General features: G+C 42.9%; 2 protein-coding genes across 7 annotated transcripts; both read left to right on the top strand.

Moving 5' to 3' along the window:
* Positions 1-167187: 167187 nt before the first annotated feature.
* Positions 167188-261774, top strand: CWC22 (CWC22 spliceosome associated protein homolog). The gene is made up of 19 exons (XM_056535070.1): positions 167188-167426; positions 174758-174825; positions 178650-178784; positions 179068-179304; positions 184028-184156; positions 184502-184670; positions 186785-186838; positions 194034-194169; positions 195951-196157; positions 204859-204921; positions 206390-206497; positions 210323-210404; positions 215725-215785; positions 238780-238857; positions 240993-241145; positions 243770-243897; positions 245531-245632; positions 245721-245872; positions 261225-261774. Exons 1-19 carry the CDS (start codon positions 167400-167402, stop codon positions 261452-261454), a joined length of 2319 nt encoding a protein of 772 aa, XP_056391045.1. The 5' UTR covers positions 167188-167399; the 3' UTR covers positions 261455-261774.
* Positions 261775-460375: 198601 nt separating this feature from the next.
* ZNF385B (zinc finger protein 385B) lies at positions 460376-1089025 on the top strand. Of its 6 annotated transcripts, none has more exons than XM_056536591.1 (10): positions 460376-460508; positions 460710-460786; positions 617482-617784; positions 939585-939727; positions 973419-973529; positions 1030316-1030457; positions 1067630-1067872; positions 1070370-1070548; positions 1072091-1072192; positions 1088015-1089025. In XM_056536591.1, the coding sequence occupies exons 2-10, from the start codon at positions 460744-460746 to the stop codon at positions 1088225-1088227; spliced, it is 1479 nt and encodes a 492-aa protein (XP_056392566.1). In that variant the 5' UTR covers positions 460376-460508; positions 460710-460743; the 3' UTR covers positions 1088228-1089025. The 6 variants fall into 6 exon arrangements, with proteins under 6 accessions (XP_056392566.1, XP_056392567.1, XP_056392570.1 ...); XM_056536593.1 differs by having other exon boundaries at positions 460436-460508; positions 460710-461336; XM_056536592.1 differs by having other exon boundaries at positions 460414-461336.
* The last annotated feature ends 64408 nt before the right edge of the window (positions 1089026-1153433 follow it).

Below are 1153433 nucleotides of genomic sequence, written 5' to 3'. Positions count from 1 at the left end.
AAAATTCAAAAAAAAAAAAAGTACAAAAAGCGTATTTTTGGTCACTTTTTATACCATTAAAAAATTAATAAAAAGTGATCAAAAAGTCAGATCAAAACAAAAATGGTACCCATAAAAACTTTAGATCACGGCGCAAAAAATTAGCCCCCAGACCGTCCTGTACGTGGAAAAAAAAAAGTTATAGGGGTCAGAAGAGGACATTTTTAAACGTATACATTTTCCTGCATGTAGTTATGATTTTTCCAGAAGTACAACAAAATTAAACGTATATAAGTAGGGTACCATTTTTACCATATGGACCTACAGAATAATGATAAGGTGTCATTTTTACCGAAATATGCACTGCGTGGAAACGGAATCCCCCAAAATTTACAAAATGGTGTTTTTTCTTCGATTTTGTCGCACAATGAATTTTTTTCCATTTCGCTGTGAATTTTTGAGTAAAATGACTAATGTCACTGCAAAGTAGAATTGGTGACGCAAAAAATAAGCCATAATATGGATTTTTAGGTGGAAAATTGAAAGGGTTATGATTTTTAAAAGGTAAGGAGGAAAAAACGAAAATGCAAAAACTGAAAAACCCTGCATCCTTAAGTTCTCTGCCTGACATACTTAGTGTGTATATGAGGGGAGAACAATACACTCCACTATGCTTAAAAAGTATTTGTGTACAACACCAGCCAGTGAGTATTTTTTCCTGGCCTTTCACAGTATCTAAACCACTTAGATGTACGTATGTGGTATGCACTTATGAGGGGAGATAAATGTGCTACAGTATGCTTGAAAAAATATTTGTGCACAACACCAGCAGTACACACCAGTGCTGCAGCACACAGTTACTGTGTACTGCACCCAAAATTGCACTTTCTATGTCAGTCTCACTCCCTTCCCTATCAGTGCTTTTAGGCAGGACTAGTGCTTGAGCTGAATCGCTGCTGTTCTTTGCAACACACTGCTCTCTTTCCCTCTTTGTAATAGAACGCTGTAGACTGTGACTGGGAGGGGAATCGGTGCAGTTAGAATGCTTTTCTGTGAAACACACACTGCTCTCTGTCCCTCTCTCTGTGCAAAAGAACACTGACTTGACTAGGAGTTGAATCGCTGCTGGAAAAAAAGTTTTTCCGGCCAACACACAAGGCTGCTGTCAGAACCTATGGGGTTAAAAGGTTCTGACAGGTTCTTTGTTGTTTTTTGTAGATGAGTTACACCCGGTAGAGTTCAAATTCGTGATATTTCGCGAACATATGGCCGAATATTCGTCATATATTCGCTAAATTCGCATATTCGTAATATACGCATTTTATTTTCGCATATGCGAAAATTTGCGTATGCGAAAATTAGCATATGTGAAAATTTGCATATACAAAAATTAGCATATGCTGAAATTTTGCGCATGCGAAAATTTGCATATGCAAATTTTCGCATATGCGAAAATTTTGCGCACCAGTCTCACAAAGTAGTATTAGGGCCTTCTTTACACCACACAAGCTGGAAGCAGAGAGGGATGATCACTGTGATGTGCATTGTGAAATATTTTTTTTGTTTAAAAATGAATATTCGTAATTGCGAATATATAGTGCTATATTCGCGAATATTGCGAATATTCGCGAGCAACACTAACACTCGGTCCCCGGACCTAAGTCTGTGTCATTGTAGTTTATTATTTTTACAAATATGCCCCTCACGTATATAGGAAGGGACTGTCTTCATGGTTGTGGACCTGTTATTTAGGACAGGTACACAAGTAGGCAGGGACAGGGGGAGAGGGCGACAACAGTGTGCACTCCTTCCCTGTCCATTCCTGACAGCTGTCTGTCCCTAAGTGACTGGCCGCAATATGGCTGCCGATTATATAGGGCTGTGACATCAGAGAGGTGACTGGCTGCTGATAGGCTGCATGCTGCATGTGATTCAGGGTCATCCTGCCTACCTCCCTTCCCGCCTTGCCTTCCCACCTTCCCAGCATCCCCTGCCCCATGTACTGACATATGGATCCACCATTTTAGGTGTCCTGGAGCCTGGAATGCTGTTCCCGCCTTCCCGGGATTCCTTGCCCCATGTCCTCACATGTGGATATGCCATTTTAGATAGAATCGCGTGGATTCGCATTCTTTGCGAATGGAATTTTTCCTGGAATTCATAACAAATTCAGATTCGTCAGATTCGATTCGCTCATTTCTAGTGTACAGCTAATCCATATCCAGGGTTCCCAGCATGGTTAAAACATAAAAAAAATAACACATTTTCAACAAATCTGCATAGGAAAAATCTATATGATCAAAATGATTGGGTTTCAATGTAGAATCTTATTTTAGAATCTACTTTGAATATTTGAAATATTTCATAGTTTACAATCTAAAATAAACAGAGATTATCTGCACATAGGTCCTTATTGGGGACATGGGAACTTAAATGTGCAATGTATTTTTTTTTTCCATGGTTTTAAATATTGTATCTTGTATTTGGAGATATTTCCTTACGTTTTGCTCTTTTTACATCTGCTCTGGGCTGTCATGTTTTCCAGAGCTCAAATCCACCACATTTTAGGTGGAAACATTAGTAAATGTGTATGTTTCTTTCGAGAATGTATTTTTTTGGGGGGGAGACATGTCCTTTTCCCTGATGACTACACCACTTTGTAGAGTTTTCTAAATAAAGTGGACAGTTTTCGTTTTTTTTGTTGGAAATTCCGGCACACAACACATGTGACTGAAAAAAAAACATAAAATCTACTCGGAAAAGTTTTAGTAAATGAGGCTCATCATTTTACTTATCTTGTGCTGATTTTTAATCATATCATATTTTATTTTCTTGTTAGACAAAAGTGTTTTCATTAACTCCAAAATCTACCTTATGGGAGCAAAAGTGGCTTTTATCCAATGCAACCATATAAGGTTCTTTGATAATTTTGCAGACTTTTTTGGGTATAGCTAAATCTATATAGCCTAAAAGCAGCTTTTGCAAATAAGGCTTGTTTGCCAATGTTTACATGCAAAAACATATGTTGAAATGTGTGCCATAATATTGACTTATTTTGTCAAGAAAATGGCCCAAAAGAATTATTTTGCACATGTCCTTAAAGAGAATATGTCACCTGCTTTTCACATTCTAAACTGCATACATGGTTAGATAGCTGTCAGGCAAGAAGACACATGGTATATTTCATATATTTGTCCATAACTTTCATAACATAGGGAAATAATTTTATTATCTGGTGCCAAGTGTCAGACAGGCGTGGTGCCAGGTGTCAGACAGGCGTGGTGCCAGGTGTCAGACAGGTGGAACACCTCCTCGCTCCCCCTCCCATTCCTGTCCCTGCTTGGCTGACAGTCAGCTGGAAGCCAAGCTTTGTTTCCAAATATCCCACCTGCATCTTACAAATTGTACAATGCAGGAATGAGATTTGGAAACAGGGCTCCATTGTGAAAGCTGATCCCTGACTGTCAATCAAGCAGGGACAAAGATGGGAGGGGAGGAGGTGTTGCACTTTAGGGGTCTGGGAATGCCTGTCTGACACTTGGCACCAGAAAATAAAAGCAATTTTTTTACATTACGGAAGCACAGACAGATATATGAAAGGTACCATACATCTCCTTGTCCTAACAGCTATATTACAGTGTCAACAGTTTGGAACATGAATTGCAGCTTACAGATTTTCTTTAATCAGTTATGGACATAAAATTTAAGCCTAGTAATATGGATGTTATTGGGCCATTTTACATCTCAAACAATGGTCCAAAAACTGTTGGGGAGCATAGCCTTAGTCCATAAGTGCCAGACTTTTCTGCCGGTGGACATTAAAAGCTAATTTCTTCTACAAATTCATGACAACTATGTGGTAAACTCTCATGTGGATTTTGTTGTGGATTTCACCTCTGCTGCAATGAAAGGTGTAAAATCCGTAACAGAAATGTCCTTGCTGATGGTTTTAACACCTGCACTGCAGGTCAATTTTCAAGCAGAAAAGATGTGAAATTGTGTTGTTTTAGTTTCCCTGTTTGCTGGGCGAAGAAAAGGGATTTAAAATATGTTTGTCCAGTATGTTTATACTATTAAATATTTTAATTTATTGACATATAAGGAATTATGAGGAGGTGTTTTATTTATTTTTTTTTTTTTTGTATATTGTGTGAAAAAAAAAGCTTTTGATAAAAAATTATAGCAAGAAAACGTTAGCTTTGGGCTACATGGCAACTTACACTGCTAATGGTGCCCATGGTGAAATCAATGTGACAGTAATGTGAAAACTTTGAATTAGGGTAATGTGTACCATGAACACTCTTTTCATTACATGGTACCTTTATGTCCCTGTTGAATGTTTGCTAGAAGATGCAAGTTGGATTCTTCTATTATCTCATCAAGGTATCAGTCATACAAATGTAATAGACAGGTCTGTTCTCTTTACACAGTATACTACAACAATGAAATATTTATGTACTTCCTAATTATTGCAGTAAGATCAAGCAAACAATCCATTTAGTGGTTAAGGGATGTAGTACTATGCCGTCTCTGCAGAATGAAGCACTTATGAAATATTCATGTGCCCGCCAATGCCTTCTGCCTGCCAATCATTCCGGCCCTGCACTGTGTATTATTACATGTTCCCCTGACACCACAGCAATGCACATTGCAATTGGCAGGTGTCAAAGTTCAACAGAAAACAGGCAAATTCTTGCGGTAATTTTAGCAGCTATATTCAAACATAAACAAGAGTCTATTGAGAATCTTATGGCAAGTGCTGATAAATACTACATCTAATGTTATAATAAATATAATCCGAAATGGCTCATAAAAGAACCATGACAATACTGCTTAGTCCATCAACTGCATAGTAAATACTTAAAGAACAAAATAAAATACAAGGGGGGAGATGACTAAGACTGGCATCTTAATAAATCCTGCACAGACATCTCAGCTCAGAGCAGGTGTGGATTTCAGCTACAATTTATGGCATAAATTGTAGTAAATGTACCACCCTCTAAGGCCCTGTCCCCCTTGCCACTATGGCCACCCACTTGACACCAAGCCTCGCCCACTTCACATATACAGTGTAAAGTTGTAAAAAGTCATACATTTCAACTTAAATTAAACGCTGTATACTGATGTTGGAGAGGATGCTTACCATTTAAAAGGGTACTCCGCCCCTAGACATCTTATCCCCTATCCAAAGAATAGGGGATAAGATGTCTGATCGAGGAGGTCCCATTGCTGGGGACCCCCGTGATCTTTGCTGTGGCACCCCAGACATCTGGTGCACGGAGCGAATTTCGCTCTGTGCACCGGATGTCTAAGGTGCCACAGCCGAGATCGCGGGGGTCCCCAGCAACGGGACCTCTGCGATCAGACATCTTATCACCTATCCAAATGAGAGATGTCTAGGGGCGGAGTACCCCTTTAAGCTTCTCTATTCTAAAAACTAAGAAAATTAGGTTACATAGGCCGAAAACACTGCAATAAGTGTATTTCCTTTACAGAGATTTACAAACACTGTGATTGCTTGTGAGAAGTTTACTAAACAGTGGTATTGTTAGTGTAAATTGTGCCTCTTACAGGAATTACACTAATTGATGTTTTTTTCTTTTTTCTTTTACAGTAAAAATGAATTACAACTTTATAAAAGATATCTGGTTTGTGGGTCCAGATATCATCATGCAGAGGTAGCAATCCCACATGGGCCCAGGTGAAAGAGCATCAAAGAGCCCTCTGCCACACAAGAAGTAATCATTTTTATAACTAGTACATGGTAGATAGGGGGCTCTGTTACAGGTTTTGTACTGGGGCCCAAGATCTTTTATGTAACCCCTCTGGAGCTTTGACCAATATAACCTATTAAATAAAGTACAGCCAAAAATGTCTGACAACAGTGCTCTCTGATGATTTTAGGAACTGTCCAGAGTAGAAGCAAATCCCCATAGAAAACTTATCCTGCTCTGGACAGTTCTTAAAATGGACAAAGGCGTCAGCAGAGAGCACTGTGGTCAGACAGAAAGGAAATTCAAAAAGACAAGAACTTCCTGTGGATCATAACAGCAGCTGATAAGTACCGGAAGGATTAAGATTTTTTAATAGAAGTAATTTACAAATCTGTTTAACTTTCTGGTACCAGTTGATAAAAAAAAAAATTTAAAGTGGAGTACCCCTTTAACCCCTTAAGGACTGAGCCCTTTTTCACCTTAAGGACTCGGCCATTTTTTGCAAATCTGACCACTGTCATTTTAAACATTAATAACTCTGGAATGCTTTTAGTTATCATTCTGATTCCGAGATTGTTTTTTCGTGACATATTCTACTTTAACTTAGTGGTAAAAAATTTTTGGTAACTTGCATCCTTTCTTGGTGAAAAATCACAAAATTTGATGAAAAATTTGAAAATTTTGCATTTTTCTAACTTTGAAGCTCTCTGCTTGTAAGGAAAATGGATATTCCAAATAATTTTTTTTTGTTCACATATACAATATGTCTACTTTATGTTGGCATCATAAAATTGATGAGTTTTTACTTTTGGGAGACACCAGAGGGCTTCAAAGTTCCGCAGCAATTTTCCAATTTTTCAGGGACCAGTTCAGGTTTGAAGTGGATTTGAAGGGTTTTCATATTAGAAATACCCCATAAATGACCCCATTATAAAAACTGCACCCCCCAAAGTATTCAAAATGACATTCAGTAAGCGTTTTAACCCTTTAGGGGTTTCACAGGAATAGCAGCAAAGTGAAGGAGAAAATTCACAATCTTCATTTTTTACACTCGCATGTTCTTGTAGACCCAATTTTTGAATTTTTGCAAGGGGTAAAAAGGAGAAAATTTTTACTTGTATTTGAAACCCAATTTCTCTCGAGTAAGCACATACCTCATATGTCTATGTAAATTGTTCGGCGGGCACAATAGAGGGCTCAGAACGGAAGGAGCGTCAAATGGTTTTTGGGGGGCATGTCACCTTTAGGAAGCCCCTATGGTGCCAGAACAGCAAAAAAAAAACACATGGCATACCATTTTGGAAACTAGACCCCTCGGGGAACGTAACAAGGGGTAATGTGAACCTTAATACCCCCCAGGTGATTCACGACTTTTGCATATGTAAAAAAAAATTTTTTTTACCTAAAATGTTTGGTTTCCCTAAAGTTTTACATTTTTAAAAAGGGTAATAGCAGAAAATACCCCACAAAATTTGAAGCCCAATTTCTCCCGATTCAGAAAACACCCCATATGGGGGTGAAAAGTGCTCTGCTGGCGTACTACAGGTCTCAGAAGAGAAGGAGTCACATTTGGGTTTTTTGAAGGAAATTTTGCTCTGGGGGCATGCCGCATTTAGGAAGCCCCTATGGTGCCAGGACAGCAAAAAAAAAAAACACATGGCATACCATTTTGGAAACTAGAGCCCTCGGGGAATGTAACAAGGGGTTAAGTGAACTTTAATACCCCACAGGCGTTTCACGACTATTGCATATGTAAAAAAAAAAAAATGCTTCTTTTCCCAAAAATTTTAAATTTTTAAAAAGGGTAAAAGCAGAAAATACCCCCCAAAATTTGTAACACAATTTCTCCCGTGTACGGTGATACCCCATATGTGACCCTTAACTGTTGCCTTGAAATACGACAGGGCTCCAAAGTGAGAGCGCCATGCGCATTTGAGGCCTAAATTAGGGATTGCATAGGGGTGGACATAGGGGAATTCTACGCCAGTGATTCCCAAACAGGGTGCCTCCAGCTGTTGTAAAACTCCCAGCATGCCTGGACAGTCAACGGCTGTCCGACAATACTGGGAGTAGTTGTTTTGCAACAGCTGGAGGCTCCGTTTTGGAAACCGTGGCGTACCAGACGTTTTTCATTTTTATTGGTATGGGGAGGGGGGCTGTGTAGGGGTATGTGTATATGTAGTGTTTTTTACTTTTGATTTTATTTTGTGTTAGTGTAGTGTAGTGTTTTTAGGGTACAGTCGCACGGGCGGGGGTTCACAGTAGTTTCTCACTGGCAGTTTGAGCTGTTGCAGAAAATTTGCCGCAGCTCAAACTTGCAGCCGGATACTTACTGTAATCCTCCGCCCATGTGAGTGTACCCTGTACATTCACATTGGGGGGGGGGGGGGGGGGGGAACATCCAGCTGTTGCAAAACTACAACTCCCAGCATGCGCTGACAGACTGTACAAGCTGAGAGTTTTAGTTTTGCAACAGCTGTAGGCACACTGGTTATGTATCACTGAGTTTGTGACCTTACTCAGTGTTTCAAAACCAGTGTGCCTCCAGCTGTTGCAAAACTACAACTCCCAGCATGTACGGTGCATGGTGTAAGGTGACTGCTGGGAGTTGTAGTTTACAACAGCTGGAGGCACACCGGACGTGAAACACTGAGTTAGGGAAAAAAAATGGTTTTCACAACCAGTGTGCCTTCAGCTGTTGCAAAACTACAACTCTCAGCAGTCACCGACAGCCAACGGGCATGCTGGGAGTTGTAGTTATGCAACCAGCAGATGCACCACTACAACTCCCAGCATGCACTTTAGCTGTTTGTGCAAGCTGGGAGTTGTAGTTATACAACAGCTGAAGGTACACTTTTCCATAGAAAAAATGTGCCTCCAGCTGTTGCAAAACCATAAGTCCCAGCATGCCCATAAGGGAATGCTGGGAGTTGTGGTGGTCTGCCTCCTGCTGTTGCATAACTACAACTCCCAGCATGCCCTTTTTGAATGCTGGGAGCTGTTGCTAAGCAACAGCAGGAGGCTGTAACTCACCTCCTGCTGCTGCTCCATCACAGGACTGTCCCTCGCCGCCGCCGTCGCTCCTGGGGCCCTGATCCCAACATGGACGCCGGGGATCGGGGTCGTCTTCCCGCACCCGCTCACGTCCTCCGGAAGAGGGGCGGAGCGGGTGCGGGAGTGACACCCGCAGCAGGCTCCCTGATTGGTCGGCCGGTAATCCGGCCGACGAATCAGGGCGATCGTGAGGTGGCACCAGTGCCACCTCACCCCTGCAGGCCGTCAGAGACGGCCCCGAACAGCCAGTAATTCCGGGTCACCGGAGACCCGATTGACCCGGAATCGCCGCAGATCGCTGGACTGAATTGTTCAGCGATCTGCGGCGATCGCCGACATGGGGGGGCATAATGACCCCCCTGGGCGATATGCCGGGATGCCTGCTGAACGATTTCAGCAGGCATCTGGCTCCGGTCCACAACCGGCTAGCGGTGGGGACCAGAATTCCCACAGGCGTATGGATACGCCCTGCGTCCTTAAGGACTCGGAATGCAGGGCATATCCATGCGCCCTGCGTCCTTAAGAGGTTAAAAGCCCTTATTAGTTGACTCCTCAAAATCATTTGTGCTTAGATCTTACAAAGTTTGAGCGCTGAGACCCCCACCAATCTCTAAAATAAAAGGCAGCGGCTGTTTTTTAAACAGGTACTCTTTAAAGTTTCTGGTTTATCAAGACATGCATCAGTTTATTTAAAGGGGTTATTTATCCCTTAAGGACGCAGGGCATACCTGTATGTCCTGAGTCCGCTCCCTTTCTGCCCTGCATCATTGTGGGTCAGGCCTGGCCTCTAACAACGGCCGGGACCCGTGGCTAATAGCGTGCGGTACTAATTGCGGTGCTGCGCGCTATAAACCCTTTAGATGCGGCATTCAAAGTTGATCGCCGCGTCTAAAGTGAAAGTAAACTGCTCCTGGATAGCTCAGCGGACTTTTCGGGAACGCCGCAGCGAAATTGCGGCATCCCGAACAGATGGCAGACACAAGGGGGGTCCTTACCTTCCTCCTGCATCGCCCATCGCCGAATGACTGCTCAGTGCCTCAGATCCAGGCATGAGCAGTCAAGCGGCAGAATCATCGATCAATGTTATCCTATGAGATAACACAGATCGATGTAAAAGATCAGTTAGTGCAGTATTATAGCCACTAGAGGGGGCTTTAACACTGCAAAAAAAAGTGAAAATAAAAGTTAATCATTTAACCCCTTCCCTAATAAAAGTTTAAATCACCCCCCTTTTTCCATAAACAAAAAAAACTGTTTAAATGAAAATAAACATATGTGGTATGGCTGCATGCGGAAATGTCCATATTATTAAAAAAAATCATTAATTAAACCTCACAAGTCCAAAATAGCGAATTTTTGGTCACTTTTTATATCATGAAAAATGAATAAAAAGCGATAAAAAGTCCCATCAATACAAAAATGGTGCCACTGAAAACTTCAGATCACGACACAGAAAATGAGCCCTCATACCGCCCCATACCCGGAAAATAAAAAAAGTTATAGGGGTCAGAAGACGACAATTTTAAACGTATACATTTTTGTTTATGTAGATATGATTTTTTTCCAGACATTGTCTTGGACTCATATGATTTTAGACATCAGACAACACATAATTTGGGGTGTTGTAAGAAGGCTGGATAGAAAACAGAATAGATATTAGTCTTAGTTTTGCGAGTAATGCTAAAGTGAACCCCTTGAGGGGAAAAAGATCTATGAGAAATATCAAGAGCTCTGACATCTGATACTCTTTTAATGGATATCAAACACAAAAGAGTAGTAAATTTGTAAGATAAAAGTTTTAAAAGGAGAAAATCATTATCCTCTCAGGAGGAAAAAAGGTTGAGAAGAAGGGGGACATCCCAAGTAGAACAGTATCTTGGGAGAGGTGGTCTTTTTAGACAAATACCTCGAAGGAGTCTAAAAACTAGAGGATGTTTGCCAATAGCGATTGAATCTATCAAATCATGTTCAGATGATATAGCTGATCTGTATAGATTAATGGTCCTGTAAGCTTTACCGGAATTGAAAGCTTCAGATAGATAGTTTAAGATATGTGAGACAGAGGTATAACTGGGATCCAGATGTTTTTGAGAGCACCAATGAATCCAAAGTCGCCAGTCCGATCTGTAAGCTTTCTTGGTACCTGGGGCCTAGGCTTCTGAAAGGATGTCTCTAGTAGATTGAGAAACTTCGATGTCAAGTGATGAAGATCTGAAATAAGGCAAGCTACTAGGGGATGGCCCCCCCTAGAGAACAAGAGGGTGGGGGTTCCTGGATGGATCTTGAAGATAAGAGGAGATGTAGGGAGGAGGATTGGAAAATCTATTAATAGGTTCAGGATTTGAAGGAACCAGACTTGGGATGGCCACCAAGGGGTTATCAATATAAATGTCGCTCGTTGATGGATATTTTGAGAGAGGACTCTTTGAATCCTTGCGAAAGGAGGGAATGCATAAAGGATCTTCGATGGCCAGATTTTGAGAAATGCATCAACTCCCAGGGCTTCTGGATCTGGGCGCCAACTGAAGAAGAGTGGAAGCTGGCGGTTCAATCGAGACACAAAAAGGTCTATATATATTTTGGACCCCAATAGGAATTGATTGAAGAGAATATGGACGGATCTAGCATCCAATCGCTGTGGTCTGATAGGAAGCTGGAGTTCCAGTCTGCTACATCATTGGAGAGGCAAGGTAAGTACTCTGCTTTTAGGACAATATTTTTGTTGAAACAGAAATTCCAGATGTTGGAAGTATTGTCTGATAAAGTCTTTGAGTTTGTACCTCCCAATTTGTTGATGTACTGGACTGCAGAAATGTTGTCCATATGAAGCAAAATACAGCAGTGTGATCTGAATTTTGCAAAGCTCTTGATGGCGAAGAAACCTGCTAATAATTCCAGAGCATTGATATGAAGAGAATTCTCTTTGTCTGACCATTTTCCTCCTGTGGATAGGTGACCACATCGTGCACCCCAACCAAGAAGGCTTGCATTGGATTCTATAATCAGATCCGGATGGAATTCAAAATGGTCTTGCCATTCCAAAGTTGAACTTGATGAAGCTACCATAAAAGTTATTTTCTGGCTTCTGAAGAAAGGGGCACATTGTCTGATTATGAAAGACCCTCTCTGAGGTGTTTTATTTTGAGGCATTGTAAAGCCCTGTAATATATAGGGGCTTGGAAAATAGCCTGAATGGAGGCTGACAAGAGACCCACTATGCGTGCAATAGTCCTTAGAGATATAGTTTGTTTTTTCAGGATAATGCGGATTTCTTTCCGGATCAGATGTAATTTTTTGAGAGTAAAACAGAGTAGTTTGTCGTGTGTTTATTGAAAAAACCCAAAATTCTACTTCCCAGTATGGATTTCTTGAGGTTGATTGAAAAACCTAAGCTGGTAAGAAGGGACAATGTCCATTGGAGATGACAACCAATCAATGTTTCTGATTGAGCAATAATGAGAATGTTGTCCAAGTATATGATAAGACGGACACCTTGGCTTCTTAAAAGTGACACCACTGGTTTCAGCAGTTTGGTGAAACATCACGGGGCTGAGGAGAGACCGAAAGGGAGGCAAGTGAATTGCCATTTCTGGTTCTTCCCTAAGAACTGAAGATAAGGTTGATAGGTACGGTGAGATAGGAATCTTTTAAGCCTACTTTCACAAGCCAGTCATTTGGGAATAGAAGGTCCCTTAGGAGGTGAATACCTTCCATCTTGAAATGATGGTAGACTATGAAGTCGTTAAGATAACAGAGATTGATAACTGGTCTGTGTCCACCGTCTTTTTTCTTTACTAAGAAAATGTTGCTGAGAAAACCTGGACTGTTTAGAGGGACCTGAATAATGGCATGTTTCAAAGAAAGATCTGATATTTCCTGATCTATCAGACTCTCATCTAGAAAAGAAAAATGAATCGGAAGAGGGAAAGAAGTTTGTAGAGGCAGAGACATGAATTCTTTCATGTAACCGAGATGGTGTTGAGGACCCAAGAGTCTGAGGTTATGGAAGCCCAAGTTTGGGAAAAATGCTTGAGTCTTCCACCTAGAAGAACAAGGGAAGAAAATAGAGTAGAAGGACTTACCTGTAGAGGGTCTAGATCTCGGAAATCCTTGTGTTCCTCTAGACCTCCATGGCCTAGATCTGGTGGGAAAGAATGGTGCTGGTTGGTAAGAAGGGGCACCATATTGTGGTCTTTCTTGATTGAATGAGCCTTTGGAAAAACTTCTGGATGAGGTAGAGCGGCCTGGAAAATCATCTCCGTCCTTTTCCAGCCCTCCCAAAAACTCTCCCAGGAAAAACTTTCTTTAGAGAATTTTGAGCTTTGTCTAGGGATGTGAAGATTCCCACAAATTTCCCAATTTCCTTAAGGAAACTGTCACCAAATAACAGTCCCTCGGTAGAGGATTAAAATTCTGCAGTGGTGAGGTTGGCCAGTTGTTGGTCAAGCTTCATTAGAATAGTTATTCGCCTCTCGGCGGTCAAAGCAGCATTTGAAAAAGCAATATCCTTAGATGGAGTTGCCCATTCTTGGAGTCATGTGATATGTAGTTGGTTAGTAGGGGGCTGGGAGTGTATTCAGCATTCTATATTGTTGTCTATGATTAGATATGCCCATCTTGACATCATGAGGTTTCCTCTGGACAGAGTGATGTTTAACATTTTTCTTATATGATATCCTAACCTAGTAGCTCATGTTGTATTGCAACAAGTTACTCACTACTCATATGTACTGTTCTACTGTTATGTAGTCAATTAACAAGCTTGTAATGTTTACTAACATATGAAATTGACATATATTTGCGTATATCATTGTGTTTATTACTCATTTATGTTTATAACCTTATAACTAATAAATCTTCAACTTTTATAATACCTATGTATTATTGTAAAACTACATCCTTAAGCGTTAATGCCATCCCGCCAAAAATAGAACTTGTTGCTATCTGAGGAAATAGTCGGACTCAGATGTGAATTGTACTGATAGGCTTTGTCTACAATTCAACAGGTTATAATTTTTAAATTTTGATAATTTTTAGTGATGAGTGAATCAAATCTGACAAATCTGAATTAATTAAGAATTTCAGGAAAATTTAGCTTTGCAAAACCAAATATCACCGTGGTTCAATCGCACAAATCGCTTCATTAAACTCCATTTAATGCGGTCCAGGTTCCAAGGCATCTAAGATGGTGACTGCACATGTCATGCACATGGGACAAGGAACTCTGGGAAGGCGGGAAGACGGGTAGGAGGGATGACTCTTAATCATATTCCGCATGCAGCCTATCAGCAGTCAGCCACCCCTGTGATTTTACAGCACTATATAATCGGCAGCCATCTTGCGGCCAGTAACATCAGCGTTTTATTGCAGAGAGAGAAAGAGAGAGAGAGAGAGAGGGATAGAGAGCAGTGTGTGTTACACAGAAAAGCATTTTTACAGCAGCAATTCACCTGAAAGGCCAAAGCCAGCCTAGAAGCACTGATAGGGAAGGGATAGAGATTGAGAGAGAAAGTGCAATTTTGGGTTTACTACTAAGCGACTGTGTGCTGCAGCACTGGTGTGTACAACAACTGGAAAGCTAATAGTAGCCAGCCAGTTAGGGTGAGCAAAGCATTAAAAGCCATAATCACCTACTATTAGTGCCTAATACAGGTTGCGGGGCAGAGTGTATTGTTTTCAATTAAGTGTAACCTGTGCGTATATTGGTGTTGTACGATTTTGTTCCTGTTAAAGTCTTAAGGGCCTAGTTACTGTGAAAGGCCAGCCAAAAGTACACACCTGCTCCTGTTCTAGACAAATATTGTTTTAAGTATAGTGGAGCGTATGTTACTCCCCTCATGAGTGCATACCACATATGTACATCCTAGGTGGTGTACCATTCTGTTCCTGTTAAAGTCTTAAGGACCTAGATACTGTGAAAGGCCAGCGAAAAGTACACACCTGCTGCAGTTCTAGACAAATACTGTTTTAAGCATAGTGGAGCATATTGTCCTCCCCTCAAATACTCACTAAGTATGTCAGGTAGAGAAGTACCAGGACGTGCAAAGAGGAGTGGCAGAGGCCTAAATTCATCAGGCGCAGGCAGAGGTTGCAGCAGACTAGGGGTGAGTGGCAGCAGGAGTCGCAGCGAGAGGTCTGAGCTCCGGGTATCAGCTAGCAGTCATGTCTCGAGCAGCAACCCATCTGCCCTCATTGATTGGTTAACTCGGTCATCCACTTCATCACAAGTGACATCTGACACCCCCAGTCAACAGTCGGTGGATTCCTCAGACACAACCTTCAGTTGGCATGGCCCGGGAGCAGTCCCTGTCCTCCAATTGCCTCTGTTCTATGCTGTTCCCTCCCCCATAGAAGTATCGTATGCTGTGAGTTCAGCTCCAATATTTAGTGAGAACGATATACTAGAGGACAGTCAGCAGCTACTGACCATTCCAAAAAGTGGAGGAGACATCTCCCGCTTCCTTCGCTAGGCGGGCAGGTAGTGATGAGGAGAGTGGCGTGGGAGGTGGTGTTGGGAGCGTTTAGGCTCCTGAAGTACACACTGTTGAGGAACCTGAAGAGGACATCAGTGACATGCAGACATAACTCGTTATCCTTAGGCTAATTAAAATAAAATGAAACATTCAGGGTTCAGAATATAATGATGCAAAGCAATATTTAAACAGTGAAACATAACAAAAAGTCTACAAAGTTAGTATTGCTGTAATGTTAATAACGTTAACATATCATTTTACCAAAGAATAAATGCAGTCAAATGAAAAAGAAAAAAAAAAGATAAAATTGCACTTTGTTTCCATTTTATCCCACAAAATAATTTTTTATTGCTTCTCATTACAATATTAGGTAAAATAAAAGAGCTCATTAAAAAGTCCAACTTGCCCAGCAAAAAACAAGCCCTTATGTTTCTATACCAACAGAAAACTAGAAAAAGAAAGAAAAAGTGGTTTGTAGAAGGAAAAGATGAATATATGAGAAAAAGCTGTCATCAAAATCCCTGTGACTGGAAAGAGTTAAGAAATAGAAATAAACATAGTTTCTGCAAAGTTATGTAATACTAATCACACTCTGTGTATACAGTTAATGAAGTGGAACTGGGCTTTTATTTACTGACTGTAATGTTTTCTTATGAATTATATTTATAATACACTTCTAAAATAAATAGAGTTTGGCAGTTTTATTTGCCGCTCTAATCTAGAAGTAACTTATCCAGCCTGTCCATGTTGTACAGGGTATAATGAAATTCATTTCTGATCTCCTTAGAGAAGCCTGTGAATTGCATGACAAGTGCAAAATAGCTTAGTTTAGCTTGATGCATCTGGAAATGTAATCAGTATTCTGCTTGTCTGGTGACAATTACATAACTCCCCTTTGTTTAAATTATACAACATGAACTAGAGAGGATGAACACTGAATTTTATCTCCATATTTATTGTGTAGGAAATATGTAATTTATTGATAAAATTGGTCTTATGGGAAGCAGTTTGTGGTCTATACAAGTACTTAATAATGACATGACTAGCGTTCAGGTATCTTTTGAAAAGCATAATCTTGACATTTTAATGAAAGGAAAATCTCAACAAGACATAGTAGAATAGAACAAATACAAAATTTTCAATAAGTTTGTGTAGTTTTCATAATCTTGTGACTCCACAATATTTCTATTGTGACATTAAAGCCCCTAGACATCCTATCCACTATCAAAAGTATAGGAGATAAGATGTCTGATCGCAGGGGTCCCACCGCTGGGGACCCCCGCGATCTCGGCACCCCGCTGTCATCACTGCACAGAGCAAACTCGCTCTGTGTGTAATGATGGGCAATACAGGGGCCAGAGCATCTTGATGTCATGGCTCTGCACCCTTGTGATGTCACGGCCCGCCCCCTCAATACAAGTCTATGGGAGAAGAGGTGGCGACCATCACACCCCCTCCCATAAACTTGCATTAAGGGGGTGGGCAGTGACATCACGAGGGAGTGGACCTGTGACATCACAATGCTCCAGCGAGTTTGTTCTGTGCAGTGATGACAGCGGGGTGCCACAGCCGAGATTGCGGGGGTCCCCAGCACATCACATGACCTGTGAGATTACCTTATGGGCTAGGGCAGGGGTATTTAACAGGCGGACCGTGGTTCATATCCGGACCTGTCCTCCAGACCTCCGGCCGGATCTCCCCTTATTCATTTGTAATGGTGTCTTTAATAAGCCGATACAAATGATTACCTGCGGCCCGGAGCAAGGGAGCACTGTGCTACCTGCCCGTCTGCTAGGCGCTTCTCCTGTTATGCAGATGGCACGATTAGTGCTGCCTGCATCATCTGCTCTGGCCTCTTCTTGTCAGCAGAGCAGCACAGGACCAGTTCTGTGAGGAGACCAAGTTCTCAGGTACAAATTTGTGTTCCCCCTCCTGTGACTCTCCAGTCCTGTGACTCTCCGGCATCATTAATTCTGGGGGCACAGTGGCATCATTAATTTTGTGTGGCAAAGCAGCATCATTCATTCTGGGGGCACAGTGGCATCATTAATTCTGGGGGCTCAGTGGCATCCTTAACCCCTTAAGGACAATGGACGTACTCCTACGCCCCCGTTTCCGAGTCCTTAAGGATCGCAGACAGCTGGAGCGGAGCCGGTGCCCGATGTCTGCTGAAATCGATCAGCAGGCATCGCGGCATATCGCCCAGGGGGGCCATGATGACCCCCCATGTCGGCGATGGCCGCAGATCGCTGAACAATTCAGCCCAGCGATCTGTGGCGGATTCCGGGTCAATCGGGTCTCCAGTGACCCGGTGACCCGGAATTACTAGCTGATCGGGGCCATCTCTGAACAGCCATAGCCAGCAGGGGTGATGTGGCACTGGTGCCACCTCACGATCGCCCTGATACGTCGGCCGGTTTACCGGCCGACCAATCAGGGCACCTGCTGCGGGTGTCACTCCCGCAACCCGCTCCGCACCTCTTCTGGAGGACGTGATCGGGTGCGGGAAGAGCACCCCGGCAGCTGGGGACCCCGATCCCCGTCATCCCTGTTGGGATCGAGGCCCCAGGAGCGGCGGCAGTGGCGAGGGACTGACCTGCAGCGTGGATCAGCAGTTGGACGTGAGTAACAGCCTCCTGCTGTTGTTTAGCAACAGCTCCCAGCATGCAAAAAGGGCATGCTGGGAGCTGTAGTTATGCAACAGCAGGAGGCAGACCACCATAACTACCAGCATTCCCTTATGGGCATGCTGGGACTTATAGTTTTGCAACAGCTGGAGGCACATTTTTTCTATGGAAAAGTGTACCTTCAGCTGTTGTATAACTACAACTCCCAGCTTGCACAATCAGCTAAAGTGCATGCTGGGAGTTGTAGTGGTGCATCTGCTGGTTGCATAACTACAACTCCCAGCATGCCGGTTGGCTGTCGGTGACTGCTGAGAGTTGTAGTTTTGCAACAGCTGAAGGCACTCTGGTTGTGAAACACTGAGTTAAGTAGCAAACCAGTGTGTCTCCAGCTGTTGCATAACTACAATCCCCAGCCAAAGTAGTATGCCTCCAGCTGTTGCATAACTACAAGTCCCAGCATGCTTTTCCACTGTCCGTCCATGCTGGGGGTTGTAGCTTTTGCAACAGCTGAAGGCACACTGGTTGCAAAACACTGAGTTTGTTACCAAACTCGGTGTTTCACAACCAGTGTGCCTCCAGCTGTTGCAAAACTACAACTCCCAGCATGCACTGATATACCGTACATGCTGGGAGTTGTAGTTCTGCAACAGCTGGATGTTCCCCCCCCAATGTGAATGTACAGGGTACACTCACATGGGCGGAGGTTTACAGTAAGTATTCGGCTGCAAGTTTGAGCTGCGGCAAATTTTCTGCTGCAGCTCAAATTGCCAGCGAGAAACTACTGTGAACCCCTGCCCGTGCGACTGTACCCTAAAAACACTACACTACACTAACACAAAATAAAATAAAAAGTAAAAAACACTACATAAACACATACCCCCACACAGCCCCCTCCCCTCCCCAATAAAAATGAAAAAACGTCTGGTACGCCACTGTTTCCAAAACAGAGCCTCCAGCTGTTGCAAAACAACTACTCCCAGTATTGCCAGAGAGCCACTGACTGTCTAGGCATGCTGGGAGTTGTACAACAGTTGGAGGCACCCTGTTTGGGAATCACTGGCGTAGAATACCCCTATGTCCACCCCTATGCAAGTCCCTAATTTAGGCCTCAAAAGTGCATGGCGCTCTTTCACTATGGAGCCCTGTCGTATTTCAAGGCAACAGTTTAGGGTCACATATGGGGTATCGCCGTACTCGGGAGAAATTGTGTTACAAATTTTGGGGGATATTTTCTGCTATTACCCTTTTTAAAAATGTAAAATTTTTGGGAAGCCAAGCATTTTTTTTTTTACACATGCAAAAGTCGAGAAACACCTGTGGGGTATAAATGTTCACATTACCCCTTGTTAAGTTCCCCAAGGGGTCTAGTTTCCAAAATGGTATGCCATGTGTTTTTTTGCTGTTCTGGCACCATAGGGGCTTCCTAAATGCGGCATGCCCCCAGAGAAAAATTTGCTTTCAAAAAGCCAAATGTGACTCCTTCTCTTCTGAGACCTGTAGTGCGCCAGCAGAGCACTTTTCACCCCCATATGGGGTGTTTTCTGAATCGGGAGAAATTGGGCTTCAAATTTTTGAGGGTATTTTCTGCTATTACCCTTTTTAAAAATGTAAAATTTTTGGGAAACCAAGCATTTTAGGTAAAATTGTTTTTATTTTTTTTATATATGCAACAGTCGTGAAACACCTGTGGGGTATTAAGGTTCACATTACCCCTAGTTACGTTCCCCGAGGGCTCTAGTTTCCAAAATGGTATGCCATGTGTTTTTTTTTTGCTGTCCTGGCACCATAGGGGCTTCCTAAATGTGGCATGCCCCCAGAGCAAAATTTGCTTTCAAAAAGCCAAATGTGACTCCTTCTCTTCTGAGACCTGTAGTGCGCCAGCAGAGCACTTTTCACCCCAAATGGGATGTTTTCTGAATCAGGAGAAATTGGGCTTCAAATTTTGGGGGGGTATTTTCTGCTATTACCCTTTTTAAAAATGTAAAATTTTGGGGAAACCAAGCATTTTAGGTAAAAAAAATCTTATTTTTTTTACATATGCAAAAGTCGTGAATCACCTGTGGGGTATTAAGGTTCACTTTACCCCTTGTTATGTTCCCCGAGGGGTCTAGTTTCCAAAATGGTATGCCATGTGTTTTTTTTTGCTGTTCTGGCACCATAGGGGCTTCCTAAAGATGACATGCCCCCCAAAAACCATTTGTCGCTCCTTCCCTTCTGAGCCCTCTACTGACCCCCCCGAACAATTTACATAGACATATGAGGTATGTCCTTACTCAAAAGAAATTGGGTTTCAAATACAAGTAAACATTTTCTCCTTTTTACCCCTTGTAAAAATTAAAAAATTGGGTCTACAAGAACATGTGAGTGTAAAAAATGAAGATTTTGAATTTTCTCCTTCACTTTGCTGCTATTCCAGTGAAACACCTAAAGGGTGAAAACACTTACTGAATGTCATTTTGAATACTTTGGGGGTGCAGTTTTTATAATGGGGTCATTTGTAGGGTATTTCTAAGATGAAGACCCTTCAAATCCACTTCAAAACTGAATTGGTCACTGAAAAATAGTGAGTTTGAAAATTTTGTGAAAAATGTAAAAATTACTGCTGAACTTTGAAGCCCTCTGGTGTCTTCCAAAAGTAAAAACTCATAAATGTTATGATGCAAACATAAAGTAGACATACTGTATATGTGAACCAAAAAAAAATTATTTTGAATATCCATTTTCCTTACAAGCAGAGTGCTTCAAAGTTAGAAAAATGCAAAATTTTCATTTTTTTCATCAAATTTGGGGATTTTTCACCAAGAAAAGATGCAAGTTACCACAAAAATGTACCACTATGTTAAAGTAGAATATGTCACGAAAAAACTATCTGGGAATCAGAATGATAAGTGAAAGCATTCCAGAGTTATTAATGTTTAAAGTGACAGTGGTCAGAATTGCAAAAAATGCTCTGGTCCTTAAGGTGTAAAATGGCCTGGTCCTTAAGGGGTTAAAGATGCTCACTCTGAGGCAGGGGGAAAAATCCTTTTTTCCGAAATGTGTTATGGTTGTTTTTATTTTATTAACTTTTTTGTTATTGGTAGAAATCTTTTGGCACAACACCAGTACTGTGTCTCTCTTTGTCCTTTCTGTGCATTAATGTATTTCAGATCCGTTTCTTGAATCAAACAGCATACAGTCCATCTCTCCCAAAACTTCAATAATGAAATAAGAAAATACAGTTATTCCTTACAATTCCTTTATTGTAGGTCCTTTACAGGCTGTTACTTACAGTCCCTATTTATAGTCCCCACCTGCCTACACCAGTCATAGCCTTTGCCACAACTACATGTATAAAAATTTGAATGCACAATAAATTAATTATATTCAAAAATAAGTATTCAGTTCAAATGTTCACTACAAAAACTAACTCAAAACCTTAAATTTGCATAAAATGGCCTAGCATTTGCTATGTTCTAGGTCCCCATCGCCTCATTCCGCTAATGTTGTGATGTTGACTGAGAGACAGAATCCAGCGATTGAAAGTAGAACTTCACAGGATAACCCAGGGCCCTGTGTGTCAAGTGATGTAGCCGGAGAGAGAGTGACCCCGCAGCATACTAGCCCCACCTCTTCGACTGTTTGGCCATTTCATGGGGGATTATAAATGCTTTTTTATGAATATACAGGAACCTTCATTATAAATACAGGTATGGCTAGAATAAGCTTGTAAAGCCCTACTGCACTGTGTGTACAGCTTCACAAGCCCATTTTAGGTGCACTTCAAAAAGTAGCATGTCATATTTTAACATCCAGAAGGTTATTTATTTTAAATGCATTTCTTCCACTTACCACCCTCCTCAGTTTTACAACTCATTCAATTCTATAAAACTGTGATCCATCAAGATATCATGAATTTCATTGTACTGTTCTGCAACTCCTGAAAAATAGGAATATTTTGCAGTTATGGGTTTTGTTTTCTGCATGGTATAACCCAAATATTTTAACTTGCATGGTATGCATTCTATGAAATTACAGTAAATAAAACATCTAAATATCACAATTCAGTATGGGTTGGTATTTCAAGATGATGTTTTGCATTTTAAAAAGTTATTACGTAGGCAGGTAGAAAGAAAAACACAATTTTATGTCTTTCATTAAAAAGAAGAGATTCATTTGACTTATTATGTACATACTTAGATTCGCTCTCAAACATCCGTTGTCTGTAAACTCTTTGAAATGTAGACGTTTTCAGAAATAAGAGACAACAGATAAATCACTTTAAGAAGAATAGGATATGAAAAAAATGATAGTAAGCAGCCTTCAGATATAGAAAAATAGAAATATTCTAAAGAGCCTATTCAAGATTTTTCATTAGATCAACATAAGTAACCAAAAGCACAAGATTATAGATAAATAATCAGAACATAAGTTCAGACATGGTACATAAGTCCAGTAAACATGGTACATAGTTCTTTTATGTCCCTATTTCATAAAGCACACTGGAGAAACAATTATATCTCCAAGAATCTAGGACCAAACACTACTTCAATAAACTCTTCCAACCTGCTTCCACCTAAGACATATTAACCCACTACCCAACCGCACAAATTTCACAATTTAGATTTTTGACCTACATTTTCTTCATCCTTACCTTTTAACACTTAGAATTTTTTTTATTTTTCCATTGACAGAGTTGTATTAGGCCTAGGGATCGACCGATATCGTTTTTTTAGGGCCGATACCGATAATCAGTGCAGGTTAGGGCCGATAGCCGATAACGTATACCGATATTCCGGTATAAGTTATCGGCTATTTAACCCCCTGCGACACCGCTGCAGATCATTGATTTAAAGCGGGCGCTTTAAATCAATGATCTGCAGTGGCTTTTGTGAGGCCATAGGCCGCCGCCACCTGCTTCTCTCCCCCACCTGTCAGGGTGGTCCGGGCCATCCATCCTCCCTTCCAGTAGTGTCCGGGGGCGTTCCGGGTGAAGAGTGAACCGGTCCGGGCTGTCCTTCTTCTCCGGCGGTCATCTTCTCCACTCCGGGCAGGCTCCGGCCTAGTACGCTGCATAGATGCCGCTGCGCAGTGACGCCCGTGCGCAGTGACGCACCTGACGTCACGGCGTAGCGGCATCTATGCAGTGTACTAGGCCGGACCACCCCCATTACGGTTAAGTTTAATTTTTTTATTGACTCGGAGGGTGGGGTAGGGGCCCGACCGGTATAGCGGTATGGGCAAAATTCCATACCGATATACCGCCCAGCATCACGGTGGGGGGTGCGACGCGGTGCGGTGGGTCGGGGGTGCGGTGCGGCAGGTCGGGGGTGGCGGTCGCGGTGCGGTGGGGGCGGTGCGGGGGGCGTGGCATTATCGGTTTATCGGCAAGGTAATTGCCGACACCGATAATGCCCAAAATCGTGATTATCGGCCGATAATATCGGCCATACCGATAATCGGTCGATCCCTAATTATGCCTTTTTTCTTTTTTTACTGGCACCCTTTATTTTACTGTATAACGTATTACAAAGCCAAGACAAAAAGTTATGTGAGGTAATAATTTTTTTGTGCCAGACTGCAAAAGTGGCATGCTAAATTTATTATAGGGGTCAGTACAACCCCAATCATACCATATTTGGATAATTATTGTTTTACTATAACAAAAAATAAAAAACTTTCAAAAAATCTTAATCTGTAAATCACCATTACAGTTATCAACGACAGTAAACCATATTTTTATTTTCATACAAAGATTTATAAGTCCCCTACACACCTAACAGGATGTCCTATCATTTCCAATACTGATTCTACCCTTAGTAACCCAACACTGGATTTATATCTCCAACAATATGTGATTCAGCCCGACATATAGAACACCTCTTACCCATGACATAGGAAACTGGTTGGTCACTTGTCACATGCGATGTGACTTCACTTTCTACAAATGTCAGTCACCATTTGGGTCCATTGCGAGAAGGAGTGTTTAGACAAAGAACCTCTGATTGCAACAGCTCATAAGGAATTTCTTGTTAATGCCCTGTCATACATTCTGCATAACAGTTTCTTCATTTACAATGGCAATATAAAACACAAAAGCCTTGGCACTGCTATGGGTGCGAATGTGGTGCCTGCTTTTGCAAATAACTTTATGTGTGCTTTTGAAGCAGAACCCATTTGGGGAAATATCCTCCTTACCTCCCACAATGTGACCTACCACAGATACATTGATGACTTGTTCTTCGTGTGGAAGGGTACTCCGAACACCATTGCTTCTCTCCTTGAATGTTTAAACAACAACACTTGGGGTCTCACATTACAGTACAAAGAAAATAGGCTTTTTAGATCACTGCATCTCTCATGATATCACTTCCTTTACCACCTCAACTTATTTTATGATGGTGGACACAAACAGTTTTTTAGATTTCCTTAGTGACCTCTACTGGAAATAATTGGACAATATACCGCACAGCCAGTATAAGAGGATCAGAAGCAACTGTATGGACAACAACAGCTTCAAACAGCAATCTCAGATTCTCAGAGAATGGTTTCAGAAAAAGCATTACCCTAGAATTGAACAATGCATTGTAAGTGTACATTTTTAAAGAGTAATTCATTTACAAGAACAACCCGCTACCCCAGGAATCCTCTTCTCCTAACACCTTCTTCAAAAACTTTATTACTACTTTCAGCAATAAGGCACATCAAATGAAGAAAATTTTGCAAAAAAAATTGTAAGTACTGTAGCTGGATGCCGTCCCAAAAAAAAAAAAAGATCTATCAAGATATCCTAGGATTACGTATAGGAGAGTGCCCAGTCTTCTGGCCCCTAGCCAGATTAGACATCAAAAGAAAACCCTTCCAATCTGTTTGGTGTGTCCATGGAAAGAGGAAGCTTCAATTGTCAGCTCCACGTTTTCAGACATACGGGACTCCATTTGGCTGGGGGGAGCTAAAACCAGGTGCTCCTGTATCCCTGCTGTATGTCAACCATATGTAATCCATTTCAATGAGCCGACCGGAGTGAAACCACGGTTTTAGGTCCAGTGGGAAAACCGTATACAGCTGTGCCTCCTATTCCAGCTCAATCCAATTCACTTTGTTCTGATAATTTTTCTGGGATCCATGGAGATAGACCTCCAACAATCATATATTCATGAATTTATCCTAAGGCTAGGCCATTAATCTTTAAGTCCTGTAAAACCTGCTTGCAGAAAAACCTGCATTGGATTATGTATGTATGAAGTGAAAGTACCATTTCACCGAGATTAATCACCCTGTATAATAGTGACATTCTCTTTGTTATAAATAACCAGTCACAGCTCAGCTTTCATTTCTAATATTGCTCTAGTAAAATGAAAGCTGAGCTCTCATTGGTTGCTATTGGGAACAAAGAGAATCTTACCATAAGACACTATGATACATCTCCCATGTCTATGCAGAGATTTGGATTATATATAACATTAAAGAAGCTCTGATGGCTTTAAATATACAACATATTATGAAATGAATAATAATATTTGAATGTTGGATCTATTTAGATTAAGGGGTTATTCACCATAAGGTGATTTTAGTACTTACCTGTCAGACAGTAATGGACATGCTAAGGAAGGATTTGTGCTTGTCTTGGGCCTAAATGTCTATGTTATGAGATAACTATAACGCTGTGCTATCTTTTTGTGAACTGGGTATTTCCTGTTGGAGGTCGTTCTCTCAAACTACAAATCCCATAGTTCCTTGTCTGTAAGTGTGAGGTCACGTTCCTCCCTCCCACACATCAGCCACCCCACCCATTTGAAACGAAAAGACCAGTGTTTTCTAACAAGGGTGCCTCCAGCTGTTGAAAAAATACAGTTAGTTGCAGAATGATCTCCCTCCCACCCAGCGGTCGATCCACCCATTGAAGCAGGACAGGCTCCCTTTGCACACCCATGACTAATGATGTCATGCCTCGGCTGCACTGCATCCTAAGAAAACCTTTGACCTGAACTACATTAACTTTACAGCCCCTGTAGCATAATCAAAAAAATTACTGGAATATCTCTTTAAGGCTGATTTCACACACAGTACGGTGCCTTATTTAAGTATTCACCTGCTTGAACATTTTACATTTTTACATGGTATAACCACAGATTCAAATTCATTTCATAGCGATTTAATGTAATGGACCAACACAAAATAGTCAATTGTTTTAAAGTGTATTATATGAATTTCAAAATTGTTTACAAATAAAAATCTGAAAGTGTTGAGTGAATATGTATACATCCCCTTTAAGCAATGTTTCCACTTGTTCTTTTTTTTTCTGGCTGTTTTTGGAAAACTGCCACTGCAGTTTTTGAGCCAAAGCCAGAAGTGTATTCAAAAGCAATAGGACATATAAAGAAAGGACTTACACTTCTCCTCCCTTATGGATCCACTTCTGACTTTGGCACAAAAACTGGAATTTTAGTCTTACTGTATAATCCCTAACACTGTATAATCCCTAACAGAGATCTGGTGCAACCAAGGCCCAACTGTCTGCAATTGAATCTCAGTACAAAGGGGGAGATTTATCATAGTTGTCTATGTCCCACATCAATATAGACCATCCTACAGAGCGTTTTATCGATAAATACTGCACACAGACTTTGAGATCTATGGTTTAGACTGTATTTAAACCTGCTCGAGCATGGTCTGACATTTCAGCATACTTTCGGTCAATGCTACTTTTCGCCGAAAATTATTTATTTTATTTTTATATTTATTTTTCAGTCTAAAATACACTACAATGCATCGTGTTCTAAAAATCCTCTAAAGCAAAAGTCGCAAAAAAGTCGTACATATTTAGACTGCGACTTTCTGTGCGATAAATTTAGACGTGAAAAAACAGTCTAAATCCTTTGATAAATATCCCCCAAAGAGTTTGTTGTGTAAGATGAGTTCCAAAAATGTTACTTTTTGGCCTTAGTGCAAAATGCTGTGTGGCGAAAACTCAACACTGCCCATCATCTTGAGTACAACATGCCGTGTTGCTGCTTCTCTTTAGCAGGTGCAGGGAAACAGGTCAGAATTAAAGGGGTATTCCAGGATCTTTTTTAATTTGACTATGCTACAGGGGCTGTAAAGTTAGTGTAGTTCATAATATAGTGTCTGTACCTGTGTGTGACGGTTTTCTCACAATTCTTCTGTGATTTTCACCCCAATACTTATTTTTACCAGCATACAAAATGACTGTTGTCTCAGATTTTTGCCGGCTTGCAATGCGGCCGAGACCTGACTCACTAGTCAGCTGATGACAGGGAGCCTGTCTGCTTCAATGGGTGGAGTGATCGCCCGGTGGGAGAGGGATCAATCTGCAACAGCTGTAGGCACCCTGATTGAAAACCACACTGATTTGAATGGATGCAGCTCATTTATGTTTCAATGGGTGGGGTGGCTGATGTGTGGGAGGGAGGAAGATGAAATTGTGGGATTTGTAGTCAGAAACAGAAATGGGAATACCAGTTGACAAACAGCTAACCACAGTGTTATGGTAATCTCACAACATAGCCATTTAGCCCCAAGACAAGCACAGATCCTTCCTAAGCATGTCCATTACTGTCTGCCAGGTACGTACTAAAATCACCTAATGGTGGATAACCCCTTTAATGAAAAAATGGATGCAGCCAAAATACAAGGCAGTCTTTGAAGAAAATCTGATACAGGCTGCAAAAAACTTGAGACTGGGACAGAGGTTCATCTTTCAGCAGGACAATGGGGGAGTTGTATCAAAATCTGTGCAGAGAAGTGGGGAAGCAACCAATCAGATTACTTCTTTTATTTTTCAGAGACTTTTTTAAAGATAAAATAATCAATCTAAATGGTTGCTATGGGCAACTGTCCATTTCTTCCTCTGCACAGTTTTGATAAATCTCAAACATACAGCCAGAGTTACAATGGAATGGTTTAGATCAAAGCATCTTAATGTTTTAAAATGGTCTGACCATACCTGAATCCAACGGAGAATCTATGGCAAGACTTTAAAATTGTCTGACTTCTTTTTTTTTTTTGCCAAGAAGAATGGACAAACATTTTCAGCTCTAGATGTGTGAAGCTGGTAGAGACATCCCCCAAAAGACATGCAGCTGTAATTGCATATAAAAGTGGTTCTATTACGTATTGACTCGGGGTGAATACTTATGCATCCAACAGATGTTAACTTTTTTTGTTCTTCTTATTGTTTGTCACAATAAAAGGCATTTTGCACTTTCAAAGTACCATGCATTTTGTGTCGATCAAAAGTAAAAGTCGATTTAAGTCTTGAATCGAATATGAATTAAGGTTTGCAACAGGAGCAAAAAGTCCAAAGGGGTACTTATGCAATGCATTGTTTTTTGGTTAGTATTTTGATACCATGTGTGAACCCAACCTAAGGTTCACTTGGGCAGATCTTTTGTGAGTGCGTTTTAGCCGCAGCATGGTTTCAGTATCCTTAGAAGACCCCATTAAACTTTCTGCAGTGGAAATACTGCACTTGCAAAAGACTCAGCCTATGTACTTTTTTTAAGCTTTTAACCCCTTAAGGACGGCGGGCGTATCCATATGCCCCCCGTTTTAAAGTCCTTAAGGACTGAGGGCGTATGGATACGCCCGTGGAAATTCCGGTCCCCGCTGCTCGCCTGGCGGGGACTGGACCGGGGTGACTGCTGATATCTATCAGCAGGCACCCCGTGCAAACCTCTGGGGGGGGGGGGGTACCGAGACCCCACCATGTCAATTCAGACCAACGATTTGCGGCTTTTCCGGGTCAATCGGGTCTCTGGTGACCAGGTGACCCGGAAAAAGGGTGAATGGGGGTGTCCTGTTTACCTCCTGCTGTTGCTTAGCAACAACTCGTAGCATGCACAGCCAAAGGGCATGCTGGGAGTTGTAGCTTTGCAACAGCTGGAGGTCCAACTACAACTCCCAGCATGCCCTTTGGTAGTCTGTGCATGCTGGGAGTTGTAGTTATGTAACAGCTGGCTGCACATTTGTTCTATGAAAAAATGTGCAGCCAGCTGTTGCATAACTACAACTCCCAGCATGCACAGACTACCAATGGGCAAGCTGGGAGTTGTAGCAGTGTGCCTCCAGCTGTTGCAAAATTACAACTCCCAGCATGCCCTTCGACTGTCAATGCATGCTGATTTTTGCAGTTTTGCAACACATTGGTTGGGAAACTGAGTTTGTTACCTAACTCAGTGTTTTGCAACCAGTGTGCCTCCAGCTGTTGCAAAAATACAACTCCCAGCAAGTATGGTCTGTCAGTGCATGTGCTGGGAGTTCAAGTTTTGCAACAGCTGGAGGCACACTGGTTGCAAAACACTGAGTTAAGTAACAAACTCTGTGTTTCGCAACCAATGTGCCTCCAGCTATTGCATAACTACAACTCCCAGCAAGTATGGTCTGTCAGTGCATGCTGGGAGTTGTAGTTTTGCAACAGCTGGTGGTCCCCCCCCCCCCCATGTGAATGTATAGGGTACATTCACACGCGAGTTCTGCTGCAAGTTTGAGATGTGGCAAATTTTCCGCAGCAGCTCAAACTCCCAGTGAGAAACTCATTGTAAACCTCCGCCCGTGTGAATGTACCCTAAAAACACTACACTACACTAAACTAACACATAATTAAGGGTAAAACACTACATATACACTGCCCCCCCCCAAAAAAAAAAAAATACGGCAGTGTTTCCAAAACGGAGCCTCCAGCTGTTGAAAAACAACAATTCACAGTATTGTCGGACAGCCACTGACTGTCAGGGCATGCCAGGAGTTTTGCAACAGCTGGAGACACCCTGTTTGGGAAACACTGTATTTTTGTGGTGGATTCAAATCCCCAATTTAGTCCTCAAGTGCGCATGGTGCTCTCTCACTTCGGAGCCCTGTCGTATTTCAAGGAAACAGTTTAGGGCCACATATGGGGTATCTCCGTATTTGGTAGAAATTGAGTTACAAATTTTTGGGGGCTTTTTCTCCTTTTACCCCTTATGAAAAGGTAAAGTTGGGGTCTACACCAGCATGTTTGTGTAAAAAAAAATTATTTTAGCGGTAAAAGGAAAAAAAGACTCTCCAAATTTGTAACACAATTTCTCCTGAGTACAGAACTACCCCATATGTGGGCGTGAAAAGTTCTGGGGACGCACAACATGGCTCAGAATTGAGAGTGTGCCATGTACATTTGAGGTCTTAATTGGTGATTTGCACAGGGGTGGCTGATTTTACAGCGGTTCTGACATAAACGCAAAACAATACATACCCAGATGTGACCACATTTTGGAAACTACACCCCTCACCCAATGTAACAAGGGGTATAGTGAGCCTTAACACCCCACAGGTGTTTGACAAATTTCCGTTAAAGTTAGATGTGAAAAGGAAAAAAAACTTTTTTTTTAACTAAAATGCTGGTGTTACCCTACCTTTTTCATTTTCACAAGGGAGAATAGGAAAAAAGTCCCCCAAAATGTGTAGCCCCATTTCCTCTGAGTAAGAACATACCCCATATGTGGATGTAAAGTGCTCTGCGGGCGAACTACAATGCTCAGAAGAGAAGGAGCACCATTGGGCTTCTGGAGAGAGAATGTGTCCATAATTGAAGGCCATGTGTGCTTACAAAGCCCCCATAGTGCCAGAACAGTGGACCCCCCTCCCCACATGTGACCCTATTTTGGAAACTACACCCCTCACGGAATGTAATAAGGGATACAGTGAGCATTTAAACCCCACAGCAATCTGACAGATTTTTGGAACAGTGGTCCATGAAAATGAAAAATTACATTTTTCATTTGCGCATCCCACTGTTCCAAAGATCTGTCAAATGCCAGTGGGGTATAAATGTTCACTGCCCCCCTTATTAAATTCTGTGAGGGGTGTAGTTTCCAAAATAGGGTCACATGTGGGGATTCCACTGTTCTGGCACCACGGGGGGCTTTGTAAATGCACATGGCCTCCCACTTCTATTCCAACCAAATTCTCTCACCGAAAGCTCAATGGTGCTCCTTCTCTTCTGAGCATTGTAGTTTGCAGAACACTTTACATCCATATATGGGGTATTTCCATACTCAAAAGAAATGGGGTTATAAATTTTAGGAGGCTTTTTCTCCAATTACCCCTTGTGAAAATGAAAACTTTTGAGGTGAAAAATTACCCCTTGTGAAAATGAAAAATTTGGGGTCAAACCAGCATTTTAGTGAAAAAAAATCTAATTTTTCATTTTCACGTCCAACTTTAGCGAGCACCTGTGGGGTGTTAAGGCTCACTGTACCCCTTATTACGTTCCTTGAGGGGTGTAGTTTCCAAAATAGTATGCCATGTTTTTTTTTTTGCTGTTCCTGCACCATAGGGGCTTCCTAAATGCGACATGCCCCCCAAAAACCGTTTCAGCAAAATTTGCTTTCCAAAAGCCAAATGTGACTTCTTCTCTTCTGAGTATTGTAGTTCATCCGCAGTGCACTTGATGTCCACACATGGGGTATTTCCATACTCAGAAGAGATGGGGTTACAAATTTTGGGGGCATTTTCTCCTATAAACCCCTTGTAAAAATGTAAACGTTGGGGAAAAACCAGCATTTTAGTGGAAAAAAAAATTTCATTTACACATCCAACTTTAACGAAAAGTCGTCAAACACCTGTGGGGTGTTAAGGCTCAGCAGACCCCTTGTTACGTTCCTTGAGGGGTAAAGTTTACAAAATCGTATGCCATGTTGTTGTTTTTTTTTTTTTTTTTGCTGTTCTGGCACCATAGGGGCTTCTCAAATGGGACATGCCCTCAAAAAGCCATTTCAGAAAAACTCACTCTCCAAAATCCCATTATCGCCCCTTCCCTTCTGAGGCCTCTAGTGCACCGACAGAGCACTTGACATACACATATGAGGTATTTCCTTACTCGAGAGAAATTGGATTACCAATTTTGGGGGCTTTTTCTCCTTTTACCCCTTGTAAAATTAAAAAAACTGGGTCTACAAGAACATGCGAGTGTAAAAAATGAAGATTTTGAATTCTCTCCTTTACCTTGCTGCTATTCCTGTGAAACACCTAAAGGGTTAACACACTTTCTGAATGTCATTTTGAATACTTGGGGGGGGGGGGGGTGCAGTTTTTATAATGGGGTCATATACGGAGTATTTATAATATGAAGACCCCTCAAATCCACTTCAAAACTGAATTGGTCCCTGAAAAATTCAGATTTTGAAAGCTTTGTGAAAAATTGGAAAATTGCTGCTGAACTTTGAAGCCCTCTGATGTCTTCCAAAAGTTAAAACATGTCGACTTTATGATGCAAATATAAAGTAGACATATTGTATATGTGAATCAATATATAATTTATTTGGAATATCCATTTTCCTTACAAGCAGAGTTTCAAAGTTAAAAAAATGCTACATTTTCAAAATTTTCATGAAATTTGGGGATTTTTCACCAAGAAAAGATGCAAGTAACAACAAAAATTTACCACTGTGTTAAAGTAGAATATGTCACAAAAAACAATCTCGGAATCAGAATAATTGGTAAAAGCATCCCAGAATTATTAATGCATAAAGTGACAGTGGTCAGAATTGCAAAAAAGGGCTCAGTCCTTAAGTGAAAAAGGGCTCAGTCCTTAAGGGTTTAATAAAGCCTAAAATTTCAGTTCTTTTTTTTCTTGCTTTTGGAGCGTTTATTCAGCTGAACAATAAGGCTGCTTTTTGTGACATTTTTAGGATGCAGGAAAACTATAGCTCAGAAAGGTATTTTCTAATTTGGGTTGTATACGTAGCAAATTGAGTGCCAAACAGCCCTATTTTGGCACGTAATGGCCCTAAACTTTTTTATAATTGTGGGAACTAAAGGATAGTTTGCCACAGAGTTTAACAGACCTGTTAATGACTGTTTTGGAGTTAATGACTGTTTTCCCCCAAAATGGAACAAAGACCTGTGTGGATTACTATATAAACTGTACATTGTGATTACATCCCCTTTAAAGTGGTACTACACTGCCCCAGCGTTCAGAACATTTTGTTCTGAACGCTGCGTGTGGGCTGTAGGTATGGTGACATCATGGCCACACCCCTCGGGTGTGGCCGTTATATCACAACCCCCAGCAGCCCGCACCCTACGTTCGGAACAAAATGTTCTGAACGCTGGGGCAGTGGAGTACCACTTTGCTTTCATTGACAGAGACATGATATCAGCACACGCCTGCAGCAGTTCTATTCACAATAGGAAAGTTCAATGTTATTTTCTTTTGTTGTGTATCTGAAAGAAATAAATGTATTTCCCAATGTGAATCCTGAACTCTTCACGGTGAAGGACACTGTAATATGACACAATATGTGCCTCATTGCTTCAGTATACTAGAGATCCATTGCTTTTCTGACTCACTGAAGCTCCAATATGTCAAATCACAACACAAATTCAGACTAATAACTAAGAAGTCAAGCAAGGCCAGTAGTTACCCTGTCAAAACCAGATCTTTAAGTGAATAGACATTGTGCCAATTAAAGGCAAAATCCCTGTACCCTAGAATTAGACAAGCAATTGGATCTAGCAGCCTGACCTACTTTTCCTTCCTATCACCTGCTTTTATACTTGAGACTCTTTGTACAATGTATAGTCACTAGACGTATAATTAACACAAACATTTCTGGAGCACCTACTGTGCCGGAGTCTCGGTAAATGCAATGGAAATATCAAGACACCATAGTCAGTTTAAAGCAAATGTCTTGTTCTATCTGAATTTGTATACATGTTTAAATAAAATATGGGGTCATATTATATTATTACTGCCATTGTAAAGGTAGTGGTGTAGAAGTAACAGGTCCTCTCTCTTAAAGAGTACTTCACAGTCTTTTTTATTCAATTTTAGAAAGAATTTATAAGTAATAAAATGACCGGTGCACTTTAAACCATCTATCTTAAAGCATACCTGTCACTTCAAAAGATCATTAAAAACTTACCTGGCTTTGTTACATTAAGCCTGCCGAGTGGTGACAGTGATTTTACTGCTGTCCCCTCCTCCAGAATTCTCTGTACCCCCAGATCCCTTTGTCCCCCACCAGACCCCTCTGTCCTCCTCCAAAATTATTAGTACCCCCAGACCTCTATGTCCTCCTCCTCTTTGTAACCCCCAGAGCCTCTGTCCCCTTTCAGACCCCTCTGTATCCCCAGACCCCTCTGTCCTCCTCCAGTCCCATCTGTCCCCCTCCAGACCCCTCTGTTCCCCTCAGACCTCTTTAGTCCTCCTCCAGACTCCTCTGTACCCCCAGACACCTCTGTCCTTCTCCCCACCTCCAGCAGTAGAGGCATATTGGGTTAACCCAGCCCTGTTATTATTCTGCTGGAAGTAACAATAGAAGATGGGTCCAATGTGGTCATAAAAGGATATAGAAATACGCAAAAAAGCCAAAGGAGTCATTTATACAGATAAAATAGACAAATTGTATTGATATGCACTAAAATCAAGCACACACAAAGAGGAAGACAATGCATCAAGAAAAGCGGCAAAACTGGATACCCTGCAGACCAGATGGTAGTAGGGGGGTATTACATGTAAAACAACAATAGAGCAGCATGTATGAACAGACACCAGTCTACACAAATGCGGTATAATAGGTAACTATGAATAGTCATAAATATTGACCTCTGGGTCTTTTGTGGGTATCACATGTTATACTCTGGTATACTATGCACTTTATTTCTGACATATAAACGTATATATGCCAGTACACAGCACCTTATTTAGTCTGTACTCTGCACTTTACATATTTTATTTTTATGACTACATATTTTTATGACTATATATTTTATTTATAACTATTCATATTACTTATTATTCTGCATTTGTGTAGACTGGTGTCTGTGTTCATACATGCTGCTCTATTGTTGTTTTACATGTAATACCCCCCTACTACCATCTGGTCTGCAGGGTATCCGGTTTTGCCGTTTTTCTTGATGTCTTCCTCTTTGTGTGTGTGCTTGATTTTAGTGCATATCAATAACATTTGTCTATTTTATCTGTATAAATGACTCCTTTGGCTTTTTTGCTTATTTCTTTATGTATAGTTTTGGAGTCATACTAAGGGGTTAATTACTATTAGGGAGGGTGTTACAGTGGTTTTGCTTCTTATACCACACATCTACTTTCTCCCTCTTCTTTGGTCTGTCTCTCTATATGTTCATAAAAGGATAGACATGGTCATTAAAGGGATACTCCGGGGGGGGGGGGGACTAAACCAATGGCCCATCCTTTCCCTCTCATCAATCTATTTAATTGTCTAAATATCATTCTTTAGCTACATAGAGCAGTTTCCCCTCTTTGGCTGCCTCTTTCATATGCATGAAGTGAGGGGATTACATCATCCAGCTATCCACTGTCTCTGTCCAAATCCCTCTGAAACCAGCCTCACCCTTCTGACAGGTCACTGCCCTGCACTGATGGGTCATGCTCTCTTTGGTGCCGAGGTGTGTGTAGCCTTAGCCAATCAGACACTGAACCTCTTTCTGCTGCTCAAAGCAGGAGGGTGAGGGCTGCTCTCATAGAGTGAGCTGGCTGGCAGTACAGAGCTATGATGATTGCGGAGTTGTAGTCAAGGGGAGGAAAGGATGGCAAAGAAGCAGCCAGCCATCAAGCAGCCAGAGAAGATAACAGTGGCCAGAGGAACCATGCATATGAGACAGGATGGTTTACAGGGAACATATCCAGGTAGTGTGGTGGCTTTGGGGCTATATATATATATATATATATATATATATATATATATATATATGTGTATATATATATATACTTCCCTGGAGTACTCCTTTAACATACTCAAGTAGGCAGTTAAAATGATGCTCAGTTGGTACTAAGGGGCCCATGGTGTGCCAAGAAAATCTCCACCACCACCACCACCACCACACCATTACACCACCACCAGCCTGAGTTGCCGATACATGGAAGGATAGATCTATGCTTTCATGTTGTTTATGTTATATTCTGACCCTGTCGCAGTAAAAATGGAGACTTATCGGACCACACAACGTTCTTCCAGTCCTGCATTTACGCCTGCATCCTCTAATCTATAGAACAGTGGTCTCCAAACTCTGGACCTCCAGATGTTGCAAAACTACAACTCCCAGCATGCCCAGACAGACTTTGTCCATCTGGGCATGCTGGAAGTTGTAGTTTTGCAATATCTGGAGGTCCAGAGTTGGAGACTACTGCTATAGAACAATCTGGAGGGAGCCACAGCAATTACTAGTAGCAAAACTACTACACAGAATACTGCAGAATTGAGGTTTAGCACAGTTTTTTGTGGATATGACGGGTAGTTCAATTGGACCTGACCTTATGTTGTACAGGTACAGATTAATATTCCTAAAGAGAACATTTAATAGCAGTAAATCATTTCCACTTACCGCATCAACAGAACACAAGATTTCATTATTAGTAGTTAGAGCGCCATCTAGTGTGGACTGGCATATAAAGTACTGCCAGGGCTATAAAAATTCTGCAATGTATTTGGGAAGTGCTGATAAATGCTTTTCAGCATCCCGTGATGAAATTGGTTATAAAATACATGCAGAGGCTGCAGCGGATGAGTCTGTGTCACACCAGCAATTTACAGTACTCTGCATTATCCGGTTGGTTTCCCTAAATGTTTCTGCTGCAGTCCCCATTGATTTGAATAGGATTTTATCAGTAGGATTTCACCATCTAACTTATATAAACAAAATGTTGTCTTTAGATGCTGGTAAAGTGCTGTGATAGCTGTCATAGGGTATGCTCACTGGGGGGGGGGGGGGAATTTCCCCCCGAAAAATTTCCCGGGGGGGGGGGGGGGGGGGTAATTCCGCAGATAGTGTGCACCGACAGAACATGCCACCATGAGGACGATACATGCCTCCATAGATGGCAATGAATTTCTGAGCAGATTCCGCAGATTGACATGTCAGCAGCGGCTGAAATTGGAATTACCGCAGCAGATTCTGCAGTGTGCACAGTGGTGCAGAATCCCATTAAAAACAATTGGACTCTGCTGCAAAGGAATTTCTGAGCAAAAACATTTTTCACTGGATTGCGCTCGGAAATTCTGCTGTGTGGCCTTACACTCCTGTATCTACTGATACTCCTTAGAAATAGTCAATGGGGCAGATTTAATAATTCTGGAAATTAAAGCATAAACTTAAACTGGTCATACATATAGGATAGACATCACCCAAATGCTCATGCATTAAACAATAAATGTCTCTATTTTTATGTTACCTTGCTGGATACTTTCCGAGCAGACCTTGTATGTCAAATCAGTTACTTTTACTACCACCAAATCAAAAATATCCCGGAATGGTTCTCAGGGTCTGATAGTTATACACAAACCTGTCACACCTGATGTTTTGAAACCACAATATAAAGGAGATATAGCGCATTATCAGTGCTCTTAGGATATAGGGATATCTGGGGCAGTGGGGGAGATTTATCAAAACCTGTGCAGAGGAAGAGTGGTGCAGTTGCCCATAGCAACCAATCAGATTGCTTCTTTCATTTTCCACAGGCCTCTTTAGAGGCCTGTGGAAAATGAAAGAAGCAATCTGATTGGTTGCTATGGGCAACTGCACCACTCTTCCTCTGCACAGGTTTTGATAAATCTCCCCCAGTGTGTGTAAATTAGGATTCACTTTCTATTGCTTCAGCATTTAAAGGAGCATTCCAGGAAAAAAAATGTATATCAACTGGCTCCAGAATGTTACACAGATTTGTAAATTACTTCTATTAAAAAATCTTAATCCTTCCAATAATTATCAGCTGCTGAAGTTGAGTTGTTCTTTTCTTTCTGGCAGCAGTGCTCTCTGCTGACATCTCTGCTTGAATTTATATACCTTTTACCACAATGCCAAGCTCCAATCAAACTGCCTCATTTTCTTTTTTAATTTTACTGTCAAAAATTTTTCATATGTCTTTACCCTTTCTATTAAATTTAACCAATGCTGTAAACCAGGAGGTTTGGTGCAAACCAAAATTTTAAGATCAGATATTTTGCTAGCATAAAAATTCTTAATAATAAACCATTCAATGGGCTTTGCTCCATGAAATCCCCCAATACTAACATTCTCATGGATAGTTCCAACTTAATTTTAAATTTATTATTCAGGTAACTCTCTATCTGGGCCCAGAATCCTTCCACCTCCCTACATTTCCATATTAAATGAGAAAAATTTGCCTCGTACTCACCATCCATAAGAATACTGGAGAATAGTACAGGGTGGGCCATTTATATGGATACACCTTAATAAAATGGGAATGGTTGGTGATATTAACTTCCTGTTTGTAGCACATTAGTATATGCGAGGGGGGAAACTTTTCAAGATGGGTGGTGACCATGGTGGCCATTTTGAAGTCGGCCATTTTGAATCCAACTTTTGTTTTTTTCAATAGGAAGAGGGTCATGTGACACATCAAACTTATTGGGATTTTCACAAGACAAAAAATGATGTGCTTGGTTTTAACATAACTTTATTTTTTCATGAGTTATTTACAAGTTTCTGACCTCTTAGAAAATGTGTTCAATGTGCTGCCCATTGTGTTGGATTGTCAATGCAACCCTCTTCTCCCACTCTTCACACACTGATAGCAACACCGCAGGAGAAATGCTAGCACAGGCTTCCAGTATCCGTATACACTGCTATATACTACTATATACACCGCAGGAGAAATGCTAGCACAGGCTTCCAGTATCCGTAGTTTCAGGGGCTGCAGAATGGGCAAAACAAAAATTGGAACAGTACCCTCAGTTTACGCAGAAGATTTTGTTCAGTGAAGAGGCAAACTTTTATGTGAATGGTGAAGTTAAAGGGGTACTCCGGGGCTTACACATCTTATGCCCTATCCAAAGGATAGGGGATAAGATGCCTGATCGCGGGAGTCCCGCAGCTGGGGACGCCCACGATCATGCACGCGGCACCCCGTTTGTAATCAGTCCCTGGAGCATATTCACTCCGGGTCTGATTACGGTCGACCGCAGAGCCGGCGGCGTGTGACGTCCCGCTCCGCCCTTCAATGCAAGCCTACGGGAGGGGGTGTGATAGCTATCACGCCCCCTCCCGTAGGCTTGCATTAAGGGGCAGAGCATGACGTCACACGGGGGCGTGACGTCACACGCCGCCGGCCCTGCGTTCAACCTTAATCAGACCCAGAGCGAACACGCTCCGGGGACTGATTACAAACGGGGTGCCGCGTGCATGATCGCGAGCGTCCCCAGCTGCAGGACTCCTGCGATCAGGCATCTTATCCCCTATCCTTTGGATAGGGGATAAGATGTGTAAGCACCAGAGTACCCCTTTAACAAACAAAACCACCGCTATTGGTCTGACACTAACTCACATTGGGTAGATCCTCCAAGACTGTTGGAACACAAAAATTGATGGTATGGTGTGGTATATGGGGTACAATGATAGTGAGGCCATTCTTCATCAATGGAAACCTCAAGGCCACTGGATATGCTGATGGATATGGATATGGATATGATGATGATGTGTTTCCCTCTTTATGCACTGAAGCTGGCACGTTCCCTGAGTTTTTCCAGCAAGATGGTGCACCACCACATTATTGGTGTCAGGCCCGAGCATTCCTAGATGAACAGTTTCCTGGAAAGTGGATTGGTCGTTCCGGGCCAGTTGAATGGCCCCCAAGGTCTCTCAATCTGACCCCCTTAGACTTTTATCTTTGGGGTCATCTGAAGGCAATTGTCTATGCTGTGAAGATACGAGATGTGCAGCACCTGAAACTGCGAATACTGGAAGCCTGTGCTAGCATTTCTCCTGCGGTGTTACTATCAGTGTGTGAAGATTGGGAGAAGAGGGTTGCATTGACAATCCAACACAATGGGCAGCACATTGAACACATTTTATAAGTGGTCAGAAACTTGTAAATAACTCATGAAAGAATAAAGTTACGTTAAAACCAATCACATCATTGTTTTTCTTGTGAAATTCCTAATAAGTTTGATGTGTCACATGACCCTTTTCCTATTGAAAAAACAAAAGTTGGATTCAAAATGGCCGACTTCAAAATGGCCACCATGGTCACCACCCATCTTGAAAAGTTTCCCCCCTCACATATACTAATTTGCCACAAACAGGAAGTTAATATCACCAACCATTCCCATTTTATTAAGGTGTATCCATATAAATGGCCCACCCTGTATAATCGATACACCACTCTTAACTGTTGAAATTGAAGTCACTTATTACTTGAACAAATTGTGATGTTTTTTAATATTATATTCCATGTTACTTCAGCTACTTCTACCTCTTGTGCCCACTTATTATTTATTTTTTTTAAACTTTCTTTGAGTCTCCCCTATTACATTTCTATATATAAATCTCACCACTTTTGTGCCCTCTACACCCATACTTATTTCCGTGAATAGTGGATGTGATTCCACAATAAGATATTTTTTTTCCACAGTTAATCTCTCTGCTTCCTTTAATTGAAAAAAAAAATCATATTTTCATTCAACCCAAACACCTTTTTAATTTCTTCAAAGGGGATCAAAACCCCATGACTAAATAATTGATTTACAAATGTTACCCCTTTTCTTTCCCAAAACCTCTATCTAAACCTTTATCAAATTCAACAAGTCTGTTATTTTTCCATAATGGAGTGAATTCCAAACTATTATTAACACGACACACCTCCTTAAATCTACACCATATCGTATAGTAAACCATACCCAAACCTCCTCCTGTACCTTTCCTCCTTTTACTACCCGCTTGGGCTTCCAACAATTCCCAAATGTTTTCATAACAACCACCAAACTGTTCAAGCATCTTATATCCAATTCCATTTGTTTCACACTGAACCAAATCTTGAATTTTAGCTTTCAAAAAATAAAGACGGAAATTTGGGAGACCCCATCCACCTTCCCCTTCAGGAAGAGTCAAATTAATGTATTTCATTCTTACCCTACCTCTCCCCCAAATAAATCTATTCATCTCAGCCTCCAATCCAAAAAAACACTTTTCTGGTATCCACAACGGTGATGCTGTCAACATAAACATTGAGGAAGGATCACCATTTTTATTAAAGAGACCCTATCTGCCTGCATTAGTGGTAGTGTGCTCCATACCTTTACTTTCACCTTTTCTTTATTTATTAACGGTTTAAGATTTTTTTCCTCAAAAAAATTATTTGCATTACCCAATTCCATACCTAAATATCTCATGGATTCACCTTTTCCTACTATCTTTACACCTCCAACCCCTGGTGTTACTCCCTCTACCGCTGGTAACAGAAATGACTTTGCCCAATTTATCTTTGCTCTGGACAGGGACCCGAATTCCTTTACTATATCCAGTACTCTAGGCAACATTACAATTGGATCCTTTAAAAATAATAATAAGTCATCGGCATAAAGGGATACTCCAAAACCCACTATCCCTTCATTTTTTCGAATAGCCTCTGCCAATGGTCCTATATTCAGAACAAATTAAATCGGATTAAGGGGAAACACTTGTCAGGTGCCTGGAGTACAGGGCCGGTGCAAGGATTTCTGCCAACACAAGCGAAGCTCCATTTTGGTGCCCCCCCCCCCAAGTCGACCCCCAAACTCCACCACCACCCACCAGTACATATAATGTAGTAGATGTGACCTGCAGTCCTATGTAACACCACAGATAACAGTGATAACCCTCCGAGTATAGATAATGTAGTAGATGTGACCTGCAGTCCTATGTAACACCACCGATAGCACAGTGATAACTCTCTGAGTACAGATAATGTAGTAGATGCGCCCTGCAGTCCTATGTAACACCACAGATAACACAGTGATAACTTGGTAACAACTCCAGCGTCTCCCCCCCCCCCTTATCAATCATAAATATACGACCCCTCCCCCTCCTCAGACTCCTCACCCTCGGCTCCCGACCTTCCGATAGTTCCCCCCCCCTGCGCCCCATCTTTGTATTTATGTTCTCCCCAGCCTCCCCTCCGCACCTCATCCTTAGTCTTCTTGCAGCTCCGTTGCTCCTGAGGCCCGGCCGGCCCGTGCTCAGCAGCATTAGTAGGGACCCAGTTTCACCTTGTGGAGATGCAGGGGGAGTGACGCATTGTTCCCCCTTACCCCTAAAATAGGAATGTACTGACACCAAAGTGCAATGTTCTGCACCCATATATGCACGCTGCAGAGCATTGAACCGTAGTGTAAATACATTCCTATATTAGAGGTAGGGGGGTGCATTGCTCTACCCCCTACCCCTCACATAAAAATGTACAGACACTAGGGAGCAATGCTCTGCACCATTATATAAGGGTGCAGAGCAGTGCACCCTGGTCTCAGTACATTCCTATATTAGGGGTAAGGGGATGCAGAGCATTGCTCTCCCTTACCCTTAATGTATAGACACTAGGGTGCAATGCTCTGCAACCTCATAAAAAGGTGCAGAGCATTTACCCTAGTGTCTGTACATTCCTATATTTGGGGGTAAGGGAGTGCAATACCCCTCATATATGAATATTCAGACACTAGGGTGTAATGTAATACACCCCTTACCTCTAACATAAGAATGTACAGACAATAGGGTGCAATGCTCTGCACCCTTATAAATAAGGGTGCAGAGCATTGCACCCTGGTGTCGGTACATTTTTATATAAGGGGTAGGGGGTGCAGAGTAGGTGTTGCCAGCAGAGTAATGGAGGAGGCACAGGCAGCCAGGCACTGGGCCATATGGTGTGCTGAACATGGTCATGGACTGCATGACTGCATCTGACCTGAAGTAAGGGGCTTGAGCCACGGGGAACACGGACTCCAGCTGCTGAGGGTCACAAGAAGTAATGCTCTGAGGCGGCCCCGGCGAATCTCCTCTTCTTGCACTTGGAGGCCCCGAGCTCCTCTCTAGTGGTGGTGAGCAGCCAGGGGCGGGGCCGGGCAGGGACATTACAGCCCGAGCAGCAACTGAAAATGCTAAAGAGGCTGCAGGGGCTGGTCGCATACCGGGGCGGCGGTACAGGGAGGGCTCCCCCAGCTGCAGGTGCTCGCAGCTTAGCATGCACATGGCTCTCCCCATCACGGCCTCCTCCAATTAATTGGACCCCTCAAAGCCCGCACTGCTCCCTGCATTTCAGCCGGACCCCGCACCTCCTGCAGGACCAGCCACGGTGGCCATCTTTAAAGGGTACCTCTCATCAAAAAAACTTGTGATATATTATAGATTAATGTATGCAGAATAACTTTACAATTGCATGTTATTAAAAAAATATGCTTCTTTCTATTTAATTTTCCACTTTGAAGAAATGACCACTAGGGGTCTCCCTACCAGTCCTGGCAGCAAGCATTTCAGACTCATGCTGGAGTCCTAAACACTACGAGCTGCCAGTCTGCTTTGTTCACAAAGGAGAACACTCAGAGCTGCCAGCCTGCTTTGTTCACAGCCTGTTTAGGACTCCAGCATGAGTCAGAAATGCTTGCTGACAGGACTGATCGGGAAAAATACAATAGAAAGAAGCATATTTTTCATTAACATGCTATTGGAAAGTTATTCAACATTCATTAATCTAAAATATATCAAAAGTTTATTTGATGAGAGGTACCCTTTAACGCAATGCAAAAGGGGCAACTGATTTGGGCCCCCAGGAATGACAGGGCCCAGGGAAGCTGACCCTTTTGCCCCATGTTAAAGACGGCCCTGAGCTGTTCTGCTGCCGTGGGCGCCGCTATACGAGCGAGCGACACACACGGCACGAACAACACAGCCCAGCAGGCGGGGGGGCGCAACACAGCTTTCCTCGCGCCAACAACAGGGTGGAACTTAACGGGTTTCCCCCAATATTCAAATTTATCATGGCTCTATGTATTATTATCTTGAATGAGATGACATAACATAAACCCAGTCTGCTCTTTTTTAACCAAATCAGGGATAACTTTATTAATCCTACGTGCCACATACAGTGGTTTATCCTGGAACCAATTAATATTGTAACTTGAGGGACCACTGTATATCAATCAGCTGATAGCATGGGAGGTCTTTTACCTTCTGTTAGGATTCGGCAGGCTGGAGGTGGATCCTCTGTGTCAGCGAGGGATAGGCGTGGACCGTACCGGTGGACCGGTTCTAAGTTGCTACTGGTATTCACCAGAGCCCGCCGCAAAGCGGGATGGTCTTGCTGCGGCGGTAGCAACCAGGTCGTATCCACCGGTAACGGCTCAACCTCGCTGACTGCTGAGAGTGGCGTGGGAAGGAGGAGTAGACAGAGGCGAGGTCAGACATAGCAGAAGGTCAAGGCAGACGGCAAGGTTCGTAGTCAAGGGTAACGGCAGAAGGTCTGGTAACACTGGTAAGGCAATCACAGGAATGCTTTCACTAGGCACAAGGCAACAAGATCCGGCAATGCAGGGAAGGGGAAGTGATATAGGCCTGGAGCAGGTGAGCTAATTACACTGATTAGGCCAGGCACCAATTAGCGGTGCACTGGCCCTTTAAATCTTAGAGAGCTGGTGCGCGCGCGCCCTAGAGAGCGGAGCCGTGCGCGCCAGGACGTGACAGCCGGGGACCGAGACAGGTAAGTAGATTGGGATGCGATCCGCTATGCCGATCGCATCCCCGCCGGCAGGTCTGACCGGGGCGCTGCAGAGAGGAGAACGCCGCGAGCGCTCCGGGGAGGAGCAGGGACCCGGAGCGCTCAGCATAACAGTACACCCCTTAGGTCTCCCCCTCTTTTTGTCTGCTTGTCTCTTCATACGAGACGAGGCCATTGGGAGCGACTCTTGAGTTTCCTTCCAGATGATAGAGAAGTCCTGGGTAACTTCATCAACGGCAGGCAATCCAGAAGAAGTGGGAATGGGGAGGGGGGGCAGAGGGAGAAGCTTGCCACAGGGCAGAGTGTTACCAGGAAGGGGGCTATGAGGAGGCAAGATCTCAGCTTGCTTTTTGCCGAAAATATGAGAAAAATCCTGGTAAGCCTTGGGAGGGACCGGTATGGGTGGAACCTCATGAGTTAGACAAGTGGGAGCAGATGTGAGGCATCGTTTGTGACAAGAAGGACTCCAATTTTTGATCTCCCCGGTGGTCCAGTCAAGGGTAGGAGAATGACGTTGGAGCCATGGCAGACCGAGGAGGACTTCAGAGGTGCAGTTGGGCAGAACAAAAAATTCAATTTTTTCGTGATGCAGTCCAATGCTCATAAGCAGGGGTTCTGTGCGGTAACGCACAGTGCAGTCCAATTTTACTCCGTTGACAGAAGAAATGTAGAGCGGCTTGACGAGACGCGTTACTGGGATACTGAACCTATTAACGAAAGAGGCCAAAATAAAATTTACTGCAGAACCAGAGTCCAAGAAGGCCACAGCTGAGAAGGAGGAGTTGACAGAAGGAGAAATCCGCACGGGCACAGTGAGACATGGAGAAGCAGAATTCACACCAAGAGATGCCACTCCCACGTGAACTGGGTGCGTGCGTGCGTTTCTGTTACGCCGAGCGCTCCGGGTTCCCGCTCCTCCCCGGAGCGCTCGCTTCACCTCCTCCGCTGCAGCGCTCCGGTCACGTCCTCTGACCCGGGGCGCTGCGATCCTGCTGCTAGCCGGGATGCGATTCGCGATGCGGGTAGCGCCCGCTCGCGATGCGCACCCCGGCTCCCCTACCTGACTCGCTCCCCGTCTGTTCTGTCCCGGCGCGCGCGGCCCCGCTCCCTAGGGCGCGCGCGCGCCGGGTCTCTGCGATTTAAAGGGCCACTGCGCCGCTGATTGGCGCAGTGGTTCCAATTAGGGTTATCACCTGTGCACTCCCTATATTACCTCACTTCCCTTGCACTCCCTTGCCGGATCTTGTTGCCTTAGTGCCAGTGAAAGCGTTCCTTGTGTGTCCCTTGCCAGTGTTTCCAGACCTTCTGCCGTTGCCCCTGACTACGATCCTTGCTGCCTGCCCCGACCTTCTGCTACGTCCGACCTTGCTTCTGCCTACTCCCTTGTACCGCGCCTATCTTCAGCAGCCAGAGAGGTGAGCCGTTGCTAGTGGATACGACCTGGTCACTACCGCCGCAGCAAGACCATCCCGCTTTGCGGCGGGCTCTGGTGAAAACCAGTAGTGGCTTAGAACCGGTCCACTAGCACGGTCCACGCCAATCCCTCTCTGGCACAGAGGGTCCACTACCTGCCAGCCGGCATCGTGACAGTAGATCCGGCCATGGATCCCGCTGAAGTTCCTCTGCCAGTTGTCGCTGACCTCACCACGGTGGTCGCCCAGCAGTCACAACAGATTGCGCAACAAGGCCAACAGCTGTCTCAACTGACCGTTATGCTACAACAGTTGCTACCACAGCTTCAGCAGTCATCTCCTCCGCCAGCTCCTGCACCTCCTCCGCAGCGAGTGGCCGCTCCTGGGATACGCTTATCCTTGCCGGATAAATTTGATGGGGACTCTAAGTTTTGCCGTGGCTTCCTTTCCCAATGTTCCCTGCATCTGGAGATGATGTCGGACCTGTTTCCCACTGAAAGGTCTAAGGTGGCTTTCGTAGTCAGTCTTCTGTCCGGAAAAGCCCTGTCATGGGCCACACCGCTCTGGGACCGCAATGACCCCGTCACTGCCTCTGTACACTCCTTCTTCTTGGAAATCCGAAGTGTCTTTGAGGAACCTGCCCGAGCCTCTTCTGCTGAGACTGCCCTGTTGAACCTGGTCCAGGGTAATTCTTCCGTTGGCGAGTATGCCGTACAATTCCGTACACTTGCTTCAGAATTGTCCTGGAATAATGAGGCCCTCTGCGCGACCTTCAAAAAAGGCCTATCCAGCAACATTAAAGATGTTCTGGCCGCACGAGAAATTCCTGCTAATCTACATGAACTTATTCACCTAGCCACTCGCATTGACATGCGTTTTTCTGAAAGGCGTCAGGAACTCCGCCAAGATATGGACTCTGTTCGCACGAGGCGTTTCGTCTCCTCGGCTCCTCTCTCCTCTGGTCCCCTGCAATCTGTTCCTGTGCCTCCCGCCGTGGAGGCTATGCAGGTCGACCGGTCTCGCCTGACACCTCAAGAGAGGACACGACGCCGTATGGAGAACCTCTGCCTGTACTGTGCTAGTACCGAACACTTCCTGAGGGATTGTCCTATCCGTCCTCCTCGCCTGGAAAGACGTACGCTGACTCCGCACAAAGGTGACACAGTCCTTGATGTCTACTCTGCTTCTCCACGTCTTACTGTGCCTGTGCGGATGTCTGCCTCTGCCTTCTCCTTCTCTACAGTGGCCTTCTTGGACTCTGGTTCTGCAGGAAATTTTATTTTGGCCTCTCTCGTCAACAGGTTCAGCATCCCAGTGACCAGTCTCGCCAGACCCCTCTACATCAATTGTGTAAATAATGAAAGATTGGACTGTACCATACGTTTCCGCACGGAGCCCCTTCTTATGAGCATCGGATCTCATCATGAGAGGATTGAACTTTTGGTCCTCCCCAATTGCACCTCAGAAATTCTCCTTGGACTTCCCTGGCTTCAACTTCATTCCCCAACCCTGGATTGGTCCACTGGGGAGATCAAGAGTTGGGGGTCCTCTTGTTCCAAGAACTGTCTAAAACCGGTTCCCAGTAACCCTTGCCGTAACTCTGTGGTTCCTCCAGTAACCGGTCTCCCTAAGGCCTATATGGACTTCGCGGATGTTTTCTGCAAAAAACAAGCTGAGACTCTACCTCCTCACAGGCCTTATGATTGCCCTATCGACCTCCTCCCGGGTACTACTCCACCCCGGGGCAGAATTTATCCTCTCTCTGCCCCAGAGACTCTTGCCATGTCCGAATACGTCCAGGAGAATCTAAAAAAGGGCTTTATCCGTAAATCCTCCTCTCCTGCCGGAGCCGGATTTTTCTTTGTCTCCAAAAAAGATGGCTCCCTACGTCCTTGCATTGACTACCGCGGTCTTAATAAAATCACGGTTAAGAACCGCTACCCCTTACCCCTCATCTCTGAACTCTTTGATCGCCTCCAAGGTGCCCACATCTTCACTAAATTGGACTTAAGAGGCGCCTATAACCTCATCCGCATCAGAGAGGGGGACGAGTGGAAAACGGCATTTAACACCAGAGATGGACACTTTGAGTATCTGGTCATGCCCTTTGGACTGTGCAATGCCCCTGCCGTCTTCCAAGACTTTGTCAATGAAATTTTTCGTGATCTATTATACTCCTGTGTTGTGGTATATCTGGACGATATCCTAATTTTTTCTGCCAATCTAGAAGAACACCGCCAGCATGTCCGTATGGTTCTTCAGAGACTTCGTGACAACCAACTCTATGCCAAAATTGAGAAATGTCTGTTTGAATGCCAATCTCTTCCTTTTCTAGGATATTTGGTCTCTGGCCAGGGACTACAGATGGATCCAGACAAACTCTCTGCCGTCTTAAATTGGCCACGCCCCTCCGGACTCCGTGCTATCCAACGCTTTTTGGGATTCGCCAATTATTACAGGCAATTCATTCCACATTTTTCTACCATTGTGGCTCCTATCGTGGCCTTAACCAAAAAAAATGCTGATCCCAAGTCCTGGCCTCCTCAAGCAGAAGACTCCTTTAAACAACTCAAGTCTGCCTTTTCTTCGGCTCCCGTGCTCTCCAGACCTGACCCTTCCAAACCCTTCCTATTGGAGGTTGATGCCTCCTCAGTAGGAGCTGGAGCTGTTCTTCTACAAAAAAATCCTTCCGGGCATGCTGTCACTTGTGGTTTTTTCTCTAGGACCTTCTCTCCAGCGGAGAGGAACTACTCCATCGGGGATCGAGAGCTTCTAGCCATTAAATTAGCACTTGAGGAATGGAGGCATCTGCTGGAGGGATCAAGATTTCCTGTTATTATCTACACCGACCACAAGAACCTCTCCTACCTCCAGTCGGCCCAACGGCTGAATCCTCGCCAGGCCCGGTGGTCTCTGTTCTTTGCCCGATTTAATTTTGAGATTCACTTTCGTCCTGCCGATAAGAACATTAGAGCCGATGCTCTCTCTCGTTCCTCGGATGCCTCAGAAGTTGATCTCCCTCCGCAACACATCATTCCACCTGACTGCCTGATCTCCACTTCTCCTGCCTCCATCAGGCAGACTCCTCCAGGAAAGACCTTTGTTTCTCCACGCCAACGCCTCGGAATTCTCAAATGGGGTCACTCCTCCCATCTCGCAGGTCATGCGGGCATCAAGAAATCTGTGCAACTCATCTCCCGCTTCTATTGGTGGCCGACTCTGGAGACGGATGTTGGGGACTTTGTGCGAGCCTGCACTATCTGTGCCCGGGATAAGACTCCTCGCCAGAAGCCCGCTGGTTTTCTTCATCCTCTGCCTGTCCCCGAACAGCCTTGGTCACTGATTGGTATGGATTTTATTACTGATTTACCCCCTTCCCGTGGCAACACTGTTATTTGGGTGGTCGTTGATCGATTCTCCAAAATGGCACATTTCATTCCTCTTCCTGGTCTTCCTTCTGCGCCTCAGTTGGCTAAACAATTTTTTGTACACATTTTTCGTCTTCACGGGTTGCCTACGCAGATTGTCTCGGATAGAGGGGTCCAATTCGTGTCTAAATTCTGGAGAGCTCTCTGTAAACAACTCAAGATTAAATTAAATTTTTCCTCTGCATATCATCCCCAGTCCAATGGACAAGTAGAAAGAATTAACCAGATCCTGGGTGATTATTTGCGACATTTTGTTTCCTCCCGCCAGGATGACTGGGCAGATCTCCTTCCATGGGCCGAATTCTCGTATAACTTCAGGGTCTCTGAATCTTCCTCCAAATCCCCATTTTTCGTGGTGTACGGCCGTCACCCTCTTCCCCCCCTCCCTACCCCCTTGCCCTCTGGTCTGCCCGCTGTGGATGAAATTTCTCGTGACCTTTCCATTATATGGAGAGAGACCCAAAATTCTCTCTTACAGGCTTCTTCACGCATGAAGAGGTTCGCGGATAAGAAAAGAAGAGCTCCCCCCGTTTTTTCCCCTGGAGACAAGGTATGGCTCTCCGCTAAATATGTCCGCTTCCGTGTCCCTAGCTACAAGTTGGGACCACGCTATCTTGGTCCTTTCAAAATTTTGTGTCAAATTAATCCTGTCTCTTATAAACTTCTTCTTCCTCCTTCTCTTCGTATCCCTAATGCCTTTCACGTCTCTCTTCTCAAACCACTCATCCTCAACCGTTTTTCTCCCAAATCTGTTCCTCCCACTCCTGTTTCCGGCTCCTCGGACGTCTTCTCGGTCAAGGAGATTCTGGCTGCCAAAAAGGTCAGAGGGAAAAATTTTTTTTTAGTAGACTGGGAGGGTTGTGGTCCTGAAGAGAGATCCTGGGAACCTGAGGACAACATCCTTGACAAAAGTCTGCTCCTCAGGTTCTCAGGCTCCAAGAAGAGGGGGAGACCCAAGGGGGGGGGTACTGTTACGCCGAGCGCTCCGGGTTCCCGCTCCTCCCCGGAGCGCTCGCTTCACCTCCTCCGCTGCAGCGCTCCGGTCACGTCCTCTGACCCGGGGCGCTGCGATCCTGCTGCTAGCCGGGATGCGATTCGCGATGCGGGTAGCGCCCGCTCGCGATGCGCACCCCGGCTCCCCTACCTGACTCGCTCCCCGTCTGTTCTGTCCCGGCGCGCGCGGCCCCGCTCCCTAGGGCGCGCGCGCGCCGGGTCTCTGCGATTTAAAGGGCCACTGCGCCGCTGATTGGCGCAGTGGTTCCAATTAGGGTTATCACCTGTGCACTCCCTATATTACCTCACTTCCCTTGCACTCCCTTGCCGGATCTTGTTGCCTTAGTGCCAGTGAAAGCGTTCCTTGTGTGTCCCTTGCCAGTGTTTCCAGACCTTCTGCCGTTGCCCCTGACTACGATCCTTGCTGCCTGCCCCGACCTTCTGCTACGTCCGACCTTGCTTCTGCCTACTCCCTTGTACCGCGCCTATCTTCAGCAGCCAGAGAGGTGAGCCGTTGCTAGTGGATACGACCTGGTCACTACCGCCGCAGCAAGACCATCCCGCTTTGCGGCGGGCTCTGGTGAAAACCAGTAGTGGCTTAGAACCGGTCCACTAGCACGGTCCACGCCAATCCCTCTCTGGCACAGAGGGTCCACTACCTGCCAGCCGGCATCGTGACAGTTTCCCAGACGCGGAGGACGAATAGGGCAGTCCACTAGGAAATGTTCGGAACTAGCGCAGTACAGGCATAAATTTTTATCTCTGCGACTAGACCTCTCTTCATGGGTCAGGCAAGACCGATCCACTTGCATAGCCTCCTCTGCGGAAGGCATAGGGGTAGATTGCAAAGGATTCCGGGGGAGAGGTGCCCAGAGATCAAGGTCCTTTTCCTGACGGATCTCCTGGCGTCTTTCAGAAATACGCATGTCGAAGCGGGTGGCCAAATGGATACGTTCAGACAGGTTAGCAGGAATATCTCGTGCGGCAGGTACATCTTTGAAGTTGCTGGATAAACCTTTCTTGAAGGTCGCGCAGAGGGCCTCGTTGTTCCAGGCTAGCTCAGAGGCGAGGGTACGAAACTGGATGGCGTATTTGCCTACAGAAGAACTTCCTTGGACTAGGTTCAGCAAAGCAGATTCGGCAGAGGAGGCCCGGGCTGGCTCCTCGAAGACACTACGGACTTCAGCGAAGAAGGACTGGACAGTGGCTGTGGCAGGATCATTGCGTTCCTAGAGCGGTGTGGCCCATGACAAGGCCTTTCCAGACAGAAGACTAACTACGAAAGCTACCTTAGACCGTTCTGTGGGAAATTGGTCCGACAACATCTCCAAGTGTAGGGAACATTGAGACAGGAAACCACGGCAGAGTTTAGAGTCCCCATCAAATTTGTCCATCAGAGACAAGCGGAGGCTAGGAGCAGCCACTCACTGCGGAGGAGGTGCAGGAGCTGGCGGAGGAGATGGTTGCTGCTGTAGAGGCAGAAGCTGCTGTAGCATGGCGGACAACTGTGACAGCTGTTGTCCTTGTTGGGCGACCACGGTGGCGAGGTCAGCGAGACTTGGCAGTGGCACCTCAGTGGGATCCATGGGCGGATCTACTGTTAGGATTCGGCAGGCTGGAGGTGGATTCTCTGTGTCAACGAGGGATAGGCATGGACCGTACCGGTGGACCGGTTCTAAGTTGCTACTGGTATTCACCAGAGCCCGCCGCAATGCGGGATGGTCTTTCTGCGGCGGTAGCAACCAGGTCGTATCCACCGGTAACGGCTCAACCTCGCTGACTGCTGAGAGTGGCGTGGGACAGGAGGACTAGACAGAGGCGAGGTCAGACGTAGCAGAAGGTCAAGGCAGGCGGCAAGGTTCGTAGTCAAGGGTAACAGCAGAAGGTCTGGTAACACTGGTAAGGCAATCACAGGAACGCTTTCACTAGGCACAAGGCAACAAGATCCGGCAATGCAGGGAAGAAGAAGTGAGGTAATATAGGCCTGGAGCAGGTGAGCTAATTACACTGATTGGGCCAGGCACCAATTAGCGGTGCACTGGCCCTTCAAATCATAGAGAGCTGGTGCGCGCGCGCCCTAGAGAGCGGAGCCGCGCGCGCCAGGACGTGACAGCCGGGGACCGGGACAGGTAAGTAGATTGGGATGCGATCCGCGAGCGGGCGCGTCTCGCTATGTGGATCGCATCCCCGCCGGCAGTGTCAGTGCAGCGCTTCCGTTCAGCGGGTCTGACCGGGGCACTGCAGAGAGGAGAACGCCGTGAGCGCTCCGGTGAGGAGCAGGGACCCGGAGTGCTAGGCGTAACACCTTCCCTGTATGTCCATTCAGGTACTTTTACTAACCCAAATTTAAAATATCCCAGAATGGTTCCCAGGGTCTAATAGTTATACACAAACCCACTCAGAGCTGTCTCCCCTAAGGTACTAATTTCCTTCAAACTAGGGACCCCCCCTCCCCTTAAATGTATAATGTTTAATTCCATAACTTCAAATAAAAATTCCCAAGTGCTTAAATTAAAGTCGTGTTTTAAAGCCACAATATAAAGGAGATATAGCGTGTTACAAGACATTAAAGTGCTCTTATGATATAAGGGGAAATGGGGCAGTCGGTGTAAATTAGGATTCACTTTCTATAGATAGCTTCAGTATTTTCATCATTTAAGTGTTAGGCTATGTTCACACATGTTGCGGAATTGTGGAATTCAATGGGCAGTAAATTTTGGCCAAATTTCTGGTGGAATTCTACATGGAAATTCCGCGTTGTGAACATAGCCTATGTGTCACACCTCTCCTGCCCACAGACTTCCACTTCCACTATATCTTCACACATTGCACATTAAAACATATGCAGCTAGACTTGCCAGGTACTTTTGCCACTAAGCTAGCAAATGTTAAGGTGAGAAACTGAAACAGGCAGGGGTGGGATTTAACCAGTTCCTCTGGTGCACGGAAACCGGTTGTTAAAATAACTGATAATTTTGCGAACCAGGTAGAACAGGATGCCCAGATCGGGAATTGTGTCTCATCAGAGCTGAATACAATTCAATGTAGAAGAAAAAAACTGTAAAAATAGCGCACAAACATCTAGGAAGCTTTATTATAACCAAAAACACATTCATAGATTTTAAAACAGCTCCCTTAAAAAAAATCTATTAAAATGCTCAAACTCTAAGCTAACGCCATAACCAGAAGGGGCCATAAACTCCTCAAAGTGGCTCTAATCCTACAATAAATATAAAACAATTATCGCCGGCTCTAAAGATAGTGGCCCTCATTTACTTAGAAAATTGGATTGTAAGTCTATGTTGCTTTCTTACCCGACTGCTTTTTTTCCCTGGTATTTATTATTATGTCTCATCCTGTTTCTCGCACGTGGGTTTTGTTGGCTTTGGTTTCCAACTCCTCTGAGTTGTCGGGAAAAAATCCACAACAATTCAACAAATTCGGGTTGGAAACCTTTATAAATATGTGGGAAAGCTCAGAATTGTCGGGTTACACACCTTTTTCGGGTTTGGGAGAATCCACATCGGGTCCATCAGGAAAAAATGTTGCATCGTGTCGCAGACTGGCGCACGATGTCTGCGACATGTCGCAGACAAAGATGCACCAAAAAAAACCGACAAAACAAGTCGGGTTTAGAATAGTAAATGAGGGCCAGTATGTATTTACTATCGAAACAAGATAAATTTAGACCAGAATGACACAGTAATGCTCTCCCTAGCCTATATACTGTATGAATCAGATAGCCAAATACATTCAGGTAACCAAATGCATACGGTCACACAGAGTTATAAGCACTGGCAACATGAGGACAAGAGGACCCGGTGGAGGAATCAAGATGGTACAGGTGATATGGACAAGTGCCCCACTAGAAAACCCCTGCAGGCTACTTCCTCAGAGTTGTTATAGACCAAGAAGCACCTAAATGCATATAAATACATATATATCAATCAGCTAATAGGATGGGAGGTCTTTTACCTTCCTCCTCTCCATCCTATCAGCGCTCCAATGCTCCAATAAGGCCATGGCAGGCTGGAGCAATGGACGCTGATAACACTGATCAATGCTGTGCAATGGCAAAGCATTGAACAGTGTATGAAATCTGTAGAGAGGACAGTAGGATGGCACAGCAAACGTGGTAACTGGTAGCAACCGGGAGGATAGAGGATCATCTGTCACAGAGCAGCGAGGTAGTAACTATATGTAGCATGATCCGGCGGTGCTAGGAGGAAGTAAAGACCAAGTAGACAAATGAATAGAGGTACATACTATGCACTGTAAAGCCTCCTGCACTCACCGTTAGACCAACGACTTCAAATTCCAAACTCTGAACATTACAGACGCGGCTCCAGGAACAGCGTGGGGCGCTTAGAGGTGACTGCAGGCGGTTTCGCACAACTGCGCAGTTGCACGAAACTGCCAGCAGTCACCTATGAGCGCCCCATGCTGTCCCTGGAGCCGCATCTGTGATGTCTACATTTGGAGTTTGAAGTAATTGGTCTAATGGTGAGTGCAGGAGGCTTTGCAGTGCATATTAATTTGTGTATGCAATCTGAAGTTTGCATGAAATAGTCCCCTATGGGGACAAAAAAAAAAATATTTTTTTATATAAATGGTATAAAAGTCTGAATCAACCCCTTTTCTCATTTTTTTTAATAAAATATTGTAAACACAAATAACCATAAACATATGTGGTATCACCACGTGTGTAAATGTCCAAACTATTAAAATATGAAGTTAATTAATCCACACGGTCAATGGAGTACATGTAAAAAAAATACCAAAGTCCAGAATTGCATATTTTTGGTAATGAAAAATGAATAAAAAGCGATCAAAACGTCCAATCACAACAAAAATGGTACTGATAAAAACTAATGATCACGGTGTAAAAAAAAAGAACCCTCATAAATCCTGTATACTGAAAACTAAATATTAAATAATAGAAATAAATAATAAAATATTTTAAGAAGAGGACAATTGTAAGCATGCTCATTTTCATACAAAAAGTTATACCTTTTCAAAATTGCAAAACTACATTGAGTATTCTTCTATTGTGTGGACCTACAAATGTTTTAAATTTTTACTAAAAAATGCACTGCATAGAAACTGAAGCACCCAAATGTTGCAAAATGTTTTTTGTTTTTTTTCAATTTTCCCTACAAATATTTTATTTTATTTTACAGTAAATGTTGTGGTAAACTAAGTGTTGTTATTACAAATTTCAATTGGTGGCGCAAAAAAGAAGCCCTCATATTGGTCTATCAGTGGAAAAACTAAACATTGTCCTTAAAGGGGTACTCCCCTGGAAAACATATTTTTTTTTTTAAATCAACTGGTGCCAAAAAGTTAAAATTACTTCTATTAAAAAATCTTACCCCTTCCTGTACTTTTCAGCTGTTGTATGCTCCACAGGAAGTTCTTTTCTTTTTGAATTTCCTTTTTGCCTGACCACAGTGCTCTCTGCTGACACCTCTGTCCATTTAAGGAACTGTCCAGAGCAGGATAGGTTTGATATGGGGATTTGCTCCTAATCTGAACAGTTCCTAAAATGGACAGAGGTGTCAGCAGAGAGCACTGTGGTCAGACAGAAAGGAAATTCAAAAAGAAAATAACTTCCAGTGGAGCATACAACTGATAAGTACAGGAAGGATTAAGATTTTTAAGCAAGTCATTCACAAATCTGTTTAACTTTCTGGCCCCAGTTGATTTAAAAAATATGTTTTCCAGGGGAGTACCCCTTTAAGAGGTTAAGCCTTCCAATACTTATCTTCTGTTTGCTCCAAAAAGTTGTGTAGTTCTTTCCACTCTGATCAAAGTGCTCTTTACTGCCACCTTTGTCCATTTCAGGAACTGTCCAGAGAATAAGCAAAACCTCTCATGCTCTGGACAGTTCCTGACATGGACAGAGGTGTCAGCAGACAGCCCTGTGGTCAGAATGGAAAGAACTACACAACTTCCTCTGGAGCATACAGCAGTTGATAATTACTAGAAGGAGTAAGATTTTTATATAGGACTAATTTACAAATCTGTATAATTTTATGGCACCAGTTAATATGAAAGCATTTTTTCTCCGGAGCATCCCTTTAACTACAATGTGGCCATACTGTACATTTACGTCAGGTGTCGGGAAATAGCCACTGCCAGCAAGTAACCCTTTAGATTTGACCGAGGCGTCTAAATGGGGCTCAAATGGCTGTTGGTGGTGACGTTTAAATGGCTATTGGTGGTGCAGTGGCTTAAATCACACTCCACAGGGCAATCACAGCCATTATCACAGCAGCCACAGGCCTTACTTAGCCTTCTGTGGCTGCTCAGGATCTTCTATTAATTGAGCTTGCCTAGGGCAGGCTTTATCAAGAGAGCACAAATCTCATTGATCAATGAAGGACATATATCCTGCATTGATCAGTATGAGCCATCTTAACCAAGTTTAAATCACATGCCATTTCTCATTCTTAAAATAAATAAATACATTTAATCTATATAAAAATTAACATATTTGGTATTGCTACATGCTGAATTTTCATGCTATAAAAATATATTTTTACTGAAAGTGCATGGCTAATGGCGTAAACTAAAACAAATACCAAACATATTTTAAATGTAAAAATAAATAAATAACATAACCCATCAATCAAACACATCAAACATTCAAGCAGCATTCATTCTTCATTCATTCATTAATTCATGTTTAAATATATCACATAAAATTATGCATTATCTTACTTGTCTTACATTGCTACATCATCTGCAGCTCTCTCTTCATTTCCCTGCCCGCTCCTGAAAATGGTTCACTGCTTTAAAAAAAAATAATTTTATTGTTATAAATGAAATTAAATTCATGACCTACAATTTCCAGCAACCCTACAGTATCAATTTTGCATCTTAATATTTGTGGTACCCTACGAAATCTGCAAACTGTCTGCATGAATTCTGCACTTTTCCCACAAATTCAAGCCCCGTTGACTTCAATAGGAGTCTGCAGAAGAATTCTGCTAAAATATCTTGCAGAAGAATTCCACAAAAATATAAGACAAGCCTCATATTTTTGCGGAGTGTGCAATGTGGAATTTCCAGTGGAACATCTGTCGTGGAAATTCAGCAGTGTGAAGGCGACTGTGGAACCCCACTGGGGTATGTTCACACGGGAGCGCATCCGCAGCGTATTTGATGCCGTGGATGCACTGCCGAAACACACAGTTAAAGCAGAGTGAGCTCCCTGTGTCTGCTTCTATAGCTCTGTGTGTCCGCTCGTGAAAGTAGTTGGGGTTCCAATTGTATATGATAGAAACTGTTATTCTTAGAATTTGATGCTGGCCCATTTGGCTACCATGCACAATACTGCTATTCCATTGGGCTACTCAATATAAATAATAAGACAGTGACAACACTCTAAAATTGATAGGAAATCTGTTTTGTAAGCCTTGGTACCCTTTATAACCCCTTAAGGACCAGGGGTTTTTACATTTTTGCACTTTCATTTTTTCCTCCTTACCTTTAAAAAATCATAACTCTTTCAATTTTGCACCTTAAAATCCATATGAGGGCTTATTTTTTGCGCCACCAATTCTAATTTGTAATGACTTCAGCAATTGTACCAAAAAATCTACGACACAACGGAAAAAAAAATCATTGTGTGACAAAATTGAAGAAAAAACACCATTCTGTAACTTTTGGGGGCTTCCGTTTCTACCCTATTTATATAGATTTGATTTTGTCATACTTCTGAAAAAAATCATAACTACATGAAGGAAAATTTATGCGTTTAAAATTGTCATCTTCTGACCCCTATAACTTTTTTATTTTTCTGTGTACGGGCTGGTATGGGGCGATTTTTTTTTTATCGCTTTTTATTCATTTTTTTATTATTTAAAAAGTGACCAAAAATACGCTATTTGGACTTTGGAATTTTTTTGCACGTACGACATTGACCGATGTTTGTTTTTATTTTTATTTACACCGTTTCTTTTTTTATGGGAAAAGGGGGGTGATTTAAACTTTTATTAGGGAAGGGGTTAAATGACCTTTATTGACTTTTTCTTTTCACTTTTTTTTTGCAATGTTATAGCTCCCATAGGGGGCTATATCACTGCACACACTGATCTTTTACCCTGATCCCTGTAAAGCCTTAGCTTTGCATGGATCAGCGTAATAGGGGGTTGATTGCTCAAGCCTGTAGCTCAGGCTTGGAGCAATCAAACGCTGATCGTACACAATGGAGGAAGGTAAGGGGCCTCCGCTCACGTCCTACCTGATTGGGACATCGCGATTTTTTCAGGATAGTCCCGATCAGCCCGACTGAGCTGCCGAGAAGCTTTTACTTTGATTTTGGATGCAGCGATCAACTTTGATCGCCGCGTCTGAAGGGTTAATAGTGCGCGGTACAACGATCTGTGCTGCGCACTATTAGCTATGAATAGCAGCCAGGACTGACCAGGTGTGATGCGGGGTCACGGCACGACCTGTTTTAAACACCGGGACCGGGCGCAGGGCGTACAGGTACGCCCTGTGTCCTTAAGAGGTTGAAATAAGCTATAAAATTAATAGCAATTTTTAATTGAGAAATAAACATTTGATCCAGCAGATTTTTGGCTCTGAGCTGTCTTTTATGTAGGCAATGAGCTGAGATTAGGAGCACTCTCTAAAAGGGGTATTCTGGCCTTATACATCTTTTCCCCTATCCAAAGAATAGGGGATAAGATGTATGCTTGAAGGGGTCCCGCCTTTGGATAGGAGATAAGATGTATAAGGCCGGAATCCCTTTTTAAAGAGGCCGGATGAAGCGCTAAGTGCGCAAAATTACCGGTGATCGCCTTCTGAACGCTATGCAGCAGAGACCTCCCGGATTGAACGGCATCTCCATGTAGGAGCTCTTGGTGAGTGCGGATATTGTTTTTTCCTTGCTGATTACCCTTTATATTGATGCTATAATTTTTTGTTTATCCTAGCACCTCTGCTGCACCAGCTGAATTTATTGGTTTCCTGCTGAGCTACTCCATTAGCTAACAGTCCTCATAGAAGTGCACCAGTCTAATAGTAGCCACCTCTGTGCCTCTGTTCACACTCACTCCCTTTTTAAAGAGTACCTGACATCAAAGCATATTTTCTAAACTAACTCAGATTATATTCCCTTACTATTCCTAACACCACTCCCATCCTTAATTTTTTTTGCTGTGCTTTAAAAAGCTCTGTATCATTCTTTTCCCCTTGCTCACATTTTGTGAGCTCCCAGCAGGAGAAAGGGCGTTCCCCAGCAGATGCACGTACTTCCTGAGTTTGGTCTCCTGCCAGGCCGGGAGGAGACCAAAATTAACTGTATGACTTGCTGCAGGGAACAGAACAGAGCCACCTAGTGAATGTTTTTAACCTGTTCAGGACACAGGGCGTATGCATACGCCCTGCATCCCGAGTCCTTAAGGACTGAGGGCGTATGGATACGCCCGTGGGAATTCTTCACCCCGCCGCTAGCCGGTTGGGGACCGAATCGGGATGCCTGCTGAAATCATTCAGCAGGCATCCCGGCACATTGCCCAGGGGGGTCCTGAGACCCCCCCATGTCGGCGATCGGAGAAAATCGCATGTCAATTCAGACATGCGATTTTATCCAATTCCGGGCTGATCGGGTATCTGGTGATCCGATCACCCAGAAAATAGGGCTGATCGGAGCTGTCAGCAACAGCCCCAATCAGCCTAAGGGATGGGAGTGAGGTCGCAGAGCTGTGATCTTCTCCTATCCCCTGCCATTAGCAGAACGGAGTTCTGACCAATGGCAGCGCAGGACAAGGGGGTTGCCATGGCAACCCCTCATTCTGCCCGCCCCTGGATGTCGAGGGGATTGTGGGAAGAAGATGGAGGCCGTACCTGCAGCAAAAGATGCCTGGGGACCCGGGATCTTTGCTGGAGACTGCTGGATCCTGGCTCAGGTAGGGAATCGTCAGTGGGGGGGGGGGGGGTGGGGGGGGGAGAATTGAAAGCGAAAGTAAAACAATCTTTACTGTGGCAACCACTAGGAAGGCCAAACTGCAACTCCCAGCAGGCATGCTGGGAGTTGTAGTTTTGCAACATCTGGAGGGTCACAGTTTGGAGACCACTGTTACAGTAGCCCTCCAGATGTTGCCAAACTACAACTCTCAGCATGCCTGGACTGCCCAGGCATGCTGGGAGTTGTAGTTCTGTAACATCTGTCCCTTCAGATTTAGCAATTTTCATGAATTTTTTGAAAATTACTGCTCTACTTTGAAGCCCTCTAATTTTTTCAAAAAGCAAAAGTATGTCCATTTTATGATGCCAACATAAAGTGGACATATTGTATTTGTGAATAAAAATAAAATTTATTGTGAATATCCATTTTCCTTCCAAGTAGAGAGCTTGAAAGTTAGAAAAATGCAACATTTTCTAAATTTTCATGAAATTTGTGGATTTTTTCACCAAAAAAGGATGCAAGTAGCGCCGAAAATTTACCACCAAAATAAAGTAGAATATGTCACGAAAAAACAATCTCAGAATCAGAATATTTGGTAAAAGCGTTTTTGCGTTATTAATTCATAAAGCGACGGTGGTCAGAATTGCGAAAAAGGGCTCAGTCCTTAAGGTGAAAAAGGGCTGCGTCCTTAAGGGGTTAATCACATTAAAAACATATAAAGGTTGAGAATAGTGTTGCTCGCGAATATTCGCAATGCAAATTTTATTCGTGAATATAGCACTATATATTCGTTATTACGAATATTTTTATTTTTTTTCCACAGTACACATCACAGTGATCATCCCTCTCTGCTTCCAGCTTGTGTGGTATAAAGAAGGCTCTAATACTACTGTGTGAGACTGGCGCGCTTATGCTAATTTTTTATATGCTAATTTTCGCATATGCAAATTTTCACATACACTATTTTTCGCATATGCGAAAATAAAACGCGAATATTATGAATATGCGAATTTAGCGAATATATGACGAATATTCGTCCATATATTCGCGAATATTCGCGAATTCGAATATGGCCTTCGAATATGCCGCTCAACACTAGTTGAGAATTGTAGCAGCAAGTAAATTACAAAGTTCCTTATAATTACATAAGGAACAATATACTTACAGTTTAGTTTGGTGGCAGTGTTCACATCTTCAGGCTTTTACTGCAATATTATACTTGTAAGTTTTTCTTTCTTTGCCCAGTTACCCCCATATCTATTATCTCCTTTTTTACTTTATTTTCTTTTTCTTTTTAATATTTTATTTTGCTCTTATACTTTTGGGAGACCTGTTATATAGGTTACCCACTACTTCTATGTACATCTGGTCTGCTGCCAATTGACATTACAATTTCCGGCTAGATATGTTGTTATAATATATACTTTCTAATTTTACTCGAATCCTATTATTGTTTTGACAAATTGCCTTGAATGTAATTACTGTTACGAAATATTTAATTACTAAGGTGAAAAGATTTTACATCTTAATGTTATACAAATGTTCTTATTGGACTTTTCTCTCTATATCTGAACATTTCAAGGTACTGTTTGAACTACTATACATATGTTGCAGACCGAGACTGTTGAAAACTTTATTTTCTCAACTTTGTATATTTCACTTAATGTTGATATTATGTTTTCTTTTTGAAAATGAAAATAAACAGTTATATAAAAATAAAAAAACAAAGCCAGAAATGGATTTTAAAAAGGAGAAGCATCAGTCTTTTTTTCTACATATCCTTAAAGTATAATCTCTTCTTGGCTTTGTATTAAAGGGGTATCCCAGAATTTAAAAAAACAGGCCTTTTTTTTATTTCAAAGACAGCGCCCTTCTTGTCTCCAGTTTGGATGTGGTTCTGCAGCTCAGCGCCATTGAAGTGAATGGAGCCAAGTTGTAATACCGCACCCAAAGTGGAGACAAGGAAGGCGCTGTTTTGAAAGAAAAACGGCCTGTCTTTTGATTCCTGGAATACCCCTTTAACCCCTTAAGGACCGGAGGTTTTTCCATTTTTGCATTTTCGTTTTTTGCTCCTTGCCTTTAAAAAATCATAACTCTTTCAAATTTACACCTAAAAATCCATATGATGGCTTATTTTTTGCACCACCAATTCTACTTTGTAATGACATCAGTCATTTTGCCCAAAAATCTATGGTGAAGCGGGAAAAAAAATCATTGTGCGACAAAATTGAAAAAAAAAAACGCTGTTTTGTAATTTTTGGGGGCTTCCGTTTCTAGGTAGTACATTTTTCGGTAAAAATTACACCTGATATGTATTCTGTAGGTCCATACGATTAAAATGATACCCTACTTATATAGGTTTGATTTTGTCGGACTTCTGGAAAAAATCATAACTACATGCAGGAAAATTAATACGTTTAAAATTGTCATCTTCTGACCCCTATAACTTTTTTATTTTTCTGTGTATGGGGCGGTATGAGGGCTCATTTTTTGCGCCGTGATCTGAAGTTTTTAACTGTACCATTTTTGCATTGATAGGACTTATTGATCACTTTTTATTCATTTTTAAATGATATAAAAAGTGACCAAAAATGCACTATTTTGGACTTTGGAATTTTTTTGCGCGTACGCCATTGACCGAGCGGTTTAATTAATGATATATTTTTATAATTCGGACATTTCCGCACGCGGTGATACCACATATGTTTATTTTTATTTTTATTTACACTGTGTTTTTTTTTTTATTGGAAAAGGGGGGTGATTCAAACTTTTAATAGGGGAAGAGTTAAATGATATTTATTCACTTTTTTTTTGCAGTGTTATAGGTCCCATAGGGACCTATAACACTGCACACACTGATCTTCTATGTTGATCACTGGTTTCTCATAAGAAACCAGTGATCAACGATTCTGCCGCATGACTGCTCATGCCTGGATCTCAGGCACTGAGCAGTCATTCGGCGATCGGACAGCGAGGAGGCAGGAAGGGGCCCTCCCGCTGTCCTTTCAGCTGTTCGGGATGCCGCGATTAGCCGCGGCTATCCCGAACAGCCCGACTGAGCTAGCCGGGAACTTTCACTTTCACTTTTAGCCGCGCGGCTCAGCTCTGAGCGCGCGGCTAAAGGGTTAATAGCGCGCGGCGCCGCGATCGGTGCTGCGCGCTATTAGAGGCGGGTCCCGGCTTCACTATGACGCCGGGCCCGCCATGATATGACGCGGGGTTACTGTGTAACCCCGCGTTATATCAGAAGAGCAGGACCAAGGACGTACCGGTACGTCCTTGGTCCTTAAGGGGTTAAATAATTGCAATAAAATCCTGAACATGTGAACTCAATCTTAACCCCTTAAGGACCAAGCCAATTTCCACCTTAAGGACCAGAGAATTTTTTTGTACATCTGACCACTGTCAATTTAAGCATTAATAACTCTGGGATGCTTTTACTTATGAATTTGATTCCAAGATAGTTTTTTCATGACCTACTCTATTTTAACATAGTGGTAAATTTTCATCGATACTTGGATTATTTCTCAGTGAAAAAATTCCAAAATTTCAAGATAAAATTTAGCATTTTTCAAAATTTGAAGCTCTCTGCTTGTAAGAAAAATAGGCATACCAAATAAATTATATATTTATTCACATATATAATATGTCTACTTTATGTTTGCATCATAAAGTTGATATGTTTATACTTTTGGAAGACATCAGAGGGCTTCAAAGTTCAGCAGCAATTTTCCAATTTTTTACTAAATTTTCAAAATAGGAATTTTTGAAGTTTTACAGTGGATTTGAGGGGCCTTTATATTAGAAATACCCCATAAATGACCCCATTATAAAAACTGCACCCCTCAAAGTATACAAAATGACTAGAGATGAGCGAACTTACAGTAAATTCGATTCATCACAAACTTCTCGGCTCGGCAGTTGATGACTTTTCCTGCATAAATTAGTTCAGCTTTCAGGTGCTCCCGTGGGCTGGAAAAGGTGGATACAGTCCTAGGAGACTATTTCCCAGGACTGTATCCACCTTTTCCAGCCCACCGGAGCACCTGAAAGCTGAACTCATTTATGCAGGATAAGTCATCAACTGCCGAGCCGAGAAGTTTGTGACGAATCAAATTTACTGTAAGTTCGCTCATCTGTAAAAAATGACATTCAGAAAGTTTGTTAACCCTTTAGGTGTTTCACAGGAATAGCAACAAAGTGAAGGTGAAAATTCAAAATTTTCATTTTTTACACTAACATGTTCTTGTAGACCCAGTTTTTGAATTTTTACAAGGTGTAAAAGGAGAAAAAGCACCCCAAAATGTGTAACCAAATTCCTCTCAAGTAAGTAAATACCTCATATGTGAACGTAAAGTGCTCTGTGCGTGCACTAGAAGGCTCAGAAGCGGAGAAGCGACAATGGGATTTTGGAGAGTGAATTTTGATGAAATGGTTTTTAAGGGGCATGTCGCATTTAGGAAGCCCCTATGGTGCCATAATAGCAACAAAAAAAAACACATGGCATACTATTTTGGAAACTACACCCCTCATGGCTCGTAACAAGGGGTACAGTGAGCCTTAACACCCCACAGGTGTTTGACGACTTTTCGGTAAAGTCAGATGTGTAAATGAAATTAAATTTTTTCACTAAAATACAGTTTTTGTCCCCAAATTTTGCATTTTTACAAGAGATATTAGGAGAAAATTCCCACCAAAAGTTGTTACCCTATTTCTTCTACCCCATGGATGTAAAGTGCTCTGTGGAGGAGCCACATTTGGCTTTTTGAAAGCAAATTTTGCTGAAATTGTTTTTGGGAGGCATGTCACATTTAGGAAGCCCCTATGGTGCCAGAACAGCAAAAAAAATCCCCACATGACACACTAAATGGGAAACAACACCCCTAAAGGAATGAAACAAGTGGTACAGTGAGCCTCCACACCCCACAGGTCTTTGACAAATCTCCTCTAAAGTTGGACTTGAAAACGAAAAATTAGATTTTATTCACTAAAATGCTGTCGTTACCCCAAATTTTTCATTTTCACAAGGGGTAATAGGAGAAAAGCCTCCCCAAATTTGTAATACTATTTCTTCTGAGTATGGAGATACCCCATATGTGGATGTAAAGGGCTCTGCGGGAGCACTACAATGCCCAGAAGAGAAGGAGCGCCATTGAGCTTTTGGAGAGAAAATTTTTTGGATTGGAAGTTTACATGTGCGTTTACAAAGCCCCCATGGTGCCAGAACAGTGGACCTTACCCGTCCCCCCCCCCCCCCCCCCCTTACATGTGACCCTATTTCGGAAACTACACCCCTCACAAAATGTTATAAGGGTTGAAGTTAGCATTTACACCTCACTGGTGTTTGACAGATCTTTGGGTTTATGTCAGAACTGTAACAATCAGCCTTTGCAAATCACCTCAAATGTACATGCACTCTCACTCCTGAGCCTTGTTGTATACCCGCAGAGCATTTTACGTCCACATATGGGGTATTTCCATACTCAGGAGAAATTGGGTTACTTTTTTTCCTTTTACCTCTTGTGAAAATGAAAAGTATGGATGCCTCAGCCATCTATATGCCTTTTGTGTGACTGCTTATAGTTTGTGTATTTCAATATGTTACACTTATGGTAACTATCAGGGCCGGATTAAGAGCATCATGGGCCTGGTGCTGGAGATTGCGATGGGCCTTTTTTATTGAAGTATATAAAATGAAAACTAAACACAAAGTCAAATTTGGTCACATTTTTGCAGCCCTGAGTGCTGAGGGGGGGGGGGGGGTGTCCAACCAACAGCATTTGGCAGTTAAGTGTGAGAGGAGCTATGATTGGATGAGGCTGGACACCCCCCCCCCCCCCTCAGCACTCCAGGCTGCACTTCCTGTGTTTGGGCTTCAGTCCAAAGTCTGTGTATGAGATGGGGGGAAATGTGCTCTTGAGCTTTTTTAAGCACAAATAAAACATAGGCATTTTTTTTTTTAAACAAAGGAAATTTGAAAAAAAAATGTATTTACCATAAGGAGTGCAACTTGGTGGGCGCTGGCTGAATAGGGGGGGAGGAGTCTCCTATGCTACCCTGACGCCACGTGGGGCACGCAGGTCAGCAGGTTACGCAGCCACGTCACCACCAAGGCCGTAGGTAAGCCTGTGGGCTGGCCAGGGACATCGCAGGGCCGGCCCGCTTTTACTGTTAACATTCTTGTCGCGGGTGTCTGGGGGCCTGTGCGTGCTGCCGGGCCTATTTTAACGTAGGGGCCTGGAGCTGCCGCTCCATCCGCCCCTACATTAATCCGGCCCTGGTAACTATGATACAATGGTACATTGAGTTGTGCCAATGACAAACTCAGGGGCCTATACATGAGGCGATTATCCGCCGAGCAGGTCAATATCACCTTGTGTAATATTATCAGTGATTACCTATTGAGTTCACTACATTTTCCAAATAGGCATCTCTATTTACAGACTTCCCCCCCCCCCCCCCCCCCTCTTCTAGTTGTTAAAGAGACAATTTTTATCACATGACTATATATAACTAAATAGCTTTGGCTATATAATATCATAACTGGTTATGATATTTCTGGAAATCATAACTTTCTATATTTTTTAGCTCCTGAATTGTTTATGGGTAAAATACATAAAATGTTGTGAATTTTCCTAGTTGCCACCAGAGGGCACTCTCACACTGCTTTTTCTTTTAGATTGCTCCTTGTCAATATTTTTATTATTTAAACCAGGTGAAGTGAATAACATGGATTATCTTGTTACTGCAGCTCTTGTAAAGGGATGGGATACATTACACAGCAAGTGAACAGTCTGGGTGGAAAAAATGGACTAGCAAAAGTAGCGGAACGACTTTGAAAAGAGGCTAACTTTGATGGTTAGATAACTGGTCGGAGCATCTTGTGGGGCAGTGGTCTCCAAATTGTGGACTCCCAGCTGTTGCAAAACTACAATTCCCAGCATGCCCGGACAGCCGTTGGCTGTCCGGGCATGCTGGGAGTTGTAGTTTTTGCAAAAGCTGGAGGTCCACAGTTTGGAGACCTCTATTGTAGGGTGTTCCCAGTATGCAGTGGATAGCACCTACCAAAAGTGGCTCAATGAAAGGCAACCAATGAACCAGTGACTAGAGTCATGGGCATGCTGGGAGTTGTAGTTTTTGCAAAAGCTGGATGTCCACAGTTTGGAGACCTCTATTGTAGGGTGTTCCCAGTATGCAGTGGATAGCACCTACCAAAAGTGGCTCATTGAAAGGCAACCAATGAACCAGTGACTAGAGTCATGGGCATGCTGGGAGTTGTAGTTTTTGCAAAAGCTGGAGGTCCACAGTTTGGAGACCTCTATTGTAGGGTGTTCCCAGTATGCAGTGGATAGCACCTACCAAAAGTGGCTCAATGAAAGGCAACCAATAAACCAGTGACTAGAGTCGTAGGTCAAAGGTAATGTAGTGTTCTTTCTTTAGGAAGAAGTTCCTCAAAGTCACCTTGAAGTTCCATGATGTGTATAGTCTCAAGCTGTTATATACGCTCAAGATTCCTTGGTGACTGCTAAAAATTCTACATCCTAGATGTCCTATGTACAGTATATATTGTATACATTGTAACTATATAAAAGTAAACAAACAAACATAATGACATAGTGTTAACAACCTTTAGTGACAGATCTACGTTTACATTCGTCCTCCCAGCGTGTACCATATCATAGAAGACAAGAGATCACCTACTGGCACATCCCAGGGTGTTAAGTAACACAACTCCCCCTATATCTGAAAGACCTTGATGCATAATTAAAAGCAACGACGCTGACAGGAACCGAGAGAAATCCAGAGCAATATAAGAAGTGCCAGCAGGTGCAATAACCTCTGCTATTGTTTGTTAGATTGAGCGCTCAGGATTTTGACTATACTTGACTGATTTGAAATTGCCATATTCCATAGTATTTCAGGACCCTCCTTTCTAATTAGACCCTCAGAAGAAGACCAGCGATTTGAGGGTGAAACACGTAAGGATCCTTTTGCAATCATGGTGTTCTTAATAAACCTACAGCTCTATGGTTGGTTTGCTTAAAGGAGAACTGTAGTGAAAATGTTTTCATTACCTCTGTGCCCAGGATGCAAAAACTAAAAAAAAAAAAAAAAACTTTAAAGGGGAACTGGTACTAGAAAGTTAAACAGATTTGTAAATTACTTCAATTAAAAAATCTTCTTTCCTTCCAGTACTTATTAGCTGCTGAATACTACAGAGGAAATGGTTTTCATTTTGGACCACAGTGCTCTTTGCTGACATCTCCATTTTAAGAACTGTCCAGAGTAGGAGAAAATCCCCATAGCAAACATATGCTGCTCTAGACAGTTCCTAAAATGAACAGAGGTGTCAGCAGAGAGCACTGTGGTCATGATGTCAGCAGAGAGCTCTGTGTTCCAAAAAGAAAACCATTTCCTCTGTAGTATACAGAACCTAAAAAGTACTGGACTGATTAAGATTTTTTGTAGAAGTAATTTACAAATCTGTTTAACTTTCTGGCACCAGTTGATTTAAAAAAAAAAGTTTTCCACGGGAGTACCCCTTTAAGGGTACGTTCACACGAGCGGATCCCCAGCGTATTTTACACTACGGATCCACCGCTAAAGGACTGCTGTATGGTGCCTTTACATGTGCCTGCTCAGAGCTTCAATATGCCTCTACGAGTAGACACACTGCGATGTGCGAGTTGCCACGTGCATGAGCAGTATACTCACATCGCGGCAGCTCTCGGCCTAGCTCATAGAGCAGAGGGAGTGGCCGCGATGGTGTGCGAGTACATCGTGCATGCTCAGCGACTCACACATCGCTTCAGTGTGTCTGCTTGTAGTGGCGCATTGCTGCTTCGAGCAGGCACATGTAAAGGCACCATACAGCGGTCCTTCAGCGGCGGATCCGCAGCATAATATACGCTGGGGATCCGCTCATGTGAATGTACCCTAACTCACCTTCTGATGTTCTCCTGTTGCGCCGATATCTGTGTCCCAATTTACCTAAATTACTCTAGGGCAGTAAGGGGCCCTCAACTTCTAAATAACCAAACCCCAAGGCCGAAGCCCGGGGTAAAAAAAAACCCTATTTTTGCAACCCCTAAAAAATAACTTTTATTGTATATCATTAAAATATTAGTAATAATATAGTTGTCCCCTAATGGTGACTAAAATCATTCAGAGCTGACCTTGTAAGCTGTATCTGTATATAGAGTTGACACTCAGTTTAAACTGTATCATATGGCCCTGCAGTGCCAATAAGCTCAGGTCCGTTCTGGTGCATTTTTGAGTGTTTTTTAATGCACCAGAACGGACCTGAGCTTATTGGCACTGCAGGGCCATATGATACAGTTTAAATTGAGTGTCAACTCTATATACAGATACAGCTTACAAGGTCTGCTCTGAATTATTTTAGTCCCCATTAGGGGACAACTATATTATTACTAATATTTTAATGATATACAATAAAAGTTATTTTTTAGGGGTTGCAATAATAGGGTTTTTTTACCCCGGGCTTCAGCCTTGGGGTTTGGTTATTTAGATATCTGTGTCCTGGTCCTCCGGTGCTGGTCTTCTTCCTACTTCCTAGGGACAGTGAGTCTCACCTTGGTCAGTACGCTAAGCGCACTGTCATGTAAGGAGCCTGGGCCCCGCCTTCTCCCTGCTGCTCGAAGTCCTTACGTGACAGTGCGCTCAGCCTATTACTGGCCGAGGCGGGACATCGCAGCGGCCGGCGATAGGCTGAGCGCAGTATGACTCACCATCCCCAGGAAGCAGGAAGAAGACCAGCACACCGATATCGACACAACGGGGGGAACGTCGGAAGGGGAGTTTGTTTTTTTAGTTTTTGCAGCCCGGGCACAGAGGTAATGAAAAATTTTCACTACAGTTCTCCTCTAACATTTAGTACTGTCTTATTTTTAAACAAGCATTGTTAATAGGTTTATGGTGCCCAATCTGAGGGTCGGAAGACCCAACTCAAAGAAATGCTGTTCAGAACAATGTATTACTTACGTTATTCTGTGCAGCCAGTCTCTTGATAAATTATCTCACATAAGTGAGTCCAGGTTTAACAATTTTGTGAATATTTTATGATATATTTCCATGTGACATCACTGAAGATATGACACACTGCATCAATGTAAAGTAGTGAGTGCACAGCCTGTATAACAGTGTTTAATGTTATGCCCTCTCAAAATAACTCAACACATTAATGTCTAAACCTTGGAACCAAAAGTGAGTGCACCTCTAAATGGAATGTCCAGATTGGGCCCAAAGTATCAATATTTTGTGTGGCCACCATTATTTTCCAGCACCACCTTAATCCTCTTGAGTATGAAGTTCACCAGAGCTAAACAGGTTTCCCCTGGAGTCCTCATTCGCTCCTTCACTCCTCCATGACAACATCATTGAGCTGATGGATGTTATAGACCTTGTGCTCCCTCACCTTCCATTTGAGGTTGTCCCACTGATGCTTAATAGGGTTTAGGTCTGGAGACATGTTTGGCCAGTTCATCACCTTTACCCTCAGCTTCTTTGCCATGGCAGTGCTCATCTTGGAGGTGTGTTTGAGGTTGTTAGAATACTGCCCTGCGGCCCAATCTCTGAAGGGAGGGAATCATGCTCTGCCTCAGTATATCACAGTATATGTTGGCATTCATGGTGCCCACAATGAACTGTGGCTCCCCAGTGCCAGCAGGACTCATGTACTCACTTAAAGGGGTATTCCAGGATTTTTTTTTATTTGACTATGTTACAGGGGCTGTGAAGTTAGTGTAGTTCATAATACACCGGTAGTGTCTGTATCTGTGTGTGACGGTTTTCTCACAATTCTTCTTTAATTGTCACCCCAATATTTATTTTTAACAGCGTATAAACTGTTGTCTCAGATTTTTCCCAGGTTGCAATGCAGACGAGACCTGACTCACTAGTCACTGAATGATGACAGGGAGCCTGTCTGCTTCAATGGGTGGAGGGATCGCTTGGTGGAAGAGGGATCAATCTGCAACAGCTGTAGGCACCCTGATTGAAAACCACACTGATTTGAATGGATGCAGCTCATTTATGTTTCAATCGGTGGGGGCGCTGATGTGTGGGAGGGACGAAAATTTAATTGTGGGATTTGTAGGCAAAAAAGGAAAACTAAAACAGGAAATACCAGTTCACAAAAAGCTAGCCACAATGTTATGGTGGACTCACAACATAGCCATTTAGCCCCAAGACAAGCACAGATCCTTCCTAAGCATGTCCATTACTGTCTGCCAGGTACGTACTAAAATCCCCTTATGGTGGATAACCCCTTTAAATTAATGAAACATAAATAGGAGAAATGTTGCACTCACCGATGCTAAGAACTTCTTCTTTATTTAAACATACTTACACAGCGGTAACAGAGACATAGACAAACAGCGGGGGTGCACAAGACTGAGGCCTTTCTGTTACCGCTGTGCAAGTATGTTTAAATAAAGAAGAAGTTCCCCTACATCGGTGAGTACTACATTTCTTCTCTTTATATTTCATGCATATAAGACTTTTCTACATGTCTGCACCACAAATTGAACTCTTAGTTCAGATACCAGAGCAGCGGAGGCAAGTACTGGAAGCAGCTTACCTGGTTTGATCACTGCCAGAGTGCCCTACACCTGTGTTTCACTCAAAGAGTACCTGTCATCAAACCATATTTTCCAAACTCCGATTATATTCCCTAACTACTCCTAACACCAAAACACAATGTGGTCCAAATGAAATGCAGCGGTTTAACCCTTTTAAAAGAGTCTTTTACCTTTTAGATTTGGTGGTATAGCATGGGGGTTTGGGGTATTTTCACCAGGTGTATGCAATAGCAACCATCTATAAGGAGGGGGCCGGATTAGAAGACCTCGGCTGAACTTTGACCGTGAGTAAAAGTCCCAAGCAGCATTAAAGGGGTATTCCAGGAAAAAACTTTTTTATATATATCAACTGGATCCAGAAAGTTAAACAGATTTGTAAATTACTTCTATTAAAAAATATTAATACTTTCAGTACTTATGAGCTTCTGAAGTTAAGGTTGTTCTTTTCTGTCTAAGTGCTCTCTGATGACACCTGTCTCGGGAAACGCCCAGTTTAGAAGAGGTTTGCTATGGTGATTTGCTTCTTAACTTGGCAGTTCCCGAGACACGTGTCATCAGAAAGGACTTAGACAGAAAAGAACAACCTTAACTTCAGAAGCTCATAAGTACTGAATGGATTAAGATTTTTTAATAGAAGTAATTTACAAATCTGTTTCACTTTCTGGAGCCAGTTGATATTTAAAAAAAAAGTTTTTTTCCTGGATAACCCCTTTAATGCTACAGCCAATGTAGCAGCTGCAGAAGTGTAGTAGCCTGGCTGAAAAAAATCTACATGATAGGGATAGCTGGCAATGGCAAAGGTGCACAAGAGAAAGGGCAGAGAGAGAGGAAGCAAAGAGTGAGAGGAGTGAGAGTCACCACCTAAACATTTACGTAGTAAGCATTGGTTAAAGGGGTACTCCGGTGCTTAGACATCTTATCCCCTATCCAATGGATAGGGGATAAGATGCCTGATCTCGGGGGTCCCGCCGCTGGGGACCCCCATGATCTTGCACGCCGCACCCCATTGGAATCAGTCACGGAGCATGTTCGCTCTCTCCCATAGGCTTTCATTGAGGGGGCGGAGCGTGACATCACACGGGGGCAGAGCCGTGACGTCACAATGCTCCGTCCCCGTGATCGACAGTAATCAGACTGATTCTAACGGGGTGTGGCGTGCAAGATCACGGGGGTCCCCAGCGGCAGGAACCCCACGATCAGGCATCTTATCCCCTATCCTTTGGATAGGGGATAAGATGTCTAAGCGCCAGAGTACCCCTTTAATTGTTTGCTATATTTCTGTATACTGTATCTCTTTGGGCTCTTTGTTTACCAGGAATGATGTTATTCAAGGATAAAACATTGAAGGGATGCAGTGATAAAGTAGTCCTGTGGCTCCTTTATGCTTATGGTCAACAGGTTTCTCAGCAAATGGACTCCCACCTATCAGAAAGTGACAACATATCTTCATGATATACCATCACTTTATGTAATGGGAAACCCCCATTAATGTACCCTAAATGGAATCCTGGAGATACATTATGCTTAAAGTTGTTAGGTTTTGGTCTTATTCAGAGGCGCAACTTGTAGATTCTGGGCCCCGATGCCAAATCTGCAACAGGGCTGCATGTGCCAATTATAATACTGGTGTCTTACTGGGCAGATGTGCTTAGGGGCCCCCTTATGCACCAGGGCCCTGGTGCAACTGCTACCTCTGCACCCCCTATAGCTAAGCCCCTGGACTTATTTGCATTGGAGGATTCTCTGGTGCAAATTCAGTAACAATTGATAGGATAAATAGCAGCTCATCGCTTCTTCTCATCGGTAAACACCACATGACTGTACAATGAATCCATCACTACATTGTGGCTTCCGTTACAAACTGAATCTATAAAGTAGATGTGAACAGAGCTCTACTTTTAACTTTGCAAACATAAGGGTCTATTCACACGGCAGAATTTCCGTTCTGGAATTCCGCCTCAAATTAAAGCCCATAGACTTCTATTGGATTCTGCACTTCCATTCACACTTCTGAATTTCCGCTCACGGATTTAAAGCCCATAGACTTCTATGAGATTCCGCACTTCCATTCACACTTCTGAAATTCCACTTACGGAATTAAAGCCCACAGACTTCTATGGGATTCCGCACTTCCATTCACATTTCTGAATTTCCGCTTACAGAATTAAAGCCCATAGACTTCTATGGGATTCTGCACTTCCTTTCACACTTCTGAATTTCTGCTTGCGGAATACCGCAAGCAGAAATTCTGAAGTGTGAATGGGAGTGCATAATCCCGTGGAAGTCTATGGCCTTTAATTTGAGTCAGAATTCCACAAGTGGAATTCTGCAAGCCGAAATTCTGCCGTGTGAATAGACATACAGAATGTTACTGAAACAAATGTTTTAAATCCAAATATTTGTTTGGTGTGAAAAATACAAGGATATATCGTGCTTTGGCGATTGTCACCCGAATGTTTCTGATACAGGCTGAAAAATAAATTGATATCGAGGTGTGACTACAAGAGATATCACAAGCACCTAGTAAAAGATACAGCTTTTCTTATCCCTGTAATTCGAAACGTCCCTTTTATTTCTGAAGCTGTGGATTTGATTAGTGTTGTTGTCTGAAAAACAATACATGCAGATACTGTGTCATCCTCTCCATGCAAGACAAAGTTTAAGTTACTCGAAAGCAACATTTAATTGATGTGCTGTTGCAAAGGAATATACACGGAGATAGGAGAGCTGTAATGATAGGTCGGTCTGGCATCTACTTTTCTTTCTTAACATATAGTGTAACATACGTGGTAGCAGGTTACGGGCCTGGTGATCCTAATGAGAAGGGAACACAATCAAGAGCGGGAATGTTCCTTCAATGGACATGTTAAACAGTTTACTGTAATCAAGTGTCAAGAGGGTTCAGATAAAATATACATGGTGGTGCACGGCAGGGGTCTAGAGCACAATATTGAGAAAATTACCTCCATTATATTGAGGTGTACCTGTCATTGGCAAAAACTGTTTAGATAATGTAGATAATACCATAATGTAGATAATACCATATACCAAATATGTAATATACCTTGGTTGAAAATGTGTATATTTTTGGGTGAAAAAAATGCTGTCCCTGCAGCTACTGCATGTGTGATTCTGGGAGGAGTCCAAATACAGGAAGTGAGGGCAGGACAAGCAGGACTCCTGGCTTTTGAATCATCCTGCTGTGTTAGTGGGGCGTGTCCTAGGGCCTCAGTACACAGAGCCCTGCTTGTCCTCAGTACACAGAGCCCTGCTTGTCCTCAGGGTACAGAGCCCTGCTTGTCCTCAATGTACAGAGCCCTGCTTGTCCTCACTGTACAGATCCCTGCTTGTCCTCAGTGCACAGAGTCCTGCTTGTCCTCAGTGTACAGAGCCCTGCTTGTCCTCAGTGTACAGAGCCCTGCTTGTCCTCAGTGTACAGATCCCTACCTGTCCTCAGTGTACAGATCCCTGCCTGTACTCAGTGTACAGAGCCCTGCTTGTCCTCACTGCACAGATCCATGTTTGTCCTCAGTGTATAGAGCGCTGCTTAACCTCACTGCACAGATTCCTGCTTGTCCTCAGTGTATAGAGCCCTGCTTGTCCTCACTGTACAGTGCTCTGCTTGTCCTCAGTACACAGAGCCCTGCTTTGTCCTCAGTGTACAGAGCCCTGCTTGCCCTCAGTGCACAGAGTCCTGCTTGTCCTTGCTGCACAGAGCCCTGCTTGTCCTCACTGTACAGAGCCCTGCTTGTCCTCAGTGCACAGAGCCCTGCTTGTCCTCAGTGTACAGAGCCCTGCTTTTCCTCAGTGTACAGATCTCTGCCTGTCCTCAGTGTAAAGATCCCTGCTTGTCCTCAGTGTACAGAGCCCTGCTTGTCTTCAGTGTACAGAGCCCTACTTGTCCTCAGTGTACAGAGCCCTGCTTATCCTCAGTGTACAGAGCCCTGCTTGTCCTCAGTGTACAGAGCCCTGCTTGTCCTCAGTGTACAGATCCCTGCCTGTCCTCAGTGTACAGATCCCTGCTTGTCCTCAGTGTACAGAGTACTGCTTGTCTTCAGTGTACAGAGCCCTGCTTGTCCTCAGTGTACAGAGCCCTGCTTATCCTCAGTGCACAGAGCCCTGCTTGTCCTCAGTGTACAGATCTCTGCCTGTCCTCAGTGTAAAGATCTCTGCTTGTCCTCAGTGTACAGAGCCCTGCTTGTCTTCAGTGTACAGAGCCCTGCTTGTCCTCAGTGTAGAGAGCCCTGCTTATCCTCAGTGTACAGAGCCCTGCTTGTCCTCAGTGTACAGAGCCCTGCTTGTCCTCAGTGTACAGATCCCTGCCTGTCCTCAGTGTACAGATCCCTGCTTGTCCTCAGTGTACAGAGTACTGCTTGTCTTCAGTGTATAGAGCCCTGCTTGTCCTCAGTGTACAGAGCACTGCTTATCCTCTGGGCACAGAGCCCTGCTTGTCCTCAGTGTACAGAACCCTGCTTGTCCTGTGTATAGAGCCCTGCTTGTCCTCAGTGTACCGCAGAGCCCTGTTTGTCCTCAGTGCACAGAGCCCTGCTTATCCTCAGTGTACAGAGCCCTGATTGTCCTCAGTGTACAGAACCCTGCTTGTTCTCTGTACAGAGCCCTGCTTGTCCTCAGTGTACAGAGCCCTGCTTGTCCTCACTGCACAGATCCCTGCTTGTCCTCAGTGTATTGAGCCCTGCTTGTCCTCAGTGTACAGAGCCCTGCTTGTCCTCAGTGTACAGAGACCTGCTTGTCCTCAGTGTACAGAGCCCTGCTTGTCTTCAGTGTACAGAACCTTGCTTGTACTCAGTGTACAGAACCTTGCTTGTCCTCTGTACAGAGCCCTGCTTGTCCTCAGTGCACAGAGCCCTGCTATACCCCACTGATGTAGATGGCCTCTATCTGTGAAAGGGAACATGCATACATGGTCTTATCTGTGTGTGCATGTGCGTGTGTGTGTATAGTGTATAGCCTATTTTGAATGATCCAGTGGCCAGTGTGAAATTTATCAAAATTAGTATCATTTTCCTCTCTAATTTCTGCTGGTTTCATTCTAATGCTTACAGGCTCCATGTTGATCACAGGGAAATCACATTCTCTGTGCATTGTTTACAGTAGGGATACTCTTTCTGTGCAACGTACCAGTGTCTTACTGCGAGGCTTATACAACAATGTTTAGGTGTGCACGCACTGTGCAGAGAGATGCACGTTTTAAAAGCAAGTGGAAAGCCCTCGTAGTCTTCGCAAAAAAGAGTGCTAAATAAATAAAAATCATATTGCCTGCTTTAAAAACGTAGGGAAAGAGTTATCAAAACCTGTACAGAGAAAAAGTAGTGCAGTTGCCTCTAGCAACCAATCTGATTATTTTTTTATTTAAAGGCCTCTGAAAAAGGAAAGAAGCAATCTGATTGGTTGCTATGGGCAACTGCACCACATTTCCTCTGCACAGGTTTTGATGAATATCCGCCAGTCCATATTCAGAACAAAAATAAATACGTTAAACATTAAAATACGTAATTGCCCAAATTCAATGCTAATGTAAATAAAGTGAAAATTCTCAATGAACATTTCACATTAGTCAAATGCCTGATGTTAAAAGGTTTCACATACAAGATATTGATAACATTTGGAATTCTCTTTTACACAAAGAAATTGCCTATTTTGGCTTTTCCCCCTTCATTATAGTACAGTAGCTGTCGGGCGCACAGTTACAGCAGATACAATGCTATTATTAGTAGGATCACTGTATGATGGGTGATTTTATGGTCATTCAGTACATGCCATCAATCAACAGAGATACATACATCCAATTTTCATAGCCATCACTTCGCTGATATAACAATGCTTCCCTTGTTCTTTGTCTCTCTGTCAAGATAAATCAAACAATGATTGAACAAAGTTGTCAAGTTTTTTTTTACTTTACTGAATAAATCTTATAATACCTGAAAAATGATGTTATCAATGTAGAACAAGGATCCAAAGTAGTTCATTACCTTTTTTTCCAGTAGAATGTTTCCTTGGCTATTTGTACTGCTACTTAAAAAAAATCATGGCATATCCCATAAAAAATTTTTATATGTTACTCAGTACCTAATCCTGATAATACATATAATTTTTATGTGTTTAGTACCTATATTTCTGTCACAAATACCTTCTTTCTGTTGCTCACTTGGTTCTTCAGTCTGTGCTCTGGAGGGGCATGTCCTCACTCTGCATGACTCAGCTCCCTGAGACTGCTGTGTTGTATTCAGTCTCTTCATCCAATCATTGCAGGCTTTTCTGTAACCCCCTTCTCTCTGTTTTCATGCTGCGGTCTGATAGGACAGGAGTGAGCACAGAGGAGTGCTAGTCCCGCACTCACTTCCTGGACTTTGACCCTGCCTGTGCTTCAGCTAGGAAAAAGATAATGATTATGTTCTGGATGATTTGGGGACCCCTAGTGTTGATTTTTAAAAGCCATGATTTCTATTAAAATGAAATAACATTTTCTTAGAATGTATACTAGTAAGGTCTTGTCTTGTCAGATTTGTAAATTACTTTTATTGAAAAATCTTAAAGGAGTTCTGTAGTGAAATATAACTTATGGGACCTCCAGCGATCCCCTGAACTGTGCCCTAGCAGTCTGCTGAAAGGGGATGTGCCAACCCCCGCACAGAGTGGCAGCCGACACGTCCCCTTCATGTATCTCTTAGAGATACATGGAGGGTGTGTGTCGGCTGCCGCTCTGTGCAGGGGTCGGCACGTCCCCCTTCCAGCAGACTGCCGGGGCACAGTTCAGGAGATTGCAGAAGGTCCCAGCAGTCTGACCAAAGCAATCTATAACTTATCCCCTACTCCCCTCCATTAGTCCTTTAATCCCTCCAGAACTTATCAGCTTCTGTATGCTCCAAAGTAAGTTGTGTAGTTCTTTCCAGTCTGACCACAGGGCTCTCCGCTGAGACCTCTGTCTTGGCCTGGTGCATTGTGTCGTGACCTGGTGCATTTTACTGCTGACAGTCTCCTTCTGCTTTTAGTTTCCATTAGGTAGTAATGGCACTGTTACTAAGTATCTGCTCTTATAGCCCAGCTGTGTTAAAAGCAATGGACATCTTTGAAAAAGATACTTAGTATGGTGCAAATTTTTTTTCCATAGGTCTGTATCACAAAATGTGTTTGCCTGCATTTGCTTGTATAGCCTCTACAGTATGTTGCATGAGATCTAGAATCTCTCTACACTTGTATACAGTCTGTAGAAACTCTCTACACTTGTATACAGTCTGTAGAAACTCTCTACACTTGTATACAAGTCTGTATGATTCCCTCCAGCAAGCTACTTGACTTAGATGGGCATTTCCAATGTTTGTCTAAGTAGCATATCAATATTAGGACATTTCTAATAAAGAATATTTAGAATATTTTGTATTCAGGAAAAAAAATCAACGACAACAACGAAAAAAATCAGTGTAAGGCTAAGTTCACACAGCGGAATTCTGCTGGAATATTCCCCTAGAAAATTCTGCTGATTTCAATGGGATTCTGCTGTACTGTGCACATGGCAGAATTTCCGTGGCAGATGTTTCTGCCACAGAAATGTCGATTCTGGAGTTCGCAGAAACATTAAACTGGTTCAATGTTTCTCCAGATTCCACTCGGAAAATGCAATGCCATGTATGAAGACGGCGCATGTCAGGCCCAAGGCCTGATTATGGAAACATGCATGTGTTTTTATTGTATCTGTGTATAAACTAAGACCTGGGGGTGAGAGGTCATTCAGACTGTGGGTTTGTGTATTGCATTTTATTTGGGGTCTGGCTGTTTGGCATCTCCTTTGAAGTCATGCACCCTGGTCCCATCATATAATCAAACAGATAAGGGTTCAGGAAGAGAGATGCCCCACCTGGTGGGATCAGAGGGGAGGGGGGGAATGGAGTTTCCCTCCAAAGAAGCAGATAAGACTTAAAATGCTGGACTCAACGGTTGTTCAATGCTGTGCCACAAGCTGACAAGACCATCCTAAGAACCGCACTCACATGGACTGCTATATCATCATGCTGTAAGAACTTCATCTTTTGTTTTCTGAACTTGCCTTGAAAAACTCTTTTATATATTTTTGTACATGTATGTCATTTGTTCCTGTATTTATATATATATATATATATATATATATATATATATAGCACTGTTGTTACGCCGAGCGCTCCGGGTCCCTGCTCCTCCCCGGAGCGCTCGCAGCGTTTTCCTCTCTGCAGCGCCCCTGTCATACCCGCTGACTGGGAGAGCTGCACTGACACTGCCGACGGGGATGCGATTCGCATAGCCTATCCCGGTCCCCGGCTGTCACGTCCTGGCGCGCGCGGCTCCGCTCTCTAGGGCGCGCGCGCGCCAGCTCTCTAAGATTTAAAGGGCCAGTGCACCACTGATTGGTGCCTGGCCCAATCACTGTAATTAGCTTCCACCTGCTCCTTGCTCATATAACCTCACTTCCCCTTCCCAGCATTGCCGGATCTTGTTGCCCTTGTGCCAAGAGAAAGCGTTTCCTGTGTTTGCCATACCAGTGTTTCCAGACCTTCTGCTATTACCTTTGACTACGAACCTTGCCGCCTGCCCTGACCTTCTGCTACAAGTGACCTCGCCTCTGTCTAGTCCTTCTGTCCCACGCCTTCTCAGCAGTCAGCGAGGTTGAGCCGTTACCGGTGGATACGACCTGGTTGCTACCGCCGCAGCAAGACCATCCCGCTTTGCGGCAGGCTCTGGTGAATACCAGTAGCAGCTTAGACCCGGTCCACCGGTACGGTCCACGCCAATCCCTCGCTGACACAGAGGATCCACATCCAGCCTGCCGAATCCTAACAGTTGATCCAGCCATGGATCCCGCTGAGGTGCCGCTGCCAAGTCTCGCTTACCTATCCACGGTGGTCGCCCAGCAATCCCAACAGATCGCCCAACAAGGTCAGCAGCTGTCTCAGTTGACCGCCATGCTACAGCAACTTCTGCCACAGCTACAGCAGCAACCATCTCCTCCACCAGCTCCTGCACCTCCTCCGCAGCAAGTGGCTGCTCCTAACCTCCGCTTGTCCCTGCCGGACAAATATGATGGGGACTCTAAACTCTGCCGTGGTTTCCTGTCTCAATGTTCCCTACATTTGGAGATGTTGTCGGACCAATTTCCCACAGAACGGTCAAAGGTGGCTTTCGTGGTTAGTCTCCTGTCTGGGAAGGCCTTGTCATGGGCCACACCGCTCTGGGACCGCAACGATCCTGTCACTGCCACTGTTTAGACCTTCTTCGCTGAGGTTCGTAGTGTCTTCTGCCGAAACTGCCTTGTTGAACCTTGTCCAAGGAGATTCTTCTGTGGGCGAATATGCCATCCAATTTCGTACCCTTGCCTCTGAATTATCTTGGAACAATGAGGCCCTCTGCGCGACCTTCAAAAAAGGCCTATCCAGTAACATCAAGGATGTGCTGGCCGCACGAGAAATTCCTGCCAACCTGCATGAACTTATCCATTTGGCCACCCGCATTGACATGCGTTTTTCTGAAAGACACCAGGAGCTCCGCCAGGAAAAAGACCTTGATCTCTGGGCACCTCTCTCCCAGTATCCTTTGCAATCTACCCCTGTGCCTCCCGCCGAGGAGGCTATGCAAGTGGATCGGTCTCGCCTGACCCATGAAGAGAGGACTCGCCGCAGAGATAAAAATTTATGTCTGTACTGCGCTAGTACCAAACATTTCCTAGTGGATTGCCCTATTCGTCCTCCGCATCTGGGAAACGCACGCACCCAGCTCACGTGGGAGTGGCATCTCTTGGTGTGAAGTCTGCTTCTCCACGTCTCACTGTGCCCGTGCGGATTTCTCCTTCTGCCAACTCCTCCTTCTCAGCTGTGGCCTTCTTGGACTCTGGTTCTGCGGGAAATTTTATTCTGGCCTCTTTTGTTAATAGGTTCTGCATCCCAGTGACCCGTCTCGTCAAACCGCTCTACATTTCTTCGGCCAACGGAGTAAAATTGGACTGCACTGTGCATTACCGCACAGAACCCCTGCTTATGAGCATTGGACTGCATCACGAAAAAATTGAATTTTTTGTTCTGCCCAACTGCACCTCTGAAGTCCTCCTTGGTCTGCCAAGGCTCCAACGTCATTCTCCTACCCTTGACTGGACCACCGGGGTGATCAAGAATTGGGGTCCTACTTGTCACAAAAGATGCCTCACATCCGCTCCCACTTGTCCAACTCCTGAGGTCCCACCCATACCGGTCCCTCCCAAGGCTTACCAGGATATTTTCGGCAAAAAGCAAGCTGAGATTTTGCCTCCTCATAGCCCCCTTCCTGGTAACACTCTGCCCCGTGACAAGCTTCACCCTCTGCCCCCCCCTCCCCATTCCCACTTCTTCTGGATTGCCTGCCGCTGATGAAGCTACCAAGGACTTCTCTTTCTTCCGGAAGGAAACTCAAGAGTCGCTCCCAATGTTCTCGTCTCATTTGAAGGAACAAGCAGACAAAAAGAGGGGGAGACCTAAGGGGGGGGGGTACTGTTACGCCGAGCGCTCCGGGTTCCTGCTCCTCCCCGGAGCGCTCGTGGCGTTTTCCTCTCTGCAGCGCCCCGGTCAGACCCGCTGACCGGGAGCGCTGCAATGACACTGCCGGCAGGGATGCGATTCGCATAGCAGATCGCGCCCGCTCGCGAATCGCATCCCAAGCTACTCACCTATCCCGGTCCCCGGCTGTCACGTCCTGGCGCGCGCGGCTCCGCTCTCTAGGGTGCGCGCGCGCCAGCTCTCGAAGATTTAAAGGGCCAGTGCACCACTGATTGGTGCCTGGCCCAATCACTGTAATTAGCTTTTACCTGCTCCTTGCTCATATAACCTCGCTTCCTTTTCCCAGCATTGCCGGATCTTGTTGCCCTTGTGCCTAGAGAAAGCGTTTCCTGTGTTTGCCATACCAGTGTTTCCAGACCTTCTGCTATTACCTTTGACTACGAACCTTGCCGCCTGCTCTGACCTTCTGCTACGTCTGACCTCGCCTCTGTCTAGTCCTTCTTTCCTACGCCTTCTCAGCAGTCAGCGAGGTTGAGCCGTTACTGGATACGACCTGGTTGCTACCGCCGCAGCAAGACCAAAATCGCTTTGCGGCGGACTCTGGTGAATACCAGTAGCAGCTTACACCCGGTCCACCAGTACGGTCCACGCCAATCCCTCGCTGACACAGAGGATCCACATCCAGCCTGCCGAATCCTAACAGCTGTGATACTGTCACAATGCCGGCTGGCAGGTAGTGGATCCTCTGTGCCAGAGAGGGATTGGCGTGGACCGTGCTAGTGGATCGGTTCTAAGTCACTACTGGTTTTCACCAGAGCCCGCCGCAAAGCGGGATGGTCTTGCTGCGGCGGTAGTGACCAGGTCGTATCCACTAGCAACGGCTCAACCTCTCTGACTGCTGAAGATAGGCGCGGTACAAGGGAGTAGACAGAAGCAAGGTCGGACGTAGCAGAAGGTCGGGGCAGGCAGCAAGGATCGTAGTCGGGGCAACGGCAGGAGGTCTGGAACACAGGCTAGGAACACACAAGGAAACGCTTTCACTGGCACAATGGCAACAAGATCCGGCGAGGGAGTGAAGGGGAAGTGAGGTATAAATAGGGAGTGCACAGGTGAACACACTAATTGGAACCACTGCGCCAATCAGCGGCGCAGTGGCCCTTTAAATCGCAGAGACCCGGCGCGCGCGCGCCCTAGGGAGCGGGGCCGCGCGCGCCGGGACAGGACAGACGGAGAGCGAGTCAGGTACGGGAGCCGGGATGCGCATCGCGAGCGGGCGCCACCCGCATCGCGAATCGCATCCCGGCTGGAGACGGTATCGCAGCGCACCGGGTTAGTGGAGCTGCCCGGAGCGCTGCGGTAGTGAGAGTGAAGCGAGCGCTCCGGGGAGGAGCGGGGACCCGGAGCGCTCGGCGTAACAGATACCTTTTATCAGATTAAATGTTTAATTAATCAGCTCTGGTCTTTGATCTCTAAATATATGAGCTCACCTTTCTGAAGGCAGCTCTGGTGGAAGCACGTTTATCTAAGGGTTAATTTGGTGACTTTCTGGGACTAGTAGTGGATACCCAGAGGTCTGGTGGCCTTAACCCTTGCACCATCACACTCTTTCTAGCGTCTTAGCTGGACTGATAGGGTGTGATCGTGACAGCGCACTTCTGAGCAGGCCTAGTGCTGCCGAGGAAAGCACAGGTGCGGAATGTCAACTTGTGCTTTTTTGGGCAGGCATTCTGCGCATATTCTGACATGTGAACATAGCCTTAAAGGGGTACTCCGCCCCTAGACATCTTATCCCCTATCCAAGGATAGGGGATAAGATGTCTGATTGCAGTGGTCCTGCCGCTGGGAACCCCGTGATCTCCAGCACGCCACCCCGGCATTCTTTCCGAATGCCGGGTTTTCTTTCCGAATGCTGGGTTCATGGTTCATGGTCATCCCCTCGTGACGCTACGCTATGTCCCCTCCATTCATGTCTATGGGAGGGGGCTCATTTGATTTTATGTTGCTCTCTCATACCTTGGTGTCATCATGATTTCAGAGTCAATGAGGTCTTCCAATAATATATAATATATATTATATTCCCATTAAAACTCACCCTATTTATTCCATAATTATACACCACATATTCCTTATTTAAATTATTTTCTAATAAGTACTTTGTACAAACATCTATCACGGGAACAAACCTCCCCAGTGAACTGCCTAACCAAATGTTATCTTAATTATAAATATAATTGTGTCAGATATTTTATAAAAATATATTTCATAAAAAATTTCTTGCGGACTAATAGGACTTTATGAAAACAAATTGGCTGAATGTAATCTGTAGCATTTCAATTATGGAGCACCACCTATTTCTTTTTTGACATATGATCAATATTGCTTTAGTGAAAGCATTTGCATATATGTTTAAATTCTGAATTTGGAAAAAGAACATTAAATGAAGATTAGAAATGAGCGAGCCGAATCTGGTGAACCCGAACTTTAGAATTTTTCCAGGTCAGTGAACACTCGAGATCTTACCGGTTACACTCCGGCCGGTAAATAGTGCAAAAAAACTGAAAGCATGGTTCTTTGGCACACGGAGGAAGCAGGGCGGGCAGGGGGTGTTGAGATGATGTAGGAAAAGCAGCAGATCACATGATAACCCAGGTCACTGTGTGGATCGAGCACAAAGGCCAATAGGACACAGCCAGAGACACAGATAAAAGGGCACTGACGTCACATACAGCGTTCAGAGCACTGGGAACTTCTGCAGAGAGGAGACAGGGAGAGGGAGAGACAGACATAGGGACATTTAGTAGTTAGAACGATAGAGAGTGAGATACAAATTACAAAGAGAGGAGAAATAGTGACAGTTAGTGATTAGAAAGATAGAGATAAAGATTAGAAATAGAGACCTTGTGTGTGTGTGTGTGTGTGTGTGTGTGTGTGTGTGTGTAAACCGGATTCTATCCCCATACAAGAAGAATCCTAAAGGGGCTCCTATACACCAAAACAGCATATAAGGAGGGGACATCCTAATGACAGCCTCTGAAGGGCTCATCTTTTGCTACCACAACTCCACAACCTTTTTCAAGGCTCATACCTGCATATACCTGAATTGAATAGTGTTCCTGAACCAGCTCCAGTGAGGTGCATTGATCTGTGCCACCCACCCACAAAGCATATTCAAGTGGCACCTATAAATCTAGTAGCAGCATTTTGACGTTTGAGCACATGATGGTGAAGTTTCTGAATCCTATATACTCCCCTGACATGAGTCATGAAAGGGATGTAAACCCCCACCTTAACAACCAGGTTGAGGCCTACATTAGTAGTGCCCTATCTCTGACAGACATCAAGGGGGAGATTTATCAAAATCTGTGCAAAGGAAAAGTTTCCCAGTTGCCCATAGCAACCAATCAGATTGCTTCTGTAATTTTTCAGAGGCCTTGTTAAAAATGAAAGAAGCTATCTTATTGGTTGCTATGGGCAACTGGGCAACTTTTCCTCTGCACAGGTTTTGATAAATCTCCCCCCATAAGCTCAGACCCCATGTCCTCCTGGCTCACCAGATTAGATCATTGGCCAGAACTTGCCCAGTTTGCCATGAGTGTTCTGTCTTGTCCACCCTCTAGTGTAGCTTTGCAGAAAGTGTTCAGTGTAGCAGGCGGCATGGTCACCCAAAGCGAACAAGATTGTCAGCCAGCAGCGTGTAAAAACTGACTTTTACTAAAATTAATTAGGTATGGATCAGCGAGGAATTTAAACCTCCTTTGCCAGATGCCACTGATTAGTCAGTACTACCACCACCCCTGCTGGATGCTTGTGACATCTGTCCACCATCTAATGCTGTACGCTAGTTACATCTGTCCGCCATCTAATGCTGTACACTATGACATGTGGCCACCATCTTATGCTGTACGTTAGTGACATCAGTCCTCCATCTCATGCTGTACTCTAGTGACATCTGTTTGCCATCTCATGCATTACAATAGTAACATCAGTTAGCTACCAGCCCACCAGCTTCTTGCCACTACCAGTCCGCCATCTCATGCTGCACGTTAGTGACATCTCTTCGCCATCTCGTGCTGTATGCTAGTGACATCTCTTCGCCATCTCATGCGGTACGCTAGTAACATCTGTCCACCATCTCATGCTGTACGCTATTGACATCTGTCCGCCATCTCATGCTGTACGCTAGTGACATCTGTCTGCCATTTCATGCGGTATGCTAGTGACATCTGTCTGCCATTTCATGCGGTATGCTAGTGACATCTGTCCACCATCTCATGCTGTAGGCTAGTGACATCTGTCCACCATCTCATGCTGTACGCTAGTGACATCTGTTCACCATCTCATGCTGTACGCTAGTGACATCTGTCTGCCATCTCATGCTGTATGCTAGTGACATCTGTCCACCATGTCATGCTGTACACTAGTGACATCTGCCCGCCATCTCATGCTGTACGCTAGTGACATCTGCCCGCCATCTCATGCTCTACACTAGTGACATCAGTCCGCCATATCATGCTGTATGTTATAAACAACTGTCTTCCATCTCATGCTGTACGCTATTAACATCAGTCAGCCACCACCTACTGTACGCGGGGTACTACTAGTAACACTAATCCACCATCACCCTACTTCCAGACAGGCTTACACATACACAAACCATCATCCCCAGAAAAGGGATAATTTTTTCGGCTTTTCATACAAGAGCTATTTCTTCTTCTGTCTTCACTATTTTAGAACACCAATTCTGTTACTACTCCCAACAAAGGAATAATTTTTGGAATGTTTGGAAAAATCCAATGCATCTTCTCATGCCTCTGTTTGCATATTAACACTGGTAGGCATCTACCAACAATCCTGCTTTATCCTGCTTTATTTTGGTGTGAATAAGCATAACAAATGGGTGAGCTGTACTAGATACCATGGGTTCCTGCATAAAGAGGTACTCTGGTGGAAAACATTTTTTTTAATCAACTGGTGCCAGTTGAATTTCTTTTTTATCTTGTCTACAGTGCTCTCTGCTGACACATGATGCCCGTATCAGGAACTGTCCAGAGCAGGAGAAAATCCCCATATCAAAACTTTGCTGCTCTGGACAGTTCCTGACACGGACAGAGGTGTCAGTAGAGAGCACAGTGGACAAGACAAAAAAGAAATTAAAAAGAAAAGAATTTCCTTTGTAGCATAAAGCTGCTAATAAGTACTGAAAGGATTAAGATTTTTAAATAGAAGTAATTTACAAATCTGTTTAACCTCCTGGGACCAGTTCATTTAAAAAAAAATAATTCCACTGGAGTACCCCTTTAAACACACTTTAACACTACTTGGATATACTGCTAACGGTGTTAGACAGTGTTTTAAATGTGTTTAGGGTTTTTTTTCATTGCCGATTCGAGTCAAACCAAGCCGAACCAAAGTCGTGATTTCTGAAAAGTTCAGCGAGTCCGGCAAACCGAACTTTTCAAAAGTTCACTAATCTCTCATAAAGATGTATCCATCGATTTTACTGGGAAATTTGTAGAGATAATGAAAAACATACAGAAAACATAATGCATTCAACATTCTATATGTTTTTTCAAAACAGCGAACTTCGCTTTACTATGCTTCCACCTGGCCACAGTCAGGGAGGCAACTATTAGATTCTATGTCCCACAGAGTCTAGCAATCCGACATATCATTTCTTAAGGGAACACAAGAGGATTAGGATGACAGGAGAAAATTGAATGTGTGCTGGTTTGGGTACAAAATTATGGGAATAGCAAGGTTTTCTCATTCTTTCAAGCTTAGTTGTGATGACATGTCCACATACTTCCCCGATTGCCACTAGCACATAATGATAGCTCATGAGTTAACTCTTTGTAGGCTAAAGACTTTACTATGACACAGTATTTGATTTTCCATCATGGTTTGTGTTGACAATAAGTAACTAAAAAATAGGATTTTTTTTCACATATTTTATTTAATTATCACATACTACCAAATAAAATGAAAATAAATAATTAAAAATGTTAACAGACATAGGGGGAGATTTATCAAAATCTGTGCAGAGGAAGAATTGCCCGGTTGCCCATAGCAACCAATCAGATCGCTTCTTTCATTTTTCAGAGGTCTCTTTAAAAATGAAAGAAGCAATCTGATTGGTTGCTATGGGCAACTGGGCAACTTTTCCTCTACACAGGTTTTGATAAATCTCCCCCATTGACTTCAAATATAGCAGCAAAAATCAATTGTAGACATTCTTATTCTAGTCCGTTACCCGTCCACCTTCTTGTGGAATTTACTCCCTTCAGTATTCCAATTTGTCCCTAGACATATTTACTTTTTTAATTTTAAATGTCCTGACTTTTTCCATTTCTGAGAACTTGTAAAGCCCCAACATTTAAAAAGGAACCAGTCATCACTGTCGTGTTGCCTAAACCTCACAAGTCATTGGAGAGGTCCCTGATGGCTTCTGGCAGGTTCCACTACCAACCTACTTGCCATCCCATTAAAATTCATGCCCAATACTACTAAATAACAGCTCAGCAGAAAAGGTCTAAAGTTACAGTGATTTCCTCTGTCATCTCACCATCTGCTTTTTATAATGTTCTCAAAGCCTTGGTAGGTGATACTACAATGGCTCCTCTCACCAATTGTCTTACAAATCTGGAAAAGTTGTTGAGTTGCCCATAGCAACCAATCTTCTTCAATCTGCTTCATTTATGTTTTTAAAGGCCTCTGAAAATGAAAGAAGCAATCTGATTGGTTGCTATGGGCAACTCAGCAACTTTTCCGCTGGACTAGTTTTGATAAATCTCCCCCGTAGACTCTGACTGATAAAAAATATTTAAGAAGTCTTTTTACGACATGTCAAAAGTTTTTTCTTAAGCTACAAAGTACACTTTAACTGAGCAGCAGGCATACAGTGTATGTTTTGCCACTCAGTGTATGGGACCCCAACTGATCGCCACAACATGTCAAGAGATTTTTTTAGGTGACAGTGCTGGGTTCATTTAACTTTTGGTGGGTTGGGTGCAGTGCTGTATGCATCACAGCTGACTCATTACATTTACAGGGACAGATTTTTTGCTCCCAGCCCAGTAAATGGTAAAGAGATAAAACAGCATTTGGAAAAAAAAATCCCGGGGCCATGAAAATGAATAAAGCAATACTTACCTATCCCCAATTCCTTGCTGGATCCAGCACAGATCCTGCTTGGTTCCTTCTGGCCCCCTGATCTCCTGTCTTCTTCCGGTTTCCAAGAAGAGAGCTTAGTGCAGGACCTGCCTGCCACAAGGGACAGGAAGGAGTCAAACAGGAGCTTTGGGGGACTAGCAGGGGACCAGAGTAGTAAGTATAGCTTTTGTCTCTATTTTTCCCTGGCCCCAGAAACATATGATTTTTATTTCTCTGAATGCTGGAATACCCCTTTAACTGAAATAAAAGGTATACAGTATATGCTTCACCACTCAATTAGTGTACATAAGTAGGCAGTAATGTTGTATACACTAACTAAGGGCTGAGTGGGCAAGGCCAGGGGGAAAACAGGGATCACTCATGGATACAGGACATTTTCCCCTGCACCAGAGGGACTAATACTATATTGGGTCATAGATGTTGACCTTATGGTATAGGGGGGCACAGAAGGGCCTAACTACTATATTGGGGTGCATAGGGGGCTTATTATTATATGAGAGCACAGAGGGGGTATTCCTTTGTGTGGGAGCACAGAGGGACCTAACTACTATATGGGGACACAAGGTGGGTAGTGCTGTGTCCTTGCCCCCGGGCTAAAATGTGACCGTCCGATGGGCCTTTCAATTGATTCATCCCCAAATGAATTTTATGATTTTTGCTTATCTCATTTATCTATTTTCATTTTATTCTCAGTAAAGACATGACAAATCTCAGTAAGTGATCTAGCAGGATTAAAATTTGATCAAGGCTAACCATGAGGATCTGTTTCTTTTTTCTAGTACCGTGGTCTTCAACCAGTGGTTACCTAGTTGTATTTGTTCCAAAACAATAACTCACATACCTTGACAGTCCCAAGATGCCAGGGCATGCTGATAATTAAAGTTTTTCAACATTTGGAAAGCCACCAGTTGGAGACCATTGCCCTAGTTGTATGCAACAGCCAAATCCTAGGCATACAGTCACCCCACTCCTAGGATTTGTCCAGCTCTTAATTATACTGATAGCATAACAATAAATCTAATTGTACATATGATCTAAGCATATTTTATTCTCACAATTGTAAAATACAACATTTGATTGATACATTTATATACTAAATGCATTGCAGATATTTTGCCCATATACAACTGTTATGCTGGGTGTTGCAGTTTTCTGGATAAGCTGACTCCTTATATGTGAAACTGGATGTGTAACCTCAAATGGCAGATGAAAAATGAAGATATGGCTCGTGCTGACATTTCGCCATCATGCTGTCAATATCTAACATTTCTTTGTCATCTTTTTGACCAGAGAAATTGTCATATGAGTCCACAGAATGTCTTCCGAATTCCAAGTGCTGCGGAGGAATGTGTCAGCTCTGTCTTGTCTTCAGGTTTCATTTGTCAGTAGAGTAGAAGTCATGTTTCATGCAACAAAGTATTTCAAAGAAATTTAGATCATAATGTTAATAGGGTACAATATTTATTTAAGATAATCCCTAGTACCATCTACACTCTAGGGCATAACTAATAAGGTTTTAGGTTTTAATTTACAAAGGTAAGCTGGTTATTAGGCCTCGTTCACATTGCCTTTGGTCTCCACTTTTCAGAGTTCCGTCGGAAATTTGGTCAGAACAATGGGAGTTTAGTGGAGAAAAAATAGAGCATGCACTATTTTATTTCTCCACTAAACTACCAGATCCCCGACAGACCCTATTCAAGGGAAGGTGGTCCGGCAGTGTTTGTTGTGTTCTGACCCGTTTCAGGGTTTGTCCTGCTCAAGAACAAAAAAGAGTAAAAAGAACCGAACAGACCTTGAACTGGGTGGATGCAAATGACAATGTGAACTTTGCCTTACAAATTTAAAGGGGTATTCCAGGATTTTTTTCTATTTGACTATGCTACAGGGGCTGTAAAGTTAGTTTAGTTCTTAATATAGTGTCTGTACCTGTGTGTGACGGTGGTCTCGTAATTCTTATGTGATTTTCACCCCAATATTTATTTTTGCAGCATACAAAATGACTCAGGTCTCGGGATTTCCCAGATTGCAGTGTGTCGAGACCTGACCTGACATCACTAGCCAGTTGTGCAAAGGGGGCCTATCTGCTACAATCGGTGAAGTGACCGCTGGGTGGGAGTGAGATTATTTAGCAACAGCCTGTAGGCCTCCTGGTTTGAATGGATGCAGCTCATTTGTGCTGCAATGGGTGGGGTGGCTGATGTGTGGGAGTGAGGAACGTAACTTCACACTTACAAACATGGGATGAGTAGTTTAAGAGACCGAACTCCAACAGGAAATACCCAGTTCCCAAAAAGAAAGCCTGGCAGGTATGTACTAAAATCATTTTATGGTGGATAACCCCTTTAACAAAGAAAAATAACAGAAAAGTCCAGTAAAATGTAAACAAGTACAATTGGGTCTCTAAATAGTGTTATCTGACGGATTTGTGCCATAATTTTTATATACTTTATACACTTAGGTGGATAGGAAATAATGGCTCAGAAACATCTCAAAAGCAAAATCTGTCTAAAAAAAATTAAATTGTAGACATTTTTTTGCCTCAACCTCTTGGGGACGCAGGACGTCACACCGGGTCGGTCCCGGCTGCTAGTCATAGCCGGGACCCTGGGCTAACAGCGCGCGGCACCGGTCGTTGTGCCGCGCACTATTAACCCTTCAGATGTGGCGGTCAAAGTTGACCGCCGTGTCTGAAAGTGAAAGTAAACGCTTCCCGGCAGCTCAGTCGGGCTGATCGGGACATCGCGATAAAATCGAGATGTTCCGATCAGCTGGGACTCAGGCGGAGGTCTCCTTACCTGTCTCCGCGGCGTCCGATCAGGGTTTGATTGCTCCAAGCCTGAGCTACAGGCTTGAGCAATCGAGCCCCTATCTCACTGATCCGTGCAAAGCTATGGCTTTGCAGGGATCAGCATAAGAGATCAGTGTGTGCAGTGCTATAGGTCCCTATGGGAGATATATCACTGCAAAAAAAAAAAAGTGAAAAAAAAAGTTAACAACGGTCATTTAACCCCTTCCCTAATAAAAGTTTGAATCATCCCACTTTTCCCATAAAAAAAAATAAATAAATAAAAATAAACATATGTGGTATCGCCGCGAGCGGAAATGTCCGAACTATAAAAATATATAGATAATTAAATCACACGGTCAATGGCGTATGTGCAAAAAAATTCCAAAGTCGAAAATAGCGTATTTTTGGTCACTTTTTATATCATGAAAAAATGAATAAAAAGCGATCAAAAAGTCCGATCAATACAAAAATGGTACCAATAAGAACAGCTGTGGGACACGAGAAGGGTCTCCTTACCTCCCTCCTAGTGTCCGATCGCCGAATGACTGATCAGTGCCTGAGATCCAGGCATGAGCAGTCAAGAGGCAGAATCACCGATCAATGGTTTCCTATGAGAAACCAGTGATCAATGTAAAATATCAGTGTGTGCAGTGTTATAGCCCCCTATGGGAGCTATAACATTGCAAATAGAAAGTGGGGGAAAAAAAGTTAATAAAGATCATGTAACCCCTTCCCTAATAAAAGTTTCAATCACCCCCCTTTTACCATTTAGAAAAAAACTGTGTAAATAAAAATAAAAATATGTGGTATCGCTGTGTGCGAAAATGTCCGACTTATAAAAATATATCATTAACTAAACTGCAAGGTTAATGGAGTACGTGCAATTCCAAAGTCCAAAATAGCGTATTTTTGGTCACTTTTTACATCATGAAAAAATGAATAAAAAGCAATCAAAAAGTCCAATCAAAACAAAAATGGTACCACTCAAAACTTAAGATCACAGCGCAAAAAATTAGCCCTCATACTGCCCTGTATGCAGAAAAATAAAAAAGTTATAGGGGTTAGAAGATGAGAATTTTTAACATAGAAATTTTCCTGCATGTGATTTTTTTCCGAAGTACGACAATATCCAACCTATATAAGTAGGGTATCATTTTAACCGTATGGACTTACAGAATAAAGGTAAGGTGTTATTTTTACCAAAAAATGCACTGCGTAGAAACGGAAGCCCCCAAATTTTGTCGCACAATTAATTTTTTTTCTGTTTTGCCATGGACTTTTGGGTAAAATGACTAATGTCACTGCAAAGTAGAATTGGTGGCACAAAAAATAAGCCATCATATGGAATTTTATCTGCAAAATTGAAAGAGTCCTTAACCCCATTTTGGCCTTAAGGACTCAGACAATTTAATTTTTACGTTTTCATTTTTTCCTCCTCGCCTTCTAAAAATCATAACTCTTTTATATTTTCATCGACAGACTAGTATGAGGGCTTGTTTTTTGCGCGACCAGTTGTCCTTTGTAATGACATCACTCATTATATCATAAAATGTATGGCGCAACCAAAAAACACTATTTTTGTGGGGAAATTAAAACGAAAAACGCAATTTTGCTAATTTTGGAAGGTTTTCACGCCGTACAATTTATGGTAAAAATGATGTGTGTTCTTTATTCTGAGGGTCAATACGATTAAAATGATACCCATTATTACATACTTTTATATTATTGTTGCGCTTAAAAAAAATCACAAACTTTTTAACCAAATTAGTACGTTTATAATCCCTTTATTTTGATGACCTCTAACTTTTTTATTTTTCCGTATAAGCGGCGGTATGGGGGCTCATTTTTTGCGCCATGATCTGTACTTTTTTTTGATACCACATTTGCATATAAAAAACTTTTAATACATTTTTTATAATTTTTTTTTAATAAAATGTATAAAAAAAGTAGGAATTTTGGACTTTTTTTTTTTCCGTTCACGCCGTTCACCGTACGGGATCATTAACATTTTATTTTAATAGTTCGAACATTTACGCACACGGCGATACCAAATATGTCTATTAAAAAAAATGTTTACGCTTTTTGGGGGTAAAATAGGAAAAAAACGACGTTTTACTTTTTTATTGGGGGAGGGGATTTTTCACTTTTTTTTACTTTTACTTTTACATTTTTTTTTTTACACTTGAATAGTCCCCATAGGGGACTATTCATAGCAATACCATGATTGCTAATACTGATCTGTTCTATGTATAGGACATAGAACAGATCAGTGTTTTCGGTCATCTTCTGCTCTGGTCTGCTCGATCACAGACCAGAGCAGGAGACGCCGGGAGCCGGACGGAGGAAGGAGAGGGGACCTCCGTGCGGCATTATGAATAATCGGATCCCCGCAGCAGCGCTGCGGGCGATCCGATCGTTCATTCAAATCGCGCACTGCCGCAGATGCCGGGATCTGTATTGATCCCGGCACCTGAGGGGTTAATGGCGGACGCCCGCGAGATCGCGGGTGTCGGCAATTGCCAGCGGGTCCCTGGCTGCGATCAGCAGCCGGGATCAGCTGCGCATGACACGGGCATCGCTCCGTGCCCGCGGTTATGCAAAGGACGTAAATGTACGTCCTGGTGCGTTAAGTACCACCTCACCAGGACGTACATTTACGTCCTGCGTCCTTAAGGGGTTAACCCCTTAAGGACCAGGCCATTTTACACCTCAGGACCAGAGCGTTTTTTGCACATCTGACCACTGTCACTTTAAACATTAATAACTCTGGAATGCTTTTAGTTATCATTCTGATTCCGAGATTGTTTTTTCGTGACATATTCTACTTTAACATAGTGGTAAAATTTTATGGTAACTTGCATCCTTTCTTGGTGAAAAATCCCCAAATTTGATGAAAAATTTGAATAATTTGCATTTTTCTAACTTTGAAGCTCTCTGCTTGTAAGGAAAATGGATATTCCAAATAAAAAATAATTTTGATTCACATATACAATATGTCTACTTTATGTTTGCATCATAAAATTGACGTGTTTTTACTTTTGGAAGACACCAGAGGGCTTCAAAGTTCAGCAGCAATTTTCCAATTTTTCACAAAATTTGCAAACTCACTATTTTTCAGGGACCAGTTCAGGTTTGAAGTGGATTTGAAGGGTCTTCATATTAGAAATACCCCACAAATGACCCCATTATAAAAACTGCACCCCCAAAGTATTCAAAATGACATTCAGTCAGCGTTTTAACCCTTTAGGTGTTTCACAGGAATAGCAGCAAAGTGAAGGAGAAAATTCACAATCTTTATTTTTTACACTCGCATGTTCTTGTAGACCCAATTTTTTTATTTTTACAAGGGGTAAAGGGAGAAAATGTATACTTATGTTTGTAGCCCAATTTCTCTCAAGTAAACACATACCTCATATGTCTATGTAAAGTGTTCGGCGGGCGCAGTAGAGGGCTCAGAAGGGAAGGAGTGACAAGGGAATTTTGAAGAGTACGTTTTTCAGAAATGGTTTTTGGGGGGCATGTTGCATTTAGGAAGCCCCTATGGTGCCAGAACAGCAAAAAAAAACACATGGCATACCATTTTGGAAACTAGACCCCTTGAGGAACGTAACAAGGAATAAAGCAAGCCTTAATACCCCACAGGAGTTTCACGACTTTTGCATATGTAAAAAAAAATAAAAAAAATTCACTAAAATGTGTGTTTCTCCCCAAATTTCACATTTTTGCAAGGGTTAATAGCAGAAAAGACCCCCCAAAATTTGTAACCCCATCTCTTCTAAGTATGGAAATACCCCATGTGTTGACGTCAAGTGCTCTGCTGGCGCACTACAATGCTCAGAAGAGAAGGAGCGCCATTGAGCTTTTGGGAAAAAAATTGTTTGGAATTGAAGTCAGGGGCCATGTGCATTTACAAAGCCCCCCGTGGTGCCAGAACAGTGGAATCCCCCACATGTGACCCTATTTTGGAAACTACACCCCTCACAGAATTTAATAAGGGGTACAGTGAGTATTTACACCCCACTGGCGTTTGACAGATCTTTGGAACAGTGGGCTGTGCATATGAAAAATAAACTTTTTCATTTTCACGGACCACTGTTCCAAAAATCTGTCAGACACCTGTGGGGCGTAAATGCTCACTGCACCCCTTATTACATTCCGTGAGGGGTGTAGTTTCCAAAATGGGGTCACATTTGGGTATTTTTTTGGGGGGGGTTTATGTCAGAACCGCTGTAAAATCAGCCACCCCTGTGCAAATCACCAATTTAGGCATCAAATGTACATGGTGCGCTCTCACTCCTGAGCCTTGTTGTGCGCCCACAGAGCATTTTACGCCCACATATGGGGTATTTCTGTACTCAGGAGAAATTGCGTTACAAATTTTGGTGGTCTTTTTTTCCTTTTAACACTTGTGAAAATAAAAAGTAAAGGGCAACACCGGCATGTTAGTGTAATTTTTTTTATTTTTTTACACTAACAAGCTGGTGTAGCCCCAACTTTTCCTTTTCATAAGGGGTAAAAGGAGAAAAAGCCCCCCAAAATTTGTAGTGCAATTTCTCCCGAGTACGGCGATACCCCATATGTGTCCCTAAACTGTTTCCTTGAAATACGACAGGGCTCCGAAGTGAGAGAGCGCCATGCGCATTTGAGGACTGAATTAGGGATTGCATAGGGGTGGACATAGGGGTATTGTACGCCAGTAATTCCCAAACAGGGTGCCTCCAGCTGTTGCTAAATTCCCAGCATGCCTGGACAGTCAGTGGCTGTCCGGAAATGCTGGGAGTTGTTGTTTTGCAACAGCTGGAGGCTCCGTTTTGGAAACACTGCCATACAATACGTTTTTCATTTTTATTGGGGGGACAGTGTAAGGGGGTGTATATGTAGTGTTTTACTCTTTATTATGTGTAAGTGTAGTGTTTTTAGGGTACATTCACACTGGCGGGTTACGGTGAGTTTCTCGCTAGAAGTTTGAGCTGCGGCGAAAAATTTGCCGCAGCCCAAACTTGAAGCGGGAAACTTACTGTAAGCCTGCCCGTGTGAATGTACCCTGTACGTTCACATGGGGGGGCAAACCTCCAGCTATTTCAAAACTACAACTCCCAGCATGTACTGACAGACCGTGCATGCTGGGAGTTGTACTTTTGCAACAGCTGGAGGCACACTGGTTGGAAAACCTTCAGTTAGGTTCTGTTACCTAACTCAGTATTTTCTAACCAGTGTGCCTCCAGCTGTTGCAAAACTACAACTCCCAGCATGTACTGATCGCCGAAGGGCATGCTGGTAGATGTAGTTATGCAATAGCTGGAGGTACGCAACTACAACTCCCAGCATGCCGAGACAGCTGATTGCTGTTTGGACATGCTGGGATTTGCAGTTTTGCATCTGGAGGGCTACAGTTTTAGAGAACACTGCAAAGTGATCTCCAAACTGTGGTCCTCCAGCTGTTGCAAAACTACAATTCCCAGCATGCCCTGACAGCAAACAGTTATTTGAGCATGCTAGGAATTGTAATTTTGCAAGATCTGGAGGGCTACAGTTAATGGACCACTATATAGTGGTCTCAAACTGTAGCTCTCCAGCTGTTGCAAAACTACATATTCCAGCATGCCCAAACAGCTGTCTGGGCATGCTGGGAGTTGTAGTTTTGCAACATCTGGAGGGCTACAGTTAGAGACCACTGTATAATAGTCTCAAACTGTACCCTCCAGATGCTGCTAGGCAACTCACCGGCTTCCGTCGGATCCAGCCGCACATCATCGCCGCCCGCCGATCTCCGTCGCCCGCAGCCTCCGACGCCCGCCCGGATCGGTAAGTGGATCTTCGGCGCCGGTCCCCGTCGTTTCCCCGTCCTGCTCCGCCTATTGTGGGAGGGCAGGATGGGGAAAACGAAAGTACCCCCCCCCCGCCCCTGATCTGCTATTGGTGGTCGCGTCTAGACCACCAATAGCAGGCATAGGAGGGGTGGCAACCCTGCCACCTCACTCCTATCGCTTCAGGGGGATCGCGGGTGTCTTAGACACCCGCGATCCCCTTTACATTCCGGGTCACCGGGTCACTATAGACCCGTAATGACCCGGAATCGCGCAAATCGCAAGTGGGAATTCACTTGCGATTTGCCGCGATCGCCGACATGGGGGGGTCTGATGACCCCCCCTGGGCATTTGCACGGGATGCCTGCTGAATGATTTCAGCAGGCATCCCGCTCCGATCCCCGCCCGGCGCACGGCGGGGACTAAATTTGTCCATGACGTAAATGTACGTCCCTGGTCCTTAAGACCCAGGGTGTCGGGACGTACCGTTACGTAATGGGTCCTGTAAGGGTTAAAGGGGTACTCCCGTGGAAACCTTTTTTTTTTTTTTTTAAATCAACTGGTGCCAGAAAGTTAAACAGATTTGTAAATTACTTCTATTAAAAAATCTCAATCCTTCCAGTACTTTTTAGGGGCTGTATACTAAAGAGAAATCCAAAAAAGAAATGCATTTCCTCTGATGTCATGACCACAGTACTCTCTGCTGACCTCTGCTGTCCATTTTAGGAACTGTCCAGAGCAGGAGAAAATCCCCATAGCAAACATATGCTGCTCTGGACAGTTCCTAAAATGGACAGCAGAGGTCAGCAGAGAGCACTGTGGTCATGACATCAGAGGAAATGCATTTTTTTGGGATTTCTCTTTAGTATACAGCCCCTAAAAAGTACTGGAATGATTAAGTTTTTTTTAATAGAAGGGATTTAAAAATCTGTTTAACTTTCTGGCACCAGTTGATTTAAAAAAAATAAAAAAAATAAAAAGTTTTCCACGGTAGTACCCCTTTAAGGTGAAAATAGGCTCAGTCCCTAAGGGGTTAAATGCCTTTTTTGAACTGTAAAATATGGCCCAAGAAAAAGTGCACACAGCCTGTGAGTACAAAAAAATCTATTCCAACATTTGCTGCCAATTCCATAGTGCATCCATGGGAAATTTTCATGTGGTTTTATGCAGTACATAGGGTGAAATCTGCTGTAAAAATCTGCAGAAAGAATTAACTTGCTGAGAATTTAAAGTCATCCCTGAATGTCTATTTATGCGCAAATACTTTTTCACAGCATGTGGGGTACTCCTTTGGATAACAATGTTTTTCCTATCAACTGGCTCCAGAAAGTTGATTAGATTTGTAAATTACTTCTATTAAAAAATCTTAATCCTTCCAGTACTTACCAGCTGCTGTATACTACAGAGAAATATACATACATGAGAAAAGCTTTTTAGGAATCCAAAAAATACTTTATTGATACATTATAAAAACACATTAAAACATAATCAAGCATGCCCTGGAGATCAGGGGTACAAAGAGATAACCAGTATAACACTGGAATCATACTAATAGTAATGGCTAATACAGCTATGCAAATACACTCAAATACATCATATACAATATATTACATAAAATAAACAGCATGAATAGCTGAATAATTGCCAAGTGGTTAACAAAGTAGTGAGGCGTGGGCCCTTACCACCTGATGTTTTGCGTGGGATCTGTTACATATGAGGGGATTTGTGTTTATACTACAGAGAAAGCCGAGTTGTTCTTTTCTGTCTGACCACAGTGCTCTCTGCTGACACCTCTGTATGTGTCAGGAACTGTCCAGAGTAGGAACAAATTCCCATAGCAAACCTCTCCTGCTCTGGACATTTACTGACATGGAACTGGTGCATCTTTCTAGAATTTTGCATTGTGCATTCCTCTATTATTCTTCCTGTAAATGTATGAGTAAATTAACACCATGTGCGTTATATTCCTCTCGTTGATATAGTGTCTCCCTCTAAAGTCCCACTCTTTCATGGCTGGATATTGGACACGATCAGACTGTGAAGGGACACAACCCTTTGACAATTGAATCCAGTTGTCAATTTCTTCTTGCATTCCTGGGAGGAACAAGAGAGGAAATATTATTTAATAGGAACTGGAACCATTTACTCACAGACATGTTGTTACGCCTAGCGCTCCGGGCCCCCGCTCCTCCCCGGAGCGCTCACGGCGTCTTTCTCCCTGCAGCTCCCCGGTCAGTCCCGCTGACCGGGAGCGCTGCTCTGTCATGGCCGTTGGGGATGCGATTCGCACAGCGGGACGCGCCCGCTCGCGAATCGCATCCCAGGTCACTTACCCGTTCCCGTCCCCTGCTGTCATGTGCTGGCGCGCGCGGCTCCGCTCTCTAGGGCGCGCGCGCGCCAGCTCCCTGAGACTTAAAGGGCCAGTGCACCAATGATTGGTGCCTGGCCCAATTAGCTTAATTGGCTTCCACCTGGTCCCTGACTATATCTAACCTCCTCCCATGCACTTCCTTGCCGGATCTTGTTGCCCTTGTGCCTAGTGAAAGCGTTTTGTGTGTTTAAAGCCTGTGTACCAGAACTTCTGCTATCTCCCCTGACTACGAACCTTGCCGCCTGCCCCCGACCTTCTGCTACGTCCGACTTTGCTTCTGCCTACTCCCTTGTACCTCGCCTATCTTCAGCAGTCAGAGAGGTGAGCCGTTGCTAGTGGATACGACCTGGTCACTACCGCCGCAGCAAGACCATCCCGCTTTGCGGCGGGCTCTGGTGAAAACCTGTAGTGGCTTAGAACCGGTCCACTAGCGCGGTCCTCGCCATCCCTCTCTGGCACAGAGGATCCACTACCTGCCAGCCGGCATCGTGACAGTAGATCCGGCCATGGATCCCGCTGAAGTTCCTCTGCCAGTTGTCGCTGACCTCCCTACGCTGGTCGCCCAGCAAGCTCGTCAGATCGCCCAACAAGATCACCAGCTGTCGTACTTGACCACCATGACACAGCAACTCCAGTCACAACTACAGCAAGTACAGTCACAGCTACAGCAGCAACAACCATCTCCTCCGCCAGCTCCTGCACCCCTTCCGCAGCGAGTGGCCACTCCTAGCCTCCGCCTGTCCTTGCCGGACAAATTTAATGGGGACTCTAAGTTTTGCCGTGGCTTTCTTTCGCAATGTTCCCTGCACTTGGAGATGATGTCGGACCAGTTTCCTACTGAAAGGTCTAAGGTGGCTTTCGTAGTCAGCCTTCTGTCTGGAAAAGCCCTGTCATGGGCCACACCGCTCTGGGACCGCAATGACCCCGTCACTGCCTCTGTACACTCCTTCTTCTCGGAAATTCGAAGTGTCTTTGAGGAACCTGCCCGAGCCTCTTCTGCTGAGACTGCCCTGCTGAACCTGGTCCAGGGTAATTCCTCCGTTGGCGAGTACGCCATACAATTCCGTACTCTTGCTTCTGAACTATCCTGGAATAATGAGGCTCTCTGCGCGACCTTTAAAAAAGGCCTATCCAGCAACATTAAAGATGTTCTGGCCGCACGAGAGACTCCTGCTAACCTGCATGAACTCATTCATCTAGCCACTCGCATTGACATGCGTTTTTCTGAGAGGCATCAAGAGCTCCGCCAGGAAAAAGACTTAGATCTCTGGACACCTCTCCCACAGTCTCCACTGCAATCTGCGCCTAGGCCTCCCGCCGAGGAGGCCATGCAAGTGGATCGGTCTCGCCTGACCCTGGAAGAGAGGAATCGCCGTAAGGAAGAGAATCTTTGTCTGTACTGTGCCAGTACTGAACATTTTTTGGTGGATTGCCCAATCCGTCCTCCACGTCTGGGAAACGCACGCTCGCACCCAGCTCTCGTGGGTGTGGCGTCTCTTGATGCTAAGTCGGCTTCTCCACGTCTCACGGTGCCTGTTCGGATTTCTACTTCAGCCAGCTCTCCCCTCTCAGCCGTGGCCTGCCTGGACTCTGGAGCTTCTGGGAATTTTATTCGGGAGTCCTTAGTGAATAAATTCCGCATTCCGGTGACCCGTCTTGTCAAGCCACTCCACATTTCCGCGGTCAACGGAGCCAGGTTGGATTGCACCGTGCGTTACCGCACGGAGCCCCTCCTAATGTGCATCGGACCTCATCACGAGGAAATTGTATTTTTTGTCCTTCCTAATTGCACTTCTGAAGTTCTCCTTGGACTACCCTGGCTTCAACACCATTCCCCAACCCTGGATTGGTCCACTGGGGAGATCAAGAGTTGGGGTCCCTCTTGTTCCAAGGACTGCCTTCAACCGGTTCCCAGTACTCCCTGCCGTGACCCTGTGGTTCCTCCTGTATCCGGTCCCCCTAAGGTCATTAAGGACTCTGCCTGCCACAGGAAATGCCTCTCCCCCCCTCCCAGTCCCATCAGGCAAGCCTCTGTGTCCCCTCATGGCCCTCGTCCTGGTGTCACACTGCCCCGTGCCAGGTCTCGCCCTCTGCCCTCTCTCCCCATTCCTACTCCTGCTGTTCTGCCTGCCGTTGAGGAATCCCTCCATCCTTTCCCGGTGTCCTCATCCCAGGGGAGGCAGTTACCGGACAAAGAGAAGGGGAGACCTAAGGGGGGGGGTACTGTTACGCCTAGCGCTCCGGGCCCCCGCTCCTCCCCGGAGCGCTCACGGCGTCTTTCTCCCTGCAGCTCCCCGGTCAGTCCCGCTGACCGGGAGCGCTGCTCTGTCATGGCCGTTGGGGATGCGATTCGCACAGCGGGACGCGCCCGCTCGCGAATCGCATCCCAGGTCACTTACCCGTTCCCGTCCCCTGCTGTCATGTGCTGGCGCGCGCGACTCCGCTCTCTAGGGCGCGCGCGCGCCAGCTCCCTGAGACTTAAAGGGCCAGTGCACCAATGATTGGTGCCTGGCCCAATTAGCTTAATTGGCTTCCACCTGGTCCCTGACTATATCTAACCTCCTCCCATGCACTTCCTTGCCGGATCTTGTTGCCCTTGTGCCTAGTGAAAGCGTTTTGTGTGTTTAAAGCCTGTGTACCAGAACTTCTGCTATCTCCCCTGACTACGAACCTTGCCGCCTGCCCCCGACCTTCTGCTACGTCCGACTTTGCTTCTGCCTACTCCCTTGTACCTCGCCTATCTTCAGCAGTCAGAGAGGTGAGCCGTTGCTAGTGGATACGACCTGGTCACTACCGCCGCAGCAAGACCATCCCGCTTTGCGGCGGGCTCTGGTGAAAACCTGTAGTGGCTTAGAACCGGTCCACTAGCGCGGTCCTCGCCATCCCTCTCTGGCACAGAGGATCCACTACCTGCCAGCCGGCATCGTGACACATGTCAGGAGAGCTGTCCTTTAATGCTGAAAAGAATTTACTTTTAAAATAGAGGTATAGGCAGTCTCCTGTGCGGTATATCAATGAAGGGACTCACATATTAACATTATTATAATATTATTCTAGATATTTGACATCCTACATTTTTCTGTCCAGGGGATAGAGATTGAATGACAGGTCATTACAACACATCATCTCTGCCTACCTTCGCCCGTGTCAAATCTATTAATTGAGGCCCCATGCTGTCCTTCATATAACCTCCTTCTCTGCTGTATTCATCATTTCCTATATTCCACTGTGCTTTCAGACATGAAACCAATTTATTTATTTTTCCTTCTTTACCAAGCAGTTGCCATGGGCTCTCTTTTTAAATTAATGAACTGTCAATGTGTTTATAAATACATCATTTACACCACTGCTTTGTAGCAAACACAATTCTTATTTTTTCAAGAATTATTATACAAAAATGTCACAAAACAAGACTTATATAGTGATGTCTTATGAGTTTATAATGAACATTTACATTTTTTTCTAGCTTGCTGATTTACATAATCTGGAAGACGTTTTCCTAAAATATGGAATGTTGCACATGTAAAATACCAATACATTTGAAGGGGTACTACTCTGCAAGACATCTTATCCCCTATCCAATGGATAGGGGATAAGATGTCTGATTGCAGGGGTCCCGCTGCTTGCACCGTACCTGTACGCCCTGAGTCCGCTCCTTTTCTATAACGCGGGGCCGGGACCCATGGCTAATAGCGCACGGCACCACGATCAGTGGTGTAGTAGTAGTGATGTAGTGTAGTAGTAACCCTTTAGACTTGGCGTTCAAAGTTGATCACTGCGTCTAAAGTGAAACTAAACTACCCCCGGCTAGCTCAGTGGGCTGTTCGTGACCACGGCATCCCGAACCTCTGTAGGACACGAGAAGGGTCCCCTTACCTGCCTCCTAGTGTCCGATCGCCAAATGACTGATCAGTGCCTGAGATCCAGGCATGAGCAGTCAAGCGGCAGAATCACCGATCAATGGTTTCCTATGAGAAACCATTGATCAATGTAAAAGATCAGTGTGTACAGTGTTATAGCCCCCTATGGGAGCTATAACATTGCAAATAAAAAGTGGGGGAAAAAAGTTAATAAAGATCATTTAACCCCTTCCCTAATAAAATTACCTTTTACCATTTAGAAAAAAACTGTGTAAATAAAAATAAAAATATGTGGTATCACCGTGTGCGGAAATGTCCGACTTATAAAAATATATAATTAACTAAACTGCGAGGTTAATGGCGTACGTGCAAAAAAAATTCCAAAGTCCAAAATAGCATATTTTTGGTCCCTTTTTACATCATGAAAAAATGAATAAAAAGCAATCAAAAGTCCAATCAAAACAAAAATGGTACCACTAAAAACTTAAGATCACAGCGCAAAAAAATGAGCCCTCATACTGCCCTGTATGCAGAAAAATTAAAAAGTTATAGGGGTCAGAAAATTACAATTTTAAATGCATAAATTTTCCTGCATGTAGTTATGATTTTTTCCAGAAGTACGACAAAATCAAACCTATATGAATAGGGTATTATTTTAATTGTATGGACCTACAGAATAAAGATAAGGTGTCATTTTTACCGAAAAATTTACTGCGTAGAAACTGAAGCCCCCAAATTTACAAAATGGTGTTTTTTCTTCAATTTTGTCACACTATTTTTTTTCCAGTTTTGTCGTAGATTTTTTGGTACAATTACTGATGTCATTACAAAGCAGAATTGGAGGCACAAAAAATAAGCCATCATATGGATTTTAAGGTGCAAAATTGAAAGAGATATGATTTTTTTAAAGGTAAGGAGGAAAAAACGAAAATACAAAAACAGAAAAAACCCCGGGTCCTTAAGGGGTTAACAATAATTATGGCCCTAACTGTGCCCCCCGCTCACTAATAATGTACCCACTGTGCCCTCACTTATTAATAATGCGCCTACTGTGCCACTCACTCACTAATAATGTCTCCACCGGGATCTTATTCACAAATAATGCCCAAATAGTACATCCTTTCAATTATGCCCCCATACAGGAATAGTGCCCTGTGCCTCAGTGTAATAATGCCCCATACAGAAATATTGCCCCTTTTGGCCCTTATGCAGGAAAAAAAAAACTCTGCACCCCCTCATGCAGAAATGATGCCCCCCCCCCCCCTTACCCCCACACAGTAATAATGCCCCCACATACGGTAGTAGTAAGGTTCATTGTGGCATTCATGCAGTTAAAATGCTCCCTATGCCCCCATACAGTAGTAATGCTCCCCCTAAAGTTAAAATGCCCCCTTTGCCTCTATGCAGTAATAATGCCCCATGTACCCCATACCTTAATACAGTGTTCCAGTCTGGTATATTTTTTGCCGTTTGATGAAGGATCATCAAAGCATGTCGTACTGCATGTATAAAATGCTTTAAAGTTCGAGTCCTAGTGACTAGTAGCGTCCTAGTGCATGCAGCCTATGACTGGTGGAGCATGTGCTGACAGCTCCTGCTTCCCCTTTCTACTACACTGTATCTGGGTCTAGAAGACACAGATGCAGTTAAGGCATTCTCCAAGAGATTTGGTTACACCGGTGCTAACAATGTCCCTGTTTTATAGCAACAAAATTAGGGCACAGCACTTTACTATACAGAGGGTACATGTACAAACAAAATCGCATATTAAAGAGCAAGTTTTAAGTCCATATTTTGAGCCTCAAAAAATGTCCTTTTTATGCAAAAAAAAATTTTTTTTTTTTGGTTTTGTTTTTACTGTTTTGCTGTTATGCAGCATTTGTCATGCTGGGATCTACACAATGCCAGACTATAATTTTGCCTCTGATTCCTACAAACTTTCTACATTATTATGTGCATTTTTATTGCTAATTGTTATCACTGATCAGTCTTCTCAGTAAAACGGACTTTTAAAAAGATAATCATTTGTATTATATAAAATGATCTATTAACGATTACCAAATGCCTAAAAGAACAAAAAATGACAAAACAAAACAAAGACCATGCATCTGGTCACTCACTAGTTGGCAGTCTGCGGCATTATTGTGGCCAGCATCTAGAATATTGGCAGTAAAGTCATTTACATGCTCTCCCACTTCTGCGCCATCTGTGGTACATTCATTTCACTGAAGGTGCAGATTCCCATGAAGATTATACTGTTCTGATAAACATGAGTCATTGTAGGTTATGCCAGGCTGATGCATTAGACAAAGCCATACATAATGTGTCATAATAATGATATGTCTGCTGAAAAAATAACAAAACACTCTATGGGACTAATTGTCATTGCATAACAAGAACTGCGTGAAATATTGAGAAAGGTAAAAAAGTTCTAGGATGGATGTCGTTCTGTCTGTATTTTGATGCACTGAGATTCTCTTAATAAATGGGTGGCAGATTGGTTTGGAGCCTTGCAGCTCTGAATCTATGGAGAATCTGTTTGATCTTCCTCTGGGTACTCTGTTGTCCCTTAGAAATCACCAAAATATAAAAATACTGAAAAATATTTAAATATTGCAATTTTCACACTAGCCATAAGAGTAAGCACAATAGGCTGACCTGTTCTGTGTACCTCACTTTTCAGCTTTGCTGTGTACACTGAAACAAGACGAGCAGAGTTATGTCAATATCATTAGAGGATAAAGTCACTGATCAGACACTTATCACCTATCATGCGTATAGGTGGTACATTGTTTTCTTGGCAATACCCTTTTAAAGATATTTCTACAGAGGCAAAATAACCTTTTAGTCTCAGGATCAAAGGTCTCAGAATCATTACTTTCTGTGATGAGACTGTAATAGTCTATGACATTTTTCTGTCAATAGATCCCTATTAATTTAATTTGCCATAAAGCATACATCCTACCATACTACACTGTTCATACAGACGGTGAGTGCAAAATGGAAGCGATTGTCTATAATATGGCTGCCAATATAGAGGTTTTTAAAAATTTAAAATAAATAGCTACAACGCTTAACAGATTAAAAAGAGAACAAAAAACAACAAGTATAATACTTTTTTTGAATTTAAGTTCAACTCAATATTCATGAAGCTCCGGCCCCCCTGCTATTTCTGACACATTATTAAGTGTTGCATAAAGTGTTGGTTTTATAGTCGCACCAAGCTTTTTAAAGACATTTCTAATGAAGAGAACACAACCTGTACATTGTAAATCTCCGAACATGGAATCTGTGACATGCTGCTCTGATGGAGAGACCAGTGTACCATTTATATAGTGCTCAGTATTCATACGTCTACACCCATGCCATATGTTTTTTGGATGGCAGGTATTATATTTTTACTATTATTAATTATTATTCTTACAATTATTTATTTTTAAAGCACCCTTTTCTTCGAGAGTGTTGTATTTATGATGTGTTAAAATTCATAATACGGACGCAAGTAAAATGAACATGACCCAGAGTAAGTGACAAATACAGAGGGAGAGAGGGCCCAGCCCGCAAGGGCTTACAATCTACAGGGGGAGAGGAGTGAAACAGTAGGTGAGGGAGACAGCTGGTCTTCTATGAGAAGTTAGGAAAGCGCCATTCGCAATTCAGTGGCAGCAGGGTTATTGGGGATCGTAGACTTCCCTAAAGAGATAAGTCTTCAGGTTTCTTTTGAAGGTCTTGATGGTGGGTTAGAGCCAGATGTGTCAAGGTAGCAAGTTCTAGTGAATGGTGGAAGCAGAGTAGAAGTCTTGGAAATGTCATGTCAATTTACAGCTCCAAATAGGGATATAAACCATGGTATGTTACTTTCATTAACCCAAGCCACATATGCACGTTTATAAATGGCCATAATCGGCTCCTGAGGTATGACGCTCGCTCAGCAGGTGAGAGCACATGACACTCGGTGGGTCCCGGTTGCTATAAGCAACAAGGACCCACGGCAAATGCCGGACATTGCCGATCGGGCTGATATCCAGCATTAACTCTTTAGATGCGGCAATCCAAGTTGATCGCCACATCTAAAGTGAAAGTAAAAGCTTCCCAGCACCTCAGTCGAACTGATCAGGACCATCACGGTAAAATCACGATGTCTTGATCAGCTAGAACGCAACAGGAGGGTGCCTTACCTGCCTCCTTCATGTCCAATCGGCGATTGATTGTTCCAAGCCTGAAATCCAGGCTTGAGCAATCAACCACCGATAACACTGATCAATGCATTGCAATGCAATATCAGTGATTAGTGTATTGAATCAATGTACTGCATGTTATAGTCCCCTATGAGGTGTTACGCCGAGCGCTCCGGGTCCCCGCTCCTCCCCGGAGCGCTCGCAACATCCTCGCTACGGCAGCGCCCCGGTCAGATCCACTGACCGGGTGCGCTGCGATACCGCCTCCAGCCGGGATGCGATTCGCGATGCGGGTGGCGCCCGCTCGCGATGCGCACCCCGGCTTCCGTACCTGACTCGCTCTCCCTCGGTCCTGTCCCGGCGCGCGTGGCCCCGCTCCCTAGGGCGCGCGCGCGCCGGGTCTCTGCGATTTAAAGGGCCACTGCGCCACTGATTGGCGCAGTGGTTCCAATTAGTGTCTTCACCTGTGCACTCCCTATGTATACCTCACTTCCCCTGCACTCCCTCGCCGGATCTTGTTGCCCTTGTGCCTAGTGAAAGCGTTCCCTTGTGTGTTCCTAGCCTGTGTTCCAGACCTCCTGCCGTTGCCCCTGACTACGATCCTTGCTGCCTGCCCCGACCTTCTGCTACGTCCGACCTTGCTTTTGTCTACTCCCTTGTACCGCGCCTATCTTCAGCAGTCAGAGAGGTTGAGCCGTTGCTAGTGGATACGACCTGGTTACTACCGCCGCAGCAAGACCATCCCGCTTTGCGGCGGGCTCTGGTGAACACCAGTAGTAACTTAGAACCGGTCCACTAGCACGGTCCACGCCAATCCCTCTCTGGCACAGAGGATCCACCTCCTGCCAGCCGGCATCGTGACATGAGGGCTATACCACTGCAAAACAAAAGTGAAAAAAAAAGTTAATAAAGATGATTTAACCCCTTCACTAATAAAAGTTTGAATCACCCCCCTTTTCCCATAAAAAACAAAACTGTGTAAATAAAAATAAATATAAACATATGTGGTATTGCCAATATATCATTAATTAAACCGCACGGTCAATGGCGTACATGCAAAAATAGTGTATTTTTGGTCATTTATTTATAGCATAAAAAAATGAATAAAAAGGGATCAAAAAGTCAGATCAAAACAAAAATTGTACTGATAAAAACTTCAGATCACAGCGCCAAAAATGAGCCATCATACTACCCCGTACATGGAAAAATAAAAAAGTTATAGGGGTCAGATGAAGACAATGTTAACCCCTTAAGGACCTAGGGCGTATGGATACACCATGGCTTTCTGGTACTTAAGGTCCCAGGACGTATCCATACGCCCGTGGGAATTTCGGTCCCTGCAGCGTGCCGGGTGTTGACCGGACCGGGATGCCTGCTGATATCGTTCAGCAGGCATCCCAGCAAATGCCGAGGGGGGTCATCAGACCCCCCCCCCCCCCCCCCCGTGTCGACGATCGTGGCAGATCGTTAGTGAATTCACACTAACGATCTGCCGGGATTTGGGTCATACGGGTCACGTGTGACCCGATGACCCGGAGATACAAGGTGATCGGGGGTGTACAATACACCCCCTATCACCCACTGTATCTATGGGGAGGTGGCGATTTCGTCACCCCCCCAGGAGCGCTGCTATTGGCTGGTCCAGCCAATAGCAGCAGGCAGGGGAGGGGTTAACTGCAGCTCTGCCCGTTAACTGAGTTCAGTCAGCGGGCAAAGCTGCTCAAAGGTGCCAGGGACCCCCCCTCTGTGCGATCAGAGCCCCCTCAGGGAAGAAGATCTGCAGGGACAGAGCAGGGAAAGAATACACACCAGGGCAAGGTAGGAGTGAGTGTAAAAAAGTTTTTAAAAAGTTAAAAAATAAATAAAAATCCCCCCTGACCCCCTGCATTTGGCCCCCACCCCCAATTTTTTTTTGTACGCAATTATTTTTCCTCCCCTATATAATGGTAGTTACACCAAGCACTCACTACACACATCCCCACCCCCGCCCCCCACACACACACACCCTCCCCCCCACCGTAGAAAAAGGCGATGGCTCGCCAGGAATTTTTGGCAGCGGAGGCATACGCTTTTCTTGCCTCCGACTCCGAATCTGTCAGTGAGGACAATGAAGATCCAACATTCCTGTGTTCTTCATCGTCCTCCTCATCATCTAGCAGTGATGATGAGCCCCCTGCACGGCGGCGGAGACGCTGCCAGGCGAGGCCACGCACCCCCCATGAAAGTGGCCCAGTGGCTGGCACTAGTACGAGCGACAATGCCGCTCGTACTAGAAGTCTGACCCCCCAGGTGATTTTACCGGAGCCCCCTTCCGATGAACCTGTCTGGAGACCCCCAGAGGGTTATCAGCCACGGGTTCCGGAGTTTGTTGGCGACTCCGGAATCCGGATTGACATGGCTGGGTTCACTGAATTTGACATTTTCAGATATTTTTTCAGTGACAGCCTAATGGTGGAGCAGACGAATCTGTACGTCAGGCAGTTCATCGCCCACCACCCGGATTCTTTTTTGGCCAGGTCCAATGAATGGTACGCCGTCAGTGCAGCCGAAATGAGGACATTTTGGGGCCTCGTGCTGCACATGGGCTTGGTTAAAAAGTCAAGTGTCAGGCAGTACTGGAGCGGGGACGTCCTATGCCAGACCCGCTGTACAGTATGGCCATGGCACAGAAGCGGTTCGGGGCCATTCAGAAATGCCTTCATTATGCAGATAATGAGGCATGTCCACCCCGAGGTTATCCCGCCTATGACCGACTTTACAAAGTGAGGCCGGTCATCGATCACTTTGGGGACAAATTTTTGGAGGCCTACGTACCGCTTAGGGAGCTCTCTGTAGATGAGTCTCTCATCAGTTTTAAGGGGAGACTCATATTCCGCCAGTATATTCCCTCAAAGCGGGCGCGGTATGGCGTGAAGCTTTATAAACTTTGTGAGAGTACCTCCGGTACACTTACAAGTTTAGGGTGTGTGAGGGACGAGATTGCCGTATTGAACCCCCAGATTGTTCCCCCACTCTGGGTGTTAGCGGGAAAATCATTTGGGACCTTATGTACCCATTGCTGGATAAGGGTTACCACGTGTACGTGGACAACTTTTATACCAGCATCCCTCTCTTCACATCCCTTGCCGCCAGATTCACGTCCGCTTGTGGGACCGTGCAGAAGAATCAGAGAGGCCTCCCTCTAAATTTTCTGCAGACACCTATGCCCAAGGGTGAGTCCCGTGCCCTTGCCCATGAAAACCTGTTGCTGGTCAGGTATAAGGATAAGAGGGATGTCCTTATGATGACCACTATTCATGGCAACGGCAGCTCAACTGTCCCTGTGCGAGGTACCACAACAACGGTCCTCAAGCACGATTGTATTCTGGACTACAATTGGTATATGGGGGGAGTTGATCTTTCTGATCAAATCCTGAAGTCATATACCGCCATGCGGAAAACACGTGTATGGTACAAGAAAGTTGAGGTCTACTTGGTACAGGTTGCCATGTACAACTCTTTGGACTGTACCAGAACGCTGGCAACACAGGGACATTCCTCCAGTTCCAAGAAGAAGTCCTAAAGGCCCTGATCTTTTCTGACTGGGAAAGAGCAGGCCGGAGTTCAGAAGAAACTGAAGTAATAGGTGCCAGGATCGTGCCAGGCCAACACTTTCCAGGTGAGATCCCCCACACTGGAAAGAAGGGATGAACCCAGAAAAAATGCAGAGTGTGTCACAGGAGGGGGATATGGAAGGATACCACCTATCAATGTGACACTTGCCCCGATCATCCGGGCCTCTACATTAAAAACCGCTTCAGGGAGTATCACACTTCCATGCGGTACAAAATTTTCCCTTTTCATTTAAATTTTCCATAATTTGACCCCAATGTACGAAGTCCAGAGTAAATTCCAAATTTTAACCCCATAAAACCAATAAATTGCCCAAAAAAAAATGTCAGCAAAAAAAAAAAAATTGTATAGTGATAAGACCTCTGGGGGTAATTTTTCAAAAAAAAAAAACGGGTCATGGGTCACTGAGTCACTATCATCAGGGACTTTTTATGTTCCCTCAAATGTGCAGCGCTCTCTCTCCACCTGAGCGGGGTGCGCATTTGAGGCAACAGATTAGGGACGGCCACACACATCACATTCCCAGAATGATGATTCAGAGCATAGGGTTTGGGGTGGGCATATTCTTTAGTTTTGGCTATGCTCTGGGTCATCATTCTTGGAACATAACCTGTTTTATAATTTTATGTCCCACTGTACCCCATTTTAGTAACTTACCCCATGTAACGTTTATTAATTACCCCATGTAATGCCCCTTTAGGGGGGGTCCCACTACTCTGGCTCCACAGGCAGCGATTTCGAAGCTCAAGGCCCCTGTCTGCACTCCTGTTCTTCTGTGACCGGTCCAGATATGAAGTATGTACTTATTCCAAAGAAATGCATTTACAAATGTAATTTTTTTTTTTTGCTGTTCTGGCACTAAATGCAACATGCCCCCCCCCCCCCCCCCCCCCCCATTTCAGCAAAATTTGCAAATGTGACTCCTTCTCTTCTGAGCATTGTAGTGTGCCCACAGTGCACTTGACGTCCACACATGGGGTATTACCATACTCAGAAGAGATGGGGTTACAAATTTTGGGGGACATTTTCTCTTATTACCCCTTCGAAAATTTTAAAATTTGGGGGGGGGAAATGCATTTTAGTAAAAAAAAAAAAAACATTTACACATCCAAAGTAGTCAAACACCTGTGGGGTGGTAAGGCTCACTGGACCCCTTGTTACGTTCCTTGAGGGGTGTAGTTTCCAAAATAGTATGCTATGTGTTTTTTTTTTTTGCTGTTCCTGCGCCATAGGGGCTTCCTAAATTTGACATGCCCCCCAAAAACCATTTCAGCAAAATGTGCTTTCCAAAAGCCAAATGTGACTCCTTCTCTTCTGAGCATTGTAGTGCGCCCGCAGTGCACTTGACGTCCACACTTGGGTTATTTCCATACTCAGAAGAGATGGGGTTACAAATTTTGGGGGCATTTTCTCCTATTACCCCTTGTAAAAAATGTAAAATTTGGGGGGAAAACCAGCATTTTAGTGAAAACATTTTTTTTTTCATTTACACATCCAACTTTAACAAAAAGTCGTCAAACACCTGTGGGGTCATAAGGCTCACTGTACCCCTTGTTACGTTCCTTGAGGGGTGTAGTTTCCAAAATAGTATGCCATGTGTTTTTTTTTTCTTACTGTTCTGGCACCATAGGGGCTTCCTAAATGCAACATGCCCTAGAAAAACCATTTCAGCAAAATGTGCTTTCCAAAAGCCAAATGTGACTCCTTCTCTTCTGAGCATTGTAGTGCGCCCGCAGTGCACTTGACGTCCACACATGGGGTATCACCATACTCAGAAGAGATGGGGTTACAAATTTTGGGGGGCATTTTCTCCTAATACCCCTTTTAAAAATGTAAAATTTGGGGGAAAACTAGCATTTTAGTGGAAAAAAAAAAAACATTTACACATCCAAAGTAGTCAAACACCTGTGGGGTGGTAAGGCTCACTGGACCCCTTGTTACGTTCCTTGAGGGGTGTAGTTTCCAAAATAGTATGCTATGTGTTTTTTTTTTTTGCTGTTCCTGCGCCATAGGGGCTTCCTAAATTTGACATGCCCCCCAAAAACCATTTCAGCAAAATGTGCTTTCCAAAAGCCAAATGTGACTCCTTCTCTTCTGAGCATTGTAGTGCGCCCACAGTGCACTTGACGTCCACACTTGGGTTATTTCCATACTCAGAAGAGATGGGGTTACAAATTTTGGGGGCATTTTCTCCTATTACCCCTTGTAAAAAATGTAAAATTTGGGGGGAAAACCAGCATTTTAGTGAAAACATTTTTTTTTTCATTTACACATCCAACTTTAACAAAAAGTCGTCAAACACCTGTGGGGTCATAAGGCTCACTGTACCCCTTGTTACGTTTCTTGAGGGGTGTAGTTTCCAAAATAGTATGCCATGTGTTTTTTTTTTCTTACTGTTCTGGCACCATAGGGGCTTCCTAAATGCAACATGCCCTAGAAAAACCATTTCAGCAAAATGTGCTTTCCAAAAGCCAAATGTGACTCCTTCTCTTCTGAGCATTGTAGTGCGCCCGCAGTGCACTTGACGTCCACACATGGGGTATCACCATACTCAGAAGAGATGGGGTTACAAATTTTGGGGGGCATTTTCTCCTAATACCCCTTTTAAAAATGTAAAATTTGGGGGAAAACTAGCATTTTAGTGAAAAATATATTTTTTTTAATTTACACATCCAAATTTAATGAAAAGTCATCAAACACCTGTGGGGTGTTAAAGCTCACTGGACCCCTTGTTACGTTCCTTGAGGGGTGTAGTTTTCAAAATAGTATGCCATGTGGTTTCTTTTTTACTGTTCTGGCACCATAGGGGCTTCCTAAATGTGACATGCCCTAGAAAAACCATTTCAGCAAAATGTGCTTTCCAAAAGCCAAATGTGACTCAAATGTGAGCATTGTAGTGCGCCCGCAGTGCACTTGACGTCCACACATGGGGTAATACCATACTCAGAAGAGATGGGGTTACAAATTTTAGGGGGCATTTTCTCCTATTACTCCTTGTAAAAATTAAAAATTTGGGGGAAAACTATAATTTTAGTGAAAAAAAAAAAATGTATTAACACATCCAACTTTTACATAAAGTTGTGAAACACCTGTGGGGTGTGAAGGCTCACTGTACCCCTTGTTACGTTCCTTGAGGGGTGTAGCTTCCAAAATAGTATGCCATGTGTTTTTTTTCTGTTATGGTACCATAGGGGCTTCTTTAATGTGACATGCCCCCCAAAAACCATTTCAGAAAAACTCACTCTCCAAAATCCCATTGTTGCTCCTTCCCTTCTGTGCCCTCTACTGCGCCCGCCGAACACTTGACATACACATATGAGGTATTTCCTTACTCGAGAGAGATTGGGTTACACATTTTAGGAAGATTTCTCTCCTTTTACCCCTTGTAAAAATGCAAAAACTGGGTTTCCAAGAACATGCAAATGTAAAAAATGAAGATTTTGAATTTTCTCCTTCACTTTGCTGCTATTCCTGTGAAACACCAAAAGGGTTAACATACTTAATGAATGTCATTTTAGATAGTTTGAGGGGTGCTGTTTTTATAATTGGGTCATTTGTGGGGTATTTCTAATATGAAGGCCCTTCAAATCCACTTCAAAACTGAACTGGTCCCTGAAAAATTCCAATTTTGAAAATTTTCTGAAAAATTGGAAAATTGCTGCTGAACTTTGAAGCCCTCTGATGTCTTCCAAAAGTAAAAACATGTCAACATTATGATGCAAACATAAAGTAGACATATTGGGGGACATGTATCATTGCATTTAGACCATTTTTCATGTCTACAAATTTTGCGCAATTGCGCTTTTTTTGCATAGAGCTGCGTTTTTTTTGGTGGACAGTTTTCTAAAGTTGTCACCAGTTTGGTCTACTGTACACCAACTAATCCAGTGGACTGGTATTTATCAATTGCGCAAAAAAAAAGTAGATGTTTTTTTTTGCGCAATTGCGCTTTTTTGCAAGAAAAGTAGTCTAAACCTAAGAGTGCTAGCAAGGACTCGTAGAAAATGGCAGACGGTGGAAGATGCAGGTGGGGGATGCAGGAGCCGTCTCTCAGCACTGCAGTACTACAACTACTCCCATCATGGGACAGAATCTGTCCCATAATGGGAGTAGTTGTAGTACCGGAGCGCTGAGAGACGCACATCCCCTGTCTGCGGGACTCTATTGTGACTGTTAGGACTACTACTCCCATCATGGACAGACTCTGTCCATGATGGGAGTTGTAGTCCTGGGACTGAAGGACAGATCGCAGCAGGTCATTCTCCAGAGACCCGCTGCGATCTGCATTTATTAACTTAAAAAGCCGGCGGTATATGCGGCTCCACTGCGCTGCCGCCGGCTCCTGTATACAGATGTCACGATTCATAATCCCCGCCTCCGGGAGAGGGGAGCTCTGATTGGTGGAAAGCTATTCATCACTATTAGCCAATCAGAGCTCCTGTCTTCTGGCGGGGATTATGAATTGTGACAGGTCTATACAGGGGAGCGAGTGGAGCCGCTTCTACAGTACTGTATATAATTGTTATGTGTATTGTACCCCCCCCCCCCCAGACTAATACTGACCACTTCTATATTGAGCGCTGGGACCACTGTGTGATTGACAGGTCCCCAGCGCAAGTGTCCGGCCCCATTGACCTTTACATGTTATAAATGTTTATGATACACACTGCCCGTCCTCCTCTTCATTCTTCTGATACTGGAGACGAGCGGCTTCTGCTTTCACTATAGTCAGAGCGCCCCCTGCCGTTGTCTGGCCCCAGCCCTGTGCAGTGTGGAGGCCGGGAGGGGGCGCTCTGTCTATAGACTATGATACAGAAGCCGCGCGTCTCCGGTATGAGAAGAATGAAGAGGAGGACGGGCAGTGTGTATCATAAAGATTTATAACATATAAAGGTCAGTGGGGCCGGACACTTGCGCTGGGGACCTGTCAATCACACAGCGGTCCCAGCGCTCACTATAGAAGGGGTCAGTATTAGTCTGGGGGGGGGGGGGGTACAATACACATAACAATTATATACAGTACTGTAGAAGCGGCTCCACTCGCTCCCCTGTATAGACCTGTCACAATTCATAACCCCCACCAGAAGACAGGAGCTGTAATTGGTGTATAGTGGTGAATAGCTTTCCACCAATCAGAGCTCCCCTCTCCCGGTGGCGGGGATTATGAATCGTGACATCTGTATACAGGAGGAGGGGGGAGGGGAGTGCAGCATTGCCGCTGGCTTTTTAAGTTAATAAATGCAGATCGCAGCGGGTCTCTGGAGAATGACCTGCTGCGATCTGTCCTTCAGCCCGAGGACTACAACTCCCATCATGGACAGAGTCTGTCCATGATGGGAGTAGTAGTCCTAACAGTCGCAATACAGTTTCGCAGCTGGGGGATGTGTAAGAGCCATCCCTCAGCACTGCGGTACTACAACTACTCCCATCATGGGACACAAAATTTCCCATGATGGGAGTAGTAGTCCAAGGGCAGACTGACGGATCTCAGGGGTCTCGCTCTTGAGACCCCTTGCAACTTCTCCGCCCCTGCCCCCTAGTGATGACATCATTAGGGGGCGGAGCTTCACAGTCCAGGCCTGAAGCCAGGGTGGTAAGTATGGCTCTGTTCTCATTATGCGTTTTGCACAATGGGAACAGAGCCTTTTTGGCAGTGTGTTCCCAAACAGGGAGACTCCAGCTGTTGTTTACCTACAGCCCCCATGATGGGAGTTGTAGTTTAGCAACAGTTGGAGGCTCCCTCTTTAGGAACACACTGCATTATGTGCGCTCTACCCAGGGGAGAGCGCCAAAAATGTCATTTCAGATAAGTGAATGCAGAGGACTACCTGAGATTCGGTGGAGTGTGACGATGACTAGCATTTTTTTAATGTCAATAAAAGGGTTAACGAGGGCTGTGGGGGAGTGTTTTTTTAAATCCATTTTTTATTTCATGTGTTGTGTTTTTTATAATTGAAATTTCAGGCTTAGTAGTGGAAGCCGTCTTGTAGACGGAATCTATTACTAAGCTGGGCTTAGCGTTAGCCCCGAAAACAGTTAGCGCTAACCCCCAATTATTACCCCGGTACTAACCGCCACAGGGGTGCCGGGAAGAGCCGTTACCAACAGGCCCGGAGCATCAAAAATAGCGCTCCTTGGCCTAGGCGGTAACAGGCTGGGGTTATTTAGGCTGGGGAGGGCCAGTAACAATGGTCCTCGCCCATCCTGGTAATGTCAGGCTGTTGCTGATTGGTTGGTGTCTGATTGACACTGAAAATATGGGGAAGCCTATGTGTTGTTTTTTTTTGTAATAAAAAAAAGTGTGTGGTTCCCCATATTTTCAGTGTCAGTCAGATACCAACCAATCAGCAACAGCCTGACATTACCAGGGTGGGCGAGGACCATTGTTACTGGCTCTCCCCAACCTAAATAACCCCAGCCAGGAGCGCTATTTTTGACACTCCAGGCCTGTTGGTACTGGCTCTTTCCGGCAACCCTGTGGCGGTGGGTAACGGGGTAATAATTGGGGGTTAGCGCTAGCTGTTTTTGTGGCTAACGCTAAGCCCGGCATTGAAAAAAAAATGTATTTAAAAAAAAAAAAACACTCCCCACACAGCCCTCATTAAACCTTTTATTGACATTAAAAAAAAGCTGGTCATCATCGCAATACACTGAATCTGACGTTGTCCTCCCCATTCACGTATCTGAAATGAGAAAAAAAAGGTTAGGACATCATTTGCGATCTCACCTGGGGAGTGCGCCCATACTGCAGTGTGTAACAGGGAGCCTCCAATTGTTCTTGTCTGCCTACTGTATCCTGTATATACAGTCATCTATAGATGGCGGTATATACAGGAGAGCGCACAAAGATTTAACTCAGAACTGCAGTGTGGGTTAACTCTTTCCTTGCTGGGCTCCTGTATAGTATACATGGATACACTATGCCCCCTGTATACTATACAGTGGGCGGAGGTAAGTAGTGATGCTCTGCACCCTGTATATGTATATGCTATACATCACTCCTTACACTCCGTGGGGCGGGCGCTCTGCATCCGACCCATGGAGTAGTACCTGCAGTGAAAAAAATGCACACAGGGTACAAAAATGTTTGTTTCCGCACACCAGCAAAAATGCAAGAAAAAACACAAGGGGGGAGATTAATCAAAACCTATGTAGAGGAAGAGCGGTGCAGTTGCCCATAGCAACCTATCAGATTGCTCCTTTCATTTTTGTAAAGAAGCAATCTGATTGGTTGCCATGGGCAACTGCACTACTCTTCCTCTGTACAGTTTTTGATAAATCTCCCCCAAGAAAAATTACCAAAATGCAGGAAAAGCTGGGACCGTTTTTCAGGCGTTTTTGCTGGTGGACAAAAAAAAAACCTCAGTGGAATCCTGAAAAACAATAGAACAAAAGCCCAGCGTCCAGGATACACCACTATTCCTGTGAGGTGTAGAACAGGTCTACAAATAGAACTTTGTGGAGATTTAGACCATTGCACGAAATTTATCATGGGGCTTGCACAAGTTTGATAAATTTGGAGAAATTGCTCCAAATTTAGACCAAACAAAATGATCTACAAAAAACGTCTACCAACAACAACATTGATACATCTCCCCCATTGTGTATGTGGATCAATGTATAATTTATTTGGAATGTCTATTTTCCTTATAAGCAGAGAGCTTCAAAGTATAAAAAATGCTACATTTTAAATGTTTTCATCAAATTTTGGAATTTTTTACCAAGAAATGAAACAAGTATCGACAAAATTTTACCACTAACATAAAGTAGAATATGTCACGAAAAAAAAAATCTCGGAATCAGAATGAAAGGTAAAAGCATCCCAGAGTTATTAATGCTTGAAGTGACAATGGTCAGATGTTCAAAAAATGGCTGGGTCCTTAAGGTATATTTGGGCTGGGTCCTTAAGGGGTTAAACGTATAAATTTTTGACAAAATCAACCCTATATAAATAGGGTATCATTTTAATTTTATGGACCTACAGAATAAAGATAAGGTGTCATTTTTACCCAAAAATGTTCTGCGTAGAAATGAAATCCCCCAAAATTTTCAAAATTGGGTTTTTTCTTCCATTTTGTCACACGATGATTTTTTTTTTCCCGTTTCGCCGTACATTTTTGGGTAAAATGACTGATGTCATTACAAAGATGAATTGGTGCCACAAAAAATAAGCCATCATATGTATTTTTAGGTGTAAAATTTAAAGGGTTATGATTTTTAAAAGGTAGGGAGGAAAAAACAAGTGCAAAAATGAAAAATCGCCGAAGCGGGAAGGGGTTAAAGATCATATATAGCAGACACTAAACAGTTTATATTTTGACTAAATGATGCTCTAATGATATCTGCTCCATTAAAGGGGTTTTCCGTGACTTGGTGATTGATGGCCTATTTGCAGGATCGGATGGATGCCTACACTTGGCATCCCCACCAATGAGCTGTTCGGCAGACTCACTGTTCCCGGATGTACACAGAGCACTGTGTTCACTGTGTTGTACTGAGCTGGGTTACTGCAGCTCAGCTCCCATTTATTTCAGTGAATCTGATAAGAAATTGATGGCCTATCCTGTAATACCCCTTTTATTGTATGGCATACTCATGGCATACCTATATTGCATATAAAGTATGAATATTAATAAAGTAGGCAAAAAATTTGACCACGTGAAATATTTGACTTTATTCTTGTGTCCTGCTGATCGGTTTAATTATAGTTTCTCACAAAAAATACCGCACACACTTGACCTTTAAACATTACAAACATATTTACCCATTTGTTTGGATAAAAAGAACGCTCTAAAGGTTTTTCTTTCCTTGCCTCTGTTCTCTTTTCTTCTAGTTAAATGAATCTACAGGATTCGGGAACAGGAGTCATGTAGTCCTTTTGATTTGTGAAGTGAACTACAGGCTCGAAACATTTGATGCTAGTTAATCCTATTGTACGCCATCTGTTCAAGATAGAATAGTTTCAAAATTACAAGGCTCGCACTGAGCGTGCCAAAAACATGTTTATTGTAACTTTCTGAATGTATAGTTAAGGAGAATCTCACAACTATAAGAAATGGTATTATTTACATGAGATAGAAAATGCAACATGAAGATCAATAGATAAATGCAATAGTTACTTTATTGCTACATTTTTATGTATGCATAATAAATCATCAGAAAATCATGATGTTTCTGTTTACCTTTGCACAGAGATGGGTTGATCCCTTTCGTTTTCAAAAACAGTGCCAATATGGCCCATGGACTGTGCCTGGTATTGTAAATGAGCCCTATTCAAGTGAAAGTCATAGATCTATAATACCCTACATAACCTAATATATATGTTGTGCCTCTTCTAGGAAAAAAAGAGTACAGGTAAATAATTTTTTTTCTTATTTTTTAGAATCCCTTTAAAATAAATTTAACATTTACAGCAAATTTATACCATTAAATTCTATAAACCAGTACATTCTAAAGTGTATTGGAAAATATGTGCTTTTTTATTTATTTTCTCTTCTTTTATTTTTCTTGTGATTGTTTTTATTATAAATGTTATAGAGCATACTTATAATATAGTGTCCTCCTGGTATAAAACAAACAAACTAATAACATGCTAGCTGGTGTGATTCAAGAATGATGCAAAGTTATAGCCTTGGTATTCATTAGTGTGAGAACATAAACATGACACGCTAGCTATCCTTTTTTTTATGGAGGTTAGAGCAACATTGGTGGATGGCCAATACAACACTCCTGTAGAGTTTTTGTTGACATATCAGCAGACAGCCAAGTGATAGACTGTGGGGGATATTTATCAAAGCTGTCTATGTCCCGCATCAATATAGACCAAACTACAGAGTGTTAGGCCGGTCTATTGTGCGCCTCATTTATCAAAAGGCGCTTGGCTCTTGATAAATTCTGTGCACAGACTTCGTGATCTATGCTTTCGAGTATATTTAAACCTGCTCCAGCATGGTCTGACATTTCGGCGTACTTTCAGCCGATGCGACTTGTCGCTGAAAAGTCGCTTTTGATAAATTCAGCACCAATGCATTTTTCTGTCTAAGGGTGCGTTCACACGGAGTAAATCAAGAGCAATTCACACCAAAAAATTTACGGGCGGAAAAAAAGAATTTTATTTTCGCGCGAAATTGCGCGCAGAAATGGGGGAGAAAGAAGTGAAGGATTTTCAGCCATTTCCGAGTGCATTCTATGCGAATCCCACGCAAATTGCGCACAAATTCTGTGCGAAGACGATGTCGGGTGGATTTTTTTTTTTACCATTGACTTCTATTGATTTCTGCTATCGGATTCTGCTTGAAGAATGAACATGCTCATTCTTCAAGCGGAACGGAATTCAGCGTCGGAATTCCGCTAGCAGAATTTCCACAGTTTGAACAGGACCGCGAAAAAAACATTAAAGTCAATGGGCAGAGGAGATGTGAATTAATTTGGAGCGGAGAATTCAAGAGGAATTACTCGAGTAAATTCCTCTTGAATTACTCCGTGTGAACGCACCCTAAAATAGACTAGAATGCATCATGTTCTAAAAATCCTCTAAAGCAAAAGTCGCACATATTTAGACTGTGACTTTCTGTGCAACAATATTAGACAGGAAAAAACAGTCTAAATCCTTTGACAAATATCCCCCTAAGTTTGGCAGATTTTCCTCTATATGTGACATAAGCCATTTCTTTAACATATCCAGGTAGAAGTACCCAGTGACAGTATCATCACAAAAAAAAAAAAGGAACATAGACTTTGAAGAAGGTAATCTGTAGGGCTTACAATGCGACTTTTTTTTAATGATACGCCATACCGTGTCTTATGGCACCTGTAGTTTCATACCTGGCTCTGAACTTGTGTCTTCTGTATAGACTCCTTTGTTTGGACCTGTCTGTCTGCTACCTGTTTACCAACCTATTAACCACAGCAGCCCCAGCTCCACCTGTAAGGCTAGGTTCAGACTACGGAATCTCTGGGCAGAAAATTTCCGCCTGGAGATTCTGAGTTCCGCCTGCGCCGACTGAATCAGTCGGCGCTAGGACCACGCGGACACTGCAGTCTCCCATAGACTGCAATGTGTTCCGCGAGGAATTTCGCCTGAAGAAAGTGCACCGCCTTTCTTCAGGCGGAAATTTCTAAGCGGATTTTTCATCCAGATTTTCCGCTTCACAAATTCCGAAGTGTGAATTTGTTAACGGAAAACCATTCACTACACTATACATTATAGTAAGCCGAATTTCTGCTGGAAATTTGAATGCGAAATTTCCGGTGGAAATTCCGTAGTCTGAACCTAGCCTAACTCCCCACACCAGGATTATTTTTGTGAAGCAACTGGTACACTCTAACAGCAGCAGAGGTCCAGTTTTTACATCTACTAATATGATAATGCATTGATGTAAAAGTCTACCTATATAACAGTGCTACAGTATAGAGGTCCATTAATATAACAATGTTAACATATTAACATATCACTACAGTAGTATACAGTATACAACTAATTTTATATAGAGTATAGAGGGCCACTGATATAATGATATTCATTATTTAATGCCACTAATCTAGCAATAACTTTGTTTAAATGGAAACTTATAGTATATAACCATTTAATTGTATACCAAGTCAGCAATAAAAAAAATGCCTACCAATGGCATGGTGAATAATAACAATGCCGTTGTCTACAGGCTTGGTGGTATATTTTTGCCCTAGTCTAGAGTCTCACTAATCTCATAATATCCTAGGTTCATCTTTTGCTTCTTCCTTGGATAAGCTCTTAAAGGGGTACTCCGGTGGAAAACCTTTTTTTTTCCTTTTCTTTTTATCAACTTTGATGTCAGAAAGTTAAACAGATATGTAAATTACTTCTATCAAAAAATCGTAATCCATCCAGTACTTATTAGCGGCTGTATACTACAGAGGAAATTCTTTTCTTTTTGGACTTTTCTTTTCTGTCACAACCACAGTGCTCTCTGCTGACACCTCTGTTCATTTTAGGAACTGTCTAGAGCAGGAGAAAATCCCCAAAGCAAACATATGCTGCTCTGGACAGTTCCTAAAATGGACAGAGGTGTCAGCAGAGAGTACTGTGGTCGTGACAGAAAAGAAATCCAAAAAGAAAAGAATTTCCTCTGTAGTATATAACCGCTAGTAAGTACTGGAAGGATTATGAATTTTTAATATAAGTAATTTACAAATTTGTCTAACTTTCTGGCAACAGTTGATTTAATAAATAAATAAATAAATTAATAAAACACTTTTCAATCGGAGTACCCTTTTAAGATGTAAAACAGAATGCTTTGTAATTTTTCCACAAAGTTATGGATAAGTCGTATTTGTAGCTAAGGCTAAACATTTATAATAGACATCTCCGATGTAAAACATAACATTGGTACAGTAACTAAGTAGGACTAGGAGGGTGACTGCATTATTTGAACATTCTGTAACATCTTTTTGATGATTTATCTATTTTAATTGCAGCAGGTGGCATCAAAATGTCACATTTGGGAATTAGCCCTATAGTTAGTAGAAATCAGAAGCTACTTGCACATACAAAATGATCTATAGTGGCACTTATCACTTGCCAATAACAAGCAGAGTGCCATCAGCAGACATCTGAGAGGTGATAAAATCTGCACTGGAAATGAGGACAGTTTTTTCATTCATCACTTCTGTTATACAACTCTTCACTTGTCTAATTAAGAGCCCGATCTGAACAATGTGACATTGTACGTCTACAGAAGACAAGTTCAGGATCTGATGGCCGGCATATTTACATCAATTAAAATCACTGTCTAGCCATCAATAAAGTACACAATGATAGTATACAGAGGAACATGAGATATGCATTGTTCATACTATTATTTTTCTGTAAAATGGAATCTGTCAGCTCAGTATCAAGTATGAAGCTGCAGATCCCGGCAGAAGGGCTAATGGGATCAAATTAAAGGAGATGTCCGGTGCTCACTTTTCTTACTTTATCCGTTCCGGGCTGAAAAATAAAAGAAAACAAATTTTCTCTTACCTGCCTAGGCTCCCCCGGTGCTTCAGTACAGGTGTTTGGTCCCCGGGCTGTATTCTTCTTACTTCCTGTTAGCCCGGCACGTCACACGGAGCTTCAGCCAATCACTGGCTGCAGCGATGTCCCGCCTCGGCCAGTGATAGGCTGAAGCTCCGTGTGACGTGCCGGGCTAACAGGAAGTAAGAAGAATACAGCCCGGGGACCGAACACCTGTACTGAAGCACCGGGGGAGCGTAGGCAGGTAAGAGAAAGCTTATTTTCTTTTTTTTTGCAGCCCCGAACGGATACAATAAGAAAAGTGAGCACCGGACATGTCCTTTAACTACACCTTTATTTTTTTTTTGCTCTTTAATAAAGGGGTACTCCCGTGGAAAAAACATTTTTTTTAAATCAACTGGTTCCAGAAAGTTAAACAGATTTGTAAATTACTTCTATTTAAAAAAAAAATGTACCCTTCCAGTACTTTTTAGCAGCAGTATACTACAGAGAAAATTATTTTCTTTTTGAATTTCTTTTTTGTCTTGTCCACAGTGCTCTCTGCTGACACATGATGCCCGTATCAGGAACTGTCCAGAGCAGGAGAAAATCCCCATTGCAAACATATGCTGCTCTGGACAGTTCTTGACACGGACAGAGGTGTCAGCAGAGAGCACTATGGAGAAGACAAAATAAATTCAAAAAGAAAAGAATCTCATCTGTAGCATACAGCTGCTAAAAAGTACTGGAAGGGTAAAGTTTTTTTTATTAAATAGAAGTCATTTACAAATCTGTTTAACCTTCTGGCACCAGTTGATTTAAAATTTTTTTTTTTTTTTTAACCAGAGTACCCCTTTAAGTTCTAAATGTGTCTTTTTATTAGAGTCAGAAGAGTTAAACAGGTGGTACTGAGTTGTATTGCACACCTCCTCCCTCCACCACCCTTCCCTGCTTTAACTAATTGTTATACAAAGCCAGAAGCCAAGCCCTGCACATTAAGGGTGCGTTCCCACAGGGCGTATACCCAGCAAAATTTACGGCAGCAGCGGGAAATACGCTGCGTATTCCTTGCTCACTATACGCACAGGGCTTTCCGGTGGCAGCTCTATGTGTGTAGTGAGTTTTGGAGGCGGAACCGCGCATCACAGTCACGCCAGCACACAGCCCCGCCTCCAAAACTCACTACACACATAGGGCTGTCGCCGGAAAGCCCTGTGCGTATAGTGAGCAAGGAATACGCAGCGTATTTCCTGCTGCTGCCATAAATTTTGCCCAGCGTCAAATACCCTGCGTATACGCCCTGTGGGAACACACCCTCAAGTTGTTTCAGACTTACAGGATTCCTCTCTATTTACTATTGGGAAAAGTCGGGAACATTTTCTGACCAGCTTTTTCTAGGTCGACATTTCCAGCCATTTACCCACAGGATTTTCTGTGAATTCAATAGTAAATCGGTCGGGTTGTGAAACCACGCCCCCTTTGGACCGGCCACGCCCCCTTTGTGACAGGCCGTGCCCCCTTTTTGGCTTTTCACAGTGCAATGTAGGGTTTGTTGGATTTTCCAGGCGCACACTGTCGCAGACATGTCACAGACACTCTGCGCCAAAATAACCAGACAAAAACTGGTCGGTTTCAGCTTAGTAAATGAGGCCCATTATTTCAGGAGAAGGTATAAGTCATAGACTATGTTCATATGGTGTAAGGTCTTTAAGAATTCCATCAGAATATTCCACATAGACATTCCGCTGCAGCAGAGTCCCATGATTACAATGGGGTTCTGCTGCACTGTGCACACGGCAGAATTTTTTGCAGCAGATGTTTCTGCTGTGGAAATCCCGATTCCGGTGTCCGCAGGAAGAATATACATGTCTATTCTTTCTGTGGATTCCACTCAGAAATGCATTGCCATCTATGAGACGGCACATTTTCAAGCAGTACTAGAGCCTGCCGAATTATTGAAATGTGCGGAATGCAGCCATAGTCTCAATGGTTGTAAGTCTCACAAGTTTCACAACCCCGTCTAAGATTCATTCCCCAAAAAAGCTTTTGGGGGTTTCATTTTTATGCAGTGCACTTTATGGTAAAACTGACATATCCTCTTCATTCTGTGGGTCAATATAAATAAAGCAGCATCCATCTTTACGTGCTTGTCTGTTACTGGACTACTTTAAAAAAAAAGGAAAACTTTTTTTAAGAAACTAAGTATGCTTAGAATTTCCTCATTTTTCCCATATAGAGGGTTGTTTAAAGGGGTACATTTTTTGACATATGGCATCTTCTATGTAAGTTTTGGTTTTTTGCAATATACATGTGTTATATGTTTTGGCAGCATGTATGTGTTTTTCTTACCTGTTTGTTGGGCAGGAAGTTCTGTAGTTCAGAGGGTTTTCTTTTACTTTTGTCCACAGTTCTGAGTCTGTGGTGGACAAGATGTCACAGCTCTTTTTTTTTTCTGTCTGCATGAGAAATAAGCCACACCCCCTCATCTCATCCAGCTGAGTACACAGCTCCTGCCCTCCCCTCCCCCCTGCTCTGTATTCTAAGGACGCAGGTCTGCACAGGAGAAGGACCTCACAGAGAAGATAAGTGTTATCTGAAGGGGAGGATAAGAAGGTGCACGGGCTGGGGATGTATGGACTGCAGGGGAATAAATCTCATACTGGGGATGATCTCTATATGTGAAGGGGGAGGGGGGGGACTCCTGAATGACACATGCTGGGAGTTGTAGTCCCTGTTGTGTGTGTGTATGCTAGTGTTTACAAACCATTGTGCCTCCAGCTGTTGCAAAACTACAACTCCCAGCATGCCCTGACAGATTTCGATTGGTAGATTTGCAACAGCTGGAGGAACACTGGTTGGGAAACACTGTTCTAGCCTATTCAGTATACACATCATGTTACATCAGTGTTTCCCAACCAGTGTGCCTCCAGCTGTTGCAAAACTACAATTCCTAGCATGTCCAAAGGCTGTCAGGGCATGCTGCTGGTAGTAGTTTTGCAACACCTGGAGGCACCCTGGTTGAGAAACACTGATGTATGCCACAGAGGTGTGGTGAACTACAACCCCTAGGAGACTACAGAAGCTTGTGTGAGACCACAGACTGAAGACTCCTGAATGACACATGATGGGAGTTGTAGTCCCTTTTGTGCACAGCAAGAAAATAGAAGCAAAGATAGGAAAACAAAGTGGGGGATAAAAAGACAACAAAGAACGGAAATAGAGTCGCCTAAACAACAAGAATAGAAATGAAACAAAACAAATAGGGTAAGTCAAAAACGGAAAAACACGTTGACCCCCGGAATACCCCTTTAAGGGCTCATTTTGTGCACCACCATTATCTCTAGCTTTTATCTGTACCACTTTTTTTTTTAATATTTTTTAGGTCTATGCCATTCACTGTATGGGATCATTAACATTATATTTTCAAATGTCAGACATTTCCACTCATGGCAATACCAAATATATTTATTTATATATTACATTTTTTATTAGAAATATGGGAAAGGGGGTAATTTCATTTTAACTGGGGAGCTTATTTATATTTTTAAAAACTTTTTATGACTTTCATTTACATTTAAAATTTTTCCCACAGGGGAGTTTTTATAGCAATCTGTTGATTGCTAATACAGTGGCCCCTCAAGTTACAATGTGAATTTGTTCCAGGATGAATATTGTATGTTGAGACCATAACTCTATAGAAACCTGGTAATTGGTTCTAAAGCCAAAAAAATGCCATCCAGAAATAGGAAAAAAGTGAGGATTAAAGAAAAATAAGTAGATAACTAATAAAGATAAAGAAAGTCCTTACATATAAAAGTAAGAAAGATCTGCTGGGAGCTGTAAATCACTGTCTATGTAGAGGACAGGAGCTTCTTCAGGATCCTGTACAGTACATGCAATGTCCTAAAAAAGTAGTGTTGCTCGCGAATATTCGCAATGCAAATTTTATTTGCAAATTTGTGAATATTCTCAAATATAGCACTATATATTCGCAATTACGAATATTTGTTTTTTTTTCACAGTACACATCACAGTGATCACCCCTCTCTGCTTCCAGCTTGTGTGGTGTAAAGAAGGCTCTAATACTACTGTGTGAGACTGGCGTGCGAATTTTCGCATATGCAAATTTTCGTATATGCAAAGTTTTGTATATGCTAATTTCCGCATATGCAAATATTCGCAAATGCGAATTTTCGCATATGCAAAAATAAAACGTGAATATTACGAATATGCAAATTTAGCGAATATATGACGAATATTCGTCTATATATTCGCTAAATATCACAAATTCGAATATGGCCTATGCCGCTCAACACTATAAAAAAGTAACATGGAGCCCTGACCTGGTGTCCAGAGGAGAAGCAAACCCTGGCACAGGTAAAGAGTACAGAGCATGTAGTACCTCCCTGTACTGTAGGGGGCGCTACCAGACAGCCAGTCAGTAGTGATGTCGCGAACATAAAATTTTTGGCCAGAAAGTGCCCAGGCAGAAAGTGCCCTAAAACATTGCGGCTTGAACCCTAGTTGGTGGCGAAGAAGTAAAATACAGCAGCGTGTGGACCATTTTTAGCCCAAGGCAGCTCATCTCATCATCATGCTTTTTTTTGTCGAATGTATCGCCCACTACTACTTCAAATTTGGGGCACTGCGCGTGCAATTTAATGTGCCGCCAGATAGGAATAGTACTACTTAACACACCACTCCTATCAGTTTAAGCCCTGTTATGTGCCTTTTTTTTTGGTTGGTAGCGGATAAGTCACGCAAGTCATCCGGCATTCAGAGGTAAAATACAGCAGTGTGTGGACCATTTTTAGCCCAAGGCAGCTCATCTGATCAGGCCTTGTTTAGTCAAATGTATCGCCCAGGACTTAAAAAGCTCTGCATGTCCTCCATCAAGAACATGTCTGTAAAGCATCCTGTCCTTGCCGGCGTGTTCATGGGAGGAGGATCACTTTCACCTCTTCCCCTGTTAGATCCCTGTTGTGCTGTGACATGACCCTTATACGCTGTGTACAGCATACTTCTTAATTTATTATGGACCTGCTGAATCCTTTCCGCCTTGCTGTAATGCGGTAACCTGTCAGGCACTTTATGTTTATACCGTGGGTCTAGTAGCGTGGACACCCAGTACAGGTCGTTCTCCTTGAGCCTTTTTATACAGGTCCCTCAACAGGCACGACAGCATGAAAGACCCCATTTGCACAAGGTTGGATGCCGAGCTACTCATGTCCCGTTCCTCGTCCTCAGTGATGTCACGGAAGGTATAATCTTCTTCCCCCCAGCCACGTACAACATCACGGGAACCAGATAGGTGACAACAAGCACCCTGGGATGCCTGTTGTGGTTGGTCTTCCTCCTCCTCCTCAAAGCCACATTCCTCCTCTGACTCCTCTTCCTCACAATCCTCTTCCAGTGTTGCCACAGGTCCAGCAAGCGATGCTGATAAGGATGTTTCTGGTGGTGATGGTGACCACAACTCTTCCTCTTCCCGCTCATCTACTGCCTGATCCAGCACTCTTCGCAGGGCACGCTCTAGGAAGAAAACAAATGATATGATGTCGCTGATGGTGCCTTCGGTGCAACTGACTAGGTTTGTCACCTCTTAAAAAGGACGCATGAGCCCACAGGCATTGCACATGAGCGCCGGTAACGTGGCAAAAAAATTCCTAGCTCCACAGAGGATGTCCTAGCACCCCGGTCATACAAATATTTGTTAACGACTTTTTCTTGTTGGAGCAGGCGGTCGAATATTAGGAGTGTTGAATTCCAACGTGTCGGGCTGTCGCAAATCCAGCGCCTCAATGGCATGTTGTTTCGCTGCTGGATACCTGAAAAGTGCGCCATGGCCGTGTAGGAACGCCTGAAATGGCCACACACCATCCTGTTAGCCTGGGTACTTATGCACAAAGCGTTGTACGATCAGATTACACACATGTACGGCACATCTGTCAACTTGCCCAAATCCGTTGTCAGAAACCACTTTGCCGATCTCCATTTGGTGCGGAGTCAGCCACTGATCCATCTGTGCGTTTAGGGCGGACAGGAGTGCTGGTTTGGTGTGACTCTCTGCTTTCAGGCAAGTCAACCCCAAGATGGCGTGACACTGCCGTATCTGGGATGTAGAATAGCACCTGGGGAGCTGGGGGGGTGCCGGTGATGTGGAGCAAGATGCAGCAGTAGACGAGGACTCAGCCGAGGAGGTTATGGAAGAGGATGGAGTAGGAGGAGTAGAGGAGGTGGCAGCAGGCCTGCCTGCAAGTCGTGGCGGTGTCACCATCTCCTCTGCAGAGCCACGCATTCCATGCATGGCAGCCGTCACCAGGTTTACCCAATGCGCAGTGTAGGTGATATACCTGCCCTGACCCTGCTTTGTAGACCAGGTATCGGTGGTCAGATGGACCCTTGCCCCAACACTGTGTGCCAGACATGCCATTAATTCCTTTTGCACAATCGAGTACAGGTTGGGGATTGCCTTTTGTGCAAAGAAATTTCGGCCGGGTACCTTCCACTATGGTGTCCCAATAGCTTAAAATTTTGTGAACGCCTCAGACTCCACCAGCTTGTATGGTAAAAGCTGACGGACTAAGAGTTCAGACAAGCCAGCTGTCAGACGCCGGGCTAGGGGGTGACTTTGTGACATTGGCTTCTTACGCTCAAACATGTCCTTGACAGACACCTGACTGTGAGCAGATGAGCAGGAACTGCTCAAGGCGAGAGATGGAGAGGCGGATGGTTGAGAGGGGGCAAGGAGGACAGCAGTGGTTGACGTGGCTGAAGACGCTGGGCCAGGAGTAGGATGGCGGCTTTGAGTTTGTGTGCTGCTTTTACTCATGTGTTGATCCCATAGGCGTTTGTGATGTGAGATCGTGTGCCTTCGCAGTTGTACCTAGGTGGGTGTTGGACTTCCCACGACTCAGTTTCTTTTGGCACAGGTTGCAAATGGCATCGCTGTTGTCTGAGGCAGACACACAAAAAAAATGCCACACTGCTGAGCTCTGCAATGACGGCATTCTGGTGGTGGCAACAGCATGCGTTGATTGGCGTGCTGTCTGGCTGACCCCAGCTGCCGATGCATGCTGTTTGACTGTGCCACTAGCTCCTTGCGACGACCTCCCCCTGCTTCCAACTCGTCTCCTCCTCCTCTTTGTCTCCCCATCTGAATTTTCCCCCTGTTCTTCTTCTCTATTAGCGGGCACCCACGTGGCATCCACGGAAGCATTGTCATCAACAACTGCTTCACTTGTTTCTGACAACTCAAGAAAGGAAGCAGCATCGGGTACAACATCATCACACCGTATGTCCATGTGTGTAATGCTGCCTGACTGAGACATATCCCTGTTATCTACATCCTCTGGCAATAATGTTTGCGCATCCCTCATTTCTTCAAACTGATGTGTAAATAACTCCTCTGACGGATCAAGTAAAGCTGCTGTGGTGCTAGTGTTGGTGGTGGCGGCAGGCGGGTGAGTGGTAACTTGAGAGGTGCCCGAAGCTAAGCTAGAGGAGGAGGATGATGCGTCAAGGTTCCGAACGGAAGCTGTAGAGCTGGGTGTCCTGTGTTAGCCAGTCAACTATGTCCTCAGAACTTTGCGAGTTCAGGGTACGTGGCCTCTGATCACTGGCCATTATTCTAGGGCCAAAGGGAATCACAGCACCACGACGGCCCCTGCAGGGTGGCCTGCTTCTGCCTGTCATTTTTTTTTCAATTAGTGGTACTATGCGTGCAAGCTACTGTGACAACAGATATGAGTGGCACTGTGCACTGGCAGAAGTTGGCAGAGTAGACACTGTAGGCCTGACACACACGCTTGCAGACAACTACCTGCTATTCAATCTATTACAGTCAAAACATTTTTTTTTTGTTAAATTTACACTACTGTTACACTAAATATGATTTGCACTAGTGTGACACAGAGCCCTGCAGGCCCAAAAACTCCCAAGTGTGAAGTGAACTGACTGATTTTATTTCACAGCCAAAAAAGTTTTTTATTTAAAAATTTACACTACTGTTACACCAAATATGACTTGCACTAGTGACAATAAGCCCTGCAGGCCCCAAAACTCCCAAGTGTTTTGTAAACTGACTGATTTTATTTCACAGCCAGAATTTTTTTTTTTTTCAAATTTACACTACTGTTTCACCAAATATGACTTGCAATAGTGTGACACTGAGCCCTGCAGGCCCCAAAACTCCCAAGTGTTTTATAAACTGACTGATTTGATTTCACAGCCAAAAACTTTTTTTTTTTTTTTTTAATTTTCACTACTGTTACACCAAATATGAGTAGCACTGGTGTAACACTGTGCCCTTGCAGGCCCTGAAATGCACTTGTGTGATGGAAACTGTATGTTATTATTTCACAGTCAAAAAGTGTTTTTGGGGAAAAAAATGCAGACTGATGTTTGAGCCCTAAAAAGGGCTTTTTTGGGTGCTGTCCTTACAGTAGGGATCAGATGAGTCCTTCAGGACTTTTGTGAACACTGAATACTGTAGTTGCTTGAAAGAAAAAAGTTTTCTACCAGAGTACCTGTTAGGATTCGGCAGGCTGGATGTGGATCCTCTGTGTCAGCGAGGGATTGGCGTGGACCGTACCGGTGGACCGGTTCTAAGCTGCTACTGGTATTCACTAGTGTTGAGCGGCATAGGCCATATTCGAATTCGCGAATATTCGCGAATATATGGACGAATATTCGTCATATATTCGCGAATATTCGCATATTCTCGTTTTTATTTTCGCATATGCGTAAATTAACGTATGCGAAAATTAACATATGTGAATATTAGCATATACAAAATTAGCTTACGCGAAAATTCGCATATGCGAAAATTAGCATATGCTACTTTTCGCATATGCGAATTTTCGCACGCCAGTCTCACACAGTAGTATTACAGCCTTCTTTACACCACACAAGCTGGAAGCAGAGAGGGATGATCACTGTGATGTGTACTGTGAAAAAAAAACAAAAAAAAAACACGAATATTCGTAATTACGAATATATAGCGCTATATTCGCGAAATTCGCGAATTCGCGAATATGCGATATTCGCGAATAATATTCGAATTGCGAATATTCGTGAGCAACACTAGTATTCACCAGAGCCCGCCGCAAAGCGGGATGGTCTTGCTGCGGCGGTAGCAACCAGGTCGTATCCACCGGTAATGGCTCAACCTCGCTGACTGCTGAGAGGGCGTGGGACAGAAGGACTAGACAGCGGCGAGGTCAGACCTAGCAGAAGGTCAGGGCAGGCGGCAAGGTTCGTAGTCAATGGTAATAGCAGAAGGTCTGGAAACACTGGTATGGCAATCACAGGAAACGCTTTCTCAAGGCACAAGGGCAACAAGATCCGGCAATGCTGGGAAGGGGAAGTGAGGTTATAAAGGCGTGGAGCAGGTTTGAGCTAATTAGACTGATTGGGCCAGGCACCAATAGTGGTGCACTGGCCCTTTAAATCTTAGAGAGCTGGTGCGCGCGCGCCCTAGAGAGCGGAGCCGCGCGTGCCAGGACGTGACAGCCGAGGACCGGGACAGGTAAGTGGATTGGGATGCGATCCACGAGCGGGCGCGTCCCACTTTGCGAATCGCATCCCTGTCGGCAGTGTCAGTGCAGCACTCCCGGTCAGCGGGTCTGACCGGGGCGCTGCAGAGAGAGGAACGCCGCGAGCGCTCCGGGAAGGAGCAGGGACCCGGAGCGCTCGGCGTAACAGTACCCCTTTTAACCAGTGGTTCCCAACCAGGGTGCCTCCAGCTGTTGCAAAACACACGTGTGAAAGAAACTGACTGCTATATTACTGCTATATTGCTATACTGCTATTATGACAGCAGATATGAGTGGTGCCACTGGGCAAGTGGGCACAATATACTTTGTGAGCGAGCCTGCCACACACGCTGCAAGGCAGGCAAATGCTATTAGAGTACACAGGGGGGGGGAAATAAAAAAAGCAGACTGATGTTTGAGCCCTAAAAATGGCTTTTTTGGGTGCTGTCCTTAAAGCAGAGATCAGATGAGTCCTTCCGGATTTTTGTGGACACTGAATACTGTAGTTGCTTGAAAGAAAAAAAGTTTTCCACTGGAGTACCCCTTTTAACCAGTGGTTCCCAACCAGGGTGCCTCCAGCTGTTGCAAAACAAACGTGTGAAAGAAACTGACAGCTATACTACTGCTATATTGCAAGCTATTGTGACAGCAGATATGAGTGGTGCCACTGAGCAAGTGGGCACAATATACCCTGTGAGCCTGCCAATCATGCTGCCAGAAAGGCAAATGCTATTAGAGTACACAGGGGGAAAACAAAAAAATGCAGACTGATGTTTGAGCCCTAAAAAGAGCTTTTTTTGGGTGCTTTCCTTACAGCAGAGATTAGTTTAGTGCTTCAGGAGTGTAGTGGACCCTGAATAAACCACCTAGAAATCGCTTTCCCTATTAAATCCGGATCAGGTTCACTATCCCTCCTCTCTCTAACCATGCAGTTTCAGAATGAAGCTAAAATGGAGTCCGTGCAGGAGGTGGGAGGGTCTGTTGCTGGTTGGTTGTAATGTGTCTGCTGACTGTGACACAAAGGGTCAAAGTTTACTGCAATGATGACGAATAGTGGGCAGATCGAACATCGCATATGTTCGCAAGGCGCGGCGAACGCGAACAAGCTATGTTCGCAGGGAACCGTTCGCGACATCTCTACCAGTCAGTGCATGTACTTCAGTAATACAGGTGTTTCACCAGTGAAATGCCCATTCTGATTGGTCAGTTGGTCAGCCATTGACATGTTTTGCAGATCTGGACCGTCTGTAGCATTCTATGTTAAATACCACAGTTCTAGCTTATTGCAAAAGTATCTCCCTTGTGTCATATTGACACCCATAAGGGAGTGCAAAAAAATCCTGTCATCAACAGGGGAACTCAATAATATTATTAGTAACCATAGAAAAAAGAGTTCAAGCAGCACCTATGTAAAAAGTATATACTTCTTTATTAAACACATATTCAATTAATGCACTCTTGAGAAAGGGAAACCGAAACGATTGTAGGGGTCAGGGCGGTGGCTGCTCTCACACATGGGTAAGGATATACTAGTATGCTGATATGATCGCTCATTTTCTTTATAGTTGTATGGACTATGTCTGCATTTACCCAGTACTTATCTTACACTTGTGATGCATTTGCACTTTATAGTTAATATATTTTTAGTTCTGGGTGGGATTAACTAATGGTTATCCCCATAGATATACTATACTCACACAAGCCCATATCTAATGCATTAATAATACAAAGGAAATACTTTTGTTGTACTTGAGATTGTGCATGTGTACACACGTTATTAATTCTTTTGTAGTTGGATTATGAGCTGTTATATGAACATATTTTTCTGAGCAACCATTTTTTGCCCCTATTGTTGTATTGGATACCCATCCTTGTCACTTCTCCACTGCTGCATGATACATGTTTTTAATTGAATATGTGTTTAATAAAGAAGTATATACTTTTTACATAGGTGCTGCTTGAACTCTTTTTTTCTATGGTGTCTAATAGCATTCTATGTTGAGTCTGGTTTCAAGTTGTCATGTATCAAAAGAGGCATGGACTCAAGGGACAGGGACATAATACTCCCCCTTTATAAATCATTGGTACGGCCTTACCTGGAATATGCTGTTCAGTTTTGGTCGCCTGTTCATAAAAGGGACACTGCGGAGTTGGAAAGGGTGCAGAGACGCGCGACTAAACTAATATGGGGCATGGAACATCTTAGCTATGAGGAGCGATTAAAGGAGTTACAATTGTTTAGTCTTGAGAAGAGACGTTTAAGGGGGGATATGATAAACGTATATAAGTATATAAATGGCCCATACAAAAAATATGGAGAAAAACTGTTCCAGGTTAAACCCCCCCAAAGGACGAGGGGGCACTCCCTCCGTCTGGAGAAGAAAAGGTTTAGTCTAAAGGGGCGGCACGCCTTCTTTACCGTGAGGACTGTGAATTTATGGAACGGTCTACCTCAGGAACTGGTCACAGCAGGAACAATTAACAGCTTTAAAGCAGGGTTAGATACATTCCTGGAACAAAATAACATTAATGCTTATGCAGAATTATAAAACTACATCCCTTTCCCTTATCCCCTTACATCCTTCCCTTCAATCCCCTGGTTGGACTTGATGGACGTATGTCTTTTTTCAACCATACTAACTATGTAACTATGTAACTATGTAAGTTACACTGGTCCAGAAAAGACCATTTGTATGTTGAAACTAGTGTATGTTGAGGACATTGTAAGTTGAGCGATCACTGTACTTTTCAGCGCTCCAGTCCATGACGTAATTGTACGTCTTGGTGTGCTAATTAACAGGGCATCATTTATGTCATGGGTCCACTAAGGGTTAAATAAGGCTATCATCCCAAGATATGTACCTTATTAATTTAGTGTTATCACAGATTTGACAAGCTTTTGCATGCTTTTGCATAATTTACCCATAACAAGAAGTTGTGTAGTCCTGTCACTGTCAGGGTGGTGTTGTCTCTAGCTTCCCAGCACCTTCCTCATTCCCAAAACAATGCATAAACCTCTGCTGTCTCAGAAGGCTTGGCTGGATCTTGTTGCTGAACCCTAGCCCTGCCCCTAAGTGATGTCACCACCTTTGACCAGCCCCTTCAGCCTACATTCCTGTAATATACACACACACATATATATATATATATATATATATATATATATATATATATATACTGCTCAAAAAAAAAAAAAAAAAAAAAAGGGGGAACACTTAAACAACACAATGTAACTCCAAGTCAATGACACTTCTGTTAAATCCCACTGTCCACTCAGGAAGCAACACACTGATTGACAATCAATTTCACATGCTGTTGTGCAAATGGAACAGACAACAGGTGGAAATTATAGGCAATTAGCAAGACACCCCCCAATAAAGGAGGGGTTCTGCAGGTGGTGACCACAGACCCCATCTCAGTTCCTATTCTTCCTGACTGATGTTATGGTCACTTTTGAATGTTGGCGGTGCTTTCACTCTAGTGGTAGCATGAGATGAAGTCTACAACCCACACAAGTGGCCCAGGTAGTGCAGCTCATTCAGGATGGCACATCAATGTGAGCTGTGGCAAGAAGGTTTGCTGTGTCTGTCAGCGTAGTGTCCAAAATATGGAGGCACTACCTACCAGGAGACAGGCTAGTACATAAGGAGATGTGGAGGAGGCTGTAGGAGGGCAATAACCCAGCAGCAGGACCATTACCTCCGCCTTTGTGCAAGGAGGAGCACTGCCAGAACCCTGCAAAATGACCTCCAGCAGGCCACAAATGTTCATGCGTCAACTCAAATGGTCAGAAACAGACTCCATGAGGGTGGTACGAGGGCCCAACGTCCATAGGTGGGGGTTGTACTTACAGCCCAACACCATGCAGGACCATTGGCATTTGCCAGAGAACACCAAGATTGGCAAATTCGCCACTGGCACCCTGTGCTCTTCACAGATGAAAGAGGGTTCATGCTGAGCACGTGAAAGACGTGACAGAGTAAGGAGATGCCATGGAGAACGTTCTGCTTCTTGCAACATTCTCCAGCATGACCATTTGGCGGTGGGTCAGTAATGGTGTGGGGTGCCTTTTTTGGGGGGCTGCACAGACCTCCATGTGCATGCCAGAGGTAGCCTGACTGCCATTAGGTACCAATATGAGATCCTCAGACCTTTTGTGAGACCATATGCTGGTGCGGTTGGCCCTGGGTTCCTCCTAATGCAAGACAATGCTAGAATTCATGTGGCTGGAGTGTGTCAGCAGTTCCTGCAAGAGGAAGGCATTGATGCTATGGACTGGCCCACCCGTTCCCCAGACCTGAATCCAATTGAGCACATCTCGGTCATCATATCTCGTTCCATCCACCAACGCCACGTTGCACCACAGACTGTCCAGGAGTTGGCGGATGCTTTAGTCCAGGTCTGGGAGGACATCCCTCAGGAGACCATCCGCCACCTCATCAGGAGCATGCCCAGGCATTGTAGGGAGGTCATACGGACACGTGGAGGCCACACACACTACTGAGCCTCATTTTGACTTGTTTTAAGGACATTACATCAAAGTTGGATCAGCCTGTAGTGTGGTTTTCCACTTTGATTTTGAGTGTGACTCCATATCCAGACCTCCATGGGTTGATAGATTTGATTACCATTGATAATTTTTGTGTGATTTTGTTGTCAGCACATTCAATTATGTAAAGATGAAAGTACTTCATACGATTAGTTAATTCATTCAGATCTAGGATGTGTTATCTTAGTGTTCCCTTTTATTTTTTTTAATTTTTTTGAGCAGTGTATATATATCTATTGGGACATTTAGGGAGAATTAGGTGTGTTTAAAGAATGCTGTCTGATGCTGAACAATGCCACAGGCAGAGGAGCAGTAGCAAGAGCAGAAAAAAAGATGTGCGACAAATTGAGGGATTTGGGACAACTTGTGTGACAAATCGCACATGAGAAATTCATGACCACTGCAAAAACTTAACCAGACTATGGCATATCTATGCAACTTTAGAAAAAGATTCTAAAGCAAAAGTTGCAATGAAAAGTCCCTAAACAGCAACTGAGACAAATCGTGTGACAAATTAACACCACAAAACAGGGTAAAACCATTGATGAATTTCCCCTAATGTACCCCAATTTTGGGGTGATTTGTGCTGTACTTTTTCGCTCCAGGTGAGTGGCTAATTCACAGAGACACCATCAGACCCTTATTGGGGGATCAAAATTTTCTGTGGGTAATACACAAGGTGCCATCCTCTGGTCTTTAATTTTTGTTTCACTATACAGGCAGAGGAGCAGACAGGGAATTAACAGCAGGTGCTGAAACTTTCCTGATTGTGTGATAGTCTGCTGGGTGAGGAACTGGGAGGAGTGCTGTGGGAGGAGAGTAACAATGTGCATGGGATCCTCAGCTGGAGCAGTGGGCAAGAACAAATACTTTTCAGATGCCAGCAGGGGGTTGATCCAGTAGTAGGGACTGATCATAGAACAGTGTTAATAGACAGAAGTTCATTGTAGTGTAACAGGTAGCTTCTGACTATTTTCACTGTTCTGTGATTGGCTGAGGATGCCCTGAGCATCATTGCTCTTCTGTATCCTCTGTTGGATTATAGTTGAATACTGGCTGCCATGGGAATGATTTGATACAAGCTGTTTTCTGTGTTGCTTGTAAGGTTAAAAGATGAGTGCATATATTGTTATATACTGTGCACTAGACCTGTGCTCCAATAATGGCACACAGAGTGCCTTCTTGGGCTATAATGAAGAGCAAAGCATTCTGGAAATTGTAGTACTGAGAAGCTGCTCAACAAAGAAGTGCAACCAGGAAGCACAGAATGGAGAACCTAAATCAGATTTTTGGTGGTTTTAGAACTGGAACAGACAGAAGCAATGTGACATGCTTTTGCAGCATTTTTATGTTTTTTTTAAATCTGATGTTAGAATACCTCTTTAATATTGGCTCCAAACATTGAGCTTTCCTAATACAACATACGGTATTCTGTTAATACAAATATATACAATGTATTCTGTTATACAGATGCCCCGTTAATGCAAACTAATTAGTAAATGAGTACAGTAGTTTAGCAGATGTAAGCCTAGTAGTAGCTAGAGTAAATTGGTGACAATAGAACAGAAAAAAAAGCATATTTTTGGATCATCGCTTCACTCTTGTTGTTGGGGTCGGATAACAATAATAAGTTTCTGGTCAAAACAACAGATGGAATTTAATAATGAGATGTCAATTGTTACTTACACAGCATTTTTATTGCAGACCTCTATATTTGTATATGTTAATATATAATGTGCTTACGTTGTAAAATTCACATTGTTCAATGCAGGTGCTGGATTGAACATATGTGACAACATTCAGCTGCTATACATAATTTAGAGTGTATAATTCCATTGAGAACAGATGATTTATTTCATTCTGTCTTTTTATTTTTAGAACAAAATAATGTTAACATTTTCAGTACAAAAAATATGGAGAACAAAATGGAAAGGGCAGAGCTTACAAAGCATATATGTTTAATAAAAAAATATATAAAATTAAAAATATATCTTATTTAAAGTTGAAAAAAAGAAAACAGACATGTATCAATTCCAGGATTCCTTTTTACTGTGGTACATGTGATTTGCAAAAATGAAATAAGATAAAGAGACATAACTTTACAATTAAGGTTTAAAAAGTGTCTGGAAGGGTAAAAATCTGCCCGCGGGTCGCATCCCGTTCTGCTCACCTGCCCCGTCCTCCTTCCGTCCCGTCCCGGCGCACCCCCTAGAGAGCGGGGCCGCGCGCGCCGGGATGGCGGAAGGAGGACGTCTGAAATTTAAAGGGCCAGTGCACCACTAAGTGCAATCACCTCCATTTCCTATATAAATCCACTTCCCCTTCCTGTCCTCGCCGGATCTTGTTGCCTAGTGCCCTGAGAAAGCGTTTCTGTGTTCCCTTGCCTGTGTATCCAGATCTTCTGCCGTTGCCCCTGACTACGAACCTTGCCGCCTGCCCTGACCTTCTGCTACGTCTGACCTCGCCTCTGTCTAGTCCTTGTGTACCATGCCAGTCTCAGCTGCCAGAGAGGTCGAGTCGCTACTGAGGGACACGAGCCCACCGCAAAGTGGGATGGACTTGCTGCGGTGGGCTCTGGTGAACACCAGTAACTACTTAGAACCTATCCCCCAGTACGACCCGCGCCATCGCCTCCCTGTCCAGAGGATCCACCTCCAGTGTCCTCACCTGCCGCCAGTCCAGATCCTAACAAATGTTGTGTTGAGTTAAGCAGAAATAACTGGTAATAATAACAAAAAGTTGCCTTCTCGTTAGAGTAGATAGAATGTATAAAATAAGGGGCTATATATGAACCCTAATTAGATAATACCTCATGGCAAGAGAATAGAAAGTAGAAAAAAGTGGTCCCTATGTAGGATTGAGGTGCCTTATTAAAATGTAACTTTTAATAGTTAATCGCTTAAAAATATTATCTTTATCAAATAATAGTGCTCAAATAGTGCAACCAAACAAAAAAAGGAAAAAAGCGAATCAACGCTAGAGAGCTAGTTGGCTAGCGTATGGCGCTCATAAATCAGCCTCGTGTCACGATAAAGGCTGTAACAATTAGTACTTGTCAACATGCCACCATAACAAAACTGATACTAAAAGAACAGAATAACTGCATTTTAAATATACTGTTTTAGAGTCCCTTGTCCCAACGTGTTTCCAATTGTGGAACTGGAAAGTAACTTTGTTCCCACAACTTCATCAGGGGACTAGAAATCAACTTCATATATTATATGTATCCAAATAGTAATATGGAGAACAGATACATTGTACTCCAAATAGTATACAAGAATATGGTGTATCACTGCCTGTGTCTCTCTAATAGCTTAAAGCGATCAGTAATCCACCATTCGTTCCCCTCAGGGCGCAACCTAGAATAAACACAGAAATCTCCCTTAGCAACATGTTGTAACTCACCAGGAATCATGCCTGACAGGGATTTAGGGCTTGTACTCACGATTATGTGTGGATACTGGGCTAGCTTGAGAGACCACCGGGTGCTGTAAAGGCAATATGCCTACATTAGATATCTATAGAGACGCCATACAGACAAGTGTGTAGTGTGGAGACCATAGTATTGTTCCAGATGTACTTACAGTTTGTTGATAGAGATGCACGCAAGAAACGCTGCAATGGCAGCGAGTGCCGGAGCGGTGTCCGGAGCTGGTGCGTGTATGTTGAACACGCCGGCGTCTACCTGAAGCCCGCGCGCACCTTTTTTACGTCACCGGAGGGCGCTCCCTATGACGCCGGCAATAGGGGCGCTGCCTCCCTGTCAATCATTAGAACTCCGTTCCTAAGATTGGAACATGTTCAGACGTCGGGTGCGGTAGCTACCAGAGGTACATTCAATAGAATAAATTATTATATTAACGAAGATCCTGACTTAGGCTAATGATAGGACTAATATCCATGGGCAATCTAATCTCCGCAAAGGCATATGTCAGGTTAATAACACCTACATATGTAAACCATCTCCTTATCAAAAGGGATCAAAGTGCCAGCTTTTACATAGTATAACTGCCAATAATCCCTTTTGTAATTATTCATAGATTATTCGTTAGATTTTAGCCCTATGGAGAGGATAATTAAAGGGGTTATCCAGGAAAAAAAACCTTTCTTTGTATACCAACTGGCTCCAGAAAGTTAAACAGAACTGTAAATTACTTCTATTAAAAAATCTTAATCCTTTCAGTACCTTCTGAAGTTAAGGTGGTTCTTTTCTGTCTAAGTGCTCTCTGATGACACGTGTCACGGGAACCGCCCAGTTTATAAGCAAATCCCCATAGCAAACCTCTTCTAAACTGGGCGGTTCCCGAGACACGTGTCCTCAGAGAGCACTTAGACAGAAAAGAACAACCTTAACTTCAGAAGCTCATAAGTACTGAAAGGATTACGATTTTTTAATAGAAGTAATTTACAAATCTGTTTAACTTTCTGGAGCCAGTTGATATAAAAAGAATAATAATTTTTTTCCTGGAATACCCCTTTAACCCCTTAAGGACCCAGCCAAGTTTCACTGTAGGACCCGGACATTTTTTGCACATCTGACCACTGTCACTTTAATTTATTAAGGACCAGGGTGCAGGTGTAGACACTTGGCTAAATGAACACTGCCTCTTTAAGAGTGAGAGCTCCGGCGCAAGTGTGCCCTAGGAGGCGGGGGCACATGCACAGGAAGGTGAGTGACGGGCTGGGATGTGCAAGCGGGCATGTCCCGTGATGCGAATCCCAGCCTTGCTGGCAGCGGGGACATGACAGAGCTCTCACAGCCAGCATGTCTGGCCGGAGCGTAGATGTTACAATTAAAAGACAAATTTTGAAATGTAAATTGAAGATTAAGGGTAGCTAGCATCAGTAGCTAGCATCAGTAAACCACATATTGGCTGAATGACACAACCTGGAGTTGGCTGAAGCATGGGGAGACCATATAGTGTCTGAATGGCACAGCCTGGAGTTGGCAGAAGCATGAGGAGACCATTGAAATTTAAGATTTTTAAAAAGAAATTTAAGATTTTTTAATTAAAAATTAGGATTTTGAATTTGAAATTTTAACTCCCAAGTTTTAGTGTCCAAGGCCTCGGCGTGTGGGTACAAAGGACCTAATCTAACAAGGTGTCACATGTCACATGGCAGCACAATGTTAGAGCCTGGAGGTGGCATTAGTATGAGGAGACCATATAGTGGCTGAATGACTGCCTGGAGTTTGTGGTAGCATGGGGAGACCATATAGTGTCTGAATGGCACAGCCTGGAAGTGGCTGAAGCATGAGGAGACCATATAGTGTCTGAATGGCACAGCCTGGAGTTGGCAGCAGATGAAGAGACAATAGGGCCTCACAATCTCTAAGAATAAAAGATGAATTTTGACAATTCCATTGAAGATGTATGGTACCTAGTGCTACCATAAACATATATGTAAGACTCACCGCAGACGGCAGGTACCCAGGGAGTAGTAGATCCATAGTTCCACGGTAGTCTGGAGAGGGTGATGTAGTGGATCCGCTGGACCTGTGTGGCAGATGACGCGGGCCGTGCCAGGGAGCGGAGTCTAAGGTGCCGCTGGTTTTCACCAGAGCCTGCGGCAAAGCAGGTTGGACTTGCTGGGCAGGCAACACCCAGGTCGCTACTCCTGGCACGACTCTACCAGACAGGTGGCTGAGGTAATGCTTGGCACCAAAGGAATAGGCAGGACATAGTCAGGCTGGCTAGAGGTCAGGGCAGGCGGCACAGGAGCGTAGTCAGTAGGGTAGCAGAAGGTCAATAGGCTGGCGGCTAGAAACACGGTCTGGTACACGGCAAGGAAACACTAGGACTGCTTTCTCTAAGGCGCAAGGCAAACAAAGGTCCGGCAAGGGTACTAGGGAGGTGCTAAAACTAAATGGTGCAGGTGTTAATACTAATTACGGGCGCACTGGCCCTTTAAGTTTCAAAGCTCCGGCGCGCGTCGGAGCTGAGAGACAGAGGCCGGGGACGGAGGTGAGTGAAGGGCTGGGACTCGCATGTGAGCGCGTCCCGCAATGTGAATCCCAGCCCCGCCGGGAGCCGACATACAGGGAGAGATGCGTTCACGGCCGGTATTTCCGTTCGGAGCGCTGTTTATTACAGTACCCCCCCCCCCCTTTGGTCTCCCCCTCTTCTTGTGGGACAAAAAATTTTTGAGGAGATTACGGTCCAAGATGTTCTCCTTGGGCTCCCAGGACCTCTCCTCAGGACCAAAGCCCCTCCAATCGACCAAAAAAAAATTTCTGCCACGTACCATTTTAGAGGCCAGGATCTCTTCAACTTGAAAAATATCTGAGGAACCGGAGACAGGAGTTGGAGCAGAATTTTTTTTTGAGAATAATGGTTTATAACCAGAGGTTTGAGGAGAGAAACAGGAAAAGAGTTAGGAATACGTAAAGAAGGTGGCTAGCGGAGTTTGTATGAAACAGGATTGATCTTTTGTAAGACCTTGAACGGACCCAGGAAACAAGGACCAAGTTTGTTACTTGGGATTTTAAACTGAATGTAATTAGAAGATAACCAAACTTTATCACCATGAGAGATGGATAGAGGAGATCTTCTTTTTTTGTCTGCCTGAGTCCTCATTCGGGAGGATGCCAGAGATAAAGATTGCCAAGTCTGTCGACAAATGGAGGAGAAGTCTCTGACAAGTTCATCTACAGCAGGGAGACTGGAAGAGACTGGGACCAGAAGAGGAGACCTAGGATGATGACCAAAAACTATAAAAAAAACGGAGATGTCTTTGTGGACTCAGAGTCCTTCTGATTGTAGGAAAATTCGGCCCAGGGAAGAAGATCTACCCAGTCGTCCTGACGAGCAGACAAAAAATGGCGTTAATAGGTCTCTAAAATTTGATTTATCCTTTCCACCTTACCATTGGACTGGGGGTGGTAGGTAGAGGAGAAATCCAAACTGATGCCAAGACAGGAACAGAGGGCTCGCCAGAATTTGGACACAAACTGCACTCCGCGGTCCGAGACAATGTTTTCTGGAAGACCATGAAGACGGAAGATATGAAGTAAGAAGTGCTTGGCCAGTTATGGAGCAGATGGGAGTCCGGGAAGAGGAATGAAATGAGCCATTTTAGAAAACCGGTCTACCACAACCCAGATGGCTGTGTTATGGTGTGATGATGGAGCATATGGGTAGAAGGGAACAGAAAAAGAAAGGTGCTCTCTAAGTGCAATAGTTTTCCAGTTGATAAAGCGAAAGAGTGTATAGAAAACACGGGTGAGATTGCTCACTCACCTTTCTGTGTTGCGCAGCAGGCACAACACTGTGAAGCACATGTATGAGTATATATATACTAAAAAATGGTCCTTGTAGCAGCCTTGCGTCCTGGTCCCCAACATCAGTGATGGCGGTCGGCAGATTCAAGTAATGTAGAGGTAGTGTACCTTTCCCTGGTGAGGATCGCACAGCGGCGCTAGCAGGAGGCTGTCTGTCAATTATGCACAGGAGCAGCGGTAATAAAACCAAACAGGTTTATTGGTTTGTATAAAATAAAATAAAAAACAGGTACAGATGCAGAGGCAAAGCGTTTCGCAAGGTTCCCCTTGCTTTGTCAGGTCCTGACGAAGCAAGGGGATCCTTGCGAAATGCGTTGTCTCTGCATCTGTACCTGTTTTTTATTTTATACAAACCAATAAACCTGTTTGGTTTTATTACCGCTGCTCCTGTGCATAACTGACAGACAACCTCCTGCTAGCGCCACTGTGCGATCCTCACCAGGGAAAGGTACACTACCTCTCCATTACTTGAATGATGTGATGATGGAAGGTCTGTAATAAAATCTATAGCAATGTGAGTCCATGGAATCTCAGGGATGGGCAACGGCTGCAAAAGTCCCGCGGGTCTCTGTCGGGAGGTCTTGTCTTGAGCACAAGTGGTACAGGAATGCACAAATTCAGAGACCTCTTGTTTCAGATGTGGCCACCAGTAGTGTCGGGAGATAAGAAGAAGGGTCTTGCGTCTTCCAGGATGGTCAGCCAATAAGGAAGAATGACCCCAGTTTAGCACTTTGCGTCTCAATCTGACTGATACAGAAGTTTTACCAGGAGGTTGCTGTAGAAGATCGGCAGGGGCTGCAGAACGATCGGACGATCAGGAGGGATAATATGTCTTGGAGTAGGATCCAAACCCACCACATCAGAAGCCCCTCCCCCCCCCCCGATTCAGACCTGCGAGAGGACGGTGATGGTGCCGATAGGCATCAGCCAACTGACTACATAGGATGCCTCTGTAGTAGGTCACTTTGTCCTCCCTCTCAGTGGGTGTAAAAAAGACGGTAGCAAGGGTCCAATAACTTGGAGATCCAGAAGTCATCCCGCTCCGGACAATTCAGCTGGTGACAATTGAGCATGCATCGTGCCATTTGTGCAAGTGACTCAGAGGGACTCCCTGCCTCCATCTCCACTGCATACTGCCAAGGTGTGTCTGGGTTGTTACGCCGAGCGCTCCGGGTTCCCGCTCCTCCCCGGAGCGCTCGCTTCACCTCCTCCGCTGCAGCGCTCCGGTCACGTCCTCTGACCCGGGGCGCTGCGATCCTGCTGCTAGCCGGGATGCGATTCGCGATGCGGGTAGCGCCCGCTCGCGATGCGCACCCCGGCTCCCCTACCTGACTCGCTCCCCGTCTGTTCTGTCCCGGCGCGCGCGGCCCCGCTCCCTAGGGCGCGCGCGCGCCGGGTCTCTGCGATTTAAAGGGCCACTGCGCCGCTGATTGGCGCAGTGGTTCCAATTAGGGTTATCACCTGTGCACTCCCTATATTACCTCACTTCCCTTGCACTCCCTTGCCGGATCTTGTTGCCTTAGTGCCAGTGAAAGCGTTCCTTGTGTGTCCCTTGCCAGTGTTTCCAGACCTTCTGCCGTTGCCCCTGACTACGATCCTTGCTGCCTGCCCCGACCTTCTGCTACGTCCGACCTTGCTTCTGCCTACTCCCTTGTACCGCGCCTATCTTCAGCAGCCAGAGAGGTGAGCCGTTGCTAGTGGATACGACCTGGTCACTACCGCCGCAGCAAGACCATCCCGCTTTGCGGCGGGCTCTGGTGAAAACCAGTAGTGGCTTAGAACCGGTCCACTAGCACGGTCCACGCCAATCCCTCTCTGGCACAGAGGGTCCACTACCTGCCAGCCGGCATCGTGACAGTAGATCCGGCCATGGATCCCGCTGAAGTTCCTCTGCCAGTTGTCGCTGACCTCACCACGGTGGTCGCCCAGCAGTCACAACAGATTGCGCAACAAGGCCAACAGCTGTCTCAACTGACCGTTATGCTACAACAGTTGCTACCACAGCTTCAGCAGTCATCTCCTCCGCCAGCTCCTGCACCTCCTCCGCAGCGAGTGGCCGCTCCTGGGATACGCTTATCCTTGCCGGATAAATTTGATGGGGACTCTAAGTTTTGCCGTGGCTTCCTTTCCCAATGTTCCCTGCATCTGGAGATGATGTCGGACCTGTTTCCCACTGAAAGGTCTAAGGTGGCTTTCGTAGTCAGTCTTCTGTCCGGAAAAGCCCTGTCATGGGCCACACCGCTCTGGGACCGCAATGACCCCGTCACTGCCTCTGTACACTCCTTCTTCTCGGAAATCCGAAGTGTCTTTGAGGAACCTGCCCGAGCCTCTTCTGCTGAGACTGCCCTGTTGAACCTGGTCCAGGGTAATTCTTCCGTTGGCGAGTATGCCGTACAATTCCGTACACTTGCTTCAGAATTGTCCTGGAATAATGAGGCCCTCTGCGCGACCTTCAAAAAAGGCCTATCCAGCAACATTAAAGATGTTCTGGCCGCACGAGAAATTCCTGCTAATCTACATGAACTTATTCACCTAGCCACTCGCATTGACATGCGTTTTTCTGAAAGGCGTCAGGAACTCCGCCAAGATATGGACTCTGTTCGCACGAGGCGTTTCGTCTCCTCGGCTCCTCTCTCCTCTGGTCCCCTGCAATCTGTTCCTGTGCCTCCCGCCGTGGAGGCTATGCAGGTCGACCGGTCTCGCCTGACACCTCAAGAGAGGACACGACGCCGTATGGAGAACCTCTGCCTGTACTGTGCTAGTACCGAACACTTCCTGAGGGATTGTCCTATCCGTCCTCCCCGCCTGGAAAGACGTACGCTGACTCCGCACAAAGGTGAGACAGTCCTTGATGTCTACTCTGCTTCTCCACGTCTTACTGTGCCTGTGCGGATGTCTGCCTCTGCCTTCTCCTTCTCTACAGTGGCCTTCTTGGACTCTGGTTCTGCAGGAAATTTTATTTTGGCCTCTCTCGTCAACAGGTTCAGCATCCCAGTGACCAGTCTCGCCAGACCCCTCTACATCAATTGTGTAAATAATGAAAGATTGGACTGTACCATACGTTTCCGCACGGAGCCCCTTCTTATGAGCATCGGATCTCATCATGAGAGGATTGAACTTTTGGTCCTCCCCAATTGCACCTCGGAGATTCTCCTTGGACTTCCCTGGCTTCAACTTCATTCCCCAACCCTGGATTGGTCCACTGGGGAGATCAAGAGTTGGGGGTCCTCTTGTTCCAAGAACTGTCTAAAACCGGTTCCCAGTAACCCTTGCCGTAACTCTGTGGTTCCTCCAGTAACCGGTCTCCCTAAGGCCTATATGGACTTCGCGGATGTTTTCTGCAAAAAACAAGCTGAGACTCTACCTCCTCACAGGCCTTATGATTGCCCTATCGACCTCCTCCCGGGTACTACTCCACCCCGGGGCAGAATTTATCCTCTCTCTGTCCCAGAGACTCTTGCCATGTCCGAATACGTCCAGGAGAATCTAAAAAAGGGCTTTATCCGTAAATCCTCCTCTCCTGCCGGAGCCGGATTTTTCTTTGTCTCCAAAAAAGATGGCTCCCTACGTCCTTGCATTGACTACCGCGGTCTTAATAAAATCACGGTTAAGAACCGCTACCCCTTACCCCTCATCTCTGAACTCTTTGATCGCCTCCAAGGTGCCCACATCTTCACTAAATTGGACTTAAGAGGCGCCTATAACCTCATCCGCATCAGAGAGGGGGACGAGTGGAAAACGGCATTTAACACCAGAGATGGACACTTTGAGTATCTGGTCATGCCCTTTGGACTGTGCAATGCCCCTGCCGTCTTCCAAGACTTTGTCAATGAAATTTTTCGTGATCTATTATACTCCTGTGTTGTGGTATATCTGGACGATATCCTAATTTTTTCTGCCAATCTAGAAGAACACCGCCAGCATGTCCGTATGGTTCTTCAGAGACTTCGTGACAACCAACTCTATGCCAAAATTGAGAAATGTCTGTTTGAATGCCAATCTCTTCCTTTTCTAGGATATTTGGTCTCTGGCCAGGGACTACAGATGGATCCAGACAAACTCTCTGCCGTCTTAAATTGGCCACGCCCCTCCGGACTCCGTGCTATCCAACGCTTTTTGGGGTTCGCCAATTATTACAGGCAATTCATTCCACATTTTTCTACCATTGTGGCTCCTATCGTGGCCTTAACCAAAAAAAATGCTGATCCCAAGTCCTGGCCTCCTCAAGCAGAAGACTCCTTTAAACAACTCAAGTCTGCCTTTTCTTCGGCTCCCGTGCTCTCCAGACCTGACCCTTCCAAACCCTTCCTATTGGAGGTTGATGCCTCCTCAGTAGGAGCTGGAGCTGTTCTTCTACAAAAAAATCCTTCCGGGCATGCTGTCACTTGTGGTTTTTTCTCTAGGACCTTCTCTCCAGCGGAGAGGAACTACTCCATCGGGGATCGAGAGCTTCTAGCCATTAAATTAGCACTTGAGGAATGGAGGCATCTGCTGGAGGGATCAAGATTTCCTGTTATTATCTACACCGACCACAAGAACCTCTCCTACCTCCAGTCGGCCCAACGGCTGAATCCTCGCCAGGCCCGGTGGTCTCTGTTCTTTGCCCGATTTAATTTTGAGATTCACTTTCGTCCTGCCGATAAGAACATTAGAGCCGATGCTCTCTCTCGTTCCTCGGATGCCTCAGAAGTTGATCTCCCTCCGCAACACATCATTCCACCTGACTGCCTGATCTCCACTTCTCCTGCCTCCATCAGGCAGACTCCTCCAGGAAAGACCTTTGTTTCTCCACGCCAACGCCTCGGAATTCTCAAATGGGGTCACTCCTCCCATCTCGCAGGTCATGCGGGCATCAAGAAATCTGTGCAACTCATCTCCCGCTTCTATTGGTGGCCGACTCTGGAGACGGATGTTGGGGACTTTGTGCGAGCCTGCACTATCTGTGCCCGGGATAAGACTCCTCGCCAGAAGCCCGCTGGTTTTCTTCATCCTCTGCCTGTCCCCGAACAGCCTTGGTCACTGATTGGTATGGATTTTATTACTGATTTACCCCCTTCCCGTGGCAACACTGTTATTTGGGTGGTCGTTGATCGATTCTCCAAAATGGCACATTTCATTCCTCTTCCTGGTCTTCCTTCTGCGCCTCAGTTGGCTAAACAATTTTTTGTACACATTTTTCGTCTTCACGGGTTGCCTACGCAGATTGTCTCGGATAGAGGGGTCCAATTCGTGTCTAAATTCTGGAGAGCTCTCTGTAAACAACTCAAGATTAAATTAAATTTTTCCTCTGCATATCATCCCCAGTCCAATGGACAAGTAGAAAGAATTAACCAGATCTTGGGTGATTATTTGCGACATTTTGTTTCCTCCCGCCAGGATGACTGGGCAGATCTCCTTCCATGGGCCGAATTCTCGTATAACTTCAGGGTCTCTGAATCTTCCTCCAAATCCCCATTTTTCGTGGTGTACGGCCGTCACCCTCTTCCCCCCCTCCCTACCCCCTTGCCCTCTGGTCTGCCCGCTGTGGATGAAATTTCTCGTGACCTTTCCATTATATGGAGAGAGACCCAAAATTCTCTCTTACAGGCTTCTTCACGCATGAAGAGGTTCGCGGATAAGAAAAGAAGAGCTCCCCCCGTTTTTTCCCCTGGAGACAAGGTATGGCTCTCCGCTAAATATGTCCGCTTCCGTGTCCCTAGCTACAAGTTGGGACCACGCTATCTTGGTCCTTTCAAAATTTTGTGTCAAATTAATCCTGTCTCTTATAAACTTCTTCTTCCTCCTTCTCTTCGTATCCCTAATGCCTTTCACGTCTCTCTTCTCAAACCACTCATCCTCAACCGTTTTTCTCCCAAATCTGTTCCTCCCACTCCTGTTTCCGGCTCCTCGGACGTCTTCTCGGTCAAGGAGATTCTGGCTGCCAAAAAGGTCAGAGGGAAAAATTTTTTTTTAGTAGACTGGGAGGGTTGTGGTCCTGAAGAGAGATCCTGGGAACCTGAGGACAACATCCTTGACAAAAGTCTGCTCCTCAGGTTCTCAGGCTCCAAGAAGAGGGGGAGACCCAAGGGGGGGGGTACTGTTACGCCGAGCGCTCCGGGTTCCCGCTCCTCCCCGGAGCGCTCGCTTCACCTCCTCCGCTGCAGCGCTCCGGTCACGTCCTCTGACCCGGGGCGCTGCGATCCTGCTGCTAGCCGGGATGCGATTCGCGATGCGGGTAGCGCCCGCTCGCGATGCGCACCCCGGCTCCCCTACCTGACTCGCTCCCCGTCTGTTCTGTCCCGGCGCGCGCGGCCCCGCTCCCTAGGGCGCGCGCGCGCCGGGTCTCTGCGATTTAAAGGGCCACTGCGCCGCTGATTGGCGCAGTGGTTCCAATTAGGGTTATCACCTGTGCACTCCCTATATTACCTCACTTCCCTTGCACTCCCTTGCCGGATCTTGTTGCCTTAGTGCCAGTGAAAGCGTTCCTTGTGTGTCCCTTGCCAGTGTTTCCAGACCTTCTGCCGTTGCCCCTGACTACGATCCTTGCTGCCTGCCCCGACCTTCTGCTACGTCCGACCTTGCTTCTGCCTACTCCCTTGTACCGCGCCTATCTTCAGCAGCCAGAGAGGTGAGCCGTTGCTAGTGGATACGACCTGGTCACTACCGCCGCAGCAAGACCATCCCGCTTTGCGGCGGGCTCTGGTGAAAACCAGTAGTGGCTTAGAACCGGTCCACTAGCACGGTCCACGCCAATCCCTCTCTGGCACAGAGGGTCCACTACCTGCCAGCCGGCATCGTGACATGGGTCCTCTGTCTTGCCTTCCTCATAACCCTCTAGCTCCTCTGCCGGCTCCTCCTCTCCTGTCAGATTACTAGAAAAACCACCCATTTGGCGAAACCTAAACGGTGCTCCATTGTGCCCCTCCACCTCCTCCAGTTCAGCCCCCACAGGGCTCATGTGGCCGTGAGATGTAGGCACCACATCTCCAGTGCACTGACCAGCCATCGTTTCCAACACGTGTTGTAAGAAATGAAGCATTGGAATGACATCGTTCCTCCCATAATCTTGGGGATTTGCTAATATTGTTGCCTCCTCAAAGGGCCTGAGCAAACGGCAGGTGTCACGTATGAACTGCCACTCGTTCACATTGAAGTTACACAGGGGAGTACCCCTATCCACTTGGATCATCAAGAAATTGGTGATGGCTTTTCTCTGTTCGTATAGTCGGTCCAACATATGGAGGGTGGAATTCCAATGTGTGGCAACATCACAAATCAGACTATGTTGTTGGATATTGTTCTGACGCTCCAGCTCAAGGAGGGTGTGCTTTGTGGTGTACGAGTGGCTGAAGTGCATGCAAAGTTTCCTTCTCATTGTTAGGATGCCTTGCAAATGGGGGGGGAACACTTCAGGAACTGCTTCACAACCAGATTGAACACGTGTGCCATGCAGGGCGCATGGCTCAGCCTTCCCAGTCGCAGCACATGCAAGATGTTCTTTTCAATGTCAGTCACCATGGTTCCCATTTCCAGTTTTCGTGGAGTAAACCATGCTCCAATTTCTTTACGAATAACTTTTATCAGTTCCTCCCTTGTGTGACTCTTTTCACCAAGACAAACCATGTGAAGAACTGCGTGAAACCGCCGTGCCCTGCACACATGGTATGCTGAAGGGCCACTGAGACTTGTCTGGGCAGTGGAGGCTGAGGACACGGTGGATGATGAGGCAGAGTCGCACACTGTCACAGGACCAAAGGCCTGAGAGCGTGGAGGAGGAAGCAGCGTGACCTGTCCAAGTTGGTGTTGTGGCTGTGCAGGAACCACATTCACCCAGTGAGCCGTAAAGGACATGTATTTTCCCTGACCATAGTTACAGCTCCAAACGTCGGCGCTCCCGTGCACTTTGGTACACACCAACAGGCTCAAGGACTGGACTACCTTCTCTTCCACAAAATTGTGCAGGGCTGGTACTGCCTTCTTCGCAAAGAAATGACGGCTTGGCACTCTCCACTTCGGCTCGGCACAAGCCATCAGTTCTCTGAAAGATGCAGAGTCCACCACTTGAAAAGGGAGGGACTGCAGCACCAGCAACTTGGACAGGAGCACATTCAGCTTCTGCGCCATTGGATTAGTGGGCGCATACTGTTGTCTCTCTGACATGGCTTCGTCGATGGATTGTTGGCGGAATGGCTGACTAAAAGTAGGAGGAGCAGGATCGTCTGAAGCGACAGAAGGAGGGTATGACACACAGCTCCCTTCAGTAAGGTGGTGGAGCCTTGGCTGGCTGAAAGAGGGAGCGACGTGCCACTAGGTGATGCAGCAGGCTGGACCACTACATCGGAGCCACGGTTCTCCCAGGCCGCTTTAAGGTGGCGAAGCGTATGTTGATGCAGGGTCGTGGTGCCAACATTGGGACCCTGGCCACGCTTCACCTTCTGCCAACATATCTTGCATGTGACCAGGTTAACATCCTCCAGATGCATGATGAAAAACTGCCACACCACCGAGTAGCTGATTTTCCCACCAACAGTGTGCACTAATTGACTGCTACTGATGCCGTCTCCAGGAACCCCTGTTCCACTACCTCCTGGGAAGGTAGGCTGCCGCGAAGCAGGTGGTCTCCCCGGCCACGTTTGGCTCCAGAATTTCCACTTTTGCCACCATGCTGACTGCCAACCATGCTACCATGCCTCACAGGCAACCTGCAACTCTCTTCTCCTGATGATGATGAAACCCCTTCTGCACCCGGCTCCCAATTGCGATCGGCTTCATCATCATTAACAAGTGTTTGCATGTCACTGATGTCCTCCTCAGGTTCCTCAACAGTGTCTGCTTCAGGACCCTGAACCCTGGCAACACCACCTCCCACATCACTCTCCTCATCACTACTTGCCCGCCTAGGAAGTGGCAGATGTCTCCTCCACTTGTTGGCTGGGCAGTAGCTGCTGACTGTCCTCTATTAGATCGCCCTCAGTGAATAGTGGAGCTGAACCCACAGCATAAGTTACTTCTGTGGGGAGGGAACAGCATTGGACAGAGGCAATGGGAGGACAGGAACTGCTCCTGGGCCATGCCAACTGAGGGCTGTGTCTGAGGAAACCACTGACTGTTGACTGGGGGTGTCAGATGTCCCTTGTGATGAAGTAGGAACCATGTTAACCAATCGATGACAGCAGATAAGTTGCTGGTATTAACACGACCGCTAGCTGATACCGGGAGCTAAGGCCTCTCGCTGCGACTCCTGCTGCCACTCGCCCCCCAGTCTGCTGCGACCTCTGCCTGATAAATTCTGGCCTCTGCCACTCCTCTGTGCATGTCCTGGCACTTCTCTGCGTGACAAACATAGTGCATATATGAGGGGAGTACAATACGCTTCACTACGCTTAAAACAGTTTTTGTCTAGAACAGCAGCAGGTGTGTACTTTTGCCTGGACTTTCACTATTTCTAATCCCTTGTCAGATTAACAGGTTTAAAATAGTACACTACTTAGATGTAGGTATGTGATATGCACTTATGAGGGCAGAAAAATACGCTACAGTACGCTTAATAAACGTATTGGAGTAAAACACCAGCAGGTGATTACTTTTGGCTGTCCTTTCACAGTCTGTAGGCCCTTGACAGATTAACAGGCACAAAATAGTACACCACTTACATGTAGGTATGTGGTATGCTATTATGAGGGCAGAAAAAATGCGGTACAGTACGCTTAAAAAAAAAAAGGATTTTTGCACAACACCAGCAGAATACAACAGTGCTACAGCACAAAAAAGCTGTGTACTAAACTCAAAATTTCACTCTGTCTAAGACTATTAGTAATGGACTGCTGGGTATTATACCATCTACAGACTAGTATAACCAGCAGATGATTTGTTGTGTAAAAAAGGGTGGCGATAGGCCAAGCTATACAGTATTAACCCTCACCCTGGCGTCACAACTGACAAGAGTTAATTACACCCTTGATATACCGCATAGCAACACCCCAACTGCCATACACCCCCCCCAAGGCACCATATATATATATATATATATATAACTGGGTTAGACGCATTTTGGGGAGCCAGGTTCCCTTTTTCAATAGCTGATGGTGTTAGTGGTATAGATAGGATGCCTGGGAAAGTTGTGGCTTTTTATAGCACATGGAACAGTATGTCAGGTGTGTAACAGGTGAACTCTTGGCTGGATTGCCCAGGGATATGTTACACCTGGCTATATTATTCATACTGAGAATCAAAGTGGCTATTGGACAAGAAGAGAGAAGAAAAGAAAAAGGAAAACATGGAAAAATGAGAAAAACATAACGGAAGAACTTGATGCAAATAAATATACTTGAGGCAAAATAAGATTACAATACATCGTAATATTATTGTCACGATTCGGCTTACAGGTTGTGGATCCACTGTGTCAGCGAGGGATTGGCGTGGACCGTGCCGGTGGACCGGTTCTAAGATGCTACTGGTGTTCACCAGAGCCCGCCGCAAAGTGGGATGGTCTTGCTGCGGCGGTAGCAACCAGGTCGTATCCACTAGCAACGGCTCAACCTCGCTGACTGCTGAGAAGGCGTGGGACAGAGGGACTAGGCAGAGGCAAGGTCAGACGTAGCAGAAGGTCGGGGCAGGCGGCAAGGTTCGTAGTCAATATGGATAGCAGGAGATCAGGTAACACAGGCTTGGACAACACTAAGCGCTTTCACTGGCACAAGGCAACAAGATCCGGCAAGGGAGTGCAGGGGAAGTGATGTGATATAGCCAGGGAGCAGGTGGAAGCTAATCAGGCTAATTGGGCCAGGCACCAATCATTGGTGCACTGGCCCTTTAAGTCTCAGAGAGCTGCCGCGCGCGCGCCCTAGAGGGCGGAGCCGCGCGCGCCAGCACATGACAGCCGGGGACCGGGACGGGTAAGTGACTTGGGATGCGATTTGCGAGCGGGCGCGTCCCGCTATGCGAATCGCATCCCCGCCGGCAATGTCAGTGCAGCGCTCCCGGTCAGCGGGTCTGACCGGGGCGCTGCAGGGAGAGAGACGCCGTGAGCGCTCCGGGGAGGAGCAGGGACCCGGAGCGCTCGGCGTAACAGTACCCCCCCCTTAGGTCTCCCCCTTTTTTTGTCCGGCAACTGCTTTACCTGGGACGAGGACACCGGGAGTGAATGTAGGGTTTCCTCAAAGGCAGGCAGTACAGCAGGAGTGGGAATGGGGAGGGAGGGCAGAGAGTGAAGCTTGGCACGGGGCAGGGTGTCACCAGGACGGGGGCCATGAGGAGGCAAGGCTCAGTCCAGATAAGCCTTGGGGGGACCAGGTGTAGGAGGAGGCACTGAGGCTTGCCTGACGGGACTGGGAGGGGAGGAGAGGCATTTCTTGTGGCAAGCAGAGTCCCAGTTCTTGATCTCCCCGGTGGTCCAGTCAAGGGTGGGAGAATGAAGCTGGAGCCATGGCAGACCGAGGAGGACCTCAGAGGTGCAGTTGGTAAGGACGAAAAATTCAATCATTTCGTGATGGGGTCCAATGCACATTAAGAGGGGTTTTGTGCGGTAACGCACGGTGCAATCCAATCTAACTCCGTTGACCGCGGAAATGTAGAACGGCTTGACGAGACGGGTCACCGGGATGCAGAATTTATTCACCAAAGAATCCAGAATAAAATTCCCAGAGGCACCAGAGTCCAAGCAGGCCATGGCTGAGAGGGAGGAGTTGGCAGAAGGAGAAATGCGCACGGGCACCGTGAGACGTGGAGAAGCAGACTTAGAACCAAGAGACGCCACACCCACGTGAGCTGGGTGCGTGCGTGCGTTTCCTAGACGTGGAGGACGAATAGGGCAATCCACCAAGAAATGCTCGGTACTGGCACAGTACAGACAAAGATTTTCTTCCCTACGGCGATTCCTCTCTTCCTGGGTCAGGCGAGACCGATCCACTTGCATGGCCTCCTCGGCGGGAGGCCCAGGCGTAGATTGCAAAGGATACTGTGGGAGAGGTGCCCAGAGATCTAAGTCTTTTTCCTGGCGGAGCTCCTGATGTCTCTCAGAAAAACACATGTCAATGCGGGTGGCCAAATGGATAAGTTCTTGCAGGTTGGCAGGAATCTCTCGTGCGGCCAGCACATCCTTGATGTTACTGGATAGGCCTTTTTTAAAGGTCGCGCAGAGAGCCTCGTTATTCCAAGATAATTCGGAAGCGAGAGTACGAAATTGGATGGCGTACTCGCCTACTGAAGAATTACCCTGGACCAGGTTCAGCAGGGCAGTCTCGGCAGAAGAAGCTCGGGCTGGTTCCTCGAAGACGCTACGGACTTCAGCGAAGAAGGACTGGACTGTGGCTGTGGCAGGATCATTGCGGTCCCAGAGCGGTGTGGCCCAAGACAAGGCCTTTCCTGAAAGAAGGCTCACTACGAACGCCACCTTAGACCGTTCTGTAGGAAACAAGTCCGACAACATCTCCATATGCAGGGAACATTGAGACAAAAATCCACGGCAGAGTCTAGAGTCCCCATCAAATTTGTCCGGCAGGGACAAACGGAGGCTAGGAGCGGCCACTCGCTGCGGAGGAGGTGCAGGAGCTGGCGGAGGAGATGGTTGCTGCTGTAGCAGAGGCAGAAGTTGCTGTAACGTGGCGGTAAACTGCGACAGCTGCTGTCCTTGTTGGGCAATTTGCTGCGATTGCTGAGCGACCACCGTGGTAAGGTCAGCGAGACTTGGCAGCGGCACCTCAGCGGGATCCATGGCCGGATCTACTGTCACGATTCGGCTTACAGGTTGTGGATTCACTGTGTCAGCGAGGGATTGGCGTGGACCGTGCCGGTGGACCGGTTCTAAGATGCTACTGGTGTTCACCAGAGCCCGCCGCAAAGTGGGATGGTCTTGCTGCGGCGGTAGCAACCAGGTGGTATCCACTAGCAACGGCTCAACCTCGCTGACTGCTGAGAAGGCGTGGGACAGAGGGACTAGGCAGAGGCAAGGTCAGACGTAGCAGAAGGTCGGGGCAGGCGGCAAGGTTCGTAGTCAATATGGATAGCAGGAGATCAGGTAACACAGGCTTGGACAACACTAAACGCTTTCACTGGCACAAGGCAACAAGATCTGGCAAGGGAGTACAGGGGAAGTGATGTGATATAGCCAGGGAGCAGGTGGAAGCTAATCAGGCTAATTGGGCCAGGCACCAATCATTGGTGCACTGGCCCTTTAAGTCTCAGAGAGCTGGCGCGCGCGCGCCCTAGAGAGCGGAGCCGCGAGCGCCAGCACATGACAGCCGGGGACCGGGACGGGTAAGTGACTTGGGATGCGATTCGCGAGCGGGCACGTCCCGCTATGCGAATCGCAATCCCGCCGGCAATGTCAGTGCAGCGCTCCCGGTCAGGGGGTCTGACCGGGGCGCTGCAGGGAGAGAGACGCCGTGAGCGCTCCGGGGAGGAGCAGGGACCCGGAGCGCTCGGCGTAACAATTATCAATAGGTAAATGACTACTATAACAGTAAGTTACCGTATTTATCGGCGTATAACACGCACTTTTTAGGCTAAAATTTTTAGCCTAAAGTCTGTGTGCGTGTTATACGCCGATACACCCCCAGGAAAGGCAGGGGGAGAGAGGCCGTCACTGCCCACTTCTCTCCCCCTGCCTTTCCTGGGGTCTAGAGCGCTGCTGTCGGCCCTTCTCACCCCCTGGTTATCGGCGCCGCTGCCCGTTCTGTCCCCCTGACTATCCCCGGCGTCGTCCCCGGCGTCGTTGCTATGCGCTGAACGGCACGGCGCATGACGTCAGTGCGCCGCGCCGTGCATAGCAACGACGCTGGGGACGCACGACGGAGGCCTGCAGCAGCGCGGACCCGACTCAGGTAATTATGCCACCGGGGATGGGGGGAGGCAACGGGGCAGCGGCGCCGTCAATGGGTGCCGCTGCCCCTTCTCTCCCCCTGGCTGTCGGCGCCGCTTCTCTCCCCCTGGCTATCGGCGCCGGCACCGATAGTCAGGGGGACAGAACGGGCAGCGGCACCGATAACCAGGGGGTGAAAAGGGCCGACAGCAGCGCTCTAGACCCCAGGAAAGGCAGGGGGAGAGAAGCGGGCAGCGACGGCCTCTCTCCCCCTGCCTTTCCTGGGGGTATATCGGGGTATACACGCGCACACACGCACCCTCATTTTACCATGGATATTTGGGTAAAAAACTTTTTTTACCCAAATATCCTTGGTAAAATGAGGGTGCGTGTTATAGGCCGGTGCGTGGTATACCCCGATAAATACGGTATATCTATATATATTTCTGTGTTTGCGCTTTATTTATTTTTGTGATATACTCACCTCTGTTCTCCTGTATGTGTACCTAGATTTTACCTACATGTGTGTAGTGAGTTTTTGTATGCTTTTAAATGTATGTTTAATAAAGATCAGTATTATTGTCACCATATTTGGCCTCTTTGGTGAAAAAAATATGGTGGAAGGACTTTAAATTCACATCTCCAACCCTCCTAGTAAGACCTTATGCCAATGGGAAGCAATCCCATACAATTTTCAATTTACTTTTTAGTAATACTTTTTCATTTTCTATCCTGTCTGATGCAAGGGCCCTGGAGAAGACATTATATTGTATTTAAAGGGGTTCTCCGGTGCTTACACATCTTATCCCCTATCCAAAGGATAGGGGATAAGATGTCTGATCGTGGGACTCCCACCGCTGGGGACGCCCGTGATCATGCTCGCGGCACCCCATTTGTAATCAGTCCCCGGAGCGTGTTCGCTTCGGGTCTGATTACGGGCGACCACCGGACCGGCTGCGTGTGACGTCACACCTCTGCCCCTGTGTGACGTCACGCTCCGCCCTTCATTGCAAGCCTACGGGAGGGGGCGTGATAGCTATCAAGCCCCCTCCCGTAGGCTTGCATTGAGGGGCGGAGGCGTGACGTCACACGCCGCCGGCCTGGTGGTCGCCCGTAATCAGATCCGGAGCGAACACGCTCCGGGGACTGATAACAAACGGGGTGCCGCGAGCATGATCACGGACGTCCCCAGCGGCGGGACTCCCGCCATCAGGCATCTTATCCCCTCAACCTAGCATGACTCTTAACATTTTTTGATTTTTCTGGAAATATAAAAGAGTTATGACTTTTAGAAGGTGCAAAATGCAGAAATAAACATTTTCTGCATCCTCAAGGCCAAAATGGGCTATAAAAGGGTTATCCAGGAATAGAATAACAGAGCTAGAGCTCTCCGTCTGTCTCCAGGTTGGGTGTGGTTTTGTAGCTCAGTTCCATTGAAGTGAATGGAGCCAAGTTGTAATACCAATTCACCAAAAGATCACCGAAGTGATCCACTAATTCCCTATATTTCCCATATATTTGTTAAAAGGTATAATCTTTATTAATTTCAAAACACCAACAAAAAAGGAGTTAAAAATTGCAGTGTATCTCTCCTCCTGTATTATTAGTAATCTGTGCCAGCCAGGCATCACCTATTATCTACCTGTGTGTACCTGCAGTGTACACACGGTTGGTGGGGGAGTCCGCACTGTATATTAAAAAACCTATCCTATGCCCCCCTCGACATGTTTCGCCGCAGGACGCGGCTTTGTCAAGAGGTTTTAGGGCACTGAATGAAAAAGCGCCAAAACAGGGGTTAAATAACCTCCTATTGTGACATCATGGTGGGATGATATTCACTTCTGATTGGTGGGACGCCATCCCATCCAATCATCCTCTATTTAATTTGATGGACATTTCCATGCACCTATTGCTGCTCTCATAGTTCAACCAATCCGCATAGTTGTTTATTGGTTGCCTCGGTAATGCATCACATGATTACTGCGTCATGATCTCAGAGCCGATGTTCACATCCGCCTCCTGCGCTATGACCCCTGCGCGAGCTCTTATACCAGCGCCGATATTCACATCCGCTTCCTGCGCCGTAACCCCTGCGCGAGCTCTTACACCAGCAAGCGCACCTTGCTGTCGGAGCTGCGCAGTTCTATATGCGCGGGGACTTAGTCTCCACAGGCATTTCCAAATAGATATAATAGTCGGTCACTATGTAGTTTCATATGCGCCAGAATTTTTTCTATATAAGGGCTGCATGATGTAATCTGCGCAATTACTTGGTCTTCAGTAGTGCTCCATGTTAATAGGGATAAAATCCAATAAAATGCATTATTGCTCTATATGATATTCTATATTATTCTATGTTGTATATTATTATCATAGAAGTAGTTAATTATTTAGTGATAATTTAAAGGCAGCGTATTGGTCCATCATGGTTTGTCCATCTACAATTCCCTCCCTGATGTCACTTCGGCAGGGTGTTTTATAATTATGTTGATAATTGTACATGATGTTTATACATTATGGCAGCTATTCTAAATGAACGCTGAGAAGGTAAATCCCTCATTGAGTCCATTAGGGCTCAGGCTTTTGAGTCGCTGTATCCATCTTGCTTCTTCACGGAGTAATTTCTTATCTAAATTACCTCTTCTGGGGCCCAATGTCATCTTAATTAGTCCCCAAAATTTAAGGGTTTGTATATCACCTCTATGAAAATTTCTAACATGTCTCGCCAGTGGGGTATCAGTCCCAGTGCGGATAGTGCTGAGATGTTGAGATATCCGTCTTCTCAGTTGCTGTGTGGTTTTGCCCACATATAGCTTACCTGTTATATAAAGTCCTGCATTCCCGTAACAGATTTATCAGTAGGGGGTATCCTAAGAAGGTTCTTCATAGAGCCTTCGCTAGGGCTCGTGATACCCCAAGACAGGAGCTACTGAAAAGTAAACAGACAACGGGAACAATAACTAAGACGGTACGATGCATTGGCACTTTTGACGAAAATAATCATCAGGTAATGAATATTCTACGTCAATTTTGGCCTATTCTACAGGCAGACAATGATCTGAGAGATGTCATCCCCCCTTTTCCTTCGATCACATATAGGAGAGGGAAAAACATCAGAGAACATCTGGTTCATAGCCTCTATACTGAAAAAACAGAAAGAACATGGCTCAAGTCTACAATAAAAGGGTCTCATCCTTGCGGAAAGTGTACCTTTTGTGGATTCCTGCCTAGGATGAAAGAATTTGTTAACCCAATTGATAATAAGAAATATGTTATTAGGGATTTTATCAACTGCCAGACTTCTGGAGTAATATATATAGCCCAGTGCGGATGTGGTAAGCTATATATGGGCAAAACCACACAGCAACTGAGAAGACGGATATCTCAACATCTCAGCACTATCCGCACTGGGACTGATACCCCACTGGCGAGACATGTTAGAAATTTTCATAGAGGTGATATACAAACCCTTAAATTTTGGGGACTAATTAAGATGACATTGGGCCCCAGAAGAGGTAATTTAGATAAGAAATTACTCCGTGAAGAAGCAAGATGGATACAGCGACTCAAAAGCCTGAGCCCTAATGGACTCAATGAGGGATTTACCTTCTCAGCGTTCATTTAGAATAGCTGCCATAATGTATAAACATCATGTACAATTATCAACATAATTATTAAACACCCTGCCGAAGTGACATCAGGGAGGGAATTGTAGATGGACAAACCATGATGGACCAATACGCTGCCTTTAAATTATCACTAAATAATTAACTACTTCTATGATAATAATATACAACATAGAATAATATAGAATATCATATAGAGCAATAATGCATTTTATTGGATTTTATCCCTATTAACATGGAGCACTACGGAAGACCAAGTAATTGCGCAGATTACATCATGCAGCCCTTATATAGAAAAAATTCTGGCGCATATGAAACTACATAGTGACCGACTATTATATCTATTTGGAAATGCCTGTGGAGACTAAGTCCCCGCGCATATAGAACTGCGCAGCTCCGACAGCAAGGTGCGCTTGCTGGTGTAAGAGCTCGCGCAGGGGTTACGGCGCAGGAAGCGGATGTGAATATCGGCGCTGGTATAAGAGCTCGCGCAGGGGTCATAGCGCAGGAGGCGGATGTGAACATCGGCTCTGAGATCATGACGCAGTAATCATGTGATGCATTACCGAGGCAACCAATAAACAACTATGCGGATTGGTTGAACTATGAGAGCAGCAATAGGTGCATGGAAATGTCCATCAAATTAAATAGAGGATGATTGGATGGGATGGCGTCCCACCAATCAGAAGTGAATATCATCCCACCATGATGTCACAATAGGAGGTTATTTAACCCCTGTTTTGGCGCTTTTTCATTCAGTGCCCTAAAACCTCTTGACAAAGCCGCGTCCTGCGGCGAAACATGTCGAGGGGGGCATAGGATAGGTTTTTTAATATACAGTGCGGACTCCCCCACCAACCGTGTGTACACTGCAGGTACACACAGGTAGATAATAGGTGATGCCTGGCTGGCACAGATTACTAATAATACAGGAGGAGAGATACACTGCAATTTTTAACTCCTTTTTTGTTGGTGTTTTGAAATTAATAAAGATTATACCTTTTAACAAATATATGGGAAATATAGGGAATTAGTGGATCACTTCGGTGATCTTTTGGTGAATTGGTTTAAATAACCCTCCATATATTGGTCCGCAGTTGGATCATAAGTTGTAATACCACACCCAACCTGGAGACAGTCTCAAAAATTAAAAAAAATTAAATAAAAAAATGGGACATATGGTCAGCTTACACCTCTGGGACCTGCACCTATCTTCAGATTGAGGGCTTCTGCTTCTCTGTGGCCTGTTTGCAGCCCCAGAGGTGGCTAGAAAGCCAAAAGCAGGTAATTTATTCAATTTGCAGACTTCACCCCATATGTAGCTTACCAGGTTTTGACTTTCACCTGTGGGACTCTGGATTGGTAGAAGCGTGGCTGTGTGGTAGGCCTTGGGTCTCCTCAGGACACCAGACACTCTCAGGACTTGTCTTCACTGTAGTTCAGCTTAGACTGACTCTAGACTGACTAGCTAGCTCCTCCCAGGGTTTATATGGGGGAGACTCTGGAGGGGTCCTATAGGTCACCCTATAAGTCAGAGCAGGGCCCCCTCATTCGCATGTACATAATCTTGGTGCCTTATGAATTGTTATAAGGATGCTTTGTGGTTTACCGGTATTATAAACTTGGAGAGGATGTCAGTCCAGGACTGCCACAGGCTTGTCCACAGCCTGCTGAGGACGTATTCCATCAGGGACCGTCCGAATATTGAGGAGGAAGAGGATTAATACCCCTTTCCTTCCCCTCTCCCCTTGTGTGTCTTTTGTCTCTCAATAAAGCTTCAAGCCTGTGATCTCCCTTCCCTATCACCTGTTTTCCCAACCCCCTTCCCCTACCACGGTCCCCTATGCTTTGTTGCCTGGTACTGTATATACTGTTGCTTTTTGGAAACATTTCTAATGTATGCCGGAATGTTAGTGTAGCATGTAGTATGATGTATAGCGTTGGAAACCCCTGCTGTATATTGTGCTGTAATGCTACATATGGTGAATGAATTATTGATTGTATAAGTGATTGACAATTGATTAAAGTAATTTTCAATCAAAAAGTACGTAATCAATTATGTACTAAAACGGATACCAGGAAATAAACATATACCCTCAACTGCAAAAATAAAATAGGCTGCATCCTGAAAGCCAACATAAAAGATGTTTATAGGTGTTTAGAATAACTGGCTTACTAAAACAAAATATTAAATAAATAATTAACCCCGTAACGACAATGGACATCTATTTACGTACATGCCGGCGTCGGTTATGTGTAGCATGCTCAGTGGCTGAGCTCACTTTATACCAGGTGGGTCCCAGTTGCTATCAGCAACCAGGACCTGCGGCAAATACCAGACATGGCCGATCAGGCTGATGCCCGGTATTAACCCTTTAGAGTCTGCAATCAAAGTTGATCGTGGCATCTAAAACGGCAATCGAGCAAAGATAACACTGATCAATGCTATGCTATAGCATAGCATTGTTCAGTGTATGCAATCTAAGGATTGCATGTAATAGTCCCCTATGGGAACTAAAATAAAGTGTAAATAGAGTTTAAAAAAAAGTTAATATATGTGATTTAACCCTTTCTCTAATAAAAGTTTGGATCCCCCCTTTTCCCATTTAAAAAGAAAATATATGTAAACAAACATAACATATGTGGTACCGTCGCGTGTGGAAATGTCCGAACTATAAAAATATAATGTTAATGAAACTGCATGGTCAATGGGTACACATAAAAAAATTGGATATTTTTGGTCACTCTGTATACCCTAAAAAATGTTTTAAAAAAGCGATTAAAAAGTCCCATCAAAACAAAAATGATACCGATAAAAACTTCAGATCACAGCGTAGAAAATTAGCCCTGTACATCCCTGTATACGGAAAAATTAAAAAGTTATAGGGGTCAGAAGATGATGATTTTAAACACAAACATTTTGGTGCATGTAGTTAAAAAAAATGTAAGTAGAAAAATTAAATAAAACCTATATAAATTAGGTATCTTTGTAACCGTATGGACCTACAGAATAAAGATATGGTGTCATTTTTACCGAAAAGTGCATTGCGTAGTATCGGAAGCCCCAAAAATTTACAAAATGTTTTTGTTTTTTTCCAATTATGCCCCACAAATAATTTTTTTTTCTGCTTTCACTATAGATTTTGTGGTGAAATGATTGATGTCATCACAAAGTACAGTTGGTGGCGCAAAAAAACAAGCCCTCATATGGGTCTGTAGGTGGAAAATTGAAAGCGTGTTCTGATTTTTAGAAGGTGAGGTGCAAAATACGAAAGTACAAAAAGGAAAAAAAATAATTAATACATTAAACAAATAAATAAATAAATTAAATAAATAAAAACAACAACACTATTTTTTTCTGCAGCCAGTAAGCAACCCAAGGACACTATTAGAATATTGAAACGCCTTTTCGCGATGTTTGTCCTCTGCAGGCAGCCATCCATGCCGAGTGCGTCACGTGAGGTAATGATGGGAAACCGGAAGTGAGCGCTGGTGTCGTGTGTGAGTGTGGTAGGAGACGGTATTGGTTAGTTTGAAGATCGCGGATAGAGCGGTGGAGCTCACACCACGTTACCCCCCCCACAAGCCCCCCGTTATCGGGGGTAGATTACGGAGACGGAGCGGGCCCTGTGTTGTGTCCTGTAGTGAAGCGGCCATCACCCCGTCATGAAGAGCAGCGTGGCGCAAGTCAGAGTGAGTATTGCGTCCTATCACAGCCCACTTTAACCGCGCTATACTGTTTAGTATTCTTTATGGCAATGTTTTCCTATCACTGTGCCTCCACCTGTTGCAAAACTACAACTCCCAGCATGCCCGGACAGCCAAAGGCTGTCCGGGCATGCTGGGAGTTGTAGTTTTGCAACAGGTGGAGGCACAGTGTTTGGAAAATACTGGTTTATGGTCATATCACATAGTGATCTCTAGCGTTGGTGGAACTACATCTCCCAGCTTGGTCTGACAGCCAGCAGCTGCCTGGGCATTCTGGGAGTTGTAGTCTTATGACAGCTGCTGAGCCACAGCTGATAGACATGTTCCATCTGAGCTGGCCTGTAGCTGAGTTAAAGGGGTTTTCCCATGTTTAAAAGTTGCCTCTAGCTGAACTACAACTCCCAGCATGCCAAGGCAGCACAATATCAATGTGGGTTGGTATACAATACATATCATTTCAGATGCTTTTATCCTAATAGCTGTCTTATTGTTGTTCCTTTTGTACACAAGGGGGGAGATTTATCAAAACCTGTCCAGAGGAAAAGTTGCTGAGCAACCAATCTCCTAAATTGCCCATAGCAACCAATCAGATGGCTTCTTTCATTTTGCAGAGGCCTTGTTAAAAATGAAAGAAGCAATCTGGTTGCTATGGGCAACTTTTCCTCTGGGCAAGTTTTGATCTTTTAGCTGATAAATTATTTTTTAGCTGTATATCTTTTATTATAGAAAAGAGTGTGTGTATGTATATGTATATATATATATATCTCAATTGTTTCCATATAGCTAAAATGACTTAAAGTGCCAGTAGTTTTCTTTTGTCCTGGAGACATGTCATTACTTTTGGTTTGGGGTCTGAGCACTCAGACACCGACCAATCACTACAACATACACCAGTGTTTCCCAACCAGGGTGCCTCCAGTTGTTGGAAAACTACAACTCCCAATATGTTTTGCAATGGCTGTAGGCACCCTGACAAGAAAACATTGACATACAGGGAGAGAAGCGACAGAAACCGTCTTGGTCATATGTCACTTCTCCCGGCACGTTCTAGCAGTCGGTTGGCGTCTGAACTTTTGGCATGCCGACATGTCAAAAGTTTTTTTTTAAAGTGACCGGAAACCTGTCATCACTTTCATGCTGCCTGAAACATGCAACATAAGGATGGATCTGTAGCCTCAGCCTGCCCATTGACCTTAAAGGGGTACTTTGCCAAAAAACATCTTCCGTGTTCGTGATGTCACCCCTCACCCCCTCCATTCTGGAGGGGCATCCAGAACACGGAAGCTTTCCCATTCGTGACATCACGCCCCCTCCGTTCGTGTCTATGGGAGGGGATGTGGCGGTTACTACGTAGGAGTCACACCCCCTCCCATAGACATGAATGGAGGGGGCGTGATGTCGCAAAAGCTTCAGTGTTCCGGACGCCCCTCCCATAGACATGAATACAGGGGGCATGGCAGCTGTAGTCACTAGTCATCTGGCATGGAGCGGAGCTCACTGTGTTCTTGGATGACTGGGGTGCCACTCCGGCGATCGCGGGGGGCCCCTGCAATCAGATATCTTATCTGCTATCCTTTGGATAGGAGATGAGATGTTTTTCGGCGGAGTACCCCTTTAAAGGAAAACGATCAGCCTGTTTACCCACACTATACCCAATACACTGCGTTTTGGTGTGGTTACACAGGAGTCAGACGATAGGTCACTTACTAAAATCCGTCCTGTATGTCTGGAGATATGTCCCCTATAAGGTCTTCCTCTTTATTTCCTGAATTGCGCACAGGAGGCGGGGCTACGCTGGCTCAATTTACATATGTATGTTCTGTGTCTCCTCCTCCTATTGACTCATGTTGCTGGTCACGTTAGTGCTCAGTCGGTGCATGCTCGCTATACAAAAAGCAGAGCGCTCACGTGAACAATGACAGGCGTCCCTAGGACGTAGAGACACAGAACATGCATATGTAAATTGAGCCAACAGAGCCCCGCCTCCTGTGCGCAATTTAGGAGATAAAGGGGAGGATTATATAGGGGACGTATCTCCGGACCTACAGATATTAGTAAGTGACCCACCGTCTGACTCCTGTTCACAGACACTATAACCCAGTGTATTGGGTTGTGGGTGACTGACTGACTGTTTTCCTTTAATTGATAGATCTCTCTCTATATCCTAACAGGGGGAGATTAATCAATCAAAGCCAGTAGGGTGGGGAGAAGCTGCCAGGGACCACCCTGATGACTCTTAGGGGCAGATTTATCAAAACCTGTGCAGAGGAAAAGTTGTCCAGTTTCTCATAGCGACCAATCCGATCGCTTCTCTCATTTTAGAAAAGTGAAAGAAGTAATCTGGTTGCTATGGGCGACTGGTCAACGTTTCCTCGGCACAGGTTTTGATAAATCTCCCCCATAGTTCATGCAGCATAAAAGTGATGACCTTTTGAAAGTAAGTTCCCTTTTGGGAGGGTTTCCTATTATAGGCCCCTATTACCTGACAGCCCCATAAACAAATGCCGTTCTTGAAGTTCTGGGTTCTTTTACATGGCTTATGAAAAAAAAGTGAGGTGCCGTAAAGCTTAACCTTTAATAATACTTCCTAAAAAAAATCACCCAATGATAAAACAGGTGTCTGAAATCAAAATAAACTGTCACCAAACCATATATAATATTGATAAAACTATATGCATCCTGCCATCTTGAATTACGGTAAATCAAAGTGACAAATGATCAATACGCGTATAAGCATAGGGCATTAGATGAATCATAAACCAACGGTGTACATGAGGAAACCCTGAACAATGTCCTTGGCTGCCATCGGCCATACATCCCTATTACATGGCGAGATGAGTGGCCGAAGATTTTTTTAGATGGGTGGAAACAACCTAATCATCTGACAGACTTTTATAGATCACCCTCTGGGAAACCCCTATAGATATAAATAAAGAGAATATTAGGTGCTTCTACCATTCCATTGAAATTTGTTATGAATCTAAGAGATGGCAAAAAAGTTAAGCCATGATGCTGCCGGCCACGTAACATGAGGTCACACAACAGGACATTGTCATGTGATATAATCAGTCATTAGTGTCTCCTCCTTTCTTCACCCCAACCCCGTATGTCAGTTACTGTCCCCTCATCTCCCCACTGTGTCCTCTCTTTAAAAAAAAAACACAAATTGTTTTACTTACCTCCGCCACTGTTCCCATGCTGATCCCCCCCCCCCCCCCCCCCCCATTCTGCCTCCAGTGTTCAGCATAGGATGCCTTCGGTCAGCGCTCCATTGTTCAGTATCTGATGCCTTCGGTCAGCGCTCCATTGTTCAGTATCTGATGCCTTCGGTCAGCGCTCCATTGTTCAGTATCTGATGTCTTCAGTCGGTGCTTCAGTGTCATGTGATCAGCAACCTCAGTGGTGACTTCATGCTGCTCACTGCATCCGCTGCTCTTGTAACACCGGAGCGATAACTGCAGGAAAAATGGGAGATTAGTGTAGGAACAGAGGCGGAGGTAAAACTTATTTTTTATTTATTCTTTTTTTTATGTACAATCCTTATTGAAAGGGTCTGACAAAAAAGCCACCATATAATTTAGTCGCCATGGCGACCTGGCTGCCAGCATTTGTGAAGCCCTGCCTTAGATGAGGACATGGCCTATTTTAGGCCTTCAGGGAATTGCTGTTTCTGACGTTTTAATAATTCTGTTGACCTTCCTGTATGAGGGCTCATTATGAGTTGGCTGTTTCACTGATACCCTTTTGAGGTACATTGAACTTATTAACTTTCATTTATATTTTTGAGGAGGGTGTTTAAAATCTGCCTTTTTTTTTCCAATAGTAATTTTTAGTGATCTCGTGATACCGATATCAGTTCTGCTCCCCATTTCTGTCATCAACATAGAGACCTGTAGAGGAGCATGTGACGTCACTCTTTTTCCTCCATAGTGTTACACTGTGCTTGGAGGGGTGCAGGCGCAGTGGAAGAGGTAGATTGACAAGAATGACACATGCTCTTCCATAGGACTCCATGATGCTGACAGCAGAACGGGGGAGCTGAGCTGCAGCACTGTAAAGGCATTGTAAATTGTACATTAGGCTGCTAGTACTATGTAAGGGGCAGGGGGTGTTACTACCTACAGTGCTGGGCTACAACTACCTACAGGGGGCACTTGACATAGGTGGGATTTCAGAAGAAGAGTGGAAACTGGTGTTAAAGAATATTAGAAGAACAACGATCAATGCAAATAATAGGGTGTCTTTTTTATGTTAGTATATCGGGCACAGTACTCACCGCAATTTTTGTATAAAATTAATGTTAGGGAGAATGCACAATGCCCCAAGTGTGGGTTTGAGGGAAGTAATTGGTTACATATGATATGGAATTGTACAAAGTTGCTAAAATTTTGGAGTGTAGTGTTTGAAACTATTAAAGTTAGAATAGGCGTGGTATTGCTCTTTGAACCTAAGGTTGCAATTTATGGACTAGAAACAATGGGAACGAAGCATACTGATCTCATACTTGGAGTATTAGGAGTGGCAAATAATTTGATTCTTAGGAAATGGTTGGCCCCAGCGGTTCCATCAAGGGAAGAATGGTTAGGAGGTATAAATAAGGTTAGAATTTATGAGTTGTTGTGGTTCAAGGACAGTGAAAGAAATAAAAAAATCGAGAATAAATGGCTACCCTGGGAGAAAGGAGAGAGCAGATAGTGAAAAGGAGAAAAGTGCAAGAGAGGAGTAGGGAAAGGAAGTCAATGGATTTCGGGCAGGCTGTCTTAAGGGGAGGGGGGAAAAGGGAAAAAAAACAAAAAAACTTGCACCAGTTGATTTGAATTTTTTTTTTTTTTTATAAAAAAAAAATAAAAAATACAGGGGGTGACTGCTACTCTCTATGGGAGCTGTTATTACCTACAGGGGACTGCTATTATTAGCTGTGGGTGGGGCTATTACCAACAAGAGGGGTCTGCTACTACCAACAGCTGCCTGCTAAATGGCTAGGGCAGGGAGAAGACAGAAGACTCTTGGTGACAACTGGAGAAGGGACAAGTAGCCATTACTGCTTGGACTTCAGGAGACTTAGAAAGCTGGGTGACAGACATTACATAGTGCAGTGCTCACACTACTTCCCCAGCTTTATATGTTCTGTCACCTACCTTTCCCAGTCTCCTGAAGAGAACATGGCTGGTGTAGCAGCCATATTGGACAAGTAAAGTAACGGATGATCACCAGTGGATGAGTGATAGTGGTTATGCCAGAAATGTATAGGTAGATACAACTCCATTTATACACAGTTCATAAATCTAAAAACCCCTCTTCCTAATAAAAAATCACCCTTTTTTCCCATTCTTTTAAATGAAAATAATTAAACAAAATGCTTGAAAAACTGTCATATAACATTAAAGGTAATCTGACTGCACTAAACTGACAATACATGTGTGGGTGACCCTGTTTTCAATGCTGCTTACCGTGCAAAAATTTGTGCAGCCTTTCATTTTAGTGAAACCTGCTGGATCACAGACAGACCCTGGGTTGGACCTGAACCTTGTTTAGCATAAGTTTCTACTTGGTTTTTTGTCCTGCGTTTTTTGGATTGAAAAAAACTCCAGTGCAATTTCCTTCATCTGGCGTCTTTCTAGCATGTTTTCTGGCGTTTTTTCATTTGTGTGGAAATTGCATTTTTGGCTCCTTAGGCGTTTTTTTTTATTTTTTTTTCTGTTACCCAAAATTTGTTGGGTACAAAAAAAAATTTAGGAAAAAAAAAGGGTGCAGTAGTGATGGAAAAAAATGTATTTAATGAAATTTATATTTTTTATAACAACATTTTAATTAATTTTTAATAAAGTGTGTGTTTTTTTTTAAATCTTTTTTTGAATTTTTTTGGGTAGTACTACTACTCCCAGTATGGAACACACTGTTCCATCATGGGAGTAGTAGTACCTGTACTAATAGACATATCGCCCTATGCGATCGTCCATAATATAGCAGAGATGCGGAGCAACTCTATACAGCGCTCACATCTCTGCACTATACTCTGGCCATTGATGTGAATAGAACATCACTCATTCATATTTTGCGCCCAGGGTGGGGATTGGCCGGATGATTGCAGCCAATCACAGCTCTCAGAGGGAAATATGAATGAGTGATGTTCTATTCGTATCACTGGCCGGAGTATAGTGCAGAGATGTGAGTGCTGTATAGAGCCGCTCCACATCTCTGCAATAGACAGGAGGAACAACGGATGTCAGTAGTGATACCCGCTGTGATCTTTCTTTAACTGCAGGTACTACTACTTCCATCATGGCGCACGCTCTGTTCCATGTTGGGAGCTGTAGTACCTGCAGTTAAGGAACGATCACAGCGGATGTCACTCCTGACACCACATATGATCCTCCTGTATAATGTATAGATGCGGCCGCTCTTCTATGGTCCCCTGCACTGACTTATAAATACACCTATTCATATTTCCCACAGAGTTGTGATTGGCTGGAACGATCTGGCCAATCACAGCTCACTGCGGGAAATATGAATAGGTGTATTTATAAGTCAGTGCAGGGGACCATAGAAGAGCAGCCGGCCGCATCTATACATTATACAGAAGGATCGCAACGGACCCGGGGCAATCTGTGAATTAGTACAGGTACTTCTACTCCCATCATGGAACAGTGTATCACCTAAAAAGTGAAAAACACACACACACTACATTTTTATTATTGTCGGCAATATTTTCGTGCCCTGCCGACCCACAGAAATTGATCCCTGTTTAAAAATGTTGTTATAAAAAAGAGATCATTTTTGTTAAATACAATTTAACAAATGCCAAACTGAAAAATGCCAAGTGGAAAAAGAATTTTGTGATTTCTCATTGATTTACAGCTAACATCTGGCCGCAGCATGTTTTGGCTGAAAAAACGCCATGTGGCAGAATTGGCGTTTTATTGGCGTTTTCCCCTCCAAAAAATCAGTAGAAACTTAGCTTAATGATCTCTTATGACCCTTGTTACTTTGCCATATATACATTCGATTAATTTCCGCTATCTTTGGCAGCATCAGATGACGATCTAATGAGTATATTAGTTGTTCCACCAACATGCTGGTGAAATATGTACCTGATCCTTTTATCTCTGCTGTGATAGGCTGCCAGTAGAGATGTCTGGGAGAAGCTTATTTCTATCTCCCTATTGAGCACATGAAGGTTTATGGCCTTCTAGTCTCTTCTATGGTGGATGTAACAATATGTAAACAGAAAATAAGAATTACTAAAATAAAATGAATTTGATAAAACATTCTTTCAAATGCTTCCACCAATTTCTAAGTTTTATTCTTGTTTTCAGAATTCTTCCAGTTATGACAGAAGAGACACTTACAGTTCTCGACATGGAAGTTCTTCACCAGAGGACAGGTATGCAGCGTTATTCATCTTGTGTTATCCTATTGTTCCTTTTATATTTAATGCTATCATCCAAGTGCAACAACAAACTTTGCATTTGTTCCTGGACATATGAAGCTTATGTTGTCCTCTCAGTCTAATAGCAGCTGAATTTGAACTTTGTGCCTTATGTTTATCACACTAGGGATGTGGGAATCCTATCGCCCGACACCCGGGACAAGTAGTTTTGGGCGCTGGGCAGGTAAATTTTTCATAGATTTAGCCCTGTATTGGGCTAGCAGGGCCGGACCGACTTCGGAAATCTCACCTCACACCGGCGCTCAGAGTGTATAGAGGGGGCGGCGGCCTCCAGCTGATTTCAGTAGCCGGGGGCCGCTGCTCAGAGGACCCACCCCGTGCCCCAGTCTGTCCTCCTTCACACAGAAATCCTCCCCGTGCAGTGCAGTCTGTCCTCCTCACACACAGCAGTCATTATGGAGGTCAGGAGCTGTGCACAGACGTCCTCTCCTCTCTCCCCCCTGCTCTGTGTTTTCCCCATGCAAACTTGCAGCCTCCCCGTGGTAGACGAGGTCCTGTGGAGACAGATCAGGGGGAGGGGGATGGAGCTGTGTGCGGGAGAGGGGAGGAGCTGTGTACGGAGCTGTGTTCGTCCTCGCTCTCCCCCTGCTTCTTGTGTAATGTAGAAGCAAGTGAGTGTGAAGCAGTGTGAAGCTCAGGTGAGGAGGCCGAGCATGCAGGCGGCGGGAAGGGTGGTTGTATATGTATGTAATGTATAATTTGGGGGGGGGGTGTATTAGCGGCGGGTGTATGTATGATGTGTGCATGTGTATGGTGTATAGGTATGGTTTGAGTGTGTGTATGATGTCTGTGTATGTAATGTATGATGGGGAAGCAGCGGCGGGTGTATGTATGATGTGTCTGTATGTATGTAATGTATAATATAGGGTTCAGTGGCCGGTGTTTGTATATGTATGATGTGTCTATGTATGAGGTGTGTGTGTGTGTTATGTATAATATAGGGGCAGTGGCCGGTGTATGTATGATGTCTATGTATGTATATACTGTATAATATAGGGGGCAGTGGCCAGTGTATCTATGATGTGTCTATGTATGATGTATGTATATACTGTATAATATAGGGGGCAGTGGACGGTGTTTGTATATGTATGATGTGTCTATGTATGTATATACTGTATAATATAGGGGGCAGTGGCCAGTGTATGTATGTATGTATGATGTGTCTATGTATGATGTATGTATATACTGTATAATATAGGGGGCAGTGGCCCGGTGTATGTATGATGTGTCTATGTATGATGTATGTATATACTGTATAATATAGGGGGCAGTGGCCCGGTGTATGTATGATGTGTCTATGTATGATGTATGTATATACTGTATAATATAGGGGGCAGTGGCCCGGTGTATGTATGATGTGTCTATGTATGATGTATGTATATACTGTATAATATAGGGGGCAGTGGCCCGGTGTATGTATGATGTGTCTATGTATGATGTATGTATATACTGTATAATATAGGGGGCAGTGGCCGGTGTATGTATGATATGTGCATGTATGTTAGGGATGTAAGAAAAAATCGATTCTCGCGATAATCGCGATTTTTCATTTGCCGATACAGAATCGATTCAAAATATTTTTGAATCGATTCTTTTAGGGATGTGGAATTTTTAATAAAACGCACTTTATCTTACCTGCCAACGAGCCCCCGGAGCTCCGGTACAGGTGTTCGGTCCCCGGGCTGTATTCTTCTTACTTCCTGTTAGTCCGGCACGTCACATGGAGCTTCAGCTTATCACTGGCCGCAGCGATGTCCCGCATCCGCTGGTGATAGGCTGAAGCTCCATGTGACGTGCCGGACTAACAGGAAGTAAGAAGAATACAGCCCGGGGACCGAACACCTGTACCGGAGTGTACCGGAGCTCCGCGGGCTCGTTGGCAGGTAAGATAAAGTGCGTTTTATTTTATTTTGCAGCCCGGACGGGATAACATGAGAAAAGTGAGCACCGGAGTACTAGATCGCCGCTGTCAAAGCTGACAGCGGCGTCTATTGGGATCTATGAATGCTCCCAGGTGGGCGATATATCGCGATGTATTGTCACCTAGACGGTATCGCGATATATCGCGATATATCGAATCGCCACACTGGTATCGCGATTCGAATCGAATCGCCAAATTCTTGGCGATTCACACCCCTAATGTATGTATGTATGTTTTGTACAGGGGCGGATTGACAAGTGCTGCTGCCAGTTGTGCTATCTAATTTTTTATTTTTAGTGGCTTCTGGTCACCCGCACTAAACTGCACCCCCAGAATCCCCCCCCCCCCCTTCATACTCACCCGCCAACCAAGAGCCCCACGGATGCACGCAAACACGCCCGAACCAAAACTACAACTTCCAGCATGTTGTACCATAACCTAAATTGTAGAACTATAAAGTGTAACATGCTGGGAGTTGTAGTTTTGGTTTGTGTCAGCTGTAGAGCCATAGTCTGTGTCAAAGAATACTGGGAATTACAGTTAGTAACTACAACACCCAGCATGCCCTGATGCAGCCTATGGCTCTGCAGCTGACATGAACCAAAACTACAACTCCCTGCATGTTACACTTTATAGTTCTACAGTTTAGGTTAACATGCTGGGAGTTGTAGTTTTGGTTCGTGTCAGCTGCAGAGCCATAGGCTGCATCAGGGCATGCTGGGTGTTGTAGTTACTAACTGTAATTCCCAGTATTCCTTGACACAGACTATGGCTCTACAGCTGACACAAACCAAAACTACAACTCCCAGCATGTCCTACAATAACCTTAACTGTACTACTATACAGTGCAACATGCTGCAACACCCACAGAACCATAGGCTGCATCAGGGCATGCTGGGTGTTGTAGTTATCTAGTAACTAAATGCAGCTTCCAGCATTTTCTGACACATAAATTAGAGTAAATAAAATTCACCACACAAACTGGAGAAGCAGAACACCCCGCCCCCACTCCCCCTTCCCCTCCAGTAACTCAGTGTTGTTCACTGTTATCCAATCAAAAGACTCCGTGTATAAGTCCCTATGAAGACTGAAAAATTGTGATTAAAATATTTTAAAAAGTGCGTATATATGTGAATAAGCCCCTTTCCTAATAAAACTTCTGATAATAAATGGTTCCGATAAAAACTACAGATCACGACACATAAGATTACCCTCATACATCCCTGTATATGGAAAAATTGGAGTTATAGGGGTCAGATGGGGGGGGGGGGGGCTTGCCTCGGGTGTAAAAGGAGCTACAGCTCTCCCGCCGTTAATAGCCTGGCATGCTGCGATCGCCAAGGCCGCCTATTAAACCATTAGATCACCGCTGTCTAAGTTGACAGCAGTGTCTAAAGGGATCTTATATCCATCCCTGGTGGTCTAGTGGGAGGGATCAGACTATTTTGGTTGAAAATATTTTATCTACCAGGACAAGTGGATTTTCTTGAGGGACAAGTAGATTGTGTTCCGCTTTAGTCCCTTGGACAAGTAGTTTTTTTTTTTTTTCAAATTTCCGCACCCCTGCACACACAATTTTACGTTATACACAGATGCTTAGTAAAGTCTGCTACAGCTGTGAAAAGTAAGCTATTAGATAGATGTAACAGAACTTGACCTGTAAGTCTGGCTTTGGAGTTCTGAACCAGTTTCTGGATGAATAGAGCAGAATAGCATAGTGCATGCTTAGTAACTTTTTTAGAGAACAATTTCAGGAAGTTGTTTAAGCAGTTGTAGTACTACAGTCAGTGTAATGAATGTTGTCATTTGTATTTATAAATAAATATGGTTTTTGTAGGTCTAGAGAAAGAGACAGGTCACTTTCTCCATGTGATAGAGGCTACTCTGATCGCACTAGAGGCTACAGAGACCGTGACCGATATGATGATGAGAGGCCAAGAAATGGAAGATATGAGAGATCAGAATACAAAAGGTATGTTTTTGATGTAGTATCTGGGAAGTACTACTTCCCATGTACACACAACAGCTTATTCTGACAAGCTAATTGTGTAAATAAATATCATGACCTGCTTTGCAAAGGATCCAGACAAATCTTATTGCGTTGTTCTTTTTCTGGGCATAACTCAGTAAAAGAAAACATAAACCATATGAAGCCTGATGACATGTGATCTGCTCCAGTAAATGGGATATCTTTCATTTTTATGTTATTAGTAAGAAATGTGATATTTACAGATTTTTCTTTAATCCTGTGCTAGGGATCGGGATCGAGATAGATCAAGACAAGATCCAGACAGAGATTCAGATAGAAATCAAGATAGAAGATCACCACCTCCATCTAGGAATGAAGAGAGATCAGAAGCACAAGAGTCCACTGAGCCTCCAGTGAAGAAAAAGAAAGCTGAAATAGATCCCATTCTTACTCGTACGGGTGGAGCTTATATCCCACCTGCTAAGCTGCGTATGATGCAAGAACAAATAACTGACAAGAGCAGGTAAGTGGCCTTACAATGCTCAGACTGGGGTCTTGAGTGGTTTTGCTACTTTAAAGGAGTACTCCGGGATAAGAAAACTTATCCCCTATCCTAAGGATAGGGGATAAGTTTCAGATTGCAGGGGGTCCGACCGCTGGGGCCCCCCGCGATCTCCCGTAGGGGGCCACAACAGGCAGCGGCCAGGGGCTGTGTCCGACCACCGCATGACGCGGCAGCCGACACGCCCCCTCAATACATCTCTATGGGAGAGCCGTAGCGCTGCAATAAGCACGGCATCATGTGGTGGTCAAAATGAGCTATTTCGGCAAAGAGCCGAGAGCCCGTACAGGAGATCATGGGGGGGGGCCCAGCGGTCGGACACCACCGCGATCTGAAAGTCATCCCCTATCCTTAAGATAGGGGATACGTTTTCTTATCCTGGAGTACTCCTTTAAGATAGTCTGTCATCGGAAAGTGACTTGTTTTACTTTTTTTTTTACTAGTGTGGTTTCTCAATGTTTCCTGGTACATATTGTGTAGAGAAAAGTGTGTGTGTGTGTGTGTGGGGGGGGGTGTCTTCTCATCACAAAAGACAGGATTGCAGTGAAATGTAACATCTATGTATAGAAAACTATTTTCCCACTATTAACTATAGTTGCGGTTGACAGCTCCATGCTCCCCCCTCCCTGTCCACTGACCACTACACAGGTCACATAGCATGTCTAGAACACTTTACCATAGTTGGTCTTTATTGTGTTATATTTACTGTACACTTTAGAACAATTTTTGCTGAAGATGCTGACCATCTAATGTTTATAAGGGATGTCCTAATTTCCTCAGATGTTTGGTGGATGGCTGACTGTTGTATTTCGACCTATCTAGTCTTTTTGTGTTTGGAGACGAGCTGCTGCCAACAGAAACCTCTGCACTGGCCCACTTTCCCTCTCCATTCAGAACACACACTCGTTTTAGCCTACCACAGGCGTATGGGGAAGGTCCTCAGGAAGAATAGTGGTTGGATGAATGAGCATTTGGGTCACAACTGTCTAATTTAAAGGGTTATTCTCATGGTTTTTAAAGAACATGCCTTCCAAGGAACCTCTATCCTGTCTGTGGCTGGGAAGCCAACAACAGCCAAGCCAGCTGTCTTATGCCATGTTTGTAACTATCTGTAACTTTAATGGGAGCTTTGCTGATTTCTCCCATAACTCCCATTAATGCCTAAAGGGGCTCTGTCATTTTAACAAACATTACGTACATCACTAGTACACACTAGTATATCTTCTTAGACAAAAACGCCTTTCTTCAACCCAATCAGAATACCTCTCTTACTTGAGCTGATGTTGTGGTGAAATGAGTACTCCCAATCAACAGCAAAATCAGTTTTTTGTTTTGTACGCTCCCCCCCCCCCCCCCCCCCCCAGATGTGGTAGGTAAGCAAGTGCATTATAGTTATAAAACTGCAAATGAGTGTGCAGCTCACAAACCAAAAATCCGAGGATATAACTGGTTATATGCCGAAACCCAACTGCCAGAGGTAAAATATGTAAGAAAAAATTGTATAACCAATCCTTGAAGGTTTTTACCCCAAAATAGGTACACAATGATATTCAATTTAGTAATACTTCAATTATGGTTAATTATTTTTATTATTAAAAATGAGTAAAACAATATAATAACAGTACTAATATTATCCTGGCACAGGTATATAAAAACAGGTGAGAAACCACTGGGCCCTAGTGGTATTAATCACCAAAAACTTTGTATTCAGGCAACCATATAATATATCATAGATATTGCTGGATATCCCAGTCTGGAAAAAGATATTTAAAGTCCTCTTCAATGTAGCTGATAAAAAAGGGCTTTTGCAATAGATGTTGTGGCAAATAAAGTCTTTGTAGTAGATGTTATAATAAATAATGTAACATATGTGTTGTTACTTGTTGCAGTCTTTTGACTGTTATAGTCTTTTATCTGAGCCGTATAGAACACTGCTGGTACAAAAATATCTCACCCGCTTCTGACACATGTTGTCCTCTCCGCTCACCACACGCCGACAGCATTGGCACAGGGCGGCACTGATGTAAGGATGAACCTGTGCAGGGGTACGTTTGGCACAACGTCCCCAGTAGCCTCCGTACTGCTCCTGTGTTGTGGCTTACAGGGCGGGCACAGCGTTGGCGTTCCTCGTGGTGGATGTAATGGAGTCTCAGGGCGGATGGATAGATGGATCTCTCCCGGCAGGTTCTGGCTGAGGCAAAACACAATGAAGATCCGGACCAGACCGTGGCTGCAGTGGTTGCAGATTTTAATGGATAAGTGTCGGTGCCAGGTTCACACCATAAGCATATTGCAAGGTGCGATAGTGGATATAACTCTTCCTAGACGCGTTTCAGGGTTCTTCTGCTATATATAAATGTAGTTACATTTGCCTGAATTCCTACTGAAGAAAGGGTCGTGCGATACATAGCCGAAGAACCCTGAAACGCGTCTAGGAAGAGTTATATCCACTATCGCACCTTGCAATATGCTTATGGTGTGAACCTGGCACCGACACTTATCCATTAAAATCTGCAACCACTGCAGCCACGGTCTGGTCCGGATCTTCATTGTGTTTTGCCTCAGCCAGAACCTGCCGGGAGAGATCCATCTATCCATCCGCCCTGAGACTCCATTACATCCACCACGAGGAACGCAAAAGCTGTGCCCGCCCTGTAAGCCACAACACAGGAGCAGTACGGAGGCTACTGGGGACGTTGTGCCAAACGTACCCCTGCACAGGTTCATCCTTACATCAGTGCCAGCCCTGTGCCAATGCTGTCGGCGTGTGGTGAGCGGAGAGGACAACATGTGTCAGGAGCGGGTGAGATATTTTTGTACCAGCAGTGTTCTATACGGCTCAGATAAAAGACTATAACAGTCAAAAGACTGCAACAAGTAACAACACATATGTTACATTATTTATTATAACATCTACTACAAAGACTTTATTTGCCACAACATCTATTGCAAAAGCCCTTTTTTATCAGCTACATTGAAGAGGACTTTAAATATCTTTTTCCAGACTGGGATATCTGGCAATATCTATGATATATTATATGGTTGCCTGAATACAAAGTTTTTGGTGATTAATACCACTAGGGCCCAGTGGTTTCTCACCTTTTTTTTTATAAACCTGTGCCAGGATAATATAAGTACTGTTATTATATTGTTTTACTCATTTTTAATAATAATAAAAATAATTAACCATAATTGAAGTATTCCTAAATTGAATATCATTGTGTACCTATTTTGGGGTAAAATCCTTGAAGAATTGGTTATACAATTTTTTCTTACATTATAGTTATACTTTTATCCTGAGCTGCAAAGATCTTTAGGGAAAGAATTTAATAGAGAAGAATTAATGGGCAGGAAGAAGGAACTGTGAGGAGATTAAAATGGAATGTGTCTATTATAGAATAGTCTAATGTATACAGAAGGATCTGCCTCCGTATGAGTTGCACATATCTTAATTGTAGGCTTCGCGGTTTTCACATGAACATAGAATGAGTGATACAAATATTTCACACAAATCAGACTGCAGGAACCACACAATATAAAGGAAAATGACTGAGGCTTAAGTTCCTTACTAAAGCTTTAATTGTATGAGAGGTGGGTGGAAAGGGAGCGTGAACAGGAGTCGTATGAAAGGGGACCAGCTGGCGGGGTTTCTAGGAATCAAGTGGGAGTCATTATTAAATGTACAGATTAGCAAGAGGCTGGAGAACAAGATGTGACAGAACCACATTCTAAGGTGTCTTATGGGGAAAACAACCATTGCTTTTAAATGCTCAGTAAGCCTAAGTGTAGTTGTCTTATTGTGTCGATAAAATGGAATTGTATGTCTATATACACACTTTATTATTTTCTATTAAAGTTCTCAAATACCAACCTGTCTGTGCAACGTGTCAATAGTTTATCTGAATCAAAGTAACTCCTGAAAGGGGTTATCCAGTTAATAAAAAATGTATTTAAACCAGTTGTGGCCGGTGATAGGCTGGGTGGGCTATCAATGCCAAGACTAATTGTTTCAGAAGATGGGGGACTGCCGGGGCACTGTGCAGGAGATCGCAGGGGGTCCCAGTAGTCAGACCCATCACCTCCATGCACATTTTTTCTTTTCAGATCATCTGGTGCCAGAAAGTTAAACAGATTTATAAATTACTTATTTTAAATATCTTAATCCTCTCAGTACTTATCAGCTGCTGACACCTCTGTTCATGTGCCATAGGTTTTTAAGACTGGACAACCATAATAGTCAATGGGTAGCAAAATCAGCTGCAAAAAATCTGTTGAAAAATACACAAGTGTGAGCATACCCTTATCACGGAATAAAAATAGAGCTTGCCTTCCCCCCCCCCCCAAAAAAAAAAAAAAACAGTACCACACCTGTCCTCGGGTTGTGTGTCATATTACTACTTGGCTCCATTTACTTTAATGAAACTGAGCTGCAATACCACACATAACCTGAGGACGTGGGTGGTGCTGTTTTGGAAGATATCATCTTAGTTTTTTAAAAATCCTGGATAACCCCTTTCATGTCCTTAAACAAATACTACCAAAATATAAGCCCGGGGTCTGACTGTTGAAACTGATGTTGCAGTCAGGACAATACAATGGAGTTTATTGCTTTTTCCCAAGTGTATCATGGATCTTGATTTTCTTCTTTCGGCACTGAGGTGTTTCTTCTTTTTTTCCTAAACAGTTTAGCTTACCAGAGAATGAGCTGGGAGGCATTGAAGAAGTCAATCAATGGTCTCATCAACAAAGTGAACGTATCTAACATTGGGAATATTATCCAGGAACTCCTGCAGGAAAACATTATTCGGGGCAGGTAAGTGTTCTTTCTTTATTCTTATGTAAATTCTTGTGCTTTTGAAAAAAACAAAATAAAATCTTTTACATTTATTAACACATATCTTGTGCGGTGTATCTGGCCCTCTGTCACATTAGGCCTCACTTACATGTATTGTGATGCTCTATGGTCTTCAGGCATCAAACTTCTGCAGTTTCTTCTGAAGTACTTACTATAGTTTGTAATATTGCTTTCTAGGATAAAGTAGAGCTGCATTGAGTCATTTGAGCATTTGTAAGTTTAGATTGTATTCTGATTATGGAAAACTGTGTGCGCTCGTATAGGTTTTGTATGGTAAACATTGTCTTTTATCATCTTTTGTAGAGGTCAGCTGTCTAGATCTATTCTCCTTGCTCAGAGCGCTTCTCCCATTTTTACACATGTCTATGCTGCTGTGGTGTCCATTATCAACTCCAAGTTCCCTCAGATTGGAGAACTCATTCTAAAGAGGCTCATCCTAAATTTCCGTAAGGGATACAGAAGAAATGATAAGGTATGTTATAACCTGCATGCCCCTGCTTAATTTTTAAGCAGTATTTCCTTGGTATATTCTGAAAGTTATGCTATAAATGGTTCATTTTACTTATTTACAACATAACTGCTACATAAAGGGATTATGGGGCTACTTGATGAAATTCATATCCTGCTAGGGGTGGGAATTTTTTTTTATACGTACCTAGCCCTGGTTCCCTGTAGCTCCCATCTGCCTCCATCCTGTCCCCCGTTCTTCTGTCTTCTTAATTTTTTTGAGACAAGTGCTTTATGCAGGACTGGGCCTCAGCAGTGTCCTGTATTGGCCACTGATTAGCTGAACTGCAGCCTGGGAGGATTTCTGGCAATTTTGGGTTAAGGCCATGGTAACCTATAGGTTGCAATATAACCACATTCACTGTTGCTGAGATGTAGCACAATGCAGCAGTTTAACACAGCAATCTTTGCCTAAGCTTAATTTAGAATTCCTTCAATAGAATACATGAAAGTTGGCTTTACTAATCCAGACAACCTCTTTAACCCCTTAAGGACTCAACCCATTTGGACCTTAAGGACTCAGACAATTTTATTTTTATGCTTTTGTTTTTTCCTCCTCCCCTTCAAAAAATCATAACTTTTATATTTTCATCCACAGACTAGTATGAGGGCTTGTTTTTTGCGCGACCAGTTGTCCGTTGTAATGCCATCACTCACTTTACCATAAAATGTATGGCGCAACCAAAAAAATACTATTTGTGTGGGGAAAGTAAAAAGAAAACCGCAATTTTGCCACTTTTGGAAGGTTTTGTTTTCACACCGTACAATTTATGGTAAAAATGACATGTGTTTTTTATTCTCTGGGTCAATACGATTAAAATTATACCAATGATTATACGCTTTTCTATTACTGTTGCGCTTAAAAAAAATCGCAAACTTTTAAACCAAATTAGTACGTTTAAAGTCCCCCTATTTTGAAGACCTATAACTTTTTAATTTTTCCGTATAAGCGGTGGTATGAGGGCTAATTTTTTGCGCCGTGATCTGTAATTTTTATTAATACCATGTTTGCTTATACAAAACTTTTATTACATTTTTTATTAATTTTTTTTGGGAATAAAATGTTATAAAAAAGCAGCTATTTTGGACTTTTTTATTTTTTTTTACGTTCACGCCGTTCACCATAAGGAATCATTTACATTTTATTTTAATAGTACGGATATTTACGCACGCGGCGATACCAAATATGTATATAAAATAATTTATTTTCACTTTTTGGGGGTAAAATAGGGAAAATGGGACAATTTAAATTTTTATTGGGGGAGGGGGTTTTTCAAATTTTTTTTTTAACATTTATTTTTACACTCTTATAGTCCCCATAGGGGTCTATTTATAGCAACCATTTGATTGCTAGTCCTGTTCAGTGCTATATATAGGACACAGGACTGATCAGGGTTATCGGTCATCTTCTGCTCTGGTCTGCGGGAAGGCAGATCAGAGCAGAAGACTCCCGGAAGACAGCAGAGGCAGGTGAGGGGACCTCCGTCTGCCGTGCAGGATGATCGGATCGCCGCGGCAGCGCTGCGGGCGATCCGATCATCCTGTTAAGTGATCGCGATGCTGCAGATGCCGTGATCTGTATTGATGATCTGTATTGATGATTGATGATCTGTATTACCGGCGGGTCCCTGGCTGCGATCCACAGCCGGGATCTGCCGCGCATGATGCCGGCATCGCTACGATGCCCGCGGTTATGCTCAGGACGTAAATGTACGTCCTGGTGCGTTAAGTACCACATCTCCAGGACGTACATTTACGTCCTGTGTTGTTAATGGGTTAAAGTGTCAATTAAAACGTGAAAAGTTTTTCAATTAAAACACTGACGTGAAAAGTTTTAAACGGTTGGGGTCTCTGTGTTCAGACCCCCACAATCATTACAACAAGCGGGGAGAAGGGCGTGACTGTGCGCTTTACACTTTTTGCTGCAATGTTCTTCCATTTGCACTAGGAGAGTGCCATCATAAGTAGTGACTTGGTAGGGGTCTAAATACTCAAAACCCAAAAGTTTAACATGTTTAATTCCTACACTAAAGAAATTTCAGCTGATAACTAAACTTATCTTTTTTTTTTTTTCTGTAGAAACTTTGTTTAACGGCTTCAAAGTTTGTTGCTCATATCATTAATCAGAATGTGGTAAGTGAAATGTTCTGTTCTCTTTATGTAATAGTGTTACTGTAGCATTTAGCTGAAGACTAGGAGAGAGATTTGTCAAAACCTGTCCAGAAGAAAAGTTGCTGAGTTGCCCATAGCAACCAATCAGATCTTTTCTCTCATTTTTCAGAGGCCTTTTCAGAAATGAAAGACGCAATCTGGTTGCTATGGGCAACTCGGCAAATTTTCTCTGGACAGGTTTTGATAAATCTCCCCCTAGAAGTGTAATCTTTTCAGACAATTCTATTTTTCTTATTTTCTTTCTTCTGTCTTGCGGAATTTTGGTGTATTTTACAGTAATATCCTGATTAATTTGTATATAATTGTTGGCTGCTACACTGCTTAACTGGAAATGGTGTTTTTTCTAATGGGAATTTAACACCTAGCTTCTCCCTGGAGAATCATGGTGTCTTATTACCTCTGTTCTAGTAATCCCAGGAATGCTGCACCCATCGATTTTTAAACCTTTATCCATATCCTGTGGATAAGGGATAAATGTAAGTAGTCAGTAGACCTCTTTCAAGGACCAGCACATTTCTTTATGGGAAAGTTTAGGGAGGGACTGATGGCTGTTTGCAAGTGAGTTGTAACCGTAGCCATGTTGGGCATTGGATTTTTGCTTAAAGGAGTTCCCAAGGATAAGCAAACTTATATAGTTTCAGATCGCGGGGGGGGGGCCCGACTGCTGGGGCCTCCCACGATGTCCTGTACAGGGCCCTGGCAGTCAGTGACAAGGGGGCGTGTCTGACCGCCACATGACATGGCAGCCAACACGCCTCCTCAATACATTTCTATGGGAGAGCTGGAGCGCTGCATTCAACAGTCTCCACCTCTGCCATTTGAAAAGTATTGAAGGGGCGTGTCGGCCGCCACGTCATGCGGTGGTCTTAACACGCTATTTCGGCACGGGAGCCCCAGCGGTCTAACCGTCTAACCCCCCCCCCCCCCCCCGTGCGATCTCAAGCTTATCCCCTATTTCTTATCCCGGAGTACTGTACTTCTTTAACCACTTCTTCAGGGTACGTGTGGTCATAGCTTAAACTTGCTTATCAGAATGATCTGATGCCCAGAGGACATCAGTTTACTCACCGCTATACCCATGGGGGTATGTGCAGAGCATTGCATCCTAGTGTCTGTACTACAATGAATAGGGAGGGGGGGATGGGAACACTACTTAGTCACAGGTACTCTTTAATGTCAGTCTATGAAGAAAAAAGCATGATCGCACTCACCCGGAAAGAATAAAAGGTCCTCTCTGTTGAAAAACTTCTTTAGAACATTCCAGTGCTTGGGTAGAGAGCTGAGGCGAGGCAACATTCCTTTCGCGGTTTTGCCCGCTTTATCAAGCCTGCTCAACGTCACTTGTGTGCACCTTTTTACCTGGCGCGGCTAGTGACGTCACGATCAGAGGAACAGGTAGGGTGGGGGAGGGGAGGGGAGTGCAGGGAGGGAATGGGAGGGGAAGGAGGAAAAAGAGGTGGGTGGGGGAAGGGGACAGAAAAATGGGAAAAAGAAAAAATGATGCATGTATGCTATAATAATGATAATCTGCACTTATCATTGACAAAGAAAAGCATTTAGTTTGTTTCATTTAGACCCAAATTGCCTAGTGCATTAGTGCGTGCTATCCATATAGCTGTGCATCTTCGGAGGGCATTAACTCTGTCATTTTCACTGTTTATACATTCCAAGCCGATGAATTTTAAGGCATTGCTGTTCCCTTTGTGCACAGATCTTATGTGTTCTATCATTTTACTTGCTCCAACTTTTGTAATGATGGAACGTAGATGCTCACAGAACCTTGTAAACAGACATCTAATAGTAGATCCAATATAGTAATGTCCGCAGTCACAATATAAGCAGTAGACAATGTATTTCCACCGGCAACAGATACATTGCTTGATATGTACTTCATATCCTCCTATCTTGAAGGTAGTGTTTTTTGTAATTTGGGAACAATAAGGACAATTACCACAAGGAAAGTTTCCTATTGGTTGACACCGAGTCAGTCAATTCTGTTCCTTTTTTTTTTCTGGAACAAAAGCACTAGTGACAAGTACTTTTTTGATCATTTTACTGCGTCTAAAGGCAATGGTTTGTTTATTTTTGGCTTTTGGTCTTATGTCTGCATCTTCAGCTATAATGTCCCAATATTTGTGTATTGTTTTTTTGATCTGATCAGCCATTGGACTATAATTAAAGGAGAACACGAAGCGATTTTTTTTCTTTCTATGTTTGTGATCTTTTTTTAACAAGTCATGTCTGTTCACTTTTCAAACTCTTTTGAGACTTTCTGCGAGCAACTTTTCTGCATACCCCTAAGAGAAAGTTGGTTAAGTAATTATTTCTCTTTTTCTTCAAAAACCACTTCATTGCTATATATTTTCCGCAGGCGTAATAGCTGACCATACGGTGTAGCCTTTTTCACGTGGCTCCCATAATGTAAGAGCATATTAGATGCTGTCAGATTCTTGTAGCTTTTAGTCAGAATCCCATTTTCTTCCTTGACTAACTCCACATCTAGGAACTCTATTTGTGTAGTACTAAATTTAGAGGTAAATGATGTGTTTACTTTATTTTCATTTTTGCAATATGTAACAAAATTGCAGAACTCAGTTTCAGACCCCTTCCAAGCTATAAAAATATCATCCACGTATCTGGCCTACGTGGATATATTTTCTGGAAAAAGGGTTCTTGGCATTAAAAATAAGATCTTGTTCGGCAGCCCAAAAAATATTCGCAAAGCTGCATACTACAGGTGTACCCACCGCAGTCCCTGAGTACTGAATATACCAGTCATTTCCAAATTTGAAGCAATTATTGCTCAACACCAAATCCAAAGCTTTGCACACAAAATTAACATATACCTAATTTTTTCCTGCAATGGTTAAGAATCTTCTTACTGCTCCAATCCCTGCTGCCTGGGGTATGAGGCAGTTTCGGCCTCCCAGGTTCGGAATTCGATTAATTGAAGAAAAGAATGTGTCTTTCAAGTAAGACGGAAAATCAGCCAGGAGGGGGCGGAGCAACCAGTCTAGGTACTGGGATAGTGGCTGTGTAATGCTCCCTATACCGGCGACAGTTGGCCTGCCTGGGGGGGAACACAGGGATTTGTGAGTTTTTGGTAAGAAATATCATTGCAGGATTTTAGGATGAGTAGGAAGTAATTTTTTAGTGCGGTTTTTAGAAAGCATGGCTGATGTAACACATTTTCTGAGTAAGCTGCTGAGTTTATTACTGATTTTGGTGGTAGGATCATATTGCAGTGGCGGATATACTTTGGTGTCTTTCAATTGTCACTCGGCTTCTTTAACTTAGTATTCAGCTGGCGTCACTATTACATTGCTGCCCTTATCCGCTTTCCTTATCATGAGGTCTCCTAGATTTTAACCATTTTATGGCTTTCATTTCTTTTTTGGAACGCTTGGGGGTAAATAAGAGCTTTAATATCCTTCTGCACCAATTTGTTAAACATGTCAAGACTACTACCCACTGGGACCGGGGGTGTGAAGGTGGACTCCTCCAGTAAAGTCTCCGAGTTCCATACTCTCCTCTTTATTAATGGGTTCAACTGTATTTTCTGAATGGACTGTCTCTTCTAGACTTGCTAGAGTAGCGAACGCTTCTGCCTCTTCAGTAGTGAAAGAGGAGCCTACAAAAAAACAATAGCTGAGAGGACCAATAGCTGTGGGGATTTCTCCTTTGTGAGAAGTGGTAGTTGCTTGAGTTTTTTGTGCGAAATAATTTTTTGAGATTTATTTTCCTAATTCCTTTATAAAGGTCAACTTCAAACTGAATGGGGTTAAAACATTCTGGAATACAAAAATTCAGTCCTTTGAAAAGTAGACTAATGCAGTCTTGCTTAGTGTTTCTTCAGTCAGATTAATTACAGAAAAGTTGATTATTGTGTCTGTTTGTTCCTGGTCACTTGTTTTCGCCTGGCGTTGTCGTGTCTTTCCTCCTTTTGTTTCTCCGCCTAAAGGGGTCTGAGATGAATTGGTGGGACCGGTGTTGTCATTAGTGAGGGTCAACTCTTCTGAGCTAGACTCTGTTTCTGTCATCCAGTCCCCCCCTTTTTTTTTTATTTTTTTTTTTATAGGTCTTTTTTGTCTTCTACTTTGCACCCTTTTCTTTTCTTCCAAGCGAAAATGTTATTGTTTTCGAAATCCACGTACGAATTTCTTTTTTTCTTTCTTTTTATGTCCTCTTTTACAGGATTGAGTTTTTTGTGTAACTTCTGTGTGACCTGCTGATATTGTCCATCGGTCATGCATTTTGAGTTCCAGTTCTGCTTTGCACAGTTCTACCATGGTTTTTTCATATTCCACTTTGTTACGTCTGAGCACCAAATAATTAAATAATTCAAAGGAGCTTTTAAGCTGGATTTGTTCCCTCCCATTCCCTCCCTGCGCTCTTTCCTGGCCTTCATTCCTTCCTTCCCTCTCCTCCCCCACCTTACCTGTTCCTCTTACCATGACATCACTAGCCGCACCAGGTAAATAGACGCACACAGGTGATGTCGAGCAGACTTGAGAAAGCGGGCAGAACCGCGAAAAGATCGTTGCCACACCTCAGCCGGTAAGTCAGTGGACGCTGACCGCACTTCTCTACCCAAGCACTGGAATGTTTTAAAGAAGTTTTTTAATAAAGAGGACCTTTTATTCTTTCTGGGTGAGTGCGATCATGCTTTTTTTCTGTCATTGTACTGGCTGCATACCTTGACACGGACCCCCAGATGGTCACTTACCTACAACAACCTGCACTTCTCCACCTCCGACCTGCTGTTTTTTGTTAGCCCCATATATTACAGCAATTGTGCCTGCCTAGCTTCTCTCAGCCTAGTGTTTTACTATTTTTTAATGTGATGGAGCACAACGGCAATGTAAACTTAGCCTAACAGTGCAACAAACCTTATATTGGTGATGGGCTATAAGGGCACTGGGCTTTAAAAAAAATGTGAGGACTCCTACTTATAAAGGAATAAATGTGTTTATGTACAATAAGTGTTAAAGGGTTTGTCTGACAACGAATATTTATTATTTTAAATGTGCTTAGCATGGTGGGAAAAAAAAACTCTTTACACACCTTTCTCTTTCCCCCGCCACTGCTGTCCAGATGCACAGCACTTCAGACACAAGACATTGCCTCTGCAGCATTGCCCTGCCTCAGTGGATGATTAGCTGAGTGGGCAATGCCTTATGCCAACTCTGATCCTAGAAGTGCTGTGCATCGGGATTAATGCTCTATGACAATGGCGACAGGGGAGTGTGGAAGGTAAGTATAGCTTTTTTTTTTTTTATGCTGTTTGACCACATTAAAATAATAATGATTCACCACTAACCACTTTAACTTTTTATGCTACTTTAAAATGTTTTGTGAATAACCCCCAGGGCACGATATTGCATATAAAAACTATACATAGAGCACGCACACGTAGCAATAATATGTGAAAATGCAGAGAAAGTCTGTTGTATATGAAGCGAATAACACCATATTACATATTAGTATAGGTTATTTTCTATTATAAGGGCCATGAAATTGGAAATTAGATTGTAGCAATATCATTTTCCTATGCTTCTAGGAGTGCCTTACATGTTTTTTCCAAGAATTCACATTTCATTATTCTGTAGTGTACATGTGTATATTTTTTTTCTAACATTTCAATTTACATGTATGAATATGATAATGTTTGTGGTGGTTTGACAATTTCCTCTATAACCAGCATTTGTAAAAGGGAAACAGAATGCTTTTATTTTATGTGGACCTTTTTTGCCTACTCATAAAAAAGTAACCATTTTGTGGATAAACTTAAAGGGCATTCCAGGGGCAAAAAAACTATTTTTGGATCCACTGATGCCAAAAAGTTAAACAGATTTGTAAATGACTCCTATTTAAATAAACTGGAAGGCTTTAATACTTATCAGCTGCTGTATGGCTTGGAGTTAGACTCCTAGTGACTCCTATCTGCTCATTTTTAACCATATCAGTTTTATTGCCGGACTAAAAACCGTATCAGACCACTGTTTTCAGTCTGGCAACAAAACCAGATGCGGTCCAAAAATTTGCCAACTGAAGTCCCTATCTGGCTCTGTCCGGCTCATTAAAATTGATGGGGTGCGGCGACAAAATGTGATGTGAATGAGCCCTTAGCCATGTGGTTTATTCCAGTCTGACACTACTTTCTGCTGCCACCCCTGTCTGTATCCGGAACTGTCCAGAGTAGGAGAACGAGGTTTTCTACCGCTCCTGCTCTTAAAGGGGTTATCCAGCATAAGGTAATTTTAGTACGTACCTGGCAGGCAGTAATGGACATGCTTAGTAAGGATCTGCGCTTGTCTTGGGCTAAATGGCTATGCTGTGAGATTACCAGAACACTGTGGCTATCTTTCCCTGAACTTGTATTTCCTGTTTTCAGTTTTCCTGTTTGCCTACAAATCCCATGATACCATCTTCCTCCCTCCCACACATCAGCCACCCCACCCATTGAAACATAAATGAGCTGTAGACCTGTGGTTTTCAATCAGTGTGCCTCCAGCTGTTGCATTACTTGCAGATTGCTCTCTTCACCCATTGAAGCAGACAGGCTCCCTGTCATCAGCTGACTAGTGAGTCAGGTCTCGGCAGTAATTTTGTATGCTGTTAAAAATAAATATTGGAATGAAAATCACATAAGAATTGTGAGAAAACCGTCACACACAGGAAAAGACATTATATTATGAACTACACTAACTTTACAGCCCCTGTAGCATAGTCAAATAAAAAAATTCCCGGAATACCCCTTTAACAGTTCCTGACACAAACAAAGGTGGCAGCAGAGAGCATTGTGGCGAATTGGAAAAAAAACTACATGACTTTCCCTGAGCATTTAGCAGCTAAATCCCAGAAGGCTTTAATTTTTTAAATTAAAAATGATTTACTAATCTGTAACACTCTCTGGAATACTCTTTCGAAGTTCCCACTAAATCGACAATTAGCATTTTTATAAATTAATGTAATAGTATTTTCTGTAAAACCCTGTATCTAAATAACCATGAATGCTACACACTTATTTGGATACAGCATTTTTCAGGAAATACATCACATTATATTACATTTTATCTGTGGTTATGACGTTTGCTGCCGAGAAGTTGTCCATTCTGCAAAAGTGAAGACCTGTCTCTGCTCTTTATTGCTTTAGGCCCATGAGGTGCTGGCACTAGAAATGCTGACGTTGCTGTTGGAAAGACCTACAGATGACAGCGTTGAAGTTGCTATTGGTTTTTTAAAGGAATGTGGGCTTAAGCTAACTCAAGTAACACCCAGAGGTATTAATGGTAAGTGTTTGCTGTGTAGTCTCTTTGCTGTTTGAGGGTACTTAACTTTCCTCATTAATTTTAATGTTTGGAAAGAGGTGAACTTTAGCCTGAATAAGGTGCTGTTTTTCTTTGCTGGAGACACCAAGATCACAGCGAATAACTACCACCAAAGTCATTGAATACATTATTCAGTGTTTCCCGACCAGCGTGCCTCCAGCTGTTGCAAAACTACAATTCTCAGCAGGCCCTGACAGCCAAAGGCTAATTTAGGAGCTATTCATTGGGGGAGATTTATCAAAACCTGTCCAGAGGAAAAGTTGACCAGTTGCTCATAGCAACCAATAAGATCGCTTCTTTCATTTTTTAGAGGTTATTTAAAAATGAAAGAAGTGATCTGATTGGTTGCTATGGGCAACTTGGCAACTTTTCCTCTGCATAGGTTTTGATAAATCTCCCCTATTTTCAATATCTGCCATGTGACCAGATTTCACCTGGTCACTGTGTCTACAAGCATGCAGGCTCGCAATACACTTCTTACTGCTCTTCTCTTCCCATTAGTGCATGCTTATATACTACTACACTGCACGACAGAGGTTTTAGTGATCGCAAGGTTATATATTTTTTTAATAAAGAGGCGCTAAAGAGCTGAAGTAAGCCTAGTTTTATACTTTGCCCCATATAGAAATAAACAGGCTGTTTCAAAGCTTCTTTTTTTTTTTCCTTTGATGGAAATATGAAAGCAGTGAACAGCACCAAATAGCCAGGAAGAAGGGCAGATGCCACACCTGTGATCATGCAGCTTGTATGGCCAAATTGCTTTTTAATGTCCTTGTTGCCAACTCCTGATGTGTCAAAGAGGTGGGATCTTCTCCTTCTGTGCAGCATTTTCCCTGCAATGTGAGCCACCTCAGCCCCCTCCTGCCAGCTATGAATGACAGCTTTAGCGGTTTTCTGACTGGACTCCAGGATTGTCAATCATAGCTAGTAGGTGGGGTGGGGGATGCTCTTAATATGTGCATGAGTGGATACTTCAGGGAATTTCAGGAAACGGTGACTGGGACATTGATGTATGCTGCATGACCAAGAATGAGCACAAGTATGGATCCTTTTCCCTTCCTAATGGCTATATTTAGGACTTAAGGCAGTTTAATGGCTTAAAACTGCTGAGATTCCCTATTCGAGAGGTTATTAAAGGGCAAAAAAATAATTCTGTATTCTTGTGGGTAGTGTAAAAGTCTATGCTCACCTTCCCAATGCCCTAGCAGGTGCCATGCCAATGCTTTTGGTCCTTGCTTATCGCTGCTACCTTGTGGTTCTTGATGACTCATTACCCCCACGGGAGCTGTCCTGCTCAGCCAATCGCTGGCCTTACCATAGTCCCACCTCAGATGGTGATTGTCTTAGCAGGACATTTTTGAGTGGGACAATGCATCGCCAGAAAATAGTGGTGGCAATCAGGGACTGGGAGTGTCTGTGCAGTAACTGTAGGGAGTTGGGGTAGGGGAGTATAGTTTTATTATTTTTACATCACCCTCATATATTATTTTTTTACCCTCAGGCAGCCCCTTTTAATGGCTAACCTGCCTTATTTGTAGCAACAGTATCTCCCCATATTGCTTGTCAGATGTTTAGTTCGGAGCTCATGGAGGTCTGAGTGATTACATTCAGGGCGTTGTTATGGCTGACATTAGCAGTGGGCAGGAGGAGGACAATTTGAAGGTTATTCTTCCATGGGTGATTTTTATTCTCCAATTATTCATTTTCTCTGCTGTTCAGTGCTGTTTTCTTCTTCCCTGTAGCTATATTTGAGCGTCTTCGAAACATTCTTCATGAGTCGGAAATAGACAAACGTGTCCAGTACATGATTGAAGTCATGTTTGCTGTAAGAAAGGATGGCTTTAAAGATCACCCGGTTATCCCAGAAGGGCTGGATCTGGTAGAGGAAGATGATCAGTTTACACACATGCTTCCACTGGAAGATGATTATAATCCAGAAGATGTTCTTAGTAAGTCTTAGCATTACATAGATCACTCACTGATGAAAGTCTGTGGCAGCTGGAAATTGACTTTCCTGCAAATAGACTCCCTGCAAAATGTTTGTTTGCGGCATAAATCAAGATTATTCAGTCGTACAGAGAGATCTCATTCCAGAGAAGTATTTTTATTTATTTTTATGATAACTTTTCTGTTTCAAATCTCATGTGCTTTTTCTATGCAATAGTCAAAAACTTCTTCAATAACACCAGAATACAGCAATCATTCAATCTACTGTTTAAGCTCCCTTGTGTATACGCAATGCTTTCCTGTCATATGACTTTCTCATTCACATTTAAAAAAACAAATATATGTATTTTTTTGTGTAATTGTTATGGTTTTTTTTTTGTTTTTTTTTTTGGTATTATTATTTTTTTCTTCAAGCTCACTAAATCTTTCTTGGTGCTTTAAATGGGTATTCCATCATTTTGTTTTTATTCTTCAGCGTTTGAGCCTATTATTCCAAGTTATAATACTGTGATATATGCTGTTACCTCTGTGCCCTGCTTTGTTCGGTTTTCATTTAGTATAGCGAGAGACCACATGCCGTTTGTCATATGGTCTGCAGGGGGCGTAGCTATGTGGATAGCAAGGTGTAAGGGATTTACTGAAGTAATGTTGTCCACCCTCCCACTGCAGCATAGTCACGCACCCTGGAAACCATGTGACTTATGACCTGTTGACTCTGGCCAAATGGAATCCTAGGAAAGCTCAGAAACAACAGTAAAATAAAGACTTGCATTACTGCACTTCAGGGCATGGGTCCTGTATATGAAAACAGGACAAAATGTTGCACAGAGGCAATAGAAGCATGTACACTGCTCAAAACAATAAAGGGAACACGTAAACAACACAATGTAACTCGAGGTCAATCACACTTCTATGAAATGATACTGTCCACTCAGGAAGCAACACTGATTGACAATCAGTTTCACATGCTGTTGTGCAAATGGAACAGACAACAGGTGGCAATTATAGGCAATTAGCAAGGCACCCCCGATAAAGGAGTGGTTCTGCAGGTGGTGACCACAGACCACTTTCAGTTCCTATGCTTTCTGTCTGATGTTTTGGTCACTTTTGAATGCTGGCGGTGCTTTCACTCGCGTGGTAGCATGAGATGGAGTCTACAACCCACACAAGTGGCTTAGATAGTGCAGCTCATCCAGCGTAGTTTCCAGAGCATGGAGACAGGAGACAGGCCAGTACATTAGGAAACGAGCAGGCCACAAATGTGCATGTGTCCACTCAAACGGTCAGAAACAGACTCCGTGAGGGTGGTATGAGGGCCGACGTCCACAGGTGGGGGGTTGTGCTTACAGCCCGACACCGTGCAGGATGTTTGGCATTTGCCAGAGAACGCCAAGATTGGCAAACTCGCCACTGGTACCCTGTGCTCTTCATAGATGAAAGCAGGTTCACACTGAGCACATGTGACAGAGTTTGGAGATGCCGTGGAGAACGTTCTGTTGCCAGCAACATCCTCTAACATGACCGGTTTGGCGGTGGGTCAGTAATGGTGTGGGGTGGCATTTCTTTGGGGGGCCGCACAACCCTCCATATGCTTGCCATAGGTAGCCTAACTGCCATTAGGTACCAAGATGAGATCCTCAGATCCCTTGTGAGACCATATGCTGGTGCGGCTGGCCCGCCTGTTCAGCAGACCTTAATAATTTTGAGCAATCTGGGACATTATGTCTCGCTCCATCCACCAATGCCACGTTGCATTACTGTCCTGGAAGTGGTGGATGCTTTAGTCCTGGTTTCGGAGGACATTCCTCAGGAGACCATCCACCACCTCATCAGGAGCATGCCCAGGCATTGTAGGGTGGTCATACGGGCACATGGAGGCCACACACACTACTGAGCCTCATTTTGATTTGTTTTAAGGACATTACTTCAAATATCAGCCTGTAGCCTGTAGTGTGGTTTTCCAATTTGATTTTGAATGTGACGCCATATCCAGACCTCCATGGGTTAATAAATTTGATTTCCATAATTTTTGTGTGATTTTGTTGTCAGAACATTCAACTATGTAAAGACAAAAGTATTTCATACAATTAGTTCATTCATTCAGATCTAGGATGTTCCCTTTATTTTTTTGAGTAGTGTATTATAACTTGGCATTGTGGGAAAAAAAAATCTTATGATACCCCTTTAAGCACTTTGCTTTTGGTTTTTCTCTTTTTGGGTTTTTGGTTATGCCCTTGTTCTTTAGCTGTTGGTGCCTTTAGTTTTTATTAGCTATGCTAATAAGGTCTTAGACTGTCAAATCTTTTACTTCTCAGTGGGGAAAGATTCAGGTTCTTGACCTGAAGGGGGTGGCTACCACTTTAAAGGAATGTATCGTTTAGATTTTTATTATACTCACCAGATACTGTAACATGTAGGTTTATTTCTAATCTGTTTCTACAACGAGGGGGAGGCTGATTTGTGCTGGTAATGGTGGGGGATCCAGTGTTTTGACCCCCTCCCCCCAAATTAAGGGGTAAGATGTATGATCGCAGGGGTCCTGTCTCTGGGGACCCCTGCGATCTCGATGCAGCACCTGGCCGTCATGCCCCCCTCCAATAGACGTGAACGGAAGGGGCGTGGCCGTGTTGTCAGGTTACTGTGTCGGAGGCAGAGCCCTGCACAGAATGCTTGGGGCTGCACAGAGATCGCGGGGGTCCCCAGCGGCGGGACCCCTGCGATCGTACATCTTATCCCCTATCCTTTGGATAAAGCCGGAATACCGCTTTAAAGGGTAATTCCATTGTCAAATGACCGATATGGTGTAGTATTAGAATATACCATAACATTGTAGTTGGCAAGTTTCTGAACTACAATGTTATGGTATATTCTAATACTACACCATATGTCATTTGCCTAAAATGACCGATATGGTGTGCCTAAAAATAAGTGGAACCAAGGTCCCTTGCAGAGTAGCATTTCTTGGAGTGTTGCTGTGCGCATGGAACAGAACATAGTTTATTTTTTTATTTTTATTTTTTTAAAGGGGTATTCCGCCCATAGACATCCAAAGGATAGGGGATTTCTGATCGCTGTCATGCCCCCTACCATAGACATGAATGGAGGGGGCGTGACATCATGAGGGGGGTGTGGTGTGACGTCATGTCTCCAGTCCCCAGAAACCCAGCGATTTAGAGACTGTAGCAGCACTCGTCACAGAATGCTGGGTACTGCACGGAGATCATGAGGGGGGGGGGGGGGGGGTCGCAGCGGCGGCGGGACTCCCGCGATCAGACATCTTATCCCCAATACTTTGGATAGGTGGTAAGATGTCTATGGGCGGGATCCCCCTTAAAATCACAATGATTGTATAATGTGTTGACGTAGATTGGCCATAACAGGAAGCACATAAATGTAACTACAAAAGTATTGTGTTATTTATTACAAATGTATTATGTCTCATCACAATTTAACCCTTTAAATATATGATGGATGATAATTGGATGATTTTGTCAGGGGAAATTACTGTTAGCTACTTATTTCTGCTGGGCCCTAACAGAAAATATGATTACATCTTTCCTACAGCTATTGAATTAAATAGCAGTTCTTGTAATACATGGATGGGTGAAGTCTACCACAGCAGGGACTGCCAAAACATCCCTTAGTGGTTGTCAGCTGCTGCAGCAGAGCGTTCACAGGCGCATGCCTCCCAGGAGATCATCAATAGACTCGCATGACCTCATTGCATATTCCTTTTATTTTCAAAGTACACTAGAATGTCTTAAACCATACCAGAGACCAATGAAGTGGATCTCAATGCAATGTAATGTCGTAATAAGATCCACTCCATTGGGTCGGGGTATGGTTTGAGACATTCAGTTGTTCTTTGAAAATAAAAGAAATATGTGATTAAGTTATGAGAGTCTATTGATAATCTCTCGTGAGACTTGCTTTTGGAAACGCTCTGCAGCAGCAGATGAAAATCGCTGGGCGGTGGTTTGGGGATTCACTTTTAAGCTAGTGATTCGTTTTCCAATTTTTGCCAGTGTTGAGTCTTTCCAGGAAGAGAAGTCTATTAATAAAAACTTTGAGTTCATAATATTAATCTGAACGGAGAAATAAAAATAAAAAAAGGACCAGGGTGCGCCCTTCGTGAGGACTGCTATGGAATGCTAGAAAAGTGGTATAAAGCGGGGCTTCTTACTCTTAGGTGTTGCGCTTAGAGCACAAGACGTACAATTGCGTGTGGACAATGAAAATAGGCGAGCCGCCACAGGGTGATTCCAGATGAACAGCAGTCAATCTGGTGTATGCAATGGAGAGGTAGAAAAAGGGAAAATGGTTCCCTAGATAAAGGAACTTCTCCCGAGGTGTATAAGTAGTTAATTTTATTGGTAAAGCAATGCATTAAGATCCTGGTCCAGGATTGAAACACATTGCCTTACCAATAAAATGAACTACTTATACACCTTGGGAGAAGCGCCTTTATCCAGGGAACCATTTTTCTACCTCTCCGTAATATTAATCTTCAGAGTGACTTCAGATATATATTAAACTAGCAATTGTCAATACTGCTGCCATTTGTTTGGGGCACAACCATAACAGGTACAGTGTGTGCCATTTCATCTTCACACTTTATTTCAGTGGTCCGTGCATAGTCAGCTAGTGACTACACTTAGGTCATTTTCCCAATGTATCAGTGCTGTTTTGGACTCAAAATTGTTGCAATCCACAGTTCTCAGTCCAAGCCAAAACTTGTATATGCTCGGGTAATGACCAAAATGTACTCACTAGCTAACTAACTATGCTTGGGCCATTGAAAAGAATGGGGCTTGTGTCTGTCAAAGCACCAACACTTTAGCATGCCATCTTGACATTTTTCCAATCTTACAGTGCCTTGGAGGCACAAATTGTGGTGTGAATAAGGCCCTAGGACACTGCATTTCCCTTACCTGCTTTATGTATAATATATTTTAATTATTATTACAGCTGTAATTATTCTGATTATTATTCATTTATTTTTATATTTGATAATTTTCTGTATGATATAACAATGTAACTGTGTAAAATTACCCAGCTTTCTGGTCCATGTCGGTGTCCTTGTCATTTATAAAAAAAATAGTTTGTTCATGATCTCAGTGTTTAAAGTACTCCTGTGGGAAAAAAAAAAATCTTTTTTAAATCAGCTGATGATAGAAAGTGTTAGAGTTGTAAATTACTTATAAGTAAGTTGTAAGTACTTATAAGCTGCTGTATACTCCAGAGGAAGTTGTGTCGTTTTATTCCAGTCTGACCACAGTGCTCTCTGCTGACACCTCTGTCCATGTCAGAAACTGTCCAGAGTAGGAGCACATCCCCATAGCAAACCTCTCCTGCTCTGGACAGTTCCTAACATAGATAGAGGTGGCTGCAGAGAGCACTGTGATCTGACTGGAAAGAACTACACAACTACAGTCATTGCCGTAAATGTTGGCACCCCTGAAGTTTCTCAGGAAAATTAAAGGAGAACTACGGGATTGAAAATGTTATCCCGTATCCTAAGGATAGGGGATAAGTTTCAGATCGCGGGGGGTCCGACCTCTGGGGCCCCCCACAATCTCCCGTACGGGGCCACGGCTCTCTGCATAGAGAGCGCGTGTTGACCACCGCACGAGGCGGCGGCTGACATGTGCCCTCCATTTACTGCTATGGGAGAGCCGGAGCGCTGCCTTCGGCAATTTCCGGCTCTCCCATAGCAGTGTATGGAGGGGGCGTGTTGGCCACTGTTTCGTGCGGTGGTCAACACGCCCTCTCTAACCAGAGAGCTGAGGCCCCGTACGGGAGATCACGAGGGGGCCCCAGAGGTCATACCCCCCGCGATCGGAAACTTATCCCCTATCCTTAGGATAGGGGATACATTTTTCAATCCCGCAGTTCTCCTTTTAAGTAACACGTTTTGCTATACACATGTTTATTCCCTTTGTATGTATTGGAACTAAACCAAAAAGGGAGGGGAAAAAAAGCAAATTGGACATAATGTCACCAAACTCCAAAAATGATCTGGCACCTTTTCAAAATTGTGGAAAAATAAGATTGTTTCAAACATGTGATGCTCCTTTAAACTCGCCTGGGACAAGTAAAAGGTGTGAGCAATATAAAAATCACACCTGAAAACAGATAAAAAGGAGAGAAGTTCACTTAGTCTTTGCATTGTGTGTCTGTGTGTGCCACACTAAGCATGTACAACAGAAAAAGGAGAAGAGAACAGTCTGAGGACTTGAGAACCCATAGCACTGTAGCTAATCTCCCTGGTCATGGACGGAAGAGAAAAATGTATGAAAGGTGTCAATGCAGGATAGTCCGGATGGTGGATAAGCAGCCCCAAACAAGTTCCAAAGATATTCATGCTTGTCCTGCAAACTCAGGGAGTGTCAGTGTCAGCGCAAACTATCCATCGACATTTAAATGAAATGCTATGGCATGAGACCCAGGAGTTCCCACTGCTGGCACAGAGACATTAAAAAGCAAGACTACATTTTGCCAAAATGAACTTGAGTAAGCCAAACTCCTTCTGGGAAAACGTCTTGTGGACAGATGAGACCATGATAGAGCTTTTTGGTAAAGCACATCATTCTACTGTTTACCAAAAATGGAATGAGGCCTACAAAGAAAAGAACACAGTACCTATGGTGAAATATGGTGGAGGTTCAATGATGTTTTGAGGTTGTTTTGCTGTCTCTGGATGCCTTGAATGTGTGCAAGGCATCATGAAATCTGAGGATTACCAATGGATTTTAGGTTGCACTGTACAGCCCAATGTCAGAAAGCTGGGTTTGCGTGCGAGAGCTTGGGTCTTTCAGCAGGACAATGGGCCCAAACATACGTCAAAAAGCACCCAGAAATGGATGGCAACAAAGCACTGGAGAGTTATGAAGTGGCAGCAATGAGTCCAGATCTAAATCCCATTGAACATCTGTGGAGAGATCTTAAAATTGATCTTGGGAAAAGGCGCCTTCCAATAAGAGAGACCTGGAGCAGTTTGCAAAGGAAGAGTGGTCTAACATTCCGGCTGAGAGGTGTAAGAAGCTTATTGATGGTTATAGGAAGCGACTGATTTCAGTAATTTTTTCCAAAGGGTGTGCAACCAAATATTAAGTTAAGGGTGCCAATAATTTTGGCCAGCCCATTTTTGGGGTTTGGTGTGACATTATGTTCAATTAGCATTTTTCCTCCTTTTTTGGTTTAGTTCCAATACACAAAAAGGGAATAAACATGCGTATAGTGAAACGTGTTTTAAATGAAAGTACCGTATATCCTGGCGTATAAGACGACTTTTTAACCCCGAATTTTCTTCTGAAAAGTAGGGGGTCGTCTTATACGCCGGGTATTGAGGTCCGGGATAGGAAAACTTCTGATTATCTGCCCAGGCCGGCTCCCGTGTGTGGCTGCAGGCGGGGGCCGGCCAGAGCAAGTAAAAACTAATACTGTGTACTAAAAACCAGGGTGCCTCCAGCTGTTGTGAAACTACAACTCCCAGCACGGCAAAGGCTGTCCGGGCATGCTGGGAGTTGTAGTTTTACAACAGCTGGAGGCCCCCTGGTTTTTAGTATACAGTATTAGTTTTTAGCTGCTCTGGCCGTCCCCCGCCAGCAGCCACACACAGGAGCCGGCCCGGGCAGATAATCATAGGTATTCCTATGCTGGACATCCCTGTGTCTCGAAAAATCTTTTCGGGACCTAAGGATGTCCGCCGGTTACTTACCATTCCCCGGCGGCGCGATCCTCCTTCGTTCCAGTCCTCCGTCTCTATGGTTGTACGCATGGGACGTCAGTGACGTCACGTGCCTACAACCATAGAGGCAGAGGAGCGCAGGACCAGGAGGACGCGCCCCAACTTAGTACTTAGTATTCCAAAGCATTGCAGTTATATGCTGTCTGCCAGTTTTACACTAGCAGGCAGCATATCAGGGCTTGCCTCAGGCACGTCCTGTCAGGCAATAACCGGGGCAGACCTGGGAGTCCTAGTAAAGACCCCCGGCTGCCCAGGTAAGCAGCAGCACCCCGCGATAGTTGCGGGATGCTACAGGAGAGAGACAGAGGGAGCCCCCTCCCTCTGTCAAAACTCCTTACAGCTCGCGGTCGCTTCTGACCGCGGCTGTAAGGGTTAAACTGCCGGGACCAAAGTTTTCTTCTTTCCCGGCAGTAACGCAGGTCCCCGCCCGCCAGGGATTTCACCCAGCACCTCACGATCGCGCTGCGAGGTGCTGCAGGGAAGACAGAGGGAGCTCCCTCCCTCTGTCATAACACTTACAGCCAGCGGTCATTTCCGACCGCGGCTTTAAGAGTTAAAATGCCGAGACTGAAGTTTACTTCAGTCATGGCATTGCGGCAGGGTCCTGACTGTGTGTTACAGCCGAGTCCCTGCTGCGATCTCATGGGTGCACTGGGCAGCACCCACAAGGGCCATGGACGAGTATACACGTCCTAATGGCTGAACGTGCATTCAGCCTGGACGTGTGTACACGTCCATGGTCCTTAAGGTGTTAAGGCCCCCAACAATCATTAGGATAAGCAGGGAGAAGCGAGCTGATGTTTTAATGTTTTGTTGAGTGTCTCTGCATGGAGACCCCAACCAATCAAAACATTTGCCCAGAAGTTGATAACTTTAGTGTGCATGTCTAGGTTTGTATATGTTTTTTACATTAAATCTCTTGATTTAGTAATTCCTTGACAACATTTTTTCAGATGTCTTCAAGATGGACCCCAATTTCCTTGAAAATGAAGAGAAGTATAAGACCATTAAAAAAGGTATGTACAATAACATTGTTAGATTGTGTTATAGAATACATAGGTTTGGGTGCAGTACAATCTTTATGAGAAAATAAAGTTGCCCAGATGTAAGGTAATAAGAGAACTGTCTGTCATAAAGATCTACGGGACTAGTCATGTTGTATTTTTCGCTCTAGCTGTTAAGATTCATATACATACTTACAATGGAAATTCGTAAAATGTTTTTAATAAAGCTCCAGTTTGATTTAGTTGTCGTTGCTGCAATGTGTGTAATAATTCTAAAGCTGAAGCCAGCAATGACATTAGGTCTCTAGAAAGAATGTATTAACGGTCAGGGTAGAAAAATACTTGTTTTAAAAAAAAAAATGCCGTAACCTATTGCCAGTGAGGGTCCTAATACTCTGCCCACTTCCGTTACTTTAATTAGTATTTAGTATCATTTACAGGGGTGTGGAAATGTATTAAAAAAACTACTTGTCCACGGGACTAAAATGGATCAAAATCTACTTGTCCTTCATGACGATCTACTTGTCCTGGGCAATTTTCGCTTTTACATTTTTTTTTTTTTTTTCCTTCTTTCCCTATAATATTTATATATAACTACTATAATGATACCTTTTTTTATTGTATAACATAACATATGCTCCGAAACAAAAACAAAAAAATATTGAAGTGAACAAATTTGGTGATTTTCTTTTCTACACCATTTACCTTGTGGTTGAGCTGACATGTTATTTTGGTACTTTAAGTCGGCCTGATTACAGCAATACCAGATTTGTATAGTTTCTGTCTTGTTTTACTAATTAAAAAACACAACTCTGAACCTTTTCAAAATTTTTTAATTGCCTTTTTGTGACCCCTGTAGCTTTTTTTTTTTTTTTTTTTTTTTTTTTTTTTTTTTTCACATGCAAGGCTTTTTTGTATTGGTACCATTTTGGTATTGATCTGACTTTTTAATCGCTTTTACCTTTTTTTTTTATGGGATATTTGGTATTTTTTTTAACATTTACGTAATTTTTCGATTGGGATACATAATGTTATATTTTAAGATTTCTTACAATAGCGCACGTATCATTTACATGTCCCTTTTAGATGACGCTGTCAGCTTTGACAGCAGCAATCTAAAGGGTTAATAGCCAGCCACGGCAATCACCGCATGCTGGCTATTAGCGATGGCTCCCAGCTACTGAAAATAGCCGGGGGCTGCAGAGTATGGAGTGGGCAGGAGTCAGGAGCATGCTCCATACTCCCCTGTGAGCGCCGCCGTGCTTGTCGGGGGCTTTCAGGTCCGACCCTGCTTGCCCGAAGCAGGACTAAGGACCTGAAAAATTCACTTGCCCGGCACTGTATGCCCAGGGCGTCGGGCAATAGGAATTCCACATCCCTGCATTTATTTGTTTAATTACGGAAGAATTTGTGATTTGCTTATTACGCTGCATCATTTTTAGATTACTTTTATTTGATGTAACTTTTTGTTTGATTCAAGAAATTCTGGATGAAGGTGACAGCGATTCAGAAGGAGAAGAGGGGGGAAGTGATGATGACAGTGATGATGATGACGATGAAGAGAATGAAAAGGAAGCTGGCGAGGAAGGTTTGTTCATTTATCAGATACGTTTACATAGTCTTTTTTGGGTATCATCGTTTCAACAAACTTTGTAGAAATCAATAGTGCATGTAAATATAAGAAGCCTTGTAATATATACTTTCAGTAAAAAGTTCACACTACCAGATTCAGTGAGCAGCAGAACAAGCCTGCAGTAAGACCGCTTTGGAAATGCGTCATCTCCATGCACGGCAATGCATTTTAGAGTAGATTCCACCAAAAAAGAAATTACATGTCTGGGATCTGGAAATTCCATAGTGGGAATAGTCTAGCAGAATCCCATCGGAAACAATGCAACAGATTTTCCACAGCTGAATTCTGCATGCAAAGTGGGCAGTGTGAATGGGCCCATATTCTGGTCATAGTCTGCTCAGTTTCTTTTCGTGTTCACAGGACTAACCTGTTACTCACTCAAATTACAAGCAATACAAGTCTATGGAGAGGGGAGGGATGAGGAGGAAGATGGGAGGGGGGGGGAGTAACTGGAGAGACCAGAAGCTGCAGATAGACATGTAAATAGAGGATCTAACCCCAGGGCTAAATTCACATCCTAGATTGTGTGATTGTGCTTTAAAATGCCTTCCAAGCTGCGGTTTCTTAGGGTGTGTATAGAGATGTAGATGAAAGGGATGGCCTATTCTGTGCAGTATATGGCTGACATTGTAGTTGTTAGGCTCCATCTACTGGCTCAGGGACTACTGAAAATTACAAATGAAGCATGCAGAGCACAAATCTCATGAAAATTACCATATACAATTTATATGATGGCCAAAAACAGTGGTACTTCCCATGTACACACACCGGGCATGTTATCCTAGAAAGACAGCTACACTTTTGATTTAATCAAATTTTTATTAAGTTTATCAGTTTAAGTACAAAATAAGTACAATAAGAGAGAACCTTTACGTTTAAAGGAAATATATAGCAAAAACAACAGGATAAGTATTTGATCGCGTGGGGTCTGAACGCTCGGACCCCCCACAATCTCCTGCACGTCTCCTCTATGTAGTTCTATGGGAGAGGACGGGATGCAGTGTTCATGCCTCCCCGCCTCTCCCATAGAGCTGGATGGGGAGGGGGTGTACCTTCGACCTCAGTGAGGTCGATGCTACGTGCATTAGCTGGCACCCATCGTGGCCATGCGGGGGCCCAGTTTGTGAGATCGCGGGGGGGGGGGGGGGGGGGGGGTCCCAGCTGTCGGGGGCCCCCCCCCCCCTGTGATCAGACATCCCCTATCCTGTGCTGCAGATGTCCTTTTAACTCCTTACATACGATGCCAATATTCATTTTTGCATTTTCGTTTTTTTACTCAGCCTTCTAAGAGCCATAATTTCTCATAATTCTTTTCCATTCACAGCGCCATATAAGGGATGTATTTTTCAGAACCACTTTGACTTTGTAATGACTTTGTAAATACAGTATTCATTTTAAAGGCAAACTCTGATAAAGTAGGGTAGCTGATTGTATCTATCTGGAGGCCAGGGTTTTACACTCTTTATGAATTCTATCCTGAACCCCTGTTAAGGTAAAATCATATAGATCAAAATTTTCCAAGAAACCCAAAATACATTTCCTGAGATTCGTGTCAATAAGAATGTGTAATATAGTATAGATAAGTGTAAGATATGCAGCTTTGTAATATAATACTTCAAGATACTGTCTTGCTTTCAGTGAATGGTAACACCACTGTCTCTGAGAGCTGGGGCCCCATTCTGGAGATCACAGGGGGTCCGACCACTGAGATAGCGGATAAGTTGTCTTTTACCAGACAACTTCTTTAAAAACTGACAGTACTTGGTGACCTAGTGATGCTTGTAGGTATGAGCTTCTGATCTGCAGGTGAGAACTGGATAGGAATCTGTGCTACCACCACCCGCTTCATCTGCCCACACATTGTGTGTAGTATTGCAGCTGAGCCACATTTAATTCAGCTTGGCAGCTGCTATGCCAGGCGCAACTTGCAACTCAGATGCAACTGATTCCAAAATTGGTTTTGCCCAACCACTATCCTGTTTGGTCATGTGGCCTCTGGCCCAGATGAAGAATGTGTTACGCTACTCCTGTAACTTCTGTCGTAGTTCATTAAGGTGGGGGGGGGGGGTGCTGGAGGAGTAGGAAGGAGCTGTTGCAGAGTGACACATACAGATGCTCCTCCTGGTTCTACTATAGTAAGTGTTATGTCTTACACTAGTTTTGAGTTTACAGCACTGCTTTATGTCCTCTCTGCTGCTTCTGAAGGTGTGTTATAGAGAAATAGGGGGGAAGCAGGATCTTCTCTTCTGTGTGTATTTGCGGTAGACATCATGAAAGTTACTTTCCATCCACTACCTCTGGGACAACTGATCATTAGTAATGGTGTTTGCAGAGGGGACTACTAGTAAATGCAGGAAACAAGTTATATAGGGCAGAATTAGTACCACTCCTTGCTGAAATGTCACCTGAAAGTAAAGACCTGTCTTTTATTTATATATCAATCCAGGTGATTTTGAGCTCTCTGTAAATAATAATGTGCTGAATGCTGTAAAGATATTACAAGAAATTAATGTGCAGAATTTTGGACTTAAAAGCAACCGTGTTGAAAAGGTGGACATTTACTTTAGTATGGGGACACTGCTTTTCACCACTACTATCGCAGCCACCAAACTGACACTCCTGGTTCCTGCTACATTCTGGTTGCTGATGTCCCTGAAGGAACTGCCCTGCTTAGTCCATCACTGATTGAAGTGGAACTTCTCTGAGGCCAGTGGTTGGCTTAGTAGTGGCAGTACTTCAAGTGACGCCCCATCATGGGCAGCCAGAAAGTAGCCAAAAGGACAGGTGCCCATGAGTGTTGGCACGGGGGGATTAGAGTAGGTGATTATACCTATTTTTACCTTCGTCATATATACTTTTTTTTTCCCCCTAGCAAACCCATTTTACAGACACAGATGTATTACGTATTCAAGTCTTATGGTGTTTTTAGATTCTGTTAACAGTTTAGTTATTTGTATAACCTTTTTATATACAGAATGACAACCAATAATTCTATTTCCTACATAAATTTAAATATATCAGTATTCATGTCGTATCTACATGGTGGAAAATTTAAAAAACGGATTAAATAGCAAGTAAACATTAGGGGACTCATCTTACATAGTACGAGAAGAGCTGTGACTAAATAAATATGAATGATCTGCTAGAGATTGATAAAGTGGATGACTGGCAGTCTGGAATGGGTGTTAGGGAAGTGGCATAGGGAATGCCCGTGTGATGCAGACTGGCACCGAGATTATTTGAAGATAAATTTAGACAGGAACTGAGGTAATATGGAAGAAAGATGAGCTCACTGCACAGTCTGCCTCAACTTTGTCAACTTTGTTTTTCCATCCACATTTATGTCTAGCTTCACTGCAGCTGTTTATTCAGGTCACTCTGTATAGGAGATGTCCTAAGTAACTGTTTTATTATTAAAGTTAGTCTTATTATAGTTTTATTATTAGTTATAGTCATATTAAAATGTATTAATTATAATGAATTCATACATGACTCATAAAGGAGCAGTTGGTTGGTTTATATTGAACTCTGCTTTTAGAGATGAGCGAAGTTACAGTGATTCGATTCGTCACAAACTTCTCGGCTCGGCAATTGCCTGCATAAATTAGCTCAGCTCTCAGGTGCTCCGGTAGGCTGGAAAAGGTGGATACAGTCCTAGGAGACTCTAGCTCTGTTCATACATACCTTGATGACGAGTGATAAAACAGGACTTTATTTCACTGATAAGTTGTTGGTGCTTGACCTCTAGCTGATCCTTTATTCTTTGTAATGTATTTTCAGGAGAGAAGATAACCATTCATGACAAAACTGAAATTAACCTGGTTGCGTTTCGACGGACCATTTATCTTGCAATCCAGTCAAGGTAAAGACAAATAAGTATTTACATGGTCAGAGAATGTTTGCGTTATAATTTGAATGCATTATTTCTTTTTTGTGTTTTGAAGTTCTACTCCTTCAATAGTCCCTTGGTGAAAACCAACCCACCCCACCTTACTTCGATGGCTACTTGTTTGTCTACAGGCACCATGCAGCCCCTGGTTCAGAAACACATTATGAATAGCTGACAACAGACACCTCGGGCACTCTCTTCCTACTGACATATTCAATTGCTGACAAGTATGAACGCTGCTGTCTGCCAACACAAACTGTAAGAGTGATAGAATTGACAGTTTGTTGGTAGAAGTGTGCAAGTAACTCACGTTAAAGTATAAATAAAAGTAAAAATCATATGTTAAACACCTCCATTCTCCGAAGTGCTTAACATAAGCATACAAGTGATGAATAGGACAATCCAATTGTTATCAGCACCTACAAAAAAAATCTCTTATTAACAAATAACCACGGTTACATGAAAATATAAGACATAGGCATATATATTCTGAGAATGTTGTCTTTGTTGTTGTTGTTGTTGTTGTTTGTTTTATCGTGCAAAAGTATCAAAACTAAAACAGAAACTATGCATATATGGTATTGGTGCACTCATACTAACCCATATAGAATAAAGGGTACACTGTTTACTGTGCAGCAAAAAATAAGGGGTAAGTTTAAAGTGATGGTGGAAATGCTGTTTGCTTCAATCCCTCTCCAACCCCCTTAAAAAATATTTAAAAAATGAATCGATAAATTGCCACTACCCCAAAATGGTGCCATTGAAAAACACAACTAAAAAACAATACAGCTGCACCTGGCAAACATCCAGCTGTGCCAACAGATTTATGTAAGTTATGGCGAATATAGATATTCTAATGAGTTGACAAAATATTTTATGCTAATTTAACTAAATCTCCTGTGGTATAAAAAAAAACATGTCATTTGATTATTTTTGAGCATTGTGTTTCTATAGCCACACACAAGCTCAGACAGAAGCTGGAACATCCATAATCTTGTTTTAGGCAGGTAGCCTTATTCTGCCTAATTTTACCTGCTGATAATAATATGGTAATATGGTAATTTCATCCGATTTGCACCATCTATTTTTCCTATTTATTTTTCAGCAGTGCAGTAGGGAAAAAATCATAAGGAAAAATAATGTCTGGCTTTCAAATATGTGTGATCGGCAAAAAGCCTGGATCAGAATAATGCTGGTGTAATGGCTTTTTGTGACCATTACAAAATGCCAATGTTCTTATACCTACAGATGCTTAATGGAGCCTACCCGTTCCTATAACTCTACCGGTGCTTTTTTTGCAGTAAATGTATCTGATTTCATTCGAAAATCCCTAATGATTCAACAGCACCTTCTTTCCTGCAAGGCTATTTTCAGATTTTGCAAAATGTATTTGGTAATAATAAGTTTCCTTGCAGTAGTTACCACCTTACTGCCAGCTCTATACACTGACCACTGCACTTTTACATATAAGAAGCAATTCTTAAACTTTTATGACCTTTGTTTTTTTTTTCCTTATGCAAAATGTAGGTAACATTTTCTGTTATTTTTTATTAATCTTCCAATAAATGAGTGTTCACTTACGCTGATAACGCTGTGTCATTCTATGGACCATAAATATCTTAAAGGGGTACAATTTTTTTAACCCCTGGTTTGGACGTACATTTACACAGGACATTTACGTCCTGTGTATGACCGCGAGCATCGGAATGGTGTTCGCGTCATACACGGCAGGTTCTGGCTGCTAGTAGCAGCCGGGGACCCGCCGGTAATGGCCGACATCCGCGGTCGCGTGGATGTCCGCCATTAACCCCTCAGATGCCGTGATCAATACAGATCACGGCATCTGCGGCAGTGCGGTACTTTGAATGGATGACCGGATCACCCGCAACGCTGTCGCGGCGATCCGATCATCCAGCATGGTGGCCGAATGTCCCCTCACCTGGCTCCGGCCGTCTCCCGGGGTCTTCTGCTCTGGTCTGAGAGCAGGCAGACCAGAGCAGAAGATGACCGATAATACTGTGCAGTGCTGTGTCCTATACATAGCACTGAACAGTATTAGCAATCAAAGGATTGCTATAGATAGTTGAAAAATTTAAAAATAAAAAGTAAAAAAAAGTGAAAAATCCCCTCCCCCAATAAAAATGAAAATTGTCCGTTTTTCCCATTTTACCCCCAAAAAGCGTATTTTTTTTTATAAACATATTTGGTATTGCCGCGTGCGTAAATGTCCGTACTATCAAAATATAATGTTAAGTATCCCGTACGGTGAATGGCGTAAACGTAAAAAAAAATTTTAAAGTCCATAAATTCAGCTTTTTTGTCACATTTTATACAAATTTTTTTTTATAAAAAATGATCTAAAAGTTTTATATATGCAAATGTGGTATTGATAAAAAAAAAAGTACAGATGACTGCACAAAAATGAGCTCTCAAACCACCCTATATATGGAAAAATGAAAAAGTTATAGGTGGTCAAATTAGGGCAATTTTAGATTACTGATTTTGTACAAAAAATTTTAGATTTTTTTTTCAAGCGGTACAAAAATATAAAAGTATCTAGCCATGGGTATCATTTTAATCGTATTGACCCACAGAATAAAGAACGTGTCATTTTTACCGTAAAGTGTATAGTGTGAAAACAAAACCCTCCAAAATGCACAAAATTGGGGTTTTCATTCAAATTTCCTCCTCCAAATTTTTTTTTGGGTTCGCCGCACATTTTAGGGTAAAATGAGAGGTTTCATTACAAAGTACAATTGGTCACGCAAAAAACAAGCCCTTATTTGGGTCTGTAGATGGAAATATAAAGGAGTTATGGATTTTAGAAGGCGAGGAGGAAAAAACGAAAATGTAAAAATAAAATTGGCCTGGTCCTTAATGTGAAAATGGGCTTGGTCCTTAAGGGGTTAAATCAACTGATGCCAGAAAGTTAAACAGATTTGTAAATTACTTCTATTTAAAAATCTTAACCCTTCCAGTACTTATCAGCTGCCGTATGCTCCACAGGAAGTTCTTTTCTTTTTAGATTTATTTTCTGTCTTACCACAGGGCTCTCTGCTGACACCTTTGTCTATCTCAGGAACTGTCAAGAGCAGGAGAGGTTTGCTATGGGATTTTCTCCTACTCTTGACAGTTCCTGAGACAGACAGACGGGTGTCAGCAGAGAGCACTGTGATCAGAGAGAAAATAACTTCCTGTGGAGCATACAGCAGCTGAGTACTGGAAGGGTTAAGATTTTTAAATAGAAGTAATTTACAAAACTGTTTAACTTTCTGGCACCAGTTGATTTAAACACAACTGTCATGAACTCCGGACTATATAACCTAAACACATCCTTTGTACTGTGTGCAGATGGTGTGTACAGCACCGTTTTAACCTTATTTCTGCCGGCATTTGTCACCCAAAAAAATGCTTTTGATCGCAGCCACACACAGTCGGATAGGTGTGGCATGAGGTACGCTATGCCCCGCCGCCGCCACGCCCACCCCTGTAGGTCAACACTGGGACCGCTTTGTGATTGACATACAGGTCCCAGCTCTTGTTCCCCCTCAGGTCCGCTAACGTGCAAGCCAAAAAAAAAGTTTATTCAGATATGCACCTTTTATAATTTATGTACTGAACTCTGTGCCTGCTATCCTCCTGCTTCGTCTTTCTTCTATCCTGCAAACGTGCGCAGGACCGTCCCCGTTACTAGAGGCAGAGAGTACGTGCGCTCGTCCTCTAGCACTGCACAGGCGCACTGAGGAGGCAGGCAGCGGGAGTGAGCGCTTGCCTGGATACCATACACCGCGGCTCTTGTTAGCTGAGCTGGGGGGTGCATTCTTAGGACCTGTGTGTCAATCACACAGCGGTCCCAGTGCTGACATACAGGGGTGGGCGTGGCGGGGCATAGCGTACGCCTATTCAACTGTGTGTGGCTGAGATCAAAAGCATTTTTTGGGGGGATAAAAGCCGGCAGAAATAAGGTAAAAATTGTGCTGTACACACCATCTACACACAGTACAAAGGCTGTGTGTAGGTTATATAGCCTGGGGGTCATGACAGTTGCGCTTAAAAAAAAAAAAAAAAGTATTTCACCGGAGTATCCGGTCACGCCATGCCCCTTCATCCATGTCAATGGGAGGGGACGATACTGCTAGTACACAACCGTGTACCTTTGGATAGGGGATAGCCTGTCTAGGGGCTGAGTACCCCTTCTTTTTATAGCAATTGTAGCTCCATTTCTTTAATGCAGAGCTCTACATTGTCTGCATAAACATTTAAGTACAAGTGCAAATGTCCAGTATCTGTACTGATACCAGTATCTGGAAATCCCTATTCTCATCCAAGAAAGTATGATTAAACTACTTTATCCTTCATTTGTGGGGCACCGTCAGCCATTCTTAGGAGTCAAAACTGCTAAAAGACTTCCTTTAATTATGACGTTATGACATCTTACAGCCACCACTTGGAGGTTATTGCAACATGGTACCTAAGCTCTCCCTGTTGGTGGCTGCAGGCAGCAAGAGTTTTGTCAACTGCTCCAGCTATGGGAAGTATTTGGTACTCTCTGTCAGCAGATTGAACTCCAAAATATTGATCGGCTGGTCTAGGCTGGTCCTAGGGATGATATGGTTTTAAAAGGTAACATTAAAGAGGATATCCAGGAATAGAAAAAAAAAAAAACAGAACCACACCTGTCCTCAGGTTGTGTGTGGTAGTACAACTTTGCTCCATTCGCTTCAATGATACTGAGTAGAGATGAACGAAGTTACAGTGATTCGATTCGTCACAAACTTCTCGGCTCGGCAGTTGCTGACTTTAGCCTGCATAAATTAGTTCAGCTTTCAGGTGCTCCGGTGGTCTGGAGACTCTCTCCTAGGACTGTATCCACCTTTTCCAGCCACCGGAGCTCCTGAAAGCTGAACTAATTTATGCAGGATAAAGTCAGCAACTGCCGAGCCGCAAGGTTCGTGACGAATCGAATCACTGTAACTTCGCTCATCTCTAGTGCTGAGCTGCAATACTGCACACAACGTGTGACAGGTGTGATGCTGCTTTTAGAAGAAATCAGCAATGGGTTTTCTATTCCCGGATATTTCCTTTAAGAATCTTGAGGAAAATTGATGAGGCAGATAAGAATTGAGATGATGTTGTCCTAACAATTTGAACACAGCTTCCCAAGTTTAGAAGTGATCTCTTTTTTTATTTGTCAGCTCTACCACTAATGTGACAACTTAAAACAGTAGTAAAAGATTGAAGTAAAGTTATTAATTAGAATATATGAATAACATTATAAAATTCTTTTTTTCAGTTTAGATTTTGAAGAATGCGCACACAAGCTAATAAAGATGGACTTTCCACAAAGTCAGACGGTAAGTTTTGCACAGTGTTGTGGTCGTACCAGTAATGGCATATTTAATTTTTATCCCAAGTTAAAGGGGTTTCCCCACCTGCCATTTTGCCATCAGTGCAGCGCTACACCAACCCTCACTATCTGGTGGATGGGATATTTAGTACTGATTGATGGTTCAGGCCAGCAGCTCTCTAGTGATGTCCCCAAGGCTGCCATCAGAAATTTTGGGGCCCCTTACACAGCTCAAGGGCTGGGCCCCCCCATGGCCTGCCCCGACTCCACCCATATGCCCATGACTCCGCTCCCAGATGTAAATTTATATACACTGCTCAAAAAAATAAAGGGAACACTAAGATAACACATCCTAGATCTGAATGAATGAACTAATCGTATAAAAAACTTTCGTCTTTACATAGTTGAATGTGCGGACAACAAAATCGCACAAAAATTATCAATTGAAATCAAATGTATCAACCCATGGAGGTCTGGATATGGAGTCACACTCAAAATCAAAGTGTAAAACCACACTACAGGCTGATCCAACTTTGTGTAATGTCCTTAAAACAAGTCAAAATGAGTCTCAGTAGTGTGTGTGGCCTCCACGTGCCTGTATGACCTCCCTACAACGCCTGGGCATGCTCCTGGACAGTCTGTGGCGCAATGTGGTGTTGGTAGATGAAGCGAGACATGATGTCCCAGATGTGCTCAATCGGATTCAGTTCTGGGGTACGGGTGGCCAGTCCATAGCTTCAATGCCTTCCTCTTGCATGAATTGCTGACACACCCCAGCCACATGAGGTCTAGCATTGTCTTGCATTAGGAGGAACCCAGGGCCAACCGCACCAGCATATGGTCTCACAAGGGGTCTGAGGATCTCATCTCGGTACCTAATAGCAGTCAGGCTACCTCTGGTAAGCACATGGGGGGCTGTGCAGCCCCCAAAGAAATGCCACCCCACACCATTACTGACCCACCGCCAAACCGGTCATTGTGGAGGATGTTGCAGGCAGCAGAATGTTCTCCATGGCATCTCCAGACTCTGTCACATCTGTCACACATGCTGAGTGTTAACTTGCTTTCATCTGTGAAGAGCACTGGGTGCCAGTGGCAAATTTGCCAATCTTGGTGTTCTCTGACAAATGCCAAACATCCTGCGCGGTGTTGGGCTGTAAGCACAACCCCCACCTGTGGACGTCGGGCCCTCATACCATTCTGACCATTTAAGTGGACACATGCACATTTGTGGCCTGCTGTAGGTCATTTTGCAGGGCTTTGGCAGGGCTCCTCCTGCTCCTCCTTGCACAAAGGCGGAGGTAGCGGTCCTCCTCCACGTCTCCTGATGTACTGGCCTGTCTCCTGGTAGCGCCTTCATGCTCTGGACACTGCCACAGCTCGCATTGATGTGCCATCCTGGATGAGCTGCACTACCTTAGCTACTTGTGTGGGTTGTATACTACCACTAGAGTGAAAGCACAGCCAGCATTCAAAAGTGACCAAAACATCAGCCAGGAAGCATAGGAATTAAGAAGTGGTCTGTGGTCAACTCATGCAGAACCACTCCTTTATTGGGGGTAACTTGCTAATTTCCTATAATTTCCACATGTTGTCTGTTCCATTTGCACAACAGCATGTGAAATTGATTGTCAATCAGTGTTGCTTCCTGAGTGGACAGTGTGATTTCACAGAAGTGTGATTGACTTGGAGTTACATTGTGTGGTTTAAGTGTTCCTTTTTTTTTTTTTGACAGCAAAGGAATAGAGAGGGCGCAACCTAGCGCATTACCACTTAAAAATACAAGCGTGAACAGAGGTATATACAATGCTCACCTAGGATGTTGCACTCGCCAAGTTTAACAATGGAAAAAGGCTTGTGTGAAAGTGTGCCGGCAGCTGGTCCACCTCAGGACAGATAGACAAAAAGCCAAGGAGCCTCCAGGGGAGTGGCGGACATCAACAGGCGCTGGACACACTCGTGGGGTAGAATACACTTTAATGTGTCCAGCGCCTGTTGATGTCCGCTGCTCCCCTGGAGGCTCCTTGGCTTTTTTTGTCTTTATTTTTTTGAGCAGTGTATTAATGCTATATTTAAATAGTTTTGATGTGTGATGAATGAGGCGATACCACATATGTATATGTTTAATTTTATTTGAAAAAGGGGATCATTCAAACTTGTATTAGGGAAGGAGCTTATTCACATTACCGTATATACTCGAGTATAAGCCGACCCGAGTATAAGCCGAGACCCCTAATTTCAACCCAAAATCCCAGGAAAAGTTATTGACTCGAGTATAAGCCTAGGGTGGGAAATACCTCATCCCCCCCTGTCATCATCCAGACCCGTCATTAACATCCTCATCATCATCCCCTTGTCATCATCCCACACATCCCCCCTTCATCATCCTCTTATCATCCCACACATCCCCCCTTCATCATCCCACACATCCCCCCTTCATCATCCCCTTGTCATCATCCCACACATCCCCCCTTCATCATCCCCTTATCATCCCGCACATCCCCCCTTCATCATCCCCTTATCATCCCACACATCCCCCCTTCATCATCCCCTTATCATCCCGCACATCCCCCCTTCATCATCCCCTTATCATCCCACACCCCCCCCCCCCTTCATCATCCCCACACAGCCATCGGCTGTCCGGGCTTGCTGGGAGTTGTAGTTTTGAAACCTCCGGAGGTCCGCAGGTTGAAGACCACTGCGGCCTTCAACATCATCCAGCCCCCTCTCACCCCCTTTAGTTCTGAGTACTCACCTCCGCTCGGCGCTGGTCCGGTCCTGCAGGGCTGTCCGGTGAGGAGGTGGTCCGGTGAGGAGGTGGTCCGGGCTGCTATCTTCACCGGGGGCTCCTCTTCTCCGCGCTTCAGGCCCGGAATAGAGGCGTTGCCTTGACAATGACGCAGAAGTACGTTGGCAATGAACGCACCTCTGCGTCGTTGTCACGGCAACGTGACTATTCTGAGGCCGGGCCCAAAGCGCTTAGAAGAGGCCTCCCCGGTGAAGATAGCAGCCCGGAACCAGTATCCCAACCTACCACCTCCTCACCGGACAGTCCTGCAGGACCGGACCAGCGCCGAGCGGAGGTGAGTACTCAGAACTAAAGGGGGTGAGAGGGGGCTGGATGATGTTGAAGGCCGCAGTGGTCTTCAACCTGCGGACCTCCGGAGGTTTCAAAACTACAACTCCCAGCAAGCCCGGACAGCCGATGGCTGCCCGGGCTTGCTGGGAGTTGTAGTTTTGAAACCTCTGGAGGTCCGCAGGTTGAAGACCACTGTGGGTGGGGGAGTTCACTCGAGTATAAGCCGAGGGGGGTGTTTTCAGCACGAAAAATCGTGCTGAAAAACTCGGCCTATACTCGAGTATATACGGTAATTCCTTTTTTTTTTATTTATTTTTTTATTTATTTTTTACAAATTTTTTTTCACAATAATTCTATCCCTATGCAATTTCCTGCATTTAGGCTTCTAAAGGGTTAATCGCCCGATCACTGATGTCAGCCATTAGCCATGGGTCCTTGCTGCTGAAAGCAGCCTGGACCAAATGGATATGAAACTCGGCTTTTGAGCACGCTTTAAATTGCAAAAGTGGTGGCAGGGTGTACACTTATTCCCTCTGTCCTTAATGGATTATGCAATAAAAGCAACTATTAAGAGAGGTCTACCCAAACTATATGGATGCTCCATATAGTTTGGGTGGGACCCTCTGTTAATAGTTGCCTCCTTATAGTTGTTGTAGGCCTGGGGGAAACTATTTGCAAACAGGGCCTACAACAACTATGTGGGCACAACTTGCCCCTATATAGTTAGTTGTAGGCCTATCTCTGCTAATTGTTTCGCCCCCGCCCCATATACTTGTAGTCTTTAGCCCTTGCCCCCAGGCAGCAGGCCCCAGCTAGCTGCCACTGCAATAGAATTCTGCCCCGGGCCCTTGGCCCAAAGTCATATTATATATAATTTTTTTTACAGTGCCCTCCAGTCCTCAGGACGGGCTCTGACCCCTCTTCATTTCACGTCGCCGACGCCGCTTTCCTCCTCGGTAACCAGCATAGCAGCAGGGCAACCATTCTCTGCTCCACTACAGCGCTACTGCATACCTCCCAACTTTCTCTGAGAGAAAAGAGGGACAAGCCACGCCCCTAATCTCCTTACTGCTGGGGTGACACACTGCAACAAACCTCCTCATGTAATCTCCTTACTACTGGGGTGACACACTGTAACTAATCTCCTCATGTAATATCCTTACAACTGGGGTAACACACTGTAACAAACCTCCTCATGTTATTAACTTATTACTGTGGTGACACACTGTAACAAGCCCCCTCCTCATGTAATCTCCTTACTACTGGGGTGACACACTGTAACAAACCTCCTCATGTAATCTCCTTACTACTGGGGTGATACCCTGTAACAAACCTCCTCATGTAATATCCTTACAACTGGGGTAACACACTGTAACAAACCTCCTCATGTAATCTCCTTACTACTGGGGTGATACCCTGTAACAAACCTCCTCCTTATGTAATCTCCTTACTACTTGGGTGACACACTGTAACAAATCTCCTCATGTAATATCCTTACAACTGTGGTAACACACTGTAACAAACCTCCTCCTCATGTTATTAACTTATTACTGTGGTGACACACTGTAACAAGCCCCTCCCCATGTAATCTCCTTACTACTGGGGTGACACACTGTAACAAACCTCCTCCTCATGTAATCTCCTTACTACTGGGGTGACACACTGTAACAAACCTCCTCCTCATGTTATTAACTTAACTGGGGTCACATGCGACCTCTATTCCAGCTCAGCCCCGCCTCCTCCACAGCATCACACAGGTCCTTCAACCACTATTACATCTATCTTGCACAGTTACATGATCGTGATACATGTGACATCATCACAGGTCCTATACCATTAGCATCTTGGCTGCGGAGGGTAATGTGACAGCGATGCGCTCTTGACAGCACGTAACTAGATAGGAGTGCAGCCCCACCAGTGTTGTCTTTGGGCTTCCTAAAAAATAAAGCTGTGGCTGCGGAAGGGTGCGCTGTAGGCAGCTGCCTTATATGTCCATGTGGTGCGCTGGGCCTACTTACAAGCCGGACAAAAGGGGGCTGTTCTGGTACAGCAGGACATGACCCCGAAGATGGGACTGTCCCTCTCAATCTGGGACAGTTGGCGGGCCCCCAGTGGTCAGTGAGTGACAGTCACTCACTGAACACACACAAAAAAAAGTCTGGGGCTCCCCCTGGGGCTCCGGGCCCCTTACCCGAGTATTGGTTGTACCCCCCTGACGGCGGCCCTGGATGTCCCTGCTGCTGGCCTGAATGTGCTGCTCCCCATACAGCTTCAAGAGACAGAGACGCTCCCTACCCTAACCTGGGGGTATCTTGAGTTAGGAAACATTACAGCTCATGACTGAAGGGGAAGGGGGGAGGGGCACTCCTGTGCATGCGGGAGTATGCATACTCCTGAGTGCCTGTTGCTCCTACAGAGATATTTAAAGGGGTACTCTGCTGCCTCAGCATTCGGAAAATTTTGTTCCAAATGCTGGGTGTGGTTTGTGACTTCACGGCCACGCCCCTCGACATCACAACCCCTCAATGCTAGTGTATGGGAGTGGGCCGTCACGCCCCGTCCCATAGACGTGTGCTGTGGGGACCCCTGCGATCACACATCTTATCCCCTATCCTTTGGAGATGCCATAGCAACGAAAAGCAAATAATGAAAATTAGCAGGGAGTATTCTCTCCTGTACGGCGCAACAAAGGTAAATAGATCACATTGATGTGATGAGAAAACCCCTTTTAAAAGTGTTCATGTCACAATGCCAGTCCCAGTTTTCCAAAGAAGGGGGCATTAATGTAGGTGTTAAAAGCAAATATCTAGTAATGCAGACACCTTGTGAAGCACACAGAGAGGCTGGCACTTTTTCCAGCAGCATATACCTTTCCATGTCAACGCCGATTCATTAAACATGTAATAAGGTGTTATTTATACGGTAATATTTATGGCCTGCTGGGTATTCCATTTCTTCACTATATATTTATCTTCTTAGCATCTATCTTGTATCTTGGCAGATTATCCCACAGGAAAGTGTCAGTAAGGCTTCCAAACACCATCATTTATAGTTCTTTTCAGATTTTGCTTGAGGGGGGATCAGGATTTAGTCTGTGCCTATCATGGCTCTATCCTCTCTTTACTGACCTTTTTAAATAGCTCTTTTCTTAATCTGAGTTTGGTTGTTCATTGTTTGTTGTCCTTTTATTCCTTTTTTCTTTTCTTCTGCACCTAGGCTTTTTCATGTCAGATTTCTTTTTTTACTGCTCCACGTACCGTAGCGCTTGATAACATTCAGTCGCACATTTAACTGCCTAATATGTTTAGATTTGACACCTTTCCTATTGTGATACTATTTCTGCAGAGTACATCTCTTCTCTGTCCAGCAGGCATCTTGCTACAAGACACAAATTGGCAGTTACATCACAGAGATAGCAGTTACATCCAAAATACTATTTGCGGTGCGCACCCAAAAAAAGAACTCAAAAGCTTTTGCATTTTGCAGCATAATTGTTGGGTAAAAATTACATTGCTGCAGAGTATATTTAGTGGGTTTTTAGTCACTTACTCTGTAGTTAGGTTGGTGATGGAGTTCTGTAATGAAAGAACAGTATGAAAAATAGCAAATGTGTTGACAGCTGTTTTTCAAGAGGCGAAGCATATAATGAATGTGGGATGTTTGACATGTGAGCCATCATTACTTCTTACAAGACTTTGTTTGGTCTAGCGTCTAGCTCAAGCAGCCTAAATAGGCTATGTTTGCAATATGTGTTTTGAAAGGAAAATGATATAAAGTTAAAACCGTTTCCTCGCATCACATGACGGATCGTGCTATGGCTGTTTCTGTATTAGGATTTTATTTGAAATAAAATAACAATTATTCTGTAGCATTGATCACAAATCTCTACTTCCGATTGGCATACAGGGAATGTTTAATTAGAAAATGTCCTACTATTTAAATTAAGGGGTTATTGACAAACATATAAACAAAAAAAAAAACAGCCCGGCATGTGTCCTCAGGTTCTGTGTGGTCCAGCAGCTCTGTTCCATTGAAGTTATTGCAACCAAATTGTAATGCCACACACAACCCGGTTGTGGTGCGGTTTTTAGAAGAAATTAGCTCTGTTTTACTATTCCTGGATAACCCTTTTTAAATTTTAGATTTGGGGTAGGTTCACACATTGCATATACACAGAATATTTAGCGCTGTGCAAAATCTGCTGGGAAATACACTGTGTATTATCCTCTTAGCAGACACACAGGACCTACCCGCTGCCACCCTGTGTGTGGCCAGAGTTCTAAAGTTGGGGAAAATAACACGATTCACCACTGACAATAAGTGACCTCCTCCCTCTTCTTGCACACTAATCTCTGCAGACAGCATATCCTTAAAGGGGTTCTCCGGTGCTTACACATCTTTTCCCCTATCCAAAGGATAGAGGATAAGATGCCTGATCGCGGGAGTCCCGCCGCTGGGGACCCCCGGGATCTTGCACGCGGCACCCCCTTTGTAATCAGTCCCCTGAGCGCGTTCGCTCCGGGACTGATTACAGGCGACCACCGGGCCGGCGGCGTGTGACGTCACGCCTCCGCCCCAGTGTGACGCCACACTTTGCCCCTCAATGCAAGCCTACGGGAGGGGGCGTGATAGCTGTCACCGGAGAACCCCTTTAACAATCTCCTATAGAGGTGAGAGTCCCCTCCAGACTACAGGTTCTTATGTCCATTTGGCTGCTGTAAATTGCTGTTAACAGAAAGGATTGGCAGCATGGCAAGATGGCTGCCTCTATAATCATGTACTGAATTTTTTTTTTTTTTTTTTTGTAAAAGTAAAAAAGAATCAAGTGAAGGGTAGAGTAGTATATTCTCTTTAAAAAGGGCATGCCTTTACCATCCTAGACTCAAAAAGCTTTAAAGCTAATTCTTGCTTGTTCGTTTTTTTTTTTTTTTTTGTACTGGCTGGGCATGCAGCAGCTTCTACAGTGCTTAGAGGGATTGTCATTGAGACATGTCAGAAGATATTTTTAGTTGGGGTCTCTGTCATGGCTTCATTCAGAGATCACTAAAGCAGACAGCAAAGCAGACAGCACTTGTATTAACAGCAATGACATAGTTATGCCAGTTAGCGTACCACTAAGTGAAGCAGACAAAGCCAAAAGGCTATTTTAACTAAAATGGCTTTTTTTCCTCTCTTTTGCCTTTCTTAAATGGGTATTCTGCCCCTAGACATCTTATCCCCTATCCAATGGATAGGGGATAACATGTCTGATTGCAGGGGTCCCGCAGCTGGGACACCCATGATCTGTGTGCAGCGGGGGTAGTGACTTCACGGCCACGCCCCCTGTGATGTCACATCACCCCCCACAATGCAAGTCTATGGGAGGGGGTGCGATGGCGTGTTGTGACATCATGAGAGGTGTTGCCGTGATGTCACGACCCACCCGCTCCAAGCGTTCGGAACAAAATGTTAACATGTTTATTTTATTTATATTTTATTTATATTTATAGTTTATTTTATTTATATTTTTATGTAAACCGATCAAAATGTATTTTGTTCATAGCCTTAGTGTTTAGAGATAGCAGCAAGAATGGGAGTAAGTTACATACTAGATCAGAGTACAAGTAGGAGAGCAACCTTGGAGGACAGCTCATGCAATCTGCAAAAAAAATGAGAGCAAATGCAAGGTAGTCTGCAGAGGAGAATCCTGTAAGCTGTATATGAGTATACAGAGAAAATAAGAGTTCAAGTAGCAAGCTGCAAAGACTATAAAGGCAAAAGTAAGCAAACGTTTTAATAAAAGAACTTTGAAGAGAATGTTTTTTGCTCTTATTGCTACCAAGCAGAAATAAAATATGTATTTTAAAGACGTCCATAGCCTTTTAAGGGGTACTCCGGTGGAAAAAATTTTTTTTAAAATAAACTGATGCCAGAAAGTTAAACAGATTTGTAAATTACTTCTGTTTAAAAATCTTAATCCGTCCAGTACTGCTGTATAGCTGCTGTATGCTACAGAAGAAGTTGTATAGTTCTTTTCTGTCTGACCACAGTGCTCTCTGCTGACACCTTTGTCTGTCTCAGGAACAGTCCAGAGCAGGAGCAAATACCCATAGCAAACCTATCCTGCTCTGGACAGTTCCTGAAATAGACAGAGGTGTCAGCAGAGAGCGCAGTGGTCAGACAGAAAAGAACTCAACTTCCTCTGTAGTATACAGCAGCTGATAAGTGCTGGAAGGATTAAGATTTATAAACAGAACTCATTTACAAATCTGTTTAACTTTCTCACACCAGTTGACTTAAAAAAAATGTTTTCCATTGGAGTACCCCTTTAAACCCTTTGTTAAAACAAGTCATTCAGATTTTTATAAAAGTTAGACACCTGTTTGATGAATAAATGATTGTTGATTTGAATGGCGTAAGTCTGGAGAGGAAAAAATGGCAGAGCTCCTCATGGGACAAGTATCGTTTGATACACAGTGTGTTATCAAGCAAGTGGTGTGCAGTGGGTGTTAGTGAACCACTCACCTTGCTTAGTTGTGTATGTAGACACAACTACAGATGCGCTTGGGTGATCATGCAGGTGGTGCAGCCTCCTGGTCCCGGATCTAGGAGTGCTCCTGGCCGGTAGGTACAGTGGTAAAGATGAGAGTAAAAATTTTCCAGGTTTTCGGCGCAATCCACCAAGGATGGGTCAGAGTTTCTTCAAAGGAATTTTATTTGCCAAAGAAACAACGCGTTTCAGAGCTTTGGAGCTCCTTCGACAGGTAAACATGGCAGTATGACAGAACTGAGTGCAGGAGTGCTCTTTATGTTCAAAATTGGCGCCAAAGTGTAGTTAGCCCCGCCCCCTGGGCATGGCCACCAGCTCCAGGCCAATGATAGACACAAGAGTTTAACATTGTCTCACTTAATAACATTGGATAAAAACACATAAAAACGTCATAACATCAATATGGTTGAACACATGAATAGACTTAGTATACCTTGTTATCGGTTTTGAGTCACGGTAATGGCTCATATAAGCCGCTGAACACTGAGTGTCTAGTGCCCATGTGTCCGGTAGTAAAATGCGGACACAGAGCGCACGCGTCCACTGGTCTGGTGCGGGTGTAGTGAAGGATCATGACGTGTGTCGGCGCACGCATACTAAGTCCTGGGGCCGCATTGACTAGATCTTGGATTAGGCGGCACCTGTGCACGCGTGCGCAGTGAAAAGAGGAGGGGGCCGGGCTTTTAGACACATATGGCGCGTGCATACTTGTCAATGGCCAAAATGGTCTTAACGGCGCATGCGCTAGCAGCGATGTGTAAAGAGATAGATGTGTGTGTGGGGGCACAAAGTGCCAAGCTGTCTTACATAGCGCATGCGTAGAGAAAAAAGAGGGGGGGAAAGCCAAGGCTCTAAGCGCAAACAATCAAGGCCATATCGCACTACTAGCAATAATGGATTGTTTGCGCTTAGAGCCTTGGCTTTCCCCCCCTCTTTTTTTCTCTACGCATGCGCTAAGTAAGACAGCTTGGCACTTTGTGCCCCCACACACACATCTATCTCTTTACACATCGCTGCTAGCGCATGCGCAGTTAAGATCATTTTGGCCATTGACAAGTACGCACGCGCCATATGTGTCTAATAGCCCGGCTCCCTCCTCTTTTCACTGCGCACGCGTGCACAGTTGCCGCCTAATCGAAGATCTAGTCAATGTGGCCCCAGCACTAAGTATGCGTGCGCCGACACACGTCATGATCCTTCACTACACCCGCACCAGACCAGTGGACGCGTGCGCTCTGTGTCCGCATTTTACTACCGTACACATGCGCACTAGACACTGTGTTCAGCGGCTTATATGAGCCATTACCGTGACTCAAAACCGATAACAAGGTATACTAAGTCTATTCATGTGTTCAACCATATTGATGTTATGACGTTTTTATGTGTTTTTATCCAATGTTATTAAGTGAGACAATGTTAAACTCTTGTGTCTATCATTGGCCTGGAGCTGGTGGCCATGCCCAGGGGGCGGGGCTAACTACACTTTGGCGCCAATTTTGAACATAAAGAGCACTCCTGCACTCAGTTCTGTCATACTGCCATGTTTACCTGATGAAGGAGCTCCAAAGCTCTGAAACGCGTTGTTTCTTTGGCAAATAAAATTCCTTTGAAGAAACTCTGACCCATCCTTGGTGGATTGCGCCGAAAACCTTGAAAATTTTTACTCTCATATTTACCATTGTTGATTTGAATGATAGTTAGATTTCCACAGGCTATTTTTACTGTTGTGTGTGTGTGTGTGTGTGTGTGTGTGTGTATATATATATATATATATATATGTTTGTGTATATATATATATATATATATATATATATATATATATATATATATATATATTTTTTTTTTAAGGAAGATAATTTTGGTGAAATGTACATTATTTCCTTTTTTCTCACTACTGTGTCTGCTCGCTGGCAAGTGTACAGTCAGCATGCTTATCTCGTGAATAATTACGTAAATGTTCAATTGCCACCTGACTTTTTAGGGACAATAAACAAGGTTGGATCTTGCTCGCCTATTTTATGGACATCTGTCTCATGAAAAGATTCCAATATTTTTTTTTCTGCAGGGGCACAGATGGCCTCCTCATTGTACTGATTTCTATGTGATCTCCAGTCAAGGAGCATTTTGCTTCTTGTGTTAAAGAAATAGCCTCTATAATTAAAGATAGATAAACAATAATCATGCATATGTCTAAAAGTTTTGTTTACAAGAATTAATTTGAGAATGCTGCATCGACAGAATGTAACATCTCTGCAAGTGTCAGCTTTAACGCCTTCCAGACTCATGACATACACATCATGGATTGGTTGGGCGGACATGACAGGGGTCTGCGTCATGACCAGGAGATGTCCACTGCTATCATCAGCTGACATCTGCCGGTAATGACGGACATCGGAGATTGCTCCGATGTCCGTCATTTAACTGGTTAAACTGGTAATTTAACTGGTCTATACAGATCACGGCATTTAAACATTAAATGCTATTCCCTGGTGTCTAATGGCTATGGTTTGCTAGGGAAGCTTGCGGCCTTACCTTGTCCTCAGCGTCTTCCCTGGCTCTGTGATTGCTTAAAGGGGTACTCTGCCCCTAGACATCTTATCCCCCTATCGCTCTGTGCTTGATGACTGGCGATGCAGGGGCTAGAGGATCGTGATATAACAGCCCCACCCCATTGTGACGTCACGCCCTGCCCCCTAATACACGTCTATGGGAGGGGGGTGTGACGGCCGTCACACCCGCTTCCATAGACTGGCATTGAGGGGTCGGGCATGACATCACAAGGGGGCGGTGCAGTGATGTCACAATCCTACAGCCCCTGCATCGCCAGTCATTAGGCACGGAGCAAAGTTTGCTCTGTGCACCAGATGATAGGTGTTGCTGCAGGAGAGATTGCGGGGGTTCCCTGCAGCGGGACTCCCCGCGATCAGACATCTTATCCCCTAGCCTTTGGATAGGGGATAACATGTATTGGGGCAGAATACCCCTTTAAGGCTCTCTTTGGCAGCTCTTAGCAAACAGGCATGTATCAATGTAATGCAATAGCATTACATTGATCTATGTAAGCCATCTGATGAAGGCTTATGATAGGCCCCTAGGGGGGCCAAAAAAGTGTGTTTAAAAAAAATATATATATATTTTAAATATAAAAAAAAAAAATCCCTCCCCTAATAAAAATTTTAATCACCCCCCCTTTTCCCATTTAAAAAATAAAACACTGTACAAACAAGAAAGAATAAACATATTTGATATCGTTACATATGTAATTGTCCGAACTATTACATTATTATGTTTCTGATCCTGCATAACCGGTGACCGGAGTAAAAGCAAATAAATTCCAAACGCCAAAATTGCTGATTTTTGGTTACATTAAATAAAAAAATAAAAAACTTTATAAAAAGTGACCAAAAAGCCAGAACTACACAAAATTGGTACTGTTAAAAACTACAGCTCATGGTGTAAAAAACAAACCCTAAGTGGAAGAAGGTTTATTTTTATAAATCGAAACAAAAATTATTCAAGTTTGGTATCATTGGAATCTTACTGACCCATAGAATAAAGATGGCATATCAGATTTACCGTATTTTGAACTCCAAAAATGATTATTGCCCTACAAAATTGTGCAATTCCCTATTATCATTATTTTTATTTTGCCCTACATATCATTTTTTTCTGGCCTTGTAATACATTGTATGATTAAAAAAAGCTGAAAATAAGCCCTTATACAACTTTTTGTCATTTGAAAAATAAAAAAGTTATGGGTCTTACAAGGTAAGGAGGAAAAAAAAATTATCTGGTTCATGAATGGTTAAAGGGAAGAAATGTAAAGGGAATATTCGGCAAATTATTTTTGTATTTAGATTAGATGAAATAAGACAATTCTTTGATCAGAGCTCTGCTTCCTTCTTCTTCTCTGCACACTGATCTTCACAGAGCATGCCTATAAAACTCTCCCATAGAAGTGAATATGTGAATAGAAAAAGAAAACAAAGGTGCGCTCCTAGTGTAGAGGTTTGTAGGTAAGCAAGTGCCCCCAATGGGTATGTAGTCTGTTTACACTGTGATGTGCGTGTAGAATCGTGGTGGAGATGGAGGTCAGCTGGCCGCGGCGCCCTTCTCTAGTGACTCTAGGTCACTTCAGTACTCGATAGACATCAGGTGGATAGGATCTAGAAAAACAGGACTTTTCCAGGCGCTTCTCAAAAGAATGACAGTCCATACCACGCTTGATGAATTCCGGAATAGTCAAATTTATTGGATGCAACTAGGGCTGAGCGGTATATCGGTTCATACCGAATACCGGATATTTTGGGCTGCACGATATGAATTTTACCCCATACCGCAATACCGGTTGGGCCCCTCCCCCTCGGGAATGTATTATCAGCTAGGGCTTGGCGGTATACAGGTTCATACCGAATTTTTTGGGCTGCACGATATGAATTTTCCCCCATACCGCAATACCGGTTGGGCCCCTCCCCCTCGAATGTATTATCAGCCCAGCGCAGCGCTGTCCCCACATCAGGGAACTAATCCTATGTTACCCGCCAGCGCTGTTCTGCCCCCCCAATTAATGATCAGCCCAGCGGGGTACTACTCTCATATGTCGAGCACTGCCCTCCTCCTATTTGTTGGGAGCCGCCGGGTGCTAGAACTCTATACTGTACGCCAGTGGTCTCCAACCTGCAGACCTCCAGCAAAACTACAACTCCCAGCATGCCCGGACAGCCAACGGCGCTGTATACCTATGCCCGGGCTGAAAAAGATAAAGAAAATAATCTGTAACTCACCTACGTCGGCCACACGCTGGGGACGGGAACGTCTGACAGCCGCCAGCCTATCACCGGCCGGAGCGATGTCCCGCCCCAGCCAGTGATAGGCTGAGCGCACTGTCATGTAAGGAGCTCTGGCCGGCTTCTTACATGACAGTGCGCTCAGACTATCACTGGCCGGGGCGGGAAATTGCTGGGGCCGGTTATAGGCTGACGGCTTTCCGACATTCCACTCCCAAGGAACAGCGTGTGGCCGACGTAGGTGAGTTACAGTTAATTTTCTGTATCTTTTGCAGCCCGGGCATAGGCATACAGCGTACAGCAGTGGTCTCCAACCTGCGGACCTCCAGCTGTTGCAAAACTACAACTCCCAGCATGCCCGGACAGCCATTGGCTGTCCGGGCATGCTGGGAGTTGTAGTTCTGCAACAACTGGAGGTCCGCAGGTTGGAGACCACTGGCGTACAGTGAGTTCCAGCGCCGGCGGCTCCCAACAAAGAGGAGGAGGGCAGTGCTTGAAGGTGACATATGTGAGTAGTACCCCGCTGGGCTGATCATTAATTGGGGGGAGCAGAACAGTGCTGGCGGGTCACATGATTTTGGGGGGAAGCCGAACACCGCGCGCGTTTCACATGATGGGGGGGGGGAGATTGGGCATAACAGCGCTGGCGGGTCACATGATTGGGGGGTGAAAATACCGTTATATACCGTGGAACCGCCGTAAGTTAAAAAAAAATACCGTGATACACATATTTGGTCATACCGCCCAGCCCTAGGTGCAACAACAAATTTTGAATCCGAGCAGGACTCTTCATCAGGCATAGTGGATTTAAAGACCCGTAGCAATCATTACAGGGTCAAAAGGTCATGACATTACATAATGGTAAAAAATACAAAGAATAAAAAAACTCAAAGAAATCCAGTAAAAACCATGATATTACAGAAAACATACACATATGTAACCAGTAACATATATTGAAATACAGCAGTAATATGGGTGTTTAAACTCAAATGTAAACAGAGTGGTCAGTTTATGAAAGAATACCGGAACGAGGCCGGTGAGTAGCTTTCACGCTGATATGACTAAACATCAGCGCTGCGCGATGCAGACAATGGGACTGTGCCAGAACAGCACACCTGTAAATCAACAGCGCACAGAACTAATGGAAGTTGTGTAGGGGTGCCGGATTTAGCCGCTCACTGAAATGTTGAGAACGGGGAAGCGCTGTTGCGATCAGCACACCCGTTGACAGCGCCGCACAGAGCATAGTGCTGTGTGATCCGGATGTCAGCAGTGCACAGCTACGCTGTGCGCGCAGGGAGCTGGGCAGTGCTGGTGTGATCAACCCACTCATGTGTCTCCAGCGCTGCAAATGCCATAACATTAGACATAGGTGCTTGCTTGTTATATTAAGGAAAAGGTGATGCAGAGAATATGGAGGCAATATTGGGGATTATATAAAATAGAACAGAGGTGTCGAGGACCATAAAAAGCAAAAATTGGAGTATCGTGGGTAGGAGGGTTATCTCTTGAAACTGAACACATCAGCAGTGATCAGTCCCACAGATATAGCACCCTGAGATGCAGGGAGAATTATTGGACTCATTATCTCCAGACTCTCTCACCCCGTGGACTGAACGAAATGATTGAGTGCAATCTGTGATGTATCAATATTATATATATATATATATATATATATATATATTTATTTTTTTATATTTTTTTTCTTCTCCAATCAGTGGTTTACGTTTTATATATAAATTTAATCTAATATGTTTATTTCATTTTATTGTAATTTAATTTGCTTTTTATTCTAGCTCCTGTTTTTTTGGTCTCTGCCCATTGCCCCAGTGTCCCCTCCCCCCCCCTTTTTTTTTTTTCTTCCCTTCTCTTCCCCCTCCCCCCGTTTATTTCCCTTTTCCCCCATTCCCCCCCCCCCATTTTTTCAGATACATACATGTACTTACGATACAGGCGTATACCTATGAATATATGTTGTACCCCATAGTTACACACGTATGGGGGCGTTTTTGGCCCAACCGTGTATGTGTATTTCCCTAGATATACACGGATATCTTTGGTTTTGGTTTTTATACTCCTATAATCCCCCTTTTTTTCTGCCTTGGCCCTATTCCCTATTTACCATATATTTAGATTTACATAGGGTTATTATCTCCCTCTTTTTTTGGTGTTATATCCATCCTGCTGTGACATTTGCCACGTTCTCTATATTGCCACATCATTGGCTCCAGTTCCAGATGTCTATATACTGTTACTGACGTCTATATACATATACTGTGACTGTCTATATACTGTTACCTTGACATGTTCCCTGTAGCCTCATGTGGGCCCCAGCGAGGGTCTCCAGCGGCTGTCATCATTGGCGAGTCAGCTTCCCGAGCGCTGCCCGTTATACGCTGCGCTTCTGCGCGTCTCCCGGGCAACGCTCTCTGGCTGGACGCTTCTGACAGCTGCATAGTTATGCGTCCATTGCAACGGCCACTTCCGCCGCACACTCCGGAGCTGCGGCCAGCGGCTCCAGATGCGTGCATATGATCCACTGTTCACCAATGATTTTTACTTTGTGTTTTTTTACAACAGCTCGACTCCATTAGACTATTCTATGTATTAGAATAGTTACTTATGTTCTAGATGCCTATTTTGATTCATGTATTATGCTCTTACAGTATGAGCCCCTTTTCACTGTAGCCCCTCCCCCTTATGTTTGGCGCCATTTTTAAGTGCATATATACTATGTAACCCCCACCAGTTGTTAGCACTGATCTGAAGAAGGGGGCGCTGTCCCCCAAAACGCGTTATCCTGTCTGTATCCCTGCTTGCTATGATTCTGCACCAATAAAGAAGCTATACCTTGCAAAATATTTCTGCCTTGGGCTTCTTATCTTCATCTCACCAGGACAACAGCAGCGCCCTTTGAAAGGGTTTTTTCTTCCTCTCCACTGTATTGCCCATAGGGCAAGTTTCTTAACCAAGGTTTATAGGGAGCGCTATGATATTCTAAATAACTGTTAACATCTACTGTTTTAAAATAGGTAGATGTGATAAACTTAAAACCATCATGTGTGATGTTAAGATCAAGGAAAGTAACCTGTTCTTCACTCATCTCTAAAGTAAATTTTATTCCTCAATTGTTCATATTGATCCTCTCGTTAAATTGGATTATGGATTCCTTGGACCCCCCTCCAAAGGAAGAAGAGGTCGTCAATATATTGACGATAAAGGATGAAATGTGCTGAAAATTCTGGGTCGTTCTCAATGTGCTCACGTTTGAAAATCCCCATGAACAGGTTTGCATAGGATGAGGCCACTTTAGACCCCATAGCAATCCCTTTTTGTTGATGGTAAATGTTTTTATGGTATATAAAATAATTATTTTCCAAGATGAATTTAAGGCCTTTTAATAAAAAATCTCTTTGAGGTTCTGCAAGTTTATTATTTGTCAGAAAATTCTTGACACATTAAATCCCAATTTCGGGCTTGATGTTCGTATATAAAGCGGTCACGTCACCTATGATTAAATACAGACCTTGTTCCCATTTGCATGTTAGTAGCGATTCGATTAGTTGTGTGGAATCTCTAAGATAACTGGGTAGACCTATGACGTATTCCTGTAAGTATAGATCAATATAATGGGACAAGTTACTAGTCAGACAGTTAGTATTGGAAATAATGGGGTGACCCGGTGGGTGACTGACTGGATTTATGGATTTTAGGGAGAAAGTAAAAGTGCGGTTTATTGCTGTGAGTAGAAACTTCTGTTCATTTTTATTCAGTATTTCATCTTCTATTTCTTTTGCAATCAGGGCTTGGTATTCATCATGAATCTTCCTAAACCGATCTTCCAGAATCCGTTTGTAGAACTGTTTGTCAGACAGGATATTATCTGCTTCCTTTTCGTAGTATTCATGATCAAGAATCTCGACTCTCCCACTTTTATCTGTGGATCGAATTACTATGTTCCGGTTGTTCTTCAAACTCTTGAGCGGATTTTTCTTTATGGGTTAAGTTATTCGCACGATATCCTCGTTTTGGTTTTATTTATTTACTTGAATTCCTCATTGACTAGTTCATAGAAAACCTGTATGTGTGGTCCTTGGGTATGAATAGGATAGAATGTAGATGCTGGTTTGACAGGTTGATGCTTCACATTATCGGTAGCCTGCTCAGTAGTTCCCGTACTGTTACTACCGGTTGTTCTGGTGTGGAAGAACCTTTTGAAAGTTAATTTCCGTATAAATTTATTAAAATTGAGGAATAATTGGAACTCATCTCCTTTGTGAGATGGGCAGAAGGATAATCCTTTTTGAAGTAGTGATAGTTCATAGGGGTTTAGTTTTTGTTTAGAGAGGTTGAAAATTTTCATACCTGGTTCATTATACATTCCAGATTCATTGTCGGTCTGTGGACAGGGATGTGGAATTCCTATCGCCCGACGCCCGGGACAAGCAGTTTCGGGCGCCGGGCAGGTGAATTTGTTCGGCCCTTAGCCCGGCTTCGGGCAAGCAGGGCCGGACCTGACAAGCGCTGCGGACCTCTGCAGACTGTATGGAGCGGGCTCCCGACTCCTGCTTCATACTCTGCAGCCCCCCGGCTGTAAAAACCTGTGTCCTCCGAAGCAGAGCCGGGGAGATGAGAAGCTGTGTATTTGTCTTCACTCCCCCCAGCTGTAGCTTCAGAGAGCTGAGGGGAGGAGGCACGTCTGCACGGGGAGATGCATGCAGCGCTCACAGGGGAGTATGGAGCGGGCTTCTCAGTAGCCGGGGGCCGCCGCGGCTGGCTATTAACCCTTTAGATCACCGCTGTCAAAGCTGACAGCAGCGTCTAAAGGGAGATGTGAATGCTCCCTGGTGGGCTAGTGGAGTGTATCGCCCCAAACCCCCCCCCCCCCACCCGCAGCGCGATTGCGGGGGGAGATCCACTATAGAGGTAGCCGGAGGGCTTACCTCTGCTTCCTCCTGTCCCGACTCTGTCATTGATAGAGCCTAGTCCAGCCAGGCTCTATCAATGGATCACAGTGCACACAGATTAATAGAGTTCAATAGATCTCTATTCATCTGTCTGAGGAATCTAATGATTTCTCATAAGTGTAATAAAGTGTAAAAAAATAAAAATAAAGTTTTAGTGTAAGTTTGAAAGACACACATTAACCCAGTGGTCTCCAAACTGTGGCCCTCCAGATGTTACAAAACTACAATTCCCAGCATGCCAGGAAAGCTCTTGGCTGTCCGGGCATGCTGGCGGTTGTAGTTTTGCAAAATCTGGAGGGCAACAGTTTGAAGGCCGCTGCATTATCCCCTTCCATGTTAAAAGTTCAAATCGCCCCCTTTTCCTATATAAAAACATGTAAACATAATAAAAATAAACATATTTGGTATCGCTTCGTGCGTAATTGTACAACCTATTTAACTATAACATTATGTATTCCGTATGGTAAATGTAAAAAAATATCAAACCAAAGAATTGCAATTTTAATAATATCCCAGAAAAAAAAGTTAAAAAGCGATTAAAAAGTCAGATCAATACCAAAATGGTACCGATACAAAAAACAGATTATGGCGCAAAAAATGAGCCCTCATACAGCCTGGAATGCGGAAAAAAAATAAAGCTACAGGGGTTAAAAAATGTCAATTAAAAACCAGGCGGCCTAAAGTATAAAACCAACATGTTACCTCAACCACAAGGTAAATGGCGCAGAAAAGAAAACCACCAAATCTGCTAATATTTATTTATTTATTATTATTTTTTTTTTGTTCAGAGAATGTTATTGAAAAATGAAAAGGTATCCTAATAGTAAGTAGTTATGGCTATTATAGGGCGAGGAGGAAAAAAATGAGAGCGTAAAAGCGAAAATTGGCCCGGACAAGTGGATCGTCATAAGGGACAAGTAGATTTTGCTCCATTTTAGTCCCGTGGACAAGTAGTTTTTTATAAAATTTCCACACCCCTGTGTGGAGGTGATTGCTCCGGGTCTTATATATACACTGTCTGTTTTAAATCCACTATGCCTGACGAAGAGTCCTGCTTGGACTCGAAACTTGTTGTTGCACCCAATAAATTTGACTGTTCCTGAATCCATCAAGCGTGGTCTGGACTGTCATTCTTTTGAGGAGAAGCGCCTGGAAAAGTCCTTTTTTCTGGATCCTATCCACCTGATGTCTATAGAAGTGAATATGGGTACCTCAGGTCTATTGTTGCCCATGTCCAAAGGGGTTGCTGTAAAGCCTATCTCTAAGTGCAGCTCTGGCTAAATTGTCATCCCAATAATAATGTACAAAAAAGGGTTAACAATTAGAAAATAGAAACAGATTAGATGAATATGAACTTGTGAAAAATGAACATGTTTCATTATCTGGTTCTAAACAGTAAAAATAAAAATGTAGAAGGTACATTCACTTTAATAGACCCTCATTTTAGCACAATAACAGTAGCTTTAGAGAAGATTTATTTGAAAAAATATATATGTTGCACACTGCATCCGTCATGAAGAATTTAAATGCCTTTAAACTTCTTAAATTACCTTTTTAAGATTTGGAATATTTAATTAAAACATTTAAAATAATTAATTACTAAAAAAAAGCACAAGGGATAAGGGCTTTTTGCACATTTTGGTTCAGAATTAATTTCCTTTGCTGCTGCCTTTGCAGACTTCATCACCATCAAACCATGTTTCATAGTGTTTGTACAAGATACAATTCATTGGCTTTTTGTAATAATACCCTGCAGGCTGCTTTTATGTTTTGGAGTCATTCTGTATAAGTGGGGTTTGATTGTGGTAATTTCTTCCTCAGTGAGTAAGGCTGCAGACTTACAGAATTAAGTGTGACAATTGGCTTAAAATATTGATATAGATGTGAATTCCAGATTTGTTTTTCTACATGTGTAGTAACAAATTGCATAACATAAACCCAAGGAAAAATATTTTTGGGGAAAGGCGTTGAGTTTGCTTTCAAATTAGACCTTGGAAACATGGTGGACACTTTCATTTAATAAGGAAATAATGCAACCATAAAATTATGCACATGGATGTGCAACGTAATGTTGATGAGGATGAGTTGTCTCCTGAAGACTACCTGTCCCAAGTGACCTTTGGGGACATAAGGATGTTACAGGGGTGGCTATGCCACACTCAGACCCCCTTCTGTGAGCCCAGCTATGATGACCATACATTGTAGAGGTCAAACAAAATAATGAAAAAGGGGTGTCTCTAAAACTAATACATTTTAATAATACATTTAAAAGCCACCAGATAGAAGCATAGTGGATACCAAAAGGTGCAACAATATCTTGCTGCCTTAATAGATATGGATGCAAGATTACACTCTCAGAGCTATTAAACTAGATGCATGTGTTATTTTATTAGTCCTACTATTTCTTGAGCTATATTTGCCAAGGTTCCCCTGAGGACGTCCCCAGTTTATATATAAAAATAGAATGTGGACAGAAACGCGTTGGGGATTATATTGCAAACATGACATGAATAATAGCTCTGAGAGTGTAATCTTGCGTCCATATCTATGAAGGCAGCAAGATATTGTTGCACCTTTTGGTATCCACTATTCTTCTATCTGGTGGCTTTTAAAGGTATCATTAAAATTTTAGTTTTAGAGACCCACCTTTTTCATTATTTTGTTTGATCTAATTTGTAGTCTGTGGGGTTTTGGACAGGGTTTTTATGTGGCCCCTACTGATCACATAAAATTATACATACATTGTGGAGGAAATGTCCAGCACAGTAAAAAATTGGGTCTAGCCCTTTTTTTCCCATCAGTTTAAGTGCTAAAATACTGCAGTTTCAAGCTCTAAATTAGTCCTGAATAAGAAAACATTTTTAGTCTATAGCTTTTGCTACTGCCCAAAAAGCTATTCTAGTTCACAGCTTATAAAGTCTCAAAAGGTGAAAGTCTGAGAATTATTTATTTATTATTTGCTTAAGGGTACGCTCCCACGTGCTGTATTTTGCAGCTTATTTGTTGCTGCCTATTTTTCTACCCATTGAAGTTAATGAGGCAAAATCAACTGCGTGTTTTGCTAACAATTGACTTTAATGGGAAAGAAAATAAGCAGCAGCAAATACGCAGTAAAATACGGCACGTGGGAGCGTACCCTTAAAAAAAAGGGTTTTTTAGCTGTAAAAATATGGCAAAAACATAATGTGCACATAGCCTCATGCAGCATGACGGTCATTCGCAATATTTAGACGCAACCCATTTATTAGTTCCAAACTCTATCAGATCCTGGCAGTGCCAGTCAGTTTGTAGCCAGTGTTGCACATCAACCGTATTAACTTCTGACTTGTCTGTTTTATTCTTTGTCACTTTCCCTCTTGATGTTTCTTAAATAACACGTGCTTCACATTTTTATTAATGTTGAAATGCTCTCCAGATATAATATCATGTGTAATATTAATAGTCTTGGAGTGCATTGTCATCAGTATATCGCTGCTATGCACAAACCTCTGGCGCAATCATATTTTATTGTATTCATTACAGTTACTTAAGTAAAACAAATGGGAAATGCCTCTCTGCACATTTAGCTTATAGTCTATTGTGCTGCAGCTGTGGAAAGAAAATCTGCTTATTGAATATTTCAATTTTATTTTTAAACAGAAAGAACTGTGCAACATGATACTGGATTGCTGCGCTCAGCAGAGAACGTACGAGAAGTTTTTTGGTTTGCTTGCCGGGGTAAGTCTTTTTTTTTATTTATTTTTTTGTCACTTTAACCCATTTAGCTTGTGATAAACTTGGCAAAACTGCCTGCAGTGGATGCTGTGTGTCAAAGCTGATGAATTCTTGCCTAGAATCAATGCATCTATGAAGAATACCTCAGCATGTCTCAGAGGCATATAACTGTACCCATGACAGTCCCATGCACCTCTTTGGGTTACTCATTTTGGATTTGTAGTACATAAAGCCATAATAGTCGTGTGTGTGTGTGTGTGTGTGACATTAACCACCTCTGGAGCGAGCCAGTTACCACTCTTCATGACCAGACACTTTTTCATATTTTTATAGTAAATACAGATTTGAAATCTAGAAAGTTTTTTCGCGTTTGGGTATTAAAATTATTTTGTGTAATTTTTAACTCTGATATATGGGACCTTTTGCATCATTTTTATATTAACACACCTAATTTTTGTGATATTGAGGTGAAATGTAAAGAAAAAAATGTGCATTAGCATCTTTTTCACACTGCTTCATTAATTAATATATATATATATATATATATATCTTGAAATGTATTTATTTATTTTAACTGAATAGGGGACTAAAGTACTTTTTAAGATTGTGTCCTTTTTGTTAGTCATTTCTATATATGGGTTGTGTGTGTGTGTGTGTGTGTGTATATATATATATATATCTGGGTCTGCATCTACCTGGTACATTCTGATTTTATTACCGGGGAAGGAAGCCTTTACGGTGCTTCAGTTGTGTTCACCATGCTTCTGTATAAAGCAATATTGTGAAATAATAGATTTGTCCACCGCAGATACGGTGCATTTACTTATGCATGCACCTGACTGGGTGTTTCCGTCTTGAGTCTCCTCCTTCCACCGCCATATAAAAAGGATCTGTTCGCACTGTTTGTATGACTAAGGTCACATACAGTGTCCGAAACGCGGCACCTTTTGTACATGTTTGTATCCAGTGAATAAAGAAGTTAATGCACCGTATCTGCGCTGGACAAATCTTCTATTATTTCATATTCATCTGGTATTGGAGTATCTCAGTCCAGGACATAGAGTGGGCCAGGGGGTGAGCTGAATCCTCTCCATACGAGATTTAAAGCCATATTGTGTATACAGCCATTGGGAAGACAGAGATGGTAATAAACCATCCCTGCTTACTGTCTGAAGAGCCTGGCTGTTGGTGACAAGATGACTCTCCTCTCCTGCAATGGTGCCATATCGGTGCTGCGGCATACTCTGGTAAACTGTGGACAACCCAGACAAGTAAAATCTATGGGTGGGTCACAGTTGGCCAAGCAAATGTGATATGAACCTCAATTCAGTGTGCACCTTAAGTTTTTAAAGCGGATGTGTCATTAAACTATCCTGTTCTGTGCTATAGTATGGGGACAGGTCCGCTCTTAGCCTTCACTTCACAAACTAAAGGCGTGCATCATAGTTCTTCAGCTAATTTCCATAATGGATTTTTCAGACAGAAGTAAAGATACTCTAAGGGTTAAAAACCAGAAAACCCCTTTAGGTGTTATTTTCCGGACAGGTAGGGTTTTTTGATAAGTTCATTGGGCTTCAGTGAAAGTAATAAAGAAGTTTACATACCTGACATGATTTCCTCTCACTGCCTTTTCCAGATTGTCCTCTGTAGTCTTCTTCTTTCTGGTTCCTATGACAAGTCATGCGTAGTAGTTTTAGGCCGAATGAGCTATTCCTGTCGACCTGCCAGGTAATAGGAACCAGGAAGAAGAGGATCACAGCAGGGGATTAGAGACTTCAGTGGGACATAGGGGCTGGCTTAGTATGCCGTCTTATTATTTCACTGCAGCCCGAGCAACATGTTAAAAACTCTCCCTGCATGGAAGACCCCTTTAATGGTCAATAAACCAAGATTAGTCTACCTTTTTAAATATAGCAGCTGATCCCATCATTCACATTTATTTATGCAATTATTTAAAAGATTTTTTGTGATATTCTTAAATAGCATCTCAAATGTTACTCACTGGTTAACTGACTAGGAATTGGTTATAAGATATACAGTATTTTGGGTTTATTCCTCCTTTAAACCGCCATCTCCAGAATTATTGTTTTCTTCCTTGTCTCCTGTGTAATTGAGACCACTTTTGCTTTTTCTTCTAGCGTTTCTGTTTGTTAAAGAAAGAATACATGGAGGCTTTTGAAAACATTTTTAGAGAGCAGTATGAGACTATTCACCGCCTGGAAACGAACAAACTGAGAAATGTTGCAAAGATGTTTGCCCATCTCCTGTACACGGACTCTGTTCCTTGGAGTGTAAGTCAGACTATGGCTCTGCTGGTTTTAATTTGTCTTTTCAGCCGATTGCTGCTTTAGCTTTATTTCACTACTAAATGTATTCCTTGTACATTTGTGCATGTGGAAGTCTTTTGTCCCGTACCACATATTAGAATGTTCCTGCTCACTGGCCAGGATCTGTTCTATGCAGGAAGATCAATTACAAGTATGTTCTGCAGCTAGTTCTTCATAAAGAGCTTCTTATCAAGACTTTACAGCAGGGGTCTCAAAGTGGTGGCCCTCCAGATGTTGCAAAACTTCAACTCCCAGCATCCCTGGACATGACCAGACAGCCATATGCTGAAGCAGTAGTGGCTGTCGGGAATGCTGGGAGTTGAAGTTGCAACATCTGGAGGGCCACCAGTTTGAGACCCCTGCTTTACAGGTATGGTTTGCTCTTGAGACAGATTGTCATGCTCAGGAGGCCACGTTAAAGTGAATCTAACAGTTGGGATACCTGCATTAAACCCAATATAGAAGGTGATAGTGCAAACTAGATTAAAACAATGGCCTTGATTTATCATCACAAACCCGACTTTTGTGTGTTTTTTATTTTTATTTTTTTATTTTTTTTTTACACACAACGGGTGCACGATGTCTGCAGCATGTCAATATGCAACACAATTTACCGATCAACCGGACTTGGGTTGTAGGGAAGCCGAAAAAGGGGCGTTTCCCGACAATAGTATTTTTTTCCAACTGATCAATTAAGGAACCCGACCTTTGTGTTTCAAGGCCTTTTTTTCCCAACTGCTGAAAGCAGTTGCAAAAACAGGAGCATATATTTGCAAAACAGCTGAAAAAGTTATACTTCATTTTTTGTGCTCAAATAAGTCAGTATTTAGATTTTTTATTTTTTTTTTATTCCAAAACCTAGTAAACATGTTTCTTTCATCAAAATAGATATTTTGGTACACTCGTGATTTAGAAGCCTTTTGTTTTTAATTTCTGATTAGCTGCATGACACACATCAAAACAACACTCCGAAGGGGCCATGTCCGTTTAGAGGAAACTTGCAATTTTGATGCTGTGATAGATTAATCCATTGTATGATTATAATGACCCTGATTTATCATCAAAACCCGCATGCAACAAAAAAAAACCTGAGTGCGACTGTGCGACACACTAATAAATAAGGATGGGTTCACACCATGTTTTTGCAATACAGTTTATCAGGTTTTTGATTTAAAACCTGACTAAACTTTATCAAAACGTTTGTACAAAGTTTTATCTGTATACGGTTGAAAACCATATACGGTTTGAAGAATGATGTCCGGTTGCATCCGTTTTTTTAAGAAAAAAAAGTATACGTTTTTAACTTTTCACTCCATTATGAATAAATTATGGTGAAAACCGGATGGAACCATACTCACATACAGGCCTGACTCCCATGTAAAAAAAAAAAATAAAATAAAAAAGTATACGGTTTAATACGGTTTTTCACCCGGACCAAAAACCGTGGTAGGCCACGGTTTTCTGTCCAGAAGAAAAAAGTAAAAAACGGAGACAACCGTATACAAGATGGTGCATACGGTTTTGAATGGAAAGTCTATGGCCACGGTTTGCTGTACGGTTGCATACGTTTAAAAAAATAAAAAAAACTATATCCAAAAACTGTATAGAAAAATCGTGGTGTGAACCCACCCTAAGTAAGCAAAGCAGATAGTCTGGATTAAAGCAACAAGACAAACACAACCCGATTTATTTGATCAATGAGGGCCAATGTATTATTCATCAGGATCCGGGGTCTGGTTCTGGAAATACAAGTATTAGGGTCCGTAGCTAATATTTTAATGAACTCCCTTTGCATAATGGAGGCGGGATCTTGTGTTCAGCTCATTAACCAGATCTTGATTCCATTGAACAACAGGAGTTAATTAATATGCTCGTTACGGACCCTCATACAACTTGTATTTCCGGAACTTGACCACAGATCCGGGTGAATAATACATACTTTAATCTGGTTCACCACACTATAACCCTGTGTATTAGTGTTGTATTGTGTTTTAATGTGGATGTAACAGGTGATCAGATTGACTTTAATCTACAAATACAATACACATTGTAAACCTAAACTGCATATTTTTGTTGTATTATATTTACAGGTAAAGTCTACTATAATGAAGACATTTGCTGGGACCTTGTCACTTGTACTTGTGCCGTTTTCTTTAGACATTTCTACATCTTGATGCTTTGTTTTCTTTGACCTCTAATTGTAACCTGATCATGGTTTAATATAAATATTTTACAGTGCATTATGCCGGGCCCAGAATAAATCTTTGCAGATTAATGTTTCAGCTACAACAATAGATTTTTTTTTCTCCTTCTTAACTATATTTGTAACTGAAAGATATCAAGCACTGTTTTCCTTTTCTATGTTCAGACTATAAAAGAATTGCAGCGAGCTTTGTCATGCTAAAAGACCTGGACATTTATATTCATCTGGCTGTATTCAGTGTGGTCTAGAAATCTTAAATTCACAGTTCAAGTTTAAGTATATTTTTAGTTATATAAAATCGTCTTGCATTAAATATTAATAAAATGCTTCTTGCCTATCTGCATTATGCCTCTTAAAGAGTCTTTTGGAACTTTTTGTATTGCAGGTTCTGGAGAGCATAAACCTTAGCGAAGAAACCACAACCTCATCGAGTAGAATATTTGTGAAAATATTCTTCCAGGAACTGTGTGAATATATGGGGCTTCCAAAGCTTAATGCCAGGCTAAAGGATCCGTAAGTATTTGTAATTCTATTGTGGTGCTCCTATATAAAAATGTTATTGAAAATAAAATTGAATTTCTCTTGATAAGTTAGGTGACAGGTGTTGTGTGCTTTAAATTAGTGTCTAAGATTAGTAAACAAGGGAAACAAGAAATGGACATGTTTAATTTCTACATGCTGGTCTTTTGTTCTCCTGGAAGATGAGCAGTGCCAGAGGTATCTACCTATGGCAGTAGACATTGGGGAATATTTATCAAACCTGTGCAGAGGATTTGTTAACCAGTTGCCCATAGTAACCAATCAGATCCCTTCTTTCATTTTTCATAGGTCTTTTCAAAAAATGAAAGAAGCGATTGGCAACTGGTCAACTTTTACGCTGCACATATTTTGATCAATCTCCCCCATAGTGTCAGACAGCTGAGTCTTATATGTAAATGTGTTGTTTATAAATCCAAGAGAGCACTGCCTACTTTTCTGTTTCTGTTTCCACTTAGCCTATTTCCCAACTCACAAAGGTGACACCTATTCTCAGGATAGGAGATGGTAACCTGATGGGTGGGGGATCTGACCACTAACACAAATCACGAGCGCATTGTGCTTCATTCATTTGGGGGATAGTTTTCCTACATTCTCATGATCAGTGATGGTTCCAACTATGGCGGCAACTATTATTTTTAAAAGTGATTAGTTAGCTGATTAGTTATTAGTTTGAATAATTGGATACATATGCAAAATGACAATTATTTTATTTTTATTTTTTTGGGGGGAATTTTTACTTACCCTTCTTAAAACAAGCACTGGCACCAAACATGATGCAATCTGGCACAGGCTGCTTCCCCTTCTTTCCAATGTGTTATGCTTACAGCACAGAAGGGGGAAGGAGTCGGACAGTGCAGCAGAGGTTAGAAATCAGGGCTGTCCTTCAGAGCTCTGCAGACCCGTACTGCTGCTATCTGTGATCCCAAATCTCAGTACAGCTACCAGCCACTGGGCAGTGGTAGAGATCCATAATCCTAGCAGAGGACGACTGTCCTGGTGGGGAGGGCTGACGTCACCGAAGCAGTAAGCTGAGGCAGTATTCAACGTGTGATGGATTCTGACAAGCTATTGCAAGTTACATTTATCCTAAGTTGAAGCCAGTGCTTCACTGTACTATGTTCCTACACCATGCCCCCTCATGATCGATGCCACTTCCCCCAACTACTGTTTATTCCATTACGGAAAGCGATGATATAATGTTTATCAATAACATCCAATAATCGCTGCAGCCCTAGTTCCAGCAGTCAGACCCCCATGGATCAGCTTATCACCTGTCCGTTGGATATTCTAGCCTAAAGAATGCATCACCTATCCACTAAGTGATGAAGGCTAGATTGCTGGGACCCTCACTGACAACCAAACCAGGGGGGTGTGCCCCCACCCATTCCTTCATTCACAAGATTGAGGTTAGGGTAGTTTGAATCATCTATCTGATCTAGGATTTATCACCTAAGCAGTTCTTTTCTCTTCAGGATAAAAAATGCTTCTGTATTTTTTTTTTTGCTTTTATGCCTTAAGATAAGAATCAGTTCCTTTTGTATTAGTTGTATCAATAATCTTTCATTTTTACTTAATAATTGAATGTTCATTGTTCTCATTTGTTCAGAACCCTCCTGCCGTTTTTTCAAGGATTACTGCCTATGGATAATCCAAAAAATACTCGCTTTGCTATCAACTTTTTTACCTCGATTGGCCTTGGAGGATTAACGTAAGACTGAGTTTAAACTCCTCTTATAAACATCTAAGTAACAAATATTTTCTTCTAACGAGTGTCTTTTCTTCATCTGGGAACACAGGGATGAACTACGCGAGCATCTGAAGAACGCACCAAAAATGATCATGACCCAGAAGCAGAATGTAGAATCCTCAGACTCTTCATCTTCAGATTCATCATCTTCAGAGTCTTCCTCTGACTCCAGCAGCGACTCCAGTTCCAGCAGTGACTCAGGTACTTCGATTTTTTTAGTAGGATAGTTAGTTCTTGTTTACATACAAGGTTGCAGCAGTTGTTGTCCTTGAGCTGTTTGAGGTTATTATATGGCAGGATTTAGTCAGTAGTAAAAAGATGCTACCTGGCAGGACTCTTTTCTAAAGATACCATGCAGGATACTTTTAAGCTGACAGGGGCAGCTTGTGGTACTGTGTGCAAACTCATTAATTTAGAGGGTTCCTCCCAAGTGAGCAACCCTGTCCATATACTGTTAGTCCTCTGTACTAATTACCTATAAGCTTAGGCTCTGATGGACTTACCATATTTTTCGCCTTATAGGACGCACCGGCGTATAAGACGCACCTTATTTTTAGGTGCAAAATCTAAAAAATTAAAGATTTTGAACCCAATAGTGGTCTTCAACCTGCGGACCTCCAGATGTTGCAAAATTACAACTCCTAGCATGCCCGGACAGCCGTTGGCTGTCCAGGCATGCTGGGAGTTATAGTTTTGCAACATCTGGAGGTCCGCAGATTGAAGACCACTGCATAGGAGGTAATACTCACGTGTCCCCGCTGCTCCGGACCCGTCACCGGTGCCCTGGATGTCGCTCCATCGCTGCCGCCGTGTCCCCGTCACTCCGCTGCTGGCCTGCTGCTTGAACGTCTCTGCTGCCGGCCGGGTATCCTCGCTCTCAGTCATCACGTCGTTACGCGCGTACGCGACGACGTGATGACGAGGAAGGAGAGCGCCGGCCATACAGGGGAGCCCTGAACGGAGAAGACACCGAGGAGGCCTGTAAGCACTAACCCGGCTATTCCGTCGGGTTGTTCGGGACCACCACGGTGGAATCGTGGCGGTCCCGAACAGCCCGACTGAACAGCCGGGTTAGTGTCACTCTCCCTTCAGATGTGGCGGTCAGCTTTGATCGCCGCGTCTGAAGGGTTAATACAGGGCATCACTGCGATCGGTGATGTCCTGTATTAGCCGCGGGTCCCGGCCATTGATGGCCGCAGGGACCGCCGCGATAGGGGTGTATTCGTCGTATAAGACGCACAGACTTTTTCCCCCCAGTTTTGGGGAAGAAAAAGTGTCTTATACGGCGCAAAATACGGTAATGGCCCTGATTTATCAATCAGCCTGAAACCCTAATTGTCTGTCCCCCCCCCCCCCCCCCCCCCCATAACAACCAATCATAGCTCAACTTTCACTTTACAAGAGCTCATTAAGATTCAAAAGCTGAGCTGTGATTGGTTGCTGTGGGAAATAAACAGACAATTAGGGCTTCTGGCTGATTGATAAATCTCCCCCAATATGTATTATGTGGTTGCTGATTTGTTAGAATTACTGCACTGAAATGACTGCATTACTTCTGCAGGGGCTGCTGTAAAAATAATATAATAAATAAAAGAAAATAATAAAAGCACAATAAAACCACAAGCAGCTTTTTACTGAATCTAAAAAAAAATGTAATCAAATATTTAAAGTTTTTTTTTTTTTTTTGGCCTTGTGCCAAATTTACCCCATGGCAAAGAATTGAGGGGACAAAAAAAATAAATAAATAAAAAAAAATCATACTTCCCGTTCAGCACTGCTTCTTTAAAATTGGAGGACGGTCTCTCTGGTCATGTCACTGTACACACTGTACGTGGGACACTGCAGCCAATCACAGGCCTCAATTCATGTCAGGAACTGCCCAGTGTAGGAGCAAATCCTCATTGCCAACCTCTCCTGCTCTGGACAGTTCCTGACACTGAGGTAACAGTAAGAGAGCACTGTGGTCAGACTGGAAAGAACTAAACAACTTCCTCTGGAGCATACAGCAGCTGATAAGTACTAGAAGGCTAAGAAAAAATATATAACAGATTTAATTTACAAATCTGTATAATTTTATGGCACAGTTGATTTGAATTTTTTTTTTATCTCTCCCCTTACACTATATTTATTTAAGTGTTAAACACTGCAATAATTTTGAGAAAACTGTTTTAATGTTAGTTCATAGTATGGAATATGTCAAGTTTTTATGTTAAACATATTTTTGCAGAATTTTTGGTAAACTGTTTACAGCAGAGACCTGAAGAGACAGGTAACAGAAAATGCCCTATAGCACTTTCACAATTAATGTTAATGCGATAGGTCCTTTCTATTGTTTATTGATCCTGCTGCAAAGCATTTAACTAAATGCTGTTATTAGCAGCCCAAGCAAGATGGCAGCCCCCGTAATAATGTACAAAAAAAAATTTAATTAAACAAACTGCAATCAGAATATATAAAAATAAAAAAATTGAAAAATAAGAACAGGTTTTAATATCAGGAAAAAAAAAATCTGTCATATGTTCCCTTTTAAGAACTGGCTTTGGGGACGCTTTTTACCTTTTGTCTAGGCTTTAGGTTTTGCCTGTATAGGCTGTGAATATATTTGGTGTATTTGCTAAATGTTCATTAAAGGCAGATGTAACATTAGTCTGCAAAACTCAATAAAAATAAGCAATATCATATGACCGACGTTCCTTATGATCAGTTTATAGGGGTTTGGTTATAACATTTTCAGGATAATTGGACTGTCCTAGTAAAACATGTAAATTTACTTTATGAAAATAACAAACCAGATCAAAATAAAATATCATAGCCGCCCTTTTCTGAAGAGTTTGTAATGCGTGAGATCCAGCTGGAGCTCGCCCTATCCTCCACTTGTAAGCACCTCATTATCCTTTGGGAAGTCCTGGTGAAGGGAGTGCTGGCACAGGGTTTGTGGTTTGGCTCATTCTTTGCTTCAGACACCTTTTTGTAGTTCATAAATGATCGCACTGAAGTCTAATGATTGTAGTGTTTTATTTTATCTGCCACAAAAGTGCCCTTTACATCTTTTCCCTCTTCCCCATTTCATGCCAAAGGCAAAGTGTAATGAGGTGACTTGTCTCATGTGCTCTTTCTCCAGCCAGGCTCTACCCTATTTTACATGTTCTTAGGTTACGTGGTCACTATCCTGGATCTAATTGAGAAAAAAATGTTGTTGGAGCAAGTGGTGGTATGTGCACACGTAGACAGGAAGGAGGAATGTGTAGGATATTGGGAGGGATTGTGGTGAATTATGTGTAAATAGGGGAATTATCTTGCAGGCAGCAATTTGCCATCAGTGAAGTACAGATACTGTATACTATTTCTAATTTTTCTCGACAAATAGTAGCCAGGCACTATTTGTTACACCCCCAGAACACTGCCTCAGTAGTGTTACTGGACAGAGCTTGATCTTTGAACAGCATAAAATAAAAATATATAAATGCAGTCTTGATAAAAAGTTTAGTCATTTTGGAGCTATGAAAACAAAATATGGTACAGACATATATATTGGCAGACCAGTACATATGTAGAAAATAAATATATTAAAATATAGCACAAATATGTGCCACCTTTTGCACAGTGATACTGTTACTGTATCCAACTGGATGGCAAATAGAATTAGCAGTTATATTGTATTATTGAGGTTGATACAATGATGCCTATAGTGGATAGAAGATAGAACTGTATCTTTCTTTAAGGGTGGTCTGTGTAAATAGGGTATATAGCAGCTAAACGCGTTTCGGTGTGACCCCTTCTTCATTAGCGCTATACCGCTACTGAAGAAGGGGTCTAGTTACCGCTACTGAAGAAGGGGTCTAGTTACTTTGCCTTTTATCAATCCTTATCTGTTTAGCTGTTTTGGCTCTAAAGCTGAAATCTGCTGGCACAATGTCTGCACAGTATTTCCCTGATCTGCATTCTCAGAGAGTGTACTGTACACATAATAGAACAGTCGTACTCATTGGGTTCAGGGAGTTTTAAGCCGCACTCTCTTTTTGTGTTATTTTCATGATATGATGCTGTATTTTTCTGTTAGGGCTCGTTCACAGCACATATTTTCCGACCAAAATTTTGTTCCAGAATTCTGTGGAAAATGCAATGCAGCAGCCTCCAAATGTACCTCCTGATTCCCTGGTACTTTAAGCACCAGAGGACGTACATTTACATCCTATACATGACACGAGCACGGTGCTCACATCATGCGTAGCAGGTCCCGGCTTCTATCCGTAGCCAGGGACCCGCCAGTAATGATCGCGCTGATGTCCGGCATTAACCCTTCAGATGCCGTGATTAATACAGCTCTTGGAATATGCAACAATGCGGTCGTTAAAATGGGTGATCAAATCGCCCACGGCGCTGCCGCAGGGATCTGTTCATCCGACATGGCGGCCTGAGGTTCCCTTACCTGCTCCTGCTGTCATCCCAGGGTCTTCTCCTCTGGTCTGAGATGGAGCAGACCGGAAAAGAAGATAGCCGATAATACTGCTCAGTGTTATGCATATGCATAGCACTGTTCAGTATATGAAATCTAATTAAATTAACCCTGTGACCCCCCCCAAAACCCCCAACCAAGACTGTACAGCCACCTTTTGCACAGTGATACTGGCAGTTATATTGTATTATTGAGGTTGATACAATGATGCCTGTAGCGGATAGAAGAGAGAACCGTATCTTTCTTTAAGGGTGGTCTGTGTAAAGAGGGTATATAGCAGTGTTTTGCAACCAATGTGCCTCCAGCTGTTGTATAACTACAACTTCCAGCATGTATGGTCTGTCTGCTGCAGCTCAAACTCCCAGCAGGAAACTCGCTGTAATCCCCCGCCCATGTGAATGTACCCTAAAAACACTACACAAAATAAAAAGTAAAACACTGCATATACACACCCTTACACAGTCCTTTCCTGTGAAACACCTAAAGGGTTAACAAACTTTCTGAATGTCATTACCGTATTTATCGGCGTAGAACACGCACTTTTTAGGCTAAAATTTTTAGCCTAAAGTCTATGTGCGTGTTATACGCCGATACACCCCCAGGAAAGGCAGGGGGAGAGAGGCCGTCGCTGCCCGCTTCTCTCCCCCTGCCTTTCCTGGGGTCTAGAGCGCTGCTGCCGGCCCTTCTCTCCCCCTAGCTATCGGCGCCGCTGCCCGTTCTGTCCCCCTGACTATCGGCGCCGACAGCCAGGGGGAGAGAAGGGGCACCCATTGCCGGTGCCGCTGCCCCGTTGCCTCCCCCAATTCCCGGTGGCATAATTACCTGGGTCGGGTCCGCGCTGCTGCAGGCCTCCGGCGTGCGTCCCCGGCGTCGTTGCTATGCGCTGCACGGCGCATGACGTCAGTGCGCCGCGCCGTGCATAGCAACGACGCAGGGGACGCGCGCTGGAGGCCTGCAGCAGCGCGGACCCGACCCAGGTAATTATGCCACCGATAGCCAGGGGGAGAGAAGGGCCGGCAGCAGCGCTCTAGATCCCAGGAAAGGCAGGGGGAGAGAAGCGGGCAGCGGCGGCCTCTCTCCCCCTGCCTTTCCTGGGGGTATATCGGGGTATACACGCGCACACATGCACCCTCATTTTACCATGGATATTTATGGGTGTTTATAAAAAAAACTTTTTTTACCCAAATATCCTTGGTAAAATGAGGGTGCGTGTTATAGGCCGGTGCGTGGTATACCCCGATAAATACGGTATGTATACTTTGAGGGGTGCAGTTTTTATAATGGGGTAATTTAAGGGGTATTTCTAATATGAAGGCCCCTCAAATCCACTTCAAAGCTGAACAGGTCCCTGAAAAATTCAGATTTTGAAAATTTTGTGAAAAATTGGAAAATTGCTTCTGAACTTTGAAGCCCTCTGATGTCTTCCAAAAGTAAGAACATGTCAACTTTATGATGCCAACATAAAGTAGACATTGTATATGTGAATCAATATATCATTTATTTGGAATGTCTATTTTCTTTACAAGCCGAGAGCTTCATGCTACATTTTCAAATTATTCATGAAATTTTGGAATTTTTCACCAAGAAATTATGCAAGTATCGACAAACATTTACCACTATGTTAAAGGGGTTATCCAGGAACCAGGAATAAACATAGATATATATATATATATATATATATATATATCTATCTCAAGTTAAACAGATTTATAAATTACTTCTAAGTGCTCTCGGTGGACACCTGTCTCGGGAACCGCCCAGTTTAGAAGCAAATCCCCATAGCAAACATCTACTCTGTGCAGTTCCTGAGACAAGCAGAGATGTCAGCAGAGAGCACTGTTGCCAGACAGAAAACAACAGCTCAACTTTAGCAGCTGATAATTATTGAAAGGATTAAGATTGTTTTATTCCAATAAAAAGTACAGATCACGGCGCAAATAATTAGACCTCATATATCCCTGTATACGAAAAAATTTGAAGGTTATAGGTCGTCCAAATAGTCATTTTAAACATACAAATTTTGTTTAAAAAGTTAGATTTTTTTTTTAAAGCCGCACAATAATAAAGCATGTAATCATGGGTATCATTTTAATCATATTAACCCATAGAATACAGGAAAACATGTAATTTTTACTGTAAGAAAGAAAACTTCATGTTTACCGTAAAGTGTACAGCGTGAAAACAAAACCTTGCAAAAAACTTTGCTAAATTGCGGTTTTCTTTTCAATTTCTCCACACACATAATATTTTTTTGGGTTACACCATACATTTTATGGTAAAATTATTGATGAAATTATGAAGGACAAATGGTCGCCCAAATAAAAAGCTCTAATATTGGTCTGTGGATGCAAATATAGAAGAGTTATGATTTTTAGAAGGCGAGGTGGAAAAAACAAAAATGCAAAAATGGGAATTGTCCTTAACATTGCACCATTCACACTACAGAATTTTAACTGCAGAAATTCCTGACCTCTGACACCGCAGACATAATAAACATATTGATTCCTTTTGTGGAACTCTCCGGGAAATGCATTGCCGTGTATGAAATTGGCGCATATCCGAGAGGCCCTTACAACGGCTTTTTCTGCTGGCGCCCTCTACTGATGGAATCTCTGCCCGGAGTATCCGTCTGGGTGGAGATGCCATCGTGTGAATGAGGTTTTTAGGGTTGCTTTTGGAAGGTGCTGCTTCATCTACTTTGTACGACTACAAGCATTGTTAGCTATTTATTTTTAGAATAAACTTTTAAACTTCAAGCTTCTTTTTTTTTTAAAGCACCAATATGAAGATATGAACAATTTCCCTAAGTAGCGTTGTTTATTCCTGCCACTCTGACTTATCTATTAGGTCCACGCAGCGATAACTTTCCCCGGAGTTCAGTTTTCGCTCATTAAGCTTGATGAAATAATTAGTTGCACAAGTAATGTTCTTGGAGGAAATGTTCGCATTACATTAAAATATAGCAGAGGCTGAACCACTTTGTTTTCTATTCTCCGCATAACATCTGTACATTCTGAACTACAGACGTGTCAATATTTACCTGATTGTGCCGGGATATCAGTTTTTTTTTCTCCTTTTCTCCTGATTACATATACTGGTACCACCCAGGCTGATACATTTAAAGAAATGTTTACAGCAGTTTAGGCCAATTTCAGATCTGAATGGTAAATATTTCCTTCTTTTGCCTCCTCTGACGAGTCTGTTTTATGATCTGTAGCTTTATGATATTTCCTATACACAGTCATGCTCCAGATGAAATCAGTATAAAATACAGGCAACCATGTGACGTTATCATGGAACATATCTTACCATGGATTGATTTAGGCTTATTGGTCTGGAACCTTGTAAGGTGGGGTTTAAGGAACAAAATTTTAAAAAAAGTGGGTGTCTGAGCTGAAACGTGCCTTGGTGGGGATATCTAAGCTTGGATCCCCATTGATGCTGATTTGTGCATGTAAGAAAATACACTCATTTGAAGGGTACCTATAGTTTTAAAAGAATTGTGATATCATGGTTTTGTTAGATTAACCCTTAAGGCTGGTTAGAAGGAGATTGTAGTTCTCTCACTGCTGTTCTTGAGGCCCTGAGTGTCCTCTACATGGTGCACATTTATTTAACATTCTCTTTGTTACATTGGGCGAGGATGAGACCTGAGCTGTCAGAGAGTAGTTGTCACACAGGAATTCCTTTCCCTGGCCACTTACAGTACGTACTTCTCTTTGTTATGCCATGACATAGTGCTGTCGAAGATGACCTGGACTGAGCAGGCTGGCACTGTACTAGGGAATTATTTACAGTCCACCACTTGATAGTATGTTGAAGGGTTCCTGGTACACTGGCTTTGTGAGGTTCTGTGTGAGCAGAGGGGAGCCTTAATTTACCTTTCTAGGACAATGTAGATCATGTGAAGCACAGAGACAGGCTCATGTATTTGTAGTTAAACAGTCTAATTTTGCTGTTCCCCTCTCCTGCACATAGCAGTAGCTAAGCCCTGCCCCCTGTTCCTGTGTTCTGTCCTGGTCTCTGTTATCAACTGTTTACTGCTATTTACATACCATCCAACTCTAGTAACTGAGAAGTGAGACACATAATGTGCAAGCTTTAAGGCTTCCTTTACATGTATGCGTCTTCAGGTGTTTATTTTTTGTTTTGTTTTTTTTTCTAACCTCCGGAGCTGCAGAAAATGCATTGGAGGGAAAATTAAGCCAGAGCAGTTCACAATCATCTGGCGTCTCCGTTTGGACACCTGATGATTGGACTGGCAGGAATGTTTCTTGCTGCGTTCCCCCATCCGGCGATCACAAACAATGGACGCGGGATGATACACAACTGATGCACTACTGGCATCAGTTGTGCCAAGTTTTGCCCAATCAACGAGATGCCGGATATATGTAACTTTAGACTAAGAGCTTTTTTTTTTTTTTTTTTTTAACTTAATTAAGAAGTCGTTTTTGGTAAAGTGTTGTAACTTGCACTTGTTGGTTGAAGCATTTAATATACTGGGAAACCAAAAAATAAATGTGGTCTGAAATTGAATGAAAAAAAAGTGTGCAATTCTGCAACTTTTTATGGAATTTTTTTTTCTTTTTTCTTTTTTTTAAATGACATTTAATTAGTCCTAGAAGTTTTAAATAAAAAGCATCCAAATCCATGGCGTAACATCCCCGCATGAATAATGACAGCTGCTATTTGTGGTAGAGGCCACTTGTCCTTTGAGAAAGGAAATTGTCCTAGAATAAGTTAGTGAGAGTATTTTTGAGCTTTGGCTTCTAGATAACACCTGCGTAGAATAGACTATGTGCCCTGTGAACTATTTTGGCAGTCATGTGTCTTTTTGCAAGGATAAACAATAGAAATGCTGCTGTTTGCGCTTTTCCATCGGTGTATGCTAAAAAAAAAAAAAATAATTTCTGCAGCAAACAATTGCCATTAGCAGCCCCGGTAATTTTGGAAAGTGCTTCCTCAGTCTAATTCATAGATCACCATGGCTTTTATACAGATTGTTTAGAGAGCAGATGATAAAACAGCATGAACTTCTGTATTTAGGGGATCTTGCTGATCTGAGATTAATTTGATTTATAACATCAGTGCTGCAGTAGACACAAGGCTCCTTAATGGTAATATACTGCAGTGGTAAGTGAGGGGGGGTGCAGAATGTCTGCATTGTCGAAAACTGAAAGGGATAGACAGTCCCAGATAACTGCTCGCTGCAGATGATGATAGTTTAACTTTGCAGAAAACATTATCATATTGAGTATTCACTGGCTTCACATCCGCACATTCTCCAGTATAAATATTTACCGTATATACTCGAGTATAAGCCGACCCGAGTATAAGCCGAGACCCCTAATTTCAACCCAAAATCCCAGGAAAAGTTATTGACTCGAGTATAAGCCTAGGGTGGGAAATACCTCATCCCCCCTGTCATCATCCAGACCCGTCATTAACATCCTCATCATCCCCTTGTCATCATCCCACACATCCCCCCTTCATCATCCCCTTGTCATCATCCCACACATCCCCTTATCATCCCACACATCCCCCCTTCATCATCCCCTTGTCATCATCCCACACATCCCCTTATCCCACACATCCCCCCTTCATCATCCCCTTGTCATCATCCCACACATCCCCCCTTCATCATCCCCTTGTCATCATCCCACACATCCCCTTATCATCCCACACATCCCCCCTTCATCATCCCCTTGTAATCATCCCACACCCCCCCCCTTCATCATCCCCACACCCCCCCCCCTTCATCATCCTCTTCTCATCATTCGCCCTCAGTGGTCTTCAACCTGCGGACCTCCAGAGGTTTCAAAACTACAACTCCCAGCAAGCCCGGGCAGCCATCGGCTGTCCGGGCTTGCTGGGAGTTGTAGTTTTGAAACCTCCGGAGGTCCGCAGGTTGAAGACCACTGCGGCCTTCAACATGCGGACCTCCAGAGGTTTCAAAACTACAACTCCCAGCAAGCCCGGGCAGCCATCGGCTGTCCGGGCTTGCTGGGAGTTGTAGTTTTGAAACCTCCGGAGGTCCGCAGGTTGAAGACCACTGCGGCCTTCAACATGCGGACCTCCAGAGGTTTCAAAACTACAACTCCCAGCAAGCCCGGGCAGCCATCGGCTGTCCGGGCTTGCTGGGAGTTGTAGTTTTGAAACCTCCGGAGGTCCGCAGGTTGAAGACCACTGCGGCCTTCAACATCATCCAGCCCCCTCTCACCCCCTTTAGTTCTGAGTACTCACCTCCGCTCGGCGCTGGTCCGGTCCTGCAGGGCTGTCCGGTGAGGAGGTGGTCCGGTGAGGAGGTGGTCCGGGCTGCTATCTTCACCGGGGGCGCCTCTTCTCCGCGCTTCCGGCCCGGAATAGAGCCGTTGCCTTGACAGCGACGTATCTGCGTCGTTGTCAAGGCAACGTGACTATTCTGAGGCCGGGCCCGAAGCGCTTAGAAGAGGCCTCCCCGGTGAAGATAGCAGCCCGGACCACCTCCTTACCGGACAGCCCTGCAGGACCGGACCAGCGCCGAGCGGAGGTGAGTACTCAGAACTAAAGGGGGTGAGAGGGGGCTGGATGATGTTGAAGGCCGCAGTGGTCTTCAACCTGCGGACCTCCGGAGGTTTCAAAACTACAACTCCCAGCAAGCCCGGACAGCCGATGGCTGCCCGGGCTTGCTGGGAGTTGTAGTTTTGAAACCTCTGGAGGTCCGCAGGTTGAAGACCACTGCGGGTGGGGGAGTTCACTCGAGTATAAGCCGAGGGGGGTGTTTTCAGCACGAAAAATCGTGCTGAAAAACTCGGCCTATACTCGAGTATATACGGTATGTAGTTTGGATTCTGACTTCTTGTTGGTCTGAAAATCCATACCCTGCTTTAGATACGATGGCAGTTTTACAACGTAATGATAAATCTCTGTAATATTGCTCCAGGGTGGTCATTTTTCGTAAATAACTTGACAGCAATACTTCCTAAATGTTCAAACAGGAATAATGAAATACAGCTGATCTATGGTCCACTGAAAATTGAGCCTCAGACACTTGTACACCTAGATGGGTTTTGTTTGTGTTTTGAGATAAAGTAAATTGTCAGCCCCATTGGTGCACAACGTCTGTACAGTGCTGGAGAATATGTTGGCAACAGCCAGTAAGTAAAACTAACAAAAATGTCACCGAGGTGATTAGGGCTTATGTTTTATGGGACAAGTTGTACCTTTTCATGGTGCACTTTATTTTGTCATATAATGTATTATGAAGCCAGATCATTTTTTTTATATGTAGAGCATTATTGAAATAAAAACATTTTATTTTACAGTTTTTTGAGCAAATTGTTACGGTAAATCGGACATTCTAACTTTATTCTATGGGTCAGTATGATTCCAAAGATATAACAGGCTATAACAATCGCTGAACCAGACAAGACACCAAGGCCTAGGTAAGGCCCCAGGCTTCCCCAGCATCCCTGTTGTGTTATACTCCCATTGGCACCCCTGCGATGTAATTGCGTAGGTGCTGTTGTGACCACTAAACACTAGGGATTACTGGCATTTAATGTTTAAAGGGGTACTCCGATGCTCAGCATTTGTAACTGTTACGAATGCTGGAGCCGGCGCTGGGAGCTCATGACGTCACGTCCTGCCCCCTCAATGCAAGTCTATGGGAGGGGGGCGTGACAGCTGTCACGCCCCCTCCCATAGACTTGCATTGAGGGTGTGGGGTGTGACGTCATGAGGGGGTGGGGCTATGACGTCACGAGCTGGTGGCTCCAGCGTTTGGAACAGTTTGTTCCAAACGCTGAGCAGCGGAGTAGCCGGTTAAATGCCGTGATCACTATTTATTTCAGCATTTAACCATTAAAATAATCACATTATCCAATGTCCGCCATTACCGGCAAATGTCTGCTGCTGATAGCAGGTGGTATCTGCCGGTTATGGCACGGACCCGACTTGCCGGCTCTTGACATATTTCCCTCATCCAACCCATGACGTACAGGTACGTCAAGTGTCAGGATGTGGTTAATGCATGCATTTTAATGTTTATCACTGAAGCTATTTCTGAAGCAATTGTTTCCTTTCCATACTGGACATTCAAGTGCATTATAGATTGTTACGGGGATATAACCTGGTAACAAATTGTTCTCATCTGAAAAAGATGTCTACAATACTCATAAGCAGACATATAAGATGCATACCTGAAGAACAAGGGATGGATTTACATTAGAGACTTTTTGGAGACTGAGTTATGTGAAAGCTGAGTTAGTGGTGTGGAACCTATGCAAAGTGTCATCCCAGCTATAAGAACACTTATTGGTTAGATATTAGCTCTGGTAGACAACTAGTCTAAGGACTACGTGTGCAGGTAACCACTGTGATGGCATACAAATAGTTATATTGCTGGTGCAATACCGTTGTTTGTTTGGTTTTTTATTGCATTTTTAGCTTTGATTTTTACTCTAAGTGAAATTACTTGCAGCTGTCTAGGAGGACAACCCTCTCCCATCGTAGCCACTGGTGCACAGTAATGTGCTGCCGGATGTGATGACTTTGCAGAATTATATGACCCTCTGTGGAGCAACTGGAGGCTACGCTGTGCCACATTACACAGCCAATTAGCCATTAAGGCTTGCCAGGAATATCTTGCTGTTTAAGGAGATGGTTGCCGTCATTTTTATGTATATATGTAGTGGTACTGATTAAAATAACCACTGTTGCTGTCGTCCGTACACATGGAATCATGCCTAGAGCCAGCAAATGTTCCTGTGTTGATAAAGAATTTATACAATTTATAATTTAAGCCTTCTGGACAGTAATACTACTGTGCATGCAAATGGACTTCTGTCACTCTCCTACGTTGGAACAAATGCATCTATTTATACACTAGGTACCAGGATTTAAGGGGATACAAGCTATATATTGGGTGAATGTTGGTCCTTATTTACTTCAGCCTTTTCTTCTTTGTTTTCTTTGCTGGTATAGGTGGAAAATACTTATAGGCAGACATTTATCATTGTCTTTAGACAGTTTTTTGTGTCTAGAAAAGGCGCAAAAAAGGCGCAAGCTGGATTTATCTGCTCCTTTTTTGCGCCTTTTGTTTACACATTTCTGCTGATTTTGAGTGTAAATCCACTGATTTTGGCAAAACACATGATATGGAAGTGTTTTATGAACTGCTGCAAAGCCACTGAAAAGTCTCTAAAGTACACCAGCCCAGACTTAGCTTATCTTTAGCTTAGCTTTATGGTGTATGTGAAGAGTAAAATTTCTGAAAATGTTTACCTGCTCAAAATTTATTAAATGCTCTGTGACCATTTAATAAATTTTGTGCTCCTACACATTACCAACACACAAAAAAAGGTGTAGAAAAATGCTTCCCTTACACTACAATGATAAATGCCCCCATATAAAGGAACAAATCTCTGTTTATGCCTTTGTGCCTATGAATTAATGTTTTACGTAAGAGATATTGAAAAGCTAGCCTCTTATTTGTCGTCTTATATGATTTAGGCTAGGTTCACGTTGCGGTTTGCATCCACTTGCACATGCACTATTGTTTTTCTTTGCTAAACTTCCGTTATTTAGACGGAATACCCGACGGAAGTCCCAATAAGAGCGTCCGACAGCAATGTGTGAGGCCTTGGTTTTAATCTTTCTCTTCTGTGGATGTTGAAATTGTTTGTTTGGCTGTTACTTTAACCCATTAACGACAATTGAGGTAAATGTACATCATGGTGCCATGGTACTTAACGGCATCAGCAGACAGGGATCTGCGGCAGTGCAGTATCCGATCTGCCGCGGGAATCCGATCATCCAGCATGGTAGCCGGAGGTCCCCTCACCTGCCTCCGGCCGTCTCCACGGGTCTTCTGCACTAGTCTGAGATCGAGCAGACCAGAGCAAAAGATAGCTGATAACACTAATCAGTGCTATGTCCTATGCATTGCACTGAACAGTATTAGCAATCAAATGATTGCTATTAATAGTCCCCTTTGGGACTATTAAAGTGTAAAAAAGTTACAAAATGTAAAAAATTTAAAGTAAAAGTAAAAAAAAAAATTAAAAAATGTAATCATCCAATTTTTTTGTCACATTTTATTCTAAAAAAAATCCTAAGCAAAAATGGTAACGATAAAAACTACAGATCACAGTGCAGAAAATGAGCCCTCATTGTATCTGGTTTAGAGAGGAACATGTACTATAAAGGCAGGTATAAGTGGCAAGACAACTATATGATGCTTGAGGAGTCTCATGTTCTACATGAGATTCCTTGACCCCCTATGAGTCAACCAGAAAAGTTAATTTTTTAATGTTTTCAGCCACATTTTTATTTTTATTTCTGATTACATCAGAGAAAAATATACATTTTGAATAAAGCGTTATGAGTATGGTTAGTAGTAGGGATCGACCGATTATCAGTTTGGCCCATATTATTGGCCGATATTCATGATTTTGGACATTATCGGTATCAGCAATTACCTTGCCAATAATGCACCGCCCCCACCACACCGCACGCCGCCCCCACCGCCGCTGCCCCATTGCCTCCCCCATCCCCGGTTTTATAATTACCTGTTCCCGGGGTCTGGGGCCCGTGCTACTTCTGGCTCCTGCTGCGTCCTGCGTTACGCTGTGCACTGCGCAGCGCAATGACTAGCGACGTCACCGTCAGTGCGCACAGTGACAGCACAGGATGGGAGCCAGAAGTAGCGCGGGCCCCAGACCCTGGGAACAGTTAATTATTAGACCGGGGATGGGGGAGGCAATGGGGCAGCGTGTGGTGCGGGGTGGGGGTCAGTGGCGGTGGTTGGGAGGACCCCCGGACAGGCAGAGGGAGAGAAGCGTGTGGCGGCAACGGTCTCTGGCCCAGCAAAAGCCGCTGCAGTTCATTGATTCATAGCGCCCGCTTTAAATCAATGATCTGCAGCGGCTTCTTCGGGGGGGGGGGGGGGGAGAAATAGCTGATAACTTATACCGGAATATCGGTATAAGTTATCTCCCTGAAAGGCCACAGATTATCGGTATCGGCCCTAAAAAATTTATATCGGTCGATCCCTAGTTAGTAGTACAGGTTAATTCTTTAATAATTTCTACTGTCTACCTTATTCTGCACATCCAGATTCTTCAAGTAGAAGACGCAAGACCTCAAAAAAGGGCAGAGTTAAAGAGAAGACCTCAAGAAGGGAGAGAAGTAAAGAAAAGACAAAGAAAACAAGTTCCAGAAAAGACGATTCTGAAGAGAGGCAAAGAGAAAAGAAACGTCACAAAGATAGACCGGATGATAGACAATCCAGCAGATCAGACAAGAGCTCCAAACACTCTTCACATTCAAGAAGCTCTCGGAGATGATCCTTATTATTTTATTTTTTAACACCTCTTGTAATATAAGGTTATGTAAGTGGGAAAGTAACTTTTAACACGTGGTTGGCCAATGCTTTATCCTTTTCCTGTTCTCCATTATGGTTGTAGAATCATCTGCCTGAAAATCACTTTTCAGCTGAAGACTCCATGAGCAGACCTGTTTCTATGGGAGCTATATTAATTGACAGTAGAGCCAAATAAAAGCTGTATTTTAGCAGCTGGGACGTAAAATCTGTGTTTTTACGTTTTTGAACCTTGTTTTTCATGTCTATTAAAAAGCGGTCTTTTATAATAAGTGGTTGGTTTAATTATTCTTAATTCTTATAAGCTCAAAACTGTGTTGACTTAAGTTATAATTTTAAATAGTTTTAGGACAATTATTGTAACTTTACACAATATCCCTATAAAAAACTGGTCATTGCTTTCAAAGCAACCAATATGTAAACTGCAAATAAGAAAAGCGAGGAGTAAATAAAATGTAGCAGTTAACTAAGTAATGCAGATAAGTCCTTGCATATTAAGGCTGGGTTTACACATTGTAAAATCTTTGTCAAATAAACTGCAGTAAAATAGAAAAAAAAAAGAAAAGAAAGTCATGTTTTAAAACTCCAAATGTGTTATGCTGGAAAAGTGTCCATCCGTGCATGCACTGTATAAAAAAGAAAAAACTGCAGTCATTTTTTTTATTTTATTAACAATGTGTACAATGACAGATGCACGTCCATAGATTTTAACCCCTTAAATGGGCGCTATCATGAAGTAAAAAAAATTGATATGTTATAAATATACTTTAATTAAATATACTTTAATAAAAAAAAAGTGATTGTAAACAAGTTTAAAATCACTTTTAAATTCGGCAGTGACATCACTACTGAATTTCGACTCATTTAAGCCTGGCAAGTAGTCGAAATTCAGGCACTGCGGTGCTCGCTCCCGCCTGTCAATCAAACAGGCGAGAGCGAGCACGCTGATAGCTGGGGCTGCGCGCATTGGCCAGCTCCACTGGCCTCGCACACGGCCCCACCCGCCCCGTTACCCTGTCCCTGTGCCTACGAGCGCGATCGCTACCATCAGCACTAGCGGGGTCCCTGTGCCCACTAGCGGTGTCACAAGAATGCCTGTTCCCCGTCCCTGTCAGTTCTCGGTACGGGAACAGATTTAAAAGCCTCGCGTGCAGCTAACGTAGTACTGTGCATGCGCAGCCAGCACGCAAGGCTTTTAAATCTATTCCCGTACCCTGAGAGCTAACAGGGACGGGGAACAGAGCTGCGCTCTGCATTTTTGTGACACCGCTAGTGGGCACAGGGACCCCGATAGCGGTGATGGTAGCGATCGCGCTTGCAGGGGGCACATTTGACACTGCTAGTGGGCACAGGGACCCCGCTAGCGGTGATGGTAGCGCTCGCGGGGGGCACATTTGACACCGCTAGTGGGCACAGGGACCCGGTCGCTAGCGGTGATGGTAGCGCTCGCGGGGGGCACATTGGACACCGCTAGTGGGCACAGGGACCCCGCTAGCTGTGATGATAGCGATCGCGCTCGCGGGAGGCATTCTTGTGACACTATGACATTAGACAATAGGGTGCCTCCAGCTGTTTCACAACTACAATCCTCAGCATGGCCTGACAGCTAATAGCAATCATGGCATGCTGGGAGTTGTAGTTGGGAAACAGCTGGAGGCACCCTTTTAGATAAATAAAACACTCATGCATAGACGATGTGAGGGTGGAAGCAAGCGCCCAGCAAGGCGTCAGTGACGCCGCGCCTGTTGGGAAGCGCCGCTTCCTGCCCTGCTTTATAGAGCAGATTTAAAAGCACTAAATCTGCTCTATTAAAACGATTAAAACATTTTTTGAAGCCAGGTAGGGGGTTAGCGCTAGATTACTACTAGGTAGGGACATAATAGATGATATAGTACTTGGTGGGAGCTACCCTTTAAAGTGATGCTCTAGGGAAGTATATATAAAAAAGAAAACTACAAAGTCACCACACTACCTGAATATGTTCCCTGTAAATGCGCCTGCCTAATATACATGGCTCCTGTGGCCTTTTCTGGCTGCCTCTAACTTTTTTTGAAGAGTACCTGTCACCAAACTAAACTTTTAATATATTGTATTTTCATGTAATTATAATACACTTTTTACTTGCTGTTAAAATTCTTAAGCTTTGGGTACATTCAAACGTACAGGATCTGCTTGTGCAGCTGATTTTGCTAACCATTAACTTGAGTGGTAGCAAAATCAGCTGCAGAAAATGAGGAAAAAATATGTAGCAGATCCTGTACATGTGACCGTACCCTTTGTGGTGTTAATGTGATTGAAAAAAACAGCCACTAGCCACTGGCTCTGTTCTGTTCCCTGCTGCCAATCAAACAGTTAGGTCTCCTCCCAGCCTGGCAGGAGACCAAACTCAGGAAGTGTGTGCTGGGCATGGTGAGGCTTTACACAATATCCCGCCCCCTCCCATAGGCTTGCATTGAGGGGCAGAGCGTGATGTCACACGGGGGCGGAGGCGGGACGTCACATGCCGCCTGCCCCGTGGTCGCCAGTAATCAGACCCGGAGCAAACATGCTCCGGGGACTGATTTTAACTGGGGTGCTGCATGCTGCATCCTTTGGATAGGGGATAAGATGTCTAAGCGCCGGAGTACCCCTTTAAGTGTGTTTTCCGTGCATACGTTGTTAAAATATACTCTGTCCACACGTCCGTACAGCGTACATACATATTTAATGCATCATTCACTACCTATATGTGCCTCATGCTACACGTTCACCATAGCATATTATGTGTATGTCACCATAGCTTACATAAGGCACTTGTAAATCATAGTGCATATCGTGCACAAGTTATACCAGGTATGTGTGACGAACAGTTATATCACACGTTACCATAGCAGTCACACCACGCAGGCGTCACTATGGCACTACGCATTTGTGTCCGTGACAGATATCAAGCATAGGTTGCCATGCAGGTGTGCTGAATATGTGTCACAGACACATGTTTCTTAGTACATCAGTCACTTGAAGCATCATGTTGTCTGGCTTGTTAGAGGTGCTTGCCCACGTCCGGTACACAAAGCCTCATGTTGTCTTGTTGCATGTATGTTTGTTGACAATACATATGTGTTGTTCTCCAGTCTTATCAGCAGATTTCATCTTAATGTGTCAGGCACTGTGGGGTTAAATGGTTCTGACAGCTCTCACTCTGTTTTGTTTTGCCTTAGGCTATGCCCAGCTGTCTGGACTGGTCAGCTGACCTTGATGTGAGCACCTGGTCTGAGCCTATTTAAGCTGGCAATCTACTTCCAGACCCTGCCTGCTAAAGAGCTCTGTTTATCTCCTAGCTAGCTTTATACTCTATCTGTGATATCTGGCAGTTTGACCCTTTTGGCTCCGCTCTCTGACTCTCCTCTCTGGTATTAGCGTTTTTGTACTTTGACAACTCCTGGTTTTGGATATGGCAAGGAAAAAGGTGACCTTCACACAGACACTCGGAAGTCCAGAGAGATCTCACAGCCAAGTCATGGAAGTGGATTAAAGTTCAAGCTTTATTGGTTCACAGCAACAATACTGTGTTTCAGGGTGTGCATATCCCTTCTTCAGATTGACAGATTTGACAATTTAACCTGCTACTTTATATAGCAGGTTGGGCTGAGGGGGTAGGGTAGAATGCAGACCAAGTGAAACAAAAAAAAAAGGGGATAGAAAACACAATGTGAATTCAGGTAGAGAAAACAGACATGGTCTGAGAAGCAAGTAGATCAAAATCGAAAATGTAGATGTTGCGACCATGTCTTTTTTTTTTTTTCCTCTACCTGAATTCACAAAGTGTTTTCTATCCCATCCTTTTTTTTGTTGGTTTCACTTGGTCTGCACTCTGCCCCACCCCCTCAGACCAACCCTATATAAAGTAGCAGGTAGTTACACAGGGTCCTTTCATTTCTGGCAGCCTCCCAGTCTGACTGGGAGCACATGGTAAGTGAGCTTTTACACCTTGTTCACACTGGTGTGGTGCTGTGCTGCATCCATTGCGGCCGTGGCGCTGTGTCTGTGGGGAGGTGCGGCCCAGGGACTGGTTTGAGTGGCATTGGGGCCGCTCTTCCAGTGGGTCGTTCCCCCTGTGGGCACTTGTGTTGCGGCTGTGGTGGTCGCCACCCAGTGCAGTGGCATTTTATGTTAAATAGGTGGCCTTGACGTGGCGAGTGGGCTTTTACCTTTTGATCAAAATGTATACTAATAACCTGTTAGTTTTTGAATTTATGCTGAGAAGCAAGTAGATCAAAATACAAAATGTAGATGTGCGACCATGTCTGTTTTATCTACCTGAATTCACTTTACTATGTTAACTTCCACATTTTCAGGTAATTGCATGTTTCATATTTTAGAAAAGCAAAAAATACAGGGATGGCTCTCTACTCCTGGATGTACAATGTTAAGACCGGGCAGCTAGTTAAACACAGACCGCAGGTGTAGACAGCAAAAAATAGAAACAACAAAAGCAAATAGCACTCAAGGTCTATGACATATGGCACGATACAATAGATCTAGATATATAACATTTTATTTATTCAAAGTAAAAGTCTCTGTCAGCAGGTCCCTTGCTGTTGAAGAACAATTTATATACTCCTATGAGATAAAATAGAACTATTTAAACATATGTGCAACTAATTAGACAGATAAAATTATCAAAAGTAGATATTGATAAAAAGTTCTATTGAAAAGTCCTAAACTAAATCCAAACTTGATCCACAATTATTTCTTGACAGGAGTAAATAGAAATAGATTATGACGAAGTCTTAAACACAGTTTGATGTGTACAGAAATAAATGGTACGATGTACCGCTCACCTGACTGGCACAGATTAGTTGCACATAAGTCTAATTAGTTCAATTTTATCTCATAAGAGTATGTAAAATGTTCTTCAACAGCAAGGGCCCTGCTGACGGAGACTTTTACTATGAATAAATAACATTTTATATATCTAGATCAATTGTATTGTGCCAAATGTCATAGACCTTGAGTGGTAGATGCTTCATATTTCATATTTTACCTCTGCCGTGCTATAAGATCGGCAATGACTTCCACACAGTTGTTTTTTGTTTTTTTAGAGAGTTATATTTTATGTGCATGTTGCTTTTAGAGATGAGCGAACTTTGAAAAATTTGATTCGGCCAAATTTTCTGAAAAAAATTGGGTCGATCCGAATTTATTCGCGGCAAATATATATTAAAAGCGGCTATGGGTGTAGAACACTTTGCTTTGTTCTAACACGCATATGGAGTAGGGATCGACCGATTATCGGTATGGCCGATATTATCGGCCGATAATCACGATTTTGGGCATTATCGGTATCGGCAATTACCTTGCCGATAATGCCCCGTGACCGCCCCCGACCCACCGCACCGCGACCGCCCATCCCCCACCCCCCCCCCGACCCACCGCACCGCGTCGCACCCCCCACCGTGATGCTGGGCGGTATACTGGTATGGATTTTTGCCCATACCGCTATACCGGTCGGGCCCCTCCCCCACCATCCGAGTCAATAAAAATTTTTTTACTTACCCGTAATGGGGGTGGTCCGGGCCATCCATCGTTCCTGTAGTGTCCGGGGGCGTTCTGGGTGAAGGGTGAACCGGTCCGGGCTGTCCTTCTCCGGGGGTCATCTTCTCCACTCCTGGCAGGCTCCGGCCTAGTACGTTGCATAGACGCCGCTACGCCGTGACCTCAGGTGCGTCGCTGCGCACGGGCATCACTGCGCAGCGGCGTCTATGCCGGAGCCTGCCCGGAGTGGAAAAGATGACCGCCGGAGAAGGACAGCCCGGACCGGTTCACCCGGAACGCCCCCGGCCACTACAGGAACGATGGATTGATGGCCCGGACCACCCTGACAGGTAGGGGGAGAGAAGCGGGTGGTGGCGGCGGCCGCCTATGGCACCGCAAAAGCCACTGCAGTGCATTGATTTAAAGCGCCCGCTTTAAATCAATGATCTGAAGCGGTGTCGCGGGGGCTTAAATAGCCGATAACTTATACTGGAATATCGGTATAAGTTATTGGCTATCGGCCCTAACCTCCACCAATTATCGGTATCGGCCCTAAAAAAAAACGATATCAGTCGATCCCTAATATGGAGTGTGGCTGGGGTAGTGAAATAATACTGTTATTCAGTATGACATGCAGGTTACAGGCATCGCTTTTAGAATCACTGCCGCAGATCGGCACAATGACAGAGCCTGGAGGTGGCATCAGTATGAGGAGACCATATAGTGGCTGAATGACACAGCCTGGAGCTGGCAGCAGCTTGAGTAGACCCTAGGGCTTCACAATCCCTAAGATTAAAAGATGCATTTTGAAATTTCAATTGAATATTTATGGTAGCTAGTGCTACCAAGGAATTTTTTAGGCCCAGTAGCATTGGTAGACCATATATTGGTTGAATGACACAGCCTGGAGTTGGCTGAAGTATGAGGAGACCATATAGTGTCTGAATTGCACAGCCTGGAGTTGGCTGAAGCATGAGGAGACCATTGAAATTTAAGATTTTTAAATAGAAATTTTAGAATTTGAAATTGAAATGGAGGATTTTGAAATGTAAATTTTAACTCCCAAGTTTTAGTGCCGCGGCGTGTGGGTAGAAAGGACCAAATATAACAAGGGGTCACATGGCAGCACAATGACAGAGCCTGGAGGTGGCATCAGTATGAGGAGACCATATAGTGGCTGAATGACTGCCTGGAGTTTGTGGCAGCATGGGTAGACCATATGGTGTCTGAATGGCACATCCTGGAGGTGGCTGAAGCATTAGGAGACCATATAGTGGCTGAATGACACAGCATGGAGGTGTTGGCAGCATGAGGAGACCATATAGTTGCTGAATGACACAGCCTGAAGCTGGCAGCAACATAAGTAGATACTAAGGCTTCACAATCCCTAAGATTAAAAGATGAGTTTTGAAATTTAAATGGAAGATATATGGTAGCTAGTGCTACTCTAAAAAATTTTAGGCCCAGGTCCAGCAGCATCAGTAAACCATATATTGGCTGAATGACACAGCCTGGAGGTTACTGAAGCCGGACAAGACCATATAGTGGCTGAATGGCACAGCCTGGAGTTGGCTGAAGCATGAGGAGACCATATAGTGTCTGAATGGCACAGCCTGGAGGTGGCTGAAGCATGAGGAGACCATATAGTGGCTGAATGGCACAGCCTGAAGTTGGCTGAAGCATGAAAAGAGACCATATAGTGGCTGAATGAGACAGCCTGGAGGTGGAAGCAGCAGCATCAGGAGTCCTGAAAGTGACCCGGTGACAGTGGTGCGGTGGGTGGCAATACCAGTAGTTGGCACTATCCATATTTGTGAAGTGTTGGTGTGGCACCATGGTCAATCCACTCTGATGCATCAGGCATTGGTGGTTGGAAATCCTGGCTGATCCATGCCGGATTCATCTTCACAAAGGTCAGTCTCTCTGCATTTTTCATGGACAGACGAGTTCTCCTTGGGGTGACTATTGCCCCCCCCTGCCGCACTATGCACACGCTCTGATGGCACACTACTGGCCAGTCAGGACAGCTTTTCCAGGGCAAACTCTGCTAGTTGCAGCCACAAATCAAGTTTGACTGCCCAGAAGTCAAGCGGATCTTCAAGGTGTATTGGCATTGGCATGTCAAGGTATGCCACCACCTGCTTGTTCCTGTCCTGCTCTAGGTCTACCTCCTGCTGATGAGTTGCTTCACTATGCAGGTGAAGAAAGCTACTTGCCCACCTAGCAGGGGAAGCTTCGGATGTCTCCTCCACTTTTTGGCTTGGCAGTAGCTGCTGACTGTCCTCTATTAGATTGTCCTCAATGAAAAGTGGAGCTGAACCCACAGCATAAGATGCTTCTTTAGGGGTGGGAACAGCATAAGACAGAGGCAATGGGAGGACAGGGACTGCTCCCGGGCCATGCCAACTGAGGGTTGTGTCTGAGGAACCCACCAACTGGGGGTATCAGATGTCACTTGGGATGAAGTTAATAACCATGTTAACCAATCGATGACGGCAGATGGGTTGCTGGTCGAGACACGACCGCTAGCTAATACCGAGAGGTCGGGCCTCTCGCTGCGACTCCAGCTGTCATTCGCCCCTTGTATGCTGCGACCTCTGCCTGATGAATTTAGGCCTCTGCCACTCCTCTGTGCACATCCTGGCGGTTCTCTGCCTGACATACTTAGTGCGTATATGAGGAGAGTACAATACGCTTCACTATGCTTAAAACAGTATTTGTCTAGAACAGCAGCAGGTGTGTACTTTGACTGTCCTTTCACAGTATCTAGGCCCTTGAAAGATTAACAGGTACAAAATAGTACACTACTTAGATGTAGGTATGTGGTCTGCACTTATGAGGGCATAAAAATGCACTACAGTACACTTAATAAACGTATTTGATTAAAACACCAGCCGGTGATAACTTTTGGCTATCCTTTCACAGTATGTAGGCCCTTTACAGATTAACAGGCACAAAATAGTACACCACTTAGATGTAGGTATGTAGTATGCACTTAGGAGGGCAGAAAAATGCGCCACAGTACGCTAAAAAAAAACAAAAAATAAACTGTGACTAAACCCAAAATTGTAAAAAGACTCTCTCTCAAATACTATTAGGAATGGACTGCTGGGTATGAATTATACCATCTTCAGACTAGTATAACCAGCAGACTAGTTGTTGTGGAACAAAGACACCGATTTCCCCTAAAAAATTATATCTCCCTCCTGTGAAAACATTTCTGCAGCTGAGGCAACACACCGCTCTCTGCCCCTCTCTGTAATACAATGATGTTCACAGTGATTGATGGGTTAATCGCTGCAGTAAGAATTAATTTGTGTGCAAAAACGCTGTGCTTTGTGTCCTACAGAAGGCTGAGGTGACTAAGGCGAAACACTGCTGCAACAAGCTTTTCTGTGTAACACAGCGATGTCCGTCCTATCTCTCTCTGCAGTGTAATGAATGAAATGAAGAGCCGCAAAATGGCTGCCGAATATGTAGGGCTGTGACATCACAGGGGTGACTGGCTGCTGATAGGCTGCATCTTGTATGAGATTCAGGGTCATCCCACCTACTTCCCTTCCCGCTTTCCCAGCGTTCCTTGCCCCATATACTGACATGTGGATCCGCCATTTTAGATGCCCTGGAGCCTGGACCGCAGTAAATGGAGTTCCATGAAGCGATTTGTGTAATAGAATCGCAGAGATATTCACATTTGTTGCGAATCAAATTATTTCATTAAATTCGGAACAAATTCGGGTTCATCAGCTTTGATTCGCTCATCTCTAGTTGCTGTGTATGACTAGTTTTGTCTACAAATTTAAATTGTGTTTTCACAGGTCACACCTTCAGGCTAACATCATAACTAGGATTTAGGGGTCAAGTAATAAAGGTCCTCATGTACCATTTACCTAGTCGCATTCATTTTTCCTTTATTAGTCCTGTTGGCAGGTTGTTCTTTTGAGTAGGTGCAAGACCTTTGGCAACTTCACAGCATCAGGTGTCGGCTCACAGTTGGGTCATTAGTACTCATTCTGTCATACATGTTATATTTACAATCTATGCAATGTCTGATGTTTTCAAGTGTTTGATATGATATTATAATTGATCATAACTTTGTTTTTCATCCTATTTGGTTAACATTTTTGCCCTCCAAAGGCGTGCCCTCAGAGGCAGGTTATGGCACACTTCAACCGCTATGGCAGGGTCAACATCAATCTACAGGTACGGATGCTACGTTTGCAGTCATTAGCACAAGGTTTAAAGGGGTACTCCTGTGCTTAGACATCTTATCTCCTATCCAAAGGATAGGGGATAAAATGCCTGATTGTTGGAGTCCCGCCGCTGGGGACCCCCGTGATCTTGAACGCGGCACCCCGTTTGTAATAAGTCCCCGGAGCGTGTTCGCTCCGGGTCTGATTACCGGTGACTACAGGGGGGGGCGGTGTGTGACGTCACGCCTCCGCCCCCGTGTGACGTCACGCTCCGCTACTTAATGCGAGCCTACGGGAGGGGGCGTGATAGCTGTCACGCCCCCTCCCATAGACTTGCATTGAGGGGGCGTGACATCACGTGGGGGCGGAGGTGTGACGTCACACGCCGCCCGCCCTGTAGTCACCGGTAAGCAGACCCGAAGCAAACATGCTCCGGGGACTGATTACAAACTGGGTGCTGCGTGCAAGATCACGGGGGTCCCCAGCGGCGGGACTCCACGATCAGGCATCTTATGTCTAAGCACCGGAGTACCCCTTTAATATCCTTGCAGCAGACCATTAGCAGTGGAGCCTGGTTGTTGATACCAGCCAGGTGCTGCCTGGTACAGAATGGGATCACGGCAGATTTCTGCTTTTAGTCTGTGTCCCTCCCAGGACGTATCTATATGTCCTGGGAAGGGAATGGGTTAATTAAACACTGATTTGAAAACCTTTTATAAACCGTTTTTTATACTTACTTTTCTGGAGTTTTTTGGTTTTGATTTTACAATCTGTGAACCCAGGCTGAAGGTCAAATAGAGGTGCTGGAAGCTGGTGAATGACTATGTTGAGGACAAATGTTTTCATTATTTCTTACAGTCCACACTCTCTACCCTAGTGGTCACCTAGAGAGCAGTGGAGCAGCTATACATGCAGAGACTAGTACAGGACATGGAGCACAAGAAAGGGGCTGCACACTACATGCAGCCCCAGAAGAGAGCAGTAAAGTACATGTAGGACATATATGAAAATTGCCTGTAATGTAAATACCTTTATATCTGTGTGTGTATTGAGATATATAGATATATAGATATAGATAGATATAGATATATATATATATATATATATATATATATATATATATATATATAGTTTGTATGTGTGTTAAAGGGGTACTCCGGTGGAAAACTTTTTTTTTTAATCAACTGAAATTCTTTTCTTTTTGGAACGCGGTGCTCTCTGCTGACATTTTTATATTTTATTACAGCCCAACTGACTGACGAGCAAAGCAATTCCACAATTCTTTGAAGTGATGACTGATCAGTATAATTCAATCTTCTTGTTCTGTTCAATTAGGTTCTAAATAAAAAGCTCATTTTTTTCATTGAGTTTTTTTTTTAAAGCTATTTTGACATGGACATCAAAATAGCATTGCTGCATTACAAGCATTTAAGCAAGAAACATTAGGTCAAAATTCCTTTAAAGGGGTACTCCGGTGGAAAACTTTTTTTTTTTAAATCAACTGGTGCCAGAAAGTTGAACAGATTTGTAAATTACTTCTATTAAAAAATGTTAATCCTTCCAGTACTTATTAGCTGCTGAATACTACAGAGGAAATTCTTTACTTTTTGGAACACAGTGCTCTCTGATGACATTACGAGCACAGTGCTCTCTGCTGACGTATCTGTCCATTTTAGGAACTGTCCAGAGCAGCATATGTTTGCTATGGGGATTTTCTCCCACTCTGGACAGTTCCTGAAATGGACAGAGATGTCAGCTGTGCTCGTGATGTCAGCAGACAGACAGCTCTGTGTTCCAAAAAGAAAATTATTTCCTCTGTAGTATTCATCAGCTAATAAGTACTGGAAGGATTGAGATTTTTTTTATAGAAGTAATTTACAAATCTGTTTAACTTTCTGGCACCAGTTGATTTAAAAAAAAAAAAAAATGGAGTACCCCTTTAAAGGAATTTTGACCTAATGTTTCTTGCTTAAATGCTTGTGATGTCCATGTAAAAATAGCTTTCAAAACAAGACTTTTAATTTAAAAAATGAGCTTTTTATTTAGAACCTAATTGAACAGAACAAGAAGATTGAATTATACTGATCAGTCATCACTTCAAAGAATTGTGGAATTGCTTTGCTCGACAGTCAGATGGGCTGTAATAAAAGAAATCATTTCTAGTGGTTCAATCCTGGGCAAAAATTATGGAATCATCACACTATGAGGATATTCTGAGGCATATACAGAAATCACAGATATGATGCAAAACAATGTTTGGTGGATGTACGTTCTGGCTTCATGAAATATCTCTCAAAGTACTTTATTTATTTTCCTTTGGCTCTTATAGCACCTAAATTATTTGAGGCACAGATTTCACTTGATGTTTACATCTAACTTTCTCATCATTCGGTGACCGATCAGCTCTAAAAGATGGAGACCTGTCATTGGCCAAATTTTTTGTTTTGTTAATTTCCCCTGTGCATTTTCTGTAAAATAATTTTTATTAAGACTGTAGCATAAGAAGGCAATAAAACTCAAAGCATTAACAGTAACAATCACTAGTACTGAGCGTGTCATTTGTTTTAACAGTAAGAATCTCCCATACCGATCGTTGTGCCGCATGCTATTAACCCTTTAGACGCAGCGTTCAAAGTTAATCGCCGCATCTAAAATCAGAGTAAAAGCTTCCCGGAAGCTCAGTTGGGCTTATCAGGACCATCGCGGTGAAATCGCAATGTCCCTAACAGCTAAAGCGCAAGTGGAGGTCCCCTTACCTTCCTCCGTCGCGTCCGATCGGCGATTGCTCCAAGCCTGAAATCCAGGCTTGAGCAATTGACCGCCGATAAGATTGATCTTTGCCGTGTCAATGCATGGCAATGATCTGTGTAGCAGATCAGTGTTGTGTGCAGTGTAATAGCCACTAGGGGAGCTATAACACTGCAAAAAAAAAAGTGTGAAAAAAAAGTTAATAACGATCATTTAACCTCTTCCCTAATAAAAGTAAGAATCACCCCCCTTTTCCCATAAAGAAAAAAAAACTGTAAATAAAAATAAACATATGTGGTATCGCCGAGTGCGGAAATGTCCAAAATATAAAAATATATCATTAACCCCTTAAGGACCAGGGGGTTTTCCGTTTTTGCACTTTCGTTTTTTCCTCCTTACCTTTAAAAAAATCATAACCCTTTAAATTTTGCACCTAAAAATCCATATTATGGCTTATTTTTGATCACTTTTTATTCATTTTTTCATGATATAAAAAGTGACCAAAAATACACTATTTTGGAATTTGGAATTTTTTTGCGCGTACGCCATTGACCGTGCGGTTTAATTAACGATATATTTTTATAATTCGGACATTTCCGCATGCGACGATACCACATATGTTTATTTTTATTTACACAGTTTTTTCTAAATGGGAAAAGGGGGGTGATTCAAACTTTTATTAGGGGAGGGGTTAAATGATCTTTATTCACTATTTTTTTTCACTTTTTTTTTGCAGTGTTATAGCTCCCATAGGGACCAAAATAGCTTATTTTTGGTCACTTTTTATATCATGAAAAAATGAATAAAAAGCGATCAAAAAGTCCGATGAATATAAAAATGGCACTTATGGGCCTCATACCGGCCCATAGGTGGAAAAATAAAAAAAGTTATAGGGGTCAGAAGATGACAATTTTAAACGTGGAAATTTTCCTGCATGTAGTTATGATTTTTTTTTTAGAAGTGATACAAAATCAAACCAATATAAGTAGGGTATCATTTTAACCATATGGACCTACAGAATAAAGATAAGGTGTAAATTTTACCGAAAAATGCACTGTGTAGAAACCGAAGCCCCCAAAAGTTACAAAATGGCATTTTATCTTCAATTTTCTTGCACAATTAATTTCTTTTTCCATTCCGTCGTGGATATTTTGTTTAAAATGACTAATGTCACTGCAAAGTAGAATTGGTGGCGCAAAAAATAAGCCATAATATGGAATTGTAGGTGCAAAATTGAAAGCGTTATGATTTTTAGAAGGTGATGAGGAAAAATGAAAATGCCAAAACTGAAAAGGGGTTAAGGACCCAGGGCGTACCTGTACACCTGTGGGAATTCGCTGAGCGGGGATCGGAACGGGGTGCCTGCTGAAATCATTCAGCAGGCACCCCTTACAAACCCCTAGGGGGGTCCTGAGACCCCCCCCCCCCCCCAAATGTCGGCGATCACTGCATATCACCAATTAATTCAGATTGATTTGCTGTGATTCCAGGTCAATCGGGCCCCAGTGACCCAGAAAAAAAAGCGTGATAGGTACCATCCGAGACGGCACCTATCATCCTTTAGCAGCAGTAGTGAGGTGGCACTGCTGTAGCTAGTAGTGAAATGAGAGTCCACAACCAGTTATGGTCAAATGGAGGCTTTACTGAGTATAAGACAGATGGAATTATCTTCACAGCTAAGGCCAGATTTCCCAGGGAGGTAGCCAGGACCCAGAAGGACCTCGCAGCTTGCTGGACCAATATACTTGTAATTAACTTGACTTGAGATTCGACTTGACTTTACTATATGCAGGACTTGACTAGTTTCAGTGACAGCAGACATAGACTAGAGACTTACTGGAATGAATGTAGCTTTTGGGGTCTTCCAGATGCTGATCACTTGCACTGAGATCTGGTGGTTGCTGTCTCAGTAAAGACTGACAGTTTTAGTAGTATGAGACTCTGTGTTTTGCAACCAGTGGGCCTCCAGCTGTTGCATAACTACAAACCCCAGCATGCACGGACAGCCAAAGGGCATGCTGGGAGTTGTACAGGGTGGGCCATTTATATGGATACACCTTAATAAAATGGGAATGGTTGGTGATATTAACTTCCTGTTTGTGGCACATTAGTATATTTGAGGGGGAAACTTTTCAAGATGGGTGGTGACAATGGCGGCCATTTTGAAGTCGGCCATTTTGAATCCTACTTTTGTTTTTTCAATAGGAAGAGAGTCATGTGACACATCAAACTTATTGGGAATTTCACAAGAAAAACAATGATGTGCTTGGTTTTAACTTAACTTTATTCTTTCAGGAGTTATTTACAAGTTTCTGACCACTAATAAAATGTGTTCAATGTGCTGCCCATTGTGTTGGATTGTCAATGCAACCCTCTTCTCCCACTCTTCACACACTGATAGCAACACCGCAGGAGAAATGCTAGCACAGGCTTCCAGTATCCGTAGTTTAAGGTGCTGCAGAATGGGCAAAACTAAAATTGGAACAAGACCCTTAGTTTACACAGAAGATTTTGTTCAAGGATGAGGCAAACTTTTATGTGAATGGTGAAGTTAACAAACAAAACCACCGCTATTGGTCTGACACTAACCCACATTGGATAGATCCCTCCAAGACTGTTGGAACACAAACATTTATGGTATGGTGTGGTATATGGGGTACAAAGATAGTGGGGCCATTCTTCATCAATGGAAACCTCAAGGCCACTGGATATGTGAAATTGCTAAATGATGATGTGTTTCCCTCTTTATGCACTGAAGCTGGCACGTTCCCTGAGTTTTTCCAGCAAGATGGTGCAATACCACCACATTATGGGTGTCAGGTCCGAGCATTCCTAGATGAACAGTTTCCTGGAAAGTGGATTGGTTGTCATGGGCCAGTTGAATGGCCCCCAAGGTCTCCCCACTGGTGCCACCTCACGATCGCCCTGATTCGTCGGCCGGTTTCCCAGCCAACCAATTAGGGCGCCTGTTGCGGGTGTCACTCCCGCAACCCGCTCCGCCCCTCTTCCAGAGGACGTGAGCGGGTGCGGGAAGAAGGCCCCGGGTGCTGGGGACCCCGATCCCCGGCGTCCCTGTTGGGATCGGGGCCCCAGGAGCGACGGCGTGGAGCAGCAGCAGTAGGAGGTGAGTGACCGCCTCCTGCTGTTGCTTTGCAACAGCTCCCAGCATGCAAAAAGGGCATGCTGGGAGCTGTAGTTATGCAACAGCAGGAGGCAGACCACCACAACTCCCAGCATTCCCTTATTCCCTAGTTTTGCAACAGCTGGAGGCACATTTTTTCTATGGAAAAGTGTACCTGCAGCTGTTGTATAACTACAACTCCCAGCTTGCACAATCAGCTAAAGTGCATGCTGGGAGTTGTAGTGGTGCATCTGCTGATTGCATAACTACAACTCCCAGCATGCCCGTTGGCTGTCGGTGACTGCTGAGAGTTGTAGTTTTGCAACAGCTGAAGGCACTGAGTTAAGTAGCAAACCAGTGTGTCTCCAGCTGTTGCATAACTACAATCCCCAGCATCCCCAGCCAAAGTAGTATGCCTCCAGCTGTTGCATAACTACAAGACCCAGCATGCCCTTCCGCTGTCCGTACATGCTGGGGGTTGTAGCTTTTGCAACAGCTGAAGGCACACTGGTTGCAAAACACTGAGTTTGTTACCAAACTCGGTGTTTCACAACCAGCGTGCCTCCAGCTGTTGCAAAACTAATAGACCGTACATGCTGGGAGGTGTAGTTTTGCAACAGCTGGATGTCCCCCCCCCCCAATGTGAATGTACAGGGTACACTCACATGGGCGGAGGTTTGCAGTAAGTATCCGGCTGCAAGTTTGAGCTGCGGCAAATTTTCTGCCGCAGCTCAAACTGTCAGCGAGAAACTACTGTGAACCCCCGCCCGTGTGACTGTACCCTAAAAACACTACACTACACTAACAAAAAATAAAATAAAAAGTAAAAAACACTACATATACACATACCCCTACACAGCCCCTCTCACCTCCCCAATAAAAATTAATAACGTCTGGTACGCCACTGTTTCCAAAACGGAGCCTCCAGCTGTTGCAAAACTACAACTCCCAGCATGCACTGATAGACCGTACATGCTGGGAGTTGTAGTTTTGCAACAGCTGGATGTTTCTCCCCCCCAATGTGAACGTACAGGGTACACTCACATGGGCGGAGGTTTACAGTAAGTATTCGGCTGCAAGTTTGAGCTGCGGCAAATTTTCTGCCGCAGCTCAAACTGTCAGCGAGAAACTACTGTGAACCCCCGCCCGTGTGACTGTACCCTAAAAACACTACACTACACTAACAAAAAATAAAATAAAAAGTAAAAAACACTACATATACACATACCCCTACACAGCCCCTCTCACCTCCCCAATAAAAATGAATAACGTCTGGTACGCCACTGTTTCCAAAACTGAGCCTCTAGCTGTTGCAAAACAACTAATCCCAGTATTGCCAGATAGCCACTGACTGTCTAGGCATGCTGGGAGTTTTACAACAGCTGGAGGCACCCTGTTTGGGATCACTGGCGTAGAATACCCCTATGTCCACCCCTATGCAAGTCCCTAATTTAGGCCTCAAATGGGCATGGCGCTCTCACTTTGGAGCCCTGTCGTATTTCAAGGCAACAGTTTAGGGTCACATATGGGGTATCGCCGTACTCGGGAAAAATTGTGTTACAAATTTTGGGGGGGATTTTCTGCTATTACCCTGTAAAATGTAAAAAAAATTGGGAAAACAAGCATTTTAGGTAAAAAAAAAAAATTTTTTTTACATATACAAAAGTCGTGAAACACCTGTGGGATATAAAGGTTCACATTACCCCTTGTTACGTTCCCCGAGGGGTCTAGTTTCCAAAATGGTATGCCATGTGTTTTTTTTTTTTTGTTTTTTTTTGCTGTTCTGGCACCATAGGGGCTTCCTAAATGTGGCATGCCCACAGAGCAAAATTTGCTTTCAAAAAGCCAAATGTGACTCCTTCTCTTCTGAGACCTGTAGTGCGCCAGCAGAGCACTTTTCACCCCCATATGGGGTGTTTTCTGAATCGGGAGAAATTGGGCTTCAAATTTTGGGGGGGTATTTTCTGCTATTACCCTTTTTAAAAATGTAAAAATTTTGGGAAACCAAGCATTTAAGGTAAAATAAAATATATTTTTTTTACATATGCAAAAGTCGTGAAGCACCTGTAGGGTATTAAGGTTCACATTAACCCTTGTTACGTTCCCCGAGGGGTCTAGTTTCCATAATGGTATGCCATGTGTTTTTTTTTTTTTTTTTGCTGTTCTGGCACCATAGGGGCTTCCTAAATGCGGCATGCCCCCAGAACAAAATTTGCTTTCAAAAAGCCAAATGTGACTCCTTCTGTTCTGAGACCTGTAGTGCGCCAGCAGAGCAATTTTCACCCCCATATGGGGTGTTTTCTGAATCGGGAGAAATTGGGATTCAAATTTTGGGGGGTATTTTCTGCTATTACCCTTTTTAAAAATGTAAAAATTTTGGGAAACCAAGCATTTTAGGTAAAATTATTATTTTTTTTTTTTACGTATGCAAAAGTCGTGAATCACCTGTGGGGTATTAAGGTTCACTTTACCCCTTGTTACGTTCCCTGAGGGGTCTAGTTTCCAAAATGGTATGCCATGTGTTTTTTTTTTTGCTGTCCTGGCACCATAGGGGCTTCCTAAAGGTGACATGCACCCCAAAAATCATTTGTCGCTCCTTCCCTTCTGAGCCCTCTACTGCGCCCGCCGAACACTTTACATAGACATATGAGGTATGTGCTTACTCGAGAGAAATTGGGTTTCAAATACAAGTAAAAATTTTCTCCTTTTCACCCCTTGCAAAAATTAAAAAATTGGGTCTACAAGAACATGTGAGTGTAAAAAATGAAGATTTTGAATTTTCGCCTTCACTTTGCGGCTATTCCTGTGAAACACCTAAAGAGTTAATACACTTACTGAATGTCATTTTGAATACTTTGGGGGGTGTAGTTTTTATAATGGGGTCTTTTATGGGGTATTTCTAATATGAAGACACTTCAAATCCACTTCAAAACTGAACTGGTCCCTGAAAAATAGTGAGTTTGAAAATGTTGTGAAAAATCGGAAAATTGCTGCTGAACTTTGAAGCCCTCTGATGTCTTCCAAAAGTAAACACTCATAAATTTTATGATGCAGACATAAAGTAAACATATTGTATATGTGAACCCCAAAAAAATATATTTTGAATATCCATTTTCCGAACAAGCAGAGAGCTTCAAAGTTAGAAAAATGCCAAATTTTCATTTTTTTCATTAAATTTGGGGATTTTTCACCAAGAAAGGATTCAAGTTACCATAAAATTTTACCACTAAGTTAAAGTAGAATATGTCACGAAAAAACAATCTCGGAATCAGAATGATAACTAAAAGCATTCCAGAGTTATTAATTTTTAAGTGACAGTGTCAGATTTGCAAAAAATGCTCTGGTCCTTAAGGTGTAAAATGGCCTGGTCCTTAAGGGGTTAAACTATGGATACTAGAAGCCTGTACTAGCATTTCTCCTGCGGTGTTGCTATCAGTGTGTGAAGAGTGGGAGAAGAGGGTTGCATTGACAATCCAACACAATGGGCAGCAGATTGAACACATTTTATAAGTGGTCAGAAACTTGTAAATAACTCATAAAAGAATAAAGTTACGTTAAAACCAAGCACATCATTGTTTTTCTTGTGAAATTCCCAATAAGTTTGATGTGTCACATGACCCTCTTCCTATTGAAAAAACAAAAGTTGGATTCAAAATGGCCAACTTCAAAAGTTCACATATACTAATGTGCCACAAACAGGAAGTTAATATCACCAACCATTCCCATTTTATTCAGGTGTATCCATATAAATGGGCCACCCTGTAGTTTCTCAACAGCTGGAGGTTTGCTCCCCCCCCCCCCTCTAATGTGAATGTACAGGGTACAGTTTCTTGCTGCAAGTTTGAGATGCTGCAAATTTTCCACTGCAGCTCAAACTCCCAGCAGGACACTCGCTGCAAACCCCCTGTCCGTGTGAATGTACCCTAAAAACACTACACTATACAAAATAAAGGGTTAAACATTACATATACACATACCCCTACACAGTTACCTCCCCCCCCCCCCCCCCCCCCCAAATAAAAATGAAAAACGTCTGGTACGGCACTGTTTCCAAAACAGAGCCTCCAGCTGTTTCAAAACAACAACTCCCAGAATTGCCAGACAGCCATTGACTGTCCAGGCATGCTAAGAGTTTTGCAACTGCTGGAGGCACCCTGTTTGGGAAGCCCAACTTTAACGGAAATTTGTCAAACACCTGTGGTGTGTAAAGGCTCACTGTACTCCTTGTTACTTTCCTTGAGGGGTGTTGTCTCAACAACAGCATTTTAGTGAAAAAATTCTTATTTTTCATTTACACATCAGACTTTAATTAAGTCGTCAAACACCGGTGGGGTGGGGTGGGTGTAGCTCACTGTACCCCTTGCTACGTTCCTTGAGGGGTGTAGTTTTTTTTTTCCTTGCTTTTCTTACACCATAGGGGCTTCCTAAATGCGACATGCCCTCCAAAAACCATTTCAGCAAAATTCCCTCCCATTGTTGCTCCTTCCCTTATGAGCTTTCTAGTGAACCCACACTTTACATCCACATATTAGTGTTGGGCGCGAATATTCGCATTTCGAATTTTAATTTTTATTGGTGAATTTGCGAACATTGCGAGTATATTTGCTATATATTTGAAATTAAGAATATTCGATTTTCGCATTTGGGAATATTCGCATATTCCTTCTTTTCACTTATGGGCCAATTAGAATGATGCAAATACACTTGTCAGAGGTTATCAACAACATCCCTAGCAACCAATAGTAAAGTTGCCTACCCCCTCACTGTTTTCTTCTTCGAATATGCGAGTATAACGAATACGCAAAATTTGTGACTATAGGATGAATATTCGTCTATATATTCGCGAAATATCGCAAATTCGAATATGGCCAATGCCGCTCATCACTACCACATATCAGGTATTTCCTTACTCGAGAGAAATTGGGTTACAAATTTGGGGGGATTGTTCTCCTTTTACCCCTTGTAAAAATTAAAAAACTTGGTCTACCAAAACATGTGAGTGTAAAAAAAAAAATTAAGATTTTGAATTTTCCCCTTCACTTTGCTGCTATTCCTGTGAAACACCTAAAGGGTCAACACACTTTATGAATGTCATTTTGAATACTTTTAGGGGTGCAGTTTTTATAATGGGGTCATTTATGGGGTATTTCTAATATGAAGTCCCTTCAAATCCACTTTAAAACTAAACTGGTCCCTGAAAAATTTATTTATAAATTTTTTTTTTTAAATTGCTAAATTGCTGCTAAACTGTGAAGCCCTCTGATGTCTTCCAAAAGTAAAAACATATTAACTTTATGATGCAAACATAAAGTAGACATATTGTATATGTGAATCAATGTATAATTTATTTACAAGCAGTGAGCTTCAAAGTTAGAAAAATGCAAAATTTTCAAATTTTTCATGAAATTTTGGAATTTTTCACCAAGAAATGATGCAAGTATCGACGAAAATGTATCACTATGTTAAAGTAGAATATGTTACAAAAAAAAAAACAATCTCTGAATCAAATTCATAAGTAAAAGCATCCCAGAGTTATTAATGCTTAAAGTGACAGTAGTCAGATGTGCAAAAAATGCTCTGGTCCCTAAGGTGAAAATGGGCTTGGTCCTCAACCTGTTAAGGACCAAGGGCGTAAACTTACGCCCCTAGTCCCGCTCCCGTGATATAACACGGGTTACACGGTAACCCCGCATCATATCACGGCGGGCCCGGCGTCATAGTGAAGCCGGGACCCGCTGCTAATAGCGCGCGGCACTGATCACGGTGCTGCGCCCTATTAACCCTTTAGCCACGCGCTCAAAGCTGAGCCGCGCGGCTAAAAGTGAAAGTAAAATGTGCCGGTTAGCTCAGGGAGCTGTTCGGGATCGCCGAGGTATAATCGCGGCATCCCGAACAGCTGTAGCGCAGGAGGAAGGTCTCTTACCTTCTCCTGCGCTGTCCGATCGCCGAATGAATGCTTCAAGCCTGAGATCCAGGCTTGAACATTCAATCGCCGAAAACACTGATTGATGCATTCCTAAGGAGAAGCATCAATCAGTGGTAAAGATCAGTACATGCAATGTTAGTGACCCCCCTGGGGCTATAATATGGCATGAGAAAAGTGTAAAAAAATCATTAAGCCTTTCAATGATCCCTTCCCCTAATAAAAGTTTGAATCACCTGGCATTTCCAAGAATAAAAAAAAAAACAGTGAAAATAAAAATAAACATATATGGTATCACCACGTGCGGAAATGTCCGAATTATAAAAATATACCGCTTTTTAAACCGCATGTTCAATGGCGTACGTGCAAAAAAATTCCAAAGTCCTAAATAGCGTATTTTTGGTCACTTTTTATATCAAGAAAAGATGAATAAAAAGCAATCAAAAAGTCCGATCAATGCAAAAATGGTACCGACAAAAATTTAAGATCACGGCGCAAAAAATGAGCCCTCATAGCCCCCTGAACATGAAAAAATAAAAAAGTTATAGGGCTCAGAAAATGACAATTTTTAACGTATAAATTTTCCTGCATGTATTTATGATTTTTTTCAGTAGTAATACAAAATCAAACCTATACATGTAGGGTATCATTTTAACCGTATGGACCTAGAGAATAAAGAAAAGGGGTGATTTTTAATGAAAAATGTACTACGTAGAAACGGAAGCCCCCAAAATTTACAAAATGGCATTTTTTTTTCAATTTTGTCGCCCAATGATTTTTTTTTCCGTTTCACCATAGATTTTTGGGTACAATGACTGATGTCATTACAAAGTAGAATTGGTGGCGCAAAAAATATGCCATAATACAGATTTTAGGTGCAAAATTGAAAGAGTTATGATTTTTTAAAGGTTAGGAGGAAATAAACAAAAGTGCAAAAAATGAAAAATGCCTGGTCCCTAAGGAGTTAATGGGGTACTTCCATTGTAAAACTTTTTTTTTTTTTTTATCAACTGGTGCCAGAAACTTAAACAGATTTGTAAATCACTTCTATTAAAAAATCTTAAACCTTCCAGTATTTTTTAGGGGCTGTATACTAAAGAGAAATCCAAAAAAGAAATGCATTTCCTCTGATGTCATGACCACAGTGCTCTCTGCTGACTTCTGCTGTCCATTTTAGGAACTGTTCAGAGCAGGAGAAAATCCCCAGAGCAAACATATGCTGCTCTGGACAGTTCCTAAAATGGACAGCAGAGGTCAGCAGAGAGCACTGTGGTCATGACATCAGAGGAAATGCATTTCTTTTTTTAATTTCTCTTTAGTATACAGCCCCTAAAAAGTACTGGAAGGATTAAGAATTTTTTAATAGAAGTGATTTACAAATCTGTTTAACTTTCTGGCACCAGTTGATTTAAAAAAAAAAGTTTTCCACTGGAGTACCCCTTTAACCCCTTAACGACGCAGGATGTATATTTACGTCCTGCGCCGGCTCCCGCGATATGAAGCGGGATCGCGCCGCGATCCCGCATCATATCGCGTCGGTCCCGGCGCTCATCAACGGCTGGGACCCGCGGCTAATACCACACATCGCCGATCGCGGCGATGTACGGTATTAACCCTTTAGAAGCGGCGGTCAAAGCTGACCGCCGCTTCTAAAATAAAAGTGAAAGTGACCCGGCTGCTCAGTCGGGCTGTTCGGGACCGCCGCGGTGAAATCGCGGCGTCTCGAACAGCTGACCGGACACCGGGAGGGCCCTTACCTGCCTCCTCGGTGTCCGATCGACGAATGACTGCTCCGTGCCTGAGATCCAGGCAGGAGCAGTCAAGCGCCGATAATGCTGATCACAGGCGTGTTAATACACGCCAGTGATCAGCATAGGAGATTAGTGTGTGCAGTGTTATAGGTCCCTATAGGACCTATAACACTGCAAAAAAAAAGTAAAAAAAAGTGTTAATAAAGGTCATTTAACCCCTTCCCTAATAAAAGTTTGAATCACCCCCCTTTTCCCATAAAAAAATAAAACAGTGTAAAAAAAAAAATAAATAAACATATGTGGTATCGCCGCGTGCGTAAATGTCCGAACTATAAAAATATATCATTAATTAAACCGCACGGTCAATGGCGTACGCGCAAAAAAATTCCAAAGTCCTAAAAAGCGTATTTTGGTCACTTTTTATACCATTAAAAAATGAATGAAAAGTGATCAAAATGTCCGATCAAAACAAAAATCGTACCGATAAAAACTTCAGATCACAGCGCAAAAAATGAGTCCTCATACCGCCCCGTACGTGGAAAAATAAAAAAGTTATAGGGGTCAGAAGATGACATTTTTAAACGTATACATTTTCCTGCATGTAGATGATTTTTTCCAGAAGTGCGACAAAATCAAACCTATATAAGTAGGGTATCATTTTAACCGTATGGACCTACAGAATAATGATAAGGTGTAATTTTTACCGAAATATGCACTGCGTAGAAACGGAAGCCCCCAAAATTTACAAAATGGCGTTTTTTTTTTTTTATTTTGTCGCACAATTATTTTTTTTGCCGTTTCGCCGTGCATTTTTGGGTAAAATGACTAATGTCACTGCAAAGTAGAATTGGCAACACAAAAAATAAGCCATAATATGGATTTTTAGGTGGAAAATTGAAAGGGTTATGATTTTTAAAAGGTAAGGAGGAAAAAACGAAAGTGCAAAAACTGAAAAACCTTGAGTCGTTAAGGGGTTAAAAAAGGGTAAAATAAAAAATAGCAATTTTTTTTCTAAAATGATATACAATCCCCTCCCCTAATTAAAAGTAAAATCATCCTTTATTTTCCCATTTTACAAAAATATTTTTTTACATATTTGTTATCTTGCTGTGCGTAATTGTCCAGTCTATTAAAATATAATGTTTATGATCCTGCACAGTAAATGGCCTAAAAGTAAAAAATACCAAACACCAAAAATAATGATTCTTAATCACATCATATATCAGAAAAAAAATAAATAAAAAATACGATTAAAGAGCTCCCCAAAAGTTGCAAAATTGCAGTGTTCTTTTAAATGTCTGCCCACAAATAATTAATTTTTTGCTTTCACAGTACACTTTAAGGTTAAATGAAAGTTGTACTTTGATTGCACAAAAACGAGCCCTCATACGGGTCTGTAGTTGGCAAAAATAAGTTATGCCTCTTGGAAGGCGAGGAGGAAAAAATGAAAACACAAAAATGAAAATGGGCTGTGTCCTTAAGGGGTTAAACTCTTCATTTGATCTCCTTAAATTAAACAAACAAATTACACAATATTCCAAGTCAACAAATAGAGAATAGTCAGTGATACTGGCAATACAGGTAGGCTTATAAAGTAGGACAGTCCAGGCAATAGTACATGAATTGAATATAATGATAGGATTCTTTTATTTATTTTAATATCTTTAAAGGGGTACTCTGCTGAAAAACATCTTATCCCCTATCCAAAGGATAGGGAATAAGAGGTCTGATCGCGGGAAGCCCGCCGCTGGGGACCTCCGTGATCTCCAGGCCGGTAGCTTGGAGCTTCTGTGTTCATGATGTCACGCCACGGGACATGGCGGCTGTAGTTGCCAGTCATCCGGCATGGAGCGGAGTTCCCTCCATGCACGGATGACTCAGGTGCCGTGCCGGAGATAAGGGATAAGATGTTTTTTGCTGGAGTACCCCATTAAATTTCATCCTCCATGACAGCAGCACAATATATGTGTTGCCATGGTGGTAAAAGAAACTGGGGTGGCTACAGCTCAATGTCCCCAGTCTGATATCATTCAACAAAGGAAATATTATCTACACAAAGATAAACTGGACATAGAATTCATAGAAAAGACAAATTAAGTCCTTATTTACAGAATGGAATTTTTTTATTTGCAAATTGTAAAATCAAAGACCTTTCTGACATACAGATTAGTACAGTGGTCCCTCAAGTTACGATATTAATTGGTTCCAGGACGACCATTGTATGTTGAAACCATTGTATGTTGAGACCAGAACTCTATGGAAACCTGGTAATTGGTTTTGAAGCCCCCAAAATGTCATCCAAAAATAGGAAAAAGTGAGGATTAAAAAAATAAGTAGATAACTAATACAGATAAAGCAAATCCTTCCATATAAAAGTAAGAAAGAGCTGGGAGCTGTAAATCACTGTCTATGTCAGTGTTTCCCATCCAGAGTGCCTCCAGCTGTTGCAAAACTACAACTCCCAGCATGCCTGGACAGCCAAAGGCGGTCCAGGCATGCTGAGAGTTGTAGTTTTGCAACAGCTGGAGGCACCCTGGTTGGGAAAGACAGGTCTATACAGAGGACAGGAGCTTCTTCAGAGTCCTGTACAGTACATGCAAAATGGAGACGCCCTCACCTGTGTCCAAAGGAGCGGCTAACCCTGGCACAAGTAAACAGTAATACAGAACTTGTAGTACTTCCCTGTATTGTAGGGAGGCGCTACCAGACAGTCAGTGCATGCACTTCAGTAGTACAGGTGTAAATGTCCATTCTGATTGGTCGGTTCTTCCGGCCATTGACACATTTCACAGATCTGGACTGTCTGTACATTGTATGTTGAGTCTGGTTTCAAGTTACAATGGTCCAGAAAAGACCATTGTATGTTGAAACTATTGTATGTTGTGGCCATTGTAAGTTGAGGGATCACTGTATTTGCAGATATAGCAGAGATACTAGGACATTTTCAAAAAAGTCTCAGCCTCATGGTCTGTAATATTTTGAGAGTGACCTTGTGTAAGCTTTATGATATACCCATTGTAAGCACTGGGAAAGAATACAGAGGGGGTTGTATTGGGATGTTTTTGTAGTCTATGCCAGAGATAGAAGACCTGCTAAACATAGTCTATCAGCAGGATGATCACCTCCACATTTCCGTTTGGATGTTTACCGATACCTGAATGAAACTATACGGGAACACTGTGTTGGCCGTGTCAAAATGATTCACCAATTTTGCGTTGGCCTCCACAATTGCCGGACTCAATGGGGGAGATTTATCAAACCTTGTTGACGAGTTGCCGATAGCAACCAATCAGATCGCTTCTGGACTACCGCTTAGACATCTGCCGTGTGACCAATGGAAATCACTTTAAACATTTTTAGTATATAGATAAAACTTGGTAGGTAGTACGTCTTTTCATGGTTATAAATTTTTCTCGGTTACAAATATCAAGGCTATAATTTTGCATCATCCTTTATGAATCACCCAAATTTGAGTTCCCGGCAGTGAACGTTGTAAAATAAAGAAAATACCCATTGCCTCCCAAAAAATATTAATATTAATTAAAAAGTGTTTAATAAGGTCTATGTATGTAGTCCAAAATAAAACCAATAAAAGTACAGCTCACTCTGTAGAAAAAAAAGAAGGCTCTCGCACAGCTCCATAGATGGAAAAAAATATTATAAATTCTTGGTGTCAGTATATGGAGATGCAAAGCAACTTTTTCAGAATACTTTTTTTTTTTTTTTTTTTTAAAGTAGTAAAAGAAACTTTGTATTACTGAAATGAAACCCAAAAATGGCTTGAAATGCATTTATTTTCTACCCCACCCCACAAATATACTCATTTCTCATGATATTGTAAAATAAAGAGTGCCACTGTGCAATGCATGTTGTGGTATTATATTTACAAGTATCTATGTTGTATCTGCTTAAGTTTACATAGAATGTGTCGGCAGGTAAGAGCCATTTGGCCCATCCAATCTGCCCAATATTCTGAATACTTATAAATTGTACTTGTCCCTACCTTACAGTATAGAAGGATAGCCTTATGTCTATCCCATGCATGTATTACAGTAGGAAAAAACACAAGACAGAGCTTCTCATTGGGCAGTATGTTTGGTACTGTTGGTACTACAGGTGGTGTAGTCATTGAAAGAGGTATGAAACCTCGAAACGCGTCTGACACAAGCAAATAAAAGAACCTTTGGACTTGTAACTAGTATACCTTGCATTTATGTACTACATACGGATTGCACCGATCACCCGGAATTTTTTTCTACCATCCATTGAAAATATCCCATGCATGTGTGGTAGTGGGGTGTGTGGTGCAGGGCAGATGTTGTTACCCTAGGGGCAGATGACATTAACCCCTTGTATTCGTGATGCCAGGGTGTGGTTTAGCCTATAACCACCCGAAGGTATACTGCTGGATCCTGGGCTAGGCACGGGCGCAATAAAGATTCCAACCCAAGTTACAGACAACAGTAGCATTTCTGAGGGTAGACAGTTGGTAAAGTCTATACAGTTCAGCCAGGGCCCAAGGAGGTGACCAGTGACGCAGAGACCTTAAGGGCTTTCTGTGACTTGTAGTAGGACTGGACAATTGAATGCAGACCACTCTGACTTGACAGATGACAGGGACTGACTTGACTGATAAAGCTGTGACTTTAGCTTACTTGACTTGATGGTGGCTGCAGGACTTGACTTTGAGGTCTCCAACACTCTGTACATACACACTAGGCACAACTGCACTGGACCTCAGCAGGAAGCAAGAGCAGAGCTCAAAGAGAGCTAAGAGAGACAAGCTAGCTCCACCCAGGGCTTATATGGGGGAGACTAGCAGGGAGCCCATAAGTAACTCTTGGGATCACCTGGTCACTGGTACCTCCTGGGTAACAATCACATGACATATCACATGGTATAAAGCAACATTACATTTTTTAATACTTTACATGGTAAAACATATTTACTATGGGGAAACAAGTGCAGGGGGCCTTGGGGACACTGAAGGAGGGTGCCTGACAGGACAGCAGGAGCACAGGTTAACTCTGGGCCACCACACATGCTTACAGTCCTTCACTATACTTGCAGCTACCACTTCTGCAGGAAGGATATTCCATGCATCCACTACTCTCTCAGTAAAGTAATACTTCCACATGTAACTGCAGAAACCTTTGCCCCTCTAATTTAAAACTATGTTCTCTTGTGGTAGTTTTTCTTCTTTTAAATATCTTCTCTTCCTTTATTGTATTGATTCCATTTATGTATTTAAACGTATCTATCATATCCCCTCTGACTCTTCTTTTTCTGTACATGTTAAGTTCCTTTAACCTTTCCTGATAAGTTTTATCCTGCAATCCATGTACTAGTTTAGTATCTTCTCTGAACTCTCTCTAGAGTATCTATATCCTTCTGGAGATATGGCCTGCAGTACTGCACACAATACTCCATGTGAGGTCTCACCAGTGTTCTGTACAACGGAATGAGCACTTCCCTCTACTGCTTATACCTCTCTCTATACATCAAAGCATTCTGCTAGCATTTCCTGCTGCTCTTTTACATTGTCTGCCTACCTTTCTGTCTTCTGAAATTATGACCCCAGTGTCACTATCTCTAGAAACTAGGGTAATTTCCCTCATGTTTTTTTGCTTACTAACAAACACTGTGGCTTACCCCGCTTCTCCCCATAAACACAGTTATTGTAAATGCATGGCCAACTTTAGATAGCTGTTAATGCAAGGAGACTAAAGCTTAAAGCAATAATAATCTATTGTTAGTAACCCCCCATCATATCACGGCGGGCCCGGCGTCATAGTGAAGCCGGGACCCGCTGCTAATAGCGCGCAGCGCCGATCGCGGTGCCGCGCGCTATTAACCCTTTAGCCGCGCGCTTGGAGCTGAGCTGAGCGAAAGTAAAAAGTGCTGGTTAACTCAGTGGGCTGTTCGGGACATCCCGAACAGCTTACAGGACAGCGGGAGGGCCCCTACCTGCCTCCTCGCTGTCCGATCGCCGAATGACTGCTCAGTGCCTGAGATCCAGGCATGAGCAGTCAAGCGGCAGAATCATCGATCAGTGGTTTCTTATGAGAAACCAGTGATCAATGATAAAGATCAGTGTGTGCAGTGTTATAGGTTCCTATGGGAGCTATAACACTGCAAAAAAAAAAGTGAAAAAAAAAAAGTGAATAAAGATCATTTAACCCCTCCCCTATTAAAAGTTTGAATCACTCCCCTTTTCCCATAAAAAAAAAAACACAGTGTAAATAAAAATAAAAATAAACATATATGGTATCGCCGCGTGCGGAAATGTCCGAATTATAAAAATATATAGTTAATTAAACCGCTCGGTCAATGGCATGCGCGCAAAAAAATTCCAAAGTACAAAATAGTGCAAAAATGGTACTGTTAAAAACTTCAGATCACGGCGCAAAAAATGAGCCCTCATACCGCTCCATACACGGAAAAATAAAAAAGTTATAGGGGTCAGAAGATGACAATTTTAAACGTATTAATTTTCCTGCATATAGTTATGATTTTTTCCAGAAGTACGACAAAATCAAACCTATATAAGTAGGGTATCATTTTAATCGTATGGACCTACAGAATAAAGATAAGGTGTAATTTTTACCGAAAAATGTACTACGTAGAAACGGAAGCCCCCAAAAGTTACAAAACAGCGTGTTTTTTTTTTCAATTTTGTCGCACAATGATTTTTTTTTCTGTTTCACCGTAGATTTTTGGGCAAAATGACTGACGTCATTACAAAGTAGAATTGGCGGCGCAAAAAATAAGCAATCATATGGATTTTTAGGTGCAAAATTGAAAGAGTTATGATTTTTTAAAGGCAAGGAGCAAAAAACGAAAATGCAAAAACGGAAAACCCCCCGGTCCTTAAGGGGTTAAAGGAATCTGTTCCAAACTATTGACACTGACGCTGATACACCTTTGGCAGGTTTAGTCAACTGTTTAAAGTGTATGATGGTCATCCCTAGATGATGTTTGTGGAGAGAAGAGTCCGACATGTTGGACCTTTTCTATCCTATCATCATGTTCTGGTCAGAGCAGTCTGGCTGTGGCTTACCCTGCCCCTCCCCATAAACATAGTTATTGTAAATGCATGGCAAAATTTAATAAGCTGTTAATGCAAGGAGAAAAATGACTATTGTATATTTGTTTATGTTTCAGTAACATAGAAAAATAATTTATCTTCTCTGGTGCCAGATGTCAAAGAGGTGTTTCTAAGCCCCTGAAGTGGTTAAAGTTGGATCACCTCCTCTCTCCACCTCCCTTCCCTGTCCCTGCTTGATTGACAGTCAGATGGAATCCCAGCCTTGTTTCCAAATCTCGCACCTGCGTACAATCGGTATGCACAGCGCAGGGACAAGAATTGTAAAGAAGGCTGAGTGCTAGAAGCCTAATCCTGACTGATAGGTACCATGTATCTCCTTGCCCTAACAGCTAATAAAATAGTCACCAGTTTGGAATGTTAATTGCTGCTGACAACCTTTTAGTTTAGTCTCGTACAAGAGAATCATGTAGTATTGTGGTTGAAGACTCCACATGTGTGGTTATAAATTCAGGACGTGCCGGCCATTATGCTCTCAGAATAACTTAATGTCTATTCTTAATAATGAAATCATTAGATTCACATCTCCCTTCCAATGAGGATCTTGTTTTATTGAGGTGCTTCAGCGGATATAGTTTTCTTGTATTCTTTTATAAACCCAATGATATTCTCCCTGGACTTAGCTTCAGATTCCTTCTTCCCAGAATTCAGAGTGGAAGTGTACTGGCAAAATAGCAAATCACTCCACCCAGTATAACTTATGCTTTAGTAGCAAAAATAACAAGGAACCTTGCTATAAACATAATTATAGTGCATTCTTAATATAGCAACTGACGAAAATGCCGTAGGCTATTTCTGTATGTAGCCCTTAGAAACCATATAGATGGGTTAAAGTGATCGAAGGATCTAAGCATCTTCTGTGAAATTATTTAAGTGAATGACTTCACAGACATCTATCAGGCTAAATAAAGCATAAATGAATGAACATAACCAGAAATAATCTGTTACTATTGACAAAAATAAGTAATAATGTATCCATCAAATTACTAATTCATTAAAGGTGTTATATAAAATTAAAAAGACATAACTACTTTCTTCCAGTAACCAGCACATCCCTTGTTTGTGTGTATTGTATCTCCGCTCCATTGAAGTGAATAGAACCAATTTGGAATATCACTCACAATCTGAGGACAGGTGCGGTGCTGTATATGGAAGAAAGCAGCTATGTTTTTCTAATCAATCTTGGATAACTCCTTTAATATTAAAGGGGTACTCCACCCCTAGACATCTTATCCCCTATCCAAAGGATCTCTGGGGTGCAGCAGTCGAAATCGCTGGGGTACCCAGCGACGGGACCCCGGCAATCTCGGCTTGCTCGTGACATCATGGCCACACCCCCTCAATGCAAGTCTATGGGAGGGGGCGTGACATCACGAGCCTCTGGCGCTGCACCTGACGTGCACCTGGAGCTCTAAACGAACGCCGAGTGTAGCAAGTGAGTTTATGGGGGTCCCCAGCAGCAGGACCCCCGTGATCAGACATTTTATCCCCTATCTTTTGGATAGGGGATAAGATGTCTAGGGTCGGAGTACCCCTTTAATGTTAATTTCACAAAGGCAATTACACAGAGTGTTGGCATTTATTCACTTTAGGTAAAAGTTTTATAAGTTATGTCTAGTGTAAAGATTTTGTATTTATGCCATTCGATGTCTAGTAAAACTGACATTAATTTTATGCTGTGGATCACTATAGTTAAAATTTGTATAGTTTTTGTAATGGCATACTACTTTAAAAAATTGAAACCTTTGAGACTCTTTGCATTGTCATTTTTAGACCCTCTATAATATTGTTATTTTTCTTTTTATCGAACCGCGTGGAGCTCGTTTTTTTACATGGTGACTTTTTTTATTGGTAGCATTGTGGGGTAAATGGGACGTTTTGATGATTTTTATTACATGTTTTCTTGGATGCATGGAGACCATAGAATAGCCATTGAGTTTTGTTTGTTTTTTTTAATTATTTTTTTACACTTCTTTGGGTAAAATAGGAAAAGGTGGCAATTTCTATTTTTGGGGGGGAAAGGGGGCTTATTTACATTTTTTTTTTTTTACTATTTATTGTAAATTTTCTTTGTGTCCCCATAGGGGACAATTTATAGCAATCATTAGATTACTTATGCTTTTCAGTGCTATGCATAAGTATAGCACTGATCAGTGTACTCATCCAGAAGACAGACCAGAGAAGAAGATGCCCTTTGGAACGGCACCTTAAATGCAGTGATTATTATTGGGCTAAGTAAAGGAAGGGTTTATGGCAGGCATCAGCGCCATTGTTGATGTCTGCCATTATCGGCAGGTCCTGCACTCCCTTTATGTATGGGACGCAAATGCACATCCTGGTGTGTGAAGTACCAAGGCATTGGGACATACCTTTATGTCCAGTGTCCTTAATGGGGTACATTGGAATTATGTTTGGGTAAAAGAAATTCTGTATGTAACTTTGTAAAAATGTAACTTTACTGTTGTTTCAATCAAAAGAATGTTTTTTGAAAAAAAAGTGTGTTTGAAGGAGGCCATTAAACATTTTTTTAAATCAACTGGTGCCAGAAAATTAAACAGCTTTGTAAATTACTTCTATTAAAAAATATTTGTTATTCCAGTACTTATTAGCAGCTGTATGCTACAGAGGAAATTCTTTTATTTTTGAATTTCTTTTTTGTCTTGTCCACAGTGCTCTCTGCTGACACCTGATGCCCGTTTCAGGAACTGTCCAGAGCAGGAGAAAATCCCCACAGCAAACCTATGCTGTCCTGGACAGTTCCTGACACAAACAGAGGTGTCAGCAGAGAAGAAATTCAAAAAGAAAAGAAATTTACTACTTAGCATACAGCTGCTAATAAGTACTGGAAGGATTTATAAATAGAAGTAATTTACAAATCTGTTTACATTTCTGGCACCAGTTCATTTAAAAAATAAAAAAAGTTTTCCACCGGAGTACACCTTTAAGTGTCACTGTCGTTTCAACAAACTTTGCAGAGATTAATAGTATGGGCAAATGTTAGAAATGTTGTAATATATCATATCAGGGTAAAATGCTTCTTTCTTTTTATGAGGCTACTCCCCTCCACCTTTGCTAAATAACCATTCACTGTGAAAAAGAAATATAAATCTGTCTTGTCATTACAAGAGAAACTTGCAGCTCACTCAGATCAGATTACATGCTGCCTATAGAAGTCTATAGAAATGGGAGGGACAAAGTGGGAGTGAGACAAGAGACCAAAAGCAAAGAGTGACACACACAAAGATTTTAAAAAGACTATACAAGAGCTTACTGTAAATATGAGATCTTAACACAAGACTTGATTAAGAGATTTGATGCCATTTATATACATGTTGTGGTTTCCCTTTATAACAAGTCAGTGGCTGATCCACCACATAATGGATAAAATCAGCACCCACTGAAATAGGCTCCATCAAGTTCCATAGAGGTGTCCGTCATTTTAAAAGGAAAGAAAAATACGGCATGTAGCCTCAAATGCAGATGTGAACAGAACTATTTAGTAATGTTCTATAATGTCCTCCATGCTGTTACTGTTTTTAGGGTAATATAGAGAAATAGAAGTAGAATCTTCTCTTCCGTGTGTATAGTGTATGGGAGCCCTCAAAGTGGTTTGGTCCACCCACTACCTAGTAAAATAAAATGCCATATACAAGTTATATAATAACCGGAAATAGTGCCACTCCCATGTATACACACAACAGCTTATCCGTTACATATACCAGGTTGTTTCTTTTTTTATTCAAAGTTTTATTAAAGTTTACAAGAAGAATATAAGCAACGGAAATTGGGTACAGAAACCAAAAAGAAGGGAGAGGGGAAGGGGAAATACAATGAAGAATATAAGTGTTAAGATTCGGCTAGCTGGATGTGGATCCTCTGTGTCAGCGAGGGATTGACGTGGACCGTGTCGGTGGACCAGTTCTAGGGTTGCTACTGGTTTTCACCAGAGCCCGCCGCAAAGCGGGATGGTCTTGCTGCGGCGGTAGCAACCAGGTCGTATCCACCGGCAACGGCTCAACCTCGCTGACTGCTGAGAAGGCGTGGGACAGAAGGACTGGGCAGAGGCAAGGTCAGACGTAGCAGAAGGTCGGGGCAGGCGGCAAGGTTAGTAGTCAATAAGGATAGCAGGAGATCTGGAACACAGGCTTGGACAACACTAAACGCTTTCACTGGCACAAGGCAACAAGATCGGGCAAGGAAGTGCAGGGGAAATGAGGTAATATGGACAGGGAGCAGGTGGAAGCTAATTAGGCTGATTGGGCCAGGCACCAATCACTGGTGCACTGGCCCTTTAAATCTTAGAGAGCTGGCGCGCGCGCCCTAAGGAGCGGAGGCGCGCGCCAGGGCGTGACAGCCGGGGACCGGGACAGGTGAGTGACTTGGGATGCGATTCGCGAGCGGGCGTGTCCCGCTATGCGAATCGCATCCCCGCCGGCAATGTCAGTGCAGCGCTCCCGGTCAGCGGGTCTGACCGGGGCGCTGCAGAGAGAGGGACGCCGCGAGTGCTCCGGGGAGGAGCAGGGACCTGGAGCGCTCGGCGTAACAATAAGTAACGGAAATGGGGTACAGAAACCAAAAAGAAGGGAGAGGGAAAGGGGAAATACAGTCACAAAAACAATGCTTCCAACATAGGAACATACATAAGCAAAGTTCTCTGTAGTCAATAAAACTATAGATATAGCAAAAACAAAGCTCCTACAGTAAGAGAAAATAAATAGATCAATAAAGAAAAAGCATATGACCATTTCAAAGTTTTTTTTTTTTTATTCTTTTATTTATTTCATACATCCAAAATAGCTTTAACTGAAAACATATTTTGTGAGTACGTGGGAGATTGGAAAGAATGAAAACCAACACATGACGTTTCATTTTATACTTTATTTATACTTTATTTTTTCATCACCACGTATATTAGCAGCTTTTCCCCAATTTGACTGCAGTTTCAATTAATTTTCATTAATGTCCCATCAATTTTATCCAGTGTTGATGACTAGGAAATTACCTAATGTTACACTTTCTATCTCAGAATCTTTGCCTGTCTGTGGTGGTACAAATTATAGTAAATGCAGATGGAGCTATTTATAGCAGCTATTTCAGTGTATCTCGTACTATCGTGCAGCTGCCTGAGGTCACAATGCTAGTAGTGCGCTGGATTAAATACAAAGCATGACAAACATACAGGAGTATCGTGTACAAGAAGTGGTAGAGGATGGGAAGACCACACTTGCCAACTTCTCTTGTGGCTAGAGAGTGATGGGTTAGGTAAGAAAAAAATAGAATGGCAGCATTCTTTACTTAAAGGGGTACTCCACTGGAAAATATTTTTTTTTAAATCAACTGGATCCAGAATGTTAAACAGATTTGTAAATTAAACATTTGAGAAAGCATGGAAAATAAGCGGCACTCACCACAACCAGCTAGCGACAACTTCTTTATTTCTTAGGCGTGCAGTAAAACATGCAGGTGCAGGGAGACAAGGACGCCGGGGAATCCCCGGCGTCCTTGTCTCCCTGCACCTGCATGTTTTACTGCACGCCTAAGAAATAAAGAAGTTGTCGCTAGCTGGTTGTGGTGAGTGCCGCTTATTTTCCATGCTTTCTCAAATGTTTGATCCATGATTCTGTCCTGGCTGAGCACCCCACAAGCAGCGACACACATACACACCTGTTCCATCAAAAGCGAATATCAGGCTGCATGGTTGGCTGTGCCGAACGCTGTTTCTCACTACAAGCACAGATTTGTAAATTACTTCTATTTAAAAATCTTAATCCTTCCAGTACTTTTCAGCTACTATATTCTCCACAGGAAGTTTCTTTTCTTTTTGAATTTATTTTCTGTCTGACCACAGTGCTCTCTACTGACACCTCTGTCCATTTCAGGAACTGTCCAGAGCAGGATAGGTTTGCTATGGGGATTTGCTTGTACTCTGGACAGTTCCTAAAATGGACAGAAGTGTCAGCAGAGAGCACTGTGGTCAGACAGAAAGGAAATTCCAAAAAAAAAAGAACTCATCGGCGCCTGCACTGTGGAGGAAGGAAGACGCGGGCCCCTGCTGCTGAGGAGAAGACTGTAACTCTGCTGCCTACATCTACTGTGGGGGGGACCCTGCTGTCTACACCTACTGTGGGGGGACCCTGCTGTCTACATCTACTGTGGGGGGACCCTGCTGTCTACACCTACTGTGGGGGGACCCTGCTGCCTACACCTACTGTGGGGGGAACTCTGCTGCCTACACCTACTGTGAGGGAACTCTGTTGCTACACCCACTGTGGGGGAACTCTTCTGTCTACACTTACTGGGGGGGGGGGGACTCTAACTCTGCTGCCTACACCTACTGTGGGGGTAATCTAATGCCTACACCTACTGTGGGGGGACCCTGCTGTCTACACCTACTGTGGGGGAACCCTGCTGCCTACACCTACTGTCGGGGGAACTCTGCTGCCTACACCTACTGTGAGGGAACTCTGTTGCTACACCCACTGTGGGGGAACTCTGATGTCTACACCGACTGTGGGGGAAACTCTGCTGCCTATACCCACTGTGGGGTAACTCTGCTGCCTACACCTACTGTGGGGGAACTCTGCCACCTACACCTAAAGTGAGGGAACTCTGCTACCTACACCTAATGTTAGGGACTATCTATTATGTTCCTGCCTAGCTAATATGGGGACAAACTACAAAATTAATAGGAGGGCTATCTACTACCTACATAGGGGGTTTTCATAATGCCCCTCCCGAGACTAGACTGTGGATCCGCCACTGGGTGGAGGGGGTGCTGGCTACCTACTTGACTAACTTCCTGGCTACCTATCTTTGTACCTGGATGCCTAACTACTTACCTACATACTTGGTTGCCTAACTACCTACTAACATATCTTGCTACCAACCTAACTATGTACATTCCTGGCCTTCATACATGGCTGCCTAACTACCTAGCTAGTAACCTGCCTACCTGGCTAGTCACCTACCTACATATATGGCTTCCTGATCTACCTACCTAGTTAACTATTTACTTAGATACCTCCCTAATTGCCCTGTTACTGTGCAGGACACCAAGGAAAGCTTTATAACAGTTAGGGGCTTATAGATGGGGAGATTATGTAGAGGAGGGGAGTGCACTGGAAAAATGCAGAGTCTAACGTTTGTTCTGCACATGTTAAGAGATCGACATGGCGGACTGAACCGGACGGAGAAGAAAAGGTAAGAGGATGCCGCTAATCAGAAAAGATAATTGATGTAACTGTAAGCACTTATATGGTATACACATCCTGTGTACAGCTGATATCTACCGCCATATGGTCCTGTATGTAATCACGTATATCGTATACAGATCTCTGTACAGCTGGTATCTACTGCTATATGGTCCTGTGTATAATCACCTATACAGTATACAGACCCTGTATAGTATACTGGTCTGTGTTTAGTGGTTTTATTCAGTACGGTATGGCGGTATTATCCAGTTATTGTGTGGTGGTATATATTTACTCCTTGTATACTGGTATTATCGGTCATGAAAAATGATTTTACCTACCTTCAAGTGTTTCTTATATATATATATATATATATATATATATATAAAATTTTGTTTATTTTGTGTGTAGGGCTGGTGGAGGGATTTGGGTAGAATAAGGGCAGAAGTGTGACCAGCAGCAGAGCATCGCAGGGGGCCCTTACTTTTTTTTGGTACAGGGGCCCTGAGTGTTGTCAGTCCGCTCCTGGTTACTGATACAAGGGCAGGTTAAGCATCTATTCCCATTAAGGAGCAGATCAGCCACAATGCTATATAGGGAAGATTGCACAGGTGCAAAATACTGATGAACAACCACTCACACACCTAATATATATATATATGTTTCACAGGAGGTTTTTTAAATTGATAGTGGATCCAGCATGTCAGAGGTGAGGGAAATGAGTGTTAGCAAGAATGCTGCTGCAACCTTCTTTTTTGTATAATATGTATATATATATATATATATATATATATATATATATATACATACATATATACATACAGTCATGGCCGTAAATGTTAGCACCCCTGAAAATTTTCAAGAAAATGAAGTATTTCTCACAGAAAAAGATTGCAGTAACACGTTTTGCTATACATTACTTACTATGACTGTATAGCATAGGGACGGAGGGACGGAGTATTTGGTCCACAAAGATTGACAAGTGGCTTGTAATTGATGCCCAGCCTGACACGATGGGTCGACCTGGGGGTCCACCATCGACTTGGGGATCTTTGGGAGCAAATATAACATAGGTGTAATGGGATGCAAAACCAAAAGATATTTATACAGCATTTGATCAATGAGGCCGACCTGTAAAGCCTCGTCGAGGACCGTCTTGATATTCCGAGTAATGTTATGGACAGGATCAAAATCCAACCGTCCGTAATAATATCTTGAAGCGCAGAGAATTGATGTGGATACATACATTACAGACCCTTCAGCCAAAGGGATTGAATGGTGAGTTTATTGTAACACCACTTTCTAATTTGTTTTTTATTTATGTCTTACAAAACCATGGGTGGATTGGTGGTTAAGACAACCCTGCAAGATTATTGAAAAAAATGTTTAGTAATTTTTTTTTATTTAGTAATGGTTTAAGATATATTTGTAATACACAATAAGATGCAAATAATAAAATGTTGCAGTATCTTGTAATACCTTTTTTATTGGACTAACAGCATTTTGTAGAGACAAGCTTTCGGGATTCCTCCCTTTATCAAGTCCTTTATCAAGACTTGATAAAGGGAGGAATCCCGAAAGCTTGTCTCTACAAAATGCTGTTAGTCCAATAAAAAAGGTATTACAAGATACTGCAACATTTTATTATTTGCATCTGCATCACTGGACTAATACGGCTACTCAAATTTACTACATAATACACAATAAAAAAGGTTCTCTTTTTTTCACATACACATTTTTCAGTGTATGTGTTGGACCAACCACGCTCATAAGATTCTCGCCAAGACATGCTTTCAATCTTAATCTATAAAATTTTTTATTATTTACATTATTATTTATTTTTATTTATTTTTATTTCATACATTTATATTTTTATTATTTATGTTTATATTATTTATTTTTATATTATATATGTATTTGTCATTTCATTATTCATTTATAATTTTTTTTTATTTACAACATTATGAGCTCTGCTCCCATCACGTGACCTAGGAGTGTATGATCAGGTGACCGTCAGCAGCAAGAGCGTGATTGGCCAATACATTTTATCACATCATTGCAATCGCCGCGCAGTGTAAATTTTCCCCACGCTAGCCGGCACCATGATTATGTATACACATATAGGGTAAGTCTACCCATCTTCCCACCATGTTTAAATTATGCAGATTAATTTAGATTGATCCGATGATGTGCTCCTAATGATCCATTCTCGCAAAATATGTATAGGTAACATGTTTTTAACATCACGTACAGTCGTACACTGCCTCTGGACATACTGTGATTTCCCTTAACTTGTACTCTGTATTAGCATATGCACTTTATTATGAATTTTAAATATATTTGTATTGTTTGATGATTTGATACTGTATTTGGCACTTCCTATAAATACTTTGTAGTGGTCACTATTAGTTGGCTTGAGAATGGTGTTGTAAGAACACCGAAACGTCGCACCTTATATTCATGGAATAAATTATCCTCACTTTGGATACTTCAGTGTGCTGTGTTCGCTTTTGTTTGTCTATATATATATATATATATATATATATATATATATATATATATATAGCAACAAAAGAATGCAGCAGCACACTGCCAGCACAAAGATATAGGTGAAACATGAGTATGCAGTTAAAACATGGAGAGCTATACAGCTGTGGTGTAATAGATGCAAATGTGAAACTATGAAATAGTGAGGCACTTAGCTCGCAAATTTGTCTCCGCCGGCGGTCAAATAGCTTGGACCGTCCCACCGTGATAAGGTGGCCTCCTTGGGACGGACCCTACACTGTGAATATGCCTCGGTGTGAACAGTTCAGTAAGCATGGCAGGGCCTGGAACATCCAAGACACCTTATATACACACCCGATAGAGTTGGGTGGGGTGCAAGGCCAACATGGAGGTAGCCACTCCCCCGTATGTGTAATACAGACAAAGAATAAGTCAGCCAGCACTTTAGTTGATACCAAACTATTATATGGACCTGGCCTACAGGTGCAAGCTACTAGGCTAAATATACAGCAACAGAAGAATGCAGCAGCACACTGCCAGCACAAAGATATAGGTGAAACATGAGTATGCAGTTAAAACATGGAGAGCTATACAGCTATGGTGTAATAGATGCAAATGTGAAACTATGAAATAGTGAGGCACTTAGCTCGCAAATTTGTCTCCGCCAGAGGTCAAATAGCTTGGACCGTCCCACCGCGATAAGGTGGCCTCCTTGGGACGGACCCTACACTGTGAATATGCCTCTGTGTGAACAGTTCAGTAAGCATGGCAGGGTCTGGAATATCCAAGACACCTTATATACACACCTGATAGAGGTGGGTGGGGTGCAAGGCCAACATGGAGGTAGCCACTCCCCCGTATGTGCAATACAGACAAAGAATAAGTCAGACAGCACTTTAGTTGATACCAAACTATTATATGGACCTGGCCTACAGGTGCACGCTACTAGGCTAGATATACAGCAACAGAAGAATGCAGCAGCACACTGCCAGCACAAGGATATAGGTGAAAAATGAAAATGCAGTTAAAACATGGAGAGCTATACAGCTATGGTGTAATAGATGCAAATGTGAAACTATGAAATAGTGAGGCACTTAGCTCGCAAATTTGTCTCCGCCGGCGGTCAAATAGCTTGGACCGTCCCACCGCGATAAGGTGGCCTCCTTGGGACGGACCCTACACTGTGAATATGCCTCTGTGTGAACAGTTCAGTAAGCATGGCAGGGTCTGGAACATCCAAGACACCTTATATACACACCTGATAGAGGTGGGTGGGGTGCAAGGCCAACATGGAGGTAGCCACTCCACCGTATGTGCAATACAGACAAAGAATAAGTCAGCCAGCACTTTAGTTGATACCAATCTTTGTCTATATATATATATATATATATATATATGTAAAAAAAATACATGCACTATTTAACGCGTTTTCGGTCTGTAATAGACCCTTCCGGACTGAAACCAGTTACGGCCTAGAAGCGGTTACACAGAGCAAGTATTTCTTTTATGTATTAATTGTTTTATCAATAAAAAGTAATTTTGATATACTGGATTATAGTGTGGGTAAACAACTAAAAAAACAGTAAAAAAAAATGTAATAGCTGTGAATTATCCCCCTAATCTAATAAACGTTTGATGTACCCTCCTTTTCCCATAAAAAAAATAAATAAACAAAAAACCCACAAACATATGTGGTATCGCCGTGTGCATAAATGTCCAAACTATAAAAAAATATATATATAAATATAATTAAACCACACGGTAAATGGCGTATAAATGCCATTGTCAAGAATTGCATATTTTGAGTCACTTCGTATACCATAAAAAAAGAAAAAAGGATCAAAAAGTCCCATCAAAACAAATGGTACCAATAAAAACTACAGATGACGGCACAAAAAATGAGCCCCAGGCAGCCCCCTATATAGAAAAATAAAAAAGTTTAATAAAAAAGTTCAGAAGAGGAAAATTTTAAGCATCCTGATTTTTGTACAAAAAGTTATATTTAAAAAAAATAAAAAAAAGTAAAACAAAAATAACCAAATGGACCTACAAAATAAAGATATTGGCCCTCATTTACAAAGACTGGAGTGTCGGTTAGGTATTTTTTTTTTCAGTGTACTCGTCTTTTTTTTCTGATGCTATTTACTAATCTGTCGCCCAATTTCCCTTTCTTTCTGTTTTTTTTTTCTGTCGCACAAAATGTATTCTGTGCGACAGAAAAAAGTCTCTACAAATTCTGACTACATAAGTGCTTGTACTACTACCCCCATCATGGAACAGGGTCTGTTCCATGTTGGGGGTAGTAGTAGAGGGGCTGAGGGATTGATCGCACCGAGTCTCACTTCTGAGACCTAATCCGATCAGATGTTATTAAGCAGGGGAGCGGGCGGCATGTTCCGATCCCCTGCAATGTACTGTAAACTTTCATTTTTAAATTCCCCACCAGGAGGGCTCCTGACAGGGTTTTAATATAGAAGCGCTGTGGTGGGCAAAGATGTATAGAATCGCTGGGGGGGTATATATCTGGCCCCTCCAGCGTTTCTATATATATTTCCCCCTGCTGCGCTATATCAAACTTAGTGGCCGCTGCGCTTGAATAAATGTACTGCCCCCCCAGCGCGATTATATATCTATATTGACCCCCGCTGCGCATATACTGACCCGTGCTGCGCATATTTATATATATACTGCCCCCCCCCCAAGCTGCACATATTAATCTTCATCTTCTCCCTCCCTTGGCTGCCAATGATTGAAAACTCTATTAGCGGGGGAGCGGAGGGCTGCTGCCCGCTCTCGCTGCTAAGAGTTTATCATTCATAGCGGGCAGCAGCTGCATATCATGCTGTGGGGGTCAGACATATGGATATATGTCTGACCCTCACATCATACATATACAAATGCCGGCTCACCTCTATGAATGACAAGTAAGCTATTAGGAGCAGCAACGCGAGCCTCCGCTCCCTGCACTGCTTTACTTGTCATTCATAGCAGTGAGCCGGCACCTGTATATTTAGATGCGCGGTAGGGGTCAGACATATGGATATTGTCAGGGGAGGGAGAAGATGAAGATTAATATGCGCAGCTTGGGGGAGGCAGTATATATATAAATATGCGCAGCGGGGGTCAGTATATGCACAGCGGGGGTCAGTATAGATATATAATAGCGCTGGGGGGGGGCAGTACATTTATTCAAGCACAGCGGCCACTAAGTTTATTATAGCGCAGCAGGGGAAAATTATATAGAAACGCTGGAGGGGCCAGATATATACCCCCCCCCCCCCCCCCCAGCGATTCTATACATCTTTGCCCACCACAGCGCTTCTATATTAAAACCCTGCCAGGGACCCTGATTGGCTCCTCGGCCCCGGCCATTCAGGGCTTCTGGTGGGGAATTTAAAAATGAAAGTTTACAGTACATTGCCGGGGATCGGAACATGCCGCCCGCTCCCCTGCTTAATAACTTTTGATTTGATCGGATCGGGTCTCAGAAGTGCAATCAATCCCTCAGCCCCTCTACTACCCCCAACATGGAACAGACCCTGTTCCATGCTGGGGGTAGCAGGATTCACTCCGTTTTGAGTAATTTCCTGACAGCTCTGAGTTGTCAGGTTTCTGTGAAGCAAAACTCATAGGTTTTGCTGTGAGTTTTCTTCACACTCGGAGGGTTTTTTCTCTATTTGTCGGGAACACGCACCTTTTGTCGGGAAAAACGCCTCTTTTGTAGTTTTTTTTTTCCACTCTGAGTGATTTTGATTTTGTCGGGTTGTGCGCCAGAATCTGGCGCAAATTCTGGCGCAGACAGAATTCTGGCGCAAAACCCGACAAAAAGTGTCGGGATCCTGTTAGTAAATGAGGGCCATTGTGTTTTTTACTTAAAAGTGCACTGCGTACAAACAGAAGCCCCACAAATACGTAGTAGATTTTGTGGCAAAATTATTGATGTCATTACAAAGTGAAATTGGTGGCACAAAAAACAAGCCCTCCTATCCTTAAGGGGTTAATAATGTATAGTGGTGGCGCTGGGTAATTGCGGCTCATCTTCCTTTAACCTTAAAGGGGTACTCCGGTGGAAAATATATATATTTTTTTTTTTAAATCAACTGGTGCCAATAAGTTAAACAGATTTGTAAATTACTTCTATAAAAAAATCTTAATCCTTCCAGTACTTATCAGCTGTTGCATAATACAGAGGAAGTTGAGTTGTTCATTTTAGTCTGAACACAGTGCTCTCTGCTGACACCTCTGTCCATGTCAGGAAGTTTCCAGAATAGGAGCAAATCCCCATAAAAAACCTCTCCTGCTCTGGACAGTTCCTGATATGGACAGAGGTGTCAGCAGAGAGCACTGTGATCAGACTGAAAAGAACTTCACAACTTCCTCTGTAGTATAGAGCAGCTGATAAGTACTGGAAGGATTAAGATTTTTTTTAATAGAAGTAATTTACAAATCTGTTTAACTTTCTGGCACCAGTTGTTATGAAAAATGTTTTTCCCACCAAAGTATCCCGTTAATGAGAGCTGAGCTGCAGTTAACCTGGCGCCACCATTTCTGACCCATTTTACTATGCAGTATGGAGTATTGAAAAGGGGTGCTGGGTAGAGATGAGCGAACTTACAGTAAATTCGATTCGTCACGAACTTCTCGGCTCGGCAGTTGATGACTTTTCCTGCATAAAGTAGTTCAGCTTTCAGGCGCTCCCGTGGGCTGGAAAAGGTGGATACAGTCCTAGGAGACTCTTTCCTAGGACTGTATCCACCTTTTCCAGCCCACCAGAGCACCTGAAAGCTGAACTAATTTACGCAGGATAAGTCATCAACTGCCGAGCCGAGAAGTTCGTGACGAATCAAATTTACTGTAAGTTCGCTCATCTCTAGTGCCGGGTATTAGTAGCCCACCAAACAACGATTGATAGCTTATCCCATGGACAGGCCATTAAACAGAGTCATAACTGGTTTTATTGTATGGGAAATATTTACATCAGTTTTTCTATTTAATATTTTATATTTAATATCAGTTTTCAGCTTCAGAACTCTTGATTTTGTGTCAGAATTTCTATGAACATATTATTTTTTACGAAATGAGAGAATTGAAGCTGGTGTGTTTACCCTCTAGTTGGTGAAAGAAGCAATCCTGCCCAGGAGCTCTCGCCCTGACACTTGATAAATGGATTTCCGTATGAAAAAGGCAAACAGCAATTTGGCAGGCATTGAATTAATAGGTCTGTTTTTACACAGTCAGTGACTTAGCTGGAATGTTGGAGTTCTCTGTGTAACACGGAGACCTTGACTACTGCACACATCAATTACAGAGGTCCCTCAAGTTACAATATTAATCGGTTCCAGGACGACCATTGTATGTTGAAACCATTGTATCTTGAGTCCAGAACTCTATGGAAACCTGGTAATTGGTTCTGAAGCCACCAAAATGTCATCTAAAAATAGGAAAAAGTCAGGATTAAAGAAAAATTTGTAGATAACTAATATAGATAAAGCAAATCCTTACATATAAAAGTAATCACTGTCTATGTCAGCGTTTCTCAACCAGGGTGCCTCCAGCTGTTGCAAAACTACAACTCCCAGCATGCCCGGACAGCCAAAGGCTGTCCGGGCATGCTGGGAGTTGTAGTTTTGCAACAGCTGGAGGCACCCTGGTTGGGAAACGCTGGTCTATGTAGAGGACAGGAGCTTCTTCAGGGACCTGTACAGAACACGCAATATCCTAAAAATGTAAAATGGAGCCGCCCTCACCTGGTGTCTAAGGCTGGGTTCACACTACGTTTTGTTAAATACGGTTCCCGTATACGGCTGGGAGGAGGGGGGCGGGGCTTAATTGCGGCGTCCGCACTCAGCCGTATTTGGGAACCGTATTTAATGTATGTCAAAGAGCCGACCGGAGTGAACCGCAGCCTCCGGTCGGCTTCGTTTTCGGCCATATGCGGTTTCCTGACCGCAGGCAAAAACGTGGTCGACCGCGTTTTTGCCTACGGTCAGGAAACCGCATACGGCCGAAAACGAAGCCGACCGGTTCACTCCGGTCGGCTCATTGACATACATTAAATACGGTTCCCGAATACGGCTGAGTGCAGGCGCCCCGATTAAGCCCCGCCCCCCTCCTCCCAGCCGTATACGGGAACCATATTTAACAAAACGTGGTGTGAACCCAGCCTAAAGGAGCAGCTAACCCTGGCACAGGTAAAGAGTACAGAACATGTAATACCTCCCTGTAGGGGGTGCTACCAGACACCAGTCAGTGCATGCACTTCAGTAATACAGGTGTTTTACCAGTGAATGCCCATTCTGATTGGTCAGTTCTTCCGGCCATTGACACACGTCTCACAGATTTGGACTGTCTGTAGCATTGTATGTCGAGTCTGGTTTCAAGTTACAATGGTCCAGAAAAGACCATTGTATGTTGAAACTATTGTATGTTGAGGCCATTGTAAGTTGAAGGATCACTGTACAATGTAGCTTCCATGAGAGAGAGATAGAAATACAACAAGAATGAGGAAATGAAGAAAATATTCATATTTTTTATGTCCAAAAAATGTAAGAAAGAACTAAAGCCAGAAGCGTTAGGCTATATTCACACATTCGTTTTCTTTACCTCACTTTGAGGTGTAAAATGTCTGTTTTGCACCTCAACAAAATGTTTAAAAAAAATGACATTTAACTCTATGCTCTGAATTAATTCAATAAAAAACATCAGACAATTCACATGTAGTTAAAGGGGTACTCCGCCCCAAAGGATAGGGGATAAGATGTCAGATCGCTGGGGTCTCGCTGCTGGGGACCCCGGGGATCGCTGCTGCAGCACCCCGCCATCATTACTGCGCAGAGCGAGATCTCTCTGCACGTAATGACTGGCAATACAGGGGCCGGAGCATCGTTATGTCACGGCTCCGCCCCTCGTGATGTCATGGCCCGCCCCCGTCAATACAAGTATATGGGAGGGGGTGTGGCGGTCGTCTGCTTTGGCCCCTGTATCGCCTGTCATTACTCACAGAGCGAACTCACTCTGTGCTGTAATGATGGCGGGGTGCTGCAGCAGCGATCTCCAGGGTTCCCAGCAGCGGGACCGTGGCGATCTAACATCTTATGCCCTATCCTTTGGATAGGGGATAAGATGCCAGGGGCGGAGTACCCCTTTAAAGGATAACAGCTTAAAAAACTAAGTGGAAGGGATTTTTTCTGGGCTGTTTATGTTCCAAAAAATAACTGTCACTTTTGGTCCATTTATATCCCCAAACAATGGCTGTTTTTGCTGCAGCCCATCCCAAGGGGTGTTTAATTAGGCAGCAACCAACAGGTGGCAATACACTCTCAATAGGTGGCATTTAATTGAACGATCTGTTGACAGCTATTTCTGCCACAATCTCCCCATACACATGAAAGGTCAGCACAGCCAAACGTTCATGTGTTCTCAGTGAAGAGAGGGAGGGGTAAGCTGTTGCCACACAGTAGTGTTGAGCGGCATAGGCCATATTCGAATTCGCGAATATTCGCGAATATATGGACGAATATTCGCATATTCGTTATAATCTCGTTTTATTTTCGCATATGCGAAAACTAACATATGTGAAAATTAGCATATACTAAATTAACATACGCGAAAATTCGCATATGCTAATTTTCGCATATGCGAAGTTTCGCACGCCAGTCTCACACAGTAGTATTACAACCTTCTTTACACCACACAAGCTGGAAGCAGAGAGGGGTGATCACTGTGATGTGTACTGTGAAGAAAAAAATAAAACGAATATTCGTAATTACGAATATATAGCGCTATATTGGCGAAATTCGCGAATTCGCGAATATGCGATATTCGCGAATAATATTCGAATTGCGAATATTCGCGAGCAACACTACCACACAGCACTATTCTCTCCCCTGACATCATCTGTGAAGGAAGAGTGGGGAGGCCACTATACATTTAAGACACTTGACACTGAAGATGGAATAGAGAAAAGCAAATACCAACAGCAAAAACAATGGAAAATCTTTGGTGTCACCAGCTGAATAGATGTATTTATGAAAAATGTTTTAGTCACAAATTATAGGATTAGACAAACACTGTCTGATGTTTCCATAGCAACCAATCGGAGCTCAACCTTCATTTTACCAGAGCAATTTGAGAGATAAAAGCTGAGCTTTGATTGGTTGCCATAGAAAAATCTGACAGTTTTTGTTTCAGGTAGATTGATACCTGGGTTATTGTTTTGGCCCCACTCATTAATAATTTGACTACTTTATAGTAGGGTAACTTTCACATCATGAAAACTTCACTGTTAGTATCTAGAGGCTAAAAACCAATAGACCATTAGTCCTGCTCACAGATGTCTTTCATACAGGTAACAATCTGAGTTTAGGAACACTCTCTTAAAGGGAGTGCTCCTAATCTCAGCTTGTTACTTGTATTAAAAGATATCTGGCAGCCAAAAATGTTGCTAATTGATAGAGTAAAATGCTAATGAATTCATATCTTATTTGAAATGCATTTTTCTGGATTTTTGTGTTTTTTTTGTCTCTTACTCTCTCTGTTTATATAAACTGAACATTAAATTTGTATGTTATCATGCCTGATGATAACATACAAAATCATCAGGCAATTTTTTTTCTTTTCACTGTATAGAGGTTTGTTGTTTGGGTAAGGTCACAAATGTCCGCCCCCCCCCCCCCCCTGCAATCTCCTTGCAGCACCCCGCGTTTGCATTGGGAGGGAGGGCATGATGTCATGAGGGGAGGGCGTGGCCGTGACATTTTGAACCTCTGGCGCCACATCGCTAGTCATCCGGCATGGAGTGAAGTTCACTCTGCGCACTGGATTACTGGGGTGCTGCAGCAGAAATTGTGGGGTCCCTGCTGCCGAACCCCCATGATCAGACATCTTATTCCCTATCCCATGGATAGGGGATAAGATGTCTAGGAGCGGAGTACCCCTTTAAGTATGTGTGTGTAAAATAAAAGTTTTAGGATATATAAAATTACATTAACACTGCAAAAAATCTCTTTGTAGTCTGATCCTGCGTTTACCTAATTTTTACTAATGTACGCTAATGTTAGCAGGTGCAGATTTTTAAGATTATAAAAATGATGACAAAGAACTTATATTTAGCTGACAGTTGTGCCAAAGGTAGTGAGATAAGGAGCTTTATTCTATAAGACTACTATATTAAGCTACATAATATATCTAGTGCACATTTATACTACCACATGACTCTTGCTTGTATTGTGGCGGCCATATTTTTCTTTTAATGCACAAGGTGTCACTTTTCTGGGGCAGTGTAATTAACCCCTTAAGGACACAGGACGTAAATGTACGTCCTGGTGAGGTGGTACTTAACGCACCAGGACGTACATTTACGTCCTAAGCATAACCGCGGGCATCGGAGCGATGCCCGTGTCATGCGCGGCTAATCCCGGCTGCTAATCGCAGCCAGGGACCCGCCGGCAATGGCCGACACCCGCGATCTCGCGGGCGTCCGCCATTAACCCCTCAGGTGCCGGGATCAATACAGATCCCGGCATCTGCGGCAGTTCGCCATTTAAATGAACGATCGGATCGCCCGCAGCGCTGCTGCGGGGATCCGATCATTCATAACGCCGCACTGAGGTCCCCTCTCCTTCCTCCGTGCGGCTCCCGGCGTCTCCTGCTCTGGTCTGTGATCGAGCAGACCAGAGCAGAAGATCACCGATAACACTGATCTGTTCTATGTCCTATACATAGAACAGATCAGTATTAGCAATCATGGTATTGCTATGAATAGTCCCCTATGGGGACTATTCAAGTGTAAAAAAAAAAGTAAAAAAATGTAAAAGTAAAAGTAAAAAAAAAGTGAAAAATCCCCTCCCCCAATAAAAAAGTAAAACGTCCGTTTTTTCCTATTTTACCCCCAAAAAGCGTAAAAAACATTTTTTATAGACATATTTGGTATCGCCGCGTGCGTAAATGTTCGAACTATTAAAATAAAATGTTAATGATCCCGTACTGTGAACGGCGTGAACGAAAAAAAATAAAAAAAGTCCAAAATTCCTACTTTTTTAATACATTATATTAAAAAAAAAATTATAAAAAATGTATTAAAAGTTTTTTATATGCAAATGTGGTACCAAAAAAAAGTACAGATCATGGCGCAAAAAATGAGCCCCCATACCGCCACTTATACGGAAAAATAAAAAAGTTAGAGGTCATCAAAATAAAGGGATTAAAAACGTACTAATTTGGTTAAAAAGTTTGTGATTTTTTTTAAGCGCAACAATAATATAAAAGTATATAATAATGGGTATCATTTTAATCGTATTGACCCTCAGAATAAAGAACACATGTCATTTTTACCATAAATTGTACGGCGTGAAAACAAAACCTTCCAAAATTAGCAAAATTGCGTTTTTCGTTTTAATTTCCCCACAAAAATAGTGTTTTTTGGGGGGAAATTAATTTTGTGATATAATGAGTGATGTCATTACAAAGGACAACTGGTCGCGCAAAAAACAAGCCATCATACTAGTCTGTGGATGAAAATATAAAAGAGTTATGATTTTTAGAAGGCGAGGAGGAAAAAATGAAAACGTAAAAATTAAATTGTCTGAGTCCTTAAGGCCAAAATGGGCTGAGTCCTTAAGGGGTTAATAGACATGCCCATTTCAGTCATCGTTATGTCACAATGGAAATGCTATAGAATAGACTTTAACCTTGTTGGTGGAACTCTATCATGCATTTGTAAGGCTATGGTATGTTAATGTCCACCAGGCACATAGCACACAGGGCTATGCTTACAAGGTTGGCTCAACAGAGATTATGATCATTTGAGCAGGGAGGATATTTATATAATACGCCTTGTAGAAATCACATGACCTTTTAAAGTCTTTTCTTAGTAGTGGCTAATAATAGTGTTAATAAATTCTAATCAGTAGTGTTACAATCCACATCTCCATCAATGTCATGAACTCATCATGGGACCTCATAATCAGTAAATCACATAATATATGGAATGGATGCAATCTATAGCATTTGTGGCATCACTAGTTATTTACATATTTGTATAAGAGGAGAAACTTTAGAGTTCGGAACATTTTTTTTCGAATGCTGTGTGTGGGTTGTGGGTGTTGTGACGTCGCAGCTATGCCCCTTTTGACGTTGTGACACACCCCTCAATGCATGTCTATGGATGCCATGCCCCCTCCCATAGATTTGCATTGAGGGGGTGTGGTATGATATCAGGAGGGGGTGTGTCCACGATGTTCCAAATGCTGGGGCAGTGGAGCACCCCTTTAAATGGTCTGATGCCTGATACAACGCAGTATGCAACCATGTGCATATCATGACTCCTCCTGAGGGCGAGAATTTACAATATACATGCTGTTGCAACCACATTGTGTCAGGTAACAGGCCATTAAAGGGGTACTCTGGTGGAAAACTTTTTTTTTTTATCAACTGGTGCCAGAAAGTTAAACAGATTTGTAAATCACTTTTATTAAAAATTCTTAATCCTTCCAGTACTTATTAGCGGCTGTATACAACAGAGGAAATTATTTTCTTTGGGGATTTCTTTTCTGTCACGACCACAGTGCTCTCTGTTTACACCTCCTGTCCATTTTAGGAACTGTCCAGAGCAGCATATGTTTGCAATGGGGATTTGCTCCTGCTCTGGAGAGTTTCTGACATGGACAGAGGTGTCAGCAGAGAGCACTGTGGTTGTGACAGATAAGAAATCCAAAAATAAAATAATTTCCTCTGTATTATACAGCTGCTAATAAAAGAATTTGAGAACTTCCATTAGTCCAGGTTTGTTAAAGGTAACCTGTTAACACCTTCATGCTGCTTGAAACACTAGTCATCAGGGCGGCTCCCCAGTAGCTTCTTCCCGCCTCACTGGCCTTAAAGGTATACTCTGCCCACAGACATCTTATCTCCAATCCTAACTTATCCGCCACGCACCTTCCCATAGACATGAATGGAGGGGGCATGACATCACAAGGGGGCGTGGTGTGATGTCACATCTCCGGCCGCCCAAACCCAGCATTCTAAATATACTGTTTAGAATGGCGGGTGAGGCGCAGGTGCTGCACGCAGATTGCGGGGAGGGTCTTAGCGGTAGGACCCCTGCGATGAGACATCTTATCCCCTATCCTTTGGATGGGGCATAAGATGTCTGTGGGCAGAGTACCTTTAATTGGCAGATCTTTCCCTATATTCAAATAGAGAGAAATCTATGAATCAATACTGCTAGGGCAGGGTACATGAAAGGGGTTACAGATTCCCTTTATAGTGTTAGTCTAAGTTGGCTCCAGTGGCAAGATATATTTAAAATAAACAGAATAATTCCGGCATTAGCTTCTTTGCTTCATCAATTTTATTTAGTAATATAGCATATTACAGGTACGCAAGACACGTTACAGCGTATAGCCTTTCTCAATTGTATACAGACAACAATAAAAAGCACACTTATATATGTAACTTCCTGGGTGTAGAGGAACCACAGGGGAGTTTCAATGATGATTGACAGCTCATCAATATGTCTGGAAAAAGTGTAAACACAACAGAAAAGCACATGGCTATGTAAACAAAAACAAGAAAAACGTGTCTGTATATCATGTGCTCACGCTAGTATTATGTTCCCGTAGGATCACGCATTTGAATCATTACTAATAATATATTAATATAATTATAATATAGTAATGCATTGTAATTAGAATATGTTATAATATTATTATAATAATAAAAAATATTATTATAATAATAATGTTATACTATTGAGGTCCTACAGCATCAGACTCTTTTATACATCCTAACAGAGTAAGTATATCCTGAAAAGAATACACCTGATAAAGAATTCTTAATATGACACATCTGCTTACTCAGTAGTCACATGGCCTTCTTCACTAAAGACGGACTTAGAATCTCAACGCCAATGTAACCTGACAGGCAAAACGAATGTTCCCTTTCTATCCAGACAGTACTGACATTTCAGGTTACAGTGACCTACTTTTTGCAAGTGCAATCTCAGCTTTTGTTTTTCCAGTCTGTCTGGGTATAATATATTGCAAAGACTATGAATTTTTGGAGGGTTATAGGGGCCCATGTTAGAACCTACCAAGCATGCTTCTTGTAGAATTATTTGAATGACAAATGCAGTTATGGCATATGAATTGCATATATAGTTACTGAAATTCATATTTTGCTTAAATTGTATTTCAAGTCAATATATTGCAATGTAAAAGTAATCCAAATCAAGCACAGCGGCAGATGAGCTTAAAGGGGTGTTTATCTGAATATAGTCACTAGGGATAAGCAAATTGAATCTGACGAATCCGAATTGTTATGAATTTCAAGAAAAATTTGCTTTGCAATGAATCGCTTTGCAATGAATCTGAATATCGCCGTGATTCTATCGCACAAATCACTTTATTAAACCCCATTTTGAAGGGACCAGGCTCCAGGGCATCTAAGATGGCAGCTCCACATGTCAGAACAAGGGGGAAAGTAACTCTGGGAAGGCCACAAGCCGGGTAGGTGGGATGACACTGGATCACATGCATCCAGCCACCCCTGTGAGGTCACAACCCTGTATAATCGGCCGCCATCTTGCGGCCAGTCACATCAGTGTTTTATTGCAGAGCGAGAAAGGGGGGACAGAGAGTGTGTGTTGCACAGAAAAGCATTTTTACAGTAACGATTCACCTCAAGCCCAAATCCAGCCTAGAAACACTGATAAGAAAGGCAGAGAGAGAGAGTGAGTGAGAGAGAGTGCAATTTTGGGTGCACTACACAGCGAATGTGTGCTGCAGCACTGGTGTGTACAACAACTGAAAAGCTAATAGTAGCCAGACAGTTAGGGTGAGCCATAAAAGCCATAATCCCCTGCTATTAGTGCCTAATACAGGTTGCGTTTCGGTGCATATTGTCCTCTATAAAGTGTAACCTGTGCGTACATAAGTTGTGTATGATTTTATTCCTGTTAAGTCTTAAGGACCTAGTTACTGTGAAAGGCCAGCCAAACGTACACCTGCTGGTGTTGTAGACAAATACTATTTTAAATGTAGTGGAGCATATTGTACTCCCCTCATAAGTGCATACCACGTACGTACATCTAAGTGGTGTACCATTTTGCTCCTGTTAAAGTCTTACGGGCCTAGTTACTGTGAAAGGCCAGCCAAAACCCAAAAGCCATCGATTGGTTAACTCTGTCATCCACTTCATCACAAGTGATATTTGACACCCCCAGTCAACAGTCAGTGGGTTTCTCAGACACAACCCTCAGTTGGCATGACCCGGGAGCAGTCCCTGTCCTGCCATTGCCTCTGTCCTATGCTGTTCCCTCCCCCACAGAAGAATTGTATGCTGTGGATTTAGCTCCACTATTTAGTGAGAACAATCTACTAGATGACAGCCTGCAGCTACTGCCCAGCCAAGAAGTGGAAGAGACATCCACCGCTTTCTCCGCTAGGTGGGCAAGTAGTGATGAGGAGAGTGGCGTGGGAGGTGATATTGCGAGCGTTCAAGCTCCTGAAGCAGACACTGTTGAGGAACTTGAGGAGGACATCAGTGATGTGCAGACACAACTCAATGATGATGAAGCCGATCGCACTTGGGAGCCGGGTGCAGAAGGGGATCATCATCATGAGAAGAGAGTTACAGATTGCCCATGAGGCAGCAGCTGAGCCGGCAAGTTGGTAGCATGGTTGGCAGTCAACATGGTGGCAGAAGTAGAAAGTCTGGAGCCAAACGTGCCAGGTGTAGACCACCTGCTTTGCGCCTGATTACCTTCCCGGGAGGTAGTGGAACAGGGGTTCCGGGAGTCAGCGGCATTAGCATTCAATCACTGTGGACTGTTGGGGGGAAAATCAGCTACTCTGTTGTGTGGCAGTTTTTCATCAAGCATCCGGAGGATGTTAACCTGGCCACATGCAAGATGTGTCGGCAGAAGGGGAAGCGTGGCCAGAGTCCCAATGTTGGCACCACGGCCCTGTGTCAACATATGCAGCGTTACCATAAAGCGGCCTGGAAGAACGGTGGCTCCGATGCGGTGGTCCAGCCTGCTGCATCACCCAGTGGCACGCCGCTCCCTTTTTCAGCCAGCCAAGGCTCCATCACCTCAGCCAAAGGGAGCTGTCTGTCATAACCATATTCTGTCGCTCCAGATGCTCCTGCTCTCAGGCCGTTGGTCCTGTGACAATGTGCGCCTCCGCCTCCTAATCCTCCACCATGTCCTCAGCCTCCCCTGCACAGACAAGTCTCAGTGCCCTTCCAGCATACCATGTGTGCAGGACACGGCGGTGTCACGATGTTCATCACATGGTTTGCCTTGCAGAACGGAGTCACACAGGGGAGGAACTGCTAAAAGTCATTCATGAAGAAATCGAATAATGGCTTACTCCATGAAAACTGGAAATGGGAACCATGGTGACCAACAACGGGAAGAACATCTTGTCTGTTCCCCCCATCTGCAAGACATCCTAATAATGGGAAGGAAACTTTGCATGCACTTCAGCCACTCGTACATGCAAAGCACACCTTCCTTGAGCTGCAGCGTCAGAACGGTATCCCCCAACATAGTCTGATTTGCAACACTTCCACACGTTGGAATTCCACCCTCCATATGTTGGACCAACTATACGAACAGAGAAAAGCCATTACCGATTTCTTGATGATCCAAGCGGCTAGGGGGAACTTTAATGTCAACCAGTGGCAGCTCATACATGACACTTTCCATTTGCTCAGGCCCTTTAAGGAAGCCACATTATTAGTCAGGATTATGGGATGAACTAAGTCATTCCACAGCTTCATTTCCTACAACACGTGTTGGAAACAATGGCTGTTCAGGACACTGGAAACGTGGCGCCTACATCTCATGGCCACATAAGCCCTGTAGAGGCTGAACTGGAAGAGGAGGAGGAGGGGGACAGTGGAGCACACTTTAGGTTTCGCTAAATTGGCAGTTTTTATAGTCTTCTGATAGCAGAGGAGGAGAAGGAGCAGCCAGAGGAGCCAGACACACCGTGGCAATATACAGTGGAGATGGAGGCAGGGAGTCCCTCCAAGTCACTTGCACAAATGGCACGATGCATGCTCACTTGCTTGCGTAGTGACCGCCGAATTGTCCCCATTCAGCAGCTTCTGGATCTCCACCTTATTGAACCCTTGCTACTGCCACAAAATAGGGGCCTTTTTTTACACCCACTGAGATGGAGGACAAACTGACCTACTACATAGGCATTCTATGTAGTCAGTTGGCCGATGCACCATCGTCCATCCTCTCGCAGGTCTGACTTGGGGGGGGGGGGGGGCCCTCTGCACTCACCTTCCACTGCCATGGCTGCTGGGTAGGGGTGGGGTGGCAGGAGCAGTATCAACTCAATCAGCAGCAGCCTGAGTCCACAGTCGCTGATGAGTAGCTTTCATCACCCGCATAGTGAAGCAACTCGTCAGCAGCAGGTAGACCTAGAGCAGGACCGGAACCAGGCATGGATCAGCCAGGATACTTTAGTACCTACCTGCCAGACAGTAATGGACATGCATAGGAAGGATCCATGCTTGTCTTGGGGCTAAATGGCTGTGTGAGTCCAACATAACTCTGCTGCTTTCTATTTGTGAAATGACTATTTTCTGTTGGAGTCCCCTCCCTCCAACTACAAGTCCCAGGATCCCTTATTTGTAAGTGGGAGGTCCCTTTTCTTCCTCCCACATATCAAACACCTCACACATTGCAGCACAGCTGACTTGCATGCTGTGTTTTGCTGTAAACTACAATTCCCTGCAGCCCTGTGGAGAATGATCTCCCTCTTATCCAGTGGTCGCTCTACCCATTGAAGCTCAGACTCCTTTTTAGCACCTGACTAGTGATGTGATGTGATGTCTCAGGCCATACTGCACTCTGGGAAAAGCTGAGACAATATTCATTTTGTATGTTGCTAAAAATGAACACCGGGACAAAGATTACATAAGAATTGCAAGACCAGCCATCAAACACAGGTACAGACATTATACTATGAACACTTACTTTACACCCCGTAGCACAGTCAAATACAAATCCTGGATTACTCCTTTAAATGCAGTGTGAACCTACCCTAATACTGGAAACAATAGGGGAGATTTATCAAAATCTGTGTAGAGGAAGAGAGGTGCAGTTGCCCATAGCAACCAATCAGATCGCTTCTTTCATTTTTCACAGGCCTCTTTAAAAATAAAAGAAGCGATCTGATTGGTTGCTATGGGTGACTGGTTAACCTTTCCTCTGCACAGGTTTTGACAAATCTCCCCCAATGCCCCATTTTTCAAAGAGTCATCACAGGTCAAGAATAAGAACAACACACTGCCCTGTTTCTCATAAGAATTTAATGTTTGGAAAATATAAAAATTCAAGTCATATATTACTAAAAAGGAAGAAAGCTATTTTTCACAATTCTGCATATTTTGGTGTAGCAGACACATTTTTATCCTCTCCATTACAATAAAGATATGAATAATACATGCATCACATTTTTTGTTGTAGGTAAGAAAAAAAGACATACATTTTTACAACATTTTGTTGGCAAAAATGAACAAAAACACTGATAAAATAAAAAGTGCAAATATCTTGCAAATCTTACAAAAATTACATATTTGGGTAATGGGTAAAGCTATATACCCCTGTGTGTAATACATCTAGGACCTATACTATTTAACATATTAGAAGCGTTATTATTAGAATAATGGATAGAATACAGGCATACAGCTGTCCCTTAAGATCAGGGCTAGATCTGCTGGCAAGAAAGTTAGTAGCCAACCAGCATCCGAAGCACCCGTACCATAATAATCTGCATTCTTCAGCCTGCTGGAGGAGCGCAGTGCCACCTCTGAGGCAGACAGGCAGGTCAGGTCTGTCCAGCATCCTAAAATCCATACATCCATACGTCCATACATCTGCCTCAACTCCCCTCCTCTCCTGAATGATCACGTCTGTCCGCCATGGTGGAGTACTGCTTTCAGCGGCAACGTGCTCCTCAGAGGCAGACAGGCATGATTGCTGATGTCCTCTGGCTCATGACATCACAATGCCATCTCCACCACTGCTCGAGCTACAGAGGACATACAGCTGAGGGCTTGTGTACGAATTCTCACAGCATGTGTGAGTTCACGATTATGTATGTTTGTTACAGCGTGTCACCCCAGTAGTAAAGTGAATACATGAGGAGAAGGTTTGTTACAGTGTGTCACCCCAGTAGTAAGGTGGGGGGTGTCAAAAGGTAGGCCAACGGGTGGGGTAAAAATTCCATCCCTGCTTAAGATATTATATCATTTTATTATGGGACAACCATTGTTGAAGTTGAAACTTAGAATGATCTTCATGTTAAAGGAGTAGTCCAGTGCTAAAAAACGTATTCCCTATCCTAAGGATAGGGGATAAATTTCAGATCACGGGGGGTCCAACTGCTGTGGCCCCCCACGATCTCCTGTATGGGGCCCTGGCAGCCCGCGGAAAGGGGGTGTGTTGACCACCGTACGAACTGGCGGCTGACACGCCCCCTCAATACAACTCTAAGGCAGAGCCAGAGCGCTGCCTTCAACAATCTCCGGCTCTGCCATAGCACTGTACTGAGGGGTCGTGTCGGCCGCGGCTTCGTGCAGTGGTCGACACCCGCTATCTGGCCAGTGAGCCGGGGCCCTGTACAGGAGATTGTGGGGGGCCCCAGCGGACAGACCACCCGCAATCTGAAACTTATCCCCAATCCTTGGGATAGGGGATATTTTTTTCAGCACTGGACTACTCCTTTAAGGAAAAATAGTAACTGGTTCCAAAGCTACAAAATGTGATCTGATAATAAGAAAAAAAAAACTGAATATTGCAAAAAATTACCAGATACAAGCAAAAAATAAATAAATAAAAAAATAAAAATATGCAGGAAGCTGTGAATTACTCTATGCCAGGCGGGAGCTTCTTCAGGGTCCTTTGCTGTACATGCGCAAGTGATGGCCTGCTTAGCCCATTACTGGCCTCAGTGATTCCCCCTCTCCAGCCAGTGATTGGTTGAAAGGGCCATCATTTGCACTTGTCCAGGAAGTTAGCTCCCTTCCAAGTGTAGACAATCTCTAGGAGACATATATGTAGTCGCTGTAAGCACAGACACCAAAAATGTGAATGAAATGCCAATGTGTTTCAGATTGTCAACAATCTTTAATCATAACAGTCCGAAATGCTTTAGCAGTTTATTTGCATTTACATATTTATGACATCTACTTGTTACTTATGAAAATGTTGTAATACATTTTGGATCCTAACTATGGGAGCTGGACATGTTTTTTGGAGGTTTTCATACAATAGTCTGGATAACACTCTATGGGAGAGGTTTCTAAGCATGCCCTGTGACCTGTGCATAGATCATTCTACAGGGGGGCAGAACTCTTATCATCTATTGTGAAAGGTGATGGTTCTTGTGTTATCTATATACTAGAGTCTGCTTTCACTGTAATCCTGTGATGATTATATACCCTTATTGGGTATCTGTAACAACCCAAGTAATATCAATCACAAAAATTAATAGAAAAACTCACCAGATTTACTTCTTTATGTTAATTCTGCATCTGTTCAACTAAAATAAAAAGTAATCAAAATGTCACATGTACCCCAAATGGTACACTAAAAACGTCAACTCCTCCTGAAAATAATTTGCCCTTATATGACATTGTCAATATAAAAATAAAAAATACAGCTCTCAGAAAAATGCACAAACATGATTTAAAAAAAAAATGAACAATAGTTTTTATAGTGTAAATATAATAAACCATAAAATAAAGTACATAAATAAGGTATCGTCATAATAATTTTTTCTTTTACTTTTGTATTTTATTTTTTTTTAAAACCTGGCAGCTTTGCTATAATTTACACCAGACGTAGGCTTAAATTGAACCTAAAATCGATGCCAGCTCTGTTATGGTGTTCATTTACAGGTGAAACTCGAAAAATTTGAATATCATGCAAAAGTTCATTGTATTTCATTAATGCAACTTAAAAGGAAAGAAATTTCCTGGTAGATGGATGCGTTGACCCTGGACTTAATGAAGCACAGTGGACCAACACTAGCAGATGACATGGCTCCCCAAATCATAGTAATTTGGGGGGGGGGGGGATTTGGGGTTTTCATGAGCTGTAAGCCATGATCATCACAATTATGACAAATCACGACTTGAACAACCTTGCTTTGCATGTAATCTGTCTCTCTCATATATTAGTTTCACCTTTTCAATTTCAGGAAAAACACTGGTATAGTATGTGAGATTGTCCATGTGTTATTATTATAATAAAATAAAGTCTGTTCCAATTCACTTCTATCATCTTGCACTGTGGTGTAATAGCTGATGATTGTTACATAGGGTGTTTTAGACTCTCAGCAATTTATGGACCTTCTCCAAGATATACTTAAAAGTACATTATGTAATCTAAATGAAACCATTGTACTTAAAAGTACATTATAAACTGAGTTAAAATAAAAAACATCTCACAACTCAATTAAATTTGGTTTAGTGTCTAATTTTTTATATTTTATTTCTTTGTTCATCATCTTATCATTTAGCCCTTTTTATAAAAAAAAAACTTAATTCATGTGTTTAGCTTTTGAAGTTCATTTTGAGATTGTCTATTATATGGATTATGTGAATCATTTTCAGTAATTTGTCTTCTGTCTTATCATCATACATTGTTAAAGGGGTATTCCAGTCCCAGACAAAATTTGAAAAATGAGTCTGAGGCATCAAGGTTCCCGCTGCTCACCCCTGCTTCCTGTGATGCGTTGACCCCACAGGAACCTCACAGAGGCAGGTCACTATTGTGCCCATTGGTTGGCTGAAAGCACAGTTCCAGCAGGGCCACAACAACAAGGAAGCAGTGGGGAGTATTGGGGATTGGAGGACATCAAATTGGTAGCTGGAAAAAATGAGAAAATGTATTTATTTATCACACTGTTTTATTTTCATTTTTCTTTTCTGGGACTGGAATTCCTCTTTTAGAGAGGTCCCAGTACCTATTCTAAAAAGTTGTTCTCAAACTTTGAGGTCAATGAGGCAATGGAATAACCCCCAACATGTGTATTTACTGCATAAATCCCTGTATAATAATGCTAGGGTCCATTCAAGTAGTTGCCAGGCTTGGCTCAGCAAGTCACATTTTGCCCAAAGTTCTGAGCGAGACCAGGTTCACTGGGCTTGGCTCACTCATGTTTATTAAAGAGTAATGCTCAAATTTACTGCTTTCCTACTGCATAATTGCTCAGCCTTTTCTGTCATAGACCACCAGGGATGCTGGCAGTAACCCCTTCCTGACCCTTAAAGGGACTTCATTATCTGCCTTTTCAGCTGGTAACCTCTAAACCACCTCAGACTACAAGGAATATTGGGGGAGATTTATCAAAACCTGTCTAGAGAAAAGTTGCTGAGTTGCCCATAGCAACCAATCAGATCACTTCTTTGATTTTTCAGAGGCCTTTTAAAAAATGAAAGAAGCGATCTTATTGGTTGCTATGGGCAACTCAGCAACTTTTCCTCTGGACAGGTTTTGATAAATCTCTCCCATTGTCATTAATTCCAGTGTCACTATAGGAATATTCACCGTTAGCTGCTACCCTTCCTCATAACACAAGAAATTTTAATATAAATCTTTAAAGGAATTGTAGAACTCCACAGAATTACAATGGACTGAATTGAGCGCCTTACAAATCCCCTGCTGTTCTCCTGTCACTATTTCATTGGTGCACTGTCTGTCTCTGTTGACATGGTTATAGCCACGTTGGTTGCAGTGGTGACTTCAATGGTGTCAAAATGTCACAACAACAGTCAGTGATTGGCTGCAGTGGTCATTACATCACTTCATTGCTGTAGCCAGGTAAACAGAGACTGCTGGGGAACCAGGGAAGCATTGGCACACGTGTGAGATTGGTGAAGGAAGTATTATTGCAATCTGTTACGCCAGTCTCAGGGTTGACAATGGGCACAGAGCTCCAGTTTCACTCAGCTTTCAACAAGGTGGAGATGGGGTTATGATATGTGCTGGTTTTGGGTTGGAAATGGACACAAAACTCCCAAACCTGCAGTCTGTTTTTAGAAGACACTTTATTTAAGCAGTGGTACAGGAAAAAATTGGCATCTTTTAGGAAAACCATGATTTTTATGCAGGACAATGCTCCATCAGAAGCATCCAAACATCCATTGTGTGGCTAGCAAGTAAAGGCTTTAAAGGGGTACTCCGGCCCTGAGACATCTTATCCCCTATCCAAAGGATAGGGGATAAGATGTCCCACAGCGGGGGTCCCTCCGCTGGGGACCCCCACAATCTTGTATTCACCACCCACCTGTTTGAGCTGCATGCCGTGGTGCCAGCTCACAAACAGCCGGGTGGCAACCACTGGGCCAGAGTGTCGTGACATCACTTTGCCCCCGTGTGACGTCACCCGCCGCCCCCCGCTATGCAAGTCTATGGGAGGGGGTGTGACGGGCCGGGCACCGTGCCATGCAGCTCAAACAGGTGGGTGGCAAATACAAGATTGCGGGGGACCCCCGCGGTGGGACCCCCGCGGTGGGACCCCCACGGTGGGACATCTTATCCCCTATCCTTTGGATAGGGGATAAGATGCCTCAGGGCCGGAGTACCCCTTTAAAGATAAAAAAAAAAATGTGTTACATAGACCCTTCTTCACCTGACCTATACACTTTTGAGAACTTGTTGGCTTTTCTTAAACAGGAGATTTCTGGTAAATGAAAACAGTATTCTCTCTGAACATTGTCTGTGGTTTCTGCTGCACAAAAAGTTGATCATCACCAGATCAAGAAACTGATAGACTCCAAGAATGGAAGGCTTATGACTATTATTGAAAAGAAGGGTGGCTTTATTGGTCTCTGATATATTTTATTAATTTTTTTAAATGTTACATATTTTGAGGTTTTTATTAACAATTAAACTGTATTTAATAGATAAAAACAGCTTTAAAGTTTATTAACATTTTGAAATAACGGAAAGCACCGTGGTTGATAATTAAATGAATCCTCTAAAATACAACTTTCCTAACAATTATGCACACAGTGTATATAAAGTGATAGTGGTGAGCATTTTCTCTTGAGTACTTTAAAAATACCTGTCACCAAACTAAACTTTTAATATACTCTTCCTTATGTAATTATAAGACACTTTTACTTGCTGTTAAAATTTTCAGCCTTTTTTCTGGACTTTCGGTTCCGGCACGGTTGATGTAGGGTGCTCCTGTGGTGAGCTCCCGCTCCCTCCTGGCCTGTACAAGCCTCTCACCTGCTCCACACCGCCTCCCCGGAGTAACGCAGTCCCCAGTGCCCCTGTATCTCTCCGGCCATGGATCAGTACGTCCAGTGCGGTGGCCTGCTGGTCTCCACTCCCAGCAGGCCGACATGGAGGTCACACAGCCTGCAGACACGCCACCTCAGTTAGCCAGCTCCTCACATGGCACAGATAAGCCCATGGCCACAAATTCCCAGGACCTGCTGCTTTCTGCACCTCATGGGGCACTAGTTGCTGAGGTGATACTCTGCATTACACCTTCTGTCCAGCACATTGTGGAGAAGGTACTTAAAGCTATTCTGCAAAACCTGCAGTCAGGGCTGGTTTTAGACTAAGTGTGGCCCTGGGCAAAGTTAAATATGGGGCCCCTGAATTGCATGACCAAAGATTTTCCTGGTTTCCTCTGTTTTGTGATACAGAATATACAGCACTAGGTTACGGATCACGCACCATGTGACTACGGCCCGAGATCCCAATAAGGAGAAAAGCATCTAAGGCCATAACACAAATGTGTCAGGGTCCAAATGATCTATAGTAAATATTTTCTGTGTTTAAGAGAACGTTCACACGTTCATAACTAGCAGTAGGTTTCCACTACGAGTTACCCTACCATGCACTTGTTTGGGCACATGGACAGTCCGTATTAGTGGAAGGTTTGCAGACACGTTAAAATGACCGGTAGCGTAACCCGCACAAGTTTTTCTGCAGTGAGAAACCGGCTGCTAGTTACGAGCAAGTGAATATACCCTGAAGGAAAACGTCAGTAAAAAAAATGTCCGGGCTGCCAGAATAAAAATAATAAACTAACTAACCTTTCACCACTCCCCTAGTGCCGCCAATATTGCAGTCCTGTCCTCCGGTCCTGGTCTTTTTCTGGCTTTTGGTGCCCGATTAAAATAATATGTAATATTAATGATCCCGTAAAGTGAACGGTGTATACGTAAAAAGAAACAAACAACTTTAAATTGCTGCTTTTTGGTCACATGATTTATTTCAGAAAATAAAATAAAAAGTGATCAAACTAAAGGTCAGTGTCCTGTGTCTCCAGGAGACACATTTTAAAACAATCCATGTCCCGGATAGACTGAGATCGCTCCCCTTCAACATGCTAGAGACCTGATCTGACCCGGAGGCTAGATTCCTCTTTGTGCTTGGCACTGTGTTGGACCAGGTGGTGACAATTGCAGCGTTATATGCCCCTGACAGCTCCCAAATCACTTTCCTTCTTAGGACCCTTGAAGCCCTCTCCTCCTTTACACAGGGCATGCTGCTGCTCTGCGGAGACCTCAATGTTCCCCTCCACCCATGCTGGACATGACATCGCAGCGCTCTGCAATTTCTTACCATCAGCTGGGTCGGCTGAAGTGCTGCCTGCATTCCATGCAGCTGTGCGATGCGTGGTGTGTGCAGCACCCTGAGGACCGGGACTATACCCACGTCTCCAGTCCTCATAGGACCTACAGTAGACTGGACTACAGTTTCCTTCCACATTACTACCTGCCCCGACTGTCCTCTAAATTGATAGGTGACCTCTCTCTCTTGGACCATGCCCCAGTCTATTGCACGTTTCGTATGCCCTCCCTCAGCGCTCCGCAGTTTTCGTGGCCTCTTAATGAGACCCTACTCAATGATTCGCTCTGTTTGGCGGACCTTAAGAGGACCTTTGCCAACTTTGTGGCAGATCATGTGTCTGACCACACGTCCCCTCCGATGCAATGGGAGGCAATCAAAAGTGTGTTGAGGGGAGTCCTAATTAGTCATGGCTCCCGCCTCAAAAGGGAGAAAGGGGCGAAGATGCAGAGCCCCCTTGGTGAACTGCACACCCTGGAAGTCTTACATAAGAGAACGCAGCAGGTGTCTACGTTAAGGGACCTCATTAGGACATGTAACGACCTGCGGGCGCTATTGAACGACTCATACAGACAGTATCGACAGAGATGCTCCCGCGCCTTTTATGAATGGGGTAACAAGCCGGGAAGGTACTTGGCTAGGGCCCTTAGGGACCAACGCGCAGCGCTTTCTGTCCCCTCAATATGCTTACCGGAAGGGGGGAAATCGTTCCTTACAGAAGACATGCTCCGGGCTTTTGAACGATGCTACACCAACCTCTATAATCTACCCAAGCCTTCATCCCCCCCCTCCGGCACCCCTCCCACCCCTCTCCCTATGAGACTATATCCACCAGACAGCCCTCCCCCGACTATCTGACTCTGACATTACGATGCTCGAGGCGCCCTTCACTGCGGAGGAGGTTGCTCAGGCCATTGCCAATTTACCCTCAGGGAAAAACCCAGGGCTGGATGGCTACACGTCAAAATTCTACAAAATCCTCAGAGAGGCTCGGCTCCCCATCATTTGTAGCACCTTTAATAGCATATCCCCTGAGACGAACTTCCCCCCTCCTTCCTTGGCGCCTACATAACTGTGATACCTAAGGAAGGACATGATCCCCACTTGTGTGCTAGTTACCGCCCCATATTGGACGCCAAGCTCTTTGCCAAGCTGCTGGCGGACCGCTTGGCGGCGGTCCTTGGACCCCTGGTCCACCCGGATCAATCAGGCTTCCTCAGATCTAGAGAGGCACATGATAACACAGTGCGGGCCTTCTCTATCGTACACAGGACCTCTGCCAGTAGGCGACCCTTGATGCTTCTCTCACTTGATGCCGAAAAGGCATTTGATCGGGTGGACTGGGGGTTCATGGAGGCCTCCCTGGAGCAGATAGGTTTGGGCCCATCCATGCTGTGTCGAGTGGCGGCTTTGTACAGCGACCCACAAGCTAGGGTTAGAATCAACGGTTCCCTTTCCTCTCCGATCCCCATTCTGAACGGAATGCGCCAGGGATGCCCGCTCTCCCCCGTCCTTTATGTATTATGTATGGAGCACCTACTGCTTGCACCTCGTAAAGACCCTGATATTGAAGAGTTTGCCTTAGGGGGTGACGTGCATCTCTGCTCGGCGTTCACGGATGATCTCCTTCTTTACCTCTCCTCCCCTCATACGTACCTCCTGGCCGCTCTGCGGACCCTCCAAATCTACTCTAATTTCAGCAATCACAAGATCAATATGTCCAAAAGTGTGGCATTGCTGATTGCCCTCCCGGAGGCTGACATAGCCCGCATAAAGAGGGAACACCCTTTCCAGTGGACCCCGAGCTTGATTAAATACCTGGGAACCTGCACGGTACCTTCACACTTAATTTCACACCTCTGATTTCCGCTCTCGAGAGGGATTTGAAGAGGTGGTCGACCGGAACCTTCTCATGGCTCGGGAGGGCTAACATCCTTAAAATGAATGTTCTACTGCGATTATTATACCTTTTTCAGACGATTCCTCTGACTATCCCCCTTCCATTTTTACGCAAGCTAGACACCCTGATCCGCTCCTTTGTCTGGGCGGGGTGGCCATCTAGGATATCCAGGCAAGTGCTAACTAGAAAGAAGCAGGCGGGGGGGCTGGCGGTCCCTGACTGCCGCTCGTACTATCTCGCTGCTACCCTAACGAGATTCCTGGACTTCTTCCATGGCCTAACCGCTAAGACGGTTAGGCCATGGAAGGTGGAAGGTGGAACGGTTAGGCCATGGGTGGCGGTGGAATTGTTTGAGGCATCGTTTGAACCTACCGCTTACCCTCGGCTCCCCAGGGGGACGCCCCCAACGGACGTACTACACACATTGCCATGGGTGACTAAGGAAATTATCTCAACTCTTCGACGCTACCTCCCTGGGACTAAGTTGTATTCTCCTGACGGCCCCCTGACTCTAGTCCTTGGCAATCCCCTCTTCCCTTCCGGGATGACACGCACCTCCTTCCTTGGCCACTCTGCACTTACTACCTTCCCCTTGAAGACTTTCCTTACAGGGACTGTGCTACTCCCCTACGGTGACCTGGTGTCGGAGCGGCATCGCACACCAGCTAGATGAATATAATATCTCCAACTTAACCACTTTGTAGAGACCTCGGGTAGGGACCTCCAGGTGACTAGACTACTTCTCCCTTTTTAGCAGCTGTGTACTTCCGCCTCCCCGGTGTCCAAGACAGTCTCCCAGATCTACAGCCTCCTTCCAGATGAGGCAGCTCAGAGTCCTCCTGCGTTTGTGACAGCCTGGGAGGGGGAACTGCACACCACCTTCGCACCCTCGGATTGGTCTGAGGCTCTGCTCCGTTTCCACAAATTCTCCATTTCCTGCAGAGCTCAGGAAACGAACTATAAGATCATCTCTAGATAGTACAATGTCCCTGCATTACTACATAAAAATGTACCCCTCGGACTTGTGTTGGTGATGTGGGGTGGCTCGGGGCGCAATGTCCCACTTATGGTGGTCCTGTCCCTCTCTGCAACCCTTCTGGTTGGTAGTGGTCTCCCGAATTTTAACGGTAGCAGGTGTGAACTACCCCAATGATCCGAAGGTTTTATTCCTCTCCATCATGCCCACCTCTAGGAACTCCCCGACTAAAACCCTGGCCCAATTTATGTTAATGGACGCTAGGTCAGTGATCCCCCAACATTGGAAGAACCCTCTCCTCCCACTGTCTCTGAATGGTACCAAGAGATCTTGTTCATTTGTCAAATGGAGGAGTTGATGGCTGACTCTACGGAACGCAATGAAAAGTATGTTGCTATCTGGAGACCCTGGATGACGTTCCTTGATACTCCCCTTTACAGGGAGGGGTGAGTCCTGAATCCCTCTCCGACTGCCGATCTCTTCTTTGGTGTCATCCCCTGTTGACGCATAGAATCTGACTGTGGCCGGGACCGGGGCGGAGCTGGTGGATATGCTGCAAGTCAGTCTATTGCCCTCATCCACTTACTGCTCTCTACCTTCTCTCCCGCCTCTTTATTTTCCCTTCACCCATTTTCTCTCAGTTCCTGTTTACCCCATATGGTTACTTCCCGGTGCAGTCGATGGAGCTACTCTGCCTCGCTTTTGCTCTTGCTCTCTTTCTGACTGTACTTCGATTGATATTACATTGTCCAGAATGTGATGATAGTCTTACACACTGCATTGTTATTGTCGATACGATCACATTCCTATTGCCTACTTCCACTGCGCTGGAATTACTGTTTTACGATTTGTCTGTTCTTCTGTTGACTTTAATAAAGCCTTATTGAATACACAAAAAAAAAATACAAAAAAAATATACGCAAAAGTGAAACCAATAAAAACTAAAGATAATAGGGGTCAGAATAGGGCAATTTTACATACTGATTTTGTAAAAAAAATAAAAAATATAAAGAGTTTTTTATTAAACCAGTACAATAACAGTAAAGCATGTAACCATGGGTATCATTTTAATCATATTGACCTACAGAATAAAGAAAATATGGACTTTTTAAAGTAAAGTGTACTGCTTAAAAATGATATCCCCTCAAAAGCTGAAAAATTGTGGTATTTATTTTTAATTTGATACACATTCAATAAATCAATACAGCCAGGGAACCTCTATACCAGAATGCACCAATAAAAGTCAGCCAGCTGGCATTAACTCTGTAGTGCACTTAATTCTCACAGAAGCCAAGTGGGTAATGCTGAGTCTTTTAATCCCACAGAAGTTAAAGCGCAACAGAGCCACAAGTTAACTTTGCATTTTTTTTCACATAAGACTTTGCATGATACTCATTTGTCTAAATATGATTTATTTTAAAATAAGCGCCTAAAAAGCCAAACAGTATGATTTCTCCTGGATCCTTTCAGCTGTATATCTCTGCCGTGTAAGAAGAGGTCACCACTGTGTCTCTATAGGACCCATCTCCAATGATGAGAACCAGCATAATGTAATTCTACGGCACTGGGTCTCATCACTGGAGATGGGTCATATGGAAACGCAGTGGTAACTTCTCTTACACGGCAGAGATATACAGCTGAAAACATCTAGGATTAAAGCTTACCGTTTGGCTTTTTAGGCGCTGATTTTAAAAGAAATCATATATAGACAAATGAATTTCATGCACAGTGCTGCACCAAAGTCATATGTTAAAAAGAACTCTAGAGGTACAATTAATTATACAACATAGGACTACAACTCCCAGTGTGGTCTCCCTGTCTGTACCTCCTCCCCCAGCCTTAAAGGGATGTGGTGAGTAATTACATAGGACACACAGAAAGACCACACTGGGAGTTGACATTTATATTGTACATTTAAAGTCTGGCAAGCAACATTAACATAAGGCTCTGCTGTATTGTAGCTCATGTTTGCCTAATAGATTCAGCCCGAGGCAGCAGGCTGCTGGGAGTAGTAATACTAGAAGGGCTGTCAGTGTGTCCTCCCCTCCACATAAGGACAATTTTCTTACATTTAATCACAGGCAGACAGTGACAAGGCTCTCCTCAGCTCTCCTCTATTCTTCGTGTCTCCCCACAGACTGCACAGGCTGCTTTAGACCTGCAGCCTATGTCGGACCTGTGATGTCATCAACGCGCTCCTGCAGGTCTAAAACAGCCTGTGGCCGTAGAGCATAGGGATGTCAGTCAGGGGTCCCATAGCTGCTGCCAGTCAGGGTTGTAATCAGCCCTGCCAGTGCCTGAAAAATAAAAAATCCAGCCCCTACTGTATATTGCCGTGATTTGCGCAAAATTGCGATCTTACCGCGATTTTGCACAAATTGCAGCAAAATACAGTATTGTGAGTATGGTTGCAAATATATTCAGGGGGTCCTCTTTTGGATGGGGGCCCTGGGCAACTGCCCAGGTTGCCCTGCCCTAACGCCGGCCCTGCCTGCAGTTAGAGATAAAGGAGCAGTCTGGCCGCATTACTGTGGTAAAACAGAAAGTTTTGCACCTGGAGGATGGAGAGAACCTTACTGAATGGCGCTTTAGGGCAACAAAATCTGAATTGGCTAGACTTAATGATAAACTTGAAGATTTGGAAAATAGGTCCCGGCGCAACAATCTGTGCATAGTTGGAGTCAAAGAAATGGTCGCCTCTCCTGATTTACAGCGCTTCTGTGAAAGGGATCTGCCCAAAGCCCTTGGTCTCTCTCACCCTTGCCGGGTAGAGCGGGCCCACAGGATTGGCCAAGCACCTGCTTCCACACAAGAAGTTCCTACAGCACTTGCACACCAACCTCGCCAGGTCATTTTGAGGCTCCTGGACTTTAATGATAAAGTGGATGTCACGATGCCGGCTGGCAGGAGGTGGATCCTCTGTGCCAGAGAGGGATTGGCGTGGACCGTGCTAGTGGACCGGTTCTAAGCTACTACTGGTGTTCACCAGAGCCCGCCGCAAAGCGGGATGGTCTTGCTGCGGCGGTAGTAACCAGGTCGTATCCACTAGCAACGGCTCAACCTCTCTGACTGCTGAAGATAGGCGCGGTACAAGGGAGTAGACAAAAGCAAGGTCGGACGTAGCAGAAGGTCTGGGCAGGCAGCCAGGATCGTAGTCAGGGGCAACGGCAGGAGGTCTGGAACACAGGCTAGGAACACACAAGGGAACGCTTTCACTAGGCACAAGGGCAACAAGATCCGGCGAGGGAGTGCAGGGGAAGTGAGGTATACATAGGGAGTGCACAGGTGAAAACACTAATTGGAACCACTGCGCCAATCAGTGGCGCAGTGGCCCTTTAAATCGCAGAGACCCGGCGCGCGCGTGCCCTAGGGAGCGGGGCCGCGCGCGCCGGGACAGGACCGAGGGAGAGCGAGTCAGGTACGGAAGCCGGGGTGCGCATCGCGAGCGGGCGCCACCCGCATCGCGAATCGCATCCCGGCTGGAGGCGGTATCGCAGCGCACCCGGTCAGTGGATCTGACCGGGGCGCTGCCGTAGCGAGGATGTTGCGAGCGCTCCGGGGAGGAGCGGGGACCCGGAGCGCTCGGCGTAACAGTACCCCCCCCCCTTGGGTCTCCCCCTCTTCTTAGAGCCTGAGAACCTGAGGACCAGACTTTTATCTAGGATATTGTCCTCAGGTTCCCAGGATCTCTCTTCAGGACCACAGCCTTCCCAGTCCACTAAAAAAAAAAGTTTTACCTCTGACCTTTTTGGAGGCCAGTATCTCCTTTACGGTGAAGATGTCTGAAGAACCGGAGACAGGAGTAGGAGAAATGAGTTTGGGAGAGAAGCGGTTGATGATGAGTGGTTTAAGAAGAGAGACATGAAAGGCATTAGGAATACGAAGAGAAGGAGGAAGAAGAAGTTTGTAAGAGACAGGATTAATTTGGCACAAGATTTTGAAAGGACCAAGATAGCGTGGTCCCAATTTGTAGCTGGGAACACGGAAGCGGACATATTTAGCGGAGAGCCATACCTTGTCTCCGGGAGAAAAAATGGGGGGAGCTCTTCTTTTCTTATCAGCAAACTTCTTCATGCGTGATGAAGCCTGTAAGAGAGAATTTTGGGTCTCTTTCCATATGGTGGAAAGATCACAAGTTATTTCATCCACAGCGGGCAAACCAGAGGGCAAGGGAGTAGGGAGGGGGGGAAGAGGGTGACGGCCGTACACCACGAAAAATGGGGATTTGGAAGAAGATTCAGAGACTCTGAAGTTGTACGAGAATTCGGCCCATGGAAGAAGATCTGCCCAGTCATCCTGGCGGGAAGAAACAGAATGCCGTAAATAATCACCCAGGACCTGGTTAATTCTTTCTACTTGCCCATTGGATTGAGGATGATAAGCAGAAGAAAAGTTTAATTTAATCTTGAGTTGTTTACAGAGAGCCCTCCAGAATTTTGACACGAATTGGACGCCTCTATCCGAGACGATCTGCGTGGGCAACCCGTGAAGACGAAAAATGTGTACAAAAAATTGTTTTGCCAACTGAGGCGCTGAAGGAAGACCAGGAAGAGGAATAAAATGTGCCATCTTGGAAAATCGATCAACGACCACCCAAACAACAGTGTTGCCACGGGATGGGGGTAAGTCAGTAATAAAGTCCATACCAATCAGAGACCAAGGCTGTTCGGGGACAGGCAGAGGATGAAGAAGACCAGCAGGCTTCTGGCGAGGAGTTTTATCCCGGGCACAGACAGTGCAGGCCCGCACAAAATCAACAACATCCGTTTCCAGAGTCGGCCACCAATAGAAACGAGAGATAAGTTGCAAGGATTTCTTGATGCCCGCATGGCCTGCGAGATGGGAGGAGTGACCCCATTTGAGGATTCCGAGGCGTTGGCGTGGAGAGACGAAGGTCTTCCCTGGAGGAGTTTGCCTGATGGAGGCTGGAGAAGTGGAGATCAGGCAGTCAGGAGGAATGATGTGTTGCGGAGAGAGCTCTACTTCCGAGGCATCCGAGGAACGAGAGAGAGCATCGGCCCTAATGTTCTTATCGGCAGGGCGAAAGTGAATTTCAAAATTAAACCGGGCAAAGAACAGAGACCACCTGGCCTGGCGAGGGTTCAGCCGTTGGGCAGACTGGAGATAGGAGAGATTCTTGTGATCGGTGTAAATAATAACCGGAAATTTTGATCCCTCCAGCAGATGCCTCCATTCCTCAAGTGCTAATTTAATGGCCAGTAGCTCTCGATCCCCGATGGAGTAGTTCCTCTCCGCCGGAGAGAAGGTCCTAGAAAAGAAACCACAAGTAACAGCATGCCCAGAAGAATTTTTTTGTAGAAGAACCGCTCCCGCTCCTACTGAGGAGGCATCTACCTCCAATAGGAAGGGTTTAGATGGGTCAGGTCTGGAGAGCACGGGAGCAGAAGAAAAGGCAGACTTGAGCCGTTTAAAGGCGTCTTCCGCTTGAGGAGGCCATGACTTAGGATTGGCATTCTTCTTGGTTAAAGCCACGATAGGAGCCACAATGGTGGAAAAATGTGGAATAAATTGTCTGTAATTATTGGCGAACCCCAAAAAACGTTGGATGGCACGGAGTCCGGAGGGGCGTGGCCAATCTAAGACGGCAGAGAGTTTGTCAGGATCCATTTGTAGTCCCTGGCCAGAGACCAAGTATCCTAGGAAAGGAAGAGATTGACATTAAAACAGACATTTCTCCATTTTGGCATAAAGTTGATTGTCTCGAAGTCTCTGAAGAACCATACGGACATGCTGGCGGTGTTCTTCTAGGTTGGCAGAAAAAATCAGAATATTGTCCAGATACACAACAACACAGGAATATAAGAGATCACGAAAAATTTCATTAACAAAGTCTTGGAAGACGGCAGGGGCGTTGCACAGGCCAAAGGGCATGACCAGATACTCAAAGTGTCCATCTCTAGTGTTAAATGCCGTTTTCCATTCGTCCCCCTCCCTGATGCGGATGAGATTGTAAGCACCTCTTAAGTCCAGTTTGGTAAAGATGTGGGCACCTTGGAGGCGATCAAAGAGTTCCGAGATAAGAGGTAGAGGGTAGCGGTTCTTTACCGTGATTTTATTAAGTCCGTGGTAGTCAATGCAAGGACGTAGGGAGCCATCTTTTTTGGATACAAAGAAAAATCCAGCTCCGGCAGGAGAGGAGGATTTGCGGATAAACCCCTTTTTTAAATTTTCCTGGATGTACTCGGACATAGCAAGAGTCTCTGGGGCAGACAGAGGATAAATTCTGCCCCGGGGTGGAGTAGTGCCCGGGAGGAGGTCAATAGGACAGTCATAAGGCCTGTGAGGAGGTAGAGTCTCAGCTTGTTTCTTGCAAAATACGTCAGCATAGTCCATATAGGCCTTAGGGAGACCGGTTACAGGGGGAACCACAGGGTCACGGCAGGGAGTACTGGGAACAATAAGGCAGTCCTTGAAACAAGAGGTACCCCAGCTCTTGATCTCCCCTGTGGACCAATGCAGGGTTGGGGAATGGCGTTGGAGCCACGGTAGTCCAAGGAGAATTTCGGAAGTGCAATTGGGGAGGACCAAGAACTCAATTTTTTCATGATGAGGTCCGATGCACATTAGAAGGGGCTCCGTGCGGTAACGTATGGTACAGTCCAATCTTTCATTGTTAACACAATTGATGTAGAGGGGTCTGGCGAGACTGGTTACCGGGATGTTGAACCTGTTGATGAGAGAGGCCAAAATAAAGTTTCCTGCAGATCCGGAATCCAAGAAGGCCATAGTAGAGAAGGAGAAGGTAGATGCAGATATCCGCACAGGCACAGTAAGACGTGGAGAAGCAGAGTTGACATCAAGGACTGTTTCACCTTTGTGCGGAGTCAGCGTGCGTCTTTCCAGGCGGGGAGGACGGATAGGACAATCCTTCAGGAAGTGTTCGGTACCGGCACAGTACAGGCAGAGATTCTCCATGCGGCGTCGTGTCCTCTCTTGAGGTGTCAGGCGAGACCGGTCAACTTGCATAGCCTCCACGGCGGGAGGCACAGGAACGGATTGCAGAGGACCAGAGGAGAGAGGAGCCGGGGAGAAAAAACGCCTCGTGCGAACAAAGTCCATATCCTGGTGGAGCTCCTGACGCCTTTCGGAAAAACGCATGTCAATGCGAGTGGCTAGATGAATGAGTTCATGTAGATTAGCAGGAATTTCTCGTGCGGCCAGAACATCTTTAATGTTGCTGGATAGGCCTTTTTTAAAGGTCGCGCAGAGGGCCTCATTATTCCAGGATAGTTCAGAAGCCAGAGTACGGAATTGTATGGCGTACTCGCCAACGGAAGAATTACCCTGGACCAGGTTCAGCAGGGCAGTCTCAGCAGAAGAGGCTCGGGCAGGTTCCTCAAAGACACTACGAATTTCCGAGAAGAAGGAGTGTACAGAGGCAGTGACGGGGTCATTGCGGTCCCAGAGCGGTGTGGCCCATGACAGAGCTTTTCCAGACAGAAGGCTGACTACGAAAGCCACCTTAGACCTTTCAGTAGGAAACTGGTCCGACATCATCTCCAAGTGCAGGGAACATTGTGAAAGAAAGCCACGGCAAAACTTAGAGTCCCCATCAAATTTATCCGGCAAGGATAGTCGTAGGCCTGAAGCGGCCACTCGCTGCGGAGGAGGTGCAGGAGCTGGCGGAGGAGATGATTGCTGAAGCTGTGGTAGTAGCTGCTGTAGCATCACGGTCAGTTGAGACAGCTGGTGGCCTTGTTGCGCTATCTGTTGTGACTGCTGGGCGACCACCGTGGTGAGGTCAGCGACAACTGGCAGAGGTACTTCAGCGGGATCCATGGCCGGATCTACTGTCACGATGCCGGCTGGCAGGAGGTGGATCCTCTGTGCCAGAGAGGGATTGGCGTGGACCGTGCTAGTGGACCGGTTCTAAGCTACTACTGGTGTTCACCAGAGCCCGCCGCAAAGCGGGATGGTCTTGCTGCGGCGGTAGTAACCAGGTCGTATCCACTAGCAACGGCTCAACCTCTCTGACTGCTGAAGATAGGCGCGGTACAAGGGAGTAGACAAAAGCAAGGTCGGACGTAGCAGAAGGTCGGGGCAGGCAGCAAGGATCGTAGTCAGGGGCAACGGCAGGAGGTCTGGAACACAGGCTAGGAACACACAAGGGAACGCTTTCACTAGGCACAAGGGCAACAAGATCCGGCGAGGGAGTGCAGGGGAAGTGAGGTATACATAGGGAGTGCACAGGTGAAAACACTAATTGGAACCACTGCGCCAATCAGTGGCGCAGTGGCCCTTTAAATCGCAGAGACCCGGCGCGCGCGCGCCCTAGGGAGCGGGGCCGCGCGCGCCGGGACAGGACCGAGGGAGAGCGAGTCAGGTACGGAAGCCGGGGTGCGCATCGCGAGCGGGCGCCACCCGCATCGCGAATCGCATCCCGGCTGGAGGCGGTATCGCAGCGCACCCGGTCAGTGGATCTGACCGGGGCGCTGCCGTAGCGAGGATGTTGCGAGCGCTCCGGGGAGGAGCGGAGGCGGAGCGCTCGGCGTAACAGTGGAAATACTGCAAGCCTACAGACGCCTGTCACAACCGTTAGTGATTCACGGCATGCGCCTCTTACTCTTTGAAGATTTCTCTGTGGAAGTAGCTTAATGCAGGTGTTATCTGTACCTCACTTTTCAAGGCAAAAATACTGCTTCCAGCTTCAATATCCGGTCATATTGCGGGTATTCCATGCCAACGGGACTATTTCAGTTTATAAAAGTCCAGAGTCAGTGGCCTCTTCTTTGGAACAGATCCTGAACTCATCCTCAAGACGCTCTACTCGCACAATGCCAAGCCACAGATCTCGCTCGCCTAGAGGACTTCATCGCTCCAGATCACCTACAAGGGACTATGCGCATTCTCCTGACCCGAGGAACCAATGTTGACGACAATGCTCCCCATGTCGTGGGTATGGAAGTGACTGCCAATCCTCTCCTGATTGAGATGCCCTTCTCCTGCCGAGTTCTGGCCGGGCCGGTCCTTCTCCGATGAAGTGGACTTCCTGACAGGACAGCTCTTCACAGGTCATGTGTTTTTTTTTTTAAACTCCATGTTGCTCTGTCCCTACGACTTTTTTTTAAAATATTTTTATTCTTTATAACATTATAAAAGTTTACACACAACCAACTTTTCCATCAAAAAGAAAATTGTATCCCCAAACCCACCCAACAATATCCATTAATCAACCTTTAAAATCAATTCTACTTTAATCTTCCCATTACAATATTCCTTATTTAACTTACTACTTGAGGCCTGCAGTCCTCCCTCCGCCTTCCTCCCTCCCCCCTCCCTCCCCCCACCTCCCCCCTCTTAAATGTCTTTTGTCGCTTCCCCTACTGTTCACACCATTTCCACCCCTATGTCATCCCCTATTTCTATAACCTTAACAACAGGAGTGAATAAATTAAGAAATAAATCAATTAATCAGAAGCACAGATTTGGGGGTACCAACCCCCCCATAAAGAGATAGGATCAGGGAGAGGAGGGAGGCAGGAGGGGAAGAGGAAAAAAACAAACAAAAAAAACCACATACATCATTCCCATCACCTCTTGGTTTTTTAATAGTTTTCCTTTTATTATTTTCCTTTTTTCCTACCCATTTCTCCCCCGACTTGCCGGCCCTAGGCTGCCCTTTTTACTGGTTGCAGTCTCTGGCCGACTACCCCCCAACCTTCCGGGGCGGTATTTAACTCACCCTGGACTGTCAGGGTGGCGAGGAATCATATGTATTTGAGGCTATTTAGTTCTTTGAATTCCACATTCCTCTTCCTTCTACAACTATCAACCATACAAAAACAAATAAAAAATAAAGGAGAGAAAAAAAATAAAGGAGAGAAAAAAACATCCTTCCGACCTCTCCTCCCCCTTTCAAAGCTGTTCATAGGTTATATATACCAAGGAAGAGGAGGCAGCAACTATCCGGAAAGGGAGGAAAGGAGGAAGGAAAAAAAAAATTCTTTACTATTCCACTATAATAATCTACCAGGGATTAAAGGTCTCGGGCTGACTACAGGCCTTCAAGTATTACAATCTTATCCAAGTTAATAATATTTGCTACAGTGTTCATATTTTCTTTTGTGTATGCATTTTCTTTACTCATCCATTTTCTCGCTATAATCAATCTCAATACAAACATCAATTTGAACAACAGTGCTTTGTTACTATTTCTGACTACCATGCCTAACAGCCATATTTTAGTGTTCATTGTAATTATAATTTTAACCTTATTTCAACCTCCTTTATTATTTTTTGCCACACTTTTTGGACTTGCGGACATTTATAGTACATATGCGAGAAATCTGTTTCTTCCTCTCCACACTTGGGACAACCATAATATTTATTCCTATCTATCTTCCCCAATTGCTTGGGGGCGTAATACAATCTCTTACTTATAAAAAAATTGTGTCACCCTTGATTTCTATTACATATTGCTTTTTTACCCCATTCCCAAATACCTTCCCACTCTGTTTGACTTATTTCTCCTATCTCATTCTCCCATTTCCTTTGACTATTGTGAACCACTCTATCTTGCACCTTCTTCAATTCTCTGTACATTTTAGATGTTATTTTCCTTCTAATTTCTTTCTCCATCACCTCCATCACCTCCTTCATCATCTCCTTTACTTTACTCACCGTGTGTTTTAATTGAAACTATCTAAACTCCTGATTCTCCGGAATTCCATATTCTCTACATATACTACAAAATGGTCTCAACCCATTTCCTTGTAATATTTGTGCCACAAATCTTATATTGTACCTATACCAAAATTCTTTTGTTTGTGTTTTAGTGATTTCTTCAAACTTTTTATTATCAAATAATGGTGTATATTGTGTCGCCTTCCTCTGTGCTATTACACTCTATGCCCCCTTAATTACCTCCTATTAGCCTACATATCTCCCGCTGCTGGACTGGGTATGTCATATTTGACCCCCCATGGTTTAGCTCTGTCACTGTCCCGGGTGGGCCAGGCTGGGGAGGGGTTTAGGTGGGCCACCGCTTCCCTCTTGATTTTGCTTTATTAGGTTTCCCTATGTCATCCGTAAAAAGGATGCCCCTTACCATATTTTCCTTTGGGTAGTTTCCTCAGTTCTTACAACCAATGGCTCAAACAATTTCCTGGAATCTAAAGGGCCTACATTCCCCACAAAAGAGATGGCTCTTTATACGTTATCTTAAACGATTCACCCCCAATATAGTTGCCTGAGACTGACTTTTTTGGATGCAGCAGGAATGGGTGGGGTATGTCTATGGCTCACCAGCCAGGGACAGCAAGGCTGGAGTTCTTAACCCCTTAAGGACCCAGGGTTTTTTTGTTTTTGCATTTTCGTTTTTTCCCTCCTTACCTTTAAAAAAAATCATAACTCTTTCAATTTTGCACCTAAAAATCCATATGTGGCTTTTTTTGTGCCACCAATTCTACTTTGTAATGACGTCAGTCATTTTACCCCCCAAAAAAATAATTGTGAGACAAAATAGAAAAAAAAAACACCATCTTGTAACTTTTGGGGGCTTCCGTCTCTACGCAGTACATTTTTCGGTAAACATGACACCTTCTCTTTATTCAGTAGGTCCATATGATTAAAATGATACCCTACTTATATAGGTTTGATTTTGTCGTACTTCTGGAAAAAATCATAACTACATGAAGGAAAATTAATACGTTTAAAATTGTCATCTTCTGACCCCTATAACTTTTTTATTCTTCTGGGTATGGGGCGGTTTGAGGGCTCATTTTTTGCGTCATGATCTGAAGTTTTTAGAGGTACAATTTTTGCATTGATAGGACTTATTGATCGCTTTTTATTCATTTTTTCATTATATAAAAAGTGGCCAAAAATGCACTATTTTGGACTTTGGATTTTTTTTTGTGCGTACGCCATTGACCGTGCGGTTTAATTAACAATATATTTTCATAATTCGGACATTTCCGCATGCGGTGATACCACATAAGTTTATTTTTATTTTATTTACACAGGTTTTTTTTTAAATGGGAAAAGGGGGGTGATTCAAACTTTTATTAGGGAAGGTGTTAACTTTTTTTTTGGAGTGTTATAGCTCCCATAGGGGGCTATAACACTGCACACACTGATCTTTTACATTGATCAGTGGTTTCTCAAAGAAAAACCACTGATCGATGATTCTGCCGCTTGACTGCTCATGCCTGGATCTCAGGCACTGAGCAGTCATTTGGTGATTGGACAGCATGGTGGCAGGTAGGGACCCTCCAGCTGTCATGTAAGCTGTTCAGGATGCCGCAATATCACAGCGGTGATCCCGAAAAGCTCCCTGAGCTAAACGGCATTGTTTTACTTTCACTTTAGACGCGGCATTCAACTTTGAACGCCGCGTCTAAAGGGTTAATAGCGAGCGGCACCGCGATCAGTGCTGCACGCTATTAGCCACGGGTCCCGGCCATTGTTAGAGGCTGGGCACGACCCGCTATGACGTGGGGCCACGCTGTGGCCCCACGTAATAGAACGAGAGCGGACTCATGACGTGTTGGTACGTCATGGGTCCTTAAGGGGTTAATGCACATTAACAAATCATTTGCCTTTACATTCATCTCACACACTGCTGACACGGAGGGTCGGATTTCACATCTTCAGCTGGAACATAATGGAGAGGCTCTGATTCTCTATAATATCTATGCACCTAATGGGGAAAACAGGTTGTTTTTTAGGGATCTCACGGCTAGAATACAGTCTGATCTCACCGTGGGTAAGCTGATAGGGGGTGATTTTAATGCTGTACTAGATGCCTTAGTAGACAGGAAAAGTCTAGCTTACCATCTCCACAATCTTTTCTGCCCTCCAGAGAGTCCTCCTAAAAATGGACCCATCCACCTTTTCTCCCCATGGTATCCGCCTGGATACCGGAGGATGACATTTCCGACTGTGTGTTATGGGGTTGGAATGTGATCCGTAGATGTATAAGTAATGAACGCTGGTGGGAAATGTATTTCAAACTGGCTCACAGGGCTCTCTATGGCTTTGATATTTTACCGTCTTCCGATTTCCCTGATAGGATTACAGCGTGCCCTGAATGCTCCACAAATCTGACCAACTTATGGCATGGGGTAACTACTGGCCACTCATCCTGGCCTATACTAAAGATACGTGGGGTCTGAATTTGCAGTGTAATCCTAAGGCTCTCCTCTTTCACCAATTTTGACCACCAGATTCTGATCTTCCGCCTACCCCCAAGATTCCACAACTGTTTGGTATTGTACTTTTAGTGGCCCTATGTTGTATCTTTGCCTCTTGGCTGTCCCCTTCTGTCTCTACTCTGTCCATGGTGATTGCACAACTCAAAAAACTGTGTGGTATAGATAGGATTGACTCGGAGCAACACAAAAACACTCACACTGAGAAGTTTTTCGCCAAAGTGAAGATCTTTATTCTCTCACAAAACACAGCTACCGAAATAGCAGACATCGTTAGAACATTTAGCTCCACTGAATGGTACTGTCTAGGATCTATAGGAAACACATCAGGTGCCTAATGGCTTCCACCATAGACCATGTTGGATGACCCAGATTTTTAGATTTTCTGCCTTTCTCAATATTGTGGTGGATATCTGTAAATTTCCTTTCTGTTTCTTCTTATATGTATGCACTCACCTGTACTTTACTGAACTGTTTACAGTTGTTTTGTTTTTGTTTTTTTTCCTTATGCAAAAAAATTAAATACATTCCAATAAAATATTTTTGAAAAAAATAAATAAAATCTCAGCCTTTATATGGCCAAGAGGTGTTTCTGTTCTCTTCCCTGCACAAGTATAACAGTTAGTTTGGTCTTTTCCCGGCCTGACAGGAGACCAAACTCAGGAAGTGCGTGCGGGGCATGGTGAGGCACAGCTCTCGCAGGCTTCAGTGATGTCGCACCTGCTGGGGAACACCCACTTTCTCCTGCCGGGAGCTCACACAATGAGAAAGGGGAAAAGGTATGATACAGAGCTTTTTAAGGCTCAGAAATATTTTTTAAGTGCAGGAGTGGTGTAAGTAGTAGTAAGAGAATATAATCTGAGTTAGTTTAGAAAATATGGTTTGATGACAGGTACTCTTTAAAGCTTTGTATGTATAAATACAATTAAATAGATAAGACACTAAAGCACTTCTGTCCAGAGACTCTAAACCAAGATTTCCGCAGCACTTAGTTATCATAGTAATCATCACATACATTCAGCTCTAGCAATCAAGAAGCTGCCAAGTGAAATCCATAATAGTAAATAGATTCTCTCAAGCTCTGGGGATTCACTGAAGACGTCTACTAGAAGGGGAAGATCACATTCTTCATTTCCTCATGGACTACATTTATTGTTTGACTATGTGTTCTTTAAGTGAATGTTCAATAAACCATCCTTGTCTAATCCCACTAGTCTGTAAGCCAAAGGTTACAATATCCTTGCAGCTGCAGTTGCAGTCCTTCGTGCAGGTTCATTGACCGATGTATGTTCTGCTGTGAGCTCTTTTCCATGGAGCACTGAACATATATATATATATATATATATATATATATATGTATATTCATGCTCATGTTTTCTTGTGGTGAAAGAAATAGAACATGCGCTAAAAGTATGCTTTAGTCATAATGCTCGCTATCCACACACATGAGATTGTTGTCATCCATTTGCCAATTCAGCTCTATGTATATTCCAATGGGAAAAGAAAGTAGTCGCTATGTTTTGCAGTGGCTTGCTTCTCAGGAGGAATAAGGTAACCTCCTTCCCCCAAAAACTTCCATGAGGGACAGTGGCAGGCCCACCATTCATAATGCAGAGCGCAGTTATATATATTAAGTGGTGTTTTTTTTTTCCAAAGAGAAATGCCATACCATTTCAGTGGTGCCCATGAGGACAAATGTCCTACCCAAGTAGTAACGATTTATTACATTACCGCTAATTGTAGAAATCGGAAAGAGATAGCACACCAATCTCATCCTGAGTTAGCCTCTGTGCCAGAATTTGGAGCCTCAAGAGTACTGAGAATATTTCATAAGGCCATAGTTACAAAGCATGTAAGGGACCTACGAAATTTCCACAAAAAAAAGTTTAATTAAATGTCAGACAAATTGCAAGGTGGTGCCTCTATGGGTCTACCTTTAAGTGTCTGATGTGATTGAGATTAGATTTAGTTCAACACCTTGAACTCTTTGTCATGTTCTTCTAGATTTTTTTTTGACGTTTGGCAAGACCTGTTATCCTACTAAAAGAGGTAACTGCTGTAAGTGAATACTGATGCCGCAAAGAGTTTTTTCAGCAACACACATACACCCATCCAATCACCTCATGTAAAAGAAATTGTGATTCATTAGACCAAACTAACTTATTCCATTGCTTCATGATACAGTTCTGATGCTCACTTCATGCCCATAGTAAGCACTTTCATCAGTGGTCAGGGGTCATTAACAGAAATAAGTACTACAGTAGCTCTTCTGCTGAATCAGACTAGACTGGCTAGCATTTGTTCCCCACATGCATAAAACGAATTAGTCGTGCGGTCCCAGTTCACCGATTGTCCTTCACTGGGCCACTTTTTTAGACACTAACCAGTGCATACTGCTAGCACCTCACAATTTCTTCTATTTTACATCCGTTGTATCTAACCGTCATAATCTGACCCTTGTCAAAGGTGCTCAGGTTTTTACACTTTCCGACTTTTCTTCTTCCAGAGCATCAACTTAAAAAACAGACTGCTTACTTACTGCCAAATATTTTACATCCCTTCACAGGCACCATTATCACAAAATCAATGTTCATGTAGTGTTCGAAGCCAAAGTTGGGAATGATCATCTATGAACGACATATACAAAATAATTACATATACAATGGAAACATTAACAATAAATGTTAAGGATTCAAGCCTATGCTAGGCAAATACCAGGTGCACAGAAGTGATATGCAGAGCCACAATCAGGCTAAGTTTCCACTAGTTTTTTTTTCTGGCAGTTTTTGGAAAACTGCCACTGCAGTTTTTGAGCCAAAGCCAGAAATGTATTCAAAAGGAATAGGACATATAAAGGAAGGACTTATACTTCTCCTCCCTTATGGATCCACTTCTGACTTCTGACTTCTGCCCCCTTGTTATTGATACAGTCCTGGGTATGAATAGATCATGGGAGAGATCTCTGTACTGTCCCCTGATATATTTATACATAGTTATTAGGTCTCCCCTAAGCCTTCTTTTTTCTAAACTTAATAACCCTGAAGAGTATCAGAATTAGGGTCATTTAGTTTAGAAAAAAGAAGGCTTAGGGGAGACCTAATAACTATGTATAAATATATCAGGGGGCAATACAGAGATCTCTCCCATGATCTATTTATACTCAGGATAATGTAAATGGTTTGCTTGCATATAAAATGCATTATCTATCTATGTAATCTAAAATTGATTTCTGTGTAATCTGAAATTGATTTCCAAATTCCAAATATTGATTGTTTTTCTGATCTTTACAATTTAAATGCAAATAGTTTAAGTGCAGCAAAATTAGTTTTTACTAAAACTATTGTCTAAAGCTGAAATGGCAATGTAAGTCAATCTCACATGCAGTCATAACACCATGCCCCCCGTGTTTATCTCCTGTTGTCTGTATCTGTTATATCCCTTTACAATTACAACATTCAGCCAGCTATTGATTCGATCTCTATGTATACTCCAAAGATTCAGCACTACGGTATAACAACAGATAAAAAATGTGCACTTATTTATTCAGAAGCCTACATTGCATATTGTGTCTGACAGTGAATCATTGTGACATCGTGAAATTTCCTTCAGCAATTGAGGTCCTGTTAGGACACAGGAAAGTCTATCCTTGTCTTTTTTAAACTTTAATGTAAATATTTCTGCCATTTAGAGGACAATTTCAAGTAAAGAAGATATCCAAAGTGAAGTTTGATGTAGCTGTAGGTACACTAGGACCACCACTGGTTACAAGAAGAAAGATGCCTCTTTGGATCTTTCCATACATCACAAGGAGAAAAGCAGAAAACTGAGAAGCTATCCAAAGTGAATTTTCACTTACCTATAGGTATACAAAGGCCAGCACTGGTAACAAGGACAAAGATGCATATTTGGATATTTCTATACCTTACAAGGACAAAAGCAACGCTATGTTTAGGACAAAAAAAGAGGCCCTAGTGAAAATGGATATTGAAGCAGCAGCCAACATGCGCCCTCCAGATATCTCTATGGGAGAGCCTGAGATAGCCAAATGCCCCCCGTAGAGGGTTGGCAGACACATTCCCAGGGAGGGTCGGTGCCCCATACAGGAGTATGCTGGGGGTCCCTGCTGATAGGGGATAAGGTTTTATGGATGATATATCTCCTTTAATTCAGACTTATGTAAACACATTGCATAAGAAGATTGCATAAGAAGATTTTAGGTCTAAAAAGTAGCCTTTTTGGTGGGGTTGCCTGCTGGTGTTAATACACACATGCAGGTATCAAAAAAAGGAATGGATTTTTCCAACACTTCCTAAAACAATCCCTTTTGGAAGTACCAACAGGTTTTGTGCCTGGCAAGTAAAGAAGCAATTGCTTTTTACAAGATGTCCAAATATTCTCCCATGTTTGGGTATAGCAACAGGATTTATGTCCTGAAAAGTGAAGAAGAAATGTCTTATTTATAAATGAAATGCCAATTTGTTTCCCATTTTGTGGGATCATAGGGTTTTGTAGGCCTGGTAATAGCAGCAGCAGGGGTGGTGGTAGAAGTATCTGCATCAGCAGTGCTTGAGTATGCCCAATGGTTGCTATCAGCAGTAGGGGTAGTGAACTAGTTGTATTAGTGGTGAGTTGAAAGCAGAGGTGTTGGACTGGTAGTAGTAGTGAGCCAATAGAAGAGGTGGTAGACTGGAGATAGTAGTAGCCAGTAGTGAATACTAGTGAAAGTAGGGGTGGTGGTAGTAGAAGCCATTCAATAGCTGCAATGGCACATCTAATCAGTGGCATCAGGCACAGGAGATTTAAAATCCTCACTGACCCGTGTGTGAGTTTTTCCTCATTTATGACAGACAATCTTGATAGCTTAAGCGTGACAAGGAATACTCCTCATGCTACTCGGGAGGGTGGACAAGACAGAACACCTATGACAAACTGGGCCAGTTCTGGCCAATGGTCTAATGGGGTAACCCAGAAGTCTATGGGGTCTGGGCTCATGGTCTCTGCCAGAGAAAGGGAACAAGTCAGGTATAAATTAACCTGGTTATTCAAGTAGTGGTGAACATCCCTTTAATAATAATGTATAGCAGTTTGACATACTGGATGTAAAAACCTAGTCATCATGCACCTAAATGTGAACATGCTGTTGCTGCTGCTTGGAGGGGTAGCGGAGGCAGTGGCAGTGGACCAGGGAGCGAAGAGTAGCCCCTCCATTCAGCAGGTGTTTGCCGTTGAATGCTGTGATAAAATGGCTGCGCAGCTTTTTGCTTTCTGCACACAACATGGCTGTCAGTGTGCAAGCAATGAAGAATACAGCTTGCCATTCTTGCCAGCATTTTTCAAGGCCTGCTTGCTTCCTTCTCCATTCAGTACTGCCATGGTTGGTCATCATTATGATCGTCAACTCGTCATCATCATCACTGTCATGATGTAGAGGGGGTGCCTTGTCCCCTATACCTTTTTTTAATAACGCAACTGATTCCATCTACAAATCCTCCTCAAGTCCCCCTTCCTAATTCTCATCTAGTTCCTCCTTAACATCCACACTAGAGCAAGCCAGATGTAAATTTATTTCATTCTTTGCTCAGTCATTGCTGTGACCATTTTCTCCAGAAAGAATTCCAGCAGCATAATATATCAGCAGGTAAAAAAAAAACTGTTGCCTCTTCAAACGGTGGGTGTGAGCATATGACACGTGTTTCTTCACAGCTGCCAATGCCTGAGCTGAAAATCACATTAGCTACAATAGCTGACCATTTGCTGCATGATGATATGTCACCACTTTCTGCTGCTAATACAGGTGGTCCAACATATATGTAAGGTTGAATTCCAGCATGTTGTATTGTCACAGTTTAGGCAGTGTGCAGGAAGAACATTTTAGTGCTGCAAGTGTTAAGGAGTGTGCTTGAAGAGTACTTGTCATATCCCACAAAAAAATTTAATGTGTTACTCAGCACCTAATCCTGACAATGTACATATAATTTGTAGCTGTCTAGCATCTATATTTCTCTCACAAATACCTTCTTTATGTTGCTCTTTTAGTTTTTCATTTCGTGCTTTGAAAGGGGCATGTCTGTCTTTTGCTCTCACTCTGCATGACTCATGTTCCTCCCTAAGTCTACTGTGCTGCGCTGGGTTTCTTCATCCAATCATTTCAGGCTGCTCTGTAACCCCCTCCTATCTGTTTTCAAAAAGTGGGAGTACACAGGAGTACTAGTCACACTATAACTCAGTGGATTTTGTCCCTCTTTGTTCTTCAACTGGGGCAAAAATTATGTTGCAGCTGGACAGGATTCTGTTCTGGGAAGAATGGGGACCTGTAGTGTTTTCTATATTAGAAGGAAATAAAATGTTCTGATGAATTATATTAGTAAGTGTCAGGCCCAAGGCCTGAGTGTGGTATCAACACATGTATAATGATTGTATTTGTATATCATGTTTAATTTCTGACTGTGTCTAACATATAAAAAATTTTTGAATCTGACAGTGCCCATTTATAGGCATAAAAAAAGCTAAAGGGAATGGCATCTCCTGGACATCCTTTAGACTAGCATACATTTTAAACAAATGTCCATTCCACGCCTACCACCTGCCCCACTTCTACAACTATGTGTCTCGGCCACTGTTTCTGTCTCCAATACTTCTGCAACACACTCCAAAGCTGACTGTACTCATACAACTGCTCCTTATCACTATCCTTGTCCTCATTCTTGCATGCAATCTCCTTGAAGAAAAGGGGGATGGGGATACAGCGAAGGCAGAGATGAATTAGCAATGGCAGAAATGCTTCTTTTACTGTGTTAAGTAACTGTAGAGGTGAATAATTCCACTGATATGGCTCAACGTCATAAGATCAGTGAAATGACTGAAAATGAGCCAGGCAGTGCTCAATGTCCATATCTTCGAAAACAATACACCCCCTTGGAGATGGACAACTCTGGCTTGCTGATACTGCTACTACCACCAGGTAAATGCCTTCTTTCTGGTGCCCGGGTCTATTACATGACACTCCCACTTAACCTATCACTGGTCGAAGAGGGACATGGCTGTGGCAGGCGATTAGCTGAGCCGCAACGTCACAGCCACCAAAACCAGGAAGACGACTGGGCCAAGACGATATCACCAGCAGCGGGGACCAGTGGAAGGTAAAGTAAACTTTATTATTTTAGTGGTGGCAGCCCAGGCAGAGTAAAATAAATAAAGACTTTTGCAGGAGTTCTCCTTTAATCTAGAAATATAGGTTACACTAAGGGTATACTTACCTTTGCAACTGTAAATCACATTGTCAGTTCTTTTTATAAGTTGCACTTTGACAAGCTTTATACTTGAGGCATAGTTTTTCTTTGCACACAGGTGTTGTGTACAAAATCCTATAATTTAATTCAAGAGAATTATACCTATTTGGTGGAACCAGACAAAATAAAAAGTGTTGGCAATTATCCTGCCCCGATAATTTCCCTGCTGTAATAACAGCTGACTGCTTCTCCTCTATTGAATGGTGAATGGTCCACAGCACCTATGTAATTGGCACATACAGTACAATAACTATTTATCAGTTTTCACATTACATTACATGCACTTTGCACATTATTACATTTTACTCAGCCATTTGCAGTTCATTTAGCTTCCTTCTCTGTTCAGGTCTGAAATATCTTCATGATGTTAGTTAAATATGACATTTTTCAAGATGTGTGAATGTTCCTTAAATTACTGAAAATCAACCAAGTGAAATAATGGAGAGAAGTAAGGGCAGGGAAATATTTCTTTGCATCATGAAGAAGAACTATCATAATAGTTTAAAGGGGTGTTTATATATTAGTAAATACAGCTGCAAATATATGCTCATATAATGTGGCATGGTCACCTATAATGGTGACTTTAGAATATCTCTATAAAGATCTTTGTACAATGGAAGATTAGAACTTCCACATGAGCACAAGTTACAGAGAAAAATACACCATAACAGGGCTGGTTTTAGCATCAAGAGCTGCTGGGTAGAGATCTACAATAATGGACTGGGAGCCCATTGTGATCTAGATAAGCATGCCCCGTGTTTGCCAACTCAAAGATGCGTAGACAGGGGAACCACAGTAACTCAGATACTCAATGGCCCTCATAAACATAGAGCTGGCCCTGATACCCTGTACCATAGACTTTAAGCAGTCTGCCATCTTGCTTTTAATGAAGAGTCCAAAGCATGAAATACAAAGGATGCCAGGCACTAGATTTCTAGTAAAACCACTTCTTTATTTTAATTACATTATAAAAAGGCTTATAAAGAGGACAGGAGGGAGTGTAAACTGTGTTTTCCTGATAAGAAGCTAGCGTCATCACTCAGAGCTGTACAGAGAGCTTTGGGCTCTTACTATGAGAGGCCCACCACCTGGGCACTTGGTGTAGAGACATTTTACTTGCATGCAGGTCGCATGATTGAACCAAAGGCCCTGATTTACTAAAACCTGAGTGTTTAATGTGGAGTATTTTTCTTATTACTCAGTTTTTTCCCCTTTTGATTTACTGATCTGTCTGTTTTATTTGTGTCGCACGGGTTTAAATTTGTCTCACGAAATGTATTCTGCCCTGACAGGCAGTATTGCCCAGATGATTACAGAAACATCCAATTAAAGATAGGAAGATGAGAAGCAAACACACAGAACAGATTAAGATATAGGGGTCAAAAATAATTTTAAAAAGTTGTACAATATAACATGTTGAAAGGCTGCATTCATCCAGCTGTCTGTCTCTGTAAATTCAGACAACATTAGTGCGTGTACTACTAACCCCATCATGGAACAGGGTTTGTTCCATGTTGGGGTGGTAGTACAGGGGCTGAGGGATTGATCACACCGGGTCTCATTTCTGAGACCATATTCGATCAGAAGTTATTAAGCAGGGGAGCGGGCGACATGCTCCTCCCCAGCGATGTACAGTGTACTTTTACTTTCACTTTTAAATTCCCCACCGGGAGCCCTGAATGGCTGGTAATGAGGAGCCACTCTGGGCTCCTGGAATGGTTTTCAAATAGAAGCGCTGTGGTGGGGAAAGATAAATAGAATCGCTGGGCTGTATGCTTTGCCCCGCATCGCTTCTATATATCTCCCCCCCCCCCGCAGCGCATTTATATAGGTATTGTCCCCGCAGCGCAATCATATGCCCCCGCAGCGCATTCATATAGGTGTTGTCCCCCGCAGCGCATGTGTATATATAATATACATAAGCCCCTAGCAGCACTATGAATGAAAAGTATTCTATTAGCAGCGCATCGGGTAAGGAAGCGCTGCTGAAATAATAATTTTCTTTCATAGTGCTGCGGACGCATATGTACATAGAAGCAATGTGGGGGCCAGATAACGCTATATGTCTGGCCCCCACAGCACTTCTATATTCATATGCCTCTGCAGTGCTATGAATGAAAAGTATTCTAACAGCAGCGCATCTGGCCGGGAAGCTGGCCGGCCCAATGCGTTGCTGATACTGAATACTTTTCATTCATAGCGCTGCAGAGGCATATGAATATAGAAGTGCTGTGGGGGCCAGACATATGGATATACAGTCATGGCCGTAAATGTTGGCACCCCAGAAATTTTTCAAGAAAATTTTTCTCACAGAAAAGGATTGCAGTAACACATGTTTTGCTATACACATGTTTATTCCCTTTGTGTGTATTGGAACTTAACCAAAAAAGGGAGGAAAAAAATAACTAATTGGACATAATGTCACACCAAACTCCAAAAATGGGCTGGACAAAATTATTAGCACCCTTAACTTAATATTTGGTTGCACACCCTTTGGAGAAAATAACTGAAATCAGTCGCTTCCTGTAACCATCAATAAGCTTCTTACACCTCTCAGCCGGAATGTTGGACCACTCTTCCTTTGCAAACTGCTCCAGGTCTCTCTTATTGGAAGGGCACCTTTTACCAACAGCAATTTTAAGATCTCTCCACAGGTGTTCAATGGGATTTAGATCTGGGCTCATTGCTGGCCACTTCAGAACTCTCCAGCGCTTTGTTGCCATCCATTTCTGGGTGCTTTTTGCTGTATGTTTGGGGTCATTGTCCTGCTCGAAGACCCAAGATCTCGGACGCAAACCCAGCTTTCTGACACTGGGCTGTACAGTGCGACCCAAAATCCGTTGGTAATCCTCAGATTTTATGATGCCTTGCACACATTCAAGGCACCCAGTGCCAGAGGCAGCAAAACAACCCCAAAACATCATTGAACCTCCACCATATTTCACTGTAGGTACTGTGTTCTTTTCTTTGTAGGCCTCATTCCATTTTCGGTAAACAGTAGAATGATGTGCTTTACCAATCTTGGTCTCATCTGTCCACAAGACATTTTCCCAGAAGGATTTTGGCTTACTCAAGTTCATTTTGGCAAAATGTAGTCTTGCTTTTTTATGTCTCAGTGTCAGCAGTGGGGTCCTCGTGGGTCTCCTGCCATAGCATTTAATTTCATTTAAATATCGACAGATAGTTTGCGCTGACACTGATCCTCCCTGAGCCTGCAGGACAGCTTGAATATCTTTGGAACTTGTTTGGGGCTGCTTATTCACCATCCGGACTATCCTGCATTCAGTGGCGTTGCTAGGGTTGGTGTCACCCGGTGCGGTAGAAAATGGTGTCACCCCCATACCTCCCCCCTCCCCCCAGTAAGTTTTTAGCCTGTTGTGACAGACACCACTGTTGTAGCGCATTGTGAGAAATTCCAGTATAATAATCAGATATACCAGTTGCCACAGAATGGGAAAGTGTTAAAGAAGTTTTCACCATTTAAATATACAGCTCCCAGAATTACTTAAAGGGGTACTCCACTGGAAAACATTTACTTTTATATCAACTGGTGCCAGAAAGTTAAACAGATTTTTAAATTACTTCTATTTAAAATCTTAATACTTACAGTACTTATAAGCTGGTGTATGCTCCACAGGAAGTTGCGTAGTTCTTTCCAATCTGACCACAGTGCTATTTGCTGACACCTCTGTCCATGTCAGGAACTGTCCAGAGCAGGATAGGTTTGCTATGGGGATTTGCTCCTACTGTGGACAGTTCTTGACATGGACAGAGGTGTCAGCACAGAGCACTGTGGTCAGACAGAAAATAAATTAAAAAAGAAAATAACTTCCTGTGAATCGCTTATACAGCAGCTAATAAGTACTGGAAGTATTAAGATTTTTAAATAGAAGTAATTTACAAATCTGTTTAACTTTGTAGCACCAGTTGATTAAAAAAATTTTTTTCCAGTAGAGTACCCCTTTATGCAGTGGTGAGGTTATGCTGGGAGTTGTAGTTTCACTGACCATAACTGTAGAACTGACAAGCGACTACAGCTCTGATAGGACATAGAGAGGAGAATGTACAATGATATCAGTGACGTCTTCTCTATAGTCTTCCCTTATCTAATTCAGATGGTACATACCGCCTGGTCCAGCTAAAACTTCTGTCTGTAGAATGTGACGCCCAGACGTCTCCTCACTATGTCAGCGCATTCTCATCCTCTATATGAAAACAAGTATTATTATAAACCTGCCAGACACTGTATCCTCTAAATATAATACTACTATACACTATACTCTTTGATTATAAACCTTCCATACACCATACCCACTGAATATAATACTACCACACATCTGTACATTCTGAATATAATACCATCACATACTGTACCCTCTGAATATAAATCTGCCACATACTGTACCCCTGAATATACCGCCACACACTGTACCCACTGAATATAATACTACCACACACTGTACATTCTGAATATAATACTATCACATACTGTACCCTCTGAATATAATACTACCATATACTGTACCCTCTGAATATAAATCTGCCACTTACTGTACCCCTGAATATAATACTATCACATACTGTACCCTCTGAATATAATACCAACACATACTGTACACTCTGAATATATTACTACCACCCACTGCGCCCTCTGAATATAATACTTAGAGATGAGCAAACTACAGTAAATTCAACTCGTCACAAACTTCTCGGCTCGGCAGTTGATGGCTTTTCCTGCATAAATTAGTTCAGCTTTCAGGTGCTCCCGTGGGCTGGAAAAGGTGGATATTGTCCTAGGAGACTCTTTCCTAGTAATGTATCCACCTTTTCCAGCCCACCGGAGCACCTGAAGGCTGAACTAATTTACGCAGGATAAGTCATCCACTGCTGAGCCGACAAGTTCGTGACGAATCGAATTTACTGTAAGTTCGCTCATCTCTAATAATACTACCACAAACTGCGCCCTCTGAATATAATACTACCACCCACTGTGCCCTCTGAATATAACACTACCACAAACTGCGCCCTCTGAATATAACGTTGCCATACAGTGCACCCTCTGAATATAATACCACAACCGCAGTAACACCCCTCAACATCCGTTAGCTGATGCTATTACCACGGGAGGGGGGTATTGGTGGTGTTGCTAGTGGATGATCGGGGTGCTACTACTGGGGGGGGGGTGTTGCTGAAGGATGATGAGGGTGCTACTGGCCATCCCCCCTGGCAGTATCACCCCATCATCCATCGGCAGGATCATCCTCCTGGCAGGAGCACCGCCATCATCCACCATCAGGATCTGCTGATAGAGGTGCTGCTGGGGGGGGGGTAGTTGCTGGCGGATGATGAGGGTGCTACTGCCAGGGGGGGGGAGCATTAGGTAGGCAGCAGTTCCCCCACATTAGGTAGGTAGCAGTTTCCCCACATTAGGTAGCATCTTTTCCCCACATTAGGCAGCATAGATTCCCCACATTTGGTACCAGTTTCCCCACATTAGGTAGGTACCAGTTACCCCACATTAGGTAGCAATCTCCCCATATTAGGTAGCACAGATTCCCCACATTAGGTAGCAGTTTCCCCACATTCGGTAGCACAGATTCCCCACATTAGCTAGCATAGACTCCCCACATTAGGTAGCATAGACTCCGCACATTAGGTATCATAGACTCCGCACATTAGGTAGCATATACTCCGCACATTAGGTAGCATAGACTCCCCACATTAGGTAGCATAGACTCCCCACATTAGGTAGCATAGACTCCCCACATTAGGTAGCATAGACTCCCCACATTAGGCCGCAGGTTCCCTTGCAGGTTCCCCACAATGCGTCAAAGTCTCCACACACACACACACACACACACACACATGCACACACACACAAAAAAAAAACACATACAACACAGAGAGACACACACACAAACACACACAGTCAGAGAGACACACACTCACAGACACACAGAGTCACACACACACACACACACACACACACACAGAGTCACACAAACACACAGTCACACACAGAGTCACACAAATACACAGAGTCACACACACACTCAGAGAGTCACACAAACACACACACACACACACAGAGTCACACACACAAACATAGATAGAGACAGACACACACACTCACCCATCCAGCGCAGCGATCCTTCTCACCGGGCGCAATGCGAGTGACGTAACTGACGTCCCCCTGCGCGGCCATGCGGTGTGACGTCAGGCCGGCGCAGACGTGGGAGCGGAGGCCGGGCACAGTACTGGTGAAGGTGAGAGGGGGGGGGCGTGATGACGGACGGGCGCACTGAAAGGGGGGGGGGTTGCTAACGGACGGGCGCACCGCACACACAGCACAGGGGGGGGGGGGTGCTGACGGATGGGAGGCCGGTCGGGGACATAGGGGGGTGTCAGTGTAGCTGGGGAGGGGGTGTGGGTGCTGCGGAGCGTCTTGGTGTCACCCCATTAGGTTGGTGTCACCCGGTGCGGGCCGCACCCCCCGCACCCGGGTCGCAACGCCACTGCCTGCATTTACACCTTTCATCAATTTTTCTCTTCCGTCCACGCCCAGGGAGATTACAGTGCCATGGGTTGCAAACTTCTTGATAGTGTTGCGCACTGTGGACAAAGGCAAATCTAGATCTCTGGAGATGGACTTGAAACCTTGAGACTGTTGATATTTTTCTACAATTTTGGTTCTCAAGTCCTTAGACAGTTCTCTTCTCCTCTTTCTGTTGTCCATGCTTAGAGTGGCACACACATACACACAATGCAAAGACTAAGTGAACTTCTCTCCTTTTTATCTACTTTCAGGTGTGATTGTTATACTGCCCACGCCTGTTACTTGCCCCAGGTGAGTTTAAAGGAGCAACTTTTCCTTTACACAGGGTTTGATAAATATCTCCCCCTCCCTCCCTCCCTCCCTCCCCCATCTTCCTATCCCCATTTTTTAAGTATTTGGAAAAGTCTGGAGCCCTTACTTTTTAAGGGTCTATTCACACATACAGTATTCTCTGCATATTTCATGTGCTGGATTTAAAGCTGTGCCCAATCATTTAGTTTACACTAAACTCTGCAGCATAAAATCTGCATCTTTAAATCCTGCCCATCAAATATGCGCAGGATACTGTATGTGTGAATACACCCTAAGGGTGCGTTCACACGTACAGGATCTGCTGCATATTTTCTTCAGCTGATTTTGTTACCTATTAAAGTTAATGGGAAGCAAGATCAGCTGCACAAAATATGCAGCAAATCCTGTACGTGTGAATGTTCCCTCAAAGAGGTTTTCTGAACTAATAGGATTGTTGGCTCATCAAGGGCTGTATTTACAGCTCATGCTGTCCTGGTCACTCGGATTAAATACACCCCATTAGGATGATTCCACAAGCTTTACAAATATGCGAAAACTGCATTTTGTTGGAGAATCACCATGAATCGGACTCCTGTGTATCTAACCACTCCATCACTATTATTGGTGGGGTTGCCCTTGGGTTACCGAGTGTCGGGAGGATCGAATTGAGGATCATTTTAGCCTGGAAAACTGTTTTAATAGTTTTTTTTACAGCTATTTATACAATTAGGATATGTGAAGCTCATATTCTTTGTTAGTCTTTGTTTAGGAGCATGTTCAACATCCATAATTACTTTGATAATGTTATGCTTATTTTGTTTCATTCTAGAAAAGTCCATAAGGGTCTTGTAGGATCCACAGAGGCATGACATGAACTTACTGGACACTAATGTGTAATAAGGCACTTCTGCTGGCAAGGATCATCTTCTCATGTAAGAAAGAGAGCTCCTTTTGGCCCTTCAAGCTCAATGGGCCAGTTAAAACTGCAACCTCTACACCCCCTATAGTTACACATTGCCTTCCCCTAGGGATCTTGTTGAGCTTCAACGGAAAACAAAAGACAAAAATGGAAGACAACAGCCCAAAACATAGTTAGATATTACACAAATTATAGGTTTGTTAGAATTCTATAGGAACATTACAATATATCAAAATATTAAAACGGACTGAACACTTCCCATTGAGTACAGCCTCTCCGCTACCGTGTCAGCGATCTCTAGAATGTGTCACTGCTGCATTTCCCATCTGCAGTGCTGACAGAAATCCAGTCTTCAAAATCTGTTTTTATTTCGTGTCTGATGCCATCTGATCAGTCATGACTGTTTTTTTGTCGATGAAAATACAAAATAACCAAATTATAGCTAAATAACAGAACCCTATGTTGAGTTTAATATTTCATCTTGAAAATTATATTTTTTATATCCATTGTCACCCATGGTAAAGAAGGGATATTGTATATTTATTGCTACTTAGCATGGATGAAATCTTGGTTGAGTTTGGCCGAAAAGAAATATGATAGGAAAACACATTTTTCTCCGTTTTTTCTTCACTTCATTCGAAGTGACATATTGATAAAATATTGAAATAACAACAGCAACAAAGAGATTACATCCTCTATTAAATTAGCAAAATCACTTCTAAAACTTGTTGTAAAGGTTATTCCATGAAGCATAAATCATACATTTCCTTAGCAATATAGTGAAAGCCATGAAAATGAATGCGTATAGGGTAATACCGGAGGGATGTCTGGAGATCATTTATTTCATTACAGTAATGATAGCAGCTCCAGAATGTGATTATGCTTGGGACTTAGAATACAAAGTGACCTATGGTTAATAGAGAAAACTCCACCCGTGGTGATAACATCTGCAGTTCACTACAGAACTCTTCCATGCTGAGCCGTCTATGGCTGACTGTTGGGTTTGTTTACTAGAACTCTTTATATGATAAGTGCCAGGAAGGCACAAAAATATTATTCATTCCCAATTCCCATGCGTGTGGGCTGTCAATCAAACTGAAAGTGAACTTTGTGAATTTGTTATTCCAATTTGTCATATTTATACTTAAAGGGGTATTCCAGAATCTAAGATTTTATCCCCTATCCAGAGGATAGGGGATACAATTTTTGATCACGGGGGGCCCACCAGTGTCAGAAACTTCCGTGTTTTCGAGACTGGAGATGTGACGTAACGTTGCACCCACCCCGTGATGTCACGCCACACCCCCCATAGACATGAATGGAGGGGGTGTGGCATGATGTCACGGGGTGGGGGGAGGGTCGTGACGTTACGTCACGTCTCCAGTCTCGGAAACCGGGAAGTTTCAGACACTGGAGACGCAGCCCCACATACAATGCGGGTGCTGCAGGGAGATCTGGGGGGTCCCAGCAACATTGTATCCTCTATCCTCTGGGTAGGGGATAAAAGCTTAGATCCCGGAATACCCCTTTAAGAATTTGTCTTAGAGATTTATGTGGTTCAGTGTCAAATTCTCTTCCCTACTGTTATCTACTTCTAGTTTACAGAGACAGGTCCTTGAATTGAATGAATAAATTTCTCTCTGACTTGTACATTATAGGATTTTGTTTTATTTTACCTTTAAAGAGGTATTTTGCCCACAGACATCTTATCCCCTATCCAAAGGATAGGGGATAAGATGTCTAATTTCGGGGGTCCTGCCGCTGGGACCCACTGCGATCTCAGTGCAGCACCCGTTGTTCTAAACAGTGTGTTTATAGCGCTAGGTTTGGGTGGCCGGAGACGTCACGCCACACCACGCCCCCTAATGATGTCATGCCACACCCCCTCCATTCATGTCTATGGGAGGGGATGTGACGGCTTTAGATAGAGAGAGGAGAGAAGGCGCCTCATGTGCGGCATCAGCAGATCTTGTGAGTGGGGGGAAGGGAAGTAATCCCAAGCTGCTTACCAAAGTTGGTTGTGCGCCCACACACAACAAGGTCTAGCGTGAAGTGTATAAGCCAGTCCACTACAGCCCTCCTTAGTAGAGTAGAAACAAGGATGAAATGACCATAAAAGCAGGAGTCTTGTCCGGAGCAGAAAGGAACCGTCAGAAGGCAGGATAAAATCAAGGGATTTATTGAATGCAACGCGATTCGCTGTGCATGCTCAGCTTCTTCAGATGCCTGCATGCGCAGCGAAACGCGTTGCATTCAATAAATCCCTTGATTTTATCCTGCGTTCTGACGGTTCCTTTCTGCGCCGGACAAAACTCCTGCTTTTATGGTCATTTCATCCTCAGCTTTAGATAGGGGACAAGATGTCTGTGGACAGAATACCCCTTTAAGATTAAAGTATACAGAAGTAAGTATACAGAAGTTGTTCACAATAGATATAACAAAAATATATAGCCTACTGGGTTAATAAAATGAAATATTCTATATTCACCTGTCTTGTGGTTGCTGGGTACAGCCATCTGGTTGTCATCAGGAAAACAGGAAGAGTACATCATCTATGGAAGTAACAGAGGTAGCAGTGAGGATCTAAGAGGCAATGTGAAATCAGCAAGCAGAAGAGAGGTTAGTATAGTATTTTTTTTTAAAGTATATAATTTAAACCTTATTTATGTTGCTGTATTATAGCTCTGCAAAACTTCTATATTGTACCTAGCCAGAATAACTCACCCATAGAATTATCTGGAGCCCAACAGTATCTCTGTATTGATAATGAGGCATATGACAAATGTTGCAGGCACAGCTCTAAGCCATGGTAATGACCAGTTCATCACACCAGGTCCAGTTCCTGGTAGCCCCATAAAATGGCTGATGTTGCCAGGGGAAGTGGCAGCCAGTTGGACATTTATAATCTGGCAATGACTGGAGGTGACATTGAAGCAGTTCACTATTCTGGTTTATAGAAGGATGTCCAGAGTAAGGATATCAATATGCTGCTCTAATGAAAAAATGGGGAAAGGTCTCTTACTACTAAAACTACAACTCTGTGTGCAAAAGGAGAGGACCCTGCCCCTTTGACACTTTAGGAGCCATTGGCCAGGACATTAAATGCTTTCTTGATTGCTATTTAGAGCTGTCAGAAGTTTTAATAGCTTAAAACTGTTGATACATTCTCTTTCACATATTAACTAACATTTTCCATGGCTGTTTTGACTGCTATGAAATAATTTATACTGCATACCAGATGGTGGTAGCCATATAACTAGGATAACAATAAGGATGGTATATAGCCTGCCATGTTTGGAGCACCCAATTTCACTTACCGTATATACTTGAGTATAAGCCGAGTTTTTCAGCACGATTTTTCGTGCTGAAAACGCCCCCCTCGGCTTATACTCGAGTGAACTCTCCACCTGTCAATCCCTTTCAGTGGTCTTCAACCTGCGGACCTCCAGATGTGGCAAAACTACAACTCCCAGCATGCCGGGACAGCCTTCAGCCATAAGTTCTGAGTACTACATATCTCCTTTAAGGGGTTAAAGGGGTATTCTAGCCATAAAAAAAAAAAATGGAATCACCTGCCCCAAATATGTATCAGTATGAATTACTAGGTTGCTGTATAATATATTTTGAATGCACAGAAGAAATAGCTTTGCAGAAGAATGACATTGAGCCAGCATGGCAAGGTTACCTGGACTGGCTATGCCATTGTATTCTTCAAAACACAAATCCAACAGCTGTCTGATTTCATTTACAGCTCTCAAGAAGCAGAATTGACTTTGTACATAGAAATATGTTTTCCAAAGACAGAATTCATTAAGAGTAAATTGCATGTGTAGTCAACATTGTTTCTAGTTAAGGATGAAATGGTGCAGCCTGTCCTCAGATGCCAGACATATATTTTACCTTAATTTCTCTCTGTTTCTGGCAGAAATGTACTTAATCTTTCATTTGTTGCTGATCCCTTAGTAGCAAAGTGTAAAAGTATTTGAGATGGCAGATTTATTTCAAAAAATGCCCTATTCAGGGTTCCTGGATTCTTTGTTAACAATGTCCTAAACTATCCAGGAAAAATTGTACATTTATTTACTGTCACTGATGAAAAAATGGGTTTTATAGATTGTGACTCAACTCAGAATGGCCTCTACAGCAGAATCGTTAATAGAATTACAAGAAGTCGAAAAATAGTGAAGAGTCAATCATCTGAACTTACTGTATGGAAATGGGTAAAATGAAATGGAGGATGAGAGAGGAGTAAGAAAGTCCAAGTGGCCCTGACCAGTTAACCATATGGGACCCACATAACTGAAATGACAATCCTGGCAGCTGGTACCCGATATTGGTTTTACCTACCGTGTATACTCGAGTATAAGCCGAGGCCCTTAATTTCACCCCAAAAACCCAGGAAAAGTTATTGACTCAACTTTAAGCCTAGGGTGGGAAATACATCATCCCCCTGTCATCATCCAGACCCCCGTCATCATCACCCTGTCATCATCCAGACCCCCGTCATCATCACCCTGTCATCATCCAGACCCCCATCATCATGACCCTGTCATTATCCAGACCCCCGTCATCATCACCCTGTCATCATCCCCCCCCCCTTCATCATCATCACCTGTCAATCCCTTCAATCAGTGGTCTTCAGCCTGCGGACCTCCAGCCATCGGCTGTCCGGGCATGCTGGGAGTTGTAATTTTGAAACATCTGGAGGTCCGCAGGTTGAAGACCACTGCGGCCTGCGTCATCATCCAGACCCCCTCCTTTAGTTTTCTACTCCCCTCCCTTCGGTGGGAAGGAAGGGTGAGCTGGTCTGGGCCATCTATGATGCAGGGACGGTCCGGTGGGAGGGTTAGTCGTTCCGGGCTGTCCATCTTCACCGGGCCGGCCCCGGACTAGTGACGTTGCCTTGGCAACGACGCACAGGGACGTTCATGCGCAGGGACGTCCCTGTGCGTCGTCGTCAAGGCAACGTCCCTAGTCCGGGGCAGGCCCGGAGCGGAGAAGAGGGCCTCCCGGTGAAGATGGACAGCCTGGAATGACTAACCCTCCCCACCAGACGGTCCCTGCAGCATAGCTAAGTTATAGATCGTGGGGAGTCTGAGCATTGGGGCCCCCTGCGATCTCCTGTACGGTGCCACAGCAATGTACAGGAAAGGGGGCATTCTGTCCCTGCATGAAGCGGCAGCCGGAACGCCCCCTCCATGAATCCCATAGAGATGCCTGCCTGTGCGGCTTTCTGCTGAGGACAGACTGCCACAGCCCCGTACAGGAGATAGCGGGGGGCGCTCAGATCCCCCACGATCTTTAACTTATCCCCTATACTTCAGATAAGTTATAAGCACTACAGATCTCCTTTAATATCCAAAGATGAATATATCCATCATGAGCAGATGCCAGTTTATGCATCATAACATATATCGCTGTCAATATGATTTTGCGGGCACTACCCTGTTTACACATGAATTCGTGGCAGGAGTCGCCTTGCCATAAAATTCATTCATGTCAGTTTAACCCTTTGGCTTTCCGGGCATGCTTGGAGTTTAAGTTTTGCAATATCTGGAAGGTCACAGTGTAAGACCACTGTTTACATGCTGTGCTCAATAACGACTACTATACCTGAGGTGTTTGACAGGGCAATAACGTTCCCTCTTCCTGGCTATTTCCACCCTGCAACCTGAACACGGGGGGGGGGGGGGGGGGGTCTTGGGGACGGGGTGCTGGTAGTAATCATGACAGCCGGGGGCCTGACAAAGGTCCCAGGTTTGCTTTCAGCTTCTGATAATTAGGCATTACCAGAGGCACGTAGACAAGCAGCAATGCTTTGGAATACTGTGCTTTTAAAAGCATTATATTAGTAATCGGGTGCTCATCTGTGGTTGGTGCCGATCCTTGTGAATTCTTTTCAGTGGCATCTCCCTCTCCCTCTCATTTTTACTGCCCCACTTCTGGGACCCATAGCTTTGTCCAAATATATTTGGGGTTATTGTGCCTCTAAGTTTATGTTGTCTTACCCTTCCTCGCCTTTTCTGTCCTTTCTTCATAATTCTGAACTTCCTGCTTGTCTCACTTCAGGCATGGTAGAAAGCTGGTTTGCTAAAGGCTTTCAATTCGCTGATGTCGTAGATGTTTTTAAACAGGAGTTGTTTGAATATCTGGTTAGTAAATATGGCCTCCCCGATTTCCAGGTAGAGGTGACAAATTGTATGGGAAAGGGCTGCTAAGTCTGTACTTCATATAATATAACACATAAAAGACTCAGTACAATTTACTGATGGGCTGGTATCACCCTCCATTTGCTGGAGGTGTGGGAGGGCTTTTGGGTCATATGTTCTAGACTTGCTGAAATATTGTGGGCTTTTGGACTGAAGTCAAGGGCTTGATCTGTGTTGTTTTAGGTGTGTCATTACCTCTCGCCCTTGTAGTCTACCTTTTTCATCTTTCTTCTTGGACTTAAAGGGGTACCCCGGTGGAAAACTTTTTTTTAAATCAACTGGTGCCAGAAAGTTTAACCGATTTGTAAATTACTTCTATTAAAAAATCTAAATCCTTCTAGTACTTATTAGCTGCAGAATACTACAGAGGAAATTATTTTCTTTTTAGAACACAGAGCTCTCTGATGACATCATGACCACAGTGCTCTCTGCTGATATCTCTGTCCATTTGAAGAACTGTCCAGAGTAGAAGAAAATCCCCATAGCAAACATATGCTGCTCTGGACAGTTCCTAAAATGGACAGAGATGTCAGCAGAGAGCACTGTGGTCATGATGTCAGCAGAGAGCTCTGTGTTCCAAAAAGAAAAGAATTTCCTCTGTAGTATTCAGCAGCTAATAAGTAGTAGAATAATTAAGATTTTTTAATGGAAGTAATTTACAAATCTGTTTAACTTTCTGACACCAGTTGATTTAAAAAAAAAAAAAAAAACTGTTTTCAACCCGTGTACCCCTTTAAGATAAAAAGACTACAAAACTTCTCCTGCACATTCTTTTCGCTGCTGAGACTTTAAGTGACGCATTTTGGGATTGTCAGACCCACCCCTCCATTCCCTGATTATCTCTTGAATATCTCACGGCCTCTTTGAACAATTAACTTGACCTGTTTCTCTCTGTGTGGGATCCTTGGGACACCTATATGGTGCGATCTGGACACTGATTGACCTTTCTTTATTTTCCCTCCCCTCCCTTATGTCTTCCTTGTCTTTTGTTTTGTCTCTTGTCTATGTAAAGTTAAGTGCTCTGCGGTTTTATTATTTTCTTTTTTTAGCTTTATTTTTGGTTTTGATATTGCTCTTGATTATTGCTGATTGACCCTTCCGGGCATTTATGTATACAAGTGTACTTTTGTTATGAAGCTGTTTGAAAGCTGTTTGTTTATCTTATTTACTCTTAAACAAAAAAATTCAATAAATATTACAGTTTAAAGAAAACAAAATCATAAAATTAAGCAATAAATTAAATACACCCTAAAATGGAAAGAAAACCACATTTCCCCCTTTCTATAACGCGGGACCCGTGGCTAATAGCACGCGGCACTGATCACAGTGCCGCATGCTGTTAACCCTTTAGACGCGGCGTTCAAAGTTGATCACTGCATCTAAAGTGAAACTAAACTACCCCTGGCTAGCTCAGTGTGCTGTTCAGGACCACCACGGTGAAATCGCGGTGTCCCGAACAGCTGTAGGACACGAGGAGGGTCCCCTTACCTGCCTTCAGGTGTCGGATCGCTGAATGACTATGAGAAACCATTGATCAATGTAAAAGATCAGTGTATGCAGTTTTATAGCATTATAGCATTTATAGCATACAGGTTTAACATTGCAAAAATGGGAAAATAAAGTTAATAAAGATCATTTAACCCCTTCCCTAATAAAAGTTTGAATCAGCCCCCTTTTCCCATTTAAAGTGGATCCAACATGTCACCCAGCCTGAGGTAGGTGAGTGTTTAGGGACCCATCCGATAAGAGGCCACCTCCGCGTGGTGGATGGGGGGACACGTTTTGATCAAAAAGTGCGCTAAGAGCCTCCATTTTGTTGACCAAGTGTGCTGCTGCCATTTTCTTTTTTTATATATCTATCTATCTATCTAGATAGAAAAAAGATGGTTGCAGCACTCCAAAGAGGTGGAAAAATATATAAGGTGGCTTTATTCCATACAAAACAAGAGCAAGATTTCGGCTGCCTGTGAAGCCTTTTTCAAGCATGCACAGGCAGCCGAAACATTGCTCTTGTTTTGTATGTAATAAAACCACCTTATATATTTTTTCACCTATTTCGAGTGCTGCAACTATCTTTTTTTCTATCTAGATTTTGGGTCTGTGACCTGGTCCAACTAGTTGCTTGCACCATACCACTTTTTGCCTCTTTTTTGGTTGTGCTGTTCTTCCGCTATTATTATTTTTAGCTATCTATCTATCTATATTTAATATTGCTGCATTTACACTGACCCACAGAATAAAGTTAACATATTATTTGATCACATAGCAAATAGTGGGGGGAAACATAGAAGCCCTTGGCCGAATGGCAGTTTTTATGCATTCCTCCGACTGAAAAAATGTTTGAATAAAAATATGTACCAAAAATGTATCGATAAATAAAAACAGATCATCCCTCAAAAAAAAAAAAAAAAAAACGTCATGTCTACATTGATAAAAAATAAAAAAAGGTTTGAATACAGTGATAAAAAAAGTAAAACAAATGACTTGGTCATTAAAGGGGTTATCCATGTTATCCATAAGAAATGTTTCTTTGAAAGGCCACAAATGGATAAAAATAATAAAGTAACTGTTACTAATCCCACGTTGATCCCCATTTCTTATTTTACAAGCAGAGGTCATGCAGTTGTCTCAGCCAATCAGCGGTCTTAGAGTCATGCTGCATTATGGGTCATATCACTAAGCAGTTATGTCAACGAGTATGGAGCAATACCGCCGAGTTGGTTGATTTGCCGCGCCAGTCACATCACTTCTGCTCCTAAAGGAAGATCTGCTTTCTAACCAGAGGGTGAACAGGGGATCAGCACAGGATAAGAGAGATAAATAACACTTAGTTTATCATTTTTGAAGCCTTCTAAAATGTTTAAAACCCCTTTGAATAACATACAGACCTGAATAGTCTGGTTGTTAAGGGGTGAAAAGGGGTTTTCGGTATTTCAATATTGATGGCCTATTTTAAGTAATATCAGATCTGTAAATCTGACTCCTAACACTTCTGCCTAATGTGATCTTTGAATAACTCTGGTGTAGAAATATCAATTATATTAATTTCTTAACATATTTTATTGAAACTTTAACTTTTCTTTTTGGTTCCCTTAGGGGGGCTTAATTGAACTTTCAGGGACGTGCACACATAGACTCAAAAGGGGGCCTGTGCCCCTGCCCTTTTAAAGCACCTGCCCTATGATGCTCTCACTGATTTGAACCTCTGTGGGGTGATGCTGGCCCCATTAGCCGACAAGACTGCCAGAGGTCCTTTACCTCAGGAATTGTGTTTTGTTAAAAATATGTACGATTTTTACAAACATTTTTTTGTGTTATAATGAGAAGTTTTTTCTACTTGAGCCTTTGCCCCTGCCCCCAAAATAATTGTGCATGTCCCTGTGAACATGTCATTGCCCAATCCCTTGTATAACACACTGAAATACCGTATTTTTCGCCGTATAAGACGCACTTTTTCTTCCCCAAAATTGGGGGGAAAAAGTTGGTGCGTCTTATACGGCGAATACACCCCTATCGCGGCGGTCCCTGCGGCCATCAACGGCCGGGACCCGCGGCTAATACAGGACATCACCGATCGCGGTGATGCCCTGTATTAACCCTTCAGACGCGGCGATCAAAGCTGACCGCCGCGTCTGAAGGGAAAGTGACACTAACCCGGCTGTTCAGTCGGGCTGTTCGGGACCGCCGCGATTTCACTGTGGCGGTCCCGAACAGCCCGACTGAATAGCCGGGTTAGTGCTTACAGGACACCGGGGGGGACCTTACCTGCCTCCTCAGTGTCTTCTCCGTTCAGGGATCCCCTGTATGGTCGGCGCTCTCCTTCCTCGTCATCACGTCGTCGCGTACGTGCGTCACCGTGCGTAACGACGTGATGGCGGCGACGGAGAGCGAGGATACCCGGCCGGCAGCAGAGACGTTCTGGAGCGACGGAGACACGGCAACAGCGATGGAGCGACATCCAGGGCAGCGGTGACGGGTCGGGAGCGGCGAGGACACGTGAGTATTACCTCCTATGCAGTGGTCTTCAATCTGCGGACCTCCAGATGTTGCAAAACTACAACTCCCAGCATGCCCGGACAGCCAACGGCTGTCCGGGCATGCTGGGAGTTGTAGTTTTGCAACATCTGGAGGTCCGCAGGTTGAAGACCACTATTGGGTTCAAAATCTTTATTTTTTTAGATTTTGCCCCTAAAAATTCGGTGCGTCTTATACGCCGGTGCGTCCTATAGGACGAAAAATACGGCCTAAGCAAGATGTACTAGGGGTAGGCCTGATGACCTTTAAAAGGCCCTTTAGGGTAATAATGGGGGGTTGACTGTAGCCTTGTTGTGCTACAGTTAAGCCCTGGCTTAGTTAGGGATACTGTCTATCCAATATTAAGCATTTTTAGGTAAACTAGTGTGGTGACCATGGGGTGTTGCAGTGAGTGGTGGGGTCAGATGGTATTAACCCCTGGGGCAAGATGTTGTCAACCCCTAATGTTTGTGATGCCAGGATGTGGTTGTTTGGTGTAGGGCACCGCCGAGAACCATCCCAAAAACGGCATGTGATGAATGAGAGTCCAAAGCAGGGATCTGATGCAACTTGAACTTCTACTTGGAGAAGGAATAAAACAGTCTTTACAAACAGCCAACTTCCACAGAGGTGATCGGGACACAGGGAACCTCTCAGGCTTGCTTGGACTTGTAGTTATTATAATAATGATGCAGGCCACTGTACTACTGTTATTGCTTTGTAGGGACAGTAGGGATTTGACCTGTACTCACAGATTTGATGTGGCTGTAGGTTTATAGGCTTTGGCCTAGATATGTTGGACTTGACTTGTACAGGACTTGTGCTTGCTTTTAGGTCCAGGAGATAAGAGAGTGAATGTGTAGACTACAGCCCTTTATATATCAGGGGGCTGGACTAAAGCCCATTGGTAGCTCGTTGCCTGTGCCCATGGAACTCTGGGTATATCATGTGATCACACATCACATGACTCATCACATGACCTTAGGAAGGTCCTATACAGGGTAAATATCCTAATGACCTTTATATACAGCATACATTCACTGTACAATGCTTATAATAAATGTACATACCTTATATACAACAGAATACAGTATACTACCATAATGACTTAGGAAGGAGCCCTGCAGGAGAGCCCTTGGGACCTGAGGGACTCTACCGGAGGGGACTTAAGGACTGTACAGAACCGTGTTCAGTACTTGGATACCACACTAGCGCTTCACTTAACACTACATAACACCATGGAATCCTGCTCAGGATAAAGCGAGAACATTGCATTGCCCCTCTCTTTAACCCCTTAAGGACTCAGCCCATTTTGGCCTTAAGGACTCAGACAATTTAATTTTTACGTTTTCATTTTTTCCTCCTCGCCTTCTAAAAATCATAACTCTTTTATATTTTCATCCACAGACTAGTATGAGGGCTTGTTTTTTGCGCGACCAGTTGTCCTTTGTAATGACATCACTCATTATATCATAAAATGTATGGCGCAACCAAAAAACACTATTTTTGTGGGGAAATTAAAACGAAAAACGCAATTTTGATAATTTTGGAAGGTTTTGTTTTCACGCCGTACAATTTATGGTAAAAGTGACGTGTGTTCTTTATTCTGAGGGTCAATACGATTAAAATGATACACATTATTATATATTTTTATATTATTGTTGCGCTTAAAAAAAATCACAAACTTTTTAACCAAATTAGTACGTTTATAATCCCTTTATTTTGATGACCTCTAACTTTTTTTATTTTTTGCGCCATGATCTGTACTTTTTTTTGATACCACATTTGCATATAAAAAACTTTTAATAAATTTTTTATAATTTTTTTTTAATAAAATGTATTAAAAAAGTAGGAATTTTGGACTTTTTTAATTTTTTTTCGTTCACGCCGTTCACCGTATGGGATCATTAACATTTTATTTTAACAGTTCGGACATTTACGCACGCGGCGATACCAAATATGTCTATAAAAAATGTTTTTTTACGCTTTTTGGGGGTAAAATAGGAAAAAACGGACGTTTTACTTTTTTATTGGGGGAGGGGATTTTTCACTTTTTTTTTACTTTTACATTTTTTTACATTTTTTTTTACACTTGAATAGTCCCCATAGGGGACTATTCATAGCAATACCATGATTGCTAATACTGATCTGTTCTATGTATAGGACATAGAACAGATCAGTATTATCGGTCATCTCCTGCTCTGGTCTGCTCGATCACAGACCAGAGCAGGAGACGCCGGGAGCCGCACGGAGGAAGGAGAGGGGACCTCCGTGCGGCATTATGAATGATCGGATCCCCGCAGCAGCGCTGCGGGCGATCCGATCGTTCATTTAAATCGCGAACCGCCGCAGATGCCGGGATCTGTATTGATCCCGGCACCTGAGGGGTTAATGGCGGACGCCCGCGAGATCGCGGGCATCGGCCATTGCCGGCGGGTCCCTGGCTGCGATCAGCAGCCGGGATCAGCCGCGCATGACACGGGCATCGCTCCGATGCCCGCGGTTATGCTTAGGACGTAAATGTACGTCCTGGTGCGTTAAGTACCACCTCACCAGGACGTACATTTACGTCCTGCGTCCTTAAGGGGTTAAACAGATGCCCAACCTTGTCCCGTAAACTGAAGCCTCCAGGTTCCTTGATACAGCTGAGAACTTGACTTTTATGTGAAAGTGCTGACATTATATTCTTCTAGTTTGTAATTGTATACTTAGTATCACATTGCCATTTGAGACTGCACTGTTGCTAGCATTAAAGTGCCTAGAGACTGGAATGTTGTGTAGGTTAGCTGCACTCTTTCTTTCCTTAAGGAGTTTCTCTGTTAAAAATGTAACGTATAAGCCAACCCGAATATAAGCAGAGGCCCCTAATTTCAATCTAAAAACCCAGGTTATTGACTTGACTATAAGCCTAGGGTGGGAAATACATCATTCCCCCATGTAATCATCCAGACCCCCGTCATCATCCCCCCCTTCATCATCGACGCCTGTCAATCCCTTCATCAGTGGTCTTCAACCTGTGGACCTCCAGATGTTGCAAAACTACAACTCCCAGCATGCCCGGACAGCCATCAGCTTTCCAGGCATGCTGGGAGTTGTAGTTTTGAAACCTCTGGAGGTCCGTAGGTTGAAGACCACTGCGGCCTTCGTCATCATCCAGACACCCCTTTAGTTTTCTACTCACCTGAAGGGTGAGCTGGTCCGGGCCATCTATTCTGCAGGGACCGTCCGGTGGGGAGTGTTAGTCATTCCGGGCTGTCCATTTTCACCGGGGGGGGGCCCTTTTCTCCGCGCCCGGCCCCAGACTAGTGACGTTGCCTTGACGATGACGCACAGGGACGTTCATGTGCGTCCCTGTGCGTCCCTGTGCGTCGTCTTCAAGGCAACGTCACTAGTCCAGGGCCGGGCCCGGAGCGCGGAGAAGAGGGCCCCCCGGGTGAATATGGACAGCCCGGAACGACTAACCCTCCTCACCGGACGGTCCCTGCAGCATAGATGGCCCGGACCAGCTCACCCTTCCTTCCCACCGAGGGGAGGGGAGTAGAAAACTAAAGGGGGTGTCTGGATGATGACGAAGGCCGCAGTGGTCTTCAACCTGCGGACCTCCAGAGGTTTCAAAACTACAACTGCCAGCATGCCCGGACAGCCGACGGCTGTCTGGGCATGCTGGGAGTTGTAGTTTTGCAACATCTGGAGGTCTGCAGGTTGAAGACCACTGAGAAGGGATTGACAGACGGAGAGTTCACTCGAGTATAAGCCGAGGGGGGCGTTTTCAGCACGAAAAATTGTGCTGAAAAACTCGGCTTATACTCGAGTATATGTTGTGTGCTTCAGCAGTCATATCAGTTACATCCCCATTGTATCTGCTATCTATCCTCTGTATTACATAAAGATTTAATAGAAATGCCTCCTGATCCAGGCAGTACAGATATAAATTAGCTATAACAACAGCTCTTGGCATTTTATTACCTTAGCATTGGGCAATCAATCCCCATAAACTTTAGTCACATGAGTTACAACTTTCTGCCACTGTCACAGTCTAACACTTTTCAATTGCTGTAATTTCCTCTGAAGAACATTCCATAACTATCATATCATGATTAATGTAATTATGAACAAATTGATTTGATTATAAATCTCAGTCGTGAGATTTTACTGCTGGTTGGCTAAACATGTGTTAGAAAAATTATTAATTGCTAGGAAAAATGTTGAATCATGACAGTTGTCCTACGTAAAATATACATTAGAGGATGTGAATCTGTAAATACTAAATTGTATATAACACTAGTTCCACCCAAAAGCAAAATAAAACAAAATACTTAAAATACAAGTTCTGTAATTGCTTCTTTCTAGCTGTTAAGTGGCTATGTGTATTTGTATGATTAAAGGGGTACTCTGGTGGCAAAATTTTTATTTAATTTTTTTTAAATCTACTGGTGCCAGAAAGTTAAACGGATTTGTAAACAACTTCTATTTAAAAATAGTTATTCTTCTGGTACTTATCAGTTGCTATATGCTCTAGAGAAAGTTGTGTAGTTCTTTTCTGTCTGACCACAGTGCTCTCTGCTGACACCTCTGTCCATGTCAGGAACTGTCCAGTGAAGGAGTAAATTCCCATAGCAAATCTCTCCTGCTCTGAGGTTTCAGCAGAGAGCACTGTGGTTAGACTCGAAAGGACTATACAACTTCCTCTGGAGCATACAGCAGCTGATAAGTACTAGAAGGATTAAGATTTTTAAATAGAAGTAATTTACAAATCTGTTTAACTTTCTGCCACTAGTTGATTGTTTTCCACCAGAGTACCCCTTTAATCCATCTTAAGTAAAGCAATTTTGCAAACAGTCTTGACTAAAAATGTTAATGTGTGAGACCTCACTACAGCTGCATCTAACATTGTTGTCTATAGCTCCTGTACAGGATTTTATTTCCTCACCTTACTCCTGTAACTGAGCGGTACATGGTTCTTCTAGCTGTTGGAGGTCTCTCTAATCCAAAGTGAAGGCATAAACTGTCTCTACAGGATTAAGACTGTAGCCAGTATAGTAAAGTATGTACTGTACTTCCAAAGTGTGGTCGCCATGCAAATTGTGTCGCACACTGCCAATAAAGTTGGTGATCTGTACATCTGTATGTCCATCTGTGGACCATACTATTTGGACAGCACTCAATAGTTCCATAACCAGGGATAGAATAGTGGTCAGGTAAGTGTATTACCCCTCCATTCCCAAGGAGATTTCAGGGACCTGGAATCACTGGCAGTTCCAGCAGTCAGGTCTCCAACAATCATACATGTATTACCTTGGTTGGGTGATAAATGCCATTAGTAGGCCAACCCTTTTAAAGGGTAACTCTCATTATAACAATTTTTTGCTATTGCACTCCTTATGGTAAATAAAAAAGATTTCTAATGCACTATGTTTAAAAAAAAAAGAAGTTTTCTATGTTTTATTTGTGCTTAAAAAAGCTCAAGAGCACATTTGCCCCATCTTTTACACAGACTTAGGTCCGAAGTCCAAACACAGAAAGTGCAGCCTGGAGTGCTGAGGGGGGTGGGGTGTCCAGCCTCATCCAATCATAGCTCCTCACACTTAACTGCCATATGCTATTGGTTGGACAACCCCCCCCCCCCCCTCAGCACTCCAGGCTGCACTTTCTGTGTTTGGGCTTCGGTCCTAAGTCTGTGTATGAGATGGGGGCAAATGTGCTCTTGAGCTTTTTTAAGCACAAATAAAACATAGAAAACTTCATTTTTTTAAAACAAAGTATATTATAAATATTTTTTATTTACCATAAGGAGGGCAATAGCAAAAATCAGTTTTAATGAGAGTGCCCATTTAAACAAATTGTGTTACCTTTCCTTGCTTCCCAGCAGCTTACTTTAGCCTTCCTCTTGGCAGTACTTTTTCCTCTCCATTTAAAACACCTCCCCATGCGGTGGTCAGCGGGCGCACAATGTATTCAATATTGCAACAACATTGGGGGAGATTTCTCAAAACCTGTGCAGAGGAAGAGTGGTGCAGTTGCCCATAGCAACCAATCAGATTGCTTCTTTCATTTTCCACAGGCCTCTTTAGAGGCCTGTGGGAAATGAAAGAAGCAATCTGATTGGTTGCTATGGGCAACTGCACCACTCTTCCTCTGCACAGGTTTTGAGAAATCTCCCCCATTGTGCATCCACTGGTTTCTGCGTGTGGGTATGTTATCGGCTACATGCGATGATTGCAATGATACATGGCAAAGAGTTCTCTGGGGCTTTTCTATGGGCGTTTCAGATACCAGATCCTGTGTGTAACTTCTTATACAGCTACGCCAATGGCATCAGACAGCACTGTATAAATTGTGTTTTTTTTGCACTGTCGGATATTATTACTATGTACGCAGGGGAATTTTCTGGTGCTTGTGTAGAAATGAAATATTACGAGGCACTTATTAAAAAAAAGTAGCGCACATGTAATACTTGATAGGACTGCCCCTTCTTAATATTATTGTCCAAAACACACAAACAGGGTGGACAACCCTTTTAGAGATCAGCTATATTCCATTTTTAGCTAAATAATTTACAAATGTAAGTGGAACCCTAGATTACTATTGTACTGTACTACAGCAGTTCCTTATCCATTCAATTATATTTCATGAACACTCCTACCCAAATGCTACATTGTAATTATAATCTACAAAATATAGAGTAAATGTAGATATTAGTGCTAAGGTGTAATGTTTTTTTTTTTAAACCAGATGAAAGGAATGTCATAATATATGCAGCATTCCAACAAATGTGAGTTTAATGACTTCTTCTGGGAGATATGCACAAATAACCCAACCTAAATGGAAATTCTACATCTTTATGAAACATTGACCTATATATATTCTTTGTATGTAAAGAAATAAGCAAGACCCAAATACTATACGCCATTATTGTTTATTCAATTGGCTCAAGCTGACTGGAACAAGGTGAGCAGCCCCCACCAATTCCATCAGTTAGGCTGGGACTCCACTGAGATTTTTGCCCTGTAATTTTTGTGGCATAAAAACGCCAGAAAAACTGCCACAGTTTTTCCCTGTGTTTTGGCGTTTTTTCTGGCGTTTTTATCTTTGTGTGGAATTTGCCTTTTTTGGCCCCAAAATTGTTGGGTACAAAAAAAAAAAAAGGACGCAGTAGGGATATAAAAATGCATTTAACTAAATGTTTATTTTTTATAACACTTTAATAAATGTTTAGCTTTTTCTCTTTTTCCCCCACATTTTTTATGTAGTACTACTACTCCCAGCATGGAACACACTGTTCCATGATGGGAGTAGTAGTACCTGTACTATAGACATATCGTCCCGGGTGTCAGTCTGACACCCGATGCGATCATCCATAATATAGCAGAGAAGCGGAGCGGCTCTATACAGCGCTCGCACCTCTGCTCTGTACTCTGAGTGATGTTCTATTCACATCACTGGCCGTTCATATTTTCTGCCCAGAGCTGTGATTGGCCGGATGGTTGCAGCCGGAGTGGCTGGCCTGGAGAATAGTGCAGAGCAGGGATGCGAGCGCTGTATACAGCCGCTCCATCTCTGCTATAGACAGGATGATCACAGTGGTTGTCAGTAGTGACACCCGCTGTGATGTGTCCTTAACTGCAGGTACTACTACTCCCAACATGGAGCACACTCTGCGTCCCTTGAGCGTCCCTTGAGAAAGTCGGGTGACGAAACGTACGTTGGGACGGTGGTTACAGGCTTCCATTATGGGTAAGTGAGGTTCTTTTCACTAATCATTATTGTTATACTTTGGGCCCATTCTCTATACCAATCATGTGATATAGCAGTTAGCTTCTCATTACTACTGGGGCCCTTTTTTGGACCCCTGGTTACTTCTTTTTGAATAGGAGCCAGATTACATCATTTCCTGACCTCACTATATACATCCATTGTGATTATTACTTCTACTGTGCCTGATCCACCTACGTGTTTTCCGGTTGTATCTGAGACATCTCATTTTGTATTGCTTTATACATACACACCTGGTATTTTATCCTTATTGAAATTAGTCACATATGTGTGACGCTTTTTAACATTTTGGATATAATAATAAAATTTTGCATATTTATCAGTAGCAATTGCTCTTTGTTTGAGTTTTTTCTCTTTCTTTGTATAAAATAGTTTATGGAGCTATACTGACTTACGACTTATAGACCCCTTGCACCTAGTACATATCATGAAAAGCAGAGTACAATATATACCTATTTGGTGCAGTTTATCCTTTTTGTGTTTAATTTCCATGCTGGGAGCTGTAGTATCTGCATTAATAGACAGATCGCAGCGAGTGTAATTTCTGACACCTGCTGCTATCTGTCTATTAATGCAGGTACTACAGCTCCCAGCATGGAGCAGAGTGTACTCCATGTTGGGAGTAGTAGTACGTGTAGTTAAGGAAAGATCACAGCGGGTATCACTCCTGACACCCGCTGTGATCCTCCTGTATAATGTATGGATGCGGCCGGCCACTCTCCTATGGTCCCCTGCACGGCCGTATATATACACATATTCCTAGAGCTGTGATTGGCTGGAACCATCTGGCCAATCACAGCTCTCTGCGGGAAGTATGAATAGGTGTATATATACGGCAGTGCAGGGGACCATAGAAGAGCGGCCGCCGCATCTATACATTATACAGGTAGATCGCAACGGGCGATCTGTCAATTAATACAGGTACTACTGCTCCCATCATGTAATAGTGTGTTCCATGCTGGGAGTAGTAGTACTACCTAAAAAATAAAAAAAATAAAAAACTGTGAAAAGCACACACACACACTACATTTTTATTATTGTCGGCTACATTTTTAGTGCTTTACCCGCCCACATAAATTGATCCCTGTTTAAAAATGAATAAACATTTCGCAATAAAAAAGATACATTTTGTTAGATACAATTTTTTACATCACTACTGTATCATTTTTTTATGGTACCCTATGAAATTTTAATAAAAAAAAAGGTATCTCCATAATTTTTTTGGGATTGCTAAAGTCCAAAAAAGAATAAAAACCGCCTGCAAAAATGCAAAATTAAAAACCGTTTTTCTTGGCATTTTTGCTCTCCCATTGGCTTCTATGGGAGGAAAACGCCATGATTTCGGGGCAAAAAATGCCAAACTAGGTTTTGTCGGGCGTTTTGAAAATCCAGCCTCTGAGCCCTAAATTGCTGAAAAACGCCAAAAGGATTAAAAAAACGCCAAACTGAAAAACACCAAGTGAATCTGGCATTTTGCAGTTTACTAATGACTTGCAGCTTACATCTGGACACGGCGTTTTTTCAGTGAAAAACGCTGTGCGGGAAAATTGGCATTTTTTGCAAAAAAAACCTCAGTGGAGTTCCAGCCTAATAGAAATGTATTCTTCTCAAAATGTGCAGATTGCTTTTGAATATTGATGAAAGCAGCAAATCTGCAGCAAGATTCCAGCATCCTAAACTTCAGACTGACAAATGGATAGGATACAATTAACCCCTTAAGGACCAGGCCATTTTACACCTTAGAACCAGAGCGTTCTTTGCACATCTGACCACTGTCAATTTAAACATTAATAACTCTGGAATGCTTTTAGTTATCATTCTGATTCCGAGATTTTTTTTTTCGTGACATATTCTACTTTAACGCAGTGGTAAAATTTTGTGGTAACTTGCATCCTTTCTTGGTGAAAAATCCCACAATTTGATGAAAAATTTGAAAATGTTGCATTTTTATAACTTTGAAGCTCTCTGCTTGTAAGGAAAATGCATATTCCAAATATTTTTTTTAATTCACATATACAATATGTCTTTTGGAAGACACCAGAGGGCTTCAAAGTTCAGCAGCAATTTATAAATTTTTCACCAAATTTTCAAACTCACAATTTTTCAGGGACCAGATCAGGTTTGAAGTGGAATTGAAGGGTCTTCATATTAGAAATACCCCACAAATGACCCCATTATAAAAACTGCACCCCCCAAAGTATTCAAAATGGCATTCAGTCAGCGTTTTAACCCTTTAGGTGTTTCACAGGAATAGCAGCAAAGGGAGAAGAAAATTCACAATCTTCATTTTTTACACTAGCATTTTCTTGTAGACCCAATTTTTGAATTTGTACAAGGGGTAAAAGGAGAAAATGTATACTTGTATTTGTAGCCCAATTTCTCTCGAGTAAGCACATACCTCATATGTCTATGTAAAGTGTTACGGAGGCGCAGTAGAGGGCTCAGAAGCGAGGGAGCGACAAGGGGATTTTGGAGAGTACGTTTTTCTGAAATGGTTTTTGGGGGGCATGTTGCATTTAGGAAGCCCCTATGGTGCCCGAACAGCAAAAAAAAAAAAAAAAAAAAAAACACATGGCATACCATTTTGGAAACTAGACCCCTTGAGGAAAATGTGTGTTTCCCCCCAAATTTCACATTTTTGCAAGGGTAAATAGCAGAAAATACCCCCCCCAAATTTGTAACCCCCTCTCTTCTGAGTATGGAGGTACCCCATAAGTTGACCTGAAGTGCACTACGGGCGAACTACAATGCTCAGAAGAGAAGGAGTCATATTTGGCTTTTTGAGAGCAAATTTTGCTCGGGGCATGTTGCATTTAGGAAGCCCCTATGGTGCCAGAACAGCAAAAAAAAAAAAAAAAAAACCCACATAGCATACCATTTTGGAGACTAGACCCCTTGAGGAACGTAACAAGGAATAAAGTGAGCCTTAATACCCCACAGGGGTTTCCCGACTTTTGCATACGTAAAAAAAAAAAAAATGTTTCACTAAAATGTGTGTTTCCCCCAAATTTCACATTTATGCAAGGGTTAATAGCAGAAATTACCCCCCAAAATTTGTAACCCCATTTCTTCTGAGTATGTAGGTACCCCATAAGTTGACCTGAAGTGCACTACGGGCGAACTACAATGCTCAGAAGAGAAGGAGTCATATTTGGCTTTTTGAGAGAAAATTTTGCTCAGGGGCATGTCACATTTAGGAAACCCCTATGGTGCCAGGACAGCAAAATAACCCCCACATGGCATACCATTTTGGAAACTAGACCGCTTGAGGAATGTAACAAGGGGTACAGTGAGCATTTACCCCCCACTGGTGTCTGTCAGATCTTTGGAACAGTGGGCTGTACAAAATTTTTAATTTGCACAGCCCACTGTTCCAAAGATCTGTCAGACAGCAGTGGAGAGTAAATTCTCACTGCACCCCTCATTACATTCCGTGAGGGGTGTAGTTTCCGAAATGGGGTCACATGTGGGGTTTTGTTTTTTTTGCGTTTGTCAAAACCGTTGTAACAATCAGCCACTCCTGTGCAAATCACCTCAAATGTACATGGTGCACTCTCCCTTCTGGGCCTTGTTGTGCGCCCCCAGAGCACTTTGCGCCCACATATGGGGTATCTCCGTAGTCGGGAGAAACTGCATTACAAATTTTGGGTGGCTTTTTTCCAGCATGTTAGTGTAAAAATTTTTTTTTACACTAACATGCTGGTGAAGACCCCAACTTCACTTTTTCATAAGCGGCGAAAGGAGAAAAAGCCCCAAAAATTTGTTAGGCAATATCTCCCGAGTACGGCGATACCCCATATGTGGCCCTATACTGCTTCCTTGAAATACGACAGGGCTCCGAAGTGAGAGCGCCATGTGCATTTGAGGCCTGAATTAGGGATTTGCATAGGGGTGGACATAAGGGTATTCTACGCCAGTGATCCCCAAACAGGATGCCTTCAGCTGTTGCAAAACTCCCAGCTTGCTTGGACAGTCAACGGCTGTCTGGCAATACTGGGAGTTGTTGTTTTGCAACAGCTGGAGGCTCCATTTTGGAAACAGTGGCGTACCAGACGTTTTTCATTTTTATTGGGGAGGGGAGGGGAGCTGTATAGGGGTATGTGTATATGTAGTGTTTTTGACTTTTTATTTTATTTTTTGTTAGTGTAGTGTAGTGTAGTGTTTTTAGGGTACAGTCACACGGTCGGGGGATTACAGCGAGTTTCCCGCAAACTTGCAGCCTGATACTCACTGTAAGCCCCCTGCCCATGTGAATGTATCCTGTACATTCACAGGGGGGGGGGGGGGACCTCCAGCTGTTGCAAAACTACAACTCCCAGCATGCACAGTCTATCAGTGCATGCTGGTAGTTATAGTTTTGCAACAGCTGGAGGCACACGGGTTGGGAAACACTGAGTTAGGAAAAAGACAATGTTTCCCAACCAGTGTGCCTCCAGTTGTTGCAAAACCACAACTCCCAAACATTCTCAGGCATGCTGGAAGTAGTAGTTCGGCAACATCTTTAGAGAGCCAGATGTTGCCGAACTACAACTCCCAGCATGCTTGGAGTTGTAGTTTTGCAACATCTGGAGGACTACAGTTTGCAGACCACTAATACAGTGGTTCCCAATCTGTGCCCTTCCAGATTTGCAAAACCACAACGCCAAGGGCTGTCTGGGCATGCTGGGAGTTGTAGTGTAAGGGGACCAGATGGAGCAGTCCAGATCGCTTAACGGCAGTCTGGACTGCTGCAAAGGTCCCGCGACGCCACCGAAGATCCGCTCATCAGTCGCCACCGCCGCCGTCTCCGCCGCCGGGATCCGGGTCTTCAGGGATGAGGTAAGTACAGGGGCCGTACCCCAGCACTCCCCTGTCCCCCGCCGCGTCCTCCGGTCTTCCTCCCATTCTCTCCGGACTTCCAGGGGCCGGGCAGGGTGGGAGGAAGTAACCACCCCCCCCACCCAACCCCCCCCCCCCCCGCGATTGGTCGGTTAGCTAACCGAAGAATCGCAGGGGATATCGCTCCTATACTTCAGCATGGTCCTGGCTGTCTGTGACAACCGGGATCATGCAAAATTACCAGGCGGTCGGGTCCCAGAGACCCGATCAGCCCGGTATCGCCGCAGATCGCGTTTGCCCTGGATGCCTGCTGAACGATTTCAGCAGGCATCCGCTTCCGATCTCCGCCCGGCGAGCGGCGGAGACCGGAATGACTCAGGACATATGCATACGTCCTGGGTCCTTAAGTACCAGGATCCCAAGACGTATGCATATGTCTTGGGTCCTGAACAGGTTAAAGGGGTACTTGGGTGGATTTTTTTTTTTTTTTTAAATCAACTGGTTCCAGAAATGTAAACACATTTGTAAATTACTTCTATTTAAAAATTTTAATCCTTCCAGTACTTATCAGCTGCTGTATGCTCCATGGGAAGTTCTTTTCTTTTTGAATTTCTTTTCTGTGTGACCACAGTGCTCTCTGCTGACAGCTCTATCCATGTCAGGAACTGTCCAGAGAAGGATAGGTTTGCTATGGGCAGTTCCTGACATGGACAGAGGTGTCAGCAGAGAGCACTGTGGTCAGACAGAAAAGAAATTTAAAAAGAAAAGAACTTATTGTGGAACATACAGCAGCTGATAAGTACCTTAAGGATTAAGATTTTTAAATAGAATTACTTTACAAATCTGTTTTCTTGCACCAGTTGATAAAAAGAAAAAAATAATGTTTACCACTGAAGTACCCCTTTAATGCATTTTTGTTCGATTGTGGTACTGTGATCACTCTATGCTATTCTGTATAGATGAATCACATATTAAACAACATGAATACTTCAGTAAACTGGACTACAGAATAACATCTGAGAATGAATCTTCAGTAAGGGTTGCTCTTGTGAGCCCCAGACGTAATGTTTTATGAGATGCTGGGACACAATTGCTGTGCAGGTCAGTGCAATACCGTGATATCATTGCACTTGTCTGAGCCTGCCCAAGGGTTATACCAATATAGTGGGGGGTACTAAGGAGGCATGCTGTGCTCTAAAAGGTGTCCTATAGCTATGCTGTCTAACTAGAAAAAAAAAGTCTCGTCCACAGCACCAAAATTCATGAAAACAATTTGTGTTTTATTCCATATAAGGTGTCAATACAACAGCAACGTTTCAGTCAGCTCAACCTGACCTTTCTCAAGCATGCTTGAGAAAGGTCAGGTTGAGCTGACTGAAACGTCGCTGCTGTATTGACACCTTATATGGAATAAAACACACATTTTTTTCATGAATTTTGGTGCTGTGGACGAGACTTTTTTTTCTGTTTGAAAGATGATCCCCTAACCAAGGATCCAGGAGCTGCGTGCACCTCCCTACGATATTTTTCCTTTGATTGGTTGTGCTGTTCTTTTTCTACTACTGTATGCTGTCTAACTAAATATGGAGCTGCCGGCAAACAAGTTGCGGCAGCGAACCATCAGGGTATCGCAGCGCACCAGTGTCGGGTGGGTGCAGTGCAGACAACTGTGTGAGTGGTGATGCAGACAAGTGTATGTAGGTATTGCCAGTCATTACAGTCACTGGGCTAGGAGATCTCCCACCCAGCTTACCAAATGCACACTAAGTGGAAGTGCACACAGTACTGTAAAATCCATAATGCATTATCTATGTTTGGCCTGGCTGGAAGGTACAAAACAAATCCCTGAACAATTTCAAGGCATGATAACAAGATATTTGGGAGTGAACCCAAACTAAGAACCCCCAAATGTGTTAGAAAACTAGGTGGTAATTTTAGATTAAAAACACAGTCATTCAATATTGCAAGTTATAAAACCCCTTAAGGACAAAACACATTTTGACCTTAAAGGGGTACTCCGCCCCTAGACATCTTATCACCCATCCAAAGGATAGGGGATAAGATGTCTGATCGCGGGGGTCCCGCCGCTGGGAACCCCCGCGATCTCTCCTGCAGCACCCCATGTCATCTGCTGCACGGAGCAAATTTCGCTCCGTGCCTGATGACGGGCGATACAGGGGCCAGATTATCGTGACATCACGGCCCCATCACGCCCACTCCCATAGACTTGTATTGAGGGGGTGGGGCGTGACATCATGAGGGGGCAGGGCCGTGATGTCACAATACTCCAGGAGTATAGCAGCAATTTTTCAAAGTTTAATCAAAATCGGAATTTGTCAGGTTCAAGTTCAGTTTGAATTTACCCCATTATAGAAACAGCACCCCTCAAAGTATTCAAAATGACATTCAGAAAGTTTGTTAACCCTTTAGGTGTTTCACAGGAAAATGGAGGAGAGAACTAAAAATCTAAATTTTTCACACTAACATGTCCTTGTAGCCCCATTTTTTTCATTTTTAGAAGGGAAAAAAGGAGGAAAAGACCCCCAAAATCTGTAACCCAATTTCTATGTAAATACCTCATATGTGGCTGTAAAGTGCTTTGCGAGAGCACTGCAGGGCTCAGAAGGCAGAGAATTTTGCTGAAAAGTTTTTTGGGGCCATTTAGGAAGCCCCTATGGTGCAGAACAGCAAAAAAAAAAAAAAAAAGCACATGGCACACTATTTGGGAAACTACACCGTAGAAATGTAACAAGGGTTATAGTGAGCCTTAACACCCCACAGATGTTTGATGGATTTTCATTAACCCCTTAACAACCACGGACGTAAATGTATGTCCTGGTTTGGCGGTACTTTGCACACCAGGACGTACATTTACGTCCTGTGTATGATCGCGAAAGATAAAGATAGTCGTTGGCTGTCTGGGTGTGCTGGGAGTAGTAGTTTTGCAACATAAGGATAGCCACAGTTTAGAGACCACTGCACAGTGGTCTCCAAACTGTGGCCCTCCAGATGTTGCAAAACTACAACTCCCAGCATGCCCAGACAGCCAACGTGCAAATGATAGAGGGCCACAGTTTGCACCCAGTCCCTCATCACTCACCAACGATGCCGATTACCGCCACTGTCTGCACTGCCGCTGCCCAATGATCACCGCCGTTGCCCGCTACCCGTCATTGCCCACCACTGCTGCAAAAGTTTCCCAGCTCTGCCTGGACTAACATGGGTGGGCATATCGGGGGAATTTACCTTTGAACCCCCGCCCCTGATCTGCCATTAGTCGGTCATTCCTATCCTTCAGGGTGATTGGTGTCGTCTCTGACAGCACCAATCACTCTTATTTTCCTGGGCAATCGGGTCATCAGAGACCAAATTGGCCCGAAAAAGCCGTGATACTCTGATCAGAATTGACTGGCCAATCATGGCAATTGCCCACAAGGGTGGGGGTGGGGGGGTCTAAGGACCCACCTGGGCGATATGCCAGGGGGGCTGCTGTTAGATAACAGCAGCCATCCCTGCCCAACCACCGTGTCCGGTGAACACTGCATCATAAACGTACAGCGATGTGCGCTGAGCTAATCTCTGCAGCTTCTCTGGACGGCTGCTTCCAACAACATCATTATTAAATAGCAACTAGGGCCTGGTAGCTTTATTATTTGGGCTGCAAAAAAAAAGCCTAGTAGTATCTCATTATAGCTCTTACTGCTAATTAAAATCTAGCGCAACCTTGCCCGACATTTCGCCAGTCAAACTGGCTTTATCAAAGACGTGAGGTTATGGCCATAACACGCTAAACACTGGCTTAAATAAGTTCTGTTATTGACATATTACTACCGTCATCACAGTGTGCCGCAACCATCCAATGAGCGCTATCAACGTCACATGAATCACATGAAATGCTGCGCAGAGTACGCATGCCGTCCAGAGGGCAAGCACCAAAGCCCTACACAAGCTATAATGAACAGGTAAGTATATGATAAACATGTGACAACGGCTCAAGGTATACATAAAACATTTAACAGCCAAAATCAACTGAGCCAGCTGATAACAACAAAATAAATAGTGAAACTCACAAAATATATATATATATATATATATATATATATATATATATATATATATATATATATAAATATGCAGATGACCAAAAAGCAAAGAATATGTGACTATAAGGGAGGGACATAACAATGATGTAGTACAGTGCCACCGATATTGTATTTTATTAGCCATAGTCAAACAATGTCACTGATGTAGTGTAATAGACATAGGGATACTATAATCATATAATATTACTATTATAGAATAAATACAGACGTATATAGAGATTTAGAAATGGATGCAGTGGTGTGATAATCATCCTCTGTGTATTCCATCTATCCACATAGAGCCACTAGCTGTCAATCATCCATGACATCCAGACCGGAAGTACTCATGTGTATATATATACAGTAACCCCCCGACCTGCGATGGCCCCGACATATGATAAAATCGACATATGATGGCCTCTCAGAGGCCATCGCATGTCGATGTCAGCATTTTATATGTCGGGGCCATCGCATTAACTGCTATCCGACAGCGCAAAATGCTTAAGCTGCTGCCGGATAGCAGTTTAAGCATCCATGGCAGGTTCGCTTACCTATTCCCGCTGCTCCGGATCCACTTCGCGATCCTCCGGGGTCTTGCGCATCTTCTCCAGGGTCCGGGCCTCGCTTTCCGGCGTCGTTATTACGTCACTACGCACGTCGCGTGGGCGCAGCAGCGTAATAACGTCACCAGAAAGCGAGGCCCGGACCCTGCAGAAGAAGCCGGAGGATCCCGAAGATGATGCCGAAGCAGCGGGACAGCATAGGGAGCCCCTGGGACAGCATCGGGAGCGGTGAGGACCTGGTCCGGAGCGGCGGGGACAGGTGAGTACAGCTTCCTATACTTTACATTGCACGGATCCCTCAACATACGATGGATTCGACAAAGGATGGGTCGTTTGGAATGAATCACCATCGTATGTTGAGGGACCAATGTATATATATCTATATATATATATATATATATATATATGTATATATATGTGTGTGAAATAAGTCCCTGTAAAAATGAAAAATTACTAAGAAGTAATAGTAATACAAAAACACTCGTAGACAGAGCTCGGAAGAGAGAAAAGAGATAGCCATGTAGCCTTTATCATCTTACACATCCATACTGTATGAATCTTCATAGTTCAACACTGTGAACAATTACCGTACTTGTACATCCTGATTGAAACCATTAGCAGAGTTACGTGTCTGCCAAGTATCGCCACCAACTTAATTAAACATTAACACTATTAACAGGTAGTTTATTCAAGGAATGCAGAATATGAAAAACCTGTCATTGAGGCCTAAAGGGCACCTACTGTTCAATCGATAAATCCATCTTGATAATAAAGCGAGATGGATTCTATTAAGCATTTTTTTCTGGTCTGTGCAAGATCGGTATAGATAAAATGTGTGCTCTCAAGTTCATTTTCCACAGTGGGCCGAGGTACCCAAGTCCAACTCTGAGAACAACCCCTTCCATCCCTCTTTTTCCCCTATTACCACTCACAGGTCTTGACAGCTATTTTATGGTAAGAAGCTTTCCTTGAAGAATAATTCATTGTTAGTACACAGTTCTGCAATGGTGGCGTAATGACAGCACCCTTGGCAGTACACTGGCTTCACAGATTTGATCAGATTGAACCCTCTACTCTTGACCAGAGGGGTAACTTGAATGCAAAATCTGTGACGGAACTATAATGCCTCATTTATGGTACTGTTTTTCTTTCCATATAGCAAAGAGAGACCTTATGGGCCCTCTCAGGCTCCAGGGGGGGGGGGTACCCCCATAGTTATGCTACTTCTCTTTATTTGTTTTCCACTTGGTGTCCCCAACCTTGGTGTTCCCAACTATAATGCCTCATTTATGGTACTGGTTTTCCCATATAGCAAAAAGAGACCTTATGGGCCCGCTCAGTCTCCTGTGACCCCCATAGTAATGCTCCTGCACTCAACTTTGGTAATGATGAGACTTTAGTTTTCCACTAATGCTGCAAAATGGTTTCTATTTTTGAAATATCTAGATAACAGTAATAATGTTATCTTTCTCAGGAGAATATGTGAGACAGATCATTTCTAGTACAAGAAACACTTGGAGAAAATTGTTCATTATGTTTGGTACATTACAGTGTACATAATGGAGAAAATAAGCATTATGCCTCTCATACAGTATAGTCTACCCTGGTATTCATGCTATTTGGGTGTCTAATAATAGCTCATAGAGTACTTAGCCCTGTAGAGTAATGTATATGCTCAGAAATGCAGTTTTAATAACATTAATAAATCAGAAAGAAATGTTTTAAATATGACATGACTTCAGGAACAGCCTCCTAACACGTACTTTTCCTTTTTTCTTTGGCCACGGTCTTTGTACTATAATTTTATCAGCTATTAACAGAATCAGGAGGCTGACAGCTTAAGATGTTGGTGGGGTTATTGAAGGAAGTGGAAACCTCAGTGCCTAACTATATCAATGGTGTAAATGAACGACTACTGTAAAGAGCATCAAAATATTTACAGGCCTTCGCAGTGAAAGTTTAATAGGCTTATAATATCAAGTGCTTTAAAGTGTATTTGCAGGATAGATACAGAGCGATTGCAGCTAGAGATGAGCGAACTTTTCAAAAATTTGATTCGGCCGATTTGCCGAATTTTCCGGAAAAGTTTGTTTCGATCCAAATTTTTTCGCGGCGAATCTATATTAAAAAAGGCTATTTCTAGCCTACATACAGCCTCTATAGGGGTATAGAACACTTTGCTGTGTTCTAAAATGCATATGGAGTGTGCTGGGTTAGTGAAATAATACTGTTATTCAGAATAGCATGCAGATTACCGACATTGCTTTTAGAATCACTGCCGCACAGCAGCACAATGACAGAGCCTGGTGGTGGCATCAGTGTCAGGAGACCATATAATGGCTGAATGACAGCGTGGAGGTGTTGGCAGCATGAGGAGACCATTTAGTGGCTGAATGACACAGCTTGGATGAGGCTGAAGCATGAGGACACCATATAGTGGCTCAATGACACAGAAAGGAGGTGTTGGCAGCATGAGGACACCATATAGTGGCTGAATGGCACAGTGTGGAGGTGTTGGCAGCATGAGGACACCATATAGTGGCTGAATGACACAGCTTGGATGAGGCTGAAGCATGAGGACACCATATAGTGGCTGAATGACACAGCGTGGAGGTGTTGGCAGCATGAGGACACCATATAGTGGCTGAATGGCACAGCCCGGAGTTGCCAGCAGCATGAGTAGGCACTAGGCCTTCACAATCCCTAAGATTAAAAGATGAATTAAGAAATTTAAACCGAAGATTTTGGATAGCGAGTGTTACCTATGAGAAAATTTGAAATTCCCAGACCCAGGCCCAGCAGCAGTAACCCATATATTGCCTGAATGACACAGCCTGGAGTTGGCTGATGCACGAGTACACACCAGAGCTTCACAATCCCTCAAAAAAAACACCACAGTTTTAGAAATTTTTGAGAAAGATTTTGGATAGCGGGTGCTACCTATGAGAAAATTTGAAATTACCAGACCCAGGCCCCACAGCGGCATCAGTAACCCATATATTGCCTGAATGACACAGCCTGGAGTTGGCTGATGCACAAGTACACACAAAGGCTTCACAATCCCTCCAAAAAAACACCACAATTTTAGAAAATTTTGAAAAAGATTTTGGATAGCGGGTGCTACCTATGAGAAAATTTGAAATTACCAGACCCAGGCCCCACAGCGGCATCAGTAACCCATATATTGCCTGAACGACACAGCCTGGAGTTGGCTGATGCACGAGTACACACCAGGGCTTCACAATCCCTCCTAAAAAACACCACAATTTTAGAAATTTTTAAAAAAGATTTTGGATAGCGGGTGCTACCTATGAGAAAATTTGAAATTACCAGACCCAGGCCCCACAGCGGCATCAGCAACCCATATATTGCCTGAATGACACAGCCTGGAGTTGGCTGATGCACGAGTACACACCAGGGCTTCACGATCCCTGCAATAAAACATCACAATTTTATAAATTTTTGAAAAAGATTTTGGATAGCGGGTGCTACCTATGAGAAAATTTGAAATTAACAGACCCAGGCCCCACAGCGGCATCAGTAACCCATATATTGCCTGAATGACACAGCCTGGAGTTGGCTGATGCACGAGTTCACACCAGGGCTTCACAATCCCCCCAAAAAACACCACAATTTTTGAAATTTTTGAAAAATATTTTGGATAGCGGGTGCTACCCATGAGAAAATTTGAAATTAACAGGCCCAGCAGCGCCATCATTTTTTAATTTTAAATTTAAAACAACCTTTGCGTGTCCCGGACCCCAGCGTGTGGGTACGAAGGACCAAATCCAACAAGCCCCCACAGGGCTCATGTGGCTGTGAGATTTAGGCGAAACGTCTCCATTGCCCTGACCGGCCATTGTTTCCAAGACTTCTCGCCAAGGCAAACCATGTGAAGAACAGCGTGACACCGCCGTGACCTGCACACATGGAAGGGCCACTGAGACTTGTCCGGGCAGTGGAGGCTTAAGACACAGAGGAGGATGTGGAGGCGGAGTAGCACACTGTCGCAAGACCAACGGGCTGACAGAGTGTAGCAGGAAGCAACATTGAGTACACACCAGGGCTTCAGAATCCCAAAGAAAAAACAACCATTTTTAAAATAATTTTAAGAATATTTAGGACAGCGGGTGCTACCTATATGTTGCATGAATGACACACCCTGGAGTTGGCTGATGCATGAGTACACACTAGGGCTTCACAATCCCTCAAAAAAACCACAACAATTGTAGAAATTTATGAAGAAGACTTATGGATAGCGGGTGCTACCTATGAGAAAATTTGAAATTTCCAGACCCAGGCCCAGCAGCACCATCAGTAAACCATATATTGCCTGAATGACACAGGCTGGAGTTGGCTGATGCATGAGTACGCACCAAAGCTTCACAATCCCTAATAAAAAAGACAAGCATTTTTTACGAAAAATGTTAACGGAAATTTAGGACTGCAAGTGCTCTCTCTATATTACCAGAATGACGCGGCCTGGAGTTGGCTGCAGCATGAGGAGACCATTGAAATGTGTGATTTTTTTATTTGAAATTTAAATCAAAATTTGTGTCCCGGACCCAGCCGTGTGGGTACAAAGGACCTAATCTCACAAGCACCCACAGGGCTCATGTGGCCGTAAGATGTAGGCGCAACGTCTCCATTGCCCTGACCAGCCATTTTTGGTTTTTGTACCTTTGTTTAAGAACAAGCGCATATCCAAGAGTCCAGAAGACTCTATAATGCAGGACGGTGGACCACCAAAAGATATTCTTCTATAAAAGAATTTTTTATGAAATAAAGAAGCAGAGTTCATCCCTCTGCGTATTTTTTTGGAAAATTTTACTTAAAAAATCACACGCAACAATCGTTCAATGGTGTAATGGTTATTATTGTGGAAAATTCAAGTTTATTACTGTACTAATTATCAGAAAATTTGAAAAAAAACACTACCCAAGAGTGTTTAAAAACCCCATACATTGCACCATAAATGTTGAAATTTTAATTAAGCATGTATGTATGTATTTCAAAAATCCTAAAATTAAAGGTCCAAGCCCAGAAGCATCAGGAAGTCAAGTACTTCCTGAAAGACACAGGAGCAGTCAGGAGTAGGCATCAGCAGTACCCAAGAGGCTTTAATAACCCCTTACATTGCACGATCACTCGCGAGATCGAGCAATAACAGGTGTGTTATGCCCTCAGATGTCCGGGGCTGCACGCGCGCTACACTGAATGGACCAGCGTGTGTCTATCTTTCACCGAAAGGTGCGGGTAACCCGCTGAACCCCCTTCGCGAAAGGAATCAGGGATTGCAATTATTTGCCAGGAAAGAAGAATCACAACTAAGCGACGGTCATAAGCTCGGGTTCATTAAGTCCATGCCCTTTGTACACATCGCATGTCTCTACTACCGATTGGATGGTTTAGTGAGGTCCTCGGATCGGCCCCGGCGGGGTAGGAGAAGGCCCTAGCAGAGCGCCGAGAATTTAAAGATCATTGTTGAAATTAGCATTAAGCATGTATTAGCTACTGCTAAACTTCCAAAAATCCAAGGCCTGAGGCATCAGGGAGGCAATTATTTCCTGAAAGACACAGAATGAGTCAGGAGCAGTCAGGAGCAGTACCCAAGAGGGTTTCATAACCAACCCCTTACATTTAAAGATCAATGTTGAAATTTGCATTAAGCATGTATTTAGCTACTGCAAAACATCCAAAAATTGAAGGCCCAAGACATGAGGCATCAGGAAGGCAAATAGTTCCCGAAAGACACAGAATGAGTCAGGAGCAGTCATTCGCAGTACCCAAGAGGGTTTCATAACCATCCCCTTACATTTAAAAGTCAATGTTGAAATTTGCATTAAGCATGTATTTAGCTACTGCTAAACATCCAAAAATTGAAGGCCCAAGGCCTGTGGGCAGGGAGGCAAGTAGTTCCTGAAAGACACAGAATGAGTATGGAGCAGGCATTCGCAGTACCCAAGAGGGTTTCATAACCCCTTACATTTAAAGATCAATGTTGACATTTGCATTAAGCATATATTTAGCTACTGCTAAACATCCAAAAATTAAAGGCTCAAGGCCAGAAGCATCAGTGAGGCAAGTAGTTCCTGAAAGACACAGGATGAGCCAGGAGCAGGCAATCGCAGTACCCAAGAGGGTTTCCTAACCAACCCCTTACATTTAAAGATGAATGTTGAAATTTGCATTAAGCATGTATTTAGCTACTGCTAAACATCCAAAAAATAAAGGCCCAAGGCCAGAAGCAACAGTGAGGCAAGTAGTTCCTAAAAGACACAGGATGAGCCAGGAGCAGGCAATCGCAGTACCAAAGAGGGTTCCATAACCCTAATTGATAACCCAAGAGGGTTTCATAACCAACCATAATTGGGAAATGTTGGTGTAGCAGCTTGGTCAATCTACTCTGAGGCATCTGGCATTGGTGGCTGGAAATCCTGGCTGATCCATCCCTGATTCATCTTGACAAACGTCAGTCTCTCGACATTTTTGGTGGACAGACGAGTTCGCCTTGGGGTGACTATTGCTCCGGCCACACTAAACACCCGCTCTGATGGCACACTACTGGCCGGGCAGGACAGCTTTTCCAGGGCAAACTCTGCTAGTTGTGGCCATAAATCAAGTTTGGCTGCCCAGAAGTCCAGCGGATCTTCAATGGTTGTTGGCATGGCCATGTCAAGTTATGCCACCACCTGCTGGTTCAGGTCCTGCTCCATGTCTACCTGCTGCTGATGAGTGGCTTCACTATGCGGGTGAAGAAAGCTACTCATCAGCGACTGTAGACTCAGGCTGCTGCTGATTGAGCTGGTACTGCTCCTGCCACCCCTCCCCTCCCCAGCAGCCATGGCAGTGGAAGGTGAGCGCAGAGGGCCCCCCGAGTCAGACCTGCGAGTGGATGGACCATGTGGCCGATACGCATCAGCCAACTGACTACGTAGAATGTCTCTGTAGTAGGTCAGTTTGTCCTCCCTCTCAGTGGGTGTAAAAAAGACCCCCATTTTGGGACGGTAGCGAGGGTCTAATAAGGTGAAGATCCAGAAGTCATCCCGCTGATGAATTTTGACAATTCGTGGGTCACTACGCAAGCAACTGAGCATGCATCGTGCCATTTGCACCAGTGACTCGGAGGGACTACCTGCCTCCATCTCCACTGCATACTGGTGTGTCTGGGTCCTCTGTCTCAACTTCCACATAACCCTCCAGCTCCTCTGGCTGCTCCTGCTCCTCCTCTCCTGTCTGAAGACTAGATGCCCCTCATCATCCTCCTCCTCCAATTCAGCCCCCACAGGGCTCATGTAGCCTTGAGATGTAGGCGCAACGTCTCCATTGCCGTGACCAGCCATGGTTTCAATCATTTGTTGTAGGAAATGTAGGAGTGGAATTACGTCGTTCATGGCGTAATCCAGGCGACTCACAAATAATGTGGCTTTCTCAAAGGGCCTCAGCAAACGGCAGGTGTCATGTATGAGCTGCCACTGGTTCACATTGAAGTTACACAGGGGAGTACTCCTATCTGCTTGGATCATCAAGAAATCGGTGATGGCTTTTCTTTGTTCGTATAGTCTGTCCAACATATGGAGGGTGGAATTCCAATGTGTGGCAACGTCACAAATAAGACTATGTTGTGGGATACCGTTCTGACGCGGCAGCTCAAGGAAGGTGTGCTTGGCGGTGTACGAGTGGCTGAAGTGCATGCACAGTTTCCTTGCCATTTTCAGGATGTTTTGCAAATGGGGTGAAGACTTGAGGAAGTGCTTGACAACCAGATTCAACACGTGTGCCATGCAGGGTGCATGTTTCACACTTCCTTGTCGCAGCGCGGACATGATGTTCTTCCCATTGTCTCTCACCATGGTTCCCATTTCCAGATTTCGTTGAGTAAGCCATACTCGGATTTCATTACGAATGAACTTTAGCAGTTCCTCCCCTGTGTGACTCCGTTCGCCAAGGCAAATCATGTGAAGAACAGCTTGACACTGCCGTGCCCTACACACATGGTACGATGAATGGCCACCGAGATTTGGACATGCAGTGGAGGCTGAGGACACGGTGGAGCATGAGGAGGGGGCGTCGCACAGTGTAACAGGACCAACTGCCTGGGAGCGAGAGCATGGAGGAGGAAGCGGTGTGACCTGTCCAAGTTGCTGTTGTGGTTGTGCAGGAACCATATTTACCCAGTGAGCCGTAAAAGACAAGTATTGTCCCTGCCTGTAGTTACAGCTCCACACGTCGGCGCTGCCGTGCACTTTTGAACACACCGACAGGCTCAAGGACTGGCCCACCTTCTCTTGTACAAACTTATGCAGGGCTGGTACTGCCTTCTTCGCAAAGAAATTACGGCTTGGGACTCTCCACCTCGGCTCGGCACAAGCCATCAATTCTCTGAAAGGTGCAGAGTCCACCACTTGAAAAGGGAGGGACTGCAACATCAGCAACTTGGACAGGAGCACATTCAACTTCTGCACCGTTGGATGAGTGGGCGCATACTGTTGTCTCTTGGACATGGCTTCGCCGATGGATTGTTGGCGGAATGGTTGACTAAAAGCGGGAGAAGCAGGAGCGACAGAAGGAGGGTTTGATACACAGCTCCCTTCGGCTGAGGTGGTGGAGCCTTGGCTGGATGAAGGAGGGAGCGGATGGCCACTGGGTGATGCAGCAGGCTGGACCACTACATCGGAGCCACGGTTCTCCCAGGCCGCTTTATGGTGGCAAAGCATGTGTTGACGCAGGGCCATGGTGCCTACATTGGGACCCTGGCCACGCTTCACCTTCTGCCGACAGATCATGCATGTGGCTACGTGAACCTCCTCCGGATGCCTTATGAAAGACGTCCACACCGCCGAGTAGCTGATTTTCCCACCCGCAGTCCGCACTAATTGACTGCTACTGGCACCGTCTGCAAGAACCCCTGTTCCACTACCTCCCGGAAAGATAGGCTGCCGCGAAGCAGGTGGTCTCCCCCGGGCACGTTTGGCTTCTGAATTTCCACTACTGCCACCACGCTGACTGCCAACCGTGCTATTGCCTTGCTGCCTCAAGGGCAACCTGCAACTCTCTTCTCCTGATGATGATGAAGCCCCTTCTGCACCTGGCTCCCAATTGCGATCGGCTTCATCATCATCAACAGTTGTGTGCACGTCACTGATGTCCTCCTCAGGTTCCCCAACAGTGTCTGCTTCAGGACCCTGAACACTTGCAACACCGCCACCCACATCACTCTCCGCATCACTACTTGGCCGCCTAGCGGAGCAAGCGGCGCATGTCTCCTCCCCTTCTTGGCTGTCCAGTAGCTGCTGACTGTCCTCTATTGGATCGTCCTCAGTAAATAGTGGAGCTGAACCCACAGCACAAGATACTTCTTTAGGAGAGGGAACAGCATAGGAAAAAGGCAATGGGAGGACACGGACTGCTCCCGGGCCATGCCAACTGAGGGTTGTGTCTGAGGAACCCACCGACTGTTGACTGGGGGTGTCAGATGTCACTTGTGATGATGTGGATGAGCGTGTTTACCAATCGACGACGGCAGATGGGTTGCTGGTGGAGACACGACCGCTGGCTGATAACGGGAGCTCAGGCCTCTCGCTGCGACTCCTGCTGCCACTCGCCCCAAGTCTGCTGCCAACTCTGCTTGAAGTATTTAGGCCTCTGCCACTCCTCTGTGCACGTCCTGGCACTTCTCTGCCAGACATACTTAGTGCGTTTATGAGGGTATTACAATACGCTGCACTACTCTTTAAATAGTATTTGTCTAGAACAGCAGCAGGTGATTACTTACGGCTGTCCTTGAACAGTATGTAGGCCCTTGACAGATTAACAGGTACTAGATGGTACAATACTTGGATGTACCTATGCGGTATGCACTGATGAGGGCAGTAATATGCCTAACTATTAGCAGAAAAAACTCTGTATTTTTGTAAAACACCAGCCGGTGGATACTATTGTTTGGACTTTGACGGTTTGGAGCACCTTGACAGATTAACAGGTACTAAATGGTACAATACTTGGATGTACGTATGCGGTGTGCACCGATGAGGGCAGTAATATGCCTAACTATTAGCAGAAAAAACTCTGTATTTTTGTAAAACACCAGCTGGTGGATACTATTGTTTGGACTTTGACGCCATGGAGCACCTTGACAGCTTAACAGGTACTAAATGGTACAATACTTGGATGTACCTATGCGGTATGCACTGATGAGGGCAGTAATATGCCTAACTATACGTAGAAAAAACTATTTAAAAAAAATAATAAAACAGCCGGTGAATAGTATTTTTTGGACTTGCACAGTATGTAGCCAGCCCCTTGACAGATTAACAGGTACAAAATGTTGCAAATGCACTACAGTCCACTGAACAATCACGTATTTCTGAACAGCAGCAGGACCCAACAGTGCAGCACCACAAAAAAAAATCCAGGGATTAAACCCTAAATTGCACTCTGTCTCACAATTCTGAGCAGCAGAAGTTTTGTGGAGCAAACAAAAATAAACTCAATTGGGCTGAACAATGAGGAGATGAGATGCTTCAGAAAGTTCAGGCAGCTTGCAGATCTGTATGAGGCAGCTGACAGCTATCTGCCCCTCTCTGCTGCAATGCTCAATAATGTGAATAGGAGGTTTAGCAATCAATGATCCTTCTCAGCGTAACAGCACAGCACTCTGCACTCCTGCCTTTCCCTAATGCTGATGTGACTAGCAGTAACGCTGTGGTATGAGCTATTCACACACACACAGTCCCGTCCTCTCCATCTGAGTGCATAGAAGAGAGGCAAGATGGCCGCCGATTATATAGGGGCTGTGACATCACAGGGGTCAGTGAACACTGATAGGCTGCATCTCACATGTGGTTCAGGGTCACCCCGCCTATCTTCATTCCCGCCGCTGTTTCCCGCCCTCCCATAATCCCCTGCCCCATGTACTCACATGTGGATCCGCCATTTTAGGTCCCCAATAGCCTGGAACGCTGTAAAATGGAGTTTAATGAAGTGATTCGCACAATAGAATCGCGGCGATATTCGTATTCGTTGCAAATCGAATTTTTCATGAAATTCGTAACGAATTCGGATTCGTCAACTTCGATTCGCTCATCTCTAATTGCAGCCATAAAAATTATATAAAATATGTCTTGATTAATAGAAATGATGTTAACTGATTGATATATTTATGTGATTGCAAACACAGAAATGATTCATGCTTGGTAATAAAAGGCAATGTTACATAGGAATGAAATTGTGGTGATTGGGGACATTCTTATGTATGCCTTCTGCTTATTTGTTTTAGCTGATGGAAAAAATAAAAGGTTGGGGGGCTCACACTATATAATATATACCGAGGTACTTGTGATACACGTACCCTACATGCCGATAGATACAATACAATAAAAAGAGGAAACAGACAGACCTCTAGGTATAAATAGGTGATAAAATGGATTTCTGTGCAAATGTGGGCTAGGTAAAGTGAGTGCAAATGTGGTGTTTAAAAATATATATAAAATATAAAAAAAAACAATAATAAAAAATTATAATAAAAAAATGTAAAAAATCTATAAAGTAAAAAAAAATATATATATATATAAAATGTAAAAAAATTGAATGAGTGGGTGATGTAAAATAGGTGAGTGGTGAATATGTGAGAGGTGAAGAGATATCAAAATGTATAATTTAAATATATAATTAGAAAAGCTGGTTTAAACAAGTATGTTCAAATTTATTAATATTAAAATATTTCATAACGTATAAGTCCAAGCAGGGCCCTTGCTGTGGACTGTAAGCATAAATATAACAATTAAAAAACAGGTATAAGTAGATAGGAATAACACTACAATAAAATCATTTATAGTTAATACTGCCACCCGGAAGTTGGTTGGAAAAGCTTTTAATTGAATCCAAGGTATCAGTAGTTTTAGGCAGATAGTGGATAGTTCAATAGTTAGCAGTAAGTTTGTAAAAAATGAGCACCGATATTGTACCAAGTTTGAGACAAGTTTGTATCAAGAGGTTGGTGCTGTGCACCACTCATCGCACCGCCTGCAGGCTTCTCCGGGATGATCAGACCTCGCTGCTGGGGAATGGCACAGCTGTGCGGCCGGCCTGGATGTAGTGTCCGAGAGCTTGTCTAGATGGAATGTCGAACCCAGAGTGGCACAGATGACTGGCCGAAATACATTGCTACTGAGGAAGGGGATACCCCGAAACGCGTTTAACCTATCTGCCTACACTAGCCCACTGCCTTGACTCACAGTTTACAGTGCTTCTACACGAGGCAGCTGTATGCACACACTCACCGCCGGACAAGCGCTACCCCTCCACCGCCAACCATCTTCGGCCAGTCATCTGTGCCACTCCGGGTTCGACATTCCATCTAGACAAGCTCTCGGACACTACATCCAGGCCGGCCGCACAACTGTGCCAGTCCCCAACAGCGAGGTCTGATCATCCCGGAAAAGCCTGCAAGCGGTGCGATGAGTGGTGCACAGCACCAACTTCTTGATACAAACTTGTCTCAAACTTGCTACAATATCGGTGCTCATTTGTTACAAACTTACTACTAACTATTGAACTATCCACTATCTGCCTAAAACTACTGATACCTTGGATACAATTAACGGCTTTTCCAAACAACTTACGGGTGGCAGCATTAACTATAAATTATTTTATTGTACTGTTATTCCTATCTACTTATACCTGTTTTTTAATTGTTATATTTATGCTTACAGTCCACAGCAAGGGCCCTGCTTGGACTTATACGTTATGAAATATTTTAATATTAATAAATTTGAACATACTTGTTTAAACCAGCTTTTCTAATTATATATTTAAATTATATATTTTGACATCTCTTCACCTCTCACATATTCACCACTCACCTATTTTATATCACCCATTCTTTCAATTTTTTTTACATTTTATATATATATATATATATATATATATTTATAAATTTTTTTATTATAATTTTTTATTATATTTTATATTAATATTTCAACACCACATTTGCACTCACTTTACCTAGCCCACATTTGCACAGAAATCCATTTCATCACCTATATATACCTTGATGTCTGTCTGTTTCCTCTTTTTGTTGTATTGTTTTAGCTGATGTCAGGACCGGTTCAAGGATTTTTGCCACCCTAGGTGAAAGCTTATTTTGCCACTCCTTGACCCCGCCCATTGGCTCCACCCTTTTACACTCCCCACCTTACTACTGGGGTGACACACTCTAACAAACCTCCTCCTCATGCGGCAGATGTATGGAAGTGCACGCGATGTCAGGATGCTGAACAGACCTGACCTGCCTGTCTGGCCTCAGAGGTGGCACCACGCTCCTCCAGCACTCTAAAGAATGCAGACTATTATGGTATCAGGGGTGAGGTGGAGTGTGGTGCGAAAATAACACCGTGAATGCAATGCATAAACAAAGCATCAGTGAAGGTGTATGACTGCTACATATTCTGATCCTATAAAAATAGCAGCAGCAAACAAATAGAGCTGGCGGGGGAGCCTGGGAGCTTGTAATAGATATCTGATAACATCACCCTGTAGTTCACAGGAAGTCGCTATCTCTGAACAGACCACTTCTTTTGACTAACAAATCACTGTGATTTTCTGTGGGTCAGGCCAGTGATCACATGACCCAGTTGCAGTAATGAACCACACGAATGCAGCTGTACTGGAATAAAGCAGATGGCATTATAGGACTAATGATTATAAATGTGCATGATATAAGCATAATATGGGGCTTACACTTTCTGCGCTCATGTGAATAATAGCATGCAGTACCTTATTACAGGACTATAACATTGCTCCATGAAAGTGACACTTAAACCATGTAATGCCCCTTCCCCATACCTGACCTTTCTCTCACGTCACATCCAAATACATAGTCCGCTGGCCTTTTTTGGCTTTTGACTTGTGTTGAACACTAAGGCAGGGAGGTAAGGTCCCACCGATACAGTAAACATACATTTGAAGGTGCTGCTGCCAGGCCTGAATTTGACACTATGGGTGGTGTCTTATGCCTGATGACCAGAAACTGCTGCTGAGAAATTGTGTATATGGAAGCAATCTCTTGACACAGACAGTTAACTCACCCTTACACCTATGTACATAACAATAGTTACAAGAAAGTCACATATAGTAGCAGTGCCATGCAGACCATACAGCTGCTATGGGCCCTTGTGGAGCTTCTTTGGGCCCTTGCTAATGGGTGGTGACTAGCAGTGTAGGGCTATGCATTGTTTCCAAGCAAGGGGGGATAAAAAAAACTTATGTGGAAGGGGAAAATCTTTTTATCCATATGTTAGCAAAACCCATACACAATAGGGGAGGGCTTGTGGTAATCTTTGCCATGGGAACTTATTTTTATTATATACACCACTGTTCAACCCAAAGCAATTACTAGATAGCAATTACTGATAGCAAAAAGTGCCTGCAGCAGTCAGAAGCAAGGTGGATTATTCGAACCGCAGCAGAGGGAAACCTCGGTCTGAATGACCGCCATGACATGAGCGTTTTTGCTTAAATAATGTTCCGGTAAATACGGTATTAGATCGTGACGCTCACCCTTTAAACAGGTCGTCTCAAATTTTCTATGTTCTGTTATATTTTAGTAATATTGTTATGCACAGCCAAATTGATGTGATTGATGTTTTTTAAAGTTGTTAGTATTTTGTATCCCATATTTGTAACACCCTCCTCCCGATGACATAAGGATTCAGGAAGAATTTACCTGACCCTTCTCACCTGGAGGGGCGTGACCTGAAGAACTGCCGGGAGCGGCACGAAACAGCTATCGTTGCATACGGATGTGTCTCCTGAACGCCCCGCTACGCTATGCTTGAAAATGCACCTTATATAAAGAAATAAAGGAGCCTACACCTGTTCACCTAAATGTGAGTGCCCCCGTGTTTCTTTCTAAGTGGATACATTGTGGACATTGCTGTCTTTCGTACGGGTAGAGCACCTAGGTGGGACAGTGTTGAAGACTCGGGCTGTACCGCAGCTGCGGCTGCACGTTGTGATCCTCAGAGCGCATTCACACAGAACCAGTGCCAGCCGACTTCTGCTTTAACCGTGTTGCAATTACTAGATAGTTGGCATGAAACTGAATCAGAAACATGGTGCGTCCTTATATTCCCTACTTGTTTTTTTTAACACAGGCCAACATAATTTACAAATGTGTGATCATAGCCTTAGGAGATCACAAGAGAGACACTAATGGCATATAACAGTCTGAACTCACTGATTTCCCCAATATCCAACCATACAGACTGTAAGTCGACGGCCAAACCAAATCAGCATTTTGAAGGTTTTGTTGTAATAATTATGATCCCTTTTTGGTAAATATTTATTCTGATTAAATCTGTAGCAAAGACATAACCTTTTTTCACTATAGTTGTAAAATGTTTAGCCAATACCTATAGGAAACCTGTCATACTATAAATGCAGTCCATTCCGCAGGGAGCATACTATGGAGCATAATTATAGTTCCAGGATAACTTGTTATTTATTCATGTAAATCTCTACTCATTCTGGGCTAAGTAGTCAAGAAGGCGGTCCTAATGAGTGATTGACAGCTCTCTATATGCACACTTCAGCTGTCTATCATTGAGAAGGACTGCAGAATGAGGGGAGATTTACTGCATGAATGACAAGATATTCTAGGAATAAAACTATATATATCAGTCTGCTCAGCTCCTCCTGCTCTATAACCCAATGCCTGCAGGTTAGTGTACCTGTCAAATAGAAAAAAATAGAATTTATATTGTTACTTAGTACCTTATCCTCACCATGTACATCAAATATTTATGCCTCTATCACCCATATATTAACTATAAAAATCCCTCTTTTCATGAGCTCACAGGGGAGCTAAGGGGAAGGGGGCGTGTCCCTCCCTTGCGGTGCTGGGAGGTGATTGGTGTGTCTGCTCATGCAGCCTTGTCCATGAGTCATCTCTTGTCCATGACTCAAGGACAAGCTGATGCTGCTGCAGAACTGGTTAGTGTCCCAGTAGGTATGGAGACCCCTAGTGGTGGAATTTTCAAGGACCCTTTTCTTTATTAAATATTCAAAAAAATTTCAACAACCATATTCCAAAAGGCCTTTAATTTTCATCAGTAACAACATATAAAAAGTTTTTGAATCTGACAGTGCCCATTTAAAGTTATGCTTCAATGTGGCAGGTTCCCTTTAAATATAATAAAGCATTTTTTTTAATTTTTTTTTATAGTTTACTAATCTCCTATTCCACGATGATGGCAGATCCCCTCAGTGTACTTTATATTGGATTGACTGAAATAGAACTGTGATTCCATATCAGCTTTAAGGCATTCACGAAACAATGCTTACCCAATAATCCATGATGACACTGAAAGTCAAAAATAGACATGGCTAGAAACTTTCTACCTTTATATTTGTGTAATAAAATCTCAACTGTATGCAGCATCTTTGTCCTGCAGTTATGAATTACAGATGCCAGACTTTCCAGGCAAAAGAACAAAAACTAGAAATATCTACAAGAACCACTGAATTATCAATAATACTGTACATCTTGAATATATTCATATTGATCATTCTCAAAAAGATGAGATAAAACACCTTACTAGGTCTTCAGTACAAATCAGATATAGCCGGTGGTTTATCAGCCATAGGGGCAGTCATGGCCCCACCTCTGCTATAGTACACAGCAGTGTTTCCAAACCAGGGTTCCTCCAGCTGTTGCAAAACTACGACATCGGAAATGCACCAAAGAATGTGAAAATGCGCCAATGTTTTTAATCTCCTTAGTGAAGGTGAAAAATCACAGCCGGGAAATTTGCCAAACACAGGGTGAAGGATTTCAAAAATTTTCGAAAAAAAAATAAAAAATAAAAAACATAAATAAATAGGCAAGCTTTGGCACATGTTTGGCACGTCCTGTTAATAAATATGGTAAAATGCATTTCCTGTGGATTTTTCCTACTAAATTTACACAGTCCGATGAGGGCCTATCTGTAAGCATAGCCTAAGTTCAGACCTATCCAATATGTCACCACATTCAGACGTGTAGAAGACATGTTTACACTTTCCATTAAAGGTTCTTTTACACGAGCCAATTATCAGGCAAATTAGCGTTCATCGACTGATTGAATCTTTTGCTGCACATCACCATGTGTAAACAGAGGATTTGCAGCTGACAATGATAAATGTTATCATTAAAGGAGATATTCGGTCAAAAGTGGTAAAAATAAAAACTTAAATAAGATATATATGCTCACATGACTCCACAAGCCATCCTCGCTGATTTGTTTAAAAATCGGACCCCCATAGCCCCCATTAGAAGCTTTCAAAATCTAGCTAAGAGCTGCAAAAAAATACACAAACCATTAGCACCTGCACTTGTTTTCAGTATTACCTGCAGGGGGAGGGTTGCCCTAAAAGAGAGCTGAGCAGGTCACATGATTAGAGAAGTAGTGAATATAAATGATGGGTGTGATTGCCTTCGCCAATCATGGACAATCACACACTGCACATTGCAGCGCCTTCCACTCTCTGAGCTGAGAAGAATGGAATCTGACATTGCAAAGTGACATGTCAAGCCCAAAATGGCATGTGTACCCAGCAAACGGGTGCGGTTTCTTTATAATGGTTGTCTGGAGTTCTCCTTTAATGATCTTGTCAGGCTGCACGATTGATTGAGCCATAATTGAATGTCGAATCAGCAAAAGAGGGATGATCAGCGAGATGGGCTCTTGTTGCTTGCCTCCTCCTTTTTTTTCTAAAAGCCTCAAAAGCCAGGGTTTAAAAAAAAAATAAAAATACATTTTACAGATGAACATAAAGCGAAGAACATGATCCAGTCTAAAATATTGCTTGACACCACCACAACCCTAACAACTTGCAAAATGAAATTCTAGTGCCCCATCCAATTTTCATGGCACAAGAACACTCATTGACAAAACAAAAAATGGCCCAAGAAGGAATTGTTGAAATCTAATGAATGTTTAAATGTGTGAAATAATGTCGATAAATGAAAGTGATTGTAGGTGAATTGAAAGAAGGCTCTAGTACCCTATTTGGCTACCTCTAGTCTGGATACAAGATTAGATAAAATTAGGAATGGAGGCATGCAGGATCCGTGTGGCATCTTGTGGCACATTTGCCCACAGATTTTGCAGTTTGGCCTGAGTATCCTGCACACTCATAGGTTGCCAAAGCTGTTTGATTATAAATCTGGCAGGTCTACAGAGACATTGCTGGAAGCCCTTGCTAGGTGTGGATGACCAATATACTACTTATAAATAGAAGCCCTGCAATATGAGGCAACACAGGTGGCTGTAGGGTGACCTGTATATACCCTGAGCTGTTAGTATACCTCATATTACTACTAGGGGTGACCAGCAGTTGTATATTGTAGCTCCCCAAATCATCACACCAGCAGTCAGGGTGTTACTCCATAGAAAAGGGTAGGATTGAAGCACTCACCTCAAATTCCTTATACTCCAACCCGACCATCATTGGATCCCAAACTGAACTGGATTCATTGCCAAAGACAAAACAGTTACAATCCATAGCAGTCCGGGTTTCTTGTTCAACACACCCCTGAAAACAAAGGCAATGGTGGCTGGCTGTTAATGTCATGACACCAAATTTTCTTTTGCTAAGTGCCTGGAAATGCTCCAGGATGTTTAATAACAGGGATGTTTAATAAAGGTGCCACCTGTGTCTGGATGATGGACAAGGAAAGTAAATGAGCTGCTTGTGCTGTCAGTGGATCAAACAATCCTTTCTGCTAGTGGCCTATCTGGGCTGTTTGGAGTCTATTTTCCTTGTGTATGTGCCCTCACATAACCACTGCTCCCAACATCTTCGAAATGCTTGCTAAGAATCAACTACTCTGCTTTTCTCAGTCTAATAATGTGCCCCCTCTGCATAGTCAATTAACTGAGCAAAATGTCTTAAAGTGCGTCATAGTGGTATTTCTAGCAGTCATTGATCTCTCACCAAGAGGTGCACTGCCCAAAAGTAGCTTCTGAGTGTCTTTTTTTTATAGGACAGCAGAGGAAAAACTTGTATACCCTCTTGTGGCAAAACCCAGTGTCTACTAAAAATTTTGGTCAATTGTATATTTTCAACTTCCAAGTTTACGAACATTAAAGTACCTGTGGAGGCCACATCACTGTGCAAGCTGCCATTACTTTTGAAAATGAGGTCAAAAGCAAGCTGAAATATCTGCCTCTCTGCGTCTAAGTCCCATAGCAACACATGGTCTTATGCTATGCAGTGTACGCCTTCACATTCCTTACGTCTTTGTCTACATTGGATGCAGCCATACCCTATGAATACAGTATATATCACAACATATGCTTATATATTACCTCATTTTTCTGTCTTTTCCTAATATATTAGTGATTGCTCAATAATTGCATTTCTTTTTTTTTTTTTTGGCTCTAACATTTCATCAAATATTTTTTGCAATCATTCCTCTTATGAAATCTTGTTTCTTTTTAAGTGGGGAAAATAGCCGTCTCTGAATAGTAAAAGGCAGATTTCAAAGACAGTGATGTTGAGAAAGGAAAGAGGGTCAACTCCTTTGGGATGTTTTATCTTTAAACATGGAAAAAAAAATATCTAGAGCACTGTATCTTTCCAGCTTTGCACGAACATTATGTTGCTTTAACAATGTTCAACTACCTACTACCTACTGATGATTCTTTATACCTCCTTGCCAAAGGGAGGCAATGTGCTGTAGAGAGATTACCATGACATTAGTGCTTATGAGATATTTGTTTACAATAAAGATTGATATATAGTAGATATAAATCTTCAAGAACAGATACGACTTACACAATGGCCAGCCTAGACCCCAGTGGAATGGTTTTGGTATGTTAGAAATCACAGCTCTCCTGAGTTTTTGTTAATAAACGCCACAAATGACATTTATTTGGGCCACAAATACCTTTTTTAGCTCGGGGCACCCAGCAATGCACAATAATCAATATCTATTTATCTGTGGGTATGTAGTTTACAGTGCTGCTTTATACAGCAACTCACAAATGACGTCTTCTATTATCAGCATCGTTCCCTGTTCTTCTCTGTCTGGTCCAGACCATCCTGACCATTTCTTCCTGCCACAACTCTTCACCATTAGGCTAGGTTTCCACGTAGGATTTTTCTGCCATTTTTTGGAAAACTGTCAGTGCAGTTTTTGAGCCAAAGTCAGAAGTAGATCTAGTAAGAAGGAGAAGTATAAGTCCTTCCTTTATATTTCCCATTCCTTTTAAATACACTTCTGGCTTTGGCTCAAAAACTGCAGTGGCAGTTTTTAAAAAAAATGCCCGAAAAAAGCCTATGTGGAAACCTAGCCTTAAACCTACAAAACAAATCTATTAGGCTCCACATTTTAACTGCATCAGCCACCAGTGAATAGGGGGGTATACATGGGTGACAGAGGTGTAGACTGGGGTTGGTAAGAGGGGTGGACAGGGGGGGTGAACATGGGTGACAGGGACATGGACAGGGGTGACAGAGTGATGGCTAAGGTGGACATGGATGACAGGGGAGATATGGGGGTGAACAGGGATGACAGGAGGGTGGACAAGGATGACAAGGGGGATAAAAGAGGGGTGACAAAGAAAGAGAGGGGTGAATAGGGGGTGGACATGGGTGTAGGGGTAGACTGGGTGTGGATAGGGGGGGTGAATATGGGTAACAGGGGGTAGACTGGGGAAAAGACAGGGGGTGGACATGGGTGACAGGGGCTAGACTGGGGGGTAGAATGAGGGGCAGACAGAGGAGTGAACATGGGTGACAGGGATGGACAGGGGGGTGGATAAGGTGGACATGGATGACAGGAGGGTGGACATGGGTGAGGGGGGGATGGACATGGGTGATGGGAGGGGGGGTGGACAGGGTTGAGAAGGGGTAACAGAGGGTGGAAAGGGTACAGCACATTAAGCAAGCCATTTTTCTTCACTACACCGGCATGGGAATCCGGCGCAGCTTCCACGTTCTTCCCCTCAGCGGCAGGGCACCAACTTAGGGCTCTGGCAGGGCACTCATTCACTGTACCACAGGGGGGAGAAGGACACTGGGGCATGGTTCACAACACCGGCCCGGCGCAGCTTCCACGTTCTTCCCATCTCTGGACGGGCACTCACTCACTGGGCCGCAGGGGGTAGGGGACACTGGAGGACATTAGGGGATGCTAGGGGATGTTGGGGGATGCTGGGGAACGCAGGCTGGGGCAGGAAATTAAAAACAAAATAAAATAATTTTGACTGCAAAATCCTGCGGCACCCTGGTTGGGAATCAATGCTGTATAATGTGTTACTGTACTGGAAGGGGACAGGGAAATAAGCCCTACAGTTCACTTACCCTACATACTTGAAATATCCACCAAAGGTAGCATTTCCCAAATGGGCAACTGTCCCTTTCAAAGTGCACAGGACCTAACCAAGGAGAGGGAGAAGGGTCAAACTAACTAGGTCATAACTAGCCTGGCACATCAAGGACAAAGTCAGAAGCAGTAGTACAGTCAATGGTAAAGCCAAGGTCCAAGGTAATGTCAGGAGCTCAGTCAAGTACCAGGAAATGATCAGTAGCTAGGTAGAGGTCACATACCAGGAGGAAAGGTCAGAGGCAAAATAAGGAGGCAAGGCAAGGTCCAGGGAAAGGTCAGTGTCATCCTACCCTTGCTTGGGTAATGACCTTTCCACAGATCACAGAACATGTCAAGACAAATCTTACATAGAAGTCAATGAGTCAGCTCCAGACTACTGGTTACTCTGTCTATGGGCTACTGTAAAATATATCACTAAATGATGTGCAGAAAGCTCAGACAATATAGCTGCCCCCATCATGATGTGCAAAAATAATCCTCAACAAAAATAACAAATAAAAAATGATTACAACAAAAAAAGAACATGTTTCTGTCTCAAATCAGCTAAAAAAAAAAAACAGCTAGATAATACATTCACTTTAATAGAGGAACATATAAAGAAAATAATTAAACTGCACAGAGTGAACATAGCCATGTGCACTGTAGAATATAGTTAGTAGTCAATTAAGCACAAGTATACAAATATAAATATTGCATTTAAACATCTTGATGGAGCAATTTGCTATCTTAGTCTTTCTTGTGACAGGCTTTCAAACATTGTTGGAGAACACCCAAAACACCGCCTCCATCTTCTGCCATTGATAGCATAAAATAGAACATTGCAACAAATAATATGACCACACATCAAGTGCTTCAAGGTCATAAAACTTTAAAAAGGATTTTTCTTTTGAACAAAAAGAAACCTTTTGAATTTACACTTTGATTTTTATATACCCATGAGGCTGGAGTGATGAATTAGAGGGTTTCTTTCTTTCTGAGAGCAATGATTCTATTTGTCATCTTTTGTTTGCTTTCTTTAATAAAGACTGTTGGTCTGCACTGAATTCATCTTCGTTCTTTTATAACATTATAGGCTGCTCTATGGCAATTTTCTAAGATTCTGTTCTTCAGTTTTCTGTTCCTGTTTCAGTAAGTTTACAGTTACCTTTCTGTAAGTTATTATTTTAGCTACCTAAAGGATATTTATGGCATTGTGTACTCTATAACTAGGATGAGGTTGGTTGTAACTTTTTACATGCCAAACCAATGCTTAGACTTATAAATACATTGACTACACAATTCTCTAGTATTTAGATTGGATATTATAGCCCCCAGAACACATTTGGTTGGTGAACCATCTTGTCAATTTAACACATATAAAAGTCAGCCCACCAGCTTAAAGGAATACTCTTGAAAAAATCTCCAGGATGGGACTCTGGTGCTCTCAGTGAGGAGCGCATGTCGTCTATCGGTAGATGGCACGCCCTCCATTCTATTTCTATGGGACCGCCGGTGAGAGCTGTACTCGGGTCTTTTCAGCGCTCCCATACAAATTAATGGAGCACGTGCTAGCTGCAGCACGCGCTCCTCACTGTTAGCCGGGTCCTGTCCCAGCGATCGTGAGGGGGGGGGGGGGGGCAGGCATCAGAAACCCCCCAACCCCCCTTCCCCCACGATCAGCTACTTTTCTCAAATCCTGTGGCTAGGGAATAAGTTAATTTTCACCAGGAATCTCCTTTACCCAAAACCCATCAAAAGGGTGCTACAATTACAGAAGATTTATATAACAATTTTTTAAGATAGTTGCAACTGTGTTTTTTTTTTTATATTTTCATGTGAGTTTCTTCTTAGTCCTTTTTTCTGATATAAGATTAAGTTATTGGGGGAGATTTATCGAAACCTGTCCAGAGGTAAAGTTGCCCATTTGCCCATAGCAACCAATCAGCTCACTTCTTTCATTATTAACAAGGCCTCTGCAAAAGCAATCGGATTGGTTGCTGTGGGCAACTTTTCCTTTGCACATGTTTTGATAAATCTCCCCCATTGTCCCTACAACATAGGCATAGTTAAGTTTTTCTTCTCTAAGGGAAAATATTCAGTTTCCTGACTGACCTTAGATTCAAATTAATAAATTGGGATTAAAAATAAAAGTTTTTTTCAATTTCAAATTCTATACAAATATCAGAATAAAACATGCAAAACAACATACAAAAAACAAAAACAAATGCCACCCTAAAACTGAAAAAGTTTAACAACATGGTTGAACTCAAAATTGCTAGTTATGGGATGTCTATGAATGTCTATGAAGAAACATTCCTGTTTTCGTTAGAGTTGCTGTGTAATGTCATCAGGCAGAATGACCAAGCACCAATCAATGGTGCACTGGCCCTTTAAATTTCAGGAAGCCGGCGCATGCGCGCCCCAGGAGATGGGGGCGCACACGCCGGGAACCAGAGAGCAGAGCGGAGGCAGGTGAGAAGCAAGTCATGATTCGCATGCGGGCGTGTCCCGTGTTGCGGATCACAGCCCGGCTGGGAGAGCGGGGAGGTGAGTGCTCATGGTGAGAGCGCCTGACCGGAGTGCTCACTGTAACAGTACCCCCCTTTAGGTCTCCCCCTCTTTTTGGAGGACAAGAATTTCCGAATGAGGTCACTGTCCAGGATGTTGTCCTGCGGCTCCCAAGACCTCTCCTCCAGCCCGAATCCTTCCCAATCCACAAGGAAAAAACGTTTTCCTCTGATAAACTTTGGAGTCCAAAATTTCTTTAATGACATAAACATCAGAGGTACCTGAAATGGGAGTAGGTGAGATGTCCTTTTTAGAAAAGCGGTTGTGAATGACAGGTTTCAAGAGGGAGACATGGAAGGAATTCGGGATCCGGAGAGAGGACGGCAGATAGCGAGAATAGGCCATGGGGTTTAGACATTTCTTGGTCTTATAAGGACCCAGATTGCAAGGGCCCAGTTTATAACTTGGTACCTTAAAGCGGATATACTTGGATGACAACCAGACTCACCAGGAGAGAACTCGGGAGGATGACGCATTTTCTTGTCCGCTTGAGACTTCATACGAGAAGTAGCATACAAAAGAGATTGATAAGTCTTCTGCCAGATGGTGTAGAAATTCCACACTTGCTCATCAACCACAGGAACTCCAGAGGAAGAGGACAGGGGAAGAGGAGGATGAGGATGAAGTCCATAAACCACAAAGAAAGGTGTAGTCCCAGAGGATTCAGAGTCCCTATGATTGTATGAGAACTCTGCCCAAGGAAGTAAATCGACCCAGTTGTCTTGACGAGCAGAAATGAAATCACAGAGACAATCTCCTCAGACCTGATTCACTCTCTCGACCTGTCCATTGGATTGAAGGTGGTATGCTGAGAAAAAATCCAGCTTAACTTGGAGACGAGAACAGAGGGCCCACGAGAATTTATAGACGAACTGGACTCCACAGTCGGATACAATATAAGAAGGCAATCCATGAAAGAGGAAGATGTGGCAAAGGGAAAGCCTAGCAAGCTGCGGTGCAGATGGAAGTCCGGGCAGAGGCACAAAATGAGCCATTTTAGAAAATCGGTCCACTACCACCCAGATGACCATATTGCTGCCGGAAGACGGAAGGTCATGTGATGACTCGCTCTTACAAGGTGCGGTTGCAGTATAGAGGCAAGGAAACAGTACTTTTCAAATCAAAGTTCAGTGTTTTATTCACACTTGGCACACAGCAAACAGTCTTTAAATGCAGAACCAAGGAAAATGTAACAAAAGTCCACCTGTATTCCTTAGGTGTTTGTTCACACCTGAGTCCATGCCATGCGGCATCAAGCAAATCTTTTCCACGCCTCCAGGCAGACTGTTCACCAGCTTCCAACCTTGGAGCAAACACAGGGAAGAACTCCACATTCATCTCTCTCTGGTAGTGTGAGCTGCAACTAGCAAATCCCCTCAGCTGGTGAAACAGGTTGCCTTTAAGGCCAACAAAAGGCGGCCTGGATTGTGGGGAATGACCCCCACCCTGCACTTGGTCATTCCCAGTAAGAGCCATCCTGGATTGGCCCTCCAGCCATACTACGGCCCTAGTGTTAGACTGCAGAGCAGCACAGACACTGAATAATACCAGCTCTTACTTCACCAAAGCCAGGAGCCTTGGTGGCACATATCACCTATCCACCACGACGCCTTTCACCTTAACACATACCCCCCCTTTGTTCAAGCCTGAGGGGGTGAACACCTGTGCAACAGTGGACTTGCGATAGGGCATCGGCGTTGCCTAGCAAACGACCCGCTCTGTGCAACAGCTGGAGGCACACGGGTTGGGAAACACTGAGTTCGGAAACAATGTTTCCCAACCAGTGTGCCTCCAGTTGTTGCAAAACTACAACTCCCAGTATGCCCAGACAGCTGAAGGGCATGCTGGGAGTTGTAGTTTTGCAGCAACTGGAGGAGAACAGTTTGCAGACCACTAAGTAGTGGTGTCCAAACTGTAGCCCTCCAGATGTTGCAAAACTTCAACTCCAAGCATGCCCAGACTGCCCAGGCATGCTGGGAGTTGTAGTTCGGCAACATCTGAAGGGCCAGATGTTCCGAAACTACAACTCCCAGCATGCCTGGACTGTCTGGGCATGCTGGGAGTTGTAGTTTTGCAACATCTGGAAGAGCACAGATTGAAGACCACTGCACAGTGGTCCCCAAACTGCGGCCCTCCAGAAGTTGCAAAACAACAACTCCCAGCATGCACGGACAGCCAAAGGGCATGCTGGGAGTTGTAGTTTTGCAACTGCTCAAGGTTTGCCCCGCCCCTGCCCATGTGAATGTACAGAGTACATTCACACGGACGGGTTTACAGCGAGTTTCATGCTGCAAGTTTGAGATGCAGTAAATTTTCCGCTACAGCTCAAACTCCCAGCGGGAAACTCACTGTGAACCCAACCATGTGAATGTACCCTAAAAACATTACACTACACTACACAAAATAAAAAGTAAAACACTACATATACACATATATACACAGTCCCCCCCCCCCAATAAAAATGAAAAACATCAGGTACGGCAGTGTTTCCAAAACAGAGCCCCCAGCTGTTGCAAAACAACAACTCCCAGTATTGCCGGACAGCCATTGACTGTGCAGGCATGCTGGGAGTTTTGCAACAGCTGGAGGTACCCTGTTTGGGAATCAATGGCATAGAATACCCCTATGTCCACCCCTATGCAATCCCTAACTTAGTCCTCAAATGCGCATGGCGCTATTTCACTTTGGAGCCCTGTCGTATTTCAAGGAAGCAGTTTAGGACCACATATGGGGTATTTCCGTACTCGGGAGAAATTGCCTAACAAATTTTATGGGGCTTTTTCTCCTTTTATCCCTTATGAAAAGGTAAAGTTGGGGTTTACTCCAGCATGTTATTGTAAAAAAATTTTATTTTGGTGTTGCCCCATACTTTTTATTTTCACAAAAGGAAAAAGGGAAAAAAGACCCCCAAAATTTTTAACGCAATTTCTCCTGAGTACGGTAATACCCCATATGTGGACATAAATTCTCTGCGGGTGCACAACAAAGCTCAGGAGTGATAGAGTGCCATGTACATTTGAGGTAATTTGCACAGGGGTGGCTGATCATTACAGCTGTTCTGACATAAACGCAAAAAAAAACAACACCCACAATGTGACACCATTTTGGAAACTACACCCCTTAAGGAACGTAACAAGGAATATAGTGAGCCTTAACTACCCACAGGTGTTTGAAGAATTTCCGTTGAAAATAAAAAATCTGAATTTTTTCACAAAAATGCTGGTGTTATCCCAAATTTTTCATTTTCACAAAGGGTAATAGGAAAAAAGCCCCCCAAAATTTGTAACACCATTTCTTCTGAGAATATAAATACCCCAAATGTGGATGTAAAGTGCTCTGCGGGCAAACTACAGGGCTCAGAAAAGAAGGAGCGACATTTGGCTTTTGGAGAAAGAATTTGGCTGGAATTGAGGGACATGTGTGTTTACAAAGCCTCCATGGTGCCAGAACAGTGGAATCCCCCACATGTGACCCCATTTTGGAACTACACCCCTCACATAAAGTAATAAGGGTGCAGTGAGCATTTGCACCCCATAGGTGTCTGACAGATTTTTGGAACAGTGATCCATGAAAATGAAAAATGTAATTTTTCATTTGCACAGCTCACTGTTCCAAAAGTCTGTCAAACACCAGTGGCGCGTAAATGCTCACTGCACCCCTTATTAAATTCTGTGAGGGGTGTAGTTTCCAAAATGGGGTCACATGTGGGGGGTCCACTGTTCTGGCACCATGGGGGGCTTTGTAAACGCACATGGCCCCCGACTTCCATTCCAAACAAATTCCCTCTCCAAGAGCTCCTTTTCTTCTGAGCATTGTAGTGCGCCCGCAGAGCACTTGACGTCCACACATGGGGTATTTCCATATTCAGAAGAAATGGGATAAAAAATTGGGGGGGGGGGCATTTTCTCCTATAACCTCTTGTAAAAATAGTTCATTTGGGGGGAAAAATGCATTTTAGTGAAATTTATTTTTTTATTTACACATCTGACTTCAACGAAAAGTCGTCAAACACCTGTGGGGTGTTGAGGATCACTGTACCCCTTGTTATGTGCCTTGAGGGGTGTAGTTTACAAAATAGTGTGCCAGCTGAGCACTCGACATCCGCATATGGGGTATTTCCATACTCAGAAGAGATGGGATTACAACTTTTGGAGGGCATTTTCTCCTATTATCTCCTGCAAAAATTGTAAATTTGGAGAAAAAACTGCATTTTAGTGAAAACATTCTTTCATTTACACATCCGAATTGAACGAAAAGTTGTCAAACACCTGTGGGGTGTTAAGGCTAACTGTACCCCTTCTTATGTGCCTTGAGGGGTGTAGATTCCAAAATTGTATGCTATGTGTTTTTTTTTTTTTGCTGTTATTGAACCATAGGGACTTCCTAAATGAGACATGCCCCCCTAAAACCATTTCAGCAATATTCACTCTCCAAAATCCCTGTCACGTACCGGCAGGACTGGTAGTGGATCCTCTGGACCTGACAGGCGATGACGCGGGTTGTACCAGAGGACCGGTTCTAAGTGGTTACTGGTTTTCACCAGAGCCCGCCGCAAGGCGAGATGGTCTTGCTGCGGCGGTAACCAGCAGGTCGTATCCTCCAGTAGCAACTCAACCTCTCAGGCAGCTGATATGGCGTGGTACACAGGGAGCAGGCAGTAGCGTAGTCGGAGGTAGCAGAGGTCAGGGCAGGCGGCAAGGTTTCACAGGCGAGTAGGCGGTAGCAACGGGTTCAGCAAACAGGCAAGGCAATACGTACTAAAGGAACGCTTTCTCTGAGGCACTAGGGCACAAAGATCCGGCAAGGGCAGGAAGGGGCAGGAGGCTTTAATTAGGAAAGGCAGGGAGAGTGAGGGACTAGCGGCCTAATTACCATTGCACTGACCCTTTAAATCTACTGAAGGCGGCGCGCGCGCGCCCTAGAGAGCGGGGCCGCGCACGCTGAGAGGCAGGGAAGGACGGCGCAGGGAGCGGGGAGACTGGTGAGTGGAGCTGGGACGCGGCGCGTGAACGGGGGCCAGTCGTCATGGCAGCCGCGTCCCAGATACAAGGGAACTCGGGCTCCCGGGGCAAAGGATCGAGGAGGCGGGCGCTCCAGTCCGGGGACGGGGACCAGAGCGCACGCCTTAACAATCCCATTGTCGCTCCTTCGCTTCTGAGCCCTCTAGTGCACCCACAGAGCACTTTACGTTCACAAATGAGGTATTTCCTTACTTGAGAGAAATTGGGTTACACATTTTGGGGGGCATTTTCTCCTTTTACCCCTTGTAAAAATAAAAAAACTAGGTCTACAAGAACATGTTAGTGTAAAAAATTTAGATTTTGGATTTTCTTCTTCAATTTGCTGCTATTCCTGTGAAACACCTAAAGGGTTAACAAATGTTTTGAATATCATGTTGTTTACTTTGATGGGTGCAGTTTTTATAATGGGGTCATTTATGGGGTATTTCTAATATGAAGAACCCTCAAATCCACTTCAAAACGGAACTGGACCCTGAAAAATTCAGATTTAGAAAATTTTGTGGAAAATTTGAAAATTGCTGCTGAACTTTGAAGCCCTCTGATGTCTTCCAAAAGTAAAAACATGTCAACTTTATGATGCAAACATAAAGTAGACATATTGTATATGTTAATCAATATATAAATTATTTGGTATGTCTATTTTCTTCACAAGCAGAGAGCATCAAAGTTAGAAAAATGCGAAATTTTTCATGAAGTTTTGGAATTTTTCGCCAAGAAATAAAATGAAAAAAAAAATCACAAACTTTTTAACCAAATTAGTACGTTTATAATTCCTTTATTTTGACAGATAGCATCAAAGTTAGAAAAATGCGAAATTTTTCATGAAGTTTTGGAATTTTTCGCCAAGAAATGAAATGAAAAAAAAAATCACAAACTTTTTAACCAAATTAGTACGTTTATAATTCCTTTATTTTGATGACCTCTAACTTTTTTATTTTTCCGTATAAGTGGCGGTATGGGGGCTCATTTTTTGCGCCATGATCTGTACTTTTTTTTGATACCACATTTGCATATAAAAAACTTTTAATACATTTTTTATAATTTTTTTTAAATAAAATGTATTAAAAAAGTAGCAATTTTGGACTTTTTTTTTTTTTTTTTCGTTCACCCCGTTCACCGTATGGGATCATTAACATTTTATTTTAATAGTTCGGACATTTACGCACGCGGCGATACCAAATATGTCTATTAAATTTATTTTTTACGCTTTTTGGGGGTAAAATAGGAAAAAACAGACGTTTTACTTTTTTATTGGGGGAGGGGATTTTTTTTTACACTTGAATAGTCCCCATAGGGGACTATTCATAGCAATAGCATGATTGCTAATACTGATCTGTTCTATGTATAGGACATAGAACAGATCAGTATTATCGGTCATCTTCTGCTCTGGTCTGCTCGATCACAGACCAGAGCAGGAGACGCCGGGAGCCGGACGGAGGCAGGAGAGGGGACCTCCGTGCGGCGTTATGAATGATCGGATCCCCGCAGCAGCGCTGCGGGCGATCCGATCATTCATTCGAATCGCGCACTGCCGCAGATGCCAGGATCTGTATTGATCCCGGCACCTGAGGGGTTAATGGCGGACGCCCGCGAGATCGCGGGCGTCGGCCATTGCCGGCGGGTCCCTGGCTGCGATTAGCAGCCGGGATCAGCCGCGCATGACACGGGCATCGCTCCGATGCCCGCGGTTATGCATAGGACGTAAATGTACGTCCTGGTGCGTTAAGGGGTTAAAGGGTACCTCTTATCAAAAAAACTTTTGATATATTATAGATTAATGTATGCAGAATAACTTTACAATTGCATGTTATTAAAAATATGCTTCTTTCTATTTAATTTTCCACTTTGAAGAAATGACCACTAGGGGTCTCCCTACCAGTCCTGGCAGCAAGCATTTCAGACTCATGCTGGAGTCCTAAACACTACGAGCTGCCAGTCTGCTTTGTTCACAAAGGAGAACACTCAGAGCTGTCAGCCTGCTTTGTTCACAGCCTGTTTAGCAGCTCTGAGTGTTTAGGACTCCAGCATGAGTCAGAAATGCTTGCTGACAGGACTGATCGGGAGAAATACAATAGAAAGAAGCATATTTTTCATCAACATGCTATTGGAAAGTTATTCAACATTTATTAATCTAAAATATTCAAAAGTTTATTTGATGAGAGGTACCCTTTAACACTTTTTTTTAACTTTTTTTTTGCAGTGTTATAGGTCCCATAGGGACTTATAACACTGCACACACTGATCTTTTACACAGATCACAGGCGTGTATTAACACGCCTGTGATCAGTGTTATCGGCGCTTGACTGCTCCTGCCTGGATCTCAGGCATGGAGCAGTCATTCGCCGATCGGACACCGAGGAGGCAGGTAAGGGCCTCCCGGTGTCCTGTAAGCTGTTCGGGACGCCGCAATTTCACCGCGGCAGTCCCGAACAGCCCGACTGAGCAGCCGGGTCACTTTCACTTTCACTTTAGAAGCGGCGGTTGACCGCCGCTTCTAAAGGGTTAATACCGCACATCGCCGCGATCGGCGATGTGTGGTATTAGCCGCGGGTCCCGGCCGTTGATGAGCGCCGGGACCGACGCGATATGATGCGGGATCGAAGCGCGATCCCACTTCATATAGCGGGAGCCGGCGCAGGACGTAACTATACGTCCTGCGTCGTTAAAGGGGTACTCTCATGGAAACCTTTTTTTTTTTTTTGCTCTCTGCTGACCTCTGCTGTCCATTTTAGGAACTGTCCAGAAAAGGAGAAAATCCCCATAGCAAACATATGCTTCTCTGGACAGTTCCTAAAATGGACAGCAGAGGTCAGCAGAGAGCACTGTGGTCAGGACATCACAGGAAATGCATTTCTTTTTGGATTTCTCTTTAGTATACAGACTCTTAAAAGTACTGGAAGGATTAAGATTTTTTTAATAGAAGGGATTTACAAATCACCAGTTGATTTAAAAAAAAAAAGTTTTCCACGGGAGTACCCCTTTAAGGCCAAAATGGCCTCGGTCCTTAAGGGGTAATCCAGAGATGATCATAGGTGATACACGGCTGGTACTGAAGGCACCTATATAATACTATCTTGCACTGTATGTTTTATGGCACTGGACACTTTATTAATGTGTTTATTATAATGTTTATATTGAGATCACTATTATTGACAGATGAGTGCACCAATGAGATTGTAACATGGGTGTGTTTTCAACTAATTGCACATTTGTATCACTTGTATTGTATCCAATGAAATGGTTTTATGGCATATATACATGTACACTGTTTGTAATTTTGTTATGTTTGATAAAGGCTACTCCTGCCGAAACGTTTCTACTGTTGTGGGGAAAATAAAGACGACCCAGCTTTTCAAAGATCCATGACCTGACTGGTGCTGTGATTTTGGATTTTATATATATATATATATATATATATATATTTTTTTTTTTTTTTTTTTTTTTTTTTATTAAATACATAATAGTGGTCCCCTGACATATGATGGCCCAGACAAACGATTGTTTCAACTTATAATTGGAGATTTTCCTAGCCATTGTGACGGAAGATATAGATTTTATTAAAGACAGGAGGCGAGTATTATACATATCTTTCTTTACTGCTAAAACCAAATAAATATCCAGCAGCGAAATAGTTAACATTATTAAAGAAGCAAAAAATATTTGAAGTGCCACCAAACGTGCAAATAGTTAGTATGATCCACCAATCAGGAAACAGTCTCATAAATATGTGTTGACAGTTATTTAAATCTTCCTCTTTTTTTATGCTGTGAAGAATAACAACTTCTATACAGGAAGGCAAAACAAAGTAAACTGGAACAATGGAATTCTCCATGCAGATATAAAATGCTAAAAAAGAGTAAAAGAGAAAAAATTATAAGGGTAGGGAAGATAAGGGAGAGATAATACTTGCCTCCTGTCTTTAATAAAATCTATATTTTCTGTCACAATGGTTAGGAAAATCTCCAATTTCATGTCAGACAGGATGCTCATATTATGCATGTTTAAAGCTAAAATAAACTAAATATTATGTAATACAATATTAAAGTATGTAGAGATGTGAAGATCAGCTCACCCGATCACAGTCCCATCCACAGCGCTGCAGGAGTGCGGCAACACCAATAGGTAGGAAGAAGAGGAAATAGCCAGCGTGGAAAATGCAGAACATCCCTTTATTGCATAAAATCCAAAACACAGGACAGGGTAACCATGATGACGCGTTTCAGGCGTGGACCGCTCTTATTCAATATTAAAGTATAAACAGACAGACATGAGATTCTAGTCTAAAATATAATGTCTTGAATGTAGATTCCGAAGACCAATTGGCAGCTTTAAGGATATCTGCCAGAGAACCTCCTGCCTGAAATACTTTAGTGGACATTGCACCTCTGGTGGAATGTGCACCAAATGTAGATAAATCAATTCCTGCCAAACTCATAAATTGTTTCACTCACCCAGCCAGAGTAACAGAAGATACAAGGAGATGAGGTTTACAGTAAGAAATGAGCAGTTGTGAAGAAGGAGAACGTAAGGAATAGGTCTTTTGTTCATATGATTTAGGAAAGATAACAACACATAATTTGTCATGGTGAGGAAAAGCAGGATAAAAGACAGAATGTAGATAGCACCATTAAGGGAAAATTGCCTACAAGATATATCAAAGGCTCTAACATCAGATATTATTTTAATAGAAATAAGACACAATAAAACAGTAAGTTTAAAAGACAGAAATTTTTAAGATAATGAATCGTTATCCTCCCAATATCCTTCCAATTAACGTCCCAAGTAGAATTATATTTAGGAAGGGGAGGTCTTTTAAAATGAATACCATTCAATAACTTACAAAACCAAAGGATGTTTACCAATGGGAATGGCATTAATGGGGACAACTTTAGAAAAAATGGCTGAACTATAGAGATTTATAGTCCGATAAGCCTTACTAGAATCAAAAGAATAAGAAAGGTAGTTCAGGACGTGTGCAATAGGAGCATGCATGGGATCCAAGTCCCTTTGTGAGCACCAATCAGCCCAAAATTTCCAGGCTGATGAGTAAGCTGTTCTGCTACTTGGTACCCAAGCTTCTGAAAGGATATCTCTAGTTTTCTGTACGGATCAAGTTCTGTTGGCACAAGATTAACCAGGCCCCCAGAGACAGGAGTCCCAAAGAATGAGAGGATGAGGGTTCCCGGATGGGTCTTGAAGAAGATAATGGGACGATGGAATGATTCTTGAAAAATCTATAGTCATCCCTAAAATCTGAGAGAACCAAGATTGAGTTGGTAACCAAGGAGTTATTATCACTATCGTGGAATACGGGTTCATGGTCTGTCATAGAACTCTGGGAATCAGTGCAAAGGGAGGAAATTCATAGAGGGCCTTCATGGGCCAGTGTTGAAGGACAGCATCTATTCCTAGAGATTCAGGATCTGGACGCCAACTGAAAAAGGCTGGAAGTTGGCGATTTGGATGTGATGCAAAAAGGTCTAAATGGAGAGGACCCCAAAGGGAATTGATCAAATTGAAAAGAGAGGGATCCAGCCTCCAATAGCTGGCATTGATTAGAAAGCGAGAATTCCAATCTGCCACAGGATTGAAAATACCCAGAAGATACTCTGCCTTCAATATGATGTTCCTATCTAAGCAAAAATATTTCGTTTTGTATAATACTTGAAGAGAAGTAAAGAAATCGGCAACTCACCATCTCAGCTGGTATAGTCTTCTTTTATTGAAGCATATTCACGTTACAAATTATAACAGAGGGACAGGGTAGTGGGGGGATAGTGATGTGCTACCGAGCTCCTGTTTCGCACGCTGTGCGTGCTTCCTCCGGCCGGAGGAAGCACGTACAGCGTGCGAAACAGGAGCTCAGTCGCACATCACTATTCCCCCACTACCCTCTCCCTCTGTTATAATTTGTAATGTGAGTATGCTTCAATAAAAGAAGACTATACCAGCTGAGATGGTGAGTTGCCGATTTCTTTACTTCTCTTCAAATATTATATGAAAATTCTACCTTGTCAGAGCACCACCAGCAGCATCTAGCTACACCGACACACATCCAACACGCAAGTTTCCTTCATTAACGCAGTGCCGTGCTAACTTTCGTATGATCTTTCATTTTGTGCCACCCAATCGATTGTTGTATTGAACTGCAGATATATTGTCCATGCGCAATAAAATACAGCAATGCAATCTGTTCTTTGGAACTTTTGGCAGGCTCTTTTGCCCTCAAGAGTTTTGCAGACAGTTATTATGAAGGTGACTTTCGGTATCGGACCATTTCCCTCCTGTTGAAAGGGAACCACAGCGAGCACCCCAACCTAAGAGACTTGCATCTGATTCTACAACAAGATCCGGTTTGGAATTGAAAATGGGTTTTCCATTCCAAGACCGGACATGTTGAAGCCACCACAGAAGTCCTTCCTCTTTGTCTGGAGAAAGAGTCACCTTGTCTGCATAACCTAAGCCTTCTCTCAATTGTTTGATTTTCAAATGTTGGAGAGCCCTGTAATCAAAAATCCCTTAGACTCGAATGAGATTTTTTTTACAGCTGTTTAATGGGCGTTTTTACGGGTTTTCTTAACAGGAAATTAAAACTGGTCTTTAAAACGGAGCAACATATAGTGTGGAAGGAGCCTTAGAGAAATTAAGTTTGGAATAGAATGAATTTCTTTCTGTATTAAAGTCAATTTCTTTGAAGGAAAGCTTAGAATGGCAGAGTGGGTGTTGACAACAAAGCCTAAAAATTCTACTTCTTTTGAAGGGGTAAGTATGGATTTTTTGAAATTGATAAGGAACCCGAGGTTGGAAAGTAAGGACAAAGTACAATGCATGTGAAGATGGATTAGAGACATTGAGCCATACTAAGAATGTCGTCAAAATAAATTATTAGACGGACACCTCGACTTCTTAACACAGCAACCACTGGTTTCATGAGTTTTGTGAAAGACCATGGAGTTGAGGAAAGACCAAAAGGAAGGCAAGTAAATTGCCATTTCTGATTTTCCCAAATGAATTGGAGGAAAGGTTGAGAATTTGGATGCATGAGAACCGTAAGGTAAGCATCTTTTAGATATATCTTTATCAAAAGATGAATCCCCTCCATTTTAAAGTGTTGGTATGTTATGAAATTGTTTAATATTCTGAGATTCATCACAGGTCTGTGAACTCCATCCTTCTTTTTTTTTTTTTACTAAAAACAAGTTGCTTAGAAAACCTGAGGTGTGGTGGGCAACTGGAATAATGGCATTTTTGGAGATATCAGTTCTCTGTCTAGAGATGAGAAATGGATAGAGAGGGAAAGATCAGTTTGAATTGGAGGAGATACAAAATCTAATTGGTAACCTTACACTGTGTTGAGAACCCAAGTGATGGTAGCCCAAGTGTCCGAAGTGATGGTAGCCCAAGTATGAGAAAAATACCTCAGTCTTCCCCCCAGTGTAATGTTTGACAAGTTTTGAATTGTTGGACCTACCTGAAGAAGGTCTCTATCTGTCCTCTCGACCTCCATGGTCTCCCACATGATGGGAAGAAGAGGGGAGGTTGTGTAGATGAGGGTTGGAAGGAAGACCTGTCAGTTTGTTGTGTGGGGTCTCGTTGGTAGTGTTTGAAATTGGAAACTCGGCTGGGAAAGCAGCCCCTTCCTTTCCCAGCCTTTCCAAAAACCTTGTGTGAAAAACCTCTTTTGAAAGAGCTCTGGGCCTTGTCTAGTGATGAGAACAGGCCTAAGAATTTACTGATTTCCTTTATGAAAGTCTCCCCGAATAGAAGAACATCAGGATTAGAGATCGGGATGCATGAGACATGTGACCAGGAGACAGATTAAGAGAGCAGAGCTGCGTTAACCAATTAATACTGTGTCAGAGAGAAAATTTAGGTAAAAAAAAGAAAATACAAGAAAAAAGGGGGGAAAAAGGAAAAGGAAAAGAACTAAATAAGAAACAGTGAATAAAAAAAGGATAGAAATAATAAATATATAAGAGGAAGGAAATTATGATGAAAATATCAGGAAATGAATTACCATTTAATATGAAATATGTAAATTCACAATAAAAGTATGGAATTAATGTATGGAAAATAAATAAAGTAATATGGAATAAATAGGAAACATGGAAATGAAATAACAAGACCAAGCAACATAAAAATAAATAGATAAAAAGAAATAAAAGGAAATAAAAATAAATAAAAATTAATGTAAATAAAATGAAAGGAATATATATATATATATATATATATATATATATATATATATATATATGTATGCACCGTATTTTTCGCCGTATAAGACTCATTTTTTCTGGGGGGGGGAAAGTTGGTGCGTCTTATACGGCGAATACACACCTATCGGGTCGGTCCCTGCGGCCATCAACGGCCGGGACCCGCGGCTAATACAGGACATCACCGATCATGGTGATGCCCTGTATTAACCCTTCAGACGCGGTCATCAAAGCTGACCGCCGTGTCTGAAGCGAAAGTGACACTAACCCGGCTTCTCAGTCGGGCTGTTCGGGACCGCCGCGGTGAAATCGCGGCGTCACAAACAGCTTACAGGACACCGGGAGGGACCTTACCTGCCTCCTCAGTGTCTGCTCCGTGCTGGGATCCCCTGCATGGCCGGCGCTCTACTTCCTCGTCATCACGTCGTCGCGCACGCTGTCCCGTCATCCAATAGGAGCGGCGTGCGTAGCGACGTGATAACGACGACATGATGACGACGACAGAGAGCGTGGATCCCGGGGAAGAAGACGTCCGGAGCGTCGGGGACACCCCGTGGACGCGTCGACAGCGATGGAGCGACATCCAGGGCAGCGGTGACGGGTCCGGAGCGGCGGGGACACGTGAGTATTACCTCCTATCCAGTGGTCTTCAACCTGCAGACCTCCAGATGTTGCAAAACTACAACTTCCAGCATGCCCAGACAGCCAACGGCTGTCCGGGCATGCTGAGAGTTGTAGTTTTGCAACATCTGGAGGTCCGCAGCTTGAAGATCACTGTTGAGTGCAGAATCTTTTTTTTTCTAGATTTTGCAGCTTTAAAATTGGGTGCGTCTTATATGCCGGTGCGTCCTATAGGGCGAAAAATACGGTATGTATATATATATATATATATATATATATATATATATTGGGGAATATGCAAAGCAGCTCATTACATCACCTTTTCAGGTAATGTTCCCTGGTATCAGCTTGGCTCCTGTTAAGGAATATAAAAAGCTGATCGGGATTTATGCCAAGCCAGAATACTCCCCGAAAGGGAAGTATATATATATATATATATATATATATATATATATATATATATATATATATATAAAGATATATATATAACATTAAGAGCAATTAATAGCACTACTTATCTCTTGCTAGAGCAGCAAAGAAAGAGGGAGATTTGAATAACTGTCACCCTATATTTATGAGACTGTTTCCTGATTGGTGGATCATACTAACTTTTTGCACGTTTGGTTGCCCTTCAAACATTTTTTGCTTCTTTAATATTGTCAACTATTTTGCTGCTGGATATTTATTTTGTTTGGTTTTAGCAGTAAAGAAAGATATGCACAATACTCGCTTCCTGTCTGACATAAAATTATAATTGTTTCACATAAAATAAAACACATTGGCCCTGATTGTCTGTTTTTTCTCATAGTAACCAATCACAGCTTAACTTTCACTTTACAAGAGCTCGATAAGCTGAGCTGTGCTATGGGAAAAATCTTGGTGTTCAGAAAGAGCAGAGAAAGGCATAGCTGTACCCTGTACTCCCTGGCTCACTGAAATCCATGTTGCTGGAGACTACCTCTATATAAGCCTAATGACTCCAGGGGAGATTTATCAAAACCTGTGCAGAGGAAAAGTTGCTGAGTTGCCCATAGCAACCAATCAGCTCGCTTCTTTCATTTTGCAGAGGCCTTGTTAAAAGTGAAAGTAGCGATCTGATTGGTTGCTATGGGCAATTCAGCAACTTTTCTCTGGACAGGTTTTGATAAATCTCCCCCTCCGTCTTTTGCAATTGGACAGAGATCGCAGTGAACCAGAGTGAGGCACACAGCTGCACCTCTCTCTACACTTACTCAGACCTACACCGATCAGAATGTAATTGTGACAGATTTTCGGTGTGTGGCTTGGTACACAAACAATTTACAGCAAAATTCAGTAGTAGGTAATGTATGAGAGCTGTATAATGTGATCCACGTGAAGCATATCCATGTTTGCTGACCATACTGCACTGATTAAATGAGAATAATAATTCTCCCCAGTGAATTAAGCGCATCAAAGCTGACGAACCCAAATTCGTTACGAATTTCCGGAAAAATCCGATTCGCAACGAATGTCAATATTGCCGCGATTCCATTGTGCAAACGGCTTCATTAAACTCCATTTATTGCTGTCCAGGCTGCAGGGCATCTAAAATGGTGGATCCAAATGTCAGTACATGGGGCAAGGAATGCTGAGAAGGTGGGAAGGGAGGTAGGCGGGATGACCCTGAATCACATGCAGGATGCAGCCTATCAGCAGCCAGTCTCCCCTTTGATGTGACAGCCCTATATATTCAGCAGCCATTTTGCGGCTCGTCATTTCAATCATTACACTGCAGAGAGAGATAGGATGGACATCGCTGTGTGTGTGTTACACAGAAAAGTTTTTTGCAGCAGCCTTTCACCTCCTAGTCACCTCAGCCTTCTGTTGAACAAAGAGCACAGCGTTTTTTGCACAGAAATTAATTCTTGCTGCAACGATTAACCCTTCAGTCACTGTGAACAGCATTGTATTACAGAGAGGGGCAGAGATCTGTGTGTTGCCTCAGCTGCAGAAAGGTTTTCAGAGGAGGGAGAAATTTTTTTTAGGGCAAATCTGTGACTTTGTTCCACAACAACTGGTCTGCTGGTTAGGCTAGTCTGTAGACGGTATAATTCATACCCAGCAGTCCATTCCTAATAGTATTTGAGAGAGAGTCTTTTTGCAATTTTGGGTTTAGTACACAGTGACTGTGTCTGCAGCACTGTTGTGTACTGCTGGTGTTGTGGGCAATTTATTTATTTATTTTTTTAGCGTTCTGTAGGGCATTTTTCTGCCCTCATAAGTGCATACCACATACCTACATCTAAGTGGTGTACTATTTTGTACCTGTTAATCGGTCAAGGGCCTACATACTGTGAAAGAACAGCCACAAGTAATTACCTGCTGGTGTTTTAATCAAATAATTTTTGAAGCGTACAGTAGCACATTTCTCTGCCCTCATAAGTGCTTACCACATACGTACATCTAAGTACTGTACTATTTTGTACCTGTTAATCTGTCAAGGGCCTATATACTGTGAAAGTCTCTGTAAAAGTAATCGCCGACTGGTGTTTAACTAAAATACATTTTTTTAAAGTGTAGTGTACCACATTTTTCTGCCCTCATAAGTGCATACCACATACCTACATCTAAGTAGTGTACTATTTTGTACCTGTTAATCTGTCAAGGGCCTAGATACTATGAAAGTCCAGGCAAAAGTAATCACCGGCTGATGTTTTACTCCAACACGTTTTTTAAGGGTACTGTAGCGCATTTTGTGGCCCTCTTTGTTCTACAACAAATGGTCTGCTGGTTATACTAGTCTGTAGACGGTATAATACACACCCAGCAGTCCATTCCTAATTGTCTGTGAGAGAGTACAATTTTGGGTTTATTACGCAGCGACTGTGTGCTGCAGCACTGTTGTGTAATGCTGGTGTTGTGCAAAAATATGTATTTTTTTCCCTTTGTTGGAGAACACCAAACCCCCCAAATTTTTCAAAGGGCATGTTTTCTTAAACTAACTATTTCACTTTTTAACTGCTCAACAGATGATAAGGGTGCTGGCTTAATTTTTCACTGAAGAGCTGAAAAGTATCAATTCAGTTTTCTAAGCAAACATATAACAATTATTTAAATCACAAAATCTTTCAAATATAAATAATAATTACAAAACAACACAATCATATATTTGTTATGCACTGCGCTCCGGCTGGACATACCGGCCGTGAGCGCACCTCCCCATGTATGATTGCCACCGGCGGGGCTGGGATTCAGCATTGCATGCGAGTTCCAGCCCGACTCTCACCTCTGTCCCCGGTGTCTGTTCCTCAGCTCCGGCGCGTGTGCCCCCACCTCCTATGGCGTGCACGCGCCGGAGCTTTGAAATTTAAAGGGCCAGTGCGCCCGTAATTAGTTACACACCTGTACCTCTGTTATAGCCGTAGAGAAAGCAGTATTTTCGTGTTCCTTGACGTGTACCAGACTTTGCATTCCGTGACCTGACCATGTTCCTAGCCGCCTGCCTATTGACCTTCTGCTACCCTACTGACTACCCTCCTGTGCCACCTGCCCAGACCTCTTGCTAGGCTGACTACTTTCTGTCTATTTCCTTTTGTGCCACGCTTCACCTCAGCCGCCTATGTGGTCGAGTCTTGCCAGGGGTAGCGACCTAGGTGCCGCCTGCGGCAGCAAGTCCATCCCGCTTTGCGGTGGGGTCTGGTGAAAACTGGTGATCTACTACCTCCTGAGTTCCAGTTGACTGCGGTGAGTCTTACAATATTGTGACTCCTAACAAACAAATATATAAAATAGTTATAGACACTTTAAACCCTTATGGACTCAGCCCATTTGGGCCTTAAGGCCTTCAAAAAATCATAACTCTTTTATATTTTCATCCACAGACTAGTATGAGGGCTTGTTTTTTGCACAACCAATGTAATGCCATCGCTCACTTTACCATAAAATGTACGGCGCAACCAAAAAAATACTATTTGTGGGGGGAAATTAAAAAGAAAACAATTTTGCTAATTTTGGAAGGTTTCGTTTTGATGCTGTACAATTTACAGTAAAAATTACATGTGTTCTTTATTCTTTGGGTTAATACAATTAAAATTATACCCATGGTAACATACTTTTCTATTACTGTTGTGCTTAAAAAAAATTGCAAACTGTTTAACCAAATTAGTACATTTAAAATCCCCCTATTTTGAAGACCTATAACTTTTTCATTTTTTCGTATAAGCGGCGGTATGAGGGCTCATCTTTTGCGCCGTGATCTGTACTTTTTAGTGATACCATATTTTGCTTATATAAAACTTTTAATACTTTTTTTAATACATTTTTTGGGAATAAAATGTTATAAAAAAGCAGCTATTTTGGACTTTTTTTTTTTTTACGTTCACGCCGTTCACCGTACAGTATCATTAACATTTTATTTTAATAGTTGGGATATTTACACATGCGGTGATACCAAATATGTATATGAAATATTTATTTTTACACTTTTTGGGGGTGAAAAAGGGAAAATGGGACAATTTACGTTTTTATTGGGGGAGGGGGGGGGTTCAAATTTTTTTACTTTTATTTTTACACTTTAATAGTCCCCATAGGGGAATATTTATAGCATCATTTGATTGTTAATACTGTTCAGTGCTATGCATAGGACATAGCACTGATCAGTATTATCGGTCATCTTCAAAACACCCATGGAAGGCAGCAAAGGCAGGTGAAGGGACCTCCGCCTGCTGTTCTGGATGATTGGAGTGTCCGCAATGCTGCAGATGCCGTGATCTGTATTGATCACGGCATCTGAGGGGTTAATGGCGGACATCTGCACGATCGCTGATGTCCGCCATTACGGGCGGGTCCCTTGCTGCTATCAGCAGCCGGGACCTGCCGCGCATGACGCGAGCATCGCTACGATGCTCTCGGTTATGCGTAGGACGTAAATGTACGTCCTGGTGCGTAAAGTACAAGTTCACGTGAACGTACATTTACGTCCTTCGTCATGGAGTTAAGCAAGTGCCCTGAGGAGAACTCTTGTATAAAAAATGGAAAAATATATAAAAATAAGTATTGTGCTTATAAAAATGAAACACCTTAACTTTGGATAATATAATGCAAAAACATACAAAAAAGTTAGCACAGTTAAGAAATGTGCCAAAAACTACAAATTTCATTGGCATAAATAGTTCTGCTGCAAGTAGTCAACTGCAACCTTTTTGCAATTAAAAATTCAGATATTGAATCCAGAGATCATTGTCTTGTTTCATCTTTTCATCTTGTTTCATCTTTCATCGTGTTTTCTTTATGATTGCCAAGAACTCCATGGCCAGCCTGTGTTTCTAGTAGAACTATACGAGTATGGATTTGGCACTGGATTCTGATTTGAAGAAGAGGATGGATCTGCATAATTGTATGGCAAATTGGCACCAAGGGAGCCAGAAACTGAATACATCTGTGCTTGATAGTGTTGCTCGCGAATATTCGCAATTCGAATATTATTCGCGAATATCGCATATTCGCGAATTCGCGAATTTCGCGAATATAGCGCTATATATTCGTAATTACGAATATTCGTATTTTTTATTTTTTTTTTTTTCTTCACAGTACACATCACAGTGATCACCCCTCTCTGCTTCCAGCTTGTGTGGTGTAAAGAAGGCTGTAATACTACTGTGTGAGACTGGCGTGCGAAAATTCGCATATGCGAAAATTAGCATATGCTAATTTTCGCATATGCGAATATTCACGCACGTTAATTTTGTATGTGCTAATTTTCACATATGCTAATTTTCGCATACGCGAATATTCGCATATGCGAAAATAAAGCGAGAATATAACGAATATGCGAATATTCGCGAATATATGACGAATATTCGTCCATATATTCGCGAATATTCGCGAATTCGAATATGGCCTATGCCGCTCAACACTAGTGCTTGAATCTGTCCATTGAAATAAGAGTAAGGCTGGTTTGGATTATAGGAATTTGGCACTGCAAATGCAGATGACTGATTATAAGGATTGGTTGACTGTATATTGTAGGAAACATGTGGCTATCCTTGAGTTACTCTCCCAGCATTATTGAGATTTTGATACCAGTAATAAAAGGAATATTGCCAAGGACTAGCAGAAAAAGGGAACTGTGGATACTGACCACCGGCTGTTGGAATTGACTGACTATTCTAGGTGGAGATTTACCATTTTGAAGATCCTCAGTTCCAGTAGGCTTTAAGTCGTCCATTCTTTGTTGTGGTTCTTCAGTTGCAGAATTAAGTTTTATCATGTTTTCCTGTTCCTCCGATGAGCTAATATCACTGGAACACACAATACTCATTGTCATCTAATGAAGGATCCTTTTCTTTAGAGAACGTATGTATGATTTTCTTGTTTTGAATGTCAGGTGGTATTCTGACATTTTCGGATTCTAAAGGAATTTTGGAATCTGGGACACTGGTAAAAAGTACGTATTTTTAAGTGTACTGTAGCACATTTTTCTGCCCTCATAAGTGCATACTAGCAGAGTAGAGACGTGTGGCAGCCGTAGTCGCAGCGAGAGGTCTGAGCTCCCTTTGTCAGCTAGCAGTCGTGTCTCGACCAGCAACCCAGCAGTCATGATTCACTCGGTCATCCACTTCATCCCAAGTGACATCCGACAACCCCGGTCAACAGTCGGGGGGTTCCTCAGACTCAACCCTCAGTTAGCATGGCCCTCATGCTGCTGCCACCTCAAGGCTCTGTCATTGTGCTGCTCTATGGTCTCCTCATGCTAATGCTACCACCTCCAGGCTCTGCCATTGCGCTGCCATGTGGCATGTGACTCCTTGTTAGATTTGGTCCTTTGTACACACAAGCCGGGGCCCAGGACATTAAAACTTGGGAGTGTTAGCAAAAATTTCAATTTCAAAATCTTAAAATAAAATTTCAAAATCTTAAATTTCAATGGTCTCCTCATGCTCCTGCCAACTCCAGACTGTGCCATTTGGCCATTATATGGTATCCTCATGCTTCAGCCAACTCCAGGCTGTGCCATTCAGACACTATATGGTCTCTTCTCATGCTTCAGCCAACTCATGGCTGTGCCATTCAGATACTATATGGTCTCCCCATGCTGCCACAAACTCCAGGCAGTCATTCAGCCACTATATGGTCTCCTCATACTGATACCACCTCCAGGCTCTGTCATTGTGCTGCCATGTGATATGTGAGTCCTTGTTAAATTTGGTCCTTTGTACCAACACGCCGGGGCCCGGGACACTAAAATTTCAATTTCAAAATCCTCAATTTAAAAATCGTAAATTTACATTGGTCTCCTCATGCTTCTGCCAACTCCAGGCTGTGCCATTCAGACACTATATGGTCTCCACATGCTTCAGCCAACTCCAGGCTGTGCAATTCAGACACTATATGGTTTCCTCATGCTGCCACAAACTCCAGGCTGGGCCATTCAGCCACTATATGGTCTCTTCATGCTTCAGCCACCTCCAGGCTGTGCCATTCAGCCACTATAGGGTCTCCTCCTGATTCAGCCATCTCCAGGCTGTGTCATTCAGTCAATATATGGTTTACTGATGCTGCTTGGCCTGGGCCTAAACATTTTTATGGTAGCCCAAGCTACCATAAATATTCAATTTAAATTAAAAAAATTCATCTTTTAATTTTAGGGATTGTGAAGCCCTAGTGGCTACTCATGCTGCTGCCAGCTCCAGGCTGTGTCATTTAGACACTATATGGTCTCCACATGCTGCCAATACCTCCATGCTGTGTCATTCAGCCACTAAATGGTCTCCTCATGCTGCCAACACCTCCACGCTGTGTCATTTAGCCACTTTATGGTCTCCTCATGCTTCTGCCACCTCCAGGCTGTGCCATTCAGACAACATATGGTGTCCTCATGCTTCTGCAAACTCCAGGCTGTGCCATTCAGCCACTCTATGGTCTCCTCATGCTGCAAACACCTCCACACTGTGTCATTCAGCCACTATATGGTCTCGTCACACTGATGCCACCTCCAGGCTCTGTCATTGTGCCGCTCTGCGGCAGTGATTCTAATAGCGATGCCTATAATCTGCATGTCATACTGAATAACAGTATTATTTCACTACCCCATCACACTCCATATGCATGTTAGACCAAAGCAAAGTGTTCTACACCCCTAAGTTCGTTCATCTCTAGCTGTGACTATGCTGCAGTCCATTGTATCAGGCTCCATTATAAATTAACTCTATTTAAAAATATTATTCTTCTAGTACTTATCAGCTGGTGTATGCTCCTGAAGAAGTTTTATAGCTCTTTCTAGTCTGACCACAGTGCTTTCTACTGACACATCTGTCTGTGTCAGAAACTGTCCACAGAATGAGTAAATCCCCATAGCAAACCTCACCTGCTCTGGACTGTTCCTTACATGGACAGAGATGTCAGCAGAGAGCACTGTGTTCACACTGGAAATAATCGCACAACTTTCAATGGAGCATACAGCAACTCATAAGTACTGGAAGGGTTAAGATTTTAAGATAGAAGTAATTAACAAATCTCTTAAACTTTCTGGCACCAGTTGAGACGAATACATTTTCTTTCCACCAGAGTAGCCCCTTAAATGGCAGTATTGCTTCAAGGTTCTCCAGTATTTCATGGGTCAGTTTAGAGTTCAGATAGCAGTTATTCTCCTTTGTAGCACTTTGTTGTTTATCCTTGGTGTTGGAAAGTACTCTATTGAATTTATTATATTAATTTCCCAGTCTCTGCTGTGCAAGATAAATGGTGCATAACCACATTCATTTCTGAGCATCTTCACAAAACGTAGAATATTTTGCCCACAACTCTTCAAATTCTGCAGACATATCTTGTTTATAGTATGTGTCTGATGCAAGTTGAGAGGATGAAAATAGTAAGATGGTTTTACAACAATGGTATAATGGTATATTGTCTGTGGCTTCCACTGAAAAGCTGTGGTCTTGGGTACATATAGAAGTGAAGGTGACTACAAAAGCATTCTTTATTTTACACTATTAGAAGTCATCTGTTCCTTAGTATATTTACTTTTCTTTAACATTGTGTGTGTATATATATATATATATATATATATATATATATATATATATATTTATATTTATTTCCTTTCCATTAAAGATTATTTTATATTCTTCCATAAATACAGTTTTTCACTGTAGGGTCATCCTTTTAATATGGGCTTCAAGTCCATCAACAATGGTGGACTCCCTGTGGCTAAGGCAGTGTTTCCCAACCAATGTGCCTCCAGCTGTGAAAAAACTACAATTCCCAGCATGCCCAAACAGCCATTGGCTGTCCGGCCATGCCGGGAATGGTAGTTTTGCAGCATCTGGATGTACACTGGTTGGGAAACACTGGGCTAGAGCTTTGTCAAGCACTTACAGGCTTGTTCAATCATGGACAAACAATTTCCTCTCATCTATCTTTCATATCTATCTATCTATCTCTATATCTATTTGTCCATCATAGAACCTTACTCAAGCAGTAGAGAGTACTGTGGCAGTAGAGAGTACTGTGGTCAGACTGAAAAGAGCTGCACAACTTCCTCTGGAGCATACAACAGCTGATAAGTATTGGAAGGGTTAAGATTTTTAAATAAAGTAATTTATAAATCTGTATAACTTTCTGGCACCAGTTGATATTGTTCTGATATTGTTTAAGGCTTTTTAACCCCTTAACGACAATGGACATAAATGTATGTCATGGTGACGTGGTACTTAACGCACCATGATATACATTTACTCGCCAACATGATCCAATGCTCGCGTCATGCGCGGCAGGTCCCGACTGCTATCAGCAGCAAGGGACCCGCCGGTAATGGCGGACATCCACGATCGCGCGGATGTCTCCCATTAACCCCTCAGATGCCATGATCAATACAGATCACGGCATAAGCGGCAGTGCGGTACTTTGAATGGATGATCGGATCGCCCGCAGGCCTGGTCCTTAAGGGGTTAAAAAGAAGTAATGTACAAATTGTTACACCTAGCGCTCCAGCCGGACACGCTGGCTGTGAGCGCTCCCCTGCTCTGTCCACTTCTGCTGGCGGGCCCGGGATTCGCATCGCGGGACATGCCCGCATGCGAATCTTGGGCCGTCACTCACCTTCCCTATCTGCTGTTCCTACTATAGTCTCACATCCCCAACGCACGCGTCTCCGCCTCCTAGGGTGCACGTGCCGGTGTTTAAGATTTAAAGGGCCAGTAAGCCCTTGATTGTTGCTTTCACCTGTGCCTCGTCTATAAGTGTCATCACCTCCCACATCCCCTTGCCAGATCTTTGCGCCTAGTGCCTCAGAGAAAGCAGTCATTGTATCTGTCTTTCTGTGTTCTTGACTACTCTGCTTGTGACGTGACTACGCTCCTGTGCCGCCAGCCTACTGATCTTGCTACGTCCTGACTACGCTTCTGTGCCGCCTCTCTTTGTGTCATCCCTCCTGAGTCTATTTACACCTAGCAGCCTGTGTGGACCAGTCGTGCTAGGGGTAGCATCCTCCTCGGCCGAGACGGCACTTTTGAACCTCAGCCAAGGGAATTTCTCTGTTGGTGACTACGCGGTTCAATACCGTACTCTTGCCTCTGGACTGGATTGGAACGACGAGGCCTTGTGTCTAGTAGAATCAAGGATGCTCTCGCTGCTCATGATCCTCCGTCTACCCTGAGGGAGCTTATTCATTTGGCCACTCGAATTGATGTGCCTTTTGCCGAGAGGCAGGAGGACCTTCGCCTGGAAAGAGAACCTGTCCGAACACGGTGATTTCCTCGTCTCATTGCACCCGTGTTCCAACATCTACCTCTACCGTTTCTTTGCCTCCTGCCGAAGAGGCAATGCAGGTGGATTGGTCTCGCTTAACGCAGCAGGAAAGATCACACCGACGCAATGAGAATTTGTGCCTATATTGTGCTAGCCTGGAGCACTTTCTCAAAGACTGTTCTATGTGTCCTCAGCTTCCGGGAAACACTCGCACCAAGGACACTTGGGAGAGGCATACCTGGGTGTGAATACTACCTCTCCTCTTTTGTCCATGCCGGTTCTAGTTTATACTCCTGCCAAGACATCTTTCTCAGCTTCTGCCTTTTTGGACTCTGGTTCCTCTGGAGATTTTATTGATATTTCTCTGGTCCATAAACATTGTATCCCAGTGACTCGGCTTCCTAAGCCTTTGTACATTTCTCCTGTCAATGGAGAAAACCTGAACTGTACAGTGCTATTTTGCACTGAACCTCTCATTTTGCAAGTGGGTGTGTTACATAAGGAAAAGATCAAGTTCTATGTGCGTCCTCATTGTACTTCGGAGCTTCTTCTCGGTCTTCCTTGGCTTCAACGTCACACTCAACTTCTCGACTGGAAATCTGGTGAGGTCACCCGCTGGGGACATTTTTGCCAAAATCACTGTCTTGTGTCTACCCAGCTTAAGTCTGTCTCTTCGCTTTCTTCTATGCCTTCCTTATCAAGACTATTCTGATGTATTCAGTGAAAAGCAGGCTGAGACTCATCCACCACACCATCCCTATGATTGTTCTATTGACCTACAGCCTGGGACTACTCCTCCTCGGGAAAGAATTTATTCTTTGTCTGTTCCAGACACATAAGCTATGGCAAAATACATTCAAGAGAATCTCCGAAAGGGCTTTATTCGTAAGTCCACCTCTCCTGCTGAAGCTGGTTTCTTCTTTGTCGGGAAAAAGGATGGTTCTCTTTGTCCTTGTATTGAGTGCCGGGGATTAAACAAGATCACGATCAAGAATCGCTATCCTCTTCCTTTGATTTCTGAACTTTTTGATCGTCTAAGTGGGTGCCAAGATCTTCTCCAAGCTGGATTTGCGGGGAGCATATAACCTCATTCGAATTTGTGATGGAGACGAATGGAAGACAGTCTTTAATACCCAGGATGGACACTTTGTCAGTTTTATCAGTAACTTCTGATGTCTTTCGGCTTCTGTAATGCCCCACCTGTCTTCCAAGAATTTGTCAACGACATCTTCTGAGATCTGCTCTATACATGTGTAGGGGTGTACCTAGAGGTGTACCTAGATGATATTATGATCTTCTCGCCCAGTTTGGGTCTTCATCGCTCTCATGCTCACCAAGTTCTATGGTGCCTCCAAGATAACCATCTTTACACCAAACTCGAAAAATGCATATTCGATAAATCCAGTCTTCCATCGGTGGATGAACAATTACAAGATTTCATGACCATTTGTCAAGAAACCCAGTATGCTTTGGAGCATGCCTCTTCCTGTATGAAGTCTCAGGCGGATGAGAAGAGAAGGTCTCCTCCTCCTTCCCTGGTGACAGGGTTTGGCTTTCTTCAGGATTCCCAGTTAGTTACAAGTTGGGTCCTCGCTACCTTGGGCCGTTTGAGGTCTTGCAGAAAATGAATCCGGTCTCCTACAAGCTCCGTTTGCCATCTTCTCTATGCATCCCTAATTCTTTCCATGTCTCCCTTCTCAAGCCATTTATCATCAAAAGATTTTCACAAAGGTACATCGTCTCTACTCCTGTGTCTGGGTCTTCGGACATCTTCGTAGTGGATCCTGGCGACTAAGACCGTGAGAGGGAGATGTTATTTTTTGGTCGATTGGAAAGGTTTCGGTCCTGAGGAAAGGTCCTGGGAACCAGAGGAGAATATCCTAGACCATGATTTGGTTAAAAAAAATTTCAGACCCAAAAAAGAGGGGGAGACCCGAGGCGGGGGGGGGGGGAGGTTGTGTACTGTTACACCTAGCGCTTCAGCCGCACACCCTGGCTGTTGAGCGCTCCCCTGCTCGGTCCGCTTCTGCTGGCGGGCCCAGGATTCGCATCGTGGGATGCGCCTGCATTCGAATCTTGGGCCGTCACTCACCTTCCCTATCTGCTGTTCCTCCTGTAGTCCTCCGCCTCCTAGGGCGCGCACGTGCCGGTGCTTTAAGATTTAATGGGCCAGTGTGCCCTTGATTGTTGCTTACACCTGTGCCTTGTCTATAAGTGTCATCACCTCCCACATCCCCTTGCCAGATCTTTGCGCCTAGTGCCTCAGAGAAAGCAGTCATTGTGTTTGCCTTTCTGTGTTCCTGACTACTCCGCTTGTGACCTGACTATGCTCATGTGCCGCCAGCCTACTGACCTTGCTACTTCCTGACTACGCTTCTGTGCCGCCTGTCCTGCCTTCCTGCCAGCCTCTCTTCGTGTCATCTCTCCTTAGTCTAGTTACACCAAGCAGCCTATGTGGACAAGTCGTGCCAGGGGTAGCGACCTTGGTGCCGCCTGCCGCAGCAAGACCGTCCCACTTTGTGGCGGGTTCGGGTGAAAACCAGCTCCGCTCCTTGGTACGGCCCATGTCATCTTTCACACAGGTTCAGAGGATCCACTATCACCTGCCATAATTTCTGGCACCAGTTGATATAAAAACATGATTTTTCCTCTGGAGTACCCCTTTAAATGCACTTCTTAATAACTTGTGCAGGCTGTGTATAATTACAATTCATTAAATCATTATTACAATCTATATATATAAAACTCAATGTGTGTGTATATGTGTATGTTCCAGCATCACGTCCAAATGGCTAAAGATATTAACATGAAACTTGGCACACATGTTACTTATATGTCAACAACAAACATAGGATAGGTAATTTAACCCTTACCCACCCCCATTTGCCAGGGTCTGGGTTTTTGTTTAAAGTCCCATACAAGTCTATGGGAAATATGTGTTACTGCATAACTTCCAAACGGCTGGAGATATTTGATAATACTTGGTCACATGTTACTTATATGACCACTTAAAATATAGGATAATTAATTTAACCCTTAAATAAACCCTTAAATAAAAGATGGGTTTTTGTTTCAAATCCCATGCAAGTATATGGGACGTCCAGTACCTTACTCCCTAAGCTCCGCTCTGAATCTCCTGGTGAATGTGTCAGTCCGTCTTGCAAGCCACACCCCATCTCACAAACACATACCAACAGTTTAAGCCCCACCCTTTTTATTATCTACCCTTTTGTGCATCAGTTTGGCTTGCAAATCAGGCACAAAGCCGCATCCCCTTCTATTTTCAGCTTGCAATATCTTCATCACAAATCAGTCCCACCTGAGGACAGCATATGAGGATTGGACATAAGGACGGGATATGAGGTTGAGATATGGGGACGGGATATGAGGTCGGGATATGGGGATGGGATATGGGAATGGGATATGGGTTTGGGCGATGAGGGCGGGATATGAGGACAGGATATGAGGATGGGATATGAGGTCGGGATATGAGGTCGAGATAGGAGGACGGGATATGGGGACGGGATATGAGGATGGAATAGGAGGTTGGGATAGGAGGTTGGCATAGGAGGTCAGGATAGGAGGTTCAGATATGAGGATGGGATATGAGGTCGAGATAGGAGGATGGGATAGGAGGTCAGGATATGAGGACGGGATATGAGGTTGTGATATGAGGTCGGGATATGAGGACAGGATATAAGGTCAAGATAGGAGGATGGGATAGGGGTCGGGATATGAGGTCGGGATAGGAGGTCGGGATAGGAGGTCAGTATATGAGGACAGGATATGAAGTCCGGATATGAGGACAGGATATGAGGTCAAGATAGGAGGACGGGATAGGAGGTCGGGATATGAGGACGGGATATGAGGTCGAGATAGGAGGTCGGGATATGAGGACGGGATAGGAGGTCAAGATATGAGGTCGTGATATGATGACGAAATATGAGGACAGGATATGAGGATGGGATATCAGGTTGAAATATGAGGACGGGGTATGGGGATGGAATAGGGGGGTGGGATATGACAACAATATATGAGGATGGGATATGAAGTCAAAAGCATCCTCCTTTGTTGATTTTACTCCCCAACAAGGCTTAGGAAGGAAAAACCGGGCAACTCCGGGTACTCAACCAGTTTATAAATATAGTACACAAAAAAGTGCATCAGTATACAAATTTGTGCAAACGGAGCAAAGAATGCATACAGTAACACTGTATATCATATGTAGATATGTGCCATATTTACATATGGATATGGAATTACATATGAATATCTGAAGCGAAGAACCTCCAAGGTTTTCATACGCATGCTTGCACCTATCTACAATTCTGCTTCTGTCCCTGAGATGTACAGCTCTTTCTGTCCCAGTAGTATCTATCTGTCTGTCTGTCCATCTGTATGTCAAATTCATCATTTATCTATTACATGTATGCCAGACATAAATTCAGAAATTTTAAATCTTTTTTATTACAAGAAAATGGGCGTGGTTAACCCCAAAAAATATGGGCGTGTTCCCGACAAAAAGCAGAAATTACTCGGAATATCGGGTCGGTCCCGGCGGCTATCAACGGCCGGGACCCATGGCTAATATAGGACATCACCGATTGCGGTGATGCCCTGTATTAACCCTTCAGATGAGGCGATCAAAGCTGACCACCGTGTCTGAAGTGACCCTATTGGAAGTGAAAGTGACCCTATGGGACCTATAACACTGCAAAAAAAAAGTAAAAAAAAAGGGTTAATAAAGGTCATTTAACCCCTTCCCTAATAAAAGTTTGAATCACCCCCCTTTTCCCATAATAAAAAATAAAATAGTGTAAATAAAAATAAACATATGTGGTATCGCCGCAAGCGTAAATGTCCGAACTATAAAAATATATCATTAATTAAACCGCACGGTCAATGGCGTACACGTAAAAAAAATTCAAATTCCAAAAAAGCGTATTTTTGGTCACTTTTTACACCATTAAAAAATGAATAAAAAGTGATCAAAAAGTCTGATCAAAACAAAAATGGTACCAATAAAAACATACGATCACGGTGCAAAAAATGAGCCCTCATACCGCCCTGTAGGTGGAAAAATAAAAAAGTTGTAGGGGTCAGAAGAGGACATTTTTAAACGTATACATTTTCCTGCATGTAGTTATGATTTTTTCCAGAAGTACGACAAAATGAAACCTATATAAGTAGGGTATCATTTTAACCGTATGGACCTACAGAATAATGCTAATGTGTAATTTTTATGGAAATATGCACTGCGTAGAAACGGAAGCCCACAAAAGTTACAAAAAAGGCGTTTTTTCTTCGATTTTGTTGCACAATTATTTTTTTTTCCGTTTCGCCGTGAATTTTTGGGTAAAATGACTAATGTCCCTGCAAAGTAAAATTGGTGATGCTAAAAATAAGCCATAATATGGATTTTTGGGTATAAAATTGAAAGGGTTATGATTTTTAAAAGATAAGGAGAATGTTGGGATATGAGGACGGAATATGAGGTCGGGATATGAGGATGGGATAGGAGGTCAGGATAGGATGTTGGGATAGGAGGTCGGGATAGGAAGTTGAGATATGAGGATGGGATATGAGGTCAGGATGTGATGACGGGATATGAGGTCAAGATAGAAGGACGTGATAGGAGGTCGGGATATGAGGTTGGGATATGAGGTCGGGATATGAGGATGGGATAGGAGGTCAGGATAGGATGTTGGGATAGGAGGTCGGGATAGGAAGTTGAGATATGAGGATGGGATATGAGGTCAGGATGTGATGACGGGATATGAGGTCAAGATAGGAGGACGTGATAGGAGGTCGGGATATGAGGTTGGGATATGAGGTTTGGATATGAGGTCGGGATATGAGGACAGTATATGAGGACAGGATATAAGGTCGAGACAGGATGACGGGATAAGAGGCCGGGCTATGAGGACCGGATATGAGTTTGGGATAGGAGGTCGAGATAGGAGGATGGGATATGAGGTCGGGATATGAGGACGAGATCTGAGGTCAAGATAGGTCGGGATATGAGGACGGGATATGAGAACCGGATATGAGGCTGGGATATGAGGACTGGATATAAGGCCGGGATATGAGGTCGGGATAGGAAGTCAAGATATGAGGATGGGATATGAGTTCAAGATAACGTGCAGGATAAAGTAAAGGCATTTGGACTGCATGCTGTAGTGCTAGACATTTCCTCTTGCTATATCCCGTTGGTTGACCGGAGACGACACTGGCAGGCTCCATGCACAAGTGTGCAGCAACAGGAAGGGGTGAGCTGTTACCTATGGTGGTTTAGACTAAATAAAATATATATGTTTTTAAGCTTTCTGAATGCAGGTGAATCTTTGTCACTTTCTCATACATCTACAAGCTCACATTCACGCAAACATGCCACTTCCAGTTTGAATCAAAGCTGTACAGAGCGAGCGCCTGCAGACATCAGAGGACACACAGGTCTGAAAATGACATGCGATGATACCAGTTAAATCCGGGTTGGTAGCATTCTATGTAGAAACAATGAATCAGCACCTTGGCATTATCACAGTGACACTGATGTGATCCTATACAGGTCACACTGAATGTACACTTTGTATTAGGACTAGAATGAAATTAGGTCATTAAGCATAAAAACAAATATTTATGACATAGAATAAGTAGAAATTCCCTTGAGGTAGTAGAATATATAGATCTCATCAAACATACATGGAGCAGGTCACAGCAATCTACAAACCAAACTTCATGGAATTTGTTGCCTAGATTTTTCCTTTAGGCTCCTTTCACACTATGAATTTCTCAGTTTAGGAACTTCCGTCAGACGTTCCGTCACTACAGCTGCAAAACCCGGCCGTTACAAACTGCCCGTTTGCACCCGCATATGCCTTACTAAATTCATTACGGGCGTTATATAGTGACGGGACATTGTGGCGCAAAAATTACTGCATCGATCATTCCCTGTACCAGTACAAAGTAGTAAAGTTGCACAATTTTGTCACACTGTGCTGGTGTAGGAAATAAGAAATTCCCCATTGTCCTTTTTCTAATATGATTTATTTTCTGATTATTATTTTTCACATTTTTTATGCTTATATTATAGGAAAGTCATCTTGTCTGCACTTCTGCTCTGCTATGTTTTACAGCATTCAGAGAAATGCTTTACAGCAACCACATGTAACCTATAGTGTGGAGCTGGCTATGTAAGAGTTTTGTAGACATGCTTTGTGATCTGTGCTGAAGTGATTGTGCAGGTAGGGGGAAGAGGAGAGCTGTGAACATTACTTATAATTAATAGTGGTTTTTATTTTCTTTATATATTGGTATAAATAAGGTCATAAAAAGGAGGACACTGCTAAAGGACAAGAAGTGTCATTTTTTTTATAAGGCTTAGTGGCTAGGCAACTGTAAGATTTTAGCATTATCTTAACCCCTTAAAGGGGTATTCCAGGTAAAAACTTTTTTATATATATCAACTGGCTCCAGAAAGTTAAACATATTTGTAAATTACTTCTATTAAAAAATCTTAATCCTTCCAATAGTTATTAGCTTCTGAAGTTTTCTGTCTAACTGCTCTATGATGATGTCACGTCTCAGGAGCTGTGCATGATGGGAAAATTTCCCAATAGGAACTGCACAGCTCCCGGGACGTGAGTCATCAGAAAGCAGTTAGACAGAAAACAACAACTCAACTTCAGAAGCTAATAACTATTGGAAGGATTAATATTTTTTAATAGAAGTAATTTACAAATCTGGAAAAAAAGGGGGGTACCAAATGCCTCTAGACTAATACCATAAAATGGTACATGATGATGAAATTACAGAAAAAAATAATAAATCGGACTGTGCTTCACTTTAAATGATGTACAAATTTAATATAAAAAATACAAATAGGACATAAATAAATAATACAAATCTAATACATAAATGCCTCCTACCACAGGGCCCTTGTGGGGAGGTGAGATAATTAAATACAAAGCATATATTAAAAAAATTTAGTAAAAATTATAGCATGTGAATTACGTTCTACCGCTATCTCAATATATTGTAAACCGACATAGTATACTTTTGTGTGGTATACTCCGTTCTCATGTGATTTAGAACAGTTCACAAAGTGATATAGTTACCAACTTGTCAAGGTGGTTTTGGCTGGACGTCCGAGAGATGAATAAATGAGAACTATGTCCAGCGCTGGCGTGCGCTTACGGTGACGGGCCCGGATGCCACAGGCCAAAAAGGTCACCGGTCACGGAATAATTGCAGGCTCGATGGCAGATGTAATGGAGGCTTTATCCAGCGCTGGCATGCGCTTACGGTGACGGGCCCGGTTGCCGCAGGCCGAAGAGAAGTCACCGATCACGGAGTGGCTCCGGAGATGTAAATATACTCGGAGATATATAGATCTTGCTCCGGGAACAGGGAAAGGAAAGCCTCGTGGAAGATCTCTCGGCGTCTGATGGAATGGCGGATGAATTACAGCCAGATTTAAAATCAGCAGGTGATGGAGTTGTGTCGGAGGTAAATGATGGCGGTTTGTAGATTGCGGTAGTCATGCGATAGATATATCTTTCTCTAGACGCGTTTCAGGGTACTTTATATATGACCCTTTCCTCAGTAGAGGAAATATCTCTACTGAGGAAAGGGTCATATATAAAGTACCCTGAAACGCGTCTAGAGAAAGATATATCTATCGCATGACTACCGCAATCTACAAACCGCCATCATTTACCTCCGACACAACTCCATCACCTGCTGATTTTACATCTGGCTGTAATTCATCCGCCATTCCATCAGACGCCGAGAGATCTTCCACGAGGCTTTCCTTTCCCTGTTCCCGGAGCAAGATCTATATATCTCCGAGTATATTTACATCTCCGGAGCCACTCCGTGATCGGTGACTTCTCTTCGGCCTGCGGCAACCGGGCCCGTCACCGTAAGCGCATGCCAGCGCTGGATAAAGCCTCCATTACATCTGCCATCGAGCCTGCAATTATTCCGTGACCGGTGACCTTTTTGGCCTGTGGCATCCGGGCCCGTCACCATAAGCGCACGCCAGCGCTGGACATAGTTCTCATTTATTCATCTCTCGGACGTCCAGCCAAAACCACCTTGACAAGTTGGTAACTATATCACTTTGTGAACTGTTCTAAATCACATGAGAACGGAGTATACCACACAAAAGTATACTATGTCGGTTTACAATATATTGAGATAGCGGTAGAACGTAATTCACATGCTATAATTTTTACTAAATTTTTTTAATATATGCTTTGTATTTAATTATCTCACCTCCCCACAAGGGCCCTGTGGTAGGAGGCATTTATGTATTAGATTTGTATTATTTATTTATGTCCTATTTGTATTTTTTATATTAAATTTGTACATCATTTAAAGTGAAGCACAGTCCGATTTATTATTTTTTTCTGTAATTTCATCATCATGTACCATTTTATGGTATTAGTCTAGAGGCATTTGGTACCCCCCCTTTTTTTCCTGATATATTATTTTGTACTAGTATTTTTTGGTGTAAATACTTTCCATTTAGCCTCGATTAATTTATATTGTGAGCTGCACATACCCCATTTTTTAATTTACAAATCTGTTTAACTTTCCGGAGCCAGTTGATATATAAAAAAATGTTTTTGCCTGGAATACCCCTTTAAGGACCCGGGCTTTTTCCGTTTTTTCATTTTCAATTTTTCCTCCTTAACTTTACAAAATCATAACTCTTTAAAATTTTCACCTAAAATTTTATATGATGGCTTATTTTTTGCGTCACTAATTCTACTTTGTAATGACATTAGTCATTTTACCCAAAAATGAAACGGGGAAAAAAAATCAATGTGCGACAAAATTGATGAAAAAACACTATTTTGTAAGTTTTGGGGGCTTCCGTTTTTACGCAGTACATTTTTTGGCAAAAATGATACCTTATCTTTATTCTGTAGGTCCTTACGGTTAAAAGGATACCCTACTTATATAGGTTTGATTTTGTATCACTTCAGAAAAAAATCACGAATACATGCAGGAAAATGTATACATTTAAAATGGTCATCTTCTGACCCCTATAAGTTTTTTATTTTTCTGTGTTCAGGGTGCTATCAGGGTTAATTCTTTGTGCCGTGATCTGAAGTTTTTAGCGGTATCATTTTTATTCTGATCAGACTTTTTGATAACTTTTTTGTGGTATAAAAAGTGATAAAAAATGCGCTACTTTGGACTTTGGAATTTTTTTGCGCGTACGCCATTGAACGTGCGGTTTAAAAAGCGGTATATTTTTATAATTCGGACATTTCCGCACATGGCGATACCACATGTTTATTTTTATTTTTATTTACACTGTGTCTTTTTTATTCTTGGGAATGCCGGGTGATTCAAACTTTTATTAGGGGAAGGGATAATTGAAAGGGTTAATGATTTTTTTACACTTTTCTTATGCAATATTATAGCTCCTATAGGGGGCTATAACATTGCATTAACTGATCTTTACCACTGATTGATGCATCTCCATAGGAATGGATCAATCAATCAGTGTTTTCGGCGATTGAATGCTCAAGCCTGGATCTCAGGCTTGAAGCATTCAATCTGTGATCGGACTGCAGGAAGCAAGGTAAGAGACATTCCTCCTTTGCTACAGCTGTTCGGGATGCCGCGATTATACCGCGGTGATCCCAAACAGCTCCCTGAGCTAACCGGCAACTTTCACTTTTGTTTTTAGCCGCGTGGCTCAGCTTTAAGCGTGCGGCTAAAGGGTTAATAGCGCGCGGCACCGCGATCAGTGCCGCGCGCTATTAGAGGCGGGTCCCGGCTTCACTATGATGCCGGGCCCGCCGCGATATGATGCGGGGTCACCGTGTGACCCCGCGTTATATCGCAGACCCAGGACATACCCATACGTCCTGGGTCCTTAAGGGGTTAAAATATAGATGTCAAAATAGAAAATTAAAAATATGTTAATAGGGTTGTCCAGTGAAAGGGAACTTATTCCCTATCCCTATCTGATCGCGCAGTGGGGTGTGTGGGGTGTGTGGGGGGTCAGGGCTGACTGCTGGGACCCCCTGCAATTTCCAGAGTGGAACTCGAGCTCAATGAGGAGAGCGCATGCTACAAACATCACATGATCCATTCATTTTAATTGTAATGCCGAAGAGACCCGAGTACAGCACATGCCATCAACTACATGCCCTCCTCATATTGAGCCATTCTGGGACCCCCAGCGATCAGACACTTATTTCCAATCCTGTGGTCCCTAAGTATAAAGTATATGCCATCAATGTAATTTTGTAATTTTCATCAAAAGCTTCTTTAAGTAACACTTTTCTCTTCCTGTATTTTTTTATTTTTTTTTGCTGCTAGAATAAATAAAGAAAGTAATATTAAGAGTCTTAATTTTGCAGCAATTTGTTGCAGGCTGTTTTTTGTCTATGAAGTTAAATATGGTTGTAAGTTTCCACGATTCCTTTATCAGCTCAGCCTTCCAAAAAGTTAAACTATACATTAATGTTTTTGCCTGTAGATATTTTAGCATGTTTATATAATAAGAGTTCCGTAAAGCTTTATTATATGTATAAAAATAATACGACAAACTATATTTTGTTTATGATCCAAAGGGTACCATAGTTTATTGCCTCCAAATGTGCTGCATCTAAATCCTTTATACTTATATTATAAATAAAAAAAAACGAATATTCTACAATATTTCATACTTTCATATCAATACTATGTTATACGTTTTAGATATCTAATATTGATTTTATTGGTGTTGTTATGCTGTAGGTGAGTGACTTTGATAAACAGTCAAAAATATCAGGAGACGTTAGGGAAATGTATTATGCACAAATATGAAACGCGTGTGAGAAGAAGCGGTCAGAACATCAATCTTTAATAACAGCATCATACAATTTCCTTCTTGCAGGTTCTTTGCTTCTATGTGTATTTGGTATGTAGTATAAAGATCTAATGTAGTTATTTAGATTGTGTGTACTCAAGTGTTCTGCAAATATGTTCCATTTTATTGGATTTTTGTAATAACAAATATGTGATTAACAAAAGAACTCATACAATACCCACAAATGTGTGAGTAAGAAAAGAACTCCCTTAGCAGCATGGGCCACTAAGACTCTCCTTGTTCCATACCCTTAGTAGAGCTCTATCTCTCATATGCCATTCTCTGACAGTAGTAGCATGTTTCCTTGCCATTGTTTGCACTCTGAGACTACTGACAATATCGTACCAGTGCTATTGAATGGTACAATACCCTTCTTCCACTCTGAAATTTGCAGTTATGACAAGAGCTAATAACAATACAACCCTGAGATCTTCAAAGGTGACCCCTTGCTTCTCAGCTTGCAAAGTATATTGAACACTTAACTGAAATTACCTGTGTAATATCATTCATGTTTCCTAGGGTCAATGCATCTACCGTATTTTTTGCCCTATAAGACGCACCGGCATATAAGACGCACCCAATTCTGAACTCAACAGTGATCTTCAACCTGCAGACCTCCAGATGTTGCAAAACTACAACTCCCAGCATGCCAGGACAGCCGTTGGCTGTCCGGGCCTGCTGGGAGTTGCAGTTTTGCAACATCTGGAGGTCCGCAGGTTGAAGACCACTAGTATAGGAGGTAATACTCACGTGTCCCCGCCGCTCTGGACCCGTCACCGCTCATCACCACTGCCCTGGATGTCACTGCATCGCTGTCGCCACATCCCCGTGGTGTCCCCGACGCTCCGGATGTCTTCTTCCCCGGGATCCACGCTCTACATCGCTGTCATCACGTTGTCGTCATCACGTCGCTCCGCACGCCGCTCCTATTGGATGACGGGACGGCGTGCATGATGACGTGATGACGTCGAAGGAGAGCGCCGGCCATGCAGGGGATCCCGGCACGGAGCAGACACCGAGGAGGCAGGTAAGGTCCCTCCGGTGTCCTGTAAGCTGTTCGGGACACCGCGATTTCCCCGCAGCGGTCCCGAACAGCCCGACTGAGCAGCCGGGTTAGTGTCACTTTCGCTTCAGACGCGTCGGTCAGCTTTGATCGCCGCGTCTGAAGGGTGAATACAGGGCATCACTGTGATCGGTGATGTCCTGTATTAGCCGCGGATCCCGGCCGTTGATGGCCGCAGGGACCGCCGCAATAGGTGTGTATTCGCTGTATAAGACGCACCAACTTTCCCCCCCCCAGTTTTGGGGAAGAAAAAGTGCGTCTTATACGGCTAAAAATAAGGTACTTCTTTCTTATTTTCCTTGTATTTGGCAAGATTTCTGTCAATCACCCTTTTCTGTTCCATGCAACTGGTATTAACAGCATTTGGAGGATAGAAACACTGTTGGTTCTTCTCATATTCTATCACAGCTTTTCTTTCTGCTGGTCATCATAGATGAACTTACCGTTTGGCCAATATGACCAATAATAGTTACTGGTGCCAGTGACCTGTGTGTTAGAAATAAAATTAGAGCTTTTTCTTGGCAAATGGAAATGGAAACAGCCAAGTGAGCATGCTGGACAATCTACATGTATGATGGCCAAATTATATTGTTCTTGCCAAATCAAACATTTTTATACAGTGTTGTGGTAGCATTACCTTTCCGCCCGAGGGAAATGTCAGCTCAAGGCCGTCTCTACCATCAGAGTGACAACTCAGGGTACTTGTTGGAAAGGTGCACACAAGCAGGGAATATGACGCTGCATGATTGGTGGAGGGCGGCTTCATTAGAAGGCAGGCAATGTGGTTAGGCATGCATGTATTGAAAGCAGTGTAGGAGCCTAGTAATTCTTGGTAATTTTGCAGCCTAAATGGCTCGAAGATTTGACTAGGTAACGAGAGACCTAAAATAGAATCTGTAAAGTAAAGAAAAATATTTATTTATGTAACCATTCCCTCCACCTGAGGCCTCACTGTTCTTACTACCTCACTGCCTCACTCTCCCCTTCTGCTCCCCTTCTCCAACAGGCACCATTTTGTCTCTATTGGTCCACTAACACCAAGTGCCTAATTGTTCCTGATGAAACCCAACAAGTCTCACTTTCTAAACTCTTGTCATTTGCTCTAACACCATCAATTTAATTGTCCCACACCCAAATTCCCACTCCCTCAATATTGTTATTGCCCCCCCCCCCCCACAGGGGTCACTTGCTGCCTTTTTGCATTGTTCAGGGTGTCCCTAAAGTCTGGTCACTGACTATAACTAAATTATGTTTTTAAACCTCATGTGGTGAGAACATTTATCTTTAATGATCATGTAATTGGTGAGACATATAGCACCTCATCATGGGCTTCAAGTCACTGAGGAAGTCCCCTGCGGGGGTTCAAGTCACTGAGGCGGTTCCCAGCACCTTTTCCCTGTTCCCTCATACTTGATTGATAGATCTTTGATTAACTTCTATACGCTAATTGGAAAAGATTTATCAGTCAAGCCTGGTAGGGGGAAGAGAAGTCAGCTTAGACACCCCCAACCCCAACCATGGTAATTCAAAGCCTTGCACCTGGATTTTTTTTTATTCTATGAGAATTGTAACAATGTGGCTTATATCTGTTTCATGCTGTCCCTGGTTTGTGCCACCTGGAAACCTGCTCTTAGACAAAGTGTACCATTTATCATGGATGACAAATAGAACAAAAATTGTTGCATTTGTGGCAGCTGCACAAAACATCTTTGGAAGGTAATTTCTAACATATTTTCTTCTGTACAGTTAATGATATATGAATTTCACTAACAGGGTCATGTAACACACAACACTTTGTATTTTTATATTATTATTTTATATTATTATATAGTGTGTATTTGATTTCTGCCCTAAAACCTTCTAATCATTAGTCTACATACCATGCCAAATATCAGTCCCGATGAATGAACACGGCTCTCAGTGTACTGGTGCCCTAAGGGATAATCTGTCAATAAAATAAACTTATGTGCTGAAAATGCTGTCCTCATAATTAGAGATGAGGGAAACGAAGCTGTCGAATCCGAATTTGTTACGTATTTCATGAAAATTTTGATTTGCCATGAATGCGAATATCGTCATGATTCTATTGCGTGAATCGCTTCTTTAAACTCCATTTAGTGTGGTCCAGGCTCCAGGGCATCTAAAATGGCGGATCCACATGTGAGGACATGGGGCAAGGAACTCTGGGAAGGCTGGAAGGCAAGGCGGGAAGGCGGGTAGCCGGGATGACCCTGAATCACATGCAGGATTCAGCCTATCAGCAGCCAGTCACCCCTGTGATGTCACTCCCCTATATAATCGGCAGCCATCTTGGGGCTCGCCGCTTTATTCATTACACTGCAGAGAGATAGGACGGACAGCCTGTGTGTGTGTTACACAGAAACGCTTTTTCCAGCACCGTTTCACCTCCTATTCACATCAGCATTCTGGTGGGCAGAGAGCAGAGTTTTTTTCCACTGAAAAGGATTTTTACTGCAGCCATTAACCTCCCAGTCACATTTGACATTGTATTACAGAGAGGGGCAGATAGCTGCATGTTGCCTCATACATTTCAACAAGCTGCCTCAACTTCATAAACCTTAGCAGAGGAGGCAAAAATAATTTTTCAGCACAATTCTGTGTCTGTGGTGTTTTACTCCAATACGTTTTTTTTAGCGTACTGTAGCGCATTTTTCTGCCCTCATAAGTGCATACCACATACGTACATCTAAGAAGTGTACTATTTTGTACCTTTTAATTTGTCAAGGGCCTGCATACTGTGAAAGGACAGCCAAAAGTAATCACCGGCTGGTGTTTTACTCCAATACGTTTTTTTAAGCGTACTGTAGTGCAGTTTTATGCCCTCATAAGTGCATACCACATACCTACATCTAAGTAGTGTACTATTTTGTAGCTGTCAATCTGTCAAAGACCTAGATACTATGAAAGGACAATCAAAAGTAATCACTGGCTGGTGTTTTACTCCAATATATTTTTTTAAGCGTACTGTAGCGCATTTTTCTGCCCTCATAAGTGTATATCATATACCTACATCTAAGTAGTGTACTATTTTGTACCTGTTAATCTGTCAAGAGCCTAGAAAGTCCAGGCAAAAGTAATCACCGGCTGGTGTTTTACTCCAATAAGTTTTTTTAAGTGTACTGTACCATATTTTTCTGCCCTCATAAGTGCATACCACATACATACACCTAAGTAGTGTACTATTTTGTACCTGTTAATCTGTCAAGGGCCTACATACTATGAAAGGACAATCAAAAGTAATCACTGGCTGGTGTTTTACTCCAATATATTTTTATTATTTTATTGGGTATTGTATGGTGGTTAGGGGACTACAATGGTGATGAGAGGTCTGTGTGTGTGGGGGGGGGGTGTTATGGGGGTCATGAGAGGTGCAGGGGTGTTATGGGGGTTATAAGAGGTGCATGGGTGTTATGGTGGTGATAAGAGGTGCAGGGGTGTTATGGGGAATGTTATGGGGGGGGGGTGTTATGGGGGTGATGAGAGGTGCAGGGGGGAGTGTCATGGGGGTGATGAGAAGTGCAGGGGTGTTATGGGGGTGATGAGAGGTGCAGGGGGGTGTTTTGGGGGTGATAGTATTTTATTTAGGGTACACTTTCTGGCAGGGTTATAATGATTACTGTCTTCATGCAGAGGATGAGGATCTGCTGACAATGAGGAGCCAATGATGTCTGGATGTCAGACTCTGCAGAGAAGATGGAGCTGGAGGAAGACCTGGTCTCTGGACCAGAAGAAGAAGACAAGATAACAGAGAAGATATCACTCAAGTCAGAAGACGTCACTCAGGTCACTAATATCATTGTGTATTCTCCTGACTGTCCCATCAGAGCTGTAGTCACTTGTAAGTTCTTCAGTGATGATGGGTAGAACTATGTCCAATCTGTGTCTCTCCAGCTGTTACAAAACTACAACTCCCATTGCAAGAGGCTCTTCAGAAATGATGGGAGTTTTAGCTTACCAACAGCTGGAGAACCACTTTAACCGAGGTGATCGGTGGGGGTCTCAGCAGTCAGACCCCCACCAAATAAATGGCCCTGGGGGGGGGGGGGTCTGGACAGGGGGTATGGGTAGGGAACACTGCCAACCTAATGTGGGGAGAACTATGCTGCACCTAATGTGGGGTGAACACTGCCTACCTAATGTGGGGGGAACTCTGCTGCACCTAATGTGGGGGGAACACTGCTGCACCTAATGTGCGTCGTATGGACGTTCGGTCACGTTGCGCTCCCAGAATTCAAGGGCCGGCGTTACTATGTCCCGACGCCGGCCCTAGAGCGTGACGTGCTTGAACATCAAAGGGGGGGGGGGGGCCTCCATGTCCATTTTGCTTGGGGCCCCCAAATTCCTTCAAACGGCCCTGTACATCTAAGTAGTGTACTATTTTGTACCTGTTGATCTGTCAAGGGCCTAGATACTGTGAAAGGACAGCCAATAGTGCACACCTGCTGCTGTTCTAGACAAATAATGTTTTAAGTGTAGAGAAGCATATTGTACTCTGATCATATACGCAATAATTATGTCAGGCAGAGTAGTGCCAGGACGTGCACAGAGGAGTGGTAGAGGCGTAAATTCATCAGGCGCAGGCAGAGATCGCAACAGAGTAGAGGCCTGTGGCAGCCGGAGTCGTAGCGAGTGGTCTGAGCTCCCGGTGTCATCTAGCAGTCGTGTCCCGACCAGCAACCCAGCAGCCGTGATTGATCAGTTCACTCGGTCATCCACTTCATCCCAAGTGACATCCGACACCCCCAGTCAACAGTTTGTGGGTTCCTCAGACTCATCCCTCAGTTGGCATGGCCCTCATGCTGCTGCCACCACTTCCAGGCTCTGTCTTTGTGCTGCTCTATGGTCTCCTCATGCTAATGCTACCACCTCCATGCTCTGTCACTGTGCCACCATATGGTCTCCTCATGCTGATGCTGCCAACTCCAGGCTCTCTAATTGTGCTGCTCTATCGTCCCGTCATGCTAATGCTGCCACCTCCAGGCTCTCTAATTGTGCTGCTATATGGTCTCCTCATGCTGATGCTACCACCTCCAGGCTCATTGTGCTGCCATGGATACTGAAAAATGTAATTAAGGTGCTGGTCCCCAGTTTCAGAAATTCCTCTGCATTAGACCACAAATAGGTATTGAGGATATGCATTACATAAAAGTTAACTTTTCTTAGGATAAAATATATGGACCCCAAATTTTTTTTTTAAATCTAACAAAAGGAAAGGTATGCAAAAAACTGCATGTGCCAACAAAACCACCAAGTATTTATGCGATGCAAAGACCTCTAAAAGGTCCATTGTAACAGGTGTGGTTAAAAACTTCCCCTGTAAGGCTCTACTCTCGCACTATTAATTCCCTTCTTCGCAAGTGTTACTCGTCCTAAAAAGGGTGGCCAGTGTTTTAAAAGGACAGTGTTTTAGGTGAAAATAGGGAGAGGTTCCTGTGTGGGGCTGCCTTTTTAGGACGAGTAACATTTGCCAATAAGGGAATTAATAGTGCGAGAGTATGGCCTTACAGGGGAAGGTTTTATCCACACCTGTTACATACATTTTTGTCAAAGGATTTTGTCAAAGGTAGAAGGGAGCCTTCTACCTTTGACAAAATCCTTTGACAAAAAAAGACTGTTTTCTTCTGCCTACTTGCCTTAGTAACTATACTGATCCTTCCACCCGCCTGATGCCACACATCTGATTCCATGTTCTCCTTCTTTTACCCACCTTCGTTACCGGATACTGGTATTGCCACCCACCACACCACTCTGTCACCGGGTCACTTTCAGGACTCCTGATGCTGCTGCTGCCACCTCCAGGCTATCTCATTCAGTCACTATATGGTCTCCATGCTTCAGCCACCTCCAGACTGTGCCATTCAGCCACTATATGTTCTACTCATGCTGCCGCCAACTCCAGGCTGTGCCATTTAGCCACTATATGGTCTCCTCATTCTGCTACAAACTCTGTCATTGTGCCGCCATGTGACATGTGACTCCTTGTTAGATTTAGTCCTTTGTAACCACACGCTGGGGCCCGGGACATTAAAACTTGGGAGTGTAATCTTAAATTTCAAAATCTTAAATTTCAATTTTAAAGTTCATCTTTTAATCTTTTAATTGTCTACTCGTGATGCTGCCAGCTCCAGGATGTGCCATTCAGCCACTATGTGGTTTACTGATGCTGCTGGGCCTGGGACATTACCTAAAAATATTTTGTGGTAGCACTAGCTACCATAAATCTTCAATTTCAATTTTAAAATTCATATTTTAATCTTAGGGATTGTGAAGCCCTATTGTCTACTTATGCTGCCGCCAGCTCCAGGCTGTGCCATTCAGCTACTATATGGTTTACTGATGCTGCTGGGCCTGGGACATTACTTAAAAATATTTTATGGTAGTACTAGCTACCATAAATCTTCAATTTCAATTTTAAAATTTGTCTTTTAATCATAGGGATTGTAAAGCCCTATTTTCTACTCATGCTGTTGCCAGCTCCAGGCTGTGTCATTGTGCCACCATATGGTCTCCTTATACTGTTGGCATCTTAATTAAAACTTTTAAAATGTTAATATATCTAAAATCTTCAATTTAAAATTTCAAAAATATCTTTCATCTTCTCTATTGTGAGGCCATATGGTCTTGTCAGGCTGTTGCCACCTCCAGACTGGGTCGTTCTGCCACTAGGTCTCCTCATGCTGCCGCCATTTCCAAGCTGTGTCATTCTGCCAGATTATGGTCTCCTCATGCTGCTGCCACCTCTAGGCTCTGTCATTGTGCCACCATCTGACTCCTAGTTAGATTGGGTTTTGTGGTCATACAGTATTAATTCAAAGTAAACACCGGGACATTAAACTTGGGAATCTAATATAAATATTAAATTTAAAATATCGATGTTATCTTTTCAAGACTGAGGCCCTATGGTCGTCTACATCATATTATCTATGGAATTATCACAAGAATCCAATGGAACAGCGTGAAGCGATAACAATGAACCATAAGTGATTAAATGAAACATTCACACTTTCATAGTCAGGGGGGCGCTGAGAGGCAGGGGCTGGAACAGGTGGTATCTTGCATGGAGGAGGACCGCCAGCTTGATGCTCACCAGAATGGGTACACAAAAAAAGGTAAATACATTCAAAATAAATTAAAATTACATAAAAAATCTCTTTATTCTCTTCAATTTTGACACCATATGTCTCCCCGCAGTCACATGAAAGCTCTGCAGCAGTGATTCTAATAGCAATGCCTGTAATCTGCATGTCATACTGCATAACAGTATTATTTCACTAACACAGCACACTCCCTATGCATGTTAGGACAAGGCAGTGCTCTACACCCCTATTGAGGCTCTCTGTAGGCCAGAAATAGCCGTTTTTAATAGCGATATATATTTCCGTCTGAAATTAATTTTATTTTTAAATTTGACGAATCGGCCAAATCAAATTTTTCAACAGTTCGCTCATCTTTACTCATAATTACACCACATTTACATTATATGACCTGATTCTATAGAATAAAGAAGTCTTGACTATGACTATGCTGTATTCTAGACACTGGCATGCCCTAACTGCATTCACAGAGTTTCCTTGCCATTGTCTACAATAAGCAAAGGCTGTCAAAAACTCCATATCTAAACCTGTATATGTGAATCTATCATAACATACCTCTCATGAGGCTTTTAATTCATAACTGTGCATTTAAAAAAAAAACTCATTACACTAACTTCAGAAATAACTGGTGTACAAACAAGGTTTTGTTGGTGTAAAATAAAAAAAAGCCAGTTTCTTCCAGAAACAGTGCCACTTTTGCTTGCGGGCTATATCTGGTATTGCAGGACACTTATGATAGCAGACACAATCCATGGATATTAGTGTTGTTTTTATTCTGGTAAAAAAAATAGTTATTCTAACCACGTACAGCCTCTTTAAAATCTGACTCTGTAACTCTGTATTGTTGGAGGGCTCTTTCTGGTAAAGGAAGTTATTGTGATATTTAAAGTATGTTATAGATGTGATGTCTACAGTTCCTTAAAGGGGTTATCCAACCTCATAAAGCTGATGGCGATCAATGTCAGATCAGCAGGGTTCTAACTTTTAGCACCCCCAGATGAACTGTTGAAAGGGCATTGCAGTCTCTTTAATCTTTACCAGCACTTTTATCTACAATTCTTTTAGTGGTGGCAAGGCACTGCAGCTTTGTCCTATAATAGTGAAAGGGGCCACTCTGTAGTACCCCACACAATGCTACTTAATGTATGGCAATGCAGGCAAGAGTGCTCTTAAACATTATAGAGTCTGTGGCTCTCACGTGAGTGTCATTACAAGATATACTGAGACTGCAATATTATTTTAACAAAGATGGCTGCAGAAAGATAATATACTCTCTTGAGTAAAGCTAGCCTATCTATCCATCTATCCATCTATCTATCTATCTATCTATCTATCTACCTACCGTATCTAACTATCTAGCTATCTATCTACAGTGGGGCAAAAAAGTATTTAGTTAGCCACCAATTGCGCAAGTTCTCCCACTTAAAAAGATGAGGGGCCTGTAATTTTCATCATAGGTATACCTTAACTATGAGAGACATAATGAGGAGAAAAAGAAAAAAAAACATAAAATCACATTGTCTGATTTTTAAAGAATTTATTTGCAAATTATGGTGGAAAATAAGTATTTGGTCAATAACAAAAGTTCATCTCAATACTTTGTTATATATATACCCTTTGTTGGCAATAGTGTTGAGCGTGAATATTCAAAATGCTAATTTTTACTGCGAATATTGGCACTTCGCGATTTCGTGAATATTTAGAATATAGTGATATATATTCATAATGACGAATATTCATTTTTTTAATGTGAATTTATGCAAATAGCAGACTGGACACTGATCCCTCCCTTCTGTTAAGTGAAAGATATAATTGCGCATGCACACTATGAGAATTTCATTAAGAATTTTCACATTAAAAAAAGAGAACAAACATGGCGAATATGCGAATTTCGCAAAAACATAGGACGAATATTCGTCCAAATATTCATGAAATTTCGCGAATTCGAATATGGCCCCTGCCGCTCATCACTTGTTTGCAATGACAGAGGTCAAACGTTTTCTGTAAGTCTTCACAAGGTTTTCACACACTGTTGCTGGTATTTTAGCCCATTCCCCCTTGCAGATCTCCTCTAGAGCAGTGATGTTTTGGGGCTGTCGCTGGACAACACAGACATTCAACTCCCTCCAAAGGTTTTCTATGGGGTTACTGGCTAGGCCACTGCAGGACCTTGAAATGCTTCATACAAAGCCACTCCTTCGTTGCCCGGGCGGTGTGTTTGGGATCATTGTCATGCTGAAAGACCCAGCCACATTTCATCTTCAATGCCCTTGCTGATGGAAGGAGGTTTTCACTGAAAATCTCACGACACATGGCCCCATTCATTCTTTCCTTTACACTGATCAGTCATCCTTGTCTCTTAGCAGGAAAACAGCCCCAAAGCATGATGTTTCCACCCTCATGCTTCACAGTAGGTATGGTGTTCTTTGGATGCAACTCAGCATTCTTTCATGTTTTAATAATTGCTCCCACAGTTGATTTCTTCACACCAAGCTGCTTGTCTGTTGCAAATTCAGTCTTTACAGCCTGGTGCAGGTCTACAATTTTGTTTCTGGTGTCCTTCGACAGCTCTTTGGTCTTGGCCATAGTGTAGTTTGGAGTGTGACTGTTTGAGGTTGTGGACAGGTGTCTTTTATACTGATAACAAGTTCAAACAGGTGCCATTAATACAGGTAACAAGTGGAGGACAGAAGAGACTGTTAAAGAAGAAGTTACAGGTCTGTGAGAGCCAGAAATCTTGCTTGTTTTTAGGTGACCAAATACTTATTTTCCACCATAATTTGCAAATAAATTATTTAAAAATCAGACAATGTGATTTTATGGATTTTTTTTCTCATTATGTCTCTCCTAGTTGACGTATACCTATGATGAAAATTACAGGCCTTTCTCATGTTTTTAAGTGGGAGAACTTGTGAAATTGGTGGCTTGACAATGGCCATGCGAGATGGCCGAAACGTCGCCTAATGCTTGGTGAATAAAGCCACACAATTTTTCACATTTTTCGAGTGCTGCTGCAATTCTTTGTTTATATTTATCTATCTACCTCATATCTATTTATCTCATATCTATCTAACTATCGATCTCTGTCTTGTTCTCTATCTTCTATTGATAATACAATTTTTCCCTATGTGTCTTCACCTTAGGATTTTCCATTATAGCTGAAATTGATTATCCTTTAACCTATATAAGCCAGCTTGGTGTAAAAATGACAAAATAGGTTTTTTATTTTCCTTTTAGTATATTCTCCTGTATCAGGTAGCTGGCATTGCCCAGTCTTCTTATCTAAACCTTGTGGAAGAGGAAAAGAAACAAATGACGCTTTTATCCTCATAAGCCTTCCTTATATATCATATCCTATCCTCATATTCTGTCCTAATATCTCTACCTCATATCCCAACCTCATAGCCTGTCCCCATATCCCCTCCTCATATCCCAACCTCATACCGATACCTAATATTCCGTCCTCACAGTTGGCAGGATGTTTAAAAGTCCCGGACAATCTGTACAACACTAGAGCATGACCATGATATGTACCAGAAGTCCCATAGACTTGCACTGGACTTCAGGGAAAATCCCCCACCTTCGCATGAGGGTATGGAATAGGGTTAATTTCACTCTACTATATTTTAAGTTGACATATAAGTAACATGTACTAAGTTTCATTGAAATATCTCCAGCCATTTGGAAGTTATGCTGGAACATAAATACATGTATACATACATACATACATACGTTGAGTTTTATAGATAGATCTATAGAAAAGATAGACAGACAGATTAATAGATAGATAGATATGAGATATATAGATAGATAGATAAAAGAGGTATTTCGGAGTTCAGATAGACACTTGAAACAGTGCTGTAGGGTCATTTCACACAACACGGCAGTATTACACTAATCCTTTATCCTTAACAAGAAGAGGGAGATTTATCAAAATTTGTGCAGAGAAAAATGTTGACCAGTTTCCAATAGCAATTAATCAGATTTCTTCTTTCATTTTGAAAAAGGCCTCTAAAAATAAAAGAAGTGATCTGATTGGTTGCTATGGGCGACTGGTTAACTTTCATCTCCAAATCTCCCCCGAACTATTACCTTTTTTGTCACACTTTTACTACCTCATGCTCACCTTCTTAGCACAGCAGACTACAATTCCCATCATGCATTGCTGACATGTACTTCAGTCTGTCCTCCTCCACCTGTATTCCTCTGACTGCTTAATAACAAGTCTCCACACTATTGTGCAGCTCAAAATATGCTCCCTTACTGTTGATCCCCTCACATTAGTTCCTGATTCCAATCATCTGGTTTTATATAGACAAGCAGCTTCCCCCTATAGCACCTAATGCTGTAACTGAGCATGTACGACCAAAAAGCTAAGGCTGAACTACAGGCTGTGACCTGTTTTTCACTTACTCGGTGAGGGGGGGTGGGGGGTGGTGGGCCCTGAGGGGCTCTCGCTTCTGGCTCTAAGACCCCTCCCCCAGCGGTGGGGATGAAGACCCCGTTAAGGGGACAGTCATTGGTGGGGAGTTTGATTGGGGCGGTATCAAACCGTAATGCAGGTGTTCTAAGGTGAGCTTAAGGAAGACGGAAACCAACCGTGGAGCAGAAGGTCATTCCATCCAAATTGCGACGTTTCGGTCGCCACATGCAACCATTTTCTAGCATGCTTGAAAATGGTCGCATGTGGTGACCAAAATGTCGCAATTTGGATGGAATAAATTAATCTTTTTTTTCATCTGTACTTGAGTGCTGCAAACCTTCATTGTATGCTTACTGTTGAGCCTTGACCCAGGCTGTGTGGATTGCCGACACCTGCATCAGACCGCATTGTGGTAGTGCTGCTTCAGTACCTCTTGTGTAACTATCTATCATCTATCTTTCTCATATCTATCTATATCTATTTATGTATGTATCCTCTATCTATCTATTTATCTATCTATCTATCTATCTCATATCTATCTATCTATTTATCTATCTCATATCTATCTATCTATCTATCTATCTCATATCTATCTATCTATCTATCTATCTATCTATCTATCTCATATATATCTATCTATCTATTTATCTATCTATCTCATATCTATCTATCTATCTATATATCTCCTATCTATCTATCTTTTGGGTGCCAGCACATCCAATGCCTTATTCAGGGTACAACTGAATATAAAAGACTGCAGCACTCTAAATAGGTGAGAAAAATAAAGTAGTGGTGCTTTGTCACTTCTGTTTTTTTTTCTGGGCTTATGATTAAATAGAAAAAACACTTTTGGAGTTCTGCAGTCTGTTTATCTATCTATCTATATATTATCTATCTACCTATCTATCTCATGCTGCGAGTTGTAGTTTTGCAACATCTGAAGGTCCACAGGTTGAAGACCACAGATGCAGGCAGTGTTCCCCCACAGACATCCAGCCTCCAGCCATATACAGTGTATGACTGGAGGCTGTATGCCTGTGTACTGCCCACTTCATTGCTCCGACCACCGCTCCGGCTATAGAATTAGGTCTCGGGACCGGTGGTCAGAGCACCGAAGATGACGTGCCACTGGTCACTTACCAAGCTGGCCAGCGCACGTCTTCCTCCTTCTCTATCCTCCGGTCCTCGGCGCCTTTGTGTCCATGGGCGCACGCACGAAACGTCAGTGACGTCCCGGTGTGCGCTATGTCCCGGCGGTCCTGCGTTTTTAAACTTAACGCGGGGCCGCAGGGAGTTAATAGTGATGGGGCAATTGCTTGGTTTGCCTGTCCTGTTGCGACCTCCCCTGCCGAACCCCCGGAACTGACTCACCGAACCCCTGGGGTTCGATCGAACCCAGGTTAAGAACCACTATCTCATATCTATCTCACATTTATCTACCTCATATCTATCTATCTCACATCTATCTATCTCATATCTATCGATCTATCTATCTATCTCATATCTATCTATCATCTATCTATCTCACATCTATCTCATATCTATCTATCTATCTATCTATATATCCATCTTATATCTATCTATCTCACATCTATCTATCTATCTCATATCTATCTATCTATTTCATATTTATCTATCTCATATCTATCTATCTACCTCATATCTATCTATCTTATATCTATCTATCATCTATCTATCTATCTCACATCTATCTCATATCTATCTATCTATCTCATATCTATCTATCTATCTCATATCTATCTATCTCACATCTATCTATCTATCTAATATCTATCTATCTAACTCACATCTATCTATCTATCATCTATCTATCTATCCAATATCTATCTATCTATCTATCTAGTTCATATCTATCTATCTCTTATCTTTCTATCTCTCTATCTATCTATATATCTCATATCTATCATTTATCTATCTATCTATCATCTATCTATCTATCTAGTTCATATCTATCTATCTCTTATCTTTCTATCTCTCTATCTATCTATATATCTCATATCTATCATTTATCTATCTATCATCTATCTATCTATCCTCTATCATCTCACATCTATCTCATATCTATATATCCATCTATCTATCTCATATCTATCTATCTATCTATCTATCTATCTCACATCTATCTATCTAATATCTATCTCATATCTATCTATCTATATCATCTATCTATCACATATCTATCTATCTATCTATCTATCTAAATATCCAATAAGAACAGCACCTCCAAAAATGTCAAGAAAAAAAGAAATTGGGGTGCCCGCATATTCTGAACCTCGGTCCACTGGTTCCTCAATGCATACAAAATTATCGAAGCAGCACACCACAGGTTGAGTTCAAAAGAACGGTGTATTTATTCCATGATGTGAGAGACTACGTTTCTCCAGCCTCACGCTGGCTTTCTATCTATCTATCTATCTATCTATCTATCTATCTATATCATCTATCTATCTATATCATCTATCTATCACATATCTATCTATCTATCTATCTATCTATCTATCTGACGTTTATTCTAATAACACTTATCCTTATTCTTCCGGAGCTATTGTTCCTATGCATATCTCTTATCTGTAGAAGTATGAATACAAGACATGGGATCTAGTAAAGTACTGGCTTTGTGCTAGAAATGGCCACTAGAGGTCGCTAGCCTGAGGAAATATCCAGCACGATAGAGAGCGAGTGCCTGAACATTCCTCCTGCTAACCTTCCAGGCACAATACAATGCTGGGCAGCCCGGGACCCGGCAGTCAGGAGCGCACAGCCCCCAGTCTGTCAGTCCTGCTGCTTTATACGGGTACAACTCTCTCAGGGGAGACTCTCTAAGCTTTCACCTACAGACATAACCTGCCTGCAATTCCTCCTCTCACCTAACTTCATACCTTGCTTCACCCTGCATGTCTATGGAACAACCTGAGGAAGAAGAATAAAACCAGAGGGTGTGGGGTGCTGACTGACGTCATGTAGAGGCAAATATTAATGATGTCTTTCCTTGCAGTGACTACCTACGGGTCGGACTCAGGACTTAACCCATGCTGTGCTGCCTGGAAGACTTCAGCAAAAAAAAACAATTACGTGAGTAAACATTTTAACTTTCCCTCTCTCCCAGCCCGCCACTAGGGGGAGCTCTGGTGACACGCATGCGTCCTCAGCCCAGGTGATGGCAGAGAAAAAAGAGCCTGAGCACACAGCATCACTCCCAGGCTGGATGGAGGGGTCACTTCAATGTGTACAGTAAAAGTTAGTTCAGGAGAGACTCTGGATTATCACTCTGGACAATTGACATTTCATTTCTTTTTATTTATTTTCTTTATAAATATTTCTTTTTTTTTTTTTTATTTAAATAGCAACATTTGATGGATTTGATTTTATTTAGTAACTCCCTCTACTTCATAACTACATTGCAATGGTAAATGTTCATAGTCTGTGGGTGGGGCTGAGGAGTTAACCCATGCTGTGCCGCCTGGAGGACGAAAAAAAAAAAAAAAAGGAAAGAGACTGGGCTGAGTAAGGAACAAGATCTGGGTGAGGAGCATCAACAAACAAAACTACTGCTGCTGCAGCTGACACCACAACTACCAGTGAGCCTCTGCAGCCTGTCCCTACTGCTCCATAGCCAACAAAGGTAAGACCGCCGTCCAGCCTCCCCCTGATACTTAATGGACACGTTCTTTTATTGTCTGGCATTGCTCTGGGATGCAGGATGAGGATATTTTCTTCTATTCCGAATTTCTGACTTTTTTGTTTTGTTTCCCCTCCCTGTATAGAACAGCGGTCTTCAAACTGTGGCCCTCCAGCTGTTGCAAAACTACAATTCCCAGCATGCCCGGACAGCCGTTGGCTGTCCGGGCATGCTGGGAATTGTAGTTTTGCAACATCTGGAGGGCCACAGTTTGAAGACCACTGGATAACATAACAGGAATCCCTGGCAGATGGGGAAATCAATCCGGTGGCTTTAATAGCGAGTCACATGCTGTGTGACACAAACTATGGAGAAAAGTACTAGATGGGATCTGTCAGTTATAATAAGAGTCCATCCCTATGAATGCCCTGTGCTTAGTGCGTTGGCCACAACCCAGATTCCGCTTGGAAATAGGTTAAAGCTGCCTTGTATTGCCCTCAATACATCCGAACAGAGGATGGGATTATTGTGCTGTCTTTTGCTTTGCTGTGCATGAATTGTTTACATTGTGCATACTTATTGCTGTTTTTTGTATATGTGCTTTATGCAATTATTATTATTAAAGTCTTGTTTTAGATATCATGATGAGCTAATACAGTACTTGGCAAATAGGGTCACCTAAATGTGCTAAAAAAACTAGTGAAAAAGTGTTTAACGAGAACTTGATCTTTGTAAATATTTACCGTACGTGTTTGTTGCATCAGGTTGTTTTTGTTATGTTTTATGGTATCGCAGTAGGTTTGCCTGCAGCCTAGTTGGATTTCAGAGTAGATGTATAGGACATAACCTAGCACTTCTACATCTGACAAAGACAGCGCCGCTATATCCAGCAAAGTCAGTTCAGGTACATTTGATAAAACTCAATTCGGCTACATCTGGAAAAACACAACACAGTCATATCTGGCAAAGTCGGCTCAGCTACATATGAGCAATCTCAACTATGCTACATCTGACAAACACAGTGCTGTCATATCTGGCAACGTCAGCTCGGCTTACATATTATAAATATCAATTCTGCTGTATCGGACAAACACAGTGCAGCCATATCTGGCAAAGTCAGCTCAGGTACATATGATAAAACTCAATCCTGCTACATCTGACCAACACAGCGCTGCTATATCTGGCAAAGTCTGCTCGTTTATATAGGATAAAACTCAATCCTGCTACATCTGACCAACACAGCGCTGCTATATCTGGCAAAGTCAGCTCGTTTATATAGGATAAAACTCAACCCTGCTAAATCTAATAGACACAGAGCCGCAGCACTTTGCCAATTCAGCTTTGCTACGTCCAACAGACTGCACCGTGCTGCACCGTGTACCTATGTAATGTATTCTCTACTCCTCATAATGTCAGGAAGTGTTTTAATGCATCCTTAATGCACAATCACTTGACCTAGACCTGGGGGACAAACATCCTTTTCACAAATCACTGGCAAATGCCTACAGATTACTGCTTGCCGTGCAATGTCTACTGAACGCCCTACTGCTCTGTGACACACACAAATAATTAATGGGAATGCCCTATTTTTTTTTAGTTTTTTACACTTCGACACTTTACACGACATTTGACAATGAATATGATTAAAGGCAATGGCTAATAAAGTCAATATCTATACCTGGCTATGGTTGTCAAGGTCTCAACTCTGTTAGCATGTTGGGAAACAGATCTATTTTCATGTCAAGGCTCATATTTATTGGATGAGGGAGTACTAGGAGTGTCTCAGGTAATTAGGTATACGTGTGACGGATCCCCTGACCAAGGTGTATGAGGAATCATGTAAATTTAATAGACCTGTATCTAAGTATATTGGAGGAGAAGAAGGCCATGCAATCCTCTACTGGGATGCAATGTGTTAATCACACTTTGATGAAACCTGCTGTGCTGCGTAACCTTTCAAATATTGAGACTGATGTTACACATTTAGCAACTAAGTCTGAAATTAGATTTCCGGAGCTGTGTGTGATCTAGATTCAAAGTGAGACATTTGCCGTGTGCTTCAGGGAGGCTCGCTTTTTTGAACCCTGCAAATACTCGAGCAATATCTGCGCCTTAATGCCGGGCTGTTTGAAGTTTTGCTCTCTTTAGGTGATGATTAGGAGTTTCTGCGCAAGGGGAGGCGGGAACGCAGCGAGGTATCCCTTTTATACCATCAACAGCAGAAGCAAGAGCAAGTATGTGAGTCAAGGGCAACGGGAGGGAATGAAGGGAGCGTTGTAGAAAGGGAATATCAGATTGTGGTAGACTGGTTGGAAGGGCTAAAAATAAAGGTTTGCAGAAAGGTTCTTCAATGGGTCATTTGGAGGTTGCGAGCAAACCAAAATAAGCAAATAATAGACATTAACTGTAATTTAAATGCACAGTATTAAATTAGGCATTTATTTTTAGAGTTCTTGTGTAAGATAACGTAAGTGAAAATATTGAAGATTAAGGTCGTTGGGGACTTTTGAGTTATTTCACCTGTGCGGCACACTAGAGTGCACTAGGTACAGCTGGTCAACATGTATTAAGATGCCTGCGCCTTGTGATCAATGTTGGCTAATGGTTACATGGAACTTGGAGCTAATGTGGAGCGCACTAGGCAGTCAGTCCAGAACGACTGCCTGTGCCTTGTCCTGACTGGAGTGACTGTTGCGCAAAACTGCAACTTTTGCAAAAGTTGCACATCATAAATTAGTGTGTAAACAGTGCGTCTAGGAAAGCATGCAAAAACCACACCAAAAAATGCCCTCGCGATTCGCCAACTGTGCAAAAATATTGACCGATAAGGTCCTTGATAAGTGACCCCTTAAAGGGGTACTCTGGTGAAAAACATCTTACACACTATCCCCCTTATCCCCTAGTGCGGCACCCCGGTCATCCGTGCTCGGAAAGAAATCTGCTCCGTGACGGATGACTGCCGACTAAAGCCGCCACGCGCCCTCCATTCAGGTCTATGGGAAGAAGCATGACGGCTACTTACTAGCCGTCACACATCCTCCCATAGACATGAATGAAGGGGGCGTAGCGTGATGTCACGAACCTGGAAACACCACGCTTCAGTGTTCTGGACACCACTGCTGCCGGCCTGGAGATCGAGGGGGTCCCCAGCAGCGAGACCTCCGGGATCTAACATCTTATCCCCTTCAAGTTTATATATATATATAAATTACTCCCTAAGCACATTGGTCATGTCTTTCATGTTTCAAAGTAAAAACTAGAGGACTGTTTTCAGTTTTTATGTTGGTTTGAACAAGTCAGTCACCTGTATGGACGGACATATATTATATAACAAATCTTAGTGGTTAAAGTGGTATTCTTGAATCTGAATTTTTTTCATATGTTGCTGGTGGACTGCTAAAAATAAATGTTAAATGGGTACTCTCATTAAAAAAAAAATTATTAAATGTAAGATTATGTAAAAAGAAAATGTTTCTAATATATTTTATTTTTTAAAAATTGTGCTATGTGTTTTTTTTTCACGTTTGTAAACCTGGCCACTAGGTGTCACCCTATATGGCTCAGGATTACTTTTCCCCCCCTGACGTTCAGCACGTTCGGACCAACGCTGGCCAAGCAGCGTGGCACATCGTGATCCGGAACGCTTTCGCCCGTTTCCTCTCTCTCCTGCAGCTCGCGTGCTGCAATGAATGAGGAGAGGGAGATGCAGGCAGGCGGGGATATTTAAATTGTCATATACAAGCAGAGAGCGAGTACAGCGCTCGTGCGTGCGCCGGGCGCAAAATTTAAATATCCCCATCTGTCTGCATCTCCCTCTCCTCATTCATTGCAGCACGCGAGCTGCAGGAGAGAGAGGAGACGGGCGGAAGCGAGCCCCGGCCAGGCTTCAGATGACGTCGTGCCTGCCGGGGCCGCCCACTTCCTGCCCTCACCAGAGAGCTCAACTCTGAGCTCCTGAAGCTGTGCCACAAAAGGTATTTTTATGGGGATTTGGGGGGAAATAAAGACAGGGATAGACGTAGTTAGTGTCAGGGACAGATGGGGAGGGTGAATAGGGAAATGTTATTTAGTGATAGCTACTCTTTAAATGTTAAATTAATTCTCTGCAGCTCCCTATCCAGCAAATTCTGGTTTCCCCTCTACATTTGCAGCTGCTTTTGAGATGATGCTCAGCCAATAACTGGCTATAGTATTGGCTGAGGGGCAGGTCCTACTTCCATGCATCATCTCTAATGGTTATTGGAACAGTAGCTGCGAGGACCAAAGAAGTTATACATTGATCGTTTTTTATTTTTAGCTACATTCCCCCCCCTCCTCACAAGAAACATATGAAAATCTTTATGTCTCTATCGCCAATATCTCACAAAAAAATTACATATCAAAGCTGCTCATTGTCTTTTCCATCGTCCCAAAGGGAGGGTGTATATCCTCTCTTGCCTGCACTGTGATGAATCCTCCCCTCCCTTACTCTGCTGACTCACTGCTCTGGAGCCTAGCAGCCCTGCTCTGTAACCCTTTCCTCTCTGGTTTTATGCTGTACACTCACGCACACACACACACAATGATTATTGGAGATTGCCTGTACTCTAACACCAAAGACAATATGGTGAGTGTATAATTTATATCTTCCTAAATTAGTGCAAAAGTTAAGTGTTAAAAGTACCATAGTTTTTTTATGCATACATTTTCTGTTCCTATGTCACTCATGTGTATCATTCTTAGAGAGTCCTGTAATGCTGGGACTTGCAGTTTTGGAATGGTTGGAGGTACAGTGTTTGGATAACGCTTTTTACAGCAGTGTTGCCTTCAGCTGTGTGTCTACAGCTTTTGCAAAACTGCAACTCTCAGCATGCCCAGACATCCTTTGACTGTCCAGGCATTCTTTCAGTTGTAGTTTTGCAACAGCTGGAGGCACATGTTTGGTAAAACTCTGTGTTACAGCAGTGTTGCTGCAGGTTGTGTTCCTCCTGCAGAATTGTCAATCAGTCATCTCATGTCCATGACCCTTGGACACGCTGATGCTGCTGTGGGACTCATCAGTGTCCCAGGAGGTATGAGGACCCCTAGTGGTAGGATTTTCATGCCAGTTTTCTCTAATAAAATGTGAATTTTTTTTTTTTTAAGGAAGTATATTAGAAAAACTGCTGTTTTGCCAAGATGTACAACATATAAAAAGTTTTTAAATCTGAAGTGCCCATTTAAAATAAGACATCTACAGCAAAAGATAGTTTTTATGGTATATAGTTGTACTGAAACACAGACAACTAGCCAAGCATAAATGCCAAAAGGATGTCCTTAGGCATATGTTTGGCTATATGGGCACAGGGGTGGGACTAGGATATTTCTCTTGCATAAATGCAGACGATAGATCCTGTAGTGATTGCCATCTGTCTACAGTTTATAGATAGATCTATATTTTGTTTTTCTGCAATAAATTGATGGTAAGCTCTGCATTTAAGCAATCCACTTTTGGTATATCTTTTGGCAAGTTTTTATGCTTTGTTAATCTCATTATATACTCATTTATTTTGTATGTGCTGCATTTTATGGTGCCATATAAGCATTTTATTGTGCCATCTAAGTAAACTTTTACATACCCAGTAGGCTATTTAGTGTAAGGCTATATACTTACAATTGTTTTAGAGATCTATAATAATACATCATAAATAGTAGCCCATGGGTCCATGCTATACATATGTGTGATTCAAACTTACAGTCATGGCCGTAAATGTTGGCACCCCTGAAATTTTTCAAGAAAGTGAAGTGTTTCTCACAGAAAAGGATTGCAGTAACAAAAGTTTTGCTATACACATGTTTATTCCCTTTGTGTGTATTGGAACTAAACCAAAAAAGGGAGGGAAAAAAAAGCAAATTGGACATAATGTCACACCAAACTCCATAAATGGGCTGGACAAAATTATTGGCACCCTTAACTTAAAATTTGGTTGCACACCCGTTGGAGAAAATAACTGAAATCAGTCGATTCCTTTAACCATCAATAAGCTTCTTACACCTCTCAGCCGGAATGTTGGACCACTCTTCCTTTGCAAACTGCTCTAGGTTTTTCATATTGGAAGAGGGCCTTGTTCCCAACAGCAATTTTAAGATCTCTCCACACGTGTTCAATGGGATTTAGATCTGGACTCATTGCTGGCCACTTCAGAACTCTCCAGCACTTTGTTGCCATCCATTTCTGGCTGTGTTTTTATGTATGTTTGGGGTCATTGTCCTGCTAGAAGACCCAAGATCTCGGACGCAAACCTAGCTTTCTGAGACTGGGCTGTACACTGCGACCCAAAATCCATTGGTAATCCTCATATTTCATGACGCCTTGCACACATTCAAGACACCCAGTGCTAGAGGTAGCAAAACAACCCCAAAACACCATTGAACCTCCACCATATTTCACTGTAGGTATTGTGTTCTTTTCTTTGTAGGCCTCATTCCATTTTTGGTAAACAGTAGAATGATGTGCTTTACCAAAGAGCTCTATCTGAGTCTCATCTGTTCACTAGATGTTTTCACAGAAGGATGTAGTCTGGCAAAATGTAGTCTTACTTTTTTATGTCTCTGTGTCAGCAGTGGGGTCCTCGTGGGTCTCCTGCCATAGCGTTTCATTTAGTTCAAATGTCGATGGATAGTTTGCGCTGACCCTGATGCTCTCTGAGCGTGCAGGACAGCTTGAATATCTTTTGAACTTGTTCGGGGCTGCTTATCCACCATCCGGACTATAGTGCGATGACACCTTTCATACATTTTTCTCTTCCATCCACTCGAAGGGAGATTAGCTACAGTGCCATGGGTTGCAAAGCTCTTGATAATGTGCACTGTGGACAAAGGCAAATCTAGATCTCTGTAGATGGACTTGTAACCTTGAGATTGTTGATATTTTCCCACAATTTTGGTTCTCAAGTCCTCAGACAGTTCTCTTCTCTTCTTTCTGTTGTCAATGCTTACTGTGGCACTCACAGACACACAATGCAAATACTAAGTGAACTTCTCTCCTTTTTATCTGCTTTCAGGTGTGATTTTTATATTGCCCACACCTGTTCCTTGCCCCAGGTGTGTTTAAAGGAGCATCACATGCGTGAAACAATCTTATTTTTCCACCATTTTGAAAGGGTGCCAATAATTTTGAGCAGCCCATTTTTGGAGTTTGGTGTGACATTATGTCCAATTTGCTTTTTTTCCTCCCTTTTTTTTGGTTTTGTTCCAATACACACAAAGGGGATAAACATGTGTATAGCAAAACATGTGTTACTGCAATCCTTTTCTGTGAGAAATACTTAATTTTCTTGAAAAATTTCAGGGGAGCCAACAATTACGGCCATGACTGTAAGTGATTACAGAGTGATTACACAGTTACATCCAGGGACTCACAGGTGACGTCTACAATTTCCTTCAGTCACAGCTCATCTCCACAGAACCTGCCAAACATCTTAGGCTCTGCACTTTTCCAGCCCCCTCCTTACCTTTCTAGAAACTATACAGTTCAAACCACTAATGCCCCCTTTGTGTCCCAGGCAGTTAAGTGGATAGATGAGTGAGCTGGGTTGGAAGTGGTAGGTTGGTTGGTCATTTCAGTAAGAAGACAGGTCCCCCCATTATGTAGTTTCCCCCATTAAGTAGGTGCCTCTAGTATGTAGTTTCCCCAGTGTATAGGCTCCCCCAGTAGTTAGATTTTTCCTGTAGATAGTAGGTAGTGTTTCCCTATATATAGCCCCCAATAGTTAGGTTTCTGATGTAGATAGCGCACCTGTAGGTAAGTCCACCTGTAGATAAGCCCCAGTAGATTGGATTTCATCACCATTTCAGCTCCCATCTCCTCAATAGTCACTGGTGCTCTTCTATCTTCATGGACATGGCACAGGCAGCTGTATGCCTGGAGCCTGTAGAGGTCTTGGAGCATCCCTTCCTTTGGAACGTACATGAGTGACTTCATCCTACGTTTGTGCAGCCTGAAGGGATTCCACAGATCTATAGTAGCTAAAGGCATAAAGCTGTCTACAACCTTAGATGTTCATCCATATAAAAGCATTGTTCAGGCAAGTAATCCATCATACAACTGTATGAGTGTCCTGAGGATGCCCATACAGTTAAAAGGGGCTCAAGAGGGCTATTAAAACCATAAAACCACCCACTTGTGTATGCTCCTGATTTCCTTGTTCTTACAAGAAGATATGTATATGTTAATTTGTACCTAAAAATAAAATTTCTTTATATAGAAAAGTAAGGAGTGGATGAAGCACTGGTTGGCATAAGCACAGGAGGCTGCAATTCCTTAATAGTTTCATCATTTCAAAGTCACATTGTGGGCTGCAATGTTCTGCGGTTTGTTTACTGTATGTGGTTTGGTCAATTGCTTTAGATGTACAGTAGATCAAGTAGAAACCTGGATATGTATAGAATTATATTTCTCCTTGACAAGCTCCTTAAAAATAGATTGTGATTAATCGTGTCTGTGAGAATTGTTAATTTTACCTTAGCATCACACCTTTCCCTCCCCTTGACATACATTTCACATGGAAGTGTTTCTGTTTAATGATTTATTGACTCTTACATTAAGAAAGCATTGCTGTATACCAGACATGTACAATATCTAGTCCAATAGTGCATCTATAGCAAGAGCCATAAGAGAACATATTGGGGGTAATGAATAATAAGTGTTGGTAGTGGCAAATTCTAAAACTTAGTCGTTTAAAGTGTCTGCAACACGGAGACTCATGTGGCCTTACTGGGCAAAGGTCGGAGTTCATCAGAGAAAAAGAAGAGCATTTATATACATGTCTGGTCCGTAAAATATCATTTATGATTTCTCTGGTTTATACATGACCCCTCCATGACTAAAAATTAAATAACTAAACTAAAACATGTTTATCAACTATTCTAAATAGTAATTTTTTTTGTTGTGCTATTGCAGGGATACTCAACTACTTCTAAGGGTATGTTCACACTGCGGAATCTCTGCATGCAGAATTCCACGAGGGGAAAAGGTATGAAAGCTCGGAATTTTTTTAAGGGCAGGAGGGGTGTAAGGAGTGGTTAGGGAATATAATCTGAGTTAGTTTAGAAAATATGGTTTGATGACAGGTACTCTTTAGTCATTTTCCCAACCTGTAGCTCTCCAGCTGTTGCAAACTACTACTCCCGTCATACATTGACAGCAGGGCTGTAGTTTTGCAACAACTGAAGAACTACAGGTTGGAAACCACAACTGCCGCCCTGAGAATACTCACCTATCTTGAGTCCACCGCTCTTTTAGTCAGGCCTGGCCAGAGCCGAGTGATGCAGGCAGTTGTAAACACGCTGTCTGAATCATAGGGAAAGCGTTGAGTGCCCGGACAGGAAGCAGAGTGTTTCTTCGCTTTGACCAGTGCTCAGCTATTCAGTTGTATGAGTGTCTTAAAGGTACAGCTTCAATTGAATGCAGAGAGATTGGATCCTTCCTCTTGTCGGTTCTCCACACTGGCTGGGGGAGGCAGGAGGCTGTAAGGTGAAGGTGCTGCTTGCAGATCTGAACAATCGGTGGCTGAGGTGTGGGTTTGGACTGGAGTCCACCAGTGTACCCTTGTGGTAGTGTGAAGCCAGCCTAAGGCCATGTTCACACAGTGTAAAATGAATAGCAAAATACGTTTGTAAGATAGGAATAAAAATTGTCTATATTTTTCAGGTAATAAAAAACACCATGACAGTCAATGGACAGTCAAAAGCAGTAGTCAGTGCACACACTGTTTAAATAGGTTCTGTAAATCCATCGATGGAATTAAAGAGGTTCCATTTAATATTGTATGGTATCCTGTCTTCCAAACCTGGTGCTGTTTTCCATGATTGTAACTATAATAAAGTAATGGTTTGTTCCCCAGAAATGCATATGCACCCCTTTTGTGTTTTGAGCATCTCTGTCTTTAGTGTTATGGGATCCAATAGTTTAAAATCTTATTAAGAAAAAAAAATAATAACAAAAAAAAAAATATATATATATATATATATATTTGATTAAAAAAAACTGCTGTATGTGACACTAGACTTATGACCCTATTAAATGGGGCAATTATCAATCCAAACAGGTCAACAATCTAAAGAGCAAGCAAAGGTTAAGTCATCAACTGCTTAATTTTGACCTGTCGGAAATCCATCCCTCATTGGCTACACATTTTCTCCTGCACTAGGGCATGTGTAACAAGTGCCAATTTAAGAGATCAGTGTTTATTGAGTTTCAAACAAATGGGACAGTTCAAACAATTGGGACAGGTCCTGTCTATTGTTGTCTAATGTACATGGGTCCTGCTGGAAAGCATATCAGTAAATGCTGTTAAAACAGTTTAGGAAAGATGGCAGCCCCCATAATAATGCACCAAAAAATTTAAACAATTACAGTCAGAAAATAGAAACAGATTAGAAAGAAAAACATGTTTCACTATCTGGATCTAGATATAAAAATGTGTATTGTGGGAGTTAATCATAGTATAAAACATAGCACTCGGTTATTATAACTGCTGGTAAGAACATCGATTATTCACAAATATGGAAATAATTTGATTCACAGAATTTATCCAACAGGAGGAAGAAATATAATAAGGAGGCGCTGTGTACGCTGAGTCCCGGAGTAATCTTCAGTATCCTGAAGAGCATCTTAAGAAATCAGTTTCTAAGTATGCTTACAGCAAATCATCTCTGCAAACATCTCACAGCAATATTACAGAGCACATTGCTGCCGTCATATGATTGGCGTGAAATGACCATATTTAATATGTAATACGGCGGAGAGCTGTGTCATCACGTTTTATGATTGTCTTCTAGTTCATGACATAGAATGTATATAGGTGATCCTATCACACCCGTCCCATCCGTCTGCAGAAATGCTGAACCCAGGGAATTGGATCACTTATCTTCTTTATTCATATCCTTCTGCCTGTAACACATAATTCCTGTTTTAAACACATTACTGGAGCATAAACACATCATGACAACACACGCTCAAGGGTATATATATCAAATACTCCATTTGTAGCAATTACACCTTTACAGATACTTGTGGATACTTTGCAGATACAAGCTTTCTATTTTTCATATAGTAGTGTTAAATGAAAACGTTATTTCGTAGTCCAAGATTAGGAAAAAGGTATTGTAGCTAATTACAATTCACGTAAATAGAGAAAATCAGCAATACTAGATATCTCCTAGGGGCAGACATAGATCATGAACTTACATGTACTATACCCCTTCCCAGTGATGTAAGTTTTTCTTTCTGACCTCGTGGTGGAGATGATCCCACAAGAAGATTAAGATTTGGCCATTATGACTATAAATACTGCAAATACTGTAAATATATTTCATTTAGAAGAATGCTTTAGTTTGTTGTACTGCTGAATGATAGTATTTTTATCCGTTTACGGTGACCACAGGGAACTTATAGAAGCACTAATTTGATTTAAAAATGCAACCGCTTTTTATTAAATTAAAGACACTTCTGAGTCTTTAATAAAAATGTTGCTAACTTTTGCTTGTACAGTCTCTACAATGTACTTTATGAGCACTATTTTCTCTATTTAGATGGATTTTTCTAACGTGTACAGCCCACATGAGTCCCCCCTGTAGACTGGCTTGCATATGCTCTCCTCTTTTGCTCCAGCCTGTGTGAACTTTCTTTCAGGGTTTCTCCCCCCCCCCCCCCCTCCTCCATCTACTGTCTAAGATGGTGTATAATGTCCCCCTGCTATCTCTTAGAGAGCAGATTGTCATTAAATCCATCCAACATACAGAGCATCCCTGCCTCTGTCCCCTCTGGCCGCTCACAGTGCGCTCACATGAGTGAAGGATCCCCCATGAATATTTATGAGATGGGCGGGCATATGAGGACAGAGGCAGAGAATCCCTGTATGCTGGCTCCCGCCTCCATTGCACATAAGACGGTATTACCCTATTAGCAACAGACCCTAATACTGCTTGCATCTCCTGAATGGTTACACTGATCAGAGTTAGTTATACCTCACTTTAATCAGGTTCACCCACACTATAATACTGTTGTGAATTGGGTTTAATGCTGTCAGTTTCCCTTTAAACTTAGGCTTATCCATTGTAATCTTCTTGACTCACCCACCTTCTATGTCGGTTCGAGCAGGAAATATGGGGAGCAGCAATTATGCAGATCTACCATAAAAATTGAATTGGGTATTGATAAGTGAAAAGGAATTTAAAATGGATCCAGCAATTCCAGTAAAACATCGATTTTATTCGTTATTGAACAGCATATAATACTTTTTTGCAGATAGCACTAACAGCACACCACCTAGCCAGTGAGACATACAGGGTAAGCACAAGTGTTATGGTGATCAAGAGCATGCATGCGGTCAAAACGCATCCATGTTGCTGTGTCTCACTGGCTAGGTGGTGTGCTGTGAGTGCTATCTGCAAAAAAGTATTATATGCTGTTCAATAACGAATAAAATCGATGTTTTACTGGAATTGCTGGATCCATTTCGAATTCCTTTATACATTACGTATCAAGCTGGTCCAGGCTGAGGATCCATGTAAGACCATTGGGAGGTGAGCTGAAGATTGACAGCAGCAGGCCCCCCCCCGTTTATACAGCAGCAGGGCCCCCCGCCCATTTAGACAGCAGCAGGGCCCCCCTTTAGACAGCAGCAGCCCCCCCGTTTAGACAGCAGCAGGGCCCCCCGTTTAGACAGCAGCAAGGCCCCCCCGTTTAGACAGCAGCAGGGCTCCCCCTTTAGACAGCAGCAGGCCCCCCCGTTTACAGAGCAGCAGCCCCCCCTTTAGACAGCAGCAGCCCCCCCCCCCTATTAGACAGCAGCAGGGGCCCCCCTTCAGACAGCAGCAGGCCCCCCCTTAAGACAGCAGCAGCCCCCCCTTTAGACAGCAGCAGGGCCCCCCTTTAGACAACAGCAGCAGCCCCCCCCCTTTAGACAGCAGCAGGGCCCCCCTTTAGACAGCAGCAGCCCCCCCTTAGACAGCAGCAGCCCCCCCCATTTAGACAGCAGCAGGGCCCCCCTTTAGACAGCAGCAGCCCCCCCCCTTTAGACAGCAGCAGGCCCCCCCCTTTAGACAGCAGCAGGACCCCCCTTTAGACAGCAGCGGGGGCCCCCTCTGTTTAGACAGCAGCAGGATTCCCCCTTTAGACAGAAGCAGGCCCCCCCGTTTAGAGAGCAGCAGCCCCCCCACTTTTAGACAGCAGCAGGCCCCCCCTATTAGACAGCAGCAGGGCCCCCCCTTCAGACAGCAGCAGACCCCCCTTTAGACAGCAGCAGCCCCCCCCCTTTAGACAGCAGCAGGGCCACCCGTTTAGACATAAGTAGCAGCCCCCTCCTTGCAGGCAGCTCACCTCCTCTGTCGGGTGCTGGTGCTGCCGCTCTGCTGCCCTGTTCTCCCGTCCTCCGGTCCGAATCGTGTCGTCCTATGGAGGAGTATGTGACATACACGTCACTCTGCTTCCTCCGTAGCATTACGCTGGGCGCAGGGGAGGAGGCAAGGGGGCGTGTGTGTCACATGCTCCTCCATGGAACACTATGATGCGGACGGGAGGATGAAAGAACGGGACAGCAGAGTGGCACCAGGTATCGGGCATGGTATCGGGGACATTAAACGAGTCCCCGATACCATGCAAATGGCTAGTATTGGCCCCGATACCGATACCAGTATCAGTATCGGGACATCCCTAGTATACACACAAACAAACTTTGTCTCTAGGTAAGCCTGTTAATGTCTTCCAATGGCTCTCGAGGATGTATGAAGCTGTGTGGAGGTTGTGTATGTATTAGGCCTTAGGCATATATTTTGAATTCAATATAACAAAACTTTGATAAATTGATAATAATAATAAAACATACATGCATGATACAGAGCTAACATTTCCTTTTTGCCTTTATAGTGTTTCTCGAGACAATTCCCTACCAAATGAAAGTTGCTCTTGCTCTAATTTACATACATTCTTTGATGTTTAAACACCTTTTCCTGAGCAAAGTAAGCAAGTAGTACTATTTTCCTTAAATACATGGCTGTACAACAAAGAGAAAAGGGAATAAATATCAACTTATTCAGTAAATTTAAGGAGATGGTATAGTAAATTCAGCCGTGTAACATTATGGGAGAGTTTTGCAATAAAAAATAGTTGCTTCCCTAGAGAAATATACATTTTGCTTTTAGAGGTTCAAATCCCAATGATAATATTATTGCTGCAGATTTCAGCTTTAAGCAGAAGAATTGTAACTTAGCCATTGGCCCTCATTTACTTAGAAAATCGGGTTGTAAGTCTATGTTGCTTTCTCACCCGATTGCTTTTTTCCCCTGATATTTATTATTATGTCGCATCCTGTTTGTCGCACTGGGTTTTGTTGGTTTTGGTTTCCAACTCCTCTGAGTTGTCAGGAAAAAATCCACAACAATTCAACATATTCGGGTCGGAAACCTTTATAAATAAGTGGGAAAGCTCAGAAATGTCGGGTTACGCCCCTTTTTCGGGTTTGGGACAATCCACATCGGGTCCGTCGGGAAAAAATGTTACATCGTGTCGCAGACTGGCGCACGATGTCTGCGACATGTCGCAGACAAAGATGCGCCAAAAAAAAAAACGACAAAACAAGTCGGGTTTAGAATAGTAAATGAGGGCCATTGTGTAAGAATGAGATGTTTTACTTTACACATGTCCATCCAGTTCAGATCAACAATTTTTCTTCAGAATCTAGTGACTATACAGCAATGTCCGGAATCCCCATAGAGAATGAACTGGCTGCACGTGCATGTTACATTCATACAGTGGACATTTGTCCTTTCATCTCATGATCAATAGTGATCCTACCACCAATCCACCAGTTATTCTTTATCCTGTGGATAGGGGCTAACTTTCCATAATCATAATACCCATTTAACTGTGTAAGGCCCACATACAATCGAGGCAGCTTATGTGGCTGCTTTGGGACCTCTTGAGATAGAAGGCCTGGCCAGGATTTAATGAATGGTGAGAACCTACTCATAGATCCCATATTCCATGGGTGCATAAGGTGGGAGAATCAACCAAAGGATCATAACAATAATAATGGCCCAGATTTACTAGTATCATCTAGTTCCACAATGATGCCACATTAGGGTTTTTGTTTCTAATCCTTTAAAGGGGTACTCCGCTGCTAGACATCTTATCACTTATCCAAAGGATAGGGGATAAGATGTCTGAGCGCAGGTATCCCGTTGCCGGGTTCCAGCGGCAGTGGTCGTGACATGACGGCCATGCCCCCTCGAGACTTCACGCCATGCCCCTCCCATAGACATGAATGGAGGGGGCATGATGTCACGAGGGGGCATGGTCGTGACATCACGATTACGGCCTCCAGTTCCGAGCATTCTGAACAAAAAATGTTCAGAACGCTGGAGCACCGGAGTACCCCTTTAAAATGTATTATCTATCTTCTTGCTGCGAAGTGTATTTGGCTTGTTTTTACCTTCCTGTCTTAGTGTACTATTTTACACCAAGATGAGCCAAATTCAGCCACTTACACCACCTATGTAGAAACTGACCAAATCTAGTTGGTCAGATTAGTGAATAGCACATGTTGGAGACTCTGCCAAGAAATCCCTCATAAATCTATTGGGAAAGCAAAAAACACCATGACACATTTTCGTGATTTCGTGGAAAGTTGACGAGAAAAGTGCAAGTGCACAGAAAAATTGACGATAGATAGATATGAGATAGATAGACAGATAATAGATGTACAGATAGAGGTGAACATTTTGAAATGATTTTCTCCTTAAGGGTGTATTCACACGTACAGTATTCTGCACAGATTTGATACGCAGGATTTGAAGCTGTGTTCAGTCATTTAGTTTACATTGAAATCTGCAGCAGAAAATCCTGCGCATCAAATCTGCGGAGAATACTGTACGTGTGAATAAACCATTAATCCTTTGCTTGAAAACGAAAAAATGCATTTATTGTGGTCTGCCCATGAAATAGTTAAAGCAATTATTTTTATTGTATTTGAAGCATTGTGCCTGTTTCTCCCACGTGAGCAGCATGTGTCAGAAATGACTTAACAGCAGGCTCCTACTGCATGACATGATATTCCACACTCTTTTGTTGCCTGCAGTCCAATATTAACTTGGCAAAGAAAAGCCACAAATAGAAGCACTGAGCGCCTTTAACTTGCAGTGGTGCTGGTTTTTCTCAATAGAAAAAAAGGCGCTCCGCTTCGTATGATAAAAAGAGTGATATAAGTCTTCACATAGGAGGTCATTGCTATTTAGGTAGCGTTTGGTAGAAAAGACTGTAGCGATAGGCTCGCTGGTGTCTGCTGGCAGCGTATGATCTTATGAGTGAGCTCCAGATGGGCTTTTATGAGGATTACGCTGATCTATACATATTGTACAATACTTTTGCTTGCATTGATTTTTGCTTTAACATCAATAAATCATTTGGAAAATTCAGCTGGCATCTGGAGTGTATGTTTTTTTTATATTACTCGGAGCTTATCTTTCAGCATAATAAAGCCTTTAAAGTCATTAGTTGTTTTACTAGAGGATATTTAATTATTTAACCCCTTAAGGACACAGCCCATTTTCACCTAAAGGACAGAGCATTTTTTGCACATCTGACCACTGTCGGTCTGTCACTTTAAGCATTAATAACTCTGGGATGCTTTTACTTTTCATTCTGATTCCGAGATAGTTTTTTCGTGACATATTCTACGATGTGTCAGTGGTAAATTTTCGTCGATACTTGTATAAGTTCTTGGTGAAAAATTCAAAAATTTGATGAAAAATTTGAAAATTTTCAAATTTTTTTTTTTACTTTGAAACTCTGTTTAAAAAGAAAATTAACATACAAATAAATTATATATTGATTCGCATATACAATATGTCTACTTTATATTTGCATCATAAAACTGACGTGTTTTTACTTTTGGAAGACATCAGAGGGCTTCAAAGTTCAGCAGCAATTTTCCAATTTTTCACAAAATTTTCAAAATCAGAATTTTTCAGGGACCAGTTCAGTTTTGAAGTGGATTTGAAGGGCCTTCATATTAGAAATACCCCAAAAATGACACCATTATAAAAACTGCCCCCCTCAAAGTATTCAAAATGACATTCAGAAAGTGTATTAACCCTTTAGGTGTTTCACAGGAATAGCAGAAAAATGAAGGAGAAAATTCAAAATCTTCAGTTTTTACACTCGCATGTTCTTGTAGACCCAGTTTTTGAAACTTTACAAGGGATGAAAGGAGAAAAAGCCCCCCAAAATTTGTAACCCAATTTCTCTTGAGTAAGGAAATACCTCATATGTGTATGTAAAGTGTTTGGCGGGCGCAGTATAGTGCTCAGAAGTGAAGGAGCGACAATGGGATTTTGGAGAGTTAGTTTTTCAGAAATGGTTTTTGGGGGGCATGTCACATTTAGGAAGCCCAAATGGTGCCAGAACAGCAAAACAAAAAACCAACATGGCATACTTTTTTGGAAACTACACCCCTCAAGAAATGTAACAAGGAGTACAGTTAAACTTAACACCCCACAGGTGTTTGACGACTTTTCGTTAAAGTCGGATGTGTAAATGCAATAGTTTTTTTTCACTAAAATGCTGGTTTTCCCCCCAAATATTTTTTTTTTTAAAGGGGTAATAGGAGAAAATGCCCCCCAAAATTTGTAGCCCATCTATTCTGAGTATGGAAATACCCCATGTGTGGATGTCAAGTGCACTGCGGGTGCACTACAATGCTCAGAAGAGGAGTCACATTTGGCTTTTGGAAAGCAAATTTTGCTGAAACTAATTTGGGATCTACACACCTCAAGGAACGTAACAAGCAGTACAGTGTGCCTTAACACCCCACAGATGTTTGATAAATGTTTATTAAATTGGGATGTGAAAAGGAAAAATTTTATTTTTTACATTAAAATGCTGAGGTTACCCCAAATTTTTCATTTTCACAAGTGGCAATAGGAGAAAATGTCACTGTAAATACATTTCTTTGGAGTAAGGGCATACCTCATATTAGGACGTAAACCGCTCTGCGGGTGCACACCAGGTCTCGGAAGAGCAGAAGTGCAGTCAGGGGCCTTGAGCATTTACTGAGCTACTATGGAGCCAGAACAGTGGGACTCCCTCCAAGGAACATTACATGGGGTACACTGAGTTAGTAAACTGTGGGTTATGTTCCCAGAATGATGACCCAGAGCATAGCCAAAACTAAAAAAAATATGCCCACCCCAAACCCTATGCTCTAAATCATCATTCTGGGACCCATTTCCTATTTTTGGTAAAAAATACTCCCAGAGGTCTTATGAGTTCTTTATTAATTATTTTTTTACAGGTTGCAGGGCAATTTAGTGGTTTATGGGGTTAAAATTTGGAATGTACTCTGGATTTGGTACATTGGGGTCAAATTAAAATGAAAAGGGAAAATTTTGTACTGCATGGAAGTGTTTAACACCCTGAATCAGTTTTTAATGCAGAGGCCCAGATGATCGGGACAAGCGTCATATTGAGTGGTGGCGTCCTTCCATATCCTCCTCTTGTGACACACTCTGCATTTTTTCTGATCCTGGCACCTATATTTCCAGTTCCATGGGAACTCCGGCCTGCTCTTTCCCGATCGCCAAAGATCAGGGCCTTTAGGACTTCTTCTTGTAACTGGAGGTATGTCCCTGTGTTGCCAGTGTACTGGGACAGTACAAAAGAGTTGTACATGGAAACCTGTACCAACTTTTTTGTATTATACCCGTTGTGACGGATCCATCTGCTGGTTAACCTCTTGGCCCCAATTAGAACGTTGTGGTTAACCACAGACACCTCTCCATTCCATTCTTACGGGTGGTCGTCATTCGCCGACCACGAGGCGGCGGCCATTTTTGGGACCCGGAGAAAAATCAGCAGTGTTCGGTACAAATCCTATGGAACTAAAAATGGACCCTTTATCTACCAAACACTGCTGGAAGCTGACGCCCGCCTTCTATTTCGTCATTTATATGTTTCAATGTGTTTTCTTGTGTTCTGGGATGGCGATTGTCTCTGTCCTGGGAGATAATTGGATTTCTTTGTCCTGGGAGATAATTGGATTTCTTCCCAGTTGTCTGGGGAATAGAGAGGAGGGAGGTATGAGTAAAGTGGGAAGGGCTTATGTTGAAGCCACTGCGATTGGCTACTGTCCACTATGTTTTACAGTCTTCCATCAGGTCCCCTAGGGGAGTGTCCACCTGGTGGAGACCTGCATAAATACCGGGCAGGTAGAGCCATTAAAGTCATTCCTGTTTGACCCTCAAGACGGAGCTGGTCTCGTTTGTGGGGGGAAATTACTATTGGGACAGTGCTTTCATTATTTCTAGCTATGGAAGGAGTTCGACTGATTTGCTGATCGGGAGCGGCTGCGTTCGTATCCTCCGGTCGGGAGATGGACGGTCGGCTGGAACCAACCTGCGTTCCTGGAGAAGGGGATCATTCAAGCGGTGGCTTCCTCTACCTGTCGGGGAGTGTCTTAACACCCGTGTTTTCCGCATGGCCATGTATGGCTTGAGGACTTGATCAGAGAGATCAACTCCCCCCCCCCCCCCCATATATTTATTGTAGTCCAGAATACAATCAGGCTTGAGGACCGTTGTTGTGGTACCTCGCACAGGGACAGGTGAGCTGCTGTTACCATGAATTGTGGTTAGCATAAGGACATCCCTCTTATCCTTATACCTGACCAGCAACAGGTTTTCATGGGTAAGGGCAGGGGACTCACCCTTGGGCATAGGTGTCTGAACAAAATTTAGAGGGAGGCCTCTCTGGTTCTTCCGCACAGTCCCACAAGCAGACATGGATCTGACGGCAAGGGATGTGTACAGAAGGATGCTGGTATAAAAGTTATCCAGGTACACTTGGCAACCCTTATCCAGGAATTGGGGCACAAGGTCCCAAACATTTTTTCCGCTAACACCCAGAGTGGGGGGGGGGGGGACATTCTGGGTGTTTAATACAGGAATCCTGTCCTTCATATATTCTAAGCTTGCCAGTATACCCGGAGGTACACTCGCAAAATTTGTAGAGTTTCACGCCATACCGCGCTCACTTCGAGGGAATATACCGGAGGAAGATGAGTCTCCCCTTAGAACTGATAAGTGACTCATCTACCGAAGAGTTCTCTGAGCAGTGTGTGTTGGGGGAGGGGGCGAGGAAGTGTGAAGTGTATGTGTTTGGTGTGAACTGTATATAACGGTGTGTGGTTAAAAATCACACCGTTATAAGAAAAAAAAGGGGCCAAATGCAGTGTCCTGAAACCTCAATAGGGCCAGGGTCGCACTGCAAAATCTACGGCAGACCCTTGAGGACCTATTAGGGGTCGGGGGGGGGGGGTTGTTTTATTTTATTTTTTACCTCCTACCTGTCCCTGTACTGAAGCTCACCCTGCACTAAAAGCACTTCTTCAGCCTCCACAGATCTTCACAGAGGGGGGGGTCCCTGGCTTCTTCTTTCAGCTCTGCCCACTGACTGAGCTCGATGAGTGAGCAGAGCTGAGAGAAGGGGACATTACCCCCTCCTCTGCCGACTGCTATCTATAGCAGCGCTCCTGGGGAGGTGACGGGATCACCATCTTCCCCCAGCTACAGGAGGTGATTGGTGGTGTATAGTACACCACCGATCACCTTCTAATTCTGGGTCCGCAGATCGCCGGTGTGAATTCACCGGCGGTCTTCGGCAATCGCCGACATAGGGGGGTCTCAGGACCCCCCCCCCCCCCAGCATTGTCACAGGATGCCTGCTGAATGATTTCAGTAGCCATCCCGGTCCAGTAGCCATCCCGGTCCGGCGTGCGGTGTGTACCGAAATTCCCACAGGCATACAGGTACGCTCTGTGTCCTTATGTACCTTAACGGGTTAAAGGAATAATATATAGCCATTTGGCATGCACTGCATTTTAAAGTACTGTGATAACAGCATTATAAGTAGAGATGAGCGAAGTTATTCGAAATGATTCGATTTTTTACGAACTTCTCGGCCCGGCAGTTGATGACTTATCCTGCATAAATTAGTTCAGCTTTCAGGTGCTCCAGTGAGCTGGAAAAGGTGGATACAGTCCTAGGAGACTCTCTCCTAGGACTGTATCCACCTTTTCCAGCCCACCGCAGCATCTGAAAGCTGAACTAATTTATGAAGGCTAAGGTCAGCAACTGCCGGGCCGAGAAGTTTGTGACGAATCAAATCACTGTAACTTTGCTCATCTCAATTTATAAACTAGGAAAATGCACATTTAGCTGTTATGAAGTGAAACTTATAGACTGGCAATGATAGGAGGAGTACGTAGATTAAAAGGGTTTAATCCTCAGGATCAGCAGACTCAAGTATAATGTCATCTTCATTGTTTACTCAGGCACAATGCCATGCCTAAAGTTGTGGTTATGCCTGGTAATACAGCGCAATTCCATTTTTTTCCTGCTGATCTCATCCCTGCCCTCTTGCTTCTACCTGCCATTGTCTGTATGCTCCAAAGAATTTGAATAAAGAATACCCTTTTTGGTGGTGCAGTCTCTGTCATCTATTGTATCATTGGATTGCATACCTACTTCAGACTGAGCACCACTAGTGTTTGGGCTTCAGATGCAGTTCAAGAAGTACCTGTCCTAGTCACTCCAAAGTATAAATGAAGGCTATAGTTATCCGCTGTTGTATGAGTTCCTTCATGCTCTTGCTATTTATCATGGCAATGGATCTCAGTGCTCCCAAGTGTAGGGGGACAAGACTACTGCCATGCCATTAGCCCAGGGAGATCCACTGTATTACATTCTTTTATACAGTATTCTCTTACCCGAAGGATTGGCCTGGAACACATAATGAAGGAGAATGATTAACCTTGTGCCATATTTCCCCTCTTCTAAATAGAAATCTGTCAAAGTAAAATGGTAACATTTTTCAAAACACACAAATGTATCTCCTGTAGGGAAATACTCACGTATTGTGAGATAATGTAATACAGCGTTTGTATCATAACAGGGAAGTCTCCCTCTGGTTCCCAATAATTGTTACTAGAAAAAATTGAAAAAGTACAAAACGTGTGCATTAAAACAAAATGATTCAAGGTCATATATCTATGTGACATCCATAATTCTCACTTAAAACATGGCCAGGACATAATGTTCTCTAACAAAGCCATAGTGAATCTGGTGTGAGCATTGCCTTGAAAGATCATAATCTCCACGTTACATATGTATACAATGTTCAAAAAACTTCTGGACTTTTGCTGTTGGTTTGTAGAATTAACTTGTACTGTCTTGTACATTTTCACTTCCTTTCAGCATTATAAATTCACAGAGAGATAGAGAATATGCTTACCGAAATAATCTCTCCAAATGATCTTGTTTATAAAAGACATTTCTGATTGGGATGAATGTGAGATGACAAAGTTAAAAACCTGGTATCAAATATTTTACTGTGGCAGCAAGACACTGACGTCATCTTGGCGCTCACTGGTGCCATCTTTAATGAGGGAAAGCCATACCGTACATGTTCTACTGTCGGAGAACACCATAACTGTACTTATATTAGTCCCAAATCGGACACAAAACTAGCGGCAGCAAAGGATAAGCACATAACAGGTAACACACATACTTTATAATTAAGGGCATGAACCCCATGCTGTTATGCACAGGCATGGGTCACACCCCTCAGGACCATGGCAAAGGCAGTCAGACCGGCCCCAATCAAGTGTCCGATCCAGCATGCCAACCTATGGAAGACAGCAAGATAACACACCTATACGGAGGCATGCTAGAAATTATTCACCATATGTCTGTATATCAGTCTCCGAAGTTATTAAAGGGGTACTCCGGTGAAAACCTTTTTTCTTTTAAATCAACTGGTGCCAGAAAGTTAAACATATTTGTAAATTACTTCTATTAAAATAATCCTTAATCCTTCCAGTACTTATTAGCTGCTGAATGCTACAGAGGAAATTCCTTTCTTTTTGGAACACTGATGACATCACGAGCACAGTGCTCTCTGCTGACATCTCTGTCTACTTTAGCAACCGTGCATAGCAGATGTATGCTAAGGGCAGCATGGTGGCTCAGTGGTTAGCACTGCTGCCTTGCAGTGCTGGGGCCTTGCGTTCAAATCCCACTAAGGACAACAATAAATAAAGAGTTATTATTATTATTATAATGACGTCAGCAAAGAGCACTGTGCTCGTGATGTCATCAGAGAGAATTCCAAAAAGAAAAGAATTTCCTTTGTAGTATTCAGCAGCTAATAAGTACAGGAAGGATTAAGATTTTTTAATACAAGTAATTTACAAATCTGTTTAACTTTCTGGCACCAGTTGATTTAAAAGAAAAAAGGTTTTCACCGGAGTACCCCTTTAACCTAGGTACGGCACTTGCATCCCCCATGAAGCGTGTCAGATGCCCCATTCATATCCACAGAATCCCTGTCCCCTAGTGCTCACACGGATAACAATAAAGTCAATTCATCTTTTTTTTTTAATGAAATAATGCTCATAAATATAAAGCTAAAAATAAACAAGACTTAAAATTTATACAGCATCAGATGTGTTATAGGACGTCTCCTCCCGTAAATATCTGTAACACAAAAAAATGAAAAAAAAAACAATCAATATTAATGCAACAATATATCGATAGAATAATGATTGGGATGATCCTCTGTGGCTTCTCTCTGCCCTGTTGGTCTAAATTAATTAAGAACTCCCTATGTCAGTCATGGCCAGTAGGGTAGGAAGAAGCTGTGGGGACCATCCTGTTGGCTTTTTGTTCAGGCAGCATGAAAGTGATCATAGGATCCCTTATGAAAGGTATGCTGACACTCAAATATATGACAAAATCACATTTCCTGACATGTTGCTAACATAGCCTTCAAAACAGTTTTCAAGTATGGTCTGTGTTTTTTATGACCTCCTTTTTAGTAGATTACACTGTCGTATACATATTGCATGGGGTAAAACAGGATGAAAAACAGGGTTTATAATTAATGTATATCAAATAAGTTTAATACCGAGTAAGTTTACTAATATAAAATCTCTTAATCTCAACATGATGTATTCATTCGCTAGTGCTGCCTGTATAAAACATAGGGTCAGCATCATTTACTTTTACAGCCTGAGAAAAATGCAGAATATTATGTCTTCTTATTCTTCTCCTGATGGGTCTAAATAAGAATCAATATAAATAGTTAAAAGTTCTGATTCACCAAAATGAACATATAAGGGCTTTGCCCATATAATTCTTTACAGTGATATTTAGTGGATATTACCCTGTAGCCATAATAAGATATTAAAAGAAATCTGTCATCAGTATCACCCACACTAACCTGTCATACAGGCTTGTAGTGCGGGTAATACTGATCAAAATGATACTTAAGGCATCTTGATCCGTCCATTTCACCGACATTTTTATTTTTCTGTATATGCAAATTAGTTGCTTGAGGCATGGACAGAGCTACAAACCCTGCTCCGCGCACTGTATTGTCATCTTTGCCGGGTGGGCGCTCCGCCGAGCTCCTCCACCTTTATAATCCCCTCCCTGCTACCTCGGTGTGCTTTACTGTTCGGTGCATGCGCCGCTCCCTGGGTACACCCGGAAGCTGCGTTCAGGCACGCAAGGATGCTGGAATGAAACTCAGCCGTACGCCACTTCCGGGTGTTCCCAGGGAGGGGCGTGTGCGCCAAACAGTAAAGTACACCAAGCAAGCAGAGAGGGGGATTATGAAGATGGAGGAACTGGACGGAGTGTGCACCCAGCGAAGATAACATCACAGTGTCTGGAGGAAGGTTCGTAGCTCTGCCAGTACCCCAAGCAACTAATTTGCATATACAGAAAAAGAAGTATTACAGTGGAACTGAGCGACGGATCAAGATGCGGTAAGTATAATTTTGATCAGTATTAACCGCACTACAAGCCTGAATGACAGGTTAGTTTAGGTAATACTGATGACAGATTTCCTTTAATACTATATATATATTAAGGTGTAATAATCTGTATAGCCTGGCCTGCATTAGATGATCACTTTATTGTTCAGATGTTGAATAATTTGGAGTCACTAGGCACATGACTGAACCAGCAAGGCGAAAGGGTCCATCAAGACCACCTCTACAAGTCCTTCAGCTCCTTCCAGGCCCAAATGCTCTTCAGTAAAGCTGACAGCTCTCAGCATGACACAAAAGTACAGCACCTGTGTACCTTTTTTTCAGCACTGGGCTCCCTAACTAAGGCCCTCTTCTGAAGCCCGAAAGACTGAGGCACATTGCTACACAATTGCACAAAATAAACTGAAAAGCAAGTGAAGTACACAAATAAATAATACATGCATATATCTTGTATTTTAGCAAGTTCTTCACAGGTTGCATTCCCTAAACATGAGCTTTTAGCTCCAGTTACGGAGTCTCAGAAACTAATTTCCTTTTAATACCAAGCCAGAAATTTCCCTAGAAGAGAAAGCACCCATCTGCAGACAGCTGTTTCGGGGTGTCTCCCCTTGTCAGTACAGAGCAGGGTGTTGTGTCTTGCCTGGTGAGGGGCCATTTCTGGTGTTTGTTAATGACCATTAGCGCTCCACTGGCCATTCTGGGAAAAGGAATATGAAACAGCTGTCTGCAAATGGGTTCTCTTCCCTTCTGTTGAGAATTCTGGCTTAGCATTAAAACCTAATCAGTTCCTGAGACTCTGTAACTGAAGCTAAAAGCCAATGTTTAAGAAATGCTACCTGTGAAGGTGGTGTGATTGAGTTGATTTGCATATTCCTTTTCCCAAAATGCCCAGTGGAGTGCTAATGGCCTTTGAATCTCCATACACCAAAAGTGGTGTCTCCATTAGGAGAGTACTTACCCCTTTTTACCAATGTTCTTATGTCGGGACTGAACAGAAGCATTCACAGACCACTCCTGCACCTTTCCACTCCTGTCCAGGATTGTGACTCTGGTCAGCTACCGTATTTTTCGCCGTATAAGACGCACTTTTTCTTCCCCAAACCTGCTGGGGGGGGGGGGAAGTTGGTGCGTCTTATACGGCGAATACACACCTATCGGGTCGGTCCCTGCGGCCATCAATGGCCGGGACCCGCAGCTAATACAGGGCATCACCGATCGTGGGGATGCCCTGTATTAACCCTTCAGACGTGGCGATCAAAGTTGACCGCCGAGTCTGAAGCGAAAGTTACACTAACCCGGCTGCTCAGTCAGGCTGTTCGGGACCGTCGCGGTGAAATCGCGGCGTCCCAAACAGCTTACAGGACACCGGGAGGAACCTTACCTGCCTTCTCGGTGTCTGCTCCGTGCCGGGATCCCCTGCATGGCGGCGCTCTCCTTCGACGTCATCACGTCGTCGCGCACGCCGTCCCGTCATCCAATAGGAGCGGCGTGCGTAGCGACGTGATGACGGTGACGTGATGGCGGTAACGGAGAGTGTGGATCCCGGGGGAGAAGACGTCCGGAGCGTCGGGGACACCCCGGGGACGCGGCGACAGAGATGCAGTGACATCCAGGGCAGCGGTGACGGGTCCGGAGCGGCGGGGACACATATTACCTCTTATCCAGTGGTCTTCAACCTGCAGACCTCAAGATGTTGCAAAACTACAACTCCCAGCCAACGGCTGTCCGGGCATGCTGGGAGTTGTAGTTTTGCAACATCTGGAGGTCCGCAGGTTGAAGGTCACTGTTGGGTGCAGAATCTTTTTTTTTCTAGATTTTGCACCTTTAAAATTGGGTGCGTCTTACATGCTGCTGTGTCCTATAGGGTGAAAAATACGGTAATTTTTTCTCCGTATCAGTTTTATTGCCCAACTGAAAATCGCGGCATACCACAGTTTTCAATCTGGTGACAAAACCGGATACAGTGCAAAAATGAGCTGGGTATATGATGCGACGGGTATATGGCAGCATCCGGTTTTTAAATTTCTCTGCTACTACTTGAATTATAGTAAAGCAAATTACAAGTTCAGTTTCGGCAGAGAAAAAAATATATAAAATTAATTATGCATATAGGCGTGAAATAATAAATTGAAATTTTAATTGGCAACACACACCGCAGAGTGTCATTGTATTCTGTCCTATGCAATTAGATAAGTTCAATTATGTCAAGCTTGCAGGGCATGGATAAATTGTGATGGCGTAGCTAGAGATCTAAATGCTCTGATGTATCATCTGAACTGGAAGCCCTCCTCCCCCACCGCTGGCATATTACCCTGCATAATTCATCCTCTCTTTAATATAAAATATAGTAGCAGCTGAATGGACTTCATAGAATGATCACAATAGAGACCCAGCTCAACTGCAAACAATTAAAGAGCATTTCCACCTATAATAATATAGTAAAAAAATAAAAATAGTAATTGAGTTGTATTGGTGTGCTGAAAGGCTATGGATACCTTTGCACTTAATTTTTGGAACTGTTTATTTGCTTTATATATACCTCAGTAACTAACTTTATAAATAGCTTTCCTTACCAATTTCCTGCAGGTTTGTTGTTGTGGAGTTTGTGTAAGAGCTTGTTCGCATTAATATCACAGTAGTATGCCAAAAGGTACGCTTAAATGGTAGCTGAACATATGCTGTGGTATACCCATAGACTTCCAGTATGTAATGTATGTCAATTTGGATCTGTTTTTCTCCCCTGTATGCTTGTGTACAATTTTTTTGGTGGGGTAGAAAAGTTCTGCATGCTCTACTTTTCTGTACCACAAAAAAATTGTATGCTGTGATATATGTTTTTTTCCCCAAAGAAGTACGTAAGTGTTGCATTGTGTGTTATGGTGTGGGTGGTATATATATATATTTTTTACATACTTTACTTAACATATTAACAACAAAAATGTGATTATGTTTAAAACGTATGCAAACAGAGATAAACACATACCACAAACAAAAATATATATACCACAAAAACATTTTGGTGTATACATTTGTGTTATACAAATCAATGTGTGTGGTATAGATGGAAATCTACCTTAGCTCTCAGGGACGGTTTTAGACTAAGTGTGGCCCTGGGCAAAATTAAAAACCCAATTTTCTCATACATAAAGCTCAAAATGGGAACAATGTCCACAGTGATGTCCCACACAGTATAGAAGTACACCCTTTTGTGTGTAGGAAGTGTGTAGGGAGATCACTCCATTAGAAAGGTAGGTTGTCCCCCTATTAAGTAGGTAGGAAGGTTCACCCATTAAAATTGTATGTCCTCCCCATAAAAGGGGTTATCCAGGCAGCTGTGGCACTGTCGCTCCTTGTCCCCGCTCATCACCACTACATCCTGGTTTCTGGTGATATTGTGAAGACCACACAAGTGCCTGACTGAGGCAGGACACTGTTGTGGCCAGTGATCGGCTGAGCGGGCAGTTCCTGTAGGAATGATACATCAGTAGCGCTGATAAGCGAGGACTGAGAGCATCATTGCAGCAACTGTAGGGTATCGAAGGTGAGTATTGGTTATTTTTTAATGCCACCCTGAGCCATATAATATTTTTAATGCCTTGATAACCCCTTTAATTAAGTAGGCCCCCATTAGGTAGATAGGGCCCTTAATAAGTAAGTCCCCCCCCCCATTAAGTAGGTAGTGCTTCATCAGGTAGGTATGTCCCCTTAACAGGTCGGTATGTCCCCCCAGTAGATACTCAGGCCGGACTCCCCAGTAGGTAGATAGGACCCCTGATAGATATATCCCCCCCCAGTAGGTAGACATGCAGTGCTCCCCAATAGATATATCGGACTATGGTAGGTATGTCCCTCCAGTAGGTAGATAGGGAACCTGGTAGGTATACCCCCAGTTGATAGGCAGGTTGGGCACTCCAGTAGGTATATAGATCACCTGATAGGTATAACCCCCAGTAGATAGGCAGGTAAGGTCACCCATTAAGTAATTATACCACCTTAGTAAATAGTCTGTGGTAGGCAGGTCCCTTCATAGTCAGTAAGCTTTATGTAGGTAGTCAGTCTCCAAAAAACAGCATACAGCTGACAGTGATGTTCTGCAGTCTTAGGGACCGGGGCATCAGGTCTATACTCCTGTGCCTTGGACCCCCAGTGGGCCCCGTTGTAGATGGGGGCAATGGGCAATTGCCCAGGTTGCCGGCCCTTAATGCCGGCCCTGGCTGTTGTTTCTGGACACTTGCACAGTGAATAGGAGGAGCGGCTTTAGCCTCTGCCTTCTATCACTGCTGCTGTGCCCCCTCGCTTGCTTGCTTTCAATGAGGACGGGCAGCGGAGGTGGCATGACAGGGGCCCTTTGGAAGATGAGTCCGCTCTTGACACAGGAGCCCTTTAAAGATGGGGGCCCTGGGCAATTGCCTAGGTTGCCCCGCCCTAACACCGTCCCTGCTAACTGTTCACATAGCTGGCTGACCTGCTTCTTCTGATGTAAATAGTATAAATATTTGTACAACATTCTGTAAATATTAAATTATTTCTTTAACTTAACTTCTTAACCTTTGTTTTCCTCTGCAGGAGAGGTCAGTGTTTATTCCTTGTATTGCATTTGGTAATCAATATATACTGTGTGTCATTGTGTACTATAAGCTTACTACTTCTTTAGGGAGGTAAGATCACACCGGCTATACTGTATAATGGTATAGATGGGTAAAAGCCTACACAAGGCTTTCTGAATGGGTAAGGAATGAACCACTTTTGTATGAGTATTTGCATGAATGTAGAAAGAGGAGAGCATCCCTCTGCAGGGGGAGGGGGAAATCAAACATTCTCCATCATCCATGTCTGTCAGCACAAGGCAGAAGAGACGCCTCGTGAGCTGTGGCAGGGGAGTAAGTACAGGAATGTAGTGAAAGTGACAACATCCTGAATGCAGAAAAGATAATAGGAAAGATAATATCATCCTTTGCACAGTGAAGGTGTGGCTGGAATACTGAGAAACGTTAGGTGAAGTATGCCTGTGGCAAGTGCTCTGATGATATTGACCTGAAAGAAGTTCAAGTTGTACTGTGCTATAATAACTACTAGTTGGAGTGAGCAGTCCAAGGCGATTTAGATTAAATTATTAGCAGACAAAGACTTTGTCATCACCTCTAAAGTTACAGGTCCTACCAGCCCCTCTTCTAACCCCTACGCTAGAAGACTCTATAAACCCCATCACCCACACCAAAGCCTGAAGGCCATGGCACATTCCTTATTCCGTTAGAAAAATATCCTTCACAGAACACTGATAAATTGCCTTTAATATGTGACACAACACAGCTATAGAGAAATCTCCCTATCTCTGGGGACTTTAACTGTAACAACCAACAGCATGAGATTGTAAGGGCCCTTTTACATGGACCGATGGGCTGCACAGAATGAAGAGTGTCAAATGTTTTGATTGGTCGGGGTCTAAGTGTTCTATAGTACTTACGTTATGCGACTGTTAGTCACAGGACACAGAGCCAGGAGAGAACTTTCTCTCTTCTACTGATTGGTCGGGGTCTGAACACTCAATATATCAAGAATATTTCAAAAGTTTATTTTAATTTTTTTATGGCAATGTCCATTTATATCCTATTCTTCATAGATCTGAACGACAACACTAACAATAACTTTTACACCAAATATGTAAACAATTAGGATAAATATAAATAGTATAAACTTTGGCTATTACCTCCATCCACTCTACATGTTTTGGTTTAAGGTAGTCTTGGTTTATAATGCTGGTTTACAGAGATCTGTCAGAATATTGGTGTCTGTTTAAGAAAATAATTGTATTCACCATAATAAAATCCTGTTTTGTGCTGTTTATTTGTTATTCTTGCTAACAATTATGAATAAATTGAAAGCTGGTTGTGTCCCTAGGCACACGTACACTACATTCTGTACTGACAGTGTTACACTGTGTTGGGACATACCATTATGACAACAGGAATGATATCACATATTTCCTCTGTATTTTTTGAGTATTATCTATGAGTATAGATGTAGCGAATGTCATGACCATGGCAGAATGACCTTGCACTAACACCAAAGCTGGTGCCAGGGTTACCCACCTGAGTTTTTTCTTTTTTTATCTGGACAACATATACAAAAACCACAGACAGCCAACACTTTTGTGGACATATTGGAAAACCATAATGAATTACAGTACTTTATGACTATAACTTAGAATATAGAAATGAATACATTAGCTACAGCCACTGTGATCTGTAAATAATAATAATAATAATAATTACAATTGCAATAATTTCTTACAAGTGCCTCCAACTTAAAAACAATTACGGACACAATTTTTGTTTGGACAATTGAAAAATGTTTTTTAATATTTTTATGGAATGTTCAGAAATTTATGGGTGGTTGGCATTTGGAAAACCTGGCCAATGTGCTGTGCTCTTGCGCCCAGCCTGGCAAATGATAAGTGAGTGGCAATTCATGCAGTACTGTATGCTTCATTGCTCAGCACTGTACGGGAACTGGGAGTCCAGGAATACACAGCGGTCCCTGTGCCATGGAAGGTAGGTACAGGAGCACTACACTGATAACATTGCACACTATGGAAACACAGTAGTACACTGGCAATTGGCAGCCACTAAAACTATAATAACAGAGTAATGGCACAATGTTGAAGTCTAAGAAAAGATGCTTAAGAATTGTTGTTTCATATGATATATGTCAGGAGCACTACTATCTCTTCATTACGTCCCAATTTCAAGAAAAAATAGATCACCATGATTAAAAGATTTATGAATGATTTGCCATTGACATGTTAAAAAGAACTTTCTCTAAGGATCATATGTAACAGGCATCAGTCAAAATTTCTATGTGATATTAGAAATTTCAAGATAATCAGAAAAATTCCAAAGGCAAAGTATTTTCATAAGATAAAGGTTCTAAAAAAACACAAAGTCTTTGGCCATACTCTTTTGAGATACAATACTAATATGGATGTGCCACCATAAATCTTTAAGGGACCTTCCATCAATTTACTTACTTTGGATGTTCTCCTCCTGCAGGTATAAAGTTGAATGAATTAGGTAATAGTACCTCTACATAGACATTCTCCTGACCCTTCTCATTGTTTTATGGTCACTAATTTGCGGTTCAGTTTTTTACTATCCCGATAGCAAGTGGTGAAATTAGGCCTCCAGGATCTCTTCTTTGTGCCTAATGACTTAACAGCAGCTCCTTTTATGCTATGTTTATGTACTCTGTATTATATGAGTGTTCTGTTTCTAGTCTAGTTCGCAAGAGGTTTATATGCTGCATAAAATTCAACATGCATAGTTACACCACTCCTAATAGATCATAAAACGAACAAATAATCTTATTTTTGCTATAATCTTAGCTTTTTCTGCCATATGAAATTAAAAAATATTATCCATGTTATCGCAATTGTGTCAATGGGGGAAAGGAATAAGTTACTGACAGATACCTCTGGCAATGGCTTATTTCCCAAGGCAACATTTCCCTTGAAGTTTGTTCTTGAAGGACTGTCATGCTGCTCTGTATACATTGTATTTTGGGCCATTTACACTGGAAAATTATCATTACAATTGACTTGTTTTTAATCAATATTTACCAGTGATGTTGAACAATCAAGTGTCATAACAATAACTGTTTCTAGTGGCACATGTAAACAGTGCTTAGGCTAGGTTCACATTAGCGTTCGGAGCTCTGTTCCCTGATTCCGTTATAATAACAGGACTTTAGTGGAGAAAAAAATCCTGCATGTCAGATTTTGTTTTCCAGTAAAATCATAGAAAATAACGGGTATCTACTAGAACCCTGACTGACCCCATTCAAAGTGAATGGACCTGTTGGGTTCTGTTGATGTCCGCTGCCACAACCTCGGTCCCAGCTCCATTGGGGAAATTTATCAAAACATGTCCAGGGGCAAAGTTGCAGAGTTGCCCATAGCAACTAATAAGCTTGATTCTTTCATTTTTAACAAGCACTCTGATTGGTTGCTATGGGCAACTGGGCAACTTTTCCCTTGCACAGGTTTCGATAAATCTCCCCCCATGAGCCTACCCTTATAGTGACATTCTCCAAGAGCATCTACTTGGCAAGAACAACACTCTTCACCCTTATAGTAATGCCCTCTTATTTGCAGGATCAACTTTTGTTTTTAATCGATTACTTATCATTACGAATTGATTGATAGTCTGTATTTGTTAAGGGACCTTTGAAGACTACAATAGATTGTTCTCAATTGCACTGGAATTACGAATAGGATAAACTTCAGGACATGAGTAGTAATTTTAACAGTATTATAAGAGTATTTTGATCTAGATGTATTGCTTTCAGTAGACAACACCCAACACTGATACAAAGAAGAGCACAGGGGTATTTGAAAGGTTTGTCTGCTGCTTGCACTTTGTCTACTGATCTGTTGCTTGCACTTGGTCTGCTGTTTATCCTTGGATCGCCCTTCTGGTATTTTACTTGGACTTTTCATTGTCAGACATGTACTATCTGGCTTAGGCTTCTTTCACACTACAAAATTCTCTGTTTTTAAACATCCGTATGAAGTTCGGTCTGAAAACCAACTGAAAACGGCAGTAACAAAATCCTATACGGCCGTTAGAAAATCCCATTATAGTCTATGGGATTTTCTAATAGCCGTTTGAACCCGTTATAGTCCCTTATTGATAACGGACGTTATGTTGTGACGGAAGATAGTACGAAAGAAAATAGTTCATGAACTATTTTCTTCCGAACTATCTTCCGTCACAAAATAATGTCCGTTATCAATAACGAACTATAACGGATGCAAACTGCAATAAGAAAATCCCATAGACTATAATGGGATTTTCTAACGGCCGTATAGGATTTTGTTACTGCCGTTTTCAGTTGGTTTTCAGACGGAACTTCATACGGATGTTTAAAAACGGAGAATTTTGTAGTGTGAAAGAAGCCTTAGGAAACTTTGTGAATGCATCTGAGCATCTACAGTCCACTGCTTTTTGATAACTGTAACCCAGCAGAATTTTAGCATGGTGTGTAAATAGAGAAGAAGGTATTAGATAACATAATGAATAAATAAAGCAAACTGTCCACAACATAACTCAGTATCACCGGTGTAATAAAACTATAACACGTTGAGTGGAGCTTTCCTTTCAAGAAGCATGTATATATGTATTCTAAGTTTAGGAACATTTCAGACTTACCGTATTTTTCGTCCTATAGGACGCACTGGCGTATAAGACGCACCCAATTTATAGGTGCAAAATCTAGAAAAATAAAGATTTTGAACCCAATAGTGGTCTTCAACCTGCGGACCGCCAGATGTTGCTAAACTACAACTCCCAGCATGCCCGGACAGCCGTTGGCTGTCCGGGCATGCTGGGAGTTGTAGTTTTGCAATATCTGGAGGTCCGCAGATTGAAGACCACTGCATAGGAGGTAATACTCACGTGTCCCCGCCGCTCCGGACCCGTCACCGCTGCCCTGGATGTCGCTCCATCACTGTCCCCGTCGCTCCGGAACGTCTCTGCTGCCGGCCGGGTATCCTCGCTCTCCGTCGCCGCCATCACGTCGTTATGCACGCCGACGCACGCACGCGACGACGTGATGACGAGGAAGGAGAGCGCCGGCCATACAGGGGAGCCCTGAACGGAGAAGACACCGAGGAGGCAGGTAAGGTCCCTCCCGGTGTCCTGTAAGCATTAACCCGGCTATTCAGTCGGGCTGTTCGGCGGTCCCGAACAGCCCGACTGAACAGCCGGGTTAGTGTCACTTTCCCTTCAGACGCGGCGGTCAGCTTTGATTGCCGCGTCTGAAGGGTTAATACAGGGCATCACCGCGATTGGTGGTGTCCTGTATTAGCTGCGGGATCCGGCCGTTGATGGCCGCAGGGACCGCCGCGATAGGGGTGTATTCGCCGTATAAGACGCCCCGACTTTTTCCCCCCATTTTTGGGGAAGAAAAAGTGCGTCTTATACGACGAAAAATACGGTAATTAATGATCAGAACCTAAAGATATAAACATAAAACCTAAAGTACCCACAACCCTAAGTAAGTAATTTTTACATTCTACAATAAATCTCCACCACATAAGCTAGCGAAAATAATTCTAAACCAGTACAAATCAACAAGAGCTATGTCCGATCCACTCACTGCATGGGAAATGTTAAAACCTGTGGTGAACATATCTTGCCCTAGTTGTCCCTTCTTGGCAAATTGGGTTGTTGCCCTAAAGAGGGATAGTCCTATACAGGAACCTGACCCTAGTAGTCTCTTGATAACTGTAACGTGAGTCCCTATGCATTTCTTCGTAGTCCTGGGGAGAGCTGTGTTGGAGTGAGGGTTCTATCAAGTATACATCAAAATAGACACTTTTAGGCACAGACCACTAAATAGACATCAAGAAAGTATTTGATGCAAAGCACTCGTCACAAGGCTACTCATTGTACTGGAACGGTCCTGCAGGTAGATGCCAAGGAACAATCCCACAATGGTGGTAATGGAAGCCAGCGTGTCCTAGTCCCTTACAGATCCAACATTGGAATCTAGTTTGTGTGGTGAAATATATTGTAAAATCTTAAACGCTAAGTAATAATATCGATTGCTAACTTTTAAATACTCTTTGGGTTGTTGGTACTTTTGCTTGGTTTGAAGTATTGTTAGTACAGTGGTTCCAAATTGACCATCGTTTGTTGAAACCATCGTATGTTGAGGGATCCGTGCAATGTAAAGTATAGGACAGTGGTCTACAACCTGCGGACCTCCAGATGTTGGAAAACTACAACACCCAGCATGCCCGGACACCCAGCGGCTGTTCGGGCATGCTGGGAGTTGTAGTTCTGCAACATCTGGAGGTCCGCAGGTTTAAGACCACTAGTATAGGAAGTTGTACTCACCTGTCCCCACCGCTCCGGACCGTCACCGCTCGTCACCGCTGCCCTGGATGTCACCTTCCATCGCTGTCGCCGTGTTCCCGGGTGTCCCCGACGCTCCGGCAAGGCCTCTGCTTCCCTGGCATCCTCGCTCTCCATCGCCGCCATCACGTCGCTACGCACGCCGCTCCTATTGGATGACGGGACAGCGTGCGCAGCGACGTAATGACGACGATGGAGAGCGCCGACGATGCAGGGGATCCCGAAGAGGACGCGCCGGAGCCCCGAGGACAGGTAAGTGATCGTCAGCGGAGCACACCGGGCACCGTAAACGGATATCCGGTAGCAGCTGAAGCAGTCTGCGCTGCCGGATAGCCGTTAATGCGATGGCCTCGACATACAAAAGCATCGTATGGCCTCTGAGAGGCCATCGTATGTTGAAATGATGGTATGTCGGGGCCATCGTAGGTCGGGGGGTCACTGTACGTCCTAGCATGGAGGTCATAAATACCATCAATTTGTGGTTCTATTTACACTTAAAAAAAAGTCGAATCTAGACATACTTAGACTGTGATTTTGGCAATGGAAATCCAGCCTACTAATACATATTCTAGCATATATCATCAATAATGTAAGCATAAAGCCTTCATAATCCTTCTCAGCATAATCTATTTACAGAGGAAACCAGAGAGATAGAAAGAGAGAACACTAAGAAAAGACACATCCACTAAGTATTTGTCAAACTAATAGCTGTCAATAAAATGTATACATAATGCAGGCTTGCTGAATCATGCGCATTTGTCCCATTTATTGCACACCCGTGCTATACGCTTAGACCTCAGTAAAGGGGCGGTGATTCTTGTAGGGGAAGCAAAATAGTTTGATGCTCAGTTAACATTGACATTTGGGAGTGTGCATAGCAAATACTTCACAAATTCCTGATTGACCTGTTACTTTCCTTGTGTAAATGCTACTAGTGACATCATCCTATATCAGTGTTTCACAACCAGGGTACCTCCAGCTGTGGCACAACTACAACTCCCAGCATGCCCGGACAGCCAAAGGCTGTCCGGGCATGCTGGGAGTTGTAGTTTTGCCACATCACGAGGCACCCTGGTTGGGAAACACTGATATATATATATATATATATATATATATATATATATATAAACTGTCCTATATAAACACTGTCCTATATAAACACTGACAGGGCTTCTCTGTCCCGGAGCAGTGCTGCACAATACTCTTAGTTACAGTCACAGTTTAGACATTTCAAGTACTTGTTTGTTTAACAACTTTTGTTTGTCTGGATACTGATGTGACTTGTGCAATGGTGGTGTTCAGTATATATATATATTTTTATCCTTTTTATTCTTAAAGGGGGAGATTTATCAAAACCTGTATGTGTAGAGAAAGAGTGGTGCGTGGTGCCGTTGCTCATTGCAACCAATCAGATTGCTTCTTTCATTTTTCAGAGGTCTTTTTAAAAATGAAAGAAGCAATCTGATTGGTGGCTAAGGGCAATTACTCAATTACCATCCCCCCCCCCACCCATAGTTTTTATTTTACTGACTGGGAAACACTGTTTTGGGATATACTGTATATACATGGCGGAATGTTCTTGTGGAATTACGCCGGAATATTCCACATGGACATTCTGTTGCACCAGAGTCTCATTGATTTTAATGGGATTCTGCTGCACCGTTCACATGGTGAAGACCAGATTACGGTGTCCGCAAAAAGAATAAACATGTTTTTTTTTTTTTTTTTTGCGGATTTCACTTGGGAATGCATTGCCGTCTATGAGACATATTTCCAAATGGTCCTAGCACCCGCCGGTTTATTCAAATGTGCGGAATGTGTGCCCTGTTTCCGGTGCGGACATTCTGCACATTTTATGGACCAGGGGTGGACTGACCGGCCGGTCGATTCGGACATTGTCCAAAGGCCCGGCCGGGAAAAGGGCCCGCCGTCTGCCGCCTGTCATATAAAATCAAAAATTATAATTATTTTTTTTCTTTTTTTAAATAACCAGGCACGACACGGGGAAAGGGCCTGCCGTGGCCACTAGGTCTGTGTGGCTCGGATGTCGGAGCCAGGCCCAGGGCTGTTACCGTTATTCCGTTCCCAGAAAACCACTGTGGCAGCGGCCGTACACAACCAGTCAGTGGACGAAGCCCTGCTTGTCCTCAGTGTACAGAGCCCCGCTTGTCCTCGGTGTACAGAGCCCCCTCTTGTCCTCGGTATACAGAGCCCCCTCTTGTCCTCGGTGTACAGAGCCCCGCTTGTCCTCGATGTACAGAGCCCCCTCTTGTCCTCGGTGTACAAAGCCCTTCTTGTCCTCAGTGCACAGAGCCCCTGTTACGCCGAGCGCTCCGGGTCCCTGCTCCTCCCCGGAGCGCTCACGGCGTCTCTCTCTCTGCAGCGCCCCGGTCAGACCCGCTAACCGGGAGCGCTGCACTGACTTTGCCGGCGGGGATGCGATTCGCATAGCGGGACGCGCCCGCTCGCGAATCGCATCCCAAGTCACTTACCCGTCCCGGTCCCCGGCTGTCATGTGCTGGCGCGCGCGGCTCCGCTCTCTAGGGCGCGCGCGCGCCAGCTCTCTAAGATTTAAAGGGCCAGTGCACCAATGATTGGGGCCTGGCCCAATCAGCTTAATTAGCTTCCACCTGCTCCCTGGCTATAATACCTCACTTCCCCTGCACTCCCTTGCCGGATCTTGTTGCCTTGTGCCAGTGAAAGCGTTTAGTGTTGTCTAAAGCCTGTGTTTCCAGATCTTCTGCTATCCACATTGACTACGAACCTTGCCGCCTGCCCCGACCTTCTGCTTCGTCTGACATTGCCTCTGCCTAGTCCTTCTGTCCCACACCTTCTCAGCAGTCAGCGAGGTTGAGCCGTTGCCAGTGGATACGACCTGGTTGCTACCGCCGCAGCAAGACCATCCCGCTTTGCGGCGGGCTCTGGTGAATACCAGTAGCATCTTAGAACCGGTCCACTGACACGGTCCACGCCAATCCCTCGCTGACACAGAGGATCCACATCCAGCTAGCCGAATCGTGACAGTAGATCCGGCCATGGATCCCGCTGAGGTGCCACTGCCAAGTCTCGCTGACCTATCCACGGTGGTCGCTCAGCAATCGCAGCAAATCGCCCAACAAGGACAGCAGCTGTCGCAGTTGACCGCCACGTTACAGCAACTTCTGCCACTGCTACAGCAGCAACCATCTCCTCCGCCAGCTCCTGCACCTCCTCCGCAGCGAGTGGCCGCTCCTAGTCTCCGCTTGTCCCTGACGGACAAATTTGATGGGGACTCTAGACTCTGCCGTGGATTCTTATCTCAATGTTCCCTACATATGGAGATGTTGTCGGACCTATTTCCTACAGAACGGTCTAAGGTGGCGTTCGTAGTGAGCCTTCTTTCTGGAAAGGCCTTGTCTTGGGCCACACCGCTCTGGGACCGCAATGATCCTGCCACAGCCACAGTCCAGTCCTTCTTCGCTGAAGTCCGTAGTGTCTTCGAGGAACCAGCCCGAGCTTCTTCTGCCGAGACTGCCCTGCTGAACCTGGTCCAGGGTAATTCTTCAGTAGGCGAGTACACCATCCGATTTCGTACTCTTGCTTCCGAATTATCTTGGAATAACGAGGCTCTCTGCGCGACCTTTAAAAAAGGCCTATCCAGTAACATCAAGGATGTGCTGGCCGCACGAGAGATTCCTGCCAACCTGCAAGAACTTATTCATTTGGCCACCCGCATATTCATTTGGCCACCCGCATTGACATGCGTTTTTCTGAGAGACACCAGGAGCTCCGCCAGGAAAAAGACCTTGATCTCTGGGCACCTCTCTCACAGTATCCTCTGCAATCTACCCCTGTGCCTCCCGCCGAGGAGGCTATGCAAGTGGATCGGTCTCGCCTGACCCACGAAGAGAGGACTCGCCGTAGGGATAACAATTTATGTCTGTACTGCGCCAGTACCGAACACTTCTTGGTGGATTGCCCTATTTGCCCTCCACGTCTGGGAAACGCACGCACACACCCAGCTCACGTGGGTGTGGCGTCTCTTGGTACGAAATCTGCTTCTCCACGTCTCACGGTGCCCGTACGGATTTCTCCTTCTGCCAACTCCTCCCTCTCAGCCGTGGCCTGCTTGGACTCTGGTGCCTCTGGAAATTTTATTCTGGACTCTTTGGTGAATAAGTTCTGCATCCCTGTGACCCGTCTCGTCAAGCCGCTCTACATTTCCTCGGTCAACGGAGTTAAATTGGACTGCACCGTGCGTTACCGCACAGAACCCCTCTTAATGTGCATTGGACCCCATCACGAAAAAATTGAATTGTTCGTCCTTCCCAATTGCACCTCTGAAGTCCTCCTTGGTCTTCCATGGCTCCAGCATCATTCTCCCACCCTTGACTGGACCACCGGGGAGATCAAGAATTGGGGCCCTGCTTGCCGTAAGAGATGCCTCACATCGGCTCCCAGTACCGTCTGTCGGGCCTCAGTGTCTCCTCCTGTGCCTAGCCTCCCCAAGGCCTATCTGGACTGTGCAGTGCCTCTTCATAGCCCCCATCCTGGTGACACTCTGCCCCGTGACAAGCTTCACCCTCTGCCCCCCCTCCCCATTCCCACTTCTTCTGAACTACCTGCCGCTGGTATAGCTACCCAGAATTTCTTTTTTCAGAAGGAGACTCAAGAGGCGTCCCCTATGTTGTCGTCTCTTTTGAAGGGACAAGGAGACAAAAAGATGGGGAGACCTAGGGGGGGGGGTTTACTGTTACGCCGAGCGCTGCGGGTCCCTGCTCCTCCCCGGAGCGCTCACGGCGTCTCTCTCTCTGCAGCACCCCGGTCAGACCCGCTGACCGGGAGCGCTGCACTGACTTTGCCGGCGGGGATGCAATTCGCATAGCGGGACGCGCCCGCTCGCGAATCGCATCCCAAGTCACTTACCCGTCCCGGTCCCCGGCTGTCATGTGCTGGCGCGCGCGGCTCCGCTCTCTAGGGCGCGCGCGCGCCAGCTCTCTAAGATTTAAAGGGCCAGTGCACCAATGATTGGGGCCTGGCCCAATCAGCTTAATTAGCTTCCACCTGCTCCCTGGCTATAATACCTCACTTCCCCTGCACTCCCTTGCCGGATCTTGTTGCCTTGTGCCAGTGAAAGCGTTTAGTGTTGTCCAAAGCCTGTGTTTCCAGATCTTCTGCTATCCACATTGACTACGAACCTTGCCGCCTGCCCCGACCTTCTGCTACGTCTGACCTTGCCTCTGCCTAGTCCTTCTGTCCCACGCCTTCTCAGCAGTCAGCGAGGTTGAGCCGTTGCCAGTGGATACGACCTGGTTGCTACCGCCGCAGCAAGACCATCCCGCTTTGCGGCGGGCTCTGGTGACAACCAGTAGCATCTTAGAACCGGTCCACCGACACGGTCCATGCCAATCCCTCGCTGACACAGAGGATCCACATCCAGCTAGCCGAATCGTGACAGCCCCGCTTGTCCTCAGTGTACAGAGCCCTGCTTGTCCTCAGTGCACAGAGCCCTGCTTGTCCTCAGTGTACAGAGCCCTGCTTGTCCTCAGTGTACAGAGCCCCGCTTGTCCTCAGTGTACAGAGCCCTGCTTGTCCTCAGTGTACAGAGCCCTGCTTGTCCTCAGTGTACAGAGCCCTGCTTGTCCTCACTGCACAGAGTCCTGCTTGTCCTCAGTGTACAGAGCCCTGCTTGTCCTCACTGCACAGAGTCCTGCTTGTCCTCAGTGTACAGAGCCCTGCTTGTCCTCAGTGTACAGAGCCCTGCTTATCCTCAGTGTACAGAGCCCTGCTTGTCCTCAGTGTACAGAGCCCTGCCGAAGAAGTGACCTGATCTCTCTGCCGGCTTTCTCAGTAGACATCTGCATGGCCAGCCTGGTGGGTGGGTGGCTTATGAATTCTATAGTTGTATGTATCGTCTACCTGCCTTTCACCGCTCCCAACATGATGGCACAGTCTTAGATATAAGTTATATGTGAAATATAACTTATATCTCTGACTGTGCTATCATGTTGTAGGGGGGTGTGAAAGGCAGGTAGAATATGGAGTAAGCTTCCCAGCAGCACAGAGTATTTCTGGCAGGAACTATAGTGAGGCAGACAGTCTGCCTCACTACAGTTCCCTCCAGAAATACTCTGTGCTGCTGTGTTATTTCTGTAATAAATCTAAGCGGCCTCAGCCTCACCCAAGCAGGGGGCAAAAAAGGTGAAGTGTGTGGCTTATAAATGGACTAGTTGCTATTCTCTACCTGCCTTTGACCGCTCACTACATGATGGCACAGTCAGAGATATGAGTTATATACAGTATCTGACTGTGCCATCATGTAGTGAGCGATGAAAGGCAGGTACTCCGGTGGAAAACGGATGCCAGAAAGTTAAACAGATTTGCAAATTACTTTTACTGAAAAAATCTTAATCCTTCCAGTACTTATTAGCGGCTGTATACTACAGAGGAAATTATTTTCTTTTTGGATTTCTTTTCTGTCACGACCAGTGCTCACTAGTGCTCACTTCTGACACCTCTGTCCACACTGAGCTGTGATTGGCTGCTGTGGAAAAATCACTCCACTTTTTCTCTTTGATAAATCTGGGCCATTGTCCGTGTTCGCTGAGAGTAAGAAGAGATCTGAAAAACAGGCAAGGAATTAAAGCATCAAGTATATTACAGACTTGTATAATTTTTCACGTTGATGTGTATCAGCTTCGCTTATATGCGACCATTTCATTTAATGGTTAGCACCGTGGATAAGGATTGATATTTGCTACCGTATGATGCTTAGTCTCTTAGCACTGCTGATTTATTTATGCTTTGTGCCATCACCTAATGTAAAGTGTACACTTATGATTTATTACCAGTTATTAATATAATGTGTCTGTGCACAGTGCAGAGTGCTCTCACATCAGTCACATGGGGGTCCCCTGGGATCCCCACCATTTCCTGACACTCAGGCAGGACCATTCTTATCATAAGACAGCCATAGTTGCTAGGAGTGACTCATAGCTTAGTGCAATGCTTCTCAACCAGTGTGCCTCCAGCTGTTGCAAAACTGCAACTCCCAGCATGCCCGGACAGCCTCTGGCTGTCCGGGCATGCTGGGAGTTGTAGTTTTGCAACAGCTGGAGGCACACTGGTTGGAAAGCATTGGGTTACTGAAAAATCTTGAATGGAATTAAAGGGGTACTCCAGCGAAAAACTTTTTTTTCAAAATCAACTGGTACCAGAAAGTTAAACAGATTTGTAAATTACTTCTATTAAAAAATCTTAATCCTTTCAGTACTTATTAGCTGCTGAATACTACAGTGGAAATTCTTTTCCGTTTGAAACACAGAGCTGTCTGCTGAATCACGAGCACAGTGCTCTCTGCTGACATCTCTGTCCATTTTAGGAACAGTCCAGATTTTGAGAAAAATCCCCATAGCAAACATATGCTGCCCTGGACAGTTCCTAAAATGGACAGAGATGTCAGCAGAGAGCACTGTGCTCACGATGTCAGCCAGACAGCTCTGTGTCTCAAAAAGAAAATAATTTCCTCTGTAGTATTCAGCAGCTAATAAGTACTGGAAGGATTAATATTGTTCTGGCACCAGTTAATAAATAAAAAAAAAAGTTTTCCACCTGAGTACCCCTTTAACAATATTGACGGGCTATGTCCTCTCCTCTGATGCTTGTTATACAATCTGCAAAATGCCTGATTCCAATTCTAAACCAAAGCAAAACACCATCTTAGGGTGCATTCACACCACGTTTTTGCAATACACTTCCCGTATCGGGTTTTTGATCAAAAATGGATTCCTCAAAACCGTATCAAAATGTGTGTACAAATTTTAACCCGTGTATGGTTAAAAAAATTTATATGGTTTGAAAAATGATGTCCGGTTGCATCAGTTTTTTAAGAAAAAACTGTATACGTTTTTAACTTTTCATTCCATTATGAATAAAGTTTCAGTTGTTTGATTAAAATTTCAAGAAAAAAAACAGTGCAAAGTCAATAACCGTATGGGGCAAACCGGATGGAACCATACGCACATACGGTTCTCTATGGTTCCTAATGACTCCCATGTTAAAAAAAAAACGTATACGGTTTCAATATGGTTTTTCACCCGGACCCAAAACCGTGGTAGGCTACAGTTTTGGGTACGGGCAAAAAAAACGGACAACCCGTACAAGACGCAAAGCGTATGCAACTGGATGCATCATTTGGCATACGGTTTTCAATGGAGAGTCAATGCATACGGTTTTCAATACGGTTCCATACGGATTTCAAATTGAAAACGTATACGGGAACTGTGTTGCAAAAACGTGTTGTGAATGCAGCCTTATGTGTGCAATCCATAACTATTAAGGAATTGCTTAAATGGGTTACCCAGGAATAGAAAACCAGAGCTAATTTCTTCCAAAACAGCAGCACACCTGTTCCCAGGTTGTTCTGGTATTACAACTTGGCTCCATTCACTCCAGTGGAACTGAACTGCAGAACCAAACCCAACCTGAGAACAGGGGTGGTGCTGTTTTTTTTTTTTTTAAAGAAATCAGCTCTGTTTTTATTGTGGTGGACCACCGGTGTTTGGCGGGACCACGGGTGTAGTGGTGTAGGTGGTGGGGTCTGATGGTATTAACCCCTAGTGTTTGTGACGCCAGAGTGGTTTTTGGTACCAGAACCACACAAACGGTATCTCCGCTATTCCAATGGCTATTTAAGGAAAGGTGAGTCCACAACCAGTTATGGTTTAACGGAGGCTTTACTGAGTTTAAGACAGATGGTATTATCTTCACAGCTAGGCCAGATTCCCAGAGAGGTGGCCAGGAACTCAGAAGACCTCGCAGCTTGCAGGGACCAATTATACCTGTAATATAGTTCCCCCACATTGTAGTATACAGCAGCTGATAAGTACTGGAAGGATTACAATTTTTTTTAATAGAAGTAATTTACAAATCTGTTTAACTTTCTGGCACCAGTTGATTTAAAAAAAATTGTTTTCAACGGAGTACCCCTTTAATCTCTATGCACGACGAGGGTGGTGACATTGGCCAGAGCGGGTGGAAGAAAGCATTGCTCATACTGCTGTTGCTGCCTTCATTGCATCCAACAAGAAATTTACACATTAGCAATGAGACCAATGTCTCCAGAATGGCTGCACCGATTTTTGCAGGGTGACCCGCACTGTATACTGTATATACAGGTTAGTGTGGGCGACCCTGGTGTCATTTTTTCTTTAAAAGGGCACTGTGACTTTAAAAAGCTTTTGACATCATGTAGATACATGTCAAAAGTTTTGATCAGTAGGAGTTTGAGTGTTCAGGCCGTGACCTCTATTTAGAGCTAGTTGAGAGAAGAGCTTGCTCAGCAATTGGTTGGGGTCTAAACATTCAGACGCTGACTGATCAAAAGTTTTGACATGGCTCTTTGACATGACTCAAGTACACTTTAGGGGTGGTACCCAATACTTTTGTCCATATACTTTTGTCTTCCACAATGAAGAAAGCAAAGACATAGCATAAACTTCCTTTTTACCACCCCCAGAACATGGAAAAATTGTCCCTGGAATGCAGGGCCAGATTAAGGCTGCCTGGAAGACGGAGCACTTCATTATGATGCCCCCCCCCCGACAGTTCCCCCACGTTAGGTGCAGTATAGTTCCCCCACGGTAGGTTTGCAGTATAGTTCCCCCGCATTAGGTTGTAGTTCCCCTTCATTGGGTGCAGTGTAGTTCCCCACATTAGGTGCAGTATAAGTCCCCGCACTTTAGGTTGGCAGTACAGTTCCCCCACATTAGGTTGGCAGTACAGTTCCCCCACATTAGGTTGGCAGTACAGTTCCCCCACATTAGGTTGGCAGTACAGTTCCCCCACATTAGGTGGGCAGTACAGTTCCCCCACATTAGGTTGGCAGTACAGTTCCCCCAAATTAGGTTGGCAGTACAGTTCCCCCACATTAGGTTGGAAGCACAGTTCCCCCACATTAGGTGCAGTACAGTTCCCCCACATTAGGTGGGCAGTACAGTTCCCCCACATTAGGTGTGCAGTACAGGTCCCGCACATTAGGTTGGCAGTACAGTTCCCCCACATTAGGTGTGCAGTACAGTTCCCCCACATTTGGTGTGCAGTACAGTTCCCCCACATTAGGTGTGCAGTACAGTTCCCCCACATTAGGTGCAGTACAGTTCCCCCACAGTAGGTGCAGTACAGTACCCCCACATTAGGTGGCAGTTTAGTTCCCCCACATTAGGTGGCAGTTTAGTTCCCCCACATTAGGTGGCAGTATAGTTCCCCCACATTAGGTGCAGTATAGTTCCCCACATTAGGTGCAGTACAGTTCCCCCAAATCAGATGCAGTATAGTTCTGCCACATTAGGTGGCAGTATAGTTCCCCCATATTAGGTGGCAGTATAGTTCCCCCACATTAGGTGCAGTACAGTTCCCCACATTAGGTGTAGTACAGTTCCCCCATATTAGGTGCAGTATAGTTCCCCACATTAGGTGCAGTACACTCCCCCCACACTAGGTGCAGTATAGTTCCCCATATTAGGTTAAGAATAGTTCTCCACATTAGGTGCAGTATAGTTCCGCCACATTAGGTGCAGTATAGTTCCCCCACATTAGGTGCAGTACAGTTCCCCCACAGACATACAGCCTTCAGCCATATACAGTGTATGGCTGGAGGCTGTATGCCTGTTTACTGCTACACTTCAGTGTTCCGACCACGGCTCCTCCGGTCCGGGGTCACGATCTATGGGCCATAGCAGTAGGGCCGGAGAGGAGGGGTGGTCAGAACACTGAAGATGACGTACCGCTGGTGACTTACCATGCGCGTGCGTCCTCCTCACTGCTCCGCTCTTTTATGGGCACATGCACGGGTCGTCAGTAAAGTCCCTGCGTGCGCTACCTCCCGGCGGCCCCTGCATTTTTAAAGTTAAGGCGGGGCTGCAGAAAGGTAACAGGGACATCCTTGTGCCCTGAAAAGATTTTTTGGGACACAGGAATGTCCCGAATGTGACGGGGGCCCCCTGCGGGCACGCTGCCCTGAGCAGGCGCTCCAGGAGCACCAATGATGACCTGGCCCTGCTGGAATGAATAGTGGGTTCTGCGCATGTGTTCTCATTGCTCAGCAAAGTCCAGAAACTCCACATAGAATGAATGGAACGCTGGGAGAGCACATGTATTCTGGGGACAGTATTTCCTGGTTCTAAGAATTGGTGGGGGTCCCAGTGGTTGAATCCCAATCAGCTTGTTATCCCTTCTTCTGTGGATATATCCTTTTAAATTTGCTAAATTGGTCCCATGTTAATTCCCAGATGTGGTTGATGGCCATGTGGGTCAAAGAGGACAGGCAGATCCACTATATCTGTAAGTATTTCAAAAAGCTACAGGCTCATACTGGACTGTAAACTTTATAATGTTCCCATAATGACTTTTGAAAACAAACATTTAGGTCAGTATGAGACATTGTAATTGACAATATACTCCACAGTGACACAATGTATCTACCGTCTTTATAGCCTACATGTAGCAGACAGATCCACAGGTCAGGACAGACAATAGTTGTTTCTTACTCATGGACACGCACACCTGATATTATCTTTCAGAGATTTTTTTTCTCTCACCAGTGGGAATTCCTTTCTTTTCCACAGCAGGCAGAATATAGAAGCATTTATTTTGTACCATAAAAGTGATACTTTCCCTTGGAGCAGAACTGGCTGCTTTAATAATCAGGCTCGGTCTTCAGTATCTTATTACGGTTGAAGAATTATGATGTTCAACAACCGCTTTTATTTTCATTTGTTCAGTACCAACATGTAGCTGTGAAATTCTATTATCTGCAATGTTCTAGGAAAAAAAATAGAAAGAAAATGTCAACTGTGGCTCCCCGCAGGTTATGTCATACACACAGATACAATATGATCACAGAGTCACTGTGATCAGATGTGATAAGTAATGATGTAAATGAAGGCAATAGAACTGAGTGATTTCCGTGTCTTGGAGAATCGGTAGAGAATTTTTAATATTTTTTAAAATTAGAAAAAATCCAGGGCATGGGTGTTAGTAAAGCTGTAGTAGCCATAGAAGCTACAATTGGGCCCAGAGATTAAAGGGGTACTCCGGCCCTGAGACATCTTATCCCCTATCCAAAGGATAAGGGATAAGATGTCTCGCCCCTGGGGACCCTCGCAATCTTGTATTCGCCACCCACCTGTTTGAGCTGTATGCCGCGGTGTCAGCTCACAAACAGCCGGGTGGCGACCATGAGTCCGGAGTATCGTGATGTCACGACTCTGCCCCCGTGTGACGTCACCCCCCGCCCCCACTATGCAAGCCTATGGGAGGGGGCGTGATCATCGCGGCGTGCAGCTCAATCAGGTGGGTGGCGAATACAAGATTGCGGGGGTCCCCAGCTGGGGGACCCCCGCGGTGAGACATCATATACCCTATCCAAAGGATAAGATGTCTCAGGGCCGGAGTACCCCTTTAAAGTAGACCACTCAGGTGCAATATCATTGTAACCTTTTATAGGGAATAACAAGTTGGTAACTTCCTGCTATCTAGCCCAGCTATGTGGATTCTCTGATGTAAGTCATTATTATGCATACATTTTAGCTTAAGGCTAAGTTTCCGTTTGCTTTTTTTTTGTTGAGAAAAACGCCAAGAAAAATGTCAATTCTGCCGCATGGCGTTTTTTTGGCCAAAAAACGCTGTGGTCAGATGTTAGCTGTAAATCAATGAGAAATCGCAAAATTCTTTTTCCACTTTGCGTTTTTCAGTTTGGTGGTTTTTTTTTAATCCATTTCACATTTTTTCGCTCTTTTTTTGGTGTTTTTCAGCTCCTTGGTGGTTTTGCAAAGTCACAGCATGTTGAGCCTATGGCGTTTTTTTTCCCTGAAAACGTGGCGTTTTTCTCCCATAGAAGTCTATGGGAGTAAAAAAATAAAATAAAATGCCAAGACGAACGGCATGTGGGTTTTAACTTTGCCATTTTTGCAGGCGGTTTTTATTCTTTTTTGGACTTAAGCGATCCAAAAAAAGTGATGGAGATATCTTTTTTAAAAAGATTTCGTAGGGTACCATTAAAAAAAATATTAAAAAAGATACAATAGTGATGGAAAAATTGTATTTAAGAAAATGTTTCTTTATTAGAACAAAATTTTAATACATTTTTAAACAGGGATCAATTTATGTGGACAGGCAGGGCACTAAAAATTTAGCCAACAGTAATAAAAATGTAGTGTGTGTGTGTTTTTCACTTTTTTTTTTTTTACATTTTTTAGGTAGTACTACTACTCCCAGCATGGAAAACACTGTGCCATGATAGGAGTAGTACTTGTACTAATTGAAACATCGCCTGTGTCACTTCTGACACCCGTTGTGATCCTTCTGTATAATGTATAGATGCGGCGGCCGCTCTTCTATGGTCCCCTGCACTGCCGTATATATACACCTATTCATTTTTCCCACAGAGAGCTGTTATTGGCCAGATGGTTCAAGCCAATCACAAATATCTGTGGGAAATATGAATAGGTGTATATATACGTCAGTGCAGGGGACCATAGAAGAGCAGCCTGCTGCCTGCATCTATACATTATACAGGAGGATCACAAAGGGTGTCAGGAGTGACACTCGCTGCAATCTGTCTATTAATGTAGGTACTACAGCTCCCATCATGAAACAGAGTTTGCTCCATGTTGGGAGCAGTAGTACCTGCAGTTAAGGACAGATCACAGCAGGTGTCACTCCTGACACCCGCTGAGATCATCCTTCATCCCTGAGATGCGGAGCAACTTTTTCCTGCGCTCGCATCTTTGCTCTGTACTCCGGCCGGGCACTCACTCATTCATATTTCCCTCTGAGAGCTGTGATTGGCTGCCACCATCTGGCCAATCCCCACTCAGGGCGGAAAATATGAATGAGTGATGTGAATTTCTATTCACATCACTGGCCAGCCCGGAGTATAATGCAGAGATGCGAGCGCTGTATAGAGCAGCTACGGGATCTCTGCTATATTATGAACATCAGGGGTCAGGAGGGCGATCTGTCTATTAGTACAGGAACTACTACTCCCATCATGAAACAGTGTGTTCCATGCTGGGAGTAGTATTACTACCTAAAAAATATTTAAAGAAAGAAATTTTTAGTGCACACATTAATTGATCCCTGTTTAAAAAATAATAAAAATTTCTTTATAAAAAATATAAATTTCTTTAAATACATTTTTTTTCATCACTACTGCATCCTTTTTTTTTTTTTATGCAATTTCCACTCACATGCAAAATTTGCCAGAGACAAGAAATTGCACTGGTGTTTTTTCTGGCGTTTTTTTCTGGCACTTTTTCTGGCATTTTTTTTTCACACAAAAAACACAGGAAAAAAAACAAGTGGAAACTTAGCCTTATGCTGTTGTTTTAGCCTCCTGCCATTGAGAGGACCCCAAAAAACACACCACAAAACAGCGCTGATGCTTTAGACGAAAACCTTACTTGAAAATTCATTATCACCAACCCACTACTTTATATTACACTTCTAGTGGTACTGCTTAGTCAGGTGAGTCACATGGAACCCTAAATTTATAAACCAATGGAGATATTTACCTAAAGGGGCTATTCAAAGAAAAACATTCACGAAACATTAGCCCCTAACCAAAAAGTTCTATAACTTAGTAATATACCTTGTAGTCAAGAAGAGATCACAGGGTTTGGAATGGGGGTCTCCAAGGGGTTGGAGTGCCATGCTTCTATATGCTTCCATTATTTAAGCACTCCCATTGGGACTTTACATTTCACAGTTAGTTCACATATAGAATTTAGTCCTTATTTTGGTCATCATTTTAGCCAACACCAGGAGTAGAACTGACACAAAACAAAACTATGATAGAAATGTTGCCCATTTATCTGTGTTTTGGAGCCACTCCGGGTTTTGGCTTAAATGGCGACCATAATAGTATGTGTGAACCCAGGTTTAGAATGTTTATGCATTATTGAGTAATATTCTTATTTTGTACCAATTTTGGAGTATGTTTTTTTTTCTTTCTTTACACCCAAAGCTAAATTCAGAGTTCTTCTTGCTCTTTGAAAACAGCAAAGCTTAGATATTTAGCAAAACAGCTGTCTACTGTCTACCCTTGAGTTTCATATAACGTATTATTTGACTTTCAGCACAGGAACTTTGCCTTTTTTGTGCAAATTTCTTACCAAATGTTCTTAAACAAATAAAAATATGTTAATATTGTCTTGTTATACATGGTTTTCTTAAGTGTTTGTGTCAGAAATAATGTCATGACTAATCTGCCGATAAGACCCTTTCAGCATTCTTGGGAACATTTCTTGCATTCTCAGTAGTTATAATCATTAAAGGAAAATTGTCAGCAGGTTCACCCACCCAATACATTGGGTTATAGTGTGGGTGAACAGGAGTATGTAACATGCTCACTTACTTAGTTTTATTTTGACCGAGTTTGCGTCCTCTAAAGTGTTCCTCATCCATCCAGGTTTTGTGCACAGCAGGCAGGTCCCCCACCGGTAATCCTACTTTGTGTTCTGGAGGCAGGCATATTCATTGTTTGCTTCTCCACGTCTTAATCATGTGGAGTTATCCCCCCCATGCACTGCGCGCTTTCTACTGAGCCCATGCGCAGTTTTGTGGCACAGAGCGTTCTGAGGACGCACAGCTCTTATGTCATCAGGACAGAGAGCTGGGTAAAAAAAGCACATGACAGAGCACAGCGCATAGGGGGGTGGATAACTCCACATCATTAGGATGTGGAGAAGCAAAAAATGAATATGCAACAAGTGGGGCGGGCTTCAGACGCCTGCCTCTGGAACACAAGTAAGATTGCCGGCGGGGGACCCACCTGCTGCACGAAAAACTGGGATGGATGGCGGACACTTTAGAGGATGCAAATTCAGCCAAAACACCACTTTACTAAGTAATTGAGCATGTTACATACTCCTGTTCACCCACACTATAACCCAATGTATTGGGTTTAGTGTGGGTGAACTTGCTGACAGTTTTCCTTTAAAGGGGTAGTCCAGTGGTGAAAAATTATCCCCTATCCTAAGGATAGGGGATAAGTTTGAGATTGCGGGGGGTCCGACCGCTGGGGCCTCCTGCGATCTCTCTGTACGGGGGCCCTGGCTCTCCGGCCAGATAGCGGGTGTCGATCTCTGCACGAAGCGGCGGCCGACACGCCCCCTCAATATATCTCAATGGCAGAGCCGGAGATTGCCAAAGGCAGCGCTTCGGCTCTGCCATAGAGTTGTATTGAGGGGGCGTGTCGGCCGCCGCTTCGTGCGGAGGTCGACACGCCCCTTCCCGCGGGCTGTCGGGGCTCCGTACAGGAGATCGCAGGGGGCCCCAGCGGTCGGACCCCCCGCGATCTCAAACTTATCCCCTATCCTTAGGATGGGGGATAAGCTGTTCACCACTGGGTCACCACTGGACTACTCCTTTAAGGTTGATAAGAATGTGCTTAGACATTCTGTAGATTTTCTCATGATCTTTTTATTGGCAAAGTAAAATGGAAGTGACCGCTGTGTTCTTCTGAAGGAGAATTACCTGCCAATATGGAACAATTGACTGTAGATTGCTCATAATTTATAGAGTAAAAACGTATACTCTAATAACATCTCCAAAGGTGCGGCCTTGCTGTGTTTGCTGCACTTTAAAAAGTTGTACCCAAAAATACTTTTTTTAAGGATGTTTTAAGGAAAGTCAAAAAGACAGCTGCTTCAGAAGATGCAAGTACATAAAGACATGCAGAAAAGTTGCAGCCATGTACTTGACCATGAATTTAAGTCATTCCGCAATGAGAACCATATTTTAAATGTATTACTAGTTCCTAAACAGATGGGTTGAGAAGATAATGTCATAGTTAAAGAGGAGCTGTGGCCAACCCTTTAAAAAATGATATTGCATTATCATTAAACAGCTAAGGGTGGCCTGATCTCACACATTTTTACAGTTTCTTGATAAACCCTTCCGTTTCTAAGACATGTGACATGTTTATGTTTGGCAATTCAGGGAACAAGTCACATGAGCGTGAACTTCATTTTTTTAATAATAGGAGGGAATCAGGTGATGGGCGGGATTATACAGTCAGGGGTGTGAATATTTTACATTAAGGGCCTTTATGCCTAATACATACATCCTGACTGTATAATCCACCCCTTTATTAAAATTAAGTTCACGCCCACCTGACTGATTTTCTGAATTGTCAGACAAATTGTAAACCCTCATATTTCAGGAACAGAAGGGTGTATCAAGGAACTGTAAAAAATAAAAATAGAATGACAGTAACATCTATTTTTGGGAGTTTATGAATGGTTTTTATGGAGAAAATAAATAATTTATTTTAGCCAAGAGATAGATTGATTTTTTATGCAGTTAGACAGAGGCTTAGTCATAGTGGTGCAGACGTGGCAGCTGCGACTAGAACCGGGGCTTGTAAGTGCCACATAAGAAAAGATCACATTTCTACTATATGCCATGGGAATATGTAGGGATCCCATGAAAAAATAATCTAATTAAGGGTTTAATAAACTAAATGTAGTCTACTAGTGACTTCCATTTCTCTGTTTTATGCTATATATATATATATATATATATATATATATATATATATATATACACAAACACTCACTCGCCACCTTATTAAGTACACCTGTTCAATTGTAGAAGTGGTCAAGACAACTTCCTGAAGTTCAACTTGGGTATTTAAGTGACTTTAAATGTGACATGGTTGTTGGTGCTAGGCAGGCTGGTATGAGTATTTTTGAAACTGCTGATCTACTGGAATTTTCACGCACAACCATCGCTCAGGTTTACAGATAGTGGTCAGAAAAAGAGAAAATTGTGCACCAGTTGTGTGGACATAAATGTCTTGTTGATGTTAGAGGTCAAAGGAGAATGGGCAGATTAGTTCAAGATGAAAGAAAGGCAACTGTAACTCAAATAACTATTTGTTAAAAGTTATTCAGAATACCATCTCTGAATGCACAACATGTCGAACCTTGAAGCAGATGGGCTACAACAGCAAAGACCACTCTGGGTACCACTCCTGTCAGATAAGAACAGGAAACTGAGGCTACAATTCTCACAGACTCATCAAATTTGGACAATGGAAGCCTGGAAGAATGTTGCCTGATCTGATGAGTCTAAATTTCAGCTGTGGGATGTGGCGGAATGGGAGATTGGCATCGTGGATCTCTGAGGAAAGTTTCCAGCATTATATATATATATATAGAGCAGCATACCAAGGTAAAAAGGTGCAGGGGTGCCTACTGTGCCAGGTCCAGATTGGGGACCCCCTTGAGATACAAAAACCAAAATGAACAGTGGCACACTAAGTGTCCAAAAGAAAAGGTGATTTATTTAAAAAAACGTGCCTAACAGTTTTTTTTTTCCCCAATAAATCACCTTTTCTTTTGGACCCTTAGTGTGCCACTATTCATTTTGGTATATATATATATATATATATATATATATATATATATATATATATATATATATATTCATTTTCATTTATATTTTTATATTTATTTTCTTTATATGTACTGAAAATAAAGACAAAGGTTATGGTCTCCTTAACATGCATTTGTCTTGTAAGCACTGGTTCCTGCCATGACACGGGCCGTTTTTTTGGTTGCCTAATTACATTTAAGTAGGTCTTAAAATCTGCGAGCAGTGGAGTAATTTCCTCCTCAGCTTCCCTCAGAGTCAGCACTATCCTGCTAGTAAAGCCGTGTCTTCTGACTAATTAATTAACATTACATTCAAGTTAATTTGATATATTTCACAAGGATATTGAATAAATGTGTCTGTGAGCACAGATGTAAATATGAAAGATGTGCCTGAATACCGTTCTATTACGTGTTGCTGCTTTAGTCTAAGTAGCTCCAGACAATTGGAATCAATTACAGACCATAACATAAACATAATTCTGTGAACACAGCATTATGTTCTGCTCCATTTTGCATGCAAAGAGCTGTTAAAAGTCTATAGCCGTGCATTATTATAAATGTCCCCAGCGCTATTCTTAAGGCTCTAATCTTTGTGAACAGCTAAAGATGAAAGAGCTTCCTGCTAAAACCTCCTTACTACATGGACTCAATTCTGCATTGTGCAAATGGGGCACTAAAGTCCTCCTATAGTTTTCAATTCTTCCAAACCACTGATGAACAATCCTCGACTGCCAAAAGCATTTTGAGCCCAAGACGGACCTATTTCACTTGCAAATTCCATCATACAGCGATGTGGTTCAGTTTAAAAATTAATTGTTTAGAGGCTGTTAACATCACATTTTTACTCTACATTTATCATTTACATTGGGAAATGCTCGCCATACACACCACATTTCTCTATAGGATTCCATTGTTAGATAAAGGCCAAAAGAGTGTCATTCAGGCCTCCATCTAGGTAGTATACATAAGTATACAACAAAAAAAGAAGGATGGAAGTGTATAACAGTTGTAGCATATGATGTAGCATCCTTCAAAAAACTTGTTGGAGCTACAAAGATTCAATATTAGCCCAAACATGATAGATGCCGCCATAAAACATTTTTAATAAGTGTCCATTAAAGGGATTGTCCGGAGAATTCATTATCAGAGTGGGTGGAATAGAAAAAAAGGCATTCTCCAGCCATGTCCATCGCATAGGGCCATTCCCACAGTGCATCCTGCTCTCCAGTCAACACATCCGAAACATCCGCTTATCCAATCACTGGTTGTAGTAGTGACCAGCCTCACCCAGTTAATGGTAGAGTGACATTTCCTCAGCACCACTGAAACTGCAGGTAAATACATGCCTATTTTTTGTTATCCCACCCAGAGCTTTAAAAAAATTATAATAATAATAATAAAAAAATTATAATAATAATAATTCTCAGAATGATCGCTGTAAATAAATAGGGTCATGAAGTTTTCATGATGTGTCGGTAAAATGGTAACCATAATAGTCTATATCTGCTTCTGAGCTTATCAGACCAACAGGCCTGCCTACATTTTCATCATCAAAATCCTCCCCACCAATTTACTTGCACATGCTGCTGCTACTGCTACCACCAGGCAACTGACTGCTACTGTAAAATGTAGAAAAGGAAGATAAAAGCAGGGTGCGCCCCTAATGAATCCTGTCAGGGATATGGGGAGAAAATTAAGGTATACATTTTTGCCTTTACCAAATGGTGTTGTGTTAAGAACACAACACTTGGAGTACGATAAGAAAACCTGATAAAGACCCTAGTCCAGGGTCGAAACGCATTGTTTTTATTAATAAATCTACCCGAACCTATACCTGGGTCCAATTGATGCCCCAAGATACAGGATAACTTTTGTATTTCCTGTTACTGGTATTGGTATTACCACCAACATTCTTACAGGCAGAGAAATTTGGATATTATTTTTATGTTTTTAGGGTGATCTGTCACTTACCTACTAGTCAACTTTCTATGTTTATTTATATATTTACAAACTGGGTGTTGCGACACTTTAATGTGTCTGTGGCAGTCCCCAGGTGTGTCACTGTTATTAAAAGGGTACTCTGGTGGAAAACTTTTTTTTTTCTTCAAATCAACTGGTGCCAGAAAGTTAAACAAATTTGTAAATTACTTCTATTAAAAAATCTTAATCCTTCCAGTACTTAGCTGCTGAATACTACAGAGAAAATTATTTTCTTTTTGGAACACAGAGCTCTCTGCTGACATCACAAGCACAGTGCTCTCTGCTGACATCTCTGTCCATTTTAAGAACTGTCCAGAGTAAGAGAAAATCCCCATAGCAAACATATGCTGCTCTGGTCAGTTCCTAAAATGGACAGAGATGTCAGCAGAGAGCACTGTGCTAGCACGCCGCTCCCTGTTTCAGCCAGCCAAAGCTCCACCACCTCAGCCGAAGGGAGCTGTGTGTCATGCCCATCTTCTGTCGCTCTTGCTCCTCCTACTTCGAGTCAGACATTCCGCCAGCAATCCATAGGCGAAGCCATGTCCAAGAGACAACAGTATGCGCCCACTCATCCCACAGCGCAGAAGCTGAATGTGCTGCAGTCCCTCCCTTTTCAAGTGGTGGACTTTGTGCATTGACCGTCCGATTTAATTAACAATATATTTTTATAGTTCGGACATTTCCACATGCGGCGATACCACATATGTTTATTTTTATTTACACTGTTTTTTTTTTATGGGAAAAGGGGGGTGATTCAAACTTTTATTAGGGAAGGGGTTAAATTACCTTTGTTTAACATTTTTTTTCACTTTTTTTTGCAGTGCTATAGCTCCCATGGGGAGCTATAGCACTGCACACACTGATCTCTTATGCTGATCCCTGCAAAGCCATAGCTTTGCATGGATCAGCGAGATAGGGGCTCGATTGCTCAAGCCTGTAGCTCAGGCTTGAGCAATCATACCCAGATCGGACGCGGCGAAGACAGGTAAGGGACCTCCGTTCGCATCCTAGCTGATCGGGACATCGCGATTTTATTGCGATTTTCCAGATCAGCCCGACTGAGCTGCCGGGAAGCGTTTACTTTCACTTTCAGATGTGGCGGTCAATTTTGATCGCCACGTCTGAAGGGTTAATAGCGCACGGCACAACGCTTGGTGTTCGCTGTTAGCCCACGGTCGCGGCTATGAGTAGCAGTCGAGACCGACCCAGTGTGATGCGGGGTCACGGCGTGACCCCGTTTTAAACACCGGGCGTAGGGCGTACAGGTACGCCCTACGTCCTTAAGAGGTTAATAATATTCTTAGGATGAAGTTTATGGACCCCACATTTTTTGAAATCAAACAAAAGGAAAGGTGGGTAAAAAACACCATGTTCCACCTATACCACCAAGTATTGATGTGAGGAAAAGACCTCTGAAAGGTGGAAGGGAACAATTTTTACGTAAGTTTTAAATAATGCATATCCTCAATACTTACTTGTGCACACTAACACTTTTACTGCCTACCTGCCTCAGCTACTATTCTGATCCTGTCACCCACCTAATGCCACACATCTGATGCCAAGTTCTCCTTTTTTCATCCACCTTTGTCACCGGGTACTGGTATCGCCACCCACCACACCACTCTGTCACCGGGTCACTTTCAGGACTCCTGATGCTGCTACTGCCACCTCCAGGCTGTCTCATTCTGCCACCATTTGTACTCCTCGTGCTTATGCATCCTCCAGGCTGTCTCATTCTGCCACCATATGTTCTCCTTATGCTGATGCCAGCCCCAGGCTGTCTCATCCACCTGAATTTTTGAAAATTAGGTGAATCGGCTGAATAAAATTTTTCAAAAATGTGCTCATTTCTAATCATGACATCTGAAGGGTTAATGGTGACCATCGGCATGTTAGCTGATGTCCGCCTATAGTAGCCATTCCCAGCGCCGCGATTTCTGAAGCGGCCTCTCAGGACGTAAGTTTACGTCCTGGTGCACCAAGTACCAGGTAGCCAGTACATACAGATACGTCCTGCATCCTCTATGGGTTAAGTAGCGCCAATTTATCCTGCAGTGCTGAACACTGATATTATTCACTCAGATTCATTAGCCATATATTTTATTGTATGGGATTGAACAATGACTTAATTTTGCTTTAATTTTCATGTGGAAATTATTACTTCTACCACTACTTACTACTACTGCCACTACTTACTACTACCAAAAAAAAATTTTTTTTAATAATAATATAATAATAATGTAAAATACCAAAGTAGGCTATACAGAACTGTTAATTCACCAGAAATACAATGTACTCATTTTCCTGTGGTATTGGAAATAATCTACTTGATGCAATTAGCCATTAAAATCGCTTACTTGCAATATAGGAGGACGCACCCAATCAATTTCTTTCACGGTTCCTGTCACGCTCCTGTTTTTTCCATTTATATTTATACCTCCAGGCAACATTTCTTAACAATGTGGACATAGGACGAAAAAAATAAATTGGGCTCATGTCCTCTTTTCCCAAAGGAGGTTTAGAAATGATAGACACAGCCAGGAAACTAGGTTATAAAGATCACACCTGATTTTATTAATTATCCAATAAGATGCATTCGGAAAAAAGGTATGGAATAAAAGTGCCTTTGGGTTGTCAGTCATTTAGCCTTTGGAAGAAGGCAATTCATTTGTATGAATAGTGTTAATTTAAAAAGCCTTAGTCAACGAATCAGCAATTTAACCATTTGTATGATCTGTCCTTTCCCCACCTTTTAATTTTGGTTCATTCCACTACACATCCCAGTTGTTTATTCCAATTCTATTTTAAGATGGGACAATATGATAAGTCCATCATTAATTTTATGGTACCATTGGACAAGATGTCCTTACTCTACCCTTTTTCAAATATTTTGTCCTTAGCCACAGACTAGAGCCCTGTGTGGGACTGTTTACTTAATCCTGCTCCTGCCTGCTCCCGCTGGACTTCTGACAATTCCTGCCTACTCTTGCAAGGTGCGTGTTCCACTTCCGCCACCTCCCGCAACATGTGTGTCCAATCCTGACCGCTTGCGCAAACATTTTGTCACAGCTTTTAGAGACAGTACCCTATGTGTCATTTCATTACCCCCCCCATGGCATTTCAGCACCCTCTTGTGCAATTTCATCACTCCCTTGTGCCATTTCATCAGCCCCCCTGTGGCATTTCAGATGTTTGTGGGACTGCGCAGGACTTTGGGGGATCCGCTGTATATTCTTTGACTGTCTGATGCCACCTGCAACAACCACATTACCGCCTGCAAGTTTTTTAAAATTTTCATCCCAGTCCCGATGCAGGGTTCTACTGCAAACCACCAGATAAGCAAATGACAACATCTGAGTTACATAAGGAGGGAAATGCATGTGTTTTCCTGCAGATATTATAATAAAAACCCAGTTCAGCTCAGTACTGCCCTGCCAGGACCTTCCTCCTTAGTTATATCTCTTTAGTACCTATTCCGGCACAATGTGAGCCCTGCTTGTCTCTCTATCAGGGACATAACTGTAGAAGAAGCAGACACTGACGCCTTTGCCTGATCGAGCACATTAGTCCCTCTGCCACATAAATAGACTCCAGTATTATAAGGGGCCCATGGTAGGTGGGCCTTTTTACAGATATGAATTGGGGCGGAAGAGATTCTGAGACTGCACATGTATGAGCACTAAACCTTCAGCGAACAATAGGGACGCCTTTTGCTTGACCTTTGGGTCCGAAGTATTATGTCAGAAGCCTGTGGTCCGTTATACTCTCATAGGCAAAGGATGCATGCGGAAAAAAGGATTTGGGCAAAACATTTACAAAGCCAAGTTGCAAGGAGTATTTCTGTTTGGAAGTGAATTGTAATCTTCTAGTCTGTGTCCAACATTCATATGCAGTAATAGATGGACAATATAAACAGTAGTCCCACTAGACCTATGGTAAAATCAGTACCATGTAAGCGCCTCATAGCAGGTCTGGGCATGACACTATCCTCCTTACACGGAGGGCTCTATAAATAGAATTAACTACACTGGTTGTTGGCTTATATTTTTTATTGTAAAGGAAAGGTGTCCATTTACCAAAAACACTGCCCTTAAGCCAGATTGCAGTATGTGTGTATATAGTACCCACACTGCATTAAGCATAATGAAGTTACATTGGATCATGTACACTCCCCCATGGTGGTAAAACGGCTGTATGTCACCGGTCCCCTACAGTACTGTATCGCTCCTTCCTCAGGGGGCTTGCTTTACCTTTGTTGACTGTTCCCTTATATACCTATTCTCCTGCCTCGTGTTCCGAAACTCTACTTGCGATACCGGATATCCGGTGACATGAACGCTACTTGCGATTCCGGATATCCGGTTGACGGTGACGTGAACGCTACATGCGATTCCGGATATCCGGTGGCATGAATGCCCATAGTCTATTTCGTGTTCGGGCTACTTTGCCCATACATTGCGTTCTCACGTCACATGCGCGTCTTAGTGACTTAGTGTTATATATGAACTGAATATTTATGGGTATTGTGAGACAGAGACAGGACTGGTGGTCAGGGATCAGCATGTTTCCCAAAGGTACCTGTCGTACTAGGTCCCAGGAAGCACTCATCGCAGTGTTTTCTCACAAGTGAGCTTTCAACTGTTTCAAAACTACAACTTCCAGCATGCCGGGACAGCCAAAGGCTGCCCGGGCATGCTTGGAGTTGTAGTTTTGCAACAGCTGGAGACACTGGTTGAGAATTACTAACATATCTTATCTAGGATAAGCTGGGTGAGTAATGGGGAATCTAGGCAATTTTGGTAAGTCCTATTTTGAGGCTGGGAAATTAACGGGTAAAAGGCAGGTGGGTAGTGTACTTTTTTTTTTTTACAACAAAGAGCAGGAGAAGCCCTGCATTTAAACTGTGTCACTGTCTCTGACTGATATTTTTGCCGTTTGCCCATCTCTACTGAGCTAAACTCCCACAGTACGTTCTGCTATATACTCACAGAATAAATATTTATGTAAATGTCTCTAGACCAAACTGTTGTTATAATATTCGGCTGCCTATAGAGATAATTGGTGGTTGTGTATGACCTTTATGACCTCTGAAATACATAGTCATTTTCAGGACCACTGCACTTAGATGTAAATTATGGCTACAGTGTCTGCAGAGGACATTTTTCTTAAACAGTTGCAGAATGGCCAGGAAAACAAAAAAAGATCTTCATTCCTATAGTTAACCTCTTGGGGACCAAGGGCGTACGTGTACGCCCTTGTGCTCTGGTGCTTAAGGACCAAGGGCTTACCTGTATGCCTGTAGGAATTTCAATCCCCGCCGCGCGCGGGGCGGGGATCTGAGCGGGTTGCCTGCTGAAATCATTCAACAGGCATCCCGTGACAATGCCTGGGGGGTCCTCAGATCGGTGATTTGTGGAAAATAGTAATGATTGGAGCCCCGATCATCCTAAAGGATAGTATCGAGGTGGGGACTAACCGACCAATGGCAGTTGGGGGTGGGTTAAAGTTAATTTCCCCCGCTCTGCCCGGCCCTGGAAGACGGGACAGAGCAGGTGAAGATGGCGGCAGGTACCTTGGGCAGGCAGGGATCGGCAGCAGTTGGGGATCGAGGACTGGGGACCAAGGACCAGCGAGTGGAGCAGGGGAGGACCGGCAGGCAAGTGGAGCAGCTGCAGCGTCAGAGGCAGCAGTGAAGATCGCTTCAAAACTTCAAAACTACAACTCCCAGCATGCCCAGACAGCTTTGGCTGTTCAGTGGTCTCCAAACTGTGTCCTTCCAGATGTTGCAAAACTACAACTCTCAGAATGCCCAGACAGTCCAGGCATGCTGGGAGTTGTAGTTCTGTAACATCTGGCCCTTCAGATGTTGCAGAACTACAACTCCCAGCATGCCTGGACAGTCTCAGAATGCTGGGAGTTGTAGTTTTGCAACATCTGGAAGGGCACTGTTTAGAGACCACTATACAGTGGTGCCCAAACTGTAGCGCTCCAGATGTCAATTCAAAGCATGCTGAGACTGTCCAGGCATGCTGGGAGTTGTAGTTCGGCAACATCTGGCCCTTCAGATGTTGCCAAACTAAAACTCCCATCATGCCTGGGCAGTCTGGGCATGCTTGGAGTTGAAGTTTTGCAACATCTGGAGGGCTACAGTTTGGAGACCACTACACAGTGGTCTCTAAACTGTTCTCCAGTTGTTGCATAACTACAACTCCCAGCATGCCCTTCGGCTGTCTGGACATGCTAGGATTTATATATACCCACATGTAACCCCATTTTGGAAACTACACCCCTCACAGAACGTAACAAGGCGTACTGTGAGCAATTACACCACACAGGTGTCTGACTGATTTTTGGAACAGTGGTCCGTGAAAATTAAAAAAGTAATTTTTCATTTACACAGTACTGTTTTGACACCACGGGGGCTTTGTAAACGCACATGGCCCCAGACTTCTATTCCAACCAAATACTCTCTCCAAAATTCCATTGTCGCTCCTTTCCTTCTGAGCCCTCTAGTGCACCCACAGAGCACTTAACATCCACGTATGTGATATTTCCTTACTCGAGAGAAATGGTGTTACAAATTTTGGGGGACATTTTCACCTATTACCCCTTGTAAAAATGAAAAATTTGGGGTAACATCAGCATTTTAGTAAAAAAATAACATTTTTCATTTTCACCTCCAACTTCAACACAAAGTCGTCAAATACCTGTGGGGTGTTAAGGCTCGCTGTACCCCTTGTTATGGTCCTTGAGGGGTGTAGTTCCCCAAATTGTATGCCATGTGGGGTGTTTTTCGCTGTTCTGGCACCATGGCGGCTTCCTAAATGTGACATGCCCCCCAAAAACCATTTCAGCTAAATTCGCTCTCCAAAATCCCATTGTCGCTCCTTCTCTTCTGAGCCCTCTCGTGCACCCAAAGAGCACTTTACATTCACATATGAGGTATTTCCTTACTCGAGAGAAATTGGGTTACAAATTTTAGTTTTTTTTTCTCCTTTTACCCCTTGTAAAAATAAAAAAAATATGGGTCTACAGGAACATGTTAGTGAAAAAAATGAAGATTTAGAATTTTCGCCTCCACTTTGCTGCTATTCCTGTGAAACACCTAAAGGGTTAACAAACTTTCTGAATGTCATTTTAAATACGTTTTCATAATGGGGTCCATTATGGGGTATTTCTAACACAAAGACCCTCAAATTCACTTCAAAACTGAACTGGTCCCTGAAAAATTCAGATCTTGAAATTTACTTGAAAAATTGGAAAATTGCTGCTGAACTTTGAAGTCTTCAAAAAGTTAAAACATGTCAACTTTATGATGTCAACATAAAGTAGACATATTATATATGTGAATCAATATATAATGTATTTGGTATGTCAATTTTCCTTACAAGCAGAGAGCTTCAAAGTTATAAAAATTCGGGAATTTTTGAATTTTTCACCAAGAAATTATGTATCAACAAAAATTTTCCACTAACATAAAGTAGAATTTGTCACAAAAAAAATATCTTGGAATCAAATTCATAAGTACAAGCACCCCAGAGTTATTAATGCTTAAAGTGACAGTGGTCAGAATTGCAAAAAATGCTCTGGTCCTTAAGGTCAAAATGGTATCGGTCCCCAAGGGGTTAAATGCAACAATGAGAAATACAGGAAAAAAAATGTACTGAGCAGAAGTCTTGCATTATAAACTAGGTGTAGAGCTTTTATCATCTTTATTTGACCTTAAACTGACATTCTTTGGGTTATTTCTTCTTCTGTATCCCTTAAGTGTCCTCATCGTCTTATAAAGTATTAACTCTTAGGAAGTGAGTACTTATTTAAACAAATAAAATACCAGTTTAGTTGACCATAGATAAAATGCAGATTGAACAAAAGGACCAATGGAATATTTAAAAATAGGATCTTTATCCTAAAAATTCAGAATCCATTAGAGTTAAAAGGTTACTCTTGCCTAAGTTAAAATAACATCCTTCCTAAACTGGACACATGAAGGTGCAAGAACGGCCCTCCTCCTTCCAGCCAGAGATAGGTGCTGCTAGAAATGAGGTTCTTAACTCATCTATTGGATTCTGCATCTCTATATGAGTCATTTTTAGCATTTGTATTTTTATTTGTAGCATTGGGATATTGAGCTATTACGTGACGTAGAAATAGAGAGTATTATGAGAGAAATATTGACTGCGTCATAACAGCACAGGTACGCCATCAACCCAAGTAGCTGTGAATTAATTAATTTATTTCAGCATACAATAGCAAAAGGCAATGCTTGTGTCAAGCCTGATGTAGAATTATTAAATTACACAAATGCTGAAGTTAATCAGGGAAGGGCTGGCCTCTAGTGCCAAGCATTTGTCCATCCCTTCTGTCATTTCCGGTTCCAGGGCTGAGCCCTCATCACAGGTGTACCGGTGCAGGAGTAATCAACTAATTTATGAATTATTATTATACTGCCAACATATGGCATACCTGCTTTACTATTGGTTTATATACATATATAGGGTAGAGGGTACTAAATTCCACTCCCTGATGAAGGGACAGAAACGAGCAAGTTGTGGTGTACACTTGGGATTTTTAACACTCTGGTATTGTGTTTTGTTTAGTGTCTCTCTATTTATGCTGCTCTTATGTGTTACTGTTTTTTTTCGAAGATTGTATCTCTCTATTAGTGGTTTTAGATGGACCAGAGGAATTGTTATTCTGATTGACTTATTGCTTTTTTCTATGAATTTTACTTTACTTACTTATTTCCCTTTTGGCATGCATTGGTTTATGCACATGCACTTTACATGTGGATTCCAGTAAGGTAATGTATATGAGATCCACATGAGATCATGCCTATTTTTCACATCCCCTGCATGAGTGAGCAGTAGAATAAGTTGGAGTTTACAAGCAATGATATTAGCACCAGTACACTTTACAGTTGTTATCTGTTACCAATCGAATGCCTTGAGCCCATACAGTGTTCTTTGTATGTCCCTCCATATTTATTTTTTAAGATCTGCCTTACTGTAATAAAATTAATTTTATAAGTTTGATGAATCTAATAAATAAAATTATTTTCATGAAAATGTTGGCTGGGTGCTCAGTAGGTCATATGTAATTTTTGGCGGTTGCCTATTGTCACTGTGTGTGTGTGGCATCAAGCGGGTTTTGGCTATATATACTTTTGTATGGACAGTAGCATTAAAGGGGTACTCCGGTGGAAAACATCCAGAATCATCTAGTGCCATAAAGTTAAACAGATGTGTAAATTCTATAAAAAATATACCTATATATTTATCCTTCCAGTACTTATCAGCTGCTGTATGCTCCACAGGACATTCTTTTCTTTTTGAATTTCTTTTTTTCTGACCACAGTGCTCTCTGCTGTCACCTCTGTCCATGCCACTAACTGTCCAGAGCAGGAAAAAATCCCCATAGCAAACCTCTCCTGCTCCGGACAGTTCCTGACATGGACAGAGGTCTCAGCAGAGAGCACTGTGGTCAGATAGAAAATAAAATAAAAGAACTTCCCCTGTAGCATACAGCATCTGATAAGTACTGGGAGGATTAAGATTTTTTTCTTAATAGAATTTACAAATATGTTTAACCCCTTAACAATAAGGAAGGAAATGTATGCCATGGTGTGCCGGTACTTAGCGCACCAGAATGTACATTTACATCCTCTGTATGACCGCGAGCATCGGAGTGATGCTCGCGTCATACACGGCAGGTTCAAGAATAGCAGCCGGGGACCTGCCGGTAATAGCCAACATCCGCGATCGTGCAGATGTCCACCATTAACACCTCAGATACCGTGATCAGTAAAGATAACGGCATCTGCGGCAATGCACATGTTAAAATAGATGATCGGATCACCATCAGTGCTGCCGTGGGGATCCGATCATCTGTAATGGCGGACGGAGGTCCCCTCACCTGCCTCCGTCCGTCTCCCGACATCTCCTGCTCTGGTCTGAGATTGAGCAGACCAGAGCAGAAGATCACCAATAATACTGATCAGTGCTATGCCCTATGCATAGCACTGAACAGTGTTAGCAATCAAAAGTGTGAAAATAAAAAAAAGTAGAAAAATCCCCTCCCCCAATAAAAATGAAAATTGTCTGTTTTTCCCATTTTACCCCCAAAAAAGCGTAATTTTTTTTAATAAACATATTTTGTACTGACACATGCGTAAATGTCCAAACTATCGAAATATAATGTTAATGATCCCGTACGGTGAATGGTGTAAACGTAAAAAATAAAAAAAAGTTAAAAAATTCAGCTTTTTTGTCACATTTTATTCCCCAAAAAATTAATAAAAAAGGATCTAAAAGTTTCATATATGCAAATGTGGTATCAATAAAAAGTGCAGATGACGTTGCAAAAAATGAACCCTCATACCGCCCTATATACGGAAAAATGAAAAAGTTATAGGTGGTCAAAATAGGGCGATTTTAGATTACTGATTTTTGCAAAAAGATTTAGATGTTTTTTAAGCGGTACAAAAATATAAAAGTATCTAGCCATGGGTATAATTTTAATTGTATTGACCCACAGAATGAAGAACACATGTAATTTTTACCTTAAAATGTACAGTGAGAAAACAAAACCCTCCAAAATGTGCAAAAGTTGGGTTTTCATTTAAATTCCCTCCTTAAAATTTTTTTGGGGGGGATTCACTGTACATTTTATGGTAAAATGAGAGGTTTCATTACAAAGTACAATTGGTTGCGCAAAACACAAGCCCTTATATGGGTCTGTAGATGGAAATATCAAAAAGTTAGGGATTTTAGAAGGAGAGGAGGAAAAAACGAAAATGCAAAAATAAAATTGGCCTGGTCCTTAAGGTTAAAATGGGCTTGGTCCTTAAGGGGTTAACTTTCTGGCACCAGTTAATTTGAAAAAAATGTTTTTTCCACCGGAGTACCCCTTTAAAGCTGCTGTGTAGTTGGAGAACCCATATATTCTTGTAATATTACATGTATAGGCAAATGCATGTAAGGCTACTGTGTAGTTGGACAACCCATCTGTTCTTGATAAGTTTTGCTTGTGGCTCCACACCAATTTATTAAGAGGTGCTCTACAATATATATATATATATATATATATATATATATATATATATATATATATATATATATACACACCATATATACTTCAGTATAAGCCGACCCGAATATAAGCCGAGGCCCCTAATTTCACCCCAAAAACCCAGGAAAAGTTATTGACTCGACTATAAGCCTAGGGTGTGAAATACATCATCCCCCCTATCATCACCCAGACCCCCGTCATTAACACCCTCATCATCATCACCCTGTCATCATCCCCTTTCATCATCACCGCTTTTCATCACCGCCTGTCATCATCCCACCCCCCCTCATCATCACTGCCTGTCATCATCCCACCCCCCCCTTCATCATCACCGCCTGTCATCATCCCCTTGTCATCATCCCACCCCCCCTTCATCATCCCCTTGTCATCATCCCACCCCCCTTCATCATCACCACATGTCATCATCCCACCCCCCTTCATCATCACCACATGTCATCAGCCCACACCCCCTTCATCATCACCGCTTGTCAATGTCTGATTTAACAGTGGTCTTCAACCTGCGGACCTCCAGATGTTTCAAAACTACAACTCCCAGAAAGCCCGGGCAGCCATCGGCTGTCCGGGCTTGCTGGGAGTTGTAGTTTTGAAACATCTGGAGGTCCGCAGGTTGAAGACCACTGCGGCCTTCGACATCATCCACCCCCCCCCCCCCACCCTCTCACCTCGTTTAGTTTTGTACTCACCTCCGCTCGGTGGGACATTAGGGTGCGCTGGTCCGGGCCATCTGTGCTGCAGGGACCGTCCAATGGGGAGGGATAGTCGTTCCGGGCTGTCCATCTTCACCGGGGAGCCTCTTCTCTGCGCTTTGGGCCTGGAATAGAGACGTTGCCTTGACGACGACGCACAGGGACGTTGCTTATGAACGTCCCTGTGCGTTGTCGTCAAGGCAACGTGACTATTCCGGAGCCGGGCCCGAAGCATGGAGAAGAGGCCCCCCCGGTGAAGATGGACAGCTCGGAACGACTATCCCTCCCCACCGTACGGTCCCTGCAGCACAGATGGCCCGGACCAGCGCACCCTAATGTCCCGCCGAGCGGAGGTGAGTACAAAACTAAAGGAGGTGAGAGGGTGGGGGGGGGGGAGTGGATGATGTCGAAGGCCGCAGTGGTCTTCAACCCGGGCTTTCTGGGAGTTGTAGTTTTGAAACATCTGGAGGTCCACAGGTTGAAGATCACTGAGGGCGGAGAGTTCTCTCGAGTATAAACCAAGGGGGGTGTTTTCAGCACGAAAAAATCGTGCTGAAAAACTCGGCTTATACTCGAGTATATACAGTATATAAAAATAATCACCATCCCAGGTTTCAGTGTCACTATATGAAAGCAACAAACCTTAATAAAGCTTTGTAAATTGACTTCAGCATTTTATATTTACAGACAACTGAACTTTGCTTTAGAACTGCTGCACGAGCCAAGTCCTTTTCTTGTGCTATGAATATATCAAGAACTGTTATATATTATATCATTCCTTTTCATTACCCTCCTTAGAATCACTCAATTTCAGTACTTGTATTTGAGTTTCTCCAAGTGACTAAATTGTGAATGGAAATAGATGTCTGCAGAGAATATTTTATAATAGGATTTTCTAACCCCGCACTTTGCTCAAATTCCAGAACAGCTGAATTTGCTATATTTAAAAAAATAAAAATAAAGATTATATTTATATTATGCTGTACAGAGCTGCTCAAAGCAGTAAGGCATAGTCACCACATTGAGGAAGACCCCAAACCACATAATTGTTAGGACTGGACATAATAAGGCAGTAGAAGCAGCTGTGCCCTATATTCACTGTACCAGGAACTGAAACGATTAAAGGGAATGTAGTATTTAGTACGGACAGGCACTGATTTAAAGAGTATGGGGCATATTTATGAAATCTTGGGCAAAGGGAAAGGAGCATATCAACCAATCAGATCACAATTTTTCAGAGGCCTTTTAAAAACTAAAGAAGCAATCTGATTGGTTGCTATATGCAACTGCTACACTTTTCCTCTGCACACGTTTTGATCAATCTCTCCCTATGTCTAATGCAATGCTAAACAAACTCTGATAAATTGATATTACACTGTTTATATATATTTTTAATACTTTTATATTGTAATTACATATTTTCAATCTGTTACTTTATTCATATAGAAGGGTTATTTAAATGTTATGGACTATGTATAGATTTGTCTATTAGTCTTTAGAAATACAATATTTCAACCTCTCTCTTATCTACCCTTCATCTCCCAACTCCTAAAAATGCTTGGTCTATTCCTGCATAATCCGCTATCTTGCTCCTTGACCCCTTACAGTCTGGCTTCCATTCTGTAAAAATGGCCCTTACCAAGGTAACTAATGATCTCCTGACAGCCACATCTAAAGGTAGTTTCTCTCTAGTGATTCTCCTCAATCTCTCTGGCTTTTGACACTGTCGATCATCAAATCCTCCTCTGTAGTATCCTCTCCATTGGTCTTAGGGACTCTGTCCATCCTGGTTATCTTACTACCAATCTGACCACTCCTTCAGTGCCCCATATTCCAGCTCTACATCTTTTTCTCTTTCTCTTGCTGTCAGGGTTCCTCAGGGATCAGTGTTAGGTCCTCTGCTCTTTTCTTTCTAGAAATCCCCCATTGGACAAACTATATGTAGATTTGGTTTTCAATTACATCACCCCTACAGTCCTACAAAATACCAGTGACTGTCTCTCTGCAGTCCCAAATATCAAGTCCTGAACATTAAACTTTCTAAAAAACTTTTTGTATTTTCTCCATCGACTAATCTACTGAAACCTGACATTTCCATTTCCGTGTGGGTGGTACTACCATAACTCCTGGGTAGCAAGCCTATGGTCTTGGGGTCATGCTAGACTCTGATCTGTCTTTTACTTGCTATATTCAGTCCCTTTCACATTCTTGTCACCTGCACCTCAAAAACATCTTGAAAATCTGCTCATTTCTTACAAACAGCTAAAACTCTCATTGTTGCATTCATTTATTCTTACCTTCACTATTTTAACTCCTTACCAAAAGGTCTACCCTTCTCTAAACTCTCCAGTCCATCCTAAATGCAGCAGCAAAAGTCCTTATCTTCTCTAGCCCTTACATCTCTGTATTAGTCACTACACTGGTTGTTCATTTAGTCCAGAATACAATATAAATTCCTCACCCACAAAGCTCTCCATAGTGCTGCACCTCTCTACATCTCCTCCCTCATCTCTGTCCACCATCTTACACATGTTCTCCGCTCTCCTAATGATCTAAAACTAACATCTTTCACTGAACCTCTTACTCCCATCTCCTAGACTTTGCTTGAGTTGCACAATTTCTCTGGAATACAATACCCCAAACACTTAGAGTTATGCAAAACATCCCGAGTTTTCAACATGCCCTGAAGCAAGCCTATAACATTCCCTAACTGGTAATCACTTTGCCCCCTTTTGAGACCTCTGGGCAAGGCATTAAAAGTGCCATTTTTGGCAGCCCCCCATGCTCTATGCACTTTATACATTAATAATTCAGTTGGTGACTGCTTCCGACCATATTTATAAAACAAGGATGGACCATTATATCAATAAAGCCCTTTCTTCCTCTTGTCTCCACTTCATTTCATATAGACTGTAAGCTCTTGTGAGCAGTCACTCCTCCTGTTTAATATGAATTGTAATGTCTGATATTTGTCTTTAAGTATTGCGGAATCTGTTGGTGCTATACAAATTAATATTATTATTAATATTATTATTTTTTCTTAGATGCCAGCTAGCCTTATCTTACTTAAGAGAATTTTGCGCTAGTAAAAACTGGAAAAAATTAAGATGCATTAAAATTCTTGTAAGAGGAAAAGGGCAGTGCCATGAGTGAAGCTCATGTGCAGAGAGGCCAGAAATATGTCTGGCTGGTTCTAATACTGTATTATTTATACCCTTTACAAAACATAATTTACTAACATATAAATGGAGGAGATTGCTGAAAGACCTCTGAATAAATCACTACTATTGTCTCATTAAAAGAACAATTTAAAACCCATTACAATATCCTTATTCATGCGTTTCATTTACTTCTTTGTGAATTTGTTTGACAGAAGTGAAAAATGGAGCTTAATCGGATTGTCATGATTTTACCATTCTTAATTTCATAATAAAAGAGGTAAGGTTAATATTGGGTAACATTTCTTCTTTATGGTCTGTTCACACGTACAGTATTCTGCGCAGATTTGATGTACAGGATTTTCTGCTGCAGATTTCAATGTAAACTAAGCCAATGAGGAGGGGTGAGCTGCAGGCCAATCAGTTTTGGCATCGGCACTCATGTCTCCCAGAAGTGGGATATTTAAACTTGCTTGTACTTTGTTTCTCTGTGACCTGTCCTGACTTGATGTTGACCTTTGCCTTTGCCCTGACCATGCTGACTGTCAGGGACCGACCAGGGGGACAGGGAGAGTGAGCCCTAAACGGACCCTAAAACCACTCTCTGCCTACTTGCCCATCCACTCTAACCGATGGATCAACAACTGGGCGCCGGTCCCTTCCTGAACTAAAGTGCAGGGGCCTAATAAAAACACATACTAATAAATAGTTGGTCACAAACCAGAAACATAACAGGAACATAGAACTCTATAACAGATGAAGTTCAGAGGACACAGATCAGTGAGCAGCACAGGGGACACAATAGAGTTCAAAACACCAGACAGGAAAATGGATAAGTCAACAGGCTTTAGGAACAGACAGGAATATAGCATAATCCCCCAGAACATCCAGTACACAAAGTCCCCATGGACCATAAACAGGGATCTATCGCTATTCAGGAATATTCGCATTCCCTATGCAAACCTCTAGTAGACACAAAGTCCCCATGGACAGGTAATAGGAATGCCAGATACACAGGATATATATATATATAGAACACTGTTCACACTGAACACAAGACAGGGATAATCGCAATCACTTCAGAACACCTCCAGAAGACAAGGAGTCCAATGGAGCAGTAACAGGGATGCCTAGATACACAGGATATATTTATAGAACACTGTTCACACTGAACACACAAACTGGACACTCCACTCCACTATAGGAGTAGCCATTAATAATAAATCCAAATAGACTACTGGCCAGCGGCACACTCCACCGTGTGGTCAGGATGCTTGCCCAGTAGGAAAACAGAAATATAAAACACAGAACTTCCCATAAACGGATACAAGAGAAAACACAGTGTGAATAGACACATAGCAGAAAGGATATACAAATCCTAAAACCGACTAAACAAACACAGCTTAAAATCCACTAAGAGCATGCCACCTAAAATGGCTAGAATCAGAAAATACAAAGTGCATGCTAAAACAGAGATAGTAGATTAAAAGCTCAAATAAGAAGTGTTTCACCCAAAGCCTCCATTAGCAGCATGGAAGTAGCAAGATGTAATGAAGTCCAAATGAAGTCAGGATGAAATGAAGTCAATCACCAGCAATGAAGCTAGTCAGTGCTGAACTTAAATAGACACACCCTAAAGGCTATTGGCTAACAGAGGCTGAGGCTAAAAAAGCCAGATACATTAACTATTCCTTGACCAGCGAACATAAAACTGTTCACACACAGCAAATCTAATAGCTGTGTGTGAACACAGACCAGGACAGACATGACACTGACTTTGTATTTCTCCCCTCTTTAGGTTTAACCCTTGTTTTTCCTGACTTTGCCTTTAGTTTGTGATTTTGTATTAAGCTGCCCACTTGGTTTCTGACTTCTGGCTTGTCACTGTTAAGCTTCGGTTTATTTTATACTATGTGTTGCTGACCTGGCCTTTCTGACCATCCTGACACCCTGTGCACTTAGCCCTGTGTGGGGACAGTTGCCCAGTTAGGAGACGTCATTTAAGGCAGATTGTCCAAGTCGGTACGTACAGTGGTTGGGATGAGCTCAATTGTGCACTGATCCCTATGGATCCATCCATATCCCGACAGGTATATTATATTTTCTGCAGATGATAAAGAGTGGACCTATGGGTAATTTTGTATATGCCTTAACCCCTTAAGGACCATGGGCAAATAGGTACACCCTGGCATCCTGGTACTTAAGGACCAAGGGCGTACCTGTACACCCATGGGAATTCCGGTCCCCGCCGCTCACCAGACAGGGACCGGACCGGGATGCCTGCTGAAATCATTCAGCAGGCACCCCGTGCAAACCCCTGGGGGAGTCCTGGGACCCCCCCCCCATGTTGGATCTCAGCCGGCGATTTGTGGCGATTCCAGGTCAATCGGGCCCCGGAAAAAAGGGTGATAGGTGCCATCCGACATGGCACCTATCACCCTATAGCAGCAGGAGTGAAGTGGCACTGGTAACGGCTGACGAATCAGGATGTCTGCTGTGGGGGTATCCCTTACGGCACCCGCTCCGCCCCTATTCAGGCGGGCAAGAGCGGGTGTCGGGAGTGTGTACCTGGACTGGGGACCCCCGATCCCTGGCATCGGCAGGGGATCGGGGCCCCCGGAGCAGATGATAAAGAGTGGACCTATGGGTAATTTTGTATATGCCTTAACCCCTTAAGGACCATGGGCAAATAGGTACACCCTGGCATCCTGGTACTTAAGGACCAAGGGCGTACCTGTACACCCATGGGAATTCCGGTCCCCGCCGCTCACCAGACAGGGACCGGACCGGGATGCCTGCTGAAATCATTCAGCAGGCACCCCGTGCAAACCCCTGGGGGAGTCCTGGGACCCCCCCCCCATGTTGGATCTCAGCCGGCGATTTGTGGCGATTCCAGGTCAATCGGGCCCCGGAAAAAAGGGTGATAGGTGCCATCCGACATGGCACCTATCACCCTATAGCAGCAGGAGTGAAGTGGCACTGGTAACGGCTGACGAATCAGGATGTCTGCTGTGGGGGTATCCCTTACGGCACCCGCTCCGCCCCTATTCAGGCGGGCAAGAGCGGGTGTCGGGAGTGTGTACCTGGACTGGGGACCCCCGATCCCTGGCATCGGCAGGGGATCGGGGCCCCCGGAGCAGAGACAGCGGCGGCAGCAGAAGGGTCAGACAGAGAAGCAGCAGGAGGCAAGGCTGGCCTCCTGCTGTTGCTTAGCAACCAACTCCCAGCATGCACAAAAGGGCATGCTGGGAGCTGTTGTTATGCAACAGCAGAAGACACTTCTACAACTCCCAGCATGCCCTTTGGTAGTTTGTTCATGCTGGGAGTTGTAGTTATGCAACCACTGGAGGCACATTTTTTCTATGAAAAAGTGTGCCTCCAGCAATTTGCATAACTAAAACCCCCAGCATGCACAAACTACCAAAGGGCATGCTGGGAGTTGCAGTAGTGTGCCTCCAGCTGTTGCATAACTACAAGTCCCAGCATGCCCTTCGGCTGTAAGTGCATGCTGAGAGTTGTAGTTTTGTAACCGCTAAAGGCTGTTACCTAAGGTTTGTTAACTAACTCAGTGTTTTGCAACCAGTGTGCCTCCAGCTGATGCAAACTACAACTCCCAGCATGCACTGATAGACCATACATGCTGGGAGTTGTAATTTGGCAGCAGCTGGAGGCACACTGGTTGCAAAATAACAAACTATAAGTGTTTTGCAACAAATGGGCCTCCAGCTGTTGCATAACTACAACTCCTAGCATTTATGGTCTGTTAGTGCATGCTGGGAGTTGTAGTTTTCCAACAGCTGAAGGTTTGTGTAGTGTATTGTAGTGTTTTTAGGGTACATTCACATGGGCGGGTTTACAGCGAGTTTTCTGCTGCAAGTTTGAGATGCAGCAAATTTTCTGTCACAACTCAAACTCCTAGCGAGAAACTCACTGTAAACTCCTGCCCACGTGAATGTACCCTAAAAACACTACAATACGCCTACACAAAATAAAAAGTAAAACACTACATAAACACATACCCCTTACACAGTCCACACCCCCAATAAAAATAGAAAACGTCTTGTACGGCACTGTTTCCAAAACGGAGCCTCCAGCTGTTGGAAAAACAACAACTCCCAGTATTGCCGTACAGCCACTGACTGTCAAGGCATGCTGAGAGTTTTGCAACAGCTGGAGACACCCTGTTTGGGAAACACTGCCGTAAGATATTTTGGTGGAGGAAGCAAATCCCAAATTTAGGCCTCAAATGCGCATGGAACTCTCTCGCTTTGGAGCCCTGTCATATTTCGATGCAATAGTTTAGTGCCACATGTGGGGTATTTCTGTACTCGGGAGAAATTGCGTTACAAATTTTGGGGGGGCTTTTTCTCCTTTTACCCCTTGGAGTTGGGGTCGACACCAGCATGTTACTGTAATAATTTTTTATACTAACATGCTGGTGTTGCCCCATACATTTAATTTTCACAAGTGGTAAAAGGAAAAAAAAGACCCCCCCAAATTTTTTACGCAATTTCTCCCATATGTGGACGTAAAGTATGGCGCAGAACATGGCTCAGAAGTGAGAGAGCACCATGTACTTTTGAGGTCTAAATTGGTGATTTGCACAGGGGTGGCTGATTTTACAGCGGTTCTGACATAGACGCAAAACAATAAATACTCACGTGTGCCCCCATTTTGGAAACTACACCCCTCAGGGAATGTAACAATGGGTATAGTGAGCCTTAACACCCCATAGGTGTTTGACAAATTTTGTTAAAGTTGGATGAGAAAATAATAATACATTTTTTTTCACTTAAATGCTTGTGTTACCCTACATTTTTCATTTTCACAAGGGAAAATAGGGTAAGAGCCCCTTAAAATTTGTAGTCCAATTTATGTATGGAGTATGGAAATACCCCATATGTGGATGTAAAGCGCTCTGCGGGCAAACTACAATGCTCAGAAGAGAAGGAGCGCCATGTGTGTTTAAAAAGCCCCCATAGTGCCAGAACAGTGAACAGTGGGGTGAATTTGCCCAGCCCACTATTCCAAAGATCTGTCAAACATCAGTGGGGTGTAAATGCTCACTGCACCCCTTATTAAATACTGTGAGGGGTTTAGTTTCCAAAATGGGGTCACATGTGGGGGGAGGGGACCACTGTTCTAGCACCACGGGGGCTTTGTAAATGTACATGGCCCCCAACTTCTATTCCAACCAAATTCTCTCTCCAAAAGCTCAATGGCACTTCTTCTTTTCTGAGCATTGTAGTTCGCCCACAGAGCACTTTACATCCACATATGAGTTTTTTCCATACTCAAATTGTAAATAGGGTTACAATTTTTGGGAGGCTTTTTAGTAAAAAAAAAAAATCAAATTTTTCATTTTCACCATAGGGGCTTCCTAAATGCGACATGCCCCCCAAAGACCATTTCAGCAAAATTTGCTTTCCAAAAGCCAAATGTGACTCCTTCTATTCTGAGCCTTGTAGTGCACCCACAGAGCACTTTACGTTCACATATGAGGTATTTCCTTACTTGAGAGAAATTGGGTTACACATTTTGGGAGGATTTTTCTAATTTTTCCCTTTGTAAAAATTCAAAAACTGGGTCTACAAGGACATGTTAGTGTAAAAAATGGAGATTTTGAATTTTCTCCTTCACTTTGCTTCTATTCCTGTGGAACAAATAAAGGGTTAACAAACTTTCTGAATGTCAGTTTGTATACTTGGATGGGGTGCAGTTTTTATAATGGGGTCATTTATGGGGTATTTCTAATGTAAAGGCCCCTCAAATCCACTTCGAAACTGAACTGGTCCCTGAAAAATTCCGATTTTGAAAATTTTGTGAAAAATTGGAAAATTGCTTCTGAACTTTGAAGCCCTCTGATGTCTTCCAAAAGTAAAAACATGTCAACTTTGTGATGCCAACATAAAGTAGACATATTGCATTTGTGAATCAATATATCATTTATTTGGTATGTCTATTTTCCTCACAAGCAGAGAGCTTCATATTTAGAAAAATGCTAAATTTTCTAACTTTTCATTACTTTCTAATTTTTCACCAACAAATGATGCAAGTATGGACAGAAATTTACCACTATGTTAAAGTAGAATATGTCACGAAAAAAGAATCTCGGAATTAAATTCATAAGTAAAAGCATCCCAGAGTTATTAATGCTAAAAATGACAGTGGTCACATGTGCAAAAAAAGGCTCTTGTCCTTAAGGTAAAAATGGGCTTTGTCCTTAAGGGGTTAAACTCACCCTCACCAAATTAGAGTTGAGGAAAGTCCACGGATGGAATGCATTGCTTATAAATTGTCCAATCCTAAGTGAATGGGGATTTATTCACTCAGTGGGGCCAAGCAATGTGTATTGCTTAGCCTGCCAGTATGGGTCTGGAGTTCCTTTTAACCAATGATTCTTATGTCCACCTCTATCTACTCTGATAATGACCTTGTCCATTTTCTATTGTAAACGTTGTTTGCAAAGATAAAACTAGGACATAGTTTTTAAGAGATGAGGCACTTGCTTTCTATCACCCAAAGTGCAAGAAAAAGTGCAAATGTGTCACACAAGGGTCCAAGTTCAATGCCCCTTTTTGCCGAAGCTACTAAGGGGCCACAAATGCACCTGATCCACAAAAAAAAAAATGTTTTTGAGAATCAACCTGAAGTAGACCCCAGTAGCAAATAACACCAAGGCCAGCGATTTAATGCTGAACCTTTGGGAGAGGGGTATTATTGGGTAAAAGGTTGGGGAATATATTTTGGTACAATGGTGGATTAGTTTAGCCTTGGTTCCTGCTTGGGTTCTTCTATTTTTACTTGCCTCTTTAACATTGACTTGAAAAACATTATCTTTGTATTGTTTACATGTATTAAAGCTGTTTACATGTATAAAAGTTTTGTTTACATGTAGAAAAGTTTTTTATGATGGGTTTTCTAATGCTTCAAAATCCACATATATGTTTGCATTATATTATGTGATGTAGTGCTTTTTCATGTGATAGAAAAATAAAAGACTTAAAGGATATAATAGCTGAAAAAGGGGGCTAAGGGCTAAACAGTTTAAATTGCCATTGCTTTACACTAATATAATGGGTTGCAATGAGTTAAGTATCCAATAAGGGGTTAAATTACCCTGTTAGGCTTGTTTACACTAAGTATTTTATTTGCATTTTAATGTTTAAATCGGTGAACTCTTTGAGAGACAAAGGCATTTACCAATCAAAACAGAAAACATGTTAAAAATTCTGCACAAATGCCCAGCGTGAACACAGTCTTAGGCTGGGTCCACACTACGTTTTGTCCCATACGGGAGCGCATACGGCAGGAGGGAGCTAAAACATCGCGCTCCCGTATGTGACCGTATGCGCTCCCGTATGCCATTCACTTCAATGAGCCGACCGGAGTGAAACGTTCGGTCCGGTCGGCTCATTTTTGCGCCGTATGCGCTTTTACAACCGGACCTAAAACCGTGGTTGACCACGGTTTTAGGTCCGGTTGTAAAAGCGCATACGGCGCAAAAATGAGCCGACCGGACCGAACGTTTCACTCCGGTCGGCTCATTGAAGTGAATGACATACGGGAGCGCATACGGTCACATACGGGAGCGCGAGGTTTTAGCTCCCTCCTGCCGTATGCGCTCCCGTATGGGACAAAACGTAGTGTGGACCCAGCCTAACAGAGTATTTAGCTAATAGAGGTTGCATCGGGAAAGATGGATATACTACACATCTCTACTACTGTGGGAACTTAAATGGGATGCATACTGGTTGCTACCCAGTAGTGTTGAGCGGCATAGGCTATATTCGAATTTGCGATATTTTGCGAATATATGGACGAATATTCGTCATATATTCGCAAAATTCGCATATTCGTAATATTCGCTTTTATTTTCGCATATGCGATAATTAGCATAAGCGAAAATTTGCATATGAGAAAATTAGCATATGCGAAAATTAGCATAAGCGAAAATTTGCCAGTCTCACACAGTAGTATTAGAGCCTTCTTTACACCACACAAGCTGGAAGCAGAGAGGGATGATTACTGTGATATGTACTGTGAAATTTTTTTTAAAATATTCGTAATTGCGAATATATAGTGCTATATTCGTGAATATTCGCAAATTCGCGAATATGCTATATTCATGAATAGAATTTGCATTGCGAATATTCACGAGCAACACTACTACCCAGCTCTTGATGTAGGATTTTTCACAACTTAACAGAGCAGGAATTAGTCTTTGTTCCCTTTTTATTCATGCTTTACTATACTTTACTATATTAGGCGTAAAAAAAGGTAAACTTTTATATAATTTAGAAAATAACATTATATGTATATCTGTAATATACATTGGTTAAAAAAGGTCTATATTTTTGTCCATGTAGCAATTGCCTTTGTATATCTGTGACACTAAATGCAGGATATGTGGGTGGACAATCAGGGCTCTGTGCAGGGAGGACAAGCAGGGCTCTGTACACTGAGGCCAAGCAGAGCTCTGTACACTGAGGACAAGCAGGGCTCTGTACACTGAGGACAAGCAGGGCTCTGTACACTGAGGCTCTGTGGCATGCTCCCAGCTCACACAGCAGGATGATTGACATGCCAGGAGCCTGCACAGAACCCTGCATATCCTGCCCTAATTTCCTGTATTTGGTCTCCTCACAGAGACACACAGGCAAAAATATACACATTTTCTAACCAGTGTATAATACAAATATACATATAACGGTATTATCTGCCTACTACAAAACGTTTTTGCTAACTACAGGTCCCCTTTAAAAAAAAGTCATGACCAGCATGAAATCATTAACTTATGATGGGGTCCATGGGATTTTTGGAGGGTGTTCAGTTTTTGACAGCAAGAATAGCATTGCAGACTGACCTACTCTTGTTGTAAAAAAGGTCTATGTTTTTGTCCATGTAGCAATTGCCTTTGTGTATCTATGAGGACACTAAATGCAGGATATGTGGGTGGACAATCAGGGCTCTGTGCAGTGAGGACAAGCAGGTCTCTGTACACTGAGGCCAAGCAGGGCTCTGTACACTGAGGGCAAGCAGGGCTCTGTACACTGAGGGCAAGCAGGGCTCTGGACACTGAGGACAAGCAGAGCTCTGTATACTGAGGACAAGCAGGGCTCTGTACAGTGAGGAAAAGCAGGGCTCTGTACACTGAGGACAAGCTGGGCTCTGTACACTGAGGGCAAGCAGGGCTCTGGACACTGAGGACAAGCAGGTCTCTGTACACTGAGGACAAGCAGGGCTCTGTACACTGAGGACAAGCAGGGCTCTGTACAGTGAGGACAAGCAGGGCTCTGTACACTGAGGACAAGCAGGGCTCTGTACACTGAGGCTCTGTGGCATGCTCCCAGCTCACACAGCAGGATGATTGACATGCCAGGAGCCTGCACAGAACCCTGCATACCCTGCCCTAATTTCCTGTATTTGGTCTCCTCACAGAGACACACAGGCAAAAATATACATTTTTTCTAACCAATGTATAATACAAATATACATATAACGGTATTATCGACCTACTACAAAAAGTTTTTGCTAACTACAGGTCTCCGTTAAAAAAAGTCATGACCGGCATGAAATCATTAACTTATGATGGGGCCCATGGGGTTTTTGGAGGGTGTTCAGTTTTTGACAGCAAGAATAACATTGCAGACTGACCTACTCTTGTTATAAAAAAAAAACACTGATGACCTGAAACAAATGTCTGAGTGAAAAGAGCCTGACCTGTACAGGTGATTGGTTTCTTTTTTATGGAGGGGTGCACCAAAATACATCTTAAGGACTCCTTCATGACGTCATTATCTGAAAGGAGTCATACAGTCGAATTTTTGTGTTCTAAAATGCCAAGGGGGGGACGCATTAATGTCTGCACTAGGTGCACACTGGACTGTCGTAAAAATTTTAGGGAAACCTTGATTTTGCAACAATTTTTTACTTTCAGTCTTATTTGCCAAGTGGCAGAGCTTGGAACAAATTAGTTGTGAAAGGAGTGTGGCCACCGGTGATACCCGAATTATTACAATTTATGCTACAGAGCTCGCATAAATTGGAACTAGCGTAGATTTCAGAAGCATGGTGGACAGGCAGCTGCCTGATTTATTAAAATGTCTGCACCCCTTAATAAATAGTGCAAAGCTGCATTGACAAATTTCCCTCTTTCTGTCTTAATAAGATCCCTTTTTATTTGACTATGCTACAGTGGCTGTTAAGTTAGTGTAGTTCCTAATATAGTGTCTGTAACTGTGTTTGATGGTGGTCTCGCAATTCTTATGTGATTTTTACCCCAAACTTTGTTTTTTTTCAGCATACAAAATTTGTCTTATTTTAGGATTTCCCAGGTTGCAGTGCAGCCTGAGACATTACATCATTAGTCATGTGATGACAGGGAGCCTGTCTGCTTCAATGAGTGAAGTGATCACTGGGTGGAAGGGAGATCATTCTGCAAGTAATTTTAGTTTTGCAACAGCTGGATGCACCCTGGTTAGAAAACACTGGTCTATTGATTTGAAGGGAGCACAGGTGTGTTTCAGTAAGTGGGTGGCTGATGTGTGAGGGGAAGAAAAGTGACCTTACACTTACAAACAAGGAATTATGGCACTTGTAGTTGAAGGGAGGAAACTCCAACAGGAAATAGCTAGTTCACAAAAAATTATGGTGATCTCACAACATAGCCAATTAGCCTCAAGACAAGCACAGATCCATCCTAAGGATGTCCATTACTGTCTGGCATGTAAGACTAAACTCCCCTTATACTGAGTAACTCTTTTAGGGTATGTTCACAGTGCAGAATTCAGGGAGTGAAATTCCGCACAGTAAACGTTAGCATCAGTGTGAATGGGTCTTCCGCGAGACCCATTCACACTGCCAAATTTCAGCGGCGGACAATTCTGCTGCTGAAATTGTTCTGCGCAAAGAAAGAACATATTCATTCTTTGCACGGAAGTCTGAGAGCACTGCATAGCCGTCAATGGTGACAGCACAGTGCCGCACAGTCCTACCACCGCCGCCGGCTGCCAGGCTGAATCTTCGCTCGCTGAATTCCACCAGCGGAGATTCAACTACATACCTGTAATGTGAACATACCCTTAAAAAGCTAAAACTTAAGTTTCACAATATTTCATTATACAATGATTAAGATATGTACTGTAAACACAAGACAGAACAACTTCTTTGATGTCTACATGTGACACATACTATGACAATTTGTAGAACATCCCATTAAATTCATATGCCTGACAACATTATTTAAAGGACATTGAGCTTCAGAATAGGTCTTTGTATTTATAAGGGATACATTTATAATTTACGGTATAGACCAACTTGCTCTGTGTAAAATGCTTAATAAGAAGAATGGGATGGATCGCTTCTGTCACAGAATGGATTTAATGATCCATTAGTTACAATCTTAGTGGTATGTCAAGGTTAGATGTCCCAGCTATCTGATAATATGAAATAATTTATATATATATATATATATATATATATATATATATATATATATATATATCTTCTTTATACAATGTGTTTTGCAAAGGGGAAAGTCAGATATATGAACCGATAGGTTAAGGCATCATTATCCAGGAAGCTGCAGCCAGGCCTAGATAAAATATCACCAAGACTTACATGTATAATCAATACATTTCCAGCTCTCCCCTTTTATGATATGCTGTATGACTGAACTACCAGGTGGATTCATATGAATGCGTCTGATTTTATCCTGTCTGCACATATAGAACTATCTAGTTTTTAGAAGACTCAAGTACAAAGCACTATAGTAATATGATATAATAGTATCATGACTACTAAAGCCTGCTCTTCTGTATGCCAGGGCTGACATTTCTTATACCTATGATCTGTGTAGTACACTCACTGACAATAAAAATAAAGCACCAAGAAGGAGTTGTTAGAATGATGAACCTTTATATGTGTGAATGTAATGATGATGTATGTAAGCACTTATAATATTAGAGAAAAAGGATGTTTATTGATAAAAACTAGGGATGAGCGAATCGAATCTGACAAATCTGAATTCCTTAGGCATTCCAGGAAAAATTTGATTCGTAACGAATCCGACTATCGTCACGATTCGATGAAACTAATTGCTTCATTAAACTCCATTTAATACGGTCCAGGCTTCAGGGCATCTAAAATGGTGGATCCCTATGTGAGGACATGGAGCAAGGAACTATGGGAAGGCGGGTAGGCCATATGACCCTGAATCACATTCAGCATGCAGCCTATCAGCAGCCAGCCAACTCTTTGATGTCGCAACCCTATATAATCGTCAGGCATCTTGCGGCCAGCCATTCCAGCGTTTTATGTCAGAAAGAGCGTTTTATTGCAGAGAGAGATGGAGCAGTGTGTGTGTTGCACAGAAAAACAGCTTCACAGCAGCAATTCACCACAAGCCCAAATCACTGCAGAAAAGCACTGACAGGGAGAGAAAGAGAGAACTTTTGGGTGTAGTACACAGTGACTCTGGACTGCTGCAGTGGGGTGTACAACAACTCTAAAGCTTCTAGGGGCCAGTTAGGTTGAGCACTAGAAGCTATTGTCACCTGCTATTAGTGCATAATAATACTATACTGGGCTGTACTACACAGCAACTCTGTATTGCTGCAGTGGGGTGTACAACAACGCTAAAGCTTATAGGGGCAAATTAGGCTGAGCACTAAAAGCCATTGTCACCTGCTATTAGTGCATAATAATACTGTACTGGGCTGTACTACACAGCGACTCTGTGCTGCAGCACTAGCGTGTACTACAACTCTAAAGCTAACAGGGGCCGGTTAGGGTGAGCACAAAAAGCCATAGTCACTTGATTTCAGTGCCTAATACAGGTTGTGTAGCGGAGCGTATTGTCCTCTCATAAGTGTAACCTGTGCATGCATAGGTGGTGTACGTTTTTTTTTTCTGTCAAAATAATTTGGGCCTACTTACTGTGAAAGGCCAGCCACAGCTACACATTTGTTTCTATAGTCTAAAACAGTTTAAAGTGTAGTGGACTGCATAGTACTCTTCTCAGAAGTGTAAACTGTACATACACCTACGTGGTGTCCTTTATATATTTTCCTGTTAAATTAATTTGGGCCTAGTTACTTGGAATTGCCAGCCAAAAAGTGCGGCCCCACACAGGAACCTCTCCCTATTTCCACCTAAAAACACTGTCATTTCCCAGCCTTTTAGGTGGAAATAGGGAGAGGTTCCTGTTTGGGGCCACCCTTTTTTAAGGCGAGTAATACTTGCCAAAAAGGGAATTAATAGGGCGGGAGTAGGGCCTTACAGGGGGAGTTTTTATGCCTACCTGTTGCAATTGACAATTTGTTGTTCCCTTCCACCTTTTGGAGGCAAGTGTTACTCGTCCTAAAAAAGGCATTCCAACCTCTCCCTGTTTACAACAAAAAATCCTGGGAAATTCCAGTGTTTTTAGGTGGAAATAGGGAGAGGTTCCTGTTTGGGGCCGCCCTTTTTAGGGTGAGTAACACTTGCCAAAAAGGGAATTAATAGGGTGAGATTAGGGCCTTACAGGGGAAGTTTTTACCCCCACCTGCTACAATGGACATTACGATGTTCCCTTCCCCCTCTTGGAGGCAAGTGATACTCGTTCTAAAAAGGGACGGCCCCACACAGGAACCTCTCCCTATTTCCAACTAAAAACCCTGGGAAATTGCAGTGTTTTAAAGTGGAAATAGGGAGAGGTTCCTGTGTGGGGCCGCACTTTTTAGTAACACTTGCCAAGAAGGGAATTAATATTGCGAGAGTAGGGCCTTACAGGGGAAGTTTTTACCCCCACCTGTTACAATGGACCATACCTTGTTCTCTTCCACTTTTTAGAGGTCTTTGCATCACATCAATACTTGGTGGTGTGGGTGGCACATGGTATTTTTTGAACACCTTTCCTTTTGTTAGATTTAAAAAAAATTTGGGCTCCATATATTTTATCCTAAGAATAATATTAAAAGTTAAGTTTTATGTAATTCATATCCTCAATACTTACTTGTGCACACCAACACAAAAGAGACCATTTTCTTCTGCCTACCTGCCTAAGCTACTATTCTGATCCTGACACCCGCCTGATGCCACACATCTGATGCCAAGTTCTCCCTCTTTCACCCACCTTCGTCACCGGGTACTGGTATTAACACCCACAACCCCACTCTGTCACCGGGTCACTTTCAGGACTCCTGATGCTGCTGATGCCACCTCCAGGCTGTGTCATTCTGCCAGCATATGTTCTCCTCATGCTGATGCCACCTGCAGGCTGTGTTATTGTGCTGCCATATGGTCTCATACTGCTGCCACTTCCAGGCTCTATCACAGTGCCGCCCTGGGGTCTCGTCATGCTGCTGCCACCTCTAGGCTCTGTCATTGTGCCGCCATGTGATATCCTTGTTTTACTGATCTTGTAGTTTGACAGTGTTTTTTCAAAGTAAACACTTCGGGCACCCGGGACACTCAGTCAGGGGGGGGGGGGGGGGGTTAAGGGCAGGGGCTGGAACCGGTGGTAGCTCGCCTCGTGGAGGAATGCTAGCTCGATTTTAAGATACAAGTTTTTCACTGGAGCTACTTCTAGCAGTATGCGCCCACTTATCCAATGGTGCAGAAGCTGAATATGTGAGGTCTTTTTTAAATCACTGGCTTCATGGAGGTTTTGTGATTAGTATCTTCTTACATATTTTTTATATTTCTTTTTCATGTAATTTTATAGGTATTATTTGATACTTATTTCTAAGGTGTGCGGATTTGTGTAGGAGCATACCACCTGTGCATTTAGATGCATGGGATGTGTGGCACTTGACACTTTTGACACTTTTTCAGGGGTCATGACAATATGTGGAAATACTTTTGAGTACTATGCCTTTAATTTGAAGGCACAGTATTCAGCAGTATTGTGTTTAAGGGACAAAGTATATGGAAGTATTTGATTCAAGAGGCAGAGTGTTTGACTGAATTATATTAATAGGGCACTGAGTGCGATGCTTATGTGTTCATATTGTATGCTATTATTTCATTCAAGAGGCCCAATTTGTTGTAGTGTAATTTTTAGGGGTCATAGTGCGTTGCACTTTTATTTTTAGTAAGTAATGTGTAGCATTAATATATTCAGGGAGCTTGGTGTTTGACACAATAAGGAGTTTATGTAAGGCTAAGTTTACTTTTCAATTGTATTCCGTCCCTTTAAGGGTCAGTCTGGCTCTTTTTTTGTGCCAAACGGCCCTAAAAATAGGTTGGAGCATAACGGACTCCACTGGGTCCCTTGACTTGAATGGGGTCCTTCAGAGACCCGATAGTTTACTGGAGTTAAGCGGAGAAGAAAAATAGTGCATGCATTATTTTTTTCTCTGCTAAAATCAATGGAATTGCTGACAAAGCTCCACATTGCAGAGCCCAACAACAATGTGAACTTAGCCTTATTTTGGGAAGGAGGGATTTGCAAATGTGACACGTGAAAGACATCTAGGCAGCAAACTGCAAAAATAAGTAGTGGATGGAGTAAGTCATCATGATGGTCTGGACAAAACAGAGAAGAAAATGAAGGATAACAACTAATCAGAAATGCTGTAGAGAACATAAGAAGTAATAATGTAATTGCTGAGGTTGGACTCACTATATTTTTTCTGCTGTAGCTTTTTAAAAGCAATTCCTTAGGCAATGAGCCTTGGGTCACATTACTAAGCTATATCTTTGTAAGTCTGAATGTAATGAGGCCCGCTGGTGTTCCCATAGCTGTGCCCACATCTGCTATTTATCCGCTGGGGCATCTCTGGATCATCCTTTTTTCCCTCTTCCCCTCTTCTTTATTTCTTTTCGCTAGCGTTAACAAGTACATGTGCTCTAGCTAAAAAGTGCAAAAGACAGCCAATTATTGAGTATTAGTCCATTACTGGGAATTAATAAATGGAACAAATCTTTATGACAATGCAAGCTACTAGAAATGCACATGATGTCTTTTTTGTGAACAGATTACATAATATCCCTTGAATCTAAGCTGCTTGCCATATGGTTTATTGCTTCTGAGAATGCCTGTACCCGGCTTGTCCTAGGGAGAATTAAGCAGTGCCCTGCTGCTCTGTTTGCTTATTGTGGTTGTGTGGTGTCAGTATCCATTACAATTATTACATTGGAATACCATGTTGGCTCTTACAGATCATTACAGTAGCTTTATATTACACTCATTTAGAGCTAAAATCAGTGCAAGATGAACATGTCTTCATTATAACCTAATAAACCTACCTCCGTCTCTCTTATATTACTTCTTTATGTCACTATCCTGTGTCAACTTATTAGGATTTGCCATTACTATCAGCTACTTACCCTGACTCATCTTCATGGTATGTCACATTAGATTACTCTTGGGAAGTTATAAAGTTATAATGTGAAATATAGGATTTTTGTGGAGGAAGATGCCACATGCAATGATACAGTATGCCTTATATTTTATAAAAATCTTACCCTATTATAGCTATGCTTCTTAATTATTTGACAATACACTTACATTAATTTTATGTTTGACTATCTAAGACTGGACTCACACATGCATGGGCTTTTCCTTTGTTTAGTTCAATCATTGAAGCGGAAGAATTAAGAAACAAAAAACTTTTAATGAAACTTTTGACATGTCTTAAAGACCCAAATCCCCTTGATATAGCAGAGATAGAAATCAGCTCACCTGCTTCACCAGTCGGCAGCATCTTGTTCACTCGGATTACATTTTCATGTAAAGTTAAATTGTGAAGGTTATTAAAGTGTGTTAGTAAGTAACTTTTAACTGTACACATCTTGGCTGGACTAGACAAGAGATTGATAAATCTCTCTGGGTGGTTTTATGCAAGTAACTGAATCCTAAATGCTCATAATTTGTAGGTTTAGTGCTGGCTCAAGAGAGACATCCCCTGCTTCCTTCACTAGGCTGGCAAGTAGTGATGAGGAGAGTTGCATGGTAAGTAGTCATTGGGAGTGTTCAGGCTACTGAGGCACACACTGTTGAGGAACCTGAGGAGGATATCGGAGATGTGCATACACAACTCCATGATGATGAAGCTGATCACATTTGGGAGCTGGGAGCAGAAGGGGCTTCATCATCTTCAGGAGAAGAGAGTGGCAGGTTGCCCGTGAGGCAGCAGTTAAGCCAGCAAGGTGGTAGCATGGTTGGGAGTCAGCATGGTGGCAGCAGTGGGAAGTCTGGAGCCAAACGTGCCCGGGGTAGACCACCTGCTTCGCTGCAGCCTACCTGCCCAGCAGGTAGTGGAACAGAGGTCCCTAGAGTCAGTAGCAGTCAGTCAGTGTAGACTGTTGGGGGGAAATCAGCTACTCTACGGTATGGCAGTTTTTCATCAAGTATCTGGAGGATGTTAACATGGCCACATGCAATTTAAAAAAAATATCTTTAATCTTTCCAATTGTGAGGCCCTTTGGTCTCGTCAGATTGCTGCCACCTCCAGTCTTGGTCATTCTGACACATTTTGGTCTCCTTATGCTGGTGCCACCTCCAGGCTGTGTCATTGTGCCGCCATGTGGTCTCCTCATGCTGCTGGCACATTACATAAAAATTGTTATGTTAATCTATTTAACCCCTTAAGGACTCAGCCCATTTTGGCCTTAAGGACTCAGACAATTTAATTTTTACGTTTTCATTTTTTCCTCCTCGCCTTCTAAAAATCATAACTCTTTTATATTTTCATCCACAGACTAGTATGAGGGCTTGTTTTTTGCGCGACCAGTTGTTCTTTGTAATGACATCACTCATTATATCATAAAATGTATGGCGCAACCAAAAAACACTATTTTTGTGGGGAAATTAAAACGAAAAACGCAATTTTGCTAATTTTGGAAGGTTTCGTTTTCACGCCGTACAATTTCTGGTAAAAATGAAGTGTGTTCTTTATTCTGAGGGTCAATACGATTAAAATGATACCCATTATTATATACTTTTATATTATTGTTGCGCTTAAAAAAAATCACAAACTTTTTAACCAAATCTGCCGCAGATGCCGGGATCTGTATTGATCCCGGCACCTGAGGGGTTAATGGCGGACGCCCGCGAGATCGCGGGCGTCGGCCATTGCCGGCGGGTCCCTGGCTGCGATCAGCAGCCGGGATCAGCCGCGCATGACACGGGCATCGCTCCGATGCCCGCGGTTATGCTCAGGACGTAAATGTACGTCCTGGTGCGTTAAGTACCACCTCACCAGGACGTACATTTACGTCCTGCGTCCTTAAGGGGTTAAAATCCTCAATTTAAATTATAAAATACATATTTAATCTTTTCAATTGTAAGGCCCTATGGTCTCCTCTTGCTGCTGCCACCTCCAGGCTGTCTCATTGTGCTGCCATGTGGTCTCATGCTGCTGGCACATTACATAAAAATTTGAAATAATAAATAATTTTAATAAATTTTTATAACATTTTTATAATTAATTTTTATAAAAATGCCCCTCCAGCATACTATGTGTGCAGGACACGCTGGTGTCACGCTGTTCTTCACATGGTTTGCCTTGACCACCGGAGTCACACGGGAGGAACTGCTAAATGTCATTCATCAAGAAATTGAATCATGGCTTACTCCACAAAATCTGGAAATGGGAACCATGGTGACTGACAACGGGAAGAACATCTTGTCTGCGCTGCTTCAAGGAAGACAGAGCCATGCGCCCTGCATGGCACACGTGAACAATCTGGTTGTCAAGCGGTTCCTGATGTGTTCTGCCCATCTGCAAGACATCTTTGCGATGGGAAGAAAACTTTGCATGCACTTCAGCCACTCGTACAACGCAAAGGACACCCTTCTTGAGCTCCAGTGTCAGAAAGGTATCCCCAAAATAGTCTGATTTGCGACGTATCCACACATTGGAATTCCATCCTCCATATGTTGGACCGACTATACGAACAGGGAAAAGCCATCACTGAATTTTTGATGATCCAAGCAGATAGGGGGACTCCCCTGTGTAACTTCAATGTCAAAACAGTGGCAGTTCATAAGTGACACCTGCCCTTTGCTCAGGCCCTTTGAGGAAGCCACATTATTAGTCAGTCAGGATTATGGGATGAACAAAGTAATTCCACTGCTTCATATCCTACAACACGTGTTGGAAACGATGGCTGGTGAGGGCACTGGAGACGTGGCACCTACATCTCGAGGCCACATGGGCCCTGTGGGGGCTGAACTGGAGGGGGAGGGGGACAGTGGAGCACAGGCAAGGTTTTGCGAAATGGGTGGTTTTTATAGTCATCTGACAGGAGAGGAGGAGCAGGCTGTGGAGATACAGGGTGATCAGCAAGACGAGACAGAGGATCCAGACACACCGTGGCCATGTGGTCTCCTCATGCTGCTGGCACATTAATTAAAAATATTCATGTTAATCTATTTGAAATCTTCAATTTAAATAAAAAAAAATATCTTTAATATTTTCGATTATGAGGTCCTATGGACTCGTCAGGCTGTTGCCACCGCCAGGTTAGGTCGTTCTGCCACTATATGGTCTCCTCTTGCTGCTGCCAATTTCAGGCTGTGTCATTCTTCCACTTTTTGGTCTTCTCATGCTGCTGCCACCTCCAGGCTGTGTCATTGTGCCACCAAATGGTCTCCTCATCTAAAATCTTCAATTTAACTTTTATAAAATATCTTTAATCTTTTCTATTGTGGGGACCTATGGTCTCGTCAGGCTGCTACAACCTCTAGGCTCTGTCATTGTGCTGCCATGTGACTCCTTGTTATATTGGGTTTTGTGGTCATACATTATTAGTTCAAAGTAAACGCTTCGAGCACCCAGGACATTAAACTTGTGAATCTAATCAAAATCTTAAATTTAAAAAAAATTGATGTAATCTTTAAAAGGCTGAGGCCCTATGGGCGTCAACGTCACATGTTACCTGTGGAATTACCACAAGAATCCAATTAAACAAGTTAGAAGGATAACAATGAACCATAACGGATTAAATGAAACATTCACAATTTCAAAGTCATGGGGGGGGGGGGGCACTGAGAAGCAGGGGCTTATTTTAAAATAAAATAAAATAAAAATGACATAAAAATATCTCTTTAATCTCTTCAATTGTTACCCCATATGGTCTCCCAACCCTGCTGTCTCATCCAGATGCTTTGCGTCAGTGATTCTAATAGCGATGCCTGTAATCTGCATGTCATACTGAATAACAGCATTATTTCACTAACACAGCACACTTCCTATGCGTGTTACGACAAGGCTAAGTGTACTACACCCCTATTGAGGCTCTCTGTAGGCCAGAAATAGCTGTTTTTAATAGAGATTCACCACAAATAAATTAGGACCAAATCAACCAAATAGAATTTTTCTAAAATTTGCTCATCTCTAATTTCAGCAATAGCAGCATGCACCATATTTATAGTGGTTCATTTGGATGTGCTGCCTAATTTGTTGTTTAATTCTACATCATAAAGACATTGTAAACCAATAAATTGAGGCCAAAAACAAACAAGGTATAAACCACTGTTCGGTGCCCAGAAATACTAGAAAGCCTATATAGATGCACCAAACTGACACAATATTATGAGTAAATATAAATCTTTATTATAATCAAATAGGATAAAACATGATAAAAAATTAGCAGCAGTTAGAAAGAAAACGACTCCGAACACAGATATTAAATAATGTCCAATAGGTACATGGAATGGCACATAAATATAGGTATACAATACTTAATGAAATGTGGACTAAAAACAAGCCACAATACATACATATATATAAAGAATACACCTAGAAGTGCCTAAGTAAACCCAGTACACTAATGTAAACAAGAAGGACATATGAAGAAGTATAGCTAGTATAGTATCATTTGCCCAGTGCTATCGGCAGTATGAATACAGGGAGACAAGGATGTTACCCATACATATCTGAGGGGAAACAAACCACCTCAGTAAAAGTTGGAGCATCGGTTGTCCCTGAAAAAAGTTAGATTAAACATGTAGGACTGTCCATGCACCTAGCCAACTGACACCCAGCTGTACTTACACAGGTCGGGAGCCTACCCCTACGTCGTTTCGCTCACTCGCTTCCTCAGGGAGTGTCATATGGAGGGTAAACGGAAGGGTAAAGACATTTCAACAGTTTTGCTCATGGTCTTGGTTTTGGTCATGGTCTAGGTGCTGAGACCGCCACACATCGCTAGAATGAGCCGAGAGAAGCATCTGGATGTATGCTTGCTCTCTCCTGCAGATAGGAGATAAGATGGTTTTCTCTGGACAACCCCTCTAAATGTAGAAGCTTGACTGTAATCTGTGGTGTAACAGAGCACACACATTACCACAATCCCCTTTGCTTGCATACACAATAGAAGCTAACAAGCAATTTGCAGCTAACCTGAGCCTGCCTGACCGAATCGAAGGTGACGAACCAGAATTCGTTACGAATTTCATGAAATATTCGATTCACAACGAATGCGAATATTGCCGCGATTCTATTGCCGCGATTTCTTCATTAAACTCCATTTACTGCGGTCCAGGCTCTAGGGCATCTTAAATGGCGGATCCACATGTCAGTACATGGGGCAAGGAACGCTGGGAAGGCAGGAAGGGAAGTAGGCAGGGTGACCGTGAATCACATGCAGGATGCAGCCTATCAGCAGCCAGTCACCCCTGTGATGTCACAGCCCTATATCTATATACTCGGCAGCCATTTTGCGGCTCATCATATCATTCATTACACTGCATAGAGATAGGACGGACATCGCTGTGTGTGTGCGTTACAAGCTCATTCCAGCAGCGTTTCACATCCTAGTCACATCAGCGTTCTGGTGGACAGAGAGCAGTATACTGCAGCCATTAACCTCCCAGTCAGTTTCTTCAGCATTGTAATACAGAGTGGGGAAGATAGCTGTGTGTTGCCTCATACATTTCAACAAGCTGCCTCAACTTCATAAACCTTAGCAGAGGAGACAGGAATAATTTTTCAGCGCAATTCTGTGTCTTTGTTCCACAACAAATCATCTGCTGGTTATACTAGTCTGTAGACTATATAATACCCAGAAGTCCATTCCTAATAGTCTTTGACAAAGTGCAATTTTGTGTTTAGTACACAGCTTTTTTGTGCTGCAGCACTGTTGTGTACTGCTGGTGTTGTGCAAAAATAAGTTTTTTGTAAGCGTACTGTACCACATTTTTCTGCCCTCATGAGTGCATACCACGTACGTACATCTAAGTAGTGTACTATTTTGTAGCTGTTAATCTGTCAAGGGCCTTGATACTGTCAAAGTCCAGGTGAAAGTAATCACCGGCTGGTGTTTTACTAAAATATGTTTTTTTAAGCGTACTGTACCACATTTTTCTGCCCTCATAAGTGCATACCACATACCTACATCTATGTGGTGTACTATGTTGTGCCTGTTAATCTGTCAAGGGTCTACATACTATGAAAGGACAGCCAAAAGTAATCACCGGCTGGTGTTTTATTCCAATACGTTTATAAAGTGCACTGTAGCGCATTTTTCTGCAAAAGTACTCACCGGCTGGTGTTTTTACTCAGATACTTTTTTAAGTGTACTGTAGCGCATTATTCTGCCCTCATAAGTGCATTCAACATACGTAAATCTAAGTAGTGTACTATTTTGTACCTGTTAATCTGTCAAGGGCCTAGATACTGTGAAAGTCCAGGCAAAAATAATCACCAGCTGGTATTTTACTAAAATTCATTTTTTTAAGTGTACTGTATCGCATTTTTCTGCCCTCATAAGTGCATACCACATATGTACATCTAACTAGTTTTTACCTGCTAATCTGTCGTGGGCCTTCATACTGTGAAAGTCCAAGAAAAAGTAATTGTCGGCTGGTGTTTTACAAAAATACGTATTTTTAAGTGTACTGTAGCACATTTTTCTGCCCTCATAAGTGCATACCACATACCTACATCTCTAAGAAGTGTACTATTTTTTACCTGCTAATCTGATCTGTAGTGAACCTACATACTGTGAAAGTCCAGGCAAAAGTAATCACCGGCTGGTGTTTTACTAAAATAATTTTTTTTAACCCCTTCCCGCTATAGGACGTATGCATACATCCCAGCACCCGACGCGTTCGCACGATGGGACGTATGCATACATCATAACGATCTCTGGCATTGCCGTGGGCAGCGCAGGAGATCGGCGGTGGGACCCGGCTATCAATCCCAGCCAGAGTCCCGCCGCAGCTGCCGGAGCCACGATCGCGCCGGTCCCGGCAACATTAACCCCGTAGGTGCCATGATAAATCCTGATCACGACATCTATGGTGTTGACAGGAAGAGCGCTCTCCCTCTGTTCACCAACGGCGGCACCGCGGGTCGCGGGTCGCCGTTGTTTGCTATGGCAACAGGAGGTCAGATCATGACATCCTGTCTGCTTGCTACGGAAGCCTGTGAGATCCAGCCACAGGCTGGATCGCACAGGCTGTATTGTGTGCAGCTGATCGGGTCATACTGTAGTGCAGTACAAATGTATTGCAGCATAGTATAACCTGTAAAAAGTGTAAAAAATAAAATAAAAAGTTCTTCAATAAAAGTATGAAGTGTAAAAATTTTTTTTTAAATGCCCATTTCCAAATAAATGTCCTGTATTATCACAAAAAAAGATCAAAAACAAAAATCATATACATAATTGGCATTGCCCCGTCCGTAATGATGTGTACTATAAAACTATAATGTAAATTATCCTGCACGGTGAACGTCATAAATAAAATAGATCAAAAGTTTGCCAATTTTGGTACAAATAGCAGAATAAAAAAAATCAAAAGGTGGCATGTGTCGCAAAAATGATACTAATAAAAAGTACAGCTCATCTCGCAAAAGGAAAGCCCTTACTCGATGGCGTTGGATGAAAAATAAAAAAGTTACGGCTGTTGGAAAATGAATGGCAGAAAAATAAATTTGCTCAGAAAAGGGAAAAGAACATAGAAATCTATTTAAAATGGGTATCGCCATAATCGTACTGACCCACAGAATAAATATAACATCACTTTTACCGCACAGTGAACACCATAAATATAACATTTTTAAAAATCGCCACTAATTTTCCCGTTTTTCACAATATTTTAGAGTTTTTCACAAAAAATTCTGCATGTGTCAACAAAAATGCACCACTTATATAAAGTACAATAAGTCATGAAAAAACTCAGAATTGCCCCGCTCAGAAAAAGCATTCTAAAGTTATTACCATTTAAAGAGATACATGCCAAATAAAAAAAAAAAAAAAGAGCCTGGTCATTGAGGTAAAAAATGGTTCCGTCCTTAAGGGGTTAAGCATACTATACCGCATTTTTCTGCTTTCATAAGTGCATACCTGATACCACATACCTACATCTAAGCAGTGTACTATTTTGTACCTGTTAATCTGTCAAGGGCCTAGATACTGTGAAAGTCCAGGCAAAAGTACTTACTGGCTGGCGTTGTACTCTTACTACTTTTTTACCTGTACTGTAGCGCATTTTTCTGCCCTCATTATTGCATACAACATACCTACATCTAAGTAGTGTACTATTTTGTACCTGTTAATCTGTCTGTACTGTATATACTACTATATTGTATAGATACTGTATATACTACAGCTAATAGTACACACCTGCTGCTGTTCTAGACAAATAATGTTTTAAGCGTAATGAAGCGTATTGTACTCCCCTGATATACGCAATAATTATATCAGGCAGAGTAGTTCCAGGACGTGCACAGTGGAGTGGCAGAGGCCTAAATTCATAAGGCGCAGGCAGAGGTCGCAGCAGAGTAGGGGCGTGTGGCAGCCGGAGTCGCAGCGAGAGGTCTGACATCCAACACCCTCCACTTGGCATGACCCTCATGCTGATGCTACCGCCTCCACGCTCTGTCATTGTACCCCCACATGGTCTCCTCATGCTGATGCTACCACCTCAAGGCACTGTCATTGTGCGCCATATGGTCTCCTCAAGTTGATGCTGCCACCTCCAGGCCCTCTAATTGTTCTGCTCTATGGTCTCCTCATGCTGATGCTACCACCTCCATGCTCTCTCATTGTGCTGCCATGGATACTGCAAAACATAATTAAGGTGCTGGTCCCCAGTTTTAGAAAATCCTCAGCATTAGAGTCACTTTCATGACTGCTGATGCTGCTGCTGCCACCTCCAGGCTGCCTCATTCAGCCACTATATGGTATTCTCATGCTTTAGCTACCTCCAGGCTGTGCCATTCAGCCCCTATATGGTCTCCTTATGCTTCAGCCAACTCCAGGCTCTGCCATTCAACCTTTATATGGTCTCTTCATGCTGCCACAAACTCCAGGCAGTAATTCAGCCACTATATGGTCTCCTCATACTGATGAGTTAAAATGTCAATTTCAAAATCCACGATTTCAATTTCAAAATCTTAAATTTAAATTAAAAAATCTAAAACTTTCAATGGTCTCCTCATGCTTCTGCCAACTCCAGGCTGTGCCATTCAGACACTATATGGTCTCCTCATGCTTCAGCCAACTCCAAGCTGTGCAATTCAGACCCTATATGGTCTCCCCATGCTTCAACCAACTCCAGGTTGTGCCATTCAGCCAATATATGGTCTCCTCATGATTCAGCCTCCTCCAGGCTTTGTCATTCAGTCAATATGTGGTTTACCAATGCTGCTGGGCCTGGGCCCATTAATTTTTATGGTAGCACTAGCTACCATAAATCTTCAATTTAAATTTAAAAATTCATCTTTGAATCTTTGGGATTGTGAAGCCCTAGTGTCTATTCATGCTGCTGCCAGATCCAGGCTGTGTCAGTCAGCAACTATATGATTTTCTCATGCTGCCAACACCTCCATGCTGTGTCATTTAGCCACTATATGGTCTCCTCATGCTTCAGCCAACTCTAGGCTGTGCCATTCAGACTCTATATGGTCTCTTCATGCTACCTCAAACTCCAGGCAGTCATTCAGCCACTATATGGTCTCCTCATACTGATGCCATCTCCATGCTATGTTATTGTGCCGCCACGTGACATGTGACTCCTTGTTAAATTTGGTCTTTTGTACCCACACAACGGGGCCCAGGGTACTAAAACTTGGGAGTTAAAATTTCAATTTCAAAATCCTCAATTTCAAATTCTTAAATTTAAAAATCTTAAATTTCAATGGTCTTCTTATGCTTCTGCCAACTCCAGGCTGTGCCTTTCAGACACTATATGGTCTCCTCATGCTTCAGAAAACCTTTAGGCTGTGCCTTTCTGCCATTATATAGTCTCCTTATGATTCAGCCTCTTCTAGCCTGTGCCATTCAGCCACTATAGGGCCTCCTCATGATTCAGCCACCTCCAGGCTGTGTCATTCAGCCAATATATCGTTTACTGATGCTGCTGGGCCTGGGCATAATTTTTTTTATGGAAGCACTAGCTACCATAAATCTTCAATTTTAATTTCAAAATTCATATTTGAATCTTAGGGATTGTGAAGCCCTAGTGTCTACTCATGCTGCTGCCAGCTCCACAGTGTGTCATTTAGTCACTATATGGTCTCCTCATGCTTCAGCCATCTCCAGGCTCTGTCATTGTGCCGCCATGTGACATGTGACTCCTTGTTAAATTTGATCTTTTGTACCTTCAAATGCCAGGGCCCAGGCTACTAAAACTTGGGAGTTAAAATTTCAATATCAAAATCCTCAATTGCAAAATCTTAAATTTAAATATCTTAAATTTCAATGGTCTTCTCATGCTTCTGCCAACTCCACTCTGTGCCATTCAGACACTATATGGTCTCCTCGTGCTTCAGCCACCTCCAGGCTGTGCCTTTCTGCCACTATATAGTCTCCTCATGCTTCAGCCACCTCTTGGCTGTGCCATTCAGCCACTATAGGGTCTCCTCATGATTCAGCCACCTCCAGGCTGTGTCATTCAGCCAATATATGGTTTACTGATGCTGCTGGGCCTGGGCCTAAAATTATTTTTTATGGAAGCACTAGCTACCTTAAATCTTCAATTTAAATTACAAAATTCATCTTTTAACCTTAGGGATTGTGAAGCTCTAGTGTCTACTCATGCTGTTGCCAACTCCAGGCTGTACAATTCAGACACTATATGGTCTCCTCAGGCTTCAGCCAATTCCAGGCTGTGTCATTCAGCCAATATATGGTTTACTGATGCTGCTGGGCCTGGGCGTACATTTTTTTTTATGGCAGCACTAGCTACCATAAATCTTCAATTAAAATTTAAAAATTCATCTTTTAATCTTAGGGACTGTGAAGCCCTAGTGTCTAATCATGCTGCTGCCAACTCCAGGCTGTGCCATTCAGCCACTATATGTCTCCTCATGCTTCAGCCACATCCACGCTGTGTCATTCAGCCACTATATGGTCTCCTCATGCTGCCAACACCTCCATGCTGTGTCATTCAGCTACTGTATGGTCTCCTCATGCTGCCAACACCTCCACACGGTGTCATTCAGCCACTATATGGTCGCCTCATGCTTCAGTCACATCCAAGCTGTGTCATTTAGCCACTGTATGGTCTCCTCATTCTGCCAACACCTCCATGCTGTGTAATTTAGCCACTGTATGGTCTCCTCATACCGATGCCACCTCCAGGCTCTGTAGTTGTATCACTCTGCTGCAGTGATTCCAAAAGCTATGCCTGTAATCTGCATGTCATTCTGAATAACAGTATTATTTCACTACCCCAGCACACTCCATATGTGTGTTAGAACAAAGCAAAGCATTCTACACTCCTATTCAGGCTCTCTGTGGGCCAGAAATAGCTGTTTTTAATATAGATTGGCCACAAGTAAATTTGGATCGAACAAAATTTTTTTGAAAATTGGCCGAATCGAACTTTCCAAAAGTTCGCTCATCGCTAGTCGTAACTAAGGGCAACAGGGCAAAACAAAGCAGGCACATGAGGGATTAGTAAATAATACTTGCAAGAAGTAGTCTGAAATGTATCTTTTTTCTTATCGGGGATTAGTGCAAATGCATCATCCATCTCTGCCCCCTCCATCCATTACACTGCAGATTGCAGATCAGCTTAATTTGTCTATACGATGTATAAGGTCATCCTTTTTGCCTCTTTAAACACTTTGTATCATGGCTAGGAGATGACTGTTATTTATATAATCATTAGGTCACCAACTGATCCCCCCATAACACACATATTCATCTCACTAAACATATTACAGTCATGGCCGTAAATGTTGGCAGCCCTGAAATTTTTCAAGAAAATTAAGTATTTCTCACAGGAAAGGATTGCAGTAACACATTTTGCAATACACATGTTTATTCCCTTTGTGTGCATTGAAACTAAACAAAAAAAGGGAGGAAAAAAGCAAATTGGACATAATGACACACCAAACTCCAAAAATGGGCTGGTCGAAATTATTGGCACTCTTTCAAAATTGTGGAAAAATAAGATTGTTTCAAGCATGTGATGCCCTTAAACTCACCTGGGGCAAGGAACAGGTGTGGGCAATATAAAAATCACACCAGAAAGCAGATGTAAAGGAGAGAAGTTCACTTAGTCTTTGCATTGTGTGTCTGTGAGTGCCACAGTAAGCATTGACTCAAGACTGAGGCCCTATGGTCATCGACATCATATTACCTGTGGTAGTATCACAAGAATCCAATGAAACAGCTTGGAGCGATAACAAAGAACCATAACTGATTAAATGAAACATTTGCACTTTCACAGTCAGAGGGGCACTGAAAGGCAGGGGGTGGAACAGGTGGTATCTTGCCTGGCGGAGGACCGCCAGCTCCATGGTCACCATTAATTTAAAGTAAATAAAAATTACATAAAAAATCTCTTTATTCTCTTCAATTGCGTCACCATATGGTCTCCCTGATGCCACATCGTCGCTCTGCAGCAGTGACTCTAATAGCAATGCCTGTGATCTGCATGTCATACTGAATAACAGTATTATTTCACTAACACAGCACACTGTGTGTGTGTTAGGACAAGGCAAAGTGTTCTACACCCCTATTGAGGCTCTCTGTAGGCCAGAAATAGCATTTTTTTATAGCGATTTGCTGCGAATAAATTCTTTTTTTTTGGAAAATTTAGCGAATTGGCCTAATCAAATTTTTCAAAAGTTCGCTCATCTCTACTATCTATCTATATATCTATCTAGATGCAAGATTATGGTGGAGCAGCACTCCTGAAATATAGAGGATACTGGAGGGTGCAAGCAGATGAAGGCCCGGTCCCACGCACTGTAGACAAGGAAAAAATTGATTCTGCAGCACTCCATAACATGCTGTGAAAATAAGTGGTTTATTCCATCAAACAAAGTGCAACGTTTTGGTCGCCAATTGCGGCCAATTATCTATCCATAATTATCTACCTACCTATCTATTTCATATCTATCTATCTATCTATCATATAGAATGATGTGCAGTATAAACACAATATAATATGTATTTCACTCGCAGTGAATTGTATAATATGTATTTACTCATCTGTGTTATTCCTCCTCCATTAAACACTTAAAATGAATGACACATTCAGCCTCCTTAGTTGAAGCAAACCAGTGTGCGCTCTTACTATACTTCAGAGGCCTGCGGATTATGTTTTATCTGTCCCATAAAGGACACAAATCATTTAGATTAGATGTAATCTGATTGTATTGAGGTACAAATTCTAGCGCGAATGCTCTTCAAGTGGGTTAAGTGACCAAGGTTTGCAGACACCATATGACTACTGATTGGTCGGCAGAAGAGTATTAACTGAGAGATAATGATGAGTATTAAGTCAAATCCCTAAAACACAACAGCTGTAGCTTGCAAATGAGTTCAGCTCCGCGACCTTGTGGGAAGCAATTTATTTTCCTTCATTCACCTATTTCTTAAAAAGTAATGGATTGTGACTAAGCACAAATACCATATGCCATACTTCCGATGTCCACAGTATTCGTGATATGCAGTGGCAGCCATTTCCCGCGTTACACATACAGACGTATCTGAGCTAATTTTTTCATTTAGCTCCTTGGGGGCTGCATTGCTACTGCATCCTATATCTCAGAGCTAAAATAATTCAGTAGGTTATTCCAGTGCAGTCCCATGTAAACGTATAGATAACATTGGGAGACAAAATGGATGAGTTGCTCCTAATAACAAACGACCCTGTTCCAAATGACCAGCTTGGCTCTGCTACCTCTGCACTTACAGTATATATTCACCTAATATTAAAGAAGAAAAAGATGTACTTCTTACTGTTTTCTCTGCAGTTCTGATCCTATTACAGCAGCATCTTCATTAAATGCAATCCTAGATAGTTTTTAATTAATGTCACTGCAAGGTAATGCATTTTTCTACTGGAAGTGAATAAGAAAAATAAGTAACTGTGTACAATTAACTTTGAAGTTGGGTGTAATTGGCTTCTCTATGTGCTGTAAATCTTTCAGCCTGCGCTCGGTACATCATTCCTCCATACTTTAATTAAGATGTTTTGTTTAAGTGCTCCTAAGTTATTCTATGAAACATTACATGAAACAGACGTCTGCATTATTTAAGAACACAATCTGTCATTACATGTAGAGCATCTGTCTTAAAGGGGTACTCCAGACAATTTTTTTTTACCAAATCAACTGGTGCCATAAAGTTATAAAGATGTGTAAATTACTTCTCTTTAAAATATCTTAACACTTCCAATACTTATAGGCTACTGTGTGCTTCAGAGAAGGCTTTGTAGTTCTTTCCAGTCTGACCACAGTGCTCTCTGCTGCCACCTCTGTTTAGAGCATACAGCAGCTGATAAGTACTGAAAGGATTACAATTTTTATATAGATGTCATTTTCAAATCTGTATAATTTTTTTGGCACCTGTTGATTTTGAAAACATTTTTGTATTCTCCAAGGTTCCCCTTTGAAGTACAGTTTTAACCCTTGCACAGCCTCTTGTAACACTGGTTAAAATATTTCCCCCTTCTTATACTGGTTCTACACTAGTGTTAATCATTATGCCTAAAGGAAATGGAAATGATAAAGTAGAAATGGGAGTATCAGTTGTCCCTGCTGAAGGAGGCCTGTAAGCTTGTCTGGATCTTATAATAATTGTAATATACTTACAGAATCCGCAGCTACCCACTGTACAGCTTCTTAAGGGACCATTTATGCTATGTCCCTAGCCCTGAAGAAGCTGTTTTCATGTTGGAGGGGACATTTACCTGGATGTTGTAAATCGTTTTAACTTCATTGAGTTAGTAGTAGTTAAATAACATGCTTGTAAATTGGGATACCATGGCACCAATAGTAAAACAGATCTATAATTACTAATCAGATCTATTATTTAAATAATATAATAATAACGTTTATTTTTGCATGCACACTTGTTCGGAAGGGTTTGGTTTTTATAGGGGTCAAAGGGCCTTTTGGGATAAATAGCTAATAATTTGTTTTGCTATATATGATACTAGCTGAGTACCCGGCGTTGCCCTGTTTTTCCTTCCTTTCCTTTGACTTCATATCCCATCCCCATATATTGTTGTCTTATCCCAACCCCATATCCCATCCTTATATCACGACCTCCTATCCCAACCTCCTATCCTGACCTCCTATCCAGTCCTCCTATCCCGACTTCCTATCCCATCCTCCTATCCCGTCCTCATATCCCATCCTCCTATCTCGACCTCCTATCCCGACCTCCTATCCCAACCTCCTATCCCAACCTCCTATCCCGACCTCCTATCCCGACCTCCTATCCCGTTCTCCTATCTCAACCTCCTATCTCAACCTCCTATCTCAACCTCCTATCCCGACCTTCTATCCCGTCCTCCTATCCCGTCCTCCTATCCAGTCCTCCTATCCCATCCTCCTATCCTGTCCTCCTATCCCAACCTCCTATCCCGACCTCCTATCCCAACCTCCTATCCCGTTCTCCTATCTCGACCTCCTATCTCAACCTCCTATCCCGACCTCCTATCCCGACCTCCTATCCTGACCTCCTATCCCGTCCTCCTATCCCATCCTCCTATCCTGTCCTCCTATCCTGTCCTCCTATCCCGTCCTCCTATCCCGTCCTCCTATCCCGTCCTCCTATCCCGTCCTCCTATCCCGTCCTTCTATCCTGTCCTCCTATCCCGTCCTCCTATCTTGTCCTCCTGTCTCGACCTCCTATCCCGTCCTCCTATCCCGTCCTCCTATCCCGACCTCCTATCCCGACCTCCTATCTAGACCTCCTATCCCAACCTCCTATCTCCACCTCCTATCTCCACCTCCTATCTCCACCTCATATCCCGTCCTCCTATCCCGATCTCCTAACTTGACCTCCTATCTCGACCTCCTATCCCGACCTCCTATCCCATCCTCATATTTCAAACTGTTAGATGTGTACCAGGTATTGAAATATCTCCAGCCGTACAGAAGTTACGTGGGAACGTACATTTCCCATTGATTTGCATAGACTTTAAACAAAAACCCCAACCCTCACAAATGGGGGTAGTTAAGGGTTAAATTAACTATCCTATATTTTAAGTGGACATATAAGTAACATGTGACCAAGTATTATCGAAATATCTCCAGCCGTTTGGAAGTTATGCAGTAACATATATCTCCCATTGACTTGTATGGGACTTTAAACATAAACCCCGCCCCTGGCAAATGGGGGTGAGTAAGGGTTAAATCACCTATCCTATGTTTGTTGTTGACATATAAGTAACATGTGTCCCAAGTTTCATGTTAATATCTTTAGCCGTTTGGACGTGATGCTGGAACATTCACACATACATACACACACAGTATCCACTATAGCACATACACACTATGGCCCTCATTTACTTAGAAAATCGGGTTGTAAGTCTATGTTGCTTTCTTACCCGACTGCTTTTTTCCCCTGGTATTTATTATTATGTAGCATCCTGTTTGTCGCACGTGGTTTTTGTTGGTTTTGGTTTCCAACTCCTCTGAGTTGTCGGGAAAACATCCACAACAATTCAACAAATTCGGGTTGGAAACCTTTATAAATACGTGGGAAAGCTCAGAAATGTCGGGTTATGCCCCTTTTTCGGGTTTGGGAGAATCCACATCGGGTGCGTGGGGAAAAAATGTTGCATCATGTCGCAGACTGGCGCACGATGTCTGCGACATGGCGCAGACAAAGATGCGCCAAAAAAACCCGACAAAACAAGTCGGGTTTAGAATAGTAAATGAGGGCCATTGAGTTATATATATATATATTCAAAAAGCAGGGACAAGGAGCCAGTCACCCTCAGCCCTTTGTTATAAAAACAAAACAAAAAAAAAACAGCCCTACAAAGAATGAATAATGTTCCATCCAAAGTGTTTCCAGTTCCAGCACTCCAGGAGTTAAAGTGGGACTATGAGAAAATGCTGTTCCTTGACTTTTAATCCTTGATATCCTTATTGTCAGCCCTGTCAACCTTCCTTCTGGAGAGACAGAACCAACGTTTTATCTAGATTTTTTTGTTCCTGATTTTTTCTCTCTCTTAGGCTGGGTCCACACTACGTTTTGTCCCATACGGGAGCGCATACGGCAGGGGCGAGCTAAAAGCTCGCGCTCCCATATGTGACCGTATGCGCTCCCGTATGCCATTCACTTCAATGAGCCGACCGGAGTGAAACGTTCGGTCGGCTCATTTTTGCGCCGTATGCGCTTTTACAACCGGACCTAAAACTGTGGTCAACCACGGTTTTAGGTCCGGTTGTAAAAGCGCATACGGCGCAAAAATGAGCCGACCGGACCGAACGTTTCACTCCGGTCGGCTCATTGAAGTGAATGGCATACGGGAGCGCATACGGTCACATACGGGAGCGCAAGCTTTTAGCTCGCCCCTGCCGTATGCGCTCCCGTATGGGACAAAACGTAGTGTGGACCCAGCCTTAGTTGCAATTTGTTCTTTTCAGCCAGCTTTTTCTGGGCCCTCAAATGACATATCGGCCTATTTATACAGTAACAAATAGGGAGAATAAAAGAATACTAATTCTGGACTTCTGTAAATCTAGGAGACAGAAAAAGGTATGACCCCCCCCCCCCCCCCCAAAAAAAAAAAAAAAAAAAAGGCAGATTTTTGACATATAAAGAATAGTATTGCAGTTATAAGATTTATACCCAGAACCGTATTTGTAAACAAAAATTGAAGATAATATTATCCATCTGCAAGTCATACAAAATAAGCAAGTGTCTGATCATTTCACTATTTAATGCATTTTTACATAAATACAGTGTTATTAAACCATTTCACATCTCAGTTTTGACAAACATGTTTTTTTTTTGCAGTAAGCATTCTCTATGCCCAAACGCCAGCTATTACTTCTATAGAGCAACTGTTCATGCCCACATGCCAAAGAGCCACAGTAAATGAATATGCTGGAGAAGCAGACAATATAACAAAAGGATTCTAAGGCAGTGACTCTTCTCTGTGTGTTATTTTATCCCCATGGAATGATATGAATATATTGCCAAGATATAATCTGTGGCATGCTACCATGTACATAGTCCACATTTCAGTGCAGTCTCCTCTTACTGTAGTTACAGGAAAATATATTCATATGGACATAAGCACAAGCCATATTATAACATACTTTAAGAATACCCTGTATTGTGCAACATTTATGTAAAAGTACTAAATGGTGTCATTTTTTTTAAAGCCAAGTTGTATACAGATGAAGCATAAAGGAGTCATTTCATGAAGATAACTACTTTCCATAAAGGGGTATTCCAATTTAGTTAAAGAAGTGCAATATGCTAGGGCTGTAAAATAACAAAGTAGAGCATACTTACCTTGCGTGGTCCAACACTGGCACTCCAGTTAATTATTGTCCCTCTGTTAACTTCCTTTGCTGATGTAATGTCCTGGTTATTAGCAGACCAGGAAGAGGGTGTAAACAGGGGGGCCAGGGTGGACCAGAGCACTAGTGCTGGACCAGGTAAGGTGGGTTTGGTATGGACCAGGGTGGACTAGAGCATTGATGCTGGACCAGGTACCATTAGTAAGGACCAGGGTGGACCTGAGCACTGGTGCTTGGCCAGGTAAAGTGGGTATGCTTTATTTTGTTATTTTACAGTCCTATCAAGCTGTAATATGCTTTTACTATCTTGGATATCGTTTTCCTATAGGGAGTCCATCACAAGAAGCAACTTTTACCAACATGTATAAGAATTTGGTACTATGGTTCATTAAAATAGACCGATTTGTAATTTAGTTTAAAAAATCAAAACAATGCATGAAGCAGTTTACTCCAACATTTTAAACTGTTAGGTTTCAAACATGTCTGGATTTGGAAGCTAATAAAAGAAAAGTTAAGGTACCCATACATTTTCGATATCTGCTGACTGAATGAATTGAGTTTTCTCTCCCCTATACACATAAACCTTTGGCATGTTTAAATGTTGATGCATTGTTATATGGCGGGGTAAGCTACAGCCAGATTACACTAAGAACAAAAGGGTCCTGCAGCAAAAATAACATCACACTCGGCCCTTCCCTCCACTGACATCATCTGTGGGTGAAGAGTGTGAAGGCTGCCATTCACCCTAGAGAGAGCTGAGTTAGGTTCGGCGGACTATAGAATCAGTGTATCTTAATGGTCTATTCACACGTACAGTATTCTGTGAAGATTTGATGTGCAGATTTGATGCGCAGGATTTTCTGCTGCAAATTTCAATGTAAACTGAACACAGCTTGATATCCTGCGCATCAAATCTGCGCAGAATATTGTACGTGTGAATAGACCCTAAGTCTGTTTTTTTTTTACCTAAGCAACATACTCTATTACTAAGGGTGCGTTTACACACTAGTAACTAGCAACGGGTTTCCCGCTGCTGGAAACCCGCTGTGAGTTACGCTACCATTCACTTGAATGGGTCCGTGGACAGTCCGCAAATCTGCCACTAATGTGGACTGTCTGTAGACATTTAAATCCATGGTAGCGTAACTCGCAGCAGGATTCCTGCAGCGGGCAACCCAGACAGAAAAGAATTATACAACTTCCTCTGTAGCATACAACAGCTGATAAGTACTGGAAGGATTAAGATTTTTTCATAGAAGTAATTTACAAATGTTTAAAGTTCTGTTGCCAGTTGATATGAAAAAACATTTTTTTTGATCAGAGTACCCCTTTGAGTTGTCTTGTTTTGAAGAACCCCCCCCCTCCCCAATAAAACACCAGTACTTTTTGGCACCAGTTGATTGGAAGAAAAAATGTTTTCCACTGGAGTACCCCTTTAAATTCCCCGCTGAACTTTTGAACATCGCCAAGTTCGACTCGTGCACAGGGTGGGGAGGGGGTGTATACAGTGAAGAGGATGATACTTACTATCTTACCACTGGTCCGGGCCTCTTCTTGTGTCGCTCCACCCCCTTGTGGCATTATCACAAGAGGTGGGGCTACACAAGAAAACCAGCGACAAGATGGTAAGTATCACTCTCTTCACTGTATACATTCTACAGCCATAAAGATGGCTGTATAATGTATACACCACCACTCCCACCCCCACCCCATGGAGTTAACTAGCGCTGCTCAGCAGCAGATTCGCTGGTTTACTGTGACAAAATTGATAAGTTACGCTGCACAGCAACCCTTATAAGTGGAGAAGATGCAAGTATATATTAAAGTTATTGTCCACTTGGCCTCCCGTACATCCAAAAACTCCACTTTGTGCATTAATTTCTTATAAGATGTAATTCTATCACCTGTAATCTCTGTCTTATATCTTATTTTTTATTCACAAGATTTTTAAAGCCTTCCATGATAAATAATGGCACATTAGGGAAATTTGCCAAAAATGTAATTACTTTCCATAGGTGAACACTCAAGTATAGAGACCAAGTTTGTTTCGCTAATGTAGAAGGCAAAGCAACAAAGGCCGTATACGCCTGTTGTAAGGACTCACTCAGGGCCTTCAACTGTGAAGAGATGGACTTTTTTAAGGAGTTATTATGCATCCCCTAATGAACGCCTTCCGATATCCCAGTATTGCTGCGGGTCATCTGCATGGGCAGTGTTGTCCCTAGAAAACTCCCACCACCACCCTCCCAGCATAGTGTCAGTGACATGGATTAACAGTGGCGCATGGTCTGAGATTACTAAATCCTCCAAGGAGATATGCTCAACTCCATGGAGCAGAGCGTCAGGGACAAAACAATAGGCCAGCCTAGACCATGAGTCGTATTCCCTCCCATCCAGATGAAGGGACCTCCAAGCATCTATCAATCCCATGGACATCACCCACTGCCAAGGCCAAATCATGCCGCTATGGGGCAGGAGGCAAATGCCTACTACTACACCTGTCTTTCAGGGAATTGAGGACCGCATTAAAGTCACCCGCTGAAATCTTGTGAGGTATGGGCAGCCAATTTATTAGCTAAGTCAGCAAAGAAAGGGCCATTATTATCATTAGGACCATAAACGCTACAAATATCATATTCATCAGAGGCTGCCTTTATTCTAACAGAACAATACCTGCCCAGATCATCTGCAGCGACTGATAGGAAGTCATATATAAAAGTCTCATGAAACAAGATTAATACACCGGCCTTGCGAGCCACAGCAGGTGATCCCTCCACTCTACCCACCCACTATTTGCACACACGGCTGAAGTTATCAGCTTCCAAGTGGGTTTCCTGCAGTAGGACAATATCCTGTGAGAACCGCTTTAAGTGTCGCAAAACTGAGCTGCTCTCATGAGGGGACCTCAACTGCTTCACATTCCACGAGATTATCTGCATGGAGGTGTGAAAAAGAAAATATGATGACTATTAGATTCAGTCAGGTACCTGAAGTTGCAAAAGCAAATATCCCCCAGTCCCAAATATGAGAATTTTCAAACTGCCAATAAGCAGTTTGTCTCTGCGACGCTGGAAGGCGCTCAAAAAGATGGATTTGTCCTGAAAGTCCAAATACTTAGTAATAACTTGCGGTTGAGGATGGGAAGCTAGGCCTGGGGGAACTCCCCGTTCGGAATCCCCTCGAAGGTCAGGGCCTAACCGTTCAACTTTGCACAGTCTCGGAAGCCTTAGTATCTTGGGGATAAGGTACTCACATATGTGCAGCAGATCAGCAGCCGGGACCGTCTCAGGGACACCAACAATCCGTAAGTTGCTCCTGCAAGACCTGTTTTCCAAGTCCTCAACTTTATCCCACAGGCGGCACTCACTCTCTAAAGTAGACACCCGGGAGCCCACAGTGTCCCCTGCTTCTTCCACCACATGCACTCGGTCCTCCACTGTAGACAGCCGGGAGCCATTCTGTGATACCGTGTGCTGCATTTTCTGTAGCATAGACTGCATCGTGGCGATGAGAGTCTCTTTCACCCTTTGGATGATCCGCTCCACCATGGCATGAGCCAGGGCCGCATAATCGGTGCCCTGTCAGTCATTTACATCTTCTCCTACCAGTGGCCCGGATGTGAGGGAGTCGGGGAGGCAGTCTACTGGAGGCTGGGAGGAGGCCATACTGGAATTGCTACTCCTGCTTCTCAGGGTTTCTTTTTGGCTATTCTTCCAGCCCATAGGCACCAGAAACCGGTCCATACAATGCAGCCCACCAAACCGGAGAGAAAGGTGAGGCACCATCGACTGATTGCAGGTGTTTAGGGCAGTAGTAGAGGTGGCGGGAGAGGAGCCGAGGTGCCGCACGTCCTCACAGCATGGCGCCGGAACCAGAAGTCAGGATGAAGATTTTTAAATAGGAGTAATTTACAAATCTGTTTGTAAAGGGAGTACCCCTTTAACCCCTTAAGGACACAACCCATTTGGGTCTTAAGGACACAGCCAATTCTATTTTTGCATTTTCGTTTTTTCCTCCTCGCCTTCTAAAATCCATAGCTCTTTTAAATTTCCTTTCACAGACCCATATGAGGGCTTGTTTTTTGCACAAAGAATTGTACTTTGTAATGACATCACTCATTTTACCCTAAAGTGTATGGTAAACCCAAAATTTTTTTTTTGTGTAAGGAAATTTAAACAAAAATCTAAATTTTTCAAATTTAGGGAGAGTTTCCATTTCATGCTGTGCACTTTACGGTAAAAATGACATGTTTTCTTTATTTTGTGGACCAATACGATTAAAATGATACCCATGGTTACATACTTTTCTATTACTGTACTACTTTAAAAAAAAAAAAAAACTCACTTTTTTTTATACCTGGATCTGTGAGGGCTAATTTTTTTTGCACCATTATCTGTAGTTTTGTTAGTACCACTTTTGCATATATGTGACTTTTTGATCGCATTTATTAAAAAAATTTGCAACGTGATGTGCCCGAAAAGCAGAAATTTTTGCCTTTTTTTTTAATGTTTACGCTGGTTCACTGTACAGATCATTAACATTATATTTCCATAGTTTGGACATTTACGCACATGCTAATACAAAATATGTTTATTAATTAGAATTTTTACACTTTTTTGATTAAAATGGGGAAAAGGGGTGATTTAAATCTTTATTTGGGGAGGGTCTTTTTCAAACTTTTTTTTTACTTTTTAAAAATATTTCTTAAATTTATTTTACACTTTCTTTTAGTCCCCATAGGGGACTATTTATAGCGATCATCAGATTGCTAATACTGTTCAGTAATATGCATAGGCATAGCACTGATCAGTATTATCGGCGATCTTCTTCTCTGGTCTGCTGGAAAGCAGATCAGAGCAGAAGACCCCGGGAGAGCGGCAGAGGCAGGTGAGGGGACCTCCGTCGACCATCTTTGCTGATCTGATCCCCGCAGCAGTGTCGCAGGTGATCAGGTCAGCCATTTAAAGTGCTGCACTGCCATAGATGCTGTGATCTGTATTGATCAAGGCATCTAAGGGGTTAATGGCAGACATCAGCATGATCACTGATGTCCGCCATTACCGGCAGGTCCGCAGCTGCTGACAGTCACCGGGACCCATCGTGCATGAAGCAAATGCAGCTCCTGTGCTCCCGTCATAGCCACGCCGTAAATGTCTGGTGCTGTGCGCAAAGTTACTCACTGTACATTTACGGTGCATGTCCTTGGGGTTAAAGGTTACTTACTAGAACCAAAACACCCTTTTATTTTTTTTAAACCAAAACCTTGCCAATACTGACTTCTAACCCAGTACCATGTGGATCGAAAAAAGGACCAGAAAAAGTCTGTGACTTTCTATATCAAGAAAAAATGGCCTTGTATTTGGTCTGCTAGAACAGTGTTTTCTAAACAGTGTGTCTCCAGCTGTTGCAAAACTACAATTCCCAGCATGTCCATACAGCCAAAGTCTGGGCATGCTGGGAGTTGTAGTTTTGCAACAGCTGGAGACAGGGGTGGACTGACGACACTCAGGGCCCCCGGATCAAAAAAAAGCAAGGGCTCCCTGTGATGCTCTGCTGCTGGTCAAACTTCTGCTCCTATTCCACCCAAATCCCTCCACCAGCCCTACACACAAAATAAACTAAATTTTATGTATAAGAAACACTTTAACATAGGTAAAATACATTTCTATGACCAATAATACCGGAATACAATGAGTAAATATATACCACCACACAATAGCTGGATAATACCACCATACTGTACTAAATTAAACCACTATACACAGACCAATATACTACAGGTTGGGCCATTTATATGGATGCACCTTAATAAAATGGGAATGGTTGGTGATATTATCTTCCTGTTTGTGGCACATTAGTATATGTGAGGGGGGAAACTTTTCAACATGGGTGGTGACCATGGTGGCCATTTTAAAGTCAGCAATTGTGAATCCAACTTTTGTATTTTCAATAGGAAGAAAGTCATGTGACACATCAAACTTATTGGGAATTTCACAAGAAAAACAATGATGTGCTTGGTTTTAACGTAACTTTATTCTTTCATTAGTTATTTACAAGTTTCTGACCACTTATAAAATGTAATAAAACAAAAGGGTAGTGCAGCTCACTCAGCAGCAATCCCGAGGTTAACTGGGAAGTCTAAATCCCACAAGACTTCGGCAATGGGGCAGTCTTTTTGCTATTTCTTCTCTCTTTTTTCTCTTTTTTTCCTGTCTTTTCTCCTTTTCTTTTCATCTTTCTATATTTCTTTTTTCTATATTTCTTTGTTCTATTTTTATTTATTTATATTTTTTCTGCTATCCCTAGAGGACTGGTATACATTCTTTGTATATTTTCTTACTGCCCCACTTATAAAATGTGTTCAATGTGCTGCCCATTGTGTTGGATTGTCAATGCAACCCTCTTCTCCCACTCTTCACACACTGATAGCAACACCGCAGGTGAAATGCTAGCACAGGCTTCCAGTATCCGTAGTTTCAGGTGCTGCACATCTCGTACCTTCACAGCATAGACAATTGCCTTCAGATGACCCCAAAGATAAAAGTCTAAGGGGGTCAGATCGGGAGACCTTGGGGGCCATTCAACTGGCCCACGATGACCAATCCACTTTCCAAGAAACTGTTCATCTAGGAATGCTCGGACCTGACACCCATAATGTGGTGGTATTGCACCATCTTGCTGGAAAAACTCAGGGAACGTGCCAGCTTCAGTGCATAAAGAGGGAAACACATCATCATGTAGCAATTTCACATATCCAGTGGCCTTGAGGTTTGCATTGATGAAGAATGGCCCCACTATCTTTGTACCCCATATACCACACCATACCATAAATTTTTGTGTTCCAACAGTCTTGGAAGGATCTATCCAATGTAGGTTAGTGTCAGACCAATAGCGGTGGTTTTGTTTGTTAATTTCACCATTCACATAAAAGTTTGCCTCATCACTGAACAAAATCTTCTGTGTAAACTGAGGGTCCTGTTCCAATTTTTGTTTTTCCCATTCTGCAGGACCTGAAACTACGGATACTAGAAGCCTGTGCTAGCATTTCTCCTGCGGTGTTGCTATCAGTGTGTGAAGAGTGGGAGAAGAGGGTTGCATTGACAATCCAACACAATGGGCAGCACATTGAACACATTTTATAAGTGGTCAGAAACTTGTAAATAACTCGTGAAAGAATAAAGTTACACATCATTGTTTTTCTTGTGAAATTCCCAATAAGTTTGATGTGTCACATGACCCTCTTCCTTTTGAAAAAACAAAAGTTGGATTCAAAATGGCCGACTTCAAAATGGCCACCATGGTCACCAACCATCTTGAAAAGTTTCCCCCCTCACATATATTAATGTGCCACAAACAGGAAGTTAATATCACCAACCATTCCCATTTTATTAAGGTGTATCCATATAAATGGCCCACCTTGTATACAGGTTCTGTATACTATATAAGTGATTATATACAGGACCATATAGCGGTAGATACCAGCTATACAGAGATTTGTATATTATATAAGTGATTATATACAGGACCATATTGCGGTAGACATCAGCTGTACACAGGATATGTATACCATAGAAGTGATTACAGTTACATAAAGGGTCTCACAATTACGTTTACTGATCAGCGGCAACCTATTTCATTTTCTTCTCCGTCTGGATCAGACCTCCATGTTGATCTCTTTGGCAGGACAAACATGTTAGACTGCATTTTTTCAGTGCCCTCCCCTCTACACAATTTTCCCATCTATAGGCCCACAAACTGTAATAGTGCCCTCCTTGGTGTACTGCACAGTACAAGGGCAGGTAGGTAGGTAGGTAGATCAGATCAGTCAAATATGCAGGTATGTGTCTAGCTAGGTACTTAGGCAGCCATGTATGAAGGTCAGGTATGTACATAGGTAGCCAGGTATGTAGGTAGGTAGCAAGATATGCAGGCAGGTAGTTAGGCAGCCAGGTATGTAGTTAGTTAGATAGCCAGGTATGTAGGTAAGTAGTTAGGCATCCAGGTATAATATATTTTGTGTTAGCAGCCAGAAAATAAGGTGTTGCATATGGAAGTTACAGATAGGTAATATCCCCAGGAGGTAGTGGCCCCTAGTAGATCATGCCCCCAGGTAGTTAATGCCCCCCAGGTAGGTAGTTATGCCCCCTGTGGGTAAATTCCCCCAGATAGCTGCCCCTGTATGAAAACCCCCTATGTAGTTAGTAGGTAGCCCCTCTATTAGTTTGGTAGTTTGTCCCCATATTAGCTAGGCAGGAACATAGTAGTCACTCACATTAGGTGTAGGCAGCAGAATTCCCTCACATTAGGTGTAGGCAGCAGAGTTCCCCCACAATAGGCGTAGGCAGTGGGGTCCCCCCAAGTAGGTGTAGGCAGCGGGGTCCCCCCCAATTAGGTGTAGGCAGCGGGGTCCTCCCGCAGTAGTTGTGGGCAGCGGGGTCCCCCCACAGTAGGTGTAGGCAGCTGGGTCCCCCCACAGTAGGTGTAGGCAGTGGGGTCCACCCACAGTAGGTGTAGGCAGCGGGGTCCCCCCACAGTAGGTGTCGGCAGTAGAGTTTTTCACCCTATCCAATCCCAGGTTGAAAAAAAAATTATGCTCACCTGATGTCCCACGCAACGATCTTCCCCTGCAGAGCGCAGCAGGTGCCCGTGTCTTTCTTCCGCCACAGAGCAGGTGCCAATGAGTGACATCATCGGTGCCAGCACTGTGCAGTGAGGGCGGTTGTCACATCTCCCCTCTGTGTAGGTGCAGATGCTACTCACACAGAGGGGATGCCTTCTTCTTTATGTGCATGTACTGCACATAAAGGAGAAGGCAGCGCTGTCTGCTGGGGATCCGGGACAACATCCTATCGGACCGGCCGGTCAGTCCGCCCCTTACTGGAGATAATGTAATAACGGAGGTCCCAGCACTCACCGATGCAAGCAAATGGTATTTATTGTATATCCTAGTCACAGGACGCGTTTCGGCACTTAGCCTTCCTCTGCTGTCAACTGGTTCGCTCGCAGGCGCCCTAAAATGACATCACTTCCACTGGCCGGCACGCCGGGAGTGACGTCACGTAGTCATAGTGACATGTCAACAAGGCATCAAAATACAAACACAAAGCGTTACATGTACAGTGTCTAGCAACAGTGTAATTCATGCGTAGTAACAAGAAGAACAAGAAAAAACAGTGCGCCTCTTCCCCTCGAGAGCCACAGCGGGGAACGAAGCATCAGGTAGTGTAACTGTTCTCTGCTGGACGGATGCGGTGCGCGCTCCCCCTGCAGAGGGGAGTTAGCGCAGCTAACTGTCCGAGGACGTAATAACAAGCGCCTGTGGCGGTAAGGTACTGTGATCCCAAAAAAACGCTCACGTCTGGCAGTGAACAGTATCGCAATGAAGACCTGTCATTTGAGGGGGAAGCGCAGCCGCGCATCCAGCCAAAAACTGGTCACCCACTGAGTGACAGTCAGGGAGGACCCACCCGAGCCTATTTGCTCATGGGACCTGGTAGTACAAAGTAAATAGTGGTATGATCCCATATCTGAGAAAGGAGAATTCAACAGTATAAAGTAAGTATAATGTCAAGATAGCTAATAATAATAGCAGCATAGCGTCCATATAGTATCCATATGTCATCCTAGAATAAAAAATCCAACAATCAACTGGTGGTCACAGGGGAGAAAATAAATGAATAATTACGAGGTGACATTTGAGGCATAGTCACCAGGTTATATTGTAGCAAGCAATATGGTCTAACTGAAGACCAAGTTATATATTGAGAAGGCACACGAACATGAACATAGAAAACATACCCATCAGCCGAGGGGATAGACTAAGCCAACCCACCTCCCCGATTGCCAGGATCAGACCGAGCTTGTGATAGCTAAAAGAAAAAAGATCAGAGATCAATGGGGAATTCACAGTAAGCTGGTTATTTCATATTCCCTATTGAGCCCTCTTGGCTCCAAAGTTTGTAGGGTGTGAATCCAAAAAGCTTCCCTAAATAGTAGGCTTTCTTTATGTCACCCCCTCTTTTAGGTAAAGTGACCTGCTCGATTACCTGGAATTTTAGTTGGGAGATGGAGTGACTTTTTTCTTTGAAATGGAATGGGACCGGTAACAGGTAATTACCACAGCGAATAGTTGATTTGTGTTTATTGATTCTATCCCTAATTGTCTGCATGGTTTCCCCTATATACAGTAGTCCACACGGGCATTTGATCGCATAGATCACGTTTTTGCTTAGACATGTGTGATATCCCTTAATTGTATATGTTCTGCCCGTGTGGGGGTGAGAAATTTTATCACCCTTTAACACGTTGCTACATTGGGAGCATTGAAGACAGGGGAAGGTACCATTGTGTCTAGATGTAAGGAATCTTTGGGTAGATATGCCTTCATCTTGTTTGGGTAGGGCCCGTACCAGGCTGTTGGATAAGTTCGGTGCTCTTTTGTTACAAATCAGTGGTGGTAAAGTGAACTCAGGGATGTTGGGATATGCCTCCTGTAGTATGTGCCAATGTTTGCGTACGATGTTGTCTATTTTAGGCGTGCACGGGTGAAACTCGCGTACAAATGGTATGCGTGGGGTGTCACTTCTGGCTTCTCTAAGGATATATTCGGGGTATCCTCTCTCTCTAAATTTGGACTCCATCTCGTCAAGTCTGATCTGTTGTGTGTCAGGGTCACTAACGATACGCTGTACTCTCTTGAATTGGGATTTGGGAATCGCCTTTTTGATGCTATGCGGATGCGCACTGCTGAAGTGTAGAAGACTATTCCTGTCTGTTGTTTTCTGATACAGGTCTGTAGTGATGTCACCCAATGTGTCTCTTTGGACTAGAGTGTCCAAGAACGGGATGGATTCCTGACTGAGTGAGAGGGTAAATTGTAACTCTTCCCATATTGAATTGAGATAGGTCAAGAAGGACATGATGGTGTCACGTGGCCCCTCCCATATGCAAAAAATATCATCAATATATCTACGCCATATCTTGGCGTGATGTTGAAAAGCCGGATGGTTGTAAATAAAGAATTCTTCAAAGAAGGCCATATAGGCATTTGCATATGGGGGGCCACGTTTGCGCCCATCGCCGAGCCACGTATCTGTAGATAGAATTTTTCCTTGAACATAAAGTAATTGTCATATAGTACAATTTTAAGTAATGAGATAAAAAAAGTCCTTTTGGATGTCATTGTATGTACTTTTTTGTAATAACCATTCAACCGCTCTGATACCTTTTTCATGTGCTATTGAAGTATAGAGACTGACTACGTCAATTGTGACTAACCAGGTGTTGTCGGAAGTGTCCGTAATATTGTTAAGAATGGAAAGAAATTCAGATGTATCCAGCAGGAAGGATTTTGTTTGTCTAACCAAGGGTGTAAGGGTTTTCTCCAGAGTAATGGACAAGGGATTGAGAGCAGAGTCTATAGATGCCACGATGGGGCGCCCCGGAGGGTTAGTTAATGTCTTGTGAATTTTTGGTAGGATATACATCACAGGTGTGATAGGGAACTGTTTAATCAGAAAAGTCCCCAGTTTGGCATCTATAGTTCCAGCTTCCAAAAAGTGTGTGGTGAGGTCATGGATTTCTTTTTGTATTTTGGGCAAGGGGTTACTCGGAAGAAGCTTATACGTGGAGCTGTCAGAGAGCTGGCGTAGAATCTCTTTATCATAGGCTTGGGTATCCATGATAACAATGGAGCCCCCTTTATCAGCCGGTTTTATGGTAAGGTCGCCATCGCTCATCAGTTCCTGTAAAGCTTTCCTCTCTTCCCTAGATAGATTGTTCCTGGCCTCAAGTGTGTCTGACATATGTCTAGTAGTCATATTCTCAACCTCTTGCTGGACTAGTTGGATAAATGTTTCAGTAGGATGGTATGTGTGCGGGGGATTATATCTGCTCTTATTTCTAAGGCCGAACTGCTGAAGTGTCAGTGTCTCACTCCCCTGACTTGGTGGTGTATCAGGGATGGGATTACTGGAAAAGTGTGTTTTTAGTCTCACATTGCGGTACAGTCTATGTAAAGCCAGATCTAATTGGAATGTGTTAAATTTACCTATCGGGCAGAAGGATAAGCCCCTCTGGAGTAGGTTGAGCTGTGTGGAACTGAGGGGTTTGGATGAGATGTTGATGATAATGGATTTATCCCTACCTGAGCTCGGGTCTGTACTTGGGAGCCTCGTGTGTCTGTGGTGGCGGCCTGCCCTCCTCGTTTTTTTGGGGGTCTGCGCCCTCCCCTGGCCTTGGGAAAAGGGTAGCGTGCTTGTTGACCGCCTGATTGGTCGCTGCTGGAGCCGGAGGAATGGTATCCACCACCGTATCTCCCCAATGGGCGGGCATTTCCTTGTGAGTCTTGCCATCTGTAGACCGTTTTGTTTAGGTAGTCCTCTGTGTCCCTTAGGAACTTCTGACATTTAGTAGCTTCAATGTCCTTTCTGTAGGTCTCAAGTTGTTGGTCTAGATTGTCCTTCAGGGTTTTAAAGTCCCCCTCGTCCAGACAGTCCTGTAGTTGTAGTTCCACACCCTCGATCTTAAGCTTGGAGGCGTTGATAGCTGTATGTAATTTATCCACCGTCAGGGTTATGATGTCCAATGAGCACTTGTTGATTATTCTTTCAAAATCTTTACAATAGGTGGGATCATCCACAAAAAGAGTAGGACGTAGGTTAACCCGTAGTCCTCTAGGGATCCTGCTCTGTCTGTGATACTCAGTCAGTGTCGCAGCATGTAGTTCATACGACAATAGTTTCCGTGATTCTTTTTCGAAGTCACGTTTAATGAATTCACTTGGAGGAATCTGTAAAAATTCTGTGCTGATCGTTGGTTGAGCAAAAATCCGGGCAGTCTCCTCCGTGTTGAAGGATAACGTAGTGGACATCTGGCTTGCGATTCAGGTGCACGTACAAAATAAGTCAATAGTGGAGCAATGGTCGGCACTTATCTGAAAAGTGGTGGTGCACGAGGAAAACCAGCTTACTGTGAATTCCCCATTGATCTCTGATCTTTTTTCTTTTAGCTATCACAAGCTCGGTCTGATCCTGGCAATCGGGGAGGTGGGTTGGCTTAGTCTATCCCCTTGGCTGATGGGTATGTTTTCTATGTTCATGTTCGTGTGCCTTCTCAATATATAACTTGGTCTTCAGTTAGACCATATTGCTTGCTACAATATAACCTGGTGACTATGCCTCAAATGTCACCTCGTAATTATTCATTTATTTTCTCCCCTGTGACCGCCAGTTGATTGTTGGATTTTTTATTCTAGGATGACATATGGATACTATATGGGCGCTATGCTGCTATTATTATTAGCTATCTTGACATTATACTTACTTTATACTGTTGAATTCTCCTTTCTCAGATATGGGATCATACCACTATTTACTTTGTACTACCAGGTCCCATGAGCAAATAGGCTCGGGTGGGTCCTCCCTGACTGTCACTCAGTGGGTGACCAGTTTTTGGCTGGATGCGCGGCTGCGCTTCCCCCTCAAATGACAGGTCTTCATTGCGATACTGTTCACTGCCAGACGTGAGCGGTTTTTTGGGATCACAGTACCTTACCGCCACAGGCGCTTGTTATTACGTCCTCGGACAGTTAGCTGCGCTAACTCCCCTCTGCAGGGGGAGCGCGCACCGCATCCGTCCAGCAGAGAACAGTTACACTACCTGATGCTTCGTTCCCCGCTGTGGCTCTCGAGGGGAAGAGGCACACTGTTTTTTCTTGTTCTTCTTGTTACTACGCATGAATTACACTGTTGCTAGACACTGTACATGTAACGCTTTGTGTTTGTATTTTGATGCCTTGTTGACATGTCACTATGACTACGTGACGTCACTCCCGGCGTGCCGGCCAGTGGAAGTGACGTCATTTTAGGGCGCCTCCTCGTGCATATAACTGGCGCCTGCGAGCGAACCAGTTGACAGCAGAGGAAGGCTAAGTGCCGAAACGCGTCCTGTGACTAGGATATACAATAAATACCATTTGCTTGCATCGGTGAGTGCTGGGACCTCCGTTATTACATTACAGTATTTTTTTCCTCGTGCACCACCACTTTTCAGATAAGTGCCGACCATTGCTCCACTACTCCTTACTGGAGATACACTGTTTAAAAAACACAGTGTTAGAAATTTGCAACATCATCTTCAATCAAGTAAAACCGATATCGCTCATCCTGCTAAGCAACACTGAGATATCATCAAAACCATTTGATTCCTAATAAGCGCTGCCAAGAGAACAAATGGCAGATGTCAAATAAATAGATCAACACATTGTAAACTCCTTTACGCTCACACGCAGATAATAGTTCTTCTTACTAATGGTGTTCATGACACATATTTTAATTTTCTGTGGCACAATGGGAAATGGGAGAGTCTAGTTGTAGCTCTCTGTCTGCTCGTGCTGACCTTGGATGTTACCTTATATCCGATTTCCACAGGTATTAAGAACTATATTGCAAATCTATGACATTCAACTGATGTAGAACGTTCTACACAAAGATTTAAAGGGGTACTCCAGTGGGAAAAAAATGTTTTTAATTCAACTTGTGTCAGAAAGTTAAACAGGATTGAAAATTATTTCTGTTAAAAAATCTTAATCCTTCCAGTACTTATCAGAGGAAGTTGTGTAGTTATTTTCAGTCTGTCAACAGTGCTCTCTGTGACACCTCTGTCTGTGTCAGGAACTGTCCAGAGTAGGAGCAAATCCTTATAGCAAACCTCTCCTGCCAGTTCCTGGCATGAACAGAATTATCAGCAGAGAGCACTGTGGTCAGACTGGAAAGAACTACACAACTGCCTCTGGAGGATACAGCAGCAATACTGGAAGGATTAAGAATTCTAAATAGATGTTACTTACAAATCTGTTTAACTTTCTGGCACCAGTTGATTTGAATTTCTTTTTTCACTGGATTACTACTTTAAAGGAGGAGTAAGCTCTTTGCTCTCAGGCCTATTCTTATATCTGTCTAAAGTTTTCATTTGCATTTAATAATAGTAATAGCATTATATTTAGTATTATTTAGTAAATAATTGCTACGAAAGACCTAACAAGTAAAGGTTAATATCTTCTAGATATTTATTTCTATTTTGTAGAAAGTTCTTTATACAAAATCTACTATTTTGTATTGAAATCATCAACCTTCAAAACTCAACATTTACTGGTGACAAGGGAAAACCATAGTTAAATAGTAAGGCTGAGTTCACATGTAGCATTTATATCAGTATTTTCAGCCAAAAACCAAGGTGGAACCAACAGAAAGGAAAACTATAGTTGTAAGATTTGCATTTTCTTCAGTGTTTGGTCTTTATTGGCTATAAATACTGACAAAAAAGTACCCTCATTGTATCCATGCAGTATAAAAGGAGGGGTTCCAAGTGAGGAGGTGTGCAAGGTTGCGGCGCTTAGGAAGCTTAGTGCTACCTTCTTGACACTTGGCTAAGAAATAAAAAGATGATTTGATAAGTAAGACTATTTTCACACTGTATAGTTTCAGCATTTGGTGTATACTTTACCTAGTGGCATCTATCATGTTGCATACTTATATTTTTTTTATTTACTAGATACTGCCCTATGGAATAGCACAGAGGTTCTTGATAGTTGTTCAAGCCATCTATTCATCTCTGGATAGGTTTCTTTCAACACATATGAGAAACATACACAAAAATGTGGTTTACAAAGAGCTATGTCAACCCTGCACTTGACCAGCTGAGATTTTCAGGGCATGCTTGTCTATGCTAGACAGAAATATCAACTTTATACAAATAAATTACTCTTTATAGTCAGATCTAATACATCATGAAGTCATCATTAGATTATTGTATTGCAGCAAACCGTAAGAGAGTGGAATCTTAAAAGATAGCGAGAGACACATTCCTGCAGTAAGCTGGGCCTTGTGGTGTTCCACAGTCATCACAGTGATTGCAATTTCATACTTCCAAGGGCCAGTGCAAAGGTGAGAGTGTCCATACTGGTTCTTGGTAGAGAGATTTTCCCAGGGACACACCCTGGTGCAGATATCCTGGTTTATGGTGTTTCAAAGTGCCCTTGATGTTAGCGAATGTAAGTACAAAGCTGGAACAGTTCTTACTTCTTAAATGGACACTCGCATTAAAGAAAACTTTTTATATACTATAGATCTTTAAAAAATAAAATAAAAAATATTTTCCCATATTTTTTGTCCTTTGAAATCCTGGCCACTAGGTGTCACCCTACTTGGTCCAGGATGGTACCATCCCCCCCTGAATGCACGTTGGGACCACTGCTTGCCAGGGCAGTGGTCCCACTGCAGGATGTCATGTCCGTGCAGCTCGCTCTTTGCCTGTAAATGAAACAGGCAAAGAGCGAGCGCAGTGCTCGTGTGTGCTCGGCACGCACCTAATTTACATATGCCCACCCCATGCATCTCCCCCTTTCTCCTCCCTTATTATTCATCTTGCTGCGCGCAACCACAGTGCAGCATGAGCGGGCATGGAGAGGAGACAGGGAGAGGAGAGAGGACCATATAATCTGCACAGCCAGGAAGAAGGGCGGAAGGTGGTACTGGCAGACATCAGATGGCTCCCTATAGTTAAGCTGTCTTAGAGTAATATTTTAATTGAGCTGTGGTTGTCAAATACAGAACACAGATTTGAACTGAGAATTGACATAATGACATGATGCCAAAAATGACTGGTCCTGACCAGAGGCCCAATTTAGATACCAGGCATGCCCAATTTAGGTACCTGTTTTGACTCATGTTGTACTACAGGTGAAACTCAAAAAATTTGAATATCGTGCAAAAGTTCATTTATTTCAGTAATGCAACTAGAAAGTTGAATCTTATATATGAGAGAGACTCATTACATGCAAAGCAAGATAGTTCAAGCAGTGATTTTTCATAATTGTGATGACTATGGCTTACAGGTCATGAAAACCCCCAAATCCCCAATATATGATATGATTTGGGGAGCCATGTCATCTGCTGGTGTTTGTCCACTGTGCTTCATTAAGTCCAGGGTAAGATTTTGCAGGAGATTTTGGAGAACTTCATGCTTCCTTCCGCAGATAAGTTGCATTGCTGAAATAAATGAACTTTTGCACGATATTCTGATTTTTCGAGTTTCACCTGTACATTCAACCCGAAGTGAAAGTACTGGGAGACTACAATATAATATCATCAATAACTTGGAAGTGGACCCCCGCGATCTAACATCTTATCCCCTTTAGTTTGTATCAGGGTTTAAAGGACAACTGCAGCGGAATTACACTTATCCCCTATCCACAGGATAGGGGATAAGTGTTTGATCGCGGGGGGTCCGACCGCTGGGACCCCCTCGATCTCCCTAACGGGGCGCCGGCATTAGTGCCCATGGTGACGCCCCATCTCCTCCCCATCCCCATACAGTTCTATGGGGGATGCGGGGAGGCACGAATGCTTCCTCCCCGCCTCTCCCATAGATGTGTATGGAGGAGGCGTGCCGGCTGCAACATCATGCTGTGGCTGGCACGCCCCCTGCACGGGAGAGCCACGGCCCCGTACAGGAGATCGACAGGGGCCCCAGCGTTCGGACTCCCCGTGATCAAACACTTATCCCCTATCTTGAGGATAGGGGATAAGTGTTTGTAACGCTGCAGATGTCCTTTAAAGATCTCTGGGTGGAGTACCCCTTTAATACATCATAAATAAATCCTATCCACCATATAGTGTGGAGCACAGATCCCTCATGAATCAGATTGCAGTGAATCATCAGCTTTCTCTATAATAACAGTTTGTTCTAATGTTTTTTTGACCATAACACAACTTGAGGATGATGTGTATGTGCGAAAAAAAAACACTCAGATCAGCTTGGCAGCTACGAGCAGATATTCCTTCCCATTTTATTCCCATCATTAATAGAATTCTGTTAGACACTAATTAAACAGAAATGCAAACATTTCCTCCAATCTGGTAATTCTAACCTCAATTTATGACATGGAAAAGAGCCATTGAAAAGCCATCAGAGCCACGTGTCAAGCAATTTAGTAAAAGTGCTTATTGTCATCCAGCAGAGTAGTAATAGCAATGGAAATTTAGCTGTAAAAGAGTCCCATTCATTATTGATAAGAGTGGGAATGGGCCTTATGGCCACACGGCAATTATTCACATTTAAGAGCATGTGCTTAATTGTTCTGGATAATCTTTTGCGGAAGAATTAAGACTAGAAATGTTAATGCGCAAGGCTGGGTTTACACGTTGGTTGGAGCACATTTTGAGGCACCTTACAACCACAATGCATATCTAACTATTTTCAATTAAAAATATGGTGTGTGTATTTCTAGTTGGAATTTGTCATGTGTCACTTATTTGCATATGATCTAATCCAGGAAACAAAAATATACCCAGTCAAAAGAGCCAAAATACTTGGCGAATGTCCAAGGCTTATGCTAGCCGAAAAATACACCTTGTGCACATAACCCAATTGTAAGGGCAGATTGATATATCATTGTGTGGGATAAATTCCAGGATAATTTGTCAGTTATTCATGTAATATGTATTTATTCTGGGCTACGTAGTCAAGTGGGCGGTTCTTTGCAATGAGTGACAGCTCTGTCTCTCTATGCACACTTACACAGATATCTGTAGGTCTGCCCACTTTACTACTTAGCCCTGAATTAACAGAGGTTTACAAGAATAAATTACAAGTTATACTTTTCCTACAAAACTATATATCAACCTGCTTAGCTCCTCCTGTTCTATAATATGATGTTAACATTTTCAAGGTGACATTTTTTTTTTGTTTGTTTGTTTTAAAAGCACAAAGGAGATTTAACTCACAAATGAACATGTAGCTGTCATTTCTGTCCTGGTCCGTGTTCACACACAGCTATTGGATTGCTGTGTGGTAACAGTTTTATGTTCCCTGGTCAGGGAATAGTTAATGTCTCTGGCTTTTTCAGCCTCAGCCTCTGTTGTCCAATATCCTTTAGGGTGTGTCTACTTAAGTTCAGCACTGACTAGCTTCAGTGCTGCTGATACTTCATTTACTGATGGACTTCCTGATGTCTAGCTGCTAACATGCTGGCAATGCTGCTAATGGAGGCTTTGGGGGAAACACTTCTTATTTGAGCTTTTGATCTACTATCTCCGTTTTAGCATGCACTTTGTATTTTCTGGTGTAGGCATGTTAGGTGGCATGCTCTTAGTGGATTTTAAGCTGTATTTGTTTAGTCGGTTTTAGGATTTGTATATCTGTTACGCCGAGCGCTCCGGGTTCCCGCTCCTCCCCGGAGCGCTCGCTTCACCTCCTCCGCTGCAGCGCTCCGGTCACGTCCTCTGACCCGGGGCGCTGCGATCCTGCTGCTAGCCGGGATGCGATTCGCGATGCGGGTAGCGCCCGCTCGCGATGCGCACCCCGGCTCCCCTACCTGACTCGCTCCCCGTCTGTTCTGTCCCGGCGCGCGCGGCCCCGCTCCCTAGGGCGCGCGCGCGCCGGGTCTCTGCGATTTAAAGGGCCACTGCGCCGCTGATTGGCGCAGTGGTTCCAATTAGGGTTATCACCTGTGCACTCCCTATATTACCTCACTTCCCTTGCACTCCCTTGCCGGATCTTGTTGCCTTAGTGCCAGTGAAAGCGTTCCTTGTGTGTCCCTTGCCAGTGTTTCCAGACCTTCTGCCGTTGCCCCTGACTACGATCCTTGCTGCCTGCCCCGACCTTCTGCTACGTCCGACCTTGCTTCTGCCTACTCCCTTGTACCGCGCCTATCTTCAGCAGCCAGAGAGGTGAGCCGTTGCTAGTGGATACGACCTGGTCACTACCGCCGCAGCAAGACCATCCCGCTTTGCGGCGGGCTCTGGTGAAAACCAGTAGTGGCTTAGAACCGGTCCACTAGCACGGTCCACGCCAATCCCTCTCTGGCACAGAGGGTCCACTACCTGCCAGCCGGCATCGTGACAGTAGATCCGGCCATGGATCCCGCTGAAGTTCCTCTGCCAGTTGTCGCTGACCTCACCACGGTGGTCGCCCAGCAGTCACAACAGATTGCGCAACAAGGCCAACAGCTGTCTCAACTGACCGTTATGCTACAACAGTTGCTACCACAGCTTCAGCAGTCATCTCCTCCGCCAGCTCCTGCACCTCCTCCGCAGCGAGTGGCCGCTCCTGGGATACGCTTATCCTTGCCGGATAAATTTGATGGGGACTCTAAGTTTTGCCGTGGCTTCCTTTCCCAATGTTCCCTGCATCTGGAGATGATGTCGGACCTGTTTCCCACTGAAAGGTCTAAGGTGGCTTTCGTAGTCAGTCTTCTGTCCGGAAAAGCCCTGTCATGGGCCACACCGCTCTGGGACCGCAATGACCCCGTCACTGCCTCTGTACACTCATTCTTCTCGGAAATCCGAAGTGTCTTTGAGGAACCTGCCCGAGCCTCTTCTGCTGAGACTGCCCTGTTGAACCTGGTCCAGGGTAATTCTTCCGTTGGCGAGTATGCCGTACAATTCCGTACACTTGCTTCAGAATTGTCCTGGAATAATGAGGCCCTCTGCGCGACCTTCAAAAAAGGCCTATCCAGCAACATTAAAGATGTTCTGGCCGCACGAGAAATTCCTGCTAATCTACATGAACTTATTCACCTAGCCACTCGCATTGACATGCGTTTTTCTGAAAGGCGTCAGGAACTCCGCCAAGATATGGACTCTGTTCGCACGAGGCGTTTCGTCTCCTCGGCTCCTCTCTCCTCTGGTCCCCTGCAATCTGTTCCTGTGCCTCCCGCCGTGGAGGCTATGCAGCTCGACCGGTCTCGCCTGACACCTCAAGAGAGGACACGACGCCGTATGGAGAACCTCTGCCTGTACTGTGCTAGTACCGAACACTTCCTGAGGGATTGTCCTATCCGTCCTCCCCGCCTGGAAAGACGTACGCTGACTCCGCACAAAGGTGAGACAGTCCTTGATGTCTACTCTGCTTCTCCACGTCTTACTGTGCCTGTGCGGATGTCTGCTTCTGCCTTCTCCTTCTCTACAGTGGCCTTCTTGGACTCTGGTTCTGCAGGAAATTTTATTTTGGCCTCTCTCGTCAACAGGTTCAGCATCCCAGTGACCAGTCTCGCCAGACCCCTCTACATCAATTGTGTAAATAATGAAAGATTGGACTGTACCATACGTTTCCGCACGGAGCCCCTTCTTATGAGCATCGGATCTCATCATGAGAGGATTGAACTTTTGGTCCTCCCCAATTGCACCTCGGAGATTCTCCTTGGACTTCCCTGGCTTCAACTTCATTCCCCAACCCTGGATTGGTCCACTGGGGAGATCAAGAGTTGGGGGTCCTCTTGTTCCAAGAACTGTCTAAAACCGGTTCCCAGTAACCCTTGCCGTAACTCTGTGGTTCCTCCAGTAACCGGTCTCCCTAAGGCCTATATGGACTTCGCGGATGTTTTCTGCAAAAAACAAGCTGAGACTCTACCTCCTCACAGGCCTTATGATTGCCCTATCGACCTCCTCCCGGGTACTACTCCACCCCGGGGCAGAATTTATCCTCTCTCTGCCCCAGAGACTCTTGCCATGTCCGAATACGTCCAGGAGAATCTAAAAAAGGGCTTTATCCGTAAATCCTCCTCTCCTGCCGGAGCCGGATTTTTCTTTGTCTCCAAAAAAGATGGCTCCCTACGTCCTTGCATTGACTACCGCGGTCTTAATAAAATCACGGTTAAGAACCGCTACCCCTTACCCCTCATCTCTGAACTCTTTGATCGCCTCCAAGGTGCCCACATCTTCACTAAATTGGACTTAAGAGGCGCCTATAACCTCATCCGCATCAGAGAGGGGGACGAGTGGAAAACGGCATTTAACACCAGAGATGGACACTTTGAGTATCTGGTCATGCCCTTTGGACTGTGCAATGCCCCTGCCGTCTTCCAAGACTTTGTCAATGAAATTTTTCGTGATCTATTATACTCCTGTGTTGTGGTATATCTGGACGATATCCTAATTTTTTCTGCCAATCTAGAAGAACACCGCCAGCATGTCCGTATGGTTCTTCAGAGACTTCGTGACAACCAACTCTATGCCAAAATTGAGAAATGTCTGTTTGAATGCCAATCTCTTCCTTTTCTAGGATATTTGGTCTCTGGCCAGGGACTACAGATGGATCCAGACAAACTCTCTGCCGTCTTAAATTGGCCACGCCCCTCCGGACTCCGTGCTATCCAACGCTTTTTGGGGTTCGCCAATTATTACAGGCAATTTATTCCACATTTTTCTACCATTGTGGCTCCTATCGTGGCCTTAACCAAGAAAAATGCTGATCCCAAGTCCTGGCCTCCTCAAGCAGAAGACTCCTTTAAACAACTCAAGTCTGCCTTTTCTTCGGCTCCCGTGCTCTCCAGACCTGACCCTTCCAAACCCTTCCTATTGGAGGTTGATGCCTCCTCAGTAGGAGCTGGAGCTGTTCTTCTACAAAAAAATCCTTCCGGGCATGCTGTCACTTGTGGTTTTTTCTCTAGGACCTTCTCTCCAGCGGAGAGGAACTACTCCATCGGGGATCGAGAGCTTCTAGCCATTAAATTAGCACTTGAGGAATGGAGGCATCTGCTGGAGGGATCAAGATTTCCTGTTATTATCTACACCGACCACAAGAACCTCTCCTACCTCCAGTCGGCCCAACGGCTGAATCCTCGCCAGGCCCGGTGGTCTCTGTTCTTTGCCCGATTTAATTTTGAGATTCACTTTCGTCCTGCCGATAAGAACATTAGAGCCGATGCTCTCTCTCGTTCCTCGGATGCCTCAGAAGTTGATCTCCCTCCGCAACACATCATTCCACCTGACTGCCTGATCTCCACTTCTCCTGCCTCCATCAGGCAGACTCCTCCAGGAAAGACCTTTGTTTCTCCACGCCAACGCCTCGGAATCCTCAAATGGGGTCACTCCTCCCATCTCGCAGGTCATGCGGGCATCAAGAAATCTGTGCAACTCATCTCCCGCTTCTATTGGTGGCCGACTCTGGAGACGGATGTTGGGGACTTTGTGCGAGCCTGCACTATCTGTGCCCGGGATAAGACTCCTCGCCAGAAGCCCGCTGGTTTTCTTCATCCTCTGCCTGTCCCCGAACAGCCTTGGTCGCTGATTGGTATGGATTTTATTACTGATTTACCCCCTTCCCGTGGCAACACTGTTATTTGGGTGGTCGTTGATCGATTCTCCAAAATGGCACATTTCATTCCTCTTCCTGGTCTTCCTTCTGCGCCTCAGTTGGCTAAACAATTTTTTGTACACATTTTTCGTCTTCACGGGTTGCCTACGCAGATTGTCTCGGATAGAGGGGTCCAATTCGTGTCTAAATTCTGGAGAGCTCTCTGTAAACAACTCAAGATTAAATTAAATTTTTCCTCTGCATATCATCCCCAGTCCAATGGACAAGTAGAAAGAATTAACCAGATCCTGGGTGATTATTTGCGACATTTTGTTTCCTCCCGCCAGGATGACTGGGCAGATCTCCTTCCATGGGCCGAATTCTCGTATAACTTCAGGGTCTCTGAATCTTCCTCCAAATCCCCATTTTTCGTGGTGTACGGCCGTCACCCTCTTCCCCCCCTCCCTACCCCCTTGCCCTCTGGTCTGCCCGCTGTGGATGAAATTTCTCGTGACCTTTCCATTATATGGAGAGAGACCCAAAATTCTCTCTTACAGGCTTCTTCACGCATGAAGAGGTTCGCGGATAAGAAAAGAAGAGCTCCCCCCGTTTTTTCCCCTGGAGACAAGGTATGGCTCTCCGCTAAATATGTCCGCTTCCGTGTCCCTAGCTACAAGTTGGGACCACGCTATCTTGGTCCTTTCAAAATTTTGTGTCAAATTAATCCTGTCTCTTATAAACTTCTTCTTCCTCCTTCTCTTCGTATCCCTAATGCCTTTCACGTCTCTCTTCTCAAACCACTCATCCTCAACCGTTTTTCTCCCAAATCTGTTCCTCCCACTCCTGTTTCCGGCTCCTCGGACGTCTTCTCGGTCAAGGAGATTTTGGCTGCCAAAAAGGTCAGAGGGAAAAATTTTTTTTTAGTAGACTGGGAGGGTTGTGGTCCTGAAGAGAGATCCTGGGAACCTGAGGACAACATCCTTGACAAAAGTCTGCTCCTCAGGTTCTCAGGCTCCAAGAAGAGGGGGAGACCCAAGGGGGGGGGTACTGTTACGCCGAGCGCTCCGGGTTCCCGCTCCTCCCCGGAGCGCTCGCTTCACCTCCTCCGCTGCAGCGCTCCGGTCACGTCCTCTGACCCGGGGCGCTGCGATCCTGCTGCTAGCCGGGATGCGATTCGCGATGCGGGTAGCGCCCGCTCGCGATGCGCACCCCGGCTCCCCTACCTGACTCGCTCCCCGTCTGTTCTGTCCCGGCGCGCGCGGCCCCGCTCCCTAGGGCGCGCGCGCGCCGGGTCTCTGCGATTTAAAGGGCCACTGCGCCGCTGATTGGCGCAGTGGTTCCAATTAGGGTTATCACCTGTGCACTCCCTATATTACCTCACTTCCCTTGCACTCCCTTGCCGGATCTTGTTGCCTTAGTGCCAGTGAAAGCGTTCCTTGTGTGTCCCTTGCCAGTGTTTCCAGACCTTCTGCCGTTGCCCCTGACTACGATCCTTGCTGCCTGCCCCGACCTTCTGCTACGTCCGACCTTGCTTCTGCCTACTCCCTTGTACCGCGCCTATCTTCAGCAGCCAGAGAGGTGAGCCGTTGCTAGTGGATACGACCTGGTCACTACCGCCGCAGCAAGACCATCCCGCTTTGCGGCGGGCTCTGGTGAAAACCAGTAGTGGCTTAGAACCGGTCCACTAGCACGGTCCACGCCAATCCCTCTCTGGCACAGAGGGTCCACTACCTGCCAGCCGGCATCGTGACAATATCCTTTCTGCTATGTGTCTGTTCACACAGTGTTTTCTATTGTATCCATTTATATGAAGTTCTGTGTTTTATATTTCTGTTTTCCTACTGGGCCAGCATCTTGACCACGCGGCGGAGTGTGCTGCTGGCCAGTAGTCTATTTGGATTTATTATTAATGGCTACTCCTATAGTGGAGTGCAGTGTCCAGTTTGTGTGTCCAATGTGAACAGTGTCCCATGTTAGATCCCTGTTACCGCTCCATGGGGACTCCTTGTCTACTGGAGGTTTTCGGAGGGATTATTATTCCTGTCTTCTGTTCAGTGTGAACAGTGCTCTATAAATATATCCTGTGTATCTAGGCATCCCTATTGCCTGTCCATGGGGACTTCGTTTCTACTGGAGGTTTTATGTGGCATTGCGAATATTCCTGTTTAGCAATAGATCCCGTTTACCTGTCTGTGGGGACTCAAAGGGTATTGTTATTCCTGTGTCTACAGGAGGTTTTTCTAGGGGATTAAGCTTATTCCTGTTTTATTCTGGAGTATGTTCAGACGTATCCGTTTTCCTGTCTGGTGTATTGTACTCTATGTGTTTATTAGTTCTTTATTCAGATCATGACCACTTATCTATAGTGTCCTCTGTTCATGACCTCTGAGTCCTCTATTCATGTCCGCTGATCTATGGAGTCCTCTGTTCATAACTGCTGATATAGTTTTCTGTGTACTAACTCTCTGATCTGTGCCCTCTGAACTTTATACTATAGAGTTCCATGTTCCTGTTATGTTTCTGGTTTGTGACCGACTATTTATTAGTATGTGTTTTTAGGCCCCTGCGCTTTAGTTCAGGGAGAGACCAGTGCCCAGTTGTCGATCTACCGTATTAGGGTGGATGGGCAAATAGGCAGGGAGAGGGGTTTTAGGGTCAGTTTAGGGCTCATTCTTCTTGTCCCTCGGTCAGTCCCTGACAGTAGCTTGGCTGAACATGTGTTCTGAATGAGGAGAGAAGAGACAAGTCCCTGTCATATTGTTCTGGTGATGGCTTATCTCCTTGAACACAAAATGGTTGGGCATTTGAACTCCAGAATGCCTGATCCTACTGTCCACCGACATCATCTGTCAGGGAAAAGTTGGAAGACCCTCATATACATTAGACAAGTGTCTGTTCCCCCCAAAACTGCACATTCAGCTGCATTTACACTATGGAGGCTGTCAATCTGATAGAGCCACCATAAACCATTGTTTCAAACAAATGGCAGTGGTTACATGTTATTGGAGAGTGTCATTGTGTGGCTTCCTAATAGGGCCCTAAGATCCAGCAGAAGACAATCTACAGCTGATTCAAGTTTAATCACCTCCAACTAGGTATATTTCTTGTAGGAAGATTCATAAAAAGGCTATTGGTGAGATTTCCTGCATGAGCATAAAGCTACAGAGTTGACAATGAAAAAAGTTAATACTCTAAATCAAGTGTGGGCCCTAAGAACTTCTGGCGGTGAGTTCTCATAAATCAAACCAAAAATAGCATATTAAATCACTATGACCCTGATTTACTATTGTGAAATTAACCGCCTTTTGTCAGGTTGTATATGAAAATGTTCTGTCTGCGACGGAATCTGTGGCGCAATGCGTCAAAATAAACCTACCAATCTGGAAGGGAGTATGCCCACACAGAAAAGGAGGTGTGACGTGACCGTCCTTAAAAGGGGCACGTTCTTACACCCCAACCTATTTACTACTGAATTCATAAAAATTCTGTGAATATATATCTGGAAATTCCCACCAAGAAAAAGATGGTCAGAACTACCAACCTGTGTGTTTCCATAGTAAATAAAGTGGAATCATGCAAGTCTGAAACAATATTCCTAGCACGAATAAAAACCCAACATTCTTAGAATTAGGTTATTATAATTACTTACGATATAGCATACTTTTGACCCCCATTGTCTGTCAACCCCTTCATGACCCAGCTATTTTTGGCCTTTATGACCCAGTCCGTTTTTTCAAATCTGACATGTGTCTCTTTAAGTGGTAATAACTTTGAACTGCTTTTACCTGGCAAAGTGATTCAGAGGCTATTTTTTTTTTTTAGACATATTGTACTTTATATTAGTGGCAAATTTTTGTTGATACATGAAGCGATTTTTGTGAAAAACTAAAATATTGTGAAAAATGTGAAACATTTTCTTTTCTCTATGTTTGAAACTCTCTACTTGTAAGAGAAATAGTCATGCCAAATAAATATACATATATATATATATATATATATATATGTATATATAGACAAATGTTGGCACCCCTGACATTTTTCAAGATAATGAAGTATTTATCACAGAAAAAGATTGCAGTAACACGTTTTGCTATACACATGTTTATTCCCATTGTGTGTATTGGAACTAAACTAAAAAAGGGCGGCAAAAAAGCAAATTGGACATAATGTCACACCAAACTCCAAAAATGGGCTAGACAAAATTATTGGCACCCTTAACTTAATATTCGGTTGCACACCCTTTGGAAAAAAATAACTGAAATCAGCCGCTTCCTATAACCATCAATAAGCTTCTTACACCTCTCAGACGGAATGTTGGACGATCTCTCCACAGGTGGTCAATGGGATTTAGATGTGGACTCATTGCTGGCCACTTCAGAACTCTCCAGCGCTTTGTTGCCATCCATTTCTGGGTGCTTTTTTGACATATGTTTGGGGTCATTGTCCAGCTAGAAGACCCAAGATCTCGGACGCAAACCCAGCTTTCTGACACTAGGCTGTACAGTGCGACCTAAAATCCATTAGTAATCCATAGATTTAATGATGCCTTGCACACATTCAAGGCATCCAGTGCCAGAGGCCTCATTCTGTTTTCGGGAAACAGTAAAATGATGTGCTTTACCAAAAAGCTCTATCTTGGTCTAATCTGTCCACAAGATGTTTTCCCAGCAGGATTTTGTCTTACTTAAGTTCATTCTGGCAAAATGTAGTCTTGCTTATTTTGCTTTTTGATGTTTCTGTGTCAGCAGGGGGGTCCTCCTTGGTCTCCTGCCATAGTGTTTCATTTCATTTAAATGTGGACAGATAGTTCGCACTGACACTGATGCTCCCTGAGCCTGCAGGACAGCTTGAATATCTTTGGAACTTGTTTGGGGCTGCTTATCCACCATCCGGACTATCCTGCGTTGACACCTTTCATCAATTTTTCTCTTCTGTCCACGCCCACGCTTTCTGTTGTCCATGCTTAGTGTGGCACACACAGACACACAATACAAAGACTAAGTGAACTTTTCTCCTTTTTATGTGCTTTCAGTTTGGATTTTTATATTGCCCACACTTGTTACTTGCCCCAGGTGAGTTAAAAGGATCATCACATGCTTGAAACAATCTTTTTTTCCACAATTTTGAAAGGGTGCCAATAATTTTGTCCAGCCCATTTTTGGAGTTTGGTGTGACATTATGTCCAATTTTCTTATTTTCCTCCCTTTTTTGGTTTAGTTCCAACATTTACGGCCATGATTGTGTGTATATATATATATATATATATATATATATATATATATATATATGTATATATATATATGTATATATATATATTTATACGTATATATATAACATTTTTATTTGTATATATACATATATATATATATATATATATATATATTTATTTTTTAATTTGTTTATTTATTTTACTTCTATACAACAGCTCCTCCTAGTGTCTGCCCTGCCAAGAACAAGATGCAGTAGCGGGATCAGGACACTAGGGGGAGCTGTTGTACAACTAAAAAAAAAAGACTGCACTCGCTTCACCCGGCAGTAAAGCATGCAGGAGGGCATAGCTGGGGGAGCTCGAGACTGATAAGGGACATCGTGGAAGGTGGACAAGACACTGGGGACACTTAGTAGAGCAGTGTGTGTGTCCCAATCCCCGTGATTTGACTAGCTGATAGTAGCGATCACGGTGAGGGGTTGAGGGGGTGAGGGGGGGGGGGAAGACGAAACCCCCCTAGGTCCCGAGGCAAGATTGCTTGCTATTAGTGATAGCCACCATCTTACCGGGCGCGGCAGGATGCCGCGACTAGCGGCCAGTATCTACATGACGTACATGTACGTCATAGGTCAGGAAAACCTTCCCTGTCACGAAGTATATGTTTGTCATGACGCGGGAGAGGGTTAAAAGAGTACCTGTCACCAAACTAAACTTTATATCTAATGTTCCTTATGTAATTATAAGACACTTTGCTATAACTTGCTGTTAAAGTTCTCAACCTTTATATGTTTTTAATGTGATTGAAAAGACGGCCACTAGGTGGCTCTGTTCTATTCCCTGCCACAAGTCAAACAGTTTGTTTGGTCTCCTCCCAGCCTGGCATGGTGAGGCACAGCTCTCGTAGGCTTCAGTAATGTTGCACCTGCTGGGGAACAGCCACTTTCTCCTGCCGGGAGCTCATACAGTGTGAGCAATGGGAAAAGGTATGATACAGAGCTTTTTAAAGCTCAGAAAATGTTTTTTTAAGGGCAGTAGGGGCGTTAGGAGTAGTTAGGGAATATAATCTGAGTTAGTTTAGAAAAGATGGTTTGATGACAGGTATTTTTTTTTAAATAGCACCTTCTTTAAATGTTTATTTTTTTTTTTTTATCTTTTATACGCTAAGCCTATGGTATATACATTTAGTATTTTGATGAAGAATCCATCTTTACTTTATAAAAAATAAAAATATTAATTCCTGTTATACAAATATCCCAACCACACAACTTTGTCTAGGACAAATTTCCTTTTGGCGTGAGCTTTGAATGTATTATAATAAATGATTAGGCATCAATATTACATGTTAAACTGGAATAAAAACTTGTTGACTTATTAGACTTGTCTGTTCAAAGACTTTTACTGGAATTATCAAGAGAACATTACTGATAAACCATCATTGATTTCAATTTTACAGGACATTTTACTTGTATTTCCACATAATAGTAAGCTCTATTCTTTGTTCCACTGGGCTAAATATTCCTTACAATAAACCCTTAAGGATCAATGGTATTTTCCTTTCAGTTGACCGGAGCCAAGCTGCTGGTATATCTGTGGATCTGCACATCAAAGCAGTTATTATAGTATTATAGATGGATAGAACCTTATCTATTAGACCATCTTAACTGTGTTTTCACAAGAGGTGATAGAACTTGCCAGCATGAAGTCTATTTGTTTCACCAAGCTGTCACGAGAGGTCAGAAAGAAGACAAGTGTTAGGCTGACGATCTTTATGAGACAGGGGACAACCTGTCATTTATTTCCTGGAATAAAAAAACCAGCATAACTTTATATTTACTGTAATAAATTTTTGTTACCTGAAAATATTCTTTAAGGGTATGTTCACACAGAGGAATTGGCGACGAATTCTCACTTAAAAATTCTGCAGTGGAATTTCCGGGGTTTTTTTTTTTGCTCTGAATTTGTGCAGAATTCGTGCAGAAATTGCGGTCTATGGGGATTTACATGCAGATTCCGCATGAAGAAAGAACATGTTCATTCAATTTAAATCAATCGGGTATGGCACTCCTGAATGAATTGGTGAGAAATAAGCGAGTGGAATTACTTGTGGAATTCCTCGTGGACTCTCCAATTCCTCAGTGGGAACATACCCTAAAGCATACTGCACTTTTAGGTCAATTTTAAGGATATGCTGTCCTATGTTGGCACATGAAGAGTAGCATTATAGCTAGCCATTATATAATTTGCATATAGCAATATTTAACAGTTTTCCCAACTGCAGGCTCAATTCTTAGTTGTCCTTGAGCTAGTGGATGGAAATTAACCACTATGATGTTTTCGATACACAGCACACACGGGGTGCAGGAGATTCTGCTCCACTATGTCTCTATAGCAAACTCTGAGAAGCAGCAGACATTACAGCACAGTTCTGAGCAGTATAAGCTGTGAATACAACACTGGAGGGAGATATAACACTCATTGCAAACTGCTAGAGCATCTGTGTGTGTCTTGTGTCTCCTTCTGTCTCTCCAGCTCACACTCTACTCCTCCTCTTTCCCTAGACTTTTGTGTGCAGCTATAACCTGCATTGGGAGATGCATTTAAGCATTTGTTGAATAGAATATGCATTTGGTAAGAGAGGGAAAGCAGGAAATGATCTTGATAAGTGTAGGAAGAACCATTTTTATCTAATACAGCAGATTACCAAATTCTATACATTTGTTTCTACTGTTGAGTTATGTAAACTTTTTTTTTCTTAAAGTTTAATGTGTATGTGCCACTAGATTGGCAGCGAGATTTTACAGTACTTCAGAGTGGCTGCACTAGACTTGAGAAGGCCTTAAGTGTTTTTTCCATTTAAAACACTAGTATTATAAATGGCATGTGATAGGTGGGAAAAGTTAATATTACATATTTTGCTTTTGGGCAGAAGAGCTTCAAGTTATGTCCAGTTACAGCTAGTAGACTTTTGACCAGTAACCTGATCTTGATAAAACTCTATAACTTATGATTGAAAACATCCGACCTTGTTCAGAATGGTGTATGACAGTGCTGATGAATAATTAAAGGGATTATTAACCATAAGAGTAATGGACATGCTTAGGAAGGATCTGTGTTGTGAGATTACCATAATGCTGTGGCTATGTGAACTGGGTATTTCCTATTGGGGTTCGTTCTCTCAAACTATAAACCCCATATTTCCTTGTTTGTGAGTGTGAAGTCACTTCCCTCCCTCTCACACATCAGCCACCCTACCCATTGAAACACAAATTACATTACATTGCATTACATTCAAAAGACCAGTGTTTTCTGATCAGGGTGCCTACAGCTGTTGCAAAAATACAACTAGTTCCAACAGTCACTCAACCCATTGAAGCAGGAAAGGCTGCCTTTGCACACTTCACTAGTGATATCATGTCCGGCCGCACTGAAACCTGGGAAAACCTGCGACCTGAGTAATTTTGTAAGCTGTTAAAAATAAATATTGGGGCGCAAATCACAGAAGAATTGTGAGACCACCGTCACATACAGCTACAGACACTATATTATGAATAGAGATATGCAAACTTTTGAAAAATTTGATTCGGTCGATTCGCCAAATTTTTCGAAAAAACTTGCTTCGATCCAAATTTATTTGCGGCAAAACTATATTCAAAATTACTATTTCTGGACTACAGAGTGCCTCAATAGGGGTGTAGAACACTTTGCTTTGTTCTAACACGCATATGGAGTGTGCTGGGGTAGTGAAATAATACTGTTATTCAGAATGACATGCAGATTACAGGAATCGCTTTTAGAATCACTTCCGCAGAGCGGCACAATGACAGAGCCTGGAGGTGGCATCAGTATGAGGAGACCATATAGTGGCTGAATGACACAGCGTGGAGATGTTGGCAGCATGAGGAGACCATATAGTGGCTGAATGACACAGCGTTGAGGTGTTGGCAGCATGAGGAGACCATATATTGGCTGAATGACACAGCCTGGAGTTGGCTGAAGCATGAGGAGACCATATAGTGTCTGAATAGCACAGCCTGGAGTTGGCAGCAGCATGAGTAGACACTAGGGCTTCACAATCCCTAAGATGAAAAGATGAATTCTGAAATGTAAACTGAACATTTTGGGTAGCTAGTGCTACCATAACAAAATGTTTTGTCCCAGACCCAGGCCCAGCATCATCCGTAAACCATATTTTGGCTGAATGACACAGCCTTGAGTTGGCTGAAGCACGAGGAGACCATCTAGTGTCTGAATGGCACAGCCTGGAGTTGGCAGAAGCATTAGGAGGATTTTAAAATGTAACCCCTTAGGGACCAGGCCCATTTTGGCCTTAAAGGACAACTGCATCGCTAGCAAATTAGAGCCCAAATGTAATAATATAAAGTTATATAAGGTTCTAAATGGGATCCATTACCTGGCTGGTCCCGTTTCTCCGCTATGCCGCCACCGGAAGTCATCTCCTGGTCCCCTAACGCGCGTAGCGTCGACCTATTATTCTCTATGGAGCCGCCATCTTGGTCGACGCTACGTCACAAATGCCCATAATGCGCCGGGGGATTGCTTCACTCCCCCTGCCGCTCATCGTGCCGTCCCCTCTCCTCCCATCTTATAAATATTCATAATGTTATTATGCGCTCAGCCCTGATTAGCTGAGCGCACAGTAGGGGCGCTAGTGCTGGGCGGTATGGCCTAAAAGGAATATCGCGGTATCACGGTATTACCACCTGTCGCCCCCCCACCCCGCTAGCGGGGTCCCTGTGCCCACTATCGGTGTCACAAGAATGCCGGGCGCGATCGCTACCATCACCGCTAGCGGGGTCCCTGTGCCCACTAGCGGTGTCACAAGAATGCCGAGCGCGGCTCTGTTCCCCGTCCCTGTCAGTTTTCAGGGTACGGGAACAGATTTAAAAGCCTCGCGCGCAGCTAACGTAGTACTGCGCATGCGCAGTACTACGCAAATAGCGTAGGGCTAACATTAGGCTCCTAGCGCTGCCTACGTTAGCCCTACGCTATTTGCGTAGTGCTGCGCCTGTAGACCAAATCTAACAATTAGTCACATGTCACATGGCAGCACAGTGACAGAGCCTGGAGGTGGCATCAGTAGGAAGAGACCATATAGTGGCTGAAAGGCACAGCTTTGTGGTGGCTGACGCATGAGGAGACCATATAGTGGCTGAATGAGAGAGCCTGGAGGTGGCATGAGTATGAGGAGACCATATAGTGGCTGAATGGCACCACCTGGATTTGGCTGAAGCATGAGAAGACCATTTAGTGGCTGAATGGCACAGCCTGGAGTTGGCTGAAGCATGAGGAGACAATATAGTGGCTGAATGGAACAGCCTGGAGTTTGTGGCAGCATGAAGAGGATATATTGTGGCTGAATGGCACAGCTTGGTGGTGGCTAAAGCATGAGAAGAGACCATATAGTGGCTGAATGAGACAGCCTGGAGGTGGCAGCAGCATCAGGAGTCCTGAAAGTGACCTGGTGACAGAGTTGTGTGGTGCATGGCAATATCAGTACCCTGTGACGAAGGTGGGTGAAAAAAGGTCTGATGCGGAGGAATGTTTGTAAGTGGGGAGCAGCGACTTAAATCTGTTTGGCACTATCCATATTTGTGAAGTGTTGGTGTGGCACCATGGTCAATCTACTCTGATGCATCAGGCATTGTAGGTTGGAAATCCTGGCTGATCTATGCCTGATTCATCTTCACAAAGGTCAGTCTCTCCACATTTTTCATAGACAGATGAGTTCTCCTTGGGGTGACTATGGCCCCCGCCACACTAAACACCCGTTCTGATGGCACACAATCAAGTTTGGGTGCCCAGATGTCCAGTGGATCTTCAAGGTGTTCATGGGCATGTCAAGGTATGCCACCACCTGCTGGTTCAGGTCCTGCTCCAGGTGTACCTGCTGCTGGTGAGGTGCTTCACTATTCGGGTGAAGAAAGCTACTCATCAGCGACTGTAGACTCAGGCTTCTGCTGATAGAGCTGTTACTGCTCCTGCCACCCCACCCCTCCCCAGCAACCATGGCAGTGGAAGGTGAGCACAGGGGGCCCCCCTGATTCAGACCTGCGAGAGAATGGACGATGGCACCGATAGGCATCAGCCAACTGACTACATGGGATGCCTCTGTAGTAGGTCAGTTTGTCCTCCCTCTCAGTGGGTGTAAAAAAGGCCTCTGTTTTGAGGCGGTAGCAAGGGTCCAATAAGGTGGAGATCCAGAAGTCATCCCACTGCCGAATGGTGACAATTCGGCTGTCACTACGCAAGCAATTGAGCATGCATCATGCCATTTGTGCAAGTGATTCAGAGGGACTCCCTGCCTCCATCTCCACTGCATACTGCCACGGTGTGTCTGGGTCCTCTGTCTCACCTTCCTCATAACCCTCTAACTCCTCTGGCTGCTCCAGCTCCTCCACTCCTGTCAGATTACTAGAAAAACCGTATATTTGGCGAAATCTAAACTGTGCTCCACTGTGCCCCTCCCCCTCCTCCAGTTCAGCCCCCACAGGGCTCATGTGGCCATGAGATGTAGGCACAACGTCTCCAGTGCCCTGACCAGCCATCGTTTCCAACTTGATGTTGTTCATCCTGTTATCCTGGCGACTTACTAATAATGTGGCTTCCTCAAAGGGCCTGAGCAAATGGCAGGTGTCACGTATGAGCTGCCACTGGTTCACATTGAAATTACACAGGGGAGTCCCCCTATCTGCTTGGATCATCAAGAAATCAGTGATGACTTTTCTCTGTTCGTACTGTGGGTCCAACATATGGACAAATCAGACTATGTTGGGGATTCCGATCTGACGCTGCAGCTTAAGGAGTGTTGTGCTTTGTGGTGTACGAGTGGCTGAAGTGCATGCAAAGTTACCTTCCCATTGTTATGATGTCTTGCAAATGGAGGGAACCTTTCAGGAACTGCTTCACAACCAGATTGAACACATATGCCATGCAGGGCACATAGCTCAGCCTTCCCAGTCGCAGCGCATGCAAGATGTTCTTCCCGTTGTCAGTCACCATGGTTCCCATTTCCAGTTTTGGTGGAGTAAGCCATGCTCCGATTTCTTTATGAATGACTTTTAGCAGTTCCACTGCTGTGTGACTCTTTTCGCCAAGGCAAACCTTGTGAAGAACAGCGCGACACCGCCGTGCCCTGCACACATGGTATGCTGAAGGGCCACTGAGACTTGTCTGGGCAGTGGAGGCTGAGGACACGGTGGAGGATGAGGAGGCAGAGTCACACACTGTCACATGACCAACGGCCTGAGAGCATGGAAGAGGAGGCAGTGTGCCCTGTCCAAGTTGGTGTTGTGGCTGTGCAGGAACCACATTCCCCCAGTGAACCATAAAAGACCTGTATTGTCCCTGACCTGATCAGCTTTTATGAGGAGGTGAGCTCCAGACTGGACAAGGGGCAATTGCTGGATGTCGTATATCTGGATTGTTCCAAAGCATTTGATACAGTGCCACATAAAAGGTTGGTGCATAAAATGAGAAGGATTGAGTTGGGGGAGAATGTGAGTAAGTGGGTAAGAAACTGGCTCAGTTATAGGAAACAGAGGGTGGTTATTAATGGTAGTTATTCTGATTGGGTGACTGTTACTAGTGGGGTATCACATGGAACCGTCTTGGGTCCTGTCCTATTTAATATATTCATTAATGACCTTGAAGAGGGGTTGACCAATAAAGTAGCAATCTTTGCAGATGATACTAAACTCTGTAAAGAGGTAAACACAATAGAGGACAGTGAACTGTTACAAATGGATCTGGATAGGTTGGAGGTTTGGGCTGGGAAGTGGCAGATGAGGTTCAACACTGATAAATGTAAGGTAATGCACATGGGGAGGAAAAATCCGGGCTGGGATTATGTGTTTAATGGGAGAACACTTGGAACGACTGACGTGGAAAAGGACTTGGAAGTCCTAGTTAACAGTAAATTTTGCTGCAGTGACCAGTGTCGGGCAGCTGCTGCAAAGGCAAATAAAATCATGGGGTGCATCAATAGGGGCATAGATGCCCATGACAAGGAAATAATTCTACCACTGGGCAAATCACTAGTCAGACCACACATAGAATATTGTGTACAGTACTGGGTACCAGTGTACAAGAAATATATAGTGGAGCTGGAGAGGGTTCAAAGACGGGCAACCAGGAAAATATGGGGAATGGGAGGACTACAGTAACCAGAAAGATTATCAGAATTGGGGTTATTTAGTTTTGAAAAAAGAAGGCTTTGGGGAGACCTAATAACTATGTATAAATATATCAGGGGACCGTACAGAGATCTCTCCCATGATCTATTCATACCCAGGACTGTATCTATAACAAGGGGGCATCTTCTACGTTTAGAGGAAAGAAGTTTTCTACACCAGCACAGACGGGGTTCTTTATTGTAAGACTGTGGAAATCTCTGCCTGACGATGTGGTTATGGTGAACTCTGTAAAAGAGTTCAAAAAGGGGCTGGATGCATTTTTGGAGACTAATAACATCGCTTGTTATGTGTACTAGATTTATAGGGACAGAATTTTGATCCAGGGATTTATTCTGACTGCCATATTTGGAGTCGGGAAGGAATTTTTACCTTGAGTATGGGGATTTTTTTTGCCTTTCTTTGGATCAATTCAGTAGGGGCTCATTAGGATTATAGGTTGAACTTGATGGACTCTATAGTTTTCAACCTTATGAACTATGTTACAATGTTACTATGTTGGATGTCAGCGCTGCCCTGCACTTTGTTACACACCGACAGGCTCTTCCACAAAATTGTGCAGGGCTGGTACTGCCTTCTTCGCAAAGAACTGATGGCTTGGCACTCTCCACCTCGGCTCGGCACAAGCCATCAGTTGCCTGAAAGGTGCAGAGTCCATCACTTGAAAAGGGAGAAACTGCAGCACCAGCAACTTGGACAGGAGCACATTCAGCTTCTGCGCGGTTAAATGAGTGGGCACATACTGTTGTCTCTTGGATATAACTTCGCCGATGGATTGTTTGTGGAATGGATGACTAAAAGGAGGAGCAGCAGGAGCGTCTGGAGTGACAGAAGGAGGGTATGACACACAGCTCCCTTCGGCTAAGGTGCCGGAGCCGTGGCTGGCTAAAAGAGGGAGCGGCGTGCCAGTGGGTGATGCAGCAGGCTGGACCACTACATCGGAGCCACAGTTGGCAAAGAATATGTTGATGCAGGGCCGTGGTGCCAACATTGGGACCCTGGCCACGCTTCACCTTCTGCCGACATAACTTGCATGTGAACCTCCCCCGGATGCTTGATGAAAAACTGCATGATTTTCCCACCAACAGTCCGCACTAATTGACTGCTACTGCCACCGTCTCCAGGAACCCCTGTTCCACTACATCCCGGGAAGGTAGGCTGCCGCGAAGCAGGTGGTCTCCCCCGGGCACGTTTGGCTCCAGAATTTCCACTTCTGCCACCATGCTGACTGCCAAACATGCTACCACCTCGCTGGCTCAGCTGCTGCCTCACAGGCAACCTGCAACTCTCTTCTCCTGATGATGATGAAGCCCCTTCTGCACCTGGCTCCCAATTGCGATCGGCTTCATCATCATCAACAAGTGTCTGCACGTCACTGATGTCCTCCTCAGGTTCCTCAACAGTGTCTGCTTCAGGTCCCTAAACCCTGGCAACACCACCTCCCACGTCACTCTCCTCATCATTACTTGCCCGCCTAGTGGAGAAAGCGGCAGATGTCTCCTCCACTTGTTGGCTGGGCAGTAGCTGCTGACTTTCCTCTATTAGATCGCCCTCAGTGAATAGTGGAGCTGTACCCACAGAATAAGATACTTCTGTAGGGGAGGGATCAGCATAGGACAGAGGTATTGGGACTGCTCCTGGGCCATGCCAACTGAGGGTTGTGTCTGAGGAACCCACCGACTGTTGGCTTGGGTTATCAGATGTCACTTGTGATGAAGTGGATGACCCTGTTAACCAATCGATGACTGCAGATGGGTTGCTGGTCGAGACACGACCGCTAGCTGATACCGGGAGCTCAGGCCTCTCGCTGCGACTCCTACTGCTACTCGCCCCTAGTCTGGTGCGACCTCTGCCTAATGAATTTAGGCCTCTGCCACTCCTCTTTGCACGTCCTGGCACTTCTCTGCATGATATACTTAGTGTGTATATGAGGGGAGTACAATACGCTTCACTATGCTTAAAACAGTATTTGTCTAGAAGAGCAGCAGGTGTGTACTTTTGCCTGGACTTTCACAGTATCTAGGCCCTTGACAGATTAACAAGTGCAAAATAGTATACTACATAGATGTACGTATGTGGTATGCACTTATGAGGGCATAAAAATGCACTACAGTACACTTAAAAAAGTAGCTGAGTAAAACCCCAGCCGGTGAGTCATTTTGTCTGGACTTTCCCAGTATCTAGGCCCTTGAGATTAACAGGTTTAAAGTACTACACTACTTAGATGAAGGTATGTGGTATGCACTTATGAGGGCAGAAAAATTCACTACAGTACACTTAAAAAATTATCTGAGTTCAACACCAGCCGATGAGTACTTTTGTCTGGACTTTCATAGTATCTGGGCCCTTGACAGATTAACAGGTACAAAATAGTACACCACTTAGATGTAGGTATGTGGTATGCACTTATAAGGGCAGGAAAAATGTGCTACTGTACGCTTAATAAACATATTGGAGTAAAACACCAGCCGGTGATTACTTTTGGCTGTCCTTTCACAGTATGTAGACCCTTGACAGAATAACAGGCACAAAATTGTACACCACTTAGATGTAGGTATGTGGTATGCACTTATGAGGGCAGAAAAATGCGGTATAGTACGCTTAAAAAAAATGTCTTTTGTAAAACACCAGCCGGATGATTACTTTGGCCTGGACTTTCACAGCATCTAGGCCCTTGACAGATTAACAGGTACAAAATAGTACACTACTTAGATGTAGGTATGTGGTATGCACTTATGAGGGCAGAAAAATGCAATATTGAACACTTAATAAACGTATTGGAGTAAAACACCAGCCGGTGATAACTTTTAGCTGTCCTTTCAAGGTATGTAGGCCCTTGGCAGATTAACAGGCACAAAATAGTACACCACTTAGATGTAGGTATGTGGTATGCACTTATGAGGGCAGAAAAATTTGGTGCTGTACGCTTAAAAACACGTATTTTAGTAAAACACAAGCTGGTAATTACTTTGGCCTGGACTTTCACAGTATCTAGGCCCTTGACAGATTAACCGGTACAAAATAGTATACTACTTAGATCTACATATGTGGTATACACTTATGAGGGCAGAAAAATGCTCTACTGTACGCTTAATAAATGCATCGGAGTAAAACACCAGCCGGTGATTACTTTTTGGCTGTTCTTTCACAGTATATAGGCCCTGGACAGATTAACAGGCACAAAATAGTACACCACTTAGATGCAGGTATGTGGTATACACTTATGAGGGCAGAAAAATGTGCTACTGTACGCTTAAAAAATTTATTTTAGTAAAACACCAGCTGGTGATTACTTTGACCTGGACTTTCCCAACATCTAGGTCCTTGACAGATTAACAGCTACAAAATAGTACACTACTTAGATGTAGGTATGTGGTATGCACTTATAAGGGCAGAAAAATGTGCTACTGTACTCTTAATAAACGTATTGGAGTAAAACACCAGCCGGTGATTACTTTTGGCTGTCCTTTCACAGTATGTGGGCCCTTGAAAGATTAACAGGTACAAAATAGTACACTACTTAGATGTAGGTATGTGGTATGCACTTATCAGGGCAGAAAAATTTGGTACAGTACTCTTAAAAAAGCGTATTTTAGTAAAACACCAGACGGTGATTACTTTTGGCTGTCCTTTCACAGTATGTGGGCCCTTGAAAGATTAACAGGTACAAAATAGTACACTACTTAGATGTAGGTATGTGGTATGCACTTATCAGGGCAGAAAAATTTGGTACAGTACTCTTAAAAAAGCGTATTTTAGTAAAACACCAGACGGTGATTACTTTTGGCTGTCCTTTCACAGTATTTAGGCCCTTGACAGATTAACAGGTACAAAATAGTACACTACTTAGATGTAGGTATGTGGTATGCACATATGAGGGCAGAAAAATGCGGTACAGTACGCTTAAAAAAACATATTTTTGCACAACACCAGCAGAACACAACAGTGCTGCAGCACAAAAAAGCTAAACACAAAATTGCTCTCTGTCAAAGACTATTAGGAATGGACTGTTGGGTATTATACCGTCTACAGAGTAGTATAACCAGCAGATGATTTGTTGTGGAACAAAGACACAGAATTGCACTGAAAAATTCTTCCTGCTTCCTCTGCTAAGGTTTATAAAGTTGAGGCAGCTTGTTGAAATGTATGAGGCAACACACAGCTGTCTGCCCCTCTCTGTAATACAATGCTGAAGAAAGTTAATGGTAAGTTAATGGCTGTAGTAAAAATCCTTTTCAGTGTAAAAAACATTGCTCTTTGTCCACCAGAATGCTGATATGATTAGGATTTGAAACACTGCTGGAATGAGCTTTTCAGTGTAACACACACACACAGCGATGTCAGTCCTATCTCTCTGCAGTGTAATGAATGATATGACGAGCCGCAAAATGGCTGCCGATTATATAGGGCTGTGACATCACAGGGGTGACTGGCTGCTGATAGGCTGCTTCCTGCATGTGATTCAGGGTCATCCCGTCTACTTCTCTTCCCGCTTTTGCTTCCTGCCTTCCCAGCGTTCCTTGCCCCATGTACTGACATGTGAATCCGCCATTTTAGATGCCCTGGAGCCTGGACCACAGGAAATGCAGTTTAATTAAGCGATTTGCGCATTTGTTGCGAATGGAATATTTAATGAAATTCGTAACGAATTTGGGTTCCTTAGCTTTGATTTGCTCATCTCTAATAATGAACTACCCTAACTTCACAGCCCCCGTTGCATAATCAAATAAAAAACATCTGAAATACCTCTTTAATATGGAAAGAAAGTATTATCTTTAATACTATTCAGCATATTATGCAACACACCAATTTATATGGTTAGTGGAAAATCAGCTTGCTGCCCATTTAAGGACTTGGCATTAGTAACAGGCAAACCTGGTAAAATGGTAAAGTGTAAGAACCCAATGGTCTTAGGAGTCTACAGGATATTACACTATCCTTCATATAAGATAGGGCCAGGGACTATTGATAGGATTCAGATAATTGGGCAGACTAGATGGGCCAAATGGTTCTTATCTGCCGACACATTCTATGTTTCTATGGTTATCTGGGTAAATGTTCTATGTATGGGGTAGTGGCCCACTGTTATTTCGTAGCTGAAGGGTCCACATAGTTCTAAAGCTAGTCCTCTGTTTTATTTTGTCCACAGAAAATAAGATATTGTAAAAAGCTTTATACAGTCAGTATCTTTTTATTTTTATGGTAGTAGTTTAACTTTGAACTAACATTCTCTCAAGGTTGTCCTCAGCCTCCTGAAGATTCCTTTTATTAACACATATTTCATTGTTACTCATTGCCTCCATTTCAGAAATAAATCCCATTTTACTTGACTAATGAGACACTTTGCTGGTCATTAGTTTTGAACATCTCCAGTTCAAGATATTTTAGCAGATTTTTTTTCTTACATGATTTTGCCCTGATTAAAGCCATAATTAGAGATGTAGACTAGATGCAGAGAGTCCAGAGAAGAGGCCTTAGAATAATTGAGTGTCAGGCCTATGTTGTGTCTATTTATTATTTACTAACTTTTAATTTTTTTAATAGATTGCTCATTATTGTATGCACTTCTACAAGCAATAATTTTGTGTGAGGCACATCGAGGACACTGGTTATTGATTTGGATGTAATGATCAAGTATGTTTCAAATCCATTTTATCTCTGATGTATTGTTTCAGTCAGAAACAGTATTGGCTTCATTATAAAGTTCAATTAACAAGTGTTAAATTACAGATTTACGTATTGTATAACTAATAAGGTGTCTTGTTATACTATGATGGCACTGTACTTTCAACTGACTATACAATCAATTATACAAATAGAAGAAACTTTGTAATGTATCTTATTAGAGAAAATTACCTCTTTTGCCATTTCACTTCTCCTTCTTCTGGAGAATGAGAGATAAAAGATTATTTTTAAGGAATAGCATAGGGTACTTTCCATACAGTTAAAAAAAATTATTATAATAATAATTATATATATATATATATATATATATATATATATATATATATATATATATAGCAGCTTTAAAAAGGCAATACATGGTAACTAGGCAGAAAGGGGTACTGAATAGGGAGACACTATAGGGGAAATAAATGGCAAATAGGCACTAAGGAGACACTTGATCTTGTGCAAATGTACCATTTATTGCAATATTCATATCCCATCAGGGATGAGATGCCCACAATTAATTAAGCAAAGCCCACATTACTTGCTGATGATGATTAGACACTAAAGGGAAAGGGAGAGAGGATTACAGCAAGAAAGAGGTTACATCACATCAGCCCTGGTCTGCTGTTGATGATGATGATGGCAACAAACTACACAAGGTACAGATAACCAGAACTTTATGGATGGTCAAGTATAGAAGGGAAACCTTGATTTACTTTACATGCACAGCGTGGACCCTATTGAGGAAGCAAACAGGCTCTTCTTGCATTTACAAAGTTCAAGTTTTCATCTGCATAAAAGGAAAGCTCTACCCAAGCTCCCTGTGTTATGTCCATGTCTCTTTGCTGCAGAGATGGAATTTCCATAACAACAGGCAGGAAACAGCAGTTTACAGAGGAGGGAGACACCTAGTGGTTAAGAGTAGACTTTAATGACTTTTTTTTTTCCGGAGTAAGGAGACATTTTTTGTAAATGTGCAAATATGTTTGCTCCCATCATGTTTTAATGCTTGGATTTCACATTCATAGTCTCAGTCTATTGTGTTAACACATTGAAGTACTTTGAACATACATATTAATTCTTTAAACATTTGTACTGGATAGGGAATTTTTTTTTTCTTTCCCCACTCTTCCCCATGAGTCTTCCCCTGAGCCCCCTTCACTTAAATGGAAAAGACCTGCCATTCCAGATTTAGCCCATGAATAAGAGTGACACTGTTTCTGGGGAAAAAAAGACAGCACCTCTTTCTAGAGCTGAACAACGAATTTCAAAACATGAGCTGATTAGCTTTTCTTTAATTGTTTAATACTGAGGCTGTTGACGGTGAACCTTAGGATTGATACCCCATATTTGTGGATTCAGTATTATTCTGTCATATATACATGTCTGATCATTATAATAATAATTATTATCATTAACCACTTGGGGATGCAGGGTGTACAGGTACGCCCTGCATCCCGAGTCCTTAAGGACCCCGGGCGTACAGGTATGCCCTTGGGACTTTCAGTCCCCGCCGCTCGCCAGGCTAAGACCGGACCGGGATGCCTGCTGAAATCATTCAGCAGGCATCCTGCAACCGACCAATAGCAGATCGGGGCGGGGGGGGTTTAAAGTTCGGTTCCCCCGCTTTGCCCACCCATAGTAGTCCAGGCAGAGTGGGGGAACTGTGCTGGGACTGGTGTCGAAGGTCCCTTACCAGCGGCGATCCTCCTCTGTGCGGCGGCAGGCAGCGATCCTCTGTGTGCGGCGGTGGCTGCAATCCTGCTACTGCCAGGTGAGTTGTTGCCTAGCAACATCTGAAGGGCCACAGTTTACAGTGGTCTCTAAGCTGTAGCCCTACATATGTGGCAAAACTAAAACACCAGCATGCCCAGACAGGCGTTTGGGCTTGCTGGGATTTGCATTCTTGCAAGATTTAGAGGGGTAAAGTTTGGAGATCACTGTGCAGTGGTCTCTAAACTGTGACTCCCTAGATCTTGCAAAACTACAACTCCCAGCATGCAGCTGGAGGCACCCTGTTTGGGAATCACTGGCGTAGAATTTTTTTGTTAGCAAAGGCAATACTTGCATCCAAGTCTACCCCTATGCAAATCCCTAATTTAGGCCTCAAATGCGCATGGCGCCCTGTCGTATTTCAAGGAAACAGTTTAGGGCCACATATGGGGTATTTCCTTACTCAGAAGCAATTGCTTTACATATTTTGGAGGGCTTTTTCTCCTTTTACCCCTTATGAAAAGGTAAAGTTGAGGTCTACACCAGCCTGTTAGTGTAAAAAAATAACATGCTGGTGTTGCCTCATATCTTTCATTTTCACAAGAGATAAAAGGAAAAAAACTTGTAACGCAATTTATCCTGAGTACGGAAATACTAGTGTTGAGCAAGAATATTTGTAATGCAAATTTTTATCGTGAATATCGGAATATAGTGCTATATATTCTTATTGACCAATATTCCTTTTTTTTCACATGCAAATTTATATGCAAATTTTCCATGCAAATTTCTGCATGAAAAAAAGTGAACGAAAATATGCGAATTTCGCGAACATAGGACGAATAATCGTCAATATATTCGCAAAATATCACAAATTTTAATATGGCCCCTGCTGCTCATCACTAGGAAACACCCCATACGTGGATGTAAAATGCTCTGCGGATGCACAACAAGGCTCAGGAGTGAGAGCGTACATTTGGGGCCTAAATTGGTGATTTGCACAGGGGTGGCTGATTTTGCAGTGGCTCTGACATAAACGAAAAAAAAAAATACCCAAGTGTGACCCCCATTATGGAAACTACACCCCTCATGGAACGTAACAAGGGATATAGGGAGCCTTAACACCTCACAGGTGTTTGACAAAATTTAGTTACATTTGGATGGGAAAATGAAAAAAAAAATCAAAAATGCTGGTGTTACCCTAAATTTTTCATTTTAACAAGGGAAAATAGAAAAAGCCCCCAAAAATTTATAACCCCATTTCTTCTGAGTAAGATCATACCCCATATGTTGATGTAAAGTGCTCTGCGGACACACTACAATGCTCAGAAGAGAAGGAGTGCCATTGGGCTTTTGGAGAGAAAATTTGTCTGGAATTGAAGGCCACGTGTGTTTACAAAGCTCCCATGGTGCCAGAACAATGGACCCCCTACCCCCACATGTGACCCCATTTTGGAAACTACACACCTCACGGAATGTAATAAGGGGTGTAGTGAGCATTTACACCCCACAAGTGTCTGACAGATTTTTGGAATAGTGGTCCGTGAAAATAAAATGAAAAATATAATTTTTCATTTGCACAGCCCACTGTTCCAAAAATTTAAGATTTAGAATGTTCTCCTTCACTTTGCTGCTATTCCTGTGAAACACCTAAAGGGTTAACACACTTTCTGAATGTCATTTTGAATACTTTGAGGGGTGCAGTTTCTATAATGTGGTCATTTATGGGGTATTTCTCACAGAAAGGCACCTCAAATCCACTTCAAACTCAACTGGTCCCTGAAAAATTCAGATTTTGAATTTTTCATGAACATTTTGAATATTGCTGCTGTACTTTGCTAATGTCTAATGTCTAACGTCTAATGTCTTCAAAAAGTAAAAAAAATGTCAACTTTATGATGCCAACATAAAGTAGACATATTGTATTTGTGAATCAATATATAATTTATTTGGAATGTCCATTTCCCTTCCAAGCAGACAGTTTAAAAGTTAGAAAAATGCTAAATTTTCAAAATGTTCATGAAATTTGGGGATTCTTCACCAAGAAAGGATGCAAGTAACGACGAAAATGTACCAATATGTTAAAGGGGTTGTGCTCTGCCCTGACTTTCGGAGCTTCTGGACGCTGTGAGTGGAGCTCCGAAAGTCAGGGCAGCGCACAACTCCTTTAAAGGGGTTCTCCGGCACTTAGACATCTTATCCCCTATCCAGAGGATAGGGGATAAGATGCCTGATCGCGGGGGTCCCGCCGCCGGGTGCCCCCCCCCGTGATCTTGCACGCCGCACCCTGTTAGAATCAGTCCCCGGAGCGTGTTCGCTCCGGGTCTGATTACTGTTGATCACAGGGACGGAGCATTGTGACATCACGGCTCTGCCCTGTGTGACGTTACGCTCCTCCCCCTCAATACAAGCCTATGGGAGGGGGCGTGGCAGCTCCCATAGGCTTGCATTGAGGGGGCGGAGCGTGACGTCACACGGGGCGGAGCCGTGGCGTCACAATGCTCCGTCCCCGTGATCGACAGTAATCAGATCCGGAGCGAACACGCTCCAGGGACTGATTCTAACGGGGTGCAAGATGACGGGGGAATGTAAATGTCAATCATTTATTAAATTGTAGGAAATTTAAGTTTATACCTTGGCTTCTAAACACAGGGGAATTCATTAACAAGTTATACTAAAAAGAAATATCAATACTTTGTAAAAGTATTTCGCTGGGGAATTTTTTTCTAAAACATCTAAAAAAATGTTACTGGTGCAGTAGAAAACATTGGAGTTCAAAGTATTTCTGATATTTTCATTTTATCCTACCAGTTTCTCAAATCCATAACTAGTACACAAACAGTAAACAAACACGCAAGCAATCAATGCAATAGACAATGAACAGTAAACTGTTTCCAACATTCATCCCAGAAAGTTTCTCTTTCTAAGTCTGTATTTGCTGATATAGGGGGCATTTATAAATATTTGCTTATGTATTCCTTTTTTAGATATTAGTTTTCATACAATTTTTTTGCTTAAGTGAGATTTATTTATTAACTGGTTGCAGTTTTTTTGTTTACATGAGATTTATTTATTAACTGGTCGCAGCCTGTTTTGTCGCACATTTTTTTTTTTTTTTTTTTAGCTTTGGTAGTGGCTTTTTCTGCTTCATGGTTGAGCTTGAGTACATTTAATGGTGTTTTTCATGCGATGCTACTTTTTTGCGGCTTTCGCACATGATAAATCTCTGACCACTGCAAGTTCAAAACTACTTCTTATTTTGGCAAACAACTTTTTCTTTTTTAGCTTAGCAAGCTTGAAGATCAAAAAGTTGCAGAAAAAAAAAGAGGCAACGCATGTGCTTCTTTAAGAGTGCTGGTTCTTTAACCCCTTAAGGACTCAGGGTTTTTCCGTTTTTGCACTTTCGTTTTTTCCTCCTTACCTTTTAAAAATCATAACCCTTTCAATTTTCCACCTAAAAATCCATATTATGGCTTATTTTTTGCGTAGCCAATTCTACTTTGCAGTGACATTAGTCATTTTACCCAAAAATGCACGTCGAAACGGAAAAAAAATCATTGTGCGACAAAATCGAAAAAAAAACGCCATTTTGTAATTTTTGGGGGCTTCCGTTTCTACGCAGTGCATATTTCGGTAAAAATTACACCTTATCATTATTCTGTAGGTCCATACGGTTAAAATGATACCCTACTTATATAGGTTTGATTTTGTCGCACTTCTGGAAAAAATCATAACTACATGCAGGAAAATGTATACGTTTAAAAATGTCATCTTCTGACCCCTATAACTTTTTTATTTTTCCACATACAGGATGGTATGAGGACTCATTTTTTGCGCCGTGATCTGAAGTTTTTATCGGTATGATTTTTGTTTTGATCGGACTTTTTGATCACTTTTTATTCATTTTTTTAATGGTATAAAAAGTGACCAAAATACGCTTTTTTGGACTTTGGAATTTTTTTGCGCGTATGCCATTGACCGTGCGGTTTAATTAATGATATATTTTTATAGTTCAGACATTTACGCACGCGGCGATACCACATATGTTTATTTATTTATTTTTTTACACTGTTTTATTTTTTTTATGGGAAAAGGAGGGTGATTCAAACTTTTAATAGGGAAGGGGATAAATGACCTTTATTAACACTTTTTTTTACTTTTTTTTTGCAGTGTTATAGGTCCCATAGGGACCTATAACACTGCACACACTGATCTCCTATGCTGATCACTGGCGTGTATTAACACGCCTGTGATCAGCATTATCGGCGCTTGACTGCTCCTGCCTGGATCTCAGGCACGGAGCAGTCATTCGTCGATAGGACACCGAGGAGGCAGGTAAGGGCCCTCCCGGTGTCCGATAAGCTGTTCGGGACGCCGCGATTTCACCACGGTGGTCCCGAACAGCCCGACTGACTAGCCAGGACAGTTTCAGTTTCACTTTAGAAGCGGCGCTTCTAAAGGGTTAATACCACACATCGCCGCGATCGGCGATGTGTGGTATTAGCCACGGGTCCCGGCCGTTGATGAGCTCCGGGACCGACGCGATATGATGCAGGATCGCGGCGCGATCCCGCTTCATATCGCGGGAGCCGGCGCAGGACGTAAATATACGTCCTGCGTCGTTAAGGGGTTAAAAGGGTACTCCGGCGCTAAAGACATCTTATCCCCTATCCAAAGGATGTTCCCGTGATCTTGCACGCAGCACCCCGTTACAATCCGTCCCCGGAGCACGTTCGCTCCGGGTCTGATTACTGGCGATCACGGGGGCCGGAGCATTGTGACATCATGGCCCCGCCCCCGTGTGACGTCATGCAAGCCTATGGGAGGGGGCGTGACAGCAGTAATCAGATCCAAAGCGAATGTTCTCCAGGGACTGATTCTAACGGGGTGCTGCGTGCAAGATCACGGGGGTCACCAGTGGCGGGACCCCCGCGATCAGGCATCTTATCCCCTATCCTTTGGATAAGGGATAAGATTTCTTAGTGCTGGAGTTCCCCTTTAAGAGTACAAGTTCACAATGTTAGAGCTTCAAATCCCATGCTTACCTTCACACTGCCAAAGACCCTAAAGATGTTTCCCCACCATTAAGACTTATCCCCTATGAGAATAGTAGGGGATAAGTGTATGATCACCGGAGTTGACTGCACAATCCACTATCTTCTCAGGAACAGGGTCCTCAGTGGAGCAGTGGTCATGCTTGTGCTCCATTCCTCACTTCATGGTTGCTGCACAGCTGCACACGTGATCACTGCTCTGTTCCAATGGGAGACTCAGGACCCTGGGGGTCAGACCCCCTTCAGTCATACACTTTTGTTGCTACATTACCCCCCTTCATAAGATTTATGGAATTAACCCATGAATAGTTAGATGGGTGGGAAATGTATTTACAAAAAAGGGCTGTGAATGCTAGGCTTTGTGGGTATGATTATGAAGCTGAGGGGGAATAGGCTAAAACCCCATGAGTCTAGCATTCACATACCTATTTAAAGTTCCCACTCATCTGACTATTTAGGGAAAATGCACATAGTCAACCAATAATTAAATCTTAGTAAACTGTGGGGGGAGGGGGAACATCGAAGTGGCATTGAAAAAAATATATATTTTTTTGTTGTATTTTATTGTCTGTTTTGTTTTTAAATATTTACCAGCTTTTCTCTTATTTCGGGAAACCCTTTTAAATTATATAACTGTGGATGGCTCCAGTTTCCAAGAGAATTCCCTCACTGCATATTCTGTAGATTTCTATAGCTACTATTCAATTCAATGGGGGAGATTTTTCAAAAATAATGAAACAGTGGAGTAATTGCCCATGCAACCAATCAGATTTCAGCTTTTTTTTTTTTTAGATCAATCAATATATCTCATATCTATCTATCTATCTATCTATCTATCAATCTATCTATCTATCTATCTTACATCTATCTATCTATCTATCTCATATCTATCTATCTATCTATCTATCTATTTCATATCTATCTATCTAGAGAGAAAAAATACTAGAAAAGCAGCACACCCCCAAAAAAAGCGAAATGCAAAAAATAGAAGGGTGCAGGCAACTAGTTGGGCCCGGTGTACGATCCCTATCCAGATACAGCAATACAAGATAGTCGCAGCACTCAAGGAGTAGAAAAAATAAAGTGGCTTTTATTCCATTTCACAAATACAGGTGCAACGTTTCAGCTGCCCATGCATGGGCAGCTGAAACGTTGCACCTGTATTTGTGAAATGGAATAAAAGCCACTTTATTTTTTCTACTCCTGGAGTGCTGCGACTATCTTGTATTGCTGTACAATTATCTATCTATCTATCTATCTATCTATCTCATATCTATCTATTTATCCTTTATCTAGATAGTATGTGAATTAATATTGGCTAATATATGGATATAGATTCAAAACAGTTTTTCTAAAACTATTCTTAAAAGATTGCTTATGAATTGCAATGTATTTATTTGTTAATAAAATATACTAATGAAAGTAAAACTCTTTTATTTTTTTTGTAGGTATGAAACGTTCACTGAGTCCCGATCACGAGCAAGAAAATGGAAGGATGAGCGCGGCAATGTTTTTACGATGTTTTGAGGAAAAAGTGACTTGGACGGACAGGACAGACTGCCAATTCTCCAGTGAAAAGAAGAAGATCTTATATTCGCTATGCGAAGTGTGCAACATTCAGCTGAACTCTGCAGCTCAGGCACAGATTCATTACAATGGAAAGTCCCATCTAAAGAGAGTAAAGCAGCTAAACAATGGAAAGTTACCAACCAACGCATCGTCCGGATCTTTACTTGTAAGCGCCACTGGAGGTAGGAGGAAAACATTACTACTCTATAGGGAATATGATGTATTGTTTCTGCTGCAGAAAGGATTTGGTCTAATGCATGTAAAGTGATATGTAAGTTACTAGATAAAGGGTTGTAACTTTACATGTGGGGTCTTTTCTACATGTGAAACTGGTGTCTGATCTGGTTGGTATATTAGGTTAGATGGACTTTGATTATCTGTCACATCTGACTCGGTCTTGACTTTAAACATGTCAGTCATCCATTTGTTTATTGATTTTGATTGATTGATTGTATCATAAATATGTGTTCTGTTTTTGGCCTATTCGTGTTTAGTGGGGTATTCACTATGCAGATAAGTACAATGTATTGTTGGCAGTTATCAGATATTTGAAGTTAGGTGAGAAGCTGACTGTAGTGTTGTTCTGTAGGATTTGGCTTTGTTTCACTGTATTTGGGTACACTGTATTATCATGAAATTCTCCCAACATGTATGTTTAATTTGTCCATAGACTTCTAATAGCATTGATATGCTCTTTTCTCATATTGATTACCAATGTTTTAATTAAAATGGGAGTCATGCATGACTGGTCGTTGCAAGAGTAGCAGATTTGGTGTACCATACTTTAAAGCACCACAGATACACAAGATTATTATATACAGGTACAACCCCCCAATGATTACAGATACAAAAGATTATAATCTACAGGTACAGCGCCTTCCTCAAAAACAGAGATATACAGGTCTATATTAGTGCTGCCCCCGCTGGCCTGGTGTAAGATACGCCATTGGGTGCACTGGCCCTACTCCTGGTGTAAGATACACCACTGTATGTATGTGCAGGTGGGCAATAAGCCCAAGGATCATGAAGGGGAAAATAAGCACCAGACCCAGTGTCCAGTGAGCAATGTGTCTTATGTGTGAGTGCTGTGTGTGCACTATTTCTTATGTGTGGTGTGGGTGGTGTGTGTGTAATGTGCCCTATGTGAAAGTGGTGTGTGAGTGTGCAGTGTGTCTTATGTGTGAGTAGTGTGTGTGCAGTGTCTTATGTGTGAGTAGTGTGTGTGCAGTGTGTATTATGTGTGAGTAGTGTGTGTGCAGTGTGTATTATGTGTGAGTAGTGTGTGTGCAGTGTGTATTATGTGTGAATAGTGTGTGTGCAGTGTGTCTTATGTGTGAGTAGTGTGTGGGCAGTGTGTCTTATGTGTGAGTGGTGTGTCTGTGCAGTGTGTCTTACGTGTGAGTGGTGTGTGCAGTGTGGCTTATATGTGAGTGGTGTGTGTGTGCAGTGTCTTATGTGTGAGTGGTGTGTCTGTGCAGTGTGTCTTATGTGTGAGTGGTGTGTGTGCAGTGTGTCTGTGCAGTGTGTCTCATGTGTGAGTGGTGTCTCTGTGCAGTGTGTCTTATGTGTGAGTGGTGTGTGTGCAGTGTCTTATGTGTGAGTGGTGTCTGTGCAGTGACTTATGTGTGAGTGGTGTGTGTGCAGTGTGTCTTATGTGTGAGTGGTGTGTGTGCAGTGTGTCTTATGTGTGAGTGGTGTGTGAGTGTGCAGTGTCTCTTATGTGTGAATGGTGTGTGTGCAGTGTGTCTTATGTGTGAGTGGTGTGTGTGCAGTGTGTCTTATATGTGAGTGGTGTGTGTGTGTGTGTGTGTGTGTGTGTGTGCAGTGTCTTATATGTGAGTGGTGTGTGTGCAGTGTGTCTTATGTGTGGGTGGTGTGTGCAGTGTGTCTTATGTGTGAGTGGTGTGTCTGTGCAGTGTGTCTTATGTGTGGGTGGTGTGTGTGCAGTGTGTCTTATGTGTGTGTGGTGTGTGTGCAGTGTGTCTTATATGTGAGTGGTGTGTCTGTGCAGTGTGTCTTATGTGTGGGTGGTGTGTGTGCAGTGTGTCTTATGTGTGGGGGGTGTGTGTGCAGTGTGTCTTATGTGTGAGTGGTGTGTGTGCAGTGTGTCTTATATGTGAGTGGTGTGTGTGTGTGTGCGTGTGTGCAGTGTCTTATATGTGAGTGGTGTGTGTGCAGTGTGTCTTATGTGTGGGTGGTGTGTGTGCAGTGTGTCTTATATGTGAGTGGTGTGTGTGCAATGTGTCTTATGTGTGGTTGGTGTGTGTGCAGTGTGTCTTATGTGTGTGTGGTGTGTGTGCAGTGTGTCTTATATGTGAGTGGTGTGTCTGTGCAGTGTGTCTTATGTGTGGGTGGTGTGTGTGCAGTGTGTCTTATGTGTGGGTGGTGTGTGTGCAGTGTGTCTTATGTGTGGGTGGTGTGTGTGCAGTGTGTCTTATATGTGAGTGGTGTGTCTGTGCAGTGTGTCTTATGTGTGGGTGGTGTGTGTGCAGTGTGTCTTATGTGTGGGTGGTGTGTGTGCAGTGTGTCTTATGTGTGAGTGGTGTGTGTGCAGTGTGTCTTATATGTGAGTGGTGTGTGTGTGTGTGTGTGCAGTGTCTTATATGTGAGTGGTGTGTGTGCAGTGTGTCTTATATGTGAGTGGTGTGTGTGCAGCATGTCTTATGTGTGGGTGGTGTGTGTGCAGTGTTTCTTATATGTGAGTGGTGTGTGTGCAGTGTGTCTTATGTGTGGGTGGTGTGTGTGTAGTGTGTCTTATGTGTGAGCTGTGTGTGTGCAGTGTGTCTTATATGTGAGTGGTGTGTGTGCAGCATGTCTTATGTGTGGGTGGTGTGTGTGCAGTGTTTCTTATATGTGAGTGGTGTGTGTGCAGTGTGTCTTATGTGTGGGTGGTGTGTGTGCAGTGTGTCTTATATGTGAGTGGTGTGTCTGTGCAGTGTGTCTTATGTGTGGGTGGTGTGTGTGCAGTGTGTCTTATGTGTGGGTGGTGTGTGTGCAGTGTGTCTTATGTGTGAGTGGTGTGTGTGCAGTGTGTCTTATATGTGAGTGGTGTGTGTGTGTGTGTGTGCAGTGTCTTATATGTGAGTGGTGTGTGTGCAGTGTGTCTTATATGTGAGTGGTGTGTGTGCAGCATGTCTTATGTGTGGGTGGTGTGTGTGCAGTGTTTCTTATATGTGAGTGGTGTGTGTGCAGTGTGTCTTATGTGTGGGTGGTGTGTGTGTAGTGTGTCTTATGTGTGAGCTGTGTGTGTGCAGCGAGTTTTATGTATGAGTGGTAAATTTAAAGCATGTTTCTTATATGTGACTGGTGTGGATATAAAATGTGTTTTATATTTGAATGGAGTGTGTGCATTGTGAGTCATGTATGTTTCATTGGATCACATACTATGTGGTATTCTTTTCTTTAAACCCTTCTTCCCTCCTACCTAACATAGTTACATTGCTGCAACCTATCTACATTATACTGTGGCACATAAACTTACACAGACTGGCCGAGCATGTGGCAAAAGAAGATTTCTTGGCATACGCTGGGTGAATGTAGCCCTATGGATATGTTCAGAATATACCCTATTAATTCTCAGTGAAGCAGTGACAGGCCACCTGCTGAGGCTATCCATAGTCTTTGTTCTGCTTATCACTAAACAATGTTCATGGACACATCTATTGATGCCAGGTTCAGCAGTGTATTGTACAATGTGAGATATTCTAGCCTTCTATTTGCCCTTGACTGATAAATCTCAGTTTAGTAACCTAATGTATGAGTTATGCAAACTCAACATAATGTCAAGACCTGTTTGTACTGCCGGAGTAGGTATGTGTGTAGAGGTCATTGTAAAGGTCAGCACCATGGCAAGTAGAGATGAATCTGACTGTAAGTGTTTCGAGCATTACTATAACTGTGAGGCTGGCAGATCACATCGCTGCTATTAATCTACCCAGCACAATGAGAGAACACATGGGCTATGCTGCGGCAGGAAGGAAAGGCTCCATTGGCAAAACAGAACAAGAATTGTCTATATCTCGCTTATTACTTTACGCTTATTACTTTACACTTATTACAATACGCTTATTACTTCCCTTTTAAAGGGGTTATCAAGGAAAAACCTTTTTTTTATATATCAATTGGCTCCAGAGAGTTAAACAGATTTGTAAATTACTTCTATTAAAAAATCTTAATCCTTTCAGTACTTGTGAGCTGCTGAAGTTGAGTTGTTCTTTTCTATCTAAGTGCTCTCTGATGACACATGTCTCGGGAACTGTCCAGAGTAGAAGCAAATCCCCATAGCAAACCTATTCTACTCTGTGCAGTTCCCGAGACAAGCAGAGATGTCAGCAGAGAGCACGGTTGCCAGACAGGAAAGAACAACTCAACTTCAGCAGCTGATAATTATTGGAAGGAGTAAGATTTTTTAATAGAAGTAATTTACAAATCTGTTTAACCTTCTGGAGCCAGTTGATTTTATATATATATATATATATATATATATATATATATATATATATATATAAATTTTTTTTCCCCTGGAATACCCCCTTAAGTAACTAAAACAATGTTTCCCAACCAGTATGCCTCCAGTTATTGCAAAACTGCAACTCCCAGCATGCCCGGACAGCCTTTGGCTGTCCAGGCATGATAGGAGTTGTAGTTTTGCAACAGCTGGAGGTACCCTGGTTGGGAAGCACTGACCCAGAACCTAACAGAAGAACTGTCTACTTTACATTTCATGTACTATGGAAGGATTCATGCCAAGTGTCACTCTCAACACTTCTAAAAAAAATTCTTCTGATGTCATCATGACATCATTTGTTGTAAATTTTATGGATTGTTGTGATGCGAATTAGGAACATATGTTGAAGCATGTCCCTGTTCAGGACCAATATCCATTATTCAAATAATGCTGGGAGCTGTAGTTTTGGAACAGCTGGAGACGCGTTGGTTGGAAAACACCCGATTAAGGAATCCAAAGTAAAGTGAAACTTGACAAGAAGAATAGTCCATAAATAATTCTATTTCTGCTAAGGCCTCTTTTACATGGATTTCCGAGCTGAAACCGGCACAAAAATCCGGCGGAAACATCTGCTGCAAAATTCCTATTCTGGTCCCCCACATAAAGAGTTGATATGTCAAGCCTTTAAGTAGTACTTCCGTGGAAAACGTTTTTTTTTTTTTTTAAATCAACCGGAGCCAGAAAGTTAGACAGATTTGTAAATTACTTCTATTAAAAAAATCTTAATCCTTCCAGTACTTTTTAGGGGCTGTATACTACAGAGGAAATGCTTATCTTTTTAGATTTCTCTGATGTCATGACCACAGTGCTCTCTGCTGATCTCTGCTGTCCATTTTAGGAACCGTCCAGAGCAGGAGAAAATCCTCATAGCAAACATATGCTGCTCTGGACAGTTCCCAAAATGGACAGCAGAAGTCAGCAGAGAGCACTGTGGTCATGACATCAGAGAAATCTAAAAAGATAAGCATTTCCTCTGAAGTAAATAGCCCCTAAAAAGTACTGGAAGGATTAAGATTTTTTAATAGAAGTCATTTACAAATCTGTTTAACTTTCTGGCACCAATTGATTAAAAAAAAAAAAAAAAGTTTTCCATGGGAGTACCCCTTTAAGTGAAATCCGCTCGGAAATGCATTGCCGTCTATGGAGACTGCACGTTTCAATGCAGTCCTAGCACAGGCGTGTTCTGCCAGTGCCGGCTGTCTGCAGAATGTCCACCCCGAAAATTTCCAAATGTGAACATAGCCTAAAATGGAAAGGGGGCACTTTGTGAAGGTACTAATCCCTAATATAGCCCCTTCATGTCTTGGTCAGTTTTTATTTTTGTATTTACATTTTTTTTTCTTTTCCTCATAGTTCAGTTACACAAACGGTGATACCAAATATGTTTATTATTTTATTTATTTATGTTTTATAAAATGGTAAAAGAAACGTGATTTTATTTTTTAGGAGGAGCTTTTTATATAATTTTTTTTTTTCATTTTACACATTTAAAGTCCCCATTAGGAACTTTTATTTGCAATCATTAGACAGTCTGATCAGTGCTCCACTGTTACAGCCTGGCTCCACTGATACAGCTCTCTGTGCTAACTGGCACCTGTGATACTTTTGACGCTGTCATTGGCATTGATCATGGGTCTAATGGGTTGATGACGGGGAGTGGGGGAATAATGGCTCCACATCATTAGCAGTGAGTGTCTGGCTGACAGTAGCCATCACTCATGGATATGAAGGGAGCACAGCTCCTGCGATCACTTCCTAGTAATTTAACATGTACACCTTGGTGCGTTTAGTCCCAGGAATTAAAATCACCCTATTCTGACCCCTATAACTTTTACCCTATGGAGCTGTTTGGGAATTTATCTTGTGAACCATTCACCGCACATAATCAATAATGTTATATTTTTGTATAGTCTGGACAATTCAGCATGCAGTGAAACCAAATATGTTATATTTAGTTTGTTTACATTTTTTTATTTGCTAAATGGAAAATGGGGAGGGGGGTTGATTTAAACTTTTATTATGGAAGGGGTTAAGGTATATAAGTTAATCCTATTGGATTCTTTTTACACTTTATTAGTCCCTCTAGGGGACTTGTATAAGCCATCATTAGATTAATGACCTTATTAATGACCTTGAATAGTAAAGTAGCAATCTTTGCAGATGATACTAAACTCTATAGCGGTAAACACTATAGAGGACAGTGCACTATTACAAATGGATCTGGATAGGTTGGAGGTTTGGGCTGGGAAGTAGCAGATGAGGTTAAACACTGATAAATGTAAGGTAATGCACATGGGGAAGAAAAATCCGGGCTGGGAATATGTATTAAATGGGAGAACACTTGGGACGACTGATGTGGAAAAGGATTTAGGAGTCTTAGTTAACATTAGATTTAGCTGTAGTGACCAGTGTCAGGCAGCTGCTGCCAAAGCAAATAAAATCATGGGGTGCATCAATAGGGGCATAGATGCCCACAACAAGGAAACAATTCTACCGCTGTACAAATCACTAGTCAGACCACACATAGAATACTGTGTACAGTACTGGGCACCAGAGTACAAGAAAGATATAGTGGAGCTGGAGAGGGTTCAAAGACAGGCAACCAGGGTAATACGGGGAATGGGACTACAGTACCCAGAAAGATTATCAGAATTAGGGTTATTTAGTTTAGAAAATAGAATGCTTAGGGGAGACCTAATAATTATGTATAAATATATCAGGGGACCGTACAGAGATCTCTCCCATGATCTATTCATACCCAGGACTGTATCTATAACAAGGGGGCATCCTCTCCGTCTAGAGGAAAGAAGGTTTCTACACCAGCACAGACGGGGGTTCTTTACTGTAAGAGCAGTGATACTGTAATGGAATTCTCTGCCTGAGGAGGTGGTCATGGTGAACTCGGTAAAAGAATTTAAAAGGGGTCTGGATGCATTTTTGGAGAATAACAACATTACAGGTTATGGATTCTAGATCTATAGGGACAGAACGTTGATCCAGGGATTTATTCTGATTGCTATATTTGGAGTTTTTAGTATGAGGGTTTTTTGCCTTCCTCTGGATCAACTCAGTAGGGACCCATTAGGATTATAGGTTGAACTTGATGGACTCTGGTCTTTTTTCAACTTCATGGACTAGGTTACTATGCTCATGCAAATCAATCCAGTATGTCTGTACTGGAATGACCCATCACATTTGCGCTCTTTTGATAGATCCTGACACAGTCAGGCTCTTTAAATAATCCTGAAAGCCATCAACACTTAGGTAAGCGCTCAGGCTGCTATGGCAATGAATCATCCACCACTAATCATGTGACAAGTGGGAGATCTGAACCACTGAACCACAAATGTAACAGTTACTTAACATTTAGATGCCACTGGCAACTTAGACAGCAGCATCTAAAGTGTTAAGAGCCGGCAGCTATTGGCAGCCCTGGACTATTAAAATCGGCCAGAGGCAGCCAGGTATGGAGCTGACTCAATTCCTGAGCCCTCTCCATACGCTTCAAATGTGGCTTCTTCCGGCCAGAAGAAGCATCATTTGACGCAAAACAGTTCTGTAGTCTCAGCTCGCCCTGCACATGCATTTCCTCGCTGCACTGTACCTGCAAAGTCTTCATGTCATCATTGTACATAGAAAGTCCATAATAAAGACAAGATATCCAAAGGTGGTGAGTGCTATATCATTTTATTTCGGATGCTCGATATTAATAAAAAGGGCATTTTGTATGAACTTTGTATGAATTTTTGTAGGTACCCAGTTATTCTCATTAAGCTTGAGAAAGGTTCCAGTGAGGAACTGAAACGTTGCTGCTATGACGTGAGACAATAAATTCACCTTTTTTTTTAAATCTTCTTTGGAGTGCCGCACTGCTGTTTTTCTATACTAATTGTGGACTGTGGTAAGGACTGGAGTGCTGGCACCGGGCATTGGAGTCGAGGTAGTGCTGCAAGAATTATTCTGCTACAGTTATTCTCATTAGGTATCTAAACCTGTTGGTAGCTTCATCATATGCGCATGACTAAGAGAGTGTACCCCTGAAATGCAGCGAGGCAGGTTAAGGCTCAGGTGAATCAACATCTAAACAAAGGCTGTAACACTGAAAACATTTTAAATGAAAATACAAGTCATGTAATGAAACGGAAAGAGAATGAGAAAAGCATATTCCGATACTGTTACAAACGTGTAACCGTGGAAACACATAGCTATGCAATGGATCTGCATACACAAATTGAGAATTTTTTAATTGATCAAATTTTCAAATTTGCTTCATTTTTATTTAAGTTTCATTGGAGCAATAATATCATTGTTTTTTTTAAAGTATACATTCCCTTTAAATTTCTCATCTATTATTGCATTGCTTTTCACATTGTCATGGCTTTGAATCAGACAGATTCAAAGAGTATCTATGTCTAATATAAAAAGAAATGTCACAGTGTTATATAATCTTTCCAAGTGTTCAGATAAACATTGTTTCGGGATCATCATAGAGTAAACCTACAGCATACAATAAATATGTCTTTCGTTTATTTAGTAAATTTAATACCATTTCACTGGTAAGAGACAGCATTTTATTTTTCATTTGAAGTTGCTTATTCTGTTACTTCTATATGTCTATGCACTGGTGCCCTCTTCTGTCAAAACACAGAAAAGGAGAATTATTCAGAACCCATTAGTAGAACTAGCACTGCTCAACCCACATAATTGTATACTGTGGCAGCTACTGTACCTAACGCTAACAAGAAAAAAAACTTAATATTTTATATATATATATATATATATATATATATAATATATTTTTGTTTTGTTGACCTTCTGAGTATGCAAAGGAAACAGTAGAACCTCTTTAAGGACCTTGAGGACTGTTCCCTTACATTTTATAATTTGATTTAATTTATTTATTTATATTTAACCAGTCTAACTATTGACTGATGTATGTTTTCATGAAATGTATAAAATATAAGTTGAAGCAATCTGAATAATCACAGACATAGACAAGCCCCATTTACCGTATATAAACTGTACATGTCAAGTGATCACATTGTACATCTCTATATATGGTATCTTGCTGAATGGTTTGGGGAAAATTTGACATTTAGGGTTTATTCACATGTACAATATCCTGCACAGGATTTGAAGCTGCAGATGTGAATTCGCGTTGAACCATTTAGTTTACATTGAAATCTGCCACTTTAAATCCTGTACATCAAATATGCGCAGGATACTGTACATGTGAGTAATATTGTGATATTGCTCAGCACAAGGCAGCATGCTGCAAACACTCCTTATTCTTCCCTCAACATCACAAAAAAGATTTATATCAGAGGTAATGACATCACTCGGGGGGCGGGGCTAAAGCTCAGAGACAAGATCCAGCCATACCTTCTGAAACAGTAAAGGATGACCTGATATTGTCTCCAGGAGCCGGGGAGCTGGAGACAATATCACATTGAAAATGAAAGAACTACACAACTTCCTACCAGTGGCGAATCACACAAAAACATGCCAAAGCAGGAACAATTTCTGGTGACAATATAGAAGTAAGTTATTGTGAAATCAGTTACTAGAATTAGTAAAACTTCTCCTTTAAAACATTTGTCCTATAAAATATATTTCATTATATTTGTGCAACTAAGTTTGATAACACTAACACACTGTCAATGAGAATTATTATTAGCAAAAATCAATATGTACATTGGCTTTGCCAACTGTCAGGCCCATGTCTAATCCAAGGTCTGAGTGGGAATTCACTCAGTATGTATGTTATGTATGTTATGTGTGTGTGTATTTGTGTATTGTACAGTTTTATTGGAACCTGTAACCTGATGAGCTGACAGGATTCCTCTGCTCAGGACACAACCAGTCATAAACTCAGGTCATTAAAAACTAAGGATGACATACGAAATCCCAGTCCTAAAATAGTCATCCCTGAAAAAGATTAGAGTTGATTCGGAGGTCAGTCACCTAGGCCTCAACTCTGGAGAACTATGATGGTCTGGCCCACAGGTGATCAATCCAGGGGGAAAGGAGGTTGGGCCCTCTGGATTCAGTTATTTATTATAGAAGTTGAGGGTATTTTTTGTTACAAACTTGGTTACAACTTTTGGTTACATCTTGGAAACAATACCATAAAAGATCTCTCACAAGGACTTCTATGCACCAATAATCATACGTGAGGTCTTTCTTGTGTTTATCCAATTTTAGTTTCCTGAACTGTCTTGTTGCACTATTTATTGTCTTTTTTTAACCTGTATGTGATTGTTTTTTGTTTTTTGTACATAGCACATTTTTTCCCAAAATGTTTAATTTATCAGCTTTGATTTTTGATCACTAAATATGAGTTCACCTTTCTGAAGGAAGCTCGGGTAACAAAAGGGTTAATTTAGTGGCTAGTGCTGGGACTAGTAACAGGCATCAAGAGGTCTGATGGCATTAATCCTTGCACACTCGCACTCCAGTGTCTTGGACTGATAGGATGTGATCAGGACACCAAACGATAGCTGATCAGGTGTTATTGTATTATGTTCTTTTTGGTCTTATCTCTAGTTACTTATTAGTAACCTTATAACTAAATTTCTAGACTATATAGTCATCATTGAAGACTATAACTGGCTGTACTAATAAACATGAAAAGTACATGAGGCTTATGGCTAACACAAGCTTAAAGGGGTATTCCAGGAAAAAACTTTATATATCTCAACTGGCTCCTAAAAGTAAAACAGATTTGTAAATTACTTCCATTAAAAAAAAATATCTTAATCCTTCCAGTACTTATCAGCTGCTGAAGTTGAGTTGTTTTTTTCTGTCTAACTGCTCTCTGACGACACCTGTCTCAGAAGATGTCCAGAGTAGGAGCAAATCCCCATAGCAAACCTCTTATGCTCCAGACAGTTCCTGAGACAGACAGGGGTGTCAGCAGAGAGCACTGTAGTCAGACAAAAAGAACTCAACTTCAGCAGCTAATAACTATTGGAAGGATTAAGATTTTTTAATAGAAATAATTTACAAATCTGTTTAACTTTCTAAAGCCAGTTCATGGAGAAAAATATGTTGCAAGCATCCTCCTTTCTTGATGTCCGCTGCCTGCCGGGTCACAGCAGCAGTGTGAATGGGGCCTTAGACAGACTCATCTCGGCAGTGACAGCCCGCACAACCAATCACTGACAAAGGCAGGGCACCACTGTTGCCACTGATTGGCCGTGAGGGCCATCACTACCGAGATGAATCTATCTCACAAGTAGGAAGCAGAGAGAAGAACAGGGAACCAGACAATGTCATAGTGGGAGCTGCAGGGAACTAGGTAGTTTATTTTTACAGCAGTCAAAGCAAATTATGAAATGCATATATCAAGATAACCCATTAAGCCTCCTTTGTATTAAAAGAGGCAAAAATAGCTAAATAGGATTCATAATTTTTTTTATAGATTTATAGAGATGTCAAACCAGATGACAAACTGTTCACACCCAAATGCGATCATCTTTACTTGACAACTACAGGCCTGGGGTCCATTGTTGGGCTGTGATGGGCCTCTTATCTGTTAGTGGTGGCAGGGAAGACTATGGGAAGTAAGGTATCAGTCATTAACCCCTTAAGGACTCAGCCCATTTTGGCCTTAAGGACTCAGACAATTAAATTTTTGCATTTTCATTTTTTCCTCCTCGCCTTCTAAAAATCATAACTCTTTTATATTTTCATCCACAGACTAGTATGAGGGCTTGTTTTTTGTGCGACCAGTTGTCCTTTGTAATGACATCACTCATTATATCATAAAATGTATGCCGCAACCAAAAAACACTATTTTTGTGGGGAAATTAAAACGAAAAACGCAATTTTGCTAATTTTGGAAGGTTTCGTTTTCACGCTGTACAATTTATGGTAAAAATTACATGTGTTCTTTATTCTGAGGGTCAATTTGATTAAAATGATACCCATTATTATATACTTTTCTATTATTGTTGCGCTTAAAAAAAATCACAAACTTTTTAACCAAATTAGTACGTTTATAATCCCTTTATTTTGATGACCTCTAACTTTTTTATTTTTCCATATAAGCGGCGTTATGGGGGCTCATTTTTTGCGCCATGATCTGCACTTTTTTTGATACCACATTTGCATATAAAAAACTTTTAATACATTTTTTATAATTTTTTTTATTAAAATGTATTAAAAAAGTGGCAATTTGGGATTTTTTTTTCCGTTCACGCCATTCACTGTACGGGATCATTAACATTTTATTTTAATAGTTCGGACATTTACGCATGCGGCGATACCAAATATGTCTATAAAATTTATTTTTTACGCTTTTTGGAGGTAAAATAGGAAAAAACGGACGTTTTACTTTTTTATTAGGGGAGGGGATTTTTCTTTTTTTTTACTTTTACCAATACCATGATTGCTAATATTGATCTGTTCTATGTATAGGACATAGAACAGATCAGTATTATCGGTCATCTCCTGCTCTGGTCTGCTCGATCACAGACCAGAGCAGGAGACGCTGGGAGCCGGACGGAGGAAGGAGAAGGGACCTCCGTGCGGCGTTATGAATGATCGGATCCCCGCAGCAGCGCTGCGGGCGATACGATCATTCATTCAAATCGCGCACTGCCGCAGATGCCGGGATCTGTGTTGATCCTAGCACCTGAGGCGTTAATGGCGGACGCCCGCGAGATCGCGGGCATCGGCCATTGCCGGCGGGTCCCTGGCTGCGATCAGCAGCCGGGATCAGCCGCGCATGACACGAGCATCGCTCCGATGCCCGCGGTTATGCACAGGACGTAAATGTACGTCCTGGTGCGTTAAGTACCACCGCACCAGGACGTACATTTACGTCCTGCGTCCTTAAGGGGTTAAAGGTTCACCGGAGGAAAGCAAGTGGTAAAAATACATATATATTTTTTTTAAATAAATGGTGGCAGAAAGTTAAACAGATTTGTAAATTACCTCTATTTAATAATCTTAATCCTTCCAGTACTTATCAGCTGCTGTATACTACAGAGGAAGTTGTGAAGTTCTTTCCAGTCTGAGCACAGTGCTCTCTGCTGCCACCTCTGTCCATGTCAGGAACTATCCAGAGTAGATGCAAACCCCTATAGCAAACCTCTCCTGCTCTGAACAGTTCCTGACACAGAGAGAGGAAGTAATTTACAATTCTGCATAACTTTCTGGCACCCCTTTAAAAGGGGTACTCCAGTGGAAAGTTTATTTTATTTTTTTTTATTTTTTTTAAATCAACTGGCTGCAGAAGGATTTGTAAATTATTTCTATTAAAAAGTCTTAATCCTTCCAGTACTTTTCAGCTGCTGTATACTACAGAGGAAGTTGTGTAGTTCTTTTTAGTCTGACCACAGTGCTCTCTGCTGACACCTCTGTCCATGTCATGAACTGTCCAGAGCAGCAGAGGTTTGTTATGGGGATTTGTTTGTACTCTGGACAGTTCCTGAAAGGGGACAGAGGTGTCAGCAGAGAGCACTGTGGTCAGACAGAAAAGAACTTCCTCTGTAGCATACAGCAGCTCATAAGTACTGGAAGGATTAAGATTTTTTAATAGAAGAAATTTACAAATCGGTTTAACTTTCTGGAGCCATTTGATATAAAAAAAATGTTTTACACGGGAGTACCCCTTATGCTATAGCTATATTAACACATCTACATTGTACTATGCCATGGGCAATACCTGTACGGCTGCCCCATGACACAAGAATTCTCGCTTGGCATTCTTCGAGTCCCTGTCATACACTGACCCCTATGGCTCTGGAGAGAGTAGCACAATGAGTGTTTCTTTCATTCAGCTGCAAGAGTTAAAAAAAATATCAAATAGCCAATCTTTGCAAGTGTAAAAAAATGGGGAAAAAATACAACCCAAAATATACAACATACAAAATCATAACAACTCTGCCATGTCACAAGATAACCTAAAGTGGGTAAAACACATTCCGAACACATCTTACAATACTGTAAGATATTTTGCAGTTCAAAGCAAATCTTGCGTTGGAAATTAGAGAGTGAGTGCTTGTTAGACTTCACTTCCACTAGATGGAGCAAAAGTCCTGTCCTAGCCAAGTCATAATGAAGAGCTAACAAGGACACATGTCTAGCCATATAGAGTAGGATGTGCTGCATATTCTTTTAGTTGTATTCCAGTTATTAACTACAATGAAGCTGAGCAGCATCTGTTATTCTCCATGTCTACTGTGTCTTATTGATCTTCGCTCGACTGTTTTCGCAGTCGGAAACCCATTCTACTCGAATACACTAGTAAATAAAGTCTAGCCTGTGAAAACAGGAATATTTACATGTTTAACACTAAGGCCAGTGTTTACAGAGCATGGTGCCTCCAGCTGTTGCAAAACTACAACTCTCAGCATGCTCGGACAGCCGAAGGCTGTCCGGGCATGCTGGGAGTTGTAGTTTTGCAACAGCTGGAGGCACTCTGCTAGGGACATACTCATCTAGGCTGATGAACAGTATAAGAAATACCTTATGCCATTAGTAGTCTGGAGACTATTTGATGTCAGAAATTTTGGTTATGCAGGAGTTATATAATTATATATATATATATATATATATATATATATATATATACCACCCACATCTAGGCTGATGAACAGTATAAGAAATACCTTATGCCATTAGTAGTCTGGAGACTATTTGTTGTCAGAAATCTTGGTTATGCAGCAGTTACATAATTATATATATATATATATATATATATATATATATATATATATATATATATATATAAATATCTCACAGAAAAGAAAACGTCCAGCACTCGAGAAATTGCAGGTAAAACTTGTCGATGGCTTTATTCACACGCTTAGGCAGGACACAATCTGACGCGTTTCGCACCCTCGGGTGCTTAATCGTAGATCTACGATTAAGCACCCGAGGGTGCGAAACGCGTCAGATTGTGTCCTGCCTAAGCGTGTGAATAAAGCCATCGACAAGTTTTACCTGCAATTTCTCGAGTGCTGGACGTTTTCTTTTCTGTGAGAGTTCTACTAAGCCGGGAGCGGTACCGGTGTCCGCAGCACGAGATAGTGCAGCAGGCGCGAGAGTGGTGAGCAGCCTAACCCTATCTGCATATATATAAATATGCATATATATATATATATATATATAGATGCATATATATATATATATATATATATATATATATATATATATATACACCCACATTTAATTCTGTAATTTAAATTAATTAAAAACAATGCAACTTTGTTTTGCTGCTTTATTCCCTAACATTGATTTAAAGTGGTCAGAGCTTTGCTTTTCCGATACAGAGGTCCAAACTCAGTGCTTAGACATAGAATTAACCCCTTGTGCTTGTGCTGCTCAGTGCAAGAGCTACTTCTGCACCCTTAGCAGCAGGCGTCGGTTCTCATATACAATTGATGCTCTGCTGCAAAGGTCAGGATCAGAGGCAACTCAGATCCCGGCCACTGAACCACTTAGATACCGTGGCATCTAAGTGGTTATGAGGGACAGGGATGATGGGCTGCCATGACAGCTAGGGACCTAATGAAGACTTCCAGGTCATCCCAGGACTTTGTAATAAAATTCCTTTCAGAAAAAGGCATCTTTCACACTGCCATTGCTCCCGTGAAGAACAACTGTGAAACTCTCTTTTTTTTTTTTTTTTTTTTGATGGCCGTCATTTGGATGGGGTGCAACGGGCAACAGCGGGTCCCAATGGACACATTATAGTCCATGGGGTCTGTCGGGCGCCGCTGTTTTTCAGCGGAAGAAGCAGGGGAAAAAATCAGCGCAAGCAGTATTTTTTCTCCCGTTATTTTCCCCGCCAGCCCCTACAGCCGTCACACTACCGTGTCACAACGGTAGTGTGAAAGAGGCCTTACACTATGTTAGTGATCAAGCATTTGTACAATTTAACCCCCTAGAGGAACTTTAAAAGAAGTGTAAAAAGGGTTATATAATATATCTAAAAATATTTAGAATATATAAAATAAAAACATTTTAATAAATAAAAAGGCTGTGTGTTGCAAGGGTACAGAAAAAAAAAGGTACACATAATTGATATCGTCATATGTATCTCTAGCAATTCAAACTACTAAAATGATCATAATATTTAAGCTAAAACAAACAAAGAAAGATACAGCGCTCCATGGTGTATTAAAAGATAAACCTGTGAGGTATATAGAATAAAAATTCCCCGCTCACCTATGGAGGTTGTGTTTCCACATACACAACAATGGTGAGCGCATGTAATGGTAGTGTCCGCAGCCGACCAGTCAAATGTAGAAATCGGATGGATAGTTTCAAAGAGGAACACCGGTCTATGCGTGGCGCTGGACACAAGTGATTCACACGAATGGATAAAAGCAAGGTAGTTTATTCTCCCATCAATCAACGCGTTTCACTGCAACAGCAGCTTCATCAGGCATTCAGATGCCTGATGAAGCTGCTGTTGCAGTGGAACGCGTTGCATGATGGGAGAATAAACTACCTTGCTTTTATCCATTCGTGTGAATCACTTGTGTCCAGCGCCACGCATAGACCGGTGTTCCTCTTTGAAGCTATCCATCCGATAAGCGACATGGTGAAAAAAAGTTGCATGTAATGCAAAATGTTACCAGTGAAAACATCATCTTATCCTTTAAAAAAAATGAAGCTCCTACACAGCTTCAACGACAATAAAAAAAAAAAAAGTTATGATTCTTAGAAGATGTCAGACAAAAATAAACAACTTTTTTAGGCTATGTTCACAATGCGGAATTTTTGCAGACAACACAAGGACTGCTTATAAATGCACAGTCTCTAGACTACAATGCATTTCAGAGCGGATTCAGCAGAAAGAATTGACTTGTCTGGCCATAATTGAAGTTTCCATGTCAGAAACATCTGGATAGGAAATTCAAATTATGGCCTACCCAGAAATTCTGCCATGTGCACATGCAGCAGAATTCCATTGAAAACAATGGAATTTCCAAGCAGAATTTTTCTGCCGAAATCTGCTTGCAAATTCTGCCATGTGAACAAGGCCTTAAATAGTTTTTTTTTATTATGAAAAAGCTGTAAAACAAAAGAAGAAATGTATTCATTTGGTATTGTCGTAATCTAAATTGCCACATCCTGTAAGCCAAAATAGGCATTGTACCTAAAGGGGTATTCTCATCATCACAAGTTAAGATGCTTGGCAAGTTGGTGGACTGATTCCAAGAATAAACGATAAATGTCGATAAATGGAGCTGGAGCTGTAGTGCTCCATCCATTCTCTATGAGTTTTCTGAATATTGTCAAGTACTGAGCACCACCGATCCGCTAGTTCTCCCCTATCCTGTGGATAAGGCACAACATTTGATTAATAGAATACCCCTTTAGGGTACTTTCCTATCTACCACGTTCCTAACTACCACGTTTTTCACGCTGCGCAAAATCATGTGCACATCAAGAAATATGCTGTGCATTCTCTGATGATCTTCTACAGAGGGCAGCCCTGTGTGTTCAGTGATGTTTGGAGGCGGAGCAGCGCATCACAGTCACGCCGGTGTGAGGTGGTTTTTTGCGCCCCCGTAGATCCATGCGTCCGCTCCTCCCCCAGCTCTCCGAACATTTCCGAAGCTAGAGCTGGGGCAAGGGGAGGAAGGAGGTACACGCCCCCTCCCTGAGCTCGGCTGGACGCAGATCTCCACGGCACGCCCCCTCGCTCATCTCCCCGAGCATAGGACGTAAATCTCCACGGCAGGTCCCCTCCCACATCTCCCCTCCCTGAGGACATAGATCAGTGCTCCCAATGAGCTCTATGTGTAAAGGGTCTTTAGCCCATACAGTATGTCCCCCTTTAGCCCGTACAGTATGTCCCCCTTTAGCCCGTACAGTATGTCCCCCTTTACACATAGAGCTCATTGGGAGCACTGCTCTACGTCCTCAGCTCGGGGAGATGAGGGAGGGGACCTGCCGTGGTGATCTATGTCCTCAGGGAGGGGGCATGGCCGTAGAGATCTGCGTCCAGCCGAGCTCAGAGAGGGGAGATGAGGAGGGGGCGTGAACCTCCTCCCTTCCCTTGCTCTGCCCTCCCCCAGTTCTAGCTTCGGAAATGTTCGGAGAGCTGGGGGAGGAGCGGACGCATGGATCTACGGAGGCGCAATAAACCACCTCACACCGGCTAGCCCTATGTATATGATCATCGGAGAATACACAGCGTATTTCTTACTGCGCAGATGATTTTGTGCAGCATTAAATATGCTGCGTAAGTGATAGGTGGGAATGTACCCTAAAAGGTTTAAAGCATAATATGCAGGCTGCCTGCAGCTGCCATTAGAAGAAGCCCTCAGCTGTCTCAGCTGGACAATGAATGAAGCAGTGCTCCACTCTGATGGGAGACTCAGGACCTTATACTCAAAATTGGATGAAATCCCAGAAGTCAGGCCCTCTTACAGATCTGGCGGGAGAATTTAAAAACCTGCCACTGCCGTGTCCCCACTAGACCTGCACTGCATCTCATCTATTTGAATTAGCCAGGCAGAGTCAGATAGTGACTCCGGTCGGCAAAGTTTTGAATGATATCAGTTTTATTGCCGGACTAAAATCTGTGGCAGAGCACGGTTTTCAGTCAGGCAACTGGATACAGTCCAAAAATGAGCCAACCTGAGTCACTATCTGATTCAGTCCGGCTCATTTAAATAGATGGGGTGCAGCGTGGGTCCAGAGGGGATTCGTCAGTGGCCGTTTTTTTAATTCTCCCGCCGGCTGCAGTATCACCAAAACATGGTGTTGAGCCCTTTTCATTTAAACAACCCCTTCAAATACAGTCATTCAAAATGTTATAGCAATGTGATCTTATAGTGGGGTGGTCTTCTCACCAGCATGTATAGCACATCACAGAATCTGGCTGGTCTAGTGGGTTGTCTTCTCAAAGAGGAGGTCTTTGTCTGGTCTAGTGGGTTGTCTTCTCAAAGAGGAGGTCTTTGTCTGGTCTAGTGGGTTGTCTTCTCAAAGAGGAGGTCTTTGTCTGGTCTAGTGGGTTGTCTTCTCAAAGAGGAGGTCTTTGTCTGGTCTAGTGGGTTGTCTTCTCAAAGAGGAGGTCTTTGTCTGGTCTAGTGGGTTGTCTTCTCAAAGAGGAGGTCTTTGGGCTCAATATAGTAAAGAATTTATTTGAACTATTCAATAACCATAAATATTGTCCTTATGGTAATTATGAAACATAAATAGGACAAAGAACATTCTAAGCTGTTTGCTGCTCCGGTTAAAATACTATAACTACCTTGAGAGACAACACAGGATTCGGCGGTGTGTTTAGATGATCTGCTATAACTTGACCTGATCACGAAGGACGTGTTACTCAGACTCATTAAATCGCTCACGACACAAACAGGAGGTCTGGATTCCTTTCTTTTTTCCAAGTTTAAAAAGAAGACTGAAAAATTGCTGCACGGGACAAATCACTGTGATGTCTGCGAGATGAGTGCGAGTCATAAAAATATATACCGTAATGGGAAATCTTTTGAGGCAATAGTTGTTACTGCGCTGTGCTAGAAATGAGAAGTTCTGCATATGGTAATTATACAAGATCATTATGATTTTATTATTTATGGATTTTAATTATATGACTGCATCTCCAAAATGATCGATGGCTGTGGTTTGGTTGGTAGCGAAAATTGCTTTCTGTGCTTATGTTATTGCAGATTTCAAGTGATTTTAGACAAACTTTATTCTCTTTAGGATCATTTTATGCCAGTGTTATTTAGGCACATTTTTGCTCCCTTAAAACATCTTCAAGTCACAGACCCAAACTGATAGCATCATGAAACTCTATGATAGAGGTCACTTTAGGTCACTAGAACCGTGGTCAGGCTGGGACCTGTGGCCATAATTTGGTCACAAGAAATGCACCCGTGTAAGGTCCTTTTACACTGCCATTGTGCCCCATCAGAGATTGTCCATCAGACACATTTTTTTGTGTGCCTTTAACAGCCATTAATCCGGACCAGGAACAATGGTCAACAACAGCTCCCTACGGCTCCCATTCACTATTGTGGGGTCCATCAGGCACCGTTGATTATTGATGGGAGTAGCGGGAGAAAAATACGTTGCATGATGTATTTTTTCTCCCCGGGTTTCCTGATGGAAATAGCACTGTGTGTCACAACGGCAGTGTAAAAGTACCACTTAATATATTACCTTTTAGTGTTTCAAGAACTGCTAAATTCAAATCAACTGGTGCCAGAAAGTTTTTCAAATTATTAAGTTACTTCTACATAAAAATCTTAATCCTTCCAGTACTTATCAGCTGCTGTATGCTCCAGAGGAAGTTGAGTAGTTCTTTCCAGCCTGACCACAGTGGTTTCTGCTCACACCTCTGTTTGTGTCAGGAACTGTCCAGAGAAGGAGAGGTTAGCTAAAGGGATTTGCTCCTGCTCTGGACAGTTCCTGACACAGACAGAGGTGTCAGTAGAGAGTACTGCAGTCAGACTGGAAAGAACTACACAACTTTCTCTGGAGCATACAGCAAAAAAAATAAAAATACTCTACATGATATGGAATGTACTTACATAGCCCCCTAGCATAAGCACCATCCACTGCTCCAGGATGCACCTTCCTCCTCTGTCCAATGCTCCAGTTTCTCTCTGTTCCTACCTTCCTCCAGGACACCCTATTAAAACTACATTTCCCAGCAGTCCTCATTGCCGAGACTGTGACATTCTGGCATGATGTCAGAAGGGAACATGGCTTGATGAGCTATCATAGTGAGCTATCGTGGCGAAATATATTCGTTATGACGTATATAATTTTTTTTGTTTTTCACAGTACACATCACAATGATGTGTACTGTGTAAATAAAAAGTGATCATCCCTTTCTGCGTCCAGCTTGTGGTTCAAATAAGGCGAATATGCGAAAATTTGCGAATATCGGCACTTCCAGAGGACACTGATCCCTCCCTTCTTTTAGCTTGTAGGCCAATGAGAAGGATGCAAATACAGTTGTCAGGGGTTAGCAGCATTCCTATCAACCAATAGGGAAGTAGTTGAAAAATATAATCGCGCATGCACATTTTGCAAATTTCATTACGAATTTCGCATGGAAAAAAAGTTAATGAATATGTGAAAATCGTGAATATAGGACGAATATTGGTCTATATATTCGTGAAATATTGTGAATTTGAATATGACCTATGTCGCTCATCACTAATAATGGCCAGAAAGTTCATCTCTTTCTGTGGAGGTTCCAGCATGTCCATACAGTGCATTAACCGTCCATTGATTTGAATCAATATGGTGTAACGCTTTAGTTCTGGGAATCACACATATGTTGTCAGGTGTTCCCCGCAGTTTACAGCTGATCACTTTAAGATTCCAACAGTGGAAAATCAATGGATATCCATGTCGTGGCCTGGAAAAAGCTAAGTTAAGTTGACAGGGGAAGAAGTATCAGGGCACTTGCCAAATGACTTTATGTTCTATTGATCGTCAGGTAGGAGATTTTAAAAAGGATCTGTGGTCGTTCAAAAAAAAAATATTCCTTGAATGCCCTGATTTCACTTTCTTGCTATGCCACTCTGTTCTTAAGATTAAGTATGAGTTTAACCATTTGATTTACTCTCCTTACCTTTCACCCTGTACCTTTCAGATAGGCAAGAACTTTATTTTAACTATGCATTGTGAATACTAGGTTCTGGGGTATGTGATTAGAAGGCTAAGGGGGAATGGATCATGCCTAGGCGGTGTAGTGGTCGCATCTGGCCATGCTTTGCATGTTGCGTTCTGGTTTGTTAGAAGTTACAGGCCCGGGCCAATCCACAGCTAAGATGGGGTATATCATTCCTTAATTTCTTTATACTATACTATATTCTTTATACTATTCTTTATACTATTGTTCTGGTTTTAGTTCTGTTGGCTTCATTTTTTACTTGTTAGTTAGATTTTGCCATGGCTTTGTAGTTCTGACATGTTTGTAAGCCTTGTCCTGTCTGTTTTATGATTTGTCTGTTTTTATGGCCAGTTTTATCCTGTTTAGTTTGTATCTGTTTAGTCCTGTCTGTTACTTGTACCTGTATCCTAACTTGTATTCTGACCTGTTTGTGTTTTGTACTCCACCTCTATATATAGGTCCTGATCAGTCATTTTTTGCCTCTAGCTTTGTGCGTTAGTAGGACTGCAATATTCTGTTTGTACCTGAACCTGTATTCTTGATGGTGTTTTGCACCACACTAGAGTATAGTGTCCTGGCTTCAGTTACCTGTACACTCACCTTCAACCTGGAAAACCTGCCTCTACATCTTTCTAGAAACCTGTTTGCCATTACTCTCATACATACTATATTATTTTGGTAGCTGTTAGTCAGTTCTCTTTGTACCTGCCATTATATCTTCTTGATAACTGTTTGTTTCCACTTTGCATTCCTGCCATTATATATTGCCTTGTTTCCTTGTTTGTTTTACCTTGTTTCCCCTCGTGTCTTGACCTGTTTCCTGATGCGATATAAGTGGGTCGGCACATCTATTGTAGGCGGTGCACGAGGATGAGTAGATATGGTAATGAAAAGAGAGTCCAGCATTCACCAATACTTCAAGCTTAAGTGGTAGTTTATTGTGGATCCTTCTGAAACTGTTTCAGAAGGATCAACAATAAACTACCACTTAAGCATGAAGTATTGCTGAGTGATGGGACTCTCTTTTCATTGACCTGTTTCCTGACCTCCATAGTGTTTTATTCATTATTTTGTTTTGTTACACCCACTTTATGTAGTGCAGGAACCGTGGTCCAGTTGTGGATCAGCTGTATAGAGCGGATACACAAGTAAGCAGGGAAAGGGGTCCTCGTTGAGCTCATGGACGCACTATTTCCTGCTCAACATGACAGGGGGTCTGATTATGAAGCTTCTTATCACTCCTTCTTAACATAGCATTCACAGCAGTGAACATGGCCACACAGAAGTAAGAGTGTTTATGGAGCTCCTTATCTCTCCTTCTTAGCATAGCATTTACAGCAGTGAACAGTGGTGTCCCTGAAGCACCAAGCCAGTTGCATAAGCACATAGACACCCAAAACCGGAGGTGAGTGTACCATACAGTACTATAGTATTACTGTGTGGCCACTGCGCTGCCAGCCACCACTATTGCACTCAGACCGGTGGCTATTAGTACATGTAGCTACACAGTAATGAACTAAATTATACTAGAGTAGATAATACTGTAGATCAGTGGTCCCCAACCCAGTCCCCAAGGCCAATCCACCAACTTTCCAATTTTTTCAGTTATTTCTTTGGAATAGAACAGGAAAAAATTCATATCCTGGACTGTTGGTGGGCCTTAAGGAATGGGTTGGGGACCTCTACTGTAAAACTCCCCTCTGGGAAACACAGAGGTGCTTTAGTCACCCTGGTCCTAGGTCCAGGAAATGCTGCGTGCATGTCGACTTTTTCATCCTATGGCGCACACACTGGTGGGAGAACTGCATAGTGCACTGCAGGTGGCTAACACTACATTTGTACGTCGCCTTGGACGCAGGCTGTAAAACGCAGTGTGAAAAGTCTAAATTTGACAGACTTTGTTTCGTTAGGGAATTTAAGTCTTTAATTCATCTTTTATTGCAAGCACATAAGATACCGACCTTTTCTTCCTTCTGAAAAACATCTTGATTGGTGGTATGGTTTTAATTGCAATAGACAATTATCTTCCAGGCAGGTGTTTTCACCTGACATTTGACATTACTAGGTCTCCTGCGGTTGCTAAACCATTCCATCTATTGTTATTATTATATTTCACTGTCAGTGGCTCAAGAATAGTCTCATTGATCATTTTTAAAAAGCACACAATGAAAATAATCAAGTGATCAATCATAAACAAAAGGTTCAGCGGCGAAAATGTTTTCTGTAAAAAGAAGAAAAAAAAACATCTCGGCTGCCAGCCCTGAACTTTAATTTAATAACGTGCAAATATGTACAGTATATTGTGTGAAATTGATACTTTTATATGACACAATTAGATTTTTATGCTTCAGAGCTGGTAAATAGGCCTTCAAGTTGAACAAGTGGAGAACATTGGAATGTAACAAGTCATAGAAATAATGAAAGAGATAACAGCCACTCATATGTATAAGGTTATGTCTTTTGTTGAGATGAACTTGGTCCCATCAAATATTTTATATTGACCCTAAATGAACCTGTTACTAGCTAGGGTATGTTACCTATACAGTATGGTGTCTCTTAAAGGTTGAATGCTATGGGAAACCTTTAATTTAAAGGATTTCCTTTAAACATCTTCCACATATGACTGAGATGTTGAAGATTTCCTTGGTTGGGTGCTGTGCCTTTTGAAGCCAATGTAGCACCGAAAAGAAAAGGTCATAGATAATAGTTACATTGTAGTTAATAGTAGATTTCAACTACATACTACGTAAATGTTGGCACCCCTGAAATTATTTCTCACAGAAAGGGATTGCAGTAACACATGATTTGCTATACACATGTATATTTCCTTTGTGTGCTTTGTAATTAAACAAAAAAAGGTAGGAAAAAAAGCTAATTGGACATAATGACACATCAAACTCCAAAAATGGGCTGGACTAAATGATTGGCACTCTTTCAAAATTGTGGAAAAATAAGATTGTTTCAAGCATGTGATGCTCCTTTAAACTCACCTGGGGAAAGTAACAGTTGTGGGCATTATAAAAATCACACCTGAAAGCAGATAAAAAGGAGAGAAGTTTACTTAGTCTTTGCATTGTGTGTCTGTGTGTGCCACACTAAGCATGAACAACAGAAAGAAGAGAACAGAACTGTCTGAGTACTTGAGAACCAAAATTGTGGGAAAATATCAACAATCTCAAGGTTACAAGTCCATCTCCAGAGATCTAAATTTGCCTTTGTCCACAGTGCTCAACATTATCAAGAAGTTTGCAACCCATGGCACTGTAGCTAATCTCCCTGGGCGTGGATGGAAGAGAAAATTTTATGAAAGGTATCAACGCAGGATAGTCTGGATGGTGGATAAGCAGCCCCAAACAAGTTCCAAAGATATTCAAGCTGTCCTGCAGGCTCAGGGAGCATCAGTGCCTACGTAAACTATCCGTTGACATTTAAATTAAATTAAATGCTATGGCAGGAGACCCAGGAGTACCCCACTGCTGACACAGAGACATATAAAACCAAGACTACATTTTGCCAAAATGAACTTGAGTAAGCCAAAATCCTTCTGGGAAAACATCTTGTGGAGAGATGAGACCAAGATAGAGCTTTTTTGTAAAGCACATAATTCTACTGTTTACTGAAAATGGAATGAGGCCTACAAAGAAAAGAACACAGTACCTACAGTGAAATATCCTGGAGGTTTAATGAGGTTTTGGGGTTGTTTTGCTGTCTCTGGTACTGGGTGCCTTGAATGTGTGCAAGGCATCATTGAAAATGGGGATTACCAACTGATTTTGGGTCACACTGTACAGCCCAGTGTCAGAAAGCTGGGTTTGCATCCGAGATCTTGGGTCTTCCAGCAGGACAATGACCCCAAACATATGTCAAAAAGCACCCAGAAATGGATGGCAACAAAGCACTGGAGAGTTCTGAAATGGCCGGAAATGAGTCCAGATCTAAATCCCATTGAACACCTGTGGAGAGATCTGAAAATTGCTGTTGGTAAAAGGTGCCCTTCCAATAAGAGAGACCTGGAGCAGTTTGCAAAGGAAGAGTGGTCCAACCTTCTGGCTGAGAGGTGTAAGAAGCTTATTGATGGTTATAGGAAGCGACTGATTTCAGTTATTTTTCTAAAGGGTGTGCATCCAAATATTAAGTTAAGGGTGACAATAATTTTGTCCAGCCCATTTTTGGAGTCTGGTGTGACATTATGTCCAATTTGCCATTATGTCCAAAGGGAATACACGTGCATAGCAAAACATGTGTTACTGCAATCATATTCTGTGAGAAATACTTAATTTTCTTGAAAAATTTCAGGGGTGCCAACATTTACAGCCATGACTGTATATTCCAAGACAAAAGGACATATACTTATAGCACATGTAGTTGGAGGAACAGAAACTCGAAGGACATGGACATGTGTTTGGATGAACAGAGACTTGTAGGACATGTACTTTTAGGAGCAGAGAATTGTAGGACATGCAGTGGTATGAGAAGAGACTTGTAGGACATGCACTTGGTGGAGCAGAGACTTGTGGGACATGCAGTGGTATGAGCAGAGGCTTTTAGGACATTTAGTGCTATGAACAGAGACTTGTAGGACAAGCACTTGGGGGAGCAGAGACTTGTAGGACATTAAGTGGTATGAGCAGAGACTTGTAGTACATGCAGTGGTATGAGCAGAAACTTGTAGGACATTCAGTGGTATGAGCAGAGACTTGTAGGACATTTAGTGGTATGAGCAGAGACTTGTAGGATGTGCAGTGGTATGAGCAGAGACTTGTGGGACATTCAGTGGTATGAGCAGAGACTTGTAGGACATTCAGTGGTATGAGCAGAAACTTGTAGGACATTTAGTGGTATGAGCAAAGACTTGTAGGACATTTAGTGGTATGAGCAGAGACTTGTAAGACACTTAGTGGTATGAGCAGAGACTTGTAGGACATTTAGTGGTATGAGCAGAGACTTGTAGGATGTGCAGTGGTATGAGCAGAGACTTGTGGGACATTCAGTGGTATGAGCAGAGACTTGTAGGACATGCAGTAGTATGAGCAGAGACCTGTAGGACATTCAGTGGTATGAGCAAAGACTTGTAGGACATTTAGTGGTATGAGCAAAGACTTGTAGGACATTTAGTGGTATGAGCAGAGACTTGTAGAACATTCAGTGGTATGAGCAGAGACTTGTAGGACATTCAGTGGTATGAGCAGAGACTTGTAGGACATGCAGTAGTATAAGCAGAGACTTGTAGGACATTCAGTAGTATAAGCAGATACTTGTAGGACATGCAGTAGTATAAGCAGAGACTTGTAGGACATGCAGTAGTATAAGCTGAGACTTGTAGGACATTCATTGGTATGAGCAGAGACTTGTAGGACATTCAGTGATATGAACACAGACTTGTAGGACGTGCTCCATTGATGGAGCAGGAACTTGTAGGATGTGCATGGGTATGGGGAGTGACTTGTAAGACATGCAGTTGTAGGAGCAGAGTATGGTGTCTCTGAGAGGTTAAATGTCATTGGTTGGGTACTGTGCCTTTTTAAGCCTATGTAGCACTGAAAAGAAGAGGTCATAGATAATAGTTACATTGCAGTTAGTAGTGGATTTTAACTGCATACTTGGACATTCCGAAAGAAAAGGATAGTGATGACCAGCAGGGGCCATATTCGAATTCACGATATTTCGTGAATACACGGACGAATATTCATCCTATGTTCACAAAATGCGCATATTCACTATGTTCGTTCTCTTTTTTTTTCTATGCGAAAATTCATAATGAAATTCGCATGGTGTTCTTGTGCGATTATATATTTTACCTAAAAGAAGGGAGGGATCAGTGTCCTGGGACTGGTAGTGCCGATACGTGAATATTTGCATATTCACAAATATTTGCATATTCACAAATATTTGCATATTCACAAATTTTTGCATATTCGCATATATTCCCCAAAAAACATGAATATTCGTCATTATGAATATATATCACTATATTCAAAATATTTGCTAAATCGCGAAGTGTTGATATTTGAATATTCCTGCTCAACACTAATTTGGAAGAATAGAGCCATGTGGGACATGCAGTTGTAGGAGCAGAGACTTGTAGGACATGTACTTGTAGGAGCAGAGAATTGTAGGAGCAGAGGCCCAGATATATCAAACTCTGTGAGAGAAAAAATTGAGTGATTATTTCCAGCAACCAATAATAGCTCAGCTAACGAGCTCTGGTAAAGCTGAGCTGTGATTGGTTGCTATGGGAAAATCAATCCACATTTACTCTCACATAGTTTGATAAATCTGGTCCAGAGACCTGTAAGACATGCACTTGTAGGAGCAAAGACTTATAGGATATGTACTTATAGGAGCAGAGACTCGTAGGACATGCACTTGTAGGAGCAGAGATTTGTAGGACATTCACTTGTAGGAGCAGAGACGTGTAGGACATGCACTTGTAGGAGCAGAGACTCGTAGGACATGCACTTGTAGTAGCAGAGACTCGTAGGACATGCACTTGTAGGAGCAGAGACTCGTAGGACATGCACTTGTAGGAGCAGAGACTCGTAGGACATGCACTTGTAGGAGCAGACACTGATAGGACATGCACTTGTAGGAGCAGAGACTCGTAGGACATGCACTTGTAGGAGCAGAGACTCGTAGGACATGCACTTGTAGGAGCAGACACTGATAGGACATGCACTTGTAGGAGCAGAGACTCGTAGGACATGCACTTGTAGGAGCAGAGACTCGTAGGACATGCACTTGTAGGAGCAGAGACTCGTAGGACATGCACTTGTAGGAGCAGAGACTCGTAGGACATGCACTTGTAGGAGCAGAGACTCGTAGGACATGCACTTGTAGGAGCAGAGACTCGTAGGACATGCACTTGTAGGAGCAGAGACTTGTAGGACATGCACTTGTAGGAGCAGAGACTTGTAGGACACGCACTTGTAGGAGCAGAGACGTTTAGGACATGCACTTGTAGGAGCAGAGACGTGTAGGACATGCACTTGTAGGAGCAGAGATGTGTAGGACATGCACTTGTGGGAGCAAAGACTCGTAGGACATGCACTTGTAGGAGCAGAGACTCGTAGGACATGCACTTGTAGGAGCAAAGACTCGTAGGACATGCACTTGTAGGAGCAGAGACTTGTAGGACACGCACTTGTAGGAGCAGAGACTTGTAGGACATGCACTTGTAGGAGCAGAGACTTGTAGGACATGCAGTTGTAGGAGCAGGGATTTGTAGGACAGGGACTTGTAGTAGCAGCGAATTGTAGGGATTTACAATTGTAGAAACAGGGACTTTTCAGACATACACATGGAGAAAGAGGGATTTGTAGATACAGTACATGCAGTTGTAGGAGCAGGGACTTTTCAAGGATGCATATCTCTGTATGTTCCTGCTCCTAGAAATCCATGTAGAGACGCACCACGGTTTCTTCATTGCTGCAATTTATGTTGATCATAGACTACCATGCATGACATCTCCTGACATATCTCAGTAACATACGGTATTTAAAAGTTGCATGAAGACTTCAGAAAAAATGAAAGTCGGCACTCACCACGTCTTCTGAGTATCTTCTTTATTATATACTCACATATTCATAACAGGATAGGATGACAAGCACAGGGGGGGTACCACAAGGTGACCAGTTGAAGCATGCAAGAGTGTGAAATAGTGCTGTCACCTTGTGGTAGCCCGCTTGTTGTCCTATCCTAGATACTCAGAAGACGTGGTGAGTGCCGACTTTCATTTTTTTCCATAAACGCTATTAGGGCACATGGACATCATAGAAGAGGGTTCACTGTTTGGGCCAATCCCTCTTTGGTCTGAAACAAAGAGCCTCTCCCTGCAGAATGTCATTCATTGGTATGGCTGCTATGTTATACCACATTTCCTTGAATGTAACTTACCCTGAAAAGATCAGATTGTTGCCAGGAACAGAGTCTGAAGCTATCATCTGATCACTCCAGTGGATTTTTTTGTTTTGTAAAATTCTGCTGTTTTTTTGAGATTTATAAATAGCTTCATGCTGCAGAACCTCTTTTTGAAGAGTAAGCGATGCTTCCTTATACCCTTGATTGACAGGAAACACCTCCTTCCTTCTATAGAAAAAAGATCTGCAGCATCTGAGCTGGCTTTTGTGTTATTTGCAGCAGCGGAGATACAGAAATGTATAATTATAGAGAGAGGGAATACGACATGTCAGTCAGTCAGTGGCGGGTGCAGAAGTAGGAATTTTCTGCAAAAGAAGTTTGTGCCATACTGCCTCTGCTGAAAGAGATGGGCAGTGCCTCTGCTGAAAGAGATGGGCAGTGTCTCTGCTGAAAGAGATGGGCAGTGCCTCTGCTGAAAGAGATGGGCAGTGCCTCTGCTGAAAGAGATGGGCAGTGCCTCTGCTGAAAGAGATGGGCAGCGCCCAAGTAGCTCAATGTAAAGATATCAGCTTTAGACATCATTTACACATACAGTGCTCCCTCAACATACAATATGAATTGGAGGATCATTATAAGTTGAAACCGTTGTATGATGGGTTCAAATAAACATTGGGGGAAGATTTTTGAAAACCTGTCCAGAGGAAAAGTTGCTGAGTTGCCCATAGCAACCAATCAGATCACTTCTTTCATTTTTAACAAGGCCTCTGAAAAATGAAAGAAGCGATCTGATTGGTTGCTATGGTCAACTATGGTTTTCCTAAATCTCCCCGAATATCTTTACTGTTAAAAGACAGAAGGAGAAACTCAAAACTAGTAAATTACTTTATAGAATGGCACTAACGGTGATAGCCATGTGCTGTGTCTTCTTCAGTGCAATTGGCGGTGTATGAACTGTTGGTCGTTCAGGCCTATTACCACTCCACTCACACGGTCATGCTTAACAGCTGTTATCTTGCCCTGAGTGAATGGCGCAGTTGTATGCCTGTTTGAGCATCACTTTTTTCACCGCCAATGACACTGTAGACGTAGTGCTTGGTTATTGCTATCAGTCCCATATACGTTGAATGGCAAGGTTCAGTGTAAAACACTAATAATAATTGGATAGTGGTGATTCAGGGGTTTGATCCATTGGCTGTTAACGTTCATCCAGTTGCACAAGTTCTGGGTCTAAAGTTTGCACAGCAAATGATTGGATATTCCAGCCAATCACTGTGCACTACTTACATTGACTCCTGCTGACCAACCCTGGTCCACAGAGCTGCTTACTACACTGCCACCGGGTTTGCTACTGAAATAAGTGAGAGATTCCGCCTACAACTCTATAAAAGGAGATCTTCCGGATAGAAAAACTTATTCCCTGCTAGAACCCTCAGTGATCTCCCGCCTGGCACCCCAGCTCCCCTTCTGACATTTCCGACATGCCCCCTCAATGCATATTTATTGGAGAACCAGTGTGCTGCACTCAAGAATCTCCGTCTCTCCCATAGAGCTGCATGGAAGGGGCGTGTCTGCCATCACTTCATGTGGTGGTCAACACACTCCATTTAGGAGGACCAGGGCACCTTGCAGGAGATCGTGGGGGTTCCAGCAGTAGGCCCCCCGCAATCTGACACTTATCCCCTATCCTTAGGAAAGGGGATACATTTTTCAATGCTGGAGTACTCCTTTAAGAATCCCAGCATTACCAAGCAGCTTCTCATGCAACTTTTCATAATGTGGAGATTGGGAGATCTGGAAACGGAGAGGGATAGTTTACTAAAGCAGCTCGGCGGCTGCTTAAAGGAGTAATCTGGTTACAAACAACTTATCTCCTATCCATGAGCAGGAGATCACAGGGGGGTCCCAGTGGTTGGACCCTCCCTATGTCGATAGGGGATAAGTTTTTTTTTTTACAGGACTACCCCTTTAAGCAAGTTGGCACACTGGGCACAGAGAGCAGCAGCTGTGTAAAGCAGCCCAGAGGCAGGTGTACCAATGAACCACAATGCTGAGCGGCTGCTTCACTGTGGCCCCCTGAAATACAGTAGTCAGCAGCAGAAGTCCCACCAGCTTCTGCCACTGAGAAACATCATTTGACATTAGTTTATACAATATTCAACTAACGATTATCTGTGAGGGATCATCGTAAGTTGAATCCATGGTATGTCATGCCGGGGAACCACTGTATATTATATAAAGTATGAAATTCAAAATGAGACAGAAAGATAGTAAACCAGATTTCCTGATATCCAAACTACCTAATTATATATATATATTATACTACCATTATATGTAAAATTGCTTATGAAGCACTTCCCATAGTATTTAATTGGCTAAAATATTGTTTACAAAATGTTGCTCAAATCCCTACTTTGCACAAAAACGAAGCCTGTGCAAACATTTTGTGCAAAAACTGAGCTTGTGCAAACCTTTTGCGCATTTTTTTCCCTCTGCATCTTATGAACACATTATGATATAATACTGTCTGAACATCAGAACATCAGGATTTTTTTTTATTTAAATTTCTTTTTTTTTTTTCTCTAACCTTCAAAACAATTACTCATCACGGCACAGAATAGCGATTATCGTCTGCCTCCACAGTCCATTATTAAAAGGGATAGGGCTATTTTTAAGTGCACAGTTGATAAAGACGACTCTTTCCATTGTACGTGGTTCAGAGCAGATTTGGTGGAACCTTTCATAATCACATGCCTTTCTGAGGCTCGCTTGAATTTGATCACAGTAGCTGATTTCATGCATTGATAATGAAGGCTTAGGTGCCTATTTTTTTGCCTGCATAATTTCACATCAGGCTTCTGCTGTGACACGGCTCTGTGTTTCAGTCTGCATAAAGACACGGGGCTGTAATTGCTTTGCTTTTCTTTACAAATGACTCAGTGTGCGTTTCTCCTTTCCTAAAATGTTGCCAGCGTGTAAAGGATTTTCAATGAGTGCTGAGAAGGACCAGCATCCAGGGCGCTTGGAGCTGCATTGATTCGAAACTGTACAGACCTACAGATGATCGGTGCTGGAGCCAAAGCTCACTAGTTCCTAAATATCATAGCATTTACCTTTTGGAACTTCAGCTCGTCTTACCCGGTGTCTGGCTACTAACTAAGCGTTGGCTTCTTTCACTGCAAAAATGTGGAGTGGATTATCACGTCGAGGTAAGCATGATGTGCTCAATGCATATTTCTGGACGTGTGTTTGGGTACTGATGCTGTTTGTTGTATGCTATATAGATATATATGAGATATAGATGCTTGACTTTTCCTATACAAGTCACATGCAGCATTCTACCGGTTCATACATTGTATATCCACCTAGCCTGTCACCTTTAACATATATATATATATATATATATATATATAGATAGATAGATAGATAGATAGATAGATAGATAGATAGATAGATAGATATAGATAAATATATATATATTTACTATATCATTTCATATAGTTGGTCTCTATACTTATTGTGTGTTTATATAGTAGTTGCTCCTAATCAAAACATGTTTTCTTTTATTTATAAATAAGTATATGTATTACTAACTATATGCACAATAAACAACTCAAATCTAGAGAACTGGCTTCAGGGATTGAGGATGAATTAGATGGGGAAGCACCAAATAATGACATGGAAGTGACAAGAACAAGTAATACTAAAGAACCTACTGGTCCTGGTTAGAAGGTATCTGCAACAGAATAACATTTGATGGGAACTACAGGTTGCAATGGCATAGAAGACGGATGCAGAGAAAACGAAGGCTTCCCTTCTTATACCTGCTTCATGCAAATGGGGGTGACAGCTAATATCATTGAGTTGTTTTTGTTTTATATATATATATATATATATATATATATATATATATATATTATAATTTTTATTATTATTATTTCAACATGGTAGTTAGTTTAATACCAGCCAACTTAACTTGAAAAAAATAAATAAATAAATATATATATATATATATTTTTTTTTTATTATTATTATTTTTTGTATACTACTAATATGTTTTCAATGAAATAAATAAAGCAGGTGTTCAGTGGCAGCCCAGTATTAGATAGATGTGGATATCAATAACCGAAAATTCTAGAATTTTCCCATTTGTTGCCAATATATGCCCGTCTGGCTGTTTCTTCACAACATCAGGAGCAAACCAATTGTGTTAGCCAATCTGTCAGGTCCCAGGGCCACTATCTTGCTCGAAGCCACTGTGTGCTTTTGAAGGCATGAAATTAGTTTTATACTCAGCACATGGTTTCTTGTTCAACTGCTATTTTTTTTTTATGGTAATGGTCAATTTACGGGTCGCCGACAGGATTAGACTCTGCTGCGGCTCATGGCTATTGCAAAGGTGATCTGAGGAATTGGAGAAAAAAAAATTGTCATTTGTCCCACATTGACCTGCACACCCAAGGCTTTTCATATGCAGTAGGTTGTTTTACCATGGTACTATCTGGGAGTTCTGGCTTGGGATGAGTATACAATGTAATAGTCTTCTATATACTGGTACTGCATGTACTAATAGACCTAACATAGCTTTATTCTTGATGAATAGAGCAAAGAATTATGATGCTCATATAGGAAGATTCCATTAAGTATCATATATTTGTTCTAAGGAAGTCACTGGAAACAATACAGGTAAATACGATGACGTTCACATCTGAACATCTCTAATCTTTACCATCAAGGTCAGTGTTTCCCAACTAGTGTTCTTCCAGGTGTTGCCAAACTACAACTCCGAGCTTGCTGGGAGTTGTAGTTTTGCAACAGCTGGAGGCACCCTGGTTGGAAAACACTGCCTTAGAGGTTCAGTAACAGAAGAACGTCCTACTTCGCATGGAAGCGTTATATCCTGTAATATGGAAGGATTCATGCCAACTGCCACTATCAATGCTGGGAGTGGTTGTTTTGCAACATCTGGAGACACACTGGTTGGGAAACACTGGTCTAGGCTAATAATATGGCATTTACCGCAGAACATTTATTGAGGAATCTACTTTCTCAGATGCTCTTAATGACAGTAACAATTTCGGTAGATTGTTTGGGGCAAGATGGGCATTAGTTTGAGCTCTAAAGTCTGCAAGGTCTGCCAAAGGGGAGGGGCTTTGTTTTTATTTACATCGTTTTTCTGGTGGGGCTTCTGTATCTAATTTAAGAAATTGCGCACACAATGTGAATTACGTAGATTTTTAAAAGGATGCACAATGGAGAAAAACGTGCATCTTTATACTTCTCACATCTTACACCACCAAGGGAGTAGAGTTTTAGTTCCAGATACAGAAGTCAGTACAACCTAAATGTCCATTCTACACCTATGACCTCGGGTAGTCACAGTGATGTTTCACGAGTTGGGGTGCTTAATCTCCATAGATAAGACAGGTATAAGATCAATGCATAAAGAGATATAATGAGAGGCACTCACCATCCAATAGGCTGATAACATACTTTATTCTTCATGCAGTAACAAAAATGCATTTGCAGAGTTGGGTGCAAACACCAACTTAGCATTGTTTTAGTAACAGCCGTTTCACACCATCCGGGTGTTTCATCAGACTACGGCATTTTACCTGTGTGTGGCTGACAAAGGGGAAAAGCGAGTGTCCACCCACACATAGGTGGAAAGCCATTGTCTGGTGAAACTCCGGGATGAGGTGAAACGGTCTTCACTACAACACTGCTAAGTTGGAGTCTGTACCTGACTCTGACAAAGCAAATTTTTACTGCATGAAGAATAAGGTAAGTTATCAGCACATAGGATGGTCAGTTCCCTTTTATTGTATCTCTTTTTTGTATTGATCTTATACCATCCCATTCTATGGAGATTGAGCACCTCAATTAGTGTGAGGAATAGCGCCCCCCATCATTGTGACTACCTAAGGCTGTAAGCCTTATCCAAACTACCTAAGGCTGTAAGCAGAGTTTCATCATGGTATTTGCGCTCTCTATTGCCCCATTCAAGGAGACTTAAAGGGTTTATAGTGGTGGTTTAGGTTGTGCCGTGTGAAACAGCTGTCACTACAACACTGCTAGGTTGGCTTCTGTACTCGACTCAGCCGAAACATTTTTTGCTGCATGAAGAATAAAGTACGTTATCAGCACATTTGATGTGCCTCTCGTTGTATCTCTTTATGTAGGGAGCGGAGTTTACTTCATGCAGATTATAAATGCATTAAATCTATCCGCACACACTAAGCCACACCTTCTCCAAGTGCAAAAATACAACAAAGACAGAACAAGCACAAACCATGAAAACCATCATATGCAAGGTACTGGAAAACTGCTAAAAACATGCTAAATAAATTGCAAAAGAAAAAAAAAACTATGATATATTATATATTAGTTTTCAAATTCCATATTCCATCATCCACAATGCCTTAAAGTTCTTCAATTTCTTTTAATCATTAAATACAGTGAAAAGTCTTTAAAGGGGTACTCCGGTGGAAAACTTTATTTATTTTTTTTTAAATCAACTGGTGCCAGAAAGTTAAACAGATTTGTAAATTAGACAAATATTTATAAAGATGGTGCAGCTCACAATTCCGAACTGACTGAGGTGGATTGGGCAATACACCTATACCCTAGGTGTGCAAATTTTAGAAAAAGTGGAAAAAAGAGAAAAGCCCATACCTCAAGGACAATGGTATTTTATATAAATATAATAGAGTTGTCTGAGACCGTGCACGGTCTCAGACAACTCTATTATAATTATATAAAACACCATTGTCCTTGAGGTGTGGGCTTTTCTCTTTTTTCCACTTTTTGTAAGATTTGTAAATTACTTCTATAAAAAAAAATCTTAATCCTTCCAGTACTTATTAGCTGCTGAATACTACAGAGGATTTTCTCCTACTCTGAACAGTTCTTAAAATGGACAGAGGTGTCAGCAGAGAGCACTGTGGTCATGATGTCAGCAGAGAGCTCTGTGTTCCCAAAAAAAAAATCTCCTCTGTAGTATTCAGCAGCTAAAAAGTACTGGAAGGATTAAGATTTTTTAATAGAAGTAATTTACAAATCTGTTTAACTTTCTGGCACCAGTTGATAAAAAAAAAAAAAAAATTACTTTTCCACCGAAGTACCCCTTTAAGACAACAATTTATATTTGCAGCAAAAATAGTCTTATAGACATATGGGGAAATATTCAAAGTATTTTTCATCTTTTTTTTAGGTTTATTTTCCCACACATTTCATTAAAAAGTACCGTAGCTACATTTTTAAATGAATTACCCATAAATGTCACGTGTTTAATATGTGCCAAATGTGCCAAAAATTTGCCTTTTTCAGTCAATTGGTGTACAAACCACCAGATTTTTAAGAATCTGGTACAATCCTAAACTCTCTAGTCTAAGTTTACACTTTCTAAAAATTAGACAGAATATCCCTCCAGTGTCTTGATGGTCCAGTTTTAACAATATAGAAGAATTAGAAATCTGTCACCCCAAAACTTGGCCAAGAAGAGGAATGGTCTTCTCAAAGAAGTAGTCACTATGTTAAAACTATGTTTAACCCCTTAACGACCATGGACGTAAACGTACGTCTTGGTGTGGTGGTACTCAGCGCACCAGGACATACATTTACTGCCAGCATCGGAGCGGCGTTCGCGTCATACACGGCAGGTTCCAGCTGCTAGCAGCAGCTGGGGACCCGCCAGTAATGGCTGACATCCGCGATCGCATAGATGTCCGCCATCAACCCCTCAGATGCCGTGATCAGTACGGATCACGACATCTACGGCAATGTGCATGTTAAAATAGATGATTGGATCGCCCACAGCGCTGCCGCGGGGATCTGATCATCTGTAATGGTGGACGGAGGTCCTCTCACCTGCCGCCGTCTCCCGATGTCTCCTGCTCTGGTCTGAGATCAAGCAGATCACACTGATTAGTGCTATGCCCTATGCATAGCACTGATCAGTATCAGCAATCAAGTGATTGCTATAAATAGTCCCCTATGTGGACAAAAAAAGTATTAAAAAAAGTTTAAAAATGTAAAAATAAAAAGTAAAACAAAGTGAAAAATCCCCTCCCTCAATAAAAATTAAAATTGTCAGTTTTTCCCATTTTACCCTCAAAAAGCATAATTTTTTTAATAAACATATTTGGTATCGCCACATGCGTAAACGTCTAAACTAACAAAATAAAATGTTAATGATCCCATACGGTGAACGGCGTAAGCATAAATAATAAAATAAGTCCAAAAATGCTTCTTTTTTGTCAAATTTTATTCCCAAAAATTTTTATAAAAAATGATCTAAAAATTTTATACATGCAAATGTGGTATTGATAAAAAGATGACAGCGCAAAAATTGAGCCCTCATAGCGCCCTATATACGTAAAAAAAAAATTAAGTTATAGGTGGTCAAAATAGGGCGAATTTAGATTACTGATTTTGTACAAAAAGTTTTAGATTTTTTTTAAGCGGTACAAAAATATAAAAGTATCTAGCCATGGGTATCATTTTAATTGTATTGACCCACAGAATAAGGAACACGTGTCATTTTTACCATAAAGTGTACAGTGTGAAAACGAAACCCTCCAAAATGTGTTCAGTTAAATTTCCTCCCTATAAAAATAATTTTTTGAGTTTACCGTACATTTTATCGTAAAATGAGAGATTTCATTACAAAGTACAATTGGTCACGCAAAAATCAGGCCCTCATATTGGTCTGTAGATGGAAATAGAAAAGAGTTATGGATTTTAGAAGGCGAGGAGGAAAAAACGAAAACTCAAAAATAAAATTGCCCTGGTACTTAACTCCTTGGGGACGGAGCCCATTATAACCCTAAGGATGGGAGCATTGTTTGTAATTCTGACCACTATCACTTTAAGCATTAATAACTCTGGGATGCTTTTACTTTTCATTCTGATTCCGAGACTGTTTATTCGTGACATATTCTAATTTATGTTAGTGGTAAATTTCCATCGACACTTGCATAATTTCTTGGTGAAAAACTCCAAACTTTGATGAAAATTTTTTTTATTTAGCATTTTTCTAACTTTGAAGCTCTCTGCTTGTAAGGAAAATAGACATTCCAGATAAATTATATATTGATTCACATATAAAATATGTCTACTTTATGTTTGCATCATAAAGTTGACATGTTTTTACTTCTAGAAGACATCAGGGGGCTTCAAAGTTCAGCAGCAATTTTCAATTTTTTCCCATAATTTTCAAAATCGGAATTTTTCAGGGACCAGTTCAGTTTTAAAGTGGATTTGAAGGGCCTTCATATTAGAAATACCCCATAAATTACCCATTATAAAAACTGCACCCCTCAAAGTATTCAAAATGACATTCAGAAAGTTTGTTAACCCTAGGTGTTTCACAGGTATAGCAGCAAAGTGAAGGAGAAAATTCAAAATCTTCATTTTTTACACTGTAGAATTTTTACAAGAGGTAATAGGAGAAAAAGCCCCTCAAAATTTGCAACCCAATTTCTCTCCAGTAAGGAAATACCTCATATGTGTATGTGAAGTGCTTGGCGAGCGCAGTAGAAGGCTCAGAAGGGAAGGAGCGACAATGTGATTTTGGAGAGCGAGTTTTTCTGAAATGATTTATGAGGGGCATGTCACATTTAGGAAGCTCCTATGGTGCCAGAACAGCAAAAAAAAAAAAAAAAAAAACACATGGCATACTATTTTGGAAACTACACCCCTCAAGGCACGTAACAAGGGGTCCAGTGAGCCTTAACACCCCACAGGTGTTTGACTACTTTTCGTTAAAGTCGGATGTGTAAATGAAAAAAAAAGAAATTCACTAAACTGCAGTTTTTTCCTCAAATTTACCATTTTTACAAAGGGTAATGGGAGAAAATGTCCCCCAAAATTTGTAACCCCATCTCTTCTGAGTATGGAAATACCCCATGTTAGGACATAAAATGCTCTGCGGGCGAACTACAATGCAGAAGAGAAGGAGTCATATTTGGCTTTTGGAAAGCAAATTTTGCTGAAACTGTTTTTGGGGAGCATGTCACATTTAGGAAGCCCCTATGGTGCCAGAACAGCAAAAAAATAAAAATAAACACATGGCCTACTATTTTGGAAACTAAACCCCTCAAGAAATGTAACAAGGGGTCCAGTGAGCCTTAGCACCTCACAGGTGTTTGACTACTTTTTGTTAAAGTCGGATGTGTAAATGAAAAAAAAAAAGGTTTTTCATTAAAATGCAGTTTTTTCCCCAAATTTTACATTTTTACAAGGGGTAATAGGAGAAAATGCCCCCCAAAATTTGTGACCCCATTTCTTCTGAGTATGGAAATTCCCCATGTGTGGACGTCAAGTGCTCTGCTGGCGCACTACAATGCTCTGAAGAGAAGGACCGCCATTGGCCTTTTAGAGAAAGAATTTGTTTGGAATTGAAGTCAGGGGTCACGTGGGTTTACAAAGCCCCCCATGGTGCCAGAACAGTGAACCCCCCACATGTGACCCCATTTTGGAAACTACACACCTCACAGAATTTAATAATGGGTGCAGTGAGCATTTATACCCCACTGGCGTTTGACAGATCTTTGGAACAGTGGGCTGTGCAAATGAAAAATTACATTTTTCATTTTCACGGACCACTGTCCCAAAAATCTGTCAGACACCTGTGGGGCATAAATGCTCACTGCGCCCCTTATGAAATTCCGTGAGGGGTGCAGTTTCCAAAATGGGGTCACATGTTGGGGGGGTCCATTGTTCTGGCACTATGGGGGCTTTGTAAACACACGTTTCCGAACAAATTTTCTCTCCAAAATCCCAGTGGCGCTCCTTCTCTTCTGAGCATTGTAGTGCACCCGCAGAGCACTTTACACCCACATACATCCCAGCATGCCCAAACAGTATATTCTTACTCAGAAGAAATGGGTTTACAAATTTTGGGGGCCTTTTTCCCTATTTTCCCTTTTGAAAATGAAAAATTTAGGGTAACACCAGCATTTCAGTGAAAAAAAATTTTTTCTTCATTTTCCCATCCAACTTTAATGAAAAGCACTATACCCCTTGTTACGTTCCGTGAGGGTTGTAGTTTCCAAAATGGGGTCACATGTAGGTATTTATTTTTTTGTGTTTATGTCAGAACCACTGTAAAATCAGTCACGCCTGTGCAAATCACCAATTTAGGCCTCAACTGTGCATAGTGCGCTCACTCCTGAGCCTTGTTGTGCGCCCGCAGAGCATTTTACGCCCACATATGAGGTATTTCCGAACTCAGGAGAAATTGTGTTACAAATTTTGGGGGTCTTTTTTTCCTTTTACCTCTTGTGAAAATAAAAAGTATGAGGCAACACCAGCATGTTAATGTAACATTTTTAATTTTTTTTACACTAACAGGCTGGTGTAGACCCCAACTTTTCCTTTTCGTAAGGGGTAAAAGGAGAAAAAGCCCCCCAGAATTTGTAGTGCTATTTCTCCCAAGTACGGAAATACCCCATATGTGGCTCTAAACTGTTTACTTGAAATACGACAGGGCTCCAAAGTGAGAGAGCGCCATGCGTATTTGAGGACTAAATTAGGGATTGCATAGGGGTGGACATAGGTGTATTCTATGCCAGTGATTCCCAAAGAGGGTGCCTCCAGCTGTTGCTAATCTCCCAGCATGCCTGGACAGTCAGTGGCTGTCCGGAAATGGTGCGAGTTGCTGGAGGCTCCATTTTGGAAACACTGCCGTACAATAGGTTTTCTTTTATTGGGGGGGGGGGCAGTGTAAGGGGGTGTATATGTAGTGTTTTATCCTTTATTATGTGTTAGTGTAGTGTAGTGTTTTTAGGGTACATTCAAACTGGCGGCAGTTTACGGTGAGTTTCCCGCTAGGAGTTTGCGCTGCAGTGGAAAATTTGCCGCAGCTCAAACTTGAAGCAGGAAACCCTCTGTAAACCCGCCCGTGTGAATGTACCCTGTACATTCACATGGGCAGGCAAACCACCAGCTGTTTCAAAACTACCACTCCCAGCATGTACTGACAGACCGTGTTTGCTGGCAGTTGTACTTTTGCAACAGCTGGAGGCACACTGGTTGGAAAACCTTCAGTTAGGTTCTGTCACCTAACTCAGTATTTTCCAACCAATGTGCCTCAAGCTGTTGCAAAACTACAACTCCCAGCATGTACTGATTGCCGAAGGGCATGCTGGGAGATGTGGTTATGCTACAGCTGGAGGTACGCAACTACAACTCCCAGAATGCAGAGACAGCTGTTTTCTGCTTGGGCATGCTGGGATTTGCAGTTTTGTAACATCTGGAGGGCTACAGTTTAGAGACCACTGCACAGTGATCTCCAATCTGTGGCCCTCCAGATGTTGCAAAACTAAAAATCCCAGCATGCCCAGACAGAAAACTGCTGTCTGGGCATGCTGGGAGTTATAGCTTTGCAAGATCTAGATGGCCACAGTTTAGAGATCACTGCACAGTGATCTCCAAACTGTAGCCCTCCAGCTGTTGCAAAACTGCAAATCCCAGCATGCCCAAACAGCTGTCTGGGCATCCTGGGAGTTGTAGTTTTTGCAACATCTGGAGGGCTACAGTTTAGAGACCACTATATAGTGATCTCAAACTGTAGCCCTCCAGATGTTGCTAGGCAACTCACCGGCTTCCATATGATCCTGGTAGCCGCATTGCAGGTCCTCTTATGCAGCCGATCCCCGCCTCCGATCGCCGCCAATGGGTAAGTGGATCTTCGGTGCCGGTACTCCTCGGTTTCCCCATTCTCCCCCGCCTATTGTGGGTGGGCAGAATGGGGAAACTGAAAGTTAACCCCCCCGCACCCGATCTGCTATTGGTCGTCGCTTCTAGACGACCAATAGCAGGGATAGGAGGGGTGGCACCCCTGCCACCTCACTCCTATCCCTTTAGGGGGATCGTGGGTGTCTTGGACAACCCCGATACCCCTTATTTTCCGGTTCACCGTAGACCCGTATGACCCGGAATAGCCGCAAATCGCTGCTGTGAATTCACCGGTGATTTGCGGGGATCGCCGACATGGGGGGGTCTCAGGACCCCCCTGGGCATTGGCACAGGTTGCCTGCTGAATGATTTGAGCAGTCATCCCAGTCATATCACCGGCCGGCGAGCGGCAAATCGGAAATGCGGAGGGCGTACATGTACGCTCTCCGTCCTTAAGTGATGGGATGCGAGGGCATATGGATACGCCCTCCGTCCCCAACGGGTTAAATGGGCACTGTCAGATACAAAAACTTTTAAAATGTTTTGTAATTCCTTTCATTAGAACATTTTCAGTATTTCATACTGAAAAAGTCAGTCAAACAATTGCCTCCCTGCCTGCTTGGACATATACTAGTCTTGCTGTGTCCATGCATCATCACCTATGTCATGGACACACTTCCTTGATTGACAGCTGTGAGCGCAGGGCTCACAGCTGGAGAAAAAATTCTCCCACTGTCAGTGTTACGCTGAGCGCTCCGGGTCCCTGCTCCTCCCCGAAGCGCTCGCGGCGTTTCTCTCCCTGCAGCGCCCCGGTCAGACCCGCTGACCGGGAGCGCTGCACTGACATTGCCGGCGGGAATGCGATTCGCATAGCGGGTCGCGCCCGCTCGCGAATCGCATCCCAAGTCACTTACCTGTCCCGGTCCCCGGCTGTCATGCTCTGGCGCGCGCGGCTCCGCTCTCTAGGGCGCGCGCCCACCAGCTCTCTGAGATTTAAAGGGCCAGTGCACCAATGATGGTGCCTGGCCCAATCTTCCTGATTAGTTTCCACCTGTGCACTCCCTACTTATACCTCACTTCCCCTGCACTCCCTTGCCGGATCTTGTTGCCTTGTGCCTTGAGAAAGCTACTCTGTGTTACCTCTACTGTGTTCTTGACCATTTGCTATCACCATTGACTACGAACCTAGCCGCCTGCCCCGACCTTCTGCTACGTCTGACCTTGCTCTTGTCTACTCCCTTGTACCGCGCTTATCTCAGCAGTCAGAGAGGTTGAGCCGTTGCCAGTGGATACGACCTGGTTGCTACCGCCGCTGCAAGACCATCCCGCTTTGCGGCGGGCTCTGGTGAATACCAGTAGCAACTTAGAACCGGTCCACTGACACGGTCCACGCCAATCCCTCTCTGGCACAGAGGATCCACCTCCAGCCTGCCGAATCGTGACAGTCAGCTTGTGTCCCGCTACTGTCAGTGGGGAGTTGTAATTTTGCTAATGCTAGGGGAGATGTGAGCAGACAGCATACTGAGGGAGGGGGTGGAGACCTATACAGTGAGGCCACACCCCCCTCTCTTTGAGAGAAATTCAGACTAGTGAGCTAAATTAAAAGTGTAATAAAAAAATAAATAAAGGTGCTAGACATATAAAAATCTACACGGTCAGGATTAGGTACTGAGTAATATATTGAAAAACATTTTTTTTTTTGTACGATCTGAAGAGTACGCTTTAAGTTTAAAATGGGCTTGGTCCTTAAGGGGTTAAAGACTTTGGTGTAATATCAGTATAGCATGGACTGTATTTCCTACTAGACACCTGCAGGCCTGTGTCTGTCCCAGAATCTAGCAGTTCTTTTTCCTCCTGTGTACGCATCAGGCATTGTTCATTACCCTGATGGACCCAGACCTATGAAAGGCTGTAAAGCCTGGTCCAATAGCAATTGGTCTCAGCATCCATGCCTCTCTAAGGCTGGCTATTTATACACTGCTCACCCCAGTGTTCTTTACCTGCAATATTGAATTCTTCCTTGTTACTGGGTTTGTGATTGTATCTCCTGGTTTACCTGCATTTATTTTTGGCTTACTTTCTGACTACTCATTTTGCTTACTGTTTTTGTACGGCGCAGGTATCTTTGTTACCAATCCGGCTAGTTTGACATTGCTTATACGTTTAGTTTCTTCTTCCTGTGTTTGTTCTGTTTGCTGTTGAGTTTGTCATTAACCCATTGTTTCCTGACCTGATCCCTGACTTTTGTAGTGTGTTGCTTTATTACACTGCTACGGCCAGCACTTTAGTAGGGTAGGGGATTACGCTGTGGTTGGGGCTTTCCTATTAAGAATGAGGATACCACAGAGACAAGGACAGAGTTGTGGGTGAGCTCAAGGCCACACTTATCCCTGCCCAACCCGACACAACCCTTCTAAGCTGCTAAATATTTTTGTAGCAATTGTAGCCATATTACAAAACAAATAAAACTTGAAAATCCTCTTTTAAGATTCATCCAGGTGTAAAAGTTGGACATTAAACCTGCAAACCTATGTTGGATGTGCTGTTTTGCATAGATTTTTCTTATGTTGCAGATCTTGCAGAACAGCTAATCAGTTGTTAATTACAGAGCAGGAAAAGTGTGACAGTTTAGATAGCTGTGACACTCGCAAATACGCCCATCAACATGTCCTTCATACAATGCACTGCCACTGAGAGATGAGAGCACTTCAAGCTTTCACATTTAGATCATGAAGCAAGGAGATAACTCAACCAAACATATCTCAACACTGTGTAGTGTACTTAGAAGCCATAAAATCCTTGTTATGTCTGCTGGCTAATTGTACAAAGCAATTGTCATCATAGCGTTTTATGGTAACTAACTTCTTCAATTACAGCCTTTAGGTTATTTAGATTTCCTCAAGGCTAGTCAATGATGCACAATTTCATATATTGGCTAAATAATTACATTTGTCTAAAAAGATGAAGCGTCCATATGTGAGAAACCAAATATATTCATTCATTTCCACAAAAATCACCCCTTCAGAAGAAACCAAATGTTGATCTTATGCATAAAACTAAATTACATCGCTCTGATGAAGCTCTAAACATAAGTCAACCATTATCCCAAATAGATGCAGCTCTGGGGAATGTCTTAGATTTTAAAATATCTAATATTTTTTCCCGGCAGCTATTTCCTCTGTGTCTCTGTGAGGAGACCAAATACAGGAAGTGTGTTAGACAAGCAGGGGTCTGTACATGGAGGACAAGTAGGGCTCTGTGCACTGAGGACAAGCAGGGCTCTGTACACTGAGAACAAGCAGGGCTCTGTGCACTGAGGACAAGCATGGCTCTGTACACTGAGGACAAGCAGGGCTCTGTACACTGAGGACAAGCAGGGCTCTGAACACTGAGGAAAAGCAGTGCTCTGTGCACTGAAGACAAGCAGGGCTCTGTACACTGAGGACAAGCAGGGCTCTGTACACTGTGGACAAACAGGGCTCTGTACACTGAGGACAAGCAAGGCTCTGTACACTGATGACAAGCTGGGCTCTGTGCACTGAGGACAAGCAGGGCTCTCTACACTTAGGACAAGCAGGGCTCTGTACACTGAGGACAAGCAGGGCTCTGTGCACTGAGGACAAGCAGGGCTCTGTGCACTGAGGACAAGCAGGGCTCTGTGCACTGAGGACAAGCAGAGCTCTGTGCACTGAGGACAAGCAGGGCACATAAGAATGTTGGAATTGCATGAGCATGGGCTCTGTGCACTGATGACAAGCAGGGCTCTGTGCACTGAGGACAAGCAGGGCTCTGTGCACTGAGGACAAGCAGGGCTCTGTACATTGAGGACAAGCAGGGCTCTGTGCACTGAGGACAAGCAAGGCTCTGTACACTGAGGACAAGCAGGGCTCTGTAAACTGAAGACAAGCAGGGCTCTGTACACTGAGGACAAGCAGGGCTCTGTACACTAATGACAAGTTGGGCTCTGTGCACTGAGGACAAGCAGGGCTCTGTGCACTGAGGACAAGCAGGGCTCTGTACACTGAGGACAAGTTTGGCTCTGTGCACTGAGGACAAGCAGGGCACATAAGAATGTAGGAATTGCATGAGCATGAGAGCCTTTTTTATTCTCTCCAGACTTTTCTTATAAATGAAATTCCTGAACTGTAATAATGCTCATCCCTGTAGTCTACTAAAAAAAAGTAATGCAACCATAAGTACACAGTCAGGGAGGCTAAATTGTCTAAAACTCTAATCAATAACTATGACAGCAGCTGTAAAATAGTCATCAGTACCTGTGATAGGAATGTATACTCCCTTGTGAAGAAGTTCCATGGAGCAGTCCATACAGTTTCATCATACAGGAGGCTCTAGTAGCTGATAAGGTGATCCCACTAAGAGCACAGAAGCACATGTTATTTTCAGGAGGTCACCATGAGAGGACATGACACAACTGATGGGAAGGACTTCAGGAATGTTCAGATAGAAATATGGTTATACTAACTGAAGGATAGTGTTGAGCGGCATAGGCCATATTCGAATTCGCGAATATTCGTCATATATTCGCAAATATTCGCATATTCGTTATCTCCCCGTTTTATTTTCGCATATGCGAAAATCCGCGTATGCGAAAATTAACATATGTGAAAATTTACATATACAAAATTAGCATACGCAAAAATTCGCATATGCGAAAAATAGCATATGCTAATTTTCGCATATGCGAATTGTTGCACGCCAGTCTCACACAGTAGTATTACAGCCTTCTTTACACCACACAAGCTGGAAGCAGAGAGGGATGATCACTGTGATGTGTACTGTGAAGAAAACAAAACAAAAAAAAAAATGAATATTCGTAATTACGAATATATAGCGCTATATTCGCGAAATTTGCGAATTCGTGAATATGTGATATTCGCAAATAATATTCGAATTGCGAATATTCGCGAGCAACACTACTGAAGGATATATATATATATATGTGCTTCTTTAAAGGCTTCTTTAGTAAATATTTCTATTCTCACCAGATATTCTTTTGTTACATACAATTTGTTATATGTGGACACATTGATTGGCTCTCAACCGTCTATGAAATAGCCATAGATGAATACAGAATAGGACAATAGAAAATGTACAGTCAGATGTTATTTGGTGCTAAACATATGGGAAAATGAGTTTTTAGCAAATTAACCTTTATTCTACCAAGCTGATCAAAGTGGGTACATGTGTTTGTCTTTCAAATGCTTTAAACTCTACAAGGAAAATAAACACTCACAATGACAATTACTTGGTTTAATGATCTTGGTTAGAGCTTAGACGTGTTCTTGACAGCGTGTTATTATACACAACTTCAGTTGGTTTCTTGTAGCAAGTTCTGTCCCTTCTGGTACTTGAGTTTTTATATCTCACTTGCTTCCTTTCTGCCTTTACGTAACCCCACTAATCTTTACGTCATTGTAATAAGAGCAATTTCATCACCCAGTCCTTGGAACACCATTAGCTACTGGTTATTTTGGCATTAGCATTGCTTTTTATGGCCCTATATACTATAATTCACAGTATGTAGTTGACTAGTGTAGAGTTTTCCCATGGAAGCAGGAGAGAAGATCCTCGTAGCGGCGCTCGCTCGGTGGTAGCTGGCGGTAGCCGGGAGAGGTATGTATAGCCTCAGTCGGCAAGAAGCGGAGCAGACAAGATGGACCTGATGAAGAGGGTGTCCTGCCCCTCGTAACGCGTGGTGCCTCTAATAAAATCCTTGGTTTATTATTTTTCTACTTGTCTGCTCCGCTTCTTGCCGACTGAGGCTATACATACCTCTCCCGGCTACCGCCAGCTACCACCGAGCGAGCGCCGCTACGAGGATCTTCTCTCCTGCTTCCACGGGAAAACTCTACTCATCCTGCAAATCGTCCTCTTGGAGAATAAGAGTGTAACCAAATGTAATTAATTTCTATCCTTGTTTTTAATTGGTCACTATTGTTTCAAACAACTTTCCTTTATGTGATAGCTTAAATGATTCCTAGCTTAAATTATTCCAAAACTGTCTCCTTAACCCAGAAAAACAACCCTAAAAACCTGGCCACTAGATGCCTCTCCTCCTGATATATGCTGTCCACTGCTTTTAGTAATAGTCTTAGCAAAACTGATTAGGGGAAGTGGGGGCATGGCTTAGCATGTGCTTTGTGCAGGAGAGAGGGAGAGCTAGAGCACGGTCTGTGTACCAGCATTTGTGATTTTTCAGAGGATCTGCATGGCCCGTGAAAGGTAAATCAAAGGTTCCCTCTCATCTCAGCAGCAGCATTGCTAAGGGTAACTCTTTCTTTGCTGCTGTTCATTTCCTTTCTGTTCTTTGCAAAGCCAGTGCAACAGTCACCCCTTCTCTCCCAACATGCCATCTGTAGTAGTGTAAATCATCAGTTCCACACAGTGCAAGCCTATTCAGTGTGCTGTCACCAGCACATTGTCATGGCATAGCAGAGAGTAGTATGTGATGATTGAGCTGTGCCATGATTGGCTAGAGAAGTAAGAAAGAAGTAACTATCCCTGTACCACTTGCAAAGAGCTCAGCTTTGAAAATTAAGTGAATGAGAACAAGCTGTGCATCAAGGAGGGGGTTTTCAGGGGCTCACTAACAGCAATGATAGCACTAAAATCACCTTGTCCCCACTCTGAAGGGTTAATCTAATAAAACCATGCAGGCTTTTAAGCAAACATTTAAATAATAGGTAAGCTTTACATGTGTCAACTATAAAATTGCTTCCAGTTGTATATAGATAACTAAGGTCTTTTGGCTCCTTCAGATCAACATGTTTTGTTCAAATTAAGATATCTTTAGAAGATACATTTGTGAAGATATTCTGACTTTAAAGAAACCTAAACATATATGACCTAGAAATTAGGGATTTATGTGTTCTTACGGCAGTTTTCAGAGTTAGTGCCATTTTTAAAGGTATGTAAGGAATGAGGATGTAATAGCTTAAGCCTCACTGTTATATTTAGGTCTTATCAAAGTCTCCCTACTTGTCCAGAGCACATTTTCCCCCATCTTTTGGACTCCTGCTGGCCTTGCAGAAGTCCAAAAGCAGGAGATGCTGAGGGGGGTGCAGCCTTATCCAATCATAGCTCATCTCACAAACTGAAATGCTCTGGGCTGTGTGTAGCAGAATGAGGGAGGAAGTTCTCCCCTGTATGGCTTCAGATGATGTCACACCTTCTGGGGAACGCCCCTTCCCAGTCTGTTAATCTGACTGAGCAAAAAATACAGAGCAACATCAAGGTAGAAAACTAAAAAATAATGAAAATAAAGGGAGGGGGGTTTATCATAATGGGGGCAGTGAACTAGGAGGATTATAAAGTTTAACAAGATCATGAAAGGTACTCGTTAACATTTCATTATTATATCCGGTGAACTGACAGACTTGAAATGGATTTTGTCCACAGGGTGCAGCACTGCACATGGTGTGTATATATGATACAGCTCAGATGTCCATGTATATGATACTGAAATATTAATATTAATGCCATAACCACTTTCACCATTGTAGAAGCTGCTCCTAAGACATATATATATATATATATATATATATATATATATATATATATTATTGTAGCAATCTGTATTCTCTATATAGTAAGGTCCACCCCCCTAATTAGGTATGGACAGTATGTCTCCGCTGCCTGTCCAAACAGCTTGATAATAAGAAATTAATCTGATCATATGCAGATCTGGGTATCACACTGAGAGCTTAGTGACAAGATTATCTGCATGAAAAATATCAAAGGATTTGTGCTGAAGAATATGTTTCCCCTCCAGTTATATCTGTGTGCAGTTTACTTGCTTTTACATGGATTGGAATTTCAGACATTCCCTGGTGTCCTGATAAATAGAAACAAGAAGGATATAAATACATTCATGCAGTGACTTTTGGTGGTTTATACCAAGTAAGCAACTTTCTGGAACTCTGGGATGATGAAGTCATATCCAGGTCATTGGGCCTTCACATCATTGGTTTTGGATATTAAAGGAGTACTCTGTGCCCATACATCATATTCCCTATCCAAAGAAGGGAGGGAACCCCAGCAATCTCTTCTGCAGCATCCCAGTCATCTTGTGCATGGAGCGAGCTTTGCTCCGTGCCTGATGACTGGCGATGCAACAGCCGGAGAATGGTGACAAAAAGGTCCCACCCCCTCGTGATGTCACACCCCGCCCCCTTAATGCAGGCCCCCTCCCATAGACTTTCATTAAGGGGGTGGGGCGTGACATCATGAGGTGTCTCGATGTTTAGGGGTGGAATACCCCTTTAAACCTCCTCCAGGATACATTGTTTTGCCCATGTAGCTGCAGAACGTGACTATAGGAGGCTCCTAGGGCATACACTTTATCATGCATTAAAGGGGTATTCCCAATTGCCTCTTTAACCTGTGTGGCTCAGTGCAGCTGAGATGGTTAGGCAGTCCCACGGAGTTCAGACCTGTATGAGAAGAAAAAAAAGAAAGACCAGAGGACAGCGCCTCGTGTATCACACTGGCGTTCAATGACCCTACTCAGGAGTAGTGTTGGGCGTGAATATTCGCATTTTGAATTTATCGCGAATATCGCAAATTCGGGAATTCACAAATATTGCGAATATATTTGCTATATATTCAAAATTGCAAATATTCGATTTCTTTTCCGCATATGCGCATATGTGAAGATTTGCATATTTCTTCTTTTCACTTGTGGGCCAATTGGAATGATGCAAATACACCTGTCAGAGGTTATCAACAACATCCCTAGCAACCAATAGTAAAGTTGCCCCCCCCCCTCACTGTTTTCTTCCTCGATTATGCGAATATGCGAATATAACGAATATGCGCTCATCACTACTCAGGAGTCCACACAGAAGCCACTCACCTTGCACTTGAAACAAATTGCCTATCATCCCTATTTTGCGGGTTATCAAATGCTATGGAAAAGCTGAGGCCAGGGGTTTCAGAAGAGGAGCAACCTGTCCTGTATAATATGGTACAGAGGTGACGAAAGAAAACTCTTCTGATGTCAGGGGCTGTTTATCCCAATGAAAATAGATTTCAAGTCAGGAGTAATGTTCACATCCAAAATAGACGTATTTATCTGCAGTACAATAAAATAATAAAAGGCCCGATGTCACGTTTCGGGGGTTTACTCACCTCTTTCTCAGATTTGACCAATCTGAGGAAGAGGTGGTGCACCCTGAAACGCGTCATTAGGCTTCTTATTTTTCTATTGTATTTTCTTCACCTCTAAACCACAGAGTTTAGGACAGTGGCATACACATAGTAATATATACACACTCACATACACACACACACACAATCATATACAAACACAAACTCTCACATACCCCCCACACACACACTCACAAACAGATACATACTTTACTTCAGTCACTTACTTATCTTGCTCACACAGCTCACGTTGACTGTTTCGGACTCTTCGATCACATGATCAAACGTCCTGTTCTCACTGTGAGAATAAAAGTGAGAATGGACGCTCAGATATATACAGCTGTCACTATTAAACACACACATAAGGTGGCCGGCTAGGGCTCCCAGCCTGCCAGCACTTTCCTGCTATGTACATAGAGTAGTGTTTCCCAACCAGGGTGCCTCCAGCTGTTGCAAAACTACAACTCCCAGCATGCCCGGACAGCCTTTGGCTGTCCGGGCATGCTGGGAGTTGTAGTTTTGCAACAGCTGGAGGCACCCTGGTTGGGAAACACTGACATAGAGAGTGATGTCAACAGCCCTGAAAGCTTTGCAAATACTTTACCTCACTTATATTGTACTGATCTTGATTCGCAGCCTGTATTATTACCCAGAATTACATTTTTTATTCTGCAAATCGATACTGATACCATATGACAATCAACTATCTACAGATAGATCCAAAATAGTATTGATAATCACTAATTCTTAGAATGCAGGGCTCTTTACATCTGTACATGTCGGCACCTAGCAGTAGCAAGCACTCTTTATGGGAGCACCCTGCAGGCAGTATACACCGATCACCCAAAACAATAAAACCATTGACAGGTGAAGAGAAAAGTGTTTATTAACTAGTTACAATAGCTTCCTCAAGGGGTAGGATACAGCATTGAGCAAATGACCGGTCAGTTCTTAAAGGAAAACTGTCAGCCTGTTCACCCCCACTAAACCCAATACACTGGGTTATAGTGTGGGTGAACAGGATTCCATAGAGGGCTCACTTACTTAAATCGGTCCAGTAGGTCCTGAGATCTTGGCTTGTGAAAATTCGTTGCTCAATCCAGGAAAATGCACGCTGGAGGCAGGGCCCCCGACTCCAACGCACAATTCCCTGGATTGAGCAACGGAACTTCACAACCCAGTGTATTGGGTTTAGTGTGGGTGAACAGGCTGACAGCCTTCCTTTAAAGTTTTGTAATAGAAGCAGAAAATATAAGAATCCGAGTCACTCTGACACGACCCAAGTAGTGATGGCTAGACAATTGGGTCAAAGCATTTACAAAGCAGCAGGTCTTGTAGGGTGTTCCTAGTATACAGTATTCGATATCCTGGTATGCGGTATTTCATCTATTTCCACAGAAGAGATACTTTAGCACATTGCTGTAAAAACGTACTGCACACTGTTAGTAAGGTGACAGATCACATGACTGCATGCTAAATATGGGTCTGCATCACAGTGGGCCAGTCAGTGTGCCCATGATAAACCCTGACCAATTCCCAAAAGTGCCCTTAATGGGCATCTGGGCTAAACCATGGAGTAATAGAAAACGTTGGTCTGGTCCGTTCTGATGAATAATGTTATTTACATGAGGTCACTTTTATATTCATTAAGAAATGGCGCCATAATGAACTCAGGCATAAGGCAAGGTGGTGGAGACAGTGGGATGTTTTCCTTGAAAAACTTATGTCCGGATATTCATGTGCATGGTTCTTTGACACCTACTTAAACATTGTTCAGCCCAAGTCCAGCTCTTCATGCCAACAGTACTTCCTAATGGCAGGGGCCTTTTTTTTTTTTTTACCGGTTTAATATCCTCTACCACATTCCAAAATATTCAGTACTGACTTGAGGAACAGGGGTCCATTTTATGTACCCTATTAGGGATGGGAAGGTCCTTTACTTTAGACTCTCTTCTATTAGCCAGAGTAAAGATTTGCTGCATAGAGCATCTCTTGCTCTGCAGGACTTATCACATCCATGCATTACATAAAGAGCCCATTGATTTAAATGGGTACTATGCAATTCTTCATTTAACCAGTGATGGCACTAGAGGGGAACTAAACATTTGCTGACAAGTTCTCCGGCAGATAACAGCTGAACACTGGGAAACTCTGTGATTAACTTATTTTAAGGTACTGTTCTAAATAAGGGTGCATTCACACTACCTTTGCTGCCTACGGCTGCTGAGTCTGGCTGGGGAATTTAAAAAACGGGAGCTCCCGTATCCCAGCCGGACGCGTACAGCTTCTCATTCACTTTAAAGGGGTACTCCACCCCTAGACATCTTATCCCCTATCCAAAGGATAGGGGATAAGATGTCTGATCGCGGAGGTCCCCCTGCTTGGGACCCCCACAATATAGCATGCAGCACCCACAGTATCTGCTTCCGGAAGCTCTGGAGGTTCAATGCAAGTCTATGGGAGGGGGCGTGACAGCCATCATGCCCCCTCCCATAGACTTGCATTGAGGGGGTGGGGCTTGATGTCACACAGGGGCAGAGTCATGATGTCACGATCTTCCATCCCCATGGTCGGAAGCCAGAACCTCTAGAGCTTCCGGAAGCCCTATATTGCAGGGGTCCCCAGCGGCGGGACCCCCGTGATCAGACATCTTATCCCCTATCCTTTGGATAGGGGATAAGATGTCTAGGGGTGGAGTACCCCTTTAATGAGCCGATCGGAGTCAGACAGTGACTCTGGTCAGCTCATTATTGCCCTGTATCTGGTTTAGTGACCGGACTTAAAGGGGTTATCCAGGGGGAAAAAATGTATATATCAACTTGCTGTAGAAAGTTAAACCGTTTAGTAAATTTTAAATATACATTATACAAATATACAATATACATATAAAATATTAATTCTTTCAGTACTTATGAGCTGCTGAAGTTGAGTTGTTCTCTGTCTAAATCCTCTCTGATGACACGTGTCTCGGGAACTGTCCAGAGTAGAAGCAAATCCCTATAGCAAACTATTCTACTCTGTGCAGTTCCCGAGACAAGGAGAGATGTCAGCAGAGAGCACTGTTGCCAGATAGAAAAGAACAACTCAAGTTCAGCAGCTGATAATTATTGGAAGGATTGAGATTTTTTAATAGAAGTCATTTACAAATCTGTTTAACTTTCTGGAGCCAGTTGATGTAAAAAAACAAACAAAAAGAAAATACCTCTTTAAAACCATGGTATACTACGGTTTTAGGTCTGGTCACAAAACTGGATACGGGACAGAAATGCCACTATCCGACTCCAGTCGGCTCATAGGTTTTGGCACCAGTCTGGCTGAGATACGGGAGCTCCCAGTTTTTAAATTTCCCAGCCGGATCTGGCAGCCGTAGGCAGCAAACGTAGTCTGAATGCAAAGATTACCAAACGTGGACCACCCGTATAATATTAAAGGTGGATCCCTGATATGGGGGACACCATAACAGCTACTGGTTCTCCCCAAACATGTACATAAGTAAACAAATCCTTTACAATCATAAACTCAATACACTTATGTGACATTGGGGTCATCCCTGTTACCCTATTGGCTAAATGCCCCTCACAAAGACTTGTTGCACCTAAATAGGGACCTAACACATTAGACATATGTTATTTTATTCAAGGCAGTGTGTGAACTTGACTCTAATGAATGTCATAATAGCGGTTAACACCACTTAACCTGACTTCCTAATATCATTAATCTGTCCTCTACTGTCATCCGCTGCGCATCACTACAAAGCCGGGCAACTGTTTGAGGGAAGACTGCTTTTGTATTCAGCGAAGGTGATAATAAAGGGTTATTTAATATTCATATAAAGACGCTGCAAAGCCGTACATCAAGAAAAATATCCCATCCTGATTGTTTGCTTTACAGTAGGTGGGAGAATTCAGATGAAAGGAGGTAAAGGTGGAAATGAAGATTTAGACTTTCATGAAGTAAGAGATGTAAATTTCTTTCTTTCTTACATTTTCCAAAGTAGAATTGGCGCAGAATAAAAACTTGACTATCGCACCGCTGTACATCATGGGTTAGGAGATTGTATTAAATCGACCCAATAAAATATTCACACTCCATTAATTTAACAAATTTTCTCAGAATCTTTAATGTCTTCATTTAGAATAGATTTAAAGGGGTTGTAAAAGGCAAAATGAAAAAAAGTTATATTAGGATATGATGAACCGTTAGGAGGTTGCTGATATTAGGAGTTTTTATGCCGTGAATACCTTAAAGGGTTTATCCAGGAAAAAACTTTTTTTTATATATCAACTGGCTCCAGAAAGTTAAACAGATTTGTAAATTACTTCTATTAAAAAATCTTAATCCTTTCAGTACTTATGAGCTTCTGAAGTTAAGGTTGTTCTTTTCTGTCTAAGTGCTCTGTGATGACACGTGTCTCGGGAACCGCCCAGTTTAGAAGAGGTTTTCTATGGGGATTTGCTTCTAAACTGGGCAGTTCCCGAGACACGTGTCATCAGTGAGCACTTAGACAGAAAAGAACAACCTTAACTTCAGAAGCTCATAAGTACTGAAAGGATTAAGATTTTTTAATAGAAGTAATTTACAAATCTGTTTAACTTTCTGGAGCCAGTTGATATATAAAAATAGTTTTTTTTTCCTGGATAACCCCTTTAATCCTGTAGATATTCAACCAACTCCCTTTTACCTGTCCTCCAAAAGCACAATGACATTTGTCATTATAGAATTTCTTGCCGACAGTCAAAATTTGCTTGAAAAGAGAATCAATGAAAGAGGTTCCTCATCTTTAGGAGTATAGATTAGAATTTGTTTTAGTTTGTTATGTAATTTCTTCCAAAAACAGCGCAACACATGTCCTCTGGTTGTAGGTGGTATTACAACTTGGCTCCATTCACTTCAATAGAACTGAGCTGCAGAACCACACACAACTAGAGGACATTGGTTGTGCCGTTTTTTTATTCTAATCCTGGATAACCCTTTAAAAGAGGACCTGGTCAATAGTGATGAGCGGCATAGGCCATATTCGAATTTGCGATATTTTTCGAATATATGGACGAATATTCGTCATATATATTCGCGAAATCCGCATATTCGTTACATTCCGCATATATTTATGCAAATATGTGAAAATATATGCGCATATTCGCGAATATTGTGCCCTACCTTCTTTATTGGTATAGGGAACTAATGGGCTAGTGCAGTGGTCTCCAACCTGCGGACCTCCAGATGTTGCAAAACTACAACTCCCAGCATGCCCGGACAGCCGTTGGCTGTCCGTGCATGCTGGAGTTGTAGTTTTGCAACATCTGGAGGTCCGCAGGTTGGAGACCACTGCACTAGCCCATTAGTTCCCTATACCAATAAAGAAGGGAGGGCATAATATTCGCGAATATGCACATATGCGAAGAGCAGAGAGGGGTGCAGTGATCACTGTGATGTGTACTGTAAACAAAAATAAATAAATAAGCGAATATTCGTAATTGGGAATATATATAGTGCTATATTCGCAATATTCGCGATTAAAATTCAAATTGTGAATATTCGCGAGCAACACTACTGGCCAATCCTACAAAAATTTTGATTTTAAACGCCCTCCCGTTCCTGACATATGTGAATTTATAGTTTGACAATTCAGGGAGTCAATCAGGCATGAGCCAAAATGTAATAATGGGAGTGACTAACAGGTGATGGGCGGATTATACAGTCAGGGGTGTGAATGTTGTACATTGAGGGGTGTGTATGCCAAATACACACCCCCTGACTGTATAATCTGCCCATCACCAGTCACTCCCATTATTAAAATTAAAGCGGTATTCCAGGCAAAAACTTTTTTTTATATATCAACTGGCTCCGGAAAGTTAAACAGATTTGTAAATTACTTCTATTAAAAAATCTTAATCCTTCCAATAGTTATTAGCTTCTGAAGTTTTCTGTCTAACTGCTCAATGATGATGTCACGTCACAGGAGCTGTGCATGATGGGAGAATATCCCCATAGGAGCTGGACAGCTCCCGGGACGTGAGTCATCAGAAAGCAGTTAGACAGAAAACAGCAACTCAACTTCAGTAGCTAATAACTATTGGAGGGATTAAGATTTTTTAATAGAAGTAATTTACAAATCTGTTTAACTTTCCGGAGCCAGTTGATATATATATATTTAAAAAAAGTTTTTGCCTGGAATATCCCTTTAAGTTTACGGCCATCTGACTGATTCCCTGAACTTTCAGACAAATTATAAGCCCTCATAACTCAGGAACGGGAGGGCGTATCAAGTAACTGTAAATAGTTGTGTGATCAGGGCTCCCTATTTAGCAACGTACTTTTGGGGGGGTTGGTCATGGGTCCTCTTTAAGTGAACATTTTCTATTAGTAAAGAGAACCTACTACTAGGGCAGTGTTGCCAAACTGTGGACCTGCAGATATTGCAAAACTACAACTCCCAGTATGCACGGACAGTGGTTAGATAGGGAATATGTTTATTTTTCTGAAATTCCCCTTTTTAAAGAAGTAGAAGATTGCAGGGGAATCCGACCTATAGGACCCCCACAATCTTGAGAATGAGGACCCAAGCCACATGTCAGAGTGGAGGGGTGAGTCAAACGTGTATCAGTTCATCCATTGTCTATAAACCTGCTGGAGAGAGCTAAGTAGATGGCTCTATAGACCAGTGTTTCTCAACCAGGGTGCCTCCAGCTGTTGCAAAACTCCCAGCATGCCCGGACAGGCTTTGTAGATTTGTAACAGCTAAAGGCCCCCTGCTTGGGAAACCCTGCCTTAGGGTACGTTCACACACGCGGATTTTTTAGCAGGTTTTCCGCTGTGTATTTGAAAGTGGATGGGCTCTTCTCGGCTGTCCGCAGCAGATTTTCTGCGGCGGAATGTAAACTGCGGAAAATCCGCCGCAAGCCCCATTGAAGTCAGTAGGGACTGTGGCGGATTTTCCACAGCGTAAATTCCGCCGCGGAAAATCTGTTGCGGTCAGCCGAGAAGAGCCCGCCCACTTTCAAATACACAGCGGAAAACCGGCTAAAAAATCCACGCGTGTGAACGTACCCTAAGACAATGAATAGAGCAGAGGCACACATACATGATTTGCTGCCCCATTCCAAGCTGAAAATGAGGTTCCTGTTCTAGAGATCACAGGGGGTCCCAGCAGTAAGACCCCACTCCTCCCCTAATCCCTTATCCTATGTATAGAGGATACATGTTAAAAGGGGTACTCTGCTGCTAGACATGTAATCCCCAATCCAAAGGATAGGGGATAAGATGTCTAATCACGGGGGTCTCACTGCTGGGGCCCCCGTGATCTCCTGCAGCACCCAGCATTCTAAACAAACGTCAGGTTCCTACGGCAGTGATTGTGATGTCACACCACACCCCCTCCATTCGAGTCTATGGGAGGGGCGTGTCAGTGTCACAAGGGGGTGTGGCCGTGACATCATTATCACAGCCTCTAGTTCCTAGTGTTCTGAACTAAATGTTCAGAACGCTGGAGCACCAGAGTACCCCTTAAGTTTGAGTACCTTTTTAATTGATATAGAGTCTTTCTTGCCAAATAATTAACCTTTTCTTTTCTAGGGCAAACAGGGTAACAACCAAATTTGTCACCAAAACAGTTCTCACTGGGCTGTCACTGTGTGGCTGCCTGAATTATCCATCTGTCCATTCCAGCCCCTATCCGCCAACACATTCCCATTAACACAGTGGCTTCAGTATGTGAACAAGTATATTATTAAGGTGAATAAGAAAGCTTACTGTCTTCTAGTTACGTTAATCACATTATAAATGATGGGTTTTGTCACTAGATTCCCTCATGCAGCATCATCGTGGTACTTATGAAATGCAAACACAGCTTATTCATGAACCAACTGTCAGATCATATTAGCTTCCAAGATGGAGAAAAGGAAATGGAAAAGTAAATATTCTGGGTATTAGTTATTTATAGCGGAATGTAAAAATACATTGCATATTAAATAGAAGATTAAGGTCAATAAGGAGGCTTCACATTCTAATGTGGAAATACGGCACAAGGATTAGGATATCGGTAGGAAACCTAGTAGACTATTCAGTGGTTGTCAAGCTGGCATACTATACCTTGTTACATACTGGCCCTCATTTACTAAGAGTGTTGTGTAGTTTTCTTTGTGGGTTTTAATTCCCAACAATTTATTTTCCACAGTATTTACTAAGGTTTCCCTACATTTTCCACTTTCCCTACATTTTCCTTTTTTTTTTTTACACATGCTCTGATCTGTCTGGTTTTCCTCAGCTCAAATGGACCACATTTTCTGTGGAAACCTTAGTAAATATATTGGGCTTTGGTGAAAATGTTGGGAACACGCCCCTTTTATGTGACCACGCCCAATCCACCCAATGGCCACACCCCCTTTTCTGGTTTCCTTAGTTAAATGGAGAGTCAGTTGGGTTTTTTCAATTCTGGCGCAAATTCTGGGGCAGACAAGATTTCTGGCGCACAACGCGACAAAACATGTTAGGTTTGCAATAGTAAATGAGGGCCATTATATTGATTTAATAAAGAGTGATAAGTGCAGGTCTTAGAACATATCAAATATACTTTAAAGAACAATTAATCTATCTGTATAGATTGGTCCATATAGTCTTCATAGGAGGCAGTATTGTAGTACTTAAGGAGTTATCCAGGAATAGAGAAACAGAGCTGATTTATTTATAAAACAGCACCACACCCATCCTCAGGCTGTGTATGATATTGCAGCTCAACTGCAGTTCTATTCAAGTGAATTGATCAAAATTGTAATACCACACATTCTGAGGACAGGAGTGGTGCTGTTTTTAGAAGAAGTTAGCTCTGTTTTTCTATTTCTGGATAACCCCTTAAAGGGGTTCTCTGCCCCTAGACATCTTATCTCTTATCCAAGGATAGGGGATAAGATGTCTGATCGCAGGAGTCCCGCTGCTGGAAACCCCCACGATCTCTTGTGCAGCCCCCCGAGTCATCAGCTCTCTGTTTAGGTTTAGAGGCGGAGTATTATGATCTCCACTGCAGCACCCTAGTCATCCGGTGCACGGAGCGAACTCCACTCCGTGCTGGATGACGGGTGACCATTGAAATGGTATCAAGTATCACTAGGAGTGACGTAATTCAGTGAAGGAGACCGAGGGCTGCCAGAATGCAGCGAATTTGGTTACCCGTCCATTAGTATTGGCCATAAGTTCCGGGTGCAGCAGAGAGATTGCGGGGGTCCCCCATAGGTGGGACTCCCGCGATCAGACATCTTATCCCCTAACCTTTGGATAGGGGATAACATGTCTAGGGGCGGAGTACTCCTTTAAGTATAGTTTAGTCCAGGGCAGTTGCAGAGATATTGCAGAGGCAATGAGGCTTAGTTTGCTGTGTTAGACTTTACACAGTGTTTTTTCAGACATATTTCATTTGTAACAATACCCCTGCAAAATCATGGACCATTTGCATCTGCATTTTTTACTTTAATGTAATAGCTTATTGGCTTAGTGGCTAATTCTTGGACATGTACATATTGCCCTTTGCTTCAGTAATAGAACAACATGAAATGATGTTGGTGCAGACCCCTGTCTTATTACCACCATTGTTGTGCGCAGTAATAGTTACACTAGAAGTACTATGCAGAATCAGATGTAGAGTCAATCCATTAACCCCTTGTCTGGATACTATCCACTAACCTGCACTCACCTGGCAGAGTCAGTGGAAATTCTTTGAAACACAATTAACCTCAGTGAGAGAGCTTGAAATCCAGAGTGTGTGCCCAGACCTGATACTGCCAATGCTGTTTACTGGTGGAAGGCCGCTGTTAATGCAGCTATATTCGCGCGGCCGTTCTGCTAAATTGATCGGAAGGGATATCTATTCTCTGCCTTTCTAGCTCCCCACATTTTGTTTAAATGAGTACATTTTTTTTTCTATGTTCAGATCAAAAGCATTGAACGTGCAGTTTAATCTCAGGTTAGTAGATCTGGGTTAATAACAGATCAAATACTTAAAAACAATGAAAAGGCTTGAGCTCCAGTAAGAGAAGCTTTGTCAGGGGGAACATTTAGTGCCAGTGCTATTGCTTCTGTGTGGAGGTAGAATGCTCAGACTTGGGGGGACTGAAGATATTAGGGGGAGAAGCATGTGGAGTAGCTATTCCCTGTACAGTGTTTAGTACGTCTTAATATAGTGATGAGCGGCATTGCCCATATTCGAATTCGCAATATTTTGCGAATATATAGACGAATATTCGTCCTATATTCGAGAATAGTCTTGTATTCGTTATATTCGCATATTCGAGGAAGAAAACAGTGAGGGGGGTGGGCAACTTTACTATTGGTTGCTAGGGATGTTGTCGAAAACCTCTGACAAGTGTATTTGCATCATTCTAATTGGCCCACGGATGCGAATATTCGCGCCCAAGACTAGTCTTATATAGTCACTCATGTGGAAAACAGGAAAACATTATTTATTTATTTTTTTAAATCAACTAGTGCCAGAAAGTTAAACAGATTTGTAAATTACTTCTATTAAAAAATATCAATCCTTCTTTTTGAATTTATTTTCTGTCTGACCACAGTGCTCTCTACTGACACCTCTGTCCATGTCAGGAACTGTCCAGAGTACAAGCAAATCCCCATAGGAAACCTCTCCTGCTCCGGACAGTTCCTGACATGGACAGATGTGTCAGCAGAGAGCACTGTGGTCAGGCAGAAAATAAATTTAAAAAGAAAAGAACTCCTGTGGAGCATACAGCAGCTGCTAAATACTGGAAGGATTAAGATTTTTAAATAGCAGTAATTTACAAATATGTTTAACTTTCTGGCACAAGTAGATTTTAGGGGGAAAAAATTCCACCGGAGTACCCCTTTAACCCCTTAACGACGCAGGAAGTATATTTACGTCCTGCGCCGGCTCCCGCGATATGAAGCGGGATCGCGCCGCAATCCCGCATCATATCGCGTCGGTCCCGGCGCTAATCAACGGCCGGGACCCGCGGCTAATACCACACATCGCCGATCGCGGCGATGTGCGGTATTAACCCTTTAGAAGCGGCGGTCAAAGCTGACCGCTGCTTCTAAAGTGAAACTGAAAGTGACCCGGCTGCTCAGTCGGGCTGTTCGGGACCGCCGCGGTGAAATCGCGGCGTCCCGAACAGCTGATCGGACACCGGGAGGGCCCTTACCTGCCTCCCCGGTGTCCGATCGGCGAATGACTGCTCCGTGCCTGAGATCCAGGCAGGAGCAGTCAAGCGCCGATAACACTGATCACAGGCGTGTTAATACACGCCAGTGATCAGCATAGGAGATCAGTGTATGCAGTGTTATAGGTCCTTATGGGACCTATAACACTGCAAAAAAAATTTAAAAAAAAAGTGTTAATAAAGGTCATTTAACCCCTTCCCTAATAAAAGTTTGAATCACCCCCCTTTTTCCATAAAAAAAATAAAACAGTGTAAAAAAAATAAAAAATAAACATATGTGGTATCGCCGCATGCATAAATGTCCTAACTATAAAAATATATCATTAATTAAACCGCACGGTCAATCACGTACGTGCAAAAAAATTCCAAAGTCCAAAAAAGCGTATTTTGGTCACTTTTTATACCATTAAAAAATGAATAAAAAATGATCAAAAGTCCGATCAAAACAAAAATCATACCGATAAAAACTTCAGATCACGGCGCAAAAAATGAGTCCTAATTCCGCCCTATACGTGGAAAAATAAAAAAGTTATAGGGGTCAGAAGATGACATTTTTAAACATATAAATTTTCCTGCATGTAGTTATGATTTTTTCCTGAAGTGCCACAAAATCAAACCTATATAAGTAGGGTATCATTTTAACCGTATGGACCTACAGAATAATGATAAGGTATAATTTTTACCGAAATATGCACTGCGTAGAAACGGAAGCCCCCAAAAGTTACAAAATGGTGTTTTTTTTTCGATTTTGTCGCACAATGATTTTTCTTTCCGTTTCGCTGTGCATTTTTGGGTAAAATGACTAATGTCACTGCAAAGTAGAATTGGCGGCGCAAAAAATAAGCCATAATATGGATCTTTAGGTGGAAAATTGAAAGGGTTATGATTTTTAAAAGGTAAGGAGGAAAAAACGAAAGTGCAAAAACGGAAAAACCCTGAGTCCTTAAGGGGTTAAACATAGACTCCCTCTTAATCTGTAATAAGGGTAAAGCTGTTAAATGGATTACAGCCAGCCACATCTTCCAATATTGGCAGGACTGGCCAATCATCTAATATATATGGCGGCTCCCCAACTCTCTCCTGATGTTAACTGAGGAGTTACCAATTTTTAAAATGTCAAATACTTTTGTTCTTAGAGAAGATAAGTCCCTGCAAGGGGTGTCTATAGACAGCTTCTTGTTTGCAGGATAGGTGTCTAATCATGGGGGGCTGACCACTGGAATGCCCCTATGGTCTACTGAATGGGACCCTGGCTCTCTCTTCTACAAGGGTGCCATCAGATGCCTGAGCACAGCACTCAGGTCTCTTCGGTGCTCCAATAGAAATAAATGGTGGGTATGCCTTTGCAGCACATGCTCCTCTGAGAGAGTTGGGGTTAGGAGATTGCAGGGATCTAAGTGGTTAGCCCCCCCCCCCCCCCCCCCCAATCAGACACTAATACCATATCCTGTGGATAATGGATAAATTGTATTTCACTGGACAACCCCTTTAAGTTATCCCCTAAGCACAGTATAGGTCATAAAAAGCAGATCACTGGGGGTACCCTGCAAATCCTGAGAAAGGGGAAATACTTGTCCTTGAAAGAATGGTACAGACGGCAGCCCCACAGACATTTATTCCAGGGACAATTATGTTGTAGTTCTGGACATTCACTAATCTGCTTCATGTCCCCTATCCTGTGGATTAAAGAAGTATCATGTAAGTAAGTTTTAGATCGCGGTGAGGGGGGGCCAAGCGCTGGGGCCCCCACAATCTCCTGTTAGGAGCCTGGCTCCTGTTTTGCAGGATAGCAGTGCGTCATGACCCCCATCCGAAGCGGGGGCCGCCACGCCCTCTTCATATAGCTCTATAGGAGAGCCAAAGATTGCCGAACGGCTCTCCCATAGAGCTATATGCAGGGGCCTGGCGGCCCCGCTTCAGGCAGGGGTTGTGATGCGCCGCTGTGGAGGAGAGCCGGGGCTCCAAACAGGAGATTGCGGGGGTGGCCCCCACAATCTAAAACTTATCCCCTATCCTTCTGATAGGAGATATGTTTTCTTACATGATACTTTATAATAAAATAGGAAGAAAGGAAAAAAACCTTTAATGCATGGATGTGTCCCTGTGTCTTGGCTTATAGAGAAAGACTATATTAAAATTAGTTTTCTAAACCATGCAACCCCTTCAACTGTATACAAAGTGTTCTTTGCTCCGGGACACAACAGCATTAGGATGCCTGATCTTCACAGCTGGGTAGGCAACGGACTGCAAAGGGAGGGCAATTGCCTTAAAGGGGTACTCCCGTGGAAAACTTTTTTTTTTTAAATCAACTGGTGCCAGAAAGTTAAACAGATTTGTAAATTACTTCTATTAAAAAATCTTAATCCTTCCAGTACTTATTAGCTGCTGAATACTACAGAGGAAATGGTTTTCTTTTTGGAACGCAGAGCTCTCTGCTGACATCATGACCACAGTGCTCTTTGCTGACATCTCTGTCCATTTTAAGAACCTTCCAGAGTAGGACAAAATCCCCATAGCAAACATATGCTGCTCTAGACAGTTCCTAAAATGGACCGAGATGTCAGCAGAGAGCACTGTGGTCATGATGTCAGCAGAGTGCTCTGTGTTCCAAAAAGAAAACCATTTCCTCTGTAGTATACAGACCCTAAAAAGTACTGGAAGGATTAAGATTTTTTAATACAAATTTGTTTAACTTTCTGACACCAGTTGATTAAAAAAAAAAAAAAAAAAAGTTTTCCATGGGAGTACCCCTTTAAGCTGCACTGTGCAAAATAGCACTTATGTATATTCCTGTAATAGACTGCAATTTACCATCGCCTCTTTTACTGTGGGCCTGTGAACCTAGCATTTACATAGATGCAATTAACAAAAACAAAAAAAATCTGATACAACGTGACCCTCACCTGAAAGTGACTTATCACATTCTGTCTTTTATAGGCACTGATTAAAACTCATTGTTAAAGAGCGGCTTGTGTGAACTTCATTGTACGACCAGCTTTGAGTCTGCTAAATTTCGGGATCACGAAATTATTTTTCCTAATTGGTTCTGAGATTGAACACTGAAGCTAATAGACCATTGAAAAAGCTTAGTCTTGTTATAAGTAATACGTGGTTTTAATGAAGGACGCTGTTCACATTGCTCGTGATCGTAAGTGCCTAATTAATTCCAACAACAAGAGCAATATCCTCCACTCCACCAAATTTAATATGTCCGTACTCTGGAATCCAGGCAAAAGAAATTCATTTTTATATTACAATTAATAATAAAAAAAATATTTTGGCTCTGCAAAACTCAAGTTATAATGATCTACACTTCTAACAAAAAGGAAGACAGAGCCCGGCTATTGGGTACTAATAGGCCTTCTCCAGTGTTCTAGATCAGTGTTTCCCAACCAGGGTGCCTCTGGCTGTTGCAAAACTACAACTTCCATCATGCCCGGACAGCCTAAGGCTAAGATGGGAGTTGTAGTTTTGCAACAGCCGGAGGCACCCTGGTTGAGAAACACTGCTGTAGGTCATGGAAGGCAATACAAAAACCGGTGTCAACTATTACCGTATTTATCGGCGTATAACACGCACTTTTTAGGCTAAAATTTTTAGCCTAAAGTCTATGTGCGTGTTATACGCCGATACACCACCAGGAAAGGCAGGGGGAGAGAGGCCGTCGCTGCCCGCTTCTCTCCCCCTGCCTTTCCTGGGGTCTAGAGCCCTGCTACCGGCCCTTCTCTCCCCCTGGCTATCGGCGCCGCTGCCCGTTCTGTCCCCCTGACTATCGGTACCGGCACCCCATTGCCGGCGCCGACAGCCAGGGGGAGAGAAGGGGCAGCGGCACCCATTGCCGGCGCCGCTGCCCCGTTGCCTCCCCCCATCCCCGGTGGCATAATTACCTGGGTCAGGTCCGCGTCGCTGCAGGCCTCCGGCGTGCGTCCCCGGCGTCGTTGCTATGTGCTGCACGGCGCATGACGTCAGTGACGCAGGGGACGCGCGCCGGAGGCCTGCAGCAGCGCGGACCTGACCCATGTAATTATGCCACCGGGGATGGGGGAGGCAACGGGGCAGCAGCGCCGGCAATGGGTGCCGCTGCCCCTTCTCTCCCCCTGGCTATCAGCGCCAGCACCGATAGTCAGGGGGACAGAACGGGCAGCGGCGCCGATAGCCAGGGGGAGAGAAGGGCCGGCAGCAGGGCTCTAGACCCGAGGAAAGGCAGGGGGAGAGAAGCGGGCAGCGACGGCCTCTCTCCCCCTGCCTTTCCTGGGGGTGTATCGGGGTATACACGCGCACACACGCACCCTCATTTTACCATGGATATTTGGGTAAAAAACTTTTTTTACCCAAATATCCTTGGTAAAATGAGGTTGCGTGTTATAGGCTGGTGCGTGGTATACCCCGATAAATACGGTAATTTATTCATACATTTTAATTAGAGATGAGCGAATTTACAGTAAATTCGATTCTTCACGAACTTCTCGGCTCGGCAGTTGATGACTTTTCCTGCATAAATTAGTTCAGCTTTCAGGTGCTCTCGTGGGCTGGAAAAGGTGGATACTGTCCTAGGAGACTCTTTCCTAGGACTGTATCCACCTTTTCCAGCCCACCCGAGCACCTGAAGGCTGAACTAATTTACGCAGGAAAAGTCATCAACTGCCGAGCCGAGAAGTTCGTGACGAATCGAATTTACTGCAAGTTCGCTCATCTCTAATTTTAATGATGAATGTAGAGATTTTACATGCAGATTTATAAGGCTGTATACATACATATGCAATGAGCTCCACCTAGTGGGGGCTGTAGGCAGCCAACATTTTTAAGAAGCAAACAAATGGCTTTGTAAACAAATACGTGAGCTACAAACCTTATATAGATTAAAGGCTTATCCAACATAAAACATTTCTCACCTATCCTATCATAGTCACTAATTGGATAGATTGATGCCTTCCATGTCATTATCCCCTGTGTTTTGATTTAGTGTTTTGTTTTTCTAGAGAAATGGATCCATGCCAGATTTTAGTGATTTTTGGTTACTGGTGTTTCTATTCAGTCTGTCTGCCAGAATTCAGTATACCCGGACTCACTCTTGTCTGAGTGTTTCTCCATGTTTGGGTTGCCCACCATATCTAGTATTTGTATTGATCAGTGTGTCCTACTACTCTTATCATTTGCAATAGTCTTTAAAAAATAGTTGTCCAATCATCCGGAAAGTTCCTGCTTCTGTCTGCTACAGCCACCCTCTGTGAGTGGCTAGTTAAATGACCTGTAGATACTACTACTCCAAATATGTTGCAATCATCCTGATGAGTAGTTACTCATTTTTTCATCATATAAGCTTGTATGTATTTTCTTGTGTGACTACAGATGGATCTTCCTATCTTGCTCTACAGGGTGGGCCATTTGTATGGATACACCTTAATAAAATGGGAATGGTTGGTGATATTAACTTCCTGTTTGTGGCACATTAGTATATGTGAGGGGGCAAACTTTTCAAGATGGGTGGTGACCATGGTGGCCATTTTGAAGTCAGCAATTTTGAATCCAACTTTTGTTTTTTCAATAGGAAGAAAGTCATGTGACACATCAAATCTATTGGGAATTTCCCAAGAAAAACAATGATGTGCTTGGTTTTAACGTAACTTTATTCTTTCATTAGTTATTTACAAGTTTCTGACCACTTATAAAATGTAATAAAACAAAAGGGTAGTGCAGCTCACTCAGCAGCAATCCCGAGGTTAACTGGGAAGTCTAAATCCCACAAGACTTCGGCAATGGGGCAGTATTTTTGCTATTTCTTCTCTCTTTTTTCTCTTTTTTTTCTCCTTTTCTTTTCATCTTTCTATATTTCTTTTTTCTATATTTCTTTTAGGAAGAGGGTCATGTGACACATCAAACTTATTGGGAATTTAACAAGAAAAACAATGATGTGCTTGGTTTTAACGTAACTTTATTCTTTCATGAGTTATTTACAAGTTTATGTTTCTATAAAATGTGTTCAATGTGCTGCCCATTGTGTTGGATTGTCAATGCAACCCTCTTCTCCCACTCTTCATACACTGATAGCAACACCGCAGGAGAAATGCTAGCACAGGCTTCCAGTATCTGTAGTTTCAGGTGCTGCAGAATGGGCAAAACAAAAATTGGAACAGGACCCTCAGTTTACGCAGAAGATTTTGTTCAGTGATTAGGCAAACTTTTATGTGAATAATAAAGTTAACAAACAAAACCACCACTATTGGTCTGACACTAACCCACATTGGATAGATCCCTCCAAGACTGTTGGAACACAAAAATTGATGGTATGGTGTGGTATATGGGGTACAAAGATAGTGGGGCCATTCTTCATCAATGGAAACCTCAAGGCCACTGGATATGCGAAATTGCTACATGATGATGTGTTTCCCTCTTTATGCACTGAAGCTGCTCGTTCCCTGAGTTTTTCCAGCAAGATGGTGCACCACCACATTATGCGTGTCAGGTCCGAGCATTCCTAGATGAACAGTTTCCTGGAAAGTGGATTGGTCGTCGTGGGCCAGTTGAATGTCCCCCAAGGTCTCCCGATCTGACCCCCTTAGACTTTTATCTTTGGGGTCATCTGAAGGCAATTGTCTATGCTGTGAAGATACGAGATGTGCAGCACCTGAAACTACGGATACTGGAAGCCTGTGCTAGCATTTCTCCTGCGGTGTTGCTATCAGTGTGTGAAGAGTGGGAGAAGAGGGTTGCATTGACAATCAAACACAATGGGCAGCAGATTGAACACATTTTATAAGTGGTCAGAAACTTGTAAATAACTCATGTAAGAATAAAGTTACATTAAAACCAAGCACAACATTGTTTTTCTTGGGAAATTCCCAATAAGTTTATTGTGTCACATGACCCTCTTCCTATTGAAAAAACTAAAGTTGGATTCAAAATAGCCGACTTAAAAATGGCCACCATGGTCACCACCCATCTTGAAAAGTTTCCCCCCTCACATATACTAATGTGCTACAAACAGGAAGTTAATATTACCAACCATTCCCATTTTATTAAGGTGTATCCATATGAATGGCCCACCCTGTACTATTAAAGGCGAACTCTGGCACCTAACAACTTTTCCTGTGGATAGGGGATAAGTGGGGGTGCCCACTGCTTCGTGCACAGTGCAGCAGTGGCTGAAACATGCATCTCTGTGGCAGAGCCCGATATACATGAGCGCTGTATCTACGGCTCTCCCATAGAGATACATAGAGGGGGGTGTCGGCTCCGTGCAGCAGTGGCCGCTCTGGGGAGAGATGGCGGGGGAGGGGAGGTCTCCTATTGGTCAGACTCCCAGCAATTAGACACTTATCTCCTAACTTGTGAATAGGGGATAAGTTGCAAAGTGCCAGAGTACCCCCTTTTAGACCTGCCAGTGACATTCAGCACATGTATGTACCACTAGTGCCAAGTGCCAAACATCCTGAATGTATGCTATGCTTCTAGGATGGTACAGGTTCACTAACTGAGCCTGTATTATTTTTGGGGGGTTTTAGTTGTATATTTTAGCATTTCTATTGGAAAATAATTTGGGAAACATTAAGAAATCTATGTGAATTTGGTATCTACATAATTAAACTCAAAACCCTCAAAAAGAGGTTAAACATGTCATTTATACTGCTTAGTAAACACCATAAAAAGTTAAACAAAAAACAATCACAGTATTGCTGTATTTTTCTGTGCCCCCACCCCCCCCCCCCAAAAAAAAAAAAATCACCCTGTTTTTCAATACTTTACATTTAAAATATTGCCATTAAAAAAAAAAAAAAAAAAAAAACATTTGTTCTGCAAAAAGGGATGGCTCCCGAAATGCAATGATGCAAAAACGAAAAAGAAAAAAAAACGTGTCCTCAAAGCTCAAAATAGCTAAAGGGGTTAAAGTCAAGGCTCTGGAAGGTTTAATATCCTGTCTTTTTTTTCTATACACATAGAATAATGTTCCTGAAATGTTTTGTAAACAGCACTTTGGAAACTGTGACAAGATAATAAGCTCATTACATTTACATATGTTCCTGTCAGGATGCATATTGAGTTAGGAGACAAACCTAAACTTTGAGGTGAATAGTTAATGGACATAAATGAGAAATGATGCAGAATGGTAGATTGGAATCAATGTGCGGCTCATACTGCAGAGAGAGAGGACATTTTATACTGCGTCTGGATTGGGTGTAGAGGAATCACAAGTATTTTTTAATATCAAGAACAGTTATTTTTTACCATCTTGTCTGCAGGTTTTGGTTTGTTACTTATTAGGACTATATATAAAATGAGATACCGTCATAAGAAAATGCCTCTAAAATGCAGTTTGGTCTGGAGTATAGATAATGTAGGGATAGATAGATGATAAAAGATAGAAAGATAGATCTGAGATAGAAAGATAGATAGATAGATAGATGAGATAGATATGAGATAGAAAGATAGATAGATAGATAGATGAGATAGATATGGGATATATAGATATGAGATAGAAAGATAGATAGATATGAGATAGATAGATATGAGATAGATATGAGATACAAAGATAGATAGATAGGAGATAGATAGATATGAGATAGATAGATATGAGATACAAAGATAGATAGATAGGAGATAGGATAGATAGATAGATATGAGATAGAAAGATAGATAGATAGATAGATAGATAGATGAGATAGATATGAGATAGAAAGATAGATAGATAGATGAGATAGATATGAGATATATAGATATGAGATAGAAAGATAGATATGAGATAGATAGATATGAGATACAAAGATAGATAGATAGGAGATGGATAGATAGATATGAGATAGATATGAGATAGATAAATATGAGATAGATAGATATGAAATAGATGGATATGAGATAGATAGATAGATAGATAGATAAATAGATATGAGATAGATAAATATGAGATAGATAGATATGAAATAGATGGATATGAGATAGATAGATATGAGATATATAGATAGATATGAGATAGAAAGATAGATAAATAGATATGAGGTAGATAGATAGATTATATAAGATCCATAGATAGATAGATAAGTTCAACAAAAAGGACCGCACTCCTGGGGTGTCCGCGGGTGCAAGCTGGTCGAGCCCAGGTCAAGAGCCCCCACAAACAGGTAGCAAAGCAAAACAGCAGCACTCCGACTTAGATGAAAGCGTGTCAGGCTTTATTCATCAGATGCCACGACGTTTCAACCGCCTCTCACGGGACAAAGACCGTGAGAGACGGTTGAAACGTCGTGGCATCTGATGAATAAAGCCTGACACGCTTTCATCTAAGTCGGAGTGCTGCTGTTTTGCTTTGCTAGATAGATAGATAGATAGATAGGAGACAGGTAGGTAGATAGACAGATATATAGATACTCCAAGGAAGATGCAGTGGCACTCAAATGGTGAAAAAACTAAGTTATTTATTCATCCCAAATGTGTAAAAAAGCGACGTATCGATGGTCTCACACCATCATTATCAAGCAACTATTGTTACATCATGTGACTTTTTATGGCCGCGCAGGACCAATCAATCAAATAATTAAGTATAAACATTGTGTGGAGGAGTATTTACAAATACATACACTGTTCAAACCATACATTAATATTATATACATGTACAACAGACAATCTATATATTGTTTGATCGCTGCTGTACATTATAGATTCATAGAAAGAAGTGCATACCGTGATTACCGGTATATCTCAGGTGCATGTGCATTAATCGTGATGAAATGGGCGGGGGGCGGATCACTCGCCATAGATCACCGCAAAAATCTATATGCTGTTCAGCGTGGACACACGGATACTTCCGGGGTACATTCGAAGGACTTGAAGTGACGGTCAGCTCGAAAGTTCATGTGCCAAGTCATGTGATGGCCATTGCTGTGGAGCTCAGACGCTCACCTCGGTACATGCGCACAAAGGTTCTTGAGGATCACCGTGCCATCTTGAGTAGGGGAAACAGTGCCCTTGTCCTTTTACTTGCAGGTATTGCGCACATATGGTCCGGGAGGCCTACGATCACCGATGGCACACCCAGAAGCCAAGAAGCCAGCAGGCCCCGTTGTTGGGCAACAAACCGGGATCTGCTTTGGTGCTTACCTCAGTTCTGAAGAAGTGAGACTCTTTGTTCACGGACGGCATCTGTTCTTAATCGGTGCACTGCTCCACAGACTTGGTCCACCACTAGACAGATGTATAAGGAATTGGTCCACATGGATTTATTTGCGATCAGTTGGCCTGAGTGCTCCTCCAACTCCTCGCCCATATCTAGACAAAATAAATATAAAATAAGGAATACAGTAAAGAATAATAAAAGTTACTTAGAACAATCCATATACATAAATGGTGCAGCGCCGGAATTTTATGTAAAGCTTAAAATTCCGGCGCTGCACAATTTATGTATATGGATTGTTCTAAGTAACTTTTATTATTCTTTACTGTATTACTTATTTTATTTTTATTTTATCTAGATATGGGCGAGGAGTTGGAGGAGCACTCGAGCCAACTGATCGCAAATAAATCCATGTGGACCAATTCCTTATACATCTGTCTAGTGGTGGACCAAGTCTGTGGAGCAGTGCACCGATTAAGAACTGATGCCGTCCGTGAACAAAGAGTCTCACTTCTTCAGAACTGAGGTATGCACCAAAGCAGATCCCGGTTTGTTGCCTATGGCAACAACGGGGCCTGCCGGCTTCTTGGCTTCTGGGTGTGCCATCGGTGATCGTAGGCCTCCTGGACCATATGTGTGCAATACCTGCAAGAGAAGAATGCTGTGCGACTAAGTAAAAGGACAAGGGCACTGTTTCCCCTACTGAAGATGGCGCATTGATCCTCAAGAACCTTTGTGCGCATGTACCAAGGTGAGCGTCTGAGCTCCATAGCAACGGCCATCACATGACTTGGCACATGAATTTTCGACCGGAACGTCACTTCCGGTCCTACAGATGGACCCCGGAAGTATCCGTGTCTCCACGCTGAACAGCATATAGATTTTTACGGTGATCTATGGCGAGTGATCCACCCCCCGCCCATTTCATCACGACTAATGCACATGCACCTGAGATATAATCACGGTATGCACTTCTTTCTATGAATCTATAATGTACAGCAGCGATCAAACAATATATAGATTGTCTGTTGTATATGTATATGACACTAATGTATGGTTTGCACAGTGTATGTATTTGTAAATAATCCTCCACACAATGTTTATACTTAATTATTTGATTGAGTGATTGGTCCTGCGCGGCCTTAAAAAGTCACATGATGTAACAATAGTTGCTTGATAATGATGTGCGAGACCATCGAAAAGTCGCTTTTTTACACATTTGGGGTGAATAAATAACTTCATTTTTTCACAATTTGAGTGCCACTGCATCTTCCTTGGAGTATGTTGGTAGGATCCTGGACCGGGACCCTGGCTGGAGGCGCCTATTCACACTACTTGGAGTGCTGCTTTCTTCTTTGACATGCAGATAGATAGATGGATAGATAGATGATAAAAGATAGATAGATATATGACAATAGATTGATAGAAAGATAAATAGATATATGGCTATTAGATAGACAGATATATAGATACATAGATAGGTAAAGATATGTTTAGAAAAGACAGCACTGGTCCTCTCAGCTTGTGCAGGTGATCATCCGAGAATGCCAACCCGGAAAAGCATACAAAGTAAAAAGTAGACACAGCACCAAACAGCCGGAGACTCGAATCTAGATGGAGTGTGACTTTATTCGCTTCCCAAAGTGCAACATTTTGGCAACAAACTGCCCTTTTCAAGCTTGAAAAAGGCAGTTTGTTGCCGAAACATTGCACTTTGGGAAGTGAATAAAGTCACACTCCATCTAGATTCGAGTCTCCGGCTGTTTGGTGCTGTATCTACTTTTTACTTTACATAGATAGATAGATAGATAGATAGATAGATAGATAGATAGAAAGAAAAAAAGTTAGATATGAGATAGACAGATAGATAAATAGATAGATAATGACAGAGATATATATATATATATATATATATAGATAGATAGATAGATAGATAGATAGATAGACAGACAGATAGATATATAGTTAAATAGATAGAAAGATAATGATAGATATTAGATAGATAGATATGATAGATAGATATGTGATGTCCCAGTAGAGGTACACAGTCCTGTACTACCTGTAGGCCCTGTTCGGTTGAGTCCCTTAGTGACCTGGGGGCTCCCCTGCAGTGTCTCCACCTGTTGTCTCCCTGTTGTTTTATATGGTGTGTATATCGCTTTAATGCTTAGACAGGATCCCTATGGAAAGATAGTATACAGGACCTGTGGGAGGTCTCAAGGACCTGTGAGTAAGCAAGTCACATGTTATCTTATGCTGTCACATGATTTTTTGTCACATGTTCTCCCAGAGAGCACCAGCTTAACCTATAACCCACAGTTTGACCAATGGGCTTTAGTCCAGTCCCCACTATATAAAGGGGCGGCCATTACTATTCACTATCTTGTGCCATCACTCTCTTGGAGAACAAGTCTTTGCTGAGTACAGCAACCACCAGAGATCTCAGGACAAGTGATCAGAATCTGGAAGGCCACAGAGCGACCATCTCTCCAGTAAGTCTCAAGTCTATGTCTGCTGTCACTGAAACTAGTCAAGTCCTGCACATAGTCAGGTCAAGTCTAATTTTTAACCATAAAAATGCAGCTTTAGGCTGGGTTTACACGTCGTAAAATCAAAAGAACAAGATGTTCATAAAATATAATATGTATAAAAAACATATCTTTAATCTAATAATGTGCTCTATTAATGCCTATGAGAAAGCGTCCGTCAGTGCACACACTGTATAATATTACCAAAATAATAATAATTACATCTGTTTCTTTTAGAGCAGTGTGCGCAATGAGGGATGTTTTTATATAGACTTTCATAGAGCATATTATTAGAATACAAAATACGCCCATTTTATATACCTATTTCACGGATGCATTTTTCTTTTGATTTGATGTGTTAACCCCATCTCACTAGTGTTATATGGCTAAAAATGGCTCAGCTCCTGTCGATTTGCATAATAGCAGATTAAAGGAATTTTAATAAACTTTTTCTTTGAAAAAAAAAAAAAAAGGAAATTCAGCTCTGGAGCAATCAGTTTCACAAGTCGACTCATTATAGAAAAAATCGGATTTCTTCCCTTCATTAACATGTACGTATGGTAAACGGATAAAGCACAGTTTTTAGACACCAGAAAGAAATATAAAGCAATTATATTAATGCAATTGCACAAAATGAGGCTATAATTCTAAACAAGGCTCTAAATATATTAAATGTTTTCATCCCGGCAAAACAATTAAGAATTTAATTTGCAAGATGATATGCCCTCAAGGGCTCATTTGTTTTCATATGCGCTTGTTGGTGTGCCACAAAACAGATGGGATAGCACTATAGCCACTCAAAGAGGGAACATTGTATCTGTCTTAGTATTTTCACAGAAAAGGATGTTGTTTATGACTTAAGGGCTCTCCATAGTTTTCTTATCTGGGTGTCTGAGTGCTGATACTTAACTGCAACTTGTTAACCGAAGTTCCTGGGGCAACAATGTTAACAACTGTCAAATTTTTATTTTAAAGTGTATATTCACCTTGTTTACCCACAGTAATGTATATAAACCTACTTCTCCCTAATCTACTGAAACAGTCATTTCCTTATTTTGCTGAATACAATTATCCCCATTAGCAGTCGGAGCAGTACCATTTATTCACTAGGGATGTATTATAACATTATATTGAGGTCTAACTATTGAAGCAGTTCCCTATACTGTATATGCATATTTGTTCTGTAAAGATGAATGCATGGGGCAATATAAGAATCTTATTAAATCAGGGACACTCTTGGGAAAAATTGGGTGATAGGTATAAGCTCTGGCTCTCATGGTAAAATTCTAACAGCATACGGTCATTGAATAATACTGCCATGCATGATGAAATACTATGACTATACACTGAATGATGCTACCATACAGTGATTGACTAGTCAAACCATATACGGTAACCCCCCCGACATGCGATGGCCCCGACATATGATAAAATCGACATACGATGGCCTTTCAGAGGCCATCGCACGTCGATGTCAGCATCAACATACAATGCTTTTATATGTTGGGGCCATCACATTAACTGCTATCCGACAGCGCAAAATGCTTAAGCTGCTGTCGGATAGCAGTTTAAGCATCCCGGACAGGTTCACTTACATATCCCCGCTGCTCCGGGTCCACTTCGGGATCCTCCGGCGTCTTCTGTATCTTCTCCAGGGTCCGGGCCTCGCTTTCCGGCGTCGTTATTACATCAGTGCGTGCGCTGTGTTGGCGCAGCAGCGTAATAACGTCACCAGAAAGCAAGGCCCGGACCCTGCAGAAGATGCGGAAGAAGCCGGAGGATCCCGAAGAAGACACCGGAGCAGCGGGACAGCATCGGGAGCCCCTGGGACAGCATCGGGAGCGGTGAGGACGCGGTCCGGAGCGGCAGGGACAGGTGAGTGTAACTTCCTATACTTTACATTGCACGGATCCCTCAACCTACAATGGATTCGACAAACGATGGGTTGTTTGAAACGAATTACCATCGTATTTTGAGGGACCACTGTAGTGACTGCCATACAGAAATTAAAGGGGTACTCCGGTGCTAAGACATCTTATCCCCTATCCAAAGCATAGGGGATAAGATGCCTGATTGCGGGGGTCCCGCCGATGGGGACCACCGTGATCTTGCACGCAGCACCCTGTTATAATCAGTCCCCGGAGCATGTTCGCTAAGGTTCTGATTACTGGCGATCACGGGGGCCAGAGCATTGTGATGTCACGGCCCGCCCCTGTGTGACGCCACGCTCTGCCCCCTCAATGCAAGCCAATGGGAGGTGGCATGACAGCTGTCACGCCCCCTCCCATAGGATTGCATTGAGGGGGCGGAGCATGACATCACACGGGGGCGGGGCCGTGACATCACAATACTCCGGCCCCCGTGATCGCTAGTAATCAGACCCGTGGCGAACACACTCCAGGGACTGATTATAACAGGGTGCTGCGTGCAAGATCACAGGGGTCCCCTGCGGTGGGACCCCCGCGATCAGGCATCTTATCCCCTATCCTTTGGATAGGGGATAAGATGTCTTAGCACCGAAGTACCCCTTTAAACACTAGCAACATACAGTGACTGAATAATACTGCCACAAGGTGATCAAATACTACCACCATATAGAGAATGAATAATAGAGCATGCAGGGAAGAAGTAGCAGAACAATATAATGGCTTAAGCCCTTAAGGACGCAGGGTTTTTCCGTTTTTGCATTTTCATTTTTTCTTCATCACCTTCTAAAAATCATAACACTTTCAATTTTGCACCTAAAATTCCAAATTAGGGCTTATTTTTTTGCGCCCCCAATTCTACTTTGCAATGAGATTAGTCATTTTACCAAAATATGTACGGCGATGCGGAATTTTTTTTATTGTGTGACAAAAATGATATCTTATCTTTATTCTGTAGGTCCATATGGTTAAAATAATACCCTTCTTATATAGGTTTGATTTTGCATTACTTTAAAAAAAATCATAATTACATGCAGAAAAATGTATACATTTAAAATTGTCATTTTCTGACCCTTATAACTTTTGTATTTTTCCACGTATGGGCTGTTATGAGAGATAATTTTTTTGCGCTGTGATCTGATGTTTTTATGTTTATGTTTTTGGAATTTTTTGTGCATACGCCATTGACCGAGCAGTTTAATTAACAACATATTTTTATAGTTCGGACATTTCTACACGCGGCAATACCACATTTGTTTATTTTTATTTACACAAACGAGTATGAGGGCTTGTTTTTGTGCACAACCAGTTGTCCTTTGTAATGACATCACTAATTTTACCATAAAATGTATGGTGCAACAAAAAAAAATACTATTTGTGTGGGGAAATATAAAAGAAAACCGCAATTTTGCTAATTTTTGAGGAGACCATATAGTGGCTGAATGACATAGCGTGGAGGTGGCGGCAGCATGAGAAGACCATATAATGGCTGAATGACACAGCGTGGAGGTGGCGGCAGTCTGAGGAGACCATATAGTGGCTGGATGACACAGCCTGGAGGTGGCTGAATCATGAGGAGACCATATAGTGGCTGAATGACACAGTGTGGAGATGGCGGCAGCATGAGGAGACCATATAGTGGCTGAATGACACAGCAAGAAGGGGGTGGAAGCATGAGGAGACCCTATAGTGGCTGAATGACAAAGCATGGAGGTGGCGGCAACATGAGGAGACCTTTATAGTGGCTAAATGACACAGCGTGGAGGTGGCAGAAGCATGAGAAGACCATATAGTGGCTGAATGACACAGCATGTTGGTGGCGGCAGCATGAGGAGATCATATAGTGGCTGAATGACACAGCCTGGAGGTGGCTGAAGCATGAGGAGACCATATAGTGGTTGAATGACACCGCGTGGAGGTGGCGGAAGCATGAGGAGACCATATAGTGGCTGAATGACACAGCGTGGAGGTGGCGGCAGTCTGAGGACAACATATAGTGGCTGAATGACACAGCCTGGAGATGGCGGCAGCATACGGAGACCATATAGTGGCTGAATGACACAGCGTGGAGGTGGCGGCAGTCTGAGGAGACCATATAGTGTCACCGGATGCTTGAAAAAAAACTGCCACACCACCGAGTAGCTGATTTTCCCCCCAACAGTCTGCACTGATTGACTGCTACTGCCGCTGACTCTAGTAATCCCTGTTCCACTAGCTCCCGCGAAGGTAGGTTGCCGCAAAGCAGGTAGTCTTCCCCCGGGCACGTGTGGCTCAAGACTTCCCACTTCTGCCACCATGCTGACTGCCAACCATGCTACCACCTTGCTGGCTCAGCTGCTGCCTCAGGGGCAACCTGCAACCCTCTTCTCCTGATAATGATGAAGCCCCATCCGCACCCGGCTCTCAAGTACAATCGGCTTCATCATCGAGTTGTGTCTGCACATCACTGATGTCCTCCTCTGGTTCCTTAACAGTGTCTGCTTCAGGAGCTTGAATGCTCGCAACACCACCTCCTACGCCACTCTCCTCATCACTACTGCCCCGCCTAGCGGAGGAAGCGGCGTATGTCTCCTCCACTTCTTGGCTGGGAAGTAGCTGTGGACTGTCCTCTAGTAGAACGTCCTCACTAAATAGTGGAGCTGAACCCACAGCATACGATACTTCTGTGGGGGAGGGAGCAGCATAGGACAGAGGCAATGGGAGGCCGGAGAGTGCTCCCTGGCCATGCCAACTGAGGGTTGTGTCTGAGAAACCCACCGCCTGTTGACTGGGGATGCCAGATGTCACTTGTGATGAAGTGGATGACTGAGTTAACCAATCAATGATGTTCGAGACATGACCGCTAGCTGATAACGGGAGCTCAGGCCTTTCGCTGTGACTCCTGCTGCCACTTACCCCTAGTCTGCTGCAACCTCTGCCTGATGAATTTAGGCATCTGCCACTCCTCTGTGCACGTCCTGGCACTTCTCTGCCTGACATACTTATACACCACCTGAGTGCATATATGTTGTACTTATGAGAGGAAGACAATAAGCTCCACTACGCTTAAAACTGTATTTGGCTACAAAAGCAGGTGTGTAGTTTTGGCTTGCCTTTCAGAGTAACTAGGCCCTTTTGACTTTAACAGGAACAAAATTGTACACCACGTAGGTGTATGTACACTTATGAGAGGACAACGCTCCACTACCCTTAAAACTGTATTAGACTACAGGAACAAGTGTGTATCTTTGGATGGACTTTCACAGTAACTATTCCTAAATAATCTTAACAGGAAAAATATAAAGGACACCACGTAGGTGTACGTACAGTTTACACTCATGAGAGGAGGACTATGCGCTTCACTACGCTTAAAACTGTATTAGACTACAGAAACAAATGTGTAGCTTTGGCGGGCCTTTCACAGTAACTAGGCCCAAATTAGTTTCACAGGAAAAATATAAAGGTCACCGCAAAGGTGTACATACAGTTTACACTTATGAGAGGAGGACTATGCTCTCCACTACGCTTAAAACTGCATTAGACTAAAGAAATAAGTGTGTAGCTTTTGCTGGCCTTTCACAGCAAATAGGCCCAAATTAGTTTAGCAGGAAAAAATATAAAGGACACCATGTAGGTGTACGTACAGTTTATACTTATTAGAGGAGGACTATACGCTCTGCGACAAATTGTATAAGGCTACAAAAACAAGTGTGTAGCTTTTGCGGGCCTTTCACAGTAACTAGGCCCAAATTAGTTTAACAGGAAAAATATAAAGGACACCAAGAAGGTGTACGTACAGTTTACACTTATGAGAGGAGGACAATGCACTCCACTACACTTAAAACTGTATTAGATTACAGAAACAAGTGTGTAGCATTTGCTGGCATTTCACAGTAACTAGGCCCAAATCAGTTTAACAGGAAATATATAAAGGACACCACGTCGGTATATGTACAGTTTACACTTATGAGAGGAGGACTATACGCTCTGCTACAAATTGTATAAGGCTACATAAACAAGTGTGTAGCTTTGGCTGGCCTTTCACAGTAACTAGGCCCACATTACTTTAACAGGAAAAAATATAAAGGACACCACACTTATGAGAGGAGGACTATGCGCTCCATTATGCTTAAAACTGTATTAGACTACAGAAACAAGTGTGTAGCTTTGGCAGGCCTTTCACAGTAATTAGGCCCAAATTAGTTTAACAGGAAAAAAAATTGTACTCCACATAGGTGTACGTACATTTTACAGGCAAGAAAAGGACAGGAACCAGCGCTGGATTATCTGCAGATTTATTGGAGGTTAAAACACAGGAAAAGAAGAACACATACACACGGAGAAGGCAGTAATACGTTTCAGGTCACGTGACCCTTCTTCAGACTGATTAATACAGTTTACACTTACGAGAGGTGGACAATACGCTCCGCTTAAAACTGTATTAGGCTACAAAAGCAAGTGTGTAGCTTTGGCTGGCCTTTCACTTATGAGAGGTGGACAATACGTTCCGCTTAAAACTGTATTAGGCTACAAAAGCAAGTGTGTAGCTTTGGCTGGCCTTTCACATTAAGTAGGGCCAAATTAGTTTGACAGGAAAAAAAAACATACACCACCTATGTACGCACAGGTTACACTTATGAGAGGACAACATGCTCCTCTATGCAACCTGTATTAGGCACTAATAGCAGGTAACTTTGGCTTTTTGCGCTCACCCTAACTGGCCCGTTAGCTTTAGAGTTTAAGTACACACTAGTGCTGCAGCACAGAGTCACTGTGTAGTACAGCCCAGTACAGTATTATTATGCACTAACAGCAGGTGACAATGGCTTTTAGTGCTCACTCTAACTGGGCCCTGTTAGCTTTAGAGTTGTAGTACACACTAGTGCTGCAGCACAGAGTCACTGTTTATTACAGCCCAGTACAGTATTATTATGCACTAATAGCAGGTGACAATGGATTTTAGTGCTCACTCTAACTTTCCCCTGTTAGCTTTAGAGTTGTAGTACACACTAGTGCTGCAGCATAGAGTCACTGTGTAGTACAGCCCAGTACAGAATTATTATGCACTAATAGCAGGTGACAATCGCTTTTAGTGCTCAGCCTAATTGGCCCCTATAAGCTTTAGAGTTGCTGTACACCACACTGTACAGTACAGAGTCGCTGTGTGGTACACCCAAGAGTGTACTTTCTCTCTCCCTTCCCTGTCAGTGCTTTTCTGCAGTGATTTGGGCTTGTGGTGAATCACTGCTGTGAAGCTGTTTTTCTGTGCAACACACACACTGATCTATCTCTGTCTGCATTTAAACACTCTCTCTGAAATACAACGTGGGAATGGCTGGCCGCAAGATGGCTGACGATTATATAGGGCTGTGACATCACAGGGCTGGCTGGCTGCTGATAGGCTGCATGTTGCATGTGATTCAGCGTCATCCAGCCTACCCACCTTCCCAGAGCTCCTTGCCCCATGTCCTCACATGTGGATCCGCCATTTTAGATACCCTGGAGCCTGGACTGCACTAAATGTAGTTAAATGAAGCGATTCGTTTCATCGAATCGTGGCGATATTCGGATTGGTTCCAAAGCAAATTTTTCCTGAAATTCGTAATAAATTCGGATCCATCAGATTCGATTCGCTCATCCCTAATAGTGACTTTAAAAAGTACCATAGAGTGATCAAATACTAACACCATACAGTGACTGAATAATATTTCCATAGAGTGACAAAGGAACAAACCCATATAATGCCCTAAAAAACTACCATACTGGCTGATTATTACCATAAAGTAATCAAACATTACCCTCATAGGGTGACTGAATAATGCTGTCATACAGTAATGAAATAGAACAATAGATTGAGTGACCTAATAAAATAATATAGTGCTCAAATTATGCTCTTGTGCTCATTGCAGGCCTTGAGTGATGGATAGGATTCAGCTCTGATTGGTCTGCATCCATGCAGGTCCATACACATCTAGCCATGGTACACTATATGCTCTGAACGTTTTCTGCAAATTGTGTTACAGTAGCTCTTCTGGGGGATCGGACCAGGCAGGCCAGTTTTCACTCCTCATATCTATCAAGGAGCCTTGAGTACTCATGTCATTGTCACTGATTGTCCTTCCTTGGACAACTTTTGTTAGGTACTTACCACTGCTGACTAGATTTAATGTTATGACCTATTGGTATATAGTTCATAACTGGTTTCCATATGAACAGTGCCTACCAGGTCTTCTCATAAGGACTGCTTGCCAAGTGGTCCCATAAAAATACCTAGCAAAACTATCTGAGATTACACTGATTACATTCAGTGTTTGGCAGGTGATATGCTTTATATTCATATTACTACTATGTGATTAAAATATGATTTTTACAATCAATCTCCGGTTTCCTCTCTCACTCCTCGGGCTGAAAACTGGCTGCTCTGTGTACTGAGGCTCTATGACACACTCCCGGCTCACGCAGCAGGATGATTGACAAACCAGAAGCCTGTACAGAGCCCTGCTTGTCCTGCCTTCACTTCCTGTATTTTGTCTCAGCAATACCTGCAGTGACAAGACAATGTTCTGGACAGTTGAAGGACTCATAATCATAAGAAGTATGGAATATTTTTTTTCACCCAATAATATTCACCTGCTATGGGCTTACCTGCTATGATGCGGGCTCACGAGCTGACAGCCGATGGGACCCGTGTCTAATGCCAGACATCACCAATCGTGGTGATGCCTTGCATTAACTCCTTAGACACTGTGATCAAAGTAGATCAAGGCGTCTAAAATAAAAAAAATGAATTCTCAGCAGCTCAGAGTAGCTGATCAGGACCTACGCAGTAAAACCGCAGTGTCCTTATCAGCTGAGAGGGCGGCAGGAGAGCCTTTACCTGCCTACTCACCGTCCAATTGGTGCTCTGATGCTCCAGGAGGCCTCAGTAGCCTAGAGCACCAATAAAACTGATCAGTGCTATGCTATGGCAACAGTATATGCAATCCAAGGATTGTATGTAATAGTCCCCTATGGAGACTATAAAATTGAGTAAAAAAAAGTGAAAAAAAAATTAATGAGTGTGAATTGACCCCTTCCCTAATAAAAGTTTGAATCACCCCCCTCCTCCCATAAAAAAATGTAAACAATAATAAACATAAATATATGAGGTATTGCGGTCCTCTGGCGGGTCTGGGATTCGCATCGCGGGACGTGCCCGCATTCGAATCTCGGGATGTCACTCACCTTCTTCTGCGGTTTCCTCCGTAATCTCTCATCGCCGATGCAAGAGTCCCCGCCTCCTAGGGCACGCTCGTGCTGGAGCTGAGATTGAAAGGGCCAGTGCGCCCTTGATTATTGTTTGAACCTACCCCTCCCACAACCCCGTGCCGGATCTTTGTGTGCCCAGTCCCCTAGAGAAAGTGTTTATTGTGTCCGGCCTTACCGTGTTCTTGTCCTACCTGCACCTTGAACTAACCTTGCTCCTGTGCCACCTGTCTTCTGACCCCTTGCTACTTCCCTGTTCTCTCATTACCGTGACGCCTGCCCTGACCCTCTGCTATCCTGACTATGAGTTGTCATATTCCTCCTGAGCCACGTCTTCTCCTCAGCAGCCTGTGTGGAAGAGTTGTGTCAGAGGTAGTGACCTGGGTGCTGTCTGCTGCAGCAAGTCCATCCCGCTTTGCAGCGGGTTCTGGTGAAAACCAGCGGCATCTTAGACTCCACTCCCTGAGACGGCCAGAGTCATCATTCAAACGGCTTAGCGGATCTACTTCCTTCTTGCCGCTTATCTCCGCATGTGTAAATGTTCGAACTATAAAAATATACTGTTAATTAAAATGCACAGTTAATGGTGTATAAAAAAAACTCCCAAATTGCGTATTTTTGGTCCTTTTGTATACCCTAAAAAAAGTATAAAAAGCAATTAGAAAGTCCCATCAAAGCAAAAATGGTACCGATAAAAACTACCGATCACGTTGCAAAAAATTAGCCTTCACACATTATAAAAGGACAATTTTAACCCCTTATGGACTGGGCCATTTTTAATTTTTGCACTTTCATTTTTTCCTCCTCACCTTCTAAAAAATCATAGCGCTTTAAATTTTCCACCTACAGACCCATATGAGGGCTTGTTTTTTGCACCACTAATTTTACTTTATAATCACATCAATCATTTCCTTACAAAATCTACGGCAAGACCAGAAAAAATTTGTGGGACAACATTTAAAAAAAAACACCATTTTGTAAATTTTGGGGGCTACCAATTCTACGCAGAGCAATTTGCGGTAAAAATGACACCTTATCTTTATTCTTTAGGTTCATACTGTTACAAGGATACCAAATTTATTTAGGTTTGATTTTATTTTACTACCAAAAAAAATTATAACCACATGCACCAAAATTAGTATGTTTAAAATTGTCATCTTCTGACCCCTATAACTTTTTTATTTTTCCATATACGGGATGTGGGAGGATACATTTTTTGCATGATCTGAAGTATTTATCAGTACTATTTTTGTTTTTATTGGGACTTTTTGAATGCTTTTTAAAAAAATTTTTAGGGTATACAAAGTGACCAAAAATATGCAATTTTGGACCTTGTAATTTTCTGTTACGTAAACGCCATTGACGTGCGCTTTAATTAACATGATATTTTTATAATTTGGACATTTGCACACCTGGCGATACCACATATGTTTATTTTAATTTTGTTTACATGTTTTTATATGGAATTTGGGAAAAGGGGGGTGATTCAAACTTTTGATATGGAAGGGGTGTTTTTTTTTTTACTTTTATTTAACTTTTTTTTTTACACTTTATTAGTCCCTTAGAGGACTTTTAGAAGGAACATTAGATTCCTCATACAGATCAATAGAGTTCCATAGAACACCACTGATCTGTGGGCTCTTTGATCGATTGATAAAGTCTGGTTCAGCCAGGCTCTATTAATAACAGAGCTGTTGCCAGCACAGGAAGAGAGGTAAGCCCTCCGACTACCTCAGAAGTGGATCGTACCCCCACAATCGCACTGCGGGGGGTATCCACCCCATCGGACTAGTGTTGAGCACAAATATTCGTAATGCAAATTTCTATCGCAAATATTAGCAATTCGCGATTTCGCAAATAGCGGGTCCCGCGTCATAGCAGGTTGGGCCCGGCCTCTAACAACGGCCGGGACCCGTGGCTAATAGCGTGCGGCATTGATCAGGCTGCCGCGTGCTATTAACCCTTTAGACGCAGCGTTCAAAGTTGAACGCTTCATCTAAAATGAAAGTGAAACCATGCCGGTTAGCTCAGGGAGCTGTTCGGGATAGCCGCGGTGAAAACGCGGCATCCCGAACAGCTTACAGGACAGCTGGAGGTTCCCTACCTGCCTCCTCGCTGTCCGATCGCCAAATGACTGCTCAGTGCCTGAGATCCAGGCATGAGCAGTCAAGCGGCAGAATCATCGATCACTGGTTTCTTATGAGAAACCAGTGATCAATGTGAAAGATCAGTGTGTGCAGTGTTATAGGTCCCTATGGGAGCTATAACACTGCAAAAAAAAAAAGTGAATAAAGATCATTTAACCCCTCCCAAAGTTTGAATCACCCCCTTTTCCCATAAAAAAAAAACAGTGTAAATAAAAAATAAAATAAACATATGTGGTATCGCCGCGTGTGGAAATGTCCGAATTATAAAAATATATAATTAATTAAACCGCACGGTCAATGGCGTGCGCACAAAAAAAAATTCTGAAGTCCAAAATAGTGCATAGCGATCAATAAGTCCTATCAATGCAAAAATGGTACCGCTAAAAACTTCAGATCACGTCGCAAAAAATGATCCCTCATACCGCCCCATATGCGGAAAAATAAAAAAAGTTATAGGGGTCAGAAGATGACAATTTTAAACGTATACATTTTCCTGCATGTAGTTTTGATTTTTTCCAGAAGTACGACAGAATCAAACCTATATAAGTAGGGTATCATTTTAACCGTATGGACCTACAGAATAAAAAGAATGTGTCATTTTTACCGAAAAATGTACTGTGCAGAAACGGAAGCCCCAAAAGTTACAAAATGTTTTTTTTTTTCAATTTTGTCTCACATTGATTTTTTTTTCCGTTTCACCGTCGATTTTTGGGTAAAATGACTGACGTCATTACAAAGTAGAATTGGTGGCGCAAAAAATAAGCCATCATATGGATTTTTAGGTGAAAGATTGAAAGAGTTGTGATTTTTTAAAGGTATGGAGGAAAAAACGAAAATGCAAAAACGGAAAAACCCCGGGTCCTTAAGGGGTTAAACATTTACATTTTTATGCAAATTTTTATGCAAATTTCCCATGCTAATTTCATTTTTTCATATGCAAATTTTTATGCACATTTTTCATAAGAATTTTTGCATGAAAAAAAAGTTAATGAACATAGTGACTATGCGAATTTAGGACGAATAATCATCAATATATTCACGAAATATAGCGAATTCGAATATGGCCCCTGCTGCTCTTTACTACACTGGACCACCAGGGACTGGATAAAGGTCCCTTTAGATGCCACTGTCAGCTTTGACAGCGGCAATATAAAGGGTTAATAGCTGGATGTGGCGGCCATCGCATGTCGGCTATTAACGGCGGCCCCCAGCTACAGGAATCAGCCATTCACTGGTTGCCCTCTCAGGACGAGCCGGCTTGTCCTTAGATGGCAACCAGTTAAATGTACTAATTTTCATGCACAAAGTTATAATTTTTTAACAGATGTAAAACTAAATCAAAACCTATATAACTTGGGTATCATTTTAATCACATGGACCTACAGAATAAAGCGTGGAAACAGAAGCCACTTAAAATTACAAAGTGGCATTTTTTTTTTCAGTTTTGTCCCACAAATAATTTTTTGGGGGTTTCCCTATAGATTTTGTGGGGAAATGACAAGAAATTGGCAAATCGAATCTGAGTCAAATTCATTCTGAATTTCATGAAAAATTTGAATTGGAACGAATCCAAATTTCCTCACACATCGGGGTAACGAATCGCTTCATTCACTACATTTTGTGCGGGCCAGGGGGCTAAAATGGTGGCTACACATATGAGGACATGGGGCAAGGAAGTCTGGGAAGGCGGGATCACCCTGAATCACATGGCGGCATTCAGCCTATGAGCAGCCAGCACTGTGATGTCACAGCCCTATATATTCAGCAGCCATTCACCTAAGCCTGCATTCGTTCTCACTAATCAGCGTTACTGACAATAAAGAACAGCACAGGGGAAATCCGTGGACCTCAAGCCCAAATCACTGCAGGCAGGGAGAGTTTAGAAGTTGTCTCATAGTTTCCCAATTGAAATAATCACAGGAAGCATTCCCCATTCAAAGATTGCAAGCAACCATAGTGCAGGCAGGGACAGTTCAGACAGACAGAGTACACGGGGGCGGAGTCCTGACATCACTATCTCCCATCACCGTGGTCGTGAAGCGTTAGGATGAGAGCCTCCAGCGCTGCCGGAAGCTGCAACAGGTGGGTGCTGCAGCCGAGATCCCGGGGGTCCCCAGCGGCGGGACCCTTGTGATCTGACATCTTATCCCTTATCCTTTCGATAGGGGATAAGATGTCTAGGGGCAAAGTACCCCTTTAACCTTTGCTGCTAAGGATGTACTGAAAACATGCAAAGAAAAAGTTAAGTGATTTTGATTGATGTGATTAACAGGGCTGTGTTGAGTGATGTCACTATAAAGGATCAGTAAGCTTGGACCCCCCCCCCCCCCCACTAGAAATCACTTCCACAAAGCAAAGAATAGCATTGGCCTTGGACTTACAATCTATTGATGTCTACAAAGAAAAGAAGCTTTATGAACACTACAGAATTACATTATTTCAATATCAGAGTAAATAAAGAAGCTGAATATCATTGTATTAGTAATCCAGTTATAAGATAAAAAAGAATGGTCTCCATGACGGAGAGTGACTTCAGATATGGTATCAGAAACATTGTTCCCTCACATTACATTAATATATTATTTATAAGCTATGCTGCACTTCGTTCTGTATGGCTTCCTGTATTGCTTGGTTACTTCACTACTCACTACAGCATTGTATTACTGTTTCACATAAATAAACTGGCTGCATAAGAATAAAGTTATATATTAGCATTGTAATGGTTGATAAAATGCATAATGTGTTTCCCAAGTCTGATCACTATACAAGATATGTGATTCAGATCATAATAATGGAATTTAATATACTGTACTACTGCAATTTTAGCTTTGGTTACTAAAATATTTTCCTTGGTAAATCATACTTTTACAATTTTCCAATGAAGTACTAAAGTATTTAGTACTAAGTAGTAGTTTAGAAGCAGTGGTCGGTCTGACGTGTGTGTGTGTGTGTGTGTACATCAGCCCAACCACTGCTTCTAGAGTGAGTGGTGGTCTGCAACCTAGGCAATGAGCTGTCATCAAGGGGAAGAAAGGAGCAGGAATATCAATATATTTGCAAACACACTTAACTTGATGCGCCCCACAAGTTTTCCTACCAGTTGAGATGGAAATACCCCTTTATGGTTTATTCAAACGTACAGTATTCTGCGCAGATTTTGTGCACAGATATGATGCGCAGGATTTTCTGCTGCACATTTCAATATAAACTCGACCCTTAAAAGGGTTTTCTTCACATTAAATTTTCCCCTATCCAACAGGGGAACATTTGACCTACACTTTCAAGATTAGTAGAGGTCCCAGCAGTCAGACTCACACAGATCAACAAGTTATGCCGTATCCTGTGGATTCTTAACCATTTTAACCCCTTAAGGACGCAGGGCATACCCATATGCCCCCGTTTCCGAGTCCTTAAGGACTCAGGGCATACAGGTACGCCCTGCGTTCTTCCAGCCCCTGCCGCTCGCCGGGCAAGGACCGGACCGGGATGCCTGCTGATATCTTTCAGCAATCATCCCGACATATCGCCCAGGGGGTCCTGAGGACCCCCCGTATCAATTCAGATCGGCAATTTGCGGCAATTCCGGGCTGATCGGGTCTCTGATGACCCAATAGCCCGGAAAATAGGGATGATCGGAGATGATCCTCTGCCATTGATTGGTTAGGACTAACCAACCAATGGCAGTTAGGGGCGGGGGGGGGTTACAGTTGAAATCCCCGCTGCCCGCCCCTGGATGTCGGGCAGAGCGGGGGGGGGGGGGAGATGGCGGTGGGTACCGGAGGGGTTCAGGATGGCGGCAAAACCCGTGACCATGGCAGGATCGGCGTAGGCAGCTGCGGGATCGGCGGTGGGATCTGCCGCAGTGAGGAGGCAGCGGCTAGCAGCGGTGAAGGCAGCAGTAAAGATCCGTGGTAAGTGACCTTTACTGCTGCCTTCCAGGAGTTGCCAAACTACAACTCCCAGCATGCCCAGACAGCCTTTGGCTAGGAGTTGTAGTTTTGCAACATCTGGAGGGCCACAGTTTGGAGACCACTATACAGTGGTGCCCAAGCTGTAGCACTCCAGATGTTGCAAAACTACAACTCCAAGCATGCCCAGACTGCCCAGGCATGCTGGGAGTTGTAGTTCGGCAACATGTGGCTCTTCAGATGTTGCTGAACTACAACTTCCAGAATGCCTGGGCATTCTGAGCATGCTTGGAGTTGTAGTTTTGCAACATCTGGAGGTCTACAGTTTGGACACCACTACACAGTTGTCTCCAAACTGTTCTCCTCCAGTTGTTGCATAACTACAACTCCCAACATGCCCTTCGGCTGTCTGGGCATGCTGGGAGCTGTAGTTTTGCAACAACTGGAGGCACACTGGTTGGGAAACATTGTCTATTTCCTAACTCAGTGTTTTGCAACCAGTGTGCCTCCAGCTGTTGCATAACTACAACCCCCAGCATGCACGGACAGCCAAAGGGCATGCTGGAAGTTGTAGTAGTATGCCTCCAGCTGTTGCATAACTACAAGTCCCAGCATGCCCTTTAGCTGTCCATGCAGGCCCTATCGTATTTCAAGGCAACAGTTTAGTGCCACATTAGTATTTCCGTACTCAGGAGAAATTGCCTAACAAATTTTGGGGGGCTTTTCTCCTTTTACCCCTTATGAAAAGGTAAAGTTGGGGTCTACACTAGCATTTTATTGTAAAAATATGTAATTTTTTACACTAACATTTCGGTGTTGCCCCATAATCTTCATTTTCACAAGAAGTAAAAGGAAAAAAAAGACCCACAAAATTTGTAACACAATTTCTTCTGAGTACGGAAATACCCCATATGTGGACGTAAAATGCTCTGTGGGCGCACAACAAGGCTCAGGAGTGAGAGTGCCATGTACATTTGAGGTGTTTTGCACAGGGGTGGCTGATTGTTACAGCGGTTCTGACATAAACGCAAAAAAATAAATACCCACATGTGACCCCATTTTGGAAACGACACCCCTCACAGAACATAACAAGGGGTAAAGTGAGCCTTTACAACCCACAGGTGTTTGAATAATGTTCGTTAAAATTGGATGTGAAAATGAAAATGTTTTATTTTTTTCACTAAAATGCTGGTGTAATCCCAATTTTTTTTCCACAAGGGGTAATAGGAAAAAAAGCCCTCTAAAATTTGTAACCCCATTTCTCCTGAGTATGGAAATGCCCCATATGTGGATGTAAAGTGCTCTGCGGGTGCACTACAATGCTCAGAAGAGAAGGAATGTCATTGGGCTTTTGGAGAGAGAATGTGTCTGGAATTGAAGGCCATGTGTGTTTACAAAGCCCCCCGTGGTGCAGAACAGTGGACCCCCCCTCCCACATGTGACCCCATTTTAGAAACTACAGAACAGAAGGAGCGCCATTGGACTTTTGGAGACAGAATTTTGATGAAATTGAAGTCTGTGAGGGGTGTAGTTACCAAAATGGTGTTCTGGCACTATGGGAGGTTTGTAAATGCACATGGCACCCGACTTCAATTTCATCAAAATTCTGTCTCCAAAAGTCCAATGACGCTCCTTCTGTTCTGGGACCTATAGTGCGCCAGCAGAGCACTTAAAATAGTATGCCATATGTTTTTTTGTTTTTTTTTGCTGTTCTGGCACCATGAGAACTTTTGAAATGCAACATGTCCCCCAAAAACCATTTCAGCAAAATTCTCTTTCAAAAAAAAAAAAAGTCGTCAAACAACTGTGAGGTTTTAAGGTTCACCATACCCCTTATTACGTTCCTTGAGGGGTGTAGTTTCCAAACTATTATGCAATGTGGGGGTTATTTTGCTGTTCTGGCACCATGGGGGCTTCCTAAATGCAACATGGCCCTCAAAGGCCATGACAGCAAAAAATTTTTTTTTTAATCCCACAGTTGCTCTTTCCCTCTTGAGCCATGTTGTGAGCCCGCAGAGCACTTTATGTCAACATATGAGGTATTTCCATACTCGAGAAAAATTGGGCTACAAATCTTGGGGGGCTTTTTCTCCATTTACCACTTTTAAAAATGAAAAAAAATGGGGCTACAAGAACATGTTAGTGTAAAAAATGTAGATTTAGATTTTTCTCCTCCACTTTGCTGCTATTTTTGTTAAACACCTAAAGGGTTAAACAACTTTCAGAATGTCATTTTGAATACTTTGAGGGGTGTAGTTTCTAGAATGGGGTCATTTATGGGGTATTTCTCACAAAAAGGCCCCTCAAATCCACTTAAAACATAACTGGTCCCTGAAAAATTCAGATTGTGAAATTTTCGTGAAAACTTTGAAAATTGCTGCTATACTTTGAAGCCGTCTAATGTCATCAAAAAGTAAAAATATGTCAACTTTCTGATGCCAACATAAATTGGACATATTGTATTTGTGAATCAATATAACATTTATTTGGAATATCCATTTTCCTTACAAGCAGAGAGTTTCAAAGTTAGAAAAATGCATTTCATTAAGTTTTGGGATTTTTCACTATGTTAAAGTAGAATATGTCACGAAAAAACAATCTCGGAATCAGAAGCATCTCAGAGTTATTAATGCATAAAGTGACAGTGGTCAGAATTGCAAAAAAGGGCTGAGTCCTTAAGGGGTTAAATATAAGGATGACTCACAGCAGTGTCAAAAGGGTGAAATACTTCTGCAGTTTTGGAAAGACAGTAGTAGTCATATTGAGTCACATAGTCTCGTAGGAAATAGGCATATTTGGCATGCTGTTTTCTAACTACTGACTGGCACTTTTGAAAGGCTTTGGAGTCAGCTCACTAAAGTCAGTATGAATACAAAGTTAATACTTACAAAAAGTGCTTTGTCATGGGGAGCAGTTTCTTACAGCTCAATAGTTATATAACCTATCAACTTAGACTTAAAGATATATATTCTTGAATACATGTAATGAGCCTGGGCAGCAGGGAGAAGGCGGGGCCAAAGCTCCTAACATGGCATTGCTGTGGCCAGCGATACGCTGATGTCTCACCGTCCCCAGGAAGCAGGAAGAAGACCGGCACCAGAGGACCGGGACACCGATATCGCTGCAACGGGGATTTTTTTTTATTCATTTTTTGCTGCCCAGGCACAGAGGAAATGGAAACAGTGAGTGAGATTTATTACTTACAGATTACAGTGTAGTCTTTTTGCAGTGTGTGTGTGTGTGTGTGTGTGTGTGTGTTTGTGTGTGTATGGGGGGGGGGGGGGGGGTCTCTCTCTCTTTCTCTCTCTCTCTCTCTCTCTCTCTCTCTCTCTCTCTCTCTCAGCCTCAGCTCTCTGAACTCATTCCCCCTCCAATCTCATACCCTACTCCTCCACTTTCCATAGACTTGTATTAGTGGCATGCAATTTGATCTTTCAGTCAGCTTCTTGTCCATATTGTAATTGAGCTGTTTTTGTCAGAGTAAATAAAAGTTTACAATGAGTGAGTTTGACCAGAGGAGAAAAAAGAGGTTTTCTCTGTTAGGTTTTTACAAAGTTTCTTATATTTGTTTGTACTATTGATTTAGCCAAAAGGGGACCATTTAAACCAATGCAATAGAAAATAGCTTGAACCAAAAATGGCATGCAGCTTAGACTTTGTATGGGTTATGATGTTTAGAAATTGTCTGGCACAAATCAAGTTATAAATTGAGTCTTCAGTTTTATAACCTATAATACAAGAAACTAGATTGCCTGCAGAATTTTTATCAGCAGATGCTGTGTCTCTATGGTAACAGCAGCACTATTGCACATTGTAACACTCTCAACGGCTTCTAGTGTAAGCCAATCCTCCTTCTAAAGGAATAGTGGAGAAAGAGTGTTGTTGAGAATCAATAAGATTTTAATCCGAGTAGATACACAATAGGCAACCAATGTTCCTAAGAGTGATTTTATGTCTTTATTTAGCATTTACTAACCATTTTCTCTTAGGTTTTTTTTTGTTGTTTTTTTTTTTGTTTGTTCTTGTTCTAAGGAAATTATAGTTTGAGATTTTTGCTGGGGTAAATTCTGCCAAAAACTGCATTTGGAGATTGTCAGAAATAAAATGTGTTTCTAAAATATTATTTCAACTTATGCTGCATTTGCAAGCAACCTGGGAAAATGCAGTGTCTGGCAGAGCTGTGTGGTTGCCAAACCACTTTTATAGAGCCCAACTAGTGGAGAGAATGGTTTGTGACAGTGTGATTGTTATCAGATTGCTCAAATCTAAAGCAACACACTATGTGATCTGCATATAAATATTTATGGAAAGCATAACCATGGCAAGGGGTCATCATCTACATCCAGACGGAAGAAGATTGCACCATCTTAAACAGGATTCTTTACTGTAAGAGCAAGGAGACTATGGAACTCTCTTCTAAATGGCAGTTACAATAGGGCAAAAAGTATTTAGTCAGCCACCAATTGTGCAAGCTCTCCCACTTAAACAGATGAGAGGCCTGTAATTTTCTACATAGGTATACTTCAACTGTAAGAGACATAATGAGGGGGGAAAAAATCCATAAAATCACATTGTCTGATTTTTAAAGAATTTATTTGCAAATGATGGTGGAAAATATTTATTTGGTCACCTACAAACAAGCAAGATTTCTGGCTCTAACAGACCTGTAACCTGTTCTTTAAGAGTCTCCTCTGACCTCCACTCATTACCTGTATTAATGGCACCTGTTTGAACTTGTTATCAGTATAAAAGACACCTGTTCACAACTTCAAACAGTCACACTCCAAACTCCACTATGGCCAAGACCAAAGAGCTGTTGAAGGACACCAGAAACAAAATTGTAGACCTGCACCAGGCTGGGAAGACTGAATCTGCAATAGGCAAGGTGTAAAGAAATCAGTTGTGGGAGCAATTATTAGAAAATGGAAGACATACAAGACCACTGATAATCTCCCTCGATCTGGGGCTCCACGTAAGATCTCACCCTGTGGTGTCAAAATGATCACAAAAACAGTGAGCAAAAATCCCATAACAACACGGGGGGACCTAGTGAAGGACCTGCAGAGAGCTGGGACCAAAGTAACAAAGACTACAAAGTAACAAAGGCACGCTACGCCGCCAGGGACTCAAATCATGCAGTGTCAGACGTGTCCCCCTGCTTAAGCCAGTACTTGTCCGGGCCCATCTGAAGTTTGCTAGAGAGCATTTGGATGATCCAGAAGAGTATTGGGAGAATGTCATATGGTCAAATGAAACCAAAGTAGAACTTTTTGGTAAAAACTCAACGCGTCTTGTTTGGAGGAGAAAAAAATGCTGAATTGCATCCAAAGAACACCATACCTACTGTGAAGCATGGGGGTGGAAACATCATGCTTTGGGGCTGTTTTTCTGCTAAGGGACAAGGATGACTGATCCGTGTAAAGGAGATAATGAATGGGGCCATGTATCGTGAGATTTTGAGTCAAAATCTCCTCCTTGAAGATGAAATGTGGCTGGGTCTTTCAGCATGACAATGATCCCAAACACACCACCCGAAAAACAAAGGAGTGGCTTCATAAGAAGCATTTCAAGGTCCTGGAGTGGACTAGCCAGTCTTCAGATCTCAACCCCATAGAATACCTTTGGAGGGAGTTGAAAGTCTGTGTTGCCTAGCGACAGCCCCAAAACATCACTGCTCTAGAGTAGATCTGCATGGAGGAATGGGCCAAAATACCAGCAACAGTATGTGAAAACCTTGTGAAGACATACAGAAAAAGTTTGACCTCTGTCATTGCCAACAAAGGGTGTATAACAAAGTATTGAGATGAACTTTTGTTATTGACCAAATACTTATTTTCCACCATAATTTGCAAATACATTCTTTGAAAATCAGACAATGTGGTTTTATGGAATTTTTTTTTCTCATTATGTCTTTCATAGTTGAGGTATACCTATGATGAAAATTACAGGCCTCTCTCATCTTTTTAAGATATAGAACTTGCACAATTGGTGGCTGACTAAATACTTTTTGCCCCACTGTATATATGTATAGTTAGTATTGTTGAAAAAAGACACATATCCATCAAGTCCAACCAAGGAGGTAAGGGGAAGGGGTACAGGTGAATAAAGGAAAGGGTGGGATTCTATATTTCTGCATATATATCTGTGGTGTCCCGGTACCGTATTTTATACGTTACCTATGTATTGGTCCCCATAGTCAGAGTCCCTAGGACGTTGGGGTCCCTCTTTTCTAGTCTTCCCCTTGTCACCTCTCACTTGTGACGTGACGTGTTCACCCACCATGCCTTGTAACGGTGAGTGACAGCTGATACGGACCAATCCAAAACGGCCCTGCCCCCTGCCCTTATAAGTGAGTGGCGGCCATTAATCGCTCTCTTGTTCCTGTGCTGCCAAGCAAGGGATGCTGATGAGGACGGATCTGCGCAGCTATCTTCCGCAGTAACTAGGCCCAAGCCTTGCAGCAACAGCAATTCATACAAAACTGTGAGTTATCTCAATCCTTGTTAACTTCGCAAGATCACTGGACCTAAACAGACTCCTAAATCCGGATGGATCTTTGCACAAATCCTAATTCCATTAAGCCTTGGATAAGTCAATGGTCCGCAGCATCTGTCAACCATTGCTGAGCTGTATAGAGACTGCATTACTAAACTGTTGCTGTTAATTGGATGTACCGCAAGTACTTCAGTAAAGTTTATGCAAGTTCAAGTTCATCCCTATTGTGGACCTTCATTCATTTAAGCACGCACCTATTGTTTCTGGGAAGGGTGGCAATCGGCCGAAGATTTACCTCAGTGTATTAACCCACACCCTGGTGTCACGAGTGACAGGGGTTATCTTAACCCCTCAAATACCGAAGCAACACCCCCACTGTATGATATCCCCCCAAGGGCTACCACACATCAATGTTATTTTCTTCTAAGAATGTACTTAACCCTGCTTTAACCACCTTGGGGATGCAGGGCATATGCATATGCCCTGCATCCCTGATCCTTAAGGACTCAGGGCGTACCTGTACTCCCTGGTCCTGTTTAACAGGTTTAAACCATTCTCATTGGTGGAGAATGGGCTAAACCCGATGGGTCCCGGTTGCTACGGGCAGCCAGAACCCATGGCTAATGCCGGGTAAGGCCGATCGGGCCACTGCCCAGCATCAACCCTTTAGACACCGCGATCAAAGTTGATTGTGGCATTTACAGCAAAAGTAAAAGAACCCGGGCAGCTCAGCAGAGCTCATCGGGACTATCGTGACAAAATCGTGATGTCCCGATCAGCTTACCGGATGATGGGAGGGTCCTCACCGGCCTCTCCGTTTTCCGATCGGCGATCTACTGCTCCATGCCTGCGCAGCAGGCTAGAGCAGCAGATCGCCGGTTACACTGATCAGTGCTTTGCAATGGCATAACACTGATCAGTGTATGCAATCAGAAGACTGCATGTTTTTGCCCCCTGTGTAGGAATAAAAAGTGTAAAAAAAATTTTTATAAAACTTTATTAACCCCTTCCCTATTAAAAGTTTAAATGACCCCCCTTTTCCCATTTTTTAAAATAAAAGAATGTAATAAAGAATATAAATAATCATATGTGGTACCGCCGCGTGCATAAATGTCTGAAATATTAAAATATTAGGTTAGCTAAACCACACGTTTGATGGCGTACACATAAAAAAATACCAAAGTGCTCTATCCTTTAGTTAGGGGATAGGTTTTACTGCACAACAAAAATCCTTTAATTGACCCCATGGGGGACATTTATCATTGTTGGCTTTGGTAAGTGAGTTCTGAAGTAATTTTTATTTTTATTTTTTGCTTTAGTTTTGCTTTAGTTTTGTATCATACTAACACAGGGGGTTTATAAATTTGGAGCACAAAAGCAAAAAACAAAAGTCACAGTTGAGACTTTTGTGAGACTTTTTATGACTTTTTAACTCACGGACGGGAGTTTACACTCCAGGTCAGACCTGGAGTAGCCTTTTTTTTTTTTGCCTATGTGTGAAATTCACACATCATAAATATGTGACCACTGCAAACTGCAAAGTAATAACTGAAAATTGCTTAGGTAAGGCTGTTTGCAATTTTTTGCTTACCAAAAAAGTTGCACAAAACAAAATGCTTAGTCGCGCGTGTAACTTTTTGTGCGAACGGAGTAAGCGGGAAAAAAAGGCTCTAAATTATTTGAGAAATGTCCCCCGTGAGTCTTTGCATATAAATCAATGTACTTTGTATACTTTGCCCTTTTCATATTGAAAAGAATAGACATATAGCAAATAAATAACAATAAGCCAATTCTTTTTCTGCCAATGTAATGTGAGATACAGTTTAATATGCGGTATTACATTAGAAATAAATATTAAACAGGCTAACACACTGGAGCCAACTTGCTAGCCAGGTCCCTTGTCACAAAATGATACATCACATTATGGCATTTTCTAAGTAAATGATTTTACAATAATGGATTGTTTGTAGCTTATTAATTCAGTCCAGGCTCTTGTACTTAGGAAATGAGGAACGAAGGGAAAATGAAAAGCACATTATGTAAAATTGCCTCTTTTATAGGAAGTCTAGGGCTAAATCTCCATCTCCAAAGAGTTGCAAGGTTAATGTTTCCAATTGTATAAAAATGTTACCAGCAACATTGTTAATTTAATTTTTGGATGATGACAAGGTTGCCTGCTTTTTTTTCCCCCTTTTTTGTTTTCCTTTTGGGAACATTGAGGTTATGGTAATACATAAATATTACCACAAATGGTAGGAGACTTTACCTGACTTATATTGAAGTTGTCTTTTATTTTGGGGTTAAATTGATAGGGCACATAAGTACGAATACTAAACAAGCAACCATGTTGATACCTCTAGATCAGTGATTCCCAACCAGGGTGCTTCCAGCTGTAGCAAAACTACAACTCCCAGTATGCCTGGACAGCCAAAGGCTGTCCGGGCATACTGGGAGTTGTAGTTTTGCAACAGATGGAGGCACCCTGGGTGGAAACACTGATTTAGATGAACCACTTGCTGACTTTAAAGAGTACCTGTCACCAAATACAACTTTTAATATAGTGTTCCTTGTGTAATTAGCAGACACTTTCCCATTCATTTGCTTTTAAAATTATCAACATAAATATGCTTAAAATGTAATATAAAAAAATGGCCACTAGGTGGCTCTGTTCTGTTCCCTGCCACAATTAATACAGTGATTTCGGTCTCCTCCCGGCCTGGCAGGAGACCATAATCAGGAAGTGCTTTTCTGCACTAAGCTTGATTGACAGCTGCACAGAAAGAGAAAGCTCCACAGATTTTCACAGAAAGCCACACAGACTGGCAGCTGAAGGAGAGCCTCACTGATAGAAACACAGACTGAAACAGACAGAAAAAGAGCCTGAGGTCTTCTATTCATCACAATGCTGCAACAATGTGAGGACAGAAGTAGTCCCCCAGCAGGCTTCAGTGATGTCATGCCTGCTGGGAAATGCCCACTTTCTCCTGCTGGGAAATTGCACTATGAGTGCAAGAAGAAAAGCATGATACAGAGCTTTTTAAAGCTCTGAAATTGTTTTTAAGGACAGGAGGGGTGTTAGTGGTAGTTAGGGAACATAGCCTGAGGCAGTTGAGAACAGTTTATTTGGTGACAGGTACTTTTTAAAGCGGTGTACCAGGAATAGAAAAAACAGAGCTACTTTCTTTCAAAAACCGCTCCCTCTCTGTCTCCAGGTTGTGTGTGATTCTGTAGCTCAGTTCCATTGAACTGAATGGAGCCAAGTTGTAAAACCACTTCCAACCTGGGGACAGATGTGGAGCTGTTTTTGAAAGAAATCAGCAGTGTTTTTCTATTCCCGGATAACCCGTTTAAACATCCGGATGGTTGGAAGGGACCTGTCCACAGACTTTCCAGAATGTCCTTGATGGGTCCTGCAGCAACACAGAGAGCTGGCTATATACTTAGATATAATTAAAGAATACAGCTGTCCAGGGTAGGCCCTCTGTTGGATGATTATTCAATGCCCACCTGTTTGGAGAGAAGTATCTCCCAGATAAGGCTGTTCTTGAGCAGTCATCTTCCTCACAAACAAATTGTTAAGCGCTGTGGAATCTGTAGGCGCTATATAAATAAATAAATTATTATTATTGTTTCAAAGGGCCCTCCCTATACACAGTTTAAATATGTTCTCTGTCCTTTTTATCATACTGTCCAGACTCCCCCGACTCCCATCCCCCCTCCCGTTTAGATTTGAGTAGGTGCAAATCAGCTTAATGTGTTCATAAGTAGAAGATGTGAAGAACCTCACTCCCTTGGATCATTCCCATGAAGTGTCTAAGTGGAGTAATAAAATTTCAATTAGACCAGATACTTTAGAAGCGTCAGAGAAGACCTAGACCATAGAGAACAGAGGAAACCTAGGAAAGTATTACGATATAAAAACACAGAATTAACCCTTCTATAGAGATCTCATCCATGGTTACTGTCCTTGAAGGTGTAACGGCCTAGATTATTATCACCTATTTGAAAATGCACTGCCCTGACAAGATCAAGTATTAAAGGGGTATTTCAGGATTTTTTTTTAATTTGACTTAACAACAGCGGCTGTAAAGTTAGTGTAGTTCATAGCATAGTGTCTGTACCTGTATTTAATGGCTTGTCTCACAATTCTTATGTGATCTTTGCCCCCATGTTCATTTTTAGTGGCATACAAAATTAGTGTTGTCTCAGGCTTTTCCCAGGTTACAGTGCGGCCCAAGACAATACATAACTTGTCAGGTGTTGAAAGGGAGCCTGCCTGTGCTTCAATGGGTGGAGTGACTGCTGGGTTGGGGATCATTCTCCACAGGGCTGCAGGGAATTGTAGTTTCAAGCACAGCACGCAGGGCTGGCCCTACCATAGGTCCCGGTGGGGCCATGGTCCCAGGCAGCACTTTTTAGGGGCGACAGTCTCATACCGCTGCGCTGCCACCAGCTCCCCATCACACGGACCCCGTCAGGGGGGTACAGCAAGTACCCCCCTGCAGCAACCGGAGCACAGAAGCAGAAGACCACTGTGTTAACCGCGGTCTCTGGCTTCTGCATACCTCCAGTGAGTGATTGGCTCTCCCTGTCAATCACTCACAAGAGGCCGGAACATCCTCTGCGCTAAGGCGCATGAGAGACGTCATCAGATTCTGGAGCACAGAGGAAGAGGAAAGACGAGGCCTGAGTGAGCCTCCGGGAAAGAAGAAGAAAGATCCGCAGGATAGATATGTGAGGCAGGCCAGGGGGGCTGTGGTGGTGCCTAACTAATGGGGGGAACATCTGCCTAACTAATGTGGGGGAACATCTGCCTAACTAATGTGGGGGAACATCTACCTAACTAATGTGGGGGAACATCTGCTTACCTTATATGGGGGAATATCTGCCGCCTAACCTATTGTAGGGGAACATCTCCCTACCTAATGTGAGAGAACATCTGCTTACCTAATGTGAGAGAACATCAACTTACCTAATATGGGGAAACATCTGCTAACCTAATGTGGGGGAACATCTGCTGCCTAAGCTATTGTGGGGGAACATCCAGCTCCAAGACAATAACGTATCCTTCCTAAGCATGTCCCTTACTGTCTGGCAGGTAAGACACCTCATGTTAGATAAACCCTTTAAAACCATGTCAAATCAAAACAATCAACCCCTGGTTTTAACCTTTTAATAATATTTTACCTATAACATGTACAGTATTTATCAAACAAAGAACATGTGTAGCTCTGGTTATCTTGAGTGTGTTAACCTGGCACAAGAGTAATGTTAAATTTAGTTTAGTGTATTTTATTAGGATAACTTATTTTAACTTCAGGAGTACAGTACAATATCTTAATGTGCCAAGGATCAAGATAACACTGGCTATATCTGTACCTCTCTCTACAATTATCTCGTGTAGTGAAGTTACTACCCTAAACAATATGGCATCTACTATGTTTCCATTATTGCTCACTTGAAAATTCACTGTCCTGACAAGACCATTTAGTGTGTTAAACCGAACCATTGTACTCTACTAGGCAAGATCCTAAAACAAAACGTACTGCAACATTTACTGTATGGACTCAGCAGGCATGGCATTTCTTAGTCTAAACACTAAGCTGTCTGCAGTATATGATGGAACATAAATAGCCAATATGTAGAGGAAATGTCAGCAAAGCTATTACGTGCTAGAACCTGCACTTTTCTCTGCACTTCAGTATTTTAAAATGTTACCTTAATGATAAATAAATATATAGTTTGCTAAAGCTATCAAGTGTCTGTTTTCTGCCTGAAACCACTTCTTGAAACCATTTTTACCTTCTTTTTTTCCTCTTGGAAACTGCACCATAAAAATGTTGCTTACTTTTGCTTCTACAGTCTCTGCAGCTTGCCATGTCAGCTGTTTTTTCTCTCTACACTTGTACACAGCCTATGTGATTCTCCCATGCAAACTGCCTTGTATCTGCTCTCTTTCTCTCCAACCTATATGAGTTGTCCTCCAAGGTTTCTCTCTACCCTATCCACTCTTTGAGCTGGTGTGTAACCCCTGCTTGTCTGCTGCTATCTCTAAGAAGAAGAGAGCAGAAAGTCTGTCTTACAAAGTTATATTTTTCTCAGTAGCCTCTAAACGGTGTAGGGAATTTTAATAAGCCTGTGCGCCATTGTACTATGGATCTGTATAATCGTCTATGGAGCCCTTCCTTGGTATGGTTCTAAAGTTAATCGGAGGTATAGAATCAGAAATGTCTGATGTAGGTGTCTGAACACCCATTTCCAGATCTTCCCTTGTTCTCGGAGAGAGACCATAGATAAAACTCACTCCATTCACTTCTGTGGGAGCACCGAAGATACCCAAGTACAGCAACTGACATCTATGGTGCTCCAATAGAAATAAACAGAGCATGTACCATCTACGGCATACAGACCTCTTCGAGAGCCATGGCCCCGCTCTGGAGATGACAGAAGGTCCAATGGGTTCGGCCCTGAAAAATCAGGCACTTATGCCCTATCCTGTGGATGGTGATAAGTTATTTTTCCCTGGACAACCCCTTTAACATTATATGCTGCATTATGGAAGTATTCTCCACTAGAGACATTGCTACTAGGCAAGAATATCTCCAACATATAGTACCTCTTGGCTAATCTTGCAAAACAAAAAAACATATAGACATTGGCCTGAACTACAAGTTTTTTTTTGAAAACCAGATGGTATATAAAGCAACATGTATGTAAATCCTGAACTGTACTTACTTTTTGGCATAAAAAAATGAATTAAAATCTCAACTAATCAGAAAACTTTTATCCCTTTAACCTTGTTTTGGGGTTAACAAGTGGATCAAGTACCCCCACAGGGATGATTAGAGTGACACACAATAGAAAATATAACTTCAATCCTCACCATTCACTATCCTTTTTAAAGCCCATTCCGTACTCTATACTTACTTTTAACTCCCTAACTTTTACTGTTGGTTATAGTCTTAAAAGTACATCATTTTCAATATCTGCCATCTCAAAGTAGCTTTGTAAGAAAGTATCATTTTTCATTGCGGCTGCTTGCATCCGTGTTACAGGGCTCACTCTCCAACTGTGCTCGGCATGAGCCGGCTGACAATTTCCTCTGAAATCAGAAAGTACAAACACACCAAAATACTGGAGAACATCAGATCCTCTCATTCTGAATAATCTATCTAATTTTCTACTACTGAAAAGAACAAAGTACAGTATAAGAATCTACTCAAGTAGTCCCTGCAAACTTCAGAGCAGCATGTTGTAGTGCTAGAAATCAAAAGTGACCTTGTCCTGCCTTATTATATTGGTTGTATATGCATTATATCTTGTTCGTATGAGGCTGGGTTCACACTACGTTTTTGCCATACTGTTTTCAATCCGTTTTTCTAAAGAAAACCGTATGGCAAAAAAACGGATGGAACAGTATGGGAAAAAAGTAAACCGTATGCGTTTTTAAACAGTATACTGTTTTTAAAAGTGCATACAGTTCTGTCAGTTTTTATTATAAAAAAAAACCATACGTTTTTGAAAATTTTGTCCATTTTTAATGGGAGGGGTCTTGGGTGGGGACTTTAGGATTCAAATGCGCATGTGCAAAGTAAAAACGTATACGTTTTTCCCGTATGGAACTGTATACATGTGCGTTTCCCATTGACGTCCATGTTAAAAAAAACGTATGCGGTTGCAGTACGGTTTTTAAACCGGAGTCAAAACCTTGGTTGACCACGATTTTGTCTCCGGTTTAAAAACCATACTGCAATTGCATACGTTTTTGGACGTCAATGGGAAACGCACATGTATACGGTTCCATACGGGAAAAACGTGTACGTTTTTACTTTGCACATGCGCATTTGAATCCTAAAGTCCCCACCCAAGACCCCTCCCATTAAAAATGGACAAAATTTTCAAACACGTATGGGTTTTTTTAAAAATAAAAACTGACGGAACTGAATGTACTTTTAAAAACAGTATACTGTTTAAAAACGCATACGGTTTACTTTTTTCCATACTGTTCCATCCGTTTTTTTGCGATATGTTTTTCTTTAGAGAAATGGATTGAAAACAGTATGGCAAAAACGTAGTGTGAACCCAGCCTTACATATGTGTTGTGAGGGTGTGATGAAAGGGCAGTTGTTATTACCCTAGGGGCAGATGGCATTAACCCTTGTGTTCCTGACGCCAGGGCATGGTAATCCTCTACACCACCCGAGGTATGGCCACTGGTTCCTGGGCCAGGCGCGGTGCAAAAATCACTCCAATGCAAGGTTATGTTACAACAACAGCTTTACTGAAGTAGACAGGTGTTATAGTCTTTAGTAGTGTTGAGCGGCATAGGCCATATTCAAATTCGCGAATATTCGCGAAAATATGGACGAGTATTCGTCATATATTCGCTAAATTCGCATATTCGTAATATTCACGTTTTTTTCGCATATGCGTAAATTCGTATATGCGAAAATTCGTATATGCGAAAATTCGCAGATGTGAAAATTTATGAACTTTATAGCAAGTATACCAGTGTAACTTGATAGAAGCAGCAGAAGGGAGGGAGAATATTGCATATTCACGAATAAAATTCGAATTGCAAATATTCGCGAGCAACACTAGTCTTTAGAGCTCAGTTAGGCCCAAGGAGATGACCAGTGACTTTAGGAGACTCGCTGGGACTCGTAATGCAATCCCACACGGACTTTAGCAAGCTTGATAGACTTGCCTATGGCTGCCTAGACTTCTCCCCTGTGGTTGCTTACCAGGTTTTGACGTTCACCTGAAGGGGTACACGGTTGATGGAAGCGTGGCTGCGTGGTTAGGCCTTGGTCTCCCTTAGGACAACAAATACTCTCAGGTCTTGACTGTACTGCTTCTCAGCTTAGACTGAAATAGCAAGCTCATCCCTTGTATATAAGGGATCAATTCGGAGGACTCCCATAGGTCACTCACAAGTTACCTGGTCACTGACACCTTCCCGGGTCACATGACTTAACAACAGGACTTAAGGACATAGTCACTTAAATACACATTAACCCTTTAAATGAACAATAGCGTGACGACAGTCCTGAGGAGTGTGGGGCCAGGGGACTGGGACTGAGTCCACCTGAATGGACCAAATAGTGTACAGAAGGGCCACCACATAAGTACACAAGTTTATCAAAGGAGTTTTATGTGAATAAAATTTAACCCCTTAACAACGCAGGACGTATATTTACGTCCTGCGCCGGCTCCCGTGATATGAAGCGGGATCGCGCCGCGATCCCGCATCATATCGCGTCGGTCCCGGCGCTCATCAACGGCCGGGACCCGCGGCTAATATCACACATCGCCGATCGCGGCGATGTGTGGTATTAACCCTTTAGAAGCTTTGACCGCCGCTTCTAAAGCGAAAGTGAAAGTGACCTGGCTAGTCAGTCGGGCTGTTCGGGACCGCCGCGGTGAAATCGCGGCGTCCCGAACAGCTGACCGGACACCAGGAGGGCCCTTACCTGCCTCCTCAGTGTCCGATCAGCGAATGACTGCTCCGTGCCTGAGATCCAGGCAGGAGCAGTCAAGCGCCGATAACACTGATCACAGGCGTGTTAATACACGCCTGTGATCTGTGTAAAAGATCAGTGTGTGCAGTGTTATAGGTCCCTATGGGATAACAATGATCAGTGTGTGCAGTGTTATAGGTCCCTATGGTACCTATAACACTGCAAAAAAAATGTAAAAAAAAGTGTTAATAAAGGTCATTTAACCCCTTCATTTAATCCAAAGTCCTAAAAAGCGTATTTTGGTCACTTTTCATACCATTAAAAAATGAATAAAAAGTGATCAAAAAGTCCGATCAAAACAAAAATCATACCGATAAAAACTTCAGATCACGGCGCAAAAAATTAGTCCTCAAACCACCCTGTACGTGGAAAAATAAAAAAGTTATAGGGGTCAGAAGATGACATTTTTAAACGTATAAATTTTCCTGCATGTAGTTATGATTTTTTCCAGAAGTGCGACAAAATCAAACCTATATAAGTAGGGTTTCATTTTAACCGTATGGACCTACAGAATATTGATAAGTCGTCATTTTTACTGAAATATGCACTGTGTAGAAACGGAAGCCCCCAAAAGTTACAAAATGGCGTTTTTTCTTCGATTTTGTCGCACAATGATTTTTTTTTCCATTTCGCCGTGCATTTTTGGGTAAAATGACTAATGTCACTGCAAATTAGAATTGGCGACGCAAAAAATAAGCCATAATATGGATTTTTAGGTGGAAAATTGAAAGGGTTATGATTTTTAAAAGGTAAGGAGGAAAAAACGAAAGTGCAAAAACGGAAAAACCCTGAGTCCTTAAGGGGTTAAAGAGTAACTCTGATGATGGTCCAGCGGCAGGATATCTGTTTAAATCTGCTTGCAACTTTGTGGCCTGAGACTTGCCCCAGACTACATCATCAGGATATAGATTTGCCAGAAGTCAAACGCAAGTGTATCCTCACCTCTTTAGTCTCAGGCAAGTCTCAGGCTATACAGTTGCCATGAGATTTAAAGGGGTACTCCACATTTTGTTCTGAACATACAGTACATGCTAAATGAAGGGTAAAAACAAGATGTAACCCCAGCTTTGCATCCACATTGGGGAATTGCATGCAGTGTCTTTGTTAGGATATAGCTTTTTCCTACACGAGGATTTGGATAATAGTTCACTGTTTTATTGTAACATTTTCATCCTACAGGGTCGTGTAATGGGTTCCACACTGCAGGCTGTTATACTATAAAACAGCCTTCTTTGATTTTTGAAAAGGAGTGTTATGTATTATAATACAGAACTACAAGGAAGTAGTAGGTCTTTGAAAGCCAGACTTCACTTTAAGTGCAACCATCCCACAGAATTACACATAAAGATGTGTTATTCACATAGAAGTGTATTTAACCTGTTCATGCTTATTGCAATGCTAACCATGTCTTGTCTGCAGCTTAAAAAGAAAAGAGAGAGCGCTCCATAGCGTAATACCGCAGGTATAGGGTCCACAAGTGTAATGGAAATTGCCCTTACCATGTGTAGTTGTGTAAGCTCACACACAGTAGTGGTCAGAGTGAGAGATAGGTCCAGTCTGCAGCCTTCCCATCCGAGCGAGACAATGGCAAGAGGAGACTTCTGAAGATGGTGGGATTCAATGGCGCTGAACAGGAGCAGACACGTCAGGTAGGTAGGAAGGTAGCTTTATTAAAACAATGCAACGCGTTTCACCGCAGGTGAAACGCGTTGCAGTGTTTTAATAAAGCTACCTTCCTACCTACCTGACGTGTCTGATCCTGTTCAGCGCCGTTGAATCCCACCATCTTCAGAAGTCTCCTCTTTCCATTGTCTACAGTTTGGCTGTTTACCTATATTCTGCACACTTTATTGGCATGGAGTTTGGAGCCCAGAAAAAATGGCCCTGTGGCTCTCATTCTGTCGTTCAAACATTCTGCTCAAACATGAGGGTTAGTTAGCGATAACTATGGAAAGACTTTATCAAAGAGAAGATCCTGCTTTGTGCATTAACCCTTATCCATGCCATTGTTCCGGTGCTGTGACATCACTGCATTATTCTTTTTTTGTGTGCACTCTTTTGTGCCTGTGCATCATACCTGTGCATTCAGGAGTTCAAACGCTAAATAAAGGTGTTTATGGTGGAGCAGAGCACTAAGTTTTTTTATATGAAAACCCAAGGTTATTTGTTATTAGTGATGAGCGGAATATGCCATATTCGAATTTTTGAGATTTCGTGAATATATGGCCGAATATTCGTCCTATATTCGCGAAATTCACATATTCAATATATTTGCGGTTATTTTCAGATGCACGTATGCGCATGTAGATAACTATCTACCTATCTATCTATATTATCTATATCATATATCTATCCATCTATCTATCTCCTAATATTCTTTAGTGACGATGTTCACGAATATGAGGATATTCGCTAATATTTGCATATTGTCATATTTGCTCTTCAGTCTAATACAGTAAATAGTATAGGAGCCTTCTTTAGACCACAAGCTGGAAGCAGGGAGGGATGAGATCACTGTGATGTGTTCTGTGGAGAAAAAAAAATAACGAATATTCGTAATTGCGAATATATAGTTCTATATTTGCCATATTCGCGAATATGCTAAATTCACAATAAATATTCGAATTGCGAATATTCGCGCTCAACACTATTTGTTATGCCCATGATTGGTATCTTTGTGATGGCCTAGTGTTGGTTTACATAAAAATAACTACTACATCAGCTGAACGTCTAAAAGTAAAGTACTTAGAATATTTAAAGAAGCACACCACCCCTGTGTACACAAATATGGTTAATGTGGTGGCAGAATGACGTATGTTTTTGGCATCTTATTATATTTTTTAGCCTGGGGTCAGCTTCAGCTGTACTTTGATTTAAACCAGAGTAAACTAAGGCAGACTATTGTATGCCTTACCGGAATACTACTTTACTAATAACTTACAGATTGAAAGGCAGTTTACCAAGAATCATAGTAATTTATATGTTTCATATGAAAATATCTTTATTAAAGTATGAGGTGAAACAAGCAGATTCATAACTATTTTAGAAGATGAAATTAAAGGGGTATTCTGGCGCTAAGACATCTTATCCCCTATCCAAAGGATAGGGGATAAGATGCCTGATCGCGGGGGTCCCGCCGCCGGGTGCCCCCCGTGATCTTGCACGCCGCACCCCGTTAGAATCAGTCCCCGTAGTGTGTTCGCTCCGGGTCTGATTACCGGCGATCATGGGGACGGAGCATAGTGACATCACAGCTCCACCTCCATGTGACGTCATGCTCGGTCCCCTCAATGCATGCCTATGGGAGGAGGCGTGACAGCTGTCACGCCCCTCCAATAGACTTCCATTGAGGGGGCGGAGCATGACGTCACATGGAGGTGGAGCTGTGATGTCACTATGCTCCTTCCTCGTGGTTGAGATGGACTCAGCCTTAGGACCTTCAGTGGTTCCGGAAGCCGCTAAAGGTGGGTGCTGCACGCTAGATCCCGGGGGTCCCCAGCGGCGGGACCCCCCGCGATCTGACATCTTATCCCCTATCCTTTCGATAAGGGATAAGATGTCTAGGGGCGGAGTACCCCTTTAAGGTAAGATTTTCAATTGACATAGGAAAATGGGAGATTTGTCTTGGTACAACAAATGTTAGATTCAATTCAGATTCCAATTTGGAAGTGCCCCAATTGGCTTATGAATCCAATTTATAGGGTTAAAAATTCTGACCAAATCAATTCATATTCTTCCCATTTTCAATGTAGCATAGCTGAGACTGTCATTTTCACATGAAAAATACACATACAATATAATATACCTGCTATGGGGGATTTTGTAAAGTCATACTGGGCCTCATTCCCCTCTTGAGTAAAATTAATAAAGTAAAATAAAATAATGGACCCACTTTTGGTATTAGCTTAAAAATACGGATGCATAATTCTGACCCAAATGGACAAGTTTGAACAAGGCCTAAGGTTATTTGGCTCATAGGGAGCACATGTCAATGTCCGGCCAATGGACACAGTGAGATACTCAAGCTACACCCATCCCTGGAGATAATGCTCAAAACAAACAGTTAACCAATACAGAGGTCCCTCAAGTTACAATATTAATTGGTTCTGGGACGACCATTGTATGTTGAAACCATTGTATGTTGAGACCAGAACTCTATGGAAACCTGGTAATTGGTACTAAAGGCACCAAAATGTCATCCAAAAATAGGAAAAAGTGAGAATTGAAGAAAAATAAATAGATAACTAATATAGATAAAGTAAGTCCTTACATATAAAAGTAGGAAAGATCTGCTGGGAGCTGTAATCACTGTCTATGTCAGTGTTTCCCAAGCAGGGAGCCTCCAGCTGTTGCAAAATTACAACTCCCAGCATGCCAGAACAGCCTTTGGCTGTCCGGGCATGCTGGGAGTTGTAGTTTTGCAACAGATGGGGACACCCTGCTTGGGAAACACTGGTCTATGTAGAGGACAGGAGCTTCTTCGGGGTCCTGTACAGAACACGCAATGTCCTAAAAAAGTAACATGGAGTCGCCCTCACCTGGTGTCCAAAGGAGCAGCTAACCCTGGTACAGGTAAAGAGTACAGAACATGTAATACCTCCCTGTACTGTAGGGGGCGCAACCAGACACCAGTCAGTGCAAATGCTTCAGTAATACAGGTATAGAGTACAGAACATGTAATACCTTCATGTACTGTAGGGGGCGCTACCAGACATCAGTCAGTGCATACGCTTCAGTAATACAGGGGTTTTACCAGTAAATTGCCCATTCTGATTGATCAGTTCTTTCAGCCATTGACACATTTAACAGATCTGGACTGTCTGTAACATTGTATGTTGAGTCTGGTTTCAACTTACAATGGTCCAGAAAAGACCATTGTATGTTGAAACTATTGTATGTTGAGGCCATTGTAAGTTGAGGGATCACTGTATATGCAATGTATGTTTCCTCTGTTCCTACATTTCCTGCATCTCTGTTATTGTTCTCTACCATATCTTTTCTATTTGGCGGCATGGTGTCAGAGCTGGGTATTCTCGTGGGTGCTGACAAATGAGTCCCTCATATCACCATGGAATGGAAATCCCTTTGTAGCGCAATGGAAAGCTACTCCATCCAGTTCTCTCTTCCAGTAGTTGTCACGTATGTTCTCAGTGTAACCACATTACCACCCTCATAAGTAGAAATATGGATTAACTCTCCGATTAACTCTCCACTGCCACTGCAGCTTTTATGTCCATTGTGAATTATGTGACTGTTTTATAATCATTGCTTGGATCTTTTAATAAACTAAAGTAACTATTTTTCATGCATAGATTTTCTGTCTCCATTGTATAGCAGGGTATATTTTTGCACAGATCAGCCATCGGCTGTCCAGGCATGCTGGGAGTTGTAGTTTTGAAACCTCTGGAGGTCCGCAGGTTGAAGACCACTGCGGCCTTCATGATCATCCAGCCCCCCCCCCTTTTGTTTTGTACTCACCTCCCCTCGGCGGGAAGTTAGGGTGAGCTGGTCCGGGCCATCTATGCTGCAGGGACCGTCCAGTGGGGAGGATTAGTCGTTGCGGGCTGTCCATTTTAACCGGGGGGGGGGGGGGGGGGGGGTTGGGGCCTCTTCTCCGCACTTCAGCCTGACCCAGGACTGGTGATGTTGCCTTGACGATGACGCACAGGGACGTTGCACATGGCTGTTGCGATGGCTGTCCGGGCATGCTGGGAGTTGTAGTTTTGCAACATCTGGAGGTCCGCAGGTTAAAGACCACTGATGAAGGGATTGACAGTTCACTCGAGTATAAGCCGAGTGCGGCGTTTTCAGCATGAAAAATCGTGCTGAAAAACTCGGCTTATACTCGAGTATATACGGTAAATCTCATTGTATCATAATTTGCTTGCTCCCCTCACGGCTGCAATGATATGTTGTATATATTTTTTTGTGTCAGAAAACTTGTGCCATCTGATAACATTTGCTAATTTAAATTATGCAACCTTCTTTGTTTCACCTTTCCTCTTTTAACCCCTTTGTGACCGCTATATGTGTATTTGCGGTGGTCACTAAAGTGTTTTGGGCTAGCTGCCTGACATAGGCCTTCCATGCAGTAATCGGGTGAGCATGGCTCTCAGCATGACACCTGGGCCCCTTGGCTAACTGCCACTGTGGCATGTTAAGGATTAGTGTTGAGCGGCATAGGCCATATTCGAATTCGCGAATATTCGCGAATATATGGACGAATATTCGTCATATATTCGCGAATATTCGCATATTCGTTATATTCTCGTTTTATATTCGCGTATGCGAAAATTAACATATGTGAATATTAGCATATACAAAATTTGCATATACAAAATTAGCATATACAAAATTTGCATATGCGAAAATCTGCATATGCTAATTTTCGCATATGCGAATTTTCGCACACCAGTCTCACACAGTAGTATTACAGCCTTCTTTACACCACACAAGCTGGAAGCAGAGATGGGGGATCACTGTGATGTGTACTGTGAAGAAAAAAAAAACAAAAAAAAAAAAACGAATATTCGTAATTACGAATATATAGCGCTATATTCGCGAATTCGCGAATATGCGATATTCGCGAATAATATTCGAATTGCGAATATTTGCGAGCAACACTATTAAGGATCTGGGGTGGATCTATGAGCCCATCGGCAACCCAGCAACACTTTTCCATGGAAGGCAGGGGCCTCTTAAGGGCCCCCAAGCCAGCCATGTATGTGCCTTCGGCATAGCTGTTTACCTTGCTTGTCAGCATAATACACTTCACTGCAATGGTAGTGCAATGTACAGTATAATATGAGCAATCAGAAGATTGCTGCAGAGAGTCCCTTTATGTCACTCGTTAAACTATAAAAGAAAAAGTTTAATAATTAAAAAAGAAAGAAAAAATCTCCCCCCCCCCCCAAAAAAAATAAAATAATTTAACTGCAAAAAATCCCTTCAAACCCCCTCATTTGCCTAATAATTAGCTGTATAAAAGGCCCTTAAGAATAAGACAGTTTTAATAAATTCCCTCGATGGGGGAAAGTGGATACTGGTTTTAAAGGGGTTTTCCAGCAGAATTTTTTTTTTATAACAACTGGTGCCAGAGAGTTAAACAGATTTGTAAATTACTTCTGTTTAAAAATATTCCTTCCAGTACTTATCAGCTGCTGTATGCTCCAGAGGAAGTTCTTTTCTTTTTGAATTTCGTTTCTGCCCATGTCAGGAACTGTCCAGAGCAGTATAGGTTTACAATGGGGATTTTCTCCCACTCCGGACAGTTCCTAAAATATACAGAGGTGTCAGCAGAGAGCACTGTGGTCAGACAGAAAAGAAATAAAAAGAAAAGAACTTTGTCTGGAGCATACAGCAGCTGATAAGTACTGGAAGGAATATTTTTATTTATTACTGGAAGGATAAGAAGACATTTACAAATCTGTTTTACTTTCTGGCACCAGTTGATTTAAAAATAAAATGTTTTCCACCAGAGTAATATCATGGTGGAGAATAAAATATGGACATATTTTAGCAATTCGGTCTCCATTGTTTCTTATGCAGTATAAACAACAGGAAATTTGTCTGTCAGCAAAATAAACAGTATATCTCCATGGCACTGTATCAAACAATCAGCACAGCTACAGAATTTCAAGGCAAGCCAGTGACTTATAAGGCGAGCCAGTGACTTATAAGGCAAGCCAGTGACTTTCTATACTTTTTCTATACAGTAACCCCCGACATGCGATGGCCCCGACATATGATAAAATCGACATACGATGGCCTCTCAGAGGCCATCGCATGTCGATGTCAGCATCAACATACAATGCTTTTATATGTCGGGGCCATCGCATTAACTGCTATCCGACAGCGCAAAATGCTTAAGCTGCTGCCGGATAGCAGTTTAAGCATCCCGGGCAGGTTCGCTTACCTATTCCCGATGCTCCAGGTCCACTTCGGGATCCTCCGGCGTCTTACACATCTTCTCCAGGGTCCGGGCCTCGCTTTCCGGCGTCGTTATTACGTCACTACACACGCCGCGCCGGCGCAGCAGCGTAATAACGTCACCAGAAAGCAAGGCCCGGACCCTGCAGAAGATGCGGAAGAAGCCGGAGGATCCCGAAGAAGACACCGGAGCAGCGGGGAGCTCTTGGGACAGCATCGGGAGCGGTGAGGACCTGGTCCGGAGCGGTGGGGACAGGTGAGTACAGCTTCCTATACTTTACATTGCACGGATCCCTCAACATACGATGGATTCGACAAAAGATGGGTCGTTTGGAACGAATTACCATCGTATGTTGAGGGACCACTGTATACAATCACAGAAGGAATGCATTGTAAAAGAGCACAGTGGGTGGGGCTTCATGACTCCACTTCACTAGGATGTGGAGTCACAGACAATGAATATGTAAATTGAGCCACCGTAGACCAACCCTTTGCGTGTGATTCACTGAATTCAGCAAAGGATCTTCTGGGGGACAGATCTCAGGACCTACTGGACATATTTAAGTATAATCCAGTGTATTGGGTTTAGTGTGGGTGCATAGGCTGATTTAGTTTTTCTTTAAAGGGGTACTCTGCTGCTCAGTGTTTGGAACAAAATGTTCCAAAGCCTTAGAGCCAGCGCCCGGAGCTTGTGACGTCATAGCCCCCTCATGACATCATGCCCCCTCCCATAGACTTGCATTGAGGGTGCGAGGCGTGACACCACGAGGGGGCGGGGCTATGACATCACAAGCTTCCTGCGCTGGCAATAAGCGTTCAGAACATTTTGTTCCAAACGCTGAGCAGCAGAGTACCCCTTTAAGGAGACAATTCAATCAAAGCTGGCAGGGAGAAACCCCCCGGGACCTCCCTGATGACTCAAGGTTCAGGCAGCATGAAAAGGATCATAAGTACCCTTTAGACCTTTATATTATAAATATATAATATATATATAGTTTTCTTTCTACCTCTTCACATTCCTCTTTGCTATAAGCAGGGACAACATTCAGGTTACTGTTTCCTTGTTTTCCTCTAATGAAATGACTATGTGACAGATACTCGGCTATTCCAGACTGGTACGCACCGTCATGCAGTGTTTTAAGAGTGCCTGGGTGACAGCTGAATTCGGAATCAATAATTTCTGTCTCTGGCGGTACACAACAGGAATAGATTGCCAGCGGGGAATGTGAAAGGCACTGGATACGAGGATAAGCTCTGTTAGAATGACTTTCTAGAATTGATTCTAAGTATGCAATGGATATACATTGTAATTGTGCTTAAAGGCAAAATTAAGCATTTTATTACACACAGTGTGATAGAACACAATGGAACAGTTAAAATTATTTTGGGGGAAATACAAAAAAAGGGCATTATGCTTATACATGCTGATGTAGCTGAATTTGTGATATGTTTCTATGACTCCAAAAGATATTGAAGTATTTGCTGAATTGACAAACTTAATGCTACATCTATGATGAAATACGAGTTGTTCTATAGTTTATGTATGTTCAGTTCTGGCAGGTTTTAATAATATTATAATCACTGATAATGTAGAAATAGAGTCATTGGCATTCACCTAGGTAAGTGCCAATGACTCTATTTCTACATTATCGGTGATAATCACATTGGACTTTTTTTCTATGTCATTGTGTATCCCTTTATATTCCTTATTTACCGTATTTTTGGTCATATAAGACGCTCCGGCATATAAGACGCACCTAATTTTATAGGATAAAAATCTAGAAAATAAAGATTCTGAACCAAATACATTGTAAAGTATAGGACAGTCATCTTCAACCTGCGGACCTTCAGATGTTGCAAAACTACAACTCCCAGCATGCCCGGACAGCCGTTGGCTGTCCGGGCATGCTGGAAGTTGTAGTTTTGCAACATCTGGAGGTCCGCAGGTTGAAGACCACTGGTATAGGTGGTAGTACTCACGTGTTCCCGTGGCTCCGGACCCGTCACCGCTCGTCACCGATGTCACCCTTTATCGCTGTTGCCGCGTCCCCGGGGTGTCCCCGTCGCTTCGAAACGTCTCTGCTGCCCGGTATCCTCGCTCTCCGTCGCCGCCATGACGTCGCTACGTACGACGACTATGGGCGACGACGTGATACCGACAAAGGAGAGCGCCGGCCATGCAGGGGATCCCGGCACGGAACAGACACCAAGGAGGCAGGTAAGGTCCCTCCCGGTGCCTGTAAGCTGTTCGGGACGCCGTGATTTCACCACGGCGGTCCCGAACAGCCCGACTGAACAGCCGGGTTAGTGTTATGTTCGCGATCGGTGATGTCCTGTATTAGCCGCGGATCCCGGCCGTTGATGGCCGCAGGGACCACCGTGATAGGTGTATACTCGCCGTAAAAGACGCACCAACTTTTCCTCACTGTTCCTGTGGTCTGTTGTTTCTGGGCTATTTATCCAGTAGATATATATATATATATATATATATATATATATATATTTATTTATATATTTATATATATATATATATATATATATATATATATATATATATGCAGTAGTGCCACTCCAGCCTTTTCTTTGTTTGTACCAGTTAATAACATTATATTCTATATTGGAATTTATTACCGCTAGGCTTAATATGTACTTTTACACAGACATTCAAGGTTTACTCTTTCATGAAATAGACATTTCAGTATTACATGCTCTTGTACTAGTGTGAACTCGCCCTAACATCATGTCTGTATAATGTATCTGGTCTTACATTTCCAAGCTGATAATCCATGCACGATGTAGATCTGACAGTGTAATGTAGACAGTGGATAATGTGACAGAGCATATGTTCCTTTGCTGTTCTAAATCTATTTGGTACCTTGGAGAGCTCCTTCGTGCTCCAATTTTCTTACACTTGAACAGATTACAGAACTCATTTTACATGCAGTTTCTTTTTTTAACTCTTAGCCTTACTCTTCATGTATTTATGGACAAGAAAAATCCCTAACCCTTGTGTCTGGGGAAGTGGGCATAATTGTAAATAGTATAGAAATAAGTGTGGATGAATGTTTAGTATGAGCATACGAGGAAACAGACCCAAATGGGCCTTAGTGTCCACGAGTGCAGTAAGTTGTTGTTCTTTCCCTAAATGGGCACTTTCAGATCCAAAAACATTTTATAATTTGTTACTGATGAAAATTAAAGACCTTTTGGAATATGATTGTTTTGAATATTTAATAAAGAAAACTGCTCTTGACAATTCCACCCCTATGGGTCCCCATACCTACTGGGGCACTAACCAGTCCTGCAGCAACATCAGGCTTGTCCATGAGTCATGGAATAGAGATGACTCATGGACTAAACTGCATGAGCAGGCCCACCAATCACATCCCACCACCACAAGGGACAGACACACCCTCTTCCCCTGAGAGGATTTCTAACACTGTGAGCTAATGAAAAGAGGTATTTTTATGAGAAATATAGTCAATAGAGGCACACAAATTAGATATACAAAGTCGGGATTAGCTAGTACTGAGTAAAATATTAATTGTTTTTTTTGTGGGACCTGACTAGTACGCTTTAAATAGTTCATGTGTTTTTGTTACAATCTGCAAAAAAACAATTGTTTTGCAAATCCTTTGCATTCGGAGGTACAGGTACATAGACAGGAAGACTTCTGCAGTCATGTTTGCTGAATATACTTCAATGTATTCCAACAACCCCATAACAGAATATTAACCTATCAGTATTATATTGACAAGTTAAATATTTGTGTCTTCATCATCCATTTGTGTTTGAAACTATAAACTAGAAAGCTGCATAATGTAGGAGCTTAGCTGAATGCTACAAAGTTAGAGGTCAGTCAGATATTTAGTCATATGCCTGACAGCAAAATGATTCTGAAAAACAGGCTGTTTCCAATGGCATTCAGAAGACATTTTAAGTATAAAATGTCATGAAAACAAGATAAAATAGTTCAAAAACAGTAAGAAATTATGGAGAACAACATGATTTTTACATTTGAGAGATATTGAGGTACAGCAAGGGGCCATGTATTTCCATGGCTGTAGTGTAATATGTTTATATACATTGGCCCTTGAGGAAAAAATAACATCATCACATGCAGGCTGTAAACAGAAAATGGTGGGGACCACTGGAATATCAGCAAAGAAAAAGCTGTCATATGGTTACATGGGGGGTAACACTATTTTTGGTCATTAAATAACTTGTATATGATATATTTTTTACCAGATTTCCCCTCTGCAGGCTTCACTTCTAATTTTTAGTTTTTCATAAGCTAGAGGGTAGAGCTTAGACTCTATGATGTCTCCCATTTGCCTCTTTATACACACCCTAAGAAACAGCAGCAGCAAGGAGGACACTATAGAGCAGTACTGAGCAGTGAGCTGTCTGAGAACAGTCTGACCTGTGAATCAATCATTGTGGTGAGATCTAACACTCACAGTAAACGTTTGTAGTCTTTTTGAAGTCTCTAATTCTTGCTCCCTCCAATAATTACTCCTCCCATCTTTTTTATCCCTCTTTCCCTCTTCAATGATTTGTATGGGCAGCATGTAATCTGATCACTTAGTAAACTGCTTGTCCATTTTGTAAACACAAGACAGCCTGGAGTTATTTGTTGAGTGCCAAACACAAATGATCTCATTAGAGACCCAAGGACCACTTTATTATGCAATATACCAAAACTCAGGGCACTAGGCCCAGGGCACAAGATCACCTCAGATAAACTCCCCTAAAAATGAACATTTATTAGGTCTACCATGTTAAAAAGGAAATGTAGCGACGTACAAGTTAAAACCACTAGATCACAGTACCAGATGTAATTATATATAGGGGATGACCCCACTGTTTATCAAGTGTAGGGAACTGCAGTTTTCCCTTATAACTGGATTACTGTGACACAATTAAAAGCATGCAATTACCCCCCCCCCCCCTCCCTTAACAAGTTTTGGTGCAGCAGCACCATCCTCAGGAGGATCGTAAGGCTAACACCTCTCCACGTGGTTCACCCAGCATTTTATGTGCTAGGTTTAAAGCTGTCATCAGCCTGCATCAATTACGTTAATTATCAAGCCAATCCCAAACCTTTTAGGGCAGGAACCAATCCACAGCCCATGGATTGCATATGATACTAAGCATTTATTTCATATAGGCATCATAAAGAGCTATACTGAGGAGCACGCAGGCACAGTAAGAGACTTTTCTATGACCAGAGTCTACGCTGGGACACAATCGCACAATAATCTGCATATATCGATCATTGTTAAGTTCGCGCGCATGCGCGAGAAGGAATGAGATCTCTGTCCGATCATGTGACTTAGTCACATGATCGGAGAGCGCAAAGAACAGCGGATGACAGGTAGTGGCTAGACAATCCTATTGGTTTACAGCTTGGCAGAGGCTAGGCTAGATAAATAACATAATTGACGCAGTCTGATGACATCTCTAAAGCTAGCATATAAAAGGCCGGGTGAACCACGTGGAGAGGTGTTTGCCTTACAATCCTCCTGAGTACAGTGCTGTTGCACCAAAAAATGTTGAGGGGGGGCAAATGTTATGCTTTTAATTGTGTCACAGTAATCCAGTTATAAGGGAAAACTACAGGTCCATACATCTGATAAACAGTGGGGTCAACCCCTATATATAATTAGATCTGGTACTGTGACCTAGTAAGTTTATAAAAGTGAATTTTTAGGGGAGTTTATCTAAAGGGATCTTGTGCCCTGGGCCTAGTGCCCTGGGTTTTGGTATATTGTATTTGAGTGAATGAAAGTTTAGTAGGTAGGTGTCACGATGCCGGCTGGCAGGTAGTGGATCCTCTGTGCCAGAGAGGGATTGGCGTGGACCGTGCTAGTGGATCGGTTCTAAGTCACTACTGGTTTTCACCAGAGCCCGCCGCAAAGCGGGATGGTCTTGCTGCGGCGGTAGTGACCAGGTCGTATCCACTAGCAACGGCTCAACCTCTCTGGCTGCTGAAGATAGGCGCGGTACAAGGGAGTAGACAGAAGCAAGGTCGGACGTAGCAGAAGGTCGGGGCAGGCAGCAAGGATCGTAGTCAGGGGCAACGGCAGGAGGTCTGGAACACAGGCTAGGAACACACAAGGAAACGCTTTCACTGGCACGATGGCAACAAGATCCGGCAAGGAAGTGCAGGGGAAGTGAGGTGATATAGGGAAGTGCACAGGTGATAACACTAATTGGAACCACTGCGCCAATCAGCGGCGCAGTGGCCCTTTAAATCGCAAAGACCCGGCGCGCGCGCGCCCTAGGGAGCGGGGCCGCGCGCGCCGGGACAGGACTGACGGAGAGCGAGTAAGGTACGGGAGCCGGGGTGCGCATCGCGAGCGGGCGCTACCCGCATCGCGAATCGCATCCCGGCTGGAGGCGGTATCGCAGCGCCCCGGGTCAGTGGATCTGACCGGAGCGCTGCAGTGAGGAGAGTGTAGCGAGCGCTCCGGGGAGGAGCGGGGACCCGGAGCGCTCGGCGTAACAGTACCCCCCCCCTTGGGTCTCCCCCTCTTCTTAGAGCCTGAGAACCTGAGGAGCAGACTTTTGTCTAGGATATTGTCCTCAGGTTCCCAGGATCTCTCTTCTGGACCACAACCCTCCCAATCCACTAAAAAAAAAGTTTTCCCTCTGACCTTTTTGGATGCCAAAATCTCTTTGACGGAGAAGATGTCCGAGGAGCCGGAAACAGGAGTGGGAGGAACAGATTTGGGAGAGAAACGATTAATGATAAGTGGTTTAAGAAGAGAAACGTGAAAGGAATTAGGAATACGAAGAGAAGGAGGAAGAAGAAGTTTGTAAGAGACAGGATTAATCTGGCACAAAATTTTGAAAGGACCAAGATAGCGTGGTCCCAACTTATAGCTAGGGACACGGAAGCGGACATATTTAACGGAGAGCCATACCTTGTCTCCAGGGGAAAAAATGGGAGGGGCTCTTCTTTTCTTATCCGCGAACTTCTTCATGCGTGATGAAGCCTGTAAGAGAGAATTTTGGGTCTCTCTCCATATGATGGAAAGATCACGAGAAATTTCATCCACAGCGGGCAGACCAGAGGGCAAGGGGGTAGGGAGGGGGGGAAGAGGGTGACGGCCGTACACCACGAAAAATGGGGATTTGGAGGAAGATTCAGAGACTCTGAAATTATACGAGAATTCGGCCCAAGGTAGAAGATCTGCCCAGTCATCCTGGCGGGAGGAAACAAAATGTCGTAAATAATCACCCAAGACCTGGTTAATTCTTTCTACTTGTCCATTGGATTGAGGATGATATGCAGAAGAAAAATTTAATTTAATCTTGAGTTGTTTACAGAGAGCCCTCCAGAATTTAGACACGAATTGGACGCCTCTATCCGAGACGATCTGCGTAGGCAACCCGTGAAGACGAAAAATGTGTACAAAAAATTGTTTAGCCAACTGAGGCGCTGAAGGAAGACCAGGAAGAGGGATGAAATGTGCCATTTTGGAGAATCGATCAACGACCACCCAAATAACAGTGTTGCCACGGGATGGGGGTAAGTCAGTAATAAAATCCATACCAATCAGAGACCAAGGCTGTTCGGGGACAGGCAGAGGATGAAGAAAACCAGCGGGCTTCTGGCGAGGAGTCTTATCCCGGGCACAGATAGTGCAGGCTCGCACAAAGTCCACCACATCTGTCTCTAGAGTCGGCCACCAATAGAAGCGAGAGATGAGTTGCACAGATTTCTTGATGCCCGCATGACCTGCGAGATGGGAGGAGTGACCCCATTTGAGGATTCCGAGGCGTTGGCGTGGAGAAACAAAGGTCTTTCCTGGAGGAGTTTGCCTGATGGAGGCTGGAGAAGTGGAAATCAGGCAGTCAGGAGGAATGATGTGTTGAGGAGAGAGTTCAACTTCAGAAGCATCTGAGGAACGAGAGAGAGCATCGGCCCTAATGTTCTTATCGGCAGGCCGAAAGTGAATTTCAAAATTAAATCGGGCAAAGAACAGAGACCACCTGGCCTGGCGAGGATTCAGCCGTTGGGCAGACTGGACGTAGGAGAGGTTCTTGTGATCGGTGTAAATAATAACTGGAAATCTTGATCCCTCCAGCAGATGCCTCCATTCCTCAAGTGCTAATTTAATGGCTAGAAGCTCTCGATCCCCGATGGAGTAGTTCCTCTCCGCCGGAGAGAAGGTCCTAGAAAAAAAACCACAAGTAACAGCATGCCCGGAAGAATTTTTTTGTAGAAGGACAGCTCCAGCTCCCACTGAGGAGGCATCAACCTCCAATAGGAAGGGTTTAGATGGGTCAGGTCTGGAGAGCACGGGAGCCGAAGAAAAGGCAGACTTGAGCCGTTTAAAGGCGTCTTCCGCTTGAGGAGGCCAAGACTTGGGATCGGCATTTTTTTTGGTTAAAGCCACGATAGGAGCCACAACGGTAGAAAAATGTGGGATAAATTGCCTGTAATAATTGGCGAACCCCAAAAAACGTTGGATGGCACGGAGTCCGGAGGGGCGTGGCCAATCTAAGACGGCAGAGAGTTTGTCTGGATCCATTTGTAGTCCCTGGCCAGAGACCAAGTATCCTAGGAAAGGAAGAGATTGGCATTCAAACAGACATTTCTCTATTTTGGCATAGAGTTGATTGTCACGAAGTCTCTGAAGAACCATACGGACATGCTGGCGGTGTTCTTCTAGATTGGCAGAAAAAATCAGGATATCGTCCAGATATACAACAACACAGGAGTATAGGAGATCACGAAAAATTTCATTAACAAAGTCTTGGAAGACGGCAGGGGCGTTGCACAGGCCAAAGGGCATGACCAGATACTCAAAGTGTCCATCTCTGGTGTTAAATGCCGTTTTCCATTCATCCCCCTCTCTGATGCGGATGAGATTATAAGCACCTCTTAAGTCCAGTTTGGTAAAGATGTGGGCACCTTGGAGGCGATCAAAGAGTTCAGAGATGAGGGGTAGGGGGTAGCGGTTCTTAACCGTGATTTTATTAAGACTGCGGTAGTCAATGCAAGGACGTAGAGAGCCATCTTTTTTGGACACAAAGAAAAATCCGGCTCCGGCAGGAGAGGAGGATTTACGGATAAAGCCCTTTTTTAAATTTTCCTGGACGTATTCAGACATGGCAAGAGTCTCTGGGACGGACAGAGGATAGATTCTGCCCCGGGGTGGAGTAGTGCCTGGGAGGAGGTCGATAGGACAATCATAAGGCCTGTGAGGAGGTAGAGTCTCAGCTTGTTTTTTGCAAAAAACATCCGCAAAGTCCATATAGGCCTTAGGGAGGCCGGTTACAGGAGGAACCACAGAGTCACGGCAAGGGTTACTGGGAACCGGTTTTAGGCAGTCCTTGGAACAAGAGGGCCCCCAACTCTTGATCTCCCCAGTGGACCAATCCAGGGTTGGGGAATGAAGTTGAAGCCAGGGAAGTCCAAGGAGAATTTCAGAAGTGCAATTGGGGAGGACCAAAAGTTCAATCCTCTCGTGATGAGATCCGATGCACATTAGAAGGGGCTCCGTGCGGAAACATATGGTACAGTCCAATCTTTCATTGTTTACACAATTGATGTAGAGGGGTCTGGCGAGACTGGTCACTGGGATGTTGAACCTGTTGACGAGAGAGGCCAAAATAAAATTTCCTGCAGATCCGGAGTCCAAGAAGGCCATAGTAGAGAAGGAGAAGGCAGAGGCAGATATCCGCACAGGCACAGTAAGACGTGGAGAAGCAGAGTAGACATCAAGGACTGTCTCACCTTTGTGCGGAGTCAGCGTACGTCTTTCCAGGCGGGGAGGACGGATAGGACAATCCTTCAGGAAGTGTTCGGTACTAGCACAGTACAGGCAGAGATTCTCCATGCGGCGTCGTGTCCTCTCTTGAGGTGTCAGGCGAGACCGGTCGACCTGCATAGCCTCCACGGCGGGAGGCACAGGAACAGATTGCAGGGGACCAGAGGAGAGAGGAGCCGAGGAGAAGAAACGCCTCGTGCGAACAGAGTCCATATCCTGGCGGAGCTCCTGACGCCTTTCGGAAAAACGCATGTCAATGCGAGTGGCTAGGTGAATGAGTTCATGTAGATTAGCAGGGATTTCTCGTGCGGCCAGAACATCTTTAATGTTGCTGGATAGGCCTTTTTTAAAGGTCGCGCAGAGGGCCTCATTATTTCAGGATAATTCTGAAGCAAGAGTACGGAATTGTACGGCATACTCGCCAACGGAAGAATTACCCTGGACCAGGTTCAACAGGGCAGTCTCAGCAGAAGAGGCTCGGGCAGGTTCCTCAAAGACACTTCGAATTTCCGAGAAGAAGGAGTGTACAGAGGCAGTGACGGGGTCATTGCGGTCCCAGAGCGGTGTGGCCCAAGACAGGGCTTTTCCAGACAGAAGGCTGACTACGAAAGCCACCTTAGACCTTTCAGTGGGAAACTGGTCCGACATCATCTCCAAGTGTAATGAACATTGGGAAAGAAAGCCACGGCAAAACTTAGAGTCCCCATCAAATTTATCCGGCAAGGATAGTCGTAGTCCAGAAGCGGCCACTCGCTGCGGAGGAGGTGCAGGAGCTGGCGGAGGAGATGATTGCTGAAGCTGTGGTAGTAACTGCTGTAGCATAACGGTCAGTTGAGACAGCTGTTGGCCTTGTTGCGCTATCTGTTGTGACTGCTGGGCGACCACCGTGGTGAGGTCAGCGACAACTGGCAGAGGGACTTCAGCGGGATCCATGGCCGGATCTACTGTCACGATGCCGGCTGGCAGGTAGTGGATCCTCTGTGCCAGAGAGGGATTGGCGTGGACCGTGCTAGTGGATCGGTTCTAAGTCACTACTGGTTTTCACCAGAGCCCGCCGCAAAGCGGGATGGTCTTGCTGCGGCGGTAGTGACCAGGTCGTATCCACTAGCAACGGCTCAACCTCTCTGGCTGCTGAAGATAGGCGCGGTACAAGGGAGTAGACAGAAGCAAGGTCGGACGTAGCAGAAGGTCGGGGCAGGCAGCAAGGATCGTAGTCAGGGGCAACGGCAGGAGGTCTGGAACACAGGCTAGGAACACACAAGGAAACGCTTTCACTGGCACGATGGCAACAAGATCCGGAAAGGAAGTGCAGGGGAAGTGAGGTGATATAGGGAAGTGCACAGGTGATAACACTAATTGGAACCACTGCGCCAATCAGCGGCGCAGTGGCCCTTTAAATCGCAAAGACCCGGCGCGCGCGCGCCCTAGGGAGCGGGGCCGCGCGCGCCGGGACAGGACTGACGGAGAGCGAGTAAGGTACGGGAGCCGGGGTGCGCATCGCGAGCGGGCGCTACCCGCATCGCGAATCGCATCCCGGCTGGAGGCGGTATCGCAGCGCCCCGGGTCAGTGGATCTGACCGGAGCGCTGCAGTGAGGAGAGTGTAGCGAGCGCTCCGGGGAGGAGCGGGGACCCGGAGCGCTCGGCGTAACAGTAGGGCACAGGAGAGAGGAAATTCTTCTGTAATAAAGTATATTACAAAGTTTTTTTTTTTTTTTTTTACATTCCCTTGTCCTATTTACTTATACAAGGAGTGTTCAAATGAGGGTGACCACCAAGTAAATTTTTTCTAGGTGGACAAGCTCTTTAAGGATATGTTTAGTTGTCTAGGATCTAGTGTTGATTTATTGTGGATGCTGGACAAGGAAACACAGTAAGATACCTACCCCTGTCCAGTGCTCATGCAGTGTGTTCCACCATCTGCCGTCCAACATGAAACACCAGATAAACATGAACTGCCCCAATTTATCAGTTTCCGTAAAGATTTCTAGGCAGCAAACTTTGCAGAAACAAAATGTGGCAGAGAAAAGTCTTCATGGCCTTCTGGGCCAGATGGAGAAGACAAGAGAAGTGACAACCTGTAGTCACTGGATGTTACTGCGCTGTAATCCCTTATGCTAAATGTTCATCTGGGTTCAGGTTCTCCATAACAGATTCCATTCAATATACATCCAATACTTTATGAACACCAACTGATCCCATCGGATCCCATTGACTTAGGGGTCCGCCTGGTTTCAATCTGGTGCTTGTTTATCAGCAGAATTTGAGTGGACAAAATATGACTGCTTGCATTATTTTTTTATTTCCACCATTTGAACGGAACAAATTACCTCAACTTTCATCTAAATTCTGACGGTTTTGATCGGTGAGGGTCCAGCTGCTGAGACCCCTACCGATAGCTAAAATGAAGAGAGACCAGCTCCTGGCACAGTGCTGTGCCCTCCATTTCTGCTTTGCTTTCATCAGAAAGCTGAGCACACAGAGTACAAACAACATGACAGTCTTTTTGAATCTCTATTAGACTGTCATGGTGTCCATACTCCATGTATTCAGCTTTCCAAGAACACTAAGCAGAAACAAAGTGACATAGGGGTAGATATATCAAAACTTGAGGAAAAGTTGCTGTGTTGCCCATAGCAACCAATCAGATAATTTCTTTCATTATTAACAAGGCCTCTGCAAAATGAAAGAAGCAATCTGATTGGTTGCTATGGGCAACTCAGATACTTTCCTCTGCACATGTTTTGATAAATCTCCCCCATAGTGCTCAGCCAAGCATTTCTGTACCTACATTCTAGTGATCAGTGGGGATCTCAGCAGCTGAACCTCCAACAATCACAACTTCTGATATGTAACTAGGACATAGCAGAAATAATACAAAAGTTAAAGTTCACAAAGTGTCAATTTTTTCTTTTCATCCGTTTAACTGCCAAAATCTGTCCGTATTGTGAAGCATATTTTTGCCTTAAAGGGGTACTCTGGCGCTTAGACATCTTATCCCCTATCCAAAGGATAGGGGATAAAATGCCTGATCGTGGGGGTCCCGCCACTGGGGACCCCCGCGATCTTGCATGCCGCACCCCGTTAAAATCAGTCCCCAGGGCGTGTTTGCTCCGGGTCTGATTACTGTCGATCACGGAGCCAGAGCATTGTGACGTTACGGCTTCGGCCCCATGTGATGTCACGCTCCGCCCCCTCAATGCAAGCCTAGGGGAGGGGGCGTAACAGCTGACACGCCCCCTCCCATGGACTTGCATTGAGGGGGCGGGGCGTTACGTCACACGGGGCAGAGTCGTGACGTCCCGATCTTCCATTCCCGTGGTCGGAACCTCCAGCGCTGCCGGAAGCAGATACAGGTTGGTGCTGCATGCTATATTGCGGGGGTCCCCAGTGGTGGGACCCCCGCGATCAGACATCTTATCCCCTATCCCAAGGATAGGGGATAAGATGTCTAGAGGGAGAGTACCCCTTTAAAATTCAGCAACTATTTTTCCAGAAATAGAGGTTTTTAGCGTTATAGCATTTTTTCAGGAAGGGGTGGGGGAGGGGAGGTAGACACTTCAGCTGTATGGGGCCCCTAAATTCCTGATGGCAGCCCTGCATACATCATACAAAAATACGTGATATAGCGCCTTAAAAACATACATTTAAATGAGAAAAGTTCTGTAATATTTCCAATGTCTATCTTAAAATCACTTGATAAAAAATGTAGCAAATGATAACATATTACGTATATAAATAAGATATTAAAAACTATCCGATAGTAACCTGCAGGCCTGCTGGGAATTCTTGTGCTTGTCTGCCAGATTCTGCAGATCGCTATCACTGACCAAACTGTTGTTAAATCCCTGAACATGAAGCAGTCAGTCATGTCTCTTCTTATCAGTACAGCTGGTTTACCAGGTTAATAATCCCTCTTTATCGCCTGTGATGGAGGACGCATACTTCATCAAGCTCTCGTGATTCCCGTAAGAGATTACCAATTTCTAATAGGCATGCAGAAATGACATATGGGGGTGGGGTTAAGGGGGTACTTCACCCCTAGACATCTTATCCCCTATCCAAAGGATAGGGGATAAGATGTCTGATCATTGGGGTCCCGCAACGTCCGTTTAGTATGCTGGGTGCGGGGGGCGTGGGTTGTGATGTCACAGCATGCCCTCTCTATGCAAATCTATGGCAGCTGCCACACTCCCTCCCATAGACTTGCATTAAGGGGGCATGGTGTGACATCATGAGGGGCCGTGGCAGTGACATCACGACCCCCACCGCCAGCTCCAAGCGCTCAGAAGGAAATGTTCCGAACGCTGGGGCAGCGGAGTACCTTTAAATCTGTTCTGGGATCTACAGCCAGGGCCTTCTTAAAGCTTGGCACCTGATAGATCCATTGGACATGTGTGAGAACTAGTTTGCAGTTTTAGTGAGGTGAGGACTATCTTGACTTTTGACTAGTCTAGTGTTGGGCGCGAATATTCGCATTTTGAATTTTTATTGCGAATATTGCAAATTTGCAAATATATTCGCTATATATTCGAAATTACGAATATTCACTTTTTTCTGCATATGCGCATATTCGCATATGTGATTATTTGCATATTCCTTCTTTTCACTTGTGAGCCAATTAGAATGATGCAAATACACTTGTCAGGGGTTATCAACAACATCCCTAGCAACCAATAGTAAAGTTACCCACCCCCTCACTGTTTTCGTCCTCAAATACACGAATATGCAAATATTCACATTTGTGAATATGCAAATATGCAAATATTCGCATATGTGAATATGCAAATATATCGAATATGCGATATTCACGAATATAGGATAAATATTCGTCTATATATTCGCAAAATATCGCGAATTCGAATATGGGCAATGCCGCTCATCACTATTAAAGAGATACTCTGGGATACAAAAACGTATCTCCTATCCTAAGGGATAAGTGTCAGGTCGCTGGGCCCCCATATGTGACCCCGACTCTCCATCTAACTAGAGCGTGTCAACCATCACACAAAGGGACGTGTCAGTCACTTACACACCCCCTCAATTCAGCTCTATGTCAGAGCTGGAGATTGTTGAGTGCAGCGCTGTGGTTCTCCCCTAGAGTTGCATTGAGGGGGGCGTCTTGACCACTGATTTGTTCAGGAGAGGAGAGCCGGGCCCATAGGGGAGATCACAGGGGGTCCCAGCAATCAGACAGCCTGCGATTTGACACTTATGCCCTATCCTTGGGACTGGGATACGTTTTTGGTCCCTGGAGTACTCCTTAAAGGAAACTGTCAGATATTTTTTCCCACACTATCCACAGTACTGGTGGATAGTGCAAAAGATGTTGATTAAAAGGAGCCCTACCTTACCCGGATCCGCCCGGCTGTTCGCCCGCAATTGTAGTTTTATTCTATGTGTATATCTTGCTGTAACTGGCATGGGCGGGGCTTCTGCAGGTTAACGGGCACTGACCTCAGCGCAGCTTATCATTCATCCCCCCTCCCTCCAGTTCTCCCTCTCTTCACCGCTCCTAACTGAAGGGAGGGAGAATGAATATTCATAAGCGGCACTGACGTCAGTGCCAGTTAACCTGCAGAAGCCCCGCCCGTGCCAGTTAACCTGCAGAAGCCCCGCCCATGCCAGTTACAGCAAGATATACACATAGATTAAACTACAATTGCGGGCGAATGGCCGGGCGGATCCGGGTAAGGTAGGGCTCCTTTTAATCAGCGTCTCCCGCACTATCCACCAGTACTGTGAATAGTGCGGGAGAAAATATCTGACAGTTTCCTTTAAAGGGATGCTATTTGTGTAGCAATGCCAAGCACCTTCATCCTCATCCTGTTATTTAGCAAGTAAGCTCCACCTTTCTATATTAGAACATGTAAAATAAACATGAGACTATGATTCTAGAGTCAACTACAGTGTTTTCCCCCCTCCAATACTGTGGCAACCACTGTATATACTGAAGGCCATCGTAGCTTCATGTTATTCTCTGTATCCAATTTTGATAATGTGATGATCTAAGGACGATTATACAATCATAATTAGTCTGTCAACAGGATCTTATATGAAAACTAGAATGAGCGCAGCAGCTGACGCCTGCACACCTCTCATTACATAGACACCACGCTGCTGGGGAGAATATAGTCAATCATCATTCATCCACTCTTCTATGGAAATAGACTACTTAAAACTCATGATCCATGCAAATTGGTCTCTTCTCTGTCACTGGCTCCTATTTGCCTGGGTTCAGCAATATTTTATCACTTCTTGTCATACCTGTCTGCTGTTTGGTGAAGGGTTCCTAGAAATGTAGATTAAATATATAGGTATGAAGACATCCAGACCAGAATCATATGTAGAAATAAATTGTGATCAAAAGGGCTTAATATTGAACATGGACATATAACTCCTTGCAGTGACATGACATGAACCTTTTGTTTGTATAGGAAGCGTAGACTCCTGACATACAAGTGGTATAGGTCACAGCAAAAAGTATGCAGACTCCCAATTTCAAAAAGGCTGTGGTCTTTATTTAGGTCATCAGCAGTGCAACGTTTCGGCTATAGTGTAGCCTTTGTCAAGCATGAATACAAAGTGAATAAGGTGAATATAGATCTCAAAAACAATCTGATTGGTACAACATCATGTTCACAATTAAACATAGTTACCACCCATAAAGTTTTTCATTGGTTAATAAAAACGTGACCATGTTGTCATGGTGATCAACAAATAAACAATTGTGTAAAGTGATATAGGCATATATAAAGTGCATATTCTCACATTCCCTTAAAGGGGTACTCCGCCCCTAGACATCTTATCCCCTATCCAAAGGATAGACTTGCATTAAGGGGACGGGCCGTGATGTCATGAGGGGCGGAGCCATGACATCACGCTGCTCCGGCCCCTGTATCGTCCGTCATTACGCACAGAGCGAACTCGCTCTGTGCAGTAATGATGGCGGGGGTTCCCAGCAGCGGGACCGTGGCGATCTAACATGCCAGGGACGGAGTACCCCTTTAACCCTTTAAGGACCCAGCCAATTTTCACTGTAGGACCCGGCCATTTTTTGCACATCTGACCACTGTCACTTTAAGCATTAATAACTCTGGGATGCTTTTACCTTTCATTCTGATTCCGAGATTGTTTTTTCGTGACATATTCTACTTTACGTTAGTGGTAAAATTTTGTCGATACTTGCATCATTTCTTGGTGAAAAATTCCAAAATTTGATGAAAAAATTGAAAATTTTGCATTTTTTTTACTTTGAAGCTCTCTGCTTATAAGGAAAATTAATATTCCAAATAAATTATATATTGATTCACATATACAACATGTCTACTTTATTATTGCATCATAAAATTGACATGTTTTTACTTTTGGAAGACATCAGAGGGCTTCAAATTTCAGCAGCAATTTTCCAATTTTTCACAAAATTTTCAAAATCAAAATTTTTCAGGGACCAGTTCAGGTTTGAAGTGGATTTGAAGGGCCTTCTTATTAGAAATACCCAAAAATGACCCCATTATAAAACTGCACCCCTCAAAGTATCCAAAATGACATTCAAAAGGTTTGTTAACCCTTTAGGTGTTTCACAGGAATAGCAGCAAATTGAAGGAGAAAATTCAAAATCTTCAATTTTTACACTGGCATGTTCTTGTAGACCCAGTTTTTTAATTTTTACAAGGGGTAAAAGGAGAGAAATCTTCCTAAAATGTGTAGCCCAATTTCTCTCGAGTAAGGAAATACCTCATATGTATATGTCAAGTGTACGGCGGGCACAGTAGAGGGCTCAGAAGGGAAGGAGCGACAATGGGATTTTGGAGAGTGAGTTTTTCTGAAATGGTTTTTGTGGGGCATGTCGCATTTAGGAAGCCCCTATGGTGCCAGGACAGCAAAAAAAAAAAAACACATGGCATACTATTTTAGAAACTACACCCCTCAAGCAACACATAAAGGGGTACAGTGAGCCTTAAAGCCTCACAGGTGTTTGACGACTTTTTGCTAAAGTCGGATGTGTAAATGAAAAAAAAATTTTTTTTTACTAAATTGCTGGTTTTCCCCCACATTTTATATTTTTACAAGGGGTAATAGGAGAAAATGACCCCCAAAATTTGTAACCTCATTTCTTCTGAGTATGGAAATACCCAATGTGTGGACATCAAGTGATCCGCTGGCGCTCTACAATGCTCAGAAGAGAAGGAGCGCCATTGAGATTTTGAAGACAGAATTTGGTTGGAATAGAAGTCGGGGGCCATGTGCGTTTACAAAGCCCCCCCGTGGTGCCAGAACAGTGGACCCCCCCACGTGACCCCATTTTGGAAACTACACCACCCACAGAATTTAATAAGGGGTGCAGTGAGTATTTACACCCCACTGGCGTTTGACAGATCTTTGGAACAGTGGGCTGTGCAAACAAAAAAATTAAATTTTTCATTTTCACGGACCACTGTTCCAAAAATCTGTCAGACACCTGTGGGGCGTAAATGCTCACTGTACCCCTTATTACATTGCATGAGGGGTGTAGTTTCCAAAATTCGGTCATATGTGAGGGGGTCCATTGTTCTGACTCTATGGGGGCTTTGTAAACACACGTAGCCTTCAATTTCGGACAAATTTTTTCTTCAAAATCCCAATGGTGCTCCTTCTCTTCTGAGCATTGTAGTTCGCCCGCCGAGCACTTTCCATCCACATTTGGGGTATGCTCTTACTCAGAAAAAATGGGGTTACAAATTTTGAGGGGCTTTTTTCCTATGTTTCCTTGTGAAAATGAAAAATTTTGGGTAACATTAGCATTTTTGTGAAAATTTTCTTTTTCATTTTTCCATCCAAATTCGTCAAACACCTGTGGGGTGTTAAGGCTCAATATACCCCTTGTTACTTTCCGTGAGGGGTGTAGTTTCCAAAATGGGATCACATGTGGGTATTTATTTTTTTGCGTTTATGTCAGAACCGCTGTAAAATCAGCCACCCCTGTGCAAATCACCAATGTAGGCCTCATATGTACATGGTGCGCTCTCACTCCTGAGCCTTGTTGTGCGTCCGCAGAGCATTTTACGCTTACATGTGGGGTATTTCTGTACTCAGGAGAAATTGCGTTACAAATTTTGGGGGGCTTTTTTTTCTTTTTAACACTTGTGAAAATAAAAAGTAAAGGACAACACCAGCATGTTAGTGTAAAATTTTTATTTTTTTTACACTGACAGGCTGGTGTAGCCCCCAACTTTTCCTTTTCATAAGGGGTAAAAGGAGAAAAAGCCCCCCAAAATTTGTAACGCAATTTCTCCCGATTACGGAGATACCCCATATGTGGCCCTAAACTGTTTCCTTGAAATACGACAGTGCTCTGAAGTGAGAGAGCACCATGCGCATTTGAGGACTAAATTAGGGATTGCATAGGGGTGGACATAGGGGTATTCTATGCCAGTGATTCCCAAACAGGGTGTCTCCAGCTGTTGCTAAACTCCCAGCATGCCTGGACAGTCAGTGGCTGTCCGGAAATGCTGGGAGTTGTTGTTTTGCAACAGCTGGAGGCTCCGTTTTGGAAACACTGCCGTACAATACATTTTTCATTTTTATTGGGGGGACAGTGTAAGGGGGTGTATATGTAGTGTTTTACCCTTTATTATGTGTTAGTGTAGTGTTTTTAGGGTACATTCACACTGGCGGGTTACAGTGAGCTTCCCGCTAGAAATTTGCGCTGCGACGAAAAATTTGCCGCAGCTCATACTTAAAGCAGGAAACTTACTGTAAACCCGCCCGTGTGAATGTACCCTGTACGTTCACATGGGGGGCAAACCTCCAGCTCTTTCAAAACTACAACTCCCAGCATGTACTGACAGACCGTGCATGCTGGGAGTTGTAGTTTTGCAACAGCTGGAGGCACACTGGTTGTAAAACCTTCAGTTAGGTTCTGTTACCTAACTCAGTATTTTCCAACCAGTGTGCCTCCAGCTGTTGCAAAACTACAACTCCCAGCATGTACTGATCGCCGAAGGGCATGCTGGGAGATCTAGTTATGCAACAGCTGGAGGGATCGCAACTACAACTCCCAGCATGCCGAGACAGCTGGTTCGGCATGCTGGGATTTGCAGTTTTGCAACATCTGTAGGGCTACAGATAGAGACCACTGCACTGTGATCTCCAAACTGTGGACCTCCAGATGTTGCAAAACTACAAATTCCAGCATGCACAGACAGCAAACAGCTATGTGGGCATGCTGGGAGTTGTAGTTTTGCAAGATCTAGAGTGCTACAGTATAGAGATCACTGTGCAGTGGTCTCTAAACTGTAGACCTCCAGCTGTTGCAAAACTGCATCTCCCACCATGCCCAGCAGCTGTCTGGGCATGCTGGGAGTTGTAGTTTTGCAACATCTGGAGGGCTACAGTCTCAGACTGTAGCCCTCTAGATGTTGCTAGGCAACTTACCGGCTTCCGTCGGATCCAGGGAGCCGTCCTCTTCTGCCGCACGACATCGCCGCCCGCGCCGATCACCGCCGCCGATCCGGTCCCGCAGCTTCCACCGACGGGTAAGTGGATCTTCGGCGTTCGGTCCCCGTCATTTCCCCGTCCTGCCCCGCCTATTGTGGGTGGGCAGAACGGGGAAAATGAAAGTAAACCCCCCGCCCCTAATCTGCTATTGGTGGTCGCGTTTAGACCACCAATAGCAGAGATAGGAGGGGTGGCACCTCTGTCACCTCACTGCTATCGCTACAGGGGGATCGTGGGTGTCTTAGAAAACCGCGATCCCCCTTCTATTCCAGGTCACCGGGTCACCATAGACCCGAATGACCCGGAATCGGCGCAAATCGCAAGTGTGAATTCACTTGCGATTTGCGCCGATCGCTGACATGGGGGGGTCTGATGACCCCCCTGGGCATTTGCACGGGGTGCCTGCTGATCGATATCAGCAGTCACCCCGGCCCGGTCCCCGCCCGGCGCACGGCGGGGACCGAAATTCCCACGGGCGTACAGGTACGCCCTGGGTCCTTAAGACCCAGGTACAGAAGGCGTATCCATACGCCCTAGGTCCTGTACGGGTTAAAAGTGCTAGGCTCAGATGAAACTAACCAGAGTATGGATGCTGACCTATATCCCCGATCCTGTCAAACAGCGTCTTATTGTGTACCAGCCTCTCTAGCATGTGGACTCCGTTTGTACACAAACCTATTGCGCATGTGTATGTCCCTGTGCGCCACTCCTCCTTTGTTTGTTTGGCTACATCCTGCCCTTACCCTTGTCAATCTAGTTTTCACTACTGCTGACATAGATACAGGGGGTGCAGGGAGGGTTGCAACCTTTCTTGCAAAAAAAATACCGCCCATGCTAATTGGCATAAATAATTATATATGCATAACATAACAGGATACGTATATGCGGGGGAAATTTTGTCCTATTCTGATCCCTCTAACTTTTTTTTTTCTCCTTATAGAGGCCTGTATGAGGGCACGCTTTTTGCGCCCCGATCTGCAGTTTTTGACAGTACCATTTTTTTTTTATGTGACTTTTGGTTCGCTTAAAGGAGTACTCCGGTGGAAAACTGATGCCAGAAAGTTAAACAGATTTGTAAATTACTTCTATAAAAAAAATCTTAATCCTTTCAGTACTTTTTAGCAGCTGTTTGCTACAGAGGAAAATATTTTTTAAATTTCTTTTCTGTCTGACCCACAGTGCTCTCTGCTGACATCTGATGCCCGTATCAGGAACTGTCCAGAGCAGGAGAAAATCCACATATCAAACCTATGCTGCTCTGGACAGTTCCTGACACGAACAGAGGTGTCAGCAGAGAGCACTGTGGACAACACAAAAAAGAAATTCAAAAAGTAAACAATTTCCTCTGTAGAATACAGCTGCTAAAAAGTACTGGAAGGATTAATATTTTTTAGTAGAAGTAATTTACAAATCTGTTTCACTTTCTGGCACCAGTTCATTTAAAAAAAATTAAAAAAAAAGTTTTCCACCGTAGTACCCCTTTAATTTCTTGAGTTGCAGTTAGTTACTAACTACAACTCCCAGCATGCCCTGATACAGCCTGTGGCTCAGCAGCTGCCCCAAATGAAAACTACAACTGCCAGCATGTTGAACTATATAGTAGTATATAATATAGGTCAGTGTTTCCCAACTAGTGGTGCCTCCAGCTGTTGCAAAACTACATCTCCCAGCATGTTGGACTATATAGTATAGGTCAGTGTTTCCCAACCAGGGGTGCCTCCAGCTGTTGCAAAACTACAACTCCCAGCATGCCCGGACAGCCGTTGGCTGTCCGGGCATGCTGGGAGTTGTAGTTTTGCAACAGCTGGAGGCACTCTGGATAGGAAACACTGGTATAGGTTATGGTGCAACATCAGGGGGATTAGAGGATTGGTTGGATAAATACCGGCCATTGCATTGCGTGTATTTTTAATATAAAAATACTGTCAGGGGGACAAAATACCAGCTGTGCTGGTAAAATACAGGCCAGATGGCAACCCTAGGTGGAGGCGATAAGTGCAAGTATTTCCTAGTCTGACTGGTGGATCAAACATTTATGACTGGGCCTCTAAATAGGACATATAGGTCAATCATGCGGCTGTTCTGGGGCCCTTAGCAAAGAGGAGCCACATCCTTTTCTGGGGCAAGGGATGAGCAATTCCATTTGGAACTAATCAAATTTGTTCTGAATCTTACAAAAAATAAAATAAAATCAGATTTGTTCAAAGTAGAGTTTTTGTAATTCTTTTTAAGCAAATCTGTATTTGCTGAAAAGACAGACATAATCTGTATACCTGGCCTCTAGGCCCCTAATCTGTACAGTGTACAAATACTTATCAACACCCATTCCTTCCTACCTGAGGCCGGGCTGTACCAATTGTTTCCTCCGCGGCACTCATGTGACCTCTTTAGCACTTACAGATAAATACTTTTGAAAACATCAAATCATCAGAATACTTTCTCTGGATATTGCTTTAGTATAAAACTTGCCCCATCACAAAAAAATAATAATAATAAAAAACACACACACATACATAAGACATGGACTAAATACACTCTCTACCTCATGAGCATATGTAATTGCCACAAAGAACAATACAACCAATAAGCACTTATATTATATAGAGGTTATATTGGTGTTCTACATATGGCGTGTCTGGATTTGTATATACTTGGTATGTACTGTATATATATACCCGTGTGCCCGTGCTTGCCCAGGCGGCCAGCCCTGGAAAATTGTGCACGAAATCCAAGAAACACAGCACCGGTCAGGTCACGGATCTTTAAAAAGCTGGGTTGTCTTTATTATCCCAAAATCAGAGCAACATTTCGGCAGAAATACTTGATAAAGGCTATTTCTGCCGAAACATTGCTCTGATTTTGGGATAATAAAGACAACCCAGCTTTTTAAAGATCCGTGACCTGACTGGTGCTGTGTTTCTTGGATTTCGTATATATATATATATATATATATATATATATATATATATATGGCCTGCATGGTATAGTTATGCCGTAGACCTTATATAAGTGACTAAAGTGCACTTACATTCATCAACTCAGAACAGCGCTTGTCTGGAGTGTTCTCTGCCCCCTTTGTTTCCAGTATTATAGTAGTGCCCTCATTAGTGTCCCCATAGTAGTAGTGCCCATCCCTTAGTGCCTTTTTAATCCCTTTCTGAGTGCCTGTTCAGGGAACTCATCCCGAGATCTCATAGGTTGCAGGCTTCTGAGAGTGAATGGTGGAGCAGGGAGCAGAGAGGGAGCAGGGAGTCCTGCTCCACCATTGTATTCAACTGTATGTATTCTGAGGATGCAATTCATGACTGGTGCCAAGAGATTCGGGGCTTTGGGACACAAATCGAGTTTGGTGTTAGTGATGCCCCTGGTCCTGAGCAGCAAAACTCTTCACCATAAGTGGAATCCATTCTAATCTTTGCTATGAGGCTCCCTCTCTTTATGTATACCAGTTCTGAGCCTGTTACATATGTACAGAAAAGACACTTCAGACTAGAATGATTTTAACTGCGATACATCTGGCTTTGATCTTTAAGTCATTGTGAATTTCAAGACATCTCAATTAGGCTCTTTACAGTTTTTTTGTATATTTTATCAAAGCCTCGGCAATGCATTCTAATGTCATGTATTTGTAGGGAAAGCTTAAGGACCAGTCAAAGAAAATTTCAGACTTGGTTTGAAGTTGATCATGACACTGTAAAAGAAAAAGTACCACCAAAATTTGATTGTGATAGTAACAGTGATGGTGATAGTAACAGTGTTGATGACATATTTTCTTCAAAGTGTCCCTGACATTAGAAAAAGCTATTGATCGAAGGACTGCAAAAATTCTGCTAAAAAAAAAAAAAAATCTAGTAAGTCAAATTCATTATGCATTTTTGACACCTAGACATAGAGAAATAGAATGTGTAGGCAAATAACCATTCGGCCCATCTAGTCTGCTCAATATTCTGAATACTATGAATAGTCATTGACCCTACCTTATATGAAGGATAGCCTTATGCCTATGCCATGCATGCTTAAACTCCTTCACTGTATTTGCAGCTATCACTTCTACAGGAAGGCTATTCCATGTATCCACTACTATCTCAGTTAAAGGCCATCTGCGGCCAAAAACAACTTATCACCTATCCGCAGAATAGGGGATAAGTGTTTGATCGTGGGGCTCCAAATGCTGGGACCTCCCTGTGATCTCCAGCATGGGGCCACGGCTCTGCTGCGACTCTCCTGCGGCGTGTAGTTCTATGGGAGAGGCGGGGAGGCAGCGTTCGTGTCTCCCCGTCTCGCCCATAGAACTGTGTGGGGAGGGTGTGTGGTGGGGGCGTACCTTCGACCTCTCTAGGCCGACGCTACGCGCATTAGCGATTTCAATGAGCACTAATGCGGGGGCCCCGTTCAGGAGATCACGGGGGTCCCAGCTCTTCTCTGTACTTTCTCTAATGCATCTATATCCTTCTTGAGATATGGTCTACAGTACTATGCAGAATATAAAAAGTGAGGTCTCACCAGTGCTCTGTACAGCGGCATGAGCACTTCCCTCTCTACTGTTAATACCTCTCCCTATATTCCCTTGAGCACTTCCCTCTACCACTAATACTTCTCCTTTAAACCCTTGAGCACTTCCCTCTCTACTGCTAACACCTCTCCCTATACACCCATGAGCACTTCCCTCTGTACTGCTAATATCTCTCCCTATACACCCATGACTACGTCCCTCTCTACTGCTAATACATCTCCCTATACACCCATGAGCACTTCCCTCTCTACTGCTAATACCTCTCCCTATACACCCATGAGCACTTTTATCTTTCTTCTGCTAATACCTCTTCCTATACACCCAAGCATTCTGCTAGCACTTCCTGCAGCTCTGTGACATTGTTTGCCTACCTTTAAGTCTTCTGACATAATGACCCCTAAATCCCTTTGCTCAGATACTGAGGTTAGCACTGTATCAAATATTCTATAGTCTGCCTGAGAATTTTTCCATCCCAGGTGCATTATCTTGCACTTATCCACATAAAATTTCAGATGCCAGAGTTCTGACCATTCCTCTAGCTTACCCAAATCCTTTTCCATTTGGCATATCCCCAGGAACATCAAACCATGCATGAGTTTAGTGCAGTGTTTTCCAAACAGTTAACGTAAGAGTGAAAGAAAAACTTGGCAACTCACCACTGCTGCACAAACGAAGTAGGCTTTATTTCAAAGCTTGATTCACGGCACACATCGTGGTATGGGAGGGTAGGGGTAGAGGCAGGGGTTACCTGTGGAATGGTACAGTTTCATGCCTTGCAACCCCCTTTGACTATTGGACAACATGTCTGGTACTAAATGTTGAGTATCAAGAACCTATATAGTTTATAATGGGATGTATTTTACTGATAACTTTATCATAGGAGTTGTATCAACTGGAGAATCTCCTTCTCAGAATGAAGCTTTGTCTTCTATCATTGTGTAGTGGTCATGCCGAGTTAAAGGGGTTATCCACCATAAGGTGACTTTAGTACTGCCAGACAGTAAAGGACATGCTTAAGAAGGATCCATGCTTGTCTTGGGGCTTAAAAGGGTACTCTTCCGCCAAAGGATAGCGGATAACATGTCTGATTGCTGGGGTCTGCCCGCTGGGGATTCCCTGTGATCTTCACCGTGGCACCTCAGTCATCCGGTGCACAGAGCAAACTCTGCTCAGAGCCAGATGACTGGTGATCACAGCCCCCACGCCTCCTCCATTAATGTCTATGGGAGGAGGCGTGACGGCTGTGTACTAGCCGTCATACCCCCTTCCATAGACATGAATGGAGGGGGCGTGGCGTGACATCAGGAATCAGGATCACGGAAGCCTCAGGCTATTTTCAGTTTGCATTCCCTCCCTCCGACTACAAGTCCCAGGATCCCTTGTTTGTAAGTGTGAGGTCACTTTTCTCTCCCCACACATCAGCCACCCCACCTATTGCAGTTCACAGTGTCCCTCCAGATGCAGCATCTCTCCTGAACAGCTGAACAGTAGGGGTTCTAGGTGTCTACACACAACTCATCAGATATTGATGGCCTATCTATCAATTAAAAAGTCCTGTATGCAGTGTTGATGGTAAAAGTCTTCATTCTATAGAGCTTTAATTGAAAGCTTTGTATACCCAGTAGATATTATTGTGGGTTTAAAGATGTTTATCGGGGTTAGAACCATTTCCTAGGGTTTCCACTTCACATATAGCATCTCTAATAGTAAATCAGAAGATGCTTGACACTGACAAGCTCATTAAATATTACAAGTGATCTGTATAGCTCAATCAGCTACAAATATATATTCTCAAAAAAAGAGCATCTCCCATAGACTGCACTGTGTGTGGTACCAATTAACATGTAATTAATTTACCCGTGACCAGATGAGAGACGGTGAATCAATGGCTTTTACATTGAGAGGAAGGTCCCTGGGTGGTTTTTTTGCAAGCTGATTAAGAATAAAATAATTGATAGATATATCCAATTATGGTTAATGGCCTGCCAACAGGCACATTATAAGGATTATATCTGTGGAGGTCCATAAACTGGGGCCTGCAGAGATATGTGAAATCAAACAGGTTCCACAACTTATTAGAATAGTGAGCAATGAATGCACTATATATGCATCAACACAAATCCAATGAAATAAAGGGGAGTCATGGAACCACATGAGTCCTCTCATGTGTAGGTTGTTACATCTTCTATTGATTTTAATCAAGTGACAAAGATGACAGAACACTTTAATCATTTAATTAATTTACAAAGTAAATATGTTTATTGATATTTCTCATTTGAAAAAAGTAGGCAATGTATTATGTAGATCTTTCTAAAGAAAAATAATTAAAGGGATTGACCAGGGAAAAGGACATTTTTATTGGTAGGGGTTGTTGTAAAAATAACATACTCACGTACCCTGGTGCCTCACAGAGATGCTACCATTCCTCCCCTGACCGCTGCTTCTTCCTGGCTCTTGTGTGTCGGCTCCACAGGAACTGTCTCGTTCAGCCAATTACAGACTGAGGGGAGATAACACTATGGCTACTGCTTGTCTGAGTGGACAGTTTCTGTGGGGTCAGCATGTCACAGGAACCAAAAAAAAAACAACTGGAAACCAGTGGAGGACAGGGACCAGCGGTGGAGGATGGTGCGGTAACTGTGGAGAAAGGGGGTAGGTAGGTTTAGCTTGTTTAATATTTTTACGCAACCTCCAGCTATGGAGAATATTCTTTTCCTCCAGGCGACTGCTTAATGATTATGCTTTATACCCATGAAGGCAACAATTCTCCAGATGTCTTATCAAGGTAAAGGAGTTTCATAGAGAGCGTGCCCCACTCAAGAACCTCTTTATTGGCCAGAAAGAAGAGCCACTAAGAAAATCCTTTTTCACTCTACTGATCCCAACCTTGATCCATTATTTGATAGGGCTACAACAATCATCTGATCACCAGACCACCTTCAGCTTACAAAAGGGGTTTACTTCATGCAAACTTTGTAACAGTTAATTGAAATGAACATGACCTGCATAATCTGTGGCCCAAAAAATTGCCTTTCATTTCTGATGCATCATGTTGACTCTAATACTTTAAGCTTATTCCTGAAATCCTAGTGCCCTTGAAAGTAGTTTATTCTGTATTCTCTATAGGGGCAAAACCGGGGCATCTGTGCAAGGCTAGTCCACATATTATAGCAGAACAATCATTTTTCCTATTCTTTTTCATCAAGTTTGTTTTAGGGAGAGTTAACAATCTGTCAGTTAACAACAGCCGTCATCTGAGATGTTTCCAGTCTGAGCCGACAGAAGGAAAGGCCCGTTTCTTGCTCGCACATCATAATCAGAGCTGGATAATAAACAGAACATAAGCCCTCATTGATGTCATTAACCTTTAGTCTGACAGGCCATGTACCTTATTTTCACAATCTCGTAAAATTAAGAAATGAGAAGTTGCGTGTTAAAGACATTTGATCTTTCACTTTACTAGAAAACTGAACTGGAATCTTAAACAATCGAACAGATTGAGGTGTTTAAATGGAATTTTCCATCATCTTAATAAACTAAAAGATAATGAAGATAATAAAGATTATTTTTCTTAAAAGACACTAATGATTAAGTCCATGTAAAGTCTTCCGTATAATTGAACACAATCTATTAACATTTGTAAGCCGCCACTTCAAGTGGGGGACATGCCGACTGTAGGATTCCTTAATGAGATTTATTCACATTTCTCTCACGTTTTAAGATTCTCCAGATGTGGTAAGTTTTTATTTAAAAGAAAAAATTATTGACATTTTTTTTTTTTAAATCACTCTCTACCCACTTTCTTTTGTCAATCAAGATGCATTTGATCTTATATTAGTCAACAAGGGGGGGGGGGGTTGGAACATAATCTGAAAGCACTATCTTGAGCACCAAAAGAGCTTGAAGATTTATCAATCAGCCTGAAACCCTAATTGTCTGTTTTTTCCCATAGCAACCAATCACAGCTCAACTTTTACTTTACAGGAGCTCGTTAAGATATGAAAGTTGATCTGTGATTGGTTGCTGTGGGAAAAAACAATTAGGGTTTCAGGCTGATTGATAAATCTCCAAGCTCTTTTGGTGCTCAAGATAGTGCTTTCAGATTATGTTCCACCCTTGTTCCCTGAAGAATGACATGTAAAATCATCCAAGAGTCTCTGTTTGACCACTGATTCCTGGTATTCTTATTTATAAAGGGAACACTAATTGATTAAAATGATATAAAGAAGAACATTTAATTTTTGATCCATAAGTTTGAAAAGCAAAGTAGAGTTGACACAGCTCACCCTTGTGCCCTCGTACGATTAAGGCTACGCACTGTGGCCGAAACGCGTCACCTGTCTTCCATGTTGGCTGATTGCTGAATAAAGTATTGAGCATTGCTTGAATTGCCACGCTGGACTCTCTCTTCATTTCTACTACCATTGTTGGACTGGGGTCCGGTCCGGTTATGAATCTCCCCATAGTCCTTCATTTTGTAAACAAGAATACCCAGAGACTCCATTCCAATAGACGAATACCAGTATTAGCATTATCTTGAAAAGGCCTAAATGCAGTATTTTGTAGTAAAGAGGTTCCCTGATGTCTCCTATTATACACTAGATTTCTCAGATGCTCCTCAACAAGTTGTCAAAAAATGTCCATTCGTGACTGAATTAGAGAGATAGCCAGATCCGATATTTGTAAATTTTGTTCCATTCTGTGTAATGTAGCCACAACTTGTGCTGGTGCCTCTTGTAGATCCATTGGCCTGATTACTTACAATTGCCTAAAAAAAACTGCGGGATGAAGATATTTTAGTGCCCCCAGAAAATGCCTGCTTGTTAAGGAAGGAACAGACTTACATGTATTAGCATCCACTGAGGAAAAAATGTTGAGATGATGAGAGCTTTAATGGACCTACCGTATATACTCGAGTATACGCCGACCCGAATATAAGCCAAGGCCCCTAATTTCACCCCAAAAACCCAGGAAAAGTTATTGACTCGACTATAAGCCTAGGGTGGGAAATACATCATCCCCCCCATGTCATCATCCAGACCCCCATCATCATCCTCCCCCCCCCCTTCATCATCACCCTGTCAATCTCTTCATCAGTGGTCTTCAACCTGCGGACCTCCAGATGTTGCAAAACTACAACTCCCAGCATACCCGGGGGTTGTAGTTTTCAAACCTCTGGAGGTCCGCAGGTTGAAGACAACTGGATTTTAAACTACCTAATTTGGTTAAAAAGTTTGAGATTTTTTTTAGCAGTACAATAATAGAGAAGTATGTAATCATGGTTATCATTTTAATAGTATTGACCCACAGAATAAAGAAAATATGTCCTTTTTACCGTAAATTGTACGACTTGAAAACGAAACCTTCCAAAATTTGCTAAATTCTGGTTTTCTTTTAAATTTCGCTACACAAATAGTATTTTTTTTTGTTGCACTATACATTTTATGGTAAAATGAGTGATGTCATTACAAAGGACAACTGGTTGCACAAAAAACAAGACCTCATACTAGTCTGTAGATGAAAATATAAAGGAGTTACGATTTTTAGAAGGCGAGGAGGAAAAAACGAAAATGCAAAAATAAAATTGGTCTGGTCCTTAAAGGGGTATTCCAGGATTATTTTTTATTTGACTATGCTACAGGGGCTGTAAAGTTATTGTAGTTCATACAATAGTGTATGTACCTGTGTGTGACGGTTTTCTCACAATTCTTATGTGATTTTCACGCCAATATTTATTTTTAACAGCATACAAAATGACTGTTTTCCCAGGTTGCAATGCGGCCGAGACCTGACTCACTAGTCAGCTGATGACAGGGAGCCTGTCTGCTTCAATGGGTGGAGGGATCGCTTGGTGGGAGATAGATGAATCTACAACTAATGCGACAGCTCTAGGCACCCTGATTGAAAACCCCAGGTCTTTTGAATGGATGCAGCTCATTTATATTTCAATGGGTGGGGTGGCTGATTTGTAGGAGGGAGGAAAATGGAATTTTGGGATTTGTAGTCAAAAATGAAAACTCAAAATGGAAATACCAGTTCACATAAAGCTAGCCACAGTGTTATGGTAATCTCACAGCATAGCCATTTAGACCCAAGACAAGAGCAGATCCTTCCTAAGCATGTCCATTACTGTCTGCCAGGTACGTACTAAAATCACCTTATGGTGGATAAACCCCTTTAAGGCCAAAATGGGCTTTGTCCTTATGGGGTTAAGAACCTACAGCTCAGGTTGTATTTTAAGGTAGTTACTATATATCTACTGTGTTAATAACTACTATTTTCATCCTCAGTTACAAGCTATTATTGAAAGCCATTTAACAATGTCAGGGAGAAAGAAAAAAAAACTAGATGTCCACAATCTCCAAATTCTACATATATATCTATATTTTATTTTATTATTATTATTATTATTCTTTTTTTTTTTGCCTGAAAAGCCAAGAAACCAAGAAATGATCACACATCAAAAGCACTCAACAAATCAAGTACTAAAAGTAACATAAAGGCACAATCCACTCTCAGAAAAAAGCTGCTGTCTTTTCTTGTGCTTTTTGGTTTTAGGAGACTGATGGAAAACATGCATTTTATTTGTTCATTTCCATAAATTTACTTGCAGACACATTTTTTCCTGAGGAAATCTGCTCTTTGCTAAGTACTGTGATCTGAGGAAATGATTTTGTTTCCCCAGCTAATATATTAATTTATGATAGTTCTATTAATAAGTAAGCATTTTTTAGGAAAAGATAAATGATAGGACAAGTACGCATTTGTCAAAAGTGGTACAGAGAGGACAGATGGGAATTCAACTGTATAACAAATCTTCACTGAAAGACATTGATCTCTGAACAGCTAGATTTTCTTTATACTTGACCTTGGATTTTATATGCCAGCAGGGTGGTATACCTTTGGGCAATACTCATCTTATCCCCATTACCCTTTGCTATGAGATAAGTGGGTTACTATGTCTGTATATTTATGTTGTTAACAGTATTACAGCTACAAATGGTTATGAGTTGGGTCATTGCATGGTCAATACATTATTGGACAATTCACTGGAAAGGTCACAGCAGGCTTTATCTACTAGTTGGTCTACCTGGTCAACCATGATGACCTATGCCAACAATAATCGGCATAGTAGTGTTACTTGGTGCCAGAACCATGTCCTGGTAAGTTGCAGCTCTGCCAACAACATGCCATTACAAATGTTGTGTGGTAATAACTCAATTATGAATTATGCTCTTAAAAATATTAATTATGAAAAATTAAAATTTTAGGAAATTATCAAAGATTTCAAAATTATGACATGGTGAATTGTAGACAAAGCCAATCAATACAATTCACATCTGAGTCTGACTATATCCTCAGATATCAACAAGTTATTTTCATGACCGGATGACATTAAGGCTTAAGGGTCTATTCATACGTACAGTATTCAGTATTTGATGCGCAGGATTTTCTGCTGCAGATTTCAATGTAAATTGAATGACTGAACACAGCTGGAAATCCTGCGCAGAAAACTGCACATGTGAATAGACCCTAAGGATGTAGTTTTGCAATATGCAATAATACACAGGTATCATAAAAGTATGCAGATTTATTGGTTACAAGGTTTTAAGCATAAATGAGTAACAAACACAATGATAAATGCAAATTAATATCAATTAGATATGTTAGTAAACATTTTAAGCTTGTTAATTGACTACATATAGTAGAACAATACATGTGAGTAGTGAGTAAAGCTACTAGGTTAGAAATATCATATAAGAAAAAGGTTACATATCACTCTGTCCAGAGGAAACCTCATGATATAAAGATGGGCATATGTAATTATAGACATATCAAAATGGAATGCTAAATACACTCCCCGCCCTCTTCTAACCAACTACATATCACATGACTCCATGAATGGGCAAATCCATCTAAGGACATAAACATCTAAGAACACTTTCGCCCAATTCTGGACTATTTTCTAAACATGACTTTGGTAAGATTATTAAAACAATTAAATAGCAATGATATATAATCTTGCTCTATATTTTAGGAGGAAGAACTTGAAGCAAGTTTCCTGTGTGGGAAATGTACTTATAACACTAAGCTTTGCAAGTAGGAGTTCTATCAATATGTATAAGCAAACGTTCAATGCTTTCATATATATCTGGAAAATAGACTCTTCTGCAGTTTGAATCTATAATACAGAACATCCTAAGACTATAATCTCAATATGGAGATAATTAATTATTTTATTAATTTATTCACCAATCTAAATGGTATAATTCTCATTAGTCTTAATTAAATGGAATACCATTTTTGTGTCTCTTACCAAGTCTATTTAAGAATTTTATTTCCGTTTCTAGGAAAGCTGAATTGTCCATAATTGCATGGGCAGCCATAGTTCAGTACCGTGTAATCAGTCCAGCTTGCTGGGATCTATGATATCATGGCTTTCATGGCTTCCATCTTGTGGACCTCTTTCAGTGGCAGACCTCTTTGTCTTTTCTGTAGCTCTAGGTGTGTCCCTAGGTGTCTTCTTTGTGTATTTGTGTGTGTAACAGCTGGTTTAACTCCTTCAGGATGAAGGGCGTACCTGTACGCCCCTCGCCCGCTCCCAGTGTTGAAAACGGGGTCACATCGTGACCCCGCATCACACCGGGTCGGTCCAGGGCTAATAGTGTGCGGCACCGATCGTTGTGCCGTGCGCTATTATCCCATCAGACGCGGCGATCAAAGTTGATCAGCTAGGACGCAAGCGGAGACCCCCTTTACCTGCTCCGTCGTGTCCGTTCGGCGTTTGATTGCTCCAAGCCTGAGCTACAGGCTTGAGCAATCGAGCCCCTGTCTCGCTGATCCATGCTTGAGATCAGTGTGTGCAGTGTTATATCCCCCTATGGGAGCTATAAGCTATGGCTTTGCAGGGATCAGGGTAAGAGATCAGTTTGTGCAGTGTTATAGGTTCCTATGGGAGCTATAACACTGCAAAAAAAAGTGAAAAAAAAGTTAACAAAGGTCATTTAACCCCTTCCCTAATAAAAGTTTGAATCACCCCCCTTTTCCCATAAAAAAAACTGTGTATATAAAAATAAACATATGTGGTATCGCCATGTGCGTAAATGTCCGAACTATAAAAATATGTTGTTAATTAAACCGCACAGTCTCTGGCGTACGTCCCAAAAAAATTCCAAAGTCCAAAATAGCGTATTTTTGGTCACTTTTTATATCATGAAAAAATTAATAAAAAGCAATCAAAAAGTCTGATCAAAACAAACATGGTACCTCAGAACATGGCGCAAAAAATGAGTCCTAATACCGGCCCGTACGTGGAAAAATTAAAAAGTTATAGGGGTTAGAAGATGATAATTTTTAATGTATACATTTTCCTGCATGTAGTTATGATTTTTTTTCCAAGGTATGACAATATCCAACCTATATAAGTAGGGCATCATTTTAACCGTATGGACCTACAGAATAAAGATAAGGTGTCATTTTAACCAAAAAATGCACTGTGTAGAAACGGAAGACCCCAAAAGTCACAAAATGAAATTTTTTCTTCAATTTTGTCGCACAATGAATTTATTTTCTGTTTGGCCATGGATCTTTTGGTAAAATGACTAATGCCACTGCAAAGTAGATTTTGTTGTGCAAAAAAATAAGCCATCATATGGAAATGTATGTGCAAAATTGAAAGCGTTATGATTTTTAGAAGGTGATGAGAAAAAAATGAAAGTGCAAAAACGGAAAAACCCTGCATCCTTAAGGGGTTAACAGACTTTTTAATTAGTTAGACACACCCTCCTAAATTGGAATTCCCCAATTAATGTAGGTTGGGTCATGACTATGACATCACTTTAATACCCAGAATGCTTTTCTGCTTCGTGTAACGACAACTACCTATACGCTAGGGGGGGCTATTGCATAAGCAATTAGCATCATTACCATTAAGGGTTAACTGTCCAAAGTCCTAATTTTAAACCCACATTCCACACTTGATGTATGGAGCCCTAAATTAGAAGTATGGGTTTAGTGTGACACATATAAGTAATCAAAACATGGTTTCTCCAGACAACTTTGGGCCTAGTCAAACATATTCCTAGCTATAAATTTATTGGAGAGATAACAATACAATGGATGATTCTCCAACACAGATGTGTGAATGTCTATCTGTCTAATCAAATGGTTAATTAATTTTTTTCCAGAATAAAAGTCACAAGACTGGCTAACTAGCCCTCTTATCTGTCTTACCTAAGCAGCCATAAATATCTAAAGAGACAACAAGTATTCTTCTCCCAGACGGGCACCAGTAGAGAAGAACTTTAGAATACAATGGCTCTTATTTACTAAGAGTGTAGGTTTCTTTGTGGGTTTTAATTCCCTACAATTTGTTTTCCACGGTATTTACTAAGGTTTCCCTATATTTTCCACTTTCCCTACACTTTGCTTTTTTTACACATGCTCTGATCTGTCTGGTGTTCCTAAAATCCACCACGTTTTATGTGGAAACCTTAGTAAATATGTTGTTTTTTTGTGAAAATGTCAGGAACACGTCCCTTTTCGGAGATCACGCCCCTTTCCCCGGTGGTCTCGCCCCCTTTTCGAGTTTTTCTGAGCAAAATGGAGAGTTAGTCTTAGTTTTTTCAATTCTGGCGCAAATGCTGGTGCAAAATCTGGCGCAAACAGAGTTTCTGGCGCAATGCATCAGAATCTGGCGCACAACCCAACAAAGCATGTCGGGTTTGCAATAGTAAATGAGGGCCAATGTGGTCTATTTAGAACATACAACATGGTGGACATATTATGCTATTATTCTATTAAACATAGTGATTCATTTTTGGAGCCTACAATAAGTACGACATTGAGCAACTGGACCATTCTTCTTTTCCTAATGTGACTTCTGTCTTTCATGGCAGCCTTTAGTGTCCTTCTCTGTTTATACAGTGGTGCCATGTTGCATGATAAATAAAGTGTTTCCTTTTTATAAGTTTGAAATGTTTATTGCTTCTATTCTTGATTTTGGCTGTGTTTTCTGACTATGCTCCTGCTTAAACCTTGTATACCATGTCACCTACTCCTGAGTCCTGATTTGCTCCAGGCAGGGGCGTACCTAGGGCCTTTGGCACCCGGGGTGGACCCTTTGTTTGGCACCCCCCCCCCACACACACACCCCTTAATTACACCCCGTCCCTCCCCTCCCCCCAGGGGCGGACTGACAACACTCGGGGCCCCCGGACCAAAAAAAAGGCAAGGGCCCCTGCTAGGCTCTGCAGCTCGTCAATCTTCTGCCACGCTCCTATTCCAACAAAATCCCACACACAATAAATTAAAATTTATATATGTAAGAAACACTTTAACATAGGTAAATTTCCATGACTAATAATACTGGTATACAAGGAGTAAATATATACCACCACTCAATAACTGGATAATACGGCCATACTGTACTGAATAATACCACTATACACAGACCAGTATACTATACAGGATCTGTATACAATATAAGTGATTATATACAGGACCATCTGGCGGTAGATATCAGCTGTACACAAGATGTGTATACCATATAAGTGATTACAGTTACATTTTGGGACTCACAATTACGTCTTTTCTGATCAGCGGCGTCATCTTTCCTATTCTTCTCCATCCGGATAAGACCGCCATGTGGATCTCTTAACATCTGCAGGAAAAACATGTCAGACTCATTTTTTCAGTGCCCTCCCCTCCTCTACACAATATTCCCATCTATAGGCCCACAAACTGTAATAATGCCCTCCTTGGTGTCCTGCACAGTAAAAGGGCAGGTAGGTAGGTAGCCAGATAACCCCCTCTTTCCCATAGGTATATGCAGAGTTACATCCCCCCCTCTTTCCCATAGGTATATGCAGAGCTACGCTACACCCCCCCCCTCTTTCCCCTAGGTATATGCAGAGCTACACCCCCCCTCTTTCCCATAGGTATATGTAGAGTTACACTTCCCCCCCTCTTTCCCATAGGTATATGCAGAGTTACACCCCCCCCTCTTTTCCATAGGTATGTGCAGAGCTACACCCCCCTCTTCCCCAAAGGTATATGCAGAGCTACACCCCCCCCATAGGTATATGCAGAGCTACACCCCCCTTCCCCATATGTATATGCAGAGCTACACCCCCCTCTCCCTCCCTTTCCCATAGGTATATGCAGAGCACCCCCCCTCTCCCCCCCTTCCCTATAGGTACAGTATATGCAGAGAACCCCCCTCTCTCCCCTTCCCTATAGGTACAGTATATGCAGAGCACCCCCCCCTCTCCCCCCTTCCCTATAGGTACAGTATATGCAGAGCACCCCCCTCTCCCCCCCTTCCCTATGGATACAGTATATGCAGAGCCCCCCTCTCCCCCACTTCCCTATAGGTACAGTATATGCAGAGCCCCCCCTCCCCCGCCCTTCCCTATAGGTACAGTATATGCAGAGCACCCCCCCCTCTCCCCCCCTTCCCTATAGGTACAGTATATGCAGAGCACCACCCCCTCTCCCCCCCTTCCCTATAGGTACAGTATATGCAGAGCAACCCCCCTCTCGCCCCCTTCCCTATAGGTACAGTATATGCAGAGCACCCCCTCTCCCCCCCTTCCCTATAGGTACAGTATATGCAGAGCACCCCCCCTCTCCCCCCTTCCCTATAGGTACAGTATATGCAGAGCACCCCCCCTCTCCCCCCTTCCCTATAGGTACAGTATATGCAGAGCACCCCCCTCTCCCCCTTCCCTATAGGTACAGTATATGCAGAGCACCCCCCTCTCCCCCCCTTCCCTATAGGTACAGTATATGCAGAGCACCCCTCCCCCTTCCCTATAGGTACAGTATATGCAGAGTAGTGTTGCTCGCGAATATTCGCAATTCGAATTTTATTCGCGAATATTGCATATTTGCGAATATAGCGCTATATATTCGTAATTACGAATATTCGTTTTTCTGTTTTTTTTTTTTTTTTCACAGTACACATCACAGTGATCATCCCTCTCTGCTTCCAGCTCATGTGGTGTAAGAAGGCTCTAATACTACTGTGTGAGACTGGTGCGCGAATTTTCGCATATGCGAAGATTTGCATATGCTAATTTTCGCATATGCGAATTTTCACTTATGTTAATTTTTGTATATGCAAATTTTCGCATATGTTAATTTTCGCGCACGCGAATATTTGCATATGCGAAAATAAAACGAGAATATTACGAATATGCGAATTTTCGCGAATATGACGAATATTCGCCCATATATTCGCGAATATTCGCGAATTCGAATATGGCCTATGCCGCTCAACACTAATGCAGAGCACCCCCCCCCCTCTCCCTCCCTTCCCTATAGGTACAGTATATGCAAAAAAATGATGCTCACCTAATATCCCACGCAGCGATCTCCTCAGCTGCAGGGGCCGCGTCTTCTCCTCTCCACAGTACAGGCGCCGATGAGTGACGTCATCGGCACCTGTACTGCGTGCTGTGTGGGGGCGGAGGTCACGTCTCCTCTGTGTAGCTGCCGATGCGGCTCACACAGAGGGGACACCTTCTCCTGTATGTGTGTGTATCGCGCATACAGGAGAATTTAGTGCTGGGGATCTGGGACGAGCATCCCGGACCTCAGCAGTGGCGGCAGCGGGTCAGTCCACCCCTGGCAACCCCCTTGATAGTGGCACCTGCACCCCGCTCCCCCCCCCCCCCCCCCCCTTGGTATGCCACTGGCTCCAGGTACATCTTTTGACTTGTCATATCTTTCGTATTCTGTCTTCTCTCATTGTGAGGACCCTTGGCTCCATTACTGACCATGCATGGCTTCAGCTAGGCCATAATTCATTGACTGTTCTGAGGTATATGAATTAGGAATCTTTTTGGGCTAAAGGGATTTTAGGGTAAAGACAGGGGATTCCCCGGTCTAGTCTGATGTAAAAAGATTGGAAGTGGAAAAGAAAGTAAAAATTTTGGTATGTGGTCATAAAAACTATAGCTTTTGGACCCATTCTTATTTTGAAAACCTTCTTTATAGAAGAAAATGTTACCATTCGAAAATGTCCACCATTTAAATGGATTTGAATGGATATTTTTAATCAAACTGGATTGAAAAGTGCCAAAGGAAATATTGATTGTACTGCCATCATAGCTTACAAAGCCAATAAGGTTTAGAATTTTATGGCCAAAATATATATTATTATATTATTCAAAAATATATTATATCCATTAAGGGATATGACAAATGTCTGAAATGAACCAACTCCTCTAAGATGTGTTTGCATCAGTGGTTTCCAATCGGTGATTTACTAATGTATCAAAATGGCAACTTTCAGCATTCCTGGACAGATGTCAGCTGTAAGAGCATATTGGGAGTAGTAGGGTTGTAAGAGTTAGGCCATGTTCAAATAGTGGAATTTCTGTGCGGAATTCAGCAGAAGAATTCCACTGGAAATTCTGCTGAAATTTACTGCCCATTGACTTTAATGGGATTTCGCTGTCCCATTCACACAGCGGAATTTTCGCATTCCGCAAAATTTAAAGACTTGGTGGAATCCCATTAAAGTCAATTGGGGCTTAGAATTTCAGCAGAATTCTGTGTTTTGAGAACACAGAATTCCGCTGCAATTCCTTTGTGGAAATTCCACCTTGAGAACACAGCCTTAAAGATCTACAGGTTAGGTACCAATGATATAAATAATAACATAAAATAATTTTAGGTGGGATCAGCCAACCATCTAATGTGTAAGGAAGACCTTCAACTCATTCCCAAACTGGTGATGTTGGGGCAGAGAAGGCTTAGGCGTTGGCATGTTATATTTCAACTACTCAATACTTTTGTTTTCGGGAGGTGAGACACCACCAGAGCTGTCTAGACGCCACTTTCATCCCCTCCCTCCATTCATAGCACGAGCATTGAGCCACCTGTGGGAATCAGGTGAAATTGCTATTGTCCAAATGTACATTGATTCGACAGCTATTAACCTCTTCAGGACGCAGCCCTTTTTCACCTTAAGGACTGAGCCCTTTTTCGCAATTCTGACCACCGTTGCTTTACGAATTAATAACTCGAAAATGCTTTTACCGAATATTCTGATTCTGAGATAGTTTTTTCGTGAGATATTCTACTTTATTTTGGTGGCAAATTTTCGGTGTTACTTGCATCCTTTTTTGATGAAAAATCCCCAAATTTCATGAAAATTTTGAAAATTTAGCATTTTTCTAACTTTGAAGCTCTCTGCTTTTAAGGAAAATGGATATTCCAAATACATTTTATTTTTATTCACAAATACAATATGTTCACTTTATGTTGGCATCATAAAATGGACATATTTTAGTTTTTTGAAAAAATTAGAGGGCTTCAAAGTAGAGCAGCAATTTTCAAAAATGTCAAGAAAATTGCAAACTCTGAAGGGACAGATGTTACAGAACTACAACTCCCAGCATGCCTGGGCAGTCCAGGCATGCTGAGAGTTGTAGTTTGGCAACATCTGGAGGGCTACCATTTGTGCACCACTGTAACAGTGGTCTCCAAACTGTGACCCTCCAGATGTTGCAAAACTACAACTCCCAGCATGCCCATGCAGGGAGTTGCAGTTTGGCCTTCCTTATGGTTGCCACAGTAAAGATCACTTTACTTTCACTTTCATAACCCCCCCCCCCCCCCCCCAAGGTAGTTTCCCTACCTGAGCCAGGATCCAGCAGTCTCCAGCGACGATCGGGGGTCCCCAGGCATCTTCTTCTCCAGGTACCGGCCTCCATCTTCTCCCCATGTTCCCCTCGACATCCAGGGGTGGGCAGAATGGGGGGGTCCTGCCCTGCCATTGCTCAGTATCCGTTCTGAGCAATGGCAGGGGATAGGAAGAGATCGCAGCACTCGCTCCTATCCCTCAGGATGATCAGGGTTGTCACTGACAGCTCCGATCATCCCTATTTTCCAGGTGATCGGGTCACCAGAGACCCGATCAGCCCGGAATAGCAGAAAATCTCATGTCTGAATTGATATGCGATTTTCTGCGATCGCCGACATGGGGGGGGTCTCAGGACCCCCCTCGGCGATGTGCCGGGATGTAGGGCGTATGCATACGCCCGGCGTCCTTAAAATGTTAAAGGTATATAGGCACCATGGAAGAAGTGGCTTTGTGTGGAAAAGTATCAGCCAAAGAAATAATAATTCTTTATTTGCACAGCTGTAGTGGAATTGATTTACTTAGTTTATAAAATTTTCTGCTGTGGAACATTTTTTTTTCTGTTTTATTTTTTACATAAAAAGGAACATTTGTTGGAACATACTATGGTGAGAGGAAACCAGCTTCATTCCTCCAGCCACAAATACATATATAATTACATGCTTCTGAGGCTGTACTGTACTGTTTGCTGTGTAAAGTAATGGCTGTCTATTTACTGTGAGCTGCATGAAGTTTTTTAACGCAGGAAGGATTAATGGATTCAAATAATGTCTTAAATAAATGCAAATCTACTTCTTTTCAGCTAGTAAGACATCTCGGCAAATGTACTTGTGCCTGTTTTAGCTCTTTGTATGGTACGTATAATGTATCATACTAGTTAGCTATTGTTGGGCATTTAAACCAGTAAGTACCGGTATAAAGAAGAGTGTTTAAGAAAGATACAGCAAATTTTGAGGCTTAAAAAGACCGCTTTGGCGTTTTGAAAAGTGCTTTGTTATGGACACAACAACATAGATGTGTTCTATTTTTTTGATCTGGATGAATTGTGGTCTATGGTTTTTCACTACTGGATGAGTGACTCTTTGATTTTGCATTCATATTCTCCTTAATTCTAGGTTGGAACATGTAATATAGTGCTAATGGAATGTTCTCTTTTGTTATTGACAGCAAACTTTTTGTACAGTTTTATGGTACATAATTTAGGAAAGGCCTGTTTACACTTTGTATTTTCCAAGTGGAATTCCACTCAGAAATTACGGTGCAGCGGCCTCCATTTGTTGTCATTGGGATTCTGCCGCACTATTCACACCACTTAATTTCTCCAGCGGAAGTTCCGCTCCAGATATGTAGGATCCCAAACTCAACCAAATTAACAAATATTTGGTTGGTGATTGCCGATATGGGGGGTCCTCAGGAGATATCAAGGGATGCCTGCTGAATGATTTTGGCAGGCATTCCGGTCTGGTCCCCGCCTGGTGAGAAGCAGGGACTGGAAATGATCAGGGCATACAGCTCAGGGCAACACAAAAAATGTATTCAAAAAGTTAAGAATTTCCTCTGTGGCATACAGCTGCTAAAAAGTACTAAAAGGATTAAGATTTTTTAATAGAAGTAATTTACAAATCTGTTTAACTTTCTGGCACCAGTTCATTTAAAAAAAAAAAAAGGTTTTTCACCGGAGTACCCCTTTAAGGACTTAAAACAATCTTCGTTTTAATTTTTTCCTCCTCATCTTCTAAAAAATCATAATGCATTTGATTTTGCACCTACAGACCCATATAAGGGCTTGTTTATTGCATCACCAATTGTACTTTGTAATGATATTACTTATTGTATAACATAATCTGTGGCGAAACAAAAAAAAAATTATTTGTGGGGTGAAATAAAAAAAATAAAAACATTTAGCAAACTTTTAGAGCTTCCGTTTCTACGCAGTGCACTTTTCAGTAAAAATTACACATTATCTTTATTCTGTAGGTCCATGCGGTTACAGGGATACCCAATTTATATAGGTTTTATTTATTTTACTACTTTAAAAAAATTGTAACTACATGCACCAAAATAAGTACCGTATTTATCGGGGTATACCACGCACCAGCCTATAACACGCACCCTCATTTTACCAAGGATATTTCGGTAAAAAAAGTTTTTTAACCAAATATCCTTGGTAAAATGAGGGTGCGTGTGCATGTGTATACCCCGATACTCTGTTTCTGACCCCGCAGAAGCCCCCAGGAAAGGCAGGGGGAGAGAGGCCATCGCTGCCCGCTTCTCTCCCCCTGCCTTTCCTGGGGTCTAGAGCCCTGCTGCCGCCGTTTCTCTCCCCCTGGCTATCGGCGCTGCTGCCCCTTCTCTCCCCCTGGCAACCGGCAATGGGGCAGCGGCGCCAATAGCCAGGGGTAGAGAAGGGGCAGCGGCACCCATTGCCGACACCGCTGCCCCGTTGCCTCCCCCATCCCCGGTTTTATAATTACCTGTTGCCGGGGTCGGGTCCGCGCTGCTTCTGGCCTCTGGTGTGGCGTCCCATGCGTCGTTGCTATGCGCTGCGAGACGCAATGACGAGTGACGTCTTCAACGTGACGTCATTCGTCATTGCGCCGCACTGTGCAGCGCATAGCAACGATGCAGGGGACGCCACACCAGAGGCCAGAAGCAGCTCGGACCCGACCCTGGCAACAGGTTATTATACAACCGGGGATGGGGGAGGCAACGGGGCAGCGCCACCGGCAATGGGGCAGCGGCACCGATAGCCAGGGGGAGAGAAGGGGCGGCAGCAGGGCTCTAGACCCCAGGAAAGGCAGGGGGAGAGAAGCAGGCAGCCACGGCCTCTCTCCCCCTGCCTTTCCTGAGGGCTTGTGTGGGGTCAGAAAAACCGGGGATGGGGGGAGGCAATGGGGCAGCGGCGCCGGCAGTCTCTGGACCCCAGGATAGGCAGGGGCAGAGAAGCCGGCAGCGATGGCAGGTCTCTGCACCTGCACTCTGCACCGCCTGCTTAAAATCATTGAAAAATCATTGAAAAATTTTAGCCTAAAAAATGCGTGTTATACGCCGATAAATACGGTATGTTTAAAATTGTCATCTTCTTACCCCTATAACTTTTTTATTTTTCCACGTATGGGGCTAAATGAGGGCCTATTTTTTGCACCATTGTCATTAGTTTTTATCGGTTTCAAATTTTTTTTTTTTCATGGGACTTTTTGATCGCTTTTTATTAATATTTTTATGGTATATGAAGTGACCAACAATTCACAACTTTGGACTTTGGTATATTTTTACTTGTACACCATAGATTGTGCGGTTTAGCTATCCTTATATTTTAATAGTTCGGTCATTTACACACGTGGCGGTACCACATATGATAAAAAAAATTTAATTACATTATTTTATTTAAAAATAGGAAAAGAGGGAGGGTGATTTAAACTTTTATTGGTAGGGGCTTATTCACATTTATTCTCTTATTTTTTTTTACCAATTTTAACTTTTTTTTTTTACCCCCTTAGGAGACTATACTATGCAATCTGTTGATTGCATATACTGTTCAATGCTATGCCATATGCATAGCATTAATCAGTGTTGCCGGTTCTCTGCTGCTCTAGCCTGCTGCACAGGCATGGAGCAGTAGATCGCAGATTGGACAATGAGGAGGCAGATGAGGACCCTCCTGTCATCCAGTAAGCTGATCGGGACATCGCAGTTCTGTCGAGATAGTCCTGATCTGCTCCGCTGATCTGCCGGGATAGTTATACTTTCAGTTTAGATGCCGCGATCAACTTTGATTGCAGTGTCTAAAGGGTTAATGCTGGGCATTGGCCCAATCGGCAGTGCCCAACATTAGCCATGGGTCCTGGCTGCCCGTAGCAACCGGGACTCACAGGGTTTCACCCGTTCTCAGCTGATGAGAACGGTTTAAATCCCATTAGCGGGACTCAGGACATACAGGTACGCCCTGAGCCCTTAAGGGGTCAAACAAGTTACCCTGAAACACTAAAGCAACAGTCTTAGCATCCTGTGTAGATAGTACAGTGCTCCACGTGATATACAGGTACACAAGCATACATTGAAACACTCAAACATGGCTTTAAAGCTAATTTACTATCCATAAGGCGCACAAGTAACTTAACAGTTTGGTGCTATATACGTAATAATCTAGATACACCAAGAAATATTACACTATCCGGCTATTGCAGAATCCTGAATTACGTTTAATAAGCCCCTCGCATCTGTGACAACACTTAAAACACACCACTCCTGGTGCAATGTGGGATTGTAACCCCAAAAGTTACTTGGGAGGTTACTGACTGAAGATAAAATATATTAATTTCAGAAAACAGTTCAAACAATTAATATTTATGTCAATTTTGTTTTCAACTGCTAATATTCAATATCCCTTTAGTTTTTCTAGCTAATATTCAAAACTCTGTTAGAATCCCATCCTCGTCACCATTTGTTGTGGTTCGTGGCTTGGGGTAAGACATGTGCCTCAGGGTTTAACAAAATGGCTGCCAACCACCTGGTGAGTGTGTTCAGAAGCACCCAAAGCCAACCTATTAATATGAGGAAATCTGGCGGAGTTATATCCAACAGTTAACAAACAATATTGACAATCACTCGGAATGCAGCAAAAGATAATAATGTTTAATAAGATAATAAACATAGTCTAGTTAAACATTTGTAATACTAACTAGACAATTATCTATGCAGTACTAATTACAAATCACATGATGGCTATAAAGGCAGATCAAGGCGATCCAAGTGATTTCATCTAGACAAATATAAAATGCCCAGAAATTATACAGTTTTATACTCCCAGATTCTACACTTTCCAGGCCATTCCCCGTCCATAAAACACCTAATAGAACAGTGGTTCTTAACCTTGTTGGAGGTACTGAACCCCACCAGTTTCATATGCGCATTCACCGAACCCCTCTTAATTGGAAAAATTAAATATGATTTTTTCAAATTCAAAACATCGGTATATATTTAAGTATATATTTATACATAGGTGCACAAAATTAACAAAACCATTAAGAACAAAGAACAAAACCATGAAAACATGATTTTCACACAAAAACAAAAACAAAATGAATATTTACTGCAAATCAGTGTGACTTCTGCTGTTGTTTTTCAGAGACCAGTTCAGAAATGCGCGGCTTTACCTTGGCAAGTGTCACTCTCATGTCATTTTAACAACAATGGCAGTGTTCCCCCACAATAGGCAGGCAGTGTTCCCCCACATTAGGCAGGCAGTGTTCCCCCACATTAGGCAGGCAGTGTTCCCCCACATTAGGCAGGCAGTGTTCCCCCACATTAGGCAGGCAGGCAGGCAGTGTTCCCCCACATTAGGCAGGCAGGCAGGCAGTGTTCCCCCACATTAGTCAGGCAGTGTTCCCCCCACATTAGGCAGGCAGTGTTCTTCAACCTGCGGACCTCCAGATGTGGCAAAACTACATGTAGTTGTAGTTATGCCACATCTGGAGGTCCGCAGGTTGAAGACCACTGATGTAGGCAGTGTTCCCCCACAGACGTACAGCCTCCAGCCATATACAGCGTATGGCTGGAGGCTGTATGCCTGTGTACTGCCCACTTCAGTGCGTGCCGCTGGTCACTTACCAAGCTGGCCAGCGCACGTCTTCCTCCTTCTCTATCCCCCGGTCCTCGATGACGTGCTGCTGGTCACTTACCAAGCTGGCCAGTGCACGTCTTCCTCCTTCTCTATCCCCCGGTCCTTGATGACGTGCCGCTGGTCACTTACCAAGTTGGCCAGCATGCGTCTTCCTCCTTCTCTATCCTCCAGTCCTCGGCACCTTCGTTTCCATGGGTGCACGACCAGTGACGTCCCGGCGTGCACTATGTCCTGGTGGCCTTGCATTTTTTAACGTAACGCGGGCCGCAGGGAGTTAATAGTGATGGGGGAATTGCCCCGTCGCTACAGGACAGGCAAATACCGGCTCTGCTCAGGGCCCCAAGCAATTGCTTGTTTTGCCTGTCCTGTTGCAAACTCCCAGGACTGACTCACTGAACCCCAGGTTAAGAACCACTGTCCTAGAAGCAGTCAGGTCTTCAACAGGATGTTACATTGAAATGAACCCTTCCTGTGTTAAAAAAGTGGCATTTAACTCTGTGAAGCTTATGGGCATAAAAACACAAATATAGCAAATAAAATGTATGTCATATTTATATCCATAACGGCTGTGTTCACACATTCATTTTTACTGCATTTCTTTACACATATTAACTGCACTTTAGCTGTTTTTCAGGGTGATTTTCAAAAATTGTGGTAAAAATTCTTCTCACTTTGCACAGTTGTGGTACAATACCTCCATTTTTGCCAGGACTTGAAAATGACAGCAAAAATAGTAAAAAAAAAAAAGCAGTAAGAAATACAATTAGTGAACATAGACTCAGAGGAGGTGTATAAATACTACATATCCTGATCCCATAGCAATAGAAAATGGAGCTAAGAGGGGTTTTGGTGAAGTCTGGGAGCTAGCAAGAGGGGATCTGATTGGTGATGATGTCATCCTGTAGTCCACAGGAAGACAGAGTCTGACATCCTATTGTAACCATTAGGCACCGAAGATTTGTAGAGTCAGACATATCTGAATATTGTTGAAAGTCGTTGAAATATGAAATGAAAGTTTGCAAGCTCTTTTTTAGGGTAGGGTCACCTGACCCATAGTGTGCCTCCAGCTGTAGCCCCACCATGCCCCGCCCCTGGCCTGCTCGCAGCGGCAATACAGCGCTCTGAGCAGCCACACGCGGGCCTGCAAGTCGCCTTGCACATGCGCACTGTACACAGACAGTTTGAGTACACTGCAAGTGCATTTGGTGACCCGCAGGCCTCTGTGTTGCTGCTCGGAGGCACACTATGGGTCGGGCACACTATTGGTTGGGTTACCGGCTTTTTCGCAGAGTAAAATATGCTGTGGATCTGTTACGTGTGACCCTATCCTTAGGGTACCTTCACAAGTACAGGATCTGCTGCATATTTTGCGCAGCCTATTTTGCTACCCATGAACTTCAATGGGTAACATAATCAGCTGCACAAATTGATTTGATTGATTTGTCGCGCAGGATTTGATGCGCAGGATTTGAAGCTGCACAGGATACTGTACATGTGAATACACCCTAAAGTCTGTGAGTATGTGTTGTCCAGGTCCATGTATCACTTTCATCAGAACTTAAAAAAAAGTTTTTCTAAACTCTAACAAATAGATACAGGAGATAAACTGCTGTGTGTAACCTAATAAACACTGCATTGAATTTGTACGTGGAAGGTAGGTAGTTATGGTTTTATGTAGTCGTGATAGGGAACTCTTGGGTGCATATATGCCATCTGCATGGAGATGCTGCTTAGGTCCTAAGTAATAGTAGAATTCCCTTTCAAGGCTCTCTGTGCTTTGTTTGGCCGCTTTTCATTACGTACTACAGAATAAAAAAAAAGTTGAGTCGTTGACTAAATCTGTATATTGATGGCTTTTTACATTTCTCGTCAGAACCAGCACTTTTTGAGATGCTAATGTCAAGGACCATTTATATTAATCACAATATTCGGTTCTTTTGTGTTTGATGCTGAAAGTAAATAGGGGATTTTTTTTAAATTTTAATATAGAAGAAAATTCTTATGCCAAGTCCATTCTGCAACCTCAGTGCTTTACAATGGACTCGTAAAAAAGCTCAACACAATTTAATAGCAGATCTGTATTGTGTGTACCGTATTTTTCGCTGTATAAGACGCACTTTTTCTTCCCCAAAACTGAAAAAGTCGGTGTGTCTTATACTGCGAATACACCCCTATCGCGGCGGTCCCTGCGGCCATCAACGGCCGGGACCCGCGGCTAATACAGGACATCACCGATCGCGGTGATGCCCTGTATTAACCCTTCAGACGCGGCGATCAAAGCTGACCGCCGCATCTGAAGGGAAAGTGACACTAACCCGGCTGTTCACTCGGGCTGTTCGGGACCGCCGAATTTCACCGCGGCGGTCCCGAACAGCCCGACTGAATAGCCGGGTTATTGCTTACAGGACACCGGGAGGGACCTTACCTGCCTCCTCGGTGTCTTCTCCGTTCAGGGATCCCCTGTATTCCGGCGCTCTCCTTCCTCGTCATCACGTCGTCGCGTACGTGCGTCGGCGTGCGTAACGACGTGATGGCGGCGACTGAGAGCGAGGATACCCGGCCGGCAGCAGAGACGTTCCGGAGCGACAAGGACACGGCAAAAGCGATGGAGCGACATCCAGGGCCACGGTGACGGGTCCGGAGCGGCGGGGACACGTGAGTATTACCTCCTATGCAGTGGTCTTCAACCTGCGGACCTCCAGATGTTGCAAAACTACAACTCCCAGCATGCCCGGACAGCCAACGGCTGTCCGGGCATGCTGGGAGTTGTAGTTTTGCAACATCTGGAGGTCCGCAGGTTGAAGACCACTATTGGGGTCAAAATCTTTATTTTTTTTTTATTTTGCCCCTAAAAATTGGGTGCGTCTTATACGCCGGTGCGTCCTATAGGACGAAAAATACGGTAACTACCTACAGTATCTCACATAAGTCAGTCCACCCCGCACATTTTTGTAAATATCTTATTTAACCTTTTATGTGACAACACTGAATACCGTATTTTTCACCGTATAAGACGCATTTTTTCTTCCCCAAAACTGGCGGGGAAAAGTTGTTGCGTCTTATACGGCGAATACACACCTATAGCGGCGGTCCCTGCGGCCATCCACGCCCGGGACCCTCGGCTAATACAGGTCATCACCGATCGCGAAGCAAAGCTGACCGCCGCATCTGAAGCGAAAGTGACACTAACCCGGCTGCACCTGGAGGGACCTTACCTGCCTCCTCGGTGTCTGCTCCATACCAGGATCCCTTGCATGGCCGGCGCTCTCCTTCGTCGTCATCATGTCGTCGCGCACGCCGCCCCGTCATCCAATAGGAGCGGCGTGTGTAGCGACGTGATGACAGCGATGGAGAGTGAGGATACCGGGCAGCAGAGACATTCCGGAGCGACGGGGACACCCGCGGGGACCCGGCGACAGCGATGGAGGGCGACATCCAGGGCAGCGGTGACTGGTCCGGAGTGGCGGGGACAAGTCAGTATTACCTCCTATAACTGTGGTCTTCAACCTGCGGAACTCTAGATGTTGCAAAACTACAACTCCTGGCATGCCCGGACAGCCAACGGCTGTCTGGGCATGCCGGGAGTTGTAGTTTTGCAACATCTGGAGGTCAGCTGGTTGAAGATCACTGTGACCTATACTTAACATTGTATTCTTGATTTTCCTCAATTAAAATTGGGTGCGTCTTATATGTCGGAGCGTCCTATAGGGCGAAAAATCCGGTAAATGATAATCTGCTGCAATGTAAAGTAGTTAGTACACAGCCTGTATAAGTGTTTAAAGGGGTGCTCTGCCCCTAGGCATTTTATCCCCTGTCCATGTCCTTAGTCTATTTGTCTTCAACAAACTGTTATACAGGCTGTGCACTCACTACTTCACATTGTAGCAGAATGCCATTTCCTTAGTGTTGTCACATAAAAAGATGAAATAAAATATTTATAAAACTGTGAGGGGTGGACTCACTCATGGGAGATATTGTATTTTATTTGTTTACAAAGGAAAGAACAAAAAGTGCAACCAACCTACGTAAAACAAGCAGCATCATTTCTACCATAGAGATAAGTCACACAACTACTATAACCCACCTGTTGCCAACTAATACTTACTATTACTTATTTAACCTGAAGGCCACCCTGTAGCGTCAACTGGTTAATGTCATAGAAACAGAGAAAATTCGCCATCCAGTCTGCCCTTATATTAAAGGGGTACTCCGGTGCTCCAGCATTCTGAACATTTTGTTCAGAGCGCTCGGAGCCAGAGGCCGTGGTCATGACGTTACGCCACACCCCCTCTATTAATGTCTATGGGAGGTGGCGTGTCGCCCCTTTTCATTCTTTCCTCCAGTCTATACTGATTTAGTTCTTTAACCCCTTAAGGACCCGGGGTTTTTCCGTTTTTGCATTTTCGTTTTTTCCTCCTTACCTTTAAAAAAATCATAACTCTTTCAATCTTTCACCTAAAAATCCATATGATGGCTTATTTTTTGCGCCACCAATTCTAATTCGTAATGACATCAGTCATTTTAGCCAAAAATCTACGGCAAAATGGAAAAAAAATCAATGTGAGACAAAATTGAAAAAAAAAACGCCATTTTGTAACTTTTGGGGGTTTCCGTTTCTAGGTAGTACATTTTTCGGTAACAATAACACCTTCTTTTTATTCTGTAGGTCCATACGGTTAAAATGATATCCTACTTATGTAGGTTTGATTTTGTCGTACTTCTGGAAAAAAATCAAAACTACATGCAGGAAAATGTATACGTTTAAAATTGTCATCTTCTGACCCCTATAACTTTTTTATTTTTCCGCGTATGGGGCGGTATGAGGGCTGAAGTGATCTGAAGTTTTTAGCGGTACAATTATTGCATTGATAGGACTTATTGATCGCTTTTTATTCATTTTTTCATTATATAAAAAGTGACCAAAAATGCACTATTTTGGACTTTGGAATTTTTTTGCGCGCACGCCATTGACCGAGCAGTTTAATTAATGATATATTTTTATAATTCGGACATTTCCGCACGCGGTGATACCATATATGTTTATTTTTATTTACACTGTGTTTTTTTTTATGGGAAAAGGGGGGGGGATTCAAACTTTTAATAGGGCAGGAGTTAAATGATCTTTAGTCACTTTTTTTTCACTTTTTTTTTGCAGTGTTATAGCTCCCATAGGGACCTATAACACTGCACACACTGATCTCTTATACTGATCATTGTTATCATATAGGGACCTATAACACTGCACACACTGATCTTTCACATTGATCACTGGTTTCTCATAAGAAACCAGAGATCGACGATTCTGCCGCTTGACTGCTCATGCCTGGATCTCAGGCACTGAGCAGTCATTCGGCGATCGGACAGCGAGGAGGCAGGTAGGGACCCTCCAGCTGTCTTATAAGCTGTTCGGGATGCCGCGATTTCACCGCGGCTATCCCGAACAGCTCCCTGAGCTAACCGGCATGGTTTCACTTTCATTTTAGACGCGGCGTTCATCTTTGAATGCCGCGTCTAAAGGGTTAATAGCGCGCGGCAGCGTGATCATGGGTCCCGGCCGTTGTTAGAGGCCAAGCCCGACCCGTGGCCCAGCGTTATAGATCGGGAGCGGACTCAGGGCGTACAGGTACGCCCTGGGTCCTTAACAGGTTATAGGCTCTGAATATATTTTTTTTTATTCTTGCTTTATTCTTTTTTTATTCAAAGGTAAAAAATGTTATAATGTATTTTTTATTAGATATAACAAAAGTACAAACAAGTATGCTGTCCATTTGTAGAAATGCCTAAGGTAGCATAGCACGCATAATCATGGTTAACCTCTTAAGGACGCAGGGTTTTTCCGTTTTTGCACTTTTGTTTTTTCCTCATCACCTTCTAAAAATCATAACGCTTTCAATTTTGCACAAACAGACCGATATGAGGGCTTTTTTTTTTTGCACCACCAATTGTACTTTATAATGACATCGATCATTTCACTACAAAATTTGCGGCAAAACTAATTAAGGAAAAAAAATTGTGGGGCATCATTTACATAGGATTTATTTTATTTTACTACTTAAAAAAATTGACTGTTTAATTAACATTATATTTTTATAGTTCGGACATTTATGCACACGGCGATACCACATATGCTTATTTTTATTATGTTTACATATTTTTTATATGGAATTTTGGAAAAAGGGGGGTGATTTAAACTTTTAATATGGAAGGGGTTAATGGGTGTTTTTTTAAACTTTTTATTTAACTTTTGTTTTTTTTTTGTTTTTTTTACACTTTTACACATTGATCTGTGTGCTCTGTGCATGATTGATAAAGTCTGGTTCAGCCAGGCTCTATCAATCACAGAGCCAGGACAGCCGCAGCAGGAGAGGTAAGCCCTCCGGCTACCTCCACAGTGGATGCCCCCCCGCGCAAGATCGCTCTGCGGGGGGGGGGGGGGCATCCACCTTTGCTTCTACAACCTCTGCAGCTTGCTGAGCAAGCTCTGTTTTCTCTCTATACTTGTACACAACCTATATGATTCTCCCCTGAAAACTACCATTTGTGTGACCATTTGTGTGAACACAGCCTGTGTGAGCTGCCTTCCAAGTTATCTCTCCCCCTTCCAAAAATTGCCCCTCCCTGCTTCTATACCTCACTGTGAAAGCATAACGTGCGTCCAATCTTTCCTTTCTCTGACTAGCTGCTAAATGGTAGGAATTTTCTACTGAAGACTAATTAAAATGTTGTTTCATTTTGCATTCAGGAAACCTAATAAAATAATTAGTGATGAGCTGCATATGCCATATTCGAATTCGCAATATTTCGCGAATATGAGGACGAATATTCGTCCCATATTCGTGAAATTCGAATTTTCGTTATATTAGTGACGTTTTTATGAATTGCAAAATTTCGCTATTGCGAATGCGAAATTAATAGCGAAATTTTGCTCGTCCACGCATGCGCGCTATAACATCATGTGAGTGACGTTGCTAGGGACGTTGCTAAGCTCTGACAACTGTGCTTGCAGAACTCTCATTGGCTCACAGGCATAAGTAGGACGGAATTACCACAAATATTCGCATTGCGAATATTCATATTGCGATTATTCACAATGTGAATATTCGCAAGAATAAACCTTTCGCCTCACAGTCTCATCCCTGGGTCTTTAATGAAATGATACAAGCATTGCATTTATCAGTCGAAGGAGATCCCTACAATGTGCTCAGTTTTTAAAACAGTTTGAAAAAATGACGAATATTCGTAATAGCAATATTCATGACGAATATTCGAATTGCGAATATTCGTGAGCAACACTAATAATAATAATAATAAATGAATACCCCTAAATCCTTCTCTTCTGAAGTCTTCGCCAACATAAAACTGCCAGTACAATACTCAGATAGATGATTTCTTCTACCCAAGTGTATTATTTTACATTTGTAAACATTGAAATGCAGTTTGGTTGTCACCTTTTGAGTATGAAGTGGTGGTCTACCTGCCCCCTCCATGCATTTCTATGGGAGAGATGGAAATACACGAGTACAGTGCTTGTGTATCTCCGGCTGTCCCGTAGACGGTGACCACCGCTGCTCTGTGCATGGTGAGCGCTGGTGTTCTGAAAACAAATCTTAAGAACATCAGGACACCATGCAGGAGACCACGGAGGATCCCAGCGGTCGGACCCCCCCCCCCCCCCCCTCCCCGATCAGACACTCGATTCCCACTCTTCTAGGAAGTTTACTTCCAAGATGTGGAAAGGACAGAAGTAATCGTCTGGAGACTAAGGGGAGCAGGTAAGAACTTCACTGCTCTCAAGTCAACCACTTTAAAGGGGTACTCCGCTGCCCCAACCTTCAAAACATTTTGCAGGGCTAGTGACATCACATCCACGCCCCTTGTGATGTCACACCATGCCTCCTCAGTGCAAGTCCATGGGTGGAGCTGCCATGCCCACTCCCATAGACTTGCATTATGGGGCATAGTGTGACGTCATGACTCCCGCAGCTCGCACCCAGCAATCGGAACACAATGTTCCGTATGTTGGGGCAGTGGCGTACCCTTTTAATGTGTACTGGCTGAACTAGAATGGCATATCATAACATACCATCATATGACTGCTGTCTGGCTGAGTTTTGTATGTTAGACAGCTGGGAATACTTCACTTTATCCTTCTGTGATTGTTTTAGGCCTCTTATTTAAAAAGGGGGCTGCAGTTTTAAAAACTTTTAATATGCTATAGAACATACAAAAGGTTTTTTTAAATGACAGTTAGTCACAACTTTATTTATATTTTAAATAAAGTTTTGACTGACTTGTCAAAACTTGTCCAGAGAAAAAGTTGACCAGTTCCCCATAGCAACCAATCAGATTACTTCTTTCATCTTTCAGAGGCCTTTTCAGAAATGAAAGAAGTGATCTGATTGGTTGCTATGGGCAACTCAGCATCATTTCCTTTTGACAGGTTTTAAAAAATCTCCCCCAAGTTGGATTGGGTTATCTTGAGGGGTGCTACATCCCATATCTGAATGTATCTAGAGATGTATGAAAACCTGTGCCCATAGCAACCAATTACACTTCTTTAATTTTTCAGGCCTGTATATAAATTAAAGAAGCAATCTGAGTGGTTGCCATGGGCAACTGCACCCCTGTTTTTCTACAAAGGCTTTAATAGATCTCCTGCATTGTCCTCCTTGTAACATTTGGAACCAACCAGGCTATACTTAAAGGGGTACTCCACTGGCCAGAGTTCGGAAGTAAATGTTCTGAATGCTGTTTTCGCGCGGCGGGGGTCGGCCACACCCCTCGTGGCATCACGGCCATGCCCTCTCAATGCAAGTCTATAGGAGAGGGCTTGACAGCTGTTACGCCCCCTCCCATTGACTTGTATTGAGAGAGCGTAGCCATGTCATCAGGCCGAAAACAGCATTCGGAAAATTTACTTCCAAACGCTGAACAGTGGAGTACCCCTTTAAAGGAAACATACAGGACTATTTGTGCTAGATTTAATACATTTAGAAGAAAAAATATATAGAGCTCCTTTATAGTGTGATTAAGAGATATTGCTGGATCATTAATGGTGAAGATGGCCCAATGTACATGACCTATCAGAGTCTTTTGTATAGCGCTTTAGAATAGAGTACAGTATTATACTGTACTTCCAGTCTTAGTGTGTTATATATTGTTACAGTATCATAGTGGTATGAGATGTATTGATCAGAAGAAGATGAGAATGTGTCCAATTAAACCAGAACGCAAACATCATAGCCCGTAGTTAAGCAATGATTTCCGTGTTAAGTGTGAGGCGCTCAGTTCAGACAGTAATGATTTTATATCAAGGGTCGCCAAGTTATAATTATTCTACCATCGAAAATCCTTAAACAAATTGAAAACATGTTTACCATCTTTTAGGAAAAAAAATAAAACTTTGTTTGCTGACAAAGGCTTGAAAGCAAATGTCAACAGAATGCCAAGAAATCTCATTAAGCGATGGTGTGTATGAGATTACAGGTCTTCCTGGGGCTTATTTAATTATTGTCGCTTTAGACATCATGACGACAAAGGAAAGCTCATTTTCTCTTAAACTATGTTTAACCATGACCTCTATTAAAGTTTAGTGTAATAGCCTGCCTCACAATTCATGGTCTTTCAGGGAATCTGCACAGATTCGTTAGAATAAGGGACTTGTCTTCAGCTGATACGTTGCAAGCAGTTTAAAGGGGTTATCCACCATAAAGTGATTTAAGGACATATCTGCCAGACAGTAATAGCCATGCTTAGAAAGGATCTGTGCTTGTCTTGGGGCCAAATAACTGTGTTGGGAGATTACCATAACGCTTTGGCTATCTTTTTATGAAATGGCTATTTACTGTTGGAGTTCCCTCCCACCAACTGCAAGTCCCATGATTCCTTGTTTGTAAGTGTGAGGTCACTTTTCTCCCTCCCACACATCAGCCATACCACTCATTAAAACACACCTGTGCTCCCTTTCATGCAATAGACCAGTGTTTTTTAACCAGCGGTCGCTTCATCCATTGAACCAGACAGGCTCTCTGTTTTCACCTGACTAGTGATGTAATGTCTCAGGCTGCACCGCAACCGGGGAAAACCTGGAACAACAGTCATTTTGTATGCTGTTAAAAATAAACATTGGGGCAAAGATCACAGAAGAATTGTGAGGCCACCATCAAACACAGGTACAGACACTATATTATGAACAACATTAACTTTACATCCCCTGTAGCATAGTCAAATAAAAATCCTGGAATACCCCTTTAAAGCCTTATTAATGTAGCCATATGGATATGTGTTGTATGGGTCTATAATGTCACACGCATACTATAATAAACCCCATAAACCCTATACTGTGCATATTGGTGCCTCTGATGCATAGGAATAGATGTGGTATGCCTTGGGGGGAGTATAGTAGTGGGGATGTTGTTTCGGTATATGAGGGGTTAATATTAACCCGATAGTTCGTGACGCCAGGCTGATGGCTAGTATGCTGAAGTAATTCTCCGGCCTATCGCCGCCCTTCCCAGTAACGATAGGTGCATGAAATGACTGAAGGTCCACAAGGAAGTTGAACTTGAACTTGAATAACTTTACTTAAGTGCTTGCGGTAAATCGAATGCACAGTGACAGTCTTATATAAAAAGTCTCTATATTGCTCAGTGACTGACAGTTGTTGCGGACCTTGAGTATTATTACAAGTCTCTGAATTTAGGATAATTATTGCGGATACGTCCGGATTTAGGGGATAGATAAGGTCCGGTGATCTTGCAGAATGCTTAGGATTGATACACTCACGATTCTGAATAGACTCAGCCGTTGCCGCAAGGCTCAGGCCTAACTCACTGCGATAATAGCTGCTCAGATCCTTCTCGTTTGCCAGCCCAGGATCAAGAGAGAGAACAATGGCCACCACTCCCTTATATGGGCAGGTCCAAATACCTGTCATTCACTGTTACACGGTACGATGGGATTACATACGTCATAAGGACCTTCAAAGATCCCAAAGCAGAAATACCATAGAGTCCATCTAGTCACGTGACCCGCAGGTCCTGGTACGCTATGCGCAGGTAATTAACCATTTATTTACATGTATATCACTATATTTACATAAACCTTGAGTAAACTACTAATTTACTATATGGAACAGAGGTGACAAGGGCAGGCTATACAACGTGGATGCCTACGTCCTAGGGACTCTGGCTATGGGAACCCACAGACATATAGGTACCGTATAGGATGCGGTACAAGGACACCACATAGATATAATCTTATCTCTTGAAATTTATTTTAGAAAGCTTTACTAAATTCGACCATGAAATTTGTTTTGGACTTAATGGCCGATCTGGATTTGGCTGGGCTAGGTACAGAGTGCCTGGCACAGGGAGTTTGAGGGTATGTTCACACCTGTGTATTTTCGACTGATGATCTGCTGCAAATTAGCTTCAGCAAATGTTGTTGTCCATTGAAGATAATGAGCAGCAAAATCTGCAATGGCATATCTGCAGCAAAAATGCATGTGAACATACCATTAGAAGGTGATTGGTGATGCAGAACAACTCTGCTTACATCTTGGAACAGGCAGTAAGCAGCGATGCATAGAGCATTGCTGCTTAACATACAGGAGCAGGGACGATTGTAAAAATGACAGGAGTCCCTGCTCCTCTAGGTACTATAGTTTTCCATGTCATTCTATTCTAGGGCACTATTACAGCTGCATTCTGAGCAATGAGGTGAACATTGCATGCCTTGCTGCTCACTAAACAAAGAACACCCATACCAGTAAGTAAGCAGCAATTCTGTAAGCACCACTGCTTACATCCTGGCAGCACACATTCAATAGGCCAGGCACTCAGCACTGGTAAACACTGGCGCAGTGACTCCTGCATGTGACAGGAGTTCCTGTTCCTGTAATGAGTCACCCAAAGTGTTTCTTATTTTTGTAAAATTTGGAAGGGTCGGACATGTTGGATTTTAAAAGCTTAATTGTTTTGTTTTCAGGGAGATAATCACCACTACAGGAGTCCAGTAGCAGACCCTATCATTAGCATTACAAATACAGCTTTACACGTGACAACAAATTGTACACTATTTCTAAGTCATTTTTTTTATTCTGTGTTCTAAGTTACATATAAACAATAGGTTAGTAATTTCAGTTTGCTTATGGCAATGGGTATTGTGCAGCTACGATACAGCTAGATGACGACTAAATATTGTGGAAATTTTACTTTATCACTTGTTTTAATACTTTCTCCTAAAATTCTCTTTGAAATATGTGTATACTCTTTTGTTACTCTACCTTTTCCTTTGAAAAGCCGATTCGTGTTGTTGTAAGTGCTGTAAGTGCATTATGACGGCCAATTATGAGGAATAATTACACTTACCTTGCACTCATTTAGAGGCACTCAGAGTAAGCACCCCTTACATAAGAATACATTTAAGCAATGCAATTTCAGCCATAATTACACATCCTGGAGGGCCTTATTGTACGTATGTCAGGGTTGTATTGGCACCATAGCATAGAAGACTGGAGAATGGGGAACAAGTGGTGTTATTATTGGCTAATAGGCAAAGTTTTTACTATGTGCATGGATGTCATGCTTCTAAATGTAGTATCTGAAAATGTTATGTCAGCCTAGATGATAAAACTCTTATTTTTCTTTCAATTTATGGCTGTCCGTTCGCTATCTTTACAGGGAAAATAATCTGCAAGATCATTTCTATGAAATTGACAATATTATTAAATGATTTAAAAGAAATTGTTTCAACATTTTATTTTTCAAATGATACATAATTGTAAAAAATGAACCTTATAAATATGTAATTTTTGTGTTTTAGGTAGTGGTGCACCCCACTGCTTAAAGGGATTTTCTAGGACATCTTAGACCGGTGGGGGTCCCAAGAACCCCTTTGTTTGCCAGAGTTGTGGCATCTGCACATACAGTAAAAGGAAAGAGAAGCAGACCTCTGAATACATTGTGTAGTGGCTGCACTTGGCTTAGCTCATACTGAAGTCAATGGTAAATGAGCTGCAGTAACCGTGCATAACCACTACACAGTGTACGGAGCTGTTTGTTTGCAGTTTGATTCACTATATATTTAGACGCCATATGTAGAGCTCCTTGCCAGTAGTTGATCATCACTGGCTTATCCTGAAGCTTGTGAATAGGCCAGCAATGAAAACGTTTTTTCAATATGACCAGTTATAGGGGTACTCTGCTGGAAAACTTTTTTTTTTTTAAATCAACCGGTGTCAGAAAGTTAAACAGATTTGTAAATTACTTCTATTTAAAGGGTTACTCCGCCCCTAGACATCTTATCCCCTATCCAAAGGATAGGGGATAAGATGTCAGATCGCGGGGGTCCCGCTGCTGGGAACCCCCGGGATCTCGGCTGCAGCACCCACCTATACGGCTTCCAACAACGCTGGAGGCTTTGGATCCTGACCACAAAGGCGGAAGAGCGTGATGTCACGACTCCGCCCCATGTGATGTCACGCCCCGCCCCCTCAATGCAAGTCTATGGGAGGGGGCGTGACGGACCTCCAATAGACTTGCATTGAGTGGGCGGGGCGTGCCTTCACACGGGGCGGAGTCGTGACGTCACGCTCTTCCACCATTGTGGTCGTGATCCGAAGCTTCCAGCGTTGCCGGAAGCCCTACAGGTGGGTGCTGTAGCCGAGATCCCGGGGGTCCCCAGCAGTGGGACCCCCCCCGATCTGACATCTTATCCCCTATCCTTTGGATAGGGGATAAGATGTCTAAGGGCGGAGTACCCCTTTAAAAATCGTAATCCTTCCAGTACTTATCAGCTACTGTATCAGGAAGTTCTTTTCTTTCTGAATTTCCTTTCTGTCTGACCACAGTGCTCTCTGCTGACACCTCTGTCCATTTTAGGAACTGTTCAGAGTAGGAGCAAATCCCCATAGCAAACCTATCCTGCTATGGACAGTTCCTGACATGGACAGAGGTGTTAGCCGAGATCACTGTGGTCAGATATAAAAGAAATTCAAATAGAAAAGAACTTCCTGTGGAGCATACAGCAGCTGATAAGTACTGGAAGGATTAAGATTTTATAATATAAGTAATTTACAAATCTTTCTGGCACCAGTTGATTCAAAAAATAATGTTTTCCACCTGAGTACCCCTTTAAGGGATAGGGTTCTTCTATAGACTAACAGAGACTGTGCTACATGTCCTGCAATGGGACTATATTCATGAAAGAAATCCAAATTATAAAAACACACCAAAGAAAATGAAATACATAAAAAGGCATGTATCCGAGTCTCTGTTAGTTTTAAGAAGCACTAAGAATAGAAATAGGCTCCTTAAATGGGGATCTTTATGGACAATCACAGAGATCTGCATTACTTTCCTGCCCACTGTTGGTTCATCTAAAAGGGCCCTAACTTGTGTGCTTAGATTTTTTGATAATTCAATTATTTGCTCTGGATGTGTGCAACAGGAACAAAAATAAAGCTGGCCAGGTTGCTATCTTATATAAGGTGAGCAGTGAGTATAAATTCGCCCTTTACTTCCTTACTTTTTTTTTATAATGGAGCTATACCTAGACATCTTGTAGCTCCAATTTGTGTCTGACCTGCACTCAACTTAAAGGGATATTCCCCGAAAAACATCTTATTCCGTATCCAAAGGATAGGGGATAAGATGTCTGATCTCTGGTCCAGCAGTTGGGGCGTCAGGTGCATGGAAACTTGGAGCTTCCATGTTTGTGATGTCACAGCACACCCCCTCCATTCATGTCTATGGGAGAGGGCGGGACGGCTACTGTTGCCAGTCATCCGGCACGGAGCAGAGTTCGCTCATGCATGGATGACTGGGGTGCCGCAACGGAGATTGCGGGGGTCCCCAGTGGTGGGACCTCCACGATCAGACATCTTATCCTTTGGATAGGGGATAAGATGTTTTTTGGCAGAGTACTCCTTTAAGCCCAAACCAGTGTTCTTTAGCCCATGCCTTTTTGACATTATTTTTTAAATATATTTGTTTAATGGCAAGAAGTGTAACTTGAAAATTCTGGGCCCCATTGCAAAATCTATAACAGGTACCCCAGCTACAAGTCTTCACTTTCCAAACAACCACATATGTCCTCCAATATATTTAGAAATCTATTAGTAAAGGTCAGTTCTCTTTTGTATAATGTACCTTCGCTGACACCAACACAAAATCAAGTCCTTATATTATTTTGCTCTGATACCATCTATCTAACACATTTAAATGCCAAAAATTGAAGTAATTCAGCATTTATTTATGCATTTATATATTGTAAGACTGATATCTTTTCTTTTCTCTCCTTTTGTACAATGGGAATAGCTTAAGAGACTTACATTACATTATGATCCTAAAGCCTGCGTTTATGGTATTAGGAAGGTAAAGTCCCCGCTCTCGATTTATAAGCAGTCTAAATTCATCTCTCTTCTGCCTGTCTGTGTTTGCTGGCTAAACTGCGCACATTCAGTTCACCTGAGAGGATCCCCATTGTGTATTACACTGCGGGTCCGCCGCTGAAGGACCGCTGTATGCTGCCTGCTCATAGTTGGAATACGTCGCTACAAACAGAGACACTGAAGCAATGTGCGAGTTATGGCGCATGCGCGGTGTACTTTCACACATCGCGGACGCCCCACCTGCTCTATGAGCTAGGTTGAGAGCTGCCGCGATGTGAGAGTATACTGGGCATGTGAACGGCAACTCGCACATCACAGTGTGTCTACTCGTAGCGGTGGATTGCCGTTCTGAGCAGGCACTTGTAAAGGCAGCGTACAACGGTCCTTCAGCGGCGGATCCGCAGCGTAATACGCGCTGGGGATCCACTTGTGTGACCCTACCCTTATATTGTGCATTTTTAACCCTACATGTGCTGAATGTTCATCTGGAATGGCTAGTGAAATTGTGAACAGCTTCCAGCCATTGCATTGTGAAAATGATCTTATCCTACCAAGTCTTTATTTAGTTATATTACAATTCTGTATCCATAATTGTTTTTTCAGTAAATAATACCGTCATGGAGCTCTTTTTGTAAGTCGACCATTATTATCCATGCCAAATTGTTCCTATAATTCTATGAAACAATTCATATAGGTCATCATGCAGAAGACAACTGAGACATTTCAATGAACTCAAACAATGAAACCAAGTAGATTGAGACTAGCAGGAAGCAAAATGACTATCGTGTCCTTGTTGTGGATGATAGTAAGATTGCACAGTTCCTGGCAGTATCAAGACTGTTCCCAGTAGGAAATAGTCTGACAGCCATCCAGAACATATGCAGAGATAGGGAAGCCACCGGGCATGTAACATCAGGGAAACCAATTTCAGTACTCTCTTGGCAGCATAAGGCAAAGACTAGCGTAAGAAGTCTCTATTGTAGCAGACACGCTTCTTGCCAGTAAAAGAGATTGTTTCTTTACATAGCCAGATGAACAACTGTTGATAGGATTTATCCGGGAAAAACCTAGTTAGATTATAAATTATCTGTTAGTCAGTATTGAAAGACTATATACATTTTTTTTAAATGTTTAATAGAAATAATACAATTATGTGAGGGAGTCACACAAAAGTAGAGACATCACTTACAGTCTCTAAGACTGCACTCCAAGAAACGTATTCTTAATCATGTTTGGTAGTAGAACTAATCTTCATATATATAGATAAGAGGTGAATTACCGGACACAACCCATGGTGGGGCGTTTTCTAGAAAATGAAAGTAGAACCTTTTTTGCAGTCCAGGGTAGTTGGTTTACAGTAAACAGCATGCCAATGATTCAGGCTGTTCAATGACACTTCTTCAGGATTCTATGTAATGTTCAGGTACTTGCCATAAGTCTGCACACTTAATAACTGAATACCAAATACGAGCCTGAAGAAGGGCGCTTACAAGTGCCAAAATGTTGCTGTACTGTGTACTTTATTATTTAGAATTTAAACTTAATGACCAAAAAGAGAACATTTCTTGAAAGAGTACGCATATTTGTATGGTCTAAATATTGAGGCCCAGTTACATAGTTAGTACGGTCGAAAATAGACATATGTCCATCAAGTTCAACCAGGGAATTAAGGGGTAGGGGTGTGGCGCGATATTGGGGAAGGGATGGGATTTTATATTTCTTCATAAGCATTAACCCCTTAACGACGCAGGACGTATATTTACGTCCTGCGCCGTCTCCCGCGATATGAAGCGGGATCGCGCCGCGATCCCGCATCATATCGCGTGGGTCCCGGCGCTAATCAACGGCCGGGACCCGCGGCTAATACCACACATCGCCGATCGCGGCGATGTGCGGTATTAACCCTTTAGAAGCGGCGGTCAAAGCTGACCGCCGCTTCTAAAGTGAAACTGAAAGTATCCCGGCTGCTCAGTCGGGCTGTTCGGGACCGCCGCGGTGAAATCGCGGCGTCCCGAACAGCTGATCGGACACCGGGAGGGCTCTTACCTGCCTCCTCGGTGTCCGATCGACGAATGAGATCCAGGCAGGAGCATTCAAGCGCCGATAATGCTGATCACAGGCGTGTTAATACACGCCTGTGATCAGGATGAGAGATCAGTGTGTGCAGTGTTATAGGTCCCTATGGGACCTATAACACTGCAAAAAAAAAGTAAAAAAAAAGTGTTAATAAAGGTCATTTAACCCCTTCCCTAATAAAAGTTTGAATCACCCCCTTTTCCCATAAAAAAAATAAAACAGTGTAAAAAAATAAATAAATAAACATATGTGGTATCGCCGCGTGTGTAAATGTCCGAATTATAAAACTATATCATTAATTAAGCCGTACGGTCAATGGCGTACGCGCAAAAAAATTCCAAAGTCCAAAAAAGCTTATTTTGGTAACTTTTTATAACATTAGAAAATGAATAAAAAGTGATCAAAAAGTCAGATCAAAACAAAAATCATACCAATAAAAACTTCAGATCACGGCGCAAAAAATGAGTCCTCATACCGCCCCATACGTGGAAAAATAAAAAAGTTATAGGGGTCAGAAGATGACATTTTTAAACGTATAAATTTTCCTGCATGCAGTTATGATTTTTTCCAGAAGTGCGACAAAATCAAACCTATATAAATAGGGTATTATTTTAACCGTATGGACCTACAGAATAATGATAAGGTGTAATTTTTACCGAAATATGCACTGCGTAGAAACGGAAGCCCCCAAAAGTTACAAAATGGCGGGGTTTTTTTCGATTTTGTCGCACAATGATTTTTTTTTCCGTTTCGCCGTGCATTTTTGGGTAAAATGACTAATGTCACTGGAAAGTAGAATTGGTGATGCAAAAAATAAGCCATAATATGGATTTTTAGGTGGAAAATTTAAAGGGTTATGATTTTTAAAAGGTAAGGAGGAAAAAACAAAAGTGCAAAAACGGAAAAACCCTGAGTCCTTAAGGGGTTAATGTTATTTTGTTCCATGAATTTATCTAATCCTGTTTTAAAGCTGTTAATTGTTCCTGCTGTGACCAGTTCCTGAGGTAGACCGTTCCATAAATTCACAGTCCTCACGGTAAAGAAGGCGTGTCGCCCCTTGAGACTAAACTTTTTCTTCTCCAGACGGAGGGAGTGCCCCCTCGTCCTTTGGGGGGGTTTAACCTGGAACAGTTTTTCTCCATATTTTTTGTATGGGCCATTAATATACTTATATACGTTTCTCATATCCCCCCTTAAACGTCTCTTCTCAAGACTAAACAATTGTAACTCCTTTAATCGCTCCTCATAGCTAAGATGTTCCATGCCCAGTTGTGATTCCAATTTCTATTGCTTGACAATTATCATTATAACATCCCACTCAAGATTTTCGATAAGCAGATTCTCTACTGCCTGTTTAGGCAGGGACCTTTGACCCTCCACCCTTATAGATACTTTAACCCCTTAAGAACAGACCCATTTTTTGCCTTAAAGGTGTACTCCACTGGAAAAAAATGTAAATACACTGGTGCCAGAACGTTAAACAGATTTGTAAATTACTTATATTAAAAAATCTTAATCCTTCCAGTACTTATCAGCTGCAGTATGCTCCACAAGAAGTTCTTTTCTTTTTTAATTTCCTTTCTGTATGACCACAGTGCTCTCTGCTGACACCTCTGTCCATTTTAGGAACTGTCCAGAGTAGGAGCAAATCCCCATAGAAAACATATCCTGCTCTGGAAAGTTCCTGACAAGAACAGAGGTGTCAGCAGAGAGCACTGTGATCACACAGAAAGGAAATTAAAAAAGAAAATAACTTCCTGTGGAGCATATAGAAGCTTATAAGTACTAGAAGGATTAAGATTTTTTAATAGAAGCAATTTACAAATCTGTTTAACTTTCTGGCACCAGTTGATTTAAAAAAATTTTTTTCCAGTGGAGTTCCCCCTTTAATGACCAGGCTCTTTTTTTAAAAAAGATTTGACATGTGTCTCTTTAAATGGTAACAACTTTAATATTTTTTTTCCCTTTTTGTGTTATCATTTTAGAACAGCCATAATGTTTTTATTTTTCGTCCAACACCATTGAGTGAGGGCTTATTTTTTGTGGGACAAGCTAAAAATGTTATTGGTATTATTTCTTCTGTGATACTTGCTACCTTTTGATCTTTTTTATTCTGCCATTTGTACCAAAATTGGTGAATTTTGCACTTTTTTGTTGTTGTTTTTTATGGCGTTCAGGATTGATCATGGCATCAATGGGGTTAATGCAGCCGGGACCGGCGCGATTGTGGCCCCAGTAGCTGCGGCGGGACCACCTGTGATTGACAGCCGGGTCCCACCACCCATCTCCTGAGCTGCGTGGGGCAGAGCAGGAGATAAGCAGGACGTCTGCATACGTCCCAGTGCGCAAACGTGTTGAGTGCTGGGACATATGCTGGGGTGCTGGGTCCTGTAGTGGGAAGGGGTTAAAGGGGGACTCCAGTGGAAAACTTTTTACTCCAGTGGAAAACATATTAACTGGCTCCAGAAAGTTAAACAGATTTGTAAATTACTTCTATTAAAAATGCTTAATCCTTTCATTACTTATCAGCTGCTGTATTCGTTCTTTTCTATCTGACCACAATGCTCTCTGCTGACACCTCTGTCTGTGTCAGAAACTATCCAGAGTAAGAGCAAATCCCCACAGCAAACCTATCCTGCTGTGGACAGTTCATGACAGAGGTGTCAGCAGAGAGCACTGTGGTCAGAAAATAACAATTCATCTTCCTCTGGAGCATACAGCAGCTGATAAGCACTGGAAGGATTAAGATTTTTTAATAGAAGTAAATTACAAATCTGTTTAACTTTCTGGCACCAGTTGATGTGAAAAAATAAATAAATAAACAGACAGGTAGTGCAGGTGACACTGATCACAATGATACTTACCTGATCCCATTTGGTGCTCCCGTTCTCATGGGAAGAGGAGCATGCAGTACCAGGCCCACGGGAAGAGGAGCATGAAGTATCAGGCCCACGGGAAGAGGAGCATGCAGTATGAGGCCCACGGGAAGAGGAGCATGCAGTATCAGTCCCACGGGAAGAGGAGCATGCAGTATCAGGCCCACGGGAAGAAGAGCATGCAGTATCAGGCCCACGGGAAGAGGAGCATGCAGTATCAGGCCCACGGGAAGAGGAGCATGCAGTATCAGGCCCACGGGAAGAGGAGCATGCAGTATCAGGCCCACGGGAAGAGGAGCATGCAGTATCAGGCCCACGGGAAGAGGAGCATGCAGTATCAGGCCCACGGGAAGAGGAGCATGCAGTATCAGGCCCACGGGAAGAGGAGCATGCAGTATCAGGCCCACGGGAAGAGGAGCATGCAGTATCAGGCCCACGGGAAGAGGAGCATGCAGTATCAGGCCCACGGGAAGAGGAGCATGCAGTATCAGGCCCACGGGAAGAGGAGCATGCAGTATCAGGCCCACGGGAAGAGGAGCATGCAGTATCAGGCCCCTCTCTCTCTCTCTCTCTCTGTTTTTACTTGACACTTCAACAGTGTATGCAGAAAAAGCAGTATTAGGGTGGGTTAAATTTACCACAGTGACTCATGCCCTTTAATAAATTTGGCATATCATTTGACTTGTTTTACTTTTTCATAACTATTAGTTGGCATACTTTGCTCCAAAAATGTGTTTATTTTGTTTTTGGTGCAATTGTGTACCATTTTAAGCCACCCTTCAAGGCACAAACAGTTTGATTTATTGTATCCAGTATCTATACATGTTTCTTAATAAACACCATTGTGTCTTTACAGAATCTGGTCTTATATTACATTGTGTATGGGCTAAGAATCATCTCTAAGCCTAAAAATAATCCTTTCGAAAGTAAGAAGACAAAGCAGGTTGCAGGGAATCTTTACCATATGTACAATGACCAAATCTGACAACTATCTTGGATTAAGCAGTGGGATATAGCAGTGTAGGGATAGGCTGAGTGTGCATGCATTCAGCGGATGAAGAGGATCATGGGACGTATCCTGAGTGTTAGATAATAGATACCTCCTTATCCATTACACAAAAAAAAAAATATTTATTTGTTAGATTGTAAATTTTTTGCAATTCATTTCAAATTTGTTTCGCTCCTGCTCCTGTACACTAAGCAGCCTGGAGGTTAGCGGTAATGCTGTATGCATTGCAGCTTTCATTCAATACACTGGACTAGGCATTCTGGGGGACATGTATCAATGTTGGTGTATAATAGACTAAAATTTGGACGTTTTCAAGTGGTGCAAATTTTGCGCAATTGCGCTAAATTTACCATTTTAGCGCAAGCCCCTTGATAAATTGGGCTGAAAAGTCAAACTTGATCCAAGGTGCACAAGATTGGTAGTTGCCTGGAACTACCTGCATCAAGGTATGTTGGTCTATTCAATGTTACATGTCTGTTGTTCCAAAGGCAGCTAAAATAAATGTTTTTTGCTCTCTCTTTTTGTTTTGCAATTTAATTCATAGTAAGGGTGCGTTCACACGCTCTTTGTTTTTGCGGGTTTTCCGCAGCGTATTTGAAAGGGACAGGCTCTTCTCGGCTTTCCATAGCAGATTGTCCGCGGCGGAATTTACGGAAAATCCGCCACAGTCCCTACTGACTTCAATGGGGCTTGCGGCGGATTTTCCACAGCGTAAATTCCTTTCGTGGAAAATCTGCTGCGGATAGCCGAGAAGAGCCCGCACCCTTTCAAATACGCAGCGGAAAACCCGCAAAAACAATGAGTGTGTGAACGCACCCTCAGGCTATTATTTGTGCATTTTCCTTTTACATTTAGATAATGTCCCAGTCCGTTCTGTTAATTTTGTCAGCATGTGAGATGTTTTCCACAGACTTTAAATTGTGCCAGACCATGATTTTCTGTCCGTATGAAAAATCAGACATGATTTTAAAATTCCCATATTGTAGTCCCTAGCAAACTACAATCAGGTCAGCAGTCCACTAATAGTTAATGGGTACGTGCATGTTCCTGCATAGATACCATTTCAGCTGCTTAGAGATTATGAAATCGCTTCTGTTGAGCGGACACTCAAATCGTGTTCTGAAGATGACCAACATATTCACATATCTTTATGTTTTTTGGCGAATATTTACAAAATCCTAATATTACATGTTGATAAATGTAAAAAAAAGGATGGTGACTACATTGTGACATAACAATGTATTTAATTTATAATATGTTTGTATTTTTTTGATGTTCAAAAAAAATAAAATTACAAAAAAAAAGAAGCTTTTTATTGAAAACGAAAATAACGGAAAGCACTGACCAATTACATCACATATTCTATAAACACTTGCAAAAATAAATAAGAAATGAAATCACTATTTCAACACCCATGCTTGCTTGGCTTAAAACAGTGAAGCATCAGACACTTTCTACGTGTCCTTGCTATCACTTGTAGATTTCTAGTCAATTTTTGCAAAAAAAAGCGCAATTGCGCAAAAAAAAAAAAAACATCTAAATTTAATTTGCGCAAATGATACACATACCAGTCCACTGGATTAAGTTGTCTAAGGTACACCAAACTGGTGACAACTTTAGAAAATCATCCACCAAAAAAAAACGCATCACAAATGCAAAAATAGCGCAATTGCGCAAAATTTGTAGACATGAAAAGTAGTCTAAAGGCAATGATACATGTCCCCCTCTGTTCCTGACCCGGCCTCTTACTGTATTGTACAAGACTCCAAATAAATCCTCCTGAGGACTAGAACCATCCATCAGGGTAGTAGAAAACAGTGTCCCAACTAGCACATATACTCCAAAGAAATAGGGAAACACTCAAAATTATAATGAAAATATAAACCAACTTTATTAAGTTACACACAATATAAAAGTATATCTATTACACAATATAGGGTGTGATACCTTCCTTGTTCATAATTTTTTACTGACTTACCTTTTTGCATGCATTCCGTGATTTATTTCCTGTGAGTGTCATTTTAATATATTTTATATTGTGTGTTACTTAATAAAGTTGGTTTATATTTTCATTATAATTTTGAGCGTTTCCCTATTTCTTTGGTGTATTGTACAAGAGTAGGGACTCTCACCATTGAGAGGAGTCCCTGCTCCTATACATACTTTGCGTGGGCAATTGCAGGGCACTTCTAAATCTGAAATGGCATCCGAATACTGTAAGGATCTGACAGTCAGATTTTCTTAATTGGACCAGAAATCTGGAAAGATGTGTATAGTATTATTGTTGCTTACTTATATTTCCCATAAGACAATTTCTAGTTTAAGATGACCAAGGCTATTTAACATAAACTGCTAATCCTGGGCTTACCAGACCTAAAACCAATTACAATACATGTCACTATACATAAAATAAGTGCAGAAAATCAGATGTTGCATTAACCCGTTAAGGACACAGGGCGTACAGGTTCGCCCTGATGTCCTTGTACTTAAAGGGTAGCTCCCACCATCACTTTTTTTTCCTTTTTTCTGTCCCTGCCTATTGCCCATCTATCCCTAACCCCCTCCCTGCCTTTAATTTTTTTTTTAGATATTAAAAATGCCTTTTTGTCTGCCTGGTAGTGTGCTCACTACCAGGCAGACTTCCCCAGTAGGCACCACGTCACTGATGCCTGCTGGGGCCGACACTTCTGCCTGTAGTTCACCTATACAGAGTGCCTCCAGATGTTTCCCCACTGCAACTCCCAGCTTGCCCTGACATCTATTGGCTGTCAGGGCATGCTGGGAGTTGTAGTGGGGAAACAACTGGAGGCACCCTGTATAGCTGAACACCGGATCTGTGATGGCCGCACATACCGCTCCCCGCCGCGCAGCCCGCAACCCCCCTGGCCCCGTCGCGCCACTCAACTCACTCCCCCTCCCCTTAGTTCACCCATTCAGAGTACCCCCTCACCGCCACGCTGCCCGCAACCCCTCCGGCCCCGCCGCTCTGCTCAACCCACTCCCCCTCCCCACCCCCCTTAGTTCACCTATTCAGTGTCCCTCCAGCTGTTTCCCCACTACAACTCCCAGCTTGCCCTGACATCTATTGGCAGTCAGGTAATGCTGGAAGTTGTAGTGGGGAAACTGGATGCATACTGTATAGGTGAACACGCAACAACCCCCCCCCCCCCCCGGCATAATACTTTACCTTGTCCCCGGGAGCCTGCGCACATCCACTTCCTTCAAAGAGCTCGCTCCCGCCTGTCTGATTGACAGGCGGGAGCGAGCACCGCAGTGACTGAATTTCGACTCATTGCCAGGCTTAAATGAGTCGAAATCCAGTAGTGACGTCACTGCCGAATGCATTCGGCCACTAGGAGGGCGACCCCTAGTGGCCGAATTTAAAAGTGATTTTAAACTGGTTTAAAATCACTTTTTTTTTAATTAAAGTATATTAGAGATATGTTGTAGTACTTAAGTACTACAACATATCAAATTTTAGATTTCTCTGCTAGCCCACCGAGTTCAGTCAGTGGGCAGAGCTAACAGAAAAAGCAATCGACTCCACCCTCTGACCAGATCTGTTCCCCTCAGGGCAGAAGAAGTGGCCTCATGCCACCTGTAGCTCAGGGTGATTTTGTGTGCAGGGACAGGTAGGAGTTTAATACATTTATTTTGCCCCACTGACCCCCTAATAGGTCCTCAAGGGTCCACCGCACACTTAGCAGCATGGCCCGGGCCCTATTAGGGCTTCAGGGCGCTGCATTTGGCAACCTTTTTTTTTTTTGGCCGCAGGGTTTTTTCTTTTGGCCGCAACGTTTTTTTAAAACCGGTGTGTGCTATTTTATCACACACCGTTATATAGAGTTTGTGCCAAACACATACACACACTTCCCCGCTCCCTCCGCACACACACCTACCCCCCCCCGGCCACTGTAGAAAAAAAGCCTTATAAAGCCTTAATTGCCTCCAAGACCGAATCTGCCAGTGAGGACGAGGAAGATCTTACTTTTATGTTTTCTTCCTCATCCTCCTCATCATCTAGTTCTGACAATGAGCCCCCAGCACGGTGGCAGAGACGCTGCCAGGCGAGGCCACCTAGTGCGAGCATCCGTGCCGCTCGTAATAGGAGTCCGACCCCCCAGACAAGCGTACCAGAACACCCTTCCGGTGAACCTGTCTGGAGACCCCCAGAGGGATATCAGCCACAGATTCCTGAATTTTTTGGCGACTCAGCATTCCAGATTGGACATAGTTGAATACACTGAAATAGACTTTTTTTTAGTTATTATTTCAGTGACGACTTTGTGAATCTAATGGTGGAGCAAACCAACTTGTACGCCCAACATATGCAGCTGAAATGAGGACATTTTGGGGCCTAGTGCTGCATTTGGGCGTAATAAAAAAAAACGGTCAGTTTGAGGCCATGCGGAAATACGCTTATAATGCAGCATGCCCCCCCCAAAGTGATCTTGCCTATGACCGGCTTTACAAAGTGAGTCCGGTCATAGATCACTCTGGGGCCAAATTTTGGGAGGCCTACATAACCCTAAAGGGAGCTCTATGTAGATGAGCCTCATGTCAGTTTTAAGGGAGACTCATCTTCCGCCAGTATATTCCCTTGAAGTGGGCGAGGAATACCTCAGGGTACACTTGCAAGTTTAGAGTGTATGAGGGATGAGATTCCCGTATTGAACACCCAGTAGGAAAATCTTTTGGGATCCTGTGCACCCGTTGCTGGATAAGGATTACCATGTGTACATGGACAGCTTTTATACCAGCATCCCTCTGTTCACATCATTCGCTGCCAGATCCACGTCCGCTAGTGGGACCATGTGGAAGAACCAGAGAGGCCTCCCTCTAAATTTTCTCCAGACACCTATGCCCAAGGGTCGAGGTACCACAACAACAGTCCTCAAGCCCGATGGTTTTCTGGACTACAATCGGTACATGGGGGAGAGTTGATCTCTCTGATCAAGTCCTCAAGTCATACATCGCTATGTGGAAAACACAGGTATGGTGCAAAAAAGTTGGGGTCTACAGGTTGCCATGTACAACTCTTTTGTACTGTCCCAGTACACTGGAAACATATGCTCATCCTTCCAGTTCCAAGAAGAAGTCCTAAGGGTCCTGATCATTGGCGACCGGGAAAGAGCAGGCCAGAGTTCCCAAGGAACTGGAAATATAGGTGCCAGGATCTTCCCAGGCCAGCACTTTCTAGGTGAGGTCCCCCACGCTGGAAAGAAGGGACGATCCCAGAAAAAATGCAGAGTGTGTCACAAGAAGGGGATACAAAAGGACCCCATGCCTCAATGTGACACTTGCCCCGATCATCCGGGCTTCTGCATTAAAAACTGCTTCAGGGACTATCACACTTCCATGGAGTACTAAATTTTCCCTATTCATTTTACATTCCAAATTTTAACCCCATAAACCACTAAATTGCCCAAAAAACTCTTTCATAAAAAAAAAAAAAAAACTGATAAGACCTCTGGGGGTGTTTTTCCCCCAAAAAATGGGTCATGGGTCACTAGCATTGGTGACTTTTTTATGTTGCCTCAAATGCGCAGCGCTCTCTACCCACCTGAGCGGGGTTCGCATTTGAGGCGGCAGGTTAGGAATGGCCAGAAACATCACATTCCCATAATGATGATTCAGAGCATAGGGTTTGGGGTGGGCATAAATTTGGGGTAGCAATGGCATTTTTGTGAAAAAACCCTATTTTGTTATTTTACGGCCCACTGTTCAAAACACCAGTGAAGTGTAAATACTCAATGCACCCCTTGTTACGTTCCTTGAGGGGTGTAGTTTCCAAAATGATGGCATTTCAGGGGGGGGGGGTCCCGCTGTTCTGGCTCCATGGTAGCTCTATAAACGCTCAAGGCCCCTGACAAAATCCTCCAAAAGCTGAGTAGTGCTCCTGTTCTTCTGAGACCTGGTGTGTACCCTCAGAGCAGTTTGCGTTCAAATATGAGGTATGTCATTACTCCGAAGAAATGTATTTACAAATTTACCGGGACATTTTCTCCTATTACCACTTGTGAAAATGAAAAATTTGGGGGAACCCCAGCATTTTAGTGTAAAAAGTCCAAATTTTTTTTTTCCACATCCCACTTTAACCTCTTAAGGACATAGGACGTTCTCTAACGTCCTCACTACCTGGGCTTTAATGCCCAAGGACGTTAGAGAACGTCCTGTTGTATTTGCGGTCCCTGCCGCTCGCTGGGCAGAGATCGGAACTGGATGCCTGCTGAAATCCTTCAGCAGGCATCCAGGGCAAACGCCGAGGGGGGCCATGTAGGCCCCCCATGTCGGCGATCGCCGCAAATCGCAAGGGAAATCGCCCTTGCGATCTGCGGCGATACCGGGCTGATCGGGTCTCTGGGACCCGACCGCCCGGTAATTTCGCATGATCCCGGCTGTCACAGACAGCCAGTACCATGCTGAAGTATCGGAGCGAGGTGGCAAGCCTGCCACCTCCTCCGATCCCCTGCGATCCGTCGGTTAACTAACCGACCAATCGCAGGAGGGGGGGGCGGTTACTTCCTCCCGTCCTGCCCAGCCCCTTGAAGTCCGGAGAGGACGGGAGGAAGACCGGAGGACGCGGCGGGGGACGGGGGAGTGCTGGGGACCGGCCCCGGTACTTACCTCGTCCCTGAAGACCCGGATCCCGGCGAGGAAGATGGCGGCGGCGGCGACAGGTGAGTATATCTTCAGCCGCGGTCGGGCCCTTTACAGCAATGCACGTCGCCGTAAAGCGACATGCATTGCTGTATTGGGACCCTGTAAACTACAACTCCCAGCATGCCCAGACAGCCCTTGGCGTCTGGGCATGCTGGGAGTTGCAGTTTTGCAACATCTGGAGGTCCACAGTTTGGAGACCACTGTGCCCTTCCAGATGTTGCAAAACTACACATCCTCAGCATGCCCTTACTGTCCAGGCATGCTGGGAGTTGTAGTTCTGTAACATCTGGCCCTTCAGATGTTGCAGAACTACAACTCCCAGCATGCCTGGACAGTTTTGGCATACTGGGAGTTCTAGTTTTGCAACATCTGGAAGGGCACAGATTGGGAACCACTGTATTAGTGGTCTGCAAACTGTAGTCCTCCAGATGTTGCAAAACTACAACTCCCAGCATGCTGGGAGTTGTAGTTCGGCAACATCTGGCTCTAAAGATGTTGCCGAACTACTACTCACAGCATGTCTGAGAATGCTGGGAGTTGTGGTTTTGCAACAACTGGAGGCACACTGGTTGGGAAACATTGTCTGTTTCCTAACTCAGTGTTTCCCAACCGTGTGCCTCCAGCTGTTGCAAAACTATAACTACCAGCATGCACTGATAAACTGTGCATGCTGGGAGTTGTAGTTTTGTAACAGCTGGAGGTCCCCCCCCTGTGAATGTACAGGGTACATTCACATGGGCAGGGGGCTTACAGTGAGTATCAGGCTGCAAGTTTGCTATGCAGCAAATTTTGCGCGGCAGCTCAAACTCGCAGCGGGAACTCGCTGTAATCCCCCGCCCGAAGTGACTGTACCCTAAAAACACTACACTACACTACCACAAAATAAAATAAAAAGTAAAAAACACTACATATACACATACCCCTACACAGCCCCCCTCTCCTCCCAATAAAAATGAAAAACGTCCGGTACGCCACTGTTTCCAAAATGGAGCCTCCAGCTGTTGCAAAACAACAACTCCCAGTATTGCTGGACAGCCGTTGACTGTCCAAGCATGCTGGGAGTTTTGCAACAGCTGGAGGCACCCTGTTTGGGAATCACTGGCGTAGAATACCCCTATGTCCACCCCTATGCAAGTCCCTAATTCAGGCCTCAAATGCGAATGGCGCTCTCACTTTGGAGCCCTGTCGTATTTCAAGGCAACAGTTTAGGGCCACATATGGGGTATCGCCGTACTCGGGAGAAATTGTGTTACAAATTTTGGGGGGATTTTTCTCCTTTAACCCCTTATGAAAAGGTGAAGTTGGGGTCTACAACAGCGTGTTAGTGTAAAAAAATAATTTTTTTTACACTAACACGCTGGTGTTGCCCTTTACTTTTCATTTTGACAAGAGGTAAAAGGGAAAAACGCCCCCCAAAATTTGTAATGCAATTTCTCCCGAGTACGGAGATACCCCATAAGTGGGCGCAAACTTCTCTGGGGGCGCACAACAAGGCCCAGAAGGGAGAGTGCACCATGTACATTTGAGGTGATTTGCACAGGGGTGGCTGATTGTTACAGCGGTTTTGACAAACGCAAAAAAAAAAAGACCCACATGTGACCCCATTTCAGAAACTACACCCCTCACGGAATATAATGAGGGGTGAAGTGAGAATTTACACCCCACTGGTGTCTGACAGATCTTTGGAAGAGTGGGCTGTGCAAATTAAAAATTTTGTACAGCCCACTGTTCCAAAGTTCTGACAGACACCAGTGGGGGGTAAATGCTCACTGTACACCTTGTTACGTTCCTCAAGGGGTCTAGTTTCCAAAATGGTATGCCATGTGGGGGTTATTTTGCTGTCCTGGCACCATAGGGGCTTCCTAAATGCGACATGCCCCCCGAGCAAAATTTGCTCTCCAAAAGCCAAATATGACTCCTTCTCTTCTGAGCATTGTAGTTCGCCCGTAGTGCACTTCAGGTCCACTTATGGGGTACCTTCATACTCAGAAGAGATGGGGTTACAAATTTTGGGGGGTATTTTCTGCTATTAACCCTTGCAAAAATGTGAAATTTGGGGGGAAACACACATTTTAGTGAAAAAAAAAATTTTTTTTTTTACATATGCAAAAGTCGTGAAACCCCTGTAGGGTATTAAGGCTCACTTTATTCCTTGTTACGTTCCTCAAGGGGTCTAGTTTCCAAAATGGTATGCCATGTGAGGGTTTTTTGCTGTTGTGGCACCATAGGGGCTTCCTAAATGCGACATGCCCCCCGACCAAAATTTGCTCTCCAAAAGCCAAATATGACTCCTTCTCTTCTGAGCATTGTAGTTCGCCCGTAGTGCACTTCAGGTCCACTTATGGGGTACCTCCATACTCAGAAGAGATGGGGTTACAAATTTTGGGGGGTATTTTCTGCTATTAACCCTTGCAAAAATGTGAAATTTGGGGGGAAACACACATTTTAGTGAAATTTTTTTTTTTTTTTTTACATATGCAAAAGTCGTGAAACACCTGTGGGGTATTAAGGTTCACTTTACCCCTTGTTATGTTTCCCAAGGGATCTAGTTTCCAAAATGGTATGCCATGTGGGGATTTTTTGCTGTTCTGGTACCATAGGGGCTTCCTAAATGCAACATGCCCCCCAAAAACCATTTCAGAAAAACGTACTCTCCAAAATTCCCTTGTCGCTCCTTCGCTTCTGAGCCCTCTACTGCGCCCGCCGAACACTTTACATAGACATATGAGGTATGTGCTTACTCGAGAGAAATTGGGCTACAAATATAAGTATAAATTTTCTCTTTTTACCCCTTGTAAAAATTCAAAAATTGGGTCTACAAGAACATGCGAGTGTAAAAAATGAAGATGGTGAATTTTCTCCTTCACTTTGCTGCTATTCCTGTGAAACACCTTAAGGGTTAAAACGCTGACTGAATGTCATTTTGAATACTTTGGGGGGTGCAGTTTTTATAATGGGGTCATTTGTGGGGTATTTCTAATATGAAGACCCTTCAAATCCACTTCAAACCTGAACTGGTCCCTGAAAAATAGTGAGTTTGAAAATTTTGTGAAAAATTGGAAAATTGCTGCTGAACTTTGAAGCCCTCTGGTGTCTTCCAAAAGTAAAAACTCATTAATTTTATGATGCAAACATAAAGTAGACATATTGTATTTGTGAATAAGTTTTTTTTTTATTTGGAATATCCATTTTCCTTACAAGCAGAGAGCTTCAAAGTTCGAAAAATGCAAAATTTTCAATTTTTTCAGCAAATTTTGAAATTTTTCACTATGATACGATGCAAGTATCGACAAAATTTTACCAATGACATAAAGTAGAATATGTCACGAAAAAACAATCTCGGAATCAGAATGATAGGTAAAAGCATTCCAGAGTTATTAATGTTTAAAGTGACAGTGGTCAGATGTTCAAAAAACGCTCCGGTCCTAAGGTGTAAAATGGCCTGGTCCTTAAGGGGTTAAAGGGGTACTCCGGTGGAAAACATTATTTTTAAGGTCTTTATAAGTCTACTGGTGCCAGAAAGTTAAACAGATTTGTAAATTACTTCTATTAAGAAATCTTTACCCTTCCTGTACTTTTTAGCAGCTGAATGCAACTGAGGAAATTCTGTTCTTTTTCAATTTCTTTTTTGTCTTGTCCACAGTGCTCTCTGCTGACACCCGATGCCTGTATCAGGAACTATCCAGAGCAGCATAGGTTTGCTCTGGGGATTTCCTCCTGCTCTGGACAGTTCCTGATACAGACATCTGGTGTCAGCAGATAGCACTGTGGATAAGACAAAAAAAGAAATTGAAAAATAACAGACTTTCCTCTGTAGCAGGGTAAAGATTTTTTAATATAAGTAATTTAGAAATCTGTTTAACTTTCTGGTGCCAGTTCATTAAAAAATAAGTTTTCCACTGGAGTACCACTTTAATGAACATTTACAAGGTTTACTGTACCCCTTTTTACGTGAGGGGTATGCCATGTGTGTTATTTTTTTTTTTTTTTGCTGTTTTGGCACCATAGTGGCTTCCTTAATGTGCCTACCTGCCTCCTCGCTGTCCGATCGCCGAATGACTGCTCAGTGCCTGAGATCCAGGCATGTGACATGCCTCCCAAAAACCATTGCAGCAAAATTAGCATTCCAAAAGCCATGGGGTTGCACATTTTGAGGGGCATTTTCTCCTATTACCCTTTGTAAAAATGTAAAATGTAAAAATAAAAATAAAATGTATTTACACATCGAAATTTAATGAAAAGTCATCAAACACCTGTGGGATGGTAGGGCTCACTGTACCCCTTGTTATTTCTTTGAGGGGTGTAGTTTCCAAAATAGTATGCCATGTGTTGTTTTGTTTTTTGTATTTTTTTTTTTTTTTGCTGTTCTGGCACCATGGGGGCTTCCTAAATGCGACATGACCCATCCCCCCCCCCCCCCCCCCCCCCAAAAAAAAACAAAAAAAAACTTTTCAGCAAAATTTGCTTTCCAAAAGCCAAATGTGACTCCCTCTCTTCTGAGCATTGAAGTGCGCCCGCAGTGCACTTGATGTCCACAGATGGGGTATTTGCACACTCAGTAGAGATGGGGTTACAAATTTTGGGGGGCATTTTCTCCTATTACCCCTTGTAAAAATGAAAAATTTGGGTAAAAACCAGCATTTTAGTGAAAAAATTCATTTACACATCCGACTTTAATGAAAAGTCGTCAAACACCTGTGGGGTGTTAAGGCTCACTGGACCCCTTGTTACGTCCTTTGAGTGGTGTCATTTCCAAAATATTATGCCATGTGGGGATTTTTTTGCTGTTATTGCACCATAGGGGCTTCCTAAATGCGACATGCAACAAAATTTGCTTTCCAAAAGCCAAGTGTGACTATTTCTCTTCTGAGCATTGTAGTGCGCCCAAAGTGCACTTGACCTCCACATATGGGGTATTTCCTTACTTGAGAGAAATTGGGGTACAACTTTTGGGGGAATTTCTCTCCTTTTACCCCTTGTAAAAATTCAAAAACTGGGTCTACATGAACATGCGAGAGTAAAAAATGAAGATTTTGAATTTTCTACTTCACTTTGCTACTATTCACAGAACAGGTTAACACACCTACTGAATGTCATTTTGAATACTTTGAGGGGTGCAGTTTTTATAATGGGGTCATTTATGGGGTATTTCTAATATGAAGGCCCTTCAAATCCACTTCAAAACTGAACTGGTCCCTTTTGAAAATTTTGTGAAAAATTTGAAAATTGCTGCTGAACTCTGAAGCCCTCTGATGTCTTTCAAAAGTAAAAACCATGTCAACTTTATGATGCCAACATAATATATTGTATATAATATAATAATATAAAGATATCTCCCGTATGATGCCAACATAAAGTAGACATATTGTATATGCGAATCAATATATAATTTATTTGGGATGTCTATTTTCCTAACAAGCAGAGAGCTTCAAAGTTAAAAAAAAGTGCAACATTTTTGAATTTTTCATCAAATTATGGAATTTTTTACCAAGAAATCAGAATGAAAAGTAAAAGCATTCCAGAGTTATTAATGCTTGAAGTGGCAGTGGTCAGATTTGCAAAATATGATCTAGTCCTCAGGGTAAAAATAGGCTTGGTCCTTAAGGGGTTAAAGGAAAATCTTATTTTTTTTCATGTAGCTACTATTGCTTGGAAGCATTTGTAACAGCTTGTTTTAAACTAATAGTGCAGCTTTCTTGTGATGAAGACATTTATTCGAGCCATTATGCACATAAATGTGATTGATATATACATTAAGTGTGCGATCGAAATTTAGACATCTAATAAGCTGGTCATCAATCCCACAGCTGCTCTCACAGAACTTCTGCCAGTCATGATTTATCTCTGATGGTGTTTACTCGTTATAGTAATTGTTTATATATGGTCATGCTGTTGTATAGACTCCCGTTCTGTGCATCCTCTCTGCCGTCAGGTGCTGGACTAAGCGCTTAATGTGGCGCTAATCTGATACTTATAACATATATTTCACATATATATTTTCCAATTCATTATTCTCATGACCTTGAGTGGAAATTTTGTTAGAAGTGTCAGGTTAATGGACATTCATAACCCACAGGAAATCTCTGAAATACTTGACTAAGATTTTTTGATGATCATGAGAGTGATGGCCAAAAACTATTGAAACTAAATCTTCCTTGAAACAGTTTTTCTTTTCTATTCAGTTTCTTTCAAGGTCTTTTTTTATGTAATAGAAATGAGGTTATCTTCGTGTAAACTGTTGCAGTTGTACAAATTATTGCAATTGTCTGGCTTGGAAGTCCAATTTATTGTCACGATGCCGGCTGGCAGGTAGTGGATCCTCTGTGCCAGAGAGGGATGGAGAGGACCGCGCTAGTGGACCGGTTCTAAGCCACTACAGGTTTTCACCAGAGCCCGCCGCAAAGCGGGATGGTCTTGCTGCGGCGGTAGTGACCAGGTCGTATCCACTAGCAACGGCTTACCTCTCTGGCTGCTGAAGATGCTGAAGATAGGCGCGGTACAAGGGAGTAGGCAGAAGCAAGGTCGGACGTAGCAGAAGGTCGGGGGCAGGCGGCAAGGATCGTAGTCAGGGGCAACGGCAGGAGGTCAGGAACACGGACTAGGAACAGACAAGGGAACGCTTTCACTAGGCACAAGTGCATCAAGATCCGGCCCGGGAGTGCAGGGGAAGTGACTAGATATAGGGGAGTGCACAGGTGGGAGCCAATTAAGCTAATGGAAGATTGGGCCAGGCACCATCATTGGTGCACTGGCCCTTTAAATCGCAGAGACCCGGCGCGCGCGCGCCCTAGGGAGCGGGGCCGCGCGCGCCGGGACAGGACCGAGGGAGAGCGAGTCAGGTAAGAGACCTGGGATGCGATTCGCGAGCGGGTGCGTCCCGCTGTGCGAATCGCATCCCCAACGGCCATGACAGAGCAGCGCTCCCGGTCAGCGGGAGTGACCGGGGAGCTGCAGGAAGAAAGACGCCGTGAGCGCTCCGGGGAGGAGCGGGGACCCGGAGCGCTAGGCGTAACAGTACCCCCCCCCTTGGGTCTCCCCCTCTTCTTGGGGCCAAAGAACCTGAGGAAAAAAAACTCAATTTTTCCGTGATGAGGTCCGATGCAAATTAGGAGGGGTTCTGTGTGGAAACTGGTCACAGGAACGTAGAACCTGTTGATGAGAGAGGCCAAAAAAAATTTTCCTGCAGATCCGGAATCCAAGAAGAGCATAGTAGAGAAGGAGAAGGTAGAGGCAGATATCCGCACAGGCACAGTAAGGCGTGGAGAAGCAGAGTTGACATCAAGAACTGTGTCACCTTTGTGCGGAGTCAGCGTACGTCTTTCCAGGCGGGGAGGACGGATAGGACAATCCTTCAGGAAGTGTTCGGTACCGGCATAGTACAGGCAAAGATTCTCCATGCGGCGTCGTGTCCTCTCTTGAGGTGTCAAGCAAGACCGGTCAACTTGCATAGCCTCCGCGGCGGGAAGCACAGGAACAGATTGCAGAGGACCAGAGGAGAGAGGAGCCGGAGAGAAAAAACGCTTCGTGCGAACAAAGTCCATATCCAGGCGGAGTTCCAGACGCCATCCGGAAGAACGCATGTCAATGCGAGTGGCTAGATGAATGAGTTCATGTAGGTCAGCAGGAGTCTCTCGTGCGGCCAGAACATCTTTAATGTTGCTGGATAGGCCTTTTTTAAAGGTCGCGCAGAGAACCTCACTATTCCAGGACAACTCGTAAGCAAGAGCACGGAACTGAATGGCGTACTCGCCAACGGAAGAAACACCCTGGGCCAGGTTCAGCAGGGCAATCTCGGCTGAAGAAGCTCGGGCAGGTTCCTCAAAGACACTTCGAATTTCCGAGAAGAAGGAGTGTACAGAGGCAGTGACGGGGTCATTGCGGTCCCAGAGCGGTGCGGCCCATGACAGGGCTTTTCCGGACAGAAGGCTGACTACGAAAGCCACCTTAGACCTTTCAGTAGGAAACTGGTCCGACATCATCTCCAAGTGCTGGGAACATTGCGAAAGAAAGCCACGGCAATACTTAGAGTCCCCATTAAATTTGTCCGGCAAGGACAGGCAGAGGCTAGGAGTGGCCACTCGCTGCGGAGGAGATGCAGGAGCTGGCGGAGGAGAAGATTGCTGGAGAAGTTGCGACTGAAGTTGGTGCGAAATGGTGGACATTTCCGACAGCTGACGGGTTAGAAGGGCGATCAGTCGGGCTTGCTGGGCGGCCACCGTGGTTAGGTCAGCGACAACTGACAGAGGAACTTCAGCGGGATCCATGGCCGGATCTACTGTCACGATGCCGGCTGGCAGGTAGTGGATCCTCTGTGCCAGAGAGGGATGGAGAGGACCGCGCTAGTGGACCGGTTCTAAGCCACTACAGGTTTTCACCAGAGCCCGCCGCAAAGCGGGATGGTCTTGCTGCGGCGGTAGTGACCAGGTCGTATCCACTAGCAACGGCTTACCTCTCTGGCTGCTGAAGATGCTGAAGATAGGCGCGGTACAAGGGAGTAGGCAGAAGCAAGGTCGGACGTAGCAGAAGGTCGGGGGCAGGCGGCAAGGATCGTAGTCAGGGGCAACGGCAGGAGGTCAGGAACACGGACTAGGAACAGACAAGGGAACGCTTTCACTAGGCACAAGTGCATCAAGATCCGGCCCGGGAGTGCAGGGGAAGTGACTAGATATAGGGGAGTGCACAGGTGGGAGCCAATTAAGCTAATGGAAGATTGGGCCAGGCACCATCATTGGTGCACTGGCCCTTTAAATCGCAGAGACCCGGCGCGCGCGCGCCCTAGGGAGCGGGGCCGCGCGCGCCGGGACAGGACCGAGGGAGAGCGAGTCAGGTAAGAGACCTGGGATGCGATTCGCGAGCGGGTGCGTCCCGCTGTGCGAATCGCATCCCCAACGGCCATGACAGAGCAGCGCTCCCGGTCAGCGGGAGTGACCGGGGAGCTGCAGGAAGAAAGACGCCGTGAGCGCTCCGGGGAGGAGCGGGGACCCGGAGCGCTAGGCGTAACATTTATAGTATATTAATAGGGAATTCAAAGTTTATAGAGTTATTCCTTAGACATCTTTGAGTCACAAAAACCACCGATTGATTTAAACACCTAGGGGACACATGAATGATGCTTCCTACTTGTTCTTGGTGCACAGCACCATATACCGTATTTAAAATGCATTGTGTTTACTGTCTATGAAGAGTGTACAAATCTAGTGTTGCTCGCGAATATTCGCAATGCGAATATTATTCGCGAATTTCGCGAATATAGCGCTATATATTCGTAATTACGAATATTCGTTTTTTTTTTTTTTTTTCTTCACAGTACACATCACAGTGATCACCCCTCTCTGCTTCCAGCTTGTGTGGTGTAAAGAAGGCTGTAATACTACTGTGCGAGACTGGCGTGCGAAAATTCGCATATACGAAAATTAGCGTATGCGTGTGCTATCTTTTTGTGAACTGGCTATTTCCTGTTGGAGTTCGTTCTCTCAAACTGCAAATCCCATGGACAGGCTCCCTCTAAACACCTCACTAGTGATGTAATGTCTTGGCCGTACTGCATTTGAGACCACTGCTATAAGAAATACTTTGATGCCATGATCTTGGTGTTCATAAATTCATTTTGAGGCTGATAGGCCTATTATTGGGACAATTTCATAGCTTGGATTGGAAGAGTCATTTGATGGGTGTTTCTGGTACTTGTACAAAATCAGTGGGTATTGCAGAAGCTAGTTGAAGGGTATAAGTCTGGGTTCACACATTCAAGGTCTGTCTGGAAAGTATCCAGCCATTGGTAATATAACAAGAACTCTTTGCGCATGTGCAAACAATGAGGACTTCTGTGCAATAGTCAGCGGAGGTGCTCTATGCAGTTGAATGAGCATGTGTACAGTGTGCCCGCCGCAGTCTCATTCTACAGTCCCCTGTTGCCCTGTTTAATCTGTGCCCTCACATACAAAGTGGTGAAAGGCCGTGTACAAAAGGGAATCATTCTATTTATACTGTATATTCAAAATAGGGTTTTAATGGTGTACATTGACACCGCAGGAAGTCTTTCAATGTATACATACTTTATCTTCTAATGGGCATTAATATTAGACACTTTCTATGGCTGAAGGTAGTCTTTCCATTAATATCATCAGATAATTATTATTATTATTATTTTTTTTAAATGCCATAAAATATTCTATAAAGGTTCCAAAGCAGAGGCGTAGCTTGTAGTTTCTGGGCCATGTAGCTTGTTGTTTCTGGGCCACGTAGCTTGTAGTTTCTGTGTCTATATGTCAGTTATAATGCTGGTTTCTTATGGGGCAGATGTGCTTTGGGGCCCCCTTAGGCACCGGGGTCCGGGTGCCACTGCTGCCTCTGCTACCTCTATAGCTACGCCCCTGTTCCAAGGTGGAGCCTTACTTTAATCTCATACACTACAGTACATGTGTAGTTTGCTTTTCCAGCTAGTACATTTCCATTTTAATGACAGGGAAAATATATCCCATTCATAATACAAGATATTAGCATCATGATTTTGTGTTCCATTGCCACATAGATGCCAGTTTACAAATCATCTTGACAATGTGTTTAATATGTTGCATTTGGCATCTGTGAAGGATTTCGCATTAGTCTGTGACTTGTGCAATAATTAACAACAGTATCGCTTTACTGTAAATCCTATATGGAAGCAAGGTCATTAATAATAGCATCAGTGAATGAGAAGAATAGGAGCTTTGTTTCGCAGCTGTTATCAACATGTTCTCATTCAAGAGCCTCTTCTATTATGCAGCTAAAGTACAGCAAATAAAATAATGTGGAATAGCAAGTGGTGATCGCAGGGAAAGCTTTTCACCATGCTAGAAAAGGCTGCACTAAAAGCTTTGGGGAATATTTCAATTCTCATGAAAAAAAAAAGTTGGAAATACAATACAAATGTATAATTTATGACAAGGTAATCAGTTTTAGAGGGAACACTACGTATCTGTAACAATGCTGAGAATTGTCGCTGGACTGCCAAACTCGGCTTTACATGTAGCATTCACCTTCCTTGGTCCTAAGTTTGGCTCACAGTACTAAGATACCCCCAGGACTTATAACAGAGAAGAATAGGTAGACCAGCCAGCAGCTGCTTGTAGAGTTTATACAGACATGTATCAGTGGCAGAAACAAGAGAAAAATGCAACTCGCCATAAGATGACTGAAGCAGATGGAAGTAGACGTCTTGCAGTACCTTAAAATGAAAACACAGTAATTATAATACTTTGCAAGTACTTTTGAGTAGAGGGCGGTTATACCACAATCATTACATTTCCCTATTGTTTATTCCCACAATCTTTGGTTTTGCTTTCACTAGCCTGTTCCCAGGACAAAATAACTAAACAGTTTCGTAGTAGGAAATTTGGCACCCAATTGTATCATCCAGAGGAAATAAAAAAAAAAATGATTTCCCTTTGGAGAACTCACCAAGGCAATACATTACACAGATTTCCTATAGATTTCAATGTTCACCATGTAATGCTGTTTTTTTGCCTGTGGAGGCACTGCTTGGAAACTGAACACTTGCTGATAAGTTTTCCAGCAGTAGAAAATACCAGAAGATCCTAGTAGTGGGAAACCCTGCGATCTACAAATGGTAACCACTTGGAGATCATTGTAACTACACAAAGTGTTTAAAGGGGTATTCCAGGATTTTTGTATTTGATTATGCTACAGAGCCTGTAAAATTAGTGTAGTTCATAATATAATGTCTGTCTATAATGTGTTTAATGGATGGTCTCGCAATTCTTATGTGATCTTTACTCTGATGTTCACTTTTAGCAGTATACAAAATTAGTGTTGTCTCAGGTTTTCCTAGGTTGCAGTGTGGGCCCCAGACATAACATCACTAGTGATGAAAGGGAGCCTGTCTACTTCAATGGGTGGAGTAACCGCTGGGTGGGGGGGAGATCAATCTCTAGGGCTGCAGGGAATTGTAGTTTAAAGGGGTACTTTAAATCAACTGGTGCCAGAAAGTTAAACTGATTTGTAAATGACTTCTATTAAAAAATCTTAATCCTTCCAGTACTTTTTAGGGGCTATATACTACAGAGGAAATGCTTATATTTTTAGATTTCTCTGATGTCACGACCACAGTGCTCTCTGCTGACATCTCTGTCCATTTTAGGAACTGTCCAGAGTAGGAGAAAATCCCCAAAGCAAACATATGCTGCTCTGGACAGTTCCTAAAATGGACAGCAGAGGTCAGCAGAGAGCACTGTGGTCATGACATCAGAGAAATCTGAAAAGATAAGCATTTGCACTGTAGTATATAGCCCCTAAAAAGTACTGGAAGGATTAAGATTTTTTAATAGAAGAAATTTACAAATCTGTTTAACTTTCTGGCAGCAGTTGATTAAAAAAAAAAAAAAAAAAAGTTTTCCACGGGAGTACCGCTTTGGAGGGAGGAAACTCCAACAGGAAATAGCCATTTCAAAAAAAGAAAGCAGCAGCAGCCATTTAGCTCTAAGACACGCACAGATCCTTGGTAAGATCCCCACCAATCACCTATTATTTATCCTGTGGATATGTCACCAATTATAATCTTGGGATAACCCTGTACAAAATTCATATCACAGAAGATGCACAAGGTATGTTACTCCTATTAACTTTAATGGAAGCTGTGCAAACAGCGTAGCACCGTGGGCTACTTTACTTACGTACATTACATAAACATAAGGGTTTATGTAAACAGTATAGCTAGAGAGGAGATGGAAAAATCCCTTTAACTAAATTGAATATAAGGTAGGGACGAACATATCTGTATTTATGTGTTTAGGTAGTGTTTATAAGTATAGTTGTGCCCTACTCCCCATTTATAATATAACATACATAAACCCCTGCCCTAACCCACAATTCTGTGCCAGCTGCTGATAAACTAGCAGATTCAGATTAATAACCTAGTTGAGCCTCTTGTGTCCTTCCAGACTCAGTTCTATGATTTGCTCTTTTATTCATTCAAGAAACCAGCACCATGGTGTTCAAGAATTCCACAATTTACTTTGTGTTTAGACATAAACTGTAGATGGAGAAAGATACATCTACATTCAACCATCTACATTGTCCTGCATAGTATAGATGTGGGGTGAACACTGTGCACAAAAAAACTGACATCATGTCGTAATGCTACCGCATTCCTGTTTTTAGCCATGTACTATACCATAGGCCAGAAATAGAGATGTCAGAGCAGTTCCTTAAATAGAATGTCAAAATAGCTCCTCTGATAAGCCTAGATAAAATGCTAATAAGAAGTCAGGTGATACTTCAGGTAAAAAATAATTCTTCTGTTAGACAGATGATACTTAAATGCAGAATACATTGATATGCAGGTAGTATGGACTAGAGAGATGTACAGAATATTTATTAACCAGTACAATGTATAAATATATAAAATAAATGATAAAATTGATACATAAAATAAACTTGCAAAATGCTTTATAAAAAAAAAGGTGAAGAAAATTAAATAAATAAAATGTCTAGGGGCGGAGTACCCCATTAAGGACTGGATTTCTTTTTGTCATAGACCGTTTAAAAATGTTGCCGCAATTTAAGCAATTTGCCATAGTTTCCCATAGTGTCAGGGATACTTAAACCTTAATTCATATTAGGGTATAGTTTACACAAGTAAATGTATTTGCCTGTGCAGACGTAACTTATACTACATAGAAAGTGCCCTTGAAAACATATCCAATAGAATAAAGTGCCATGTGCAAGAATAATGATGTATTCCAGCCAATGTGTATATGCAACAATAGTACTACAGCCAACAGGTACATACAGCGTACAGATAAGCCCAACCTCAGTGCCCCATCATACTTGAGTTTATAAGTTTAAATCACGGCAAACGTGGTGTATGTGAATGAACCCGTAGAGCACAAAATGGATCATTACGGAGCTAAAGACAAACCTGTGACACTGTACATACACCATACTATGCCCTTTATAGGTGCTATCGTCTTCAATTTTCATGGGACTGAATCAAAACCCATCATAATTTAAATTTCAGGCTGCAGCAAGGTAAACCTTTTTTTAAGCTAATGACTGGCATTCCTTTTTATTTTTTTGTAACGCAGCAATCATTTTGTTTCCATGGTAACAATAAATGTAACAACAAAAGACTAGCTTGCCAATATGTTAACTAAAAAAAAAAATTTAAATAAAATAAAAATTGTGATGGTGATTGCAGTGATTGGTAGTAAAAAAAATATCAATAAAAGGGACAGGGCTCGCAGTGTTGAAGAGCTGCTCATCACTTATCATTGCGTGACAATTCATAAATAGCAAAGAAAAAACTACAATTGCATTATTTTATAAATGATATATTGTATTTTTTATTCAGCTCTCCCTGACTACAAGACAGCGGCAAAAAAAAATAAAAAAGGAAATAAAAGAATAAATATAGCTTGTCAAAAGTAAAAGTGGCTTGACATATTTCTCCATTGCTGGTGGGTGAAGGCTCCGTAGTCACACCTATGAATAATGTATGGGCTCTTTTCTTTTTTGTGCTCTTTTCCTGTAATCAGTAAAAAAAATAAAAATAAACTCATAAATGACAAAGGCTCAAGCTTTTTTGAGCTTAAAAATATTGTCATTTAATCATAGGGTATGACTAAAAAAAATTCTAAAAGGTAGTCTTTGGTTCTGTAATGCTGAACATACACAGATGTAGAAATTTAAAGGGGTACTCCAAATTAATATGCAAGATAGGGAATGCTTGTCAGATTCGAGAAAGTGGTCCCCCCCCCCCACACACAAACACACCAGTGCAGGCATGAGTCTGAGAATGAGGACCTAGGTTGCACTTAGGAATAGAACAGCGAGTCTCACATGTGCCCCCCTATGCCATTAATTGCCTATTGGAATGCCAGAGATGGCCGAGTGATGTCTGTCTCTGTCACTCCCATAGGTAAATATTGGAGCAGCTCCACAAATGCGAGATCCACTGATATATGCCTAAAAAAGACCCACATCCCTGAAGACTTAAAGGTAGGCAGACAATGTAATAGAGCAGCTGGAAATGCTAGCAGAATACTCAGGTTTATAGGGAGAGGTATAAGCAGTAGAAAGAGGAAAGTACTCATGGGTGTATAGGAAGACATATTAGCAGTAGAGGGAAGTGCCCATGGGTGTATAGGGAGAGGTATTAGCCGTAGAGGGAAGTGCTCATGGGTGTATAGGAAGACATATTAGCAGTAGAGGGAAGTGCCCATGGGTGTATAGGGAGAGGTATTAGCCGTAGAGGGAAGTGCTCATGGGTGTATAGGAAGACATATTAACAGTAGAGGGAAGTGCCCATGGGTGTATAGGGAGAGGTATTAGCCGTAGAGGGAAGTGCTCATGGGTGTATAGGAAGACATATTAGCAGTAGAGGGAAGTGCCCGTGGGTGTATAGGGAGAGGTATTAGCCATAGAGGGAAGTGCTCATGCTGTTGTACAGAACACTGGTGAGACCTCACTTGGAGTATTGTGCATAGTACTGGAGACTGTATCTCCAGAAGGATATAGATAGATTGGAGAGAGTTCAGAGAAGGTACTAAACTAGCACATGGATTGCAGGATAAAATGTACCAGGAAAGGTTAAAGAACCTTAACATGTATAGAAGAAAGACAAGACAGAGGGGATATGATAAGAGACTTTTATATACATAAATGGGACCAACACGGTAAAGGAGGAGAGCATATTTAAAAGAAAAAAAACTACCACAAGAGGACATAGTTTTATATTAGAAAGGCAAAGATTTCTGCAGTAATGTGAGGAAGTATTACTTTACTGAGAGAGTAGTGGATGCATGGAATAGCCTCCCTGCAGAAGTGCTCACTGCAAATACAGTGAAGGAGATAAAGCATGCATGGGATAGACATAGGGCTATCTTTCACATAAGATAGGGTCAGGGACTATTCCTAGTATTCAGATTATTGGGCAGACTAGATGGGCCAAACGGTTCTTATCTGCCGACACATTCTGTGTTTCTATGTTAAGGGTATGTTCACACGTACAAAATCGCAAGCAGATTATGTTGCTGTCCATTGACTTCAGTGGGTCTGCAGCATATCCGCTTGTGAACGTACCCATGCCCTTAAGAAGCATTTCACACACTGCTTTTATAAGAAACAACAGGAAGCTTTCTAAGATTAAAGGGGTTATCCAGGAAAAAACTTTTTTTTATATATATCAACTGGCTCCAGAAAGTTAAACAGATTTGTAAATTACTTCTATTAAAAATTTTAATCCTTTCAGTACTTATGAGCTTCTGAAGTTAAGGTTGTTCTTTTCTGTCTAAGTGCTCTCTGATGACACGTGTCTCGGGAACCGCCCAGTTTAGAAGCAAATCCCCATAGCAAACCTCTTCTAAACTGGGCGGTTCCCGAGACACGTGTCATCAGAGAGCACTTAGACAGAAAAGTTTTTTGAGTTTTTTCCTGGATAACCCCTTTAACCTGTTAAGGACATAGGTCGTTCTCTAACGTCCTCACTACCTGGGCTTTAATGCCCAAGGACGTTAGAGAACGTCCTGTTGTATTTCCGATCTCTGCCGCTCGCCGGGCAGAGATCGGAACTGGATGCCTGCTGAAATCCTTCAGCAGGCATCCAGGGCAAATGCCGAGGGGGGCCATGTAGGCCCCCCATGTCGGCGATCGCCGCAAATCGCAAGGGAAATCGCCCTTGCGATCTGCGGCGATACCGGGCTGATCGGGTCTCTGGGACCCGACCGCCCGGTAATTTCGCATGATCCCGGCTGTCACAGACAGCCAGGACCATGCTGAAGTATCGGAGCGAGGTGGCAAGCCTGCCACCTTCTCCGATCCCCTGCGATCCGTCGGTTAGTTAACCGACCAATCGCAGGAGGGGGGGCGGTTACTTCCTCCCGTCCTGCCCGGCCCCTGAAAGTCCGGAGAGGATGGGAGGAAGACCGGAGGACGCGGCAGGGGACGGGGGAGTGCTGGGGATCGGCCCCGGTACTTACCTCGTCCCTGAAGACCCGGATCCCGGCGAGGAAGATGGCGGCGGCGGCGGCGACAGGTGAGAAGATCTTCAGCCGCGGTCGGGCCCTTTACAGCAATGCACTTCGCCGTAAAGCGACATGCATTGCTGTAATGGGACCCCGTAAACTACAACTCCCAGCATGCCCAGACAGCCCTTGGCGTCTGGGCATGCTGAGAGTTGCAGTTTTGCAACATCTGGAGGTCCACAGTTTGGAGACCACTGTGCCCTTCCAGATGTTGCAAAACTACACATCCTCAGCATGCCCTTACTGTCCAGGCATGCTGGGAGTTGTAGTTCTGTAACATCTGGCCCTTCAGATGTTGCAGAACTACAACTCCCAGCATACCTGGACAGCTTTGGCATACTGGGAGTTGTAGTTTTGCAACATCTGGAAGGGCACAGATTGGGAACCACTGTATTAGTGGTCTGAAAACTAGTCCTCCAGATGTTGCAAAACTACAACTCCCAGCATGCTGGGAGTTGTAGTTCGGCAACATCTGGCTCTAAAGATGTTGCCGAACTACTACACCCAGCATGCCTGAGAATGCTGGGAGTTGTGGTTTTGCAACAACAGGAGGCACACTGGTTGGGAAACATTGTCTGTTTCCTAACTCAGTGTTTCCCAACCGTGTGCCTCCAGCTGTTGCAAAACTATAACTACCAGCATGCACTGATAAACTGTGCATGCTGGGAGTTGTAGTTTTGTAACAGCTGGAGGTCCCCTCCCCCCTGTGAATGTACAGGGTACATTCACATGGGCAGGGGGCTTACAGTGAGTATCAGGCTGCAAGTTTGCGATGCAGCAAATTTTGCGCGGCAGCTCAAACTCGCAGCGGGAACTCGCTGTAATCCCCTGCCCGTGTGACTGTACCCTAAAAACACTACACTAACACAAAATAAAATAAAAAGTAAAAAAAAACACTACATATACACATACCCCTACACAGCCCCCTCCCCTCCCCAATAAAAATGAAAAACGTCTGGTACGCCACTGTTTCCAAAATGGAGCCTCCAGCTGTTGCAAAACAACAACTCCCAGTATTGCCGGACAGCCGTTGACTGTCCAAGCATGCTGGGAGTTTTGCAACAGCTGGAGGCACCCTGTTTGGGAATCACTGGTGTAGAATACCCCTATGTCCACCCCTATGCAAATCCCTAATTCAGGCCTCAAATGCGCATGGTGCTCTCACTTTGGAGCCCTGTCGTATTTCAAGGCAACAGTTTAGGGCCACATATGGGGTATCGCCGTACTCGGGAGAAATTGTGTTACAAATTTTGGGGGGCTTTTTCTCCTTTAACCCCTTATGAAAAGGTGAAGTTGGGGTCTACAACAGCATGTTAGTGTAAAAAAAGTAAATTTTTACACTAACACGCTGGTGTTGCCCTATACTTTTCATTTTGACAAGAGGTAAAAGGGAAAAACGCCCCCCAAAATTTGTAATGCAACTTCTCCCGACTACGGAGATACCCCATATGTGGGCGCAAAGTGCTCTGGGGGCGCACAACAAGGCCCAGAGGGGAGAGTGCACCATGTACATTTGAGGTGATTTGCACAGGGGTGGCTGATTGTTACAGCGGTTTTGACAAACGCAAAAAAAAAAAAACACATGTGACGCCATTTCGGAAACTACACCCCTCACGGAATGTAATGAGGGGTGCAGTGAGAATTTACACCCCACTGGTGTCTGACAGATCTTTGGAACAGTGGGCTGTGCAAATAAAAAAAAATTGTACAGCCCACTGTTCCAAAGTTCTGACAGACACCAGTGGGGGGTAAATGCTCACTGTACCCCTTGTTACGTTCCTCAAGGGGTCTAGTTTCCAAAATGGTATGCCATGTTGGGGTTATTTTGCTGTCCTGGCACCATAGGGGCTTCCTAAATGCGACATGCCCCCCGAGCAAAATTTGCTCTCCAAAAGCCAAATATGACTCCTTCTCTTCTGAGCATTGTAGTTTGCCCGTAGTGCACTTCAGGTCCACTTATGGCATACCTTCATACTCAGAAGAGATGGGGTTACAAATTTTGGGGGGTATTTTCTGCTATTAACCCTTGCAAAAATGTGAAATTTGGGGGGAAACACACATTTTAGTGAAAAAATATATATATTTTTTTACATATGCAAAAGTCGTGAAACCCCTGTGGGGTATTAAGGCTCACTTTATTCCTTGTTACGTTCCTCAAGGGGTCTAGTTTCCAAAATGGTATGCCATGTGAGGGTTTTTTGCTGTTGCGGCACCATAGGGGCTTCCTAAATGCGACATGCCCCCCGACCAAAATTTGCTCTCCAAAAGCCAAATGTGACTCCTTCTCTTCTGAGCATTGTAGTTCGCCCGTAGTGCACTTCAGGTCCACTTATGGGGTACCTTCATACTCAGAAGAGATGGGGTTACAAATTTTGAGGGGTATTTTCTGCTATTAACCCTTGCAAAAATGTGAAATTTGGGGGGAAACACACATTTTAGTGAAAAAATATATATATTTTTTTACATATGCAAAAGTCGTGAAACACCTGTGGGGTATTAAGGTTCACCTTACCCCTTGTGACGTTCCCCAAGGGGTCTAGTTTCCAAAATGGTATGCCATGTGGGGATTTTTTGCTGTTCTGGTACCATAGGGGCTTCCTAAATGCAACATGCCCCCCAAAAACCATTTCAGAAAAACATACTCTCCAAAATCGCCTTGTCGCTCCTTCGCTTCTGAGCCCTCTACTGCGCCCGCCGAACACTTTTCATGGACATATGAGGTATGTGCTTACTCGAGAGAAATTGGGCTACAAATATAAGTATAAATTTTCTCTTTTTACCCCTTGTAAAAATTCAAAAATTGGGTCTACAAGAACATGCGAGTGTAAAAAATGAAGATGGTGAATTTTCTCCTTCACTTTGCTGCTATTCCTGTGAAACACCTAAAGGGTTAAAACGCTGACTGAATGTCATTTTGAATACTTTGGGGGGTGCAGTTTTTATAATGGGGTCATTTGTGGGGTATTTCTAATATGAAGACCCTTCAAATCCACTTCAAACCTGAACTGGTCCCAGAAAAATACTGAGTTTGAAAATTTTGTGAAAAATTGGAAAATTGCTGCTTAACTTTGAAGCCCTCTGGTGTCTTCCAAAAGTAAAAACTCATAAATTTTATGATGCAAACAAAAAGTAGACATATTGTATATGTGAATAAAAAAATTTTTTATTTGGAATATCCATTTTCCTTACAAGCAGAGAGCTTCAAAGTTAGAAAAATGCTACATTTTCAATTTTTTCAGCAAATTTTGGAATTTTTCACTAAGAAACGATGCAAGTATCGACAAAATTTTACCAATAACATAAAGTAGAATATGTCACGAAAAAACAATCTTGGAATCAGAATGATAGGTAAAAGCATTCCAGAGTTATTAATGTTTAAAGTGACAGTGGTCAGATGTTCAAAAAACGCTCCGGTCCTAAGGTGTAAAATGGCCTGGTCCTTAAGGGGTTAAGGGGCCTCTTTAGCATTGCCGTCGGGCTTTCTCTCTGCAATTTCATTGTAACTATGGGAGTCTAACATAGAAAAAAATAGTGCATGCACTATTTTTTTCTCTGCCAAACTCTGGTAAATTGCCAAATCCTTGATGAACCCTATTCAAGTCAATGGGATCCGTTGGGAACCAGTGACGAATCGGTGGAGTCAGCTGTGCTCTGACCTGTTTGGGGGCGCTCCGGCGCTTTTGGACACAAAAAAAGAGCTGATCAGACCCAGAATGGGATGGAGCACATTGGCAATGTGAACATAGCCTGTTTTTTTTTTTTAAGTTTTCTTTGCTTTTTTACTTGCACTATCAGAATAATTAATTAGGCCTAGATATATAAAACTAAACTTTATTAAATGACAGATAAATTTAGACATAGAGACATATAAATATTTTCAAAAACAGTACAACATTGTGTCTTTCAACCAAATAAGGGACACAAATCACAGGTAAGGTAGGGAAGGGGTAAAGGGTACAGGTGAACCCCTACTCAATAAAGAGCCCTACCTAGTCTGATATCCTTGCCCTCACTAGTCAATAAGTGTGGACAGGGGTTGGGTAATATGAACATTCCTTTATAAAGAATTCATCAACACAACAGGTTTGTATAGCATCTCGTGCTCCCTTTCCAACGCGTTTCTCCCTTATCTAATGACTAGGGTTCATCAGGGAATGGAGGAGAAAATTTTTTTTTTTTTTTAAATCATATAAATATCAAGAATTGCAGATAATGTACTGTAGTAGAGTTAAATCAAATAATGCTAAGACACAGTTGAGTGGGTCACGACTGTCAAAAGATAATAACAGTCAAGCATACAAGCTGAGTTCATTAAGCAAATGTGTATAAATCAGTCCATTATTTGATAAGAACGGCCCCTTCCAAAGCGATACCAGCTTAGGGCCGAAGAAAACTCTGTATTAAGTTCACAATGGAACAACAGAAAAGCGAGATGATCCCAGTATAGTTCAGACAGTGCTAAATTATTAGGATATAGATGATCCCAAAAGCAGGTTCAATTCAGGACCTGGACACACAATCGGAAGATGGTACAGTCCTACAGATTAGACAGTGTTGGCCCATCCTGATGCAAGCCAAGGTACGTCCCTTCTCATACAGTAATTACCTGATAATAAAGTCCCATAGATGGGGCCGTGGTCAGAAAGTAAGACTATGTGTCCCTATTCATTCGACTCAATGGCCTTCCCCGCCCAGATAGCTCAGACGCATGGACCCACAAGATGTGCGTCTTGTGGGTCCATGCGTCTGAGCTATCTGGGCGGGGAAGGCCATTGAGTCGAATGAATAGGGACACATAGTCTTACTTTCTGACCACGGCACCATCTATGGGACTTTATTATCAAGTAATTACTGTATGAGAAGGGACGTACCTTGGCTTGCATCAGGATGGGCCAACACTGTCTAATCTGTAGGACTGTACCATCTTCCGATTGTGTGTCCAGGTCCTGAATTGAACCTGCTTTTGGGATCATCTATATCCTAATAATTTAGCACTGTCTGAACTATACTGGGATCATCTCGCTTTTCTGTTGTTCCATTGTGAACTTAATACAGAGTTTTCTTCGGCCCTAAGCTGGTATCGCTTTGGAAGGGGCCGTTCTTATCAAATAATGGACTGATTTATACACATTTGCTTAATGAACTCAGCTTGTATGCTTGACTGTTATTATCTTTTGACAGTCGTGACCCACTCAACTGTGTCTTAGCATTATTTGATTTAACTCTACTACGGTACATTATCTGCAATTCTTAATATTTATATGATTTTAAAAAAAAAAAATTTTCTCCTCCATTCCCTGATGAACCCTAGTCATTAGATAAGGGAGAAACGCGTTGGAAAGGGAGCACGAGATGCTATACAAACCTGTTGTGTTGATGAATTCTTTATAAAGGAATGTTCATATTACCCAACCCCTGTCCACACTTATTGACTAGTGAGGGCAAGGATATCAGACTAGGTAGGGCTCTTTATTGAGTAGGGGTTCACCTGTACCCTTTACCCCTTCCCTACCTTACCTGTGATTTGTGTCCCTTATTTGGTTGAAAGACACAATGTTGTACTGTTTTTGAAAATATTTATATGTCTCTATGTCTAAATTTATTTAATTTTTCTTACATTTATGGTTTACACAAGAAGCTTTTTTTGCTATGTCTGTGAAGCACCACGTTGTCTTATGTACCACTGAATCTCAAGATACACCTGCAAGTGATTGATAGCTTGTTGTTTAACCAGTGCCAGGTATCCATTTTTTATTGGCTTTATCATTTTAGTTGCAGCAGTCCGGTCAGAATAGAAAAAATAAACATTTTGCCGGGAATTCTTTAAGATGAAAAGTTCAATGCTAAAGATTATATGATAGCATGTTCATGTTTACTTTTTAAAAGGGTATTCCAGGAATATTTTTTATTTGACTATGCTACAGTGGCTGTAAAGCTAGTGTATTTCATAATGTAATGTCTGTACCTGTGTTTGATGGCTGGTCTCGCAATTCTTATCTGATCTTTGCCCCGATGTTCATTTTTAACATTACTAGTCAGGTGATGAAAGGAGCCAGTCTGCTTCAATGGGTGGAGAAACCGCTGGGTGGGGGTGGGGAGATCATTCTCCACAGGTTTGCAGAGAATTGTAGTTTCATGAATAGTATGCATAGTTCAGCTGTACTGCAAAGGGTGGGGTGACTGATATGTGGAAGGGAGGTAAGTGACCTCTAACTTGCAAACAAGGGATCCTGGGACTTGTAGTTGGAGGGAAGAACAGGAAATAGTTATTTCACAAAAATAAGGTAGCATTATGGTGGACTCACAGCAAAGCCATTTAGCCCCAAGACAACCACAGATCCTTCCTCAACATGTCCATTACTGTCTGGCAGGTAAGTACTAAAGTCACCTTATGGTGCATAACCCCTTTAAGGTTAGTATTTGCAGGCAAGGCTGATGTTTTTAGTTCTCATTACACGAAAATAGGTAAAAGCTATTGGCTTGGGAATTTACGTTTGCTGAAGAATCCTGTTACTATTCTGTGTTAGGTAATTGAGATAGTTATACAAGATCAAAATGTTTTGAAAAGATGGCTGAGTCGCTTATACTAGGATTCCCAGAGGAACTTACCAATTCTCTGTTTGCCATATTAATAAAGGAAACTGAGGATTTGAAGCATTCGATGGGATTCATTAAAGCGAATTCACAGCATCACCAGATTTGTTCTTTCTGACTCGATACTAACTCTATTTTAACATGAGATATTTTTGTATTACTTCTATGTAATTGTTTAATACTATCATTCAGTCATGATCCAAGATGGGAATTATATTATTTTAGTGTTTTCAAACCTTTAGTGTTTTCAAACCTTTTCAAACACGGGCATGCTAGAGACACCTTGGTTGGGAAACACTGTATTAGCTATAAGGAAAGTGTCATCACTTTTTTGGCTTTCCCCCACCCCATTTCTATCAATCAAGGGCCAGTATTCAACCACTGGGGACCATTCTGATAAATCCTGGTTCAAGTAGCAGAAAAGTGATGACAGTTTCCCTTTATATGTGATATATGTGTATGTTTTATATCAAACTTTTTGTTTTAAACTAAATAAAGGGACATTCAAACAAAGAATCAATGCCCTTAGGTTAGTGTACCAAAGCAAAATAGAAATGGAGCCTTATCTATGAGGTGCACTAATGCCTTAGCAGTGCCATAGATGAAAACCATGCCACTCTTATTGGGTCTGGGCGGAGAAAATTTGTCTTCCTTCCCAACAAAATTCTGTATGCCTGCAACCAACACTAGGGGGAGCTTACTGTATACCAATGTATACATCTTCCTTACATTCAATGACAGTTGTATATTCTGTATGCATTGAGCTCAAACTAATGCTGGCAGACTGAATTTGGATATGAATTTAGAAATTAGAATTAAAGAGCAACTGTCATGAACTTTGGGGCATATAACCTAACAACAGTTTGTGTATTGTGTGTTTACTATTTATTCACCATTACTTTTACATTTTTTATTGCAGCTTTTATTTCCCCAAAAATGCTTTACTGTGCAGTGACCAACATTTGGATAGGCGTGGCCAGGGGTTCGCTATACCCTGTATGTCAGTGCTGGGACCGCTGTGTGATTGACACAGCGGTCCCAGCGCATACTCCCCTTCCAGAGGCGCCTCCATTCGCCTGTGCACTGCTAGAGGCGCCGTCTTGAATTTTAAGAGCAAGCGCTCGCTCCCCGGCCTGTGCTGCTACCTGGGAGAGCGAGCCAGAATTTACGTTGGCGCGCACTTAAAAATATAAGCGGAATGTGCGCTGGGACCGGTGTATCACACTGCGGTCCCGGCACTGACATACAGAGGATAGGTGTGGCGGCCGCAGGGCATAGCGAACCCCCAGCCATGCCTATTCGAATGTTGGTGACAGTTGGTGACAGTAAAGCATTTTGTTGGGTAATAAAAGCTGCAATAAAAAGGTAAAAGTGAATACAAAGTAAACACACAATACACACACTGTTAGGTTATATGCCCCAAAGTTCATGACAGTTGCACTTTAAAGGAGGAGTATAATGCATAAGAAACTTAGCCCCTATCCTCAGGATAGGAAATACGTTTTTGATTGTGAAGAGTCCGACTGCTGGGATTCCCCGCAATCTCCTGCACTGGCCCCAAATAACGAAGCGTCATGACTCCTGCACGGAGAGGCGGCCGACACCCCCCCTCCTTATATCTCTATGGGAGAGCTGGATATAGCTGAATGGCTCATCCATAGAGATATATGGATGGGGGGGGGGGGTGTTGGCCGCCTCTCCTTGCAGGAGTCGTAACGCTTCGTTACTGGGGAGAGCAGGGGGCTGTGCAGGAGATCACTGGGAGTCCCAGTGGTCGAACTCCCTGCGACTGAAACTTATACGTTAGGGGATACGCTTTTAACACTGTAGATAAAATAAACATTGTAGTGGAGATGTTTCCTGTAGGGATGTGTCATCTGTTTTATGTGATGATCACATAACAATGCATATTTACTGTGTACAATGTCTCTCCTGTAGCATTCAGTTGTGTTTTATACCCACGATGACTACATGGTAGAACGTTTGTTATTTTCCTACTTGTGGGGATCCCTTCCTTTGTACTTACTCACCTTAGTATCATAGAGATCAATAATATCTATCTATAAACAGAGCTCTGAATGTTGTATCACTGGGGAAAATGCAATTATTTCATCTACAGTGTACAAGTCAGTGTGAACAAAGCAAAATGTCAAGACCAGCCTGCTCTCTCCCTATGATATGCCTTTTTACAAACAGTCATAGCTGGCTCATGCTGTCTACTTTATACACTGTGTATAAGAAAAACTATTGTATTTGCCTTACAAATCTCTCAACAACATATGTCTCTCCCATTGTCTTTAAAGGGGTTATCCACCATAAGGGGATTTTAGTACTTATCTGACAGAACCAAGCATTTCCTGTTGTACTTTGTTCTCTAAACTACACATCCCACAGTTCTATGCTTGCAAGTATGAGGTCACTTTCCTTTCTCCCACACATCAACCACCACACCAATTGAAACACAGTGTTTTCTAACCAGGGAACCTACAGCTGCTGCAAAGTTGAAGCAGGACTGGCTCCCTCTGATCACCAGACTAGTGAGTCAGGTCTCGGCCGCATTGCAACCTGGGAAATCCCGAGACATGAGTCATTTTGTATGCTGTTAAAAATAAATATTGGGGCGATAATCACAGAAGAATTGTGAGATCACTGTCACACACAGGTACATACACTATATTATGAACTACACTAACTTTACAGCCCCTGTAGCATAGTCAAATGAAAAAAAAATCTGGAACACCCCTTTAATGTTTTATGTCCTAAAACCGTGTTGCAAAATCTTTCTGGAGAAACCTAACTCAATCTTGCGTACCATAGCGCTGCAATGTGCCACCATCTTTGATACAAGGTTTTCACCAGTGCCATTGTTTCTAACATTCTGCTGCATCGTAAGAAGAGCTAGGCGGAAAAAACAGTGGTGCTGGATCCCTTACATAGCAAACACCACCAGGGCTCAAGAGACTTTTGACTTTAATGAGCTGCATGGGGATTCCCACAATGCTTTTCAAATTGTACATTATGTTGCCATATTTTATTTGCCATTTTTGACAGATTCTACAATGAAATCTCCTGGTGGAGCACACCCTAAGGGCGTGTTCACACAGATTATAATTGCATGTTTTATGGCGCAGAAACTGCACCCATCTCAGCATCGAAACCAATGTAGTGTCAGCTTTAAAAACCCACTCCCATTGAATTAATAAAAGAAAGTGGCATGCCACTACCTTTCCTCATAGTTATGGGCTGAAACACCCATTGAAGTCAAGGCTGCCCAAAGAGAACCACAACACATTGCTGCTCACATCTGTGGGAGGCTCCAATACACTGGAGAGTGGTGGGAGGCTCCAATACACTGTAGAGAGTTGGGACGCTCCAATACACTGGAGAGAGGTGGGAGGCTCCAATATATTGGAGAGAGGTGGGAGGCTCCCATATACTGGAGAGAGGTGGGAGGCTCCAATACACTGGAGAGAGGTGGGAGGCTCCAATACACTGGAGAGAGGTGGGAGACTCCAGTACACTGGAGAGAGGTGGGAGGCTCCCATATACTGGAGAGAGGTGGGAGGCTCCAATACACTGGAGAGAGGTGGGAGGCTCCAATACACTTGAGAGAGGTGGGAGGCTCCAATACACTGGAAAGAGGTGGGAGGCTCCAATATGCTGTTGAGAGTTGGGAGGCTCCCATACACATTAGACAGTAGTCCAGTCCTGCCTAAATGTTTGGGGCCTGTAACCATTTCTATGATAATCTGGTTAAAGGAAGTGATGGGGCTGCAAGAAATCCTACCCCCATTGGGTTTCCATCATGGTGTATCCAGTATTGTACCGGAAAAAAATTGTGTAGCATGCATCAATATTCTGTCAGTAATTTTTTGACATAATCTACAACAGAGTCTCCTTACTGTGACCACGTCCGTACATGTGAAATATTGGCATCCAGACAGGAAGTAACATGGCTATCTACTACAACTTTCACAATACATTAAAGAAGTTGCATTATTTTGTAATACGTTGTTTTTATAAAGAAAAAGAAAAAAGTAGAGCTAGAAGAAGTCAAATAAACAAATGTAGATTGTGCAAGAATAAATTAACTATTTTTAGAGAATATATGATTAGACGGATACAATAAGTTAAATTTGTTTTGTTTTTTGCTGGTTTGTATTATTTTACACTGTTTGAATGTGTAACTTGTAGATTCCATGATGCAGATCAAGTTTTAAACTTGTACTATTTCTCATTATTTTAATGCTAACCCAGGAATATTTGGTAAGTGATACCAAGAATATTAATTTATTTTGTTTGATATAAATGCAAAGAGTAATAATTTTGAAGACGTCATTCAGTCCTAAGACCTCATGCACTGTACAGTAATACATATTGTGATGTATGTAATCAAAAGAGAAGTTTATACAGTTTGTTTTCCCAGCTGTAATTTCTATAAGGTATCTTCATACCCTAATACACTTTAGTAAACGTTATCAGATGTCAGATGATAGATATCATTTGGTAATACAATGCATATCTTTCCTATGTATCTATGTATCAGTAAAATGGATCATTATTTGTATTTGCAATATGGGAAGAATTATGGATTAAAATAATAAAAACAAAAACAAACAACGCAATGGTGAAAAGGGATGATGAACGAATAAGCTCCAGCCGGGGCGGCGTGATGGTCGCGGGATATACAGCCGTTCTCGCCGGCGAGCTGTCCCTTGGCGTCAGGTGTACTCTAGCCGGGGCGGAATGTTGGTCGCAGAATAACCAGCCGCTCTCACCGGCCAGTTAACTCTTGGCGTCTGACGTAGCAGGTCAGCTGATGGCAGGTCAGCTGACCTTGTGCGGGAGGTTAGTTGGTGCTAAATGATGTTGTATAGTAATATTGCATGCAGATAGAGATGTTGATCCAATGGTGGAGGGTTCTACACCGGTTCAGCAGATGAGTTTAAGTACCGGACCATGTAATGAATGGATAGTGGATGAAATCTCTCCAGAGAGGAACTATCCGATAGATGCTTGTATAACCGCAGCTGTAGTGTGAACTAGACTAATAAAAGAGGCTCAGTCTCAGTCACCAAACGCGTTTCGGGGTTCAAAGCAGATAAGTAATACCCCTTCCTCAGTGGTGTATGACCATATGCGGTCTCTGTTCGTTTTTATAGGCCTCCAAGCAATTAGAATTATATCTAAGACCAGGTAAGGATTAGTGGCATGAACTCTGACTATCAGGTAAAAGAAAAAATCCGGCATGGGTGATATGTCTAAGTGAGAGAATATACCAACATAAATTTCTATGATGTATCAAGTAAGTGATTATATATATTTATATAGAACATTACACAATATATGTAACATATCTGATATAATTCAAATAAGAATAAAATTGAAATAAAGATAAATATAAGTAATATAAAAATAGGTAAAGTGATTCTTGAAAATTAATAATAAAATAAATAAAATTAAAAGTAAATACTATTGAAAAAAGAAAAAAGAAAAATATGAATACAATGTGATAGAATGAATCAGCTCTAGACATACGAGTTAGATAACTCCCTCCCCTCCAATCCTTAGGGGAGGGAGTTATCTAACTCGTATGTCTAGAGCTGAAGCCCAAAAAATCTTTGAATTTGAAAGTCTTGAACCCAAAGGCCTTAATTCCAATTTAGAACTATTTGGTTTTCTTTAGTAATATCTTATTCGATGTTCCAGTTAATATTACATGCTATTCCCTAGTCTCCTGTATTGTACCCTGACCACCAATGATTCCTTCCTGGTTATCATTATTTTCATCATTTTCTTTCTGTATTTTCCATATTTTTTTATTTTTATTATTTTTACATTTATATATTTTTATTTTTATTTATTTTTATTTACATTTTTACATTTTTTGATTCTACTATTTTTTATTTAATTTTTATATTTTATATATTCTTTATTTTTTATTCTTTATTTTTTATTTTTATTTTTATTTACATTTATTTTTATTTTTGTTATTATTATTTTTCATCTCTATTTCTATCATTATTATTATCTTTATTTTTATTTTTTATTTTTAATTCTTTTTCATTCTATCACATTGTATTCATATTTTTCTTTTTTCTTTTTTCAATAGTATTTACTTTTAATTTTATTTATTTTATTATTAATTTTCAAGAATCACTTTACCTATTTTTATATTACTTATATTTATCTTTATTTCAATTTTATTCTTATTTGAATTATATCAGATATGTTACATATATTGTGTAATGTTCTATATAAATATATATAATCACTTGCTTGATACATCATAGAAATTTATGTTGGTATATTCTCTCACTTAGACATATCACCCATGCCGGATTTTTTCTTTTACCTGATAGTCAGAGTTCATGCCACTAATCCTTACCTGGTCTTAGATATAATTCTAATTGTTTGGAGGCCTATAAAAACGAACAGAGACCGCATATGGTCATACACCACTGAGGAAGGGGTATTACTTATCTGCTTTGAACTCCGAAACGCGTTTGGTGACTGAGACTGAGCCTCTTTTATTGGTCTAGTTCACACTACAGCTGCGGTTATACAAGCATCTATCGGATAGTTCCTCTCTGGAGAGATTTCATCCACTATCCATTCATTACATGGTCCGGTACTTAAACTCATCTGCTGAACCGGTGTAGAACCCTCCACCATTGGATCAACATCTCTATCTGCATGCAATATTACTATACAACATCATTTAGCACCAACTAACCTCCCGCACAAGGTCAGCTGACCGGCCATTAGCTGACCTGCTACGTCAGACGCCAAGAGTTAACTCGCCGGTGAGAGCGGCTGGTTATTCTGCGACCAACATTCCGCCCCGGCTAGAGTACACCTGACGCCAAGGGACAGCTCGCCGGCGAGAACGGCTGTATATCCCGCGACCATCACGCCGCCCCAGCTGGAGCTTATTCGTTCATCATCCATCTGTCCACCAGCGGTGCGGTGAGTGGCACAATCGTGCCAGTGACTTTGTTTCTATTTGTAGGCTGTGGAGTGGAGAAACCGGCAACAGCGATTTAATTGCAATATCCACTATTCAAACAATTCATATGGTATCATCATATACAGTGTACGTTTTTTTGCAGGACATTATTTTTTGCAGGACATTATTTTAGGCCAATTATAGGATCCATCCTACAGGTCATAATTCCATCATTTACAGGACTGTCACTTTTCATTTTCAGGACCTATTTTTCAGGACTTATTTTTCTTGTATCATCCATTTTTTCTATCAAACCATTTTTCTTTCCAGGAGGAACGTTTTATTATTATTATTATTTTTATTCTTATTTTTGTGCACACTGAATTTACTATCATTCTGATCAGAGTAACATTTCAACATATCATCACCCAGTGTATCACCCAGTGTATCATTATACGGCTGTTAGCCTTAATAGATACACTCGCTCTGTAGTGTAACTACTTGTTGTATTTTATATTTCTTTTTTAAACTAATTGTGCGCTACCGTAGGGCCCTGCGGGAACGCACTATTTAATATTTATTAAATACCATTTATACACTAATTGTGTTTTTTCTCTATCATTGATACCAGACATCCCCCATTAATTTTTTTTCTGATATTGAGCTGAGGACTAATATTCTATTTTCTCACTTTTCTGCATCTCTCTGTGGGGGAGAGCTTTTAGTTAACCTCGCTCATTTTTCTGTGGTTGAGCCACACATATCTACATTTCCCCACATTTGTATATTACTTCTATTTAAAAATCTTAAGCCTTTCGGTACTTATCAGCTTTTTTTTTGGAATTCTTTTCTGTCTGACTACAGTACTTTCTGCTGACACCTCTGTCCATGTCAGGAAATGTCCAGAGTACAAACAAATCGTCATAGCAAACCTCTCCTGCTCTGGACAGTTCCTGACATGAACAGAGGTGTCAGCAGAGAGCCCTTTGGTCAGACAGAAAAGAACTCCAGAAAGAAATACTACTTCCTGTGAAGCATACAGCTGTTGATAAGTACTGGAAGGAGTAAGATTTTTAAAAATAAGTAATTTACAAATCTGTTTAACTTTGTTTTCCTCCGGACTAGAGCTTTAAGACCTTGTGTTGTTTCCAAAGCTGGAAAATCACATACAGTACATTTAAGAATTTATTGATAAAGATTAATAAAAATGGTCTAACTCTTAGATAGTGTAGACTAGACAGTCTACCAATGTGCCAGATTTATAACAGCGTCTCATGCAATATGGTGTCTTTAGACTGTCTAACCTCAGTTTTCACCATCAATTAGTTTTCTGTCAAAAATGCTTCGAAAATTGGGGTGCCTCTAAGTCCCACCCCTTTTAGATAGGATCTCCCCCTTTAGTGAGCAAGGTGAAAAAGTGTCCAAAAAATGTCTAAAACACATTGAAAATGTCATGGATGATTTGTGGAGCAGGCAGTTTTAATTAAGACACAAGTTAAGAAAGCACATTCATTGGGGGATATTTGTCAAAGTTGTCTATGTCCCGCATCAATATAGACCAAACTACAGAGGGTTATTCTGGTCTAATTTATCAAAAGGCGCACGGCTCTTGATAAATTCTGCACACAGACTTCGTGATCTATGCTCTAGACTGTATTTAAACCTGCTCCAACATGGTCTGACATTTCGGCGTACTTTCAGCCGATGCGACTTGTCGCTGAAAAGTCGCTTTTGATAAATTCAGCACCAATGCATTTTCCAATGGATTTCCATCTAAAATAGACTAAAATGCATCATGTTCTAAAAATCCTCTAGAGCAAAAGTCGCAAAAAAGTCGCACATATTTAGACTGCGACTTTCTGTGCGACAAATTTAGACAGGTAAAAACAGTCTAAATCCTTTGATAAATATCCCCCAATGGGTTTACCTGTAGACCAGCGTTTCCTTAACAGAGTGCCTCCATTTGTTGTAGAACTAAAACTTCCAGCATGACTGTCCGGGAATGCTGGGAGTTGTAACTCTGGACGCAAACTGCTTGGGAAACACCATTGTAGACCTATAGTATGTCTGTTTATTGATTTTTGTCTAATATACTTTAAAGCGTACCTGTCCAATCAAAGTAAAAAAAAAAGCTTCTATATGTTACTCAATAGGTCATGCAGATGCTTTACATGTCTTTTTATGTGTCTAGCTGCTGTATTTGGCTCATAAATCCCTCTTTTCTGGTATCCACTGCACAGGAAGGGGCATGTCTGAGGCAGGCACTGAGCCCTCACTCACCATGCATTCACTTTCTCCCTGAGTCTGCTGTGCTGAGTCTCTTCATCCAATCGCTACAGGCTGCCCTATAACCCCTCCTCTCTGTTTTCAGCCAGGAGTCTAATAGACAAGGCAGGAGTGAGCACAGAGGAGTGCTAGTCTTGCCCTAACTTCCTGGACTTTGTCCCAACCTGTCCCAACCTTTCATCTAGGATAAAGATGATGCTACAGACAGACAGGATTATGTTCTAGACAGTATTTTTTATAGGCTATGATTTCTATAAAAAGGTGATAACATTTTGTATTAATTATATTAGAAAGATTAATATTTTGCCAAGAAGTACAATATAAAAAAAAGGTTTTGACTCTAACAGTGCCCATTTAAATAGTCACTTGAAATCCCATTATTTAAAATTCACCTACAGAATTGGAAACACATGGGGACATGGTTTTTAATGTCTGCATGCTCTCCTATGTGTGCCTTCTAAAGAGACTGTATTTTTCACATTCTTCCAGATCATGGACAGGGTTTTCAGGGCCATTATATGTTGAGCATACATTTTTGCCCTTTGTACGATGCAAGCTCATAAAACCATTATTTCAGAAGAAGGATGTTTCTGAGGGCTCTGCGGTGCACATCTTGAAAAGACATTGACGCATTCTCTGGAGGCATATTTGTTAAAGCCTCCAGCTCTGCTAACTAGTATGACCTGCCTTGTAAATAACATGATCTAACCTGATGTTTCTTTACAAAGAACATAAGCTTTCCGTGCCATAGACATAAAGCCTTGGTTTACTGTCATCTAACCCTAGTATGTTATTAAAGCATCAAATTCAGATTGAATGTGCACAACCTCCCACCTTGCTCTCACCCACCTGGGACCTAGTTGTTGTTTTAAGTCAATGTCTCAGAATTAATTCTCATAAAAAAGAGCTGTGGCATGGATAAATAAGGTACTAGAGCAACTTCTCCATCAGTGGCTTATCATATGCTTCTTATTCATGGTTTGTGCAAAGAAGTAACCTGGGAATAAGGTCAGAGGATGAAAAGTTATCCTTGAAGATAGTCTGAGTACTGAATTAACCTGTTCTGGGACTTAAATATGACTATTAAAGTTGCTGCATTAACCCCTTAGCCAAATCCGCAGTACATGTATGGCTGATATATTATATATGGTGCAGGTTCAAGAGGTGAGCCTGCTTTATACATGGGAGGTGCCAGCTCAGAATTACAGCTGACATCCTCCGGTAGTAGCTGGAAATGGCGATAAACTATGCGCCTGGTTGTTTACCCCTAGATGCCACCGTCAATAACAATCTTGGCATCTAGACAGTGGCCCCCTCTGCCACCAAATCAGCCAATCTGTCACATGATTTCAAAGTGCTGCTGAATTTCCATGACAGCTAAGGACCTAATGAACATCTCCATGACTGCCATGACCCTAATAGAGGAAACAAAAATGGACATGGAGGCGCCAAGTGCATTAAATGAGACACATGTAGAAATCCTAGGTAGTTACAGTATACTGCTTACCTGGAGCTTATATACAATATGCATATCACCCTTGCATTAAGGGTATAAATTCCAATTTATTCGAATGGGGCCGGCTGTAGGTATAACCAGTGATGTGTTTTGCCTTTCATCAGATTGTTAATCTGATGAAGGGTTGTACCTGAAACACATCATTGGTTATACAATAGATTATACAATAAATTGTTTCCTTGATTCCTAAATCTGATATGTGTGTATAAAAGGCAGCGACTATAGAGGGAATTTTCTCCACATTCTGAATGATCATATTATACCGTTCCTCAATGCAGGGTGCAACAAAAGATTGGTAAAATGACAATACAATAGTATTGAAATGTACTGTACAGGTGGTCAAGAAATTGTATGTTCAGGTCCCATAGAAGGTATTGTAAAATTATAAAAAAATAAAATAAAATAAAAATCATAGATAAGAAATACAAAAACCACCCTATTCTCATTTATCATATAAAAAGCGTAAACTTAAAAAATAAACACAATTTGTATAGCAGAATCTGAACTATTCAAATACAATAGTATTTTTCCCACATGGTAAATAATGTAAAAGAAAAAAAACATACTAAATAAATTTCATAAATTTCGGATTGCTGTAATTTTACTGAATGCAGAAGTTAACGTTGTCACGATGCCGGCTGGCAGGTAGTGGATCCTCTGTGCCAGAGAGGGATTGGCGTGGACCGTGCTAGTGGATCGGTTCTAAGTCACTACTGGTTTTCACCAGAGCCCGCCGCAAAGCAGGATGGTCTTGCTGCGGCGGTAGTGACCAGGTCGTATCCACTAGCAACGGCTCAACCTCTCTGACTGCTGAAGATAGGCGCGGTACAAGGGAGTAGACAGAAGCAAGGTCGGACGTAGCAGAAGGTCGGGGCAGGCAGCAAGGATCGTAGTCGGGGGCAACGGCAGGAGGTCTGGAACACAGGCTAGGAACACACAAGGAAACGCTTTCACTGGCACAATGGCAACAAGATCCGGCGAGGGAGTGAAGGGGAAGTGAGGTATAAATAGGGAGTGCACAGGTGAACACACTAATTGGAACCACTGCGCCAATCAGCGGCGCAGTGGCCCTTTAAATCGCAGAGACCCGGCGCGCGCGCGCCCTAGGGAGCGGGGCCGCGCGCGCCGGGACAGGACAGACGGAGAGCGAGTCAGGTACGGGAGCCGGGATGCGCATCGCGAGCGGGCGCTACCCGCATCGCGAATCGCATCCCGGCTGGAGACGGTATCGCAGCGCACCGGGTCAGTGGAGCTGCCCGGAGCGCTGCGGTAGCGAGAGAGAAGCGATCGCTCCGGGGAGGAGCGGGGACCCGGAGCGCTCGGCGTAACAGTCGTGTCCCATGGCTAGTCCTTCGATGCTTTATATGAGGGATTGGAATCCTACAACTATAAACTGGGACAAATAAACAAGTTGAATGGTACATTTTTTTGTCATGTAAACACTATATACTATGCAAACATGTAAACATTATATACTTTGGGAAAAAATGATGAGGCACTTAAATGATTTTTTTTTTAATCCATTTTCTAAAGGTAAATAAAGGTAGTTGAAAGTTAAAATAAAATTAAAACATTTCAGCTATATAACGAATAAGAAATTTAACCTGCTGTATATTTGTCCTGGATCTGTTAACCTTTTATGGAGCAGGCTCCTGGTACCTGAGCCTGCTGGCTATTTTAGCTGTTTAGATGGCGCTGTCAAATCTGACAGCAGAAGTTGACCCTTTAATTCCCCATGATGAGCCTCTCTATAGCCAGCGATTCTAAGCTGGGCCATCACTTATAGCCGGCAGCTATTTCAACTGCTTTCAATGCTGACATTGGCATTTAAACATAACCGGCACTCATCATTGGTGGTGCAGTGGCTGGATCGCTCCCCACAATGACTTGGCCTTCATTGCCGCCATGGACTTTTCTCTTGAAAGAGAGATGGCTCTTAGATTATGAGGTATAAAAATGTAAACAAAAATTGGTTGCGTCATTAAGGGACATTGTTTTATGTCATTGGTGATATAGGGGTCAGATCGGCTCCCCATGACAAGATTGCAGTGAGGCAATCTGTTGTCATGGAAGCCCAAGACCTTCTGAAGGCCTTGGTCCATGCTGTGGCAGATCTGCTTTTACTGCCTGTTACTGATACTGCCCATGTTGCATATTTTTTGGATTTGGCGCAGTAATTCAAGTTATACCTTTGTAAGCCATGTAATGTCCTGGATATAGTGAAGCCATTCCTGAATGACCAGTTGCTTATAGATCTTTACTAAACACAAGGGGGCATCAGTGGTTTCTATAGCATTCTTATTTTTCTAGTGGTTTCCCAAGGTTTCTTGAATCAGTCCCAAAGCATAGTCCATTCAGTACATTGATGTAGAATTTACTGCACAGAAATGTCTTTCTAAAGTGTTATTTAACTAGTAGTAGAAAACAAATCTTTCTTCTTCTCGTATTGTGTTTGAATTAAATTATGATTGTCGAGTTTAATAGTTCATGTCCAATCACCGCAGAAATAAAAAGCGGCTACAGTAACAGGGAGATTATGGCTTTGGCAAGATAATCCTGTTTGCTTTCCAAATCAATTTAAATTTAGAAAACAATAGAAGGATTAGCTAAGTCCCTCCCCTTAAATCTGTCGCTTTTCTTTCCAAGAAACTTCCCTTCTGCAGAACGCAATTTTCGTTTTCCATTTCTTTTCAATATTTGTATAGAAAATGATTATACATGTGTATTCCCTGGGGATATAGAATCACAAACTTAAATGGAAACCATGAGCACAATACATAAGAATTTATCGAGCCAGGTCTGACTGATCTGCACATATCTAGAGCTGCAAATATGGCCTCCAGGTAGAATGCTTTGGGCAGGGAACATGTCACTGTTATGAAAAGGTTGCGCACCAGTTTCTGAAAGGATCGTTGATCTTGAAGATTAAGTTATGCATCTCCTAATCCATAAACATAGCACAATGTTATGAATTCCAAATGTATCACATTAATGCTATACTCATTCTGAGCATGGGAAAAGTCGAGCATGTGAATGTGAAGTCTGTCATTTCAAGCCAATACTTATAAAACCCAGAAATGCGGCTGTACAGAAATATTCATTTATGATGCATTTGAACTCATTCAAGTAAAAAAGAGAAGATGTCATGCGATAAATGCATTACTGTCTCCTTGACTACATAGAATGCAATTGATACTAGAAAACTACCTGTTAAAGGTTGTCTGTGGGTATAATGTATTTGTAAGACATCTGAAGAACAACAAATATTCTATACTGCTCCCTGCACCCTACAAAGTAAGCAGCTGAATGTTGAGACTGCAGTTTGACATTCCTCTTCCCAGATATGTACAAAATGCAGCACAGTCTCTGCTATATAAAACAACCCATAAATGGAGGCACTAGAAAAAAAATATGTTCAAGGCTGTGTTTAACTTGGCTTTATATAGTGATGCCCATCAGTATCCTAACCAGCAACAGGAGATCACAAATGAAGACATGTATAGTGTGAAGGAAGTATAAGCACATGTACAGTATGTCTTGTCCACTATGACCATACCCTGAAGTTTTACATAGATAACAAAAAACTAGGGCTGCACCAACATTTCGGGCCTCCAAAAATTATTGTCCAAAAATGGTAATTTCCCCCCCCAAAATTTTTTGTTCGGGGGGAGGGTTGGTGTGGCTTAACCCCTAGGGGACGCAGGTCGTACAGGTATGCCTTGGGTGCCTTGGACTTGTACACCCTGTACCTGTACGCCCTGAGTCCCACCCCATCTATGACTTGAGCGCAGGAGCTGCGCTCGCATCATAGACCACAGGGCCTGGCTACTATCAAGCATGCTGATGTCCACCATTAACCCCTCAGATGCCGTGATCAATATTGATCACGGCATCTGCGTTGGTTCTGGTGGCTGATCTGATTCCCCGAGGCATGGCCGTGGGGATCAGATCGGCTAAGATGGCAGCCAGAGGTCTGCTTACCTGCCTCCTGCGCCATCACAGTGTTTTCTTCCCTGGTCTGCCATCGAGCAGACCAGAGAAGTAGATCGACGATAACAGTGATCAGTGCATAGCACTGATCAGTATCTGCAATCTAAAGATTGCAATAAATAGTCCCCTGTGGGGACTATAAAATATAAAAAAAATAAAAAAAGTTGTAATAAGAATGAATAGGCCCCTCCCCCAAAAAAGTAAAGCATTTAAATAAATCAATACATCTTGTATTGCCAGGTGTGGAAATGTCTGATCTATGAAAACATTATGTTAATGATCCCGTATGGTGAACCATAGTCCAAAAATATTGATTTTTAAACACATCATATACCATAAAAAATTTATTAAGAGCAATAAAAAAAAAACATCAAAACAAGAATGGTACCAATAAAAATGACAGATCATAATGCAAAAAACTAGCCCTCGTATAGCCTCGTATAATATTAAATATACAATATTAAATATACTCATTTTGTTTAATAAAGTTTGACTTCTTATAAAAGTAGATCAATATTAGAAAAACTGTATAAATTTGGGTATCGTTTTAATCGCATTGACTTACAGAATGAAAAGAACCTATCATTTTAACCATAAAGTGCAGTGCATAAAAACAAAACCCCCAAAGGCTGCAAATTGTGGGTTTCTTAAATTTTTCCCCACAAATAGGAATTTTTTTTTGTTTTTGCCGTACGTTTTATGGTAAAATTATTGATTTCATTACAAAGTAGAATTTGTCATGCAAAAAACAAGCCTCATATGGGTCTAACGGAGAAAATAAAAAAGTAATGGCTCTTAGAAGGTGAGGAGGAAAAAGCGAAACCCCAAAATTGAAATTTTCCTGTGTCCCAAGGCCAAAATGTGCTGTGTCCTTAAAGGGGTACTCTGCCCCTATACATCTTATCCCCTATCCAAAGGATAGGGGATAAGATGTCAGATCCCCGGGGTCCCGTTGCTGGGGACCCCCAGGATCGCCGCTGCGGCACGTGATATCATTACTGCACAGAGTGAGTTCGCTCTGTATGTAATGACGGGTGATACAGAGGACGGAGCAGCGTGACGTCATGGCTCCGCCCCTCATGGCATCACGGCCCGCCCCCTTAATGCAAGTCTATGGCGGGGGCGTGACGACCGCCATGCTCCTCCCATAGACTTGTATTGAGGGGGCGGACCGTGACATCACGAGGGGCGGAGGCATGACGTAACGATGCTCCAGCCCCTGTATTGCCCGTCATTACCCACAGAGCGAACTTGCTCTGTGCAGTAATGATAGCGCGGTGCCGCAGCGGCGATTCCCGGGGGTCCCCAGCAGCGGGACCCCGGCAATCTGACATCTTATCCCCTATCCTTTGGATAGGGAATAAGATGTCTAGGGGAGGAGTACTCCTTTAAGGGGTTAAAATAGGGGCGTAGCTTAAAACTTACTTAGGCAAGTCTGACAAAAGAAGTGCAGTTGGCACCAAATACCAAAGGGGGCCGGGGCTGGTTTAGTGTACAGGGTGTGATGTTTATTTTATTATTATTAGCATGGAGTTTTTAATTTCAGATTACTTGAATTCCCAAATGTATTTAACTAAAAAATTCTGATAATACAATTTTACAAAAACTATATTAAAAAAGTGGTCAGGGCAATGCATTTTCGGTTTCGGTTTTCTGCCAAGCACAGCCTAAATTTTCGGTTTTGGTTTCAGCCCAAAATTTCCCTTTTGGTGCATCCCTACAAATAACATCTCCTGAAGCATTCTGTTGAAAACTAAATTCTAGCTTTCATTTTTCCCTTTGAAAGATCTTTAAAACATTTTTTATTTTTGATTGCTAAAGAAAATTTCTCAACTTCAATTTTGCAAGTTTTGGTTTCTTTTTATGAATTAATATATTACACTATTAAGGGGAGTTATTAGAGTTCCATGGGTCCCAGGTGAAATTTTAGACCTGGGCATCTATACTCCCTTCCATAAATACAATAAATGCATTTTCAGTAACATCCAGTGATTCACTGGCGACGTCTTATTTCAATATTTTTTCTCCATTCAGTCCAAACAGCCGGACAAACATCTTGGGTTCCGCATATTTTCAGCATCCTCATCAGCTTTTCCACACTTATAGTGCCCCAAATGGTAAATAGTCCTCTTTGTGCCCCTCACACTGCATATTGTGCCCTTTGTGCACCCCTACACAGTCTATAGCCCCCTTTGTTAAAAATAAATAAATAAATACTCACCTCTCCCTCACTGCTCCCACCCTGGGCTCTGTATCCTCTTCAAATTCTAGGCCTACAGAAATAATGACAGATCTCTCCTGTGGGTACCCCATGTATAGTGGCCAAGTCGCCACTTTGACCTCTAGCTCTTCTGTGTTACAGCGCTTCTTTGTATCAGTACACTCTTTCCATCATTTCCATCTGCTGTCAATCAAACCCAATGCAGATAGGAAGGGCATGATAACATGTATTGCCACCTTCTTTTCGATATACAGTGGGACAAAAAAGTATTTAGTCAGCCACCAAATGTGTTAGTTCTCCCACTTAAGAAAAATTGAGAGGTCTGTAATTTTCATCACAGATTACTTCTTTTTACACAAAGTAAATATATTACAGTGGGGCAAAAAAGTATTTACTCAGCCACCAATTGTGCACATTCTCCCACTTAAAAAGATGAGAAGCCTGTAATTTTCATCATAGGTATACCTCAACTGTGAAAGACATATTGAGAAAAAATATCCCAAAAATCACATTGTCTGATTTTTAAATAATTTATTTGCTAATTATGGTGGAAAGTAAGTATTTGGCCACCTACAAACAAGCAAGATATCTGTCTCTCACAGACCTGTAACTTCTTCTTTAGGAGTCTCCTCTGTCCTCCACTCGTTACCTGTATTAATGGCACCTGTTTGAACTTGTTATCAGTATAAAATACACCTGTCCACAACCTCAAACAGTCACACTCCAAACTCCAGCTGTCGAAAGACACCAGAAACAAAATTGTAGACCTGCACCAGGCTGGGAAGACTGAATCTGCAATAGGCAAGCAGCTTAGTGTGAAGAAATCAACTGTAGGAGCAATTATCAGAAAATGGAAGACATACAAGACCACTGATAATCTCCCTCAATCTGGGGCTCCACACAGGATCTCACCCCGTGGTGTTAAAATGATCACAAGTCCCAGAACCACCCGAGGGTACCTAGTGAATGACCTGCGAGAGAGCTGGGACCAAAGTAACAAAGGCTACCATCAGTAACACACTACGCCGCCAGGGACTCATATCATGCAGTGTCAGACGTGTCCCCCTGCTTAAAGGGGTACTCCGGTGAAAAACTTTTTTTTTTTTTTTTTAAATCAACTGGTGCCAGAAAGTTAAACAGATTTGTAAATTACTTCTATTAAAAAATCTTAATCCTTCCTCTACTTATTAGCTGCTGAATACTACAGTGGAAATTCTTTTCCGTTTGAAACACAGAGCTGTCTGCTGAATCACGAGCACAGTGCTCTCTGCTGACATCTCTGTCCATTTTTAGGAACTGTCCAAGGAAATCCCCATAGCAAACATATGCTGTTCTGGACAGTTCATAAAATGGACAGAGATGTCAGCAGAGAGCACTGTGCTCGTGATGTCAGCAGACAGTTCTGTGTTTCAAAAAGAAAATAATTTCCGCTGTAGTATTCAGCAGCTAATAAGTACAGGAAGGATTAAGATTTTTTAATAGAAGTAATTTACAAATTGGTTTAACTTTCTGGCACCCGTTGATTTAAAAAAAAAAAAGTTTTTCACCCGAGTACCCCATTAAGGCAGTACATGTCCGGGCCTGTCTAAAGTTTGCTAGAGAGCATTTGGATGATCCAGAAGAGGATTGGGAGAATGTTATATGGTCAGATGAAACCAAAGTAGAACTTTTTGGTAAAAACTCAACTCGTCGTGTTTGGAGGAGAAAGGATGCTGAGTTGCATGCAAAGAACACCATACCTACTGTGAAGCATGGGGGGTGGAAACATCATGCTTTGGGGCTGTTTTTCAGCAAAGGGCCCAGGACGACGATCTGTGTAAAGGAAAGAAAGAATTGGGCCATGTATCATGAGATTTGATTGAAAACCTCCTTCCATCAGCAAGGGCATTGAAGATGAAACGTGGCTGGGTCTTTCAGCATGATAGTGATCCCAAACCCACCAACCGAATAACAAAGGAGTGGCTTCGTAAGAAGCATTTCAAGGTCCTTGAGTGGCCTAGCCAGTCTCCAGATTTCAACCCCATAGAAAACCTTTGGAGGGAGTTGAAAATCTGTGTTGCCCAGCGACAGCCCAAAACATCACTGCTCTAGAGGAGATTTGCATGGAGGAATGGGCCAAAATACCATTAACAGTGTGTGAAAACCTTGTGGAGACTTATAGAAAACGTTTCACCTCTGTCATTGCCAGCAATGACATTGCTTACAAAGAATTGGGATGAACTTTTGTTGTTGACCAGATACTTATTTTCCACCATAATTTGCAAATTAATTCTTTAAAAATCAGACAATGTGATTTTTTGGATATTTTTTCTCATTATGTCTTTCATAGTTGAGGTATACTAATGATGAAAATTACCGCCCTCTCTCATCTTTTTAAGTGGGAGAATGTGCCCAATTGGTGGCTGAGTAAATACTTTTTTGCCCCACTGTAATATATTTACTTTGTGTAAAAAGAAGTAATCTAAAATGTTTACTAAAGCTGTCCATTTATGGCATATCCACAAGGTGTAGATATGGGTGCTTATTCACACCAACGTATTGGAAGGTGAACTCAGCACAGCCCACTCTCCCCCAACAGGAATTAAACTGCAGGCCTTACTGGGGAGATGTAATAATTCAGATGATGATGCAAGAATTTCAAAGTCTCAAACACACGATAGAGGAAAGGAAAACTGAGAATTTACCATAGATATTCTTAAAAGATGCTTAACTTCAACTGAAACTTCACATAATATACATCTCAGTGCAGGTTGGTGCAGGGCATTTAACCTTGACGACAGCAGCCCTTTCACACCAATGGGCATTTCATCTGGCCCTTGCTGATGTAATACTGTAAGTATGTACGCTCTAAATAGACTTAGTGTAAAGGTAACCAGAGTGACATACACAAATACACAACAGTAATAAAAAGTGCACATATATACTTAGATACAATACCTAGCATACTGTTTCTTAATGGAGCAAACTTAATTCATTACACTCCAAACCGAGAAGCCTTTTTAGCACAAAGCCATATGCTATACGAGAGCTCACTAGGGGGTAGCTGCAGGTGATGGTCTCTTCCTTGATGAGAACAGCGGAAGTCATAAATGAATCTGTCAACATCCCCATGAATATTATCAATGAAACAATTAGGAAAAATTGGTATATGGTGGAACAGGACCCTGCTCTCAGGCTATCCTTCTCCCCAATATACCAATTTTTCCTGATTGTTTTGTTGATAAGAACATCCATGGGAATGTTGCAAAAGTTAATTATTATTTCCCGCATTCTCATTAAGGAGGAGACTGTCACCTCCAGCTACTCTGTAGTAAAATGTGATGGATGATACAGCTTGGCGCTACGAGACCACTTGGATTGAACAAGTGTAACGAATTAAATGTGCTCTACAGGGCTTTCAAGAGTATATGTGCACTGTTTATTACTGTTATGTATTTGTATATATGTCTGTTTAGAGCATATGTACCTACAGCATGACATCACCAAGGACCTGAAGAAACGCCCATTGGTGTGAAACTCACTTGCACCGTGTGCCCCGCACCAAACTGGACTGAGATGTTTGTTGTGTGATGTACCAGTTGGAATAAAGCATCTTGCAAGAATATCTATGTGAGTTTTCCATTTTCCTTTCCTCTATTGCATGTATAGGTGTGGGTCCTATCTCTGGTGCCTTCATGTTTATCAAAAGTGGTAATATCTCTTGCCACCATATTTCCAGGTGAGGCACCCACCAGGAGCCACATCCAGGCAGAGAATGGAGGGAAAGGTGGCTGATCCAGCAAACTGGGTTGTAAAAAAAAAATATATATACTTAAAAGTGGTTATATCAGCATGTTAGTTGGTGGCGCTGAGAGGATTGAGAAAGGCTTCAGTTAAAGGGTACCTCTCATCAAATAAACTTTTGATATATTTTAGATTAATGAATGTTGAATAACTTTCCAATAACATGTTAATGAAAAATATACTTCTTTCTATTGTATTTTTCCCGATCAGTCCTGTCAGCAAGCATTTCTGACTCATGCTGGAGTCCTAAACACTCAGAGCTGCCAGCCTGCTTTGTTCACAGCCAAACAGGCTGTGAACAAAGCAGACTGGCAGCTCTGAGTGTTCTCCTTTGTGAACAAAGCAGACTGGCAGCTCGTAGTGTTTAGGACTCCAGCATGAGTCTGAAATGCTTGCTGCCAGGATTGATAGGGAGACCCCTAGTGGTCATTTCTTCAAAGTGGAAAATTAAATAGAAAGAAGCATATTTTTTTTAATAACATGCAATTGTAAAGTTATTCTGCATACATTAATCTATAATATATCAAAAGTTTTTTTTGATGAGAGGTACCCTTTAATGTCAAAATGCTTGAGGTAAAGATTTATGCTAAATAAAATAAAAAAAATAGGGCCAGTCTTACATCTATGTACCTCTTTTTTTTTAGCATTTCTGTTTTCTCAGTCTGTTTATTCTACATCTATTTGTCCTTAGAAATTCATTTTTTTTTTTTGAAATCCCAAAGATTAAGAATATGAAACTTCACAATCACGCCCTGATTACTTTGACCTTTTAAAACTTTTATCTGGATTGGGGAGTAGAGTAGTAAAAGTAAACATTTATTAGGTTAATTCCTTCCAGTGCTTTTCAAAATTTTTATTTTTTCAAGATTTTGTGATCCACGATGAACTTAAAGGGGTACTCCGCTGCTATACATCTTCTCCCCTATCCTAAACAAATGCCAGGTTCCGGCGGCAGTAGTTGTGACGTCACGTCCAAGCCCTCTTGACGTCATGTCGACCATTTCCTGGTGATATCTCAACATAAGGAGCTGCCTACACTGTCAGATCGATAGCAATGTGTTGGGATTGGGGAGGTTAGGGGAATATCGCTTTTTACGTTTTTTTAATCACAACTGGCCGCTACTGAAATAAAAAAAGACTAAACAAAAAGTACTGAACAATCCCTTTAGAAATCCACAATTTAAACATGCGTCCGCTAAAATATCTGTCTGAAACAAGTTTTACTGTTCTCCTCACAAGTCTGCCTTAAAAGAAAAATATTTTTTTTCTGTAAATGCATTTTGGCAATAATAAAAGATAAAATAAAATACAAAGTGAATAGTATATTAGCATTCCGGTATGAATTGGCATCCTTGCCGCTGGTCAAGCTTTTGCTGCTGAATTGTTTTTTGATAAACAAAATAGGCTCTGATAAAATTACTTTGAAAATATGAAAACAATATTAAACCCAACATGTTTTCATTTATCTTTTGACTTAAGGATAAAGAATTTTTTTTTTTATGTTGCCTTTCCTGTAATCATGTTGATGGCAGGGGCTTAAACACTAAGTGGGGCGATTTTGCGCTTGCATAATACAAAAAACCTATTTATATGTAATCTCTGCCATAGGAGTGTGTTATTGAACAGCTGTGTATTAGATCCTTCCTTTTCTGCACTGTTTCATAGAGCTGGTGTTGATGGTATATAAACATGGCTTTTATGCATCTATAAATTAATAAATCGTTCAAGCCATCAAAGTTTTAAACCTATCCAAGATTAGGTTTATTTTTTGAACTATAGTTTTGGTAGGGCCTGTCTCAGTACCTGTCCATATGCTATATAAGGAGGACCCATGGACATCATAGACCTCTTTGTCTAGCAAAATTATCGGTATCCTGGCAGCTTTAATCTAAAAAAGCATTGCCTTTAATTTGACAAACCCTCCAATATGGCAGTAAAGGCCCCCATACACATTAGAAAGAAAAATCCTGAACCCGCGATTAGAACCAGCTATCTGTTGAAAGTGTATAGGAGCCTCTACAGATGTTGTTTTGGGTATGTTGAATTTCTTTTACCTATTGTTCTTGTTTTTTTGTGAGGACAGGTGAGGGCTGTTTTTTTTTGAGGGGAAAAAAACAGCTATAATTTTTTATAATACTGGATAACCCCTTACGGGTAAGTTTACATGGGAGAACATTCACAGCGTACTTGACACTGTGGATGCGCTTCTGGCACACAGAGTTACGGCAAAGCGAACTTCCTGCTGCTGCTGCCCTAGCTCTGTGTGTCCGTTCAATGCTGCTGTCACGAGCGGATACACAGAGCTACAGCAGCAGCAAGCTTGCTCTGCCGCAACTCTTTGTGTGCCAGCAGCGCCTCTGTGGTGTGAAATACGCTGCAGATGTGCTCACATATGAACATACCCTAAGGTTTCCACACAGGTTTTTTTTTTTAGCATATTTTGGAAAACTGCCACTGCATTTTTTGAGCCAAAGCCAAAAGTGCATTCAGAAGGAATGGGAAATATAAAGGAAGGACTTACACTTCCCCTTCCTACTGGATCCACTTCTGGCTTTGGCTCAAAAATGAAAAACTACCATATTTTTCGTCATATAAGACGTTTCGACATATAAGACGCACCCAATTTTAAAGCATAAAAATCTAGAAAATAAAGATTCTGAACCAAATACAATGTAAAGTATAGGACAGTGATCTTCAACCTGCGGACCTTCAGATGTTGCAAAACTACAACTCCCAGCATGCCCGGACAGCCGTTGGCTGTCCGGGCATGCTGGGAGTTGTAGTTTTGCAACATCTGGAGGTCCGCAGGTTGAAGACCACTGGTATAGGATGCAATACTCACATGTCCCCGCTGCTCCGGACCCGTCACAGCTCATCACCGCTGCCCTGGATGTCACCCTCCATCGCTGTCGCTCCGGAACGTCTCTGCTGCCCGGTATCCTCGCTCTCCGTCGCAGCCATCACGTCGCTACGCACGCCGCTCCTATTGGATGACGGAACGGCCTGCGCGACGACGTGATGATGATGAAGGAGAGCGCCGGCCATGCAAGGGATCCCAGCACGGAGCAGACACCGAGGAGGCAGGTAAGGTCCCTCCCGGTGTCCTGTAAGCTGTTTGGAATGCCGCGATTTCATCGCGGCGGTCCCGAACAGCCCGACTGAGCAGCCGGGTTAGTGTCACTTTCGCTTCAGATGTCTGAAGGGATAATGCAGGGCATCACCGTGATCGGTGATGTCCTGTATTAGCTGCGGGTCCCGGCCGCTGATGGCCACAGGGACTGCCGGTTTTAATGTGTATTTGCCGTATAAGACGCACCAACTTTTCCCCTACAGTTTTGGGGAAGAAAAAGTGCGTCTTATACGGCGAAAAATACGGTATGTGGAAATGTAGCCTTAAGATATCAATCTAGTAATGAGTAAAATTTCCTCCTACACAGAAAAATAAGGGGAATTATAGCATGTATAATATGGAATGTTGCTGATACTATTTCCTTCAAAGATTCCAGATTACAAATCCTTTCAAATTTGGATTTTTAGAGGGCACGTGTAGGTTTTATATTTTGTATAAATTTCAATGAGATTCATGATCAAAATTTAAGCTGAACACTTATTTTTGACAGCCCCCATAATAGAGAATTTTTAGAGGTGTTAAATTGACAGACAACCATCAGTTACCAGAGCAACCCTTTACAGCTTCTAGAGGTGAAAATGACAAATATATATATATATATATATATATATATATATATATATTACACAACGTGCCTACTATGTATAAATCATAGGTCATGTTAGTTAGGTTCAAGAAAGAGCAGCTAAACCTGAAGATGTTTATTTAAAAAATAAACATTAGGAGCAATTTAAGAAGTGGAATAAATTTACAATTCTGTCAGAAAAAGATGGGAAAGTGTAATGGTGTATGATTCTATAGCAGACGGCTAATAGATGTGATAACTTTTTTGGCAACACTCAAAAGTTGTAATGCTCAACATGAAATCAGCTCAGAATAATAAAAAGAGAGGTGATCCAGTAATATAAAGAGATAGAATATAAAGAGCTGGTGACTGCAGTACTTATTTGGATTCCCTTATTGCAGTTAACAACATTGGTGTTTTACAAAAATACATGTCCCCCTCATCTCTCTTCTGGAAGATTGTGAAATGGCAGTGTGATGTCCATCAGGGAACCCGGGGTAATAACGGGAGAAAAATACATCATGCAACATTTTTTCCTCCCGCTACTCCTGTCAGAAAACAACGGCACCCGACGGACCCCATAATAGTAAATGAGATCTGTCGGGACCCATTGTTTCCCGTTATACTCCATCAAAAATAATGTCTGTTAAGTCGCAAGATTTGACGTTAACATTATTGTCCTCAGCTTTTGATGACAAATAGGTGAATATTTTGAATGGTTTGGAAGAAACTGATATTTACAATGATGTAAGGCTCGACAATTGCTTTTACTTTGGCTTCATTGTCACCAGTGAAAAACCATTTCATACCAAACCTCATAAAGTAATCCCTATTCTTCTGATTCAGTCCTATTTACAGTGAGCAAGGGAGCTGAGATCTGGGCTGCTTTATGCATAATCCTTGCAGTTCACACTTCATAATATACAGTCATTTAGCTGTCATCCTACATGTAGAACTCATATAGAGAAAATGTTGTAGTCTCAGTGGTAATTTGCTAAATATATACATAGAAATCGTATTCAGCAAAAAGTGACAGCACATTATTATCCTATTCCATCACTTTATGATCGTTGGAGACCTGACCTCTGGGACCTCAACCGATCATAAGATTCAAGGAGAAGCATCTTTGTTGTAAGGGTACATCTCCCTCAGAGTTTTACCCTGCAAGGCATCATTCCCAGCCACCCTCCTGTGCAGGAACTGTAGCCAGCCCTTTATACTTGGCTGTCCAGGTGACCAGCAGCTGCCGTGCAAGGAAAACAATATATTATGAAACATAAAAGACATAACTATTTCTCCACTAGATAATGATCAAAACAATAATCCAGTCCAATGTTTCCAAATATAAATGAATGCACTTTAGTAGAAGAAATTATTTGTCTAAGTATCATATCAGCAATTCTGTGTTAGCAAATACTGCAGAACAGAAGGTTTGAAGGGTAGTGATTTCTCACAGCCTTAAAGGATATCTGCAGCCCTAGACACTTAGGCCTAGATTTATCAAACTGTGTGAAAGAAAAAAATAGAGGGATTTACAAACAGCAGCCAATCACAGCTCAGCTTTCACTTTACCAGAGCTCGGAAGCTGAGCTGTGATTGGTTGCTGTGAGAAAAGCACTCTAATTTTTCTATCACACAGTTTGAAAAATCTGGGCCTTATTCCCTATCTGTAGGATAGGGGATAGGTGTCTGATCACAGCGAGTCCAAATGCTGGGACCCCCAAGCTCTCCTGCACAGGGCCCTGGCTCTGCCACGGCTCTCCCATGGAGGAGGTGTGTCGGCCGCAGCATGGCGCTATGGCTGACAAGCCCCCTCCATGTATCTCTATGGGAGAGGCGGAGCTTCAGCATTCGTGCATCCCAATCTCTCCCATAGAGCTGTATGTAGGGGTGTGATCTTGAACTCAGTGACCTTACCAACAAAATAAATTGTTAAAAATAGAATAGATCAAAAAATGGTCTACAGAAATGGTGAAAGGTCTCATGCATAAAACTTATTAGGAAAGTGTTAAAGAACTAATTCTGTATAGTCTGACAGAAAGAAGGGGAAGAGAGGACATGATTGAGGTCTTTTAATATGTTAAAGGATTAAATAAGGTTAAGGAGAGAAGTGTTTTCAATAAAAGATCAACAGAATAACAAGAGGTTTCTTTTGATGGTAAATTCGGGGCAAGATTAGAAGGAATTGTCAGAAAATATTTTACTGAAAGAGTAGAAGATGCTTGGAACAAACTTCCAACAGATGTGGTTGGTAAAGTGAGTGCAAGCCTGCCTATCATAAACATATTTACATTCAATGATAAAAATAAAGAGGGAATAAGGGCAGGTTTGATAGACCAGACGATTTTTTTCTGCGAAACAATCTGCTATGTTCCTAAATGTGAAGGGGATCCAATATTACATTCTCACTATCAGTGGAGGATCCCGATTTTGGAAGCTTGCATTACGAGACTCTTTTTCAGAAATGGCACAATAGGTATGACAGTATAATCCATACCGTAGACTTTGTTGTCCACCACGAACAATGCAAAACATTAAGGATGAGACATAACAATGCTTCTCAAAAGGCGATCATGGAAGCTTCCTGCCAAGTGATATAAATCCTGCATTCATATCCCATTTATCTTCATCAAATGCTTGAATTGATTCTTTAATGTGTAATTTTAATACAAGGGTTCTTTTCTCCTTAAGAATTAAATTTGTTTTTGAGATAATTGCAGCTTTTCACAATCTCAATGAGAAGATTGATCCGTTGTCTGAAGCTTTTCCTTTCATTTATGACTTAAATCAATCAACATCGTAAATGCAGGCAAGAAAAATGATCAATTCATGCAGAGATTATTCTTTCTTACACACGTGGTTGGGATTATGAGACCAGGAGAATTATTTTTAAATGATAGAATCACTCTGCGCCGCAGATCGAGCAGGCCTCTGTTTCCCTTCCCCCTTGACACCACAATATAAATTATAGCATATGATTAAGAGTGCAAGTTTAATCACTGTTCACCTCCCAGTCTTACTAACATATTACTACCACGCTCATTTCCTTCCCATAGTGAAGCAGCTACATTAATAATGCCCTGTTAAATTTACAAGGTGTTACCTCAGGATACAAGAACGCAATGACACACCTATCCATCTCCATCAGCGCCCTGTCAAATTGGATATGCTTACACATAGAATAATAGATATCCAGCATTAAACATCTATTATACACCAACTATAAAGCATAAAGGCATATATTTATAAATGTTTGTGCAAATTTGTTGGTGGAATTGTATATGTAGCTTTTTGCCTGTTCTACAGTAGAAGATTTCATTCTAGAGGTGTAACTTAATTTTTGGATAATAAATACAAATCTATAGGATTTATGACATATACAGGTATACCCATGCATAATATTTTGAATGTGTCTGCTTGTGTCTTTGTTGGCACCTGAACATGGATAGTCATGACTTCAAGTCTCCAAGAGAAATTCCAGGAGAAATGACATGTATGTTCTAAAAAGAATTAGGAATACCCCTCAAAGGCGGAAACAATGTCAAAAATGGTCTCCAACCCTTCTAGTTTGCTCACCCTCTAATATTTGAAAATCTCATAAAATGCATTATGGTGCACAGTGCCCACAATGTATAGACATAATGCCCTATCTTATCCAATAGAGAATTAGCAGTCCTTGCACATAGAGTAGCAATGTATGTTCTCTGATCTTTTCTTGTAATTATCTCTACATCAGCCTTAAAGGGGTACTCCGGCCCTAAGACATCTTATACCCTATCCAAAGGATCCAAAGGATCCCGCTATCTTCAGCTTCCGGAGCAAACATCACTCTGGGTCTAATGAATCACGATCACGGGGCTGGAGTATCGTGACATCATGACTCGGCCCCCGTGTGACATCATGCTCTGCCCCCTCAATGCAAGCCTATAGGAGGGGGTATGGTGGCTGTCATGCCCCCTCCCATAGGCTTGCATTGAGGGGACGGAGCGTGAAGTCACACGGGGGCGGAGACGTGATGTCACGATACTCCAGCCCCATGATTGTGATTCATCAGACCCAGAGCAATGTTCGCTCCGGAGGCTGATGTTAGCGGGGGGCTGCATGAAAGATTGCGGGGTCCCCAGCAGCAGGACCCCCCCGATCAGGCATCTTATCCCCTTTCCAAAGGATAGACAAAGATGTCTTAGGGCCAGAGTACCCCTTTAAAGTCCATATCTACCATTTCAATCATCTTCTTATTACCCCAATTAATCTTATATCAAAAATGCTACTTTAAATTGAACTTGATGGATTCTTGCCATTTCTAAACTTCATGAACTATGTGACTTTGCAAATAGTCTAGATTGAAACATTTTCTAATTTTACAACTCCTATGCAGAGTTATGCATCTCTATGGTTACAGACTACAAACACATCTATGTAGTCAGACATGCTTCCTTTAATCTGTGCTCTGTTCCCAGCCCAGCAAATATGCGACCACCCGGAGGGAAGTGGCATGACTGTGTGCATGCTCTGTGCCTGGCCCAGCAAATGGATTCAGTCTATATCTATAGACAATAGGAAGCAGAGCTCTTCATAGGGCAATCATTCTGATAAATGGATGTGTAAGAAAAGGGAGACCTCTGTGGAGTCTGCTTACCTTTATTAGTTCTGTAACAGACACAACCACTATGCAAACGCTTTGCATTATTGGAAATCTGAATAAACCTACTGCTTTTTACTCCATGCTTCTGATCCTGGTCAGCGCCGCTTAAAACCATCCACTGCTTGACTTTTCATACAACCACTATGCAGGCAGAGTATAGGTTTTGCAGCCGTCTGGATGTCGGCACGGAAACCACATCCACCGAATGGTACAGTTAGTCAGGGGCTCCTATGCTGAGAAACGCATAGTGTTTGGTCCTATAAGGAAAGATTCTTTTGATATTATCTATCACTATCTGACTGGTGGTTTGTGGCGTATAGACAATTTTTTCTTCTCTCTACTGGACAATGGTAAATGGATGCGTCCACGTAGAGCAGTGGTCTTAAACTGTGATCTTTTAGATGTTGCAAGACTTCAACTCCCAGCATGCCTGGACTGCCGTTGGCTGTCCAGACATGCTGGAAGTTGAAGTTTTGCAACATCTGGAGGGCCACAATTTGAGGCCATCGACCTAGGAGAAATAGCAACCCTGCGCTCTGCACCTGACCCAGAGGATATCAACTAAGCAGCAAGGTATACAAAGTATGCCTCACTGCTCAGTATGCAGAAGCAGGGACTCCTTTGTTTTGACAGGAGTCCCTACTTCTGTACAAGTCTGAGTGGAATTTTGCTCATATATATTTGTAGGCTTCAAACAAAACATGTAGGTTCTTTATAGTACCCTCAGAGCAGTAACAGCAGGAGATTTTTTTATCACAATTACTACCTGCAAATTGGTTTAATTTTATGGGGGAAACACACAAGAGAGGGTAGACTCACCAAAGGAAGGAAGAGGACCTTTCTTCCATCAGGATTATTCTGCCGCACAGGTTACATAGGGGGAACTTTGTTCACTTGTATGACAGGTACAGCACTGGTCAAAACGGGCAAAGAAGTTTATGATTCATTCCTAACACAGCTGGTATGTTACGCCGAGCGCTCCGGGTCCCTTCTCGCGGCATTCTCCTCTCTGCAGCGCCCCGGTCAGACCCGCTGACCGGGAGCGCTGCACTGACATTCATGATTGGGATGCGATTCGCATAGTGGGACGCGCCCGCTCGCGAATCGCATCTCAAGCCACTTACCCGTCCCGGTCCCCGGCTGTCATGTTCTGGCGCGCGCGGCTCCGCTCTCTAGGGCGGCGCGCGCGCCAACTCTCTAAGATTTAAAGGGCCAGTGCACCAGTGATTGGTGCCTGGCCCAATCAGCCTAATTAGCTTCCACCTGCTCCCTGTCCATATAACCTCACTTCCCCTGCACTTCCTTGCCGGATGTTGTCGCCTTGTGCCAGAGAAAGCGTTTAGTGTTGTCCAAAGCCTGTGTTCCAGACCTTTTGCTATTGCTATTGACTACGAACCTTGCCGCCTGCCCCGACCTTCTGCTATGTCTGACCTTGCCTCTGCCTAGTCCTTCTGTCCCACGCCTTCTCAGCAGTCAGCGAGGTTGAGCCGTTGCCTGTGGATACGACCTGGTTGCTACCGCCACAGCAAGACCATCCCTCTTTGCGGCGGGCTCTGGTGAAAACCAGTAGCAACCTAGAACCGGTCCACCGACACGGTCCACGCCAATCCCTCGCTGACACAGAGGATCCACATCCAGCTAGCCGAATCATAACATGGTACTTGAATATTATTGGAAGACACCTATTGCCTGCTGCCCCGTTCTATTTTTAGTCATGTGTCTGGTCGCAGTTGATTAGAATTTTTTTTTATTAACACTTGCCCATAATTTTTATTAATTTGCATGCGATTAGTAGTATTTAAGTATTCAAGTTCTTTAAAAGAAGATAGCATTTACTTTACTTCATTACATGACATCTTTCACAAAGAGAATGGTTTTCTCCGAGTGACAAAGTTCCTTTCATCACACAGAACACATTTCTGTTTAGATGTGAAAAGAAACAAATTACATTTTATTTTCATCCTCTCCCTGGTTCTGATTGCATTTTGAGAGCTGATTTTTTTTACTCTTCTGGGACTTGTACTTTATTTATATCTACAAATAAAAAAAAAGGGTGCACTGTCATTGCAGCATTATTTTCATGTATTTTTTCACACTTCCTGCTGCTCTTTTCACAATACCCAAAAAGATGGGGCATGTTTCTTAATGTGAAATGTGATTTTAACTCCAGCTGTGTTCTATTGAAATTTTAAAGTTCTCTCTGAAATAAAAAAAATCTACCCATTGTTCAGTCTGACGGCACTTTTCGGTGCTTGAGTGTATTTTTTTTTAAACATCCGTATATATTTTCCGCATATACAGTACATGCGAGTGCTTTCATACACACCCACTCAAAGTGTAAATCTAGCTATTCTTGTTTATACAGTAATTCCTTAAAATATTGCTTTTATACCAATATACCTATGTATTTGTCATTGCTTATATAGATCAAACATACTCTGCAGCATTGTACAGAGACTGACGTCACTCAATGGGAACAGAAAACAAATTAGACTTGATGTGTTACAGGAAAGTTATAGGGGTTTTCCAGTGTGGCCCAAAAACCTATATATTGCGGTAAAGAAACAAAACAAAATGCTACACTTTCCTACCCTGGTCTTCTGCTGTTGCCACTGCAGCTCAGTTTAGCTCCTTCCGATCCTGTGCTGCGCCTGTCTTTTGCCTGCTTCCGAGATGAGAGCTTATAGCAAGACCTGCCCACTCAGCCATTAACTGGCCAAGATGGGGCCCCGATGTGGCCAATGATTGGCTGAGTGGCAGGTCCTTGCAGCACTTGTCTCAAAAGCAGGCAGAAGAGTCGAACAGCGAGGGTCTGGAAGCAGAAAAATGGAAGCTTCAGTATGATCAGTGGAGAGCCAAGGGTAGGTAAGTAAAGGGATTTTTTATTCCTCTACAAACCAGGCCATATATGCACTTTTTGGCCACACAAGAATAATCCTTTAAAGCATATTTGTTGTTACAGGTAATTTTTAAAGGTATACTCCTCCCCTAGACATCTTATCCCCTTGCAAAAGGCAGCCGCTGGGGACCCTTGTGATCTCTGCTGCGGCACCACAGACATCCGGTGCACAGAGCGAACTAATCTCCGTGCCGGATGACTGACGATGCGGGCAGAGGTTCATGACGACACGGCTGCTCGTGTCCTCAAACTTGCATCGAGGGGGCGTGGTCTATGACATCACGAGCGGGGCACGGCCGTGACATCACAAGATCGCAGGGAGATTGTGGGGGTCCCCAGCAGCAGGACCTGTCTAGGGGCGGAGTACCCCTTTAAGGATAAGCTGTCATGTATTTACATGAGCAATAGCACTATATTTGTCCATTATATAACATGTTTATGGAATTTTTCATCAGATTTTTGCTCTCTAATTTTCCAGTTCTCCCTTTGCTAGTGCATTCTGTCTAATGTCTATGATGTGTCCCATGCACAACCCACACAAAGAAGAGGGGACCCTGCTTCCTATATATCTTTAACATACACTTAAAGGCAGCAGCATGAATGATATTATAGAGCAGTATGAGTCCTGGGTTGAGACCTTATACTTGCAGTAAGCTGGTATATTCCCACTACAGTTTCTCTGTTTGCCTAGCTCTTATTAGTCACCCCCACCCCCTCTCTCTCTCTTGCCCCCTCCCTCTGCATAGACTTCTATGTACAGAATGTAATTAACCCCTTAGGCGGTTGCTGTACACAGAGTTGTGCAACCAACAATATGGTGCACAACACTAATCCATGTTCGGAGTAATTGAAAATCCGGCACATGCAGGACTAGGATAATGTGGAGCAACAAGGAGAGGCAGCGCTGTAGACTGGGCACAGGTGTGGAGATAGGCGGTGCAAGTCACAATAGATGCATAGTGTACAACAAAAGAGTCCATAAGAGACTGCACTCACCATCCACAGGTTTATTCAGAAGCGTGTAGGCACACAATAGCGGAGGTAGGGGCATACCGAGACAAGTTGTTTTGCGCTGTCTTGCGCTTCTTCAAGCCGGAGTGTGACTTTCAAAATTAGCGTGGTGCCTTAAAAAGGCAGTGGGCAATTACGCCATGTTCCTTGCTGTATTAAAGGCCAAAATAATGGACTGGCTGAACACTATATAATATACTATCTACTGTATGCACTATATAATACACTATAGAAATATTCTTTCAAATCTTACAAGATACACACAACAAGCATAAGTGCAGGGATCTGTAATCTTGGTCACAGTAGAAAATACCGGTGCAGTAGGGTGCTCTCCTCGTGGTGGCTGTTTGGCCCGTGGATGGAAGGAATCAAACCCGACTTTAGAGGGTAATAAAATGTTGTTTTATTATAAACTACTAAATAAAAACAAGGGAGTTCAGACAACGCCTTTCAAGGGGCAGGACCCCCTCTTCATCAGGTCCAGTGATTAGGTATGGAGAAATGCCATCATTTATATGTACTAAAATGATGTATAATAAAACATCATCTTAATACACCCTCAAGTCGGGTTTGATTCCTTCCATCCATGGGCCAAACAGCCACCACGAGGAGAACGCCCTATTGCACCGATATTTTCTACTGTGACCAAGATTACAGATCCCTGCACTTGTCAAACATACTGTTAGTTGTTAAAAGAGGTCATAGAAAGAACAAATTGTTGAGTGGGTTTAAATAAATAGGAGAATATGATATTATTTATTTGGAGGAGAGCGCCTTATTGCACCAGTATTTTCTACTGTGACCAAGATTACAGATCCCTGCATTTCCAAGACCGTCTAGGAGCTTTCCGAGATGGGGAAGGTGCCGGCAGCACTCCCGGATACTTTATTATGGTCCAAACGTAAGCGCTATATGGTGTTGTGCCCTCAGTACAACACCCAAAATTGAGCAGGCCTTTTTTTCCTTCCACACCAACCCCACGGTTGCTAGGAGTAATGGCACATTGCTGCACTTCTCTGTTTCTCTCTTTTTCTATAGCCTATATATATGTTTGACAAGTAACATATGTATGTGCAATAGTTTTTTTAAATGAGCTTTCTCTGTCAGACTCATAGTCCAATTATTTTACGCACCCACACACAAACATATACATGCATAGATATATTGTTAACTTACCCATTGGCTTGTATAATTTCTAACTCACAAGGAGACATTAGGGTCCCATGCAATAACCACAATTACACTTACACCCGTCCAGAAGTCATCATGGAGTACTTGTGTGCATATAACTAAGAGCCTTGACATATCCTCCTATTCACCAATTGCTAATAACACTGTGTAACATTTTTTCTTCCCTGGATACTGTCTATTGAAAAGAGAACATAAAGCAACGCCTTGTGTATTGAGACCCTGTCTCCGTTTCTGAGAATGTAACAAACTCCTCTTTAAGATAGCTGCTCACCTGATACAGATGGTATATGTGTACACGACCCCAACACACAAGGGGTACTAGAAGAAATAGCTGCTAAGCTCGGAGGTCCCAGGTGTAGTGGCAACCCATCCTGTGGTGAAGCACAGTACTAGGAAGAAAAGACAGTGGAAGTCAGGCGCTGCTATGTCCAATAGAATTTAAGTAGGAAGTTGTGAGACTATTTATTAGTATAAAACAATGACACGTTTCGAGAGTAGCCTCCCTCCTCATCAGATTGGATACTAAGTGGTAATTCCTATTTGCTTATGTCTCAACTATATAGAAATTCGCTGCTGGTCCCTACAAATGTTTTTCTTTTATGACTTGGACAGGGATATTTTAGAACTTAGTATTTTAGTAACTTAGTAACTTAGTATTTTTAGAAAACATGAAAAAAATTATTTAGTGCAAGAAATTATCTAAGAAGCTTGTTAATAAGGAGAATAACTTGGTAAAAGTGGGCAGAATGGGACTTTAAGAGCAAACACAAGGCAGGATGTTGGCACGGAAACTATTGACTTTACGTTAATAAAAATAATTCAATTCCTTATTGTTCACATTAGATACTATTCAATTTCAAAATATCACTCTCATGGTCCCAAACTCCCAATAACAATGTTTATGGGAAACAACAGCAACATTTCATACTTTAGAGGCTTAAAGGGTACTCTGCTCCAAGACATCTTATCCCCTATCCAAAGGATAGGGGATAAGATGTCTTATCGTGGGGGTCCCGTCTCCGTGCAGGATGCCTGTCGATGCGGGGCAGAGGCTCGTGATGTCACAGTCATGCCCTGATCGTGACATCATGGTCACGCCCCCTCAATGCAAGTCTATGGGAGGGGGCGTGACACCATCAGGCCCCCTGCCATAGACCTGCATTGAGGGGACGTGATCATGACATCACAAGCGGGGACATCACGAGCCAGTCTGCTACTTGCCATCCTTGATAAAGCCACGTATGGTGGCGAAACATGTAGGATGGTAGCAGGGATACATTTTTAATTTCAGTATCCACTGGTATAATAAGAAAGTAGAGGCTATGCATACTGCAGGTGCAATTGCCCTCCTCTTTGGCAATTAGCCTGATGGAACAATAAACATTCTTGCTAACTCAAGTCAGCACTAGTAAGTGCTGAATATCCTTCTCAACTAGTTCTGAATAAGAACAGCTACGTATATATTGGGAAGGATAGTGGATCAAACACAGTGGTACTGGTGATGATTTTAACAATCCTCCTTATTCTTAATTATTGAAATAAAAGTTATATTTTATGAGAGTATGGATTAAGAGGAATCCAGTGCCTTTTGGGCACAATTGTTGCTTGGTGTTAGATTTACCCTCCCCTTCTCTTGGGGCAATTCTTTGGTTGTTGGTCCGGCACTGCACCAGACACTCTAAACGAACGCCAAGTGCAGCAGGGAGATCATGGGGGTCCCCAGTGGCTAGACTCCCATGATCAGACATCTTATGCCCTATCCTTTGGATAGGGGATAAGATGTCTAGGGGCTGACTACCCCTTTACGCACTTTAGCTATACAACTTTCTAGCCAGAAACAATAGATAAGCATTTTTATGTCTGAGTCCAGTTTTTTTGCTACCCACAAGTCACTTCTCTAATACTTCATCATTGTTTGGACAGCCAGATTTCGTAAACCTGACAGGTCACTCTAGTTGTAATTCACCAAATATTAGCTATACAGCCATGACAGTGACGACCCTCAACTCTGCCCAATTTAATAGGAATGTGACCTTTCCATTCCATTCACTAACCAATTGGAGTTGTATATGTTTGAAACTGTATCTAAACAGAGACAATAAGGAAATTTTATTTTGTAAATTTTGGTGCTTCTTAGCTATTTTGGAACAATTGGGCTGGACCCAGAGCTTTATCTGTTCCACAGACATACTTAACTGTAGTCATTTGGTTTGACCCTCACATTAAGTTTAGTTCATGAGCCCACTTATATTACACATGTAACAAATTTAGAACTACATGTAAAAATGGCAGCTTCATTCAAGCAGACATAGGAAGAGGATCAGTGAAATAATGCAAGCTTGTAAGTGTTAGGCATCTAACTAAAGAGCATCCATGCCATGTCATAGGGTAGAGTCATCCATTGTTAGTTACTGTGCATTCAGAAAGTCTTCAGACCTTTTAACATTTTTCCCATTTTGTTCAAGTGTTCCCCATCAGTCTGTATTTCTTACCAAATAATGACAATGTGACAGCAGAATGATAGAAATCTTTCCGAATTTATTCGGATTTGGGGATTTTCTGATATTCACTGCAGATCTTCTCAAGCTCTGTCAGGCTGGATGGTAACATTTGGTGGAGGCCATTTTCAGGTCTCTCCAGAGGTCTTCCATTGGGTTTGAGCTTTGGCTGGGTTACTCAAGGACATTCTCAGAGTTTCCCCTAAGCCAGTCCAGTGTTGTCTGCTTAGGATCATTGTCTTGTTGGAAGGTGAACTTGTGGCTTAAGTTTTTATTTAGAATATGCATTTTGCTCTATTCAGCTATCTCTTAAACCCTGAGCAGTCTTCATGTCCTGGCCACTGTATGAATGGTATTGGAGAGGTGATGAGCATGTTTGTTTTCAGATATGACTCTTAGAATTGAAGCTTGGAAGTTCAATCTTTGTTTCATCAGACCAGAGAATCTATTCCTTACAGTCTAAGAGTCCCTTAGGTGCCTTTGTGCAAATTCCAGGTAGAACTTCATGGGGAGATTTATCAAAGAATTTAGACTGTTTTTTCCCATCTAAATTTGTCGCACAGAAAGTCGCAGTCTAAATATGTGCAACTTTTTTTTGCGACTTTTGCTTTAGAGGATTTTTAGAACATGATGCATTCTAGTCTATTTTAGATGGAAAAATACATTGGTGCTGAATTTATCAATAATGACTTTTCAGCAAAAGTCGCATTGGCCCGAAAGTACACTGATATGTCAGACAATGCTGGAGCAGGTTTAAATACAGTCTAAACCATAGATGCCGAAGTCTGTGCACAGAATTTATCTGAATTTATCAGAATTTATTAAAAGAGCCTTGCGACTTTTGATAAATAAACGCACAATAGACCGGCCTAACCCTCTGTAGGCTTGTCTATATTAATGCGGGAAATAGACAACTTTGATAAATCTCCCCCAATGTGTCTATTACTGAGGCTCCTCTTTGACCACTCTGCCATGAAGCCTCAATTGGTGGAGTTCTGCAATGAAGATTGACCTTCTGGAAGTTTCTTCAATCTAGACAAGCCACATCTTCATTGGAAAGCCGCTTTCTGCCTCAATTGTGCAGAGGAGGTAATTTGCATACTAGTAATGGGGGCTATAGGAGCAGGTAATTTGCATACTAGCAATAGGGGCTATATCTCAAAGACAGTTGGACTAATTTTAGTAAGTAAAACATCTTTTTTGCTCAGGTTCACTCGCACTATAACCTAGGCTGTAAACCTTCCCTTTAATTCCAGGTGTCACAGGGAAGGCTCTAAATGTCCATGCGAAATGTACAAAAATATCTAAAATTCTGTTTTTTTTATATTGTCATTGTGGAGTACTGAGTGCAGATTGGTGGGTGAAATTTTTTTTTAGTTTAGCACAAGACCTCAATATAACAAAATGTGAACAAAAGTTAAAGGGCCTGAAGACCTTCCGAATGCATTGTAAATTACACATGCCAGTCTGACACCATATATAATTCTACTGAGATCTAAGGTCCTTTCTACAGCCAGAGAGCAAACTATAATATAATACTGTTTCAATTTTTTGGAGGAGACTGCTTCATTCCATCAAACTATAGATATCTTTAGGGAAGCTTCAGACATTTCAACTGAGGTGACTTAAATCCTAGGCTTAGCCTCAGAGGAAATCTATAATAAAATAGATAGAAGATGGATAATAACAAATTGGCTGTGGTATTCAGGATTTCAGAAGAGAAGGATTTAGGGGTAGTGATGAATGCTGGTTTGCTTTTTTCATCTGTGTACAATAGAGATGTAGACTTTGTTGTTCTATACAGAGGTGTCCAGAGGTTTGCAGTATACCTTTTTGGTATCATCGGTGCCTTTGGACAATAAATGGCACTGTATTATATCCATCTATGGAAGGCAAAACTTCCCAACAATGCAGTGGGTGTAGACTAGAGATGAGCAAATTTTTTTAAAATTCGATTAGTCCGATTTGCCGAATTTTCCAGAAAAAATTGGCTTGGTCCGAATTTATTTGCGGCGAATCTGTATTAAAAATGGCTATTTCTGGCCTACAGGGAGCCTCAATAGGGGTGTAGAACACTTTGCCTTGCTGTAACACGCATAGGGTGTATGCTGGGTTAGTGAAATAATACCGTTATTCAGTAAGACATGCAGATTAGAGGTGTCGCTATTAGAAACACTGTTGCAGAGCGGCAAAATGACAGAGCCTGGAGGTGGCATCAGCATGAGGAGGCTATTTACTGGCTGAATGACACAGCGTGGAGGAGGCGGCAGCATGAGGAGACCATATAGTGGCTGACTGACACAGCCTGGAGTTGGCAACAACCTGACGAGACCATAGGGCCTCACAATTGAAAAGATTAAAGATATTTTTAACATTTAAATTGAAGATTTCAAATAGATGAACCTAAAAAGTTTTATTTAATGTGCCAGTAGCATGAGGAGACCACATGGTGGTACAGTGACACAGCCTGGAGGTGGTGGGAGCATGAGGACACCATATAGTGGCTGAATGACACAGCCTGTAGTTGGCGGCAGCATGAGGAGAACATATAGTGGCTGAATGACACAGCCTGCAATTAGCGGCAGCATGAGGAGACCATATAGTGGCTTAATGACACAGCCTGGAGGTGGCAAAAGCATGAGGAGACCATATAGTTGCAGAATGAGACAGCCTGGAGGTGACTGGAGACTTTAACACAAACAAAATGGTACGCCACTTAGATGTACGTATGTGATATGCACTTATGAGGGGAGGACAATGCGCTCCACTACGCTTAAAACAGTAATTTGTCTACAACACCAGCCGTTATGTACTTTTGGTTCACAGTTTCTAGGCCCTTAAGACTTTAACAGAAACAAAATGGTACACCACTTTGAGGTGTGCACTTATGAGGGGAGGACAATGCGCTCCAGTAAGCATAATACAGTATTTGTCTACTACACCAGCAGGTGTGTACTTTTGTCTAGCCTTTGACAGTTTCTAGGCCCTTAAGTACGCACAGGTTACACTCAATAGAGGACAATACACTTTTAGTGCTTCGCTCACCCTAACTGGCTGGCTACTATTAACTTTTCAGTTGTTCACACCAGTGCTGCAGCACACAGTCGCTGTGTACTACACCCAAATTGCACTCTCTCTCTCAATCTCACTCCCTTCCCTATCAGTGCTTCTAGGCTGGATTTGGGCTTGAGGTGAATCGCTGCTGTAAAAAAGCTTTTCTGTGCAACACGCTGCTCTCTGTCTGCAATAAAACGCTGATGTGACTGGGAGGTGAAACGCTGCTGTAAAAATGCTTTTCTGTGCAACACACACTGATGTCTGTCCATCTCTCTCTGTAATAGAACGCTGATGTGACTGGCCGCAAGATGGCTGCAGATTATATAGGGCTGTGACATCACAGGGGTGGCTGGGTGCTGATAGGCTGCATGCTGCATGTGATTCAGGGTCATCCCACCTACCCGCCTTCCCAGGATTCCTTGCCCCATGTCCTCACATGTGGATCCACCATTTTAGATGCCCGGCCCCTGGAGCCTGGACCACACTAAATGGAGTTTAATGAAGCGATTTGCGTGATCAAATTGCGGTGATATTCGCATTCATTATGAATAAATTTTTTCCTGATTCGTCAGATTTGATTCGCTCATCCCTAGTATAGACCTTTATCCCTACTCAGCAGTATCACTGTTTCAGCTGCCTGAGAAACTGTTACATATACTGTATTAGACTTAGAATTTTGTAAAATCATTTTGGCTTCAGTAGTAAGCACTTAATCAATATAAGATACAATGTTAACCTAGCACTGCACTATATATTCTATCAGCTATAGGAACTTGCCTCGGTGCCTCTATATGGCTCGGTAAAAGGCAACTCTCCTAGTAAACTGATCAGCTGACTATTAATCAGGGCTATGTACATTCAAAGTTTACTAAGGCTTTGTTCACATTGCTGTTGGATTCCGCTATTCTGAGTTCCATCAGCAATTCTGTCTGAGCAATGGGAGTTTGGCATGCACTATTTTTTGGATCCCAGACAGAGCCCATTCCCATTTTTTCTTCTTGAGCCGAACGGACCATAAAATGGATCAGAACACAATGGACTCAATGGTCTCAGGGTCTGTTCGGCTTAAGAAAAAGAAATTTGGAATGGGATCTGTTGGGGATCCGTTAGTTTAGCTGAGAAAAAATACTGTCCGGCAGCCGACATTGTTCTTTGTGTTCTGACCTATTTTAGCTAGTTCAGCTTAAGAAAAAAAAAAAAAAGAGCCAAATTGACCGTGAACAGGAAGGAAGACAAGCCTTACTTTACGGTAAGGAACCTAGCCTGACATTACAGCAAGTATTTGTACAGGAATTCCTAAGCAGGGAATGGGGTCAGGACCTAGCAGTGTCCATTGTGTTCCGACCTGTTTCAGGGTTCGTTCGGCTCAAGGAAAAAAAATGGGAATGGGGTCAGTTGGGGATCCAGTAATTTAGCGGAGAAAAAAAATAGTGTCCGGCAGCCAGCATTGTCCGTTGTGTTCCAACCCATTTCGGAGTCCGTTCAGCTCAAGGAAAGAAAAAAAAAAAAGAGCCAAATGGACCCTGAACGGGATAGACGACATTACAGCAAGTATTTTTACAGGAATTCCTGAGCAGGTATTTATATGACTCAGGATGCAATATGTTTGTAAAACAGACAATTAGCAAATTAACTTACAAAACCGATCGATAATCTAATGTACTGGTGATCCAAGGTTTATTCTTACATTGGATCAATATCCTAGTAATTGTGTCTCCTTGTTGAAGTGACACTGACAGATAAGTCATGAGTTTAATTTGATTTCTTGAGTATTTGTTTGAGGATACGACCTAAACAATGTATTATAATGATTTCCACTAACTTAATGAGGCCTTTGGCTTTGTGTGCTAAGAAGAGAGGAACACAATTCTGCTCTATCTTTTCCTACAACAATTTAGGAAATTAAACTAGCTGCAGGCAAATGTTATAAAATAAAAAGGAAACATTGATAAATTCCCAGCCTCCCAAGCACCAATGCTCCCGTGATCCGCAGGAGATTTAACAGGTGAGTAGTGTTAGTTTTTATCTATTTATAACATATTGCCTGTAGTTACTTTAATCACTTGAAGTCTAACACCACCCCTTTAAGGGCTTATCCAGCTTTTATGTGAAGGGGTTTCCTGGGACTTTAATATTGATGGTCTAGTATTGTTATCCTTAGGAATGGCTAACAATATAAGATCAGTGGGGGTCCAACTCTCAGCATTACTGTTGATCAGTGGACTCAATGGGCTGTGGCACTCCAGTGCTGTAGTTTCTTCATGGTTTAACAAACAATCTACGCACTTTGTCAGAGCTTTGCATTGTATCAGAGCTTTCTGTAGCTCAGTTCAATTTAAGTGAGTACCTGAAGTACCAGGCACAGACACTACTAAATGTATGGCACTGTGCCTGGAAAAAAATAAAGAGGCTGCTGATCAGCTTGGATGGTGGGATCTAATATTGATAATGATTTGTCTGATATTGATGGTCTATAATATGGATAGGCCATTAAGGGAAAACTCCTTTAAACATCACCAGTAAATCATGGTATTTGAGCTCCACTATCCTATTAAAGGCATTGTGCAAAATAGGAATAGGGTCTGTAATTTTATACAAACAGTGTCCTTCTTGTCTATGGGCTGCACTTGGTATTGCAGCTCAGTCTTGTTTATGTAAATGAAGCTTAGCTTCAATACCAGACCCTGTCATGATGGGGTGCTATTTCTGACAAAAAAAATACTCTTCTTTAAGTTTTTTTTCTATTCATAGATTGTCTTTGGGACTGCTGGGTGACAACCACCAATACAGCTCCCTGTTAGGATTCGGCTAGCTGGATGTGGATCCTCTGTGTCAGCGAGGGATTGGCGTGGACCGTGTCAGTGGACCGGTTCTAGGTTGCTACTGGTATTCACCAGAGCCCGCCGCAAAGCGTAATGGTCTTGCTGCGGCGGTAGCAACCAGGTCGTATACACCGGCAATGGCTCAACCTCGCTGACTGCTGAGAAGGCGTGGGACAGAAGGACTAGACAGAGGCAAGGTCAGACATAGCAGAAGGTCGGGGCAGGCGGCAAGGTTCGTAGTCAATGGCGATAGCAAGAGGTCAGGAACACTGGTAAGGCAAACACTATAAACGCTTTCTCTGGCACAAGGCAACAAGATCCGGCCAGGAAGTGCAGGGGAAGTGAGGTTATATGAGCAGGGAGCAGGTGGAGGCTAATTAGACTGATTGGGCCAGGCACCAATCATTGGTGCACTGGCCCTTTAAATCTTAGAGAGCTGGCGCGCGCGCGCCCTAAGGAGCGGAGCCGCGCGCGCCAGGACGTGACAGCCGGGGACCGGGACAGGTGAGTGACTTGGGATGCGATTCGCGAGTGGGCGCGTCCCTCTATGCGAATCGCATCCCCGCCAGCAGTGTCAGTGCAGCGCTCCCGGTCAGCGGGCGCTGCAGAGAGAGGAACGCCGCGAGCACTCCGGGGAGGAGCAGGGACCCGGAGCGCTCGGCGTAACACTCCCACTGTAGTTTTTATCTGATCTTCTCTGGGGTAAACAAGCTAGGACTTGCTTTAACGTAGTCCATATTTTAACAAAGCCAAGAGAACTTTTAAAATAGTCAATATATGCATATATCATATTTCTTCCTAGCTAACACACAATAACAGAAAAAGCAAGCCGTCGCTACTCACATATATTTCCATTGTCCAGTCCACAGTAGGACTTAGTATACAAGGAAGCATGTACAATAGATACATGTCTAGAAAAAGAAAATGCAGCTGCTGCACAAAATAAAATCTTCATTATTGATCTATTTTGAAAAGCCAGTATGTCACTGACGCGTTTTGGACACATACAAACACCCATTGTCAGGGTGCTATGACTAAGGGGATATGCATGTATCTGAAACTCATCGGTAACAAACTAGATATTTAAAATGGATCACAAAAACACTAAAGATTTTATTTTGTCCAGGAGCTTGACAGTTTTATTCTATGTATCAACGCATTTTGTACACATACACGCACTCTTTATCTGGGTGCCATGGCTAAGGGTATATGCTTGTATCTGAAACGCATTGGTAACAAACTAGGTTGTCAAAATAGATCAATAAAACCATGAAGATTTTATTTTGTCCAGAACCTGGACTTTTTTCTTCTATGTACCGACGTGTTTTGAGCACATACAAGCACCCTTTGTCAAGGTGCCATGACCAAGGGTGCGTGCATGCTTCATAAACTCATCCGCAAAATCTTTTTAAATAAATTAGAAAAAAAATGATTGTATTTTGGCCGAGAGCTGGACTTTCTTCTTCTAAGCATCCCCCTTCAGCTAATGGATGGCTCCTACCAGTCATCATGTAAATTATTTTTCTTCCTCTTTACAGATGTATTGTTTCGAGTGTACTATGTGCTTCTTTCTTACCTTTCAGCCTAACAAACCCTTAGATTACAATAATATACGTCCAATCGATAATTTCCATCTGAATGGGGGAAATCAATAATCATCTTTAGAAAACTCTTCATGTGTAGCATAGAGCTGTCAATCATCCGTCACATCTATTATATTTACAGCTCTCATTCCTACAGTGGAATGCTAACTAAGTTTAGTCCCACATTGCAACCATAACTCCCGACCAATAATAGGGCTATTTTTATCTACGCTCTCCCGTTGTTATTGTATGTTTGAATCCGTGATGCTGTAGAACTGGTTCTCCTCTCTCCGGAATCAAGATGCACACACGAACTGGTCAGTAATTAGAGCTAGTCGGCAATTAGATGTGATTTGTTCAGCTTTATCGGCAGCCAGCGGTCTCCTAGCACCCGGCATCACAAAGGAGCGGTGCTGAAAAGACCAGAGTCTTTACCTTTCATTGTAACCGTCTACAAAATGCTCAAATGCCACAAGAGTGAGGTATAATCTTATAAGCCAAGGTAAGGACGTGGAGCCTATCAGCACTTGGCTCTTTATTGATGATGATGATGATATTATTATAGACGATTGTCCGGGTAGAGTAAGAACACAATCACATGTAATTACTATGTGTACTGACAGAATTATTTTCCTTCAGTGCTAAGGGGAATTCATTATTTTCGCCTAGTTCCCTTGACATGTACTAAGCCTTCTGTACTAAAACTTCTCTTGAAGATAAATGGTGTGCGTTGTGTAAATCACAAGACATTAGGTTTAAAGTATTATCTATTTTTCATGAATTGCTCCCAGTTGCAAACATAATTATAACATTTACAACATTCTACATTCTACAAAAAAATCTGAAATTGTAATAGAATCTACAACCCCAAAGCTTAGTTATTATAAATCTGACATTTCCTAAGTAGCAATTTACATTAAAGGTAACAATTGGATAATGAATATTGAATTTTCTTTAACATTCAGTTTCCAAATTCGAGCGGTGGGAGTGTTGTCACTTAGCAGCCTGTTGGCTCCGGTTATATGGGGACAAACTCACAAGCCTTTGTGGGTGGATAAAATAGTGATTTGTCATGAATGCTTCTTACCATAAGATAAAATTTTTTGGTTTTGGATGTTGTAAATGTTTTCTTTGCATAACACAGATGTAGATAAGTTCATGCCAAACCTGTAAAGAGCAATTCCAGTAGGCCTATTTAAACTGCTGAGATTGATGCAGAATTGCTTAGGCTGGGTCGACATCATGCTGCCCTCACCATTTCATGAAACCAGATGGGCCCATTAAAGTCTGTCGGGTGCCATTGGTGACTGGTGTGCAACTGACCCACCAGTGTCATTTACTGTAAAGTTTTACTCTGTCATTGGACCACAATGCAGCCTTACTGATGATGACCCCCAGATGGACCCCATTATTACAAAAGAATATTCAACTTGTACTTTCTTTTTCTCCCCACTCTCAATTCCATGCAAAATTTTAGGCCCATTGAACATGATAGATTTTTCTGTACGGAACTGGTTGGATGATGATCATAAGTTATGTCAAAATGATGCCAGCCTGAGCCTATATATGTTTCTATACTCATACATTTTCAGTAATGAATTATATGGAGTATTTATTAGTGTTAATGTGGTTATCCAGTGATTGACAACAGAGCTTATTTCTACCAAAAACAGCACCACACCTGTCCTCAGGTTGAATTTGGTATTACAACTTGACTTCATTACCTTTAATTCAACCGAACTGCAATACCACACACACAAGCTGAGGACAGGGCTGGTGCTGTTTTTGAAAGAAGATTTTGTTTTTGTTAGACAATGCAACACTCACACCAGGCAGTAAAGCTTTTGCATCAGGTTTCTCAACCTTTTGCATGCATGCATTTTATGTGATTCTGACAATGCCCCTTCACTTCATGACATTGTCAAAAAGAGGCACCCCTCCACTCCCCACCGGAAAAAAAATCTGAGGACGCCCACATATGCATGTCAGAACTCCAAAGGCATAGCCTGGGATTTCAGATGCAGATTTTCATTCTATATGCTCTAGATTTTTTCTATAGCTTTGGATGCAAAACATATACAGTGGTGCTTATCTGCATCCTGACTACCTAAGGGTGCATTCACACTGCGTAATTCCCACGTTATTCCGCGGGATGAATTCCGCAAGCGTAATTCCACGATGTGAACTTAACATTAGTATGAATTGGTCTCCGTGAGACCTGTTCATACTGTGGAATTTCAGTGGCGGACGATTCCGCCTCTGAAATAGTCCTGCACAAAGAAAGAACATGTTCAATCTTTGCACGGATTCTGCGAGCACTGCACAGCCATCAATGGTGAAGGCCCTGGCGCTGAAGTATTTTTGTAGTGTCAACGCACCCTAACACAGTTTCTGTATGAAAGAATGTGAAAAAAGTAACATGTCAGGGTAAGTTCTCATGTGGATTCTGCAAATATCCCTCGTCAAACATTTTTTTTCATACACAAATTTTAACCGTGGATGCAGTTAAATAAAAAAATAGTATTCCTTCCTCCATCGTTCCCCCATCTCAGTATTGGTCTCATATGTAATAACTTCTTTGTGTCAGTGTCTGCAAAAGGACCTTCCTACTTAGACAGTGGACACCTGCAGAGATGCCCCACCTCAGGACAAAGTGCCTGCAACAGAGATCAACACTGAGACAGTGGCAGCGGAAGAGCAGGGTGGGGAAGTAAAGGTTATTTAATATATCTCTTTAAATTTGCATCACTGAAAATAAAAAATTGACATGTCTATGATGCATGATCCACATGAAGTGAAACCTCATCCAAAAAAGCCGCCAAATCCACAACATTAAAAAATCCACAGCACTTTTTTCCACATGTAGATTTGCAAATCCATGTCGTAACCACATTATGGAAGCAAGGATTCCCATTGAAAACAATGTGACTGAGACACAAGAGCAAAAGAGAGAGGACACTAGGGGAGAATGTGACTACATCACAATGAGTAATGGGGGAGATTTATCAAAACCTGTCCAGAGGAAAAGTTGCTGAGTTGCCCATATCAACCAATCAAATTGCTTCCTTCATTTTTTGAAAAGGCCTCTGAAAAAGGAGAAGCGATCTGATTGGTTGCTATGGGCAATTCAGCAACTTTTCCTCTGGACAGGTTTTGATAAATCTCCCCCAATGTGTACACCATGCTGGCCCGTGGACAGCTAGCTCGGTTATTATCAAAGTGGTTGTCAACACATTGAAAGTAGTTGCTTTATGATCTCTTTTACAATAAGATGTAATGTTTTAAAAGGATTATCCACTACAGAACCAAGGGACACAAACTGCTTCATGAATTGCCCTGACTAAAGCCTGCATTTACTGGTTTACTTGATAGCACTTTTTGGACCTTTTTGCCCTTTAAAAGAGTACTCCACTGCCCCAGCGTTCGGAACATTTTGCTCTCAACGCTGGGTATGAACTGCAAAGGTGGAGGCGTCATGGCAATGCCCCTCGTAATGTCATGCCACACCCCCTCAATGCAAGTCTATGGGAGGGGGTGTGGCAGCAAGTGATGTCACAAGGGGTATGGCTGGGACATCACAACCCCCGCAGCCCACACCCAGGGTTTGGAACAAATTGTTTTGAATGTTGGGGCAGTGGAGTACCCCTTAAAAGGCTATGACACCTTTGAAATGGAAACAAATATTATTATATACACTATGTTAGTACTGTTTAGAATGTTGCATTAACTTTTAGTCTGCAAACTTAATTCTCAGACCAAAAAGGAATAGTGTAGCTCACTGTGGTGAAAGATATACTCAAGGTATCTGGTGTTACCTACAACCCCAATAGGTTTACAAAATACTAAGATAAAATTATATAAAAATATATAATTCAAGTGCCTCAAACATATATGAGATATGAGAATATAGGGTGAAAAAATTGTAGATAGAATGAGTAGTCCAATATGAATAATCAGAATAAATGTATAAAAATAATATTTTAATATTGAATAATATATATAATATGTAATATGAGAATTGTCGCAGGGCCCTTGCAGTAGACTCAAAAAAAATAAAAATGCAATAAAATAAAATGAATTGTGACCAACTGTTTCCGCAATGGTACTATCAGAGTAAAGTGTCCATATGCCGTTATAATTAAGTGTCCATATGCTGTAAACCACTTTCGATAGCGTTAAATGGTCAAATAACACAGTCAATAGGAATAATAGTCACATGAATAGCACTGTGGTGCACAGCACCGCTCACCCGATCCAGGGAGCCTGTTGGTGCGAGGTGGATTGTCAGCAAGACAAGATTATGCGCAAGGCAGCGTAGTTTCCACGTGAGCGGTTTCAGAGATGAGTTGAAAGTGAAAGATGCGCTGGCAGCGCCAATGGCAGACTTCTAATGTAGCTGCATGAATGGTGAAGAATCTCTGGAGCGAGGGCTGCTTAGGTTGCATTGTATAGAACAGATGTGTGGATAGCCAAAATGCGGTCCAATATACTGAGTGGTGGACGTGGTTCAGCAGAAAATGGAACGAAGTAGTGTCCTCATGGTAGGATTGATATAAGGATAAAGAATAGATCCCATTGGGGATGTGGGTAGGGGTCTGACGGCTGAAAAGGGCTAGACGCATTTCAAAGCCACGGGCCTTTTCTTCAGTAGCCGTATACAGAAAGATGCATGCATATAGCCTGAATGCCCAGTCTTTTATAGTGGTGTACTATAATGAGTAGACAGCTGGGAGAAAAGGGGAGGGAAAATGGGGAATAGGGAAAAGGTTAACAGACAATACTCGTTAAGGATCAGGAGAGTTTGGGCATAAAATGCATGAATGGTTAATCAATGAGAATATTTATATAACAACAGGTGTTGCAAACATTTTGGTTGTAGAAAGAATAAATATAAAAGAAAGAAAGGAAAAAGAAAAAAGAAAAATGCAATTGTAATTATGTAAATGAAAGCAGAGGATGACAATTGCAATACAAATGAGCATAAGATGCAGTAGGCAATGGAGCAATAATATAAATTAAAAAATAAATAAATAAATAAAAGATAAAAATATAAAAAATAATGGCAGACTTATTCTCAGACTCCCTGATTCATATTCAGACCCGCTGATTCATTTTCAAACCCCTGATATTTAGTTTACAGATTTTTCTTTTGTCTTTGAGCAGCAGCAAAATGCTAAGACATTTTTAACAAAGTTTGTGTTTTTTTTTATTTATTTATTCTGAATTCAGGAAACAAATAAATAATACAAAAAAATACTCAATTCAAAAGGTATTCATAGCCTTTAAGAAAACATACACATGTAAAAGATTTGAAAGATTAGGAATTTCTTTACCTGATCTATTCCTCTGAATAGGATTTGTATAAACTCGTTTTATGATTTTTTTTTTCAAAATGGATGAAAATTAAGGAATTCTGATTGACCAGCAGTTTTTACCAGTATGTGATGATGTATGAATGATGTCCTAGGCATTGTATTAATAGCCGGGCTATTACTCTGTGTATGTGATGCACAAGCTTACAGTTAATACCTAGTAATAGTGTCTGGCATTTCTTTTATGATCCAATACTTAATATGGATACAACTTCAGCTGTCAGCCTCAGCTGTATTGATGCAAAATTGATGTTTTAGTAAATTGTGTGCATCAATGTAGAGAGGCATGAATAAGTAAAAGCACCAACAAACCTGGCATCATATGAATGTAGTTAGCATTGCTCATCTGCGGTGATGGGCGTTTGGGAATGATCTGGGCCAAGCTTGGTGTTTTAAGTGTTGTTGGCACGTTCTTCCTAGGCATATATCTGCATACCTTTTTATTTAAAATATACAAAAGCATACAGGAGTTTTATAATAGTTACTCTGGAATATGAATGTTTTGCTATGACAAAGGGCATCAAAATATTTTAAAGTTATATATGCATTCACAAAATGATAAACAATTCTAAAAATTGATTTGTGACTTGACGTCTTGCCCTTCAAAGTGAAAGTCCACATTTGGACAACTGTTTCTAGCTGCAAGCATTTTTCTTCCACATTCTTCCTATTAGCAGGAACACCTGGGATGGGAACATGAGGAAGAAGGAGGCTATGTGTTGCCTTCCCCACCTATTCAGAGAATGCTAAGCAGCATATGAAAATATAGTATTTGTAGGATAGCCAACAGTGAGGAACTACAGAGCTATTGATGTGAAGAATTAAAAATGATCTCCTACTTAACCTTAAGCAAGGTTTATTTTTGATTTTTTTTTTACTTTTAACATTTTACTTCAAATGGGTAGAGCCAGTTATCACAAAAATGTATTACATGTTGCCCATTTTTAATGTAAATTAGATGTTACTTCAGTGTAACATCAAAGAATCAAGTAATATACCAGAACCCCTACAACCAATGCTCTTCAAATAGTAAATTTGTGAGTTGCTTGCAGCACTAATATGAAGAAATCTACAAAGAGTGGCGCTATGATCTGAACCAAGCGGGGGATGACATTTCAGCATATTTAGAATTAAATCTATTCAGAGACATCTTCTAATATACCTATAAGCAGTCAGAAAGGAAAAAATCCCTGTAGCATCATCTCAGAACATTGACTCATATTGTCTTAAGTCATGTCACTTCGAATAGACTTTATTATGCTCCATCAGTAGTCTTCAAGCTAAAGTTCTGCTTGAATTTTTCCATTACAAATAGTATTATTTTATCTCCTATAGCTTTTCAATTAAAGAGTGCCTATCATTTAAAAAAAACTTTTGACATGCTACCATGTCAAATCTTTTGATCAGTCAGGGTCTCAGTGCTAAGCCCCCCACAATCTCTACAGAACATATAGCTAGGAGAGCTGCAGGAGTCCGGCTCTATTATAGAAACATAGAATGTTAGATAAGAACCATTAGTCTCATCTAGTCTGCCCAATAATCTGAATCCTATCAATAGTTCCTGGCCCTATCTTATATGAAGGATAGCCTTATACTTATCCCATGCATGCTTAAACTCCTTCACTGTATTTGCAGCTACCACTTCTGCAGGAAGGCTATTCTATGCATCCACTACTCTCTCAGTAAAGTAATACTTCCTGATATTACTTTTTAACCTTTGCCCCACTAATTTAAAACTATGTCCTCTTGTGGTAGTTTTTCCTCTTTTAAATATGCTCTCCTTCTTTACCATGTTGATTCCCTTTATGAATTTAAAAGTCTCTATCATATCCCCTCTGTCTCGTCTTTCTTCCAAGCCATACATGTTATGGTTCTTTAACCTTTCCTGGTAAGTTTTATCCTGCAATCCATGTACTAGTTTAGTAGCTCTTCTCTGAAATCTCTCTAGAGTATCTATATCCTTCTGGAGATACAGCCTTCAGTACCGTGCACGATGCTCTAAGTGAGGCATCACCAGTGTTCTGTACAGCGGCATGAGCACTTTCTCTTTCTACTGCTTATACCTCTCCCTATACATCCAAGCATTCTGCTTGCGTTTCCTGCTGCTCTATTACATTGTCTATTAGTCTGTGGAGAGTGACTCCTGCAATCAGACAGATTGAGCTTTGAGCCAAGGAGTGAAGCGCGCTGCTGTACACTTCTCCCATCTATTTCTAGAGATCAGTCGAATTCTCACGACTGAGACCTCTAACTTTTGAAGTCTGCGTCACCTGTAAAAAATATTTAAAATAACTTGTGATTTTAAATGGTAGAAGACATTGAGTATGCACACCATTTTTATCTGCCAGATCCTGGGTTTTGTTTGAACAGCATCTTCAATGTGATAGTTTTTTCCCCTTTTTTTGCTGCCCACACCACACAAAGTGGGTAGCCAAGTGGATTTAACATAACTTAATACAGAAATGGTGCAGTTATGCCAGAAATCTACTCCAGCTCAAAGTCGGAGTTGATTTCTAAGTCTGGTGTGCAGTGAGAGAGACAAGCAGCAATTTTTTTTTTATATGTTTGTGCCGCTTAAAGGCATACCCAGTGCTTTTAAACTTTTTTTCTTTTCTACAGGATAGGGGATAAGTGTGTGACACCACACTAGACACCACACTCCAATCATGGAGGGACATCAATACCATAGCCAAATAGGCTCCTAACTATCGGGCACTCTCCACCGAGTGATCAGGATACTGGCCTAGGAGGAAACAAAAATCCTAAACACAAGCAAACACTGATACAGACACAAGACTAATTCACTCCTAGATAGATGGATTAGCTCAAGGCTCAGAACAGGATTCTATTCTAGGAGATCCAGGATCAAACAAGGTCAAAACAGGACTGACAAACGCACAGTGTGAATATGGACTAAGGAGACACAAAGCATATGCAGAACTAACCATACAAGAATACTAAAACCCGACAAAGTACTCAAACAAAGCAGGCTAAAATCTATATTGTTACGCCGAGCGCTCCGGGTCCCCGCTCCTCCCCGGAGCGCTCGCTACACTCCTCTCACTGCAGCGCTCCGGTCGGTTCCACGGACCCGGGGCGCTGCGATACCGCCTCTGGCCGGGATGCGATTCGCGATGCGGGTAGCGCCCGCTCGCGATGCGCACCCCGGCTCCCGTACCTGACTCGCTCTCCGTCAGTTCTGTCCCGGCGCGCGCGGCCCCGCTCCCTAGGGCGCGCGCGCGCCGGGTCTTTGCGATTTAAAGGGCCACTGCGCCGCTGATTGGCGCAGTGGTTCCAATTAGTGTTTACACCTGTGCACTTCCCTATATCACCTCACTTCCCCTTCACTCCCTCGCCGGATCTTGTTGCCTTAGTGCCAGTGAAAGCGTTTCCTTGTGTGTTCCTAGCCTGTGTTCCAGACCTCCTGCCGTTGCCCCTGACTACGATCCTTGCTGCCTGCCCCGACCTTCTGCTACGTCCGACCTTGCTTCTGTCTACTCCCTTGTACCGCGCCTATCTTCAGCAGCCAGAGAGGTTGAGCCGTTGCTAGGGGATACGACCTGGTCACTACCGCCGCAGCAAGACCATCCCGCTTTGCGGCGGGCTCTGGTGAAAACCAGTAGTGACTTAGAACCGATCCTCTAGCACGGTCCACGCCAATCCCTCTCTGGCACAGAGGATCCACTACCTGCCAGCCGGCATCGTGACAGTAGATCCGGCCATGGATCCCGCTGAAGTTCCTCTGCCAGTTGTCGCTGACCTCACCACGGTGGTCGCCCAGCAGTCACAACAGATTGCGCAACAAGGCCAACAGCTGTCTCAACTGACTGTTATGCTACAACAGTTACTACCACAGCTCCAGCAACCATCTCCTCCGCCAGCTCCTGTACCTCCTCCGCAGCGAGTGGCCGCTTCTGGACTACGACTGTCCTTGCCGGATAAATTTGATGGGGACTCTAAGCTTTGCCGTGGCTTCCTTTCCCAATGTTCATTACACTTGGAGATGATGTCGGACCAGTTCCCCACTGAAAGGTCTAAGGTGGCTTTCGTAGTCAGCCTGCTGTCTGGAAAAGCCCTGGCTTGGGCCACACCGCTCTGGGACCGCAATGACCCCGTCACTGCCTCTGTACACTCCTTCTTCTCGGAAATTCGAAGTGTCTTTGAGGAACCTGCCCGAGCCTCTTCTGCTGAGACTGCCCTGTTGAACCTGGTCCAGGGTAATTCTTCCGTTGGCGAGTATGCCGTACAATTCCGTACTCTTGCTTCTGAATTATCCTGGAACAATGAGGCCCTCTGCGCGACCTTTAAAAAAGGCCTATCCAGCAACATTAAAGATGTTCTGGCCGCACGAGAAATGCCTGCTAATCTTCATGAACTTATTCACCTAGCCACTCGCATTGACATGCGTTTTTCCGAAAGGCGTCAGGAGCTCCGCCAAGATATGGACTCTGTTCGCACGAGGCGTTTCTTCTCCTCGGCTCCTCTCTCCTCTGGTTCCCTGCAATCTGTTCCTGTGCCTCCCGCCGTGGAGGCTATGCAGGTCGACCGGTCTCGCCTGACATCCCAAGAGAGGACACGACGCCGCATGGAGAACCTCTGCCTGTACTGTGCTAGTACCGAACACTTCCTGAGGGATTGTCCTATCCGCCCTCCCCGCCTGGAAAGACGTACCCTGACTCCGCACAAAGGTGAGACAATCCTTGATGTCCACTCTGCTTCTCCACGTCTTACTGTGCCTGTGCGGATGTCTGCCTCTGCCTTCTCCTTCTCTTCTGTGGCCTTCTTGGACTCTGGATCTGCAGGAAATTTTATTTTGGCCTCTCTCGTCAACAGGTTCAACATCCCAGTGACCAGTCTCACCAGACCCCTTTACATCAATTGTATAAACAATGAAAGATTGGACTGTTCCATACGTTTCCGCACGGAGCCCCTTCTAATGAGCATCGGATCTCATCACGAGAGGATTGAACTTTTGGTCCTCCCCAATTGCACCTCGGAAATTCTCCTTGGACTTCCCTGGCTTCAACTTCATTCCCCAACCCTGGATTGGTCCACTGGGGAGATCAAGAGTTGGGGGCCCTCTTGTTCCAAGGACTGTCTAAAACCGGTTCCCAGTAACCCTTGCCGTAACTCTGTGCTTCCTCCAGTAACCGGTCTCCCTAAGGCCTATATGGACTTCGCGGATGTTTTCTGCAAAAAACAAGCGGAGACTCTACCTCCTCACAGGCCTTATGATTGTCCTATCGACCTCCTCCCGGGCACTACTCCACCCCGGGGCAGAATTTATCCTCTCTCTGTCCCAGAGACTCTTGCCATGTCTGAATACGTCCAGGAGAATCTAAAAAAGGGCTTTATCCGTAAATCCTCCTCTCCTGCCGGAGCCGGATTTTTCTTTGTGTCCAAAAAAGATGGCTCTCTACGTCCTTGCATTGACTACCGCGGACTTAATAAAATCACGGTTAAGAACCGCTACCCCTTACCCCTCATCTCTGAACTCTTTGATCGCCTCCAAGGTGCCCACATCTTTACTAAATTGGACTTAAGAGGCGCCTATAACCTCATCCGCATCAGAGAGGGGGATGAGTGGAAAACAGCATTTAACACCAGAGATGGACACTTTGAGTATCTGGTCATGCCCTTTGGCCTGTGCAACGCCCCTGCTGTCTTCCAAGACTTTGTTAATGAAATTTTTCGTGATCTGTTATACTCCTGTGTTGTTGTATATCTTGATGATATCCTAATTTTTTCGGCCAATCTAGAAGAACACCGCCAGCATGTCCGTATGGTTCTTCAGAGACTTCGTGACAATCAACTCTATGCTAAAATTGAGAAATGTCTGTTTGAATGCCAATCTCTTCCTTTTCTAGGATACTTGGTCTCTGGCCAGGGACTACAAATGGATCCAGATAAACTCTCTGCCGTCTTAGATTGGCCACGCCCCTCCGGACTCCGTGCCATCCAACGTTTTTTGGGGTTCGCCAATTATTACAGGCAATTTATTCCACATTTTTCTACCATTGTGGCTCCTATTGTGGCTTTAACCAAAAAAAATGCCGATCCCAAGTCTTGGCCTCCTCAAGCGGAAGACGCCTTTAAACGACTCAAGTCCGCCTTCTCTTCGGCTCCCGTGCTCTCCAGACCTGACCCATCTAAACCCTTCCTATTGGAGGTTGATGCCTCCTCAGTGGGAGCTGGAGCTGTCCTTCTACAAAAAAACTCTTCCGGGCATGCTGTTACTTGTGGTTTTTTTTCTAGGACCTTCTCTCCGGCGGAGAGGAACTACTCCATCGGGGATCGAGAGCTTCTAGCCATTAAATTAGCACTTGAGGAATGGAGGCATCTGCTGGAGGGATCAAGATTTCCAGTTATTATTTACACCGATCACAAGAACCTCTCATACCTCGAGTCTGCCCAACGGCTGAATCCTCGTCAGGCCAGATGGTCTCTGTTCTTTGCCCGATTTAATTTTGAAATTCACTTTCGGCCTGCTGATAAGAACATTAGGGCCGATGCTCTCTCTCGTTCCTCAGATGCTTCTGAAATTGAACTCTCTCCTCAACACATCATTCCTCCTGACTGCCTGATTTCCACTTCTCCAGCCTCCATCAGGCAAACTCCTCCAGGAAAGACCTTTGTTTCTCCACGCCAACGCCTCGGAATCCTCAAATGGGGTCACTCCTCCCATCTCGCAGGTCATGCGGGCATCAAGAAATCTGTGCAACTCATCTCTCGCTTCTATTGGTGGCCGACCCTAGAGACTGATGTGGTGGACTTTGTGCGAGCCTGCACTATCTGTGCCCGGGATAAGACTCCTCGCCAGAAGCCCGCTGGTTTTCTTCTTCCTCTGCCTGTTCCCGAACAACCTTGGTCTCTGATTGGTATGGATTTTATTACTGACTTACCCCCATCCCATGGCAACACTGTTATTTGGGTGGTCGTTGATCGATTCTCCAAAATGGCACATTTCATCCCTCTTCCTGGTCTTCCTTCAGCGCCTCAGTTGGCTAAACAATTTTTTGTACACATTTTTCGTCTTCACGGGTTGCCTACGCAGATCGTCTCGGATAGAGGCGTCCAATTTGTGTCTAAATTCTGGAGGGCTCTCTGTAAACAACTCAAGATTAAATTAAATTTTTCTTCTGCATACCATCCTCAATCCAATGGACAAGTAGAAAGAATTAACCAGATCTTGGGTGACTATTTACGACATTTTGTTTCCTCCCGCCAGGATGACTGGGCAGATCTTCTACCTTGGGCCGAATTCTCGTATAATTTCAGAATCTCTGAATCTTCCTCCAAATCCCCGTTTTTCGTGGTGTACGGCCGTCACCCTCTTCCCCCCCTCCCTACCCCCTTGCCCTCTGGTCTGCCCGCTGTGGATGAAATTTCTCGTGATCTCTCCATCATATGGAGAGAGACCCAAAAATCTCTCTTACAGGCTTCTTCACGCATGAAGAGATTCGCGGATAAGAAGAGAAGAGCTCCTCCCATTTTTTCCCCTGGAGACAAGGTATGGCTCTCCGCCAAATATGTCCGCTTCCGTGTCCCTAGCTATAAGTTGGGACCACGCTATCTTGGTCCTTTCAAGATTTTGCGCCAGATTAATCCTGTCTCTTACAAACTTCTTCTTCCTCCTTCTCTTCGTATTCCTAATGCCTTTCATGTTTCTCTTCTTAAACCACTTATCATTAACCGTTTCTCTCCCAAATCTGTTCCCCCCACTCCTGTCTCCGGCTCCTCGGACATCTTCTCCGTCAAAGAAATTTTAGCATCTAAAAAGGTCAGAGGGAAAACCTTCTTTTTAGTGGATTGGGAGGGTTGTGGTCCAGAAGAGAGGTCCTGGGAACCTGAGGACAATATCCTGGACAAAAGTCTGGTCCTCAGGTTCTCAGGCTCCAAGAAGAGGGGGAGACCCAAGGGGGGGGGTACTGTTACGCCGAGCGCTCCGGGTCCCCGCTCCTCCCCGGAGCGCTCGCTACACTCCTCTCACTGCAGCGCTCCGGTCGGTTCCACGGACCCGGGGCGCTGCGATACCGCCTCTGGCCGGGATGCGATTCGCGATGCGGGTAGCGCCCGCTCGCGATGCGCACCCCGGCTCCCGTACCTGACTCGCTCTCCGTCAGTTCTGTCCCGGCGCGCGCGGCCCCGCTCCCTAGGGCGCGCGCGCGCCGGGTCTTTGCGATTTAAAGGGCCACTGCGCCGCTGATTGGCGCAGTGGTTCCAATTAGTGTTTACACCTGTGCACTTCCCTATATCACCTCACTTCCCCTTCACTCCCTCGCCGGATCTTGTTGCCTTAGTGCCAGTGAAAGCGTTTCCTTGTGTGTTCCTAGCCTGTGTTCCAGACCTCCTGCCGTTGCCCCTGACTACGATCCTTGCTGCCTGCCCCGACCTTCTGCTACGTCCGACCTTGCTTCTGTCTACTCCCTTGTACCGCGCCTATCTTCAGCAGCCAGAGAGGTTGAGCCGTTGCTAGGGGATACGACCTGGTCACTACCGCCGCAGCAAGACCATCCCGCTTTGCGGCGGGCTCTGGTGAAAACCAGTAGTGACTTAGAACCGATCCTCTAGCACGGTCCACGCCAATCCCTCTCTGGCACAGAGGATCCACTACCTGCCAGCCGGCATCGTGACATATATATAACACAGGACAGCTAACCATGGTTAAAACTCAGGAAATGTGCTCAGACAGAAAAAAGCTAAGGTGCATAAAAAAAACAAGACATGGTTAGAGTACAGGTCTATTAACCAGCCAAGAACAGCACTTGAAGAGGCCTTATATATCCACCCAGTGCTGAAGTCAGTAAGGTTAACTCCTCCCATCTCAGGAAGAATTAACACAGAAACAGTTCAGACACAAACCTACTATCTGAACAGGACCCAAAGCAGAAAATACAAAATACAGATAAACGGACATTACATTATGTATTTAAAAGTTTCTATCATATCCCCTCTGTCTCGTCTTTCTGCTGAGGCCTTTAACCTTTTCTGGTAACTTTTATCCTACAATTTAGGTACTAGTTTTGGATCTTCTCTGAACTCTCTCCAAAATATCTATATCCTTTTGGATATATGAGGGGGAGATTTATCAAAACCTGGCCAGAGGAAAAGTTGCCCATAGCAACCAATCAGATGACTTCTTTAATTTTTCAGAGGCCATGGGCAACTCAGCAACTTTTCCTTTGGACAGGTATTGATAAATTTCTCCCACAGTCTCCATAACTGGACACAATACTCCAAGTGAGTAATGCTAATACCTTTGCTAATACCTCTTTCTATACACCCATGAGCACTTCCCTATGTACTACTAATACCTCTCCCTATACACCCATGAACACTTCCCTCTTTCTACTGCTAATACCTCTCCCTATACACCCATGAACACTTCCCTCATTTTTTACTGCTAATACCTCTCCCTATAGACCCAACAATTCTGCTAGCATTTCCTGCTGCTCTATGACATTGTCTGCCTACCCTTAAGTCTTCTGAAATAGTGACCCCGAAATTATTTTCCTCAGATACCAACACTACAACTGTTTTACATATTCTACACTCTGCCCAAGGGTTTTTACGCCCAAGGGGCGTTATCTTGTACTTATCCACATGAAATATTAGTTGCTACCATTCACTATTTAGTAATAGTTATAAGGTTTACTTTAGTAGCTCTTTAGACAGTATATTATCATGGATAACATTGATCTCTATTGTTACAGTTAACTTCATTTAGGACTGCTGGACCTTTACATACAGTCAAGGTATAAGGTCCAGTCTGTTAAGGGAAAAGTTTGTAAATACATTGTAACCCCATGATATTTGTATGAATTCGGGTAGAAGAAACAGGCATGGTTGCACATCTACAATCTTGTATAATGATCTGATTGCTTCTCAGCATAATATCAAAAACTAACAGGTTGTTAGTATACATTTTTGATCAAAAAGTACAAGCCCACTCGCCACGTCAAGGCCACCTATTTAGAGTGGGTCCCTAACATCCCTAGCATAAAATGGCGTAGCACTGGGCGGTGACCACCACCGCCGCGACACCAATGGCCACGTGGGGAACGACCCACTGGCAAAGCAGCCCCAATGCCACTCAAACCAGTCTATGGGTCGCACCTCCCCACAGACACGGCGCCACGGCAGCAACGGACGCCGCACAGCACCACACCAGCGTGAACAAGGTGTAATACCACACTTACCAAGCTCTCCCAGTCAGACTGGGAGGCTGCTAGGAAAGAAATGGTCCTTGTGTAGCTAACTACTACTTATATAGGATTGGGTTGAGGGGGTGGGGAAGAGTGCAGACACATGTTCAAACAAACAAAAAAAGATGGGATAGAAAACACAGTGTGAATTCGGGTAGAAAAAACAGGCATGGTCGCACATCTACAATCTTGTATAATGATCTGATTGCTTCTCAGCATAATATCAAAAACTAACAGGTTGTTAGTATACATTTTTGATCAAAAAGTACAATCCCACTCACCACGTCAAGTGATGCATGCTATACCTTGACACAATTAGTATATTAATGGTTGGATGATTACTTAAGTGGAGGTATTTATATGATGTAGTCTCCGTCTTTGACTTGCTATCCCTATGTTGAGTATCTGGTATTTCATTTCTTTCTTTCCATGATTGTTGGGTGAAAGACACCATTGTCAACTGATCTATATACAGTGTGTCTGACTTAGCACTTTTACACTTTGATGCTATTTATACGAGCTGACAGTGCTAAAAAGGCATTGAAAGGTTTATTTTCATAGCATCTGCTAATGACCTTCTCTTGACATGTCCAGATTGACTAAGCACTGACAATTCATGGCACCAATGTATTCCTGCGGGGGTAAAATATATGTGTGGTATGTCAATTTCCATTCATTACCACTGACTCTTTAGTCTGTCGCTCATCCGTGCTTTGTTTTCATGTGAACACATAAGTGGCTATTAGCTGCTAGAGGTATAAAGATTATAATGCGCATGGCCTCTGAACCAAGCCATTTACAAATATAAATCATATTGGCTTAAATAGGTCAGCTAGATGTGAACATAGGAAAGAGCGGGTCCCAGAGCAGGTGGAAAAGTCCCCATCCCCCATCAGGTGCTCTTATAAACATAACTTGCCGGTCTACGTTAAGAGTAATTTATATGTGTTAATCGTAACCTAAGCTAACATCTTATCTGAAGGCTACTACTCTGGTTTAGGTCACATTGAGAAGGTGATAAATGTATCATCTATGTGTGCAAGTTGAACTCTTTTAATCTCACTATTTGTCATCCTTTAAATCCCATAATTCCTTTTTTTATAGCCATGAAGAACATGTTGTCTTTGTTTTTCAAGAACTTGGTGATCTTGTATGTTGACACATGCCTGTACACTTCCAATGGCCATTTTTGGCCATCTGAAAAAATAATTCTTCCCTTTGAATGACATAAAATGTCATAAATGTAAAATGTTCCAGGAAGTTCCTCAAAAGCGGAGAGAAGGGAAGGAGAGAAATTGTGAGAATGACTACATTCTAATTTAGCACCGGCATGGAAAGTGTCTGTTATGTGTTACTGTATGTGCTAAATTGTTAGAAAAAGTTCCAAGCTACAATAGAAAACATATTTTGTTTTATGAAACATTCACAAGTTTTCTAAATGTGTTCTCTAAAGTTAGGAAATAATTGAATGAGTGGATCGCAACAAGCTGCAAAAGTTTAAGGTGGTTGTTAAACGCTCAGGATGAATTAATGTATTTTTCACGTTTCTTTTTTGTTAAGAGCTGGTCAGTTGATGGATCCTATGCGTAACTATGTATTACAAACTGATGCCAAGGAGCATCCATGTGCATCAGTCTCCATCGGCCCCAATTATTTGCAGGCTTCTTTTTTCTCTTTGTTTTAGCTTTGAAACCAATGCAGGATGAAGTGATATCTAAGGCTGGCCATACACACTCGTGCAGTGGACAGCTAGCCCTCCTGACCCTTCTGCTCACAGGCACACTCATGTTTCTGTTATGAATTAAGAGAAATGTGTGACCGCAGACCGCGCCAGCACAGATCTCTGTCAGGACGTCCGGACCAGAACCCCAGCATGCAGCACTATCTGTTCCTGGGAATTGTTAGTGGATCTGAGGAAGGCATTGGTGAATGCCGAAGTGCGTTGTCCCTATTACAAAAGTAAAATCATTCATTGTCCTGTACTGCTCGTGTCTTGCCTCGTTGCTCTACAAACTGTGCAGCGCCTCCAGAAAACGTTCCACTGCAATAACTCACTACCCTGTATAGAAGTGATGTTTTGGGGCTGTCGCTGGACAACACGGACTTTCAAGTTCCTCCAAAGGTTTTCTATGGGGTTGAGAACTGGAGACTGTTTAGGCCACTCCAGGACCATGAAATGCTTCTTACGAAGCCACTCCTTCATTACCCTGGCGGTGTGTTTGGGATCATTGTCATGCTGAAAGATGCAGCCACATTTCATCTTCAGTGCTCACTGTTCTTGTGATTATTTTGACACCATGGGGTGAGATCTTGCGTGGAGCCCCATGTATGTGTGTGTGTGTTTGTTTGTGTTCAATAAACTGCCCTATGATTTTGCACTCCCTAGATGCAGTTTTTGTAATGTTTTGCCAAAAATAGTGGTTTTAAATCTTGGCATTCCCCCCCCCCCCCCCCCCCCCATGTTTCTTTAATGACAAGTTATTTGATTCTTTTATCATATGAAAAAAAAAGTCAGGGGGTAAAAACATTAGTAAAAACACCAATGCCAAACCAACATGGTTTTTTGATGGTGTTTTATGCCAAAAAACACAAGTTAAAAATGACAAAGGAAAAAATGCCAAGTGAGTTTGGTGTTTCATAATTCCCTGTTGACTTTCAGCAAACATCTGTAAATGTAAGGTCACTTTCTCCCTCCCACACAACAACCACCCCATCAATTGAAGCACACATAAGCTCTCCACCATGCTACAATTCCCCAGCGGTCGCCCCACCCCTTGAAGCAGACAGGCTCCCTTTCAACACCTGACCAGTGATGTAATGTCTGAGGCTGCACTGCAACCTGGGAAAACCTGAAGCGACACTCATTTTTTATACTGTTAAAAATAAACATCAGGAAAAAATCACATAAAAATTTAGAGACCACCATGAAACACAGGTACAGAAACTATATTATTAGCTACACCAACTTTACAGCCCCTGTAACATAGTCAAATAAAAATTAAATCCTGGAATATCCCTTTAAAGGGGTTTTCCAGGCAAAACCTTTTTATATATGTATATATATATATATGTATATATATATATATATATATATATATATATATATATATATATATCTATCTATCAACTGGCTCCGGAAAGTTAAACAGATTTGTAAATTACTTCTATTAAAAAAACTTAATCCTTCCAATAGTTATTAGCTTCTGAAGTTTTCTGTCTAACTGCTCAATGATGATGTCGCGTCCCGGGAGCTGTGCATGATGGGAGAATATCCCCATAGGAACTGCACAGCTCCCGAGACGTGAGTCATCAGAAAGCAGTTAGACAGAAAACAACAACTCAACTTCAGAAGCTAATAACTATTGGAAGGATCAAGATTTTTTTAATAGAAGTAATTTACAAATCTGTTTAACTTTCCGGAGCCAGTTGATATATAAAAAAAAGTTTTGGCCTGGAATACCCCTTTAACCTAAAGGGTTTGCTTTTTCCAGAGACAGCTCGCTTTATGTGCCTGATATTGTAACTCCATTTACTAGAACAATGCTGAGCTGTAATTTTATACATAAACCATGGGATAATAGTGGCGCTGTTTCTGGGAAAGGAGACATTTCTTCTCATCTCATGCAACCCTTTTAGTAACATTATAAAGGAAACATAAATATTTATGTAGTACTTTAATATTTTAACAAAAGAACCACACTAAAATTCCACCATATTAACATTGTATGAATTTGGTGTTGTGCTATCGTAGTACTACACTGTTGGTTCTGTTAAAAGACTTGGTTAATGTTTCATCCAGCTTAACCTTTTCACTGGAAAACACAAAGTACAAAGGCCAAAGCAAAAAGACCAGGATGACTGCTGACCAATTTAATGTATAGTTTTATTCTTTGTCATTTTAATATTACATTTAAGTATCATAAAAAGTCAAATAAAAAGCTGAGACATTAAACCTTAAATGACCAATGGAACTTACAATCCCAACAGAATGAGTAACTTCTCTCTGTTAACAGCTGATATGAAACAATACACAAGCAGGAGGAAGAGGGGAGGGATTCTTTTATTTCATCGATCTCACCTGTTCACTCATGTACCTGCCACTTTATGCTTCATCTGAGCAAGGAGTAAAGGCAGTGCGAAATTGTCATGAAACAGGATGTTTTCTTCATTGGTTTTATCTGATCAGCCAGGTACCGCAAAATTATTACTGTCGATTTTCTTGCATCTGTATTACAATTGTGACTTTTTCCATAGAAAATGTAATATGTACATTTTATGGGGGAGATTTATCATTATTCATTAGGTGTCTATTGTAGACCCAGATCTACCTCTTTACACTGCTTGTCTAATTTACACTCTTGCTCAAAATTTACAAAAGTTGCGCACGTCCTTTGATAAATTTTCTGCAAATATAGAAATGTCCCCCTCGCTCTATCATGCACTCCTTCTCTACCTCACACTTCACAGAGCTGTGGCATTTTCCCGTGGTACACTGCTCACATAGCTACAAGTGCCGAAGCATCAGTGTGTGCTGAACAAAACTTTGCACAATAGTAAAATCATAAATCTATATAAAGTACACCAAATGTCTGGGTTTAAAAAATATGTAATTTTGCTGAACAATCTGTCCCCTTACCTCTATATCAGTGTTTACCAACGAAAATGCCTCCAAGTGTTACAAAACTTGGCATGCTGGGAGTTGCAGTTTTGCAACAACGGAGGCACCCGGGTTGGTAAACACTGTGTACATGTACCAGAGCTGAGTGTGTGATCATGTACATGTAGCAGAAATTAGTGTGCGGCATGTATATAGAGCAGAGCATAATGTGCGATTATGTATAAGCATGACCATTCATTTCTGCTGTATACATGCAATCACACACTCAGCTATGCTGCATACACACAATCACACACTCAGCTCTGCTGTGTACACAAGATCACTCACTCAGCTCTGCTGCATACACACAATCACACACTCAGTTCTGCTGCATACATACAATAACACATTCAGCTCTGCTGCATATACACAATCACACACTCAGCTCTGCTGCATATACACAATCACACACTCAGCTCTGCTACATATACACAATCACACACTCATCTATGCTGCATATACACAATCACACACTCAGCCATGCTGCATATACACAATCACACACTCAGCTCTGCTACATATACACAATCACACACTCAGCTCTGCTGCATACACACAATCACACACTCAGCTCTGCTGCATACACACACTCAGCTCTGCTGCATTTAACCAATAAACAACTACATTAGATTGGTTTAAAGTGATAGGAGGTGCTCAACCCCAAGTGCAGTTGTGCACCTACGTTGGAGTGGAGGACCTGCACTTGTGGACCACAATATGGGTTCACTCGTATGGTAGATGTAAACTATGACATTAGTGAACCCTCAAAACTGATGTAAAATTGAGACATTAGGCAGTATATCATTATATGAAGGACATACCTGAGCCCGCACACCACGCCAAGGTTTATCAAGTGGTGCGGGACCTAACACTAGCCTACCTGTGCCAGATGAGCAAAGCCAGGAGCCAAATTACAGCAGCCTTAGGTCTGACTTGTAGACTGCTCCCCAGGTTACCTCCAGTGTGACTAGACACACATACACACATACTAAGCTTTAAGCATCAGCTTTAAGCATCAAAGACGGCTTACATTAAACTCTAACGTGGTCATAGCAGAAGACACTCAACCCCAAGTGCAGTTGTGCACCTACCCTGGGGTGGAGGTCCTGCACTTGTGGTCCGTTGCTATGGGCAATCCCCAGCATAATATGCATACAATGGAGGATGCCTGCAGACGGTCACAAGTGCCACAGGGGCATCCTACACCAGGTAAATGTGTATGTGGATGCGGATTACATAATTTAGACATTAAACAACTACATTAGCGTGGTCTGAAGTGATAGGAGGTGCTCAACCCCAAATGCAGTTGTGCACCTACATTGGAGTGGAGGACCTGCACTTGTGGATCACAATATGGGTTCACTCCTGTGGTAGATTTAAGCAATGACATTAGCTAACCCTCACAACTGATGTAAAATTTAGATGTTAGCCAGTATATCCTTATATGAAGGATATACCTGAGCCCGCACACCACGCCAAGGTTTCCCAAGTGGTGCGGGACCTAACACTAGCCTACCTGTGCCAGATGAGCAAAGCCAGGCCAAGCTATAGCTATCCCTCATCCCGATGCTGTTTTCTGCCGGTTGTCACCAGTAAACAGCCACTGTTCCATCCTCACCGTTGAGTGCCATCGTCATTCTTTCAGTTCATATTTGAGTTTATGTTATTTATTAGTATTACCTGTTTTATTAGTATATACCTGTCAATAAACAAAAATACTTTTGACATGTCCTAAGAACATGTCATTGGTCTGATTCTGAGCATTCAGACCCCTACTGATCATGATAACAAATGGGGAGAGAAGTGTGCTGCTACACAATTCTCTCCCTGCTCTGTGTCTTTGCATACAGGACAGTCCCATAAACTTACATTATGAGTGAGTCTTGGTCATGTGACACAGAGCCAGGAGAGAACACCCAAAGCACCTACTTCTCACTGTTTGCTCACATGCTGTAATGAGGGGCACTTTAAGATGCCTCAAATCTTGTGGGTACTTTTATGAAAGATGACAAGAAGCAAGGTAAAATTTGCCCTGATATGGACATGGATTTTTCATGGATACATGACCAGGACATGTTACAGTACAGTTGGCTTGTTGCAGATACAGTTTAAGCTATATACATATATATATATATATATATATATATATATATATACACACACACATGTATACATGTGTGTGTGTGTGTGTGTATATATATATATATATATATATATATATATATATATATATATATATGTTGACCACTTGACCAGAACAAATTTGTATCTCTCTGGAGTAAACAATTAAGGTTTCTGTTGATAGGCAGCAAGCAGAAATCTTAAAAACTGCTAAATACTGATACAGCAAGTATAAATGAAAAGACTTATATGAATATATACACTGCTCAAAAAATAAAGGGAACACTAAGATAACACATCCTAGATCTGAATGAATGAACTAATCGTATGAAATACTTTCGTCTTTACATAATTGAATGTGCTGACAACAAAATCACACAAAAATTATCAATGGAAATCAAATGTATCAACCCATGAGGTCTGTATATTGAGTCACACTCAACATCAAAGTGGAAAACCACACTACAGGCTGATCCAACTTTGATGTAATGTCCTTAAAACAAGTCAAAATGAGGCTCAGTAGTATGTGCGGCCTCCACGTGCCCATATGACCTCCCTACAACACCTCGGCATGCTCCTGATGAGGTGGCGGATGGTCTCCTGAGGGATGTCCTCCCAGACCTGGACTAAAGCATCCGCCAACTCCTGGACAGTCTGTGGTGCAACGTGGCGTTGGTGGATGGAACAAGACATGATGTTCCAGATGTGCTCAATTGGATTCAGGTCTGGGGAACGGGCAGCCAGTCCATATCATCAATGCCTTCCTCTTGCAGGAACTGCTGACACACTCCAGCCACATGTGGGCTATCATTGTGTTGCATTGGGAGGAACCCAGGGCCAACCGCACCAGCATATGGTCTCACAAGGGGTCTGAGGATCTCATCTCGGTACCTAATGGCAGTCAGGCTACCTCTGGCAAGCACATGGAGGGCTGTGCGGCCCCCAAACAAATGCCACCCCACACCATTACTGACCCACCACCAAACCGGTCATGCTGGAGCATGTTGCAGGCAGCAGAACGTTCTCCACGGTGTCTCCAGACTCTGTCCCATCTGTCACATGTGCTCAGTGTGAACCTGCTTTCATCTGTGAAGAGCACAAGATGCCAGAGGCGAATTTGCCAATCTTGGTGTTCTCTGGCAAATGCCAAACATCCTGCACGGTGTTGGACTGTAAGCACAACCCCCACCTGTGGACGTCTGGCCCTCATACCACTTTCATGAAGCCTGCACATTTGTGGCCTGCTGGAGGTCATTTTGCAGGGCTCTGGCAGTACTCCTTCTGCTCCTCCTTGCATAAAGGCAGAGGTAGCGGTCCTGCTGCTGGGTTGTTGCCCTCCTATGGCCTACTCCATGTCTCCTGATGTAGTGGCCTGTCTCCTGGTAGTGCCTCCATGCTCTGGACATTACGCTGACAGACACAGCAAACCTTCTTGCCACAGCTCACATTGATGTGCCATCCTAGATGAGCTGCACTCCGTCTCATGCTACCACTAGAGTGAAAGCATCGTCAGCATTCAAAAGTGACCAAAACATCAGCCAGGAAGCATAGGAACTGAGAAGTGTTCTGTGGTCACCCCCTGCAAAACCACTCCTTTATTGGGGTGTCTTGCTAATTGCCTATAATTTCCACCTGTTGTCTGTTCCATTTGCACAACAGCATGTGAAATTGTTTGTCAATCAGTGTTGCTTCCTGAGTGGACAGTGTGATTTCACAGAAGAGTGATTGACTTGGAGTTATGTTGTGTTGTTTAAGTGTTCCCTTTATTTATTTTTTGAGCAGTGTATTATATTATATTATTATATGCTTAATATTCATAATTTTGACCTGTCAAAGCTGTAGTGGAACTTATAGCTGTTGTAATGACACTTATTTACCAAGGTTTTCAAGTATGTTATTCTGGTTTATCTTGTTTTATGGATATAAACTTTTTACTAGATTCACAAAGGGCAACTGTGTAACATTTATTTAGTTTAAAGGTATAGTACTGCCCACTTGAAAATAACTTAAGGAAAATTTCCTCCAATATCATAAATCCACGATCGCGCGGATGTTCGCCATTAATTCCTCAGATGCCGTGATCTGTACAGATCACGGCATCTGCTGCAATGCGCAAGTTAAAACAGATGCTCGGATCGCCCGCAGCGCTGCCGCGGCGATCCGATCATCTGTAGTGGCGGACGGAGGTCCCCTCACTTGCCTCCATCCGTCTCCCGGCGTCTCCTGCCCTGGTCTGAGATCGAGCAGACCAGAGCAGGAGATAGCCGATAATACTGATCAGTGCTATGTCCTATGCATAGCACTGAACAGTATTAGCAATCAAATGTTTGCTATAGATAATCCCCTATGGGGACATAAAATGTTGGAAAAAAAAGTTTAAAAAAAAGTTTAAAAAAAGTGGAAAAACCCTTCCCCAATAAAAATGAAAATTGTCAGTTTTTTCCATTTTACCCCCAAAAAGCATAAACATTTTTTTATAAACATATTTGGTATCACCGCATGTGTAAATTTCCAAACTATCAAAATATCTTGTTAATGATCCCATACGGTAAACCGCGTAAACGTTTTTTTTTTTTAAGTCCAAAAATGTTGCTTTTTTGTCACATTTTATGAAAAAATAAATAAATCATATAAAAGTTTTATATATATGCAAATTTGGTATCGATAAAAAGTACAGATGACGGCACAAAAAATGAGCCCTCATACCGCCCTATATACAGAAAAATTAAAAAGTTATAGGTGATCAAAATAGGGCGATAGATTACTGATTTTGTACAAAAAGTTTTAGAATTATTTTTTTAAGTGGTACAAAAATATAAAAGTATCTAGCCATGATTATCATTTTAATCGTATTGACCCACAGAATAAAGAACACGTCATTTTTACCGTAAATTGTACAGTGTGAAAACAAAACCCTCCAAAATGTGCAAAATTTTAGTTTTCATTTAAATTTCCTCCCTAAAAAATGTTTTTCTTCGGTTCGCCGTACATTTTATGTTAAAATGAGAGGTTCCATTACAAAGTACAATTGGTCACGCAAAAAACAAGCCCTGATATGGGTCTGTAGATAGAAATATAAAAGAGTTATGGATTTTAGAAGGCGAGGAGGAAAAAACGAAAATGCAAAAATAAAATTGGCCTGGTACTTAAAGGGGTACTCCGCCCCTAGACATCTTATCCCCTAACCAAAGGATAGGGATAAGATGTCAGATCGCCGCGGTCCCGCTGCTGGGGACCCCCAGGATCGCCGCTGCGGCACCGCGCTATCATTACTGCACAGAGCGAGTTCGCTCTGTGGTTAATGACGGGCGATACAGGGGACGGAGCAGCGTGACGTCATGGCTTCGCCCCTTGTGACATCACAGCCCACCCCCTTAATGCAAGTCTTAATGTAGACATGTATTGAGGGGGCGGGCCATGATGTCACGAGGGGCGGAGCCGAGACGCAATGACACTTCGACCCCTGTATTGCCCGTCATTACACGCAGAGCGAACTCGCTCTGTGCAGTAATGATAGCGCAGTGCCGCATCGGCGATCCCGGGGGTCTCCAGCAGCATTTTATCCCCTATCCAAAGGATATCTTGGGGTGGAGTACCCCTTTAAGGTGAAAATGGGCTTGGTCCTTAAGGGGTTAATAATGGTCAATGAAGTCATGACCCAACCTGCAACATCCACCTACTATGGACGATTATGTATGTATGAACAATTGACCGCTTTACTACTAAGTTCATTAGAATTCAGTAGAAAAAAAGACATTTGGGGGTCTTTTTATGTGGGAATACAGCTGCTTTACAATCTATGTGTAAACATTGCCTTAAAGGGATACTCCACTGGAAATCTTTTTCTTTTTTTAAATCAACTGGTGCCTGAAAGTTAAACAGATTTGTAACCTGCGCCACACCCCTACCCTTCAATTCCCTGGTTGAACTTGATGGACATATGTCTCTTTTCGACCGTACTAACTATATATATTACTTCTATTTAAAAATCTTAATCCTTCCAGTACTTATCAGCTGCTCCACAGGAAGTTCTTTTCTTTTTGAATTTCCTTTCTGTCTGACCACAGTGCTCTCTGTTGAAACCTCTGTCCATTCTAGGAACTGTCTAAAGTAGGAGCAAATCCCCATAGCAAACCTATCCTGCTCTGGATAGTTCCTGACATGAACAGAGGTGTCAGCAGAGAGTACTGTGGTCAGACAGAAAGGAAATTGAAAAAAATAAAAAAAAGAACTTCCTCTGTAGTATACAGCAGCTGATAAATACTGGAAGGATTAAGATTTTTAAATAGAAGTCATTTACAAATCTGTTTAACTTTCTAGCATCTGTTAATTTAAAAAAATGTTTGCGGAGTACCCCTTTAAAGTAAATATTTGTCCTTTATAATCCACTATATAGAGAACACCTACTGTCTTATGATTCTGGAAATAACAAACAAAGTGTACTGACCTGCTCAGCTCAGCCGCAGCTGCTGCTCTAAAGGAATCTTGTCCCCGAAAGTAATATCTGGAGAGAGGAGAGAAGGCGCCTCATGTGCGGGATCAGCAGATCTTGTGAGTGGGGGGAAGGGAGGTAATCCCAAGCCACTTACCAAAGTTGGTTGTGCGCCCACACACAACAAGGTCTAGCATGAAATGTATGAATCGGTCCACTGCAGCCCTCCTTAGTATAGTAGAAACAAAGATGAGATGACCATGGAATCAGGAGTTTGTCCGGCGCAGAAAGGAACCGTCAGGATGCAGAATAAAATCAAAGGGTTTATTGAATGCAACGCGTTTCGCTGCCCATGCGCAGCTTCTTCAGGCATGCCTGAAGAAGCTGCGCATGCGCAGCGAAACGCGTTGCATTCAATAAACCCTTTGATTTTATCCTGCATCCTGACGTTTCCTTTCTGCGCCGGACAAACTCCTGATTCCATGGTCATCTCATCTTTGTTTCCGAAAGTAATATGTAAAATGTTATTTTATATATTTTATGTTAGTTATTAATACTAGAAAATAGTATACATGTTATTAAAAGATGTACCCCATACACTACAACTCCTAAAATACTCTCAGTAAAACAAGTGTTTTTTTCCTTATTCTAATAGGCCTGCCTAAAAATGAATGATAAATGTCACATAGTTGGCTCAAATATTTTACAGTATATCAAAGCAAAAATAATAATTATTGGTGACTCAAGTTAAGGACTAGTGTTGCTCGCGAATATCGCGAATATAGCACTATATATTCGTAATTACGAATATTCGTTTTTTTGTTGTTTTTTTCACAGTACACATCACAGTGATCATCCCTTTCTGCTTCCAGCTTGTGTGGTGTAAAGAAGGCTCTAATACTACTGTGTGAGACCGGTGTGCGAATTTTCGCATATGCGAAAATTTGCATATGCTAATGTTCGCATATGCGATTTTTCGCTTATGCTAACTTCTGTATATGCTAATTTTCGCATATGTACATTTTCGCATACACAAATTTTCGCATATGCGAAAATAAATCGAGAATATTACGAATATGCAAATATTCGCGAATATATGACGAATATTCGTCCATATATTCGCGAATATTCGCGAATCTGAATATGGCCTATGCCGCTCAACACTATTAAGGACAGCCTCCCAACCTCCAAAATCTAGTAGATACTCAGGGTCTGAGATGTGGAGATGTCAGGGCATTTCTTGACCTGTATCCTTTACCCAGCTAATTTCCAAGTGTCAATGAATTCATACATTTACATTAGAAACAATAGAGGGAGAGAACAATGTTCGGTCTAAAGAAGGCCTAAAAACATAGGGTATACACATGATTCACATGTAACATGTCATGTTAAATAAAGGTGGATGCCTCTCTTTAATGACAAATAGTGGCTGCCTACAGAGAGCCCACTGCGTACTGTTTGAAGTGTATCTGTCAAAAAAAAAAAAAAAAGCTTTTGACCTGTCCTATGTTTAACCTATTTAGAGGAATAAAATGCAAGATTGGACATTGACTTTAAAGTAATGTGAACAATAATGATACCGTATGATAATGTTCGGTATTAGAGATGAGCGAACTTACAGTAAATTTGATTCGTCACGAACTTCTCGGCTCGGCAGTTGATGACTTTTCCTGCATAAATTAGTTCAGCTTTCAGGTGCTCCGGTGGGCTGGAAAAGGTGGATACAGTCCTAGCAGACTCTTTCCTAGGACTGTATCCACCTTTTCCAGCCCACCGAAGCACCTGAAGGCTGAACTAATTTACACAGGATAAGTCATCGACTGCCGAGCCGAGAAGTTCGTGACGAATTGAATTTACTGTAAGTTCGCTCATCTCTGTTCGGTATTTTTGGCACCTTGTTTGACTGTAGTATACAAGGGTTTGAGAGTAACTATCTATATGACATACCGTATTTTTCGCCGTATAAGACGCACTTTTTCTTCCCCAAAACTCGGGGGGGAAAGTTGGTGCATCTTATGAGGCGAATACACACCTATCGGGTCGGTCCCAGCGGCCATCAATGGCCAGGATCCGCGGCTAATACAGTACATCACCGATCGTGGTGATGCCCTGTATTAACCCTTCAGATGTGGCGATCAAAGCTGACCGCCGTGTCTGAAGCGAAAGTAACACTAACCCGGCTGCTCAGTCGGGCTGTTTGGGACCACCACGGTGAAATCACGGCGTCCCGAACAGCTTACAGGACACCGGGAGGGACCTTACCTGCCTCCTCGGTGTCTGCTCCGGGCCGGAATCCCCTGCATGGCCGGCCCTCTCCTTCGACATCCTCACGTCGTCGCGCAAGCTGTTCCGTCATCCAATAGGAGCGGCGTGCGTATCGACGTGATGGCGACGACGCGATGACGGTGACAGAGAGCGTGGATCCCGGAGAAGAAGACGTCACGAGCGTCGGGGACACCACTGGGACACGGCGACAGCGATGGAGCGACATCCAGGGCAGCAGTGACGAGCTGTGATGCATCCGGAGGGGCGGGGACACGTGAAGTATTACCTCCTACCAGTGGTCTTCAACCTGCGGACCTCCAGATGTTGCAAAACTACAACTCCCAGCATGCCCGGACAGCCAACAGCTGTCCGGGCATGCTGGGAGTTGTAGTTTTGCAACATCTGGAGGTCCGCAGGTTGAAGATCACTGTTGGGTTCAGAATCTTTTTTTTCTAGATTTTGCACTTTTAAAATTGGGTGCGTCTTATATGCCGGTGTGTCCTATAGGGCGAAAAATACGGTAGTGCAGTACAATATACCTCATTATAACCTCATTTAATGGATCGATCCCAGCGGTAACATTACAGTCTGGAATGTGCTTTGACCACACGCAGGCTGAGGACGGCATCAGGTTTGCAGTTTTCATTCTCACAACTTAGGCAGAAAGAGATCATTACAGAGGTGTGATACCATTTATTTGTAGTGTGTTGACAGCCTCTTCAATGCCATCTGACCCAATTGTTTCCTTAAGTGCTATACTGAGGCATCCGAACGTGCTTAGAAATGTTTATTAGAGAGAAGTAATGTTTACTCTACATACTATGCAGTTTATTGTATGTCTCTAAAAAATGTCTACTTGATTGCAGCTTACTACTGGGAGCATACTGTAGATTATGGAGAGCCATATCGAGCTTCAGGGGTAGCAAACAGGATAAATGCTGAGGCCCCCATTGAGAGATTGAAGCCCTAGTGACAAATTAAAGTTGTCCGGATTAATTAAATGGGCACTGTCACCAACTTTATTTTTTGATATGTTGTAGTACTTATGTACTACAACATATCTCTAATATACTTTTATATATTTTTTTTTTAATTAAAATAGTTTAATTTTCATTTGAAAACCGGCCACTAGGGGTCTCCCTCCTAGTGGTCGGCTGCAGCCTGGCGTGACGTCACGCCTGAAAAAGGACCGATGCGGCCAGGCATCGGTCCTTTTTCATTCAGCCTGCGCTCGCTCCCTCCCCACCACCTCCGCCGCCTCGTTGCCGCCTCGTCGCCGCCGCTGTCCCTGCACGCCCGCTGCCAGACTATGCAGTAAGTATAATGGGGGGGGGGGGGGTGTTGTGATGGAGGGAACGGGGTATGGCGCAGGGGGGAGGGAGACGGAGGGGACGGGCTAGCGCCGCATGTAACTAATAGTTTATCTACACAGGGTGCCTCCAGCTGTTTCAATACTACAACTCCCAGCATGCCAATAGATGTCAGGGCAAGCTGGGAGTTGTAGTGATGAAACAGCTGGAGGCACCCTGTGTAGATGAACTAAGGGCGGAAGTCCCCCCCAGCAGGCATCAGTGACATGGTGCCTGCTGGGGAAGTCTGCCTGGTAGTGAGCACACTGTCAGGCAGACAAAAGGCATTTTAAATATAGTAAAAATAAAAATTAAAAGCAGGGAGGGGGTTAGGGATAGATTTGCAATAGGCAGGGACAGAAAAAAAATAGGATGGTGGGAGCTACCCTTTAAAGTATTATTTGGACTTTTCAGGGAAGTATTGTTTGGATATGACATATTATATTTTATATGCTGTCTATGCCAGTATTATTTTGACAATATATTACAGTACTTTCAACCACCATACTTTTGGTAGAGCAGATACAAATAGTGAAGCATTGTCCTGCATGATCTCATGTGAGTCCAAATGCTGGGACCCCACTCCTTTCCCCCATATCACTCACTTTTCTCCTTTTGTGTTAATAGTGCCATGGCAGTCCTGACCAGTGTGCCATGGCACTGAGGTGGGGTGTCATAAAGAACGGTGGGGGATTCCAAAACACTCCAACACTCAACCCTGCAAAAAGAGGAAAAAAAATATAAAAAATATTACTTGAGTGGATGAAACCACATTGGTTACCAGTTGGGCTAACAATGTGTGTCCTTTCATCATAGCAGATGTGCTGTATATTACACAGGTCCTCAAGTACCTACTGCAATACAGTCCCCCAGAGGGAAACTTGAGAGTCCTTACAGCACGCTGTCTTTTTACATCAGCAGGCTGCGGCAGTGTTTTTTATTAGTTCTAGGAGATGAGCCATTACTTATGTGTAAGTGGGGAGGAGTTATATAGTAACATGTGAGCCATAACTACAGCTGAAGGGGAGGTGTATAGTAACATGTGAGCCATTATTACAGCTGAAGGGGGAGGTATATAGTAACATGTGAGCCATGACTACAGCTGAAGGGGGAGGTGTATAGTAACATGTGAGCCATTATTACAGCTGAAGGGGGAGGTATATAGTAACATGTGAGCCATGACTACAGCTGAAGGGGGAGGTATATAGTAACATGTGAGCCATTATTACAGCTGAAGGGGGAGGTGTATAGTAACATGTGAGCCATGACTACAGCTGAAGGGGGAGGTATATAGTATCATGTGAGCCATTATTACAGCTGAAGGGGGAGGTATATAGTAACATGTGAGCCATAACTACAGCTGAAGGGGAGGTGTATAGTAACATGTGAGCCATAACTACAGCTGAAGGGGGAGGTATATAGTATCATGTGAGCCATTATTACAGCTGAAGGGGGAGGTGTATAGTAACATGTGAGCCATGACTACAGCTGAAGGGGGAGGTATATAGTAACATGTGAGCCATAACTACAGCTGAAGGGGGAGGTGTAAAGTAACATGTGAGCCATAACTACAGCTGAAGGGGGAGGTATATAGTAACATGTGAGCCATAACTACAGCTGAAGGGGGAGTTATATAGTAACATGTGAGCCATAACTACAGCTGAAGGGGTAGGTGTATAGTAACATGTGAGCCATAACTACAGCTGAAGGGGAGGTGTATAGTAACATGTGAGCCATAACTACAGCTGAAGGGGGAGGTGTATAGTAACATGTGAGCCATGACTACAGCTGAAGGGGGAGGTATATAGTAACATGTGAGCCATAACTACAGCTGAAGGGGGAGGTGTATAGTAACATGTGAGCCATGACTACAGCTGAAGGGGTAGGTGTATAGTAACATGTGAGCCATTACTACAGCTGAAGGGGGAGGTATATAGTAACATGTGAGCCATTATTACAGCTGAAGGGGGAGGTGTATAGTAACATGTGAGCCATAACTACAGCTGAAGGGGAGGTGTATAGTAACATGTGAGCCATTACTACAGCTGAAGGGGGAGGTGTATAGTAACATGTGAGCCATTATTACAGCTGAAGGGGGAGGTATATAGTAACATGTGAGCCATTATTACAGCTGAAGGGGGAGGTGTATAGTAACATGTGAGCCATTACTACAGCTGAAGGGGGAGGTATATAGTAACATGTGAGCCATTACTACAGCTGAAGGGGGAGGTATATAGTAACATGTGAGCCATAACTACAGCTGAAGGGGGAGGTATATAGTAACATGTGAGCCATAACTACAGCTGAAGGGGGAGGTATATAGTAACATGTGAGCCATGACTACAGCTGAAGGGGGAGGTATATAGTAACATGTGAGCCATGACTACAGCTGAAGGGGGAGGTATATAGTAACATGTGAGCCATGACTACAGCTGAAGGGGGAGGTGTATAGTAACATGTGAGCCATAACTACAGCTGAAGGGGGAGGTATATAGTAACATGTGAGCCATGAATACAGCTGAAGGGGGAGGTATATAGTAACATGTGAGCCATGACTACAGCTGAAGGGGGAGGTGTATAGTAACATGTGAGCCATAACTACAGCTGAAGGGGGAGGTATATAGTAACATGTGAGCCATGACTACAGCTGAAGGGGTAGGTGTATAGTAACATGTGAGCCATTACTACAGCTGAAGGGGGAGGTATATAGTAACATGTGAGCCATTACTACAGCTGAAGGGGGAGGTATATAGTAACATGTGAGCCATTACTACAGCTGAAGGGGGAGGTGTATAGTAACATGTGAGCCATTACTACAGCTGAAGGGGGAGGTATATAGTAACATGTGAGCCATGACTACAGCTGAAGGGGGAGGTATATAGTAACATGTGAGCCATGACTACAGCTGAAGGGGGAGGTATATAATAACATGTGAGCCATTACTACAGCTGAAGGGGGAGGTATATAGTAACATGTGAGCCATTACTACAGCTGAAGGGGGAGGTATATAGTAACATGTGAGCCATGACTACAGCTGAAGGGAGAGGTATATAGTAACATGTGAGCCATAACTACAGCTGAAGGGGGAGGTATATAGTAACATGTGAGCCATGACTACAGCTGAAGGGAGAGGTATATAGTAACATGTGAGCCATAACTACAGCTGAAGGGGGAGGTATATAGTAACATGTGAGCCATAACTACAGCTGAAGGGGGAGGTATATAGTAACATGTGAGCCATTATTACAGCTGAAGGGGGAGGTGTATAGTAACATGTGAGCCATGACTACAGCTGAAGGGGGAGGTATATAGTAACATGTGAGCCATGACTACAGCTGAAGGGGGAGGTATATAGTAACATGTGAGCCATGACTACAGCTGAAGGGGGAGGTGTATAGTAACATGTGAGCCATTATTACAGCTGAAGGGGGAGGTATATAGTAACATGTGAGCCATTATTACAGCTGAAGGGGGAGGTATATAGTAACATGTGAGCCATGACTACAGCTGAAGGGGGAGGTATATAGTAACATGTGAGCCATGACTACAGCTGAAGGGGGAGGTATATAGTAACATGTGAGCCATGACTACAGCTGAAGGGGGAGGTGTATAGTAACATGTGAGCCATTATTACAGCTGAAGGGGGAGGTGTATAGTAACATGTGAGCCATTATTACATCTGAAGGGGGAGGTATATAGTAACATGTGAGCCATGACTACAGCTGAAGGGGGAGGTATATAGTAACATGTGAGCCATGACTACAGCTGAAGGGGGAGGTATATAGTAACATGTGAGCCATGACTACAGCTGAAGGGGGAGGTGTATAGTAACATGTGAGCCATTATTACAGCTGAAGGGGGAGGTATATAGTAACATGTGAGCCATGACTACAGCTGAAGGGGTAGGTGTATAGTAACATGTGAGCCATAACTACAGCTGAAGGGGGAGGTATATAGTAACATGTGAGCCATAACTACAGCTGAAGGAGGAGGTATATAGTAATATGTGAGCCATTACTGCTGTGTGGAGGGAATATGAATTAAACCATGGCTACTACTGGGGGTGGGGGGTAAAAATAGGGTGTATTGGTGCTAGATGTATCTACAGCCTTGATGTGGTTCTCCTAACCAAGGATAGGGGTTTCCAGTTATAAGGAAATCTCTCATAAGTGTGCCCCTGCAAACCCCATCCTAGATATAAATGCCTTGATATTTTTGTAAACAGGTTTCCAATACACAACAGGATTGTGGAGGCTCCAGTGATGCAATTCCAACCTTTTCTTGCATGCTAAGGCCCCAATAATGTTAAGACTTTTAAAGGCAGAAGATCCTTTAACCTATTATATTCAGTTGTAAAACATATGAGCTGCATGCTACTTTAACCCCTTAAGGACTCAGCCCATTTTGGCCTTAAGGACTACGTTTTCCTTTTTTCCTCCTCACCTTCTAAAAATCATAACTCTTTTATATTTTCATCACCAGACTAGTATGAGGGCTTGTTTTTTGCGCGACCAGTTGTCCTTTGTAATGACATGACTCATTATATCATAAAATGTATGGCGCAACCAAAAAATACTATTTTTGTGGGAAAATTTTTTTTAAAAACCACAATTTTGCTAATTTTGGAAGGTTTCGTTTTCACGCCGTACAATTTACGGTAAAAATGACATGTGTTCTTTATTCTGAGGGTCAATACGATTAAAATGATACCCATTATTCCATACTTTTATATTATTGTTGTGCTTAAAAAAAATCACAAACTTTTTAATCAAATTAGTACGTTTATAATCCCTTTATTTTGATGACCTATTACTTTTTTATTTTTCCGTATAAGCGGCGGTATGAGGGCTCATTTTTTGCGCCATGATCTGTACTTTTTTTTGATACCACGTTTGCATATAAAAAAATTTTAATACATTTTTTTTATAAAATGTATTAAAAAAGTAGCAATTTTGGACTTTTTTTTTTTTTTTTACGTTCACGCCGTTCACCGTACGGGATCATTAACATTTTATTTTAATATTTCGGACATTTACGCACGCGGCGATACCAAATATGTCTATAAAATTTATTTTTTACGCTTTTTGGGGGTAAAATAGGAAAAAACTGACGTTTTAGTTTTTTATTGGGAGAGGGGATTTTTCCCTTTTTTTTACTTTTACTTTTACATTTTTTTACATTTTTTTTTACACTTGAATAGTCCCCATAGGGGACTATTCATAGCAATACCATGATTGCTAATACTGATCTGTTCTATGTATAGGACATAGAACAGATCAGTGTTATCGGTCATCTTCTGCTCTGGTCTGCGCGATCACAGACCAGAGCAGAAGACGCCGGGAGCCGGAAGGTGAGGGGACCTCACCTCACAGCGCTGCGGGCGATCCGATCGTTCATTTAAATCGCGCACTGCCGCAGATGCCGGGATCTGTATTGATCCCGGCACCTGAGGGGTTAATGGCGGACGCCCGCGAGATTGCGGGCGTCGGCCATTGCGGGCAGGTCTCTGGCTGCGATCAGCAGCCGGGATCAGCCGCACATGACACGGGCATCGCTCCGATTCCCGCGGTTATGCACAGGACGTAAATGTACGTCCTGGTGCGTTAAGTACCACCGCACCAGGACGTACATTTACGTCCTGCGTCCTTAAGGGGTTAAAGGGGTATTCCAGGATTCTTTTTTTTTATTTGCCTATGCTACAGGGGCTAAAAAGTTAGTGTAGTTCATAATATAGTGTCTGTACCTGTGTGTGACGGTTTTCTCGCAATTCTTCTGTGATTTTCACCTCATTATTTATTTTTAACAGCATACAAAATGACTGTTGTCTCAGATTTTTCCCCGCTTGCATTGCGGCCGAGACCTGACTCACTAGTTAGCTGATGACAGGGAGCCTGTCTGCTTCAATGGGCGGAGGGATCAATCTGCAACTAATGCAACAGCTGGAGGCACCCTGATTGAAAACCACAGGTCTTTTGTTTCAATGGGTGGGGTGGCTGATGTGTGAGAGGGAGGAAAATGGGATTGTGGGATTTGTAGTAAAAAAAACATAAGTCAAACAGGAAATACAAGTTCATAAAAATCTAGCCACAGTGTTATGGTAATCTCACAACATATCCATTTAGCCCCAAGACAAGTGCAGATCCTTCCTAAGCATGTCCATTACTGCCTGCCAGGTACATACTAAAATCACCTTATGGTGGATAACCCCTTTAAACATGGTGCCTCCCGTCTCAGAGCTTGTGTGATTGGTAAAGAATGGTGAATGTATTATTTAACAGGTTATTATGTGATACAATAGCACTGCTGTAATCCTCCCTTATAAATAAAGGGAATTACATGCTCATAATGGTGTCAAATGGTCATCATGATATAAGGTTATAGGTGATAAAGTACAAGCTAAAACCTACAGTGACATCATCATTCAAGAAGGAAAAAGTTTAAAAGTGCATCTCCTATAATAAAATCCCTTTAGTTCAGCTCCTGCTGGCATTCCCACAAATCTGCTCAAATAGTCTGAAACTGAATTCTAATCTGGACACGGTTTAGTTTTCACAATCCAAATATTTGATTAAATAACCTTGAGTCCCTTCTCTGTATTCTACACCAGAATTCAGAATGAAGTAAAAAAAACTTAGACACCTTTCAGGTTCTGATGGACGCCATCGGATTTCTAACCACCTGAGATCATGGCACCTTTATCTCTTTTTCATTACATGTGCACATTTCCAAATTTTTTTTAGCTCGCAGGTTTTTTTTTCCAAAAAAATGGAGACTCGACCAGCCTGCAATAGGCCCCCTCTTACCAAAGCCCCATAGCCCCTGACACCATTGGAAATTCTCTTATTTTCTACAGTTCTGACATACTGCATAGCTCTTACATAACAATTCATTAGTAGTACAAGATGTAAAGAATATCATTATATAATGGCTGAAGACTATGGGAGATTTATTAGACCTTGTGGTACATAGAAGACGATTACATCCCCCCCCCCCCCCCCAGTCACGTTGCGGGGGTGCTGATCAGACAGGTGAACTGTGGCACACCTGTGAGAAACCTCTTGGCCATTGACGGTGATTGTTGCCTCCTGCTCTCCCTTCATAGACTCATTCTACAGTGTGACATACATGTATGTCACTGTGCGCCAAAGCGAGGGTGGCAGCACTGTACATGTATGTGGCATATACCCTAATAACAAGTCTCCAATATAGAGTTATCTTCAAAACCAAGGACTGTAGGGTTGATTAGACTTGATATATACCAGATCATGATATATTCTGGATTATTATTTAGTCATAGAAAAGTATATAAAACACATAAAGAGAAGAGAACCTTCAAGCTGAAAGTCCAGGATAAAATGTTATTACGCCTTTTCTTACTTCCTTAGTGTTTGGCTTACCGATCTCTTACCGATCTCTTCTGGCAGCTGCAACCAGGCTTCAGGGGGGCTCCCTTGGGGATAGATCATGAATGTCCAAATGGGAATAACCATTTGTATTCCCAACTGGACATTTATGGCCTATCCCCAAGGGAGCCCCCTGCAGCCTGGTTGCAGCTGCCAGAAGAGATCGGTAAACCGAATACAGCTTGGGTGGCTATATTACACAGTATTTTAACTCCAGTTGATATTAGTGGCAGTTCTGCAAAGAGTATAGTAACTACAAGCTGTTTACTTAACTTCTACATTATGGAAGCACTGTACCTCCCAGTGCTACCCTGTTTACACAACTCCCATTAACCTCCATTGGAGTTACTGGAACTGCTTGTTTGGCTTTCTTGGGCAACCAAACTGCCACCAGTGACTGCAAGCAGGCCAGAAGGGAGTGCAGGGCCCGAAACCTAAAGATAGCTGTGGATCACAGAGGTGGGACCCACATAGATTAGACATGCATGGAGTATCCTGTGAATATCCAGATGGTGGATATCCACTTCAATATGGCATCCATGGAATCATATGTGCCTATATTGTATATACACTGCAGATTTTCCATAGTCGATTTGCATGTGGAAAATGTATATCTGAATACAGTAGAAGAAAATTTAATATGATTTTAAGAGATCTCATTCATATAGGGCTGAAAACACAGACATTGGATTATTCCCTATGGTGCATGTTCTAAATCTGTAGCCTATCAATTGATGTTGTAGGTACACTGCAGATTTATTGCAGATTTTACCAATTTAATTCAATAAGAAAGGCAAAAAATAACTATACAGTGTTGCAGATCTTGCTACAAAAGCACTGGAGATCCTTAGGGGAAAAAAAACATAACTACGGATTTTTTTTTTTACATTTTCTGCACAAAAAAAAACACAACAGCAAGTCCATAACGGGGGAAATCTCCTATTCTTCATGCTAGAGCATGCCAAAGTTTGGCACATGCCAGGTACATGCCATTGACTGTTAATGTACACTGTGTGGGTGAAACTTTTTTGACACGTTTGGATGTTTACTTTCTGAAAAGGGGTGTGGCTAGAGGATGTATGTTTTTCCAGTGAAGTTAAAATCGCATTTCTGGCACAATTTTTGTCCCAAGCTTCAAAAGAGATTGACTTAAAGGGGTACTCCACCCCTAGACATCTTATCCCCTATCCAAAGGATAGGGGATAAGATATCTGATGGTGTGGGTCCCGCCGCTGGGGACCCCCGCATTCTACCATGTACCTGGCATGTGCCAAACCATCTCGTCCACGAGAACGGAAGATCGTGATGATACGACTCCACCCCCGTGTGATGTCACACCCGCCCCCTCAATGCAAGTCTATGGGAGGGGGCGTGACAGCTGTCACTCCCCCTCCCATAGACTTGCATTGAGGGGGCGGGTGTGCCGTCACATGGGGGCGAAGTCGTGACGTCACGATCTTCCACTCTCGTGGTCGGGATGGTATTAGCCTGAGGGCCTCCAGCGGTTCCGGAAGCCGTTACAAGTGGGTGCCGCATGGTAGAATACGGGGGTCCCCAGCGGCGGGACCCCTGCCATCAGACATCTTATCCCCTATCCTTTGCATAGGGGATAAGATGTCTGGGGGTTGAGTACCCCTTTAACAATGTGCACCAAAATAATAAATACCACAAAAAAATACACTATGTACAATGCAGTCGACGTGTCGGTTAGTAAATTAGTTGGGTAGTAGAAAACCGTAGTAAATTTCTCCCTAAAATACACTGTTTGATGCATTTTTTTTCCACTACAGATTTACCTATTGAATGCTATGGATTTTTTGCTGCTGGGGTCTTCTTACATTGTGACAATGGGTGACGTGATCAGTTTTTTACTCCTAGTCATGAAAAGTGATATCACATTATAGTGCAGGCTTGTCCTGCTGGAAACAAGTTCAACATTGACAGTCTTTCTTGCTTATTGCAAGAACAGAGAAAAAATACATAACTCATAATGGGGCCTATAGATAGCCGAAAGTGAAGAACAAAAAGCCGGACACCCATATTAATGCTATGGAAGCCATTAGCCAGCAATCAGTTTACTTTATAGATACAATAGATACAATTTCTTTTCCACCATGAAGAGATAGCTTCCATCCTTGAAGTACATGACATTCTCCTCATTAATAAACAGAACCTGACATCCCAGAAGATAAATGAGAAACAAAGTGACAAAAAGAGACAGTGCAGAAAGATTTACGGCATGATTCCTTCTTCCCACAGTTCAGAGCAAACAAACAGCCGAGTCGCGCTCCGTAAATTATATGTCATATAATAAAGGGTAATAATGGTAAATTGAGTTCACATAATATTGAAATGAATTTACAGGAGATTGATATATCAACCTATTCGTAAGTCATGTGTAACAGTCAGTTTTCTCTCTGAACTTCCCCTTGAACATGAGAAGCATTAATGGCGCGATAAACATCTGGCTGCTTTCCTGTAAGGTTTTATGTAGGTTGTGATTCTGGAAGTTCGTAAACATTATGGATGTTGTCAAGTTTTATTGTGTCTGTGTGAATTATAAGACAATCAGATCCCATTGTAAAACAGGAAAAGTCCATTAACCATTGTGATGCCAGATTTGAAAGTTTTCTTAAAGCCTTGATTTGAAAATTCCGTAATATCTGACCTTATATAAAGACCTCAAACCTTTATCTAGAGTTTTTCTATGGTTATCATGTCAATTCCTCTGGCTTTATGTCTTCAATATTTACTGTAGGTCCTATAAGTTCCAAGCAGTGGAACAATTCAATATTTTTATTGTGCTTTACTAGATACTGGATCATTGTTATCAGTGAAAGACCATCTGTATATTTCGATAGGGCCAAGAAATAGGTCCAAGAAATATGAAATCCAAGAAAAGGCATTTACTATATACAGAGAAAAAAAATATATATATATATCAACAAAAATAAAAACACACATTGGCAAACTAAGAGTCATTTGGGTTCCCAGGCATTAAAGGGATTTTATTAAAAGGAAAAATACATATATGGGTGAACATTGATGTAAACAAAACCAACTTCTCTGTTAAAATGTATTAGCCAGTTTACCTGGTCGCAGCCACACACTGTTGCCTCTTCACTTCCAGTAGTGAGCTGTGTGAATGGTTTTAGCTATACATTGAAAATGTCAAATTCCATTAATCTAAAAGTTGCCTGGTGCATGCACAGTTTAAGAAGTGAACCTACTGGTTGACTCACTAAAAATGTGCAATCTGCAGTGCTGTACAGAGAAAGTCATGACTCACATTGGTTCATGTCCCCATTGGGGCCCATTGGGGCTAACACTATAAATGGCTGCATATCACCATATAATTAACAGTAAATGCAAATAGCCTTAAAATTATAAAGGCGCAATTGTGATTTCTGTTACACTTTCTCCTACTAGTGTCGGGTAAATGGCATAAAAGGGGTAATCCGCCACTAGACATCTTATTCCCTATCCAAAGGATAGGTGATAAGATATCTGATCGCAGGGGTCCCGCTGCTGGGGACCCCCGCGATCTCCCTGCTGCAACCAGCGTTCGTTTAGTGTGTGGGGTGCAGTGCCATAGGGCTTGTGATGTCACAGCCACACACCCCCAATGCAAGTCTATGGGAGGGGGCGTGACAGCTGTCACGCCCCCTCACATAGACTTGCATTGAGGGGGCGTGGCCATGACATCATGAGCGGGCTGTGACATCACGAGCCTCCTCCCCGCATCATGGAGCAGAGTTCGCTCCAAGGACGGGACCCCCGCAATCAGACATCTTATCCCCTATCCTTTGGATAGGCAATAAGATGTCTAGGGGCGGAGTACCCCTTTCAGTTCAAGGGAATGTTGCAGGTTTGTTTCATCAAGAAGGAGACGTGATCTGCTTTGGGTTTATTATAATGTAGCTGTCACTATGAAAGAAGTTTCTGGATCTGTTACAGAGCTGTATATGATGGATACATCTGAAGAAATGTTTGTTGATCACATCAACATTCATATCTGAGTCACTGCTTGATACTTCATTGATATGAAAATGGCGTTATAGAAACCAGCTGCCATAAGCAAGAAAAAAGCTCAGTTTGGATGTGTTCAAAGAAACGTAACATTTCTATCACTGATAAAGTAGCGGTGGATTATGACCCAGAGCAACGCTCTCATCTATTTTCATATATTGGATATTAAAAACAAAGAAGATAACTGACAGCCACTAACAGGGCTGAGCATTGTAGTTCTGTGTATTCATTTCAAGCTTCAGAGTTTTAGCTTTCCTTTAAGCATTTAGCCAGTCAACTGTATCTAGACAGTCTGAAGCTTGGCTGCATGTGCACACATATTTGCATTGATATATACAGTATGTAGTATAAAAAAATATCACTGTTATAGAAAATCAAACTGACAGAAGCAAACAATCTTTGAGATAAATAGATAATATACATTTTCCCTATAGAAGTCAATGTATTTATCAGTAAATATTATCTACTGATCCCTAACCAGGACCTGTAAACCAAATTGGGCCTTTTACACAGGCAAATAGCTGTTTATTATGAGCTATGACCGGCACTCGTTGAAAGGACTCACTTTCATTACTGTTGGCAGCACCCCCCCCCCCCCCCCCATACACAGGAAGATGTGCTGTAATGTCCATTTTAATGTTTTTGCTTTTTTCTGCTTTAGGCCCTGTTCAGACTTAGTTTTTTTTTGCATGAATTGTTTTCTGTGCTCTTCTCCTTGGCTAGGGAATAGTTGATGCGATTAGCCAATGAGAACTCAGGTGGGGCTATTTAAACCCAAGCTCTGCTGAACTCTGTGCTGGTTATTAGTGGTTACCTTTTGTTATGTTAGTTAATTAGTTCTTACTCTGACTATGTCTGTTAATGTCTGAGTTTTAACCATGGTTTGATTCCTGTTATGATATCACTGTGAGTCTTGCTTGTACCCGTGCTCTGTATTTAGTATTCCTGTTTAGAGTCCAGACCCGTATTCCTCCATGTTATGGAGTTTGCATTTGGAATATTCCTTTTTTGTATCCTGACCTGTATTCCTCCATGTTTTGGAGTTTGGCTTTTGTGGAGTCTTTCAGACCCATCATGTTCTCAGTCTAGTGTTCCATGTATTATATTTATGTTTCCTTCTAAGCCAGTATCCTGATCACACAGTGGAGTGTGCCCGCTGGCTAGTAGTCTATTTGGCTTTGATATTGATCTTCCTCCATATTTGGGGTGGGGAGTCTAGTTTGTTCTTTGTTCAGTGTCCAGTGTGAACAGTGTTCTATTCTTCCTGGTCTGTTTAGTGTTTTACGTTCAGTTCCTGTGGTCATCCCCTGCATCTTCTGGAATACTTATTCCATATCTAGTCTTGTACATTTATTCATATCTGCCATTTATCTTTATTCCGGTTTCTGAACTGTATGTTAGTACGCTATATCCTGCCCTGTTTGTATATTCATATTCTGTCTGTTTTATCTGGTTGTTTGGTTGTTTTCCCGTTATGTTTCTGACCTGCTCCCATCTATGTACTGTATTATTTGTTTACCTTTACGCCCAATGCAGTTTAACGCAGGGAGTGACAGGCTCCAAGTTGTCGATCTGCCATTTAGGGCGGATGGGCAAGTAGGTAGGGAAAGTGTTTCTAGGGACAGCTGAGGGCTTACTCTCCCTGTCCACCCCGGTCATGACATGTGCTGCCAATGAACTATGTGTTATGAAAGATGAAAGCTACCAAAAATTTTAAACACCAAACTAGTTAAAAAGATCTAAGGCTACCCCTTGTTGTTCACCAGATTATGCTACTGGGCAGGATGGTATTTGATGCTAGGGATCCTGGTTGCATTTCTGGAGTCAGGTGACATAGATGGTGCAAGGTTAATGGTTGCAAACAAACCAAGAGGATCCAGGACAGACAGAGAGTAGTCAAATGGCATAGGTAAAACCAGGAGGACATTAAAACAGTCCAGTAGGCAAAGGGGTAGACCTGAATACAGTCCAGAGTCAGAAAGCCAGGAAAGCACAGATAAACCAAAGCAGCAGGCCAAGGGGTAAACCTGACTATTGTGCAAAGTTATAAAGCCAGGAGAGCACTGATGAACCAAAGCAGCAAACAAGGGTTTAAATTTAGTCAAGACTCAAAGCCAGAGTGATCCAAAATGGCAAACAAAAGTTCATTGTCTGTGAATAAAATAATCACAGACAATGACGAACTGCCAGTACTTGGCTAAAATCTACCTCCCTGGTATTTCATTAGAGGCAGAGCCAGAGTCCCTGACTGTAGATTAGCAGACCAGTTTGGTGATGGCAATGGCAACCCCATGTGCTTTCTCCTTACACCATTGCATATAAAAGAATGATGATCTCCTTGAAAGTGCCTAGTATATAGATGAAGTAACGTAGCACTCACCTACTGTTTTGTTCGAAGCTGAAGAACTTTATTCGATCATCATAAAGTGCAGGAACAACGGGGGAGTGGAGAATAAAACAACTTGCTCATGGAGAGCACGGGGAGTGATTGCTCTGTTTCGCAGTCTTCGGTCCTGTTCACACTACGGAATCTCCGCTCGCTGAATTCCGCGAGCGGGGATTCCGCCTGGCGGCCGCCGCTGGAGCAGCTTCGACGCTAGGGCCGCGGGGAACTGAGCCGTCACCATTGACGGCTGTGCAGTGCTCGCGGAATCCGCGCAAAGAATGAACATGCTCTTTCTTTGCGCGGAACAATTTCAGCGAAGGAATTGTCCGCCGCGGAAATTCTGCAGTGTTAACAGGTCTTACAGAGACCCATTCACACTAATGTTAAGTTCACACCGCAAAATTCCGCTCGCGGAGTTCCGCTCGTGGAATTCCACGGGAAATCCGTAGTGTGAACATAGCCTTACAACACTTGGTCATGCCTACGCCAGAACCCTGCCACAGAACCGCTCTAAATAGACATGGTCTCTGGGGGAGGGAGTAAGTTGGTGTGACCAAGCAGTGTAAGACCGCGAAACAAAGCCATCGCTCCCCGTGCTCTCCCTGAGCGAGCTGTTTTATTCTCCACTTCCCCGTTGTTCCTGCACTATATGATGACCGAATAAAGTTCTTCAGCTTTGAACAAAACAGTGGGTGAGTGCTACGTTACTTTGTCTATATACTAGTTACTTACAGTTGTGGGTTTTTTTACGGGAGCAACGCCAAGCTGGATTGTATGCGTGATCCATAGATGCCCATCAGTGCCCATAATATAAATACCTCTCTGGTGCCAAGATAGCTCGCTTCTATTTGTGCTAATCTCCTTGAATGAGCCGATGTCATGGGCACTAGAGAAGTAAGTTCCTTACATGATTATAGGCCTGCAGGATGATATGCTCATTCATCAGCTGATCACTTCCTCACGGAGAAATAACTGGCTCATTAGCCGATAATCAACTTGTGCAAAAGGCCCTTCAATGTTGATGTTCTGATACGTAGAGCAGTTCAGTCAGCTTAAGTATTTCTCAACTAGTGTGTGGTGCAAATCAAATGTTGTGGGCCTATCAGGTGTACCCCCTCTAGTTACCTGACATTCTTCCCATAACTACTGAAAAAATGGGAAATCCGTCCCCAGTACTACATCATACACCAAGGAGAGCTCTATTGCAACCTTGTGACTCACAGCATCATAGGGAGTAGAAAAACAGACATTAACAGTTTTATAGCCACAAATAACTGCCTGTATAGACACTAGGACAGGATCCGGCTTCACCAGGCTTATTATACCCCACGGCTCTAGTAATGCAGTCATCTTTATACCACCTACTACCAGCTCACACAGGTTTTCTTTTGTCCTGTCAGAGTTGGCAGCAGAACACATTTCTTTACTAAACATAGGCATGCATTTTTGACAAAAAACAGTATCACATTGCACATGTTCAAAATTTACAGGACAGTTCACACAGTCAAATAGTGACACACCACCCATCATTACCTCAGGAACCTTTGTGTGTGATTTCTCTGGCACACTCCATTCCACAACTGCCAAAAATATGGGAAGTCTCTGCCCAGTATAATCTCTATCTCAAGCTCGGCACACACCTTCATACATGGCTCACTGTCCCATAACAGGTTTCAAAGTCAATTAGAACAGTCTTACCAGATTCTGGTCGAATCGTTACAAATGGTATTATGTTCGGCATGACTCTGGATAAAGCCTGGTGACAGTCCAGTTCCATGTACATGGATACCACCCACCATCACCTCATGGATCCTCACATTCATCTTTTCTGGCCTCCTGACCAGAGGATCATCAGGTGTGAAGACATCCTCTTGCTGAACTGCAGTCAATTTCATCAAGATGCTCACTATAGCATCCTTCTTGGCGACAACCGGTTGCTGTCCACGTAGGTTGCTCTGAGCAATGGCATTTCAACGTTGACCCATCTTTTAAAAAAAAACTACATGACTTACTGCTATTGCGCTGGGCAGGTGGCCCGTCCACCTGTCTCCTTAGCTGAGAGAACCTCTAGCAACGCTTTCACCACAGGCTCAGCCTTGCTCTTGTACCCCACATATAAAAACAACATAAGACAGGAACAAACAAAACCCTAGACCGTCTAGTCACTAACTAAACAATCCAGCATGCCCTGACACATCAACTGGTGGGCTTTTCCCGGCCAGTTAAACTTATGCCTCCTGCAACCTTCTACTCACCGTTGACACACAGCGTTTGCAACGCCTGCTGTGTGTCTCGTCCACACTTCACTGTTGGGGCCACTCACAGCTCAGGCTGTTTGTTTCTCACCAGGACCCCTGCCTCCCCCCACAGATACCTTGCTGTCTTCCGGGGAGAGCCCCAATTATTCTGTCTGACTTCCTTCTAAACAGACTTCCCCTTTCTGCTACCTCATTAATTAGGCCACAGGTGGAGGTTTCTCCAGGGTTAGCTAGGGAAATACACCCTTCCCTTGCCACAGTGTCACAGTACATAGACATATATGCATTCGGCAATGCTGGTAGTCTGTAAAGAGACCTGGGGCACCATGGATGGATCATTGCAATAGCAGGAGGATGCAGGTATATTGAATCCATGGTTCCAACCCAGAGCATCAGGCAAAATTCCCAGGTTCGACCAACTCCTTCACTCATGGATACACTTCCAACAGACAAAGGAATGCCTGTAGCTCCAGTACATAAAGAAGAAAAAGTGTTGCTGCTTTATCAGTATACAAGTACCTTATTAGAAATGTGTGGTGTCTGAGTCTCTGTCTTATCTGTATTTTGTAATTCGTGGCTTAAGAGCTGATTGTGGAGAAGTCCTTCTTATTAACCTTTTTATGAAAGTGAAGAAATTCTTAATTAATGTTGATCTCAGATTTGCTCATCAACACAAAGCCTTTGTATTCTGTGGCTTAGCTAAATCTAACCATTAAGCTTCTTCATCTAAGTTTGATTATGTATTCATTGTCCAACCTTTTGTGAGTGATGTTTGTACCTATAAACCCTTTGTGACTTATCACAACTCTTCTACTATACCCCCAGGGTCTAGGAATGAATACTTTATGTGTTTTGTAACAGTATATGCACTCACAGGTCACCAGCTTGTCTTGGAGGACAAAGGATGCTACATTTCCTAATTACAAAGCCACCATGTAATTTAATAGAACACTTCTCTAGTGTGACTTTAGAGAATATAAATGTTACTCTATTTAAAGGGAATTGCTGGGTAACTTTGTCATTTTTCCCCAGTACAAATATGCAGGTTCTATTCATATTAAAGGTCATTGTAAGGGGGTAATATTACCCTCGACCCCACTTCTGCATTCTTTACACATCATTTAGTCTTCCTCATGTACTTGTCCAGTGCACCCCCCCCCCCCCCCCAATAATCTATCTTTCAGCTGTCTTTCCCACATAACAGGGCTCCTTTTTATTCTTTTATTCTACAATGGCATGAAAAAATTCTGAGCAATCCTTACATTTGTGCGTCCCGTCTTATGAGGGTCTTCGGTAGGCTACATCTAAAAAACCCTATACGGCTGCAAACAAAACATAGAACATGCATGTCACAGCCAAAGCCACAGCCAAGCCCTTATCAGAAAGGAGGCAATCTGTAGACCTCTGAAGATGGAAGCCTCATTGGCACAATAAACCTGAATTATCCTTCTTTTTCTGTTTTGCGCAAGCTATTGTGGCAAGTAGTTCTTAGAAACTACTATCTCTTAGTGAATGACCAACCATCTAATAGACAGGCCAGCTTCTTTAGAGCTCACTGGAATGAGAATACCTATCTATGATGTCCATATGCTCCAATAAGGCATGTTGAGAGCGGTTGTCTTAAATGGGTACTCCGGTGCTAAGACATCTTATCCCCTATCCAAAGGGCCCCCTCCATAGGCTTGCATTGAGGGGGCGGAGCGTGACATCACACGGGGCGGAGCCATGACATCACCATGCTCCGTCCCTGTGATCGCTAGTAATCAGACCCAGAGCGAGCACGCTCCAGGGGCTGATTCTAACGGGGTGCGCCGTGGAAGATCACGGGGGTCCCCAGCGGCAGGAGCCCCACGATCAGGCATCTTATCCCCTATCCTTTGGATAAGGGATAAGATGTCTTAGCGCCGGAGTACCCCTTTATTACACTTTTTGTTTTGCCAACAGCAGAATTTAGAGGATCAGTGCATAAGACAGGGATTTTTATGTCGGTGTTCTTTCAATCCCTATGGAGGGGGGTTGTGTATGAACCTGGAATTCTTGGGATCGAGTGACAGACAGATTATTCTAGCCCCATGGTAAGAGGGGTCCCAAAGCAACTTGGTCAATTGGAGCACTCCTTAAAGTTTGTAGGCCCTGCAGATCATTCTCTGCTATCATCTACTGCTATTTCGCACCCTACATTATGTTCTCCATGGGGGTATACAGTGCAGGGTAAAATGGTTCTTTAGCCTAATGTATTGCTAAGTGGCGCATGATAAATACTTGAATTTATTTAATCTTCAGATTACACTGTTTTCCAGCAAATATAATGGCAATATATCGCCTGCTGCTTTTAATCATAGTTCATTTGAGCAGAGCACAAAGATCTCAGAATTCTTTTTTTTTCTTTTCTGTAGCTGGAAGGAAAATAATGCAATATGTGTCAGAAGCCAGGGTCTGCGGCAACATTGTGTTATATTTCAATTGGCAAAGTTACGTCATGTTGTTATTACCTTACATAGAAAAAAACTATAAATGTTTGACATTTCTCTTACATTTCAGTCTATTTGATACTTCTCCATTATTGAGCAATATAAGAAGGAAAACAGAACCTGCAGAACAAGATACAGTGATCCCTCAACTTACAATGGCCTCAACATACAATAGTTTCAACATACAATGGTCCTTTCTGGACCATTGTAAGTTGAAACCAGACTCAACATACAATGCTACAGACAGTCCAGATCTGTGAAACGTGTCAAAGGCTGGAAGAACTGACCAATCAGAATGGGCAATTTACTGGTAAAACACCTGTATTACTGAAGCGTATGCACTGACTAATGTCTGGTAGCGCCCCCTACAGTACAGGGAGGTATTACATGTTCTGTACACTTTACCTGTGCCAGGGTTACCTGCTCCTCTGGACACCAGATAAGGGCGACTCCATGTTACTTTTTTACAGGACCCCGAAGAAGCTCCAGTCCTCTACATAGACCAGTGTCTCCCAAGCAGGGTGCCCCCAGCTGTTGCAAAACTACAGCTACCAGCATGCCCGGACAGCCTTCGGCTGTCCGGGCATGCTGGGAGTTGTAGTTTTGCAACAGCTGGGGGCTCCATGCTTGGGAAACACTGACACAGACAGTGATTTACAGCTCCCACAAGATCTTTCTTATTTTTATATGTAAAGACTTGCTTTATCTATATTAGTTATCTACTTATTTTTCTTTAATCCTCACTTTTTCCTATTTTTGGATGACATTTTGGTGCCTTTAGAACCAATTACCAGGTTTCCATAGAGTTCTGGTCTCAACATACAATGGTTTCAACATACAATGGTCGTCCTGGAACCAATTAATATTGTAACTTGAGGGACCACTGTACATAGAAGAGACAGATTTATATATATATATATATATATATATATATATATGTATTAAAGCCCAATGGGCTGTATTTGTGGGAGGGGCTGGACACTACATAAACCCCGGGCTCCTGTACCTCGGGGCGGGTGCGGCGTTATTGCAGTTTTCCTTGTGTGGCTGCAAGTGAGCTCACTCGTCGCGTCACTTCCGGTTTCGGTTTCCTGTTTCCGGTTTCGGTTTCCTGCTCCGGCGTTCGGCTGCGGAGTGTCACGTCAGGTGTTTGGCGGCGCGTGGAGGGTAAGTGCCGGCTGGCCGGCATATTGGAGTTACTTTTACGGGCCTTCATTAGGTATGCACCGGGAGTCGTATCCCGCCCCACTACAAGTTTTCCCCGCTTCGTTCTCGGGGCCGTCCGTCCATAACGTGCGGGGTATTCCTGAGATCAGGGATTATTTCATTAAGACAGTTATAGGTAGATATTGTGTTATGTTCGGGTGGTGGTTAGTCATTTTGGTCACCGCATAACCGCGAGTCATTTGTACGTCCCATTGCAGGTGGGTCTATTGAAGGTTTCTCTTTTATTTTTGTGGGGGGGGGGGGGGGGGCACTACTGCCATGTGAGATGGTGTTGGCTCCCGCAGCCAGGCACTCATACTTAGAATATATCATGTCACTTCATAGTCAGCTTTTAAGACAGTTTACATGGGCTAACACAGGGGTTAATATACTATAGAACATCCACCAGGTCGGTTTTTCCAGATCTGCGTTGGATTTGGCAGATATAGTTAGTACACTGTTGTAGGGGTCTCTGGAGGTTTATAGATTACTTAAAATGGGGACAGCGTTTATTTTGCATCATATCTGTCACATTTCTGCAGAGTTAGGCGTGATTTTCTGTTGATTATTTAGTTTGTGTGTGTACATATAGATTCGGTGGGTCCTGGATTCAGGTGATTCATTGAGGGGTTCCTCCTGGTTGGTTCAGCTACAAGTTACCTCGGGTAGGTCACATGGTTTTAGGTTATTTTTGATTCTGTCGGGCGTACGTTTTGTTGTTGCTGACACGTCTTCAGAGCAAACAATAGAATATATAAAAAAAAAAAAAAAAAAAGGGGGGGGGATATGGATAGATATATATATATATATATATATATATATGTGTATATGCTCGTATGGGTAAATAAGCTGTGGGGATACATAAGTGTGCGTATATGTATGGGTATGGGTCAGGCAGGGATATATGTGTATGGTCTGGGTATAGGCACGTGGGTGTGCACATGTTTTCTTTACATATATGTGTGTGTATGTGTAGGTATCTGTGTGTATATATGCAGGCGGGTATATGCAGGTATGCACATATGTGTGTATGTATGTATATGCTTATGTTTATGTGTATAGTAGAGCACATTGTATGTGTATGGGATGTCTAGTTTTACGTAACAATTGGTTATATCTTGACGATGACCCGGCACGTTGTTGGGTCTGGCAGAAATCTCGTTTCGGTAGTCATGCTTATACACCAGCAGTTATCCTAAGTAACTGCCACGAATGGTATGTCAGTCCTAACTACGCACGTCACGTAGTTATATAGTCAATTTCTCGGTACCCTGTTGCCTGACTCGTTCCTTCAGCTCGAGGGTTGTTATTACTTGTTTGTTGTTTCTGACTCTTCTTCAGAGCAACCTCATTGCGGCAGGTTCTGGTTGGCTTTCTGACACGTTTTCAGATCGATTTGCAATATCTTTATTTACGTTGTACTTAGTGTACGCATATTTCCATTTACGGTCAGGTTTTTCTCCTTTAGTAATTACAGGTCCAGTATCAGTGGTGGTTACTCGATTACATCAGCAGCACCTAGGTACCTACTCAAGCATGTCTCATGGGTCAGACATCGAGGAGTCCTTGTCCGTCTTGGATACCCCATCCAGGGTGTCTGAGGGGGGCGACGCTCCTTCGTATCGCACATGGACCATCCCAAAACTGATGGAGGAACTTAAGAAGCGTGGGGTTCCTTTTCCGGCTTCCGCACGAAAAGCCGAATTATATAAGATACTGATGGCTGACCCATTGCCAGGGACCAGTCTGCAGCAGGATCCCATTACAGCTTCCCTGGGACAGTTGCATGCCTTAATGGCGACTATGGTGGACTCCCTATCAACTGTGCAGGCTAGGTTGGACAGTCTCGAGAGCAACAATGCCCAGAGGCCTGCAGCAGGTGTCCTGGTGCCTGCCGTTGTCCCAGTTCCAGCTGCTAACAGTATGCAGGTGGCAGTGCCGGTACCAGGGTGCAGTACGGATTCAGGTAGGGGGTTGGTACCTCCTAGGGTGGCACCAGCGTATTTTGTTCCTTCCAATGTGCGTAAGGACATTTTGGAGGGAAGGGACGTAAATTTGGCGTCTTTGCTCATTGCCACCCAGGACATGATAGATACTAGAACCATTGCCTGCGGGGAGTTGTCTGTGGTGCTGAGGAGCAAAGACGCCAGGTTGAATAGGAAATTATCTTTTCCTGAATTCATTGTGGCATTTAGCATGTTCAGGGATGTAGTCTGCTCGGCAAAACCTCTTAGGAGGGAGGAATTGGATATTTACCTATTTAATATGGCAGACCTATGTAATAAATATGGAGGGACCTACTTTTACGATTATCATAAGTCGTTTTCAGCAAAAGCAGCAGCGGCATTTGCGCAACATGGTTACTCTTATGACTGGTCCAAACTGGACACGGAGCTGTTTTGCCGGCATTTTGCGGGGCTTAGGGCCCCGTCATGCGCGTTATGTCAATCTATATCACATGCCACGGCATGGTGCAATTTAGCGCAGGAGGAGGCGTCAGCAAGTAAACCAGGTACCTCATATGCTGGTAACAGGGCCACAGAATCGGTTGATAAATTGGGCAGACCAGTTAGGTTTTTGGGTAAAAACCAAATTTGTAATAATTATAATTTAGCTACATGCAATTACAATCAGTGTAGACTGTTACATGTTTGTCTTAAGTGTTTTCGGGCTCACCCCCGTTCACTGTGCTCAATAAAAGGTGGTTCATCATATTTAGGTGTCATACAGATGCATGTCTTGAAGGGGTATCTTGAATTTCATCCCAACTTAGAATGGGTAAATTGGCTTTTGGATGGTTTCAGCAGCGGTTTCCATACAGGACTAGTAGCTCTTCCACAATCCACATATGAATGTAATAATTTATTATCAGCGGCCAATGACCCTATGTCAGTATCAGAGTTGCTGGATAGGGAAGTTGATAAAGGTTACATGATTGGTCCTTTTTCAGTACCTCCATTTCAAGATTGGCGGGTCAGCCCCATTGGTATTGTCTCAGGGAAGTTCAGTAACAAAAAACGATTGATTTTCGATCTGTCAGCACCGCACGGCTCTGTCATACCCAGTATTAATTCTTTGATCCCCTCAGATGAGTTCGCTATGAAATATTCTTCCGTTGACCAAGCAATCCAGATGTTGCTAACGTTGGGTACAGGTGCATGGTTGTCCAAGGTAGACATAATGGATGCTTTTAAGCTGTTGCCAGTAAAAAAGGATCTTTGGCAGTGGTATGGGGTGAAGTGGCAACAACTGTATTATTTTGCGGTAAAACTTACATTTGGTTCCAAATCCAGTCCATGGCTTTTTGATCAGTTAGCTTGTGCTTTGCAGTGGATTTTACAACACGCTGTTGGCTGTAGCAACGTTATTCATTATCTTGATGATTTTCTGTTGTTAGAGCCCCCTCAGCAAGTTCCGTGGCAGTTGGGAAAGACACTTGAGGTTTTTAGTCAGATAGGAATTCCAGTTTCCCCCGCTAAGGTGGAAGGTCCGACCAAGGTTCTGACTTTCCTAGGGATAATTTTAGATTCTAACAAAATGGAGGCCCGATTGCCTGCAGATAAACTATCACGTATCCGAGACATGGTTAATAAGTTCGTCAGGTCCCGGGTCACGAACAAAGCAGAGTTGCAGAGTCTTTTAGGGATGTTGGCTTTCGCCATGAGGGTAATTCCCCAGGGCAGGTCCTTCATTTCTAGGTTGTTAGATTTGGTGGCCGCTGCTCCGCTCCAGGACAGCATAGTGCACCTGGGTCATCCAGCTATGTCGGATCTGCTCATGTGGCAGCAGTTTCTAGCAAACTGGAAGGGGGTGTCTCTCTTTGTGCCTGTTGTTGGTTCCGATTCTCCCCGCATATTCACAGACGCCTCATCCAGCGTGGGCTTTGCTGCTATATGGGGTTCTCGATGGATAGCTAGCGGCTGGCCGGGGCAGGTTTATGTTATTCCTGGTTTCACGGACAGCTCCGCTACCTTTGAAATCGTTCCCATAGTGGCGGCAGCGCAGGCTTGGGGGGAGTACTGGTGCAATAGGTCGGTGATTTTTGTTTGTGACAACTCGGCCACTGTGGACATTGTCAATAAAGGGAGATCTAAGTCAGCAGAAGTAATGAGGTTTTTAAGACGTTTAGTTTGGATCGTGTTACAATTTAATTTCCATTTCTCGGCTGTACATATTGAAGGTAGTAGGAACATAGCAGCTGATGCGTTATCTAGGCTAAAATTTGATGTTTTCTTTCAGGTTATGCCGGGGGCAGATACGCGAGGGTGGCCAGTACCACAATTTCAACTTCTCAGCATGGATTAGGTCTTTACAAACAACTGGCTCGGAAGCTAATGATGAGCTCGTTGGCTCCTAGCACTGCTCGAGCATATAATCTTGCGTGGGACAGGTATACCAAATTTATAGCAGAGTTTTCTAATCCTGAAGAAGATTATGTTTCAAATTTAGTTTGTTTCATTTCATTTTGTCATTTTACCAAGAAGTTCTCATTCAATACTATCAAATTATATTTGGCGGGTATTCAGCACTTCCTGGCCATGGAATATCCAAGCAGGCCTTCACTTTTTTCGGTACATGCGATAAAGTCGGTGTTGCGCGGTATTCGCAGCACCCCAACTGTCAGGGCAGGGGCTAGGTGGCCCATTTCAGGTGAAATATTCCGTAACTTATCGGATTTGTTGGATACAGCACCTTTGGGGGTTGCACGCAGCATTTTGATTAAATCAGCCATGTACTTAATTTTTTATGGTTTTCTCAGGCCTGGAGAAGTGACAGCTAGTTCAGTCAAGGGCAGGCCAGTTTTAAGGCAACAGTTATCGCGAGTTGGAGATAGATATGTTTTATCTCTGCTAAGTACCAAGACATCCAAATCGGAGGTTTTGATTACTTATTTTTTCTCGGGTAACAAGTGGTGCCCAGTAAGGGTCTTGGATCAATTCATGAATATCACACGCGGAGTGGGTCCCGAGGTGCCTTTACTGGCAGTAGATGGTTTGCCGTTGTCAACTAGTCTTTTCACTAGTTCTATTCGCTCTCTACTCACCATGCTAGGCCTAGACCCGCAGAAATTTTCTGGCCATTCCTTCAGGATAGGTGCAGCATCGGCCGCGTCAAAGCACAAGGTGCCCGCTCATGTAATAAAGAGGTTGGGTAGATGGAAGTCGGCTTGTTACGCTCGATACATTCCAAACCCCGAGAAAGAAATGTCAGATGTATTTAAGGTGTTAGTTTTGTGAATTAATAAAGGTTATATATATTTACCTATTCTGGCTTGTCTTTTGCCCTCTATAGGCGGGCCCTCATCTCATGCGGTTATGGCACACCTCAGACCGCTGTTAGTATAAGGTTAGGTAAGTTCATATCCATTATGGGAAGCCTTGACCACAAGTATTAAAGCCCAATGGGCTGTATTTGTGGGAGGGGCTGGACACTACATAAACCCCGGGCTCCTGTACCTCGGGGCGGGTGCGGCGTTATTCCCACCCAACCCTCCCTCATTTATCATATTTTCACAACAGGGCATGCCCTCTATAGGCGGGCCCTCATCTCATGCGGTTATGGCACACCTCAGACCGCTGTTAGTATAAGGTTAGGTAAGTTCATATCCATTATGGGAAGCCTTGACCACAAATATATATATATATATATTATATTTAATAAAATATGGGCAGTACAGTGACCTTTTGCTTAGCATTGCTATCTTGCACCACTAGGGTCATGGGTCTTATCTGACTAGACCAACATCTACATGGAGTTTTTATATTCTCCTGTGTTTGTCTTGTGAGCCTAGTGTGGCTGTATGCCAAACTTTGCTCGTTGCTCCACTTCCATATTGCTTTATGACCTACTGTAGCAAAGCAAGATTGTTCCACAGTCTATTGTTGTCAGAAACCGCAGTAAATATATACACAGCTCTCTAGGATATTGTGACACTGTACAAAAATTACAATAATGTAATATTTAACTATAGACACTGTATAAAAAAAAAGCCCAACCCCTGTCCGATACAAATATCAATCTCCTAGATGAGTGATTGTTCGTGCGTCCCTTTACTTCTATCACTCGTCGGCCGCACATTTACATATTACACAGAGTGATGTGAGAATTTTTTTCTCCCGTTAAAACCATGTGATCAGCTGATGTACCAGCATTTGTTTGTTTGTCGGCTGATCGTGGGTATCCGCAGTTCACTCAGTACATGCCCCATGTAAAAGGACCCATAAACTTGGTAGCCTGTACCAAACCACTGAAACTAAATACTATGATGCTCTGGCTGAGAGTATTAAACCCAGATCACACAGCACCTATGAGTTAAACGGGTACTACCATGGAAAACTTTTTTTTTTTTTTTTTTTTAAATCAACTGGTGGCAGAAAGTTAAACAGATTTGTAAATCACTTCTCTTAAAAAAATCTTAATCCTTCCAGTACTTTTTAGTGGCTGTATACTAAAGAGAAATCCAAAAAAGAAATGCATTTCCTGTGATGGCCTGACCACAGTGCTCTCTGCTGACCTCTGCTGTCCATTTTAGGACCTGGAGAAAATCCCCATAGCAAACATATGCTTTTCTGGACAGTTCCTAAAATGGACAGCAGAGGTCAGCAGAGAGCACTGTGGTCAGGACATCACAGGAAATGCATTTCTTTTTGGATTTCTGTTTAGTATACAGCCCCTAAAAAGTACTGGAAGGATTAAGATTTTTTTAATAGAAGTAATTTACAAATCTGTTTAACTTTCTGGCACCAGTTGATTTAAAAAAAAAAAAGTTTTCCACGGTAGTACCCCTTTAAGGTAGCTACACAATTTCAATAACTGACAGCCATCTTGTTCAGCCTTCAATTCTCTCTCCTGATCTTACCTAAACACATGAACATTCGACATGGCTAAACATTGGGGGGGGGATAAGCTGCAGCCAGACATCTTTTATTTCTCACAGAACAATAAGGCCAAGGGGTAAAAACCCTTTTCTTCACCGATATCGGGTCGGGGGACAATCAGGAGGCTGCTATACACATTGGACAGGCAGGTTAATCCAAACTAAATCTAAGGTGTATGGGTACCTTTAGTAAATGCATTCCAGCAAACTGATAACTTGCGCTAAGCATTGCTACATTTTTACAAATTCAACCCGCTACATCTTTATTTTTTGTCTACTTCTGGAACACTATAAAGAATTAAACTAAGCGTAATCAATGAAGGGGAATTACATCAAGTATTAATAACAAGAAGGGGAGAGTTGGATGGTTGCTGCGGCCATAATCCAGACTATAAAATATGGGGGTATTATGATTGTGTGAAACAGCTATTTCAGGATCATAATTAAAGGGGATACAGAATTTGCTGTTGCTCCTTGTCTAGGGAGCCTGAGGGGGCCTACACAGTCCCTAGTCCTGTACGATGAGAAGTATTATACAGTGGTCCCTCAAGTTACAATATTAATTGGTTCCAGGACGACCATTGTATGTTGAGACCATTGTATGTTGAGACCAGAACTCTATGGAAACCTGGTAATTGGTTCTGAAGCCCCAAAATGTCATCCAAAAATAGGAAAAAGATGAAGATTAAAGAAAAATAAGTAGATAACTAATAGAGATAAAGCAAATCCTTACATATAAAAGTAAGAAAGATCTGCTGGGAGCTGTAAATCACTGTCTGTCAGTGTTTCCCAACCAGGGTGCCTCCAGCTGTTGCAAAACTACAATTCCCAGCATGCCCGGACAGCCGTTGGCTGTCCGGGCATGCTGGGAGTGGTAGTTTTGCAACAGCTGGAGGCACCCTAGTTGGGAAACAATGGTTTACGTAGAGGACAGAAGCTTCTTCAGGGTCCTACACAGTACACACAGTGTCCCAAATGGAGCCACCCTTACTTGGTGTCAAGGAGCAGCTAACCCTGGCACAGGTAAGGAGTAGTACAGAACTTGTAGTTCCTCCCTGTACTGTAGGGGGCGCTACCAGACACCAGTCACTGCATACACTTCAGTAATACAGGTGATTTACCAATAAATGTTCATTCTGATTGGTCAGTTCCTCCAGTTGTGACATGTCTCACGGATCTGGACTGTCCCCATCATTGTATGTTGGTTTCAAGTTACAATGGTCCAGAAAAAAAACATTGTATGTTGAAACTATTGTATGTTGAGGCCATTGTAAGTTGAGGGATCACTGTACATGGCAGGTTCTAGTTAGGGGCCATGCTACTGATTTTAAATTGGGGATCAGGAACTTCAAGAGGCTCCTCAACTGGAATAAATGGGTTTTCATGGCATAAGTGGCTTTACTTTACTTTGATTCTAAATTGGGACTATAGCTGTGATTCACGGTTTTATGACATATGAATAGAGATGAGCAAACTTACAGTAAATTCGATTCGTCACAAACTTCTCGGCTCGGCAGTTGATCCTGCATAAATTAGTTAAAAGGGTACTCCGGTGAAAACCTTTTTTCTTTTAAATCAACTGGTGGCATAAAGTTAAACATATTTGTAAATTACTTCTGTTAAAAAATATTAATCCTTCCAGTACTTATTAGCTGCTGAATGCTACAGAGGAAATTCCTTTCTTTTTGGAACACTGATGACATCACGAGCACAGTGCTCTCTGCTGACATCTCTGTCCATTTTAGCAACCATGAATAGCAGATGCATAGCAGATGTATGCTAAGGGCAGCATGGTGGCTCAGTGGCTAGCACTGCTGCCGTGCAGTGCTGGGGACTTGGGTTCAAATCCCACTAAGGATAACAATAAATAAAGCGTTATTATTATTATTATTATAACGTCAGCAGAGAGAACTGTGCTCGTGATGTCATCAGAGAGCATTCCAAAAAGAAACAGGAAGGAAGGATTAAGATTTTTTTAATAGAAGTAATTTACAAATATGTTTAACTTTCTGCCACCAGTTGATTTAAAAGAAAAAAGGTTTTCATCGGAGTACCCCTTTAAGCTTTCAGGTGCTCCGGTGGGCTGGAAAAGGTGGATACGGTCCTAGGAAAGAGTCTCCTAGGACTGTATCCACCTTTTCCAGCCCACGGGAGCACCTGAAAGCTGAACTAATTTATGCAGAAAAAGTCATCAACTGCCAAGCCGAGAAGTTCGTGACGAATCGAATTTACTGTAAGTTCGCTCATCTCTACATATGAAGTTATCTTACCTAAATAAAGTCCTTGATGCTTATTTCACTCGCAACTGAAGAAAAATATGATATTCTTTTTATTGTTTGTTTGCCTTGTTTTTCACAACAATATTAGGGGGGCAGGAGCAAAGCTATAAACGCATGATATGTTTTTCCAGTGCTTACTGAGACATGTAGTTCACTGGCGGATGGGGATACAACAAAGAGGAGGGCAAATGTAACTAATTTTCTGCTTATATGTTTTCCATTTTGTTCCAAAGCATAATCATATTTTTAATGGAGTAAAATTGCTAATACCTATTATTTTCCCTTTGCTATTTGCAAAGTTATTATGAAATGAAAGAATCCTGTGATGAGTGATAATTATCCAGAATAATTCTAATCTACAACGCATGAATTTCATTGGAGCTGAGTGAAATGAAAATGTATTTGCTAAGTACGAGCTCTACTTTAAAAGCTACTGAATCCTGCTAAGGAAGCCAATTACTTAGCATTATTTTCCGTACTATACGAGAATGTCCCTATAATGAATGTTTCAGGCTTTTTTATATTATTTGATTGCTTACGTTTTATTTCAATAGTTACTTATAATTAAAGTTGTGAGTCGCATCCTAAATATAGTGCATTCTTTGTCTGACAAGCTGGGGGAGTGCGTAGATACGTTCCTCTTCCAAGAATAACCCAATTGGCACTTTGTTACATTCAGAATAATCTCCCTTTTGGGAATTCTCCTGCTCCACGAGGAGTGCACTTGTTTTCAGCCCAGGTAGCATAGCAACAATATGCAACAATGCGATAATGGTCTGGTAAAAAATGTAGACGCCACTTATTTGGAAGGAGCCGTTGATTCTTTACATGTTTTGTGGATTTAACACAGTTTTAGACATTTAAAGGGAATTCATCATCAGAAAATATTGTATTGTTCTTATGTAGAACATATTTTTTAAGAATTGTTGTTGATGTTTCTTCTCATTTTCCAATGTACTATCTATATCATAAACTGACCCCAAAATCTTAGCCTAAAACTATGCTAAGACTTTCTGTTGTATTTGTGATAATAAGGAGACGTTTGTCATAACAAGGAGGAGAATTTCTTTGGGCAAATATTCTGCCATGTGAATGGGCCCTAACAGTAACAGGGGACACTAAGAGATAGAGAAGACAATACATGTACTTGTCATGAACAAAAAAAAGTTTTGATAAGTCGCAAGTTTTGACCCATGAAGGTCATCCCCACTGATCAGAAGAACGAGCAAGGAGAAGTGATCAGTAGTGATCTTCTTCCAGTTCTCCTTATTGGTGGGGGGGGGGGGGGGTTGGGTCTCAGCACTTAAGATCCCAATCAATCAAAACCTTTGACATGTCTCTGTGACTTTGTTTCCACCTCTATTCCCTTTCCATGATGCTAGCAACCATATGGTGTGTTTCTAGGGTCTTTACACCTGAAATTTTTAAAATGTGGCCATTAAAGGGGAACTCCGGTACTTAACTTCTTAACCTCTTAAGGACGCAGGGCATACCTGTATGCCCTGCGCCTGGTCCCGGTCTATAACGCAGGGTCAGGCCGTGACCCTGCGTCATAGTGGGTCGGTACTGGCGGCTAATGACAGCCGGGACCCTGGGCTAATAGCGTGCGGCACCAATTGTTATGCCCTTGCAGCACCAATCATATAACCCTTTAGATGCAGTGTTCAAAGTTGATCACCGCGTCTAAAGTAAAAAAAAAATACACTCCCGGCAGCTCAATCGGGCTTATCAGGACCATCACGATGAAATCCCGATGTCCCAATCAGCTAGAACGCGAGCGGAGGGTCTGTTACTTCCCTCCGGTGCATCTGATCTGCTATTGTTTGTTCCCAGCCTGAAATGCAGGCCTGAGCAATCAACCGCCGATAACACTGATCATTGCCATGTTATTGCATGGCAGTGATCTGTGTAGAAGATCAGTGAGTGCAGTGTTATAGCCTTTAGAGGGAGCTATAACATTGCAAAAAAAAAGTGTGAAAAAAAGTTAATAAAGATCATTTGACCCCTTCCCTAATAAAAGTAAGAATCACCCGCCTTTTCCCATTAAAAAAAGAAACTGTGTAAATAAAAATTTAAATAAACATGTGGTATTGCCACGTGCAGAAATGTCCGAACTATAAAAATATATCATTAATTAAACCGCACAGTCAATGGTGTATGCGCAAAAAAAATTCCAAAATCCAAAATAGGATATTCTTGTTCACTTTTTATATCATGAAAAAAATGAATAAGAAGCAATCAAAAAGTCAAATCAATACAAAAATGGTACCACTGAAAACTTCAGATCACGGCGCAAAAAATGAGCCCTCATACCGCCCCTTATGCATAAAAATAAAAAAGTTATAGGGGTCAAAATATGACAATTTTAAACGTATTAATTTTCCTGCATGTAATTATGATTTTTTCCAGAAGACAAAATCGAACCTATATAAGTAGGGTATCATTTTAATTTTATGGACCTACAGAATAAAGAAAAGGTGTAATTTTTACCGAAAAATGCACTGTGTAGAAACGGAAGCCGTCAAAAGTTACAAAATGGCATTTTTTTCTTCAATTTGTCGCACAATTAATTTTTTTTCTGTTTTGCCGTGGATTATTTGGTAACATGACTGATGTCACTGCAAAGTAGAATTGGTGGCATAAAACATAAGCCATAATATGGAATTTTAAGTGCAAAATTGAAAGGGTTATGATTTTTAAAAGGTAAGGAGGAAAAAACTAAAGTGCAAAAATGGAAAAACCCTGAGTCCTTAAAGGGGTACTCCGCCCTTAGACATCTTATCCCCTATCCAAAGGATAGGGGATAAGATGTCAGATCACCGGGGTCCGGCTGCTGGGGACCCCAGGGATCCCCGCTGCGGCACTGCGCTATCATTACTGCACAGAGCAAGTTCTCTCTGCACGTAATGACGGGCAATACAGGGGCTGGAGCATCGTTATGTCACGGCTCCGCCCCCAATACAAGTCTATGGGAGGGGGCGTGGCGGTCATCATGCCCCTGCCATAGACTTGCATTGAGGGGGCGGGCTGTGATGTCACTAGGGGTGAAGCCATGACGTCACGCTGCTCCGTCCCCTGTATCGCCCATCATTACGCACAGAGCGAACTCGCTCTGTGCAGTAATGATAGCGCGGTGCCGCAGCGGCGATCCCCGGGGTCCCCAGCAGCGGGACCCCGGCGATCTGACATCTTATCCCCTATCCTTTGTATCTTTTGTATAGGGGATAAGATGTCTAGGGGCGGAGTACCCCTTTAAGGGGTTAAGGAATGGGGCTTAGGGATAAGTGATTGATCGTAGGGGAAGAGGGGTCTGACTGCTGAATCCCCCCCCCCCCCCCCCGCCACTTCCAGGCCAGCATCCATCTCAAATGATGCACAAAGCAACATGCCTTCACCGTGCATCTGTATGGGAGAGCTGGAGATACACCGTTCGACACCGATCCGTGCATGGAGTGGTGGTTGTTTCATGCATGGAAAGAGCCGAGGCACTAGGCAGGGGGGTCCCAGCTGTCAGATCCCCCCCCCCCTCGTGATCAGAAACGTATTGCCTGACCCCTATCCCATAAGAAGTTAAATACCGGAGCTCCCCTTTAAGCCTAATAAGAAGCCATTTCTTCTTGCTCTGTAAAGGAAGCTTTTTATTAGTATTCTCTTTAAAAGATTACAATGAAAGATGGCACCTCTGCATTGATTACATTGGATCTGCAATTCATGACTGGTCAATGCTTAGCCCACCCCCTCCCTCTCCATTTACAATGACCTCTGCATAGGTCTTCCATATAAGTCAATGTGTGTCCTTTCCTGGATATTGGTATCTATGATCCATTTCCTGTAAAGCAGATTTCTAAAGCTCAGGTACAATGGTTGCCCACAAAATCGTATACAGAAAATAAACTTAAAGGGGTACTCCACTGGGAAAAAAATTGACATTCACTGGTGCCAGAAAGTTAAACAGATTTGTAAATTACTTCTATTTAAGAAAATCTTAATCCTTCCAGTGCTTATCAGTTGCTGTATGTTCCAGAGGAAGTTATTTTCTTTTTGAATTTCTTTTCAGGCTGACACTTCTGTCCATTTTGGGAATTGTTCAGAGTGGGAGAAAATCCCCATAGCAAACCTATCCCGCTCCAGACAGTTCCTAAAATGGACAGAGATGTCAGCAGAGAGCACTGTGGTCAGACAGAAAGGATATTCGAAAAGAACTTCCTGTGGAACATACAGCAGCTGATTAAGGAAGGATTAAGATTTTCAAATAGAAATAATTTACAAATCTGTTTAAGATACAATAAATAGATCATTACTTGGTTCAAAATAGTAAAGCAAAATAAGCGATACATTAAGAAGCATAGTGGAAACCTTTATGGCACATTTCCAGAAAAAGATATTAGTAAGTATCAGTAGTTATAAAATGTATAGACAACTTGTTGGATCCAAATTTCTCAAGGACTTTTATGTCATATTTACGTGATTTATTTATATCTTCAATTCTGTTGCTAATGTCTAAAATATCAGTGTTCGACCCAGGGTGGGCATACTAAGGATGTATGGCATTTTTAGAATGTATGGCAGCTGTTAAAATCTCTGTGTTTGAGTTTTTTCCCCATATAAGTCAGGTTTCATTTGCTTTGTGATATCATATTGATTGTTCGCCTAAGACCAATATCACGCTGATGTTGAAAGTTTTATCCTGAGAAACATCTTAGGTCATTCTGTTGTGAGAGATCACAGGTATAGACTTTAGGGCACCTGCAGTTGGTATTCTCGAAAGTCTGAAATCCATTAGAAACCCTGTTTTATATATAACATACAAACTCACTTTCCTTCAAAATAATGAATTCACTAGTTTTCCAAAATATGGTTAATTCAAAAGGTATCAACACAGAAGAAGGTAATGAGCTGTACCAGAGCCTGGAAGGCAATCCACAGAGCACATAGTGCAAAATCCAAAGGAAAAGCGTCAAGCGCTTGTAGAATGTGGACAAAATGTGACCTCCTTATTCCAATTCCACCAAAATTAGTAGAACAATAAGGATGCATGTGTAATACACAGCTTGACACGTTTCGTGGTTAATTTCATCAAAAACATTCTGATAAAGTGGGTAACCACAAAACACGACAAGCTGTGCATTGCATGCATATTTTTATTGTTCTAATCATTTTGGTGGAATTGGAATCATGAGGTCACGTTTTGTCCACATGCAACAAGCGCTGGCCTCTGTTTCTTTGAATTCAACATGTAAGTCTGCAGCTCTTCAAATCTAATTAAAGGTTATCTGAGATTTTTTATTGCCAGAACCAGGGCCACTCTTGTTCTTTGGTTAAGTCTGGTATTGCAGCTCAGTTCTATTCCATTGGCGTATTCCAGTATGGCATTTTTAAAATAGTCAAGGTGCTCTAAAAATACCAAACAAAGCATTCTTACCTGCCAAACTGCCTTTCTGCTGCTGTTCTGATGGCACCAGGTCCCTGCTGCCCTCCGCTGCCCCCCACTTCCTCTGCTGGGGAAAAACGTGTCACCACTGCAGCCATTGCAATACCAGGTATAGCCAATTTAAAGTATTGAACTGTTTCTGTGCAGAAAAAAATCAAACCCCTATAAGCTCCCTTCATGGTCTATTCACACGTACAGTATCCTGCGCAGATTTGATGTGCAGGATTTTCTGCTGCAGATCTCCATGTAAACTGAATGACTGAACACAGCTTGAAATCCTGCGCATCAAATCTGCGCATCAAATCTGTGCAGAATACTGTATGTGTGAATAGACACCTTAATCAAAACTTTTTTTTTCATGAACGGATTCACTTCCCAAAAGGTTTGTCTTTCTATTAAGGCAAAGAAAAGGTGAAAAAAGCTCCAGTTGCGCAACAATTCCCCTTAAGTGCTATGAATGCACTAGTCAATCATGTGGAGTAAAAAAGCAAAATTTACCATTTAGCTGATTTGTAACAAAGCATAATACTCTATGAGGCGCTCTGTGTTTTCTTTTCTTGTCTTTCATATGTCTTTCTATTAACAACTGATTGCTATTTGTACTTCTAATGTTACTGTTTTTATGTTGCCAGGTAGCACATGTCACACCACCGCTCTCCCAGCGCTAGTCAGGACTCCCAGCCTCATGGTTCAACCGTCCTTGGATATGAAGCCCTTTGTGTCATTCCCAATGGAAAATAGTCCAGCTGTTGGACTCTTCCCAAACTTCAACACAGTAAGTACATTCTTGATAACTACATTATATTATATGTGTATATCCACAACTTTAACAGGCATTACTTGACAGTACCAAAACTTTTTTATATATCCTATGATCTATTGAAACATGCTAATCTACAAAGTTTAAGGTCTGATGTGACCTGAATTATATCCACTACATCTATTTGAACTCTACTTTCTATTTATTTCTACTATTATGAAAGACAAATTAAGAATTTCCTTTTTAGAGAAATACGTAATGCATTTTCAAATGGCCTAAACACAATCATAAGAGCTGAAAAGTAAAGGCCAGAGCAGAAGTCACCAACCCAATCCTCAAGGCCCACCAACAGTCCAGGATTACAATTTTCCCTGTTCTATTCCAATGGAGTAACCCAGAATGTTGGTGGGCCTTGCAGACTGACTTGGGGACACTCAGGTTAGAAGGTTTGTCCCATTAGGACAAGGATATATGGATGTCTTAGAAGGGGGATCCATGCTTTAGAGTGGAGAAGCACCTCTGGGTCAGGAGCACCTAATGTTACCACTTATTACATTGTTGACCATTCACTAGTACTATTGCTGTATAAATATAAATGTGTGGTCCCCAATGCAATAACTGCTGATCAACAAGGATTTCAGCAGGGACCCATTGATGGTAAAAGTATCAGACTCCTTCATCTTCTAATGGGACAACCCCTTTTACATAAAGGGTGTAGCTTCACAATGGCTTAGCACAGCCCATATCTCATCACTCACTCCAGGGAATCTGAGTTCCCCACTGTTTTCCTATTATAACACTAATGTCTTTGGTCATATGTGGACTTCTATGGCTTAAAAGTTGAATACTAATAACACCTTTATATTATGGAATTGCTATTTGGAAATTCCCCAGGTATATTCTGGTAGGGTACATAAAGATGAATATATACTACAAGTAGATTTTTTTTCTATTCCTTGGAATATAATCATTTACTAGAGAAGAGTCATTTTACAATTCTCCTTTATGTCTGTTGTGCCACTTTTTTATTTTGAAAACAGACATGGAATTACAAGTTTCCGTCTAAGTCGTCTGAGGGTTGAATTGCAGTGTAGGAAGCTGTGTGCTAGCCGGGAAGGCCTCTCCAAATACGGTTTAAAGTGGGTGCATTGATTTTTTTTTCTTAACTGGAAAGAGTGAATTGATTTTGGGTTTCATCTCACCAAAAGCTGTTTTCATATGGATTTAAATCGATGTTTCATCAACAAGGATGAGTAATCCTTTTACTTAAAGGTGCATAGGAGCTTACTCTTTGACATTGAATTTTCCACACAACACTGTTAAATGACTCCATCATCTAAATAGATGCATTGTAAACTGAGTTTCAGTATATGCAAGATTAATGGTATTTTAATAATGTGCTTGTCTTCTATTGTTCTACTGTACTCTCCAATTTTTTCTATATAAGTCATTTAAATGCAATGGTAGGAATCCTTAACTACTTGCTGTCTAATAATGAGTATTATCCTCAAGAGCTGCAAGAAGTAGCTGCAGCCCTACTCTAATAATGTAGATCAGACAAACTCTGATATCTTCTGTTTAACCCTTTTTATGCCATGATCTATGATAATCATGGTAATTAAGGTGTGAGACTGAGGGGGGACCATGTGAGGTGATGGGGCTGGGAGCCCAAAATCCATTGAAGGACCTTAGCGCTGGCAATATTGTCCATTGTTAGGGCATAGTTAGGTATACCATAAAAAATTATTAGGTACTATTTAGATATGCTTATGCATGCCTGTGTAAATATAGATAAATATGCCCGTACACTATAGTTCAAAAAAAATTCCTAATTAAAAATCTATTTTAATATGTAGAATTATTTTATATCTTCACTGCCATTTCAAACAACTTCCCCCGTTTGATGGACTATGCGATTACTAACATATTTTTAAATAACTTCATTTACCAAAACTAACTCCTTGTCTCACTTCCCAGTAAACTACAGTTTACTGCCTGTAGTTAGGCTCAGTCTGTCTCTAGTAGCAGAGGCACCAAGACAGAACACAGAATGTAGAGACAGACCTTAGCCAGTGCTTTGCAAAAGAAAGAGGGAACAAGCCTGGGCTGTGTACCTACAATCTGTGAGCCTATGTGCTTCCTACAGAGTATTGGCACTGTGCCTGAAGGATAAATCAATAATTGCGGGCAGATGTCCCTTGTATAACAACCAAAGTTCCTACTATTGTATGTACACAGTGCTGCCTCTTGAATGTCATCCTCATCATTATCAACAGCAGTTCAATGCTTAATATAACCCCTCCCTTGCTGTGATCCTACATAGCACCTTGCACACCCAATGCATCTATAACCCCTTTAGTATTTTACTGTGTTACTCATATCATCCCCAAGCACATTGCCAGCCTATTCAATAGAGTGCATTTTTATCAGCATTATGTCATAACATAGCAGAGAGGAATAAGTGCTGTCCAGTAATTGGCCAGGCAAGTAAGGGAAAGGAAGTCCCTGTGTGAGTGCGAGTGTGTCTCTAGTAATAGAGCAACCAATACAGAAGACAGAAAGTGAGGCAGGGCTTAGATACCGCTATGCATAAAAGTGAGGGAGACAGCTTGGGTGGTGAACTTGTAATCTGTGAGCCTGTAATAGCATCTTAGTGTTATCTCCTCTTTGCTTGTGCCATTGCTAGTTATTTCATTTCTACTGACTAAGTACCCTCTAAAGCCATCCCCCATCACAGTGTTAGCCTGTTCAGTCTGGCACACTTTCACCAGCACTATGTCATGGCACAGTAAAGATTACATGCTGTGCTGTGATTGGCCAGACAACAAATAAAAAGGAAGAGCCTCTATGATTACTGTTGAAAAACAGCCCAGAGTATTAAAAATATCAGCGCGCCATGGAGTGGCCACTCAGTAACAGCAAGGAAAGCCTTCTCACTAGTGACGAGCGGCATTGCCCATATTCGAATTCGCAATATTTCACGAATATATAGACGAATATTCATCCTATATTCGCGAATTTCGCATATTCGCATATGCGAATATTTGCATATGTGAATATTCGCATAATCACGTATTCAAGGAAGAAAACAGTGAGGGGGTGGGCAACTTTACTATTGGTTGCTAGGGATGTTGTTGATAACCTCTGACAAGTGTATTTGCATCATTCTAATTGGCCCACAAGTGAAAAGAAGGAATATGCAAATATTCACATATGCGAATATACAAATATTCACATATACGAATATGCGCATATGCAAATATTCACATATGCGAATATGCGTACATACGAATATTTACATATGCGCATATGCGGGAGAAAAGCGAATATTCACAATTTAGACTATATAGCAAATATATTCGCGAATTTGCATTATTTGCGATAAAAATTTGAAATGCGAATATTCGCGCCCAACACTACTTCTCACCACTCTGAATTGTTAATATAACCAAACCAGGTAGATGAAAAAGAAAAAAGTAAGAACAAATTGTACACTTTAAGATTATATATATATATATATATATATATATATATATATATATATATATATAAAGTATATTCATATTTTTACAACTAGCAAGAATCTCTAAAGAAATTAAGCTTACCTAATTCAGAGCAGTGAGAAAAAAGGGATGCAGGACAAATGTTATTAAATTCTCATTGAAATTGAGTCAGATCTAGGGTTTGGGTTTTTTCACTCACTAAATTCTCTCATTTATAAACCCATTTCCAACAGTACTTGATATTTTCACTGTAAGAAGCTATAGGCAAAATGTGAACTGGAGAGTCCTAGGTTCTTTATCTGTATGCATATTGTTTAGGTACTCCTTTCAAAGGGAACCTGTCATCAGACTTCATCATATATAACACGTGGTAATGCTCAGACTTCACCATATATATCACGTGGTAACGCATTATATATAAATGTGGTAAAATCTAGTGTTGCTTGCGAATATTCGTAATTCGAATTTTATTTGCGAATATCGCATATTCGCGAATTCGCGAATATTCGCGAATATAGCACTGTATATTCGAAAAAAAAAATTTCACAGTACACATCACAGTGATCATCCCTCTCTGCTTCCAGCTTGTGTGGTCTAAAGAAGGCTCTAATAATAATGTGTGAGACCGCCGGGCGAATATTCGCATATTTGCGTAAATTCGCATATGCGAATATTGATCCCTCCCTTCTGCTGCTTCTATCAAGTTACACTGGTATACTTGCTATAAAGTTCATAAATTTTCACATATGCGAATTGTCACATATGCGAATTTTCGCATATGCGAATTTACGCATATGCAAAAAAAGTGAATATTATGAATATGCGAATTTAGCGAATATATGACGAATATTCGTCCATATATTTGCGAAATATCGCGACTAAAAATATGGCCTATGCCACTCAACACTAGTAAAATCTTCTTCCTCACCGTCCCCAGTTGATGTTTCTGCCTGCAGGGATGGTGAAGATATAGTTTTAAAGTGTCCCCCTCTGGCCCCGTAAGTAGTCCCCTGGACAGGCAGCTATACTCATCTAGTACAATTGGCTTTAGCTGTAATCACGCCCTCCTAGACGTGACTGACAGCCCAGGCATGGCCGCATCATCGCTCTGCTCCGGCTGCATAGGGCTGATGGGGGCTGTCAATCACACTGAGGGGACAAGATTACAGCGCAGTAGAACTAGGAACTAGGTAAGTTTAGCTCCCCGCCCAAGGAACTACTTACAGGGCTAGTGGGAGACACTTTTAAACTATATATCCCACGTCTTACAGTGATGGTGAGGAAGAAGATTTTCCCATATATATTGTGCTGCCACGCCTTATAAATGATAAAATCATGATAGGTTCCCCTTAATGTTTACATGGTAGAGCTGGGATTCACCCCAAAATAAACTAATCACTATAAACACTGATACAACTTGCCAGTTTACATAGCACTGTGTACTTTAACATTTATGGGTTTAGTACCACTAGTCTAAAAGGCATGCTACCAATATTATTGAGAACATCCATATAATGCCCTGGTATATGGACTGATTTGCCGTAAACTGCATGCATTGATCCCTGTGACTGTATTTTATTAATTTGTAAAGAAGAATGAGAGGCCACTCACCAAATCCGTGTTCCAAAGCTTTATTCTTGAATATTCAGTGCATGAAAATTCGCCAGCAAGACGAGGTCAGATGCCTGGGGGGCGATGCAATATATTGCAGCGCCACCCAGATGTCTGACCTCATCTTTCTGGCGAATTTCCATGCACTGAATATTCAAGAATAAAGCTTTGGAACATGGATTTGGTGAGTGGCTTCTCATCCTTCTTTACATGTTTGCAACAACGCTTATCTGCATTTTCATGCTAGAGATTGAGCACTACCTACACCGGTTCACCTGATTCATCCCTACACATAGCTCGACTGCCCGGTACACAACATCCAAGACCCTGGTTGTGCCGACCGCTGTCTCTTCCTTTATCTTCATATTTTATTAATTGTTGGCAAAGTCTGCCCTTTCATATTTACCCTATTTACTATATTAGTCTAATCATGAGAACGTAAGATTTACATATGCGGTGTACGCTTTTTCTCTTGGCATAGTGTTGCATTGGTAACAAACAACAAAATACGTGGTCTCAAATGGCTGGAGGTGCTCAACCCCAAATGCGGTTGTGCATTTATACTGGGGGAGGAGATCCTGCCCTTGTAGTCCGTTGCTAGGGGCGATCTCCAGCATAAAAATGCATACAATGGAGGATGCCTGCAGCGGACTATAAGTGCCGCAATAGAATCCTACACCAGATAGACGGTGTGGATGTGTAAAAATTTGAATAATACAATACAGGAATATGGGTGCACTACTGTGGTAGATGTATACAGTGACATTGGCTATCCCTCAACACTGATGTTAAAATTGAGACATTCGCCAGTATATCCTTGTATGAAGGACATACCAGAGCCCGCACACCAACGCTAAGGTTTCTCAAATGGCGCGGGACCTAACGCTAAACCTACCTGTGCAGGATAAGCAAATCAGGGGCCAGTGGGCAATTACGGCAGCATTCGGTCAACTCACAGCATCCTCCCAGGTACCCTCCAGCGTGACTAAGCACACATACAATGGGAGGAGAGAGACAGGCTGCAAGCCCCACCTAAGTTGGCTAATATAGGTGCATGGCCTCACAGGTGCTACCCTAATGGTGCCTGGAAGATATTCAAGGCGCATTGACATATGGAGTTTACACACCTCCAAGTATAAAATTTTAAACAGACAACAAAAAACGTGGTCTCAAATGGCTGGAGGTGCTCAACCCCAAATGCGACTGTGCATTTATACTGGGGGAGCAGATCCTGCCCTTGTAGTCCGTTACTAGGGGCGATCCCCAGCATAAAAATGCATACAATGGAGGATGCCTGCAGCGGACTACAAGTGCCACATTAGAATCCTACACCAGATAGACGGTGTGGATGTGTAAAAATTTGAATAATACAATACAGGAATATGGGTGCAGTACTGTGGTAGATGCATACAGTGACATTGGCTATCCCTCAACATTGATGTTAAAATTGAGACATTCGCCAGTATAATTGTATGAAGGACTTACCTGAGGCCGCACACCAACGCCAAAGTTTCTCAAATGGTGCGGGACCTAACGCTAAACCTACCTGTGCGTGATAAGCAAATCAGGGGCCAGTGGGCAATTACGGCAGCATTCGGTCGACTCACAGCGTCCTCCCAGGTACCCTCCAGCGTGGCTACAAGCACACACATACAATGGGAGGAGAGAGGCAAGCTGAAAGCCCCACCTAAGTTAGCTAATATAGGTGCATGGCCTCACAGGTGCTACCCTAATGCTGCCTGGAAGATATTCCAGGCGCATTAACATATGGAGTTTACACACTTCCAAGTATAAAATTTAAAACAAACAACAAAAAACGTGGTCTCAAATGGCTGGAGGTGCTCAACCCCAAATGCGGTTGTGCATTTATACTGGGGGAGCAGATCCTGCCCTTGTAGTCCGTTGCTAGGAGCGATCCCCAGCATAAAAATGCATACAATGGAGGATGCCTGCAGCGGACTACAAGTGCCACAATAGAATCCTACACCAGATAGACGGTGTGGATGTGTAACATTGGTACTTAGGAGCTGCCTGCATTGTAATGTTTGTCACATGGCCTTTGGTCTTTATTCATAGATGTTATTATGTACAGTATAGTGATTTGTGTGTGTAGTGTCATCCAATAAATCACTTTCTCCTTTCCTATCCCCTAAATATTATATAGTATAATGGTGTAAGTTACAAAATTTGGTTTCTTCTAATTGTTTTATCAATGTTGTTTGGACAGATACTTGTTAGGATGAAACAGTATGAAGTCCCTTTGGGGATCAGCCTTTGGTTTTCATTTTGTTGCATTGTGTTGATTTCCTGACCTACGTTCCTGAAAGATGAGATCCAGCACAGCTGTCCGGCCAAAGCTAGTCATTATCAAATCTCCATAGAGTGTCGAAATACTCTAGGTGTCCACTGTTCATGACAGAATCACCATCGGGACAATTAGAGGAGCGCAGTCTACAGTTTGCTCTATTTTCTTTGAACTTTTTTTTTCTTTACAAAGCTTTTTCTGAACTTTTGAAGTGTTTCTTGAATTCTTTTATATAAACATGTTGAGTATTTATTTCTACTTTTGTAGGAGACGCTTTGATTTTGACACTAAAATAATAATCTCTCTTAAAGTATGTGTAATACAAATTCTATTTGTAAAATCTGAATATAGGATACTACAAAGATGTAAATTGGGTCTGATTACTATAATAATTGTGTAAGATTATACATGTCAAGGGGTACTATCATTTGTTTTACTCTTCTTTATGTAATAAATTGTTGCCAAAGCTTATTTAGACTCATTCTAGAAAAGCACCGCCCACTCAGATAGGTCGGCAAAAATTGTCAAAAAATGTTGTGCAAAGCTGGTGCTTGTACTTCTTGGCAGTTCACTACAGGCGCAGGCATAATGAATGCTCCTCCATGTGTCTCATGCTTTTTGGGTATGACCATATTTAAAGTGGTTATCCAGGAATAGAAAAAAAAACAGCTCCACGTCTGTCTCCAGGTTGGGTGTGGTAATACAACTTGGCTCCATTCACTTTAATGGAACTGAGCTGCAGAACCACACCCAACCTGGAGACAGACAGGGAGCGTTTTTTTCTATTCCTGGATAACCCCTGTAAAGGAACATCTTAGAACAGAAGTGATTGGGTGTAAGTGCTGTGGAAAAACAAGATTATTTTTACATGTTATATTTCCAAATTCGAGCATCCCATCCTTACTTATAGTCTACACAGCTGGATGTTTATGCCATTAAAGTTGAGTTCTGCCAGCTACATTAGGCACATGAGACACAGACTACTCATTCTGTAACTTCTTAGCAGATACTGATACATCCATCAAGACTTCTGCTTTGTTACTATATATCTATTTTCTCTGTAAAGTAATACACTGAGCTGAGCTTCATTATCAGATGAATGTTGGTCACGCCCTACTATCCTGGCCATGGTTTTATTCTCAACATACCAGCCTGGTCACAACTATTCCATAATGGATATCTACCAAGCAATGCAGGCCTAAAATATTTAAAGATAAGCCAGCATGCCTTTGCAATTGTTCAGGATATAAATTCTGTTCAAAATATGTAACAATATAGAACTGTCTACATGATGGCCCATTGTTGCGCTGTGATAATACAGATAATTCGCAAATAATGTCAATGGTATGAGAAATTAATAGGAAATCAAGAAACAAATTTTAGTTATTAAATTATGGGCATCATTTGTGATAAACAGAATATTATATACCGTATTTTTCGCCGTATAAGACGCACTTTTTCTTCCCCAAAACTGGGGGGGAAAAGTCGGTGCGTCTTATGCGGCGAATACACCCCTATGGTGGCTGTCCCTGCGGCCATCAATGGCAGGGACCCACGGCTAATACAGGACATCACCGATCGCGGTGATGCCCTGTATTAACCCTTCAGACGCGGCGATCAAAGCTGACTGCCGCGTCTGAAGGGAAAGTGACACTAACCCGGCTGTTCAGTTGGGCTGTTCGGGACCGCCGCGATTTCACCGCGGCGGTCCCGAACAGCCCGACTGAATAGCCGGGTTAGTGCTTACAGGACACCGGGAGGGACCTTACCTGCCTCCTCGGTGTCTTCTCCGTTCAGGGATCCCCTGTATGGCCGGCGCTCTCCTTCCTCGTCATCAAGTCGTCGCGTACGTGCGTCGGCGTGCGTAACGACGTGATGGCGGCGACGGAGAGAAAGGATACCCGGCCGGCAGCAGAGACGTTCCAAAGCGACGGGGACACGGCGACAGCGATGGAGCGACATCCAGGGCAGCGGTGACGGGTCCGGAGCGGCGGGGACACGTGAGTATTACCTCATATGCAGTGGTCTTAAATCTGTGGACCTCCAGATGTTGCAAAACTACAACTCCCAGCATACCCGGACAGCCAACGGCTGTCCGGGCATGCTCGGAGTTGTAGTTTTGCAACATCTGGAGGTCCGCAAGTTGAAGACCACTATTGGGTTCAAAATCTTTATTTTTTTAGATTTTGCACCTATAAATTGGGTGCGTCTTATACACCGGTGCGTCCTATAGGACGAAAAATACGGTACATATAGGCCTAGATTTATCAAACTTTGTGAGAGAAAAAGTGGAGTGATTTTCCTACAGCAACCAATCACAGTCCAGCTTTCACTTTACCTCAGCTAGTTAACTGAGCTGTGATTGGTTGCTGTAGGAAAATCACTCCACATTTTCTCTCACACAGTTTGATAAATCTGGGCCATAAACTCTTATTGCTAGATGATATGTCACCACAGTTTCTAGAAGCCTAAAGATCATATTTATGTCCAGGTTTTGGGACTTAAAAAATAAACATGTACATACTTCCCTACATTCCCCTGGTGCCTCGGTATTGCTGCTCCCGTTCCTATATACTCTTCTTCCTGGTACCAGGGGTCGATTTGTCACAGTGCCGCTCTACCAATCACTGGCATTGAGCCCTGTTACCAGGAAGAAGAGCTCGGCTGAGACCGGGGCTAGGGGTCAATGTGGTAACTTGCTTCAGCCAGTGATTGGTGGAGCAGCACTGTGAGGAATCAACCCCCAGCATCAGAAAGCGGAGTATACCAGGACCAGAAGCAGCAATACCAAGATGGTGGAGGAGCGAAGGGAGGTATATATATATATATATATATATATATATATATATATATATTTTTTTTTTTTTTTTTGGGTATGTTTGTGTAAAAAAAGATTACCGCCAGAGTACTCCTTTAAAGGAGTAGTCCAGTGGTGACTCAGTGGTGAGCAACTTATCCCCTATCCTAAGGATGGGGGATAAGTTGCAGATCGCGGGGGGTCCGACCGCTGGGGCCCCCTGCGATCTCCTGTACGGAGCCCCGACAGCCCGCGGGAAGGGGGCGTGTCGACTTTCGCACGAGGTGGCGGCCGACACGCCCCCTCAATACAACTCTATGGCAGAGCCGAAGCGCTGCCTTCTGCAATCTCCGGCTCTGCCATTGAGATGTATTGAGGGGGCGTGTCGGCCGCCGCCTCGTGCGGGGGTCGACACCCGCTATCTCGGCGGAGAGCCGGAGCCCCGTACAGAGAGATCGCAGGGGGCCCCAGCGGTCGGACCCCCCGCGATCTCAAACTTATCCCCTATCCTTAGGATAGGGGATAAGTTTTTCACCACTGGACTACCCCTTTAAGTAATCAAAGTGATCATGTGATCCAACAAAACAAACTTGTTCCCTATTGACATGGATATCTGATCGGTGGGTTCTGGCCACTGAGATCACAATGACATGGTCCATGTCCCCTTGGTTAAATGGTACTCCATTCAACTCTATGGGACTCAGGAATATAGTCAAGTATTTTCAATTTAGAGACGCTTAGTTAAGCATGAATGAGGTAGGAAAGCCACATACGTACCATTCCCATTCTAATGACAGTCTGTGGGTTATTTTTAGGAATATCTCTGGCTGTTATCCAAATACCCTTATGTTCACAGATCGTTTTTCTCATGTGTATTTTGGGGCAGAATACACTTGTATTCCACATCCAAATGCATGTGTAATGGACTATCAGACAATGCCCCTTTGATTTCAATTGGAAGTACAGGCCATGTGTATTTTTACGCTGCTGCTTCCAAACACATCATTTTAAAATGCAGGTTGTATGTCCCTTTTTCAATGTGTATTCTGCGCATATTGTATTGTGCTGTAAATTGTGTTCTAGCAGGCTACCTGTTTCTGCTGTGAATCCTCTGTGCTACTACTATAATATATTATGAAACCATGCTTAGGAGCAAAGTCTAAGAAGGGCTTCTTAGATTCTGTTCCTAAGCATGGCTTCATGATATTTTGGTTGTTCATCCTTAAAGGGGTACTCTGGTGGAAAACTTTTTTTTTATGAAATGGTGTCAGAAAGTTAAAAAGATTTGTAAATTGCTTCTATTTAAAAATCTTAATCCTTTCTGTACTTTTTAGCTGCTGTATAATACAGAGGAAATCATTTTCTTTTTTAATTTCTTTTTTTTTCTTGTCCACAGTGCTCTCTGCTGTCACCTCTGTCCATGTCAGGAACTGTCCAGAGCAGCATAGGTTTGCTATGGGCATTTTCTCCTGCTCTGGACAGTTCCTGATACAGGCATCAGGTGTCAGCAGAGAGCCCTGTGGACAAGAAAAAAAAAATCAAAAAGAAAAGAATTTCCTCATAGCATGCAGCTACTAATAAGTACTGGAAGGGTAAAGATTTTTAAAATAAGTAATTTACAAATCTGTTTAACTTTCTGGCACCAGCTGATAAAAAAAAAAGTTTTACGCCAGAGTACCCCTTTAACCCCTTAATGATGCAGGGCATAAATGTACGCCCTGGTGAGGTGGTACTTAACGCACTAGGATGTACATTTACATCCTAAGCATAACCGCGAGCATTGGAGCGATGCCAGGATCATGCACGGCAGGTCCCGGCTGCTGATCGCAGCCATGGACTCGCCCGTAATGGCGGACATCCGCGATCCCCTGGATGTCCGCCATTAACCCCTCAGATGCCGTGATCAATACAGATCACGGCATCTGCAGCATCGCGGTACTAGTTTGGTTAAAAAGTTTGCGATTTGGCTCATGACATCATGGCCCGGACCACTCAATGCAAGTATACCTCCCCATATGGGGGTTAAAGGGGTACTCTGCTCCATAGCGTTCGGAGGGCGTGGCAGCTGCATTGACGCCGTATACCCCATATGATGACAGGCTGTATACACATGCATCACCTCACACTGCTCTCTACACCTGCAGGTACACAGCCTGCTATCATATGGGGTATACGGCGTTTGTGACAGGATTGTGACGTCATATCTAGGATAATATGGACTTGAGAAAGAGAGCGGACTGCTCTTGAAACGCTTTGTTTATGTGAATAAAAGAATTATAATTTAACCTACGGCATCCTCAGTTCTCTGAAACCTGGAATGAGAATCACCTGGATTTTTCTTCCCCGTCCGGAAACGCCAGCGGTACTTCAAGCATCTTCAGCCACTCTCCACAGGTGGACCCAAGTTCGTAGGCAGCCCCGCTCTGCATGTTCTATGCCACTATAGATGTTGAGCTCTGAGCCCAACATCACAAGGTACGTGTGAAATCGGCAACCCCTATTTAACCCTCTCATCCTCGGTAATGGCACAAGGCAGCGCCTTCCCCTGTCTGTTTCTTCTTGTTATTGCATATATTTGTCAGGTCACAGGCACAGGTCAGGGCAAACACCAGATAGAATGGTCAAATGACAAGCAAGGTAAAGCGCAGGAGAAGCAAATACAAGCGCACCTTTGCAGGTAATAATAAACCTAGGCACAGGTGGAAGGAAGGAATTCTTTTATATTAATGTCATGGAGCAAAGATTGGAGAGGAAATGCAAAGAGACAATGTGCACATCCTAGGACCTAAGAATCCAACTATTGATCACAGAAACCAATTGTCTGGACCAACAAACAGCACTTCTGCCCTGCAACCGCCTGTCTTCCCAGTCAGTTTGGGAAACCAATGAAAGGAGGGATCTAATCTCCCTGCATTTAATTGTATTGGTGCCTTTAAACCATTAACCCGTACAGGACCTAGGGCGTATGGATACGCCTTCTGTACCTGGGTCTTAAGGACCCAGGGCGTACCTGTACGCCCGTGGGAATTTCGGTCCCCGCCGCGCGCCGGGTGGGGACCGGGCCGGGGTGACTGCTGATATCTATCAGCAGGCACCCCGTGCAAATGCCCAGGGGGGTCATCAGACCCCTCCATGTCGGCGATCGGCGAAAAACGCAAGTGAATTCACACTTGCGATTTGCGCCGATTCCGGGTCATTCGGGTCTATGGTGACCCGGTGACCCGGAATAGAAGGGGGATCGCGGGTGTCTAAGACACCCACGATCCCCCTCATTGATAGGAGTGAGGTGGCAGAGTTGCCACCCCTCCTCTCTCTGCTATTGGTGGTCTAAACGCGACCACCAATAGCAGATTAGGGGCGGGGGGGTTTACTTTCATTTTCCCCGTTCTGCCCACCCACAATAGGCGGGGCAGGATGGGGAAACAGACAGGGACCGGCGCCGAAGATCCACTTACCCGTCAGTGGAAGCTGCGGGACCGAATCGGCGGCGGTGATCGGCGCGGGCGGCGATGTCGTGCAGCAGAAGAGGACGGCTCCCTGGATCTGACGGTTGCCTAGCAACATCTGGAGGGCTACAGTCTGAGACTGTAGCCCTCCAGATGTTGCAAAACTACAACTCCCAGCATGCCCAGACAGCTGCTGGGCATGGTGGGAGATGCAGTTTTGCAACAGCTGGAGGTCTACAGTTTAGAGACCACTGCACAGTGATCTCTATACTGTAGCACTCTAGATCTTGCAAAACTACAACTCCCAGCATTCCCACATAGCTGTTTACTGTCTGTGCATGCTGGAATTTGTAGTTTTGCAACATCTGGAGGTCCACAGTTTGGAGATCACAGTGCAGTGGTCTCTATCTGTAGCCCTTCAGATGTTGCAAAACTGCAAATCCCAGCATGCCGAAACAGCTGTCTCGGCATGCTGGGAGTTGTAGTTGCGATCCCTCCAGCTGTTGCATAACTAGATCTCCCAGCATGCCCTTTTGCGATCAGTACATGCTGGGAGTTGTAGTTTTGCAACAGCTGGAGGCACACTGGTTGGAAAATACTGAGTTAGGTAACAGAACCTAACTGAAGGTTTTCCAACCAGTGTGCCTCCAGCTGTTGCAAAACTACAACTCCCAGCATGCACGGTCTGTCAGTACATGCTGGGAGTTGTAGTTTTAAAACAGCTGGAGGTTTGCCCCCCCCCATGTGAACGTACAGGGTACAGTCACACGGGCGGGTTTACAATAAGTTTCCTGCTTCAAGTATGAGCTGCGTCAAACTTTTCGCCGCAGCGCAAATTTCTAGCGGGAAGCTCACCGTAACCCGCCAGTGTGACTGTACCCTAAAAACACTACACTACACTAACACCTAATAAAGGGTAAAGCACTACACATACACCCCCTTACACTGTCCCCCCAATGAAAATGAAAAATGTATTGTACGGCAGTGTTTCCAAAATGGAGCCTCCAGCTGTTGCAAAACAACAACTCCCAGCATTTCCGGACAGCCACTGACTGTCCAGGCATGCTGGGAGTTTAGCAACAGCTGGAGACATCCTGTTTGAAAATCACTGGCATAGAATACCCCTATGTCCACCCCTATGCAATCCCTAATTTAGTCCTCAAATGCGCATGGCGCTCTCTCACTTCAGAGCCCTGTCGTATTTCAAGGAAACAGTTTAGGGCCACATATGGGGTATCTCCGTAATCGGGAGAAATTGCGTTACAAATTTTGGGGGGCTTTTTCTCCTTTTACCCCTTATGAAAAGGAAAAGTTGGGGGCTACACCAGCCTGTCAGTGTAAAAAAAAATTTACACTAACATGCTGGTGTTGCCCTTTACTTTTTATTTTCACAAGTGTTAAAAGGAAAAAAGCCCCCCAAAATTTGTAACGCAATTTCTCCTGAGTACAGAAATACCCCATATGTAAGTGTAAAATGCTCTGCGGGCGCACAACAAGGCTCAGGAGTGAGAGCGCACTATGTACATTTGAGGCCTACATTGGTGATTTGCACAGGGGTGGCTGATTTCACAGTGGTTCTGACATAAACGCAAAAAAATAAATACCCACATGTGATCCCATTTTGGAAACTACACCCCTCACAGGTGTTTGACGAATTTGGATGGAAAAATGAAAAAAAAAATTTTTTCACAAAAATGCTGGTGTTACCCAAAATTTTTCATTTTCACAAGGAAACATAGGAAAAAAGCCCCTCAAAATTTGTAACCCCATTTTTTCTGAGTAAGAGCATACCCCGTATGTGGATGTAAAGTGCTCGGCGGGCGAACTACAATGCTCAGAAGAGAAGGAGCACCATTGGGATTTTGAAGATAAAATTTGTCCGGAATTGAAGGCTACGTGTGTTTACAAAGCCCCCATAGAGCCAGAACAATGGAACCCCCCACATATGACCCAATTTTGGAAACTACACCCCTCATGCAATGTAATAAGGGGTACAGTGAGCATTTACGCCCCACAGGTGTCTGACAGATTTTTGGAACAGTGGTCCGTGAAAATGAAAAATGTAATTTTTTTGTTTGCACAGCCCACTGTTCCAAAGATCTGTCAAACGCCAGTGGGGTGTAAATACTCACTGCACCCCTTATTAAATTCTGTGGGTGGTGTAGTTTCCAAAATGGGGTCACGTGGGGGGGTCCACTGTTCTGGCACCACGGGGGGGCTTTGTAAACGCACATGGCCCCCGACTTCTATTCCAACCAAATTCTGTCTTCAAAAGCTCAATGGCGCTCCTTCTCTTCTGAGCATTGTAGTGCGCCAGCAGATCACTTGATGTCCACACATGGGGTATTTCCATACTCAGAAGAAATAGGGTTACAAATTTTGGGGGTCATTTTCTCCTATTACCCCTTGTAAAAATATAAAATGTGGGGGAAAACCAGCAATATAGTAAAAAAAAATTTTTTTTTCATTTACAAATCCGACTTTAGCAAAAAGTCATCAAACACCTGTGAGGTTTTAAGGCTCACCGTACCCCTTGATGTGTTCCTTGAGGGGTGTAGTTTCTAAAATAGTATGCCATGTGTTTTTTTTTGCTGTTCTGGCACCATAGGGGCTTCCTAAATGCGACATGCCCCACAAAAACCATTTCAGAAAAACTCACTCTCCAAAATCCCATTGTCGCTCCTTCCCTTCTGAGCCCTCTACTGCGCCCGCCGTACACTTGACATATACATATGAGGTATTTCCTTACTCGAGAGAAATTGGGCTACACATTTTAGGAAGATTTCTCTCCTTTTACCCCTTGTAAAAATTCAAAAACTGGGTCTACAAGAACATGCGAGTTTAAAAAATGAAGATTTTGAATTTTCACCTTCAATTTGCTGCTATTCCTGTGAAACACCTACAGGGTTAACAAACCTTTTGAATGTCATTTTGAATACTTTGGGGGGTGCAGTTTTTATAATGGGGTCATTTTTGGGGTATTTCTAATAAGAAGGCCCTTCAAATCCACTTCAAACCTAAACTGGTCCCTGAAAAATTTTGATTTGGAAAATTTTGTGAAAAATTGGAAAATTGCTGCTTAACTTTGAAGCCCTCAGGTGTCTTCCAAAAGTAAAAACATGTCAACGTTATGATGCAAACATAAAGTAGACATATTGTATATGTGAATCAATATATAATTTATTTGGAATATTAATTTTCCTTATAAGCAGAGAGCTTCAAAGTTAAAAAAATGCAAAATTTTCAATTTTTTCATCAAATTTTGGAATTTTTCACCAAGAAACGATGCAAGTATCGACAAAATTTTACCACTGACGTAAAGAAAAATATGTCACGAAAAAACTATCTCGGAATCAGGATGAAAGGTAAAAGCATTCCAGAGTTATTAATGCTTAAAGTGACAGTGGTCAGATGTGCAAAAAATGGCCGGGTCCTACAGTGAAAATTGGCTAGGTCCTTAAAGGGTTAAAGACTTTGGACTCAAATGTACATCCTGTGCCCTGATACATAGTGTTCTGTTCCCTGCCACTACTGCTAATACAGTTAGTTTGGTCTCCCCCTGGCCTAGCAGGAGACCAAACTCAGGAAGTGCTTTGGCACAGGGGAACATAGTGTAAGTTAGTTTAGGATAGATTGTTTGGTAACAGGTACCCTTTAAGTGCTGTGATTAATAGCGATCATGGCAGAGACTCAAATACAGTCCCCTAACCAATTAATTTGGTTTGCTCACCTGCTCTCTAGGCTAGGGGTCCTGGGGCTGATCTGTCAAGACCTGCTGAGGAGGGATCTGATCAGAGGAGCAGTAGTGCAGTTCAGTAGGGGAGCAGTGGCAGTACAGCTGTGGTCACTTACACCACTATGTAGGTCCTTGGGGGGTTGTCCCCTCCTCCCTTTTCCCCAGAGCAACATAGAATTGTGAACAGGCTACAGCCTACAGTGCAAATTCACACCATGCAGGTAGTGTTAGTGAGTGATGTTGGGGATGAGGCAGTTCAGCTTAAAAGCTAGAAAAGAAGGCAATGTGCAGCGTGGTAGTTCAAGCAATACTCAATGATTTATTCAGCAATTAGCCAACATGGAGACCAGGTGAATAATTAAAAGCTGTAGTATAGTAGTACTTAATAAGCAGGGTATAAACATGCCTTGGAAGTTCTAGTGTTTTAGTATTCTACATAGGCAAGTACTGCAGTGCATAGAATTGTGGAGGATGCAAAAAAAAAGTCAAACTGTAGTACCAGTCGTGTGTTGTCTGAACTATCTTTTGGAGTTCATGAATAGCTTTGTAAATATGCCAATATTTGCATTTACTTTCCTTATCCTTAATACACTTGTACTAGAAATTCTACATTGATGGCTGAACAAATGACTCTCTGTAGACGACATTAGGATCCTCTGTGATCACTGAACAATGAATCACATTAAAGCCTCTACAATGATCCCCTTTTATAACCTTTGCTTTTTGCAGCTGAGTTCACAGTTGGAGTTTGCACGGGGACAGATGTGTTCTCATCCCATAATTTCCTTTAGTTCCAGCTCAAGAGTTCAGGCTTCTCCTGCAATGTCTCTTGTCACTGTAATGTCTCATTCTATTGAAACCAAACTGTTCTTCCTTCTGTTTGCATATTTTATGACGCTCAGTATGAAATGGAGAGTTAGAAAAACTTAGTATCACTCTACCACAACTTAAGGTGCATACTGAATAAACTCTGGGGACAACTTGTTCTTTCTTTTTGTGCAGCTTGTCAGATCCGTGTCATTCTTCTGCTGGGATTTTATTGAAGAACTGTTATTGCTGCAGTAAAATGTGTTATGGTGATGGGTCCCTATATCTTAGGTTACCTTTAAATTACTTTAATAAAATGATCTAGTAGTTACTACAGAAGGAGTTCTATTTATTTTTTTATTTTTTTTTGGGGGGGGGGGGGTTAGTTCATGGGTGCTATAAAACTAATTGGCTTGTGTTCTTTGGGTTGCTAATAGATGTTAAAGAGTTCAAGGGGTTATCCAGGAATAGAAATTAAAGAGCTAATATTTTCTAAATACAGCACCATGCCTTTCCTCATGGTTGTATGTGATATTGCAATTTGGATCCATTCACTTCAATGGAACTGAGCGGCAATATCACACACAACCTGAAGACAGGTCTGGCGCTGTTTTTAGAAGAAATCTGCTCTGTTTCTCTATTCCAGGATAGCCCCTTTAAAGAGTTCAACCTAACAGATTGTATTTAATATCTAATAGACTCCACCAATTTTTTTTATCCTTCACATTATCTAACCATTTTTTGCCTACTATTCCTACACAAACGTACATTGTGTAGCCTGACATTGCGATCATACTCCTACCATATGTCCCCTATTTCTTGCTTACATCAGGTGAAATATGTATTGAACATGTTCACTAAATATATCTCCAAAGGTGTTATTGACATGAACTTTTTACCCAATAACAACCCAGGTAATCCATACATACAAGGAAATCAAAACAAATAAGCAAAGAAAATCTTATGTGCAATAAGTTATGTGCAAAAAGTATTGAACTCACGAAGAAAGGCAGGTGCAAAAAGGCATAGAAAGCCAAGACAACAACTGAAATCAGTAAGTAAAAAGCAATTCAGCCCCTTATCAGTGCAAATTAATATCAGCTGGTTCAGTCTTAACTGATGGCTACAAGATCTGATTGCCAAGGTGTCACACAAGATACATCTTATGATGAGTAAAAGCAAAGTGCTGTCTCAAGACATTCACAACCTAATTGTTACAAAACGTTGCAATGGTTATAGGCGCATTTCTTAGCTCCTGGATGTTCCAGTGAGCACTTTTAAAGCCATAATACAGAAGTGGAAAGACGATCATTTCGCCATAAATTTGCTTAGACCAGATGCTTGACCAGGACTGGGAATTAGCAGGGACTTTCATCTCAAAGAAAAAAGGGAGAAAAATGGGGACATGTAAAACACTTATTTCACCTGCTGTATATACATTGGGAATTTACAAATCAGCACAGACAAGTGGTGTATTTGTTTTTAAAATGTAAGAACATTGGGTGGAAAGTGGATGGTGTTTCAGCAAATCTAACGCACAATATTTTGGAAGCTGAATCGCTACAATCTTCTGTTTTTTGCGGCACAAATCAGCACAAGCAAATTGTATGTTTGTTTTCAAAATGTAAGACTAAGGGGTGGAAAATGGGAAGGGGTTTCAGAAAATCTAATGTGCAATGTCTCGGAAAACGAAGCTGCAGAAACGTCTATTTCTGTGGCACAAATAAGCAAAGACACAGCACAAACGAATGGCAAAATTTGAGTACATGGGGTGCCAACTTCACACAGCTGGTGAATTGAATGCTCCCAATATATGCACTACAGGGACCATATGAATTAAAACAGTCACCTTCTACAGTACAGGTTTATGTTGTGATGAGTAGCAACATTTGAGTCAGCAACTGCACGAGAGCCTTTAAAGGAGTACACCGGGATATAAAAACATATCCCCTATCCTAAGGATAGGGGATAAGTTTCAGATCGCAAGGGGTCCAACTGACTGGGACTCCACGCCATCTCCCATACCGGAGCCTGGCTCTGTGCCCAAATAGCCCGTATCGCCCATCACACGAAGCAGCGGCCAACACGTCCCTCAATGCTGCTCTATGGCAGAGCCGGAGATTGCCGAATGCAGTGTTCTGGCTCTCCCATAGAGTTGTATTGAGGGGGCATGTCAGTCACCGCTTTGTGCAGTGGTTGAACACGCCCCCTTCCTGCGGACTGCCGGGGACCCATACAGGAGACTGTGGGGGTCCCTGCGGTCAGACCCCCTGTGATCTGAAACTTATCCCCTGTCCGTAGGGTAGAGAGTACGTTTTCATATACTGGAGTTCTCCTTTAAGACTATATGTGAGGTTCCAACATGATACCATTACAATCATTAGACCATCTAGTAAATATATATCTGCCAGTTAAGGCCACTTCTGTTGGTGAGTACTGTACTGCACTGTATGAAACTGTTCTTGGGGCACTATAGGGAACTGTGGCTCTTCAGAGGTGGCAAAACTACAACTCCCAGCGTGCCCGGACAGCCGTTGGCTCTCTGGGCATGCTGGGAGTTGTAGTTTCACAACATTTGGCGACCACATTTTGGATACTACTGCATTAGGCAAAAGCAGCATATAAACCTTTGTACAGTAAAGTTATGGTGCACATTTGTTTTATTATAATCGTCTGCATTCTGCCTTATTCTAAAAACCATCAAGGTTCACTTCTGCATTCCTGTTTCAACTTACAATTTCGATCAAAGTGTGTCGGTGGATTTCATGTATAATAAATAAGATTAGTGGGCAGCCCCTCAGTTGGTATAGGAATGAAGATACGTTTCATTTCATTAAAATGTGTAACAGTCAGATCTATGGTATTGATTTTGCTCGGGATGATTCACAAGGACATCTGATAATATTTAAGACTCGTCTTCTGACAGTACTGACCTTACCCAAGAAAATTTATACCCTACACCACCTATGCTCAATGCAATATACAATGCTGATATTATACTTAAGACAGACTTGAGGAAAAATGCACGCAGTCTGAAATAAAGCAATATATGTAAGGGGTGTCATGGTCTTAAGGGGGTACTCTGCCCCTAGACAATTTATCCCCTATCCAAAGAATAGAGTATAACATGTCTGATCACGGGGGGGGGGTTTGGGGATCTGGCCACTGGGACCCCCTGCGATCAGATATGTTATCCAAAGGTTAGGGGATAACATGTCCAGGGGGTGAAGTACCCCTTCAAAGAATACCTCCAATGTTCCTAGTGTTTTTTCTACTACCAACAGTTTAAACATTGGGGAAATACGGACAGGAGATTGGGTAGTGTTGCTGCTGGGGCAATAAGAAAAGAGGTTTTCACCAACATCAAGATGGCCAACAAATTAACATTTCTGCCCTGAGTCTTCTGTGCTGTGCTGGATGTCTTTATCCAATCACTGCAGGCAGCTCTGTAACCCCTTACTCTCTATTTTCATACTGCAGTCTGATAGGACGGGAATGAGCTCAGTGGAGTACTAGTCCCACCCTCACTTCCTGGACTATGTCCCTGCCTGTGCTTCATCTGCTCCATCATCTTCCAGCATGCCCGGACAGCCGAAGGCTGTCAGGGCATACTGCGTGTTGTAGTTTTGCAACAGCTGGAGGCATGCTGATTGGAAAACACTGGCTTAAAGGGGTACTCCGGTGGAAAACCTTTTTTTTTTTTTTTTAATAAACTGGTGCAAAGAAGTTTAGCAGATTTATAAATGACTTTTATTTAAAAATCTTAATCCTTCCAGTACTTATCAGCTGCTGTATGCACCACAGTGCTCTCTGCTGATTAGCAGATTTATAAATTGATGTGCAGCGCATGATGTGCAGTGTTTTAATATCCTTATTATGTCTCAAATGCGAGATTGCTTAACATGAGGCACTTTTTCTGCACGGACAGACAGATTAGCTCTCGAAGGTCTACATAGAAATAAAGCAGTGAAATGGAAAATTCCAAGTAGATCTCTAAATATTTCTATTCTTGTTACTATAACTTGCTGGTAATTCATTTCCATGGTCAGACGCTGCTTTATGGTCTATCAGTATGTTTTATGCAGATAATTATAATTGCCGTTTAGGCCTTTTCCCCTAATATACTGTATTAGCGTAGGTTCAAGGAAGAACTAGCGCTTTGCCTTTGTTACAACCGTGCTGTTATTCCGGGGGAGATAAAAGGAAATGCTACAGTCACTGCTCTTCTATAAGGTCACTTAGCTCCAAGCGCTTCTCACACACACACACACACATTGCTGCAGGTCATTGAACTATTGTTACATAACTATGTCCTGATTAAAAATTGATATTGAATGGAATAACAGGTGCATAGTGTGAACAATGGTCAGGGCCGAGGTGTTTAAAGATTTGTAAAATTCATAAGTAAAAACTTGTTTGAGTGGAAAATACACAAAAGCATAAAATGTTCTGTGATGTTCTAATAGACTTTGTGGTTCAGCATCTTAAAGAGGGTACTCCAGTGGGAAAAAAATGTGTTCAAATCAACTGGTGCCAGAAAGTTATGCAGATCTATAAATTACTTCTATTTAAAAATCTTAATCCTTCCAGTACTTATCAGCTGCTGTATGCTCCAGAGGAAGTTGTGTAGATCTTTCCAGTCTTACTTCAGTGCTCTCTGCTGACACCTCTGTCTATGTCAGGAACTGACCAGAGCAGGAGAGATTTGCTATGGGAATTTTCTTCTACTTTGGACAGTTCCTGACATGGACAGAGGTGTCAGCAGAGAGCACTGTAGTCAGACTGGAAAGAACTACACAACTTTCTCTGGAGCATACAGCAGCTGGAAGGAATAAGATTTTAAAAATAGAAAAAATTTACAAATCTGTTTAACTTTCTGACACCAGTTTATTTGAAAACATTTTTTTTCCACCAGAGTACCCATTTTACATTGTCAAGAATTCTGCTTGCAGTCAGTGAATGCATAACTTACCTATGTGGTCCAACTGATGCCCTGTTCACATTGTTCTAGTCCCCATTTCAGTTCCAGTTTCAGTTTTTTGGTTCTTGTAGAGAGATCCAATAGACCTATGTTCACATGCTGTTTAAAGATCATTTTAAAGGGGTATTTCCGCTATTTAAAGGGGTACTCCGGTGCTAAGACATCTTATCCCCAAAGGATAGGGGATAAGATGCCTGATCGCGGGGGTCCCGCCGCTGGGGTGTGACAGTTTATGATTTTAATCAGCATCTCCTGTTCGGGCCCCGTGATCTTTCATGCAGCACCCCGTTACCATCAGCCCCCGGAGCATGTTCGCTATGGGTCTGATGACCACCGATCACGGGGACGGATTATTGTGATGTCATGGCTCCGCCCCCGAGTGGCATCACGCTCCGCCCCCTCAATGCATTTTTAAAAGTGGTATAAGGAGAAAAAGCCCCACAAAATTTGTAGCCCAATTTCTCTCGAGTATGGAAATACCTCATTTGTTGACATAAAGTGCTCTGCGGGCTCACAACATGGCTCAAGAGGGAAAGAACAACTGTGGGATTTTTCAAAACAAATTTTGCTGTCATGGTTTTTGGGGGCCATGTTGCATTTAGGAAGCCCCCAGGAAAGTAAAAAGGGGTATAGTGAGCCTTAACACCTCACAGGTGTTTGACGACTTTGCATTGAATTTGGACGTGAAAATGGAAAATTAGATTTTTAAGACTAAAATGATGGTGTTACCCCAAACTTTTCTTTTTCACATGGAGTAATAGGAGAAAATGGACCCCAAAATGTGAAGTCCAATTTCTCCTGATTAAGAAGACTGCTTCTTAAGTGCTCTGCTGGCGCACTACAATGCTTACAAGAGAAGGAGCAAAGTTTGGCTTTTTGAAAGCAAATTTTGCTGAAATGGTTTTTGGGGGCATGTTGCATTTAGCAAGTCCCCAGGGTACCAGAACAGCAAAAAAAAAAAAAAAAAACTGGCATTCTATTTTGGAAACTACACCCCTCAAGGAATGTAACAAGGGATATAGCGAGTCTTAACAGCTCACATGTGTTTGACGACTTTACGTTGAAGTTAGACGTGAAAATGGAAAATGAGATTTTTAACATGAAAATGATGGTGTTACCCCCTAGCGTGTAGGGGATGGGGCGGAAGGCCTCTTTGATTCTTCTGGGCTGTCCCACAAGCGACCGTGGATCTGGCGGCGAAGGATGTGAAGAGAGGGATACTAGTATAAAAGTTATCCACGTAAAGGTGGTATCCTTTATCTAGTAATGGGTGCAAAAGGCCCCAAACGATTTTCCCGCTAACACCCAGAGTGAGGGGACATTCTTTCTGGGGGTTCAATACGGGAATCTCGTCCTTCATACACCATAAACTTGCAAGTGTACCCTGAGGTACTCTCGCAAAGTTTATACATCTTCACGCCATACCGCGCTTGCTTGGTTGGGATGTATTGCCGGAAGCTAAGTCTCCCCTTAAACCCTTAAAGCTGATGAAAGACTCATCAATAGTGACCTCCCGCCCAGGAACATAGGCCTCCCAAAATTTGGCTCTGAAGTGGTTGATGACCGACCTGATGACCGGCCTGATGACCGGGGGGGGGGGGGGGGGGACGGACATGCCACATTATCAACATAATTCAAACATTTCCGAATGGCCTCAAAACCAGGGACGTGTCATTGCCATACCATAGAGTGGGGTCTGGTAGAGGACATCCCCACTCCAGTATTGCCTGACACTGGGTTTTTTAACTAGACCCATATGCAGCACGAGGCCCCAAAAGGTCCTCATTTCGGCTGCATTGATGGCGTACCATCCATTGGGTCTAGCTTAAAATGAGCCCGGGTTTGCAGCGAAGAACTGTTGGGCACACAGGTTCATCTGGTTAACCATCAGATTGACAAAGTCGTCACTGAAAAAAAAACTGAAATAGTCCATTTCAGTGAACCCGGTGATGTCAATCTTGATTCCTGTGTCGCCATCAAACTCAGGAATCACAAGTCCAGACAAGTTTGCCATTACGGGAAACCAGTGAACTTGGCTTGGGGGCTTGACTAGTATGATCCTCAGGGGAACTCATACTAGCATGGGGCACAAGGTCTGGAGCAGAGGAGGTTTGTGGCCTTGCATGACGGCATCTCTGCCGCCTTGGTGGCTCATCATCAGAACTTGATGATGAGGAGGACGAGGAAATAAGGAAGGTGAGGTCTTCCTCAGCCTCTGTGGCGCTTTCAGTGTCGGAGGCAAGTATGGCATATGCCTCCTCCGCTGAAAACTCCCTGCTGGCCATTTCCCTACTCTTATGGGGGGTGAAGTGTATACAGTAGGGATCAAAAGTTTGGGCACCCCAGGTAAAAAATTTTATTAATGTGCATAAAGAAGCCAAGGAAAGATGGAAAAATCTCCAAAATGCATCAAATTACAGATTAGACATTCTTATAATATGTCAACAAAAGTTTGATTTTATTTCCATCATTTACACTTTCAAAATAACAGAAAACAAAAAAATAGCGTCTGCAAAAGTTTGGGCTACCTGCAGAATTTATAGCATGCACTGCCCCCTTTGCAAAGCTGAGACCTGCAAGTGTCATGGATTGTTCTCAATCATCATCTGGGAAGACCAGGAGATGGCAATCTCAAAGGTTTTAAATGCCCAGACTCATCTGACCTTGCCCCAACAATCAGCACCATGGGTTCTTCTAAGCAGTTGTCTAGAAATCTTAAACTGAAAATAGTTGACGCTCACAAAGCTGGAGAAGGCTATAAGATGATAGCAAAACGTTTTCAGATGTCAATATCCTCTGTTCGAAATGTAATTAAGAAATGGCAGTCATCAGGAACAGTGGAAGTTAAAGCAAGATCTGGAAGACCAATAAAAATATCAAACAGAACAGCTCGCAGGATTGTGAGAAAAACAATTCAAAACCCATGTTTGACTGCACAATCCCTCCGGAAAGATCTGGCAGACACTGGAGATGTGGTACACTATTCCACAATAAAGAGATACTTGTACAAATATGGTCTCCATGTAAGAGTCATCAGAACAAAACCTCTTCTACGTCCTCACCACAAAAATCCGCATTTGAAGTTTGCAAATGAACATATAGACAAGCCTGATGCATTTTGGAAACAAGTTCTGTGGACCGATGAGGTTAAAATTTAACTTTTTGGCCAGGGTTGTGTTGCAGCCAGTGGCACAGGGAACATCTCACGAGTAGAAGAAAAAATGGATTCAATAAAATTTCAGCAAACTTTGGATGCTAACTTGATGCCATCTGTGAAAAAGCTGAAGTTAAAGAGAGGATGGCTTCTACAAATGGATAATGATCCTAAACACACCTCGAAATCCACGGGGGATTACATCAAGAGGTGTAAACTGAAGGTTTTGCCATGACCTTCACAATCTCCTGACCTCAACATAATTGAAAATCTATGGATAGACCTTAAAAGAGCAGTGCGTGACAGACAGCCCAGAAATCTCAAAGAACTGGAAGACTTTTGTAATGAAGAATGGGTAAAGATACCTCAAACAAGAATTGAAAGACTCTTGGCTGGCTACAAAAAGCGTTTACAAGCTGTGATACTTGCCAAAGGGGGCAGTACAAGATATTAACTCTGCAGGGTGCCCACACTTTGCAGATGCCATTTTTTGGTTTTCTGTTACTTTGAAAGTGTAAATGATGTAAATAAAATCTAACTTTTGTTGACATATTAGAAGAATGTCTAATCTGTAATTTGATGCCTTTTGGAGATTTTTCCATCTTTCCTTGGCTTCTTTATGCACATTAATATGAATTTTTACTTGGGGTGCCCAAACTTTTGATCCCCACTGTATATGTGCGGAGGAAACTCTATTGGTGTGTGCTGCATGTGGTGTGGTGCGAGACTTTCTACCCTAACCGGCCCTTAACTACTTACTAACCCGCCCTGAGAACAAAAATATAAAACTAAACTAAAAAAAAGAAAAAGAAACTTCTAGCAGCAAAAAAACTTGAGCCAAAAAAAGCGTTTACCTATTTAGTGGTGTGCACCCAAAAAACGCTGATCAGTGATATATCACTGACAGCGGTGGGGCAGGTACACACAGGTACGGTCCATCCACACAGCATAGTGTGGACCACCTATAGGTGCAAAAAAATAAAATAAAAAAGACGCCTTAGTCCCCGAAAAAGCGCATTCACCACAAGGAAACGTTAATCAGTACTACAGGGCTGATCAGCGGCAGGTGGGCTTTAGCAAACGGTGGCGGACCGCTCTTTTATAGCTAAAAGGGCCCAGCCACATGTTTAGCAAAATTGCCACCATAAAATTAAAGTGTGAACAGTCAGGGTCTCAGTGCTGAGACCTTCACCTATCAGCTGAATTATCAACATAGGCATGTGGTACTTCTTGGCTCCCAGCAAACTATGTCTCTCTCATTGCTCCATAGACTTAAAGGGGTACTCCACTGCCCCCAGGGGCAGTGGAGGGGTGCTCCATTGCCTCCGAACTCTGGATGCGGGCTGCATGGGTCATGACGTCCCGGCCATGTCCCTTGTGACATTACACCAAACCCCCTCAACGCAAGAGCAGGAGAAAATCCCCATAGCAAACCTATCCTACTCTGGACAGTTCCTGACATGGACAGAGGTGTCAGCAGAGAGCACTGTGGTCAGATTGAAAAGAAATTCAAACAGAAAATAACTTTCTGTGGAGCATACAGCAGCTGATAAGTGCTGGAAGGATTAAGATTTTTTAAATAGAAGACAAATCTGTTTAACTTTCTGGCACCAATTGATTTAAAAAAAATGATTTTCCACCGGAGTACCCCTCTAAGGGTAGATTTTTTTTCCGTGAATTTTTTTCCATTTCATACTACGAAATATTAAGGAATGTCCCTCCATCCATTGTCCTAATACCTTAATTATCTGTGAGCAAACAATACGCCCTAGAGCAGTGGTCTTAAACTTTGGTCCTCCAGATGTTGTTAAACTTCCACTCCCAGCATGTATGGGCATGCTGGGAGTTGAAGTTTTGCAACATCTGGAGGACCACAGCTTGAGACCACTGCCCTAGAGTGTGAATCTCTTGATCGAGATGTGTAAGGAGATTGGATTGGTACATACGTGTTGCAGACAACAGATCTCCAGCTGAATACGCTAAATGAAAAGGAAAAAAATATTTAAACGCCACATTATTATATTATTATATTTTTTAAGATGAACTATTTTACCGTATTTTTGGTCATATAAGACGCTCCGGCATAGAAGACGCACCTAATTTTATAGGATAAAAATCTAGAAAATAAAGATTCTGAACCAAATACAAAGTAAAGTATAGTACAGTGATCTTCTACCTTCGGACCTTCAGATGTTGCAAAACTACAACTCCCAGCATGCCCGGACAGCCGTTGGCTGTCCGGGCATGCTGGGAGTTATAGTTTTGTAACATCTGGAGGTCCGCAGGTTGAAGATCACTGGTATAGGAGGTAGTACTCACGTGTCCCCGCCACTTCTGACCCGTCACCCCTCATCACCGCTGCCCTGGATGTCGCCCTCCATCGCTGTCGCCGTGACCCGTCGCTCCGGAACGTCTCTGCTGCATGGTATCCTCGCGCTCCGACACCGCCATGATGTCGCTACACACACCGCTCCTATTGGATGACGGGACGGCGTGTGCGACGACGTGATGCCGACGAAGGAGAGCGCCGGCCATGCAGGGGATCCCGGCACGGAGCAGACACCGAGGAGGCAGGTAAGGTCCCTCTTGGTGTCCTGTAAGCTGTTCGGGACGCCGCGGTGAACAGCCCGACATTTAGCTTTGATCACCGCGTCTGAAGGGTTAATACAAGGCATCACCGTGATCAGTGATGTCCTGTATTAGCCGTGGGTCCCGGCCGTTGATGGCCGTAGGGACCGCTGTGATAGGTGTGTATTCGCCTTATAAGACGCACCAACTCCCCCCCCCCCCAGTTTTGGGGAAGAAAAAGTGTGTCTTATACGACAAAAAATACGGTATTCATTATTTTGTTCCAAACAACCTAATAGCTACGGGCCCAGCCTTGTGCATTGCTATACATCACTGTTCATTCCCCTAAGCTCCCATTAGCTGCCTGTGGCTATAGTAAGTAAAGAATTAATTGACGAAGAAGTTGTTAGAGTCTATATTGTTTCAGTGATCGGGTTACAAACCAGACGACACATTCAATTCTGCTATTCAAACATAGAGTAATCCACCTGAGTGTCAGCCATATTTAAATGTTAATGCGGTACCTTCCTGAATTCTAATAATGACCTAACTCAGCTCCAATGTTTGGGAAATATCGTCATCTGCTCAGAAGGGAATCTTACACTTTGAAGCCCAAGAGACTTCCAGAGAGGACACTTTGTGTTGCTTTGTCCTTGTTGCATTTGCTTGCACAGCCAGGGACTTTGGGCATGGTCTGCTCTTTCTATTACTAGAGGACCCACAATTCAAGTTCCTCACTTTTGCGCACCTCCTTACTCCTTCATGCAGCCAATACTTGGAGAAGCAGTTCAGGTAGTTAAAAGCAATATGTCACCTTGTTTTGTAGCGTTCTAGTGTTTTATCTTCTTCGCTTTGTGTCTGATGTGCTGGAGTTCACAGATAGTTATCAGCCGCTATAGAGAATCTCAGATTTGCAGGTTTTGACTTTAATACTTGTTATTTTATTTGTTTTGTAAATATTTGTTGTTTGCATTCAGACAATCTTTCGTTTTTTAGCTATAAATGGAGCAGAAATGAGTTTGTTAGGAATAACAGATGGTTTATCATTTTGCACAATTAAAGATATGTTTCATATAGTTCTGCAGGTTCTAACACATTATGGTTACTTACTAAATCCTTATGTTTTTTTTATTTGTTTTATGATGGATAATATACCCCTGCTATGTTGCCAAATATCGAAGCGTTGAGGATAATGATAATTTCTATTGTGTTATAGAATATATTTGATGAACATGATGTTTTAGCCTGTGTTTGTATCCTGTAAACGATGCATTTTGTTTGTTGAAAAGTGTTATTTTCTTTGAAGCGATTTATGTTGTGTAAATATCACATGGGTCGCATTGAATTACTTTTCTAAAGTTATATGAAACGTATTGTGGAATATAGTTCCTATAGTGACTATAGTGATAGTACTCCATCAGAAATGGTCAGTGCTGTTAGATTAGATTATGTAAAAGAGAAAAAAATTAATTAAAATGGACAAAAGATAATACTAGTGGGAAAAGAAGAGGATAGTGCTTTTAAGTTGTCATAGAACTACTCAAGATTACCTTTAGTATTTCCTTAAAGGAGTACTCTGGCATAAAAGAACTGATCCACTATCCACAGGATAGGGGATAAGTAGCTGATCCCAAGGAGGGGGGGGGGGAGATGTCCAACTGCTGGGGCCCCCTGCTATCACCGGGACAGGCCCCCGGTGCTCTCAGTGTGGAGCACGTGTCGTCTACCGGTAGACAGCAGGCGTTCTATTAATTTCTATGGGAGCGCCGATGATACCCGAGAGCTGTACTTGGCTCTTTTCGGTGCTCCCATAGGAATGAATGGAGCGGCTGGGGGCTGGGTACCATCCCGGTGATCGCGGGGGCCCCAGCAGTCAAACCACCTGCGATGAGCTATTTATCCCCTATCCTGTGGATAGGGGATAAGTTATTTTTTGCTGGAGATCTCCTTTAAGTTGCAAGTGGCCTGGCAAACACTGCAAAAAATGTAACCTATAAGGAAACAATACAGGTATATAGTATAGTAACTTCTAATTATTAGAAGAGAGTTGTTTTGTGTTTTAGCTTTTAGTCACATGCAAAGACAAATAAAGGTCTCCCAGAATACATCCCATACTAAGTACCGTAAATAAATAAAAATGTATATAAAAAAAATCCGTATCTATATATATATATATATATATATATATATATATATATATATATGTATAAAACAGCAGCAGTACCTTTCCATCTCCACTCTATTCCCTGCTCAGTTAAAGGGAATCTATCAGCTGTATTTGCTGCTAACATCTGTAGACACGGAAGGATAGCTGATAGGGTATAAAAGCAATTGGTACCTTTCCTGGAGCTGATGGTGGTGGCCAAAAATATAAAATTGACTTTTTATTATCAGTCAAGCTCCAGAACCTTTACCTCCAGGCCCTCAAGTCGTGTACAGTTTGCCTACAATGGTGATCTTAGATCTTAGAATACTATTGTATCCCCAGCTCTGTGTCTTCCTCTCTGTCTTTCGCGGCATACTTCACCTGACAGATACACAGGTATCAATCACACTTGTAAAATGTTGTATGTCTATCTTTGAATACACCATTGATCAGTATAGGAAAGTTTACCAAGTATTCTTTTTAGAAAACAAAAGGGGGATTCACATGATGTTCACATGTATTTTAATGGACTAGGAAACAATACATATCCTACCATTTTATGTTTTATTTCATTAACTTTATTAATGTTGATTTGGTCCTTTGAAAAAATTAATCACAAGTTTTGGACAATGCTCTCCCCAGAGGGGTAGGTACTAGTGACACTGTGACAGCACCTGATGAGTGTGGGGCAGTACTTCTCTGGGAGGGGGGCAGCCTTGATACAAATTGAGTATTGTCGCCAGCTTGGCATCATCCAATGAGGATATTTTCTGTCAGTATTAGCCAATGTTAGCTGATGCTGATGGCAGATATGTCTGCCACACACACACATTGTCATAGGCAGAATTATCATAGTTTTATTTTTCTTTATTTCTAAAGCTTGGCTCTTGCAGCCATCATTGGCTAAAGGGGTACTCTGCCCCTAGCATCTTATCCCCTATCCAAAGGATGTCAGATCGCCGGGGTCCCCTCCGTCCATGCCCCCTCCATAGACATGAATGGAGGGGGCATGGTGTGACATCACGTCCCCAGTCCTGGAAACCCGGAGGTTTCCGAAACTAGAGACTCAGCACCTGCATAGGGAGCTGCAGGGAGATCGTGGGGTAGGGGGGGGGGGTCTCAGCAGCGGGCTCCCCACGATCTGACATCTTATCCCCTTTGGATAGGGGATAAAATGCTTGTGCCCGGAATAAAGGGATTTAGCACACACTGGAACATATATAAATGTAGATATGGCGATTTTCTTTTATAAATGCATTACAAAGAGCAGTTATTTATGAAGCCCCATACCACTCCTTATTAAAGATTTTCTATACAGCTGGCCAGTCGGCTGGTAAAAGTGCAATGTTACTGGCAAAATGGTGCAACCATTGGCCACCCCATGTGAGTGTGGTTTTGTACACATGCAGCAGCTGTAGTGAGGGACCTATCACAAATGTTTGGAAAAAAGCGTGTAGGTTGTAATACGTACACTTTAGGAATTATTTTTTCAAAAGAACCAACAAATTTCCACGTAGAACATCACAGGTGCAACCTGGCATAGCTCAGTAGCTTCTCCAGATTTCTCAAGCAGCATCCATTATGTCTAAGCATATGGTACACACTAAAACACTGTTTCTAAAACAGGGTTCCCAGGGGTTCCTTGAACCTTGACCATGGGGTCCCCATAACACAGCAATGCCACGCTCCATGTTCCCAATAAGGAAGGCAAAGTGATTTCATCCTGCCCAAAGATGTTTTAAAAAACAGTAAATATATTTAAAAAATATTATAGTGCTAGAAAAGAATAATTTTTTTTAAATCAGAAAATTTTTATTGAACAAGTTTTATAATAAAAAACATACAAAACAATCCAACATTCCCCTAAAACAAGAAAATAATTATTGCATGCTTTACCCACCCCCCACCAAGCTTCTGTGAGGTAAGAAAGACTTTTCTGGCTCTCCTGAATTGATATTACAAAAATAAATTATATAGAGTACATTCTACTGGGAATGTGCAATAAACTCCGTACCAGAATAAAACCCCGCAGTGACTACTTCAATTTAAACCAATGAACAGAGACCCATAGCAGCATGAGGTGCAAACAACTTCTTAAACTGCAACACCTGTGCCATTTTGTAGAGACCCTTTTTTCAAGTGGCCTCCCTGAAAGACCGTTCTGGTTCTCCTTTGGTTTATGTATTTTATTAGAGCTCATGTTTGTAAACATGCAGTTCAATATTTACTAAGCGCCTTTGCATTGTTTATTTTCTTATAAATCAATAAAGAGAGACAACGAACTGGATTCGGATTTCAAAATTTGTTTTAAATATCCCGGACAGATACATTTTCAAGGAAACTTGATCCCAATATTCCTTGACTACTCATAGGACACATAGCCTTAACCATTAGGCTGAAACAATAAGACCAGATGGACACACTCATCCAGCTGATACGACTTCACACCTTGTATTGTGGTCAGCTGAGTGTATATTGTTTTCACTGAACAACACTTTGTTTACCTTGTCAACCTAGCAACAACTAAGCACGTTACCTTATAGTGAAAAGACATAAGTGATATATAAAACCATTCCTGTCCAATATTTAGCAATACATGGCTGTGTGTACAATGCAAGACAGTGATTTTATTTGTATTATCTTTCTTTTTAGATGGATCCTGTGCAAAAAGCAGTCATAAACCATACGTTTGGTGTTTCCATTCCACCAAAGAAAAAACAAGTCATTTCTTGCAATGTCTGCCAGCTTCGTTTTAATTCCGATGTAAGTATATGCAGTATTCTAATGGGCAAAGAACAGGCTATTGATTAATTTAACATAATATTGTACCTCAACATTTCCATATTTACGAATAAGATTTGTCATTGTGGCATGTTCCTCTGGATGCCATATGTACGGAAGCTTTCTCCCCTAGAAACATTGTTTTCCAAAGCAGAACATTGCTGAGCGTCACTCTATAGGCAATGAATGGAGCACTGACTGTGCCGGCACGGCCCACTACTTCTATTGCAGGGAACATTTCTCCTCCATTCCGATGATTAGTGAGGTCTCCACAGATCACCTAGTTATCCCCTATCCCATGGATAGGGGATAACTTTAAATTGTGGGAATACCTCTTAAGACCTACCATCATGTGGTAAAGGTGAAAATTAATTAGATCATCTAACATCTATAAGGAACCCCGCTACCAATTTATTAGAAACCAGTGAATTAGCGAATAAAATAGATCATCAATAAACCAATAGCCAATCCTGTTTGATAGACTATGCTGTAAATACTACTTAGCTATTGAGGACTTTGCAGTTGTGATCAATATTTTGCATTTGTATTTTTGAAGTAAAACTTTGGAATTTTAAGTATAATTCAAGCAAGCAGTTTACTGAACTTTTCCATCTCCTAATGTGGTACAACAATCTGTTCTCAATAGAGGAACAGAAGCTTTACTGTTATTATTTACAACACGTGTTACAATCTAATAATTGTTGCAAATAAAACAATATAAGTTTTATTAGTAGTCAACAATTAGATTGGATTTGGGGATCCTGTTATCTTCATAGAAGCCTTCTTCCTGCCTGTGTTGCCTCACACAGGACCACACCTGTCTAAAAATATTCCAACTTTTGGTCAGATTTTACTCTTAGGGGCTATATCTCTTGCTGTCAGTTCTCTGCATCTCATTGGTTATGTGTTATGTTTTAACTCTGTCCAGCAGGCACTATTACTACAGGATTGAAGAGTCATAGATTGGGTCTCTCTCACCAATGGGGCAGTCTTTAGCTTAAAACCGAAACCTTCAACCTCTTGATATGCATTCTTATGGCTTTTTAGGATCCAGATGTTAGCCTCCTACCACAGCAATGTACTTGTTCCCATCAGGGTAGACACATATCTCAGCCCAAAACAATCCCTGGGTTTGAACACTGTACTGTCTACTCAACAATGATATCCAGACTGGGCAAATGATTTCTACAGCTAACTATAAATGCTGACAATACACTTCAGCCATACGGCATCAGTGGCAGCCTACATAATAAATGCCGACCACATAATAAAGGTCGACCACAACCCTATGAGCCTCAGACCATTAAATGTAATTTGTTAGATCACCATTCACCATACTGCTCTCTACTTCTGAGGATCCCCTCACCCACTTTACAGGGATGTCCTACGTTGTGCCTCACAGACCTCATCATCACACTCCCCAACCTCTATTCTACCTCCTCACCACAACATTGCATGTTTTCCACTGCTTTCCAGCAGAAGGACCAGCTTTCTACCCTGTTATCTATAACACAGACCCACAGTAGTCAGGTCCAATACACTATTTAACATACCATGTCCCTTTAAATTGTGGCAACCCCCTTAGTTATAAATAACCCTACCTCCCAGCAAGGTAGTGCAGTGTATCCATGCAGTCCATAGGCTGCAAAAAGCAATATACTGTTTTCTTTACAAAGGAGAATAAATAGTTCCATTATATTTATATTTATGTGTAAATAAGACTTAATAAAAAAGACTCTGTACATCCATCTCCAGCAATGGCTCTTTATACCATTCTGTGTAAAAATGTATATAGGATATATCTAGGATATAGTTCAGCTTTACTATGGGAACTTTAATAACTTAGATAAGCATTTTTATAATATATAGTATTATAAAAATGCTTATAATATATGGTATTATATTTTGTATAGTATTATTAAAATTCTTTATCGATGGTAGAAATTAGGGATGAGCAAATCGAAACTGACAAATCCAAATTCGTTACGAATTTCAGGAAAGATTTGCAACGAATATCGCGGTGATTTGATCGTGCAAATCACTCCATTAAACCCCATTTAGTGCGGTCCAGGCTACAGGGCATCTAAAATGGCGGATCCACATGTGAGGACATGGGGCAAGGAACTGCGGGAAGGCGAGTAGGCAGGATGACCCTTAATCACATGCAGCATGCAGCCTATCAGCAGCCAGCCACCCCTGTGATGTCACAGCCCTATATAATCGGCAGCCATCTTGCGGCCAGTCACTTCAGCCTTTTATTGCAGAGAGAGGGACAGACAGCAGTGTGTGTTGCACAGAAAAGCATTTTTACAGCAGCGATTCACCTCCCAGTCACATCAGCGTTCTATTGCAGAGAGGGACAGAGAGCAGTGTGTTGCACAGAAAAGCTTTTTTACAGCAGCGATTCCCCTCAAGCCCAAATTCAGCCTAGAAGCACTGATAGGGAAGGAAATGAGTACACAGCGACTGTGTGCTGCCGCACTGGTGTGTACAACAACTAAAAAGCTTATAGTAGCCAGCCAGTTAGGGTGAGCAGAGCACTAAAAGCATATTGTCCTCTATAAAGTGTATCCTGTGCGTACATCTAAGTGGTGTTTTAAGCGTATTGGAGCGCATTGTCCTCCCCTCATAAGTGCATACCACATACGTACATCTAAGGGGTGTACCATTTTGTTCCTGTTAAAGTCTTCAGGGCCTAGATACTGTGAAAGGCCAGCCAAAAGTACACACCTGCTTGTGTTGTAGACAAATACTGTTTAAGGCATAGTGGAGCGCATTGTCCTCCCCTCATATACGCACTAAGTATGTCAGGCAGAGGAGTTCCAGGACGTGCACAGAGGAGTGGCAGAGGCCTAAATTCATCAGGCAGATTTTGCAGCATACTAGGGGAAAGCTCCCGATATCAGCCAACGGTCGTGTCTCGACTAGCAACCCATCTGCCATCATCGATTGGTTAACACTGTCATCCACTTCATCACAAGTGACATCTGACACCCCCAGTCAACAGTCGGTGGGTTTCTCAGACACAACCCTCAGTTGGCATGGTATCTTATGCTGTGGGTTCAGCTCCCCTATTTAGTGAGGACAATCTACTAGAGGACAGTCAGCAGTTACTGCCCAGCCAAGAAGTGGAGGAGACATCCACCGCTTTCTCTGCTAGGCGGGCAAGTAGTGATGAGCAGAGTGGCGTGGGAGGTGGTGTTGCGAGCGTTCAGGCTCCTGAAGCAGACACTTTTGAGGAACCTGAGGAGGACATCAGTGATGTGCAGACACAACTCGATGATGAGGAAGCCGATCGCACTTGGGAGCCGGGTCTAGAAAGGGCTTCATCATCATCAGGAGAAGAGGTTTGCAGGTTGCCCGTGAGGCAGCAGCTGAGCAAGCAAGGTGGTAGCATGGTTGACAGTCAGCATGGTGGCAGAAGTGAAAAGTCTGGAACCAAACTTGCCCGGGGTAGACCACCTACTTCGCGGCAGCCTACCTTCCCGGGAGGTAGTGGAACAGGGGTTCCTTGAATCAGAAGCAGTAGCTTTCAATCACTGTGGGCTGTTGGTTGGAAAATTAGCTACTCTGCGGTGTGGCAATTTTTCATCAAGCATCCGGAGGATGTTAACCTGACCACATGCAAGATGTGTCGGCAGAAGGTAAAGCGTGGCCGTAGTCCCAATGTTGGCATCACAGCCCTGCATCAGCATATGCAGCGTCACCATAAAGCACCCTGGGTGAACCGTGGCTCCGATGTCGTGGTCCAGCCTACTGCATCACCCAGTGGCACGCTGCTCCCTGTTTCAGCCAGCCAAGGCTCCACCACCTCAACCAAAGGAAGCTGTGTGTTATACCCATCTTCTGTCGCTCCAGATGCTCCTGCTCCTCCTACTTTTAGTCAATCGTTCCGCCAGCAATCCATGGGTGAAGCCATGTCCAAGAGACAACAGTATGCACCCACTCATCCAACGGCGCAAAAGTTGAATGTGCTCCTGTCCAAGTTGCTGGTGCTGCAGTCCCTCCCTTTTCAAGTGGTGGACTCTGCTCCTTTCAGAGAACTGATGGCTTTTGCTGAGCTGAGGTGGAGAGTCCCAAGCCGTCATTTCTTTGCGAAGAAGGCAGTACTAGCCCTGCACAATTTTGTGGAACAGAAGGTGGGCCAGTCTTTGAGCCTGTCTGTGTATACCAAAGTGCACAGCAGTGCCGACGTGTGGTATTGTAACTACGGTCAGGGACAATACATGTTCTTTATGGCCCACTGTGTGAATAAGGTTCCTGCACAGCCACAACAGCAACTTGGACAGGTCACGCCGCATCAGCCTCCATGCTCTCAGGCCGTTGGTCCTTTGACAATGTGCGACTTATCCTCCTCATCCTCCACCGTGCCCTCAGCCTCCACTGCACGGACAAGTCTCAGTGCCCCTCCAGCATACCATGTGTGCAGGGCCCGGCGGTGTCACACTGTTATTTGCATGGTTTGAACGGAGTCACACAGGGGATGAACTGCTAAAAGTAATTCATCAAGAAATCAAATCATGGCTTACTCCACGAAAACTGGAAATGGGAACCATGGTTACCAACTACGGGAAGAACATCTTGTCTGTGCTGCGACAAGGAAGCCTGAGACATGCGCCCTGCATGGCACACATGTTCAATCTGGTTGTCAAGCGGTTCCTGAAGTGTTTCCCCATCTGCAAGACATCCTAACAATGGGAAGGAAACTTTGCATGCACTTCAGCCACTCGTACACCACAAAGCAAACCCTCCTTGAGCTGCAGCATCAGAACGGCATCCCCCCAACATAGTCTGATTTGCGACGTTTCAACACGTTGGAATTCCACCCTCTGTCTGTTGGACCGACTATATGAACAAAGAAAAGCCATCACCGATTTCTTGATGATCGAAACGGATAGGGGGACTCCCCTGGGTAACTTCAATATCAACCAGTGGCAGCTCATACGTGACACCTGCCGTTTGCTCAGGCCCTTTGAGGAAGCCATATTATTAGTCAGTCGCCAGGATGAACAATGTAATTCCACTGCTTCATCTACTACAACACATGTTGGAAACAATGGCTTGTAAGGGCAATGGAGACATGGTGCCTACATCTCACGGCCACATGAGCCCTGTGGGGGCTGAACTGGAGGAGGGGCACAGTGGAGCACAGTTTAGGTTTCGTGAGATGGGCGGTTTTTCTAGTCATCTGACAGGAGAACAGGAGCAGCTAGAGGGTTATGAGGAAGGCGAGACAGAGGACCAAGACCCACCGTGGCAGTATTTAGTGGAGATAGAGGCAGGGAGTCCCTCCGAGTCACTTGCGCAAATGGCACGATGCATGCTCACTTGCTTGCGTAGTGACCACCGAATTGTCACCATTCTGCAGCAGGATGACTTCTGGCTCTCTACCTTATTGGACCCTCACTACCGGCACAAAATGGGGGCCTTTTTTACACCCCACTTACACCCACTGAGAGGGAGGATAAATTGATGTATTACAGAGACATCCTACGTAGTCAGTTGGCCTATGCTCATCTGCACCATCGTCCATCCTCTCGCAGGTCTGACTTTGGGGGCCCTCTGCGCTCACCTTCCACTGCCATGGCTGCTGGGGAGGGGTGGGGTGGCAGGAGCAGCCTGAGTCTACAGTCGCTGATGAGTAGCTTTCTTCACCCGCATAGTGAAGCATCTCATCAGCAGCAGGTAGACCTGGAGTAGGACCTGAACCAGCAGGTGGTGGCATACTTTGACATGGCCATGCCAGCACACCTTCAAGATCCGCTGGACTTCTGGGCAGCTAAACTTGATTTGTGGCCACAACTAGCAGAGTTTGCCTGGAAAAGCTGTCCTGTTCGGACAGTAGTGTGCCATCAGAGTGGAGTATTTAGTGCGGCAGGGGCCATAGTAACCCCAAGGAGAACTTGTCTGTCCACGAAAAATGTGGAGAGACTGTCCTTTGTGAAGATGAATCAGGCATGGAACAGCCAGGATTTCCACCCACCAATGCCTGATGCATCAGAGTAGATTGACCATGGTGCCACACAAACACTTTGCAAATATGGATTGCGCTAAACATATTTAAGGCAATGCTTCCCAGTTACAGACATTCCTCCCCATCAGACCACAAGTAAGCATTGAGGATATGCATTAAACAAACTTAACTTTTAATAATATTCTGGATATATATTAGGATAATCAAACAAAAGAAAAGGTGTGCAAAAAACACTATGTACCATCTACACCACCAAGTATTGATGTGATGCAAAGACCTCTAAAAGGTGGAAGGGAACAATGTATGGTCCATTGTAACCGGTAGGGATAAAAACTTCCCCTGTAAGGCCCTACTCTCGCATTATTAATTCCCTTCTTGGTAAGTGTTACTCACCCTAAAAAGGGCGGCCCCACACAGGAACCTCTCCTTATTTCCCTCTACAAACACTGCCATTTCCCAGGGATTTTAGGTGGAAATTGAGAGAGTCTCACTTGCCAAGAAGGGAATTAATAGGGTGAGAGTAGGGCCTTACAGGGGAAGTTTTACCCCCACCTGCTACAATGGACAATACGTTTTTCCCTTCTACCTTTTCAAGAAAAGTGTTACTCGTCTTAAAAAGGGCAGCTCCACACAGGAACCAATCCCTATTTCCACCTAAAAACCCTGGGAAATGGCAGTGTTTGTAGGTGGAAATAGGGAGAGGTTCCTGTGTGGAGCTGCCCTTTTTAGGGAGAGTAACACTTGCCAAGAAGGGAATTAATAATGCAAGAGTAGGGCCTTACAGGGGAAGTTTTTACCCCCACCGGTTACAATGAACCATACATTGTTCCCTTCCACCTTAGATATCCTTAGATATCCCAGCACATGTTGGGGGCATGACTTGAGGAATAGCACAAAGCAGAGAACTAAAAAAGTACAGAATTGTTATTCTGTATTATTTTTCAATTTTGAAAACTAAAGCAAAAGTTACATAGAAAGCAGAATTCCAACAACTTTTCAATGGTCTTACGCATACATACACATACACACACACATACTCACACACACTTACTTGTACCCTTAGATGCCAAATAAAACCCTGTTTGAACATGGAGTTTACAAGCGTGCTCAATCCATTGGGTATGAGTAAAGATATCAGTGGACTTCCAGGCTGTGTTTATAATTTAGCATGCATGGAATAGTAAGCTGAAAAAGATTATTTTAGGCAAAAGTAATATGGACACTACTGTTTGCTTATCCCCTTAAGGACTGAGGGTTTTTCAGTTTAAGTCCGGGCATGACTGGGAATTTAGAAACCTGAACTGAAAGCATAGTAGTGAATAGAGATGAACTCTCAAACATTGCCACTTTCCACTTGAACCTGGAAATGTTGGGGCTGAGCTTTAGTCTCAGATGGTATCTGTGAGTACAGCTCAGCTCAGCAAGGAAGGAGTTAATTAGCTCAGCAGCTCAGCAGCACTTGTTAACTCCTTGGGGGAAAGGGGTGGGGGGTATACATTATGCAGACATCTATATGGCTGTATAAATTATACTCCGAAGAGAATGATACTTACCAGTGAGGTGATCTTAGCCTGTAATTGAAGATTTTCCTACCCTTGGTGACGGAAAATATCGATTTTATTAAAGACAGAGACACGAACATTATGCATATCTTCTTTACTATTAATTCACAGCAGCATAGAAATGGTTAATAACAGGTATAAAGAAAAAAGTTTAACAATATGCAAATTAGGTATATGTATTATCCAATTAACAGCCAGCACAGGTGATATAAGGCCAGTACAGGTGAGATACTTTCTCTTCTTTGATGCAAGGATAAACAATAAAACAAAATAAACAATCTCAAAAGAATATACTGGAACATAGAAGTCTGGAGACATGAAGAATCTCAATATAGAAAGAGTCCAACAAATAAAGGTGAGTTGAACAGTTAGTAAACAGTCATGTCGTAATAGTCCAAGAAATCATCTTGCTAGAAGAAAACAATTCCAACAATTGATAGTATAAATTTTATGGATGAGGACAACATAGTAACGAAATTCTCAACAAATTAATCTTGAAGTATAGATTTAAGCTAAAAAAAACAACAAATAAAACAGTATAATAAAGGGTAGGGATTATGTTTGTCTCCTGTCTTTAATAAAATCAATATTTTCTGTCACCAAGGGTAGGAAAATCTTCAATTTTATATAAATACAGGAGACTTCACATTATGTTCAAAGCTAAATAACAATAATTAATTAAAGCATTAATAAAATATATAATAATAATAATAATGACATTGATAGTTAAACAATAGACATTGAAACATGAGGTTCAGGTCTGAAATAAAAAGTTTTGAAAGTGGATTCTGAAGACCAATTAACAGCCTTCATGATATCCAAGAGAGAAGCTTGACGTGTTTTTGTGGACATAGCTCCTCTACTAGAGTGAACCCCAAATATAGAAGTGTCAATGCCGGCTAAGGACATGGTTTGTTTCACCCACCTAGCTAGGGTAGATGAAGAGACCAGATGGTAAGGTTTACAATAAGATATAATTGATTAAAGGAGGGATTTTGTAAAGAATGTGTCTTATGTTCATAAGTTTTGAGACAGCAAACTACAGAGAGGTGTTCCTAGAAAGGAAAGGCTGGATAAAAGACAGATTGTATATTAGTTTTTGTTCTTCTATGAATAGAAAAAAGAACTCCATTGGGAATGAATTATCTCCTTGAAATATCTAGAGCTCTAACATCCGAAACTCTTTTTATGGATATAAGACATAATAAGACCGTTGGTTTTTGGAGTTTTAATGAGAGAAAATCATTATCTTCCCAAGATTCAAAGAGATTAAGTAATAAAAGGACATCCCAAGTGTATTGATGTCTAAATCTAATGCCCTTTAGTAATTTGCAAATTAAAGGATATTTACCTATTGGCATAGCATGAATGGGAGCATGGTAAAAGGAGATAGCAGATCGATAAAAATTAATAGGTCTATATGCTTTGCCCATATCAAAGGAAGCCGATAAAAAATTTAGAACATGGGTTATAGGTGCATGTATGGGATCCTGATCCCGTTGTGAGCACCAATCAGACCAAAGTTTCCAGGTAAGCAGATCTGGTACCTGTTGCCCAAGTGTCTACGAGAATGTCTCTAGTTGATTGAGAAAGGTTTGAATACGGTTCTGTTGACCTGAAATGAACAAAGCTACTAGAGTCAGTAAATTGGAAGAAACAAGAGGATGAGGATTCCCGAGGGGATCCTGAAGGATTAAAGAATGTGACGGTAATATTTGAGGGAAATCTATTAACATTCCCAAAATTTGAGGAAACCACAATTATGTCAGCCATAATGGTGTTATCAACACCATCACTGACCTCTGGGATTTGGCAAGGAGAATTCCTTGGAATCAATGTGAAGGGAGGAAATGCGTAAAGGACTTCCGAAGGCCATAGCTGGAAAAGGGCGTCTAAACCCTCCGCTTCCGGATCCAGACGCCAACTGTAAAATCAGGGAGTTTGCTAGTTCAAGCATGATGCGAAAAGATCCAAAAAGAGAGGACCCCAAAAAGAGAGGACCCCATAGAGAATTGATGCGCTGGAGTCTATCAAGAAGCGGGAAGATCTATATCTAAGATAAGAGCCTGAAGTGTTCAGGAAATGGATAGAGATCATAAATAAAATAGGTAAAATATGGGGAACGTATATTGGAATATATAGAATATAGAAGAAGGTAGGATATTAAGAAAAGTATATAGGAATGAAATATATAAGAGTGAAATATATATAATATATGGAAAATAATCATATCTGGGAAAAAACTATGAGAGTACTTATCTTCAAGCTGCAGCAGCAAAGAAGAAGATGTATCTAACCTGTACTGGCCTTATATCACCTGTGCTGGCTGTTGATTGGATAATACATATACCTACTTTGCATATTGTTAAACTTTTTTCTTTATACCAGTTATTAACCATTTCTATGCTGCTGTGAATTAGTAGTAACGAAGATACGTATAATGTGAAGTCTACTGTATTTATATAAAATTACATATGCATCCTCCAAAATGGAAGGGTAAATTTAAAGAGAAGTGGTAAATCTATTTAGTGTTAGAGTCGCATCTTATGGGATCACCTTAACGTGGAGGATGGGCACACACAACTTGATCAAATCCACAAAAAGTACCATTAAATATGGCTGTTATGCAATTCAAAATAATCCCAATGTTTACATATGCCTGGGCCCTAGCTGTCCTGCTGTGAGTTTTGTTTATATATACTTTTGCATTCTAGCCCCTACAGTGGGCGCCCAGTACATTTATTTCATTATTGTCTAGATGCGCTCGTCATTTGTGAGCAAGTCGGACATCTTCACAGACAAGAGCTTTGGACTTATACACTATTATATGTTGTCATAGATTTATCTTAAAGAAAGGATGGAAGTTTGAATTCTGAAATGGATTTATTTAAGGTTAAACAGATTTTCTTCACAGTTGGTTTCCAATACGTGTCTAGGTGACATTTCTACACTTCCATTCGCCGTATTGTGAATAATATGTTCTTCTTTGACATTTTCTTATTCATTTACATCTATAAAAATTTGAAAACTGCAGTTATGCTAATCATTTTAATGAGGATGGTCTCTAATGGAAATATCCCCAGGACTATACTAGGCAGAACCTATTGAATGGACAAACAAATACAAAATGAATAAACAGTAGGACTACTCAAAGCATTAGTCTAACAATGCTGATGTGATGTTTTATGAGGGTGAGGAGACATAGAGGCGTAACTTGTAGCTTGTGGGTCCTGATGGAAAATCTTCAATAGGGCCCCATGTGCCAATTATAATACTGATCTCTTATGGAGCAGATGTCCTGCCTTATCTGGTGACTGGCTAAGCAGGCAATCATTGCCAAGAAAAGTTTATGTCGAAAGGTGGAGGCTGGTACACTCAGTGTCAATTTCGGGCCTGAAGAAAAGCCTTGTAGGGCGTGAAACGGCGTCGTCGCTCCGGATGGTGATCCTTGTGTCTTCTGCCCTGCCATAATATCCGCTTGTAAAGCCATCTAAGTCCATTATTATGGAATAAAGAATACAGCATTACAGCAGAGGTGAATGATCCGCGTCTTCTTTCTACATATACTGTTACGCTCAGTGGTAATAGACGGGCCCAGTTCTGGCTTGCAGTTGTCAGACCCCATGTAATCAGACACTTATCTTCTTTCCTTATATGTACATTTATTGTTATGGCTGATCAGTATATGTACATATATGGTAATGGCATGATGAAAGGTGCTACTCTACTTACTATGCAGGTATGGATCCTAGGGAGATGACATTATTTACTCCATCCACTTGTCCTGAACCCATTATAATTTACAATATAGCTTTAGTTCAATCATATTTTCCAAACTAACTGGAATCTAAAAGTTTTCTGATTACCATTGTTACTATAAGACAGAACTGAACAGAAGTTTGGATAAACATTTCCCTGTGGGCACCACTGCCCTGGTTATCAATCATCTCCTGGGAGGTGAGGTCTCCCTGCGCCTTAACATCGGAGGACTTCATTGACCTATAAATATTTAAAAACTTTATTTAGTATCCTCATTTGATACATTTCGAAAATGGCTTTCACTGTCAATTATGCTACATTACAATGTTAAATAATGCAGCAGATGCTAAAGGAAATATGGGTTCTCTTTCCTGAAGAAAGAAAAAAAGAAAAACGGCATCTCTCTTTTTCCTGAGGAAGAGAAGCTGACTCGGAGGAAGGAAATTGGCTGTCTTCCACAATGTGTCATCCTGAATGAATCACCTCACAAGTTTGCAGTCATTATAAGTTTGAAGCACTAAATTATTTATCAGTATTGTAGAGAAGGCAATAACTCCAGTTCATCCAATGACCCTATATAACGCATGCATTACATTTACATAAAGCCCTCAGTCTATGTCATATATAAGAGATTTCGGAGGCCACTTTATGTTCCTGTGAATGAAAGATGGAGACACACTGAAGCCAATTACAAAAATGTTCCCTCTAGACTCTGAGCTGAGACGTCTCCATGGCTCTGAAAGGGAATCTAGGGATTTGTGTGTAAGTAAAATTGTAAATGTGTTATAACAGATAAATATGCCGCTTCTGAATAGTATCTGCTGGGGGATGTGCGTAATTGAATGCTGTTGATTTTTTAGATGTGGCGAGTGTAAAACATTTAAGGATTTATTTTTTTTCAAAGCTTTATTATTGCAAATAGGCTGTAGCGGTGGTTATCAGAGTTTACAATAAGGAGAAGCTAACCTATCACTGGCACTGTGGTGTCATCTTGAGAAAACATTTTGGAGTTACCAGTTTTGGGTTTTATCTTTTATCCCAAAAATTCCCCAATCAGATTAAACATGCCTGTTTTATTTTATGCATAAAGAGGCATACACCTCTTACAATACATTTGATGCCTCTCACGCAAGCCTACTGTGACTTATAGGCAAACACCATTGGATAGCACTTATGGTAGAAAAGCAGAACGCACCTTTCTTGGAACTGATGGTGGCTGCCAAACCTTTAAAATTGCAACTTTATTTTTTTAGCCAAGTGTCAAGGAGGCAAGGCTGAGGTTTTCAAGTGCCACAACCCTCTTTATTTTCATGATAGGAGGGGTCCCTGACATGTCATCACTTAAAGAGATGGAGATACGGTGGTCCCTCAACATACGATGGTAATCCATTCCAAATGGACCATCGTTTGTTAAAACCATCGTATGTTGAGAGATCCGTGCAATGTAAAGTATAGGACAGTGGTCTACAACCTGCGGACCTCCAGATGTTGCAAAACTATAACACCCAGCATGACCGGACAGCCAACGTAAACAGCTATCCGGTGGCAGTTGAAGCAGTCTGCGCTGCCGGATAGCCGTTTATGCGATGGCCCCGACATACAAAAGCATCATATGTTGATGCTGCCTTCAACATGCAATGGCCTCTGAGAGGCCATCATAAGTTGAAATGATTGTATGTCGGGGCCATCGTAGATCGGGGGGGTCATTGTATCAATTTACAAAAAAACTACTGCACTTGAGTGTATTGGGGCATTGGTATAAGTATCAGTTTAATAGGATCTATACACAATACTCAGTGGGCATCTTACAGTTGCCCTGGAAACTATACCACCTACCATGTAGTGGTGGCTTTTCATGCCTGACCTGAGGATCTGGCGGGAGAGTAACACTGCACTTTAATAATAGTTCTTGTGTGACAGGCAAATGGCTTATTTGTATTCCAGGGTGGGGAGCGATTATAAATACCATAGTCTTTAAGCCCTTCAGTAAATTATTTTTCACAGATAAACAGCAGGATAGCTAGAGTTTCCATTTGTCAAAAATTCTATATTTGTCCAATAAATATGAGAATTTCTATTGATTGTTTGGTTTGGAGTAGTGAGTTAGATAGGAGGTAATTAAAAGCAAAAAAAGAGAAATCTCTGGAGCTTGTGGAAGGTAATTCTGTATTCGGAGACAGGAATGACAGAATGATAAACAGTTCTGATCCTGTAGGCTTCCATTACCTGCTTTCTTATAATGAGCCAAATGCTGGATGATTTCACATCTCGTTGACCTTTTAATTGACAATCATCCATGTTTCCACTCAATATTGCTTGCCATAATAAGTATAGCAAAATAAGCATTTTCTAAATGTATTACTGCAAAATAAATCCCAAATCTTCACAGATGTAAATTGTGTTTCTTGAAACCCCATATAATTGTCCGTGTGTCACTTACTGATCTGGTTCTCTGTAGGCAATTACAAAACTCAAAGAGAGATGCTGGGTGACCAGTGACAACATTGTCTTAGATATTATTATCTTATATTGCTTTTGTTTTAGTTTTTTTTTTTTTTACAGATTTTTTAGTCAAAGACAGAAATTGATTTAAAAAAAAGGAAAAGTATAAGACTGATCCTTGTATCCTTTGGATCTATTCCTGTATTCCTGAATCCATCCCAAGGCCTGTGTTAGGCTGGTATGACATGGGCAGACTGCTGTCTAAAGTGAGCTCTGACCAGGTAGATTGTTACTTGTTTATTTAGCCTTTTAACCCCTTAAAGGGGTACTCCGGTGAAAACCTTTTTTCTTTTAAATCAACTGGTGGCAGAAAGTTAAACATACTTGTAAATTACTTCTATTAAAAAATCTTAATCCTTCCAGTACTTATTAGCTGCTGAATGCTACAGAGGAAATTCCTTTCTTTTTGGAACACTGATGACATCACGAGCACAGTGCTCTCTGCTGACATCTCTGTCCATTTTAGCAACCATGCATAGCAGATGTATGCTAAGGGCAGCATGGTGGCTCAGTGGTTAGCACTGCTGTCTTGCAGTGCTGGGGACTTGGGTTCAAATCCCACAAAGGACAACAATAAATAAAGTGTTATTATTATTATAATAAAGTCAGCAGAGAGAACTGTGGTCGGGATGTCATCAGAGAGCATTCCAAAAAGAAAAGAATTTCCTCTGTAGTATTCAGCAGCTAATAAGTACAGGAAGGATTAAGATTTTTTTAATAGAAGTAATTTACAAATATGTGTAACTTTCTGCCACCAGTTGATTTAAAAGAAAAAAAGGTTTTCACCGGAGTATCCCTTTAAGGACTCAGGGTTTTTCCATTTTTGCACTTTAGATTTTTCCTCCTTACATTTAAAAAAGCATAATTCTTAAAATTTTGCACCTAAAAATCCATATGATGGCTTATTTTTTGTGCCACCAATTCTACTTTGTAATGACATTGTCATTTTACATTTTACAATGTCATTTTACCCAAAAGTCTACGGCGAAACAGAAAAAAATCATTGTGCGACAAAATTGAAGAAATTTTTTGGGGGGGCTTCCGTTTTAACGCAGTACATTTTTAGGTAAAAATTACACCTTCTCTTTATTCTTTAGGTCCATACAATTAGAAATGATCCCCTACTTATATAGGTTTAATTTTGCCGTACTTCTGAAAAAAATCAAAACTACATGCTCGAAAATTTATATGTTTAAAATTGTCATCTTCTGACCCCTATTTTTCCGCTTATGGGGCGGTATGAGGGCTTATTTTTTGCGCTGTGATCTGAAGTTTTTAGTAGTACCATTTTTGTATTTATCGAACTTTTCGATCACTTTGTTATTAATTTCTTCATGATATAAAAAGTTACCAAAAATACGCTATTTTGGACCTTGGAATTTTTTTGCGTGTACGCCATTGACTGTGCGGTTTAATTAACGATATATTTTCATAATTCGTACATTTCCGCGCACGGTGATACCACATATGTTTATTTTTATTTGCACAGTTTTTTTTTTTATATGGGAAAAGGGGGGTGATTCAAACTTTTATTAGGGAAGGGGTTAAATGATCTTTATTATTTTTTTTTTCACTTTATTTTGCAGTGTTATCTCATAGGATAACATTGATCAACGATTCTGCCACTTGACTGCTCATGCCTGGATCTCAGGCACTGAGCAGTCATTCGGCGATCAGTGACGCAGGAGGCAAGGTAAGGACCCTCCTTGTGTCTATTATTTTTCGGGAAGCCGCGATTTTGCCGCGGCAGTCCCGAACAGCCCACTAAGCTAACGGGCAGTACTTTACTTTCACTTTAAACATGGCGATCAACTTTGAATACCGCGTCTAAAGGGTTAATAGCGCACAGCACGAGGATTCTATAACAGGTTGAAATCATGCGTTTGGCTGATCACTAGGTCTAATATACAGGTCGATTACCCTAATGTAGAAGGGACCCAATATGGGTTTGTGGTACGGGGTGTGAGATGCAGGGCAGATGAATTTCCCTATACAGATGGCATTAACCCCTTGTATTCGTGATGCCAGGGCGTAGTTTATCCTCAATACCACCCAAAGGTATACCACTAGATCCTGGGCTAGGCATGGGGGGGGGGGGCAATAATGACTCCGAAGCCAAGTTACGGATAACTGTAGCTTTACTGAGGGTAGACAGATGGTAAAGTCTATACAGTTCAGCCAGGGCCCAAGGAGGTGACCAGTGACGCAGAGACCTTAAGGGCTTGCTGGGACTTGTAGTAGATGGGGTCAATTTAATGTGGGCCATGTTGACTTGACAAATGAGGACTATGACTGACTTGACTTGACTGATGACTGACAATACTGAGACTGTGGTTACTTGTAGCTGCTTGTGGCTGCAGACTGGACTTGAAGCCTCCTATGACTCTGGACTCTCTCTAGGACTCGACTTGACCTCAGCAAAGACTTGTAAGGAAAGAGAGAGCTAGCTCCACCCAGGGCTTATATAGGGGAGACTAGCAGGGAGCCCATAGGTCACCCTGGGGAGCACCTGGTCACTGGTGCCTTCTGGGTAACAATCACATGACAAGTCACATGGTGAACAGTCTTAAAGTGACAACGCTTTCTGAACACATTACATGGTATAATACATTAGAAACATATTTACATGGGGGACATCTGCAAGGGGGCCCAGGGGACAATGTAGGGAGGCTGGGAGCAAGGGTACGGGTTAACACCTCCCATACTGGGCCACTACAGGTGAATTTCTGAATCTGTATTATGACTGAAAATGTTAGCCCGACCACAATAACTTGAACTGAAAACATTGAGGATTACTTTTTTGTATTATTATATCACCATGACTCACTCTTCTATTTTTCATGGAGATTGAATACCCCTTTATAGCTTAAAATAGTCAGGTCTTAAAGGGGTACTCTAGTGGAAAACATTTTTTTTAAATCAACTAGTGCCAGAAAGTTAAACAGATTTGTAATTTACTTCTCTTTAAAAATCTGAATCCTTCCAGTACTTATCAGCTTAGATGTACTACAGAGGAAGTTCTTTTCTCTTTGAATTTCTTTTCTGTCTGACCACAGTGCTCTTCTGACACCTCTATCCATGTCAAGAAATTTCCAGAGCAGGAGAGGTTTGCTATGGGGATTTGCTCCTGCTCTGGACAGTTCCTGAGACAGACAGAGGTGTCAGCAGAGAGCACTGTGGTCAGACAGAAAGGAAATTCAAAAAGAAATTCCTACTGGAAGTACTGGAAGTATTAAGATTTTTAAATAGAAGTAATTTACAAATCTGTTTAAAGGGGTACTCTGGCGCTGTGACATCTTATCCCCTATCCAACGCTCCATCCCCATGATCGCCAGTAATCAGACCCGGAGCTAACACGCTCCGGGCACTGATTCCAACGGGGTGCTGCGTGCAAGATCACGGTGGTCCCCAGCGGCGGGACCCCCGCGATCAGGCATCTCCCATTCCTTTGGATAGGGGAGAAGATGTCTTAGCGCCGGAGTACCCCTTTAACTTTGTGACACCAGTAGAAATGTTTTTTTCCACCAGAGTACCCCTTTAAGGAGTTAAACATCAACTTGGTAAAAGTAGTCTATTTTATTTATCAATGAAATAAAGAACATAGCAGCATAAAATCTGTTTCATTGACTATGGAGCAGTTTGTGCCTGTAAATGCTGTAACTGTGAAAGAGCCAGCCACTAAAATATCTGAGTTAAAGGAGAACTCTGGAGAGAAAAAAAATGTTTAAAATCAACTCGCGCCAGAAAGTTATACAGATTTGTAAATGACTTGTTCATAAGAATCTTAATCCTTTCCGTACTTACCAGCTTCTGTATGCTTCAGAGGAAGTTGTGTATTTCTTTTCAGTCTGACCACAGTGCTCTCTGCTGACACTTCTGTCTGTGTCAGGAACTTCCAGAGAATGAGCAAATCACTATAGCAAACCTCTCCTGCTCTGGACAGTTCCTGACACAGACAGAGAAGGCAGCAGAGAGCACTGTGGTCAGACTGGGATATGGCAATACACAACAGTGTTTTTGGGGCAACCCAACAGTTTCCTGGTGTGTTTCTTGGAGAAAGAAGGATCTTACCTGAAGGATAACAGCATGCCGATTCTGGTTGAGGTGTCCTATAGAGGCTAATCACTCTAGTCTAGCTAATCACCCCTTTACGTGCACATGTATAAAACATTTGTAGACAATATAATTGTACTATACAGACAAATAATTGGCGCTGAAATACAATTTACAAAAAAAATTCAAAACCTTGTATAAAAAGGCTGCACCCCTTCTTTACAGGAGTTAGGAAGGCAGGAGGCACTTTAAGTTAATGTACCACCTAGATTTTCTTTTCCTGACTAGATCCAAGTACTGAAACATGTTATTTTATTTTTTTTTTCTATTTTCTATGATGGGGGCTGCCATCTTATGAACTATAAAGAGATGGAAGAGCACTCCATAGTGTAAGATCACCAATGTAAAAGTTCAAACTTTTGTAGTGAGGAACTTTTACCAGAGGCGGTTGTGTGTACCCATTCCTGGCTCATATCGCAACTTAAGATATGAGCTAGGAATGGGTTAATATTATCCTGTATATAAGATCCCTCCTTATCCTGTTTGTCGTGCCTGAGGAAGCCACACAAGCGCGGTGAAACATGTGGCATTTGTTTTAATAAATCCCTCTTTATTCACCGGACGTGTCCTATCCTGGTCAGCGCAGATATCCACCCACCGCTCTGTGGAAGTCTTTACTTGTCGTATCTTATGAACTATAGGCAACAATAGACAGGACCTGTCCCATTCACATGAATTGGAGAGATAATTCAGAGGTCAATCTACAGGGAGAGGTGCTGATTTCTGCTGTGAATGGTAGTGGATCCAATGTTATCTCTTAGCTTGGAGCAATGTACTGCAAAAATTAAAGCCCAAAAAATTATGCAATTGCATTTTTTTCATTTCTGAGTAGAATATATGGTCCAATATATGGTACCATTGAAAACATATAACTTATTCCACTTAAGGCAAACTCTTAAAAAAATGTTATGCAGATAAGTTAAAGGGATTATCCACCATAAGGTGATTTTAGTACATACTTGCCAGACAGTAATGGACATGCTTAGGAAGGATATGCACTTGTCTTGGGGCTAATTGGCTATGTTATGAGATTACCATAATACTGTGGCTAGCTTTTTGGGAACTGGTATTTCCTGTTGGAGTTCGTTCTCTTAAACTACAAGTCTCTTAATACCTTGTGTGTAAGTGTGAGGTCACATTTCTGCCTCCCACACATCACCCACCTCACCTGTTGAAACACACCTGTGCTGGCCTCAATGCAATAGACCAGTGGCCTCCCACACATCACCCACCTCACCCGTTGAAACACACCTGTGCTGGCCTCAATGCAATAGACCAGTGATTTCTGACCAGGGTGCCTCCAGCTGTTGCAAATTCTTGCAGAATGATCTCTCACCCAGCGATCGCTCCACCCATTAACCCCTTAAGGACCCAGCCATTTTACACCTCAGGACCCGGCCATTTTTTGCAATTCTGACCACTGTCACTTTAAACATTAATAACTCTGGGATGCTTTTAGTTATCATTCTGATTCCGAGATTGTTTTTTCGTGACATATTCTACTTTAACATAGTGGTAAAATTTTGTGGTAACTTGCATCCTTTCTTGGTGAAAAATCCCAACATTTTATGAAAAATTTGAAAATTTTGCATTTTTTTAACTTTGAAGCTCTCTGCTTGTAAGGAAATGGATATTCCAAATATTTTTTTTTTTTATTCACATATACAATATGTCTATTTTATGTTTGCATCATAAAATTTACGTGTTTTTACTTTTGGAAGTCACCAGAGGGCTTCAAAGTTCAGCAGCAATTTTCCAATTTTTCACAAAATTTCCAAACTCACAATTTTTCATGGACCAGTTCAGGTTTGAAGTGGATTTGAAGGGTCTTCATATTAGAAATACCCCACAAAAGACCCCATTATAAAAACTGCACCCCCCAGAGTATTCAAAATGACATTCAGTCAGCGTTTTAACCCTTTAGGTGTTTCACAGGAATAACAGCAAAGTGAAGGAGAAAATTCACAATCTCCATTTTTTACACTCGCATGTTCTTGTAGACCCAATTTTTGAATTTTTACAAGGGGAAAAAGGAGAAAATGTATACTTATATTTGTAGCCCAATTTCTCTCGAGTAAGCATATACCTCATATGTCTATGTAAAGTGTTCGGCGGGCGCAGTAGAGGGCTCAGAAGCGAAGGAGCGACAAGGGGATTTTGGAGAGTACGTTTTTTTGAAATGGTTTTTGGGAGGCATGTTGCATTTAGGAAGCCCCTATGGTGCCAGAACAGCAAAAATCCCCCACATGGCATACCATTTTGGAAACTAGACCCCTTGAGGTACGTAACAAGGAATAAAGTGAGCCTTAATACCCCACAGGGGTTTCACGACTTTTGCATATGTAAAAAAATAAAAATAAAATTTCACTAAAATGTGTGTTTCCCCCCAAATTTCACATTTTTGCAAGGGTTAATAGCAGAAAATACCCCCCAAACATTGTAACCCCATCTCTTCTGAGTATGAAGGTATCCCATAAGTTGACCTGAGGTGTACTATGAGTGAACTACAATGCTCAGAAGAGAAGGAGTCATATTTGGCTTTTTGAGAGCAAATTTTGCTCGGGGGCATGTCGCATTTAGGAAGCCCCTATGGTGCCAGGACAGCAAAAAAAAAAACACATGGCATACCATTTTGGAAACTAGACCCCTTGTGGAACGTAACAAGAAATAAAGTGAGCCTTAATACCCCACAGGGGTTTTACGACTTTTGCATACGTAAAAAAAAAATAAAAAAAATCACTAAAATGTGTGTTTCCCCCCAAATTTCACATTTTTACAAGGGTTAATAGCAGAAAATACCCCCCAAAATTTGTAACCACATCTCTTCTGAGTATGGAGGTACCCCATAAGTTGACCTGAAGTGCACTACGGGCGAACTACAATGCTCAGAAGAGAAGGAGTCATATTTGGCTTTTTGAGAGCAAATTTTGCTCGGGGGGCATGTCGCATTTAGGAAGCCCATATGGTGCCAGGACAGCAAAATAACCCCCACATGGCATACCATTTTGGAAACTAGACCCCTTGAGGAACGTAACAAGGCATAAAATGAGCATTTACCCCCCACTGGTGTCTGTCAAATCTTTGGAACAGTGGGCTGTACAACATTTTTAATTTGCACAGCCCACTGTTCCAAAGATCTGTCAGACACCAGTGGGGTGTAAATTCTCACTGGACCCCTCATTACATTCCGTGAGGGGTGTAGTTTCCGAAATGGGGTCACATGTGGGGTTTTGTTTTTTTTGCGTTTGTCAAAACCGCTGTAACAATCAGCCACCCCTGTGCAAATCACCTCAAATGTACATGGTGCACTCTCCCTTCTGGGCCTTGTTGTGCGCCCCCAGAGCACTTTACGCCCACATATGGGGTATCTCCGTAGTCGGGAGAAATTGTGTTACAAATTTTGTGGGGCTTTTTTCCCGTTTACCTCTTGTCAAAATGAAAAGTATAGGGCAACACCAGCATGTTAGTGTAAAAAGTTTATTTTTTTTACACTAACATGCTAGTGTAGACCCCAACTTCACCTTTTCATAAGGGGTGAAAGGAGAAAAAGACCCCCAAGATTTGTAAGGCAATTTCTCCCGAGTACGGCGATACCCCATATGTGGCCCTAAACTGTTGCCCTGAAATACGACAGGGCTCCAAAGTGAGAGCGCCATGCGCATTTGAGGCCTGAATTAGGGATTTGCATAGGGGTGGACATAGGGGTATTCTACGCCAGTAATTCCCAAACAGGGTGCCTCCAGCTGTTGTAAAACTCCCAGCATGCTTGGACATTCAACGGCTGTCTGGCAATACTGGGAGTTGTTGTTTTGCAACAGCTGGAGGCTCCATTTTGGAAAGAGTGGCGTACCAGACGTTTTTCATTTTTATTGGGGAGGGGAGGGGGGCTGTGTAGGGGTATGTGTATATGTAGTGTTTTTTACTTTTTATTTTATTTTGTGTTAGTGTAGTGTAGTGTTTTTAGGGTACAGTCACACGGGCGGGGGGATTACAGCGAGTTTGAGCTGCCGCGCAAAATTTGCTGCATCGCAAACTTGCAGCCCGATACTCACTGTAAGCCGCCTGCCCATGTGAGTGTACCCTGTACATTCACGGGGGGGACCTCCAGCTGTTGCAAAACTACAACTCCCAGCATGCCTGAGAATGTTTGGGAGTTGTGGTTTTGCAACAGCTGGAGGCACACGGGTTGGGAAACACTGAGTTAGGAAACAATGTTTCCCAACCAGTGTGCCTCCAGCTGTTGCAAAACCACAACTCCCAAACATTCTCAGGCATGCTGGGAGTAGTAGTTCGGCAACATCTTTAGAGCCAGATGTTGCCGAACTACAACTCCCAGCATGCTTGGAGTTGTAGTTTTGCAACATCTGGAGGACTACAGTTTGCAGACCACTAATACAGTGGTTCCCAATCTGTGCCCTTCCAGATGTTGCAAAACTAGAACCCCCAGTATGCCAAAACTGTCCAGGCATGCTGGGAGTTGTAGTTCTGCAACATCTGAAGGGCCAGATGTTACAGAACTACAACTCCCAGCATGCCTGGACAGTAAGGGCATGCTGAGGATGTGTAGTTTTGCAACATCTGGAAGGGCACAGTGGTCTCCAAACTGTGTACCTCCAGATGTTGCAAAACTGCAACTCCCAGCATGCCCAGACGCCAAGGGCTGTCTGGGCATGCTGGGAGTTGTAGTTTACAGGGTCCTATTACAGCAATGCATGTCGCTTTACGGCGATGTGCATTGCTGTAAAGGGCCCGACCGCGGCTGAAGATCTACTCACCTGTCGCCGCCGCCGCCATCTTCCTCGCCGGGATCCGGGTCTTCAGGGACGAGGTAAGTACCGGGGCCGGTCCCCAGCACTCCCCCGTCCCCCGCCGCGTCCTCCGGTCTTCCTCCCGTCCTCTCCGGACTTACAGGGGCCGGGCAGGACGGGAGGAAGTAACCGCCCCCCCTCCTGCGATTGGTCGGTTAACTAACCGACAGATCGCAGGGGATCGGAGGAGGTGGCAGGTTTGCCACCTCGCTCCGATACTTCAGCATGGTCCTGGCTGTCTGTGACAACTGGGATCATGCGAAATTACCGGGCGGTCGGGTCCCAGAGACCCGATCAGCCCGGTATCGCCGCAGATCGCAAGGGCGATTTCCCTTGCGATTTGCGGCGATCGCCGACATGGGGGGCCTACATGGCCCCCCTCGGCGTTTGCCCTGGATGCCTGCTGAAGGATTTCAGCAGGCATCCAGTTCCGATCTCTGCCCGGCGAGCGGCAGAGACCGGAAAACGCCATGACGTATGCATACGTCATGGGTCCTTAAGACCCAGGGTGTGAAGACGTATGCATACGTCATGGGTCCTGAACAGGTTAAAGCAAAGGCAGGCTCCCTCTGAACACCTGACTAGTGATGTAATGTCTCAGCCTGCGCTGCAAGCTGGGAAAACCTAAGACAACAGAAATTACAGACAATATAGTACTATTGAAGTGTTTTACAGTTTATCTTTGTAGCAGTTCTGGAGGAAGTTTTTCTATTTTTTTGTTGTGTTGGGCTGTAGATTGCTTTCACTTAAGCTTGACTGCTATGTCTGCCTGTGATTGATCACGTCTCCTGCCTTTATATCTTTGCCCCTCCACTCATAAATCTTATAGACATGAGTAGGAAGGACCATTTTATCCTTTAACGTAAACTAATGATTTACTTCTCTTCCAAGCATTTTTGCTTATATGATTAGCCAGTGATTGAAATGCATTATTCACAAGGCTCCTTTTTCTGCATCCATTACTGTAATAAAAAGTAATCTCATTTCTGCATAGCCCAGTAAAGTACCTATATTGTAAATATTAATAGTACCAGCTGATCTCAGCTCTAGGACAATACATATATATATATATATATATATATATATATATATATATATATATACCGTATATATATATATATATATATATATATATATATATATATATATATGATATGTGTCTGATCGCATGGGGTCCAACTTTTTGGGACCCCTTGTGATTTCCAGAAAGTGGTCCCATCTTTTCCTGTGCATTCTCTATGACAGCATCAGAGACACCTGAGTACAGCGCTCATATATTTTAGGCACTACTATTGACTGTGCATGAAGCACGTTACGACACACCGCTCCATGCACAGGGAGAGATGGGACCCTTACATACTTACCCTCCCCCTGTCATCCCTCTGGGCATGCAGAATTACTCAGCTAATCTGTTGCTGAGGCGGGGTACCACTGCAAGCCTCTGAGGGGACATTTTTATGTGCTAACCCCAGCTCCATGATAATGGGATAATGGCAGGGGAGCTAGGTAAGTATCAGGTTTTTTTTCCTTTTTGAAACCGACCTGAGCACAATTGTAAAAAAAAAAATTAAAATAAAAAACTTACTTCCCAGAAAACCCTTCAAGATATAAGGCCTTGGCACAATATTCTGGGACATTTTAAGCTAAAATATAGTCAGTCTAACCTTAGACTACATAGTGTAAGAATACAGCAGATTTATGAAGCAGCCTGAGCCACTGTGATAAATGTGGTGCAATCTTAGATTGTCTATTCTAAGTTTACACTGTCCAAGAATGAAACTATTTTTAACACAGTAAACATGGGAAATTGCTGTCAGACTCTGCACTGAGCTATGTTAAATAAATAAAATAAATTAATACTGTATATATATATATATATATATATATATATATATATATATATACACACACATATATAAAATTCTATAGCCTCGGATGCCCTGATTTCACCTGCTGTTGCAACAGTTACTGGGTCTTTGCTGATCCTTCTTCTTGGTCCTATCTCACTTCACAAGAAATGCTCCTCACAAACACTGACAGCAGAAGGTGCCCAGCTGTGCAAAATGTAAAGGGGTTCTCTGGTGCTTGCACATTTTATCCCCTATCCAAAGGATAGGGGATAAGATGCCTGATCGCGGGGGTCCCGCCGCTGGGGACCCCCGGGATCTTGCACGCGGCACCCCGTTTGTAATCAGTCCCCGGAGAGTGTTCGCTCCGGGTCCGATTACCGGTGACGTGTGATGTCACGCCTCCGCCCCTCAATGCAAGCCTATGGGAGGGGGTGTGATAGCTGTCACGCCCCCTCCCGTAGGCTTGCATTGAGGGGCGGAGCGCGACATCAAATGGGGGCGGGGGCATGATGTCACACGCCTTGTGGTCGTTGGTAATCAGACCCAGAGAAACACGCTCCGGGGACTGATTACAAACGGGGTGCCGTGTGCAAGATCCCTGGGGTCCCCAGTGGCGGGACTCTTGCGATCAGGCATCTTATCCCCTATCCTTTGGATAGGGGATAACATGTGTAAGCACCGGAGAACCCCTTTAAAGACAATAGTCATTTAAAGGGAAACCTTCCCGACATTATTTTGTTAAATACTTGTTCCAATTACCTTTAAGAATTATTTTGAGCACTCACTCCCTCAATGTTTGGTCTAGACATCTGTCCTTCTCTATCTTCGGAAAACATTATTATGTTAACTCGTAAATGTTGGTCTTTTGATACCACCCAGCTCTACCAAACGAAATGTATTTAAAGGGGTATTCTGCCCCTCGACATCTTATCCCCTATCCAAAGGATAGGGGATTAGATATCTAATCCCAGGGGTCTTGCCGCTGGGGACCCCCACAATCTCCCTGCTGCACCCAGCGTTCATGTAGAGAGTTGGGTGCTGTGCCGGAGGCTCATGACATCACGACCACGCCCCTCAATGCAAGTCTATGGGAGGGGGCGGACATCACGTAGACTTGCATTGAGGGGGCGTGGCCGTGACATCACAAGCGGGCATGACCGTGATGTCACAAGCCTCTGCACCCCATCGCCAGTCATCTGGCACGGAGCAAAGTTCACTCTGTTCACCTGATGTCTGGGGTACCGCAGCCAAGATCACAGGGGTCCTCAGCGGCAGGACACCGGTGATCAGACATCTTATCCTCTATCCTTTGTATAGGGGATAAGATGTCTAGGGACGGAGTACCCCTTTAAATTGTATTAAAAATTTTTTCTTTAGAATCATAAGGGAGATCTGGGTGTGGTATGCATAATAGAGAGCCTAAAATATAGCTGTATAATGGAAGTTTGAAACCAGCCTAGTGATTGAATGATGACACAAATATATCAGTAGAAGAGAAGCAATTCTCAAACTTACTCAATGTCCACCTGGCAGAATTTTGGAGTGGAAAATCCGCAGCAGCAGACTCCCATTGATTTCAATGGGATTCTGCTGCATTGTGCACAAAGCAGAATTTCCGCCGCAAATCCTTATTCCTGTGTCCGTAAAAACATTGAACCTGTTCAATATTTCTGCAGATTTCACTCGGAAATGCACTGCCGTCTATAAAGATGGCACATTTACGAGCATTCCTAATACCATTTAAACAAGTAAATGTGTGAAAGCCCTGCCCGTGTCTGCACATTTTAAGCCGTGTGAATCATACATAGCCTTTTATCTGTGAATGTTAAAGTGGAGGGTTTTTTCTGTGACATTGCTGTGTACAGTAACTAAACCTTCACATCTACTTCTCTATTGTTCGCTGCCACCAGCTCATTCTCACCGCCTGTTCTCACATCTAGGAGTTGAGCTAGAAGATTAAGTGGTAAATGTTATCTGTACACCACTATACTAGCTGCTATAAAGAACTGAGAGGGAGAATTTCTTCTAGGTAGTAAAACTCTAATAATCTGATCTGTAATACACTGATTAATGTCTCTATCAATGACTCTGTCTCTATCCATATTAATTGGTCCTAAAACCTTTTATGCAATTATGTAGGTGAAGCCGGAAAAAACAGTCAATTAACATGAACATTTTAAGTTCTTCTAAAAGAACACATCAAGTGCAAAGTGTCCCGAGCACTTAACATACACTTAATAAGCTGTAAAATGTGTAGGAGTTATATGCAGTATATCACATGCAAAGTACTACTGGGATTTGCTTTAAATGCAAAGCTCTTTCTTGTGAATTTCTAGTAATAATATAGATATGAGCAGAGCATTTAGGGATTAGAATCTGGGAATGGGGTATACAGAGACAGACCTGCACAAAAACAGAGGGGGAAATGTGCACACGGAGGATTTTTCCTTTGCTTAGTCACCAACTAAAAAGACACCTTTATGATAAAAGAGGGGAAATCTGTCTGCCAATTGGAGTACCCACCCTCCTGAAGAGGGGACCACATTTGCTCCTGGTGTCTATATATAAATAAATATGTATATATATATATATATATATATATATATATATATATATTGTGGAGGGAATAAAGATGAGCCTTGGTGCACTTCGGGGACATTATTCTTTGTGGGGGCACTTAGGAGGGAACGTTATACTGCGTGGGGGCCACTAAGGGGTCATTATATTGTGTAGGGGCATTACAGGGGGGCAATATGCTGTGTGTGGAACTTCTAGGGCATTATACTGTTTGAGAACACAGTGGACAAAATACTGTGTGGTACTCCACCCCTAGACATCGACCCTAGAAGTATGATCATGGGGGGGTCCAAGTGGTGACCTTCCGGATCTCCGGTGCGGCAGCCGAGCCATCCTGTGCATAGAACTTTATGATGACTGGGGACCACAGCTGCCATGCCCCCTCCATTCATGTCAAGGGAGGAGGCGTGACAGCTGTGTACTATCTGGAGCTTCCATATTCAGAATGCTGCCCTGAGATCGCAGGGGGGGGGGGGGGGGGGGGTCCCAGTGGCCAGAGCCCCTGCGATCAGACATCTTTTCCCCAATACTTTGGATAGGGGATAAGCTGTCTTGGGGCAGAGTGCCCCTTTAAAGTAGTTATGTGGACAACAAAAATATTAGTAGTGTACTTATTGCAGTATATGAGCACACTACCTTATATACATTTTTGTTCAATCACATTAAGTCAAAAATTGTCATGACACTGCAGGGGACCTTAAGTCTCATTACATGGCCTTCTGTGATGATGCTACGACTCTTCGTAATGTGACCTTCCATGCTGTACGCCATATATAAACAGGAGCAGTATTCCTTTGTGCATTACTTAGATTTTTTATTATTATTGAGCAAGGAAAATGGCGCTGAAAAGAAATTCCAAATGGTGCCATCTACCCTAAGGCAGGTCCTGTGTAATATTGAAGTTCAGAATCACTGTTCTTCCAGTAAAGTTCCAAAACTAGGCACAATCCAAGAACAGCTAAATGCTATGAGTAAAGGCTAAAGGCTGAAACATGTCAGACATCTTAACACGTGTTGCATGCTGTTCTTTAGTTTTTAAAGATAAAACAAACAAAAAAGGTATCATTAAATTTATTTGGCTACCCTGATATTACACATTTTTACAGTTTCCTGATGTGTCCTTCTTATTCCTGAGATATGAGGTTCTTTAGTGACAAAAAAGGGAATCAGTCAGAAGAACTTAAAGTGTACCTGTCGTCAACAAAAACTTTTTATATGATGTAGATAATACCATTATATATATATATATATATATATATATATATATATATATATATATATATTATATATATATATACTTTGGTTAAAAAAATTGTATATTTTTGTCCCTGCAGCTATTGCATGTGTATCTTTATGAGGAGTCCAAATACAGGAAGTGAGGGTGGACAAGCAAGGCTCTGTGCACTAAGGAAAAGCAGGACAGTGTGCAGTGAGGCTCTATAACATACTCCTGGCTCATACATCAGGACGATTGACAAGCCAGGAGTTTGCACAGAGCCCTGCTTGTCCTATCCTCACTTCCTGTATTTGGACTCCTCATAGAGACATACAGGCAATAGCTGCAGGGAAAGCAATTTTTCACCCAATAATTTACACAATTTTTAACCAATGTATATTACAAATATACATATAGTGGTATTGTCTACATTATGTAAAAAAAAATTGTTGACGACAGTTACACTTAAATTTTAATAACAGGAGTGAATATCAGGTGATGTGCAGGATAGTACAGTCAGGGGGTGGGTATTAGACATACACAAACATCAGCGTAAGCTTCCTGGAACCAGGGGCACTATTTAAATAAATAATAATATAAAACGTTTACCTCCCTGACTGTATAATCCCGCATGTCTCCTGATATTTACACCCATTTTTTTTAAATAAAGAGATTGTCCAAGATTAGAAAAACAATAGCTCTCAGGTTGTGTGGTATTACAACTTGGCCCCATTCACTTTAATGGAACTACAGGTGTGATGCTGCTTCTTTTTTTTTTTTTTTTTGAAAAGTCAGCTCAATTTTTCTATTCCTGGATAACCCAATTACGCCCATCTGACTGATTCCCTGAATTGTCAATCTATAAACCCTCATATGTCAGGAACGGAACAAACTGTAAAAAGGTGTGCAGCCTAATTTTTTGAGATGGCCACAGGACCTCTTTAACATGAAGAGATAAATAAGTTTCATATGGTTTCATTGAAGAACTGTCATGCTTCTTATATGTTGATTCTTGTTCCTCCTGAGGTCATTTCCGGGCACTAGGGGGGAGATTTATGAAAACCTGTCCAGAGGAAAAGTTGCCCATAGCAACCAATCAGATCACTTCTTTCATTTTTAACAAGGCCTCTGGAAAATGAAAGAAGCGATCTGATTGGTTGCTATGGGCAACTGGGCAACTTTTCCTTTGCACAGGTTTTGATAAATCTCCCCCTAGAGGTCTCCAGGTATGGTTAGCTGACTTAGCCAGGGGGCGTCACTGCTGCATCTTGTTTGAGAGATTATACAGGATCACCCATCTCCACATGTGTACACTCATCACTGTTATTCTGGAGAATCAGTCATTGATGCCCGGCAGCCATCAGGACCCATAGGAGCTAAAGACACCCCTCTACATACTTTTCAGGCTATGTGCACATGGTAGAATTTTTGTATGGAGTCCTGCATGAAAATTCTGCATGAATTTATAGCCAATTCACTTTAATGGAATTCCTGCAGCGGAATTTCTGCAGCAGAAATTCTGCTGTGTGAGGGTGCGTTCACACGCTAGTAACTAGCAGCGGGTTTCCAGCTGCGGGAATCGTGCTGCGAGTTACGCAACCATTGATTTAAATGGGTCCACAGACAGTCCACAGTGGTGTCAGATTTGCTGACTGTCCTCGGACCCATTCAAATGAATGGTAGCGTAAATCACAGTGAGTTTCCCGCTGCTAGTTACTAGCGTGTGAACGCACCCTAAATGAGACAGAATTTTCAAACAGAGTTCCATGCAGCAATTCTGGCATGAGAACATAGCCTTACAGTGTTGCGCCTGATAGCGCAGCACGTATAGGTGAGTGTATCGCCACTCCTTTCTTCCCTACAAGTCCTATATTTTCTTACGGCGCTTAGATAGCGCCATCCTTCTGTTTCTATTTTTCCTTATAATCTTCCTCCAGATTTATCAATCTGTCCAATACAAAAACTGCCTGATTTGACCATAGCAACCAATCACAGTTCAGCATTTATTTTACCAGAGCAATGCTGAGCTGTGATTGGTTGCTATGGGCAAATCAGGCAGTTTTTGTCTCAGACAGATAAATCTGAGCTTATAAGTCAACTCCATGAATAACGCTAAAAGGGGTATTCCAGTGGTGCCAGAAAGTTAAACAGATTTATAAATTACTTCTATTAAAAAATCTTTATCCTTCCAGTACTTATTAGCAGTTGTATGCTACAGAGGAAATTCTTTTCTTTTGAATTTCTTTTTTGTCTTGTCCACAGTGCTCTCTGCTGACACCTGATGCCCGTATCATGAACTGTCCAAAGCAGGAGAAAATCCCCATAGCAAACCTAGGCTGCTCTGGACAGTTCCTGACACAGACAGAGGTGTCAGCAGAGAGTACTGTGAAAAAAAAAGAAATTCAAAAATAAAAGAATTTCCTCTGTAACATACAGCTGCTAATCAGTACTGAAAGGATTAAAGGGGTATTCCATGATTTTTTTTATTTGACTATGTTACAGGGGCTGTAAAGATAGTGTAGTTCATAATATATTGTCTGTACCTGTGTGTGACGGTTTTCTCACAATTGTTATGTGATTTTCACCCCACTATTTATTTTTAACAGCATACAAAATGACTGTTGCCTCGGATTTTTCACAGCTTGCAATGCGGCTGAGACCTGACTCACTAGTCAGCTGATGACAGGGAGCCTGTCTGCTTCAATGGGTGGAGAGAGCAATCTGCAAGTAATGCAACAGCTGTAGACACCCTGATTGAAAACCACAGGTCTTTTGTTTCAATGGGTGGGGTGGCTGATGTGTGGGACGGAGGAAAATGGAATTGTGGGATTTGTAGTAAAAAAAAAGAAAAGTCTAACAGGAAATACAAGTTCACAAAAAGCTAGCCACAGTGTTATGGTAATCTCATGACATAGCCATTTAGCCCCAAGACAAGCACAGATCCTTCCTAAGCATGTCCATTACTGTCTGGCAGGTCCGTACTAAAATCACCTTATGGTGGATAACCCCTTTAATATTTTTAAATAGATCATTTACAAATCTGTTTAACTTTCTGGCATCAGTTCATTTAAAAAAAAAAAGTTTTCCACCGGAGTACCCCTTTAGCATTTCTTCATGTATCCAGATATCTTGTATTTTGGTACAGGATGTTCCCTGATACATATAGCTTAAAGGGGTACTCCGCTGATAAACATTTGTTTTAAATCAACTGATGCCAGAAAGTTAAACAATTTTGTAAATTACTTCTATTTACAAATCTTAATCCTCCCCATACTTATCAGCTGCCGTATGCTCCACAGGAAGTTTTTTATTTTTGAATATATTTTCTGTTTCACCACAATGCTCTCTGTTGACACCTCTGTCCGTGTCAGGAACTGTCCAGAGCATAAGAGGTTTGCTTTGGGTATTTGATCCTACTCTGGGCAGTTCTTAAGTCATTTACATATCTGTTTAACTTTCTGGCACCAGTTGATTTAAAAAAAAAAAATTCCCAGTGGAGTACCCCTTTAATTATATATATTCTACAATGAGCATTTTGCTTATGACAAGCCATAAAGCTTTGAATTCATTTTTCTCTAATCTACCTTTACCATGGCTGGCCATATTGTCTTGTTAGTTCTTAAAGAACAAAAAATATTTCAAGCAAATTAAAGAGAAAAAATAAAATAAAACTACCCACCAATTTGCTTGACAGTTTCCGCACTTCATGTATCTGTCCTGCTTTCCTTTAAAGAGTATCTGTCACCAAACTAAACTTTAAATATATTGTTCCTTATGAAATTATAAGACACTTTGCTATTTATTTGCTGTTAAAATTCTCAACCTTTATATGTTTTTAATGTGATTGAAAAAAACGGCCACTAGGTGGCTCTGTTCTGTTCCCTGCACAAGTCAGTTAGTTGGACTCCACTCGGACTTGCAGCAGTCCAAACTCAGGAAATGGGTGCGGGGTATGACGCTGCACCTGCTGGGGAACGCCCACTTTCTCCTGCCGGGAGCTCACACAATGCGAGCAAGGGGAAAGGTATGATACAGAGCTTTTTAACCCCTTAACAACGCAGGACGTATATTTACGTCCTGCGCCGGCTCCCGCGATATGAAGCGGGATCGCGCCGCGATCCTGCATCCTATCACGCCGGTCCCGGCGCTCATCAACGGCCGGGACCCGCGGCTAATACCACACATCGCCGATCGCGGCGATGTGCGGTATTAACCCTTTAGAAGCGGCGGTCAAAGCTGATCGCCGCTTCTAAAGTGAAACTGAAAGTGACCCGGCTGCTCAGTCGGGCTGTTCGGGACCGCCGCGCTGAAATCGCGGCGTCCCGAACAGCTGACCAGACACCGGGAGGGCCCTTACCTGCCTCCTCGGTGTCCGATCGACGAATGACTGCTCCGTGCCTGAGATCCAGGCAGGAGCAGTCAAGCGCTGATAATGCTGATCACAGGCGTGTTAATACATGCCAGTGATCAGCATAGGAGATCAGTGTGTGCAGTGTTATAGGTCCCTATGGGACCTATAACACTGCAAAAAAAAGTAAAAAAAAGTGTTAATAAAGGTCATTTAACCCCTTCCCTAATAAAAGTTTGAATCACCCCCCTTTTCCCATAAAAAAAAATAACAGTGTAAAAAAAATAAAAAATAAACATATGTGGTATCGCCGCATGCGTAAATGTCTGAACTATAAAAATATATCATTAATTAAACCGCACGGTCAATGGCGTACGCGCAAAAAAATTCCAAAGTCCAAAAAAGCGTATTTTGGTAACTTTTTATACCATTAAAAAAATTAATAAAAAGTGATAAAAAAGTCGGATCAAAACAAAAATCATACCGATAAAAACTTCAGATCGCGGCGCAAAAAATTAGTCCTCATACCGCCCTATACGTGGAAAAATAAAAAAGTTATAGGGGTCAGAAGATGACATTTTTAAACGTATAAATTTTCCTGCATGTAGTTATGATTTTTTCCAGAAGTGCGACAAAATCAAACCTATATAAGTAGGATATCATTTTAACCATATGGACCTACAGAATAATTATAAGGTGTAATTTTTACCGAAATATGCACTGCGTAGAAATGGAAGCCCCCAAAAGTTACAAAATGGCGTTTTTTTTTTCGATTTTGTCGCACAATTATTATTTTTTTCCGTTTCACCGTGCATTTTTGGGTAAAATGACTAATATCACTGCAAAGTAGAATTGGCGACGCAAAAAATAAGCCATAATATGGATTTTTAGGTGGAAAATTGAAAGGGTTATGATTTTTAAAAGGTAAGGAGGAAAAAACGAAAGTGCAAAAACAGAAAAACCCTGAGTCCTTAAGGGGTTAAAGCTCAGATTTTTTTTTAAGGGTGGGAGGGGTGTTAGGAGTAAGTAGGAAATATAATCTTAGTTAGTTTAGAAAATATGGTTTGATGACAGGTACGCTAATCATATGTTTACACTGGTGCTCGAGGGTCTTTGACTACACTGGCGTGTAACATTTTATTGTAGTATGGTGATGTAGAGGTTCCTGACATGAATTCCTCCAATCTTTAATTACCAGTCAGGTCAACTTCTACACATGTACAGAGCGACACCAGCAATTTATATATATATATAAAATTATTGCTTTAGAACTAAGAGCTGCCTTGATGGCTTGTAGCTTAGCGGCCTGTGCCCCCTCTTCTTGCACATTTTACATCTACGCTTAAGATAAAAAGGTCTCGCCTAACACATTAAAGCTCTCTTTTGCAATTACTCTTCAAAGTTTAAATTTAACTAGCAAGTATCTTCTTTGGTTTCCCCGGTCTTTAACGCCTGCTATCCACATGTTATTCCAGAGTTGTATTGTAGTCACCGAATACAGGAGCTTACAAAATTAGGCTGGATTCACATATGTCTGGCATCTGGCATAGGTGAAGTTGTCATCAGTTGTTTTGGATCCAAGCTGCGTTCCCCTGTCCAGTTCCCTCCAGAGTGCCCAACAAATCGGCATCAAAGTAGAGACCTGGATGATTGTGAACTGTCCCATTCAAATGAATGGGATTAGTTCTAGCATCAGTGCACGCCGGAGGGAAACTGTGCCGGATGCCTAATATATGTGAAACCAGCCTTACAGGTTTGGTTTTCTCCCTCTATCCCAATATGAACCAGTGTTAGTAATAAATGAGTGTTCTAGTGAGTACATTGATGGCATGTCCTTAACCGTAGACTTTGAGATTTACAAAACCTTGGTCCCCCCAGCCATCAGGAAAAGTGATTCATCCCCATTTGCACTTGGTACAGTCAGCCATATAATTAAATGGGCACTGTGACTTTAAAAAATGTTGTACATGATGTGGAGATATGTCAGATGTTTTTGATCAGTCGGGGTATGGGGGTTCAGACCCCGACCAATTGCTAGAACTAGCAGGGAGAAGTGCTTAGCTGTCTTATTGTCACGATCCCGGCTGGTAGGAGGTGGATCCTCTGTGTCAGCGAGGGATTGGCGTGGACCGTGCTAGTGGACCGGTTCTAAGAGGCTACTGGTTTTCACCAGAGCCCGCCGCAAAGCGGGATGGTCTTGCTGCGGCAGTAGCAACCAGGTCGTATCCACTAGCAACGGCTCAACCTCACTGACTGCTGAGAAGGCGTGGGACAGAAGGACTAGGCAGAGGCAAGGTCAGACGTAGCAGAAGGTCGGGGGCAGGCGGCAAGGTTCGTAGTCAGAATGGATAGCAGAAGTTCAGGTACACAGGCTTTGGACACACTAAACGCTTTCACTGGCACAAGGCAACAAGATCCGGCAAGGGAGTGCATGGGAGGAGGTCAGATATAGCCAGGGAGCAGGTGGAAGCCAATTAAGCTAATTGGACCAGGCACCAATCATTGGTGCACTGGCCCTTTAAGTCTCAGAGAGCTGGCGCGCGCGCGCCCTAGAGAGCGGAGCCGCGCGCGCCAGCACATGACAGCAGGGGACCGGGACGGGTAAGTGACCTGGGATGCGATTCGCGAGCGGGTGCGTCCCGCTGTGCGAATCGCATCCCCGACGGCCATGACAGTGCAGCGCTCCCGGTCAGCGGGACTGACCGGGGAGCTGCAGGGAGAAAGACGCCGTGAGCGCTCCGGGGAGGAGCGGGGACCCGGAGCGCTAGGCGTAACAGTACCCCCCCCCTTAGGTCTCCCCTTTTTTTTGTCCGGTGACTGCCTCCCCTGGGATGAGGACACCGGGAAAGAATGGATGGTTTCCTCAATGGCAGGCAGTACGGCAGGAGTAGGAATGGGGAGGGGGGGCAGAGGGTGAAGCTTGGCACGGGGCAGGGAGACACAAGGACGGGAGCCATGAGGAGGCACAGAGGCTTGCCAGACGGGACTGGGAGGGGGGGAGAGGCACTTCCTGTGGCAGGCAGAGTCCCAGTACTTGATCTCCCCGGTGGTCCAATCAAGGGTGGGCGAATGAAGCCGGAGCCATGGCAGACCGAGGAGGACCTCAGAGGTACAGCCAGGGAGAACGAATAGCTCAATCCTCTCGAGGTGGGGTCCAATAGACATGAGGAGGGGTTCTGTGCGGTAACGCACGGTGCAGTCCAATCTGGCTCCGTTGACCGCGGAAATGTAGAGCGGCTTGACGAGACGGGTCACCGGGATGCTGAATTTATTAACAAAGGACTCCAAAATAAAATTCCCGGAGGCACCAGAGTCCAAGCAGGCCACGGCTGAGAGGGAGGAGTTGGCTGTAGGAGAAATCCGCACGGGCACCGTGAGACGTGGAGAAGAAGACTTAGAACCAAGAGATGCCACACCCACGTGAGCTGGGTGCGTGCGTGCGTTTCCCAGGCGTGGAGGACGGATAGGGCAATCCACCAAGAAATGCTCAGTACTGGCACAGTACAGACAGAGATTTTCTTCTCTACGGCGATTCCTCTCTTCCTGGGTCAGGCGAGACCGATCCACTTGCATGGCCTCCTCGGCGGGAGGCCCAGGCGAAGACTGCAAAGGATGCTGTGGGAGAGGTGCCCAGAGATCTAAGTCTTTTTCCTGGCGGAGCTCTTGGCATGTCCTTAACCGTAGACTTTGAGATTTACAAAACCTTGGTCCCCCCAGCCATCAGGAAAAGTGATTCATCCCCATTTGCACTTGGTACAGTCAGCCATATAATTAAATGGGCACTGTGACTTTAAAAAATGTTGTACATGATGTGGAGATATGTCAGATGTTTTTGATCAGTCGGGGTATGGGGGTTCAGACCCCGACCAATTGCTAGAACTAGCAGGGAGAAGTGCTTAGCTGTCTTATTGTCACGATCCCGGCTGGTAGGAGGTGGATCCTCTGTGTCAGCGAGGGATTGGCGTGGACCGTGCTAGTGGACCGGTTCTAAGAGGCTACTGGTTTTCACCAGAGCCCGCCGCAAAGCGGGATGGTCTTGCTGCGGCAGTAGCAACCAGGTCGTATCCACTAGCAACGGCTCAACCTCACTGACTGCTGAGAAGGCGTGGGACAGAAGGACTAGGCAGAGGCAAGGTCAGACGTAGCAGAAGGTCGGGGGCAGGCGGCAAGGTTCGTAGTCAGAATGGATAGCAGAAGTTCAGGTACACAGGCTTTGGACACACTAAACGCTTTCACTGGCACAAGGCAACAAGATCCGGCAAGGGAGTGCATGGGAGGAGGTCAGATATAGCCAGGGAGCAGGTGGAAGCCAATTAAGCTAATTGGACCAGGCACCAATCATTGGTGCACTGGCCCTTTAAGTCTCAGAGAGCTGGCGCGCGCGCGCCCTAGAGAGCGGAGCCGCGCGCGCCAGCACATGACAGCAGGGGACCGGGACGGGTAAGTGACCTGGGATGCGATTCGCGAGCGGGTGCGTCCCGCTGTGCGAATCGCATCCCCGACGGCCATGACAGTGCAGCGCTCCCGGTCAGCGGGACTGACCGGGGAGCTGCAGGGAGAAAGACGCCGTGAGCGCTCCGGGGAGGAGCGGGGACCCGGAGCGCTAGGCGTAACAGTACCCCCCCCCTTAGGTCTCCCCTTTTTTTTGTCCGGTGACTGCCTCCCCTGGGATGAGGACACCGGGAAAGAATGGATGGTTTCCTCAATGGCAGGCAGTACGGCAGGAGTAGGAATGGGGAGGGGGGGCAGAGGGTGAAGCTTGGCACGGGGCAGGGAGACACAAGGACGGGAGCCATGAGGAGGCACAGAGGCTTGCCAGACGGGACTGGGAGGGGGGGAGAGGCACTTCCTGTGGCAGGCAGAGTCCCAGTACTTGATCTCCCCGGTGGTCCAATCAAGGGTGGGCGAATGAAGCCGGAGCCATGGCAGACCGAGGAGGACCTCAGAGGTACAGCCAGGGAGAACGAATAGCTCAATCCTCTCGAGGTGGGGTCCAATAGACATGAGGAGGGGTTCTGTGCGGTAACGCACGGTGCAGTCCAATCTGGCTCCGTTGACCGCGGAAATGTAGAGCGGCTTGACGAGACGGGTCACCGGGATGCTGAATTTATTAACAAAGGACTCCAAAATAAAATTCCCGGAGGCACCAGAGTCCAAGCAGGCCACGGCTGAGAGGGAGGAGTTGGCTGTAGGAGAAATCCGCACGGGCACCGTGAGACGTGGAGAAGAAGACTTAGAACCAAGAGATGCCACACCCACGTGAGCTGGGTGCGTGCGTGCGTTTCCCAGGCGTGGAGGACGGATAGGGCAATCCACCAAGAAATGCTCAGTACTGGCACAGTACAGACAGAGATTTTCTTCTCTACGGCGATTCCTCTCTTCCTGGGTCAGGCGAGACCGATCCACTTGCATGGCCTCCTCGGCGGGAGGCCCAGGCGAAGACTGCAAAGGATGCTGTGGGAGAGGTGCCCAGAGATCTAAGTCTTTTTCCTGGCGGAGCTCTTGGTGTCGCTCAGAAAAACGCATGTCAATGCGGGTAGCCAAATGGATGAGTTCTTGGAGGTTGGCAGGAATCTCTCGTGCGGCCAGCACATCCTTGATGCGACTGGATAGGCCTTTTTTAAAGGTCGCGCAGAGAGCCTCATTATTCCAGGATAGTTCAGAAGCAAGAGTACGGAATTGTATGGCGTACTCGCCAACGGAAGAATTACCCTGGACCAGGTTCAGCAAGGCAGTCTCAGCAGAAGAGGCTCGGGCAGGTTCCTCAAAGACACTTCGGACTTCAGCGAAGAAGGACTGGACTGTGGCTGTGGCAGGATCATTGCGGTCCCAGAGCGGTGTGGCCCAAGACAAGGCCTTTCCTGAAAGAAGGCTTACTACGAACGCCACCTTAGACCGTTCTGTAGGAAACAAGTCCGACAACATCTCCATATGCAGGGAACACTGAGACAAAAATCCACGGCAGAGTTTAGAGTCCCCATCAAATTTGTCCGGCAGGGACAAGCGTAGGTTAGGAGCGGCCACTCGCTGCGGAGGAAGTGCAGGAGCTGGCGGAGGAGATGGTTGCTGCTGTAGCAGAGGCAGAAGTTGCTGTAACATGGCGGTCAACTGCAACAGCTGCTGTCCTTGTTGGGCAATCTGCTGCGATTGCTGAGCGACCACCGTGGGAAGATCAGCGAGACTTGGCAGCGGCACCTCAGCGGGATCCATGGCCGGATCTACTGTCACGATCCCGGCTGGTAGGAGGTGGATCCTCTGTGTCAGCGAGGGATTGGCGTGGACCGTGCTAGTGGACCGGTTCTAAGAGGCTACTGGTTTTCACCAGAGCCCGCCGCAAAGCGGGATGGTCTTGCTGCGGCAGTAGCAACCAGGTCGTATCCACTAGCAACGGCTCAACCTCACTGACTGCTGAGAAGGCGTGGGACAGAAGGACTAGGCAGAGGCAAGGTCAGACGTAGCAGAAGGTCGGGGGCAGGCGGCAAGGTTCGTAGTCAGAATGGATAGCAGAAGTTCAGGTACACAGGCTTTGGACACACTAAACGCTTTCACTGGCACAAGGCAACAAGATCCGGCAAGGGAGTGCATGGGAGGAGGTCAGATATAGCCAGGGAGCAGGTGGAAGCCAATTAAGCTAATTGGACCAGGCACCAATCATTGGTGCACTGGCCCTTTAAGTCTCAGAGAGCTGGCGCGCGCGCGCCCTAGAGAGCGGAGCCGCGCGCGCCAGCACATGACAGCAGGGGACCGGGACGGGTAAGTGACCTGGGATGCGATTCGCGAGCGGGTGCGTCCCGCTGTGCGAATCGCATCCCCGACGGCCATGACAGTGCAGCGCTCCCGGTCAGCGGGACTGACCGGGGAGCTGCAGGGAGAAAGACGCCGTGAGCGCTCCGGGTAGGAGCGGGGACCCGGAGCGCTAGGCGTAACACTTATCCTTTGATTAGGTGTGGGAGAGGATACACACATTGTCCTATTAATATATATGAATTTTAATAGGGCAAACCCTTATTTAGGACCACCCTGTATCAGCTAGAGCTAAGACCTCTTGTTTTGATGGTCTAGGCCAGTTATAGTGTACATGGCTGAACATTGTAACCATTGTAACCATTGAACTTATAACCATTAAAGTTTCAGAAACCAGTTACTTTCAATATGAGTAGGGATTGTCTTTAAAGGGGTACTCCACCGCAAACATCTTATCCCCTATCTAAAGGATAGGGGATAAGATGTTAGATCACGGGGGTCCTGCCGCTGGGGACCCCCACGATATCCAGCATGGTGCCTCATCATTCGGCGCATGGAGCGAACTCCGCTCCGTACTCGACTGGTGATGCGGTCACCACCCCCCCTCCATTCACTTCTATGGGAGGAGGCTTGATGTCTAAGATGTAGTCACTGCCAGCACGGAGATCGCGGGGGTCCAGCGGTGGGACCCCCACGATCTAAAAACTTATCTTAAGATATTTGCAGCAGAGTATTGCAGTATTGAATTTTCAATGTTGCTTGCTTTATTTTATCATTGATATGTGTACGTCAAGAAACTGTTGGGAAAAGTATAAAGGGGGGCAAAACACATATGAATTTAGATGGATTCAAACTCAAGAGCCACCAATTCATTAAAAATTCCCTGAATTTGGTCCACAAGAAAGGATGATCACGGGGGGGACAAGGGCTGAAATATTGCCACTGTACTTGAGTTAAATTGTATCCCAAAAGGGCAGGGAAGAAAGTGGAGTAAGGCCTTGTTCACATTGCAAATAGGGTCCAATTGGTGCAAAAAAAAAAAAAAGCTGGACAGACCCAGAAGAGAACGGAGCACAATGGCAATGTAAACTTACTCTTTAAAGGAAACTTGTCACATTAATGGTCTATTCACATGTACCGTATTCTGCGCAGATTTGATGCGCAGGATTTTCTGCTGCAGATTTCTATGTAAAGAGAATGACTGAACACAGCTTGAAATCCTGCGCATCAAATCTGCGCAGAATACTGCATGTGTGAAAAGACCCTAAAAGTGCTGTCCAAACTAAGGCATCATGATATAGAACAGGAAAAATTTAGCAGATTGATACATAATTGTGTGCGAAAAGTTCAAGGATTCCTTATCATTTATTCTGGTAAGCAATGAAGTGGACGGTCCTACTTAGTGAATGACAGCTCTTTTCATATAAACACATTATACAGACAGCTATTAATAACTGAGTAGAACCGCCCACTTGACTACTTAGCAGAACTTGACTATTGAGCAGAAATGTCCATAAATAAAAGATCAGCTATCTTGGAACTTTTCCCACACAATTATGTATCAATCCGTTCATTTTATCCTGTTCTTTATCACAATGCCTTCAGTTTGGACTGCATTTTAAAGGGGTTATCCAGGAAAAAAACTTTTTTATATATATATCAACTGGCTCCAGAAAGTTAAACAGATTTGTAAATTACTTCTATTAAAAAAATCTTAATCCTTTCAGTACTTATGAGCTTCTTACGTTAAAGGGGTATTCCAGGCAAAAGCTTTTTTATATATATCAACTGGCTCCAGAAAGTTAAACAGATTTGTAAATTACTTCTATTAAAAAATCTTAATCCTTTCAGTACTTATGAGCTTCTGAAGTTAAGGTTGTTGTTTTCTGTCTAAGTCCTCTCTGATGACACATGTCTCGGGAAACGCCCAGTTTAGAAGCAAATCCCCATAGCAAACCTCTTCTAAACTGGGCGGTTCCCGAGACACGTGTCATCAGAGACCACTTTGACAGAAAAGAACAACCTTAACTTCAGAAGCTCATAAGTACTGAAAGGATTAAGATTTTTTAATAGAAGTAATTTACAAATCTGTTTAACTTTCTGGAGCCAGTTGATATATATATAAAAAGTTTTTGCCTGGAATACCCCTTTAAGGTTGTTCTTTTCTGTCTAAGTGCTCTCTGATGACACGTGTATTGGGAACCGCCCAGTTTAGAAGCAAATCCCCATAGAAATCCTCTTCTAAACTGGGCGGTTCTCAAGACACGTGTCATCAGAGAGCACTTAGACAGAAAAGAACAACCTTAACTTCAGAAGCTCATAAGTACTGAAAGGATTAAGATTTTTTAATAGAAGTAATTTACAAATCTGTTTAACTTTCTGGAGCCAGTTGATATATAAAAAAAAGTTTTTTCCTGGATAACCCCTTTAAACATGAAAGATTCCCTTTACCCTTGTCAACATCTTGTGTTGTTGGATAAAATTATAGTTATCTTTGATCTCATTCAAATGAAAATTTAGCAGAAGTAGAAGATATACATTCAACTTTACCCACACTAACTATATTTCTTGAGTAGAAGTCACTAAATGTTCATTCAGATTTCCAAAATTCTACAGTTTACATGGACAGACAGGGAAATTATATCAACCGTATTGAAGTAAAGAAACAAATGAGTGTTTTACAGTCCCTTTAGTTTCTGGTTAGTACCAGACAACCCATTCAAGTTCTTTTAAAAGCCTTTATAATGTTCCAGTCTCTCAGAGGATGTGAGGTTAGAAAGCGAGAAAGAGGAGTATAAAGGCAGGTAGTGGACTGGGAATATCCTGCATAGATTACCTGCTGACATTCATTAGCTTTACTGCACAGAACTGCCAGCGCCTTGGTAAAAATGCACGAGTTTATATACATTCAGAAAATGGAGACATTTGGGGAGCCTAGAACGCTAATAGAAAAGACTAATTGTTTTTGGAAGTTTTATGTTTTCCTCCCTTGACCCAGCCCAAACTTTTGGAAAGTGAAGGAATCAGATCATGTTTTAATTAAAGTGACGTCAAAAAGAACAGCTATATAAATGTAGATATAAACAAATAATATCTACGTCTATGCAATATTCTTAAAGAACTGAAGCAAATAAGTTTAGATATAGGCCAAGTCCCTCTTTAAAGGGGTACTCCGCCCCTAGACATCTTATCCCTTATCCAAAGGATAGGGGATAAGATGTCCGATTGCGGGGGTCCCGCTGGTGGGGACCCCCGGGATCTCAGCTGCAGCACCCACCTCAACGGCTTCCGGCAACACTGGAGGCTTCGGATCCCGACCACGCGAGCGCCTCCGCCCCCGTGTGACGTCACGCCCTGCCCCTCAATGAAAGTCTATGTGAGGGGGCGTCACGGCCGTCGTGCCCCTCCCATAGCCTTGCATTGAGGGGGCGGAGCGTGATGTCACACGGGGCGGAGCCGTGACGTCACAACGCTCCGGCCCCGTGATCAAGCGAACACGCTCTGGGGACTGATTTTAACGGGGTGTGGCATGCAAGATCACGGGTGTCCACAGCGGCGGGACCCCTTTGGATAGGGGATAAGATGTCTAAGCGCCGGAGTACCCCTTTAAAAAAAAAGTCAAATAATAGACACTTTACATCTTACACAATCTACAAGTCACAGGACAGAAATTCATCTTCGAAGCTCCTTTTTGAGGCAGTAGACACAGAGGGTGGTAGGTTCACAAACTCTCAACTGCCTAGAAATGTAGGAATCTTTTAAAATATGGCCCAAGGTTGTCAGCTGGTGGCTACTTTCAAGTAACTACCTGAGTTTAGACTCTGACCTTAAAGTGGAGCAAAACCACAGTTTTGAGTCAGAGGAAAAATTGCTATACATTCAGAAACAGAGGGAGATACATCATCCATCAAACCTGTGTAGAGGAAAAGTTGACCAGCTGACCATAGCAACCAACCAGATTGTTTCTTTCATTTTTGAACAGACCTCTGAAAAAAAAAGAAGCAATCTGGTTGGTTGCTATGGGCAACTGGTCATCTTTTCCTCACCTGGTCTTGATGAATCTCCCTCATTGTCACTAGAGCCCTGGCCAATGTCTGTACAACTAAGAGGCAAATTGTGATATGAACTATCAATTTGCTTAAAGGGGTTTTCCAGAAATTCTGTTTATTTGACTATGCTACAGGGGCTGTAAAGTCAGTGTAGTTCATAATATAATGTCTGTACCTGTGTGTGACATTCGTCTCGCAATTCTTATGTGATTAACTGATTATCTCCTCAATATTTATTTTTAACAGCATCCAAAATTACTCAGGTCTCGGGTTTTCCCAGGTCACAGTGCCTCGAGATGTGACATCACTAGTCATGTGAAGACAGGGAGTCTGTCTTCTTCAATGGCTGGAGTGACCGCTGAATGGGAGAGAGATCATTTTCCAACAGCTGTAGGCACCCTGGTTAAAAAAAAAAAAACCTGGTCTTTTGAATGGAATGCAACTCATTTGTTTTTCAATGGCTGGGGTGGCTGATGTGTGGGAGGGAGTAAAGTGACCTCAAGCTTACAAGCATGGAACTATGGGATGTGTAGTTTGAGAATGAAATTGAACAGGAAATACCCAGTGCACAAAAAGATAACCACAGCATTATGGTAATCTCACAACATAGCCATTTAGCCCCAAGACAAATGCAGATCCTTCCTAAGCATGTCCATTACAGGTAAGTGCAAAAATCACCTTATGGTGGATAACGATTTAAGCTAACCCTTAACAAAACCAGATGTGGATTGGGTATTCTCTCACAGCCTTAAAGTATCCACCTTAGAATTTAACAAATAAGAGAGCAGTGCCATAGAATAATAATTCAAATAAAAATGTATAGTAATTAGTGTTGAGCGGCATAGGCCATATTCGAATTCGCGAATATTCGCGAATATATGGACGAATATTCGTCATATATTCGCGAATATTCGCATATTCGTTATATCCGTTTTATTTTCGCATATGCGAATATTCGCGTATGCGAAAATTAACATATGTGAATATTAGCATATACAAAATTAGCATACGCGAAAATGCGCATATGCGAAAATTAGCATATGCGAATTTTTGCGCGCCAGTCTCACACAGTAGTATTACAGCCTTCTTTACACCACACAAGCTGGAAGCAGAGAGGGGTGATCACTGTGATGTGTACTGTGAAAAAAATAAAAAATAAAATAAAAAAAAATGAATATTCGTAATTACGAATATATAGCACTATATTCGCGAAATTCGCGAATTCGCGAATATGCGATATTCGCGAATAATATTCGAATTGCGAATATTCGTGAGCAACACTAATAGTAATCTACTCTCAAGAGTTAAAATCCCTACAGGTATATCAAGTTCATAATACAAATGGCAGAGGAAGTAATTCACCCAACACTAAGTTTTGCTGTTCCAGCTTTATCAGGGAGAATGCTCAGGGTGCGTTCACACGCTAGTAGCTCGCAGCTGCAGGAAACCCGCTGTGAGTTACGCTACCATTGATTTAAATGGGTCCGCGGACAGTCCGCCAATCTGACACTATTGCGGACTCTCTGTGGACCCATTCAAATCTATGGTAGTGTAACTCGCAGCAGGTTTCCCACAGCGTGAAACCCGCTGCTAGTAATAGCTATATTAGTGGTAAAGTCTTTATTACTTGATTGTTTTTAAAGAGAACAGCCTAGGTATTAAAGGGGTTTTCCATCAATAGAAAAACAAAGCGTATTTCTTCCAAAAAACAGCTCCACACCTGTTTTAGGTTGTGTGTGGTATTACAACTTGGCTCCATTCACTTCAATGAGACCGAGCTGCAGAACCGCACCCAACCTACAGACAAATGTGGCGCAGGTTTTTTTTTAAACAATCGGTTCTGTTTTTTCAATGCTGGATAAGAGGCTTTTCTAGGAACAAATGATTAGATATTGGATACTAGTAAGATAACAGTGACATAGGGGGATATTTATCAATTTTGCCTCTTGACAGTTTCTTTTTACCCTTTTTTTTTTTCACTTTGGTTTTCGTGGACATGCACCAAATTTATCATTTGATGCAAGTTGTTAGTAATTTTGGCGCAAATGTTGAAATCAGCTGTTCCCAGCGCCTTTTACACAGAACTTACCACCACAGAGGACGCGTATTTTACCCTGTAGAGCAGCCATTTCAGGGTCCCTCCTGCAGTATATCAGCAAGTGACGTGAGTTATTTTCAACTTGGGTAGGTTTTTTTTTTTTTGTTACTTTAGTGCAGTGGTCTTCAACCTGCGGACCTCCAGATGTTGTAAAACTACAATTTCCAGCATGACCGGACAGCCGTTGGCTGTCCGGGCATGCCGGGATTTGTAGTTTTGCAACATCTGGAGGTCCGCAGGTTGGAGACCACTGTTTTAGTGCTTACCTTTCCTGAACCTTTGTGGCCATGTCCAATGCTGGCTCAACGGAGGGTGAAGGTTCCTCAGAGACAACTATGTCGCAGGATAGTATTGCGCAGCCCCGGAGGCGTCGCTGCTTTCCCAAAAACATTTTTTTTTATGTATTTTGACGCCTTTACATTTTCTGACATTGCTAAGTGTGTTTTCCATGTGCAAAATTTCTTGGCGGGGATTTGCGCCCCAAAAAATGGGATTTGCACCAAAATTGCGCCAAAGATCGATTGGCGCAAATAATGAATTACTGACTAAAGTTAAAATCACACACAGGACCGTGTGATTTTGAGAAAGTTGTAAAAATGACAGTGGAGAAGATGCGCCAAACTTTGGCGCAAAAAGACACTGCGCCAAAGTATTGCGCCAAAGTTACATGAAAAAAAACTCATAAATCCTTTGATAAATACCCCCCATAGTTATTATACTGACCAACTTCACTTTCATGACCAGAGAAGGCTGGTACAGTTGGAGCTAGGCTTTTCTTTGCTGCTTCTGAATTTAGTGCTGAAAATAGTAACATCAATGTGCGAATTTGACTAGAAGCCGCTCCGCCATAGCGACCAGAATCACATGTGCTTGCCATGTTTTATTGAGGTTTTTTTTTTTGTACCTCTGTATTTTTAATTGATGGATTAAATTATTGATTTTTATTTTATCTCTACTAAGCACTTGAACTAGATCTTTTATACATTCTTCGGTATATACAGTACAATACATATTGGGTAGTGGTAGAATATGAACCTCTTCCATGTCCCACCACTGATCCATCTATCATTAAAAAGCATAATTAGGGTGGGTGGGATGAAGGGAATAATGTTATGTTTAATAAGGAAGTTTGTAGTGGAGGAGTTGCCCTCTATTTTTTGTAAGCTGCAAAATGAAATAATAAAAATAGAATAAAAAAAAATAAAAGCATATGTAGGAATATAGCCTCCGGCTACCATTTTGAAGTGGGAGGCTACTGAAACATTGTATTCTTGTCTGTTCACTATAAAAATAAGGACTACATGTTTGGTGTGCTTCATTATAGAAATATTGTTCTGGATTGATTTACCATAATTCCATACCTGCGTGCACCTACCACAGAGTGTTGAATTACCTTGGATGTGCTGCTTTTATTTCATTTTTCTAATATATATATATATATATATATATATATATATATATATATTGTGACGATCCGTCTTGGGGATTAGCTCTGGGATCGTCCTGGACCACGCCACAGGATGCGTTTCTTCTCAATAAACCAGCAAACAAACGCTTATAATGCAAATCTGGCACCTTGCCAGTTTTATTAGACAGGTTGCAGGGAAAGAAATAAAAAAAACAGGAACAAAACAAAATCCTAGACCATCTGGTCACTGACTACACAGATCAGCTTGTCCTGACTAACAACCGCTGAGCTTCCCTCAGCCGCTTAAACATATGTCCCCTGCAACCTTCTACTCACAATTCGTGTCACTCTCTTTGAGCCACTCATAGCTCGGGCTGTGTACTCCTCAGCAGGCTCTGTCTCTTCCCTACAGCCCACATGCTGTTTCCTAGGAAGAGCCTAGATTAGACTGAGTCTCCATCTCATATACACCTCCCTTCCCTCCTGCCTCATTACTTAAGAAGCAGGTGAGAGCTTCTGCAGGGTGAGCCAAGGAAATACACCCTTTCCTTGCCACACTGCCACAATATATATATATATATATATATATATATATATATATATATATATATAATTTTTTCCCCTAATTATGCTATACTTATAACATTGAATTATATTCACTCCTTTTAGAAGTATGCAAACACTTAATTACCATAGCTTCAGTTTTTTTTATTTTTTTCTGGATAGTTTCTTGGGTTTCCTGCAAGGAATATTTAGGACATTTTTCAGGGCAGCCATTTATGAATCCCTTCTTTGTGTGTAATATTCTTTTGATAATACCTAATACTTTCAAGTCAATATATGGACATTTTGCAAAACATCAACATTTTGCCTTTATTACCAAGAACCTATACACATCCCGGTAAGTAGTCACAGGAAATGAAGGCATACTTTTATCTTAATGGGATAAATAATTATATCAGTATAATGGAGACATATTCCTATCTTTCGTCATCTCCTAAGCAAACCAATGTTGTGATTTCCTGTTTAATTTTATAGTATGATCTTGCATATCTAATATTCATTCTTGAATAGATATCTTTATTTTATAGAACAAATGGAATTCAGGAAATACAATTATGCCAATTACGGCATTAGCCTTTTGATTAAATCCCTCACATCATTGATGCCGGGGAGTATTTCATTTACTTAACATGGGAATACATAACGGAAGACATCTAAAGAAAACGACCATTAAGACCTGAAGTAATGTGGGTTGTATTAATGTTGGTATTTTATCCATTGCAGCCACATTGCGTACAGACCACTGCACATTATATATTTCCTGCACCATTTCTTAACTCTTGTAATGACACCATTCTGGCAATAATTTACACAGTCATTTTATCATCAGAAAATCGTTATTAAAAGCGGTTATCAGGATGTAACATGAGGCTTACCCATCCATACCATGCTTACTTTTATTGTTAGACATTCAAAAGACAGATAAAGCTCATTGGTTTTGAATAGCAGATGTAGCTTATCAGCCATTTTGAACTTTTAAACAGGATGTGTCATCAGAACATGAACTATCTCACTACCTAAATTATAAAAAAAAAAACTGAAACCTTGCTGTTTTCAGTCTGGCCACTAGGACTAATAATAACGTGACCCTTCCTGTTCTATAGGAAAAACTTTTTCCACATTCTTCTCACTATTAGCACATACAGGATTATAATGTAAGGTTATGGTAGATAGGTAAGAAGGGATCAGGTCATTCACAATAGGTAATGATCAAAACTCACTTTCCTGCACACTGACCTCTGCACAGGTCACAGAGCAGGTCTATAGCATGACGAGATATATTGATTCTCTGTCGATGAGATTTTCTGTAAAGCATATCTCTAAGTGTTGTTAAAAGCATCTCAGGCAAGATGGTTACCGTAAATGTACGGCACTGCATATCGTCCCTTAGCGCACAGAGCCATAGATTTTTACGGCACGGTTGTGACGCAAGCGCAGGAGCTGTGCTTGCTTCATTCCGGCGAGTCCCGGCTGCTGTCAGCAGCCACATAACCGCCGGTAATGGCAGACATCAGCGATTGCGCTGATGTCTGCCATTAACCCCTCAGATACCGTGATCAATACAGATCGCGGCATCTGCTGCAGTGGGGCACTTAAAATGGCTGATCTAATCGCCCTCGGCACTGCCATGGGGATCTGATCAGACAAGATGGTGGCCGGAGGTCCCCTCACCTGCCTATGTTCGTCTCCCAGGGTCTTCTGCACTGATCTTCCTTCCAGCAGACCAGAGCAGAAGATATGCCTATGCATAGCAATCTAATGATCGCTATAAATACTCCACTATAAATGTGAAAAAAAGTTTTAAAAAATGTAAAAAAAAGCCGCTCCCCCAATTAAGTTTTAAATTACCCCTTTTCCCCATATTAACACACATAAGCATAAAAAACAATAAATAATAAACATATTTGGCATCGTCACATGCGTAAATGTCCGAACTACAAAAATTAAATGTTAATCATCCCCTACATCGAACGGCGTAAACGTAAAGAAAAAAAAATTTCAGCTTTTTTGTCACAACAAACTGCAATAAAATTTAAAAAAAAGGGATCAAAAAGTCACAAAGATAATGGCGCAAAAAGTGAGCCCTCACACATCCATGAATACAGAAAAATAAGAAAGTTAGAGGTGGTCAAAATAGGGCCATTTTAAACTTACTGATTTTGTAAAAAAAAGTTTGAATTTTTTTAAAAGCAGTACAATAATAGAAATGTATGTAACCATGGGTATCATTTTAATCGTATTGACCCAGAGAATAAAGAAAACATATAATTTTTAAGTGTAAAGCGTGAAAACAAAACCCCCAAATTTGCTAAATTATGATTTTTGTTTAAATTTCTTACGCAAAAAAAGAATTTTTGTGGTTTACCACACATTTTAGGGTAAAATGAGTGATGGAGTGATGTCATTACAAAGTGCAACTGATCACGCAAAAAACGATCCCTCATATGGGTCTGTGAATGGAAATATGAAAGAGTTATGGATTTTAGAAGACGAGGAAAAAACGAAAACGCAAAAATAAAATTGGCTGTGTTCTTAAGGTCAAAATGGGCTGTGTCCTTAAGGGGTTAAAATGTACAATAAAAAATATAGAAGCAGATTAGAAAAAAAAACTTGTTTCACTAGCCCCCCTAAAAAAATGACTATGTGTAAGGAGTTTAAAGGGGTACTCCTCCCTAGGCATCTCATCCCCTATCCAAAGGATAGGGGATAAGATGTCTGATAGCGGGGGTCCCGCCGCTGGGGACCCCCGTGATCTTGGCTGCGGCACCCCAGACATCCAGTGCACTCCGTGCTGGATGACTGGCAATGCAGGGCGGAGGCTCGTGATGTCATGGCCATGCCCCCTCAATGCAAGTCTATGGGAGGGGCGTGATGGCCATCACGCCCCTCCCATAGACTTACATTGAGGGGGCGTGGCCGTTACATCACGAGCGGGGCGCAGCCGTGACGTCACGAGCCTCCGCTGCTGCACCTGACGCTCTAAACGAACGCCGGGTGCAGCGTTCGGGACCCCCTGTGATCACACATCTTATCCCCTATCCTTTGGATAGCGGAAATTCTTTTCTTTTTGGTACACAGAGCTCTTTGCTGACATCACAAGCACAGTGCTCTCTGCTGACATCTCTGTCCATTTTAAGAACTGTCCAGAGTAGGAGAAAATCCCCATAACAAACATTTGCTGCTCTGGACAGTTCCTAAAATGGACAGAGATGTCAGCAGAGAGCACTGTGGTCATGATGTCAGCAGAGAGCTCTGTGTTCCAAAAAGAAAAGAATTTCCTCTGTAGTATTCATCAGCTAATAAGTACTGGAAGGATTAAGATTTTTTAATAGAAGTAATTTACAAATCTGTTTAACTTTCTGGCACCAGTTGATTTAAAAAAATAAAATAAAAAATAAAAAAGCTTTCTACTACTGACTTTTAACCCCTTAAGGACTCATGACGTACTGCTACATCATGAGTCTGCTCCCGATCTATAATGCGGGGCCACGGCCTCTAACAACAGCCGGGACCCGTGGCTATGAACCCTTCAGACGCAGCGATCAAAGTTGATCGCCGAGTCTGAAAACGAAAGTAATCTGTTCCCGGCAGCTCTGTCGGGCTGATCGGGACATTGCGATAAAATCGCAATGTTCCGATCAGCTGGGACGCAGGCAGAGGTCTCCTTACCGCTCTCCGCGGCGTCCGATCGTCGATTGATTGCTCCAAGCCTGAGCTACAGGCTTGAGCAATCGACCGCCTATCTGACTGATCCCTGCAAAGCTATGGCTTTGCAGGGATCAGCATAGGAGATCAGTGTGTGCAGTGCTATAGGTCCCTATGGGAGCTATAACTCTGAAAAAGAAAATTAACCCCTTCCCTATTAAAAGTTTGAATCACCCCCTTTTCCCATAAAAAAACCCAGTGCAAATAAAAATAAACATATGTGGTATCGCCGCGTGCGAAAATGTCCGAACTATAAAAATATATCGTTAATTAAATCGCGCGGTCAATGGCGTGTGCGCAAAAAAATTCAAAAGTCCAAAATAGTGTCTTTTTGGTCACTTTTTATATCATGAAAAAAAAGAATAAAAAGCGATCAAAAAGTCCGATCAATACAAAAATGATACCGAGAAAGACTTCAGAACACAGCGCAAAAAATGAGTCCTCATACCGGCCCCTACGCGGAAAAAAAAGAAAGTTACAGGGGTTAGAAGATGAGAATTTTTAACATTTACATTTTCCTGCATGTAGTTATGATTTTTTTTAACGGCAATATCCAACCTATATAAGTAGGGTATCATTTTAACCTTATGGACCTACAGAATAAAGATAAGGTGTTATTTTTACTGAAAAATGCTCTGCGTAGAAACGGAAGCCCCCAAAAGTTACAAAATGAAATTTTTTCTTCAATTTTGTCGCACAATGATTTTTTTTTTCCGTTTCGCCGTGGATTTTTTGGTAAAATGACTAATGTCACTGCAAAGTAGAATTGGTGGTGCAAAAAATAAGCCATAATATGGAATTTTAGGTGCAAAATTGAAAGTGTTATGATTTTTGGAAGGTGATGAGGAAAAAATTAAAATGCAAAAACGGAAAAACGCTGAGTCCTTAAGGGGTTAAGAACCACTCCGGGTAAAAAAAAAAAAAAAAATTCCCTCCTGACATTAGCACGGTGAGTGTAAACAGCTACACTTCTCCCTTTCTTACCTGGTAGTTACATTTTCCCAGTATGATGACATTCTCGGTCTCACTACTCTTAAAAGTTACCAGCCAATTCATACAGTGCCTGCTGTGTGGAACCCTAAGTTCCTTTCTCTATGTAACTCTTTGAGACTTTTTAATGTGAGTCTCATTAGGTTACATAGCGATAGTAGCTTCCAGTCTACACCTGGACCAGAACCAGTGTCATATGGATTAGCCACCTCTGTTAGGATAGGTGCAGGGCAGCTGTTTACCATCACCATGCTAATACTGGGAGGGAGAAAATGTTTTTTTCCCAGAGTGGCTTCCGTTGGAAATTTTTTTTTACTGGTGCCAGAAAGTTAAACAGATTTGTAAATTACTTGTATTTAAAAATCTTACCCCAGTATCTTCCAGTATTTATCAGCTGCTGTATACTCCACAGGAAGTTATTTTCCTTTTGAATTTCTTTTCTGTCTGACCACAGTGCTCTCTGCTGACACCTCTGTTCATGTCAGGAACTGCCCAGAGCAGGAACAAATCCCCAGAGCAAACCTCTTCTGCTCTGGACAGTTCCTGACATGGACAGAGGTGTCAGCAGAGAGCACTGTGGTCAGACAGAAAAGATATTCAAAAGGAAAAGAACTTCATACAGAGCATATAGCAGTTGGTAAGTATAGCAAGGATTAACCCCTTAAGGACCAAGGACGTACCGGTACGTCCTTGGTCCTGCTCTTCTGATATAACGCGGGGTTACACAGTAACCCCGCGTCATATCATGGCGGGCCCGGCGTCATAGTGAAGCTGGGACCCGCCTCTAATAGCGCGCAGCGCCGATCGCGGCGCCACGCGCTATTAACCCTTTAGCCGCGCGCTCAGAGCTGAGCCGCGCGGCTAAAAGTGAAAGTGAAAGTTCCCGGCTAGCTCAGTCGGGCTGTTCGGGATAGCCGCGGCTAATCGCGGCATCCCGAACAGCTGACAGGACAGCGGGAGGGCCCCTTCCTGCCTCATCGCTGTCCAATCGCCGAATGACTGCTCAGTGCCTGAGATCCAGGCATGAGCAGTCATGCGGCAGAATCGTTGATCAGCATAGAAGATCAGTGTATGCAGTGTTATAGGTCCCTATGGGACCTATAACACTGCAAAAAAAAAGTGAAAAAAAAAGTGAATAAAGATCATTTAACTCCTCCCCTATTAAAAGTTTGAATCACCCCCCTTTTCCAATAAAAAAAAAACACAGTGTAAATAAAAATAAACATATATGGTATCACCGCGTGCGGAAATGTCCGAATTATAAAAATATATCATTAATTAAACCGCTCGGTCAATGGCGTGCGCGCAAAAAAATTCCAAAGTCCAAAATAGTGCATTTTTGGTCACTTTTTATATCATCTGATGCCGTGATTAACCTCCGCTGATTGGGAGTCTCCAGCGCTGCCAAATGGGCAAACATATAAATTTTATACCAAACTCCATCTAATCTTAACTTTTATATATGTATATATTCTTATGCTTTTATCACCTTTTATGTTGCATGTTATATTTTGTAATTTAAGAGTAATGTCATTGTGACCTTTCACCCGGAACCATTTTGGGTCCCGGGTATTTTAAGTGTATGTGTTTGAACCCCTTGTCATATGCCTGAAGAAGAGTCTGGCACAAGACTCGAAACTATTGTTGCGAATAAACTCCCTTTTTATTCTATGGATCTGCCTGCCTAAGATTCAGTACTCTACTAGGAGGGGAAGCGCCCGGAACCCAGTCCTCCTTTTATGTGTCCCAGGCCTTTGGTTCACATTATTCCAGACTGTGTCATTACAAAGTAGAATTGGTGGCGCAAAAAATAAGCCATCATATGGATTTTTAGGTGCAAATTTGAAAGAGTTATGATTTTTTAAAGGCAAGGAGCAAAAAACGAAAATGCAAAAACGGAAAAAACCCCGGTCCTTAAGGGGTTAAGGTTTTTAAATAAAAGTAATTTACAAATCTGTTTAACTTTCTGACATCAGTTAATTTAAAAAAAAAAGTTTTGCACCGGTGTACCCCTTTAAAGCAGAGTGGCCAAACATATGCACCCAGTTCTACATCATTGCACCATGAAGGGGTGTACGTGGTCCACGTAAATGTCAGGACCCATGGTTTCCAGCAGAACATTGCCAGAGCATCAAGCAGCCTTACCCAGCTTGTTTTCTTCCCATAATATATCTGGATGCCATCTCTTTACCAGGTAAACTATACACATATACCTGGTTATCCACATGATGTAAAAAAATGTCATTCAATGGACCAGGCTTTCTTCTGCTGTTGCTCAATGGCCTAGTTCTGATAATTTACCCATTTTTGGCACATTTGGGGTAAGACAGGGGTCAGTATGGGCACAGCACACCGACCCATACCCAATAAGCTGCAATGTTCTGTGTGATCTAACACTTATCATAGACAGCAGGAACTTTTACAGCAATTTGAAGTGCAATAGTTCTGAGAGATCCAACCAGACCGGCTAGCCTTTGACCCTAATAAGCATTCATTGACCCATGGACAATCATGATTGACATGTTACCTTTTCGCAGTTTGTCCTTTCTTGGACAACTAACCATTATATACCAGGAACACCTCACAAAACCTAGTCATCTTGTCATCACAAATTTGGTCCTTGCTCAGCTCCTCATGGTTATTGTCACAAGATACTTAAAGTTATTCACCTGTTAGCAGTTTTAATGCTATGGCTGATATATACAGTCATGGCAATAAATGTTGGCACCCCTGAAATTTTTCAAGAAAATTAAGTATTTCTCAAAGAAAAGGATTGCAGGGACACATGTTTTTGCTATACACATGTTTATTCCCTTTGCGTTTATTGCAACTAAACCAAAAAAGGGAGAAAAAAAGCAAATTGGACATATTGTCACACCAAACTCCAAAAATGGGCTGGACAAAATTATTGGCACCCTTTCAAGATTGTTTCAAGCATGTGATGCTCCATTAAACTTACCTGGACAATATATAAATCACACCAGAAAGCAGATAAAAAGGAGAGAAGTTCACTTATTCTTTGCATTGTGTGTCTGTGTGTGCCACACTAAGCACGGACAACTGAAAGAGGAGAAGAGAACTGTCTGAGGACTTGAGAACCCAAATTGTGGGAAAATATCAACAATCTCAAGGTTACAAGTCCATCTCCAGATATCTAGATTTGCCTTTGTCCACAGTGCGCAACATTATCAAGAAGTTTGCCACCCATGGCACTATAGCTAATCTCCCTGGGCGTGGACGGAAGAGAAAAATTGATGAAAGGTGTCAATGCAGGATAGTCCGGATGGTGGATAAGCAGCCCCAAACAAGTTCCAACGATATTCAAGCTGTCCTGCAGGCTCAGGGAGCATCAGTGTCAGTGTGAACTATCCGTCAACATTAAAATAAAATGAAACGCTATGGCAGAAAACCCAGGAGGACCCCACTGCTGATACTGAGACATAAAAAAAGCAAGAGTACATTTTGCCAAAATTAACTTGAGTAAGCCAAAATCCTTCTGGGAAAACGTTGTGTGGACAGATGAGACCAAGATAGAGCTTTTTGGTAAAGCACATCATTCTACTGTTTACCGAAAATGTGAAATATGGTGGAGGTTCAATTTGTTTTGGGGCTGTTTTGCTGCCTCTGACACTGGATGCCTTGAATGTGTGCAGGGCATCATGAAATCTGAGGATTACCAATGGATTTTGGGTCGCACTGTACAGCCCAGTGTCAGAAAGCTGGGTTTGCGTCCGAGATCTTGGGTCTTCCAGCAGGACAATGACCCCAAACATACGTCAAAAAGCACCCAGAAATGGATGGCAACAAAGTGCCGGAGAGTTCTTAAGTGGCCAGCAATGAGTCCAAATCTAAATCCCATTGAACACCTGTGGAGAGATCTTAAAATTGCTGTTGGGAAAAGGCGCCCTTCCAATAAGAGAGACCTGGAGCAGTTTACAAAGGAAGAGTGGTTTAACATTTCGGCTGAGAGGTGTAAGAAGCTTATTGATGGTTATAGGAAATGACTGATTTCAGTTATTTTTTCCAAAGGGTGTGCAACCAAATATTAAGTTAAGGGTGACAATAATTTTGTCCAGTCCATTTTTGGAGTTTGGTGTGACATTATGTCCAATTAGCTTTTTTTCCTCCCTTTTTTGGTTTAGTTCCAACACACACAAAAGGAACAAACATGTGTAAAGCAAAACATGTGTTACTGCAATCCTTTTCTGTGAGAAATACTTCATTTTCTTGAAAAATTTCAGGGGTTCCAACATTTACGGCCATGACTGTATGTATGTATGTATGTATGTATATATATATATATATATATATATATATATATATATATATATATATTAGAAAAGGTATGGTGTATATATACTAGAAAGGTCTTGGCTTTCATAAGTTTTGTAAGTGTTGATTTATGACTATCTTAGTGGTACCTGTTAGTGTTCTTCCTCATAAAGTTCATTACCCAATTGTGATGTGTGAAAAAATAAGCCTGATTTGTTCTTCTTTGTAGAGCCAAGCTGAAGCGCACTACAAAGGCAGTAAACATGCCAAGAAGCTCAAAGCACTGGAGTCCACGAAGAATAAGCAAAAAACGGGTTCTCCCAAGGACAGCGCCAAGGCTATTACGAGCTCAACGGCCAGCCACAAATCAGGTCAATAAAACTGTTGTTTTCTTTACCTTATCTGAACGTGAACATGTGGATGTATTTGTGAACAAATCTAATGAATGTCAAATATTTGCCAAGAATAATAGGCTGACATTTTATAAAGGGCGATATATATAAACAAGGTAATAATGGCATTAAGCAGTAAAATATATTTGTTCTAAAATCACATCAGGCAAAATTGATATGTTCGGTTAATGATGTACAATGGGTTTTATGGAATAAAACTTTTTAAAGGGGTACTCCGGTGGAAAACAAATGTTTTCAAATCAACTAGTGCCAGAAAGATATACAGATTTGTAAATTACTTTTATTAAAAAAGCTTAATCCTTCCAGTACTTATCAGCTGCTCTATGCTCCAGAGGAAGTTGTGTAGTTCTTTCCAGTCTGACCACAATGCTCTCCGCCAACTTTATCTGTGTCAGGAGAGTCCAGAATAGAAGAAAATTCCCATAGCAAACCTCTCCTGCTCTGATTAGTTCCTGACATGGACAGATGTGTCAGCAGAGAGCCCTGTGGTCAGAATGTAAAGAACTACACAACTTCCTCTGAGGCATACAGTTGCTGATAAGTACTGGAAAGATTCATATTTTTTAATAGAAGTAATTTACAAATCTGTATAGCTTTCTAGCACCAATTGATTTGAAAAAAAAAAAAGTTTTCCACCGGAGTACCCCTTCTGAGGTATTCTGAGAATTTGAAAATGGAAATTTGAAAATGGAAAATGGGGACATTTAGTCTTGTCCTCAAAACTGTATGGGAACACCCATTTCTTAAATTGTCTTGGCAAAGTTGGGACCGTGGGCAAGTATAAGGCACGCAGGATTTCAAACATACAGGGGATTTTTTTTCTGTCAAATTGTATGACTCTAAGAAAAAATACTCAGTAGTTCAACACTTATAGAATTTCACTATTTTGTCCATTGTTTGAAATGAAAATAACTTCACAGTATGGAGGCACCTTGCCGATACATATGAAGTGTGGGCACATAGCAGAATTAAAAGCTATTCAACAGTAATAAACCTGTAGGTGTATATTATGCTAATTTAAATGGAAGCATACAGGGTTTTTGGCCAGTTGTATTCAACTCTGTGATTGGGCAAATAAAATCCAATTTGTCTAGCACACTGTTCACAAATATATTAAGAGCGCACATGCATGGATTTAGATTGGAAATACAAATATGAAAAAATAAGTACAGTATATACTCGAATATAAGCTGACCCGAATATAAGCCGAGGCCCCTAATTTCACCCCAAAAACCCAGGAAAAGTTATTGACTCGACTATAAGCCTAGGGTGAGAAATACATCATCCCCCATGTCATCATCCAGACCCCCGTCATCATCCAGACCCCCTTCATCATCCCCCCTCCCTTCATCATCACCACCTGTCAATCCCTTCATCAGTGGTCTTCAACCTGTGGACCTCCAGATGTTGCAAAACTACAACTCCCAGCATGCCCGGACAGCCATCGGCTGGGAGTTGTAGTTTTGAAACCTCTGGAGGTCCGCAGGTTGAAGACCACTGCGGCCTTCGTCATCATCCAAGCCCCCCCACCCCCACACTTTAGTTTGCTACTCACCGCCCCGCGGTGGGAAGGAAGGGTGAGCTGTTCCGGGCCATCGATGCTGCAGGGACCGTCCAGTGGGGATGGTTAGTCGTTCCGGGCTGTCCTTTTTCACCGGGGGGCCATCTTCTTAACTCCAGGCCCGGCCCCGGACTAGTGACGTTGCCTTGACGATGACGCACAGGGACGCGCATGAATGTCCCTGTGTGTTGTCGTCAAGGCAAAGTCACTAGTCCGGGCCCGGAGCAGAGAAGAGGGCCCCCCCGGTGAAAAAGGACAGCCCGGAACGACTAACCCTCCCCACTGGACGGTCCCTGCAGCATCGATGGTCCGGACCAGCTCACCCTTCCTTCCCACCGAGGGGCGGTGAGTAGCAAACTAAAGGGGGGGGGGGGCTTGGATGATGACGAAGACCACTGAAGAAGGGATTGACAGGCGGAGAGTTCACTCGAGTATAAGCCGAGAGGGGCGTTTTCAGCATGAAAAGTGGTGCTGAAAAACTTGGCTTATACTCGAGTATATACGGTAGCTACCTAAAGTATTAAATACCCATATACTATCAATTGCATGATATCAGCTTCTACATAAGTGTAAGAAGGTGGGTAAATGCAGGCTAAATACAGGGGTCTCATACCCCAACCGATCAAAATCTCTGACATGCCCCTGCAGTTTGATGGAGTATTTTACGTTAGCAACTAGGTATACATTAGTTAAATGTGATTTTTAGAAAGGCTTCATACACAATACCATATTATGGATCCAGAATTTTTGTTAAAGTAAATAAAGAATATTACCATAGAAGAAGAGTCCAAAATGCAGTACCCAAAGATTTTTAGCATCTGAAGCCTAGTTTTTTAGGGAAGACTATGGTAGCACACAGAGGGGAAATTCTCAAAACGACTGTCATTTCTGTTCCAGCCGTATTTATCGGGGTATACCACTCACCGGCCTATAACACACACCCTCATTTTACCAAGGATATTTGGGTAAAAAAAGTTTATTACCCAAATATCCATGGTAAAATGAGGGTGCGTGTGTGCGCGTGTATACCCCGATACATCCCCAGGAAAGGCAGGGGGAGAGAGGCTGTCGCTGCCCGCTTCTCTCCCCCTGCCTTTCCTGGGGTCTAGAGCCGTGCTGCTGGCCCTTCTCTCCCCCTGGCTATCGGCGCCGCTGCCCGTTCTGTCCCCCTGACTATCGGTACCGGCATTGCCGGCACCGATAGCCAGGGGGAGAGAAGCGGCGCCGACAGCCAGGGGGTGAGAAGGGGCAGCGGCACCCATTGCCGGCGCCGCTGCCCCGTTGCCTCCCCCCATACCCGGTGGCATAATTACCTGGGTTGGGTCCGCGCTGCTGCAGGCCTCCGGCGTGCGTCCCCTGCGTCATTGCTATGCACGGCGCGGCGCACTGACGTCATGCGCCGTGCCGTGCAGCGCATAGCAACAACGAAGGGGACGCATGCCGGAGGCCTGCAGCAGCGCGGACCCGACCCAGGTAATTATGCCACCGGGGAGGATGGGGGGAGGCAACGGGGCAGCGGTACCGATAGTCAGGGGGACAGAACGGGCAGCGGCGCCAATAGCCAGGGGGTGAGAAGGGCCGGCAGCAGGGCTCTAGACCCCAGGGAAGGCAGGGGGAGAGAAGCGGGCAGCGACGGCCTCTCTCCCCCTGCCTTTCCTGGGGCGGTATCGGCGTATAACACGCACATAGACTTTAGGCTAAAAATTTTAGCCTAAAAAGTGCGTGTTATACGCCAATAAATACGGTATATTAATCACACCTTTTTTTATATTCTCCTCACAGTTTCAAAGGTCTTTTGTGCTACTTTGAAAATATTAAATTATGTGAAAATTCATTTTCGCGGCATTTAAATTTTCTTTTTTGCGCCACTTTTTTTGTTGTTGTTGCAGCCATATTGGATTTTTTTGCACCAAAATCAGCAATCTTTGCTCCAAATTTTACATCCCAGAAAATTCTGGCGGAAACATCTCACAAAATATTCCATGGTTACTAGTGCCCAGTGATAACTGTATAAATAAACATTTCTGAGCTTAAATGTGAGTGCAGGTGCAGTGACCAATAAAAAATAAAAAATAAATGAATATTTTTTTCAATAACATTTTTCAATAATAATTATTTCTTTTTTTAATAACTACATAACATACCGTATTTTTCGCCATATAACAAGCACTTTTTCTTCCCCAAAACTGGGGGGGGGGGAAAGTTGGTGCATCTTATACGGCAAATACACATTAAAACCTGTCCTATGGCGGCGGTCCCTGCGGCCATCAACGGCCAGGACCCGCGGCTAATACAGGACATCACCGATCGCGGTGATGCCCTGTATTAACCCTTCAGACACGGCGATCAAAGCTGTCCGCCGCGTCTGAAGCGAAAGTGACAATAACCCGGCTGCTCAGTCGGGCTGTTCAGGACCGCCGCGGTGAAATCGGGGCATCCCGAACAGCTTACAGGACACAGGGAGGGACCTTACCTGCCTCCTCGGTGTCTCCTCCGTGCCGGGATCCCTTGCATGGCCAGCGCTCTCCTTTGTCGTCATCACGTCGTCGCGCACGTGATGGCGGCGACGGAGAGCGAGGATACCCGGCAGCAGAGATGTTCCGGAGCGAAGGGACACCCCGGGGATGCGGCAACAGCGATGGAGGGCGACATCCAGGGCAGCGGTGATGGGTCCGGAGCGGCGGGGACACGTGAGTATTACCTCCTATACCAGTGGTCTTCAACCTGCGGACCTCCAGATGTTGCAAAACTACAACTCCTGGCATGCTGGGAATTGTAGTTTGGCAACATCTGGAGGTCTGCAGGTTGAAGGTTCAGAATCTTTTCTTTCTAGATTTTCATCCTTTAAAATTGGGTGCGTCTTATATGCCGGAGCGTCTTATATGGCGAAAAATACGGTAACACATAGAGACATAACACCTTTTCCCCCCCCAAAAAAACAAAGAAAAAAACCAAAAACAATAAAACGACAACCATTTCTGTGATTTCTACAAAAAGATGGTGTGAAATTTTTGATGTAAACTGGACTCTCACCCCTTTGAAAATATCATGTAATGCAGACAATATACGTAGACACGCCACTTATACAAAACTGACATGAACAGTGTAAAACGCGGCACAAATCTCTTTGAAAATGTGATCAATACTTGATTTTTTTTGCCACAAAATTCTTTGGGAATCTCCCCCACTGTGTCTATGAGTCTGTAATACCCTATGCCGCTGTAATGGAACCTTGGAGCAATTTTGTACTTTGCACAATGTTAATAATATGTTAAAGACAATAGCGGCTCACATTGTACTATACAGCATGTTGGGCTGCCCTGTTCTTCTAGTCCCAACTTGTTCACCCTTTTCCAAAATCATTAACTGAATGTCAAAAAATAGATTTCTGACATTTTCACAATAGCATTGGTCGCCATTTATAGCTTTTACTCCGTTTTGGTCGTTACCTTTATAAAATGTCACCCAGTCATTTACAGTACACGGCTTTAAGACTGCATTGTGCGAGGTAGCTTTTAAAATGTCTTTTCTTCTTTTCTTTTCATGTTATCTTGTTTGGTAATTATAGTGATTACGTTGCCTTTTGTAAACTTTAGGAATATGTCTGATACATACATATACTACTTGGAGGATGCTCAAACTTTTTTGCAGAGTTGTAGGGTGCAAACAAAATTAGCCTTAATTCCACAAAATTAATCAAATATGACACCGCATAATAAACTTCCCTTAACTATCTAGTTATATTAGACACCTCGTGGCTCAGCAGCTGTCCCCGGATGTTCATCTGTTGGGGGACTTGCTGTGTTTGGTAACCCATCCCAATACTAACGGCCAGGGTCAGAGACAACTTTAGTCCGGATGATGTAAGCCATTTTGCACACTGATCAATGCTGATCGTGGTCATGACAAAGAGACAGGCTCACTTCAACATTTATCTTTAAAGGGGTACTCCGGCGCTTAGACATCTTATCCCCTATGCAAAGGATAGGGGATAAGATGCCTGATCGTGGGGGTCCTGCCGCTGGAGACCCCCGTGATCTTGTACGCCGCACCTCGTTAAAATCAGTCACCGGAGCGTGTTCGCTCCGGGTCTGATTACTGTCGATCACGGGATCGGAGCGTTGTGACGTCAAGGATCCGCCCCATGTGACATCACGCCCCTCTCAATGCAAGCCGCTGTCACGCCCCCTCCCATAGGCTTGCATTGAGGGGGTGGAGCGTGATGTCACACGGGGCAGAGCCGTGATGTCACAACGCTCCGGCCCCGTGATCGACAGTAATCAGACCCGGAGCGAACACGCTCCGGGGACTGATTTTAACGGGGTGCGGCGTGCAAGATCACGGGGGTCCCCAGAGGCGGGACCCCTGCGATCAGGCATCTTATCCCCTATCCTTTGGATAGGGGATGAGATGTCTAAGCGCCGGAGTACCCCTTTAAGCTTCAGTGATTGCTATTCAATTAGTTCTTGTAGAAATAGCTTGTTCCTTTAAAACTCTTTTAAGAGGGTCTCTGTCCAAAATTTGAAAATATATTGTTTGTTTCGTTCAGAAATAGTGCCACACTTGTTCATATGTTTTGCCTGGTTTCATGGGGCTGAGTTGCAATACTACATACACATAACCTGTGTACAAATACTGTTTTTGCAAGAAAGCAGACATAATTTTTAAACCCTGCAGAACCCCTTTAACCTAAAATTAACCAAATTTTGGATCAGTAATCCTAAACCACGATTAATGAGAAACTCTGATAATGCAGTGTGGTCCCCTTGTATCCTTTATCTCACGTGAGGTTGTTGTGTTGTGGTTAATTTTCACCTTCATCTTTTTTTCTACATTACCATCTGATCTTATTGTGCCCGGTCTCTTTTCTCAATGCCTTTTCCCCTCTTCTGTACTCCTTTCCCATAACATCATTACACAATAAGAAATGCTATAACATAATCCCCCCAACACCTCCCCCCGCCTCCATCCTTGTTCTATGGTTCATATTGTTTCTTGTTTATGACATTCACTTTTTTTTCTGTACTGGTTATCCCTACCTTTACTTTTCCTGGTCTTCAAAGGCCTTTTAGCTTAACCTATGAGAGTTAAAGGCCCTCTTACATGCTTTCCCATACGGTTTGTTCAAATCTTCTCAACACAACACCATTGGAGGCTAAGATAAGCCTTCAGCTGTCCAGGCATGCAGGGAGTCGTAGTTTTGCAATAGCTGGAGGCACGCTGTTTGAAAAACACTGTTATAACAGATTAGTTAGGCTGGGTTCTCATATGTCCGGCATCCAGCATAGGTGAACTCAGCCTAAATCTAGATGCAACTGATGCCACAACTGATAACAAGTTGTCATCAGCTGTATTGCATCCAGCATCCATTGTTTCTGCAAAATGGACAGGGGAACGCAGCTAGCTAGCTGTCCAGTGCCCTCCAGCATGTCCAACCATCTGGAGTCAAAATTGAGACGCTGGATGATCGTGAGCTGTCCCATTCAAATGAATAGGATTAGTTTCCCTCCGGAGCATGCCAGAGGGAAACTTTACTGGACGCCTGATATATGTGAACCCAGCCTTATTTATGCAATGCACCTGAAATATTTAAACAACAATAAAAACATGGTCTCAAATGGCTGGAGGTGCTCAACCCCAAATGCAGTTGTACAATTGTGCATTTATACTGGGGGAGCAGATCCTGCCCTTGTAGTCCATTGCTAGGGGCAATCCCCAGCATAAAATGCATACAATGGGGGATTCCTGCAGCGGACTACAAGTGCCACAATAAGATCCTACACCAGATAGACGGTGGGGATGTGTAACAATTAGAATACAATACAAGAATTTAAGTGCACTACTGTGGTAGATGTATACAATGACATTGGCTATCCCTCAACATTGATGTTAAAATTGAGACATTAGCCAGTATAACCTTGTATGAAGGACGTACCTGAGCCCGCACACCAACGTCAAGGTTTCTCAAGTGGCACGAGACCTAACACTTACCTACCTGTGCGTGATAAGCAAGCTTATCACGCACAGGTAGGTTAGTGTTAGGTTCTGTGCCACTTGAGAAACCTTGGCTTTGGTGTGCGGGCTCAGGTATGTCCTTCATACAAGGTTATACTGGCTAATGTCTCAATTTTAACATCAGTGTTGAGGGTTAGCTAATGTATTGTCTACATCTACCACAGTAGTGAACCTACATTCCTGCATTGCACCTGAAATATTACCTTATGTTCTTATTTGAATATTTATTCATCATGGAAACATTAATGTCAGTGGAATCTTTTATTGCTAAAAAGAAGCTCCAGTGATTACTTCATGTCTGATGAAGGTAATAAATCCTGTGAAGGAGGTGAGACATTGTATATTCTTTCCAAGTAAAGCCAATCGACAAAATACATTTTCTATTCTAACCTCGGGAAAGGCAAAGTAATCATTCATTACCCACTAGGTGTCCCATTAAGCATAGAAGCATGACAGTCAAATGTGTGTTGAAAACCTGGCCATTTCCTAGGAAACAGAGAGCGCACAATCGTCGGAAATAAATCCATCCACAAAGGAAGTGTAGATTTCCATTATGTCGGCACATGGAGCTTCCACACGGAATGAAAAGAAAGAAAATAGCTAGACAATTTTTACAAGCATGCACCCGCACAAAGCGACTATGTCAACATGCAGCCGCGCCGTACATCACACACTGCCATTTACAACCTTCTCTTGCCAAGAGGAAAATCATGTCTTTCTTTTAACTCCTATATAATTTATACTGACTGCAAAAAAATTTGACCAAAACCAGTTCATTCTTCTTTGATTTGCCAGTGGGCAACGTGGATGGTGTTAGCACACTTGCATTTTTTGCTATGTTTTTAGATTGAAACAATATTGTCTATATATGCTGGAGAATGCTAATTTTCCAGGTTTGCATTGCTGAAAAGCCTTGTTAGATTTTTATAGCCTCAGTGTTTATAGTACAAAGCCAAATTCTGATGGCTGTAATACAAGTGTATAAAGGCCTTAAAGTGTATCTGTCATTTGTAAAAACTTTTTATACAATATAATGTAGATAATAACATTATATGTATATTTGCAATACATATATATTTGTACATTGGCTGAAAGTTTGTATATTTTGGGTGAAAAACATGCTGTTCCTGTGCCTGTGTTTCTCTGTGTGGAGACAAAATACAAGTGAGTGCAGGACAAGCTTGGCTCTGTGCAGGCTCCTGGCTTGTCAGTCATACTGCTGTGTGAGCCAGGAGGGTGTCACAGAGCCTCCCTGCACTGAGCCCTGCTTGTCTTCACTGCACAGAGCCCTGCTTGTCCTCAGTGTACAGAGCCCTGCTTGTATTCACTGCACAGAGCCCTGCTTGTCCTCAGTGTACAGAGCCCTGCTTGTCCTCAGTGTACAGAGCCCTACTTGTCCTCAGTGTACAGAGCCCTCCTTGTCCTCAGTGTACAGAGCCCTGCTTGTCCTCAGTGCACAGAGCCCTACTTGTCCTCAGTGTACAGAGCCCTCCTTGTCCTCAGTGTACAGAACCCTGCTTATTCTCATTGGACAGAGCCCTGCTTGTCTTCACTGCACAGAGCCCTGCTTGTCCTCAGTGCACAGAGCCTTGCTTGTCCTCAGTGTACAGAGCCCTGCTTGTCCTGAGTGCACAGAGCCCTGCTTGTCCTGAGTGCACAGAGCCCTGCTTGTCCTCTGTACAGATCCCTGCTTATCCTCACTGGACAGAGCCCTGCTTGTCCTCACTGTACAGAGCCCTGCCTGTTCTCAGTGTACAGAGCCCTGCTTGTCATCAGTGTACAGAGCCCTACTTGTCCTCAGTGTACAGAGCCCTGCTTGTCTTCACTGTACAGAGCCCTACTTGTCCTCAGTGTACAGAGCCCTGCTTGTCTTCACTGTACAGAGCCCTGCTTGTCCTCAGTGTACAGAGCCCTGCTTGTGCTCAGTGTACAGAGCCTTGCTTGTCCTCACTGTACAGATCCCCGCTTGTCCTCAGTGTACAGAGCCCTGCTTGTCCTCAGTGTACAGAGCCCTGCTTGTCCTCACTTTACAAAGCCCTGCTTGTCCTCAGTGTACAGAGCCCTGCTTGTCCTAGGTGTACAGAGCCCTGCTTGTCCTCAGTGTACAGAGCCCTGCTTGTCCTCACTGCACAGAGCCCTGCTTGTCCTCAGTGTACAGAGCCCTGCTTGTTCTCAATGCACAGAGCCCTGCTTGTCCTCAGTGTACAGAGCACTGCTTGTCCTCAGTGTACAGAGCCCTGCTTGTCCTCACTGCACAGAACGCTGCTTGTCCTACGTGTACAGAGACCTGCTTGTCCACCAAAACGTCCCTTATTTTGTATCTGCACACAGAGGCAATAGCTACAAAGACAGTAATTTTTTTCACCCAAAAATATACAAATTTTAACCAATGTATATTACAAATATACATATAATGTTATTATCTATACAGTATATATATTTTTTTTTTACAAATGACATGTACACTTTAAGAACCAGTTCCTGCTAAGGGTGAAGTGAATGGAACTGGATAGCGAGAGAGTTCTATAATAGTCTAAGTTTGGTTCAGTTCCACATGCTCTGGGTCTTGTAGTCATAATATGGACAAAAAAAAATTGGATCATGTTTAAGCTGTCTGATTCAGGTTTAAATTAATCTTTTTTTTTTTAAATGTTGCCCAGGCATGTCAAAAGTTTTAATCGCATTTCACCTCTGAGACTCGCCGCGATCATGAGTTGTAAGCTGGAAAGTGTGCAGCAGAGCTGCTAATCAAATCCGACCTTTTCGCTATTTAAGTCTATGAAGTAACAGGTTGAATTTGCCAACGAGCTGGAGAGAAAACAGCACCGCCTCTCACTTTGCCAACTTATAACTCAGGATCTTCTTGGTAAAAAGCAGTAAATGCTGTATGGAGAGGCATGAGGGAAGCTGGCAGCCAAGGCTATGAGTGGCCAATTGTGACACACAACGTAGTGCCTATGGCTCTGTGGCACAGAGTTGCAGGTCCGAGTGTGCTACTGTACAAGCTATTTGTTTTACCTTGTGTAAGAGATCCTATTTTTTGGGGGGATGGTTTAAAATTATGTTTAATTGTGAGAGATTAAGCGGTAGCTGGCAAAAGAAATAGTGGTCATGGTGAACTTAGTAAGAGAGTTCAAAAGGGTCCTGGATGCATTTCTGAGTAATAACATTACAGGTTATGGATAATAGATTTATAGGGACGGAATGTTGATCCAGGGATTTATTTTGGAGTCGGGAAGGAATTTTTACTTCTAGTATGAGGTTTTTTTTTTTGCCTTCCTCTGGATGTAACTATGTAACTTTATATAAACCTTAAACCTTTTGTGGCATCAAGGATTAATGCATGTTGCTACGGGCAATAGACAGGTGTCTTTACCTGAAATTTGGAGTGGCTGTCGAATTTAGGCTTCTCTAGGCTTCTCCTCAGTTTGCTAGCTGGAACACACTCTCCTTCTCCTCTGAACTCTCCACTAACACAGCTTCAAGTGACTCTCCCTCTCCCACTACACTACTTAAGGGCAAGGTTTGGGGGTTCCATTGGGGTGTCAGGGTCGCGTGGTCACTCTGTCTTGTCCCCTTAAGTGTACAGTACATATTTAATCCAGTACATGACATGACAATAGGATACAATATAACAAGGTTAAACAATGAGATAGTGGGTCCAGTAAACAGTCAGCTAGGGTGCTAGAGGCAATCTTTATCCCACAGGACAGTCTTTGGTGCTGGGACACCACACTTATATTAAAATTAGTTTTCGTTTGCATTCTGACCACTATATAGATATATATATATATATATATATATATATATATATATATATATATACACACACACAAGAAGAAATAATCCTGGCAGCACTCCCATAAGGTGCAAATAAAAAGGTTTTATTTACCCATGTGGAAACAACAATGTTTCAACGGCATCACACCATCATTTTCAAGCATAATGTGAGGGTTACAAGTGCCACAATATATCAGGTGGGTAATTTATACAGAGATAGAATACAATAAAATTCATATATAAATACACATTGTGATAATTATAAACGGCAAATCTGTGTATCCGTCTGTGTAAAGTGAACAGTGTATAAAATGCACGTATAAGAAATTTCCAGTACAAAATTCAGTACAGAAATACATAATAAGTGAATTGTGCACAGCCTGTGTCAATAAAATCAATCAGTATGAAACAAACATACTCTGGAGTTTGCCATGAGCAACCTACCGACTATACAGCAAACTTGCTCCTACTGTACTCCCGTGTGCCCATTTCCACGCGTCATCAGCATGTGATGCCTGCATGGGCAATGGTGTACACGGATCAAATGCATCAACACTGCCGACCCTGCACCGTCGTCTGCGCATGCGCAGACCGTACAGAGTAGCTAGCGCAGCCATGATGTGTGAGGGTGAGTGTATGCAAAGGAGTATAATATATATGCAAGAACTTGTGTCAGTACATCTGTGTACCTGTATCATACACACTATAATGTGTTGGTAGCATGTCAATGTGGGTATATGAGAGGTGATATGTGAAATATAATGATTATATTCATATGTATTGGAATCAAATGCATAATATAAAAACATATATATGGCATGATAAAGAGTGATACATCAGCCCTAATAGGACAAAATAGGCGGGTTGTAGGAAAAACCCAATGTGTGATAAAAAAATGATATACAATGGATATTTATGGGAAAATAAACTAAATGTGTTTAAAAATCGCATAACGTGAAGTGAAACAATGTAAACATGTGTCTATGACTTAAAGGGGTACTTCGGTGGTTAAATTTTTTGACATATGGCATCTTCTATGTAAGTTTTGTTTTTTTGCAATATACGTATATGTGTTATATGTTTTGCAGCATGTATGTGTTTGTCTTACCTGTTTGTTGGGCAGGAAGTTCTGTAGTTCAGAGGGTTTTCTTTTACTGTTGTCCACAGTTCTGAGTCTGTTGTGGACAAGATGTCATAGCATTTTTTTTCTCTGTCTGCATGAGAGGAATAAGCCACGCCCCCTCATCTCATCCAGCTGAGTACACAGCTCCTGCCCTCCCCTCCCCCCGCTCTGTATTCTAAGGACGCAGGTCTGCACAGGAGAAGGAGCTCACAGAGAAGATAAGTGTTATCTGAAGGGGAGGATGACAAGGTGCATGGGCTGGGGATGTATGGACTGCAGGGGAATAAATCTCATACTGGGGATGATCTCTATATGTGAAGGGGGAGGGGGGACTCCTGAATTACACATGCTGGGAGTTGTAGTCCCTGTTGTGTGTGTGTATGCTAGTGTTTACATACCAGTGTGCCTCCAGCTGTTGCAAAACTACAACTCCCAGCATGCCCTGACAGACTTCGGGCATGCTGGGAGTAATAGATTTGCAACAGCTGGAGGCACACTGGTTGGGAAACACTGTTCTAGCACATCCAGCATACACATCGTGTTACACCAGTGTTTCCCAACCAGCGTGCCTCCAGCTGTTGAAAAACTACAACTCCTAGCATGCCCAAAGGCTGTCAGGGCATGCTGGGAGTTGTAGTTTTTCAACACCTGGAGGCACCCTGGTTAGGAAACACTGGTATATGCCCTACAGAGGTGTGGTGAACTACAACCCCCAGGAGACTACAGAGGCAGCATGCTGGTGTTATACCACAGACTGAAGACTCCTGAATGACACATGCTGGAAGTTGTAGTCCCTTTTGTGTGTGTATGCCAGTGTATGCCAACCAGGGCTGATGTATATTAGTGTGCTGTGTATAAGGGGGCCGACCCGGGAAAATAGTAGGATGGGTAAAAGGCAGAAGAAACAAACAAAAAAAAAGGAGCCGCCCCAAACCAGCAAGGCATGTGGCATGCTGGGATTTGTAGTTTTCAGCACAGCAAGAAATAGGAAATAGAAGCAAAGATAGGAAAACAAAGTGGGGGATTAAAACAACAAGAATAGAAATGAAACAAAACAAATAGGGTAAGTCCCAAACGGAAAAACACGTTGACCACCGGAGTACCCCTTTGATGGATCGGTCATAAAAAAGTAAAAAAGCAAAAATGGCCAGGATAGTATAGAAAGTTGAGAACCCTAAAAGGTATAAGGTGTGAAAAAATATAAATTGTAACAAATGTATATAAAAAAAACTTAAATATGTGTGAAATTTTTTTTAAAGAATTGTAAAAAAAAATAAAAAAAAATATATACTCCAGATAACATAAGATGTATATTAAAAAATTAAGTACATTTATTAAAATTATATAACAATTTTGAAGATGCATATATGTTGGTGGTCATTCCCCAGAGTCGCAAGTGCTTCGAAATCTACAATATAAAGAAAATGGTATAAATAAACAATATAGTTAAAGAAACAATTTAATCATAAATTTGACAGGGACAGGATAATACATATATTACAAAGTCAGATTTACATGTAAGATAAAATCGTAATTTATACTCTCTACCTGTTCTGGGGTAAATATCCAATTATATTTCCTAAAATATATGCATTTTATAATATACAATCTGTGCCGTCCACTGAAAGATACTGCTAGCATTTTGGAAGTGAAATTAGTGCTCAGGTATAATAAAGCAGACACCGTCCACCTCGCCACTTTGAAGATAGAGTGATATGAACCTGTGACATTGAAAACCATACATTTTCAAGATAAAACATTTGTGTTTTTTATGAGCAGAATTTTTTGCAATCCAGAATCCATTAAATGTAATTGAAAACAGTTTGCTCCAAAGAAGATGAGGCAAATTACACCGTGTCATGTGTTGAGACTCCAGTAAGTTTTATATTTTTTCTGTAACTCTGCTTGTAAACCGATCATTCGAAGAGAAGGAAATTCATAAGTCATAGACTTTATTGGATTTGCCAGTTATGACTGCAGGGAGCAATTACTCAAAAAAGGACAGACACCACATTGCGGCATTCCCTTCCCTTTGAACATACAGTCATTTCAGATAGTTCTAAATCCTTTGACCAATAAATAACTACACAGGACCAAGAAATTCTCCACTGGGAGCTTTATTGCTGTAAACAAGTTAGTCAAACAATCATTGTCATAGGCACCAAGACTTTTCTCTTGCTAACATGCTGTTGTTGAAATATTTTATCCACCAAGCTCTTGTTGGGCATGTCCGCCTACAATTATCATTGTATATTCACATTTTTTGCATCTGTGACTGCCAACTGCTACCTTATAAAGAAAAACGTACCATATGCCCGGATACCACAATAAAAAACAGGAAAATATATTCAAACAAAACCTTTTATAATGAGACATTCTATAAAATAAACAACCATTAAACTCAGCATGACGCAAGACCATTGTATATCCAATTGAAGTGGGTCTAAGCAACCCTTATCCATATTTGCCATTTCATGTTAGTGCTGAATATGAATGTGGATGGTAATATGTAAAGTGCCTCGTCACTTAGAAAAACTTTTGACATGTCAGGGTCTGAGTGTTCAGAGCCCCATAGCCAGAACAAGGCAAGAAAGCACTCATCTAAATGCATCTCCCCTGTCTCATAATTTGCTGCACAAGAGGAACTCCATAGACTTTCTATAAAGTCTGTCTTCTGCAGTTACAACCAAGACAAGGGAAGAAGCATTTCTCCTGGCTCATGGGGGCACTTGGTTGGGGATCCGAACACCCAGACCCAAATAATCAAAACTTTTGTCATGTCTTTTTAATATACTATGACACATGAAAAGAAAATTTAGTTAGAATTGGGAGTTGAGCTCCATTAGGGAGCTCAGTTCGCTGATTCCCTTAACATTTACATATTTTATTTACATTTCTGGTCTTATTACACTGGGCAAAACTGGCCTATTGTAATAGGGTTCTTCTCACTGCCATCCAAGGAGGAGGCCTTGGAGGGCCCTGGTACACAAAGAGTAACATGTTGGATGACATGGGTATGCTGGGCCCCCATTCTGAGTGGGAGGAACCTTTTGGAAATGACAAAAAGCTTGGTTCTTGCCATCAAAAGGAAATGTGGAGACAGCCTTGTGAGGTTCGACTGGGAGTGTATATAAGGAATTGGGTCTGGGCTTAGACATCAAATGTTGGCTTGCCCCTCTGCACAAGGTCTGGAGGTTGCTAAGGTAATGATGGACTAGGGACTGAAAGATGAGAAGCAGACCTTTATATAGCTGATTAGAAGGGCTGTGAAGTGAGAGTTCAGACTTTACAAGAGAAGTGGTTACACTGCTTTGCTAAGTGGGGCCTGAACATCACAGAGCAGATGATGAGCTAGTGAAGTGACTGCTGCTACTTTGTTGAGGCTAGGGAAATCCAACCATGGAAGAGGCTTACAGTGTTTTGTGTGGGCCATTGCTGAAACATTGTAGATTAAATGCCTATAATTTACTAGCTCTGCTGGTGCCATGGAGGTAAAGTCAGCCTGTTATGGGTAATGTGTTGGGGATGATCAGAGTTGTGATCAAACCTGGGAGCCTTGCAGTCTGTAGTGTGGCTTAGATTATGCTACCTGGTTTATAGGCCTAATTAACAGTTTTTGGAAGCAGTGGTCTGGTCCCAGAAGACAGTGGAAGGGGTGGTAAAATGTGATCTGTATAAGTAAGCTCATATAGGTAAGACAACCCACTAAATTCTGGTTCCTCAACCGGGATATGCAACCACAGAGACTGCTGTGCCAAGGAATGTAAAAAAAAATGTAATAAAAAAAGCTGTATATTTTATATTATATTAGTGTAATTATGATTAAAATAATTTCACAGTATTTCAGTACTTATTGAGAACTCCTTAGGTATCAAGCCCTACTAAAATTGTCCCAGCTTTATCCCATTTATAATTTAAATAGATTTCCATCTGAAGCCCAAGACATTAAGCTTTCTTTGCAGTGATCATCTGCACGCTGATAGTTCACAGAAGCCCCCCCCCCTCCCACCCACCCACAGTTTTTACACAGTTCATTTTCAGACTTAAGTAGAACGACTGGGTTGGGTTAAACATTTTCTCATTTTTTCAGCTTTATTCAAACAGCACACACCTGCTCAGTTCTTTAAATAATGCTCAGCCTGTAATCTTATTATTCAACTCATTGGGTTTTCTGAAACCATAGTGAGAAGAAAGTAGGGGAAAAAACTATTTATCATATAGCGCATGTTTATTATAAGGTAACTTTTGGGAACATACAGTTCATTTTGTTCTTTACTTTCCTTGTGGAATAATTGCATCCCCATACTTTGATCATTTGATAAGGTCAGATAAGGTGAAGCTTGTCGTCATAACCAAGTGTTCAACTTTACCACCGAGTATTCAACAGGTCTTTAATTTACAATTAGGTAAAGTATAGTGTGCAATTTTTTTCCTTAGAATATAAAAACTACAATGTTGTTTGTAAGATTTATTCTGTAAACTTCACAGGAAGATATATTGGTTTCTATGGTTAACAAGGCCACTTTTTCTCCACAATTTCGAAATATGAGGCTTTACTATGCTAAGAATTTCTCATCATACCATTGACTACTGGAGTATGTTTAAAGTACCCTAACAATGGGATGTCCATGGGTAGATTGTACCCATTTCAATTCTTTATGTACCTTGAGCCCTGTTTTCTAGGAGAAACGACTAAGGGTTTCATGTTGGTTCTTCACTACATAACTACATAAACTAAAAATGTTTTTTATTAAAGCAGTTGTCTGATAAAGATAAACCCTTTCCATATGGCAGATATACCATATGCTCCAATGAATGGAAATATGTTGTAGTGGCTAAATGTAGTGAATATTTGTTTTGTGTATTTGGTTATCACCAATCAACAGAATGCTTTAGGGTAGGGTCCCCCTGCCAAATTTTGCTGCTGCATATATTACTACCATTGAAGTCAATGGGTAGCAAAATATGCAGCTGATTTTGCTACCCATTGCCTTAAACCACAGAGTGATTTGCATCATGTTTGGACTGGGTTACTTCATAAAACTACAATGCCTTTGGTTAGATAGATAGATAGATAGATAGACAAACAGACATAAGGGAGGGGGGGGGTTATATAGCCTGAAAATAGTGATGGTCTATCCGTCAGACCTTCTCCAATCTAATATTGATGGCCTATCCAATTTTAGATTGATGATTGCCGGACTCCCAGCCACTGGGCAAGGAACTACAACATTGTCCAATTGAAATGTGGCAATGCTGCCGTTTCTTGCCCTGTCGCTACTATCAGTAAAGCAAATAAAATGATGAGCAAAACAAACAATGATGCGGCTGCTGCACCTGCACAAGCACCACTGCCCCTTAAACCTGCTGCAAATCAGACCCCTGACAATCTAATATCGCAAGCCTGTCCAGACTATAGGCCATCTATTTTTGCTGTTTGGATAACCTTTTTAATTGCACCATAGGAAACATTAAAGGGGTTATCCAGGAATAGAAAAACACAGCTACTATCTTTCAAAAACAGCTCCTTGTCTGTCTCCAGGTTGGGTGTGATTCAGTGGTTTAGTTCCATTGATAAGAATAGAGCCAAGTTGTAAAACCACACCCAACCTGGAGACAGACGGGGAGCAGTTTCTGAAAGAAATTAGCTCTATTTTTCTATTCCTGGATAACCCCTTTAACCTAGTGGACCCTTTGGCATTAATATACATTTGGAAGTTTATCTGAGATTGTTGTTATTAAATGCAAAGTTTTTAACGGTAAGTTACCAATACCTTTTCAGAGCATTTGAATGGATTTCCATTGGTCCAAGACTAATGAATTATCACCATGGAAGAGTTTTGCCGCTTTGAAAACCTACATGGCTATGGTCACCTCTGTTGTTCGGCCTCTTTCCTGTTTTCAAATAAAAAAGTCATTTCTACAACTTGAGTACTCAGAGTCCTGTCCTCTTTAGCTTCTTTCATCAGGACATTAGAGTGATAATACCATGATTCATCTTTTAAAGTTATGATAGGGAATAGAGATACAGGATTCTCAGGAGGAAAGATAGATGTGCGACACAAATATATTTTGGGAGTTATTCCTGACTCAAAGGCATCCGAACATTTGTACTTTATTTTTTAATCAGTTTTGACAGGAAAATGTTTTGCAAGTCTCTGGAGAAATTAATAAACTAATACAGCAACAACATTAAAGAAGAAGATCTATCATCAAAACTGTGCAGGATTTTTATCTACTGAGCGAAGCTTTTATTAATGTCATATTTAAACAATTTTCCATGCAGAATGTCTAGACCAATATACAATTAGATCTCCTCATGTTCATTCTATCATATATCTAGAGAGTCTTCCTATTCCTAGTCCTGGTGTTGCTGAGTTTCAAGTTAGGACAACAATGTTGGTGTGATCCTTTTCTAATATAATTGTGATAAACCTTCATCTGTATTTGTGAAATTGTAAAACAGAGATGATGCTAAGTTTTTGACTTCCTTTAGATAAAACAGATGTTGGTTTGAGGGGGTAATGTGTCACCTTAGAGTGACCACCAGGGAGTCTTATAAACTATGCAATGCTCCCTGGGAAAAAATATGCAAAGTAACTCTCCTTTAGAAGGAATATGGGTTTCTCTCTAGTGCCACCTATTGGTGGAAGTATGCCTGTAAGGCTGGGTCCACACTACGTTTTGTCCCATACGGGAGCGCAAACGGCAGGGGGGAGCTAAAAGCTCGCGCTCCCGTATGTCACCGTATGCGCTCCCGTATGTCATTCATTTCAATGAGCCGACCGGAGTGAAACGTTCGGTCCGGTCGGCTCATTTTTGCGCCGTATGCGCTTTTACAACCGGACCTAAAACTGTGGTCAACCACGGTTTTAGGTCCGGTTGTAAAAGCGCATACGGCGCAAAAATGAGCCGACCGGACCGAACGTTTCACTCCGGTCGGCTCATTGAAGTGAATGGCATACGGGAGCGCATACGGTCACATACGGGAGCGCGAGCTTTTAGCTCCCCCCTGCCGTATGCGCTCCCGTATGGGACAAAACGTAGTGTGGACCCAGCCTTAGTCAGTTCCACTTCTATTCTAATTCTACATGTCTCCTTCGAAACATGTAGAAATACCTTTGTTTGTCCTACTTTTGCACCCTATGTGCTTCTTCTCAGTTCATAAAGAAGAGGCAGCGCTTCTACAGATCACAAATCCCATCATGCATTGCTGAAATGTACTCCAACCTGTCCCCCTCCACTTGTTTTCCCCTAGCGGCTAAAGCACAAGTTTCCACATTAGTTCCTAGTGGGCAGTTCATAATGTGCTTCCGTACTGCTGACCCCCTCACATTAGTTCTTAGTTCCCATCCTCTGCTGATTCATAGACAAATAGTTCACCCTCCTATAACTCACAAGTGCTACAACTAAGCAGGCTCGACCAGAAAGCTGAAACACAGGTTAGGCTGGGTTCACACCACGTTTTTCAAATACGGTTACCGTATACGGTTTTCCGCTAAAAAACGTATGCCAAAAACCGTATTCAACTGTATACAACCGTATGACTCCAAATTAAAACGTATACGTTTTTTCCCCTTACGGTTCTATCCGTTTGCATCAGTTTTTGCCAACGGTTTTGCTATTTTGTTGGAATTAGTTTTCCAGCAATTTAATAAAGTTACTATTGTTCGTTTGAAATTCCAATCTGTGCATGTGTCAACTCCAAAAACGGATTAGAAAAACCGTGTGCAACCGTATTCTGAAATTCTGTGTACGGTTCTCATAGACAACAATGTTAAAAGAACCGCATATGGTTCGCATACAGTTTTCCAACCGGAGGCAAAAACGTGGTCGACAGCTTTTTTGCCTACGGTTGAAAAATCTGCAAAACCGTATCAGAGGAAAAACGGATGCAACCGTACACAACATTTGGAATACGGTTTGCAATGCATTCTCTATGCATACGGTTTCGGATATGGTCGTATACGTTTTTTTGCGGAAAACCGTATACGGTTACCGTATTTTAAAAACGTGGTGTGATCCCAGCCTTATAACCCTAGACAACAAGCTATAACCAAGTGGTAAATGATTAAGTTGGAAACTAATGAAAATATTTTTTGCTATGTACTGAGCATTTCTACGTTGTATCATATACAGTGATCCCTCAACTTACAATGGCCTCAACATACAATAGTTTCAACATACAATGGTCTTTTCTGGACCATAGTAACTTGAAACCAGACTCGACATTGTTACGGACAGTCCAGATCTGTGAAACATGTCAATGGCTGGAAGAACCAACCAATCAGAATGGGCAATTTACTGGTAAAACTCCTGTATTACTGAAGCGTATGCACTGACTGATGTCTGGTAGCGCCCCCTACAGTACAGGAGGTATAACATGTTCTGTATACTTTACCTGTACCAGGGTTAGCTGCTCCTTTGGACACCAGGTGAGGGCGACTCCATGTTACTTTTTTAGGACACTGCCTGTACTGTACAGGACCTCGAAGAAGCTCATGTCCTCTACATAGACCAGTGTTTCCGAAGCAGGGTGCCCCCAGCGGTTGCAAAACTACAACTCCCAGCATGCCCGGACAGCCTTTGGCTGTCCGGACATGCTGGGAGTTGCAGTTTTGCAACAGCTGGAGGCTCCCTGCTTGGGAAACACTGACATAGACAGTGATTTACAGCTTCCGGCAGATCTTTATTACTTTTATATGTAAGGACTTGCTTTATCTATATTAGTTATCTACTTATTTTTCTTTAATTCTCACTTTTTCCTATTTTTGGATGACATTTAGGTGACTTCAGGACCAATTACCAGGTTTCCATAGAGTTCTGGTCTCAACATACAATGGTTTCAACATACAATGGTCATCCCAGAACCAACTAATATTGTAACTTGAGGGACCACTGTACTTTAAAATGGAGTCAAATTTTGTGTACAGGACTAACCCTGTAAAGAGGGAGATTTAACCCCTTAAGGACCAAGGGCGTACAGGTACGCCCTTGGACCTGCTCTCCTGATATAACACGGGGTTACACAGTAACCCCGCGTCATATCACGGCGGGCCCGGCGTCATAGTGAAGCCGGGACCCGCCTCTAATAGCGCGCAGTGCCGATCGCGGCACCACGCGCTATTAACCCTTTAGCCGCGCGCTCAGAGCTGAGCCGCGCGGCTAAAAGTGAAACCGAAAGTGGCCGGCTAGCTCAGTCGGGCTGTTCGGGATAGCCGCGGCTAATAGCGGCATCCCGAACAGCTGACAGGACAGCTGTCCGATCGCCGAATGACTGCTCAGTGCCTGAGATCCAGGCATGAGCAGTCATGCGGCAGAATCGTTGATCACTGGTTTCTTATGAGAAACCAGTGATCAGCATAGAAGATCAGTGTGTGCAGTGTTATAGGTCCCTATGGGACCTATAACACTGCAAAAAAAAAGTGGAAAAAAAAAGTGAATAAAGATCATTTAACTCCTCCCCTATTAAAAGTTTGAATCACCCCCCTTTTCCAATAAAAAAAAAAAACACAGTGTAAATAAAAAGAAAAATGAACATATATGGTATCACCGCATGCGGAAATGTCCGAATTATAAAAATATATCATTAATTAAACCGCTCGGTCAATGGCGTGCGCGCAAAAAAATTCCAAAGTCCAAAATAGTGCATTTTTGGTCACTTTTTATATCATTTAAAAATTAATAAAAAGCGATCAATAAGTCCTATCAATGCAAAAATTGTACCGTTAAAAACTTCAGATCACGGCGCAAAAAATGAGCCCTCATACCGCCCCATACACGGAAAAATAAAAAAGTTATAGGGGTCAGAAGATGACAATTTTAAACGTATTAATTTTCCTGCATGTAGTTATGATTTTTTCCAGAAGTCCTAAAAAATCAAACCTATATAAGTAGGGTATCATTTTAATCGTATGGACCTACAGAATAAAGATAAGGTGTAATTTTTACCGAAAAATGTACTACGTAGAAACGGAAGCCCCCAAAAGTTACAAAACTGCGTTTTTTTTTTCAATTTTGTCGCACAATGATTTTTTTTTCCGTTTCACCGTAGAATTTTGGGCAAAATTACTGACGTCATTACAAATTAGAATTGGGGACGCAAAAAATAAGCCATCATATGGATTTTTAGGTGCAAAATTGAAAGAGTTATGATTTTTTTAAAGGCAAGGAGCAAAAAACGAAAATGCAAAAACGGAAAAAACCCCGGTCCTTAAGGGGTTAAAGGTAAGTGTCATTAAAAAAAAAAATAGGGGGAGATTTATCAAAACCTGTGCAGAGGAAGAGTGGTGCAGTTGCCCATAGCAACCAATCAGATTCCTTATTTAATTTTTAAAGAGTCCTCTGAAAAATGAAAGAAGTAATCTGGTTTCTATGGACAACTGAACCACTCTTCCTCTACACAGGTTTTGATATATCTCCCCCATAGTGTGAGATTTATCATTGCATTTAGAGATTTTTGTTTTTTGCTAACATCTGGCGCACAAATAGCCAGTTGCCATTGGAGTCCTGTGCATCCGTCATGGTGAATATCTTGTGAGGATTTAGATAGGCCCACACAGGGCCGGATTATCATTGGAGCTTTTTAAGCTCATGCTACGGGCCCGGCACGGCTAGCAAAGAAAGGGGACCCAGCTCCCTCTGCATCATGGAGGTCCTGGTCGGCAGTCACTTTAAAACAGGGATCTCCACACATAACATAATGGCAGTGACTGTCCGATCAAGACCTGATTTGTACTTTCTGAATACTGGAGGGGATGATTTCTTTAAGGACCTGTGGTGATGTCACGGTCATGTTACTTGGGGCGGAGCTAAAGTTCCTGGAGCAGCCAGCAGAGCAGAGTGTTATTTAGTGAGCTATTCCTGGAATCTGTTGGTGTGAAGTCACTGTATACAGCAATGTTTCCTAACCAGGGGGCCTTCAGCTGTTGCAAAACTACAACTCCCAGCATACTAGAGGCACCATGGTTGGAAGACACTTATATACAGTATATACATGTAAGCTCCAAAGCTGCACTCACTATTCTGCTGGTGGGGTCACTGTGTACATCAGTGTTTCGCAACCAGGGTGCCTCCAAGTGTTGCACAACTACAACTCCCAGCATGCCTGGACAGCTAAAGGCTGTAAAGGACTATTTGGGCATGCTGGGAGTTTTAGTTTTGCAACATCTGGAGGCTGGTGAGGTCACTGTGTACAAACATTGCATTACTTATCCTGTACTGATCCTGAGTTATATCCTGTAAATATTTTATTAGAAAAAATATAAATCATAACAAACACAAAACCAACACAACTTTTCCATAATGAAAAATTTCAGCATGAAATAACATAAATCCAAACTTTACATTTAAATAAAAGAACAAAAATCCTGCCTAACGTCCAGCCCAGCTTTTCCAAAAAATACTAGAACTACAACATACATAAGCAAACACACTCACATGCATGCATACCTAATCTGCAAAATCACACATTACAAAAACACAACAAGCACTCCCACTGCACACTATGTTTTTTTTTATAACAACATTAATAATGCAATATCCCACACACGCACAAACATATACACACACACATACATATTTTTTTTTTTTATCATTTTTATTATCCATTCCATATCAATACATCAAAACAGTATTTCTTTTATTTATTTTTTTATTATTATTTTTTTTTTGTAAAGCAGTAAACATATACAATATTTATTAAAGATACAAAAACACAATATCTTCTACAATAACAAAATATTACAAAATTAGTAGGGGGCATTCAAGTTCTGCAAGATTATCTCCAATGGCCTGGGATGGAAAAAGAAAGAAAAAAAAAGGGAGGTTAAAGGGGGGAACCCTCTTAGTTTGAGGAATAGCATTACTGTATTTCAATCCAGCTATTCCAAGTCAAACTGAATTTAACTGCTAGCCCTCTCTTTATATTTATATATATGTATATATATATATATATATATATATATATATATATCGCCTTCTCCCATAAAACCACTTTCTCCATCTTCTTAAACAATTGTTCTTTCCTAGGGGTCTTTCCAGAACTGTGCTATTAATGTTCTAGCATTATATAAGAGTCTCCCAACTACTGTTTTAATATAGGATGATATATTTAAATTGTCTAAATATCCTAATATACATGTTTTAAGATCTAAAGGAAGATCAATATCCCACACAGTCCCAAAATGCTCTATGATTTCTGTCCAGTATTGCTGGATATGTAAACAGCTCCAAAACATATGTATAATGTCCGCGGAGTCTTTAGAACACCGATGGCATTTTGAGTCTTTTCTATACCAAATTTTAAAAAGAAGGGCTGGGGTTCTATATGCTCTGTACATATACATATCTTTACTACATTTTCCCTACAAAACCTAAAGAAAATGGAATCCACAATGGATAAAAAAAATACCCCCCAAAAAATGACTACAAAAATAATGACTGTTTTGACTGCCATATCTATCACTACTATAAACACTATATAATACACAAACCAAGATATAAAATAAACAAAAATATCATATATACTATACATATAAACTATATACATCTATAAATATACAGAAAACACACCTGCAAATATAATAGAACATCCTACTCTAAACTATCTCTTCACCCACACCACCCTCCTGTACATGGGTCAGAGTCCATACAGTTCATAGTCCTCAATGTCCAGTCCACAACTGACCCCTGCCAGGTCCACCAAAACAAAAAACCACCACCACTCAGAAATACACCCTCCCAACCTAGAACTCCTCCCAACCAACTTTACCTTTACCAGCTTTATAACATACATAAACAAACAATACAACCCACTTTAGGCCCAAATTCAGTGCCTGTAAGCCCTTCATAACCTTAACATCTGAAAATAACATCTGAAAACAAAACAAAAAGCTATGGTGCACATGCATTAGCCCACCACCAGGAAGAAGGATGGTAATCCTGATACATACAAAATTTACATGCTTTCCCTAACTCCCCCCTATCTCTCACCCTACCATTATCCCTAAAAATAAACTGACCCTACTATCACCCTAACCCTGTCCCTACATCACTGTATCTAAGCAAAACAAGGGTACTCTACCCAAAAGGTCTAGTACCTAGGGCACATCAAAACAAAACCCTCTCCTTAGGAGAGAAGCCCTACTGGTACCAAGACTGCCATACTCCAAAGACCTTCTCTTCCCGAGGTCACCAGTGATATTCTTACAGACATCACCTCAGAGATGACTTTCCGCTGTGTAGACACTAAATACCGTGCATTCCACGTGTAGTACCTAACCACTAAACTGACTAAGAATAAAGTGCCCCGATCACGCCCACCCAGGTTCCTGAATACCTAATAATTCCCACTCCGAATAGGTAAGGCCGGTAAGTTGACTCCAGCCGATGGAAGCACCCACCCGGTTGAAGACCCCTATATAAAACCCCACCCTCAGATCCCGACCTGGGCAGTCCCTGAGCGCCAGAGGCTTCTGGAAGTGGGTCAACAGAACCGTTTGTCAAGAAACTGCCTTGACTGGTTCCTGATCTCCCACACTCCCAGACCCCACTGACGTATCACCTTCAGAGTCGGGGTAGCGTAAGCCGGAAGATATCCATGGGGCTTACGGAGGTCCTTCACTCGCCCTCCTGTCTCCCATTCCTGGAAGAAAGGCCGAAACCATTCCCTGCAGGAGAGTACCCACGGAGGAGCCCTCTCTGACCAGAGGTTTGAGATGTTGGCTTTCAAGAAGGTGTTCGTTTGTAACCTAGTCTCCCTAGTCTCCTCATGCAGTATGTAACCTCCCTCTTGACTGGGTTTATCCTGTTCCCCCAAAACAGTTGGAAAAACAGGCTGTAGATCCTAGAGTAGTAAGCCTCTGGCAAGATACATACACTTCCCAGATAGATAAACAAGGAGAGCAGGTAGCATTTGATCAGGTGTACCCTTTCCCTGAGGGTCATAGACCAACCCTTCCACTGGTCTACCTTCTGAGTGGCATTCTGGAGCTTACCATTCCAGTTTTTGGTGGGATAATCATCCTGACCAAATATGATGCCCAGAATTTTTGCTGACTCTTGGGGCCCTGGAATAGTGTCCGGGAGATTAAACGTGGGATCTCCCCCTCCCAGCCAGAGACTTTCACACTTATGCCGGTTGATCTTAGACTCTGAGTAGCGTTCCACCTCCGACATCACCACATCGACCTCCTCTCTCTCTCTCTCCCGGACACGAAAATGGTGATATCATCAGCGTTTGCCACCACTCTCTGTGTGACATCCAGCTCTGCCAAACTCATCCCTACTCCCACCAACAGCCCAAAATGTACCCTCCGGACGAAGGTAGCGATTGCGAACACGTATAAAAGTGGGCTCAAAGGACAACCCTGACGAACTCCGGACCCCACCTCAAAAGAGCGTCCATACCACCCGTTCAACAGATGGCAACTCTCTGGTCCTGCATACAAGATCTTAAGCCAATTAACAAAAGTACACAGTAAGCCATATCTCAGGAGGACAGACCAGAGGTACTCTTGGTTCATCCGATCAAATGCTTTGGCCTGATCCAGGACAGCAAGTACCCCTTCCAGAGACCCACACTACTCCGCTTCACTGCCTCCCGGACACCGAGAACAGCACTTAAGGTTCTACGGCCTGGAACCGAGCAATGCTGGGCCCCTGAAATGAGCCGGGATGCAGACTTCACCATGCGATTAAACAGCATCTTGGCCAAAAGCTTCCTGTCCGTATTGAGAAGAGCTATGGGCCTCCAATTCTCAATACGGCTCAGATCTTTACCCTTTGACAGGAGAATCAGGGATGACCTCCTCATTGACTTCGGCAGAGTGCCCGAGGAGAGACATTCATTGAATTCCTCAGTCAAGAGGGGAGCTAAAGAATCCTTAAAGGCCCTGTACCACTCGGATGTTAAGCGATCCGGACCTGGTGACTTCTTAGGGGCAAGCCCCTCGATCGCCAGTCTCACTTCCTCTTCCCTGATTTCTTCTGCCAAAACATCAAGAAAGAGGTTTACCCCTGGCTCAGGAATGGTTTCAGCCAGGAAAGCCGACATCCTGTGTCGATCTAAATCCTTTCTTCCCAAGAGGTGCGAGTATAAGGATCTGACGACCTCCAAGATCCCTGATGTGGGCCGATTCAGAGATCCCGTACTATCAATGAGACCTGAAATTACTTTACTACTCACAGTTTCTGTTAGGGTCGGGCGAGCAGTACTTCCCGAAATCCCTCTCATAAACCAAAGATGTGGGCCTATCGTACTGACACCTCATCAGCAAGGACTTCACTCTGGAGATATCCTCTCAGCTACCTCCAGTCAAGGCAAGAAGCTCGAGTTTCCTCCTCATACCCTGATACAAGCGATACCTGTTCAGGGACCTGAGGCTCGAGAGCTGGCGGAAGAACCCTGCAACATGCTTCTTGAATATCTCTCACCACTCTGAATTACTACTGCACAGGCCCAGTAGGGGTACCTGACTGAAGAAAATCCTCAAAGGACTGTCTTATCTCTGCTTCTTCCAAGAGAGACAAATTGAGCTTTCAATAGCCTCTGCCAATCCGGGGGGGTCTCTGTAACATTCTGAGAAAACAAAATTAAACAGTGATTGGAGAACTCCACCTCAACAACAGACACTGCTTCCTCCTTTAAATAAAACCTGTCTATTCTGGACCTACAACTTCCCCTAAGATAGGTGAATCCCGCGTGGCCTGGGGTGTCCCGGATGTGGACATCCACCAGGCAAGCCTCACTCGCTGTGCTATTAAGGGCAATGCTATTAAAAGTCAGCTTGTCTCTGGAACCTCCCCTGTCTTAGGGCCTCGTGATAGCATTAAAGTTCCCTCCAAAGACCACCTGCCGACTTGTAAAAAGATAGGGCTTGATCCTCATAAAGAGACAATTCTGGTCCCACTTGAACTATGGGCCGTTAAAGCTAATAAGGCAACGTTCTTTTCCCTTCATGAGGACATCTAAGATCAGGCACCACCCTATTTCTAACTCAATAACCCGTTGGCATTCTACCGCTGGGTTGAGATGGACCGCCACTCTGCTATACGGCTCTGCCGCAAGAGACCAGTAGGAGGGCCCATTCCTTAACTCTCTTTTAGCCTTATATATAGATGGCATGTCTGTAAGCCTGGTCTCCTGCAAAAATAAAATAGCAGCATTAATATGGGCAAAAACAATCATAGGCTGCAAATTGAGCCGTATCTGACTTAATGCTGGCAACATTAATGGATGCCAGAGTCAACTGAGAGGGTGCTGCCATCAAGGGTGATTGAGTTGAACAGCATTCTTTTTCCCAGCATCCTTCCCTTCCACCCCACCACCTTCCTCATCAGATGATGGTTTTTCCCCTTTTTAGTGAGATGGATGTGTCCATTTTCCCTTTACATTTTCCTTGCCTCCTGACTCTGGGCCCCCCCACCTGGCCCGGCTGTTGGGAGGGACCACACAGTATCCCCCCCCCCCCCCCATTTTCCTCTCGGAAGGCTGAAAGACTGTGTCTCTCTATCCAAAAGGATAGATCAACCTCCCTACCTTCCCCATTGATTGATCTCTCCCCTCTCCTTAAGGCCCCCAGAAGATGCTGCTGCAAATTGCTCTCCCCAGAGCCAGCAGATGAAGAAGGTGCCCCCCTCAGCGGTGACATTTGCGTAGTTGCGTACCAGTGCTGCCACCGCTGGGGGTGCAACTGGACCAGGTCCTACATCCCCACCACTAATCTGTACCCCTTCACCACCCTCCTCCACATAATCCATACTCAAACCATTATTACCTGTTTTAGCTGATGTGCCCCCCATACCTTCACCCGTACTACAGCCCATACCACCATTTAAAGCCCCAGACAGATTTTTATTAACAGATGAATTTTCCAACACATCCACTCCTTCATTCACTCCAACATTAACCTTCTCATTCATACTGGCTGGACCGGTGCGTTCTGGTGCAGATATTGTACCATCAGCATTTGGTACCAGAGCTGGAGCCACCACCACAGGACAGGTCACCGGTCCCTTATACCGGGAAGCCTGCCTAGCCTGTTTATTAGCGACCCGACTCCTGTTTTTACTGGTACCCTCCGCCTCATCAGTACTTGAGTTTCCTGCACCTGGGCGCCGCTGATCTGGATAAGAGCCACTAATCCAAAATAAAGGTTCAAGTCCAGTCTTTCTGGGAGGCGAAGGCATATTAGCCCCAGCAGCTCTTCCACGACAACACCGTTGCTCCAAAGAAACAACAGTGCCAATATCCCTGTCCGATCTCACAGCCGATACATTGTCTGCTCCACCACTTTTACTACAGAGACGGAACTCACCGCCACACTAGAATCCATACTCCCCCCCCCCCCCTCTCCTGCACTCAGTCAACAGAAGAACTCAGGCTGGGCTGAGAAATGGGGTTCACACAGTAAGCTGATCCTGCGGCCAGTCTGGGGGGGCTCAGGGAGGGGGTTATATACAAATTTTACCTGCTCCTGGAGCTTGGTCTTCTTTGGCTTCTTCTTTTTCCTTCCCCCAGGTGCCTCCTCTTGTAACTCCTTCCCCAACGTGAAGTCCTGGAGGCGACCTGGGGACTCCAGGAGCTGGATCTGGGCCAACAGCACCCCTCTCCGGTGACTGGTGCTGCTCTCATCCCCCAAACCACTAGAGCCATGGCTTGATGACTTTGCCACTTGCTCTGCAGGGAGCCTACTGTATGGGGTCAGATGTTGCAGACCCCCGGATGGATTCGGCTCAACATAATCCACAGCGTCTCCTTCCTCCTCCACTCATGGCTGTCTCTGCTTCTCTCAAAGCGGTCGTCATTTGAAAGTTTTTTCTTCTCCAGATTCCTATTCAGATTACAGTCAGCAATGGCGTAAATGTAAAAAAAAAAATACTAGAATTGCTGCTGTTTGGTCACATCATATACCATAAAAAAAAATTAAAAAGTGATAAAAAAAATTCCCATCTAAACAAAAATGATACCGATAAAAACTACAGATCATGGCATAAAAATGGTCCCTCATATAGCCTTGTATACAGAAAAATAAAAGTGTTGTAGGGTTCAGAATGGGGAAATTTTATGCATGTTAATTTTCTCACAAAAAGTAGAAAAATATAATAAAACCTACATTAATTGGGTATTGTTGTAATCTGTGAACCTACGGAATGAAGATAATGCAAAATTGTGTTATTTTGCTTTATTTACTATATAAAAAAAATGTATTAATTGTATGTGGGCAGGGCATGGGTGCATGGGGGACCCCTGCTAGCCAGCAACAAGTCTCAGTGTGAGGAGAACAAGTCTCAGTGGGAGGGGGGACTGTCTTGGGGGGATTGTTTGGAGGCCCCATCATAATGAAGTGCTCCGTCTTCCAGGCAGCCTTAATCTTGCCCTGGGCCCATATATTTCTTACTGTGCTACCATGTTAGGGAATATGCATAATTTAGGGCTGTAAGAAATCTTCTGTTAACATTGCACCTACTTTCAGAAGGACATACAGTATAATGGTAGCCTGGACATAGTTCCAAATGTATTGTACAACTTAAACCACTGGTGCCCAACTAATACTCCTGGCATCCAATGCACCCTATTGATTTAAGTAGTATTCATTAGGTCCACTCCCAACAAGGTTTCCATGGGCAAGCCATTTTCTAAAGTATGCCCCCCCTCCCATATATTTCCATATAGAAATGATCTCAAACAAATGTATACAAACCAATCTTACAAATAACGGGCAGCAAAGGGAATGACAAATTGTGAGCCCAAGTAAAATTAAATTGCCTATTATAACTTAAATGAGGGGGCTTATTTTCCGTGTCTATGGAAACTTGTTGCAGTATGGTAACTAAAAGGCCCTATTGGATGGTCTAACCCTGCACTGTATATTAGTGCCAATCTTGAAGGATGGCATTCATTTACAGAGCATTTACACAGCGGATATCTGTGATCATTGTAACATTTGTAAGGCAACACATCCCCGATTACATGGGGAAATGTGGAGCAAATGTTTTTTATACCTGTCAAACTGATACAATCTGCCTATGAATCAGCATTTTCTCGTTTGTCGACTAATCGCTAGTCTTAATTCAGAGCGATATTGGCCAGTATGGCTGATAATGATCCCATGTAATAGGGCCCTAAGAGCTAATCATTAATGAATGTCTATGCTGCTAGTAGTGTCAGAAAGATACCAGCATGTGATAAGATATCTAGAAGCTATATAACAATCACTGCCTTATATAAAACATTACACTTTATAAATAGCCATAAATTGTCACATCTGTCTCTTCCTAAGTCGAATGTATATTTATGTAAGTGCATTCAGGCTCTACAGCTCTTCTGCACATCTTGTGTTCAGAACACCGCCCCAGCTATTGCAGGTATATTTTATCACACAGCTGATCTATTTAAAGCCTGCTTCCAGAATAATTGCATGTTCTCTGCCCCATACTAAGCCAATCTAAAAATGAGCAATTCTCACATTACTTTCTGCTGGCGGCAGTTGTATTGCTTTAATGTAAATGACAGCTTGAACTAGGACCAGACGGATGGGGTTAGAACTTATATATTCTCCTATATGTAAAAGGAGAAAAAAATCTGTATTGACATGTGTATGATCTGTATATACTGGGTATGATCCGAATATGCTATATATGTTGTACTGTTCTCCGCTTTGTGCACCTTATAATTTGCAGGGTATTTGGCTGGAAGACCATGTTACAAGGTAGCACTATCATACACTGTCAAAGTAGTTCGGAAGCAGCAGTTGAGGTTTACTGGCCACAGCTTACAAGAAGAGGTGCCAGTGGAAGTGGATGTTCTGAAGAGATGTACATTGCTTTCTAGCCAAGTTAATTCATGCATACTGTTATTTGTGTTTAGCTTTTTAACATTATAAAATGTCATTAGCGAAAACATTTTATATAATGTAGATAATGTAGCTGTCCCTGCTGCTAATGTCTGTGTGTCTCTGTGAGGAGTTCAAATACAAGAAGTAAGGGCAGGACAAGCAGGGCTCTGTACAGGCTCCTGGCTTATCAATCATCCTGCTGTGTGAGCTGGGCTTGTAACAGAGCCTCAATGCACAGAGCCCTGCTTGTCCTCAGTGTACAGAGCCCTGCTTGTCCTCAGTGTACAGAGCCCTGCTTGTCCTCAGTGTACAGAGCCCTGCTTTTCCTTAGTGTACAGAGCCCTGCTTGTCCTCAGTGTACAGAACCCTGCTTGTCCTCAGTGCACAGACCCCTGCTTGTCGTCAGTGTACTGAGGCCTGCTTGTCCTCAGTGTACAAAGCGCCGCTTGTCCTCACTGTACAGGGCCCCGCTTGTCCTCAGTGTACAGAGCCCTGCTTGTCCTCAGTGTACAGAGCCCTGCTTGTCCTAAGTGTACAAAGCCCTGCTTGTCCTAAGTGTACAGAGCCCTCCTTGTCCTCAGTTTACAGAACTCTGCTTGTCCTCACTCTACAGAGCCCTGCTTGTCCTCAGTGTACAGAGCCCTGCTTGTCCTCAGTGTACAGAGCCCTGCTTGTCCTCAGTATACAGAGCCCTGATTGTCCTCAGTGTACGGAGCTCTGATTGTCCTCAGTGTACAGAGTCCTGCTTGTCCTCAGTGCACAGAGCCCTGATTGTCCTCAGTGTACAGAGCCCTGCTTGTCCTCAGTGCACAGAGCCCTGCTTGTCCTTAGTGTACAGAACCCTGCTTGACCTCAGTGTACAGAGCCCTGCTCATCCTTAGTTTACAGAACCCTGCTTGTCCTCAGTGCACAGAGCCCTGTTGGTGCTCAGTGCACAGAGCCCTGCTTGTCCTCAGTGTACAGAGCCCTGCTTGTCCTCACTGTACAGAGCCCTGCTTGTCCTCAGTGCACAGAGCCCTGCTTGTCCTCAGTGCACAGAGCCCTGCTTGTCCTCAGTGCACAGAGCCCTGCTTGTCCTCAGTGCACAGAACTCTGCTTGTCCTCAGTGTAAAGAGCCCTGCTTGTCCTCAGTGCACAGAGCCCTGCTTGTCCTCGGTGTACAGAGCCCTGCTTGTCCTCGGTGTACAGAGTCCTGCTTGTCCTCAGTGTACAGAGTCCTGCTTGTCCTCAGTGTACAGAGCCCTGCTTGTCCTCAGTGCACAGAGCTCTGCTTGTCCTCAGTGTACAGAGCCCTGCTTGTCCTCAGTGTGCAGAGCCCTGCTTGTCCTCGCACACTTCCTGCATTTGGTCTTCTCATAGAGACACATAGACGATAGCTGCAAGGACCAAAATCTACAAATTTTTTGCAAAAATTTAAAGAGCAGTATGATTTTTTTTACCAATGTATATTACAAATATACATATAATGTTATTTTCTACATTATATAAAACGTTTTTGCTAATGAAAGGTACACTTTAAAATTTTTAAAATGTTTTAGAAAGTTATCTTCCTGCATGTTGGTACTCCTGCCCTTGGCAGCAGTGAGCTGACAGGCTTACCAGCATTGAAACTCCTGCTGTTTTGGTGATAGCAGTGGGAGCAGTGATACAATGTGCCATATTTTCTTGGGGAGGAAGCTAGTGTCCTGTGCATCCATCCATCATGGTAAACATCTTGAGAGGAGTTAGATAGGCTCACACATTTCTTACCTTGCTACCATTTTAGGGAATATGCATCATTTTAGAACTGTGTAAGTTCTTCTTTTAACATTGTACATATTGTCAGAAGGACATATAATGTTAGCCTGGACATAATTCCAGATGTCTTGTACAAACTAAACCATTAGTGCCCAACTAATACTATTGGCATCTAATGCACCCTATTGATTTCAGTAGTGTTATTGATGTCCACTCCCAATACGGTTTCATTGAGCTGATGGGAAGAGTAGTGCTGCATGGAGTGCTATTCTTCCAGTTACATTAGATACGATTTGTGATGGAGCCACCAATGCATATGTGACCAGAGCCTAAATCATATAACACAGCAGTAAATTATGTACTATGGTATCATTGTCTAACAAGGTTGTCTGCTACTGGAGCACATTGGATCTTGTTTTGGTTGGGCCATATTTTCAAGGCAGATTATTGGCCATTAAAATGTTATGAATTAAAAGATATATATGTTTAATTATATTCAAATAATGATATTTCTATAACTATAACACATTGCGTTTACTCAGTTCATCAGACTCATACCAGCAAAAAGTAGGCTGACATAGTGTGGCAAACGGACCTCAGGCACCTTCAGTTTAGCAACTAGTCCAGTGTAACCAACTAGTGACTACAGTCGTGTAATTTCCTGCACATATTTGTTTATTTAGCTGGACTGAAAAGTGTGGCATGCCATTTCATCAAAACATACGTTAGCATACCAGATGTCAATGAATAACACTGATGGATTAAACCCAGTTTAAAACCTATTGTAGAAGGAATACAGCAATGTCATTGTGACTTCTAGAAGATGAGACTTTGATCTAACTTTTTACTGACAATTCCATATTTTTCTTTTTGTTCCAATTTTTTCCTGTTTTTTTGATAACCCCTTTTTATTTTTACCTCTACTTTCATTTTTAATCATTTTTTTGGAAGAAACTCAGGAGATATTCTTAGTCAGATGAGAATATGACCTGATATAGATAAAAGCTCAGTCCATCACTTCTGTGGATGAATGTAATACAATAACGCTAAGATAATCTGTATTTTGGCTAGTGATGTAGTTTTACATGCACTCCTCGCACACATCTCATTTCAGGGATAAGACCTTTATCAGGCATAGACAGAAAACCGTTTTTATATCCTAAAAGATTGTGCAGCCATGATGAATGTCAAAATATACTTCAATGCTGCAATTGTAGCCACTGAGGCCAGTGTAGCCACTATAGGGCCCTTCCCGAAGTGGGTCCTAAATCTATTAAAAAGATTACTTTTCCAGGCCTAGATATATATTGGCTATTAATGTATGACAAGATGTTGACTTTATATGTATGAATCTAAGTTCTTCTAAGCTAGCCTCTTAATACATTTGACGCATCTTTCATTGTCTGTGCTCCTGGCATGATTTTTCACTAGTTCTTTTTGTAATTTATAGTAAAATCGCAGGGCTTCTGGAGGCCATGCCCCCTTCCACTAAGACCTGCCCAGTTTTTCAGCTCTTTCAGGCAGACTCGGTCTGTGAAAAGACAATTTCAATAATGCTACTGATGTTATTGCAGTGACGCAGGTTTTTCTTAAGGAATGGTGTTTAAAAAAAATAAAATTAATACTTCAACGTCAGGACCAAAGGGAACAAATAAAACCACCACACCATGACTATGTATTACCCTTACATAGCGCTTGGGTGATACTACCAAACTGATACTGAATAAAAACCAGTATACACAGACCAATAACTATACAAGAGACGAATAATTCTGGTTATTTGACATTTTTTACGGACGATCTTTACAGTTTTATGAACATTTTCTTTCAAGGCCATTGGGGCATATAACATGTACACTGATGGGCACTTTTCCATAGATGTTTCCATTTACACTTATTTTTACAGCCATTTTTTTGTGTGGGAACAAATCCTTAAAGTGCAGTTTGTTAGGGTGAGATGTGTCAAATGCATTATGAGAAATATGCGTTACATACGTACATTGCCAATGAGGAGGCATGTTATGCCAGGCCAATCAGCTGTTTGTACACCTATGGCCGTGATAGAGTTGTACCACATCATTAGTGTGTCTGATCATCCTCTGACCTGACCTGTTAACCATGATCTTTGCTTTTATCATGACTCCTCTTCGCTTGCCAATTCATACTATACTGCTATATGTAAAGGGACCCTTTGCCTGTCCTGACTTTGTTGTGGTTTGTGATTTTGTACTACACTACCCCTTTTGGTTTCTGACTTTCGGCTGGTCCCTGGTTTTATTTTCTCTGCTGATTTTGCACCTTTTTTGTCCACGTTTCTGAGTAGGACTGACGACTACTTTGACACCTCTTTGCTTAGTCCAGCTTAGGGACCATTACTCAGTTGGGGACCACTGTTTAAGGCAGGTCCTCCAAGTAAGTAGGGCAGTGGTTAGGGCAAAACCCTAATCTTGACTGCTCTCCACCCTTGACAAGACAATACATTTGCCACATCTTTGGATACTGAATTTAAGCACAAAAATTTGTAACCGTTTTACCACTGAAGACTGCCACAGAGCTCTAAAAAAAAACCCTGAAGGTTTACTTGTCCTTTATGTAAAGTCTATATTCATTGGTAGTTACATGGTTACATGGTGATGGTGTGGTTACATAAGTCATGGTATGATTCTACATAATATTCTTCAAACTTTTTCCACATTTTAACCATGAAATCATGTCATTTGTATTAAAAAAAAAAATGTGCAATATTGTATAGATTAACCTATGTTGGGCAAAAACTGTAGAGATTCCCAATTATATGTTGTGGTTCTATTTTTTCCACTGGGAATTAGTCATCCATTGAAAGTGACAATGATGCTGGGGCATTTATGTACAAAAGAGAATAATCAGACAAATTATACTGGTGGACCCTTCCTTCTGATGGATGAATAACACCATTCTTCCTTTTCAAACAATTTGCATCTCTGTGTAATTGCTTGTAAATGTCAAATGTCCCCCGTAATAAACGCTGTAGACAAATACTGGATGATGAGTCTGTGGACACTAGCTAAATAGTCTGTATGTATTTTCTTTTTTCTAGATGAAGAAGAGCGATTAAAAGCCAGTAGTTCTGTTAGCCACAGTATGGCTGAAATACGATCTTTTATTGCCCAGACAGAGGTTGCATTAACAGCAGTAATACCGGCAGCACTTGTGAAGAGCACCAATGGCACCGCAGTCAATGCTTCTGAATCAGAAGAAGAGAAAGCCAAGAAGTTATTGTACTGTTCACTATGCAAAGTAGCAGTCAACTCATTGTCACAACTAGAGGCACACAACACAGGTATTGTATCCTACAGTTTCTCCTGCAATGTGGTTGTCAGTAATGTCCTGCTATACAACTAAGGAGAGCTTACTACATATGGGTTAAATGCACTGATAAGAGCTGTATAATCTGTGTGCACTGATCTTCCCTAGTGGTGGTTGGCAGACAGAATTTTTATTATGTAACTTTAGCTTTGGTATTTGGAATGCTATATCAAAGAAGTGAACACTGTTAAAAATAATATTAATAATTCCATAATAAAATAAAAATAATCCCTGTTTTTGGTCAGTGTGCCTTACCCAAAGTAGGTAAAATGTCTACCTCAGTATATCCTCAAAATAGCACTAATAAAAACTAAAGCTTACCTCGCAAAATAACAAGTCTCACACAACTCCATGAACAGAGAATTAAAATGTATGGGTATTGAAATCAAAGCAAATTGTTCTTACTTTTAATAAACAGTAAAGCAGCAAATATATACATTTGGTAATACTGTAATCATCCTGACCTGAGAAATAGAGTTAAAGGGAATCTGTCAGCTCCCTATGAGGTGCGGTGCATGGTGAGATAAAACCAACTGTACTTTACTATGACCGCTGTTTCTAAACTTACAAATCTTCTCTAATTCAGCTACACAGTCAGAGAGGCTGTGCCAAGTCCCAGCAGCATACCCCCTCCCAGCCAGGTGCAGCTTCCACCTGATAGATGTACAGGGCCTGGCTTCCAACACAGGGCACTATCAAGGAAAGCAAGGTGAGGAGGATGCGTGCTGCTGCGGCTTGGCCCCACCTCTCCAAGACTCCGACTGTTTAGGCTTGGTTGACATCAGCGTTAAGAGCTCTATGTGCTGATTTTGCTAAAATGACAGGACTTTAGCGGAGAAATAAAACCTGCCAAGTTTTTTTCTCTGCTAAATCAACATAAAGCAACATAATGGACAACACACTCCATTACCGGGGAGAGCCGAAGCCCTATACAGGAGATCACAGACGGTCCCAGCAGTCAGACCCCCTGCAATCTAAAACCTATTCCCTTTAACCCCTTGCGGAAGGGAATATGTTTTTGTTCCTGATACTTCCCCTTTAAATAGTGTCAATATAAAATACAACAGGTCCTGCAAAAAACAAGCCCTGTAAAAGCTATGTTTATTGCATGATATAAAAGGTATGGCTCTTCAAATGTGAGGATAAAAAAACAATCATAAAGTGATAGACATGTCATAACACCCTTAGATTGTCCACATCAGTCAAATTTACAAAAAAAAAAGTTATCAAGTAACTTCCTATGATGGTCTCTAGTAAAGGTAGATAATGGGTCATCATCCTTGCACATCATCATTGCAAATGTCACTACATAGCTAAGTTTTCCTAATTTTTATGAGATTTTATTCTGCGCATGATGAGAAGCTCAGAAGCAGACATATAAGATGCAGCACAAGTATTTGTTTTGTATGAAATCTGGATGACAAACCCTAAGGAAGCTGCAATAGTGATATATATTGTCACATAGCTTTCCAGGATAAACAAAAAAAGTAAACAGCTGAAGTTTTAACAACTTGACAAAAGAAGACAATATAAGTATTTGAAGGTGCTTTAATATTTTATGCGGACATGCTCTGTGAGTACACAAAAAGAAAGGGAGATACGCAATATAATGCACACCCAAAATAACTGTAATCCAAAAAGTATATCTTTATTACATATAAATTGTACAAAAAGCAGACAATACAGTTAAAACCAATTAAAAAAGGCCCAATTGGCCACTGCACAAACGAGGGGGGGGGGGACCAAAAAGCAGGGGAGAAACCCCACCCAGGGCACCTGCCTCCACAAATACTCAGGTTATCAACCTATCATACAACAAGAATGTTAAATCAATACAGTCCTGTCCCCACAACACCAATATTATGTATACAACCTGAATATCCTCAGTATATAGTACAGGGGACTGAGGAAGTTGCCGACGGGCAACGGAACGCGTGGGGTCTTTAGGGGGGCACCTGCCATATTGCTCCTCCATTTATTGTCCTCTACTACCAGTCCCCTGTACTATATACCTAGGATATTCAGGTTGTATACATAATATTGGTGTTGTGGGGACAGGACTGTATTGATTTAACATTCTTGTTGTATGATAGGTTGATAACCTGAGTATTTGTGGAGGCAGGTGCCCTGGGTGGGATTTCTCCCCTGCTTTTTGGTAGGGGGTTCCCCCCCCCCCCCCCCTCGTTTGTGCAGTGGCCAATTGGGCCTTTTTTAATTGGTTTTAACTGTATTGTCTGCTTTTTGTACTATTTATATGTAATAAAGATATACGTTTTGGATTACAGTTATTTTGGGTGTGCATTATATTGCGTATCTCCCTTTCTTTTTGTGTAGTTATTGTTATTTGGTACGCTTAATAGCACCCCTTTGTGTATGATGCTGAGCCCACCTGCTTTCTATATACATAATGCTCTGTGAGTATGGATAATATTGTAGAATCCACAGCTTTACACTCTGCTTTAATTTTAAAGGTTCAAAACACAAGACAATGCTAGAGGCTCGGAATGGGGCAGGTCCAATTAAGTCCTATCCTAGGTCTGGATCCCGACTAAAAATCCAGAATGGCAGCAAAGGTTCAGGACTACAGAACAAAACATTTCATTGTGAAATTTGTGATGTCCACGTAAATTCAGAAATCCAGCTTAAACAGGTATCGTATCTAAATATTCTAACTAGAACTTGATCTATTAATTCACTTCATCAGTTCAATATTTATTTAGAGTTCATTATAGAGTCCACCATTTTTTACTGTATCCAAATGTGCAATAACTTTCTAATAGTATGACCAATGGGGTTTTCTGGGTCATTTGGTAATCTGTCATCCATACACAATAAAGATAAGGTGTCTTACTGAAATGAACTTTCTAAAAATATTGAACAATCCATGAGTCAGACCATGTAGACAAACGTTTTCATGTTTATACCTCCTTTATCAGTTTGCTAGTCATAAGGGTCCCACTGTTGGAACCCCCAGAAAGAGCACATTTCCACTGCCGCAACACTAAAGGGGAAATATTGAGTTATTCTTCACCTATTCCTGTTAAGGAGATATAATGTTCAACATGGCCATGCCAAGTCTATCAGGGGGACATCTGCTGTTTGCAATGGCTCGATGCCTTGGCTAATAAGGGTATGTCCTACCAGGGCACATATGTAGAACTTGTCCAGGTAATATTTTTTTTTTACTCCTTTTTTATTATAACGGTATTTATTATAACATTATGTAAAATAAACTTAGTGTCCCCTATACTCTATTTGAGAATTCATAGGGGGGGGTTCTGAGAGAATCCTTATCTCTTAGTCACAGTTGAGAGCACCTTTCCTATTCTGGATTACTCACATGTTGATGTCTATTGATGCCAATGGACAATGTGTAATGCTTCATTTCACCTGTAGTGGCGCTGCAGGAAAATTGAACACAGACTGTCAAGCTTCCTCAATCTCCTCATGTTACAGCAAATCCCTGGGGGCCCAGTAAGGGGTTTTTATCATCAAGGGACTCTTTAACAAGTGGGAATTGTCCAAAGCAGAGAAGTCATTCAAGCAGCAGATCATAAAACAAGAAGTCCCATCCCCCGTCCCATAATCCCAGCTGCTATTGTTGTATAATTTTTTTTTTGTGACATTTGTGACTCCCCAAATAATACTTGAGATAAATTTGAAGACATTCATTCAAATGTCAGCAAACAAGTAAATCAACTAAATATAATGGATATTTCTTTAAAAGTTTGCATGTCATTTGCAAATGTGGTCATTTTGTTTGAGGGGGTTATTATCTAACATGTTTTTGAATTGTTTTTCAATAGGTTTTGTTTATTCTTAACCACAATAACGTATAATAATAGCTGGTTATTAATTCACATTTTAAGCAGAAGTCTATTTGCATTTGGATGCCCAACAGTTTAGAAACCAGCAGAATAAAAAGCTGACAGACTGCATGTCATGGTCTACTGATACACACATTGGGGGAGATTTATCAAAACCTGTGCAGAGGAAGAGTGGTGCAGTTGCCCATAGCAACCAATCAGATTGCTTCTTTCATTTTCCACAGGCCTCTTTAGAGGCCTGTGGAAAATGAAAGAAGCAATCTGATTGGTTGCTATGGGCAACTGCACCACTCTTCCTCTGCACAGGTTTTGATAAATCTCCCCCATTGATTCTAACTATATTGTTTTGTCTTGTATCGTTTCAGCACATCTCCAGCAGAAGACATAAGGACAGAGTAGCAGGAAAGCCAATGAAGCCTAAATATAGCCCATACAACAAACTTCAGCGCAGCCCTAGTATTTTAGCGGTAAGTTAATTTAGACATACAAACAGCCAGAAAAATATGCAGCTTCAATAATAAAGAATAATAGAACAGTAAGTGATAAACTGTAAATTTGACTGACTTAATAAGAAAATTACTGAATTCTCTTGTAAAGTAATATTACTGTTGTGTGCCAAGTGTTTGTGATGTCAGTAATAGGGTTGTGTGTGAGGAGTATAATATGGGGTGACAATGAGGGTTATATTCCCTTCTGTATTATGTAGTTTAAGTGGTGCAACCCTACCTTCCTTTGTAGATCTCTCCAGACTCCTATATTAAAGTTGCTCTTAAAGGGGTACTCCGGCGCTTAGACATCTTATCCCCTATCCAAAGGATAGGGGATAAGATGCCTGATCGCAGGGGTCCCGCCGCTGGGGACCCCTTGATCTTGCACGCCACACCCCATTAAAATCAGTCCCCGGAGCGTGTTCGCTCTGGGTCTGATTACTGTCGATCACGGGGACGGAGCATTGTGACCTCAAGGCTTCGCCCCCGTGTGACGTCACGGCTCCGCCCCTCAATGCAAACCTATGGGAGGGGGCATGACTGATTTTAATGGGGTGCGGCGTGCAAGATCATGGGGGTCCCCAGCGGCGGGACCCCCACGATCAGGCATCTTATCCTCTATCCTTTGGATAGGGGATAAGATGTCTAAGCGCCGGAGTACCCCTTTAACCTTACAAAAGGCCCCAGGAAAGAAAACTTCAAAAGTCCGGATTTTTGGAAAACAAGTTTAAAATGTAATTTCTTTCTGAGACAGACCAGTACAGTGCAAATACTTAAGAAATTTTGCAGGGTTATTGTACAGTTCTTTTGAATACACTTCAGCAGAAAGTTGTATCTTGTCACTCGTCACTGACATTGAGATATGTGGTGCTATTTACTTGAGATGTGCTTGTGCTAGTATGCTAGTAGTTCTACTTTGCTTTGGTAAAACCTTGTCTACTCCAGTACTTTCTTTCTGTACCTGGACTGTCCCTTTAGGATGTAGACTGGCCTGGGTATTACTAGCTTATGTCCTATTTACCTGAACAAGCTGACAAGGGTCTTCAGAGGATGTTTTGTGGTGAATGTGCACAAGAATCCCTTTCCACTGACGTATGGACGTATTTAGAAGGTGATCCCTGGGCTTTTCTATCAGTCACTAACTAGACCTTGTAGGATAACGCACCTAGTTCTTTGTTGCAATGAGTGCCACAGAATTTGTTTCTCCTCTCTCGTTCCTCTTGTAGAGGAACTCATTAGGCAGGAAACCTGTTTTGGGATAGTGCTGGTGATGTTGGGGCCTCTCTCAGTAAAGGTGGGCCTGACCTGTTGCTCACTTGTGCAAACCCGACGTAAAATGTAAGAGCGCTGCAGAGCATAGATGTTCACTCTTTTTTGGGTCTAGCCAAAAACTAACTTAAATCTGGGCTTTGTACTCCTTATCCTGGGAAAAGATGTGGGACAGGATAATTCTTAGCAATAAATTCCTAAAGGGTGGAAATGTGACTAGATATCACTTTTTGTACATAGTGCAATAGACTTATGGGAAGATAATTGTTAACCCCTAACACTCTGCATAAGACCTAGTGCATGAAGGTAGTATACAGAAACACAGAAAATACAGTTGCAATGTAGTAAACACACTGATATAGGCCACAGCACTCTTAGACATACATTTTACTGTCTAGCAAAGACTACAGCCACCCAAACTAAATTCAGTGTAGCAACAGGTACAATTGTGCTGGGCCATCACACAATGGTTTTATCTCTGAACATATCAGGTCCATACAATCATTAGATATCATAAGGTTTATTTCCAAATCTAAATAAGCCAGTCAACTATCATTGATACATAGTAATTGTAATCTTCTGTTTATTATACAGTACATTGTCATAATGACTAAGAATCTCCTTTTCACGGTTTGTCTTCACAGCTCCTATGCAGAGCTATGTGTCTCCATGGTAACAGACTACAAATACAATCGCTGTAGGTTGCTTTTGCAGTCATTCTGTTTGCCTTTAATTTTTTTGCCCTACTCTTTGCTAACATTCAGTAGGCTAGTAAGAAGTTGAGGACAGATGGACACAAAGTCTATACCCATGAGACACCTGAATGGAAGAGCTGTATGGTCAGCTAGAACATTAACAGACTTTCTGCTTTCTCAGTGTGAGAGATGGAAGCAGAGAGGGGGGTTACACACCAGCTTAAAGAATAGACAGGGGAGATAAACCTTGGAAGACAGTTGGCACAGCCCGGTAAGAGAGAGGAGAACAGATAACAGGCAATGCTTTTTAGAGGTGTCCATAGCCTATAAATTGAATCTCTCAGAAAAAAATTAATATGCTACTTTCTACCCAAAAGTTATACATACCTGATCCATGTTATTCCAGAGATCCATGGGGATTCATGGGGACATTTGACATTTGCAGCGTCATTTTCTATAGAGATTACCAGACAGCTGCTTAGGACCATAGGGGGAGATTTATCAAAACCTGTTCAAAGGAAAAGTTGCTGAGTTGCCCATAGCAACCAATCAGATCGCTTCTTTAATTTTTAAAGAGGCCTGTGAAAAATGAAAGAAGGGCTTTGATTAGTTGCTATGGGCAACTTAGCAACTTTTCCTCTGGACAGGTTTTGATAAATCTCCCACTAATAATGTGCAGCCATACTAAAGAACCTGCCTGTGTAAAGTCCTCATCTGAACTCTTGAATGGTGGATCCAGGTATATATATATGAATGGTGGATCCAGGTATATATATATGAATGGTGGATCCAGGTATATATGAATGGTGGATCCAGGTATATATATATGAATGGTGGATCCAGGTATATATATATGAATGGTGGATCCAGGTATATATGAATGGTGGATCCAGGTATATATATGAATGGTGGATCCAGGTATAAACATGAATGGTGGATCCAGGTATAAACATGAATGGTGGATCTAGGTATTTAATGAATGGTGGATCCAGGTATATATGAATGGTGGATCCAGGTATATATATATGAATGGTGGATCCAGGTATATATATGAATGGTGGATCCAGGTATAAACATGAATGGTGGATCCAGGTATAAACATGAATGGTGGATCTAGGTATTTAATGAATGGTGGATCCAGGTATATATGAATGGTGGATCCAGGTATATATATGAATGGTGGATCCAGGAATAAATGAATGGTGGATCCAGGTATATATGTGAATGGTGGATCCAGGTATATATATGAATGGTGGATCCAGGTATATATGAATGGTGGATCCAGGTATATATGAATGGTGGATCCAGGTATATATGAATGGTGGATTCAGGTATATATGTGAATGGTGTATCCAGGTATATATATGAATGGGGGATCCATGTATGGTGAGAAGCTTTCCTCTGAGCAAAACTGGCACGTTCATCATCCAGAATATGTTAGTTGTTTTATGCTCAAAGTAAAGCTTAATACAATGTTATGTGCATTTCTTATTTTAAGCCAATATTAAAGACAAATGTAGAAGAATGTCATATACAGTACAACTCATCTGTGGTAATGGGGAGAGAACAAAAAAAACTGCAGGTTATTTGCACATTATGAAGGTCTTACTAAGTAACGTCTAGTATAGCTGTTGAAATAAAAAAAGAATAGAACTGATTAATATATTTATTTTGCTTTTATGTAGCGGAAGCAGCTGGGGATATGAGAACGGGGAAAAGATGGGTACAGGCAGTTGTTACGGTTGTACTTTTCTTTACATGCCAACGTTTTTATTACACAGTTGATTGTATTGTGTAGAACATAACATAAAGTGCACTAGCTTCAATTGAAAATACATTAACTAATGCATTTCATACTGGGGCCCAATTTGTTTTAAATGTACTCTTGATGGACTTTGTAGTGCATTTGGAAAAAATGTAGAAAACTTTCAATTTTGTGTAGCCTCAGCAGTAGACTCCATAATAGCTTTGACTGCGGATAGCCACTCCTATGTGCTCTCTGCAGGGGTCAAGTGCTCCAGTCAGCAACCTGCTGAACCAGACTCCGCACTAAAAGAAAATGAAAAAAGATGCAATCAGGCCTGTAATATAGGGGAACATATTGAAAGAGGCTCTGCAAAGTGGAGGAAATAAAGTGGAGGTCTTTAGAATCACGGAAACGCTTTAGAAGCACTGAAACACTGTACTTCAAGAGCTAACACCATCATTTTAAATGAACGTTCCCGTATAATATGGCAGTTCATTGCTTGACAAGGGAAAGTGTAATACTGTGATATGGAGCATGCATGCCATTTTTAATACTCTACTCCCATAAAAACATGTTTCTAGTGTACAACCTTCAGATAATATTTTTCAGATTTATGGATTTCGTGATGATTATACTTCATGCATTCACTGATCAGGAGTATAGCCTATGGGTCATCTTGAGCAGACATTGCCCACATAGTAGAGAAAAGTGTACCTGTTGTTTGCAAAAATTTTTTATATAATGTAGATAATAACATGTTATGTATATTTACAATATATATATATATATTTATATATATATATATATGTGTCCACAGAGTGTATGGTCACAGCAAAAAAGCACGGAGGTCCGGTAATAGAAGAAAGGCTTCCAAATTTATTCACACCATAAAGTGTACAGGTTCTACGTTTCGGCAAGACTGCCTTTGTCAAGCATTCACAACAAACAAAATTCCATTCTTAAATACAATAAGGTACAAAGTGATTGGTTAAAAAACATGTGCATTATATCTTTCTTGATTAAAGGTACAGCCTTTTTCTTTTATAGGAGGTTTATAGTGACATCAGCAAAACATCAACTTACATTAATAATAAAGTGCATAATCTTACTTACAATAACGTGTGTACAATATATAGAGAGTGGGAGGGGACTCCACATAGAATCAGGAATCTACTCACACCATCCGATCCACTGTATTTGTCCTAGATCGCGCTCATTGAACATACATAGTTTTGTTTGTAAATATTTTCAATGTGGCTGCGCATAGCCGCATCACCGGAATTTTTCCCCTTCGTGACATCTGTTCTGCACTTTCTCAATTCAGACTCATCAGCCTCTGTGCGCATGTGCCGAATCCCGGTGCTCGCGAAGACTAAAGGCAGTGGGCTCAAGGCATATGACTATAAATGCTAAACACTGACTTAAAATTGTGTTTCAGGGAATAATACAGAGCTGGTACATAAATACTATAAGGGCCTACATCAAGGAAAATAGTATATCCATACTGTACAGGCAAAATATGTAGAGAAATGAACATTTAAAAAGGATGCTATCATGAATGTTCCCTCCTCTTCTCTTGACAGTGACTGTGAAGCGATGTGTCGAAATCTATAAAGAGAAACATGTATAATATTACCATCAGTTTACAGAAATAAAAACAACACCGATCATATGAAAAATGTATGTCTAGGAACAGGATACCCAAAAAATGAAAATGAAATTAAAAAATAAAAATTAATGAAAAGAGAAAAAAGTTAAAAGAAAGAAAAAAGGAGAAGAAAAAAGAAAAAACATGAAATAAAAGGAAAGGGACAAATGGAAAATAATAAAATAAAAAAATAATAAAAAAAATAAATAAAAAATAAAGAATAAAAATGAAGAAAACAAATTATAAAAAATAAATAAAACATTTTTAAAAATGGAAGAAAATTACATGTAAGGTTTTAAACTAAAATAAACATTAAGTCCAGTAGGTTGTAAAGTATTCAATGTGTATATCCATTTCAATTCTTTTTGTTTTGAGCAATTTTTCTACATAATGGCAGGAAGTGGTCAATAATCTTGAATCTCAATTTGCTGATATTATGGCCTGCATCATGGAAATGTCGGGAATGGGTATATCAATTCTCTGAGGACTTGTGTCCATTTAAGCGAATTCTACATTCATTAATGGTTTCACCGATATAGTATAGGCCACAAGGGCAGTGAAGCATGTAAATTACGTAGGAAGACCTACAGGTATATCTGTGTTTGATTTTAAAGACACGTACCGTCTGAGGGTGATAGAACGTGTCTCCCTTCACCAACTTCTGGTCCCTCCTTTTGATTTCAATATATGCCTCCACTCCACTGTTATCTCTGGGAGGTTGGTAATCGCGTCATTAAAATAACTTTTCATCCTCAATCTGCAAAAAAAATGCTTCAAAATCAATCTACAAATTAAACCAATCTGTCTCTGTGGTAGGCCAGTATGAAAGTCTCTTCTCCAATCACCTCTGATGTGGTGAGTTGTAGGAAGAAGGGTGCTAATACATGGTTGGGCCCAAGGAAAGGGAATTTTCATGGAATGTAGTCATTGTAATAGCATGGTGAAGGGAGAAACGTTCTATCACCCTCAGACGGAACGTGTCTTTAAAATCAAACACAGATATACCTGTAGGTCTTCCTACGTAATTTACATGCTACACTGCCCTTGTGGCCTGTACTATATCGGTGAAACCATTAATGAATGTAGAATTCGCTTAAATGGACACAAGACCTCAATACGTACCGAGAGAATTGATATACCCATTCCCAAACATTTTTATGATGCAGGCCATAATATCAGCTAATTGAGATTCAGGATTATTGACCATGTCCCGCCATTATGCAGAAAAATTGCTCAAAACAAAAAGAATTGAAATGGAAATACACATTGAATACTTAACAACCTACTGGACTTAATGTTGATTTTAGTTTAAAACCTTACATGTAATTTTTTCAATTTTTTTTTTCATTTTTTCTTTTTTGTTTTTTATTCATTTTTATTCTTTATTTTTTGTTTTCTATTTTTTATTATTGTTTATTCTATTATTTTCCATTTGCCCCTTTCCTTTTACAGTATTTCATTTTTTTTATTTTTTCTTCTCCTTTTTCTTTCAACTTTTTACTCTTTTCATTTAATTTTTTATTAAAATTTTCATTTTTTGGGTATCCTGTTCCTAGACATACATTTTTGATATGTGCAAGGTCGGTTTTGTTTTTATTTCTGTAAACTGATGGTAATATATTTGTTTTATTTCTGTAAACTGATGGTAATATATATGTTTCTCTTTATAGATGCATCCACGATAGCATCCTTTTTTTTTATTTCTTTTTTTTATGTTTCTATTTTTTGCCTATATAGTATGAATAAACTTTTTCCCTTGATGTATGCCATTTTTTCTGTTCTTATATGCCCTTTATAGTATTTATGTACCAACTCTGTATAATTCCCTGAAGCACAATTTTAGGTCAGTGGAGCAGCATATAGTCTTATGCACTGCACCGGGTTGCCGGCACAGGTGCATTAGACTGGAGCCCACTGCCTTTACTCTTCGCGAGCGCCGGGATTCTCCTATCAGAGAAAAGGGCTGTACCTTTAATCACTTTGTACCTTATTGTATTTAAGAATGGCATTTTGTATGTTTTGGATGCTTGACAAAGGCAGTCTTGCCGAATCGTTGCACCTGTACACTTTATGGTGTGAATAAATTTGGTAGCCTTTCTTCTATTACCGGACCTCCGTGCTTCTTTGCTGTGACCATGCACTCTTTGGAAGTTTAGTCCAGCAATTGCATGCTGGTAGGTCACCTGCATGATCTGGAGGTGGTCTATTCTGACTCCCCTGCCTTGGACTATATATATATATATATATATATATATATATATATATATATATATATATATGGAATATGCAAAGCAGCTCATTACATCACCTTTTCAGGTAATGTTCCCTGGTATCAGCTTAGCTCCTGTTAAGGAATATAAAAAGCTGATCTGGATTATATATATATATATATATATATATATATATATATATATACATTTTTTTTATTTTTTTTTAAGAAAATCCTTTTCAAATTGAAGGTGTCCCCCCCAGCTACTGGGCCCCATTTCGGCCGCTGTGCTGCTACCTTGGTAGTTACATCTGTCAGCCTTTCCACAAGATATTTATTGTCCATATTGTTCACATGTACTAGCTATCTCTCTGTTATGAATACTAATATATATATACCAATATTTTTTCAGTTTGTGGCTAAGCGAAGCTCGAAGCTGCCCATCTTTCATTACATTTATATCTGTAACAACAACAGATACTGAAATCTCCTTTACTAACAAGCATGGACTTGTGGTAGTGGCTTTACAGAGTGTAAGATGTAAGACTGGCTGAATCACCGTATGTGTCATGCCATATCGTTCCCTGCAAAAAAACTAGAAGCTGTCGTCACTCCAAGCTCACACATTCCTGACAGATTCTCGAATCACCATATAATGCAGTATAACATCAGTCATAACAATTAAATCAAGAAGAAGCAAAAGTCATGTACTAAAGCAAAGCATTGGCATGAACAGATCCTCCAAGTATTCCAATCTTGGTGGCATTCAGCTAGATTCATCAGCTGATCATAAATCCAGAAAAATGAGTGCAACTTACCCATCATGGCCTAAACTCTGCTCATATGAAGACACATATCTGGTCCTGGCCTAAACAAGATGTCAGTATGGGCAGCTAAGGAAAGTCTTTATCCACCTATCAATGGTGGCTATGTCCAACTTGTGTCATTCTAAGACATGGCATGTCCAAGCAGTATGAAACCCACAAAAATCCTGAACTCTTTGCAAGGGCATTAGTACCATAGGGGCAACACATGCAGCTGCCTTGGATCGACTAGTTGGTCGTGCACTGATTATATGAGGGGGTAAGATGCTGCACACAGATGTAATCTCAGATTTTTAGCTTTCCTATGATCCTTCTCCCCTGTCCAGTAGCAAGTACAGAGCTAGCAGTCACATATGGCCCCTATCCACCACATAAAAAGACACAATTTTTATAAAGGGCACATGGAAGGTGTTGGGCCCCCTTACTGATTTTACCTTGCAGGCCAAATGCTTCAAGCTACACCTCTGCCTCTGACCTAGATGATACATGATGTTTGTCACCATATGGCGACTCCCCCCCCCCCCCCCCCCCCCCCAGGCCAACATTGCAGTTAATATACAATTTGACCAAGAAAGTTAATGGAGGATCAAGCATGTTAATCAGCTAAAAGGATTTCCAGCTGGGGACTATTATTTAATATGTTTGGCCGGCTTTCTAAAATGCTTCACATGAGGATTATCATCCCACCACATTCTAGGAATGACTTCTAGTGGGAAGTGTACTACATGGCAAGGTCCATGGTTGCACTTAGTACAAATGTTTTTAGTAGCCTAATAAAAGTTATTAGTAAAACAAATGGGGGCCTCGACATTTCCTATGTAGTTTACATATTGTTTAGACCGGTGATCTGCAACCTGTGACTCAAGGAGCATGCTGGAAGTAGTAATTTGGACAGTCATAGGATGCAGACTAGTAGTTTATATATATATATATATATATATATATATATATATATATATATATATAGATAGATAGATAGATAGATAGATATATATATATATATATTTATTTATTTTTATTTTTATTTTTTTTAAATTTAATAAATCCTAGTCATTTTAAAAACATATATGTGGGCAGACTAAACCTTACCATATGGTATAATGGGCTCCTACAGAATATGGGCTCATGAAAAAAGGCCATATTATGGATCTGTGTTATAGGATTGGTAATATGGAATCATCAGTGTCAGAGTAATTTGAGTAGGAACTGGTAAGGTAGTTCCCTCCATTGAATGCTTTACTGTCATTTCGAAAAGCACTTGTAATGTCAAAAGTGTTTATTGGTGAGGGTTTCAGTGATGAGACATCCCTAGATACAGCTGCGAGGAATAGAGAGTAAAGTGTGCTGTTGCTTCTCCCAGCTATATCTAAGGATATTGGGGTTCTCAGCACTTAGATCTCGAGTGATCAAAACTTTTGACACATGGATATGTCCACTCAGCCAATCAATGACTGATGCAGAACACCACTGTGGCCACTGATTGGTTATTTTAACCCTATAATTCTAGCTGCTATTTCAGTAAAGATCTATAGACCCATAGTATGCCTCCATACACCTCCAGTCTCTTATAGATACATACATACACTACTCAAAAAAATAAAGGGAACACTAAGATAACATAGATCTGAATGAATGAACTAATGGTATGAAATACTTTCGTCTTTACAGTTGAATGTGCTGACAACAAAATCACACAAAACTTATCAATGGAAATCAAATGTATCAATTCATGGAGGTCTGGATATGGAGTCACACTCAAATTCAAAGTGTAAAACCACACTACAGGCTGATCCAACTTTGATGTAATGTCCTTAAAACAGGTCCAAATGAGGCTCAGTAGTGTGTGTCCTCCACGTGCCCGTATGACCTCCCTACAACACCTGGGCATGCTCCTGATGAGGTGGAGGATGATCTCCTGAGGGATGTCCTCCCAGACCTGGACTAAAGCATCCGCCAACTCCTGGACAGTCTGTGGTGCAACGTGGCATTGGTGGATGGAGCTAGACATGATGTCCCAGATGTGCACAATCGGATTCAGGTCTGGGGAACGGGCAGCCAGTCCATAGCATCAATGCTTTCCTCTTGCAGGAACTGCTGACACACTCCAGCCACATGAGGTCTAGCATTGTCTTGCATTAGGAGGAACCCAGGGCCAACTGCACCAGCATATGGTCTCACAAGGGGTCTGAGGATCTCATCTCGGTGCCTAATGGCAGTCAGGCTACCTCTGGCATGCACATGGAGGGATGTGAGGCTCACAATGAAATGCCACCCCACACCATTACTGACCCACTGCCAAACCGGTCATGCTGGAGAATGTTGCAGGCAGCAGAATGTTCTCCATGGCATCTCCAGACTCTGCCATGTCTGTCACATGGGCTCAGTGTGAGCCTGCTTTAATCTGTGAAGAGCACAGGGCACCAGTGGCAAATTTGCCAATCTTGGTGTTCTCTGGCAAATGCCAAACGTCCTGCATGGTGTTGGGCTGTAAGTACAACCCCCACCTGTGGATGTCAGGCCCTCATACCACCCCCATGGAGTCTGTTTCTGACCGTTTGAGTGGACACACGCACATTTGTGGCCTGCTGGAGGTCATTTTGCAGGGCTCTGGCAGTGCTCCTCCTGTTCCTCCTGGCACAAAGGCAGAGGTAGCGGTTCTGCTGCTGGGTTGTTGCCCTCATACGGCCTCCTCCATGTCTCCTGATGTCCTGGCCTGTCTCCTGGTAGCACCTCCATGCTCTGGACACTATGCTGACAGACACAGCAAACCTTCTTGCCACAGCTCGCATTGATGTGCCATCCTGGATGAGCTGCACTACCTGAGCCACTTGTGTGGGTTGTAGATTCCGTCTCATGCTACCACTAGAGTGAAAGCATCGTCAGCATTCAAAAGTGACCAAAACATCAGCCAGGAAGCATAGGAACTAAGAAGTGGTCTGTGGTCACCACTTGCAGAACCACTCCTTTGTTGGGGGTGTCTTGTTAATTGCCTATAATTTCCACCTGTTGTCTGTTCCATTTGCCCAACAGTCCAGACCTTTAGTCCAGGTCTGGTCAATCAGTGTTGCTTCCTGAGTGGACAGGGTGATTTCACAGAAGTGTGATTGACTTGGAGTTACATTGTGTTGTTTAAGTGTTCCCTTTATTTTTTTGAGCAGTGAATATTAAAGAATTCTCTCATGGTGAAACAGAAAGACGCCATATAGCAACACACAGAGTGTCTTTTGTTCCATATTGGGGAAATGTAGGGCCCATTGTGCAGCAGAAAACAACAGTAAATGGACTTTTGTCTGTATAGCTGCTATAAAACAGGATTACTCTTCCCGTTCATTAAAAGATAAACTGCCTGATATTGCATTAGAAGAACACACATTATCATCCAGCAGATTGAAAGGATTTTCAACATTTCAGAAGGATAAGTACTTCAGGTGTGAAGAAATTGGAGAATGCATTCATTACCTTGGTTATTTCCCACACATCTTCAGGAAGTGCTAATTGCTTCATTTTAAGAACCGTAATTAAATGTTCGAGTTTATCAACATTTTACATGGTACAGTGTTTTATAGGGGTAAGGGTCTAATATTATACAGAAAATGTGTTTTCAGATGTAAATGAGGAAAACCTCTAAAAATGGGAAAGCAGGTATCACTACTACTATTAACTCTGAAATTTGCCAAAATGAATGATGGTTTAAAAGGGTATTCCAATCTCTCCTATAGGCTCCCCCCTCTGAATGTGGTCAAGAAGCCATAAACAGCTAAAGTGTGCAAGTTGCCTAACACCCAATAAAGGGGGTTGTGCAAATAGTGTAGTCCCATGATTTACTCTGTTTACATAACTCCTGGAGTTACATACCCGACATAGATAGAGCAGCTCGCCCTTTGCGCAATGTCATCCACATGTATTGAAAAATTTCCCCACAAAAAACAAGCCTGCTGCAGATTTTCAACTCTACAACATAGCCATTCTATTGTGCAATTGCTGTGGATTTTAACCACTGATTTAACCTTTTATAGTATAGGGATCGAAGATATGGTGAATAAGCAGAGCGTCCCACACCAACATCTGTATGTAACACAAACAGAAGTACACACTATAGCTGTTGCGTACAGATCAGCCTTCCCCTCACTATTGAATAACATCTGAAAAGTTCACTGCACACACCCAAACACCTTTCCCATTTACCTGAATGAGACAGCTTCAGTCTATTGCTGTCTGTGTCCATTAGGCTTGCCTTGCAGTTAAACGTATGTCTAAATGCTGTTAAAACAGCTCAGGCAAGATAGCAGCTACCATAATAATAATGACAAAAAAATGAAATAAAAAAGTAAAATCCTAAAACAGAAACAGTCTAGAAAACAGAACATGTTTAGTAGATGGCTTTAATCATTAAAAAAAATAATCTCAGTTCGCACACTTGACACGACACTCTTGACACAATCCCATGCTTACTTTTTAGTTTTAGAGTTGCTGTAGATGCTGCAAAGGTCACAACATCAAATGGCTTTAAAGGTCAGGCATGAAGTCTAAAGCCCCTTTTATATTACATTCAGGAGATTTGTTCTCTTCTATGACACTTTAAAGAAGTTTAAATGTAAATGTGATGTAAAAGGGACATAAAAATTTTTTGCAAAATTCTCTGTGTTTTTCCAACCACAGTCGGTATCAGGTAATCATTAGTGTTGAGCGGCAGAGGCCATATTCGAATTCGCGAATATATGGACAAATATTCTTCATATATTCGCTAATATTCGCATATTCGTAATATTCTCGTTTTATTTTCGCATATGCGCAAATTCGCGTATACGAAAATTAGCATATACAAAATTAGCATAAGCAAAAATTCGCATACCAGTCTCACACAGTAGTATTAGAGCCTTCTTTACATCACACAAGCTGGAAGCAGAGAGGGGTGATCACTGTGATGTGTACTGGGAAAAAAACAAACGAATATTCGTAATTACGAATATATAGCGCTATATTCGTGAATATTCGCGAATATGCGATATTCGCAAATAAAATTCGTATTGCGAATATTCGCGAGCAACACTAGTAATCATGAGTTCTCACGCTGCTTCTTGTAATGTCAGGATAGGCCCAATATTTTGCATAAAGAAATACTTCCTCTACCAGATATTACTGCAGCAGAAGGGGGTCTGGGAAAGTGTTATGCTCCAGCGGTGATGTCCTAATCTGGAGCAATTGACCCTTCAAGATCTTTGCACTGTGAGGTCTGTGAGGCAAGAAAGATTTTGGAAGCCAACCCTAACATAGGCTAAATGGAGAGAAAAATGTAAATAAATGGACTTTCTATTTAATATATAAATATATCAGGGGACAGTACAGAGATGTCTCATATGATCTATTTATACCCAGGACTGTATCTATAACAAGGGGGCATCCTCTACATCTAGAGGAAAGAAGGTTTCTGCACCAGCACAGACGGGGGTTCTTTACTGTAAGAGCAGTGAGACTGTGGAATTCTCTGCCCGAGGAGGTGGGAATGGTGAACACAATAAAAGATCAAAAGGGGTCTGGATCCATTACAATGGCCTCAACATACAATAGTTTCAACATACAATGGTCTTTTCTGGACCATCGTAAGTTGAAACCAGACTCAACATACTATGCTACAGACAGTCCAGATCTGTGAAACGTGTCAATGGCTGGAAGAACCGACCAATCAGAATGGGCCTTCACTGGTAAAACCCCTGTATTACTGAAGTGTATGCACTGACTGGTGTCTGATAGCGCCCCCTACAGTACAGGAGGTATTACATGTTCTGTACACTTTACCTGTGCCAGGGTTAGCTGCTCCTTTGGACACCAGGTGAGGGCGACTCCATTACTATATTTAGTACATTGCGTGTTCTGTACAGGACCCTGAAGAGGCTCCTGTCCTCTACGTAGACCAGTGTTTCCCAAGCAGGGTGCCCCCAGCTGTTGCAAAATTACAACTCTCAGCATGCCCGGACAGCCTTTGGCTGTCCGGGCATGCTGGGAGTTGTAGTTTTGCAACAGCTGGAGGCTCCCTGCTTGGGAAACACTGACATAGACAGTGATTTAGAGCTCCCAGCAGATCTTTCCTACTTTTATATGTAAGGACTTGCTTTATCTCTATTAGTTATCTACTTATTTTTCTTTAATTCTCACTTTTTCCTATTTTTGGATGACATTTTGGTGCCTTTAGAACCAATTACAAGGTTCTCAACATACAATGGTTTCAACATACAATGGTCATCCCAGAACCAATTAATATTGTAACTTGAGGGACCACTGAAATAACATTACAGGTTATGGATATATAGATAGATTAAAGTTCTCCCTTGATTATACTGTTTTTTGTTATTATGTTTGTGTGTTATGTGTGTAGAAGTATGTGTTTTTTTATGTGTGTTGTGATTATGTATATATGTATTTTCTTACCTTTTGTGAAGATCCGGAAGCTGGCCCCTTTTTCTTCCAGTGGCTTGCTGTGCACTTCGGCCTCCGCCATGTTGTGTTCGGTAAGTGGGATGTCGGGGGGGGGGGGGGGGAGGGGTGTTCTTGCTTCTGTCCTTCCTATCTTCTGACGTCCGAGGCAAATCTTTTCTTCCTGTTTCTTCCGTGGCTCAGCGACAAATCTGCAGCCTCTTCCGGCGCATCCACAGGTAGTTTGGTTGTTTTTTTTACTAATAAAGTTTTTTTTTGTCTAATTGACAAACTGTCTGCGCATGCGCGAGTATGCAAGTGCTATGCTAACAGCGTAGCGTACGTTAGGTCTGCGCTAATAGCTTAGCTTCGCGCAAGCGCAGACAGTTTGTCAATTAGACAAAAAAACGTTATTGGTAAAAAAAAAAAAAAACCTGCGCATGCGCCGGAAGAGGCCGCAGATTCGTCGCTGAGCCACGGAAGAAACAGGAAGAAAAGATTTGCCTCGGTCGTCAGAAGATAGGAAGGACAGAAGCAAGAACACCCCCCCCCCCCCCGACATCCCACTTACCGAACACAACATGGCGGAGGCCGAGGTGCACAGCAAGCCACTGGAAGAAAAAGGGGCCAGCTTCCGGATCTTCACAAAAGGTAAGAAAATACATATATACATAATCACAACACACATAAAAAAAACACATACTTATACACACATAACACACAAACATAATAACAAAAAACAGTGTAAACAAGGGAGAACCCCTTTAATAGGGACAGATTGTTGATCCAGGGATTTCTTCTGACTGCCATATTGGAGTCAGGAAGGAATTTTCCCCCTGGTGTGGGGCAATTGGCATCAGCCTCAAAGGGTTTTTTGCCTACCTCTGGATCAACACAGTAGGGACACAATAGGGATATAGGTTGAACTTGATAATCTCTTGTCTTTTTTCACCCCTATGAACGATGTAACTCTTGCCACATTTCTCTCTTTTTTTCAGGCAAAACTGGCATTCCAGAAAGACATGATCAAGCCTTTAACACCGACCTTTTTGTCTTCACCTCTCGCAGCAGCTGTGACATCAACCCTCTCATTACCGCCACGACCCCACAATTCTCTATTTCAGGGGTCTGGGTTACCCCCTACTTTTTTAAGACCAGCACACGCCTCCATTCGAGCGACTACAGCCTCCATTCTGTTTGCACCTTATTAAGAGGGTAGTGCCGACAGTAGCTTAGAATGGACAAAGGAATAGAACCTACAGACTCCTTGCACTGTCGTTGTTTCTCTTAAAGGGCCGTCTGGAAATCAGAGAGCACACAGGCTCAGCCATTCTTTGCCATTATGAATAAAAAAAAAAAAAAAGCTCAGTAAACAATCACTGAAATACTTGCAGTCTGTGTTGTGAAAAGCTTTTTCTAAGCTCATGTAGGATTGTTTTCGCAACTTTGTCTGTGATCCTTTTTTTATTGTACCATCAGCGAATGCATTTTTTTTGTTGTTGTTTTTTTGTTAGTTTTTTTTTTTTGTTTTTTTTCCTGGCAGACTTGAAAATGGGGGTCTTCCTAGTCCTTTGATGTAAATACATGTTTGGAATCCAAATGTCCATCTTGAAGTGTGGAATCTATAGACTTAATTTTAAAAAAAAGTGCTTTATTGTGGATAACACCAAATCAGTGGCTAACATAAAGTATTATTCTATGTGATCAACTTGTAAAGTTTACAGGGAACGTGTAGTATTGTTCTAGACCCAAATGTTGTTGTGTCTTGTATAGTTCTAGAATCTAAATGCTGTGTTTCAACTGAAAGGCAACTCAGCTTTGATGCAATTTTAGTTTCCATTTTCGTTCCAGTTTTGATAGATGATCCAACCTAGAAAAGCCATATTACATTATATTGTCATCCAGAGAAATCATCACCTTCTTCAGTTGCTTTAGCCCATGAATCTGCTAAGATATTGTAAAAGTAGATCAAATATATATATATATATATATATATATATATATATATATATATATAACATATATATTTAATATATCTATAACCCGAAAGTTAAATGATCACACAGAACCTTTTCCTCCTCTCATATGGAGATAATAAAAGTTCTGTAAGTTTATAAATGGTCTATTTTCTGTTTTAAAGCTATTTTCTTTACTTTTATTGAAGCCGCGCAATATTTTGTGGCTCCTTAATGCAATAATGTACAGAGTATAAGGTATTTATAGTTAAATATCTGTCCTTTTTTTTTTATTATTAACATGTATTGTAATACTGGCATTTTACTGAAGATGTATTCAATTAAAAGGGTAACATAAGAAGCGTTGAATTAGGAGGTTGTCACAGCACATTGAACAGTGGAGCACAAGAGAGCCTCTTCAAGCACATTCATTTAGAGCATTTTTTTTCCGCGATCATTAATGGTTTCAATCTCCGTGTACTTTTTTAATGTACCTTTTCAATAAAATATCATCAAAAGAGTTCAGCGTGCATTGTACTGGTTTCTGTCATTTTATACTAGATGTCATTCCCCAATCTATCCACTAGGTGGTAGCACCAGATATCACAAGTTTTGTATTTATCAAATAAATTAGGAAAAATGATGTTAACAAAGAATTAGGGTAATAATGAAATAGAATTGTTATTATGAAAAAAGTAAATTATTTTAACTCTTTATTTGTAAAAAAATAAATACTGCAAAATAAAAATAATATCATTTAAGCATCCCAGTCAGATACAGTTCACAAATCTCAACTAATATTAAGGAACTTCTTGCTAATGTTTTTCATTTTTTTTCTTGAGGGTATTTTCACATGTACATAATCTGCTGGGTTTTCCACAGTGGAAATTTGGCTTGCGGATTATGTTGCTACCCACTGACTTCAATGGGTCCGCAGCAATCCGGTTTCGGGTTTTCCGCTGATAGAATTTCACTTGCAGAATTCTGCAGCAAATTATGTTTTTGGTAATGCACCCTATACATGGCAGATTTGTTGCAGAAATCTCTTCATCAGTTTTATATATCTGAATGGAGTTGTTTCTGCTGTTAGTCTATAGGTTTCCGCCAGCCCCAATTTGTGGCTCTCTTAGAACAAAAGTGTCCGTCATGTTGGATTTCAAATGCATCATCTGTCTATGAAGAGTCAAGAGACCCTCAAACACTATGGACAGTGGGTCCCACCTAAGTAGGTGGGTTTGGATGACTTTTGACTAAAATCTATGGGGACCTCATGACTAAATACAACTTCCACAAGCCCCTATACATAATCAGCCAATCCATTTTTATAATACAGTAAAGTGAAGAAATAGGCCACCCTCATCCAATGCTTAATTATCCACACATCCAGTGGGATGAGTCTTTTTTTCTTCAAAGTTCAACCATTTTTCCCATATATGTTCAACCAAAAAGAATGTTTCAAACTCTACAGTCTCCCGATCACAGATTACCAGCCTATGCATTTACATCAACATGGTCCAAAAGTGCTCGTCCCTCCACTCTTATCCCTGTGATTCAGTAGGAGGCCTACACACTATGAAATCCTATCTGTCTAGTATTGGGTGCAGCAACATTTGTGCAGAGAGTGTTAAAAAAGAAAAAAGTTTATCCCATTAACCCTCCTCCCTTTAACCATACTCACAGGAAGAATAAGAAGATTATCTGGGGTTGTCACATAATAAAGTTACTTTATCTGTCTTATTTCACTCAAACTTCCACCCTGTCCACAATATTCTGTCCCTTTACCAGCGTTGGGCGCGAATATTCGCATTTCAAATTTTTATCGCACATATCGCAAATTCACGAATATTGCGAATATATTCGCTATATATTCAAAATTATGAACTTTCACTTTTTTCTGCATATTCGCATTTTCCTTCTTTTCACTTGTGGGCCAACTAAAATGATGCAAATACACTTGTCAGAGGTTATCAACAACATCCCTAGCAACCAATAGTAAAGTTGCCCATCCCCTCACTGTTTTCTTCCTCGAATATGCGAATATTCCCATATGCAAATATTCGTATATGCGAATATAACGAACACGCGAAATTTGCGAATATAGGATGAATATTCGTCTATATATTCGCGAAATATCGCAAATTCAAAAATGGGCAATGCCGCTCATCACTACTCTTTACCTGTCACACCTAGTATAAGATTTCACAGTTTTCCCAAATCTCAGCCCCCTTCTTGTCACTTCTAGTCTAAGCTTTTACCTTCCTGCTATCCCTTGGGTAATTAAGGCTTCATGAGGGGAGTGGAATAAAAAAAAAAAAAAAAATCCCCCTTAAAGGGCAATACTAAATGGCTTTGAAAGCCAAAATTTTTTTTGGTACAATCAAAGAAAAAGAAAATCCTGCACTCACCGCACAGTACGGGTATCGCGGCCTCGGATTCCGGACCTCCTCGGATGGCGTGGGAGTAACAGCCGCTGCTGACAGCGCTCAGAAAAGGGCAACAGCCGGCGGTTTCGCGTTACAATCAACGCTTCTTCCGGGGATAAAGGGGTAGTCCAGGGAACTGAACTTATCAGACACTTATTAACTATCCACAGGAAAGGGGATAAGTGTTTGATCACAGCAGTCGGATCCACGGCAATCTCCTGTACCTGTCCTCAGTGTACCCTGGCCTTCACCTTCCTGAACAGGCATAAGTTTTACTGCTCAACCAGGAAGGTGGACCTGGAGCGTGGTGAGGTAGATGGGGCTTCGTAAAGGAGATTGTGGTAGGTCCCAGCGGTTCAGTTCTTTGGACTACCCTTTTAACTTTACAGTCACATATGGATTTACAGCGTTTTATATTGTTCATTTCTACAAATTGTTTGGCAGATGAGCAAACAAGATTGTTACCTGGGTGTATGTGCCATAGCTTTATTTGCTCACAGCAATATTTCAGTCCATGATGAAGTAATAAAAGTCAATTCTTGGACCAAAATCCAAGCATGAGCAAATATAGTTGCATTGGAAGCATTCTATGAGGTTGACCCCTATTAACATAACATAATCAGGACCAGACGGCATTTTATGTGCATGATACTTTTCTCCGCTCAGTACACCTGACTATTCACTTTACAGCCAATAGAAACATAATGCTACACACCAGGCAGGGCCGGTGCAAGGATTTTTGCCAACACAAGTGAAGCTCCATTTTGGTGCCCCCCCCCCCCCCCCGACAACAGCACCCGCTATACAGTGCTTCCATATAGCGGCTGTGCCCCATATAGTACTCAATATATACAGTGCCCCTATATAATGCCCCCAGCCCCCATATAGTACCCAAGTTATTCAGTGCCCCTGTAACATTCACGTTTCTGAAGACAGGAACCCCGGTGGATATGGATCCGCTGGACCTGTGTGGCAGATGACTCAAACCATACCAGGGAGCAGAGTCTAAGGTGCCGCTGGTTTTCAACAGAGCCCGCCGCAAAGCGACAAAGCCACACCCAGGTCGCTACCCCTGGCACTGCTCGACCACACAGTGGCTGAAGAGATGCGAGGCATAGGAGGGATAAGGCAACTCATAGTCTGGATAGCAGAAAGTCAGGGCAGGCGGCCCAGTAGCATAGTCAAAGTGAAGCAGGAGTTCAGTAGGAAGGCGGCAGAGGAGCAAGGTCAAGTCACAAGAGCAAGAGATCTGATACACGGCAAGGCAATACAGAGGAACGCTTTCTCAAAGGCACAAGGCAACAAGGATCCGGAAGGGAACTGAGGAGGGTGGAGGAATTTGTAAATGAGTCACAGATGGATTACACAAATGAGCATACTGACCCTTTAAATCTTAAAGCTCTGGCGCACGTGCGCCCTAGGGGACGGGGACACGCACGCCGGAGCAGAGAGGCAGAGGCAGGAGAAACACTGTGATGGGCTGGGGCTCACATGCGGGCGCGTCCCGCGAGGCGAGTCCCAGCCCCGTCGACAACAGAAGGTAAGGGGACCATGCGCTCACGGCCAGCATGTGTGGCCAGGGCACATAACGTAACAGCCCCTGCTGGCTACCTCTGGCAAGTACATGGAGGGCTGTGCAGCCCCCCAAAGAAATGCCACTCCACACCATTACTGACCCACCGCCAAACTGGTCATGCTGGAGGATGTTGCAGGCATTATAACGTTCTCTATAGCGTCTCCAGACTCTGTCACATCTGTCACATGTGCTCAGTGTGAATCTGCTTTCATCTGTGAAGAGCACAGGGCGCCAGTGGCAAATTTGCCTATCTTGGTGTTCTCTGGCAAAAGCCAAACGTTCTGCACAGTGTTGAGCTGTAGGCACAGCTGTGTATGTCAGGCCCTCATACCACCCTCATGGAGTCTGTTTCTGACCGTTTGAGTACCCCATACACCCCCCCCCCCCCCCCCCAAAGTAATCTTATAGCCTGTTTCGAAGGACGCCAGAGGTGAAGCAGAAAAAAGTTTCCGGAATAATATTCAAATATACCAATTTCCACATAATGGGAAAGTGCTAAAGATGTTTTTACCCTGTAAAACTACAGCTCCCAGTATGGCCTTAGCAGTGGTGAGGGGATGCTTGGAGTTGTTGTTTCATCCATTATTACTGCAGAACTATCAAGTAACTACAGCTTTGATGGGATAGTCAGGCGCCATACACAATGATATCAGTGACTACAGGTGACGTCTTCTCTATAGTGAGGAGAATAGACAATGAAATCAGTGACTACAGGTGACGTCTTCTCTATAGTGAGGAGAATACACAATGCTATCAGTGACTACAGGTGACGTTTTCTCGGTAGTCTTTCCTTATCTAATTCAGATGGTACATACCATCGGTCCAGCTAAATCTTCTCTCTGCAGAACTTGACGCCCAGATGGCTCCTCACTTTGTCAGCTGAGTCTGATCCTCTATATTAAAATGATAATATAATGCTGCCAGGCACTGTATCCTCTGAATACTGTGATATCACAGCACAGGGATAACATACACATTGATGTCACAGTACAGGGATAATACACACAGTGATGTCACAGTACAGGGATAACATACATGGTGATGTCACATTACAGAGATAACATACACTGTGATGTCACAGTACAGGGATAATACACAGTGATGTCACAGTACAGGGATAATATACACAGTGATGTCACAGTACAGGGATAATACACACAGTGATGTCACAGTACAGGGATAACATACATGGTGATGTCACAGTACAGAGATAACATACACTGTGATGTCACAGTACAGGGATAACATACACAGTGATGTCACAGTACAGGGATAATACACAGTGATGTCACAGTACAGGACTGGCAGGGTTCAGGGCACAGTATTTATAGTGTTACCTATTACCTGCCAGCAGTGGCGTAGCGACCGGGGTGCGGGCCACATCAGCCCAATAGGGCTACACCAGGCATGTCTGCTAGCACCCCCGTCCTCAGTTGTGCCTCCACCAGCAAACCCCCCCCCCCCCCCCGGTCCTCAGCACCAGCAACACCCCCCCCCCTTTACTCATCACCTGCACCGCCACACTAGCACTCCCCCCGGTCCTCAGGATGATGGGGGTGCTACTGCCAGGGGGGCAGGGCAGTAGCACCCTTATCATTCATCGGCAGGATCATCCTCCTGGCAGTAGCACCCCCCTCGTCCTGGAGGATGGTGCTGCCGATGGATGATGGGCATGCTATTGCCTGGAGCATGATCCTGCAGATGGATGATGGGGAGGCTACTGGCCCCATCCCCTAGCAGTAGCACCCCCATCATCCATCGGCAGGATCATCCTCCTGGCAGTAGCACTCCCATCATCCACCAGCAACACCACCAAATCCCCCCCCCCCCCCCCCTCCCGTGGTAATAGCATCAGCTAATGGATGATGAGGGGTGCTACTGCTGTTATGGTATTTACACCAAAAAAACTAAAAGTTGATACTCAAAACGATATAATAAAATCAATAACTTTATTAATACACATATAATAACACAAACATGATGGAGGCTCAGATAAAATTACAGACTGACAAGAGTTAGGAGGATGCACTAAGTAATTAAATCCTAAAAAGTGAAAGTGCAAAACTACAATCACAGTACAATGTGAGGGTGTACCAACCTCACACTAAAGGGCAGTGATATTGCTATAAATTAAACAGGTATTAAACCTAAACTGAAATATGAGCTAGTTGTAAACATAATACACAGTTAGCAGTACCGGGGGTTCGGAAACATCTATAGCCATAATAGGCTCTGACTACCCGGCATCGCATATGATAGTAAAGTGCATAAACTACAAAAAAAAGCGCTCATAGATTGCTAATACTTATCCATAGCAATGTAGTGCAGTGCTCTCCTAACACCCCGAGCGTGCTTTTGCTCCTTCCTCAGGGAACTCTTGTGGTATTGTATTCAGATGGTGCACTGTATGGCAAGGTTATATTCAGAGGGTACAGTGTGTGGTAGTGTCAAGGATGGCTGTGGTTTAGGCCTTAAAATGTGCTTGACTACCGCTGTATACTGCTGAGTGTTGACACAAGAAATATACAACAGACAAAAAGTTTGCATAAAGCTCTTTCTCAGCAGAAAGCTCAGGAGCTGTCCCCAGGAGTTCTCAGAGTTCTGTTTATTACACGGAAGTACATTGGTTTTTACATTTGACAAAAAGGGGAGGTTAGTTATCACGTCAAAATCATCATGTTATATTTTGATTGGTTATTTGAGTATTGCATCTGTATATATTAGCATATTAAAAAGAGTACTCGCGTGGAAAACTTTTTTTTTTTTTTTTTTTTATTAACTGGTGCCAGAAAGTTAAACAGATTTGTAAATCACTTCTAGTCCTTCCAGTACTTTTTAGGGGCTGTATACTAAAGAGAAATGAAAAAAAGAAATGTATTTCCTCTGATGTCATAACCACAGTGATCTTTGGTGACCTCTGCTGTCCATTTTAGGAACTGTCCAAAGCAGCATATGTTTGCTATGGGGATTTTATCCTGCTCTGGACAATTCCTTAAATGGACAGCAGAGGTCAGCAGAGAGCACTGTGGTCATGACATCAGAGGAAATGCATTTATTTTTTGGATTTCTCTTTAGTATACAGCCCCTAAAAAGTACTGGAAGGATTGAGATTTTTTCATAGAAGGGATTTACAAATCTGTTTAACTTTCTGGCACCAGTTGAAAAAAAAGTTTTCCATGGGAGTACCCCTTTTAGCATTCATTCAACATTCAATCTCCTTCTTTATCTTGCTTCTCTTGGACTTTTAGTCATGAGCAGATAGCAAGCTGGTATATTGGTTAAGGTTGGGTAACAAATATATTTTTGCAGCATTAGCAATGGCATTAAGTATTAATATATTGATCAGTCATCAGAATCATTTTAATCAATTTCAACAGAAGTATTATATTCGGAGAGCGCAGTGTATGGTAATATTGTATTAAGAGGGTATGGTGTGTGGCAGGTTTATATTCAGAGAGTGCAGTGTTTGTTGGTATTATATTCAGAGAGTTCAGTGTGTGTTGGTATTATATTCCGAATGTACAGTGTGTGGTAGTATTATATTCAGAAGGTACAGTGTGTGGTAGTATTATATTCAGTGGGGGTACAGTGTGTGGTAGTATTATATTCAGAGAGTACAGTGTGTCATAGTATTATATTCAGAGGATACAGTATGTAATAGAATTATATTCAGTGGGTACAGTGTGTGGTAGTATTATATTCAGTGGATATAGTGTGTGGTAGTATTATATTCAGTTGGTACGGTGTGTGGCAGTATTATATTTAGAGGGTACAGTATGTGGCAGATTTATATTCAGAGAGTACAGTGTGGGGAAGGTTTATATTCAAAGAGTGCAGTGTATAGTAGTATTATATTTAGAGGATACAGTGTCTGGCAGGTTTATAATAATAATTGTTTTCATATAGAGGATCAGAATCCACTGACATAGTGAGGAGCCAATGCCATCTGGGCGTGAGAAGATTTAACTGGAACAAGTCCTGGCGGTATGTTCCATCTGAATTAGATAAGGAAAGACTGTAGAGAAGACGTCACCTGTAATCATTGATATAATTGTGTATTCTCCTCACTATGTCCTATCAGAGCTATAATCACTTGTAACTTAAGTTCTACAGTTATGATGAGTGTAACTCCCAGAATAACCTTACCACTGCTTAAAGGGGTACTCTGCTGGAAAACATTTTTTTTTTTTTTTTTTTAGCAACTGGTGCCAGAAAGTTAAACAGATTTGTAAATTACTTCTATTTAACAATCTTAATCCTTCCAGTACTTATCAGCTGCTGTATGCTCCACAGGAAGTTCTTTTCTTTTTTCTTTTCTGTCTGACCACAGTGCTCTCTGCTGACACCTCCGTCCATTTTAGGAGCTATCCATAATAGGAGAAAATCCCCATAGCAAACCTATATATATACACACACAGGACAAGCTTTGTATGTCACAACAGAGCAGATATATTTACCCTCCTCTGGCTCACCACTCATGGCAGGAGCGGCTCGCAGTCTGGGGCCCGGCTGTATAAGTCATCTGTGACTCTGGGGACTCATAATGATCTGCATAGTCCTGAAGCCACCTGCTGCCACGGTGCCAGTCACAGCCCCCACACACTGCTGTGCTGTACCTGCGTGCTGTGCCTCAGAGAAGTGATCGCACGGCTCGCACACAGCACACACAAGCCTGGCGGGCGGCAGCACTGCTGAAAAATGTTTAGTAAGAATAAAAACCTGTTTAATGTTTCCGCCTTATTATTGCACCGGGTCTGCCTCCGGGGATAGATAGATGGATGGATGGATAGATTGATAGATGAGAGAATTGCTTGTCAGCGGAGAGTATTGCTTGCCAGCGGAGCACTAACACAAACTCTGCCTTGGCTAAGACATTTAGATACAGGGCAAAGATCACTGGACTAAAGGCAGAACTAAAGGGGTACTCTGCCCCTAGACATCTTATCCGCTATTCAAAGGGGTCTAGCCGCTGGGACCCCCTTACAATCTCCAGCCTGGTGTTCTGAACATTTGTGTTCAGAACGTTGGCTGTGCTAGGCTGCAGGCAACCGTAGACGTCACACGCCCTCCATTAATGTCTATAGGAGATTTATGGAGGGGGCGTGATGGCTGTGGACACTCGTAATCCGGCATGGAGCGGAGTTCGCTCTGTGCATGTGGATTACTGGAATGCTTGGCCGGAGATCATGGGGGGTCCCAGCAACCGGACCTCACTTGATCAGACACGTTATCCCCTATGCTTTGGATAGGGGATAAGATGTCTAAGGGTGGTGTCAGGGCCGCCATCATGGGGTTACAGCCTGTACCCCAGTAAGGGGCCTGGAGACCCAGGGGGGGCCCTAGGGGCCCTAGGGCTGCCACATGCTAGGACCGGTGCACCCCCTGCGATTGGACCAGTGGGTGAAGAGAAGGGGGCGCCCGTGGATCCCAAGGCGCAGCATTCTACACTGAGTGCGCCTTTAAGACGCACACAGTGTTGAACATGTTCTCGGCTGCTGCGGCTGACGTGACAGGAAGGAGCCAGCTGCTCCATCCTGTCACTTCAGCTCAGGCCTCCTGTGCGGCAGCAGCTTTGCAAAGGCTGTTTGCTCAGGAAGCCTAAAGAGAAGCCAAGCTGTGAGGGAACGAGGCAGAGGGGACATGATTATGTGGGGTTGGGGGCTCAGACTTCAAGCTGTGTTAGGGGCCCCAACATTTCTGATGGCAGCCCTGGGCCGTGTACGCCTTTAAGCAACTATTAAACATATAGTATTGATTTTAACCGTACTACAGTATACGATAACTTTAGCATGTGTAATGCAGCCATTCACAATCACTAAGTAGAATGCAGTTTACCTGCTTTGTACTATATTCATATTCTAGGCACAGAAGAGTCTGAACATTTGAAGCAATATGTCATTTGCATATTAACCGGTGAACACGTTCCTCGTTGCCTTGCTTATGGTAGCAGCGCACTGAATGAAATTATGTGGATTTCAGATGTACTTGATTAACACACAATATTGCATTGTATCAGGGCTTGTCTGCCAAAAGGAACTCTCCGGAGATGCGTACAGCTGGTTAGAAAGTTCATGAATTTAATTGCATAAAGGACTAATGTTTAACTAAAACATTCAAAATGAATAACACTGCCTAGCTTATATCAACTCCGCACAATGATATTTTAGAAGAAAGGTCATGTGCAATTGTACAAAAACCGCTAGTGAGCTTTCTTGACATATTAACAAACAAGAAACAGCCATTATATTACATACAGGGGGGGGGGGGGAGTGTTTATTCATTTTTATTAGGTTGTGTTATTGACTCGTGTTATATAAATACGTCATACAGCACCTTTAGCCTGTTTTGGGCCTGTAATGTACGAGTGTCTCCAATTCAGATGAAATCTGTAAGATAAATTGAAGCAGGAAGGTATTCTATCTTACATGGCTTGGTTCAGGGGAGATTAGAATGCCCAAAAATGGAGTGCTTACCACAGTGCTTTCCAAACATTTTGTCTCCAGCTGTTGCAAAACTACATCCCCAAGCATGCCCAGACAGCCTTCGGCTGTCAGGGCATGCTGGTAGTTGTAGTTTTGCAATAGCTAGAGACACAATGTTTGGAAAGCACTGTGGTAAGCACTCCATTTTGGGGGGGGGGGGACTGGGCATCCAACTCACGACTAGTATTTCTGCAGTGTCATCTGTTTCCTTCCAGCTCAGCTTCACCTACACATTCTATTACCACAGTTGAATTATGTGATCTCCAGACTGACAGACAGAAAACTACATGGTCTAATGTGTAGACAGAATGTTAATCTTTCCTGTGAACTACAAGATTACATCATCACCTATCAGATCCCTCCTGTCAGCTCCCCTTCCAGCTCCACCTTACTTGTTCATCTCTATGTTGCTTTCATGTGTAGACTGCTGCTAAAAACCTTATATCTGCCCTAAAATACAGTAGTGATATAGGTGAGTCCATACAATGATTACACTGCTGCCTAATATTTTGGGTACTATGTGAGAAGGGGCCTGACCACTTGGACCTCCCAAGATCTCCTGCCCGGCACCCCGACTCTCCCCATGAAAGGAGCTATGTCGACCACGGCACGAAGCAGTGGCCGGCATGCCCCCTCCATGCATTTCTATGGGAGAGCCGGAGATAGAGTGCTCTTATATCTTCGGCTATCCCATAGGGATGTATGGAGGGGGCGTTTTGACCACTGCTTCGTTCTGTGGTCGACACAGCTCCTTTCATGGGGATAGCTGGGGCGCCGGGCAGGAGATCTTGGGGGTCCCAGCAGTCGGCCCCCCCGCCATCAGACACTTATCCCCTATACTTTCAATAGGGGGATACATTTTACTAAGCTGGAGTACTCCTTTAAACTATCATTAACTGCACTTAGGACTCAAAGACTGTGAAAAGCCAGAGGCACCATGGGAAATTTAGGCTGCATGAGGAAATCATATCAGAGAATTATGTTGGCAGACAATTGATGCATGCCTCATCAACTAAGATAGGTATACATAAGACATATACAACAACCTCTACAGTATTCCCTAATAATAGCATGCGCAGGATAAACCGAATGACTGAACACAGCTTCAAATCCTGTGCATCAAATATGCACGTAAAATCTGCGCAGAATTCTGTATGTGTAAATAGACTCTAAAAGGGTTATCCCTTAGTACTTACCTGCCAGACAGTCATACACATTACAGGGATGTGGAATTCCTATCGCCCAACGCCCGGGACAAGCAGTTTCGGGCGCCGGGCAGGTGAATTTTTCCGTCCCTTAGCCCGGCTTCGGGCAAGCAGGGCCAGACCAGACAAGCACTGCGGCGCTCTGCAGTCTGTATGGAGCGGGCTACCCGCTCCATACTCTGCAGCCCCCGGCTGTGGAAACTGGCATCCTCTAAAGGCAGAGCAGGGGGAGATGAGAAGCTGTGCACGTCCTCACTCCCCCTGCTCTGCCTTCTTTCTGCAATGCAGACCTGCGGGGGGAGATGAGGGGGTGTGGCTTCTTGCTCCCCATGCAGACCTGTGTACTCTGCCTTCGCTCCCCCCAGCTCTAGCTTCGGAGAGCTCAGGGGAGGAGAGGTCGCGCGTCTGCATGGGGCGCAAGTTTAACACCGCCGATAATAGTCCGGCATGTGGCGCTCAGAGGGGTGTATGGAGCGGGCTCCGGACTCCTGCCCGCTCCATACTCTGCAGCCCCCGGCTGTTCTCAGTAGCCGGGGCCACCGCTAATAGACAGCATGCAGCGATTGCCGCGGCTTGCTATTAACCCTTTAGTTCGTCGCTGTCAAAGCTGACAGCGGCGTCTAAAGGGACATGTGAATGCTCCCTGGTGGGCGAGGGGGGTGGTTGCCCCCCCCCCCGCAGAGTGATCGCAGGGGGGGGATCCACTATAGAGGTAGCTGGAGGGCTTACCTCTGCTTCCTGCTGTCCGGCTCTGTCATTGATAGATCCTGGCTGGACCAGGCTCTATCAATGGATCGCAGAGCACACAGATCAATGAGTTCAATAGAACTATATTCATCTGTATGTGGAATCTAATGATTCCTCCTATAAGTCTAATAAAATGCATAAAAAAAGTTTTAATAAAAGTTTAAAAAAAAACACACATTAACCCCTTTCATGTTAAAAGTTCAAATGACCCCCTTTTGCTATAGAAAAACAATAAAAATAAACATATTTGGTATTGCTTCATGCGTAATTGTACGACCTATTAAAATATAACATTATGTATCCCGTACAGTAAATGTAAAAAAAAAAAAAAAAAAACACAGAATTGCAATTTTTTTTAATATCCCCAGAAAAAAAGTTAAAAAGCTATTAAAAAGTCAGATCAATACCAAAATGGTACCGATACAAAAAAACAGATTATGGCGCAAAAAATTAGCCCTCATACAGCCTGGTATGCAAAAAAAAAATAGTTACAGGGGTCAAAAAATGGCAATTAAATTTTTTTAAAAAAGTTCAGAATTTTTTTTTAAATTTGTAAAACAAGACATGAATTGTATAAAATCTGGTATTGCTGTAATCAGGCGGCCTAAAGTATGAAACTAACATGTTATCTCAACCACAAGGTAAATGGCGTAGAAAAGAAAATCACCAAATCTGCTAAATTATCTTTTACAATTTCACTTCACCTAATATATATATTTTTGGTCCAGAGAATATGTTATGGAACAATTAAAAGGTATCATTATAGTAGGTAGTTGTGGCTATTATAGGGCGAGAAGGAAAAAATGAGAGTGTAAAAGCTTAAATTGGCCGGACAAGTGGATCCTCATGAGTGACAAGTAGATTTTGCTCCATTTTTTTTTTAATACAATTTCCACACCCCTGCATTCAAATCCATGCTTATCTTGGTGCTAAATGGCTGTGTTTTGAGTCCACCATAGCGCTGCTGCTTTTTTTTGTGAAATGGCCATTTCCTGTTGGAGTTACCTCCCTCCATCCTACAAGTCCCAGGATCCCTTGTTTGTAAGTGTGAGATCACTTTTCTCCTTTCCGCACATCAGTCACCCCACCCATTGCAACACAGTTAGGCTTTCTTCCACGTGTATTGTGGTTAAAACTGCAATTCCCTGCAGCCCTGTAGAGAATGATCTTCCTCGCACCCAGCAGCCACTCCTCCCATTGAAGCACAGACAGGCTCCCTTCCAACACCTGGCTAGTGCAATGCAATGTCTTGGGCTGCACTGCAGCCTAGGAAAAGCTGAGACAATACTCATTTTATATGCTGCTACAAATGAACATTTGGGCAAAGATCACATAAGAATTGCAAGACCAGCCATTAAACACAGGTACACACATTATATTATGAATTGCACTAACTTTAAAGCCCCTGTAGCATAGTAAGATTGAAAAAAAAAAAATCCTGGAATATCCCTTTAATGCATAGCAGCATTACTTAGACATTGTATTGGTAACCCACCTCCGCCAGTAATTGACTGTGCCAACATTTCCTGTGTGTCCCTTTAATCCCTTTAATATAGGGGGACTTCTACTTTAATGCAAGGGCTGGAATAAAGTTTTCTATTTCAGAAAGCTACTCATGAGTGATGAAACATCTTCCAGGTTTGGAAAGGAAATGTCTAGAAGATTTAGATTTCAGCTACAAGATATACAATACTATGATGAATGAGAACATTCAAAGACATATAACATTCATGTTTACCAACAAATCACCATCAATCTTTTCACATAAAATAGAATTATGGGTCCTATATCTAAAATTGCAAATGTACATTGCCTGAACAAGAAAAAAAGCTAAATGCTGCCTATATATCTTATGATCCAAATAAAGCTGATGCGTCTTATGCTGGTTTATTGCCAGGCATTAATGCGGATTTCTGCCGGAGCTCTGAGCTTCTTCTGAGTTCATATTAATAATGCCTTTCCCTAGTAATGCAGTTCGCTTTAGATAAGATGAAGATAAAACTTTGTGTCCAGTACACACAGTAATAATGTGGTACATCTGGAAAGTTTTGGCATTAATTTTAAATGAAGTCTAACAGTCTACATGACGTTAAATTGGCACTAAACCACAATCGTGTGTATTTGTGAGTCGTAATAAAAACCCTAAAAATCAGTAATGAAACAAGTTAAAACCTAATGTTCTCACTACTCTGTCTGGAAAAGCTTATTTTTACAGGGTTGTCTAAAGCGTATCAAATTGTTATTGTAAAGTATCTTTTTTTTATTAGTTTGAATTAAAAATCTATCATCTGTACTCCAAGGTAACAATATGGGTGGCAAAGTACCTTTTTTTCCCCCAAATTCTCTCTTTTTCCTTTCTCCACTTTAGCCATAGCAGAGCCAAAACCAAGAATGCCAGAAGCTATATGAACTAAAGACCTTTACTAAAGATGGCCAGAGGTTCGATGCTGTCAGAATAGTGTTGCATTGGGAAACTCTATTAGTAAGTAATGTACTGACACTATAATGCGATCTAAACACCAGTATAAAGGGACTGTTGGGACATTATAAAACATTGTAAACTCAAACATCCCTTAACCACTTAACTAATAACAGAACTGATAAAAATAGACACATGACTGGGTGGAAGATACTGGCCATGATATTCTTTCTTAAAGGACATCTGCAGCGTTACAAACACTTATCCCCTATCCTCAAGATAGGGGATAAGTGTTTGATCGCGGGGGGTCCGAACGCTGGGGCCCCTGGCGATCTCCTGTACGGGGCCGCGGCTCTCCCGTGCAGGGGGCGTGCCAGCCGCAGCGGCCGGCACGCCTCCTCCATACATCTCTATGGGAGAGGCGGGGAGGCAGCATTCGTGCCTCCCCGCATCCCCCATAGAACTGTATGGGGACGGGGAGGAGACGGGGCGTCACCATGGGCGCTAATGCCGGCGCCCCGTTAGGGAGATTGTGGATAGGGGATAAGTGTAATTCCGCTGCAGTTGTCCTTTAAGCCCTAGAGGATAATAAACATGATGATATCTATTAACTAACACATGATAGAAATACAGTGGTCCCTCAACATAAGATGGTAATCTACTCCAAATGGACCATCGTTTGTTGAAACCATCGTATGTTGAGGGATCCGTGCAATGTAAAGTATAGGACAGTGGTCTACAACCTGCGGACCTCCAGATGTTGCAAAACTACAACACCCAGCATGCCCGGACAGCTAACGGCTGTCCGGGAATGCTGGGAGTTGTAGTTTTGCAACATCTGGAGGTCCGCAGGTTGAAGACCACTGGTAGAGGAAGTTGTACTCACCTGTCCCCGCTGCTCCAGACCATCACCACTCGTCACTGCTGCCCTGGATGTCGCCCTCCATCGCTGTCGCCACGTCCCCGGGTGTCCCCGACGTTCCGGTAAGACCTCTGCTTCCCCGGCATCTTCTTTCTCCATCGCCGCCATCACGTCGTTACGCACGCCGCTCCTATTGGATGACGGGACGGCGTGCGCAGCGACGTGATGACGACGAAGGAGAGTGCCGACGATGAAGCAGTCAGCACTGCCGGATAGTTGTTTATGCGATGGCCCCGACGTATGTTGATGCTGCCTTCAACATGCGATGGCCTCTGAGAGGCCATCGTATGTTGAAAGAATCGTGTGTCGGGGCCATCGTAGGTCGGGTGGTCACTGTAACACAAAACTGTCATCATGACATGTCACCGTACAGAAAAAGAAACAAATAATGATGTCATTCTACAATGCACATGCTGTCACAGAACAGACATAATGATGGCACAACACGGCAATATCACAGACAATGATGCTGCAGAAGATAACCATGGGGGTATACACTTGGACTAGGGCCCCATTTTAAATTTCACACAATTCAATTGGGTACATCTGATATTTCAGTGATTTACATATTACACCCTGTTCCAAAAAATTATGCAAATTATATTTTTCTCATTTACCCAAATAACTGATGTAAATAACAGTCATCATAATTCTCATGTTATCAACTATTAAGAGTACAATTCAGATTTTATTAAACAAACCTCATAATGATAACAGTCTTGTTTTTTTTAAACGTAAAAAACTTACAATACACTGTTCCAAACTTTTAACAACATTTTAACTGTTTAAACATTTTAACAGGTCACATTACATTTTAACATAGGTCCCCTTAATTGATAGCAGCTTCACAAGTCTTGCATCCATTGAACTTGTGCGTTTTTGGACATTTTCTGCTTGAATTTATTTGCAAGATGTCAGAATAGCCTCCCACAGCTGCTGTTTGGATGTAAACTGCCTCCCACCCTCATAGATCTTTTGCTTGAGGATGCTCCAACGGTTCTCAATAAGATTGAGGTAAGGGGAGGATGGAGGCCAAACCATGACTTTCTCTCCTTTTATCCTCATAGCAGCCATTGAGGCAGAGGTATTCTTTGCAGTATGAGATGTGCCTTGTCATGCATGAAGATGATTTTATTACAGAAAGCATAGTTCTTCCTTCTGTACCAGGGAAGAAAATGGTCAGTCAGAAACTCCACATACTTTGCAGAGGTCATCTTTACACCTTCGGGGACCCTAAAGGGACCAACCAGCTCTCTTCCCATGATTCCAGGCCCAAAACATGACTCCACCACTGCCTTGCTGATGTCGCAGCCTTGTTGGAACAGGGTGGCTGTCCACCAACCATTCACTACTCCATCCATTTGGACCATCCAGGGTTGCACAGCCCCATCAGGGAACAGGACTGTTTGAAAATTATTCTTCATGTATTTTTCTGCCCAAGCCAGTCGTTTCTGCTTGTGAGCATTGGTTAGTGGTGGCCGAATAGAAGGTTTCTGCACAGTTGCAAGACTCTGTAGGACTCTACATCTTGATGTCCATCGGACTCCAGAGGCACCAACAGCTTCCAAACGTCTGTTTGCTGCTATGTAATGGTATTTTAGCAGCTGCTCCCTTGATCTGATGCATGGATCTTTCTCAATTTGCCTTTATCTGCACAAACCCGTCTGTGCTCTGCATCAGCCACAAATCTCTTAATATTGTGATGATCACGCTTACATTTTCGTGAAATATCTTATGTTTTCATACCTCGTCCAAGACATTGAACTATTTCACTCTTTTCAGCAGCAGAGAGACCCTTTTTCTTCCCCATATTGTTTGAAAATGGTGTCTGCTTAATAATGTGGAACACACACCTTTAGTAGTTTTTCCTTAAATTGGGCTCACCTGGCAATTTAATTATCACAGGTGTCCGAGATTGTTTTCAGTGATCAAAAGAGCCCTGAGACACAATGCCATCCATGAGTTAAACTAAAAATCTAAATATTTAAAATTAGTGACAATTAAATAGAATTTGCATAATATTTGTAACAGGGTGTGTGTGTAGACCCCCCCCCCCAAAAAAAAATGCCCCCCAAAAAAGTGCTTAGGCGGACGTGCAACATTTTGTATGCCTGAAGTAAGCAAAAAAAAAAAAAAAAACTCTAAATTAAATGCAATCATAAATCTCCCCCATGGTGAACTAAACTGAAAAAACTAAATATTTATTATTTGTGACACTTAAATATCATTTGCATAATGATTTGGAACAGGGTGTATACAATTAAAGAGTTATTATCACTTTAAAGGGGTACTCAGCCCCTAGGCATCGTATCCCCTATTCAAAGGATATTGTACATGTAGAGTTCAGGTCATGCGTCAGGGAGTTACAGGCTGTTTTCATAATCCACGTTCACACTTGGGAGGATGCTGCAAATGATCCAGAGTCGTCCCTTCTTACTAATATCCGGAGCAGGCGTGATCGATTTCTTTCTTCCAGATGTGCATTAATAAACATTTCAGGAAGGATTAGGAAATGGCTGGAAATACTTGTGTATGTCTGACACTGTTTACTTACTGTGACACGGGTCATTTCCAATATAACTGTACAAATGTGTAGTTCATCACAGCTAAAAACATTAATGGTGCTGTTTCCTGACTAGTTTCAGCTTTCTACATGAGTTTGTTCACGTGTGTTTAAGACACATGCATCTGATCTGAGACTGAGGCCTCAAACAGAGCCTCCAACCCAGATGTGAACCTAGCCTAAGAACACCCCCTGGTGCATTGTGTTTTGTAAATAATTGTAGTATGTACTGAATCAGTTGTATAAATGGGCACTGTCAGATTCAAAAATCCTTTTTCTATCCTGTAAGTAAGGGTGGGACCAGCACTCATCTGTGCTCACTCCTGTCCTATCAGACTGCAGCATGAACACAGAGGGGAAGGGGTTACAAAGCAGTCTGCAGTGATTGGATGAAGAGACCCAGCACAGCCGACACAGGGAGGAAGATTAATCATGCACTTTGAGGACATGCCCCTTCCAAAGCACAAAATAATACACCAAACAAGTAACAGATAGATGGTATTTGTGAGAGAAATATAGGTTAAACATTTATATGTGCATGATCAGGATTAGGAATTAAGTAACATAAACATTTAAGTTTTTTTTTCTTTTTTTTTCTTTTTATATGACTAAACTAAAAACATCATGCATATTTTTTTTTTTTTTTTAGAACTGTGCAGTGTAAAAGCACCCTTAAACATTTAGTTGCATACAGGCAACCTTTCTGGCTGCTTACTGGAAACCTAACCAAAAGGTGTATTTACACAGTTTAACATAGTCAAAAACACACATAGACAGACAGATGAGACAAGTTACACTATATCAGACAGCCACATGTATACTCAGAATGAGCTTATCACTGCAGTAAAGTGTGTCATTGTATTAGATCTGGGGTGCACAGAAAATCAGCTGGCTCCAGTAAAAAAACACACTATAGCATACTCATCTCACTGGTCCAGTGTTGGTGCTTCAATCCACCTCGGTCCTACTGCTTACTTATGCTATGCTCTGTTCCCAGCCCTGCTGTGGATGTTCTGAAGCCACTGATTGGCTGCAGAATGATCAGAAGAACAGCAAGAGAAAGCAAGTAAACAGAGGGACTGGAGCTGATTGAAGAACCAACACGGGCGGGGTGAGTAGCCTCTATTTTGCCATTTTACTGTTCTAGCAGTGATTTGCTTTTTAATTAAATCAGATCACCCTGCAGAATAAAAACCTGCATGTCATGACACAATATTACAGGGCTTTTCCTTAAATGGGTACTCCAGTTGATTTCCATATCAACTGGCTCCAGTAAGTTAAACAGATTTGTAAATGACTTCTATTAAAAAAAAATCTTACTCCTTCCAGTACATATCAGCTGCTGTATACTACAGTGGAAGTTGAGTAGTTATTTTCTGTCTGACCACAGTGCTCTCTGCTGACACCTCTGTCCATGTCAGGAACTGTCCAGAGCAGGAGAAAATCCCTATAGTAAACCTCTCCTTCTCTGGACAGTTCTTGATATCGACAGATGTGTTAGCAGAGAGCAGAGAACAACTTAACATCCTATCCAATACACAGCAGCTGATAAGTACTGGAAGGGTTAATATTTTAATACAAGTAATTTACAAATCTGTTTAACTTTCTCGCACTAGTTGATTGAATTTTTTTTAGTTTTTTACTAAAAGTATGCCTTTAACCCCTTAATGACCAAGCCCATTTTCACTTTAAAGGGGTACTCCGGTGCTTAAACATCTTATCAACTATCCAAAGGATAGGGGATAAGATGCCTGATCGCGGGAGTCCCGCCGCTGGGGACCCCCGGGATCATGCACGCGGCACCCCGTTTGTAATCAGTGCCCGGAGCGAACACGACTGATTACCGGCGACCGCAGGGCGGGCGGCGTGTGACGTCACACCTCCGCCCCCATGTGACGTCACACGCCGCCCGCCCTGCGGTCGACCATAATCAGACCCGGAGCGAACACGCTCCGGGTCTGATTACAAACGGGGTGCCGCGTGCATGATCCCGGGGGTCCCCAGCTGCGGGACTTCCGTGATCAGGCATCTTATCCCCTATCCTTTGGATAGGGGATAAGATGTTTAAGCACCGGAGAAACCCTTTAAGGACCAGGCCAATTTAATTTTTGTGTTTTAGTTTTTCCTCCTCGCCTTCTAAAATCCATAACTCTTTTATTTCCATCTACAGACCAATATAAGAACTTGTTTTTTGCGTGACCAACTGTATTTTGTAATGAAACCTCTCATTTTACCATAAAATGTACGCCGAACCCCCCAAAAAAATTTTTAGGGAGGAAATTTAAATGAAAAACAAAATTTTGCACATTTTGGAGGGTTTCGTTTTCACACTGTACAATTACGGTAAAAATTATATGTGTTCTTTATTCTGTGGGTCAATACGATTAAAATGATACCCATGGCTAGATACTTTATATTTTTGTACCGCTTTAAAAAAAATCTAAAACTTTTTGTACAAAATCAGTAATCTAAAATTGCCCTATTTTGACCACCTATAACTTTTTCATTTCTCCGTATATAGGGCGGTATGAGGGCTCATTTTTTGCGCCGTCATCTTTACTTTTTTTAGATACACCATTTGCATATATAAAACTTTTAGATCACTTTTTATTAATTTTTTGGGAATAAAATGTGACAAAAAAGCAGCATTTTAGGAATTTTTTAATTTTTTACGTTCACGCCATTCACCATACGGGATCATTAACATTATATTTTGATAGTTTGGACATTTACGCACGTGGCAATACCAAATATGTCTATTTTTAAAAAAATTACGCTTTTTGGGGGTAAAATGGGAAAAACTGACAATTTTCATTTCTATTGGGGGAGGGGATTTTTCAGGTTTTTTTTTTTTTACTTTTTTTTTTTACTTTTTCAACTATTTTTTTTTTTACACTTTTTATGTCCCCATAGGGGACTATCTATAGAAATCCTTTGATTGCTAATACTGTGCAGTGCTATCAGTATTTTCGGTGATCTTCTGCTCTGGTCTGCTTGATCTCAGGAGACGGCCGGAGCTAGGTAAGGGGACCTCCGGCCGCCATGCTGGAGGCTCGGATCGCCGCGGCAGTGCTGCGGGCGATCCGATCATCCAATCAAAGTACCGCAATGCTGCAGATGCCGTGATTTGTACTGATCACGGCATCTGAGGGGTTAATGGCGGACATCCGCGAGATTGCGGATGTCGGCCATTACGGGCGGGTCCCCGGCTGCTGCTAGAAGCCAGAACCTGCCGTGTATGACGCGAGCACCGTTCCGATGCTGTGCGGGAAGTCCCGCAAAACCAGGACGTACATTTACGTCCGTGGTCGTTAAGGGGTTAAGAGTATAGCTCCCTTGGTTTATATTCGGTGACTCAATACAGGGATATATAGAGCACATAGCAGAGATTTTCTAGTAAATATCACATATTTTTAATATGTCTTGACAATATAGGAAATTTTTAGTCCTCAGACTGCAGAAAAGTAATGGCTATGTCTATCCAAGCATTTGCAAATGACTTTCACGTATGCTAATCCAAGCATTTATAAATGGTCCTTCAGTATAAATAAAGAGCTGGAGATGAACAGTAATGTGTTGGCACCATTGTCATTCATGAGGATGACAAAAAAAGATGCCCGAGCAAAGCCTTCAATATTTTGACTTCTTGACCTTCTTGAAACATTTGTCTGAACAAAAAATGTTAATGATAATGCATTTCAAGGCAACTTTGTTAAAGGTTAAACATTATGATGTATACAAACTAAGCCCTAAAATGTCAATCTTCTAAATGGAGGTCACTGAGTAACATTTACATAGGAATCTGACATCCAGGAGTCAATGGCCATCAAGGATGCATCATGGCCTCCAATAAATAATATTGAAGTAGAACATTTTCATATTCATATGGCATTTTGAAGATCTTTCAAAGATTCAGATAAACACTGATCACCCATAACATTAAAACCTAATAAACATGAAAGCCTAATATTATATTCATCCAAGAGAAAACCAGACATGGTCACATGTGTGTATCTATATATCATAAATATAAACTAACAGGTCATTAGTGCATTTTATGATCATAAAGTGCAAGTAGCCACGTCACGGCCACCTGTATGCAGAGTGTACCTAACTTCCTTAACATAAAATGGCATGGCGCTGAGTGGCGACCACCACCGATGTGACACCAGTGCCAATAGGGGGAACGGCCCAGTGGCAGAGCAGCCCCAATACTGCCTGAGCTGTGGCCACCCTACAGACATGGAGTCACAGCAGCAATGTCCGCCGCATAGCACCACACCAGTGCAAACAGATGGCAAACCTCTCTCACCATATGCTCCAAGTCTGAGGACTGGAAGACTGCCAGGAAAAGACCACTTTGCAGTCTCCTGCTAATGTAATAGACCTGGGCTGAGTGGGTGGGGCAGAGTGCTGACCAAGTAAAACAAAACAAAAAATGACGGAGATAGAACCCACAATAACAGCCTTGACGTGGCGAGTGGGCTTACTCGTTTTGATCAAAGCTTCACTAACAACCAGTTTTTGAAATTTTGACATTTTTTTTTTTTTGTTTTTCTATGGCCAGCAGTCCACTCCACTCATTCGGCCCAGGCGTTTTTAAAAAGCAGGAGACTGCATAAGTGTTTCCTCCCAGCATTCTCCCAGCCCTCTGACCAAGAGCACATGGTAGGTGTTCACACTGGTGTGGTGCTTTGTTGTGACCATTGTTGCTGTGGTGTGGTTAAGCCCAGAGCCGGGGGCTTTTTCAGGAAGCAGTGGGCTGCCTGGCCACTGAGTCATTCCCCCTGTAGGCTTGGGGACCCACTCAGGGGCGGATCCAGAGTCTAGTCTCGGGAAGGGCACTATTAGAGTATTTTGTGTTGGCGGACAGAAAATAAGTTGTTGCTTAAGGAACTTATTATTAAATGTATCATACAGCCCTAACCTTGTTTAAAGGGGTACACCGCTGGAAAACTTTTTTTTTTTTTTTAAATCAACTGGTGACAGAAAGTTAAACAAAATTGTAAATTACTTGTATAACCTTCTATAAAAAATTTTTTAATCCTTTCAGACAGAAAATAAATTCAAAAAGAAAAGGACTTCCTGTGGAGCATACAGAAACCTAAAAGTACAAGAAGGCTTAAGATTTTTAATAGAAGTAATTTACAAATCTGTTTAACTTTCTGTCATCCGTTGATTTAACAAAACATTTTTACCAGTGGAGTACCCCTTTAAGACTCATAGGCCATGTTCACACATCAGAATTTCCAATGCGGAATTCGGCATGGAAATTCCGCTGCAGCAGATTCCCATTGAAATCAACAAGATTCTGCTGCTCTGTGCACATGGCAGAATATCCATGCCAGATGTTTCCAGCACGGAAATTCAGTTTTCTGTATTCGCAGAAAGAATAAACACGTTCATTCTTTCTGTAGACACAGTGCGGACATTCCGTTATGTGAACATGGCCTTACATTACAAACAGATAGGATATGTTTAAACAGATATATTATTACAAAGATTATAAGACATTTTAAGCAGTTTACGTATAATATATTAGAATGTTTACATAAACAGGACTATATATAGGACATGTGGTCACACATTTAGACTGGAAGAAATTACATTTTGTCTAAGTCAAAGGAAAGGGTTTTTTTTTACATTAAGAACAATAAGGATGTGGAATCCTCTGCCTGCAGATGCGATTTTATTAGAGTCTGTACAGACATTTAACCCCTTTAGGACACAGCGTTTTTTCAGTTTTGCATTTTCATTTTTTCCTCATCACCTTCTAAAAATCATAACGCTTTCAATTTTGCACATAAAATTCCATAAGATGGCTTATTTTTTGCACCACAAATTCTAATTTGCAGTGACATTAGTCATTTTACCAAAAGATCCACGGCGAAACTGAAAAAAAATTCATTGTGCGACAAAATTGAAGAAGAAATTTCATTTTTTAACTTTTGGGGGCTTCCGTTTCTACGCAGTGCATTTTTCGGTAAAAATGACACCTTATGCGCATTTGAGGACTAAATTAGGGATTGCATAGGGGTGGACATAGGGGTATTCTACGCCAGTGATTTCCAAACAGAGTGCATCCAGCTGTTGCTAAATTCCCAGCATGCCTGGACACTCAGTGGCTGTCCGGAAATGCTGGGAGTTGTTGTTTTGCAACAGCTGGAGGCTCTGTTTTGGAAACACTGCCATACAATACGTTTTTAATTTTTATTGGGGGGGACAGTGTAAGGGGGTGTATATGTAGTGTTTTACCCTTTACTATGTGTAAGTGTAGTGTAGCATAGTGTTTTTAGGGTACATTCACACTGGCATGTTAAGGTGAGTTTGCCGCTAGGAGTTTGCGCTGCGGCAAAAAATTTGCCGCAGCCCAAACTTCAAGCAGGAAACTTACTGTAAACCTGCCCGTGTGAAAGTACCCTGTACGTTCACCTGGGGGGGGGGGGGGGCAAACCTCCAGCTGTTTCAAAACTACAACTCCCAGCATGTACTGACAGACCGTGCATGCTGGGAGTTGTACTTTTGCAACAGCTGGAGGCACACTGGTTGGAAAACCTTCAGTTTGGTTGGAAAATACTGAGTTGGGTAACAGAACCTAACTGAAGGTTTTCCAACCAGTGTGCCTCCAGCTGTTGCAAAAGTACAACTCCCAGCATGTACTGATCGCCGAAGGGCATGCTGGGAGATGTAGTTATGCAATAGCTGGAGGTACACCACTACAACTCCCAGCATGCCGAGACAACTGTTTTGGCATGCTGGGATTTGCAGTTTTGCAACATGGAGGGCTACAGTTTTAGAGAACAGTTCACTCAGTTCAGGAAACGATTCCTGAGTGGCTGAATGGTCCGTCCCATATACTGTAAACCGCAGACGCACTCTAGCAGATAGATAACGAAGGAGGATTGACAGTGCCTACATCTGTCCTAGGAGGACACATGGTAATTCCTGTTTTCCTGGATCATATCCATTACTTTCTGCTACCCATCCAGTTACCGAGAGGAACCTGGAAAGGAAACCAGGGCTGCTGACCTCCATTTCATCCTGCGAGTTTTGATGCCTGCTGAGGTGTTGTGCTCTTAGCACAACACGTTCCGGTAAGCCTCCTAATTTTGCGCACATTGAAGCACACTACCACGATTGTCTACACTAGGAGCGCACCTCTTTTTTTCTCTTTTTTCATATACAGCAAGCCCTTAAGGTCTCTGAGTCACTGGTCACCTCCTTGGGCCCTGGCTGAATTGTATAGACTTTACCAACTCTCTACCCTCAGTAAAGCTACCGTTGTCCGTAACTTTGTGTCGGAGTCTTTATTGCACCCCGTACCTAGCCCAGGATCCAGCGGTTTACCTTCCGGTGGTTATAGGCTAAACCACGCCCCGGCATCACGAATACAAGGGGTTAATGCCATCTGCCCCTAGGGTAACAACATCTGCCCTGCACCTCACACCCCACTACCACAACTTTTGGTGTCACGAACAGGATATGGGTGTGTGCCTTATGCCACAAGTCCCTCCTAGTCTGAATTGTCTGAACAGTATTGTCTGCAAGAATCGCATGCCGATGCGAATAAAGTTTGCACCAGAAAGTGTACAGGACTTTGATTATGAAAAGTGTTTTACTCGCGGCACTTGTGAAATAGAGGGGGAGGTGAAGAAAAGACTCTTATTCCCCATCGTGGATTGTAGAGAGTCAGTAACTGAAAGGGTTAATTTGGCCTGGTGTTTCTCACACGTGAGCGGTCGCAGCTCTGCCCAGTCAGTAAACGACGGTGACATCTCTCCAGCACAGCGAGGAGGAACCAAAGAGCCGCCCTGTGTTGTAAAGGGGAAGACTTTGCGACTCCACCAAAACAGGTGGTTCCCTGGGCACGGCCATATTGAAGGTTCCGGCTGCTGTGCCCGTCTCTGCTGTCTTCTATCAAGCACCTGCTGCAGCGCAGACTCTGCAAACACCAACGATCACCAGTATCAAGTCTCCGGTGCCGGTAGCCATTAGCATTAACCCATTAGTGTCTGCAAGGTGGGTTGCAAGACAAATTACTACTGGGTACCTGCAAAATAGAGGGGGAGCATTCATTATAGTACTCCCACTAGCCGAGTCAAAGCCCCTGCAGCACTTCAGGGGAAAGCACCTTATTCTCCTTAAAGCGACAGCACACTCAAAATTCAGCATAATGTTAGAACCCAGCTCTCCAGATCAACTGGCAACAATGCCTCTCCACCTCCAGCTGCGGGATCCTCACATGCCCCAGTGGCCGGAATGTTGCCAGTCCTGTCTGCAGTCCACATCAACAACCCTGGTTTTCCAGTGTCTGCACCGATATTCATGGAGAACCCTGTCCTCCCTACCTACAATGGAGACCCCTTCACCCTGAGGAATTTCAAAGAAAGGATCCAAAGTTTGTTTTTCTTTTACTCTTTCCCTCCTAATCAACAGGTGCAATTGCTCACAGGACAATTACAAGGAACCAACCTTAGAGGAAGCCCTCACCTGGCCAGCCTCCGAGAAGGCAACTGTGGAGCAGATCTTTGAAGGACTGTACCAGGTATTTGAGTTACATTCTCCATCAGAGGTATGTCTCCGGCTGTATAAAAGGCGACATAAGCCAGGTGAGACCTTGAAAGCATATGCCTTAGCCCTACAGAATGCCCTAGAGGCTGTTCAAAAATTAGAAGGTATAACTCCCGAGCAGGGCAACAAGGTGTTATTGGACAGATTAATTGATGGGGCTCATAATAAGTGAGACAAAGCACAGATGAGAATGTTAGCAGTCCAAAACCCCAATTTGTCATTCCCAGCTTTCAAGAGACTGGCTATCGAAGTGATTGAGTCCGGGACTGAGTTAGAGGAAGTTTGTCCACCTATCCAAGAGCCACTAGGGGTGGTGGCCAGACCTATACCACCACCATCACCAGCCCAATCCCCAGTGTCACCTGCTTTGCCAGTCACCGCAGCCTCAGATTTACAGAGTGTCAGACAGGACATTGAACAACTGACTAAGGCGTTGAAGGAGCTTGCCACCTAGTCCGCTCCACCTGGCCGTGAACCGGCCCTACCTAGAAAACCTATCCCTGCTCCTGCCCCCCGCAATTTCCACCCCCACAAACCTCCGTCTAGTAGACCCCCAGGGACTCAAAGACCCTTTTGTACCTATTGTAATAAACCAGGACATTGGAAAATACAGTCGCTGACCGGCCCTCAGGAAAACAGTCATCAGGTCCAATCCCAGGACTCTCACTTTATGTCACCTGTCCTATGTAAAAATTATTGTAGAAGGTGTGCCGTTGGAGGCATTGATAGATACAGGGTCACTAAACCTAAAAAAAAATTCTATCAGCATTGGGATGCTAGTTTATTGTGTGAACTGGAGGATGTTAACTTCAGAGTAGTTGCGGGTAATGGGCAACCATTCCCCAGACATGGATACTGGGAGCAAACCATTCAGTTGGGAGAGCAAGTGCTTAGCGAGCAGGAAGTGATTGTAACTAATGTGACAGATAAGGGCTCTGCTGAATTTATACTGGGGATGAACATTATGAAAAATGGTTTGTTGAAATGGTAGATGCCTTGCATGCCGCTCTTCCCCATACGTCCCCTTCAGGCCAGCGGGCTGCGCAGTACCACTTGAAAGTTCTACAAGCGGAGCGGAAGTATGCCAAAAAGCAAGGTGAAATCTGTACAAGACTTCCGGTCGGTGACCCTGCTACCCAACACAGAGACTTTCATCTGGTGTCGTGCATGTCCCGGAGTCAAGAAAAGAGACTATCAAGCCCTGCTGAAGCATCTGCAACTAGAAGACCACCTTCTTTTTCGAGCTGCGAGAAGCCTTGTCACCGTTACCAACGGGAGAGTTCCAGTCCGGTTAGTCAACCTGTCTGATGCTGCTACTGTGTTACCCAAATACACCCCAGTAGCACAGTTGTATCTCATGGAGTCAAAGGACATCTTAACGAAAAAATAGTGGCCCGACAGTGTGCAGCCCAAGTGGCTGAAGGATCCAGAATGAGCCCTTCCGAGCCCTGGTAGGCACAACTCCAAGTTGGAGATGACACTACCCCAAGGGACAAAGTTAAGGGAGTCATCAATGTTGCCAAAAGGTACCATGAAGCTTTTAGTAAACACCCTACAGATTTTGGGCATATGTCCATGATCCAACACCGAAACCTCACAGGTGACAGCCCACCTATCAAGGAAAGACACTGCCCAGCCGCACCAAGCATGTATCAGACTCAGAGTCCCCGGGTGGCGCCACTTGTCCTGGTCAAGAAAAAAGACGGTACCATCCGCTTCTGTGTCGATTACAGAAAACTGAACAATGTCACACATAAGGAAGCTTATCCTCTGCCAAGGATCGAAGAGTCAATCACAGCCCTCGGGTCTGCCGCTTTCTTCTCCACACTGGACTTAACCAGCGGATATTGGCAAGTGCCCATGGCCGTGGAAGACCAGGAGAAGACTGCCTACATGACCCCTATGGGACTGATTGGACTGTGTAATGCCCCGGCTACTTTCAGCATTTGATGGAAAGGTGCCTGGGCCATCTAAATTTTCAAAGTGTCCTATTGTACCTGGACAATGTCATTGTGTATTCCAGGTCCTACCAGGAGCACCTCAGTCATCTGTCAAACATCTTCCAAGTCCTGATCAAGCATGGGCTTAAGATCAAGCCATCAAAGTGTCACTTTGTCAGCGGGTCATGTTGTCAGCGCTGAGGGAGTCCAGCCCAATCCTGAAAAGGTGGAAGTTGTCAAAAACTGGCCTACCACGCGCATGGTGAAAGATGTCAGGAGCTTCCTGGGATTTGCCGGCTACTACTGTCTCTTCATTCCCACTTCGCCCAGATTGCAGAACCCCTCACAGCTCTCTTACGGGGTTACAGCGAAGGAGAATGAGTGGGCCAAAGAGCAAGAGACAGCATTCCAAGCTCTTAACCCCTTAACGACAATGGACGTAAATGTACGTCATGGTGCCATAGTACTTAACGCACCATGGCGTACATTTACGCTCTGTCATGACCGGCAGGGACCCGCCGGTAATGGCGGACATCCGCGATCGCGTAGATGTCCGCCATTAACCCCTCAGATGGCGTGATCAATACAGATCACGGCATCTGCGGCAGTGCAGTACTTTGAATTCATGATCGGATCACCCGCACTACCGCAGCGATCCGATCATCCAGCATGGGGGCCGGAGGTCCCCTCACTTTGCTCCGGCAGTCTCCCGGGGTCTTCTGTGATCGAGCAGACCAGAGCAGAAGATCACCGATAATACTGATCAGTGCTATGTCCTATGCATAGCACCGAACAGTATTAGCAATCAAACGATTGCTGTAGATAGTCCCTATGGGGACTATTAAAGTTTAAAAATGAAAGTAAAAAAGTTAAAACAAAAAAAAAAGTTAAAAAAATTTAGAAAAATCCCCTCCCCCAATAAAAATGTAAAATGTCCTTTTTTATCATTTTACCTTCATAAAGTGTAAAAAATAACAATTAATACACATATTTGGTATCGCTGCATGCGTAAATGTCCAAATTATTAAAATAAAATTTTACTGATCCCGTACGGTGAACGGCGTGAACGTAAAAAAAAAATGTATTTAAAAAAATATATAAAAAAATAAATAAAAGTTTTATATCCACAAATGTGGTATCAATAAAAAGTACAGATCATGGTGCAAAAAATGAGCCCTCATACCGCTGCTTATACGTAAAAATGAAAATGAAAAAAAGAAGGATTTTAAACATACCAATTTGATAAAAGTTAGCGATTTTTTTTTAAGCGCAACAATAATAGAAAAGCATATAATCATGGGTACCATTTTAATCGTATTGACCCACAGAATAAAGAACACATGTCATTTTTACCATAAATTGTACGGCGTGAAAACGAAACCTTCCAAAATTTGTGTTTTTTTTTTTTTAATTTTCCCACACAAATAGTATTTTTTTATTCGCGCCATACATTTTATGGTAAAATGAGTGATGTCATTATGCAAGACAACTGGTTGTGCAAAAAACAAGCCCTTATGCTAGTCTGTGGATGAAAATATAAAAGAGTTATGATTTTTAGAAGACAAGGAGGGAAAAATTTAAATGCAAAAATTAAATTGGTCTGGTCCTTAAGGTCAAAATGGGCTGTGTCCTTAAGGGGATAAACATCTGCTGACAGAACCACATATCCTGGCATATCCAGACTACAGGAAGGACAGGAGCGAGTAGTTGCCTATGCCAGTCATAACATGCACGGAGCCAAGAAGAACAATGTAAACTACAGCTCATTCAATTTAGAACTTCTAGCCTTGGTATGGGCCGTGACCGTAAAGTTCAAAGACTACTTGGCTTCCACGCCATCTACTGTCTACACAGATAATAACCCATTGGCCCACCTGAATACCGCCAAGTTGGGTGCAATCGAACAACGTTGGGCTTGAAGATTAGCCAATTACAGTTTCACTATCAAGTACAGAAGCCGCAAATCGAATATCAATGACGATGTACTGTCTCGGATGACCCCCGGCAAAGAACCCCCTATCGAAGACGAGTAGGAAGACGTGGAGATGCCCCCATTTTATCAACGGTTCATGAACCAAAATGTTGTGACCCCCTTGGGTTGCAGCCACACCTATCCTCACATTCAGCGCTGAGACCGCTGTGTAGTAAGCCCCAGCGTTCCACAGCGCATGCACCCCTCCCTGCCTCTGACATGCGCACGCCGCCGCCTGCATCTCCCCCTAACTCTATGAGCGCTTGCTCCCGCCGTCTATGTGCTCGGTCCCTGCAGGGCGGGGGAACGTGCACGTCAGAGGCAGGGAGGGATGCATGCAGTCCCAGTACTGAATGTGAGGATAGGTGTGGCGGCAGCGGGGCTGTCCGACTGTGCCTGATAGCTGCCTGACAGCTGTATATAAGTATTTTATAAGTTAGAAAAGAAGAAAGAGTGGTGATAAAGTTATGGCTAGACTCAGTATATGGTCATCATTAACAACATTGTAGTAGTCTGGGGGGGTAATAAATTATGACCGTTGCTCTTTAAAAAAATTAAAAAAATTTTTTTTTTAAAAAGCCTAAAAAAAAACCTGTGTGGAAATCTAGACTCAGGCTGACAGCAATCATACATATTCGTTACTGCCACAATCACTCATAAAACAAAGATAGTACAGTATAGTATTTACAGTATATTAGCGGATATACAGATTTTTCCCAGCTCCACCCTCAAAAATGAATGAATGAAAGTAAATAAAAAAAATAGAATCATCCCCATACGCACCGCTTCACCAATGGTAAATACAATGGTAAAAGACAATGCTGAATGCTGTGGAATGCTGTCATAAAAAGAAAAAAAAATAAACATAAATAAAAACTATTAAATTTAAATTACTGTGTCTTGATCATTTAAATATAAACTGTTAATACTGAATATAACTTTAGGGTGGGCCTCAGGATCAGATTTTCTGGGGGGCCTGACAGCAGCAGCCCCAGAGTGTTGGCAGCATAGTAAAGAGTAATTTACTGCCGATTGTTTTCAATCGGATTCCGCAGTCTGATTTAAACAGTGGAATTACCGTTGCATGCATTCCGCTGTGGAAATTCCACTCTCCGCATTCTGCAAATATCGAAGATCAGTCTTATATATGAGGAATTTAAAAGTGGAATATTGTTGAATTTAATGGGGCTTGAATTTCGGTGGGATTCTGTGTTCTGAGAATTGTGGATTTCCGACAGTATTATGCAATTCAGTTCAGCAAGCCTTGCTGAATGGAATTTCTGCGGCATTGTGTGAACCGTGTGAACATAGCCTTAACCCCTTAAGGACAATGGACGTACTCATACGCCCCCGTTTCCGAGTCCTTAAGGACCGAGGACGTATGAGTACGTCCTGTCCATTCCCGGCCCCCCGCCGCTAGCTGGAGGTGAGCTGGTGCCCGATACCTGCTGATATCGATCAGCAGGCATCGCGGCATATCGCCCAGGGGGGGTCATGATGACCCCCCATGTTGGCGATGGCCGCAGATCGCTGAACAATTCTGCCCAGCGATCTGCAGCGGGTTCCGGGTCAATCGGGTCTCCAGTGACCCGGAATTACTGGCTGATCTGGGCTGTCTCTGAAGGCCCCGAACAGCCATAGCCAGCAGGGGTGAGGTGGCACTGGTGCCACCTCACGATCGCCCTGATTCGTCATCCGGTTTACCGGCCGACCAATCAGGGAACCTGCTGCGGGTGTCACTCCCGTGATCGGGTGAGGACCCCGGGAGCTGGGGACCCCGATCCCCGGCGTTCCTGTTGGGATCGGGGTCCCAGGAGCGGCGGCGGCGAGGGACTGACCTGTAGCGGCGGCGTGGATCAGCAGTTGGAGATGAGTGACAGCCTCCTGCAAAAAGGGAATGCTGGGAGCTGTAGTTATGCAACAGCAGGAGGCAGACCACCACAACTCCCAGCATTCCCTTATGGGCATGCTGGGACTTATAGTTTTGCAACAGCTGGAGGCACATTTTTTCTTTGGAAAAGTGTACCTTCAGCTGTTGTATAACTACAACTCCCAGCTTGCACAATCAGCAAGTGCATGCTGGGAGTTGTAGTGGTGCATCTGCTGGTTGCATAACTACAACTCTCAGCATGCCCGTTGGCTGTCAGTGACTGCTGAGAGTTGTAGTTTTGCAACAGCTGAAGGCACACTGGTTGTGAAACACTGAGTTAAAGGGTACCTCTCATCAAAAAAACTTTTGATATATTATAGATTAATGTATGCAGAATAACTTTACAATTGCATGTTATTAAAAAAATATGCTTCTTTCTATTTAATTTTCCACTTTGAAGAAATGACCACTAGGGGTCTCCCTACCAGTCCTGGCAGCAAGCATTTCAGACTCATGCTGGAGTCCTAAACACTACGAGCTGCCAGTTTGCTTTGTTCACAAAGGAGAACACTCAGAGCTGTCAGCCTGGTTTGTTCACAGCCTGTTTGGCTGTGAACAAAGCAGGCTGGCAGCTCTGAGTGTTTAGGACTCCAGCATGAGTCAGAAATGCTTGCTGACAGGACTGAACGGGAAAAATACAATAGAAAGAAGCATATTTTTCATTAACATGCTATTGGAAAGTTATTCAACATTCATTAATCTAAAATATATCAAAAGTTTATTTGATGAGAGGTACCCTTTAAGTAGCAAACCAGTGTGTCTCCAGCTATTGCATAACTACAATCCCCAGCCAAAGTAGTATCCCTCCAGCTGTTGCATAACTACAAGTCCCAGTATGCCCTTCCGCTGTCCGTACATGCTGGGGGTTGTAGCTTTTGCAACAGCTGAAGGCACACTGGTTGCAAAATACTGAGTTTGTTACAAACTCCCAGCATGCACTGATAGACTGTACATGCTGGGAGTTGTTGTTTTGCAATAGCTGGATGTCCCCCCCCCCCCTGTGAATGTACAGGGTACACTCACATGGGCGTAGGTTTACAGTAAGTATCCGGCTGCAAGTTTGAGCTGCGGCAAATTTTCTGCTGCAGCTCAAACTGCCAGCGAGAAACTGCTGTGAACCCCTGCCCGTGTGACTGTACCCTAAAAACACTACACTACACTAGCACAAAATAAAATAAAAAGTAAAAAACACTACATATACACATACCCCTACACAGCCCCCCTCCCCTCCCCAATAAAAATGAAAAACGTCTGGTACGCCACGGTTTCCAAAACGGAGCCTCCAGCTGTTACAAAACAACTACTCCCAGTATTGCCAGACAGCCACTGACTGTCCAGGCATGCTGGGAGTTATACAACAGCTGGAGGCACTCTGTTTGGGAATCACTGGCGTAGAATACCCCTTTGTCCACCCCTATGCAAGTCCCTAATTTAGGCCTCAAATGCGCATGGCGCTCTTTCGCTTTGGAGCCCTGTCGTATTTCAAGGCAACAGTTTAGGGTCACATATGGGGTATCGCCGTACTCGGGAGAAATTGCCTAATAAATTTTGGGGGGTATTTTCTGCTATTACCCTTTTTAAAAATGTAAAATTTTTGGGTAATCAAGTATTTTAGGTAAAAAAAATTATTACTATTTTTTTACATATGCAAAAGTCGTGAATCACCCGTGGGGTATTAAGGTTCACTTTACCCCTTGTTATGTTCCCTGAGGGGTCTATAATTTCCAAAATGGTATGCCATGTGTTTTATTTTTATTTTTATTTTTGCTGTTCTGGCACCATAGGGGCTTCCTAAAGGTGACATGCCCCCCAAAAACCATTTGTCCTTCCCTTCTAAGCCCTCTACTGCGCCCGCCGAACAATTTACATAGATATATGAGGTATGTCCTTACTCAAGAGAAATTGGGTTTCAAATACAAGTAAAAATTTTCTCCTTTTTACCCCTTGAAAAAATTAAAAAATTGGGTCTACAAGAACATGCGAGTGTAAAAAATGAAGATTTTGAATTTTCTCCTTCAATTTGCTGCTATTCCTGTGAAACACCTAAAGGGTTAAAACACTTATTGAATGTCATTTTGAATACTTTGGGGGGTGTAGTTTTTATAATGGGGTCATTTGTGGGGAATTTCTAAGATGAAGACCCTTCAAATCCACTTCAAAACTGAACTGGTGAGTGAAAAATAGTGAGTTTGAAAATTTTGTGAAAAATGTAAAAATTGCTGCTGAACTTTGAAGCCCTCTGGTGTCTTCCAAAAATAAAAACTCATACATTTTGTGATGCAAACATAAAGTAGACATATTGTATATGTGAACCAAAAAAAAATTCTTTTTGAATATCCATTTTCCTTACAAGCAGAGAGCTTCAAAGTTAGAAAAATGCTAAATTTTCATTTTTTTCATAAAATTTGGGGATTTTTCACCAAGAAAGGATGCAAGTTACCACAAAAATTTACCACTATGTTAAAGTAGAATATGTCACGAAAAAACAATCTCGGAATCAGAATGATAAGTAAAAGCATTCCAGAGTTATTAATGTTTAAAGTGACAGTGGTCAGAATTGCAAAAAATCCTCTGGTCCTTAAGGTGTAAAATGGCCTGGTCCTTAAGGGGTTAAAGGAGAACTCCAGACCATAAAAATTGTCCCCCATAGTGTCGGCAGTAAAAAAAATAAAGATGTACATACCTTCCTCCGCTCCCCCGGGGTCTCCGGTAACCGGCTCCGGTCTCCACCGCAATCCACTTCCTGGTTGCCGGTGGTTGGATGAATCAGCCAATCACCAGCCGCAGCGCAGTCCGACTCGGCCGGCGAAAGGCTGGGCTGCAGTGTGACGTTTTCGGCCCCGGCCGCAGGTGCCGGTGTAGTGAAGAATTGTGTGTGCTGAAGCGTTTTCACACTGCCACGCAGCCTATCGCCGGCCGAGTCTGACTGCGCTGCGGCTGGTGATTGGCTGATTCATCCGACCACCGGCAACCAGGAGACTGGAACCGGTTACCGGAGGCCTCGGGGGAGCGGAGGAAGGTATGTACATCTTTATTTTTTTACTGCCGGCACTATGGGGGACAATTTTTATGGTCTGGAGTTCTCCTTTAAAGGATTGGGGGGTCGTGTTGCTACAGAGCAGTATTTGTTGGTTGTCCATGCTGGGAGTTGTAGTTTTTCAAAAGCCGGGGGCACCCTGGTTGGGAAACTCTGCTATAGAGGGTGAAAACAGGTAACAAGTACTCCTTTCCAACTATTGTTGCTATTTCAAGCAATTTCAGTGATGATATTACGTCCCTGGAGCCACTGATGCACCAAAGTGTCTGCAGCTGGGGAGGCACATGTATATCCCACACCATTGGTTAAGAAACACTTCTACAGATTAGCAAAAATATTTTCCACTTGTTTTTTTGTTTTTTCTGGCAGTTTTTGGATATCTGCCACAGCAGTTTTTGAGCCAAAGCCAGAAATGTATTCAAAAGGAATAGGACATATTAAGGAAGGACTTACACTTCTCCTCCCTCATGGATCCACTTCTGACTTTGGCTCAAAAACTGCAGTGGCAGATCTCCAAAAACTGCCAGAAAAAGAAAACAAGTGGAAACTTAGCCTTAGCATTTAAAAATTTGAAAATTCCCCTCCCCCACCTCCAGACACATGAACAAAATAGAGACGAAAAAGTGCCTAAACGCTGGGTATGAAAGAAGCCCACTGAACTCTATATTGAAATTTGAAAATAGATTTGCTGAACACAACGCCTTCTATATTTCTTCCTTTATAAAGCTCTGCTATTAATCAAAAATATGACATCTACGGCAGCAAGAATTGAAGTGGAATTATAATCAGGCATTTTAATTGCAGCTTTATTTCTCCATTGACGTGTAATTAATCTGCTGAATTACGGTTTTGCATGGTTCACCAATGGCCCAGGTAAGAAATAAATATAATGCATGCATCTAAATGTAGATAATTAACATTTCCCCTGGTTCACCAGTAGTGTACAGGCTTTTACTAGTTTCAGCTCAGTGAATGCTCTCTTCAGGAAGCCATTAATAAATATATTCAGGCTTAACTAATGAATATAATAGAGGCAGTGAACCTGCACTATCAATGATACAGGTACATCAAATGCCGGGTCACCGTAATGGGATGCAAAGGATATTGCGCAAATAATATTATCTGAAAATATTTTGCAAATATTTATCAAGTTTTTTAATCCTTGTCACCCTTTTACTTTTACTAACAAAGGGGAAACCAGTGTTCAGAAACGTTCACTAATTGTTACCGGGGCTGCCATCAGAAATTTTGTGGCCCCTTACGCAGCTTAAAGGGGTATTCCAGGAAAAAACTTTCTTATATATATCAACTGGCTCCAGAAAGTTAAACAGATTTGTAAATTACTTCTATTAATAAAATCTTAATCCTTTCAGTACTTATGAGCTTCTGAAGTTAAGGTTGTTCTTTTCTGTCTAAGTGCTCTCTGATGACACGTGTCTAGGGAACCGCCCAGTTTAGAAGAGGTTTGCTATGGGGATTTGCTTCGAAACTGGGCGTTTCCCGAGACAGGTGTCATCAGTAAGCACTTAGACAGAAAAGAACTACCTTAACTTCAGAAGCTCATAAGTACTGAAAGGATTAAGATTTTTTAATAGAAGTAATTTACAAATCTGTTTAAATTTCTGGAGCCAGTTGATATATAAAAAAAATTTTTTTCCTGGATAACCCCTTTAACCCCCGAGCCCGCCCCTAGGGCCACCCCCCAACCCACTTTTTTTTCCTAATAATATATTTCTAATTATTTTATAGCAGATTATAGTGCAGTAATACTGTTACGCCGAGCGCTCCGGGTCCCCGCTCCTCCCCGGAGCGCTCACGGCGTCTCTCTCCCTGCAGCGCCCCGGTCAGTCCCGCTGACCGGGAGTGCTGCACTGACATGGCCGTCGGGGATGCGATTCGCACAGCGGGACGCGCCCGCTCGCGAATCGCATCCCAAGTCACTTACCCGTCCCGGTCCCCTGCTGTCATGTGCTGGCGCGCGCGGCTCCGCTCTCTAGGGCGCGCGCGCGCCAGCTCTCTGAGACTTATAGGGCCAGTGCACCAATGATTGGTGCCTGGCCCAATTAGCTTATTAGCTTCCACCTGCTCCCTGGCTATATCTGATCACTGCCCCTGCACTCCCCTGCCGGATCTTGTTGCCTTTGTGCCAGTGAAAGCGTTCCCTTGTGTGTTCCTAGCCTGTGTTCCAGACCTCCTGCCGTTGCCCCTGACTACGATCCTTGCTGCCTGCCCTGACCTTCTGCTACGTCCGACCTTGCTCTTTGCCTTATCCCTTGTACCATGCCTATCTCAGCAGTCAGAGAGGTTGAGCCGTTGCCGGTGGATACGACCTGGTTGCTACCGCCGCTGCAAGACCATCCCGCTTTGCGGCGGGCTCTGGTGAAAACCAGTAGCTACTTAGAACCGGTCCACCGACACGGTCCACGCCAATCCCTCTCTGACACAGAGGATCCACCTCCTGCCAGCCGAATCGTGACAGTAGATCCGGCCATGGATTCCGCTGAGGTGCCGCTGTCAAGTCTTGCCGACATTTCCACGGTGATTGCCCAGCAATCCCTAATGATCACCCAACGAAATCACCAGCTGGCATACTTGACCACCGTGACACAGCAACTTCAGTCACAGATACAGCAGCTGCTGCCGCAGATACAGCATCTTCAGTCACAGACACAGCAGCTGCAACAGCAACAACCATCTCCTCCGCCGGCTCCTGCAACTCCTCCGCAGCAACCGGCCGCTCCTAACCCCTGCTTGTTCCTGCCGGACAAATTTGATGGGGACTCTAGACTCTGCCGTGGTCTCCTGCCTGGGAAGGCCCTGCAATGTGCCACACCGCTCGGAGCACCTCTCACAGTATCCTTTGCAATCCACCCCTGTGCCTCCCGCCGAGGAGGCTATGCAAGTGGATCGGTCTCGCCCGACCCCTGAAGAGAGGACTCGCCGCAGAAAGAAAGAAGATTTACTTCTATACTGCACTGTGCGTTACCGCACAGAACCCCTGCTCTTGAGCATGGAACTGCATCTCGAAAAAATGGAACTTTTTGTTTTGCCCAAATGCTCTTCGGAAGTCCTCCTCGGTCTGCCATGGCTCCAACGCCACTCCTCTACCCTTGTCTGGACCACCGGGGAGATCATGAGCTGGGGTGCTTCTTGCCACAGAAAATGCCTCACGTCTGCTCCCAGTCCCGTCAGTCAAACCTCTGTGTCTCCCCCTTTACCTGGTCTCCCCAAGGCCTATCTGGACTATGCTGTGTCTCCTCCTCACAGCCCCCGTCCTGTTAACACTCTGCCCCGTGCCAAGCTTGACCCTCTTCCCTCCCTCCCCACCCCCACGCCTTCTTGTGTGCCCGCTGTTGATGTGGTTTCCCGGGGCTTCGCCACATCTGGAAAAAGACTCTAAAATTCCTCATACTAGCCTCATCCCGGGTGAAGAAGCTTGCCGGAAAAAAGAGAAGAGCTCCTCCTGTTTTTGTGTGGCTCTCCGCCAAGTATATCCGCTTCCGTGTCCCCAGTTTTTATCTGGGACCACGTTACCTTGGACCCTTTGAAATTAAATACCTAGAGGAAGCCACTCCGGTCTCCGGGTCCTCAGACGTCTTCCGGATTAAAGAATTTTCAGGTCCCAAAAAGAGGGGGAGACCCAAGGGGGGGGGGTACTGTTACGCCGAGCGCTCCGGGTCCCCGCTCCTCCCCGGAGCGCTCACGGCGTCTCTCTCCCTGCAGCGCCCCGGTCAGTCCCGCTGACCGGGAGTGCTGCACTGACATGGCCGTCGGGGATGCGATTCGCACAGCGGGACGCGCCCGCTCGCGAATCGCATCCCAAGTCACTTACCCGTCCCGGTCCCCTGCTGTCATGTGCTGGCGCGCGCGGCTCCGCTCTCTAGGGCGCGCGCGCGCCAGCTCTCTGAGACTTATAGGGCCAGTGCACCAATGATTGGTGCCTGGCCCAATTAGCTTATTAGCTTCCACCTGCTCCCTGGCTATATCTGATCACTGCCCCTGCACTCCCCTGCCGGATCTTGTTGCCTTTGTGCCAGTGAAAGCGTTCCCTTGTGTGTTCCTAGCCTGTGTTCCAGACCTCCTGCCGCAGCCCCTGACTACGATCCTTGCTGCCTGCCCTGACCTTCTGCTACGTCCGACCTTGCTCTTTGCCTTATCCCTTGTACCATGCCTATCTCAGCAGTCAGAGAGGTTGAGCCGTTGCCGGTGGATACGACCTGGTTGCTACCGCCGCTGCAAGACCATCCCGCTTTGCGGCGGGCTCTGGTGAAAACCAGTAGCTACTTAGAACCGGTCCACCGACACGGTCCACGCCAATCCCTCTCTGACACAGAGGATCCACCTCCTGCCAGCCGAATCGTGACAAATACATTGTGCTGCAAAGTAATTTTACTGTGCCACACTCTGCTATAATCTAATATACCCTTTGCTGAATACTGGCAAACCGCCCAACAATGTGAGTATTTCCACATACGGGGGGAGATTTATAAAAACCTGTGCAGAGGAAAAATGGAGCAGTTGTCCATAGCAGCAAATCAGATTGCTTCTTTAATTTTTTAAGAAAGCCTCTGAAACATGAAAGAAGCGATCTGATTGGTTGCTATGGGCAACTGCACCACTTTTCCTATGAACAGGTTTTGATAAATCTCCCCCACTGACTATACGGATGTAGATACCAGAAATCACTCTGCAGACAGTATAAATGGTTACAATCACATTTAGATACTCACAGGGGACTTCTTTTCTGATCGTTCTCGTTCTCGTTTCCTTTTTTTTCTTTTTCCACTATCCGGTCCGGGGCATCATGAAGACTTCTCCTGCCCAAGGCCCATCTCCACAGGACCTGTCAGAACAACAATGTCCACCTCTATATAGTTATAGACCCCCCTTTCAGCCCTCACAGTTAGATATAAGCCCCCCTTTCAGCCCCCACAGTTAGATATAAGCCCCCCTTTCAGTCCCCAAAGTTAATTTATAGGCCCCCCGTTCAGTCCCCACAGTAAGATATAAGCCCCCCTTTCAGTCCCCACAGTTAGATATAAGCCCCCCCTTTCAGTCCCCACAGTTAGATATAAGCCCCCCTTTAAGTCCCCATAGTTAGTTATAGGCCCCCTCTTTCAGTCCCCAAAGTTAGAAATAAGCCCCCCCCTTTCAGTCCCCACAGTTAGATATAAGCCCCCCCTTTCAGTCCCTACAGTTAGTTATAGGCCCCCCCTTTCAGCCCCCACAGTTAGATATAAGCCACCCTTTCAGTCCCCACAGTTAGATATAAGCCCCCCTTTCAGTCCCCACAGTTAGATATAAGCCCCCCTTTCAGTCCCCACAGTTAGATATAAGCCCCCCTTTCAGTCCCCACAGTTAGATATAAGCCCCCTTTCAGTCCCCACAGTTAGATATAAGCCCCCCTTTCAGTCCCCACAGTAAGATATAAGCCCCCCTTTCAGTCCCCACAGTTAGATATAAGCCCCCCCTTTCAGTCCCCACAGTTAGATATAAGCCCCCCTTTAAGTCCCCATAGTTAGTTATAGGCCCCCCCTTTCAGTCCCCACAGTTAGATATAAGCCCCCCCTTTCAGTCCCCACAGTTAGATATAAGCCCCCCTTTCAGCCCCCACAGTTAGATATAAGCCCTCCTTTCAGTCCACCCAGTTAGATATAAGCCCCCCTTTCAGTCCACACAGTTAGATATAAACCCTCCTTTCAGTCCCCACAGTTAGATATAAGCCCCCCTTTCAGCCCCCACAATTAGATATAAGCCCCCCTTTCAGTCCCCATAGTTAGTTATAGGCCCCCCTTTCAGTCCCTACAGTTAGTTATAGGCCCCCCCTTTCAGTCCCCAAAGTTAGAAATAAGCCCCCCCCCTTTCAGTCCCCACAGTTAGATATAAGCCCCCCCTTTCAGTCCCTACAGTTAGTTATAGGCCCCCCTTTCAGCCCCCACAGTTAGATATAAGCCACCCTTTCAGTCCCCACAGTTAGATATAAGCCCCCCTTTCAGTCCCCACAGTTAGATATAAGCCCCCTTTCAGTCCCCACAGTTAGATATAAGCCCCCCTTTCAGTTCCCACAGTTAGATATAAGCCCCCTTTCAGTCCCCACAGTTAGATATAAGCCCCCCTTTCAGTCCCCACAGTTAGATATAAGCCCCCCTTTCAGTCCCCACAGTTAGATATAAGCCCCCCTTTCAGTCCCCACAGTTAGATATAAGCCCCCCTTTCAGTCCCCACAGTTAGATATAAGCCCCCCTTTCAGCCCCCACAGTTAGAAATAAGCCTCCCCCTTTCAAACCCCCCAGTTAGATATAGGCCCCCCTTTCTGGCCTCACAGTTAGATATAAGCCCCCCCCCTTTCAGTCCCCACAGTTAGTTATAAGCCCCCGTTTCAGCCCCCACAGTTAGTTATATACCCCCTTTTCAGCTTCCACAGTTAGATATGCGCCCACCCTTTGTGCCCCAACAAGTAGTTATAGGCCCCATGTACCCCCACAGACATACTGCCTCCAGACATACATGGTATATGGCTGGAGGCAGTATGTCTGTGCTCTGACTACTGCTCCTCCGGTTGGGGGCATACGGATCAGAGCAGTGGGCCCCCAGACTGGAGGAGCATTGAAGGCAGCCTGCTGTGGTTACCTTACCGGCCCGATGTCAGTCACGCGTCTTCCAGGCTGCTCCTCCACTCCGATTCTTCTTCAGGGTGCACGCTCTCCTCTGACTTCCGGGCCGGCGTGCCTCATCATAACGCAACGGACGTGCCTACGCACGGCACGTTCGTTGCGCTAGTACCACCCGACGGCCACTGCAGTTTCTTTTAAAGCGGCAGCGGCCTCCGAGGTATGTGTGACAGGGCTGGGCGAGAGAGTAACTGACTGACTGACTGTACAAAGTACGGTCAGTCAGTGGAAAATGACAGACACCCCCCCCCCCCCAGTGGTCTGTGATTGACAGTCACTCACTGACTGAGTGACAAGAAGTTAAAAAAAAAAAAATGTCGGGCCCGGCCGGGCCCTCCTGGGGTCTGGGCCCCTTACGAGAGTACTGGCTGTACCCCCTGATGGTGGCCCTGATTGTTACTGACATACAGGTAAGTGTGTGGAGAACATGTACTATATACAGAGTTCTATATATTTACATAAAGCCTATTAGGCCTAATTCACCCAATTTTTTTTTTGTGTTCTAGTTGTCCAGCCACAGCGTTTTTTCATTTTTTTTTTTTTTTACCTCGTATTTTTCCAAGCTTTTTTTTGTTAAAAACTCCACTGTCTGAAACCATCCTAAGGGCTCGTTCACACATGCAGATTTTATTGTAAGTCAGCAGCGTGTTTCCCGCTGCAAGTTTCAATGGGGGGTAGCCTCTCTTGACCTTAACCCCTTAAGGACCACGGGCGTATGGTTATGTCATGACGTCCTGTTGCTTAAGGACCAAGGGCATACCTGAGTAACCCCCCCCCCTCCCCATCAATTCAGATTGGCAATTTACAGCTATTCTGCGTCAGTCGGGTCCCCAGTGACACGGCACCTATCAACCTATAGCAGCAGAAGCGAGGTGGCATTGGTGCCACCTCACGATCGTCCTGATTTGTCGACCGTTACTGGCCGACAAATCAGGACACCTGCTGTGGGGGTGTTCCTAACAACACCCGCTCCGCCCCTATTCCAGAGGCGGCAGGATGGGGGCCCCCAGAGCAGAGACAGCGGCAGCAGCTGCCAGGAGGATCCGGCAGAGCAGCAGCGGGAGGTAAGGCTGGCCTCCTGCTGTTGCTTAGCAACAACTCCCAGCTTTACTATGCTGCCAACACTAGTTGTAGTTTAGCAACAGCTGGAGTCTCCCTGTCCGGGAAGACACTGGCAGAAGGGTCTGTTCACATTATACAAAACAGACAATGTGAACAGAGCTTCAGACTCACCAGCCTGGCTCCCGTCTGTATCTCTGCCCCCTAATGATGTCATAACTAGGGGGCGGAACTACACGGACCCGCCGGGGATAGGAACGAGGGAGGTAAGGGGATCTTGTCTTCTGTATACACCTATATACAGCTATCTATAGATAGCTCTATGTTCTGTATACCGCCTAAAGGGGCTATAGGAGCAGGGAGTCCTGTCAGTCTGGTGACAGGATTCCCAGCTCCTGTATAGTATATACGGGTACACTATGCCCCCCTGTATACTATACGGCCGGGGAGGTGAGTAGTGATGCTGTACTATACATCACTCCTCATCTGCTTACAATCTGTGGACCGGGCGCTCAGCATCCGACCGACTGAGTGGTACCTGAAGACAGTGAGAAAACTGCCACAGGGGACAAATTTAGCTTTTTCCACACAACAGGAAAAAACGCCAGAAAAAATGCCAGAAAAACTGCCAAATGCAGGAAAAAGCTGTGGCAGTTTTTCTGGCAATTTTGCTGGCGTTTTTTTTAGGTGTAAAAAAAAAAAGTGGAAACCTAGCCTTACACAGTCACCCAACTGAGGTCTGAGGTCTAAATTGGTGATGTGCACAGGGGTGGCTGATTTTACAGCGGTTCTGACATAAACGCAAAAATATAAACACCTACATGTGACCCCATTTTGTAAACTACACCCCTCATGGAACGTAACAAGGGATATAGTGAACCTTAACACCCCACAGTTGTTTGACGTATTTTCGTTAAAGTTGAATGTGGGGAAAAAAAATTCATTGAGAAAGGGATGTGCTATTCCGAAACGCGTCTGATACTGGCTGAATTAAAGGGGTATTCCAGGAAAAAACTTTTTTATATAGATATCAACTGGCTCCAGAAAGTTAAGCAGATTTGTAAATGACTTCTATTAAAAAATCTTAATCCTTCCAATAATTATCAGCTGCTGAAGTTGAGTTGCTCTTTTCTGTCTGGCCACAGTGCTCTCTGCTGACATCTCTGCTTGTCTCAGGAACTGCACAGAGTAGAATAGGTTTGCTATGGGGATTTGCTTCTACTTGGGACAGTTCCCGAGACACGTGTCATCAGAGAGCACTTAGACAGAAAAGAACAACTCAACTTCTGCAGCTAAAAAAAGTACTGAAAGGATTAAGATTTTTTAATAGAAGTAATTTACAAATCTGTTTAAACCCTTAAGGACCAAGGGCGTAATGTTACGCCCTTGCGCCCTGGTACTTAAGGACCAAGGGCGTAATGTTACGCCCTGGCGTTTTCAGATCCCTGCCGCGTGCCTGGCAGAGATCGGATCGGCATGCCTGCTGAAATCGTTCAGCAGGCATGCCGTGCAAATGCCGAGGGGGGTCCCGGGACCCCCACATGTCGACGATCGCCGCAAATCGCTTGTGAAATCACACAAGCGATCTGCGGCGATTCGGAGCTGATCGGGTCTCTGGGACCCGATCGCCTGGAAAATACTGATGATCCCGGTTGTCACAGACAGCCGGGACCATCCCGGAGGACAGGAGAGCGGTGGCAAGCTTGCCACCTGCTCCTGTCCCCTCCGATTTGGCCGGCCAATAGGAGGTCAGGCGCGGGGGGGGGGGGCTATTACTTCACCTGCTCTGCCCGGCCCCTGGATGTGTGGACAGGCCAGGGGAAGATGGCGGCGACGGAGCGGGGACCGGCGGGTACACTTACCTGTCCGGGGACCGCAGGATCGGCGCAAACGACGCGGGACCGCTGGCGGAGGTGAGTAAGTCTTCTGTCTTCTGCTCTTCTATGGCATCTTCTATGCAGCAGGGAGCACCGCCGTAAAGCGGCACTCCCTGCTGTTTCTGGCAGTTACAAAACTGCTGTGTGAGCATGCTGGGAGTTGCAGTTTTGCAACATCTGGAGGACCACAGTTTGGAGACAACTGTGCTCTTCCAGATGTTGCAAAACTACAACTCCCAGCATACCAAGACTGTCCAGGCTTGCTGGGAGTTGTAGTTCTGTAACATCTGGCCCTCCATGCCTGAGCATGGTTGGGATTGTAGTTTTGCAACATCTGGAGGGCTACAGTGGTCCGCAAACTGTTCTCCTCCAGCTGTTGCATAACTGCTACTCCCAATATGCCCTTCGGCTGTCTGGGCATGCTGGAAGTTGTAGTTTTGCAACAGCTGGAGGCTGCCCCCCCGTGAATGTACAGGGTACACTCACATGGGCAGGGGGTACAGTGAGTATGCAGCAAATTTTGCGATGGGAAACTCGCTGTGATCCCCCGCCCGTGTTACTGTACCCTAAAAACACTACACTAACACAAAATAAAATAAAAAGTAAAAAACACTACATATACACATACCCCTACACAGCCCCCCTCCCCTCCCCAATAAAAATGAACAACGTCTGGTACGGCACTGTTTCCAAAACGGAGCCTCCAGCTGTTGCAAAACAACAACTCCCAGTATTGCCGGACAGCCATTGACTGTCCAGGCATGCTGGGAGTTTTGGAACAGCTGGAGGCACCCTGTTTGGGAATCACTGGCGTAGAATACCCCTATGTCCACCCCTATGCAAATCCCAAATTTAGGCCTCAAATGCACATGGCGCTCGCCCTGTCGTATTTCAAGGCAACAGTTTACGTCCACATATGGGGTATCTCCGTACTCGGGAGAAATTGGCTAACAAATTTTGGGATTTTTTGTGATGGGAAAATTTTTTACCTCTTATTAAAAGGTGAAGTTGGGGTCTACACCAGCATGTTAGTGTAAAAAAATATTTTTTTTACACTAACATGCTGGTGTTGCCCTATACTTTTAATTTTCACAAGAGGTAAAAGGGAAAAAAGCCCCACAAAATTTGTAACGCAATTTCTCCCGATATGGGGTATATGTGGGCGCAAAGTGCTCTGGGGGTGCACAACAAGGCCCAGAAGGGAGAGTGCACCATGTACATTTGAGGTGATTTGCACAGGGGTGGCTGACAAACGCAAAGAAAAAAAAAAAACACATGTGACCCCATTTTGGAAACTACAATCCTCACGGAATGTAATGAGGGGTACAGTGAGCATTTACCCCCCACTGGTGTCTGACAGATCTTTGGAACAGTGGTCCGTGAAAATAAAAAAATTTGCACAGCCCACTGTTCCAAAGATCTGTCAGACACCAGTGGGGGGTAAATGCTCACTGTACCCCTTGTTACATTCCTTGAGGTTTCTAGTTTCCAAAACGGTATGCCATGTGTTTTTTTTTTTGTTTTTTTTTTGCTATTCTGGAACCATAGGGGCTTCCTAAATGTGACAAAATTTGCTCTCAAAAAGCCAAATATGACTCTTTCGCTTCTGAGCATTGTAGTTCGCCCCCGGAGTGCACTTCAGGTCAACTTATGGGGTACCTCCATACTCAGAAGAGATGGGGTTACACATTTTGGGGGGTATTTTCTGCTATTAACCCTTGCAAAAATGTGAAATTGGGGGGGGAAACACACATTTTAGTGAAAATTTTTTTTTCTTTTTACATATGCAAAAGTTGTGAAACACCTGTGGGGTATTAAGGCTCACTTAATTCCTTGTTACTGTATATGCCGGCGTATAAGACGACTAGGCATATAAGATGACCCCCAACTTTTACAGTTAAAATATAGAGTTTGGGATATACTTGCCGTATAAGACTACCCCTCCTACCGCGATGTACAGTACCTTGTAGTTCCCCCCATATTAAGTAGGCAGTATAGTTCCCCCACAATAGTAGGCAGCTCTACCACATTAGGTCAGCAGTTCCCACACATTAGGTCAGCAGTTCCCACACATTAGGTCAGCAGTTCCCCCACAATAGTAGGCAGCTCCCCCACATTAGGTCGGCAGCTTCCCCCCCACAATAGTCAGCAGCTCCCCCCCACAAAAGTAGGCAGCTCCTCCCCCACAATAGTAGGCAGCTTCCCCCCACAATAGTAGGCAGCTTTCCCCCACAATAGTAGGCAGCTCCCCCCCCCACAATAATAGGCAGCTCCCCCCCCCCCCCACAATAGTAGGCAGCTCCCCCCACAGACATACAACTTCCAGCCATATAGAGTGTATGGCTGGAGGCTGTATGTCTGTGTACTGCCCCCCACAGTGTTCCGGTCACCGCTCCTCCGGCCCGGGGTCACAATCTACTGCTATGGCCTATGGACCATAGCAGCAGTCCCAGGACCGGAGGAGCGGTGATCGGAACACTATAGATGACGCGCCGCCGGTCACTCACCAGGCCCCGGCCAGCTCTCGTCCTCCTGCGCCCCTATGGTTGTACGCACGGGACATCACTGACGTCACGTGCGTACAACCATAGAGAGGTGGAGAAGCACAGAAGGACCGGAGGAAGACCGCAGGAGGACCGGAGGAGGACGCGTGGTGGTCGGGGAATGGTAAGTGACCCGCGGACATCATTACGTTCCAAAAATATTTTTCGGGACACAGGGATGTCCGGCATAGGAATACTTATGATTATCTTCACGGCTCCTGTGTGTGGCTGCAGGCGGGGGCCGGCCAGAGCATGTAAAAACAAATTCATGTATACTAAAAACCAGGGTGCCTCCAGCTGTTGTGAAACTACAACTACCAGCATGCCCAGACAGGCAAAGGCTGTCCGGGCATGCTGGTAGTTATAGTTTCACAACAGCTGGAGACACCCTGGTTTTTAAGTATACTGTACAGTTATTAGTTTGTACATGCTCTGGCTGGCTTCCGCCTGCAGCCGCACACAGGAGCCGGGAAGATAATCATAAGTATTCCTATGCCGGACCCCAATACCTGGCGTATAAGATGACCCCCAACTTTTCAGAAGAAAATTCGGGGTTAAAAAGTCGTCTTATACGCCGGGATGTATGGTACGTTCCTCAAGGGGTCTAGTTTCCAAAATGGTATGCCATGTGTTTTTTTTTTGCTGTTCTGGCACCATAGGGGCTTCCTAAATGCAACATGCCCCCCAAAAACCATTTCAGAAAAACGTACTCTCCAAAATCCCCTTGTCGCTCCTTCACTTCTGAGCCCTCTACTGCGCCCGCCGAACAATTTATATAGACATATGAGGTATGTGCTTATTTGAGAGAAATTGGGCTACAAATACAAGTATAAATTATCTCCTTTTACCCCTTGTAAAAATTCAAAAACTGGGTCTACAAGAACATGCGAGTGTAAAAAATGAAGATTGTGAATTTTCTCCTTCACTTTGCTGCTATTCTTGTGAAACACCTAAAGGGTTAAAACGCTGACTGAATGTAATTTTGAATACTTTGGGGGGTGTTTTTATAATGGGGTCATTTATGGGGTATTTCTAATATGAAGACCCTTCAAATCCACTTCAAACCTGAACTGGTCCCTGAAAAATACTGAGTTTGAAAATTTTGTGAAAAATTGGAAAATTGCTGCTGAACTTTGAAGCCCTCTGATGTCTTTCAAAAGTAAAATTTGTAAATTGTAAATTTTATAATGCAAGCATAAAGTAGACATATTGTATATGGGAATCCAAAAAAAAAAATATATTTGGAATATCCATTTTCGTTACAAGCAGAGATCTTCAAAGTTAGAAAAATGCAAAATTTTCAATTTTCCCATAAAATTTTGGCATTTTTCACCAAGAAAGGATGCAAGTTACCACAAAATGTTACCACTATGTTAAAGTAGAATATGTCACGAAAAAACAATCTCAGAATCAGAATGATAACTAAAAGCATTCCAGAGTTATTAATGTTTAAAGTGACAGTGGTCAGATGTGCAAAAAACGCTCTGGTCCTAAGGTGTAAAATGGCCTGGTCCTTAAGGGGTTAACTCTCTGGAGCCAGTTAATATATATAAAAAGTTTTTTTCCTGGATAACCCCTTTAAAGAATCCTTACATAATACCACAATTGTATTGTCATACATCGCTGCAGATTGCGCCTTCCGAACCGTGGCATTATCCCAATAGCGCTGCTATTTTGCATCTACTACTATCATCATCTGAAATGTGAAGAACCTGATCCGCGGGTGGCTGCACTGCAAAATACCTGTAAGGCGCTGCAAAGTGGTTGTGTCTTATAACACAACCCGGAGAGGTGAGTACAAAATCTCACCACCGTGCACATCTACACCTATATACCAGATGTACTGTCCCATGGGAGGCTCTGCCTTTTTTTTCTTTATAGTGACTTTTGACAACATAAAGTAGACATATTGTATATGTGAATGAATATATCATTTATTTGGGATGTCTATTTTCCTTACATCCAGAGAGCTTCAAAATTAGAAAAAATGCAAAATTTTCACATTCTTCATGACATTTTGGAATTTTTCACCAAGAAATGATGCAAGTAATGATGAAAAGTTTACCGCTATGTTAAAGTAGAATATGTCATGAAAAAAAAAACAATCTTGGAATCAAATTCATAAGCAAAAGCATCCCAGAGTTATTAATGCTTAAAGTGACAGTGGTCAGATGTGCAAAAAATGCTCTGGTCCTGAAGGTCAAAATGGGCTTGGTCCTTTATTAAGGGATTAAAGGGGTACTCCACTGGAAACGTTCTTTTTTTTTTTTTTTTTAAATCAACAGATGCCAGAAAGTTAAACAGATTTGTAATTTACTTCTATTTGAAAATCTTAATCTTTCCAGTACTGATCAGCTGCTGTCTGCTACAGAGGAAGTTGTCCATTGTCTTTAAAGGGGTACTTCGTCGCTAACATGTCTGATCGTGGGGGTCCAGCCACAGGAATATTTTCTGCAGCAAATACACCTGTGTGAATGTACCCTTAGGGCTCGTTCCCACAGGCAGATTCCATTGCGAGTTAGTAGCATGTTTCCCATTGCTAGTTTGAATAGGGATAGGCTCTCTGCCGCAGATCTTAAGCAGCGGAATTTTTTGCTGCAGAAAATCTGCTGCAGGCCCCATTAAAGGGGTACTCCGCTGGAAAACATTTTTGTTTAAATCAACTGGTGCCAGGAAGTTAAACAGATTTGCAAATGACTTCCATTTTAAAATATTAACCCTTCCAGTACTTATTAGCTGCTATATGCTCCACAGGAAGTTCGAGTCTCACTCCCCATCTGAGGTACGTCTCCGCCTGTACGAAAGATGGTAGAAACCAGGTTAGACCCTTCGGGCCTATGCTGCAGCTTTGCAAAATGCGTTAGAGACGGTCCAGAGGTTAGACGGCATCATGCTCAAGCAGGATAACAAAGTGCTCATGGACAGATTTATAGATGGGGCGCAAAATAAGTGGGACAAGGCACAACTTAGAATGCTCGCGGTGCAGAATCCTAGCTAGTCTTTCGCTGCCTTTAAGAGATTGGCCATACAAGTCATTGAGTCAGGGCCTGAGGCAGAAGAAGTTAGTGTTCCTTCCACTGAAAGGTTAGGAGCATCTGCTAGGCCAGTACCCCCATCACAGCCTGCTCCTGCACCATTACCTGCCCCTAAAATCCCTGCAGCCTCCGAAGTGTATGACAGGACATTGACCAGTTAACTAAGGCCGTTAATGAACTAGCTAGCAGGTCAAGCCCATCTGGCCAAGAGACACATCCACCCAGAAAACTTGCTCCCTGTCTTGCTAATCCACCTAATTACCCCCCTGTCAGGCCTCCAGGTGTAAGTGTAACTAATGTAATTGATAAAAGGGGCAGCGGAGTTCATCCTAGGCATGAACATTATGAGACATTGTTTTGAGGAGATAGTAGGGTCCTTGCATGCATCTCTCCCTCACATGTCACCCTCAGGCCGGCGAGCTGCGCAACACCATCTGACGACTCTGCAAGCAGAACAGAAATTCGTCAACCGCCGAGGGGAAATCTGCCGAGTGATGATTCAAGATGTATGGTCCTTTATCCTACAGCCCCAAATGGAGAAAATCATATGGTGCCCTGCCTGACCAGGGGGGAAGAATCAGGATTATCAAGCATTGCTGAAGCTGAGCCAGCTAGAAGACTACCCCTTGGTCCGTGCAGCTAGGAGCCTAGTTACAGTGTCTAACGGAAGAGTCGCAGTCTGGGTAGTCAACTTGTCTGATGTTGCCTCCAGGCTGCCAAAGTATACTCCTGTCGCTCAGCTATATCATCTGGGGCCCAAGGACATACTGACCAACTCGCAAGTAGCTAGATAGCGGGCCGCCCAGACCGTCCACGAAGCCGACAGCAGCCATCCAGATCCGTGGTGGACTTAGCTGCAAATAGGGGATGAGAATACCCCAAGAGACCAGGTTGGCTGAGTTATTCAAGTGGCCCAACAATACCAGGAGGCCTTCAGCAAGCACCCTACTGATTTTGGCCGGACCACGATGATCCAGCACCGGATCCTAACAGGTGATAGTCCTCCAATCAAGGAAAGGCACCGTCTGGTGGCCGCGGGTATGTACCAGACAGTCAAGAAAATGCTGACCGAGATGAAGGAGGCTGACATCATCCGGGAGAGCCAAAGTCCCTGGGCCGCTCCTTTGGTCCTTGTCAAGAAAAAAGATGGGACTATCCATTTCTGCGTGGACTACTGGAAGCTGAATAAAGTCACTCACAAAGATGCCTACCCTCTACCTCGGATTGAAGAGTCTTTGACTGCCTTGGGATCAGCCACCTACTTCTCTACTCCGGACTAGACCAGTGGATATTGGCAAGTAAGATCGGGAGAAGACAGCTTTTGTGACCCCAATGTGGTTATATGAATTCAAGAGCATGCCTTTTGAGCTATGCAACGCCCCTGCTACCTTTCAACGCCTAATGGAACGATGCCTAGGACATCTCAACTTCCAGAGCATGCTATTGTATCTTTATGATGTCATTGTCTACTCCAAAACTTGATCCGTCATGGACTGAAGATTAAACCCTCTAAGTGTCATCTGCTGAAACCACAGGTCCACTATCTTGGCCATGTCATCAGCGTGGAGGGTGTTCAGCCTGATCCAGGAAAAGTGAGTGTTGTCATGGACTGGCCTACCCCCCGCATGATGAAGGACATTAGGAGCTTCCTGGGATTCGCTGGATACTACCACCACTTCATCTCCCACTTTGCGCAGATTGCTGGACCTCTTATAGCTCTCCTCCGGGGTACTGTGATGGAAAACTATAATGGAAGACTCCCTATCCAGTGGGCCGAGGAGCAAGAAACAGCGTTCAGGGCTCTGAAATATCTGCTTACCGAACCACCTATCCTGGCGTATCCTGATTATGGTCAACCCTCCTGGTTGTATACTGATGCCAGCTTTGCAGGCCTGGAGCTGTCCTGTCCCAGGTTCAAGAAGGTAAAGAAAGGGTGATAGCTTATGCCAGCAGACATCTGCGAGGAGCAGAGAAGAACGACTCCAATTACAGTTCCTTCAAGCTGGAGCTCCTCGCCTCGGTCTGGGCAGTGACCGAAAAGTTCAAGGACTATCTAGCCGCTACAACTTTCACCATCTACACAGACAACAACCCATTGGTTCATCTTAACACGGCCAAGGTGGGAGCCATTGAACAGCGTTGGCCCTCCAGGCTAGCCAACTACGACTTCAACATCAAATACTGAAGTGGCAAGTCTAATGTGAACGCAGATGTGCTATCCCGCATGGCCGCTAGAGAGGAACCACCTGTCAAGGACGACTGGGAAAATGTGGAGATGCCCTCATTTTATCAGATGTTCGTGAGTCAGAGTGTTTTGACTACACGGGAAGATGGTGAGCCCAGGTCTACAAGGGTTCAAGAAAACCTCTATACATGGAAGACTCTACAGGACAAAAGTAGAGTCATGGGGGATCTGTTGGACTACCTACTCATGAAGAAGGTACCAACCCGTCTATGCCGGTTTCAATGTGATTATGAACTGAAGAGGTTGTGGCGCCAAAGAAACTGACTGTTTGTACACAAGGGACTGTTGTACAGGAATTCTTTGGATCCAGTCTCTGGTGTGAGACTCCATCAGATCCTGAAGACATGCTGCAACGGTCCTAAATGCCTACCACGATCAGTCGGGACACTTTGGAATCCACAAGACCGAAGCCACCATCAAACAGAGGTTCTATTGGATCGGGATGCGAGGAGACATTGAAAAATGGTGCGGTGAATGTACTGTCTGTAAGGTCACCAAGAATCTCCGCAAGGATGCGAGAGCACCCCATTCATTCCATCCAAACTGAAAGGCCTAACCAGCTGGTTGCTTTGGACCATGTCAAGTTGTCCTCTTGTTGTCTGGAAACACCTACGCCCTCACCATGGTAGATCACTACTCCAAGTGGGTGGTGGTAGTAACTGTCAAGGAAGACCGCTGTGCAGATGTTCTACTCCAACTGGGTCCAGACCCTGGGACGTCCGGAGTCGGTCCTCGCAGACCGGGGAACAGCCTTTGAAGCTCAATTGTTCCAGGAATTGTGTCAGTTTCATGACTGCAAGAAGCTCCGGACCACAGCTTATCACCCCCAGGGGAATGGATCATGTGAGCGCATTAATCAGGTCTTCATACATATGCTGCGAGCAGTGTCAGTATCCAAACACGAAGAGTGGCCTCGGCTATTGCCTGAACTGTTGGAAATGTACAACAACACCATCAACTGCTCCACAGGGTATACTCCCTTCTTCCTAATGATGGGACGGCATGGACAACTTACAAAAGACCGAGCGTTTGGGTTACCAGCACCCTTCAACAACTCTCCACAAGTCTTGCAAGACTTGTGGAGAGTTGTTGAAGGGTGCTGGTAACCCAAACGCTCAGTCTTTTGTAAGTCTCTGATCAACAGAGGAGAATTCAGGAAGCTAAGGAGATTGTGGGGAAGAAGATGGACGAGGCCCAAGAAAGACAGCAGAGAGATTACAACCACCATGCCTCTGCTAAGCTGTTACAACTGGGAGACAGAGTTTGACTAAGGAAATTTCCCAGGACACACAAGTTGGATTCCATCTGGGAGACAGAACCTTATACTATAACCGCCATGCCATACCCGGACTCAGATTTCTACGAGGTCCAGAAGACCTCCTCCTCCTGCTCCCATAGCTGCTAGACCCATGAGGGAATATGTGCCAGGAGAGGGAAGCCATCCATCGATGGACATACCGATGTTCTCATCCAACCAGCCTGCAGTTTTCTGTGCAATGCCATGTCCAGCACAACCATATCTGGTTTCCTCGCCTGTTACTAGTCTGTCTCCCGTAGCAACCATCTCCAATCAAGATCCAACCTTACCACTGCCCATGGGTCCCACCAGTCCAGGACCAAGCTCAATCCTGACTCCAGCCCTCAAGCTGGTCCCTCTAGGACTGACACAGCAAGAGCTCCAGAAGAAGAGAGCACTCCTGAGATCCAAGAGGTGGTGTTGCGTCGGTCTCAAAGGTCGACACAGGGCCAAATACCAGTTAGATATCAAGACTGACTTCATACATGTACTTAAAATACAGTACACATAAAATTCAGTACATACTAAATCCAAGTAGTGTACATCTACAAAGTCTAGTACACATAATTCACTAAATTCATATATCTATCTCACCAGTACACAACTCAATCTGTATTAGGGACTGTAACCTGTTCGATAGCAGTCCATACCATTGTTATGCACAAAATGTCATGTACTAATTTGTTATTTTTGTCTCCATGTGTTCAGGATGCTTTTGTGGCCAGAAGGTATTCCTGTAGCTAACTAAAAATGCACGTATTCAGTAAAGGTAACAGTATGTGTAAATGTTATCTAAATAAAGGGTTCTAGGGGTGTGTAGTTACCTAGCAGCTAAGGCATTGGGCAGAAAGCCTCAGGCAACCCAATCATCAACCAATGTATAACAAAGGAAATAATGAGTAATATAATATTAACTGCAGATCAAAAAAATAAAAAAGTAACAGTGAGATGATGCCAAGTATGTAGTAGCATTGTAGTCATTATACATACCATATATAGCAGTCAAATGTCATTCATAGTCAAATGTCAAAGATCAGTCATAGTACAATGTCAGTAAGATTATTAGCTCTAGTCAGAGGTGATAGCTATTCATAATTCATGCATAGTCATTAGAGATGCATAATCACAAAATAAAATAAATATGCCTATACTAAAGAAAAAGGTATTGAGATAAAATAATAACATAATAACAATAATAGTCATGTTATTGAGGAATGTTAATTCTTAGTAAATCATCCTGTTCCATCCTGTTTGCGAAAGTAACAAAGCATGTATGGACATTCTCACATTCACAGAGACTCTATATTTTTTATTATTATTCTACTGTTCTTCAGCCTGAAATAGGACATTGTGATTAAATGCTTCAGGACTGCATTCGGCCCCATGGCCTCTTCGCTCCTCTCCCTAAGGGGACAGACGTCGAGGGCGACTCTTATTAAGTAAGGAGGTTTGTGGTATCCCGGTACAGGACCTAGTCCGGTACCATCCTTAAGTCCCCTCTGCAAGAGTCCCTTGTGTCCATAGGGCTCTCCTGCTGAGTTCCCCCCCCCCCCCTTTCTCACCTTCTTATTGTTCTATTTAAATGCATTGTACAGTATATATTGTGTATGCATTGTCAATATGTATAAAGTTTGTACAAATGTATAAAAGTGTTAGTCATGTGAACCACTGTCATGTGACATACCCAGAGTTCCTTGTGTACAGAACCTACAGGCTTAACAACCAAAGTCTCTCAGTTAGCTCTCTTGTTTATGCACTCTCTTAGTTCCTGTTTCTCATCCTATACACTAAAGCAGCATAAATTCCTGCTCATTTGCATCTTGGCCAAAGCCTGAGGAACAGCAGCCACTTCTAAAACGTGAGTTATCAATTATCTCTACAAATCCAGTGACTACTACTCAGCTAAAGAGTATATTAGTAGCACAGTGGCCTGCCTAAATATCTTCATAACTACAAGTCCCAGCAAGCCTGCGAGGTATCCTGTGTCCCGGTTGCCTCTGAAGGAACTGCATAATTGTAAAGACTGTTCACTAAGCATTTCAAGTAAAAGTTCCAGTTTATTCAGAATACCTGCTGTGGACATTCCTTTATTACAAAACCGTTTTGGGTTGGCTGACGGCAGTTACCATAGCGGAATAACCACATCCTGGCGTCACGAACACTAAGGGGTTAACAACATCTTGCCCCTAGGGTTAATACCACCAGACCCTGCTACATACTGCAACACCCCAGTCACCACACTAGTACGACTATTTTTTTTTAGAGAAAACCAGAAAATACAGGTAACAAAGCATAAAAGGCCCAGTCAACTTTCACTCTCACAGCAAGAAATACTTGTTAAACAAAGCTAGAAATGTTCTATATTTGGTTACTGGTCACTGAGGTCAACACCATGGTTAACCCCTTGGGGACCAAGCCCATTTTGACCCTAAGGACCAGAGCATTTTTTGCAATTCTGACCACTGTCACTTTAAGCATTAATAACTCTGGAATGCTTGTACTTATGAATTTGATTCTGAGAGTGTTTTTTCGTGACATATTCTACTTTTTGATAGTGGTAAATTTTCATCGATACTTGCATAATTTCTTGGTGAAAAATTCAAAAATGTTATGAAAAATTAGAAAATTTTGCATTTTTATAACTTTGAAGCTCTCTACTTGTAAGGAAAATAGACATTCCAAATAAATGATATATTGATTCACATATACAATATGTCTACTTTATGTTTGCATCATAAAGTTGAATTGTTTTTAGTTATTGAAGACATCAGAGGGCTTCAAAGTATAGCAGCAATTTTCCAATTTTTCAAATACATTTCAAAATCTGAATTTTTCAAGGACCAGTTCAGTTTTGAAGTGTATTTGAGGGTCTTTATGTTAGAAATACCCCATAATGGACCCCGTTATGAAAACTGCTTCACTCAACGTATTGTAAAAATGACATTCAGAAAGTTTGTTAACCCTTCAGGTGTTTCACAGGAATAGCAGTAAAGTGGAGGCGAGAATTCAAAATCTTCCTTTTTTACACTAACATGTTCTTGTAGACCCATATTTTTTATTTTTAAAAGGGGTAAAAGGAGAAAAAGCCCCCCAAAATATGTAATGCAATTTCTCTCGAGTAAGGAAATGCCTCATATGTGGATGTTAAGTGCTTTGTGGGTGCACTAGAGGGCTCAGAAGAGAGGGAGTGACAATGGGATTTTGGAGAGCGAATTTGCTGAAATGTTTTTTGGGGGGCATGTCACATTTAGGAAGCCCCTGTGGTGCCAGAACAGTGAAAAACACCCCACATGGTATACTATTTGGGAAACTACACCTCTCAAGGAATGTAACAAGTGATACAGGGAGCCTTAACACCCCACAGGTGTTTGACAACTTTTCAATAAAGTTGGACGTGAAAATGTAAAATGCTATTTTTTTCACTAAAATGCTGATGTTACCCCACATTTTTCATTTTCACAAGGGGTAATAGGTGAAAATGTCCCTGAAAATTTTAAACCCCATTTCTCTTGAGTAAGGAAATACCTCATATGTGGATCTAAAGTGATCTGCGGGTGCACTAGAGGGCTCAGAAGGGAAGGAGCGACATTGGGCTTTTGGAAAGCGAATTTTGCTGAAATAGTTTTTGGGGGGCATGTCACATTTAGTAAGCTTCCATGGTGCCAGAACAGCGAAAAACTCCCCACATGGCACACAATTTGGGAAACGACACCCATCAAGGAACGTAAAAAGGGGTGCAGTGAGCATTTACACCCCACTGGCGTTTGAACGATCTTTGTAACAGTGGGCTGTGCAAATGAAAAATTACATTTTTTATTTTCACAGACCACTGTTTCAAAAATCTGTCAGTCACCTGTGGGGTGTTAAAGCTCCCTATACCCCTTGTTACATTCCGTGAGGGGTTTAGTTTCCAAAATGGGGTCATATGGGTATTTTTTTTTCTTGCGTTTATATCAGAACCGCTGTAAAATTAGCCACCCCTGTGCAAATCACCAATTTAGGCCTCAAATGTACATAGTGCGCTCTCACTCCTGAGCCCTGTTGTGCGCCCGCAGAGCATTTTACGCCCACATATGGGGTATTTCCGTACTCGGGAGAAATTGTGTTACACATTTTGGGGGTCTATTTCCTTTTACTTCTTATGAAAATGAAAAGTATGGGGCATCACCAGCATGTTAGTGTAACATTTTTTTTTATTTTTTTACATGAACATGCTGGTGTAGACCCCAACTTTATCTTTTCATAAGGGGTAAAAGGAGAAAAAGCCCCCCAAAATTTGTAGCGCAATTTCTCCCGAGTACGGAGATACCCCATGTGTGGCCCTAAACTGTTGCCTTGAAATACGATATGGCTCCGAAGTGAGAGAGCGCCATGCGCATTTGAGGCCTATATTAGGGATTTTTATAGGGGTGTACCTGGATGCAAGGGTTTCACTTGCCTCCTCCACCAAAAATACTGTACGTCAGTTTTCCCCAAACAGTGTGCCTCCAGCTGTTGCAAAACTCCCAACATGCCTGGACAGTCAATGGCTGTCTGCAATACTGGGAGATGTTATTTTGCAACAGCTGGAGGCTCTGTTTTGGAAAAACTGACGTACAAGACGTTTTTAATTTTTATTGGGGGGGAGGCGACAGTGTAAGGGTGTAGTGTATATGTAGTGTTTTTCTCTTTATTTATGGTTAGTGTAGTGTAGTGTAGTGTTTTTAGGGTACATTCACAGGGGCGGGGGGAAACTTGCTGTAAACCCCCGCCCATGTGAATGTACCCTGTACATTCACGTGAGGGGGGGGGGGCAAAACTACAACATAAGATTATGCATTTCGGGGGAGCCCCCTCCTTCTTCAGATCAGTATACAGACAGTTTATACATTCACTCTATAAATATGTGCAGAAAAGGGCGCCAGGTACATTGGAGGAGGAGCTGTGCAGAAAACACATTCTATGGGAATACATTGAACTTGCATAAAAGCCGTGTGCAGACAAACAGAACTTAATGCATATTAATACAGGGAAATCATTTTGAATTTTATTGTTGCAGTTAGTTAAATGTAAGCAGGTATCGATCCACAGGAAGCTACACATCCGGACTGCAGATGTAAACATCCGGGAACAAGATGTGAGACTGGCATGACGTCAAAGGTGGCCTTGGCGAGTAGACTGCAGTGCTTGTGAATGCACGTACCGGCGCCAGGGAGCGTTGTCACGGACGCGTCGCTATGGAGCGCCCGTCACGTGACTTGGTCGGCCAATCGGAGTGCAGGATTCATGTAGCGCTGTCAGTGTTAGCCGATAGCGCTGCGGATAGTGACACATGGGATCGGGCATAATAAGAAGGAAGGTGATGAATGGAGAAAATTATGGGGGAACCTTAAGGGCTGTACATAAACCCTGGAAGTGCGGCAGCAAGGGTGAGCGGTGGCTCGTTCATATGCTGGGGCTGAAGCTGGTCTATATGTCGAATAGTGAGTTCTGTGGCTATCAATAAGAACTAGAGGGATGGCAAACATAGGTAATCGCTGGTAGTCAGGTAGTCACATAGAACATCGTAGTAGTAAAGGGTGGAGTAACTGCCGGGAATGGAGCATACTAAGAAAATTAATAATTAATATAATATGCACTGGCATATTATAAGATGCATTGGCACATAGAAAGGGTGAAGGGTGAGATGCATGGGCATATAGTATAATGCACTGGCACGTAGTAGTAGTAATCTGATTGTAGTTCATGAAATGTGTTGGTATATAGTGGATGCATTGGCATTTGGTAGTCATAATATGATTGGGATTATTATAAAATATAGTCCAATCAAAGAAAATTTATGGGTACAGCACTAGTGATACAGTTTTTCAGTCTATTGTGAGTGTTCTCAATGCACTCCACTTGCAGGTGGATATATAACCTCCAATCTGGAGGTGTGAATGAGAGGAAAACCTTTGTGTCTGGAGGTGCTCAACATATATCAGAAGATAGCAATTAAATATAATAACTGTAGTAGAAGAACAGATACAGGGCACTCACACTGTGGTCTCAGTCCAGGATTTCCATGGCAGGGAGGCGGCAGGTGTAATGAGGGGAGCCTCAGACGCTGGCCATGGACCGTATCACGCCCACTGGCGCTTCGTCAGGCCAAGGATGCGTCATCACGTTCTCTCCAGGTATTTAACCCTCTTTTTTTCTGCGTGATCAAGACAGGTGAGTAAAAATGAAAAAATAAGATTAACCCTATATGTTTCTATTTATTTTATATTCACCCAATGTGCTAGGTTAAAACCAAAAAGAAACATGCAACATGTAAGCGTAAAAGATGAAAAAATGATAAATCTGATGGAATTATGTTGCTTCTATCTAAATTTTATAATAATGCACTTAGCACCGTCACCCAATAGTAGCAGCCATAGGGTCTCCAACCCAAGCATTATCAAGCTATGTAGAGTGGCTAGTATCGCCTTTACTAAAACAGATTCCAACCTATGTTAGAGATTCGGGAGATTTAATCCTTGCCCTACAGAAATTTACATGGTCTAGTGAATACAGTCTATTGATGTGGAGAGCCTGTACACCCGAATCCCACAGGATTCGGGTGTGCAGGCTCTAAGGACATTTTTGTCCTCCTCATCTAAGTTCAGTACCTTTATTGATTTTGTTTCGGAGGCAACAGCTCTAATCCTGGATAATAATTTTTTTCAAAATGATGGAACGTGGTTCAAACAAATATCTGGGACAAATATCATGCTCCCTGGCAAATATATTTTTAGGAATTTTTGAGCAAAATTATATTTTTTCACCTCTAAACCCCTTCTTATGTTACATAAAATTAATTTTAAGATACGTAGATGATATTTTGGTAATTTGGTCTGGAACACCAGCGCAGTTTAATGAATTTGTCAGCTACTTAAATGACAACAATGATGTTAACATGCTATTTACATCAGTCTTCGGAGGAGAAAAATTTGAATTTTTAGATGTCAGCATAGAAATAAAAAACGGTATGATATGTACGGCAGGATTTAGGAAGGATACTGCAAAAAATGCAATTCTGCATTATAAATCCTCCTACCCAACAAAAGCAAAAGCAGGGATTCCCTACAGCCAACTAGTTCGATTAAAACGGATAAATACCGAGGAGGCTACTTTTCAAAAACAAGCCGAGGAATTAAGAGGAAGATTGGTTGCTAGGGGAAATCCCCAAAAAATCTTGGATGGAGCCAAAGAAAAAATAACACGAATTCCGAAGAAATTAATTATCTCAAAACAATCGAAGGGAAAAAGGAGAAAAAATAGAGCTATTTTTTCTTTTAAAAATACACCCCTTAATGACAAAATCAGAAGAGCAATACATTCAAACTTGGGTGAATATAAAATAAATAATTTTACATTGGGTGAATATAAAATAAATAGAAACATATAGGGTTAATCTTATTTTTCCGTTTTTACTCACCTGTCTTGATCACGCAGAAAAAAAGAGGGTTAAATACCTGGAGAGAACGTGATGACGCATACACGGCCTGACGAAGCACCAGTGGGCTTGATACGGTCCGTGGCCGGCGTCTGAGGCTCCCCTCGTTACACCTGCTGCCTCCCCGCCATGGAAATCCGGGACTGAGACCACCTTCAGCCGTCAGCCTTCGCTCAAGTGTCACAGTGTGAGTGCCCCGTATCTGTTCTTCTACTAAAGTTATATTATTATAAAATATGTTGTCATATAGTAGGGTACATGGGTACGTGGGGGTAGTAACCTAAGTGGCATATAAGAAAGGTCACAAATGAATGATCAAAAATAAATAAGATGGGGAAGAACATAATGCAAGGGTAAAAAGTATGAAATAATCAATGATAGATATAATTACTGACCCCTAGTATTAGTAAATGAATCATAATATAGAAAATGTAAATAAAAGGATCAATAAATAATATAACAATCAGGGATGCATGAATGGTAGCGGTAAAAGCAATAAATGATGCCAAGGTGGATGGTGTGTAGGGTAACCGTATGTGGAAATGAATATAGGTGAACAGAATGAGGTGGGGGGGGGGGTAGCAGCGGAACTAGAGATTGCACTCAATCATCTCGTTTAGACCCTCAGGAGACAGGGTACGGAGGGTGTGAATTCAAAAGTTTTCACGTCTCCTCAGGGTGTTGAATCTTTGGTTAACATCCTTAGCAATGTGTTTGATAGGGGTAGCTCGGATGGCATTGAAGTCCCCCTGGTGGTGCTCTGTCATTTGTCGTGAGACACTGTGTAGCAGAAAACTGTGTGTGGTGTTGCTACGGTGCTTGTTTAGGCATTATCTAAAGCATCGTATGGTCCTGCCCACATATTGCCTATTACAGGGGCATTGGAGTAGATAGATGATGTACTGAGATCCACAGTTGAGTAAAGATTTGATGGAGAAGGTTTTGGCCCGTGACAGTAGAGGAAAATACTATACATTTGTGTGTAATGTGTGGGCAGCATTTACAGATTGATAGCCAATACCTAAAGCTTCCAGTAATGTCCGGGAGTATGGAGGAGTTGGGTTGCTGGAATGCGGTTGCTGGGAGCAATCATGTTCAGAAGGGTCCGGGCCCTGCGGAATGTGAGAGAGGGTCTAAGTGGGAGAGTGCCCCTGAGGTACGGATCTTGTAAGAGGACTGCCCAATGTTTAGTTGTCCTTGTGTTCTCTTCTATAAGTGGTGATGAAGTTAGAAGTACGTTCTGTGGTGGTGTTGGTCTGCCCGGGATTGGGGAGTAGGCATGCTGGTTTAGTGAAAGAGCTCTGGCTTAGGAGGACTGCACCAGGGACCAGGGATAGCCTTTAGCCTTGAACCGGGCCTTCAAGATTTTACTTTGAGAGATAAAGTCACTGTCCCTGGTGCAGTTCCTCCTAATCCTCTTGAACTGTTCGTAGGGCACATTACTCAGCCATTTTTTGAAGTGGCCACTGTCAAAACTAAGATAGCTGTTGCTATCAACTGGTTTGAAAAATGTCCTGGTGAAGTGAGTGACCATCATGTAAAACCAGTACATCCAGGAATTCAGCGTTGTTGGTGTATACAGATTGGGTGAACTGCAGTGACCAGTCATTGGACTTCAGGTGTGTAATGAAATTGTTCAAGCTAGACCTGTCGCCCTTCCAGATGATGAAGATGTAATCTATGTAGCACCTGTAGAAAATGCAGTTGTTCTTATCTGTTCTAATACACTACTTAAATTACTATGGGGTAAATGTAATTCCCTTGTCAACAACATCTCAGAGAAAATAGATACATGCATTAATTCTCTGACCAAATACCACCACATTCCTGAATACAGGAAATGACACTCCTCTCTCAACAATAAGGTGCACAAGGGGCGTGGCCTGGCAGCCGAGGTGAATGGCCGCACTGTAAGAGAGCTCCTGCCTTTTGCCTAACCTAGCGACTAAATACAGCTTTGATAGCCGTTATCTCTGACCCTACACTGGCCCTACAGGAGGCTGAACAGCTGAACATCATGCCGGCACGCAGAAGGAAGCCTGCCCGACAGGAAACACTTGCCAAATTCAGCTTTACCCGCGGCGGGAGCAGGGCTCAAGATGGCGCCGACCGTGCACGCAAGCCTTCTCCTCCACTGTCTGGACCCGATGAGGGAACTGAGCGGCGCTCATCTCCCACACTCACCCGACGGTCACTGTCTGTTCCAGCGCTGAATCAGACCTCTCCTGACGGCTCTCCTCCTGCAGCTGAGACCGAAGCTGCAGAAGCTTCTCACAGCAACGAGGACCTGCGCTCGCACAGAGAACTTTCATCTCCACATGGCGCAGATAACATCTCCCCTGCAGCGTCTCCTTCTCAGAGCCCACTCAAGCAAAGACCCAGGTATGCTGTTAACGCTATGTCTGACACAAGTGACTGGACAGTCTCTGATAATAAGCTAGATAACAGTGATAATGCTTTGGGAGTGCTATCAGTCTCTGGAGACTACTTGA

The sequence above is a fragment of the Hyla sarda genome, chromosome 8 (assembly GCF_029499605.1).
Source record: "Hyla sarda isolate aHylSar1 chromosome 8, aHylSar1.hap1, whole genome shotgun sequence".
NCBI classification, from domain to species: domain Eukaryota; kingdom Metazoa; phylum Chordata; class Amphibia; order Anura; family Hylidae; genus Hyla; species Hyla sarda.
The sequence above is the reverse complement of the archived record's forward strand: the minus strand, read 5'-3'. Positions and strand labels throughout refer to the sequence as shown.

Bases quoted from the DNA above. Each gene is read 5' to 3' on its own strand.
- CWC22 (XM_056535070.1), top strand. From the start codon at position 167,400: ATGAAGAGCAGCGTGGCGCAAGTCAGA. The intron at 174,826-178,649 runs GTATGCAGCGTT...TGGTTTTTGTAG, and splicing joins AGTTCTTCACCAGAGGACAG to GTCTAGAGAAAGAGACAGGT. The intron at 245,633-245,720 runs GTAAGACTGAGT...CTGGGAACACAG, and splicing joins ATTGGCCTTGGAGGATTAAC to GGATGAACTACGCGAGCATC.
- ZNF385B (XM_056536591.1), top strand. From the start codon at position 460,744: ATGCTGTGCTGCCTGGAAGACTTCAGCAAAAAAAAACAATTAC. The intron at 460,787-617,481 runs GTGAGTAAACAT...TTTTTTTTGTAG, and splicing joins CAGCAAAAAAAAACAATTAC to GTATGAAACGTTCACTGAGT. The intron at 1,030,458-1,067,629 runs GTCAATAAAACT...TCTTTTTTCTAG, and splicing joins AACGGCCAGCCACAAATCAG to ATGAAGAAGAGCGATTAAAA.